The 1,060,347-nt window shown below is 44.9% G+C and overlaps 1 protein-coding gene and 2 non-coding genes across 3 annotated transcripts; all 3 read left to right on the forward strand.

Annotated features, from left to right (window-relative positions):
- The first annotated feature begins 112,215 nt into the window (after window positions 1–112,215).
- On the forward strand, window positions 112,216–112,290 carry Trnat-ugu (transfer RNA threonine (anticodon UGU)). Its single transcript has one exon. It is a non-coding gene; the product is annotated as a tRNA-Thr (tRNA).
- A 113,857-nt stretch (window positions 112,291–226,147) lies between these two features.
- LOC126251374 (transient receptor potential-gamma protein-like) lies at window positions 226,148–812,658 on the forward strand. Its single transcript, XM_049951758.1, has 22 exons — window positions 226,148–226,320; window positions 270,112–270,313; window positions 275,921–276,022; window positions 385,129–385,299; window positions 450,860–451,094; window positions 475,402–475,560; window positions 565,619–565,758; window positions 568,125–568,255; window positions 593,180–593,313; window positions 614,096–614,231; window positions 616,495–616,690; window positions 622,614–622,808; window positions 661,656–661,697; window positions 668,237–668,420; window positions 670,801–670,937; window positions 671,013–671,174; window positions 676,476–676,481; window positions 700,757–700,779; window positions 717,424–717,588; window positions 717,622–717,693; window positions 717,778–717,853; window positions 811,654–812,658. The coding sequence occupies exons 1-22, from the start codon at window positions 226,148–226,150 to the stop codon at window positions 811,897–811,899; spliced, it is 3,087 nt and encodes a 1,028-aa protein (XP_049807715.1). The 3' UTR covers window positions 811,900–812,658.
- Trnat-ugu (transfer RNA threonine (anticodon UGU)) lies at window positions 542,319–542,393 on the forward strand. The gene has a single exon. It is a non-coding gene; the product is annotated as a tRNA-Thr (tRNA).
- Window positions 812,659–1,060,347: the final 247,689 nt, after the last annotated feature.

The following is a 1,060,347-nucleotide window of genomic DNA, read 5'->3' on the forward strand; positions in this document are numbered from 1 at the left end:
TGTGGGAAAACCGGAACAGAAGAGAATCGAAGCATTTGAGATATGGTGCAATAGACGAATGTTGAAAATTAGGTGGACTGATAAGGTAAGGAATGAGAAGGTTCTACGCAGAATCGGAGAGGAAAGGAATATGTGGAAAACACTGATAAGGAGAAGGGACAGGATGATAGGACATCTGCTAAGACATGAGGGAATGACTTCCATGGTACTAGAGGGAGCTGTAGAGGGCAAAAACTGTAGAGGAAGACAGAGATTGGAATACGTCAAGCAAATAATTGAGGACGTAGGTTGCAAGTGCTACTCTGAGATGAAGAGGTTAGCACAGGAAAGGAATTCGTGGCGGGCCGCATCAAACCAGTCAGTAGACTGATGAAAAAAAAAAACTGTTAATGAAATCATATAAACTGTCTCTGCAGTGCCAATCGAAAATTCGTCATTCGCACGAAGTGGAGACCGCAGTGTAGAAATTACTAACTATTTGCACAGAGAATTATGTAGCTACAACTACGTTACTGACGTCGAGGATAGCAGAGTGTGCAGCGCGCCGCGTCCTCGTGTGCCTGACTCACGTCGTCATGTGAGGCGAATTTGTGGACGTTTCTGTGGAACTGCGGTGTTGCTGATGCTCTGTTGATGCAATTTTTTGCATTTTGTCGTGGATTTCGCTTCGCATTTGAAAGCTGTCCAAAGCGTTTCTACATTTAACACGTGTACCAATCGTGTGTCCATCTACTCCATCCCATCTCTCTGTGTCCATCCACCGTCTCTCTTCCTGTGTCGTCCTACTCACCCCTATGGGCCCATCTCACGTACCCCCTCTTTCTGTTCATCACCTCCTCCCCCTCTCTCGGTCAGTCTACTCCTCCCCACTCCACCTGCCAATCTTCTCCTCTCACCCCACTCTATCCCTAATTATCTATCTATTTCCTCTTCCCCTTTGCTCTCGGTCCATCTCCTCGTGTCCCGTCTCTGTTTGTCGATTTTACTCTCCCACGTGCAGCCCCTGCAACACATTCTCGTACTACCTTCACAACGTGCCAAACCTGCAGAAAGTGTAGATGAAAATCCTTTTCACCCATATCTCCACTTCTCTGTGAGCTACGCGCTTGTTTGGTTTGGATGAAATCGATCCATTGGTTTAGGAGCAGATGCTGGACATAAACACATATACATGGTTTCCAGATGCAACAGGTGCAAACTAGTAGAGAAGAGTTTTCTGAAAGCAATTTTGCAATGTCTGTTGCTGAAAAATTGGTGTTATTCTGGGATCAGGACAACACATTAGTCACATATGTTTGAATTCTGGATATGATCCAATCCGTAATGTTTCTCTTCTTTTTAGGTTCTTAGTATTTCAGATGGTTTCATGCTGTCTTCATCCATTTCTGCCTCGTGCCACTCGTCTCACACCCATTTAACAGCGCACTCCACAGTCTGTTTTGCATATTCTCGTCTCTGCCTGCCTCTACTGCGGCTCCCCACTACTGACTGCTCCGACCACTGCCCCACTGCCAGCGTACGCGATCCTGGGTGTCGCAGCAGATGTCGCAGAGAGCCGTCCCTTCTTCTCGGAAAGGTTCTTCCGTGGATGTATTTCTGCCCTTTTACTTTTCTACTCCTTTACTCGCTGCTGCTGCCACGCTTTTTGCTGCCAGCAGACGCCCTAACCAGCCGCATCTGGCCTTTCCCGCAGCACGTCCTCCAGGCCAGCGGCAGGCTTCATGGCTGGAGTCCAGCGTCCAGGACCCAGGCGCGTACGGTGTGGGGCGGGCGTTCGGTGGAAGACCGTTGGTGCCGGGTGGGGGGAGGGGGGGCGGCGTGCAGTTGGTTTAGTTTACTAATAAGAAGTTCTCAAGGCAGAAATCAAGACAAAAAAGTTGTAAGTTTTCACAATTGTCGTTTTAATATTTTTCATTTTTATTTTAATTTCTGGTTTAACTCCTATTCTGATGACCCGCCAATATAACTTTCACGAAAAATGAATTATGGTGGTCAAATACTATGCAAAACACAATGTAGTGGAGCTTGTTCACCTGCGCCTCTTGACAACAGTCTTTTACCGTTTTGAAGACTTTCTGGTCTTTTTTATGCCAGCTTTGTAACTGATCTCTACCACGCTTGCGGTTCGACAAAAGAAAGTTTTGCCAAGTTCTACAGTATGACTAAACTCCACTGGTACGTTCTGAGGAAACATCTGCGTGAAAAGTGGCGGAAAATGATCGGCGATATCTCCACGACACCTGCAGCCACGTGTATTCTGTCGCTTCTCTTACATCTAGGTGCGCGTCACTGTAATGTTATTTATCTTTTCCTGAATGTTCCTGCTCAGCATTCTTCTACACTCGTGAGCCAAGACCTTAAGACAGCGTGGCGATGGCCACCTGTTGTTAGTACTTACTTGTCAATATGGCTGGAAAAATTGAACATTCTTTTCAAATTCAACGCCTCTTATATGACAATAGAAGACAACCATTCTCGAAAAACTTGTGCTGTTGCTGTCTAAATACTATTCTAAACGATAGGTATTGCTTAGAAATGGTACACGAGGGAACTGACGCCTTCCTGGTCAGGTACCAACGCAGGAGCCAGTAAACTCTGGAATTTGTTATGCGTGTGGGAGGGATAAAAATTATAGAGCGACGATATTGTACGTGCAATGCAACGAAAAGTGTGCGAGAAACGTAGTGTCACCACAAAAACTGTGTACAAAGTTGAAGTGAGCACCTGGCCGGCCGGAGTGGCCGTGCGGTTCTGGGCGCTAGTCTGGAGCCGAGCGACCGCTACGGTCGCAGGTTCGAATCCTGCCTCGGGCATGGATGTGTGTGATGTCCTTAGGTTAGTTAGGTTTAATTAGTTCTAAGTTCTAGGTGACTGATGACCATAGCAGTTAAGTCGCATAGTGCTCAGAGCCATTTTGAAGTGAGCACCAGACGGACGCTGAGTAATTTGTCCGTCATAGAAAACTTTCTTTCCTAGTGAAGTACTCTTAGATTACTATATCAGTGAACAATTTTTTAATAGAATAAAGTATTTTCTCAATGAAAATAAAGAAACAGTTCTAAATGCAGAGCGGTAATGACGGATCCGTCATCCAGCTGCCGTGGCAGGCTGCGACAGGCAGCATCCACCTGACTTCCACTCCTTTGCGTTCTCAGCACTTTCTAGTGAAACCGCGAATGTCAGTGAATTAAAGCTTGATACTGTTGGTTTAGCACGTGACATAAACTTCGAAGCTACAGTGGAAATTGACAATGTCCGGCAGGATACAAAGGTTCATTTCAGCGGTTGGGAGTGTGTCAACTGTACACTAAGCTGAAATACATAGAGGACCGCATGACAAGCGAGAACAAACCATTCCTTTAAGACGTAAGTATCTTTGGCAGAAACAGTTTATCTATTGTCGACATGTTTGGAGATGAAATGATGAAGTTAACATATCAAGACCCAGCGCAGTGTGCATATTTAATGTGTGCGAGTGTCGTGAAGCTGCATGGCTTGTACAGTGAAATACGGATCACTAGGAAGAGACTCAGTCTATGGTGAATGTATGTTAAACCGCTCGTCGATGATACTATCAACTATGTATTGAAACACGATGAAGGAGTCAGGTCTGAGCGTAGATAAGTGTGTGCGTGCTGTCCCTAAGGCTTCCAGTATCGGCCTGTGCACTGCTGTGTTTCAAAAATTCCCAGGCGAGAAGGTTCTGCCTCTTCCCGCCTCTATCGTTGCTTCGAGGGCTTCTTTGTTTGTCCTAAGTGTCGTGTGAATCGTTGTGAGCGTCACATCATTATCTGTCTCTCGGCATCTAGTGTTTGCGATTCAATTTTGACGCGGCATACTCTTGCGCCGTGATGTCGTCCGAGGAACATCCCACGCACACGTACCGTTACTTTTAGTTTTGACAGGCCTACGATTCGTGTCCAGCCAAATTCGTTAGAAATTCGTTACTCGCTTATAGGCAAGATGAAGGACACTTCAGAACAGGCCCACACTGCTTACTTTGATTCTGAATGGTATGTGTTTTATGTCAAGTTTGTAAACCTACGCCAAGTTGACAGGCTTCTTTTGTGACACGTACAACATGTCCCTCAACGCGATGGCTCTAATAGTACGGTTATTCTCGTGGTCACGGGAGTGGAATGTACGAACGTTAGTGTGTTTAACCACCCACCCGAAGTTGCCGGCATTTTCATCGAGACCAGCCTGCTTCCGTTTGCGGATGTACGGAATATTCAGCGGGGAACGCTGGTCCACTAACATCGTTTACAAGTTTATGGCATAATCTAATCCGTGGATATGATCCCCTCTCATTTACTGGTGTGTGGATACCGGGTGCGTATAATTTACAGAGGACAAGATAGGACCAGTTTTAAGTGTAATGTACGGGCGACGTAAAAGGCCAATTTCAACGGATCTGGTTCCCCAAGTGACAGCCATTGTGCCTAACTAAGTTGCTTAGGGGAACGTGACCCATTGCGTGACGGTCCAAGCACATGCCCGCCATTAACCTCGCGTACACACTTCGTCACCGTAGCTTCCACGCCGCTACTACCTCCACTTAAAACAAGCGTAGACGAACGCGAGATGCTAACGAGTCAGACGATTCCATTTCGCTGTAAGCCCTACTGAAAAGGTTCCCGTGGATTAGGCCTCTGCCCTCCCTGAGTGTAGACCGGACGATAACGACGATAACATGTCGGTTGCTACACAAGACTCGAAAGCGTCCAGCACTCCCTCTGACCTGTCTCCTGAGAATGACGCCGCCTTCTCGGAATCACACGAGGATGGACCTATTCCGGACATTCGAGGCATCCCTGAATCTGTGACGTACTCGCACACTTCTTCTGCGCCCCCGGATAGGCAAGCCATCCCACAAGCCGCTGCTGATCAGAACCGGATCGGCACAACTGTTCCAGCGGCACATGTGGCGGCTGCAAAAGACGTACGTTCAGTTTTCGTTTCCACTGATTCCCAGGAGCCGCACCGCTGTGGAAGAGTGCACTGTATCTTCTGTACCTGATAATGAATTTCCGCATAATACCCTCCTCCTCCCTGCCCCCCCCCCCTTCCCGCCACGTTTCCCCGTGCTGCAGTCGCCTTCCCGCACAGCCGCAACTAACAGCGTTTTCAATCTGGGCGCGCATCATCGCGAAAAAAGAAAGTGGGGATCCACCTCTTTACATTCATATTCTTCCGTTGATTCTATCATGGACTGATAACGATCATTTGCAAGTAATCAACTGCACAGTTTTGATAATTAATAGATTAAATTCTTACCTCGAATGTGAACGGAATTAGTTCCGAGCTTAGACTTCCGGCGTAGTAAAAATTTATTTGCGATTCAAGTGCAGACGTGATATTTTCGCAAGAAGTGTTATTTGACCATTTTTATATTCCCGGCTTTCCTAATTTCTTTGACGTATCACCTGAACTACCTACCGGTGCTGCGTTATTTTACAGAGAGGGAATGATACTGACTGATTTCGAAGTTCTTAATAACGGCCGAGGAATAGGCTGCATTTGTTGTGAGCTTACTTTAGTTCTTGTTTATGCCCCTTCAGGATCTGTGTATTCAACAGATCGAGCACGTTTTTACAAAGAGGATGTAGTTTATTTATTTCACACAACTCCGCAGACACTTCCGTTAGTCGGAGATTTTAATTGTGTTTTGCATCCTGTGGATCAGACCCACAATTTTAATTTCAGTCAGGAACTAAACGATTTCGTGCGCTCTTCGCAAATAAGACATGCTTTGACCTGTTAGTGTCCCACTCTCGTCGGTATACGCACTTTTACAGCTACGTCCATCAGCCGACTCGTTCGCTTTTATCTTCATGACTCTTTATGTGGACAGCTGCCGGCGGCACACGTGATGCCCGCTTGTCCCACTCATCACCGTGCCGTAGCAGTATCTCTAAATCATGTGCAGCAACCAGCAAAACTTTATCGCTTCTCCTGGATGCTCTTAAAGAATCCTTACATCGAGATTTTTGTTCGAGAGGTTTCGACCCTTAGCCTGCGTGCGCAGGACTGTTATCCTGAAATGCAACGGTCATCAGGGCATGCCAAACCTATGCTCCGGAAAGCATTAAGTGGGGATGTAACGGAAAATTCCATATTTATTAATGTACAACTACAAAATTTTGCGTGTGTAAAGCAGAAGAGCTGTGTTTTAACGGAAAAGTATAATAAAATATGCAGGCTTAATATTCTGCCAGAAATCTGAATTTTTAATTTTTTATTGTCATTTTTATAAAAAGCCATAACTCAAATTCTAGTTATACAATTAATCTGAAAATATTATTCTAGTGTCCTGAGAAGGTTATAAGACCGCTGAACTACATGGAATTACAGTTATTAATTTATGGTACAAATTGTATCATTAACCGAGTTTTTAATTTTGCACATCAAAAATTAACTTCTTTTTCTACATACAATCATGAAAAAATCAGAATGTAATTGCAGAATCTGGTATTCTTTAGTTCCAGGGAGACAGCAACACGTTGCGAACAGACCCTGAAAATTTCATAGCGTTAGTACATATACTTTTTGAGCAAAAAAGCTTCTAATAATGTATTCAAGGATTTTCTTCTTATACTTCTACACATAATAACCTTACCTCAATTTTAAAATCCTCCATACTGATACTCCTTATCCTCCAGGTTTCTCTTGGGTTAAATTTCTTTTGTTGTAAACACACCAGGATCTATACCAACTCTCTTCAGCACTTCAATTCTGCCATTATTGCCGGTACTGTAACATAAAACTGCATCCTAGACACCTATTTTGAGTACTTCAAGTCCACAGAATATCCTTTTTCAGCATCTAATCCAAATTAAAATATTGAGGCTTTCATTTGCACTTTGTGTCGTTCGGTAAAGACATTTCCTCAATAAATCAGCGTTTGCAAGAAACCTGAATGTGGGCTTAATTACATTCATAACAGGTTCTAGTAATGAGTGTTTATGTAAATACGTCTCATTTCTGTTGTTGAACTTACACCAATCGTCTTTCGGACACAAATTGTGCATTGGTGTTTGGTCAGTGGATAGTTTGTGGAAAAAAGTTGCCCACACAGCACGCCCCATTGCATCTAAATTATGCGTGTTTTCCATGACAGCAATTCCATTAAATAACTGAAGAGAATCAATTTCTTTCAGTGTAAGCCTGCCTTTTCCTCCTAGTGGTTGTCCATCCACAAGTACTTCACCTTTTTCCTCTTTCAGCAGGCGACGAAGCCTACCACCAAGCCTCTTTTGAATGTGGCCAACACATTCCAACTTTTCTATTGTCGATATCTATATAGCCTGATAGAGAAGCTCTAAATCAATGTCTGAATCCAGTAGAATCCATATCAACATCATTCACGCACCTGTATAATTTTCCTGTCCCAAGTTTCGATGGTGAAGGTGAGAGATTGTGTTCTTCATTTCGAGCTGCTTCCTCTTTTCTGTTGTTACACCGATTTCCGTGACACCTCCGTTTCCTAAACACAGTTTTTCCACCACCCGTTACGCATAAATCTTGACTTCCACGTGAAGGTTTGCGAATTCAACCTTCCACCTACTAATATGTGTTAGTATTGTCAAAATGTAAATAAACCACATGCAAGAAAATTTTCAGGCAAAGATGTAGATGACAGCCAGAGATATATATGTCAAGCAAAGATATCGAAAGAAAGTAGCCTTCACACTGACAAAAATTCCGCTGAAGCAAGCGAGAAGGTGGGAGTGGCCGCCAGTGCAGAGTTAATCAGTTTAACAATTTAAAGGCATTTCTAAAGCTGCTATCACGATAAAATTCACATACAACATAGATTAAACTGTTTAGATCAAGAAAATAATATTTTTGAAAAATCGATTTTTTGGACCTAAATCAATTACATCCCCCTTAATGCGTTACAGATCTGGGAGAGCGAGGGATCTCCATCGGACCCAGGAATTCGTCTTGCGTCAAGTTTGTGACGGTGCCAGACATGTTCCCTTACAGAGTACGGATGTCCGCAATGTTAAGGCTAAACTTGTTCATTTAAAGAAGCAACATATGGAAGTGCTGAGGGTGCGCTCAAAGTCTCACTCCATCCTCCGTATCACGTCATCCAGTTGCGGGCGCGTCGCAAACGAGAATGTGTCACATCCTCTACTCATATCGATGGTCACGTATTGACATCCCAATGTGACATTTCCAGAGCGATCTATCATTACTTTAGCGACGTTTATGATGTATGTGCTACTGATACTTTTTCGCTGATGCATTTGCTCCTCTCCTGCGTTGAGTGGTTAAATGATGACTCTCTTTGTGGATTTATTGCTATGATATATATCGCCTAATTGTTGCTTGGTCATCGCAAAAATCGTCGGGCCTCGACGGTAATCCGAGTGATACATTTTTGGCCTCTTATACGTAATACCGATACGTCACTGGTAAACGAGGTGATCCGGGAGGGTTGATTCCTGACCCCTTCAAGGTTGTTCAAATCATTCTAATTCCGAAGACAACCGGACGTGTAAACATTGATAAATTCCAGCCGATCACACTACTCTTCGATTATAGAAGTGTTGCCCGGGCAGTTAATAGCCTTTTGTCGATACCGCTAGAGAAAATTGTTGCTGTCCACCAAAGCTTTGTGCCTGGGCGCACGATTCTGACCTTCGTAGTCGAATTCAGCAACGTTGTCTCGGTGGCTGCAGTGACTTGTGTCTCTGGAGCCGTGCTTTTTATTGATTTCAATAAGGAATTTGACAGGTCAGTCACAGAATGTCGATGGAAGTGCTCAATGCGACCGGTCTCAATCATTCTGCGCGTCAGGTATTATCCAATATTTTTATTGGTATTCACGCATTTGCCGTAGTGAAAGAACAACTTACTCCCCAGATCACCCTCCAATGGGGTTTTGTCTTGCCCTTAGAACCTCTGCTTCACCGTATTGCTGATCAGTTCAATGGCTGGAAGATATTATGTAGAAGAAATCTTTTCGGTACGAGCGTACGCGGATAATGTTATGGAATTGTTACGTCATATGGATGACATATACTTGCTGAAGGACATACTGGATTACTTTTGTTCTCTCTTTGGGGACCGCATTAATGAACGGAAATGTATCCTATTACCATTGAAGTGTTTTCAACAAAGTCTCATTCCATGGCCAAAGATCGCTCGGGACTACCATGAATCGTGCCCGATGACAATGGCTGCACTTAGTTGGGGGGAGGTGACAAATCCAATTCCAGGGCCAATTTGTGAACGCCAACGCAGTTCCCTTACTCTTCTTTCTACATTTTCAGCAAAGTGAACGATGCTGCACAAAATATTCCCGCACCCTGCGACGATGGCGCGCAAATTGATGCAAATGACCGGTCGTTTCCTTCGGAAAGGTAATATTTTTCGACTTCAGTATGAAGTGGTTGCGAGGTCCCGCCCCCTTGGAGGGTTGGGACTTGCCCCATCAAAGTGAAGGCTTCACTATTGTTTATACGACGTACCGTTTCACCAGGTACTCGAGCAACACATTCTATTACATCTCGCTTATTTAATTGTCTTCGACAGGCCAGTATGACTCCGCCTGCTGATGTTGGCCGGTTCAAGTCAAAATTGTGGCACGTACATCAATTTTATGTTATAAAAAGTTTTCCGGGGGTTGACATTTTATCAGTAACACACCTCACCAGCAGATCCTTGCTTTCTCGTTGGGGAGTACAATGATCCTTCTTCCTAGTTGAAATAGCCGTTACATTGGTAGCCTGGCAAACAGTGTACTTTGACGTTAGTCTTGCTATTCTCCCGATGGAAGTCGCCTCATCATGTGTAGGATCATATTCAGAATCTGATCCCGACCAAAGAACGCGTCCGTCGCATTGGTCTTAGTTCGACTCGGCTTTATGACACATATAGTCAACCTAATACATTAGCACACACCCCTGTCTCTTGCAGACGAGAACGCTGGCACTGGATTCGTTGACAGTTGGCTTTCCTTCCCGATCAGCAGAAGCTCGTTACTCGGCTGGACTTCTTCTGTGTCCGGACTTTCCCGCTTTCTCGCGGACCAAGACAAACCCGATCGGAGACTGCGCCCAGTATGCACTCGGGTGCGACAACGAGCAGGCTTCCACATTATCGTGTTTTATTTGCAAATATGTTGCACCTTGTCTTTAATCATCAAGAAATTGGGTAGTTTTGCTTTTTCCCTTTTTTTATTTTATTTTTTGAGCTTTCTCTCATTGTGTTATTCCCACAGAAAAAAATTGTTTCTCTTTGAGTCCCGGAATTGCAAAATTACGTCTATCAAGTTTGCTTTTTCATGAAACAAATAATGGCCAAAATAAAAAAGAAAATAAAAAATAAAAAAACATGAAATACAAAACAAAAACCTAGTACCATGTCCATGTGAGGGACCAGCACAGTGACCGGCGGGGGCAGGGGGGGTCATGCATCGTGGTCAGGCCTCCGGTTTCGACGTCTTTCACCCCCACCCCCCACCCCCACCCCTTCCCCCACCATGTCCTGACGTTGACTGTGGTGCAGTGGATAGCGTTTTGCGTTAGCACGCTGCAGGTCGAGGGTTCGATTCTGGATCGAGGCGTATTTGTTTTTTTGTCAGTTTCATTCTGCCATATAATACTGTAGCGTACACCGTTTCCTAACCGACATAAAAGAAGAGGAAAAGAAAGTGGGGCAGTGGTTAACGCAAGAAAAAAGCAGCACGCGAAAATAGTACGCTTTTATATTTTGAAGAAAGTGTTTTGATTCTGGAGTTCCCCTGGTCATGTAACGTAAAAATTCCTGGGGCGTTGCTTCCAGTGGTGGTAGTCGAAATTTTCCATTCATGCAACAAAATCTTGGTGTTTTTCTACTTAATTTTTTGGCTTTGCAGAATTAGGAGATGTTATCCATTTTTCCGATTGAGATGTGTTTGTGTTTCTTATATTCTTTTCGGGTCGTAATGGAACGCTTCATTTGTCAGGTTGTACTGTTTACTTCTTGCAGGCTGACATTTTCAGGGGTGGCTTGTGTTCGCAGTCTTTTACTATGAGATTGTGTCGTAATAATTGATTCTTCGATCCGTTCATTTCGTTGTTCTTCCGTTTCTTTGCTCCTCACAGTGCTCATTCTTGTTCGTTGGGAACGTGCTTCGCGCTCTTTGTTTTCCGCGGAACTGGCAAAATCTGCTCCTTTTTTAAGTATCGGCATTGTCTAAAATATAAATCAAATCAACTTTTTATTAAAAATACGCTAATACGCTTTACACACTTTTGACGCTTTATTTTCCATTTATATGCAGTCGCTATACCATTTCGACTACTCACACTTCACTGTTTGTTTCTGTTCACTCAGTGCACTATTTATTAAGTTCCTCCCATCGTCACTGATAAGAAACTAATGTTCGAACCCACGACGGATCTTGCTTTTATACCCCTACCAAAGAGTAGCCCCACCAGTGCGAATCCCAGAACACACCAAATGCCTTAGAATGGTCCGCAGAGTTCCAGAACATTCCACAATATTCTACAGTGTTCTGAAATCTTCCACAGTAATCTAGGATGTTCCGTGATCTTGCCGAACATTCTGTAACCTTCCCAAATGTTCCAGACTATTCTCGAACATTCCAGAACATCCCGGATCGTTGTGTAACGTTACAGAATATTGTGAAATGTTGTGGAATGCTCTCTAATATCAAATAAAAACTGTAACCTTCTCCATGGATGGGGGATGGATGGCTATCAAACCATATAATCCCCTCGATCATGCCGGGACTCGTTTCTGAGTTTTGGTGGCAGGCACATTGTACACTTGCTTTCATAAGACATATTGATTACGAAAATGTGAGGATATTTTTTGAAAGTGAACAGTCAAAACCCAAACTCTTTACGTTAACTGTGAAAGAATATCACCTGTTTCCTGAATATCTCTTCTTCTTTATACTGAAACGTATGTGTTAGTATGGAGTAAGCAATCTTGGCAGGGTGAAAAAAGTTGGAAGTTTGTGGTGAGGTGTGATGGGACCCAACTGCTGAGGTCATCGGTCCCTCAACTAACTTACGCTAAGGACGAACACACACCCATTCCCGAGGGAGGGGAGCAGCGCGGACCGTGACAAGACGCCTCAGTCCGCGCGGCTCGGCAGGGTGAGCTAAATGAAATAATCTGTTACTGCTCAATAAACATGTCGTGTGACCTATAAAGTACATACATTAAGAGCTGTGAACAGGTGTTCATACTTGCTACTGTGAAACACATCACTTCTGATGAGCACGTGCTCATGGCTTTTAAGGTATACGCTTTATAGCCCATGTTTACTACGCAATATTTTCATTTCTTGATCCGTGCAGCGTCCTCCCAAAATATGGAAAGCGAAGAGCTTGCAGCAGAAGAGTTCCACTGACAGAGCTATCAGAACGATGATCGCTTATAACTTTCGGTTTGATCGTTTCCGGGCCACGGTCCCTCACCTCAAACTGATGCATTTACCTTCTCCGTCATCGCTGCAAGTTTACAACATCACCACTGAATCATCCTGCGTGTGTACACAACCACTAGCTTGGCACTCGCTGCTTCGCTTACGTGGACTGTACGGTCTGCAAAGATATCTTTTTGTTTTTTTTTTCCTGTAATCGAATTTTTATGGTGTTCACAAATTGCAACATCATCAAAACTTTTCGCGCTAATTAAGGCATAGAATTATGGTCTTTTAGGAACGTACCTCTGACAAAAAAGCGAATCTTTTAGCTGGAGTCGGAGGTCTTTGTTAACCCTGCTGTTTCAGTTCTTGGGAGGATAATTCCATAGAAACTTTAACGCTCTAACACAAAAATTTTCATCCCTGTTTCACCCCCTTACGGGTTGAATTTACAAAAAACACTGAAACATCTATATTTTAATTTCTAACAGAGATATCAAGTATTCGCGGTCATAGATGTAGCTTTAAAAATGCTTTAGTCGTATTTTAATAATTATTTACTTTCAAAACAACTTTCAGCCACTATTTTTGCCCCCTTAGTCCTTGAATTTCCAAAAATGTTGAAACACATTTTTTTTAATTCCTGACTTACAAACCAAATACCAGTTTTACAGTTCCAGCTTCAAAAATTGCCTTAATAGCCACATATTTTCATCCCCTATTTCAGCCCCTTATGGTTGGAATTTCGAAAAATCCCTTCTTAAACGACTCCTGCAGTATAAGATCAAGACGCTCTCCAAATTTCAAGTTTCTATCGTTAGTGGTATGGGCTGGTCGATGATGAGTACACCTCGGATTTTAGGTGAAAACCTATTTTCTTCCTCATTAAATAAAGGCAATAAAACTTGCACATACACGAATTACGAAAATTTATGATCGAAAACGCTAATTTTATAGCGCCTAAAATGCCTAATTTCAGGTTAGTACCTGATTGTACCTACATTTTAAGAATTCAATTAAATAAAATTATTTATGACTAACATTCTTCCAGCTAAGAACTACGCAAATATTTTATCGAAAATTGTAAAGGCCGGCCGGGGTGACCGAGCGGTTCTAGGCGCTAGAGTCTGGAACCGCGCGACTGCTACGGTCGCAGGTTCGAATCCTGCCTCGGGCATGGACGTGTGTGATGTCCTTAGGATAGTTAGGTTTAAGTAGTTCTAAGTTCTAGGGGACTGATGACCTTAGATGTTAAGTCCCATAGTGCTTAGAGCCATTTGAGCCATTTTTGAAAATTGTAAATTTATAGTACCTAAAACACCCAATTTCATGTTAGAACTTGATTCTGTCTCACTTTTAAAAATCCTAGAAATACTTAATTTCATGTTACAACCTGACTGTATCTAATTTTTAAAAATCCAGTCAAATTAAATTTATACGACTAAAACTACTCTTCTGCTCTTCTCGGCTACTTAGGAGACAGTAGCTGCATGGTAACTGGTTTGTCCGCGCGCGTGTACGCCAGCCGTGAGTCAGGCGACGTCAGCACACGCCAGGCTGTTGCAGCGCGCCCTGCTCCGCAGAGCGTCGTCGCTCGCTGTGAGCCGTCAAATGGGCCGGCAGGGCACCTGCTGAAGGAGCGTCGTGGTCTGCCTTCCTGCCCTGTCGGAACGGCCTGTTTAAAACACCTGCGCTGTCCTCATTCAGTCGGTCAGCGTGATGACTGAATATAGTGAAACATCTCACAGCGACAGTGTGTTTGTGGAAGGTCAAGCATGCCGAAAGTAGCCAGCTCCAAATCATCTCTGATTCGACAGTCGTTACAAGAATTTCCTGATTTCTCTACAGACGGAAGGGTCATTCTCTGCAATGTGTGCAACGAAGACGTAACTAAATTGTTAACCTTTTATCTGCTACGCCCACTCAGAGAACAGTGATGCCACTGTTTTTCCCGAGTTAACTTGGGCCAGACACATAAGAACGCAAAAATATTGTTTCCAAACCTTTAATGTAGGTTACTTTTGCTAAGTAGATCTAGTACACAAATTCTCCCACAAAGTATTTCTCATTTCGGTTTGTTTTTAGGTATGTTCTGAGCAGAGGTCGCACTTAAGTCAGTATGTTGCAGGGATTAAATATCACGCAAATTTAAAAAAATAAATCAAACTTGATACGAACGTTTGTGACTAAACCAAATGCAACAAACAAAAACAAGTTTTATCTTTATCTGTGTCGAGCTATTGTTGCAGCGAACATACCATCAGTGCAGTTGGAAAATAGCCAGTTGAAAAGTATTCTAGACGGACACTGTCACCGGAGAGTTCCATCAGCATCCACACTGGGAAAGAACTGTTTACATACTTTATACGAAAATACATTGAGCAGGATAAGGGAAGATATGGGGCATTCATACATGTGGATCTCTGCCGATGAGACAACTGACAGACAAGGTCGACATGTGGCTAATTTGATTGTTGGAATGTTAGATCCCGACACTCGCTCTGTACCTCATATGATCTGCAGCAAGGAGCTAAATAACACACCTGGAAACAATTGCTCACTTTGTTAATAAAGCCCCCAAATTACTGTTCCCCAACAGTCTACATGAGGATAAAGTACTTGTAATCTACACTGATGCAGCCGCATACATGATTGTTGCTGTTGAACTGTTGGAAGTATTTTACCCAGCCTTGCTTCATATCACATGTCTTGCCCATGCCATGAATCGTGTAGCTGAGACGATAAGTCCAGAATTTCCACATGTAAATAAGCTAGTTTCAACCATCAAAAAGGTTTTATTAAAGCACCTACGACAATCCAGTTATATCGAGGGGAACTTCCCAACGTACAACCCCCACCTAGACCCACACTTATTCGCTGGGGAACGTAGCTAGAGGCCGTGGAATATAACAGCGAGCATTTGGAAGACATTAACAACATTGTTCTTAAATTGCGGGAGGAGGCAGTGAGCATTGCTTCAACTAAAGATCTTCTAAAGGACCCAACAATTTCTAACTGCATGGCATACATAAAATTTCATTATGCGTTTTTGGTCCCTGTTATTAAAGCTCTAGAGTGTTCAGGGAAACCAGTCAGTACGTAACTGCGATTGATAGAACAGGTGACAGAAAAAATCAACTTGGTCCCAGGTTCTATTGGTATGAAAGTTAGTGGCAAACTAAAGGACAATGTTAAAAGAAAAAAATCCAGGACTGACCACCCTCTGCACAGTGGCTGCCATCTAACCAGATAAATCAGTAGAATATGAGCGTGCGGGCCCATTGTGCCTAATACCGTCATTTAAATATGCTCCGGTGATATTTGTTGACGTGGAATGCTTATTCTCGGCATATAAGACGCTATTAATAGACAAGAGATGCAGTTTCAAGAGATGCGGAAAATCTGGAGACAGTGTTAGTTACTTACTTTGACTGTAACTGTAACTGACAAAAATTCCCATTATATTATTTGTAATTGGAATTTTTGTCAATATATTTATCTTTCTAGACAATAATATGTCAGATTTTGGTCTCATATTTTCTGATTTTTATAACATAATTTTGAAAGTGATAGAATTTATTTTAGGTACCTCATTTAAGATTTTTAGAACCTAAATGTCCGAGGTCTAATGATGAGTCAGTAAGTGAGTCAGTCAGATGGAAGTTGCCTTTCGTATGTAGCGAAAACAGCCCTATCATAAAAATTGGTGAGACAAAATTCGCCTCATCTGTATATTTGTTTCATTTTTCTGATACATGTTTCAGCATTGTATCAGAAAACACAAGGTGTCAGTCGCTATTATGTATTGTGCTATTGGGAGCGTTTTCTGTTCATTTGTTTGTTGTTCGTTTATTTGAACTGTAGTGCTTGAATTTCACAGTGTTTATTGACATTCGGGATCTTCACTGTGTGTGTGGTGGCAGTGGACACAGTGACAGAGAATGCATGAGAGTGCAGTTGTGTGATGTATATTTATCTGTGTGTGTGCGTGCGCACGCGCGCGCTCCAGTGTGTGTGTGTGTGTGTGTGTGTGTGTGTGTGAGAGAGAGAGAGAGAGAGAGAGAGAAAGAGAGAGAGAGAGAGACAGAGTGAGTGAGTGAGTGTGTATGATTGTTTGTTTGTGTGGTTTTCCTACATGTTTGGCCCACTACAGCAATTGCAGAACAATTGTTACGCAACAAATGTACATGAATAAGAGTGTCCGTTTGTTTCTAATTCATACAAATCTACAGTTGTATTCCTATCTTAATGAAATTTTGCACACTCAACCTTATAGGCAATTGCAAGCTCACTGTCGAAATAAGATTTCGCAATCCGACACGAAATATATATATATATATATATATATATATATATATATATATATATATATATATGTATGTAATATATAAAGGGAGAAAGTTGTCACCAAAAATCTATAGAACTTCTTTGGCGATTTACTTCAAATTGCTACGCAAACCCCTAATGAACATTTGCGAGGACACAGTTTGTACGGAGAAATGTTACTACCAAACATCTTGAAAACTACTTGAAGTAAATCGCTCAACTTTTTACTTTTAGATGAAACAATTAAGAAAATTAATAAAAAATGAAACGTGTAACAAAGTAAACATATTGTGATAAACTGACTGCAATTCCTACCGCGAGAATAAATTCCAGCAGGTATACTGTTCTTGGAGATAGTGCCATCGGGCGTAACTAAATCGGGGGACGAGCGAAAGCTCCAGAATGTTATAGAAACGTAGTTGCAAACCCTTATTTACTTGAATGAGATTTTCACTCTGCAGCGGAGTGTGCGCTGATATGAAACTTCCTGGCACATTAAAACTGTGTGCCCGACCGAGACTCGAAAGCGGGACCTTTGCCTTTCGCGGGCAAGTGCTCTATCAACTGAGCTACCCAAGCACGACTCACGCCCCGTCCTCACAGCTTTACTTCTGCCAGTATCTCGTCTCCTACCTTCCAAACTTTATAGAAGCTCTCCTGCGAGAGGTAGAGCACTTGGCCGCGAAAGGCAAAGGTCCCGAGTTCGAGTGTCGGTCCGGCACATAGTTTTAATCTGCCAGGGAGTTTCCTTATTTACTTATTAGTTGCCGTTGTTACGTATGGCAAATACCCCAGAAGATAGTTTTGTTAGTAAACTCCACGGTGCCGTACAACGCGGCTGGTCGGCTGTACGTATCAGTGTCGTACCCTAACCAGCTACCTGCACGCGCACCATGGACGACTGTGTGTGTCCGTGCTCAGCCAAAAATGTGTTTCTCACTCTGACAAGCTACCTACTTGCGCCAGTACTTCTCCCCAAGATAACCGTCTGGTGAATGTTGCAGTTCTTCTTGTTTCCGTACTAGCTAAGCAAATTGGACAGGAATTCCGCCTTATGCAGTAGTTCTGTTTTCACCCAGATATGTTCCAGCACTTGTTCTGCTATCTTCAGTGAATTTGCTTCTTTAAAATTGTTCTTACATGTTATGCTTTACAGAAACGTTCGTTAAAAACATTTACATTTGTAAAATGAGCGATTATTGTCAAATATTTTACACTGGTTTGCGTACAGCACGGACTTGACATCGCTTAAAATGGCGTCACAAGGTTAACAGGATAGGAACTTATTCAAAATCGTTCCAATCTAGGTAGCACCAAACTGGTAATCAAAACCTGGTACTCAAAACTTCGTAATTGCTAACAGCATTTTCTCTTACTTTCCACTGAATTAAAGCTTTACATAAAATTCAACACTGACAAGCATAATAGATACTTAAACATTTTAGTAACAGTTTCATTAAGGACCTGTGATAACCTATTACGATAACAAATATCCTTCAGTTATTTCATTTCTGAGCGTTTACTGTCACAAAATATCACTTTCCTACCTCCTGATATTTTAAAATACGGTCATAATATAACTTTAGAATAAACATTTCAGTTTTAGATGTTACCTATTCAACATCTGTCTAAAGAAAGAGGCAGTTTTAATAACTGCAGCCCTTATATGCCGTCGTATGCCCACCAAAGATAAACTTCCATATCTGCCCTCACAACAGACATGGCGCAATAATAATTAATCGTCACTCGGACGCTGCAATATTAAAATGTCGCTGAATATTACTGCTCACGTAGCCACTCGCGAACACATCGCCTCAGCCATTGCTTCACGTCATCAATGTCCCTTTACAAACATATGCTACTCGTGGAAGGATAAGTATGCTATTATTTTTCTCAGCGGTGCGCAGTAGCGTTTGTGTAAAACAAAAAAAAAAAAAAACAAAAAAACCTGAAAGTTGTGGCTTCTGTCTACCGCAAGATCATTAGCCATAACATCACGAAACAACGCGAAGCCAAGTTACATTCCAAGGGGCAATCGAAACAACTCTCTCTGAGGAATAAACAGGCCCAAAATCACACAAGACGAGCGAGCGCAAGTCGAGTTTGGCGGCTGTGCACAGGTAAACTACCGTTAGAGTGAGGACAGCAGCTCAGGAAATCAACAGGTTATATTTGTTATTTGTGGGTCGCCTAGCGAGGGAAAAGCTCTAGGATAATGAAGGACCTCGAAATCTATGTCAGAGATGACAGTAATAAGAATTTATTTGTTCTTAATGACTGAGGTAACTCACATAAAATTAACAGTGTGCCAAGTTCTCTAAAAGGTCAGATGACGTTAAAGAATGGGAAGGAACCAAATTCTGTGGAAGACTGTATTGAGAAAACTCAAAAAGAATTCCTCATCTGGGCAGCTCGCCAATTCAAAATAAATTATACAAAAGGAGCCACAGATCATAACTAATTAAGCAACAACACATGTTTTGAAGGTTTCTTCAGGTTTGCTGCCGGATGCTAAAATCAATTCGTTTCAATATTTCGGCGACCCAGCTGTTCGCCATCTTCAGGAGAACGCTGCTGCTGAGTCCCGCCGACTTCTCAGCGAACAGTTGGATCGCCGAAATAAGGTTCAGGCAGCAAACCCCAACAGGCTTCCGAGACGTATGACGCCGGGAAAGCCTTCGAAGTCAGAACAACACATGTGTCGCAAAGTAAGCTAGTACCACATGCAGTTTGCATGTTCTTAGCAGGCAAAGATCAGCTCACTATTTCACAGTCGTAACTAATTATGTAACGACGTATGGAGCACTCTCCGAATGTACTAAGGTGTCATATAAACTTCATTTTCTGAATCTCTGTAGCTTGATTCTTCGCTCAGCGCAGAAACGGTTAACTGTACCTCGACGCAGCCACTTCGACCTGGACGCACATGGTCCCCAAAATAATTGTTTATGCATCCACAGTGCCTCCACACGAATATAATAACTGGTTTGAAGGTTTCCAAAGCTTCAATGGTTTCTGCCCCTGCACCCTCATTAACCCTTTTCATTTCAGATGACTGGGTGTTGTGTGATGTCCTTAGGTTAGTTAGGTTTAAGTAGTTCTAAGTTGTAGGGGACTGATGACCACAGATGTTAAGTCCCATAGTGCTCAGAGACATTTCAGCCAATAATATTTCCCTCTTTCAGTAGATATACTAGCCAGATCGTGAATGCCTTCCAAATGTCAAATATTTATGTTAATCTAGAATATTGCTTCGAAACTTATTATGTGTTTCCCTCTCGCGTCGAGTAATTGACTCCCAATTATGAATAACGTAACACATTAAAAAATTATTGCTTCTCATCCATTCCCTTCATATCGAATGCAAGTTAGAAATTATGTGTGAAAAAACCTCTTAATAGAGAATTTTTTTTTTTACAATTACTACAATGCTTGTTCACTTTAGCAGTAGTATGAATTTTTATTTTTATGTTTCTACAAGAATACAGTCTATCAGTTGACTGCCAGAAATGTGAAAGTAAGTGCTCTAAATTCCGATGACAACGTCACCCTTGTATTCTGATGTAGAATAGCCTTTGCTATCCTGTTTTTGATTAGGAATATTAACTGTGTAAATTAGTTTCGATGAACGTGCTGCCAATTACTCTCAACCTAATCTGGCTATGTGTAAATGAAATTAAATACAAAGAATGGCTATCACCAGTTCACGGAACCTCTTCCTCATCAAAGAATCACAACACTGGCTACTCGTCGTGTACTGAAACTCTGCCCTGTTGGAAAATGGAAATACTGAGTTATACGAAAATTTTTTGCAGGCGAATACATATCTCAGATAGTTTGTCTAGATCCTACCATTCTTACCTATAACAGATTACTCAACTCTGCTCTCTGCTAAACCGCGTGATAAAGACTCGTTGAACTGCATCTTCCTGAAATAAACCACGGCGCGGCTCTCTGCCTTGTCGTTTACTTTAAGCTGCTCTTCAAATTGAGACTTTTTTTCTATCTTTCCCGAAAATGCAACTAGCTGTCCTCATAGTACTGCAAGACGTTAAAGTGCAGTAATTTTACGATTTGTATTCTAATCGTGAGGGTAAACGTAATGGTGGTGGTGGTTGTTGGGATGTTTAAGGGGGACTAATAAACGTAATGAATGAATAGTTTGCTGAGCACTGAAATGGTATTACGATTCTTTAATAGCACAGAAATACATCACATTAACTTGAGGGCTGTTTTGTTTCTTTAGAATTATTCTGAACAATGAGAACTGATTCAGACAAGTAGTACTTAAGTTACGAAATTTACTTTTCTCGTGACGAATAGTAATTAGAATTCCGAACACATCACACCTAATTCGGCCTGGATACCAAAACGAAGATATTGCCGAACAAAATGGAATCTTTACACTGCAATAATTACACGGCTAGCACTTGCAAATAGGAACTCTGTTTATGTTACTTTTCAGAAAGGTGCCTTGTCTCTATGAAAACGCCCTCTATGACATCTCAGAATCATTGTACAGAACATTCTCAGACTTCTTGAGCTTTCGGCGATTTCCACCATCGTTATCGTCAGTCGCTCCTGCTAAAGATTAAACGTTCTTCGCCATGATGCTACGACGGATAGAAATAAATCGCGGCCGACAGACTGCGCGTCGTTCGCTAAAGCAGCCGATAACTCAGACACCAAACATAAATGAGAACGTAAGTGGTAAAAAAAAAAAAAAGAGCATTCCATGAGGAAATGGTGAGCCGTCAAAGACTGAGTGAGGGTGGGAGCATCACGGTAATGGCTCAAGTGTGGGAATGTTTCGACACATCGAAATTAAATACATAACCAGTTTGTAGTTGACGGTAGCAACGATTATAGAAAGTTTCAAAATTTGCTTAACCAACTTTTATTAAATAAAACAATATTCATAAAACCATTATTAATTAAATATAACTGCCATAACTCAACCTCAAAAGCTTCATAACTTACATTGAAACTGTTTTTCATATAATTCACATCAAAACTCTAAAACTACTTCCACAATTAAGGGGGCGCATTAACTCCAAAAAATATAGACCTTACAAAATTTGCTTAGCGAACTTTCATTAATTAAAACTATATCCATAAAACCACAATTAATCAAATGTCAAACATGCTTCAGCTAACGTAGAAACTGGTTATCATGTAACTCAGGGCCCAGCTAAGAACATTAATCCAAAATTGGTCTTTTTTTGTGGTTTTAGGGCGCACAACTACAGTGGTCATTAGCGCCCAGACTAAGTTATGAATGCACTGCGAGGCACAACGTTAAAACAGCAACTAAAAAGGACAACACTATAAAAGGTACATTAACAGGCAAGGGATTAAAAGAAAACAACATAATCAAATGTCCTTAGACAGGTTTGTCAAGTGGATAAAACGAAGAACGCGAGCAGCTGCTCCTGGGTCATCCGCTAAATGGAATCCAGAGTACGCGGCAGGCCAAGATCAATGCGCAGTGTATTAAAATTCGGACAGGACGTTAAAATGTGGCGTACCGTCAACAATTGCCCACATGGGCAGAACAGCGCCGGCGCAGCCGTCAGCAGATGGCGGTGGCTGAACCGGCAATGCCCAATTCGTAACCGGACCAAAACGACCTCCTCCCGCCGAGAAGGGCGTGAAGAGGTCGTCCAAGCCGTGGGAAGAGGTTTCGAGGCCGGAAGCTTGTTGTCCGTAAGTGTAGCCCAATCGGCATGCCACAGCGATAAAATGCGCTGACAAATGACGCTGCTAAAATCAGATGAACGCACACAACAAGAAACTGTCCGAGGCTGGAGGACAGCAGCCTTGGCCGCGGCATCTGCAGCTTCGTTCCCAGGGATACCGACATGGCCAGGAACCCACATAAAGGTCACCGGAGAACCGTCGTCCGCCAGCTGCCGAAGAGAGCGTTGGATCCGGTGCACGAAAGGGTGAACCGGATACAGATCACTGAGGCTTTGGATGGCGCTCAGGGAATCAGAGCAGATGACATAAGCAGAATGTCGGTGACGGCAGATGTAAAGAACAGCCTGGTAGAGGGCAAATAGCTCAGCTGTGAAGACCGAACAATGGCCATGGGGCCGGTATTTGAAACTGTGTGCCCCGACAATGAAAGAACACCCGACACCGTCATTGGTCTTAAAGCAATCTATATAAATGAAGATCACATTAATGAACTTCGAACGAAGTTCAACAAACCGGGAGTGGTATACCGAAGCTGGGGTAACCTCCTTTGGGAGCGAGCTGAGGTCAAGGTGAACGCGAACCTGAGCCTGGAGCCAAGGTGGCGTGTGGTTCTCGCCCACTCTAAAGGTTGCAGGGAGTGAAAAATCAAGGTGTTGAAGGAGGCGACGAAAGCGAACTCCAGGGGGTAGCAGGGCAGAGACATATAACCCGTATTGACGGTCGAGACAGTCGTCAAAAAAGGAACGATAAGACGCGTGGTCGGGCATTGACAATAGCCGACAGGCATACCGACAAAGCAGTATATCGCGCCGGTAGGTTAGTGGCAATTCACCGGCTTCAGCATGAAGACTCTTGACGGGACTAGTATAGAACGCTTCGATCGCAAGACGTAACCCCCGATGTTGTATAGAGTTGAGGCGGCGTAAGATGGACGGCCGTGCAGAGGAGTATACGAAGATCCCATAATCCAGCTTTGAGCGGACGATCGACCGATATAGGCGAAGTAGGACGGTTCAATCCGCTCCCCAAGACGTACCGCTGAGAACACGGAGGACATTTAGAGAACGGGTACAACGGGCAGCCACATATGACACACGTGGAGACCAGGTAAGTTTCCTGTCAAATGTAAGACCTAAAAATTTTGCTGTCTCCACGAATGGGAGAGCAACGGGACCGAGACGTAAGGACGGTGGGAGAAACTCTTTGTAGCGCCAGAAGTTAATACAGACCGTCTTCTCGGCAGAAAAACGTAAGCTATTGGCGGCACTCCAGGAGTAAAGACGGTCAAGACAACGCTGAAGGCAGTGCTCCAGGAAACATGTAAGCTGTGCGCTGCAATAGATGGTAAAATCGTCCACGAAAAGGGAGCCTGATACATCAGCTGGGAGGCAATCCATTATTGGATTGATCGCTATGGCGAAGAGAGCGACGCTCAAAACTGAGCCCTGAGGCACCCCATTCTCCTGGCGAAAGGCGTCGGACAGGACAGAACTCACACGTACCCTGAACTGTCGATCCATTAAAAAGACACGAATAAAAAGAGGGAGACCGCGAAGGCTCCATGTATGCATGGTGCGGAGAATGCCCGCCCTCCAACAGGTGTCGTAAGCCTTCTCCAAGTCAAAGAACACAGCCACGGTCGGGCGCTTCCGCAACAAGTCATTCATAATGAAGGTCGACAAGGTAACCAGATGGTCAACAGCAGAACGGCGCCTACGAAATCGACATTGTACATTGGTAAGTAGGCGTCGAGATTCGAGCAGCCAAACCAAACGAGAGTTAACCATTCGTTCCAAAATTGGTCATAAAATTTCTGACAAATTAACAGGATTATAATACATTCAATATAATAATAAAACATGAACTCGTCTTAACATGGGACCGCCTCATGTTTACGATAAATTTGTGATGGACGCGAGCAAACCGAAAGGTTCTCACAGATACAGGAGATGCACGGACCAGAAGGTGAAATAAAAATATACTCAACTTTGATCTACAAGCCAGCTTGCGGAAAACCACAACGCTCCACCGGCAAGTTTGAATTGCTGCACGTTAACATCGTAACCATAGACACCGATCCAGGTCCTTAATTTTCACTACATCTACATCTACATACATACTCCGCAATCCACCATACGGTGCGTGGCGGCAGGTACCTCGTACCACAACTAGCATCTTCTCTCCCTGTTCCACTCCCAAACAGAACGAGGGAAAAATGACTGCCTATATGCCTCCGTACGAGCCCTAATCTCTCTTATCTTATCTTTGTGGTCTTTCCGCGAAATGTAAGTTGGCGGCAGTAAAATTGTACTGCAGTCAGCCTCAAATTCTGGTTCTCTAAATTTCCTCAGTAGCGATTCACGAAATGAACGCCTCATTTCCTCCAGAGACTCCCACCCGACTTCCTAAAGCATTTCTGTAACACTCGCGTGATAATCAAACCTACCAGTAACAAATCTAGCAGCCCGCCTCTGAATTGCTTCTATGCCCTCCTTCAATCCGACCTGATAGGGATCCCAAACGCTCGAGCAATACTCAAGAATAGGTCGTATTAGTGTTTTATAAGCGGTCTCCTTTACAGATGAACCACATCTTCCCAAAATTCTACCAATGAATCGAAGACGACTATCCGCCTTCCCCACAACTGCCATTACATGCTTGTCCCAGTACATATCGCTCTGCAATGTTACGCCCAAATATTTTATCGACGTGACTGTGTCAAGCGCTACACTACTAATGGAGTATTCAAACATAACGGGATTCCTTTTCCTATTCATCTGCATTAATTTACATTTATCTATATTTAGAGTTAGCTGCCATTCTTTACACAAAAAAAAAAAAAATGGTTCAAATGGCTCTGAGCACTATGGGACTTAACATCTATGGTCATCAGTCCCCTAAAACTTCTTAAACCTAACTAACCTAAGGACAGCACACAACACCCAGTCATCACGAGGCAGAGAAAATCCCTGACCCTGCCGGGAATCGAACCCGAGAACCCGGGCGCGGAAAGCGAGAACGCTACCGCACGACCACGAGCTGCGGACTCTTCACACCAATCACAAATCCTGTCCAAGTCATCTTGTATCCTCCTACAGTCACTCAATGACGACACCTTCCCGTACACCACAGCATCATCATCAAACAGCCGCACATTGCTATCCACCCTATCCAAAATATCATTTATGTAGATAGAAAACAACAGCGTACCTACCACCGGATTCCCCGATTGGAGCTTGCTCGCGTCGACCACCGCCAGTTATCTGAAACATAAACACATCAACGGCAGACAACATTCGGTCGCAACAGAACACAAGGATATTAATCCAACCAGTTACCAAGACACATTTAATTATACGCGGCACAAATGAACCTTAATCGGACTTAACATACGTGACAGTGGCTTTATGATTTGATTAGACAATCTCTAAAACAAAGAATAAAATAATAAAACAGAAAAGAAATTAGGTAAAATATTTCGGCCCGCTTCTGAACGCCAGGCACAAACTTACGCACTACTTGGTATGCATTAAACTCGGCTTCATGTCTATTGGTTGTGCGTCACTAGCACTCCCTTAAATGCCGTCAGCATATCAGGCAGCAAGAACAAAGGTAACTGAAACAACCAAGATGGTTTCCAGTGCACAGGGGTATTCGCTTATCATAAACAGAACTTACCGATGAAGATTTCGACGACTCCAGTTCACTGACTTTGAATCACATGCAAGAGACACGAAGGAAATCTGTCCTTCAAATATCCCGGAAACCCCAATCACCGTCGGCAGCGGATCTGCGGCCCACGCTCCTTCGTCGAACCGACTCGGCCCCTCGCCACGCTGCATACAGGCACTACGCCCCACGCGGCTGTCGCTGACACAGCTGATACCCAGAGAGCGCGCGGGCCGCAGTTAAATAGCCGTCCGCCAAAGATACGAAGCCAAGCAGGCATCGAAAATCCACTCAGACGATCGTCATGAGAATCGATGGATTTTTGGACAACACGGTTGTGGAGACTGGTGCCAACAGCGCACCAGCTCAACGGCTAAAAAGACACTGTCCACTCCGCAGCCTAGCTAAAACGATCTCCTGGCGGCGAGAGGGCCGGGAGGTGGTCCGCCAAGCCGCTGGGAGAGTTTTAATTCCCCGGAGCTTGATCCCTTGAAGGGAAGACCAGTGGTGGCGCCAGAGTGACACCGCCTGCTGAAAGACAGCAACACAGAGACCATTTAAGGGAATGAAGGAACCGGCGGGCAGAGGTACGAGGACAGCAGCCGTGGCAGCAGCGCCAGCGGCCTCGTTTCCCGTCAGACCGACGTGACCGGAAACCCACGTAAGCATCACAGCAGCACCTCAAAAGTGAGCAGGTGAAAGCTTCCGTGAACCAGTTGCACTAAGGGGTGGACGGTGTACAGCACACAGAGGCTCTGAAGGGCAGTAAGAGCGTCAGACCACGTGACACAGTTGAAAAGCCTGTGTCGCTGGATGTACTATGTGGCGTGATAAGAGGGCGAAGAGCTCTGCAGTAAATACTGAACAATGTTCCGCAAGCCGACATCGAAAACAGTCGGTGGCAATGACGAAGGCACACCCGACACCACGGTCAGTCCGAGAGCCATCAGTGTACAAAGATACTACCGCCGAAAGCTCGAGATTCTACCCTGAATTGACGCGGCAACAAGTCCGAGAATGTTTTATGCAACAGTGCCGACGCGAAAGGCTTCGTTCCCATATCTCAAAATCGTCGTATGTCCCCAGTCACACCAGAGAGCGTCTGAAATTCATTCTCTGTTCAGCACGTCCGCCATCAAAGTTCCTCACTCACCGATCAGTCTCCCGCAGCAGATTCCCTGTCTGTCTGTCATCCTCTGCTACTAACGCAATTTCTGGCAGCCAAAGACCAACATATCACTCGTATGTGCAGGGTTCAAAGACGCTCAGAATGGCAAATATTCCAAACAAAACTGCCAACTCTCATGATATACAAACCTTTCACACCCAACATTATTGGACCTTATTATCACACATTTTCCCCTCGTACTGTCTTTGCAAGTAGTTAATAGTTCTTAAAGGCATGTTCAGCTTAGAATAGTTAACCCTCGTCATTACTCATCTTCCTTTGACTCTCTAAGTCGACTGCAATAGCAATTACTTTTCTTTACTCACATCGCTCATTTCATTTTTACTTGAGTGGCTTATTGATCTACCAGTTAGCAAAGGCTTCGCTCAGTTACCAAGTAAAGACTTACAAAAAACACCAATCTAATAGTCAGTAAAGGACTTACAAAATTATAAAAATAGATTCTGTGTGGCCTGTGCCAGGTGACGTGCAGTGAAACACAGGCCAGATAAACAGTGTAGCAAAAGTATGTCAAACATTCAAGAAGACAAGTATCTTCCGTGGAGTTTTAAGTAACGTCCCGACAAGGGAGGCAAATAGCAATCGAGTGCCTGAAGGCCAAAGTGAGTAACAGAAAGGTGCAAGCCCAGAGATAACAAGTAGACGTGGTCTCGGCGTAGGGTGGTCACATGCATCACTTAGTTGGTGTATGGAGAAAGTCTGAGGAAGTAAAGTCTCTGCCCCAGCTCGGCACGGATTAGAAGGTAGTCACACCACAGTGTCCGATGACGGTTCCTTGGGGAGAGGCGTAGTTGACGGATCACTACTTCGATTGCGAATACGATTCTGACTTCAAAGTGTAAAGTGAGAAGATGCAGATCCACCTTTTGGGTCAACTTATGTCGCCCCATAAGATACTTCCGGACGGTGGAATGGCGTCACATTGATATTGTACCGAAAAGGTGGCACGTTATACATGTGCCACAGGAGAGGAAGAGTCCTGCCTAGAGTTCATATGGTATGTACGGAATCTTAGAGGACATAAATCTTGTGGTGTAATTTCGTCGACCGTTCACGTGCTGCTTCCATAATGCTTTCCACAAGGAGCTCTGCATGTAGGTCGTCGATGCGAATGCATTGAGTGGCACCCGGTATTCACCGGAGAACCTCGTTTTGGAGGACCTGAAGGTGGCCGATTTGAGTTGCGCCGGCTAAGCCCCAGACCGGGCTGCCCAGCACCGTCGCTCTGCGGAACCAAAGATTCGCCGTGGTGCTCGGTTCAGTACTCGTAAAAAGTGAGACGTTCGGCCATGCCGTACACTTTATTCCTAACTGCTTCAGTGTGTTTGTGGAGAAAAAAGATTTTATCCGAGGTGACCCCCTGATACTTTACTGTCGGACTCCAAAGGATATTTTGGCCGTGTAATCTCAGATTAGCAGGAAGTAAAGGCCGTTTGCTAATCGAGCAGATAGCTGTCGTCTTAGCGGGATTACGTTGCACCTGGTTAGTCGTACAACAAGCAGCCGTGGCGTCCAGTTGCATGTGACGGCGGCTGGCACTGGCCAGTCCTCGCACATGCCGCACACTGTGCTATATGGACCCTTTCAGCAGTCGGCACGTCATTAACGCAGATGTTAAATGGGATCGGGGCCAACATGGAACCCTGAGGCAGCCCCGCACTAGCCTTCCGTTGTAAGATGGCAAGAACTACGCCTCTTACATGAAGTCATTAAAGATCACCTAACTCACGTTGAGCGAACAGTAGGGCTTGTAGAGGATACAGTATGAACGTATTGGAATAATTAATGTCGGGTGATGGTTTTAAAGTAATTCACACGACATGAAAACTTTGTGGAAACGCGTCGACTTACTGGAGGCTAGTTTATCCCAGGGAAGTATTCGAGTTGACCGTGGCCGTCTGGGGAGTGGCTATGGGAAGTGACAATAGGCAGCTTAGGGCAACTCAAGCTCTGAGAAAGCGGTAACAGGGTGTGGCCTCCAGCTGCCTTAAGATGAGTGACAGTGAGGGGGTGTGGGGGGTGGTTGACCCCACGCTCGTGTACCGGGAAGCAGACGGAGAACTTGTATGCCTGTTCATAAATGTCCGTCGTCCCGTTTTCAGTGAAACATGCGAGAAAGCCGCGCAAAGATACGGTGGAGCGGTCAACAGAGGCCAAAACATGCGTGTTCGTGATTATAGCAACTTCACGCTGAATTCACGGTCCCCAGAGTCTGAAGTAAATCAGGTAAAGAGCGACAGAATGAAATACGCCGGCCTCCGATGGGAACGTAAGACCGAGGAAGTACTCGCCTGGGAGTCAGAATTCCGGAAAAATTGGTGTTTTGTGCAGATGCTAACCTTGATGGGTGGCCTGGGAGGAGCTAAATAGCAGAAGTTGAGAGGAAGGGAAATGTTGTTGGAATTTGTTCACTTCCCAGATTAGGCACTGGTCAGCGCTGGGAAGCGACGCATAATTAACGGGACTTGCGCTGCAATTGGCGTAAGTGATTTTGCTGGAGGGGAAACCGAGGCGAAGAGTGGACTGGGAGGAGTCTCCATAGCGGTCTTCTGTTCCCAGCTTGCCTAGAGTGCCGACGTGGCGTTCTTTACTCAGCTTGCCTGAGAGAGAGTGAGCATCTCTGCAGTTAGCAAACGGAACGATTGAGCTTGGAGATAGAAAGTTTTCGTTCAGCTACGTACTGAGCAAGATAGCTAGAAGTGAATAGACGAGCGCAGCCTTACAGCACCACGAGGTCGGCGACGTCCACATAACGACGCCGCGCAGCCACGCTGAATCCGGTGATATTGCGCCCGCTCCGGCCACTGATTAATTTGTTGGATCATGTCGGCAAAGTTTCCACGAGGGTTTCATGGGCCGTGTATTGTAGAATTCTTCCCGCACTTCGCATTACGCCTGGGTCAGTCGGTAGGAATTAATTTTGATTTATCGCAGTTTAAGACTTAGCAAACGCAAATTATTACCACTGCCTGTTAGGAGAGTCATGTAATGTGATGATTGAAGGTCGTGAGTTAAAATAAATCTGTGCTAATCGACTGCATCTGTTTTCAATCAAGTAGTTGAAATCTCAAGTTACTTTCTTAATTAATTTTATGTTCAACATTTGCATCTGGTGTTCAGTAGCTGAATATAACATCAATGTGCACCCCTTTTTAATTAGAAGGGATCAATTCTGAATCAATTAATGTCAACACTGCCACCGCAGTTCAATCAGGAGTCACAGCGCCTTATTACTTTCTTTCCGTTATCTGACATTGCGGCAGTTTTGCACTCTCTGTTGAGCTGTTGGTCAATTACCTGGTGTGAACAAACACCAAAACCAGATAAGTGACGGGTGGGGTGTTACACCGTGAGTCAGACGACTGATCCTCTGTAGTGTCAACCATCATTCTGTCCATGAGAGATATAATCATAATCTTATGGTAACTGTCACTAAATGACATTCTCATTTAGTATGCGGATCAGTTGGTCCTTACAAACTTTGTCATAGACGTTAGCGGTATCTAAGCAGACTGCAACATGGCTTTAGTCACTGTTTCCGCCAAGCGTAGAAGCAAGGAGCTTACATTGGAACCCATACTGCTCCGCTCGAATCTTTCCTTCTGCCAAAAATGTGCTCCAAAAGGCGGGCGAGTACGATCCTCTCAGACGATTTGGCAAAGCCGATAAGAAGACTGATCAGATCGATAGTCGGTAGCAACCGTCAGATGCTTCCGCATTTTGGGGATTGGGATCACCTTAGCAATCTTCCAAGCCTACGGAAAATACTTTGTAAGAAGACAAAGTCTACATCTACATCTTCATTGATACTCTGCAACTCACATTTAAGTGCCTGGCAGAGAGTTCATCGAACCAACTTCGCCATAATTCTCTGTTATTCCAATCTCGTACAGCACGCGAAAAAAACGATCACCTATCTTACCCTGCAAGCTCTGATTTACCTGATTTTATTATGATGATCGTTTCTCACTGTGTAGGTCGGCGTCCACAAAATATTTTCGAATTCGGAGGAGAAAGTTGGAGACTGAAATTTCATGAGAAGATCCGTCGCGACGAAAAACACCTTTTTTAAATTATGTCCACTCCAAATCATGTATCATGTCGGTGACACTCTCTCGCCTATTTCGTTATGCTGCCTTTCTTTGAACTTTTTGGACGTACTCCGTCAATCCTATCTGGTAAGGATCCAACACTGCGCAGCAGTGTTCTAAAAGAGAACGGACAAGCTTTGTGTACGCAGTCTTTTTAGTAGATCTGTTGCAATTTCTAAGTGTCCTGCCAATAAAACACAATCTTTGGTTGGCCTTCCCCACAACATATTGTATGTGTTCCTTCAAATTTAAGTTGTTTGTAATTGTAATTCCTATCTACTTGTTGAACTTACGGCCTTCAGTACTCATCTTGCGGTGTTGCAGTTCTTCTTAAGTTAGTGCTTGCTAAGAAAACAGGACGAGGAATTCCGCCTCATGCAAGACACCTCCTTAGTTTCGTTTTACCCACGAAAACTGAAAAGGTGTCTACCGTAAGGTGGTATTCCTCGTCCTACCTAAGACCTTTAGATTTGACTGATTTATCGTGGAACCGAAGTTTAACGGAGTCCTTCGACTACTCATGTGGATGACCTCATACTTTTCATTATTTAGGGTGAACTGTCAATTTTCGCACCATACAGATTCTGAATCGTTTTGCAATTTGTTTTGATCTTTTGGTGACTTTACTAGATGATACACGATAGCGTCATCTGCAAACAACCCAAGACGCCAGCTCCTGAATCTTTTGTATAGATAAGGAACAGCAAAGGGCCTATAACACTACCTTGGGAAACGCCAGAAATCGCTTCTCCTTTACTCGATGACTTTCCGTCAGGTACTATGAACTGTGACTCTCTCTTGTGTGGTACAGTGTCAAAAGCCTTATGGAAATCCAGAAATACAGATTCAATTTGAAATCCCTTGTCAATAGCACTCAACACTTCGTGTGAGTAAAGAGCCAGTTCTATGTCTCAAGAACGATGTTTCCTACATCCATGTTGACTGTGTGTCAATAGACTGTTTTCTTCCAGGTAATTCATAATGTTTGAACACAATATATGTTCCAGAATCCTGCTGCATATCGACGTTAATGATATGGGCCTGTAATTTAGTGGATTACTCCTACTACCTTTCTTGAATATTGGCGTGACATGTGCAACTTTCCAGTCTTTGGGTACGGATGTTTCGTAGAACGAACGGTTGTATATGATTGTTAAGTATGGAGCTATTGCATCACCATACTCTGAAAGGAACCTAATTTGTATACAGTATGGACGGGAAGATTTGCTTTTGTTAAGTGATTTAAGTTGCTTCACTACTTCGAGGGTATTTACTTCTACGTCACTCATGTTGGCAGCTGTTCTCGATTCGAATTCTGGAATATTTACTTTGTCTTCTTTGGTGATTATTTATACCATTATGAATTCGAGTGTGAAGCAACCAAGGGTTTACAAGGTAAGTGCTTCAGGTGTATGTTGGAAACCTTGTCCACACCGCATGTCTTATTTCCTATCAGTTTTCTGATAACAGCCCTCACTTTGCTGCGCGTCGTTAGATGTGGTTGAAGGGGGTCGACCGCCGTGATGGTCGTGTACAGGTTCGTACTGCCTCTGTGTAACAGTCAGTGGTTCTCGCAAGAGCGTCGTCCGTTGTACAAAGGCTGTAACAAACGTTTCCACCATAGTGAGAGGATCGTCTGTCGGCCCTTAGAGGGGGGGGGGGGGGGGGCGCCTGGAGCGGTGATTCTTGACCGAGTTCTTCCATTTATCCCTGGTCCGTACAAGGTTCAAATGGTTCAAATGGCTCTGAGCACTATGGGACTCAACATCTTAGGTCATCAGTCCCCTAGAACGTAGAACTACTTAAACCTAACTAACCTAAGGACATCACACACATCCATGCCCGAGGCAGGATTCGAACCTGCGACCGTAGCAGTCCCACGGTTCCGGACTGCAGCGCCTAGAACCGCAAGACCACCGCGGCCGGCCTCCGTACAAGGAATAAGCACATCTTCTCTTCTCACGTCTCCATACCCCATTCCAGAGGCTGCCTTTCCAGTCTGTGTAACTGTGGGCAATATGCCTGTTCACGGTCAAAATTTGCGCGACCGATTTTTCTGCAAGCGAAGTTCTTCGAGCAAAGGAGGCAGTGGATCATACGACCGGCTGTACTGGTGGAGGATAGCTCGTGAGCCTTGTGACGTAGTCCACAGCGTAATCGATTTGGGCTGGTGTCTTAACCTTCAAAGAAGAAGCGACATTGTTATTCAAATAACGCTGGAACTGAGGCCAGTTAGTTTCCCAGTACATGCGCCTACACTTACATCTCGTTTGTAAAAACTTTGGCTGGATACGGCCACGATCCGATGATAATTCACTGACCGTCACGAGCCAAGGCTCCACCCCTGGAATAGATGACTGTGATGCGGAATATGGGTCGCCTGTGTGGGACTCCAGACTTCCAGCTGACGTAGCTCGAGGCCTTAGGGACGTTAGGGTTGATGGTACCGGGATGCCAGGTAGAATGTTTCACATTCCAGTCGCCACCAATAAACGTCTTTCGGCAGGGGCGAGGACAGCGTGTAAATAATCGTCGACGAGCAGAACGTTGGGATGAAGATACGCCGCAACAAATGTCGGCTCGCCTAGTTCTGTCCAGTCAGCAACGGCGTTCGCCCCTAGGTCCTCCAGCGGTGGGAGGTTGACTTTGGGTGAGGAAGGATGTGGCAGAGCTCCGTGGGCAAACATAGTGCCGCCTGGCACGGATACGGCGCGAGTTTCTAGGGGCCACGTGTGATCGTGTGGGAAAAATAGTGCCCACGATTACAGCACTGCTGTCGCGGAAGCGCGCTCTGCTGCAGCAGACCGGCCGCCTCTCGTGGCTGCTGCCAGAGACTTCGTGGACAGCTGATCAGCGCGTTGTTGTTATCCAGAAGATTTACCAACGTGCAGGAGGAGCGTGGATCGGTGTTTAGCTTGCAGATGATGGTGTCTCTTGTGGGAGACGATCTGTGAAGCGTGGCGACCAGCGGGTCACGACTGGTTTGCAGATTGCCATGTGTTAGGAGGTACGCAGCAGTGTCAGGTTGGTCTGGCTCTCATTTCTTCATTTTGAAGAAGGGTTTCGCTTGTTGCACGCTACATCCTGTTACCCAGGTGTCTGTCTTTTAACCTGGCCTGGCCGTATTTATCTTTATTCTACCTCGGCTATGAATTACCTTCCACATCATACTCACGTCTGTTGTTTCTAAATGTGGCGTCTTCTCTCTTCTCGATCAAACATTTAACTGCTCTAAGTAGCTCAGTAGAGCACTAGCCTTCGACCACTCCCATCCAATAATTTTTTTCTTCCGCATATACCGGCATGCCATGATAAGATTACTTTTACAAATAGATTTGCGCACAAACTTCCTTTGACTGAGCTGACAAACTAAATATTTTCTAAACTCTCCCCATTTTAGAAAAAATGGTTCAAATGGCTCTGAGCACTATGGGACTTAACAGCTATGGTCATCAGTCCCCTAGAACTTAGAACTACTTAAACCTAACTAACCTAAGGACATCACACAACACCCAGCCATCACGAGGCAGAGAAAATCCCTGACCCCGCCGGGAATCGAACCCGGGAACCCGGGAACCCGGGCGTGGGAAGCGAGAACGCTACCGCACGACCACGAGATGCGGGCCCCATTTTAGAGTGCATGGGGCAGCATCTAGTATTTCTAGAGTTAGCTTCTTTTGTTTGCCTTCCGGCCAACATGAATATTTAAACTGCTGCGAGAGGTCTGCCCAGTTCTGAACATTAACTATTCGTATGGAAGTATGCAGTGAAATTGACTTTCAACTCATAAGGCATTTATTTCTGTTCTAGTTCATTACCGAATATACGTGACTTGACTAGTAGACGTCAACAGTCAGACCGTCACTGCACGATTACATTTGCATCACAGATATATAGATTCTCATTTTTTCATTTAACTACAATTGTATCGCTTTGTATTCAACGAAAACTAGAAGGACAGCCACAGTCGCCGGCGGGATCTTCTCGCTACCATTGGCCCTTCGGTACTGTGCGATCTCGCTGTGGACATGCAACAAAATAAACAAACATTCGCGTAATAGCCGGCCGGAGTGGCCATGTGGTTGCAGGCGCTACAGTCCGGAAACGTGGGACTGCTACGGTCGCAGGTTCGAATCCTGCCTCGGGCTTGGATGTGTGTGATGTCCTTAGGTTAGTTAGGTTTAAGTAGTTCTGAGTTGTAGGGGACTGATGACCACAGCAGTTAAGTCCCATAGTGCTGAGAGCCATTTGACCCATTCGCGTAATAAACTGTTCCAATAAGACAAAAAAACAGGGTTTGAAATCTTAAATCCGTTCACTTCATATGCCTCAGTGATAATTACTTCAGCTCTTCATCTCTATGCGCTAGGGATGATAAGAACATCGGTATGATGGATTCGAGTATTCTATTACACCAAAAGTGGAAGTCAGGATTTTAAGAGTTTGTTATGAAAGAGATTTATTGGGATGTATGCAGGCGTGGCTGGTACTACGTCAGGGTTAAGGGGTTGAGGAATTCCAGGTAACACCAGTTACGTCACTCGTGTCGACGTGTTCAGTCACCTCATGCTACAGCTCGCGCAGTGTATTCAGAGTACATGTCACACAAGACGAATCGAATCGTATCAGACACGCTGACTGTATTGTGTGACTCGTGGCTACGTCAGTTACGTTTATTCTCGTTACTAAACCGAAAATACTTGGAGGACAGTGGGCTGTGACTTGTGGGAAGACTGTCCGGCTGCGACTGAAGTGACGTGCGCGCCCCTCCGCTGACAGTCAGCACGTGTTTTCATCAGGCTGAGGGAGGCGCGAAGGCCGTACAAACAGGCGACTGGCGCGCTGTTTTCGCAGCGGCGCCGCTCCGCAATAATGACAAGCAAACACTGGCGGGGCGGAACCTAGGTGGGTGGGCGGGGGAGGGGGGGGGGAGCGGGAGGGGATGGGGGGATGTCCGCCGGCCGCCAGATTGGCGCCGCTCTGCCTGCCTGCCTGCCTGCCCGCGCGCCGGACGGAAAACAACGGCCCAGCTGCCAGGTGGCGGGGGCGCCTCGCAGTGAACGTCTCGTCGAAGCCCACGTACTCCTCAAGCCGTCGTAAAGCGCGCGTTGTACCGCTGCTCGTGATTGTCCTGTCCTGATCTGCTCGTAAATAGAGCGAGGGAAAAACGACTGTCTGTACATGTCCGTATGACCACTATTTTATTGTATCTTATCCTCGTGCTCTGCACGTGAAATGTACGTCGGTGGCAGTCAGCTTCAAATGGTCGTTCTCTAAATTTTCGCAATAGTTTTCTGCAGAAATAAAGTCCTCTTCTCTCCAGCGATTCCCAATCGACTTTACAAGTGTGCGTGTGAAATCTTATGGGACTTTACTGCTAAGGTCATCAGTCCCTAAGCTCACACACTACTTAACCTAAATTATCCTAAGGACAAACACACACACACACACACACACACACACACATGCCCGAGGGAGGCCTCGAACCTCCGCCGGGACCAGCCGCACAGTCTATGACGGCTGCGCCCCAGACCGCTCGGCTAATCCCGCGCGGCTCGACTTTACAAAGCACGCTGATCGAACCTGCCGGTAACAAATCTAGCACACGACCTCTGCACCGTTTCGATATCCTCCTTTAATCCGACCGGATGTGGATCTCTAACACTCGAGCAGTACTCGAGAATGACTCGCACCAGTCTTCTGTAAGCTGTCTCCATTACTGATGATGCACGCATTCCTAAGATTCTGCCAGTAAACCGTATCCTTCCCTACTTCCGTCCTTGCGTGCATTTCATACCGCTGTGCAGCGTTACGCCCAGCTACTTAATCGATGCGACTGCGTCAGCCGGCACACTACTGACGCCGTATTCGAACACGACAGGATTGTTTTTACTACTCATCTGCATTAATTTACATTTTCTACATCTAGAGAAAACTGCCATTCGTCACACCAACTATCAATCTCACAGTCATCTCGCATCCTCCAACAGTCACTCAACAACGACACATTCACTGACCGTCAAATAACAGCCACAGACTGCTGTTCTCCCTGTCGTCAGATCATTTATGTATATAGAGAAAAAAAGCGGTCCTATCACACTTAGCTGGGGAAGCTCTCACGATACTGCATTGTCCCTTATGAACACTTATCGTCCAAGACAGCGCACTAGATCCTGTTACTTAAAAAGTCTTTGATCAACTCACACCTGGGAACCTATGGCGCACGCTCGTACCTTCGTTAACAGTCTGCAGTGAGGCACACTGCTAAACTCTTTCCGGAAATAGAGAAACATGGTAATTGCCTGTTGCCCTTCATCCGTAGTTCGCAGGACGTCGTGCGAGAAAAGCGCGAGCCGAGTTGCGCACGAGCGATGCTTTCTAAGTCCGTTTTGATATCTGGAGAGAAACTTTTCGAGGAACTTTACTACATTTCCACTCAGAATACGTTGACAGTTGCAGGAGACAGATGTTAAGGATACTGGTCCGTAATTTTACGAGTCCGTTATTTCATCCTTCACGTGTACAGGAGTCACCTGCGCTTCTCTTCCATTCGCTTGGGTCTTCGTGACTAATGGGAGCCAGGCCACTGCCGCAGAGCACTCCTTCAAAAACCGAACTGGCACTCCGTCCGAACACGGCGACTCGTTTGCTTTCAGCTCTTCCAGTCGCCTCTTCGCGCCAGGGGTTGTGTCTCCTCCGTACGGACGCCCGTGCGACGGTCAAACGATGCTGTATTCGTACGATTCTCCTGCGTGAATGGTTTTTTAAACGAGAAATTTAAAGCTTCCGTTTCTCTTTCGCTTTCTTCCGTTGCACATAAGACGGCTCGACGAATGACGTGGTAGAAGCTTTCGACACGCTTAGCGTTTTCACGTAGGATTCTCAGCTTGATCCTCTCCTGAGGTATGACGATGGTAGTTATATGCTTCGCGCATCGATCTTTTTACAGATGCACGAATTTCTCCTAACTTTCGTCTATCGTCTTTTGAACATCAGCAACCGTTGTTGCTATGATCACTAATCGATGTCTCCTTACTGACGCCGTCGATACGGTGAAGCCTGTTCCTATTTACAAGATCTAAAATATTTCCTTCGCTTGTGGGCTCTGGAACTAGCTGCTCAAGACGTTAATCATCTGGAGGCTGAAACGCTTCTGTCCACGTTTGCTTACAAGTAGACTTGAGCAGAACACAGTTTTATCTTCTGTTTCACGAATATGTTTCGCTGAAGTTTCAACATCATCAGCAGACTTTTCTTTTCTTTCTATTACACAGGGAAAATGCTCTTTACAACTCGTAAATATAGAAATTTGAGTTTTTAAGATAGTATTTACAGATCTGAACAACAGCGAAGGTTTTGTTGCCTCAAGATGTAGTTTTCCTCGTTTTTTGTTTTTAGCCCACTTGTTTTCTTTCACCGTTTTCCACCTGCAATCATATAGAAATTAATGTAGAAATGTTATTTACGGGTCGGCCGAAGCGGCCGTGCGGTTAAAGGCGCTGCAGTCTGCAACCGCAAGACCGCTACGGTCGCAGGTTCGAATCCTGCCTCGGGCATGGATGTTTGTGATGTCCTTAGGTTAGTTAGGTTTAACTAGTTCTAAGTTCTAGGGGACTAATGACCTCAGCAGTTGAGTCCCATAGTGCTCAGAGCCATTTGAACCATTTTTTTTTTGTTATTTACGTCGAAATTTTAGGAATAAGAATGTTATGGTTAGGCCTAACATTACCTAATTCTATGTGGAAGATTGTTATGTAATGCAGTTCTTCACAGTGAAGGTAATGGCGAACCAGAAAAAGTAAGTGAAGCATATTGCAAACACATAAACATACACACACACACACACACACACACACACACACACACACACACGCCTTCCACATAGAATTAGGTAATGTTAGGCCTAACCTTAACATTCCTAGTCCTAAAATTTCGATGTAAATACATTTCTGCATTAAGGTCTATATGGTTACAGATGAGAAACGGAGAAAAAAAAAAGCAATTGGACTAAAACACAGCCGGTTGTAGTGGCCGAGCGGTTCTAGGCGATTCAGTCTGGAACTGCGCGACCGCTACTGTCGCAGGTTCGAATCCTGCCTCGGGCATGGATGTGTGTTATGTCCTTAGGTTAGATAGGTTTAAGCAGTTCTAAGTTCTAGGGTACTGATGACCTCAGATATTGAGTCCCATAGTGCTCAGAGCCATTTGAACCATTTTGAAGTTGTTGTTGTTGTGGTCTTCAGTCCTGAGACTGGTTTGATGCAGCTCTCCATGCTACTCTATCCTGTGCAAGCTTCTTCATCATCCAGTACCTACTGCAACCTACATCCTTCTGAATCTGCTTAGTGTATTGATCTCTTGGTCTCCCTCTACGATTTTTACCCTCCACGCTGCCCTCCAATGCTAAATTTGTGATCCCTTGATGCCTCAAAACATGTCCTACCAACCGATCCCTTCTTCTAGTCAAGTTGTGCCACAAACTTCTCTTCTCCCCAATCCTATTCAATACCTCCTCATTAGTTACATGATCTACCCACTTTATCTTCAGCATTCTTCTGTAGCACCACATTTCGAAAGCTTCTATTCCCTTCTTGTCCAAACTGGTTATCGTCCATGTTTCACTTCCATACATGGCTACACTCCATACAAATACTTTCAGAAACGACGTCCTGACACTTAAATCTATACTCGATGTTAACAAATTTCTCTTCTTCAGAAACGATTTCCTTACCATTGCCAGTCTACATTTTATATCCTCTCTACTTCGACCATCATCAGTTATTTTACTCCCTAAATAGCAAAACTCCTTTACTACTTTAAGTCTCTCATTTCCTAATCTAATTCCCTCAGCATCACCCGATTTAATTTGACTACATTCCAATATCCTCGTTTTGCTTTTGTTGATGTTCATCTTACATCCTCCTTTCAAGACACTGTCCATTCCGTTCAACTGCTCTTCCAAGTCCTTTGCTGTCTCTGACAGAATTACAATGTCATCGGCGAACCTCAAAGTTTTTACTTCTTCTCCGTGAATTTTAATACCTACTCCAAATTTTTCTTTTGTTTCCTTTACTGCTTGCTCAATATACAGATTGAATAACATCGGGGAGAGGCTACAACCCTGTCTCACTCCTTTCCCAACCACTGCTTCCCTTTCATGCCCCTCGACTCTTATAACTGCCATCTGGTTTCTGTACAAATTGTAAATAGCCTTTCGCTCCCTGTATTTTACCCCTGCCACCTTCAGAATTTGAAAGAGAGTATTCCAGTTAACGTTGTCAAAAGCTTTCTCTAAGTCTACAAATGCTAGAAACGTAGGTTTGCCTTTTCTTAATCTTTCTTCTAAGATAAGTCGTAATGTGTTCCAACATTTCTACGGAATCCAAACTGATCTTCCCCGAGGTCGGCTTCTACCAGTTTTTCCATTCGTCTGTAAAGAATCCGCATTAGTATTTTGCAGCTGTGACTTATTAAACTCATAGTTCGGTAATTTTCACATCTGTCAACACCTGCTTTCTTTGGTATTGGAATTATTATATTCTTCTTGAAGTCTGTGGGTATTTCGCCTGTCTCATACATCTTGCTCACCAGATGGTAGAGTTTTGTCATGACTGGCTCTCCCAAGGCCATCAGTAGTTCTAATGGAATGTTGTCTACTCCCGGGGCCTTGTTTCGAATCAGGTCTTTCAGTGCTCTGTCAAACTCTTCACGCAGTATCTTATCTCCCATTTCATCTTCATCTACATCCTCTTCCATTTCCATAATATTGTCCTCAAGTACATCGCCCTTGTATAGACCCTCTATATACTCCTTCCACCTTTCTGCCTTCCCTTCTTTGCTTAGAACTGGGTTGCCATCTGAGCTCTTGATATTCATACAAGTGGTTCTCTTCTCTCCAAAGGTCTCTTTAATTTTCCTGTAGACAGTATCTATCTTACCCCTAGTGAGACAAGCCTCTACATCCTTACATTTGTCCTCTAGCCATCCCTGCTTAGCCATTTTGCACTTTCTGTCGATCTCATTTTTGAGACGTTTGTATTGCCTTTTGCCTGCTTCATTTACTGTATTTTTATATTTTCTCCTTTCATCAAATTCAATATTTCTTCTGTTACCCAAGGATTTCTATTAGCCCTCGTCTTTTTACCTACTTGATCCTCTGCTGCCTTCACTACTTCATCCCTCAAAGCTACCCATTCTTCTTCTACTGTATTTCTTTCCCCCATTCCTGTCAATTGTTCCCTTATGCTCTCCCTGAAACTCTCTACAACCTCTGGTTCTTTCAGTTTATCCAGGTCCCATCTCCTTAAATTCCCACCTTTTTGCAGTTTCTTCAGTTTCAATCTGCAGTTCATAACCAATAGACTGTGGTCAGAATCCACATCTGCCCCTGGAAATGTCTTACAATTTAAAACCTGGTTCCTAAATCTCTGTCTTACCATTATATAATCTATCTGATACCTATTGGTATCTCCAGGATTCTTCCAGGTATACAACCTTCTTTTATGATTCTTGAACCAAGTGTTAGCTATGATTAAGTTATGCTCTGTGCAAAATTCTACAAGGCGGCTTCCTCTTTCATTTCTTCCCCCCAATCCATATTCACCTACAATGTTTCCTTCTCTCCCTTTTCCTACTGACGAATTCCAGTCACCCATGACTATTAAATTTTCGTCTCCCTTCACTACCTGAATAATTTCTTTTATCTCGTCATACATTTCATCAATTTCTTCATCATCTGCAGAGCTAGTTGGCATATAAACTTGTACTACTGTAGTAGGCATGGGCTTTGTGTCTATCTTGGCCACAATAATGCGTTCACTATGCTGTTTGTAGTAGCTAACCCGCACTCCTATTTTTTTATTCATTATTAAACCTACTCCTGCATTACCCCTATTTGATTTTGTATTTATAACTCTGTAATCACCTGACCAAAAGTCTTGTTCCTCCTGCCACCGAACTTCACTAATTCCCACTATATCTAACTTTAACCTATCCATTTCCCTTTTTAAATTTTCTAACCTACCTGCCCGATTAAGGGATCTGACATTCCACGCTCCGATCCGTAGAATGCCAGTTTTCTTTCTACTGATAACGACGTCCTCTTGAGTAGTCCCCGCCCGGAGATCCGAATGGGGGACTATTTTACCTCCGGAATATTTTACCCAAGAGGACGCCATCATCATTTAATCATACAGTAAAGCTGCATGTCCTCGGGAAAAATTACGGCTGTAGTTTCCCCTTGCTTTCAGCCGTTCGCAGTACCAGCACAGCAAGGCCGTTTTGGTTAATGTTACAAGGCCCGGTCAGTCAATCATCCAGACTGTTGCCCCTGCAACTACTGAAAAGGCTGCTGCCCCTCTTCAGGAACCACATGTTTGTCTGGCCTCTCAACAGATACCCCTCCGTTGTGGTTGCACCTACGGTACGGCCATCTGTATCGCTGAGGCACGCAAGCCTCCCCACCAACGGCAAGGTCCATGGTTCATGGGGGAAGTAAAACACAAAAAAAAAACAGTAAAACTACGCCAAGTAGTAGCTATAAAGGATGAAGCGAAATTCGGGCACTAGGGCTTCGCAGAGCGAGTCCTCAGATGCCAGAAATAAAAAAGTACATTCGGCAGAAAAAGGACATTAAAGAGTGGCAATCTGGCAACGCTGCAATCACTACCTCTTTCAGCACATAGTAGTAGTGCTGTGCAGTTGCTGCAGTGGATTGAGTTTGGGTTGTCATGCGGGAGATCGAGAGTTCGATCCTTGATTACAGCGCAATTTCCTTTTTTTTTTATTATTTGCTATTTTCATTCTGGCATTTCATACTGTAATATACACGGTTTCTTAGGTCACATGTACCCTAAATTTATAACAGTTTGTTACGCTGAACATAACAAATACGTGGTTAGACAAATTAGAAATAGACAGTTGAAGCAAATGACCTGTCATAGGGCACAGTAACTATAAAAACAATATCAGTTTCGAGATGCTAAAGATGATAGCGCAGTATAATAACACAACATCTACTTGTTATTTATACCACATGTAATACGAGCGCTCAGATGTCGCACATTAGCAACCAGTGACAGTAATAATGTCCACATTAATGACCACATGACCTTCAGAACAGAATACGTTGGCCTCAGAACAACAGATGCTCAAAGTGACCTCCCTGCACGTCCAAACATTGCGCAACCCGCCGGTTCATACAGTTCTGGACCCTTCGCAGCAAAGCTGCATCGCATCCACAGTAACAAGAGCAGCACGAATACTCGCTTCCAATACTTCCACATTCGTCGGCGGAGTAGAGTACACGTGCTCCTGCAGGTGTCCCCACAGGAAGAAATCCAGGGCATTTAGGTCATATGAACGCGGTGGCCACACATCTGAACCTCCACGTCCGAGCCATTTCCCTGGAAATATTCTGTCCAAATACTGCCGCACATTAATTCCAGAGTGTGGAGGTGCACCATCATGTTGGAACCATATCCTCTGCCGAACATTTAGTGGAACGTCTTCCATCGCATCATGCAGCTAGTTTGAGAGGAATGCGTGGTACCTTCGTGCAGTCAACCGGTCAGGCAACATGTAGGTGCCCTAACATCTGTCGCCCAATATTCCGGCCCAGATGTTGACACCAAAGAGAAGTTGATATCCACAGTCGCGGGTGACGCGCGATTGTTAACCTCACACCAATGAGGAGCATTGTGCATATTGAAGACACACTCTGCTGCTTCATCCGATCATATTACGGTGTTCACGAAGTCATCGTTGGCTTCCTGTTGTTGTCGGAACCATTCACAGAATTTCATCTGCTGATGGTGATCTTCAGCATGCAGGTGTTGCGTGAAAGCATAATGGTAGCGGTGCATCCCATGCTCGTGCAACGCGTTAGCGACTGTGCGTTGCGAGATACGCAGCTGCCTTGCTACGCTACGTGTACTTCGCTAAGGTTCTTGGTGTATGACCTCCAGAATAGCTTCCTCAGTAGCTGGGGCACGGCGAGACCGTGGACGACCTCTGTCATGCGATGGTGGAAGGAGAGAACCTGTTTCCCTAAGGCACAGCTCCAGACGACGAAACACATTTTTATCTGGATGGCGTCAATGAGGATATCCAGCAGCGTATTCACGAGCGGCAACTCCAGCCCGGTTATCTGATGCACCGCGGACCAGAAGCATATCCACATATCCATCGCTTGTGTATGCCATACATCTGCCACTCTGGTTTGGAGGTTTACAATGAGAAAATTCTATACGTCTATTCATGTACGTTGGAGTCTGTCACGTGGGCGCTACTCCGCTCGCAACTAGTCCCTGTCTGGTGGACAGCGCACACAGTATAAACACGCCGGCTGTCCTGCGCGCTGTTCCACCTGACGCGCACTACACCTTTCGCAAATATTGCTCTGCATGATTCATCCCGACAACGCTAATTGTGAAATGTTCGGTTTCGAGTTACACTGTTTCCCTAATGGTAATAGACGTGATGTTTCCAACATCCCATCGATAGAATAATATTAATAATAATACTTACTTGGGAAATCATTATGACGTTAAGATAGCCGACTCATTTAGTCAACGTTAGCTGAAAGCAAAAAAAGCTGGCTGTGCCGACACAGCTGTAGCTCAGCTGGAGATTTAGATTGGGTTGGAATGCGACAGACCATGAAATAACGTTAAAGAATGGCGACTATAAATTCAGGTCTGTTCTGAACAGTATCATATGATCGTCAAAGTTGGCAGTGAAAGGAATCAACATACAACCCGCCTCCAGGGATCTCTAACGATTCTGTACCAGGACGGTACTAGGGAGACAAGAAATCAAGTAAACTTGGGCGCAGTACGCTAGGGTTGAGGATACGAAATACACTGGCACAAAGACCAAGGATGATCCATCTTATTTATGTGTAAGCAAAAATAACAAATACTAACAATATGGTTTGTAATAAACCTCTGATTTAGAAGGAAAATTGCCGCGTACGGTAGCCGCGCGGTATAGGGTGCCTTGCCACGGTTCGTGCGGCTTCCCCCGTCGGAGGTTCGAGTCTTCCCTTGAGCTGTGTGTGTGTGTGTGTGTGTGTGTGTGTGTGTGTGGTAGTAGTAGTAGTAGTAGTAGTAGTAGTAGTAGTGTATAAGCGTAGGGACCGATAACTTCAGGAGTTTAGTCCCATAGGAATTTAACACAAATTTCCAAATTTTGAAGGAAAATTAGTTTTCTGATAAAACTAGAACATTATGTTTTCAATTTGTCTACACTCAGAAATTCTTATAAAAATGTATTATATCGTATCGCAAGTGTGTGGAAAACGAGTGTTTTAAGACAGTGACACACTCGTCGAATTCTGTGTATACGAGCGAATGTAGAGACCACTTAGCACGGAAATTTCGCAGGAGAATATAGTTTTTAGTATACCAGTGTTCCTGTAATTAGAAGATTTATAAAATTTATGCTTCTCCAACGCAAAGTGTATCAGATAACCCTTGATAAACAGCCTGGATGATTTGTTCTCAAATTAAATTACTGTGGACATAACGGCAGAGTCGAAAATCTCTGTACTCATTAAACGCAGATGCCTGTGAGAATTCGTGTTACGCGCCTGCGGTAAGATGCGGTCGATTTGACACCTGCAGTCTGTGCCACGGACTGGCGGAACTTTGTGAGATGTTTGCTGGGCCTACCCCGTGCCTGCTGCCGCCGTACCCCGGTCTGGGCGCACTTGACGGTTTACCCAGCATTTTGCTGACTGCTTGCCAGTCGCCCCGTCCCGACCTGCAGGGACCTCTTGTTGTTCGAGGGCCGTGTCACGTAGCGGTGCCTTGTCGTTTACTCTGAGGAGATACGCAGAAAATGCCGGTCGCTCAGTTGAGGAAAGCGTCCAGCGATGACGATAGGGGTCGAACTACGCTGACCGGGACAATGTCCCCGAAGATATGGTGCTTCTGGAATTAAAAAGCAATTAAGCATAACGAGGAAAAATTAAAATGGGAAGCGAGAATGGAACATTTAATGAAATCAATCAATCAAGGGGTGATGGCTGGGGTCAAAAGGCAGTGTAGCCCATGACAACACACTAGCCCTACTTTAAACATCGAGTATTTGAGAATGAGGGAACTAAGAGACTTGCAACAGCTTTACACATAATTACGAACCTTTAGTAAATTAAAATATCCACGGGTGTGCTGCCGGTCTATAGTGTCCAACGGGCACAATATTTCGGCGATCATACATGTCGCCATCATCAGGTGAACTGACGGACTGAGCTCCTGTGAACGTGTCGGCACGGAGATCAGTACGCTATGGCTGCTCAGAGGGAACTGGGTTCGGTCGCGGCGGCGGCTGATTTAAATACCCTCCGCCCGCGGCGCGCTCCCTCCGCCGTCCGCGCCCCGCACCACGGTCACGCGGTGGAACAGATTGCGACGGCGTCTGAGATGACGTCGGTGTGATGGTTCTGTCCGCCGTGGTCGTCACAACTATACGTTTGCTCGATTTACTCTTGATTAACCCAGTCGCTGGTTCCCAAGCCTTGCTAAGATTATAGCCACAGTCACGGTTTATGAGGTCGTCATTGGTGCGAATTAGCGTTGTTAGAGAGGCCATCGAAATTGTGAAATATATTCGACATGAACGTAAACGGGCAAAGCCACAGGTAAAAAGCGCATCCCAAATCGCTGAAACAATTTCAATCAAATTTGGTATACGTATTAGTTACAGTCTGGGAAGAAGTACTATACGGGTAAGAACCACCAGCCTTCTACTGGGGTGAGAGTGATAACGTGGGAAGAAAAGGGAGGACTAGGAGATGGACAGACAGCGAGCAGGACAGAGGAGATGGCCACAGATAGGAGTAGTATGGGATGGACTGAGGTAGTGAGGGGGAATGGATAGAGAGAGGGGAGAGGAGACGATGGACAGAGAAAGGAAAGGGCATAAGCTGCACAGAACCAGGGGGAGGGCGAGACAGGCAGAGAGATGGACAGGCAAAGGGAAGGAGGAAATGGGCAGAGAAAGGGAAGTTCAGTAGAATGACAGAGAGAGGGGACTAATTGGAATAAATACATGCTCTGGCAACGTCAGGTACTCGGCTAATGTTATATAAGGGGGCGACCATAAACGTCCAGTACGCATCCCATACAGTCGAGAATCGGAATGCCGGTCAGCAAAATCGCAATCAGCGTTGGAGTAATAATCCCATCGACCCACCCGGTTGAAGAACCCATTTGCTGAAACACTGTGTCCTGCTGCGTGAAGCAGTCCGTAAACGTCTGCTGCACATCTCCGCCCGACAGGAATCGGAGATCCTTCGAGACCTTTGTAAGCGACTGAAGGCGTGATATTCGCTCAGGGCCGTAAGACGAGCTTTCGAGTGTCTGCCGTTTCAGTTGGCGCAACTTGTGGGCTACGGCGCTTGCTACCGGGGGACGTACAACGTACATTATCATGAAGCACCAGCGAAGGCCCTTATCGCTGCACTCAACTTGGCACGACATTCCGTATCATTAGTTTTTGACAGGCGTGCTGTTCAACACACGTTCTTTATTGTCCAGTAGATGTTTACTGGGGTTTGTCCTTCAGCAGATCCTGTTTGAACGCACTCGGTAACAACGTTGCTATAGTTCACGTTTCCGTATTTACCACACAGACGTCGGGAAGACACGAATGCCACAGGAATCCATCTTTTTCCTTTATTGCATATCTCCCCCCCCCTCCCCCCCCCCCGGCAGCAGCGAAATAGGCCGCTCTGTAGCCTACAGAAAAGTTGAAAAACATAATGAGAATATAAACAAACAATAAAAACAGGTGATAAAACGTGACATTGTAAAAAACTGTAAAATGGCGGAGAGTTGTGGAATTTAAAATACAAAAACATGGCGTTGACAATGCAGATGAAGACGCACAGTAAGTAGACAGGCACAATGTATCCGTCTGCACTTTAAGGGCAGGTTGTGTGGGTATGCGGACATTAAAAAGTTAAGTTTTCATCCTTTGCCTCACGTTCTAGTCAGTACTCCGTTCTGCGTGGGAAAAATGAAACATGCTATCTGACTATATGTGGGTTTAACTTGTTGCCTACACTCTAATCATATGCGACCATTTTCAGTAACTCCAAGAAAGAATCACATAAACAAATGTTTGCTTTCTAAGCAACACTCAGATCCCAATTAAGAATGTTTTCATTCCTTTTCCTTTAGCTATTTTCCTTTTCCTAGTTAGGCGTTAATAATCTTTTCTTCCTTGTTTCAGTTATGAAAATAGCAAATACGATTATCAGCAACAAAAAATGGTTCAAATGGCTCTGAGCACTATGGGACTTAACATCTGAGGTTATCAGTCCCCTAGAACTTAGAACTACTTAAACCTAACTAACCTAAGGACATCACACACATCCATGCCCAAGGCAGGATTCGAACCTGCGACTGTAGCGGTCGCGCGGTTCCAGACTGTAGCGCCTAGAACCTCTCGGCCACTACGGCCGGGTATCAGCAACAAAAGACACGAATATTCTTCGCTTGGAATTGACCAGTTCTGCTCTGTTACTTTCCTTATAGGATTCCTCCACCGTTAACGAAGTTAACTCATCAATAATAGTTACATTAGCTTCCCTAAACAAAGGTGAATAATGTAAATGACTTTTTGCTTACCTACGAGGGCATTTCAATAAGTAATGCAACACATTTTTTTTCTCGGCCAATTTTGGTTGAAAAAACCGGAAATTTCTTGTGGAATATTTTCAAACATTCCCGCTTCGTCTCGTATAGTTTCATTGACTTCCGACAGGTGGCAGCGCTGTACGGAGCTGTTAAAATGGCGTCTGTAACGGATGTGCGTTGCAAACAACGGGCAGTGATCGAGTTTCTTTTGGCGGAAAACCAGGGCATCTCAGATATTCATAGGCGCTTGCAGAATGTCTACGGTGATCTGGCAGTGGACAAAAGCACGGTGAGTCGTTGGGCAAAGCGTGTGTCATCATCGCCGCAAGGTCAAGCAAGACTGTCTGATCTCCCGCGTGCGGGCCGGCCGTGCACAGCTGTGACTCCTGCAATGGCGGAGCGTGCGAACACACTCTTTCGAGATGATCGACGGATCACCATCAAACAACTCAGTGCTCAACTTGACATCTCTGTTGGTAGTGCTGTCACAATTGTTCACCAGTTGGGATATTCAAAGGTTTGTTTCCGCTGGGTCCCTCGTTGTCTAACCGAACACCATAAAGAGCAAAGGAGAACCATCTGTGCGGAATTGCTTGCTCGTCATGTGGCTGAGGGTGACAATTTCTTGTCAAAGATTGTTACAGGCGATGAAACATGGGTTCATCACTTCGAACCTGAAACAAAACGGCAATCAATGGAGTGGCGCCACACCCACTCCCCTACCAAGAAAAAGTTTAAAGCCATACCCTCAGCCGGTAAAGTCATGGTTACAGTCTTCTGGGACGCTGAAGGGGTTATTCTGTTCGATGTCCTTCCCCATGGTCAAACGATCAACTCTGACGTGTATTGCGCTACTCTTCAGAAATTGAAGAAACGACTTCAGCGTGTTCGTAGGCACAAAAATCTGAACGAACTTCTCCTTCTTCATGACAACGCAAGACCTCACACAAGTCTTCGCACCCGAGAGGAGCTCACAAAACTTCAGTGGACTGTTCTTCCTCATGCACCCTACAGCCCCGATCTCGCACCGTCGGATTTCCATATGTTTGGCCCAATGAAGGACGCAATCCGTGGGAGGCACTACGCGGATGATGAAGAAGTTATTGATGCAGTACGACGTTGGCTCCGACATCGACCAGTGGAATGGTACCGTACAGGCATGCAGGCCCTCATTTCAAGGTGGCGTAAGGCCGTAGCATTGAATGGAGATTACGTTGAAAAATAGTGTTGTGTAGCTAAAAGATTGGGGAATAACCTGGTGTATTTCAATGCTGAATAAAACAACCTCTGTTTCAGAAAAAAAATGTGTTGCATTACTTATTGAACTGCCCTCGTAGTATGTAGTATAAAAATATTTCGATCAGAGACCAAAAATATTACTATCTAAAATTAAATGAACAGTGAACACGAATTCCTTAATTTAGTTTACTCTTTTACGACGTATGTAGTTTTCTTTTTTTGAACTTTAGATATTCACTACAGTTAAACATACCTTGTGTGCGAGTACTAGCAGAAACATTAGTAATTCACCCTACAAACGGGAAGGAAACACAAAAATTGTACATGCCACCGGCTTCTTTCGTCCCTGAAATTTAAACAGTTCAACAAAGCTCTGTCAACAGTTCAACAACGTTCTGCCTCTTCAGGCATTGGTGATTCGCAACCCACTAAAGTCCCTAAAATGAAATTTGGCCACTCGTCTTTATTAGTCAGTCATTTGCAACGCGCTGTTCATTCGATGGCTTCTCTTTACTGGGTGTTACTTTAAACGACGTTGAAGGGCACTATCAGCTCAAATATTCTGAGCGAAGTCAACATTAACGAGCCAAGCAAATCCGGTCGTAATATCCTATACGTCGAACAATACACACGTGCGTCAATACCTTGCTCGAGGTACCAGGAAACCAACCAATTCTCCACAAAATGAGAGCAACACCCCCTTTACCTCCGGGAGTGCTTTCAGATGACTAGCAGGGCTACACGGACAAAATTTGGAAAATTTCCGATACAATCAATTACACCAGTAACTACCACCAAAACGAAGACTTGGCTACTACAGTTCCTTCCACATTACATGTAAACGATTAATCATTAGTTCCTCTCACAAAATATTATTAAAGGATAGAGATCTCGCTTCACACTACTAAACAGTTCATAGGAGGGAATACTACGAGCGGGACCTTCGCGAACAAAGTCAGTCATAAATCGGTCCTGGGAGAAAAATTTCGCCGTCACGCCAGCTGACGCTAGTCTTTTCACAATGTTACATTTACGAAACCCGTAAGTCTGCTTTTGAAAAAGCCTGGCGCAACCAGACCACAAATCAGACCTCAGCCAAAACGGTGTATGACGTGTCGTCTTTTGACGGACTGATTCCAACGAAGCTCATAAGTGGTCTACCTGTACTTCTCAAGTAAAAGTCATTTGGAACCATCATTGTGATCAAACACGTGACGCCGCCTCGAGTTTTTACAATGACTGAATTACTGTCGTCGGCCTTCGACGAGGTCGAGCGATGGCCAGGAAGTCCGCAGTGTGACGCTGGATCTCTGGTTTCTATGACGATCAGAGGCTGCCTTGTTGCTACTTTGTGCGTTGATCTTCTTTTGGCCTCCAATAAAACTTGTATTGAGAACAACGTTACAACAAAGACAAAAACATGTAGTACACAAGTTTTTATAAACACGAACCTTATTTTGAGACCCATATGCCCTCGGATGGCGAACAAGGGTAAAGGCGAACTTATCCTGTCCCCGAAAACGCAGTACCTCTACTCATTGTCGGGAAACCGATGCCCAACAATGACAGTTAACTTCTCAGTCACTGAGTGAGTAATCTTTATCTAATTCGAAACTGAACATTTAATCTTTTTTCATCTAAGGAAAATCAGTACTGAGGTGTGAGAAAATGAGGCTTGGTTTACTCCACGTCATATTTTATTGTATACTCCATCACATATTCTTTGTCATTCATTTCTAGCGATTTGTATCGTGTCCAAGTATTTTCACAAAATCAGGCATATAACTGAAACTTCCCGTAATATTAAATCGATTGCCTGCAGCTACCAACTCCAATAATCAAAGGCAAATCATTTAGTATGATAGTTCCACTCCATTATCTATCCCAATAAGCAACCTCTACAGAACAACCACTTATTTACAGGCGTATGTTGATCTTATGGTTTGCGTTGGCTTTTTTTTCGATAGACATCGAAGAAACCTCATACTAACAACCACATTATATTCTAACAACTATTCATAACTTAAAACTATGCAGGTTGAAAGTCGGTTCTGGCATGCACGTTCTAGCTCGTCTCTTTCAAATAATACCAATTACTTCTGTACAATGAAAAATGTGTGGAACAACTATCACTTACAGGGAGCTCAAAAGCAGCACCCTTGGATCCTGGCACCAGTGTTTAATGTCGCATAGCCCAGAACATCACTCAACAAACCGTAACTTCTCGACTTACTGTTTGCTAACACTTAGCCCTCTACCTCATAATATTAATAAAAAATTTACGGTCTTAAAATATATTAAAATGCTAGAATATTGCTAAATTACTAAGGCATGGACATAATTTCATTACCAGCCAATGTTGCATAAACAAGCAAGCTCTATACTTAATGACATAGTAGCACATGATTCCTTTTTTGTGGGCTATAGGCCTTCTAGCTTCAATTTCAAATTTACCTACTTTCATTATTTTTGCCCAGGTAATACAAACATTACTCTTGCATTCTTGGTACTGCAGCTTCCTCTTAATCTTAACCCTCTCAGACTTAAATTTTTTCTAGCAGAATACATTTGCTCTATATGGTTTGCAATTATACAAATTGTCTTATGCTGGGTGGGTTTTGATAATCAGTTATTGTTTTCATTCTCTTGCGTTAGACGGTGCACCTCTACAGGCTCCTCCTGTCATCTAGTTCACTACCTGGATTCTTGTACGTTTCCCAAGTTTGGTCTCAAGTCTTAACACGAGGACCACATGTTTCCCGACGCCACTTAAAATGTGCTGTTCCCATGTCTTAGGAATCATATCATCTACATACACAAACACTCGATCTAATAAATCATCTCCTAATGCCACATCAAGAGCTCTAATAAAGTCATCTACTGACACATTTAAACCGATGCTACTACTTTGGAATAATAGGACCTATTACTAAACAAAAATGCAGTGTACTACCTTGCTTCTTTGATGAGGGCTATCTGCCAATAACCCCTTGTGAGAGCGATTGAACTACGGGGTGTTAAAAAGGCTCTCCGCAGTGCCGTATGATTGTTAGCCGCGCGTTCCCCACAACATGGGAACAACAACCCAGTTACCTCTGGGAGTGCTTTCGGAGTGCAAGACAACACGACATAATTCGGAAAATTTCCAGTACAATAAACTACACCAATGACTGCCTTCAAAACGAAGACTTGGCTACTACGTTTTCTTCCACATTACACGTAAACGATTAATCATTACCTCCTCCCACAAATTATTATTAATAAATAAAGATCTCCCTTGCCAGTACTAAAACATTCTTAGGAGCGAATACTACAAGTGCAACCTACTCGAACAAAGTCGGCCATAAACCAGTCTTCGGAGAAACATGTCTTCATAATTTTAGACGTACTGCAACCATAAGTCTGCTTATGAGAACGTGTGGCCCCACCAGACCACAAACCAGGCGTCAGCCGAGACGTACTCTGACCTGTCGTCTTTCAACGAACTGACTCTTATGAAACCCATGCTCGGTCTGCCTATCCCTCTCAAGTAAACGTCATTTGGAAGAAAGATTGCGCAGAAATACGTAACGCCACCTCGATTTTTGACAGTGATTTGATTAATATGATCAGCCTTCGACGAGCTCGAGCAGTGGCCAGCTACTCCGCAGTGTCGTTACATCTCTGGTTTCTCCGACGACCAGTGGCTGCCTTTTTGCTATAACATGTATTAATCTTTAGGCCTCGAACGAATCGTGTATCTAGAGCATCGTTACAACAAACATACGTAATACACACATTAGTACACATACAAACCTTGCTGCCAGACTCGTAAGCACTGGGATGGTGAGCAAGGGTAAGTGCGAAATTACACCATGTCCATGACAAAGGACAAGTGCACCATCATACAGACACTCTCCTGCTCGGCACGCCAGGCGGCAGGAATGATTCGCACTTTCTGTCTTCTCACCGTGTCGGTGTCCATTGAATCTCACTATCTTATTGTCAGGAGGAACCTCTGGTGGATGGATGAGCAGGATAATATATATATTTATTACGCAATACATTTATTTATTAACCAATGAAGCTCTTTTCATCCATCTTTTGTGGAGGAACGCAAACTCAGTCGAACCAGACAGTACGTGACCTAGTTGTAAGATTAGCAGCAAACTCAGGGCCTGTCAACAATGGTGCTTGGAACCTGACTGTCCAGCAGTTAGCAGTTTAGCTAGGTATGGTACGGTGTTTATTGGGGCAAAGAGATTTCTACCCCAAAAGTCCGTCACGATGACGTCATCCACGATGGCGGCGATGGCGTCACCACCACCACCCGAGGAGAGTTCTACCCTACAGGGTGTCCCAAAGGTTCCATCACAATGACGTCATCCAAGATGGCAGCGACGATGTCACCCCCACTCCAGGATAGTTCTAGCCCACAGGGTGCCCCAAAACTCGATTACATCATGCAAGATGGCGGCGTGTAGACTTGGCAACAGTGCAAGATGGCGGCCATGACGTCATCCAAGATGGCTGTTGTGAAGCAGCTGACGACACAAGTACCGTTATCCGAGATGGCGGGAAACAATGTGTTCGTCACGAGGTCACGGTCTAGTACACAGTACTGCCACACCCCCCGCCCCCACCATGCCCCACCTGGCGAGAAGTTCAAATTCCATCAGGACAATGCAACCTTTAAAGAAAATGGTGGGGAGGAAAGGTCATCCGACTGCCATCTCTTCTTAGGAACTGATGCAAAGTTTGAATTTTGGCGTTAAAGAAACGTCACTTGGGCTGTCTCTACTAACCTATGAAAATGGCGGAAAAGAGTGGACGCTTGGGTTACCTCCACTAACCTAAGTCACCCGACCGCCACCCCTTCCTACGAAATGGCAGCGAGAGGACTTGACCTCTTCTGAACATACGTCTTTATTTTGCATGCACTATTTATTTAAACAATTAGAGGCAATACCCCTATCTGGTGTGTTAACCACGAGGTCCATAGTCCAACTGACCTGGTACAGAGTACTGCCACCAGAGAATGCTGTCGTCCGTTCCATGACGTAACCCAAGACGGGGGGAAAATGGCGGGAAACAGTGTGGTTACCATGTGGTCTGGACCTAGTACACAGTACTCTCACCAAACGGCACTGTCGTCCATTCTGATGACTGTCTGGAGAGAGGAAAGAGTGTACTTTACTTATTTTGAAACAATTTATTTAGGGATCGATTTTGAAAGCCAGTATATTTATCACACTAACACACGCTCTGACATGCTTGGGATCACGCCACACACCCCACAGACCTGTAAACTAGTCCTAAATAACGCACTACAAACAACTGCTAAATTACTGAAATAATTTCAGCACAGTCATGCAAACTCCTCCTAAATAACTAAGTACACTGACGTGCAGACACGAAATTAACTCGTAAACTGTCCAAATAACGCATAACACAGCCTACAGACCTGTTAGCAAAATAATACAAGAGACACATACAGGCACAGCCAATCGCTGCCTGTCCACTGGGTCGCAGAGGAGACTACTGCATACGCTACCAGAATTCGGGATGACCGGCACCACCCGCGGAGTGACGCACAGGTGCTGCAAGCATGAGGCGGCTGCACCCCTTTCATACTTGACACACCAGAAATACCTCTCGAAATATATGATCACTTAGGCACCGCAAGCGAGGACCTATTTGCAGAATGCAGACGCTCCAAGGGTGTGCACGCAATGACTCCATCTAAAAGACTCCCCAAAAACACTTGCTAATCATCAACTTCCGAAATCACGAAATCATGCACTCTACACCAGTCCACAAAATAATGCTGCGGTCCAGTGAAGACCAAATTGCCTAGCAACTCACCCTCGCAGACACTGCAGAAATCGTGACCAGAATATGACAGGCTCTATTGTTCTTCACATCCCTATCGGAACATGTGAGCTCTGTCTAGCAGTGCTTCCATACCCAGCGTGACTCACGCATCACGGCGGAATGTTCGTCCTGATGTCAGTACACCCATCAGGAACGTTAAACGTTCACACAGCTAAACGCCTGTGCACGCTTGTGAAAACACCCTTAATCATAAAACCATTCTCCGTGTTTGAAAGCAGATCACAGTCTAAGAACAGACGGTGGCGGTTCAGAACAATTAAGCAAAGAGAATTCAAAACACTGTCATACAGAAGAGACAACTACGCCCTGAATTTTCGGTATCCTACAGCTACAGGTCTAGAGATGTCCTGATGCCACAGTGGCGGATGAGTGACGACATCCCCGCCAGAGATGGATGGTATGCATCAACTTGTCTTTCAACACTTACTTTCTAAGAGCTTCCCATACATACCTTACCTACATCTTCTACGAATCAGTTTGTAGATACTTCTACATCCCGGCACAAAGGATGTCTTGTGAATTAATAGAGCGTTATGATTGTATTTTGTACAGATCACCATACTGAACCGACAAGTAAGCCCTGCAAAATGCCCCTACGGAAAGACTCTTACTCAATTACACTGCTCCCACAATGAGGACAGGAGCTTGAATATTAAAGCGCAAATCAATTTCCAACCGTGTCGATGTAGTAAACATACAATTCATATACTGCGCCATAGCACATCAACCCTTTTACATGACTTGTGCAAAATGGTTCAAATGGCTCTGAGCACTATTGGACTTAACATCTCAGGTCATCGGTCCTCTATAACTTAGAACTACTTAAACCTAACTGACCTAAGGACATCACACACATCCATGCCCAAGGCAGGATTCGAACCTGCGACCGAAGTAGTCTCACGGTGCCAGACCAGCCGGCCATCATTTGTACAGATACCGCAAAGACAGACAGCACCGTATATAAACCTGACAGCACTACATATTCACCTGTGAGGTTTGGTGGTCATCCACTCACGACAGGTCACTAGAGCACCCTTAGCAGGCTGAAGTCATTCTCACAACTGTTCTACAAATTCGGACTCGTTCCCCCTTGGCACAAACGCATTACTGTTTCTGGTCCAGACCTGCTTGCTAGCTTGCTGTTATACATCCATCTCCATACTCTGGGATTACAAGAACACATGTATTATTGCATGGTTTGCCATGATATTATTCCATTTTCGCGTTACTTCTCGATATCGAGGACACAGCAGTAGTCTACCGATCACTCGCGCAACATAATTCCGAAGATATAGACTGGAAATTATTTCTCTACAAACCGGAAAATTTTGCACTTATCCCTTCTGTGAAGACCTATGGGTGAGAACTCGAAACAAATAGAGGAAATTGACATTTCCACTTACGAATACCGATGACTCTATAATTTATTAAGTCAACTAATGTGTTACTCATGTATAGAGAACCAGCAAACGTGTCTTTCACCTGTTAGATGCACACACCACAATCCATGTTTCCTCAACTAAACAAAGCAGCGAAATGTGCAGAAGCAGTCAACCGAACAATTTACATGGGAGGGAATAACGGTCCAGTGCAAACACCAAAACAAATACTAAATCCTCAAACCATATTTCACATCTAACACTCACAGCGATTAAATAGCAGGGAAAAGATCCAGTGCACAAACACTCATGTGTCTGAACTATCATCAACCACAGCTATCAGGACCAGCCAGCGTGAGCCAGCGCAGAAGCACTGCCGACGGGATGTGAAAGTTCTCCGGATGTTATACTGATGTCACATGTCTGTCTATCTAAATAAGCGCCCACGTCATCATCCTCCAAGCCGCATGCGGGTTTGTTCGGCGCTGCAGGTGCGAACCCTCTCTCTACGTGCGGTCCAGTGAAGTCCTAATTGTCTAGCGACTCACCCTCGCAGACACTGCAGAAATCGTTACCAGAATATCACAAGGTCCGTTGTTCCTCGTGTTCCTAACGGAAAATGGTGAGCTCTGTCTAGCCGTGCTCGCATACCCAGCACGGTTCACGCATCATGGCGAAATGTTCGTCCTGCTGCCAATATACCTTTCAGAAACGTTAAACGTTCACACAGCTAAAAGCCTGTGCACACTTGTGAAAATATCCTCAATCATAAAAGCATTCTTCTTGTTGGAAATTGATCACTGTTTAACAATAGCTATAGGCCTAGAGATGTCCTAATGCCACAGTGGCAGATGAGTGATGGCATCCCCACCAGAGATGGATGGTATGCACCAGATTGTCTTCGAACACTTTCTTTCTCAGAACTTTCCATACATACCTTGCCTCCATCTGGTTCTGACCAGTTTGAGAAAGCGCCTATATCCTGGCACAAAGAATGTCTTGAGAATTAATAGAGCATTATGATTGTATTTTGTACAGATCACCATATTGAACTCACAATAAAGTCCTGCAAAGTGCCCCTATGGAAAGATTCTTACTCAATTACACTGCTCTCCCACTGAGGACAGGAGCTTGAAAATCAGAGTGCGAAACCGATTTCCAACCATGTTGATGTAGTAAACATACAATTCGTATCCTGAGTCATACAAAATCATTCCATTTACATCATTGTACAGATACCACGAAGACAGACAGCACTGTATATACTCTTTGCAGCACTAGATATTTTGCTGTGAGGTGGTGTATTCAACGTGAAACCTGGGTGCACGAATGGCAAAACGCCATTTTTTCGGATGAATCCAGGTTCTGTTTACAGTATCATGATGGTCGCATCTGTGTTTGGCGACATCGCAGAGAACGCACATTGGAAGCATGTATTCATCATCGCCATATTGGCGCACCACCCGGCGTGATGGTATGGGGTGGCCATTTGTTACACGTCTCGGTCATCTCTTGTTCGCATTGATGGCACTTTGGACAGTGGACGTTACATTTCAGATGTGTTACGACCCCTGGCTCCACCCTTCATTAGATCCCTGCGAACCCCTACATTTCAGCAGGATAATGCACGACCGCATGTTGCAGGTCCTGTATGAGCCTTTCTGGATACAGGAAATGTTCGACTGCTGCCCTGGTCAGCACATTCTCCAGATCTCTCACCAATTGAAAACGTCTGGTCAATGGTGGCCGAGCAACTGGCTCGTCACAATACGCCATTCACTACTCTTGATGAACTGTGGTATCGTGTTGCAGCTGCATGGACAGCTGTACCTGTACACGCCATCCAAGTTCTGTTTGACTCAATGCCCAGGCGTGTCAAGGCCGTTATTATAGCCAGATGTGGTTGTTCTGGGTACTGATTTCTCAGGATCTATGCATCCAAATTGCGTGAAAAAGTAATCACATGTCAGTTCTAGTATCATATATTTGTCCAATGAAAACCCATTTATCAATTGCATTTCTTCTTGGTGTATCAGTTTTAATGGCTAGTGGTGCATTATTTTATGAATGAGTGTGCTGTTGTGTTGGCAGAAGAGTCAATACTATGTCACTAGTGGAGGCCGAAATGCATGCGTTTTAGCTCATGCAGGCTGGCGTGAGGAGGGAAGGACTATACTGACGTGAGGTATGGAACATGACAAGGAATTTGAATTCAGAAAGAGGACATAATTAGTTTTATACTTAACTTTAATCCATTAATGATGAACGTCGCTCTAGTAACTGAATGTGGCGCCTTGCTAGGTCGTAACAAATGACGTAGCTGAAGGCTATGCTGAACTATCGTCTCTGCAAATGAGAGCGTATGTAGTCAGTGAACCATCGCTAGCAAAGTCGGCTGTGCAACTGGGGCAAGTGCTAGGGAGTCTAGACTGGACTTGCCGTATGGCGGCGCTCGGTCTGCAATCACTGATAGTGGCGACACATGGGTCCGACGTATACTAGCGGACCGCGGCCGATTTAAAGGCTACCACCTAGCAAGTGTGGTGTCTGGCGGTGACACCACATGTGCAGTGCATGATTTCAAAAGTTGACGATTAGCAAGCATGTTTGGAGAGTCTTTTAGGTGGAGTCAATGCACGCGTGTCCTTGGAGTGTCTGCGCTCTGCAAACAAGTCCTCATTCGCATATGGTCGCAACAGCAACAGTGCCTAGGTGATCACATATATCGAGAGGAATTTCTGGGGTGTCAAGTATGAAAGGGGTTTCACTGCCTCATGCTTGCGGCCCCTGTGTGCTACTTTGCCAGGGGTCCTGTACATCCCGACTTTTGGGAGCATATGCAGTAGGCCCCAGAGGAATTTTTGGGTGTCAAGTATGAAAGGGGTTTCACTGCCTCATGCTTGCGGCACCTGTGTTACTTTGCCAGGGGGCCTGTGCATTCCGACTTTTGGGAGGGTATGCAGTAGGCTCCTATGCAACCCAGTGGACAGGGAGCGATTGGCTGTGAATGCGTGTGTCTGTTTTATTATTTTGCTAATAGGTCTGCAGGCTGTGTTATGCGTTATTAGGACAGTTTACGATTTAATTTCGTGTCTGCATGTCAGTGTACTTAGTTATTTAGGAGGAGATTGCATGATTGTGCTGAAATTATTTCAGTAATTTAGCAGTTGTTTGTAGTGCGTTATTTAGGAGTAGTTTACAGGTCTGTGGGCTGTGTGGCGTGGCCCCAAGCATGTCAGAGCGTGTGTTTTGTATCAGTGTGATAAATATACTGGCTTTCAAAATCCATCCCTAAATAAATTGTTCCAAAATAAATAAAGCATATTTCTTCCTCTCTATAGCAGCCCAGTGCAGCCTGAATCGTTTTCCCTCCAGACAGTAATCTTGGGTTATCTCAAGGAATGGACAATAGTGCCCTCTGGAGATTGTACTGTGTACTAGGTCCAGACCTCATGGCAACCACACTGTTTGCTGCCATTTTCCCCCACCATTTGGGTTATGTATCAGAATGTACGACAGTGCGCTCTGGTGGCCGTACTGTGTACTAGGTCATTTGGACTCTTGACCTCATTGTTAATACTTTGGATGGGGGTATTGTATAAACTGCTTAAATAAATAGTGCGTGCAAAATACAGACTTATGTCCAGCACAGGTTGAGTCCTCTCTCCGCTATTTCCTAAGAAGAGGTGTCAGTTGGGTGACAGGTTAGTGGAGGTAACCTAAGCGCCCCTTCTGTCCCACCATTTTCTTAGGTTAGTAGAGATTGGATAACTGTTCTTGTGTCATCAGCTGACATCACAGCAGCCATCTTGGATGACGTCATGCCTGCCAACTTGGATGATGTCATGCACTGTTACCAAGTCTACATGCCGCCGTCTCGGATGACGTCATTGTGACGGAAGTTTCGGGACACCCTGTTGGTAGAATTCTCCTGGGGTGTGGGTGGCGTCATCGCCGCCATCTTGGATGACATCATTGGAATGTAACTTTTGGAACACCCTGTAGGTTATAACTCTCCTTGGGTGGGGGTGACGTCATAGCCGCCACCTTTGATGGCATGATCTTGGTATAAGTTTTGGGACACCCTGTGGGGTATAATTCTGTTTACCTCAATACTGGTGTCTTCACTGAGGTTGGAGATAAGCATATAGTTGTCATTTCATAATGGGTAGTGGAACTGTAGCAGTTCTGCTTCACTTGGGCCATTGTTCTCCTTACATCAACAAACCGTGCACATAACCTGTCTCCCCTTACATAAACAAACTGTATAATTTATTACCCAAATTTAAAGCAAATGTCATTTGTACTAATTAATGACCCATAACTGCTATCTTAATTGCCATAATTTAGTATCCAAGAGGGCGACCAAGTAGTCTGCTTGTGCTTTTTGCTTTGTTTACACAGGTCTTTCTTAATGGCTAAATCCTTTTGCTCTAATACTTCAAATGTCATTTAAATTATAATAAATTATGACTCAGAAAGACCCACAAGTTGTATCTGCCACAACTGACGATCCAAAAATTACTGCCTCTCTTCCCTCACCCGTGTAGTGCTTACCTGTCTATTCCTGACCATCACCGTTCTTTGTGGTAGGACTGTAGCATTCGTGCAGTCTGCATCAGTCGATCAACAGCAGCAGCAGCAGCAGTAGCAGTAGATGATGATGATGATGATGATGATGATGTATGCTATGGTGTTTTCTAAATTTGCAGCAGAGTATTGTGCCCAATGTCATTTGCTGCTAGCACACTGCCTTACATTGCTATTTACAGTTTCGGGGGACTTAGATAGAGTTTACCTATTTCTTCCCAGTTATTCCAAAGACACAAGTAAATATGCAGGACCATAAATCTTTGGCAACTACCACCGCAGCCGGCCGCGGTGGCCGAGTGGTTCTAGGCGCTTCAGTCCGGAACTGCGCGACTGCTGTGATCGCAGGTTCGAATCCGCCTCCGGTATGGATGTGTGTGGTGTTCTTAGGTTAGTTAGGTTTAATTAGTTTTAAGTTCTAGGCGACTGATGAACTTAGAAGTTAAGTTCCATAGTGCTCAGGGCCATTTGAACCATTTGAACTACCACCGCAGCGCTCTGACATGTGACGCCATTTGTAGCTTTGGGGCAGTTTGATGTTATTTTACCGAGTTCCTCCGATTTTTGAAGAAGACAGACATAAATGTGGGATTTCAAACGTTGAACAATTAGCACAGCGTGATGTTTTATAACTATTTTACTGAATACCCAGTCCACATCTCACTGTAAGGGATTTACTCCCGCGTTAAAAATAAACGGCTGCCTGAGAGGAGTTTGACGCTAAGATTACAGTAAATAACGACGTGAATATTTCTGCACTGTGAACACCTTGCCACCATACCACCGAGAAAATAAAATAGAAGAGTAATGCACTTTATTTAAAAAACAGGCAAAATGAGGGAGGGCATCTGCAACGGTTCGGACGACTTCGTGCCTGCGACACTTGCGGCACGCCACCGGCCCCGTCTGCTGACGCCTAAAAGGCGCGTCGACACAGGACGGCGCACGACGCGGAATGGAGCGCACAGTTCATACAGGCTGACAGTTACCCAACTGTATGAAATAACCATGAACCATGGACCTTGCCGTTGGTGGGGAGGCTTGCGGGCCTCAGCGATACAGATAGCCATACCGTAGGTCCAACCACAATGGAGGGGTATGTGTTGAGAGGCCAGACAAACGTGTGGTTCCTGAAGAGGGGCAGCAGCCTTTTCAGTAGTTGCAGGGGCAACAGTCTGGATGATTGACTGATCTGGTCTTGTAACAATAACCAAAACGGCCTTGCTGTGCTGATACTGCGAACGGCTGAAAGCAAGGGGAAACTACAGCCGTCATTTTTCCCGAAGGCATGCAGCCTTACTGTATGGTTAATGTTGATGGCGTCCTCTTGGGTAAAATATTCCGCAGGTAAAATAGTCCCCCATTCGTATCTCCGGGCGGGAACTACTCAGGAGGACGTCGTTATCAGGAGAATGAAAACTGGCGTTCTACGGATCGGAGCGTGGAATGTCAGATCCCTTAATCGGGCAGGTAGGTTAGAAAATTTAAAAAGGGAAATGGATAGGTTAAAGTTAGATATAGTGCGAATTAGTGAAGTTCGGTGGCAGGAGGAACAAGACTTTTGGTCAGGCGAATACAGGGTTATAAATACAAAATCAGATAGGGGTAAAGCAGGAGTAGGATTAAAAATAAATAAAAAACAGGAGTGCGGGTGAGCTACTACAAACAGCGTAGTGAACGCATTATTATGGCCAAGATAGACAAGTAGCCCACGCCTGCCACAGTAGTACTAGTTTATATCCCAACGAGCTCTGCAGATGACGAAGATATTGAAGAAATGTATTCTGAGATAAAAGAAATTATTCAGGTAGTGAATGGAGACAAAAATTTAATAGTCGTGGGGGACTGGAATTCGATAGTAGGAAAAGGAAGAGAACGAAAAGTAGTAGGTGAATATGGAATGGGTGTAAGGAATGTAAGTGGAAACCACATGGTAGAATTTTGCCCAGGGCATAACTTAATGATAGCTAACACTCGGTTCAAGAATCATGAAAGCAGGTTGTATACATGTAAGAGGCTTGGAGATACTGGAAGGTTTCAGACGGATTATATAATGGTAAGACAGAGATGTAGGAACTAGGTTTTAAATTTTAAGACATTTCCAGTGGCAGATGTGGACTCTGACCACAATCTATTGGTTATGAACTGTAGATTAAAACTGAAGAAAGTGCAAAAAGGTGGGAATTTAATGACCTGGATAAACTTAAAGAACCATAGGTTGCAGAGAGTTTCAGAGAGTGCGTTAGGGAACGATTGACAGGAAAGAAGGAAAGAAATGTAGTAGAAGAAGAATGGATAGCTTTGAGGGATGGAATAGTGAAGGCAGCAGTGGATCAAGTAGGTAAAAAGACGAGGGCTAGTAGAAATCCTTGGGTAACAGAAGAAATATTTAATTTAATTGATGAAAGGAGAAAATATAAAAATGCAGTAGATCTCAAAAATGAGATCGACAGCAAGTAGAAAATGGCTAACAGGGATGGCTAGAGGACAAATGTAGGGATGTAGAGGCATATCTCACTAGGAATACGATAGATACTGCCTACAGGAAAATTAAAGAGTCCTTTCGGGAAAAGAGAACCAACCACTTGTATGAATATCAAGAGCTCAGATGGAAACCTAGTTCTAAGCAAAGAAGGGAAAGCAGAAAGGTGGAAGGAGAATATAGAGGGTCTATACAAGGGCGATGTACTTGAGGACAATATTATGGAAATGGAAGAGGATGTAGATGAAGATGAAATGGGAGATATGATACTGCGTGAAGACTTTGACAGAGCCCTGAAAGATCTAAGTCGAAACAAGGCCCCTGGAGTAGACAACATCCCATTAGAGCTACTGATAGCCTTGGGAGAGGCAGTCCTGATAAAGCTCTACCATCTGGTGAGCAAGATGTATGAAACAGGCGAAATACTCACAGACTTCAAGAAGAATGTAATAATTCCAATCCCAAACAAAGCAGGTTTTGACAGATGTGAAAATTACCGAACTATCAGTTTAATAAGTCACGGCTGCAAACTACGTACTAACGCGAATTCTTGACAGACGAATGGAAAAACTGGTAGAAGCCGACCTCGGGGAAGATCAGTTTGGATTTCGTAGAAAAGTTGGAACACGTGAGGCAATACTGACTCTACGATTTAGAAGATAGATTAAGGGAAGGCAAACCTACGTTTCTAGCATTTGTAGACCTAAAGATAGCCTTTGGCAATGTTGACTGGAATACTCGCTTTCAAATTCTGAAGGTGGTAGGAGTAAAATACAAGCAGCGGAAGGCTATTTACAATTTGTACAGATACCAGATGACAGTTATAAGAGTCGAGGGGCATGAAAGGGAGTTAGTCAGAGTTGTAGCCTATCCCCGATGTTATTCAATCTGTATATTGAGCAAGCACTAAAGGAAACAAAAGAACGGAGTAGGAATTAAAATCCATAGAGAAGAAATAATAACTTCGATGTTGGCCGATGACATCGTAATTCTGTCAGAGACAGCAAAGGACCTGGAAAAGCAGTTGAACGGAACGGACAGTGTCTTGAAAGGAGGATATAAGATGAACATCAACAAAAGCAAAACGAGGATAATGGAATGTAGTCGAATTAAGTCGTGTGATGCTCAGGGAATTAGGTTAGGTAATGAGACACTTAAAGTAGTCATTGAGTTTTGGTATCTGGGGAGCAAAATAAGTGACGATGATCAAAGTAGGATATAAAATGTCGTATGGCAATGGCAAGGAAAGCGTTTCTGAAGAAGAGAAATTTGCAACATCGAGTATAGATTTGTGTCAGGAAGTCTTTTCTGAAAGTATTTGTATGGAGTGTAGCCATGTATGGAAGTGAAAGATGGACGATAACTAGTTTGGACAAGAAGAGAATAGAAGCTTTCGAGGCGTGGTGCTACAGAAGAACGGTGAAGATTAGATAGGTAGATCACATAAGTGATGAGGAGGTATCGAATAGAATTGGGGAGAAGAAAAATTTGTGGCACAACTTGGCTAGAAGAAGGGATCGATTGGTAGGACATGTTTTGAGGCATCGAGGGATCACCAGTTTAGTATTGGGGGGCATCTCGGAGGGTAAAAATTGCAGAGGGAGACCAAGAGATGAGTACACTAAGCAGATTCAGAAGGGTGTAGGTTGCTGTAGCTACTGGGAGATGAAGACGCTTGCACAGGATAGAGTAGCATGGAGAGCTGCATCAAATGAGTCTCTGGACTGAAGACAACAAGAACAACATGAAATAAAATCGTCATAACTTCTTATCGGTTTGTGTTAGGTCGTTCAAACCGCACGGTTGGCCGCGGGACATGATGTGAATTGTGTGGTTTGGTTTAGCGACGAAACCCTCTTTCATTTGGGTGGGCTCGTCGATAAGAAAAATTGGCACATTTGGGGTACTGAGAATCCGCATTTTGCGATCGAGAAGTCTCTTCACGCTAGACGGGTTAATGTATGGTGTGCAGTGTCCCATCACGGAATAATCGGTGCGATATTCCTTGATGGCACAGTTCCTACCGAACGATACGTGGAGATTTTGGAAGATGATTTCATTTGAATTACCCAAAGTCACCCTGATTTGGAAAAGATGTGGTTCGTGGAATACGGAGCTCGGCCGTATCGAAGCAGCACGACGTGTAATGTCGTGGAGGACCGCTCTGAGGACCGCATCCTCGCTCTGGGGTACCCAGAGGCCACGGCCACTGCCATTTGTCTCGATTGGTCGCCATATTCTCTAGATCTGGGCTAGGAATAACCCCAAAAGCGTTGCAGAGCTGAAAACAGCCATTCAGGGGGTGATCGACAGCATCGACGTTTCGGCACTTCAGCGGATGATGTAGAATTTCGCTATTCGTCTGCACCACCGTATCGCCAATGATGGCACGCATATTATACATGTCATAATCTAAATCCGAATACCTGTAGTGATGCTTACATGTTCAATAAAGTGTACGCATGCCGCAGTTTGTAACTAATTTACGATTTTTTTCATATACTTCAATAATTGTCAGCCTGTAGGTGCGTCGCAGTGCCCCAGTGTAGACGCACGCGTCTTAGTAAAAACGGAAATTGAGAACCGCCGTCCAAACGTTGCCGGCACGAGCGAACCTTTTTCCCTGGTGTACCGACTCTGGATAGAACTTTTCCGTTGTTGCACAAAGCGGCGTGGTTTGACATGTACACCCGACGCACCGCGCTCCGCCGAAGCTGTTTCCCCGGCCAAAGGACCGCTGCCGGCACCTCGGAGATGAGTGCAGTAGAGAGCCGCCTGGGGGCAGCTGCGGCGAACACGCGCGAGAGGATGCGGCGTAGACGGGCGAGGAGGAGCGGCCCATTGTACGACCTGCCAATAGCTGCCGCCGCCGCAGGGAGACCACTCAGAGCCGACACCCAGGGGGCAGGCAGCCGAGGTGCTGCGCCGCTGTCCGGTCTTCTAGCCGAGCCTTTGTCACATTCATCAATACATATTATCACGGTTTCGACTACTTCCTTCTATAATGCTTTTAAAATATCATCTTCTCTCAACAAACCTAAAGCACAATACGTATTAAACAAACAGATATGACGCAGAAGCTACCACACACGATTCTGAGCAGCAGAGCCATTCCATCGCTTTATCATACTGAAGAACACTCGACGGCAACTCTCTAAAATTCATATACTAGGTCCCAGACGAGTAATACAGACGTAAACCATTCCAGTACCTTAACAGCACGTTGGTATATCATCCTATACCGAATGGACCGTAAGTTCTATGTGATACAATGCCTTTCAAGTATTGGAGAGGTATCTGACCTTCTTCGTTAACGAAAATCACATCCGATTACAGTTTGACGACTGTAGTATTCTTTCTTCATTGTGACAGACTGATCGTCGGCGAACGTATCAACCGTGAACTGACATTTCAACTACGGCAGAAATCTCTCACTTCATTTAAGTTTCACTATCATAACGGCTGAAGATACCGTGTGTCGTTTCTAAGAGTCATCAGGTGTGGTTCGCTCTGCTGCTAATTCTCTCTGTCTCTGTTCCACTCGCGACTGACGCGCGGAAGAAATGTGTCAATGACCGCACGGAATTTCTCATTGTGGTAATTTGCAAGACACATGTGCAACGGTGTGATAGCTCGAAAAAGTATCTCATAAGCCGCTTCTTCGTCCATCACGAACACCATTTCTGTAACATTCTTCAACGAACCACACGATTATATTTCATTCACATATAACTTTCGTTATGCAATCAGTCGACATTAGCTCGATCCAGGCGGTTACTCGACGATATTATATTCTTGTTACTGATTCCAATCGTTTACTACAAATAGCGTAATCGGGTGGTACTGGCCCCTTTCGCCTCTTTATATGCAATTTATTGTATTGATTTTATGCCAACTGCTACAGCAATCGTCGATACTCTGTGATTTGCGAAGCTTAGTAAATAATGGCTGAGTAATTAATTTCACTGTCCGTTTTTCTTTTTCCCCTTATAGCTGGCGAAATTAAATCTCACGTGCGATTCTTCTGCATCCACGATCGCGTCCGTCACGTCTAGCTGGCTTTCAATTATTAATTGATAAAGAAAGAGACAACAGGGGCAATCCACAGATCAAGTAAAACAGACAGAGCTGGTATACTGAGTCGAGGCCCCTGTTACACGTCAGTAACGGTCAGTGCTCGCCAACAAAGTTAAGAAACTGGCAGGGCTCGTCTTTCTGCAGGTCAGGTAAAAATTACGAATATAATATTGAATGGTAGAGTCATTGCATTAAGAGAGCGTGCGCCAAGAGATCAACTGAAAGTTATAAGAACTGACACGGGACCAACCCAGGCCAGGGCCGGCTGAAAACTCTTTCACGGAAACACGATACGATTCCCGCACTATCCTTTCTTCGTACACGTTATCGCGCCGCGTCGGAATTTTTACCGAGTAACACGCGGAAACTGGTTAGTGAGCACGCCGTACTGTGTCGACGCAAGCGACGTGCACGTCTGTGCGTAATGGCGGAGACTCACTCGCGGACGATAGTCGCGTCGTTGCACCTGCTGAGCACGGGCTTCGGCTGGGCCGTCACTTCTGTGTCGCGAGACCCGGCCACAAAAAAAGCAAATGGCTCTGAGCACTATGGGACTGCTGAGGTCATCAGTCCCCTAGAACTTAGAACTAGTTAAACCTAACTAACCTAAGGACATCAAACACATCCATGCCCTAGGCAGGATTCGAACCTGCGACCGTAGCGGTCTTGCGGTGCCAGACTGCAGCGCCTTTAACCGCACGGCCACTTCGGCTGGCACCCGGCCACACTGTCCAGTTCGGCCGACAGAAAGAGGAGCTCTGTGAGCAGCGTAAGAGGCGCGCCTCTCGCGCCACCGTACGGGCCCTCGACGGCAGTGTCTCAGTTGGGCCGCCCGGAATATCGGATCTGCCGCAAAAAAGGCGAGCGGGACGTATGTACAGGTACCTCCGCCGCCGGCGAAGAAGAACTGAAATTCGAGCTAACGGCTACTTCAGCCCTCTACTTATACGCCATATTGTACCAGTTGTGCATTAATTATATCAGGCGTCAGAAAATTATAATCTCTTCACCACCTGGGAGTCATGTTGATAGCAAGCTTACGGAAGTCCTCAATTGTCGGGGACAATTCATTTGATAGGATTTGATCGGCAACTAACCAATTCGACTTGTAAACTACTGCGCTGATCAGCCCATAACGCATATCAATCGAGTCGTAATCTAAAAGCGAAGCTAAATCTGTTATCTCAAAAGTATTGATTAAAATTTATTAAGGCACTCTCCCTTTGTCAGAGGGCTGGACTAGCAGCAACTTTGCCCCGACGTTTTCAGTGGGTGGGTATCACAACATATCAGTGCTACAATATTATTCGGGACTTCCTGTAAATCGCTACAGTCAATTCCACATTCACATACTTATTATTCTCTTCTCGCCTCTGTACCTATTCTAGTCTCTTTCATTATCGCTATACCAGATATAGTTTTCTTAGTGGCGAGAACATGACAGGATAGTTCTCCAGAGGAATGACCAAAGAAGCCTCGCTACTGAACCTTCAATTATACACACTTAGTGTAGTATCTCCATGGTATCCAATTTCGACTATATCAGATACAGGGTGGTTTGAGAGGGTACCCTTGAAAAAGAGTAATGATAGGACAATGAAACTCTGCGAAAACATTTGTAAGGGTATGCGGAAGAGAAATAAAGAATAAACCGCGAATAGAAACACATTTCAATTTCTGCAAGAGACGTTAATATTTGTTACTTGCGTACCGATAGAAACGTTGCTCAGTGTGACTAGACGTTGCTCAGCTGCTGGCCGAAACATCTGAGGTCCCGGGTTGGCTACCTACGACGCTATGCCCAGCTTCAACCTCCACCGTTTGCCAGTGCCCCGTTGATAAACCCCGATCCTCAGGTAACCCCACAGCCAGAAATCACAGGACTTCAAATCTCCGAGGAGCAATCCCCAAATTGCCAGTGAATTCGAGCTTTCGAATCAAGTTCTTCGACCCCGGTACGGGAAGAGGAGCTCACTACTAATGTGTCGATGCTGGCGAAGAGCACCAGCACTACTGCTGTTGTTTTGACAGAACAGATCTGCTCACGTTGTCCAAATCCGTGATGACTGTCTGCAGCTGTAATGCACAGTGATGCACGAGTTTCAGCCCTACATCGCCCTACCAGTGGCGGCGCCTAATGGCAACTTATGGCACTAACGCGACTCACAATGCAAATCTCGCAGTGCACAATCTCAACATCGCTCCTACAAAGTCGCAGATCCATACTAGAGATGGGGGATCCGCTCTTGAACTAATTCATAGAGTTCAATCTTTCAAAGGAGTGAACAATCAGTGATTCAGAAAAAAAGAACGGTAGCTCCAAACGTTTCCCAGGCAGAGAGAGAGAGAGAGAGAGAGAGAGAGAGAGAGAGAGAGAGAGAGACGGAGCATATCAGCAGCGCCTCTGCTGGTCAGAGCACAGTGCACGCCACACAACACAGCCAGCGCCGGCCTCTGCCCTGCTTCTACCTTGGCTGCCTGCATTGTGCAGTGCCCCATTGGATTTTGTGTTTCACATATGCCGGGCCGTCTCTGTGCGTCGTCTGCCGTGTGCACTGTGCAGTGTCTGGCGCAGCTTAACTTCGCATCGCACTCTGTCGGCGATCGTTTCAGTCGCACGTCCTGCCCTCTGGGCAGTTGATGCCAGCAACAGGACAGAGAGCCACCTAGCGGATAACATAGGAACTACTTGCAAAAACCTGCTCGCAAGGGAGCGGACGATTTGTCTCGGAGCGGGTGAGCTCCCCCCACCCTCGGAACTCGCCCGCTCAACGCTCACCCCACCGTCTCGGCTCTAGCCAGAGCGTCGAGCAAAGCGACTCTGGTGTCACTCTGGTCTCTGCGGTCTCAGCTCACGCAGTAATACAGCTCGCGGCTCGACCTGCTCGACTCAGCGCCTCTGCATCGGAGTTTGTCCCCACTGGATATTGTTCTTCGTAGTAATACCGCTATGTATATTACATTATTATGTTATGTATACATCAATTGTTTTTATTTTATTTTTATTTGTTTAAACTGATTAGATTAGGTTCCTGATGACTACTCTTACTATAGGATTTTTATTATGGACACTCGAATTTACGCTTTAATTACGAGCGAACCGATAAACGTATCGCAAAATGTGATACACCAATATTTTCCTTGTTTTATTCTGCGTAAGGCTATATGCAGCACTTTCGTTTTACAGTCAAATTTATATTTTTTTTTCTTATTCTGGTACGGATTTTGCGATTTTAGGCGTCTTCGAAAGGAAAAATATATGGCTTGCGATGTATTTGTATGAGGTTAATGAAATTTTAATACATTATAGCCAAATATATTGTTAATGTAAATCTCAAGCTACAACATTTTCCGATCACCCAAAAAACCACGCTAGTGCAAAATAAATCAATAATCAAAAACTTTGTCATATCGTGGAAATTTCAATAAACAATACAAAATTCTTACTCATTATCTATGTTACTTCAAAATAGGATCAAATAAGATCAAAATACAGGTATAGTACTGGAATAAACCAAGTTTAAAGGGCAATGTGCCTTTCATTTATTTTCTTTTGTAAATGAGTGGTGAGTCATGAAAAACAGCTAATTCATTTCAGGGAGTGAACAGTTCTGATCCAATCTCTGAAAAGAACAGTTTTGCCCATCTCTAATCCATACGGCAAACATTTTTCCGTCTACCTTGACTCAAGTAACAAAAGTTTAATTATAACCACCCTGTACATCTCACCCTCTCAAGGACAATGTGCCACCCTGTACATCTCACCCTCTCAAGGACAATGTGCCACCCTGTACATCTCACCCTCTCAAGGACAATGTGCAAACCCCCCCCCCCCACACACACACACACACTTTACTTGCATGACAGTGATCTGTGTAGTCCCCTTTTATGCGTGTAAAGGTGTCTGGACATCTAAATATGTTTCGAGGAGCTTAAACAGCTTTCCATAGAAGAATTGCCTGAGACATTTCTAGTGGCCATAAGGAATCAGGTTCGTAACATTCACATGTCACGTGCAGTCGAGAGTACATTAACACGCATTCTGCTCCACTCGCGTGGAATGAATGGCTGTCGGTAAAAATAAGTAGTTCCACATTATGGGCATTTTGCGAGACGTATGTGAAAGTCTCCAGGATTGTTCCTCCACAATAAAAACCTCTGCACGATGCCCAGCGCCTCACTGATAGTATCTACTGCGGAAGCTCGCTTTCGTCGTTTCCGTAATATTCTGCCGCCGGCTCAAGGCTCAATCCTTTTCTTAATTCTCCCTGGTAAGAGTCCTTTGCTGACAAGCAAAGATACGTATAAAAGATGGGTCTAACAGGTGTTTTATAACCTGCTTCTCTCACGAGCTATGAAGTACGTTCGCTTAAAACTTGTGCAAATATATCCGAGCCCAATGTATTCTTTTGGTTTAGACCGGTCGAGATGGTTATTCCTAGGTGTTTTGCGATACTTAATGTTTCGAGTGACAGTGTGATTGTACCGTAAATAAACTGTAGGCCGACTTAGTTCCAATAGTTGCATTTATTTACGTTTGGCTACACTTCATTAGCAGTCACGGATCCCTCCAGGTATTCTTCCAGTTCACAACAGCATTCTTGTATACAATTGCATCATTTATGTATATCCTTCATCGAAAAAAATACTCCTCAATCCACAGTGATTGGCAGAGGGCACATAATAGTAGTATTATCGATGCCCTAATCTCCCTTATGTTTCACGGAAAAATGCCGCCTTTTTGGTTACCTTTTTTCTATTACACATTCGTATAAAGCGGACAGGGTATACGACCGCAGCAGCCACGTGTTGCTGATGCTGAGGTCAGCCAAAACCAACCACGTTTTCCGAAAATACATGTTTCGTCGATGATTTCTCTCGGCCCCACATGGACTTCCACATTACGTACTGACTCCACTAAAGACCGGTTATGCATTACCTACTGTATCTAGCGATATTGTAGCGGAACGGCACTGGATTTCTTCCCCAAGTATGCACAATATATCACGTGCAGTCCTCCATCTGTCTGTACCACTATCTGGTACTCTGTAATCAAATGGTTCAAATGGCTCTGAGCACTATGGAACTTAACAGCAGAGGTCATCAGTCCTCTAGAACTTAGAACTAATTAAACCTAACTAACCTAAGGACATCACACACATTCATGCCCGAGGCAGGATTCGAACCTGCGACCGTAGCTGTCGCGCGGTTCCAGACTGAAGCGCCTAGAACCGCTCGGCCACCCGGCCGGCGGTCCTCTGTAATCCTCTGCAGTGTACTGCCACTACCATCTTCGTCTTCTTACAGACAACTGCGTCATATACGACCAGCCTTCTACGTAGTATGAGAAAGAATGTAATTATTGTACCTACATAGGCTTCGGAACCGTGCACTGTAGAATTGCATTACAGCTAGAGCAGTAGTATTTGTATTTCATGAACCATGAATGAAATTCGTTATGGAACACGTGTTAGACCAGTCTTTTAATGAGTATTTCTCATCGGTCCGAGACTCTTGCTATGACGGATTAAAAAGAAGCTGAGCGTTTAGTCAGCACCAGCATATTGTGAAAATGGTCAACAACGAGCTACTTTAGTAGATGCTATGAGAGAGGCGTTGTGCATCATGGACAGGCTTCTTTTGTGGAGAAAAAATCCTGGACTGTGTGTTGCAGGTGATGTACATTGAAGCGCCAAAGAAATTGATATAGGCATGCGTATTCAAATACAGAGATACGTAAACAGATAGAATACGGCGCTGCGGTCGGCAACGCTTATGTAAGACAACAAGTGTCTGACGCAGTTGTTATGTCGGTTACTGCTGCTACAATGGCAAGTTATCAGGATTTGAGTTTCAACGTGGTGTTGTAGTTGGCGCAAGAGCGATGGGACACTGCATCTGCGGGGTACCGATGAAGTGGGGATTTTCCCCTACGACTATTTCACAAGTGTACCGTGAATATCACGATTCTGGTAAAACTTGAAATCTCCATCATCACTGCGGCCGGAAAAAGATCCTGCAAGGGCGGGACCGACGACGACTGGGGAGAATGGTTCAGCGTGACTGAAGTGCAATCCTTCCGCAGATTGCTGCAGATTTCAATGCTGGGCCATCAACATGTCAGCGTGTGAACCATTCAACGAAACTCATCGATATGGGCTTTTGGAGCCGAAGGCCCACTAATTGTATCCTTGATGACTGCACGAAACAAAACTTTACGACTTGCCTGGGCCCGTCAACACTTACATTGGGCTCTGGATGACTGGAAACATGTCGCCTGGTCGGACGAGTCTCGTTTCAAATTGTATCGAGCGGATGGATATGGAGACAACCTCATGAATCCATGGACCCTACATATTAGCAGGGGACTCTTCAAGCTGGTGGAAGCTATGTAATGGGGTGCAGTGTGTGCAGTTGGAGTGATATGGGACCGCTGATACGTCTAGATTCGACTCTGGCACGTGACACGTACCTGTCTGATCACCTGCATTGCATCCATTCACGTTCATTATGCATTCCGACAATTCCAGCAGGACAATGCAACACCCCACACGTCCAGAATTGCTACAGAGTGGCTCCAGGAACACTCTTCTGAGTTGAAACGCTTTCGCTGGCCACCTATCTGTCCCAGACATGAGCATTATTGAGCGTACTGGGATGCCTTGCAACGTACTGTTCAGAAGAGCTCTCCACCACCTCGTGGTCTTACGGATTTATGGACAGCCCTGCAGGGTTCATGGTGTCACTACCCTCCAGCACTACTTCAGACATTAGTCGAGTCCATGCCACGTCGTGTTGCGGCACTTCTGCGTGATCGCGGGGGCCCTAGACGTTATTAGGCCGGTGTACCAGTTTCTTTTGGCTCTTCAGCGTATTACTTCCTTGCATACACGTCTCGCAAAATCACTCGAACGAGGAATTACGGATGTTTACTGACAGTCAGTCTTTCCACGTTAATGGAGGAGGGCGGGTACTAAAGTACTTTCCAGCACCCACCGTAAGGCAGCATGTACCTGTTGTGGAAGTGTTCTCGGCATATTCCCCATACAGACAGCAGGGTAGGAACCCTGTTGCATTTCTTCCACAGGAACGTGTTTAAACTCCGGAAAATCGTAGTGTGTAAGTGGCTAGACACTTTTAATCAGATAGTCTGCGCAGACTGTGAGCTGTGATACAGGTGAAGGGCTGGGCGAGTTCGTACACTGTTCGTGTTGGGGTGCACCGATGTAGTCGAAATCCAGTACCATGAAGACATTACATTAAGTGTAGTATAACTGAGGGGACAGTAGCAAGGCTTCTTTGATCATTAGTCTGGAGAACTATTCCTCTATAATCTCACCGTTGGAATGAAAACTGGTGTATAAATCACAAAAGGGGCTAGGGTAAGTACAGAGGTGTGCAAACAATCATTTTTACTCGTTCAGTACGTGTGTGGAATAGGACAGAAAAGCGATAACACTGTTACGATATAGACCTCACTATCGACTGTACAGTGGCTTCAAGAATATGTGTTTGGATGTTGACTGCTCACGCGCAGTACTCTTCTCTCTATAGTAAGGATGCAGCGCAGTAGGCTGTGGTGATGTACACTAAGACCTGCACACGGTCGACGATTATTGTAGAGACTGCTTGTAAATAAATGTAAAATATCGTATATAATGAGGTGGAGGGACCCATTGCTGTTTGACTTTGTACGCTGCTGGTATTAATCTACTGGAATCAACAAGAAGCAATTAACAGGACCGAGCTAATGTAGAATTATAATATAGTGCAAGTTGTACGTCAAACAGGTGCAAAGCTGAGGTTCGTCGGAAGAATGTTGCGAAAATGACACTCACCGTGCACAAAGAAGCGGCCTACAAAACACGTCTCCAAGCGATTAGAGCATCACGGATAAGTCTCGCAAAATGACTACAAGAAGTAATTCCGTAGGGTTCACTGACAGACATTCTTTATGTAGTGTCGGCAGACTTGCCAACACTACGCACACTAATTGAAAGAGGCGGCCAAGATGCACGCGCTAACTCACGAAGGATGGAGTGAGGTCTGAAACAGGATACGTAATGAATGCTATAAAGAAAAGTACGTAGCTGCTAAAATACTTAACTTTATTCCATCCTTTGTATACATCGTTCTTGATGAGACATCTGGAGATTGTGGCGATACAAGTGAGACTGTTTAGATACATGCAATGTGACAAATGGCGCCTTGCTAGGTCGTAGCCATGGACTTAGTTGAAGGCTATTCTAACTGTCTCTCGGCAAATGAGAGAAAGGCTTCGTCAGTGTAATTGCTAGCAAAGTCGTCGTACAACTGGGGCGAGTGCTAGTCCGTCTCTCGAGACCTGCCGTGTGGTGGCGCTCGGTCTGCGATCACTGCCAGTGGCGACACGCGGGTCCGACATGTACTAATGGACCGCGGCCGATTTAAAGCTGCCACCTAGCAAGTGTGGTGTCTGGCGGTGACACCACACTTTACACGCGCCGTTCGTGAATGGAATACTGACGCATGGCAGTAGCAGCGAAGGAAAACACCGCTGATGACTCCTGGGAGACACACACTGTGTAATTTGCAGGAACTAGGGTGTCAGTTCACTGTTGATTCTTTCATCGACGACCATTCTGACGGAATAATGGCAAAATACTCTAATTGCCAAACTGCAGTGGGTCGTGAATTTCGCAAACAAACTCAGATACCTCTGGAAAACCTTAAAGGCTTTGTGTCACATAGAACTGATGTTGTATTTGTTGTAAAATGGTATAGGAACTTGTTGCTAAGGGCTGGAGGTTAGGATACACACCGTGGACAACTGCTGTCCAATCTCCAAGCCTTACGATAAAACGGTAGCATTGTCCTGCAGCTCAAAACTGCATACCGTAGGTGTTGTGTAGTTTCTATTTGTTTACTGCATATTGCGCATCAGATATGTTAAGAGAAAATGATTTTCTAAGAGAATTACATTAGGAAGCGGTCGAAGACATCATTACTCTTTTAATCATCATAATGTTTATTTATAGATCTCATTAAGGCTCGGGTTGAGCAATCGACAGTGGCGTAGCACCTCGCTTGTCTGCCCACTGGGCGTCGGGCGACTGGGGGTGGGGGTGAGAGGCTGCAGGGGCCCAGCACCCGGCGCTGGCAGATCGTGCAGTGCACCTACTGCCGTCTCCTCATTGCTGGCTGCTGACACCGTCCTTAGACGTGGAGGGACAGTGGGAGCGGCCGGACGAGTGCGGCTGTAGTGGCCGCGGTGGCACGCTCTGCCTGTAGCAAGTGTGGCCGGCCCTCATTCGGCTTGTTTTACAAGTAAAGTGCACAGCTGCCCTATTTTGTATCCCCGTCGGTGATGGTAGCAAATTGTTTGCAGTGCAGAAACGTTCACGCCATCACTTATAGTGTCCGACTCTTCTTAGGCTGCCAGTGTTCTTATTATCACAGCACTACGTTTCTTACAGTGAAATATGTGGACTTGTAACTGTGTAACCGGAGATATCGGACTGTGCTAATTGTTAAACGTAGGCTGTTGCTGTATCTGTTAAAAATATCGCAATGTGCCAATTGTTTTACGTCGGACATCGGTGTATTCGTTGAAATACCGTACTATGGTAATTGCTTAACATTTACAGCTCCGCATTTACATCTGTCTTCCTGCAATGTAAGTATTTTCCAAGTGGTGGTAAAAAACGACAAAATTGCAACGAATTGCCCAAAAACAGTAAACATCGATAGAAGGCAGGGTGCTCGCTGCAAATGCCATTGTCTGCAATACTCTGCTGCACTCTGTGAAAGCAAAATTACTGCCGCTGCTGTTGACGCAGTGGCATATGGAGCACAAATGCTGAGTCCCTCTGAGGATGCCGGTTACCCAAACAGCTGTGGCGGTGGGGGGCCAATAGGAACGTACTACAAGAGAGCGATGGGTGAGGCCGCCATTTTTTGATCATTAATTGTGATAATAAAGATTAGAGTTGCATAAACGTGGCTTAAGAGGTCCACTTTTGCTCATAAGTTGTGGGAATGTAAACGATAGTTGTGAAATTAACCCACAGCTCCCCCCCCCCCCCCCCCAAAAAAAAAAAAAAAACCTGTGAAAACGTATATTATTTTATCGTCAGTTTCGCTGTAAAATAATTGAAAATACGTTATCGACATTAAAAGCCAGTGATATGTGTTGTTATTCGCATCAGACATAAAGTTGCATTGGCGCAAGTACGGAATTTTCTTGTAATATCTCTTTATATACTACTAATTATCCCTGCACAATTCTACGAGTGAATTACGTTTCCTACTTGACCATCCGTATACTCGCAGAATCGATGCGCAAAGTAGTACAGTACTATTACTATTCCATGAGCGCATAATTACTCTTTGCAATATTCTCTCTGGTGCGTAGAGAGGACTTCTAGGACTTCTCAGTGCCGAATAGCCGCACTGAATAATTGTAATTTTGCTATCGAGATTACTGGAAGAAAGAGATTGAAAATATATTGTATGCTAAACAAGAGAGTATATACTGAGCATTTACATCAAAGGTGTGTAAGGAATTTCATTATATATGTATTCTCTAATTGTAAATTTGCACGGAGGTGTCGTTTCGTTGGTAATCAGAAGGGAACTTCCGATGAATTGGAAACGAACCTGCAATTATTAGATCCAAGACCTCCATTATGTCATCGGATAATTGAACTCTATCAAAGCAAACTTTCCGCTTGATGTGAGGTTTCCCGACTGACTACGCAACGGAAGAAAACCAAGACATTTTATTTACACAGGATTGCAGATCGCTTCAAAAATGGCTCTGAGCACTATGGGACTTAACATCTGAGGTCATCAGTCCCCCAGAACTTAGAACTACTTAAACCTAACTAACCTAAGGACATCACACACGTCCATGCCCGAGGCAGGATTCGAACCTGCGACCGTTGCAGTCCCGCGGTTCCGGACTGCGGCGCCTAGAACCGCACGGCCACCGCGGCCGGCTTGTCCTTAGGTTAGTTAGGTTTAAGTAGTTCTACGTTCTAGGGGACTGATGACCTCAGACGTTAAGTCCCACACTGCTCAGAGCCATTTGAACCATTTGAACACACACAATAAAGTACTTGTAATAATAATGAAAAATCCTCAAACCTGCTCTATCTATCTATCTATCTATCTATACATACATATATATCACACACGCACACACACACACACACACACACACACAAAATGCACAGATACCCCTGAAACATTCAGAACAACTGCCAGTAACACCTTCAACTGTTCCACTGTCAGCCATCTTGTTTTTACACCTTCAACTGTTCCACTGCCCGCCATGTTTGTTTTTACAGCTGGTAAACAGTGAAACAGTGACAGTGACTGTGACAGCTCAATATATACTATTTGACAGCGATGAAGATGAGGAAAAAGAAAATGTAAGTGAAAGATAATGTAAATAGCCACATACACACATAATTAACTAATTTCAGGCACAGAAATAACAATTTTCAAATCGTTATTTTGGCTTAAAAAATTTATCTACTTTAAGGTGTAAGTGGTTGCAGATGACAAACTGTGAAACAAAACAGTCGCTGTAGAAACACAATACATCGGAAAAGCGACACCATGCGGTTAAAAGGTATGAATTCATAATTGTATGTGTTTTTTCAAATATCTGTAATTACAATTAAAAACTAGTAGTTACATGTATACAAACAGTAAAGAACATTCTCTATCTTTAACAGCCATAAAATAAAAGCCCACTGAAGATGCTGCAACTGCACTGAAATATGTTTGGGTTAAAAAACAAAAATATGTTTTGCTAAAGGCGGACCCTACCCAAAAACATATGTATTGTTAAAGAAAACACGGAAAAAATTTCAACCCCAAGATGATTATTACTGTATGATTAAATGATGATGGCGTCCTCTTGGGTCAAATATTCCGGAGGTAAAATAGTCCCCCATTCGGATCTCCGGGCGGGGACTACTCAAGAGGATGTCGTTATCAGGAGAAAGAAAACTGGCGTTCTACGGATCGGAGCGTGGAATGTCAGGTCCCTTAATCGGGCAGGTAGGTTAGAAAATTTGAAAAGGGAAATGGATAGGTTAAAGTTAGATATAGTGGGAATTAGTGATGTTCGGTGGCAGGAGGAACAAGACTTCTGGTCAGGTGACTACAGAGTTATAAACACAAAGTCAAATAGGGGTAATGCAGGAGTAGGTTTAATAATGAATAGGAAAATAGGAATGCGGGTAAGCTACTACAAACAGCATATTGAACGCATTATTGTGGCCAAGATAGATACGAAGCCCACACCTACTACAGTAGTACAAGTTTATATGCCAACTAGCTCTGCAGATGACGAAGAAATTGAAGAAATGTATGATGAAATAAAAGAAATTTTTCAGATAGTGAAGGGAGACGAAAATTTAATAGTCATGGATGACTGGAATTCGAGTGTAGGAAAATGGAGAGAAGGAAACGTAGTAGGTGAATATGGATTGGGGCTAAGAAATGAAAGAGGAAGCCGCCAGGTAGAATTTTGCACAGAGCACAACTTAATCATAGCTAACACTTGGTTTAAGAATCATGATAGAAGGTTGTATACATGGAAGAACCCTGGAGATACTAAAAGGTATCAGATAGATTATATAATGGTAAGACAGAGATTTAGGAACCAGGTTTTAAATTGTAAGACATTTCCAGGGGCAGATGTGAACTCTGACCACAATCTATTGGTTATGACCTGTAGATTAAAACTGAAGAAACTGCAAAAAGGTGGGAATTTAAGGAGATGGGACCTGGATAAACTGAAAGAACCAGAGGTTGTAGAGAGTTTCAGGGAGAGCATAAGGGAACAATTGACAGGAATGGGGGAAAGAAATACAGTAGAAGAAGAATGGGTAGCTCTGAGGGATGAAGAAGTGAAGGCAGCAGAGGATCAAGTAGGTAAAAAGACGAGGGCTAGTAGAAATCCTTCGGTAACAGAAGAAATATTGAATTTAATTGATGAAAGGAGAAAATATAAAAATGCAGTAAATGAAGCAGGCAAAAAGGAATACAAACGTCTCAAAAATAAGATCGACATGAAGTGCAAAATGGCTAAGCATGGATGGCTAGAGGACAAATGTAAGGATGTAGAGGCTTATCTCACTAGGGGTAAGATAGATACTGCCTACAGGAAAATTAAAGAGACCTTTGGAGATAAGAGAACCACTTATATGAACATCAAGAGCTCAGATGGAAACCCAGTTCTAAGCAAAGAAGGGAAAGCAGAAAGGTGGAAGGAGTATACAGAGGGTCTATACAAGGGCGATGTACTTGAGGACAATATTATGGAAATGGAAGAGGATGTAGATGAAGATGAAATGGGAGATAAGATACTGCGTGAAGAGTTTGACAGAGCACTGAAAGACCTGAGTCGAAACAAGGCCCCGGGAGTAGACAACATTCCATTAGAACTACTGATGGCCTTGGGAGAGCCAGTCATGACAAAACTCTACCATCTGGTGAGCAAGATGTATGAGACAGGCGAAATACCCACAGACTTCAAGAAGAATATAATAATTCCAATCCCAAAGAAAGCCGGTGTTGACAGATGTGAAAATCACCGAACTATCAGTTTAATAAGTCACAGCTGCAAAATACTAACGCGATTTTTTACAGACGAATGGAAAAACTGGTAGAAGCGGACCTCGGGGAAGATCAGTTTGGATTCCGTAGAAATGTTGGAACACGTGAGGCAATACTAACCTTACGACTTATCTTAGAAGAAAGATTAAGAAAAGGCAAACCTACGTTTCTAGTATTTGTAGACGTAGAGAAAGCTTTTGACAACGTTAACTGGAATACTCTCTTTCAAATTCTGAAGGTGGCACGGGTAAAATACAAGGAGCGAAAGGCTATTTACATTTGTACAGAAACCAGATGGCAGTTATAAGAGTCGAGGGACATGAAAGGGAAGCAGTGATTGGGAAGGGAGTAAGACAGAGTTGTAGCCTCTCCCCGATGTTTTTCAATCTGTATATTGAGCAAGCAGTAAAGGAAACAAAAGAAAAATTCGGAATAGGTATTAAAATCCATGGAGAAGAAATAAAAACCTTGAGGTTCGCCGATGACATTGTAATTCTGTCAGAGACAGCAAAGGACTTGGAAGAGCAGTTGAACGGAATGGATGGTGTCTTGAAGGGAGGATATAAGATGAACATCGACAAAAGCAAAACGAGCATAATGGAATGTAGACGAATTAAGTCGGGTGATTTTGAGGGTATTAGATCAGGAAACGAGACACTTAAAGTAGTAAAGGAGTTTTGCTATTTGGGGAGCAAAATAACTGATGATGGTAGAAGTAGAGAGGATATAAAATGTAGACTGGCAATGGCAAGGAAAGCGTTTCTGAAGAAGAGAAATTTGTTAACATCGATTATAGATTTGTCAGGAAGTCATTTCTGAAAGTATTTGTATGGAGTGTAGCCATGTATGGAAGTGAAACATGGACGGTAAATAGTTTGGACAAGAAGAGAATAGAAGCTTTCGAAATGTGGTGCTACAGAAGAATGCTGAAGATTAGATGGGTAGATCACATAACTAATGAGGAGGTACTGAATAGGATTGGGAAGAAGAGGAGTTTGTGGCACAACTTGACCAGAAGAAGGGATCGGTTGGTAGGACATGTTCTGAGGCATCAAGGGATCACCAATTTAGTATTAGAGGGCAGCGTGGAGGGTAAAAATCGTAGGGGGTGACCAAGAGATGAATACACTAAGCAAATTCAGAAGGATGTAGGTTGCAGTAGGTACTGGGAGATGAAGAAGCTTGCACAGGATAGAGTAGCACGGTGAGCTGCATCAAACCAGTCTCAGGACTGAAGACCACAACAACAACAACAACATGATTGTTTGTACGATTCTTTTATCTTCTTGTGCTGTCTCGAGAGCCTTATTTGTCATTCTTCAGAGATGTACGAATAAGCCATATTTGTGTTTCTTGGATCGGTTTCGTGTATTACTTGCTTACTGCATGATTAGCGCCGAGTTTGGAACGGCTTGCGCAAGTGCAGTCTTTAAGTGGGGTTTCATCAGGTTCAGTCGATATGGACGCCGTGCTACCGGCCGTGATTGAACAGCTTAGTTCGGCACTAACCACTTTGGTGGCTTCTAGTAACAGACAGGGTACCGTTCTACCCGTCTGTCTACACACTTTTCCTCCGTATGTTGATTCTGCCTAGGATTGGGAAGCTTACGAGAAAAGACTCGGACAGCATTTCTGATCTTCGGTGTGACAGACTCGAATTTGAGCAAAGCCTTATTGATCTAGTGGATTGCACCTAAGGTGTATGAATTACTGTGTCAGCTAACCCGTTTACAAGAACTAGCAGCTCTTACTTTTCGTCACATGTACAGTTTATTGTTCAGCTACCATCGCCAACGAACGCATGTTATAGCGGTGCGAGTTGAATTCTGCAGATGCCACAAGAAACCAAACCATTCATACAGGACCTGGGCGGCCGAACTTCACGGCCTTAGCTGTAAGTTTCAGTCCGCTCTTGATGCCCATAATGACTCTTACGCACTCTACGGTGCGCTACGCAATTTCAGTCTAGCTCGAGACAAGGAAGTGCGCCAGAATGCTTTACTATGGGGAAACTCAGCGTTGCGATAAGTTTTGCAAATAGAACAGTAGTAAGAGCTACAGAGAGTGGTGCAGGAAAGGAGACTGGATGTGCTCTATCTGCAGGAGCCCTGCTCCCTTCAAATCGCCTTTGTGGTCGCAATGGAAAGGAGCCTGAGGTGTCGATGATAGGGACTAATAAATCATTAAAAGTGACGGTTTTGTCACAACCGTCGAACAGCCACTGCAACGTCGTAAAACTTGACTCACCTTTGGGAATGCTAGCTAGTGAATATACTTCCAGTACGGAGGGAATATAGTGGAGCACTTAGTCCATCTCACTAGTGTGACCACGGCGCTGCGAGGGAGTGTGGTTATAGTGATGCGAAATTCCCCTTACGGTTCAGTGACACTCGGGATGCAAATGGAGGGGCGGAAGAGAGAATCGCTTTGGACCTTGTGGTTGCTAACAGACCAGGAATCCCTGCCACCTACACTGGCGGAGGGGGAATAAAAACGTTTCTTTAACGATGTCTGGTGCAAGTAATGTTAAGTACTGGAAGGTATTTGATAATGTCAACACAAGTCATCATAATTGATCAAATTCATGTTAAGTGACAGACATGGGGACATGGGGTGGGAGATGCATCTCAATTACAACCAGACTGATTGGAAATACCTAGCAAGGGAGTGTGACATTCCGACATTGTTAGAGGGTGATTATACATGGATGGGTATGCTGAGGAGCTGGTGAGAACAATTATCAAAGGCAGCTATACCAATTAGAAGCAGAGCTGTAGCGGTCTGTATACCACCACGGTCTGCCGAACTAGGGGAGATGTCAGTCAGTCAGGACGAGGAGGTACCACCAGCGAAGCGTCGTCTGGCAGAAATAACAGCACTGGCTTCAGCAATACTGGGAGGCCAAGGAGCTCTTTGTAATGTTGCTAAGGGCAGTCACACTCTGCAGTTAGGTACGGTATGTGCTCAACTAGCTGGCTACTGACCCTTGGGGAGTCACATACTAGCAGATTATGGAGAAAATAAGGTCACTCATGTTGCTATCCACCGTAGAGATGGGAACTGGATGATAGAGTCACGGTGGGTTACTGCTGCGGTCATTCTCCAGTTCCTGTCGCCAAGAACTAGTGGACACAGAGGTGCAGCGCCCAATAAGAGAAGAAGATTGGGCTGCTATGCTAATAATGCAATGTGTATCCCTTTTGAGAAGAGGAGGTGTCTGTGCAAATAAAGTCCCTGAAGAGGGGTAAAACCCCAGGCCAGGCGGCATTGTAGCAGAGGTGGAGTTCGCGGCCTCCCTGCTGGTTGCACCTCTCACCAGACTTTACAACGATTGCCTTAGGCTGCGGAAGTTCACCGCTGTTTGCAAAAAGGCCAACGTCGTAATTATGGAGAAAGGTCCAGGTAAGGGCCTGGCAGGCGTCAAGTCGAGCAGGCCGATCTGTTTATTAGACTTATGGGGGAAGCTGTTAACAAAGTTGCTGGCTGACAGACTGGCGGCACACCGACTGCTGTGCTGAATGAGTGAAAGGTAGCTTGGCTGTCTGAAGGGGCGATCGGCGTCTGACCCTGGTGACTGAAGTCTGTGACTCAGCCCTCGTCCATGAAGGAGCTTCATGCCTTCCTAGAGAAGATAGCCTTCCACCATAAACTGCTGCCATGAGAGGCAACATTAGTCCACCGTTGCCTGCCTTATTACACAAGAATGTACCTTTCTGCTGGAGCCCAGACTGCGAACGTGCTTTTCAAATGTTGAAATCCAAACCGCTCTCAGCCCCTTGCCTGGCAACGTTCTCTCCAGACCATCAAGAAGTTTTGGCGAGTGACGGCTCACAGTACGGTTACGGCGCGTCCCTAGCACAACGATATGCCGACACTCTGAACGACCTGTTCCCTTCTCGTCTAAATCTCTCACTCTGGCCCAGCTGTTTTAGTCTCAAATGGGAAAAGAGGCTCTTCCCACTGTCTATGCTCTCCAGAAATTACTTGTCTTTTTGTATGGATCCAGGTTTCACCTTAGTGCTCACCATAAACCCTTAGTACTCAGCATAAACCCTTGTTTAAACTTCACATTTCCTTGCCTGTCGAGGCTGGGCGCTGTTCTTGTTTCGCTACAATTACGAAATCCAATTTCTATATAAATCTCAACATGCCAATGCGGAAGACATGTCTCTCCCTCCTGTGGGTCCTGATCCCCACTTTGATCATTAAGAATTGCTTTGCTTCCATCTTGGTACTGAAAAAGAAATGGGTCAAATGGCTCTGAGCACTGTGGGACTTAACATCTGTGGTCATCAGTCCCCTAGGACTTAGAAGTACTTAAACTTAACTAACCTAAGGACATCACACACATCCATGCCCGAGGCAGGATTCGAACCTGCGACCGTAGCACTCCCGCGGTTCCGGACTGAAGCGCCTACAACCGCACGGCCACCGCGGCCGGCTCTTGGTACTGAAATGCAGGCCCCCAGTTCCGGTGCTGCGCTGCAGTGTCCGCCCAGCACATCGTTCCACCCCCGCCGTCGCCACCAGCCTCCGCTACTCCAGACTCGATGGACGTGTCTCTTTGTTGGGCCGCTGGCGTCTCCACGATCGCCTGGGCGCTCTCTTCACCCTAAGGAGAGGCGTAGTGTGCCGACCGCCAACTGTACCAGCGTTGGCCGGCCACTACGTGGACCCCCTGTAGAAAGCGTGCACACGTGCACACGGTATGGACTCCGCCACGCCGTCTACTGCCGACTCGCGCCTATACAGGGTGTTACAAAAAGGTACGGCCAAACTTTCAGGAAACATTCCTCACACACAAATAAAGAAAAGATGTTATGTGGACATGTGTCCGGAAACGCTTAATTTCCATGTTAGAGCTCATTTTAGTTTCGTCAGTATGTACGCTCAATGGAGCACGTTATCATGATTTCATACGGGATACTCTACCTGTGCTGCTAGAACATGTGCCTTTACAATTACGACACAACATGTGGTTCATGCACGATGGAGCTCCTGCACATTTCAGTCGAAGTGTTCGTGCGCTTCTCAACAACAGATTCGGTGACCGATGGATTGGTAGAGGCGGACCAATTCCATGGCCTCCACGCTCTCCTGACCTCAACCCTCTCGACTTTCATTTATGGTGGCATTTGAAAGCTCTTGTCTACGCAACCCCGGTACCAAATGTAGAGACTCTATGAGCTCATATTGTGGACGACTGTGATACAATACGCCATTCTCCAGGGCTGCATCAGCGCATCAGGGACTCCATGCGACAGAGGGTGGATGCATGTATCCTCGGTAACGGAGGGAATTTTGAACATTTCCTGTAACAAAGTGTTTGAAGTCACGCTGGGACGTTCTGTTGCTGTGTGTTTCCATTCCATGATTAATGTGATTTGAAGAGAAGTAATAAAATGAGCTCTAACCTGGAAAGTAAGCGTTTCCGGACGCATGTCCACATAACATATTTTCTTTCTTTGTGTGTGAGGAATGTTTCCTGAAAGTTTGGCCGTAACTTTTTGTAACACCCTGTATACGCGCGAAGCAGCGCTGAGTCCCTCCCTCCCTCCCTCCCTCTCTCTCTCTCTCTCTCTCTCTCTCTCTCTCTCTCTCACTCACTCACTCACTGTGTTTTCTATTCTTTCAATTTGTACCGCTCACGTCAGCTGTTCTGTGTATCTCGTATGTTGCTCATTTTGTACGATTCGTCTACCTTGACACGCGCGGTGTCGCGAGAGGCCTATTACCGTTATTGTTCAGAGTTTTACGAATAAAGCTATATTTGTGTTGCTTGGATCAGTTTCGTGTATTACTTGGTTACTGCAAATCTTGCATCTGCTCCTGGTATTTTCTTCATTGAATATTATAATGTAGTCAATTCGACCCTTCCTCCTTGCAGTGTTTCTCTGCTGGGGCGTCCGAGGTTAATTACTTTTTTTCCTGAGTTTCTAGTTCACATTTTCAATAGCGAATATGAATTGTAGTATCAGAAGTCAATTTGACTGATATTACAGCCTGCTGGCACTTGGCAGAAATTCCAGGCATTGACAACGGCACTACCAGGTCGACTGCAAAATAATGGCCACCACCATTTCTTGCCTATAATTCTCATTTCATAGTTCGCAGTGGTATTGTCATGTAACTCCACGACTTTCATGCCTTTATTGCACTGGAGCATAACATTTGTTTGCTGAACTATATTGTTCTTCTTTTCCTTCTGGTTGTATGTCTTTACATTATTATTCTCTCAAGCGTATCATAATTGGCAACAACTGTTAGAACAGACTAGTCATGCCATCTTACACTAAATATTTTGTTCTTGCCATCAAATCTACAATCAGAGTTCCTTCTCGGTTCTTTCGCTACAGATTTTGTTGTTTTCAGTGGATAGGAAGCCACTCGGCACTCTCTTACTGCACCATCTGCAAAGAATTTCGTTTCTGACAACAACGTAACACGGTATCGCTTGCGAAGTAGTTACCAAAAATACGACTTTCGGAATCATGAACAACTTTCAACAAGTTTGTTACAACACTTTCACATAAACCCAGGTTTTCACTAGTCTTCTTTGAAGCTCCGCCATAAGGGTCAAACTGATACACATCTCCTCCAGCTGAGATGATACACACATTTTGAATCCAAACCTTACTGTTTTCTCTTCTATGAACATCTTAGCAGAATGATGATGTTGGTTTGTGGGGTACTCAACAATGTGGCCATCGGCATCCATACAAGTCCCAATCTTTCCATTTACAGTCTCGCCATGGCGCGAATGATGATGACACGATGATGATGTAATGATGAGATGAGGAGGAAAACAGACACCCAGTCCCCGGGCGGAGAAAATCCACGACCCATCCCGGATTCGAACACGGGACCCTGTGATCCAGAGGCAGCAACGCCAACCACAAGACCCACACTCTGCTTTCTTCTGCTTCGGGGCGAGGACGTCCGCTGCGCCCCGCCGTGCGCGACCATGAACGCTTGCTTGTGTTTACCTTCTCGCGGCGCGAGTTGTATTTGTTCCGAGTTCAGTGCAACTATGGAACACACATGGCGCCACGATACGAACAGAATTACGTTCCAACCAGATCACGCGCGTCCTCGAGTCTATCTACGCGACGATCTACGTTTATATCCGGTGACTGTCATCGAAATACATTTTTCTATAACGGCGAGCGTGGTTTATGTTAAAATGACCAGTGCAGTGGTCTGCGCGACAGTGGTGTCTAAATACGTGAACTCACTCAGATTCAAACATTTTGATGGGTATATCGGTGCTGTGACGGTGGATCATGCAGGCATGGGCTTGAGGACTGTAAGGGCTTTTGAGCTCCCCTTCGAGGTCCCAGAGGAAGTTTCAAGGACGCCTTCCGACCATATGACAATGTCATCAGCCACGTTGCAGAAAAGTGGCAAACTTTTTCGACGTATAAGGTCTACAATGGTGTGCGCCAAATTAAATAGAACTCAAGAAACATGTGCCGTCTTATTTGAACATCGGTGGCTGTCAAGCAATCATAATGTACGACGGTCAACCGCGTACCTGTTCCGGATGTGGGCAGGAAGGCCATGTTCGATCGGGCTGCTTACAACGTAGAATTACGCAGACACCAGTGGGAGACTCCGTTTCCCCGACGGGGACGACAATCCTGCCCCTCACGTACGCTCAGACGACGATGCGCACCATAGATGAGGATGATCGGGCACATCCATCGACGTCAGAAGGACCAAGGGAGGTAGAGGAAGGACCCTCGATGCCAACCGAGATGTCGCCCCCTCCACAGCAACAACAGCACGGAATTCAGACGCAACATAACATTCAGGCGAACATTGTCCCGACCGCGGATTTCCTAGCGGAAGGTGATACGACGCTGGATTGCCTCCCACATTCGGATACGGATGTCCACGTTCGAAAGCAACGTTCGCCTCGACGACGCAAGCGACGTCGGCGGACCCCTTCTGACGATTGCCTCCAACACGAGGAATGTCAAGAAGGTGACATCTCGTCAGACGGAATGGATGCTGCGCCTGCTGAGGATCTAAGTGGTGCAGACGGTTCGCTTGCCCATACTACGAGTTCCCAGTTACTTCTTGCACCACAGATGATAGCGCTCCGTCCACCTCTTCCGAAGACGACGTGGGTGAGAGATATTTAGGTGCCGATCAGCTACACAGCATCGTGTTGCACCCAATGTGGTCGGGCGATGTCGAGGAACTAGCTGGAGAGAGCTCGGGTGACAGGGAAGGGGGTGGCATTGGGGATGCCACTTCTAGCGTGAAAGAGTCGTAATCTGTAGCGGGTTCGGTGGATCCGGCATCTCTTGCGGTTATCTTCTATTGCCATGGTGTCTACCCTAGGTGAAGAGGCTAGGCAGCACACCTTTCGCCTTGCCACAGTCAGTGTCAACGTAATAAGGGCACCACACAAACTGCTACAACGCATGCTCGATGCGGCGGACATCGACGTGGCCCTCTTACAGGAAGTATGTGTCGCTAGTTTTCCTGACTTGTACGGATATAGCGCCCACATCTCCCACGCCTCTGTCCTGCTACGGGAAGGCTCGGCGGCTGCGGACGTACTGTGTGGTCTGCAAGAGCCATGGCCGTAACTGTCAACGGTGTACGACTCACCAATGTATATGCCGCTTCAGGATCAGGGAGACGGAGAGATCGGGCCCGCTTTTTTTCGGAAGATATTACGCGTCTCTGTATGGGCCGCATAGACGATATGGTGATCAGAGGAGATTTTAACTGTACATTATCTCCGTCTGACCAGCAGCCACATCACGTACCGTGTGCGGAATTGGAAATGCTAGTACGTGACCTCCACCTGCTCGACACGTGGCGCCACATCCATGGCCCAGCTCCTGGTTACACCCATTATACAAGTCATTCGTCAAGTCGGTTAGACAGGATTTACGTCACAAGCACCCTTTCGACGGCGACGAGAGGAGCAGAGCTCTGGCCCACTGCATTCACCGACCACACAGCCTATATTTGAACCATTGCCCTCCAACCTGCACGTGTGTGACGCTTTAGGCCCCCCTGGAAATTGAACGTCGCCCATCTGGACGAGCCGGCATGTAAAGGTGCTATCGAAGAGTCGTGGAACGCTTCGTTACAGCGTCGTGGTCGTTACCGATCGACCCTCAGTTGGTGGATTGAATGTGCGAAGCCTGCTCTTAGACGCACCTTCATGGCTTACGGCCGGGAAGCGGCGGCATGGAGGAGGAGCACGGGAAACTTTTATTACACCGTCCTACGGGAATGTCTTGCTATGGAGCCCTCACGTCACAGGCAGATCATAGGTAATCGCGCGAAAGCGCAGCTCGTCTCCATACCACGCCATCATTTACAGGGCGCCTGTTATACCGTCGCGTGCTCTATTCGCGGCACACTATGGCACGTCCTGTCCAGCGATCAGACGTCCTTGGGGGGACCCAACAACATCAGAACTGCGTTATGTCGTTACAGAGATCTCACCTCCCATGCACGGGTGAGACGTTTGTCGGCAGCCCTGGCGTCTATCGATTTTAGCCAGGGTTTTGACCGTATGGGCCACACTTCCCTCACGGCCATTCTACGGCGCATGGAATACCCCGACCCCTTTATCACAGTGCTGACAGGCCTTCTGCATGGTGCTACTCTCCTAAATGTCTGTCGCTATTTATGGGATGAATCCATAAGCTACCAGTTCTTCTGTACTTCAAAACTCGAAGAGTTACTGCAGAGTCAAAACAATACCAATAAAAGAGTGAAGACATTGTTCTGTCGACAGCACAGACTAGCTAAAGGCGAGCAACTGTTGACTGGAGCTGCGTTTTCCACTGACTTGCTTGTCAGCTGTCGAAGGATCGGAATTTTTTAAAATTTATTTGGCCTCCGGCAACTAAGAGCCATTTAGCCAAAGAGTGGGGATTACCTTGACAGCGCAGCGCAGCCCGCCAAGGAAGAAAAAAAAAACAATGAAGAACAATGAAACGCACATCTGTGTCGACCTACAGTAATTTCATTAACTCTCCATTATTTTTTCTGTAAAAGTAGACAACGAGACTACAGAATTGCGCTTCAGTTTCTGCAGTAAACGTATCACAAACCTCCAGTTTGTTTTTGTGATTAGTTTTACACCAAATTTTATCAGACGTATGTCATTGACACTTCTACCTGTACATGTACTAAGCCAAGCTGTAACCGCGCGAACTCCGTGGCTTCCGGGCGCGGCACTGACGCCACTGAATAGCTCGCATTACTTGTGACCAGAGACAGATACCAGTAAGCTACCCGCTACATAACTTTTTCACTACAAGATTTGTAAATCAAGTGCACAACGTTGACAAATAGCATCATTTCACAATTACTGTTAAGAAATATGGAAAGATAAATGATTCAATACGAAGCTAAGGTGTTACACTACCACGTATACAAAAATCAGATTTTTTTTTGCCGCATACTTTCTTCAAAATCGGTTGGGAAGCGTTACGAAACTAAGAAATCACGCGAAACGAAAAGTAGACTTTTTCTTTTTTCACGACGTAAGTAATGCTTTTAAGGAAAAAATAAGTTCATAAAAGGTTGTGGCGAAGTCTCACATACCGCTAAGAATTTTTAAAACATGAAAATCGGAGAAGTGGATTTTCCCCCATTTCGCCGTCCCGGCCTGGCCCGGCCGGCAGGACTGCGCTTCTCGTGCCGCCAGCAGCCCGCCATGTCAAAAGCTACCCAGAAATTTTTCACACCTGAAGAATACACCGGAAGAAATGCGCTGTCAAAATGTTGGCTGCTAAGGAGCATTGCAAGCATCTGAAAAAAATGTAATGTTACTCATTTTTGTCGTACGAGGAACCACTTATAACAGGGATTTGTACACAGCCCTTCCTGTCTTGCGCACGATCCTGCGAATAAACAGGCATAGCCGTGACAAGATAAGGTAGCGCCGAATCCGGAGTTCACACAAGCGAATTTTAAACTCCAAAATGTCTCAAATAACTTCCAGTTCATACTGACAGCTCAACAGTTGCGAATGTAACACGCAAGTGATTGGCAATGGAAGCAACATCGAGGCATACGTAGACGACTTCCATTAATAGGTACTTTAATTTGTCGACATGAAATATTTCATAAAAATTTATGTAGCACGGTTCTTATGAAAATTTTCGAAAAACGCATTTTTAACTGACAATGAAACAGCTCTGTGTATATTCCCTGTCATCACAAAAGTGCGAAATGAGTGTTGGATGACGGAAACAAAATTTGTCCTTACACAAGGCACACCTTATAAAAGATACGTTAATGCATTCAGGTACTTTACAATAATTACCACTTTTAGTTAGAATTGGGAAGGAGTAAGAAATGCTCGTGGTCATTGTTGCATATGCTGTGCTGCGCACCAGGCATATTTGATGCAAAATTATAAAGCGTGATCCTGAAAATTGACAATGTAGAAATAACTCAATTTTGACAGCAAATTCCTTAAATTACAAAGAACTATCGGAAATTATACTCTCTGACAATTTTATAAATAATGATTTACATTGTCCAAAAATTTATTTATTGAGAGTCTGAATCACACCAATAGTTTTTGGCGCAATCTAAATTATGTTAACAGTCTTTCGTCCAATAAAAACAGTTTATTATTTTCTGCAACTGGAAAGAAGACGTTCCGGAAGTAGTACTGAAAATTATTCTCTCCAATGTCCATATTTTTGCTACGTCGATTACAAGATTTTTACAACTCAAAAGTCTTTTTTTTTCAATTTTTTGCCCTAATTTTCCTCGAGGTTCCTGAGCACAGGTATAAAGCTGCGGAACAGTAATCCACTGATACTTATTACCACTGACATTTTTGTATATCAATGTTTTATAGCATTAATCAACTGAACAAGCGATTTTGTGTCTCTTTTCGCACGAAATGATACGTGCGGTTTGCACACATTTCTTGCACCGAACCTAACTGATTGACTTTATACACAGCGATTCAGAGGGTAACGAGAAACTAGGAATTTGTCTGTAGCACTAACTATCGACGAAACCTCCCCTGCACGTTTACTTCAGGTCAACTTCGTAATTTTGCGACCTCTCCTACTCGTTTACTTCAGGTAAACTTAGTAATTTTACTTCTTATGCCGTGTAATTTTCTGAAGAATGTTGGAAATCAGTAATGTTCATGTCATCTGTAATTGAGAAGGCCTGCTCTAGTAGATTTCGCCTGATAATGGTGCCCTGACTCTCACGAGCAGTTCCATATCTTTCGAAAAGTTTTCATTTCACACATTTTCAACTTTCGTTTTGGCGCATACTTCGTATCGCGTGTAAATCTTCCTTCCGTTTATACATCTCATGTTCAAATTTTGCGAATCGAAATCGACTTTACATACGGCTTAACTTTAAACATTTTCTTCCTCCTTCGTTTTACCAAAAAATTTAGAGCCTTTACATTATCACTGTAATCTATTACCTCCATATTTTCTTTGGGCTAGGAATGTACTTTATTTTTGCTCTGAACTTTATCACAAGAACCATCGTTCGAACCACAACTCAAGGAGTCGTCAGAATTACTTCCTCTTTCTTTTAATTCTTCCGCAACCTCTAAAGAAATATCGACGTTATTCGAATGAATGTCCAAGAAATCGACCAATAAACAGCACGTGTGTTAGGTCTTCAGGAGAAGTAGGTGATATCGTTTGCATAAAAAAAGTCTTCTTATTTTATCTTTGGGGCGTCGATAACATTAATTGAATGTCACATTACGGTGAAACAATGGAACCTGCACAAAGACAGATGCTACGCTGAAGCAACAAAGGATCTCGTATAGGCATGCGTATCCTAATACAGAGATATGCTAAAATTTCTTAATTTATTTTTACTTAAACTGAAATAAGCGAGAGAAGATAAAACTTTTTAATTTTAGTTTCACTTAAACTGCTGAGTGAAACTGACTGCAAGTGTCACTTTGCTAGTCTTTATCATTACATTTCTGAGCTACAGAATTTGCTCTGACTAACAGAACTCAAACTTTTCCTATTCATTAATTACTGACAACATTCAACAGTAACGCGATCTGACCCCTTTAAAATTAACTCAAAATAATGGCCCTGAAATCGAAGAAATCCTAACAATAACCCATACATATCGTAAATCACTTACCTCACAGAAAATCTTCATGACACGAACTACAGCTATACAAGAGCCAATACTGCCAGCTAAATAAGAGATTTTAACTACTGAAGGCTCTAACTACTAATAGGCATGTGGTTAGCAAAAGAAAGATTTTGTTGCAGAGCAAACAATGTATTTAACAGATTTTACCTTTATCAAGTGACAACCAGTTCAAAAAAATTATATAACCGTCAGTAATGAAACTTCATGACGGATATACATTCAGACCGTCCGTTCGCGCTAATACTGCAAACCTCCAACACTGATAATTATTAACCTCTAAACCTCCATCACTGCTGACTACTCACTCCCAACTTCCATCACTGCTGGCTGTTCACCTCCAACTGCGAGTCCGACCAGACACAAGGTCTCCTACAGCTACTTACAATGTAAAGAGGCAGAACGCGGCGCTGCAGTCGGAAACGACTATCTACGAGGGCTATTCGGAAAGTAAGGTCCGATAGGTTGCGAAATGGAAACCACGGTAAAAATCAAAAATGTTTTATTTGCAACAGTTAGATACACCTTGCAGCTACTTATCTCCATAGTCGCCGATCCGACTTAGACGTGTATCGTAGCGTTGTACCAACTTTCCAATACCCTCGCTATAGAAGGCAGCCGCCAGTGCTTTCCGCCAATTCTCTACGCTGGCCTACGGCTCGTTGTCTTGTGCCAAAATCTTGTCTTCATAGCCAGCGGTTCGTGTGAGCAGAGATGAAACTCAGAGGGAGACAATTACGGGCTGTATTGTGGGTAACCAAACATTCCCAATTGAAACGATGCAGGAGCATCTTCATTGCCCCTGCAGAATGAGGCTGAGAATTGTCTTGAAGAAGAAACAGCACGACAGTTATGTAATGTTAGCTGCATAGCTTCAGGCGAAATTTCTCACCAGGCCCTCGTACTTGGCGGCAGACACTATTTTCTAGACATCTTTACGCACTCACTGCGAGCTCAGAAATGAGAAGAGCGACGTGATGCTAACTGGGGTTATACTAGAGACACTACCCAACACATCTGTGCAAAGCTTTATCGGATTTTCATAGTCGTTTCCATTTCGCGACCGATCGGACCTTACTTTCCGAATAGCCCTCGTATATAAGACAACAAGTGTCTGGCGCAGTTGTTAGACAGGTTACGCTGCTGTAGCGGCAGGTTATCAAGACTGAAGTGAGTTCGAACGTGCACGAGCGATGGGACACAATATACACGACGTAGCGACCAAGTGGGGATTTTCCCGTTCGGGCATTTCACGAGTGTATCATGAATATCAGGACTGTGGTAAAACATAGAATCTCCGACATCGTTGTGATCAGGAAAAGATCCTACAAGAACGGGACAAATGACGACTGAAGAGATTTCAATGTTGGACCAGCAACACGTTTAAACACTTCCGCTGGCCACCAGATTTCTCAGACATGAACGTTATTGAGCATATCTGGGATGCCTTGCAACGTACTGTTCGGAAGAGATGTCCACCCGCTCGTGTCTCTTACGGATTTATGGACAGCCCTGCAGTATTCGTGGTATCAGTTCCTTCCAACACTACTTGAGACATTAGTCCAGTCCATACCACGCCGTGTCGCGGCACTTGTGCGTCCTCGCGAGGGCCCTACACGATATTAGGCAGGTGTACTGGTTTATTTGGCTCTTCAGTGTATTAGCAAGCATATATGAAGCACGTGTATGCGTAACTCCGAATAGAAACTGAAATTCGCTTTACAAACTATGATCGCATTGCGCTGTGTTACCTGTCGATCAGTGGGCAATTAATCGAGGACACGTGCCTGCCATGTTGTGCATGCGCTGCCTGATACAGCTACGGTAGGGATGTAGGTTTCTCCAGACACCTGGCGAGCTTCGAATTTGGCAGTTCCCAACATATATTTCAAAAATACTTGCAGTGTGCCTTTGACACTGTGTTTCTTTTGGTGTACTCTTCCTTTATAAAACATGTCGGACTGGAGCGTTCCCTTGTGAGGCAGTGGCGCCTAGAACGAGCCGGCCCTTGTCCCCGGCGGCCTGACTCCCGGGCTGGTGGTCCCATCTGCGTCGGTGGCTGCGCAGGTGTGTTTGCAGCGAGGTCCGGAGCCCAGCTGTCTTAGTCCATACTCGCGCCACAGATGGTGCTCTGAAAATACCCTAATGAATGTAACTGAGCACATGTGACACCCACATCACGCGTCTAACGTATGAATTACCCAAGTACTCAATTCCAATTCAATTTTAATCGTATTCCATAACTGAATGTACCATTTCGATATTCAGTGATTAAATGAGAAGTTCCACATTTTCCCAGTAGGAGCGCAATTCATGACGTTGCACCCCCGCACCCCTAGAATGCTGCACTCCTATTGGCTACTGCATTAGTCACGTGATTCTACGTCATAAAACCTATATAAACCAAACCACAACCCAACTCACCCTCACTGTGCTCCTGTCCTTGTTCCAGTGCGTTAAACATCACTAAACTTTATCTTCCACGATGAAGCGAACAGGATCCGCCAGCAGCATCGGCAGTGGCAGTGCCGAGTAGACGAAGTTCAGTTACCTGGTAAGTACATTTTCAGTGTTCAGATATCTGGTTTAGCCACAGTCCACTGACAGTTGCATCCTTTAACTCAGTGTGTGCGTGTTGTATCTGTTTTGGACCAGCCGGCCCGAGTGGTCGAGCGGTTCTAGGCGCTACAGTCTGGAACTGCGCGACCGCTACGGTCGCGGGTTCGAATCCTGCCTCGGGCATGGATGTTTGTGATGTCCTTAGGTTAGTTAGGTTTAACTAGTTCTAAGTTCTAGGGGACTAATGACCTCAGCAGTTGAGTCCCATAGTGCTCAGAGCCATTTGAACCATTTGTTTTGGACCGCACTCTATACAGAATGCTGCGTCCTTGAATAGATTGTATGTGTGTGTGTCTATGTTATATAGCCGGCCGAAGTGGCCGTGCGGTTAAAGGCGCTGCAGTCTGGAACCGCAAGACCGCTACGGTCGCAGGTTCGAATCCTGCCTCGGGCATGGATGTTTGTGACGTCCTTAGGTTAGTTAGGTTTAACTAGTACTAAGTTCTAGGGGACTAATGACCTCAGCAGTTGAGTCCCATAGTGCTCAGAGCCATTTGAGCCATCTCCATGTTATATCTGTTTTGGACCGCATTCTACCCAGATTGCTGAGCCCTTTAACATATTCTATGTTTGTGTTACACGTTATATCTGTTTTGAACCGCATTCTACTCAGATTGCTGAGCCCTTTAACATATTCTATCTTCCTGTTATGTGTTATATCTGTTTTGGTCCGCATTCTATACAGAATGCTGTGACATTAAACCATTTTGCGTTATGTGTTATATCTGCTTTGAGTCGCAGATTGCTGAGTCATTTAACAGATTCTATGTCTGCGAGTCCCTATTTTTTATCTCTTTTGGACCGCATTCTACCCAGATTTCTGAGCCCTTTAACAGATTCAGTGTAATGAGTTATATCTGTTTTGGACTGCAGATTGCTGAGTCATTTAACAAATTCTATGTCTGTGTGCCTCTGTGTTCAGTGTCTCTATGTTATAAAGAATGAGATTTTCACTCTGCAGCGGAGTGTGCGCTGATATGAAACTTCCTGGCAGATTAAAACTGTGTGCCCGACCGAGACTCGAACTCGGCACCTTTGCCTTTCGCGGGCAAGAGCTCTACCATCTGAGCTACCGAAGCACGACTCACACCCGGTACTCACAGCTTTACTTTTGCCTGTATCTCGTCTCCTACCTTCCAAACTTTACAGAAGCTCTCCTGCGAACCTTGAAGAACTAGCACTCTTGAAGGCAAAGGTCCCGAGTTCGAGTCTCGGTCGGGCACACAGTTTTAATCTGCCAGGAAGTTTCATATCAGCGCACACTCCGCTGCAGAGTGAAAATCTCATTCTGGAACCCTCCCCCAGGCTGTGGCTAAGCCATGTCTCCGCAGTATCCTTTCTTTCAGGAGTGCTAGTTCTGCAAGGTTCGCAGGAGAGCTTCTGTAAAGTTTGGAAGGTAGGAGACGAGATACTGGCAGAAGTTTCTCTATGTTATATCTGCTTTTGGACCGCAGACTGCTGAGCGCTTTAAGTGATTGCTTGTATGTATGTGTTTCCTGCATAGATTTTCTTCCATATCATATACTCAGTCTTTTCGATGTTTCTAGATTACATCCCGCAAATGCTGACTGAGCTATACCATCAGCTAGAGATGGAGAGGCCTCAATCACAGCACGAATGTAAAAAGAAAAAAAAAGTAAAAATGAAAGAGAGAGAGAGAGGGAGAGAACGTACTTGCTATATTAAATAATGTCCTGTAATATATATATAGTCAGTTTCCGAGTGTCTAGATTGAGCTTTTTAGACATATTCTTTTCTTTCCTTTGTAGATGATTCCACACATAGGGAGGGGGCACTGAGGATGTCGTGCAAGGCAAGGGTCAAACCCTGACTCGGTCCATGAGATGGTGGCTGAAAGGCGTCATATTGTGGGCCTTTTAGAGGAGAAGGTGGGAGACCTAAGTGAATGTGCTGGTCAGTTGCTGAAAGCCATAGAGTCAGAGTGGAGAAGGTGAACTTTATCATTACAGCAAATAATTACCCTTATTTAGTGTTACTACTCGTTGCTCTTTTAAATCTACACCATTAAAGTATTTTTTTTTTCTTATTTTTGTCACAGTTATGCCACACGGCGTGTGCTGAAGACCGAGAGCAGTGTTGCGGGGGCGGGAATCGACGGCACACAACCACAGAGGCACGCTGCGCCCTGTGTAGGCCCCGTCAGAGCTGCGTGAGAGGCGGCAACCACAGAGCCTCCTCCCCCCCCCCCCCCTCACACCATCCCAAGCCCTCTGGCAACGCAGGCGGCGGGAGGAGAAGCACAACAGCAGGTGCATCGGTCTCCCACCCCACCGGCCGGTAATGGAGGCACTACACCGCAGGGGCCGGGCCATCGCCGCAGCCTGCCATCAGCGCCTCCTCCTCAACAAACTCAGCCCCGCTGCGGGTACCCATCCGTACACCCCTCCCTACAGATGACGCGCCCTCGCGATCCCCATCTTTGACCGACTGGACACCTAGTTGTAGTACTAATAGTAATAGTGACTATCCTGTGGCCAGCGGTAGTGCTCTACCCCGTCCTACTGATAGTGAAGTGGATCAGAATAATGGCGTAATGACCCCTCTTGAATACTGAGCAGTTGCTAGGGCTTTTGAGAGGCGCATCTCTTTCATGAGGATTGAGAATCTGGGAGGGAGGAACCCTGTCGGGTTTTTAGAGGCGTGCCTCCCTGTCTTGGAGACCGAGCTCCTCCAAGTTCTAGACGATCCGAGATTTAATGCTGCGAGTTGAGTCACCCCACTAAACATTCAGGTGACGCAGAGACTACGACTCTGCACTATACAGGGTGGTCCTTTGATCGGGACCGGGCCAAATATCACGAAATAAGCGTCAAACGAAAATACTACAAAGAACGAAACTTGTCTAGCTTGAAGGGGGAAACCAGATGGCACTATGGTTGGCCCGCTAGATGGCGCTGCCATAGGTCAAACGGATATCGAATGCGTTTTCTTAAATAGGAACCCCCATTTTTTATTACATATTCGTGTAGTACGTAAAGAAATATGAATATTTTAGTTGGACCACCTTTTTCGCTTTGTCATTGATATAGACACAAACATATGGCTCACAATTTTAGACGAACAGTTGGTAACAGATAGGTTCTTTAAATTAGAATACAGAACGTAGGTACGTTTGAACATTTTATTTCGGTTGATCCAATGTGATACATGTAACTTTGTGAACTTATCATTCCTCAGAACGCATGCTGTTACACCGTGATTACCTGTAAATACCACATTAATGAAATAAATGCTCAAAATTGTGTCCGTCAACCTCAATGCATTTGGCAATACGTGTAACGACATTCCTCTCAATAGCGAGTAGTTCGCCTTCCATAATGTTCGCACATGCATTGACAATGCACTGACGCATGTTGTCAGGCGTTGTCGGTGGATCACGATAGCAAATATCCTTCAACTTTCCCCACAGAAAGAAATCCGGGGACGTCAGATCCGGTGAACGTGCTTCGACGACCAATCCACCTCTCATGAAATATGCTATTCGATACCGCTTCAATCGCACGCGAGCTATGTGCCGGACATCGATCATGTTGGAAGTACATCGCCATTTTGTCATGCAGTAAAACATCTTGTAGTAACATCGGTAGAACATTACGTAGGAAATAAGGATACATTGCACCATTTAGACTGCCATCGATAAAATGGGGGCCAATTATCCTTCCTCCCATAATGCCGCACTATACACTGACCCTCCAAGGTCACTGATGTTCCACTTGTCGCAGCCATCTTGGATTTTCCATTGCCCAATAGTGCATATTATGCCGGTTTACGTTACCGCTGTGGGTGAATGACGCTTCGTCGCTAAATAGAACGCGTGCAAAAATCTGTCATCGTCCCGTAATTTCTCTTGTGCCCAGTGGCAGAACTGTACACGACGTTCAAAGTCGTCGCCATGCAATACCTAGTGCATAGAAATATGGTACGGGCACAAACGATGTTGATGTAGCATTCTCAACACCGACGTTTTTGAGATTCCCGATCCTCGCGCAATTTGTCTGCTACTGATGTGCGGATTAGCCGAGACAGCAGCTAAAACACCTACTTGGGCATCATCATTTGTTGCCGGTCGTGGTTGACGTTTCACATGTGGCTGAACACTTCCTGTTTCCTTAAATAACGTAACTATCCGGCGAACGGTCCGGAGACTTGGAGCATGTCGTCCAGGATACCGAGCAACATACATAGCACACGCCCGTTGGGCATTTTGATCACAATAGCCATAGATCAACACGATATCGACCTTTTCCGCAATTGGTAAACGGTCCATTTTAACACGGGTAATGTATCACAAAGCAAATACTTAACTGGGAGGAAAGGAGCTGGGACATATCTTTTGATCCAGACATGTGATAATTATCACCTTCAGAGAAGAGCAGCATGTTTAAATGCAGCTCTCGCTCACCTGGAAATTTTGAGAAACGGTGATACCACGTACTTATACGTTTGTGAATATTACACCGCCATCTATCACAAAGCGAAAAAAGTGGTCCAACTAAAACATTCATATTTCTTTGCGTACTACACGAATATGTAATAAAAATGGGGGTTCCTATTTAAAAAAACGCAGCTGATATCCATTTGACCTAAGGCAGCGCCATCTAGCGGGCCAAACATAGCGCCATCTGGTTTCCCCCTTCAAGCTAGACAAGTTTCGTTCTTTGTAGTTTTTTCGTTTGACGCTTATTTCGTGAGATATTTCGCCCGGTCACGATCAATGGACCACCCTGTATATGGGATGATAATGTTGTTATTTCTCCGAGCACTTCCATTGCTGAGTGGTATCGATAATCCACTTTGAGCGCTATTGTGGCCCGATTTTCCGAGATGGAAGTACGCAGGTGCGCTAAAACGCTCAGCTGTATACCACACCTCGACATCAGAAATGGTTCAAATGGCTCTGAGGACTATGGGACAACATCTGAGGTCATCAGTCCCCTAGAACTTAGAACTACTTAAACCTAACCTAACGTAGGGACATCACACACATCCAAGCCCGAGGCAGGATTCGAACCTGCGACCGTAGCGGTCGCGCGGTTCCAGACTGTAGCGCCTAGAACCGCTCTGCCACACCAGCCAGCCACACCTTATTCGCCCCCCCCCCCCCCCCCCCCGTTTCTCAAAATTTCCAGGTGAGTGAGAGCTGCGTTTAAACATGCTGCTCTTCTCTGAAGGTGATAATTATCACTATGTCTGGATCAAAAGATATGTCCCAGCTCCTTTCCTCCCAGTTAAGTAACAAGCAGCATAAACAACGTATTTGTTTCAGGTTTCTGAATTATTTTTCGAGTGAAGAGTTATTAGCGATACATCTATTAGATTGTGCTTGTGATTATGCTCACCGAGGAAAATAACTTCATTAAATTTCAAAATGCTCGCCACCAGCAGCGATGTCCTTTTGTAGTGTACACCGACTTTGAATGCCTGCTGGCTCCTATGACTCGTTGTGAAGGGAACCCCTCAGCCTCACATACAAACTTCACACAAAAACGTGTACCTTATGTGGCAGCATTCCAAGTTATAGATGGGTACGATTCTAAACTTAACCGGTACCAGTCTTATGTAGGGAACGATCCGGCGGTTTGTCTTCTCACTGAGCTTGTAAAACATTCTTGGAAAGTTGATAAGCTCCACATCAACAACATTCCCATGACCAAATCAAAGGAGGATGATGAATTGTACCGGCGGGGTCAGGGATTTTCTCTGCCTCGTGATGACTGGGTGTTATGTGATGTCCTTAGGTTAGTTAGGTTTAAGTAGTTCTAAGTTCTAGGGACTGATGACCATAGATGTTAAGTCCCATAGTGCTCAGAGCCATTTGCACCATTTTTTGATGAATTGTATGAAAAGGCGGTTGATTGTCATATTTGTGGGCTAGTCTTAGATAGAAAAGTGGAAACTCCTCGTAGGGACCACTGCCATCTTACGGGTAAGTTCTGCAGTGCAGCTCACAAAGCATGCAATTTGAAGTACCAGTTACCTAGACACATATCCGTCTTTTTTCATAATTTGAGTGGGTATGATGCTCATTTTGTAGTTGAGCTCTTGGCTAATTTCGGTAAGAAGAACGATCAGGTCAGTGTCCTCCCTGAAAGTGTTGAGAAGTACATTTCTTTCTCAAAACGAATGACACCAAAAATTGCGCTCCGCTTCCTTGACTCTTTACACTTTATGCAGACTTCACTCCAGAAATTCGTTTAAACTTTACCTCGGAATCATCTGCATATCACTCTATCTCCATATCCTGATGAGGAAAAGTTCCAACTTGCTACTAGGAAAGGAGTTTTCCGATACGAGTATGTTGATAGTATGGCAAAACTCAATGAATCCAGGCCTCCCAACATATCTGCATTTACCAGTACTCTCACAGGCGATGCCGTAACTACAGCAGATTAAGAGCATGCCGTGAGTGTCTAGCGGGAATTCAAAATTCCAAATTTGGGAGAATGTGCAAGACTATACACGAACGCGGACGTGTTTTTTACTTACAGATGTTTTCGAAAAGTTCTCGAGTGTATGTATGGCCACGTACTCTCTGGACCCCACCTTCTATTACACGGCACCTGGCTTGTCCTGGGACGCAATGCTCAAAAAACGGGGTGCAGTATTGAACTTTTGACTGATGCTAGAATGCTTCTATTTTTTGAGTGAGTGATCCATGGGGGACTTTGTCAATGCGTTCACAGGCATGCCAAGGCAAATAACCAGCAGATGGGTGTCGAGTTTAATGCACTCCTTGATTCTAGTTACATTATGTACTTAGATGTGAACAACTTATACGGGCACGCCGTGATGCAGCCACTGCCAGTTGGTGGGTTTCGATGGGTGCCCGAAAACGAACTGAAAGGATTAGGTGGACAAATAATGGGTCTTGCGGCCGATTCTGATGTAGGGTATGTGCTTGAGGCAGACATCACATATCCTAATAATTTGCATGGAGAGACAAGTGACTTGTCGTTATGTCCAGAGCAACAAATTCCGCGAGGAAGCACCATCCCTAAACTGTTGGCTACTGTTGGAGATAAGCAGAGGTACATTACTCATCATCATAACCCCCAGCAGTGCCTCAGATTAGGGATGAAGCTTCTTAGAATCACCTGGGCAATCTCCTTTATGCAATGCCCCTGGTTGAAGGAGTATATTGAACTAAATACTGAAAAGGGGGCGGTCGTGAGTAATGATTTTGAAAAAGATTTTTATAAATTAATGAATAATTCCATTTTCGGGAACACTGTGCAGAATGTAAGAAATGAACGCGATATTTTGATTAGAATCGCATGGGAAGTATGTTATGGCGTGAGAAAATGTACAGCCATGCCAAATTTTAAGCATGCCACCATCTCCAATGAAAACTTTCTTTCTTTTGTGATGTCGAACACTGCAGTAGAGTTTATGAAGCCTATATATTTGGGGATGTGCATATTGGATATCTCCAAATTCTACATGTACCCTACGAGTCTGCGAAACCTCATTTCGTAGAACCAAAGTTGCTTCATATGGATACAGACAGCTTTATCTACTGGATCAAGAACTGCGATCCATATGAAGTAATTAGGCGCAAGGGCAAAGAATTCGACACATCTTCTTATGAGGCTGATAATGTTTATGATACTGTTCCTCAGAACAAGAAGGTTCTCATGAAAGACGAGGCGAATGGTTTAACAGTTGTAGAGTTTGTGGGATTGAGGTCCAAATTGTATGCATATCGTACAATAGACAGGGGCACCCAGAGGCGGGCAAAGGGTGTTAGATGCGGGACATCTCGAGTTCTTACTGTTCAACACTATTTGCAGTGCCTGTATGGTCGCAGCATTCAAGGCGCTCATCCACACATGGTTCAGCAAACTAGCATTCGATCACGAGGTCACAAGGTGTACACTGTGCTGCAGTCCAAAGTCGGATTGTCTCCTCATGACGAGAAAAGAGTCATTTGTGAGGATGGAGTGGAAACCCTCCCATACTCACACTGTCTACTTGAAGCGAAAGTATGGGTGGAGGACTCTGGTTGATAGATAGAGAGAGAATGAGCGTGTGAATGGTGTGATGGGTGGTTTATGCATGCAATAGTATGGCTCTTTTATCATAGTGTAAGTATGTCTCGTGGTCGTGCGGTAGCGTTCTCGCATCCCACGCCCGGGTTCCCGGGTTCGATTCCCGGCGGGGTCAGGGATTTTCTCTGCCTCGTGATGGCTGGGTGTTGTGTGATGTCCTTAGGTTAGTTAGGTTTAAGTAGTTCTAAGTTCTAGGGGACTTATGACCACAGCAGTTGTGTCCCATAGTGCTCAGAGCCATTTTGTAAGTATTGGATGAGTGTGTTGTGTGGTGGGTGTGGTGTGTATCAGTCTGCGTGCTTCTGTATATGTCTGAGTGTGTGAATGAGTGTGGGAGCCTGTGTTAAGTGTATGTCTCTCTCTCTCTCTCTCTCTCTCTCTCTCTCTCTATATATATATATATATATATATATATATATATATATATATATGTTGTTGTTGTGGTCTTCAGTCCTGAGACTGGTTTGATGCAGCTCTCCATGCTACTCTATCCTGTGCAAGCTTCTTCATCTCCCAGTACCTACTGCAACCTACATCCTTCTGAATCTGCTTAGTGTATTGATCTCTTGGTCTCCCTCTACGATTTTTACCCTCCACGCTGCCCTCCAATGCTAAATTTGTGATCCCTTGATGCCTCAAAACATGTCCTACCAACCGATCCCTTCTTCTAGTCAAGTTGTGCCACAAACTTCTCTTCTCTCCAATCCTATTCAATACCTCCTCATTAGTTACGTGATCTACCCACCTTATCTTCAGCATTCTTCTGTAGCACCACATTTCGAAAGCTTCTATTCTCTTCTTGTCCAAACTAGTTATCGTCCATGTCTCACTTCCATACATGGCTACACTCCATACAAATACTTTCAGAAACGACTTCCTGACACCTAAATCTATACTCGATGTTAACAAATTTCTCTTCTTGAGAAACGCTTTCCTTGCCATTGCCAGTCTACATTTTATATCCTCTCTACTTCGACCATCATCGGTTATTTTACTCCCTAAATAGCAAAACTCCTTTACTACTTTAAGTGTCTCATTTCCTAATCTAATTCCCTCAGCATCACCCGACTTAATTTGACTACATTCCATTATCCTCGTTTTGCTTTTGTTGATGTTCATCTCATATCCTCCACTCAAGACACTGTCCATTCCGTTCAACTGCTCTTCCAAGTCCTTTGCTGTCTCTGACAGAATTACAATGTCATCGGCGAACCTCAAAGTTTTTACTTCTTCTCCATGAATTTTAATACCTACTCCGAACTTTTCTTTTGTTTCCTTTACTGCTTGCTCAATATACAGATTGAATAACATCGGGGAGAGGCTACAACCCTGTCTCACTCCTTTCCCAACCACTGCTTCTCTTTCATGCCCCTCGACTCTTATAACTGCCATCTGGTTTCTGTACAAATTGTAAATAGCCTTTCGCTCCCTGTATTTTACCCCTGCCACCTTCAGAATTTGAAAGAGAGTATTCCAGTCAACATTGTCAAAAGCTTTCTCTAAGTCTACAAATGCTAGAAACGTAGGTTTGCCTTTTCTTAATCTTTCTTCCAAGATAAGTCGTAAGGTCAGTATTGCCTCACGTGTTCCAACATTCCTACGGAATCCAAACTGATCTTCCCCGAGGTCAGCTTCTACCAGTTTTTCCATTCGTCTGTAAAGAATTCGCGTTAGTATTTTGCAGCTGTGACTTATTAAACTGATAGTTTGGTAATTTTCGCATCTGTCAACACCTGCTTTCTTTGGGATTGGAATTATTATATTCTTCTTGAAGTCTGAGGGTATTTCGCCTGTCTCATACATCGTGCTCACCAGATGGTAGAGTTTTGTCATGACTGGCTCTCCCGAGGCCATCAGTAGTTCTAGTGGAATGTTGTCTACTCCCGGGGCCTTGTTTCGACTCAGGTCTTTCAGTGCTCTGTCAAACTCTTCACGCAGTATCTTATCTCCCATTTCGTCTTCATCTACATCCTCTTCCATTTCCATAATATTGTCCTCAAGTACATCTCCCTTGTATAAACCCTCTATATACTCCTTCCACCTTTCTGCCTTCCCTTCTTTGCTTAGAACTGGGTTTCCATCTGAGCTCTTGATATTCATACAAGTGGTTCTCTTCTCTCCAAAGGTCTCTTTAATTTTCCTGTAGGCAGTATCTATCTTACCCCTAGTGAGACAAGCCTCTACATCCTTACATTTGTCCTCTAGCCATCCCTGCTTAGCCATTTTGCACTTCCTGTCGATCTCATTTTTGAGACGTTTGTATTCCTTTTTGCCTGCTTCATTTACTGCATTTTTATATTTTCTCCTTTCATCAATTAAATTCAATATTTCTTCTGTTACCCAAGGATTTCTATTAGCCCTCGTCTTTTTACCTACTTTATCCTCTGCTGCCTTCACCACTTCATCCCTCAGAGCTACCCATTCTTCTTCTACTGTATTTCTTTCCCCCATTCCTGTCAATTGTTCCCTTATGCTCTCCCTGAAACTCTCTACAACCTCTGGTTCTTTCAGTTTATCCAGGTCCCATCTCCTTAATTTCCCACCTTTTTGCAGTTTCTTCAGTTTCAATCTGCAGTTCATAACCAATAGATTGTGGTCAGAATCCACATCTGCCCCAGGAAATGTCTTACAATTTAAAACCTGGTTCCTAAATCTCTGTCTTACCATTATATAATCTATCTGAAACCTGTCAGTATCTCCTGGCTTCTTCCATGTATACAGCCTCCTTTCATGATTCTTGAACCAAGTGTTAGCTATGATTAAGTTATGCTCTGTGCAAAATTCTACAAGGCGGCTTCCTCTTTCATTCCTTCCCCCCAATCCATATTCACCTACTATGTTTCCTTCTCTCCCTTTTCCTACTGACGAATTCCAGTCACCCATGACTATTAAATTTTCGTCTCCCTTCACTACCTGAATAATTTCTTTTATCTCGTCATACATTTCATCAATTTCTTCATCATCTGCAGAGCTAGTTGGCATATAAACTTGTACTACTGTAGTAGGCATGGGCTTTGTGTCTATCTTGGCCACAATAATGCGTTCACTATGCTGTTTGTAGTAGCTGACCCGCACTCCTATTTTTTTATTCATTATTAAACCTACTCCTGCATTACCCCTATTTGATTTTGTATTTATAACCCTGTAATCACCTGACCAAAAGTCTTGTTCCTCCTGCCACCGAACTTCACTAATTCCCACTATATCTAACTTTAACCTATCCATTTCCCTTTTTAAATTTTCTAACCTACCTGCCCGATTAAGTGATCTGACATTCCACGCTCAGATCCGTAGAACGCCTGTTTTCTTTCTCCTGATAACGACGTCCTCTTGAGTAGTCCCCGCCCGGAGATCCGAATGGGGGACTATTTTACCTCCGGAATATTTTACCCAAGAGGACGCCATCATCATTTAATCATACAGTAGAGCTGCATGTCCTCGGGAAAAATTACGGCTGTAGTTTCCCCTTGCTTTCAGCCGTTCGCAGTACCAGCACAGCAAGGCCGTTTTGGTTAATGTTACAAGGCCAGATCAGTCAATCATCCAGACTGTTGCCCCTGCAACTACTGAAAAGGCTGCTGCCCCTCTTCAGGAACCACATGTTTGTCTGGCCTCTCAACAGATACCCCTCCGTTGTGGTTGCACCTACGGTACGGCCATCTGTATCGCTGAGGCACGCAAGCCTCCCCACCAACGGCAAGGTCCATGGTTCATGGGGGGTATATATATATATATATATATATATATATATATATATATATATATATATATATATATATATATTAGTACAAATTAATTTGCCAAAGAAAAAAAGGAACATAAAAATGAAAAAAGAACTGAAAAAATATTAAGAAAAAGTCTGTATGTAAATATTTTTTTTTCATCCTTATTACTAGTTAATATATATATATATATATATATATATATATATATATATATATATATAATTTTAGTTTGTTAGTTTCACCTACCGCTAGCCATCCAGTCAGAACTAGTTTTAAGTATGTGAGTTCCACCCAATTAAATAGTTTATATATATGTTCACTCACTTGTGGTAGTGGAAAATGTTTAGAGCCACCAACTTCAAAGAAATACGTTCGCCTTTGCTTAAAAGTGTTTTCTATTTCAGGTGGATCTTCACTAGTGGTAGTATTTAGCTTTTAAGATAGTCTAATTAGCTTGTAGTAGTATCTCTGCATTAGTTGTAAACTGATATAATGTAAATCACAGTTATGTATATGTAAACAGCTGAATGTTGATATGTATATCTGAATCACGTATCCGCAAACAACAGAAGGATGATATTCTTAGTCAAAAAATGTAAATCTGAATCATGTATCTTAAACTAATATAATGTAAAATCTGAATGACATATCTGTAAACTGATATTTTGCAAACAATTTTAAAAATCTGAATTTAATAATAAATTCACTTAATTCGCTTATTTTATTGTAAAAATGTCCAATGTTATTATTTCAACCCTCAATCATCATTCTTTTGATTAAAAATGATAAATGTATTTCTGTACAATGGGCGGTTACATCCGCATTGCACAGCACATGTCAATAAGGCATGTTGCTTTAAAACACCGCTTCACTGAGATTTATGAATTTATCATAAGGTATTTCAGTACAATAGGTGGTTACATCCGCATTGCACAGCACATGTCTATAAAGCATGTTGCTTTAAAACACTATTTCAACTAGAGTTCTCAGTTTATCATTGCACTCACGGCTACATGACATACCGCCTTGAGTACAGACTTTAAGTGGCTTCCTTGCAGGCGAGATGCGCGGAATGTGAAAGCGCGCCTGTTAATAGCGCAGGTAGCGCTATTCATCAGGTGAAAGCGTGCAAAGGCCACGGTAGGTGGCTCAGACAGTTCCAGTGGAATGCACTCATAGATGGATTCTGGTACAGTCCTGCCAATAAAGTCACTTGCTAAGGACTTGGGTGTCAAAGAGAAAAAGAATACAAACATGGTTATGGAAAAAAAATTATTTATTTCTCATCCAACTTAAGAGTAATTTTACATTCTCATTTGCACATACAATAGCACTTTTTTGATACATGTTCTTTAGTCAATGGATAGATGGACAGCCGTAGAATTCCAGGCCTTGAATAGAAGCAAATTTAAATATCATCGCATCCAAGAGATCTTCTCCTTTCCCTTAATGTAGACGATGGTGTCCATGTGATCGAATAATTTAAGAGTAGTCATAATATCTTTATAGGGTATGCCAGGATCATGCCAGTGAATTCCAGGGTAGAAATGCGTTAACCACTCTGCGTTCCCTCTTGCCGTAGAGCACCTCACTTGCTTGAAGGTTCTTCGTGATTCAATATCTGCAGGGAATGTCTCTATTATTCCATAATCCTCTGTGTACGCTACAAACGCGAAATCTTTAAATACGAACTGCCTACGCTCACCGTCATAGAAGCCTTCAGCGTCCGCAATGATGTTCATTCTGTGACACGTTATGGTTGAATGCTCTAGGCCGGAGCAGGACCTATTCATTTATACAGCTCACTGCACAACACCTGTGAGCAGACAGTGGTTGCTTACATGATCATGTAGAAATAAAGCATACGCGGCAGTGTGTTCTGGGAAATTTGTCGATAATTCAAATTCAATTTGCACATCATACGTCCAGACTTAATCGTCTCATTCTGTTTACAGCAGTCTATTACAATGATTGGTGAAAGTTCTTTGAACTTATATGACGGTAGTATCTGTTCCCGAAAGAACAGTTACCGTGGATGACCATGCAGCTTTGCTAGAAATGATGGGCAAACATCTATTAGGCGTACTACAAAATGGTTCAAATGGCTCTGAGCACTATGGGACTTAACTTCTATGGTCGTCAGTCCCCTAGAACTTAGAACTACTTAAACCTAACTAACCTAAGGACATCACACACATCCATGCCCGAAGCAGGATTCGAACCTGCGACCGTAGCGGTCACGCGTTTCCAGACTGAAGCGCCTTTAACCGCACGGCCACACCGGCCGGCTAGGCGCACTACGAATGTAGTGGCGTGGACATGTTGGGAATGTGGATCTCACGGGGAGCGTGCAAGGGATAAGTCCCTGCAGACGCACTATCCTCTGTGCCCGCGGTGGCTCAGATGGATAGAGCGTCTGCCATGTAAGCAGGAGATCCCGGGTTCGAGTCCCGGTCGGGGCACACGTTTTCAACATGTCCCCAATGAAGTACATCAACGCCTGTTTGCAGCCAGGGTGTCTATTTAATTATCATTTCATTTCTTTGAATTTACGTGGATCGAGTATACACCTCCCTCCCTGTCCTTCAGCAATTTCATAGTTAGTATGGCGAAACCTTGCATACATGTCATACGCCAGGCTGTATTCATTTTGAATCCACTGCAGATGTTAATAGTAATATGGGTAGAATTCTGAATTGAGGTAGACTTTGGCATTAGTTAACTTGCAGTTATCGAACACGGTGGAATCATTTCCTCTATTACCTCTTCTATCAGTCTGAAACGCAATTATGATGAATCTGGGTGTCTCTAGATGGCTGGAGGTTTTAATAGCCCATATTTGTCTGCTCGCTGTCGGTAACACTGGGTACTCGAAAATCTCCATGAGCGAAATGTCAGTGGCAGAAATGTACCTTAATTCAGGACTTTTAAAAGCTTCAAACGCTCCTCGTCAGATACACTGATGTGAGGCATTTTCCATATTATCTTCATGATTGTGATCATATTCTCCTCTTGAGCTGCTTGAGTATATGATCTATTGTCCGTCGCACTCCGCACCAGAATGATCTCCTGTTTAGTGTTCAAAATAATCTGTCTCATGTCAAGTTCCCCATAAGCATTTTTAGAGGTATGCATCCAGCAAATCGCTTGTACTCTTCAACTGCTCGTCTATGAACCATCCTGCATTTTCTAAACTATGCAAATCTGCTGGTGATGCCGAGACGTATGTTTTACGGGTTGATCTTATGCCTACATTGCGTTTATGGTCGATCCTTGGAACAGGAATGCTAAAGCGTTACGTGTCAGCTTGGATCCCACTGCATCGCTGCATTCCATTTTCTTGAATGATCCCTCTAGATATATGAAACTCTTGCACGGAAGCTTGAGTGCGTCTTGGTGCTGGATGACTATCCTGATTTCATCATGCTTGTTAAACGTGGTTGAAGCGTAAGGTTTATGACAGAAGTATTCCTGACGTATAATTCTATCATCATACTCTACTGGACTGGTTATATTGAGTGATAACGTCATTGCGAGGCTTGAGACCAACCGATTTAAGAAACTCATAGTTCGCACTTGTTAGCACTTTGCTGTTCAGTAGGGAAGTGGCACGCTGTGGATTGCGTGCACTTGTTTTGTACCGTACGCCCATCCTGTCTTAGATGTTATCGTACAATGATTTCCTCACCACGAAAGTCAACAAGTTGCTTATTCTGGTCAACAATACGCAGCTCCAAATAGTCCAATGTCTGAGCTGTCACTGGAACGTATATTGCACTGGCAGGGGTCTCAACCGCCTTATACCCCATTGCAACTGAGGGGAAGAATCCGTAAATAGTGTGAATGAGATTATCATTGAGGTAGGAGTTCTTTGCAATGTTACACTCGACCCGGATTGTGTTGACTGGGAGTATGTCCACTGTCTGATTCGACTTGTAAAATTTACTTGGATCCTTCTTCAAAATCTGTCCTTTTGTGAAACCCAGCAGGCGCCCTATTGAAACTTTCTGTTTAAAGACAATCATTGTATTTACAGTCCTTATTTCAGATTTATGTGTATTGATGTTTGCACACAGTTCAATACCTTTTCCAGACTCTTTTAAGACTTCGTTTAAATCGACAATATCGTATGCACCCGATTCTATTTCCACAATATCTTTTTCACCATTAATATCGAGGTGCAGTTTATTGTTAGTCTCAGTGATATTCAGGATGCTGTTGTACGTCTCCAGTCCAATCAATGCAATATTCCATTGTCCAGTGCTCAAATCAATTGGTGGGAAGTAATTTGCACGCAATACAGATGATCATCGTTTTAACGTCAAAGTGTACGACGTTACATCTGAACCTCAACTGATGAATGAATATTTAAACCTCCTTCTTATATAGCGTTCTCCTCCTTCTTCTTTGTGAATGTTAAGAGAAACATGATGCACAGATGTCCACAGAGGTGAGTATTAAAGTCCTGATAGCGCCAATAATTGTAGAGCACATGTGTTCTATGAGGGAAGTATTGTTGTAATTCATCTGGTGGCTGCAGGTCACCAAATGAGTCGAAATAGTAGACGGTATCCGCGTCTTTCATAACGTATGCCACCCAGTGGGTGCCGGGGCCTGCAGTAACATCTAAAATCACAATACCGCGTTCACCAGTTTTCCACATAGTCTTCGGTTATGTATCCCGCATAAACACACCACGGAATTGTGGTATCTTGAATTTATCCGTAACAAACTTAAGAAGGTCTGTATTTGTGAGTGGTCGGTCTGGTAGGACCGCTAATGGGCTTTTTTTTATTTATGAATAGACCAAGGCCTTTCCTGTACGGTTTCAAGTATAGTCCTTTTCCGATGGCTGTGGCTTCCATCATGCGGTTATGTCTTCTCGCCTCTTTTAACTGTGCTTGGGAGTTTTGCGCGTTCTTGAACGTTTGAGCAATAGCTGCGGCACCACCGGCGAGGGAATCTACCGCCGAGAGCGCAGGGTTGAGAAAAGGAATAAAACCGACGGATGTCTTGGGTATTCGTTCTTTAACCAATCCTCTTCTTCTTCTTCTTCCCGCATCTTTCTGATTCATTGCGTTTTTAGCTGCATACATCGCTGTCAGGATACAATTCTTCAAGCAGCCCTTCATGTTCTTGTTCTTCTTCTTGTTTAGTGCGCAACGTGGAGCGTTCATAACTCGCTTGAAATTCATGACTCCTAAACCCAACTCGATTCTTCCACGAATGGTTTTATCAACTGGAAATTCTGCGATGCGTTGACCTATACCAATATCCTTTCTTCTCCCTATTGCCTTAGCAGCTAAAATCCTATCTGCAGTGTGACGACTTGATAGATCTTTATTTGCAGCGTATGCAATGTCGTGTTCCATACAAGCTTCGTCGAGCAGCTTGACTCTCTTATCAATTCGCGCCAAGCGTTTCTGAAGTTTTGTCCCAGGTCCACAGTACTTCTACGCAGGGGTGTGTAATTCCACGGCCGGCCGCTGGTGGCCGAGCGGTTCTGGCGCTACAGTCTGGAACCGCGCGACCGCTACGGTCACAGGTTCGAATCCTACCTCGGGCATGGATGTGTGTGTTGTCCTTAGGTTAGTTAGGTTTAAGTAGTTCTAAGTTCTAGGGGACTTATGACCTCAGCAGTTGAGTCCCATAGTGCTCAGAGCCATTTGAATCATTTTTGTAATTCCACGGGTAGTTTGTCTAGAATACCACCGCCTCCTCTAATCCGTCTTGTAGAGCGCATGTTAAGCTAGTGTGGTGGTTGCGGGCAATGCACGCCCATTATATATCAAATCGTCGGCATCAGTCCAACTGTTTTTTGTAGTAGGAAAACCAAGCCATTTGACTAGTGCCTTATTTTCCCGTCGTCTTATGACTCTCTCCACGAGAAAAACATGCGGTTCTGAGCTTTTCTTAATCTGCTCAGTGTTGAAGGAGCCTGCAATATCTTCACCTTAGTATCCTTCAATATATAAGTTCTAGGATTCGTTCGTTGCACCTTTGAAACTGTAAATATCTCAGTTGACTAGTTCGGTAGGTATGATTCCTCAAATGCTGTCTTGTGTTTTGAGATACACACCAAATCACCTACATCAATTTTTTGTTTGCGTGGATCCAGCATCTTAATGCGACAGTAACGGTTTCCATGAGTCCATTATCATGAACATCGATTGGTCTCATTTTTATTGTGCTATGTTTGGTTCTGTTACACTGAGCAATTATTTCTGGGAGGATATCTGTCCATTTGTATCAGCCGCAAAGGTTAAAACGCATCCACATTCGACCTTTTATTGTTCTGTTCAGGCGCCCCACGATACTCGCCTTCAGGTGAGTGAATGTCGAGTGGTGATATATTCCGTACCGCTGCATCACTGTCTTCAAATACCTATTGTAGAACTCCCCACCATGATCGGTTTGGAGGTTGTCTGCGCATCGATTCGTTCCTGTCTGTAGAAAAAGCTCAAAAACATCAGAGACATTTCGACCGGTTTTTGTTTTGAATTTGGAGTATGTATCAATAACCATTATAATGTATTTGAATCCATTATTCTCATGTGAATATTGCCTTATATCTACAAGATCAGCTTGCCACACGTTACCCCACCCCTTTAATCATGACATGCCTGCGAGAGTACGTTTTGCGTGCTGAATTCTGCAGTTCTCGAACTACCGTCTCCATACTTATTCGATGATACCTCCCGCTCGTACCTCCGACATTATCGAAACAACCTCATTCGAATGAGCTGTATTACCTGCAGCAGCTGATGCCATGAACAGCCGTAGTCCATCTATTAGTTTGTTGGGGTCGTCATAATATATATATACTGAGGGATTCGATTGTTCACTGTTTTATGCTCAATGTCAATTCCATCACCGCTGCTGCCGCCGTTGTTGTTTTCGCCTTCAAGTATTGGCTTTATAATGGTTTTATATTTCTTGTTGCTTAGACTTTTTGTGATCTTGTGTACACCAGTCACGTGCAGTATTTCACGGTGGGTTTCCCTATCATTAACTGAATAATTTATGGGTTTTTTGGTAGGTCTTAGGAAAATAAGATTCGTTAAGCCGGGTGTTCTGTAAAATCGTCTATCAGCGATCTATATTTTGTCTTCAGTTACAGTTATAGGATGCACACCCAGCATGTACGGTCTTTCCCTGCTAAAGTCGAATGTTCTATCTGACCTGGGTTGTGACGAATAATGAATTCATCAATGGCAACACCCTCGTTATCGAGTGTTTTTGATGAGAGCTGTCGGTGAGCTTCACTAACCGGCTTAAAGGTCTCTCAGCAGCCTTAATTTCTCACGAACTGCTTTACGCGCCGAAACACTTTCTGCTCCGTCGGCAACTCGGTATATGCTAATCAGACATCTCCGCGGCGTGAGGCTTTATATATCCGGTCATTTTCTTCCTCCTCTGATCGCTCTTCTCTACAACAAGGAAGTCTACATCTATTTTCCCCTGAATAGCATCCACCTTTTCAGTTAAGTCAGTCACTTTCTTACTGACTTGATTAACGCATTCACCATTCTGAGAACAGTCTGGTAACACGTCTCTAGTTCCCTGCGCATACCTGCAACTTTATGCGCCATAGCCTAAATTTTCGCATCCAAGTACAGGCGAATGTTCTGTCTGTGCACACCCATCCTCTCGGGTTGAGAGGTGGACATACACGCGAATTTGTCCATGGTATAGTGTAGACTGATGTACTACCGTTTATTACCGTGCTATATATGCAAAAAGTCTTGAAAATTTCGCTTGTACCTACCGTCGCTCAGTTTTCTTGTTTTATCAATAACGAGAAAGCCATACTGTGAATGATTCCAGCAATCTGCACATATATTTACAAACTCATTGAATGACATGTCCGGTCCGGCATGTGCCTGGTAAATGTGTTTTAAATTCAGGTTGTCAATACGTATGTTTTTGGATAGGATCCGCCTTTAGCAAAACACAGTTTTGTTTTTTAACCCAAACATGTTTCACTGCAGTTGCAGCATCTTCAGTGGGCTCTTATTTTTCATCTGTTAAATATAAAGAATGTTCTTTACTGTTTGTATACATGTAACTATTAGTTTTTAAATCGTAATTGCAGATATCTGGAAAAACACACAAATTATGAATTCATACCTTTTTTACCACATGGTGTGGTTTTTCTGATGTGTTGTGTTTCTACAGTGACTGTTTTGTTCCACAGTTAGTCATCTGCAACCAGTTACAACTTAAAGTAGATAAATTGTTTAAGCCAAAATTACGGTTTGATAATTGTTATTTCTATGCCTGAAATTAATTAATTATGTGTGTATGTGGCTATTTACATAATGTTTCACTAACGTTTTCTTTTTCCTCATCTTCATCACTGTCAAACACTATATATTGAGTTGCCACAGTCACTGTCACTGTTTCGCTTTTTACCAACTGGAAAAACAAACATGGCTGGCAGTGGAACAACTGAAGGTGTAAAAACAAGATGGCTGACAGTGGAACAGTTGAAGGTGTTCCTGGCGGTTGTTCTGAATCTTTCAGGGGTATCTGTGAAATTTGTGTGTGTGTGTGTGTGTGTCTGTCTCTGTGTGTTTGTGTGTGGGGGGGGGAGGGGGCTGGGGTGGGGGGGGGCGGGGGGTGAGAGCTCTCGGATCTTTCGTCGAGAGAACGGTTGTATATGATTGTTAAGAATGGAGCTAATGCACCAGCACACACCGAAAGAAACCTAATTGGTATACAGTCTGGACCAGAAGACTTGCTTTGATTAAGTGATTTGAGTTGCTTCACTACTACGAGGATATTTACTTCTACGTTACTCATGTTGGCAGCTGTTCTCGATTCTAATTCTGGAATATTTACTTCGTCTTCTTTTGTGAAGGCATTTCGGAAGGCTATGTTTAGTAACTCTGCTTTGGCATCACCGTCTTCGATAGAATCACCATTGCTATCGCGCAGAGAAGGCATTGATTGTTTCCTACCGCTAACATACTTCACATACGACCACAATCTCTTTGGATTTTCTGCCAGGTTTCGAAACAAACTTTCATTGTGGAAACTGTTATAAGCAACTCGCATTGGAGTCCGCGCTAAATTTCGAACTTCTGTAAAAGATCGCCAATCTTGGGGATTTTGCGTCTGTTTAAATTTGGCATGTTTGTTTCGTTGTTTCTGCAACAGTGTTCTAACCCGTTCCGTGTACCAAGCAGGATCAGCTCCGTCGTTTCTTAATTTATTTGGTATAAATCTCTCAATTGCTGCCGATACTAATTCTTTGAATTTAAGCCACATCTGGTCTACACTTATATTATTAATTTGGAATGAAAGGAGATTGTCTGTCAGGAAGGCGTCAAGTGAATTTTTATCTGCTTTTTTGAATAGATATATTTTTCGCTTATTTTTCGAGGATTTGGGGATTACAATATTCAATCTCGCTACGACAACCCTGTGTTCACGAATCCCTGAATCGGTTTTGATGCTCGTTATTAACACAGGATTCTTTGTTGCTAAGAGGTCAAGTGTGTTTTCACAACCGTTTACTATTCGCGTGGGCTGATGAACTAACTGCTCGAAATAATTTTCAGAGAATGCGTTTCGAACAATTTCGGATGATATTTTATGCGTACCCCCGGAATTAAACGTGTATTTTCGCCAACATATTGAGGGTACATTAAAGTCACCACCAACTATTATTGTATGAGTCGGGTAGGTGTTTGATATCAAACTCAGGTTTTCTTTGAACCTTTCAGCAACTATATCAACTGAATTGGGAGGTCGGTAGAAGGATCCAGTTATTATATCGGTTGCCAACAATGACCTCTGCCCATACTAACTCACAGGAAGTATCTACTTCAATTTCGCAACTACTTCTAACACCAACAAACACGCCACCGCCCTGCGTGTTTACCCTATCCTTTCGGAACACCGTTAGGTTCTTCCCAAAAATTTCGGCTTATATCCGGCTTTAGCCAGCTTTGAGTGCCTATAACGATTTGAGCATCAGTGCTTTCAATTAGCACTTGAAGCTCTGGTACTTTCCTAACACAGCTACGACAATTTACAACTGCTATACAAATGGTTCCTGTATCTACGTTCTTCCTGTGTTCAGCCTGCACCCTTTGTGACTGAAGCCCTTCTTGTGTCTTCCCGAGACCCTCTAACCTAAACAACCGCCCAGTCCACGCCACACAGCCCCTGCTACCCGTGTAGCCGCCTGCTGCGTATAGTGGACACCTGATCTATTCAGCAGAACTCGAAACCCAACCACCTTTGGTGCAAATCGAGGAATCTGCAGCATTGTACATGAGATCATTCCAATTTAAGTACGAGGATTTTGCTACTGCATTAAGGTACACCTCCGAACTACATACAGGTACTGCAGTCCAAAGGTGATCTGCATCCCTCAGAGTGGGCTCATGTCTATCACCCAGGCGTTCTCTCTATCCTCATTATTTTGTACCATCCAACACAGAAAAACTAATACTCAGTAAATGTCTGAAGATGGCCTTGTAAGCCGAAAACCGGTTTACAATAAAAGTAGTATTGTAGAACAAAAGCAAACTGGTACTTTTCATTTATTAAAAACTACAAACTATAAAAACTCCAATAATATCATCCAGTAGAGAACTCTATAAGATTTTACCATGTCCCTCTCATCTGATACAATGAAAACAAATACCATCTGCATGCTGGCATTTAGCATATTTGGCGATCCTATTAAATATGCACGTACTGATTGACGGGAGCAGGTGGCCAGTTGCACAGACCAGTATAAAATTTCATCACCGTTACTGTTGGAGGACCATATCCCACAGACTATCAGTCACAAAAGAGGCTCTCTGTTTTGTTCTGTCATAAGCAGTTTGATACATTGTTTTTCCTGTTATAGCACATACAAGCAACATATGACTACAGTTTTGTAGACCGCCATATGCTTTGTTTTTACATCACGACTTCGAGGTCTGTGTGAAGTACTAAACTGACATTAACATGTTTCGACCCATTGGCTCTCACAGAAAGCTGGGCGGTGTATACTGTGCTGCTCCCATAACACACAGTATGGTTGAAATAAATGACAGAGGCGGTGTTGCGCATTGCCAAAAATGTGGAAGACATCGTATGGAAGATTTTGTGGCATTGTGGAGTGTTGCCAAACAGCTGCCTGAAGGTGACGACATCAACATATAATCTCATCTTTCACACTGAGTAGCAATGTCTAGTTGTTCCATTTTGAAGAGACCAAGAGCATTGATTCTACTGCAGCCATGTACGGGATCAATTTTCTGGTGCTGGCTATCCGTGGAAGGTATTGCTCCCAGAAAGACTCTCTCCATCTGAAACAAGTGGTGTCAGTCAGTCATTATGTGGCCATCACAGCTCACCAGAGGAAAGATGTGTCAGTTTAGTGTAATAAGCACCACATTTGATAATGCGATGAATTTTAGCAATTTTACCTGTTTTTCAGAAATTTCAGTATCGACCAATGACAAGCAGCATGCTTCCCAGTTTCTATATCATCACCAAACTAACCCTCCACCACTTTGTGTGTACCGTAAGCTAGATTGCGAATGTAGAGAGAGGTACAATTTTGGTAAACATTTTTGGAAACAGTGATCAATAGAGTATTATATTTTAACTAAAGTTCAGTCTTGATCAGAACACTTACGTCTCAATGACATAGGTGACCGATTTCGGTTATATTTAGTTCGTAGCAGCTGAGGAGATCTCCGCCTACCATCTTCCAAGGAAGCCGTGGGTCTGAAGATGGTTATATAAATATAACCGAAACCGGTCACCTATGTTATTGAGACGTAAGTGTTGTGATCAAGACTGTAGAGTGATGACTGTGCCGTACGATTATGATTACCAATCTTTCCCTATGTGGACGGGAGTCACAGAGTATTCTCGCATTCTTAGGATAATGTTGGAGATTGGAAGATCTCCTGACATTATCTTTGACTGTCCCTTCCTACAACACTGTCGCCGATTTAATTTGTATGTCACCAGATGTAGGATGGTCCTACACCCACTACATTCCACGTCCATAACTGCCATTCAGAAAAGACTGTTCCACACCAGTCTTACACATGGCAACAATCCAAGAGCACAAGATCTCTGCAGATGTTTGATTGTTTAGGAGGTTAGCAACCTGTATCAGTGATATTCGATTTAAGACTGTTGTGATGGTATAACAGATGGTGTTAAGAAAACATGTGTGGTTTATGCATGATGGAACTCCAGATGGATGAATTTTGAAGCACTGTACATAAATCAACTGTGCTATCAATTCTAAAGTATTTTACTAGTGTCAGGGGTCAGTACCAAGAATGAATTCCAAAGAGATAAATGGTAGTATCCACATATACAGATGCACTGCTAAGGCTACACTGTTCTGCACTTGTGTTCTGTGGTTTCGGAAATCTTACTCTTGCAGAGTGCAGTCCTCTTATTACTCTACTGCTGGACATGTATGTCTGACTTATTTTCACCCTGTAAGGTTTCTATCCCTCTCAGTCTGGTGACAAACTATAAGTGATAAAACTACTTCCTTCTATGCCAAAGAAACACACAGAGGCTTTTTGAGGGCGTTACAGTTGTGTGGATCGTGGGAGCCATACGTGACACAAGCACAGTTACACACACATGCACAAAACAGACCAAGTGTACTGCAACTGTAGAATATGCTGTTGGAAGTGACTTGATGTACTAAACCATCTGGACGAAGGCAGTGTGGCACAGAAGAGACACTACTTGCTCCTTCTCAAATATCTTTGTTCCATGCACTACAAGTTTCCATTGCAGTGGAAGTGTGAGAACCAACGCCAGGTCTGCATGAGTGCCAAGAGGTGCAGGGGAGGTGCAAGGAAGGGAGGATGGGGATGACATCTTGAGCTGTGTGTGTTTTCATAGGCTGCACTTGAGATGGAGGGGGGGGGGGAGGGAGAGCATGTCTTTTGTCAGGAGGTTGCCGACACCTGACACTTTTGTCCGGGGATAATCGGAGCATCTGGTCTAAGCATCGCACGAGTCGGCAGGCATTGCGGCAGCCAACAGCAGTTGGGGCCCCGAGCGGGCGTAGTGCAGCCTGCGCGTGGGGGAATATGAAAGTGGGCGGCCTGGCGAAGTGGTCCGGGCATGCGCGTGCAATGCGAAAGATTTTTAACAGTGTAATTAATTGTGATTACTGTTTCATGACGGTATTCCTTGTGTGATCAGATTAGGAAAAAAGGATCGATTTAGTTACTCCTTTTCGATGAATTTTACAAGACCTGCAATTTGTTCCTCCCGTCACCGAACTTGACTTATTCCCATTATATATGATTTCAACATATCCATTTCCCTTTTTAAATTTTCTAACCTACCTACCCAGTTAAGGAGGTGCAGGGTTTAAGACTCCAAAAAAATACAATACATAAGTGTTACATTTTTAATTGGATGTGTACATGGTGTGGAAGGCTGTAGTTTAAATGAATTATTCGGTGATGGTAGGATGCAATACTTCGGTTCTCTGCTTAAGAAAGAAACCATCAGGAACTATAGTGGTCTTTCATAAAATGTGTTACAGTGACAAAAAGGGTCAGTGCTACGACGTCTGTCAGCGGCCTTACAAAACGAAATGGTCGATCATAGCTCTTTCACCTTCTTTGTAGGGAACAGTGTCTGTTATGTGATACGTCGATTGTACTACATACTTTGCAGAATGAATTTTTTTTTTAATGTTCCCCGTCACAATGGCGCACATGACACAAATTACTGCATATTTGTGTCAGACCGGTTTTCTTAGTGTAACTGACTTAATAAAATCTCGCTGTGCAGGCAAAGTCTGCTACTGTTCATCCCACAAGTAATGGGCTCCGATATTACCTTAATTAAGCGGCATCACTGACGACATTGTTTTGTCGGAGCGCTTACCCATATGTGAACGGTGGATTCGTCATAGAATATTAATGCCCAATACCTGCTGATGTTATTGTAGCCCGTACAGGTATGGAGTGTGTTTGCTACTAAATAATGCTTTTTTTGTTAGTAACACTGTATGCAGCAGCTGACAGGTGTACTAATTAATTTTAGTACCTTTTTATTCCACTGCTTGCAACGGGTCTTTGGAAGGTGGTGCAGACTGTCAACATTATCAGTCGCCGGCTTCCTCTGATACCGGCGGCATGTGGGCGATCCACGGATCGGGTTTCTTTCCAGTGGTGTTTGGGGCGTTCGTCTTATGAGGCGGCGCTAGTTATCAGGCGAAGGCGTTCGCGCGTGTTGCTAACCGTTAGACTAGCCACAGGTCGGTGATTCTCCCATCTCTCGTTTGCATACGATTTTTCTGGCTTTTGCTTGGACCCAATGAGACTGCACTTCCCCACGACTGGCGGGCACACGATGTGTTGCACGGCCGAAGATTGGTCATTATTCCCAGACCTGTCTGCAGCCTCACAGTGGCTTCAGCAGGAGTCACGGTCCTGCGTTGACAGAGACACGCATCTTCTCGCCATACATAAATGTTGCACTTTACGGTATTGCGATATCTGCGAGTCCATCCATGTCTTTATATGTAGGAAGAGTTTATTTTTTCTGCTGCAGTGTGATCATGTCCGTGCCTGGTTCGCGTGAGGTGATGTCGTATTCGCATCTATTAACGAGTCTTATAGTCACGTAATATTGTTAAAGTTATATGTCTGGCAGATCTAACCTACCGTTGACGAGCTCCTAGAATTGTATTTGCTCGCTAAATTTTTCCCCGATACACCAGGTATGGATCTTATGTATAGGTTATGTATTGGGGGGGGGGGGGGGGGAGGGGGAAGGTGTATACGTCTGCTGCTCTCGTTTGCAATTTGCTCACTGTTACTGCACAGATAAATCCTCGTAGCAAATATAACAGTGTGCTTACAGGAGTTCGTGTGTCTTTGGAAACCGGCGGGTCAAATTTCCATAACGTACCCAGAATTTCCCGTGGTTAGTATACGAGGCTTTTAGTAATGTCGCTTATATTTTGTAGCGTTTATTTTGTTACAAGTCTTCATGCCACCTCGGAGGCCGCCTAGCTGAAAATGGAGTCACCCACGCTAGTTTCAAAACATGACAGTTGGAGATAGGTGTGGTTTTTCTAGGTGTTCCACAGAGATATTATAGAGGAGCGGGAGGGGGATTGCTTGGCGCTGAAACTGTTAGCAGAGGCTATCTGCAGAAGCGTCACAAGTTACGACAGGTTTCTGCTGCGGAGAGACGTCCCCCCCCCCCCCCCCCCCCCCCCCTGGTCGAATGAGCTACATTTTTGACAGCTACTACGTCAGAGGAGACTATTCATACATTGTGCATATTTATCTAGCATTTCTGGAGCGACGGTCTGGCGTAGTGTTGGGCAGGCGTGAGGGGCACTCCCGTTCTCGGCCTGGAGGCCACGATCGTACCAGAGGCTCGGCATTATCCCGTGAATGTAGGAGAAGGATCCTAAGTGAGTACCAGTCTTTGATATGACCACCTACGATTTGGAATCTGTTTGCCTTTATTACCGCGAGGGTGAGATGTCTCGTCCAGCCCTTATATAACGGAAATGTTATTGACCAATTGCAAGTTCGTCGGTAATTGCTGAGCATCGTGTCCGCCATCATATTCATCCGCGTCTACACACCCGTACGTCGGAGGAAAGGGCAGGGGGAGGGGGGGGGGGGGCGGATGACCTACCGTCCAATAGCCGACATGATTATCCATCGAGTTGTCGTAAATACTGGACGACGCTCTCTAGAGAAGTATGTTTGTAGCACTGTGCTACACATAAAGTATCTCTGCTTGTGGGCGTCAAATTTTACTATGACGTCACATGATCTGGTAACGTTGTGTGACCTAGCGTATACATTGTCTTACGCATATAGAATTCTCCGTGACGTCTCATTTTCTACCAACGTATACGTTTCCAACACTTTGAGATCACACTAGTAAAGAAATGGTGGCTAAGCAATGATGTATCGGGACCAAAGCTGACAACATTATGGCGCGGGGCAATGCGATGTCGTAACGTGAAACGACGTGACGCCAAACTGCTACTCGTCGTCGTGACACGGCATGGCACGATGGTGACCCAAAACTCGCGTAATTGGGTGCAATGCGCAAAACTGTGGAAAATATGTAAAACTGAGAGCACTTGTACATGATCTGTCTGGGTGTGGCGTCTCCTGGTGTCTCCACATGTTAATCAAATAGACCTCAAATGACGGAATTTGATTTTAACGAACAGATTCGGCCCGTCCCTGTGGAACCCATCTCCAGTGTGTCCCAGGTTGGGAGGTGTGCCTCATTGACGGTGACATCTAATTGCCTGAGAGAGCGTCATAACATCGAAGCGACGTCGGAAATGTCTTACGTCATTGGATAAAATACCTAAAATCCTGTAAAAATACGCAAAATTGTCAAAAATACCGAAAATGCGTAAAACTAAGAGTGCCTAGGTTACGTCTCTAAAGGCGCCACGTAATATTGTTATTCACAAATAGACCTAGTGTGGGCCGGCCGGAGTGGCCGAGCGGTTCTACGCGCTTCAGTCTGGAACCGCGCGACCGCTACGGTCGCAGGTTCGAATCCTGTCTCGGGCATGGATGTGCGTGATGTACTTAGGTTACTTAGGTTTAATTAGTTCTAAGTTCTAGGGAACTGATGACCTCAGATGTTAAGTCCCATAGTGCTGAGAGCCATTTGAACCATTAGACCTAGTGTGATGAGATTTATTACGTACAAGTAGACACAACCTCTCCATACGCCCTAGAGTGCATCCAGTTATAAAATAGGATCATTGTCGAAAATGGGTGAAATTATGGAATGTACGAAAAATTTATGAAAATACGTAAAACTGAGAATGTACATATATCTGTGTAGGTGAGGCCTCTACCGGGCCACGTAGTACTAAACTGTTACTAACAAATAGAGCTAGAGTGATGTAATTTGCTGTAGATATATAGACAACACCTACAACCTCTCTCAATGTTCCAGGATGTCTCCAGTTATAAAATATAAAAAAGGTGATAAATACGTAAAATCAGGGAAAGTACGAAAAACAGGAAAAATATGTAGAAATGAGAGCACTTACATATCTCTGTGGGTGTGGGCTATGTTATTGTTATTGTTATTAACAGACAGAACACAAGTGACATAACTTACCGTAATTTGTTATTAACAAATGGACACAGCCTGATCCTCTCCCTATGCTGTATAGCTGCAGAGTAACCCCTCCCACACAAGTGATCCAGTTACAAAACATGAAGCTGTGCACGGCGTACATGGACCTCATTCCTCCTTGGGGGCTAAGGGGGGGGGGGGTTAAAGGTGGTCGGGGCTGACGCCATTTTTATGTCACATGTCCTTGAAAATAAGTAGCACAACTGCCTGGGTGATTCCCCTGGGTGAACTTGATCAATTCCCATTGTTTCCCTGGACACGAGGGTGTGGAGAAAGCGAGGACACCAAGTGTGTAACCTGACACTGGATGTGTAATGCAACACTGGATGAGATAAGATTGTTATCTGCGCTCGTACCAGCCCCGTATTCCTACTGCTATCAGTCTCATTTTTTAAACATTTGTATTCCCTTTCGATGCTTCATTGACTGCATTGTTATATTCTCTCACTTCATCAATTAAATTCAGTATTTCCTGTCTTATCGAATGGTTTCTACTAGGCTTGTCTTTTTACCTATTTGGTCCTCTGCTGTCTTCACTATTTCATCTCGATCTCTTAAAACTCCCATTGTCGTCTCCTGTTGTATTCCTTTCCACCCGTTACAGTCAACTGTTGCCTAATTGCTTCCTCCGAAACGCTCACCAACCTCTGCTTGTTTCACCGTATCCAGGTCTCGCAGTCCATAAACTATAGATTGTGGTCAGCGTCCACATATGTCCCAGGAAATGTCATAATGTAAAATACGTTTCCGAAGTCTCTCTCTTACCATAATATAATCAGTCTGAAACCTTCAGGTGTCTCCAGGTCTTTTCTGTGCCTACAACTTTCTTTCATTATTCCTAAACCGAGTGTTAGCTTATTAAATTCGGCTCCGCACAAAATTCTACCAAGCGGCTTCCTCTTTCATTTCTTTCCCCCAGCACATATTCGCCTACAATTTTTCCTTCTCTTCCTTCTCCTACTGTCGAATTCCAGTCTTCCGTCGTAATTAAATTTCCGTCTATCTTAATTGTCCGAATAATTTCTTTTACTTCGTCAAACATTTCATCAACCTCTTCATCATCTGCGGAGCTACTTGGCATATAAACCTGTACTACTGTGTTATCATGCCTACAATAATGCGTTTGCTGTGCTGTTCATGATAGCTTTCCCGCATTCCTATTTTCTCATTCATTATTAAAACCACTCATGCGTTAAGCTAAATGACTTTCTACATACAACCCCCTATTCACCTCTCCAAAACCCTTTCTTCTTGCTGCCATCGAATTTTGCTAATTCCCACTATATCTAACTTTTTTAATTTTTAACCTACCTACCCAGTTAATGGGTCCAACATTCCACACTCCGATCCGTGAAACACCAGTTTTGTTTCTCCTAATGTCGACATTTTTCTGAGTAGTCCCTGCCCAGAGATGCGAAGATGGGAATATTTTACTTCTGGAATATTTTACCCAAGAGGACGCCACTATCATTTAACCATACTGTAGTGCTGCATGCCCTTGGGAAGGATTACGGCTGTAGTGTCCCCTTGCTTTCAGCTACTCGCAGTACCGACCTAGCAGGGCCGTTTTAGTTGACGTTACAAAGCCAGATCAGTGAATAGTGCTTCTGCTCCAACTACTGTAATGGCTGCCGCCCCGCTTCAGAAGGCACACATTTGTGTACCAAGTTGAACTCTAAGACCAACCATTTGTCAATGCCACAATTAAAATACTCTATGCATCTCCAATTTATGGCGCTATGTACGGGGTGTTCAAAAAGTCTCTCCGCAGTGCCGTATGATTGTTAGCAGCGCGTGCCGTATGATTGTTCGCCTGTCTGGGTTACTTCCCTTCAAGTGGACTCTCCAAACATTCCACTGTTTCGTTTATCTCAGCCAGCGTCAGTGGTATCGTTGGTTTGTGTCGACACGTGTTGGCGTGAATGTTTAGTTTGTTTGTTCGTTCGTTTCGTTTTTGTCACCGTTAAAGTGCTAACCATTGAAGAACGTGTGTTTTTAGTCGAGCAAGTGTTCAAAGCTGGCGGTAAATACACAGTTTCAGTTCGTCAAACATTTAATTCAATTTTCCCGGAGACAACACTCCCACATAGCGATACTGTGCGAGATTTGATTAACAAATTTCGAAGTACGGGTTCAGTGACAGATGCACCGAGAAACGGTCGTCCTAGCGTTTTGTCTGAGGATAAACTACTCGATAATTCCGATAAAGTGACCATGAGTCCGAACAAGTCGGTACGAAAACTCGCCCAGGAAATCGATGTTAGTGTCGGAACGGCCCACACAGCTGTAAGCAAAAGTGACAGTCGTGCAAGAACTGAAAAATACTGATCATGGCAAGAGACTGCATTATTCTCAGTGGTTGAAAAATTTCGTTCAGCAAAATGGAACGGATGTTCTTAATGCCACGTTTTTCACCGATGAGGTGTGGTTTCATTTATCCGGGTAGATTCTCGTATGAGGGGTACTTCAAATCCATTGTGTATTCATGAGGAACCACTTCATTCTGTGAAAATATGCGTTCGGATTGCAGTTTCTAGACGTCGAATTGTGGGTACCATATTTTTCAACGAAACAATAAGTGCACAACGATACTGGAGTGATACTCTGTACCCATTCATAGGAGAACTTGTGTGAAGTGAAATACTGAACGGTTATTTTCAACAAGATGGTGCAACCGCGCATAAAGCTCGCGTTTCAATGTCACTGCTTGCTGATGTTTTTGGTGATCGCATAATTTCACAAGGACTTTGGCCTCCACGATTGCCTGACCTAACACCACCTGACTTTTTTTTCTGGGTTGCAGCGAAAGCAACTGTCTATAAAAACCGTCCCAAATCCATCGATGAATTCAAAACTGCAATATCCACATTCACTGCTTCTGTTACAGAACAAATGTTACAGCTTGTGTTTGGAAACAAGAGTAGACGAATTGAATTGTGTATTGAACAACAGGGGGGACACTTCCAACATTTAATGAGAAAATCTCTAAGTAAAAACGAATATTCAATAAATTACACTACTGGCCATTAAAAACGCTACACCACGAAGATGACGTGCTACAGACGCGAAATTTAACCGACATTAAGAAGATGTTGTGATATGTAAATGATTATTTTTTCAGAGCATTCACACAAGGTTGGCGCCGGTGGCGACACCTACAACGTTTTGACATGAGGAAAGTTTTCAACCGATTTCTCATACACAAACAGCAGTTGACCGGCGTTGTCTGGTGAAACGTTGTTGTGATGCCTCGTGTATGGAGGAGAAATGCGTACCATCACGTTTCCGACTTTGATAAAGGTCGGCTTGTAGCCTATTGCGGTTTATCGTATCGCGACATTGCTGCTCGCGTTCGTCGAGATCCAATGACTGTTAGCATAATATGGAATCGGTGGGTTCAGGAGGGTAATACGGAACGCCGTGTTGGATCCCAACGGGCTCGTATCACTAGCAGTCGAGATGACAAGCATCTTTCCGCATGGTTGTAACGGATCGTGCACCCACGTCTCGATCCCTGAGTCAACAGATGGGGACGTTTGCAAGACAACAACCATCTGCACGAACAGTTCGACGACGTTTGCAGCAGCATGGACTATGAGCTCGGAGACCATGGCCGCGGTTACCCTTGACGCTGCATCACAGACAGGAGCGCCTGCGACTGTGTACTCAACGACGAACCTGGATGCAGGAATGGCAAAACGTCATTTTTTCGGATGAATCCTGTTTAGAGCATCATGATGGTCGCATCCGTGGTTGGCGACATCGCGGTGAACGCGCATTGGAAGCGTGTATTCGTCATCGCCATACTGGCGTATCACCCGGCGTGATGGTATGGGGTGCCATTGGTTTCACGTCTCGGTCACCTCTTGTTCGCATTGACGGTACTTTGAACAGTGGACGTTACATTTCAGATGTGTTACGACCCGTGGCTCTACTCTTTATTCGATCCCTGCGAAACCCTACTTTGCCGCGCTGGATTAGCCGAGCGGTCTAGGGCGCTGCAGTCATGGGCTGTGCGGCTGATCCCGGCAGAGGTTCGAGTCCTCCCTCTGGATGGTTGTGTGTGTTTATCCTTCGGATAATTTATGTTAAATAGTGTGTAAGCTTAGGGACTGATGACAGCAGTTAAGTCCCATAAGATTTCACACACATTTGAACATTTTTTGAAACCCTACATTTCAGCAGGATATTGCACGACCGCATGTTGCAGGTCCTGTACGGACCTTTCTGGATCCAGAAAATGTTCGACTGCTGCCCTGGCAAGCACATTCTCCAGATCTCTCACCAACTGAAAACGTCTGGTCAATGGTGGCCGAGCAACTGGCTCGTCACAATACGTAAGTCACTGCTCTTGATGAACTGTGGTATCGTGTTGAAGCTGCATGGGCAGCTTTACCTGTACACGCCATCCAAGCTCTGTTTGACTCAATGCCCACGCGTATCAAGGCCGTTATTACGTACTGATTTCTCAGGATCTATGCACCCAAATTGAGTGAAAATCACGTGTCAGTTCTAGTATAATATATTTGTCCAATGAATACCCGTTTATCATCTGCATTTCTTCTTGGTGTAGTAATTTTAATGGCCAGTAGCGTAATAGCTAGTATTTCACTGAGTTTTATTTCGGTATATTCACTGCGGCGTACGGCACGCGCGGCTAACAATCATACGGCACTGCGGAGAGACTTTTTGAACATCCCGTATAGCTGCCTTTCTTTAAAAAATGACATATTGTGCATTATTTTTTCAAATTCACTTAGATTCTTCAAAAAAAAAAATAGTCCCCATCAGTTATCACCAGATGTTAAGAAAATATATTCAAAATAGGGCCAAGCAAAATACTCAATACCAGAAACGTGAGATACAAGGATGGCAACCAATTATGAGAAACGGGGCTGGAAAAAACCACAGCTACTGAGATTCATATTGTAACGCAAGTTGACGTGGAAGTGTCTTAATGACATTAATGAATAGAAAAATTTGTGTACTCGTAATATTAAAGAACACAATCCCCTTTGAACTCGTCAATAGCGAAGTCTACAAGCTTTCCGTACCGAATAAGTCCATAGCGAGCCAAGAATACGATACGCTTCAACTCCACTTTATACAAACCATGGTGAGTCGCTGCTGGTCGCAGGCAGCAGTTCGCCGACAGATCTCGCTGGTAGACGCAAGTCATCGGCCGGTCGAGGCACGTGCCACAACCTACCCTCGGGCCGGCGGTGTGATCAGAGGCGGCGCTTCCTTGCCGATCGGTCTGCAGGGGTGGGGGTCACGCTCGGGGAGCCCCCTCCCCGCCGCCTGCGGGCCCCCACCCACTGCAGCCCTCCTTCCAGCAGCACGTGCACGTGCACGTGCACGTGCACGGCGCGGCGCAGTGTCCAGGTGGCTCGCCGACGTGCCGGAATTGATCCGTCGCAGATGCATATCAATCGAGACGAAAGCACTTCGGTAGAAAAATTCCGACACGTACTGCTGTTAACGTAAGTCGCGAGTTTTTAGTGTTCATAAGGCGCACGTTATGCAACAGTCATTTCATATCCTTTCTTTCTCAGCGTAGTTGTCTGGAGAACACGCTGGTCACTCTACTCGAGCGATGGCGTTATCCTGAAAGAAGTCATTCATAAGATGTGCTCGATGGGGATGCGAATTGTCAAGACGAATGCCTCACCAATATGCTGCAGATGCTGTTGCACTATCGATCGGAGGATGACATTCACGTATCGTACAGTCGTTACGGCACCTTCCGTGACCACCAGCGGCGCACATCGGCCCCATATAATGCCACCGCAAAGCAGCAGGGAACCTCCAACTTGCTGCACTCGCTGGACAGTGTGTCTGAGGCGTTCAGCCTGACCGGATTGCCTCCAAACACGTCTCCGACGATTGTCTGGTTGAAGGCATATGCGACACTCATCGGTGAAGAGGACGTGATGACAATCCTAAGCGGTCCATTCGGCATGTTGTTGGCCCAACCACGCTGCATGGTGCCATGTTTGCAAAAATGGACCTCCCCATGGACGTCAGGCGTGAGATTGCGCATCATGCAGCCTATTGCGCACAGTTCGAGTCGTAACACGACGTCCTCTGGCTGCGCGGAAAGCATTATTCAACTTGGTGGTGATGCTGTCAGGGTTCCTCCGAGCCAAAATCCGTAGGTAGCGGCCACCCACTTCAGTAGTAGCCCTTGAGCGGCCTGAGTGAGGCATGTCATCGACAGTTCCTGTCTCTCTGTATATCCTCCATGACCGGACAACATAGCTTTAGTTCACTCCGAGACGCCTGGACACTTTCCTTATTGAGAGACCTTCCTGGCACAAAGTAACAATGTGGCCGCGATCGAACCGCGGTATTGACCGTCTAGGCACGGCTGAACTACAGACAACACGAGCCGTGTACCTCCTTCCTGGTGGAACGACTGGAACTGATCAGCTGTCGGACCGACTCCGTCCAATAGGCGCAGCTCATGCATGGTTTCTTACATCTCTGGGCGGGTTTAGTGACAGAACAGTCAAAGGGACTGTGTCTGTAACACAACACCCACAGTCAACGTCTGTCTTCAGGAGTTGCGGGAACCGGAGTGATGCAAAACTCTTTTTGATGTGTGTATAACAAGCACTGTGCAAAACGTTGACGACGTCCATACCAAGTGCGCCGTCCACTCACACTGGCGCGACCGCCTGTCAGGAGCCTCAGTAGCGGCGCCGATCGCCGGGAGGCGTGCAGGAACAGCGCCACTGAGATTATTCATAGAAAAGCATTTTTGTCCGCCATCAGGTATGTGTATGAAATTTTGGTTTCCGTAACTTCAAGCATCATGTAACAAAAATATTCCAAGCCAAAAAATGTTATAATTTTTCTTCCAGCCGATGATGGTCGAAATGTGAAACCGGTTAAGAATAAATTTAATACATACAGCTGATGGCAAATACTAATGATAAAAGGCTTTTGTATAAATCCCGTGAATCTAGTAGTTGGTCACGCGCAGTAAACTCAGCCCGGTGCTCCGCGGTGTACGCTCGCACGCTTCGAGCTGTGTGGCGCGTGTCACTGCGCTGCTGGTAGGTGCTGTCGTGCTGACGGACAACACACCGTGTCTAGGGGTGGACGTGATCCCCAACGACAGGTGCATACCTTTGTTGATCCATTGCGCCTTCCAGAGTTATCGAGATCGCCCATTGAATGCCACGAAAACGCTCCCCAGACCTTAACGTTCCGTCCTGCGGCCTAGAACTTTCCGGCAGTAATTGCAGGCTGTTGCAATCTGTGCGAAGGAAAATGAAACGTGATTCATCTGAAAATGCCACCTGTCGCCACTCACTGGATGCCCAGCTGCTGTATTCGCCTGGAAATTCCGGCCTTCGTCGCCAAAGTCACACGGAAGCATGAACCAGGCGCCAGCGATCGAAGTTCTTTGGGGAGACGCTGTCGGTGTATCCTCTGTTCATCAGGGCGGTCCGTTGTGACACGTCAGCTGTACCCGCTGGCAGAACAAGTAATAGGATTGTGGACAGGGCCAAGGGTTGACTTCAGTTTCTGCCTCTAATTGTCACTTATTGTAATTTAGCAACTCTTTCACGGCTGAATTCCTCCAACAAGAAATCTTAAAAAGATAAAAATCCAATTAAGATAGCAATAGAATAATTCAAAACAACATACGGAAAGTACAATACAAACGGCTGAGGGCCACAATTAATTTCCAAAATTTTACAATATATTACCATAGTCCTTTAAAGGCAGTAGGCCAACAAGAAATCTTTAAAAAAATCAAAATTCAATTAACATAGCAATAAAATAATTTAAAACCCAAAGGCAACATATGCAAGGTGCAACACAAATGGCTGAGGGCCACAAAAAACTTCAGAATATATTAACATAGACCTTCAAAGGCACAAGGCTACCATGTTTAACAACAACAAATCTTAAACCTCAACGAGATAAAAATCCAATTAAGATACCAATAAAATAATTTAAAAAAGCAACATATACAAGGTGCAATACCAATGGCTGAGGGCCACAATTACCATAATCTTTAAAGGCAGAAGGACGCAGTGTTCAAGCTTGTAAGATAAATTTAAAAATTAATTTTGCACAATTTTAAAATTTAAAATAGCTGACAACAATTAAACACCGGTGGTACTCAGAAGGCCTCCAGGGAGGTCGATGTGCCCTCGTTCACTTAGGTGAGACAGGTGGTGAGCCCAACTACACTTGATCCGTCGGAACCCAACCAGGGCGCATCCACGGACCGACCGACGCAACAACTTGCTTCCCGTCAATCAGTACATGAGAATCACAACCGGCAATGCTACAAACGTGATGATCCACAGTAGAGCACGTATTAGCTGTCAAAATTACACACCTTGTTGGACAGCGACAACAGGTAAGGAAGGAACGCTGCCTGAAATTACGTTACTGGCCAGCGCAGGTAACCGGAACAATAACGGCCACTAGACAGAAAATTCCGCTGGTACACTTGAATTTGAAACAAGGTAATAGTTAACTCGCTCAAAAGAACACTGTCTGAATTTACGTCAGTGCCCAGGGCAGGTAACCGGAACACTAACGGCCACGAGACAGAAAATTCCACCGGTGCACGCAAATCGTAGTCAATCAACTTAATTGCGCACCACGGAGCTCGTAGCGATCGCACAGCTCCACACAGGCTCCGGCGCTGCGCAGGGACCGCCAGCGGACCCAGCCGACTGCACCGCGCGGAGAACTTCCCTCGTCCACAACAACGGACCGACTCCCTCCAGACCCCCTTGCCGGAAACTATGTGCACCAAACCAAAGATGGTACACGGCGCAAATATCGATACACATCGCTGCTGCCACACGTAGAAGGGAGAAGAACCACGACGTAACCGCGGCAAGGGCGGGAAACCAAACGCAGAGACACAGCCAAGTTGACGAAACGCATAGTCGGGAGAGAGCACGGCTCAAGTTGCGCGACTTTAAACTAAGCTCGTAACTTAGGCGGCTGAGGATTCATGTTGATTATCTGATTTTCTTCTGTTTGAGAAGAGATTTGGCGTGGGGTGCTCATATAGCTCGGAAATATTCTTTTCCTTAAAGAACTGCAAAATTTTTGTGACATATTCTTGTTTGCTATAATGGTATTACTCTTATCAGTTTTCGTTATCAAAGCATCAATTTCTACAAGCTTGGCATTTACGGTTGTAATGAGTTTTTGTCGGGATTAACAGCATTATGAGAATTGGTTAGGTTTTGCTGACATTATTACAAACATCATGTGCTGCTCTAACCTGACGGGAACTGTCCCTTTTTACACTGTTTACGCTTGATTTTAAATCAACAAGAAAATTTTCTAGTATATTTTGGTTAGATACACTTGTTCACCCACTGCTTGAGTACTGCTCACGGGTGTGACATCCGTACCAGATAGGTCTGATAGAAGAGATAAGATCCAACGGAGAGCAGCGCGCTTCGTTACAGGATCATTAAGTAATCGCGAAAGCGTTACGGAGATGATAGATGAACTCCACTGGAAGACTCTGCAAGAGAGACGCTCAGTAGCTCTGCACGGGCTTTTGTTGAAGTTTCGAGAACATACCTTCACCGAGGAGTCAAGCAGTATATTACTCCCTCCTAAAGTATATCTCGCGAAGATACCATGAGGATAAAATCAGAGAGATTAGAGCCCACACAGAGGCATACCGACAATCTTTCTTTCCACGAACAATACGAGACTGGAATAGAAGGGAGAACCGATAGAGGTACTCAAGGTGCCCTCCGCCACACACCGTCAGGCGGCTTGCGGAGTATGGAAGTAGATGTAGATGCAGATATATTTCAAGCCTTTGTCGATAGCGACATCTCAGCTTTTGTAAAATTAATCGCAGTTTTATTAAAAACCCTGTCATAGAATTTATAATCAGTTTAAAAAAAAAAAACTAGGAGGATTACAAGATTTTACAGGCAGAAGGCATTGCAGTTTGTTTAATTTCTTTTCATGTCTACTGAGAATGTTTTGTCTACAGTTGTCTAAGCTATCGTTAATATGGAACCAAAAATCATCGAATTGAATATTATAATGCACCTTAAATATTTTTATTAATTCTAAGTACAAATGTGTTGTTGCGTTGGGTTCCTACTTCATCAAAAAGAAGCTAATGGTGGCTACTTTTTCGGTTAACAAGACGACAGAAAGAACTGCTGGAGACTTAGATGCAAATAAATGCTGTTTTCCGAATACTGAAAACGTTCAAAACGGACAATGGAAAAGCGTCGTTCAGGCAACATCACTACCAACTTGGATCCATCTGCCTCGGGCGCGAAGCGTCGCCCTGTTTGCGACTGCTGTCGCACAAACGACGAACTGACGTCAGCACACTACCGGCCGACCTAGAAGGAAGGCAGTCTCCCGAGGAGGAGCCACTCCCATATCATAACCTGCATTTTTTCAGAATGAAAGTTTACATGGTCATAAGCTTTTGATAGGGAGGGGAGATAAGGATGCTTAGCAGTGCCGGTTTTTAGGACAGATGCATAAGTTGAATGACGACGGAGCGGTACAGCTCGCACGAACGTGAGCCAATTCCAGCCGCATACTCAACCGTGGCTCTGCCGACAGTACGTGTATGGAAGTTTTTGACCTCGATAAACGTATATAAATGCGTATCGCTTTAAATGTTGAAACGTCCCCTTTAAAACAATTTTTTACAACTGTGCTTAACCTGACACACAATATTTTTTTTTTTAGCGCAACGCAATCTGACTTTCAAAATCTCTAGAAGAGAATGGCCCTGACTAACATTAACCTGTACTTTTCAGAAATCACTTACCTCACAAAAATCTTGGTTACTCCCACTACTGCAATACAGCCAGCGCCACTACTGCCAGCTAAATAAAAGATTCAAACTATGGAAGGCACTAACTACTGATAGGGATAGTTAGCAAATGAAAGATATTAATAGAGAACAAACAATGTATTTACCTTGATATCATGACAAATTACAAAACTCCGCCATCTCTCTCCCCACATCCACCACTGCTGGCGGCTCACCTCCAACTGCCCAGCGCTACGCGCTGTTCACAGCCAGCTGCCTAACACTACAATGGTTGAGTATTACAACAATGCAAAGCAGCCACAGACTGCACACGGCACAGCCGGTGATTTTCATACAGAGGTGGCGTTACTAATAAAAAAACCTAAACAGCCTACTTACATAGCCCCCATGCTCCCCACAAAAAATTTTACAAATTTTGTTGGGCACTGGCCAATACATATTTGTTAAAAATTTTTTTCACAATTACAATAACAAAGAAATCAAATGCACACACTTATTGATACAATGTTGGTCAAAAGCTAAAATTTTCTCACAGTCCATAAAGACAGTCCTGATCATTCATCACATTGCAGTGTTTTTCTCAAAGTCTGAGCAGTAAAAGAAAATGCACACGGAAGTAGTGGATTTCCATGCAGTCTTGAAGAAGTATCGTTTTCCTTCCAACGGAAAGACAGTGCTGACTCTCGACATGCTGACAGGTAATGGGCCACAAGAGAGCAAACCCACAGCGGAGTCAGTCGAAGTTTTGAAGAGTATTGGTGGGTAGGTCATCACAGAGCAGACCCACTGTAGTCCTGGTAGAGATTACGGTATTGGTGGGCCACCAGAGGTGCAGACCCACTGCAGTCCTTGTAGAAATAATGGTATTGGTGAGTCATCAAAGGTGCAGACCCACTGCAGTCCTTGTAGAGATAATGGTACTGGTGAGTCAGCAAAGACGCAGACCCACTGTAGTCCTTGTAGAGACGGCCAGCAGCCATCTGTTGCGACTGTGCAGGTGCACAATCACCATCGAAGAGTCTTGCGGATAATGTAGCAAGTCCATAACCACCACTTGTGCACTCACAAAGTTTTTGGAATTGTCCTCAGAACCAGCAATGCTGTTATCCAGTCCCTTGCTGAATTATTAACACACGTGCAAACACTAACAGTCCCTACTTCTCACATATTGTCCATATACTATGACCAATAGAAACGTGTGCAGTGAAATGTAACTTACAAGTTACTTAATTTGATGACCTGGTGTCAATTACAATTTTATAACATAAGAACACAATAACAAAGGTACAAAACACATCATTCAAGAACATAACAATACAAATAACTGTTGCGGTAATAGGGGCTTTACAAAAGAATAGAAATAAACATATACATCAGTGTTACAGGAATTATGACATAATTTCATACATAAAAGATCAGAATAACTTTTGAAACATCAACTTCACACCTAAGCATTAACACAGAACAGATAAATGTCTAATCATCTTTACAAAGTAAATAACATATTATCAATGCAAATTATATTTGAGGATCACAGTATTCCTCATCATAGTGAATGTAGCTTAGTATTAGAAGAAGAAAAAATTCTATGAAACTACACAAAGACAGGAAGAAAACAAATACACAAGGGTACACAAACACATAGTGGGATAACACAATGGAAAGGACAGGGTTCGTTTTCAGTGTAACTTTTGGTACTGCAGTCCAACCCAAAACTTCATTCCATAGATCTTTCGTCTTATTTCCACATTTGTTTCCACCAAAAAAATCCTATTCAAGCATGCTTTCTGTATATATATATATGTTCACATATTTCTTACCTCATTATTTATTTTCCATTATCTTACTTCATCATTTATTTCCAAGAAAATCCTACCTAAACCTGTTGTCCCTAAACCCTACTTTTTTTTGGTTCATATCCTATTTCAAAATACTGTTTTGGCCAAACCATTTTCTTATAGATTTTCAATGTATTTCTTCCAATTCATCATAGTTAGTTTCTTATATAGTCTACCCCCTCTTAAGCTAACTTAAATCTACTGAGCTCAGATATATATACCAAGGGACGAGGGAATGCAGCATCACATAAAACAATTAATATAAACAGCAATGAAAAAAAGACGCAGATTTGCGAAGCAAGCAGTATTAAGAAATTAGCAAAGCAATTGTAATATTACAACTAATCTAAGGCAATGTGCAGCAAACAATAAAAATATAAAAATAAATCATTAGTAAAACTGGCTTAACAGAATAATACAAAATCAAATTCAATAACACTATGCCTGGCAAACAGCAGCAACTTATACCTAAATATGACATAGCTCAAGCAGAAAAAATAGTACACTAAAGATAACAATGCAGATAAGGGAAATGTATAATCACATCTTAATGTCTAAGTAATTAAAGTGGTGCACCACAAAAACTAATTCTACAAAAAATTACTCAGTAGTTGAAAAGAAAATTATGTATGCAGTTCCTGGTATTAGTCCCTTCTTATTGTTCTTTCCATTCCAAGAGCTCCTTTTTCGAAGAATGTGGATTACAAAATTATTATTTAATAGATCTGCAGACAGAAAATATTTATATTAGTACATCTATAAAATTTTATTTTAACCAGTGCTGCAGTGCAGCTAGAAACTAGATATTAAACAAAATGGGCAAAGCAAGGCGTGAAACGTCATTCACTAGCCATATGGCATTTCTCTCAATTAGCACGACAATAGCCGTGAAATGTTGCGATGCTTTCTACAAAGGAACGTCAATAGCGATTATAATGGCCTCTTTTTTCTTCTACCTGTGCCGCTGGAAGGCTAATGGTTTTTTTTTGTTCGGGCGGCTGTCGCCCAGGTGTCTGACACAGCTGTGTGCCCACTATTACGTGCAGGTGGTCACTTAACTTTCGTACGGAAATATTTACGACAGCAGTTTCCGCTACAATGGCAGTCTTAAATAAAAATATTTCACAGGTCAAGAATTAGCGTTGCAAACCTGTAAAAACAAAATCCCATGAATATAACAGTGTCCAAAAAATTTTCGTCGGCATTGTGATACATTCACGCATTTACACACATTTCATAATTCTAAAAGTACGATTCTCGGTTTCCAACATACGTCTTCACAAGGCAGAGTTCCTAACCGCTACTCATTACTCCTTACCTTATTACACATATACAAATTCGTCGACGCTTCTTCAATACTTCATCATTAGATACATAGCATAATCAAATTCTTCATATAACATTAGCTTACTAATCATAAACATACCTCAACAACATAATACACATCGTCGTCGTAAAAAATAACATCATAACACCTCAGTCAAATCTCAAAATCGTCGTAGCTTCCTCCAATAGTTTCAAAACCTAAAAAAAATTCTCTGCTCATTTCAAAAGTGTCATCTGCCTCAAACGTACTTTAAAATCATGATTCCATACCAAACACATCATTCAAAGCTCACATTGTATCACAATGGTTCCGAAAAAATATGAACAGTTTACAAAGTACAGACAAAATGCAATTTCATACGTATGAAGTTATTCAACTGTGTAATTACGTAAACATCTGTCACTGACGTAGTAAAAAAAATGTTTGTCTCTCTCAGTTAAATGATCTGATAGCTGTGTAATACTGTGTTGGAGAAATATGGTACCGATGTGTAAAGTTGTATAAGCAAATACCATATTAGCTAGGGTTCCTTGTGGTTGCCACACACATGGTACACAAAGTAAGCGTGTACCCCCCTGAGGATAAATGTAATTATACCCTCAGGTGTTACAAATTACAGCAATGGAATGAAATGTATCACGGAAAACTTTCTTTGTAATTAAAAAAATCTTTAAAAATAAGTGTTTTAAGTATAAGATTCATCACTCAAATGCGTGTACTGTAGCGCTAAACTGTGCGTCTTGTCGCAACATAATCTCTGTGGAAGTCTCGTAGTTATCGTCCTCTGAAAGCTAAGTTCTGCAGAAGTCAATGTACTTACCTGATGATACACAAAAGTGAAATGCTTTGCGTATAGATATCGTAGTTATTACGCTTATTGTTGTGATGAAGAAAGTACTGTGCTGTAACGTATTGTTGTGCTACGGAAAAGGCTGTCTCATTGTTGCTATACCACAAAAGTTAAATACTAAAACATGTTTCACTTTCCAGAAGAATTCAGAAAAATTGTGCAGATGTAAAACAGATACACTGAAAAAGCAACATTGTAAATTGTCACTCATTAGTAGCGTCGTAATAAAACCGTGTAGCTGTCACATAAACTAACCTGTGTGTCACCTGGTATCTCTCAGAAAGCACCTTGAATCCATAATGTATTTGCAAGTAAACCAAAATGTTGCATTAAAAAAAAGCAGATTATCTCTCAATAATCGGTTTTACATGTGAAATATGGTGTAAACCTTTACTCTTCATAGTACTCAGACTTTCAACTGAAAAGCAATTGTCATGTTTTATACGTCGGTAAGGAATGCAAAATCTTTTCTCAAGGTTAGCGTCTGTGTTATTTTTCTCGGAGCCAGCCGGCGCACGCGGCTCCCTGCGGTGCGAGTCATTGTCTGTTTCTTTGCTGGCGCGCGTCGTTATTCGGATTAGGAGACCGAACTTCTACAAATTCGCCTTGCCGAGAGGGCCCAGCTCTGTTAGAATCCCGCCAGTTCTGATGCAATTCAGGTCTGTCGTTATGATTATCTCGTCTGTCGTCATGTCGGTAGATTTCATAATTTCTTTCTTGTCGGTCATGTGGTGGAGAATTTCTTCCTGAATCGTAACTGCGCGCTGGACCGTTGCGTCTGAAGTTATTCTGCCTCCCTTGATAATAATTGTTTTGGTTTCCATATCGTCTGTGTCTCTGGCTGTCTCTGTGATAGTCATTACTATGGAAATGCAATCTTTCTCTGTAATTATTTTTACTCTGCCAACGGTTGTCATACGGGTGGTGTCTGTTTTGGTCGCGATTTACGTTATAAGAATAGCCTTGTCGTGTATTATTTCTGTCATCGCGGAATTGTGACAGATGTGACCTGTAATTGTTGTGCTCCTGTTCCCGCGTTCCCCGATTGTCAGTGTCAATTTCCAGTTCTTGTAACAGTCCCTGAAAAGCTTCAATGTCGTCTTTGCAACGCCCTGCCAAAATAATATGTCGTAAATGTTCAGGTAATTTGATTAAGCAAATGCGGATGAGTTCTGAGGGGCTGTATGGGTTTGACAGGTACTGATTCTTGTGCAACATGTCTTCAAAATATTTCACAAGACTGGAGAATTCAGATTGTTCGAAATGTTTCATCATTATGATGCCATGTTTTACTCGGTCTTGTGTGGCTTGAGACCAATATGCTGAGAGGAAGGCATGATAAAAATCTCCTTCACTGTGACAATCGTGAATGACCGATCGCATTCTTACAGCTGGTTCATTCTCCAAGTAGCCACACATAAATTCTAACCTGTGCTCCAATGACCAGTTGGGGGGAAAACAATGAGAGACTTGATGGAGCCACGCTTGTGGATGAATGTCGTTGCCAGAATTCTTAAACGTTTTGAATTTACATGTAGTAATGAACAGCTTATAGTCAAAATCATCATGTCGGCGAGTCGCATATCGGTCATTGTTTGGTCGTGTCGGCCGTTCCATCTCAAAATTCGGTGCACATTGCCAGTTTCTTTCATAACTTCCGAAATGCCCCGTGTTATTATTTTGCGTCTTTTCCGTATTTCTAAGTCCCTCTTCCCGTGTTGGAGCGCGAGTGTCCTCTGAAATACGTAATTCTTGTATTACCTGTGTCAGCTGATCTTGTACTTCGCGGATTTCTCTTTTGTACTGTGTATTGATTTGATTTTGATTTTGTTTGAATTTTCTAATTTGTTCATACTCTTCTGTGTCAGTGAAGGCTACAGGTCTTGTGCCATTCAGATCATCATCTACCTTTGTAGATAAGTTAGTGACCTGATCCGAAAGTTCGCCTACTTTCTCCGATAGTGAACACATTTCCTCAGTGTGTTTTTCTGAACCAAGTTTCAGAGTGTCCATTTGTGTTGAAATCGAATCTACTGTGTCCTTCAAGTTTTCCTGAGTTTTTGCAAGTTGCATAACCGAATCGGTAGATGCAACTGAGTCACATTTAGCTTGCAAGGTCTCATGATTTTCATGAACAGTAGTTTGCAGTTCTTTTATGGCTGCTTCGTGATTCTGTAGTGCATTTTCATGACGCGAAAAAATAGGTTGGAAATGCTCACAAATTTGTGTTTTTACGTCATTACAGACTTTTTGACATTTCGATTCAATGTGATGTAACTCATTAGTTAAATCCTCACGTGTTTGTTCAAGTGTGGTGTCTAACTTTTTGAGATTTTGTTCCACTGTGTCTAACTTTCGAAGATTTTGTTCCATTGTGTCTAACTTTTGAAGCTTTTGTTGTGTTTGTCCCATTTGTTGTATTAATTGTAATAACAATGCACTGGTGTCTGGAACATGTTCCTCAGTGCTTTTCGGCAGTGAATTTGCACCGGAAACATTCACATTTTGACAAGCAGAAAATGTGTCTTGACTTATTTGAGAAAACGGTGAGGATCCAAAACCTGAATCTACAGTATTTGCGAGATCGTGTCGCGTCATTTCGGATTCCTGAGCCGAGCTATTGCCGACCGATCGATCGATAATGCTTCCCTCTTCACTAATTGTTTCACTGTCCACGCCATTGTTTGAAACCCGCTCCATTTCCCTATGCGCAATTACCAAATTACTACTATTAACATTAGTTAATTCATTATTCTGCGGCGCTAACATATTGCTTTCGTCTTCACTGTCATTTCTCAATTTACTTTGGAGCCTAGTGTTACGTTTTTCACACGCCATTATTGTCACAGTATTTCACACGACAACACAGAAAAACTCAATTTGAAGAGCAAAAATAAGAGAACACATTAACATAACACTGAAAATAATATCTAGTTAATTGCAGCTGCGAAATACTTGGTGCAAATCTACATGCGTGCCACACCTGTTTTACTGTACAACAATGAAAGACTGCAACTACAAAGGAGACTCTCTACAATTACGCGCTAGCAATAAACAAAAGCTACACTAATTACACAAACTATAAGAAAAAATCAGAAGATTCCAGTGAGGTATCCTGGCAGGGTCGCCATATGAAACGTCCCCTTTAAAACAATTTTTTACAACTGTGCTTAACCTGACACACAATATTTTTTTTTTAGCGCAACGCAATCTGACTTTCAAAATCTCTAGAAGAGAATGGCCCTGACTAACATTAACCTGTACTTTTCAGAAATCACTTACCTCACAAAAATCTTGGTTACTCCCACTACTGCAATACAGCCAGCGCCACTACTGCCAGCTAAATAAAAGATTCAAACTATGGAAGGCACTAACTACTGATAGGGATAGTTAGCAAATGAAAGATATTAATAGAGAACAAACAATGTATTTACCTTGATATCATGACAAATTACAAAACTCCGCCATCTCTCTCCCCACATCCACCACTGCTGGCGGCTCACCTCCAACTGCCCAGCGCTACGCGCTGTTCACAGCCAGCTGCCTAACACTACAATGGTTGAGTATTACAACAATGCAAAGCAGCCACAGACTGCACACGGCACAGCCGGTGATTTTCATACAGAGGTGGCGTTACTAATAAAAAAACCTAAACAGCCTACTTACAATGTGAGTTGAGTTAGGCGCCTAGCGATGAAGACTGGCGTGCTCCCTCGCAGCACCGGCACGCGCCAGCGAGCAAAGCGCGTCTTGCGTCACTCAGACTGTTCAACGTCTGTCGCGAACTTCCGGTTTGAAGCGGATATGAAGTCCGTTCATTTTTACAATTTCATTCATGTGCTGTAGTTACTTGGATGGCTGAATATTAGAGTTGGACAAGAGACTCCCGAAGAATTGGTCGAATTTTTCTATCTTAAACTAAAGTAGGTAAAGAAGGAAGATGCAGTAGTATTAATGACAGCACTTTCTCAAAATGGAAACAGCTCTGAACATGCGAAAATGTAATTATGAGGACTAAAACAAAGTTTCATGAAAAGCTATATACAGGCCACAGCTCTTGTATGGATGCGAACCGTTGACAAATGTCTCTGAGCACTATGGGACTTAACTTCTGAGGTCATCAGTCCCCTAGAACTTGTTGTTGTTGTTGTGGTCTTCAGTCCTGAGACTGGTTTGATGCAGCTCCCCATGCTACCCTATCCTGTGCAAGCTTCTTCATCTCCCAGTACTCACTGCAACCCACATCCTTCTGAATCTGCTTAGTGTATTCATCTCTTGGTCTCCCTCTACGATTTTTACTCTCCACGCTGCCCTCCATTGCTAAATTTGTGATCCCTTGATGCCTCAAAACATGTCCTACTAACCGGTCACTTCTTTTTGTCAAGTTGTGCCACATACTCCTCTTCTCCCCAATTCTATTCAATACTTCATCATTAGTTATGTGATCTACCCATCTAATCTTCAGCATTCTCCTGTAGCACCACATTTCGAAAGCTTCTATTCTCTTCTTGTCCAAACTATTTATCGTCCATGTTTCACTTCCATACATGGCTACACTCCATACAAGTACTTTCAGAAACGACTTCCTGACACTTAAATCTATACTCGATGTTAACAAATTTCTCTTCTTGAGAAACGCTTTCCTCGCCATTGCCAGCCTACATTTTATATCTTCTCTACTTCGACCATCATCAGTTATTTTGCTCCCCAACTAGCAAAACTCCTTTACTACTTTAAGTGTCTCATTTCCTAATCTAATTCCCTAAGGACATCACATACATCCATGCCCGAGGCAGGATTCCAACCTGCGACCGACTGAAGCGCCTAGAACCGCTCGGCCAACCGTGCACAGTAACATAAGGAAAAACGGAACGATTAGAAGCCCCTGAAACGTGGTGTCGCAGGAGACCATTGAAGAATACAGTGTTTGATCGAGTAGAGAATAAAGGCTTCCCACAAAAAATCAGTGAGAAAAAATTGTTATTAAACAATTTAAGGGGAGCCGGAACGATGAAAATGACAAAATTAACGTTTTTGGTTTTTGGTTTTTTCATTATAAAATTATTTGGAGTTTTGTGAATAAAACAAATCAAGTTTCTCCCTTTTAAGTGACTTCTAACTGTGTTTTTTATCGCTGCAAAGTGGACGGGTCTCGTACACGCTTGCAACGACTTGGTGCGTCACCTCTGACGGCGCCGCTAGATGGCTGCAAGCGGGGTATCTTTGCAGAATTAGACAGTGTTTTGTTTTCCAACGTTGTATGGCTTTATCTCTGCGACAAGTGACTGTTCATATCGGTGAACGTAAATACTGTACCCTGTGTGTTGACTTGTGTTGTTTAGCTGTTCAATTTTGCGTATCTAATGAATTTTGCTCGTACCTGTTTTACGTATTTGGTATATGCCCCGTTTCAGCAATAGAGTGTTTAAGAAAAGGCACAATGAGTGGAAGAAGAAATCTTTTGTTGTTTCGAAGGGAGATGCTGCTCAGACTGCTTCAGCGACTACTCCAAATGAATGTGATACAACTTCTTCCAGCAAGAAACTTTGTGACAGGAAAGAAACAATTGAAAACTATGAAAGTAACAGTAATGATGTGAATGACATAATTAACATTTCCTTGCTCTCAAATATTTTGAAACGTGACGTATTATGTCAAGTTTGCAAAAAAAGAGGACTGGAATTGGAAATAACTTCACACATTGGTTTGGCATGTAAAATGTGTAACAAATGTGCTGTAGAAGTTTCATTTTCCACTTCTAACAGTATTCCTCGTAGTGGTAATAGCGGAAAGAAGGTGTACGATATAAATGTTAGGCTAGTGTATGGCTTGCGTTGCATTGCCAAGGGCAGTGCTGCAGGGACAATGTTATGTAGAATTATGAACTTGCCAAAACCACCAACCAAGTTTGGATTTTATAATGAATTGGTGGGATCTTCTGCTGAAGATATTGCTCAAGCAACAATGAAGAAAGCAGTTGAAGAAGCTGTGACAGATAATGGGAAGTGCAGAGATTTAACTGTTGATTTAGATGGATCATGGCAACGTAGAGGTCATAATTCTCTAAATGGAGTTGTGACAGCTACCCGTGGAGACAGTTGCAAAGTAATTGATGCTGCTATTCTCTCAAAACATTGTACATGTAATGGCAATAACAAAGACGAACATAGTGAAGTTGTGAAGCAAATTTTCATGCCACGAGTGGAGCGATGGAAGTAGGGGGAGTGAAAGCACTTTTTCTCAGATCGCCGAAGTGGTATAATGTACGGAACACTAACTATCTAGGAGATGGTGATTCTAGGGGATATAAAGCTGTAGAGGAACTCAAACCTTATGGCAATGAAATTCACATTTTAAGAAAAGGAGTGCAATGGTCAGATGCAGAAGAGCTTGGGGGTTCGCTTGTGCAAACTAAAGCAGGCATTAGGGCCCCCGAAGCTTAGTGCTGGTAAGACCCTTGGAGGAAGGGGAAAATTGACAGAGGAAGCAGTTGATAGATTGCAGAGGTAGTATGGGTGTGCAGTTAGGCAAAATACAAGAAGCATTGAGCATATGAGGAGACCAGTATGGGCATTACTTTTTATACTGCATCAACAAATGAGCACCCACAACGTGCACTTTGCCCCACAGGTGATGACTCATGGTGGAAGGACCAATCAGGAAAGGAATACGCCCACAAAAAAAGTTTTCCAAGTGCTGTAATTGATGTAATTAAGTCCATATTCAGATATTTATGACAGCCAAGTTTATTCCAAATGAAAGTGAAAATAATTTAATTTGTATTAGGTTTCCCAAAAATGTGTTTGTACAGATAAAAACATCGCATTTTGGAGTGTATGATGCAGTGGCAACATACAATGAAGGACACATTATCAAATGTGATGTGCTGAAACATTTAGGTTTCCCACCAGGACACAACACCATTTCCACAATGCGCCTAATTGGTGAAGAAAGACTAAGAGGTGCAGGAAGAAGAGACAAAAGCCTAGAACATGCACAAAAGGGAAGAAAAGACCAGTGAAAAGGAAACTAACACTGGAAAAAGAAGAGGATGCTGATAATCCATCATGTGGGGCAGCAATGTATTAATAAACTTTGGAAGCCATTTCCCTTAACTTTAAGATTTTCATCTTTGAGGAACATTTTCTCAAAAACTGCTAACGGTATATCAACGAAATTTATGCACATTATTGTTCACTTCTTTTCCTTCACTTTCATAACAAATTGTAAAAAAAATATTGTATAATTCAAGAGTTGTAGAAGAAAAAGTGTAAAAAATTAGAGAAAAATATAAGCATCTCTTTAAAAAAATGTAAAACAAAAACCAATAAATATTTCTTAACATAGCATTATAATTTGTAGAGAAATATTCACTGAATGTAAAAGCAATATGTTTAATGGTTTTAGAAAAAATGTTCCTTCTATTTGCTAAAATTAACATGGAGGAGATGGATCGTTCCGGCTCCCCTTAGTGAAACTAAGTGGTAGAATGGCGGGGGATTTACTGTGATATGGCTGCAGCTCCCTCAAAACTACAGATGAACGGATGATGCCTCAGAAAAGATGGCAAGACACGAGTACATCAGGAAGACAATTAAATGTCCAAAAATGTTCAGATGTGTTTGAATTCCTAAGGGACCAAACTGCTGAGGTCATCGGTCCCTAGACTTACACACTACTTAAACTAACTTACTTTAAGGACAACACACACGCATCCATACCCGAGGGAGGACTCGAACCTCCGGCGGGACGGGCCGCGCAATACTTAACCGTTACACGAAGGTCAAAACTGGGCTATTTGTGTGACTGAGTGGGAGGCTAGAAGTTGTAAGTTGACCTCCACTGTCAATAACGCAGCGACAATCCAAAATGATCGAGGCTCTGGGCAAAGGTGCGATGTTACATTGTATTTGTCTCATTTCTTTCATCCCAGGTGGATGGCACAACAGTGGTACGTCGTTGCGACGTGCGTAACATATGCACAACAAATACCAGGAGTTTATTTGCAGACGTATAACAGATTGAACTCCCCACGAATCATCTACCTTCCCGTCGCTGGGAAGGCTTGCGTGTCACAGCGATACAAATAGCTGTACCGTAGGTGCAAACACAACGAAGGGGTGTCTGTTGAGAGGCCAGACAAACGTGTGGTTCCTGAAGAGGGCAACAGCCTTTTCAGTAGCTGCAGGGTCAACAGTCTGGATGATTGACTGAACTGGCGTTGTAACATTAACCAAAATGGCCTTGCCGTGCTAGTACGGCGAATAGCAAGGGGAAAATACAGCCTTAATTTTTCCCAAGGACATGCAGCTCTACTATGTGGTTAAATGATGATGGCATCCTCTTGGGTATAGTATTACGGAGGTAAAATAGTCTACTCAGGAGGACGTCGTTATCAGGAGAAACAAAACTGGCGTTCGAAGGATCGGAACGTGGAGTGTCAGATCCCTTAATCGGGCACTTGGGTTAGAAAATTTAAAAAGGGGAAATGGATAGATTAATTAGTGAATTTCGGTGGTAGGAGAAACAGCACATCTGGTCAAGTGAATACAGGGTTATAAATACAAAATCAAATAGGAATAATGCAGGGGTATTTTTAATAATGAATAACGAAATAGGACCACGAACAGCATAGTGAATGCATTATTGTAGCAAAGATAGACACGAAGCCCACACCTACCACAATAGTAAACGTTTATATGCCATCTAGCGCCGCAGATGACAAAGATATTGAAGAAATGTATGACGACATAAAAGAATTTATTCAGATAGTTATGGGAGACGAAAATTTAATAGTCTCGGGGGACTGGAATTCGGTAGTAGGAAAAGGACGAGAAGGAAAAATAGTAGCTAATATGGACTGAGAGTAAGGGATGAAAGAAGATGGCGCCTGGCAGACTTTTGCATAGAGCATAAGTTAATAATCGCCAGTACTTGGTTTAAGAATCACGAAAGGAGGTCGTGTACATGGAAGAGACCTGGAGACATCGGAAGGATTAATATTGATTACATAAGGGTAAACAGAGATTTAGGAACCAGGTTTTAAATTATAAGACATTTCCAATGGCAGATGTGGACTCTGACCTCAAATTATTGGTTATAAACTGTAGATTAAAACTGAAGTAACTGAAAAAAGGAGAAGAAGATTTAAGGAAATATGAACTTGATAAACTGAAGGAACCAGAGGTTATAGAGAGTTTCAGAGACAGCATTAGGGAACAATTGACAAGAACAGGGAAAAGGAATACAGTAGAAGAAGAACTGGTAGCTTTGAGAAATGAAATAGTGAAGACAGTAGTGGATCAAGTAGGTAAAAAGACGAGGGCTAATATAAATCCTTGAGTAACACAAGAGATACTGAATTTAACTGATGAAAGGAGAAAATAAAAAAATTAGTAAATAAACCAGGTGAAAAGTAATACAAACGTCTCAAAGATGAGATCGACAGGAAGTGCAAAATATCTAAGTGGGAATGGACAACTTTTTGAAAGGAGGATGTAACATGATAATCAAGAAAAGATGATGATGAAGGAATTAGATTAGGAAGCGAGACACTTCAAGTAGTAGATGAGTTTGGTGGCAAAATAACTGATGAGAGGATATAAAATGTAGACTGGCTATGGCAAGGAAAGCGTTTCTGAAGAAGAGAAATTTGTTAACATTGAGTATAGATTAAAATGTGTTTTCTGAAAGTGTTTGCGTGGAGTGTAGCCATGTGTTGAAGTGGAACATGGAGGATAAACAGTTTAGACAAGAAGAGAATAGAAGCTTTTCAAATGCGGTGCTACAGAAGATTAGATGGGCAGATCACGTAAATAATCAGGAGGTACTAAATAGAATTTGGGGGAAGAGGAATTTCTGGCACAACTTGACTAGAAAAAGGGTTCGGTTGGTAGGACGTGTTCTGAGTCATTAAGGGAGCACCAGTTAAGTATTGGAGGGAAGCGTGGAGGATAGAAATCGTAGAGGGAGGCCAAGAGGTGAATACACTAAGCAGATTCAGAAGGATATAGGTTGCAGTAAGTACTGGGAGATGAAGAAGCTTGCATAGGATAGAGTAGTATGGTAAGCTGCATCAAACCAGATTCAGAAGGACGTAGGTTGAAGTAATTACTCGAAAGTAAAGAGGCTTGCACAGGATAGAGTGCCATTGAGAGCTGCATGAAACCAGTATTTGGACTGAGGACCACAGCAACAACAGATTGAATCAACGAAGATGGAAGTAAATAGCTAATGTCAACAGCAGTTAACCTTAGATTGTGAAAACATTATTGCATTCGTTATACTTTAATTCACTCGGTATTTGGAGTGGAGACTCCGCAAAAGGTCTGTGCTCATGACCTGGTTGCGCCAGATAGTATTTAATCAAAGTTCGTGAACAAGTATTGTGTAAGTATCGCTTAACGTTCCCTGCTGGGTTCTCTGAAATATGTCAACTGCGACGCACCCTCGATCGTCCGAGAAGCGGCGAAGTTCAATCGAAAGTTTGTGCGACATTCGCTGTTAATAAAAATTCAACAAAGTTAAAGTACGGCAGTTTCCTAAAGTATTGGAAAATTTTGTACGTATCACGAACTAGCAGCAAAATGTTACAATCAGACTGAATTAAACCTAAATATCGCAGTACAAGAGAAGTCGAAGAGTCGCGTCGTTCACTGCCCAAGAGTTGAGCTGTTCGAGTGGTCACCCGCGGCGACGCTGCGCCGGTCGCTGCTCCGTGTGCGCTGGTGCTGCACGCGCCGTGACTCTTTGTCGGAGCTGTAGTTTACAGAAGAGTAGGTGCGGATTCTCTCGGCGGTCTTTCGGAGAGCTCAGCTGCGCGTGTTCCGGTGTGCTGGCCGAGCCGCACGCGAGACGGGCCGTTCCGCTGTCTGGGCTGGCCGGTTGAGGGTTTGTGCAGCCTCTGACCCTTCCGTAATGCTCCCAGGTGGTCTGCGGCCAGGCTCGCTGTGCTGGGTTAAGAGACAGAGACTCACCCACGGTAGCGCCGGTAGCGCGTGTCTCCAACAGAGTTTGCTAAAGCGCCTGCAGGTAGCAGCACCCCTCAGACCGGTGACGTCTGTGGGAGCCGCAAATGGCCGAAAGAAAAGTCTGCATGTGCTCATGAGCTCGACCGGCTGAAAGGCAGGCTGGGGAGCTTAACAGAGTCCACACGACCATCACGTTCGTGAGCATAGAATTTCAATCAATCTCATGCCGATTGTTACTTAGTGAACGGCAGATAAGAGACTTCTTGTCGGATAAAGGAGGCAGTAGTTGCCTGGAAGTCGTGTTCAGTGAACGAGAGACAGTCGGCGAGATGTAGTTGAAACCGATGACATCTACATTTACATCTACATAGATACTCCACAGGTCACCGTACGGTGTATGGGGGAGGGTACGCTGTACCACTACTACGCGCAATGTATGTTGGGGGCAGTAGAATCGTTTGGAAGTCAGCTTCAAATGCCGGTTATCTAAATTTTCTCAGTAGTGTTTCTCGAAAAGAACGTCGCCTTCCCTGCACGGATCCCCATTTGCGTTCCCGAAGCATCTGCGTAACACTTATGTGTCGTTCGAAGCCACCGGTAATAAATCTAGCAGCCCGCCTCTGACTTGCTTCGATGTCTCCCTTGAGTCGCACCTTGTGCGCATCCCAAACACTCGTGCAGTTATCAGTAATAGGTCACACAAGCGTGGTTTTCTTTACAGGCGAACCGCTCTTTCCTAAAACTCTGCCAATAAACCGAAGACGACAGTTCGCCTTCCCTACCACAGTTGTGACACCGTCGTTCCATTTCGTATCGCTTTGCAACGTCACCCTCAAATATTTAAACGACTTGCCTGTATAGAGGATACTAATAATACTGTAGACGAACATTACGAGTTTGTTCTTCCTACTCACCCGCATTAAATTACATTTTTACACATTTACAGGTAGCTGCCATTCATCATAACAACTAGAAATGTTGTCTAAGTGGTCTTGTAGCTTTCTACAGCCACTCTACGTCGACTGCTTACCGCGGTATCATCAGAAAATAACCAGAGAATGCTGCCCGCCCGGTCCGCCAAATCGTTTACGTATACCGAGAAAAATAGCCGTCCTTCCGCTCACTCACTATTTATTTCTGTGGTGTTTCCGTGCGACTTCTTCCCTAGGGCTTTTAAACAGTATTCACGATTTGTTCTTCGTGCGGATATTTAGCTGAGTCCAAGTGGAGGCGGTGTGTCAAGTAACTAGCGGGCCACCTTTTCCAGTCTAACGGCGAGAAGTCGGAACTTGCTGAACGTAGTCAGTTTGCCAAAGGACTTGTACTAAAGAGCGAGAAGTATTGAAAATTTTATCTCTCTCTGGAGGGTTACAGCAGTGAGACAAGTTTTATTAGGACCGATTTGGTAGTGCAGCAGTCCAGAAGAGTGATGGCGGTCCACCAGTGAAGGTTTCCCTGTCAGCGTTCGGAGCACTCTGTCCCGCGATCGCGCTGTCTGTGGACTGCGCTTGTCGCCGCGCCGCTACTGCGGCTCCGAGGCTGCAGAAACGTCTCAACTGCCTTCTCAAGTACTCATTTTGTTGATGTGGTCTTCAGTCCTGAGACTGGTTTGATGCAGCTCTCCATGCTACTCTATCCTGTGCAAGCTTCTTCATCTCCCAGTACCTACTGCAACCTACATCCTTCTGAATCTGCTTAGTGTATTCATCTCTTGGTCTCCCTCTACGATTTTTACCCTCCACGCTGCCCTCCAATACTAAATTGGTGATCCCTTGATGTCTCAGAACATGTCCTACCAACCGATCCCTTCTTGTAGTCAAGTTGTGCCACAAACTTCTCTTCTCCCCAATCCTATTCAGTACCTCCTCATTAGTTATGTGATCTACCCATCTAATCTTCAGCATTCTTCTGCAGCACCACATTTCGAAAGGTTCTATTCTCTTCTTGTCTAAACTGTTTATCGTCCATGTTTCACTTCCATACATGGCTACACTCCATACAAATACTTTCAGAAACGACTTCCCGTCACTTAAATCTATACTCGATGTTAACAAATTTCTCTTCTTCAGGAACGATTTCCTTGCCATTGCCAGTCTACATTTTATATCCTGTCTACTTCGACCATCACCAGTAATTTTGCTCCCCAAATAGCAAAACTCTTTCACTACTTTAAGTGTCTCAAGTACTCATTAACATACATATATAGAAGTCTGGTTACACGAAACTCTTGAAACCGTAAAGGCATGTGGTAGGATTACGCGACGTTCTAACGTACTACACAGCGCGAATATTCGATGTGGCGTTTTGTGCTAAACAGGATATTGCCCTCGAAGGCACGCACAGCTTTTGAGTGGCATCGTTTTCTCATGTCGTTTCATAAGTTCCATCCCCTGTGCTAGTTAGTTTTACGTACTCATTCACTGTAGGCTCGGTATCGCCTCTCCTAGGGGAAATGGCACCATGTACACAGATCTATTTCTACAGCTGTTACAGACCACGAGTTGGCGTGTTTTCTGCACGTGACACGAGGCGTTGCCCCGCGTGGCGCAGCCCGCCGCCTCCTTCCCGCCCTCGCCACACACATCCCGACCTACGGGCCACTGTGCAGCGCTACGTCACGTCGTTTCTGCCCATCACCTCTCCGCTGAGCGAGCCAAAACCTTCTGTCTAGGTGCCTCCTTACGAGGACTGGGCTGTTCTGTGCTTCTCCCACGATTCCTATGCGAAACATGCAACTGCAGCAGCACAGCAGCTGAAAGTCCTGGCCTCGTAGAGTTTCTCTGAGTTTACTGCGAGGGTTCCGCGCCAACTAAGTTTTCTTTGTTCGAAAGATTGACTTCGAAGCCCCCAATCTATTTGCGTCACAGTTTCGTAAAGCCGTACCAAACTGCTACGATCGTAGTACCGCGTCCCCGATTTTACTCCGTGTCTGTCACCTCGGCTGCTTTTTACGAGGACTCACACTGCCGCTATCTCCGTTTGCTATTTCCAATAGACCCGCCCGTAATGCTGCCTCCTACTTGCCTTCTCCGACACTTTCTGTAAGTAACTGTGCAATTTCATACAGATTCTTACAAGGAAACATCGTTAACCTCACCTTCTGTTTCGAGGGAGAAAAGTACAAGCCCCGGCAACCGATCCCGGTCCAAAAGTTGTACCACGATTCTAGTTTTCCGCAGCTACGACTTTCCGTACACACAGCAAGCAACTGCGCGCACGCACCGGCTGACGCGCCCTCGTCGCCAGTGCGGCCGCTTGCTGGCCCAGCGCCATCTACACGCCGGTTATAATTAAACTTTCGCTGCTCGAAAGGACACCGTGGAGAATGAGCGATACAGGTCCTTGCGGAAGAGTATTAACGAATAAACCGTTGAAAGGGACACATTTTAATTCGCACATCGGAGAGCAGTATTTGTTAACGTGTACATTCGTCGGTCGGTCGCCTCCACCCACGACTGCCTCGACCCCCACGAGAGGCAGCTCCGCTCCACTGCGCGGCGCGGCTCCTGCACTGCTTGGAGGTCGCACGCCGCCTCCACCACTCTCACTCGTGCCAACACTAGCTTCTCGACAATTTGTAGCGCAATTTTCCGTCAGCCTCTCTCAGTACAAAAAACGCAAAACAAGAATTACTTTGAACTTTAGAATCATCTTCTTCAACTCCGGTGCGGAAAGAAGAGCTCTCCGTATTCCTTTAATTCGTCGATTCCGCGAAGAGAACCAGCACTATTCCGGTTCTTTCGATAAAACAGTTTTGCGAGTGAAGCCCTGCTCTCCTTGACCGAACCCGTGTTGTGCGTCTGCAGCTGTAGTGCACACCGACGTCTGGGCTTCAGTCTTGCGTCGCCGTACCAGCGCAGCCGCCTAACGGCACTAACACCACTACTAATGCAGCTCCCAGTCTGAACATCATTCCTGTAATGGTGGCTACCCGTACGGTACATAGTTTGCCGTCTGCACTGTCTCCAGTAGCGAAAAGTTAACTGCTCGCTTAACCACACTGTAGCGTACAGTGGAGTGAGTAAGAGGGTGTTGACGTTGTTAGCGTGCTTCGTTCAGCGTCTCAGAGCGCACGGCTGGTGACGAACATTCCTCGGCGTAGAACTTTTTTATGTTGCGTTTCGCAAACGCAGTGCAAATAAATGAAAAGGATCAGTGTTTCATTAAAGGAGTATCGTAGCGCTATTTCATCACAAACTGCTGTTATGTATTATTTTGTTTGTATTTTAAAGGTGTCTCGGTTCAAATGGAATACATTTGCAGAAGATGCGCTATTCTTCGACGTTATTGGCATGACCATGTTGTAAATCAAAAGTCGTTAACTATATTTAGTAAAAATTTTTCGCTTTCTTTGGTTTGTTCTTTTACATATTGACGCGACTGTATAGATGTACAATCGTGCTCATAAATTAAGGATAATTGTAGAATGTGGTGCCACACAACGTGGCACTACACAGAACTGGCGCTAATAGCAGAGGCGCATAGGGGACACACACGATCTCTAAGTCCACAGTATTGGTGATAAGTTGAGAAAACCGTCCCGAAACACATGTGCTACAAAACGCCACTGTTTCCTGTGCATGTACCCCGACATCATTATGGGATATGATCGACATGCACACATACACAGGCCGCACAACGGATTGGCATACTCTGGATCAGGTGGTCGAGCAGCTGCTGAGGTATAGCCTCCCATTCTTGCACCAGTGCCTGTCTGAGCTCCTGAAGTGTCCTAGGCGTTTGAAGACTTGTAGCGACACCTCGACCGAGAGGATCCCAGACGAGCTCGATGGGGTTTAGGTCTGGAGAACAGGCAGGCCACTCCATTCGCCTGATATCTTCTGTTTCAAGGTACTCCTCCACGATGGCAGCTTGCTGGGGCCGTGCGTTATCGTCCATCAGGAGGAAGGTGGGACCCACTGCACCCCTGAAAAGGTGGACATACTGGTGCAAAAAGACGTCCCGGTACACGTGACCTGTTACAGTTCCTCTGTCAAAGACATGCAGGGGTGTACGTGCACCAATCATAATCCCACCCACTCCATACAGGTCCCTTTCAAGGACATTAAGGGATTGGTATCTGGTTCCTGGTTCACACCAGATGAAAACCCGGCGAGAATCACCGTTGGGACTATACCTGGACTCGTCCGTGAACATAACTTGGCACCACTTTTCCAATGACCATGTACTGTGTTCTTGACACCAGGGTTTACGGGCTCTCCTGTGACCAGGGGTCAGTGGAATGCACCTTGCATGTCTCCAGGCGAATAAACCATGTCTGTTCAGTCATCTGTAGACTGTGTGTCTGGAGACAACTGTTCCAGTGGCTGTAGTAAGGTCCCGAACAAGGCTAGCTGCAGTCTCCGTAGCTGTCTGCGGTGCCCGATGGTGAGATATCGGTCTTCTTGTCGTGTTGTAGACAGTGGACGTCCCGTACTGTAGCGCCTGGACACGTTTCCTGTCTGCCGGAATCGTTGCCATAGTCTTGAGATCACACTTTGTGGCACACGGAGGGCCCGTGCTGCGACCTGCTGTTTTTGACCAACCTCCAGTCTACCAGCCTCCAGTCTACCCCTCATAACGTCATCAATGTATGTTCTTTCAGCCATTAGCACGTGTAAAACGTCTGCACACATACTCGCTGCACCGTACTCTGACATGCACCAACACGTATGTGGACTGCTGCCAGCGCCACCGAGCGACGACCGCAGGTCAGATGTACCGCATGGTCATAACCCGAGGTGGTTTAAACCCAGAAACCGCCCACCAGAGCATCGTTTCACCATGTATCAACATTATCATTAATTTATGAGCACGAGTGTAGAATATAAATACGATAATATTGTTGAAATAATATCTATTTTATTACTTACCATTTTTTGTGTAGAATAATATTTCAAAACACGTTGGATGCATGTGTCCACCTTCCTGTTGTAACCTCCCTTTCAGGTCCGGCGAATAGTTGGGCTCTCTTGTTGTAACTCGGTTGTACCGTACTTGTGGCTAGGGCAGTGTTCGATTTGTGCTTTTACCAGTGGGGGGGGGGGGGGGGGATGTCTTAGGGGGTTAGTATAATTATGTATGTTACTAACTTGGACCGTGGCGTTACCCATGGTTAAACAGTTATTTATAAATAGATGTTAATGCCGAAACTCACTATTCAGGCGTAAGCACTATCAGAAAAGCCATCCCTTGTTATATCTTTAAAAATACATTATAGGTAAAACTTATTTACTAAATCATCTACATACAGGTATACGAGGGGAATTCAAAAAGTAAAGGCACATTTGTGAAAAGCTGTACTTATTCTGATGATAGAAAACTGAAACATGCGTTATTTTTCTACGTAACCTCTCTGGACTTCAATGCAGTTTCCCGACGTTTTACGAGTGTTTTTATTTCATCAGAAAATACGTTTATCGGTTGCATCTGTAACCAATTTTGCACCGCAGCAAAGACGTCTTCATCACTTTCAAATCTTCTCCCCTGTAGTGCTTCCGTTAAGGGTCCAAACATGTGAAAATCGCTTGCAGCCAGGTCTGGACCGTATGGTGGATGTTCCAGCACCTCGAATCTCAACTCCTTTATCGCGTCGGCTGTCCGTTTGGCAGAATGTGGGCGAGCGTTATCTTGCTGCAGGATGACATCTCTTCACAGTTTTCCACCACGTTTGCATCTGATTGCAGGTTTCAGTTTCGTACGCAACACATCACATCCACCATACAATACAGACCTGGCTCTAAAGCCTCGTTTACGCGCTGGGGCGACGTCTTGCAACATTGTGGCATGCTAAACAAATGTGGCGTGCGTCGTCTTGTCGTTTAGTTCTAAATGTTTTGAAATGCTTACCTACTACATAACACTTTTTCAAAATTGATAAGCAAACACATTAATAGTATTAATAGTAAGGCCGTATTAAAAACTTTCAGTGTTCGGCTACACAAATTTAAATTATATGTAAAGTTTTACTCCAGTGCGTGGGAAATAAACATCCCAGGTTGGGATGCATAAACTAAAACCAGAGAAGGGGATGGTCTGATGCAGAGGGGGGGAAATCCCCCCCATACCCCCCTGCAAATCGCACACTGGGCTAGGGAACCAGCCGACTGCAGTGTGGCGAGGTGGTTGACTTACAACCGGTGAGCACGGAAAATAGAAAGCTGAACTGTCAAAGGTCGCAACCGAGTTCTGCAGAAATTGTGGCTCAAATTTCCACGCAGGATCGGTTGCGGGGACTGACTTCTCGCAAGTGTGCTTTTCCTTCGCGAAATCTGATCACAGTTTAGTGATACTTCTTTCGTAGTATTACGTGTAAACGCTAACAGTAAGTTAGGTGCTCGAGATTTTCGGGACTGTTCTCGTAATCAGGCAGTACCGGGCTGTTGCTTGTCAGCCTGCCTGCGCCGCACCTCGCGGCTCCACTCACACGGGGTCCGGTGACGGCCGCGCGCCCCACATCGGCGCAGCCCACAGGGCCCTCCTTCACCGTTACGACCAGTGCCCCTCTGCCCGCTTCCGCCGTCGCCGTTCCAGCCCCGCAGCCTCGCAGGGAGTTGACGGCTCGGCCCGGAATCGCTTCCCCCACCCCCCTCCCCCCTCCCGATCGAATTTCCGCCATCCCCTGGCGACGGTAACGGCTTCAGAACGCTCCCCTTCGGCGTAAGTTCTCGGGGCTGGTGAGTTATACGCGGCGCTCTCTACCCCACAGCCCTTGCCGGCACCTGCGCTGGGCCTGTCGTTAGTGCGGGCTCAGTTCCCAGGGGTTCGTGGAGACGGCGACGCGCTCTCCCCTCCGCCCACCTGAAGATCATTATTGCACAACAACTGTTACATTCTCACGTCCTGTGCCGTGAAATGGGGTTCCTTTAGCGCAGTATTCAAATTTTTTGAAACATGCAGCACAGTTCAATTTTAATTTCCTTGTGAAACCCTCAACCCTCATGACCAAGTTTATTGCTCCGTGTGCACTACAGTGGTCAATTTTGTATCTCCATCCTTTCGCCAGGAGGTCTTCGGCACGATGGCCGTTTACTATTGTGAGAAAAAGAAGAAACGTCTACAGCCGTCATGATTTTGTTTGTTTTGTTGCAACCAGTTTCGCCGCTTCAGTGAACCATCTTCAGGCTGTAGTTGATGCTGAAGGGATTGACACGATGCCTATGTGTACCGCATCAGTAGCCAGCGTAACTGGTTACGCAGATTATCTGAAAACTTAGATGTCAGCACTCTAACCATCAACTGCCAACTGTATATGTATAGGCATCGTGTCAACCCCTTCCGCATCAACTACAGCCTGAAGATGGCGCACTGAAGCGGCTAGTCTTTCGTTCATTTCCAGTTATGGCCTCCGTCAGTGTAGTTTGTCGGTTTTTTTAAAGTTCACCCCTAGGCACTTATAGTGTCGTGGCCATTTTGCTCTGAAACGAAGGGTAAAATCAAAGATGTTTTTATACAAAATTTGTAGTATTCATAAGGGGACATAAGAGAGTGACCGTAAGTGAATTCTTTCATTAACCGTGTACTTAAAGTCCACGATTAGAAAAAGAAGTGGAACTCACTGAGAGCAGTAGGTAATGTTCTTATGAGGCTTATGGATAAACTCGTACGGACATCAAATGAATATAACTATGGAAATACAATTAAAAGATCAGCAAACCAAGTTACGCAAACAAATGAATTTCCAACATTGAATAACAATAACAAAACAAAAATGCAGAGAGAGAAGTCACAGTGGCTGAAAACCATTTGCTGTCTTAACTGTCCAATATCACATCACCTATAACCCTTAGCGGGTCACTTTTATAATCAAAATTAAATGCCGTTTCCATAGAATAAAATACACCGTTCCATTTTTAAAAAATAATTTGACCATGAAAAAACATAGAGAATGGCATTTTAAGGACGACTTAAGGTCACTCTCTTATGTCCCCTTATGAATACTACAAATTTTGTATAAAAACCAGATACGTCGCACCACATTTCAAGCCATTTTTGGGCGTTTGTGTGAGGATGGGTCCTTTCAGACAGACGAACGTGCAGGGAGGCGGCGGGCTGTCAGTATACCAGTTCTGGAACGAACCCTGGAGCAGTCTGCGGACAAGTGGCCCGCCAACGTGGTGCGGGCGGCGGTACAACTGCTTCTGTCCCTATCACCTGCAACGGACAAGCAACACAGGCACACGGTCACAGGAACTATCATTTTCAGCCCCATCTACCGTGGCGACGATGGCTTTCTGGACACATGTTCTTAGGACCTTTCCACCATTTCCAGACAGAGATCCGTCGGCCTTATTCACCTTCACTTTATATAAACGTCTATTTCTTTGTTAAATTTAGGTGAATGAGTTGAAAGAAAATAGGATATTAGGATATTTTTCTAGTTTCTGTGTTATTTTTTCTGTAGAGAAAGGGACGTAAATCGCGAACTTCTGAAAGAATTTTTTGATATATGTCATTTTTTCCTTAGAATAAAATGAGCTGGAACCTACAAAAATATCCTGCTCTCAGTGACTCGCTGTCCTGTCTCTTAGCACCTATTACTTGCGTTCTCTCACACTCTCCTTTCTCTCCCTCTCCCACATCTATTTCTGCCACATCTCATATTCTAAATGTGCCTGTATCTAATTAGTCTTTCTTATTCTTCTTTTCATTAACGAACTGACACTGTGTGTCGTTTCCGCTATAGCTGCTATTATTTTCACTATGTATGTCATAATTAAATTTATATGTTGGATCCCTCATTTGATTTAAGACCTCGTATGACAGACGTGTCCTAAGGAATGCACTGTAAAATATGAAGAGATGCTAGTTAGATGGAAGAAAGAACATTGTGGTTTATAGCATAATCGTCATGGCTTATTACAAAATCGTTAAGTAAATAACTGAAACAAATAAAGAGAGACTGAAACAGAAAATCAACGTTCTCTGTGCATAACCTAAACACAAACTCTGTCCATTATGGACCAAGTATTTTACTTTTCGCTGCACGAGAATATTGAAATAGGAAGAGGAAGCATTCGGTGAATAAATGAATTGTTAGTACTGTTCTGTGAAGGAAGCACGAAGCACTACTCGTGAAAGAGCCTGATTAAAAAAAAATGTATACATCTGTGATAACAATAAACTGTGAAAAACTGAATTTTAGTGTCGAGTAATCAGAAGACATGGTTACAAATTTCTACGCACCTACGTGTTAGTTAGTTCTCGTAAGAAGTAACCTGTACCTTTATTCTGCGACATTGTGACCCATGTCAGTTTTTGACAAAATAGCAATTTGCAAACCTGCCTCGATATTACTGATACATTCATTCCATTAACAGTATTTTTACTTCAGAAATAGAGATCAAAAGTAGGTTAATATGCTCTGAGTGTGTGTATCAACCTTAGGCTTCTTCTTTGGAGAAAACTTTCTAGCTGCTTCCTGTTCCCACTCCGTGGCTGCTTCACACATACTCTGGCAAGTCGTACAGTGTTATTCTGCAGAGCGGGCGGCGAGGTTGGTGTTTACTTTCACAGCCACCGAGGTGCATAGCAGAATCACAGGCATACATCATCTAGCTCCGTTGCACAAAAGGACCATTTTTCTCAGGTGCGTTCATCTTGCAGCCGAAACTTTTTTTCTCGAAAGGTTAATAATTGGAAGCAGTTCTCCGTAGTCTGGCAGTATATCACCACGGAGAAACTATTGTGAATGACACGCTGGTTCTAGAAGCAATTACGCAGTAAGTGTTTGATTTTCTACGTCATTCACAATATCAATCTCTTCTAGACCTAAAATCTAATTCACTTTTAGTTATTGAGGGAAGTGACGTATAAAATATCTACTATCCATAACACAGCAGCTCGTACAACGACAGCCACAGTGATTTGTTTGCAGTGAAGAAAACAGATTTCGCGTTTAATATCAACGAAACTCTAGTGGACAAACACGTAGATAGTGTCAATGTTTTTGAAGCAACCATAATCTGTTGTCTCAGGAAACGTTGTACCCCGTAGGGAAGGCTATGTAACTCTGTGCTTCACTGTTTAAGCAAACATTTATCGTTGCCACATTGCACCGCCGGAATAAGCTGCAATCCTCACAGTTGTTTATTTATTTACCGTATTCCATCTTCGTTCCATTACCATTCGCAAGAAATACGGCTAAAGAAACAGGGCCGAGATTTCATCAAGAGTTAAGAGATGGGGATAAACGAGACGTTGTAACAGAAAGCAGACGCCGATAATGGAAGAGATAAGTCGAATTGAGTTACGCGCCGAGTGCCTTGGAGAGGGCATGGGACTGGGATGTTATTTTTAAAACTTGTATAGAGGCGCCTAGCGAGAGGAAAAGTGGGGGTAGAGGGGAGGGGAGCGGCTGGAAATTAGAGAGAGAAGGAATGAAGGTCCACAGGGAGAGGCGGCGGAGCACTCGCAGAGCCACTCTCCCTTTAAGGGCGGCACTCTAGTACTAGACTCGTAGCCCTCGCCTCCCCCCGTTTTGAGGGTAAAGTGAGGCGAGCATAAATGCTGCGTGGTAGGGAAAGAGCCAAACAGCCGCGGGGGGATTTGCTTGTTAGTGGAGCCTGTGGGTAGTGGCTCAAGGGAACGGAGTACCATACACAGAAGAGGAGCCGTGAGAGAATGAGGTACATCACACACAGGCTAACACGCTCGCGTGTCCCGCGCACATGGGACAGGTTTTTGCAACAACCTGAACTGATCACCTGGCTGATAATGACGCCGACAATTTGGCAGTATGCACAGAATTTCGCAGTTATTTCCAGAGTCCCCTCGAGGGGAGCAGCTGTATCCAATCAGTACTATGAAGTGATACTGTAAGTCCCGGTACACAAGATTAATTTCGAAATTTCAAGAGTTTTCTTAACATGTGAGTTGCATTGCATCTCAGTCTTTTACTGCAGTGATGAGAATCTAGAGGAAGGAAGTGCGGTAAAATCCGTTTTTTATTTTTCCTTATGTAACGGAACCTATTTAACCCACTTCCCTATCCGTGTATCCTTCTGAGTGATTGAACGAGTGCATAAATCTCAGGTACGCTGTGAACAAGACAGCTAAGCACCGTACGCCTAAGGATTTGCCAACTTAGCAGTATTCTGACGCTCGGCTGCAGCACTGAACGCAGAGATGTGCCGTGCCCTGTTACTACTTAACGCTTCTCTGCGACCCTGAGCCCGCGCACAGCCGACATTCTCAGACTCTGTGCTTCTGGGAAACATGAGCGTAAGAGGGGCTCTAGTCTACTGCTGTGCTTTCAGGTTAGACAATGGTTCGATGCATTTCAACATGTAGCCGATTTCATTCTGTTTCGATCGGAAACGTAATTCACTAGATTACTCTGAATTATACAAGATGTAAGGGATATAAATGCAGATATTTCTGTTGGTTTTTCAGGGCAGTTTATTGAACAACGCTACATTTTTGTTTACGTAATTTGCAGACTAATAATTATAGCCATTACAGTCGTATGTTTTTAGGTTGGTTAATACCTAGAAGTGCATGTGGCCAGAATAAGCCGTTAACGCTTATTTATACCTGGGCAGCAGTTCAGGTGCTCAAGTGTGAAAGCATGGACGCAAAACAGTCTGCCTTAGTAGTTCACTTAGTGATTCAGTTACGACCATGCAAAAGTCATCAGATTGTAATGTTTATAACATGTTTGTGGGAAGATTGTTCGATGCAAAAAGAAAAAAAAAGAAAAAAGAAAAAAATACCAATACATTTATGTGTGTAAATTTTTAGGTGCCATAACTGCGCTTATATTCGTTACACCCTATATTCTTGGTTATTTGTTTTCAAATTTTATACAGAGAATTCTGATTGCTGTGGAAGACCTTGTCTGTGATGGGGTGCAACCAAATCTGCCTATAGATCTATGGATTTAGTCTCTCAGGAGTTGCTGCATTCCTAATTTAACCTGTTTTTATTCTCGAAATAACAGGACTTTGAGCTTGCCCTCTGCCCACGGTCACGCCACTCTCCTACTGACTGTGAATATTTTGTCTGAGTTAAGGAATTCCCTTGCAATGCTGAACGTTGTTGTGGTGAGAAGACCGTACCATCTATCGGTCTGTTGTTTTTAACATTATGTTCCATATTGTAATACGTGAAATTACGGGCGGAACCAGTACCAACACGTGTAATGAATTCTTTCTCATTTTTTATTTATACACATGAATGCATTTTTTTCTTTTTTTTTTTGCCACTACGGCACCTGGGCAGTAACATGCATGTATTCTCCCAGTTCATCCCCACTGGCTTTGATTACGATTGTTTAGTATCCTAGCACGTTTAGTGCTCAAAGTTTGTGCGAATTATTCCGACTACCCTTGTTCCATGCAATTCAGCTCGTCCACTTCGTTTTTTTTTTTTTTTTTTTTTTTTTTTGGTCATCAGTCTACTGACTGGTTTGATGCGGCCTGCCACGAATTCCTTTCCTGTGCTAACCTCTTCATCTCAGAGTAGCACTTGCAACCTACTTCCTCAATTATTTGCTTGACGTATTCCAATCTCTGTCTTCCTCTACAGTTTTTACCCTCTACAGCTCCCTCTAGTACCATGGAAGTCATTCCCTCATGTCTTAGCAGATGTCCTATAATCCTGTCCCTTCTCCTTATCAGTGTTTTCCACATATTCCTTTCCTCTCCGATTCTGCATAGAACCTCTTCATTCCTTACCTTATCAGTCCACCTAATTTTCAACATTCGTCTATAGCACCACATCTCAAATGCTTCGATTCTCTTCTGTTCCGGTTTTCCCACAGTCCATGTTTCACTACCATACAATGCTGTACTCCAGACGTACATCCTCAGAAATTTCTTCCTCAAATTAAGGCCGGTATTTGATATTAGTAGACTTCTCTTGGCCAGAAACGCCTTTTTTGCCATAGCGAGTCTGCATTCGATGTCCTCCTTGCTCCGTCCGTCATTGGTTATTTTACTGCCTAGGTAGCAGAATTCCTTAACTTCATTGACTTCGTGACCATCAATCCTGATGTTAAGTTTCTCGCTGTTCTCATTTCTACTACTTCTCATTACCTTCGTCTTTCTCCGATTTACTCTCAAACCATACTGTGTACTCATTAGACTGTTCATTCCGTTCAGCAGATCATTTAATTCTTCTTCACTTTCACTCAGGATAGCAATGTCATCAGCGAATCGTATCATTGATATCCTTTCACCTTGTATTTTAATTCCACTCCTGAACCTTTCTTTTATTTCCATCACTGCTTTCTCGATGTACAGATTGAAGAGTAGGGGCGAAAGGCTACAGCCTTGTCTTACACCCTTCTTAATACGAGCACTTCGTTCTTGATCGTCCACTCTTGTTATTCCCTCTTGGTTGTTGTACATATTGTATATGACCCGTCTCTCCCTATAGCTTGCCACCGAGCGAGGTGGCGCAGTGGTTAGACACTGGACTCGCATTCGAGAGGACGACGGTTCAATCCCGCGTCCGGCCATCCTGATTTAGGTATTCCGTGATTCCCCTAAATCGCTCCAGGCAAATGCCGGGATGGTTCCTTTCAAAGGGCACGGCCGACCTCCTTCCCCATCCTTCCCTAATCCGATGAGACCAATGACCTCGCTGTCTGGTCTCCTTCCCCAAACCAACCAACCTATAGCTTGCCCCTACTTTTTTCAGAATCTCGAACAGCTTCCACCATTTTATATTGTCGAACGCTTTTTCCAGGTCGACAAATCCTATGAAAGTGTCTTGATTTTTCTTTAGCCTTGCTTCCATTATTAGCCGTAACGTCAGAATTGCCTCTCTCGTCCCTTTACTTTTCCTAAAGCCAAACTGATCGTCACCTAGCGCATTCTCAATTTTCTTTTCCATTCTTCTGTATATATATATATATATATATATATATATATATATATATATATATATATATATATATATATATATATATATATATATATATAAAAGGGCTGAAAGACCTCTATAGGCGTGGAGAAGCCAATCTTTCTACGGGAGAAAACCCCGAATGAAAAATCCTGGTCCTCCAGGTTGGGGGTTGGCGACGGGCTACCAACCCGTCCCGGAAAAGTAATCACTGGTACTAGCATCACAGAAGAGCCTCGGATAGGACTGATCTCTGTAAAACGACCTAAGCAAGAACAAGGACTACGGAAGGAAATACAAGTAGGGACCTGGAATGTCAGAAGCCTATACCAACGTGGGGCAGTAAAATGTGTAGTAAGGGAGGCAGATAAGTATCAAATTGATCTATTGGCCCTGCAAGAAACAAGGTGGACAGAAACCGGAGCCACAGAAATGGAAAACTATGTCATATTCCATGGAGCCTCAGAAACAAACCACTCACTAGGAACTGGTTTTGCAGTGAAGAAATCACTCTGTACCACTCTCATAGATTTTAAATCAATCAACCCCAGAATCTCACTCCTAACCATAGACACGGGAAAACACAAACTCACATATATAAATTGTCATGCCCCAACCGAAGAAAGCGATGACATCAAAAAAGATATTTTCTACGAGGAATTAGAAACGGTTTTAGACAATGTACCAAGTGAACATTACAAAACTTTCCTTCGAGATTTTAATGCGAAAATAGGGAAAGAAGCAGCCTTCATGGGGACCATCGGAAAGCACAGTTTACATGATGTGAACAGTGATAACGGAACTAGGCTGGTTAGCTTTGCGACTGCAAAAGGTTTGTTTATAAGTAGTACTGATTTCGACAGGAAGAGAATATATAAAGGAACCTGGGTGTCTCCAGATGGGAAAACAGTGAACCAAATTGACCACCTAATTGTAGAGAAGAGAATGAAGAAGTGGATAGAAAATGTTAGAACGGCAAGAGGTGCGGAATGTGGATCAGACCACTTCCTTGTCAGAGGAAGGATGAAAACAATATGGAGAGCCAGGAAGCACAAAAGAATGCAAAGAGTCACTCGATATGACCATGAGAGTCTGACTGAAGATAATATAAGAAGAACTTTCAAGATAGCACTAACAAACCATTTTGAGACTTTGAATGAAGAGGAAGGAGATACTGTGGTAGATCAGAACTGGAAGGCGATTGCAGAGACCATTAAAGAAACAGCCCAAGAAGTAATCCCAAAGCGAACTAGGGGAAAAAGAGTGTGGTTCAATGAGGAGTGTGAGGGAGCTATCAGGGAGAGACAACGGGCCAAACTACTGTGGATACAAAGCAATATGCAAGAAGAAGAAAAATCCAAGTTTGAAGAAACACGACGGCAGACCCGAGCCACATTGAGGAAAGCAAAGAGAAAATATGTTAAAAGTATCATGGAGGAAGCTGAACAAGACTTTCATGGAAATAGGTATAAAGAACTTTATAGAAAAGTGAAAAGTTGTAAAGGAGGGACATACCATCAACACAGATTCATAAAAGATGCCAATGGAAGAATGTTAACAGAAGATCAAAAAATTGGAAGAAGATGGATGGAATACTTCAGAAAATTACTAAACTCTGATGAACCAACCGAACTACTTGAGTTTGATGAACCAGTAACAGTAGACCCAGAATATCCTCCACCCACCATTGAAGAGATAAGGAACCAGATTAAAGACCTTAAGAATGGTAAAAGTCCAGGTGAGGACGGTATTCCTGCTGAACTTCTCAAGGCTGGAGACGAAATCCTCTGTTTCAAAATCCACAAGCTAATCGAGCAAATTTGGGTAAAACATGAAATACCAGAGGAATGGAAGGTAGCTGTGATATGCCCCATATATAAAAAGAAAGACAAATCCGTATGTGACAACTACAGGGGCATAGCGCTACTCAACACCTGTTATAAGATCTTCTCCAACTGCCTATTATAACGAATAAAACCTATAGCAACAGACATAATTGGAGAATGCCAAGGAGGTTTCCAGGCAGGGCGATCAACCGCGGACCAGATTTTTGTCCTAAAACAGGTCTGTGAAAAAATGTACGAATACGGACGAGAGATACATCTCCTGTTTGTAGACTTCAAGAAGGCTTACGACAGTATACATAGACCTAGCCTGATTAGAACTATGACAGAGTTTGGTATACCAAAGAAGTTGGTCAAACTGGTAGAGGTATGCCTAAATGACACAAAACTTAAGGTTAAGGTAGGCAATCAAATGACAGAAAGCTTCCAAGTTGTAACAGGATTACGCCAAGGAGATGGGCTATCACCTGTCCTCTTCAACCTGGCACTTGAGAAGGTAATGCGGGATTTCAACAAAGAAAACATCAAGGGCATTCAAATTGGTAATGAACACATTACATATCTGGCCTATGCAGACGACATTGCACTATTAGCATGCACACAAGAAGATCTGAAGAGAAGTATCCAGACCTTGGAGCTATTGGCAGCTAGGATCGGTCTACAAATTAGCTCTGAAAGAGACAGAGTATATGACCATAGGAAGAAAGATCCAGAACTCTCAAGATTTAATTGTGAACAACACCAGGTATAAACATGTGAAAGAGTTCAAATACCTTGGATCATTTTTTACAGAAGTAACATCAACTGAAGCAGAGATAAAAGCACGACTGCAGGCGGGAAACAGATACTATCACTCTCTAGACCCTATATTAAAATGTAGAAGTGTCTCGCAACAACTAAAGCTACGGTTGTATAAGACATTAATAATGCCAGTAGTACTTTATGGTTCTCAAACCTGGAGCACTCGAAAACAAGACCTTAAGCGAGTGCTAACATTTGAAAGGAAAGTCCTCAGGAAAATATTTGGACCAGTCAGAGATCAGACTACTGGAGAATGGAGAAGACGCCATAACACTGAATTAGAAGAGCTGTACAAGGAGCCTAACATCTTGGGAGTGATGAGAAGCAAAAGACTGCAATGGGCTGGACATGTTGTTAGAATGGAGGCAACAAGATGGCCCAAAATCACAATGGACTGGATCCCGTCAGGCAGCAGACCAGTGGGAAGACCTAGAAAGAGGTGGATCGATGGAGTGAGAGAAGACCTGTTGCAGCTGGGAGTCACGGAAAACTGGAGACAGATAGCAGAAGACAGAGACGGATGGAGAGCTCTAACTGTGGTGGCGCGCTGTCCTCTGGGCCTGATCGCAGGATGATGAAGAAGAATTCTCCTGTATATTATTCTTGTAAGCAGCTTCGATGCATGAGCTGTTAAGCTGATTGTGCGATAATTCTCGCACTTCTCAGCTCTTGCCGTCTTCGGAATTGTGTGGATGATGCTTTTCCGAAAGTCAGATGGTATTTATTTATTTATTTATTTAACCTGGCAAGATTAGGCCATCAGGCCCTCTCTTACATCTAACCAGGCATTCTACTTATTTTACATTCATATGTTTTAGTAGGCATGTTAAACTACATCTAGTACAAAAAGTGAAATAAACAATTAGAAAGGTACACTTGGAAAAATACATACACATAGAGTTTACATTCGTAGATCATAAGTACTGTTTTAATTAGACATTATTGATGAGAGAGATTTAGGTAGGAGTGCTGGCAGCAGGGAGTATGAGGGAGACTGATGGTGAAGGGAGGAGAAGAATAGAGAGACATGATGAAACATAATTAAGGAAATATAAAGGAAAAGAAGATTGCGTGGCTAATAGAGATAAATGAAGAGGAAGGCATCTCAGGAGCAAGATAGGATACGCTAGCTTTGCTGTTTGACAGATGAGAGGATTGGCCTTGTACATTAATTATGTGGAGAACTTTATGAGGATGATAGTAGGAAATGCTTCAACCTCTTCTTAAAAGCAGCAGGAGATTGAATTTTGCGCAAGGTAAGGGGCAGTTTGTTCCAGAGGCGGACAGCGGCAACTGAGAAGGAGTTTGCAAAAGATTTTGTTTTGTGAGTGGGCACAGTTAGGATACCAAATAAGAGTGACCTCGTGTTTCGATTATGATGGCGTGACAGGTTTTTAATCTCTGAAGCAAGGTACTGGGGTGCTTGCGCGACGAGGAGTCGGTGAAGTAGACATAGAGTGTGGTAGTCACGCAATTTGTCCGGCCGCAGCCACCCTAGCTCGGAGTATGAAGCACTAACATGATCATATCGGCGAATGTTGCAGGTGTAACGCACACAGGCATTCGTGGTTAGTTCTGACCGTCTTTTGTTTTCACTACTCGTGCCTTGCTGAATTACATCACAATAGTGGAGGTTCGGTAGAACGAGTGCTTGCACGAGCTGGCGTTTCAAGTCCTGTGGAAATATGTTCCGAAACTTTTTGAGAGCATAGAGACAAGCAGACGTCTTTCGGCACACTGCGACTGTATTCTCCGCCCAGTTGAGATGCTCATCCAAAGTTACACCCAAGTTCTTCACTGTTTTCTGATATTGTATTGCATTACCGTCGAGCAGAATAGGAGCTAGTCGTTCGCGGAAATCTGAACTTATTAATTTCATTAATTTTGCCGTCGATTATAGGTTCTCTGATTATTTGATGCCATGAGATTTCTGAGCAATCGGCTGTTAGAGCGTCAAGGTCAATACGTTTCATGTTCCTACAAGTTATGTAACGCGATTTGATCCTTGGGGACTGCACAGAGTAGGCCAGGAATATTACATCATGTGCTGAGAGGCCAGAGACCGATGTTTGACCAACATCTCTTACTTTGTCACTCTGTTTCGTTGCGTTTAAGTCTATAAGAGTATGACTGTGCGCCGTATGGTGTGTAGGTTGTAATGGAAGAATGTTCATGCTGTTGCAACTAAACAGTCTTCTTAGGTTTATTGCGGAGGGAGTGTCTCTTAGCAGGTCTATGTTCAAGTCAACCATTACGATGACATGTTCGTATTGACACTGAAGTGAATGTAATTCCGACTGGAAGGAACTCATTGAGCTTATTTTTGGCGTCTTGTACACGATGCCAGTCAAGAATTTCCGACTTTGTATATTTATTTCAATGAACATGAATTCAGCCTCTTTTTCTTCAGCAGGATTTGACGTACATAAGACTTTCGCTTTAAGATCTGTTCGTATATACGCGTCGACCCCGCCACCTCGCGTTTTTGATCTGTCTGCCCTAAGAAATGTGTACCCTGGGAGATGAATAGATGCAGAGGATATGTGTGTTTCAACCACGTTTCGCATAAGAGGATTACGTGGTAGTTTAGTTGGTTGAAGAGGAGGCTAAGTTCTTCGTAATGTGCAGGTAAAGACTAGATGTTGCAGTGAGCTGCTAAAAGCTCTGACGCGTTCCGCTGAGCAGCCTGGAGTAGGGTGGCAGACTGGTTTGTCCCTTTGTTAGGCACTACCTGCCGCGAGGGGCACTGGCCGCTGCTTCCGCCAAGTGACATAACACAGGGGTGTCCGAGATTTTGCGCGCCCTGTTTGTGACTCCGCGAGTGCCGAAAGAAAGGCGACTGCAAGAGATTTCCTGAGGTTGCGGGAGTATAGAAAATGGATTAGTGGTATTCGGTGCAGGAGAATATGACCAAAATAGTGACGACTGTGTGTCACTGTGTATCCTATGTTGTAAGAGGAGAAATGTAATTAGCGTATTTGAAACAGGTTAGGGAGGAAATAAGGGAAAGGGGAGTGATTTAAGAGGCCGATGCTGCCAGCAGAGAGAAGTAAGCTTAATAATTAATACACTCCTGGAAATTGAAATAAGAACACCGTGAATTCATTGTCCCAGGAAGGGGAAACTTTATTGACACATTCCTGGGGTCAGATACATCACATGATCACACTGACAGAACCACAGGCCCATAGACACAGGCAACAGAGCATGCACAATGTCGGCACTAGTACAGTGTATATCCACCTTTCGCAGCAATGCAGGCTGCTATTCTCCCATGGAGACGATCGTAGAGATGCTGGATGTAGTCCTGTGGAACGGCTTGCCATGCCATTTCCACCTGGCGCCTCAGTTGGACCAGCGTTCGTGCTGGACGTGCAGACCGCGTGAGACGACGCTTCATCCAGTCCCAAACATGCTCAATGGGGGACAGATCCGGAGATCTTGCTGGCCAGGGTAGTTGACTTACACCTTCTAGAGCACGTTGGGTGGCACGGGATACATGCGGACGTGCATTGTCCTGTTGGAACAGCACGTTCCCTTGCCGGTCTAGGAATGGTAGAACGATGGGTTCGATGACGGTTTGGATGTACCGTGCACTATTCAGTGTCCCCTCGACGATCACCAGTGGTGTACGGCCAGTGTAGGAGATCGCTCCCCACACCATGATGCCAGGTGTTGGCCGTGTGTGCCTCGGTCGTATGCAGTCCTGATTGTGGCGCTCACCTGCACGGCGCCAAACACGCATACGACCATCATTGGCACCAAGGCAGAAGCGCCTCTCATCGCTGAAGACGACACGTCTCCATTCGTCCCTCCATTCACGCCTGTCGCGACACCACTGGAGGTGGGCTGCACGATGTTGGGGCGTGAGCAGAAGACGGCCTAACGGTGTGTGGGACCGTAGCCCAGCTTCATGGAGACGGTTGCGAATGGTCCTGGCCGATACCCCAGGAGCAACAGTGTCCCTAATTTGCTGGGAAGTGGCGGTGCGGTCCCCTACGGCACTGCGTAGGATCCTACGGTCTTGGCGTGCATCCGTGCGTCGCTGTGGTCCGGTCCCAGGTCGACGGGCACGTGCACCTTCCGCCGACCACTGGCGACAACATCGATGTACTGTGGAGACCTCACGCCCCACGTGTTGAGCAATTCGGCGGTACGTCCACCCGGCCTCCCGCATGCCCACTATACGCCCTCGCTCAAAGTCCGTCAACTGCACATACGGTTCACGTCCACGCTGTCGCGGCATGCTACCAGTGTTAAAGACTGCGATGGAGCTCCGTATGCCACGGCAAACTGGCTGACACTGACGGCGGCGGTGCACAAATGCTGCGCAGCTAGCGCCATTCGACGGCCAACACCGCGGTTCCTGGTGTGTCCGCTGTGCCGTGCGTGTGATCATTGCTTGTACAGCCCTCTCGCAGTGTCCGGAGCAAGTATGGTGGGTCTGACACACCGGTGTCAATGTGTTCTTTTTTCCATTTCCAGGAGTGTAGATTATCGTAGGAAGCTAGAATTAAATTGAAATTTACTACTAAAGTTATACTGGTAGTGATTATCGTAGGAAGCTACAATTAGATTGAAATTTGCTAAAGTGATACTGATGGTGATTTTTGTTATGAACAATTTAAACCGAAGTGATGGGTGATTAATGAACTAAAGGAGAGACTAATAATTGCAATGGAACTATTACAGAATGGAAGAGAATAAACTGAGAAAATGAAAAAAGTATTAGCAGTAACTAAAATTAAGTAATGGTTAGAGCTACAGACACAAAAAATAGTGAAAAGTTAATACAGTTACAAAAACATTTAGTTGAAGGTACAAATATGGGTATAATTAAAAAGTTAATACAATTACAAGACTATATCTGAGTATAGGGCTGTTACAATTTGCAAATGGTGTTAAGTTTGCACTTTTGGCTCGAGTAGCTTCACTTAATACTATTCAGTTCTGTCATGTTTGTGACTGTCTTCTTTCCAGCTGCTGTCTTAATGATTACTCTGGCACCTGAGTCCACACATTCTGAAGACCGAAATGGGATATGGCACTGTTTAAAATCCTTAGCCGTTCGTGTGTCAGATCTTCCCTTATTGTAAGCCCTGTCCTTGCTAACTTCTTCTTCTGGGGAAAGATCTCTGCCCTTTTTCGGTACGAGAGAAATTTAATTATTATTGGACGAGGTTTGGTAGCACCTGGTAGTTTTCGTCCCACCCGATGGCTCCTGTCAATGTCTGCCTTGGTCACTTCAACACCTAATTTTTCACGCGCATGTCGCCAGACTCATATATTGTACACACCAACGTGAATAGTCGTTTTGTTGCCACTTCCCCCAATGATTTTAGACATTCTGATGGAATGTTATCTATCCCTTCTGCCTTATTTGACCGTAAGTCCTCCAAAGCTCTTTTAAATTCCGATTCTAATACTGGATCCCCTATCTCTTCTAAATCGACTCCTGTTTCTTCTTCTATCACATCAGACAAATCTTCACCCTCATAGAGGCTTTCAATGTATTCTTTCCACCTATCTGCTCTCTCCTCTGTATTTAACAGTGGAATTCCCGTTGCACTCTTAATGTTACCACCGTTGCTTTTAATGTCACCAAAGGTTGTTTTGACATTCCTGTATGCTGAGTCTGTCCTTCCGACAATCATATCTTTTTCGATGTCTTCACATTTGTCCTGCAGCCATTTCGTCTTAGCTTCCCTGCACTTCCTATTTATTTCATTCCTCAGCGACTTGTATTTCTGTATTCCTGATTTTCCCGGAACATGTTTGTACTTCCTCCTTTCATCAATCAACTGAAGTATTTCTTCTGTTACCCATGGTTTCTTCGCAGCTACCTTCTTTGAACCTATTTTTTCCTTCCCAACTTCTGTGATGGCCATTTTTAGAGATGTCCATTCCTATTCAACTGTACTGCCTACTGCGCTATTCCTTATTGCTGTATCTATAGCTTTAGAGAACTTCAAACGCACCTCGTCATTCCTTAGTACTTCCGTATCCCACTTCTTTGCGTATTGATTCTTCCTGACTAATGTCTTGATCTTCAGCCTACTCTTCATCACTACTATATTGTGATCTGAGTCTATATCTGCTCCTGGGTACGCCTTACAGTCCAGTATCTGATTTCGGAATATCTGTCTGACCATGATGTAATCTAATTGAAATCTTCCCGTATCTCCCGGCCTTTTCCAAGTATACCTCCTCCTCTAGTGATTCTTGAACAGGTTATTCGCTATTACTAGCTGAAACTTGTTACAGAACTCAATTAGTCTTTCTCCTCTTTCATTCCATGTCCCAAGCCCATATTCTCCTGTAACCTTTTCTTCTACTCCTTCCCCTACAACTGCATTCTAGTCGCCCATGACTATTAGATTTTCGTCCCCCTTTACATACTGCATTACCCTTTCAATATCCTCATACACTTTCTCTATATGTTCATCTTCAGCTTGCGACCTCGGCATGTATACCTGAACTATCGTTGTCGGTGTTGGTCTGCTGTCGATTCTGATTAGAACAACCCGGTCACTGAACTGTTCACAGTAACACACCCTCTGCCCTACCTTCCTATTCATAACGAATCCTACACCTGTTGTACTATTTTCTGCTGCTGTTGATATTTCCCGATACTCATCTGACCAAAAATCCTTGTCCTCCTTCCACTTTACTTCACTGACCCCTACTATATCTAGATTGAGCCTTTGCATTTCCCTTTTCAGATTTTCTAGTTACCCTACCACATTCAAGCTTCTGACATTCCACATCCCGACTCGTAGAACGTTATCCTTTCGTTGATTATTCAGTCTTTTTCTCATGGTAGTCTCCTCCCGGAGATCTGAATGCGGGACTATTCCGGAATCTTTTGCCAATGGAGAGATCATCATGACACTTCTTCAATTACAGGCCACATGTCCTGTGGATACACGTCACGTGTCTTTAATGCAGTGGTTTCCATTGCCTTCTGCATCCTCATGTCGTTGATCATTGCTGATTCTTCCGCCTTTAGGGGCAATTTCCAACCCCTAAGCCAAGAGAGTGCCTGAACCTCTACCCGCTCCTCTGCCCTGTTTGACAAGGCCGTTGGCAGAATGAGGCTGACTTCTTATGCCGGAAGTCTTCGGCCGCCAATGCTGATTATTTATCAAAATTTAGGCAGTGGCGGGGATCGAACCCGGGACCGAAGATGTTTTGATTATGAATAAAAGATGCTACCCCTAGACCACTTCGTACACCAAGCTAAACGTTTCAGTAATAGCATCCCACGTCCGTAATCATGTATCATCAACTGCGTTAGGGGACCATTTAATGTACATTACTGGCATTGTTTACAGTGTGTTTATGTATTGAGAATGCCGGCCGACGTAGCCGTGCAGTTCTAGGCGCTACAGTCTGGAACCGCGCGGCTACCACGGTCACAGGTTCGAATCCTGCCTCGGGCATGGATGTGTGTGATGTCGTTAGGTTATATTTAGATTAAAGTTCAGTCTTGATCACGTTATGTCTGTTTCAATGAGTAACCAGTTTCGGTTTTTTCTATAAAACCATCATCAGACCTGTGAATAAATTTTAAGAAATACTAGATACCAATCTTTAAATGAATGAAAAAGTCTAATGATGTCAAAATTTTTAACAAAATAAAATAAAATTAGTTATACCCATTGGCTCCCTAGGGTTGGTAGGTGGAGCTCTCCTTGCTGCTGTGCAGTCAACTGATGGTTATGAGTGCTAAGTACGAGCGTAGATATGCAGAGGCTCCGCCTACTTCCTGTCACACTACTTCATAACTGCCAATCAGCGTTCATAATATGACGCCATCGTCGAAGTATAAAAGTAGGAAATACACTAATAACATAAAATTGATTCATTTAAATATCTGATTAACAGATAGTAGTTGTGTCTACAACTTATTTATATTTTGGATAAAAACAGTGAATTACGATGTGTGATAGCTGTGCCCTCTATGGACAACCTTAATACTATTACAGTGCCAGTTACATCAAAGATGTAAAATCCTTGGCGTTGTGGTATATATCGATTATACCAAGTCGCCTACATCACAATTGCATCTTTGTTGGATGCTGCAGAATCGTCTTGTTTTAACTGTAGTTTTTATGGCAATGTTCTTTATAGCATTAAGTTAGCAGCCAACAGTACGTTCCACATTATGTATATCTGAATAACTGATGAGACTGCTGATGCAGCATATTTTACATACATTGCTTTTGCCATGGGTATAACTAATCTTATATTTTTAAAAAACAAAAGAGTAGATGCTTTTATTATAAAATTTCGTCAAAAAGGTCGTAATAATATTTTTCGCGAAAATCTAATTGTTCATTGAGCAGCATTGATGATTTGGTTTTCAAATGAGCATATATCTCGATTTCTTCTAGGATATTCATAAGTAAGCCTTTATTTGCATAATGAAGAACTTGTAAATTCTGTTGTACTGTCCCCTCAGCATGATTCTAGAATGTTATATGATGACCAAAAACAGACTTTGTTCATGAGGTACCTGACGTATGTTCTTTGTACCTTACTGCAAAATTTCGACCTGTTTGGCCGATATATATTTTCTCACAGTCTCTACATTGGATCTTGTACACTCCTGATCTGGTAGATTTTCCATTATCTTTATTTACGGAATGTCTTAATTTTTGTTGTAAAGTATTGTCAGTTATAAATGCTATTGTTATTCCAGAATTTTTGAATAAGTTAGTGATTCTATCTGATATGTTTCCCATATATGTCATCTTCATATATTTTGGGTTACTTATTAGTGGAGTACTTCGTGATTGCTGTACTTTATTAAAAATGATATCTACCTGTCGTGTGTCAAAAGAGTTGGTTTTTGCAATTTGTTTTAAGATGGTCATTTTCTTTTTGATCTCATTAGCTTCTAGCGGTAATTTTAGTATTCGGTGTATCATAGACTTAAAAAATGCTTTTTTATACTTGTCAGGATGACATGATGTAGCATTAATAATAACATCTGTGGTTGTAGGTTTCCTGTATATGGTGAATAAATGTTTCCCGTTGTTATTAGTTATAGTGAGATCTAGGTAGTTAATAGATTTTCGATTTTCATGCTCAACTGTAAATTGTAGCTTCGGATGCATAGAGTTTAATTTTATAGCAAGTTTCTCAATTTCGTATTTTGAACCATTATAAAGTAATAATGTATCGTCTACATATCGCTTGTAATATATGATTTTATTTGCGATATAAGGGTTATTTTTCAGGAATTGCGTCTCAATGTGGTTTACGAAAATGTCTGCTACTGTCGCAGCCAAAGAATTTCCCATTTCTAAGCCATCTTTCTGACAATAGATTTTAGTACTAAACGAGAAATAATTGTAATCTAAAGTGCATTCAAGTAGTTCTATAAAGGTACAAAGAACATACGTCAGGTACCTCACGAACAAAGTCTGTTTTTGGTCATCATATAAAATTCAATAATCACGCTGAGGGGACAGTACAACAGAATTTACAAGTTCTTCATTATGCAAATAAAGGCTTACTTATGAATATCCTAGAAGAAATCGAGATATATACTCATTTGAAAACCAAATCATCAATGCTGCTCAATGAACAATTAGATTTTCGCGAAAAATATTATTACGACCTTTTTGACGAAATTTTATAATAAAAGCATCTACTCTTTTGTTTTTTAAAAATATAAGATTAGTTATACCCATGGCAAAAGCAATGTACGTAAAATATGCTGCATCAGCAGTCTCATCAGTTATTCAGATATACATAATGTGGAACGTACTGTTGGCTGCTAACTTAATGCTATAAAGAACATTGCCATAAAAACTACAGTTAAAACAAGACGATTCTGCAGCATCCAACAAAGATGCAATTGTGATGTAGGCGACTTGGTATAATCGATATATACCACAACGCCAAGGATTTTACATCTTTGATGTAACTGGCACTGTAATAGTATTAAGGTTGTCCATAGAGGGCACAGCTATCACACATCGTAATTCACTGTTTTTATCCAAAATATAAATAAGTTGTAGACACAACTACTATCTGTTAATCAGATATTTAAATGAATCAATTTTATGTTATTAGTGTATTTCCTACTTTTATACTTCGACGATGGCGTCATATTATGAACGCTGATTGGCAGTTATGAAGTAGTGTGACAGGAAGTAGGCGGAGCCTCTGCATATCTACGCTCGTACTCAGCACTCATAACCATCAGTTGACTGCACAGCAGCAAGGAGAGCTCCACCTACCAACCCTAGGGAGCCAATGGGTATAACTAATTTTATTTTATTTTGTTAAAAATTTTGACATCATTAGACTTTTTCATTCATTTAAAGATTGGTATCTAGTATTTCTTAAAATTTATTCACAGGTCTGATGATGGTTTTATAGAAAAAACCGAAACCGGTTACTCATTAAAACAGACATAACGTGATCAAGACTGAGCTTTAATCTAAATATAACAATTAATTGATCACTGTATTCCAAAAATGTTTACCAAAATTGTCCTTAGGTTAGTTAGCTTTAAGTAGTTCTAAGTTCTAGGGGACTGATGACCTCAGAAGTTAAGTCCCATAGTGCTCAGAGCCATTTGAACCATTTTTTTGTATTGAGAACATTTGCGACTTTCCGTTCAGAAGATTCATGGCAAACATGTGTTTTAAAAGATAAATAAAACATCATTTTCTGCAATTACTGACCGCCATCTTTATTAATGCCACCATACTTGATTTCCCACAATTTTAATCTCCTCCAACATCATGATGTGTCTTTAGTGAAAGAAACAATTTACCATAAAGCCTATTATGTCATTCCATGCGTTGCCACGTGCTCTAAACTTGTGTCCTAATCTTAAAGTTATCTGCTGTTCATGAGGTCAACATTAGTAGCTTTATCGGACCGATTCGGTTTGTGGAGCTTCAGATATTTCATACAAGCGCAGTAGGACATGAACGTAACATTACTAATGTGATCAAACTGTGCTCATGTCAAGGTACCCTTGTTTATTCCATATTATGTTATTTCAATTTCTCTAAGTAATCCGCCTGTCGGGCTTTCCAGCCTACACATGCCGTTCGTAGTCACGATACAAAACTCATGATATGAATTCATACAAACCCTTTTCGCCGCGCGGGCTTAGCCGAGCGGCTGGTCCCGGCGGAGGTTCGAGTCCTCCCTCGGGCATGGGTGTGTGTGTTTGTCCTTAGGATAATTTAGGTTAAGTAGTCGTGTAAGCTTAGGGACTGATGACGTTAGCAGTTAAGTTCGATAAGATTTCACACACATTTGAACACACATACCCTTTTCATTTTGCAACACTAGTAGAATGTTGTCCTTACGCCTTCTACAAGTACCAAAGAACAGTAAATCATACACCTACCTTTAATTTATATTGAGAGGCACCCAAATGGCTTGCTCATACTGTGGCATCATGCAGTCAGGCCTGCAAGATGAGTGGTCTGCCAAGCGAGTGGATTCATTCTTATTTATCAAGTAACATGAGCTCTAGTACGCACAATTAAGTTACAAATTATTCTCCTGTTTGAATATCACGCAACGGATAACGCAGATATGACTATTAGTAATTTACACAACTCTGACTGTTCACTGCGCACTGGAAATACCACATTTTCTTTCTTACCCAACGGCTTTGATCAACACGTGGCCATTGCTTTGAATATGAATGGCGCACACATTATAAATTCTGGATATCAAGACGAGATACAATTCGAAAGAAAAGGCCACCAATCTTTTTCTTTTCACTATCTTTTTTATTCCGATAATTTCTACTACCTAAACACACCATTACATTTTCTACAACAATTGCACATGAGAAACTCCGCCCAGTGGGCATGGCCTTACATTGGTGATACTCTATCTTATGGTCTCGTAATTATCTAACGCTACAGTGCACTTTTTGGATAGGATGGTGGATCTTTTGCTATATCTCACACTTCGACTCCCACACCCATCATCACGAAAATTTCCTCTATACCGAGCGGTACAAAAAGGAACATGCATAACCCACTGCCTCTGAACCTATCTTGCTACTCTCCCATGCAAACCACACATACTTAAATTACATGAAATACATCACACTGGCAAACATACAATACAAAGAATAGTCACAACGTTAGAATCACATCACTTTCAGCTTTCCCACTTCAATTCGTATTCATCCCAGTTTTACTGCCCCACTTCGTAACTTTTCTTTCCTACTACGAACTCTGGAGGATATATGCACGTCTTCCTGTGCAATGCAAGCCATGTGGCGTTGCTGGATAGACGGCTGACTCACCTTGCTTCACTCTCAGAGTATTATAGTTTGAATCAAGCGTCACACGGAAACATAACACGCAAAGTAATATTAAGAACGTATTCTTCACACACGCGAGTCCTCAACTAATACCATGGACGAGTACTTCTCTTTATCCTTTGTCTCTCAGACAGATTGAGACTCACACAGTATGCACCATGTGGAAGTACTCGTCTCTAATTTCAAGTCCTGCACACGCCATTTCTTAAATATTTCCAACACACGCCAGTAATTCAGCTTAACTTTATCACTCGGAAGTATTTCAACTTATTGCTACACGTGATTTCATTGTGACCGTTGGTCACTTCCGAAGATTACTACGATCCCCTTAACATTACTTGCCTGACATTTGATTCTCCCCACAAAAGTTCCTGAAATAGAGAAATTATTATTCCAAACTACTCTTAAGTATTCAAAATGGTTCAAATGGCTCTGAGCACTATGGGACTTAACTTCTAAGGTCATCAGTCCCCTAGAACTTAGAACTACTTAAACCTAACTAACCTAAGAACATCACACACATCCATGCCCGAGGCAGGATTCGAACCTGCGACCATAACAGTCGCCTAGAACCGCTTGGCTACCCCAGCCGACTAAGTATTCCACATGCATACCATTCTAACCACTGTTTTGTCTTTACGGAGCACACGTAAGACAGGTCTTACCAACACAAGATCCAGCGATAGAGTGCCGAAACATGGCCATTCTTCAGGTCAGCTCGCACCTCCGTCAAGGTGGGGGAGCACCTTGCTACCGTATTGGTCAGCCACATTTCAGGTGCTCAAAGCTCAGGTAAATTTCATCTCTATGGTTCCACCAAAGGTGACCAAAGGACCGTCTCAAAGATGATCATATATTGCAGATACACTATCTACGGTTAGCAGACTAACGCTATTCATTCATTTTGCAGATCTCACCAAATTGGATGTAGGGATTTATTTTGTGGGAGTGCACATGTGATCAATTAAATAAATAAATTGTCCTTGCTTCCTGCACTGGTATCCGGCTTCGGTGTGTTTTGTGAAATTGAGTTATTACTAAAAAAAATATGTTGTTCTGACAAGAATAACGAAGAATGTTGTACTTATTTTCAACGTCGGGCGGTACTGTACCCTTTCAATATTAATTTCACGTCACTGTAGTACTTAACTAATTTCTGTACGTACATTTTGACTGACTTATTACGTTTTCTTCATTTAATGTGTGTAAGCTTTTTTAATTCGTATCGACAAAGTCAAAGGAACAAACACATTTGCTTCACAAAATTATTTCATCTAAATTCGAGATAGAGCTTTTGCTCTCAAATATCTCAGTGTGTTAATTTGATGGTGCTGTAATCCACGACTGACTTACAGCAATTAGTGATGTGAGTCTTTTTAAGCCTTAAGATTGAAGAATTTGATACGCTGAGTAACTTAGTTTTCGTATATACGTATAAGGGGCGTTCAAAAAGAAAAGAGCCAGTGGCATAATGACAGAAACCAGTACCTGTGTGTCAGAAGTATTGACCCTGGCTGTTGAGAAACTTGCCCCACTGTGACACAAGGCAGTGAATGGCTGTCTCATAAAATCCCCAGGACTGCGATGTTAACCAGCTGGACGTTGTCGTCCGAGGTGAATCGTTTGCCTCTCAGAGTCTTTTTAAGGGGACCAAAAATGGCCCCCTTCTGATTCACTTCCTGCAGCACGGGACAACAATGAATGAATAGCGTTAGTCGCAAACCTTGACCACCCTTCGCCAATCGATTAAATCAAAACGAGCAGGCAATCTCACCCGTGGGGTCATTCTGCTCCACGACAATGCAAAGCCTCATACGGCCAACACAGTCGCGACACTCCTGCAGAAATTCAAATGGGAAGTTTTCGGCCACCCCGGACCTCTCTCCCTGCGATTACGCCATTTTTGGTCCCCTTAAGAAGGCTCTGAGGGGCGAACGATTCACCTCCGAAGACGACGTCAAGCAGTACTTGCGGAAGTGAATCACATCGCAGCCCCGGGAATTTCATGAGACAGCTATTCACCGCCTTGTGTCACAGTGGGACAAGTGTCTCAAAGCCAAACATACGGGTACTGGTTTCTGTAATTATGCCTCCGGCTTGTTACTTTTTGAACGCCCCTTACGCTACTTGTACTAATCCTGCAGTTTCAGATGCATGTGTACAAAGTATTCGCCGACGTTCAAGTAATAGTGGAAAGAGCTGGGAGAAGTGGCCAGGCTGAGGTATTCCTATTTTTCAAGCTGGGTAGCAATAGGCGGAAAAATATGGCCATTAGACATTATAATCTACAACAATTAAATTATAATATAGAATAATTTAAAAACGTTAGATTCGAAATAAGTTCTTTATTCTTCTTCTCTTCTTCTTTCGATTTCGGCCATCTTTGGACCACGTTCAACAATTCACTTGCCCGGCTTTTTGATCTTTTTTCTCTCTTCCCAATATTTCCTCATCATTTTCGAATGGTTCCTCCTCCGCTCTTCCGACCATTTCCTGTTATTATTCTTTAGTTTCGTTTCTTCTGGAAAACACTTAATTTCGTTCACTATTTGTCTAAACTTTTTCCTGTCCCTGATTGACTCACGGGTGACATTAAAATAGGCCAAATCCTTTTTCACCATCTGTATCCATTTATTGTTGGTTTTTTCGTTCCTGTTACTATGTTCAAACACTTTTCTTGTTAGTCTGTTTCCATCCATCCTCGACAGGTGACCATAAAACGTTAGTCTGCGTTTACGCATTGCATCACTCACTTTCTCAATAGTTTTGTATATTCCCTTATTACTCTTTAGCTTGTACTCTTCTCCAATCTTTCTCGGTCCTAATATTTTTCTCAAAATTTTCCTTTCTTTCCTTTCCATGTTTTCTATTTCCCCCTTTTTGTTAAGAGTTAGGCACTCCGATGCATACAGGCATTCTGGTCTAATGACAGTTTTATAATGTCTTAATTTAGCTTGAATCGAAATGTATTTTTTGTTATATATGTCTTTGGTTTTTTGAAAAGCAAATTCCATTTTCCTTGCTCTCGCCTGGTTTGCACTCTTGTCTAAACCATTCACTTGAATTATTTCACCTAAATACTTAAATTTTTCTACTCTCTTAATATTGCCGTATTTAGTAATAAGATTTTTCTTGTTATTTCTATGATTAGACATATACACGGTTTTTTCAAATGAAATCTGCAGTCCAGCTCTGGCCGAAACTTCTTGTAGTTTCTCCAAGTAATTCTGAGCTATTTCTTCGTTTTCTGTAATTATTGCCAGATCGTCTGCAAAAGCTAAACAGTCCACTTCTATTTTTTCTTTTTTTGTTCCAATTCTGATGTCATTCTTGGTGCCTTTGAGTTCTTCTTTCCATATTCTCAATATCTTTTCCAGTACGCAGTTGAAGAGGATTGGGGATAAACCATCACCTTGTCTAACACCTGTTTTAATTTCGAACTTCCTTGAAATTTCACCCATAAATTTAACTTTGGCCTTACTGTTTGTTAGCGTCTGTTTGATAATTTGAATTGTTTTCTTATCGACCCCAAATTCTTCCAATACTTTCAGTAATGTTTCTCTATCTACCGAGTCGTATGCTTTTTTGAAATCTACAAATACTATTGCAAATCTCTGGCCTCTTGAGATTCTGCAACGAATTAGTGTTTTCAGGTTAAATATTTGTTCAACACAGGATCTACCTTGTCTAAAACCTGCTTGATATTCACCTATTTTTTTATCCAGAACTGGCTCCACGATTTGAAGTAATTTCCTTGACAAAATTTTGTATCCTACTGGTAGTAGCGAGATCCCTCTATAATTATTAACATTCATCTTATCCCCCTTTTTGTGTAGTGGGTGTATCAGGGCACACTGCCAGTCTTCAGGAATTCTTTCTTCGTCCCAGATCTTCTTAAACATATGTTCCAAAACTTGTGGGAGGTTGGTATCCATTATTTTTAGGATTTCTGGTACTATGGAGTCTTCACCTGGGGCTTTATTGTTTTTTAGACTGTGTATTATGTGTTTTATTTCTTCAGCGTCTGGAGGTTTTGACTCGGTATTAGTATTTCGGTGGTTTTCAAAACTCATTTTATCTTTGGGGGGTTCACAATTTAGTAGATTCTCGAAATATTTTGCTAATATTTCACAATTAGTCTTGTTTGTCAAACCTAGCTTGTTCTCTTCATCTTTAAAACATAAATTTGGGGATTGGTATTTGGTTAGCTGTTTTCTAAAAGTTTTGTAGAAATCTCTAGAATTATTTCTTTTAAAGTCTTCCTCAATCTGTTCTAGGTTATCCTGAAATTGTCTTCTTTTTTTATTACGGAAAAGCTTAGCTGTTTCTCTTCTCTGGATTTTAAAATTGTCAAGATCTTGAGGATCTTTTGTGGAGTTCCATTTCTGCCACAATTTCTGTCTCTTCTCCAGATTCTCATCACATTCATTGTCCCACCATGGATGTCTTCTTACTCTTTTCACGAGACAATTTTCTTTTGCTATTTCAACTATTTCGTTTTTGATCTCCTCCCATCCCGCTTCCTTATTTATTGTGGATATGCCATCGCTATCTTTGTGCAATGCTCTTTGAAACCGTTGTTTAATTTCTTCATTTTTTAAAGTTTCTGTGTTATATTTTGGAATTTTGTAAAAGGTTTTCTTCTCTTTTCGAAATGGGAGTGGTCTGAATTTAATCGTAGTCAAATAGTGGTCTGAATCAACATCAAGGCTTTTCAGCACTTTAGTGTTTTGAATTTCTTCTTGACAATGAAGTGAGATAGCCACATGGTCAATTTGGAATTCTCCGAGAAGTGGATTTGGTGATCTCCATGTTTTAGTTTTTCGGCTCAGCTTTTTGAAATGTGTTGTCATTATTTTCAAGTTGAAATGCCTACATACCTCTATAAGCCTTTCTCCATTTTTTGAAGTTCTTTTGTGACCTGGGAAGAGGCCTACTGTTCCATGGTATTTTTTCTCCCTTCCTATTTGTGCGTTAAAATCGCCTACTAACATTTTGATGTTCTTCTTTGAGTTCTTTATTCATTTTTCACAAAGTGACTATTTCAGTTTAATCTCAAAAGAAAGAGATAGAAAACTCTTAACGCAGAACTAAGTGCATTTCATTGTGAAATATGATTAGAATTACACTTTTCACGAACCAAAGTCAAATTGTGTTCCTCAACTCCTGTGCAGACTTGGTGAGTCCAGAGGTAGCACGTTTGTAACTTCCTCCGCTGTTCTGCCGGTCTCGAAACCGGAAATCTTTCTTCGCAGTGTTGCACTTGTGTCTTCATCGTTGTTGCCAAAAAGACGAAATTTACTTTTGCCGTCTTTCTTCTCCTCGTCTGCTTTCTGTCTGTCCTTTTTCTTACTTTCTTTTTATGCTCTTTCTTTGTTTGACGCTTCACGTCATTCTTATAGGGACTTACTGTAAGTATCGCTGTACACAAACACCACTCTGCGTATTCGCGACATAAGTACCGAACCAACCCTCCTGCTGCTTACAGTACGCTGCGTCAATCACACAGCCTACAACACATAAGGAACACACGGCACGTTGTCATTCGACAGGGCCATCTACAGTGCCAACGAGGCCTTTCCGGACACACGTTCGTAGCACCTTTTTCCCTCCATTTCCTGTCAGCAATCTGTCCCTGTAGTTTGCCATGAGGGTAAAATCAGAGAGATTAGAGCCCACACAGAGGCATACCGACAATCCTTCTTTCCACGAACAACACGAGACTGGAATAGAAGGGAGAACCGATAGAGGTACTCAAGGTGCCCTCCGCCACAAACCGTCAGGTGGCTTGCGGAGTATGGATGTAGATGTAGATGTAGATATGCTTCGCGAGCGGGTCTGCTCGGTTCGCTAGAAGGATGCTCTAGAAAACGTAATCTCCGAAGACGTCCCACTCTATCACTTCGGTCTGGCTACTGCAGCGAGACAGTACACGATACTGTATGCCGCTTTACCTGCCGTCTGCCTGAAGCTGGCGAGCGGCTCACACGTTCAAATCCTGTGCAGATCGACGTGTTTTCAAATAACGTTGCAAGTTAACAAATGGAAGAAAATATCACAATTTTTTTGTGATATTACTCGATAGGGGCTAACAGAAAAAAAATGGTTCAAATGGCTCTGAGCACTATGGGACTCAACTGCTGAGGTCATTAGTCCCCTAGAACTTAGAACTAGTTAAACCTAACTAACCTAAGGACATCACAAACATCCATGCCCGAGGCAGGATTCGAACCTGCGACCGTAGCGGTCTTGCGGTTCCAGACTGCAGCGCCTTTAAGGCTAACAGACCAAAATGAGATAAAGCACTTGTTTCCGTGAAAAATGTGCTCATAAGGAAGAAAACGTCATATAAGAAATTTAATACGCCTGTGGAACCAAGGATGAAAAAGGCTACGATGTGACACAATACGATGACGACTATTTATTTAATCTGAACCACACGCAATTGACCTAATTTGCCGGCAACAAAAACGTTCCTAAGCTTTCCATTATCTTGAGTACTAGAAACAGAGATCGAGGCAACTTTCAATCCCAGATAATACATCATGAAAGCATGACAAGTAATTCCTCCTACTCTCAGTTGGACAGGGTGGTGAACATAAAATGTGCACAATTTTCTACAGCCCTTTCATCTGTACTGTTGGTGGAGATACTAGAGCACGTTTAGCAACCATAGAGGTCCAGGGAAAGTAGAGAATATGGAAAGGGAAGTGCGAATGCTCAGCATATATGTATGAGCATTCAGTGAAGTGAACAGACAGGAAGATAAGGGGTTGAATTGATTTGGGAAGGAGACGAAACTGCGAGGTCATCGGTCTCATCGCATTAGGGAAGGATGGGGAAGGAAGTCGGCCGCGCCCTTTGAAAAGAACCATCCCGGCATTTGCCTGAAGCGATTTTGGGAAACCACGGAAAACCTAAATCAGGATGCCCGGACGCGCGAGTGAAACGTCGTTCTCCGGAATGCGAGTCCAGTATGCTAACCACTGCGCCACCTCGCTCGGTAGGAATGATGTAACCTGAACAGGGTTTATTACATTTAAGCGATACGATTGTTGTCATCAGAAGTTAAAACAATCAAACACCAACAACAATAGCTCGGGTGTACACGCCGACTTCAGGACCAGTTCACGAAGAGGTAGAGGCAGTATATGAAGCCGTCGGAAGGGTAAATCAATACGTGAAGCTAGACAACATTCTATTAATCATAGGACTGGAACTCTGTAGCAGCGGGAGAAGTGCGAGTAGAAGACGGAGCTACGGAGAATATGGGCTCGGTAGTAGGAATCAGAGAAGCGAAATCCCCCGCGAGTTCAGTAATTAATTCCACTATGTAACAGAAAAGTACTGTTGAATAACCACAAAAGGAGGCGCTTGGAAAAGGCCTGAAGACACGGAAAAGTACCAGATGGATTACGTCATGATGAGACGGAGGTTCCGAAGTCCGATATCGGATTGTAGGATATACGCAGCAGCAAGTAAATATAGCTTCACATCACAGTTCAGTAATGATGAAGAACAGGCGAAAGATTGAAACAGTCGTCAGGAAGAATGAGCGAGGGATACCACATAAATTGGACAGACAAGTGCTGGTACAAGGAACGCAGCCACGAAGAAGCAAACATTAGGTGACACGAGAAACACTCCTGCTGTGTTCGTCGCCAGGCTTTCCGCCCTGACCGCGAATTCCCACCAGTGGTTTATCCCCAGATTTATTTCTCCAACGTCCCACGAAACTCAGTCCACAGAATTAAATTCCTGCACAAACTAGAAGTAGATATTTTAATAACAAATATCCCCCCTCACAAAAAAATTTAAAAAATAAAAACACCCGTCCTCGAAATGTATAAGTACAATGTTGATATCTGTAAGGCGAAAGTGATGAGTTATTTACAAGACAGGAGTTTCCGGTGTTATCTTCACTCAACCGAGTCAGACTGCAATCAGACGCAGGTTTAGCAGCTCGTATTAAAATCGAAAATTAAATTAAAAAGATTAACTTAAGTATTTGTACTGTGTGTCAGAGTTGGAAAAAACGTTGTCGATAATTGTGTTATCTCTTGTAGTGCCTTCGTGTATTAATAATGGTAACATGTCGTTGGAGGCGAAATATAGTAAAATTCCATTTTGAGGCTTGATTTTAAAATCTGTGTTCACATATCCTACAACACTCAGACGATGAATGTAATCGTCGTTATTGTTATCGTATATCGCCCTGTCTGCACTGTGCGGCAACATGGTTTAGATTAACAAGAGCTGACCTCTGAACTGCGGGCAACCGTACCTCGAGCATTTCGAAACGTCCTCGCTCATAATGGCCCTTTACAGTGGTCGGGTTTTTTAAGCAAAGCCTTTTATAGAACCTCTTAGATTCTGACGTACATACCCGTTGAACCTTCAACCTGGAAATGCGTTAAGTACTGCCAGACCGTCCACGCTCTACATCTCATCAAAATAATCACGTGGAAAACTGTCGTTCCGACATCCCCAGATTTCAACAAACAGTGCGGCATGGAAGAAAATACTGATAGCATTTGCGATGATGTACTGCAAAGCGACCGTAGACTTTAGAATGTGACATAAATTTCAGCTCGATAAGCCTACCGGTTTTGAGAAAATGGGCCTTAACAGACAGACAGACCGGTAAGGGTAACTACTGACAATTTGTTTGTCAGTTGTAACAAAGTATTACAGTACAGTACAATTCCAAAAACTGTTAATTTGTGATACTATAAGGGTTTCGTATTTATCGACTGAGGTATGGAATCCTAATTACAAATTTACGATTTTTTTTTGATCTGTCTGTCTGTATGTTCGACGACTGCTACGACACCTTTTTCTCAGGAACGGGTGGACGTATGAAGTTGACATACTGAAGTCTGTCGCCCCTTAGCGGTGTAAAAAATTTAACCTTCGAAGATAATGAAATCAAAAGATATGACCGTTCGTGCCACAGAGTTTTACACTCATCACAACCCGCAGGGTGCTTCCCGTTGACCTAGAATCACGAAATTTCGCAAGAAACAGGGTTTTACAGTGAAAGTAGAGGACAAAATCTCAAAACTGTTAATTTGTGATCCTGCAAGGGTTTCGTTTTTACAGACTGTGGTACGGAACCCAAGTTGCAAATTAACAATTTTCGATTTTTTTTAAATCACGTCGGCACTTGAACAGCTTACAAACTTATCCATTTCGGAATGCTTCTTCTACCCACGGGCCGAAAGCCAACGGTCATGTGCTTTGTACGTCCAATAAATCGCCCCGCTTCCGCATTACAACAACGGCTGTACTGTTTTCCGCGTCCCCCGGGCACGCTCCATATACCTTCCACTGCTGGTGTTACCAGCTGCCGTCTGTTGACGTGGAACGTAGGCGGTGGTAGCAGTGACGCTGCCGTGGCTGTGGTTCCTCGTTCGTGCCTCGCTGTCGTTCGACCGGTCCCTTTCTTTTCGCTGCTTGAACCGCTCCTAGCTCACTATCGAGGTGTCGCCGTGTTTTCGCTGCGGACGCCTGTTCGGGTTCTGTTCCAAACTGTTCTCGAAATCTCGACTTTTGGTTCACTGGTATGCCATTGAGACTCCACAACTGGTAATTTATAACCTTTTATAATAATACAACATACATAAAAATTAAGTTATATGTCATATATATATTTCTTTCGGACAACAGACTGAAATCTGATTACATTTTCATCGTTTTGATCACACACAAACGTATGACAAGATAATTTTTTCGTAGATTTTTTTATGTTTCATCTGTTTGACCTAACGGCTAGTTTATAATACAACTGTTAATAATGTTTTTAAATGTTTACATAAAATAATATCCGCAGTTCGTCCAAAAATAAAACAGGGTACTAAAGGGGGCTTTTATTTTCCAAGTTTGACTGTCTCATTGAGCTACCCATACCCGGTTTCTTTGGAGGAAAAACAAGACGCGTAAGTTATTTCGGCTTAGCAGGATAAAGGGAAGTATCTCCATTTGAAAAATCGTAGAATGGCATAAATTGTATTTACTTTTATCGCTAAAAAGTTTTTCAGGGTTACCTTTATAAGTTTCTTTTTACTTTCAAATTCATTATTAATTCTGTTTGCTGTTTACTAAGGACGTGAGGCAGATATGACGAGAAAATAAAATTTTCTTTTTAGAAACTCATGGATGAAGTCTATTCTCTTCCCGCCGAAAGTTTATAGGGATATTCAGACACAACCTGAAGTGTATGTAACTTGTGTTCCTCCTTTTTTAAAAAAAATTATTTATTACAGTGTTCCGTGACCTTGGCGTCTTTGTCAGGCGCATAGTTTGCAACATTTAATGTAGGAACTAGGTGCAGAGCGTTGACATCTTCATTTTCATGTCACTGTGAAGACTCTGTCTTATGAAACATGTCATTCATATCAAGTGTATTTAAAGATTAATTTTCAGAAACGAACTGTTCAGTCCCATTATTCATAATTTTTGCGATTTGATCATTCCATTCTTCAATCCCTACATACTTTTCTCACGATTCAGTGAAGTTCTCATATTTCATCAGAGGATGTAGGCGAAATAACAGGGGACGGGAACCATATAGATTCTTCAGTCAATTTCAGCACTCAACAAACTTTGTAATACATACATGGCTTTAGCCATTAACTTTGCATGATGGATCCCCTTAGAGCACGTAGATATACTACATGTGATGGTTCTTCGGGGAGAGTTTTCAATAAAATAAAAAACTGTCAATGTAATCCTCTCATTATGCTCGCAAGATAAATAAAAGAGATCCTTTTCAAAATGTTTTCAATCACAACAGACGCATCTCTAAAAGTTGCCGAATTTTATGCTGTTGTGACAGACACTAATGGTTCAACTAAAAAGTCATTCAACATGAGATTCAGGGACAGCTTTTTCCTCCCCTTTCCCGTAGTAAGTTAAAAGACGGAAATATGCGTAAAATTATTAGCATTGAACTAGTTCTTAATATTTTCTTTTATTTTCAAATATATTTGGGTTTACAATTTATATTTTAAGTAATTAATACGTAATGTACTGATTTGTTGAATTTCATATTCGTGTCACTTTTACATATATATATATATATGAGTGTGAAAGACAAGAGGGGTGGTCTGCGCTACGTCACAAACAGAGTCCGTTGTCCACTCTTCCTTTCAGGCGGCTGGCACCTTCATACTTGGTGTGATGCTTTCTGAGAGGTCTTACTACCCCCCCCCCTAAACACCCCCCCCCCTCCGCCACACCTCCCTGTCACCCACAGTTGGGGTCCATTCCACGCAGAAGCGAGCTGTGTAAAGTTCATAAAGTATGTTGTTTGTTGTTGTTGTGGTCTTCAGTCCTGAGTCTGGTTTGATGCAGCTCTCCGTGCTACTCTATCCTGTGCAAGCTTCTTCATCTCCCAGTACCTACTGCAACCTACATCCTTCTGTATCTGTTTAGTGTATTCATCTCTTGGTCTCCCTCTACGATTTTTACCCTCCACGGTGCCCTCCAAAACTAAATTGGTGATCCCATGATACCTCAGAACATGTCCTACCAACCGATCCCTTCTCCTAGTCAGGTTGTGCCACAAACTTCTCTTCTCCCCAATCCTACTCAATACCTCCTCATTAGTTATATGATCTACCCATCTAATCTTCAGCATTCTTCTGTAGCACCACATTTCGAAAGCTTCTATTCTCTTCTTGTCCAAACTAGTTATCGTCCATGTTTCACTTCCATACATGGCTACACTCCATACAAATACTTTCAGAAACGACTTCCTGACACTTAAATCTATACTCGATGTTAACAAATTTCTCTTCTTCAGAAACGCTTTCCTTGCCATTGCCAGTCTACATTTTATATCCTCTCTACTTCGACCATCATCAGTTATTTTGCTCCCCAAAGAGCAAAACTCCTTTACTACTGTAAGTGTCTCATTTCCTAATATAATTCCTTCAGCATCACCAGACTTAATTCGACTACATTCCATTATCCTCGTTTTTTTTTTTTTTTTAATGTTCATCTTATATCCTCCTCAAGACACTGTCCATTCTGTTCAACTGCTCTTCCAAGTCCTTTGCTGTCTCTGACAGAATTACAATGTCATCGGCGAACCTCAAAGTTTTTATTTCTTCTCCATGGATTTTAAAACCTACTCCGAATTTTTCTTTTGTTTCCTTCACTGCTTTCTCAATATACAGATTGAATAACATCGGGGAGAGGCTACAACCCTGTCTCACTCCCTTCCCAACCACTGCTTCCCTTTCATGTCCCTCAACTGCCATCTGGTTTCTGTACAAATTGAAAATAGCCTTTCGCTCCCTGTATTTTACCCCTGCCACCTTCAGAATTTGAAAGAGAGTATTCCAGTCAACATTGTCAAAAGCTTTCTGTAAGTCAACACATGCTAGAAACGTAGGTTTGCCTTTCCTTAATCTAGCTTTTAAGATAAGTCGTAGGGTCAGTGTTGCCTCAGGTGTTCCAATATTTCTACGGAATCCAAACTGATCTTCTATCAGTTTTTCCATTCGGCTGTAAGGAATTCGCGTTAGTATTTTGCAGCTGTGACTTGTTAAACTGATTGTTTGGTAATTTTCACATCTGTCAACACCTGCTTTCTTTGGGATTGGAATTATTATATTCTTCTTGAAGTCTGAGGGTATTTCGCCAGTCTCATATATTTTGCTCACCGGATGGTAGAGTTTTGTCAGGACTGACTCTCCCAAGGCTGTCAGTAGTTCTAATGGAATGTTGTCTACTCCCGGGGCCTTGTTTCGACTTAGGTCTTTCAGTGCTCTGTCAAACACTTCACGCAGTATCGTATCTCCCATTTCATCTTCATCTACATCCGCTTCCATTTCCATAATATTGTTCTCAAGAACATCGCCCCTGTATATACCCTCTGTATACTCCTTCCACCTTTCTGCTTTCCCTTCTTTGCTTAGAACTGGGTTGCCATCTGAGCTCTTGATATTCATACAAGTGGTTCTCTTTTCTCCAAAGGTCTCTTTTCCTGTAGGCAGTATCTATTTACCCCTAGTGAGACAAGCCTCTACATCCTTACATTTGTCCTCTAGCCATCCCTGCTTAGCCATTTTGCACTTCCTGTAAATCTCATTTTTGGGACGTTTGTATTTCTTTTTGCCTGCTTCATTTATTGCATTTTTATATTTTCTCCTTTCATCAACTAAATTCAATATTTCTTCTGTTACCAAAGCATTTCTACTAGCCCTCGTCTTTTTACCTACTTGATCCTCTGCTGCCTTCACTACTTCACCTCTCAATGCTACCCATTCTTCTTCTACTGTATTTCTTTCCACGATTGTTGTCAGTTGTTCCCTTATGCTCCCCCTGAAACTCTGTACAGCCTCTAGTTTAGTCAGTTTATCTAGGTCCCATCTCCTTAAATTCCCACCTTTTTGCAGTTTCTTCAGTTTTAATCTACAGTTCATAACAAGAGTGGTCAGAGTCCACATGTGCTCCTGGAAATGTCTTACAATTTGAAACCTGGTTTCTAAGTCTCTGTCTTACCATTATATAATCTATCTGAAACCTGTCAGTATCTCCAGGTTTCTTCCATGTATACAACCTTCTTTTATGATTCTTGAACCAAGTGTTAGCTATGATTAAGTTGTGCTCTGTGCAAAATTCTACCAGGCGGCTTCCTCTTTCATTCCTTAGCCCCAATCCATGTTCACCTACTATGTTTCCTTCTCTCCCTTTTCCTACTACCGAATTCCAGTCACCCATGACTATTAAATTTTCGTCTCCCTTCACTATCTGAATAATTTCTTTTATTTCATCATACATTTCTTCAATTTCTTCGTCATCTGCAGAGTTAGTTGGCATATAAACTTGTACTACTGTAGTAGGCATGGCCTTCGTGTTTATCTTGGCCTCAATAAGGCGTTCGCTATGTTGTTTGTAGTAGCTTACCCACACTCCTATTTTTTTTATTCATTATTAAACCGACTCCTGCATTACCCCTATTTAAAAAAGGAACTGTGAGCGAGTAAAAATGAACGATGGCCAAATTGGAACGATTTCCAGTGAATCAACCCCGAAAGATAAAAGTGTCTGGCCATTTCTAGCACCGACCATACGAGCACCAAAAATCTGTCCACGTTTAAATTGAGGCCGCTCTGACCGCGCTTAACTCTTGCAACGTACTGACGACAGACAGCGCGCAGGTGCGGTTCGCTGCCGAGCACTAGAACGCTACCTGCATGCTCGGCTAGCTCCTGCTCTTGTGTTGGAACGCCATTTCTCGCTGTGATTCCATATTTTTGTCCTGTCATTGTACCTGAGGCAGGTAATTTATGTACATGAAACAGACTGTTTAGTCTGCGTCTGCTAAAGGGAATGTATTACAGACCTATTTTATTCCTCCTACATTTATCTTAAAAGTCTCCCAATAAACTGTTTTATTCAGGTGTGTAATCCGGGCAATGGTCCTTCTCCTCACAAACAAGGAAATAAATTGTTCATTTGTCGGAATTTAAAACCTATAATAAATGGCATTGTTTGAAATTTTCAGCGTATCATCGATAAAATACAGTGAGCGAAAACTTTCTACAACTAGTAGAGAAATCGTTCACGCAGCAGAATCGTACAAACATAGCGTCATTTGACCGTCGGAAAGACTTCTGTATGGACGTCATCGTACTACGCATCCCTGGCATGGAGAAACAACTGAAAGATTTGAAAGCAAATAAATCCCCAGTTCCGGATGGGATCCCAATTAGGTTTCTCAAACGGTACTGCCGCGCGGGGTATCCGCGTGGTCTAGGGCACTTTGTCACGGCCCGTGTGGCTCCCCCCGTCGGAGTTTCGAGTCCTCCCTCGGGCATGGGTGTGTGTGTTGTCCATAGCGTAAGTAGTGTTTAAGCTTAGGGACCGATGGCCTCAGCAGTTTGGCCCCATAAAACCTTACCACAAATTTCCAAATTTCAAACGGTTCCCCCTAGCATTGGACCCTTACCTAGCATTCGTTTATCGCCAATCTCTGGCCCGACGCAAACTCCCAAGCGACTGGGAAATAAGCGCAGATGACTCCTCTGTGTAGGGGTAAAAGAACGAACCCGCAAAGTTACGGATCAGTATCCGTAACTATGGTTTGCTGTAGAATCTTCGAACACATCCTGAGTTCGAATAAAATAAATTTTCTTGAGACTGAGAAGCTTTAGTCCACAAATCAGCATAGTTTTAGAAAGCATCACTTGTTCGAAACTGATCTTGCCCTTTTCGCACATGACATACTGCGCAGGTGAACAGGTAGATTCGAAATTTCTTGATTTCCGGGAAGCATTTGACACGGTGCCTCCTTTCAGGCTGTTGACGAAGATATGAGCATGCGGAATCAGTTTCTTCTTCAGCAACAGAACCCAGTATGTTGTCTTCGACGGCTAGTGTTCATTAGAGACAACGGTAGCGTCAGGAGTGCCCCAAGGAAACGTCATACGGCCGCTGTTTCTCTCAACATACATAAATGATTTGGCGGACAGGACGGGCAGCAATCTCTGTTTGCTGATGATACTGTGGTGTACGGTAACGTGTCGAAGTTGAGTGACTGTACGAAGATAGAAGATGACTTAGATAAAATTTCTAATCGACGTCATGAATAGCAGCTAGACCTACATGTGGAAAAATGTAAATTATTGGAGATGTGTAGGAAAAACAAACCTATAATGTTCGGATACAATATTACTAGTGTCCTGTTATACACAGTCAAGTCTTTTAAATATCTGGGGGTGACGCTGCAAAGCGATATGAGGTGGAACGATAATGTGAGAAGTGTGGCAGGGAAGGCGACTGGTCGACTTTGGTTTACTCGGAGAATTTTAAGGAAGAGTGGTTCATCTGCGAGGGATACCTCAAACAGGGCGACTGTTTGGAATCCGTACCAGGTCGGATTGAAGGGAGACATCGAAGCAGTTCAGAGACGCGCTACCGGATTTGTTAACGGCAGGTTCGAACATCACACAAGTGTTACGGAGCTGCTTGGGGGTACTTAAATGGGGATCCCCCGAGGAAAGACAACGTTCTTTTCGAGAAGCACAATGACAAAATAAGTGATAATAACAGAAGTCGACTGAGAGTTACAAGAAGTACAACTCTGGAAGAGACAAATTTGCTAAAGAACGTAAGTGCGACCGTTAGGAGTTGTTTTCTTGTCTGATGTGCGTTCTTTTACAGAAGTGGAATGTCGTCAGTTAACAGTTGAGAATGGAAGAGAACAGAATGTTTCGAAATATGGTGCTACAGAAGAATGATGAACGCAGACCGGGTCGTGTACCAGACGAGGAGGTAATGAATCGATCTGAGGAAAAAAGAAATTTGTGGCTCTACTTGGCTAACCAGAGAACATGTCCTGAGGCAGTGAGGGATCAGAAATCTGACAGAGGAAAGAATGGGGAAGATGGGGAGGGAGGGGAATTTCGCAGGGAGGGCAGGGCGAGGCTCGAGTGCAGTGCAGTGCTCCGGCGCAGTTAGTTACTCAAAGACAAAGAGGCTTGCCCGGGACACATTGACACGGAGGGTCGAATCGCCCCATGAATGAAAACGACAACAATTAACTCCCTTGTTTGCTCACTGGTGAAACGCATTTCTCCTTATTTATGTCTCGAATGCATTACCGCTGTCAGCTGTTGATGTAGCTGTGATGTGGAGCCCAGTTTGAAAACCTTGTGGATCCAGAGACAATCCGGTCTTTCTTGCGCAAAAAGCGACTTCGGAACGATCCGGCCGATACCGGTGTATCGTGTCGGAGCGCTGCGCCTGGCAGCTGCCGGCCGCTGTTAATTAACACGGCTGGCAGATGGCGGCAGAGTGGGGCAGAGGGGGGGGGGGGGGCATGTCACGCCACGTCACGCCGCCACTCGATGGCCGCGCCTCGCGGCCCTCCAGAGGGGGCGGACAATGGCGGCCGCCACAATGCGGGCCGCCAGTAGGTGTCGCCTCGGCGCGTAATTCACCTCGACTCGCCGCCCAGCGGCAGACAAAGTCTCCGCCCAGCCGCCGCTCCAGTCACATCCGTTCCTATCCAAAACTCTCTGTCGGTTTAACGAAAACCTTTGCGTATAAAAAGTTGGCTCAGGAAGTGGTCCGAGTACAGTGAGACCGCGAGTACGCGACAAGATGTCGACCCTCCGAGCCTCACCGTAGGACGACAGAGGCTAGCCTGCTCTCCAAAGCAGACGATTTGTGACAAATGTAACGACAGAATTGAGTGGTGGTGGACGGGCGATTACACTCGTCAGCCAGAACGTTATGGCAGCCTACCTACTAGCCGGTACGTGCACCTTTGGCACGGACAGCAGCGGCAACGCATCGTGGCGTGGAAGCAACGAGAGCTCGGTAGCTCGCTGCAGGGGGTTGGCTGTCGATCGACGAAATCCTCCACAATCGGCTGCATATACATCTGCCAGGAAGTTTCATATCAGCGCACACTCCGCTGCGGAGTGAAACATCCCCCAGGCTGTGGCAATACCCTTTCTTTCAAGAATGCTAGTTCTGCAGGGTTCGCAGGAGAGCTTCTGTAAAGTTTGGAAGGTAGGAGACGAGGTACTGGCAGGAGTGAAGCTGTGAGGACGGGGCGTGAGTCGTGCTTCGGTAGATCAGTTGGTAGAGCACTTGCCCGCGAAAGGCAAAGGTCCCGAGTTCGAGTCTCGGTCCGGCACACAGTTTGAATCTGCCAGGAAGTTTCAGCTGAAAATGTGGCATGCCAAACGTCGTTCTGGACAGACGATGTCCACCCAAATGTTGTGGTATCAGACGCCAAATGTGGCGTGTTAAAACTCGGCGAGAACTTTCCGAATGAATGATTTATTGTTCTTTAGCTACAGTGCCCTCGTTCCTCTCGATCTGCGTCACAGGGCCCCGCAGTCCTGAGGAAGCATTTCCGTGGCCCGAGTAGTACAGTGGTGTGTCGAGCCGGCCTTGTAAGCCAGCGGCAGAGTTCAGTGGCCACCGTCCCCGTTGACTCCGCGCCGCTCCTCTGGGGGCCGTAGGCCGGCCCCGCTGTAGCTGTGAACACTGCGGCAACGACCGCCAACGATCAGCCGTCCGAATCTGCGGCCCTCGCCTCTAAGTCTCCGGCGTGTGTCGGGAGCCGAGACGAGTGGCTGCGGTAGTGAGCCGAAGAGTGGCCCGCCCTGGCAGGCTGCGGACCCCGCGTCGGCCTCACAGGGTCGAACCGATGACCTGCCGTGGACTGGGACTGCTGCTGCGTGTAGCCCGGTGGTGTGACGTGCCCCACCGTCCAGGAGAGCTGTCACCCTTCACTGAATCTCGTTAGAAAACGGCACCAATTTATACTCGGCTGTACGCCTCTGTTTTGTCGAGCGTGCCGCTTCGCGTCACGTAAGTTGGCCAGTGGCCCTCTTCTGTGACTTGCGCCACGGAAACCGCTGTGTGCGCCCTCTCTGGAGTTCTACGCCCCTGTGGCCTCTATTTGCCTTCGCAACTGTTGGTATGCGTAACTTACTGCGATCCGGCCCGCACCTGGCTGTAACTCGTGCTCCGAATATCGCACAAAACTAACTCTCCCTATCCTAAACGGTGTTGCAGCTACACTATGGATCGCCCGCTCCGTGCCCCCAAAGCAACGTGAAACCGCATCAGCTGTGTGGCGGACTTCTGCTACGACATACGTCCGGAAACCTACCTAGGACTTGCCGATCCACGCCACTCACAATCACTTGTATTTTGCATTCCAAAGGTGCACCAACACTCATTTAAACAGATCGCCATAGGGTTTTGGTTCATCATTGTACACAGGACAAAGACAGTACATAATGTAGAATAATAATAATAATATTAAAGATAAAGGTAATGTATCTTGTAATCATTACAAGGCGAATAGTAGATGATGATTAGATAATACTAACTACTACTACTATCACTGTTACTACTGACAATACTAGTCGAGTTACGTTACCAACACAATATGAGGGGAATGTCAACTCACTTCAAGACAGACAATAAGAGAAGACCTGCAGGTCGCTGGTCCTCTTTTTAGGAGAACACTAAAGCAACCGAGTAGCAGTAAGACAGAAGAACCACAAAGGCACGAAGCAGGTACAAGTCAGAAGAAGGGCAGCCGTAGACTCCGATCATTATCTCTCCAAAATAAGACTGACACTTAAGAGAATTAGTAAGACAACGCTGGCGCCGACACTCATTGTGAAAAATGGCGGGAAAAGATAGGAACGACTTGGAAAGAATTCATAATCAGTAAAGCAAATGAGAGAATTCCTCTAATGTAAAAGAAGTGACACCATCCACGGTGGAATGATGCGTGCGGTAAAGCAAGTGAGAACAAGTAAATACACTCCTGGAAATTGAAATAAGAACACCGTGAATTCATTGTCCCAGGAAGGGGAAACTTTATTGACACATTCCTGGGGTCAGATACATCACATGATCACACTGACAGAACCATAGGCACATAGACACAGGCAACAGAGCATGCACAATGTCGGCACTAGTACAGTGTATATCCACCTTTCGCAGCAATGCAGGCTGCTATTCTCCCATGGAGACGATCGTAGAGATGCTGGATGTAGTCCTGTGGAACGGCTTGCCATGCCATTTCCACCTGGCGCCTCAGTTGGACCAGCGTTCGTGCTGGACGTGCAGACCGCGTGAGACGACGCTTCATCCAGTGCCAAACATGCTCAATGGGGGACAGATCCGGAGATCTTGCTGGCCAGGGTAGTTGACTTACACCTTCTAGAGCACGTTGGGTGGCACGGGATACATGCGGACGTGCATTGTCCTGTTGGAACAGCAAGTTCCCTTGCCGGTCTAGGAATGGTAGAACGATGGGTTCGATGACGGTTTGGATGTACCGTGCACTATTCAGTGTCCCCTCGACGATCACCAGTGGTGTACGGCCAGTGTAGGAGATCGCTCCCCACACCATGACGCCGGGTGTTGGCCGTGTGTGCCTCGGTCGTATGCAGTCCTGATTGTGGCGCTCACCTGCACGGCGCCAAACACGCATACGACCATCATTGGCACCAAGGCAGAAGCGACTCTCATCGCTGAAGACGACACGTCTCCATTCGTCCCTCCATTCACGCCTGTCGCGACACCACTGGAGGCGGGCTGCACGATGTTGGGGCGTGAGCGGAAGACGGCCTAACGGTGTGCGGGACCGTAGCCCAGCTTCATGGAGACGGTTGCGAATGGTCCTCGCCGATACCCCAGGAGCAACAGTGTCCCTAATTTGCTGGGAAGTGGCGGTGCGGTCCCCTACGGCACTGCGTAGGATCCTACGGTCTTGGCGTGCATCCTTGCGTCGCTGCGGTCCGGTCCCAGGTCGACGGGCACGTGCACCTTCCGCCGACCACTGGCGACAACATCGATGTACTGTGGAGACCTCACGCCCCACGTGTTGAGCAATTCGGCGGTACGTCCACCCGGCCTCCCGCATGCCCACTATACGCCCTCGCTCAAAGTCCGTCAACTGCACATACGGTTCGCGTCCACGCTGTCGCGGCATGCTACCAGTGTTAAAGACTGCGATGGAGCTCCGTATGCCACGGCAAACTGGCTGACACTGACGGCGGCGGTGCACAAATGCTGCGCAGCTAGCGCCATTCGACGGCCAACACCGCGGTTCCTGGTGTGTCCGCTGTGCCGTGCGTGTGATCATTGCTTGTACAGCCCTCTCGCAGTGTCCGGAGCAAGTATGGTGGGTCTGACACACCGGTGTCAATGTGTTCTTTTTTCCATTTCCAGGAGTGTAGTATACCACTAGAGACATCAGGAGAGTCAAAAGAGAACATCAAAAGTATTAATCAAAAGGAATACAAAGGCATTTCTGAAACTATGCAACAAGAGACTTCTACAAAAGATTTAAAACCAGAATCGTAGGATACAAAACACAAAATATGTGTTTCAGAAAAAAAGGATGGAGATTGCAGTGTAAAATCCTCTGAAGTTCTTGGAATGTTTTACGTATCAGAAGGTGTCTGGAACTGCAGCTTTAGCTTTTCATTTTCTTTTCAGAAATTGTTGCCAACATTGCTGACGTTTACTGAAAGTCAAACCACTTTCCCGAGTGGGATAACTGGTTTCGAGCGGGATAGCTTCTGCGAGATTATCTCAACACCTCTGGCTTGAAATCTCTCCCACGCTGTATTTTAAACCGTTTCTTATTTTTAAAAAAAATAGCTATCTCATTCGAAGCAGGGGGTAAGGGAATCTGATTGAGACACTGTCGCTGTGGAGCGACCGGCCAGCACGTCGCTGTCTGCCAGGGGCTCCGTTCGGGTGTCGCCACAGAGCGTAGAAGGATTCCCCCCCCCCCCCCCCCCCCCAGCCGCAACCACTGTCTGTCACTCGAGCAGCTGCTCAGCTGGCCTCGCCCTGCCGGGTGTGCACCGTTCCAGTCCTCCCACCCAGGAGAAACGCATGTCAAATTGAACCCGGAATCTCCTTAGGACGGTAACACACCTAGACCTTCTAGCTACAGAGGTGGACAGTCATTTCTGCATAACCGTTGTCTTCATAAATTTCGGATACAGATTCGTAATTCATAAATGAACTGAAATAGTTTTATATATAGAACAATAATATAAGCGCAGAATCCGCTCATAAACTATTCCCGTTCGCACTATTAGGCGCTACGAGTAGCGATCTACTGTCGTGGGAGACGTGGCCCGCATGTCGCCAGTGCCTACCGCCGTTACTGCATTTTCTGTTTCTTTCTTTTTTTTCTTCTTTCAAGCCACGTTATGACTGTTAGGGCCTTCCATCTTATTACTTTATGCAGGGCGTAATGCTTCACACACAGACCTCCTACCCTGTACCCTTGGCCAGCACCGCGCAGCTGAGGCCACACGCTGCCGCCCGTACAGCACCACGTGGAGGTGCGGCTGCGCGGAGTTCGTTCGTCTCTGCTTTGGTGTTATCTTTCATTTGCTTACAGCAGTTACAGTTAAAAAAATACACGAATTTTGAAGTAGGAAGTTTCATGTCGTCAGCATACGCAACGATACTGTCTGAACATTCATCTCCCTCGATTAAATTCGAGAGCGGTTTAATTGCGAAACCCCAGAAGATGGGTCTACAGATAGAGCCTTGTGGGCATTCTTTTGTAATCCTTTCTACAACCTTGCCGTTGCCGTTCTCCCACTCAGAAACTGCGTGTGTAGTCTCGAAGACTACTGTACACGGATCAGGGTTCCTGCAGTTCTCGAAAATGTGCAAACATTGCTGCACACCAAAGTTATCAAAGGCACCAGCAATGTAAATTGCAACTGCGTACTCTGTTCTACAATTTGTAATGCCCAATTAATTGCGTAGTCAATATATTGTCCCAGTGTAACGCCAAATTGGTGCTGACTGAGGCCACGGAGTTCCCTGTGAGCTTGCAGGCAGGTACACAGAAGCCCCTCATGGGCCTCAGCCAATGTAATTAAGATGCAAATTGATCGGTATTATTTTGGTTCTGATGGATCTCTGTCTGCGGCTTTTTTAATAATTACTGTGTTGGCTGTTTTGCAGACTAGAGTCACCCATCCCAGCCTCCGGGCATCATTTATTAGAAACTTCCTGGCAGATTAAAACTGTGTGCCGGACCGAGACTCGAACTCGGGACCTTTGCCTTTCGCTGGCAAGTGCTCTATTAACTGAGTTACCCAACCACGACTCACGCCCCGTCCTCACAACTTAACTTCTGCCAGGGTTTGCAGGAGAGCTTCTGTAAAGTTTGGAAGCTGGAAGACGAGATACTGGAAGACGTAAAGCTGTGAGGACGGGGCGGGAGTCGTGCTCGGGTAGCTCAGTTGGTCAGTCTGCGTTCGGCAGGGCAGCAGTGCGCACCGCGCTCCGCCGTCCACGCCGCTGAGCGCCGAGTGTTTTGTTTACTTCCTCGTCGCCGCGCTTCTCAGTCGAACAAACTATAACGGCCGACTCTTACAGGTAGAACACTCTTAAGTTCACCTTCTCAAATGAATACGCACGACCCAAAGCACTGGCTGTCGAACGCTTCCTACGCGAAGACGTGAAGATCCCCCGTGACGAACTTGTCGGCATACACCTATCGATCATTACCAGCGCCGTTTATGTAAGATGACTTCCGACGCTGCCTGCAACGAGATTATTCAAAGGACGCGACATGGACTAAAATTTCGGCACTCCGACGGAAACGTCGTGTCTGTGGATGTCGACCGTGCAGGACTTGGCCTTCGGACGACTGGGTGTTATGGATATGAGACGTACGCCGCCCCTGCAGCTATGGAACACACAGGCGCAGCCATCCTCCTCCGAGAAGGGATTGCAGTTTCCGATGTCGCATACCTCCCAACAGCGCGAGGGGTGGCCATAACAGTCGGACTCAAAATCATAAATCTCTACGCCCCATCGGGCACTGATAAACGGAGGGATCGCTCCCAGTTCCACGCAGAAGATATCACGCCTTTATTCCTCGGCCGATACGATCATCTCATCGTAGGTGGAGATTTCAACTGTGTTCTCGAGCGCACAGACCAATACCCCCATTTCACCACATGTCCGGAACTTCGCTTCCTCGTCCGCCGCCATCGTCTCCTCGACACTTGGTGAGTGTTACACGGCGACCGCCCGGGGTATACACACATCACGAGCCACTCCGCCAGCCGACTTGATAGAATATACATCTCTAACACTGTAAAATCAGTTCTCCTCGACGCGGAACGTTAGCCGTCTACCTTTTCGGATCATGACATCTGTACCATGAACCTACGTCGACAATCTATATGGCGCAGTGCAGGACCTTGGAAACTCAATGTCGCGCTACTGCAGGACCCTGAATGTCGACAGCAGGTCTCCGACACGTGGCACACCTGTGTTCAACGCATTATGCGTTACGAGACCACACTGCAGTGGTGGTTGCTGTGCGCCAAACCGGCCATCCGACGCACGTTGACACACTATGGCAGAGCCAAAGCCAGGTGGAATCACCATACAACTGATTTCTACTATAGCGCTCTACGTGAACGCATGGATCAACCTCCATCCCCAGATCGTCTAAAAGAAGCTCAACGCATCAAGGCAAAGATTTTAACCTTGACCAGATGCCGTCTAGAGGGAGCTATTGTACGAGCACGCAGCCAAGATAGGATTAACGGTGAAGAACCTACTATGCATCATATTGTTCAAACTGTTCGTCGACGCCGACAGGCTTTAATGACAACTTTAGACCTACCTGATGGACGACGGCTGACTTCGCAAGCTACCATTGCGGATGCATTCACAACGCACTATAGACTTTTCTATCAAGAAGTACCTGCCGGTGCAGAGGCCATTGCTGAGGTTGCCCAGGAGACACTTGGTACTCTCAACGCAGCAACTGCAACCCTCCTGACTGCTGAAGTGACCACCGACGACGTCCAAGGCGCTGTGGCCAAAGGGTCTCTGAATCGATCTCCCGGCCCGGATGGTTTACCTCTCGAATTTTACAGAACCTTCCAAGATTTGATGATGCCACGATGGAGGGACATGTACTGGGAACTTTTGTCCGGTGCGGCGAACCCGCCACCAATGTTCATGGAAGGGTTACTTGTACCAGTCCCGAAACCCGCAGGAGGAACACGACTCGACAGTTACCGGCCGATCACGTTACTCAATTCCGACTTCAAGATTTTCACACGCCTTCTAGCAGTGCGACTCAAACATGTCTTACGAGACATTGTTTCCCACGAAGAAACATCTTTAGGCGGCGATCGTAATATACAGACAGCCCCCAGTGAACATCGAGGTGTGATCGCTGTGGCAACACACTCGCGACTGCCAGGCGCTTTAATCTCCATCGACTTCAAACAAGCGTTTGACCGCGTCAATCATGCATTCCTCAACGCAGTGATGGACCGAATGGCAATTCCCCCGACGTTCATGCAAGTGATTATGCGGCTCCTTCGTGGAGCAACGTCCAGACTTCTCGTCAACGGCAGACTTGCAGAATCTATACGGATTGAACGCTCAGTACGGCAGGGTTGCCCTTTGTCGACGGTGCTTTATGCCATTGCGATGGAACCACTAATTTGCGGATTACGGCGACGTTTGACAGGTATTCCACTCCGGGATCATGTGTTCCGCTGCCGAGCTTACGCGGACGACTTGGCCCTCGTCGTACGTTCAGCGGCCGACGTACAAGCTGCGATGCAGTGGATTACCCGTTACAGTGCAGGGGCAGGGAGCGCTATGAGCGTGGCAAAAACATGCGCCATGAAGATCGGCCGCGGCCTTCCCGCAGACAGTGTAGTCCCATTTCAACTGGTGGACACCCTTCGCTGTCTCGGGTTGGTATACACGCGAGACATTCGCAGCACCTCGGCGATCAATTTTCGGGCGCTGCTGCAACGCATCCGGGCCAACATACAAAATCACATACTACGCCCGCTGAATATGTGCCAGAGAGTCACCTTCGTCAATACCCACCTGGCAGCCCGGATACCCCATATAGCGCAGATTCTGCCCATCACTGCGACAATGGCGGCCAGATTACAGGCGGCTTTCGGCTATTTCATTTGTTCTGGACACATCTTCAAAGTCTAGCATGAAGCTCTCATCTTACCGAAGCGGGATGGTGGCCTCGATCTGGTTAATGTGAGAGCCAGGACTACGGCACTTTACACCAATACAATGCTCCGGTTATGGAAAAGCCAAAATGCTAGTTTTACTGGAATGTTGACCACCGAGCTCGCACCTGTTTCGAGACGCCCACCGACGTCTTTGGCACACATCCCACCTCCGATGTCACATATCGGCCGGTTCTTTTTGGAGTACAGCTACATATGCACCGAGCTCCCCAGGACCAGGAAGACGACCACCCGCGACATCTACCGCCTTCTCCGAAAGTCTCCACCCCGCAACCCCGTCGAAACACGTCACGCCCAGGTTTCATGGCCTACAGTTTGGAAAACGATCCACCAACCATATCACACCACTGACACCACCTCTATGTGGTACCGTCTCGTCAACGGCAAGTATACTACAAGACAGAAACTGCATCCCATCGCACTGGCGAACTCACCCCTGTGCCTCAAGTGCAATGTCGAAGATACAGATTTACATCGTTTTGAGTGTGGGCCAGCAGCAGCTGTCTGGACCCTCGTACAGAAGATTGTGGCTTTCTACCTCCGAGTGCCACCACATCACGTTTCTCCTACCATGATGATATATCCCGACACGACCTACTTTCCATCGGCTAAGTGGCACGCCATCACATGGACCAGTGGCATGGCTGTCAACTACCTCTTCCGGGACGACATCGTCGATCCGGCGGACTTTTGGACACGTCTCCAAGTACATCACCACACCCTTCGCCGACATTGACACTATCGGGCCACTTTCGCGAACTATTTACAATTTTCACCAACCCGCCTCAAAGCTGGAATCTCAACGAACCGTGCCAGCCAAGACTGGACGATCCCACGTTCCCCTTCAATGGTCAATGATAGAATGCATTTTGTTCTGATGGCGCGCCAAAGTGGAGCATGGCGCGGAAAGTTTTCCTATTTTATTTCACTTCTCTTTTCTCCTCCTCTTCTAAGTTTTTTTTCTCCTTACACATGTTTATCCTCTCTATCTGCAGTCTATTTGTTTTCTTTCTCCTGTGCTCCCAAACAAACAAAAAAAAAGTTTGCTGCTGATGGTGAAACTGTATACTCATTTATGTTAACAAAAAAAAAAACAAAAAAACAAAAAACAAAAAAAACTTGGTAGAGCACTTGTCCGCAGAGCACTTGTCCGCGAAAGGCAAAGGTCCCGAGTTCGAGTCTCGGTCCCGCACACAGTTTTAATTTGCCTGGAAGTTTCATATCAGCACACAGTCCACTGCAGAGTGAAAATCTCATTCTGGAATCATTTATTAGAACTGAACATCGGGTTATCTGCGGTGAGACCTAGCGCAATGTTTCCGAGTGGATATGGCCTGGTCCTGGTGCTTTCTTGTTTTTCAAGACAGCACCTGCTAGAGTGACCTTTTCTCGCCCTAACGGGTAGGTGAAGGTTTCTTTAATGTAATCCCAATGCATTTTCTCCCTGGCGTGTGCCTGTGTTTGTGTATCTGTTCATGGATCGTCATCAGGGAGGAGTTTGTCGCGCGGATATTGTGCTGTTTGTCTCCATCCACGGTGTTATAGTTCCCTCATCCTGCCTTAGCATAGCCAGAACAAGAGCGGACTTCGTTTTCTTACTTGTAAGTTGTTATGGTATTCACCATGTGTTCCGTTATAGATGTGCTGTGACTTATTGTTCCCAGCGTACTTGTGTAGTCGTGATTAGTATAGGTTTGGATGTGCTTTTTGCATCCCTGTGCTTATGTAGTCGAATCTGTCTGTCCCGAGTGGTAATCGCATTCTGGTAGAGTCTTCTCTTGTGCCTCATATCCTGTCTTAGTCTAGACAGCTCCGCTCCAGGAAGCATCTGTCTTACGCTGGTTTATGAAAGTCGGTATGTATTTTCGATGGGCAGTTTGTAATATTAGGTGAAGGATCTGGCATTGACTAGAGATGGGCAAAACTGTTCTTTTCAGAGATTGGATCAGAACTGTTCACTCCCTGAAATGAATTAGCTGTTTTTCATGACTCACCACTCATTTACAAAAGAAAATAAATGAAAGGCACATTGCCCTTTAAACTTGGTTTATTCCAGTACTATACCTGTATTTTGATCTTATTTGATCCTATTTTGAAGTAACATAGATAATGAGTAAGAATTTTGTATTGTTTATTGAAATTTCCACGATATGACAAAGTTTTTGATTATTGATTTATTTTGCACTAGCGTGGTTTTTTGGGTGATCGGAAAATGTTGTAACTTGAGATTTACATTAACAATATATTTGGCTATAATGTATTAAAATTTCATTAACCTCATACAAATACATCGCAAGCCATATATTTTTCCTTTCGAAGACGCCTAAAATCGCAAAATCCGTACCAGAATAAGAAAAAAAAATATAAATTTGACTGTAAAACGAAAGTGCTGCATATAGCCTTACGCAGAATAAAACAAGGAAAATATTGGTGTATCACATTTTGCGATACGTTTATCGGTTCGCTCGTAATTAAAGCGTAAATTCGAGTGTCCATAATAAAAATCCTATAGTAAGAGTAGTCATCAGGAACCTAATCTAATCAGTTTAAACAAATAAAAATAAAATAAAAACAATTGATGTATACATAACATAATAATGTAATATACATAGCGGTATTACTATGAAGAACAATATCCAGTAGAGAGGAACTCCGATGCAGAGGCGCTGAGTCGAGCAGGTCGAGCCGCGAGCTGTATTACTGCGTGAGCTGAGACCGCAGAGACCAGAGTGACACCAGAGTCGCTTTGCTCGACGCTCTGGCTAGAGTCGAGACGGTGGGGTGAGCGTTGAGCGGGCGAGTTCCGAGGGTGGGGGGAGCTCACCCGCTCCGAGACAAATCGTCCGCTCCCTTGCGAGCAGGTTTTTGCAAGTAGTTCCTATGTTATCCGCTAGATGGCTCTCTGTCCTGTTGCTGGCATCAACTGCCCAGAGGGCAGGACGTGCGACTGAAACGATCGCCGACAGAGTGCGATGCGAAGTTAAGCTGCGCCAGACACTGCACAGTGCACACGGCAGACGACGCACAGAGACGGCCCGGCATATGTGAAACACAAAATCCAATGGGGCACTGCACAATGCAGGCAGCCAAGGTAGAAGCAGGGCAGAGGCCGGCGCTGGCTGTGTTGTGTGGCGTGCACTGTGCTCTGACCAGCAGAGGCGCTGCTGATATGCTCCGTCTCTCTCTCTCTCTCTCTCTCTCTCTCTCTCTCTCTCTGCCTGGGAAACGTTTGGAGCTACCGTTCTTTTTTTCTGAATCACTGATTGTTCACTCCTTTGAAAGATTGAACTCTATGAATTAGTTCAAGAGCGGATCCCCCATCTCTAGCATTGACGTCGGATGCAATGATCATCTTCTTCCCTCTTGAGTAAAGTGCGATATTTTGTACCGTCTCTGTGTATGGTTGAATTGTACAGGAGAATGGGGCATACGGTGACGCCAGTAGACAACTGCCTGTACCTTTGGTGTTCTCTGCTGTTACAAAATGTCCATTGCACGACTGTGGGAGTTTTGTAGTCTGGCACCTGGTGTCCATTATCACTGTAGCAGCCATAGCCTCTCTGTCTCCTGTTATCTAAGTTTTTCGGGTGGAGGGGGACTACATCTTAATTACCCGTTTCTATAGTAGGGTTCTTGAATGCACATGACATCAACATTAAGCTGTTGGGCCAACCTGGAGAGTTCCGCACTTACAATTCTACTCCTCACAGCATTGCGCTGCAGGGTCTTCACGGCTGCCTTGTATGCACGTAGCACTTCACACCCGTCTGCTCTGGATCAAAGTACACTTTCCCCACGACCCCTGACAAGGTCGTTGTACATTTTCTTACTGATGAGATCTGAGCGCCGTCCGCAGACCTGTCTCAGGGGATCAGCAAGCTCATTCGCACCAGTGGGCAAGTTTTCTGTCTGAAAGCTTATCCTAGCCGTCTACTCGGTTGTAGGGAAGCAAATGGAGTAACCATTCTCACGCGTTAATCTTTGTGCAGTTTGCAGGTATCCCTTTGCTCGAGCCTACTGAGCTTTATGAATTCAAACGCACTGTGGCTTGATGGTTCTTCATTATGATTATGGCCGGCCGCTGTGGCCAAGCGGTTCTAGGTGCTTCAGTCCGGAACCGCGCTGGTGCTACGGTCGCAGGTTCGAATCCTGCCTCGGGAATGGATGTGTGTGATGTCCTTAGGTTAGTTAGGTTCAAGTAGTTCTAAGTCTAGGGGACTGATGACCTCAGATGTTAAGTCCCATAGTGCTTAGAGCCATTTCAACCATTATGATTATGTACCCTGTGTGTTTTTTCAGTTCAGACTTAATATAATTAGTTACTTCCTGCTTATCATTACATACTCGATCGTCCTTCATGTTGTTCACCGCTTGTTTATGCACCTCTACCTGTGTATCTTTTTTGCATTCATTATCACGAGAGTTACTGCCATTAAATTCATTATTGTGAGAGTTATTGTTGTTACTGCTGTTAGAAGAACGCTGATGCTGCTTATTTATTCGAGCAGTTCCTCATTTGAGCTCTCGAGAGCTGAGTGGCCCCCGTGCTAGACCTCCCTACCTCAGAAAGAAAACCTCTGGACGTAAAGGGTATCGAAGCAGACTCTGTCACACTGAAGGCAGCAACACTAATCATTTGGCTGTGGAGGCGGCCCAAACTGATTACAATTCATTGTATTGTGTTACTTTCATGATATTCTGGAACTTTTTGAAAATGACGTCAGCGCCTGTATCCTCATGCTGACAAAAATTGTGTCCTTCAACTTGTATTAAGAGTACGTATAATGTAAGGGTACTGCCACAAGTGCGTTTCTCCCATTGAATTCGACTTGCAAGAGGCACGGCAGGAATTTTAGCGAATACGCCCGCCTCACAGAGCGGTAACAACTGCCGGGTGCTGGGAGTCAGTCGACTAGATGCACAGCTGGCAGGCAGCAGCAGCGCACAGTGTTTGGGGTGAAGGGAGCTGCACCTGCTCACTTTTCTGTTGCAGAAGTGCTAGCGGTGAGCGCTAGCGAACAAACCCAAGTGCGAAAGCTTAACCCCAACCTATGCGTGTGGCGAGCCTGTAAACGCTCGGTTGCCGCTGCTATGCAGGCCGCCGCGGCCGTGCAGGGGGCCCGTAGCCGTGGTGCCGACTCTCTAGGTTTCTCGCGTGCTGTAGCTGTCCCGTGTGCAGCGAACACGAGTCAAGTCCAATCTTGCACAAGTACTATTGTAACTCTTTCGAATGAGGACGTCATCACTGCCTTGCAGGAGCTGCTGTTTCCGAGGGGATATGAAACTGAAACTGAACGACTCGAAATTTTGAAGAAAGTATGTCCAACACTGGCGTTACACCTTCTTCAGACAGATGAGATCAAAACATATGTATTCCGAAGGTTATGGTATGATCGGCACAAATGGTTGTATGCTAGCCGTACAAAAGTTTGATCAAAGCACGAGAAAAACTGTACGGTCCGACGAGTGTTTCAGTGACTCGGACAATCGGTCTAGAGGCTTAGCGTGGAATCCTTCTTCTAATGATCTTTTAAGCAAAAGTAACTGAAAATCCGTCGGTGCTCGGCAGAATATGATAATTGTACTAAAAAGAAAAACACGTCCTAATGTTCTACAAAATTATATTTATTTGGTCACGAACCAGCTTTCGGCTTCTCAGGCCGCAAGTTGTCACCTGAAGATCGCCTGAAAAACCGAAAGCCGGTTTCTAACCAAATAAATATAACTTTGCAGCAGATTACCAAGTGTTTCCTTTTTAATGTCTTGTACGTAGTTTTATTTCATGTAAGGAACTATCCAAACAAGTATTTAGTATTTCAGAGATACTTAATGAACATTGCAAACTGATGTAAATCAGGGACGACAATGAAGTGGAAGGTAACAGAGACAGCAAGAAAATTCTAATTGTCTTCGCAAGTCTTTTGTGTAAGCAGAAGCTACGTTTTGAGAGGTCACGATGAGACAGAAGATTCGCTGAATCCCAGAAACAAAAATCTGAGAGCTTATTGGAAGAAAATGAGCTATTTCCAGGGATTTTCAAAAACTATACAGAACGAAGTGATGGGATGTGTAAATGGGGAGATTGTAAATATGTACATTGAAGCTTGGATAGAACCCCATTTTGTGCCTCCATTGTAGATGAAGCAAGAAACGTTGCAGACTAATCGTGACTACTGAACTCCAACGGCAACACTCAACAACATTTTCTTGATTTTCGTGATGTTAGTGAAACTAGAACAGCTGCTGCTGCTGCTGCTGCTACTGCTGCTGCTTTATTCACTGCGCTGAGTCGCGTGTTTCGGGATTACGGTATGAAGAACAGTCTGGTGGCCCCGACCTGTGATGCTGCTTCCGTTCTGGCCGGAGAATTAAAAGGCCTGCAAGCTGAGGGCCGTGAAACTCCGCTCCCACTTCTGTTTACCCGCTGTTTTGCAGCACAGCTGGTCTCGTGTAAAAGCAGTGAGGATTTTTCCACGCTTCACGCTGTTTCCTGCTCTCTGCCAGACGCACACAAGTTCTCAACAGTATTATTGATAAACGGAATCCTTTTGACAGTGAAACGAGATGGATCTCTTATTTCAGGATAATATCTGCCAATCACGAAAACCGCCTTGTGCTAATGGAGGGATTAAAAGAAATAATTGACCGTCCAGACTCTAGTGCAACAACTACAAGAGAAATCTGTGCTTTTTCAAAAGTGGCGTCCTGAATTTTGACTTTCTTTTTATTCTTTCTGTTTTTCAAAGCAAATTTTCATAGACTGAACTGCTTTTCACCTTTCTTCAGAAATAAGAGTTTCACAACAATGCTGTCTCAAGGTACATAGCTCACATGACGATCGTAAGAAACCAAAGTAATTGACAGACTTTTTAAATTTCACGAAACGCTCGTCCCACGAAACGCTCGACTAATTCGCAAGCTGAAGCTTCCATGAATAGACTTGAAATGACAGATGAATTCATTGGCAATCCACTGATGTCCAAATAGAAATACGTGTATTTCGTGATATACACTCCTGGAAATTGAAATAAGAACACCGTGAATTCATTGTCCCAGGAAGGGGAAACTTTATTGACACATTCCTGGGGTCAGATACATCACATGATCACACTGACAGAACCACAGGCACATAGACACAGGCAACAGAGCATGCACAATGTCGGCACTAGTACAGTGTATATCCACCTTTCGCAGCAATGCAGGCTGCTATTCTCCCATGGAGACGATCGTAGAGATGCTGGATGTAGTCCTGTGGAACGGCGTGCCATGCCATTTCCACCTGGCGCCTCAGTTGGACCAGCGTTCGTGCTGGACGTGCAGACCGCGTGAGACGACGCTTCATCCAGTGCCAAACATGCTCAATGGGGGACAGATCCGGAGATCTTGCTGGCCAGGGTAGTTGACTTACACCTTCTAGAGCACGTTGGGTGGCACGGGATACATGCGGACGTGCATTGTCCTGTTGGAACAGCAAGTTCCCTTGCCGGTCTAGGAATGGTAGAACGATGGGTTCGATGACGGTTTGGATGTACCGTGCACTATTCAGTGTCCCCTCGACGATCACCAGTGGTGTACGGCCAGTGTAGGAGATCGCTCCCCACACCATGATGCCGGGTGTTGGCCCTGTGTGCCTCGGTCGTATGCAGTCCTGATTGTGGCGCTCACCTGCACGGCGCCAAACACGCATATGACCATCATTGGCACCAAGGCAGAAGCGCCTCTCATCGCTGAAGACGACACGTCTCCATTCGTCCCTCCATTCACGCCTGTCGCGACACCACTGGAGGCGGGCTGCACGATGTTGGGGTGTGAGCAGAAGACGGCCTAACGGTGTGCGGGACCGTAGCCCAGCTTCATGGAGACGGTTGCGAATGGTCCTCGCCGATACCCCAGGAGCAACAGTGTCCCTAATTTGCTGGGAAGTGGCGGTGCGGTCCCCTACGGCACTGCGTAGGATCCTACGGTCTTGGCGTGCATCCGTGCGTCGCTGCGGTCCGGTCCCAGGTCGACGGGCACGTGCACCTTCCGCCGACCACTGGCGACAACATCGATGTACTGTGGAGACCTCACGCCCCACGTGTTGAGCAATTCGGCGGTACGTCCACCCGGCCTCCCGCATGCCCACTATACGCCTTCGCTCAAAGTCCGTCAACTGCACATACGGTTCACGTCCACGCTGTCGCGGCATGCTACCAGTGTTAAAGACTGCGATGGAGCTCCGTATGCCACGGCAAACTGGCTGACACTGACGGCGGCGGTGCACAAATGCTGCGCAGCTAGCGCCATTCGACGGCCAACACCGCGGTTCCTGGTGTGTCCGCTGTGCCGTGCATGTGATCATTGCTTGTACAGCCCTCTCGCAGTGTCCGGAGCAAGTATGGTGGGTCTGACACACCGGTGTCAATGTGTTCTTTTTTCCATTTCCAGGAGTGTAGCATAATACTGGAAACAAGGTCTTCGCATTGTGATAAACTGCTCTTCCTCAAACTAGACGACACTACTCAGATCGTCAATTATGTTCAGTCCCTGCAGACGGCGTGGAGTCATTATTACAAACATAAGGTGCATTCTACAGTCGGTAGCAGTTACGTATAGAATTGGAGGGTGTATTTTGTTTTCGTGCATAGCGAAACATATCACATGTCAATTAAGAAATGATTGAGAATAAATTGGGCCAAATGCTTCCAGAAACTTTCAGACAATTTTGTCTAATTTCTACCCTTTCTGCAAAAAGTGTTTGAGTTGAGAGGAGTTTTTCCTTGTCTAAAATGCGTGAAAACGTACTTCTGACAGTATCGCCCAGAATCCTTATCAGTTCTTGCTTCTACCGCATCTGAAATAACGGTACTGCGAACACCTGAATGCTGCCATTTGGCGTACGTTCCCCCAGTTCATAAGTATTTTCCATTAATTTTACTGTATTTATGTCACTTCTGGTCATGTGATAATGACATCACCTCTCGCCCGGTTTTCCAAAATTTCAGTTATCAGTATATAGCGCTGTTTTTCTATAACTGTTTGTGCCTGTATCGGTTTCATGTGGGGAGACGGCATCCCTGGCACAAGGTGGCTTCAAGATAGGATTAGGATACAGCTCATAGGTGCATCCAACATGTGCTACATCAGGGGGAGGGTTCAAGGGCAGCTCCGCCACGTCTTGTGATCAGGATAGGATCGAAAGACGGATCCACCAAATGTTACGGCTACAGTAGTGTAAAAAGTGGATCCTCACGTGTTATATCTGGGAAATGGTTTGGAGGAGGATGCACCAATCGTTACGACTGGGAGAGAGTTCAGAGGTGAATCGACTCACTCCAGGGCGGTGTCTGAACGTGAGTTCGTTGCTGGTAGGTTCAGAGTATCGTATGTGGGTCCCCATATGAAACCGGGTGCAGGAAATGTCTTGTACACAGGAACGAGTATGTCACAGCTAGAGGAATACGAGATAAAGTTGACTTGGAAGCATTCAGAACCAGGGAAACAATAATTTCTCGTCCACAGCGATATGCCGGCTGCAAAATATTGTTTAATCTGAAAGACCACCAAATGTAGAGTAACAAATATATGCACGTAGGATCGCAAGGCCTGGTTTGACCCCAAAGTTATCAGCAACCACCTTGTTGTTGTTGTGGTCTTCAGTCCTGAGACTGGTTTGATGCAGCTCTCCATGCTACTCTATCCTGTGCAAGCTTCTTCATCTCCCAGTACCTACTGCAACCTACATTCTTCTGAATCTGCTTTGTGTATTCATCTCTTGGTCTTCCACTACGATTTTTACCCTCCACGCTGCCCTCCAATACTAAATTGGTGATCCCTTGATGCCTCAGAACAGGTCCTACCAAGCGATCCCTTCTACTAGTTAAGTTGTGCCACAAATTTCGCTTATCCCTAATTCTATTCAATACCTCATCATTAGTTATGTGGTCTACCCATGTAATCTTCAGCATTCTTCTGCAGCACCACATTTCGAAAGCTTCTATTCTCTTCTTGTCTAAACTATTTATCGTCCACGTTTTACTTCCATACATGGGTACACTCCATACAAATACTCTCAGAAACGACTTCCTGACACTTAAATCTGTATTCGATGTTAACAAATTTCTCTTCTTCAGGAACACTTTCCTTACCATTGCCAGTCTACATTTTATATCCTCTCTACTTCGATCGTTGGTTATTTGTTCCCAAATAGCAAAACGCATTTACTACTTTAAGTGTCTCATTTCGTAATCTAATTCCCTCAGCATCACGCGACTTAATTCGACTACATTCCATTATCCTCATTTTTCTTTTGTTGATATCTTATATCCTCCTTTCAAGACACTGTCCATTCCTTTTCAACTGCTCTTCCAGGTCCTTTACTGTCTCTGACAGAATTACAATGTCATCGGCGAACCTCAAAGCTTTTATGTCTTCTCCACGGATTTTAATTCCTACTCCGAATTTATCGTTTGCTTCCTTTACTGCTTGCTTAATATACAGATTGAATAGCATCGGGGAGAGGCTACAACCCTGTCTCACTTCTTCCCAACCACTGCTATCCTTTCATGTCCCTCGACTCTTGTAACTGCCATCTGGTTTCTGTACAAATTGTTAATAGCTTTTCGCTCCCTGTATTTATCCCTGACACCTTCAAAATTTGAAATACAGTATTCCAGTCAACATTGTCAAAAGATTTCTCTAAATCTACAAATGCTAGAAACGTAGTTTTTCCTTTCCTTAATCTATCTTCTAAGATAAGTCGTAGGGTCAGTATTGCCTCACGTGTTCCAACATTGCTACGGAATCCAAACTTATCTTCCCCAAGATCGGCTTCTACCAGTTTTTCCATTCGTTTGTAAAGAATTCGTGTCAGTATTTTGGAGCCGTGACTTGTTAAACAGATAGTTCGGTAATTTTCACATCTGTCAACACCTGCTTTCTTTGCGATTGGAATTATTATATTCTTCTTGAAGTCTGAGGGTATTTAGCCTGTCTCATACGTCATGCTCACCACATCGCAGAGTTTTGTCAGGGCTGGCTCTCCCAAGGCTGTCAGTAGTTCTAATGGGATGTCGTCTACTCCCGGGGCCTTGCTTCGACTTAGGTCTTTTAGTGCTCTGTCAAACTCTTCACGCAGTATCATATCTCCCATTTCATCTTCATCTACATGATCTTCCATTTCCATAATATTGTCCTCAAGTACATCGCCTTTGTATAGACCCTCTACATGCCCCTTCCACCTTGTATATATAGATAAAATGTCGTTAGCTAAAGCGCATTTGGAACTGCAATATGCAACTGCTTGTTTCACCTAGTGAAAGACTGTTAACGTGTTTTAGACTAACAAACAGTATTTACAGTGTGGTTCTCTGTTCTGGAATGAACGCGAGTGTGTGCAGTCGGAGGGTTTATTTAGTCAGATATGTCTAGCGGGAACGTTGTGGAGGAGACGGGGGGGGGGGGGGGGGGGGCGCCTGTGTTCTCAAACGTGGTGCATACAAGACCTTGGATATATTTAGTGTTACAATCTTCTTGTGACGACAATTTAATTACTTCACTTGCATAATCTTTGCATGTGATTATCAGACGATGAAAAGACGTTCTATTACGAAGACCTGGAAATCAGTGATGAAATAGTTGTGAAGTATCAGCATGAACTTGACACGTTTAACTCCAACTAGTGGGACAAAATTGCTCAGAAGATTCAGGAAGCAGCGAAACAAACATTTTCCTTGCTAAGAAAAGGAAGCATCCATGGTGGGATGATGACTGTGAAGGTACCTAACGGAAACGTTCTGAAGTTTGGGGCAAGTGGAACTCTACCAAACAGAACTTCGAAGAATTTAAAGCCCAAAGGAGGACGACAGCAAAAGTATTTAGGAGCGCAAACGAAGATTTGAAAGAGATCAATTAAAGGAACTAGAAGAGAATTTCCAGAAGTACAACACCAGAAGCTTCTATCAGACATTTAAATCAAAACTTAGAGTTTACTCATCACCCACCAACTGTTCCAAAAATGATTAGGGCAGATTGATTATAACAACAAACAGAATTGTGAACACTTCGCTAGGTACTTCAAAGAGTTGCTCATCTGTGACCTATCACCAAAAAAATTAACCTTCCAGAAACCAGGAAACAAACTTCCTGATTCCAAGCCATCGTATGAAAAGGAAATACGAGTGATCATCAGGAGCTTGAAAAACAACAAAGTGTCTGGCAAAGATTCAATTGTTGGAGAACTTTTGAAGTACGCAGGAGACAGTTTCCTGGAATGACTTGAAAGACTCTTTCAAACAATCTGGCTCACAGGAGAATTCCCGAAGAATGGAGAGATGCTGTCATCCACCCATAGCACAAGAAAGGAGACAAATCCAATGCCAATAATTACAGAGGAATATCACTTCTCCCAGTAGCATACAAGATCCTTGACATTGCTCTCAGACATAAAATAGAACAACACATAGATCAAGAACTAGGTGAATATCAAGCCGGCTTTAGGACAGGAAGATCGTGTGCAGAGCAGATCTTTACCATCTAAACTTTAATCAAAACAAAGCCACTAGCAGCAGATAAGAAAGTGATGATGACATTTGTGGACTTAAAAAAGGTGTACGATTCCGTAGATAGAGACACATTAGTAGAAATGCTGAGAGCATTTGGAATAGATGATAAGACAACGAGGCTTATTCAGCAAAACACTAACAAACACCCGATCACAAATTAAATTCTTAGGCGAACTGTCAGAGCCCTTTGAAATCAAAACAGGTTTGAGACAAGGAGACAGTCTCTCCCCGATCTTGTTCAACTGAGTTTTAGAAAAAGTTATCAGGGAATGGCGAAAAGAAATGAGTCAGTTCAACTTTCCAAATGGAATCAGGCTAGGCCGCAAACAATCTGTGCTTACATTTGAATGCCTCGCGTTTGCAGATGATATAGTTGGTACGTGGGTTCCCTTATTCGTACTACACTTAAACCACCATATCGTAGATACCATAAAAGAGGAAGCGGGATGGAATCATGGCTGGTAGCCACAATTTATAATTAATACAGTTTATTGACATTAAGCCTATTAAGGAATTTGACAATTACAAATTTTGGGCGAACCACTAGATAAAGCTTTGCAAATACAGTTAGAAACCCAACGTACTCAGTACTCAAATAAACAGTCCCTTAAGAGAAAGTTATAAAAAACTTAATGTGTCAGGCATTTATATAAACCTTAAGCATAGCATTTATCAATTACTTCACATAGCCACTTCATCAAACTCCATAAAACCAGTTATTACATTAAGATGGCCACACTTAAAAGATTCTTCTCTAAAATACGCTTGATGTTGTTGTGGTGGTCTTCAGTCCTGAGACTGGTTTGATGCAGCTCTCCATGCTACTCTATCCTGTGCAAGCTTCTTCATCTCCCAGTACGTACTGCAGCCTACATCCTTCTGAATCTGCTTAGTGTATTCATCTCTTGGTCTCCCTCTACGATTTCTACCCTCCACACTGCCCTCCAATACTAAACTGGTGATCCCTTGATGCCTCAGAACATGTCCTACCAACCGATCCCTTCTTCTAGTCAAGTTGTGCCACAAGCTCCTCTTCTCCCCAATTCTGTTCAATACCTCTTCATTAGTTATGTGATCTACCCATCTAATCTTCGGCATTCTTCTGTAGCACCATATTTCGAAAGCTTCTATTCTCTTCGTGTCCGAACTATTTATCGTCCATGTTTCACTTCCATACATGGCTACACTCCATACAAATACTTTCAGAAACGACTTCCTGACACTTAAATCTCTACTCGATGTTGACAAATTTCTCTTTTTCAGAAACGCTTTTCTTGCCATTGCCAATCTACATTTTATATCCTCTCTACTTAGACCATCATCAATTATTTTGCTCCCCAAATAGCAAAACTCCTTTACTACTTTCAGTGTCTCATTTCCTAATCTAATTCCCTCAGCATCACCCGACTCAATTGGACTACATTCCATTATCGTCGTTTTGCTTTTGTTGATGTTCATCTTATATCCTCCTTTCAAGACACTGTCCATACCGTTCAACTGCTCTTCCAAATCCTTCACTGTTTCTGACAGAATTACAATGTCATCGGCGAACCTTAAAAGTTTTTATTTCTTCTCCATGAATTTAATACCTACACCGCATTTTTCTTTTGTTTCCTTTATTGCTTGCTCAATACACAGATTGAATAACATCTGGGAGAGGCTACAACCCTGTCTCACTCCTTTCCCAACCACTGCTTTCCTTTCATGTTCCTCGACTCTTATAACTGCCATGTTGTAAATAGCCTTTCGCTCCCTGTATTTTACACCTGCCACCATCAGAATTTGGAAGCGAGTATTCCAGTCAAAATTGTGAAAAGCTTTCTCTAATTCGACAAATGCTAGAAACGTAGGTTTGCCTTTTCTTAATCTAGCTTCTAAGATAGGTCGTGGGGTCAGTATTGCCTCACGTGTTCCAGTGCTTCTACGAGTTTTTCCATTCCTCTGTAAAGAATTCGCGTTAGTATTTTGCAGCCGTGACTATTAAACTGATAATTTGGTAATTTTCACATCTGTTTACACCTGCTTTCTTTGGGATTGGAATTATTATATATTTCTTGAAGTCTGAGGGTATGTCGCCTGTCTCATACATTTTGCTCACCAGATGGTAGAGTTTTGTCAGGACTGGCTCTCCCAAGGCTGTCAGTAGTTCTAATGGAATGTTGTCTACTCCCGGGACCTTGTTTCGACTCAGGTCTTTCAGTGCTCTGTCAAACTCTTCACGCACTATCATATCTCCCATTTCTTCTTCATCTACATCTTCTTCCATTTCCATAAAATTCCCTCAAGTACCTTGTATAGACCCTCTATATACTCCTTCTACCTTTCTGCTTTCCCTTCTTTGCTTAGAACGGTGCTTCCATCTGTGCTCTTGATATTCGTACAAGTGATTCTCTTTTCTCCAAAGGTCTCTTTAATTTTCCTGTAGGCAGTATCTATCTTACCCCTAGTGAGATAAGCCTCTACATCCTTACATTTGTCCTCTAGCCATGCCTGCTTAGCCATTTTGCACTTCGTGTCGATCTCATTTTTGAGACGTTTGTATTACTTTTTGCCTGCTTCATTTATTGCATTTTTATATTTTCTCCTTTCATCAACTAAATTCAATATTTTTTCTGTCACCCAAGGATTTCTACAAGCACTCGTCTTTTTACCTACTTGATCCTCTGCTGCCTTCACTACTTCATCCCTCAAAGCTACCCATTCCTTTTCTACTGTATTTCTTTCCCCCATTCTTGTCAATTGTTCCCGTATGCTCTCCCTGAAACTCTGTAGAACCTCTGGTTTAGTCAATTTATCAAGTCCCATCTCCTTAAATTCCCACCTTTTTTTCAGTTTCTTCAGTTTTAATCTACAGTTCATAACCAATAGACTGTGGTCAGAGTCCACATCTGCCCCTGTAAATGTCTTACAATTTAAAACCTGGTTTCTAAATCTCTGTCTTACCATTATATAATCTATCTGAAACCTGTCAGTATCTCCAGGCTTCTTACATGTATACAACCTTCTTTTATGATTCTTGAACAACGTGTTAGCTATGATTATCTAAGCTCTGTGCAAAATTCTACCGCGCAGGTTCCTCTTTCATTTCTTACCAATTCATATTCACCCACTACGTTTCGTTGTCTTCCTTTTTCCACTATCGAATTCCAGTCACCCATGACTACTAATTTTTCGTCTCCCTTCACCATCTGAATAATTTCTTTTATCTCATCATACATTTCTTCTAAGCCGGCCGAAGTGGCCGTGCGGTTAAAGGCGCTGCAGTCTGGAACCGCAGGACCGCTACGGTCGCAGGTTCGAATCCTGCCTCGGGCATGGATGTTTGTGATGTCCTTAGGTTAGTTAGGTTTAACTAGTTCTAAGTTCTAGGGGACTAATGACCTCAGCAGTTGAGTCCCATAGTGCTCAGAGCCATTTGAACCATTTCTTCTATTTCTTCGTCATTTGTAGAGCTAGTTATAAACGTTTATAAACTTACTATTTCAATCCGTTAAAGAAGCAATTGTTAAAAGGCCAATTACGAATTTAATCCTGCCGGGCGTTAATACCCCTCGCTTTATTTTTCCTTATTAAGAAAACAGAATTAATGTCAACTCCAGAAATTCAAATTCCCACATAGGATTTCGCTCAAAATACATACAATGAAAACAGTTACCAATAAAGGGTGACTTAATGACACTTCAACACTAGTGGCAAGCTAAGATCCAATTACATAACATGACAGAACCACTTACATAAACAACTACAACAGAAACACTGATCTTTAAAAATGAATGTTCGAGTGCTCAGACGTGTTAATAAAAGACTACTAAAAGGAGATGCACAAGGAACTCAGCAGATACTATGCAATTTAAAGTTAAGCCAGTTGTCAGTCGCTAATATTTAAGGAAGCACGTTCGTATAAGAACAGGTTACATACAATATATATTTATACATCTACTAGCTTAAACCGCCTTGGCGAAAGAAAGATAAATAATAAGCTTTGGAAGGCGGTATGTGAACAACTCCTGGTAGTGGCCAGGTTCTTAAACACTGCCAGGCCTAGACGTCGGATGACATTTCACTCCCCGCCAAGGCTCCGGCACAATCAAAGGTTTTTGCGCGAATCACAGAGTCATTCCAATGACTCTGAAACACAGAAACACTCGGCCGAACGTTTGACTCGATATATGGGTAAGCGTGTAAAGGAACACGATACACCACTGACGAATTCGCAACTTTGACCTTCAGAATTTTCCACATGGACATCCGTATTAATAGAGTGTAGGCTTTGAAAACGCCAACATAAAATCATTTGATTACAAGAAACACAGAGCACTAATAAAAATTCTGAGAAAGCTTTCAAATAACGGCCACCATTTAACTAGGCCAACATCGTAAAGTTCGACTATAAAGGCTCATCATAATAATAAAATTTAAATGCCTCTGAGTCCGTCGGCCAACAAAACACAGTTACGACCATTTACTCATATCACGTACACAGTACGAAGGAACGGGTTCCACAGCCTCACCGCTTCACTTCAAATTTTGTTCCCAGCGAAGTCACAGAACTAGTATCTCCAAGCTGCCCATGTTCCCAAAACGGCCGACCAGTTTCACACCACAACATATAACGGTCATCACGCTCGTTCGGCAGCCGTTGACACTCGTCTCCCAGCGAATGTCGCGAGTTCTCGAGGGTTACCCGTCGAAGGCTAACAACCAACTCGCTTCGCCCGCCAACCTCAATCGATCTCAACGATACGTGAAAAAAATAACACTGGCGCGATCTCACCACGGCTCAATAGTGTATTTTGCAGAGAATCTGCAAATTGCAACTAAACAGATTAAAGTCCTCAAGGAAACAGTAGTGAAGGAAGAACTGCAAATATCTTTTGAGAAGACACAATATATGAACATAAATGCCACTGATCCAGTCTGGACAATGAGGACCAACTATGGTGACATCAAAAGAGTTCAGAGGTTCAAGTACCTAGGAGAGATTTTGACTCCAGACAACAATGAAAAGGCAGCAAATGAAGAACGGGAAAGAAAAATGGAAACAGCATTCAAATTGTGTCAGAACACATACAAATCTAAATCACTCTGATACCTAGCCAAATTCCGACACTACAGCATAGTCGTCAAATTATATGCATTTGAGACACTAGTCAGGAATGGATATTCAGACTTGGAAAAGAAATAAAGGGAATTCCTAAGAAAGACTCTTGGTCCCAGAAAAATATCAAATGAATTTACTTTCCGCCTAAGATCAAATCAAGAATTTTATCAACGCTTTGAAAACATCACCATCATAATGAAGAAAAGAAGACTGTCTTTCTATGGACATATTAAAAGAATGGAATCAGAGAGGCACGCCAACAAGATTCTTCTCTTTCAGGAGAACTGGAAGACATAAGTTCCACAGGTGAAAGAAGTGCCCTGTGATCTAGGAAAATGCGGGATCATGGCAGAAGAAATTGTGAACAGGCAGATCTTTAGGAAAAGGTTTGCGGAGGTGAAGGAATTCTTCGAGGAGAAAACGAGCAAGAAGAGGGTGCTCTCGGCAGAAGAAGGTGCACGAGGGAGCCAGCGGATGAAGGAGTACTGGCGGAAGAGGAAGGAGGAGGAGTTTAGAAAGTGAGGGAAGTTGTGTAAACGTAGCCCATAGATGGCTGTCACGAAAATAAATAAAAAATATGAACAAGGATGTGTTTCAAGCGATCCATTTGACTCGTATAAGTTGTTAGCAAATACACTCCTGGCAATTGAAATAAGAACACCGTGAATTCATTGTCCCAGGAAGGGGAAACTTTATTGACACATTCCTGGGGTCGGATACATCACATGATCACACTGACAGAACCACAGGCACATAGACACAGGCAACAGAGCATGCACAATGTCGGCACTAGTACAGTGTATATCCACCTTTCGCAGCAATGCAGGCTGCTATTCTCCCATGGAGACGATCGTAGAGATGCTGGATGTAGTCCTGTGGAACGGCTTGCCATGCCATTTCCACCTGGCACCTCAGTTGGACCAGCGTTCGTGCTGGACGTGCAGACCGCGTGAGACGACGCTTCATCCAGTCCCAAACATGCTCAATGGGGGACAGATCCGGAGATCTTGCTGGCCAGGGTAGTTGACTTACACCTTCTAGAGCACGTTGGGTGGCACGGGATACATGCGGACGTGCATTGTCCTGTTGGGACAGCAAGTTCCCTTGCCGGTCTAGGAATGGTAGAACGATGGGTTCGATGACGGTTTGGATGTACCGTGCACTATTCAGTGTCCCCTCGACGATCACCGGTGGTGTACGGCCAGTGTAGGAGATCGCTCCCCACACCATGATGCCGGGTGTTGGCCCTGTGTGCCTCGGTCGTATGCAGTCCTGATTGTGGCGCTCACCTGCACGGCGCCAAACACGCATACGACCATCATTGGCACCAAGGCAGAAGCGACTCTCATCGCTGAAGACGTCTCCATTCGTCCCTCCATTCACGCCTGTCGCGACACCACTGGAGGCGGGCTGCACGATGTTGGGGCGTGAGCGGAAGACGGCCTAACGGTGTGCGGGACCGTAGCCCAGCTTCATGGAGACGGTTGCGAATGGTCCTCGCCGATAGCCCAGGAGCAACAGTGTCCCTAATTTGCTGGGAAGTGGCGGTGCGGTCCCCTACGGCACTGCGTAGGATCCTACGGTCTTGGCGTGCATCCGTGCGTCGCTGCGGTCCGGTCCCAGGTCGACGGGCACGTGCACCTTCCGCCGACCACTGGCGACAACATCGATGTACTGTGGAGACCTCACGCCCCACGTGTTGAGCAATTCGGCGGTACGTCCACCCGGCCTCCCGCATGCCCACTATACGGCCTCGCTCAAAGTCCGTCAACTGCACATACGGTTCACGTCCACGCTGTCGCGGCATGCTACCAGTGTTAAAGACTGCGATGGAGCTCCGTATGCCACGGCAAACTGGCTGACACTGACGGCGGCGGTGCACAAATGCTGCGCAGCTAGCGCCATTCGACGGCCAACACCGCGGTTCCTGGTGTGTCCGCTGTGCCGTGCGTGTGATCATTGCTTGTACAGCCCTCTCGCAGTGTCCGGAGCAAGTATGGTGGGTCTGACACACCGGTGTCAATGTGTTCTTTTTTCCATTTCCAGGAGTGTAATTTGGAAGGATGGCGCAAATGAGACAACGAGATGAATGCGGCAGATTACAGGCCGTGGTCAGTAGTATTTAGTATCGTGATCTGTAAATTAGGGCACTGGGCGGATTTTGACCTCCGTGGCGGCGGCAAGGCGACAGACACGCGTGCGGGTAACTCGAAATGGCGGCTGCTGTACCGCACTTCACTTCAGTTCTCAGTGCTTACAGTTATTACATCACGGCAAGTGTGGGTACGGGGTGCGGAAATGAGGTATACCCGAGTGAGGGCGCCCTGTCTCCCGCAAACTGATTAAATAGGGAATATGCCACACAATATGTTATTGAAATTGATTTGAATTTCATGTGGTGAGATCCTTCCTCTCTAGCACACACTGAGAGACTGAGTATTCTTCTCGCCAATATTTTATAGGAGGAGTGGGGAGGAAGGGGGTGAGGGCTCGGGGGTGGGACGTGGTCCGTTGGAGGCGTTTTGGACTAGATCAGTCACACACACACACACACACACACACACACACACACACACACACACACACACACACATGTTGTTGCTGTGGTCTTCAGTCCTGAGACTGGTTTGATGCAGCTCTCCATGCTACTCTATCCTGTGCAAGCTTCTTCATCTCCCAGTACCTACCGCAATCTACATCCTTCTGAATCTGTTTAATGTATTCATCTCTTGGTCTCCCTCTACGATTTTTACCCTCCACGCTGCCATCCAATACTAAATTGGTGATCCCTTGATGCCTCAGAACATGTGCTACCAAGCGATCCCTCCTACTAGTTAAGTTGTGCCACAAACTCCTCTTCTCCCCAATTCTATTCAATACCTCATCATTAGTTATGTGCTCTACCCATCTAATCTTCAGCATTCTTCTGTAGCACCATATTTCGAAAGCTTCTATTCTCTTCTTGTCCGAACTATTTATCGTCCATGTTTCACTTCCATACATGGCTACACTCCATACAAATACTTTCAGAAACGACTTCCTGACACTCAAATCTATACTCGATGTTAACAAATTTCTCTTCTTCAGAAACGCTTTTCTTGCCATTGCCAATCTACATTTTATATCCTCTCTACTTCGACCATCATTAATTATTTTGCTCCCCAAATAGCAAAACTCCTTTACTACTTTCAGTGTCTCATTTCCTAATCTAATTCCCTCAGCATCACCCGACTCAATTGGACTACATTCCATTATCGTCGTTTTGCTTTTGTTGATGTTCATCTTATACCCTCCTTTCAAGACACTGTCCATTCCGTGCAACTGCTCTTCCAAGTCCTTTGCTGTCTCTGACAGAATTACAATGTCATCGGCGAACCTCAAAGTTTTTATTTCTTCTCCATGGATTTCAATACCTACTCCGAATTTTTCTTTTGTTTCCTTTACTGTTTGCTCAATATACAGATTGAATAGCATCGGGGATAAGCTACAACCCTGTCTCACTCCCTTCCCAACCACTGCTTCCCTTTCATGCCCCTCGACTCTTATAACTGCCATCTGATTTCAGTACAAATTGTAAATAGCCTTTCGCACCCTGTATTTTCCCCTGCCACCTTCAGAATTTGAAAGAGAGTATTCCAGTCAACAATGTCAAAAGCTTTCTCTAAGTCCACAAATGCTAGAAACGTAGGTTTGCCTTTCCTTAATCTATCTTCTAAGATAACTCGTAGGGTCAGTATTGCCTCACGTGTTCCAACATTTCTACGGAATCCAAACTGATCTTCCCCGAGGTCGGCTTCTACCAGTTTTTCCATTCGTCTGTAAAGAATTCGCGTTAGTATTTTGCAGCTGTGACTTATTAAACTGATAGTTCGGTAATTTTCACATCTGTCAACACCTGCTTTCTTTGGGATTGGAATTATTATATTCTTCTTGAAGTCTGAGATCTTGCTCACCAGATGGTAGAGTTTTGTCAGGACTGGCTCTCTCAAGGCTGTCAGTAGTTCTAATGGAATGTTGTCTACTCCCGGGGCCTTGTTTCGACTTAGGTCTTTCAGTGCTCTGTCAAACCCTTCACGCAGTATTGTATCTCCCATTTCATCTTCATCTACCTCCTCTTCCATTTCCATAATATTGTCCTCAAGAACATTGCCCCTGTATAGAGCCTCTATATACTCCTTCCACCTTTCTGCTTTCCCTTCTGTGCTTCGAACTGGGTTTCCATCTGAGCTCTTACACACACCAAAATTTTTCAACAGGACAAAGCTGATATGACTCTCTCTCTCTCTCTATTCGTTTAGTTGGTTCCGACTCTTCGTGACCCCATGAACCAAATCACGCCACTTTTTCCTGTCTTGCACTTTCTCCCGTAGACCTTCCAGGTTGGAACACATTGCTTCCGTGATGCCATCGATCCATCTCATCGTCTGACGTCCTCTTCTTCTAGTTCCTTCAATCTTCCCCAGCATTAATGTTTTTCCAGCGAGGCATGCCTTCGCATTGTGTGTCCAAAGTAGGTCAGCTTTTGTTTTAACATTAGACCTTCCAGGGAGGAATCTGGTTTCATTTGCTCCAATATTGATCTGTTGGTTCTCTTTGCAGTCCATGGAACTCTAAGAAGTTTCCTCCAACACTACAATTCGAAGGAGTCAATTCTTCGCCGTTCAGCCTTTCTAATGGTCCAGGTCTCACATCCATACATCACAACTGGAAAGACCATAGCCCTCACAATACGGATCTTTGTCGCTAGTGTTATATCTCTGGACCTTATAACCTTGTCAAGGTTTGACTACTCGATTCATAAATGTCAAGAAACATAGTTCCATTGAGGAGAGGCGCTGGACCAAAATTTTCAAAAATAAAATCCCTTCATGGCATGTTTTTTTTATTCATTGGTACTTACTCTCTACGAACACAAAGACACCTAATTTATACTGGAATTTTACAATAAGTTCAATCGTGTAATGGTATTCATCATATCGATAATTTAGAAACATTCTCTTTGAATTAGCTTTAAGGAAATACACAAAAACAGTCATTCACTTTAACAATTAAAAAAAAATTCAATAAAATCTGGCACTGGGCTAAATTTCAAGAGAACAATTCTAATCATACCAACACTGGTTGTAACATCGTTAACTAGAACTTAGCAGGAGGTTCTCAAAATTGCTCATTAGAATTCACAGGTCATGAGAAAATAAAACTCATCAATTACTACAGAATTCCAGCTAGACACGTTTAGGCCACAACCTTACCCAACATTCATATTAAAATTTTTTGGAAAAGCTACAGAAATCAACATATCCCGTTTACAAATAGAAATGGTTTTCATTTTTTTACAATCAGTACAGGCTTGTTTTGATTGCGCCTTTTTCCCTTAGGACAGACACAGAATGGCCAGGTCACAATATCAAAATAACACCTCTCCTGCTGAGCTCAGATACTTCACAGTTAAGCAAAAGGTTCCTGAACCGTCAGCACACGACACAGTTACTATTTGAAATTACTGACAAAAAATTGCAACTGATGCAATCAACACTCTGAATATGTTTAACAAAGTTAGCGTGCCACCCAAGTCCCAAGTGCAGCTGACCCAGTTATCGGTTGTCCGTACGTACAGTGACGTCCTGCTGGAAGACAAGGAAGCACACACTCTTGTCCTGGCCAAAATCCGAAGCAGAGCCCACTCCACGGCCGTACCTCGCATCTTGTCCACGCCGCTGTCCAGAACAGCTGCCAGCGCCAGCCCGTTCTGCGACTCCTCGCGGCCTCCCCAGCGACTACCGACTGCCCTGCCTGGGCCTGTGGAGTGCCATTTCATACATTTCGCGCTCCACAGAGCCTACGTCCCTCAGTGCGATATCAGCGATACAGCACAGTATAAACTGATAGGGCGGACTCAGTGTGGACACGTCAATCTCACACCCTTAAAGTAAAACTCCCCAGGAACTGCTCACCTTAAGCTGGTTAATATGGGTACTGACCTCTCTGTCCGCAGCTCGTGGTCGTGCGGTAGCGTTCTCGCTTCCCGCGCCCGGGTTCCCGGGTTCGATTCCCGGCGGGGTCAGGGATTTTCTCTGCCTCGTGATGACTGGGTGTTGTGTGATGTCCTTAGGTTAGTTACGTTTAAGTAGTTCTAAGTTCTAGGGAACTGATGACCATAGATGTTAAGTCCCATAGTGCTCAGAGCCATTTGAACAATTTTGAACTGATCTCCCTGTACGTTTGCAGATCTTTTACCAAGTAATTACCAGGAGTGAGGACCCTAACCACCATACGTGGGCCGATATGTCTGGGTCCTTGTGATGGACTGGCCTGCACAGAGCCCTGACCTGAACCTGTACAGCACCTTTGGGATGGTTTGCAAACCGACTTCGTGCCAGGCCTCACCGACTGACATCGATACCTCTCCTCAGTGCAGCACTCCGTGAAGAATGGGCTGCCATTCCCCAAGAAACATTCCAGCATTAGAATTAGAAATTTTAGTATTAGAATTTTTTAATAGGTTGGTGTATAAGATGCGCAAATATTCTCGTAGAAAATCAAACAGCACGTAGGTATGTCATCAATATGGCCATAAACATATGGAATACTGTGGAAAAAATATGGAAGTTGACATAAAATTGGTAAAATTGGAGGAAAACCGTGTATAATCACGAAAAATTGATGTTACGTAAAAATAGAGGGAAATACGGTGAAATATGTAAAATCGCGAAAAACTAGAAAACATAAATTTTGCGACAAATTCCATGAAAAGAGTACTGAGAAAAATCAAAAAATGGCATGTTCCGAAGGAGGCGAGTAGACTGATGCTATATACCTTAATTGTGAAGAGGAGGCATACTAGAGACATGAAGTCAAGGCGAAACGGCAGCATTATCCTACACGTGAGCAACACAGCCTAGCCTCGGACTTCGGCTTCCGTGAGTAAGAGGAAGGTTACCAGGAGCGGTGCTAAATTGCGGTAAGATTGTTACATCTCCTCTGGCTACTGATCGTGGTGTTTATTCCGTCGTGAGAGGTCACTGTTTCTTCGTATGCATTTTTGGCTGTCGAAGATCATTTTATAGGGCTGTTATGGGCGTATCATAATTTCCAAACCGTAATCGGCCTTGAACTTCGTAATCACCAGGCGTCATACACCTCTGGAAACACGTGTAGTGTTTGTATTGCTAGCCCAGTGGTGTAAGGCGCTGCAGTCATGGACTGTGCGGCTGGTCCCGGCGAAGGTTCGAGTCCTCCCTCGGGATGGGTGTGTGTGTTTGTCCTTAGGATAATTTAGGTTAAGTAGTGTGTAAGCTTAGGGACTGATGATCTTAGCAGTTAAGTCCCATAAGATTTCACACACATTTGATTTTTTTGTTTGTATTGCAAAGAATTGATGTTTTCTTTGGTGTGCAAGGTAGTAGTTTCATCACTTCACAATTTGTCGCCAAAGTAAGCCGTAGACACGCTTGTACGGAGAATGTATGTCATGCACTCTGAATATATTTATTAGATTGAAATATTAACAATGGTGCATTCCGCAGGATTAATAGGTAGGAAGCCGCACTTCTCTGGCATTATACTCGTAGCATACAAGTCCATAACCGTGTAGCCTTAGGAATGCATGTGTTTGTCTTCCACGATCATTTCTCTCCTACCAATACCTTCTTCGTTCTGACCTTAGACACTAGAGCAATATTTCTGAAGTGATAGCACAGTTGATTTACGTAAAATGCTTCAAACTACGTCCGTCTGGAGCTCCATCATAACCTTATGTTATATCATCACAAACTCTCATATCTACTATACACCAATAAAGGGTGATAACTTCCTCGAAATGCGCATCTGGATAGATCTTGTGCACTTGGGTGACGGCGTGAGTAATATTCGTGCGGACCAGTCTTTGTGAAGACCAGTTACGGAATCGGCTCGCTGTGTTCCTTCACGAGACGTGGAATGTAGGGCCTCCTACATCTAGTCAGTTGCAAATTGAATCAGTGATAGTGTTGCAGGAAGGATTGGTCAAAGACAATCTAGGGGAATTTTTCAATCTCCAACTTTATCCTAAGAACGCGAGTATGCTCTATGACTCCCATGTGTATAGGGGCAATTGGCAGTCGTAATCGTAAATTGAGTGCTATGACCGAAGTGCTAGAAGTATGTAGATTTGTATAGGACGCTGTCCAGTATACTTTGCTGTATATTTTTTCGAGAATCAACAGTGAATTAAGATACCACACAGTCATAATATATCTACATTCGCAATCTAGTATATGATACAAAGAGGTGGTAGGGTAGCTTAGCAATTATACAGAAATTGGGAATCATGCTGCCACATCATTGGTCTGTGTTGAAATTACGGGAAAACTGGTAAAACTGCTAAAATTGATCACGCTATCAATTGTGGTACTTATTACAGTACATCGATGGTGTCTTTTCCATCCCTTTCCGTCCACTGGTACACTGATGATTACCACATACTGATTGACTAACATCATTTGTTTGAGATATAGAATCTTAGCGGGAGCAACACCCTCCGAGGATGGCCTGCACAGAAACAGTGATCACATCCATGACTGCAATGTGAGGGATCAGTCGAAAAGGAACACCTAGACATCTGCTACCACATCACTGTGAAAGATGACTCTAGATGCAGAGGTCATCAGTCACCCTCGGACAGCTGTATGGGAATACAAACAACACTCTTCCCGTTTCCATCTGTTGCAATGTCTTCCACATTTCTTTGTCAATAACAAGCACCACCTCTGTCTTTTGTTTCAATCACATTGTGTGTATTGTGGAAGTAGCAGCAGTATAATTTACACCATGTTTTCTGTTTTCGATATATCAGAAGACAGGGACATGGTAATATGTTATCGAGCTCTCTGCTGGATGATGTTAGTGGAGTGTTTATAGCTCATAGTTTTTCTCTGTTGGGTAGTAAAAATAATGAGGAAGGAGAGAATGTTTGGATGACGTATGAATGCACCCTGGGGGACGCACATCTCCTTTGGACTGCAGTACCTGTAAGTAGTTTGGACATGTACCGCATTGCAGTAGCAAAATCCTAGTCCTCCTTCCAGTTCCTGTATAATGTGGAGTCTTCCTGATTTTCCTGATAAGGAACATCACTGTAACTACTCGCACTATCTTTCCTACTATCTCGTGTTCCAGGAGAAAGCTTCGTTTGGCGCTGGCCTTACACATTATACATGTTTGGTGGAGCTACAACAACATGTTCGCATTTCCACCTAGTGGTCAAAACGTGGTCCTATCACATCTGTTTCTCCACGGGATGCAGAATGTCTTAGTTATAGCGCTCTCTGACTTCCTTGCAGTTCCGACTTACATTGGGACAATCACACGGACGAAGCTGCAGAGAGGGCCGGCAGAGACTGAGCGGCAGTTACAAGACACATATGGACTGTCTGGGAAACCACGATGGAGTTTTTGCTGTAGCAGACACGTTCGAAAAAGTTGACTCGTTTTGAGATATGAGAGTGGCATGAATACGCTTCGCCACAGTATCTAACGCAAGTATGTGAGTATGTGGTTGAATGGATAGACCTGATTACAAATCGCAGACAGCATTTTTACAAGAAAGCGAAACCCTATCGGTGACTCTTGTGTGCGCCAAGACCGCTTTTTATGGAGGGTGACAGTAACATACACTACTGGCTATTAAAACTGCTACACGAAGAAGAAATGCAGACGATAAAAGGGTATTCATTGGACAAATATATTATACTAGAACTGACATGTGATTACATTTTCACGCAATTTGTGTGCATAGATCCTGACAAATCAGTACCCAGAACAACCACCTCTGGCCGTAATAACGGCCTTGATACGCCTGGGCATTGAGTCAAAGAGATCTTGGATGGCGTGTACAGGTACAGCTGCCCATGCAGCTTCAACAAGATACCACAGTTCATCAAGAGTAGTGACTGGCGTATTGTGACGAGCCAGTTGCTCGGCCACCATTGACCAGACGTTTTCAATTGGTGAGAGATCTGGAGAATGTGCTGGCCAGGGCAGCACTCGAACATTTTCTGTATCCAGAAAGGCTCATACAGGACCTGCAACATGCGGTCGTGCATTATCCTGCTGAAATGTAGGGGTTCGCAGGGATCGAATGAAGGGTAGAGCCAGGGGTCGTAACACATCTGAAATGTAACGTCCACTGTCCAAAGTGCCATCAATGCGAACAAGAGATGACCGAGACGTGTAACCAATGGCCACCCCATACCATCACGCCGGGTGGTGCGCCAATATGGCGATGATGAATACATGCTTCCAATGTGCGTTCACTGCGATGTCGCCAAACACAGATGCGACCATCATGATACTGTAAACAGAACCTGGATTCATCCGAAAAAATGGCGTTTTGCCATTCGTGCACCCAGTTTTCACGTTGAATACACCATCGCGGGCACTTCTGTCTGTGATGCAGCGTCAAGGGTAACCGCAGCCATGGTCTCCGAGCTGATAGTCCATGCTGCTGCAAACGTCGTCGAACTGTTGGTGCAGATGGTTGTTGTCTTGCAAACGTCCCCATCTGTTGACTCAGGGATCGAGACGTGACTGCACGATCCGTTACAGCCATGCGGATAAGATGCCTGTCATCTCGACTGCTAGTGATACGAGGCCGTTGGGATCCAGCACGGCGTTCCGTATTACCCTCCTAAACCCACCGATTCCATATTCTGCTAACAGTCATTGGATCTCGACCAATGCGAGCAGCAATGTCGCGATACGATAAACCGCAATCGCGATAGGCTACAATCCGACCTTTATCAGAGTCGGAAACGTGATGGTAAGCATTCCTCCTCCTTACACGAGGCATCACAAGAACGTTTCACCAAGCAACGCCGGTCATATGCTGTTCGTGTATGAGAAATCGGTTGAAAGCTTTCCTCATGTCAGCACGTTGTGGGTGTCGCCACCGGCGCCAACCTTGTGTGAATGCTCTGAAAAGCTAATCATTTGCATATCACAGCATCTTCTTCTTGTCGGTTAAATTTCGCGTCTTTAGCACGTCATCTTCGTGGTGTAGCAATTTTAATGGCCAGTAGTGTAGTCGTTGTGATCCTGTGTTTAATAGCGCAGTCTTTACGCAAAATGAATGTTGCCAGTAGTGGAATCCTTGTGTGGTCAGCTGCAGCTGTCGGTTCTCACTGTTGTTCCTCGAAAAGAACATCGACTTCCCTTCAGGGATTCCCCTTTGAACTACGTGGTGACTGTAGTCCGACTGCTGAAAAAAAATTACTCGACATGCTTAGTGACTGTCATGATCAATTTTATTACTTAGTCTATCAATCTGATATCAGAGACGTGCTCCCTGGTGGATGGAAGCGATGGATAGGGCAACATGGATATGATTCTTGACTTGGAGCGACAAACAGGCTTTTTTTTCGTTCCAGGGCTGTATTTTAACGATATTTCAGTCTCCTCCACCTACACAGGGAGACAACCATCATAATAAAAGCACACGTAATCCCGAATTTATAAAGTGACACGTAGTGTAAACCTGATATTTAGATCTTCCCTGTTCTGTTATTTAAGAGACTTCATATGTGGCGAGGCATTTGATTACCTTAAGAGAGGGTTCGAAAGTGGTGATCTTAGCACTCCATCGTGAACCAAAAATGTGTTTAATATTCTAGTCCTGTGATACATGATGTGACAGATAAGAAAAAATTTTTTCCTACATGATGAGAAAATACTTGAGGAAATGTAGTCTATGCCATGCTGCTACAGGATTTTCACAGCAAGTAACACTACCTCAGCGATGTGAAAAGCGTGTACGGCTCGATTTCTTCTGTCTTCGAAAATAACTCGTGTAAAATGGGGAAATGTACATTTCACGTGAGAAATTCTAAGTATATGGTAAACAACATTGTCATATCGGATTGAGCAAAGTGGAATTTTTAAACTCGTGGGTGTGTGTCGGGGTGGAATTGTTTAGCTCTTTGGCGGTTAGGGGGGCGGAGCGTGATTTCTGCCCGGCCGGCTGACGGGAGCAAACGCCTGGCCGGCGGGCGGCGGACCCAGCTGTCAGCCCCCTGTGGTCACTGCAGGCTGCGGGCTTCCCGCACACAGCCACTGTTCAGTAACGGTCTCCCTCAAAACAAAAGACAGCTTCGAGACTAACCAACACTTTCAGCTGTATGTTTATTATGGGTTCAAAAAGCAGTTAGTTTAGAAAAATTATGGGAACTTTTCAAATAGTAATTCCTGAGACGTGAAACTTACACCGTCGATGTATGTGTCTACAACATACTTAAATTTCATTAACGTCGAATGAATGTGTTTCAAGATATATAGTTTTAAAGTGAGTAGTGCATAGCGAAAACGCCCAAATCTCGGACAAGTCTTGATGCTATCGTAATTAAAAAAAAATTTAGAACCAAATTGTGTCGTGTATCTGGACTCAGATTTAAACAAAGAATATATCTGGATAACACATTTTGTGATAGATCCGTGGCTTCGTTTGTAATTAAAGCCTAAAGTCGATTCTCCGCAGTAAGACATCGGATAGTAAACGTCTGCCTTCTTCGTGCTCGCTGTTTTCTTTTTCAGCTCGCCACGTTCAGTACGGTTTACTTTAGTGTTTTCCCATCCTCGTTTTTGACGTAGGCTTTGGACTGCCGCTGGCTGAGTCAAAAACCTTTTATTTACTTTTTTATTTTTATTTTTTCTTTCATTTGCTTCTAACGTACACAGTTACCAATATTTCTTTAGTGTGTGATATTTTTCGAAACAAGGCACCATGCAGAGAACCACATCACACTTTTTGCATCTTACGCGGGTTATTTTTCGCTGTGAATGAGCAGTACATACTACACAGCGTCTCTGGGAAATCTCCTTTCTCTCCGTTGCTACGAGGAACCCAGGTTAATGTCCCTCTTTATTCTGCAGCCGGAAAGGGCTTTCTTCTTTGGTTGTCCGTGGGATTGCACTTCTACACGTCTGACTATGAAATTTATCAAACGGATTATTTCCAAGTGTTATTTCGCAAGTGGTACCTTCTCTTGCTTTTGTATTTCAAAACTATTTTTTGCATTAAGCACACACAAGTCAGTCAAATAAAAGTAAACTGTCTTGTATCACTGCACTGTCTTTCGGATGCACTGTACGAAGATAATAGCACGTTTGTCTTATCAACTACACCCACTGGCTTATTACAGTTGACAACACAGGTAGGTTTCAATTAGTTCTGGCCTGTTCTGTGTTCTTTTCTCCATATCTCCACGAACTATAGTCTATTTACTGTGGAAAGCAGCCAGATTTCTTTCTTGTGCATCCTTTTTAGTGCCATTAATGTTCCACAGGACTTGAACTGTATGTCCCCATTTTTCAGCTTGTATGGCAACGGTAGTAGATGTTTCCTGTTTTTGCGTACTGTTCCGACAGCGTGTGTACATTTATCACGGACGCACAGGAATAATTCGGGGCTCGAATACTAAATGTCTAAATAAATGGAAAGGCCTTCATTGAGGTATGGCAATAAGAAACTGTCAACAACATCGCCTGATTTTCCCCAAACAGCTTTTGAGATTCTACTTCTGTGGCGGCACCAGTGCAGACAATATGATCCAAAGTATAATTGGTTTGTATGTCACAAAGGACGACAATTTTAATGCCAAAACAACTAGGTTGATTTGGTATGTACTGCTTAACTCAAAGCCTTCCTTTGAAAAGTAGCAGAGTTTCGTCGTTTTCAAAGGATGCTACTGCCTCGCGGAATTTATTTTATGTGTAATCTACAGTGAGACATATTTTTACGAGAATATCTCGAGATGCGGTAGAATTGTCACTGAAGTGCAATAGACGCAGGGTCAACTGGTACCGATCCCGGGCCATTATGTTAGAAAATATTGGTATTTGAAGCAAAGAATCTGTCGATCAATATTCATTCATTTCTAAGTTTTTACTTATAGGCATAAGCAGAGAACAGGCTAGGAAGCAATAAAATTCTGCTTGTTCTATATGCTTCCAGCGTGCTAATCTCCTGGGTACCACCGTCATTTTTTTAGTAATAAATTTATAACAATTATTGATCCGTGTACAGATGGCAGACGCGAATTCTATGGACATGAAGTACGAAAAGAATATCTAAATGACTTGCTGACTCTTTGAAGTCTGCTTTTAACCCGCTAAATGCGTCCACAAAACGGTGCCATTCCGTGACTGAATGATTCACCGTCCAGTCATACCTTCTTCTTCCTGACGAAATTTCACTTACTTCATCTTCTTTTCCGTCTTCAGAGGAAGAATCTTGTGTTCGTGATGTCGAGGATTGAGCAGTACGTGCAGACGCGTGCAACTCTTCGTCGCAAGAAAGCTCCGAAGTATCACTACAGTCTTCGTCGCTACTATTCATAAGAATATCCACGATTTCCTTGTCTGATAAACTGTGTCCCGACATGGCAAAGGCTACACACGTGAACGCTGTCGTCTCACCAGAAGCGAAAAAAGGACTGGCCGAATGTTAGGCTCGTAAGCAGAAAGGGCCCATGGGAGGTGAAAACTGAAGCGCTTTCCTACATTACAAGGAAGGCCAGATAATGAGACTGTTGTCGGAAATGCAGACAACAGCGAGAAGCCGTTCTATTGTGTACGTTTACCTGCTTCCGAGCTCGGACGTATACGAATGCCACTAGCCGTCTGGGCTTTCCGCCTGCCGGGCATACACGAATACCCGTAGCTGTCTGCACTTCCGACCCGTTGGGCGTACATCTACACCCGTAGCTGTCTGGCCTGTCTATCTGCCGGGCGTACATGTACGTCCCTAGCCGCGAAAGGGCTGGATCTACTGTACACATCCGAGCCACAGCTGTATGTTTCGCTGGCGGCGTTTGTTTCGCTGTGCACTGTGACTGTCGGCAGGGCTACGGCGACTGCACGTTGCCGGTCAGCTCCGTCTGTGACCTGCCTGGTCTTGCCCGCAGCGGCGAGAGCCGGCAAAGTGTCCAGTGTGCTGGAAGTGGGCGTGTGTGTTGCTTGAGGGAAGATTCAAAATGGTGGGTGTTTGCACTCGACGTACGGATAACCTCCGAATTGCTACCACTCTAATCCCTGGATGCCCTCCGGGCCGGGGGTGGTGCACTCTGGCGTACACCCGCCTCAATGACTGTAGCTGCGATCAAGGCGGTAGTTTTCAATGATCTCTAAGCATCGGCCAGCGGCGTACGAGAAGGTTGGCGCACTGCGTGTGGACGTCAGGACACGAGCGCACGCAGTGTGCGACTGTTTCAGCAATCTCCGGGCATCTACTGCTAAGGACTGTATCGTGGTTTTAGTGTGTCACGTTTAATGCTTCTAACTATATCATAGCGGTATTCGTTGTTGTTTTTGTTGCTGTTGTTACTATCCTATCACCTCATTGACTCCTTCCTCCCCCCTTCTTCCAGCTTAGGAATTCTATAGCACTTTCAAAAACCAAATCGCAACGTCAAATTCCTTGTTGATCAATTTATTGTTTCTGATACTCGTATTGCGAGCACGCATGCGTTTGGTGCGGGCAGAGGGGGTCTGCGCAGGTGTGCGTATCTCTCCTGGCCGGAGCGCTCGCGATCGCCACTTTGCGTGATCGGTTGGATTTTTTTCGCCAGATATATTTAGTGGAAACGTCGTGGTGGAAAAGGGTGTATGTGCTCTCAAACGTTTGTGCGTGCAAGATTTTGTACATTTTTGTGCTACGATCTATGTGTGACGGTAATTTCGTTACTTGACTTGTATGATGTTTGTGTGTCACACACAAACGTCGAAAATATGTTTTATTACGAAGAAGGATTATCCTAAGGTGGAGGTGAATGCTGTGAGCGATGTATTTAACTGCTGTTGTTAAATAATTAATATGATAAGGTAGTGCAAATGACGTATTTCACTCTATTTTGATATTGAAATTGCGTCGGCTCTCCTTTGTCTCCACCATTAGCCAATAGGAATACTGTATTCTGAGGAGACATGAAAACCACCATCTGCGTCTTTTGGGACGTTGGTTCGCACAGACAAACAGAGAGAGTGGCCTCCTGAGAGAGACAGAGACAGGAAGCGAGTCTGGAATTTCCCCATCAAAAAGTGCCGCCACTTGATGCTTTGTTTGGGGGCCGTGAGATCAAAGGAGGCCGATATGTGATGACCTGTGCTCGGTGGTATTTAGTAACGTGATCTGTAAATAGGAAATTCGGCAGTTTTGACCTTGACACACCCACCGGGAGACCCCACATGGTGGCTACTATACTGCACTTCATTGCATTCATGGTCTGTAGACCCCTTTTACAGGGATTCACTATCAGTACAATGTGTATGTATGTTTCTCCTTCTGTAGAAAATAGGTTTCCACTGAGATCCGCGCAGGATTAGCCGTGCGGTCTAAGGCGCTGCAGTCATGGACTGTGCGGCTGGTCCCGGCGGAGATTCGAGTCCTCCCTCGGGCATGGGTGTGTGTGTGTTTGTCCTTAGGACTGATGACCTTAGCAGTTAAGTCCCATAAAGATTTACACACACACACACTGAGATTCTAGTAATTTGTCCGTCTGCAGAAAGTGGCGGTGGGTTTAGAAATATGCCATGAACTTTTAGATATGTAATTGTTCTGATTTTCCCATCCGTACTTAGACACCAGTGTGCTTCAAAAAGTGAGGAAAATAAAAAATAGGAGCCTTAACATCACTGACCCGGCAGCAAATATAAACTGATCCCACTCAGCGTTTCCATGCACAATCAGAATAAAAATACCACTGCAGTTGTTTACATATTCCATAATGCAATAGATTTCCTGCCGATTTCGTTAAATAATCTACAGTCCATACAACACCTTGTATCCTGTAATTGCTTAAATAAACAGCATTCCATACACTGCGGTCAATTTCCCGAGAAAATCTTTAACTAAATAATAAACTATATTCCACACACTGCCTTGTATCCATGAAGTGTTTAAATAAACAATAGCCCACATCTTGTCTTCATTGTTTATATAATATTCCATACACTGCAATCGATTACCAGACAAATTCTTTAACTAAATAAATAAACTGCATTCCATACACTGCCTTGTATCCCATAAATTGTATAAATAAACAATACGCCACACATTGTCTCAATAGTTTCAACAATATTCCATACAATGGAATCGATTTCCCACCAAATCGCCAACCAATGACGTCTTTTTACCGCCAATTTCCAGGTGGGAGGACGACGGTTCAATCCCGCATCCGGCCATCCTGATTTAGGTTTTCCGTGATTTCCCTAAATCGCTTCATGCAAATGCTGGGATGCTTCCTTTGAAAGGACATGGCCGACTTTCTTCCCCCTCCTTCCGTAATCTGATGAGACTGATGACCTCGCTGTCTGGTCTCCTCCCCCAAACAACCCAAACCAACCCAGATGGGAGACAGAGGGGGAGGAATAATGTGACTGATCATTTTAATTAATTAGTCAAACTGATATCAAATGTGGGCTTGTATCGGTGGAGGGGGTTCCCAGAGAGATGGGGGAGGACGAGGGGGAGGGGTGGTAGTGGTTAAGAACCTGTCAATCAAAATGACAGATTATCCCCAGGGGTTCATAATCCACTTAACTGAACAGTAGGTTAAGAACCTATCAGTCAAAAGAGAACAACAGGTTTGCCCCTGAATGAATACTTGCCTCTAGGCAGCCCCCACCAACAAAGCGCCCTGATGTTCTTGTTGCCCCACTACTTGCGTTGTCTGATTTTATACGAGGATATTTGACTGTCTTATACACCAGACTGCTAAAAAATGCTTCCCAATGATCTACATGCATGCATTTTGGGTAGGAAGATCATGAAATAGTAACACTCGCCTTATATCTAGATGAGGCTCAATGTGTGGTGCAGGTTGGAAACTCGTAGTCTGGAAGCACATCCGTGTACTGCTTCGACACACCAGAGAGCTTGTCTGCAGACTCGTGTACCGATGCACTCGATCAAAGCCTGGCACAGATCTACACATTCATTTGAATAAACTTGTAGCTGGGAATCACAGTCATAAAAATTTTTTTGAAGGACATCATCTTTCCGCTAGTGACTGTTATAAGTTTTTATTACACTATTGCAGTTTCGGCCCTAGGCCATTATCGAGTGCTGATATTATGGCTTTAAGTCATAATATCAGCACCTGATAATGGCCTAAGGCCGAAATTGCAATAGTGTAATAAAAACTTATAACAGACAATGGCGGAAACATGATGTCCTTCAAAAATCATTCATTTGACTTCCACTCCATCGTGTACGGGTCTGCAACAGGGAATTTACATGTGTACAGAGTTGATTTGTGCTGCTGCCCTCGTGTTTTTGTCCTATAAGTATATGCTCTTATTGCTTACCAGACGAGCTTTGCTACATTTGCTTATACCTTCCAACTATAATACTCCCCCACAGCTTTATCAAGATGTCTACAATCTGTAGATTTTGGGCATTCTTTTATCATAGTAACAAGTTATTCTTTAGTTGACAGTGTGTCGACTGCACTTAGCACCCTGGAACCTAATAGCTTCCCTTCTTCCTACCTACAGAGTGCATCTCCCTGGCAGTATAATTTATAGACGAACAGTTAGCAAGTTACACCTTCGGACTGCAACCGTCCGCCGCTGACATATGTAGAGATTCTGTGAGCACTTTACCAATCGCGAAGTCTCTCTTTTAATCACTTGTATGTTCTTTTCGAGAGGGCTACAGCGCTGCAAATAGCGAAAAACTCTTCGCAAAACGATCTGTAGCGGATGTAGGCACATTTAAATCCATCCTGCTAAAGAGCATAACGTCTTCAATGAAATACATTTTACCGATAATTCGTAACAATATTTTCTAGATTCTCCAGTAGTAACAACAAACCAAGGCATCATGCTGAGCCTATCACACCTCCTTTTATACTCTTAAAGACCCTCAATGACGACACATAATCACCTCCATTCCACTATTTTGTGTGCAAAGTGTCCGTTGGAAGGATGGAGACCGTTCTTCATGAGTATTATTCTTATGTAGAAGGTAGAACGGTGCATTTGTTGGACAGCACTGTACTTGAATACACCTAGTCTGTCACAACCAGAAGTTCTACAGATGCAGTGCATATCCTCTATTTTCTGTATGTCTATGTCTATACGTATCTGGTGGATGGCGCTCATAAACTTGACCCAGTCCTCCGGCTCGTGGATACCCTATCCCAGATGCACCGCACGAAATTGGTATATTACCCTACACATGAGCAAGCTAGGACTTCTTTGTGCAAGAGGTATGCTACCAGAGCTGCGGTGATGCTATTGGAAACAGCAATAAGACTGTTACATCTCCTTTGGCTGCTGATGGTAACTCAATGTGTGGAACAGTCTTCACTAACAACGGTTATGGACACTGCTCACTCTGTTCCTTCATGAGACGAGGAATGCAGCGGGTTTAGTATCCTCCTATTTCTGGTCAGTTGCAGATTAAATCAGCGACTGTGTTGCAGGGTGGTTTTGTCAAGGCCAATGTGGGGGGATTTGTCAATCTCCGACTTTATCCTATGAATGCGAAAATACTCTGTCACTCTCGTACACACAGAAAAAGAATGGCCAGTCTTAGTCGCAAATTCTGCACTATGATCGATGTGCTAGCAATACGTAAATAACCTAACTGCATTGGCTGGATGATGTCTGGTATATCCTGATGTATATGACTGAATGGACATATTGCACAGTCGTATCTCTGCATTTGCAGCCTAGCATATCGTGCTTGCAGAGTAGTGGAGGGTGATTTAGCGATGATACAGAAATTGATAAGCATTCTGCTGGCGTTGAAATTACGGAGCAACTGGTAAATTGCTAAAATTGATCACACTATCAACTGCATTGCTTGTTACAGTATACTGTCCCTTATCGACAGTGTCTTTTTCCATCTCAATCTTCCACTGGCACACTGTTGATGACCACATAATGATTGATTGACACGACTTGGTTGAGATGGAGAGAGCCTTGGCTGTGAGACATGGCGTTAAATGTCGAGGTCGTGGCCGTCAGACAGTTGTTTGGAGGCGTTCCTCAATGATGCACACTCGTCCTATTTCCGTATGTTTTCCACATATTTTTTGCCAATAAGGTAACAGTACCTCTTTTTGTTTCTGTTACCCAATGTGTGTTATGAACAGCGACGTCTGGTAATGGTAAACACCAGAATACTGATCATGTACATGACTGCCAAATAAGGAAGAATGCTCTTCGAAAGAGAATACCTAGATATCTGCGGCTCCATCACTGGGGAAGATGAGATTAATTGCATAGGGCATCACCCTCAAATACCTGTTTTGAAGCGCTCCACAATGTCGCTAACTCTTCCACTTTTCATATGATGTGATGTCTTCCACCTCTTTGCCTATAAGAAGCATCACCTCTGTGTTTAATTTCTACCATCCTGTGTGTTGTGGGAGCAGCATAATTTACACTGTGCAATGTCCAGCTTTCTGCGAAAGCCAGTGGATCAAAACGTGTTAATGTCAGTGTAGCATATGGCACAGACTTAGAAATTATGGTACAAAAAAATGTATGTGGGCGTATAAAGCTGTAGTAATACACTGCTTGCATGTGTTACTGCTGAAAAACACTGTATCAAACTGCTTATAAAAGAGCAGCACACGAGTGCTCTTTTGTGACTGATGGTTTGTGGGGTACGTCCTTCCTCCAGTATAGGCGACAAAACTTTACACAGATCTGTACAGGCGACTTCAATCACTGGCCACCTGCTCCAGTGGACTAGTATGTCTACACGTAATATGCCCTGTGTCAACACATGAACCGATAGTTATTTTTCGAGATGTTGGAAGAGAGAGATGTGGCAAAATCTTATAGGAGGTTCTATTATAAACATTGCTGTGACTGGTTAAAGTTTGGATGCATCTACTTTATAGTTTTTTTATCTACTCTGAATGTTACAAAACAACAATTAGGAGTTCTCTCGAACATAATAAGTGACTGTATACATGGTGGTCCATTGATAGAGACCGGGCCAAATATCTTACGAAATAAGCATCAAACGAAAAAACTACAAAGAACTAAACTTGTCTAGCTTGAATGAGGAAACCAGATGCCACTATGGTTGGCCCGCTAGATGGCGCTGCCATAGGTCAAACGGATATCCACTGAGTTTTCTTAAATAGGAACCCCATTTTTTTATTACATATTCGTGTAGTACGTAAAGAAATATGAATGTTTTAGTTGGACCACTTTTTTCGCTTTGTGATAGATGGCGCTGTACGAGGTGTGGCTAGAAAAAAACCGGACTAGTACTGGTGAAACAATAAAACGAATGCAATAAGGCTGAAAGTCGCGTGGCCTGTCACGTGACTCTCGCTCCGCCTACTGCTCGAGTTTCATCTGCCTCCTGCACTCAGTCTGCCCGTGGCGTCTGTTTAGAGTAGTTGACGTTTTGTCTGTGCGTCGGAAAATGTTGAGTGTACAGAAAGAACAGCGTGTCAACATCAAATTTTGTTTCAAACTAGGAAAATCTGCAAGTGAAACGTTTGTAATGTTACAACAAGTGTACGGCGATGATTGTTTATCGCGAACACAAGTGTTTGAGTGGTTTAAACGATTTAAAGATGGCCGCGAAGACACCAGTGATGACACTCGCACTGGCAGACCATTGTCAGCAAAAACTGATGCAAACACTGAAAAAATCGGTAAACTTGTTCGACAAGATCGCCGTTTAACAATCAGAGCAGTGTCTGAGTTAACAGGAGTTTCCAGGATGTCAGAACAAATCATTCTTCGGCGTTCCTTCTGTTCAATTGTGAGACACTTTGGAACCATTTTTGAACACACTTTGTTCATGTTGAAACTTTCATGAAGAATCTGCCTAACACTTTCCTTGTCAACTCCTGTTTTTTAGCGACGAAGCGTCATTCACCGACAGCGGTAACGTAAACCGGCATAATATGCACTATTGGGCAATGGAAAATCCAAGATGGCTGCGATAAGTGGAACATCAGCGACCCTGGCAGGTTAATGTATGGTGCGGCATTATGGGAGGAAGGATAATTGGCCCCCATTTTATCGATGGCAATCTAAATGGTGTAATGTATGCTGATTTCCTACGTAATGTTCTATCGATGGTACTACAAGATGTTTCACTGCATGACAGAATGGCGATGTACTTCCAATATGATGGATGTCCCGCACCTAGCTCGCGTGCTGTTGAAGCGTTATTGAATAGCATATTTCGTGACAGGTGGATTGGTCGTCGAAGCACCATACCATGGCCCGCACGTTCACGGGATCTGACGTCCCCGGATTTCTTTCTGTGGGGAAAGTTGAAGGATATTTGCTATCGTGATCCACCGACAACGCCTGATAACATGCGTCAGCGCATTGTCAATGCATGTGCGAACATTACGGAAGGCGGACTACTCGCTGTTGAGAGGAATGTCGTTACACGTATTGCCAAATGCATTGAGGTTGACGGACATCATTTTGAGCATTTATTGCATTAATGTGGTATTTACGGGTGGGTAATCACGCTGTAATAGCATGCGTTCTCAGAAATGATAAGTTCACAAAGATACATGTATCACATTGGAACAACCGAAATAAAATGTTCAAACGTACCTACGTTCTGCATTTTGATTTAAAAAACCTACCTGTTACCAACCGTTCGTCTAAAATTGTGAGCCATATGTTTGTGAGTATTACAGCGCCATCTATCACAAAACGAAAAAAGTGATCCAACTAAAACATTCATATTTCTTTACGTACTACACGAATATGTAATAAAAAAATGGGGTTCCTATTTAAGAAAACTCAGTTGATATCCGTTTGACGTATGGCAGCGCCATCTAGCGGGCCAACCATAGTGCCATCTGGTTTCCCCCTTCAAGCTAGACAAGTTTCGTTCTGTGTAGTTTTTTCGTTTGGCGCTTACTTCCTGAGATATTTGGCCCGGTCACGATCAATGGACCACTCTGTAGATATTGATCTGTATCAGTATTTCATATGTCAGAAATGAATGAAATGCCCTCATACATGACAACTGGTAATTTGAAAATGGGGAACGCTCTCAACATACACCGATTTTGCGTGCAAAACTATAGTAATTGACTATAGCTATTCTCATGGAATCATGATTTTTTATTATTACTTTAACGATTGTGTGTTTGCAAATACGTTTTATCGCAACTCCTGTGTTATTTCATACACCATAGCTCCTAATTATAAAGTAGATACTGCTTGAATTATAGCTCGTTGTGGAACCTAGAAATGATAGACTTTTTGCCGACATGTGAGTAGATTGCATGAAACAGGCTGTTCTGTGATGACCAAATTGCTTATGAAACTACAACTCATGAATCTTCTGCAGCTGTGAATGGTGGTCTGTTGGGTGAGAGGAACTTTACACACAGGCCGCTAAAGCCGAGTTAAGGAGCAAAAAATGTCAAATGTCAGTACACATACAGTATAATTTTCGATGTATTGGTGGTATCTTACGGTAGCTAGCGGCAAGTTATGGAGCAAAAAATGTCAGATGTCAGCATACATACAGTATTTGGTTTCGATTAATTGGTGGCATCTGAAGGTCGCTAGAGCCACGTTATGGAGCAAACAATGTCGGACGTCAGCATGCATGTTGTATTTGTCTTTTATGTATCGGTGGAATCTAACAGGGTTCTCCACTAGGTGATATTAGGAGATTCTGTAGCAAGGCATGCTCTCACACTTTTGTTCCTTTACGTTTCGTAAACGATAAAGCGATACAGAAACACAATGGTAAAACAACAAAGTCTTCTTGAATTCTAGCATCTTGTCATTGCGCGTAAAGTGATTCTGTTCCTTCCAACATGTGGGCAACTGGCATGAAAGGCTGTATTCTGTGATGTTATTTCACATATCTGGAATGTTTTTAATACACATGTGCATGACGGTTTATTTATAGACACTGATGTGAATGCGAGGAACGTTCTCTAGTCATGTAACTTTGTCCACCGACCTGAAATAAATCGCTTAACATAGACGTTTTTTCTTTCGAATTTAAATTCTCGCGTTTTCTTTACTCTGATGACAGTTTCGAAACAACATTCTGTAGTGATCGGTATATTTCACAGAAAAATGGTGGAAGGCTTTTCTTTCGGTTTTAGACAGGGTGGACATATATAGGAGGTGTGAGGATAAGTTAATACATCTGTCTGAAGTGTAGCACCGACCTCTGCTGTTTGGTCATCTGTAATCAATGTCAGTGTTGCAGTTTTTTTCTCCACTTGATGTCGCAAAATAATGGGAGGCAGGCTGGGCAGCAGAGAGATGTAAATTGTATTCTCTAGTCGAACGTAAAAAGCTATATCAATTTTGTGGGGGTAGTATACTGAAGGCGTGGGGGTGTGTTCCATAGGCGGTCGCGTCTGGTGAACAGCTTGTGGTTGGGTTAGTCGTGATCTTATCTCGCTTTGTTCAGTGACTTGCCAGTGACTTCTGTATGTTGGCATCATTAGCACCGGCCAACTCCCTGGGCCATCCACCCACCTGCTCTGCTGGGCGAAGCTGCTGTCAGCGTGCTGGGTGGGTGCTAGCGGGGCGCACAAGTGTTCATTTGAAAAAGTGATCTGGTGAGTTCTCTGGAATTTCGTTGTTGTTCTGGGAAGTGGAGCGGAGGGGCGGGGGGTGGGGGTCTAGTCTTTCTGAGAAATATGGTTAACAGTTTCCAGGAGGCGTACATCTGTGAATGAGTTCCGCAGACGCGAAACAGAAATCACTGCCACCAGACGGATCTCTTTGTGGTCCATCAGTGACGAGGTAGAACAGGCCTGTATCTCTGCCTACGATAGGGAGAGTGAGGGGTGAGGGGTGGTAGGGGTGAGGTAAGACTCGCTCTGGTTTGTGACCGCACATCGAGGATAGCACACGCGCAACTTCCGCCCCTGTCCCCTGGTGCAGTCTTTTGGGACGATGAATTTTCCCAATCCCTAGTACATGACTCCATAGTACATGTCTTGCATTATTTACGAGTGCTGGTTTTTTCACGACAGTTTAGATGTGTAATTAGAAGAGTGAAGCACTTTCCATCATTTCTGGAAGCATGTATTGGCATTCCTGAATTTCCATTACCTGAGCTGCAGGGTGGTTGTCGAGCAGTGCAGTGGAACTGTAGCGAAGTGAGATGTCAAACAGCGATAGACACAGTCCTCAGCTGTACGCTTAGAGGTAATGCATTTATTAAAATTCCTTTCTGTCGAACACTCGCATCTCATCAACTGAACACAATTCCCAAAAAGAATAAAGATAGTACCTTACTGTGGTATGCGTACTGTAAGACCTTCGGTACACACATCATCAGATTATTTCACTTGTCGCTCTAACGAAGTAGGCGAGTGTCAGCAATATGTCTTGTGGTCTTATCGTGGCGTGTTTATCTTCTGCCGTTAGGTCAGACGATATAAATGCCACTTGCACGCTAAGAGTAGCAAATTGACGGTGACCAACTTTAAACAGAACGTGATTAATTTTCACACACATTTATTAAAATAATAAAAAGCACAAAAATAACTTAACTTGGTTCTGGATGCTATTTACAATTGACAATCTGAAGTTCCTTTGGTCTTGGTACGTTAATCTTATTCCCACATATCTCTGATACTTGACAAAGTGTCTATACATTTATCTTCATGGCTATGTACAGGAATATGATATTCTTATTAGGCGCAGACTGAAACTTTACTGTAGACTAATGCAGACTAATGCAGACTGACTAATCGGAGGTCTGTACACTCGTTATAATACCTCGAGCGTTCAGGTATCACTGCGCGAGTGTGATCCGCGAGGGGAAAAGGTTCTACGTTAGCAACAATCTCATTGTCTGCGTTACATATTAATACGCGGATCGGCGGAAGCAGAATTTGGTCCGTCTCTAAGACAGCGCCATCTCGTAGTGCGGAGACGGACGAGCGCTGCGCCTGCGCTGTTGTGCTTAGCGGGGCGCGCTCTAATGGGAAAGTTGTGTACGCGCTGACTACGCGGAACTATGTACACAACACTTACACTGCAGCGTTTTTCCAGGCGAAGGGTCATCCTACGTAGCGTTTGAGTGTGTCTGACTTTTGGTTCGAGTGGAATTGTGAAATTTTTTCACAGCTGGATAACACCATTTGTATGCGATTTTAGGTGCTCTGTGTGTATCGCTGTGGATATAGTTGTGTAATTAGGACCGATCTTTATGATTAATTACGTAATTAGGACCTATCTTTAGTTTCCCACACGAAATAAATAAAGTACACTAACCTAACCTTCCTCTTCCACATCTGACAGTTTCCCTGTGTTGGGGGCCGCACTTAGGTTTTCCATCCATGACTGGGCTTAGTCTCAGAAAGGGCACCGCTATTTTTAATTTCCAGCCAGTTTCCGGGTGAGGGATGGGGTGGGGCGTCAGCACAGCCGTGGGACATTCCCGCCATTTTTGAAATTCCGACAATTTTTTTAACTTCCCGCCAAAATTCGAAATTCCCGCCAAAATTCGAAATTACTGCCAAAACTGGAAATTCCCGCCTATAGGGTAGATGGAGAGGCAGTGGTGGGGAGTGGTAGGGACCGGGCTGGGGAAAACATATACAATCACCTGCAGGTTGGGGTGGGGGATACTTACTCGATCAATTTAATTAATTTGCGTATCAATTTGATATCAAAAATGCACCCAGAGTACCGTCATCCCACTAATCGAGCGACCATGTGGCCTGATGAATACTGATACCTTCTACATTATGCTCGTGGAAGGACGCGCGTCCGTCGTCTTGCAGGCGAACAGCTCCTACGCACCTGCTGCGGGCCTCAGACAAACTGGCGGCAGCTCCATCATGGTATGGTTAACATTCACATGCGCATCTATTGGTGCAGTGGACCTCTTACGAGGCACCATGACGCCAAGGAATATCGTGCACACCACAAACACCCCTTCATGACGATCATGTTTCCCGACGTCAGGGGTTTCTCAATAAGATAGTTGCGCCAAGGTCAGACGTGTGGTTCGAGGAAAACAATGGCGAGTTCCAATTGATTTGCTGGTCCCGCAACTCTCCGGGCATGAATCTGATGGAACACGTGTGAGATATGAGTGAACTTGGCGTCAGAGCTCAAAACCCTCCTCACCGGAATCTACGGGAAGCAGGTATACGGACGTGGTGCCGGCTCCCTCCAGTGGCCTGCCAAGTCCTCATTGCTTTTCTGCCACGACCTCGCCGCTGTTACCCATGCCACAGGGGACATTCCGGTTGATAGGCAGATGGTAATAATGTTGTGGCCGACGTGCACCACAGTCTGTCACAGCTCGCCTGCTTTACAGAGCAGGCCAGCCTCTGACGTTCAGGGATGAGGCGTGGAGGACCACTTTCCATCGCCCTTCAGCCACTGTGGACAGTGGCACACGAATAGCCTTCGCCGTTTGAGTCGGACTACGAGACCTGCCCTCTGTCAAAGTGGCTTGCGTCTGCGGACTTCGCCTTCTTCGGCCTGTATCGTAGCTAGAAAGATTTCCCGCCCGTCTCTGCTCCACTTACGTCCTTCTCTTAGCGCAGCACATGTGCGTTCAGTCTCGCAGTGAGCACTGTTGCTAATGTTTTGGGTAATCTGCTCATATTGAAAAGTTAAACTTTTTGCTGTCGCCACGCTGGAGACGGAGAAATAAAATCGTAGTTCGTCTCAAAAGATTTAAGTGTTGATTTTTCCCGCTCGCTCTTGCAGAAAGTAACAGTGGAGAAATATTCCGAAGGTGCTTCGAATAAACCTTTTACAGGCACTTAATTGTGGGTGCAGAGTAATTCTGTAGATGTAGATGTGGCTCTACAATGGCTAGTTAGAAACGTCGTCACACGATGGTTTATTACTTAACGTAGCCATTCCATCGCATTTTTTTTCTTTTTTTTGGTAGCTTTCGCGCACCTGCTCATTGGAAAACCAAATGCCGAATTTTTATCCAGGCATGTTATTTGTGACACTCTGACCTCTCCTATAATGAACTTCCTGATTTTTGCAAACTGACCAATCACGGCGTATGAGGTTGCGGCTGTTGCAATCAATTTGCCGACTGAGAGGGGAATTCTGCCCTCTAGCGGCACGGCGTGGAACTAATGAAATGACGTCAGCACGAAAACCACGTGCTTTTCCGGTCTCTCTGGTCTCCTTGACCATACTGACGTCATTGCGGCTTAAAGAGGAGCTCTGCGTTTGTGCGCCCTACCACTGTACGGTGTATGGGAAATCAATCCGGCACTCAGTATCCACTGCCGAGTTCTACGTCCGGCCACTCGTTACGGTCTTCAGGCATCCACGTTGCGCTCCTGCACTTTTCCTGGGCCACCTCTACACTTACCACGTCTGTCTGTCGTTACCTCTCGGAATCCGAAAGACACCTCGCTTCACAGTTCTACCCCGCCTCCTTCTGTTACGTTTTGGCTAAAATGGCTCTGAGCAATATGGGACTTAACATCTGAGGTCATGAGTCCCCTAGAACTTAGAACTACTTAAACCTAACTAACCTATGGACATCACACACATCCATGCCCGAGGCAGGATTCGAACCTGCGACCGTAGCGGTCGCGCGGTTCCAGACTGTAGCGCCTAGAACCGCTCGGCCACTCCGGCCGGCTTGACGGTTGGTATAATGACCGGTTCTTACGCAGACTTGATGTCTACGTCCAAAAATAGTGTCAGAAATCAGTGTCACTTTCAAGTGTTGTACACTGCTCAATAGAAACTAATTGATATGACATAATAATGTGTAACTTACTTCTTAAAGACTCTTTGTAATCTCCATTATGCACCTCTGTATCGCTCGTTGAGCTACATCCATTTTGTAAATGGTTTTGGTATTAAAACACTATGCTCCACAGCTGAAAGCTGTAAACTAGAAACATACTAAACAGTGAAAATAACACAGGTATTTTAGTTTTCAAAACTCTGTGTGTGCAGTGTACTGAATGCACTCCAGCCTTTTTTTCTGTGCGTTTCATTTGACCACCGAGCGAGGTGGCGCAGTGGTTAGCACACTGGTCTCGCATTCGGGAGGACGACGGTTCAATCCCGTCTCCGGCCTTCCTGATTTAGGTTTTCCGTGATTTCCCTAAATCGTTTCAGGCAAATGCCGGGATGGTTCCTTTGAAAGGGCACGGCCGATTTCCTTCCCAATCCTTCCCTAACCCGAGCTTGCGCTCCGTCTCTAATGACCTCGTTGTCGACGGGACGTTAAACACTAACCACCACCACCACCACCACCGTTTCATTTGATATCTAGCTAGTGCTTGTCGTCAACTGTTCTAAACATAAAATTTGATGAACTCGTTATACTAATTTATTGGCCATTTTTTACACATTTTCTTATCCAAATGTCAGGTGCTGTGGATGCTCTCCAAAAATGATGTTAACGCTGGTTCAGAGCTCGAAATTATCGGCCAGGCGCGTAGAGATGCGAGCCAAAGATTCAGAGGCCAGAGTCGCTCATTGTGTTGTGCGGCGGCAGAGCCGGGTCGAACGCGTAGAAGATGATCGTGGACTTGCTGGCCACGGCTAGGACCGCTGGAAGCCCGCGGAGGGGGGGGGGGGGGGGGGGTAAGAAAAGATCTTGAAAGAAACAACATCAAAGAATCCGTTTTAGAAACAAAATACTAAATCTGGAAGGCTTTCAAAGCAGAAGAAATAAAAAAATCGGGAACAACATGGACAGAAGAAAGGAAGAGACTTCATGGGGAGAAAATGAGGGAATACTGGAAAAATAGGAAACAACATAAAGGAAGAAGAGGAACTGAAGTTGTCAACGTGATCTTAGTTGGTCAATACGACTGAAAAAAAAAACTGAGGGCCAGGACGTTCTAGTGTGTGTGTAAGAATAGGTTATTCAAGGAATGGTGCTAAAGTGAAGTTAATTGAGGAGATATGCTTTAGGTCGACTAAAATACATCTAATTGTGGGTAAGGGACAGGGTGTCGACCTTGGCGTTTTCCTAGTGAATACTGACGCCGTTTTACACGCTTTATGCGTGCATCGTGTGGCAAGGAGTATGATTAGATGTAGATGTAAGTTCAGATGTGAAAGTACAGGGTGATTCAAAAAGAATACCACAACTTTAGGAATTTAAAACTCTGCAAATGGCTCTGAGCTCTATGGGACTCAACTGCTGAGGTCATAAGTCCCCTAGAACTTAGAACTACTTAAACCTAACTAACCTAAGGACAACACACACATCCATGCCCGAGGCAGGATTCGAACCTGCGACCGTAGCGGTCGCGCGGTTCCAGACTGTAGCGCCAGAACCGCTCGGCCACCAGCGGCCGGCAAAACTCTGCAACGACAAAAGGCGGAGCTAAGCACTATCTGTCGGCGAATTAAGGGAGCTATAAAGTTTCATTTAGTTGTACATTTGTTCGCTTGAGGCGCTGATGACTAGGAATCAGCGTCAGTTGATGCTAAGATGGCGACCGCTCAACAGAAAGCTGTTTGTGTTATTGAGTACGGCAGAAGTGAATCGACGACAGTTGTTCAGCGTGCATTTCGAACGAAGTATGGTGTTAAACCTCCTGATAGGTGGTGTATTAAACGTTGGTATAAACAGTTTACAGAGGATGGGTGTTTGTGCAAAGGGAAAAGTTCTGGACGGCCGAGAACGAGTGATGAAAATGTAGCACGCATCCAGCAAACATTTGTTCGCAGCCCAGGAAAATCGACTCGCAGAGCTAGCAGAGAGTGTCTGGAGGGGGCCATATTGAACATCTCTGAACTTGTTTGATGATTTGAAACGAGAAATAACAGCAGCTATCCAAACTGTTACGCCTGATATGCTACAGAGAGTGTGGAACGAGTTGGAGTATCGGGTTGATATTGCTCGAGTGTCTGGAGGGGGCCATATTGAACATCTCTGAACTTGTTTGTGAGTGAAAAAAAACCTTTTTAAATACTCTTTGTAATGATGTATAACAGAAGGTTATATTATGTTTCTTTCATTAAATACACATTTTTAAAGTTGTGGTATTCTTTTTGAATCACCCTGTATAGCTGGGTGTTGTTTGAGTTCGTGCAGCGCAAAGCAGATCGGCACACTGCGTTCAGCAGGAAGCAGAATTAACGCAGATAATTGGGATACGACCCGCCAGACATTACTGTCGGAGTTTTCATTGTAGATTACTACACCCTATACTAAAGGTGTTATCCAACTTCCGTGCTCTGTAAGTTCTGTGTAACTAAAAGTTTATGTTGACCGACGTTAATATACTTCCTATTTGCTGCGCATTCGGGAGGACGACGGTTCAATCCCGTCTCCGGCCATCCTGATTTAGGTTTTCCGTGATTTCCCTAAATCGTTTCAGGCAAATGCCGGGATGGTTCCTTTGAAAGGGCACGGCCGATTTCCTTGCCAATCCTTCCCTAACCCGAGCTTGCGCTCCGTCTCTAATGACATCGTTGTCGACGGGACGTTAAACACTAACAACCACCACCACCACCTATTTGCTGAATTTCGAAAAAGCACCAGTGTTGAAAACTTTTGGAATGTCTAGAACGTTTGCGATAGTTCAAGAGGACTTGTAGATTAAATTAGATCGACTAAACGGGAGAATTCCTCTACGCATAACGCACGACATAACATGCAACCAGAGCACTCAAGGGAAGTCATTTCAGCATTGCAATCTGCGGCTGTCCCGCCCCGGTAGCTGAGTCGTTAGCGCGACGGAATGTCATACCTAACGGCCCGGGTTCGGTTCCCGGTTGGGTCGGAGATTTTCTCCGCTCATGGACTGGTTGTTGTGTTGTCCTAATCATCATCGTTTTATCCCCATCGACGAACAAGTCGCCGAAGTGGCGTCACATCGAAAGACTTGCACCCGGCGAACGGTCTACCCGACTGGAGGCTCTAGTCACACGATATTTGCATTTACCTGCAGCTTACTTTCTTCTGTTATTGTTGTCAGGTTATTGTAAGCATACTAGCTGTTCAAGTAATATTTGAGTAGACTGTAGAGGGTGGCTGACCGCTAGTGAGAACGCTTTAGATCAGGGCAGACCCGGTGTCGCAGGCCGCGCCATCCTCGTCACCGGCCGTGAAAATCACTGTGTGATGTTCTTCGATGCTTCGTACGTTTCGTGTTGGATATCGGTAACTGCAAGCTGCCTGCCCCGGCACACCTGCCAACTCTACACACTGTAGGCAAAATAACACCGCAAAAAAAGAAAAAGAAAACTGGCGACGAAACATCACTTACGCTGCTCTGTGGGCGGCGGCACCCTCCGTTACGAGAGCCCGAAAGCGATGGAGGACATACCGTTGTTTCCAGTCTGCAAGTCCAGATTCTTGTCCACCCCACTGAAAGAAATATTTGTATTCTCTATTTAATCAGTGGTATCAAGAATTACGATTATAAATGAAATTTTGAGTTGTTATTGATAGATATATTTGATCAACTTTCACACGCACAACATAGTAATATTCCTAATGATAATACTGATAATAAATTTGATATCGAAACCGCGCGACCACTACGGTCGCAGATTCGAATCCTGCCTCGGGCATGGGTGTGTGTGATGTCCTTAGGTTACTTAGATTCAAGTAGTTCTAAGTTCTAGGGGACTGATGACCTCAGATGTTTAGTCCCATAGTGCCCAGAGCCATTTGAACCATTTTTGAAATTTGATATGTCTATCCTAAACAGCACTATGAGTAGTTCAGAGGCGACCTCTAGAGCAAGTTCCCATTAAATAGTCTTCCGCCCTGACTTCTGATAATCAAAGTTAATTGCTTATTACAAATGTGGAAAATACTTATCACCACGCGGTTTTGTTAACATTACGGGCGGCACACAAACAGTCACTTCACCGCAATCTAAGCGATCCAGGGCGGTGTACAGTCATCGCGTGTCCACTTCCTGTTCGTACCGATAACATGAGTTTAGTTGCAGTCTGCCTGTGACGTCACCCGAGACAGCGCGTAAGCCGGCGTTTTGTGATGCAGACCGTACGGTAGCTGGGTGCGAAGTGAAGATTGCGTGCTTCGTGACACACAGCAGAGTCTGCTGTTCCTGCTTCGGTGAACCATAGAGTATTCATTTTCTTCTCTTTTTGGCTCGTCTTCTCGGTTGCATTCTTCTTCTTTTGCTGCCCGGTTATCATTCCAGGAGCAAGTCCGGCCATCTGGTGGCTGGGCGTCAGTGAAGTTGGTTTTCCAACTCACTGACCAGCGGGTTTCTGGACGTCCTAGCCGACGCGTAAAATTTCGTCGCGAGCTCGCGGAAGCGCCGCTTCGGCGTCGGGATTGCAGCGATGTCGTGAAGCTGCCTCGTACCAAAGTCTCGAGGCAGATGAAGCGCCACAGCCGGAGGGCTTTATTCTGCACTCGTTGCAGTGTCTGCAGATGAGTGCCGCGTTTCCGCACGCCACGGCCGCGTACTCCAACATCGGCCCGATTGCCAAGTACAGCCATATGGCGCCGTGCGCTGACACAGTAGTCGTGGGGTTGAGCAGAGGGTACAGCAGGCGCGTCCTTCCGAGCGCTCGGCCCTCGGCTGCCGGACGAGTGGTCCCCAGTCAGGCGCCGATCCGAGGTGACGCCGAGGTATTTTCCAGTGCGAAACCACGGAATGGGGCCTCCCACGATCCGCACTTGCTGCAGCGCCCGCACGTAAACAACACGGCTTGGCTCTTCCCCGCATTGAACTTGAGCCGCCATTTGGTAATCCAAGCTCCGGTCTCGTAGTAGGCGAGTCGCAGGCGGTGTTTATATACGGGCGCAGCGGATCTGCTGACATTCACTCTGTGCTGCGGTAGCAGCTTTCTCGGAGACATAATATTTCATAACATTGTTGTGTATTAATTTAGAATTTTTGTACGAATGTAGTTAAGTAGGCTTTAATCACAGAAAAAGTGTTAGCTCTCAAGCATTTAAATTTTGCTGTCTAGCATTGTTAGAACGGAACTGACAGTATAACATGATCTCTGAACTAGAACTTTAAGAGACCATCTATTGATTGTTATTTGCATCAGAGTTTTCAAGCTTGTTATTGAAGCTCGTTATAGCTGTACTATTTAATGGGTTTAATCATGTGTTGTAATCAGAACGTTATAGTATTACGTTGATCATACTTATCTGCTACAAATATGTACGTTTTTGTTGCATATTTAATTATCAGTAAATTACTCGAAAACTATTAGAGGTAGCTTAATGGGATCACATACTTCTGATTTTCGTATCAAACTGACGCTTCATACGAATTTTCATCTTTCTAAGTCTGATATTCAGTGCCTTTAATTTTTCTTAAAAACGTGGATTCTGACCAAAATATTGCTGTAATCGAGACTTGTACCAGTTACTTTTGACATACATTTGCACATTGTGACTAATTTTTGGCTTCCTATCTTTATTACTTAGCGCCCCTAATTTTTTTCTTAAAGCGTTGTGTTTAGGGAAAGATAGTCATCTGATCAATCTGGGATATGACAATGTAAACGTTAATACAGTGAAGCATATGATGGCAAAGTTTAGCAAAGCAACTTTTATTTTTAATTTGATTCTTAAATTACGGTGCAGTACTTGTAGGCTACGTACGAACAGACGCGTTACGGTGACGTGGCGCTGGCAGCAGTGCACTGAGGGGGCTCCCTGGCCCGGCACTCTTCCGTTGCCCCCCCCCCCCCTCTCTCTCTCTCTCAGTCAAGTGATAGCTAGCGCCTGTTTCGCCACGTGTCCTCTTGCAAGTGACGGTGAGTTACCCAAAACGAAATAATTATAATCAGTCTCCTTCCACTTCCGACTGTCTCTAATAATGGCATCTGTTACGCAAGGACAAAACACCGTCATTACAAGACCACAGTTTACAAATGTGACGATATTTATTAATGGTGGGGCCGCCTCATCTGTTAGCTGCAAGGAAGAAAAGATGTCATAGAAGTCGTTCGTAATGATTTAAAATATTTCATTACTCAGTGCAATTACAAAGTGCAATTACAAATTGTTGGGTATGAGGTCAACATTAATAGGTTACTAGTACGCAAAAATTACTGACATCATTTGGCAGTATGAGAGTATTCGGGGCTGCTGGCCATCTTAATATGTGCCGGAAGTACCTGGATTTTGTGTGGCAGACAGCTGCAGGGGAGTACTCTGAAATATGAGCAGTTAACAAACTCCACAAACGCTAGACTGATTCACAATTCCTGTAGTGAAGTCTTTCTAAGATAAACGAGGAAACAACGCCCGTTGCTGGATAATTACGTAAACTGGGATCTGCACGGAGGACCAGGCGACGCAAACCCGAACAGCGCCGGGTCGCAGCTCGGCTGGACGGGCACGGGTGTGCGTGCGCGCGCTCGGCACGTCGCCAACGCCGAAAGCTGTGTGAGACACCGGGTGCGTCGAATACCGAGGTCAGTAGGGAGGAGAGGGAGCGCCTTATACCAGGACACCAGGGGCGCCTCTCTCTCTCTCTCCCCCCCTCTTCCGAGCGGTATACCGTGGAGGGGACTGCTTGCAAGATTCGCCACACTGGCGGTCGAGAATTTCTCCGTTCCCCTCGAAATACCGCGAAAATAACGAAGAATTTTCTCAGTAGGCAGCCGTAGTATATCCGTAACTTCGCCAGTGCTTGGCGCTGCACAAGGCTCTCAAACTTGGTCGGCTGTGTACGGAAAACGGACGGAGTTTGTGAAGTGCGTGCTCGAGTGGGAGACCTCGCGGCCCGTTCCAGACCCGCGGCACCTGCTGGGAGGGAAGAGGCCTAGCGGCGCCGCCACCTGGGCCGAGCCGACTGCACTCTGCCGGCCAGGCGAGCACGGCCGTAGTCCTCGCTGTGAGCGACCACTGCCCGCGGCGTAGCGACATCTGACCAAACAGTTACGTTACAGCAGCTCTCAGTGCATGTAGACCAGGCAGGGGAGGATAGGGGGATCTTTCAGACACATCTCTAAATTTGTATCTGTATACCTACATCTCTAACTAAAAGCATTAGATATACGTGTGATCTCTAAGCTTCGAGTAAATAAATCGGTATACTGACTCGTGTCAAATGACTTTCTAATTGTTTCCACAGTTCGTTCTCTGGCAGCTTCCAAAGTTGCTCAGTTAAGCCCTTCCATCGCTTACTGAATCTTAACGAGCCCTACACGCAAAGCCACTATGCACCGCACATACACATCACTCTGTGATCAAGTTCCGTGCACGACTGGCTGTATGGTCCATTACGCTGTTATTCACTTCTAAACCTCTAATTTTCTCTGTGACTAATTAAATTCCCATGAATTTTTACCGTCATTTAATAGTATGCTACAGACTTAACTCTCTCGTTCGTTGATAAAATTTTGCTGCAAACAGTCTTTACCGCACAAATATTTTGTTTAAAGTGGTAAAGTGGTGACCGGTTTCGATACATTGTAGTCAGACCATCTTCAGACTTTGTACTCCATGACGGTGACCTGAGCTGGGCCGGATGAGCAGGCTGAGCAGGCCGGCCCTGCTGCTGTCTGAAGATGGTCTCACTACAATATATCGAAACCGGTCACCACTTTAAACAAAATATTTGTGCGGTAAAGACTGTTTTCACCAAAATGTTATTGACATTCCCGAGATCGCTGTTTCCCTAGGAGACAGTTCCAGAAAATATTTTCTTGTTTGTTTATGTGTACGATTGCTCTCAGTGCATATTTTCTCCTTCTACACAAGTTGTTTGCTATGTCGTTCTTCTTTTGGCATCCGTCAGACATTACATACATTTTAATTTTACTTGTCTTTCAGAAGCAACTTGCGAGAGAGGGAGGCACAAAATTATAGGCCTAAGTTTCTGTGTCTAACATCTGTAGTTGACATAAGCGCCTGGTCAACTCGTACGATAATTACACTGACGACCCAAAGCAATGATCACCTGCGTCGGTACACCTTTGGGATGGAGGGCCGTAGCGATTCTCAATAGCGCCGATTCGACGAGCCCTCGGTAGGTTTGCCGACGGATACGGTGCCGGATGTTTGGCCACAGGTCGCGAAGTCGCCGTAAATGAAGGGCCGGTAGCACGTGCTCGCGGATCCGTTGGCCATCCCAGGAGAGCGCCGTAGGGTTGAGGTCACGCGACTGTGGCGACCGAGGTAACAGCGTCAGGACACTGTCACCGCCGTCAAACCACTGGAACAGGATTCTGGTCCTGCGACACCGATGCTTATCCCACTGGCAGGTGGCACCACTGTCAGGCGAGACATCCAGCCCGGAAAGGTCCACGTGGTCTGCAGTAATGTACACGTAGTCCACAGCTCCCACGGCACCTACAGTTACTACTACAGGCCCCAAAGATTAATGTTGCTCCAACAGTCACCACGTATGGAGTGGTGCAGTTTACGTAGGTAACTGCATCTCTGGACACGACCTTCGACCTGGTATAACATGAATCGTGATTCATCTGACCTGCAGATAGTTTTACATCTATCCGAGGCAGAATGTAGGTGATCTCGTGCCCGCTGCAACTGTAACTGGCGAAGTCATTAGGTGGGAAAGAGAACGCAAACGGATGTTCCTGAGGACATATTCGGCAATGTGGGCTGAGTGGTACGACCTGCCACAGGTCGCCACTTGTGCTGCACCACAGATGAGGCCGACCTCCGACCTCCGCGACACCTCGTCGTGTACTCGTGGTTTCGCCACCCCTTCCTCAGATGCTCACGCCAGTGTCACGTGAACAACCGACCAGCTTCGCTGTTTCCAGCTTCTGGTTACCACGTTCCACGCCCTGTTCTTTGCCGAAGTAACTCACGTCAGTGAATTTCCCCGTATGTGACCCGTATCGTCGCTAGATCATTTCACGGGACACACTGTTGTGCACATATGGGCAAATCGCTGTGCACATCACTCAAATTATTAGAATACGCTAAGTGTACCTTCAAAATATATCCCATATCAGAATCTCCCACCACAGATGATAAATTATCCCGTCCGGCCATTTTTTTCACTAGACAGCCCTAGAAACCCTTCAACAGGTAGTGTTTGTTGCGTGGTTTGTCCGTATATGTGGTTTACATCTAAATACATCGTGCGACTTAAATCCCTGGACTTTTTCTTATTCAACTGTTCACCCGTTTGTTGATTATTTGCATTGGTGTATCCACAGACACCTAGGGAAAGTCCCCCATAAATCCCACCTGTGAACAGCAACAGCCGGTCAACATCGTTTAAGAGTGCAGTGTTCACATATGTCTGTTTGAGCACGGTGTCCTATGGAAGTCCTGATGTAGTGTAGTAGAATTCAGGATCCAGAGAGGATGTCTGCAGGCATACACTTTGAAAACTCGTTCCAAAAACTCATCTTGTAGCCATACTCCACATCTCTTATGGCCGTGCCTTTAAGTTCGCTCGAGAACGCCGTTATGTCAGGCAATGTAGTTTACTGAATTTCTCCACCAAATCCAAATAATCATGTTGGAATTCCCCTTTTTCATTACAAGCTGAAATATATGATCATCGGAATGCACAGCTGGAGTGAGATGCAAATCCTGCTGACGCACGGTTTCAGAAAGTGGCGCCTCCACGAGTGTTAGGGATTACACGAAGCACAGCGTGATGCTGTCGGTGATTCTCTTTAAAAATGAAATACATTTCCCTGTGCTGTCAGTTAGGACACAAATCCTGTCTTACAATGAATGTAATCGGCCGAATGCTCAGTGAGGAAAGGAGGATCGTTCCCTCTGAAATTGTGTGTGGGTATGGATATGTGGGATTGTAGGGTGTGCAGAGCAGCAGAGATTGCCAGTTACACAGCACTGATCGCTGCACGGTGTTTAAGTGTCATTAGTAGATGGGAATCAGAGCACGTGGGCGAAGCCGTCAGTGAGCCAGCCCGTCCCGTGTGTGTGTCAGCTGACGCCATCTGTGAGCCAGCCCGTCCCGTGCGTGTGTCAGCTGACGCCAGCTGTGTGCCAGCCCATCCCGTGTGTGTGTCAGCTGACGCCAGCTGTGAGCCAGCCCGTCCCGTGTGTGTGTCAGCTGACGCCAGCTGTGTGCCAGCCCGTCCCGTGTGTGTGTCAGCTGACGCCAGCTGTGAGCCAGCCCGTCCGTGTGTGTGTCAGCTGACGCCAGCTGTGAGCCAGCCCGTCCCGTGTGTGTGTCAGCTGACGCCAGCTGTGAGCCAGCCCGTCCCGTGTGTGTGTCAGCTGACGCCAGCTGTGAGCCAGCCCGTCCCGTGTGTGTGTCAGCTGACGCCAGCTGTGAGCCAGCCCGTCCGTGTGTGTGTCAGCTGACGCCAGCTGTGAGCCAGCCCGTCCGTGTGTGTGTCAGCTGACGCCAGCTGTGAGCCAGCCCGTCCGTGTGTGTGTCAGCTGACGCCAGCTGTGAGCCAGCCCGTCCCGTGTGTGTGTCAGCTGACGCCAGCTGTGAGCCAGCCCGTCCCGTGTGTGTGTCAGCTGACGCCAGCTGTGAGCCAGCCCGTCCCGTGTGTGTGTCAGCTGACGCCAGCTGTGAGCCAGCCCGTCCCGTGTGTGTGTCAGCTGACGCCAGCTGTGAGCCAGCCCGTCCCGTGTGTGTGTCAGCTGACGCCAGCTGTGAGCCAGCCCGTCCCGTGTGTGTGTCAGCTGACGCCAGCTGTGAGCCAGCCCGTCCCGTGTGTGTGTCAGCTGACGCCAGCTGTGAGCCAGCCCGTCCCGTGTGTGTGTCAGCTGACGCCAGCTGTGAGCCAGCCCGTCCGTGTGTGTGTCAGCTGACGCCAGCTGTGAGCCAGCCCGTCCCGTGTGTGTGTCAGCTGACGCCAGCTGTGAGCCAGCCCGTCCCGTGTGTGTGTCAGCTGACGCCAGCTGTGAGCCAGCCCGTCCCGTGTGTGTGTCAGCTGACGCCAGCTGTGAGCCAGCCCGTCCGTGTGTGTGTCAGCTGACGCCAGCTGTGAGCCAGCCCGTCCGTGTGTGTGTCAGCTGACGCCAGCTGTGAGCCAGCCCGTCCCGTGTGTGTGTCAGCTGACGCCAGCTGTGAGCCAGCCCGTCCCGTGTGTGTGTCAGCTGACGCCAGCTGTGAGCCAGCCCGTCCCGTGTGTGTGTCAGCTGACGCCAGCTGTGAGCCAGCCCGTCCCGTGTGTGTGTCAGCTGACGCCAGCTGTGAGCCAGCCCGTCCGTGTGTGTGTCAGCTGACGCCAGCTGTGAGCCAGCCCGTCCCGTGTGTGTGTCAGCTGACGCCAGCTGTGAGCCAGCCCGTCCCGTGTGTGTGTCAGCTGACGCCAGCTGTGAGCCAGCCCGTCCCGTGTGTGTGTCAGCTGACGCCAGCTGTGAGCCAGCCCGTCCGTGTGTGTGTCAGCTGACGCCAGCTGTGAGCCAGCCCGTCCCGTGTGTGTGTCAGCTGACGCCAGCTGTGAGCCAGCCCGTCCCGTGTGTGTGTCAGCTGACGCCAGCTGTGAGCCAGCCCGTCCCGTGTGTGTGTCAGCTGACGCCAGCTGTGAGCCAGCCCGTCCGTGTGTGTGTCAGCTGACGCCAGCTGTGAGCCAGCCCGTCCGTGTGTGTGTCAGCTGACGCCAGCTGTGAGCCAGCCCGTCCCGTGTGTGTGTCAGCTGACGCCAGCTGTGAGCCAGCCCGTCCCGTGTGTGTGTCAGCTGACGCCAGCTGTGAGCCAGCCCGTCCCGTGTGTGTGTCAGCTGACGCCAGCTGTGAGCCAGCCCGTCCCGTGTGTGTCAGCTGACGCCAGCTGCGCTCATCTGCACGTCCCTTCGCCAGTCGCTGGTCGCCACGCTCAGGCGGTGCAGCCGCCACGTGTCCGCTGCTTGCAGCATACTGTCTGTTCAAATAAAGGTGCACTTGTTCCTAACACATCGTTTTAAACTGAGGACAAGTCAGCTGTTCGGTTACAAACTGAGAATGGCAGGCTGTGGTATCAGCAGGATATGGCACATTATTTGTACCTAAAACGCCATTTTACACACAGTACAAGAGGCAGGTGACGCCAGGGGAAAGCTCAGTAGCCATCACACTGAGGTGACGAAAGTCAGGGGATAGCGATGTGCACATATACAGGTGGTGGTACGTCGGCAGAGCATTGGCGGATCTCTCATTTGTACTCGTTTGAAAAGCTTTGCTGCGTGGTTATGGTCGCAAGACGACAATCGATAGAGTTAGAACGTGGAATGGTAGTTGTAGCTAAACGCATAGGACGTTCTATTTTGCACATCCTTAGGAAATTCAATATTCCGAGATCCACAGTGTCAGGAGTGCGCAGAGAATATGAAATTTCAGGCATTACGTCTCACCACCGACAACAAAGTGGTCGACGGCCTTTGGAAGGGGTTTCTTTCAATAATATGATGATTAGGGACCCTAGGCGGGTCAGCCAAATGTCGGGCGGTTTTAACAAGAATGCTTCTACTTGTTCACTTTGCCTACTGGATCGGGTCGTTGGCTCTGGCTCAAGGCCTATTGTGAGACCCAACCTGTTCGTGGTTGCGTGGGAAGGCTTCGTTAGGCGCCAGCTGATCCCGACACAGTGGCGTCGGCGTAACGCCCAGCGCCAACGAGGCGCCGTCCCTCGAAGGCCTGCCTCTGTTGTCCGCGCAATGGGTGCCTACCTGCTTCGGCGGCGCGTCTCCGCCAGTGGGACGCTTTCGCATATCGACTCGTAATGGTCGGTTGTAAACTTCCGCACCCCTCTGCCCTGCCATGCCGTCTGACACTCCCTATATTAATTTCAATAGGCTGATTGCCTGATAAATAACACAATAACCGATACCTAACATGTCTTTGCAACAATTATTATATTACAGTAAGGTGCAAAATACTGCTACCTTACACCTTCACCTGATGACCGAGGCCAGCGGTGTTTGAGTAGAGATTCAAATGCGAACGGGCAAGCAACAGTGCGTGAAGTAACCATAGAAATCAACGTAGGACGTACGGCGAACGCATCCGTTAGTACAGTAGGCGACCGACGGGGGTGACTTCGCCAACAGCACGACCTCGCATACAGCCCCTGTCCTAGGCTCGTGACCACACTGGTCAGTACATAGACGGCTCGAAAACCGTCGTCTGGTCAGATGAGTCACGACTGCAATTAGTGACAGGTGGCGGTAGGTCGGATCCGGGTTGTCGACAAAGCACTGGCCAAGCTGGTGGTCTGTGTTTCCGTGGAGACCATTTGCAGCCATTCACGGACTCGATGTTCCGGAACAACGGTGGAACAGTTAGGGACGACAGTGCGGCGTGTAACCGGACCACAATTGTGTTGCGATTCATGTCAAGTACATTCTGTCATTTCGAATGAATGCTTTGGCCACACACATCGGCCGACATTAATTCCATCGAAAATTTATGGGACATAATTTAGAGAGAGAGTGCATAATATGGTGCGCCGGCAACTCTGTCGCAATTACGGACGGTTACAGAGGCACCACGGCTCAGTATGTCTGCAGGCGACTCCCAGCGATGTGTCGAGTCCACGCCTCGTCCAGTTGCTGCACTGCGCCAGGAAAAAAGAGCCACCCCATTAGGTTTTGTCACCTAGCTGTAAGGATTATTGGAGTCGAGTTTGTGAACGGTATGAGGTACAAAGGGGCATTGATTGTTGGCGATGAGGTGTGCGGTTTGATGGAGTGGTAAAGCTGTGGGACAAAGTAAATACGTGCTTAAAGCAAAGTCGACTTGCATAATTTGTAAGACGTTGGTTTAAGGGACACCTAGGCAACACGACAGGTTGCATCACGGTTTTGTGGGTGGGGAGGATAGTGCAAGATACTGTCCCTATGTTCGACCGCTTACCGGCTTCAGCAGTCTTACTCTATAGTGTGACTTTAGTGTAAGATAGACTGCGAAAAAAAATATCGCTTTTTCGGAAGCCCGTAATTGTCTCCCATTGTGAGGCATAAGTTTGAAATTTGGCTCAAACGTGCCTACAACCTTCTTCTGTAATCGCGCAAAAGCGAGGACGGCTGCGGCGTCGCCGTGCTGTGGTCCGGCGGCGCTTCAAACAGCGACTGGTCGCAGCTCTGGAGCTCTTGTCAGCTTAGTGATGTCACTCTGGCACCAAATGTCACCAACCCCATCTTCGACATGTCACACGATTGAACGGTCATCTCCCTAACCCACATTTCAGCCCTTGTTTCGATGCCTGATGTCTGACGGAGGTCAGAACCGCCACGTCCAGAGTTGAAATCGTGCGGTTTTGTCGCGGACGGCCGAGGAAAACAATTCAGAGGCGCCGACACCCATAATCGATACGAAAAGCCTTCAAGGGATGGAACAGGGGCCGTCAATGAATGCAACTCTCGATTACCACACATTTGCAGTCGATAGCGACATTCGGCAGTGCGATGACGAACAGGACCACGTTCTTGACAATTTTCTACACTGCTGACATCGCCCCGGAGGATTCGACTCTACTCTAAGGATATTAGGGGGCTGCAACCCCGTGGAACGTGATCTCGTCCGTATGAAGTGTAGTGCGACCGCAGTTTTTGCTGTTACCGTACAGTGTGTTACCAGTAGGAACCGCTGAATACCATTCGAGGAAATCTGAACGTGATCCGAAGCAGCAAATGCTTTTTCGTCCGTCCTGTTTCGCACTCTCCTGTGTCGTGATCACGTTCGTGAATGAAATGCCAAAGAGTCCCTCCGAGACCTCCGACTTCGGCAACACCCTCTGTGACACTCACGCGCCCGCAGCTCGTGGTCGTGCGGTAGCGTTCTCGCTTCCCGCGCCCGGGTTCCCGGGTTCGATTCCCGGCGGGGTCAGGGATTTTCTCTGCCTCGTGATGGCCGGGTGTTGTGTGATGTCCTTAGGTTAGTTAGGTTTAAGTAGTTCTAAGTTCTAGGGGACTGATGACCATAGATGTTAAGTCCCATAGTGCTCAGAGCCATTTGAACCATTTGACACCCACGCATCTTTGCCGAGCACGTTAAAAACGTTCCTCTATAGACTTCGATATCCATTCAGCTGAGTGGCTGCACTAGCACCTGAAGGGAGGCAACCTCCACGGCTGTGGAACGGCTCAAATTTCGTCAAATTATTTTCAACGATCCCCGGTCTTTCCAACTCGTATACTAGAGCAAAAATAGCGATCGCTCTACACTCCAAAGAAGTCTAACCACGTTCAGTGGGGTTGTGTCCTCGGAGTTGCTGAAATTTGGTGTCAGTGTGACATCGCTAACCCACATCAACTTTTTGAGCTGGAGCCTTTTTTTTTTTTCGTACGTGTCGACCCCGTGATGTCGGATGCGTCGCCAAGCCTGTCGCAGGGAGCTTCGCTTTTGCACAATTTCAGAGGGAGGTTTTAGGACCCTACGAGCTGATTCCAAACTTACGCGTCGCAAAGGGAGACAATTACGGGCTTTCGTGGAAGTGGTGCATTTTGTTTGCGAATTGTGTGACAGTGTCGGCGGCCCGCAGGTGCGGCTGCGACGAGTGCGTGGTGTCGCGCCAGGAGGACTCGCTGCGGCACTCGCGGTCCCGCATCAACGCGTACCGCGCGCTGGCCAGCCCTTCGCTCATCGCGCTCTCCTCCAAGGACCCCATCCTCACCGCCTTCGAGCTCTCCTGGGAGCTGCGCCGCCTCAGCTTCATGGAGCACGAGTTCAAGTGCGAGTACCAGGTACGTGGGCGCAGCGCTGCCCGCCGCTCGACGCCGGAGACCACCTGCAGGTTTCTGCTGCTGCTGCTCTATGGTACAGTGTGTGTGTCCGTGTCGAACTTCCTGTTTACCCGCAACAGCTCATTGATCAGTACCACAAAGTAAGATCACGTTTCCATTGGTTGCTCTAGTATACGGTATACATCCACTTCCAAGTGCCCACTGCCTGTGTCTACCGGATGTTATACTACTTCTATTTGCTGTAAATAATAATCTTATTCTTAAGTCGTCGATGCGCACAAGTCGCACCTGTCCCTCTGCAGGTCTTTGCAACAAAAATCAATGAAGAAGGAGTTGATCCTAGTGTGTATCGTTTCGGTATAATAACACTCAGTCCGTACCACATTCATTCGCGTTCCTATCACCAAAGATATGATTTCCCACGAACTGTCCTTTACCATTAATATCTGATAAATCGTAAATAAGCCTCTGGCTTTACAATGTGAAAGCTTCTTAATTCTCACGGCACGATAAGTTCGAGTTCTTTCAGTGTCTGTTCAGCACAAATTTAGTCTTTTTCACGTGCACTGTATTTCACGTTTCGTTTATTAGCAGAACCGCCTTGACAACGTAGTAGGATAAGGTCCAACTATTTTCTGTCCCAATATCTCAAAATGCTCTCTTATCCACCCCGCCGATGTCTAATCCAGTTACTAGAATGATATTTAATTAGGCTTATAATCTCTAACTTCCGACTACCACAGAGACTGCGAACGTGCACCGCTGAAAACAAAGACTCGAGAGAGCTAACAATGCTGCGCATTCAAAACAAAACGCAGCTCTGTTATGTCTTCCTTGGATTCCCTTTGTGCTACTTTGCGTTACTCTATTTCAAATGTCTACTCTTTGTCAAATTATAACTAACTATTACTTCGAAATACAAATACCGTTTTTTGGCTCTCGGGTCATTTCGTATTACAGAATTTAATCTAATATTCGTTTCTGAATACCACTCTGTAAAGAGCGGTTACAGTGTCTACTTTTATGTACGAGGTTCTTGTATATATAATCCCTTCCCCAAAATTTATTTCCAGTCCCAGATTTTCCTTGTCTTTTTCTTTTCATGTCTTTTATGAAAATATTAGTAACTAGAATATATTGATGATCACCTCGCTTTAATTGCGGTGTGAAGTAAAAATTGAATAAAAAAGGCATGTGAAAACCCACGACCCTCGGATTCCCAGTCTGTGCTCTTTCCTTTATGCCCCACACTGCCTGGAAAGCACACTATGACAAATTGCTGATGCCTCCTGACGAGGGCCAAAAATACTATTCTCTAAAAACTTGGCCATCCGGAATTCCCAGTTCTGTTATTTTCATTTCTGGCCAAACCTCGCATATACTATAAATTCGGACTAAATCGGAATTGATAAGTACGCACGGTCTCCTTCTGAGTGAAATCTAAGTTAGGTGACAGCAGAATTTGCACGAGATAAATTCTGTGAACTTGTGCAAAGTGAAGTAAAGTAGTCATAAACGAAATATGTATTATTAAAATACACTGACTAGGACGACTGGTGTGGTAGCCCGTTGCTCGGTTAAAAGTGCGTCACACAGAAACAGGCGTTCTGGACCAAAGGGCTGGTTACGTAAGGTGCAACACGGCAGTGTGGCTGTTTTTGGCGTCGCAGAGTTTTTCCAAACAAACAGCCAATGGATGGACGGTACTCGACGTTCGCCAGTGAAAGAGTGAACTAAAAGAGCACAGATCTGTGAGGACGGCTCGTGAGTCGTGCGTGGGCGGCTCGACTCGGCCGCGGTTGGCGGACGCCTGCGGTGCGCTGCGGCCGACCTCGCGCACAACTCGGCGAGTCTGTGCCTTTGGGGCTCACAACTGCATGTGTTTGGAACCGTCTGAGTAGCAGAACATGCCGTGATGACTCAGCCGAGAAGGAAAGTTAACTTTAGATCGAAATAATGTTAGAACGACTTCCTTTAAAGTTGAAAAGTTCCTAGAAGAAGAATTAAAACTGAGTTGGGACGATTTTATATGAACCCATGTCAAGTGTCAAAAGTGTTTGTTTTCTCAAAATGGAGAAGGCAAAACTTTGTGACAAAGGAGTAAAGTCGTGTGGAAGCAGTTTACAAGTTACACGTTGTGATGGCAGTATTGGTGATATTAGTGTTTCACATGCTAGATGTGATGTCAGAAGTATCAGAATTTCTGAGCAGCCGTTTCAAGTGCCTGCTCCATCGGTATCCATGCCACAGTATGAATACCTAATATGTTCCAACAGGCCGCGCATAACAATGGGATTTTCTGCTACTTATATCTCGGGTTCTATTGGTGATAGAAAGGTAGGGTCAAGTGTTTTGGACAGCCCTTGAGCTGGGAACCATTTTTATATTCAACAGAATAATCTTAATGTCGCTACCCTACAGCATAGGGTCAAAGTATGAATATTACACGCTTCCTTCTGCTTAGGCAAATGGAGCAAATCGGTGGTTGGTTCTTCTTGTATTTCATGTGGTCTACGGTGGCCTTAATGGGACTTGCATGGGCTCCATTAGTTCATGGATGCTTCCTCGGAAAACCCCACAAAATGGGTTTCTTTACTATATTTTCGCCGTCACCAGCGGACCAAAATCTAGCGTAGGATTCCGAGACGACTATGCACAGCAAATTGCGGAAATTTTTACAATGTATTAGTGAGAGCTAGATCTCGAACAACCTTGAAAACTTTCTTGGTAACTTTATCCGTTCCCGAGATACAGATGTTCAAAGTTTCTCTAATTCTATACGTAAAATCCGGTATGAGGCTGAATCGAAATAATAAATAATTGCAGCAAATTGCTCAAATTTTAACGTTATGTTCTATAGGCATTTATTTAGAAGAGACATATCCCCATTTTCAAAAATCTTTATCCGTTATCGAGAAACACCCATAAAACTCCTTTCTTGGGTACTAAGAACTAGCCGCGGATTCCGAGAAGGCTATGCACAGGAAATGTCTGTAATTTTTACGTTGTATTTCCAAGATCCAATTCTAGAACAACCTTAAAAATTTTCTTCATATTATTGTCCATTTCCGAGATACAGAGGTTCGAAGTTATCATATTTTTACACGTAAAATCCGGCTTGAGGCATGCCAAAATTTTTGGGTAATTATTTAAAGTAGAATGAGGCAGCTGGTAGCCCACTTTTGTGTCAGAGCCTTTTCTGCAGTCAGGAACATATTCGCATTTTTTGGGCTGGGATGGGAGCATTTTTCCGCTAGTATATTAATTCAATTTTCTCGAGTTACGGGAAGTCACGAGTGATATTGCCTGGTCCAATGCCTACAGGTTCCCTGTATTCAATGGCGTGAGACAACTAAAAGTTTATCTGCAACGACATTTTCCGTCCTACATTAATGTGTGCGGATACATATTCCTTGTATATGCTGGCCACCCGGCAACTGGAGCCGGGTGCGGTGTGCAGCGGGTCACGTGTACACAGAGCTGCCTGCCCGCCTCAGACCCGTGGCTGCGAGCTGACAAGGCAGCACTCGCCCACCCCGATTACGGCAACGATCCCAAGTGACAGTGTCAGTTCACAGCTCCAGACTTCACGCCGTCCCAACAAAAAAAAAAAAAAAAAAAAAAATGGTTCAAATGGCTCTGAGCACTATGGGACTTAACATCTGTGGTCATCAGTCCCCTAGAACTTAGAACTACTTAAACCTAACTAACCTAAGGACATCACACACATCAATGCCCGAGGCAGGATTCGAACCTGCGACCGTAGCAGCCGCGCGGTTCCGGACTGCGCGCCTAGAACCGCTAGACCACCGCGGCCGGCACGCCGTCCCCCTGACAGGCTCCCCGGTGTGTGCTTCTTGCAGCTCACTGCATACTGTGGAACACAGATCAGCGTGTGCAAAGGTAAAAGGCATCGGGCCAACGATTAGGCAGAATTTAGCTCGAATATCTAAGACAGACCAACTAGTGTCACACCAGCAGACTTTTTACATACAGGTGGAATTGCATATCCAAACACAAAAAGATATGCTATCGAGTGCCTCGAGGGACATACGAGCCATTACATTCTGACAGCGGATAACAAATGAGAGGAAGACTTTTGGCTGTATCTTACCACGCAACGTAACAAATTGTTCGTGACAAAAAGAATATAAGGGACATATGCTATTTTTTAATATTTACAATTGTATAACTCAGCAAAGACAAAGGTTTGATCACAATTTGTATTGCATTATCGAAGAATTGTTCTTTCGTTTTTTTTTAAATTCAGTTTACCTCGTTTTTCGGATCGTTGTAATGTTCAGAAAGAACATAGACGAGATAATAATAACGAAATAGAAGTAACTGAGTTTAGTATCACATCATACATTAAAAATGTAGACAGAATTAGAAAAAATGCAGCCTATCCATTTTAAAATGTGTACTTCAATGTGGCAACTTTCTCAGTTACGAGGATGATATTTATTTGGATTATGTGAAGAGTTTCTAATAATAGTTTAAGTGACCCTTACACTCGTTTTTAAATTCCTAATTCGGAGATTACAAGAAGCACAATAGAAAATGCACCGTCTCATGTGTGTGTGGTGTGTGTGGTTTGAGGTTTTCGGGCGCTAAACAGCGTGGTCATCAGCGCCCAAACGCATAGAAACAGGAACACATGGCGGTGAGGGGACGAAGACGGACAGCGAACAAGGAGAACGGCTAAAAGACACAGACCTGACGCAGTTTCAAAACTTCACATACAGAGGCAAAACAAGAGGAGAAGAAACGCACTAAAAAAGGAAAGGAAACACAAGGAAAAGAGAACAGAAATCGTAGAGAAACAAGTAGGTAATCGTGACTGGCGGACCTCTTACCTAAAACCTGGGTGAGCCAGTCACCCAGCAGCACATTAAAATCCTCTCCCTAAAATCCGAGGCACCAAACTCGACAGGACACAAAACCGTAAGACCTTAACCACAGTAGTTGCGCCGTCTTGCAAAATAGAGGGCAAATCCGGTGGAAAGGAAACCACCACCCTCTGGTCAGAAAATAAAAGACAGTCAAGTAAAATCTAGACGCCACAAGCACTGCAGATTGGGGGGTCCTCCCGCCGGAGTAAAAAACCATGCGTAAAGGGACAGTGCCCGATGCGGAGGCGATCCTACCAGTCATTCACCGTCTCATGAAAGACGAAATAAGCGTTACATGGCGACTAAATGCCAATTTTCATTTCAAAGGCAGCTGAAGCCGACGCCGAAGGAGGCGAGGTTGGAAAGAGCAAGGCAGGGTTGAAGGGGAGGAAGGAGGTGCAACCCCCCCCCCCCCCACACACACACACACAAAATACAAGCAGGTGCCCGCGAAAGGCAAAGGACCCGAGTTCGAGTCTCGGTACGGTACACAGTTTTAATCTGCCAGTTTCATATCAGAGCACACTCTGCTGCAGAGTGAAAATTTCATCCCGGAAGTATATTATTTTGTTTCCCAACGAGGCATCGGCAAGCGCAGCCATAGCGCAGTGCCGCAGTGTAGCTGCCAGCGAGTGCAAACCGCTGCAGAGCCGCGTGCTGTTACTGCGCTCAGTGCTGAACGGTGGTGTTACTGTGCCTGCGGCGGCTCTTCCAGGCCCTACCAAGGAACAGCACGCTACCAGTCACAGCCCGTTACGTTGCGAGTAGTTCGGGGCTGCTACTAGCTGCCGAGGCACTTGCTACTAGTACAGCTCAGGTAAGTTGCTACATAGATTCACGTATCTTGCCTGCAGACGTGCTCCGTCTGATGTTGTCACGTCTATAACAAAATAAATCAAAAATGGAGATGGGATGTGTACCAGTTTTCGTAAAAAGCCCAGGACAAAAAAAAGCTGTATGTAGCCAGACTGCATTCCCATGCCACAGGCATCGGCATCCCCATTTATCCAAGCGGCGGTGGGGAAAAGATTCCAAAGTTGTCACTTTTTATATAAATGGGTTGATCTGTTTCGACACTTACTCCACGAGACCTAAATTCTCTTGGTGTCACAAAAAAATGGTTCAAATGGCTCTGAGCACTATGGGACTTAACTTCTGAGGTCATCAGTGCCCTAGAACTTAGAACTACTTAAACCTAACTAACCTAAGGACATCACACACACCCATGCCCCAGGCAGGATTCGAACCTGCGACCGTAGCGGTAGCGCGGTTCCATACTGTAGCGCCTAGAACCGCTCGGTCCCCCCGGACGGCTTGGTGGCACAAAAACTTATTTTATTCTAGTAGTGTTGACGGTTATATACTCAGTTCTAGAAGTGTACGAGGGTTCTGTAATCAATACAGACTCGGTGCGCCACATTTGAGGGTGGTTGTCGCGTTCCCTCCTCTTGCGTCCCGTTGTGAACATCTACGGTCATAGGCGGAGCAAGGACTAATTTCCACAGTAATTAACAACGACGACACAAACGTTTCCATAAGCTGGTATATCCGAAGCATAAGGAGACCCCGTAATACTCAAAGAAATACATGTGCATGCAAATTTCTGAAGTTAATTCTACGCAGATGTATCGGAAATTACAAACACGAATGACATAGTGTCCCACGGGGAGACGTCAAAATTCAGTGATCCGACAGAAACGATCGTTCGAAGCAAAAAGCTGTAAATAACATAGGCTCTAAAATGCATACCCTAAGAGCTATAAGCACTTCTTCATCCTCGATACTGTGAAACAAATGTCTTTTACTGCAACCTGTTTGGTTTCCATATTTAGGGAGTTCGTGGTGTGGACCAAATGAAGAAAAACTCTCTAGTAAACATAGTCTCTAAAATGCATACCTTAAGAGCAATGAGCCCTTTTTCAGTAGAACAGATTTCTTTCACGTGAGAGAGTCCAGCCACCTGCTGACGCCACTTCGGCGTGTCGACGGGGATGAAAGACGACGAAGACAAAACAACACTCAGTCCTCCGACCAGCCCGGCAATCGAACGCGGACTCCCTCGTATGGCGTCCTGCCGCGCTGTGCTGTCGAGGCGGACATTCACAGTATAAAAGATGAAAAAATGTTCGCAGCTGTTAAAGTACGCATTTTAGAACCCACGTCTACTGTGCTCTTTTGCTTCGAACGATCACTCCTGTCATATCCCTCAACATTGACCATTTCTCGTAGAACAACCCGTATATGTTTTTGACCACAGCACTTCACTTTACTTCGCTATAAACATAAATGCAATCTTCACTTCGTCGGGCAGGCTAACTACATCTTCCGGCTTTGAAGATTCAAAGGCTGTTCTCGAGCCACATATTATTTTCAGCGTACGAGGGCTTCTTCTTGCTAGCGGACTGTGTTTCCACAGTTCTTTTGTCAGCCTTTCTTCTGGTATTCAAGTGCGCATTCCACTTGTTTCTATGTTTCTCTGTTGCGTTGTTTATCCTCTCATCATCCAGTTCTTCTCTCATTTCTTCATTCTTCACTGTTTCCACAAACATCATTGCAGCTGCCTGTATTTTGCTCTGTGACAATTCAGCCTGTTGTTGTTGTTCATGTTGTCCCGTTACGCTGTTGTACCTATGCAGACCTCCTCATCACAGAATAACTGCTGCGGTCTACATCATTCTGAACTTGTTACTGCTCTCGTCTCTTGCAGTAACATCTACAGTTCTACTCCACACACTTCCCTCATGATCACTTAATGTCTCAGAATGTGTCGTGTCAACCGATCTCTTCTTCTAGTCAGGTGGTGCCACAAACTTCTTTTCTCATTAATTCTATTCAGTACCTCCTCGTAAATTACGTAATCTACCCATGCACTCTTCCGTAGCATCACATTTCAAAAGTTTGTATTCTCTTATTATCTGAACTGTTTATCGTCCACGTTTCACTTCCATACATTGTTGCACTCCATACAAATATCTTCAGAAAAGACTTCCTAACACTTAAATCTATAGTCCATGTTAACAAATTTCTCTTCTTCAGAAACGCTTTTCTTTCCATTGCCAGTCTACGTTCTATATCCTCTCTGCCAGTTATTTTATTGCCCAAACAGCAAACCTCGTATCTCGTTTAAAAATCTAATGCCCGCAGCATCGCCTGATTTAATTCGACTACGCTCCATTATCTTTGTTATTACCCGAGTTACACTCCCCTAAGGCTACGGCCACACTTGCGTTTTTTGAAGCTGAACGCTCAGCGTCTAAAGAAGCAGCTTCAAAACTCGCCTGGTGCTGGCCACATTAGACCGTGTATATAGCTTCTCTCAGCGCAACGCGACCTACCGACCGAAGACGTGAATGAGGCCATATATGGCTCAGTAGTGTTTCAGACATGCCTGGGTGACATCGCAGCATTGAGAAATGAGTGTATTATGTAAGCAATCTGCAACAATAATATGTGCTGCAATGTTACTGATTCTACGGAGAAGGCGTAGACAAAAAAGACGTTTTTGGACTCATCCAATAATTGAGGAAAGATCAGAGAGGGGAACATTCAATCTGCTACACAACAAACTTAAAGAAAACCTTGAAAATCTTTTTCAGTACTAAGGGATGTATATTAAGTCATACGAAACTCTGCTGTCTAATGTGTCGAATGCTATTACTGGAAGAAACACTCGACTATGTGATTGTATAAGGACTGAAGAAAACTAACAGTTACTCTGAGGTAAGTGAAGTTTTATTACTTATTGTATTATTTGTTTACAATGCATAAAAGGACAGGATTGACTCTTCTGATTTTTCCTCGAAGATCATTGTAGGTGTGCTGCTTGTGAACTGAGATGAGTTTGGGTCACTTTCAGATGTAATTCTAGACGGTTGTGCGTGTGTGTAGGACTGAACCAATTGTAAATATACCAATTGAAAATCCATCTTGTCAGCTGGGCTAAAGTTCTTAATAAGGGACATTTGTGAAAGTAAGAACATTTCATCTGTATCATTAGTTTTAGGTTCCTTTGTATGTGATTGTTGCAATCTCGTTTCCAAAACGCCCAACTTTTTTCAAACTCGTCCTGTTTTCGTTTATTCGGAAATGAACTTTGCGCTGTGCGAGCAGGGGGAGAGGCTTTGGATGTTGTTGTTGTTGTGGTCTTCAGTCCTGAGACTGGTTTGATGCAGCTCTCCATGATACTCTATCCTGTGCAAGCTTCTTCACCTCCCAGTACCTACTGCAGCCTACATCCTTCTGAATGTACTCTCTTGGTCTCCCTCTATGATTTTTACCCTCCACGCTGCCCTCCAATACTAAATTGGTGATCCCTCGATGTCGCAGAACATGTCCTAGTAACCGATCCCTTCTTCTAGTCAAGTTGTGCCACAGGCTCCTCTTCTCCCCAATTCTATTCAATACCTCCTCATTAGTTATGTGATCTACCAATCTAATCTCCAGCATTCTTCTGTAGCACCACATTTCGAAAGCTTCTATTCTCTTCTTGTCTAAACTATTTATCGTCCACGTTTTACTTCCATACATGGCTACACTCCATACAAATACTCTCAGAAATGACTTCCTGACGCTTAAATCTGTACTCGATGTTAACAAATTTTTCTTCTTCAGAAACGCTTTCCTTGCCACTCCTTTGGATGTAGTATGTTGTATTTCAGGTGTCATGTTTGCTTCTTTTTGTGCAGTGTTGTTGTTAGAGTCTTGCGTACTTTCTGTTAGATCGACAGCCATGTTCCCAGATGTCCTGTGGTAAAAATAAAAAACTGTAATTGTCCACAGTGAAATTTTATAATTTTTTTGCCATGTGGCTCATCTGAAACTTAAAAATGCTCGAACATTATAAATATGGAATACTCACTCTCTTTCTACACATTAAGATTGGAGAAATGACAACTGTTGGTGATAAATGTAATGTTTCCTGGGTTCTGATGAATCTCCACTTTTGCCAACGTGCATTTTCACATTTTTGTAAGCAATTCTTAATGCTCTTCCACTTTCTTTGCACATCCTTCCCTAAAAAAACAATATTAATATTGGTTCTACTTTTAAGGCCACTATATGAAACAATTAACTGCAGAAGACTGATTGAATATTAGTTTACAGTTTGAAAAAAAAGCCAATTTTCCACTTTGCATGGGATGTATTAATGGTAAGCATATTAGAGTGATCAATCCATGGGGTTCGAGTAGTGAATACTTAACCTACAAGAAGTATTTTTCAATAGTGTTGATAGCAGTAGCTGAGGCAAATTACTGCTTCAGATATATAGATGTTGGGACTTTTGGATTCGAGGGAGATTCAAACATCATGAAAAGTACTAGTTTTGGCAAGAAACTCTATTCCAGCAATTTACCGGTACCACCACCAGCTCCCTTACCAAACGATACATCTGGTCGATTACTACCATATGTATTTCTGGCAGATGAAGCCTTACTCTGTGTGAAAACCTTGTGAGACCATACCCTGGTAAGGACATGACTAACATTAAAAGAATTTTTAGCTACCTTTTATCGAGTGCCAGGCGGTACGTGGAGTGTGCATTAGGTATTTTAGCCAATAAATGGCGTATATTCCACCGTCCGATTGACGTCAGTATCGATTTGGTTAACATCACTGTTAAAGCCATTTGTGTACCGCACAACTTTGTGAGGGAAAACGATGGGTACAACTTTGAAGACACGTTATCGTGTCCTTTGGACAGCATTCCGGCCCAGGGGACAAGAGGGACCGTGAAAGGAACACACACAAGAGATCAGTTTGCTGAATACTTCTGTTCTACCGCAGGTTCTGCACCCTGGCAAAACCGATACGCAAAGATTGTTGAGTGAAAATGACTGCTGACATAACAAGACACCTCTAATATTCTACAATAAAGCGCATATGTTGTGACTTGTTGTACTTACTTAATTTAACAAATGTAATTCACCAGATGTTTTTCATAAAATTTAAATATTTTATTGTATTTTTGATCTTTTATACTGCCCAAATTAAATGTTTTTACTACACTTACGTAAGGCTTCTTTTGTTTCTTTGTCCATGTTGTCCCAACCTTCATCAACAACGTTAGATATCACAGCTAGCCAACCTTCTCTTCTTTTTTGTCTGTTTTTATAATCCGCATTTTGAATGTCGTATAAAAACGGTCGAGCTTGAACTTCTAACATAATACGTCTGCAATCAAGTTCAATTTTTTCCATCTGACACATCGAAAAAACTGTAATCAAACACTTGACTACACACACTACTTTGTGTTATTGACACACTGCAAAGTTACTACAGAGGTCACGTGCAAACGCAAAGTGAGAAGCGTCTTTTGACGCGGGGAATGGGCCCCGGCCCATCCGACTAGCGCTGGACCTTGAGGATGCGCCTTCCAGTCGGACGTTGGCAGAAAAAGACGCTGTGTGTGGCCACTATCGACCTTCTCCAGCCTGCCTAGAACTGTGGCGTCTTTTGACGTTGAGCGTCCAGCTTCAAAAAACGCAAGTGTGGCCGTAGCCTAAAGGAGAACCGTCGCAGCTACAGTTTGTTAAAGCTGTTAACTTTTTCAGTTATTCTGTTATTGATAAAAAGTTTTTATCTGATTGGCTCGTCTGTTTAAAATATCATTACCTTGATTTTATCAATTGAGATTTCCTTATTGTATTCTTTGCCCAGCAGGTGCAACTTATGTATAGCATACATTTCTTCATCAAATACACTCATGTTCAGAAAAAAAAACACCTAGAACGACTGGACATTGGACGTTCATATTCACAGGACAGGTACAGTACTACGGTCTGTAGAAATCGTCGGGCCGCGCGTTCAAGGTCGACATGGATACCGTGGGGCAACGTCACCTACCGGAAAAATGTGGCAGCGGCTCTTGTTGTCGCCGTAAACGAGATAATGGATCAGTGCGGCTTGAGCAGATGTGCAGGACGCCTCGCAGACTTATGCGAGAACCGAGTTTGAAAGAGGGCGCATTATTGGCATGAGAGAATGTGATGTATCGATCCGGGAAACTGCTGCTCGTGTGGGACGAAGGTGTTTCAGCAGTGCAACAGGTCTGTGGAGAGTGGTTCACGGAAGGCCGTAGAACACGACGAGGTGGCTCAGGTCGCATCACGTAACCCCCTGCCCCGAGAAGATAGGCACTTCATTCGAATGACATTATGACATTGCAGGACACATCTGCGTCCTCCTCGGCTCTGTAGCAACAGCGGAACACATCGTACAGTATCAGGGGTGACAGTCCGTCGACGTTTATAACATGCTCGTCGTCCACTTCTCCGCCTATCTTTGACGGCGATGGTGTATGGAACGACGTTATTGTGGACAGGAATGGCATCAGATAGTGGTTTCGAACGAATCCTGGTTCTGCTTGTTTGAAAATTATGGCTGCATGGACAGGAATGGGATCAGATAGTGGTTTCGAACGAATGCTGGATCTATTTGTTCAAAAATGATAGCCGCATTCTGCTTCGTCGCAGACAGTGGGGGCGGCATCACAGTAACTGCACTCGGACAAGACATAGAGCGCTAATTCAAGACCTTATGGGGTGCTATTGGGTACAACCACAAATCGCAGTTGGTGCGTGTCCACGACGCTGTGACCAGCGTGACGTACGTTAATGACATCTTGCATCCCGTAGCCATATCCTTTCTGCACTATGCCCCAGACGCCATTTTTCCGCGAGACAATGCACGACCACATGTTGCTGCACGAACACGTCCCTTCTTCGCGCCAGAATGTGTCAAGCTTTTGCTCTGGCCCGCCAGATCGCCAGGCGTGTCCCCAATCGAGAAACTGTGGGATATGATGAAACACCCCCCATGAACGATGGACCTTGCCGTTGGTGGGGAGGCTTGCGTGCCTCAGCGATACACATGGCCGTACCGTAGGTGCAACCACAACGGAGGGGTTTTCGTTGAGAGGCCAGACAAACGTGTGGTTCCTGAAGAGGGGCAGCAGCCTTTTCAGTAGTTGCAGGGGCAACAGTCTGGATGATTAACTGATCTGGCCTTGCAACACTAACCAAAACGGCCTTGCTGTGCTGGTACTGCGAACGGCTGAAAGCAAGGAGGAACTACAGCCGTCATTTTTCCCGAGGGCAAGCAGGTACTGTATGGTTAAATGATGATGGCGCCCTCTTGGGTAAAATATTCCGGAGGTAAAATAGTCCCCCATTCGGATCTCCGGGCGGGGACTACTCAGGAGAACGTCGTAATCAGGAGAAGAGAAAACTGGCGTTCTACGGATCGGAGCCTGGAATATCAGATCCCTTAACGGGCAGGTAGGTTAGAAAATTTCAAAAGGCAAATGGATAGGTTAAAAAATATAGTGGGAATTAGTGACGTTCGGTGGCAGAAGGAACAAGACTTTTGGTCAGGTGAATACAGGGTTATAAATACAAAATCAAACAAGGGTAATGCAGTAGTAGGTTTAATAATGAATAAAAAAAATAGGAGTGCGGGTAAGCTACAACAAACAGCATAGTGAACGCATTATTGTGGCCAAGATAGACACGAAGCCCATGCCTGCTACAGTAGTAAAAGTTTATATGCCAACTAGCTCTGCAGATGATGAAGAAATTGATGAAATGTATGATGAGATAAAAGAAATTATTCAGGTAGTGAAGGGAGACGAAAATTTAATAGTCATGGGTGACTGGAATTCGAGAGTAGGAAAAGGGAGAGAAGGAAACATAGTAGGTGAATATGGATTGGGGGTAAGAAATGAAAGAGGAAGTCGCCTGGTGAAATTTTGCGCAGAGCACAACTTAATCATAGCTAACACTTGGTTCAAGAATCATAAAAGAAGGTTGTATTCGTGGAAGAAGCGTGGAGATACTGACAGGTTTCAGATAGATTATATAGTGGTAAGACAGAGATTTAGGAACCAGGTTATAAATTGAAAGACTTTTCCACGGGCAGATGTGGACTCTGACCACAATCTATTGGATATGAACTGTCGATTTAAACTGAAGAAACTGCAAAAAGCTGGCAATTTAACTAGATAGGACCTGGATAAACTGAAAGAACCAGACGTTGTACAAAGTTTCAGGGAGAGCATAAGGGAACAGTTGACAAGAATGGGGGAAAGAAATACAGTAGAAGAAGAATGGGTAGCTTTGAGGGATGAAATAGTGAAGGCAGCAGATGATCAAGTAGGTAAAAATACGAGGGCTAGTAGAAATCCTTGGGTGACAGAAGAAATATTGAATTTAATTGATGAAAGGAGAAAATATAAAAACGCAGTAAATGAAGCAGGCAATAACGAATAAAAACGTCTAAAAAATGAGATCGACAGGAAGTGCAAAATGGCTAAGCAGGGATGGCTAGAGGACAAATGTAAGGATGTAGAGGCTCATCTCACCAGGGGTAAGATAGATACTGCCTACAGGAAAATTAAAGAGACCTTTAGAGAAAAGAGAGCTACTTGTATGAATATCAAGAGCTCAGATGGAAACCCAGTTCTAAGCAAAGAGGGGAAAGCAGAAAGGTGGAAGGAGTATATGGAGGGTCTATACAAGGGCGATGTACTTGAGGACAATGTTATGGAAATGGAAGAGGATGTAGATGAATATCAGATGGGAGATACGATACTGCGTGAAGAGTTTGACAGAGCACTGAAAGACCTGAGTCGAAACAAGGCCCCGAGAGTAGAGAACATTCCATTGGAACTACTGACGGCCTTGGGAGAGCCAGTCCTGAAAAAACTCTACCATCTGGTGAGCAAGATGTATGAGACGGACGAAATACCCTCAGACTTCAAGAAGAATATGATAATTCCAATCCCAAAGAAAGCAGGTGTTCACAGATGTGAAAATTACCGAACTATCAGTTTAATAAGTCACAGCTGCAAAATACTAACGCGAATTATTCACAGACGAATGGAAAAACTGGTAGAAGCAGACCTCGGGGAAGATTAGTTTGGATTCCGTAGAAATGTTGGAACACGTGAGGCAATACAGACCGTACGACTTATCTTAGAAGAAAGATTAAGGAAAGGCAAACCTACGTTTCTAGCATTTGTAGACTTAGAGAAAGCTTTTGACAATGTTGACTGGAATACTGTATTTCAAATTCTGAAGGTGGCAGGGGTAAAATACAGGAAGCGAAAGGCTATTTACAATTTATACAAAAACCAGATGGCAGTTGTAAGAGTCGAGGGGCATGAAATGGAAGCAGTGGTTGGGAAGGGAATGAGACAGGGTTGTAGCCTCTCCCCGATGTTATTCAATCTGTATATTGAGCAAGCAGTAAATGAAACAAAAGAAAAATTTGGAGCAGGAATTAAAATCCATGGAGAAGAAATAAAAACTTTGAGGTTCGCCGATGACATTGTAATTCTGTCAGAGACAGCAAAGGACTTGGAAGAGCAGTTTAACGGAATGGACAGTGTCTTGAAAAGAGGACATTAGATGAACAGCAACAGAAGCAAAACGAGGATAATGGAATGTAGTCGAATTAAGTCGCGTGATGCTGAGGGAATTAGATTAGGAAATGAGACGCTTAAAGTAGTAAAGGAGTTTTGCTATTTGGGGAGCAAAATAACTGATGATGGTCGAAGTAGAGAGGATATAAAATGTAGACTGGCAATGGCAAGGAAAGCGTTTCTGAAGAAGAAGATTTTGATAACATCGAGTATAGATTTAAGTGTCAGGAAGTCGTTTCTAAAAGTATTTGTATGGAGTGTAGCCATGTATGGAAGTGAAACATGGACGATAAATAGTTTGGACAAGAAGAGAATAGAAGCTTTCGAAATGTGGTGCTACAGAAGAATGCTGAAGATTAGATGGGTAGATCACATAACTAATGAGGTGGTATTGAATAGAATTGCGAAGAAGAGGAATTTGTGGCACAACTTGACAGGAATGAGGGACCGGTTGGTAGGACATGTTCTGAAGCATCAAGGGATCACAAATTTAGCATTGGAGGGCAGCGTGGAGGGTAAAAATTGTTGAGGGAGGCCTAGAGATGAATACACTAAGGAGATTCAGAAGGATGCAGGTTACAGCAAGTACTGGGAGATGAAGAAGCTTGCACAGGATAGAGTAGCATGGAGAGCTCCATCAAACCAGTCTCAGGACTGAAGACCACAACAACAACAACAACAACAACAATGCTCCACTATATCAGAGACTATCATAGATGAATGAATGAAATTTTTAGAGACTCTGCATAACATAAAAAGTCACCTCTGGTACTACATTCATTAATATTCCCCCATTAGGAAGTTCACAAAAAATATTTTCTGCAGAAAAAACTTAATATTTTTGTTAATAAATTAAAAAAAGTATTTTTAAAAAATATAAAATGGATAAGGTAGATTTTAGTACAGCTGCCTCTATTAGCATCATGTAATATACAGTAAAAATATAAGGTCCTGCATCAAATAGTTTTTTCAGAAATGGGTCAAATACTTGCCTAAATTAACATGGGTTAGATAGGCAAGGTGTGGTCCCCTTTAAGCATAGTTCAGAAAGAAAGTCTGGAGGCAATGAAGAGAGATGTTGGGGCCATATTCTTCCATAAGTCCTCTACTGACGATAAGCCATGTCATGGATTGTGTCCATCAGGAGAAAATTCGTGGTGCAAATACAATAGGGCTCAGGCAACTATTGCTATTCGTGTTGGATTCCGAAAGCTGTGTAATATAGAACCTCAGAAGATGATTATCTATGTTGACGGTTGTTTCACGTGTTCTAGAATAATGGAATGCACTGCAATTATTTTTCTCTTCCAAGTGGGAAGAAGAAAGACTGTTTGAACACGCTAGTGTTGATTGTGAGCAAGTCTTTTCAAAAATGCATCTAGCGAAAAAGCCGTTGAGAAATAAATTACATTCGGGTGCAGTGAGCGCAGTAACATTCACTTCCCAGCGTGTGAAGAACTGTGCACAATTCGAACCAATCAGCACAATGACCGCATCAGTGGACGCGTCCAACATTTATGCTAAGGTGAAGGAATGTCATCGGGAGAGTGGTGCCGATTTCGTCATGTGGAGTTCCATATCGATGCTTATTTGGGTGCGTTTAATTATATTACTAACTGTAATTATATAACGTACGAAGGGCTACTTTTCGATCGAGCTTAGCGAATTTTCCTTGCATAAAATCTTCCGACGTTATCTGGTTCTCGGTTCAAATGGCTCTGAGCACTATGGGACTTAACTTCTGAGGTCATAAGTCCCCTAGAACTTTGAACTACTTAAACCTAACTAACCTAAGGACATCACACATATCCAGACTGTAGCGCTCGGCCACTTCGGCCGGCTATCTGGATCTGAACGTAGATTAATGCATAGGATAGCGATTATACATGTTCCGGTTCGTAATTCGCAAATTTTATGAGTAAAAATTTTAAGAGATGAAGACTTTGCTATTCGCGACTGAAAACAAATATTGTGTATCTCATATAATCAGCATTGTTGTTTCTGTGTTTTAAGATTTTCCGTATACGAAAATTTCAGATAAAAACGATAATTTTAAGTACAAAAGGCCGTAGTTTTGTCGTCTGAGGTTGGAAATACTGAACTCAATCTACAGACTGGTCGCCGTGTTTGGCAGTCGTCGATACCAATCCTTTCCATTTAGTCATGCGGTACACCGTGCTCTCGTAACGTTAATAGTTAGCTTATAGTCAGTGTGAACAAGTTCATTTTACTGTGTTTGTTAAATAAACACAGCATAATGGCATCCCGTTTAAAAATTATTTACGCAAAAGAACTTCTTCCCCTTTCATTACGCAAAACATAGACAGTAGTATTCCACTTTCAGAATCTGACGGCGCTCCTACGGATTGCAAGGGGACATAAAAGTACGAGAGGATCTCCACGGAACAGGTAGAAAGAAATCCTACGTGGCGGCTCTCTGAGTGAGTTCATGGACGGGCTGGCTAAATTATTGAAAACATCGGGTGGGAAAGCCTGATCAGTTGTAATGTAGCCCTTTTAAAGACCATCTGAGGATTCAACGGCTAAACTGAGACATTTCTGGGCGTTTAGTACGAGTGGTGGTGTGGGAGGGGGTTCTCGCATTTGAGAATTACAGTAGCAAATGAGACACTGAAAATAGACGTGTTCGGTTGTTTTCATCAAAGTAGAGAGGACGTGAATCGCAGTTTGGCAATATCAAGATGAATAATTCTGAAAAAGTGAAATCTTCTGTAAACCTTTCCGACAAGAGAACAGAGGCTTTTCACATGTTATGCCACGGAATAGTGCTGGGACGTGTTATTAGACACCCTGCTCACGAAGGATACGACGGGACTTAAACTCTTGTGACATTCTGCCGTCCTTCAGTAATTAGCGCATCAGTTTTGTTGCCACGCTTGACAGCTCCTCACACCACGACTGCAGGAGCTGGAGAGATACGAGGCTGCCGACAGTCACAGCTTTCGGTGACTTCGCTCGCAGCTACAGACGCGTTGACGCAGCTGTGGCCGCCACTAAGTGAAGCGAAACTCATTGCCGAACACCACACGACGGAACTCAGTGTCCAAGTTGAGTCCCCTCAACAGCACTCGAGTGTCTGTTGTTTGTGGTGCGGCGTCGACGGTAGGCGACACGTGTTAACTCCGTATTTAAAGCTGAGGTCCAGTAATATCTGCCCAGATTGCGGCCTTTGTCATCCGATAGGGTGGGTAGGATCGGCGTAAGAGCCTCTCGCGGTGCAGCACTGCCGGTGGGAGGTCTGCCTAATCTCGCAGCGTCCCTCGTATCCTGAGACCATCCTGCCACGTCTCGTTCTGCAGCCAGTCCACTGTGTTGCTATGATCACCTTTAAAGTTCCAGTAACGGTACACACATACAGGATCCACCACGTGATCATATTATTGTTTTTCCTGTACCAAAAATAACGTCATACTAGGATGAAATTTTTTATCACCTATCACATACTGAGGTATTTTACGTGAGAACAGATCAGTAATATGTAATGGAGGATGTGGAGAGAGTGCAAGGCGCGAACATGAAAGAGGATTTGTGGCGATTGCCCATTTGACAAGGCAAGAGCGGGCTGTGGTGCAGTATCATACCCACAGTAAATCGTAAGTATGCAGGTTAATGCAGAAGAGAGACCAGATAGGTGGAAAGACTACCTTAAAGGACTCTGTGAGGACGCTGTATTAGAAGAAGAAACTGAAGTTGATAGAGATGACACATGAGATCCAGTGTTAGAGTCAGATTTTTAAAAGAGCTCTAGAAGACCTGATATCAAATAAGGTAAAATCGCTGGAGAAAGTAGCAACAAACGACTATTCTCGTTGATATGTAGAATCTATGAGACTAACGACGTACATCAGACTTTCGGAAAAATATCATCCACACATTGCGAAGGTAGCAAGGGCACGTAAATGCGAAAACTATCGTACAATCAGGTTAACAGCCCATGCACCGAAGCTGCTGACATGAATAATGCGCAGAAGCATGCAAAATAAAACTGAGGATGTATTACATAACCATCATTTTAGCTTTAGGAAAGGTAGAGGACGTGCGAAGGCAGTTCTTATGTTGCTTTTGACAATGGAAGCAAGACTGAAGAAAGATCGAGACACGTTCACTGGATATGCCAACCTAGAAAAGCTACACGACAATGTGAAATGGTGCAAGATGATCCAAGTTCCGAGAAAAATAGAAGTACGTAACATACAATACTTGTACAAAAACAAAGAGGGAACAGTAAGCGTGGAAGACAAGGAACAAGGTGCTCTGATTGAAAAGGGTGTACGCCAGGGATGCATTCTATCGCCCCTACTGTTCAATCTGTACATTGAAGAAACAATGGAGGAAATAAAAAAAGTTCTATAGTGCTAGAGTGGGATTAAAATTCTGGATGACAGGATATCAATGACAGGACTCGCCATTGATATTGCTATCCTCAGCGAAGATGAAGTACAGGATCTGTTGGATGGAATGAACAGTCTAATGAGTAAAGAATATGGATTGAGAGTAAACTGGAAAAAGTCAAAGAGAGACCAGAAATGAGAATAACAAGAAACTTACCATCACAGTTGTGGACCGTGATGTAGATGAAGTTAAAGAATTCTGCTGCCTTGGAAGTAAAATTACCAATGAGAAAATAAGCAAGGATGGCATAAAAAGCAGATTCCTGGACAAGAGAAGCCCACTGGTATCAAACATTGGCCTAAATTAGAGGAAAAAATTTCTGAGAATGTAGGAAGACAGGGATTCGAATAAACACAACAAGTAATTGAATACTCCTCTGAGATGAAGAGGCTGCCACAGGAGAGGAATTAATGGGGGCCGTATCAAGCCAGTCAGAAAACTGATGACTCACAAAAAAGAAAAAAACAGCTACAGTGGTACCACACAAAGCGCTCTCGTTAGTAATTCATGAGAAGGTGAACCCTTTTCCTCAAGATTTTATTATAGTGTACGAGCCAGGTTTTCGGGCAGGAAGATCCAATTTTCACCGTAATACATATCTGGGAAGTGTTGCTGGCAGTCACAGAACAGCTGGAGGGTTTCCGACTAACTACAACTACACCTATGAGCCGTGAGTGGCTCGTGTTCCCGCCATCATGTATTTTACACCTTGATCTTAACGTACTTCCACCTTACTATGTTAATTTAAATTACCACTGTCACTGAGTTGCTGCTTTGACTGACCGTGAGCGGCGTTAGCAGCACGTATCGATGTATCCCCTCTTTGCTTGACTGCTATTACTTCCCGGTCGTTGCCTGTTGTAACCAAGTTCGGATAGGGAGTTCGCGTCGCGAGTTCGGGCTGCCAGTCAGTAGTAACGCGTCTGGAGCGCAGTCCGGACCTACCAGTCGGGGAGTTGCAATGCGGCACTACATCAGTCGGGGTGGAGCAGCAGTGAGGTATGCGTCGACATGGCTCGCCCGACCATCGCCGCCACGCATCACTTGAGCCGGGCCACGGTCTCGGTGGATCGTCGGTCGGTCGTCCTACCCGACGACGCGTTCTGGCTCGCCGATTGTTCACGAGTCGTCTATGCGTGTTTTTGTGTGTGTGCGTGCGCGCACAATGACTCCCGATTTGTCTTCGTGCGTGCTTTGTCACTGTTGGGTATCGTTCAGGTCTTCGTGCAGTGTTTGTCAGGTTGTGTGTGTAGTTGGTGTTGTTTCCACTGACGACTATTTTAGATGTTGTCGGCATTCTGAGGCGAGTCAGTAGGAACGTGCGAGGGGGAGAGTCGACGGCGGCAGTTTGGGTCGTGAGTTGGGCCCTGGCAGTCAGTTGCAACGCGTCTGGAGCGCAGCCCGGGCCAGCCAGTCGCCGGCTTGCAGCAGCAGTGAGCCCTGCGTGGACATCGCCCGCCCGACCGTTGCCGCCACGCATCACTTAAGCCGGGCCTGACCTTTGGAGGATTGTTGGTCGGTCGGTTGGTCCGAGAACATTGTCTGGAGCTGTCCTATCGGTACGAGCATCGTCGCTCGCCGACCCAGGACGTGGAGGTTAAGTGGTTTTGAGCATTACGTTGTTGCTTCCGGCGTTGCTGTTGTGGAGGATTTCCTATGAGCAACAACAAGAGAACTGTTCGAGATTGCGGCCGTCAGGTGGAATAGATTAAATTAATTTATCCATAGTTAAGTGCACCAGCGAAATTTTCTGCCTTGTGGCCGTTAGTGATGTGGTTACCTGCCCTGGCTGCTAACGTAATTTTTAGACAGTCTCTTTTCCTCACCGATTGTTGCTGCCCAACATGGTGTGTAGTTTTGGCAGCTCAATTCACATACGCGTTTGTTTGGTGATAGTGATACTTGTAACTTTTTTGATGCCTTGAATTCTCGTGTACTCCGTCGTGGCAAGCAAGCCGTTGGTCCGTCGCTCCTTGACTGTCCCTTGGTTGAGTTCGGACAAATCGAGTGTAGTTGGCCACAACGCCTGTCTCGCCTAAGTGAAGGAGGGCAGACCGATAACCTGGAGGCTCCTGAGTGCTGCTCCCTTAACTTGTAACTTTTTTGGGGGCCTTGAATTCTCATGTACTCCGTCGTGGCAAGCAAGCTGTTGGTCCGTCGCTCCGTGACTGACCCTTGGTTGGGATCGGACAAATCGAGTGTAGTTGGGCTCAGCGCCTGTCTCGCCTAAGTGAAGGAGGGCAGACTGACACTCTGGAGGCTCCTGAGTACTGCTCCCTTAACTTGTAACTTTTTTGGTGGCCTTGAATTATCGTGTACTCCGTCGTGGCAAGCAAGCCATTGGCCCGTCGTTCCGTGACTGTCCCTTGGTTGGCTTCGGACAAATCGAGTGTAGTTGGGCTCAACACCTGTCTCTCCTAAGTGAAGGAGAGAAGACAGATACCCTGGAGGCTCCTGAGTGCTGCTCCCTTAACATGTAACTTTTTTGGGGACCATGAATTCTCGTGTACTCCATCGTGGCAACCAAGCCGTTGGTCCGTCGCTCCATGACTGTCCCTTGGTTGGGTTCAGACAAATCGAGTGAATTTGGGCTCAACGCCTGTCTCGCCTAAGTCAAGGAGGGCAGACCGATACGCTGCAGGCTCCTGTGTGCTGCTCCCTTAACTTGTAACTTTTTTGGGGGCCTTGAATTCTCGTGTACTCCGTCGTGACAAGCAAGCCGTTGGTCCATCGGTCTGTGACTGTCCCTTGGCTGGGTTCGGACAAATCGAATGTCGTTGGGTTCAACGCCTGTCTCGCCTAAGTGAAGGGGTGCAGACCGATACCCTGGAAGCTCCTGAGTGCTGCTCCCTTAACTTGTAAATTTTTTGGTGGCCTTGAATTCTCGTGTACTCCATCGTGGCAAGCATGTCGTTGGTCCGTCGCTCCGTTGAGTTCGGACAAATCGAGTGTAGTTGGGCTCAACGCCTGTCTCCCCTAAGTGAAAGAGCGCAGACCGATACCCTGGAGGCTCCTGAGTACTGCTTCCTTAACTTGTAACTTTTTTTGGGGCCTTGAATCCTCGTGTTCTCCGTCGTGGCAAGCAAGCCGTTGGTCCGTCGCTCTGTGACTGTCCCTTGGTTGGGTTCGGACATTTTGAGTGTATTTAAGCTCAACGCCTGTCTCGCCTAAGTGAAGGAGGGCAGTCCGATACCCTGGAGACTCCTGAGTTCTGCTCCCTTAACTTGTACCTTTTTTGGTGGCCTTGAATTCTCGTGTACTGCGTCGTGGCAAGCAAGTTGTTTGTCCGTCTCTCCGTGACTGCCCCTTGGTTGCGTTAAGACAAATCGATTGTAGTTGTGCTCAACGTATGTCTCGCCTATGTGAAGGAGGGCAGACCGATACCCTGTAGGCTTCCTAGTGCTGCTCCCTTAACTTGTAACTTTTTTGGTGGCCTTGAATTCTCGTGTACTGCGTCGTGGCTAGCAAGCTGTTCGTCCGTCGCTCCGTGACTGCCCCTTGGTTGGGTTCGGACAAATTGAGTGTATTTAAGTTCAACGCCTGTCTCGCCTAAGTGAAGGAGAGTAGACCGATACCCTGGAGGCTCCTGAGTGCTGCTCCTTTAACTTGTAACTTTTTGGGGGCCTTGAATTCTCGTGTACTCCGTCGTGGCAAGCAAGCCGTTGGTCAGTCGCTCCGTGACTGACCCTTGGTTGGGTTCGGACAAATTGAGTGTATTTAAGCTCAACGCCTGTCTCGCCTAAGTGAACGAGAGCAGACCGATACCCTGGAGGCTCCTGAGTGCTGCTTCCTTAACTTGTAACTTTTTCGGGGGCCTTGAATACATGTGTACACCGTCGTGGCAAGCAAGCCATTGGTCCGTTGCTCCGTGACTTTCCCTTGGTTGGGTTCGGCAAATCGAGTGTAGTTGGGCTCAACGCCTGTCTCGCCTAAGTGAAGGAGAGTAGACCGATACCCTGGAGGCTCCTGAGTGTTGCTCCTTTAACTTGTAACTTTTTGGGGGCCTTGAATTCTCGTGTACTCCGTCGTGGCAAGCAAGCCGTTGGTCAGTCGCTCCGTGACTGACCCTTGGTTGGGTTCGGACAAATTGAGTGTATTTAAGCTCAACGCCTGTCTCGCCTAAGTGAACGAGAGCAGACCGATACCCTGGAGGCTCCTGAGTGCTGCTTCCTTAACTTGTAACTTTTTCGGGGGCCTTGAATACATGTGTACTCCGTCGTGGCAAGCAAGCCATTGGTCCGTTGCTCCGTGACTTTCCCTTGGTTGGGTTCGGCAAATCGAGTGTAGTTGGGCTCAACGCCTGTCTCGCCTAAGTGAAGGAGAGTAGACCGATACCCTGGAGGCTCCTGAGTGCTGCTCCTTTAACTTGTAACTTTTTGGGGGCCTTGAATTCTCGTGTACTCCGTCGTGGCAAGCAAGCCGTTGGTCAGTCGCTCCGTGACTGACCCTTGGTTGGGTTCGGACAAATTGAGTGTATTTAAGCTCAACGCCTGTATCGCCTAAGTGAAGGAGGGCAGACCGATACCCTGGAGGCTCCTGAGTGCTGCTCCCTTAACTTGTAACTTTTTTGTGGGCCTTGAATTCTGGAGTACTCCGTCGTGGCAAGAAAGCTGTTGGTCACTCGCTCCGTAACAGTACCTTGGTTAGGTTCTTACAAATCGAGTGTAGTTAGGCTCAACACCTGTCTCTCCTAAGTGAAGGAGGGCAGACAGATGCCCTGGAGGCTCCGGAGTGCTGCTCCCTTAACTTGTAACTTCTTTGAGGGCCTTGCATTCGCTTGTACTCCACCGTGGCAAGCAAGCCGTAGGTCCATCGGTCTGTGACGGTCCCTTGGTTGTGTTCGGACAAATCGAGTGTAGTTGGGCTCAACACCTATCTCGCCTGAGTGAAGGAGGGCAGACCGATACCCTGGAGGCTCCTGAGTGCTGCTCCCTTAACATGTAACTTTTTTGGGGACCATGAATTCTCGTGTACTCCATCGTGGCAACCAAGCCGTTGGTCCGTCACTCGATGACTGTCCCTTGGTTGGGGTCAGACAAATCGAGTGAAGTTGGGCTCAACGCCTGTCTCGCCTAAGTGAAGGAGTGCAGACCGATACCCTGGAGGCTCCTGAGTGCTGCTCCCTTAACTTGTAACTTTTTTGTGGGCCTTGAATTCTGGAGTACTCCGTCGTGGCAAGAAAGCTGTTGGTCACTCGCTCCGTAACAGTACCTTGGTTAGGTTCGGACAAATCGAATGTAGTTAGGCTCAACACCTGTCTCTCCTAAATGAAGGAGGGCAGACAGATACCCTGGAGGCTACGGAGTGCTGCTCCCTTATCTTGTAACTTTTTTTGGGGCCTTGAATTCTCGTGTTCTCCGTCGTGGCAAGCAAGCCGTTGGTCCGTCGCTCTGTGACTGTCCCTTGGTTGGGTTCGGACAAATTGAGTGTATTTAAGCTCAACGCCTGTCTCGCCTAAGTGAAGGAGAGCAGACCGATACCCTGGAGGCTCCTGAGTGCTGCTCCTTTAACTTGTTAGTTTTTTGGGGGCCTTGAATTCTCGTGTACTCCATCGTGGCAAGCAAGCCATTGGTCCATCGCTCCGTGACTGTCCCTTGGTTTGGTTCGGTCAAATTAAGAGTATTTAAGCTCAACGAAAGTCTCGCATAAGTGAGGGAGGGCAGACCGATACCCTGGAGGCTCCTGAATGCTGCTGCATTAACTTGTAACTTTTTTGGGGGCCTTGAATTCTCGTGTACTCCGTCGTGGCAAGGAAGCCGTTGGTCCGTCGCTCCGTGACTGTCCCTTGGTTGGGTTCGGACAAATTGAGTGTATTTTAGCTCAACGCCTGTCTCGCCTAAGTGAAGGAGAGCAGACCGATACCCTGGAGGCTCCTGAGTGCTGCTCCCTTAACTTGTAACTTTTTCGGGGGCCTCGAATTCATGTGTACTCCGTCGTGGCAAGCAAGCCATTGGTCCGTCGCTCTGTGACAGTCCCATGGTTGGGTTCGGACAAATTGAGTGTATTTAAGCTCAACGCCTGTCTCGCCTAAGTGAAGGAGAGCAGACCGATACCCTGGAGGCTCCTGAGTGCTGCTCCCTTAACTTGTAACTTTTTCGGTGGCCTTGAATTCTTCTGTACTCCGTCGTGGTAAGCAAGCCACTGGTCCATCGCTCCGTGACTGTCCCTTGGTTGGGTTCGGACAAATCGAGTGTAGTTGGGCTGAACGCCTGTCTCGCCTAAGTGAAGGAGGGCAGACCGATACCCTGGAGGCTCCTGAGTGCTGCTCCCTTAACTTGTAACATTTTTGGGGGACTTGAATTCTCGTGTACTCCATCGTGGCAAGCAAGCCGTTGGTCCGTCGCTCCATGACTGTCCCTTGGTTGGGTTCGGACAAATCGAGTGTAGTTGGGCTCAACGCCTGTCTCGCCTAAGTGACGGAGGGCAATCCGATACCCTGGAGGCTCCTGAGTGCTGCTCCCTTAACTTGTACCTTTTTTGGTGGCCTTGAATTCGCGTGTACTCCGTCGTGGAAAGCAAGCTGTTCGTCCGTCTCTCCGTGACTACCCCTTGGTTGCGTTAGGACAAATCGATTGTAGTTGTGTACAACGCATGTCTCGCCTATTTGAAGGAGGGCAGACCGGTACCCTGTAGGCTTCCTAATGCTGCTCCCTTAACTTGTAACTTTTTTGGTGGCCTTGAATTCTCGTGTACTGCATCGTGGCAAGCAAGCTTTTCGTCCGTTCCTCCGTGACTGTCCCTTGGTTGGGATCGGACAAATTGAGTGTATTTAAGCGCAACGCCTGTCTCGCCCAAGTGAAGGAGAGCAGACCTATACCCTGGAGGCTCCTGAGTGCTGCTCCGTTGTAACTTTTTCTGTGGCCTTGAATTCTTGTGTACTCCGTCGTGGCAAGGAAGCCATTGGTCCATCGCTCCGTGACTGTCCCTTGGTTGGGTTCGGACAAATCGAGTGTAGTTGGGCTCAACGCCTGTCTCGCCTAAGTGAAGGAGGGCAGACCGATACCCTGGAGGCACCTGAGTGCTGCTCCCCTAACTTGTAACTTTTTTGGGGGCCTTGAATTCTCGTGTACTCCGCTTGGCAAGCAAGCCATTGGTCCGTCGCTCTGTGACTGTCCCTTGGTTGGGTTCAGACAAATCGAGTGTAGTTGGTCTCAACGCCTGTCTCGCCTAAGTGAATGAGGGCAGTCCGATACCCTGGAGGCTCCTGAGTGCTGTTCCCTTAACTTGTACCTTTTTTGGTGGCCTTGAATTCTCGTGTACTGCGTCGTGGCAAGCAAGCTGTTCGTCCGTCTCTCCGTGACTGCCCCTTGGTTGGGTTCGGACAAATTGAGTGTATTTAAGCGCAGCGCCTGTCTCGCCTTTGTGAAGGAGAGCAGACCGATAACCTGGAGGCTCCTGCGTGCTGCTCCCTTAACTTGTAACTTTTTTTGGGGGCCTTGATATCTCGTGTTCTCCGTCGTGGCAAGCAAGCCGTTGGTCCGTCGCTCCGTGACTGTCCCTTGGTTGGGTTCGGACAAATTGAGTGTATTTAAGCTCAACGCCTGTCTCGCCCAAGTGAAGGAGAGCAGACCTATACCCTGGAGGCTCCTGAGTGCTGCTCCGTTGTAACTTTTTCTGTGGCCTTGAATTCTTGTGTACTCCGTCGTGGCAAGGAAGCCATTGGTCCATCGCTCCGTGACTGTCCCTTGGTTGGGTTCGGACAAATCGAGTGTAGTTGGGCTCAACGCCTGTCTCGCCTAAGTGAAGGAGGGCAGACCGATACCCTGGAGGCACCTGAGTGCTGCTCCCCTAACTTGTAACTTTTTTGGGGGCCTTGAATTCTCGTGTACTCCGCTTGGCAAGCAAGCCATTGGTCCGTCGCTCTGTGACTGTCCCTTGGTTGGGTTCAGACAAATCGAGTGTAGTTGGTCTCAACGCCTGTCTCGCCTAAGTGAATGAGGGCAGTCCGATACCCTGGAGGCTCCTGAGTGCTGTTCCCTTAACTTGTACCTTTTTTGGTGGCCTTGAATTCTCGTGTACTGCGTCGTGGCAAGCAAGCTGTTCGTCCGTCTCTCCGTGACTGCCCCTTGGTTGGGTTCGGACAAATTGAGTGTATTTAAGCTCAACGCCTGTCTCGCCTAAGTGAAGGAGAGCAGACCGATACCCTGGAGGCTCCTGAGTGCTGCTCCCTTAACTTGTAACTTTTTCGGTGGCCTTGAATTCTTCTGTACTCCGTCGTGGTAAGCAAGCCACTGGTCCATCGCTCCGTGACTGTCCCTTGGTTGGGTTCGGACAAATCGAGTGTAGTTGGGCTCGACACCTATCTCGCCTGAGTTAAGGAGGGCAGACCTATACCCTGGAGGCTCTTTAGTGCTGCTCCCTTAACATGTAATATTTTTGGGGGACTTGAATTCTCGTGTACTCCATCGTGGCAAGCAAGCCGTTGGTCCGTCGCTCCGCGACTGTCCCTTGGTTGGGTTCAGACAAATCGAGTGTAGTTGGGCTCAACGCCTGTCTCGCCTAAGTGAAGGAGGGCAAACCAATACCCTGGAGGCTCCTGAGTGCTGCTCCCTTAACTTGTACCTTTTTTGGTGGCCTTGAATTCGCGTGTACTCCGTCGTGGAAAGCAAGCTGTTCGTCCGTCTCTCCGTGACTACCCCTTGGTTGGGTTAGGATAAATTGAGTGTATTTAAGCGCAACGCCTGTCTCGCCTAAGTGAAGGAGAGCAGACCGATAACCTGGAGGCTCCTGAGTGCTGCTCCCTTAACTTGTAACTTTTTTTGGGGGCCTTGAATTCTCGTGTTCTCCGTCGTGGCAAGCAAGCCGTTGGTCCGTCGCTCCGTGACTGTCCCTTGGTTGGGTTCGGACAAATGGAGTGTATTTAAGCTCAACGCCTGTCTCGCCCAAGTGAAGGTGAGCAGACCGATACCCTGGAGGCTCCTGAGTGCTGCTCCCTTGTAACTTTTTCTGTGGCCTTGAATTCTTGTGTACTCCGTCGTGGCAAGCAAGCCATTGGTCCATCGCTCCGTGGCTGTCCCTGGTTTGGTTCGGACAAATTAAGTGTATTTAAGCTCAACGAATGTCTCGCCTAAGTGAAGGAGGGCAGACCGATACCCTGGAGGCTCCTGAGTGCTGCTCCGTTAACTTGTTAGTTTTTTGGGGGCCTTGAATTCTCGTGTACTCCGTCGTGGCTAGCAAGCCATTGGTCCATCGCTCCTTGACTGTCCCTGGTTTGGTTCGGACAAATTAAGTGTATTTAAGCTCAACGAATGTCTCGCCTAAGTGAAGGAGGGCAGACCGATATCCTGGAGGCTCCTGAGTGCTGCTGCCTTAACTTGTACCTTTTTTGGGGGCCTTGAATTCTCGTGTACTCCATCGTGGCAAGCATGTCGTTGGTCCGTCGCTCCGTTGAGTTCGGACAAATCGAGTGTAGTTGGGCTCAACGCAGGTCTCGCCTAAGTGAAAGAGCGCAGACTGATACCCAGGAAGCTCCTGTGTGCTGCTTCCTTAACTTGTAACTTTTCTGGGTGCCGTGAAGTCTCGTGTACTCCATCGTGGCAAGCAAGCCGTTGGTCCATCGCTCCGTGACTGTCCCTTGGTTGGGTTCGGACAAATTGAGTGTATTTAAGCTCAACGCCTGTCTCGCCTGAGTGAAGGACTGCAGACCGATACCCTGGAGACTCCTGAGTGCTGCTCTCTTTACTTGTAACTATTTAGGGGGCTTTGAATTCTCGTGTACTCCGCCGTGGCAAGCAAGCCGTTAGTCCATCGCTCCATGACTGTCCCTTGGTTGGGTTCGGACAAATCGAGTGTAGTTGGGCACAACACCTGTCTCGCCTGAGTGAAGGAGTGCAGTCCGATATCCTGGAGGCTCCTGAGTGCTGCAACCTTAACTTATACCTTTTTTGGTGGCCTTGAATTCTCGTGTACTGCGTCGTGGCAAGCAAGCTGTTCGTCCGTCCCTCCGTGACAGCCCCTTGGTTGGGTTACGACAAATCGATTGTAGTTGTGCTCAACGCATGTCTCGCCTATGTGAAGGAGGGCAGACCGATACATTGTAGGCTTCCTAGTGCTGCTCCCTTAACTTGTAATTTTTTTGGTGGCCTTGAATTCTCGTGTACTGCGTCGTGGCAAGCAAGCTGTTCGTCCGTCGCTCCGTGACTGTCCCTTGGTTGGGATCGGACAAATCGAGTGTAGTTGGGCTCAACGCCTGTCTCGCCTTAGTGAAGGAGGGCAGACCGATACCCTGGAGGCTCCTGAGTGCTGCTCCGTTAACTTGTTACTTTTTTGTGGGCCTTGAATTCTCGTGTACTTCGCTGTGGCATCAAGCCATTGGTCCATCGCTCCGTGACTGTCCCTGGTTTGGTTCGGACAAATTAAGTGTATTTAAGCTCAACGAATGTCTCGCCTAAGTGAAGGAGAGCAGACCGATACCCTGGAGGCTCCTGAGTGCTGCTCCCTTAACTTGTAAGTTTTTCGGGGGCCTCGAATTCATGTGTACTCCGTCGTGGCAAGCAAGCCGTTAGTCCATCGCTCCGTGACTTTCCCTTGGTTGTGTTTGGACAAATCGAGTGTAGTTGGGCTCGACACCTATCTTGCCTGAGTTAAGGAGGGCAGACCTATACCCTGGAGGCTCTTTAGTGCTGCTCCCTTAACTTGTAACATTTTTGGGGGACTTGAATTCTCGTGTACTCCATCGTGGCAAGCAAGCCGTTGGTCCGTCGCTCCGTGACTGTCCCTTGTTTGGGTTCGGACAAATTGAGTGTATTTAAGCGCAACGCCTGTCTCGCCTAAGTGAAGGAGAGCAGACCGATACCCTGGAGGCTCCTGAGTGCTGCTCCCTTAACTTGTACCTTTTTTGGTGGCCTTGAATTCGCGTGTACTCCGTCGTGGCAAGCAAGCTGTTCGTCCGTCTCTCCGTGACTACCCCTTGGTTGGGTTAAGACAAATCGATTGTAGTTGTGAACAACGCATGTCTCGCCTAAGTGAAGGAGAGCAGACCGATACCCAGGAGGCTCCTGAGTGCTGCTCCCTTAACTTGTAACTTTTTTTGGGGGCCTTGAATTCTCGTGTTCTCCGTCGTGGCAAGCAAGCCGTTGGTCCGTCGCTCCGTGACTGTCCCTTGGTTGGGTTCGGACAAATTGAGTGTATTTAAGCTCAACGCCTGTCTCGCCTGAGTGAAGGACTGCAGACCGATTCCCTGGAGGCTCATGAGTGCTGCTCCCTTAACTTGTAACTGTTTCGGTGGCCTTGAATTCTTGTGTACTCCGTCGTGGTAAGCAAGCCATTGGTCCATCACTCCATGACTGTCCCTTGGTTGGGTTCGGACAAATCGAGTGTAGTTGGGCTCAACGCCTGTCTCGCCTAAGTGAAGGAGGGCAGACCGATACCCTGGAGGCTCCTGAGTGCTGCTCCGTTAACTTGTTACTTTTTTGGGGGCCTTGAATTCTCGTGTACTCCGCCGTGGCATCAAGCCATTGGTCCATCGCTCCGTGACTGTCCCTGGTTTGGTTCGGAAAAATTATGTGTATTTAAGCTCAACGAATGTCTCGCCTAAGTGAAGGAGGGCAGACCGATACCCTGGAGGCTCCTGAATGCTGCTGCCTTAACTTGTAACTTTTTTGGGGGCCTTGAATTCTCGTGTACTCCGTCGTGGTAAGGAAGCCGTTGGTCCGTCGCTCCGTGACTGTCCCTTGGTTGGGTTCGGACAAATTGAGTGTATTTAAGCTCAACGCCTGTCTCGCCTAAGTGAAGGAGAGCAGACCGATACCCTGGAGGCTCCTGAGTGCTGCTCCCTTAACTTGTAACTTTTTCGGGGGCCTCGAATTCATGTGTACACCTTCGTGGCAAGCAAGCTGTTAGTCCATCGCTCCGTGACTTTCCCTTGGTTGGGTTTGGACAAATCGAGTGTAGTTGGGCTCGACACCTATCTCGCCTGAGTTAAGGACGGCAGACCTATACCCAGGAGGCTCTTTAGTGCTGCTCCCTTAACTTGTAACTTTTTTGGTGGCCTTGAATTCTCGTGTACTGCATCGTAGCAAGCAAGCTGTTCGTCCGTCGCTCCGTGACTGTCCCTTGGTTGGGTTCGGACAAATTGAGTGTATTTAAGCGCAACGCCTGTCTCGCCTAAGTGAAGGAGAGCAGACCGATACCCTGGAGGCTTCTGAGTGCTGCTCCCTTAACTTGTAACTTTTTTTGGGGGCCTTGAGTTCTCGTGTTCTCCGTCGTGGCAAGCAAGCCGTTGGTCCGTCGCTCCGTGACTGTCCCTTGGTTGGGTTCGGACAAATTGAGTGTATTTAAGCTCAACGCCTGTCTCGCCCAAGTGAAGGAGAGCAGACCGATACCCTGGAGGCTCCTGAGTGCTGCTCCCTTGTAACTTTTCCGGTGGCCTTGAATTCTTGTGTACTCCGTCGTGGCAAGCAAGCCATTGGTCCATCGCTCCGTGACTGTCCCTTGGTTGGGTTCGGTCAAATCGAGTGTAGTTGGCCTCAACGCCTGTCTCGCCTAAGTGAAGGAGGGCAGACCGATACCCTGGAGGCTCCTGAGTGCTGCTCCGTTAACTTGTTAGTTTTTTGGGGGCCTTGAATTCTCGTGTACTCCGTCGTGGCAGGCAAGCCATTGGTCCATCGCTCCGTGACTGTCCCTGGTTTGGTTCGGACAAATTAAGTGTATTTAAGCTCAACGAATGTCTCGCCTAAGTGAAGGAGGGCAGACCGATACCCTGGAGGCTCCTGAGTGCTGCTGCCTTGACTTGTACCTTTTTTGGGGGCCTTGAATTCTCGTGTACTCCATTGTGGCAAGCATGTCGTTGGTCCGTCGCTCCGTTGAGTTCGGACAAATCGAGTGTAGTTGGGCTCAATGCCGGTCTCCCCTAAGTGAAAGAGCGCAGACCGATACCCAGGAAGCTTCTGTGTGCTGCTTCCTTAACTTGTTAGTTTTTTGGGTGCCGTGAAGTATCATGTACTCCGTCGTGGCAAGCAAGACGTTGATTCGTCGCTCCGTGACTGTCCCTTAGTTGGGTTCGGACAAATCGAGTGCAGTTGGGCTCAACGCCTGTCTCCCTTAAGTGAAAGAGCGAAGACCGATACCCTGGGAGCTCCTGAGTGCTGCACCCTTAACTTGTAACTTTTTTGGGGGCCTTAAATTCTCGTGTTCTCCGTCGTGGCAAGCAAGCCGTTGGTCCGTCGCTCCGTGACTGTCCCTTAGTTGGGTTCGGACAAATTGAATGTATTTAAGCTCAACGCCTGTCTCGCCTAAGTGAAGGAGAGCAGACCGATACCATGGAGGCTCCTGAGTGCTGCTCCCTTAACTTGTAACTTTTTCGGTGGCCTTGAATTCTTGTGTACTCCGTCGTGGCAAGCAAGCCATTGGTCCATCACTCCGTGACTGTCCCTTGGTTGGGTTCGGACAAATCGAGTGTAGTTGGGCTCAACGCCTGTCTCGCCTAAGTGAAGGAGGGCAGACCGATACCCTGTAGGCTCCTGAGTGCTGCTCCGTTAACTTGTTAGTTTTTTGGGGGCCTTGAATTCTCGTGTACTCCGTCGTGGCAAGCAAGCCATTGGTCCATCGCTCCGTGACTGTCCCTTGGTTTGGTTCGGACAAATTAAGTGTATTTAAGCTCAACAAATATCTCGCCCAAGTGAAGGAGGGCAGACGGATACCCTGGAGGCTCCTGAATGCTGCTGCATTAACTTGTAACTTTTTTGGGGGCCTTGAATTCTCGTGTACTCCGTCGTGGCAAGGAAGCCGTTGGTCCGTCGCTCCGTGACTGTCCCTTGGTTGGGTTCGGACAAATTGAGTGTATTTAAGCTCAACGCCTGTCTCGCCTGAGTGAAGGACTGCAGACCGATACCCTGGAGGCTCCTGAGTGCTGCTCTCTTAACTTGTAACTATTTTGGGGGCTTTGAATTCTCGTGTACTCCGTCGTGGCAAGCAAGCCATTGGTCTGTCGCTCCGTGACCGTCCCTTGGTTGGGTTCGGACAAATCGAGTGTAGTTGGGCTCAACGCCTGTCTCGCCTAAGTGAAGGAGGGCAAACCAATACCCTGGAGGCTCCTGAGTGCTGCTCCCTTAACTTGTACCTTCTTTGGTGGCCTTGAATTCGCGTGTACTCCGTCGTGGAAAGCAAGCTGTTCGTCCGTCTCTCCGTGACTACCCCTTGGTTGGGTTAGGACAAATTGAGTGTATTTAAGCGCAACGCCTGTCTCGCCTAAGTGAAGGAGAGCAGACCGATAACCTGGAGGCTCCTGAGTGCTGCTCCCTTAACTTGTAACTTTTTTTGGGGGCCTTGAATTCTCGTGTTCTCCGTCGTGGCAAGCAAGCCGTTGGTCCGTCGCTCCGTGACTGTCCCTTGGTTGGGTTCGGACAAATTGAGTGTATTTAAGCTCAACGCCTGTCTCGCCCAAGTGAAGGTGAGCAGACCGATACCCTGGAGGCTCCTGAGTGCTGCTCCCTTGTAACTTTTTCTGTGGCCTTGAATTCTTGTGTACTCCGTCGTGGCAAGCAAGCCATTGGTCTATCGCTCCGTGACTGTCCCTGGTTTGGTTCGGACAAATTAAGTGTAATTAAGCTCAACGAATGTCTCGCCTAAGTGAAGGAGGGCAGACCGATACCCTGGAGGCTCCTGAGTGCTGCTCCGTTAACTTGTTAGTTTTTTGGGGGCCTTGAATTCTCGTGTACTCCGTCGTGGCTAGCAAGCCATTGATCCATCGCTCCGTGACTGTCCCTCGTTTGGTTCAGACAAATTAAGTGTATTTAAGCTCAACGAATGTCTCGCCTAAGTGAAGGAGGGCAGACCGATACCCTGGAGGCTCCTGAGTGCTGCTGCCTTAATTTGTACCTTTTTTGGGGGCCTTGAATTCTCGTGTACTCCATCGTGGCAAGCATGTCGTTGGTCCGTCGCTCCGTTGAGTTCGGACAAATCGAGTGTAGTTGGGCTCAACGCAGGTCTCGCCTAAGTGAAAGAGCGCAGACTGATACCCAGGAAGCTCCTGTGTGCTGCTTCCTTAACTTGTAACTTTTCTGGGTGCCGTGAAGTCTCGTGTACTCCATCGTGGCAAGCAAGCCGTTGGTCCATCGCTCCGTGACTGTCCCTTAGTTGGGTTCGGACAAATTGAGTGTATTGAAGCTCAACGCCAGTCTCGCCTGAGTGAAGGACTGCAGACCGATACCCTGGAGGCTCCTGAGTGCTGCTCCGTTAACTTGTTAGTTTTTTGTGGGCCTTGAATTCTCATGTACTTCGCTGTGGCATCAAGCCATTGGTCCATCGCTCCGTGACTGTCCCTGGTTTGGTTCGGACAAATTAAGTGTATTTAAGCTCAACGAATGTCTCGCCTAATTGAAGGAGAGCAGATCGAAACCCTGGAGGCTCCTGAGTGCTGCTCCCTTAACTTGTAAGTTTTTCGGGGGCCTCGAATTCATGTGTACTCCGTCGTGGCAAGCAAGCCGTTAGTCCATCGCTCCGTGACTTTCCCTTGGTTGTGTTTGGACAAATCGAGTGTAGTTGGGCTCGACACCTATCTTGCCTGAGTTAAGGAGGGCAGAACTATACCCTGGAGGCTCTTTAGTGCTGCTCCATTAACTTGTAACATTTTTGGGGGACTTGAATTCTCGTGTACTCCATCGTGGCAAGCAAGCCGTTGGTCCGTCGCTCCGTGACTGTCCCTTGGTTGGGTTCGGACAAATTGAGTGTATTTAAGCGCAACGCCTGTCTCGCCTAAGTGAAGGAGAGCAGACCGATACTCTGGAGGCTCCTGAGTGCTGCTCCCTTAACTTGTACCTTTTTTGGTGGCCTTGAATTCGCGTGTACTCCGTCGTGGCAAGCAAGCTGTTCGTCCGTCTCTCCGTGACTACCCCTTGGTTGGGTTAAGACAAATCGATTGTAGTTGTGAACAACGCATGTCTCGCCTATTTGAAGGAGGGCAGACTGATACCCTGTAGGCTTCCTACTGCTGCTCCCTTAACTTGTAACTTTTTTGGTGGCCTTGAATTCTCGTGTACTGCATCGTGGCAAGCAAGCTGTTCGTCCGTCGCTCCGTGACTGTCCCTTGGTTGGGTTCGGACAAATTGAGTGTATTTAAGCGCAACGGCTGTATCGCCTAAGTGAAGGAGAGCAGACCGATACCCAGGAGGCTCCTGAGTGCTGCTCCCTTAACTTGTAACTTTTTTTGGGGGCCTTGAATTCTCGTGTTCTCCGTCGTGGCAAGCAAGCCGTTGGTCCGTCGCTCCGTGACTGTCCCTTGGTTGGGTTCGGACAAATTGAGTGTATTTAAGCTCAACGCCTGTCTCGCCTGAGTGAAGGACTGCAGACCGATTCCCTGGAGGCTCATGAGTGCTGCTCCCTTAACTTGTAACTGTTTCGGTGGCCTTGAATTCTTGTGTACTCCGTCGTGGTAAGCAAGCCATTGGTCCATCACTCCGTGACTGTCCCTTGGTTGGGTTCGGACAAATCGAGTGTAGTTGGGCTCAACGCCTGTCTCGCCTAAGTGAAGGAGGGCAGACCGATACCCTGGAGGCTCCTGAGTGCTGCTCCGTTAACTTGTTACTTTTTTGGGGGCCTTGAATTCTCGTGTACTCCGCCGTGGCATCAAGCCATTGGTCCATCGCTCCGTGACTGTCCCTGGTTTGGTTCGGACAAATTATGTGTATTTAAGCTCAACGAATGTCTCGCCTAAGTGAAGGAGGGCAGACCGATACCCTGGAGGCTCCTGAATGCTGCTGCCTTAACTTGTAACTTTTTTGGGGGCCTTGAATTCTCGTGTACTCCGTCGTGGTAAGGAAGCCGTTGGTCCGTCGCACCGTGACTGTCCCTTGGTTGGGTTCGGACAAATTGAGTGTATTTAAGCTCAACACCTGTCTCGCCTAAGTGAAGGAGAGCAGACCGATACCCTGGAGGCTCCTGAGTGCTGCTCCCTTGTAACTTTTCCGGTGGCCTTGAATTCTTGTGTACTCCGTCGTGGCAAGCAAGCCATTGGTCCATCGCTCCGTGACTGTCCCTTGGTTGTGTTCGGTCAAATCGAGTGTAGTTGGGCTCAACGCCTGTCTCGCCTAAGTGAAGGAGGGCAGACCGATACCCTGGAGGCTCCTGAGTGCTGCTCCGTTAACTTGTTAGTTTTTTGGGGGCCTTGAATTCTCGTTTACTCCGTCGTGGCAGGCAAGCCATTGGTCCATCGCTCCGTGACTGTCCCTGGTTTGGTTCGGACAAATTAAGTGTATTTAAGCTCAACGAATGTCTCGCCTAAGTGAAGGAGGGCAGACGGATACCCTGGAGGCTCCTGAATGCTGCTGCATTAACTTGTAACTTTTTTGGGGGCCTTGAATTCTCGTGTACTCCGTCGTGGCAAGGAAGCCGTTGGTCCGTCGCTCCGTGACTGTCCCTTAGTTGGGTTCGGACAAATCGAGTGTAGTTGGGCTCAACGCCTGTCTCCCTTAAGTGAAAGAGCGAAGACCGATTCCCTGGGAGCTCCTGAGTGCTGCACCCTTAACTTGTAACTTTTTTGGGGGCCTTGAATTCTCGTGTTCTCCGTCGTGGCAAGCAAGCCGTTGGTCCGTCGCTCCGTGACTGTCCCTTAGTTGGGTTCGGACAAATTGAGTGTATTTAAGCTCAACGCCTGTCTCGCCTAAGTGAAGGAGAGCAGACCGATACCATGGAGGCTCCTGAGTGCTGCTCCCTTAACTTGTAACTTTTTCGGTGGCCTTGAATTCTTGTGTACTCCGTCGTGGCAAGCAAGCCATTGGTCCATCGCTCCGTGACTGTCCCTTGGTTGGGTTCGGACAAATCGAGTGTAGTTGGGCTCAACGCCTGTCTCGCCTAAGTGAAGGAGGGCAGACCGATACCCTGTAGGCTCCTGAATGCTGCTCCGTTAACTTGTTAGTTTTTTGGGGGCCTTGAATTCTCGTGTACTCCGTCGTGGCAAGCAAGCCATTGGTCCATCGCTCCGTGACTGTCCCTTGGTTTGGTTCGGACAAATTAAGTGTATTTAAGCTCAACAAATGTCTCGCCCAAGTGAAGGAGGGCAGACGGATACCCTGGAGGCTCCTGAATGCTGCTGCATTAACTTGTAACTTTTTTGGGGGCCTTGAATTCTCGTGTACTCCGTCGTGGCAAGGAAGCCGTTGGTCCGTCGCTCCGTGACTGTCCCTTGGTTGGGTTCGGACAAATTGAGTGTATTTAAGCTCAACGCCTGTCTCGCCTGAGTGAAGGACTGCAGACCGATACCCTGGAGGCTCCTGAGTGCTGCTCCCTTAACTTGTAACTTTTTTGTGGGCCTTGAATTCTGGAGTACTCCGTCGTGGCAAGAAAGCTTTTGGTCACACCGCTCCGTGACAGTACCTTGGTTAGGTTCTTACAAATCGAGTGTAGTTAGGCTCAACACCTGTCTCTCCTAAGTAGAGGAGAGCAGACAGATACCCTGGAGGCTCCGGAGTGCTGCTCCCCTAACTTGTAACTTTTTTGAGGGCCTTGCATTCCCTTGTACTCCACCGTGGCAAGCAAACCGTAGGTCTATCGGTCTGGGACTGTCCCTCGGCTGGGTTCGGACAAATCGAGTGTAGTTGGGTTCAACGCCTGTCTCGCCTAACTGAAGGAGTGCAGACCGCTACCCTGGAGGCTCCTGAGTCCTGCTCCCTTAACTTGAAAATTTTTTCGTGGCCTCGAAATTTTGTGTACTCCGTCGTGGCAAACAAGGTGCTGGTCTATCGCTCCGTAACTGTCCCTTAGTTGGGTTCGGACAAATCGAGTGTAGTTGGGCACAACGCCTATCTCCCCTAAGTGAAAGAGCGCAGATACCCTGGAAGCTCCTGAGTGCTGCTCCCTTAACTTGTACCTTTTTTGGGGGCCTTGAATTCTCGTGTACTCCATCGTGGCAAGCATGTCGTTGGTCCGTCGCTCCGTTGAGTTCGGACAAATCGAGTGTAGTTGGGCTCAACGCCTGTCTCCCCTAAGTGAAAGAGCGCAGATACCCTGGAAGCTCCTGAGTGCTGCTCCCTTAACTTGTAACTTTTTTTGGGGGCCTTGAATTCTCTTGTTCTCCGTCGCGGCAAGCAAGCCGTTGGTCCGTCGCTCCGTGACTGTCCCTTGGTTGGGTTCGGGCAAATTGAGTGTATTTAAGCTCAATGCCTGTCTCGCCTAAGTGAAGGAGAGCAGACTGATACCCTGGAGGCTCCTGAGTGCTGCTGCCTTAACATTTACCTTTTTTGGGGGCCTTGAATTCTCGTGTACTCCGTCGTGGCAAGCAAGCCCTTGGTCTGTCGCTCCGTGACTGTCCCTTAGATGGGTTCGGACAAATTGAGTGTATTTAAGCTCAATGCCTGTCTCGCCTAAGTGAAGGAGAGCAGACTGATACCCTGAAGGCTCCTGAGTGCTGCTGCCTTAACTTGTAACTTTTTTTGGTGCCTTGAAGTCTCGTGTTCTAAGTCGTGGCAAGCAAGCCGTTGGTCCGTCGCTCCGTGACTGTCCCTTAGTTGGGTTCGGACAAATCGAGTGTAGTTGGGCTCAACGCCTGTCTCGCCTAAGTGAAAGAGCGCAGACCGATACCCTGGAAACGCCTGTGTGCTGCTTCCTTAACTTGTAACTTTTTTGGGTGCCTTGAAGTCTCGTGTACTAAGTCGTGGCAAGCAAGCCGTTGGTCCGTCGCTCCGTGACTGTCCCTTAGTTGGGTTCGGACTAATCGAGTGTAGTTGGGCTCAACGCCTGTCTCCCCTAAGTGAAAGAGCGCAGATACCCTGGAAGCTCCTGAGTGCTGCTCCCTTAATTTGTAACTTTTTTGGGGGCCTTGAATTCTCGTGTACTCCGTCGTGGCAAGCAAGCCGTTGGTCTGTCGCTCCGTGACCGTCCCTTGGTTGGGTTCGGACAAATCGAGTGTAGTTGGGCTCAACGCGTGTCTCGCCTAAGTGAAGGAGGGGAGACAGATACCCTGGAGGCTCCGGATTGCTGCTACCTTAACTTGTAACTTCTTTGAGGGCCTCGCATTCCCTTGTACTCCACCGTGGCAAGGAAGCCGTAGGTCCATCGGTCTGTGACTGTCCCTCGGCTGGGTTCGGACGAATCGAGTGTAGTTGGGTTCAACGCCTGTCTCGCCTAACTGAAGGAGTGCAGACCGATACCCTGGAGGCTCCTGAGTGCTGCTCCCTTAGCTTGTAACTTTTTCGGGGGCCTTGAATTCATTTGTACTCCGTCGTGGCAAGCAAGCCGTTGGTCCGTCGCTCCATGACTGTCCCTTGGTTGGGTTCGGACAAATCGAGTGTAGTTGGGCTCAACGCCTGTCTCGCCTAAGTGAAGGAGGGCAGTCCGATACCCTGGAGGCCCCTGAGTGTTGCTCCATTTACTTGTAACTTTTTTGTGGGCCTTGATTTCTCGTGTACTCCGTCGTGGCAAGCAAGCCGTTGGTCCGTCACTCTGTAACTGTCCCTTGGTTGGGTTCAGACAAATCGAGTGTAGTTGAGCTCAACACCTACCTCGCCGAAGTGAAGGAGTGCAGACCGATACCCTGGAGGCTCCTGAGTGCTGATGCCTTAACTTGTACCTTTTTTGTGGGCCTTGAATTCTCGTGTACTCCATCGTGGCAAGCATGTCGTTGGTCCGTCGCTCCGTTGAGTTTGGACAAATCGAGTGTAGTTGGGCTCAACGCCTGTCTCGCCTAAGTGAAAGAGCGCAGACCGATACCCTGGAAGCTCCTGTGTGCTGCTTCCTTAACTTGTTACTTTTTTGGGTGCCTTGAAGTCTCGTGTACTCCATCGTGGCAAGCAAAGCGTTGGTCCGTCGCTCCGTGACTGTCCCTTGGTTGGGTTCGGACAAATCGAGTGTAATTGGGCTCAACGCCTGTCTCGCCTAAGTGAAGGAGGGCAGTCCGAAACCCTGGAGGCTCCTGAGTGCTGCTCCCTTAACTTGTACCTTTTTTGGTGGCCTTGAATTCTCGTGTACTGCGTCGTGGCAAGCAAGCTGTTCGTCCGTCTCTCCGTGACTGCCCCTTGGTTGGGTTCGGACAAATTGAGTGTATTTAAGCTCAACGCCTGTCTCGCCTGAGTGAAGGACTGCAGACCGATACCCTGGAGACTCCTGAGTGCTGCTCCCTTAACTTGTAACAATTTTGGGGGCCTTGAATTCTCGTGTACTCCGCCGCGGCAAGCAAGCCGTTAGTCCATCGCTCCGTGACTGTCCCTTGGTTACGTTTGGACAAATCGAGTGTAGTTGGGCTCGACACGTATCTTGCCTGAGTGAAGGAGGGCAGACCTATACCCTGGATGCTCTTTAGTGCTGCTCCCTTAACTTTTAACATTTTTGGGGGACTTGAAATCTCGCGTACTCCATCGTGGCAAGCAAGCCGTTGGTCCGTCGCTCTTTGACTATCCCTTGGTTGGGTTCGGACAAATCGAGTGTAGTTGGGCTCAACGCCTGTCTCGCCTAAGTGAAGGAGGGCAATCCGATACCCTGGAGGCTCCTGAGTGCTGCTCCCTTAACTTGTACCTTTTTTGGTGGCCTCGAATTCGCGTGTACTCCGTCGTGGCAAGCAAGCTGTTCGTCCGTCTCTCCAAGACTACCCCTTGGTTGGGTTAGAACGAATCGATTGTAGTTCTGTTCAACGCCTGTCTCGTCTAAGTGAAGGAGGGCAGTCCGATACCCTGGAGGCTCCTGAGTGCAGCTCCCTTAACTTGTACCTTTTTTGGTGGCCTTGAATTCTCGTGTAGTGCGTCGTGGCAAGCAAGCTGTTCGTCCGTCTTACCGTGACTGCCCCTTGGTTGGGTTAGGACAAACCGATTGTAGTTGTGCTCAACGCATGTCTCGCCTATGTGAAGGAGGGCAGACCGATACCCTGGAGGCTCCTGAGTGCTGCTCCTTTAACTTGTAGCGTTTTGGGGGCCTTGAATTCTCGTGTACTCCGTCGTGGCAAGCAAGCCGTTGGTCAGTCGCTCCGTGACTGTCCCTTGGTTGGGTTCGGACAAATTGAGTGTTTTTAAGCTCAACGCCTGTCTCGCCTGAGTGGAGAAGAGCAGACCGATACCCTGGAGGTTCCTGAGTGCTGCTTCCTTAACTTGTAACTTTTTCGGGGGCCTTGAATTCATGTGTACTCCGTCGTGGCAAGCAAGCCATTGGTCCGTTGCTCCGTGACTTTCCCTTGGTTGGGTTCGGACAAATCGAGTGTAGTTGGGCTCAACGCCTGTCTCGCCTAAGTGAAGGAGGGCAGACCGACACACTGAAGGCTCCGGAGTGCTGCTCCCTTAACTTGTAACTTCTTTGAGGGCCTTACATTCCCTTGTACTCCGCTGTGGCAAGCAAGCCGTAGTTCCATCGCCCCGTGACTGTCCCTTGTTTCGGTTCGGACAAATCGAGTGTAGTTGGGCTCAACACCTATCTCGCCTGAGTGAAGGAGGGCAGACCGATACCCTGGAGGCTCCTGAGTGCTGCTCCCTTAACATGTAACTTTTTCGGGGACCATGAATTCTCGTGTACTCCATCGTGGCAACCAAGGAGTTGGTCCGTCGCTCGATGACTGTCCCTTGGTTGGGGTCAGACAAATCGAGTGAAGTTGGGCTCAACGCCTGTCTCGCCTAAGTGAAGGAGTGCAGACCGATACCCTGGAGGCTCCTGAGTGCTGCTCCCTTAACTTGTAACTTTTTTGTGGGCCTTGAATTCTGGAGTACTCCGTCCTGGCAAGAAAGCAGTTGGTCACTCGCTCCGTAACAGTACCTTGGTTAGGTTCGGACAAATCGAATGTAGTTAGGCTCAACACCTGTCTCTCCTAAGTGAAAGAGAGCAGACCGATACCCTGGAATATCCTGTGTGCTGCTTCCTTAACTTGTAACTTTTTTGGGTTCCTTGAAGTCTCGTGTACTCCGTCGTGGCAAGCAAGCCGTAGGTCCATCGGTCTGTGACTGTCCCTTGGCTGGGTTCCGACAAATCGAGTGTAGTTGAGCTCAACACCTGTCTCGCGTAAGTGAAGGATGGCAGACCGATACCCTGGAGGCTCCTGAGTGCTGCTCCATTTACTTGTAACTTTTTTGTGGGCTTTGATTTCTCGTGTACTCCGTCGTAGCAAGCAAGCCGTTGTTCCGTCACTCTGTAACTGTCCCTTGGTTGGGTTCAGGCAAATCGAGTGTAGTTGGGCTCAACACCTGTCTCGCCGAAGTGAAAGAGCGCAGACCGATACCCTGGAGGCTCCTGAGTGCTGCTGCCTTAACTTGTACCTTTTTTGGGGGTCTTGATTTCTCGTGTACTCCATCGTGGCAAGCATGTCGTTGGTCCGTCGCTCCGTTGAGTTCGGACAAATCGAGTGTAGTTGTTCTCAACGCCTGTCTCGCCTAAGTGAAAGAGAGCAGACCGATACCCTGGAATCTCCTGTGTGCTGCTTCCTTAACTTGTAACTTTTTTGGGTTCCTTGAAGTCTCGTGTACTCCGTCGTGGCAAGCAAGCCGTTGGTCCGTCGCTCCGTGACTCTCCAATGGTTGGGTTCGGACAAAATGAGTGTAGTTGGGCTCAACACCTATCTCGCCTGTGTGAAGGAGGGCATACCTATGCCCTGGAGGCTCTTTAGTGCTGCTCCCTTAACTTGTAACATTTTTGGGGGACTTGAATTCTCGTGTACTCCATCGTGACAAGCAAGCCGTTCGTCCGTCGCTCCGTGACTGTCCCTTGGTTGGGTTCGGACAAGTCGAGTGTAGATGGGCTCAAAGCTGTCTCGCCGAAGTGAAGGAGGGCAGACCGATACCCTGGAGGCCCCTGAGTGCTGCTCCATTTACTTGTAACTTTTTTGTGGGCCTTGATTTCTCGTGTACTCCATCGTGGCAAGCATGTCGTTGGTCCGTCGCTCCGTTGAGTTCGGACAAATCGAGTGTAGTTGGGCTCAACGCCTGTCTCGCCCAAGTGAAAGAGCGCAGACCGATACCCTGGAAGCTCCTGTGTGCTGCTTCCTTAACTTGTTACTTTTTTGGGTGCCTTGAAGTCTCGTGTACTCCGTCGTGGCAAGCAAACCGTTGCTCCGTCGCTCCGTGACTGTCCCTTGGTTGGGTTCGGACAAATCGAGTGTAGTTGGGCTCAACGCCTGTCTCGCCTAAGTGAAGGAGGGCAGTCCGATACCCTGGAGGCTCCTGAGTGCTGCTCCCTTAACTTGTACCTTTTTTGGTGGCCTTGAATTCTCGTGTACTGCGTCGTGGCAAGCAAGCTGTTCGTCCGTCTCTCCGTGACTGCCCCTTGGTTGGGTTCTGACAAATTGAGTGTATTTAAGCTCAACGCCTGTCTCGCCTAAGTGAAGGAGAGCAGACCGATACCCTGGAGGCTCCTGAGTGCTGCTCCCTTAACTTGTAACTTATTCGGGGGCCTCGAATTCATGTGTACTCCGTCGTGGCAAGCAAGCCATTGGTCCGTCGAGCCGTGACTGTCCCTTGGTTGGGTTCGGACAAATTTAGTGTATTTAAGCTCAACGCCTGTCTCGCCTAAGTGAAGGAGAGCAGACCGATGCCCTGGAGGCTCCTGAGTGCTGCTCCCTTAACTTGTAACTTTTTCGGTGGCCTTGAATTCTTGTGTACTCCGTCGTGGTAAGCAAGCCATTTGGCAATCGCTCCGTGACTGTCCCTTGGTTGGGTATGGACAAATCGAGTGTAGTTGGGGTAGACACCTATCTCGCCTGAGTGAAGGAGGGCAGACCTATACGCTGGAGGCTCAATAGTGCTGCTCCCTTAACTTGTAACATTTGTGGGGGACTTGAATTCTCGTGTACTCCATCGTGGCTAGCAAGCCGTTGGTCCGTCGCTCCGTGACTGTCCCTTGGTTGGGTTCGGACAAATCGAGTGTAGTTGGGCGCAACGCCCGTCTCGCCTAAGTGAAGGAGGGCAATCCGATACCCTGGAGGCTCCTGAGTACTGCTCCCTTAACTTGTACCTTTTTTGGTGGCCTTGAATTCGCGTGTACTCCGTCGTGGCAAACAAGCTATTCGTCTGTCACTCCGTGACTACCCCTTGGTTGGGTTAGGACAAATCGATTGTAGTTGTGTACAACGCATGTCTCGCCTATTTGAAGGAGGGCAGACCGATACCCTGTAGGCTTCCTAGTGCTGCTCCCTTAACTTGTAACTTTTTTGTGGGCCTTGAATTCTGGAGTACTCCGTCCTGGCAAGAAAGCAGTTGGTCACTCGCTCCGTAACAGTACCTTGGTTAGGTTCGGACAAATCGAATGTAGTTAGGCTCAACACCTGTCTCTCCTAAGTGAAGGATGGCAGACAGATACCCTGGAGGCTCCGGAGTGCTGCTCCCTTAACTTGTAACTTCTTTGAGGGCCTTGCATTCCCTTGTACTCCACCGTGGCAAGCAAGCCGTAGGTCCATCGGTCTGTGACTGTCCCTTGGCTGGGTTCGGACAAATCGAGTGTAGTTGGGTTCAACGCCTGTCTCGCCTAACTGAAGGGGTGCAGACCGATACCCTGGAGGCTCCTGAGTGCTGCTCCCTGAAATTGAAAATATTTTGGTGGCCTCGAACTTTTGTGTACTCCGTAGTGGGAAACAAGGCGCTGGTCTATCGCTCCGTAACTGTCCCTTGGTTGCTTTCGGACAAATCGAGTGTAGTTGAGCTCAACACCTGTCTCGCGTAAGTGAAGGATGGCAGACCGATACCCTGGAGGCTCCTGAGTGCTGCTCCATTTACTTGTAACTTTTTTGTGGGCCTTGATTTCTCGTGTACTCCGTCGTAGCAAGCAAGCCGTTGATCCGTCACTCTGTAACTGTCCCTTGGTTGGGTTCAGACAAATCGAGTGTAGTTGGGCTCAACACCTGTCTCGCCGAAGTGAAAGAGCGCAGACCGATACCCTGGAGGCTCCTGAGTGTTGCTCCGTTAACTTGTTAGTTTTTTGGGGCCTTGAATTCTCGTGTACTCCGTCGTTGAAGCAAGCCGTTGATACGTCGCTCCGTGACTCTCCAATGGTTTGGTTCGGACAAAATGAGTGTAGTTGGGCTCAACACCTATCTCGCCTGTGTTAAGGAGGGCATACCTATGCCCTGGAGGCTCTTTAGTGCTGCTCCCTTAACTTGTAACATTTTTGGGGGACTTGAATTCTCGTGTACTCCATCGTGACAAGCAAGCCGTTCGTCCGTCGCTCCGTGACTGTCCCTTGGTTGGGTTCGGACAAATCGAGTGTAGTTGGGCTCAACGTCTGTCTCGCCTAAGTGAAGGAGGGCAGACCGATACACTGGAGGCTCCTGAGTGCTGCTCCCTTAACTTGTAACTTTTTTGGGGACCTTGAATTCTCGTGTATGGCGTCGTGGCAAGCAAGCCGTTGGTCCGTCGCTCCGTGACTGTCCCTTGGTTGGGTTCGGACAAATCGAGTGTAGTTGGGCTCAACGCCTGTCTCGCCTAAGTGAAGAAGTGCAGACCGATACCCTGGAGGCTCGCGAGTGCTGCTCCCTTAACTTGTAACTTTTTTGTGGGCCTTGAATTTGGAGTACTCCGTCGTGGCAAGAAAGCTGTTGGTCACACCGCTCCGTGACAGTACCTTGGTTAGGTTCTTACAAATCGAGTGTAGTTAGGCTCAACACCTGTCTCTCCTAAGTAAAGGAGGGCAGGCAGATACCCTGGAGGCTCCGGAGTGCTGCTCCCTTAAATTGTAACTTATTTGAGGGCCTTGAATTCGCGTGTACTCCATCGTGGCAAGCATGTCGTTGGTCCGTCGCTCCGTTGAGTTCGGACAAATCGGGTGTAGTTGGGCTCAACGCCTGTCTCGCCTAAGTGAAAGAGCGCAGACCGATACCCTGGAAGCTCCTGTGTGCTGCTTCCTTAACTTGTTACTTTTTTGGGTGCCTTGAAGTCTCGTGTACTCCGTCGTGGCAAGCAAACCGTTGCTCCGTCGCTCCGTGACTGTCCCTTGGTTGGGTTCGGACAAATCGAGTGTAGTTGGGCTCAACGCCTGTCTCGCCTAAGTGAAGGAGGGCAGTCCGATACCCTGGAGGATCCTGAGTGATGCTCCCTTAACTTGTACCTTTTTTGGTGGCCTTGAAGTCTCGTGTACTGCGTCGTGGCAAGCAAGCTGTTCGTCCGTCTCTCCGTGACTGCCCCTTGGTTGGGTTCTGACAAATTGAGTGTATTTAAGCTCAACGCCTGTCTCGCCTAAGTGAAGGAGAGCAGACCGATACCCTGGAGGCTCCTGAGTGCTGCTCCCTTAACTTGTAACTTATTCGGGGGCCTCGAATTCTTGTGTACTCCGTCGTGGTAAGCAAGCCATTGGGCCATCGCTCCGTGACTGTCCCTTGGTTGGGTATGGACAAATCGAGTGTAGTTGGGGTAGACACCTATCTCGCCTGAGTGAAGGAGGGCAGACCTATACGCTGGAGGCTCAATAGTGCTGCTCCCTTAACTTGTAACATTTTTGGGGGACTTGAATTCTCGTGTACTCCATCGTGGCTAGCAAGCCGTTGGTCCGTCGCTCCGTGACTGTCCCTTGGTTGGGTTCGGACAAATCGAGTGTAGTTGGGCTCAATGCCCGTCTCGCCTAAGTGAAGGAGGGCAATCCGATACCCTGGAGGCTCCTGAGTGCTGCTCCCTTAACTTGTACCTTTTTTGGTGGCCTTGAATTCGCGTGTACTCCGTCGTGGCAAGCAAGCTATTCGTCTGTCTCTCCGTGACTACCCCTTGGTTGGGTTAGGACAAATCGATTGTAGTTGTGTACAACGCATGTCTCGCCTATTTGAAGGAGGGCAGACCGATACCCTGTAGGCTTCCTAGTGCTGCTCCCTTAACTTGTAACTTTTTTGGTGGCCTTGAATTCTCGTGTACTGCATCGTGGCAAGCAAGCTGTTCGTCCGTCGCCCCGTGACTGTCCCAAGGTTGGGATCGGACAAATTGAGTGTATTTAAGCTCAACGCCTGTCTCACCTAAGTGAAGGAGAGCAGACCGATACCCTGGAGGCTCCTGAGTGCTGCTTCCTTAATTTGTAACTTTTTCGGTGGCCTTGAATTCATGTGTACTCCGTCGTGGCAAGCAAGCCATTGGTCTGTTGCTCTGTGACTTTCCCTTGGTTGGGTTCGGACAAATCGAGTGTAGTTGGGCTCAACGCCTGTCTCTCCTAAGTGAAGGAGGGCAGACAGATACCCTGGAGGCTCCGGAGTGCTGCTCCCTTAACTTGTAACTTCTTTGAGGGCCTTGCATTCATTTGTACTCCACCGTGGCAAGCAAGCCGTAGGTCCATCTGTCTGTGACTGTCCCTTGCTTGGGTTCGGACAAATCGAGTGTAGTTGGGTTCAACGCCTGTCTCGCCTAACTGATGGAGTGCAGACCGATACCCTGGAGGCTCCTGAGTGCTTCTCCCTTAACTTGAAAATTTTTTGGTTGCCTCGAACTTTTGTGTACTCCGTCGTGGCAAACAAGGTGCTGGTCTATCCCTCCGTAACTGTTCCTTGGTTGGTTTCGAACAAATCGAGTGTAGTTGAGCTCAATACCTGTCTCGCCTAAGTGAAGGATTTCAGACCGATACCCTGGAGGCTCCTGAGTGCTGCTGCCTTAACTTGAACCGTTTTTGGGGGGCTTGAATTCTTGTGAATTCCATCGTGGCAAGCATGTCGTTGGTCCGTCGCTCCGTTGAGTTCGGACAAATCGAGTGTAGTTGGGCTCAACGCCTGTCTCGCCTAAGTGAAAGAGCGCAGACCGATACCCTGGAAGCTCCTGTGTGCTGCTTCCTTAACTTGTAACTTTTTTGGGTGCCTTGAAGTCTCGTGTACTTCGTCATGGCAAGCAAGCCATTGGTCCGTCGGTCCGTGACAGTCCCTTAGTTGGGTTCGGACAAATCGAGTGTAGTTGGGCTCAACGCCTGTCTCCCCTAAGTGAAAGAGCGCAGATACCCTGGAAGCTCCTGAGTGCTGCTCCCTTAACTTGTAACTTTTTTTGGGGGCATTGAATTCTCGTGTTCTCCGTCGTGCGAAGCAAGCCGTTGGTCCGTCGCTCTGTGACTGTCCCTTGGTTGGGTTCGGACAAATTGAGTGTATTTAAGCTCAACGCCTGTCTCCCCTAAGTGAAGGAGAGCAGACTGATACCCTGGAGGCTCCTGAGTGCTGCTCCCTTAACTTGTAACTTTTTCGGTGGCCTTGAATTCTTGTGTACTCCGTGGTGGCAAGCAAGCCATTGGTCCATCGCTCCGTGACTGTCCCTTGGTTGGGTTCGGACAAATCGAGTGTAGTTGGGCTCAACGCCTGTCTCCCCTAAGTGAAAGAGCGCAGATACCCTGGAAGCTCCTGAGTGCTGCTCCCTTAACTTGTAACTTTTTTTGGGGGCCTTGAATTCTCGTGTACTGCGTCGCGGCAAGCAAGCTGTTCGTCCGTCACTCCGTGACTGCCCCTTGGTTGGGTTCGGACAAATTGAGTGTATTTAAGTTCAACGCCTGTCTCGCCTAAGTGAAGGAGAGTAGACCGATACCCGGGAGTCTCCTGAGTGCTGCTCCCTTAACTTGTAACTTTTTTGGGGGCCTTGAATCCTCGGGTACTCCGTCGTGGCAAGCAAGCCGTTGGTCCGTCACTCCGTGTCTGTCCCTTGGTTGGGTTCGGAAAAATTGAGTGTAATTAAGCTCAACGCCTATCTCGCCTAAGTGAAGGAGAGCAGACCGATACTCTGGAGGCTCCTGAGTACTCCTCCGTTAAATTGTTAGTTTTTTGGGGGCCTTGAATTCTCGTGTACTCCATCGTGGCAAGCAAGCCATTGGTCCGTCGCGCCGTGACTGTCCCTTGGTTGGGTTCGGACAAATTAAGTGTATTTGAGCAAAATGAATGTCTCGCCTAAGTGAAGGAGGGCAGACCGATACCCTGGAGGCTCCTGAATGCTGCTGCCTTAACTTGTAACTTTTTTGGGGGCCTTGAATTCTCGTGTACTCCGCCGTGGCAAGCAAGCCGTTGGTCCGTCGCTCCATGACTGTCCCTTGGTTGGGTTCAGACAAATCGAGTGTAGTTGGACTCAACGCCTGTCTCGCCTAAGTGAAGGAGTGCAGACCGATAACCTGGAGGCTCCTGATTGCTGCTCCCTTAACTTGTAACTTTTTTGTGGGCCTTGAATTCTGGAGTACTCCCTCGTGGCAAGAAAGATGTTGGTCACACCGCTCCGTGACAGTACCTTGGTTAGGTTCTTACAAATCGAGTGTCGCTGGCTCAACACCTGTCTCTCCTAAGTAAAGGAGGGCAGACAGATACCCTGGAGGCTCCGGAGTGCTGCTCCCCTAACTTGTAACTTCTTTGAGGGCCTTGCATTCCCTTGTACTCCACCGTGGCAAGCATGCCGTAGGTCTATCGGTCTGTGACTGTCCCTCGGCTGGGTTCGGACAAATCGAGTGTAGTTGGGTTCAACGCCTGTCTCGCCTCACTGAAGATGTGCAGACCGATACCCTGGAGTCTCCTGAGTGCTGCTCCCTTAACTTGAAAATTTTTTGGTGGCCTCGAAATTTTGTGTACTCCGTCGTGGCAAACAAGGTGCTGGTCTATCGCTCCGTAACTGTCCCTTGGTTGGTTTCGGACAAATCGAGTGTAGTTGAGCTCAACACCTGTCTCGCCTAAGTGAAGGATGGACGACCGATACCCTGGAGGCTCCTGAGTGCTGCTCCATTTACTTGGAACTTTTTTGTGGGCCTTGATTTCTCGTGTACTCCGTCGTGGCAAGCAAGCCGTTGATCCGCCACTCTGTAACTGTCCCTTGGTTGGGTTCAGACAAATCGAGTGTAGTTGGGCTCAACACCTGTCTCGCCGAAGTGAAGGAGTGCAGACCGATACCCTGGAGGCTCCTGAGTGCTGCTGCCTTAACTTGTACTTTTTTTGGGGGCCTTGAATTCTCGTGTACTCCATCGTGGCAAGCATGTTGTTGGTCCGTCGCTCCGTTGAGTTCGGACAAATCGAATGTAGTTGGGCTCAACGCCTGTCTCCCCTAAGTGAAAGAGCGCAGATACCCTGGAAGCTCCTGAGTGCTGCTCCCTTAACTTGTAACTTTTTTTGGGGGCCTTGAATTCTCGTGTTCTCCGTCGTGGCAAGCAAGCCGTTGGTCCGTCGCTCCGTGACTGTCCCTTAGTTGGGTTCGGACAAATTGAGTGTATCTAAGCTCAACGCCTGTCTCGCCTAAGTGAAGGAGAGCAGACTGATACCCTGGAGGCTCGTGAGTGCTGCTCCCTTAACTTGTAACTTTTTCGGTGGCCTTGAATTCTTGTGTACTCCGTCGTGGCAAGCAAGCCATTGGTCCATCGCTCCGTGACTGTCCCTTGGTTGGGTTAGGACAAATCGAGTGTAGTTGGGCTCAACGCCTGTCTCCCCTAAGTGAAAGAGCGCAGATACCCTGGAAGCTCCTGAGTGCTGCTCCCTTAACTTGTAACTTTTTTTGGGGACCTTGAATTCTCCTGTAATGCGTCGCGGCAAGCAAGTTGTTCGTCCGTCGCTCCGTGACTGCCCCTTGGTTGGGTTCGGACAAATTGAGTGTATTTAAGCTCAACGCCTGTCTCGCCTAAGTGAAGGAGAGTAGACCGATACCCGGGAGTCTCCTGAGTGCTGCTCCCTTAACTTGTAACATTTTTGGGGGCCTTGAATCCTCGGGTACTCTGTCGTGGCAAGCAAGCCGTTGCTCCGTCGCTCTGTGTCTGTCCCTTGGTTGGGTTCGGAAAAATTGAGTGTATTTAAGCTCAACGCCTGTCTCGCCTAAGTGAAGGAGAGCAGACCGATACCCCGGAGGCTCCTGAGTGCTGCTCCCTTAACTTGTAACTTTTTCGGGGGCCATGAATTCATGTGTACTACGTCGTGGCAAGCAAGCCATTTGTCCGTTGCTCCGTGACTTTCCCTTGGTTGGGTTCGGACAAATCGAGTGTAGTTGGGCTCAACGCCTGTCTCGCCTAAATGAAGGAGGGCTAACAGATACTCTGGAGGCTCCTGAGTGCTCCTCCGTTAAATTGTTAGTTTTTTGGGGGCCTTGAATTCTCGTGTACTCCGTCGTGGCAAGCAAGCCATTGGTCCGTCGCGTCGTGACTATCCCTTGGTTGGGTTCGGACAAATTAAGCGTATTTGAGCAAAATGAATGTCTCACCTAAGTGAAGGAGGGCAGACCGATACCCTGGAGGCTCCTGAATGCTGCTGCCTTAACTTGTATCTTGTTTGGGTGCCTTGAATTCTCGTGTACTCCGTCGTGGAAGCAAGCCATTGATACGTTGCTCCGTGACTGCCCCTTGGTTGGCTTCGGACAAATCGAGTGTAGTTGTGCTCAACGCCTGTGTCGCCAAAGTGAAGGACGGCAGACCGATACCCTGTAGGCTACTGAAGTGCTGCTCCCCTAACTTGTAACTTTTTTGGGGGCCTCGAACTCTTGTGTACTCCGTCGTGTCAAACAAGGCGTTGGTCTGTCGCTCCGTGACTGTCCAATGGTTGCGTTCAGACGAAATGAAGGTAGTTGGGCTCAACACCTATCTCGCCTGTGTGAAGGAGGGCAGACCGATACCCTGGAGGCTCTTTAGTGCTGCTCCCTTAACTTGTAACATTTTTGGGGGACTTGAGTTCTCGTGTACTCCATCGTGCCAAGCAAGCCGTTGGTCCGTCGCTCCGTGACTGTCCCTTGGTTGGGTTCGGACAAGTCGAGTGTAGTTGGGTTCAAAGCCTGTCTCGCCGAAGTGAAGGAGGGCAGATCGATACCCTGGAGGCACCTGAGTGCTGCTCCCTTAACTTGTAACTTTTTTGGGGGCCTTGAATTCCCGTGTACTCCGTCGTGGCAAGCAAGTCATTGGTCTGTCGCTCCGTGACCGTACCTTGGTTGGGTTCGGACAAATCGAGTGTAGTTGGGCTCAACGCCTGTCTCGCCTAAGTGAAGCAGGGCAGACCGATACCCTGGAGGCTCCTGAGTGCTGCTCCCTTAATTTGTAACTTTTTTGGGGGCCTTGAATTCTCGTGTACTCCGCCGTGGCAAGCAAGCCGTTGGTCCGTCGCTCCATGACTGTCCCTTGGTTGGCTTCAGACAAATCGAGTGTAGTTGGACTCAACGCCTGTCTCGCCTAAGTGAAGAAGTGCAGACCGATACCCTGGAGGCTCCTGATTGCTGCTCCCTTAACTTGTAACTTCTTTGTGGGCCTTGAATTCTGGAGTACTCCGTCGTGGCAAGAAAGATGTTGGTCACACCGCTCCGTGACAGTACCTTGGTTAGGTTCTTACAAATCGAGTGTAGTTAGGCTCAACACCTGTCTCTCCTAAGTAAAGGAGGGCAGACAGATACCCTGGAGGCTCCGGAGTGCTGCTCCCCTAACTTGTAACTTCTTTGAGGGCCTTGCATTCCCTTGTACTCCACCGTGGCAAGCAAACCGTAGGTCTATCGGTCTGTGACTGTCCCTCGGCTGGGTTCAGACAAATCGAGTGTAGTTGGGTTCAACGCCTGTCTCGCCTCACTGAAGAAGTGCAGACCGATACCCTGGAGTCTCCTGAGTGCTGCTCCCTTAACTTGAAAATTTTTTGGTGGCCTCGAAATTTTGTGTACTCCGTCGTGGCAAACAAGGTGCTGGTCTATCGCTCCGTAACTGTCCCTTGGTTGGTTTCGGACAAATCGAGTGTAGTTGAGCTCAACACCTGTCTCGTCTAAGTGAAGGATGGCGGACCGATACCCTGGAGGCTCCTGAGTGCTGCTCCATTTACTTGTAACTTTTTTGTGGGCCTTGATTTCTCGTGTACTCCGTCGTGGCAAGCAAACCGTTGATCCGACACTCTGTAACTGTCCCTTGGTTGGGTTCAGACAAATCGAGTGTAGTTGGGCTCAACGCCTGTCTCGCCTAAGTGAAAGAGCGCAGACCGATACCCTGGAAGATCCTGTGTGCTGCTTCCTTAACTTGTAACTTTTTTGGGTGCCTTGAAGTCTCGTGTACTAAGTCGTGGCAAGCAAGCCGATGGTCCGTCGCTCCGTGACTGTCCCTTAGTTGGGTTCGGACAAATCGAGTGTAGTTGGGCTCAACGCGTGTCTCCCCTAAGTGAAAGAGCGCAGATACCCTGGAAGCTCCTGAGTGCTGCTCCCTTAACTTGTAACTTTTTTTGGGGGCCTTGAAATCTCGTGTTCTCCGTCGTGGCAAGCAAGCCGTTGGTCCGTCGCTCCGTGACTGTCCCTTAGTTGGGTTCGGACAAATTGAGTGTATTTAAGCTCAACGCCTGTCTCGCCTAAGTGAAGGTGAGCAGAATGATACCCTGGAGGCTCCTGAGTGCTGCTCCCTTAACTTGTAACTTTTTCGGTGGCCTTGAATTCTTGTGTACTCCGTCGTGGCAAGCAAGCCATTGGTCCATCGCTCCGTGACTGTCCTTTGGTAGGGTTCGGACAAATCGAGTGTAGTTGGGCTCAACGCCTGTCTCCCCTAAGTGAAAGAGCGCAGATACCCTGGAAGCTCCTGAGTGCTGCTCCCTTAACTTGTAACTTTTTTTGGGGGCCTTGAATTCTCGTGTACTGCGTCGCGGCAAGCAAGCTGTTCGTCCGTCGCTCCGTGAGTGCCCCTTGGTTGGGTTCGGACAAATTGAGTGTATTTAAGCTCAACGCCTGACTCGCCTAAGTGTAGGAGAGTAGACCGATACCCGGGAGTCTCCTGAGTGCTGCTCCCTAAACTTGTAACTTTTTTGGGGGCCTTGAATCCTCGGGTACTCCGTCGTGGCAAGCAAGCTGTTGCTCCGTCGCTCTGTGTCTGTCCCTTGGTTGGGTTCGGAAAAATTGAGTGTATTTAAGCTCAACGCCTGTCTCGCCTAAGTGAAGGAGAGCTGACCGATACCCTGGAGGCTCCTGAGTGCTGCTCCCTTAACTTTTAACTTTTTCGGGGGCCATGAATTCATGTGTACTACGTCGTGGCAAGCAAGCCATTGGTCCGTTGCTCCGTGACTTTCCCTTGGTTGGGTTCGGACAAATCAAGTGTAGTTGGGCTCAACGCATCTCTCGCCTAAATGAAGGTGGGCAGACAGATACTCTGGAGGCTCCTGAGTGCTCCTCCGTTAAATTGTTAGTTTTTTGGGGGCCTTGAATTCTCGTGTACTCCGTCGTGGCAAGCAAGCCGTTGGTCCGTCGCGCCGTGACTGTCCCTTGGTTGGGCTCGGACAAATTAAGTGTATTTGAGCAAAATGAATGTTTCGCCTAAGTGAAGGAGGGCAGACCGATACCCTGGAGGCTCCTGAATGCTGCTGCCTTAACTTGTATCTTTTTTGGGGGCCTTGAATTCTCGTGTACTCCATCGTGGAAGCAAGCCGTTGATACGTCGCTCCGTGACTGACCCTTGATTTGCTTCGGACAAATCGAGTGTAGTTGTGCTCAACACCTGTGTCGCCAAAGTGAAGGACGGCAGACCGATACCCTGTAGGCTCCTGAAGTGCTGCTCCCCTAACTTGTAACTCTTTTGGGGGCCTCGAACTCTTGTGTACTCCGTCGTGTCAAACAAGGCGTTGGTCTGTCGCTCCGTGACTGTCCAATGGTTGCGTTCAGACGAAATGAAGGTAGTTGGGCTCAACACCTATCTCGCCTGTGTGAAGGAGGGCAGACCGATACCCTGGAGGCTCTTTAGTGCTGCTCCCTTAACTTGTAACATTTTTGGGGGACTTGAATTCTCGTGTACTCCGTCGTGGCAAGCAAGCCGTTGGTCCGTCGCTCCGTGACTGTCCCTTAGTTGGGTTCGGACAAATCGAGTGTAGTTGGGCTCAACGCGTGTCTCCCCTAAGTGAAAGAGCGCAGATACCCTGGAAGCTCCTGAGTGCTGCTCCCTTAACTTGTAACTTTTTTTGGGGGCCTTGAATTCTCGTGTTCTCCGTCGTGGCAAGCAAGCCGTTGGTCCGTCGCTCCGTGACTGTCCCTTAGTTGGGTTCGGACAAATTGAGTGTATTTAAGCTCAACGCCTGTCTCGCCTAAGTGAAGGAGAGCAGACCGATACCATGGAGGCTCCTGAGTGCTGCTCCTTTAACTTGTAACTTTTTCGGTGGCCTTGAATTCTTGTGTACTCCGTCGTGGCAAGCAAGCCATTGGTCCATCGCTCCGTGACTGTCCCTTGGTTGGGTTCGGACAAATCGAGTGTAGTTGGGCTCAACGCCTGTCTCGCCTAAGTGAAGGAGGGCAGACCGATACCCTGGAGGCTCCTGAGTGCTGCTCCGTTAACTTGTTAGTTTTTTGGGGGCCTTGAATTCTCGTGTACTCCGCCGTGGCAAGCAAGCCATTGGTCCATCGCTCCGTGACTGTCCCTTGGTTAGGTTCGGACAAATTAAGTGTATTTAAGCTCAACGAATGTCTCGCCTGAGTGAAGGAGGGCAGACCGATACCCTGGAGACTCCTGAGTGCTGCTCCCTTAACTTGTAACTATTTCGTGGGCCTTGAATTCTCGTGTACTCCGCCGTGGCAAGGAAGCCGTAAGTCCATCGCTCGGTGACTGTCCCTTGGTTGGGTTTGGACAAATTGAGTGTAGTTGGGCTCGACACCTATCTCGCCTGAGTGAAGGAGGGCACACCTATACCCTGGAGGCTCTTTAGTGCTGCTCCCTTAACTTGTAACATTTTTGGGGGACTTGAATTCTCGTGTACTCCATCGTGGGAAGCAAGCCGTTGGTCCGTCGCTCCGTGACTGTCCCTTGGTTGGCTTCGGACAAATCGAGTGTAGTTGGGCTCAACCCCTGTCTTACCTAAGTGATGGAGGGCAGTCCGATTCCCTGGAGGCTCCTGAGTTCTGCTCCCTTAACTTGTACCTTTTTTGGTGGAATTGAATTCTCGTGTACTGCGTCGTGGCAAGCAAGCTGTTCGTCCGTCGCTCCGTGACTGCCCCTTGGTTGGGTTCGGACAAATTGAGTGTATTTGAGCTCAACGAATGTCTCTCCTAAGTGAAGGAGAGTAGACCGATACCCGGGAGTCTCCTAAGTGCTGCTCCCTTAACTTGTAACTTTTTTGGGGGCCTTGAATCCTCGTGTACTCCGTCGTGGCAAGCAAGCTGTTGGTCCGTCGCTCCGTGACTGTCCCTTGGTTGGGTTCGGACAAATTAAGTGTATTTAAGCTCAATGCCTGTCTCGCCTAAGTGAAGCAGATCAGACCGATACCCTGGAGGCTCCGGAGTGCTGCTCCCTTAACTTGTAACTTTTTCGGTGGCCTTGAATTCTTGTGCTCTCCATCGTGACAGGCAACCCATTGGTCCGTCGCTCCGTGACTGTCCCCAGGTTGGGTTCGGACAAATCGAGTGTAGTTGGGCTCAACTCCTGTCTCACCTAAGTGAAGGAGGGCAGACCGATACCCTGGAGGCTCCTGAGTGCTGCTCCGTTAACTTGATAGTTTTTTGGGGGCCGTGAATTCTCGTGTACTCCGTCGTGGCAAACAAGCCATTGGTCCGTCGCTCCATGACTGTCCCTTGGTTGGGTTCGGAAAAATTATGTGTATTTGAGCAAAATGAATGTCTCGCCTAAGTGAAGGAGGGCAGACCGATACCCTGGAGGCTCCTGAATACTGCTGCCTTAACTTGTAACTTTTTTGGGGGCCATGAATTCTCGTGTACTCTGTCGTGGAAGGAAGCCGTTTATACGTCGCTCCGTGACTGTCCATTGGTTGGCTTCGGACAAATCGAGTGTAGTTGTGCTCAACGCCTGTCTCGCCTAAGTGTAGGACGGCAGACCGATAACCTGTTGGCTCCTGAGTGCTGCTCCCCTAACTTGTAACTTTTTTGGGGGCCTCGAACTCTTGTGTACTCCGTCGTGTCACACAAGGCGTTGGTCTGTCACTCCGTGACTGTCCAATGGTTGGGTTCGGACAAATCGAGTGTAGTTGTGCTCAACGCATGTCTCGCCTATGTGAAGGAGGGCAGACCGATACCCTGTAGGCTTCCTAGTGCTACTCCCTTAACTTGTAACTTTTTTTGGGGCCTTGAATTCTCGTGTACTCCGCCGTGGCAAGCAAGCAGTTAGTTCATCGCTCCGTGACTGTCCCCTTGTTGGGTTCGGACAAATCGCTTGTAGTTGGGCTCAAAACCTATCTCGCCTGTGTGAAGGAGGGCAGACCGATACCCTGGAGGCTCTTTAGTGCTGCTCCCTTAACTTGTAACTTTTTCGGGGGCCATGAATTCATGTGTACTACGTCGTGGCAAGCAAGCCATTTGTCCGTTGCTCCGTGACTTTCCCTTGGTTGGGTTCGGACAAATCGAGTGTAGATGAGCTCAACGCCTGTTTCGCCGAAGTGAAGGAGGGCAGACCGATACCCTGGAGGCACCTGAGTGCTGCTCCCTTAACTTGTAACTTTTTTGGGGGCCTTGAATTCTCGTTTACTCCGTCGTGGCAAGCAAGCCGGTGGTCCATCGCTCCGTGACCGTCCCTAGGTTGGGTTCGGACAAATCGAGTGTAGTTGGGCTCAACTCCTGTCTCGCCTAAGTGAAGGAGGGCAGACCGATACCCTGGAGGCTCCTGAGTGCTGCTCCGTTATCTTGTAATTTTTTTGGAGGCATTGAATTCTCGTGTACTCCGTGGTGGCAAGCAAGCCGTTGGTCCGTCGCTCCGTGACTGTCCCTTGGTTGGGTTCGGACAAATTAAGTGTATTTAAGCTCATTGAATGTCTCGCCTAAGTGAAGGAGGGCAGACCGATACCCTGAAGGCTCCTGATTGCTGCTGCCTTAACTTGTAACTTTTTTGGGGCCTTGAATTCTCGTGTACTCTGTCGTGGAAGCAAGCGATTGGTACTTCGCTCCGTGACTGTCCCTTGGTTGGTTTCGGACAAATCCATTGTAGTTGTGCTCAACGCCTGTCTCGCCTAAGTGAAGGAGGGCAGACCGATACCCTGTAGGCTCCTGAGTGCCGCTCCCCTATCTTGTAACTTTTTTGGGGGCCTCGAACTCTTGTGTCCTCCGTCGCGGCAAACAAAGCGTTGGGCTGTCGCTCCGTGACTGTCCCCTGCTTGGGTTCGGGCAAATCGACTGTAGTTGGGGTCATAGCCAGTCTTGCCTAAGTGAAGGAGGGCAGGCGATACCCTGGAGGTTCCTGAGTGCTGCTCCCTTAACTTGTAACCTTTTTGGAGGCCTTGAATTATCGTGCTCTCCTTTGCGGCAAACAAGCCATTGGTCCGTTGCTCTGTGACGGTCCCTAGGTTTCGTTCGAACAAATCGGGTGTAGTTGTGCTCAACGATTGTCTTGCCTAAGTGAAGGAGGGCAGACCGATGCTCTGGAGGGCCCTGAGTGCTGCTCCCTTAACTTGTAACTTTTTTGGGGACCTTCAATTCTCATGTACTCCGTCGTGGCAATCAAGCCGTTGGTCCGTCGCTCCGTGATTGTCCCTTGGTTGGGTTCGGACAAATTGAGTGTATTTGGGCTCAGCGCATGTCCCACCTAAGTGAAGGAGGGCAGACGGATACCCTGGAGGCTCCCGAGTGCTGCTCCCTTAACTTGTAACTTTTTTGGGGACCTTGAATTTTCGTGTACTCCGTCGTGGCAAGCAAGCCGTTGGTCCGTCGCTCTGCGACTCTCCCTTGGTTGGGTTTGGACAAATCGAGTGTAGTTGGGCTCAACGCCTGTCTCGCCTAAGTGAAGGAGGGCAGACCGATAGCCTGGAGGCTCCTGAGTGCTGCTCCCTTATTTGTAACTCTTTTGGGGGCCTTAAATTCTCCTGTACTGCATCGGGGAAAGCAAGCCATTGGTCCGTCGCTCCGTGACTGTCCGTTGGTTGAGTTCGGAGAAATCGAGTGTAGTTGGGCTTAGCGACTGTCTCCCATAAGTATCGGAGGGCATACCGATACCCTGGAGGCTCCTGAGTGCTGCTCCATTAACTTGACGCTTTTTTGGCGGCTTTGAATTCTCGTGTACCCCGTCGTGGCAAGCAAGCCGTTGGTCTGTCGGTCAGTGACTGTCCCTCGGTTGGGTTCGGACAAATCGAGTGTAGTTGGGCTGAACGCCTGTCTCGCCTGAGTGAAGGAGGGCAGGCGATACCCTGGAGTTACCTAAGTGCTGCTCCCTTAAATTGTGACTTTTTTGGGGGCCTTCACTTCTCGTGTACTTCGTCGTGGCAAGCTACCCATTGGTCCGTCCCTCCGTGACAGTCCATTGCTTGGGTTCGGAGGAATGGAGTGAAGTTTGGCTCAATGCCTGTCTCGCCTAAGTGAAGGAGGGCAGACCGATACCCTAGAGGCTCCTGAGTGCTGCTCCCTTAACTTGTAACATTTTCTGTGGCCTTGCATTCTCGTGTACTCTGTCATGGCAAGCAAGCCTTTGGTCCGTCAATCCGTGACGGTCCCTTGGTTGTGTTCGGACAAATCGAGTGTAGTTGGGCTCAACGCCTGTCTCGCCAAAGTGGAGGAGGGCAGACCGATACCCTGGAGGCTCCTGAGTGCTGCTCCCTTAACTTCTAACTTTTTTGGGGACCTTGAATTCTCGTGTACTCCGTCGTGGCAATCAAGAGGTTGGCCCATCGCTCCGTGACTGTCCCTAGCTTGGGTTAAGACAAATTAAGTGTAGGTGGGCTCAACGCCTGTCTCGCCTAAGTGGAGGAGGGCAGACCGATACTCTAGAGGCTCCTGAGTGCTGCTCCCTTAACTTGTAACATTTTTGGGGGCCTTGAATTCTCGTGTACTCTGTCATGGCAAGCAAGCCGTTGGTCCGTCAATCCGTGACGGTCCCATGGTTGGGTTCTGTTAAATCGAGTGTAGTTGGACTCAACGCCTATCTCGCGTAAGTGAAGGAGGGCAGACGGATACACTGGAGGCTCCATAGTACTGCTCCCTTAACTTGTAACTTTTTTGGGAGCCTTGAATTATCGTGTACTCCGTCGTGGCAAGCAAGCCGTTGGTCCGTCGCTCCATGACTGTCCCTTGGTTGGGTTCGGACAAATCGTGTGTAGTTGGGCTCAACGCCTGTCTCGCCTAAAAGAAGGTGGGCAGCCCAATACCCTTGAGGCCCCTGAGTGCTGCTCCCTTTACTGTACCTTTTTTGGGGGTCTTTAACTCTCGTTTAGTGCATCGGGGAAAGGAAGAAGTTGGTCCGTAACTCCGTGACTGTCCGTTGGTTGAGTTCGGACATATCGAATGTTGTTGGGCTTAACGCCTGTCTCGCCTAAGTGAAGGAGGGCAGACCGATACCCTAGAGGCTCCTGAGTGCTGCTCCCTTAACTTTTAACATTTTTGGGGGCCTTGAATTTTCGTGTACTCCGTCGTGGCAAGCAAGCCGTTGGTCCGTCGCTCCGTGACTGTCCCTTAGTTGGGTTCGGACAAATCGAGTGTAGTTGTGCTCAACGCCTGTCTAGCCTAAGTGAAGGAGGGCAGACCGATACCCTGGAGGCTAGATAGTACTGCTCCCTTAACTTGTAACTTTTTTGGTAGCCTTGAATTCTCGTGTACTCCGTCGTGGCAAGCAAGCTGTTGGTCCGTTACTCCATGACCGTCCCTTGCTTGGGTTTGGACAAATTGAGTGTAGTTGGGCTCAATGCCTGTCTCGCCTAAGTGAAGGAGGGCAGACCGATACCCTGGAGGCTCCTGAGTGCTGCTCCCTTAACTTGTAACTTTTTTGGAGGCTTTGAATTCCCGTGCTATCCATTGTGGCAAGCAAGCCGTTGGTCCATTGCTACGAGACGGTCCCTTGGATGGGTTCGGACAAATTGGGTATAGTTGGGCTCAACGCCTGTCTAGCCAAAAGTGAAGGAGGGCAGACCGATACCCTAGAGGCTCCTGAGTGCTGCTCTCTTAACTTAATTCTCGTGTACTCTGACATGGCAAGCAAGCCGATGGTCCGTCAGTCAATGACGGTCCCATGGTTGGCTTCGGACAAATCGAGTGTAGTTGGACTCAACGCCTATCTCGCGTAAGTGAAGGAGGGCAGACGGAAACCCTGGAGGCTCCATAGTACTGCTCCCTTAACTTGTAACTTTTTTGGGAGCCATGAATCCTCGTGTACTCCGTCGTGGCAAGCAAGCCATTGGTCCGTTACTCCGTGACTGACCCTTGCTTGGGTTCGGACAAATTGAGTGTAGTTGGGCTCAATGCCTATCTCGCCTAAGTGGAGGAGGGCAGACCGATACCCTGGAGGCTCCATAGTACTGCTCCCTTAACTTGTAACTTTTTTGGGGGCCTTGAATTTTCGTGTACTCCGTCGTGGCAAGCAAGCCGTTGGTCCGTCGCTCCGTGACTGTCCCTTGGTTGGGTTCGGACAAATCGTGTGTAGTTGGGCTCGCCTAAAAGAAGGTGGGCAGCCGAATACCCTTGAGGCCCCTGAGTGCTGCTCCCTTAACTTGTTACTTTTTTGGGGGCCTTGAATTTTCGTGTACTCCGTCGTGGCAAGCAAGCCGTTGGTCCGTCGCTCCGTGACTGTCCCTTGGTTGGGTTCGAACAAATCGTGTGTAGTTGGGCTCAACGCCTGTCTCGCCTAAAAGAAGGTGGGCAGCCGAATACCCTTGAGGCCCCTGAGTGCTGCTCCATTAACTTGTAACTTTTTTGGAGGCTTTGAATTCCCGTGCTATCCGTTGTGGCAAGCAAGCCGTTGGTCCGTTGCTACGTGTCGGTCCCTTGGGTGGGTTCGGACAAATCGGGTATAGTTGGGCTCAACGATTGTCTTACTTAAGTGAAGGAGGGCAGACCGATACCCTGGAGGTCCCTGAGTGCTGCTCCCTTAATTTGTAACTTTTTTGGGGGCCTTGAATTCTCGCGTACTCCGTCGTGGCAAGCAAGCCATTGGTCCATTGGTCCGTGACTGTCCCTTGGTTGGGTTCGGACAAATCGAGAGTAGTTGCGCTCAACGCCTGTCTAGCCAAAAGTGAAGGAGGGCAGACCGATACCCTGGAGGCTCCATAGTACTGCTCCCTTAACTTGTAACTTTTTTTGGGAGCCTTGAATTCTCGTGTACTCCGTCGTGGCAAGCAAGCCGTTGGTCCGTTACTCCGTGACTGTCCCTTGCTTGGGTTCGGACAAATTGAGTGTAGTTGGGCTCAATGCCTGTCTCGCCTAAGTGAAGGAGGGCAGACCGATACCCTGGAGGCTCCTGAGTGCTGCTCCCTTAACTTGTAACTTTTTTGGAGGCTTTGAATTCCCGTGCTCTCCGTTGTGGCAAGCAAGCCGTTGGTCCATTGCTACGTGTCGGTCCCTTGGATGGGTTTGGACAAAGCGGGTATAGTTGGGCTCAACGATTGTCTTGCTTGAGTGAAGGAGGGCAGACCTTTACCCTGGAGGTCCCTGAGTGCTGCTCCCTTAACTTCTAACTTTTTTGGGGGCCTTGAATTCTCGCGTACTCCGTCGTGGCAAGCAAGCCATTGGTCCATCGGTCCGTGACTGTCCATTGGTTGGGTTCGGACAAATCGAGTGTAGTTGCGCTCAACGCCTGTCTAGCCAAAAGTGAAGGAGGGCAGACGGATACCCTGGAGGCTCCATAGTACTGCTCCCTTTACTGTAACTTTTTTGGGGGCCTTGAATTCTCGTGTAGTGCATCGGGGAAACCAAGAAGTTGGTCCGTAAATCCGTGACTGTCCGTTGGTTGAGTTCGGACAAATAAAATGTAGTTGGGCTTAACGCCTGTCTCGCCTAAGTGAAGGAGGGCAGACCGAAACCCTGGAGGCTCCTGAGTGCTGCTCACTTAACTTGTACTTTTTTGGGGGACTTGAATTCTCGTGTAATCCGTCGTGGCAAGCAAGCCATTGGCCAGTCAGTCCGTGACTGTCCCTTGGTTGGGTTCGGACAAATCGGGTGTAGTTCGGCTCAACGATTGTCTTGCCTAAGTGAAAGCGGGCAGACCGATACCCTGGAGGTTCCTAAGTGCTCCTCCCTTAACTTGTAACTTTTTTGGGTGCATTAATTTTCGTGTACTCCGTCGTGGCAAGCAAGCCGTTGGGCCCTCTGTCCGTGACTATCCCTTGGTTGGGTTCGTAGAAAGTGAGTGTAGTTGGGCTCCACGCCTGTCTCGCCTAAGTGAAGGAGGGCAGACCGATACCCTAGAGGCTCCTGAGTGCTGCTCCCTTAACTTGTAACATTTTTGGGGGCCTTGAATTCTCGTGTACTCTGTCGTGGCAAGCAAGCCGTTGGTCCGTGTCCGCCGCTCCGTGACTGTCCCTTGCTTGGGTTCGGACAAATTGAGTGTAGTGGGGCTCAATGCCTGTCTCGCCTAAGTGAAGGAGGGCAGACCGATACCCTGGAGGCTCCTGAGTGCTGCGCCCTTAACTTGTTTCCTTTTTGGGGACCGTCAGTTCTCATGTACTCCGTCGTGGCAAGCAAGCCGTTGGTCCGCCGTTTCGTGACTGTTGCTTGGTTGGGTTCGGACAAATTGAGTGTATTTGGGCTCAACGCATGTCCCGCCTAAGTGAAGGAGAGCAGACCGATACCCTGGATGCTCCTAAGTGCTGCTCCCTTAACTTCTTTTTTGGGGACCTTGAATTCTCGTGTACTCCATCGTGGCAATCAAGACGTTTGCCCATCGCTCCGTGACTGTCCCTAGCTTGGGTTAAGACAAATCAAGTGTAGTTGGGCTCAACGCCTGTCTCGCCTAAGTGAAGGAGAGCAGGCGATACCCTGGAGGTTCCTGAGTGCTGCTCCCTTAACTTGTAACATTTTTGGGAGCCTTGAATTCTCGTGTACTCCGTCGTGGCAAGCAAGCCGTTGGTCCGTCACTCCGTGACTGTCCCTTGCTTGGGTTCGGACAAATTGAGTGTAATTGGGCTCAATGCCTGTCTCGCCTAAGTGAAGGAGGGCAGACCGATACCCTGGAGGCTCCTGAGTGCTGCTCCCTTAACTTGTAACTTTTTTGGAGGCTTTGAATTCCAGTGCTATCCGTTGTGGCAAGCAAGCCGTTGGTCCGTTGCTACGTGTCGGTCCCTTGGGTGGGTTCGTACAAATCGGGTATAGTTGGGCTCAACGATTGTCTTACTTAAGTGAAGGAGGGCAGACCGATACCCTGGAGGTCCCTGAGTGCTGCTCCCTTAAGTTGTAACTTTTTTGGGGGCCTTGAATTCTCGCGTACTCCGTCGTGGCAAGCAAGCCATTGGTCCATTGGTCCGTGACTGTCCCTTGGTTGGGTTCGGACAAATCGAGAGTAGTTGCGCTCAACGCCTGTCTAGCCAAAAGTGAAGGAGGGCAGACCGATACCCTGGAGGCTCCATAGTACTGCTCCCTTAACTTGTAACTTTTTTTGGGAGCCTTGAATTCTCGTGTACTCCGTCGTGGCAAGCAAGCCGTTGGTCCGTTACTCCGTGACTGTCCCTTGCTTGGGTTCGGACAAATTGAGTGTAGTTGGGCTCAATGCCTGTCTCGCCTAAGTGAAGGAGGGCAGACCGATACCCTGGAGGCTCCTGAGTGCTGCTCCCTTAACTTGTAACTTTTTTGGAGGCTTTGAATTCCCGTGCTCTCCGTTGTGGCAAGCAAGCCGTTGGTCCGTTGCTACGTGTCGGTCCCTTGGATGGGTTCGGACAAAGCGGGTATAGTTGGGCTCAACGATTGTCTTGCTTGAGTGAAGGAGGGCAGACCTTTACCCTGGAGGTCCCTGAGTGCTGCTCCCTTAACTTGTAACTTTTTTGGGGGCCTTGAATTCTCGTGTACTCCATCGTGGCAATCAAGCCGTTGGTCTGTCAATCCGTGACGGTCCCTTGCTTGAGTTCGGGCAAATCGACTGTAGTTGGGGTCATCACCAGTCTTGCCTAAGTGAAGGAGGGCAGACCGATGCCCAGGAGGCTCCTGAGTGCTGCTCCCTTAACTTGTAACTTTTTTGGGGCCTAGAATTCTCGTGTACTCCGTCGTGGCAAGCAAGCCATTGGTACGTCGGTCCGTGACTGTCCCTTGGTTGGGTTCGGACAAATCGAGTGTAGTTATGCTCAACGCCTATCTCTTGTAAGTGAAGGAGGGCATCCCAATAATCTGGAGGCTCCTGAGTGCTGCTCCCTTTACTGTAACTTTTTTGAGGGCCTTGAATTCTCGTGTAGTGCATCGGGGAAAGCAAGAAGTTGGTCCGTAACTCTGTGACTGTCCGTTGGTTGAGTTCGGACAAATCGAATGTAGTTGGGCTTAACGCCCGCCTCGCCTAAGTGAAGGAGGGCAGACCGATACCCTGGAGGCTCCTGAGTGCTGCTCCCTTAACTTGTACTTTTTTGGGGACCTTGAATTCTCGTGTACTCCGACGTGGCAAGCAAGCCATAGGTCCGTCGGTCCGTGTCTGTCCCTTGGTTGGGTTCGGACTAATCGGGTGTAGTTGGGCTCAACGATTGTCTTGCCTAAGTGAAAGCGGGCAGACCGATACCCTGGAGGTTCCTAAGTGCTCCTCCCTTAACTTGTAACTTTTTTGGGTGCTTGAATTTTCGTGTACTCCGTCGTGGCAAGCAAGCCGTTGGTCCGTCGGTCCGTGACTGTCCCTTGGTTGGGTTCGTAGAAAGTGAGTGTAGTTGGGCTCCACGCCTGTCTCGCCTAAGTGAAGGAAGGCAGACCGATACCATAGAGGCTCCTGAGTGCAGCTCCCTTGACTTTTAACTTTTTTGGGGGCCTTGAATTCTCGTGTACTCTGTCGTGGCAAGCAAGCCTTTGGTCTGTCGCTCCGTGACTGTCCCTTGGTTGGGTTCGGACAAATTGACTGTATTTGGGCTCAACGCATGTCCCGCCTGAGTGAAGGAGGGCAGACCGATACCCTGGAGCATCCTGAGTGCTGCTCCCGTAACTTGTAACTTTTTTGGGGGGCCTTGAATTTTCGTGTACTCCGTCGTGGCAAGCAAGCCGTTGGTCCGTCGCTCTTTGACTGTCCCTTGGTTGGGTTCGGACAAGTCGAGTCTAGTTGGGCTCAACGCCTGTCTCGCCTAAGTGAAGGAGGGCAGACCGATACCCTGGAGGCTCCTGAGTGCTGCTCCCTTAACTGTAACTTTTTTTGGGGGCCTTAAATTCTCGTTTATTGCATCGGGGAAAGCAAGCCGTTGGTCCGTCGCTCCGTGACTGTCCGTTGGTTGAGTTCGGAGAAATCGAGTGTAGTTGGGCTTAGCGACTGTTTCCCCTAAGTGAAGGAGGGCAAACCGATACCCTGGAGACTCCTGAGTGCTGCTCCCTTAACTTGTAACTTTTTTGGGGGCCTTGAATTCTCGTGCTCTCTGTTGTGGCAAGCAAGCCGTTGGTCCGTCACTCCGTGACTGTCCCTTGCTTGGGTTCGGGCAAATCGAGTGTAGTTGGGCTGAACGCAAGTCTCGCCGAAGTGAAGGAGGGCAAACCGATACCCTGGAGGCTCCTGAGTGCTGCTCCCTTAACTTGTAACATTTTTGTGGGCCTTGAATCTCCGTGTACTCCGTCGTGGCAAGAAAGCCGTTGGTCTGTCGCACCGTGACTGTCCCTTGGTTGGTTTCGGACAAATCGAGTGTAGTTGGGCTCAACGCCTGTCTTGCCTAAGTGAAGGAGGGCAGACTGATACCCTGGAGGCTCCTGAGGGCTGCTCCCTTAACTTGAAGCTTTTTTGGCGGCCTTGAATTCTCGTGTACCTCGTCGTGGCAAGTAAGCCGTTGGTCCGTCGGTCCGTGACTGTCCCTTGGTTGGGTTCGGACAAATCGAGTGTAGTGGGGCTCAACGCCTGTCTCGCCTAAGTGAAGGAGGGTAGACCAATACCCTGGAGGCTACTGAGTGCTGCTCCCTTAACTTGTAACTTTCTTGGGGGCCTTGAATTCTCGTGCTCTCTGTTGTGGCAAGCAAGCCGTTGGTCCGTTGCTCCGAGACTGTCCCTTGGTTGGTTTCGGACAAATCGAGTGTAGTTGGACTCAACGCCTCTCTCGCCTAAGTGAATGAGGGCAGACCGATACCCTGGAGGTTCCTGAGTGCTGATCCTTTAACTTGTAACTTCTTTGGGGGCCTTGAATTCGCGTGTTCTCCATCGTGCAAAGCAAGCCGTTGGTCCTTCGCTCCGTGACTGTCCCTTGCTTGGGTTCGGACATATTGAGTGTTGTTGGGCTCAACGCCAGACTCGACTAAGTGGAGGTCAGACCAATACCCTGGAGGCTCCTGAGTGCTGCTACCTTAACTTGTAACTTTTTTGGGGACCTTGAATTCTCGTGTACTCCGTCGTGGCAAGCAAGCCGTAGGTCCGTCGCTCCGTGACTGTCCCTTGGTTGTGTTCGGACAAATCGAGTGTAGTTGTTCTCAACGCCTGTCTCCCCTAAGTGAAGGAGGGCAGACCGATACCCTGGAGGCTCCTGAGTGCTGCTCGCTTAACTTGTAACTTTTTTGGGGACCTTGAATTCTCGTGTACTCCGTCGTGGCAAGCAAGCCGTTGGTCCGTCGCTCCGTGACTGTCCCTTGCTTGGGTTCGGACATATCGAGTGTAGTTGGGCTCAACGCCTGTCTCGCCTAAGTGAGGGAGGGCAGACCGATACCCTGGAGGCTCCTGAGTACTGCTCCTTTAACTTGTAACTTTTTTGGGGGCCTTGAATTCTCGTGTACTCCGTCGTGGCAAGCAAGCCGTTGGTCCGTCGCTCCGTGACTGTCCCTTGCTTGGGTTCGGACAAATCGAGTGTAGTTGTTCTCAACGCCTGTCTCGCCTAAGTGAAGGAGGGCAGACCGATACCCTGGAGGCTCCTGAGTGCTGCTGTCTTAATAATTCTTTGTCAGTGTTAATGTTCTTGTAATTTATTTTAAAAGGTGTTTTGGGGCTTTAATGTATTTTATATTTTCAATTGGGCGAGGTTAATTGAGGGCCTTCAGCCCTGGGAACATGTTCTCAGAGTTTCCTTTAAGTCCAAATATTATCGGCTTCTGCTCTTGAAAGGATATTGCAATTTCCTCTGAACGATTTTACAAGTTATTGTGGGCCTCCGCCGTTTTTGTTGCAAATAGAAAATTTTTAAACTTCATGTATTATTTTACCGGTAGTTGTAATATATATTTCCTTAATTTGGCCGGCCTTAGTGGCCAAGCGGTTCCAGGCGCTACAGTCTATAACCGCGCGACCGCTACGGTCGCTGGTTCGAATCCTGCCTTGGGCATGGGTGTGTGTGATGTCCTTTGTTTAGTTAGGTTTAAGTAGTTCTAAGTTCTAGGGGACTGATGACCTCAGAAGTTAAGTCCCATAGTGCTCACAGCCATTTGAACCATTTGAACCTTATTTTGCAGAATTTAACTTTACGGCCGTGAGCCATCTTATTGCGTTTGTTTAACTCTTTTTGTGCACCTTGTGGACCATCAGCCCGGTTAGCATCTTAAGACACTGTGGCCTTCTGCCTTCCGTAATCATCATAGTATATTTGGAATTTTGAAGATTTAAGCCGACGCCCTGCAGCCGCTCCACATGCTGATCTCGTATATGTATGCGATTTGTCTTATTCGTAAATTTAACTGTGTGTCATGTCTTTTCAAAATTGAACTTATTCTAAAGCAGGGCTTAACAACTGGCCGGTTTTGGGCGCGAGTACTCGCGTGTGCCCAGGCCAGTGCTCGCGAGCAGGTGCATGGTCGCGGAGTAGGGAGGGAGGGGAGGGAGGGGAAATGCGCGCGCACGTTTGAATAGGGCCGCAGCGTGCCTATTGAATTCGCGCCGACTGTGTAACGTTTAAAGTACTACGATCAGCTCTAACAGTCACTTCGCTGGTTAAGAATCATGTCAAGTCGCCGTTGTGTAACCCCAACCATGCTCCCCCTGCGGGTTCGGGGGTTAGAATAGGCCCGCGGTATTCCTGCCTGTCGTAAGAGGCGACTAAAAGGAGTCTCACATGTTTCGGCCTTCTGTGATGGTCCCCTCTCGGGTTTGACCTCCATCTTTCTAAATTATTCCGAAGAGCGAGCCAATTGGGGAAGGGCGCCTTACATGGTGCATTGTATCCGTCGTGCAATTAGACCTTTAGCCGGCTTTCTCGTCGTTGCACTGGTGTCCCGCTCGTTTTCGATCTCTTGGGCGGGGATACGTCCCTGGGTGCGATTACCACGCTGCACTCTGCAGTGTTTCTTTTAACTGCGACGACGACCTTGGACATTTTTGCACCTAAGATCCATCACGGTAGCCAGTCCGTTGTGGTGGGGCCGCCATGTACCCTTTTGGTTGTAGCCCCCTGACAACACAGGGATCGCTCTACTGATGCCTGCGCCGTTAACTCCCCACGTATGCCAAGGAGTAGATGCCCATCCTCCTGGGGTATCGGGACTCCCGGCAACGGCCATCCTGCCAGGTGGCCTTTGCTGTGGCTGGGTGGCGCCCGTGGGGAGGGCCCTTGGTCGGAGTAGGTGGCATCAGGGCGGATGACCCGCAATGAAGCGTGGTACATCATCTCTCGCTGGCGGCCAGCCGCCAGCAGTCTCTAAGCGTTCTCGGGCTCAATTTAATGCTCAGAAGTACGATCCGAAAACGTTCCCCTCCCTGGCCACGCCGTGGGAAGAGCGTAAGTCTCAGGATGGAGGTAACAGTTATTCGCCCCGATTCTTAGTTTGCACGAGAGCTGATGGGGAGTCTTTTCTCTCCACAAAGCCTCAGTTCTTCGTCGAGCATTTAGAGGACAAGTTTGGGGAGGTGGAGGGCTTGTCTAAAATGCGCTCTGGGTCAGTACTGATACAAACGGCATCCTCCGCCCAGTCACGCAGGTTACTTGCTTGTGACAAGTTGGGGGATGTTAACGTTACTATTACACCACATAAGAGTTTAAATATGGTCCAGGGTGTTATTTTCCATAGGGTCCTCCTTTTGCAGTCTGATGACGAGCTGCGCGCCAACTTAGAACGTAGAGGTGTTTATTTCGTCCGGCGCGTTCATCGGGGTCCGAGGGACAATCAGGTTGCTACCAGTGCCTTCATCATGGCCTTCGAGGGTGATACGTTACCGGAAAAGGTCAAGGTGATGGTCTACCGATGTGACGTCAAGCCCTATATCCCTCCCCCGATGCGGTGCTTCAAGTGCTGGAAGTTCTGCCATATGTCATCCCGCTGCACTTCCAGCCTCACATGTCGAGATTGCGGACGCCCATCTCATCCCGATACTCCATGTGCCCCGCCTCCCATCTGCGTCAACTGCGGGGAGCACCATTCACCTTGCTCGCCAGACTGCAGAATATTCCAGAAAGAGCGCAAAATCATGGAATATAAGACCCTGGACCGACTGACTTATACTGAGGCCAAAAGGAAATATGACCAATTACATCCAGTGCGAATGACATCTTCCTACGCCGCTGCTACAACACCTGTACTCGCCCCATCAGTTTCGGCAACTTCCGGCCGGATCGACGATTGGTTCAACTCCTCCTGACCCCTTGCCAGTGGGGGGCTCTACCCACCGGGTTGCTCCTGTGCCACCTCCCTCAGGAGCAACACCATCCCCCCCATCAGGGACGTCGGTCCCCGCTTCTAAGCCGGAGAAGTGTCCAACTTCTTCGGCTTCTCACGCTCGCAAGGGGTCCCTTGGGTCCCACCCTTCCCAGGTTTCTACCAGCGGGAAGGCTGACGACCGACAGTGGCGTATGTGCCCACAATCAGCTGGTCGAAGGGCTTCACGATCCTCCTCAGTCCCGGAGACTGATTCGGTGAAGCCCTCCCAGCCAGTTAAACCCAAGGAGCAGCGCGAGAAACCAAAGAAGAAGAGCTCTAAGCCCAAGGAACTCGCGGTGGCAGCCACCCCACCGCAACCTTCCAGCTCTGCGTCTGAGGACGAGGTGGAGATTCTGGCGTCCGCTGAGGACCTCGATCTCGCCGGTCCCTCAGACGCCATGGATAGCACTAGCAACGGTGCTCAATCGGAGGCAGCAGGTGACCCAGCGGCGTAATCTGCCTTCCCAGTCCCGTCAAGCCTTTCTCAGCCATGGACAATACCATCCTCCAGTGGAACTGCAGCGGTTTCTTCCACCGTCTAGCTGAGCTCCGCCAGCTTATCAGCCTTCATCCTTTCCTTTGCATTGCTCTGCAGGAAACTTGGTTTCCGGCAATGCGAACCCCCGCCCTCCGTGGCTATCGGGGTTATTATAAGAACCGGGCAGCTTATGAAAGGGTGTCTGGTGGTGTCTGCATATATGTCCTTCACAATCTGCACAGCGAGTCTGTCCCTCTCCAAACACCTTTAGAGGCTGTCGCTGTTCGGGTGTGGACGCCACAGGCTGTTACCGTTTGCAGTCTTTACCTTCCACCGGATGGTGAGGTCTCGCAGCATGTCCTGGCTGCACTGGTAGCCCAATTGCCGCCACCTTTCTTGCTATTGGGCGACTTCAACGCCCATAACCCTCTGTGGGGTGGGTCAGTGGCAACAGGTCGAGGAGCCATCGTTGAGCATTTATTGTCGCAGCTCGATCTCCCGCTGTTAAATGATGGTGCCTTCACACACTTCAGTGTGGCGCATGGCACATACTCCGCCATTGACCTTTCAATCTGTAGCCATAGCCTCTTACCGTCTGTCCAATGGAGTGTGCATGACGACCTGTGTGGTAGTGACCACTTTCCGCTCTTTTTGTCACTACCACAGCGCCACTCTTCTGGGCGCCCTAGCAGATGGGCTATGAATAAGGCTGACTGGGACTTGTTCTGCTCCACTGCCGCTATTGAGCCTCTCTCTACTGATGACATTGATGCGGTGGTTCAATCGGTCACCACCGACATCGTTACTGCCGCCGAATCTGCCATTCCCCGTTCTTCTGGGTCCCCTCGGCGGAAGGCTGTGCCTTGGTGGTCGCCTGAGATCGCTGAAGCGATTAAAGATCGCCGCCGGGCGCTCCAGCGTCACAAGCGACATCCCTCCATAGACCACCTTATCGCCTTCAAACGGCTGCGTGCGCGGGCCCGCCTCCTTATCCGCCAAGGCAAGAAGGAGTGCTGGGAGCGGTATGTGTCCACCATTGGCCTCCATGTCACTCCATCGCAGGTCTGGGCCAAGATTCGACGCGTCTACAGCTATCGGACCCCTGCCAGCGTCCCTGCGCTCTCACTGAATGGAGCAGTTTGTACTGACTCCGACGTCATTGCAAATCGCTTAGCAGAGCATTTTGCTATGAGTTCCGCTTCTGCGAATTACCCCCAGGCCTTCCGCTCCATTAAAGAGCGGATGGAACGTCGGAGCCTTTCGTTTCGCACCACCCACCCAGAATCTTACAATGCTCCATTCAGTGAGTGGGAATTTCGCAGTGCCCTAGCTGCTTGCCCTGATACCGCTCCTGGGCCAGATGGCATCCACTGTCAGATGCTGAAACACCTTTCAGTGGACTGCCAGCGGCGCCTTCTCGATCTTTACAACCGTCTTTGGCTCGAGGGTAAGTTTCCGTCGCAATGGCGGGAAGGCATTGTCATCCCCGTTTTGAAACCTGGAAAGACCCCTGTGGAGGTGGACAGCTACCGTCCCATTAGCCTCACCAACGTTCTTTGCAAGTTGCTTGAACGGATGGTGAGCCGACGCTTGAATTGGGTACTGGAGTCTCGGGGCCTTCTGGCTCCGTCTCAGGGTGGGTTCCGTAAAGGCCGCTCCGCCACCGACAATCTGGTGAGCCTGGAGTCGGCCATCCGTACTGCCTTTGCCCGCCGTCAGCACCTGGTCGCTGTCTTTTTCGACATGCGAAAGGCGTACGATACGACATGGCGTCATCACATCCTTTCTGCGCTTCATGGATGGGGTCTTCGGGGTCCTCTGCCGATTTTTATCCGCAATTTTCTGTCGTATCGTACCTTCCGCGTGCAAGTCGCGGCCTCGTATAGTTCCTCCCACGTCCAGGAGAACGGTGTGCCACAGGGTTCTGTTTTAAGTGTCTGTCTGTTTTTAATAGCCATTAACGGGCTAGCTGCGGCCGTGGGAAATTCTGTCTCCGCTTCCCTGTATGCTGACGACTTCTGCCTTTACTACAGCTCTACTGACATTGCAGCTGTTGAACGTTAGCTACAGGGCGCTATCCGTAAGGCGCAGTCTTGGGCTGTAGCGCATGGGTTTCAGTTTTCGGCTACCAAGACCCGCGTTATGCATTTCTGCCGGGGCCGAACAGTCCATCCTGAGCCGCGGCTTTATCTTGCCGACGAACTCCTTGCTGTGGTGGAGACACACAGGTTTTTGGGTGTAGTTTTTGACGCCCGGCTGACTTGGCTGCCTCATATTCGGCAGCTTAAACAGGCATGTTGGCGGCATCTAAATGCTCTGCGATGCCTTAGCCACACCAGGTCGGGCGCCGACCGATCTACTCTCCTACGGCTCTACCAGGCGTTAATCCAGTCCCGTCTGGATTATGGGAGCCTGGCTTATGGCTCAGCATCCCCATCTGCGTTACGGGTGCTGGACCCAATTCTCCACAGCGGGATACGCCTTGCCACTGGTGCTTTCCGCACCAGCCCTGTGGACAGCGTACTAGTGGAGGCAGGTGTCCCTCCACTGCGGTTACGACGCCAACGTTTGCTGGCCGCTTATGCTGCCCATGTTTTTAGCTTGCCCGGGCATCCAAACTATCGTCTCCTGTTCCCGCGATCGGTCGTCCATCTGCCAGGACGTCGGCCCCGGTCTGGTTGTACAATCGCGGTCCGCGTCAAAGAGCTTCTCTCTGGGCTTCAGGTTTTCACTGTTCCACCTCCTTTCCAGGCCACTTTGCATACACCGCCATGGTGTGTTCGTCGCCCGTGCCTTCGGCTCGACTTGGCACAGGGCCCGAAGGACTCAGTCCCTCCAGAGGCCTTCCGCCGCCGCTTTTATTCCATCCTGGCCACGTATCAGGGCTCTGGCATTGTTTACACTGACGGTTCGATGGTTGCTGGTCGTGTCGGCTATGCGTTCACTCTAGGGGACCATTCCGAACCACGTTCCTTGCAGGATGGCTGCAGCGTTTACACTGCTGAGCTGGTCGCCATCTTTCGTGCCCTAGAGTATATCCGCTCCTGCTCAGATGAGTCCTTCGTTATCTGTAGCGACTCCCTGAGCGGTTTACGAGCTCTCGACCAGTGTTTCCCTCGTTGTCGTCTGGTGATGGCTATCCAAGAGTCCCTGCATACTCTTGCCCGTTGCGGCCGCTCTGTGGTCTTTGTGTGGACCCCCGGTCATGTTGGTATCCCGGGCAATGAACATGCTGACCGTCTGGCGAAAGAGGCCACGAGTACATCATCTCTGGATGTTGGCCTCCCAGAAACTGATTTGCAGGCAGTCTTCCGCTGCAAAATTTTGGCGCTATGGGACGATGAATGGCGCGAACTGACAACGCGCAATAAACTCCGTGCTGTCAAGGAGACGACGGCTGTGTGGCGGTCATCCCTGCGAGCCACTCGCCGGGACTCAGTAGTTCTTTGCCGGCTCCGCATTGGCCACTCCCGGCTGACACACAGTTATTTACTGCGCCGGGGGGACCCTCCTCTATGTCGCTGTGGGGCGGCTTTGACGATGGCCCACATTTTGATGGCCTGCCCCCTTTTAGCTGTGGTCAGGCAGACATTTGCGCTGCCTGATACGCTCCCTGCCCTTTTAACAGACGACTCCGCTATGGCTGACTTAGTTTTACGTTTTATTCGTGCAGGGGGATTTTATCATTTAATCTGAGTGTTTCTGTTTTATTTTATTGTTTTGTGTTGATTCTGGCCTTTGGCCTCTGATTTTAAACTGATTTTTTAATGTGTTTCTAAGTGGTTGGCTTTTCCTTTTTTTTATTTCTATGGTCGGCCAACCACCGTCACACTCTGTGTGATTTTAGTTCGTTTTGTCTTGTCTTTGTCTAAGTTTCCCTTGTTCTGTATCGTCTGTGATCTATTCTGTTCCTCGTTTTTATTCTCTGTGGGTGTTCTTTGTATTTGGAAAAAGGGACTGATGACCGTCGCAGTCTGGTCCCTTTAATCCCCCAAACCAACCAACCAACCCAACCATGCTTTCGCAGTTGAACAGTTGAACCCCCACTGGGAGGAATTGTATATGTTTACAGAAAAAGATGGTGTTGCAAATTGTTTAGCATGTCACAAAATGCTGAATTCTTTTAGGAAATTTAATTTGCAGCGACATTATATGTCGTACCACGCGAAAGACTATGGAAGAGGAAAATGTGATGGACCAGATCGTGCACGGGAAGTTATTAAACTTAAAAGGAAGCTATCCGAAGAAGATCTGGACGACGAAGAAAAATCAACTGAGGCAGCTCTCAGAGTGAGCTACAAAATTGCTTTGCTTTTAGCAAAATCCCTGCGCCCCTTCCCTGATGGCGATTTAATAAAAGAATGTTTGGTAGTTGCAGCGGAACTTTTGTGTCCATCTCAAGTTGAACAGTTTCGGATTGTGCCATTATCTAACATGACCATTATGCGTCGCATACAAGACATGGCAGACGACGTCCAGAGCCAGCTTGCAAATATCTGTAAAGATTTTATGGCGTATTCTCTATCTCTGGACGAAAGTGTTGATATCACTGGAACAGCGCAGCTTGCCATATTTATTACAGGTGTTAATAGAGATCTTCAGGTGAGGGAGGAGCTCCTCGATGTAGTAGCCATGAAGAACACTACAACCGGAGGTGATATTTTAAGTAGTGTTGAAGAAAGTGTTGAAAATATAGGATTGTCGTGGAATTCTTTAGTTTCAGTGTCTACAGACGGTGCACCAGCGATGACAGGGAACAAATCAGGTTTCGTTGCGCTGTTGAAGGAGAAAATGCAAAAACTGACCGTGCCGAATAAAATAAGGTGCGTTCAGTGTGTTATCTACCAGGAAAACTTATGTGCAAAGAGTATCACTCTAAAAATGTGATGAGTGTTGTTCGTACAACCAATTATATAAGGAAGCATGGGCTACAACACAGGCAATTTAAAAGCTTTCTTGAGGATGTAGAAAGCCAGTATGGTAGCCTGCCTTATTACAGCGAGGTCCGCTGAGTTAGTCGTGGCGAATTATTAAATCGATTTTTTTCCCTAATAGATGAGATAAATATGTTCATGGAAATAAATAACATGTGTGTTCCTGAATTGAAAGACCCTTCATGGAACTGTGATCTCGCGTCCTTAGCAGATTTAACTAGCCATCTGAATGCTTTGAACATTTCACTACAAGGTAAGGATCTGCTAATTACTCATTTCATAGATCGAATACGAGCTTTTAAATTGAAATTTACACTTTGGGTGAGTCAGCTGGAAACAGGAAATCTAGCTCATTTTCCTAAATTATCATCCATGCAAGATGTTCACAAAGACTGTGAACGTTATTCACATAGTTTAGTTGCCTATAAGGAAGAATTTGATCAACGCTTTCAAGATCTGACAGCACTAGACAGTGATTTTGATCTGTTCTCCTCTCCATATTCAGCGAATATTGAAGAGATTCGTCCTGAGCTGCAACTAGAAATTATTGACCTGCAGTGTGGCAGAGAATACAGAGACAAATTTCAGAACAAGAAAAACATTTTGGAATTCTACAGATACTTCCCTCAGGATAGATTTCCTCGTTTGCACAAACTGGCGGCTACAATAATATCAATGTTCGGTTCCACGTATGTTTGTGAACAACTGTTCTCTGCAATGAAATGTAACAACACGCGCCTGAGAAACGCGTTGTCTGATCGAAATTTAAACTGCTCGCTGCGCCTACAACACGCAAGAACATTACTTCGAACATAGACGCAATTGTAAAGGGCAAAAAGTACAAGCTAACCGAGAATCCCACACTTCAGTGACACCTTTTATTGTGTAACAGTTCACAAATTAATACGAATGTAGATGCATAAAGTAAAATTATGTGGCACGTGTACATTCTCCTTTATTTGTTTCATTTGTCGCAGTAATAATTCGTGAGTGATATCCCTGCGGGTGGCCGCGGATTTACATTGACTGGCGGCAGCCGTTGTGTGCCCCACGTGACTCTCCCCACTCTCCGCTCTAGTCCGGTAGTGGGGGTAGCGTGCTCGCGCCTTGCTGCTCACAGCTTGCTCCGCGAGCACCTATGTTGTGAAGCCCTGTTCTAAAGGATCTGCTTGGAGGCCTCAGCCGCGAAGCAAATTTCTTTCGAAAGTGTATTTGTGAACTAAATGGTGATAAATTACAAGTTATGAAATGAATCCGACCGCAACTCCCTTGGCCCTTTCCACAACCATAATTACCTGTTAGTCCTGCGTGATTTATCGGGCGTTTCAGCTTAGTTCTAAACCTATCGTTGCCACCCTGTTCTACACTGGTACCTGCATGCCTCGGCGATCCTCCAGTCTACGCTCACCAGTATAGGCAGTAGCAGTCTTTCTTTCTTTCAGTCCCATCTTTTTAAAATGTTTATATGTATTTATATGTGTATGTGTATTTCAAAGTTTCTCCTACTTAAATTGATATCTGCCAATCATTCTCTATAATGGAGGGAATGTTTCTTGTGATCTTTAACGTCATTTTGATATTCAAAGCGTCATCTTGATCTTATAGACAGAAAGTTAAGCAGTTACCTTTTACATGTTCCATGGGCAATTATATACACTGTAGTACATGCGTACTGGGCACTTCAAATTCTTTTTAAATCTCATTCAAATTGTCTGCAGTCTATTTGTACCTGCAAAAAGAAGTAATTGAAAACGAAGGGATCAGCGATGCCTTCCTATCCACATTCACATACTGGTGCGTTACTACAGCCCACTCTGTGTATGGGTTTGGGATATGGATTATGATTTGTTAATAGGCGCACCGTAACTCGAATAGGGGTAATGTCGCGCAGTTAGAGCCTCTCCCTGACACTTTGGGATACGTTGTAAATCCGCCTTGCTGTGCTTCTAGTGTCCCAGTCAGACAGCCATTCATTCGAGGCTCATAAGTGTCTTTTATGAGTACGATGAGTTTCTGTGATCTCGTACACATCATCATATTGGCCACGCCGCAACCAATGCAGCGTTGTCCTGTAACGTACCACCATCTCCATCGGACATATCCCGAGAATCACCAGTAACGCCTCGACAGGTGTAGTGAGAAAGTCACCGATGAGCCTCGGAAGTACGCTCCGCCGAGTTAGTCGCAATATTTTTGGTACACCCACACCTGTAGGTGCCTAGCGGAAGGCGATGCGTCAAGGCGCTGGGAACGAAGTCCACAGTGGCGTTGAAGGCAGCTTCTTGACATGGCTGCACCACATGCAACGGGAATTTGAAGTCAGCAGTGTCAGCACGGGCAGTCTTACGCATGAGTTTAGCCGGTTTCTGAATAACAGATTTCATATGATCTAGAAAATTTATTTTCTCGTCTAAAACAATGCCTAAATATCTACTCGTACAAACAGTGCAACGTATTACAGGGATTCCGTCAAGCCTCGGAGGTATTTCTGGCAAGAGAAAGTCGTCCCTTCAGAGGTATGTGTTTTATGAACAGCTACAGTCAGTTTGTTGCCCTTGCACCAATGCTGCAACTGAGCAAGCACATCATTAGTCTTTTTTTTTTATTTCTTCTTCTTCTTCTTCTTCTAGTCTCGCCCTGGAGTCAGCAGACACAACTATTAGGATGTCATCTGTGTATCCACAAACAACTACAAAAGCGTCTGCCCCGTCTAACAGATGTAGTAGGGGTTTTAGTACTAAGATCTCAGAACAATGGACCACTTATGGAGCCTTGAGGACAGCCCTTGGTAATCTTTTTGATTACCTAACTCTGCTCCACAAGCCACTGGACGCTCCATCCACTACAATAACCTATTAAGCTCTTACGCAGACATTAGGGGCACCGACATCTCGGAGGCCTGCAAACATCGCAGGCCACCAAAGAAGATCGAATACCCTGCGATGTCAATCATGAGCGCGCCTGCATACTTCACTGTCGAATTTTCTACAATCAGAAAAGCTCTATTAACCGTATCATCTAAATACTTCCCTTTTCTGAAGCCGGGGGCTCTCTATGCGCCTGTAACTGGTCACACAGCAAACTCTTCTGAAATTTGACAAAGACGTTAGAAGTAAACAGGTGATTCCAGGTGTTCGTCCTGCCACTTTTTAATCACTGCTGTACTAGCTCTTTTCCATATCGCCGGGATCCTACCTGTCCGCAACACCTCGTTTAGTAATGCTGTCAAATATGGCACCATCAGCCAACCCGCCACCCGCACGATCTCAGGGTAAACGCTGTCCGAGCCGGGTGCGTTTCCACGAACATGTGATTGCCCTATTAGTTATCCTGTGCACTTCTAAGTTGTGCGTATATTTCAGTATTAGTGTTGTCATCAGGAAGTATGGCCTTCGCAGGAACCTCTTACAGCATATTCTTTTAGTTTCCTGAAGCAATGTTTTGCAGCGCATCTGAATTGCCCTCTATTTATGCAGCCTCGCAGCGCGCTCTGGGCCCTCTAAGACAAGTTGAAAAGATCTCCTTCTTGATCTTACCCTTCACCTCAACGTGGAAATTCTGGGCTCCAAGGGATTGTAGCCTGACTTTTTAGCATTTTCTTAGAGACAGTAACTGCGCACCAAGTCTAGAAGCGATTCCACTGGAAATGCTCCAGTGTAACCATCCCAATGCCTTTTCCTGATGTCTGACACAGTCATGATTTCCTCTGCTTGTGACCCTCTGTTACTGGCAGTTACCCCTTTGATGACAACTGCATATTGGTCACTGGACCGCTACACAATTTGCTAAAGTGACATCTATGTTAGTGGCTACACATGCTCGTCCCTCTAATATAGTCTTACTTAAACATCGATAATCTACCAGCTATCGATAGCGTCTGAACTATCTGCACGATCTATAGACTTCTTTAACAATCGATATTCATATCGCTTATAGTGCAAATCTGCTCTAATTGGAGAGTGAAAAATTGGCGGATTCTGTCACCTCCATGGCGTGTGGAGTGCAGAGGAAATAGATTGTGTGGAGGTATTTAATCAACATCAAATATGCTGGAGTCTTTATAAACGTTTATTGTTAATAGATTGGCCTCTGTGGGGTGAGGGGGGGGGGGAGGGATAACGTGTGAGACGGAATTTTGTAATTTTGCTCCTAATGATGATAGATAACTCATCGTCGTGCGTATGTCGTAAATTGCAACGTAAATAACATGGATTCGTGAATAAGCATTACAAAGATAGTCATCTTCAAATGTTTGTGCATACTTACGAGTAACAAGAAATACAAATGTAAATAAGGCTGTTGCAATACCAAACAGTTAGTAGAGGTAAAATAACATTTTAAATATTTGTTGAGCGTTTTTGACTGTATTGCATAACCAATTATAAAATAAATATGATTACTATCGTTATTAATTAGACACAACCGCTACTGTCCTTTCCTGGTTCTCAGTCCTCATTATGCTTACAAGTGTCTTCAACTGTACATGTTAACGCATAAGGTGATTCGAAAATACAAAACATCGATGAAATCCTAACGGCCCTATGCCACTTTTCCTTTCGTAGAATTACAAATATCGTTCGTATGTTGGCTGACTGTGTTGTGTTCGATTAACTGAGCTTGTTCCTTCAAAGATGCACCAGTTACCACAAAACTGAATGTAGTAATATCACAACCTGTCTAGTGTCAAGTTTATTTGTATCGTGGCTGGACAAAATCGTTAAAATATACAGCTTTATTTACATGCTATCAGTTTTAACAGTATTGCAATGCATATTTATAAGTAATTCAAACGAAATGTGTTTTAATGGATGTGAGACAAAACTAAACTCTGTAGGAATGAGGTCCGCCAGTTATGCAGAGCACCGTTTTTTCTCAGTACCCAAACACGTTTCAGCAGCACTGTGCCATCATCAGTGGGTTTCCGTTTTATTTATTCTGTAATGTGAACATTTTTGTTAAATGATTACAAAATGATGAGGATGTTAAGTTCAAACAATAGTTTGTTTCTTTTTGTTAATACCAGCGCACTTGGTGTGCATGAATTTTGTGTATCATTTGTTTATTATTTACTACAGATAGCTTGTCATCTGCAACAAAACGATGTCGACTATAAAATTTTGCTGGAAGTTAACGTATTATCTAGAATGTAATTTGGTTTGTCGCGATGTTTTCGCGCCTATATGCGTTTTTACTTACGTTTTCGTGTGGCAAGCCCTTTTATTCTCTACATCATGGTGAGGTGTCGTAATGCACACCTATTTTCCGCAAATAAGGTAGTGAAACACTTTTCACTTCACCAAAACACAGTGTGATTGTGGTTTGTTGTGTGTCTCAGCCCAGTAAGTGTTCATTTGTTCACCAGAGACTTCGGCGCCAAATCTGAATTTTGTTTACAAAAAATGGTTCAAATGGCTCTGAGCACTATGGGACTTAACATCTGAGGTCATCAGTCCCCTAGAACTTAGAACTACTTAAACCTAACTAACCCAAGGACATCACACACATCCATGCCCGAGGCAGGATTCTAACCTGCGACCGTAGTGGTCTCGTGGTTCCAGACTGAAGTGCCTAGAACCGCTCGGCCACGCCGGCCGGCTTTTGTTTGCATTTTATCTTTGTGTGTGTGTGTGTGTGTGTGTGTGTGTGTGTGTGTTTTTGGTGTGTGTTTTCTGCACGCTTCTTAGCTCTTTGTGTTGTTATTCACATGGTATCTCGCGGACCTCACATAATACAATTTTAACTGCAAATACGGTCAACACAAGGAGCTGCAAATCCAAATGATGAAAACTAATCTGTTCTTGCCAAGAGCTGATGGTGAATTCCCGGGAATGATTTTGCTAAAACTGCCAATCCTGTAGCTATTTCTTAAGCGCTAACCCAATAACGTTGAAACCCCTTGTCTGAAAAATGTGAAGAGGGTAAATTAGCCCCCCCCCCCATCATTTTAGTTTACAGCAATCTGCCCCCCCTGCGGGTTCGGGGGTAAGAATAGGCCCGCGGTATTCCTGCCTGTCGTAAGAGGCGACTAAAAGGAGTCTCAAACGTTTCGGCCTTCTGTGATGGTCCCCTCTTGGGTTTGACCTCCTTTTTTCCAAATTTCCGTTGTTAGTGCGTGCCATTTGGGGAAGGACACCTTACGTGGTGTTTTTCTATTGGTCCATCATGCACCACCGTCATGCATGTTACCTATGGTCGTGTGGGGGGGACTACACCCAACATCTTCTGGGTTGTCTCCTTCTCGTCTTGTGCGCAATCTTCTTCTTAGTGCCCACGACAACTGTGGACCCTTTCAACACCTAAAATCCAGCACAGTAGCCAGTCCGTTGTGGTGGGGTCGTCATGTACCCTCTTGGTGGTAGCCCCCTGACCACGCAGGGATCTCCCCCTGCGGGTTCGGGGGCAAGAATAGGCCCGCGGTATTCCTGCCTGTCGTAAGAGGCGACTAAAAGGAGTCTCAAACGTTTCGGCCTTAATGTGATGGTCCCCATTAGGGTTTGACCTCCATTTTTACAAATTCCACAGAAGTACGAGCCTTTTGGGGAAGGACACCTTACGTGGTGCACCATCAGTCCTCTGTGCCCTACGGCCTTGGCACTCTTGATCGTCTTGGCGTCGTCACTGCACCTTCCATCCGTCATTTTGTGCATACCCACCTGATGGATTGTGTACGTAACGCCCTTAGTGCGCCACCATCTGCACCCACGATCACTATGGACTACCCATGGCACCCAAAATCCAGCACGGTAGCCAGCCCGTTGTGGTGGGGTCGTCATGTACCTTTTAGGTTGTAGCCCCCTGACAACACAGGCATCGTACTGCTGATGCCTGAGCTGACACCTCCCCACGTAAGCCAAGGAGTCGATGCTCGTCTCTCTGGGGCATCAGGACTCCCGGCAACGGCCATGCTGCCAGGTGGCCTTTGCTGTGGCTGAGTGGCGCCCGTGGGGAGAGCCCCTGGTCGGAGTGGGTGGCATCGGGGCGGATGCCCCGCAATGAAGCGGGTGAAATCTCAATCTGGTGGTCGCCCGACCGCCAATGTCTCTAAGCGTGGTAAGACAGACTTTAATGTTGTGACGTATAACCCGAAATCGTTCCCTTCCCTAGCCACACCATGGGAGGAACGTCGGGCTGCAGACAGACAGGAGCCGTATTCGCCACGATACCTTGTATGCAGCAGAACTGATGGGGATTCGTTTTTGGGAACTAAGCCTCTTTTCTTTGTGCACAATCTCGAAGATAAGTTCGGGGAAGTGGCGTCTCTTTCCAAAATGAGGAGCGGGGCCATTCTGATACAAGCAGCTTCATCTGCACAGTCCCAGGCATTACTCGCCTGTGAGAAGCTTGGTGACATCCCCGTTACTGTCACTCCCCATAAGTCCTTAAATTTGGTCCAGGGGATTATTTTTCATAAAGATCTTCTGCTACAGTCTGATGACGAGCTACGGGAGAACCTGGCACGACGAGGTGTGCACTTTGTCCGTCGTGTCTTTAGGGGGCCCAAGGATAATAGGGTCGCTACCGGTGCCTTCATCTTGGCCTTTGAGGGTGACTGCTTGCCTGAGAAGGTCAAGGTCATGATCTACCGGTGCGATGTCAAGCCCTATGTCCCGCCCCCTATGCGATGCTTCCAGTGTTGGAAGTTCGGACATATGTCCTCCAGATGCACTGCCAGCCCCACGTGTCGTGATTGTGGACGACCTTCCCATCCTAATGCTCCATGTGCTCCGCCTCCCACCTGCGTTAACTGTGGGGAGCATCATTCTCCCTGCTCGCCAGACTGTGCAGTCTATCAACGAGAGCGGAAGATCCAAGAAATTAAGACCTTGGACCGTTTAACTTACCAAGAGGCAAAGAAGAAGCTGGAACGACTCAACCCCACACCTCTGTTGAGGAGTTATGCTACCGTCACACTGCCGCCACCAGCTCCTGCACAGACTCCCTTCTCCGTTGGCCCACAGAGAAATCCAGTAACGTCTGCCCCACCGCTGGGACAGGCCACTCTCTCTTCCACTGCTCCCAAAGCACCCAGTTTGGGAGCAGTGCGCCCCAAGCAACCGGGGACGTCAGTCCCCACCTCTCAGCCGGAGCGGCGACAGCCCTCTCCGGCTCCTCAGCCGGGGAAGTGACAGCTCTCTCCGGCTGCTCAGCCGGAGACGCAACAGCCTCCTCCGGCCTCACTTGTTCGGAAGGGATCCCTTGGGGGAGTCCCTTCCAAGGACTTCTCCAGTGTCTCACAAGACACTAGCCAGTGGCTGAAGCAGCCACCAGCTGCTGGTCGAAGGGCTTCACGCTCTTCCTCTGTTCCTGATAATGCATCAGGAAAGCCCTCCCAGCATGCCAACCCTCCTCCCAAAGACAAGAGAGAGAAGAGGAAGCTCTCCAAGAAGGATAAGGACCCAGTGGTCCCCGCACCAACGCTTCCTGTCAGCTCAGCCTCTGAGGATGAGGTCGAGCTCTTTGCATCCCCTGATGACCTGGATCTCGCCGTCTCCTCAGAAACGATGGCCGTAGCGACGTCCGTCATTCAGTCGGTGGCAGCAAGTGACCCTGCAAAGTAATTTGCCTTTTCAGTGCCTGAATGCCCCTACAGGACACGCTCTGTACAATCCTCCAGTGGAATTGTGGCGGTTATTTTAGCCATCTACCTGAGCTACGTCAGCTTCTAAGCATGACACCTGCTTTATGCATTGCTCTCCAGGAAACCTGGTTCCCGGCAATGCGGACCCCTGTCCTCCGTGGATACAGGGATTATTACTGCAACCGTAGCACTTACAATTGTGTGTCAGGTGGAGCCTGCGTGTATGTCCTTATCTCTGTATATAGTGCTCCTGTGCCCCTTCAAACATCATTGGAAGCTGTGGCTGTCCGTGTAAGGACTACCCAGGACATAACCGTCTGCAGTATCTATCTCCCTCCAGGTGGTACAGTCTCCCTGACCGAATTGGCTGCACTTGTCGCCCAACTTCCCACGCCTTTTCTTCTCCTTGGGGATTTTTAACGCCCACAATCCCCTGTGGGGTGGATCGAAGATTACTGGCCGAGGCAGAGATGTCGAGAATCTCATCTCCCAACTCGACCTCCGCCTCTTAAACACTGGCGCCGCCACACATTTCAGTGTGGCGCATGGCACGTTCTCGGCCATAGATCTGTCATTGTGCAGCCCAGGGCTTGTACCATCGGTCCACTGGAGAGTCCACGAGGACTTGTGTGGTAGTGACCATTTTCCGATCTTCCTTTCACTACCACAGCGTCGCTCCCTTGCACGCTCGCCTAGATGGGCATTTAGCAAGGCAAACTGGGACACGTTCTCCTCTGCTGCCACTGTTGAATCTCTCCCCCATGGTACCATCGATGTGGCGGTTGAGACACTGACTGCAGCGATTGTTTCCGCTGCGGAACGTACCATTCCTCGTTCGCTAGGGTGCCCCCGGCGAAAGTCGGTGCCTTGGTGGTCTCCAGAGGTCGCTGACGCCATTAAAGAACGTCGGCGAGCTGTTCAGCGACATAAGCGGCACCCGTCTTTGGAGAACCTCATTTTATTCAAACGTCTCCGTGCTCAGGTACGGAGGCTTATCAAACGGCGGACCCCCCAGGGGCTCAGCATTCATTTGCTGGGTACGGGCTTGGCGACCCCGGGGTTCCTGAGCTGGGGACTGGTAAGCGCCGCCAGTCCCCTGTCACCGTAAGCTCTGAGCATACTTCAGCGACCACCGTGTGGCGCGGCGGTGGAACGTTGTGTGTCTCAGGGAATGGGGATCTTGGCTTGACCGCCCGGATCGCGAGGACGGAATAAACCTCTCTAAAAAACCCCTCAATCTCAAGGTGTGCTGCGCGCCGATGAGATGCATGGCTGTTGAGGTGGAACAGTCGTTAGCGGGCAACCTCTGGGGAGCCTGCCGCACCTCAGTTGTATAAGGCTTACCTAGGCACGCGGGGCTCTGTCTAGGTGGACTCCTAGTTCCCTAGCTGCTCGTGGGACCGAGATGGAACCCTCGAAGTTTTCTTCTTCTCCTCCCAGCGGAAAGGGTGGGCCGCTGGTAGGTTCTAACACCCAATCTCACAAGAGGGCTCGTGTAGCCAGTCCTCCTGATTCAGGTAGTAACAGAATGCATGCTGCTTCGCAGAATGTGTTTCTTATAATTAAAAGAAAAGATGGGAGTTTCGAAAAAGTTTCGCCATTTTACATCCAGAAAGGCTTAGAAGGTATTGCTGGTACATTGAAATCTGTAAAGCGCTTGCGAAATGGCACCTTGTTGGTTGAAACATCTAGCTTCCAGCAAGTCCAGAACCTTCAGAAGGCACAATTTCTTGGGGAGTTTGCGATTGAGACTGAATTTCACAACACCTTGAACTACAGCAAGGGTGTTGTGACTTGCAGAGATCTCGTTGATATTCCCCTAGACGAACTGAAGGCTGAATGGTCCCGGGAAGGAATTGTCGACGTGCAACACGTTATGAAACGGGTGGATGGTGCTCTCCTGAAATCTGACTCGTTCATCCTTACGTTTAACAGCACCAAATTGCCCGAGCATGTGAAGGCAGGTTTCCTGCGTCTCAGTGTACGGCCTTATTACCCCAACCCCATGCGGTGTTTTAAATGCCAACGCTTTGGACACACTACTCTCGGCTGTAAAGGGGAAGCCACATGTGGGAACTGTGGTAAAGCTGCCCATGAGGGAGTTGGTTGCTCCTCTCCTCCCAAGTGTGTCAACTGCTCTGGGGATCACCCTGTGTGGAGTAGGGAATGTAGAGTTTTCCTTGAGGAACGGAAGATCCAGGAACTTAAAACCACCAAACGCATCCCGTACGGTGAGGCAAAGAAAATTTACAAGTCCCTGCAGCCGCCCACGTTCGCTGCTTCCTTTTCTTCCGTTCTGAAACAGCCAGTCTTGAAAACTGATGCCGCTACACAAACGGAGGTTGCTACTGTCAGCACTAGCACCTGCGTTTGTCAATGTACGTGTGCTGCTGCTGTTCCTGTGAAGCCTGCTGCTCCTCCCCGGCCTTCTGACCAGGCCATGGTAGGTGACGTCGTGGAACTTCCTGCCCCTTCCCAGGTCCAATCTTGTGCAATGCCCAGCGCTGCTACACCCCCTACTGCTTCTGAGGTTTTGGCTCCACTGCCACCTCAGGCCCGACAATCGAAGCCCAAACCAAAGGTGAAGACTCGACCGCTCAAGGAGACTGAAGTTCTACAGTCTGCTGATGTTGACGTCATTCTTTCTGACGTCTCTCTCGACTCCTCTTCAGAGGCGATGGAGGTTGATGTCAGACTGGGGCAATCATCTCGCCCCAAACCTGAGCCTCCACCTGTTGTGGGCTCTCCTCCCCGACAGAAAGTGAGAATGAAGGTACTCCCACCCTGATCAATGGCTCCCATTATACAGTGGAACATGAATGGATTCCGGGCACATGTGGAGGAACTGCACCTCCTAGCACGGCAACGCCCCCTGTGCTTGTGTTTACAGGAAACACATCTAAAACAATCTGATGCTCCTGTACTCCGGGGCTATACGTTGTATCGTAAAGATGACCTGACTGGAGACAGAGCCAAAGGCGGAGTCGCCGTGTTTGTCAATAATGACCACCACTCCTCTGCTCTCCCCCTGGATACTGACCTGCAAGCAGTTGCAGTTGAAATTCATTCCCGTCGAAGGCTTACTGTTTGCTCCCTTTATTTACCCCCTCTGGATGCAATGACCTTAGACGCTCTCACAGGTCTTATCGAACAACTCCCCCGCCCCTTTCTCCTCCTGGGAGACTTCAATGCCCATCATGTGCTGTGGGGCTCCACTTCTCTTTGCACTCGAGGTCGAATTTTGGAGAGCCTCCTAACATCTCAAGTGTTGTGCATCCTCAACACAGGTACTCCAACTCATTTCTCTGCTGCTACTGGGTCATTCTCAGCCATTGACCTATCTTTCTGCTCTCCCGCCCTCACCGACTCTGTTCACTGGGAGGTCATTGACGACCTTCATTCCAGCGATCACTTCCCCATCCGCATTCATCTCCTGGATGGTGTATTGCTGGAGCAGAGGCCGCCATCGTGGATGATTGGCAGGGCTAACTGGCCTCTGTTCACTCGATTGGCTGTCTTTGAACGCCACAACAGCGCACAGGAATGGGTGGATCACATCACACTTGTGATCCATCATGCTGCTGACCTGTCCATACCACAGTCTTCTGGCCCTCCTAAGCGGCGCCTTGTGCCTTGGTGGACGGAAGAGTGCCGTTCAGCCATCCGGGACAGGCGTGCGGCTCTTCGCCGATTTAAATGCCGCCCAACAGCAGTCAATCTTACCGCCTTTCGCATCGCGAGAGCCAGGGCACGCCGTGTCATTAAAGAGAGCAAGAAAAGGTCATGGCAGGAGTTCCTGGACTCCATAAACCGTTCCACTTGTTCCACAAAAGTATGGGAAGCCATCCGGAGGATTTCCGGTAAACGCAGCCGTCTACCAATAGCTGCAGTCCTGAACCAGGGATGCCTCCAAACAACACCCAGCGCCATTGCTCAGACGCTGGCAGAGCATTTTGCACAAAGTACTGCCACTGCAACCCAGGATCCAGCATTTCGTCGCTACCGTGCGACTGTCGAACGAGCGAAGTTGGACTTTCGGTCGAACAATTCTGAGGCCTACAACTCCCCTTTCTCCATGTGGGAACTTGAATCGGCACTTACTGCGACTTCTGACACTGCCCCAGGTTACGACCGCATCCGGTACTCCATGCTTCGCCATCTGCCAGCGGTGTCAAAGGAAATCCTCCTCGAATGTTTTAATCTCATATGGCAGACAGGAGTGTTCCCCACCTCGTGGAGGGAGGCAATCCTCATCCCTCTCCTCAAACCAGGAAAGGACCGCACATGTCCCAGTAGTTATCGTAGTATCGCCTTGACAAGCTGTGTCGGAAAGACCCTGGAACGGATGGTTAACCGTCGTCTGGTCTGGCTGCTAGAGACCAGGCAGCTCCTTAGCCGCTTTCAGTGTGGATTCCGAAAATTTCGGTCCACAGTCGACAACCTGACACTCCTCGAGGCGGCTATTCAGCAGGCTTTCCTCCGTCAGCATCACTGTATCGGTATCTTCTTTGATATCAGTAAGGCATATGATACTGCTTGGAGACACTGTATTCTTGCACAACTGCATCAATGGGGCTTTCGTGGCCGCCTCCCCATTTTCATTCGGTCTTTCCTGTCTCAGCGGTTTTTTCGGACCCGCGTTGGTAACACGCTGTCTGATCGCTTTGAGCAAGAGAACGGTGTCCCCCAGGGCAGTGTTTTAAGCGTTACCCTCTTTGACATAGCCATCAACAGTATAACGTCTACAGTGAGGAGTCCAGTACAGTGCTCCTTGTTTGTGGACGACTTTGCTGTTTTCTGTTCCTCCTCCAGTGTTGCAACCGTGAGCCGTCAGTTGCAGCTAACAGTGCGGCGGTTAGAGGAGTGGGCTGCAAAGACAGGTTTTCGGTTTTCTGCCGATAAGTGTGTTGGTGTTCATTTTAATCGTTCTCGTCGTCTTTTTACTTTGCCTGCCTTGCATTTGGGGGATGCTGTCCTACATTTTAGAGACGCAGTGCGGTTTCTGGGCCTAATTTTTGACTCCAGGTTGTCATGGCTGCCACACCTACGTGACTTGAAAGCCAGATCCCTGAAGGCACTGAACATCCTCAAGTGCCTCAGCCACAGGTCTTGGGGAGCGGACAGGGCGCGTCTCCTTCAGTTTTATCGGGCTTTCGTGCGTTCACGGCTGGACTATGGGTGCACAGTATATGGGTCAGCGAGGCAGTCTTATTTGCGGATCCTTGACGCTGTCCACCATGCTGGGATTCGATTGGCCACGGGTGCTTATCGGACCAGTCCCATACCCAGTCTCTGTGCTGAGGCTGGCGAGCCGCCACTTACCATCCGGCGGCAGCTCCTTCTGGTGCGCCAGGCTTGTAAGTTTCTTGCGGCTCCCAGCTCGCCTGCTCACCGCCTTGTTGCCCATCCACCTCTGGACCGCCTTTTTTCCCACCGTCCCCGGGCTACGTTGCCATTTGGGATCCGTGTGCAACGTGTTCTAGAGTCGCTCGGTGTGGAGTCTGTACAACCCCAAATCCAGGGTTTTAACCGCCTGCCACCCTGGTTACTGAAGAGGCCCAGAGTGATTTTAGATTTATTGCAGTACAAGAGAGGTTGCACTCCTGCCATCGTTTTTCATGCAGCATTTTCTGCTGTTTTATCTGAGCACCACGACTATGTAGCGGTTTTTACGGATGGGTCGAAACAAGGGGATTCCGTTGGTTGCTCAGTTGTTTTTCCGGATCGTGTCCTTAAGGTCCGACTGCCTCAGACTTTTACGGTCTTTGATGCAGAATTGTCTGCGATCTTGCGGGCGCTGGAGCAGATGAGACGTTCTTCCTCTCCTAAATTTCTTGTCTGTTCCGATTCCCTCAGTGCCCTTCAATCATTGCACCATTTGTATCCGGCAGATAAAGTAGTCCAAACCATCCAGGATGCCCTCCTCCGACTACAGCAACTGGGGAAGGTTGTAGCTTTCTGCTGGGTTCCGGGGCATGTTGGCATTGCTGGGAATGAAAGGGCAGATCTCGCAGCCAAGGAGGCGTGTCTTGATCCACACGTATCACAGTGTGCTATCCCCGTGCACGCACTCACCTCGCTGTTGAGCTCCCGAGTCATGTGTCGGTGGGAGGACGAGTGGCTGGAAGTGACTGACAATAAGCTCCGTCTAGTCAAGCCCACAACGCGTGTGTGGTGTACTTCCTTTCAGCCCCATCGACGGGACGAGGTTCTCCTCACTCGGCTTCGAATAGGCCACAGCCCTATGACGCATGGCTTCCTGCTCCGGCGAGAAGACCCTCCATTGTGTGGTGCTTGCGGCGTCCAGGTCACTGTGCGCCACGTTTTACTGGATTGCGTTTTATTTTCTGACCAGCGGGCCGCGGCTGACTTGCCAGCGGACCTGCCAACTCTTTTAGGCAACACTCGGACGAATGTGGATAAAGTTTTAAAGTTCTGTGCCATGTCAACTGTTTTTACAAAGATTTTAGGGAGAGGATTTTAATTTGCTCACTGTGTGACAAGCTCGCCCATATTTTATGTAAGTGGCCAGCCAATGACAATTTCCTGTGTCATTCTTGTTGCTATATTTTACCTTTCCTTAGGTTTTACATTCTTCTGTAGTATTTTCCCTCTTTTTCTGCTTTCTTTGAGTGTGTTTTTTCAGTTTTATTAGGTCTCTCCACATTCGTTCCTTTTCATGTGTGTCAGGGCGCTGATGACCTCGATGTTGAGCGCCCATAAACCCCAACACACACACACACTCAAACGGCGGAAACAGGAGTGCTGGGAGAGGTACGTTTCCAACATTGGTTCCCGTACTTCCCCCTCCCAGGTGTGGATGAAGATTCGGCGCATCTTTGGATTGCAGTACTCTACAGGTGTCGCAGGGCTTACCATCAACGGGGCGATATCCACCGATGCCGATGCAATCGCCGAGCATTTCGCACAGCACTATGTTCGGGCCTCTGCGTCGGGGAATTACCCGCCTGCGTTTCGCGCGCTCAAACGCCGGCAGGAAGGCAAACGGCTTTCTTTCACTTCTCGCCACCCTGAGGCGTACAACGCCCCATTTAGTTTGTGGGAACTCCAGAGCGCCCTGGCACAGTGCCCCGATACAGCCTCTGGGCCAGATGGCGTCCACAATCAGATGCTCAAACACCTGTCCCCGGACTGTCAGCGATGTGTTCTTGCCATCTTCAACCGCATATGGGGTGATGGTGTCTTTCCGTCGCAGTGGCAAGAAAGTGCCATCATTCCGGTGCTGAAGCCTGGTAAGGACCCGCTTACTGTGGATAGTTATCGGCCCATCAGCTTAACAAATACTCTGTGCAAGCTGCTGGAACGCATGGTGAGTCGACGGCTGTGTTGGCTGCTCGAGTCTCGGGGTCTTCTGGCTCCGTGCCAGAGCGGCTTCCGTCAGGGCCGTTCCACCGCCGATACTTTGGTCTTTCTTGAGTCTGCAATCCGCACTGCTTTTTCCAGGCGCCAACACCTCGTCTCCGTCTTTTTCGATCTCTCCAGAGCATATGACACGACGTGGCGGCACCATATTCTCGCCACGTTGCACGGGTGGGGTCTCCGGGGGTCTCTCCCCATTTTTATTCAGAATTTTTTATCCGTTCGGACATTCCGCGTTTTAATTGGCACATCCCATAGTTCACTTCATATCCAGGAGAACGGCGTTCCTCAGGGCTCTGTATTGAGCGTGCCCCTTTTCCTTGTGGCCATTAATGGCCTTGCAGCAGCAGTAGGGTCGTCTGTCTCACCCACGTTATATGCTGACGATTTCTGCATCTTTTTCAGCTCCTCCACCATTGGTGTTGCAGAACGTCGGTTGCAGGGAGCCATCCGCAAGGCGCAGGCGTGGGCCCTCGCCCATGGGTTTCAGCTTTCCCCTGCGAAGACTTGTGTTATGCACTTTTGTCGGCGTCGAACTGTCCATCCGCACCCTGAGCTGTATCTTCAGGATGCCATGCTCAGGGTTGTTGACACTTACCGTTTTCTGGGATTGCTGTTCGATGCCCGGCTTACTTGGCTTCCACATATTCGTGAGCTCAAGCGTCAGTGCTGGCGGCACCTGAATGCCCTCCGCTGCCTGAGCAACACAACTTGGGGTGCAGATCGTAACACGCTGCTGCAGCTCTACAAAGCCCTTGTGCTGTCCCGGCTTGATTATGGGAGTGTGGCGTATAGCTCGGCGTCGTCCTCGGCGTTGCAACTGCTGGACCCCGTTCACCACTGTGGGGTTCGACAGGCGACAGGAGCATTCCGCACCAGTCCTGTTAATAGCCTCCTTGCTGAGGCTGGGGTTCCTCTGCTCCACATTCGGCGTCAACAACTCTTAGCCAACTATGCTGCCCACGTCCGTTGTTCTCCCCGTCACCCTAACTACCGTCTCCTTTTCGCCGATGCGGCAGTCCATATCCCACACCGGCGACCGCGATTAGGCCTCACAATTGGGATCCGTGTTCGGTCACTCCTTCGTGAACTCGAGTCTTTGCCTCTTCCATCTGCTTTTCAGGTCCACCCACATACACCACCTTGGTGTCTTCGTCGGCCGCAGCTTCGGCTGGAACTTTCCCGATGGCCAAAAGATTCAGTTCCTCCTGCGGTCTTGCGCCGCCAATTCCTTGCTCTCCTAGGCGCATTCCATGACTCGGAGGTTCTCTATACCGATGGCTCGATGGTTGATGGCCGTGTGGGGTACGCTTATGCTCATGCGGACTATGTAGACCAGCGCTCCTTGCCGGAAGGCTGCAGTGTTTACACTGCAGAGCTCACAGCCATTTTTCGTGCCCTTGAGCATATTCGTACCAGCACTGGCGAGTCTTTTGTCATTTGCAGTGACTCTCTCAGTAGTCTACAGGCTCTTGACCAGTGCTACCCACGCCATCCCATTGTTGTTGCCATCCAGGAGTCCGTTCATGCTCTTGAACAGCGTGGACGTTCAGTGGTGTTCATATGGACCCCGGGACACGTTGGGATAGCGGGAAACGAACACGCCGACAAGTTAGCTAAAGAAGCCACCCGCAAACTGCCGTTGGAGATCGGCCTCCCGGCAACTGATCTCCGATCGGTGTTATGCCGTCGGGTCCTTGGGATGTGGGCAGACGAATGGCGCACTCTGTCTGCCCCCAACAAGTTGCGGCAGGTCAAGGAGACAACGACTGTGTGGGGTTCCTCCATGCGGGCCTCTCGCAGGGATTCTGTTGTTCTGTGTAGGCTCCGCATTGGCCACTCTTGGCTGACGCATGGTCATCTGCTGCGTCGAGAGGACCCCCCTCATTGTCGCTGTGGTGCAAATATGACGGTGGCCCATATATTGTTGGACTGTCCTCTTTTAACCGCCATCAGGCGATCTTTTAATCTTCTGGGTGATTTAACGTCTCTTTTGGGTGACGATGTCTCTATGGCAGATCGTGTTTTAAGTTTTATTCGAGCAAGTGGCTTTTATAGGTCCCTCTAATTTTATTGCGTGACCCTCTTGTGTACTGTATCTTTTGCTTCGTTTTGTGTTGTAATTCGACTCCACCCTAATCTTTTAGGCTGGTGGTTTTAACGTGTTCCAGAGTGGCTGGCTCATCCTATTATTTTCGTGATCAGCCAGCCACAGTCCTCTGCTGTGCCGTTTCAATTCCTTCTGCCTTTCTTCTCTATGTTGTTTTTGTTGCTGTGCTCCGTTTTCCATGTTTCTTTATTATTGACCTTGGGGATTTTCTTCCCCTGGGATTTTTATCTTCTGCTTCGAATGCTTATGGATGGTTTCCCTGTGCTCTGTGTGTTTATGAAACAAGGGACCGATGACCTTTGTAGTTTGGTCCCTTTAATCCTCAAACCAACCAACCAACCATCCCCTGGGATTTTTATCTTCTGCTTCGAATGCTTATGGATGGTTTCCCTGTGCTCTGTGTGTTTATGAAACAAGGGACCGATGACCATTGTAGTTTGGTCCCTTTAATCCTCAAACCAACCAACCAACCAACGCAGGGATCGCACTACAGATGCCAGAGCTGTTTCCTCCCCATGCATGCCAAGGAGTATGTGCCTATCTTGTCTGGGGCACGGGGACTCCGGGCAACGGGATATCGGCCAGGTACCCGTTGCTTTGGCTGGGTGGCGCCCTTGGGGAAAGCCCTCGTTCGGAGTAGGTGGCATCTGGGCGGATGTGGCGCAATGAAGCGCAATAAATCACACCAAGCTGGTGGTCGCACGGCCACCAGCGTCTCTAAGCGAGGTAGAGTAGACTTTGATGCTGCACAATATGACCCTCAGTCGTTCCCCTCGTTGGCTGCGCCATGGGAGGGACGCCGATCTAGTGCCAAGCGGGAGCCTTACGTACCGCAATACCTTGTCTGCAGCAGGACTGATGGTGACTCCTTTCTTACGACGAAGCCTCTGTTTTTTGTGGAACACCTGGAGGATAAGTTTGGGGAAGTAGCGGGGTTGTCTAAAATGAGGACTGGGTCCATCCTCCTCAAGACGTCCTCCCCAGCCCAGTCACGAGCGTTGCTCTTGTGTGATAAGCTGGGTGACGTCCCTGTTACCGTCACTCCCCACAGTAGCTTAAATATGGTCCAGGGGATTATTTACCATCATGACCTCTTGTTACAATCCGATGACGAGCTGAGAGCCGACTTGGAACGACGTGGTGTACATTTTGTCCGTCGTGTACATAGAGGACCCAATACTAACAGGGTGGCCACCGGTGCCTTTATCTTGGCCTTCGAGGGTGATGTCTTGCCCGAGAAGGTCAAGGTGATGGTTTACCATTGCGACGTCAAGCCATACGTCCCTCCCCCGATGCGGTGCTTCCAGTGCTGGAAGTTTGGGCATATGTCCTCCCGTTGCCCATCCAGCGCTACATGTCGAGATTCTCCATGTGCGCCTCCGCCTGTATGTGTCAACTGTGGGGAGCACCACTCTCCATGCTTGCCGGATTGCCCCGTTATTCATAAGGAGCGGAAGATCATGGAATTTAAGACCCTGGACCGGCTTACTTATCGAGAGGCAAAACTGAAATATGAAAGGTTGTATCCTGCTTCCATTCGAACATCTTATGGTGCAGCCACGTTATCGACGCCCACGCGAGCGACGGTTGTCGCCTCATCTGTGCCGCCTTCAGTGGGCCCTCGGGGCCGTGCATCTCTGTCTGCCCCCCTCGTGCCTGGGGGCAAGTCTTCCCCTGTTGCCCCCTTAGCAGTTGGGGGCAAACCCTCTTCTGTCGCTCCCCCCACGCTTACTTCGGGAGTGACATCTCCTCCAAAACTGGGGGGCTCGATCCCTCCCCCTCCCCTTCCTTCTCCGCCGGCGTTGCCTCTGCCGGCTCCTCTCTCGCGGAAGGGGTCCCTCGGGGCTCTCCCTTCCTCCGTTTCTTCCCCTACCCAGCCGGATGTCAGCCAGTGGCTTAAGGTTCCGCCACCTGCTGGTCGTAGGGCTTCTGCGTCGTCGTCAGCCTCCGACACTCCTTCAGAGAAGCTCTCCCAGCCCTCTCACCCTAAGGGCCGACGTGAGAAGAAGGAACGGAATGTGTCCAAGAAGAAGGACGTTCCGGCGGTTTCAGTACCGCCTGCTGTACATAGTCCTGGCTCCGGGGATGAGGTGGAGATCCTCGCCTCTGCCGCGGATCTCGCCCTCACGGAACCCTTGGGGGCCTTTCCTATGGACTCAGCTGACTCTCCCCCGGTGGTGGCAGTTGGCTCTGAGGCGCCGTCTGCCTCTTAGTCGCATTCACGCCCTCCCAGTCCCTTCCAGCTTCCGTTCTCCAGTGGAACTGTGGCGGTTATTTCCGCCACCTGCCTGAGCTCCGGATGCTTCCGGGTGTTTCCCCTGTTCTCTGCATTGCTCTGCAGGAAACTTGGTTTCTGGCAATGCGGACCCCCGCCCTTCGCGGTTATCGGGGATACTATAAGAACCGCGCTGCCTGTCAACGAGCGTCAGGTGGGGTTTGCCTTTTTGTTCACCACTCTGTCTGTAGCTCGCCAGTCCCCCTTCTGACGCCTTTAGAGGTAGTCGCTGCCAGGGTTGAGCTCTCACCGGCTATTACTGTTTGCTCTGTTTACATTCCTCCGGATGGGGAGCTCCCCCACCATGTCTTGGCTGCGCTGCTGGCTCAACTCCCGCCACCTTTGCTGCTTCTGGGCGATTTCAATGCCCACAACCCTCTCTGGGGTGGGACTGTCTCCGATGGCCGCGGTCGGGCCGTGGAGCATTTGTTGGCTCAGCTCGACCTTAGCCTCTTGAACACCGGCGCTCCAACGCATTTGAGTGTGGCCCATGGCTCGTTCTCGGCCATCGATCTCTCTCTTTGCAGCCCTGGGCTTGTCCCATCCCTCCACTGGAGAGTGCATCCTGACCTGTGTGGTAGTGACCATTTTCCCATTTATTTGTCACTGCCCCAGTGTCATTCTTCTGGGCGCCTGCCCCGCTGGGCTCTCCACAGGGCTGACTGGCCGGCTTTTACTTCCACTGCAACCATTGAGTCCCCCACAGGGTGACATTGATGAGGTGGTACGTGTCTTCACCACGTCCATCATTTCAGCGGCTGAGGCTGCCATCCCCCGTTCTTCTGGCCTCCCTCGGAGGAAGGCTGTCCCCTGGTGGTCGCCGGAGATTGCTGAGGCTATTCGCGACCATCGGCGGGCTCTCCAGCATCATAGGTGGCACCCGTCTCTAGAGAGCCTCGTCGCCTTTAAGAGGCTCCGTGCCTTGGCCCGTCGTCTTATTGCACGGCGTAAGCAGGAGTGCTGGGAGAGGTATGTCTCATCCTTGGGCTCCCATGTCTCCCCCTCGCTGGTGTGGTCTCGGATCCGGCGGATTTATGGATACCAGACCCCTATGGGTGTCCCTGGGCTCTCCTTTGACGGCGCTGTCTGCACGGACGCTGCCGCCATTGCTGAACGGCTTGCCGCGCACTTTGCTCAGAGCTCTGTGACTGCATCTTATCCCCCCGCCTTTCGCTCTCTAAAGGAGCGAGCCGAGCGGACGCCTTTCTCATTCCACACACGTCGTTCTGAAAAATACAATGCTCCTTTCAGCGAGAGGGAATTCCTCGCTGCCCTCGCCGATTGCCCTGATACAGCACCAGGATCAGACTGCATCCACGCGCAGATGCTGAAGCATCTCTTCAGGGACTGCGAGAGACACATTCTCGCGATATTTAACCGCATTTGGAGCGAAGGCGTGTTCCCGTCGCAATGGCGAGAGGGTGTTATTGTCCCCATCTTGAAGCCCGGTGCTGACCCACTGGCAGTGGACAGCTATCGTCCCATTACCCTCACCAACGTTTTGTGCAAATTGCTCGAACGTATGGTGGGGCGGCGTTTGTGTTGGGTCCTTGAGTCACGCGGTCTCCTCGCTCCATCACAGGGTGGCTTCCGTCGGGGCCGGTCTGCAGCGGACAATTTGGTGCGGCTGGAATCTGCTGTCTGTACAGCCTTTGCCCGACGTCAGCATCTCGTTGCTGTCTTTTTTGATTTGCGGAAGGCGTATGACACCACATGGAGGCATCACATCCTTGCTACGTTGCATGAGTGGGGTCTTCGTGGTCAGCTCCCGGCTTTTCTTCAAACCTTTTTATTGCACCGCTCTTTCCGGGTGCAAGTGGGTGCCGCCTCTAGTTCATCTTATATACAGGAAAATGGGGTCCCGCAGGGTTCGGTGTTGAGCGTCTCCTTATTTCTAGTGGCCATTAATGGTCTGGCTGCAGCCGTGGGGTCGTCGGTGTCTCCTTCTTTGTATGCCGACGACTTCTGCATCTCATTTGGCTCCACGACTACGGGAGTCGCCGAACGCAGGCTGCAAGTAGCCGTTCGCAAGGCAGCATCATGGGCTCTGACTCACGGTTTTCAGTTCTCTGCAGCCAAGACTCGAGTTATGCACTTCTGCAGGCGTCGGACGGTCCACCCTCATCCTGAACTTTACCTCGACGGGCACCTGCTTGAAGTGGTGGACACTTGCCGCTTCTTAGGACTCGTGTTTGATGCCCGGCTCACATGGGTTCCTCATATTACACAGCTGAAGCAAAAGTGCTGGCGGCACCTCAACGCCCTCCGCTGCCTCAGCCACACTTCTTGGGGTGCTGATGGCTGCATGCTGTTGCGATTGTACAGAGCCCTTGTGCAGTCCCGGCTTGATTATGGGAGCCTGGCCTATGGGTCTGCATCACCCTCAGTGTTGAAGTTGTTAGACCCCATACACCACTGTGGGGTTCGGCTCGCAACTGGCGCTTTCCGTATGAGCCCCGTGGATAGTCTACTGGTGGAGGCCGGGGTTCCCCCACTGCGGATTCGCCGCCATCGACTGCTCGCCGACTATGCTGTCCACGTGCATTGCTCGCCTGGCCATCCCAATCATCGCCTGCTTTTCCCTGCCGTGGTCCTCCATCTGCCCGAACGGCGACCTAGGTCTGGGCTTTCTATAGCTGTCCACGTCCAGTCCCTGCTGTCCGAACTGGGGTCATTCCCTCTTCTGCCTCCCTTCTGGGTCTGTGCACCTACGCCTCCCTGGTGTTTGCCCCAGCCGTCCGTCCGTCTGGACTTGGCACAGGGACCCAAGGACTCGGTTCCGCCTGTGGCCCTCCGTCGCCGTTTTCTTGCGCTCCTTGCCTCATTTCCGGGCTGTGAGACTGTCTACACTGATGGTTCCCTAGTTGATGGTCGCACTGCCTACGCTTTTGCTCACGATGCCCATGTTGATCAGCGCTCCTTGCCGGCTGGCTGCAGTATTTTTACTGCAGAGCTGGTGGCCATATTGCGCGCTCTTGAGCATATGAGTTCCTGCTCAGGTACATCCATCGTCATCTGTAGTGACTCCCTGAGCAGCCTCCAGGCCACCGACCGCTGCTATCCCTCTTCTCCTCTGGTGTCTTCTATTCGGGAGTCTGTTTCCACCATTACCCGCTCTGGTCGTTCGGTGGTATTTGTTTGGACGCCAGGTCACGTTGGCATCCCAGGGAACGAACGTGTTGACAGGCTGGCCAAAGGGGCGATTGACGCCCCAGCTTTGGAGATCGGCCTTACGGCTCGCGATCAGCAGCTGGTGTTGCGCCGTAAGGTGCTTGGGATGTGGTCTGTTGAGTGGCGTGGCATGACAGCCCCGAATAAACTGCGGGCTGTCAAGGAGACGACCGATGTGTGGCGCTCCTCCCTGCGGGCTTCTCGCAGGGACTCTGTTATCCTGTGTCGGCTCCGCATCGGCCATACATACCTGACGCACGGCCATCTTTTGCGTCAGGAGGATCCCCCCCTGTGTCGGTGTGGGTCCAGGCTGACGGTCGCCCACATTTTATTGGAGTGTCCCCGACTGCGCACCTTCTGGCAGTCTTTTAATCTCCCGGGCACTTTGCCTTTGGTTTTAAGCGACAATGCCTTCGTGGCTGATGACGTTTTAAATTTTATCCGTGGTTGTCCTTTTTATGGTTCCATTTAGGGAGGTCCTGCTCCTTTCCCTTTGTGTGTCTCTTGTCCTCGAGTCTCTCATATTTGGTTGCAGATTTTAGTGTGTAGTCGGTTGGTTGACTCTATCCCTTTTTTGTTGTCGTGGTCAGTCAACCAGTCTCCAGCCATCTTCTCTTCTTCTGTTTCTTTTTGTCTGGTGTTCATCTGTATTCTTCGTGTTTGTAGTGTTCGTTACCGCATTTGTGTTCTTTTAGGGCCTGGGGGGGAGTCTCCTTCCTCTTGGGGTTTTACCTGCTTCGTGCATTTATGTCTCGCCTGTTTTTGGAATGGGGGACTGATGACCTTAGCTGTTTAGTCCCCCTTAAACATCCCAACAACAACCACCACCACCACCACCACAGCAATCTGCGAGCTGATTAATAATTTTTCGAGTGTCACGAGGAAGAATGCTGCCCGCAAAGCCTGTAACTCTTCAGGGTGTCGTAGGAGGTGGCCCCAGCGTGTGGACAGTCGCTTCTTCCTCACTTATTTCTTTATTTAAACGCCACACAACAATCGGATCTACATCTACATCTACATGGATACTCTGCAAATCAAAAAGTGCCTGGCAGAGGGTTCATCGAACCACCTTCACAATTCTCTATTATTCCAGTCTCGTATAGCGTGCGGAAAGAATGAATAGCTATATCTTTCCGTACGAGCTCTGATTTCTCTTATTTTATCGTGGTGATCGTTCCTCCCTGTGTAGGTCGGTGTCAACAAAATATTTTCGCATTAGGAGGAGAAAGTTGGTGATTGGAATTTCGTGAGAAGATTCCGTCGCAACGAAAAACGCCTTTCTCTTAATGATTTCCAGCCCAAATCCTGTATCATTTCTGTGACCCTCTCTCCCATATTTCGCGATAATACAAAACGTGCTGCCCTTCTTTGAACTATTTCGATGTACTCGGTCAGTCCTATCTGGTGAGGATCGTACACCGCACAGCGCTATTCTAAAAGAGGACGGACAAGCGTAGTTTAGGCAGTCTCCTTAGTAGGTCTGTTACATTTTCTAAGTGTCCTGCCAATAAAACGCAGCCTTTGGTTAGCCTTCCTCACAACATTTTCTATGTGTTCTTTCCAATTTAAGTTGTTCGTAATTGTAATACCTAAGTATTTAGTTGAATTTACGGCTTTTAGATTAGACTGATTTATCGTGTAGCCGAGGTTTGAGTTCCTTTTAGTACTCATGTGGATGACCTCACACTTGTCGTTATTTAGAGTCAACTGCCACTTTTCACACCATTCAGATGTTTTTTCTAAATCCTTTCGCAGTTCGTTTTGATCTTCTGATGACTTTATTAGTCGATAAACGACATCGTTTATGCAGATAAGGAACAGCAAAGGGCCTATAACACTACCTTGGGGATCGCCTGATATCACTTCTGTTTTACTCTATGACTTTCCGTCAATTACTACGAACTGTGACCTCTCTGACAGGAAACCGCATATCCAGTCACATAACTGAGACGATATTCCATAAGCACGCAATTTTACTACGAGCCGCTCGTGTGGTACAGAGTCAAAAGCCTTCCGGAAATCCAGGAATACGGAATCGATCTGAAATCCCTTGTCAATACCACCCAGCACTTCATGTGAATATGTGAATAAAGAGCTCGTTGTGTTTCACAGGAACGATGTTTTCTAAACCCATGTTGACTGTGTGTCAATAGACCGTTAGCTTCGAGGTAATTCATAATGTTCGAACACAATATATGTTCCACAATCCTGCTGCATATCGACGTTAACGATATGGACCTGTAATTTAGTGGATTACTCCTACTACCTTTCTTGAATATTGGCGTGACCTGTGCCACTTTCGAGTCTTTCGGTACAGATCACTCGTCGAGCGAACGGTTGTATATGACTGTTAAATATGGAGCTAATGTATCAACGTAATCCAAAAGGAACCTAATTGGTATACAGTCTGGACCAGAAGACTTGCTTTTATTAAGTGATTTGAGTTGCTTCACTACTCCGAGGATATTTACTTCTACGTTACTCATGATGGCCGCTGTTCTGGAATATTTCCTTCGTCTTCTTTTGTGAAGGCATTTCGGAAGGCTGTGTTTAGTAAATCTGCTTTGGCAGCACTGTCTTCGATAGTAACCCCATTGCCATCGCCCAGAGAAGGCATTGATTGTTTCTTGCCGCTAACATACTTCATATACGACCAGAATCTCTTTGGATTTTCTGCCAGGTTTCAAGACAAAGTTTCGTTGTGGAAATTGTTATAGGCGTCTCGCATTGGACCCGAGCTTCTGTAAAGGATGGCCAATCTTGGGGATTTTGCATCTGTTTAAATTTGGCATGTTTGTTTCGTTGTTTCTGCAACAGTGTTCTATCCCGTTTTGTGTACCAAGGAGGATCATCTCCGTCGTTTGTTAATTTGGTATAAACCTCTTAATTGCTACTTTGAATTTAAGCCCCATCTTGTCTACACTTGTATTCATAATTTGGAATAAGTGGAGATTGTCTCTCAGGATGGCGTCAAGTGAATTTTTATCGGTTTCTTTAATAGGTATATTTTTTGATTATTTTTCAGGGTTTTGGGGATTACAATACTCACTCTCGCTACGACAACCCTGTGTTCACTAATCCCTATATCGGTTTTGATGCTGGTTATTCACTCAGGATTACTTGTTGCTAAGAGGTCAACTTTGTTTCCACAACCGTTTACTATTCGCGTAGGCTCATGAACCAACTGCTCGAAATAATATTCAGAGAATGTGCTTAGTAAAATTTCGGATCATATTTTATGCGTACCTCCGGAATTAAACACATATTTTCGCCATTATATCGAGGGTAAATTAGTCACCACCAACTATTATCGTTGAGAGTTGGGTACGTCTTTGAAATCAAACTCAAGTTTTCTTTGAACCTTTCAGCAACTGCATCATCTGCACTGGGAGGTCGGTAAAAGGATGCAATTATTATTTTATTCCGGTTGCCAACAATGACCTCTGCCCATACTAACTCAGAGGAAGTATCTACTTCAATTACGCGACAAGTTAAACTACTTCTAACAGCAACAAACACGCCACCACCAACCGTGTTTAGCCTATCTTTTCGGAACACAGTTAGGTTCTTCGCAAAAATTTCGGCTGAGCTTATATCCGGCTTTAGCCAGCTTTCAGTGCCTATAACGATTTGAGCATCAGTGCTTTCTATTAGCGCTTGGAGCTCTGGTACTTTCCCAACACAGCTACGACAATTTACAACTGTTATGCCAATGGTTCCTGTGTCTACGTTTTTCCTGTGTTCAGCCTGCACCCTTTGTGACTGAAGCCCTTCTTGTGTTTTCCCGAGACCCTCTAACCTAAAAAACCGCCCAGTCCATGCGACACAGCCTCTGCTACCCGTGTAGCCGCCTCCTGCGTATAGTGAACACCTGACCTATTCAGCGGAACCCGAAACCCAACCACCCTTTGGCGCAAGTCGAGGAATCTGCAGCCTATACGGTCGCAGACCCGTCTGAGCCTCTGATTCAGACCCTCCACTGGGCTCTGTACCAGAGGTCCGCAATCGGTCCTGTCGACTATGCTGCAAATGGTCAGCTCTGCTTTCATCTTGCAAGCAAGACTGGCAGCCTTTACCACTTCTGTTAGCCGCTTGAAACCAGAGAGAATCTCTTCTGATCCAAAGTGCTACACATCATTGGTACCGACGTGAGCAACCACCCTGTGCTCTTCATGACACCTGGGAGGACCCTTTCCACATCTGTAATGACTCCACCCGGCATGCACACGGAGAGCACATTGGTTTTCTTACCCTTCTTGTCAACCAAGTCCCTAAGGGGCCGCATAACGCGCTTAACGTTGGAGCTCCCAACTATCAATAGTCCCACCCTCTGCAATTGCTCGGATCTTACAGGCTGAGTGGTTTCCTCTGAAACAGGACAGGCGACAGCATCCGGCTCAGGGATAGTGTCAGCCACAGACAGCATCTGGAACCTGTTTGTCAGACAAACCGGAGAGGCCTTACGTGCGGCCGCCTGGGAAGTCTTTCGCCACCTGCTGCGTCCAGGGGCGACCTCCCACTCGATTGCAGGTGTGGGGTCAGCCTCAGTGCGGGCAGTAACTGGGTTGGCCACCGGTGAGGACCGATCGGAGGGCTCTGACGCGCTGGACGTCCGTTGGATCCCCACGGCCGGCCCACAACACTGGTGCCCATCCACTGCAGCCTCAAGCTGTGTAACCGAAGCCATCAGAACCGCCGGCCGGAGTGGCCGTGTGGTTCTAGGCACTACAGTCTGGAACCGAGCGACCGCTACGGTCGCAGGTTCGAATCCTGTCTCGGGCATGGATGTGTGTGATGTCCTTAGGTTAGTTAGGTTTAACTAGTTCTAAGTTCTAGGCGACTGATGACCTCAGAAGTTAAGTCGCATAGTGCTCAGAACCATTTGAACCATTTTTGAACCATCACAGCCCGAAGCTGAGAGCGAAGTGTCACCAACTCGGCTCGCATCTGCACACAACAATCGCAATCCCTATCCATACCAAAAACCGTGGAAAACTAAACTACGCAGGTAAACGGACTACCGGCACGTGCTGCGCAACTCTAATGTAGACCCTGACGAAAACGCAGGAACTGTGTCTAATAATACGCAGATATTCAAGAACCGAACTACCGAAGCAATCAGGTGAAACTAAATAATTTGCCCCTAATAAGGAACCTGTAATATATCACAAAATCGGTTTACTTTCTCACGGAAACTAAAACGCGAGAACTGTGGCTATTACATTTTAAATTTACACGCAGAAACTCAAGAAACTAAACTTTTAAAACACACAGATGATATAATAAAATTCGCTCCTGGTTAGGAACTCGTAAATGTCACAAAAGCGGTTTACTTATCTGTTGGTGCGACTGTCGCGGTCACCTACTGCTGCCTGACTTCTTTTTTACGCAAACATAGTTCCACAACTGTTGAATCGTCGTCGCTGGCACCAGTGAGACAAAGAGCACTGTAGCACGAAGAGTTCCGAATGATGCCGATATGAAACGATCAGTATTTTTCACTCGTCACCGATTTATTTTTCTCATTATGTACAGAAATAATGATATTTTCGTGTTCCAAGCATTACTAAATTACCAAAGGCCAGGAACTATCGCGAAATAAATCCAAAAACATCCGAAATGGACTCTTTCAGTGTCTTAAGCTATTGTTTGTTCATGAAGAAACATCTTTAAATTTGAGAGAAACTGCAGCTTACTTCGCTGGCAACAGGAAATACAAGCAGATATTTCATGCCCGAGAAGCATGTATTTCTGTTGTCGTCTGTTCTTCTCGTTATAAGCACTTCCCTTGACACGTAAAAATGTTTGTATGGAGTCTAATGATTCGACCATTCTTAGACTATTGGACTTTCTGATGCACAAAGATTTTTGTAAATGTAATTACTTTTGCTTCAAACGCGAATATGTTGAAGATTACTTGCGTTTGTGACTCAGATGCAGCAACAATTGTGCAATTGGTTTCTTCGCTGCTGCGAAACAAGTTTATTGGTTTTTAACGTTTTATTATGTCGTCTTTGCGGTTTTCCCTTCAGGTACACGTGTGGTGGTTTATTTGCTACGTTAAATAATGTAGGTATTGCCTTTCATACCGGTTTACTATGCTCCACTGGTCGTGGCGTTACAATTACTGTATTGCTGTCTTTCCAATGGTAATGGAAAACGCTCAGTTGTAGAGTAAGGGAAGCTGTTGTATCGTAACTATAGTGAAGCCGGCGAAACGCTATCTATCAAGATGTCTCAAGCGCAAACTTTGAGCGGTCCGGTTATGTTACATGAATACATGGTATGATGGGCGAAGGTGCCCCACACCTTCCCTTGCCCTTCGTTACTATTGTGCTCATTATGCCGCTCCGAGCGCTTCCCTCCCAAGAAAACTTGTACTTCATGCCCGCTGCGTTAAGATTACGGGTGCTGCCGACCTCAGCGATGTAGCAGCCGTAGAGTGATCGCCTCATTGTTTCGTATTGAGTGTGAACTTCAGTGAGAAACAACAGAATGAGTGACGAAGCCACCCCCGGTCTCCTGAATGCGCTTTCACCGAACCTTGATACTCCCGTGCGCAGTTTGTTTCATATCCGCTGCAGTTCATCAGCGAGCATGCAGACCAGTGAACACTTCCCTCCCGCACCCCTCTTCTTCGTCTTCTTCTTCTTCTTCTTCTTCTACCTCCTCCTCCTCCTGTTTTCCCCGTACTTCTAACACGCTGAAGCTCAAATTGACATCGACAAATACTATATTAGCCCCATTTTTAAAAGACTTATTTTTTATATATCAAAGCAATTTTTCAGAGAATAAGACATTGAAAGAAGGAATTTTTTTGTGAATAATATGCAAATTTTCGGACGTATTGGCATTTAACATTACATTTTTCGGGTAATCAATCAGATCTTACTAGAATATAATTTTTGTGATAAGCCAGCAGTAGTGGTTACAGACAACGCTGCAGCTATGTAAACAACTGCTGGAATCTTAAAGATTCCACATTCAGCGTGTTTTGCCCACTGTACCACCTAAATAGTACGAGACCAAAATTTTATGGGAAATGAAAGCTATTGTCACTTTCTTTCATAACTCTATACTAACCAGTAACAAACAGGGCAATGCTAAAAAAAGAGCAAACAAAGAGAACTGAAACTGATACAAGAGGTACTGACTCGATGGAACTGCTCAAACTCTGTGCTCAAAAGAATTCTGGAAGTAACAAGTGAGCTTGTGATTGCTATGAATGAAAGTTCAAAAGCAACACTTTCCTCCACAGCAGAAAATTACTGAGCTGTGCAAGAGATAATAAGTCTTTTGAACCTTTTCAAGTAGCAACAACAACAATTTCAGGGGAGTCAGACCTCACTGCTCCATAATTATATCTCTTATTCGGTTTCTTTTGCAAAGTTGTCAGACTTTGAAAGCAACTTAACAATTAATGGAGCACTAAGTGTTCTGGTTTCCTTGATTAAATCAGTCAGCCGAAGACTGGAACCATTCAACACACGGTATTTTAATATGCTTGGGACATAATTAGATTCTAGGTTTAAAAAGCTTGGTTCCAGGGCATTTCAAGAGCCAGACAACGCTGCACAATTATTTCAGAAAGAGTATACTGTAATCATCGCATCAACACAAAGAAATAATATCTGAAACAGATGCACCCATGAGCAGTTCTAACACGTCTCCTGATACGTATACCAGTTTGAAATCGGATGATATCTCTCTCTCTCTCTTCTTTTTTTTTTTTTCTCTCTCTCTCTCTCTCTACGTCGATAACGTGGCACTAGTCGAGGATTCCACAATTGTAGTATGTCAGTATTTAGAAAAACCTGTAATAGACAAGCAAGCCTGCGTATTAGAATAACGAGCAAAATCTAAAAGTACATTGTATGTAACGGCCACACTAAATATTTGTGCTGTCCAGAGACTTCACTTCCTGATGAGAGAGTTTTCCCCAAGACAGGAGAAATAATGAATGAGAGACGGGAGTAAAGAAAGTATTTAGTACCTTACTTCTTATAAAACAAAGTTTGTATACCTTGTAATTTTGTGTTTTATGAAAATACTGAAGGACAGTTGTAAAATATCTCACTTTTTATAAAACAAAATTTGTGTGTTCTGTATTATTTAAAAGAATAAGAAATTCTTAGAAAGTTACTTTTCATTTGAAATAGCTGCACGAAACTGTCGCTAGTTATTCGACATACCTACAGATTTTAAAAACGCTATTGATGATGTAGTATGTGTCAACTATCGATATTTAAGAAACCATACTCTAATGTACTCGGCTGGCTATCTAGACTTAAGAAAAGAAAGAAAAAAGAAAGAGGTCTCTAGTTCCTGTACTGCGTCCTCTGGTATCTCACCTCGTTCGTCAGTCTGTCTACTGTGCCACAGAGAGGATTTTGCACTCGCATCTGTTGCCACAAGGAGATACACACCTAGCTGATATAGAGCTTCCTCCACGAGTTTATCTGTGTGAAGTACGATGGGATGAGAATGCTACGTGTATGTGCTTACTACATCCATTTCGTCGGCGCGTTCTTCACGTATGTTGTGTCCAGTTACCTGGATACTGACGTGGCTAGTAATAATACAGTTAATTAGAACACTACGGATAAGTAATACATTATTAATTACAATAAAACTTGGCTTTGCTCGCCTGGCTAGGCTGTAGCTATGAAATTGGAAACGTCGACTTGCGGTTCAGAACGCGCTAAATGAGCCACGATTACAGAGTGTCGAACTGATACAAGTTCAGAACGGGTGTACCGTGGCTTCACTACAGTCACAGTTGAGATACGGCTGAGACTTGGGAGGAAGTCTCTTCACTGCCCTACGGTTGACGCGGGCTGTGTCACGGCGAGTAGGCAGCACGACGTCGTTACTACTTGCTGGGAGTGGTCCTCCCAGCCTCGCATTGCCGCCTTGCGGTACAGCTCTGCAGAGGTCGATACTTGCGGCGCCGCTCCTGCTACTGTGATCACGTGTTCGTCACACAGCTGTGCCACCTTAGTCGCAGTGCATTTCCTATTTTGATCACAGTAGATGTTAAAACATCTGCAGATAACTGTGGGAGCCTATTAGTTCTAAAGTATAATTCTTGCAAACAGATTATATGAACGCTGACCTCGTCAATTAGTTTTCGTATCTCAGTGCCAGACAGTTTACATTGTGGAACACTTATCTGTTGTAACTTCCCTTTAATGTGTTTCACTTCGGAAAGGGGAGGGCTGGGTCAAAGAAAACGCGTCCATAGGCTTTTACAAAATCCGAGTATAAATTCCCAATGTCGAATGGTTCATTTCTTCTTGTGAACACAGATTGAGATCTTTGAACGGAAAACCATGAGAAAGATCTTTGGACTTATCTCTGAAGAGAACACCCTGAGACGTAGAAAGAGCCACGAATTGTGTGACCTGATGAAACAACGGAACAGAGTACAGGAGGTGAAAGCGCAGAGAGCAAGCCTGGCGTGGCACGTCGCCAGCAGGCCGGACACGTTCTGGCCCGAAGCTGTGCTTACGGGAGAACCTGGCGGTGTCCGTCCAATTGTAACACCGGCGAAACGGTGGGAGAGAGAACTGCAGAACCGTCCTCGGCAGCTGGGTGTCCTGGAGAGCTGGATACAAAGTGCACTCGATCGCCTCTTGTGGAAGAACATTGTGAGGTCGGCACGTGATCTTCTGAATCTGTGATCGCCGGTATGTACACTCCTGGAAATGGAAAAAAGAACACATTGACACCGGTGTGTCAGACCCACCATACTTGCTCCGGACACTGCGAGAGGGCTGTACAAGCAATGATCACACGCACGGCACAGCGGACACACCAGGAACCGCGGTGTTGGCCGTCGAATGGCGCTAGCTGCGTAGCATTTGTGCACCGCCGCCGTCAGTGTCAGCCAGTTTGCCGTGGCATACGGAGCTCCATCGCAGTCTTTAACACTGGTATCATGCCGCGACAGCGTGGACGTGAACCGTATGTGCAGTTGACGGACTTTGAGCGAGGGCGTATAGTGGGCATGCGGGAGGCCGGGTGGACGTACCGCCGAATTGCTCAACACGTGGGACGTGAGGTCTCCACAGTACATCGATGTTGTCGCCAGTGGTCGGCGGAAGGTGCACGTGCCCGTCGACCTGGGACCGGACCGCAGCGACGCACGGATGCACGCCAAGACCGTAGGATCCTACGCAGTGCCGTAGGGGACCGCACCGCCACTTCCCAGCAAATTAGGGACACTGTTGCTCCTGGGGTATCGGCGAGGACCATTCGCAACCGTCTCCATGAAGCTGGGCTACGGTCCCGCACACCGTTAGGCCGTCTTCCGCTCACGCCCCAACATCGTGCAGCCCGCCTCCAGTGGTGTCGCGACAGGCGTGAATGGAGGGACGAATGGAGACGTGTCGTCTTCAGCGATGAGAGTCGCTTCTGCCTTGGTGCCAATGATGGTCGTATGCGTGTTTGGCGCCGTGCAGGTGAGCGCCACAATCAGGACTGCATACGACCGAGGCACACAGGGCCAACACCCGGCATCATGGTGTGGGGAGCGATCTCCTACACTGGCCGTACACCACTGGTGATCGTCGAGGGGACACTGAATAGTGCACGGTACATCCAAACCGTCATCGAACCCATCGTTCTACCATTCCTAGACCGGCAAGGGAACTTGCTGTTCCAACAGGACAATGCACGTCCGCATGTATCCCGTGCCACCCAACGTGCTCTAGAAGGTGTAAGTCAACTACCCTGGCCAGCAAGATCTCCGGATCTGTCCCCCATTGAGCATGTTTGGGACTGGATGAAGCGTCGTCTCACGCGGTCTGCACGTCCAGCACGAACGCTGGTCCAACTGAGGCGCCAGGTGGAAATGGCATGGCAAGCCGTTCCACAGGACTACATCCAGCATCTCTACGATCGTCTCCATGGGAGAATAGCAGCCTGCATTGCTGCGAAAGGTGGATATACACTGTACTAGTGCCGACATTGTGCACGCTCTGTTGCCTGTGTCTATGTGCCTGTGGTTCTGTCAGTGTGATCATGTGATGTATCTGACCCCAGGAATGTGTCAATAAAGTTTCCCCTTCCTGGGACAATGAATTCACGGTGTTCTTATTTCAATTTCCAGTGGTGTACGTTTGTATCACAAAGGCGTGAAAATACTGTAGAAACATTTGATTTTATCCATACTGGATGAGAGGTCGTGGTTGTGAATGTCAATGTTAAAAAATATATCGGCTCAACCACTTGTTTATAGTGTAAAACACTAAGATTGACGCGTTTCGGAAGTCAAGCTTCCATCATCAGAATTTTATTGTGCCTGGTGCATGTTCCATTTTAACGAGATTTAATAGGTTCTTTCACTTTTTATTATTCTGATGATGGAAGCTTCTCTTCCGAAACGCGTCAATCTTAGTGTTTTACACTATAAACAAGTGGTTGAGCCGATATATTTTTTAACACTGTAGAATCAGTTTTGTAGCGTCCAGTCAGGGTGTCTGAGGTGCAACACTTCCAATTTTCATCAGTATATTGTGGGGGGAGGGCGGGGAGGTTATAGAGCAGAAAAGCTCATATTATTCTGGAACAAACACGTAGTTCCATTCGATACCTGCATCTCGTTTGCTGATAACTTCACTATGAAACACTGTTTGCTATGTTATGAACCATAGTGACTATTTGTCAAAGTCAGACTAGATTATCGATGTCCGTAGCGTATCGACAAGTACCTGAAGTGAAACTGATGCCGGACTCTAGTAAGCAACGCTAGCCACAGAGCACGGAGGCGAGCTGGCTCGCCGTCTCCGTGTTGTGTTCAAACGGGAGCCCCACTGAACCCTCCCTCCCACTGCCAGGCCGTACTCGTCGTGCTTCTGGTTACGCCCGTTTGCTGTCGCAGCAGCTGCCGTCGGCTTGCGTGTAGGATGACGACGCCACCTGTTGCAGTGGCCTAATCAGTTACCTAGCGGAAGATCACCGTCACAGATATTCTGACGCTGCGCAGTTCAGCATTGCACACTCAGCGATTTTGAGCCGACTGTTAAGAACAAGAGAACTGTGACTCTTGTTTATTTTTAATTTTTAATATAATAACAACTACAATAATATGCACCTATTTCAGTCTCAGGTCAGATACAAATTCTTCAAGTCGAGCAGTAATTTGTGGAGAATGGAGGGCTCGTGCGTTGCTGCAGAGTCCGCAAAATGAAGCGGCCCTCGTCGCCCACTCACTCTCCTCCTCCCTCCCTCCCTCCCTACCTCCCCCCCTCTCCCCCTCCCCCCGCCCTCCCTCCCTCCCCCTCCCTCCCTCCCTCTCCCTGTCACCGCCCCTTCCAGGCTCCACTCGTCGGCCGCCCTCGTACACCTCCCATCATTTTGTCACCCATACCTGCAAATTTCCGTTTCGCTTTCTTAACCTGCGGCATTACGTTACTAACTTCCGCCGAACTCGAGTTTCATTAGTTCTTCTACGTTCCATTAGAGTCAGCAGTAGCATCCTCTCTGTACAGTTCTGATCGCCCCTTTTACGAATTCAGCTAATATCAAAATTCGTAAGCATAAATTAAGATGCGTGAAAAAAGTTGAATATATCATTTGTTACGTGAGCAATACTAAAGACTAATATCTTTATTCTTAGAAGAATTTTAAAAAATCGTTCACAGAATAAGAGTGGCTTAGAAAAAGCTATTTTAGATGGGACTTAAAATTGCTTTTCTCTCTTTCAGACATTTTATGTTATTGGTCAAAAGCAGATAGACGTTTGTGGCTTGCTACTGAAGTTATTTCTCAGCCATCGGCAGCCTTAGTGATCAGTACCAAAGGTCACTTCTTCGAGAGTGTTGTTACCCCCACACCACTAATTTCCTCAAATTGTGATGGTTTATTTATTACGAATTTCATTAGAAAGTGCGGTTTCCGGTTCCTTGTCTCCACATATGATGTTTTTTCAGTTTCCTGCCATCAGAAATGAAGCTCCCATTTTGCAACCACCACATGTGCTGTTTCCAGTTCCTCAACACCACATATGGAGTTTCCAGTTTCTGGCACAAAACATGAATTTCCAGATTTCTGTCACCAGGCATGTAGCTTCCAGTTTCCTGCTACCAGCCACGGATTTTACAACGTCCTGACGCCAAAAATGCTGTTTCCTATTTATTGGCACCAGATATTCAGTTTCCAGTGTCCTGCCAGCGATATGTAGTTACCAGTTCATTACCATCAGACATTTAGATTCCAGTTTCCTGTCGCCAGATACAGAGTTTCTAATTCAGTGTCTCCAGAGACGCAGTTTGCAATTTCATGTGAGCGGACGTGCAGTTTCCAGTTTCTTGCCGCCAGACATGCAGTTTCCACTTTATTGGCACGAAATATGAAGTCCTGTTTACTGCCGCCAAACACATAGTTTCCAGTTTGTTGCCACTAGACATGAAGTTCAGAGCTTCCTACCTCCATAAATGCAGTTTCCAATTTCCCGATACGGCCAGGTGACGCTGTCCCACCGCTATACCTCTATTTCGGCTGCCCCAGCCTTATGCAGCGCATTTTTGTGCTCTCGGTCTTCGGTTGGCATCGTTTTTCTACCGAAGTGCATAATACTGCTGAAGGAAATACACTACTGGCCATTAAAATTGCTACACCACGAAGATGACGTGCTATAGACGCAAAATTTAACCGACACGAAAAAGATGCTGTGATATGCAAATGATTAGCTTTTCAGAGCATTCACACACGGTTGGCGCCGGTGGCGACACCAACAACGTTTTGACATGAGGAAAGTTTCCAACCAATTTCTCATACACAAACAGCAGTTGAGCGGCGTTTCTTGGTGAAACGTCGTTGTGATGCCTCGTGTAAGGAGGAGAAACGCGTACCATCACGTTTCCGACTTTGATAAAGGTCGGATTGTAGCCTATCGCGATTGCGGTTTATCGTATCGCGACATTGCTGCTCGCGTTGGTCGAGATCCAACGACTGTTAGCAGAATATGGAATAGGTGGGTTCAGGAGAGTAATACGGAACGCCGTGCTGGATCCCAACGGCCTCGTCTCACTAGCATTCGAGATGACAGGCACCTTATCCGCATGGCTGTAACGGATCGAGCAGCCACGTCTCGATCCCTGAGTCAACAGATGGGAACGTTTGCAAGACAACAACCATCTGCACGAACAGTTCGACGACGTTTGCAGCAGCATGGACTATCAGCACGGAGACCATGGCTGCGGTTACCCTTGACGCTGCATCACAGACAGGAGCGCCTGCGATGGTGTACTCAACGACGAACCTGGGTGCACGAATGGCAAAACGTCATTTTTTCGGATGAATCCTGGTTCTGTTTAAAGCATCATGATGGTCGCATCCGTGGATGGCGACATCGCGGTGAACGCCCATTGGAAGCGTGTATTCGTCATCGCCATACTGGCGTATCACCCGGCGTGATGGTATGGGGTGCCATTGGTTACACGTCTCGGTCACCTCTTGTTGGCATTGACAGCACATTGAACAGTGGACGTTACATTTCAGATTTGTTATAACCCGTGACTCTACCGTTCATTCGATCCCTGCGAAACCCTACATTTCGGCAGGATAATGCAGGACTGCATGTTGCAGGTCCTGTACGGGCCTTTCTGGATACAGAAAATGTTCGACTGCTGCCCTGGCCAGCACATTCTCCTGATCTCTCACCAATTGAAAACGTCTGGTCAATGGTGGCCGAGCAACTGACTCGCCACAATACGCCAGACACTACTCTCGATGAACTGTGGTATCGTGTTGAAGCTGCATGGGCAGCTGTAGCTGTACACGCCATCCAAGCTCTGTTTGACTGAATGGCCAGGCGCATCAAGGCTGTTATCACCGCCAGATGTGGTTGCTCTGGCTACTGATTTCTCAGGATCTATGCACTCAAACTGCGTGAAAATGTAATGACGTGTCAGTTCTAGTATAATATATTTGTCCAATGAATACCCGTTTACCATCTGCATTTCTTCTCGGTGTAGTAATTTTAATGGCCGGCAGTGTATAGCACGAAGTGGCTAGAGGCTGAGTGAGGTGCCCCCGCTGTGCCGCCAGGAGCTGCGCAAGCAGTGCCAGGACTTCGCGACGGCGCTGCTCGACCACACGCGCAGCAGCTACGAGCTGGAGGTGCTGCTCAACCACGACCCCACGGGCCCCGCCTTCGAGCACGGCGAGCGCATGCACCTCAACCGCCTCAAGCTCGCCATCAAGCTGCGACAGAAGAAGGTAAGCTGCTCGCCCGCTGTCGTCTCGCACGGCTTAAGATAAGAAGGACTCACTTTTCTCCGTTTGTTTTCTGTATTGGAAAAAAGTGAGCACTTAACCACCTCATTTTCGTAGCATCTAACTTATGCAATGTAGTAGTATACTCTTATATACTACTCGAATTACGAACACGAATAAATTTGGCGTTTGTGCTACACAGGAATACGCAACATATATTGTCCGTGAGAGAAAAACGGCTCTTTTAAATTCGCTTCACAACAGTTAACACTACCCTTTCAGTTATTGGAAACGTTTGAAACTTGATGGTAAGTTAGTTGAAATGAGTGGAATTAGTGGTATGAACTGTCCTTTTCCTTTCCGGATAGTATTTCCCCTCTGTGGGATCGTCTACAAGGTTTTTTGCGATAATGTAAGGGGAACGTGAAGCGAATTCAGTAATTCCGTTGGCAAGTGTGCGGTTTCGTCTCGGTTCATCGTCGTGTAAATGGATTTAAATATTTCTTCATCATTGGATATGAGATCTTTCTGGTATCATGTTCTGTATTCGCTGATTTGTTTGCTGAACTATATGATTTTTACGGTTGCGTACCTCAGTTACCAAAAACGGAAAACCTAATAGGATTACTTTGTAGTCCGTCTGTCTGTGTGGGTGTCTGCTAGGACGCCTTTTCCTCTCGAGTGGGTACGGGTGTCAAGTTGAAATTTATTTCACATACTAAGGTCTACGGTCCCCCGGCATTGTGGAAAACTTAAACTTGTAAGTTAAAGCAGTCAAAAAATGCGGTTACCCCCGTTATATATTCCTGTAGTAGTAAACCCACTCACAAAAAAACCTGCACGGTGCTTCTCCTTTAACTTCAATCGTGAAATTCGACAAGAGGCAATGTTCCGTCGTATAAGTTAACGGAAAAAAAACAAAAATTGTTAATTAATAATTCTAATTAACATTTTTTTCGTATTGCTTGCCCGTCTGTCTGTCTCTCTGTTGAGATCTCTTTCTCCCAGGAACGGGTGGAAGTCCAAGTTCAAATTTATGTCAAATACAAACGTCTGCGATCCCTTCGTCATGTAAATAATTTAATCTTCCCAGCCAACGGCGTCAGAAGACACGACGATGTTGGTGACATATTCTGATACCAGCAAACATTCGTCAGAATCTATAGATGTTCTTTCGGACATGTCTGAATAAACAGACAGAATCTTTTGAACCAGCAGCCGTCATGAATTAAGACCCGAAGGAATGGCAACCATTGGCTGCTAGCGGCCATTTATAGTATCAGTGGGGAAAGTTGAAAATTCTTGCCGCACCCGGATTCGAACCCGGGTCTCCTGCTTACTGGGCAGAAGCTGTGACCATCGAGCCATCCGGACATAGCGATGCTTGCAACTGCACAGTGTAACCGTGCACGCCTCCCGTCAGGCCCAAAGTCTCGACTACTAACCTACTGCCACATGCCCATTATGCTCATTACTCGAGGCATTTCGCCAATTTCCGTAAGAATTTGAGCCTGTTATACATCCCCACTGAAGAGGTCATTGGCCGTCTGGCCTTAATTATATGTATATATGGTGTTTCATCTTTCAGACATGTCCGAAAGAGCAAACGTCATTCTTTGATCCAGAAGGCGTTATGAATTAAGACACAAAGAAATTACAGACATATTCCCCCACTGACTGCAATCAATGCCCGCTCGCAACCAGTGTCTGTAATGCCTTTGTGTCCTTTGTGTCTCACAGATGAACTATCTACGTACACGACGTGCCTGGTGGTTTAGCGATGCCTGTATCTCCTAGAGGTCGCGCCCCCAGGGGCTCAGCTTTCATTTGCTGAGTACGGGCTTGGCGACCCCGGGGTCCTGAGCTGGGGACTGGTCGGCGCCGCCGGTCTCCTGTCACCGTAACCCCCGGACATGCTTCAGCGACCACCGTATGGCGCGGCGGTGGAATGTTGTGTGCTGCGGGGAATGGTAATCTCGGCTTGACTGCCTGGATTGCGAGGAAGGCCAACCTCTATAAAAACCCCTCAATCTTCCGGTGTGCTCCGCGCCTAAGAGATGCATGGCTGTTGAGGTGGAACAGTCGCCAGCGGGCAACCTCTGGGGCACCTGCCACACCCCAGTTGTATAAGGCTTATCCAGGCATGCGGGGCTCTGTCTGAATGGACGTAAGTTTCCCTAGCTGCTCGTGGGACGACCATGGATACCACGAATTCTTCCTCTTTTCCTCCTTCTAATCTTTCGCTGGCCAGTGGGATGGGTGGACCGCTGGTAGGCACTACCGCCCAATCCAACAAGAGGGCTCGGTTAGCCAGTCCTCCTGACTCAGGCGTCAGCAAACGTACAGCAGTTCAGAGTAACAGAGCACATACTGACAATCAGAATGTGTTTTTAATAATAAAAAGGAAAGAGGGTTCCTTTGAAAAGGTTTCGCCATTCTATATCCAAAAGGGTCTAGAAGGAATAGCTGGCACTTTAAAATCAGTGAAGCGTTTACGGAATGGGACACTGCTTGTTGAAACATCAACCGCTCAGCAAGCAGTTAACCTTCAAACAGCTAAAAGCTTGGGGGAATACACGATCGATACAGAGCTTCACAGCACCCTGAACTCCAGTAAGGGTGTTGTTACCTGTAGGGATCTTGTTGACATTCCTGTAGAAGAATTAAAGAGTGAGTGGGCTCAGGAGGGAATTGTTGACGTTCAGAACATCATGAAAAGGGTGGATGGGACCCTGGTGAAATCTGACTCCTTCATTCTTACTTTCAATACCCCCAAACTCCCAGAACACGTCAAGGCAGGATTTCTTCGACTAAACGTTCGGTCGTATGTCCCAAACCCAATGCGCTGTTTTAAGTGCCAGCGTTTTGGGTATACAACTCTAGGGTGTAAAGGAGAAGCGATGTGTGGCAACTGCAGTAAGGCTGCCCATGACGGAATTAACTGTTCGTCGCCTGTCAGATGTATAAACTGTTCTGAAAGCCACCCTGTTTGGAGTAGGGACTGTAGAATCTTCCTAGAGGAACGTAAAATACAAGAAATAAAAACAACTAAGCGTATCCCCTACAGTGAAGCCACCCAAATTCGTTACGTCTTTTGCTTCCATTGTTCAGAAGTCGCCTCCAAAAGTCGATGCATCTACACAGACGGAGGTTGTTAGTGTTGGCACGAACACCTGCACGTGTCAGTGCACTTGCACGGCAGCAAGTGTATCAGAGCCTGTAGCCCCTCCTCGAACAGCAGAGAAAGGTACAGTAGCTAACATTGAAGAGCCCCAGGCATCTCCGATTGCTGAGGCTGTTCCAAAGCCCAGCGTGGTCATAAACACCCCTGCTCCAGTTCTAGCAAAGCCGCCTAAACAAAGGAAAGCACACATCAAGCAGCACCAACAGATTAAATCGGCTGGTAAACCCTCGGATCATGTTAATGTGATCCCACTAGACGCTTCATCAGACTCTTCCCCAGAGCTGATGGAGTCTGAGAATATGGGGCAATCATCTCGCCCCAAGACTGAGCCTCCACCTGCTGCAGTCTCCCCACCTTGGCGGAAAGAGGGGCAGAAAATACAACCACCGTGATGGCTCCCATATTGCAATGGAACCTGCAAGGGTTCAGGACACATGTGGAGGAACTACGTCTATTGATTCAGGATAGACCTATGTGTGTATGTCTGCAAGAGACAAATTTCAGTGAAACATACACCCCTGAGCTACGTGGTTATCTCCTCCACCAAAAGGACGACCTGAGTGGACAGAGAGCTCGAGGAGGAGTAGGTATCTTCGTCAACACCGACTACCACTCCTCGCCTCTCTCCCTCACGACGAACTTACAGGCAGTTGCAATATTAGTACATGTGCGTCATATGCTAACAGTATGTTCGCTTTACCTGCCCCCACATGATGTGCTCGACGAAGAGGCTCTCAGTGATCTTCTTACACAGCTCCCCCACCCCTTCATCCTCTGTGGTGATTTTAATGCACACAATGTGCTTTGGGGCTCTGTGAGTACTTGCCCCAGGGGTAGAGCAATCGAGAGGCTTCTTCTGTCTTCTAGTGCCTATTTGCTAAATACAGGTCAAAGCACGCATTTTTGCATTGCAACTGGGTCGTTCTCTGCCATTGATCTATCGCTTTGCTCTCCAGCCATCGCCCACACTGCTGCATGGGACGTGGTTGATGACTTACACGGCAGCGATCACTTCCCCATCTGGATTCACCTGCCACATGCAGTGGAACCGGAAAGGAAACCGCCTCGATGGGTGCTCCGTAGAGCCAACTGGGCACTGTATAGTCAACTAGCCCAGTTTGAACATCGGGTCAGTGTCCAGGAATGGGTGGATCATATTACTGAAGTGATCCACCACGCCAGTGAAGCGTCCACCCCACAGTCCATGGGACAACCGAAGCGGCAGCCTGTCCCTTGGTGGAGCGACGAATGCCGCTCTGCAATCAGGGCTAGGCGGGCAGCTCTGCGTAGGTTCAAATGCCGGCCAACTGTAGAGAACCTTGCAGCCTTTCGGGTGGCGAGGGCAAAGTGTCGTCGGGTTATACGAGAGAGCAAGAAGAGGTCGTGACAGCAGTTCCTGAACACCATTAATCGTTCTACACGAAGTTCCATTGTATGGGAGACCATAAGGAGGGTTTCTGGGAGAGGTGGGAGGTGCCCTATGGCTGCTATAATGTGGAATGGTACTCTCCAAACAACCCCAAAAGATATTGCCCAGTCTATGGCGGCTCATTTTGCAGCTATTACTGCAACCGCCAGTCAGAATCCAGCTTTCCAGCCCCACAGAGTGGCTGCTGAGAGGAGCAGTTTTGACTTCCGCTCACCCAATACAGAAGAGTACAACTGCCCATTTTCCATGTGGGAACTGGATTCTGCATTGTGTGGGGCTCGTGATACATCCCCTGGTCAGGATAGAATCCACTATAGCATGCTGCGGCACCTCACAGGGAGAAATAAAGAAATCCTCCTCCGACTTTTTAATCTAGTTTGGATGTCTGGTCACTTCCCCGACTCGTGGCGTGAAGCAATTTTAATTCCTCTTTTAAAACCTGGGAAAGACCGCACGTGCCCGGGTAGTTACCGTAGTGTTGCCCTCACTAGCTGCGTGGGGAAGACCTTGGAGCGGATGGTCAACCGCCGCCTTGTCTGGATGTTAGAATCCAGACAACTCCTTAGTCGCTTTCAGTGTGGGTTCAGGAGGTATCGCTCCACCTTTGATAACCTGGCCCTCCTGGAGGCGGCTATACAACAGGCTTTCCTGCGCCAGCATCACATGTTGGGAATATTTTTTGACATTGAAAAGGCATACGACACTACTTGGAGGCATCTTATCATCAGGCAGCTCCACGAATGGGGTTTTCGTGGATGTCGTCCCAATTTTATTCGGTCCTTCCTGTCGCCACGTTATTTTCGGTACCGAGTCGGAGACGTACTGTCTAGTCGCTTTGAACAAGAGAACGGTGTCCCTCAAGGTAGTGTTTTAAGTGTGACGGTCTTTCCTATTGCTATTAACAGTATTACGTCTGTTGTGAAAAGTCCTGTGCAGTGTTCCTTGTTTGTGGACGATTTCTCTGTTTTTTGCTCTTCTTCAAGCCTTGCAACGACGACTCGTCAATTGCAACTCACTCTGCGACGTTTGGATGAATGGGCACAGAAGAGTGGTTTTAAGTTTTCAACTGATAAGTCGGTGTGTGTTCTTTTTAACCGTTCTCGTTCCATTTTTGACTTGCCTGAGTTGAGGATGAGGGACACCGTTCTGAATTTTAAAGACACGGTGCAGTTTCTGGGCCTCACTTTTGATTCTAAGCTTACGTGGCTGTCACACATTAAGGAACTGAAAAAACGGTCTCTTAAGGCGCTGTCTATTTTAAAATGTCTTAGTCACCACACATGGGGAGCAGACAGGACTTGTCTGCTCCGGTTTTAAAGAGCCTTCGTGCGGTCACGTCTTGATTATGGATGCACGGTGTATGGGTCTGCAAGACCCACTTATTTGAAGCTGTTGGATGTGGTGCACCATGAGGGGATTCGGTTGGCCACTGGGGCGTTCAGAACCAGCCCCATACCGAGCCTCTGTGCAGAGGCAGGTGAACCGCCACTTCACCTCCGGCGGCGTCTACTAATGGTGCGCCAGGCCTATCAAACCTTATCCACACCATACACACCTGCATACCACACTGTTGCTCGGCCTCCACTGGAAAGGCTTTTTCGCAACCGGCAACGAGCAACAAGGCCCTATGGGATTCGTGCAAAGGATTGCCTTTTAGAGATGGGTGTGGCCGGTTTTAATGTTTCACGTCGAGGTTGGAGCAGATATCCACCTTGGCTCCTCCAAAGACCCACACTGGTTTTAGATTTGGCAAATTTTAAGAAAGACAGTACATCAGATTTTACTTTCAAATCTTTGTTTTTTAACATTTTAGACAGGCATCATGATTTTACAGTAGTCTACACAGATGGATCCCAACAGGGGGATCTTCTTGGCTGCTCAGTCGTGTTCCCCGACCGTGTCATCAGGATTCGCCTTCCCCAGGAATACACTGTTTTTTCCGCAGAACTTCACGCGGTCCTGAAGGCATTGGAGCAGATACGGTTTACTCAGGGCAAACACTTCCTAATTTGCTCTGACTCACTGAGCGCATTACAGTCACTGCAGAACCTGTACCCAGCGGAGAAGTTGGAACAGCTGATTTACGACCAACTGTACATCCTCCAACGACAGGGCAAGCAAGTGTCCTTTTGCTGGGTGCCAGGGCATGTGGGCATACGAGGAAATGAACAAGCTGACAGAGCTGCCAAGGACGCCTGCAGGTTACCGGATGTGACACAATGTTCTATTCCTTTGCAAGGTGTCGTTTCTGTGCTGCGGCGGAAGTACATGCAATTGTGGGAGGAGGAATGGCTGGCGGTGAGGGAAAATAAGCTGCGGTTGGTGAAACCCACCGTCCAGCCGTGGTGTTCCTGCTGCCGGTCACCTAGGCGTGACGAAGTGACCCTTACACGTCTTCGCATAGGGCACTGTCCTCTTACCCATGCCTTCTTACTACGGCGAGAGGAACCCCCTCTGTGTGATGCCTGTGGCGTACGAATCACTGTACGACACATTTTAGTTGAGTGTGATTTATATCGTTTTGTCAGGGCGGAAGTTAATATTAGTGGGGATCTGCCCTCGATTTTAGCCGATGACGAGGCGAGTGTCAAGAAAGTTTTAAGGTACTGTGATGTTTCTGGGCTTCAGCGTAGAATTTTAGGTTGGAATTTTTAGTGTGTTGCCGAGTGGCTTACCACTCCTTTTTTATTCTTGTAATAGGCCAGTTCCAAACATGTGAGATGTCTTTCATTTTACCCCTTCCCCTCCGTTCTCTTGCAGTTCTCCTCATTATGTACTGCTTTCCTCTTTGCTACTGTTGACGTGCACACTGACTATGTAGACTGTCACCTTTAGTTTTAATCCTATTTCTGCACTTGCTGCATTTTAGTGACACTCTTCCGTTGTTGTTTCCGTTCGGGCGCTAAAGACTACACTGTTGAGCGCCCATAACACCATATCCATCCATCCATCCTTCCTAGAGGTCGGGGGATCGAATATCGATCGGACAACAGATTTTTCAGTAGGCTTCACCTACCAACGATGTGAAGCTTCGTTGGAAACAACACGTGGTTCGGATTCCACGTTAAAGTGGAGGTCCCTTTCCCCACTTACAGGTCAGGGACATGCAATTCGCAGAAGCGGCGTCCAGTAGGACTTGCACCAGGCCACTGAACCACATGGGCTTACTATTAGTCTCTGTGTACCCTCAGAGTGAGGGTCCTATTCGCACTTGTCCGGTTTTATGTTGCTATAATTGTTTGCTCATCACACAATCAATCTTTGTTTATGTATCCCTGTAATCGGATACAGTTTCTCGAAGAGTTGCTCGCCTAACTATCTTTACTACGTTGTACAACTCACCGTTAAGGACTATTTTGACGGAGTGCGGATCACTGCGGTATGTACCGTTTCAAGGCTGTACTCTCGAACATTTGAGAATATTCTAGAACATTAGCAAACATATCAGTAAATATTTGCAAAAGCTCGAGAAGTTTATAGAACGATTTCGAATTTGTTTCCTTGAAAAATACACTGATGCGAAAGACACGGAAGGTGTCCCCGTGAGCACCACGACGTGATGGCGGCCGCTTCAAACACTCGCGTCTCCACAAGCCCGGCAGCGCCCACCCCCCCCCCTCCCCCCTCCCCCAAGGGGCTCACTGTTCTTTCGTGAGTACGTGCGTGGCGAGCACGGGGCCCCGAGCTATGGCAGCCTTCCTTCTTTCCAGGGTTGCATTTCCTTGCCCTTCCCCTCCTTTACACTCCCTGCTCCTTCCCCTTCGCCCTCTCCTCTTCCTCTCTTGGTGTCCTTGTTCATGTTGGCCCCGCTATCCTCCTTGTTCTGTTGGTTTTCAATTTGGTTTTGTTGCGTAATCACCTCATCCTTTTGGCATTCCTTTTGACCTCCATTACTAAATTTCTGTTCCATAGTGTGAGCCATTTGGGGAAGAGCACCTTACCTAGTGTCTCCGACGTGTGCCCTCCTAGTTCATTCCACCTTTTCCTTCACGTCGTTATCTGATGCTAGGGTGCATAGCCAGCATGGCAGCCATCCCGTGTGGTGGGGTCGCTATGTACCCTTTTGGGTGAACCCCCTGAACACACACTTCTGATACCTGAGCTGTGACCTCCTCATGTAAGACTCGGAGTGGTTGCCGGTCGTCCTGGAGCATCGGAACTCCCGGCGATGGCCACTGTGCCAGAGGGCCGTTGCTGTGGCTGGGTGGCGCCCTTGGGGAGAGCCCCTGATCAGAGTGGGTGGTATCAGGGCGGACGCTATGCAAATGAAACGCATACGGATTCAGAACTCTGGCCATTCTTCTGCGGCCGTCTCTCCATGTGGAACTGATTCTTTTAGTGCTGCTTCTCTTACCCCTTCGGCCTTCACTTCCGTGGCTACCCCCTGGGAGGAGGGTCAGGCCCGTCGGCTAGGGGCGAAACCTTTCCCACGTTATCTGGTTTGCACCAGGACTGATGGGGATACTTTCACCAATACCAAACCTTTATTTTTTGTGGAACACATTGAAGGCAAGTTTGGCCAAGTGGACTCTCTGAGCAAGATGCGATCAGGTTCGTTGTTGATAAAAACTGCTTCAGCTGCCCAGTCTGCGGCCCTTTGTGCCTGTAACCATCTTGGCACAATTCCTGTGTCCATTACCCCCCACCAGTCTCTAAATATGGTTCAAGGTGTGATTTTTCACAGGGACCTCATCCTTCAAACTGATGAGGAACTTCGGGGCAATCTCCGACAGCGGGATGTTCACTTTGTTCGGCTTGTTCAGAACGGTCCGAAGGACAATCGTATTGATACTGGTGCCTTTATCCTGGCCTTTGAAGGGGACACCCTCCCTGAGAAGGTCAAGGTTATGGTTTATCGATGTGACGTGAAGCCGTACATCACACCACCTATGTGTTTTAAGTGCTTGCGTTTTGGACACATGTCTCCCGCTGTTTGCAGGCCCCTCTCTGTGGTGACTGTGGACGTCCACTCCATGAGGGGAGTTGCTGTGTTACCCCTCCTGTGTGTGTTAATTGTCATGGCAATCATTCTCCACGTTCACCAGATTGTCCAGTTTATAAGAAGGAAAAGAACATACAGTAGTATAAGTCCTTTGATCGTTTAACCTACAGTGAGGCTCATAAGAAGTAGGCAAGTCTTCACCCTGTGTCCATGACGTCTAGTTATGCTTCAGTTACATCTCCACTCCTTCCTCCCCCTTCCTTACCCCAGTCCCGAACCCCTCTCCTCCCCCCATTCCCCTATGGCTCCCACACCCTCTCCTCCCGGCGCCGCTCGCCCTCCACAGCCACAGAAGTGTCCCACTTCTTCGCCGTCTGCCGGTGAAGGGCGCCCCTCCCGGAATACCCCTTCCCGGCACCTTCCAGGCCAAATCTCATTTCACTGATGATCACTCACCGACCCTCTGTGGGTTCCATGCAGGCCTCTGGTGCCGTTTGTACGTTGGTCCACATGGACGTTGCTAGCACGTGGATTCCTCTTCAAAGTACATTGAAAGCGGTTGCTGTTAGGGTCCACCTGGACTCTGAGGTCGCCGTTTGCAATCTTTATCTCCCTCCTGACAGGACTCTTACACCTGCTGCCTTAACTGCCCTTCTTCAGCAACTTCCTCCTGCCTTCCTCCATCTCGGGGATTTTAATGCTCATCATCCCTTGTGGGGAAGTGCATTTCCATCTAGACGAGGTCATCTCATAGACCAGTTTCTTACAGACGACTTGTGCCTTCTTAATGATGGCTTCCCTACTCATTTCAGTGCCGGTCATGGTACCTTTTCTGCCATTGATCTTTCTCCTTCTCCCTCCCTCCTCCCTTCATTACACTGGTCGCCACACGATGACCTTTCTGATAGTGACCATTTCCCGTTGATTCTCTCGCTCCCTTCCCGCTCTCCAATCGACAGGTTACCTCGTCGGTCTTTCCAATGCGCCGATTGGCCTCTATATACTGCACAGGTCGTGTTTTCTCACTCTTCGTCGGGTTGTATTGATGACGTCCTACGTGACGTGTCTGACGCGATTGTTCGCGCTGCTAGCCTTGCTGTACCGCGCTCATCTGGACCATTTCACCGCCGGCAAGTCCCGTGGTGGAGAACGGCCATTGCCATTGCCATCCGTGATCGCCGTCGAGCTTTGTAACACCTTAAGAGGCACCCATCGGTTGCCAACCTTATTACCTTTAAACGCCTTCGCGCTAAAGCCCGTTACTTAATCAAACAAACGGATGTATTGGGAAAGCTTTGTTTCTTCCCTCGGTTGTACTGTCACTATGTCACGGGTATGGGCTACACTTCGCTCTCTCCAAGGTTGCCATCGGCAGTCTACCCTCCCGGGCCTTCACATCCTGTATGGCCTTTGAATGGACCCGTTGTTTCTCGCAGACACTCTTGCGACCCATTTTGCAACAGCATCAGCATCAGCCTCCTATCCGGCTGCTTTCCTTCACCAGAAACAGCGGGCCGAAGCTTCCGCCTTATGTTTTACCCCTTGTCAGTCAGAATCTTACAATGTACCTTTTACTGAATGGGACCTTCTTTCCGCACTTCCTTCTTCTCGTGATGCGGCCACTGGCTCAGACTCCATTCATAACCAACTGCTTCAACATCTCAGTGCTCCAGGTGTTTAACCGTATTTGGTTCAAGGGTGACTTCCCTACTCAGTGGAGGGATAAGATCGTGGTTCCTGTCCTTAAACCTGGTAAGAACTCCATGTTTGTCGAAAGCTATCGGCCAATTAGTCTGACAAATGTTGTTTGCAAGTTACTTGAACAGATGGTAGTCCGTTGGCTCAATTGTGTCCTCGAATCTCGGGATCTATTGTCCCCTTACCAGTGTAGCTTCCAAGAGGGACGGTCTCCCATCGATCATTTGCTTCGCGTGGAATCCACAGTTCGGCAGGCTTTTTCCCAGCGCCGCCATTTGGTTGCAGTATTTTTCGATACTCGCAAGGCCTATGACACTGCTTGGTACCATCATATCTTACTTACACTTCATTAGTGGGGTCTTCAGGGCCCACTCCCGATTTTTATCCGCCAGTTCCTGTTCCATCGGTTGTTCAGGGTTCGGGTTGGCACTGTTTTTAGTTCTCCACGGACCCGGGAGAATGGCATCCCACAGCGTTCTGTATTGAGTGTACCTCTTTTCCTCATTGCTATAGATGGACTTGTGGCCTCTGTCGATCCTTTGGTCATCCCTGCTCTGTATGTGGATGATCTCTGCATTTTGGTTAGTTCCTCTTTGATGGCCTCTGCAGTGCGGCAGCTCCAGGGAGCTATACAGCGTGCCTCTGCATGGACCCTCTCACATGGGTTTCAATTCTCTCCATTAAAATCGCGGGTGTTCCACTTCTGTCTCCGTACTACGATCCACCTCGATCAGAAGCTCTATCTCGATGCACAACGATTACCTGTGGTTTAACCGTTTCGTTTCCTGGGTCATCTTTTTGACAACAAGCTGACTTGGCTGCCTCATATCAGATTTTTGAAGGTAGATGTTTCCGTAAACTCGATGTTCTTCGCTTCCTTGCCCACACCTCTTTGGGTGCGGACCCCTCCTTCCTTCTTTGCCTTAATCGGGCTTTAGTGCTGTCTCGCTTGGACTATGGTTGTCAAGTTTATGGTTCGGCTGCTCCTTCCACACTGCATCTGCTGGATCCAGTCCACCATCATGGTATCCGTTTGGCCACTGGTGCCTTTCCTACTAGCCCTTTTGATAGTCTCCTGGTTGAAGCTGGGATCCCCCCCCTTCCTTTCTGTTTGGCGGTCCCAGCTTCTGGTTTCTTATGCAATTGCTGTCCATTTCTCTCCCACTCATCCTCCTATTCTATCCTGTTCCCAGACCATGGACGTCACCCACCTGATTCCCACCCTCAGACGGGTTTACCGGTTGGGATCCACCTTGCATCTCTTCGCCGTGATTTTCAGCTTCCTTCTTTGTCCTGTCTCCCACACTCCTTCCACAACATCCCCCCTTCGTTTAGTTCCTCGGCCCCAAATTCACATGGATCTCCACCGAGGTCCGAAAGATTCCATTCCCCTGATGGTGTTCTGTTCTTTCTTCCACCGAATTTTATGGGAGTTTCGGGATGCTGTTGCTTTTTACACCGATGGCTCTGAATCTGCTGATCATGTGGGATATGCCTTCACGTCCTCTGTTGCCACGGAAAATCACCTCCTGCCACCTACATGTTGGGTGTTTACTGCGGAATTGATGGCAATTTTACAGGCCCTTGCCTTTATTAAACAGTTCCAACTCAATCACGTGTAGACTCAATGAGTGGCCTTCTGGCTATTGACCGGTGTTTTCCCCGCCATCCCTTGGTCTCGGCCATCCATGATCATCTCGCTGATCTTCACCGCGCTGCTTGTTCCGTTGACTTCCTTTGGGTCCATGGCCATGTGGGTATCCCAGGTAATGAGCTTGCTGATCATTTGGACGGGGGAGCAGTCACTTACCCCTCCTTCTGTGCAACCCCTCCTGCGGCGGATTTACGGCTTCACATGAAATCCCACTTCGCACAATAAAGGGCCAACTCTTGTGAGGCAACCTCCCTGTCTAATAAACTTCGTGCAATTAAGGTGACACTAGTCCCATGGCGTTCTTCCTTCCGCCTCTCCCGAAAGGCCTCAACCACCCTGTCTCCGCATCGGCCATACCAGGCTGACTCATGGTTTTCTTTTGCGCAATGAGTCACCCACACTTTGTGGTTGTGGAGCCTTCCAGTCAGTAGCCCCCATTTTGGTGGAATGCCCCCTTCTTTTTGGCTCTGCGTACTAAGTACAGACTTCCCCACACTTTACTTTTAATGCTGGCTGACGATTCCCAGATGGTCGAATTAGTTCTCAGTTTCCTCCGTGAAAGTGGGTTTTATTCTCAGTTTTAAGGTTTTTAATTCCATTCTGTGTTTGGAGGTTCCCGACTCCCCTCCCTGGCTAATATCCTCTTTTCTTTCCCTTTTACTCTGTTTTTATCACTTTTTAGAATTGGTTAGTCTCCTTTTCCTGTAAGCACTTCTACGTTCTAGCGGTTGAACGCTTTTAAATAGCAGGTGGTCTTGCCTCTACTGCTTCAGAGGTGCCTGCCTCTAGCAAAGCCTTGGGGTTGCTCTCTTGCTGACTTCCCGCATTTTGTTTCTACCATTGACGACACGACTGCACTTTTACGTTTTTAGCCTTTTCCCTTTTATCGTTGTGACTCAGACTGTCTGAGTGGACCACATTTGAAACAAGGGACTGATGACCTTGCTGTTTGGTCCCTCCAACCCCAGTCAACCTACCAACCCTTCAGCGGCGCCACCTGCCTGAGGCACTCTCTCACAGGTATTCGTGTTCAACACGACAGTATACATTGCAATCCATTAATCCTTCAAACTGTAATCAGAAACTCATTTGCAAAAAAACTAAACTTTTAACATAGCACAATGAGACAGGAAAATGAAATGAAATGAAGCAAAATGAGATGAAAAAGATGAACACAACCAACGAAAAAAATGTTATTTTTTAATTTTTTATTTTCTTTTAATTTTAATCCCGTACTATTCAGGTTTTCATCGTTGATTCGGAAATACTTATAGTTTTTCCAACCTCTTTTCGTGCCTCCTGACCTAAGTACATTGCATCTTACTACTCTGTGTTCAGCATCTCTTATATCTGTACCACTGTTCGAGTCTTCATTTCCCCTATTCTAATTCTACACAGTACTTATACAACAGTGTACAAAACAACCGATTCCCTGCTGGTAACATTTTAATAACTAAGATATATGATTTGCAAGAGGTCATGAAGAAGCACTATTTTCGATACCCTCTTTGCAGTTACGTCCACGATGAACGTGGGTCTAGCTGTCTTAGAAGAATGTACACATCTCTGGAGGGAATTTGTTCCCTAACGTCTGCTACAAGTCGACAAAGTGATATCATGTGCTCGGGACCCCTGACTCGTTGACAGTTATACTCGCTGCCCCACCCACGCTGCCATTCGTTTACTATCGAGAGCTCTAGGCTGCCTTTATCCGTCATCCTGGAGCCTGTAATTAATTTCGTAGGCCCTGTTTATGTCACGTCACCGGACCCAATACGACGCACCCGTACACTGAGGTGACAAAAGTCATGGGGTACGCACATACACATACGGCAGTAGCATTGCGTACACAAGGTATATAAAAGGGTAGTGCAGTGGCTCAAGTCGCCCATATCAAAAAGTTTCCGACGTGATTATCGCCGCACAACGGGAATTATCAAAATTTGAACTCAGAATGGTAGTTGGAGCTACACACATGGGACATTCCCTTTCGGAAATCGTTAGGGAATTCAATATTCCGGGATCCAGAGCATCAAGAGTGTGCCGAGAATAGAAAATTTCAGGTAGTACCTCCCACCACGGACAACGCAGCGGCGACGGCCTTCACTTAACGACCTGCAGCAGCGTCGTTTGCGTTGAGTTGTCAGTGCTAACAGACGAGCAACAATGCGTGAAATAACCATAGAAATCAATATGAGACGCACGACGAAAGTATTCGTTTGGTCAGAGCGTCGAAATTTGGCGTTAATGGACTGTGGCAGCAAACTACCCACGGGAGTGCCGTTGCTAACAGCACGTCAACTGCAGCGCCTGTCGTGGAGTCGTGACCATGCCGTTTAGACCCTAGACCACTGGAAAATCGTGGCCTGGTCAGATGAGTCCCAGCTTCAGTTAGTAAGTGTCGATGGTAGGATTCGAGTGTAGCGTAGACCCCACGAAACAATGAACATAAGTTGTCAATGGGGCACTGTGCGAGTTGGTGGTAGCTCCGTTATAGTATGGGCTGTGTTTACATGGAATGGACTGGGTCCACTGGTCCAACTGAACCGATCGCTGACTGCAAATGGTTGCTTGGCTACGTGGATACCATCTGCAGCCATTCCCAAATAACGACGGATGACACTGCGGCATGTCACTGGGCCACAACTGTTTGCGTTTGGTTTGAAAAACACTCTGGACAATGCGAGGGAAAGATTTGTCCACGCAGGTTGCCCAACGTGAGCCCCACCGAACATTTATGGGACATAATCGAGCGGTCAGCTCGTGCAGAAAATCCTGGAGCGGAACACTTTCGCGCTTATGGAGGCAGCATGGCTCAATGTTGAGTCCATGACAAATCGAGTTTGTCGGGAAGAAGAGGAAGTCCGACAGGATATTAGAGGTACCCCATGACTATTTTCACCTCAATGTTTATCTCACAGTTATATTGACACAGTTCCAGTACAGCACTCGTGGCTTGCGCGTCGCGGTCGCGAAGTGGGGCCGTTTTGTAGACTGACTTCGTAGTTTTAGCTTGACGATGTCCACTACGGACAAACGGTAGTTACTGTCATTCTGAAGAAGGTTGGGTTATCCCGACTGAAACCTACGCGACGCGCGGGATTAGCCGAGCGGTCTCAGGCGCAGCAGTCATTGACTGTGCGGCTGGTCCCGGCTGAGGTTCGAGTCCTCCCTCGGGCATGGGTGTATGTGTTTGTCCTTAGGATAATTTAGGTTAAGTAGTTTGCAAGCTTAGGGACTAATGACCTTATAGTTAAGTCCCAAAAGATTTCACACACATTTGAACATTTTGAAACCTACGTAAATTCTAGGTAAATGGTGCAACTGAGGCTGTTTATTATTAAAATTACAATTACCATTACAGAGGCTTACCGACAATCATTCTTTCCGCACGCTATTCGAGAGTGGAACGGGGTTGGAGGGATCAGTTAGTGGCACAAAAAGTATCCTCTGCCACACACCATTAAGTGGCTTGCGGAGTATGATATAGATGCAGTAACCAATCACCTATGAAGCTTATAAAATAGGAATTTTGAATTTTTTAATTAATTGGGTCATACAGAATACAGGGTGGTCCATCGATAGTGACCGGGCCAAATATCTCACGAAATAAGCATCAAACGAAAAAACTAAAAAGAACGAAACTCGTAAAGCTTGAAGGCGGAAACCAGATGGCGCTATGGTTAGCCCGCTAGATGGCACTGCCATAGGTCAAACGGATATCAACTGCGTTTTTTTAAACAGGAACCCCCATTTTTCTTTTTTTACATATTCGTATAGTACGCAAAGAAATATTAATGTTGTAGTTGGACCACTTTTTTCGCTTTGTGATAGATGGCGCTGTAATAGTCACAAACGTATAAGTACATGGTATCACGTAACATTCCGCCAGTGCTGACGGTATTTGCTTCGTGATACATTACCCGTGTTAAATGGACCATTTACCAATTGCGGAAAAGGTCGATATCGTGTTGATGTATGGTTATTGTGATCAAAATGCTCAACGGGCGTGTGCTATGTATGCTGCTCGGTATCCTGGACGACATCATACAAATGTCTGGACCGTTCACCGGATAGTTACGTTATTTAAGGAAACAGGAGGTGTTCAACCACATGTGAAACGTCAACCACGACCTGCAACAAATGATGATTCCCAAGTAGGTGTTTTAGCTGCTGCCGTTGCTAATCCGCACATCAGTAGCAGACAAATTGCACGAGGATCGGGAATCTCAAAAACGTCGGTGTTGAGAATGCTACATCAACATCGATTGCACCTGTACCCTATTTCTATGCACCAAGAAGTGCATGGCGACGACTTTGAACGTCGTGTACAGTTCTGCCACAGGGCACAAGAGAAATTACGGGATGATGACAGATTTTTTGCACGCGTTCTATTTAGCGACGAAGCGTCATTCACCAACAGCGTTCTCAGAAATGATAAGTTCACAAAGGTACGTGTATCACATTGGAACAACCGAAATAACACGTTCAAACGTCCCTATGTTCTGTATTGTAATTTAAAAAACGTACATGTTACCAACTGTTCGTCTAAAGTTGTGAGCCATATGTTTGTGACTATTACAGCGCCATCTATCACAAAGCGAAAAAAGTGGTCCAACTAAAATATGCATATTTCTTTACGTACTACACGAATATGTAATAAAAAAAGGGGGTTCCTGATTTTAAAAAAACGCAGTTGATATCCGTTTGACCTATGGCAGCGCCATCTGGCGGGCCAGCCATAGCGCCATCTGGTTTCCCCCTTCAAGGTAGACGAGTTTCGTTCTTTTTAGTTTTTTTGTTTGACGCTTATTTCGTGAGATATTTGGCCCGGTCGCGATCAATGGACCACCCTGTATACGAACTCCGCAGGATTTTCCTGGCTTAAGGCCAAGTTCACCACTCAACAGAATCTTGCCTTTATGACATTTAGTCTTCTTGTGACTGTCAGTTCAAAACGAATTTTAGGATGCCTGTTGAAGTCACAAGTGATTTTAGAACTTGAGCTGCCTCTGTATGAATGTTTTTCCACGGGGGACGCTGAACAGTTACTTCGGACCCCGATGACCGGCAGCTCACAGACGGACCGCGCCGCACTCGCCTGTCCAGCTTGTTGTCGAGCCCCCCAACGCAGCCCGGTTTGGATTATTCAGAACCTTCTGTATGTTGTCCGTTTGCTTATCTGCTCTTCCTCCCGTCACGGACCGAAAGGCCCACTGGGGTGCGAAGACACGGACACCCAGAGCAAGGCTTCGAAAACAATATGGGAACTGCTTGTGGGCTTTCGGCAAGATCTACAGGTAGTTTATTGTCTATAATAATACATCACAATAACAGTTATTGTAATAGCGATCGTACGTTCGTGAGCCTTCACTTTCTTCTTCTTGCGTGCTGAAAGCGTTATGCACTGATCGGCTGTCTGGCTTGGCAGTGTCTCGCCCTCCTCGCTGGGAGAGCAGAGCGGACTTTCCTCTGTGTTGAAAAGTGAAGCCAACAGATTCACAGTGAAATGCAGCGCCGGACGTGTTCAAATGGTTCAAATGGCTCTGAGCACTATGGGGCTTAACTTTTAAGGTCATCAGTCGCCTAGAACTTAGAACTACTTAAACCTAACTAACCTAAGGACATCACACACATCCATACCGGAGGCAGGATTCGAACTTGCGACCCCGGGACGTGTCCCTGAAACAGACGGTCCATGCAGTCTTCGAGCTTCTGACACCTAATTTGTAACGAGATAGAAACTGACTTAATGTTGGAGTGATTTACGGCAACCGGGCGGGAACGTAGAGGTTTCGAAGCCTGACCTGATGAGAATGTTTCACCATACGAGACGTTTTTGTTTAATGAATCTTCTGAATTGTTAGGAAAGATTCCCGTGCAAGTGCAGTGTACATATTTAATTCTGTGAGTATTTAGAACACGAATGTAACTGAAAAGTAAAAGGGTACCTCCTAGAGGGCTGTACCCTGTGTAGACGTGCTCGCTGTATTGTGTCCACCTCAGCAGAGACGACTCGTACAGCAGAAGTGGTTTGCTTGTTGCGGTCCCCTTTCATGTCGACACGCCCATTGTTCGGAATGCTCAGCGTTTAGCGGGCCGCGCGCCGCTCCTGAACACACAATACGCAGCACTGCGACAAGGGCCGCGCGTCCTTTATAGCCGCGCGTGTGCGCCACCAGACGAGATCGAAACTCGTACTGGCTAAGCGATCGGGGCCCGAGTGTCGTCGGGTATCCACGTTATGCTCAGCGTGTTTTCTTGTCTGAAACAGGTGTTCATCGTGTTTTATGTTTGTACAAAGAGAAAATCTATTTCTAACAGTGTAGTACTGTCTTTTGTCACATTTCACTTTTATCTCACGTCCAATACCATCAGTCGTAGGAGTTCTCGCTTTCAAAAGTGTAATCGATCCCGTTTGTTCTCGACAACGGTGTTCTCAATTTCTTCAACATGAATCCAGTCGTTACTTCCTAAGAAGTTGTCACAGTCCGAAGGCTGGCAATGAAAGCACAACGCTTTACTTAACACTTTCATGTTAGAGATGATGCGCTCCTTACCTTCCTCCGATCTACAAACTGACTTGCACTCCATTTGCACACTCCAACTTCGACTCACACGTTCTCGTAAATTACGCCCAAGAAAGCTCTGATATTTGGTGTCTGACAGTTCAAAGATCATCTAGCACTATTTTGAAAAGTGCTAGATATTTTTCTCGGAAGGTCTTTACTTCTATTTTACTATCAGATCACTTTTAAGTCGTACATAGATGTCTGCAGATAGCTTTCAGCGGAGCTATCTTGTCCGAATTTTCAAATAATGTTTTCTTTTTACTGAATCTTTCTACTTCGTCAGGAAGTTGCCCATGTTAAATATTTAAATCTATAAAGTGTGTACAGGCGCGATGCTTACATTCTCGCCGGCCGGTGTGGCCGTGCGGTTCTAAGCGCTTCAGTCTGGAACCGCGTGACCGCTACGGTCGCACGTTCGAATCCTGCCTCGGGCATGGATGTGTGTGATGTCCTTAGGTTAGTTAGGTTTAATTAGTTCTAAGTTCTAGGCGACTGATGACCTCAGAAGTTAAGTCGCATAGTGCCCAGAGCCATTTGAACCATTTGAACCTTACATCCTCATTAGTTTTCAGTTTTTCAAGTAGGTGAATAGGTGACTCTCTCTCTCTCTCTCTCTCTCTCTCTCTCTATATATATATATATATATATATATATATATATATATATATATATATATATATATATATATAGTGGGTTATTTATTTCTGGTATTGATTAAACTACAGTACGCAAAATGGGGGAAACACGCACTGTGGAGTCTGTTGCTCCTCTAACGGAGGAAGTGGGGGTGTAAACAGAGGAAAATTTTCGCCAAAACCAGGAGCATGAAGGCCTCTTTCATAGATCTAAGGCTTTGGAAGCTGGTCAGGTTCAGTCACAGCCTGAACCACAGTTCATCATCATCTTGGATAGTTTCCAGCCTCTGGCCGGGTCTGCATGGAACATTGGCCTCTCCATCGTCTTCTGTCTTGCCAACATCTTTCCGTCTTCACCTTGGTCCAGTCTTCTGCTTTCGTCTGGACGCATTCCTCTACTCCTTTCAGCCATCTGTTTCTCGGTCTTCCTCTTGGTCTCTTTCCTTCCAATTTCATCTCGTGTATCCCTCTTCTCTTCCATTCTCTTAACGTGTCCATACCATCTCATTATTATTATTTACTTATTTATTTATTTATTTATTTATTTATTTGTGAGAGAGAGAGTATACATTCTTCCGGGCAACGAGTGAAATCTCGCGCGAAAGCTCACCAGCCAAAATGACTCGTCATTATTAGTTTCCACCAGATTTGTTATATGCAGAGCTTACCCAGAAATGAAAAGTTTCAGAAGTGAAAGCCCCAAATGACCGAGTGTAAAAAGAATAAAAAATAAAAAATCCAGCATTTCCGCGTGGATCGGGCGTGGCACGAGGCATTTATGTTAGCGTTGTTCCTAGGTCTCGGTTGGCGCACTGAAGATAGTACAGATCAGTAATCTGAGGGCTCTAAGTTCGGATGGACCTATGGAAACTGGGTTTCTTTTTCTTTGTGTTACTTACACTGGAAATAAACCGAAATAATGCTGAGTATATTGTATTTATTAACATTTTCATAAAAGCCTTGATAAGGAAAGGCTTAAGACAACCGATCCCCTCATTTAGTCATGTTGTGCCTTAAATTTCTTGTCTCCCAATTTCTACTGAGTACGTCTTCATAAGTTGCGTCATCTACCTATCTAATCTTCAACATTCTTCCATAGCACCAAATTTCAAAAGCCTCTGTTCTCTTCTTGTCTAAACTGTTTATTATCCATGTTTCACGTACATACAAGGCTACACTCCAAACAAGTACCTTCTGAAATGACTCTCCGACACTTACATCTACGTTCAATATTAACAAATTTCTCTTCTTCACGAACACCAATTTACATTTTATGTCCTCTCTACTTCTGCCGTAACAAGTTATTTTGCTGCCAAAATAAAAATGACTCATCTACCACTTTTAGTGTCTCGTTTTCTAATCTAATTCTCTCGGCATCACCTCATTTAAACCGACTTCATTCCATTATCTTCATTTTACTTTTGTTGATGTTCATCTTATATCCTCCGTTTAAGGCGCTGCCCATTCCATTCAACTGCTCTTCCGAGTCCTTTGCTGTCTCTGACCGAATTACAATGCCATCAGGAAATATCAAAGTTTTTATTTGTTGTCTCTCGACATCAATCCTTACTCCAAATTTTTCTTTGTTTTCCTTTACTGCTTGCTCAATGTACATAGTCAATGATATCGGGAATAGGCTACAATCCTATCCTACTCCCTTCTTAACCATTGCTTCTCTTCCATGCCCCTCGCTGTTGTTAACTGCCTCCTGGTTCCTAGACAAGTCGCTCCCTGTGTTTTATCCCTGCTACCTTCAGATTTCCAAAGAAAGTATTCCAGTCAACATCTTCAAAGATTTTCTCGAAATCTGCGATAAAGGTAGGTATGCCTTTCCTTTACCTATCTTCTAAGAGAACTCGTAGAGTCGGTATTGCTTCGCGTGTTCCTACATTTCTCCGTAATCCAAACTGATGTCTACATCTACATCATACGCCGGAAGCCATGGTGTGTGGCCTAGGGTACTTGTGGTACCTGTAGCTGATTACCCCCCCCCCCCCCCCCATAAGTGATTGCAGACCGAGCGCCGCCACACGGCAGGTCTAGAGAGACTTCCTAGCACTCGCCCCAGTTGTACAACCGACTTTGCTAGCGATGGTTCACTGACAAAATACGCTCTCATTTGCCGAGACGATAGTTAGCATAGCCTTCAGCTACGTCATTTGCTACGACCTAGCAAGGCGCCATTACCAGTTACTATTGATACTGTAAATAATGTACCGTCAAGAGCGACGTTCACCATTAATGGATTAAAGTTAAGTATTCCACCAGCTACGTCCGTTTATTCTAAATTCTAATTTCCTTGTCCTGTTCCAAACCTCACGCCAGCCTGCATGAGCTAAAACGCGTGCCTTTCGGCTTCCTCTAGTAACACGGTGTTGGCTCTCCTGCCAACCACAACAATGGATGTCACGGATGAACGCACGTCTCCTCACCCTCGCGCTTCTTTCGTGAGTTGGTGCGTGGCACACACGGGGCGCCGAGCTGTCGCAGCCAATTCTTCCTTTCGAACTGCATTTCCTTGCTCATTTTTTTCCATCAGCTGTGATAGCGTGTATTGGCTTCGGTTAGCTGGGCTTTAGGGTGATTTTTAGTAGGCGTGTGTAGTGAACTCTGACGCCAAACAGCGACAGATGCTGTATGCTTGCAGGTAATATACTTTTTAAACTCCTCGCTGTCCAACACCAGCATCTAGTCTGTTGAACGTATTTCTCACAAAAAAAAAAAAATAAAGATAGTACCTTAAACGCCAGCCTTTTTCTTCCTAGCTTGAAGGTGTAGGGTAGTGTTTGAGTGTTTCTGTTGCTGGTTTCGAGGGGTATTGCGAAATTTTTTCCCAGCAGGATAACACCAGTTGTATGATATCGTTAGGTTTTTGAGCTGTATTGCTATTTTATGCCGTCCTGGTGTGGCGCTATGCATATAGTTGTGTAATTATGACCGATCTTTGTGACTAATTACGTAATTTGGATCGATATTAGCGTCAGTTTCCCGACCAAAATAAATAAGGTACATTAACCTAGCCTTCCGCTCTCGCATCTGGACAGTTTTCATGTGTTAGGGGGTGCACTTGAGTTTTCCATCCAGTAGAATCAGAGTTCGAGTTGTTGATACGTTGCGGCTTTTACGTACACTGAGTGTTTGTGCACTGCATCAGGCTCTATGCTCCCATCTCGTAGTTGCTGTTCAATGAACTCCTCACTATATAACACAGTTTCCTATAAATTGGTGTACTGTGTGCTGTTGGTATACAGTGTATTGCTATATAGTGATAAGTTATCGGAGTTTTCTTCCTCTAATACTTCCAGAGTGGCTATGACTATATGTTTTGACAGACTAACTTCACTCTGGGGGACTCAAGAAAATGTGGAAGGAGTAGTTTGAAGAACTTCTGAACCCAAATGGAGACCTGGATGAGGATGAACGAGCCGAGGAGAAAAAGAGGTGAAACAGCAAATAGAAAAAGACCTTACATGGGGAGAAGTGGAAGAGGCATTGGGCAAGTTGAAGGGCGGGAAGTCACCGGTCTGGATGAGCTAAGCGTAGAGATGGTGAGAGCATCGGGAGAAGTGGGGACACAATGGCTATATCGAGTAATGAAAATTGTGTGGAGACTGAAGATGATCCCAGAAGACTGGAAAAAGGAAATTATTGTCCCGATCTTTACGAAGGGAAATAGAAAAGAGTGCAAGAACTATCGGGGGTAACATTGATGAGTCATTGTGCAAAGATTTTTGAGAAAATTTTGGAAGCACGAATTCCGGCAAAATTAGAAAGAAGAATGACAGAAGAGCAACATGGCTTCAGAACAGGAAATTCCACGGTGGATCTAATTTTTGCTGTAAGACAACTGCAGGAACAGCACTATGAATATGGAATAGATCTACTAATGACCTTCCTGGACATTGGAAAAGCGTACAATAGTGTACGTAGAAGCAAAGTGTGGAACGCCCTGGAGAACAGAGGAGGAGCAAAACAGATTATTTGCAGGATAAGGGAAACGTACCATGGAAGTGTGAACTGTGTGAAAGTGGGAGGAGAGAGATAAGCTTGGATTGAACAGAGGAAGGCAAGGAAGTGCATTTTCACCATTACTCATCATTGTAGCGATAGATGATATAATGAGTACAGTAGCACAAGTAATTGGTGAAAGTAAGATGAAAGCTATGGTGCTTGAAGATGATCTGATGGTTTGGGGGAATAAGGAGGAGGAAGTACAAGAGCAGTTTGACGTATGGGAACGAACAGTAAAAGAATATGGGATGAAATTTAGTATAAGTAAGAGTGAGATGATTATCACAACAAGAAAGAATGAGGGAGGAACTACGGGAATATCAATTGGTGGGGAACGATTCAGGAGAGTGGAGAGTTTCAAGTACCCAGGATGCCTGATACAGGAAGATGGAAAAAGTACAGAGAAATAAACGAGCATTTCGGAAGAGTGTCAGAAGCCCGATACGGAGCATGGATGTACCCCAAATCAGTAAAAAGATTATATGCCAGTCATAGTACGTCCTGCATCAGAAACCTGGGTTACGAAAGGAAGAGATAAAAGCAAAGTAGAAGCTAGCGAGATGAAATTCTTGAGAAACAGTATCGGAGTGACAAAGACAGGTTAAGAAATTAGAGGATCAGAGAGTTAATGAAGGTGGAACCATTACAAGAGAAGATAGAGAAGTCAAGGATGAGATGGTATGGACACGTTAAGAGAATGGAGGAGAAGAGGGATACACGAGATGAAATTGGAAGGAAAGAGACCAAGAGGAAGACCGAGAAACAGATGGCTGAAAGGAGTAGAGGAATGCGTCCAGACGAAAGCAGAAGACTGGACCAAGGTGAAGACGGAAAGATGTTGGCAAGACAGAAGACGATGGAGAGGCCAATGTTCCATGCAGACCCGGCCAGAGGCTGGAAACTATCCAAGATGATGATGAACTGTGGTTCAGGCTGTGACTGAACCTGACCAGCTTCCAAAGCCTTTGATCTATGAAAGAGGCCTTCATGCTCCTGGTTTTGGCGAAAATTTTCCTCTGTTTACACCCCACTTCCTCCGTTAGAGGAGCAACAGACTCAACAGTGCGTGTTTCCCCCATTTTGCGTACTGTAGTTTAATCGATACCAGAAATAAATAACCCACTAATACACTAAGAAAAAACCTTATAAATTACTTGTTCAACCATGTACACTGTGGACAATCGTGAGCAAAATGATCAGCACATCTATTCGTAAAACATGTGGTTCGTACAGCTTTAGTGCACAGCAATTTGTATCCGGCAAGACTGCGAAGCCGGCCGTAGTGTCCGTGCGGTTCTAGGCGCTACAGTCTGGAACCGAACGGCCGCTACGGTCGCAGGTTCGAATCCTGACTCGGGCATGGATGTGTGTGATGTCCTTAGGTTAGTTAGGTTTAATTAGTTCTAAGTTCTAGGTGACTGATGACCTCAGAAGTCGCATTGTGCTCAGAGCCATTTGAACCATTTGAACCAAGACTGCGAAACTGACACCTTATTGGTAGCAGGTCGTTGGGTTAGCAGGTCGTTGGGTCTGCCGTTATCCATGAACAGTAATAAGTCAGAATGTCCTTATGACTTTGGAAACATAACCTTAAACATACTCTGTGCAGTATTCCACAAATTGGGTCTAATAACTGAGTACAAATACTGAATTGAACATAAACAAAGTCAGACCTACGTTGACCCTTTGTGCTGAGCCGATATTGCCGAACTGGAAAGATGCCAGGAACCACTTTTCTTACATAATTCTCGGTCTTAGTGTTCAAAACTAAATCACAGTGTTTAGGTGTCAAGAGTTATCCAAAAATAACTTCTCTCATCAAACCGTAGCGTTTGGTCGTTGGACGAACACTTCCTGACACAAACTGTGACATAAAGCTGACACCAGCTGTAACGATGTGGCATATTCTGGGCCGCTATGCATCAGGATTGGTGAGAGAAATGATGAGGTACAGGGCAGATTTAGGCTGGGGCGTAAGACATTGGAAGTACTGACAGGCGTTTATACAACCAGTCTTATACAGCACCCCAGCCTCCTCACGACCTTGCTGTGTGCTTGCGACCGCAGCCGATCACAGAATACGCCGAAGACCCAGTCCGCCTGTGACGTCCATTGTCCTGAATCGTGGGCAGCAGCTGTCATGATGCCGAGAAGCCCACCAGCAGACGACGTCGATCGTGCCGCCAGGGATGAGGAACCAGCGCAGCTCTTCCAGCTCCTCCGGCAACTACAGAGCTCTCCACTTACTCGTGCCCCATGTCGTGCGCTTGGGTGCAGTAGCCAACACCAGATGTCTGTTGCCATGTAGCAATGCCGTAGTCAAGTCCGCACTGACTGGGGCGAAGGCTGACGACATCTAGATGGCTAAGAGACCGCAAGGACGCGCCTGTGCCAGCCAGATCGTAGACAGCTCGCGGACCGTCGGCCAAAGTCCCCCAACAGGCGGATGCTGACTCCATCCCAGCTTGCCGTGTAGGTGAATTTCCCAGTCCAGCGGCCGCTACGCCACACGCAGGCATGCCTCGCCAGAAACCGGTGAGTCAATCAGCGGGCGGATTTCTCTTAGACTCAACAGACCGTCATTCTCTCTAGTCAAGATGCAGCGAGGCTTCTAACGTAGTCTTCTGCAGGGGAACACGTAGGTTTGCTCCGTATTACTTGGCCACCCAACTTTTCTTAACTCACTCTGCACTGAGTACAGGTTGCTAGGCCGTGTTGAATTTCCAACACTTAGGTTTCTCATTAGCATGCAAGTATGCAAGTTACAAGATATTGCTTGACTCTTGCTCACACCATACCAGCTGTCCCACGTGACCGTTCACCAGTGTCATAAACTTTCGACTGCCCAGAGTGGTTTGTTGTAATGTCAACAATACCGTCCAGTGGCTTACTCGACCAGGTGAGGCTTAGCTGGTCTGTACATGGTAAAAAACTTTTAAAAATTGCCAATTCGCGTGTCGAACTTTTCTGTTGCGCAGCAGCACCTTACAAAGATATTATCCATAAAAAACCCTCCCCAATGTATAAATATAACCCTTCTTAGGTATAGAACGAATTGTGATCCCCAAGTCCAAAGCACACTTAATAATAACGTACCATATGCAATCTTAACAGAGTAATAATGTCTGTAAGGTTTTAGTTGAAACAAAATTGGCTATCAGTTTAGGGGAGAGAGGGAGGACGAAGTTGATGAGAAGGTTGGGAAGCGGAGGAACAATGGTATACTATGTACATATGACATTCCAGAGTATTTATTGAAGGACTACTTCCAAACATAATGGGCTGCATATGAAATGTTTATTTGTCCAACTCGTATTCAGATGGTTCAAAATGGTTCAAATGGCTCTGAGCACTATGGGACTCAACTGCTGTGGTCATTAGTCCCCTAGAACTTAGAACTACTTAAACCTAACTAACCTAAGGACATCACACACATCCATGCCCGAGGCAGGATTCGAACCTGCGACCGTAGCAGTCGCACGGTTCCGGACTGCGCGCCTAGAACCGCGAGACCACCACGGCCGGCCGTATTCAGATGTATAACCCATCACACAGAGAAACAAACAACTGTATGTATAACAATTTCTGCCACTTGACAACTGTACATACGTGTGTAATAGCAGTCTTGGATTACGCATATCTATAGCAATGATTGTGTGTGTGGTGTGTGTGGAAAGGGGGAGGGGGGGTGGGCAGCAATATGACAGGATATGAAAACTATCTTATCACGTAATACACAGATTGTCGTATATGTTATTGCTGTCATATCTTAGACGTAACAATTCTTGATCACGTCCCACATAACTGTCATATAGTGTAAATATGGTACTGGCAGATAAGAATCTAGATTACCTGTCTTTTGTCATTTCTCGGATCATATTTATATACATCTGTGGGATGGCTTCAGATATACTGACAGAAAAACATCCCAACACGAAAAAATAATTAATGTAGAGTAATGAATTTTCGGGAATATATTTGTCTAGGAAACATATTTAAGTGATTAACTTTTCAACATCACAGGGTAATGTAAGCGCGACAAGAGCGATTGCAATTGTGAAATTATGGTACATTAAAACCAGTGAAATCGCCAAAATGTTGAATTCCAGCATAGAAACGTGCATGCATTATGATGTACAGCTGCTGGATACCACTTTCTGTGAAGGAGTTCCATGCCTGCTGCATCTGGCCGCTCAGTACAGAGACCGTTAATGCTGTTTGTGGATGACGCTCGAGTTGTCGTCCGCTGATCTCCCATATGTGCTCGATTCGAGACAGATCTAGTGATCGAGCAGGTCAAGGCAACACATCAACACTCTGTAGAGCATCTTCGTTTACAACATAGATATGTGGGCAAGCGTTATGGTGTTGGAAAACACCCCCTGGAATGTCCCTCACGAATGGCAGCACAGCACGTCGAATCACTAAACCGACATAGAAATTTGCTGTCCAGACGCGAGTGCCCCTGCTGTCCTATGAAATTGCACCCCAGAACATAATTCCAGGTGCAGATTGAGTGTGTCCAGCACGCAGACAGGTTGGTTGCAGGCCCTCAGCTGGCCTGCTCCTAACCAACACACAGCCAACGCTGGCACCGAGGCAGAACCAGCTTTCATCAGAAAATACAACAGCACTCCACCCTGTCCTCCGTGAGCACTTGTTTGACACTACTGAAGTCGCAGTGCAATGCTCGCTACAGTGCGTCTCGCTCGGAGCTGTCCTTGAACTAACCAATTCACAATATATATAAATGACCTAGCAGATAGTATCAGAAGTTCCATGCGGCTTCTCGCGGATGATGCTGTAGTATACAGAGAAGTTGCAGCATTAGAAAATTGTAGCGAAATGCAGGAAGATCTCCCCCCTGCGGGTTCGGGGGTTAGAATAGGCCCGCGGTATTCCTGCCTGTCGTAAGAGGCGACTAAAAGGAGTCTCACATGTTTCGGCCTTCTGTGATGGTCCCCTCTCGGGTTTGACCTCCACCTTTCTAAATTATTCCGAAGAGCGAGCCAATTGGGGAAGGGCGCCTTACATGGTGCATTGTATCCGTCGTGCAATTAGACCTTTAGCCGGCTTTCTCGTCGTTGCAATGGTGTCCCGCTCGTTTTCGATCTCTTGGGCGGGGATACGTCCCTGGGTGCGATTACCACGCTGCATTCTGCAGTGTTTCTTTTAACTGCGACGACGACCTTGGACAGTTTTGCACCTAAGCTCCAGCACGGTAGCCAGCCCGTTGTGGTGGGGCCGCCATGTACCCTCTTGGTTGTAGCCCCCTGACAACACAGGGATCGCTCTACTGATGCCTGCGCCGTTAACTCCCCACGTATGCCAAGGAGTAGATGCCCATCTCCTTGGGGCATCAGGACTCCCGGCAATGGCCGTCCTGCCAGGTGGCTATTGCTGCGGCTGGGTGGCGCCCGTGGGGAGGGCCCTTGGTCGGAGTAGGTGGCATCAGGGCGGATGACCCGCAATGAAGCGTGGTACACCATCTCTCGCTGGCGGCCAGCCGCCAGCAGTCTCTAAGCGTTCTCGGGCTCAATTTAATGCGGAAAAGTACAATCCGAAAACGTTCCCCTCTCTGGCCACGCCGTGGGAGGAACGTAAATCTCAGGATGGCAGTAGCAAATATTCGCCCCGATTCTTAGTTTGTATGAGAGCTGATGGGGAGTCTTTTCTCTCCACAAAGCCTCAGTTCTTCGTCGAGCATTTAGAGGACAAGTTTGGGGAGGTGGAGGGTTTGTCAAAAATGCGCTCTGGATCGGTCCTGATACAAACGGCATCCTCTGCCCAGTCACGGCGGTTACTTGCTTGTGACAAGTTGGGGGATGTTGCTGTTACGATCACACCGCATAAGAGTTTAAATATGGTCCAGGGTGTTATTTTCCATAGGGACCTCCTTTTGCAGTCTGATGACGAGCTGCGCGCCAACTTAGAACGTAGAGGTGTACATTTCGTCCGGCGCGTTCATCGGGGTCCGAGGGACAATCAGGTTGCTACCGGTGCCTTCATCTTGGCCTTCGAGGGTGATACGTTACCGGAAAAGGTCAAGGTGATGGTCTACCGATGTGACGTCAAGCCCTATATCCCTCCCCCGATGCGGTGCTTCAAGTGCTGGAAGTTCGGCCATATGTCTTCCTGCTGCACTTCCGGCCTCACATGTCGAGATTGCGGACGCCCATCTCATCCCGATACTCCATGTGCCCCGCCTCCTATCTGTGTTAACTGCAGAGAACACCATCCCCCCTGCTCGCCGGACTGTCGGATCTTCCAGAAGGAAAGGAAGATAATGGAATATAAGACCCTGGACCGCCTGACCTACACCGAGGCAAGGCGGAAGTTTGAGCGGCTACATCCTGTGCCCATGCCGTCCACCTATGCTGCTGCTGCAACACCTGTTCGAACCTCTTCAGTGTCGCCCCCAACAGTTCGGACTCAGCTCTGTCAGCCTTCACCGGCCCCCTTGGTTGTGGGGGGCACTTCACTCCCTGTTGCTCCTGCTCCATCTACTTCAGGAGCAACACCACCCCAACCACCGGGGACATCTGTTCCCCCTTCACAGCCGGAGAAGCGTGGGCCTTCTTCGGCTCCTCTCGCCCGGAAGGGGTCCCTTGGGACCCTCCCATCCCAGGCTTTGCCCAGTGCCAAAGCGGACACCCGCAAGTTTGCCAAACAACCACCGGTCGCTGGTCGTAGGGCGTCGCGGTCGTCTTCAGTCCCTGAGACTGACCCAGTGACGCCCTCCCAGCCAGAACCACCAAAGGCACAGCGAGCAAAGCAGTCAAAGAAAAAGGCTCCCAAGAATCCTGAAATTGCGGTGGCACCTGTCCCACTGCAACCTTCTCCCTCTGCGTCCGAAGATGAGGTGGAGATTCTGGCATCCGCTGAGGACCTGGATCTCACCAGTCCCTCGGACGCAATGGATGGCCGTAGTGCAGGTGGTGATTCAGTAGCAGCAGGGGCCCCGGAGGTGTAATCTGCCTCCCCAGTCCCTTCACGCTTTTCCCATCCATGGCCAATACCATCCTCCAGTGGAACTGCAGCGGTTTCTTCCACCATCTAGCTGAGCTCCGCCAACTTATCAGCCTTCACCCTTTCTTCTGCATTGCTTTCCAGGAAACTTGGTTTCCAGCAATGCGAACCCCCGCCCTCCGTGGCTATCGGGGTTATTATAAGAACCGAGCAGCTTATGAAAGGGTGTCTGGTGGCGTTTGCATATATGTCCTTCACACTCTGCACAGCGAGTCTGTCCCTCTCCAGACGCCTTTAGAGGCTGTCGCTGTACAGGTGTGGACGCCACAGGCTGTTACCGTCTGCAGTCTTTACCTTCCACCGGATGGTGATGTCTCGCAGCATGTCCTGGCTGCACTGGTCGCCCAATTGCCGCCACCTTTCTTGCTATTGGGCGACTTCAACGCCCATAACCCTCTGTGGGGTGGGTCAGTGGCAACAGGTCGAGGCGCCATCGTTGAGAATTTATTGTCGCAGCTCGATCTCTCGCTGCTAAATGATGGTGCCTTCACACACTTCAGTGTGGCGCATGGCACCTACTCCGCCATTGACCTTTCAATCTGTAGCCATAGCCTCTTACCGTCTGTCCAATGGAGTGTGAATGACGACCTGTGTGGTAGTGACCACTTTCCGCTCTTTTTGTCACTACCACAGCGTCACTCTTCTGGGCGCCCTAGCAGATGGGCTATGAATAAGGCTGACTGGGACTTGTTCTCCTCCACTGCCGCTTTTGAGCCTCTCTCTACTGATGACATTGATGCGGTGGTTCAATCGGTCACCACCGGCATCGTTACTGCCGCCGAATCTGCTATTCCCCGTTCTTCTGGGTCCCCTCGGCGGAAGGCTGTGCCTTGGTGGTCGCCTGAGATCGCTGAAGCGATTAAAGATCGCCGGCGGGCGCTCCAGCGTCACAAGCGACATCCCTCCATAGACCACCTTATCGCCTTCAAACGGCTGCGTGCGCGGGCCCGCCTCCTTATCCGCCAAGGCAAGAAGGAGTGCTGGGAGCGGTATGTGTCCACCATTGGCCTCCATGTCACTCCATCGCAGGTCTGGGCCAAGATTCGACGCGTCTACGGCTATCGGCCACCTGTCAGCGTCCCTGCGCTCTCACTGAATGGAGCAGTTTGTACTGACTCCGACGTCATTGCAAATCGCTTAGCAGAGCATTTTGCTATGAGTTCCGCTTCTGCGAATTACCCCCAGGCCTTCCGCTCCATTAAAGAGCGGATGGAACGTCGGAGCCTTTCGTTTCGCACCAGCCACCTAGAATCTTCAATGCTCCATTTAGTGAGTGGGAATTTCGCAGTGCCCTAGCTGCTTGCCCTGATACCGCTCCTGGGCCAGATTGCATCCACTGTCAGATGCTGAAACACCTTTCAGTGGACTGCCAGCGGCGCCTTCTCGATCTTTACAACCGTCTTTGGCTCGAGGGGGAGTTTCCGTCGCAATGGCGGGAAGGCATTGTCCTCCCCGTTTTGAAACCTGGAAAGAACCCTCTCGAGGTGGACAGCTACCGCCCCATTAGCCTCACCAACGTTCTTTGCAAGTTGCTTGAACGGATGGTGAGCCGGCGCTTGAATTGGGTACTGGAGTCTAGGGGCCTTCTGGCTCCGTCTCAGGATGGGTTCCGTAAAGGCCGCTCCGCCACCGACAATCTGGTGAGCCTGGAGTCGGCCATCCGTACCGCCTTTGCCTGCCGTCAGCACCTGGTCGCTGTCTTTTTCGACATGCGGAAGGCGTACGATACGACATGGCGTCATCACATCCTTTCTGCGCTTCATGGATGGGGTCTTCGGGGTCCTCTGCCGATTTTTATCCGCAATTTTCTGTCGTGTCGTACCTTCCGCGTGCAAGTCGCGGCCTTGTATAGTTCCTCCCACGTCCAGGAGAACGGTGTGCCACAGGGTTCTGTTTTAAGTGTCTGTCTGTTTTTAATAGCCATTAACGGGCTTGCTGCGACCGTGGGAAATTCTGTCTCCGCTTCCCTGTATGCTGACGACTTTTGCCTTTACTACAGCTCTATTGGCATTGCAGCTGTTGAACGTCAGCTACAGGGCGGTATCTATAAGGCGCAGTCTTGGGCTGTAGCGCATGGGTTTCAGTTTTCAGCAGCCAAGACCCGCGTTTGCATTTCTGCCGGCGCCGAACAGTCCATCCTGAGCCGCGGCTTTATCTTGCCGACGAACTGCTTGCTGTGGTGGAGACCCATAGGTTTTTGGGGGTGGTTTTCGATGCCCGGTTGACTTGGCTGCCTCATATCCGGCAGCTTAAACAGACGTGTTGGCGGCATCTAAACGCTCTGAGATGCCTGAGCCACACCCGCTGGGGCGCCGACCGCTCTACCCCGTTGCGGCTCTACCAGGCGTTAATCCAGTCCCGTCTGGATTATGGGAGCCTGGCTTATGGCTCAGCATCCCCATCTGCGTTGCGGGTGCTGGATCCCATTCTCCACAGCGAGATACGCCTTGCCACTGGTGCTTTCCGCACCAGCCCTGTGGACAGCGTCCTCGTGGAGGCAGGTGTCCCTCCACTGCGGTTCCGACGCCAACAATTACTGGCTGCTTACGCTGCCCATGTTTTTAGCTCGCCCGGGCATCCAACTTACCATGTCCTGTTCCCGCAGTCAGTCGTCCATCTGCCAGAACGTCGGCCCCTGTCGGGTTGTCCGATCGCCGTACACGTCAAGGAGCTTCTCTCCGGGCTTGGGCTTGTCCCTGTTCCACCTCCTTTCCGGGCACCTCTGCGTACACCCCCGTGGTGCGTTCCTCGCCCTTGCCTTCGGCTAGACTTGGCAGAGGGCTCGAAGGACTCAGTCCCTCCAGAGGCCTTCCGCCGCCGCTTTTATTCCATCCTGGCCACGTATCAGGGCTGTGGCATTGTTTACACCGACGGCTCGATGGTTGCTGGTCGAGTCGGTTATGCGCTCACTCTAGGGGACCATTCCGAACAACATTCCTTGCCGGCTGGCTGCAGCGTTTACACTGCGGAGCTGGTCGCCATCTTTCGAGCCCTAGAGTATATCCGCTCCTGCTCAGGTGAGTCCTTCGTTATCTGTAGCGATGCCCTGAGCAGTTTACGAGCTCTCGACCAGTGTTTCCCTCGTTCCCGTCTAGTGATGGCTATCCAGGAGTCCCTGTCTACTCTTGACCGTTGCGGCCGCTCTGTGGTCTTTGTTTGGACCCCAGGCCATGTTGGGATCCCCGGGAATGAGAATGTTGACCGTCTGGCAAAAGAGGCCACGAGTACATTATCTCTTGATGTTGGCCTCCCAGAGACTGATTTGCGGGCAGTCTTCCGCCGCAAAATTTTGGCGCTATGGGACGATGAATGGCGCGAACTGACGACGCGCAATAAACTCCGTGCTGTGAAGGAGACGACGGCTGTGTGGCGGTCATCCCTGCGAGCCACTCGCCGGGACTCGGTAGTTCTTTGCCGGCTCCGCATTGGCCACTCCCGGCTGACACACAGTTATTTACTGCGCCGGGAGGACCCTCCTCTATGTCGCTGTGGGGCGGCTTTGACGGTGGCCCACATTTTGATGGCCTGCCCACTTTTAGCTGTGGTCAGGCAGACATTTGCGCTGCCTGATACGCTCCCTGCCCTTTTAACAGACGACTCCGCAATGGCTGACTTAGTTTTACGTTTTATTCGGGCAGGGGGCTTTTATCATTTAATCTGAGTGTTTGTTTTATGTTATTGTTTTGTGTTGATTCTGGCCTTTGGCCTATGCTTTTCAACTGGTTTTTTAACTTGTTTCTAAGTGGTTGGCTTTTCCTTTTTTTATTTCTATGGTCGGCCAACCACCGTCACACTCTGTGTGGTTTTAGTTCGTTTTGTCTTGTCTTTGTCTCAGTTTCTGTGGTTCTGTATCGTCTGTGTTCTATTCTGTTCCTCGTTTTTATTCTCTGTGGGTGTTCTTTGTATTTGGAAAAAGGGACCGATGACCGTCGCAGTCTGGTCCCTTTGATCCCCCAAACCAACCAACCAACCAGGAAGATCTACAGCGGATAGGCACTTGGTGCAGGGAGTGGCAACTGACCCTTAACATCGACAAATGTAATGTCTTGCGAATACATAGAAAGAAGGATCCTTTATTGTATGATTATATGATAGCGGAGCAAACACTGGTAGCAGTTACTTCCGTGAAATACCGCGGAGTATGCGTGCGGAACGATTTGAAGTGGAATGATCACATAAAATTAATTGTTAGTAAGGCGGGTTGAGATTCATTGGGAGAGTCCTTAGAAAATGTAGTCCATCAACAAAGAAGGTGGCTTACAAAACACTCCTTCGACCTATATTTGAGTATTGCTCGTCAGTGTGGGATCCGTACCAGATCGGGTTGACGGAGGAGATAGAGAAGATCCAAAGAAGAGCGGTGCGTTTCGTCACAGGGTTATTTGGTAAGCGTGATAGCGTTACGGAGATGTTTAGCAAACTCAAGTGGCAGACTCTGCAAGAGAGGCGCTCTGCATCGCGGTGTAGCTTGCTGTCCAGGTTTCGAGAGGTAGCGTTTCTGGATGAGGTATCGAATATATTGCTTCCCCCTACTTATACCTCCCGAGAAGATCACGAATGTAAAATCAGAGAGATTCGAGCGCGCACAGAGGCTTTCCGGCAGTCGTTCTTCCCGCGAACCATACGCGACTGGAGCAAAAAAGGGAGATAATGACAGTGGCACGTAAAGTGCCCTCCGCCACACACCGTTGGGTGGCTTGCGGAGTTTAAATGTAGATCTAGATTTGTAACAGTTCGTTGTGTCACTGTGGTGCCAGCTGCTGCTGCAGACGCCGAACACGGCGGTATTCCGTTTCTTCTTTTTTTCTTTGTCTCGGTAGTTTCATGTGGTCGCCCGGAGTGCGGTTTTCTTGCGACCCTACCCTCCCGTGACCACGGCTGCCAGTGGCCACAGTCCTGCCAAGTCATTCAGCAATGTCGCCTGAGGAACATCCAGTTTCACATAGCCCTATTACACGCCCTCACTCAAACTCAGTGAGCTGTTGATAATGGTGTCTTCGTTCTCTTGAAGGCATTCCTGACTGACTGCTACTCGCTAGGCTACTCTCAAAGGTAACTTACGGTCACGATCGTTACAGCGTGTGTTTAAAGCAAGGTTGATTTTCATCCTCGTAGTGGAGCTACTAGCCCCGCTGGTAAGTGACGGGCGTGAAATTTAAATACGTATCATCTTTCAGATGTACAAAGACGCCTACCAACTTTCGTTCATGTCGACGCTTTCGGGGTGTTGGAACTTTTTCCGTCAGTGTATGTAAAACGCGATCTTTGGAGAATTACTATACTGTATAAAGGTAGAATAAACAAAACTGTATAAAATTGGCAACTAATCCAACATATCACGTCAAGTTAAACAATTTTACGTGCAAGTTATGCAGAGATTACAAACCGAACCTGTTCGACTAGAACACTGTGTATTTTGTATGTCGTACTTCACGTTCCGCAACTCTGTTTGCTTATTGACGATGTTGTGCAGTTGTTTTTCGTCATATGGGTGTATATTTCAATTGTTTCTACAGTATTTAATAATGTGCCTTCCTCTGCTCTACGAACAGTGGTGATGTTTTTATTAGGGTCATTAGCAGAATTCTCTTAAAAAGGCAAAAATTGCTGAGGGACAACTTCACTAACATAATATGTTCTCTCAATCTCGTTTTGAACTCGCTCCCTGTTTTTCAAACACGAAATCTACCACATTCACTACTTCTTGTTTTATATACACTTGACATATTATATTTTTGGTTCTTATCTGTAGTGCGCATACGACTTGATTTTACATTGTGTAGTCTGTATTCGACGTGATTTTACATTATTCTCTGCCCTGAAGCCAATTTGAAGACTAGCTAACGAACAAACGACTTACTTTGTTAGACATCTGCCCCTGTATGGCAAGATTATAGACATCTTTCTTTACTTGTTCGTTCTTTTCTCATGTGATCTGATTTTCACTCTCAGTACGTTGTGTATGATTTCTTAACCACTTTTGGATCATAGTCATTGTTAGAAGCTACCTTGTCCAGTGAATATAATTCAGCATTGATGTTCACCTCGTTTAAAGGGTATTTGATTAACCTGTGAGTCGCTGAGCGGAAATGTGCCAATTTATGGGATCTTGGATGAAAAGAACTGGTACGAATCATGCAGTCTGACGCAGTGGGTTTCCAGACCGTGTTGGAAAAGTGGGTATCTCCTTCTCCTTTAACTGTAAGGTCGAAAAGTTAATATTCCCATTCCGTTCATATTCTATCATGAAGGTCATGTTCTTATGTAACTCATTAAATCATTGGTAACAACTATTATCTTCGTAAAGAGTGCCATGCATTGTTTACATAAAAGAGAAATTATATGACTCTTTTAGTCAGATCATCCCAATTGGAAAAAAAAAATTGTTCACGATATGATCTAAAAATATATTTTCGAGTGTTCCTGACAGGCAGTTCCCTATATCTAGACCTACTTTCTGTTCATATTGGCTATTGAAGGTAAAACAGTTCTGAGGCAGAAATAATTCAATAATGTCACCCAGGTCATGAATTTACATTTGGCTCATTTTATTGAATTCGGATAAGTTAGCTTTGATAATGGATATAGTTTCAGCTATTGGGATGTTCGAATAAATATTAATGAGATGTAAGGAGAAGAATCTGCCGTTAGCTGGGATGGGAATGTCTTTGATCTGATTTATCAGGTCTACTCAGCTTTTAACTGTGAACTTTTCTCAAATGTATAATTTGGTTATCGATAAAATTAAGCTTCCTGCTTAATAAACATGTTGGGCTTATTGTGTATAGAACAGGTCCTTTAACAAACACCTAAAAGTTTCGAAGCAGGGAACATTCAAGATTTTTATATACTGGGGTATTTTGTAAAGAAATCACATATATATTCAATAGTTTCATGTTACTACACACTTAATATAGCTCGATAATGTGCGAATCTGAAACATATAAAAAAAGTTCTGTATACATTATCGAAAATAACATACCAATATATTCATTTTAAATTAACAGAAGTAGTCCTCTAAGACATAGGCTTATTTATAGTAAGGGGATGACACAGGGCTAATTTAAAAAAAATAGAGAAAATTGTTAAAAGTCCTGTAAGACAAAGGATTGTAATGAAGGGATGGTAAAGCACCAACCTGTTTCTACCGTTATATGGGTCGTTTGTCCACTTCGACGGGACAGTTTGGGTGGATTTCTCCGTCAGTTCAACTCGCTCCACGCCAACATACAGTTTATTATGGAGATGGAACAGGACGACGTCCCCCCGTTTCTTGGCGTCCTGGTGAAACGGAAGCCAGGTGGCAGGCTGGGACACCGTGTGCACAGAAAGTCTGCAGACACTGGTCTGTCTCTACTCGCATGCCTGAAGTGGTCAGCGGAAAGGCGTCTTACTGCGCTTTTTCACAGGACACGATCCATTTGAGATCAAGATAGCTTTCCAACTAAAGTACCTGAATACAACGTTCCGAAGGAATGAGTACGGCATATAATTCGTCGTCGGGATTTACCGTCTAATTATCCTGCTTTATTAAAAGTGTGACTGTGAGCATCGGACAACAGTCTTGTAACAAACATCTAAGTACACGCAGTAATAAAATTTCACTTCTACGTGAATATCTTTAAATGAGAGAGAAAGCAAATATTAACGATAATAGTAAGGGTGACGTAGGTCTGTTAAAGCAACGAGCGAAAAAATGCATCTGTATACTTCGGTATATTTATGTACTATGACACATTAAGCAACAAATAAGTACGCCAAATATAAGGGTAACACAAAATCGCTTGTTTTACAGCTTTTGTGGATACTTTGCTGATCGATCGCAATTCATCAAAAACGACCGCAACTTATGATTTCTGTATTAAAAGAACAAAAACGTTATTAGAAATATTTTACTGAATTTGCAGTCTTTTCACTTTTAATAATTCTTGTCAGTTATTTTACGTTTATTTTTGAGAGATTTTGAGAACCTTTTTAACCCATTTATCACTGCAGTACCACCTTGGCAATATTTGTGCCCATTGTACAGACAGAACGCGTCATAAAGTTTTATTCGTGAAAAGAATGCTGACTTGATGGCCTCAGAACCCTTCTGATGTCTCCAGAACCAATTCCATGTGTTCACTACGTCAGTTAAAACAACATTCACGCCTCAGACGGGATATTACGTGCATATTTTAAGTGCATTATCTACGGTAATTGTGAGCCTCTAGATCTCAGTAACTGATAATTACATCGAAAAAAGTTTAGAGATCCCTCGAGATCATCGTCTTATCAACATTTGGCAAAAAGTTGGACAATTCTCCATGAACATAAATTATAGAAGTATCCGACAGGCACTTTTCGTACCCAAAAATCACGATTTTTCGGGGTTGTCTGAGAAAATGTCCTAGAACAAATGGTGCTTTGATAGGCTACCTAAAGTGCACCCTAACAAAAGAACCAACCGATTTGCTCGATGTGGCTGGGCTGGAGGGTCTTTAAGTTTTGACCCCGTCCCATAGGGTAACTACAATATGGCAGTCCTTCCTGCTGGTATACAAATAGTCTCTAGACCAAAGGTTTCCAAAACACTTGACCCTTGATCTCTGTGACCGGTGGAACCCTGATACGAGCCTCTGAAAAACTGCACAGTCGCGCGCGTTCCTGGAGCACATTGGTACCGTGCACTCGATGCTGTTTCAACGAATAAAATATCTGGCTGACCAGTGCAGTTTCCCTACATGCGTGATAAAATGTTTTACACACTCTAATTTCTTTTTATGGTACTGTTCTGGTGATGTTCACTGTTTAGAAAATTGATCACAAAAATAATAATATGCACAATTACTAGTTTTCTCAAACAAAAAATAATAGCATCGTTTATACAAACAAATTTTGCGCTACTAACAAATGGCATTACTACTTTACATTTAGAAGACACTCTGGCATACTCTGAAATACCTCAACTGGATTATCATTTGAAATTAACAAATATACGAATAAAATGGTTCTGTAGATATATGTGGAAGGTGAGTGTCTTGAAATGTATGCTACCGTCTTAAGTGTGTCTTTACAAGCAACAAGCACGCAGTTAGATAGGCTGCGCCTATTCACGGATCATAAATCATTAGGATATATTCCGTTTGTCGGCAATAATTATGGAAATTTCAGCAGAATCTTGGAACAGCACAGTGTCACATTTCTATTTCCCCCCGCCCGCTAAGATCTTGAAACTACTAGATTCACTAAAGGATGATCCAGGCCTCAACAAAGCAAGGGTCTGTCAAATCACTTGGGGAAACGTTACGCCCGATAGAAGAAGAGTTGTTGTGAACATAGAAGCCACAATGAATTACGTGTGACCTTAAATTGGCTGTAGTTGGTCACAAAATTAGCTATACTATTGAAGCAACCAGAGGAGATGTTTGGAAGTCAGTGTAACTTTGTATACTCTGTCTCTCTCTCTCTCTCTCTCTCTCTCTGTCTGTCTGTCTCTCTCTCTCTCTCTTTCTCTCTCTCTCTCTCTCTCTCTCTCTCACACACACACACACACACACACACACACACACACACATTGGTGTGTACATGGCTCAGATGGTTCTAAGCACTATGGGACTTAACATCTGAAGTCATCAGTCCCCTAGGCTTAGAACTACTTAAACCTAACTAACGTAAGGACGTCACACATATCCATGTCCGAGGCAGGATTCGAACCTGCGATCGTAGCAGGTTCCAGACTGAAGCGCCTAGAACCGCTCGGTCACAACGGCCGGCGGTGTGTAAATAAGTAGAGCTCCAGTTCTCTCTGGGTACCAGAGTGTTGTTCATATATAACCCCCATCGACGGGTATATAAATAATTGTAGTTCCAGTTCTCTGACAGGCATCTAGGCTACCAGAGTGCGTTGATGTTGTTACCAGGCGTGCGGGGTGTAAACAGTATCAAATATTGATGCCCCAGACTCGAGTGAGACCGCGTTTTGGGCGCATAACAGAGTCTGAAAGGAGTCTCCTTGTCGAATCGTGCATAATCCAGATTTGTAGAGCCTTCGGACGTGACAGTGGCCTACACGGGAACATGAGGACAGGTTCCGGTCGATCACAAGAGAGTATCGCTGCATTGCGCGCCGAGCACACTCTGGGTCCTGCACACCTGCAAGTAGTGAACTCCCTGCAACGTTCTATGTCATCTGGCACCACTAGTCGGAGACTAACAGTAATTGGACCAGAGAATTACTGTTCCATGTGTAGGCTGCCGTTGACATCAGAGAACCAGTGGCTTCGGTCGGAGTGGTGCCAACACTGGGAAGCACGGACAACTGATGAACAGAGTTGCAGTTTGTTCAGCAGTATGCAATATATAGTGGTTCTGTAATACTTCGGATGACCAAAGTCGGGGACCTAGGGAGAGCTTTCACTGTACCAACGTTCAGGAGAGGCACAGCGAAAGTACACGTGTCGTCATAGTGTGGGGAGACATCAGACGTGTCTTCTGGTCACGGCTGGCAGTGATGAGGGGACTCTGGAGCGACAACACCACGTGCCGGACGTCCTGACGACTCGTGCATTACCCGTCACACTACAGTATCGTGATGCCGTTTTCCAATAGGGCAGTATTCGTCAACATACGGCACGGCTCTCTATGTACGATGTAGAGATGCCCCTGTGGCCAGGAAGATCTCCACATCTGTCCAAGATTGAACGTGCGTGGCACCAGTTCCGATGCCAATTCCGTCCCAGTGCCGGCGCCCAGGATATAAGGGAACATTTACAACAGCGGTGAGGCCCTTCGGAAACGAATCACAACATGCGTACTTGCCAGAGGGACTGGTAAGTCGTACCGAAAGCTGGGCTCACACTGCCAAGTTCGTTGTAAACTTCACTCGATGCTGTAACCACTGCAACAACATCACACGTCCTCTCAACCCGTACACCCTCATTTCGTTCCCCCTCCCCTTCTGGGTGCTTCATTTTTTTGTCACGCAGTTTGTGTACATGTGTATACATAAATCAAAAATGGCTCTGAGCACTATGGGACTCAACTGCTGTGCTCATCAGTCCCCTAGAACTTAGAACTACTTAAACCTAACTAACCTAAGGACATTACACACATCCATGCCAGAGGCAGGATTCGAACCTGCGACCGTAGCAGTCGCATGGTTACAGACGGTAGCGCCTAGAACCGCTCAGCCACACTGGCCGGCTTAGTATAACAAATTTGTCATCTCTTCGAGATGCAGAGTACCAAATGAATAACACTTCTCATTAGTTGCTTTGTCTACCCATTTTATTTTCAACATTTCTTGTAGCAGCACATTGGAAAAGCTTTTATTCTCTTCTTCTCGGAGCTGCTGATCATCCACGCTTCACTTCCGTACGCGACTACACTTTAGACAAATACCTTCAGGAAAGACTTCCTAACACTTATACACTCCTGGAAATTGAAATAAGAACACCGTGAATTCATTGTCCCAGGAAGGGGAAACTTTATTGACACATTCCTGGGATCAGATACATCACATGATCACACTGACAGAACCACAGGCACATAGACACAGGCAACAGAGCATGCACAATGTCGGCACTAGTACAGTGTATATCCACCTTTCGCAGCAATGCAGGCTGCTATTCTCCCATGGAGACGATCGTAGAGATGCTGGATGTAGTCCTGTGGAACGGCTTGCCATGCCATTTCCACCTGGCGCCTCAGCTGGACCAGCGTTCGTGCTGGACGTGCAGACCGCGTGAGACGACGCTTCATCCAGTCCCAAACATGCTCAATGGGGGACAGATCCGGAGATCTTGCTGGCCAGGGAGTTGACTTACACCTCCTAGAGCACGTTGGGTGCCGCGGGATACATGCGGACGTGCATTGTCCTGTTGGAACAGCAAGTTCCCTTGCCGGTCTAGGAATGGTAGAACGATGGGTTCGATGACGGTTTGGATGTACCGTGCACTATTCAGTGTCCCCTCGACGATCACCAGTGGTGTACGGCCAGTGTAGGAGATCGCTCCCCACACCATGATGCGGGTGTTGGCCCTGTGTGCCTCGGTCGTATGCAGTCCTGATAGTGGCGCTCACCTGCACGGCGCCAAACACGCATACGACCATCATTGGCACCAAGGCAGAAGCGACTCTCATCGCTGAAGACGACACGTCTCCATTCGTCCCTCCATTCACGCCTGTCGCGACACCACTGGAGGCGGGCTGCACGATGTTGGGGCGTGAGCGGAAGACGGCCTAACGGTGTGCGGGACCGTAGCCCAGCTTCATGGAGACGGTTGCGAATGGTCCTCGCCGATAGCCCAGGAGCAACAGTGTCCCTAATTTGCTGGGAAGTGGCGGTGCGGTCCCCTACGGCACTGCGTAGGATCCTACGGTCTTGGCGTGCATCCGTGCGTCGCTGCGGTCCGGTCCCAGGTCGACGGGCACGTGCACCTTCCGCCGACCACTGGCGACAACATCGATGTACTGTGGAGACCTCACGCCCCACGTGTTGAGCAATTCGGCGGTACGTCCACCCGGCCTCCCGCATGCCCACTATACGCCCTCGCTCAAAGTCCGTCAACTGCACATACGGTTCACGTCCACGCTGTCGCGGCATGCTACCAGTGTTAAAGACTGCGATGGAGCTCCGTATGCCACGGCAAACTGGCTGACACTGACGGCGGCGGTGCACAAATGCCGCGCAGCTAGCGCCATTCGACGGCCAACACCGCGGTTCCTGGTGTGTCCGCTGTGCCGTGCGTGTGATCATTGCTTGTACAGCCCTCTCGCAGTGTCCGGAGCAAGTATGGTGGGTCTGACACACCGGTGTCAATGTGTTCTTTTTTCCATTTCCAGGAGTGTATTTATGTTAGATGTTAATGAATTGCCCTTATTCGGAAACGCTATTTCTCTGGTTACCAATCTGGATTTGATTTTCTCTCTGCCGTCGTCAGTTTTTTTATTGCCCAAATAGCAAATCACGTGTAGTGATTTTAGTGTTTCATTTCCTAGTTTAATTCACTAAGTATCGCTTGATTTAATTCGACTACTTGCTTCCTTGCTTCTTTTGTATTGCTATTTATGTTCTCTGTCACTTTTCAAGACACTATCCATTCAGTTGAACTGCTGTTGCTAGTCATTTGCTGTCTCTGTCAGAATTACAATGTGATCAGAAAACCTCCAAGTATTTATTTATTCTCTTTGGAATTTAATCCCAGTTTCAGTAGTCTAGTGTAGACAATATCTGTAAATTTACTGACCTCATCTTCCACATTCACAATTTTTCTTCATTCATTTCATCACAACAAGTACATAAACTCTTTCTGATCATGTTACAGCCGTGGTGAATGATTTCGTGAAAACAGAGATATGTTCTGCTGCTCAAGACAGTGAATATTGCTAATAATAACTATTATTAATATCTGTAAGAGTTGCTAGAATGATCTACTTTTGTTTAGAACATTCAAGATTTGATCTTTTCTTTGACGCTTTGTTGTTGTCATAATTATATTCAGTAAGGAAATCAGCTCCTAGACTGGTCCTGCGATCATTATACAGTTTTTCGAATGATACTGTCTAGATCGCCTAATGATTATTTTTTTTCATTTCTTGCAGTATTTCAGGACTTGTGAGACGGCTTCCTCGAGTATCGTTACTGTCAATCCGACCCTCCTTTGCTATCTGACGCGAACAAAAGCCGAGTTTGTGGTTCCACTTGCGCCGAGGTCTCCGCGCTACTGAATAAAATATCCTCTAAGCATTTCGGAGCGCAGAGCACAAAGCCCGCGTTTCTCTTTCTGTTTTCCTCTGCTCCTCATTTATTCGTTTGATGTCGCTCCTCTGGAAAAATGGAGAGCCGTAGTGCGTAATCAGATTCCGAATCGTTGCGAAGGCAGAGGCAAACTCTATCCATTCCTCAGACACAAGCGCGTCGAAATTTTGTCCTGATGTCGACAACGAGCCAGCTTTTGAACTGTACGCTCCAGATCTAGAAAACTAGTAGCGGAGCCACTGTTCAGAACCTGGGAGACGGTACTTTTTTGCCGTTTGCCTTCTCTACAACTCAATTTGCTCGTTCCAGTACATGGTGTTCGGCACCGTTACGCCTAGATACTGAACTGACGTGACTGAGTCAAGCAGCACGTCATTAGCACTTTATTGAAACACTGCACGAATGTTTGCCCTATTCATCCGCATTAACTAATATTTATTCACATTTAAAGAAAACAGTCGTTCAGAAGACCAGGTGGAGACACTTCAGTGTTTACAAAGTGTATAAGGTGTTGCATGTGAGACAGTTTACCCCAAAGTCGTAGACACAATTCACAAATTTCTTTTTTATTCATATAAATCCATCTAATGATGGAGGTTAAATCTCTGGAAAGCGTAGTTTCAATGGAAACAGTAAACCTGTAGTTTCAGTCGCAGCGTCAGTCGCATTGTATTTCTGTCAACACACAGTTCCGGTTTCGGCACGTTTGTGTCGTCTTGTTGTAGCCTACAACGAGAATTATTTTACATTACGACCGAGAGCGTTTGTACATGTATAATGGGTAGAATTATGAGAAAGTTTACGAATTTGTCGGCAAGCAGGACACCGAGACGCGTTTCCAGCCCGTAGCGTTGTCCGTGGAGACTAGTGAATCGTACAGGCGTTGCTGCGGGTCACGTGACAGCAAAGAAGGCAGCCGTGGCCGAGCTGTGGCGCACGCCCTACGGCCCGGGGCGGCGGTGGCCATCTGTCAGGCTGCTGCTAACAAGGTAGCGAGCGACACGCGACGCCCCCGCAGTGGCTAGCGGGTCAGGTTACGTGGCGCGCAGTCGGTGGCTCCTACCGACCGGCGCACTACCCGCCGCTTAGCGCCGTAGCAAGCGGCGAGCAAACGGGTGCCCTCAAAGTTATTGAATTTACGTGTTGTATAGAGAAACAGAAACGTTTAACTTTATAGCGATTAGAAAACTACTCTTCCAAAATTGTTTTGCATAAGTATACAATTTTTCAGTGATCAACTACTTCAAAATGAACTTTAAGTCGTGTTCATCTGGACCTGGACTGGAAGCCACCCCCTCACCTTCTAACGACATGGCGATAAGCCCCCTTCCACGTCCTTCCTGCTACAGACCTTGTTGGACGCTATATCCCTACACAGGCGACGTATCCTCATCGTGCCCCCCCCCCTCCCCTGCCCCTTCCCCTTCAAGCCACAATCTTCCTCCGCGAACTGCGCAGTTTATGATGGGTCTTCCTAAGGATTCGGGACCAGGATGCTACTCGCGCGCCACTGGAAAATACAGACACGCGTCAGAAATCTACTCGACGCTAGAAAACATCGACACTGGCGCCAGACATGCAACAGAACGCTACACTCCCCATCAAATCTTTTATCTTTGGAATGCATTCCGCCGACTCACTGGCAACCATTCCATCCCTCACTACCCACTCCTCCTCAACAAACATATCCTACCTGACAACCAGAGCAAAGCTTACCACTTTGCATCCTATCTCTCCGACATTGTCTCGACTCTCACTTTGATTACTCCCTCTTTCCTACCATCCACGAACGCACAAATACCACTGTCTCCCAGCTTCCAGTTCTTGGACAACATACCTGAAACGACAATGGAAATTCCAGGTTGGAATATCGACAGTGTAAGGAAAAGATAGATTGCCACTTACCATAAAGATAACACATTAAGTTGTAGACAGGGACAGTTAAAATACACTTAGACATCAGCTTTAGGCCACAGCCTTCGTCAGAAAAAGAAAGAGAAGCTGAGAGTGAAACACATCATTCATTCACAGAAGCAAGTACACGTGATGCACACGTGTCCGTTCACTCTGGCAGCTCGGCCAAGAATCCGGCTGTAGCATGGAATGGAAGCAGCAGTATGGAGGGGGGAGGGGGGGGGATGGGAAGGGAAGAGATAACCGTGTACAGGTGGGAGGAGACAGGGGCACATTTTGTCTGACAGTGTGCAGGGATCGCCAACAGGCGCAGCACCGGGAGGCTGGCAAAAGTGGAGCGAAAAATGAGGGGAGTGGGGAAAGGTGGCAGCTCGGCCAAGAATCCGGCTGTAGCATGGAATGGAAGCAGCAGTATGGAGGGGAGGGGGGGACGGGCAGGGAAGGGGAAGAGATAACCGTGTACAGGCGGGAGGAGACAGGGGCACATTTTGTCTGACAGTGTGCAGGGATCGCCAACAGGCGCAGCACCGGGAGGCTGTCAGGCTGGGAGCTGGCAAAAGTGGAGCGAAAAATGAGGGGAGTGGGGAAAGGTGGGCAGGTGCATCTGTAGAGGGAGGCAGGCAAAGGGGGTGAGAGAAGAGAATGGGGAGGAGGTGCTAGGACTGAGGGTATGGGGGCAGTATGTTATCATAGGCTGATGCTGGGATAATTTCGGAAACGGAGAAGGTATTGTAAGGATAAAGGGAGCATTCCTTTGCGGGTGGTTCTTGGGGTGGTGCGAGATTTGGTGTGTGAGGGGAAATGGTATGGTAAATCTGTTTGCAGACTGTCTGGCGGCCATAGCCTCTCTATGAAGGCATACTGCGCAGCAGAGTTCTTGACACTGCAGATACGCCATCCCCGTGTGGCCAGGCTGTATAGGAGGGATTTTTTGTGTGAAAGCGGTGACACCTGTCGAAATGCTGGTGCTGTTGATGGTTGGTGGGTGTAATGTGGACAGAGGTGTGGATGGTGTCATCAGAGAGGAGGAGGTCAACGTCAAGGAAGGTGCCACACTGGGTTGAGGAGGTACAGGTGAAGTGGACGGAAGAGAAAGGTCGAGCTTGTGAAAGAAAGAAGGTAGCGTGTCTCGGACCTGTGTCCAGATCATGAAGATATCATCAATGGACCTGAACCAGACTAGGAGCTTGGCGTTTCTTGAGGCTAGGAAGGCCTCCTTTAGATGGCCCATAAACAGATCGGCACACGAGGGAGCCATGCGGATGTCCGTGGCTGTGCCGTGAGTTTGTTCGTATACTCTCCCTTCTAAGTAGAAGTAGTTCTCTTCGAAGGGATGAGTTCCAGTTTGTGGTGACATCGCAAGACACATCGTGCGCTGGCCGTCAAAAGCCTGGCAGCACAAATGCCAGCGTCTGCAGACCCCGAGAGGTGGCACCAACATGATGGGCGGTACACTGCCACACCAGTGCCCTCTCTGGCATTGGCGTAAATGACGCTGACGACAGTGCTCTGGAGCCACTTTGTCAGTGTAGATGGTCTCCTCAGTGTGACGGAATAACTCCATGGAACAGCGCTTCCCGACGTCATAATTACTTAGGTCTGTGGAAATAAGCACAGCTAGAAAGAGAGTGTACTGTTGAATTAACAAAGACTTTATAGAAGGACTGGAAATGCTTGTATGTTCTACATGACTGCTTCTCAAGAAATAAGTGAATGTCTCTGATCATTCAATTATAGCATTTTCTATTGATATCCTGTAGTGTTCCGAGCTACCCTGGTCTGTTCCAGCTTCCTAGTCTACGAATTACTGTTGTGACCACCTGAGATGCAACACCATTGTTTGATACCTCATCCAGAATTAAACAACCCAGTTGCAGCATGTGACATAAAACCAGTACTTCACAGAAAACGCGACACATTCCCTGGTCTTGACTGTATCATCTATGGACACCTTACATATACCCCTTTCCTTTCTAGTCTCCTTTGCCTTTATACCATTATCCTTTGCGCAGGTTACTATCCTGAACTGTAGAAAATCTCCAAAATCCGAGTTTTCCTCATACCTCTACCGATACCTCCTACTGCCACTCCATCCACCTCTCTTGAGCAAGGTCTTCGAATCCATCCTTTCTCATGGTATCCATCAACACCTCAACACCTTAACCGAGACTATCTCCTTTCCAACACCCCAGCGGTTCCCATCATGGGGGTAGTTACCCCCTGAGGAGTAAAATGCAATTTTATCAGGGGGTAAAAACAAAAGTGTTCAATTATTCCTCTGTCACGAAACTAAATTACTTTCAAAAGATCATTACTATTGTCAACATTTTGTAAGACTCCAATACTGATGACTTAGTTACCAATGATTACAGTTTTCTCAAATACTAGTCTTAACGTTAGTCACTATGTGGTGAAAACTACAGGCTGTAAAAAGAATATATGAACAACAGCTTCCTCCCGTAATCTACCCCATATAAACACTTTCTACGATGCGTCTATGACAGAGGAATTTAAACATATATGTCATATAGGTTAAATGTCTCATGAAATTGTAGGTAGTTCCCACAATGGCTCATAAACTGGTTCATTATTTACTCTGTCCTATATAAACGAACTAATTGACAGCATTCAATAAATAAAGCCACACATTTCTTTTTCTCAAAGCGGGTTGGTCTCATTCAGGATTCCAGTACACCACGTTATTCTTTTGGCTACAGAATCTTATTTTTCAGCATAATCTGAGTTCAGTGCGGCAGCCTTACTCCACCTGAGCGGGAGGGCCTGTACGGCTGTGTTGGCACCTGGTAGAGTCTGTCTGTAAACTCAAGAGCGAACAGCGCTTTTGGTGGGGGAAGTGGCCTTTCCCGGAAGAACGCTGCCACCGGTCTACAGGGGCACCCAAAATCTGTTGCCCGTTATCTGTCTAGCGGTGTAGATCAAAATGGCTCTGAGCACTATGGGACTTAACAGCTATGGTCATCAGTCCCCTTCAACTTAGAACTACTTAAACCTAACTAACCTAAGGACATCACACAACACCCAGCCATCACGAGGCAGAGAAAATCCCTCACCCCGCCGGGAATCGAACCCGGGAACCCGGGCGTGGGAAGCGAGAACGCTACCGCACGACCACGAGATGCGGGCAGCGGTGTAGATCGGCGTGCAGTGATATACGTCGTTTCTGTTCGTGGGATCTTAGCTGCCTGTGTCAGTCAATTGACTTCGTGTACTCACTGATATACTTCAGTATCTGAAAGTGATGGATAATAGTCTAGCATTGCAAGAAAATGTGCACAATACTAAGAAGAGGAAGTATTTGCGCAGTAACGAGCGTTCGATCGTCTCTAACGTTATTACAGCGTGTGTTAAAGAGGCGACACAAAAAGGACTGTTGGCTAATTTTTCCAGTCCCAAAGGGCTACAGCTTATGCAAACGTCAGCCTCGCCACAATAGGACGCATGGTTTACTAGAATCGCCGTGAAGCAAAACTATCCTGACTCTGCTCATACACTATAAAGTTTCTTTTCGTAGAAATGTACTACATGGTATTAAAAGTGTTAAACAATTTTCCAAGATAAATACGGTCAAATGTGGTCCAAAGCAATAAATACCTTTATCACTAGTTGTACAAAATCAGGAATAACTCGAGAACTTCATGGTAAAATCAATCAAATTTTCGCTAGTAGAACGTGATTCAATCACGTAAAACCTTTGATGCTTATAGAACAGCAGCATTTGAATATATTCTGTCACTAAAACTCTATCTCTATTACTATTCACCTGATTCTAAGACATATTGCTTAAAACATGCGTCCAATAGCTGTTATAAACACTGCTGAAATTCCTTTCCAAACATGTATACCGATTCTGGACTTCTATGTAAAAAGCTTGACATACGAGGTGTGTTGACAAATTAATTTTTATTTTTTGGTAAGAACTTTACTTGTTAATCTACAACAATGTTATCCTCTTCAAAATATTTCCCATTACATGCTATACACTCATGCCAGTGCTTTTTCCAATTCCCGAAACATTTTAGAAACTGTTTCCTCGGGATAGTTCATAGGTCTCTAACTGTGCATTTATAATCTCATCCATTATTGTAAAACCACTTTCCTTTATAAGGCCTGCTTTGAAATATTTATACCATTTGTATGCTCTTGGTTTACTCATAAGAGACGCACCAAAAGCAATATTTAAAATTTCTAAAAATTGGATACACTTTATTCCATTCTTATAACAAAATTTAGTACAGATTCGCTAATCTATTTTTATACAAAACAAATAATAGTTGATGCTACCAAGGTTAGGTTAGGTTAGTGTTGTTTAACGTCCCGTCGACAACGAGGTCATTAGAGACGGAGCGCAAGCTCGGGTTAGGGAAGGATGGGGAAGGAAATCGGCCGTGCCCTTTCAAAGGAACCATCCCGGCATTTGCCTGAAACGATGTAGGGAAATCACGGAAAACCTAAATCAGGATGGTTGGAGACGGGACTGAATCGTCGTCCTCCCGAATGCGAGTCCAGTGTGCTAACCACTGCTTGATGCTACCAAAACACATGTAACCTTTTTGACAGCTGACAGCAGAGCAAATACCCAATATGCATGACATTGAACAGATGCTTTTCAGACATGTTTACGAAGACAATGACAAAAAAGTAGTGCAAATCGAACTAATACAACACACGAAATTAGAAATTTCTGGTTACTTTTTAAAGACTCTTCATGGTGCAAGTTTCAATGCAGCCTTTCAAAGAAAACTTCTACCTTTTAGTAGAAACACAAAGTAAGAACAAGCCTCAAATTCGACAGATTGATTGCACTATATCTAGTTCGTCTTATCAATAGAGGAAGATACATTAACATGAATAGGCATTCGGTTCTGCGTTTGTAGTAGAATCCTGACTTCCGTTCTTATGTTAATATTATCTATCGTCTTTTGTATTCATTATGGTGTTACTGTATTTGTCTAAAAATAAGCGCAGCCGCCGGGACGTATCTGTACACGGCATCGCCACAGATTTAAAGCGCGCGCCGCGGCAGGGCCGGTACTGCGTTGTGAAACAGCCCGTAGAAGCGCCCTGTGACGTAGCAGGGTAGGCAGAGTGGGGACTCGCTAGCTCGCTCTTCAGTTTGCCGACAGACTATACCACCCTACAGGTCGACGTCGGAGCCAGCGTCTTGCTGCAACAACAACTTCCCCATCCTGCACGTCCAACTTCCCACGGAGGGCATCCTTCATTTGGGTCAAATTGAGGAAGAACAGTACAAGGAAATTCTGAGAGCTCTGCTCGGGAGCACAGACTTGCGTGACACCTGGTGTGGTCACGGAGATGGAGGCATTTGATTGCAGTTTTGTGGCGACGAATGTGCCGAAGTCGCTTCTCCAGTTTCCTGATGGTAGCACAGGACACTCCAGAGTTGGTCGTTTAACCCCTTCGGAGTCGCAGGACAGCGTCGTCGTGACTTTCCCGGCTGGGGGCGCTACTCTGAACGTCTCCCCTGGTGGACGTACGGTGCGGCGCCACTTCACGGATTGACGTTTCGTTTCCAGTTCGAAGCGATGTACCCAAGTTTCATCGCCTGTGCCGGTGTTCGACAAAAAATTGCTGCGATTAGCCTCGTAACGCTAAGCAGTTCTGCACGTGTGGACCTTCCTTGCCCTTTATCGTCTTATTTTAGGCAGCGAGGAACCCGACGGTCACCCAACTGGTGGAAGACTGTGTCAGCGTTACCGACACGGACATCTAGTCGTGCACTGAAGTTTTTGATAGTTATCCGTCGATCAACTCGAATGAGAGTGTTCGCAACTTCCAGCATCGCAGGAGTCATTGCTGTGTGCTGCCGGCTGGCACACAGGGGATCAGAAATGTTCTGGAAGCACCTACGAACATCTGCGGTGCTCTGGCTCCCTCCCAAAAGAAACCCAACTGCCGCTCTCTGCTGGGAACGCACCTCCACTACAGACGCCATTTTTGAAGGCTACGTATAGCGCCACCACCTATCGGAACTTCGTGAAACTACAGGAGCTGAAGCGGGACTATTCCACGATGTCGCACAACTAATTCCGCGATTTTCCAACGGAAATGAGCCGACAAAAAAATTGTTGCATTATATTATCGAAGGTCCTCATATTATAATACTTATTATTGGCAGTGGTCTGGATTTACGTGATTCTAGAAGCAAGCAGTCAAGTGGATTGTGAACAATAAATGCGGTGCACGTAATGGAAATGGGTGATTTTTCATTTTGGTGCAGGCTATTGTTTAAGTAAGTCTGCTAGGTAGGGGAGTGGTGCAGCTTCTACCCTCAATGTGGATAATCATCTTTCTTATTTAGAAGGAATGTTAGATAGCCGTGGCTTATTAAACTCATAGTTCGGTAATTTTCACATCTGTCAACACCTGCTTTCTTACGGATTGGAAATAATATATTCTTCTTGAAGTCTGAAGGTATTTCGCCTGTCTCACACATCTTGCTCACTAGATGGTAGAGTTTTGTTAAGGCTGGCTCTCCCAAGACTGTCAGTAGTTCTAATGGAATGTTGTCTACTCCCGGGGCTGTGTTTCGACTCAGGTCTTTCAGTGCTCTGTCAAACTCTTCACGCAGTATCATATCTCCCATTTCATCTTCATCTACATCCTCTTCCATTTCCATAATATTGTCCTCAAGTACATCGCACTGGTATAGACCCTCTATATACTCCTTCCACCTTTCTGCTTTCCCTTCTTTGCTTAGAACTGGGTTTCCATCTGAGCTCTTGATATTCATGCAAGTGGTTCTCTTTCTCCAAAGGTCTCTTTAATTTTCCTGTAGGCAGTATCTATCTTACCCCTAGTGATAGATCCTTACATTTGACCTCTAGGCATCCCTGCTTGGCCATTTTGCACTTCCTGTCGATCTCATTTTTGAGACGTTTGTATTCCTTTTTGCCTGCTTCATTTACTGCATATTTGTATTTTCTCCTTCCATCAATTAAATTCAATATCTCTTCTGTAACCCAAGGATTTCTATTAACTCTCGTCTTTTGACCTACTTGATCCTCGGTTCCCTTTACTATTTCATCTCTCAAAGCTACCTACTCTTCTTCTACTGTATTTCTTTCTCCCATTCTTGTCAGTCGTTCCCTAGTGCTCTCCCTGAAGCTCTCTACAACCTCTGGTTCCTTCAGTTTATCCAGGTCCTATCTCCTCAAATTCCCACATTTTTGCAGTTTCTTCAGTTTTAATTTGTAGTTCATAACAAATAGATTGTGGTCAGAGTCCACATCTGCCCCTGGAAATGTCTTACAATTTAAAATCTGGATCATAAATCTCTGTCTTACCATTATATAATCTATCTGAGTCCTTCCAGTATCTCCAGGCTTCTTCCATGTATACAACCTTCTTTTATGATTCTTGAACCAAGTGTTAGCTGTGATTAAGTTATGCTCTGTGCATTCCTTAATCCCATTCCATATTTACCTACTACGTTTCCCTCTCTTCCTTTTCCTACTATCGTGTTCCAGTTATCCATGACTATTAAATTTTCGTCTCCCTTAACTATCTGAATAATTTCTTTTAACTCATCATACATTTCATCAGTCTCTTCGTCATCTGTGGAGCTAGTTGGCATATAAACTTGTACTACTGAGGGAGAAAGAAAACTGGCGTTCTACGGATCGGAGCGTGGAATGTCAGGTCCCTTAATCGGGCAGGTAGGTTAGAAAATTTGAAAAGGGAAATCGATAGGTTAAAGTTAGATATAGTGGGAATTAGTGAAGTTCGGTGGCAGGAGGAACAAGACTTCTGGTCAGGTGACTACAAGGTTATAAACACAAAGTCAAATAGGAGTAATGCAAGAGTAGGTTTAATAATGAATAGGAAAATAGGAAGGCGGGTAAGCTACTACAAACAGCTTAGTGAACGCATTATTGTGGCCAAGATAGATACGAAGACCACACCTACTACAGTAGTCCAAGTTTATATGCCAACTAGCTCTGCAGATGACGAAGAAATTGAAGAAATGTATGATGAAATAAAAGAAATGGTCAGATAGTGAAGGGAGACGAAAATTTAATAGTCATGGGTGACTGGAATTCGACTGTAGGAAAAGGGAGAGAAGGAAACGTAGTAGGTGAATATGGATTGGGGCTAAGAAATGAAAGAGGAAGCCGCCTGGTAGAATTTTGCACAGAGCACAACTTAATCATAGCTAACACTTGGTTTAAGAATCATGATATACATGGAAGAACCATGGAGATACTAAAAGGTATCAGATAGATTATATAATGGTAAGACAGAGATTTAGGAACCAGGTTTTAAATTGTAAGACATTTCCAGGGGCAGATGTGAACTCTGACCACAATCTATTGGTTATGACCTGTAGATTAAAACTGAAGAAACTGCAAAAAGGTGGGAATGTAAGGAGATGGGACCTGGATAAACTGAAAGAACCAGAGGTTGTAGAGAGTTTCAGGGAGAGCATAAGGGAACAATTGACAGGAATGGGGGAAAGAAATACAGTAGAAGAAGAATGGGTAGCTTTGAGGGATGAAGTAGTGAAGGCAGCAGAGGATCAAGTAGGAGGTAAAAAGACGAGGGCTAGTAGAAATCCTTGGGTAACAGAAGAAATATTGAATTTAATTGATGAAAGGAGAAAATATAAAAATGCAGTAAATGAAGCAGGCAAAAAGGAATACAAACGTCTCAAAAATGAGATCGACAGGAAGTGCAAAATGGCTAAACAGGGATGGCTAGAGGACAAATGTAAGGATGTAGAGGCTTATCTCACTACGGGTAAGATAGATACTGCCTACAGGAAAATTAAAGAGACCTTTGGAGATAAGAGAACCACTTGTATGAACATCAAGAGCTCAGATGGAAACCCAGTTCTAAGCAAAGAATGGAAAGCAGAAAGGTGGAAGGAGTATACAGAGGGTCTATACAAGGGCGATGTACTTGAGGACAATATTATGGAAATGGAAGAGGATGTAGATGAAGATGAAATGGGAGATACGATACTGCGTGAAGAGTTTGACAGAGCACTGAAAGACCTGAGTCGAAACAAGGCCCCCGGAGTAGACAAAATTCCATTGGAACTACTGACGGCCTTGGGAGAGCCAGTCCTGACAAAACTCTACCATCTGGTGAGCAAGATGTATGAAACAGGCGAAATACCCTCAGACTTCAAGAAGAATATAATAATTCCAATCCCAAAGAAAGCAGGTGTTGACAGATGTGAGAATTACCGAACAATCAGTTTAATAAGCCACAGCTGCAAAATACTAACACGAATTCTATACAGACGAATGGAAAAATTAGTAGAAGCCGACCTCGGGGAAGATCAGTTTGGATTCCGTAGAAATACTGGAACACGTGAGGCAATACTGACCTTACGACTTATCTTAGAAGAAAGATTAAGGAAAGGCAAACCTACTTTTCTAGCATTTGTAGATTTAGAGAAAGCTTTTGACAATGTTGACTGGAATACTCTCTTTCAAATTCTTAAGGTGGCTGGGGTAAAATACAGGGAGCGAAAGGCTATTTACAATTTGTACAGAAACCAGATGGCAGTTATAAGAGTCGAGGGACATGAAAGGGAAGCAGTGATTGGGAAGGGAGTAAGATAGGGTTGTAGCCTCTCCCCGATGTTATTCAATCTGTATATTGAGGAAGCAGTAAAGGAAACAAAAGAAAAATTCGGAATAGGTATTAAAATTCATGGAGAAGAAGTAAAAAGTTTGAGGTTCGCCAATGACAATCTAATTCTGTCAGAGACAGCAAAGGACTTGGAAGAGCAGTTCAACGGAATGGACAGCGTCTTGAAAGGAGGATATAAGATGAACATCAACAAAAGCAAAACGAGGATAATGGAATGTAGTCGAATTAAGTCGGGTGATGCTGAGAGAATTAGATTAGGAAATGACACAATTAAAGTAGTAAAGGAGTTTTGCTATTTGGGGAGGAAAATAACTGATGATGGTAGAAGTAGAGAGGATATAAAATGTAGACTGGCAATGGCAAGGAAAGCGTTTCTGAAGAAGAGAAATTTCTTAACATCGAATATAGATTTAAGTGTCAGGAAGTCATTTCTGAAAGTATTTGTATGGAGTGTAGCCATGTATGGAAGTGAAACATGGACGACAAATAGTTTGGACACGAAGAGAATAGAAGCTTTCGAAATGTGGTGCTACAGAAGAATGCTGAAGATTAGATGGGTAGATCACATAACTAATGAGGAGGTACTGAATAGGATTGGGGAGAAGAGGAGTATGTGGCACAACTTGACCAGAAGAAGGGATCGGTTGGTAGGACATGTTCTGAGGCATCAAGGGATCACCAGTTTAGTATTGGAGGGCAGCGTGGAGGGTAAAAATCGTAGGGGGAGACCAAGAGATGAATACACTAAGCAGATTCAGAAGGATGTAGGTTGCAGTAGGTACTGGGAGATGAAGAAGCTTGCACAGGATAGAGTAGCATGGAGAGCTGCATCAAACCAGTCTCAGGACTGAAGACCACAACAACAACACTGTGGTAGGCGCTTCGTATCTATCTTGGCCACAATAATGCGTTCACCCTGCTGTTTGTAGTAGCTTACCCGCACTCCTATTTTTTTATTCATTATTAAACCTACTCCTGCATTACCCCTATTTGATTTTGTATTTATTCACCTGACCAAAAGTCTTGTTCCTCCTGCCACCGAACTTCACTAATTCCCAACTCACTTTAACCTATCCATTTCTCTTTATAAATTTTCTAACCTACCTGCCCGATTAAGGGATCTGACATTCCACGCTCCGATCCGTATAACGCCAGTTTTCTTTCTCCTGATAACGACGTCCTCTTGAGTAGTCCCCGCCCGGAGATCCGAATGGGGGACTATTTTACCTCTGGAATATTTTACCCAAGAGGACGCCATCATCATTTAATCATACAGTAAAGCTGCATGCCCTCGGGAAAAATTACGGCTGTAGTTTCCCCCTTGCTTTCAGCCGTTCGCAGTAGCATCATAGGAAGTCCGTTTTGGTTAGTGTTAAAAGGCCATATCAGTCAATCATCCAGACTGTTGCCCCTGCAACTACTGAATAGGCTGCTACCCCTCTTCAGGAACCACACGTTTGTCTGGCCTTTCAACAGAAACGACTTTGTTGTGGCTGCACCTACGGTACGGCTATCTGCAGCGCTGAGGCACGCAAGCCTCTCCACCAACGGCAAGGTCCATGGTTCATCGGGGATATACGACTGGAATTTCATGACGTTTTTGTGTTTCTGCTACTGCTACGGAAGATTGCGCAACTGACTTGTTTATTTCTGGATTTCTGTTCATGACTATGTCGGATGATACCACTGAATCCGTTGCTTCGCTACTGTTTTCTGTACGATTCTCGATACATTGTTTCAATTCTGTACGAAAGTCTTTATACTGTTTCCGATTTTTCGAGACTATCTTTTCAATGCGTGTGTCGAATCGCTTTAATGCGGCTCGTGTGACACGTTTTCCGACATTGAACTCTTCCACGATTTGTTGCGCGTTACTAAACGTCTTCGTGCTAACTTATCCACTCTTTGATTAACGTTAGACACCGCATCCTGCACCTGGTCAACGTCAGAACGCATCTTTTTCTGGTCAGCCATTAACGGTTGAATTAATTCGCGCGTGTCTCTCGACTCTCTCCGGATTTCAGTAAATTGTTCATGGACTTCTGTTCGTAGTTTTTGCTGAATTACGCGGAATTTTTCGAACCCAGCGTAAGTTTCAAATTGGAGACTATTTAATGCAGCAGATGTCTCTGTTTTTAAATTCGCCGTTTAGGCTTTTAACCTTGCATTTTTTTCTGCTTTTAAATTCGTTAACCCTGTATTTGTTTCTAATTTTAAATTTGCTGTTTCTGATTTTTAAATCCGCCGTTTCTTTAATATTGCAGACACACTGACTCTTCACCATCGTCACCTGTCACCATTTGATTAAAATTTTGCCGTTCGTGTCTTTAACGTGGCGTTTCATCGACTTCTGTGCATAGTGCAGACGCGCTTGCACACATTCTTTCTGTAGTAAACTGTGCCGTTTGGTTCAAAATTACTATATTCGGTTCAACATACCGAAGTTGTCGTCCTCTGACTGTTTCTGACCCACTAGATTCGTCATTAGTTCGTTTTTGTGCATTCTCCGACTGTGATACCAATCGTGAAACTGCTACCATTGTCTCTGCACTATCACTAAGTTCCGTTCCGTGGCTCGCACTTGATACATTCTGTTGTACATCAATCTCTATTCCGTCAAGATCTATATTTTGAAGTCAAACTGTAGATCTTGACAGGACAGAGATTTTGACCTCAAACTGTAGATCTTGACATGATAAAGATTGATATACACTCCTGGAAATGGAAAAAAGAACACATTGACACCGGTGTGTCAGACCCACCATACTTGCTCCGGACACTGCGAGAGGGCTGTACAAGCAATGATCACACGCACGGCACAGCGGACACACCAGGAACCGCGGTGTTGGCCGTCGAATGGCGCTAGCTGCGCAGCATTTGTGCACCGCCGCCGTCAGTGTCAGCCAGTTTGCCGTGGCATACGGAGCTCCATCGCAGTCTTTTTAACACTGGTAGCATGCCGCGACAGCGTGGACGTGAACCGTATGTGCAGTTGACGGACTTTGAGTGAGGGCGTATAGTGGGCATGCGGGAGGCCGGGTGGACGTACCGCCGAATTGCTCAACACGTGGGGCGTGAGGTCTCCACAGTACATCGATGTTGTCGCCAGTGGTCGGCGGAAGGTGCACGTGCCCGTCGACCTGGGACCGGACCGCAGCGACGCACGGATGCACGCCAAGACCGTAGGATCCTACGCAGTGCCGTAGGGGACCGCACCGCCACTTCCCAGCAAATTAGGGACACTGTTGCTCCTGGGCTATCGGCGAGGACCATTCGCAACCGTCTCCATGAAGCTGGGCTACGGTCCCGCACACCGTTAGGCCGTCTTCCGCTCACGCCCCAACATCGTGCAGCCCGCCTCCAGTGGTGTTGCGACAGGCGTGAATGGAGGGACGAATGGAGACGTGTCGTCTTCAGCGATGAGAGTCGCTTCTGCCTTGGTGCCAATGATGGTCGTATGCGTGTTTGGCGCCGTGCAGGTGAGCGCCACTATCAGGACTGCATACGACCGAGGCACACAGGGCCAACACCCGGCATCATGGTGTGGGGAGCGATCTCCTACACTGGCCGTACACCACTGGTCATCGTCGAGGGGACACTGAATAGTGCACGGTACATCCAAACCGTCATCGAACCCATCGTTCTACCATTCCTAGACCGGCAAGGGAACTTGCTGTTCCAACAGGACAATGCACGTCCGCATGTATCCCGTGCCACCCAACGTGCTCTAGGAGGTGTAAGTCAACTACCCTGGCCAGCAAGATCTCCGGATCTGTCCCCCATTGAGCATGTTTGGGACTGGATGAAGCGTCGTCTCACGCGGTCTGCACGTCCAGCACGAACGCTGGTCCAACTGAGGCGCCAGGTGGAAATGGCATGGCAAGCCGTTCCACAGGACTACATCCAGCATCTCTACGATCGTCTCCATGGGAGAATAGCAGCCTGCATTGCTGCGAAAGGTGGATATACACTGTACTAGTGCCGACATTGTGCATGCTCTGTTGCCTGTGTCTATGTGCCTGTGGTTCTGTCAGTGTGATCATGTGATGTATCTGACCCCAGGAATGTGTCAATAAAGTTTCCCCTTCCTGGGACAATGAATTCACGGTGTTCTTATTTCAATTTCCAGGAGTGTAGAACGAAAAGTATCAAGTGCGAGTCACGGAACGGAACGTAGTGATAGTGCAGAGGGAATGGTAGCAGTTTCACGATTGATATCACACTCTCCCGTTTTCCGCCATCTCTGATCGTCTCACAAACCTCTGTCTTTCCCGTATTGCGCGAGCTTGCGATCTCGTCAACATCAAGTTATATGATCTTACCCGTTTCCAAAATATCATAGAAGGTTTCTTAGATTATGTACACATCATCAGCAATGCCGTTCACTGTTTCTGGAATTTCAACCCAAATCAACAACGCCGTGAATAACTTGGCGCGACAGCAAGTTCATGCACAAGCCACTTCTACACAATGACAAATATTCTTCTGTTTGTTAATACAACTTTTCTACACTTTTGATCACACATTTACTGTATTCTGAACACTATACATTTACATACATTGGATAACCTCGCCACAAAACAACAACACAAAAAATTGTTTTTTCAAAATTCAAGATTTTTTATTTTTTACTTATTTGACTAAATGCCATCCAGGCAGATCAATTGCCATCCTGGCAGGGTCACCATTTGTATGGTGATACATTCGGTTTTTCTTATTCTATGGCTGAGGACAACTGTGTACACGCTTTTACACAGTTTACAATGTAACAGTGTTAAAACAGATTTCAGGATAAAGCATCTCACCAACATCAAAAAGTGAAATAATCCTAAACACGACAATATTAAACATTAACTCTCAGAGAGTTAAATTATCCTAAAGACGACAATATTAAAGTTTAACTAGAAGTTTCTTTACAAAATTATTCTTACGATTTCGTTATGATGTTGGTCAGTACTACACTAAATCATCCGATTCCGGTTCAAAGTTCAGTAGTATTTTTAGAATGAAATTCAAGTCTATGGTGGATGGTTAGTTATGTGACAAATTGAGCAAAAGATTACCCAAGTTCGCTCGAGTTTACAGTGGACGAAAGCTGGTGAACCAACAAGTTTACTTATCTGCACGCGATATTTACCTTAAGTTGTAATGAGCTGTCGTCTGCTAGGCTGGCCTCTCCCTCTCAAATTTCTATAAAAATATATTAAAATCTTTGCTGACTTTTTCAGCATAAACTCTCCCTATGTTTCTCGTTATGTGAGAAAACATGTATTCATACTTAGTTTTAGAATATGGCTACATACATGTGCCTGGCTGGAGCAGCGTGCATATTATAATGCCCTCTCAGTTCTCCCAAGAACAATCAACTGATTGGCTGGTTCGTTTCCCCACAGTTGGAGCTAAACAGTGCTACAGCTGATTTCTAGCTGGATGGCAGCTGCTATGAACGCAGTGTTCACCCAAATTTCTTCTCTGCGTCGTACAGACTGTTATGCGCTCCGTTCTGCGCTTACGCCAATTCAGAGAAGACTCCCCCTCAAAATTTCCGCCTTGTCTTTCTCATAGCTGAACTGTCTCCCCACCTGGGTTCTTTCGTTCTTCATGTCACAGCTCTATTCGACCAATAGGAGCGTTCCTCTTATTTTGTGGAAACTCTCTCTACCAATCGCAAGGGCCCTACCATTAAACTGAGTCTAAAGTTCAGCTCTTTGCTCCTTGTTAGTACGTTTTGTGGCCGCGCCAGACGTCAAAATGCATACATTGTCTCTCACGTGTGTACCACTCCCTGGACACGTGATCGAAAATGCGTCACTGGTCTTGCTAGTATCCATTTGGAATTCTGAAACGCAGTTTTTAAAAGCTTCCTTTCCTGCCCTCCCTCAGATGGCCTGTTAACTCGCTCTCCCCTTCTGAGTGACGTGGTCGGTCGTTGACCTGGCATGGGATGCCCCTTTCAGTGATTTCCATTGTATCTCCCGTGGCGCAACCTTTCCTCTGCTGTCGCCCCTCTGAATTCCAAACTAAAACGCCTCTCACTGCTTGTTGCACCTTCTGCTCATAGACGTGCATTATATAGGAACGGTGTGCTAATTACCGTCGATTGAGTGTCATCCCTTTTTGCATTACATATTGATAGGCAAATCTGCTCATAACCACCGAATTAAGTTAGGTTTCATATTCACTTTCCCATTGCAATGTATAAAGCTCTCATGTAAGGTGCGAATGTGACCTTCACTTATTCTGCCACCTTACACTTTTCGATCTCATGCTTGAGAATCTGGAGCATATGAGTAAACTTTAAAATTATTTCCTAACATAAAACTTTTTTCTTGTAATAGGTCTAATTATGATTTGATATTGGCACTTTGTGAATTATATTCTGTCGTGTTATTTCTGTAAATGAGGTAGATAAAAATAACTACTGGTTCCAAAATAACGTCGCTTATTTGGCATGTGTTACAACTGCTGCAATATTAGAAAGGCCTATTTCGTTTTATCTAGCAGACGGTGACAAAATAGACGTCATCAAATGGAGAAACCACACGAGTCTTGGGTACTATTCGTATCAACGGTGTTTTGAGTATTAAACAACGTTTGACAAATTTTAAAGAGTAATAGATTAATTGGCAGAAAGGAAAGCATACCTTGTAAAACTGTAGCAAGATTATACAGGAAGAAAAGCTGGGATCTAAGGATTGAAGAAATGTGTACTGTCTTGCTTGTCTCCTCTCTTTACTGCTTTCATGATTCCTATATTTAATTTTATGTCACACGCAAGAGAAAGTTATTAGCTAATAGGCAATAAAGAGTGCAATAGTAGAGCAACAATTTGGGGGATACCTGTATTAACACGACAAAGCACGCTGTCATCAACCAGCATCTGTGAAACATTGGTCTGTGGAAAATAACATTCATGAAATGGAGTATTGCCGCGCGGGATTAGCCGAGCGGTCTGAGGCGCTGCAGTCATGGACTGCGCGGCTGGTCCTGGCGGACGTTCGAGTCGTCCCTCGGGCATGGGTGTGTGTGTTTGTCCTTAGGATAATGTAGGTTAAGTAGTGTGTAAGCTTAGGGACTGATGGGCTTAGCAGTTAAGTCCCATGAGGTATGACACACATTTGAACTTTTTTTTTTTTTTTTTTTTTTAAAGGAGTAGCTTCTCTGAGCCCTGACCGCAACCCTGTGAAACATCTTCGGGATGAGACAAAATGTCAACTTCTCTGCAGACGCCAGCCTCCAGGTTTCTGCCAATTCTCCAGACACTGCGACAGCTCACTGAAAGTGTACCCAGCGGAGTTCACGCCAGCATAAGGCCAAAGGGCGAACACACCGCGTATTAACGTTCGCTGATAGGTTGCTGACGCCTTTGATCGAATGGTGAACGGCCAGTATCTGGCGGCGGAGGGAGGTGTATCATTGCGGGAGGAGAGGGAAGTAACTAAACCGACGTCCTGGCCCGCCCAGCAGCAGCACAGCCCTGCCTCGCTACTATGCGTCGGTGGCACGCGGCGTGGGGGCCACGCCGGCTGCCGGCTGCAGAGGAAGCCCTGCCCTGCCCTGCCCTGCTGCACCTCACTTGCCCGCCTTTCCACAGTGGGAGCAGGCTCACCGGAATCGCTTCTGTACTCTGATCTCACTTCTGGGAGGCGGGCCACCCTGTGGAGAAGCCCTGGCAGTCCACTAGCAAGGTTATCCCAGCTGCCACCCGACTTCTATTGCAAGTGCCCAGCCCTTCAAACATTTCGAGTACATCGACTGGAGTTGCTGGCGCTATTTGCTGTCGGTGTGTACGACTTCGTACACAACGGTAAGGAGATGTGGGCTACAAAAGTGGAGTGGCAACCGTCGTCATAGGAAAGTTGAATAGGAACAGAAATGATAAGCGAACGAGATAACACAGCGAACACAACACTTACCTAACTCGTATTTTTCCGAGTGAACAAAGATACAAATAATGCAGCAAGAAACATTGTCCAGCTATCACAATGTCAGTAAGGGCATTTAATAGGCACGGACGACAGTATCGTAGCCGAGAGGCTGCGAGTGCGCCGGAGTTGTGGCGCAGCGGGTGCGCAGCATTGGGTCTGCCAGATCCCCCGTGACCGCTGTCACTGCCAGACGTTACCAGCTTCACGACACCCGCAGGTTAGTATCGATATTTGATACCACAGCTATTGCTTGCCATTTCGAAAAGTTAATGGTCGCCTCAAACTGAAATTTTTTAAAGGTATAGCTGTGTTGTCCTCTACCTTATTTAGCTTCCTTTTCTTTGTTAAAATCTGCTCAGGCTTCCAGCCATTTGAGGTGGTTAAAATCCCACGGGCTTTCGACTGAGCTCTCATCGGCCATTGTCAAGTGGTAAACGAGTGCTGTGCTATCGTGGGCTTACCGTTACATAGCCCCATTGCTGGTTGTGAAGTGAGTGACGTGCACCTCCTCGCCAGATACGGTAACACCTGCCACATCCACTTCGACCTAGTGACGGCCACATCACAGGCTGTGGTGATCTGCACATCGCCGTCCTTACTGATGTTTTCGGATTTGGTTTTTTTACTGTTTTTTCTATAATTCCGTACCAAAGTTCTTTCATCCACATGATGACATAATCCGGTGTCCATTTCGTAGAGAGTGCTCTGCGACGGCTGATTTTTCAGGATAGCGTAGCACTCTCGTCTTCTGTCTGGCGTTGCTCCACAGTGCGTACTGTTTGCCTGAAGTAGTATAGCCACACTGACGTGGTATCTTGTACGTAACAGGCGTTCTGGCCCCTAGGTCACCCTTCACAGTACTCACGAACTGTCGCTTTTTTGCTGGGGGCCCGAACAGTGACAGAACACGTTTTTGTGCCGAATGGTGATCGCTGGGTGCGTGCAGATGCCGATCCGTGGGTCTGGGTTTTCTGTACACAATACGGAGGTGGTGCACATTGGTTTCTTCGGCGAACGTACCGTCTGTCTCCACTTCGATCGTAAACCTGACGCGATCGTGAATGCCGTTCAGGTTTTGTTTTGCACAGAAGATCATTAGAATATATGATGTACGTTTTAACGGTTTACGATAATCCTGTTGCACACTTAATCGGGCGCTAGTAGGTGCGACCCCCCTGTTGCAGTTCGTGGCGCACCCGAACGTGCAGCAGCTGCTGGCGTCCATCTGGTACGAGGGGCTGCCCGGCTTCCGGCGCAAGAACATGGTGCTGCAGGCGCTCGAGATCGTGCGCATCGGCATCCTGTTCCCGCTCTTCTCGTTCATGTACGTCGTCGCGCCGCACTCGCGCTTCGGCCAGACGATGCGCAAGCCCTTCATCAAGTTCATCTGCCACTCCGCCTCCTACTTCACCTTCCTCTGTAAGTATCTCGCCTCGAACATTTTGACAAGAATCCGGACGTGTAACTCGTACAATCCACACCCTGTAACAATAGCCTAATCCGCCGTAATGAACATTCCTCGAAGGTTCGGAATTGCTGTCGGGGTGGAGGAGACGTTGCGACGATATTTCGACTGACAGTCACTCGCATACGTTCCGCTTGAACGTGGCTGATCGGTTCTCAGCAGAAATATCGTGGTGACAGGTCTCCTCATCAGACTCAATCCAGAAACTCTATTCAATAGTCTACTCAGACGATAAAAGACACGGAGTAGAAACTACTAAGTCTCTAAAACTACAGAACACAATCTAAATGTGAAAACTCTTATCGTAGAATTAAATAGGTGCCACATTTCAGTCACAATTACAGTACTCGTTACTACTGCAGTCAATTTCAAAATGACGAGAGTAGATTATTAAGCATAATTCACTCGTTGACATACTGTTTTTTTTTTTTTTTTTTTTTTTTTTTACTGTTGGGGCAAAATGGGGTATCTTACTGTTTTCATACCACAGAAGCAGTTATATCCTGTATTGGTTCCAGGACATTCAGAACATATTTCAAAGAATTTGGTTTACCCTTATACGCTCACGGGACACAGCACTAGTCGGCCCCTTAAATGAGCACTGCCGGTGGTGGTGCCGGACTGCGGCCTCACGCCAAAGCGTCCTGTAAGTGGCGGGCGGCATCGTGGGAAGACGGGTCGACGTCGACACCCGTCACAATGACGCACGGGACCTGCCGTGTCTGGACGCACGGTCAGAGGCTGCGTCAAGTAGCACCACATTTGAAATCGAAATTCCTGAGTTACACGTAAAGGCAGCTGCAAGTGAATCGTGCACCGTGGGAAAAACGGAAAAGAAGAGAAGCGAAACTTTCCACATGTGGTGCTGCAGAAAGTTGTTGAAAATTGGGTGAACTGATAAGGTAATGAAAGAGGAGGTTCTCCGAACAATCGTCCAGGAAGTAATAGGTGGAAAACAATGAAAGGTAGAACGGACACGATGATAGGATACGTGTTAGCACATCAGGGAATAACTCCCATCGTAGTAGAGGGAGCTGTAGAGGGTAAAAATTAACCAGACTATATATATATCAAATGCTTGAGGAGTTTGAGTATGTTGCCACAGGAGAGGAAGTCGTGCAAGACCGCATCGGATCAGTCAGAAGACAGACGACAAGGACTAACAGTTCCTCTGAAAATTAACGTAACAAATTTAACTGAAACTAGAAATATGAAAATAAAACAGAATTGAACAATTATTCTGAAGTGTTCTATTATCGAATTTTTAATATTTACTTCTAAAATTAGGAAAGGAGAAAAATTTGTGACAGACTCAGTGCTCTGCACTAGGATAATTCGTTGATTTGTCCGACCATTTCTTCAATTTTTTCTTAAATGATTTATATTTCAGTCAATAATTTGCGCTGCCCACTGACCGCGTCCGTGATTGAACTAGTACTCACATATAAATTTCAAACTCAGAGTGTGCGTCGCAAATTGTGTGAGAGTCTAATGTTTCATCTTCATTAAGTTGCAAATGAGGAGTGTATGTAGTATTTGTATTGATAGAAACGATTGTTGGTACTGCCAAATAGGTGAAATTTATCACCCTCATCGCTACACACAATAGCTCACTGAAGAAACAGTACAAGTCTTTCAATAAAGTTCGAGTAGTGTTGGTCACCATTTCGTGTGTGTGACTGATTTACAACCGTGAATCTGCACCAAGTCATTTTATAAGGTTCCAGACTTTCCAACTAAGATGTGTACAGCTGAATCCTGCCGTCGTTGGCTGCCACTTCCCTTTTCTGTCTTAGTGCTTAGCACGAGCCTTCGATTGTCACTGAAACAATTTAGTCTCATGCTTCGATCTAATTATCCGCGTTCTGTTTCATTTATTAGCTACTGAATTTCCAATTAACTTCCTTCCTCATTTCATTCTAACGTTTGCCGCTTGTTTCAAATGTAGTAAAAATTGGCAAGTTTCTTACAAGGTATTTTATTGTGCGCGCTTCTTTCGAAATGTTCCTCTGCTATCCACTCGTATATCATTATAGCCTTTCTTTTCTTCTGCCGTAATATTAAATTAAAAACAATAATTTCTTAATAATCACCTTAAATGTTTCTAATACCAGGTAATACCAATTTCTTGTGATACTTAAGCACGCTGCACTATAGATTACAGTCGTAGCGATGGGAAATAAAGGTAGCAGTGAGAGGCAAAACTATTGACCTTGAAGTTATTTATATTTGAGGACCATTAGAAACTCTAGATGACAAAAGTTTAAGCAGACACCATAAATACGCATATTGGTTTTAATTTGTTCCATGAAAATTGCTGTAGCTATGTTTTAGCACACAACAGCGACGGAGCTATTGAAAAATGGATGGACGAATACTTAGCGCCCCAGCCAGTGTAAACGTTAGAGATCCAAGAACATTCTGATCTGGTAGCCAGCTGAAGGATTATTCTCGTGGTTTGTGCATCATATCTAAATTTGGACGTAACGACACCACAGAACGAAAAGTCATCAAGTGTTTCCCACACAACAAGAATAGGACAGTCATAATTCATCATGGGAGTGAAATTCTTTTAGAGTCACCTGCGTGCCTCAATCTCGATGGAATTTTCGACTTGCTAACTGGGAACTGTTTCAAAGAGGACTTGATACTACCGTTCAATGTATTCTCCCAATTTCATTCAGTTATGAAAGATCTATGGGACGATTAACCCAATGTGCTCCACGTGGTTTTCGGAAGGAGTACATCTCGGTTGGTCTCGAGAAATCAATGAGTTATATGCTAAATATTAAGAATCTGAAAATGACGGGACAGTTGATAACCTATTGACAGCTCTCAACAAGTACAGAAAATTGAAGTGGCAGACAACGACGGTAGGATACAGCTGTACACATCCTAGTTGGAAAGTGCGGAACCTTATAAAAGGACTTGGTACAGATTCACGGTTGTAAATCAGTCACACACATTAATGCCAGCGTAGTTACATCCAGGCCAACGACGATTTAGAAAACTAAAAAAGACGAGGCACAGTTACTAAACTAGAAAAATGAATTGTACATAAAGAGGTCCCATCTAAAACCACATCCAGCCCACTCATGGCTTGTGCATTGAGGAACTTGATGTAGCCTTAGATGTGCTAAAGTAAATAAAGCTGTTTGTTACGATGGCGTACATTCAGAGAGTCTTAAATCCATCGGAACTTAAAATTGTGGCTCATTGAATTTTTCAGTGAGATTCTGAGGACCGGAAAAAGCTTTTCAAGCAGGCTAAGACGGAACCGGTTCTTCTCTCTGTTGACCAGCATCGCTACTAGAAAGGCTTTCTTTAAATCGCATTCTAGAGTCCACTGAACAAATCATCCCTGTCGAACAAGCTGGCTTTAGGAAACAGAGCAGCTGTTGTGATCACGTCGTGTCATTGATAAATCTAACAGAAGCTGGATTCAGCGGGTTCTGCATCCGGCTACAGGTTTTGTGGCTCTTATGGCAGCTTTGACACTTGTGGAGGGAGGAACTGATGTCGAAGTTTATTGGAATCGGTCCATATCAAAAGGTGACATTACTAATGAACAACATCCTCTCTGAAAGGCACTTTAAGGTGTTGCTGAATGAAAAAGCTAGCAGATGGAGGACTCTAAATAACGGCCTGCCTCAGGGGTCAGTTCATCTTCATCTACATAATAACTCTGGAATTCACAATTAAGTGCTCGGCAGAGGGTTCATCGAACCACATTGCAGCTACTTCTATGCCGTTCCAACCTCGAACAGTGCCCAGGGAAGCGAATACTTAAATCATTCCATGCGCGCTCTGATTTCTCTGATTTTATTATGACAGATCATTTCTCCCTAAGTAAATGGGCGCCAACAAAATGTTTTCACACTCTTGAGGATAAAATTGGTGATTGAAAAACGCCTTTGTTTGACAGCCACCACGATTCGTCTATCATACTATGGCTTTTCGCGATAATACACAGCTAGCTGCCCTTCTTCGAACTTTTTCCGTGTTCTCTGTGAATCCTATATGATGCGGATCTCACACCATCACAGCAGTACTCTTGAAGAGGGCGGACAAGCGCAGTGTAACACGTCTCCTTAACAGACGTGTTATATTTTCTAAGTGTACTGCCAAATCGTAGTCCCTGGTTTGCTATCCCTACAACACTATCTATGTGATAGTTTCACTTTAAGTTATTTGTAGCTGTAATCCCTAGTATTTAGTTGAATTTTCAGTTTTTAGGTTTGTGTGATTTGTCTTGTAATCGATTTCTAGAGGATACCTACTAGTACTCTTGTGGGTGACTTTACACTTTTCATTATTTAGAGTCAATTGTCACTTTTTGCACCATGCAGATGTCTTGTCTAAACCATTTTGCAATTCGTTTTGATTATCTATTACTTTACAAGACGGCAAATGACAGCATCATCTGCAAACAGTCTAAGACGACTGCTCAGATTGTCCACTAAATAATAGTTCGTGTAGATCAGGAGCGGCAGAGAGTCTGTAACAATCCGAAATATTGCTTCTCTTTTACTCGATAGGTTCCGTCATTTATTACGAACTGTGACCTTTCTGACAGGAAACCACAAATCCAGTCATACCAGTGAGCGGCTAACGGAAGCGGTAAAGGCTGCCAGTCTTGCTTGCAAGATGAAGGCAGAGCTGACCATTTGCAGTACAGTCGACAGTATCGACTGAGGACCTCTGGTGCAGAGCCGAGTGGAGGGTCTGAATCAGAGAGTCAAACGATTCTGCGACCGTGTAGGCTGCAGATTCCTCGACTTGCGCCATAAGGTGGTTGGGTTTCGGGTTCCGCTGAATAGGTCAGGTGTTCACTACACGCAGGAGGCGGCTACACGGGTAGCAGGGACTGTGTGGCATGGACTGGGCGGCTTTTTGGGTTAGAGGGTCTCGGAAAACGCAAAAAGGGTTTCAGTCTCAAAGAGTGCAGGCCGAACACAGGAAGAACCATCGGTAAAACACTTGTAAGTTGTCGTAGCTGTGTTGGGACAGTACCAGAGCTGCAAGCGCTAATGGAAAGCACTGATTCTCAAATCGTTATAGACACTGAAAGTTGGCTAAAGCCGGAGACAAGCCGAAATTTTTGCGAAAATCTAACAGTGTTCCGAAAGGATAGGCTAAACACAGTTGGTGGTGCCGTGTTTGTTGCTGTTAGAAGTAGTTTATCTGGTCGCGAAATTGAAGTAGATAGTTCCTGTGAGTTAGTATGGGTAGAGGTCATTCTTGCCAACCGGAATAAAATAACTGGATCCTTTTACCGACCTTCCAATTCAATTGACAGGTTCAAAGAAAACTTGAGTTTAATTTCAAGCAGATACCCGACTCATACAATTATAGTCGGTGGTGACTTTAATTTACCATCGATATGTTGGCGAAAATACATGTTTAAATCCGGAGGTACGCATAAAACATCATCCGAAATTGTGCTAAATGCATTCTCTGAAAATTACTTCGAGCAGTTAGTTCATGAACCCAGGCGAATAGTAAACGGTTGTGAAAACACACTTGACCTCTTAACAACAAATAATCCTGAACTAATAACAACCATCGAAACGCATACAGGGATTAGTGAACCTAGGGTTGTCGTAGCGAAACTGAATATTGTAATCCCCAAATCCCCCTAAAATAAACGAAAAATATACATATTCGAAAAAGCGGATACGATGTCACTGGAAGCCTTTGTGAGAGACAGTCTCCACTCCTTGCGGTTGCAACGTAAGCGTCAGAAGCGACCGACAGCGAGCGACGCCTCGACTCGACACGCGACACTGCAGCGACAAGCAGCAGTACAGTACAGGGCGAAAAGCTCGGGTGGCCTGCGTGCGAGCGGTCGTGCCGCGCTACGAGGTGGCTGCTGAGAGCCGACCAGCTGTTTCTTTACAACGGCGCTCCTAAACGGTAGAATACTGTAGCTCGAGACCAAGACTGCATAGCTTTGCTTAGGAAAATATAGCGGGAAGGAATGCTGTGCATGAAATTTACAAAGGACGGAATCTTCGTGGAGACGAAGATCACCAGACAATTCTTCAGTTATACATGAATGAGCAGAGGAGCATTCGACTATCTCATCAATAAAGTAAAGACGAATATTACATGATCAAGAGCTTTTAACAACTGATAAATGCGGAAGAATGACAGACTACCGTAAATAACAAGAACGAGGAGTGCTAATAGGAAGTGAACTGTGGTGTAACGCTAGCGTTTCCAGTTTGTAACTACTCGTAGGAAAGGGTCGTGGGTGCGATCCCAGTGATCTCATATATTTTAACTGACTGAGCTACAATTTTGTATGCTAAGTTTTGTCTATACTGTTTACACTGCGTCACTAAGTATATTTATAAGGTCGTGCCAAAGTACTTGCTCTTTAACTGTATACACACCTATCCCAGTATATCACACACATTAAATTCTCAATAAATTACAATGAACAACGATAAAATTTTACAGACAATTGATGTTCCGAACGTAATTCATCAGCAGCCAGTATTAAGGCCAAGCGTTTCAGTTAATATAAATAGTATGTAAAAGTGAACGATAAAAAATTTTTGAAAAGAAAGTTAAACGTTTTATGAAATGATTTGTCTAAAAGTATGAAATAAAAAATATTAGGGAAACGTTTGATGCACCTCATTTTCCGTTCATGATTTCGAGCATCATTCAAAGGCACGTAGAACGTTTTTCTGGTCTATTTATTTCTTTTACACAAATCATTTCAAAAACTATTTGACCGATTTCTTTAGTTCTTTGTTTTCAAGCGTTATTCACAAAGCATGATCTTGCTGACTCCTCGTTTGTCTTCCTGGCGTCTTCTATTCTCGGAAATCCTAACTGTGGTACTTGATTCGAAGAAAGCCTCTTTGACATTTGCGTACCGCACCATTGTATCTTTTTATGTGCGAAATAGCTAGGCCGTGAACAGATGAACTCTTTGACATTCCATTTACACAGCATGGCAGCAGCTTTTCGTGAAATATTTCAATTATTCCTATAATCATTAATAAATTTTCCTTACTTACCCTGATTACTTTCAAGCAGTTAAATGTTTTCATGCAAAAATAGACCTCACGCTGCCTGTTTCTCCCACTTTGTTTGGCTATGAAAAACCGGACAAAACCGCATGGTGCAGTTTATAGGGAGTCTTGATTTCGCTCTGCTCATGCGTTTATAAAAACGTATCGAGTGTTAATCATATGATAAAATAGTCATTTCTGCGTGCTGTCTTTTCCAAAAACCGTCCTTTCGATATCTTCAACCGTTTATGAGAGACGACGATTTGTATGACCACTTGATTCCAGAAGCGCAGGAAGGATTCGGACGCGCCGCGAGCGATCCATCCGCAGATAGAACAAAAAGAGATATCAATCCCGTCTCAACTTTAAATACAGTTTACATATATTGGTTACATTTAACACGCAATAATGTATGGCCTTAAATGAACTATACGGATAGTTTACGTAGTGTGATTTTACCTCTGCAAATTCTTAAAATTTTCGTGCAGCCATGTACTCAGTTTCGTGCAGCACAGTAACTATTACGAACAACGAAAATAAATTCAGACCATTATCGAGCAAAGATATCAAGCTATAACACGCGGACGAATAAAACTTTTTCACCGAATAGTTTTCTTAAAACTGGATGATAGAATACACGTGGCTGTAGCTCTCCCTGTCGCGCAGGCTGCAGCGACGAGATTCAGACACGTTTGAATTCAAACGTCGCCAGTTGTAGCAGAGGACAGGCAGCGCCACGGATGTCGCCCATGTAGGACACTTCCGTAACTATATCAGCGGTTGTGTTTTGTCGCCTGAAGCCGTCGCTCGCTTCTGTCGCTCCAGTAGACCAGATGCGGCTTGAATTAAAAGAAATAGTATCGGCAGCAGTTGAGAGATTTATACCAAATAAATTAAGGTTTATACCAAATTAACAAACGACAGATCTGATCCTCCTTGCTACACAAAACACGTCAGAGCACTGTTGCAGAAACAGCGAAAAAAACACGCCAAATTTAAACGGGCGCAAAATCTCCAAGATTAGCGATCTTTTAAAGAAGCTCGAAAATTTCGCGAACTTCGATTCGAGACGCTTATAGTAGTTTCTACACTTTGTCTCGAAACCTGCCACGAAATCCAGAGCATTCTGGCCATATGTGCAGTATGCCAGCGGGAAGACAATGCCTTCTCTGCACGACAGGAATGGAAATACTGAAGACGAAAGTTTTGCCAAAGCAGAGTTACATAGCATTTCGAAATTCCTTCACTAAAGAAAACGAAGTAAATATTCCAGTAGGGGGACAAGGGGCGTGTCACCCCACTCTCCATTGTTTCCAAATTTATTCAAGATGGCGGCGATGACGTCATCCAAGATGGCGGCATGTAGACTTGACAACAGCGCATGACATCATCCAAGATGGAGGCTTTTGGCGGGAAAATAGTCCAATTGTGCTACGTCCACTAACCTAAACTCAATAAAAAATTGCGGGAAGTTTGAATTCCAACAGGATAATGTATGCAAAGACCGTACTTGTCTTTATTATTGTTTATCATTCATTAACATTTATTATCATTCATTATCATTCATTATCATTAATTATCCTTTATTAACATTCATTACCATTCATTGTCATTCATTATCATTCATTATCATTCATTATTATAGGCCTACCTCCACTAGAAAATTGCGCCAAATTCAAATTCCAACATGATGTTCTCTCGACAACTGTACTTCTTTGTATTATTGTCATTTATTATTAATTCAAGATGTCCAATTTTCTCGGTGAGAAAGCCATTCTCCTTACATCCATAACAAAAATCTATCACAAGTTGAAATCCCCAACACCATAATTGATCACATGTACGAGCTTTCTCCATCACTTATCTTTTTTTTTCACTGGTAACCTATCATAATCGCGTCAAATAATAAACTGCACTTATAGTAACGTAATTCACGTCCTTTGATTTTTCAGGAGGGGAAGGGACTGAAGACTTTATTTCAAGCAGTACGGTCATCACTTGTTCTCCAACACAGTCAGCACACACATCTTTGGTATCGCAGTGCAGTCACCACGACGTCCGCACTCCAACTGAATTAGTTCAAATCCTCGCCACCCCCTGGCCAGCTCACAGAGACACTACCTACGCCTGTCACGTGAGGCGGCCAGCCACTAGTGCGGGGGGGCGAGCCCAGCGATCGCTCCCACGCCGTAGACATGTTTTCGCTGGACACGCTGGAACTTGCCGAGTTTGACGTCACAGCGGTCCCCTGTCCGCTCACCACGTGCATTCATCGCCTCCACACGTTTCCCGCCAAAATTGAATTCATCGGAGCGGAATCACACAATGATCAGCCGTTTTCCTGCAACACTTCCGGCACCACGTTCAAACCTGCAGATACCGACCTAACACAGCCGTTCGCCACGAGTCCCTGTGCGAGCGAGATCGCAGTGCTACACTTTTGGCGGCAAAGTTTGCTCGACCGTGGAATCCGCCATGACTATATAACAGCACCTTTGGACTGCACTAGAACGCCCGCTAATTGACTCGCTCTCGCACGCGCGTAATAACTGTACAATCGCTGCGCCACCGCCCCGCTTACGTCACACACCCTCCATACACGTGACGTACATAGCCTTCTTTAAATACCTGGAAAATGACTATTCCAGACATTACGGTCATGCAGGTGTATTTCAACTGACTTCTCCATGCTCACACAGCGAAACTCCAGAGCGCAGCCGGCTGAGCCCGCTCCCTGGCCGGCTGACGTCAAGCGGTTTACGGTGCCTGCCCAGCCCCCACGCCCGCGCGACATGCAAGCCGCGCCGCCACAAACGGTCGGTCGCACCCGCGAGCACTTAATCCTCGATACGATGTTTCCTGTCGACCGCGTTCCGTGCGCGTTTATTCGTCGCGAGAACGCTCGCTAATTCACTCTCACCACCCCGCTATATTAAATAACTCCATTTACAATTTCATATACGTATGCAAACGTGTTCAACTCCCTAATTTCAACTACTTTTCGAGGACCAGACTGCCACCTCCTCCTCCTAGGAACCAGCGCCAAGTTTGAAATCTGCCAGTAAACAAAGCTCACTTGCGCTTCCGCCACCAACCTAAGAAAATTGCTTCAAACTAAGTCACCAGCACTCAACCTCTTCCTACACATTTCTGGTAAACGGAATGTTTTTTCTACCGAGTTGGAAACTTCCTTGACGTCACAACGCGCGATCGACCACGTGGCTCTGTCAGACAAAGAACGCTCTCACTAAGTTAACTGATCACCTGATTCTCATTATTCAGCCCATATGCTTGGATTATCTAATCCAGGATCTTGGCGAAAACACACGTCCGTACACATGAGCCATCGCGCGCACCTAGCTTAGTACCTACGCAAGTGAAGGTAACAAACTCCACATGACTATTTAATTAATCTGATCAATTAATTAACCTCTCTGACGCGGCAAACTACCGCGTCCACCTAGACTTGGAATCAGTTTTCGCCACCGCCACACCCACCTGGACTTGAAATGAAGTAGTTAAAGTCCCTACCAACCACCACGTCCTTCTACCGACCCATGTTCGTTGGCTAACATGTACTAATGCTTGCCTCCGTTTACTAACGTGCACTAACGTGTACTAACCCACATTAACTTATATACAAATAAGCCAAGCTTCAATTCTGATAGTCAGTTTGTGTTTCGCTACCAAACACAAGAAAATTGTGGCAAACGAAGCCACTAACCTAAGTCACCTGTGATGACTCAAAATCGTCTGCTTTGCCTCTCTCACACGCCACGAGCGCGAGACCGTCCACATCACAGTCTGGACCTTTATACTAGCGTCGGACATACTCCTGTATAAATATTCTAGCTAAACTATGACCCTAATACTGTTGTTCAATCCACACGGTCCAGTACCTAAGCTGAGAACATTGCTCGCCCCATCTTTAGTTAACCGCTGAGAGACGGAGATATGCTAACAAACCCTCCAAGTAGAAAAAATAACAACCAACTCGAACTCTCTCATATTCTATATCGTCCCTGAAATACTTAACGTACATTTTATTTACGCATCGAGTATACCTATCACTCTCATACAAAAAACACTCGTCCTGATATACCTGGTGTCATGTTGCACAGTAGGCAGACAGGCAAACAGCTCCTAATTTCAGTGCACAACATCAAACTGCTCCTAAATAATGCAGTACACATAACTGTCCAAATAACGCACAGCAAAGTAACTCAACAGACGCACGCAATCAACCTATCCCACATTAAGTCACACGTCCGACAGCTCTCAGTTCGCTCAGAGGCCTCTGTTCGACCCTTCAGACATGACTTGAGGACAGCCGCATTCACACCGAGCACCTGAGAAATTCATATGACCTACACGCCGAACATGACTATCCAAGCCAGGCCACGCTAGTCGTCCGTCACCGTCCTAACTCAGTGCGGTCCAACACACATGTTAAGGTCGCGTTCCATTGCTCGCCGGCCTACATGCGACACATCTCCACCTTCACGTCTGTTGTCAGAATAGCCGAGAGCGAGTTTACACACACACCGTCGGCACACATCCCAGCGCTTCTTTCCCCTCTCAATCTAAAACGATCATTTGAAAATAAAAATAAAAAATATGAGCCGAGTGAACCTCTCCGAAATTGTATAGTGCCCCCCCCCCCCCCAAAAAAAATAGTTAACGCTCGCTTTCGTGTTTTCTAAGCTTATTTGTAAATTCAAATTCTTACCCTAACAGAACTTGTTCACGAAAATAATACTGAATGCGCTCCCCACCTCCTACCTTTCCAGCTCTCAACATACGCGAAGGTTCTCAACCCTCCTACATCCCAGCACAACCGATTAATCATTCTTATTCCTTCTTATCGAATTTACTTGTCTAATTTGCTAAGGACCCGTTATCGAAATACCATCCTGCTTTTCTTTCTGATGCTTCCTGTGCTTACTTTTACAGAGATCGCTAAATTACCTCCACAGCCCCCCCCCCCCCCACCCTCTCAATCTACACACACACACACACACACACACACACACACATACACACACATACGGTCATCCTCTCTACTCATCCCATAACATAAGCATTAGTAACTTTACAATCCATTATATACAAACCCTACACAATGTAAACCACATTAACTTTACAATACCCACTACATGCCCCAATTCTCTTAATTCCTAAGGAAGCATTGTGAACCTGCTCTTTCTTTCTACACACGCCACAGTCAGCGGTAATCAGCCCTTCTGCATCAACGGACGGAAGTCCCTCTCAGAACTGTTCCACAAATTCGGCGATCGCTCCCCCTCAACAGAAATGCGTTACTCTCTCTTCTTATTCCTTGCCTGCTCGCTTTTTTCCTACAAACTTATCCAGACTCATAGACTACAAGAACACACCAATTTTTTTTCTAAGTACAGCATCCTTTAAACCACTCAATAACTAGAAACAAACAGACCAAAAAATTGTATTCGCACTCTCGAATACCGAAGTCGTGGATCTCATTATACTTATACAGTTAAATCTTACGATCGCGGTCTCATTTGATTGGCATTCCACAATGAGCTAAGTATCGGAAATACACTCTCTTGACCGCTGTTACTCTGGAAATATCGCTACCCTCCTTACGACTTCCTCTCTACTCGTCACATAACATAATCAATATTAACTTTACATTGCAGTATATACAAACGCTACACAATGTAAACCACATTAACTTCACAATACAGTATATACACATTTGACGCAAAACAGTGCACTTATCCAGTATATCTCTACAGCATGGGAAAAAAATATCCTATCCCTACAGCGTCTATATACAGCAATGCTCCCCAATCCTAAGAAAGCACCGTCAACCTGTTCTCTCTACAGACTCGACACTCAGAGCTAATCTTCCCTCTTACATCAGCGGACCTAAGTCACCCTCAGAACTCTTTTTTACAAATTCGGTATCGTCCCCTCCTCAGCACAAACGACTTACTGTCTCTCCTTCCTTATCTGTTCGCTTTTCTACAAACATCCTCAGACTCATAGACTGCAAGAACACATGTCCTTTCTCCATAATATTACAACAATTTTAGCTGTACTTCTCAATATCGTGCACTAGGCTACACCCTACCGATCACTAGTTCATCATAATTCGTAAGATATAGACTTCAAATTAAATCTCTACAAACGCTGAACTTTATCTATGTGCAGCATGCTGTAAACCACTGACTAACTAGAAACAAACATACGCAAAATGATATTTCCACTCTCGAATACCGGAGAGGTTCACTGGGCTCTTATTTTTTATTTTTATTTTCAAATGATCGTTTTAGATTGAGAGGGGAAAGAAGCGCTGGGATGTGTGCCGACGGTGTGTGTGTAAACTCGCTCTCGGCTATTCTGACAACAGACGTGAAGGTGGAGATGTGTCGCATGTAGGCCGGCGAGCAATGGAACGCGACCTTAACATGTGTGTTGGACCGCACTGAGTTAGGACGGTGACGGACGACTAGCGTGGCCTGGCTTGGATAGTCATGTTCGGCGTGTAGGTCATATGAATTTCTCAGGTGCTCGGTGTGAATGCGGCTGTCATCAAGTCATGTCTGAAGGGTCGAACAGAGGCCTCTGAGCGAACTGAGAGCTGTCGGACGTGTGACTTAATGTGGGATAGGTTGATTGCGTGCGTCTGTTGAGTTACTTTGCTGTGCGTTATTTGGACAGTTATGTGTACTGCATTATTTAGGAGCAGTTTGATGTTGTGCACTGAAATTAGGAGCTGTTTGCCTGTCTGCCTACTGTGCAACATGACACCAGGTATATCAGGACGAGTGTTTTTTGTATGAGAGTGATAGGTATACTCGATGCGTAAATAAAATGTACGTTAAGTATTTCAGGGACGATATAGAATATGAGAGAGTTCGAGTTGGTTGTTATTTTTTTACTTGGAGGGTTTGTTAGCATATCTCCGTCTCTCAGCGGTTAACTAAAGATGGGGCGAGCAATGTTCTCAGCTTAGGTACTGGACCGTGTGGATTGAACAACAGTATTAGGGTCATAGTTTAGCTAGAATATTTATACAGGAGTATGTCCGACGCTAGTATAAAGGTCCAGACTGTGATGTGGACGGTCTCGCGCTCGTGGCGTGTGAGAGAGGCAAAGCAGACGATTTTGAGTCATCACAGGTGACTTAGGTTAGTGGCTTCGTTTGCCACAATTTTCTTGTGTTTGGTAGCGAAACACGAACTGACTATCAGAATTGAAGCTTGGCTTATTTGTATATAAGTTAATGTGGGTTAGTACACGTTAGTGCACGTTAGTAAACGGAGGCAAGCATTAGTACATGTTAGCCAACGTACATGGGTCGGTAGAAGGACGTGGTGGTTGGTAGGGACTTTAACTACTTCATTTCAAGTCCAGGTGGGTGTGGCGGTGGCGAAAACTGATTCCAAGTCTAGGTGGACGCGGTAGTTTGCCGCGTCAGAGAGGTTAATTAATTGATCAGATTAATTAAATAGTCATGTGGAGTTTGTTACCTTCACTTGCGTAGGTACTAAGCTAGGTGCGCGCGATGGCTCATGTGTACGAACGTGTGTTTTCGCCAAGATCCTGGATTAGATAATCCAAGCATATGGGCTGAATAATGAGAATCAGGTGATCAGTTAACTTAGTGAGAGCGTTCTTTGTCTGACAGAGCCACGTGGTCGATCGCGCGTTGTGACGTCAAGGAAGTTTCCAACTCGGTAGAAAAAACATTCCGTTTACCAGAAATGTGTAGGAAGAGGTTGAGTGCTGGTGACTTAGTTTGAAGCAATTTTCTTAGGTTGGTGGCGGAAGCGCAAGTGAGCTTTGTTTACTGGCAGATTTCAAACTTGGCGCTGGTTCCTAGGAGGAGGAGGTGGCAGTCTGGTCCTCGAAAAGTAGTTGAAATTAGGGAGTTGAACACGTTTGCATACGTATATGAAATTGTAAATGGAGTTATTTAATATAGCGGGGTGGTGAGAGTGAATTAGCGAGCGTTCTCGCGACGAATAAACGCGCACGGAACGCGGTCGACAGGAAACATCGTATCGAGGATTAAGTGCTCGCGGGTGCGACCGACCGTTTGTGGCGGCGCGGCTTGCATGTCGCGCGGGCGTGGGGGCTGGGCAGGCACCGTAAACCGCTTGACGTCAGCCGGCCAGGGAGCGGGCTCAGCCGGCTGCGCTCTGGAGTTTCGCTGTGTGAGCATGTCAGTTGGAATACACCTGCATGACCGTAATGTCTGGAATAAAGAGTCATTTTATGAAACGTCCCCTTAGAACAATTATACACGACTGTGCTTATACTGACACACAATATTTTTTAGCGCAACGCAATCTGACTTTCAGAATTCCCTACAAAAGAATGGCCCTGACTAACATTAAACTATACCTTTCGCAAATCACTAGATCACTTACCTCACAAAAATCTTCGTTACTCGAACTACTGCAATATAGCGAGCGCCACTACTGCCAGCTAAATAAAAGATTCAAACTACTGAAGGCACTAACTACAGATAGGCATAGTTAGCAAATGAAAGATTTTAATAGAGAACAAACAATGTATTTACCTTAATAATGTTGAAAACTCATAATATACATATCAGTTCATGACATCCAGTTTTAAAAATTTCAAAACTCCGCCATCTCTCTCCCCACATCCACCACTGCTGGCGGCTCACCTCCAACTGCGCAACGCTACGCGCTGTTCACATCCAGCTGCCGCTGCCCAATACTACAATGGCAGACAACAATGCAAACTAGCCACAGACTGCACACAGCACACCCAGTGATTTTCATACAGAGCGCTACGTAACGTTGCCAATAAGAAAACATAAACAGCCTACTTACATAGCCCCCATGCTCCCCACAAAAAATTTTAAAAATTGTTTTGGACAGTGGCCAATAATGATTTGATAAAAAATTTTTATAATTACAATAACAAAGATATCAATTGCACACACTTATTGATACAATGTTGGTCAAAAGCTAAACTTTCTCACAGTCCGTAAAGACAGTCCTGATCATTCATCACAGTAAAGTTGCAGTTTTTTTTTCTCAAAGTCTGAGCAGTAAAAGACAATGCACACGGAAGTAGTGGATTTCCATGCAGTCTTGAAGAAGTAGTGTTGTCCTTCCAACGGAAAGACAGTGCTGACTCTTGACATGCTGACAGGTAATGGGCCACAACAGAGCAAACCCACAGCAGAGTCACTCGACGTTTTGAAGAATATTGGTAGGTAGGTCATCACAGAGTAGACCCACTGTAGTCCTGGTAGAGATTACGGTTTTGACATTTCGATTCGATGTTATGTAACTCAGTAGTTAAATCTTCACGTGTTTGTTCAAGCGTGGTGTCTAACTTTTGAAGATTTTGTTCCATTGTGTCTAACTTTTTAAGACTTTGTTCCACTGTGTCTAACTTTTGAAGATTTTGTTCCAGTGTCTAACTTTTTAAGATTTTGTTCCACTGTGTCTAACTTTTGAAGATTTTGTTCCATTGTGTCTAACTTTTTAAGATTTTGTTCCACTGTGTCTAACTTTTGAAGATTTTGTTCCATTGTGTCTAACTGTTGCTGTGTTTGTCTCTGGTGTTGTTCCATTGTGTCTAACTTTTGAAGCCTTTGTTGTGTTTGTCTCTGATTTTGTTCCATTGTGCCTAACTTTTGAAGATTTTGTTCCATTGTGTCTAACTGTTGCTGTGTTTGTCTCTGATTTTGTTTCATTTGCTGCATTAATTGCAATAATAATGTGTTAGTGTCAGGAATCGGTTCCTCTATGCTTTTCGGCACTGCATTTGCACCGGCAACATTTAAATTTTGACGAGCAGAAAATGTGTCTTGACTTATTTGAGAGAACGGTGAGGACCCAAAACCTGAATCTGCAGTATTTGCAAGATTGTGTCCTGTCATTTCGTATTCCTGAGGCGAGCTGTTGCCGACCGATCGATCGATAATGCTTCCCTGTTCACTACTTGTTTAACAGTCTACACCATTATTTGACGCCCGCTCCATTTCCCTATGCACAGTTACCAAATTACTACTTTGAATGTCTGTTAATTCATTACACAGTGGTGCTGGTAAGCTACGCTCGTCGTCACTATTATTTCTCAGTTTACTTTGGAGCCTAGTGTTACGTTTTTCACACGCCATTATTGTCACAATATTTCACACGATAACACAGGAAAGCACAATTTGAAGAGCAAAAATAAGAGAACACATTAACATAGCACTGAAAATAATATCTAGTTAATTGCAAGCGCAGCTGCGAAATTGTACTTGCTGCAAATCTACATGCATGCCACAACTGTTTTACTGTACAACAATGAAAAACTACAACTACAAAGGAAATTCTCTCTATAATTACGCGCTAGCAATAAACAAAAGCTACACTAATTACACAAACTACAAGAAAAAATCAGAAGATTCCAGTGAGGTATCCTCGGCTAAGGGTCGACATATGAAACGTCCCCTTAGAACAATTATACACGACTGTGCTTATACTGACACACAATATTTTTTAGCGCAACGCAATCTGACTTTCAGAATTCCCTACAAAAGAATGGCCCTGACTAACATTAAACTATACCTTTCGCAAATCACTAGATCACTTACCTTACAAAAATCTTCGTTACTCGAACTACTGCAATATAGCGAGCGCCACTACTGCCAGCTAAATAAAAGATTCAAACTACTGAAGGCACTAACTACTGACAGGCATAGTTAGCAAATGAAAGACTTTAATAGAGAACATGCAATGCATTTACCTTAATAATGTTGAAAACTCATGATATACATATCAGTTCATGACATCCAGTTTTAAAAATTTCAAAACTCCGCCATCTCTCTCCCCACATCCACCACTGCTGGCGGCTCACCTCCAACTGCGCAACGCTACGCGCTGTTCACATCCAGCTGCCGCTGCCCAATACTACAATGGCAGACAACAATGCAAACTAGCCACAGACTGCACACAGCACACCCAGTGATTTTCATACAGAGCGCTATGTAACGTTGCCAATAAGAAAACATAAACAGCCTACTTACAATTTTCCAGGTATTTACAGAAGGCTATGTACGTCACGTGTATGGAGGGTGTGTGACGTAAGCGGGGCGGTGGCGCAGCGATTGTACAGTTATTACGCGCGTGCGAGAGCGAGTCAATTAGCGGGCGTTCTAGTGCAGGCCAAAGGTGCTGTTATATAGTCATGGCGGATTCCACGGTCGAGCAAACTTTGCCGCCAAAAGTGTAGCACTGCGATCTCGCTCGCACAGGGACTCGTGGCGAACGGCTGTGTTAGGTCGGTATCTGCAGGTTTGAACGTGGTGCCGGAAGTGTTGCAGGAAAACGGCTGATCATTGTGTGATTCCGCTCCGATGAATTCAATTTTGGCGGGAAACGTGTGGAGGCGATGAATGCACGTGGTGAGCGGACAGGGGGCCGCTGTGACGTCAAACTCGGCAAGTTCCAGCGTGTCCAGCGAAAACATGTCTACGACGTGGGAGCGATCGCTGGGCTCGCCCCCCGCGCTAGTGGCTGGCCGCCTCACGTGACAGGCGTAGGTAGTGTCTCTGTGAGCTGGCCAGGGGGTGGCGAGGATTTGAACTAATTCAGTTGGAGTGCGGACGTCGTGGTGACTGCACTGCGATACCAAAGATGTGTGTGCTGACTGTGTTGGAGAACAAGTGATGACCGTACTGCTTGAAATAAAGTCTTCAGTCCCTTCCCCTCCTGAAAAATCAAAGGACGTGAATTACGTTACTATAAGTGCAGTTTATTATTTGACGCGATTATGATAGATTACCAGTGGAAAAAAAAGATAAGTGATGGAGAAAGCTCGTACATGTGATCAATTATGGTGTTGGGGATTTCAACTTGTGATAGATTTTTCATATGGATGTAAGGAGAATGGCTTTCTCACCGAGAAAATCGGACATCTTGAATTAACAATAAATGATAATAATACATAGAAGTACAGTTTTCGAGAGAATATCGTGTTGGAATTTGAATTTGGCGCAATTTTCTAGTGGAGGTAGGCCTATAATAATGAATGATAATGAATGACAATGAATGATAATGAATGACAATGAATGATAATGAATGACCATGAATGATAATGAATGTTAATAAATGATAATGAATGTTAATGAATGATAATCAATAATAAAGACAAGTACGGTCTTTGCATGCATTATCCTATTGGAATTCAAACTTCCCGCAATTTTTTCTTGAGTTTAAGTTAGTGGACGTAGCACAATTGGACTATTTTCCCGCCAAAAGCCGCCATCTTGGATGACGTCATGCGCTGTTGCCAAGTCTACATGCCGCCATCTTGGATGACGTCATCGCCGCCATCTTGAATAAATTTGGCAACAATGGAGAGTGGGGTGACACACCCCCTACTTATTCCTGAATTAGCATCAAGGCAGCTGCCAACATAATTAACGTAAAAGTAGATATCCTTGGAGTAGTGAAACAACTTAAATCACTTAACAAAATCAAGTCTTCAGTCCAGACTGTATACTGGTTAGCTGATACAGTAGCTTCATACTTAACAGTCATATACAACCGTTCGCTCGACGAAAGATCCGTATCCAAAGACTGGAAAGTTTCATTGGTCATACCAATATTCAAAATAGATAGTAGGAGTAATCCACTAAATTACAGGCCTATCTCATTCAGGTCAATATGCAGCAGAATTTTGGAACATATATTGTATTCGAAAATCATGAGTTACCTCGAACAAAACGGTCTATTGACACATAGTCAACACGGATTTAGAAAATATCGTTGTTGTGAAACACAACTAGCTCTTTACTCGCATAAATATTGAGTGTTATTGACAAGGCATTTCAAATTGATTCCATATTTCTAGGTTTCCGGAAGGCTTTTGACACTGTACCACACAAGCGACTTGTAGTGAAATTGCGTGTCTATGGAATATCGTCTGACTTATGTGACTGGATTCGTGATTTCCTGTCAGAGAGGTCACAGTTCGTAGTAATTAACGGAAAGTCATCGAGTAAAACAGAAGTGATTTCTGGCGTCCCCCAAGGTAGTGTTATAGGCAATTGTTGTTCTTTATCTATATAAACGATTTAGGAGACAATATGAGCAGCCGTCTTAGGTTGTTTGCAGATGACGCTGTCGTTTATCGACTAGTAAAGTCATCAGAAGATCAAAACGAACTGCAAAACGATTTAGAAAAAATATCTGAATGGTGCGAAAATTGGCAATTGACGCTAAATAACGAAAAGTGTGAGGTCATCCACATGAGGTTAGACGATAAATCAGTCAAATCTAAAGGCCGTAAATTCAACTAAATACCTCGGAATTACAATTAGACAAACTTAAATTGGGAGGAACACGTAGAAAATGTTGTTGAGAAACCTAACCAAAGACTGTGTGTTATTGGCAGGACACTTGGAAAATGTAACGGATCTACTAAAGAGACAGCGTACACTGTGCTTGTCCGTCCTCTTTCAGAATACTGCTGCGCGGTGTGGGATCCGTACCAGACAGGTCTGGGATGCTAGATGTGGTACGAGGTACCCTCCGCCACGCACCGTATGGTGGATTGCGGAGTACGTATGTAGATGTAGATGTAGAAGTTCAAAGAAGGGCAGCACGTTTCGTAGTATCGCGAAATAGAGGTGAGTGTCACAGATTTGGGTGGACATCATTAAAACAAAGGCATTTGCGACAGAATCTTCTCACGAAATTTCATTCACCTCCGAATGTGAAAATATTTTGCTGACGCTGACTTACATAGGGAGAAACGATCATGATAATAAAATAATGGAAAGCAGAGCTCGCACGGAAAGATAGGTGTTTGTTTCTTCCTTGCGCTGTACGCGATTGGAATAAGAGAGAATTATTGTGAAGGCGGTTCGATGAACCCTCTGCCAGACACTTGAATGTGATTTGCAGAGTATCCATGTAGATGTAAATACCCTTCTAGAAATATAAGAGAATGGAATGATTTGATATCCCCTGTCTGTTGCAGTCATTACCCCGTGTAATAAAGAGCTAGTGGCATTTTACGTGAACGATATTTTCTGAATCCGTTTCGGTTATTTGTCATAAAGTCGTTTTGTTGGATATAATTATATTTGTTCGAGCATAGTATATTTTCCAAAATTCTGCTGCAAATCGATGTTACTGATGTGGGTCTGTAATTAATCGGGTTACTCCTATTTCCTTTCTCGGGGATTTATGTGACTCGTGCAACTTTCCACACTTTGCGTACGGAGCTTTCCATGAGCGGGCGCTTGTATATGACTGCGCAGTACTAATCAGCATACTCTGGAAGAAACCCGACTTGTTTTCATTCTGGATCGGAGGCCTTGCATTTTTTAAGCGTTTTAAGCTGATTTACTACACTTCTAAGTTACTCACGTTGCAAGTTGTTCTTGATTCGAATTCTGGAATATTTACTTCGTCTTATTTTATGAATGAATTTCGGAAAACTGTTTTGTAATTGTGCTCTATTAACACTGTCATCCATAACATCACCATTGCTATTGCGCCGTGAAGGTGTTGATTGCGTCTTGCCAGTGGCTTAGTTTACGTACAAGCAGAATCTCGTTGGGTTTTATGCGAGACAGAGTTTCGTTATGGAAACTATTAAAAGCATCTTGCATTGAAGTTCGTGCCAAATTCCGAGCTTCTGTAAAACATGGCCGAAATTGGGTATTGTGCGTTTTTCTTTTTCCTTTAATTTGGCATGGTTTTTTTTTGTTGCTTCTGGAACAGTGTTCTGACCTGTTTTGTATACCGTGGGCGATCCTATTAATTTATTTGGTATATATCTCTCAATTGCCGTCCATACTATTTCTTTGAATTTAAACCGCGTCTCGTGTACGCTTACATAGTTAGATTACAGGGAGTAGAGACTGTTTCTTACGAAGGTGTCAAGCGAACTTTTATATGCTTTTTAAAACAGATGTGTTTTGCGTTTACCTTTGGTGGGTTTGGCTGTTACGGTACTCAGTCTAGCTACAACAACCTTGTGGTCACTAGTCTCCGAATCCGTCACGATGCTCCATATCTGGTCAGTATTATTTGTTGGTAAGAGGTCAAGTATGTTTTAGCAACCATTTACATTCAGAGTGGAGTCCTGAGCCGAGTGTTCAAAATAATTTTCTGAAAAACCATTCAGTACGATTTCGGATGACATTGTATGCCTACCAGTTGTACGAGTGAGGTGCCTATTCGAAATGAGACTCAGTTTTTCTTCGAACTGTTCAGAAACAATAAAAACCCAAAAAGGGCCTCCTGCACGGGATTTTGGACGGAATCGAAGTACGGCACAGCTACAGGAATGACTCTGGCTCGGTTCCCGACATTCAAAGAGCACTGCATTGAGTTACGTAAGAGACTTGGGTCGACAGCGATCGTGCTTGACACGGCGCGCTACGCTGTGCTGCACTCGCTCGTGTGCATTCTGCTGGTGGAATGTTGGGGGCGTGCGTGTGTAGACGGCGCCCACACGAGGGGACCGATGTGCAGCGTAACGGAGCCACGTGCCTCTAGACCTGCTTCCACTCAGTCACAGCTAATATTGCAATGTATGCTCTAAGGAACAAAGCACTGCTACGGGTGAAAGTCTGACAATGCCAGCCACTCGTGCTGGCAAAACGTCAGATAAATAATCGCACAAACTTCGGCCGAAGAACGTGAGACAGAGGCCGGCAGGCATTTCGATGAAATATCCAAGGAGTTTGCACTTTATACGACGGTGGAAAGACGTCGCCCTCATTTTCCATCAAACATAAATGTGAATCAGAGAGCAATTTTGTTGCTGTGACTAGTCCGTCGTTTCCCGCACAAAGTTATGGACCCACAGAGGGAGAAGTTGCGTTATTGTTCGATTAACGTACACCGTGTCGAACTCTGAAACATATAGACAAATCTTGGGCCCGTTCGATCACTTTGACCGTTTGAGCAGCAGTAGCGCAGAAGTAGAGCACGTCTCCTGTTGCTAACAACTCTGTGACTGTTTGTGTGTGTGTGGGGGGGGCTGGTCAGAGAAGTCTGAAGGACGTCTTATCTCCAGAATATTGCTTGCACTATTGTGAGAACGTTTTGAGTTCCTTTCGAAGCAGCTTTTTTTTTCGTGGAATTGAATGATTTCTCGGTGTAGGATTTTTGTCTGCAAGCAGCCCCATTCTCCGCCCATCACATTTATAGACAGAGATTAGTAATACGATAAGGTTTGTTAAAATTGTTTTAAGGGTGGTCCACATTGCTGGAATGAGCTTGGAAGACTTCCTATTGGGGTAGTGGCCGATTTTAAACATGAGTAGAATATATTAATGTGACAGTGACCACTGATTACTGAATCAAAAGCGATATTGTAAATAACTTGTATTTATTGTAAATTATCTCACGATAGAAATTAGATCATATTGAACAAATCATGAATGAAAGCAAATTAAACAAATTGTACACTGTTCTTAGATATACTACAGTGGTAACATTGGCTCCTTGCTCTTAATGTTAATGCCAACAAACTCTAATTAGCCAATCCCGGCGCTGCAAAGGCCTCCCAGATCTCCCTCGCGGAGTGATACAATTTCTTCACCTATCCAAAAACTTTCTCTGTCCAAACAGCGGGCGTTGACCCCCAGCGTTTCCCGCACTTTCTTATGAACTGCCCACCCGGAGCTCAGTCCATTTACCGGTGAAACAGCGCGCGACCGGGCGGCGCCAGAGCGTGCGTTTGACGCACTCTGTCTGCCCGACATTTCCCCGCTCTCTCACCTGGCACTCGGCGGCGTTGCTTTTCGATGCTTGCAGGTCAGTGGCCGCATCCCCTGGGACCCCCGGCCCCTGCACAATGCTCTTCCGGCGCTCACCGGCCTTCGCCTCCCCGCCTCCACTGGCAAATCCGCTTTGCTTACACCTACAGCATGCAAGCGAATATTATCATTACCAAAGCCCGTATTATTTCAGACATGTGTCTAATCATCACCTATCTCTCTTTCTAATCCACCTAATAAGACTAATTAATCATTATATGGGTTTATTTACTCCAAATACGCAGAATAATCTGCCAAATGAATGTCAGAAATGAAAGCCACCTTTGAAGCTTTGCACCTTACTATCTGAGTACCTGACGTCGCCCGGATACGAATGTACAGATACTGTAGACGATATCAGAAAAAAAAATGTAGGGAACAGATATGTGTAGGTGAGTGGTTCGCTGTGGAGTGACGCAATGCCCACAGTCCTGCTGATCCTGGCGTCGCAGCGCATCGAGTCTGTGATCGGCGACTGGTTCGGCAACGACACCGACCGCCGGCCGCAGCCGCGCCAGGTGGACGTGACGGCGATGCGCGGCGGGCCGCCCTCCGTCGTCGAGTGCATGATCCTCGCCTGGGTCTGCGGTGAGTACACTCTCTCTCTCTCTCTTTCTCTCTCTCTCCCTGCAAGCTAACAAGCGGAGCGAAACTTCAGAGGCGACGCTGACAGAGTCCTCACTGACTGGCTCATCGTCACCGCCAAGGATAGAAACCTGTCATTTGCAGACGGGGTTGCTCTTATAGTGCAGGCATCGTTTAAGAAGTGATAATTCAAAATTCCACACCAAAAGAGATGAAACAGGCGATGAAAAGTCTTAAGAAAATATTTCATTATATAAAAAAAATTTAAACCTAAATCTATGTAAATAGTTATTTCACTTCTCGGTTACATATGAAGAAATATGTGTCAGGAGGTGAAATTTTCTACGAAAATACTACCAGAAGCACGTTCGGAAAAACAGTGCTTCTTTGGCCTTGCGAAGCAGCGGGCACTAAGCTCGCGATTGATAAAAAAAGGACCTGTCACGGCTGCACTTACGTAGATCCCAACTAGACGAAGCGGCAGAAATGCATTCACACACACCGATCCACACCAACTTATTGTTCTGGGTGCACAAAAGAAGCGTTTCTAATTTTTCAATCAGCATAATACCGAAAACATCGTGAAGATATTACGACAGGGTCAAATTACCGTGGTGACTCTTACACGAAATGTTATCAGAACTACGCGATGAAGTGGCAAGCTATTTTAGTGACGTATAACATTTATCTCAGTACCCCGTCCGAACGAGCCTCAGAACGCCTCAGAGTTTCGGCCGACCGCCGTGTCATCCTCAGCTGAAGACTTAGGTAGATGCAGACACGGAGGAGCTAGTGGTCGGCACGCCGCTGCCAGTGAGCCGCTGCTCGCCGGTCAGCTGGTTCTCGAGTCGGCCTCGCGAGAGCCCAGGGTACGCGGCGCAGCACTCGGCAGACCCGGCCGGTCACTCCTGCGAGAGCCACCCGAGCCCCCACACTGCTGAACTGCGCTGACCTGGCGGGAACCGGTGGTACCGCTGCGGCGACGCCGTTGGCGACAAATAATGTTAATGCACTCGAGTGACACTGCTCAAAATCATCATTTCGTTTCGACCTACCGCTTAAATTCTTTGAGTCACAGTACTAATATGAAGACCTCACCTGGAAACAGGGAGAAGGAACCAGCTAGTTGTTTTGAGAAATTATGCAGTAAAGTTTCAGTAACAACTCCTAAATAAGATTTTTAATTCAGATAAGTCTTCCTTTTCAAATACTTCTTGAGTAACTACATATTTTGGCCAAAGTTTTATTCTTACAAATGCATTACTGGGGACTTAACATTGTTTACATGCAAACTGAGTACAATTAACATCTGTTAGCATTTACATTCCACTGTTTATTTCTTAGGCGAGTTAATGAGACAGTAATACCAAGTTATCAGTTCCGAACTGTTTCAGTTCGTGATACTACGACCCGATCTACCAATTTCTGCAATAATACATTGTAATGGTCTCAAAAATTAATCTGTGATTCAGCGGAGTATAAAATTAATTGTTTCGTCACCTCACTCCCCACGGCCCCATCCCCTCCCCACCCGCCCTTTTGGTCGGAATTTCAAATGTTGTGGGGAATTTAAATTTTGGCGGGAATTTCTGTGTCCCACCCCGCACCACACCTGAGAGTTAGTAGGAAATTAAAAATGGCGGTGCTCTTTATGGGACTCAAATACTGATCCTCCCAGACAGAAAGTCAAAGTGCACAGCCCACCACATGGAAAATGCCCAAATGCCGAAGAGGAAGGTTAGGTTAGTGTAATTTCCTTACTTTTGTTGGGTACCAGGATTAAAGACCAGTCACAATTACGTAACAAATCATAAAGTTCAGCCCTAATTACACAACTATATGCATAGCGCTGCACAATGAGCGCCTAAAATCGCAACACAGCTCAAAAATGGACAGTGCCGCACTACTGGGAAAAAATTTTACAGTGACTCTCGAAATTGATGACAGACGTAGTCACCTATAAAGTGGCGGGAATGTGGCTGGGGTGGAAGGTGGTGTCTTTATTTTTTCTATGGGAATAGTGATGAACTGACGAGATGCTGGTGTTGAACAGAGGGCAGTTTAATACGTGTATACAGCTGAGGACTGGGTCTATCGCTGTTTGGCGTCAGAGTCCGCTACAGACGCCTTCCCCTACACTGCTTGAAAATTACCCAGCAACCCAGGTAAACACGCTAACACAACTGATGGAAAATGCTTCACTGCTCTAACTACACATCGAATTGTCATGAGAAGAAAATAAATGGGTCGTAATGCAACACGTGTACGGGCAGAAATTGTCAGCCCAAAAGATTGCATAGGAGAGAGAGGTGACAGTTGCATTTGTGACCTCCTCAGTGGGCACTCAACAAACTAACCATCTTAGCGGCAGCCTTAATCTCCGCCCCCCCACCCCCCCCACCCCCCCACAACCCCTCATCCCTCACTCTCCTTACCATAGGTCACTGATGGTCCAAAAAAAGATCCTTCTGGTGGCATTGATATATTGTCTCCAGTCTGCATAAATCAGCCACAGATAGACAAAAGACAACAACAGGACGCTTCATGCACCCTATTAAACGTATTTCTGGAAAAGACTGGACCTCCCTGGAATAACAACGAAATTGTAACTGGCCAGCTTTGTCTGTGAGCACACTGAGTAGCCACGCCTCCAACAGCTGCAATATGCCAGCCACTCTGTGAGAAGACATTTCATTGTAACAGTTGTCTCTTATAACTGAGCACCCCTTAAAAAGCAAAACACAGTCGCGACAACGATAAATGTACTCTTTCCACGAAGATAGGAGCAAGCAGTCCATGTTCTTTTAGTTTTATGAGAAAAATCGTCATAGTTTTTATGTTCGGTGGCAGGATACGATTCACATTTCATTATTTGGCGACATTCAATGAAGTGTAAAAAACAAAAGACACGCCGCCAATTAGAGAAGACCAGACTGCATAGGTCGCGCTATACACCCCCTGTACGTGTCCACCCTGCATAAAAAAAAAGAAAAAAACTTCCACTATTTTGCTGCGAAAACAATCAATCACTGCAGAATGTCCTCGTTACTTCGAAACCGTCATCATAGTAAAGAAAAAGCGAGAATTTAAACTCCAAAGAAAACACATCTATAATAAGCAGTCCCTTTCAGCTTAATGGACAAATTACACAACCTGAGAGCGTCCCTATTTTCCAAATCAATGTCTGTGAATAAACAGTCATGCACGTGTGTATTACGAACATTTCGAACACGTGAAATAAAATTACAACATACAACCGTTCACGCTATTTGCTCACATGTTGGAAAAATCACAATCATTTTACGTTCGACAACAAGAAAATAAGATTCACGCTGACGCTGGTCTTTTGTGTACCATGGTAGGTTCCGCTTTACCAATGAGATGTTATATAACACTGGCGTTTACAAAACCTGTCTTGTAATATAACCTCCTATAGGATTTTACCACATCTCTCTGCCTTCCAATACATCGAAAACAAATACTGTCTGCATAGTTACAATTGACATTTTTGCTCCATAATTCCTCTCAATCGACCTTCCTGTAAAGTTTCTATCATACAGCAGACAATCACTCGCAATAGCATCAGGTTCTTGGGTTCTAGTCTTGTAAGCAATTTAATCATCACAAGCTGCTTCACGCAGTTTACTGTCATGTCGGAAAAACACTGTGCTTTCGAGGTTCGACAACGAGCTATAATTCAAGTGGTGTATACTTTACAATTAAAAGATATGAAGTATGAAATAGCACAGGAATTGCGGTACCGCACCTATTTTTAAACACGCATAATAATAAAGTTATGTTTCCACGAGAACAGATAAAGCCGGATTCTATTCACTTTATGATCAACATCGGTGTGGTTTCGAGGGAACTATCTGCAACCAAACTTTAGCCAGTTATAGCACTCCTTGTATACTGTCAGTAGCTCTAATGGAATGTTGTCTACTCCCGGGGCCTTGTTTCGACTCAGGTCTTTCAGTGCTCTGTCAGACTCTTCACGCAGTATCTTATCTCCCATTTCATCTTCATCTACATCCTCTTCCATTTCCATAACATTGTCCTCAAGTACATCACCCTTGTATAGACCCTCTATATACTCTTTCCACCTTTCTGCTTTCCCTTCTTTGCTTAAAACTGGGTTTCCATCTGAGCTCTTGATATTCATACAAGTGTTTCTCTTTTCTCCAAAGGTCTCTTTAATTTTCCTGTAGGTAGTATCTATCTTACGCGTACTGAGATAAGCCTCTACATCCTTACATTTGTCCTCTAGCCATGCCTGCTTAACCATTTTGCACTTCCTGTCGATCTCTTTTTTGAGACGTTTGTATTCCTTTTTGCCTGCTTCATTTACTGCATTTTTATATTTTCTCCTTTCGTCAATTAAATTCAATATTTCTTCTGTTACCCAAGGAGTTCTACCAGCTCTCGTCTTTTTACCTACTTGATCCTCTGCTGCCTTCACTACTTCATCCCTCAAAGCTACCCATTCTTCTTCTAGTGTATTTCTTTCCCCCGTTCTTGTCAATTGTTCCCTTATGCTCTCCCTGAAACTCTGTGCAGTCTCTGGTTTAGTCAGTTTATCCAGGTTCCATCTCCTTAAATTCCCACCTTTTTGCAGTTTCTTCAGTTTTAATCTACAGTTCATAACCAATAGATTGTGATCAGAGTCCTCATGTGCCCCTGGAAATGCCTTACAATTTAAAACCTGGTTCCTAAATCTCTGTCTTACCATTATATAATCTATCTGACATCTTTTAGTATCACCAGGGTTCTTCCATGTATACAACCTTCTTTGATGATTCTTGATCCAAGTGTTACCTATGATTAAGTTATGCTCTGCGCAAAATTCTACCAGGCGGCTTCATCTTTCATTTCTTACCTCCAATCAATATTCACCTACTATGTTTCCTTCTCTCCCTTTTCCTACTACCGAATTCCAGTCACCCATGACAGCTTTACTGTATGGATAAATGATGATGGCGTCCTCTTGGGTAAAATATTCCGGAGGTAAAATATTCCCCCATTCGAATCTCCGGGCGGAGACTACTCAGGAGTACGTCGTTATCAGGAGAAAGAAAACTGGCGTTCTATGGATCGGAGCGTGGAATGTCAGATCCCTTAATCGGTAGGTTAGAAAATTTAAAAACGGAAATGGATAGGTTAAAGTTGGATATAGTGGCAATTAGTGAAGTTCGGTGGCAGGAGGAACAAGACTTTTGGTCAGGTGAATACAGGGTTAAAAATACAAAATCAAATAGGGGTAATGCAGGAGTAGGTTTAATAATGAATAGGAAAATAGGAATGCGGGTAAGCTACTACAAACAGCACAGTGAACGCATTGTTGTGGCCAAGATAGACACGAAGCCCATGCCTATGCCTACGGCAGTAGTACAAATCTATATGCCAACCAGCTCTGCAGATGACGAAGAAATTGAAGACATGTATGATGAAATAAAAGAAATTATTCAGATAGTGAAGGGAGACGAATGATAGTCATGGGTGACTGGAATTCGGCAGTAGGAAAAGGGAGAGAAGGAAACGTAGCCGGCCGAAGTGGCCGTGCGGTTCTAGGCGCTGCAGTCTGGAACCGCGAGACCGCTACGGTTGCAGGTTCGAATCCTGCCTCGGGCATGGATGTGTGTGATGTCCTTAGGTTAGTTAGGTTTAACTAGTTCTAAGTTATAGGGGACTAATGACCTCAGAAGTTGAGTCCCATAGTGCGCAGAGCCATTTGAACCAAAGAAACGCAGTAGGTGAATATGGACTGGGGGCAAGAAATGAAAGAGGAAGCCGCCTTGTAGAATTTTGCACAGAGCACAACTTAATCATAGCTAACAATTGGTTCAAGAATCATGAAAGAAGGTTGTATACATGGAAGAAGCCTGGAGATACTGACAGGTTTCAGATACATTATATAATGGTAAGACAGAGATTTAGGAACCAGGTTTTAAATTGTAAGACATTTCCAGGGACAGATGTGGATTCTGACCACAATCTATTAGTTATGACCTGTAGATTAAAACTGAAGAAACTGCAAAAAGATTGGAATTTAAGGAGATGGGACCTGAATAAACTGACTAAACCAGAGGTTGTACAGAGTTTCAGGCAGAACATAAGGGAACAATTGACAAGAATGGGGGAAAGAAATACAGTAGAAGAAGAATAGGTAGCTTTGAGGGCTGAAGTAGTGAAGGTAGCAGAGGATCAAGTAGGTAAAAGACGAGGGCTAGTAGAAATCCTTGGGTGACAGAAGAAATACTGAATTTAATTGATGAAAGGAGTAAATATAAAAATACAGTAAATGAAGCAGGGAAAAAGGAATACAAACGTCTCAAAAATGTGATCGACAGGAAGTGCAAAATGGCTAAGCAGGCATGGCTAGAGGACAAATGTAAGGATGTAGAGGCTTATCTCACTAGGGGTAAGATAGATACTGCCTACAGGAAAATTAAAGAGACCTTTGCGGAGAAGAGAACCACTTGTATGAAAATCAAGAGCTCCCAGTTTATGCCCTCGACAGCAACCTCTAGTACCATGGAACTCATTTCCTCGTGTCTTAAAAGATGTCCTATCATCCTGTCCCTTCTCCTTATCAGTGTTTTCCACATGTTCCTTTCCTCTCCAATTCTGCGAAGAACTTCCTCATTCCTTACCTAATCAGTCCACCTAATTATCAACATTCCTCTGTAGCACCACATCTCAAATAATTCGATTCTCTTCCGTTCCGGTTTTCCCAAAGTCCAAGTTTCACTCCAGACGTACGTTCTCAGAAATTTCTTCCTCAAATGATGGCAGATATTTGATACTAGTAGAATTCTCTTGGCCAGGAATGTCCTTTTTTCCATTGCTAGTCTGCTTTAATGCAGTAAATGAAGCAGTCAAAAAGGAATAAAAACGTCTCAAAAATGAGATCGACAGGAAGTGCAAAATGGCTAAACAGAGATGGCTAGAGGACAAATGTCGGGATGTAGATGCTTATCTCACTAGGGGTAAGATAGATACTGCCCATTCGAAAATTAAAGATACTTTTGGAGAAAAGAGAACCACTTGTATGAATATCAAGAGCTCAGATCGAAACCCAGTTCTAAGCAAAGAAGGGAAAGCAGAAAGGTGGAAGGAGTATATAGAGGGTCTATACAAGGGCGATGTACTTGAGGACAATATTATGGAAATGGAAGAGAATGTAGATGAAGATGAAATGGGAAATAGGACACTGCGTGAAGAGTTTGACAGAGCACTGAAAGACCTGAGTCGAAACAAGGCCCCAGTAGTAGACAACATTCCATTAGAACTACTGAGGGCCTTTGGAGAGTCAATCCTGACAAAACTCTACCATCTGGTGAGCAAGATGTACGAGACAAGCGAGATACCCTCACACTTCAAGAAGAATATAATGATTCCAATCCCAAAGAAAGCAGGCGTTGACAGATGTGAAAATTACCGAACTGACTCTACGACTTGTTGTTGTTGTGGTCTTCAGTCCTGAGACTGGTTTGATGCAGCTCTCCATGCTACTCTATCCTGTGCAAGCTTCTTCATCTCCCAGTACCTACTGCAACCTAAATCCTTTTGTATCTCCTTAGTGTATTCATCTCTTGGTGTCCCTCTAAGATTTTTACCCTCCACGCTGCCCTCCAATACTAAATTGGTGATCCCATGATGCCTCAACACATGTCCTACCAACCGATCCCTTCTTCTAGTCAAGTTGTGCCACAAACTTCTCTTCTCCCCAATCCTATTCATTACCTCCTCATTAGTTACGTTATCTACCCACCTAATCTTCAACATTCTTCTGTAGCACTACATTTCGAAAGCTTCTATTCTTTTCTTGTCCAAACTATTTATCGTCCATGTTTCACTTCCATACATGGCTACACTCCATACATATACCTTCAGAAACGACTTCCTGACACTTAAATCTATAACCATAAGCAAAACTTCTTTACTGCTTTAAGTGTGTCATTTCCTAATCTAATTCCCTCAGCATCACGTGTCCCCATATTTCTACGGAATCCAAACTGATATTCCTCGAGGCCAGCTTCTACTAGTTTTTCCATTCGTCTGTAAAGAATTCGCGTTAGTATTTTGCAGCCGTGACTTATTAAACTGATAGTTCGGTAATTTTCACATTTGTCAACACCTGCTTACTTTGGGATTGGAGTTATTATATTCTTCTTGAAGTCTGAGGGTATTTCGCCTGTCTCATACATCTTGCTCACCAGATGGTAGAGTTTTGTCAGGACTGGCTCTCCCAAGGCCCTCAGTAGTTCTAATGGAATGAAGGTGGCAGGAGTAAACTACAGGGAGCGAAAGGCTATTTACAATTTGTACAGACACCAGATGGCGGTTATAAGAGTCGAGGGACATGAAAGGGAAGCAGTGGTTGGGAAGGGAGTGAGACAGGGTTGTAGCCTCTCCCCGATGTTATTCAATCTGTATATTGTGGAAGCAGTAAAGGAAACAAAAGAAAAATTCGGAGTAGGTATTAAAATCCATGGAGAAGAAATAAAAACTTCAAGGTTCGCCGATGACATTGTAATTCTGTCAGAGACAGCAAAGGACTTGGAAGAGCAGTTGAAGGGAATGGACAGTGTCTTAAAGGAGGATATAAGATGAACATCAACAAAAGCAAAACGAGGATAGTGGAATGTAGTCGAATTAAGTCGGGTGATACTGAGGGAATTAGATTAGGAAATGAGACACTTACAGCAGTAAAGGAGTTTAGCTATTTGGGGAGCAAACTAACTGATGATGGTCGAAGTAGAGAGGATATAAAATGTAGACTGACAATGTCAAGGAAAGCGTTTCTGAAGAAGAGAAATTTGTTAACATCGGGTATAGATTTAAGTGTCAGGAAGTCATTTCTGAAAGTATATGTACGGAGTGTAGCCATGTATGGAAGTGAAACATGGACGATAAATAGTTTGGACAAGAAGAGAATAGAAGCTTTCGAAATGTAGTGCTACAGAAGAATGTTGAAGATTAGGTGGGTAGATAACGTAACTAATGAGGAGGTAATGAATAGGATTGGGGAGAAGAGAAGTTTGTGGCACAACTTGACTAGAAGAAGGGATCGGTTGGTAGGACATGTGTTGAGGCATCAAGGGATCACCAATTTAGTATTGGAGGGCAGCGTGGAGGGTAAAAATCGTAGAGGGACACCAATAGATGAATACACTAAGCAGATACAGAAGGATATAGGTTGCAGTAGGTACTGGGAGATGAAGAAGCTTGCACAGGATAGAGTAGCATGGAGAGCTGCATCAAACCAGTCTCGGGACTGAGGACCACAACAACAACAACAAGTCGTAGAGTCAGTTCGGTAATTTTCACATCTGTCAACGCCTGCTTTCTTTGGGATTGGAATTATTATATTCTTCTTGAAGTCTGAGGGTATTTCGCCTGTCTCGTACATCTTGCTCACCAGATGGTAGAGCTTTGTCAGGATTGGCTCTCCCAAGGCCTTCAGTAGTTCTAATGTAATGTTGTCTACTCCTGGGGCCTTGTTTCGTCTCAGGTCTTTCAGTGCTCTGTCAAACTCTTCACGCAGTGTCCTATTTCCCATTTCATCTTCATCTACATTCTCTTCCATTTCCATAATATTGTCCTCAAGTACATCGCCCTTGTATAGACCCTCTATATACTCCTTCCACCTTTCTGCTTTCCCTTCTTTGCTTAGAACTGGGTTTCGATCTGAGCTCTTGATATTCATACAAGTGGTTCTCTTTTCTCGAAAGTTATCTTCAATTTTCCAGTGGGCAGTATCTATCTTACCCCTAGTGAGATAAGCATCTACATCCCGACATTTGTCCTCTAGCCATCTCTGTTTAGCCATTTTGCACTTCCTGTCGATCTCATTTTTGAGACGTTTGTATTCCTTTTTGACTGCTTCATTTACTGCATTAAAGCAGACTAGCAATGGAAAAGAGGACATTCCTGGCCAAGAGAATTCTACTAGTATCAAATATCTGCCATCATTTGAGGAAGAAATTTCTGAGAACGTACGTCTGGAGCACAGCACTGTATGGTAGTGAAACTTGGACTTTGGGAAAACCGGAACAGAAGAGAATCGAATTATTTGAGATGTGGTGCTACAGAGGAATGTTGATAATTAGGTGGACTGATTAGATAAGGAATGAGGAAGTTCTTCGCAGAATTGGAGAGGAAAGGAACATGTGGAAAACACTGATAAGGAGAAGGGACAGGATGATGGGACATCTGTTAAGGCATGAGGGAATGACTTCCATGGTACTAGAGGTAGCTGTCGAGGGCATAAACTGTGGAGGAAGACAGATATTAGTATACATCCAGCAAATAACTGAGGACGTAGGTTGCAAGTGTTACTCTAGGATGAAGTTAGCACAGGAGAGGAATTCGTTTCGGGCCGCATCAAACCAGCCAGAAGACTGATGACGAAAAAAAAAAAGTCTCATGCTAGTACCTTCCTGGTACTGACTCCATGCATTGGAATAATGCTTCAGAATTGATAGCACAGTTGATTAATATGAAATATTTCAACCCACATCCATCTGGAGCTCCATCATGTATAAATCGTCCGTTACATCACCGCAACACTCTCATGTCTGATATGCACCGTCTTCGACATGCACACATCTGGAGAGATCTTGTGCATTTGTGTGGGTGTTGTGGGTAAGACTGATGTGGTACAGCTTTCGCTGAATAGCAGTTACGAACAAAGCTCGCTCTGTTCCTTCACGAGAGGTGGAATGTGATGGGTGTAGACTCTCACACTTCTGGTCAGTTGCAGATAAAATTGGCGACCGTGTTGCAGGGAGGACTGGTCAAGAACAATGTGGGAGGGATGTGACAACCTCTGACTTTATCCTACGAATGCGAGAATATCCCATGACGCCCATCCACTACTTCTTCTACACTATTCTGGTGTCCTAGGAAGGAATTGTCAGTCTATATCCAACGCTCGAGCTGCTTATAAACCAACTACAACAAAGTCAGGAATCTGCTGTTCTCTCTTTAGGAAAATTAATGGTTTTTATAAGTCTTTTTGTCCGCCGCTCTTGGTCTCACGGTAGCGTTCTCGCTTCCCGGGTTTGATTCCCGATTTGGTCAGGGATTTTCACCTGCCCCGAGACGACTGGGTGTTGTCGTGTCGTCTTCATCATCATCATCATTCATCCCCATTACGGTCGGAGGAAAGCGACCTCGCCTAGCACGGCAGTACGGGTCTCTCGCATCGTTCTCCTACGCTCTGTCAAGAAGCATGGAACTTCATTTCCATAAGTCTTTTTAAACCAGAAACGTATATACCTTCAGTCACATTAGCTGTGTCACTCGTGTTTATTACTGGTGGTAGCAGGAGCTTTAACAAATGCCGTTATGTCTCACTAGGAAGCAGAACGAGGAAAAAAACAACATGAATATTGTCGATAGTAGATACTTTGAGCTATCACCCATGTTCCGCTGCACAAAAAAGCACACGAAGAAGCAGCAACTGCATACGAGGGAGTAAGCACAACGATCAGTAGGCAGAGGAGGTGCAACAGTCTTACTGCTGTTTGCAGTAGAATCACAATGGTTCTGGTGGTATTCCTCTTGCACACAGGAGCCTGGCGTGAAGTTGTGTAGTTTTGCTCATGTATAGGATAATGCAGAAATTTCGTCCTAACACCACGTTTCTAGGGTATACCGTCCTCACATTATTAAGACAGATGTATGTGGCATCTGTCAACTCTCCTAAAGAACACGCTAGGGAATGGCTAAAGTCTGATAAACGCATTGACTCTTCTCGTCGTCCTTGACATTGTTTGTGAGAATCAACAGTAATTCGATAAATCTATAGTGGATTGCATGTGTGAGAACACAGTTAAGGATTGGGATACACACGTGTGTCACGCCTGCTTTAATGCAGTGCCTCTGTGTAGTACTTTTATCACTTCTGTTGATGTATGTGTTAGGAAAACCCACGTAGTTTACACGGGGAAGGATTAAAACTAAATGCGGCCCGAGCATAATTCTTGAGCATTTCTCGATCTTGAGTGTCTGCTTACCACCAGCCCACCTCAGTTCCCACATTTTATGGGATTTTTTCCCAAATTTTATGTATTCTCAGTCAATTTACGTAATTTTTCAACAGTTTTTCGCGATTTTACATATTTAGCTGCATTTCCCTCAATTTCACGTATTTTCCATAAAGTTGTTGCAATTATACCACGTTTTCGTCGATTTTTGCCGATTTTATGTCATTTTTTCATATGTTTTCGATAGTTTTCCGTATGTAAGTCGTCATATTGCATACCCATGCGTTATTTGATTTTATATTAGGATATTTGCATGTCCTATACATCAGCCTAACAAAAACTCCTAAGAATTTACCTCTTCCCGTAGACCCACATGCATGCATTTTCAACAGGAAATTCGAGAAATTTATAGTAAGACCTTCTTCGTACCTATATGAGGCTCAGCGAGTGGTGCAGATCGGAAACTCGTATTCTGGAAACAAATCCGTGTCTTGCTGCGACACATCAGAGGGCTTGTCTATAGACTCATGTAGCGATGCACTCGATGATGTAACCTCGAAGTCTGGCGCAGTTCTATACGTTCATCTGACTTTCACTCTATCGTGTAGGGATCTGCAACAGGGAGTTGACATATGTACAGAGTTGATTTCTGCAGCTGCGCTGATATTTTTTCCCCAAAATTTAAGCTCTTATTGATTACTAGATGAGCTTCGCTACTTCTGTTTATACCTTCCAACTTTGATACGTCTTCAAAAAACCTCTCAGGACATCTGAAAACTGAAGATTTTGGGTATTTTTTATCCTAATAATAAGTTATTCGTTAGCTGACAGTGTTCAAGTGCACTTAGCATGCTGGAACGTGAGAGTTTCCCTTCTCCGTACCAAAGTGCACATCTCCGGCAGCGTAATTTATACACGAGCAGTTAGCAAATTTTGCTTTCGAACCGCAACCGTCTCCGCTGAGGGCTGTACACACAAACATGTAGACACTATGCGTGCATATTACCGATCATGAAGTATCGATTTAAGCCACTTGTGCGTTATTTTCGACAGTGCTACAGCGCCGCAAATAGCGAACAACTCTTCGCAAAACGATTCTGTATGGGATGCAAGCACATTTAAATTCATCGTGTTAAAGAGTATAACATCTTCGACGCAAGTTATATTACTGATATTTCATAAAAATAGTATCCATATTCTCCAGTAATAATAACAAACCAAGGCAAACTGTCGCTCCTAATAGAAATCGGCTGTATCCATTCTCATGGAAACATATTCATATTATTACCATCGTGAATGCATGTTTAAAAGCAGATGTGCTACCGCAAGTCCTGTGTTATTTCATACTTTATAACCTTTAATTACAAAGCATGTACCACTTGAATTATAGCTTTGTGTGGCACATAAAAATGATAATGTTTTTCCAAAATGTGAGTAGATTGCATGAAATAGGTTGTGATAATCAAACTGCTTACAAAACTGGAACACAGGAATATGCTGCAATTGTGAATGATTGTATGTTGTATGATAGAGAGTTTACAGGCAAGTCGCTTGACAAGGGTTATGGAGCAAAAATGTGAAATGTAAGTATGCACACGGTATTTGTTTCAATGACGTGGTGAAATCTTATAGGAGGTTGTATTGCAAGATAGGCTCTCATGATGCGTTTGTAAATACCATTGTGATATAGCATCGCACTGGTGAAACAGGACCTGCCGTAGTGTACAAAACGGCAATGTCCTCTTCAATTATAGCTTTCTGTTGTCGAACGTAAATTGATTGTTTTTTTCCGACATCTTAGCAAATGCCGTGAAAGGCTATATCCTGCAATGTTATTTCACGTGTCTGAAATGTTTGTAATACACACGGGCATGACAGTTGATTTACAAAAAATGGTTCAAATGGATCTGAGCACTATGGGACTTAACTGCTGAGGTCATCAGTCCCCTAGAACTTAGAACGACTTAAACGTAACTAACCTAAGGACATCACACACATCCGGTCGCGCGGTTCCAGACTGTGGCGCTTAAAACCGCTCGGCTACTCCGGCCGGCGTTGATTTACAAACACCAATTCGAACATGAGATAGATGTTCTTTCTTCGGGCTTTAAACTCTCGCTTTTTCTTTACTATGATGACGGTTTCGAAGTAACGAAGCCATTCCGCAATGATTGATAGTGTTCACAGCGAAAGTGGAAGTTTTTTCCTCTTGTTTTATGCAGGGTGGTCACACCCGACCTCTGCAGTTTGGTCTTCTCTAATTGGCGGCGTGGCTGTAGTTTTTCTCACTTCATTGAATGTCGCCAAATAATGAGATGTGAATTGTATCCTGCCGTCGAACATAAGAACTGTAACGATTTTGCTCATAAAACTAAAAGAACATGGACTGCTCCTATCTTCGTGGAAAGAGTACATTTATTATTGTCGCGATTGTGTTTTGCTTTTTAACAGGTGCTCAATTATAAGATATGTGTTGAGGTTAAATAGAACTGTTACAATGAAATGTCTTGTCGCAGAGTGGCTGGCCTACTGGAGGCGTCGGAGGCGTGGCTACTCTGTGTGCTCAGACACAGCTGAGCACCGACCAGGGGACAGCGAGGGCTTTGTGTGGTGTGGTGTGGTGTGGTTGGGTGGGGCTACTGTTCAGACGAATAAACAAGGTGCACTTGTGGGGGGGGGGGGGGGCGGGCAGGCAATGCCTGCACCTCCACCTCAAGCCGGGCTGGGTGCCACGTGCGTCACGCCCACTCGTCTGCCGGCGGAACGGTGGTATGCTGCGGAGAAACTGTGAGGGGTGCGCTGGCAGCAGGTTGTACACCAAGCATCGATCTGGAGAGTTCTCTGGAATTTCGTTAATGTTCCAGCGAGGTCCAGTCTTTCCCAGAAATACGTTTAACAGATTACATGAAGCGTCCTGTTCTTGTCATTTGTCTATCTGTGACCGTTTTATGCAGACTGGAGACAGTACATCAATACCACCATAAGTATCAGTAACAAGATAGAACATGCCTCTATCCATGCCTGTTGTGAGGAGAGTAAGAGAAGGGGTAGTGGTGGGAGTGGGGGGGGGGGGAGAGGGTAAGACTGCCGCTAAGATGGTTAGTTCGTGAGCACCCACTGAGGAGGACGCAAATGCAACTCCCACCCCTCTTTCGGGCTGACAATTTTCCCGAGTTCATGTGTTGCATTATGACCCACTGATTATAAGCGCTAGTTTTTTCTTTTCACGACAATTCGATGTGTAATGATAACAGTGAAATATTTTCCATCAGTTGTGGTGGTGTGTATTGGCTTCGATTACCTGGTCTGCAAGGTGGTTGTCGAGAAAAGTAGGAGAGGGTGTGTGTAGCGAACTCTTAACGACAAACAGCGATAGATACAGTCCTCAGCTGTATGCTTTCAGGTAATACACTTATTAAACTTCTCTCCGTCCAACACCAGCTTCTCGTCAATTGAACACTATTGCCACTTAAAATAAAGACAGTACCTTCCACTCCAGCCTTTCTCCAGCCACCTCGTAGGTGAAGGGTGGAGTCTGAGTACACCTTCCACTACTTTCGGGTGGTAGTGTAAGTTTTTTTCCTAGCTGGATGACACCTGTTATATTGCATTGTCAATTTTTGACCTGTCTTGCGATTTTAGGTGCTTCTTGTGTAGCGTTATGCATATAGTTGTGTAATTAGGACGGATCTTATTGATTAATTACGTAATCAGGGCAGATATTTACATCAATTTCCCAACCAAAATAAACAAAGCACTCTAACCTGACCTTCCTCTCCTTCATCTGCACCGTTTCCATGTATTTGGGGAAAGGATTGGGGGAGGGGGGTGAGGGGTGGGGAGTGCACATCTGCTTTGTGTACAGAAAGACCAGCCAGGATTCAAGTCCGAGAAAGGTCTCTGCCACTTTAATTTCCCGCCAATTCCTGGGTGGGAATGGGGTGGGACCTCAGCACTGCCCTGGGACACAGAAATTCCAACCAAAATTCGAAATTCTCGCCAAAGTTAGAAATTCGAGCCAATGGGATAGGTGGTGGAGTGGGATGGGGAATGGTGGGGCAGCGGAGGGGCGGCGACCCACGTGCATGCTGAGGAAAACACGTGACGTCATTCCGAGGTAGGGGGTGAGGGTGGGGGGTGGGAATTGAGGGTAATTAATTGATCAATATCATTAATTTGCATATCACTTTGATATCAAAAGTATGCTAGCACTGCCCTTACCCTACTATTCATATTACTGGCTTCTGGGTTGACGTCTAGTATTGCTAGCACTGTGCAATGTGGTGTTATCGGAAGACAGTTTCTGCATCAGTATGTGGTAGGTCGTGAGCAATGTGAAGTTCATCCGGTGAAGGCCATCATCTTGAGTACGCCTTTGACTGGGTCATAGACTGTGCTGAAGCATCTAGGACATAGATTCACCACAGTATCGTAACCATGGAATGGAATACTATTAGTGTGAATGCTACCGATCCCAATGATCAACTCGTGACAAGAGCTGGAGAGCTGGTGTATTTAAAGGGAGTTAGCGTGAGGCAGTATGGCAAAGCTCGGTTTGTATGGACCGAAAGCGTCCTCCTTATCCTGCTGCATTCTCTTAAAAGGCTGTGTCGGTCCCTCGCTATGTGCTCTTGTGAAACAGGTACGGTTGCTTGCTACATATCTTACGAGCTAATGAGTATGCTTGTCTCGCTTCCTTTAGCTTTCCGTTGACAGATTGAGCTCCCTCCTGGCCTCATTTCAGGTTATTGAAACCCGCGCTGTGTCTCGTTAGTCGACGCTGTACGCTGCTCAGGGCCCTCCAGCGAGGCTGACCTGCGCCGTGACGTCATGACGCGGTCGCTCCCTCGCGCTAATTCTCCCACTGTCCGTACGCCCTCCCAGTACCTGCTCAGAGAAAATTATTTCCAGCGTTTTAGCCTTTACGTTTACTCGGACTCAGAATCAATTAACAATTTGTCATGTTACACTGCACTCTCGTTGTTCTCCTGAGACTCGTTATGTTATTATGCCTTATACGGAAATGACCTTGAGCAGCTAAACAGAGAACCGACTCGTAAAGGCAACATGTTAGATCTTCTGGTCACCGACAAGCTCGATATTTTCGATTCCGTAGATCAGCTCATCGGTGATAAGGCTCTTAAGGCAATACTGAATACGACTGTAAAAAGGAATAGCAAGGATATTAGTAAGATATACCTGTTTAGCAAGAGCCATAGGAAATAGATATCAGATAGTTAGCAACAGCGACAAGATAAAGTTTTCAGATTGCCGGATCTGCCAGGTCCGGCATTGACAATACTGTGCACCAATGGACAAAGTTAGAACGTAAACTTTAGACAGATATGTGGCAAGAAACGTTGTGAGGTATAGGAAAGTTCCGCCGTTGTTCGACAACCGTGTCAGAAAGCAGCTACGAAAGCGAAGACAGGTTCGCAGCAAATTCAAACCTGTTTTTTTACAGCCTAGTTCAAATGGTTCAAATGGCTCTAAGCACTATGGGACTTAACATCTAAGGTCATCAGTCCCCTAGAACTTAGAACTACTTAAACCTAACTTAAGGACACCACACACATCCATGCCCGAGGCAGGACTCGAACCTGCAGCAGCAGCGCGGTTCCGGACTCAAACGCCTAGAACCGCTCGGCAATAGCGGCGGGCAACAGCGTAGTGTAGACATCGAATTTACAATTATTATTCAATTATCCGGTCTCTCTTTTATTCTATACAATGGACGTTTTTATGTTCTTTTTTGTAACTGATCCGTTATATTATTTCTCTTTGCATTCCATGGATTATTTTCCATGAAAAAGAATAAAGAATGATAATAATGTGAGTAGACAGTTTGTTTTTTACATTTCAAGTACATGAAATTTGTTTTGTTCTGTCGCGGTGTAGCCAGTGTAAATCATCCGAATATGAATGGAAAATAATTTAGAATTTAGACTAAAATGCTGATGTTGCATTCTTCCGAAGCCTGATTGTTCGGAAGCCGGGACGTGTCACTGTGACCGCCGCAACAAAAGAACAAGGCGTGGAAAGCACAGTTAAAAGTAATGGCGCCGGTGGCGGCCACACTCAGAGTCGTTGACTCCAGGCATGGCAGCCTGGTCGCTGTGGACTGTGTTTGTATGAAATATAATGGGACTAAACGATCTTCATCAAATGTAGTCGAAAATCTGTCGTCGTTGAACAAATGTAGATTGCAAGGTGCAACTTTTGCTATGTCGTGCAAATCAGCATGTAATGGCGCGCCAGATGACGCGCGAATCCACACGTCACCGAACTGATCTCCTTCCTGTACTGAAATATAACAAACTGTATATACTAAAGTTCTTATGAACAAATGCAAGAGATGTTTACACTCTTAAATGCAGGAACAGACAGAAGATAGGAGACGATTCGTGCCTCTTTAATCCTACAGAGTGAAATAATTAATTCCAGGGTTGGAGGCCTAGCTATGCGCTGCATAGCGTGCCGGAGCTCACGTAACTGGTCAGCCGCTCCAGTACAGGAGACTCACGGAAGAAACACGTCTCTTTTACTCCAGTCTCCTCAAGATGTGTGCAGGTCTGCTGTCCTCAAGAAGTATAGAATAACCGAGAGTTCCCCTGCTACCTTTCGTCCCCTCCCCCCTCCCCCACGCGCCGGCCGGGGTGGCCGAGCGGTTCTAGGCGCTACAGTCTGGAACCGCGCGACCGCTACGGTCGCAGGTTCGAATCCTGCCTCGGGCAGGGATGTGTGTGATGTCCTTAGGTTAGTTAGGTTGAAGTAGTTCTATGTTCTAGGGGACCGAAGACCTCAGAAGTTAAGTCCCATAGTGCTTACAGCCATTTGAACCATTTTTCTCAGTCCACGCCACGACTTGCGCCAGTCTGTGAAACCTACTACATAGTAGTACTGCTGATTTACAACTTCATCTAAATAACGTTAAATTAAAGCAGTATCTACTGCAACTCAGTAAACCTAAACTGCTTCCGGATGCCTTCAGTGATGAGCATTGACGTCAGCTCGAAATCTTAGTTATGGTTGTTATATTGCCCAACAGTGGGTGCCTCCAGATAGTGCTCCGTGTGGACCACAGAATGCCGGATTTCTCTGCGAATCGTACAGACGCTCTTTTGGAATATCGGCCGCGCTGTACTCTCGGAACACGGAAGACGACAGCAGACCTTTGGCGCCCCTACGTCACGCCGGGACTGCCAGCACCCTAGACAAGGCTGTCCACCGGCTTGCTTGCTTAGTTAGAGACGCACTCCTCTGTCTATCTTCTAAAGGCGGTATAATGTGCAATGTATTTTAACGCTGAATGAAGGATCTAATATTTCCTTTCTGACGACGTGTTCTAACATTCTGCGTGGTTTCTGTTTCTTCTAAGTCGTGTCTCCCTACCACTTTCGCGCAACGACGCTCTGAGCGTCTTTTTTAGGGAATTGACTAGTTTGAACCTGGGACCTGTTGCTGGTAAGGAGACGCCAGACCACACGTGACATGTAGAGTTCAGAAGAGTTCAGTGAGACTAGCCATTATATAACCAAATACTTAATGATTTCAGCGTCAGCTCCACTGCACTCCCTGTAAAAGAATCTTAATACTAACCAAATTTAGTGGAAGGGGTTCAAGGCTTTCCTATTTTTAGTTAGCTGGTAAAATAACCTCGAAAAAACAGTTAAGTTTACCATTGGAAATTTTATTCTACTCACAAAACATTGTTCATAAATTGCACTATTGATAAAAGGAAATATTTTAATACAGGATGATAAAAACCAACTGCGTTCAACAAAAATGTGAACGAATATTCCCTGAGTGGGTTTCCAAGTTCTACAATGGATTGAAGGATGACCTATGCCATATCACATCTACAATCTAGGTTTAAATTAAGTTTCGCAAAAGAGAAAACTATCAAAACGGTCCACAGTGACCCTCAATTATCTTTAATTACTTATCTAACTTGTCGTAAATTACAGTGGCTGATGTGGCTTCTCAATAATTATATAACAGAAAAATCATCGTGTTTCAGATCTTAACTTACGTAGCAAATGTGAATACCATGAGCTTTAATTGACGATCGACACTACTATTACTCAAAACGGGGGTGTAACAGATGAGACTTCTGCAGTTCTGAGTGTAGCTTTATGCGCTGTTATGCGGCATCGCGTGCGTTCATTACCTTGTCGGTGGTTAGGCAGTGTCAGGGGGCGTCGGTCGGCACAGCTCCACGCACCTCGCCGACTCGTAAGCAACTCTCTCCTAACTTCTCCTTACTACAATTTACCGAAGTTGGTTTAAAAAAAACTATCTCGCTGTGTTTTCATCTGACCAATCAGAGTCTCAATGTTAACCTTAAGCTCCAACTAAAAAAATTCTGTCTATCCAATGAGAAACGTTATACTTTTCGTGGTGGGGCAATGTTTTTTAAAGTTTGCAACGCAACAGAGACGCGAAAAAGTCTCACGCTAAAACTTTTAGTGTTATCGTAACATCTATTCTGTTCTTCTGGAGGGCTCTATCTTTTAACATGGGCTGGGGGGTGGTCCTGGTGGTTAGCTGGAGACGTGGGTGTCCGTCCCTTATCGTAGGGCCTTCTAGCTTAACAGGGTTCTGCTCTCAGCTTCTGTTCTCGTTTCTCCCCTCGGAACTGCGTCTGTCTCACGGTGGGAAGGTATGACATGCATTTAGGCATTCTTGTGTTAGTCTGTGGTATTCCATTTGCTCATTCGTTACTCATATTACTTTGGTTAATTTAATGTCACGATTTATTCGGAGCTATGTGACGTACTACTGGATTTGCTTATCATGTCAGGGTTTTCATGGAAGGTGTTGGATTTGCCTGACACCTTACAGTGTAACAATGAAGCATGTTGCTGCAGTTGTAACCACAAAGAACGATTTTTTGAAATAAACCACGAAGTTGCAAGTTCGAAAATGCGCCAAAAGTAAACGAGCATTAGGCATTTAATTACGTTGCCGCGTCACATACATCTACAAATACATCACATATCACAATATTGCTGCTATATATTCTTATCAATGGAAATAACTTTACTGATTTGATCTGATTTGATTTGAAATGAGAAGAGAATGCTTTTTGAAACTATTTACAACAATTGAAACTAATTTATGATAAGAGTAGATACGCTGATTAGCCAGCTCATTATGACCACCTTCCTTATAGCCGGTATGAGCACCTCTGGCACGGGTAACAGCGGCGACGCGTAGTGGCATGGGTGCCACGAGGCCTCGGTAGGTCACTGGAGGAAGTCGGTACCACGTCTGCACACACAGGCCACCTGATTCACGTCAATTCCCGAGAGTGGGGCGATGAGCCCTGACGCCACGTTCTAACACATTCCAGACGTGACGGTCGGATTCAAATCTGGCGAGCTGAGGGGGCAGCACAGCACTGTGTTCCTCGAACCACTCCATCACACCCCTGGCCTTGTGACATGTCGCATTATATTGTTGAAAACCCAACTACCATCGGGAAACAATATTCATGAAGGGATGTACGTGATCTGTAGCCAGCGTACTGTACCCACGGATGCGCACTCGAATGTTCCCCAGAGCGTAATGGAGCCGCCGCCAGCTGGTCTCCGTCCCGCAGCACACATGTCGAGGAGCTGTTCCGCTGGAAGACGACGGATTCGCGCCCTCCCAACGACACGGTGGAGGAGGTATCGGGATTCGTCAGACCGTGCAACGACCTGCCGCATCGCCAACGCCCAATGCCGATGGCCACGCCTAATTCAGTCGTAGTTGTCGATGTCGTGGTGTTAACATTGGCACATGCACGGATCGTCGGCTGAATTCTGTGTTCACACACACTTCTACCCTTCCCAGCATGGAAGTCTGATGTTACTTCTGCCACAGTTCGCTGCCTGCCTAGTTTTACCAGACTGCCTAGCCTACGAAGTCCGACATCTGTAACGAGGAGTGTCTGCTCAACCCCACGATGTCGAGTCGTGTTGAAGACACTCGCCACAGCACTCTTCGAACACCCGACAAGTCGTGCAGTTTCCGAAACGCTGGTGCCGCGCCTCTGGGCCGTCGCAGTCTGCCCTCGGTCAGACTCGAATAGATAGATCGCGCGTATTCCCCATTCTGCACACGGACTGATAGTGTATCCACGTTGCGTGTGTCTGACTAACAGTCATTCCTTGCCAGACGACGCTGCTCTCGCAGGGATGGTTTTATATTGATAGTAGGTCGGTGGTGTTAATGTTCTAGCTGACCAGTGAGTCTACCTCAAGTTATAAGTCTCCCGAAATACTGCAGCACAACGGGGATGATTAAAAGACCACATAATATTATATATTGCTTCTCGTAATGCAGCGATCAAAAGAGAAGGTCGACAAAGATTTTGTAAATTAAACGTATTAGCGTCTCTGGTTTCTTATACAGAGTCCCCAGGCACCCACACCTAGTGAGTACGTGGCTTCCACTTACTTACGCCAGGCTCCTCACTTTTATCTTCCCTATCTGGCCACCCTCGGCCAGCTCTTGTTCTTTTTCGACCCTGGCGCTATTAGTTTTCGAGGGATAGGGGTCTTTCATTTTCCAACCTATACTTCTCATCTCGGATAGTCAACGGCGTGGAAGACGGAAGAGGGTGATTAGTGACACCTCAACGGCAGAAAGGGCGGAGGATGTGTGGGGTTTACTAATCCCACATCGGGCGCCTCCCCGGGTGGTGGATAGGGGAATGTCTCTCAGATACGGGTGATACTGGTGAAATGGAATAGCCGGGGCGGACCAAAACTAGTAAACTGCGGCGCCTGTCCCAGAATGAGCGGCTGCAAACAGCATCTGACCCAGAATGGGCGGCTGAGTTTCACACACTGTGGAGCTCACAGCCTACGACATCGTGTCATGAGAATCATAAGACTGCCTTGGCAACCATAAATGTAAAACTCTCTTCTTCAAGTTGGAAAATAAAAACAAACGCTAGACATACTAAGAGAAAAAAATGTAATGATATCAGCTCTACAGGAGACCAGATTCACAGATGAATGTTGTTTTGAATCAGAAGGCTTTAGAATATTCAAAGGAAAACCTGGCAAAAGAGTCACAAAAAATATACCACATCTAGGCACTTGCTTTATTGTCAACAATAAAATTATCCATTCAGTCTTGGATTTGTCTTCAAGTTGTGGAAGAATGTCAACACTGTTTTCAAATCTATGAATAAAACTTATACAATAGTAAATTTCCATGCTCCCACAAGAGAATCAAACAAAAATGAATCAGAATCAGTCGACAAAATTTCGGAAAAACTTGAAGAAACAATTCACAAAGTTCCAAAACACCATTCCATAATTTTGATGGACGATTTTAATGCACAAATTGGTAGAGAAAAAAGTATAAACAAATTGTTGGTGATTACCCTGCACATAAAAGAACATATAAAATGGTGAGTGACTAATTGATATTTGTAAGAACTGTGATCTTCTTTTAAAATCCACAGCCTTCAAGCGTCTACCTCGAAAAGCCAAAACTTAGAAATACCATAACGCAATGTTTGGAGAATTCCAGCTGGACCATGTAGCTATTTCTAAAAAAAACTACCAGGAAATTTTCAGTGTTAAAGTTTTGAGGAATGCCAACATTAATTCTAATCATTACTTGTCTCTGGTAAAAATGAATATCATCCCAGATAGCCGAAAGAACCTTTTCAATATTTCAAGAAAAAGCAGACCTCAAAAATTTGATATAAGTAAACCGAAAGATGTCAACAACATATTTACAGAAACTCTATACAGCAAACCAAATAAAACAGACCGGAACAGAATTAAAGAAGCCATGGTACAATCAGCCACTGAAACTATACTGACCAATAAAAAATATAAACACCTGTGGTGGAACGAAGATTGTAATGAAGCAATTAAAAAGCGAAGACAGACTTGGATAAAATGGAATAGCAAGAAAACCTGCGAAAATTTAAATATCTTGGAGAAGTAATTACACCGGACGGTTCAGAAAATGCAGCTGTATAAAGTAGGTGTTCTAAACTACAAGGTGCTTTTCATTTGTGCAAAGACTTATACAAAAGCAAAAGCCTGTCTTTAAACCTAAAACTTTGTCATTATAACACCGTAATTAGACCGTCAGCTTTGTATGCATCAGAATGTTTAAACATGACGAAGAAAGGACCACTACGAAAGCTTGAAATAAAAAACCGGAAAATTTTGAGGAAAACCCTTGACCCTATCAAAGAAAACGGAGAATTCAACGGAAGACAAAACTGTGAATTATACGAACATACAGAAGACATTGTTACCAGCATGAGGAAGCGGAGAATGATATTTTTTGGTCATCTGGAAAGAATGAAACCGCAAAGACTTACTCATCAGTAGTATATGTTCGATCTGGAACACTTTGAAGACGTATATACGCAACGAGGACGCTTACTACACCGCACCGTACCCATCTGAGTCATCGCGCACTGGCCGTTGTCCAAGGTCGGGCAGCCGTCCAGATGAGTCACTTACGTACACACACACACACACACACACACACAATGTGTTTACAATTACAGTTTCTCTCTGTGTGTGAACAAGAGGTTAAAAGTTGCATAATTTAATATGAGAATGTTGTAAACTTCCCTTTCCTACGAATTATCAGTTAAAGTATTAAAAGGGTCGGTTTAGGCCGGTTGATGTGGAAAAAAAACACCTTGCGTGTGTCGTTTTTCCAGTGTGTTGTGCAAGTGTAGGTTAGTTCGATTTGTGTACCACGGAAATAGGTCGATCGGACAACCACTAACAAAATTCTGTTTAAGTACCACAGAGATAGTTCGTTCTGTGTACCACGTCCTGTGTACCACGATTGGTCAAGTCTGTCGCTATCCTTCGACTTTATCAGAAGAATGGCGGTGGCAAGGAGAACTGGAGCGAAATGTAGCCGCCAAGATTCCTCACCCCTTGCAGTAATGGGAACTAAACCAAAAAGGTAGCAGGTAAGAGCTCGCCTGCGTGCTCGCAAATTTCGGAAATGGAAGACGTACCACCAATATCTGCATCTGAGAAACTGCACTTCACGTATTCTGAAAATTTCCGTTTACCGGTTTGCAGTGTATCCTTTGTCAAAGACTGTCTTCTGTTTGCTAATGCTGACATAATCGCCAATTTTAAGTTTCGGAGGGCGTGGATGGATCATTTTGATTTTATTATACACCTCCACTGGCTGCATTTTAATTGTCCTGTGTTTCGTGTGATTATATTACTTTACGAATCCTTGTACAGTATTAATATATGTGTAGGAGCTCTGAGCAGTAAATTTTCTGAACATAAGACTCTTTAGTGTTCTGCTGAAACGTTCAACTACGGAAGCTTCCATATTTGAAAAAGTGGACTAATAATTAATTCTGAGATGTTGCATTAACTTTTTGAAACTAGTATTGTAGAATTATTTCCCAAGATCAGTTTGTAAGTGTACTGGAACCCGCCTGATTTCTGTGTAAATTTTTTTAAGCCTTTAGTGTACCTCTTCTTCTCTGTAACTACGCAGTTTGCACCCAGTTGAACATGCTTAATGTAGGCAAGTCTCAGTTTCCCTCTTCAATTTTTACTCCTGAAACTTACCATAATTACCAAATTGACATATCTGTGATGCCCCAGGATGGGCTGACCTGCTGATTTCTTCTTCCAGCGAAATTATGTCGAAATTTTCTTTTCTCAGCAATACAAGTTAAAAACTCTTCGTTGGTTATCGAATGTACCTCTATAATCTATAGCGTTCTTGTATAAAACTGTCGTTGTGTTGTTGTGGTCTTCAGTCCAAAGACTGGTTTGATGCAGCTATCCATGGTACTCTATTTTGTGCAAGCCTCTTCATCTCCGAGTAACTACTGCTGTCTACGTCCCTCTAAATCTGTTTACTGTATTCATCTCTTGGTCTACCTCTACGATTTTCACTCCCCACACTTCTCTCCAGTACTAAATTGGTGATCTCTTGATGCTTTGGAATGCGTCCCACCAACCGATCTCTTCTTTTGGTCAGGTTGTAACACAAATATCTCTTCCCCACAAAGGAAACCAAACAAATATCTCTTCTCCCCAGTTCTGTTCAATACCTCCTCATTAGGTACATGATCTACCCATCTAACTTTCAGCATTCTACTGTAGCACCACATCTCAAAAGCATCTATTCCCTTTTTGTCTAAACTGTTTGTCGTCCACGTTCGACATCCACACATGGTTACAATTCAGACTATTACTTTCAGAAAGGACTTACTGAGACTTAAATCTGTATTCGACGTTAACAAATTTTTCTTCTTCAGAAACGCTTTTCTTGTTATTGCCAGTCTACATTTTATATCTTCCCTACCATCATCAGTTATCTTGCTTACCAAATAGCAAAACTCATCTGCTACTTTAAGTGCCTCATTTCCTAATCTAATTCCCTCAGCATCACCTGATTTAATTCGACTACATTCCATTATCCTCATTTTGCCTTTGTTGATGTTCATCCTATATCCGCCCTTCAAGACACTGTCCGTCCCATTCAACTGCTCTTGCAAGTCCTTTGATGTCTCTGCGAAAATTGCAGTGTCACTGGCAAACCTCAAAGTTTTTATTTCTTCTCCCTGAACTTTAATTACTACTCCAAATTTTTTCTTTTTTTTCGTTTACAGATTGCTTATTATACATTTTGAATAACATTGGGGATAGGCTACAACCCTGACACACTCCCTTTTCAACCACTGCTCCCCTTTTGTGCCCCTCGACTCTTATAACCACCTTCTGGTTTCTGTACATATTGTAAATATCCTCTTGCTACCTGTGTTTTACCCTTGCAACTTTTAGAAATTGAAACACGATATTCCAGTCAACATTGTGAAAAGCGTTCTGTAAGTCTACAAATGCTATAAACGTAGGTTTTATCCATCCTTAACCTATATTCTATCACACCTGTCAACGCCTGCTTTCTTTGGGATTGGAATTATTATATTCTTCTTGAAGTCTGTAGGTATTTTGCTTGTCTCATACGTCTTGCCCACCGGATGGAAGAGTTTTGTCATGGCTGGCTCAGCCAAGGCTATCAGTAGTTCCAACAGAATGTTGTCTACTCCCGGGACCTTGTTTCTTCTTAAGTCTTTTAGTGCTCTCTCAAATTCTTCACGCAGTATCATATCTCTCATTTCATCGTCATCTACCTCCTCTTCCATTTCCATAATATTGCCTTCAAGTTCATCACCGTTGTATACACTCACTATATACTCCTTCCACCTTTCTGCTTTCCCTTTCTTGCTTAGAACTGTTTTTCCATCTGAGCTCTTGATATTCATACAAGTGGTTCTCTTTCCTCCTAAGGTCTCTTTAAGTTTGCTTTATGCAGCATCTATCTTACCACTAGTAATATACGCCTCTACATCCTTACATTTATCCTCTGGCCATTCCTGCTTAGTCATTCTGCATTTCCTGTCGATCTCACTTAGACGTTTGTATTCCCCTTCACCTGCCTCATTTATTGCATTTTTTTATATTTTCTCCTTTCATCGATTAAATTCAATATCTCTTGTATTAGCCACGGACTTCTACTAGCCCTCATCTTTTTACGTACTTGGTCCTCCGTTGCCTTCACTATTTCGTCTCTCCAAGCCACCCATTCTTCTTCTACTGTATTCATTTCCCCTGTTCTTGTCAGTCGTTCCCTAATGCTCCTTCTGAAACACTGTACAACCTCTGGTTCTTTTAGTTTATCCAGGTCCTACCTCGTTAAATTCCAGCCTTTTTTCCAGCTTCTTCGCTTTTAATCTGCAGTTCATAACCAATAAAATTTGGTCAGAGTCCACATCTGTCCCTGGAAATGCCTTACAGTTTAAAACCTGGTTCCGAAATCTGTCTTACCATTATATAAGCAATCTGAAACCTTCCAGTGTCTCCAAGTCTCTTCCACATATATTACCTTCTTTCTGTAACACTATTGTTCAAGTATTCTCTCCTTGTATGAACTGTGAAATGAATTCGTAGCACTTTAATTCATATTCGATGTACGCAAATTTTGAGTTTTGAGAAATGCTAATCTTGCTAACTCGAAAGTTTTCATTTCTTGTCTTTGAAGTTTAATTCCCGTTTCAAATGTCTCATTTTTTCCTATACTATTTGCTCAATGCACAGATACAGTATCATAGAAGAAAGATTTGTTTGTATATCAACGCGGACTGTTCAACGTGCATACGAAGCTCTAAAATTGACAGGAATTTCTGTTGTCAGTGAACGCAGATCCGTTTCAACGAGTTTTCGAGCGAACATTGCGAAGAGATATTCGTTTTATTAACAAAAACTGTCTTTTCTTGCTGCAGTGTATTTTATTTCCTTTAGACGTGTCTTGCATTTTACTTTAATGCATCTTCAGTGGGATAGTCCTTGGAATCGGCGTTTCTTCTCATCTGGTCACATGCTGGAGGTGGCACTTCAACTTGACTTACGAAAAATAAGCACGTTTTCATATTCCGAATTTTTTTTATTGACAATTTTCATATTGTTTTCACTTATTGCTGTGGAGCACTAGTAGTCGTCTGTCACTAGTTGTAGATATTTCAATTAAATTTGTGATTTAAAGTCTTAACTTCTGTGAGTTCTGAACTCACAGCATTAATTTCGTTACGCAAATTCTCTTTACTAAATGCGACTGACTTTTCGTCACTGCCAGTAGTTATGTCACGGATTTTGTCAACTTCATTGTTCTATTCGTTGCACTAGATCCGTTCGCCGTTAACCATTATACTCATCGATTTTTGTCCTTCTTGCTTGTATTATTGATTTTAATGATCTCATCATTTTGCGCCTGTGTTTTCTCAAGAGCTTTACTAACCAGTTCAATTATTTGCTTGATTTTTTTTTTTTTTTTTTTTTTTTTTTTTTTTTTTTTTTTTTTTTTTTGCAACGTGGGTCCGAAATTCTTGGGTTTCCGTTTCGATTTCTTCGCGTTTGACTTTACATCCCTCTCTGAGCTGATCATGTTTTTCATCGAACATCTCAGTAATCTCGGATCGCAAATTATTGACAGTATCTGTTAACGTGTTCAATGTAGTTTTGATTTTCTCCTGAATTTGTTTGTTTTCCTCCCATATTTCTTTGTTTTCCTCCCACATTTCTTTGTCTTCCTCCTTTACGATTCTTTCATTTTGTCGTCCATCATTAATTCCATTTCCCCTAATACCTTAGTAGAGACGTTATTACTAACAGTAGTGGTCCCCTTTTGTTGAGTAGCTAACGGCATTGAACTAGGCTTGAGCAGATGTTTTCAATAAGTTAAAGTTAAAGAGAGATGCAAGCTGCGATTGCTGATGAGCTTCATCGTCCTGCCCGTTGAACGTATCCTGGTGGGCAGTTATGACAAAAGGATTTGGCAACCTCCAACGAGCATACTTAATTGACATGACTGCATATTCGAAATGGAATTCTGGATGTAAATATTTATTAAGAGTGGTTGATGTTTATTACAAATACGCACGGGTTGTCGCTCTGAAGACTAAAGGCGGTGTTGCAGTTGCAAACGCGCTTAAAAAGACGTACACAGAAAGTAGGCGGGTTCCCGTACACTTACAAACTGATCTTGGGAAATAATTCTACAATACTAGTTTCAAAAAGTTAATGCAACATCTCAGAATTAATTATTAGTCCACTTTTTCAAATATGGAAGCTTCCGTAGTTGAACGTTTCAGCAGAACACTAAAGAGTCTTATGTTCAGAAAATTTACTGCTCAGAGCTCCTACACATATATTAATACTGTACAAGGATTCGTAAAGCAATATAATTACACGAAACACAGGACAATTAAAATGCAGCCAGTGGAGGTGTATAATAAAATCAAAATGATCCATCCACGCCCTCCGAAACTTAAAATTGGCGATTATGTCAGCATTAGCAAACAGAAGACAGTCTTTGACAAAGGATACACTGCAAACTGGCCAACGGAAATTTTCAGAATACGTGAAGTGCAGTTTCTCAGATGCAGATATTGGTGGTACGTCTTCCATTTCCGAAATTTGGAGCTCTCAGGCGAGCTCTTACCTGCTACCTTTTTGGTTTAGTTCCCATTACTGCAAGGGGTGAGGAATCTTGGCGGCTACATTTCGCTCCAGTTCTCCTTGCCACCGCCACTCTTCTGATAAAGTCGAAGCATAGCGACAGACTTGACCAATCCTGGTACACAGGACATTGTACACAGAGCGAACTATCTCCGTGTACTTAATCCGAACTTTGTTAGTGGTTGTCCGATGGACCTATTTCCGTGGTACACAAATCGAACTAACCTACACTTGCACAACACACTGGAAAAACGACACACGCAAGGTGTTTTTTTTCCACCTCAACCGGCCTAAACCGACCCTTTTAATACTTTAACTGATAATTCGTAAGAAAGGGAAGTTTACAACATTCTCATATTAAATTATGCAACTTTTAACCTCTTGTTCACACACAGAGAGAAACTGTAATTGTAAACATATTGTGTGTGTGTGTGTGTGTGTGTGTGTGTGTGTGTACGTAAGTGACTCATCTGGACGGCTGCCCGACCTTGGACAACGGCCAGTGCGCGATGACTCAGATGGGTACGGTGCGGTGTAGTAAGCGTCCTCGTTGCGTATATACGTCTTCAAAGTGTTCGTGAACGAATATAGACATACTACTCTCATCGCATACATTCATTAATTTCAAAAATAAAATCGTATTCAAAATGGGCAAGCCAAGTTAAAAAGGATTTACAGGAAGCTGAAATTTCATTTGATGACATTCAGGAACGATGAGTTTTCAGAGAAAAAGTCAAAATTACTAAAAATCTTATTTCGCTTACTACGCCAGTTCCACGTCCTGCCAGCAAATTGCCAAAACAGAGAAAAGAAGCTCAGTGAGCCAAAATGAAAATCTACTGGCGAAAGAGGAAAACAGTATCAGGGAAGAGATAAAAATCTTCGTGATCCATAGCAAGCCGAAACGATTAAAAAAAAAAACTGAGGTTGCAAATCGCGAATTCTAGACACCATATACACTGAAGCGCCAAAGGAATTGGTAAAGGCATGTGTATTCAAATACAATGATGTGTAAACATGTAGAATATGGCGCTGTGATCGGCAACGCCTATATGACACAACAGGTGTCTTGCGCAGTTTTTAGATCGCTTACTGCTGCTACAATGGAAGGTTATCAAGATTTAAGTGAGTTTGAACGTGATGTTATAGTAGGCGCACGAGCGATGGGACACAGCACCTCCGAGGTAGCGATGAAGTCGGGATTTTCTCTTACGACCATTTCCATGAATATTAGGAATCCGGTAAAACAGCAAATCTCCGACCGCAGAAAGATCCTGCTGACGCTGACGCTCGCTGACGCTTTACAAACGGGCCTTGGCCTTGGCCAGAGGTGTAGGAGTTTAGACTTATTACAGTCGTTCCTCCTGTTCATGGCGATGCGATGGTGATGTGGCCTCACTGTGTGGTGTGTCCTCTATCCTGTCCTGGCTACTAGCATGCAGGCATACTAGTGGACTTCGGTGTTTTACGTCTTCTTCGTCTCGCGAGAGACGTTCTGCAGCGCTGTCTGTAGGTCTGCAGACAGCTTCCTCGTGCCGTCGCGAACCTCGTTCTTCAGCCGCACGACTGCGTCGTCTAGGATGTATCCCCAGTCGCTCGGTGTGAAGACCGGGTTCGCGTTGATGGTGTTGAGATCATTCTTTGTGACGAACTCGAGCAGAATTGCCCGATTCCCGCCACGTATCTCAATCTGCCTGTGCGGAAGCGACGGCTTCCGTACCCCTCCCACCTGGGCGAAGAGGTACGGGTTCTTTTGGGCGTTGAAGCGCCCATCCCGTACTGTGGTGGCAATCTTCTTCAGCACGTTTGGCATGTTCGTGCTGTCCGGGAAGGGTATGATGTCCGTGCAAAGATTGCCATCCTCTTCTTGCTTCCCCTTCTGTGTTGCCTTCCCGCCTGGAGTTGGGGAAGGAGAGGACGGTGCCACGTCCATGGGCGTCTCCCCGGTCTCCTGTATTGCTACAGGTTCCGGGGCGACGTCCGTTTGCGCGGACACATCCGTCTGCGTGGACAAATCCGTTTGCGTGGACACATCCACCCCAACTTGTCGTACCACCGTGGGGGTGGCAACGGGGGCGGGTGTCTTCTTTTGCATCAGCCGGATTTCTTCCCGGAACTCTTGCAGCTGCCGATGGAGACCGATGACCTCCTTCTGCATTGCCGCCCTCTCTGCCGCCATCGCGGCTTTGAGGGCGGCCACGGCGTCGTCGGTGGCGGCGCTGGGCGGGATTGCGGCCGACCCGTTTTCCCCTTGTACGGGGGTGGCGGGACGGCTGCCTCTTCTTCATGGACCGCTTTCTTGGCGGTTGTTGGTGTCCGCTGCTTCAGATATGCGAAACTGCGTGCGTTTGCGGCGTTCGCGCCGCCACAGTTAACGCACGTTGGCGCGACGTGCGGTGGCTTGTCGCAGTCGCGTGTATCGTGTGCCTTTGCACATTGCAGACACGCGACTGCGTCCCCACACATCCTGGCGACGTGTCCCATCTTCTGGCAGCGGTAGCACTGCCTCTTGTGCTGCGGTCGGCTGCGCTTCTTCTTGTTGCTGGCGTGGCCGTCTCCTGCCAGCGTGAGAGAAGCTTTGCCACAGCAGCAAGTTTGCCTCCCTTTCCGCGTCCGCCGGACATGGCGATGGGCTAGTGGCGTTGGCGTGCGCGAGCGACGGTAACGATGCGAGCCGCAGCGAGTCGAGCAGCGGAGTGTCAGGGACGAACGACTACTGAAGAGAATCGTTTTACGTGACAGAAGTGCAATCCTTCCCCACACTGCTAGAGGTCGCAATGCTGTGCCATCAGCAAGTGTGAGCGTGCGAACCATTCAACGAAAGATAATCGATATGGGCTTTCGGAGCCGAACCACCACTCGTGTACTCTTGATGACTGCACAAAACTTAACGCCTCGAGTGAACCCGTCAACACCGACATTGGACAGTTAAGTGGAAAGACGTTGCCTGATCGGACGAGTCTCGTTTCAGATTGTGTCGAGCGGATGGATGTGTAGGGGTATGCAGACCTCCTCATGAATCAATGGACCCTGAATGTGAGCAGGGGACTCTCCAAGCTGGTGGAGGCACTGTAATCGTGTGGGGTACGAGCAGTCGGAATGATACGTCTAGATACGACTCTGACGCGCGACACGTGCGTAACCATCCTGTCTGATCACCCGCATCCATTCGTGTCCATTGTGCATTCCGACGGACTTGGACAATTCCAGCAGGACAATGCGACACCCCACTCATCTAGCATATCTACAGAGTGGCTCCAGGAACACTCTTCTGTGTTTAAACACTTCCGCTGGCCACTAAACTCCCCATGTATGAACATTCTTGAGCATATCAAGGATGCCTTGCAATGTGCTGTTCGGAAGAGATCTCCACCCCCTTGTAATCTTGCGGCCCTGCAGGATTCGTGGTGTCAGTTCCCTCCAGCACTACCTGAGACGTTAGTCGAGTCCATGCCACGTCGTGCTGTGGCACGTCTGCGTGCTCTTTGGCCCCTACACTGTGTTAGGCAGATTGTCCAGATTCTTTGGCTCTTCGGTGTATCATAGCTGCAACCATTCTCCCCTGCGTTCTGTTTTCCTATTTATTTCCTGATTAATTTGCTGCTTTGTACTTTCCAAGAAATCTTGCTTGGTCTCCTCTTGGTCGTCTTTTCCAGCACTTTTCCTTCCATTCCGTCTTTCGGAAACTTAAAGGTAATCATTCTTCCGTGTACAAAACCGCTTCAACGTTTATGGCGTCTTATCTCCTGTACTGTGTATCGTACAATGATGAAACTTTGCCGGTGCATAGAGTCTGCAGAATGTGTTGCGAATAGAGTTGCTAGTGAAGAAGTAATAAAACGTCATGTCTGAAGCTGAAGTTGTACTGCATGAAGTAGTATGTGATAAACGTTTTTCCTTTCACTGTTTTGTAGGGGGGGTCAGCGAGAAAAAGTTTCGAAAACCTGTGCTATTATGTGACAAGTTGTTGGAAACCGCTAAATGTTCTCATTCTGAAACCCAGTCGTGTAATTAGAGCGCCCTTGGTCACAGTGCACCAAGACATATTCACAGTTCCTCACTTTAATACATGTCCTACTGTGGTCCACCTCTAACGCGCGATATATCTCTTAATGAGTAGATTATGACAGTACTTTACTTTTTTAATTTGATCAATAATTGTAGGAAATACTGAAAATAAACATTTAGGTGCCCCTGGAAACCATACGACAGGCAACCCGCAACGCACAGAAGGTGTGCACAGTCGTTTCGTGCTTTAGATAACGTCTCAGTAAAAGCCCAAACAATCCTCCGTCGCTTCTTTCGACAGTTACTACTATGTTTCTCTGCTCATCGGTATCCTTCAGAATATCGCCATGAGTTTCTCTTTCTGTCTAGCTGGTCCACGTTAGCCTTCTCTGGAGTAACATTTCCATCGCTTCTGTCTGCCTTCAACAGTGGAGGGGCTTTCACAGCCATACGTGAACACACTCCAGTCGAACGTCTCGGAAAACAGTTGTTTGCTTTTCTATACTAAAAGATTTACTCACTATAACGCAATTCGAGCGCGTCTATCGCAAATTATGGCAATATAACAAACGTTGCAATAAACGATAATTGTTATAGATTATCTACAGGGTGTTCATAATTGTAGTTCCAGTTACGAAACACTACAGAAAGAGAACCACTGCTCAGAATATCGTCAAATTTGAGAGGCATGTTATTGACGTAGTGGAAAACGTCAAGGAAAAAATGTTACCAGTGTGTGGCGCTGCAAGCGTCTTAATATAAATGTGGTTGGCTACGACTAATGAATCGCCGTGCGACGGCTTTGGTTACGTTTGCAGATTCCACCATCCGCACGGGTAACGACAGACATGGCATCACAGCAAGGTCGTCCCACATCTGAGGAGAAAAATCGGTTTTTAACTGTCCTGAGGACAAGCGAAATGACATTCGGCTTTAAGTATCCAAGGGACCAAAAACCGCATAAAAATCAAAATGACATCACTTTTCCAGTTGTCGGGGGACTGGCGCAGGACATGTACAGTATGCTGTCCATTTTCTGCCACAAGTTGCAATCAAGAAACAGCATGTGTCGGAGGTCACGTTCAGAGTGCGTTGCGCATTGCTTGCCTTCGATTCAACTACGTTCGTAATAGGAATAGTGAACACAGCCAGAAGGCACACGGATTAAGATCAGACTGTAGGGAAGTGACGGCTGATAATTTCAGTATTTCCTAAATGCCTCTGCAGTTGCCGCTTCACTGGCTGTGGAATGTACAGATGATTACCCCCACATCCACGCCACTGAAGGGTCGGAGTGCCATTGGTGTGCAAAAGACTCTCATAGCATTTACGAGTGACGGCACGGGTAACAAGACCCGGAGGACTTATCTCCCCGAAAACATACGGCCCTACCGTGAATGATGCCCATCAACCCGCAGCACACAGACACCTTTGCGAAATGAATTGTTGCCACTTGATGTGCGTGTGGATTTTCCGTTGCCCATATTCTGCAATTCTGCATACTGACATGTCCTCGGAGATGTGAGTGGACTTCGTGTGCCCACAAATTGTTCCGTGGCTACTGATTGTCCACTTGTATGAGAGCAAGAAATTTCAGATGAAACGTTTCTGTTGCTGCCAGGTTAGCAGGAAGCAACCCCTGAGCACGAATAATTTTGCATAGACAGCAATGCGGGATATTTCCTAGGATTTTATGCTCAGTTCTCGCAGGTATGTCCAATTTCATGGAATTCCCCGTGCACTCCACGTCTGCACACCACCGTTCGACCCCTCATGCAATGCTTTGGCCACATCTTCCACAGACATCGTCAGTTGCTTCCCTGCCTCTGTCACATTGCACTTCAAAACAACCTGTCTTCTCGTACACTGGTGCCCAAAATTAAAGCAACAAACCGCTATATTTACGATATAATCTTACAAACTGCCAAAAGGTGTCCGTACGATCGTATTCTGCACGAAGATGGTATCCCGATCGTAGGGCAACCACGCCAACGATGACTTCATTAAAGGGGTAGTGTTTGTGTGGAAGTCCCATATCCACGACTGCTGTGTTCACAGCCACAGGCGGTGCAGGGTGGCAGTGAAAAGACGTCTGCTAGATTTTCTGCGGTGGAGAGCCATAGGCAGAATGGAGACAGGATAGTCTCAAACTGATGTGGCCCGGTGGCTTAATGTGAATCGTTCTGCTGTTTCTCGGACGTGGCGACTGTTTATAGAGACCAGGGCAGGGCCGACCACGCGTGACATCACAAAGAGAGAACTGTTATTTGGCTGTAAGGGCACGACCGCATCTCCTTGGTGCTGCGCGGCAACTGCCATCTGACCTCGCAGCACCCACTGGACGTGTCGTAGCGAGGCAAACGGTGTACAGAAGGCGTCAGCAGAGTGGCCTTCATTGTTGGAGTCGTGCTATATGTCTACATCTGAAGCGTTTCCACAGAACGGAACCTCTAGAGTGGAATCGTCAGCATGCCACCTGTTGTGAATTGGCAGGAGCCAATTCACGGAGTTTGGAGGAAGCCGAAAGGCACGCGTTTAAGCTCACGCAGGCTGGCGTGAGGTCTGGAAAATGACAAGGAATTATAGTAGCCGAAAATAGTACATAGCTTCTGGAATACTTAACTTTAATCCATAATTGGTGTACATCGCTCTTGACGGTACATGTTTTACAATCTCAAAATTAACTGGTAATGGCGCCTTGCTAGGTCGTAGCAAATGACGTAGCTGAAGGCTATGCTAACTATCGTCTCGGCAAATGAGAGCGTATTTGTCAGTGTAGCATCGCTAGCAAAGTCGTCTTACAACTGGGGCGAGTGCTAGGACGTCTCTCTCTAGACCTGCCGTGTGGCGGCGCTCGGTCTGCAATCACTGACAGTGGCGACACGCGGGTCCGACGTATACTAACGGACCGCGGCCGATTTAAAGGCTACCACCTAGCAAGTGTGGTGTCTGGCGGTGACACCACACCACCTGCATGGTCGAACAGTGGACCAATGTCCTTTTCTCAGATGAGTCCCGATTTGACAAAGAGAGTGATTCTCAACGAATTCGCATCTGGAGGGAGCGTGGAACACTGTTCTGGTACCCAAACATTGTGGAAAGAGACCAATATTCTGGAGGAACCGTAATGACTGAGCAGGGATTATGTTGACCACTCGAAAACCTCTGCATCAAATTGTATGAACCGGCAAAGTTTAACTGCCGTCAGGTACCGTGACGAGATCACGAGACCTCGTGTGCAGTTGTTTCGAGGTTCTGTGGGCCCAGAGTTGGTACTGGTGGACGACAATGCTCGACTTCATTGAGCACACGTCGCTGACGTTTTCTTGGAAACTGAAGAAGCTGCATACATGGCGTGGCCTGCTGTGTCTCCTGAACTGAACCCCCTAGAGCATGTCTGGGATGCACCAGGGAGACGGGTTGCATCACGTCAGCATCCACCGACCACTCTCCGTGAATTGTGGGCAGCTCTGCACGAATAATTCCTAAACATGAAACTGTTGACATCATTCACAGTATGCCCCGTCGTTGACAGGTCAGTCACGATACTGGACACAGTGACCAGTTGTCGGAATGTGTCTGCAAATCAGCTGAGTTAGAAAAAACGAAGAACAGTTTTGTCTACTGTTGTGCGTGTTGCAGTTGTTTACGTCCTTCAGTCTTTACATTGTTTCTACTGTAATGTCATTTGTTTGTACTGTTTTGTGGAAAAATAAACGCACCCTTGCAAATTTTCCGTTTGTTGCTTTAATTGTGGACACCAATATATTTTGTAATCATTTTCTCCAGATTCTTAGCAGACATCGGACCAACTTTCATGTCCTCGAGTCTCAGGAAGTTCTGCAGAGCTCCTGGCGCACAGTCACAGTTCTTGTAAAAGAGGTTTTACCAGTTGGGCGCGCTCTCTCAAGGGGACAGTCATTCTGGGGTCTCGGAAGCAAACTGAGGAGCAGCCGTGTGCCAAGCGTGTGACGGTGTGCGTGTTCTGACGCTTACTGTGCCATCTATTGATCTATTCTTTTTCTTCGTGACGTTTCCCGATGCGTCATTAATATGTCGTTCAGAATTGATGTCATTCTAAACAGAGGTTCTCTTTGTATAGAATTGAGGAACTGGAACTTTAATCATGGAGGCCTTGTAGATCCTCCAGAACACCATGTAGTGTTCATGCAATGCAGGAAAAAGAGCGTCAGTGCTCTACATACCAAGACCTTTGGTGCTATTTACCGACCTGAAGCGTACATAAAAACAATCAAATCACGCGGAAAACTGCAAACAGGATAGAAAACGGACGTCTCACTGTCGGCTTTGTAATAACCAAGGTATATCGTGGTAACGCTAGTACTGGAATGGAAGACGAACTAAAAGCACGGGGATCCAATACGGAAAACTCGGTTCGCATCATCTCGCACCTGTCTGAAAGACGTACTAAAATATCACGAATCATCTCGGACCACAAAGAAACAATTGACAAATTACTTGCTCACCACTTTAAGAATGAGCTGTGCATTACCCAAAGGATAGCCGCCCAGACTCCTACCCCCCCTCAACTGATGTAGTGTAGAAGATGCAACAGTCTCTGAAAAGCCTCTGCGACATTGGAATCACGCATCCACAGGTATAGTAGAAAGCCGACACATAAGGAGACCTAACCGAACACTGAACAACAGAAATCAGAGACCGATCTGTACATTCGTGTCTTAGCAAGATAGTTCGACTACCTGTCTTGTAAACTCTTAAGGTTTCTGCGCGAGGAAGTAATTCCTCGAAGATCTAATAATAGAAAAAGAAATTGCCATTACTGGCAATAGAGAAACGACATGCAATTGTAGGGGAGGCAGTCTTCGTAGCTAACTCTACCAACGCAAAACAGGCCATGGAAGATGCTGAAGTGTAGACGTTGCCAACTTCCATATAAAACACGTAGCTGCAATAAGACGCAGCCTGCCTGAAAATGCAAATATCCATCAGGCATTTGTACACATCACAGCGGGACACGAGAGACCTCTCTGCGTTGCAACAATACACGGTACCTCCTACCGAGGAGCTGCCATTGATCGTGATTAATCACACGTGCTCACTTGGACCAGCTATAATTGCTGCGGACTTGTATGATATATCCCTAATATCTGGTCATAAATGAAACAACAAAAATGGAAAACATCTTGTAGCCACTTTGAACGATAATCTCATCCAACTGTGAAATGAGTAGCCGACATTTATGAGTCACTGCGGCGCCTTCATCCCGGATCACATGATATGGACATCACAGGTAGTTACAACTCGAGAGATATGGAAACTGAGGGCAGCACATTTAGCGACCACCTGCAACGAGGTACATCTAACAGCTATGTAAGAACCGGAAAAAGGGAAATTAAAACTGTCACTGAGTCAAGAAACTTGAACTTGTGAAACATCAGATTCGAATATTTAAGCACTAAAACCACGCAACAGCTATTGAATCCACAGATGAACTAGAAGATATAACCAGCAGCTAGTGCAACCAATATAACCTGCTGTCGTAAAAAACTCAAGCTCGCTCGTGAATAAAATGGCCGAACACTGCTGACACCTATACTTAACAAAAATAAATAAAGAATAAATCTCAATAGTCACCGCCTATTTTCGACATCAGTGTGCAATAACATCTCACAGACGGCCGGTGGCAGCACTAGCAGTGGAGGGCATATAAAGCGTGTCGGGACGACGCGGGATGCACTGCAGCTCTTACTCAACGTGGAAACGGAGAGATTTATCTCACGTCGAAAAGTACGTGTTCATTGGCTTTCGGGACAAGCGGTGAAGCATTTCTGAAATGGTAAGTTTGTAAAATGTTCGCGTGCCACCGTGGTTGAAATATACTGTCCGTAGCAAAATGGCGCCGAGAAAAATGTGGAGCACCGTGGGCCGTAGATTAAAAGGGGGGCGAAAGACGGCTGCGGAGACGAACAGCCGTCAGCCGTCGAGCGACTGGCCGGCCAGGTGAGCCAGCGGGCTGCCCACGGCGTCTGCTCGACGACCGTTGCTACGTGTGGGTCTCCGCAGCAGGCGCCTGCGTCACTGCTGTTCATGGACAACCCAGGCTGGAACTGGAATTCCGCCGAGTGGCGACACGTGGCCTTTTCAGATGAACCACGTTTTATGCTCCATCGGACAGATGGTCGTTGGCGTATGCAGCGTGAAACGTTTGAAAACAAACACAGTGCTGGAAGAGCCCTGGGCAGAGAAGGGGGTGCTTTGGTCTGGGAAATGTTTTCGTTGCATTCTCTGGGTGATCTCGTCATTCTGGAACCCACAATGGATCGACACAGGTATGCATCTATCCTTGGGGACCGTGTAAACCTTTACAAGAATTTTTTCCCTCGCACGGTGGCATCTAGCAGCAGGACAATTCAACGTGGCTCGTACGTAGTTCTGAGAGCACCAGGATGGGTTAACCGCACCCTCCTGGCCGCCAAACACCGTGGATTTAAACCCAATCGACAATCTGTGGAACCACCTGGACCGGGCTGCTCAGGCTGTGGATCGTCAGCAGAGAAACACAGCGCAGCTGGACTGGGCACCCCTGTCGCTGCGTTCGAGAACCTCACTGACGCTCCTGCTCGTCTCGCAGCAGTCCGCGCTCCAAAAGTTGGCTGATCACGATTTTGACAGATGTTAACGTTAATACGACTGGACAGTGTAGAACTCCTCATCTGGATATGTTATGCTACAAACTGGATTTCTCAAAAACCTCAACTTAACAACTTCCGCTTCCGAGTGCTTCAATTACGACGTCTGTGCGCGCTGCAGAACAGACACAAAGCACCGTCATGGTCAACAATTGAAACATTCTTTGTCGATTCCGCCCCAAACAGCTCGCTCTAGCCATCTCTTCTTCCTTCGTTCAACTTTACTTCTAACGTTATAGGGCTGTAGTTGAGCAACATCTTTAGCGCACAGCCTCTAAGGGTGCGGCAGTAGAACAGAACAGCAGTCCACACGTACAGAACCTCTATACGGCCAGTCCCACTGTACAGCGACGAAACGTACTCTGCCCCGAAGAGGTTCCTGACAACACCATCAGGCTGAACAACATCACACCGAGAGAAGAAGAGCACGAAGCGGCAAGAGTGCAGTCAGCCATCCTCAGAGCAAAACATGGCAAACGCACCGTATGAAATAGGCCGGATTTCGAATGGTTACTAATAAACAAACCGACAAAGATCAGGAAACGGAAATACAAGTGCACGCACCCAATCACAAGTATAGCCCAAAACATTGCTAAAATCTTCCCAGGATTAACACTCATAATGCCGGCCCTAGCGCAAAACGAAGAAATACCGGTCCACGTAAATGAAATAAAACATCGAGTTCTACAACAGGAAGGACCAGAACAAGACATCATCAACAACGAAGAAGAAATGGAATCCCAGATAAGGGATCAAACTGTGTAATAACCAACCATCGCATGCGTATGTAAAAAGTAGATAACAAGAGAAATTGTTCTTGCTAATATTGTATAAATTTGAAATAAATAAAAGCAGCCCGCAGGGCCGCCCCCCCCCCTCCCCCCCATCACCATCCATCAGGCCCGCTGCCACCGTGAAGCGGCAGTACTACACACGTGGACTGCTCCATCAAATCTGTCACCACACACGCCACCCTTCCCCTTGTCCGTTCAGTATCCGCTGTTAATTTGTCACGGGTCACACTCACTGGAGCATTATTCTCCTGCCTCGAATCTGGCATGCGACGTCACAGAGTAACGTCTTTTGAAAATGCGGTTAACGGCAGTTGCACGTGGTAGTCTACATTTATCTTGTACTGGTGTTCAACGTCCCGTCGGCAACGAGGTCATCAGAGACGGAGCACAAGCACGGATTAGGGAGGAACAGGGAAGGAAATCGGCCGTTCCCTTTCAAAGGAAACATCCCAGCATTTGCCTAAAACGATTTAGAAAAATCACCCAAAACGTAAATCGGGATGGCCAGACTCGGGTTTGAAACTACGTCCTCCCGAATGCGAGTTCACTCTGCTAAACACTCCGCCACCCCTCTCGGTTTTTCTTGTGCTCCTCACGTGTATGAGCTTTCGTAAGCATATTGTAAGTACCTGTACTCTATGTGTTCTTTCGTTCCTGATGTTACACTGGTCTTATAGTATTCATATATAAGCATTTCTAATTTTATCTTTCGTGTTAATTTTGGCCACAGTCATCTGATGATGATTGCTCGAAACACGTCGTAAGTAAAGTGTGGTGTCACCGCCAGACACCACACGTGCTAGGTGGTAGCTTTAAATCGGCCGCGGTCCATTAGTACATGTCGGACCCGCGTGTCGCCACTGTCAGGATCACAGACCGAGGGCCACCACACGGCAGGTCTCGAGAGACGTACGAGCACTCGCCCCAGTTGTACGACGACTTTGCTAGCGACTACACTGACGAAGCCTTTCTCTCATTTGCCGAGAGACAGTTAGAATAGCCTTCAGCTAAGTCCATGTCTACGACCTAGCAAGGCGCCATTAGTTACTTCATGAATCTAAAGAGTCTCACTTGTATCATCAAGAATGCTGTATACAAATGGATTAAAGTTTAAGTATTATAGCAGCTACGTACTTTTCTTTATAGCATTCATTACGTATCCTGTTTCAGACCTCACGCCATCCTTCGTGCGCTTATAGCGTGCATTTCGGCCCCCTCAAACACACTGTGTCGGCACCTCTGTCGACACATCATAAAGTATTTACCGATCAAAACATTTCCAAGGAATGACCACATGCCGAGCCTGAATGGTTGCGTACCAAAAAATAGATTACTTCATGGAAGTAATATGGATATAGACGGTAGTGGGTATGTGTTACTCAAGGAATTCAATTAGGGAATAAGACACTGTAACCAATAGGTAAGTTCTGATATTTGGGCTGTCAAATAAATGGTGGAAGCACAAGTAAAAAGGGTATAAATGTAGACTCGAAATGGGAAGGAAAGAACAATCATGAGGTAACACCGAAAACGGATTTAAGTACAAGGTCTTTACGAATGTATTTGTTTGATGTAGCATCCGATATTCAACTGAAACTTATATGATAGTACGGACACGAAAACGATAGAAGCGTTTGAAATGGTATCCTACAGAAGAATGCTGAAAATTTTAAGGGTGCATTGACGATCTAACGAAGAGGTATAGAATAAAATTGGGGAGAAAAGAAATTAATGGCACAATTTGCCTAAAAGAAGAGAAATGTTGATAGGACAAGTCTCGAGGCATGAAGGCATCGACAATTTGATTAACGGAAGAAAGTGTGTGGTGTGTCGAGGGAGAGCAGGGCTCGAGCAGGGAGCAGGTTGTAGTGGTCATGCGGAGGTGCAGAGGCTCGCACTGGAGTGAAGATTACGAAAACTACAAACTGTAACATCACAACATATCGAGGACCTCGTAAAAATGATCCACGGATGAATAAAACTATTACGTCTGCAGAGATGAAACACTGGTACGGAAAAGAGTAGCACGGAGAGCGTTATCGGTACAGTGTTTGTACTGGAGAACACAACAATGTGTCGTCAAGAAACTATAACGTCTGTTGTGTATTTATGAACACCGAAAGATGTGACCGTCACTGTATTAAAAATAACAAGAGCTAAATACCTCTTCAGTTACAGCATTGATTGCCAAGTCGAAGCTAGTGGTGAGAAAGGACTATTGCTGCTGGTAGACCTTTCGGGATGTGAGGTTTACCAGCAGCTGTGTCATCCGGTCGCGAATGCCTTCGTTCTATGATCGGAAAGGACTATTCTGCGATGTATTATTTGGACTGTGCCCGTATTTAACCACTGTGGAGCCGTTACACGCGCTGTGTGCAAAATCCGCAGCGGGCCGTCCAGAGGGTATCGGAAGCAGCCCTCGAGCTGACAACGAGCACATTCTCCGAAATTGCATCACTGTGAGCGGTGACGGCACAGCGCGGGCCGCCGCGTGCAGCAGGCTGGCAGCGGCAAGGCGTGCGGCGGCGCCGGAAGCTGCAGAAGGCGCTTACCAGCTGCTGCACATTTTCCACAGGACGTCTGATCTGGTCAGCCAACCGGCATTCTCCAGCCGAGCACAGAACGTCACTGGAACCGCTCGAGGATCGAGAAGGAAGGCCAAAGGCCTCTCGGTGCTCGGTACTCGGGCTTGCCTCCATCCTTCCCTCCGCAAAGGATCGTAGGACAAGTGGAGTGTTCCTACGAGTTGTGGGGAAAGCTGGGTTTGGAGACCACCCTCGATTCATGAAAACGGCTGACAATTGTTGAAGACACGTAGCCCGTCATACGAGGTAGCAGTGCTGCTCACGATTTTCAGGATTATACCCAGAACCTATCGCAGTTCTCCAGTTCCGAGTTGTACGGCTTAAATCGGTAACTCAAATGCTGGGATGTCTCTGATTCAGATTCCTCGACCTTCCATGTCGAACAAGAAACTGCAGCTTCTCCTCAATAATTCAGGCAAACATTTCACAAAGCAGCCATCTACTCGGTTACCTGAGTATGCAGACGGGAGTGTTTCTAGGTTCGAGGCCCCTCCGTTCACTCCGTGATGATATACGTACCGCGGCTGGGAAAACTCACCCACGTTGGCACCAATACTGTGGGGCTCGTGGCCGCGGCTGATAAGCTTAGCGACGCATGTAGGGGCACGTGGTGGTCGCTAAGCTGCGGCCAGGCACGGCTGTTGTTCATCTGTATACCCACTGGGTGCAGCGCACAGTGGGTCTTCTCAAATTATGCGTCACGGAGTTAAATAGTCTGCATTATTTGTTAAAATACGTGATGATAGACGCAACACTTACGCATTTTACGAATTCCGTCAGCATCACCTGATTTAATTCGACTATACTGCGTTACCTTTGTTTTACTGTTCTTGATGTCCATCTTATAACATCTTTTTCAATGCACTATGCATTATGTCTCCCCCCCCCCCATGAACCATGGACCTTGCCGTTGGTGGGGAGGCTTGCGTGCCTCAGCGATACAGATGGCCGTGCCGTAGGTGCAACCACAACGGAGGGGTATCTGTTGAGACAAACATGTGGTTCCTGAAGAGGGGCAGCAGCCTTTTCAGTAGCTGCAGGGGCAACAGTCTGGATGCTTCACTGATCTGGCCTTGTAACATTAACCAAAACGGCCTTGCTGTGCTGGTACTGCGAACGGCTGAAAGCAAGGGGAAACTACAGCCGTAATTTTTCCCGAGGACATGCAGCTTTACTGTATGATTAAATGATGATGGCGTCCTCTTGGGTAAAATATTCCGGAGGTAAAATAGTCCCCCATTCGGATCTCCGGGCGGGGACTACTTAGAGGACGTCGTTATCAGGGGAAAGAAAACTGGCGTTCTACGGATCGGAGCGTGGACTGTCAGATCCCTTAATCGGGCAGGTAGGTTAGAAAATTTAAAAAGGGAAATGGATAGGTTGAAGTTAGATATAGTGGGAATTAGTGAAGTTCGGTGGCAGGAGGAACAAGACTTCTGGTCAGGTGAATACAGGGTTATAAACACAAAATCAAGTAGGGGTAATGCAGGAGTAGGTTTAATAATGAATAGGAAAATAGGAATGCGGGTAAGCTACTACAAACAGCATAGTGAACGCATTATTGTGGCCAAGATAGATACGAAACCCACACCTACTACAGTATTACAAATTTATATGCCAACTAGCTCTGCAGATGAGGAAGAAATTGAAGAAATGTATGATGAAATAAAAGAAATTATTCAGATTGTGAAGGGAGACGAAAATTTAATAGTCATGGGTGACTGGAATTCGAGTGTAGGAAAAGGGAGAGAAGGAAACATAGTAGGTGAATATGGATTGGGGCTAAGAAATGAAAGAGGAAGCCGCCTGGTAGAATTTTGCACAGAGCACAATTTAATCATAGCTAACACTTGGTTTAAGAATCATGAAAGAAGGTTATATACATGGAAGAACCCTGGAGATACTAAAAGGTAACAGGTAGATTATATAATGGTAAGACAGAGATTTAGGAACCAGGTTTTAAATTGTAAGACATTTCCAGGGGCAGATGTGGATTCTGACCACAATATATTGGTTATGAACTGCAAATTGAAACTGAAGAAACTGCAAAAAGGTGGGAATTTAAGGAGATGGGACCTGGATAAACTGAAAGAACCAGAGGTTGTAGAGAGTTTCAGGGAGAGCATAAGGGAACAATTGACAGGAATGGGGGAAAGAAATACGGTAGAAGAAGAATGGGTAGCTCTGAGGGATGAAGTAGTCAAGGCAGCAGAGGATCAAGTAGGTAAAAAGACGAGGGCTAATAGAAATCCTTGTTAACAGAAGAAATATTGAATTTAATTGATGAAAGGAGAGAATACAAAACTGCAGCAAAATGAAGCAGGCAAAAAGGAATACAAACGTCTCAAAAATGAGATCGACAGGAAGTGCAAAATGGCTAAGCAGGCATGGCTAGAGGACAAATTTAAGGATGTAGAGGCTTGTCTCACTAGGGGTAAGATAGATACTGCCTACAGGAAAATTAAAGAGACCTTTGGAGAAAAGAGAACCACTTGTATGAATATCAAGAGCTCAGATGGCAACCCAGTTCTAAGCAAAGAAGGGAAGGCAGAAAGGTGGAAGGAGTATATAGAGGGTTTATACAAGAGCGATGTACTGGAGGACAACATTATGGAAATGGAAGAGGATGTAGATGAAGATGAAATGGGAGATAAGATACTGCGTGAAGAGTTTGACAGAGCACTGAAAGACCTGAGTCGAAACAAGGTCCCGGGAGTAGACAACATTCCATTAGAACTACTGATGGCCTTGGGAGAGCCAGTCATGACAAAACTCTACCATCTTGTGAGCAAGATGTATGAGACAGGCGAAATACCCACAGACTTCAAGAAGAATATAATAATTCCAATCCCAAAGAAAGCCGGTGTTGACAGATGTGAAAATTACCGAACTATCAGTTTAATAACTCACAGCTGCAAAATACTAACGCGAATTCTTTACAGACGAATGGAAAAACTAGTGGAAGCCAACCTCGGGGAAGATCAGTTTGGATTCCGTAGAAATGTTGGAACACGTGAGGCAATACTAACCTTACGACTTATCTTAGAAGAAAGATTAAGAAAAGGCAAACCTACGTTTCTAGCATTTGTAGACTTAGAGAAAGCTTTTGACAACGTTAACTGGAATACTCTCTTTCAAATTCTGAACGTGGCAGGGGTAAAATACAGGGAGCGAAAGGCTATTTACAATTTGTACAGAAACCAGATGGCAGTTATAAGAGTCGAGGGGCATGAAAGGGAAGCAGTGGTTGGGAAAGGAGTGAGACAGGGTTGTAGCCTCTCCCCGATGTTATTCAGTCTGATGATGGTCGAAGTAGAGAGGATATAAAATGTAGACTGGCAATGGCAAGGAAAGCGTTTCTGAAGAAGAGAAATTTGTTAACATCGAGTATAGATTTAAGTGTCAGGAAGTCGTTTCTGAAAGTATTTGTATGGAGTGTAGCCATGTATGGAAGTGAAACATGGACGATAACCAGTTTGGACAAGAAGAGAATAGAAGCTTTCGAAATGTGGTGCTACAGAAGAATGCTGAAGATAAGGTGGGTAGATCACGTAACTAATGAGGAGGTATTGAATAGGATTGGGGAGAAGAGAAGTTTGTGGCACAACTTGACTAGAAGAAGGGATCGGTTGGTAGGACATGTTTTGAGACATCAAGGGATCACAAATTTAGCATTGGATGGCAGCGTGGAGGGTAAAATTCGTAGAGGGAGACCAAGAGATCAATACACTAAGCAGATTCAGAAGGATGTAGGTTGCAGTAGGTACTGGGAGATGAAGAAGCTTGCACAGGATAGAGTAGCATAGAGAGCTGCATCAAACCAGTCTCAGGACTGAAGACCACAACAACAACAATGCATTATGTTCAACTGTTCTTGCTTGTGCTTTGCAGTCTCTGACTAAATTACAATGTCACTAGCAACCCTTAAGATTTTTATTTCGTCAACTTCAACATTATTTCCCTTTCCAAACTTTCCTTGACTACGTTTGCAGTTTGCTCAGTGTGTGGGTTGAATAACGTAGAACATACGCTACAATACTGTCTCACTCTCCTCACAACTGCAGCTTGCATTTCATGTCCGTCGACGCTTCAAGTGCAGTCTCGTCTCCGCACAGGTAGTAAATAACTATTCAATCCCTGTATTTTCTCCATATTGCCTTCAAAATTTCCAACCCTGTACTCAGTTTAATATTTTGAAAAGCTTCTGAATCTACAAATGTTATAAAAATAGGTTTACCTGTCTTCAGCCTATCTTTTAGGATACGACGTAGGCTCAGTATTGCCTCTCATCATTTCACCGGAACGCAAACCACCCTCCCTGAGATGGCTTTACCAGCTTTTCCATTCTTCCGTACATCGCCAGCATCCATCACATGTCGTTGTAGCGTCTTCTGCTGGAGTTACATTAACGCGTTTACTAAATGAATGACGAAAAGTGTTGCTCTTCTTGGGATCTTTTGTGTTTTCTCTATCAAAACTATCTGGTACGGATGCCAGGTTGACAAGCAGTATTCAGGCGTAGGTCAAAGGAGGATTCCGTGGATGGACTACATTTCCCGGGACTTCCTTCAGGGATTGTCAGTCTGGCACTCCCTCACCTGCGATTAATTTTGTAAGATAACTCCACCTTAAATCGCTCTGTACGCATACTCCCAAGTCTTTAATGAATGTGAGTACTTACAGTGATTGTTGTGCAATGCTGTAATCATCCAATAATAAGTCTTTCCACTTATTTATGGATAATATATTTCAGTATGTACAGAGTCAACTGCGTACAACAGCATTATCCACGAAAAGCCTCATGAATCTTCGGACATTATCCACCAGTTAATTTATATAAATATTGTCAAATGTAATGGCTCTGTAACACTTAACTCGCGATGCTCCGCATGTGACCTTTAGGTCTACAGATTCCTCTCCGTTAGGACAGACAAGTTGTATTCTCTTTGCTAGGAACTCTTCAATCGAATCACATGTTAGTATTTTATTGTTTAGACGACAGTGTGGGTCTGTATCGAACGTTTTCTAGAATTCACGAAGGAGTTCCCGATTTCATAATTAAATATCTCGAAAATAAAGATGGACAGCCAAGTGCAACAAACGGTATGTTTATTGTGGAAGCTGTAAGAATTTTGCACAGAGGTTATATAGAATTTTCGAAATACTTAGTTTGAAAAGCTTCTAACAGATGACTCTTTAGTCGCAATGCATAGAACATACACTCCTGGAAATTGAAATAAGAACACCGTGAATTCATTGTCCCAGGAAGGGGAAACTTTATTGACACATTCCTGGGGTCAGATACATCACATGATCACACTGACAGAACCACAGGCACATAGACACAGGCAACAGAGCATGCACAATGTCGGCACTAGTACAGTGTATATCCACCTTTCGCAGCAATGCAGGCTGCTATTCTCCCATGGAGACGATCGTAGAGATGCTGGATGTAGTCCTGTGGAACGGCTTGCCATGCCATTTCCACCTGGCGCCTCAGTTGGACCAGCGTTCGTGCTGGACGTGCAGACCGCGTGAGACGACGCTTCATCCAGTCCCAAACATGCTCAATGGGGGACAGATCCGGAGATCTTGCTGGCCAGGGTAGTTGACTTACACCTTCTAGAGCACGTTGGGTGGCACGGGATACATGCGGACGTGCATTGTCCTGTTGGAACAGCAAGTTCCCTTGCCGGTCTAGGAATGGTAGAACGATGGGTTCGATGACGGTTTGGATGTACCGTGCACTATTCAGTGTCCCCTCGACGATCACCAGTGGTGTACGGCCAGTGTAGGAGATCGCTCCCCACACCATGATGCCGGGTGTTGGCCCTGTGTGCCTCGGTCGTATGCAGTCCTGATTGTGGCGCTCACCTGCACGGCGCCAAACACGCATACGACCATCATTGGCACCAAGGCAGAAGCGACTCTCATCGCTGAAGACGACACGTCTCCATTCGTCCCTCCATTCACGCCTGTCGCGACACCACTGGAGGCAGGCTGCACGATGTTGGGGCGTGAGCGGAAGACGGCCTACGGTGTGCGGGACCGTAGCCCAGCTTCCTGGAGACGGTTGCGAATGGTCCTCGCCGATACCCCAGGAGCAACAGTGTCCCTAATTTGCTGGGAAGTGGCGGTGCGGTCCCCTACGGCACTGCGTAGGATCCTACGGTCTTGGCGTGCATCCGTGCGTCGCTGCGGTCCGGTCCCAGGTCGACGGGCACGTGCACCTTCCGCCGACCACTGGCGACAACATCGATGTACTGTGGAGACCTCACGCCCCACGTGTTGAGCAATTCGGCGGTACGTCCACCCGGCCTCCCGCATGCCCACTATACGCCCTCGCTCCAAGTCCGTCAACTGCACATACGGTTCACTTCCACGCTGTCGCGGCATGCTACCAGTGTTAAAGACTGCGATGGAGCTCCGTATGCCACGGCAAACTGGCTGACACTGACGGCGGCGGTGCACAAATGCTGCGCAGCTAGCGCCATTCGACGGCCAACACCGCGGTCCCTGGTGTGTCCGCTGTGCCGTGCGTGTGATCATCGCTTGTACAGCCCTCTCGCAGTGTCCGGAGCAAGTATGGTGGGTCTGACACACCGGTGTCAATGTGTTCTTTTTTCCATTTCCAGGAGTGTATAAATAGTGCGCTGCAGCACAGTGCGATCTGTTCTACATTTGAAACGTGAAAGGAGGCTACCGTACCGAAGGAAGATGTATTCCACTGAACAGCGTGTTTTTCCGTTCTACAGTACCAAGGCGCCGTTTTCAAAGGCAATGTAATATTCCAAAAGTATCCGATTCAGAAACCATTTAGAAGCTCTTCACCAAATTCTAAAGGACTGGCAGCGTGGCTGACAATCTAGCGGGGGATGCTGGGGCCCGGAAAACTACACTTACTCCTGAAAATATCGTCACGGTTTCTGGAATTATTCAGTAAAATCGAAGAAGTGCGCAGGGACTGATTTAAAGCGATCCAGCATGCAGAAAAAATTGACATAGAGCCAACACACGTTTCCGTCTACAATACAAAGCGGTCAGATAGAGGGCTGAATTTTGAGATCCAGATTCTCACAATGAGTGATAACTGCCGATTCAGGGGTTCCGAATACCCCCATTGTGTAAAGGGAAATCAGTGAATTCTCCCAAAGTTACTGTTTGGGCTGCAATACGCAGCAGATGCATTGTTGACCCATTTTTCGTGCGAGAAACGATCACTAGTGATCCTTGTGTTGCAATTTTGGAACAGTTTGTTGGCACACAGTAGTGTTGGAGTATCGACCAGGCACAGCGTGGTCCGTGCGAGACGGGGCTAGACCATATCGCATCGAACAGGTGTTTCGCTTTGTTGATGAATATACTTCGGGAACAGAGTGACTGCGTTGGACTGTCGTCCATATTCGCCCAGTCCGTCTCCCTGTGACTACCTGTTGTGGAGGACATTGAAAGACACTGTCTTCCCGAACCATCCCAGCACACTGGACGACCTTGAATTGACTATTGTGAGGCATACGAATCCATTTTCGTTGAGATACCGTGTTAGTTTGCGGCCCCTGTACTGCCAGCTGAGGACATTTCGAAAAGATTGTGATGTTACTGCAAAAACTGATTGCAGATGACGATTTTAGTTACGCCCACTGATGCGGTACTAGCTGCACAGCGTACTGTGCTAAGTATTAGCAGCCTTTTCGAACTATTCGAGAACTTCTACATAGTCACACCTTTTGTCGCACTCGTCTATCGATCTTAGTATTCGAGATATTTACTTTTGAAATCAGGAACTCGTAAGGTACTCCTTGTGTTCAAGTCACATTTTATTTCCTTATTTTCTGACTTTTACAATGCTGTACTGCGTCTGCAGATGTCACGTAGCATTGAGAGAGTAAAGCAGTACTGCAGAGCGCCACGCAGTCTGGAGTAAAATTCCAGTTCGCACGCTGGCTGGCTGGCTGGAGGTGGAGGAGCCGGCGGGGGGTGGAGTGAGGCGCTGTGTCTAGACAAGAGAACGGCCGTTACGTCAGCAGCGGGGTGCGTAGGGAGAGCACGGGCTGTACATCTACATCTACATCTACATCCATACTCTGCAAGCCACCTGACGGTGTGTGGCGGAGGGTACCTCGAGTACTTCTATCGGAGCTCCCTTCTATTCCAGTCTCGTATTATTTGTGGAAAGAAGGATTGTCGGTATACCTCCGTGTGGTCTCTAATCTCTCTGATTTTATGCCCATGGTCTCTTCGCGAGATATACGTAGGAGGGAGAAATATACTACTTGACTCCTCGGTGAAGGTATGTTCTCGAAACTTCAACAAAAGCCCGTACCGAGCTACTGAGCGTCTCTCTTGGAGAGTCCGTCAACTGTAGTTTATCTGTCTTCTCCGTAACGCTTTCGCGATTACTAAATGATCCTGTAACGAAGCGCGCTGCTCTCCGTTGGATCTTCTCTATCTCTTCTATCAACCCTATCTGGTACGGATCCCACACTGCTGAGCAGTATTCAAGCAGTGGGCGAACAAGCGTACTGTAACCTAGTTCCTTTGTTTTCGGATTGCATTTCCGTACGATTCTACCAATGAATCTCAGTCTGGCATCTGCTTTACCGACGATCAACTTTATATGATCATTGCATTTTAAATCACTCCTAATGCGTACTCCCAGATAATTTATGGAATTAACTGCTTCCAGTTGCTGACCTGCTGTATTGTAGCTAAATGATATGGGATCTTTCTTTCTATATATTCGCAGCACATTACACTTGTCTACATTGAGATTCAGTTGCCTTAGTCGCCAGTCGCCGATAGGATGCCTTCCGATCTGGTTCTGCTCTCCGTAACGCTTGTTTTCAGTTAATCATCAATAATTGTGTCGATATTAGCGGTTTATGGTGTTCAGGAAATAAATAGATCATAATGGAATTTCTTTTGAACATTATTCCGAAAAAGTAATTATTCCGAATAATATAGCTTGCCGCTTCATCACTTACAATCACGGTAAGTAGAATTGCACTTCACAGAGAATCCGACGGCACTGATGCTGCCTCTGTATACAGTACATCGAGAGGTTCTAGGAAAGACAGAAAGAAACACTTCTACACGACGATTCAGTAAGAGAGTCCGAGGACGGACTGTCATAACCTCCGCAAAACTCGGATGGAAAAGCACGGCCACAGATACTGTACGCCTCATACACCATGCTGAACGGACTTACTGGCTCAACTGAGACATTTCCACAGGTTTAGTACAAGTGGGTGGGTGGGGGGGGGGGTTGATTCTTGCAATATTCATCGCTGGTCTCCATATAAAACATGCTCCACACTTGTACAGACTGAAATCAGCGATCCACGCCTTCAGTTCTGTGCTTCTGGTGGACGGGGCGTACAGACCTGCCGGCTTATCCCGCTGCGCTCTGAATACCCACCCCGCTTCCACCGCCGAATCCGGCATAGCGAGCCGCGAGTGTAACGAGGCAATTTGCATGCGGGCTGTCAGCGGGGGCGGATTCCGCGAGGCCGTTAAAACAAAACACCCGCTGGCGGAGGGGCGCGGCCGCCACGGCGGCTCGCAGGGCTCTGCCGCTGTCGTTCGTAAACGATGTTTTGCAAGAAGCGGTGAACGAAACAGCCGTCTTGTGAACACTTCGGAAACCGAAGCTCTACTCTAGCATAGTACTGACATCAAACACTCGGATATAACATTTGTCAGCCAACTTTGGAGTGGTACACGCCTCTGAGCGTAGTAGGGAACGGTATATATCTAGATCGAACAAAGAGTAAACCGTTTTTAATTTCAACACGTTTTCATTACGTCGCTTTCTTGTCTGTTTGTTCGGTGCAAATTTTGCAGTTGATTTTAAAGCAACTTATCGGTGTGCTAGTCATCTGAAACTTTCAACATACCTCAGTACGTGACAATACAACATTAACTCGCTTTCTTATCCGGTGGTTGGCGGAGGGTACTTTGTTTACCACTATCATTTCCGAGTGAGCTTGAGCCCTGAAAATTTCTACACAGATCAGTACTCGATGAGAGTGTAGTATTAACCCAGTTTCGTGTCTGTTCCAGTTCCGAATCTTTCTTGATAAGAATGGTCCCCCTGTGACCCCGATCGTCTCTAATTTTTACCTCCTGGGTCTATCGACGTTGGCAGACTGTTGTAAATAGTCAAGGAATATACAGGGTGTTTCAAAAACAATCATTCGATTTAACACGTCTATACTTCCGACACTAAAAACATATACAATGAATTTTGTTTTTCGATGAACGGGAAACTCAAAAAGTTATTTTTCATACCTTTTCATAGGTGTTCAATATGCTGCCCTTGAAATGCACGGCATATGTCAACGCGGTATTCAAATTGTTCCCACACTGCAGCGAGCGTGTCTTGAGCTACAGCTTCCACAGCTGCTGTTATGCGATGGCTTAGTTCATTCATTGTTGTTGGTAGCGGAGGCACATAAACACAGTCTTTTATAAAAACCCACAAGAAACAATCACATATAGTCAGGTACGGTGACCTTGAAGGCCAGTAATGTAAGGCAGAATCATTTGGTCCAGTGCGACGGATCCATCCTTCAGCAGTCCTTTGATTTAAAAATTCCCGTACTTCCCGATGCCAGTGTGGCGGTGCCCCGACCTGTTGATAAATGAGGTCATTCGAATCAGTCTCCAACTGTGGGAAAAGGAAGTTCTCAACCATATCGAGATATCTGATTCCTGTGACAGTGTTTCCAGCAAAGAAAAATGGACCGTGCACCTTTTCCCGTGAAACTGCACAAAACACATTAAATTTTGGAGAGTCGCCCTCATGTTGTACAACTTCATGTAGTTGTTCCGTACCCTGTATTCTCGCATTATGACGTTCACCTTTCCATTTAAATGGAATGTTGCCTCGTCACTAAATACTTAAGCGTACAAGAAAACTGTCATCCTCCACCTTGCCAACAACGAAATTACAGAACTCCACACGTTGTTTGTCACCTTAACGAAGAGCTCGCAGTAGCTGCATTTTGTGTGGTTTCATGTGTAAACGTCGAAGCAGCACACGCCAGACGGACATCGGGGGCATGTTGAGCTGTCGAGCTGCACGGCGAACGGATTTCTACAGACTCGTTGTGAAACCATGGCGGATGCATCCGACATCTGTGTCAGACGCTCGGGGATGGCCCGGCGACTTACCTTTACACAAACAACCTGTCTCTCGGAACTGTTCGTGCCATCGTCTAATGCTCTGTGCTGCAGGAGGATCCCTACCGTACCTAGTACGAATGTCACGCTGAACAGTTGTTACCGACGCGCACTTCGCAAAACACACAACACAAAACGCTTTGTGTTATCCCGGGCGAGCACTGTTGCTACTTAGCGGGAACCGTGTAAAACTCTAGAGTTTGCTCTTTCCAACAGTAAGTTGTTCACGTACGTATCTCAAACAACATAATAGTTATAATTTGTTTTAATCGGATGATTCTTTTTGATACACCCTGTATGTTATTGATGACTGAAGTTTCTGTTAGGTGTGTCTATTGTGTTTGTTAAACTTATGGAATATGCTACGAACTTATGCGCCAACCCAATACATATTCCGCAAACGAAAACCAGCCGACGGTGCGTGGCAGAGGGTACCCTGTACCATTACTAGTCATTTTCCTCCACTCGCAAATAGAGCGACAGGAAAAGCCTCCGTACGGGCCCTAATCTCTGTAACCTCATCTTCGTGGTCCTTACGCGAAATGTACGTTGTAGGCCAGTAGAATCGTTCTGCAGTCTGCTTCAAACTCCAGTCCTCTAAATTTTCTCAGTTATTTTCTCTCACAGAACGCCGCGTATATTCCAGGGATTCCCATCTCCGAAATACTTGTCTGTTGTTCGAACCCACAGGTAAAAAATGTAGCAGAATACCACTGAATTGCTTCGATGTCTTCCTTTACTCCGACCTGGTTGGGAGCTAAATTAACGAGCGGTACTCAATAGGGTCTCTCTAGCGTCTTCTATGCTGTCTCTTTTACAGGTGAACCACACTTTCCCACAATTCTTCCAGTAAACCGAAGCCGAACATTCGCCGTATCTACCACATCCTGGTTCCACTTCGTACAGCTCTGCGACATTACGCCCAGACATTTAAACGACGTGACTGTGTCGAGCTGGACGCTACCACTGCTCTATCCGAACACTACGGGTTTGTTTTTCCTACTCATCCATATTAACTTAGGTTCTTTTTTTTTTTTTTTTTCATTCACAGCCAGCTGCCATTCATCACACCAACTAGAAATTTTATCTGAGTCACATCATGCTACAGTCGCTCATCTTCGAGACCTTTGTGTACACCACAGCATCATGGGAAAAGAACCGCAGATTACAGCCCACCCTGTGCGCCAGGTCATTTATGTGTAAAGAAAATAAGAGCGATCCTACCACGCTTCCTTTTGGCACTCCTGACGGTTGGCTCATCTCTGACGAACACTCGTCTTCGAGTAATTGATTCCGTTACTTAAGAAGTCTTCGAACCACTCACTTATCTGAGAAGCTATTCCGTACGTATCTATTTAACAGTCTGCAGTGGGACACAGTTTAAAATGATTTTCGGAATATGCTTGTTGCCCTTCGGGTATAGTTCACATTGTATCATGTGAGAAAAGGGCATGCTGAGTTTTGCAGGAGTGATGCTATCTAAAACCGTGCTGATTCACGGAAAGAAGCTTTTCTGTCTCAAGGAAATTTATTGTATTCGAACTGACAATATGTTCAAGAATTCTGCAGCAAATTGGACTGTAATTTCGTGGGTACATTCCTTTATCCTTCTTATGTACAGGATTCAGCTGCGCTTTCTTTTGGTCGCTTGGCGCTTTGCGCTGGGCGAGAGCTTCGGGATAAATGCAGGACAAGTATGGGACCAAAACCGGGCTGCACCTCCATCCGGAACTGGCAACTCATTTCTTTTCAACTCTTTCAGTTCTATCTCTACCTCAGGGAAGCCCGTTACTGTGTGCTCCGTACGGGAGTCCGTGCGACGGTGAAATGACGGTAGGTTTGTAAGATTCTCCCGTGTGAACGGTTTCTTAAACGAGGAATTTAAAACTTCGGCTTTCCTTTTGCCGTCTTCATCTGCGACACCACGCTGGTCAGCGAGTGATCGGACAGAAGTCTTAGTCTAGCTGCAGCAATGTCGCACAACGTGCTGTGCGAAACGCGTGCGAAAGCGCGCCCCCTGCTCGTACGGCGCGAACACGCCGCGCTGTTTCCCACCGCAGCGCCACGGGCTCTACCTGCATATATTTGTACTTATTCTTTAATCACAGTTATAATGAGTCATTATTGTTATTTCCACGGCTCTTTTCATAAGCATTTCCTTTTCAAATCCCGATTGGTCGGAGTTCAAAACAAATTCCGCACTGAACGGTGAGATAAGTTCGTTTGTCTCATCGACAAACTTTCGGGCCGATTCCGCAGTGTGCCGTGCATTGTCAAGTTGACGCTTTATTTGAAATTTTGTTATCCTATGTCTCCCAATTATGCAGCACTGTTTGAAATTAGGCAACCACCCACTGCTTCCCTTGAAATCGCTGTAATTTAACTCGCGCGCAATTTGATGTGCATAACGTGGTGGATCATTATCGTGCACATCCTGTGTATTTTAGCGAGCATCCTTGAAATGCGCAAACACCAGTTTTTCTAACAAGTGCAGCTTGTCCTCCCTCGAATATCAGCAGTTTTCATTATGCACTACACGCTCATATTGCTGCGGATTGATTTGAAAGCTGTTCGTAATACTTTGTTACCGTGCTGCTGGCGTTCCACGTGTGTAATTATGTTTAGTGCCTGCTCCTTGGACAACGACCATCTTTTAACACGTTTCACTGGAGACGGGATTTGTGCCTCCTGTGCGACAGGGGAGAGTTGAGAGTTACTCGTCGGCTAAGCAGTTCAGCTGCGCTCCATAAGCACCGTTTGACACCTTTTAAGTATCACTTTCACTTGTTAAGCACGTATCTTCATCACTGTGTTCCTCATGTACATTGTCCGCACAGTCGAGCGTTTGCGACACCACACATTTCCCTGACTCATATTGCAGAAACGCTAATATTGCGTTTGTCACTTCTTTCTCGCTCAGCGTAATCCCTTGGGTTCTTTTGTGACGAAATGTCAACTCCTGCAACTGTTGTTGTAGATATAATGCAGTCTTTTCTTTGTTTATCGTTGCCATTGCTCTGCTTTGTATCAACGCCACTGGTACTGTTGCACTGTTGTGAGCTGCTTGTTGACTGAACATTTCAACTAGGCTCCGTAACCTCATGCTGCGTTCACCATCGAATTCCTCCAGTTCCGCGCTCTGTTGCCATTAGCAGCCAATATAAAAATATGAGGGGTGTCGAATGCCGTAAACACTATTGGCCTTTTGCGACTCGTACTTGAGGGGTTCCTTGTCACACGTGACATTTCAATTAATTAATTCACTTTTTTTTGAGTCATCAGTCTTCTGATTTAATGCAACCCGCCACGAATTTCTCTCCTGTTCCAGCCTCATCTCAGAGTAGCACTTGAAACCTATGTCCTCAGTTATTTGCCGGATGTATTCGAACCTCTGTTTTTCCTCTACAATTTTTATCCTCTACTCCTCTACAGCTTCCTCTAGTAACATGGAAGTTATTCCACGACGACTTAAAATTGTCCTACCGTTGTGTCTCATCTTCTTGTCAGTGTTTCCCATATAGTCCTTTCCTCTCCGATTCTGCACAGAACCCCGCCACTCCTTACCTTACCAGTCCACCTAATTTTCAACATTCGTTTGTAGCAACATCTATCAAATGCTTCGATTCTCTTCTGTTCAGGTTTTCACACAGTCCATGTTTCACTAACACATAACGCCCTTCTATAAAGGTACTTTCTCAGAAATTTCTTCTTCAAATTAAGGCCAATGATTGATACTGGTAGACTTCTCTTGGCCAATAATGCTCTTTTTGCGAGTGCTAGTCTGCTTTTGATGCCCTCCTTACGCTGTCCGCCATGGATTATTTTGCTGCCTAGGTAGCAGAATTCCTTAACTTCATCTATTTAGTGACCATCAATCCTAGTGTTAAGTTTCTCGCTGTTCTCATTTTTGTTACTTCTCGATACTTTCGTCTTTCTTCAGTTTACTCTCAACCCACATTCTACGAGGACAGTTCAATAAGTAATGCAACACATTTTTTTTCTCGGCCAATTTTGGTTGAAAAAACCGGAAATTTCTTGTGGAATATTTTCAAACAATCCCGCTTCGTCTCGTATAGTTTCATTGACTTCCGACAGGTGGCAGCGCTGTACGGAGCTGTTAAAATGGCGTCTGTAACGGATGTGCTTTGCAAACAACGGGCAGTGATCGAGTTTCTTTTGGCGGAAAACCAGGGCATCTCAGATATTCATAGGCGCTTGCAGAATGTCTACGGTGATCTGGCAGTGGACAAAAGCACGGTGAGTTGTTGGGCAAAGCGTGTGTCATCATCGCCGCAAGGTCAAGCAAGACTGTCTGATCTCCCGAGTGCGGGCCGGCCGTGCACAGCTGTGACTCCTGCAATGGCGGAGCGTGCGAACACACTCGTTCGAGATGATCGACGGATCACCATCAAACAGCTCAGTGCTCAACTTGACATCTCTGTTGGTAGTGCTGTCACAATTGTTCACCAGTTGGGATATTCAAAGGTTTGTTCCCGCTGGGTCCCTCGTTGTCTAACCGAACACCATAAAGAGCAAAGGAGAACCATCTGTGCGGAATTGCTTGCTCGTCATGTGGCTGGGGGTGACAATTTCTTGTCAAAGATTGTTACAGGCGATGAAACATGGGTTCATCACTTCGAACCTGAAACAAAACGGCAATCAATGGAGTGGCGCCACACCCACTCCCCTACCAAGAAAAAGTTTAAAGCCATACCCTCAGCCGGTAAAGTCATGGTTACAGTCTTCTGGGACGCTGAAGGGGTTATTCTGTTCGATGTCCTTCCCCATGGTCAAACGATCAACTCTGAAGTGTATTGTGCTACTCTTCAGAAATTGAAGAAACGACTTCAGCGTGTTCGTAGGCACAAAAATCTGAACGAACTTCTCCTTCTTCATGACAACGCAAGACCTCACACAAGTCTTCGCACCCGAAAGGAGCTCACAAAACTTCAGTGGATTGTTCTTCCTCATGCATCCTACAGCCCCGATCTCGCACCGTCGGATTTCCATATGTTTGGCCCAATGAAGGACGCAATCCGTGGGAGGCACTACGCGGATGATGAAGAAGTTATTGATGCAGTACGACGTTGGCTCCGACATCGACCAGTGGAATGGTACCGTGCAGGCATACAGGCCCTCATTTCAAGGTGGCGTAAGGCCGTAGCATTGAATGGAGATTACGTTGAAAAATAGTGTTGCGTAGCTAAAAGATTGGGGAATAACCTGGTGTATTTCAATGCTGAATAAAACAACCCCTGTTTCAGAAAAAAAATGTGTTGCATTACTTATTGAACTGCCCTCGTATACTCAGTAGACAGTTCATTCAATTCGGCAGATCTTCTAATACTTCATCGCTTTCACTGAGGATAGCAACGTCATCTACGAATCTTAGTTGATATCCTTTCACCTTGAATTTTAAATCTATTCTTGAACCATTATTATACAATATATCGAAGAGCAATGATGGAAATACACTCCTGGAAATTGAAATAAGAACACCGTGAATTCATTGTCCCAGGAAGGGGAAACTTTATTGACACATTCCTGGGGTCAGATACATCACATGATCACACTGACAGAACCACAGGCACATAGACACAGGCAACAGAGCATGCACAATGTCGGCACTAGTACAGTGTATATCCACCTTTCACAGCAATGCAGGCTGCTATTCTCCCATGGAGACGATCGTAGAGATGCTGGATGTAGTCCTGTGGAACGGCTTGCCATGCCATTTCCACCTGGCGCCTCAGTTGGACCAGCGTTCGTGCTGGACGTGCAGACCGCGTGAGACGACGCTTCATCCAGTCCCAAACATGCTCAATGGGGGACAGATCCGGAGATCTTGCTGGCCAGGGTAGTTGACTTACACCTTCTAGAGCACGTTGGGTGGCACGGGATACATGCGGACGTGCATTGTCCTGTTGGAACAGCAAGTTCCCTTGCCGATCTAGGAATGGTAGAACGATGGGTTCGATGACGGTTTGGATGTACCGTGCACTATTCAGTGTCCCCTCGACGATCACCAGTGGTGTACGGCCAGTGTAGGAGATCGCTCCCCACACCATGATGCCGGGTGTTGGCCCTGTGTGCCTCAGTCGTATGCAGTCCTGATTGTGGCGCTCACCTGCACGGCGCCAAACACGCATACGACCATCATTGGCACCAAGGCAGAAGCGACTCTCATCGCTGAAGACGACACGTCTCCATTCGTCCCTCCATTCACGCCTGTCGCGACACCACTGGAGGCGGGCTGCACGATGTTGGGGCGTGAGCGGAAGACGGCCTAACGGTGTGCGGGACCGTAGCCCAGCTTCGTGGAGACGGTTGCGAATGGTCCTCGCCGATACCCCAGGAGCAACAGTGTCCCTAATTTGCTGGGAAGTGGCGGTGCGGTCCCCTACGGCACTGCGTAGGATCCTACGGTCTAGGCGTGCATCCGTGCGTCGCTGCGGTCCGGTCCCAGGTCGACAGGCACGTGCACCTTCCGCCGACCACTGGCGACAACATCGATGTACTGTGGAGACCTCACGCCCCACGTGTTGAGCAATTCGGCGGTACGTCCACCCGGCCTCCCGCATGCCCACTATACGCCCTCGCTCCAAGTCCGTCAACTGCACATACGGTTCACGTCCACGCTGTCGCGGCATGCTACCAGTGTTAAAGACTGCGATGGAGCTCCGTATGCCACGGCAAACTGGCTGACACGGACGGCCGCGGTGCACAAATGCTGCGCAGCTGACGCCATTCGACGGCCAACACCGCGGTTCCTGGTGTGTCCGCTGTGCCGTGCGTGTGATCATTGCTTGTACAGCCCTCTCGCAGTGTCCGGAGCAAGTATGGTGGGTCTGACACACCGGTGTCAATGTGTTCTTTTTTCCATTTCCAGGAGTGTAGATTGAACAGTTGGGGTGAAACACTACATCCATATCTCATACCCTTTTTAATCCGACCACTTCGTTCTTGATCTTCCGCTCCTGTTATTCCCTCTTGGCTCTCGTACATGTTGTGTATTACCTGTCTCTCCCTATACCTTATTCTTATTTTCCTCAGAATTTCGAGCATCTTACATCATTTGACAATGTCGAACTCTTTTTCCAGATCGTCAAATCCTATGAACGTGTCTTGATTTATCTTAAGGATTGCTCCCATTATCAACCATGACGTCAAAGAACTGCCTCTCTGGTGCCTTTACCTTTCCTAAAGCCAAACTGATCGTCGTCTAACAGGTCCTCAATTTTCTTTTCCATTCTTCTGTACATTATTCTTGTGAGCAACTTGGGTGCATGAACTTTTAAGTTGATTGTGCGATAATTCTTGCATTTTTCAGCTCTTGCAATCTTCGAAATTGTGTGGATGATTCTTTTTTCTGAAATTCGGATGGTATATGGCCAGACTGATTCTACACACCAAAGTGAATAATCGCTTTGTTGCCACTTCCCCCAAAGATTTTAGAAATTCCGATAGAATGTTATCAATCCCTTCTGCCTTATTTGATTTTTAATATTCCGAAACGCTTCTAAATTCTGATTCTAATACCGGGTCCTGTATCTCTTCCCTGTCGACTCCTGTTCTTCTTCTATCACTTCATCAGACAAATCTTCTCCCCTTCCCTCCCGTGCCGGCCGAAGTGGCCGTGCGGTTAAAGGCGCTGCAGTCTGGAACCGCAAGACCGCTACGGTCGCAGGTTCGAATCCTGCCTCGGGCATGGATGTTTGTGATGTCCTTAGGTTAGTTAGGTTTAACTAGTTCTAAGTTCTAGGGGACTAATGACCTCAGCAGTTGAGTCCCATAGTGCTCAGAGCCATTTTGAACCTTCCCTCCCCCATTTCTCCCCCCCCCCCCCCCTCCAAAAGGCCTCTTTCCAACTATCCGTTCTCTCCTCTGCATTTAAGAGATGAATTCCCATTGAACTTTTAATCTTACCGCCCTTGCTTTTAATTTCACCGAAGGTTGTTTTGACTTTTCTATTTCTTGAATCTGTCCTTCCATCGTTTACTTTTCGATTTCTTCAGATTTTTCACGCAGCCGTTTTGTCTTAACTTCTCTGCGCTTCCTATCTACTTCATTCCTAAGCGATATGTATGTCTGTATTCCTGAATTTCCCTAAAATTTTTGTACTTCCTTCTTTCGATGATCAGCTAAAGTGTTTCTTCTGTTACCTATGGTTCCTTCGCAGTTATCTTCTTTTTACTTAAGTTTTTCCTTTCCAACTTCTGTTATTGCCATTTTTAGAGATATCCGTTCCTCTTAAACTGTACTGCCTACCGAGCTACTGCTTATTGTTGTATCTAAAACCTTAGAGAACTTCAGGCGTATCTCATCACTCCTTTGTACTTCCGTATCCCATTTCTTTGCATACTGATTCTTCCTGACTAATCTCTGAAACTTCAGCCTACTCTTCATCGCTACTGAATAGTGATCTGAGTCTATATCTGCTCTTGGGTATGTCTTACAATCCAGTAACCGATTTCGGAATCTCTGTCTGACCATGATAAAATGTAACTGAAATCTTCTCGTATCACCCGGCCTCTACCAAGTATACCTCTTCCTTTTGTGATTCTTCAACAGAATGTTTGCTGTTACTAGGTGAAATTTATGACAGAACTCAATTAGTCTTTCTCCTCTTTCATTCCTTGTCCCAAAGTCATATTTTCCTGTAACCTTTTCCTCTACTCCTTCCCCTATAGACGCATTTGAATCTCCAATGACTATTAGATTTTCATCTCCCTTGACGTATTGAATTACACGTTGAATATGCTCGTATCCTTTCTCTACCTGTTCATCTTTAGCTTGCGACGTCGGCGTACAGGTATATACCTGAACCATCGCTAACGGTGTTGGTTTGCTGTCAGTTCCGATAAGGACAACCGTGTCACTGGACTGTCCACAGTAACACGCTCTCTGTCCTACCTTCCTACTCATAACGAATCCTACTCCCGTTCTAACAATCTCTGTTGCCACATATGACCAGAAATCTTTGTCGTCTTTCCGTATCACTTCACTGACTGAGACCCGCTATATCTAGATTGAGTCTCTGCATTTCACTTTCCAGATTTTCTAGCTTCCTTACCACGTTCAGACTTTCGACATTTAACGCTCCGACTTGTAAAAAGTTATCTTTTCGTTGGTTATTCAATCTTTTTCTCATGGTGACTTCCCCCTTGGCAGTCCCCTCCCGGAGATTCAAAGGGAGACTATTCCGGAATCTTTTGCCAATGGAGACATCATTATGAAACTTTTTCAATTACAGGCCACATGTCCTGTGGATACGCAAATGTGTCTCTAATGCAGTTGTTTACGTTGGCTCGAGCGTCCTAATGCCTTAGATCGTTGCTGATTCTTCGGCCTTCCAGAGGCAGTTCCCCACCCCAAAGGCAAGCGAGTGCCCTACACCACTGTCCGCTCCTCCTCACTTTTTGACAAGGCAGTAGGCAGAGCGAGGGTGACTTCTGTTGCCGAAAGTCTTCAGCCAACAAAGCTGGTGATTTTTATTCACAATGTAAGCGGTGGTGCGGTTCGAACCCGCGACGGAGGCCGCTTTGCTTACGAGTCAAAGGCGCTACCCTTTTTTCGTGTACCTAGCTTCTCATCTAAGTTTCATCTCCAAAACTGAAAGAAACAAAAATCAAATATATCCCTACTTGGCACCGCCACTTTAGTTCTACCGTAAAAAAGAAATGAACTGTCCGTCTCCAGCCATTGCCCCAAACTGTTCCCAAAAATTCTCCAAGGAATAGATTCCACGGGTCTATAATTTGTTTGTTTATTTATTTTTGTAATTACTTGATTATAACTAGTAGATGTGTACAAATGAAAATGCTGTAAAAATGTGATACGAAGTACTGTATAAAGTAAAATAGCTTTGTATATTGCTTACTCTACTTCAGCGAAAACAATCTTTCTTCAGGAATTGGTGGTACTGGAGTTTTCTTGTCACCTGCCACTAGCGTTTTCTATGTCCATCAGCACCGTCTAAAATATGTACAGCAAACTCGTGCTGCGTTGCTAATGCCTCAATGAATGCAGCGTTCCTGGGATCAGCTAATCCTTTTCCTTTGGCACTGTTTGCAATGCAGGGCATTCTGTCTTCGATGAGGTACTGCGCCGTACGTTACACTGGGCCTGCCACTCTCCATCAAGCTGTGTGTGTGGTGGTGAGCGGGGGGGGGGGGGGGGGGGGAGTTGCGAAAACGCCGCGTAAAGAGAATGATGTTTAGCGAGGGGAAACGAGCAGTCAACCGGACACAGAGGGGACCGAGGCTCGGTGTCACGCCAGGTGGAACACGTACGTGTCAGTCGCCAAACGGCGGACGACGACACGTGCGTGAAGCGATGTTCATCAGTGTGCAGGAGGTAAAGTGTGGAGTCCGCTAATCCGATAGCGTGGAGCTGGCGTCTCGTCTCATATTTGTTGTTGCTGACTCGATAGCACGTGGCGCGCACGGTGGTGGGCAGAAAATGGTGTTTTATCGTTTTCCACACTCGTGGCCAATTGAGAGTTCGGTACTCCGTTTCTACCACGTTACGGGGAACTGCCCGCAGAAGGATAGTGTGAAAATCTTTCCCCTTCGGCGGGCGCGTTGTGGGGGGGGGGGGGGGGGGATCCGAGGCCACATAGCTGTATTGCAGAATGAATGTCGATACACGGGACAGCTGTGACGCAACGTGCGCCACGAACATCGGCGGGACGTGCGAGACCGGCACCAGCACGTCTAGTAGAAGGCCCGAGAATGAGGCGTCTTGACCGGTCCCTGTTTCCCACATACTGGTCATATAAAGGGCAGTTGCTCGTGCTCAGACATTAACCAGTCTCAGCTCTCCACTGCGTAGGGGAAGGATGAGAGTGTGATAATGTACTGTGGATAGGCCGCCTGAAATCTGTTAGTCGGGGGAGGAGCTGTGGCACGTGGCTGAGGTTTGATGACACCTAGAGTTGAGGTGTTGCAGACGGAGCAGCTGGTTCAAGTCCCAGAGCAGGTTCTGGCGCACCATCACGCTTACAATCTGCAGTAACCATCGATAGTTTGTGCGGCTGTTGTGCTTATAGCCTTCGTAGACGTGACTCCCAAATATCTCACTTCAGTAATATATATACTTCAATGGGGACATGTTGAAAATGTGTGCCCCGACCGGGACTCGAACCATTGAAGTATATCAACGCCTGTTTGCAGCTAGGGTGTCTATTTAATTAACATTTCATTTCTAGCAAAGCAGCATGGTCATCCACGGTCTGTGTTATTTCGAGAACAGATGCTACCGTCATATATAGTTAAAATATGGCTTCCCGGCCATTGACCTTCTTGTGTGAACGAACACGCTATGCCTGAACTCGTACGGGACTTGGTAGATTAATCTGCCACGAGTAATGAGTATGATGGGCAAACATCTATTAGGCGCACCACGAATGTAGTGGTGTGGACATGTTGGGAATGTGGATCTCACGGGGAGCGTGCAAGGGATAAGTCCCTGCAGACGAAATATCCTCTGTGCCCTCGGTGGCTCAGATGGATAGAGCGTCTGCCATGTAAGCAGGAGATCCCGGGTTCGAGTCCCGGTCGGGGCACACATTTTCAACATGTCCCCATTGAAGTACATCGACGCCTGTTTGCAGCTAGGGTGTCTATTTAATTAACATTTCATCACTTCAGTAACTGACGGGAGACTGCGCCCGATATCCAGCGCCGCCAACTTGTCGATGTTCAGAAGACTTCCCGCAGCCCGTCCATATCGCTCGATCCAATATAGTACGCTGCGGACTCATCGGCGGAACGAGCCAGCTGTAGCAGGTCGTCGACGATGCCCTAAGCACAAGGTAATGTTTCGCAGGTGATGTCAGACAGCGTGTGGTCGAGACCCTCAAGGAGTAGCTGGAGCGCGATTGCATCGAGGTGTGTAGGAAGAGGGCAACCCTGTCGCAGAGACGTCTCGATGGTTTTCGGATCCACCGTCCGTCCACTGACCTTGAGCTGAGAGCTGACTGCTGTCAGAAGGCGGTGCAGGGTGTCGGTGAGCTGGGAGGAAATACCGTGGGGTCCGTCATCTGTAGCAGCAAGGTGAGGTGCACTCTGTCGAAGGGGAGCCGAGGCGATCGCTATATTAACTCCCTGCATTCGGCAGTGGCCATTTGTATGTTGGCGTCTCCCGCCAGCGACGTCTCTTTTGGGGCGAGAATTACTAGCAAAGTCTTCTTTGTTGGGCCTGCTAAAAGCCTTCTAAAGATCTTGTAGATATGAGAAGACCTTCGAAGGCTCGTGATAAATTGTGGGCGGTGCCAGCGCACGTTCGCCACTGCGTGGCACACGGGGGGACCTCTCCTGCTGCTCGGACGTGCCGTAGCGAACGGAGTACGGAGGCTTCTAAGCGGTGCTTCGTCAACGACTATATGTGAGCTTCGATTCGGTGTCGTTCTCGTTTGTCCGGTGATAGAGACCGAGTGTAGAGGTCGCTGAGCGCCCGTTAGTGAAAGTCCACGGTCTGCCGTTTCCTCGCCGAACTGCACAAGTGTCTCGCGGACTGCCGGTGTGGAGCAGAGGAGCCACCGCCAAAAATCGAGTGGTATCTGGAGTGACGTGATGCACAGTTGGTTCACGTTGCGGCGACTCGCCGACGGCAGTCCGGGTCCTGGAGGCGTGTTACATTCATCTTCCACATTACGCCAGAATTGTTGAGTGTGGAGCTGCACCGTCCAGATGTAGCCACTACGGTCATAAAAGACCAGAGGCCATCGTTCGGGGGCCACCACTCCCTATGCAAGAGCTCGTGACACATGTATGCCATCCAATCGGCTCGCCGAATGACTGGTAAGATGCGTGTGTCCAGAACTGTCACTGTGTATCTTTTCCCACACGTCGTACGAATGCAGATCGCCAATCACCCGACCCAGTTCCCGACAAGGTGTGTAGTGCGGCATTTGGTGCTCGGGATGAAGGACGTAATTAAAGTCGCCAGTGAAGACACCGTGTCGGTATCATCCTACAAAAACGGGGTACGATATCAGCGGAGTTGCGACGTTTGGTGGTGGCTGACGTTGCACATACATTAACGAATCAGGTGTCAGATGCCGTGCTCCGCCAACGATGTGAGCCTGGACGTTTGCTCACGTACGATAAGATCGTGGTAATCGATGGGGACGGACCGAGCCGCTACGCAGCCTGCAGTGGAACCTCCCTGTTGATGACCACTCGCTGCAGAGGACTGGCAGACGCCCCACCGTCCGGCGGGGGCGGCGGTGTCAGTGTCGTGGTCGGCGTCCTGCGGGGTTGCTTCCTCTCCCTCCTGCAAGTAGGAGCTGCACTGTTCCGACGTGATGCTACGGCGTTGTTTCCGTCGGTTCGAAGAACGCTGTTTTCGTGTGTGGCCTTGCGTGTCGGACGATGGCAGTGACTCACGCTTCGCTGGCAAAAAAGGCTTCCGTCGGTACGATAAGGGTCATCGATTGCCCCCTTGCTGTCGGCGATGGCTGCAGTGCCCGGTGCTATCGATGCCAGTGGACGGAGTTGTGCCACAGCCCAGTCCGACTGATCGGTCTGGGGAGGGCAGTTCCGGTACTGCGGCGTCTGGTCGGACGGAGGCGTCCTGAGGGCCTCCGCGAGACTTACTGGCAGGACTGTCGGCGTCGGTGGAGGTGCCACGTCCAGCCGTGGAAGCTGCGTCATCCGACGCTGGAGGCTCTCGCTGCGCACCTGGCGTGCTCCGTTCGAGAATGCATAAGCCTAAAATTGGGCCGGCCGCGGTGGCCGTGCGGTTCTAGGCGCTACAGTCTGGAACCGAGCGACCGCTACGGTCGCAGGTTCGAGAGGAGGAGGAGGAAATTAGTGTTTAACGTCCCGTCGACAACGAGGTCATTAGAGACGGAGCGCAAGCTCGGGTGAGGGATGGATGGGGAAGGAAATCGGCCGTGCCCTTTCAAAGGAACCATCCCGGCATTTGCCTGAAGCGATTTAGGGAAATCACGGAAAACCTAAATCAGGATGGCCGGAGACGGGATTGAACCGTCGTCCTCCCGAATGCGAGTCCAGTGTGCTAACCACTGCGCCACCTCGCTCGGTCGCAGGTTCGAATCCTGCCTCGGGAATGGATGTGTGTCATGTCCTTAGGTTAGTTAGGTTAAGTAGTTCTAAGTTCTAGGGGACTGATGACCTCAGATGTTAAGTCCCATAGTGCTCAGAGCCATTTGAACCAGCCTAAAATTGGGTCCAGGCCTAGATTACAGGTTCACTGTTACTAAATCGTCCAGAAACTTTACGGACGTTTTGGACTTATAGCGCTGAAGGGAATTGTCAAATTATGTCGTCGTACGGCACATAGTTTAGAAGATGCGGCGTGCTAAATATTGACTAGTGAGAAAAATTAACTTTTCTGAAAAACTTACATATTTATTCCGATTACACAAAATTTCATCGAATTAGAAAAAGCTGTCAGGAGTTAGTTCTTGTCTCAGTAGCTTGCACAGCTGTCAATTTATAAAAAGGGCACTTTCATATTTTTACGTTTTGACGCGCACCGCCCCGCGGCAGAAGGAGAGTGTTTCGCGCTTCGTCCTGCGGTCCCGCCTCGGACTGCGGAAGACGAAGGCGTACTCCGCAGCATTCCGCGGTAAACTTCCGCACCCGGGAAAACGTATCTCTAGACTTGGTCAGCGATTTTACGTATGGCCAGAATTTTCTCGGGTTCTCGAGGATCTTTTGCTAAGTTATAACGGTGCTAGTTTTTATCTGCTTCGTGCATCGATCTTTATAGAGACTCGTGAATCTGTACTAATCCTAGCCTGTCGTCCTATGTGCGTTCTCTTTTGAACCGAGAGTAGAACAGCCCTTGCTTGCTCAGCATCTTCCGAATTTCGTTGTTTTACACGGTGGATCTCTTCCGTCCTTAATCCAGCACGTACTTATCTGGGGCACGAGCTACAAACCATTTAAATTTTGCCCATAGTTGCTCTACGTCCATCATACTGGAACCAAATGATGTCATTTCATTGTCTGTTTATTTGCTCTTCCCAGCAGAAATACTCTCCTCGCCTTACTGACTGATTTATTAACTTTAGTGATCCCGATTGCTACGATGACATCGTAGTCACTAATCCCTGCCCCTATGCTGATGCCATTGATGAGGTCATCTAAGAGGTCTTGTAGCTACAAGGTCTAAAATATTTCCATTGCGTGTGAGCTATCGAACTAGTTACTCAAGACACATGGTGGAAAACGAATTCAAAGGTACGATATTGCATTCTGATTACGATGTAAAGTTCCTTTGGAGATGCATGCACGTCCAAAGGAAAAAGTGCTTCGCAAGACTGTCCGTCTGTAGCCCCGGCATAAATGTCCAAGTCTATACTCAGTTGTTTGAAGTGGCTTGCAACTGGCCACGCGGGGTAGCCGAGCGGTCTAGCGCGCTTTGCCACGGTCCGCGCGGCTCCCCCGTCGGAGGTTCCGGTCCTCCCTCGGGCTTGGGTGTGTCTGTGTTGTCCTTGGCGTAACTTATTTTAGGTTAGGTTAAGTAGTGTGTAAGCTTAGGGACCGATGATCTCAGCAGTTTGATCCCATAAGACCTTACCACAAATTTCCAAAATTTTTACTTGCAAATGATATTGATTGAGCTAGTATTTACTAATGACCGCAGACTTTCATCGAATGACTGTAAAACTGTCACAACGGAAACGGATGGCTGGTAAAAACATCCAACAATCAACATGATTTCACCTAGACCTATTATGGTTATATGTATGTATGTATTAAATCAGGAACCTAGAAACGACGTAGCCCTCAATAGTCCACCCACCCCACCGCCGCCCCACACCGAACCCCCCCTCCCTTCTCCCCCCCCCCCCCACCGCCCCCGGGAACGTCTCATATCCTACGCACGAGTTTAACCCCAGATATTTGCGTGTTAGAGTAATTATGGTGTAACTGAGCCGGAATAAGGGGAAGCAGCCCACATTCTCCGAGATAGATGGAGAACCGTCTTAACCCTTTCGGTCATGAATAATTTTTTTTTCCTGAAAAAAAAATCATGGCTTTTGCTGTCCAGTTCTTCGAATTTAATGATGATTTTTCAGATGTATAAAATATTCCGAGCTTGCGTCCCCAGATGAGGACATTATGTTGAAGTGGGTGCAGTATAAATCAAAAAGTCAAAGTATTTTATTTTATTTTATTTCACCAAAATACATAAATTTTGCAAAGCTTACTTTATGATTATATACATAAACTATGGTTTTACACTTGTGAAGAATGATAATCAAAGAAACAATTTTTTGTATGCAGACGAAAGTGAATGTTACATTTTACACAATAAAATTTGGTTTTGCTTTGCAACACGGTTTCGTACACGTGTCAAAGTCGCTGACCACTGGAAGATGCCCATCGTTGTCCAGACGAACGTCAGCTTCTGGACGACCTTCGGCATTGGCTCGTTTTGAAGTACTTGGCTCTGAGCACTATGGGACTGAACAGCTGTGGTCATCAGTCCCCTAGAACTCAGAACTACTTAAACCTAACTAACCGAAGGACATCAGGCACATCCATGCCCGAGGCAGGATTCGAACCTGCGACCGTAGCAGTCGCGCGGTTCCGGACTGCGCGCCTAGAACCGCGAGACCACCGCGGCCGGCTTTGAAGTACTTGGAGATGGCATTGGACTCCTAAAATAGTGTGACGCCTCCTTACCATGGCGGCCGGCTTATCTATTTTCGTCAGTACTTTCGCCACACTTGCCCTAGAATGAAGCAAATCAAGGATCTTATTTTTAGAATACATAATTCTGATGGTAAGGGGATCTCCAGAACCTATAATAAAAAAATGCTGTTACAAAAAGAAAAACTCATAAAAGACGTACCTCTGAGTAGCCCAAATGAAAATGTCGCTACATTAATTCTATGTCTATTTTGAGGTAGGCACACGGCCGTATAGATTTTTTCCGCGCCTACATGGTGGAATATGTTTCAGGTTGCAAAACCGGCTATAAGCCGTCGAATATGGCTGTCTAAAATCGTGGTCGGTTTCAAAAGCAGCTTAAAATGGTTCAAATGGCTCTGAGCACTATGGGACTTAACATCTATGGTCATCAGTCCCCTAGAACTACTTAAACCTAACTAACCTAAGGACATCACACAACACCCAGCCATCACGAGGCAGAGGAAATCCCTGACCCCGCCGGGAATCGAACCCGGGAACCCGGGCGTGGGAACAAAAGCAGCTTACTGCATGTTGTTTTCCGGTACAAAGCCCGCTAAATACCCAATAGGCGTGGCTGTTTCCCTGCCGTGTCCGGATGCAAAGCACGTCAACAGATATCAGATTTACCAATCTGGACATTCAAAGCTGCCTTTCAGTCTGTTACGATTAGAGTGGATGTTTGGACTCTGCTACTCACTCCAACTGCCATCTAGTGGCAGCTTCAAACTGGGCAGGTCAGATTGTCCAGTATAGTCTGCTCCCTGTCGGAAGAATTTGCAACCTACGTGCGGAAGTGGACCTCCCCGGTCCTTTGTGCACGCAGGTAGGATTAGCCGATGTAACGGCCGAGCAGGTAGCTGCGAGACCCCGTAGCGGACGAGCGTGTGTCTTGCAGCTAAGCCAGGAGCCGCAGTTGACGCGCTGCCTGTGCAAGTTGTAACGTTTAATGTAATAAACAATTATACCACACAACTTGTTCCGTCTAGTTATTGTGAGTGGAAACAAGGGGAGGACAGTAAGTCCTCTCGTACTATACATCCACACTCCAATGTGCCACCACGGGAAGACGAGCCCGCGCGCACAGTGGTTGTTGTTCTTATTCAGGTTTAGGTTGGCTGCGCTGTAACACATTCGTACGCAACAATAACATGCTCGCTGCCAATGCATTGTCGTTTGGATGGGACGAGTGTTTCGTGATTATCTCAGTGTCACTTATCGAGCAGTTAGCGGGCTTTGCGTCTAGGCTATTCAACTTACAATATACCGTATGATATGAAACGGCTAACGTTACCTCCATCTTTGTCCTCTTGTTCAAAATTATCGCAAGGATCATCGGATAGATAGTCAATTTCAGATGAAGTAAGGAGCTCTACTACTTCTTCTGTAAGTGTCTGTCTAACTTGGACTCGGGGCATTGTGAAATCACCGTAAGATGACTAAAAAAAAAAAAACAGCGAAATAATGTCCTCATTTTCTACGCTATTACAACCTTTCAATCACAATGTCCTCATTTAGTCACATGTATAAAGTTATAAATATGTCACATTTCGTTCCGAAAGACACAGTTTTCACCTCCAAGAATGAACATTTCTAAGCACAAATAATTTTTTTTTTACCTAAACTCAGAAGATATTAACAGGCTGATGGGAGGTACAAATATTACTGGGAAGCGTCCATGTGACTGTGCACATTCAATTTAGTTTTGTGGTACCACAGATTGATAGGAGATGTCGACACTCTTCTCAAATAAACTCATTGGTTGTAATAATATGACGACAACAATCACAAATGGTAAAAATTAACGAATTTTAATATACTAAGCATTTATTTAGTATGTCCTTATGTGAGGACGCCATGACCAAAAGGGTTAAAAACGACACTACTCCGCCGGGCGGATTCGTGCCGGGAAGCGGCACATCTTACCGTCCGGGAACAGCGCGTTAGACCGAGCGGCTAGCCGGCCGGGTTTTTGCACCTGTAACTTCACTGTCACACTCAAATTTGACCTCAGTAGAGACAATATTTTTGTCAGTTGCAATGAAAATTCCGCTTCCCACTGCGTCTAATCTGCCTTTCCGATATACATTCCATGACTCACTAAATATGTCGGAGCTTTCTACTTCGGGTTCGAGCCAGCTGTCGGTCCCGAGAGTAATTTGAGGGCAAACATCGCTGGCGCACACTGTTCGCAGAACATAACTGAGCGACTGGAGTAGCTGTTCTACGTTTATTGGTCCAGCAAACGACAATCCTTCTCTTTCTCTATACGTTCGGTCCGCCGACGCTGCTACAGAAAACTTGCACATTTTTCCGCAGCGAAAGGCGCATTTAGACTGGTCAAAATTTCAATATTTCGAACATGGCTGTACTACAGCAACTATTACAGAACAACAGGTATAAAAGATAGCCAACCATTTGCAATAAATCCTCGTTTTCAAATAACCTTTACCATGGTTTCGACGGACTTAAATCAGTCTTCTTCAGAATACCAGACAATCTTCACATTACCGAGCGAGGTGACACAGTAGTTAGCACACTGCGCTCGCATTCGGGAGGACGACGGTTCAGTCCCGCGTCCGGCCATCCTCATTTAAGTTTTTCGTTATTTCCCTAAATCGTTCCAGGCAAATGCCTGGATGGTTCCTTTGAAAGGGCATGGCCGACTTCTGTGCCCGTCCTTCCCTAATCCGATGAGACCGATGACCTCGCAGTTTGGTCTCTTCCCCCAAACAACCCAACCCTCAAACTTCACATTTGCAATTCATTCACTGAAAGCCTGTCTCTACATGACATGTATGGGCAACGGTCTGTACGTCCATATGTAAAAATTAAGGCCCGTAGAGTCAAGGGATAGTCGCATCAGTAAAACCAATCACTGAAAACATCAGACAATGTTAGTAGCTACATGGTTTTACTGTCGTGACAAGCCCTTGACTCAAAGGTCTTAATTTTTTTCATATGGATGTACAGATCGTTGCCTATACATGTAATGTAGAGACAGCTTTCACTGAATGAATTGCTAATGTGAAACTTACCAAATGTCAGCTACGTTGACTTTTCCTAAACAGTGAACTTACGCGAGATTCTATTATGGCTAGCTCATTTACGAATGGAGAAATGAGTAACGACCCTGTAACACTCTCTTGGAGTAGTCATAAATAAATTACTTTTTGTATCGGTAAGAAACCCGTTATCTGCTAAGAGTCCTGGAAACAGTTGCAGATCTCTTTCGATACACTGTAAGCTCTTGATCTCATGAACAAAAAGAGAAGATTGTGAAGGCTGGTTTCATCTCCTCTTATGGACTATAATGCTTACGTTCTGAAAAACAGCCGTAAATCCTTGCAAGTGTAAATTCGCTGCGTTCCTTGCCTCGAACTGTCGCAGCAGCAACTGGACTGACTGACACCTCCTGGTGAACAACGAAGGCCCGGTGTGCAGTTTCGTCTAACAGGTAACGAGCGCAGTGTTTTATTGCTTAAGGTGATGCTTCTTACAGCCTGAGTTTTCTGAATAGCAATCTATATGACATTCAGACACGATAAAAAATGGCATAGGGTGTAGAGGCGGATTCTGATGAAGTGTGGGAATAAGAGAGTAGTGCTGATAAACTGCGAGTCCGGCACCAGAACGAGCTTACGGTGTATCCGGACCCTTGTCTCAACTCTGGAGCCAGTAACAGAACGCTGCGCCCACAAGAAGAGGTGTTACTTGGCACTCGGTGCCCATCTGGTGAACCTTCCACTGCTCAGTCGTCTGAGACCTCCGCATGCGTCTCTGCTTGTTGACACCTTAACTGCAATAAGCAGAGAGCCTCTTCTCTTAACGACGTAGGCAGACTGTTATACAATACGTATGAGACAAATATCTGGTAGATTTTTACTGTTGACGACAACATTTATATTAGTGTTTGACAACAGTGATGTGTCATCGATATTGTATTATTTGACGCATTTGGTTGTATATCGCCTTCTAAGCTATTGCGAATATTTAATGTTAATCGATTATGGTCTGTGGACCAAACCTGGTTGTCTAATAAAGAAACTTTTATCAGCAGCTCTTGGCAGTGAACCATGATATTTCTAAACATTTAGTAGCTGTGGGTACAACCTTCTTAAAGTATATTATTATTATTATTATTATTATTATTATTATTATTTTAGATTATTCCCTTTTAAGAGAGCGATTGAACTTGAGTAGTCATGATTTCTTCTTCTTTCTTCGTTCTTCCTAAATTCACTTCATACGTTCACTGCGTTCTCTCTTGCGTTCTTCCGACTATCTTTTGCCCGTTCTGTTCTCCGTGTGTTCTTGTTTAAATGTGTGTTTCTTTATGATGTTTCTGAACTGTTCTCTATTGTTTATATTGTCTTGTGTGATCCCCAATTGTCTTGTGTGATCCCCAATTGTCTTGTGTGATCCACAATTCTTTAATGTCTTGTTCTCTTTCAATGATCCACTGTGTCTTGTTTTTGCTCTTGTTTACTATCTCAAATATTTGCCTTGTGAGCCTGATTTTATTCATCCTGCTGATATGTCCATAAAACTTCATCCTTCTCCTTCTAATAGTGTCTGTTATTGTTTTTATGTCTTTGTAAATCTCTCTAGTTGACCTCTTCATCCAAATTCCTTCCCGAAACACAGGTCCGTATATTTTCCTCAGAATTTTTCTTTCCTGCTTTTCAATCTCTCTGATCTTCGTATGACCATGAATCACTGTAGTTTTTTGCAGTATAAAGTGCTTCTGGTAGGAATACTGAGTTGTAATGCCTTAGTTTCGCATTGACAGAAATAGATTTCTTATTATAGTGATTCCAAGTGAGCTTATACGCTGTTTGTAACCTGGGGATTCTATCTTTATTGGCTATTGAGTTCAGTCCTTATGGTTGCATTATCTCTCCCAGATACCTGAAGTGGGCAACTTGTGCCGCTTTCCCGTATTGGGTAGTAATGGGGAGATTATCTACAGGTTTGTTTTCTATATACTGTGTTTTCTCGTAGGAGATTTGTAGCCCAGTTTTCTGTGAGATTTCGTGTAGTTTTTCCAATGCAAGTTTGGCTTCCTCTCTATTGTTCGTTTGAATGGCAAGATCGTCCGCGAAAGCGAGACACTTCACCTTGGTTCTCTGCTCTTTTGTAACCCCAAGCTGAATTCCTTTTATTTCCTTTTCCCATGTCCTCACAATTTTTTCCAGAACCATGTCCAATAGGAGAGGTGACATTCCATCTCCTTGGCGAATAATGGAGATGGCGAACAATGGATATGAAATGCTTCTGATGTTTCTCCCATGAACTTAACTTTGGAGGTTGTATCTGTTAATGCCTGTTGAATAATTGACCTTGTTTTCCTGTCAATCCTGGACTGCTCTAAAGTGCGGAATAATGTTTGTCTTTCTATTCAATCGTAAGCCTTTTTAAAATCAACAAAAGTTACCACATATTTCTATATCCTCTCATTTGCAAAATTGTTTTTAAGTTCCGTATCTGTTCGATGCAAGATCGCCCTTTGCGAAACCCTGCCTGATACTCCCCTATTAACTGGTTCGCTTGTTCTTCTAGTCTGTATAACAGGGCCTTTGAAATAATTTTGTATATTACAGGGAGCAATGAAATTCCCCTGTAATTATTTGGATCGGTTTTTGCACCTTTTTGTGGAGAGGGTGAATTAACGCAAATTTCCACTTTACAGGTATTTGTTCTGTTTCCCAAATATTTGATATAATTCTGTGGGTTGTTTGTGTGAGATTATTGTCATTTAATTTCCATACTTCTGCTACGATTCCATCTTCCCCTGGAGACTTGTTATTCTTCGAAGAATTGATTATTTCCTTTACCTCTTTAAGTGATAGTGGATTTGAATCGGGATTGGATGTGGGTTTTTCGAAATCTAGTTGTTCTATCGGAGGCTCGCTGTTGAGAAGTGAGTGAAAATGTAAAGCTAAAGTTTATCAGTTCTTTTTAGGGTTGGTTTTCAGTGATCCATCGGGCCGGCGAGAACACTGATTAGGTGGTTGATACTCTGTTAGGTTTTCTTTGAAAATTTTGTAAAAATTTCTGGTGTTGTTTTTGATAAATTCTTGTTCAATTTCTTTAAGCCGGCTTATATCATGTCTACGTTTTTCTCTTCGTATTACCTTGGATGAACTGTTCTGTATTCCAAAAAATTCCTGCCATTTTTCTGCAGTTTTTTTGCTACTGAAAGCTTTCCAAGCTTGTATTCTTTCTTCTACTGCTTGATCACATGCATTGTTCCACCATCTGTGTTTTCTCTTTCTAGGGGGTTCGCCAAATTTCATAGTGTTTTTCAGTACTTCTGCAAGTTCCTTCAGTTCGTTGCGTTTGATTGCCCAATTTCGCGGAGAATTTCCCTCTTGTTAAGTTTAAGGTATTCTGGATCAATTCTAACCGTTTTGTTCATTGGCTGTTTCTTTCTGTTAGGTTGAAATCTAATCTTTATTTGCAGCAGATGGTGGTTTGACTCAAAAAATCCCTTTCGTGTTCATACGTTGAGTATTTCTTATTAGATATGGCAAGACGGTCTATTGAAAATTCACCCAAAGTTGAATTTGGTGATTTCCATGTTGTAAGTTTGTTTAAAGGCTTAGGGAATTGTGTAGAGATGATTTTAACATAAAAAACAGATTTTGAGGAGTTCCGACTCTTCTGCGCATGACGTTCCTGGTCCCCCATGTGGGCTTACTAATAATAAAATGAAATGATGTGATGAGGTGTTGCCCCTCAACTAGGTACCCTCACTCAGAGTTGAAATATTAAAAGTTTTGGCTGGTTTCGTTGTCTAGGGGCTGGGATACGTAGTTGCCGCATTACAAGCCAAATAATGCTGAGTCTACAGTATACAATTGAATATACGCATGAATCGAATGTTCGAAGCTTCCTCTCACTCGGCAATTGCGAATATAACGTTGAAACTTATAAATGAAAGATTGCAATTAAATAAAATCTTCAGGTACTATCTTAACGATTTTAAATGATGAGTACGATAGTAGAAGTACTTTTGAGAATGCGGTATATTTCTGCAAACACTTATTGGTGTCGATGGTCCAGCAATTAAATAAAATAAGTTGAATAACAAGGAAACAATCGATTCCTACTTCACGTAATCAGTTACGAGCAACAACATTGCTCGCGAGATATTCACTTCTAAACGCATACTACGTCTTCACTGTAGAAACCACCGAAATCTCACAAGTTGACAAGTCGGCACTCCGAAGTGTTTCTGTCAACCGCAGACACGCACAAACCGCTGCACATTCTCCAAGTCTCTCTTGCGACCGTGCGTCCGCCGCGCCGTTCTGTTCCAGACCCTCTCGTGCCCTCTCCCACACTCTCTCGTGTCCTCTCCCATCCTCTCGAACTCTCCTCTCACTTCCATCCAGTCTCCCCTTTCACGAGCGCTGTGATTGGCCAGAACGCTGCGCCATGTCTTCAAGCCAGCGCACCCACACAATCATAATGAAACACATTCGAAATACTGGATTTACATTTAAATAACTTGAAATTGAATAAATATTCCTACGGCTGGACCATAAACACGCTCTAACACACATTATTAGATACATAAACAAATTAAATAAACATATATGAAAGGAATGGAACAATAGGTAGGCGCCGGCCGCTGGTGGCCGAGAGGTTCTGGCGCTACAGTCTGGAACCGTGCGACCGCTACGGTCGCAGGTTCGAATCCTGCCTCGGGCATGGATGTTTGTGTTGTCCTTAGGTTAGTTAGGTTTAAGTAGTTCTAAGTTCTAGGGGACTTATGACCTCAGCAGTTGAGTCCCATAGTGCTCAGAACCATTTTTTGAATAGGTAGGCCAGTGGCCTAATGTCTCGATGCTTTCTAAAACACAGTAAATATTTAGCCAATTTCTTCGTGAATAGTATATATCGAATATAAACCAAGACATACACGAATAAACATATTTATAAGCATGCTGCTACCGTTTTTTCGTGTCACTGTGGAGCGCTTATGGCGACAGTATCAGCCACTTTAACCTCCAATAACTCATGTACTATTCAAGTTACATGCCTGTAATTTGTACCAATTTAGGTTTACACTAGTATTTTTCTAAAGACATGTCGATCGATGAAATCGGATGAACCGTTTTGATATTGGAAATTCGTTGCTGAGTTTTACTTGTATAATTTACAGTCAGATACTAAGCTTTAAACTAATAAAGATATTGAAAATCTGATTACACCATCAGAATAGTCATGCAAATAATGGTAATGTACATGTTTCATCCCCCCATGAACCATGGACCTTGCTGTTGGTGGGGAGGCTTGCGTGCCTCAGCAATACAGATGGCCGTACCGTAGGTGCAACCACAACGGAGGGGTATCTGTTGAGAGGCCAGACAAACGTGTGGTTCCTGAAGAGGGGCAGTAGCCTTTTCAGTAGTTGCAAATATAGAATTTAATTGATGAAAGGAGAAAATACACTCCTGGAAATTGAAATAAGAACACCGTGAATTCATTGTCCCAGGAAGGGGAAACTTTATTGACACATTCCTGGGGTCAGATACATCACATGATCACACTGACAGAACCACAGGCACATAGACACGGGCAACAGAGCATGCACAATGTCGGCACTAGTACAGTGTATATCCACCTTTCGCAGCAATGCAGGCTGCTATTCTCCCATGGAGACGATCGTAGAGATGCTGGATGTAGTCCTGTGGAACGGCTTGCCATGCCATTTCCACCTGGCGCCTCAGTTGGACCAGCGTTCGTGCTGGACGTGCAGACCGCGTGAGACGACGCTTCATCCAGTCCCAAACATGCTCAATGGGGGACAGATCCGGAGATCTTGCTGGCCAGGGTAGTTGACTTACACCTTCTAGAGCACGTTGGGTGGCACGGGATACATGCGGACGTGCATTGTCCTGTTGGAACAGCAAGTTCCCTTGCCGGTCTAGGAATGGTAGAACGATGGGTTCGATGACGGTTTGGATGTACCGTGCACTATTCAGTGTCCCCTCGACGATCACCAGTGGTGTACGGCCAGTGTAGGAGATCGCTCCCCACACCATGATGCCGGGTGTTGGCCCTGTGTGCCTCGGTCGTATGCAGTCCTGATTGTGGCGCTCACCTGCACGGCGCCAAACACGCATACGACCATCATTGGCACCAAGGCAGAAGCGACTCTCATCGCTGAAGACGACACGTCTCCATTCGTCCCTCCATTCATGCCTGTCACGACACCACCGGAGGCGGGCTGCACGATGTTGGGGCGTGAGCGGAAGACGGCTTAACGGTGTGCGGGACCGTAGCCCAGCTTCCTGGAGACGGTTGCGAATGGTCCTCGCCGATACCCCAGGAGCAACAGTGTCCCTAATTTGCTGGGAAGTGGCGGTGCGGTCCCCTACGGCACTGCGTAGGATCCTACGGTCTTGGCGTGCATCCGTGCGTCGCTGCGGTCCGGTCCCAGGTCGACGGGCACGTGCACCTTCCGCCGACCACTGGCGACAACATCGATGTACTGTGGAGACCTCACGCCCCACGTGTTGAGCAATTCGGCGGTACGTCCACCCGGCCTCCCGCATGCCCACTATACGCCCTCGCTCAAAGTCCGTCAACTGCACATACGGTTCACGTCCACGCTGTCGCGGCATGCTACCAGTGTTAAAGACTGCGATGGAGCTCCGTATGCCATGGCAAACTGGCTGACACTGACGGCGGCGGTGCACAAATGCTGCGCAGCTAGCGCCATTCGACGGCCAACACCGCAGTTCCTGGTGTGTCCGCTGTGCCGTGCGTGTGATCATTGCTTGTACAGCCCTCTCGCAGTGTCCGGAGCAAGTATGGTGGGTCTGACACACCGGTGTCAATGTGTTCTTTTTTCCATTTCCAGGAGTGTATAAAAACGCAGTAAATGAAGCAGGCAAAAAGTAATACAAACGTCTCAAAAATGAGATCTACAGGAAGTGCAAAATGGCTAAGCAGGGATGGCTAGAGGACAAATGTAAGGTTGTAGAGGCGCATATCACTAGGGGTAAGATAGATACTGCCTACAGGAAAATTAAAGAGACCTTTGGAGAAAAGAGAGCCACTTGTATGAATATCAAGAGCTTTGATGGAAACCCAGTTCTAAGCAAAGGAGGGAAAGCAGAAAGGTGGAAGGAGTAAATAGAGGGTCTATACAGGGGCGATGTTCTTGAGGACAATGTTATAGAAATTGAAGAGGATGCAGATGAAATGGGAGATGCGATACTACGTGAAGAGTTTAACAGGGCACTGAAAGACCTGAGTCGAAACAAGGTCCCAGGAGTAGACAACATTTCTTTGGAACTACTGACAGCCGTGGGAGAGCCAGTCCTGATAAAACTCTACCATCTGGTGAGCAAGATGTATGAGACAGGCGAAATACCCTCAGACTTCAAGAAGAATATAATAATTCCAATCCCAAATAAAGCAGGTGTTGACAGATGTGAAAATTGCCGAACTGTCAGTTTAATAAGTCACAGTTGTAAAATACTAACGCGAATTCATTACAGACTAATGGAAAAACTGGTAGAAGCCAACCTCGAGGAAGATCAGTTTGGATTCCGTAGAAATGTTGTAACACGTGAGGCAATACTGACCTTACGAATTATCTTAGAAAAGAGATTAAGGAAAGGCAAACCTACTTATGTAGCATTTGTAGACTTAGAGAAAACTTTTGACGATGATGACTGGAATACTCTCTCTCAAATTCTGAAGGTGGCAGCGGTAAAATACAGGGAGCGCAAGGCTATTTACAATTTATACAGAAACCATATGCCAGTTATAAGAGTCGAGGGGCATGAAAAGGAAGCAGTGGTTGGGAAGGGAGTGAGACAGGGTTTTAGCCTCTCCCAAATGTTATTCAATCTGTATATTGAGCAAGCAGTAAAGGAAACAAAAGAAAAATTCGGAGTAGGTATTAAAATCCATGGAGAAGAAGTAAAAACTTTGAGGTTCGCCGATGAAATTGTAATTCTGTCAGAGACAGCAAAGGCTTGGAAGAGCAGTTGAACGGAATGGACAGTGTCATGAACATCAAAAAAAGGAAAACGAGGATAATGGAATGTAGTCGAATTAAGTCGGGTGATGCTGAGGGAATTAGATTAGGGAATGAGACCCTTAAAGTAGTAAAGGAGTTTTGCTATTTCTGGAGCAAAATGTCTGATGATGGTCAAAGTAGAGAGGATATAAAATGTAGACTGGCAATGGCAAGGAAAGCGTTTCTGAAGAAGTGAAATTTGTTGACATCGAGTATAGATTTAAGTGTCAGGAAGTCATTTCTGAAAGTATTCGTATAGAGTGAGCCATGTATGGAAGTGAAACATGGACGATAAATAGTTTGGACAAGAAGAGAATAGAAGCTTTTGAAATGTGGTGCTACAGAAGAATGCTGAAGATTAGATGGGTAGATCACATAACTAATGAGGAAGTATTGAATAGGGTATGGGAGAAGAGAAGTTTGTGGCACAACTTGACAAGAAAAAGGGATCGGTTGGTAGGACATGCTCTGAGACATCAAGGGATCACAAATTTAGCATTGAAGGGCAGCGCGGAGGAAAAAAATCTTAGAGGGAGACCAAGAGATGAATACACTAAACAGATTCAGATGGATGTAGGTTGCAGTAGGTACTGGGAGATGAAGAAGCTTGCACAGGATAGAGTAGCATGGAGAGCTGCATCAAACCAGTCTCAGGACTTAAGACAACAACAACAAACAACATGTTTCTGTTTGAAGTACCATGATTCATCTGGCTACTATTAATTTCTATACGAACTGTGAAATGTCTGCCAGTAAGGTCCGCCATCTTTGGCACTCCCGGCGTGTCTCCTCCATCGACACAGCGTCACCATGGAATTGCCAGCCATGTGGCTGGACCACACAGTGGGGCTACCCTTCACGCTCAGCTACCGTTCGGCACCATGTGGCTGGTGCCGGGCTGCGGCCCACCGAGGAGCTCCGCGCGGCCCCGCCAGCTCTCAACTTAGAATATTTCCAGGGCGCCACAACTCGCCCATTATCTCACATCCAGAATCCGATGAGCAGGAAGATTCAGTGTAGAGACTGATGCCTGCGGTAGTGGATTTCTTTCCTTTTGTTCCATCATGCTTATTCGAGGTGAAACTTGTTTTGGGTTGATCTTCTATGAAGGTCACATTATGACTTGATTGTTGAAATCAAGAAGAGCATGGAGGAGTCACACCAACTAGGTGAACAGACGCTGACCACTACCTAATAGATTCCACAACAGACGCTAGCGGATTTGGACTGCCTCTTCCGCCAGTTCCGTTGTACTGATGATCTTCGCCTTCACTGCCGTTGAGGTCTTCACCATATCCCTGGCAAGGGGCCCTCACGAGGTACTACCACCCAGGCCAGGTGAACCGAGGTTTTTTGCCGAGGTGTTACTCCTCCCCCTCCTCCTTTTTCAACCGGGCTTGGGACCGGCTTTGGCGGAGTGTATAATGTATTTATATCGAATATACCATGTTTTTCTGGATAATAATGTGTTTGATGGTTTCTATGTTTGTGGCTCCCCTTTAGCCGCTTTTCCTTCATCGAATCTTTTCCTGCCCTCTTTAAGTCGAATGCTGATGGCTTACCTTCGGTGGTCTGGCGTCAAGCAATCATTAAAAACGGTCGATAGGCAGGAGGGTCACTACATAAATTTTCTTTGTCGTGGGGCTGCATATCATGAATTAAATAGCGACTGAAATGAGTACCGCACATCCACAGACGCGCATTTATCATTTCTCATTTCTGTCTTACCTCACAGACATCTTACCCGAGAGGTCATCCCCATTTTCAATATCCTTCAGTCGTTATTTATAGCAGAAAGACTGTGAACATGATCGGATTAACCAGAGCACACAGGGACGCTCTCCCCTGGAACGGCTGTGGAGCCCCCTCGACTGACTGGAACTGACAGTAATTCTCAACTGTTGCGCAGATACGACCCACTGATCGCTAACAAAATAATGTGGCTGCTGGCGTACAGGGTACACAAATGCTCGGCTATCCATCCTTATTTATTTATTTATTGGATTATTGTTTGATGACGATACAAGCAACCATAACTTATACATATCACTAACAACTGTTAGTTTTGACTGTTATCCATGTACAAATTTAAATCCATTTATAGTAAAAGAAATATAATTTTTATAAAGTTGGTGTGTATACACATCGGTTATCTACGTACGTAATTAAATGAAAGTCTGCTATAACAGAAAGTGTATTATTTTCTACTAAATAAGTGTTAACAAAAACATTTGATTTTTTCTGTCCGATTTGTGTTCCGATGTATTGGGTCCGTGCGGTTCTCCGTCTCCGGTCCGCCCCCTCTGGCTGGCCCCTCCCTCCTCCTCCTCCTCTCCCCTCCCCACCCTACTGTAAGTCTAGATTCTGTCGTGGCATTTCATACGGGCACTCCTTATTCCTGGAGAGTTGATACACCCTAACATCTTTTGTTCTTAAGCCTAGAGGAGGCTCCTCTGCCACATGGTACTCACTTGATTGATTGTCCCACCTACCCTCTCTGACCTAATATTACATGCTTCATGTCTGCTTCTTCTACACAAATGCAAAGAAGATTCTCGATCAGTCTCAGACGTAAATATTTTTTTTAAACTACCGTTATTGAATTTCATTAGCGCAGTGGAAGGGAAAGACACTCCTGACAGGGTGTGCTTCGTATACCAATGTGTTAACAGGATCGCAGTTTGTATTGCTCTGTATGTTTCCCTTTGTGGTCGATTCGTCTGCTCCCACCTCATTCTCGTCGTCCTTTTAAGTCGTTGTATGAAGTCCGTGTGCGGTACCGTTGGACAACGTGCTACTCCTGACGCTGCGCCTTGTTCAGCGTTGGTCTGACTTCTCTTTGCTGATTTTGCAGCATACTGTCTTGTTGTATAATTCCATAAACAACTAGATTGTTGTGACACTAGGTAAACCGATTTTTCAAGGTTATCGCTCGCGAATGGGTTAAGTTAATAACTTTGTCCTGAATGCAGTTTTCTGTGTACGTAATTGCCTCTAAAACGACTACTAGCTCCGCCGTCATAAAAGATATTTCTACAAGTAATTTATAGGGTCGCGAAGCATCTGTTGTCTGGTCTATGAATGCACACTCGGTGCCATTTGCAATTTTGGCGACATATATATATATATATATATATATATATATATATATATATATATATATATATATATGCTGAGAATGATTACCATAGGTATCTTTCACAATGTTCGCTTTCAAAGTAATCTAGAACATATGTCGGCGCCTTTTTGTTGATTCAACAGCATCTGATAAAACAGTCGATCGCCACCGTACGAATATTCGATATAACCAACGCTCTCGTAAACTGGCTATATGTTAGCATGAAACGTCCCCTTAGAAAAATTATACAAGACTGTGCTTAAACTGACACACAATATTTTTAGCGCAACGCAATCTGACTTTCAAAAACCCCTACAAAAGAATGACCTTGACTAACATTAACCTATACCTTTCACAAATCACTTACCTCACCAAAAATCTTCGTTACTCGAACTACTGCAATACAGCGAGTGCCACTACTGCCAGCTAAATAAAAGATTCAAACTACGGAAGGCACTAACTACTGATAGGCATAGTTAGCAAATGAAAGATTATAATAGAGCACAAACAATGTATTTACCTTAATAGTCATAACTGACATCCAGTCTTGCAAATTTCAAAACTCCGCCATCTCTCTCCCCACATCCACCACTACTGGCGGCTCACCTCCAACTGCGCAACGCTACGCGCTGTTAACATCCAGTTGCCGCTGCCCAACACTACAATGGCAGACAACAATGCAAACTAACCACAGACTGCACACAGCACAGCCAGTGATTTTCATACAGAGCGCTACGTAACGTTGCCAATAAGAAAACATAAACAGCCTACTTACAAGCATGAATTTGGACGAGAGATAATGCAGTCGGAGGTGTAATGGGGCTTTTAATGTCTCCCATAACAGTGTATTTGTTCGCGTCGATTTCATCGCACCGACACAAACTTTATTCTGCATTTTGTGTGTACAGAAAACGGACGGCGGTAGGAAGAGTCGAGGGGCATGAAAGGGAAGCAATGGTTGAGAAGGGTGTGAGACAGGCTTCTAACGTACGCCCGATATTATTCAATCTGTACACTGAACAAGCAGTTAAGGAAATCAAACAAAAATTTGCACTAGTAGTTACAGTTCAGGGAAAAGAAATAAATACTTTAAGGTTTGCCAAAGAGATTGTAGTTCTGTCAGAGACACCAAAGGATGGTTCAAATGGCTCTAAGCACTATGGGACATAAAAACTGAGGTCATCAGTCCACTAGAACGTAGAACTAATTACACCTAACTAACCTAAGGACATCACACACATCCATGTCTGAGGCAGGATTCGAACCTGCGACCGTAGCAGCAGCGCGGTTCCGGACTGAAGCGTCTAGAACCGCTCGGCCACAGCGGCCGGCGCAGAGGTAGAGAGGATATAAAATGTAGACTGACAACGGCAAGGGAAACATTTCTGAAGGAGAGAAATTTGTTAACTTCGAATATAGATTAAAGTGTTAGAAAATCTTTTCTGAAAGTATTTGTATGGAGCGTAGCCATGTATGGAAGTGAAACATGGACGATAGACAGTTTAGACAAAAACGGAATAGAAACTTTCGAAACGTGGTGCTGCGGAAGAATGCTGAAGATTAGATGGGTAGATCGCGTAACTAATGCGGAGGTACTTAAAAGAATTGGGGAGACAAAACGGTTGATACGGCACATTCTGAGACACGAAGGGATCACCAGTTTAATATTGGAGGGAAGCATGGGGAGCAAAAATCGTAGAGGGACACAAAGAGATGAATACAGTAAGCAGATTTAGAAGGATGCGGGTTGCAGTAGTTAATCGGAGATGAAGAGGCTTGCACAGGATAGAGTAGCGTGGAGAACTGCATCAAACCAGTGTTCGGACTGAAGACCACAACAACAACAACAATTAGGGTGGAAGTGCTTGCAGATGCATTGCAAATGCATGCACAGTCCAGGTAGTGACGATAAAGTGCTCTGTAAATATGTAGAGCCACATTGCAGGCACCCGTTCCCCCCCCCCCCCCAATCCCCCCCCCCAATCCCCCCCCCCCCCCCCCCAGGGCAACACCTGTAACTGTTCGTAGAATATTTACTGCCGTTTCGCATTTCTGTTTTACTCTTCCAACATGTAGACTTCATATCAGTTTGTGACCTATTTCCAAGTCAAATATTTGATAGTTTTGTCGACTGGTAATGTATATGGGACTAGTTTCATTTGATTCAGTCCAGTACATCTTTGTCTAGTGAATGCACAGAGTGAGGTCTTCCTGGGAGATATAGACAGTGAATTAACAGGAGCCAAGACTGGAAATTCTCCATCAGTTGTGCTAATGCCTCGGTGCGTAAATGTAGAGTCTGTCAGCAAATTGCAATATCTTAGTGTGATCGCCCACTAAATAATTTATAAATATTGAAAAGCATTGACGACAAAATAAAGTATTGCGGCAAGCCAGTACTCATCATCCGCGGTTACTTTGTTAGTGGGCAATTTTTAATCATGATCCGTCGATGTCATAATAATAGTTGTAGATTTGAGCAAATCTTCTGAGCACATCGTAGTTAATCAGGAAATGTGTTGATATCGGTAGTGATACATTGTCATAGCCATTTATTAAATCTGTGAAAATCTGCAGTAAGTATCTATTTTCGCGTAGGGATTTGTGAATATCGCTTGTTAAAAGCATTAGAACTTCGTTTGAGGCCATTCCTCTTCCAGACCGAAATTGGGTCCCCCTCGGTGGGAGCCACTTTCTGCAGCGCTCCCTCTATTGGCGGAGCTTTTAATTTTCCGCCAAATTTATGTAAGTGGTATTTCTTTTTAAAAAAGTCCAACATAATTTTCCCCAGTTTCTTCTTAGCTTTTGATTCAAAGTACGTTTGGCATTTGCTACAGCACATTTAACTTCGAGATGATTTACTAATGTGGTGTATTGCTTGTATCGCCTTAGTGCCTCTTTTCCTCATTGGCTTTGGGTCTTGGCTTTCTGCCTTTCACCATGGCCTCGGAGGTTCTCTTAGAACATAAGACGTTCGCTTTGCGCACGTGGACTTCCTTGATGATGGCCTCTGTAAAAGCAGTATACGCTCCTACAGCGCCACGTGTATCCGCAATTACATATATGTTGTCTTCCACGTATTTCTCGTACGCCTTCTAGTCAGCTTTCCGTATATCCCACATATACATGTTATAACGAATTTCGGTAGACCGTTCCGGCCGTGGAAGCTTATTTAGCAGCGTTAGGTGGTCCGATTCTAGTGGGACATGCACTATGCACCGTGCCATTACAGGAGCCAGATAGATAGGCCGACAGCTGACTTTCCCCAACTAGATGTACTGATGCAGTTCGCCGAGTAATCGATCAGCGTTAGTAATTTCCTTTCATCGATTTTTTCCAGAATCGTGTTCCTCTCTCTATCAGCCCGTCTACAGCGCCATGCTCGGTGGTGTGTGCTGAGGTCTCTCGAAATCACTTTAGGACCGTCCACTTGCTGTAATACTGTTTATCGTCCTTCAGTAATGAGTCGTGTCGTCAGAGGAAGGCGCGCTGACGGACCATCAGCCACGTGTGCCTCCCGTCGCGGTCCGCTGCCAGGGGCGGTGGTGGGCGGTGGTACGGGGGCATCCATCCCAGCATTCACATCTCTACGATAAGTATCGTTCTTTGTCCTTACAGAACCGAGTGCTGACTACCGTACTTCGCTGAAGTTATAGGCAGCATTGCGGTTGATCAGGTGGTCCCTGGTTCGACTCTCAATAGATTCCTCAGTGGCGCTGTCCCAGGACTCCAGTGTAACTGTATTCAATATAGCCGGCCACTGAGCCACACCTGCCCTCGGTGAGATGATCAATCACAAGCTGAAAGCACATCAGTGAGTTACTTTGTCATTTAATGCGCTGGGTAAAACAGAAGGACCAGCTAAAGGATCGTAAAAGGCAAATGCAAATGCAAATGGCAGGTCAACATGTCGTGCTGACCCTTGTTCTGTTCTATTCTGTTGTGTTGTGCAGGACTCATTTGGAGTGAGGTGAAGCAGCTGTGGGACGTGGGCCTGGAGGAGTACGCCAACGACATGTGGAACGTCATCGACTTCGTGACCAACTCGCTGTACGTGGCCACGGTGGCGCTGCGCGTCGTCGCCTACTACCAGGTACGGTGCACACATCCACTACACTGTCAGGTACAGTGCGCCCGCCCCAGCCACCCCGCACCTACAGCGCACCCGCCCCACATACTGTGCACCTGCCCCGCATACTACTATGTACGCCGCGCCTGGCCCACACACTACTATGTACGGTGTACCTGCACCACATACTACTGTGTACAGTACATAGATACAGTGCCCCTTCTCTGCATACGACGAGGTACAACGCGGGCTCAGACATTTCTCTCCGCCTTTCTTATAACGTTTACTGGATTCTAAGTACTTTAATTATACTGTTATCTGAGTTTGCTTTTATTTCATTTTCCACTACCGAACATTTAGATGAAGGTACTGGATTCAGTTTTGTCCGAAATAAAGTATGACTTTGTTACCCATAGTTACCGCATCAGACTTTTATGCTGCCTAGTTTCTTCGAGGAGATCATCTGATTGCATCGTAAAACTTCACTGGCTCCTTGCTTCCACACCTCCACTAATTGTACTGGTTTATTAATTTTATTCTGATTTGGTGTCGAGTATTCTTTTTATGCGTATCAACATGTTGATCACAAAATGATAAGTGCAAGTGATGTAAGTGATGTGTTGTAAAAAATGTGGGTAAATAAACGCCGTAAATCGGCCAGCTGGAGCACGGGGACTAATGAACGTATCTCCAGGACCACACATGTGGGCAACCGACGCTGGAAATCACCACTGAAGATACTTCACAAATACAAGAAGCGAAACGCGTGTGGCAATAAACAAACTGCCTTTCATTTAGGTACATAAACGGAACGTAAATGAATTTTGAAGCAACTAAGGAAAGACGGAAAAGAGAAAAAATCACGATACAATCTGTCTCTTAAAAAACTGAGTAATAGTCACTATAAACTCAAGAAAGCGGGAGATACCTGTCTTCCTCTACTAGTATCTTTTTCAATATATGTATATTATTGGCAATGTTTATAAAGACGAAATGAAATGAATCTATTCGATTAAAGCATCGTCGTAAGACGCCTTCGGTCGTTCACTAGTCGTAACGGCAGTAAGTGACGTTCGCCTACTCTGCTCTGCATGTGAGGCTTAGCTTCAGCACGTATCTGCCTGTAACGAAGGTACACAGGATAGAAAATGATCCGTTACAGGCGCCTTGTATGTTAGTTGCTCAGTTGTTCATTTATTAGATCTGGCAGCTTAATACAACAATGAAACCTTACAGCTCTAGTTAATTTCCGGAACTATTTGTTCGCGACTCATTCGACACAGGGCACCTAATGCCCTCTCTTTACTCACAACCTTTCTGCTGACTCTTCATTACATTCTCTGAGCAGTTCCGTTTTCTTCTGTGTCAAAAACTGAGTCAGTACCACGCTGACAGGAAACAGGCCTTGATCCAAGGAGAAGTGAAAATTGTTTAGCATTTACCATCACAGGTCTTGGGCATACAATTTTCGAGTAACATAATCTCCTGAAGTATATTGTTAATCACAGAGTGGTTTGGTTTTTTAATATTATTTACGGAGTACGTTTGAATTCATTTTTTTAGTTATATGTTTGGTTGTATATATTGATTGTCCGGTAAAAAATACTTTTTGTTTTCTAATATCTTCGATATGTGACGTACACGTAACAAGTAAGTTCCATTTCCATTTCTTTGTGTGCTGTTGCTGCAGGCACAGTTTGGAGCACGTGCAGTAGTTGCTTTGACTGGAGAAGGAGATGAGACAATTTTATTTCTGTGTGCAGTATTGATGCTGCAGAGTGCTTGTTTAGAATGGCGAAGCCGATTTAAAATCCCGCAGGTTGTGAGATTAAATGTGGCTGTAGCCAGTTTGACCGCCCTTCGTACAGCCTCTAGCGACTTCCATCTCCTTTTCCACCCAAAAGTGCTCCTCGATCATCAAAATTTCAGCGACGACAACAAGCTCAGAGAAGATGTAAGCATACAGTCGACTACATAGGCGATAATGTTCTATACGAAGACCTGCGGAATGCTGGGATTCTGTAAAAAAAATAAGTAGTTTAAGATTGATAGTTTACATCCAATAAATATTTTTGTTATATCTATACTCCTTTTGTTTGTATTAATAACAGGACTGATTTTCTGGGTACACCTCACAATATCATTTGACTCTGTTCCTTGTTCACTATCACATATACAGCTGTTGCTGTAGTAATTACTTTGTTTGTAATAGTGAATACAATTGGTTGGTAGGCGTCCTCAAAAGGTGCAGCAAAGATGCCCAATTCCTTACAGAGATATTGACAATGTGATCGAATACATTTGTTCTTACCGTCCTTTCGGGACTAATGTGTAGGGACGACATTCTTGCCGTGCGAGTGGAGGTAATGCGCGCGTGTGTGTGGTGGCAGGTGCAGAAGGAGCTCGCGCTGCGCAGGGAGACGGAGGGTCCGGCGCCGCGGGACCTGCCGCGCGAGGAGTGGGACACGTGGGACCCGATGCTCATCGCCGAGGGCCTCTTCTCCGCCGCCAACATCTTCAGGTGAGCCGCGGCCGGCGCTGCCCCCGCCTCCCTCAAGTCAGCCCTGCGACGGTGCAGGGCTGCGGTTAGCAAAGCGCCTAGTCAGCGCCAAAGGCCTCCTACACAGCCCGCAACGTGTCTGCGAACAGTCAACAATTAGTCCAGATCTCCACCCTGCATTTCCAGAATTACTACTCAGTATCAGTAGGTAACTGTCAGCGTCATTTCACATCAGCCGAGTGAGCGGCGTAGCCCTACACACTCCACATTCATATTATCGTAATGAAATTCACATCAAAAGAAGTTTTCCCTCACTCCGGTTCCCAGAACTCCTGAAGATAGACGTTGACTGTGTATATTGTATCAGTCCCCTTCACTGTTCAAAGATGTCAGTAAACTCGCCCAAAGATGTAAACAACCGTTCACGAGCAGCGCCTATTAGACGGAGGGGGTCAGACAGCCGACCAGTTCCAGTCATCTCACCAGGAATAAGGTACACGGCTCGTGTTGTCCGCAGTTCAACCGTGCCTAGACGGTCAATACCGCGGTTCGATCGCGTCCGCATTGTTGCTTTGTGCCAGCGCACACTCCGCTGCAGAGTGAAAATCTCATTCTGGAAGGCTCGCATCTCGTGGTCGTGCGGTAGCGTTCTCGCTTCCCACGCCCGGGTTCCCGGGTTCGATTCCCGGCGGGGTCAGGGATTTTCTCTGCCTCGTGATGGCTGGGTGTTGTGTGATGTCCTTAGGTTAGTTGGGTTTAAGTAGTTCTAAGTTCTAGGGGACTGATGATCATAGATGTTAAGTCCCATAGTGCTCAGAGCCATTTGAACCATTTGAACAATCATTCTGGAAACATCCCCCAGGCTGTGGCTAAGCCATGTCTCCGCAATATCCTTTCCTTCAGGAGTGCTAGTTCTGCAAGGTTCACAGAAGAGCTTCTGTTAAGTTTGGAAGGTAGGAGACGAGGTACTGGCAGAAGTAAAGCTGTGAGGACGGGGCGTGAGTCGTGCTTGGTTAGCTCAGTTGGTAGAGCACTTGCCCGCGAAAGGCAAAGGTTACGAGTTCGAGTCTCGGTCCGGCACACAGTTTTAATCTGCCAGGAAGTTTCATGTGCAGGTCCAGTTCTGGTCCTGCAATACAATATTGTTATTGGCCAAAGACACTGTCCTTGACGTTGCCGTCGGTTCTGAATGCAGTCACAGGAACCTATACTACTGACAGGAAGAAGCTTGTTTTGTTAGATGTAAGATATAAATGTTTCTCTTTTTTATATGTATACAATTGTTCACATTGTTAGTGTGGTGTCACCGCCAGACACCACACTTGCTAGGTGGTAGCCGTTAAATCGGCCGCGGTCCGCTAGTATAGGTCGGACCCGCGTGTCGCCACTGTCAGTGATCGCAGACCGAGCGCCGCCACACGGCAGGTCTAGAGAGACGTCCTGGCACTCGCCCCAGTTGTACAGCCGACGTAGCTAGCAACAGTTCACTGACCACTACGCTCTCATTTGCCGAGACGGTAGTTAGCATAGCCTTCAGCTGAGTCATTGGCTACGACCTAGCAAGGCGCCATAATCCTTTGCTATATATATTGTGATGCGTGTACCATCAGACCAATGTTCACCAATTGTGGATTAAAGTTAAGTATTACAAGATATTCGTACTTTATTGCAATTCTCAAGACATTGTCCTGTTCCAGACCTCACGCCAATCTGCGTGAGCTTAACGCGTGCCTTTCGGCTACCTCCGAGTGGCGTGGCTGTCTTGCTACGCCACTACAGTTAGTATGATACTGAGCAAAGCGTGCAAGATATGGGCCCTGAGATTCTTACTACGAGGATATTTTCAGTTTAATACACTGAAAACATTATTAATCACAGTAGTCGTAATTATTACAGATATGATTATTTTAAGAAAGTATGTTTTTGTGTTCTGTTTTTGGAGAGTTTCAGTCTATGCAGAACATTACATTTGATAGATGCATGTCTCTTGAAAGTTGATTGGAAGTAGTGTATTGTGGGAATTATCTTTCTCTTTTAATTTGTAATTATTCATTGCCTGCAGGCACTTAGATTTACTCCCCAAAGTATCTCTTTTGATGAGCTATCAATTTAATGTACTTTTTGACGTAGAATGTTACACAATGACGTGTGATTTAATGTGGGTACTTCATACTTTCGTTTATTCCTTAATTACATTTATTATCTATCTAAAGTATTTTGAATCATTTTGTGTGTGTGTGTGTGTGTGTGTGTGTGTGTGTGTGTGTGTGTGTGTGTGTGTGTGTATGTGTGTTTCCATTGTTCAGTGGTAGATGCTGCTGTTGGACTGATATCCAATTTTAATTTTCATTACTGAAAAAAGTGCTGAAGAATCAAAAAATACATCTACATAGTAATAACAAATGAAACTGCTATTTTCTAGGTGTGTCTCAGTAGGTGGTTGCGTGAAATGAAAGGGTGTTTGCACGAAGAACACATTACTTGATCTCTTTAGGTGTCATGATCATAGACTGTTTCAGCTATAAATCATATTCGGCTGCAACCTGTGGGCAGCCATGCCTGCGTTCTCTACTTGACCCAAAGAAGGTGGACACGAAGTTTGGAGAAGATGAGGCACCTTGAGACAGCGAAGGTCGGGGGCAGGCTCACCGTTTCGGCCAAGAGTGCTGCCTGTTGGATGGAAAGCAGTATGGACACATACAGACAGATTATTCCAAAAGCCAGAAAAATCAGTTAGTGACAAAGGGAAAGCGGATGCAAGATACGATACCCAAGTGGAAAAGGCCGTTGGGAGGCAGTAGTGAGTGGATAGTCAGTATCCAAGCCGTACCCAACAAATCCTCGATGCACTGAAACCTAGGCAGTGGCCAGTGGCAATGATGGACAGCAGAAGCTGCTGGTGGAGCAGCAGACCTTCATCTACGAGAAGACGGAAACAGTTCACATGGTTACAGTTGAACAAGGACAGTTGGTCCTCGTCTCAAGTTCTTAGCTGCATGGTAGTTGTCTCCTGTAGAGCATTTCAAGTGACCACTGATTTAGTAGAAGACTGAACTATGGCAGTAACTGCGCTCGTCTCTAAGTTAGGCATCCAAGTTAGTGAATCTAACACTGATTAGAGCAAGCCATTAGGTGGCCTTGTGTCTAGGTAGGGTGATGTCGATGTGTAATAGGACAGCATAAGAGTGAAAGGGGCTCCAGTTGATGTATATGTGTTCGTGGGATTGTTGGTCAAACACCTCGCATATAAACAGTTATGTTAATCCGTCGCAGCTCTCCATGCTACTCTATCCTCTGCAAGTTTCTTCATCTCCCAGTACTTACTGCAACCTACATCCTTCTGAATCTGCTTAGTGTATTCATCTCTTGGTCTCCCTCTACGATTTTTACCCTCCACGCTACCCTCCAATGCTAAATTTGTTATCCCTTGATGCCTCAGAACATGTCCTACCAACCGGTCCCTTCTTCTTGTCAAGTTGTGCAACAAACTCCTCTTCTCCCCAATTCTATTCAATACCTCCTCATTAGTTATGTGATCTACCCATCTAATCTTCAGCATTCTTCTGTAGCACCACATTTCAAAAGCTTCTATTCTCTTCTTGTCCAAACTATTTATCGTCCATGTTTCACTTCCATACAAATACTTTCAGAAAAGACTTCCTGACACTTAAATCTATACTCGATGTTAACAAATTTCTCTTCTTCAGTAACGCTTTCCTTGCTATACTCGATGTTAACAAATTTCTCTTCTTCAGAAACGCTTTCCTTGCCATTGCCAGTCTACGTTTTATATCCTCTCTACTTCGACCATCATCAGTTATTTTGCTACCCAAATAGCAAACCTCATTTACTACTTTAAGTGTCTCATTTCCTAATCTAATTCCCTCAGCATCACCCGACTTAATTCGACTACATTCCATTATCCTCGTTTTGCTTTTGTTTCCACAAAAATAATAGTGACTTATTGTGAGACTCATGCACATGGTTGAAACTCCATTGTTTGCATGCTATAATTAAGTTGCACAGTTATCATTGGAAATGTTCCTACCAATTGCCCTCAGGTGATGTACCCCTCGTTTCTCTTGATATATTTTACTTCAGTCAGCAGATTTTCCTGTATACTGTTGTGTATTTATGAGATGATTGGTGTCACAAACTACAGCACTGTACATGTTTACCCTGTACTGTCCAAGTTTTGCAGGAATGTACACCATGAAGGGACACCGTCCCCTGAAAATACATTGGTGCTCATCAGCTGTAATTTGAGGTCCAGGGACATAAAGCGAAATGCATGCGTCAGTGAACATTTCAGACACTGCCCACATACTGTGATCCACAAACTGTTTTTTTTTTTTTTTTTTTCTTCTCTTGCTCAGTTCGTCGTCGAACCGAGTGTACAACAGAATATGACGAAATCCTGAAAAGCCCGTACTCATCGGATCGAAATACGCTCAAAGGTTTTCCACGTGCCTTGTGTAAACCAGCTATTATTATTAGTAGACCAAAGAATACCCGTTCTCCTGTGGAGCCAAATTAAATCCAGCATTCAAGATGTGAGTGTAGAATTTCACTGTAATCTGCGTGATTACTGGTTTGTATTACTGTTACACTCTGCATGTGATTGGTGATAAAGGTTGAGACAATTTGTTCTTGTCTGTATTTGTGATCTAAAGCGACGTGAGATATGTGTATTATGCTCCCGGAACCCTGATTACAGACATCAGCTGGTACCTGTCCACTTCCAGATACATGAATAGGCGCACTAATTTCCTAAATACCGTTATCACCTTCTTCACATTCGTTAACATTCACGTCATCTCCGACCTATGCATATCTTCCTGTCACAGCTACCTCAGGATCACTCATCCCCAGTGTCAAAAGTTGATTCATTATCACTATCAGTCTTACGTACATCTGCTAAAACTTGCTCCAGTCTGTAGCCGTTTTCATAGCGCAAAGCGTACTTTTTACTTGTCGCTCTTTTTCATGCCTTTTATGCAATATTAGTAAATACAATATACTGAGCGTTATTTTGGTTTCTTTTCATTAAAAGTAACGAATAACTGAAAATAAAGAAGTTGCTGCATAAAGATTTGATTTCATGATTCTCTGAACACCTTCCCGTCCTCTTTACGCTGCCCCAACCGCTGCCTGCAGACTACGCTAACATAAACGTTTCATTTCTCAAGCGACCCGCGCCAAACATGTCACTTTTTCTAAGATCTTGTCCATCTAGATCTCCCACTTCCGTCACTTTCTTGCCCCACTTATGCCAAAAATTTGACGATGACGAGTAGGCGCGATCATCTTATAAGTGATGTAGTTGAACTATCTCTGCAGAAGAAAGTGCGATAATGTCTGTGAAAGAGAAAAATCTAATTCCTATGGGAACATAGTGGCAGGGTAATAATAACCCGAAGTGGGATATGGAATGCTACAATATCCTGGGAAACACTGCTATAAGAACTGAAAGAACGTTAAAATACAGGGAGATGATAAGTCATGGAATATCGATATACACATGTACAGATGGCGGCAGTGTAAGATGGGTGGTGAAACAGACCAGGGCAGAAGAAGGTGGGAAATTTCAAGATTTCTGTTACCATTGTGATAAGTCAGGGCATACATACAGATGAGAAGTATACCAGGACAGTAATCTGCGAAAAATGTCAGAGGCATGGACATAAGGCAAGGGACTACCGAACACACAGAGATTATATATGTAGTAAGTATAGACATACAGCGCGCCACGGTAGGAAAAAACTCAGGAATACTCCGGGGAAAAAGACCGGAAACTAACCAGGAGTTACACCAGCAGTCTCACATCACATCAATCAAATGAACCAAGTTTGAGTTATACTGTGAGAGGCAGAAAATGACGTAATGACAGCTGATTGACAGGAATTCAGTAATGCACTGAATGCAATTAATATGCTTGAGGTGCGAAGGTAGAAAGGGATAACACGTGGAACAGTCAGCTCACTTGGGACAGTGATGCCGACTATCGATAGCCGGAAATGTGTTGGGAGAACAGAAATCCCACGTTTTGAGGAAGGAAGTATACATTCCAGAAGCTCTAGTACTAAACATGCAAGGAGAGTGTTTTATCATTGTGTCGGTCACCAATGCGGAAGAGTGTATGTGTATGTACTAAAACGCTATGCGAGAAAATAGCAGTAAAGGGGCTGCGAGATATGTCGGAACACCCACGACAGCCGAGGACAGCCAGAACACACAGGACAGGCAGGACAACCAGAACAGACTGGACAGGAAGGACAGGCAGGACAACCAGGACACCCAGGACAAGCAGGTCTGACACGACACACAGGATCGCCAGGACTCGCTGCCAGGACAGCCAAATCTGCCAGGACAGATAGGACTGTGAGGACTGCCAGGAGTGCCAGGACAGCCAGGACAGGTAGGAAGGGCAGCCATAACACCCAGGACAGGCAGGTCTGACAGGTCCGACATGACTCACAGGACGGCCAGGGTTGGCTGCCAGGACAGAACATGCAGGACAACCAGGACTGGCTGTTAGGACAGCCAGGACAGGTGGGATTGGCAGCACTGCCAGGACAGCCAGCACTGGCAGGAGTGCCAGGGCAGCCAAGACTGCCAGGAAAGGCAGTAAACGCAGGACACCCAGGATAGGCAGGTCAAACAAAAGACGCAGGATGGCCAATACCAGCTACCAGGACAGCCAGGAGTGGCAGGACTGCCAGGAGAACCAGGACAAGCAGGTCTGACGGGACACACAGGAAGGCCAGCCAGGACTGGCTGCCAGGACAGCCAAGACTGGCAGGACAGACAGTACACGCAGGACACCCAGGATAGACAGGACCAACAGAAGACGCAGGATGGCCAACACCAGCTACCAGGACAGCCAGGAGTGGCAGGACTGCCAGGACAGGCAGTACAGGCAGGACACCCAGGACAAGCAGGTCTGACAGGACACACAGGATGGCCAGACTGGCTGCAAGGACAGGTAGGACTGGCAGGACAGACCAGACTGTGGGGACTGCCAGGACAACCAGGACAGCAAGGAAGGACTGCCAGAACACCCAGGACTGACAGGACACACAGGATGGCCAGACTGGCTGCAAGGGCAGCCAAGACTGGCAGGACAGACCGGACTGTGAGGATTGCCAAGGCAACCAGGACAGCAAGGAAGGACTGCCAGAACACCCAGGACAGGCACGTCTGACAGGTCCAACACGACTCACAGGATGGCCAGGATTGGCTGCCAGGACAGGACATGCAGGACAACCAGGACTGGCTGTTAGGACAGCCAGGACAGCTGGGACTGGCAGGACAATCAGGACTGGCAGGAATGCCAGGACAGCCAAGACTGCCAGGAAAGGCAGTAAACGCAGGACACCCAGGATAGGCAGGTCCAACAAAAGACGCAGGATGGCCAACACCAACTACCAGGACAGCCAGGACTGGCAGGACGGCCAGGACAGACAGGACAAGCAGTTCTGACAGGACACATAGGATGGACAGCCAGGACTGGCTGCCAAGACAGAGAAGACTGGCAGGAAAGGCAGTACACGCAGGACACCCAGGATAGGCAGGTCAAACAAAAGACACAGGATGGCCAACACCAGCTACCAGGACAGCCAGGAGTGGCAGGACTGCCAGGAGAACCAGGACAAGCAGGTCTGACGGGACACACAGGAAGGCCAGCCAGGACTGGCTGCCAGGACAGCCAAGACTGGCAGGACAGACAGTACACGCAGGACACCCAGGATAGACAGGACCAACAGAAGACGCAGGATGGCCAACACCAGCTACCAGGACAGCCAGGAGTGGCAGGACTGCCAGGACAGGCAGTACAGGCAGGACACCCAGGACAAGCAGGTCTGACAGGACACACAGGATGGCCAGACTGGCTGCAAGGACAGGCAGGACTGGCAGGACAGACCAGACTGTGGGGACTGCCAGGACAACCAGGACAGCAAGGAAGGACTGCCAGAACACCCAGGACTGACAGGACACACAGGATGGCCAGACTGGCTGCAAGGGCAGCCAAGACTGGCAGGACAGACCGGACTGTGAGGATTGCCAAGGCAACCAGGACAGCAAGGAAGGACTGCCAGAACACCCAGGACAGGCACGTCTGACAGGTCCAACACGACTCACAGGATGGCCAGGATTGGCTGCCAGGACAGGACATGCAGGACAACCAGGACTGGCTGTTAGGACAGCCAGGACAGCTGGGACTGGCAGGACAATCAGGACTGGCAGGAATGCCAGGACAGCCAAGACTGCCAGGAAAGGCAGTAAACGCAGGACACCCAGGATAGGCAGGTCCAACAAAAGACGCAGGATGGCCAACACCAACTACCAGGACAGCCAGGACTGGCAGGACGGCCAGGACAGACAGGACAAGCAGTTCTGACAGGACACATAGGATGGACAGCCAGGACTGGCTGCCAAGACAGAGAAGACTGGCAGGAAAGGCAGTACACGCAGGACACCCAGGATAGGCAGGTCAAACAAAAGACACAGGATGGCCAACACCAGCTACCAGGACAGCCAGGAGTGGCAGGACTGCCAGGAGAACCAGGACAAGCAGGTCTGACGGGACACACAGGAAGGCCAGCCAGGACTGGCTGCCAGGACAGCCAAGACTGGCAGGACAGACAGTACGCGCAGGACACCCAGGATAGACAGGACCAACAGAAGACGCAGGATGGCCAACACCAGCTACCAGGACAGCCAGGAGTGGCAGGACTGCCAGGACAGGCAGTACAGGCAGGACACCCAGGACAAGCAGGTCTGACAGGACACACAGGATGGCCAGACTGGCTGCAAGGACAGGCAGGACTGGCAGGACAGACCAGACTGTGGGGACTGCCAGGACAACCAGGACAGCAAGGAAGGACTGCCAGAACACCCAGGACTGACAGGACACACAGGATGGCCAGACTGGCTGCAAGGGCAGCCAAGACTGGCAGGACAGACCGGACTGTGAGGATTGCCAAGGCAACCAGGACAGCAAGGAAGGACTGCCAGAACACCCAGGACAGGCACGTCTGACAGGTCCAACACGACTCACAGGATGGCCAGGATTGGCTGCCAGGACAGGACATGCAGGACAACCAGGACTGGCTGTTAGGACAGCCAGGACAGCTGGGACTGGCAGGACAATCAGGACTGGCAGGAATGCCAGGACAGCCAAGACTGCCAGGAAAGGCAGTAAACGCAGGACACCCAGGATAGGCAGGTCCAACAAAAGACGCAGGATGGCCAACACCAACTACCAGGACAGCCAGGACTGGCAGGACGGCCAGGACAGACAGGACAAGCAGTTCTGACAGGACACATAGGATGGACAGCCAGGACTGGCTGCCAAGACAGAGAAGACTGGCAGGAAAGGCAGTACACGCAGGACACCCAGGATAGGCAGGTCAAACAAAAGACACAGGATGGCCAACACCAGCTACCAGGACAGCCAGGAGTGGCAGGACTGCCAGGAGAACCAGGACAAGCAGGTCTGACGGGACACACAGGAAGGCCAGCCAGGACTGGCTGCCAGGACAGCCAAGACTGGCAGGACAGACAGTACACGCAGGACACCCAGGATAGACAGGACCAACAGAAGACGCAGGATGGCCAACACCAGCTACCAGGACAGCCAGGAGTGGCAGGACTGCCAGGACAGGCAGTACAGGCAGGACACCCAGGACAAGCAGGTCTGACAGGACACACAGGATGGCCAGACTGGCTGCAAGGACAGGCAGGACTGGCAGGACAGACCAGACTGTGGGGACTGCCAGGACAACCAGGACAGCAAGGAAGGACTGCCAGAACACCCAGGACTGACAGGACACACAGGATGGCCAGACTGGCTGCAAGGGCAGCCAAGACTGGCAGGACAGACCGGACTGTGAGGATTGCCAAGGCAACCAGGACAGCAAGGAAGGACTGCCAGAACACCCAGGACAGGCACGTCTGACAGGTCCAACACGACTCACAGGATGGCCAGGATTGGCTGCCAGGACAGGACATGCAGGACAACCAGGACTGGCTGTTAGGACAGCCAGGACAGCTGGGACTGGCAGGACAATCAGGACTGGCAGGAATGCCAGGACAGCCAAGACTGCCAGGAAAGGCAGTAAACGCAGGACACCCAGGATAGGCAGGTCCAACAAAAGACGCAGGATGGCCAACACCAACTACCAGGACAGCCAGGACTGGCAGGACGGCCAGGACAGACAGGACAAGCAGTTCTGACAGGACACATAGGATGGACAGCCAGGACTGGCTGCCAAGACAGAGAAGACTGGCAGGAAAGGCAGTACACGCAGGACACCCAGGATAGGCAGGTCAAACAAAAGACACAGGATGGCCAACACCAGCTACCAGGACAGCCAGGAGTGGCAGGACTGCCAGGAGAACCAGGACAAGCAGGTCTGACGGGACACACAGGAAGGCCAGCCAGGACTGGCTGCCAGGACAGCCAAGACTGGCAGGACAGACAGTACACGCAGGACACCCAGGATAGACAGGACCAACAGAAGACGCAGGATGGCCAACACCAGCTACCAGGACAGCCAGGAGTGGCAGGACTGCCAGGACAGGCAGTACAGGCAGGACACCCAGGACAAGCAGGTCTGACAGGACACACAGGATGGCCAGACTGGCTGCAAGGACAGGCAGGACTGGCAGGACAGACCAGACTGTGGGGACTGCCAGGACAACCAGGACAGCAAGGAAGGACTGCCAGAACACCCAGGACTGACAGGACACACAGGATGGCCAGACTGGCTGCAAGGGCAGCCAAGACTGGCAGGACAGACCGGACTGTGAGGATTGCCAAGGCAACCAGGACAGCAAGGAAGGACTGCCAGAACACCCAGGACAGGCACGTCTGACAGGTCCAACACGACTCACAGGATGGCCAGGATTGGCTGCCAGGACAGGACATGCAGGACAACCAGGACTGGCTGTTAGGACAGCCAGGACAGCTGGGACTGGCAGGACAATCAGGACTGGCAGGAATGCCAGGACAGCCAAGACTGCCAGGAAAGGCAGTAAACGCAGGACACCCAGGATAGGCAGGTCCAACAAAAGACGCAGGATGGCCAACACCAACTACCAGGACAGCCAGGACTGGCAGGACGGCCAGGACAGACAGGACAAGCAGTTCTGACAGGACACATAGGATGGACAGCCAGGACTGGCTGCCAAGACAGAGAAGACTGGCAGGAAAGGCAGTACACGCAGGACACCCAGGATAGGCAGGTCAAACAAAAGACACAGGATGGCCAACACCAGCTACCAGGACAGCCAGGAGTGGCAGGACTGCCAGGAGAACCAGGACAAGCAGGTCTGACGGGACACACAGGAAGGCCAGCCAGGACTGGCTGCCAGGACAGCCAAGACTGGCAGGACAGACAGTACGCGCAGGACACCCAGGATAGACAGGACCAACAGAAGACGCAGGATGGCCAACACCAGCTACCAGGACAGCCAGGAGTGGCAGGACTGCCAGGACAGGCAGTACAGGCAGGACACCCAGGACAAGCAGGTCTGACAGGACACACAGGATGGCCAGACTGGCTGCAAGGACAGGCAGGACTGGCAGGACAGACCAGACTGTGGGGACTGCCAGGACAACCAGGACAGCAAGGAAGGACTGCCAGAACACCCAGGACTGACAGGACACACAGGATGGCCAGACTGGCTGCAAGGGCAGCCAAGACTGGCAGGACAGACCGGACTGTGAGGATTGCCAAGGCAACCAGGACAGCAAGGAAGGACTGCCAGAACACCCAGGACAGGCACGTCTGACAGGTCCAACACGACTCACAGGATGGCCAGGATTGGCTGCCAGGACAGGACATGCAGGACAACCAGGACTGGCTGTTAGGACAGCCAGGACAGCTGGGACTGGCAGGACAATCAGGACTGGCAGGAATGCCAGGACAGCCAAGACTGCCAGGAAAGGCAGTAAACGCAGGACACCCAGGATAGGCAGGTCCAACAAAAGACGCAGGATGGCCAACACCAACTACCAGGACAGCCAGGACTGGCAGGACGGCCAGGACAGACAGGACAAGCAGTTCTGACAGGACACATAGGATGGACAGCCAGGACTGGCTGCCAAGACAGAGAAGACTGGCAGGAAAGGCAGTACACGCAGGACACCCAGGATAGGCAGGTCAAACAAAAGACACAGGATGGCCAACACCAGCTACCAGGACAGCCAGGAGTGGCAGGACTGCCAGGAGAACCAGGACAAGCAGGTCTGACGGGACACACAGGAAGGCCAGCCAGGACTGGCTGCCAGGACAGCCAAGACTGGCAGGACAGACAGTACACGCAGGACACCCAGGATAGACAGGACCAACAGAAGACGCAGGATGGCCAACACCAGCTACCAGGACAGCCAGGAGTGGCAGGACTGCCAGGACAGGCAGTACAGGCAGGACACCCAGGACAAGCAGGTCTGACAGGACACACAGGATGGCCAGACTGGCTGCAAGGACAGGCAGGACTGGCAGGACAGACCAGACTGTGGGGACTGCCAGGACAACCAGGACAGCAAGGAAGGACTGCCAGAACACCCAGGACTGACAGGACACACAGGATGGCCAGACTGGCTGCAAGGGCAGCCAAGACTGGCAGGACAGACCGGACTGTGAGGATTGCCAAGGCAACCAGGACAGCAAGGAAGGACTGCCAGAACACCCAGGACAGGCACGTCTGACAGGTCCAACACGACTCACAGGATGGCCAGGATTGGCTGCCAGGACAGGACATGCAGGACAACCAGGACTGGCTGTTAGGACAGCCAGGACAGCTGGGACTGGCAGGACAATCAGGACTGGCAGGAATGCCAGGACAGCCAAGACTGCCAGGAAAGGCAGTAAACGCAGGACACCCAGGATAGGCAGGTCCAACAAAAGACGCAGGATGGCCAACACCAACTACCAGGACAGCCAGGACTGGCAGGACGGCCAGGACAGACAGGACAAGCAGTTCTGACAGGACACATAGGATGGACAGCCAGGACTGGCTGCCAAGACAGAGAAGACTGGCAGGAAAGGCAGTACACGCAGGACACCCAGGATAGGCAGGTCAAACAAAAGACACAGGATGGCCAACACCAGCTACCAGGACAGCCAGGAGTGGCAGGACTGCCAGGAGAACCAGGACAAGCAGGTCTGACGGGACACACAGGAAGGCCAGCCAGGACTGGCTGCCAGGACAGCCAAGACTGGCAGGACAGACAGTACACGCAGGACACCCAGGATAGACAGGACCAACAGAAGACGCAGGATGGCCAACACCAGCTACCAGGACAGCCAGGAGTGGCAGGACTGCCAGGACAGGCAGTACAGGCAGGACACCCAGGACAAGCAGGTCTGACAGGACACACAGGATGGCCAGACTGGCTGCAAGGACAGGCAGGACTGGCAGGACAGACCAGACTGTGGGGACTGCCAGGACAACCAGGACAGCAAGGAAGGACTGCCAGAACACCCAGGACTGACAGGACACACAGGATGGCCAGACTGGCTGCAAGGGCAGCCAAGACTGGCAGGACAGACCGGACTGTGAGGATTGCCAAGGCAACCAGGACAGCAAGGAAGGACTGCCAGAACACCCAGGACAGGCACGTCTGACAGGTCCAACACGACTCACAGGATGGCCAGGATTGGCTGCCAGGACAGGACATGCAGGACAACCAGGACTGGCTGTTAGGACAGCCAGGACAGCTGGGACTGGCAGGACAATCAGGACTGGCAGGAATGCCAGGACAGCCAAGACTGCCAGGAAAGGCAGTAAACGCAGGACACCCAGGATAGGCAGGTCCAACAAAAGACGCAGGATGGCCAACACCAACTACCAGGACAGCCAGGACTGGCAGGACGGCCAGGACAGACAGGACAAGCAGTTCTGACAGGACACATAGGATGGACAGCCAGGACTGGCTGCCAAGACAGAGAAGACTGGCAGGAAAGGCAGTACACGCAGGACACCCAGGATAGGCAGGTCAAACAAAAGACACAGGATGGCCAACACCAGCTACCAGGACAGCCAGGAGTGGCAGGACTGCCAGGAGAACCAGGACAAGCAGGTCTGACAGGACACACAGGATGGCCAGCCAGGTCTGGCTGCCAGCACAGCCAAGACTGGCAGGACAGACAGGCAGGACACCCAGGACAAGCAGGTCTGACAGGACACACAGGATGGCCAGCCAGACAGTCCATCAACAAAGGAGGTGGCTTACAAAACACTCGTTCGACCTATACTTGAGTATTGCTCATCAGTGTGGGATCCGTACCAGATCGGGTTGACGGAGGAGATAGAGAAGATCCAAAGAAGAGCGGCGCATTTCATCACAGGGTTATTTGGTAACCGTGATAGCGTTACGGAGATGTTTAATAAACTCGAGTGGCAGACTCTGCAAGAGAGGCGCTCTGCATCGCGGTGTAGCTTGCTCGCCAGGTTTCAAGAGGGAGCGTTTCTGGATGAGGTATCGAATATATTGCTTCCCCCTACTTATACCTCCCGAGGAGATCACGAATGTAAAATTAGAGATATTAGAGCGCGCACGGAGGCTTTCAGACAGTCGTTCTTCCCGCGAACCATACGCGACTGGAACAGGAAAGGGAGGTAATGACAGTGGCACGTAAAGTGCCCTCCGCCACACACCGTTGGGTGGCTTGCGGAGTATAAATGTAGATGTAGATGTAGACTGTGAGGACTGCCAGGACAACCAGGACAGCCATGGTAGGTAGGAAGGACAGCCAGAACACCCAGGACAGCACATCTGAAAGGTCCGACTCACAGGATTTCCAGGATTGGCTGCCAGGACAGGATATGCAGGACTACCAGGACTGGCTGTTAGGACAGCCAGGACAGCTGGGACTGGCAGGATTGCCAGGACAGCCAGGACTGGCAGGAGGCCAGGACAGCGAATACTGCCAGGAAAGGCAGTACATGCAAGACACCCAGGATAGGCAGGTCCAACAGAAGATGCAGGATGGCCAACACCAGCTACAAGGACAGCCAGGACTGGCAGGACTGACAGGAGAGGACAAGAAGGTCTGACAGGACACACAGGATGGCCAGCCAGGACTGGCTGCCAGGAAAGCCAAGACTGGCAGGACAGGCAGTATACGCAGGACACCCAGGATAGGCAGGTCCAACAGAAGACTCAGGATAGCTGACACCAGCTACCAGGACAACCAGGACTGCCAGGACAAACAGGTCTGACAGGACAAACAAGATGGCCAGCCAGGACTGGCTGCCAGGGCAGCCAAGACTGGCAGGACAGACAGTGCACGCAGGACACCCGGCATAGGCAAGTCCAACGGAAGACGCAGGATAGCCACCAGCTACCATGACAGCCAGGACACCCAGGACAGGTGGGTCCTCGAGGAGACACAGAACGGCCAGCACTGTCTGCTAGTTCAACCAAGACTACCAGGACAGACAGGACTGTCAGGCCACGCAGGACTCCTAGGATAGGCAGATCCCACAGAAGACACAGGATGGCCAACACCAGCTATGACAGCCGGGACAAGCAGGTCTGACAGGACACATAGGATGGCCAGATAGGACTGGCTGCCAGGACATCCAAGACTGGCAGGACACACAAGACTGCGAGGACTGCCAGGACAACCAGGACAGCCACGGCAGGTAGGAAGGACATCCAGAACACCCAGGACAGGCATGTCTGACAGGTCCGACATGACTCACAGGTTGGCCAGGATTGGCCCTCCAGGACAGGACATGCAGGACAACCAGGACTGGGTGTTAGGACAGCCAGGACAGCTGGGACTGGCAGGACTGCCAGGATAGCCAGGACTGGCATGAGTGCCAGGACAGCCAAGACTGCCAGGACAGGCAGTACACTAGGGACACCCAGGATAGGCAGGTCAAACAGAAGATTCAGGATGGCTAACACCAGCTACCAGGACAGCCAGGACACTCAGGACAGGTGGGTTCTCCAGGAGACACAGAATGGCCAGCACTGTCTGCCAAGACTACCAGGACAGCCAGGACTGTCAGGACACGCAGGACACCTAGGATAGGCAGATCCCACAGAAGACGCAGGATGGCCAACACCAGCTATCAGGACAGCCAGGACAAGCAGGTCTGACAGGACAAACAGGATGGCCAGCCAGGACTGGCTGCCAGGACAGCCAAGACTGGCAGGACAAAGAGTACATGCGGGACACCCAGGATAGGCAGGTCCAACAGAAGATGCAGGACGGCCAACACCAGCTACCACGACAGCCAGGACACTCAGGTCAGGTGGGTCCTCCAGGAGACACAGAATGGCCAGCACTGTCTGCTATTTCAGCCAAGACTACCAGGACAGCCAGGACTGTCAGGACACGCAGGACACCTAGGATAGGCAGATCCCACAGAAGACACAGGATGGCCAACACCAGTTATCAGGACAGCAAGGACAAGCAGGTCTGACAGAACAAACAGGATGGCCAGGCCTTTGTCCCAGGACAGCCAAGACTGACAGGACAGACAGGACTGCGAGGACAACCAGGACACGCAGGACAGGTTTGTCGAACAGGAGACACAGTATGTCCAGCACTGTTTGCCAGGAAAGCCAAGACCACCAGGCCATGCAGGACAGCAAGCACTAAATTGTCTGCTTACATGACTTTGTATAAATAACATCATAATCTCCTCCCATTAAGATAAAAGCCTACAGAATACAGCATTTATCCCATTTGCACACATATCGGAGAAAATACCAATCTCTTATGTTAAACAACAAGCTATAACTGACGAGGAAGTTGTTGTTTTGTAACCGACGGCATGTCCTATTTTCCAGTGCGATGCTATTTAGCGCTCTCATGTCATTTCGTAGTGTCCCCTAGTTAAGAACTCTACAGGATTGCTCCGATACACCGAAATTAAAAGCCATATGTGTGATGACAATGACAGTTTTTGCCCCATTACTCGCCTGTGGTGACCTGTGTGTATCGTTTCTCTCATCCAGCTGACAATCATTTGCAATAGCAACAGATTCTTGCGTTCTGGTTTTGTAAGCATCTAGATCATCACCCCGTTTCACACAATGTAATCACCTCTTGGGAACAACACTATCATTTCTAGGGTCCACAACAAGCTATAATTCAAGTGGTGTCTACTTTATTATTAGATATTGTGAAGAATGAAATTACACAGGACTTGTGGTAACACATACTTTTAAACATAAAATCATTACATAATAATAAAATAGTCATGATTCCACAAGAAAAGATACAGTCAATTTCCATTAGTTTTAGAAGCAAATTCGATGTGGTGTGAGAGCATTCCACATGTTCAAATTACCAATCGTCATGCACAGAGGCATTACATTCATTTCAGACGTATGGAATACAGATACAGATTAGCAACCATAGTCACTGAGTGCATTCGAGGGCGCACGTCGTTGTTATTTTGTAATATCCAGAAAAGGTAAAAAACTACAAGCTGATCTCCCCCCCCCCCCATCCCCCTCTCCCCAGATATATCGAGAAACAAGTACCATCTGCATTTGACGCTGCGCATATTACATACACATTTTGGAGCAGGTGGCCAGTGGTTGAAGTCGCTTGTACAGAGCTGTGTAAAGTTTTGTCGCCTGTACTGGGAGAAGACCACATCTAACAGACTATCAATCAAAAGAGACGGTTCTCTTGTTGTTCGTTCATACGCAATTTAATACATTGTTCTTCAGTTGCAACATATCCAAGCAGTGTATGACTATAGCTTTGTACACCACCACACAATTTGTTTTTTCTACCATGACTTCGACGTCTGTGTTGGGTGCTAAACCAACCTTAACATGCATCGACTCATTGGCTGTGACAGAAAGCTGAACATTGATTGGTGTAAACTATGCAGATTCTACAAAATACAGGATGGTAGAAATAAAACACAGATGTCTCTCATTGACAAAAATGTGGAAGACAATGCAAGGAGGTGAGTTTGTGGCATTGGAGGGCATTTCCAATCAGCTATCCAAAGGTGATGATGACCTATGCAGTTAATCTGATCTTCCACAGTGACATGGTAGTAGATGTCTTGGTGTTCTGTTTTGAAGAGCATTGTTTCTTCATTTTGCAGTCATTCTTAAGCCATTACAGTTACGTTATCATATATACGTCCAAATGGTTCAAATGGCTCTGAGCACTATGGGACTCAACTGCTGTGGTCATAAGTCCCCTAGAACTTAGAACTATTTAAACCTAACTAACCTAAGGACAGCACACAACACCCAGCCATCACGAGGCAGAGAAAATCCCTGACCCCGCCGGGAATCGAACCCGGGAACCCGGGCGTGGGAAGCGAAACGCTACCGCACGACCACGAGATGCGGGCTATATACGTCCACCTCTCAACACACCAAAGCAGATGCCTTGTCACATCTCCCCTCAGGCCCTGATCCCAGCAGCAAGTCCTCTGCTTTCACACTGATACGGCCCGCAAAGATACACTGGACTTATTTCCCATCACAGGTGCATAGGTCGCCTCTGCCACACGCTGGGACCCCATTCTGCGGCTGGTTCTGACTCGCCAGTTGAAACCTGAATTCGACCCCTGGCGCCACCTCTCACGCTGGCTCCCGATTGTGGCAGGTGTCCATCTGTTGGCTGCAGACGCTGACGCTCATCAGATGTTCAGCGCACCCGATTAGCGCCACCGCATCCTACGCTTACTAGACTGCGCACACTGGGGGATGTCCCGTACGAAGACTTTGGCTTTCCAGAATACGTATTGGCCTCGCATCAATGGCGACATCGAACGCTCGGTGTGTAGGTGCGCTGTGTGTGGACATCACCAGGTCTGCCCTTCGCAATCGTATGCACTCTGGCCAGCTCTGGGACAGCATCCATCTCGATTTTGCGGGTCAGTCTTGGGATCGATGTAATTACTGATTGTGGATGCATACTCCAGATACCCACATGCGGTGCACATGGCGTCCACCGTGACTAATGCCACACTCGTGGCTCAGATTCTTGCCCTCGAATGCCTGCCTCATACCTCGGTCTCTGATAATGGCGCCCAATTCATAGTAGCCTCCTTCCACACATTCTGTGAGGGCAACAGTACCAAACCCGTCTGCTCTCCTCGTTTCCATCCGTCCTCGAATGGCACAGCTGAACAACTGGTCAGGACGTTTAAACAACAGCTGACAAAAGTGGTCGAATACTCTGCCACCACGTTGGCCCTCACGTTATTCCTGAGCACTTATCGCACCGTGCCAATTGACGGTCATAGTCTGGCTGAACTCCTCCCTGGGCAGCAGTCACAGGCCCTGCTCCACCTGCCGACGCCCGTCACCTTCTGAGCCCCACTTCCAACCATCTCAGAACCCTGGGCACGGCCGTGTCGGCCCACTTGTATGGGGGGCAATGCTGCTCGGACTCGTGGTAATCACGACCTACGGATGACTCGTAGACACAGAAGGGGCTCAAGTGCAGCGACCATAAGCAACTCAGGTCTTGTACCAATTCGTGGCACCTCACATAGCCCGATCCCCCACCTCCTCCTGGTGTGCACGAGGCCCCGGAGTCGGCCCCACTGCCGACGGCAAATGGTTCCCCGGTCCTCCTTCCCACATCTTCAAGGACTGGAGGCGCCGTGCGCTGCCCTGCCCTCTGGTGACGTTTTGATGGATTCCACGGACTGCCCTCCCGACACACTGCCGGTGTTCGACGACCCGTCCGGAGCATTCCCACCCCTACGCGCAGGTTATGAGGGGGAGGCATCTGGTGTTGGAAGGCGCGGAAGTTGAATGCACGCCAGAGGGGAAGGACCTGGGTAGCCACTAGGGGTCCGTGTACTCCGGCGCGCACCTACGCCGCGAGCCTCTCCACGCGAGTGCGCCTCTCTCCGTACCACGTGAAGCCAGCAGGCAATCGCGTTTCCCGCGGTCACGTATTTAGGCGGACCCCGGCACTCGCCGTAGTTTACACACTACTAAACCTAAATTATCCTAAGGACAAACACACACACCCATGCCCGAGGGAGGACTCGAACCTCCGCCGGGATCGTAAGCTATTCACACCTCTGATCGCCTGTTACTTGTTCAGTGAGACACTGTATATCAGACGTGGCTGCACGATCCGTTACAGCTATGCGGATAAGATACCTGTCATCTCGACTGCTAGTGATACGAGGCCGTTGGGATCCAGTACGGCGTGCCGTATTATCCTGCTGAACCCACCGATTCCATATTCTGCTAACAGTCATTGGGTCTCGACCGACGCGAGCAGCACTGTCGCGATACGATAAACCGAAATCGCGATAGGCTACAATCCGACCTTTATCAAAGTCGGAAACGTGATGGTACGCATTTCTCCTCCTTACTCGAGGCATTACAATGACGTTTCACCATGCAACGCCGGTCAACTGCTGCTTGTGTATGAGAAATCGGTTGGAAACTTTCCTCACGTCAGCACGTTGTAGGTGTCGCCACCGGCGCCAACCTTGTGTGAATGCTCTGAAAAGCTAATCATTTGCATGTCACAGCATCCTCTTTCCTGTCGGTTAAATTTCGCGTCTGTAGCACGTCATCTTCGTGGTGCAGCAATTTTAATGGCCAGTAGTGTATGTCCCCTCAAACTACCTTGCGCTGATGCCTTAATTCTGCGTTTCTAAAAGCAGAAATTTCATCGTAAATATTCTTAACTGCTCTCTATGGCTGCCCCCATTTTGTGTATTTTTGGTCTATGATATGTTTTACCACGCATTTTTCTGAATTACCCCTCCTATGTACTTCAGCATTTTAGCCGTTTCATTTTACCCACGCCTGTAAATTTTGGTGCTTTTTGCGGTATTCACATAAAATATATCTCTGACAGTTCCCAATATAAAACTGTCGCCAGATTCTACAGAATGAATATTATTTCAACAGGCAGTATTTCAAGAACGCGACATTTTTATGAAACAGTGAAGTATTACAAAGTAAACGGTCTAGAATTCGCTCTGACTATTACAGTGTAACTTATTTCACAATTTTTCAGGCTATAGTGTGCTTAGAAAATTTAATTTATGGCAGCATACAGGCATCGAAACTGCTGCGATGTTATTGAACTTTAAAACAATAACTCCCGAAAATCATTGAACGCACTGGATGCCTAAGATCGAAGACATTAATACACACAGCTCTCAGCTGAGAGGAGAGATGCGTCTGAAGAGCCAGCTTTGGTGCAGCGTGTACGTTGGAAGAATGCGGGAACGGCTCGTGACCAAAAAAGATGGCGGTGCGCTTCGTTCACCAAGAAATACATTGACAAACGAGAGAAAATGAGTGCACTGCTCACTTTTTGTACGCACGTATGATATAAACAGATCGCTCGCTCATTTCACTGCATCATCCTTCATATTAGAAAATTTTTCAGTCTCTGTTTGACAGATCAGGAGCTCCTAAAACGAGATGTCGTTCAATAGAGAGCATTGCGAGTGCTTATAGTCTTTCTTGGCAGTAGAATTTCGAAGAAGATTTTGATGCCTTTCAATGATGTAAAACAATGTTCCGTTTTTGATGTGATCATTGCAATTGTAATTATCGCTTTGAAGAGCTTCACAAAGTCGTTTGATGCAAAGCTCCACACGTACTTTTCAACCCCTCTCTTCCATAGATAAAACAAAGTTCTGTTCAAAGTTTCTTTGTTTCCAAAAAAGAATAGCTTTCAGTGGCTGCTCTGAAAGGAGTTCCTCGAAAAATGGACGAGTAAGTGGTGCATTTCTCTGGCAAAAACAGAGAGGCTGCAGCTAGGTGTTCAGAGAAGTTGGATCTTTCTTAGTAAATTATAACATCACGTACTTCTTTTTGCCTTCTACAGTATATTACACATCACTCCTCTATCTTCAGTTCTACCTGTTTTATTATACTCGTGCAAATCTGTTGAATTTTCACTCAGTCCTTCCCTAATTTTTTGTAATTTGACGGTGAAAATCTGTCAGCTGATTTTGTGCAAAAGTTGGGACAATATCTGTTTTCTGTAGCTGATTATACAAAATATCCACATGGTTCATAATTTTATGAAAAAGCGAGACCTAAAAATTAACCTTTCATCCTTCAAAATCGTTACTAAGCCACAGTTTTGTAGGATGGTGTTTTCATTACACTATTTTTTCCTCATCGCTGATTCTATTCATGTTCTTGATAATATCTTCCCTTTAATTGGAAAACAATATTGGCTCTCCTTGACTGGAAATTCCGTCGAGTAGATACTGAACTTGGCAGTCCTTTTCATACTATTTTTTTGAGAATTGCTATTTTTCTGGGAATACTAGAAAGAAGCTGCAGTCCCTGAAGTTTAGTGAAAAATATTCGCACATTTTTAATAACTGCAGCGGCTGTTAGATTGAGATTCAACTGGTGAACACAACAGTGAATGTGTGAAGCACTGGAAGACGTTTTGTTAGCCAGAGCCTGCGCTCCACATGGCAGACCACTCATGAATGCTGCACCATCATACGTTTGTGTGGGTAATTCCCCAAGTGGTGGTTTATCTGCTCTATAATGCACATTGCCAAACACTGTGCATCACGGTTTTCTGGTGCTACGAAGTTCCAAAATCTTTAAACTAGTCTTTCATTCATGTTGTACCTATGTACTATAACTACCTGTAAAACGCAGGCTACATCACAGCCAGAAACTTTGCGCCCTTAATTTGCTTTCTAATTTCCTCCTGGCAGACTTGAAGCATGCAGTGGAGGAGGTCATTCTGTCCCCACTGCTGTCCCCAGTGGTATCGTTCCATAGACCATTGCCGTCTATCACGTTTCTGCACATTCATCAAAGGTAGGCAGAGAAGTGGACGACGCGCACGTTGCCCGTGGCATAACAAACGGCAACGGGCGATGTACAGTGTGTTACACTGTTCCACTAGTGCGCCAGAGGCGAGGAGGACGCAGATCTGTCCTGCAATGCCATTCGGATGAGGCGTCGATCTTCTAGGGGGGAGGGGACCTCACCCATCTCGTCATGTTCCACGTCCTTTCGTGGAGAATTCTACGCAAATCCGTTGCACTGCCGGAACACTTCGTCCCACACGAGTAGCAGTTAACGATATGGATGCAACACATTCCCTGATACCAATAATGTTCCCGGGTTCGATTCCCGGCGGGGTCAGAGATTTTCTCTGCCTCGTGATGACTGGGTGTTGTGTGATGTCCTTAGGTTAGTTAGGTTTAAGTAGTTCTAAGTTCTAGGGGACTGATGACCATAGATGTTAAGTCCCATAGTGCTCAGAGCCATTTGAACCATTTGATACCAATAATGTGATTTGACGGTACTGTTCTCCAGTAATGTGCCTCTTGCAGACTCAGTGATTTGACGGTACTGTTCTCGCATACGTCAACAAGGCATCCTGCACGTCTGCTCGACTCACAATGACGTGAGCCGCAGGCATGTTTTACCTGCAGGTGGTGTTGCGCGGCAATATCGATGTTCACCTTGAATCCGCGAGCCGACATGGTTCTTGCAGAACGTACCGAGTACTTGTCCTGTGATTAAGAACGTCCTGTCTCCAGTCGTTCGAGGTGTTCAGTTGTTTCTGAACATGACTGTATTTCCGGTAACTTTTTGGTTGTGTGATGCTGCGGAACTGCTTGCCCAATATCTTATTGGGTAGCTACATTTACATTGCCTAGACTTGCCAGATTCAAAACGTTATTGCATAGACCGAGGAAAGTTTGTGTTTTCTAGTTCTGTAATGGAGATGTTGAATGTCGCAGACTCGGTGTTTAGTCGACAAAATGTCTCCTACAAATAGTAACAATAGAAACAGAATAAGACGCTTTTCATATCACCACTACACAGCCTTTCATCCTTGCTGTACAGTTCGGAGTTAAATTTTCTATTGAATTGACGACTTTTCGCTTAAACTGTCAGCGAAATTGTTAAAGTCGGTCTACGTAGCCTCTCGAGTTATAATTTTTCTGTTTCAAAACTTGCGTAACTATTGTTCGGAGCTTTAACAGCCCCGGCTGTCTCCAGGAGAGCGTGGCCCAGTTTCTGCGTCCGGCAGGGCGGCTCGGGTCACGTGTTTGTACGATCCAGCCCCGTGTACGTGTACGACGCTGCCAGGCACTGCCTCCGCAGCCCCCGCCCCCCTCCGACACCTGCCCCCCGGGGCACCCTAGTCCGCGTTGCAAACCCAGGTCGCCGGTCGCCGTCGGAACACTTCCATCCCACTCGGCTGTGTTCGGCGCCTAGTGCCAGATACCGGACATTTCAAAAGAAAATGGTTCAAATGGCTCTGAGCACTATGGGACTCAACTGCTGTGGTTATCAGTCCCCTAGAACTTAGAACTACTTAAACCTAACTAACCTAAGGACATCACACACATCCATGCTCGAGGCAGGATTCGAACCTGCGACCGTAGCAGTCGCACGGTTCCGGACTGCGCACCTAGAACCGCGAGACCACCGCGGCCGGCATTTCAAAAGAGATAAGTGGTTCAAATGGCTCTGAGCACTATGGGACTCAACTGCTGAGGTCATTAGTCCCCTAGAACTTAGAACTACTTAAACCTAACTAACCTACGGACATCACAAACATCCATGCCCGAGGTAGGATTCGAACCTGCGACCGTAGCGGTCTTGCGGTTCCAGGCTGCAGCGCCTTTAACCGCACGGCCACTTCGGCCGGCAAAAGAGATAAATGGCGCTCTACTTCTCCACCTGCACAGAAAGCTCAAAAAGCGAACACAACTGAATAAACATCATTTCCGAGGGTAGCGCAAACCAGCTAACCTATACAGAATCGTATAAAGTTGGTGGGGAAAGTTACAAAACAATGTTTTGGAGTGGTAGCATTTGGTAGACGTACACCTGCAACACTCTACTTATGGCTGACATAGATAAATGTTATATGTCGTTTAGCATCGAGTGTTAATCTAAACCAGGGCTTGGCTGCGGCACATTAAGTCGCCGTCCTGTTTTCTTGATTGCAGCTCTCTGAAGCTGGTGTACATATTCTCCGTGAACCCGTACCTGGGACCTCTGCAGGTCTCCCTGAGCCGCATGGTGCTGGACATCATGAAGTTCTTCTTCCTCTACGTTTTAGTACTCTTCGCCTTCTCTTGCGGTAAGTGATTATCTCTTTTTACGAAGCTGCAATATGGTTACATTACTAACAGACATTTCTACGAAGATTGCCCGTGATTGTTGCGCCTAGATTAGAGATATTTTAAATTGCAATATTAATTTTAGATAAGGCAAAAGAGAGACGACAACCAAGATAGACACCGTTGGAACCCACGGACTACGTTGTAGCACGGATGCACAAAGCTGAAGACCAAGTACATCTCCAGTACCTGTTGCCGACGATGATACAAAATATGCATGAAGACTAAGATGAATATTCTGTTCCTACCGGAATAATGAGGTGCAGTTATTTTATTTTCTTACACGAGTTCACTGAGCACCAATCTGAGTCTGTCACAAATATTAATAGAGGGACAATGGTGCCTCAAGTCAAGACGTTCTTTCTAAATAAAATGAATCGGACCGATTTGCACTAATTTTAATTTTACTGGTGGTTACCGGTTTCCGTTGTATGACAACCACCACGAGCCCAGTCTCGAGTCCACGCGGAGCGCCGGCCCGAGGACCAGCTGTGTTCCCACCGCCGACTGCAGCCACCCACACGGCGCCTCTGCACACATGGAATAGAAACTGCTCTAATGGAGGTAGCCACCAGCAAAATTTAAATTCATGCAGATTGGACTGATACTCTTCATTTGTAACAACTACAGCCGTTGATGTTCCAGCACGATGTCAAACATTCTCAGACACTCACTTTTGACAAAAAGAACTACAACACAAGATCATAGAACATGCATCTTTTTGCACTATATGACGTTGATAAAAGCAGCGTCATTCCAGCTCCATTTCCAAAACGAACATATTTGTGGTAAGTACGGCACAGGAGAAGCGCTCGTGTCATTTTTCTACGAAATAAGGTCCACACCTGCAGCTAGGTTGGAACGTCAGTTACGGGAACTGCAGTAGGATAGCACTGCGGGTCCCGGCGCAGATAACGATCTTGCCTTGTCGGTTCTAGCGATAAGAGCAGACTTCCAGGAGCTCTATCCGTTCACCTGAAGCAACTTCAAGGTCACGCTGAAGATGATGATGATGATGATGATGATGATGATGTTTGGTTTGTGGGGCGCTCAACTGCGCGGTTATCAGCGCCCGTACAAATTCCCAACCTTTGCTCAGTCCAATCTCACCACTTTCGTGAATGGTGATGAAATGATGAGAACAACACAAACACCCAGTCAGCTCGAGGCAGGTGAAAATCCGTGACCCCGCCGGGAATCGAACCTGGAACCCCGTGCTCGGGAAGGGAGAACGTGACCGCGAGGCCACGAGCTGCGGACTCAACGCTGAAGAGGCGCACAAGCTGCCCCCGCGGAATCCCCACACATCGGGCAACTGCATCACGTGGGTACAGGATGCAGCCTGATACTGGCCAGCAGGGAGTTGGGAATCTCCTCCTGCGATCCTTCCCGCCTTTCTCTCTAGACCAACAGGAACACATTAAAATGGTGGATGCCTTCTCCCTCTCCCCCTTTTCTCGCTAGAGTGGTTGTGTGCCATTCATCATTCGAGGTCTGTGCACCATAGCGAGAGGAGGAATCATCGGCAACAAAGTTATCCTGCTGAAGAAACGGCGGAAAATATTGTCGTAATTTACAAATAAAGGCACTTTCACATTACGGTGTGTGGCTGAATTACTATAATTTAATGATGTCATGACATTTTCTGTAAGCAGTCACACCTCCCATTCTAATTCACAATAATTTTACGGATTTCCTCCAATTACCCACATTTCCAGTCTAAGATATTTGGAAATACGAGATTTTAAATGTTTAACAGTTACCAAAACACGTTATTTCACAATGCATTTTTAACAACGAATACATTCCTGCTTTTACCTTCTGCGAGCTGCAAGGATCTACATCTACATCTACATACATACTCCGCAATCCACCATACGGTGCGTGGTGGAGGGTCCCTCGTACCACAACTAGTATCTTCTCTCCTTATTCCACTCCCAAACAGAATGAGGAAAAAATGACTGCTTATATGCCTCTGTACGAGCCCTAATCTCTCTTATCTTATCTATGTGGTCTTTCCGCGAAATATAAGTTGGCGGCAGTAAAATTGTACTGCAGTCAGCCTCAAATGCTGGTTCTCTAAATTCCCTCAGTAGCGATTCACGAAAAGAACGCCTCCTTTCCTCTAGAAACTCCCACCCGAGTTCCTGAAGGATTTCCGTAACACTCGTGTGATGATCAAACCTACCAGTAACAAATCTAGCAGCCCCCCTCTAAATTGCTTCTATGTCCTCCCTCAATCCGACCTGATAGGGATCCCAAACGCTCGAGCAGTACTCAAGAATAGGTCGTATTAGTGTTTCATAAGCGGTCTCCTTTACAGATGAACCATATCTTCCCAAAATTCTACCAATGAGCCGAAGACGACTATCCGCCTTCCCCACAACTGCTATTACATGCTTGTCCCACTTCATATCGCTCTGCAATGTTACGCCCAAATATTTAATTGACGTGACTGTGTCAAGCGCTACACTAAAAGTGGAGTATGTGGTGCTACAGAAGAATGCTGAAGATTATATGAGTAGATCACGTAACTAATGAGGAGATATTGAATAGAATTGAGGAGAAGAGGAGTTTGTGGCACCGGTTGGTAGGACATGTTCTGAGGCATCAAGGGATCACAAATTTAGCATTGGAGGGCAGCATGGAGGGTAAAAATCGTAGAGGGAGACCAAGAGATGAATACACTAAGCAGATTCAGAAGGATGTAGGCTGCAGTAAGTACTGGTAGATGAAGAAGCTTGCACAGGATAGAGTAGCATGGAGAGCTGCATCAAACCAGTCTCAGGACTGAAGACAACAACAACAACAGATAGAAAACAACAGCGGACCTACCACACTTCCCTGGGGCACTCCAGATGATACCCTCACCTCTGATGAACACTCACCATCGAGGACAACGTACTGGGTTCTATTACTTAAGAAGTCTTCGAGCCACTCACGTATTTGGGAACCAATCCCATATGCTCGTACCTTAGTTAGGAGTCTGCAGTGGGGCACCGAGTCAAACGCTTTCCGGAAGTCAAGGAATTTGGCATCCATCTGATACCCTTCATCCATGGTTCGCAAGATATCATGTGAAAAAAGGGCGAGTTGCGTTTCGCAGGAGCGATGCTTTCTAAAGCCGTGCTGATGCATGGACAGCAACTTCTCTGTCTCAACGAAATTCATTGTATTCGAACTGAGAATATGTTCGAGAATCCTGCAACAAACCGATGTTAAGGATATTGGTCTGTAATTTTGAGGATCCGTCCTTCTACCATTCTTATATACAGGCGTCACCTGCGGTTTTTTCCATTCACTCGGGACTTTACGTTGGGCAATAGATTCGCGATAAATGCAAGCTAAGTAAGCAGCCAATGCAGTAGAGTACTCTCTGTAAAACCGAATTGGAATTCCATCAGGACCTGGCGATTAATTTATTTTCAACACATTCAGCTGCTTCACAACCCCAGGGATGTCTATCACTATGTCCACCATACGGGAATCTGTACGAGACTAAAACGGCGGTATGTTTGTACGATCCTCCTGCGTGAAAGATTTCTCAAATGCTAAATTTAAAATTTCAGCTTTCGTTTTGCTGTCTTCCGTTGCCAGGCCAGACTGATCAGTGAGTGACTGGATGGAAGCCTTCGACCCGCTTACCGATTTTGCGTAAGACCAGAATTTCCGTGGGTTTTCAGCAAGATCTTTTGCTAAGGTATGACGGTGGTAGCGGTTGTATGCTTCGCGCATCGGCCTTTTTACAGCATCACGAATCTCTACTGACTTTTGCCTGTCCTCATTCTCCCGATCTTCCTAGTACCGCGAGTGAAACTGTCTTTGCTTCCTGAGCATTCTCCGAACTGCGCTGTTAAACCACGGTGGGTCTTTTCCGTCCGTAACCCACTTTTTCGGCACATACTTCTCCAATGCGTGATTTACAATGTGTTTAAAATTTGCCCATAATTCTTCCACGTCCATCGTACCGGAAGTAAATGAAGTCGATTCCTTTATTAAGTGGGATGCTAACAACGGCTTATCTGCTCTTTTTAGTAAGAATACTCTCCTAGCATTCTTGACCGACTTTTTAACTTTCGTAACTATAGTCGTAATGACAACATCATGATCACTAATCCCTGTCTCAACACTGACACCGTCGATGAGGTCTGGTCTGTTCAAAATGGTTCAAATGGCTCTGAGCACTATGGGACTCAACTGCTGAGGTCATTAGTCCCCTAGAACTTAGAACTACTTAAACCTAACTAACCTAAGGACAGCACACACATCCATGCCCGAGGCAGGATTCGAACCTGCGACCGTAGCGGTCTCGCGGTTCCAGACTGCAGCGCCAGAACCGCTCGGCCGCTTCGGCCGGCGTCTGGTCTGTTCGTGGCTACCAGATCTAAAATATTTCCATTACGCGTTGGCTGTCGATTTAGCTGCTCAAGACAGTTTTCGGATAATGTGTTCAAACGTAATTCACACGACGGCTTGTCTGTACCACCTGTAATGAATCCATAGACATCCCAGTCTATACTAGGTAGGTTGAAGTCGCCTCCGACTAATATAGCATGATCCGGGTACTTCTGCGATACAGAGTGTAGACTCCCTTTGAATGATTCTAGAACTGTCACGGTGGAACCTGGTGGCCGGTAATAACACCCAACAATTAACTTTATTTCTCCTAGCCCTGTTAAACGTGTCAAGATAACTTCACAATCACACTCTACTTCGACCTCAGTAGACACAATAATTTTTCAACTGCAATGAAGACACCACCTCCTACGGTGTCTAATCTGTCTTTCCGATACACATTCCAACCCTCACTAAATATTTCAGAACTTCCTATCTCAGGGTTAAACCAGATCTCAGTCCCGAGAATAATTTGCGCGCCACTCGCTTCCTGGAGGGCAGTAAATTCAGGAACTTTATTCCGAACACTCTGAAAATTTACTGCTAATATCTTGATAGCTGAAGTGTCTTTACACTGAGCGTTTCCTGATTTCCCTGCCTGCACGTCGACTGGTGAGTGTTCATCAGGAAACCCCACACTACTGCCTAGCCTAAAAAACCCACATGTGCACGCCACAAGTACTCTGCTACCCGAGTAGCCCCTTCCTTTGTGTAGTGCAATCCTGACCTATCTAGGGGCGTCCTACAATTCCCCATCCAATAGCGCAAGTCTAGAAATCTGCAGCCAAGACCGTCACAGAGTCGACGAAGCCTCTGGCTGAGACCCTCCACTCGGCTCCAAACCAAAGGACCCCGATCCACTCTGGGAACGATGCTGCAAATAGAGAGCTCTGCTTGCACCCCGCGTGCGAAGCCAGCGGTCTTCACCAAATCGGCCAGCCGCCTATACTAACTGAGGGTCGCCTCAGAACCCAAGCGACAGGTATCATTGATGCCGACATGAGCAACTACTTGCAGACGACTGCACTCCGTACGCTCGATAGCCGGAGGCAAGGCCCCCTCCACATCTCGGACGAGGCCCCCCGGCAGACAAACCGAGTGCACGTTGGAATTCTTTCCAGCCCTGTAAGCTATTTCCCTAAGGTGCTCCATCACCTTCCTAACGTTGGAGCTCCCAATAACCAGCAAGCCTTTGCCCCCGTGTGCCTGCTCGGGCCCAGCTGAAGGAGCGGCCACCTGCCCACTGACAGGATGAACGGGCGAGGCCAGCCAGCCAGCCTCCACATTGACCCTCCGCCTCGAGCGACGCGAACGCGTTGCAGTCCGCCACTCACCCTGAGGTGAGGGCGGCCCCAACGCGCCGGGTACACTAGAAGGTGCCTCGGCGGCTGAGTCAGCGGACGCAGCAAGCGACACCTGGGGTGTCTCAAGCGACGCGCCAGACCCTCCGCCATCGCTGCACCTCGAGGCAGCAGCCTGAAGGCGGCTGACCGTGGCCAACAGCACGCTCAGCTGCTCGCGAACCGCGGCCAGTTCCTCCTGCGCCCGCACACAGCACGCACACACCCTATCCATCCTACTGCTAATATCTGGACGTATAGAGTTGCGACAAATAAAACAGCAATATGCGACTGCACGGTTGCGTCACCAGCGCTGCGATATATGAACAATTACTTACGAACCAAGCAATCAAATGACCACGACTACGCCACTATACAGATGTTACAATGCGATCCTACCCCTGTCTTGGTACAAATGACAACCGCCTACGCGATGTTACACTCTACCGTTATTAAAATTTGATACTACCCCTTTCTAATTCTAAAATACACAAAGATCCGAGAAATTTCACCACGCGAGCACACAAACACACAAAGTAATTTTAATTAAACCTGCGGAACTAATACGAAAACCTGAATATACGACTAGTTTCTGCTACTGCTGCTCGCACACGTCACTCTGCAAGCACAGATGAAACTGCACTGGCCTCTGTCTGCTGCTGACTGACTCTACGAAATAAACAGAAAGCACTGGCTGTCCAAAACAAACAACTGAGTAACGACTCCGCGAATTTATACTTTACAGCTATCAATAACCAATATTACTCCTCTCAAATACGAGAACACGCAAGGATTTTATGTAATTAAATATACAAGCGCACAAACACTCGGAAAGAAATTAAGAATCAAACTACAAAACAAATATGAAAGCTAAATATGCGACTCGCTACTGCACTGCTGCTGCACTACCGCTGCAATGATACTTCACCAGTGGCTGCTCAAGGTTGGTTGGTTGGTTTTGGGGAAGGAGACCAGACAGCGTGGTCATCGGTCTCATCGGATTAGGGAAGGATGGGGAAGGAAGTCGGCCGTGCCCTATCAGAGGAACCATCCCGGCATTTGCCTGGAGTGATTTAGGGAAATCACGGAAAACCTAAATCAGGATCGCCGGACGCGGGATTGAACCGTCGTCCTCCCGAATGCGAGTCCAGTGTCTAACTGGCTGCTCAAGGCTCACTGCATACTGACATATGACCGCATCCCTTCATTGCTATTTACAATTCGTTACTATTTTGTTAATTCTCCCTCGATATTACAAAGACACACACCTAAATACGAGACTGAACAATTAAGAGTTATTACGTCGATATCCCGTGTTAAACAACAAGCACAGCCTGATATTTTAAAAAATGCGTCTACATCTCGAGTTAAATAAATAACACACTGCAACAAATACGTGCAAAGTCTACATTATCACTACATTATTAGTGTGTGACGTCAGTATCAGGATCCCTTAGAAGAGTCTAACGCTATAGGATAGTACATTTGTAAACAGCAATGATGGAATAATCGTAGTATGTACCCTCACAACACATTGCGAAACGTACACTGTAAACAAGAACCACCACAGGCATAGGAAGGAAATAGGACTGAAAAGAACTTTAATACAAAATTACAAAAAATTGCAAAATGGAATCCTTCATGTAACCGCCCACGCGAGATCTACCTGTCAGCTGGCTGAGCTACACTTCCGCCAGGGGACTCCCCCCTGCTCAGGAGAATCTCGTCTGTGCTGCCACGACCAGAACACTACTGTCTCTTTGACCATTAAAATGGGGAACCCCTGCAACGCCACGTGTCGGCACCGCCTGTGATCACGTGTCAGTAAGTAACCGTCATATGCACAGGACTCAGCCAGCAGCAGAGCAGAACGGAAGCTGTTTCGTTTGTTGTTAAGTGTCTCTTTCGCTTCACTGATCCCCACTACATCTAGATGGAGCCATCCATTTCCCTTTTCTCATTTTCCAGCTTTCCTACCACGTTCAAACTTCTGGAATTCCACCCCCCCCCACCCCCCCGGCCCGTAGAACGTTATCCTTTCGTTGGCTATTCACTCTTTTTCTCCTCATGTTCACCTCCCACTTGCCACTCCCCTGCCGGAGATCCGAAGGGGGAGATAATCCGGAGTCTTTTGCCAATGGAGAGATTATCATGACACTTTTTCGATTTCAGGCCACATGTCCTGTGGGTACACATTACGTGTCTATAATGCAGTGGTTTCCACTGCCCTCTGTATCCTCATGCTGTTGCTCATTGCTGATTCTTCGCCCTTAGGGGCAGTTTCCCACCCCAAGGATAAGAGAGCGCCCTGAACCTCTGTCCGCTTCTCCGCCCTCTTTGACAAGGCCGTTGGCTGAATGAGGGTGAAATCTAAGCGTTGACCGGATTCTAAACGGGGAATGAGGGAGTTTTGGTAACTAATCAAAGGCACTATCCATAAACCAAGGCATAATCTATATATAGTGAGGGTCAGTGAAGTTAAATAGAAGGAAGACAAGGATTTTTGGTCAGACGAGTATAGCGTCATATCAACAGCAGCACAAAATGGTATAACGGGAGCAGGATACGTTGTGAACACGAAGGTAGGACACAGTGAGCTACTGTGCGCAATTCAGTGAAAGGGTCGTTCTCATCAGAATCGACAGGAGACCAACACCGACAACAATAGTTCATGTATACACGCCGACATCGCAAGCAGACGGCGAAGAGATAAAAAATACTGAACGAATAATTCAGTGTGTAACGGGAGATGAAAATGTAATAGTCATGGAGGATTGGAATGTGGTTATAGGGGAGGAAGTAGGAGAAAGGCTTAGGGAAAATACGGGCTTGGTAGTAGAAACGAGAGAGAGGAGAAAGACTAATTGAGTTCTGCAACAAATATCAGTTAGTAATAGCTATTACTCTGTTCAAGAATCACAAAATAGGGAGGTATACTGGGAAATGGCCGTGAGATATGGGATCGTGGGCAGGCAGAGATTCCGAAATCAGATATTAGATTTAGGTTTGTTTATGAATAACATTCTGCTACCAGTCACCATTTTCTTTTATTTATGTTCCGGAAAATTATTTCCATTTGCAAGTGTGTATTTCTTTGTATTACCGGCATGCCATTATTTCGTAATGTTTTCGATATGTGATATTCTGCTGGGTTTGTTGACTTTACTGTAATATACAAAAAACGCGCAACTTTTTAGTTAGTTATCGATTTTTATATGTAATTAGTGGCGAAATTTGGAAGAACGTGTACTTACGTTTTTCTTATGATCCATTTGTGCAGAGTTTGACACATGTTAAACATCACTCACAACTTTCAGTGCACAGTATATATCGAGAATAACTTTCACAAACAAACGGTCACAAAGATGTTTTTAGATGTAGGTGACAGAGATAATGTTACAGGTCCTCCACAGAGATGCTTTTGTACAGAAGATATTTATCTTAACAATATGGATTTGCTTACAACTTTTTTACAGTGGTGTTTATTTTTGTGTGTTACTACTTTTTAAGTTATTGTCAAAGTATCTAAAGAAATTCGCCGATTCACTTTCTAGTTATTCGTTTGTCATTTTGTCTTCGTGTTTTCTCTAATTTGTGTATATCTCCAATTCTTCTAACAAGTCCATTTCATGCCCTTTATTTAGCCAATGGAGTAATTTGACATTTCCCTCTACTTTTCCAAATGGGCGTCCAGTATTGTGGATGTGTGTCTGTTGTGTGCGTAGGCCTTAATGACCTTTGTGTGCGTGATGTTGAAATTTCGGTCTGTTTGCCCTAGACAGAACACAGGGCATCCAGAGTCTGAGTAAGGATCATGATTACACTCTATATTATGTGTTAGTTTTTGTTGTAGCTTATTTGATGTATTAAACCCAACTTTTACTTTGCGATTTTTGCGAATATTTGCTACCTTCTGTGATATATTCCCAATGTATGGGATGATAGATATCCTATTTACAATGGACAAGATCAGATGTTGGACTGTAAGGCGTACCCACGAGCAGAAATAGAGATAACAATTCATTAATGATGAAGACTAGGCTGAAGTTTCAGCGATTAGTCAGGAAGAATCAATGGGCAAAGAACTGGGATACGGAAGTACTAAGGAATGAGGAGATACGCCTGAAGTTTTCTTAGGTTATAGATACTGCAATAATGAGTAGTTCCGTAAGCAATACAGTTGAAGATAAATGGACATCTCTAGAGAGGGCAGTCACGGAAATTGGAAGAAAACCGCACGTACAAGGAAGGCAACTGCGAAGAAACCACGGATAACAGATGAAATACTTCAGACGATCGTCGAAAGAAGGAAATTCAGAAATTCAGAAATACAAGCCAATTAGGAACGTAATAAATAGGAAGTGCAGGGAAGCTAAGACAAAACGGCTGCATGAAAAATGTGAAGAAATCGGAAAAGAAATGATTGTCGGAAGGACGGATTCAGATAGAAAAGTCAAAACAACCTTCGGTGAGTTTAACAGCAAGCGCGGTAATATTGAGAGTTCAGAGGTAATTTCACTGTTAAATGCAGAGGGGGTGTGAGACAGGGATATGGTCTGTAGCCCCTACTGTTGAATCTATACTTCGAAGAAATAATGAGAAGAATAAAAGAAAGGTTCAAGAGTGGGATTAAAATTCAGGCTGAAAGAATATCAGTGATAAGATTCACTGATGACATTGCTATCCTCAGTGAAGGTAAGAAGAATTGCAGGATGTGTTGAATGGAATCGACGGTCTAACGAGTACAGAATATGGATTGATAGTAAATCGAAGAAAGACCAAGGTAATGAGAAGTAGCAGAAAGCGAGGAACTTAACATTGCAGTTGGTGATCACGAAGCAGACGAAGTTAAGGAATTCTACTACATAGACAGCAAAATACCTATGACGGAAGGAGCAAGGAGGACATGAAAGGTAGACTAGCACGGGCGAAAAGGCATTCCTGGAAAAAGAAGTCTGCTAGTATGAAACATAGGTCTTAACTTGAGGGAGAAATATCTGGGAATGTGCGTCTGGAGCACACCATTGTATGGTAGTGAGGCATGGACTGTGGGAAAACCAGAACAGAAGAAAATCGCGATCTTTGAGATGTGGTGCTACAGAAGGACGCTGAAAATTGTGTGGATGGGTAAGGTTCTCCGCAGATTCAGCGAGGAAAGAAACGTAAGGAAGCCACTGAAAAGAAGAAGGGTCAGAACTATAGGCCATCTGTTGAGGCGTCAGCAGATAATTTCCACGGTACCAGAGGGTGCTGTAGAGAAAGGCTAGAGGAAGACACAGATTGGAACACATCCAGCAAATAATTGAGGACGTATGGTGCAGTTGCTTCTTTGAGATCAACTTTACCTTGTCCTGCACAGCTACAATCGAAAATAATTTCTAATACATGAAACACTCAAATGCGTCGTTAAAGTAGAGAAAGTCGAGCCTAGAAAAAGGTACCTCTCGTCGCTTATGGAGAGAAAACACGGGCCGACAAGAGGTCCCTTTTCATTAAAACTCTTGACTAATGCGCATCATTTTGAAAAATAGTCTCTCCTGAATCCTAGCGTAAATTGAGGCAACTATTACTGGTTTGTCTCAATAGAAGAAAGGTACCTCGTACGGTAGTGTCTGCTCCGACTACATGATCCTTTTCCTTCGTAAGTTTACAAGTCAGTAATTTTGCTGATATTAAAACTCTAACTCTAAGAGTTAGCTGCTATGAGTGGTTATTTATTTTAAACGTTAACCGTAGTGTATCTAGCTTTTGTAAAAGAATACAGACAACTGCGTATCCATCAGCGCAGCAATACAGTTAAAATTAAAAGTGACTGCAAAATTTTACGTCTACCTGTGATTGACTGATGTGTGAGAGAAATGAGTAAAGATAAAGTTTTAATTATATTAAATGAGATAGTATCGATAATTACAGGTTACAAAGTGTGTGCAGATTATTTTTCGGAAAGATGTCAAGCGAAAATGGAGACCTGCCTGAACAAGAAGAATCAGTTAACCTTTCAGAAACTTGTTTGCTAAAATACATTCCAAATGTGGATGAACTTTCAGTAAATAACTTCTACAATCTAGTTAACATTGGCAATGCTGTAGCTGAAATGGAAGTAAGTCATGATGTTCAGGAGGAAATTGCTGAGAATGATGGTGGGAGTAACGTGTCACAGTTAATAACTGTACTGATTTAATTGAATGCTTTCATGCTGAAAACGATCACAACCTTGTAGTGAGTTTTCTAGAAACTGGCCGTGGATGTAAGGAAAATTGTTCTCAGTTATTCCCTGCCACTGACTTTTTGCAAATACGTTATGAATGCGCTGAAATCAATCACTACCATGGCAATGTTAATACAGTAGCTCAATTGATTTTAGGTCAGCTTCGCTGCCTGACCTCAGATTTACGTTAACATATAGTTCGAAGAAAAAAAAGGCAAAAAGCGAAAGTACACGAACCCATTACATGTCAAAAGGTAGGATGGTCTCGAAAACCACCTATATGTTTGGTCATCAGATCAGAATTAAAAGGGTGAAACGTCATACTAAAGTGTGTAACACTCAGGCTTCATGGCAGAAGTGTATGGAAATACGGAGAAACTGAAAAACACTGTATCACCTTTTTCAAACAATGAATTTATGGTAAAGTTTCTGAATAATTACTCAGATCAGCACGCTATTAAATTGCTTGACGAAAGCAGAACAGTATTCCAGACACATGTAAAACCTACTAGTGACTCAAACGAAAACCTCTGAAACTTAAAAATTGTCTAAATATGACGGTAGTATCTGTTCCCGAAAGAACAGTTACCGTGGATGACCATGCAGCTTTGCTAGAAATGAAATGATAATTAAATCGACACCCTAGCTGCAAACAGGCGTTGATGTACTTCATTGGGGACATGTTAAAAATGTGTGCTCCGACCGAGACTCGAACCCGGGATCTCCTGCTTACATGGCAGACGCTCTTTCCATCTGAGCCACCGCGGGCACAGAGGATAGTGCGTCTGCAGGGACTTATCCGTTGCACGCTCACCGTGAGATCCACATTCCCTACATGTCCACCCCACTACATCTATTAGGCGCACTACGAATGTAGTGGGGTGGACATGTAGGGAATGTGGATCTCACGGGGAGCGTGCAACGGATAAGTCCCTGCAGACGCACTATCCTCTGTCCGGGATGCCCAGCCTTATTCCAAAGTAACTGGTATCCCGACTGTCGGGACCACTTACTTGGCCTCTCATACGTTGCCCGTGGTTCATGAACTAGGACATGACTACAGGAACCCACACCATGAACCACCGAGCAACACTACAAATAAGCAAATAAAATATCTTATTCCTGAGAGTGCCAGAACAAGAAAAGGTTCTAATCTTATAGGTAGCCGTTTTCATCATCATTTAGAAAATAACAGTCTAGGGGAAGAAACGATGTTTATCCATGCCGACAATTGGATTGAACAAAACAAAATCATCATCTTGATGGTTTACTTGGCATAGAGAATTTGTCGAAAGAAAAACAAGAAAATCACTGCGTCATTCATGCCAGTAAGCTACAAAAAAATTGCTTTTGATTGGACTTTCGAGCATTTAAAAAAAGTTTAAAATAACTTTTGTCTCCTCTTCGTTAGACTTGCTTGACTACATTGGAATGTTAATTCCATTTTGATGGTTGGAACTGAAAAAGGTGAAGTTCTTGTGAAAATACATGACTGGTTAAGTTTTTTGCACAACAGTGATGCCAAGAAAGTGCCCCTTGTAACTCAGTACAACAACTTTGAGTTGAACGTAGATAACCAAGGTAAAGTGTATTGCAAATTCGACGTTCCAGGGAGTGTGTTCATGCACCAGATGTTGTCATTAGAAGACGGACCTCACTAATTCTCCGATGAAGTGACTCCAGAAGGGATGACAAGTCAACCTCAAGAATACCTCTTCAAAAACATCAGACAGCGTAACGTCGAATTCAAAGACGTTTTATGTCGTCAAGTTGGACTTACTGCTGAAACCAAAAGAATTTAATGTTTAATTTGAAAATATTAATAACTCAAAACCGAAAATTTCCCGTCTGCTTCACAATTAAACCACCGCTAGCCAAGAAACGTTTTGATATCCGCATACGTTAAATTCTAGGTATTTATTTCATTAACACTCGTCGATTTTAGCCTATGTCGATCTTCACACAACTGTAATTTTCGTGGCAACTTGCTGTTCGCTGTCTGCCACATCTCTTTGTTGGCCATATGGATGACTTCTCCGAATTAAATGATTTATTACTGTTATGTGTGCCACTGAGCATTTCTGTGACCTTATAGATTCGTCCGTACTATCCAGTTTCATTCGTTGTGTTTAATCTGAATGTTTCCGGCTATTGTCTTTATCATCTTTCATAAGCAGTCTTCTCGAAAAGACACACTGTAGTTTACAAGGCTCGAGATAAAGTTGCTGCCACCCGTCCACAGCCTGTGTTTCTGCCCTGATACCTCACGCAGTCCTTCGTAAATCCTACCGACTTGCAGTCACTTTCAGAGAGATTTTTCACGACGAGGGCTGAACATTTTTGTCTCACAGCCTGGTAAACGTAGACTGCCTTCTGTGGTCCCTGGCTACACGAAACAACATACCGTTTCAAATCAACCAGCCAATTTATTTTTTTAATTTTTGATACCTATTTCCTGAGGATTACATGTGCAACGTACCGGATTTCGAACAGGACCAGTACGTTGACGTGTATTATTCCTTGTATTATTCACTGCCAGAGCTCCTCTTACGCTTCATGGGCTTTCTTTTGGATTTGTTGTCAGTTGGGTCATGTACGTTTTCCCTTAGATTCACCTGAAACTCTTCCATTTCGACACATTTTGCAAAGAGATGTGTGCTTCTATTGAACCGCAAGATCTGTGTTTTATGAGCTGAGCCAGAAGAACTGCGTTCTACCGTTGTTCATATTTGGTTCCACCCCTACCCGATGCTTCCCTTTAAACCTCTTTTATATCGGAGTTTTTCACTGTCTCTTGAGATTCTGAAAGTATTATGGTAAGAGGCACGGACGATGAAATGTCTTGCAATAGCGTATAGTCCTGCCTTCTATAAGGATTAATGGTTCTGTAGAAATAAAGAACACTGTGACATGGCAACACTGTGTAATGAAACGTCGGGTTGGGATTGGTTCTTGTAAGATATCCAGTTATTTGCACTTTGGAAGCCATTTGGTAGCAGTTGTGACGTCATGCTTCATAATGGAAGCAAAACTGAAGAAATTAAGATACGCTCATAGGATCTGTCGGACTAGAAAAAACAATAGACAATGTAAGATGGTGCAAGATGTTCGACATTTTAAGAAAAACAGGAGTACGCCATAGAAAAAATAAGTGAAATACAATACAGACAATAATAAAGAGAGAACAACAAGACTCAACGCCCAAGAACAACGTGCTTGGATTAAAAAGAGTGTAAGACAGGGATGCAGTCTTTCCCCCTACTGTACGTACATTGAGGAAGCAATAACAGAAATAAAAGAAATGCTCAAGACTGGGAATGAAACGCAAGGTGTAAGGATATCAATGATAAGATTTCATGATGACATTGTTTTTCCCAGAATATGCATGGAGAGTAAATCGTAGAAAGACGAATGTTATCAGAAGTAGCAAAAATAAGAACAACGAGAGACTTAACATCAGGATGGTGATAATGAAATAGATGAAGGTAAGGAATTCTGCTACCATGGAGCAAAATAATCAATGGCCGAGAACATAACAAACAGACAGGCATAGGCAAAGAGGGCATTCCTGGCAAGAGCAGTCCACTGGTATCAAAGCTAGGCCGTAATTTGAGTAAGATATTACACAGAATGTGTTTTGGAGCACAGCATTGTACGGGAGTGAAACGTGTGTCGCGAGAAAATTGGAAGGGAGCAGCATTTGAGAAGTGGTGCCACAGAAGAACGTTGAAAATTAGATTGACCGATGAGATAAGGAATGAGAAGGTGCTCCACGATTATGGAACACTGACAAAAAGGAGGGGCAGGATTGGGGGACATGTTTTAAGGCATCAAGAAATAACTTACGCGGTACTCGAAGGAGTCGCAGAGGATAAACGTCAGAGATTGGACTATGTCCAATAAATATCTGAGAACGCAGGGAGATAGTGTTACTCTGAGACGAAAAAGCTAGTGGGCGGCATCAAACCGGTCAGAAGACTACGAGAGGCGTTCAGTAAGTAATGCAACGCAGTTTTTTTCTGAAAGCAGGGCCGTTTTATTCGGGATTCCAAGACACCACATTATTCCCCACCTTTCTGGGAGAGCCTGTAATACTTCTCCACTGGCCGCCCTGCTGCACCAGCAACCGCCCCATCGTCCACTTACTGCTCCCCACGGAGTGCCTCCTTCCTCGGGCCAAACTCGTCGCTCTTTATTTTACGGTCTTCTGTTTAGGCAGCGAGGTACCTGGCGGGCACGCGACTTTGAATACCCCAGCTGGTAGACGACTGTACCAGCATTACCGACAGATACGTCAAGTCGTGCAGCGAGGTTTCTGACTGTGATCCGACGATCACCTCGAATGAGAGTGTGCGCACGTTCCAGCACTGCAGGAGTGACACCTGTGTGCGGCCAGCCGGCACGCGGGAGCTCGGACAGATGACACACACCTCCCCACCTCCCCACCTCCCCTATGACTCGCATTCTGCAAGCACCTGTCAATATCTGCGATGGTCTGGTTTTCTGCCAAAAGAAAGTGACAGCTTTCTGCTATAGAGGCTCAAGCACGAATATTCTTCGGTGTCCCACAACGAATTATGCGTTTTTTCAACAGAAACCGGCCGGGAAAAAAATATGTTGCATTACTTACTGAACATCCTTCTTATACATATTGTTGTTTGTGAAAATAAGAAATTCTGAAGAACTCTACTTATATACTAATGGCTGACTTAATCGAAGGCTTTCTCCAAATCGATATTCAGAGCCACCAGTGTCTGTGCGTGTTGCAGCCATCAGAAGAAGACCGTGTCTTTTAAGGAGCAGATTCCATCTATGATGATTTTGATGAGTATATTAGACATCTATTTTGAAATGACGATGTCTGAGGGGTATGTCTGAATCTTGCTTCTATGACACGCTATACGATTTTTGAGTCTATGCATAACAACGTTATTAGCCTATAACCTGTTATTCTCTTTCTTGCCTTGGGAACGAGTATTACAAATCTTTTTCAGAGTATAAGTGTCCACAACTCTGTTTCTCGCTCACTCTTTCTACGTCTACATCCATACTCCGCAAGCCACCTGACAGTGTGTGGCGGAGGGTACCTTGAGTACCTCTATCGGTTCTCCCTTCTATTCCAGTCTCGTATTGTTCGTGGAAACAAGAATTGTCGGTATGCCTCTGTGTGGGTTCTAATCTCTCTGATTTTATCCTCATGGTCTCTTCGCGAGATATACTTAGGAGGGGGCAATATACTGCTTGACTCCTCCGTGAAGGTATGTTCTCGAAACTTCAACAAAAGCCCGTACCGAGCTACTGAGCGTCTCTCCTGTAGAGTCTTCCACTGGAGTTTATCTATCATCTCCGTAACGCTTTCGCGATTATTAAATGATCCTGTAACGAAGCGCGCTGCTCTCCGTTGGATCTTCTCTATCTCTTCTATCAACCCTATCTGGTACAGATCCCACACTGGTGAGCAGTATTCAAGCCGTGGGCGAACAAGTGTACTGTAATTACTTCCTTTGTTTTCGGACTGCATTTTCTTAGGATTCTTCCAATGAATCTCAGTCTGGCATCTGCTTTACCGACGATCAACTTTATATGATCATTCCATTTTAAATCAAATGGTTCAAATGGCTCTGAGCACTATGCGACTTAACTTCTGAGGTCATCAGTCGCCTAGAACTTAGAACTAAGTAAACCTAACTAACCTAAGGACATCACGCACATCCAAGCCCGAGGCAGGATTCGAACCTGCGCTCGGTTCCAGACTGTAGCGCCTAGAACCACGCGGCCACCCCAGCCGGCCATTTCTTTTTTAATCACTCCTAATGCGTATTCCCAGATAATTTATGGAATTAACTGCTTCCAGTTGCTGACCTGCTATATTGTTGCTAAATGATAAGGGATCCTTCTTTCTATGCATTCGCAGCACATTACACTTGTCTTTCCGTCTCGTTCTTGATGACTAATAAGAAAGTTTAATAAAATTCGTAGGGAATACCATCTACTCCTGGGCTTCTATGTTCTATCATGATATTTATTGTATTCTATTTCTTTTTCGAACACAGGTTCTGACAAAGTGGAAATACTTCCCAATGTCTGATATACGTGCAATCTTGCAGCAGCTGTGTCGTTTTTTTGTAACATCAGATGGTCGTGCTTCAACAGCCATTGCAAATGATCTATTTATTGTCCCTCTCCCCTCCTGGCTAACACATATGTTCCAGACAGCTGTGTATCTGTGTCGTTATTAAAAATCATCATAATTGGGTAATTCTCCATCAGTGTACTATTTCTTCTTCATTTTCTTAAAAATAATTCCAAAAGTACGAATCTGGTAGGTTACTATGTTCCGATATGACTTGAAGAATCCTAACAGCTATATAAAAATCTGACGCACGCGCATCTTTGTCGCTGGTGATAGGCTTACAACTCCAGTTGCCCGAACTATTAAAGCACCCTCCATGAGTGCAATTTCCGTCTTGTAACCTGTTGTATGTTTTGCATAACACACCAAGAATGATACACAGAAGAAAAATTAGAAATCGGAATCATATCACGAAATGGCTCATGCATGTGATAAATAATTTGAGTTTGAGATCCTCTCGGATGAGTAATTTTATGTATAATTTCGGTGGATTTTTGTCAGTAGCATAGCACAGTGGGATCGCACACATATTGTTTTGTCTTTCTAGTATTAGAGTGGCAGGATCTCCGACATATGGTTGGCGGTGACGTCACCAGCCAACCAATCACGTCATTCGATTTTATCAGTAGTGTAGGTATGTGTTCTAATTTCAGGAGTCATAACCTGAAGCGACGTCATGACCACGTGACCAATTTCCAGCGATCCCTCATATAAAACGTAATAAAACACTAGCTACAGTAGCAACTGCAAAATTATTCTTACATTTCCAATGCAATGCGTTATAAACATAAAGTTATGAGCATGTGTGTTTTAGCGGAAACGAATACTGTCTCTGTTCTATACGTTCAGCTGTAGCCTCTAATCGTTACTAGAGCAGAAAATGCCTCCGACATGCTACTCTCTCATCACAGACGCACGCTGACGGATGATATGGAAACGCACACAATATTCACACTGCAATGTGCGGCACGTCTGCACTTATCTTGCTGTGTTGCTGCACAGAACAGACCGATACTTGACTATTAACTGATCCCAGCCACAGCAGCGCTGATAGCTGTCATTGACTATTTATCAGAAGGTGCTTGTTTCGATACCACGTCAGGGAGTTATAGTCCTATCTATCTGTATGTGTCACTTCTACCAATTCTTAGCAACAGAGCGGTATGATTATATGTTAGTGTGTTTGCGGAAGGTACAAACAGGATTGTATTTATTGTTAAATAATGCGTTTCGTACATTGTTTAAAGCTAGATATCAAAGTATTTTGTTAAAATCATGTGCTGTGGTAATTTTTAAACATGTAAAGTCATATATTTATGTATATCTGACAATGGAAACGTGAGTTGTAGGAGAAAATCGGTTAAATTATAGCAAATTACATTGAGAGGTGGGATGGCTTACAGAAAATGTCAAAACGACATTAATTTATAGCAATATAATCACATACCGTAAAGTCAGTGTGTCTTATATCTTAAATTATGTTAATATTTATCGCTATTTTTCGCAGAATATGCCATGACCTACTGTAATTCATTTGTAGGAATTCAGTCACACCCTGTAATGAGAATGTGTCTCACATCGCAAATAACTTTTATATTTGCCACCGTTTTTAAGTATGAAACTAATGATCCTTCTGCTACAGTATACGGACCATGAACGACGAAACTCACGCAACTGCTCTAGTGACTGCGGTGGAATTGGAGGTCGAGGGGGGCGGGGCGAAAACTCGCCAATTTAAATGTTTTACTATCGATGTAGAGACAAAAGAAACAGGGAAAGATGAGAGGTTTTGCGGCTACTTATTGGCCAAGATCAGAGCAGGGAGTGTAACCTGTGTCTGGTCCCAGAACCAACTGCAATTTACTGAGAGACGTGACAGAGTATTAGGTTGCATCCTGAACCTCACACAATTTCCCAAGACGTCACACAATTGCCCGAGACGTGGGTTTCCGTGGCGGATGGGGGCAGAGGGTTCCCTTTGTTGACCTGAAGATACCAAGTTGCATTAGGTGTGGGGTAGAGTTCCCTCAAGTCTTAACTTGACACTGAGGTATCATCTTCATCTGTGCCCGAACCTGCAGTGGTACCCTACTAACCAGCAACTACCAAACAGAAACGGATTCTACGTATCTACTCCTTTCATTTGGATAAAATTTAAGTAGTTCAGGAATTCAATTTCCTCAAGTACGTTGGGCAAAAAACGCTTTTCTAGATTATTAACAACATCAGAGTTGTATGTGACAATTTCTGAGATTGACTGGTGACTGCAGAAGACATTCGAGACTGGGAATCACTAGGGAAGTAGTCTAGCTCGACGCTGTTGAGACTACGCCTAAGATTTTACTTCCTGGTTTCTACGATCTGTGAATGTCTGGTGGAAAGATCTCCATCAGGCACTGATAATGTGGGCGTGGCCATGGGTAGACAATGCTGCCTTGTGCCTTGATATGCTAAGAGGTTGTAGGTCTGTCTGTTGCAGGGCTCAACCATCTGGTCATCATCGAGAAGCAGCGCTGTCCCACGCCTTCATATTTTTGTGGGTTGTAGGTAGTGGTAGATTTGTCTGCCACGAGACTGAAGCAGCTGCTGTGATACTCCACAGGCACGGGTAAACAGCGCTTGATATGTTTGTGGATTGTAGCTAGTAATGGATGTGTGTGCTGCAGGGCTGAACCAGTTGCTGTGGTACTACGCGGACATGGAGAAGCAGCGCTGCCCCAATGGAACAGCCACATCCCCTCCCCCAGGCTCCATGGACCCCAAGGATCCCGACGCCTGCGTGGTTTGGCGCCGGTTCGCCAAGTGAGTAACTCGTATCTCCCCTATATGCACACTCCACTTGTGTGTGTGTGTGTGTGTGTGTGTGTGTGTGTGTTCTGCTCAACATAACGCTATGGATAACACCAGCGCTTCTGGCCTAAACAATGGCAAGTTTATCACCTGCAACTGGTGGTAAGTTCGTATGGGACCAAACTGCTGAGGTCATCGGTCCCCACCTGTAATCGGGTCCGCTGTAATTGTAGGTGATGGCAATCGGGAGTCGTGCTGCATCGAGATTCTTCGCTCCCAAAGGCGCGACGCCATTAGTGAGCAGTTGCTGCTGCCTTACAGATGTGGCGCAGCTCTCGCGGGTACGTCGCCAGTGGCAATGCAGCAGCTACCTCCTGCAGCCTACACGTAGGATGGCGCCTGCTGCTGGACTTCGACAGATCGTGCAGTGTGGCGCAGGTTGCTGCACTGAGCATTACACACGTGTCCGTACGCCGAGAGCAGAAGCGAAGGCGTTCTTGCCAATCCTCCTTTCTCGTAGGTACCCAGACAGTTCATCAGACCACTGACGACATATGTGGTTTTCTTCACACTCCTATGCACTCCAACACGGTCGCCTGTTGCATCTGAACGCCCACCTACCCCGACATTGAACTGTCCCACCAGCTAGCGACATGTAGACCGACAACAACGCTCGTTTCAGTCTGTTCGGGCCACTGTTATTATTGGTTGAGGCGCGCACACCGTGATATCTGTGGTCCTACAGTGCTCAATGGCCATCTGGCGTTGTGCACACCCATTATCTATATCACTAAACGTCCAAAACGGTCACCTGGTCCCTTTTGCAGGTTGCCAACCTAACGGCTTCCAGGAGCAACAACTATTTTGATTTTCAGTATTTCACATAACTATTGACCAAATTTAAAAATTTAAAATGCTGTCTTAATCTACTCACTAAGAGGTATAATCTTATGTTAAAGATTTAACATAATAAGTCTAGAATTAAAGTTAGCAGCTGTGTATGTATCTTGGACGGCATAGCTCACAGCGCGCAATTTACGCAGGTTGTATTCATCCAGTGTATGAGAATGAGAGTATTCAGAGCCTTCGAAAAAACTTAACACATAATCTGAAACTTTTTCAAAACTTTTTCTCGCTCATGCCTCCTTCAAATAAATGAAAGGAAAATATCTATCGCTTATCATATTTTCGTTGTTTGTAAGTAAAACTCCAGCATCAGACATGATGTCTTAATTTGTTATTTCTTTACTACTGGCACAATTCGTAACACATTTTGCAGGAAGTATCCACGCAAACCACTGAATGGGCTGCGAAATTATATAATCGCACAGCTTATAGTTCAGGAGATACGACAAAGTAAACATTGAGCTGCATCAAAACGACTAAAAAGTTTTATACGTGGGAGTTGGATTCTTTAAACAATGGGATGTTACTGGTATACCCTGACAGGACTGGTAACACGGTCATGTGGTGACAACGTTACATTGTGTGTCCCAGTCCAGTTAGGACGGCTTGTGTGAAATTCCAAACTGCAATGCTATCACGTAACGAGCTGTGGCGTTACGAACCTTAGAGTTTCAAAATGAAGGCGTTGACATTGCTGCAGCAGCCATCCTGGACGCGAAGGCAACAGTATGTGTCACACTCGTTGGAAAATGGCAGTGGTGCAGTGAGGCCACATCAAGTTCTTTGAGGCCTCCAGCGTTTGTGGGCCAGACTTCGTCTAATTCGACCCGAATACCCAGAGCAGACGTGCTCCTGGTTGCTCTTCCATGACGGCACCCAGCACACAAAACGAAGATTGTGCACCAGTTTTTGGCCAGCTAATGGATCACAGCCCTGGATCACCCACAGTATTCGCCGAATTTGGCACCAACTGACTTCTGGTTGTTCCCCAAATTGAAGTTGGCAATGGAAGTACACCATTATGACACAATTAATGACATACAAGAAAACTGCACTGAAATACTAAATGCAATTCCAAAAAAGGACTATAGTGATTGTTTCAAAACTTCTAAAACGATTTCACGTGTGTATTAATTCAGGGGGAGACTGTTTTGAATACAGTGGTTTTGTGAAAATAACCTCTGACTTTTATTTCTCATGGCCACAGCCCTAACGGGAATGGGACACAATCCCTGTTGTACTTTGGTGTCAATTCTACACGTCACTCACCACTCTGACTTTAACCATTTACAGCAGTATCTACGTATACCAAATTGGCTGTGCAACGTGCTCAATTGTACTCGTAAGCCTGGCTGTGGTGTGCCCGCAGCCTGTTCGAGACGACGCAAACGCTTTTCTGGGCCGTGTTTGGCCTAGTTGACCTCGACAACTTCGAGCTGGCCGGCATCAAGAGCTTCACGCGCTTCTGGGGGATGCTCATGTTCGGCACGTACTCCGTCATCAACATCGTGGTGCTGCTCAACCTGCTCATCGCCATGATGAACCACTCCTACCAGCTCATTTCCGTAAGTTCTGTAAGTCCCGCACTATGTTTGAGCCTCACCTCTCTCTCTCTGTCTCTCTCTCTCTCTCTCTCTCTCTCTATCCCCCTCCCCCTCTCTTCTTCAGTCTGCAGCTGCTTCTCACTGCTAGCCAGTGGAATGTGGCACGCACACGCCTGAACACAAAGCGCACGGCACAGCACTCGCCAGGTGTCTGCAGTGGATCTGGTCCGACACAGTAGACGTGCGGTGCGGTGCGGTGCTCGGCACGCAGGTCCCTCGGGACAGCGGTGGAGTGTGGGCGTGACGGCAGCTCTCACAGCGCTAGCAGTTCACAGGGACAGTGGGTCGTCGGCGATGTACTAAGTGCACTTTAGTGATTTTCAGTCTGGGGAATACATACCGAAGGTCGCCTTTCCTTTGAGTTATCAGTGTCTCGGACATTGACAATTGGTTACATCGTGAAACTGATTTGAGGGAGAGCGATGTGTCAGGTCTGCAATACAGTTTCCTGACAGTTTCGCTCGTATAACATGTTTGCCTATTATGTCAGCAACAGAAGGTCCTCCTCATTTCGTGCACTCGATCAGAGGAATCGGACAAGTTCGTATTAGCTTCACCAGGCTGTGATGAAGAACTTTACACAAATACCGTGGACCTTCGAAATAAGGCAAAAACAACAAGTGTTCCGTGTCTCATTTGGTTATCTGCAAGAATGATTTTGTTTCTTAAGCAGATCGTAGTGTCTCAATACCAACTAAATTGGGAAAATTTTTTGTTCAGGTGTGGTGCTGTTTACTTTTTCCCTTCTTTTGTCATTGTATGTGTGTTGTGTTTTATTCTTGCTTTCTGTACATTAAATGCATTGTGCATAATTGGCCAATTATGGCACTTTAATTAGTAGCTATGACAATTAAAAACTGTCATATGGAGCTATGTAATACTACTGAAGTAAATATAACCAGGGAAGTTGGCAGTAACAATTAGTAGTTAAGAGATAAACGAAAGACATTATTAGCATTATATAATGATAAAAATGAAAATAACATCAGAATAGATACATGTGGTTGATATGAACTTGTAGCACACGCTAGGAACATGACTGTGCACCAATAATGATAATAACACAAGAGTGCATGTTTCCTCATGTGGTGCACTTAGGGGCTAAATATTGTTCCAAAAATACAATCAGAATCTGGATACTATCATTGGGAGTCTCCATCCATGCAGTCCTGGTAACTGCTGCAGGTCTGTAATGAAGAAGTTACTGAACGGCCACATCCTGAACACGTTATATGCAGGCCAGGGGAGCACTTGTATCCATTATTTTCCATAGCCAGTTTACACATTTTTCGGCTCACATGGTTCGTGACAAAAAATTAATAGGGGCACACAATTTTCCGTTAAAGAGTTAGTTAAATAACTTAAATAAGTAGATAATGGGTTTAATTAATGATTTATTTCGCTTGATAAATCTGTTTTGAGGGTGGATATCCGTCCGCTTACATAATGTCTCGAGATAGGTGAGATGTTCCTGAGATGCCATGGGTGCAAATCCGCATGCATCTTGTGAAACAGGCTGTAAGTTGTCTTCTGTGAGAGTTTTTACTTTGTGAACCCCTTTAGTAACAAGACAGGTATGTGGGTAAATTAGTAGCATGGGAAAAAGCGCTGCAGTTGTAGCATGCAAAAAGCCAACGAATGTAGTGGCACGTAGTCTCTGGAGAGTTTCACTGTAGCACATAGGCTACATGGTGGAGTAAGGTAATTCTATACTAAGGCCGGAGCAGAGTAGTAGACGCCGAATGGAGAAACAATGGCCATATAACCTGAGGGAGGAAGCGCGTCATCGTGGATATGCGGAACTGAACTGGTGCTCCCTGTGACAATATTAGCAATGTTGGACAGTTGGAGGATGACGCAGAGAGCACTCTGTGATTGGAGGAAGTCGCTTCCGAGGTGCCAAGTCAAGTGTCAGCCAGCAGTCAGAGGTCACACAGAATAACTCGGTCCTCGTGCATTCCCACTCTAACTGCCGGGCGAGCCACACCTTCACTATAGTGAGCGGCCGCCTCAGTTTGTTGTCACGTGCTGAGCTGCGTGATCGTCCATTAGAAGCGCCTGTCTCAGTTGTTCGTGTGCTGATTTTCTAATTCAGTATCCAACGCATGGACTTGGCAGATTATTGGTCTTAGTGGCATAACAGTTGATGCAATCGTTTGCATACTCGCTAGCTGCAGCTTAGAAGTACTGCATGCGTGTAGGCTTCAGCTGTTAAACTGCAACTACCTCCTGGAACGGAATTACCACCATTACAGTTGTCCCTCCCCTAATACATCACAATGCAGGTAAGGACCAAGCCATTTAGCACACAGTCTAATTTTAATTAGACTTTAATTTCCATTTCACGTCTGTAGTTTCACAATGGCGCTTTTCTGCCCTGCTTGAAGTTTGATGTTAATGTACGTAATGTGAATAGTTAAATGCAAGGATAGCAAACGTTCCTTTATGAATAGCACCCCTGCCCTGCCCCTGCCCCTGCCCCTGCCCCTGCCCCTGCTCCCTCAGCCCTTCCCTACCCCATTTCCTCAGCTGCACCCTGTCACCCACCTCCTGCCCTGCCCCCTGCCCCTTCCCCCTCCCTCTGCCTCTACCCCACTGCCTACTCCCCCACTGCCCCTACCTCAGGCCCCTGCCTCTGCCATGTGCCCTTGCCACTTGCCCCCTGATTCTGTCCCCTACCTCTGCCACCCTGCCTCTCCAACTGCCCCCTTCCCCCTACCACTGCCCCTCTGTTTCTCACCCTGCACCTTGCCCGCTTCCCCCTGCCCCTTCCCCCTCCCTCTGCCTCTACCCCACTGCCTCCTCCCCCACTGCCCCTACCTCAGGCCCCTGCCTCTGCCATGTGCCCTTGCCACTTGCCCCCTGATTCTGTCCCCTACCTCTGCCACCCTGCCTCTCCAACTGCCCCCTTCCCCCTACCACTGCCCCTCTGTTTCTCACCCTGCACCTTGCCCGCTTCCCCCTGCCCCTTCCCCCTCCCTCTGCCTCTACCCCACTGCCTACTCCCCCACTGCCCCTACCTCAGGCCCCTGCCTCTGCCATGTGCCCTTGCCACTTGCCCCCTGATTCTGTCCCCTACCTCTGCCACCCTGCCTCTCCAACTGCCCCCTTCCCCCTACCACTGCCCCTCTGTTTCTCACCCTGCACCTTGCCCGCTTCCCCCTGCCCCTTCCCCTTCCCTCTGCTTCTACCCCCCTGCCTACTCCCCCACTGCCCCTACCTCAGGCCCCTGCCTCTGCCCTGTGCCCTTGCCACCTGCCCCCTGTTTCTGTCCCCTACCTCTGCCACCCTGCCTCTCCAACTGCCCCCTTCCCCCTACCACTGCCCCTCTGTTTCTCACCCTGCACCTTGCCTGCTTCCCCCTGCTCCCTTCCCCGTACCTCTGTCCTACTGCCTGTACCCCCTGTGTCTGCGCCCTGCCCTCGCCCCTGCCCCCTGACTTCTTTCCCCTACCTCTGCCAGCCTGCTGCTACACCTGCCCCCTTTCTACTACCTCTGCCCCTCTGCCTGACCCCGCCCCCTGCTCACTTCCCCTCACACCGGCTACTGTGTCCCTGCACCCCGCTCCCGTCGTCCTGCGTCTATCCCCCTGACCCCCTCCCCACTACCCCTGTTCTACTGCCTCTGTCCCTGCCCCCTACTCTCGCCCCTGCCCGAGGCCCCGCGTCCCGTCCCAGATACCATTGCTCCTGCTCCCTGCTCCTTACCACCTTCTTCTGCTGCCCCACTGCCTCTGCCCCTGGCCCTGCCTCTGCCCTGCATCACTGCCGCCACCCCCTGCCCTGCCCTCTCGCCCTGTCCCCTCCCCCTTCCTCTTGCTCACTATCCCCTAACCCCTGTCCCTGTCTCCCTGCTCATGCCAACCTGCCCACTGCTGTTTGATGTTGCTGCAACTTCATCCTGGTGCTAGCTCTGACATCTGCTGCACACTGCACGCCATTTTGTGTCGGGCAGTACCGTACTTCTAATGGCACGGCGCCCTTCCGAGCTGCCTGGCGTTACACTGTATTCGACTTTTGCCGATTCAGCTGCTTAACTGCTAACCTTACGAACTAGTCATAAAATCGACATTTAACGTGTTCCATCTAAATGACACCAGCATGCCAATTTTGTAGGTCAGTGCTTCACAAATGAGAATACATAATGCTTGGGGGTTTTACCTGGTCATTACGACCGTACAATGAGGCTAGTAATGTGGCACGATGGCCACCTGCCAATCGTTGAAGCACACCGTGATGCAGTGTGACTTGGCGCCAGTGACTCACCACCAGTGTTCTGGTGGCCTCCCAAGTAATGAGTTGTACAATGGCACAGTGTCGGACGGCTCCAGCGACACCGACTGTGACGGTGTCCTCCCGATAAGGAGGTGTGCCGCAACAGGTAACTGGTAACGGTGGCCTCTCTAGCAGTGAGGAGCACCGTCGTACAGCACAGTGTGGTGCCAGTATATCGCATTTGCTGACGGCAGCCCCTTAACGACGAGCTGCGCACATCGGTGTGGCACGGTGTAGCGCCAGTAGCCTACCACTGGTGACCGCCACCACCCTGTTACTGAGGTGCAACATTACATGACGCCAGTGTGACTGCGGAGTCGCTCGGAATGAGGCGTACTGCTGCTCCCCACACCACAGCTGGAGCACAGCTGTGTTAATGAAGCACAGTGGGCAGTGGCCTGTAATAGAACTCCAGTCAATTGTTAAATTATAGTCGTATATCATTCCAATTTCACTATGTGATTCATTGTTATCAACATATGAGATTGCAACACGGTACACTATGTAGTAGCGAATAAAATTATGCAGTACAACATAAAATTTGTTTAGAACATTGTCAGAAAGACTGAGTTAGATTTTATGATCCCACAGTGACAGTAAACATTTTCACTGGTCGGGTACATAGTCTTATCCTTATCTTTGTGTCGTTTATCTTCTGTATGAGCTTATCAAATAGCTTCACTGCCATATTGAAATAATCGAAAATTTAGAGTTACAACATTCATACGTAAGCACTGCTGTGCCATTTATTTGAAAACAATGGATACTACTCAAGACATGCCTCTTCAGTTCCCAAATTGTTTTTGTTTTCTATATAGGCATGTGTGACATACATCCTTTAATTCAATATTTCATATTACTGACCAAACAGTACTGAAATGTGAGATAGGAATATTTCCACCTCTCAGTTGCCTTGTGTCAAAAAGTGCGTAAACAGAGGTGGAAGTTCGTACCTGTGAAGAAAGCGTCATCCTAACGTTCGTGTAAGCCTGGCCTTTCGTACGATGAGTGGTTTATGAAGAAGGCATATGACACGTGTTTGAGCACAGTGCCTACAGTACACTGATGGGAGCCACTGTGACTGGCTCTACACAGGGCTCAGCTATCAGGCCACGTTCGCTGTCCCTCCTGCCATTAACTCGCGCACCTCCTTGCTGCCCCCCCCCCCTCCCACCTCACCCTCGTGCTAACCCCTGTAGCATGCCCTGCTGGAGTTTCACGCTACATTTGGCTGCCCTTAGTGCCACATGAAATGCCACTGACACTGTGTCCTCTCCCTCGAACATCTCCCTGTCCTATCTTCTTGTCTCCCACCACCCGCCACCTGACTCCCCACTGTCAGCGTGTCCTCCTTGTACCACTTGTCCTCCTGACCTTCCCACTACCATTACTCCTTTTCGTGCTTCACACTGTTTCCATTGCCTTCCTTCTACTGGTTGTCCCTCTGCTCACATTGTCTCTGTTAGCGTCCCTCGCTGCCTGTGCCGGGACCACCACCGCTGCAGTGTCCTCCTCGCCTCCCCCCTCCGTCCTGTCCCCTACCTGTGGCCCGTCTAAGCCTGGAGCCCCATTGACACTTGCGGTGCGCCGTGTGCGCCCTCGTTTGCCAGGAGCGGGCCGACGTGGAGTGGAAGTTCGCGCGGAGTAAGCTGTGGATCTCGTACTTCGAAGAGGGCGGCACCGTGCCGCCGCCCTTCAACATCGTGCCCACCCCCAAGAGCGTCTGGTACTTCGTCCAGTGGGTGCAGCGCCGCCTCTGCGGGCACTCCCGCGCCGCCAAGAAGGAGCACATGCGCACCATCCGGGTGAGTACTGCACAGTGGCTGCATCAACTGCAGGTTCTTATGTAGTGGTCTCAGTGACTTCTCTCAAAATGATGTCATTTTGTAATCATTTGTGAGAGACGTGATCTGGTGTAGTCCAGCTACTGATATCCACTACGCCTTGCTATCCAGTGAAGTGAATTTTCGTCGCAGCCTACTTCAGTGTAGACATAGTTTGCTCGTCAGTTGTTGCTGTCACTTTAGATCACCGTCCCCCCGTTGCACTTGTACATGTTGGGGACACGTCGGTGGCTGAGTGTTCATACGACTCTGATCGAGTAATTCTTACAAGATTGTTAGGAACCGTATCTGATTGTCGTGGAACGAATATTATTTAAACTTTTTACATGTTACTTTAATTAACAAAATATGAATCATCAAATTATAAAACTAGCTTAACAGTTAGTTACAATCTTTACCACATTCCCTCACAGTGGTCCAAAATAGTGGACAATGGCTGTCAAACAGTTAAGGAGAGTATAGAACTTACAAGCATGTTTCTGGGCAAATCTGTGCCATGAAAACACCTACATACGCACGCTTCTCCATCATTTCAGGTTAGTGGTTGATCATTTCTATACAGATGTCAACGGTAAGTGATACAAAATGAACAGCTTGACCGAACACTTCAGACCTGACACTCCAGTACTTCCCAGGCTGTGGGATATGTTTATTAAGACATCTTCCATATACAATAATATTTTCGATGCAGAAGAAAGCCACTGCCACAGACGATGTATGGTGTGAGTGCACGACGGCTACTGGCTGTGTCCAAAACCACTGGAACTTTTCAGGTATGCAACGGCCTTGCTGCAGTGGTTACGTCGATTCCCGTCAGATCTCTGAAGTTAAGTGCTCTGAGCTCGGTTAGCGCTCGGATGGGTCACTGTCTGGGTCTGCTGCGTATTGTTGGCAAGTGGGGTGCTGTCAGCCCTCCTGAGGCCAATGGAGGAGCTACTCGACAGCGGCTGGGAGAGCGGTGTGCTGACCACGAGCCCCTCCGTATCTGCCTGTGGGCTGAGGATGACATGGCCATTGGTCGGTACCCTTGGGCTTTCGAGGCCTGTTCAGAAGGTGTTTGTTTGTTCGGACATTGCAAAACAGCATGGCTAGACAACGTGAATGTACATTTTGCTATCATTTGTCAAAGTCTGAAAAAGATGAAATCATTGGCGTAAGGGACATGGGAACATCACACCGACAGATCGCAGAGACAGTTCGCTGTAGTGCAGTGACTGTAGAACCAGTTCTGATGAGATGGACTCAGAACAATCGTATGTTAAGAAAGGTAGGCTCAGATCCTTCCAGATATAGTACACCACGAGAAAACCAGAGATTGTTAGACTGCCTCCAACAACAAGAGATGGGAACAGCTGAAATGCGGACGGAGTCACCACGAACGCTCGGGAATAAATTAGTGGAAACAGCGTTGAGATATCAAATTACCAAACGTCGTATACCGCTGACACCATACCACAGAAACTTGCAGTCTCGACTTAACTGAGACATTGAGTGGCATTGTGTGATGTTCAGCAATGAGTCTCGCTTCTGGTTGTGGTGGTCAGGTCTTCGCCAACGTGTCCACAGATGACTTGCTGAAAGGTCGCAGGACTGTCGAGACCCGTACCTCTACAACTCGTGGAATCACGGTACGGGGAGTTATTGGATATGGCACCAGGAATTTGGTAACTGCTGAAGCGAGGCTGAATGCTCACCGGTATGTGACAAGAATGGCAAACCCAGTTAGCATACCTTTCATGACAAGGGTACCAGATGGCATTTCCCAGTAGGATAATGCAACATCTCACGCCACAAACACCTCGAGGAATGCGCGGCTCTTGACTGGCCTGGCCACTTGCCTGATTTGTCATCCACAGAGCAGGTCTGGGATGCGATGAGGAGACGAACACTTTCTTGTCAGCTTCCAGCCAGTAGTCTACATTAGCCGTGTTTCAGCAATGGCAATAAATTCCTCTAAATGACATTTGCAGGCATTTTGCTCCCGTGCCACAGAGAATAACAGAGTGAGCTCATGCTCGCGAGGATCGAGCTTCGCACTAACGTTGCTCGTGGACAGCAGTTCGTGTAAAAGTTTGGCCTTTTCCTACCCATATTGCCACAGAATTTGATAAATGTCAGACTGGAGCTTCATGGTGTAAAACTCTTCGTTCCGTCTGTGTGACTCTGGCTCCGTCAACTAATGCAGTCACCCTTCCTCACTCGGTGCCTCATGAGGCATACACAATGATGCTTACACGAATAAATAAGCGACCTCGAAAATTTCAAGCGACATGATTTTCACACACGCTGTGACCTACATCGGGTTCTTAGTCCATCGACTTCTCAGCACCTGCAACCATTCCGTAGATGAAATTCAAATTCTGATACTTACGGCATCTTGGCTGTGCCTGTGTGTAAGGCTCAGGCAAATGACAACGACTCACATGGAGAAACCGTAGGTGAACTGTTCATTATTTCAAAAGTAATAGCCATAACTGTTAATTCATTCATCCGTGAGACAAGATGGTTAATGCCTTATGCACAAATGTATGTGGTTGCCTACGGTTGCATGATTGTAACCAAGCGCACACCTCTTCGTCCGAAACAAATCGACGGCGACGAATTTCTTAAGGGCTCCAAAAATATGGAAAGGGATCGAAACGGTATGGAAGGGCTTCTCAGCGAAACTTGTGCAGCGTAGTCGAAACGACCTCGCAACAAAACGCCCGCACACATCTTGCCATAGTTGTTACGCCAACGCTGCCTCTCCGACGACAACAAGCAGTAACACGTGACTGGATGACATTCAGACGATCCAGACGCGTAGCTGTTCGTGAAATAATGAAAATCTTACCAAGCATTCGATTAAAATCTAGAGAACTAATCTAGTAAACATTAGCTAATTCGCCCCAGAAAGCTACAGTCTAAGAACGGAATGGAGAAATCAGTGGACGTCCTTCCATAGTGATAAGAAGTTGGGTGGAAGAGGTCTGACCATCCAACAGGTCCAGGAAAACTATGGCGCTCCCTCAGCCGTATCAGAACTGGATACGCCGTCACCACACAAACGGGGAGTCATCGACGATGACCAACGCGAGTGCGTAACACAGGAACAAAGTCTGGAGGACATTTTGCACGACTGTCCAACATAAAGTTCGTCGGTGCCTTGAAAGACTTCGTAGAACACCTGCACAAATTAATTATCTGGTTGGAGTCTTTAGACATCCAACTGCGATCAGCCTCTTTTATCTACTGCCTCTTCTCAATGTTTCTTTGTTATATATATGCTTGTACTGATTCACATCATTTTAATTGTATTTCCATTTAAAATATAATTCTGTAAGCCGTACGATAAATAAATAGTACGCTGCTGAAGTTTCACTGGCAGGCGCTTACACTCCATACAGTCCCGATTTCCCCCCATGCGAGTTCCATACACAGGTCGGTTCAGCTGCCCCTACTACTGTCGTTTTACGCACTCCTCAATGTTACAGCTGGCCTTCATAAGCCACGCTCGAGGTATTCATATTCCCTCGTTCGCTGCGCGCAGAAAAAAATTAATAGGACCTTTTTGTAGGAAATGTAGTGTAGTTAAGATTTTGTACTGGCGTAAGTTTACGCTGCAGGCCACGGTTTTATAGTTATTAAAGAAAAACGTACAAAAGTTACCTTCAAACGCAACTCCACCCCACTCTTACCCCTCATCAGTCGGAATTTTTAGAGTGTTGTTCGTGGCACTTCCTCACCAGTGGGGGCTAAGTATGGGTGCAGGAGTGCGTTTGGGGATAACTTTTGTTCATTTTTCTTGAATAACTCGAAACTTACTCCCTCTACCGGAAACGTATCTCATTACAGACTTTAGCTCCGTTAAATTTCCTACAAACAGGTCTTACTCAGTTTTTCTGTAGGACTAAAGTGCGCGTCATATATCTTGGCGGCCGAGATTAGGTTCGTTCTGCGCATCTGACTTCACAAAACACAGTCAGCCAATGAACAGAGAACGACGTTGCCAGATCTCGACTGCAGTGCAGAGCACAGACGTGTGTCTTCAGTTTTAGAAACGTTCAGTCATAAATAAAGTAATAGAACAAAAGCAATGTCTTGATAGCAGACTTTCTTTTATAGAAAGTTTGGAAAAAGCATTCTTTATACCAATCGCTTCATATTCTATTAATTAATTAAACCAAACAAGCAATAAGACTTCTAATTCAGGCGATAGCAAGGAAAGGTGTTTGTTTCAATCTCACGAACTGCTTTTTCGCAATAAAGAACAGCGGTAATTGTTTATTTCCTATTGTACTTCGACGAAGCGTAAGTAATTCATAGTCATACCAAGAGTGTATATCATTCGATTTCACAAAAACTATTTGGCCAAAAAATTTGATTTTTACACGTCTTCTTGACTGATACCTTCCCCCCATAAATGACTTAATTTTGTTTTGATGTGCAGCATTAAATGTAGTAAACCATTGCACGAAATTTTGAAGAGTTTGCAGAGGTAAAAGTCCATAGCGTATACTTTCCGTATGGTCAATTTTAGTTGCCACAATGTTGAGAATGAAATGTGGACGAGATACCTAAATTTCATATAATATTTACTGTATAACAATATCTCATTTAATTTAAGTACCATATAGGTGTCGTATGTAATATTGAGAAATATTCCGTCTTTCGCGACTGTAATAAAAGTTTTATTTATACAGGGCGCGTTTGGCTGTATTTTAAAGCACTTCCATCAGTGAAAGGTATGGCACATACACAATGGTATTCATGTTCTATTTCTTGTTTTTGTTCCACAGTCGCAGTTTTACCAATATTATTGAAATATATCCCTCTTCTGCAACTGTAATAAGCTACTTATTTAGACCAGACGCGTTTCTCTCTTTTGAAGCATCATAAGAGGACTTTATTTTCTGTCCTTCATTGCCAAGTCACCTTTCGTAGTTTTGTGCTGCGGTAGCACAATATTCAACGTTTGTGTTGGCTCATCAGTGTTTTAGCAAATAAATGCTGTTTGTGTGTGCCACACACAAAATTATATTTGACATAGCTCTGAGCACTTCACTGACAGACGGGATATTCAAGTCCTAATGTTTTTGTAAGTCCACAGTTTTGTTTCATGTATTTTGTCTACTTCCTTTTGATTGATTGAAGTGCTTTAAAATAAAGCCAAACGTGCCCAGTGTAAGTAAAACTTTTGTTACAGTCGCGAAAGGTGGAATATTTCTCAATATTACATACGACACTTATGTGGTACTTAAATTAAATGAAATATATAGGTATCTTGTCCACATTTCATTCTCAACATTGCGGCAACTAAAATCGACCATCCGGAAAGTATACTCTTGGACTTTACCTCTGCAAACTCTTCAAAATTTCGTGCAATGGTTTACTATATTTAATGCTGCGTAATAACTGCGTTGAACATCGAAACAAAATTAAGTCATTTATGGGGGGAAGGTATCAGTCAAGAATCTTATTTTGAGCCAAATAGTTTTTGTGGAATCGAATGATAAAGAGTGTCAAAGCAGTCGGAACACAGTGTGTCTGCACAGGCGAGCAGTGCAGTGACAAAATCGCCCACAGCGCGGAATGCAGAGAGCACGTCTTTGTAGCAGCGAAAGGGTTAATGCGGCCGTGGTGGCTTTACTTCATGAACTGCGCGCTCCCCCCTAAACGTAAGTTTGCGAACTATACTATACTATGGCGCTGCTTCTCTTGGCGCGTGGGTCGTTTGCAACTGGCAACGCAGCAATCTCCCGCGTCTAGGCGGGCATGCGCGAGCCGCCAAGATAAAAGAACTGAACTATAGTAGTTTGCGCTTAGTGAGCGAGAGAATATAAAAATCTCGCGCGTGGTTTATGAAGGCCAGCTACAACACGGCGTGTTGGATAAAACGTCAGCGCTAGTAGGAGCAGCTGAGTCTCCCTGTGATTCGAGCCGTGAACAAAGACGTTCGTGGCCGTCGTTTTGCTTCGAACGAACAGGTGCACTCGAGATTCCGTAGACAACAGCAAACATTTTTCCGTGAAGATATTGACCATCTTCTCTCACATAGCGACAAATGTATTAACATTTCTGCCAATTAATTTTGAAATAACAAACAGCTTGCTCAATTTTTTTCCCTTTACCCTTTATATTTTTCTCTATCTTTCTCCAATTCTGCCATATGCTTGTAGAGCTGACTACCCTGCAACCTTATACAGATATTTATATCACGCTGTATTCGAGAGCGTATTAAAACTTCTTCCTCCCGGTATATTCCCGCTCGTACAACAGCAAATCTCTGCCTCTATTCCACTGGTAACGCTTTCTCAGCGTTCCTCATTTTTATTTCCATCTATCCATCTTCTGTCCATTTTCCGTCGTCATCTCTTCTTATCCAGTTTTCTTCAGATCAGTTAACTTGTTTTCATTATACTCCTAGTGGTGCATGGCCACATCTGTCCTATTCCTTACTCCTGTGTTCCGAGAATGGGGTATTGTTACACAGCCTGTTAGTACGCGCTTCTGTCCAAAAGGCTTATAACCAAACTTCCAAATATTGAAACAAAGCAGTAACAACAACAGAAGAGAGCAGCCGCATCCATAAAGTAATTACATACAGCGAAAAACTGAGCGATGATAAAACGGATTACGCTATTCGACACATCGCATCATTAAACAGTACGCAGTAGACGCTTAAACGCACGCAAACACACAACAAACATACAGCCCCTCTTTTCCACTGACAAACGTACACACAGAATTATTTGCATGACCACTTTCAGCGGAATACAGTCGACAGCTCGGCGACTTCCGCAGTCAAACGACTAACAGCGGCCGAGTAATGTCACAAAAAGCTGCGAAGCGGCCTGGAAAGCGAGTCGACAGGCAAACGTTAGCGAACGCCGCTACTGCTGCACAACGCAATCATCGTGCAACACAACCGTTGTAATAACCTAAATAATACAGAACTGCATGACACCACAGCCCGCCAAGAAAAAATAAATACGGCTAACACAGAAACCTAAAAAATTCATCTCACGTGGCTTAGAAAAGGGCTCCTACAACAGCAGTGTGAGAGAAGACGTACGCTATCGTTTCTCGCAATACATGTTGTCACGGTGTCACAAACGGAGGCCTTAATTTCCGCCAGAGGTATCATCTGAGTGTACCAGCGTCAACTGTAGAGTTATACACAAAGTGCTTAGGCAGAGGAAACCAACTGTAATTTGGAAGTAACACACAGTTAAACAAAAGCGTTATGTCACGGGTGGTTGTTGGCAGCACACTTAGACACAGAACTGACATTGTTTAGTTCCACTGTGATGGACGTAGAGGAAATGTAGGCAGAGTTTAAACATATGGGGTTTCGTTCTCTGAAAAATAATGTGCCTAATAAGTGGATTAAGGACGGAAGAGACCCACCTAGTTTAATAACGAAAATCGGAAAATGCTAAAGAAGCAAACCCTCGTGCACTATCGGTTGAGAAGAGAACGCGCAAATGAAGCCAGGTAAAGGTTAGTAGAGATTCTTGCGTCTGTGAAAATATGTATGTACGAAGCATGCAACAAATACCGCCGTCATATTTCAGCAAAAGTTCTGGCCGAGAACCCGAGAAAATTCTGGTCCTATGCATAATCGCTAAGCAGGCCTAAGTCTTCCATCCAGTCACTCGTTGGCCAGTCTCGGATGGAAGCTTGAAATTTCGCGTTTAATAAATCGATCACGCCGGCCTATCGGACAAACACACCGTCGCTTGACCGTCGCGCAGTGCCTCTGGTATAGAGAAACAACTGAAACAACAGAAGACAAGTAGGTGGCGAGGGCGGTTTCAGTGAGGGTGCTCCGCGGCACGGACCCCTCACACGACAAGCACTTGTCGCGGATCTCTCGTCTAGAGCACAGTCGCAAGTGACTTGAAAAGGCGCAGGTGACTCCTGTATACGAGGCTAAGAGAACTGACAGACCACTATCCCCAATAACGGTGTGGTGCACAATGATTGAAGATATTCAGAGTTCGAATATAATACGTATACTAGAGACCCAAAACCGTACGTCCAGCAATAAGCACTGTTTTAGAAAGCATCTCTCGTGCGAAACTCAGCTTACCATTTTCTCACATACGAGGTGCGGCTAGAAAAAAACCGGACTGATGCTGGAAAAAACATTTCTTTACAATTATTTACAATTTCATGTTATCTCCTTCAATGTACTCTCCTCCTCGGTATCTACACCGCTCCATACGAATTTTCCACTGTTCATAGCAATGCTGCAGATCATTTTCGGTAAGTCCATACATTACTTCCGTCGCTTTTTCTTTTACTGCTTCAACAGTCTCAAATCTAGTTCCTTTCAAAGCTGACTTGACTTTAGGGAAAAGAAAAAAGTCACAGGGTGCCAAATCAGGTGAGTAGGGTGGATGATCTAAGATGGGAATGTTGTGTTTTGCCAAAAACGTCTTCACTGACAACGCACTGTGAGCTGGGGCATTGTCTTGGTGAAGGATCCATGACTTTTTTCTCCACAAATCGTTCCGTTTTCTCCGTACTCGCTCACGTAGGGTAGCCAGGACGCTAATGTAGTAATGCTGATTCACTGTTTGTCCCTCTGGTACCCAATCAATGTGCACAATCCCTTTGATGTCAAAAAAAAACAATCATCATTGCCTTGAATTTCGATTTTGACATCCGTGCTTTTTTTTTTTTTTTTTTTTTTTTTTTTTTTTTTTTTTTTTTTGTCGTGGAGAACCAGGAGTTTTCCAATGCATCGATTGGCGTTTAGTTTCGGGATCGTAAGTAAAAAACCACGATTCATCGCAAGTAATAACATTTTGTAAGAAGGTGGGATCACTTTCAATGTTTTCCAGGATGTCAGAACAAATCATTCTTCGGCGTTCCTTCTGTTCAATTGTGAGACACTTTGGAACCATTTTTGAACACACTTTGTTCATGTTGAAACTTTCATGAAGAATCTGCCTAACTCTTTCCTTGTCAACTCCTGTTAACTCAGACACTGCTCTGATTGTTAAACGGCGATCTTGTCGAACAAGTTTACCGATTTTTTCAATGTTTGCATCAGTTTTTGCTGACAATGGTCTGCCAGTGCGAGTGTCATCACTGGTGTCTTCGCGGCCATCTTTAAATCGTTTAAACCACTCAAACACTTGTGTTCGCGATAAACAATCATCGCCGTACACTTGTTGTAACATTACAAACGTTTCACTTGCAGATTTTCCTAGTTTGAAACAAAATTTGATGTTAACACGCTGTTCTTTCTGTACACTCAACATTTTCCGACGCACAGACAAAACGTCAACTACTTAAAACAGACGCCACGGGCAGACTGAGTGCAGGAGGCAGATGAAACTCGAGCAGCAGGCGGAGCGAGAGTCACGTGACAGGCCACGCGACTTTCAGCCTTATTGCATTCGTTTTATTGTTTCACCAGTACTAGTCCGGTTTTTTTCTAGCCACACCTCGTACTGTAAGACGAGCTACTGATGAGCAACAGTCCATATTTCTAGATCTGCGAAAAATTATTGACACGTTGTCCCACTACAGGCCGTTAACGGAGGTACGAGCATATGGAGTAAGTTCTCAGGTATATGAGTGGCTCGAAGACTTCTTAAGTAATGTAACTAACTATGTTGTCTTCGTTGTCTTCGACGACGAATGTTCATCAGAGACGAGGATATCGTCAAGCCTGCCCCAGGGAAGGGCGATAGGACCGCTGCTATTTTCTGTACACATAAATGATCCGACACAGGATGGGCAGCAGTCGGTGGTTGCTGATGACCCTGTGGTGTACGGCAAGGTGTCCAAGTTGTGTGACTGTAGGAACATACAAGATGAATTAGACAAAATTTCTAGTTGGTGTGATGAAAGGAAACTAGCTGTAACTTGAGAAAAATATACTTTAATGTGGATGAGTAGGGAGAACAAAGCAATACTATTCAGATACAGCATTAGCAATGTGCTGGTTGACACAGTCACGTCGTTTAAATAGCGAGGCGTGACGCTGCAAAGTGATATGACGTGGAACGAGCATATGAGGATTGTGGTGGACAAGGCGCATGGTCGATTTCCAGTTTTTGTTGAATTCTGGTAATGTGTGATTCATTTGTAATGTGGACGCTAGTGCGACGTGTTCTGGAGTACTCCTCGAGTGTTTCGGATACGCACCAGGTCGGATTAAAGGAAGATATCGAAGCAATTCAGAAGCGGCCTGCTATATTTGTTCCCGGTAGGTTCGAACAACACGCAGTGTTGTGGAGCTGCTTCGGTAACTCAAATAGGAATTCATGGAGCGAACGCGACGCTCTTTTCGGGGAATACTATTGAGAAAATTTAGAGAACCGGAATTCGACTGCAGAACGATTCTACTGCTGCCAACACATATTTCACCTAAGGATCACTAAGGTAAGATGCGAGAAATCAGTGGTCATACGGATGCAAGTAAACAGTAGTTTATCCCTCCCGAGTTAAACAGCGAAAGAAATGACTAACAGAGGGTCAGCGCATCCTCCACTACGTCCTGTACGGTGGCTCACGTGTAGATGTTGAACAGAGACCAGCTGTTTCAGAAGTTCTCATTAGAGCCGACTAGTCAGGAAGAATCAATACGCAAAGAAGTGGGATACCGAAGTACTAAGGAATGACGAGATACGTTTGAAGTTCTCTAACGCCATAGATACAGCAATAAGGAATAGCGCAGTAGGCAGTACAGTTGAAGAGGAATGGACATCTCTAAAAAGGGCCATCACAGAAGTTGGGAAGGAAAACATAGGTACAAATAAGGTAGCTGCGAAGAAACCATGCGTAACAGAAGAAATACACTCCTGGAAATTGAAATAAGAACACCGTGAATTCATTGTCCCAGGAAGGGGAAACTTTATTGACACATTCCCGGGGTCAGATACATCACATGATCACACTGACAGAACCACAGGCACATAGACACAGGCAACAGAGCATGCACAATGTCGGCACTAGTACAGTGTATATCCACCTTTCGCAGCAATGCAGGCTGCTATTCTCCCATGGAGACGATCGTAGAGATGCTGGATGTAGTCCTGTGGAACGGCTTGCCATGCCATTTCCACCTGGCTCCTCAGTTGGACCAGCGTTCGTGCTGGACGTGCAGACCGCGTGAGACGACGCTTCATCCAGTCCCAAACATGCTCAATGGGGGACAGATCCGGAGATCTTGCTGGCCAGAGTAGTTGACTTACACCTTCTAGAGCACGTTGGGTGGCACGGGATACATGCGGACGTGCATTGTCCTGTTGGAACAGCAAGTTCCCTTGCCGGTCTAGGAATGGTAGAACGATGGGTTCGATGACGGTTTGGATGTACCGTGCACTATTCAGTGTCCCCTCGACGATCACCAGTGGTGTACGGCCAGTGTAGGAGATCGCTCCCCACACCATGATGCCGGGTGTTGGCCCTGTGTGCCTCGGTCGTATGCAGTCCTGATTGTGGCGCCCACCTGCACGGCGCCAAACACGCATACGACCATCATTGGCACCAAGGCAGAAGCGACTCTCATCGCTGAAGACGACACGTCTCCATTCGTCCCTCCATTCACGCCTGTCGCGACACCACTGGAGGCGGGCTGCACGATGTTGGGGCGTGAGCGGAAGACGGCCTAACGGTGTGCGGGACCGTAGCCCAGCTTCATGGAGACGGTTGCGAATGGTCCTCGCCGATACCCCAGGAGCAACAGTGTCCCTAATTTGCTGGGAAGTGGCGGTGCGGTCCCCTACGGCACTGCGTAGGATCCTACGGTCTTGGCGTGCATCCGTGCGTCGCTGCGGTCCGGTCCCAGGTCGACGGGCACGTGCACCTTCCGCCGACGACTGGCGACAACATCGATGTACTGTGGAGACCTCACGCCCCACGTGTTGAGCAATTCGGCGGTACGTCCACCCGGCCTCCCGCATGCCCACTATACGCCCTCGCTCAAAGTCCGTCAACTGCACATACGGTTCACGTGCACGCTGTCGCGGCATGCTACCAGTGTTAAAGACTGCGATGGAGCTCCGTATGCCACGGCAAACTGGCTGACACTGACGGCGGCGGTGCACAAATGCTGCGCAGCTAGCGCCATTCGACGCCCAACACCGCGGTTCCTGGTGTGTCCGCTGTGCCGTGCGTGTGATCATTGCTTGTACAGCCCTCTTGCAGTGTCCGGAGCAAGTATGGTGGGTCTGACACACCGGTGTCAATGTGTTCTTTTTTCCATTTCCAGGAGTGTACTTCAGTTGATTGATGAAAGGAGGAAGTACAAACATGTTGCGGGAAAATCAGGAATACAGAAATACAAGTCGCTGAGGAATGAAATAAATAGGAAGTGCAGGGAAGCTAAGACGAAATGGCTGCAGGAAAAATGTGAAGACATCGAAAAAGATACGATTGTCGGAAGGACAGACTCAGCATACAGGAAAGTCAAAACAACCTTTGGTGACATTAAAAGCAACGGTGGTAACATTAAGAGTGCAACGGGAATTCCACTGTTAAATGCAGAGGAGAGAGCAGATAGGTGGAAAGAATACATTGAAAGCCTCTATGAGGGTGAAGATTTGTCGGATGTGATAGAAGAAGAAACAGGAGTCGATTTAGAAGAGATAGGGGATCCAGTATTAGAATCGGAATTTAAAAGAGCTTTGGAGGACTTACGGTCAAATAAGGCAGAAGGGATAGACAACATTCCATCATAATTTCTAAAATCGTTGGGGGAAGTGGCAACAAAACGACTATTCACGTTGGTGTGTAGAATATATGAGTCTGGCGATATACCATTTGACTTTCGGAAAAGCATCATCCACACAATTCCGAAGACGGCAAGAGCTGACAAGTGCGAGAATTATCGCACAATCAGCTTAACAGCTCATGCATCGAAGCTGCTAACAAGAATAATATACAGAAGAATGGAAAAGAAAATTGAGAATGCGCTAGGTGACGATCAGTTTGGCTTTAGGAAAAGTAAAGGGACGAGAGAGGCAATTCTGACGTTACGGCTAATAATGGAAGCAAGGCTAAAGAAAAATCAAGACACTTTCATAGGATTTGTCGACGTGGAAAAAGCGTTCGACAATATAAAACGGTGCAAGCTGTTCGAGATTCTGAAAAAAGTAGGGGTAAGCTATAGGGAGAGACGGGTCTTATACAATATGTACAACAACCAAGAGGGAATAATAAGAGTGGACGATCAAGAACGAAGTGCTCGTATTAAGAAGGGTGTAAGACAAGGCTGTACCCTTTCGCCCCTACTCTTCAATCTGTACATCGAGGAAGCAATGATGGAAATAAAAGAAAGGTTCAAGAGTGGAATTAAAATACAAGGTGAAAGGATATCAATGATACGATTCGCTGATGACATTTCTATCCTGAGTGAAAGTGAAGAAGAATTAAATGATCTGCTGAACGGAATGAACAGTCTAATGAGTACACAGTATGGTTTGAGAGTAAATCGGAGAAAGACGAAGGTAATGAGAAGTAGTAGAAATGAGAACAGCGAGAAACTTAACATCAGGATTGATGGTCACGATGTCAATGAAGTTAAGGAATTTTGCTACCTAGGCAGTAAAATAACCAATGACGGACAGAGCAAGGAGGACATCAAAAGCAGACTCGCTATGGCAAAAAAGGCATTTCTGACCAAGAGAAGTCTACTAATATCAAATACCGGTCTTAATTTGAGGAAGAAATTTCTGAGGATGTACGTGTGGAGTACAGCATTGTATGGTAGTGAAACATGGTCTGTGGGAAAACCGGAACAGAAGAGAATCGAAGCATTTGAGATGTGCTGCTATAGACGAATGTTGAAAATTAGGTGGACTGATAAGGTAAGGAATGAGGATGTTCTACGCAGAATCGGAGAGGAAAGGAATATGTGGAAAACACTGATAAGGAGAAGGGACAGGATGATAGGACATCTGCTAAGACATGAGGGAATGACTTCCATGGTACTAGAGGGAGCTGTAGAGGGCAAAAACTGTAGAGGAAGACAGAGATTGGAATACGTCAAGCAAATAATTGAGGACGTAGGTTGCAAGTGCTACTCTGAGATGAAGAGGTTAGCACAGGAAAGGAATTCGTGGCGGGCCGCATCAAACCAGTCAGTAGACTGATAACCAAAAAAAAAAAAAAAAAAAAAAAAAAAAGATCACACTGGATCTAGCTAGATCTGGCGGATAGTCTTCTGTATGACGGCACTGGCCGACTGTCGCGTTCTGGTCGTGTTGTCATATCCTGTTCACTATGATGAGTGTTTTGTCGAAACTTCGCAATCGTCGGGTGGGTTTTCAGTTTCGCTGAACCTCCCATCGTCTGTCTGCGGCTCCAGACTGTAGCAGGGATTCATATGGAGGACACGGACGACGACGCTGCATTTTTGTCTCCCTTATGAAGGGTCATCATCCTCGACGTCAAATTTGACGTCTGACGGGCAACGAAGGATACGATACGGCCGAAAGTAGCGCTTCAGTAACTATTCCGATTCTCGCACTTCCAGTGAAGGCATTTCTGAGTGTTGTCCTGTTGAAACGAGAACTGTGTATCCATTGTCTCTTAATCGTGCAGCATAAAGAATGGTATAAGAGTGTGATATCTTATTTCGCTGTGTTTTAAGCGAATGTGACGATACGCACTGTTGTGTGCAAACCTCTCTGTGCGACTTCAGAGTACATTGAGAGCATATCTGCAACGCGTTATTAAAACGTTCTGTGCGGCCATTCGTCTGTGAATGGTAGGCAGTTGCCATACTGTGGGTGATGCCGCGACATGAAAACTCAGATACTAGTTTCGACGAGAAAACTTTTATACGACGAGCCATGTCTACTACAAGGAACTTAACAATTTTCAGAGCTTCAGCAGTCGGTATGGCAGGTGAGATAGGTGTGCCTTTGTCGATTTTGGGAACATTGCCACGAGGTGTGATTCCAGTTCGGTGGAATGGTGCTGCTGCAGGTGCGATTGCTAACGGCTGCTCTGCAGATAACTGTAGCACGTGCGTTCCTTACAGTGGCTCACGTTGTGTATAACGCACCGGCGGGACTCGGCCAGTGATACCTGCATCTGGTTCTGTCTGAAGTCTTCACGAATCCCAGGTGACCGGATGTTGAAGCATCACGGAAACACTTCACGATATCTGGCTGTAGATGGGCTGGGACGACGAGCAGCCATGTGCGCCACACTGGGTCATGGTCCCTTTTATACAATAATCCATTTATTAATCGGAATTCTCCTTTGATTGTTTCCTCCTTTTCCAGTGCGTCAGTTACCTTCCTTCTGTTCGGCAGGAATGTCATTAATGCGGCAGCGAGACTGAAATTTCACCCACACTGCTTTTCTGCCAAAGGACTGCTTGAAAGGGCAGTTGGCATCCTTGTGTTTGTAACGGTTTTTGTATGTCACTGTGACGTCATACCCGTGAAGCCTCAGTGTCCATCTCGCCAGTCGACCTACGGATCCTTCGGGCTAATCAGGCAGCACGGAGAATGCTGGTCTGTCACAGTGGTGAACAGTTTGCCAACTAAATATGGTCGGAACTTGATGATGGCCCAAACAACTATTCTATAGTGGTTCCTTTCAGACTTGGAGAGTAGTTTGGAAGCATAAGCTGTCACCTTCTCAACATCTTCCTGAATCTGTACTAGAAGACACCTTATCATAACCGCTAGCATCAGTATGAAGTTCTCTCTCTCGGCATTCTAGTCATACAATATTAGGATTGGAGAAGATGTTACCCTCACCTTAAGAACAAGGAAAGATCTTCCTTGCTCGTTGTTACAGGAAAATGTAACGACTATCAGCAATAATTCTTTCAAGGGACATGCAGTGTTACACAAGTCCTTTATGAACCACCAGTACTATGAGAGCGTACCAAGAAAAATTTTTCGGGCATGGTTCAAAAATGGCTCTGAGCACTATGGGACTTAACATCTGAGGTCATCAGTCCCCTAGACTTAGAACTACTTAAACCTAACTAACCTAAGGACTTCACACACATCCATGCTCGAGGAAGGATTCGAACTTGCGACTGTAGCGGTCGCGCGGTTCCAGACTGAAGCGCTTAGAACCGCACGGCCACTCCGGCTAGCCTTCGGGCATGGGTGTGTGTGTGTTTGTCCTTTGGATAATTTAGGTTAAGTAGTGTGTAAGCTTAGAGACTGATGACCTTAGCAGTTAAGTCCCATATAAGAAGGAAAAAAAAACTTTTCACATCGTGAATGTGCCATTAATTAGGTACCCCAAGGTAATTGTTTCTTGCGCGAGGAGGGGGCGCTATTTCGGACTCCGGCGGAGATCTGCAGTCCAAGAACACTCCAATAGGGTTGTGAGGCAGCTTAAACGTCCTTCAAATGTCTCGCAGCGAACAACAATGTCATTCAAATAGCAAAGACACGCTATTCATTTAAGGAAGCCGGCACGGTAGCTCAGAGGGTTAGCAACCATCTGTAACAAAAAAAAACTGAGTCAACAGATCAACGAAGATCCTAAATGGGTGTCACTGGACGTCCGCCCCGAACAAGTTCAACGAACAATATAGAACAAAATGAGATAAAAAAAGGGCACAAAGCAGATTGTCCAACGGACGTTCGGAGGTGACTGGAGTGTTACACAGTCCAAACAGTATACGTATAAACTCATAGAGGTCATCAGAAGTGATCTTTTTCCTGTCAGCCTCATTAACCTCGATTTCCCAATAGCCTCCCTCTATGTTCATAGTTGAAAGATACTACGATCCTTTCAAACTGTCTAGGATGCCATCAGTGTGCGGCAATGGATGGACATCTTAGTGATATTGTTCAATCGTCCGTAGTCTACGTAGAAATTCCAAGTCCCATTCCTCTTCTTCGCGAGGACCGCAACAGAATAGGACAAGAATTCTCTGAAGGTTCAATGGTATCATCTAGCGGCATGCTCTCCAATTCCTCCAGCATTATCCGTCCTTCAGCTGGCGACGTTATGTATGAGCATTGGTTCAATGGTAGATGATTCCCGGTGTTGACATATTTTTTACCATGGATCATTTCCTCTGTCTTCGAAAGTATCCGGAAACTGAAGCATCACATAGTGACGTTGTTCCTCCGTCTGGCCAGATGCTATTCGCAGTTCGATGGTAATTCTTTCCCTGCGTTGTCTGTAGTGGCAGCGGAGGACGATGCCAAGCTGCTCTAACTGCTGTTCCTGAGCACACGCCTTGAGGGATGACTTGTGGCTGCTCGTGACAGTAAGTAATCGAAAGTACTCCCTGAGCAGATACAACGCTTATGATCGTTGATGACATGTAGATGTATTTTGTGACCTGAGTAATTTTTTGCAATCGACAAAACTTTGACTCTTCAACAAAACTTCCAACTGATGACTGGAAGTCGACCACTGATGATGGCGAGACAACGACGTTTTCCACGGCAAACAACCACCCACCGCCTCATCAAGCTGGGGCTCTGGTCTTCCACAGTCTATGACTGCTTGTGATGCCTGCAAGAAGTTCCACCGAGAATAACACATCGAATACATTCTGTTAAAGCGCCAACTTCGAAGGGCTATGTTATTTCATTGATAGCTTTTCTTAAAACACATGTTCACATCGGCTGTTCCCATTTGCGACTTCAAGCACAATCAGTTTTTGGATCACGGAACATATTCGTCTGCAGCTGACCATAATAAGCGTTCGGCACTACAGGAAAGGAAACTCCTGAGTTGACCAGCTCCCGGTCAGTTGGCCGTTGACGATGGCGTCATTGAGAGTTGACCGGCACCAGCAGAACCGTTGTGATGACTGACGTCCAGCGACGTAGCAGTCGTCGGAAACTCTCCTCCTTTCTCTGCAGTGGCACACAGCGCTTCGAGGACGTCCGCAGTGGAAACACGCCCGCGTTTTATTCTCTGTCCTCAGAATGTCTGTCCTCCTACTGGGCTCCAGTGTCGGTGTGTCAAGGTCCGAGATGGCCCAGTCTTTTCTCCTGGCTCATTACTCTGGGGTCTGATGCTGGTGCACAAGATCGATACACCTCTTCATAAATATTCTCTATTGCCTCCTCCTGACGCAGTGGCCCATATTCGTGGCTGCTATCTCTTGCTTACTGGATTCGACAGCTCCGGTGTCCTACAATGTTGTATCTCGTGTCTCATTACCTGGCGTATGAGAAAAGTGAGGCAATGGTGGTCTCTCACTACTAACATAGGTTTACGAACTTCTCGGTTGTTGTGACATCCTTTACCAGAAGAACTTAGGATATGTCATCTGCAGCTCTTTTCATAAAGTGTGAAATTTTATCAGCTTCTGTCGTATTTGGATTCACAAAGCCGCACAGAGCCAGAAAAAAGTCGGTAGCGCGACAGTGCAGTTAACCCGTGACACTGTGCCCTGTTCATTAATTGTTTTTCTGCTAAGCGGATTTGCAGCTGATCGTCGCCAAATGTTTTCTTCAGTTTGCCATGGACTTTATCTGACTATTGAGGTTCTTTTCGTTGTTCTCGTATCACTGTTGTTCTGTACTGTTCAAGTGAAATTACTTGTTACCGAAACACATCATATCATCCCATCCTCTGTATCCGGTGACTTAGTCGAATCCTTTCAGCCATTTCGTCGTGTCCTGATCATCATCTCCGGAGAATGTGGATGCGTGAGGTGCAGCTGACCAACTGCTGCCTTGGCATCCATTCGTCTATGTGGCATCCGTAGACAAAAAATTTGTAAAAACTTTTGGAGACACAAATTTCGATCACTTTGTGATGTAGCCTCTTTGAGTCGGCATGCAACAAAGGATCCCTGCGGGTTCTTCCTTTTCTATCCGAGCTCGCTGTTACCAGTTCTCTCCAGCTGTCTTTCTTAAGTCTCTGTCCATATGTACAGTGGTCTTCCTCTTGGTATTTTTCGGTACACTGGGCTCCAGTTTGGCACTTGTTTCGACCACCTGCCAGCTTCTCTTCCGGCGACATGGGCAGCCAGCCCACTGTCACTTCAGAGTATCCACTCTCTCCATTATGTCTCTGTCCTTTATTGGCCGGCCGCGGTGGTCTAGCGGTTCTAGGCGCTCAGTCCGGAACCGCGCGACTGCTACGGTCGCAGGTTCGAATCCTCCCTCGGGCATGGATGTGTATGATGTCCTTAGGTTAGTTAGGTTTAAGTAGTTCTAAGTTCTAGGGGACTGATGACCACAGATGTTAAGTTCCATAGTGCTCAGAGCCATTTTTTTGTCCTTTATTGTCTGTCTTATATCAGCTGTTCATTGTGTAAACCAACATGATCTTTCCGTTCCTCTTTGGGTTACTAATAGCTTTCTAACAATGAACCCATTTCACGTCCATGTCTCACAGCCATAAGTTATTACTGGCAGTATACACTGCTCAAAAACTGTTTTCTTCTGCTCAGCCGACATCTTAGATTTCAAAACTGAAGAGTATCTTCCGTAAGCTTGCCAGCCTAAATTAATTCGTCAAATATTTCTGGGGTTTGGTCTCCTTTTATATTTAGGGACAAGTTGACCCAGATAGACATATTCTGAGACCCTTTGCAGATGCGTACGTGCAACAAATTCGTTATAGTTTCCTCTGGTAGCCATTCATTCATCGTGATCTTGGTTTTATCATAGTTCATTTTTAGACCAACTTCAGAGCAAACTAATCTTACTTCACTGATCAATATTTTAAGTTCTTCTATACTATTTGCAGACATAACAATAACATCCGCAAACGTCAGGTTATTTAATCTCTCTCCCAGAATTTGCATTCCCTTTGTTTTCCAATCCAATTTAGGCATCGATTTCCCTAGAATGGTGAAAATAATTTTTGAAATAAAGAATCACCTTGTTTTGACCATTTTCACTGGGAAATTTACTGGTTTCTTCAACAACACTCGCAAGCGCTGTGGAGGTTTTGGATATGTTATATAAACTGTAATATAGCCCTGTTCTATTCCTTCTTCTAGTAGTGCCTCATACACACCTGGATCACTGATCGAATCAAATGCCTTTTCGAAGGCTATAAAGGCGTGGCAAAGAGGTAGATGCTACTCTTTTGTCCTCCCGATTGTTTCACGTAGACTCGCGATATGGTCAGTTAAACTGAACCCCACACGGTACCCAGTTTGCTTAGTGGATTGAGCCAGGCCAAACGTAGTGCTCAGTATGTTAGTCAAGATTCTAGAAAAACGTTTTACACTGTGTACAGGAGGATGATAGGATTATAGTTCTTTACATATTTAGTACTACCTTTCGTACATATTAGGATTATTTTGGCCTTATTCCAACTTCTTGGACCGAGCGAGGTGGCGCAGTGGTTAGCACACTGGACTCGCATTCGGGAGGGCGACGGTTCAATCCCGTGTCCGGCCATCCTGATTTAGGTTTTCCGTGATTTCCCTACTTCCCGACTTCCTTACATGTCCTTCCCTAATCCGATGACCTCGCTGTTTGGTCTCTTCCCCCAAAACCAATCAACCAACCAACCAACTTCTTGGTAATTTTCCACTGAGTAAACAACTTGAAAATATTTTACCTAAATGCCTTATACATTCCTCAGCCATCAGCTTTAAAATATCGATCGAGATGTGACCACAGCCTCTCGTAATTCCTCTTTTTCAGGTTGTCTGTAGCATGTTTGGCTTCAGATGGGAGTATATCTGGGATTTGGTAAACGGTAGCATCCATTTCGTCTAGGACAAAGGTATCGTCATTGACTTTCCTGTGCAGGTTACTATAAAACTCTCGATATATTCGAGCATTTCTTTCTTATCTGTAGTTCGCTCTTGATCTATGTTTAACTCTATTAGCTGGTACTTTTCGTAAGCTTCCGTTTGGCCATCTTTAAACTAGTTTTTTTTTTTTTTTTTTATCTTTAAGACTGACTTTTAACGTATCTTCTTCATACTTCCTCATGTCTTCTTTCATGGTCTTTTAACGTATCTTCTTCATACTTCCTCACGTCATCTTTCATGGTCATTCTCAGACCTTGTATATTCTCTCTTACCTGTGTCTGTTTCTGCTTTAATTTTTCCTCTCTTGTCCATCGAATTTATCTTTTCATTTCATCAAAGATATCTTTTTATTTGTTAGGTTCTTTGGTTGGTTTTGCGATTTGCTCAAGCCACACACTTCTTCAGCTGTTGTGATTAGTACCTCTGTTATTTCTTCTGCTTCAAATTCTATTACTAATATTATCCCAATTTTTTCTTGAAATTACTCTTTCCATTCCTCGAGATTTTTCAGATTCCGTTTGCTTTAATTAGTTTGAGTCTTTCGTCTTTTATATGTCCGCCCCCGGTAGCTGAATGGTTATCGTGACGGATTGTCAATCCTCTGGGCCTGGGTTCGATTCCCGGCTGGGTCGGGGAATTTTCTCCGCCCAGGGTGTTGTGCTGTCATCATCATCATCATCCTATCATCCTCATCAACTGCAGGTCGCCTAAGTTGAAAGACCGGCACCCGGCGAATGGTCTGTCCGACGGGGGGCTCTAGCCATACGATTAAATAAAAAATCTTTTATATTATTAATTTGTGTTATTGATCTATGATCACTTTTGGTACGAGGGGCGTTCAATAAGTAATGAAACACATGTGTTTTTCTGAAAGCATGTTGGTTTTATTCAGGATTCCGATACACCATATTATTCCCCACCTTTTCTTTGGCTACAGAACCCTATTTTTCAACATTATCACGACTTACGTGGAAGGCCTGTATTCCCACACGGTAGCCGCAGACATCGTCTTGCTGCATCGATAACGCCCTCATCATCCACGTACTGGTCCCCGCAGAGTGCGGACTTTACAGGGTCAGACAGATGGAAGTGGGAAGGTGCGATGTCCTGGCTGCAGTGTGGATGAGGGCGGACAGTCCAGTGCAGTTTTGTGAGCTGCTCTCGGGTGCGCAGACTTGTGCGAGGTCTTGCGTCGTCACGGAGCCGGAGAAATTCGCTTGCATTTTCGCGGCGACGAACACACCGAAGTCGTTGCCTGATTTCCCTGTGGGCAGCAGTTTGTACTTGTTGCATCACGAGGCAGGACACGGACTAGGACAACCCCTCCAGAGTGCCGTAAGGCCGTCGCCACGGCTTCATCAGCTGAGGGTGCGGATTTGAACGTTTTCTTCGGAGGAGAGGTGCTGTGGCGCCACTGCTGTTTTGTTTCCGGTTCGAAGTGGTGGATGTTCCATCGCCTGTGACGATGTTCGACAAAAAATTGCCACAATCAGCCACGTAATGTGCAAGCAACTCCTCATAGACGATCCTTCATTCGTCTTTGTGGTCTTGCGTTATTGGGCACGGAAATTGGCGTGCACACACCTTCGAGTATCCCAACCGGTGGGCGAGTGTGTGGACACTACCGACAGAGACGTCCAGTTGTGCAGCGGGGTGTTTCATTCTGATCCGTCCGTCGCCTCAAGTGAGAGTGTCCGCACGCTCCAACACTGCAGGAGTCACAGCTTTGTACGGTCACCTTACAGTTAGGACCCCTCCAAGTGCACTGCGACTAGGGTGCTTCTTGAGGAACGTTCTTGTACGGTGCAACGTCGGCATTAAAGTCACCAATTATTAATTTATAAAAGCAATGTCTCCCTTTTTCGCAGGTTTCTTTCAGGCACTCGAAGAAATATTCTGTGTCCTCATCCGAGTGACTAGAAATAGGAGCACAATTTTTTTGTTTCTAGATTATTTTAAGCATGTGCTCAGACGTGCTATAGCTTCACACTATTACCTTTTATGATCTGATATACAGTTTCAGTGTTCCGCGCCAGCCAGCCTTTTCCTGCCCGTCCACACACGTACACCCATTGTGGAGGACAGTTTTAGCCCGCTACTCCGGACCACGGCGATCGGCAACGCGCTGCTGACTTCACGCCGCACGCTGTTCTCTGCGCCCCGCGCTGACTGACTCTGTGCAGCGTCAGGTGTAATCCGGCCTGCCTGCAAACAACACGTGTGCGAGCGTCTGTCGCTCGCGTCAGTACGCTGCCGCTGCAGCTGCAGCTGCAGTCAACCTCTGTGCTCACACCTTGTCCGAATCAGATGGCACTATATGCTGTGACTTATTTTTCAGATACAGAATGGGGCATCGAAAGTGTTGCTCAGTCCTCCTCGGATGTGGATTCTCTAACGTCAGCCCACACGAGAACAGTATCGCCTTTCGCCCGGGATTCCCACTGAAACTCCTCGAATAACTGCGCGGCACTTCGATACTCGCTGCGCCGATGCTAGCGGTGTGTCGCTCAGTTGCTTCGTCGTGTCTCGTTCTGCCTACCTGATAAAGACTCCCAGTTTCGTTTTCTTTTGTGGACGTGACGGCCGCACACCTTTCCAGAGGTTCCCAACAGTTCAGAGTGCGCCGTCCCCCTTCGCTGTTCCTGTCTTGACGCTTTCGTTCCGTTTCGTTTCGGTTCGTAGCGTTAGCCTTAGATAAACGATCTGACAGACTCGAGATGTTTATCAGTAATCTTCTAAAAGCGCAATGTCGTATTCATTTCTGTTCCTTATACCTGAAGAGCTTTCCGATCACGTGAAAGTATTGCCTAATTGGGTCAGCATTTCCTCATAATTATCCTGCAAATGACACAATCCAGAAAGGTGGAAACAATACACTGAGTGCCAGTATGCCTCGTCGACGTCAAAGGGAGCGACATCGGCATGTGAGCGAGTCCGAACGGGGGACAATGATCGGTCTTCGGGAAACGGAGTTGCCATACCGTGACATTTCGGCTCGCACAGTGACGTGTGTGTGGAAGCAGTGGATAGAGGAAGGTCGTACGCAGCGACGAGCGGGAACTGGACCACAGAACACGACCACAGCACGGGTTGACCGTCATGTTGTCCGCATGGCCATTAATGACCGTACAGCTTCATCCACACTGTGGGCTCGTCACTGGAGTACTGCAACAGGTGTCAACTTGTGTGCACCGACGGTTCGTCGCCGTCTGCTGCAGGTTGGACTGCTTGCACACGTGCCATTATGTCGGCTTCTATTGTCCAGAAACCACAAGCTCCTCCAACTGCAATGGGCACGTGAACCCCGTCACTGGGTTTCGAATGCGTCCCGCTTCAGCGCGTCCTACAGTGATGGCCGCATACGTGTCCGGCGGTACCGTCGTGAGCGCAACCTGGAGGGCTACATTGTGGAGCGGCATAGCGGACGAACACCAAGTGTGACGGTTTGGGGCGCCATTGGTTACAACTACCGATCTCCCCTCGTACGTATTGCCGGCACTTTGAACAGCAAGTGGTACCTAACAGGGGTTGTGGAGCCGGAGGTACTCCCCCTGCTTCAGGTACCTCCACAGGCCACGTTTCAACAGGACAGTGCCCTGCCACATATTGCGAGGAATGTGCAGGCCTTCTTCGAAGAGCGACGGGTACCATGCATATCGCCCATCGAACCCGTCTGGGATACGGTTGGTCGGCTCCTGGTGCGTCACGGTGCTCCAGTAACTGGTGTCACGGGTTTGTGGGCTCGGATACAAACCGCGTGGAGGGAAATCCCTCAAGAACGTATTCAGAAACTTATTGATTCAGTGCCACGGCGTATAGCAGCTCTAATTGCAGCGCGTGGTGGCCACACGACATATTGAATAGTAGGGCTCAAAGGACATATGTACAGATTTGAAAAGGTACCCACTTGTTACTTGTCGTGTACCTAACGTGTGGTATTAAATTAATTGAATTCTTGCGTTTCCTTCTTGGTGCTGCAATTTCCACAAACAGTGGTGTAGTTGCGGACATTCTGTCGTATAAAATAAACACGCCGCAAAGAGAAACAAACAGTGCAGTCAACGAAATCACATTTGGTATGTTAGCGACCGCAAGCGTCTGTTGCAACGAACCACTGAGCATTGAGCATATGAGAACCATGAACAGGAAACTAATTGACCGGGCTCATTCCTTGCGATGTCAGCTATCCCAGGACCAACTAGCTATCGATAAGTTTTTTGTTCTAATCCAGGTATAGTGTTTACAATTTTTTCTTCCTCCTTCGTTATGGCCAGGCAGAAATGGGGCCCTTGCCGATATTTCGCCTGAAAGTCATGTACAAACCTCTGATGTTGTTCTTCTTCAACTTTTCCTCAATCTGCAGTAGTTGGTTCTCGTCGTGAGCACATTTTACCTCTCAGACAATTTTAGTAGCGTCTTTCCTCCCATCCGACATATTTCGTTCAATTCTGCCATGCAAGCTACATTTGTCACGAAACAAAATCATATTCGCGTATTTAACGTGGATCTTTATTCGGTTTTGTTGGTGGGACTGCTTTGTTAGCTGCCTTCATCAATCCTTCTTGCAGCTGGTCCAATTTATGTTGCTCTTGGAACTCCAGCTTCTGAGAGACCTCTTTGCTAGATCTGAACTTCACGGTGTCCACCCCGCTGATTTTTATCAGTTGGCCTTCTTAGCGTTCCTTGTCAGAAACTTAATCTTCATGTTTGGGACATAGCAACCTGGGTCGAGGATTGCTCTTCTCATAGTTTTGCCAGTCTAGATCGGCCTTTGTACTTTCATTGCGGTAGCGACGTGATTCATTTGGAACTGACCTATGGCGGGATTTGGGGATGTGCAAGTTTTCTGTTTCCTGGATAAGTGTTTGAACGCCGTTGATTTCAGGATTAGATTGAATGCCTAGCAAAACACTACGATTCCCTTCCTATTACTCTTCATTTTATGGCAAGCAGCATTTTTTCCAACAATGTTTTGTAATTTTCTCTCTGCGTCGATTTGTGCATTGAAATCCTTGAGCACAGTGAGTGTATGCTTCCCAGGAATCTTATAGCCAGAGTCTCGCAATTTCTACTACAATACATCTCTTACACCTGGTTCCTTATTGTTAGCCTGATTGACTGGAGGATGCACATTTATGGTTGTGTAAATTTTGTTCTTACTTCGAAAGGTTGCAGAAGCACACAGTGCGAAATTTCCTAACTCTCCAAAACTAAATTTGTTCAGGTCACCTCTTTAGGAACTAACCTTTAAATGTTTCTGTGCAAATTTGAATGGATAACGCTAAAATTAGGGCCCTGTGAATAGCTCTTACAGTGGAGAATTTGTATAAAATGTCTCTCCGACTAACGCTATCTGACTGGAGTAGAGGGTTGATTACGATTGTGAACTCATTGCTAATATCTTCCAGGACACAGATTAAAAGCCTACAACTTAAAGTAGATGAAGGAATCGAACAGAAACAATGATTAAATTCAATACTCACATTTATTCACGAATAGACTTATGGGATCAATACATAAAATGAATAATGGAAAAGATGTCCAACTCTGCATGAAGATTAAATGGAAAGCAGTGTCGCTCCCATATCAGTCAAATTACGTTTTTCCCTCCCGAAGCTCAGCGATAAAGACAATGTTTTACTCCTGTAATTTCCGATCAGAACAGTGGCTTGGAGTTGGTTGGGTTGTTTGGGGAAGGAGACCAGACAGCGAGGTCATCGGTCTCATCGGATTGGGGAAGGACGGGGAAGGAAGTCGGCCGTGCCCTTTCAGAGGAACCATCCCGGCATTTGCTTGGAATGACTTAGGGAAATCACGGAAAACCTAAATCAGGAGGGCCGGACGCGGGATTGAACCGTCGTCCTCCCCAATGCGAGTCCAGTGTCTAACCACTGCGCCACGTCGCTCGATGTGCTTGGTGACTAGATCCCAGAAGTCCGCACATTCATTACCAGTGCAACAGGAGGAGTCAGCGGCCTCCAGTTAGCAGCTGTGCCGAGTGCATCCGGACACCACGCCGAATCCGACTCTGACACTCTCGTGTCCTGCCACGATCTGATTCACTCGCGGTGCTCACTTCCACCCTGGCCATTCCTTGCCGCCGACAGGAGCCAGTCGCCAATCGTAGACACTCCCTTCGACAGAGAATCCCGCCAGAAATGGTGTGTCTTTTTCCAGCCTCCAACGACAAAATGAAACCCTCCCCTACTACCGAAAACTATACAGTTCAGCGCTGCAGTCTGGCGTCACACATCTTTACACCAACTGACGTTCTCCAACCAATGTCCGCGGCGTCGAAACTGAGTCCGAGAAATTCAGAGGCCCGCTGTGAGGCAAGAGTTTGTTTCCTGTGTGCTTCACCTCGTAGAAGCGGCAGTCATCAGTCCCCTAGAACTTAGAACTACTTAAACCTAACTAAGCTAAGGACGGCACACAACACCCAGCCATCACGAGGCAGAGAAAATCCCTGACCCCGCCGGGAATCGAACCCGGGAACCCGAGCGTGGGAAGCGAGAACGCTACCGCACGACCACGGGATGCGGGCCCTTAATTACATGGGTCAGTTACGGTATACCCTTCAAATCTTGGGTCAGTGACGTTTCACATTGACTACGTTAGTGCCAAGGCTCTGAGCCTTGGATCCTAAGATCAGATTGCATCGCTGATCTGTGTTTGTTGAACCAACCACAGTGTAACAGGGAACCTGTCGTTGATAACATGCTGGAAATGGAATTACTTAAGCTGCTGATATTTTCTTATTGAGTACAATAGAATAATGCAGCAGATGGACAGCGATGACGTACTACGCTCCCATTAGCACAGAGCCACGAAGTCTCCTCTCAGGGTGATCCCTGAAACGCAGTGTTCCTTCCCTTGTTTGTGTTATTTTTCTATGTTTCGGTATATTCCTTCATTACTTGGGTCAGTGACGTCACTTCCAAGCCCCTGTCCCTCGGTGCCCTAGCTGTGACTGATTTGCTGATTGCTTACCCAACCGCCCACTGGACTTCTCAGCTTAACAGGGAACCTGTAGTAGACTGCGTGCTGCAACTGGAATGAGAGACGACGGTCTTGCCGCAATGCTAACACCGGCTCCCGTGAGATCTCCGAATGTAACCGCTGCCGGGCTCGGCTGCGTGTCACCATCCGGTCTGCCAAGTGCCAGTGGGTCGTACTCAGCCCTTGTGACGACAACTGAGGAGCTACTTGAGTGAAGAGTGGCGGCACCGGCCAGCAGAGCGGTGTGCTGACCGACGTGCTCCGAGGCCCGTTCAGCAGGTGTTAGCCCAGAACCACGAGGTGTCACCACTGGGTCACACCTGGGACCTATTGTTCTTTTCCTTTTTGTTTGTGTTGTATTTCTATGTTTTGAGTAGTCCTCGATTACTTCTGAATTTCTAGCTTGTGTGCTTCTGTAGTGTTCTGGCTGACTGGCTAACTGACTCATTGTCGGCCAGCCCAAACCACTGAGTTTAGACACTTGAAATTTGCGGAGGTTGTCGCTCTTATACTGTACGAGTTGTTTAAGAAGGGATTTTTGCACGTTCGACCTCTTAGGGGAGTGAAATATGGGATGAAAGTCTTTGTGAAATTTTTCGCTATATAGGCAGTTTTGAAGCTAGAATTGGTATTTCAGTTCTCGGTTAGATATTAAGGAATATGTGTTTGGGAATGGGAGTTTCTATGGGAATACCACCACAAGAACGCAAAAGGCTGATTAACAAAAACCTTGAGCTCCAGCTACCAGAACCGCTTTTTGGTCAACAGTACATTTGCAGACACCGTGCTTCTATGACCTTATTTAGCGTGAAAAGTTTAGAAGGTGTAGCAATTTGTGAACAACGTAAAAATTCGACTAAAGAAAAAAAGAAACAAAAAAGGTCGGTGCAGACCATACAGTCTACGTGAGAAAAGCAGCGGTCGCTAAACTAGTCGGACATAAAATGTTCTCAATATATCTTCTCCCTAACACTTCCAGTTTGTCTCATTTATACTGTAGTTCACTTCCAGACCGTCTCTTGCATACAGAGTTTCTGATTTTACTATTATGATGTATCACTTTTTAATATCCGCACAAGCACTTTTATTGTAAATATTCTTAGTTTTTCGCACAGTAAACATATCATGTACAGCGACCAGCAGATCCAAAAATGGTAGTTTCTCAATATCTTTACATGCCCATTTTCTGATTACTCCAGCAGTAAAATGTCTTGCCCGAACCCTCAAAATGAGTTACGAGACACCCCGTGTTTTACACTCCAGAAACTCATAACAAGAGACTGCGATCACCTCAGACGCCTAGCCCTCCCACGCTTGCTCCCGTTGCTCTTTTATTCCCGTTCCTCAAAGGTACAATAACACATATAATGTGTTCTACACTTGACAGCAAAAAAAGTGAAGGCGAAGAACTGCAGCCACAGTTCGATATATCACTAACGTGAACCGAATGCTACGTGCGATTCTTCCGGTTTGCGTAAATAACTCGAGAAAGGAAATCATTACCTAAAATATCACACAAAATAGGCCATGTCTGTATTGTAGATCTATTCGTCGAAAGCACAAAAGCTTTTCTACAAGTAAAATACACTGTTGTCAGCTGCAGGTACACTTCAAAGACTCTTAGCAGAGAAATTTTTGCTAATCGCCACTGTATCTAAATGATCAACCTGAGGGCTTACTGCATAAGAGGGCAACGGTTGGATTCCATGTTAATTTGCAGCAGTAAGAGACAGGTACGATACGAAACTCATCCCTCTGTTCTGATGATGTACAGCTCAGTTTATTTTTCACAGTTGATGTGACAGTTTTTAGGGCGGCATTTCAATGAAAGTCACTTGTAATGGCAAGTACTATAAATCTGGCGGCAACATTTCATGTTAGACCAGTCGCATAGGATGTCTCTGTCTTCTACAAAAGATGATAATAATAATAATAATAATAATAATAATAATGTGGAGTTGATAGTCTCCCATCGGGCGCCTCCCCAGGTGGCGGATAGGGGAATGCTCTCCAGATATGGAGGGTACCGGGGAAATAAAATACCCGGGGTGGGCCAAAACTATCAACCGAAATCCACTAACGTCTGCCTGGTATCCAGCGGTTAGGGGTCAGCGACTGTTCGCCTAGATGGTGCGGCTGCAGCAACCTTCTTGATCTCAACAATCAAGTCGTATTCCTCGTGATCTTTCCTCGGAAGGACCACCACCAAGTTAGTTTTCAGCTTGAAAACCAAACATGATGATAACACAAGGAATGAATCCACTACCCCGGGCACCAGTCGCAAGGCTGGCTTTACCTGGTCATCGGATTCCGGGGGACCAGGAGCATCATGTTACGCCTAAGGTTGAGAACCAGACGACGTCCAAATTATTACACACAAAACAAAGACACTTCATCGGTACACTTAATACTAATACTCTTTTCAAACTGGGCAAGATCAAACAACTTACAGACGTGCTGCAAAAATTCCAGATCAAAATCCTTGCAATCCAGGAAACACGATTTACGGATGAAAACCATTTTGATACGGACAACTACAGGATCTACAAAGGAAAACCAGCAGTTAAAACTAATGAGAAAGCACTCAAACAGTTTGGCACAGCATTTGCAGTCCACAAATCTATCAGAGACTCTGTCATTGACTTCCAGTCTGCCTCAGAACGTATATCAACGCTCTCCGTCAAATCGGCCAACAAAGCATATACCTTGATCAACGCACACGCACCCACAAATAACTATAACAAGAAGAACCGCCAGAAAGTGGATGACTTCTGGAATGACCTTGAAGAGACGACAAACAAAATTGCCAAACACCATGTAATAATCTTGTTAGGCGACTTTAACGCACAATTAGGTAAAGAGAAAAAATACAGGAAAATCACCGGAATCCATACAGCTCACAAGAGAACTAACAAGAATGGGGAAAGATTGATAAACTTTTGCGAAAATTTCGGCCTCATAATTATGTCAACACAATTCAAAAAACCCAACAAGAAACTGTATACTTGGAAGTCGCCCAACACAATGTTGGGTGAATTCCAGATAGATCATGTGGCCATCTCCAAGAGTAACACAGCAGAAATTCTGAATGTGAAAACGAGAAGAGGATTTTTTGACTCAGACCACCATCTCCTACAGATAAAGACCAGATTACAACCCAATAGAAAAAAGCCAAAACTAAACAAAGTGCTGAGACCAGACCCCGAATACATAAAACTCAACAAGGAAAACATCTTACAGGAAATTAGTCAGACAAACACCACAAACTGGACAGAACTTGTGGACGTCCTCAAATCCACGATGAAATTGGGTCAACCCCCGAGAAGGAGAAAACACAGGTGGTGGAATATAATATGTGACCAAGCAATAGAAGAAAGGACCAACGCCTGGAAAAACTTCAATAGTCACAAAACATCAGAAAAATGGCAACAATTTCTAGTAATCCGAAAACAAACATCGAAAACTATTCGGAGGGAAAAAAGAAATTATGACAAACGGCGACTAGATGAGATAGAACAAGATTTTAAGAAGAACAACACCAGGAATTTTTATAAGACGTTTAAAGAACATATTGCAGGATACCAGCCACCCAATCTTTGTTTCAAGAAACCGGATGGTTCACTAGAAACTAACACAAAGAATAACTGCCAAATCCTCGCAGACTATTTCAACAAACTTCTCAACTGCGAAAGACCTACAGAGGAAATTCACTACGAGACGTCTACACCAAATCCTGACGCTAAACCGCCAACCATCAACGAAATAGTAGAAATTATCAAGACTCTGAAAAACAATAGAGCCCCAGGAGAAGATGGAATTATTGCAGAACTATGGAAACTAAATGACGAAAGATTAACAGGAAAAATTCACAAAATCATATTAAACATTTGGGAAACAGAACAGATCCCTTCTGAATGGAAATGCGCACTCATCCATCCACTCCACAAAAAAGGGGACAAAACTGAACCAAATAATTACAGGGGTATCTCACTCGTACCGGTCACATATAAAATCCTATCAAAAGTTCTCATGAATAGATTAGAAGAACAAGCTGACCCACAAATAGGAGAATACCAGGCTGGTTTTCGCAAGGGACGATCATGCATAGAGCAGATCTGGAATCTGAAAATGATTCTCCAGATGAGAAACACCCGAAACACAGTGGTTACTTTTGTAGATTTTAAAAAGGCCTACGACTCAATAGACAGAGTAGCGCTCTGCAAGACGCTGGAGGAATTCAGCATTGACAGAAAGACAAGAGCAATCATTCGGGAAACATTAACTGACACAATCTCCAAGGTTAAATTTATGGGGGATATCTCGGAACCATTTGAAACCCAAACTGGAGTGCGACAGGGTGACGGACTTTCACCATTACTCTTTAATATCATTCTTGAAAAAATTATCAGGACATGGGAAAAAGAAGTCAAAGGAATCCAAATTGGCATTAGAAAAGATAATAGATTCAATGTGAAGTGTTTAGCTTTTGCAGATGACCTTGCAATCCTCACAAATAATAGAAAAGAAGCTACTAACGCCATAGAGAAATTACACGAAATTGCACAAAGAACCGGCCTGCAAATCTCATATGAGAAAACCCAGTACATAGAAAGAGTGCCACAAGACAAATTGCCTATTGTGACAACCCATGGGAAAATTGTACAAGTACCACATTTTAAGTACCTGGGAGAAATCATCCAGCCATCAGGGATCAACCTAAAGGCCAATGAGGAAAGAATAAAAAAACTACAGAAAGCATATAAACTCACGTGGAACTATTATAACAAAAAGTCCATATCCATTAACGCAAAATTGAGGCACTACAACACCGTCGTACTTCCGGAGGCACTGTATGCATCTGAAACAACACAAATAGGTGGGCAAACTAAAATCAAAGAAATAGAGAAACAAGAAAGGAAAATTCTCAGGAAAATTTTTGGCCCGATACAAGAGCAAGGAATCTGGAAGAAGAGACCAACATCAGAATTATATAAATACACAGACAAGATTACAGATACAATAAGGAAAAGAAGAATGCAGTTCTACGGACATATCCACAGGATGAATGAAAACAGAATTTCAAAGCGAATTCTTAAAGTCATCAACTCAGGCAGGGGAAAAACAAAATGGATAAAAGAAGTTGAAGAGGACCTCAGACAAGCACACATAACAGTAAATTATGCAGAAAATAGAACTGAATTCAGGAACATCATCAAAAAACATAAATTTGACACCACAACACAGAAGAGAACAGGATGCAAATGGACAGCGGAGCGAAAGAAACAACACAGTGAACACATGAAGAAAATTTGGGCTCAGAAAAAACATAAACAATCATCATAAAGGAATTCAAGTTCAAACGCTCTCTTAAATGGGAATAATCGAAAATAATAATAATAATAATAATGTAGTAATGAATTAAAGTACAGTAAAGTAATGAGAAGTAGCATAATGAGGATAGCGGGAAAGTTAACATCAAAATAGGTGACCACGAAGTGGACGAAGTTAAGGAATTTTGCTACCTTGTAAGCAAAATAACCCATGACGGACGAAACAAGGACATAAAAAATAGCTTTACTCAGGAGAAAAAGGGCATTCCGAGCCAAAAAAAAGTCCACCGGTGTCAAACATATGCCTTTAACTTGAAGATTAAATATCTCGGAGCACAGCATTGGATGCTAGTGACTCATGGACAGCGGGAGAACCGGAGCAGAAGAGAATCGCAGTGTTTGAGGTGTGGTGCCGCAGAAGAATGTTGAAAATTAGCTGGACTGATAAGGTATGGAATGAGGAAGTTCTGCGCAGAATCGGAGAAGAAAAGAACACACGGAAAACACCGTCAAGAAGGAGGGACAGGGTGATAGGTAGTGTGTTAGGGTACCAGGGAGTCAGGTGAAGCAGAAGAGCTTAAAAACTGTAGGGGGGAGAGAGGGAATGGAAAATAACTGAGGATGTGGGGCGCAGGTGCCGCTCTGAGGCAGTGGTCGGCTCCTGAGGGGAATTCGTAGCGAGCGCCTTCCGCATCGCTGGCAGCGGGTTCTACACAACGCTGTTCAAACTTGTAATTCTTTTGTGTCGGTTGTGAATAAATTGTTGCCACTATTTAAGTTCCGACCCTTGTATTTCGACAAATCCACCAATATCAATCTGCACGAACTCACTGACCAGAATGATACAAAAATAACTCTTATAAAAGGAGTCACATCATTATTCACTAGTTTTCGAAAAAAAAACAGGTAGTGGCGGCACGCATAAAACTCATAACAGCGTTAAAAATACGTGGAACTTTTTCGCCATGCATATTTAATAAAAGACACTTTGATGTATGTATATTTCTTTCTTGTATCTGTACTTTGAGAATGAAGGCCCGCTTCTTCAACATCACTCTAGTACGTGTGTATGCACCCACAGAAGATGATGAGGATGAAGTGAAAGATGAGTTTTATGGTCGACTGGAACAGGAATTAGAAGGCATACCGAGGAATGATGTAAAGATAGTGATGGGTGATTTCAGTGCAAAAGTGGGAAAAGAAGAAGCCTTTACAGAAACAGTAGGAAATGAAAGCCTGCGTGAAGTGTCGAATAAATTTCCATGGGCAATGCAATGGTAGTGAAGAGTACATGGCTTCAGAGAAAGAACATAAGGAAAGCCACATTGCGCTCGCCAGATGACACAACTTTTAATCAAATTGACCATGTGGTAATCGACAGGGTACATACGTCTGACATCCTTGAAGTTGATAGCTGCAGGGGGACGGGGGGGGGGGGGGGGGGCAGGGGCTGACTGCGATCCGGATCATTGTATGGCAAGAGTGAAATACAGACAAAGCATAGCCGTCTATAGATCCAGAGGGAAGAGAAACGCTCCGCGAACACACAATGTTTCCAAACTGAAAGAAAAGGAAGTATCAGAAAAGTTTTAAACAGAACTGCAGAATAAGTGTTAGGCTAAACAAATCCAAGCTCTGGAAAGCATTGAAGGGAAGTGGAGTGTGATTAAAGAAGCTCTACAAGACACTGCAGAAGAGCTCTTAGATTTAGAAGAAAGGGTGGGAAGGGTAGGATGGTATGATGAAGATTGTAAAAAGGCAGTGAAAGAGACAAATGAGGTAAGGAAGAAAATGATAAACAGGACAACAAGATATAATACATAAGAATTCATGAAGAAAAGGACAGAGGCACATAGGATTTGCAGAAGAAAGAAACGAGAACTAGAGAGGAGATGGATTACGGAGCTATAAGAAGAATATAATGATCAAGAAGTAAGAAAATTCTACAAGAGAGTTCAGGAACTGAAGAAAGGATTCCAACCACGTACAGTATTCTGCAGAGATAAAGAAGGAATTTTTATAGGAGGAAAAGAACAGGTTCCAGACCGATGGGCCGAATATTTTCGTGAGCAGCTGAATGTCACTACAGAAAGAGAAGTTCTGGAAGAAAACGAAACAGAGGGTAATTAACCGTGGCAGAATGTTAATAAAGATGAAAGTTCTGTACCTGTACCAACAATAAAGGAGGTTAGGAAAGAAATTAAAAGCCTAAATAATAATAAGGCTCCAGGTAATGATAACATTTCAGCAGATATGATCAAGGGTGGAGATGAACATCTAACAAGATTGGTACATCAGCTGATAGTGAAAATATGGCAAAAGGAAGAGATGCCAGACCAGTGGAACATGGCCATTATATGCCCGATTCATAAGAAGATGGACAAAGCAAACTGTGAAAATTATCGCGGTATTGCTTTAGTCAGCGTGGTGTACAAAGTATTAGCCAAAGTCATTGCTATGAGACTTACACCAATTACAGAAGAAATACTCGGAGACTACCAATGCGGTTTTCGACGGGGCAGATCAACAATCTTCATTATAAGGCAAATAATGAAACAGTGTTATGAATATAATTTTGATGTACATCAATTTATGCAGACTTTAAACAGGCCTATGGTAGTGTTAAAAGGAAAAAGCTATATGTCACCTTAATGGAGATGAAATTCCCAAGTTAACTTATCACTCTGGTACAAATGGCCCTCACCAGCACAAAAGGCCAGGTAAAAGTAGAAGGAAAACTTTCTAAAGAATTTGAGGTCAACCGAGGGTTAAGGCAGGATGATGTATTATCCACGATACTCTTCAACACAGTGTCGGAGAGAATGATGCAAAGGGTAGAGACTGATAACCGAGGTAGCACTCTGTTTAAACGTGTGTACCAAAATCTAGCTTGTGCTGATGATGTGTGTACTTTGTCTAGAAGTGTGAAAGAAATGGAAGAAGGATTTGGCAGACCGGAAAAGGAGGCAGAACAGTTGGGACTTGCTTCCAGGAAAAATGCTGTTGTTAAAGAGAAATATATTAAGTTGAACAGAGGTAATTATGACAGATGTGAGAAGTTCCAATACCTGGGAGCGCTGGTTATGGAGGATAGCAGAATAAGAGAGGAAATAAAATCTAGGATTGTTGCAGGAAATAGAGCTTACTGGGCCCTGATCGAGATCCTCACGTAGCATGAGCAGAAAATGGAAGGTGACTGTCTATCGAACAGTCATAAGACAGGTGGTAATGTATGGCTCAGAAACGTGGACAATGACTGTAGCAGAGGAAAAGCTCTCGAGAAGATCGGAGAGAAAAATATTAAGAAAGATTTTTGGAGCCGTGCATGAGGCGGGGCAACGGAGGATTAGGAGAAACAAGGAATTAGAAGAACTGTAGAGAAATCCTGACTCGGTGACTGAAATTAAGTGAAACAGATGAAGATGGCTGGGCCACGTAGAGCGAATGTCAGAGGATCGAGCAGTCAAAAAGATATCCACAGGAAATCCAGGTGGCAAAAGGAGCAAAGAGGAACCCCGGCAACGATGGCTGGAGGATGTGGAAGATGATTTGAGAAAGACTGGAGTCAGGAGATGGAGGAAACGAGCAGAAAATCGTCAGCATTGGGCTGTGATCTTCAGAGAGGCCAAGGCATGGGCTGTAGCGCTAAGGAGTAAGTGAGTATATTTGTTTCGGTGGCCGCACAACCAGAGGCGGCTCGCGCTCTCAGCAGCCTCCTCCCCCTCTCCCTCTCCCTGCCTGTCGTTGCTGGTGCGGTGACGGGCGTGTCCTGCCACACTGGGAGCCCACCACTTCTCCTGCGTCTGGCCATTGTCAGGCGCTGTGCATGTCTCACTGTATATATTCCTCGGGATAGGACAGGAGCTTCAATTTCAAGCAAGTTCAGTAATAGCCCCACGAAACAACATAGAAATAAGAAAAAAATGTTTTATGTCCAGAGTAAAAGTTTAGTAACTTCAGTAAGCACGCATTTTCGACCTTATTTCCTAAACCATCTTGGAACGTACCGTCCCTGTATAGTCTGTTAACTTTCGGTTTAATGACTCTCTCCAATTTTCTTAATAAATACCGGCAACCTACCACTGGTAAATCTTCGGTTAAATTTCTGACACAATTGCGAGTAATTTATAACGGTGACTAGTTTGGAACGTAAGCGTTCGTTTCCACAGACACCGAGCGGGTAGCGCAGTGGTCAGTACACTGAACTCGCATTCGAGAGGACGACGGTTCAAACCCGCGTTCGGCCATCCTGCTTTAGGTTTCCCGCGATTTCCCTAAATCGCTTAAGGCAAATGCCGGGAGGGTTCCTTCTGAAGGGCACGGCCGCTTTCCTTCTCCGTCCCTCCCTAAACCGAGCTTATGCTCCGCCCCTAATGACCTCGTTGTCGACGGGACGTTCAACACTGATCTCCTTCTCCTCCTTCCAAACCAGACAGCGCTAAAAGTGTCTATCAAAGCAAAATTCAACTCACATACTTGGGCGACGTCCACACGATACATAGTCATACATCGCATATAGAGTAATCTCATCACAGTGTGCAACATTCAGCAGATGAAACTGGCATCGTTAACTTGTTTGTGGTACATGCTTTCAGTGCCATTTTCGCCTGCTGAATGTATCACACGTGTAATGAATATGTTTTGTATGACTGTGTATTGTGTGAATCTTAACCACGTATAATGTCAGTGGAACTTTGCTTTGATGAATACTTTTAATGCACGTCTGGTTTTAAAATAAACGGCTACGTTCTAAACCAGTCACCAGCATAAATTACACGGAACTATGACAGAAACTGTAACAAAGAATTATCAGCTGTAGGTTTCACAGATTTCAGTTAGTTATGAAAAACAGTTTGATCTTTTTCAGTGACATTTAAAATAAATACTGTGAAGATACTAGGTTTACAATTACAACAAATAAGAGGAAAATAGATGCAATTGTACGAGTAGTTGCTGTTACATGAAACATAACAATTCGTATACAGTTGGACAAATTTCCTATAGTTCCTCCGAACTATTACTTACAAGCAAATGCTTGTTAAAATTTCCCCGTCTAGAAAGCTATAAAATAAAACACGACAAATCAACTTGTAGAAACCTTTCCAGTACAGAAATTTTACATTTCACGATCGTTTCCAATATAGTTTCTAACAAAATCCGCTTCAAATCACGACTCACTTTCTGTTGATGTGATCTTGCCTTAAATAAAAATGCTTTGCTAGGATTCACAGATGTTCATTAAATATTGAAATGACTCTTAATGAAGTTAATTATTAATAAAAGTAAAATTTTTTAAAACATCATACTAGGGCATACATTCTGAAGAAATAATTTTATTTGTGTAGTGATAATCTTTATGAAATAAACTCCAATACCAGTGTCTATTTTTATACGATGTTTTAGTAAACATTTTTAGCTTTATGCTCTGAATGTATTTTTTTGTTATTTTATATCTCCTGTATATCAACATTTTGATTATAACTAAGGAAAAACGGTGCTATAAAATTACTGACATATATTTTTGCAATATTCACTTTCATATGAAAAAAACTGAAATTTGTATACATCAATACAGTTTACTTCAGGAGTCTCACAAAAATGTTAGCAAGCACAGCCTGCAACATTTATTATATTAACCTCAGAAAAAGTAACAGAATCGAAATGAACTTGATACATCTATTAATTATTAATGTGGATTAGTTTTCTTTTTGTGCCATGCATGCCTAGTCATTCCTCATAATAGAAGGCTACTATCCTTCGTTTATTAGTCTGATAAGAGCTGCATGTCTGATGGTTGTTTCTTTGCAGCGGAAGGTGAAGCAGGCGAGCGAGAGGGACTTCCGGTACCAGGTAAGTGTCTGCCACGCAATTCTGCTCTACTCCACGACTGCCTCGTAGCTCTTACAGCACTTCTGCCCTAGCACTCTGCTTCGGGTCTCTACAACAAGGAATCTTATTCAATTCGAAAGCAAGTCAAACATTGTCCGTGCTTTCACCAAAACACAGCTCTCTTTGCTGTCAGTGTAAGAGCAACCGTACGGCTCATGACGTGCCTTTCACGTGGAAATCCGCATTAGTTTCCTTGCTGCTGTGATACGGTCCACACATCCGTTGGTGTGAGCAGCGGAGGAACGCAGAAAAGTGACCAGATTTCTGTGTGCGCCTGCTGCGCAGGCCACCGGCGTAGCAGGGAGCGGCGCGAGTAACGAAACCCACGACGTAGACTGCTGGTACGATGCGCGTCTCGGTTGCTCGCTCATACTGCAGGATAATTTCGAGATTTTTGTACAGTGCTGATCCCCCCTCTCACTCCCTGCACACCGTGCCCGGCTAGCTTACGCACTATGTCCCAGCACCGCTCATTGGCAAACGTATTTCAGAAAGGCAGTAGCTAGGGCCATAGACAGGTGAGACTGGCAGCGCATGACGTCATAATATGGACCAGTACCTTTGTCAGCTGTCTGGAGTGTATCGCTTGCAAGCTGTTTATGGAGTAAACGTTTGTTCTTCTTAATGCTACAGTTCCAAGACACTGTATCAAACGTAGAAATTAAACGAGTGTCAGCAAGCTTGCTTTGAAGTTATTTATTTACCGTTCTGTAAAACCTTGTACAATCCATAATGCAGCCCCTCTGGGAATGCTGTTCTCTGTACGGGATGAGTTAGTTGACGTTCATAAACACCTGGAAACCGACTCACTGCTGTCTCACGACGGCAACCTGCCGCAAATGTGTGAGGTTGGATGGCTACCGAGTGCCACGTACCAGGGATACTAAACGTAGCTCCCTCGTGGATTCTGTCTTCTCCGACGAAAGTACAGGTTCTGTCACTAGTCGTCCACTAGCCGCCCCGTACAGATGAGACAACAGTGTCTTTACACATCCCGCTAACCAATAAATTCCAAGTGCTGTCTCCACTCAAACTGAAACAGAGCCCGTTTCGGAAAGTGTGCTGTGTCCCGAGTCAAGGGAGACAGGAACAAAAGAGTGCGTCTCTGTTCATCATCTTGCGTTCAAATGTACGACGGATAATGGTGCCCCTCAGGGAAATGGCACCGAGGGATAGGAAGGAACAGCAGGTGGCCTCAGTGTGTATTCTTTGAGGCCTCATTCAAAGCGCTGAAGAGCCTTCATTCCGGCAGCCGTTGACGGAAAAAGGTTGAAATGCTCAGGTTGAAACACAAGATGTCTGTCGTCTGGGATCCGATCATTTCAGTGACCGCCAAAAAAGGTTGAGAAGATCAGCCTTGTTCGAGGATTTTCAACCAAGTTCATAGTTTGCAGCATTCTCACAAGAACTGATCGTAGGTCTCTGGTTCTACGTCGAGTGGAAGACTTCAACCAGAGACTTCGAAGCTAGGCAGCGCTTTCATAGACGTGAGCCACATGTTTGAGAACTGTAGAGTCCCCCTAAAGAGGTCAGGTGTGCACTACACGTCAGACGCTGCCACCCAGACTCTTCACCGTCCAAATAACGACATCTGCAGGAAATCATGAAATACTAGTGGAAACGATTTTAACCTACCGAATATAGACTTGGATGTCTATCGATTCATTTCGGGGGGCATGTACAAACATCCAGTCGTGCGAAATACTTATTAAGTTGTCTGAAACTTGTCTTGAGCAGCTAGCTCAGCAGCCCACAAGCAATGAAAATATCTTAGACCTTGTCGCTACGAAGAGACCGAACCTTATCGACAGTGTCAGTATGGAAACGGGATTAGCGATCATGATCTCATAACAACAACTATGATTACGGACGTTAATAAATTAGTCAAGGAGAGTGTTTGTGCTAGACAGAGTAGATAAGCAGTTGTTAGCATTTCACTTAGACAGTGAACTGACATCACTTAGCTCCAGTAAGATGGACGTAGGGGAATTATGGACAAAGTGTAAGCAGATTGTAAACCGTGGTCTTGAGAGTTATGTGCCTACTAAGTGGATAAGGGATGGAAAAGACCCGCCATGGTTTAATATCGAAATTCGTAAGATGTTGAGGAAGCAGAGGCTGTTGCACTCACGGTTCAAAGAAGAACGCACAAATACCGACAAGCAAAGGTCATTAGGACTTCATGTATCTGTCAGAACATCTATGCGGCAAGCACAAAACAACTACCACTGTCATACCTTAGCAGAAGATCTGACAAAGCATCCGAGAAAATTCTGGTCGTATATAAAATAGCTAAGCGATTCTAAGGCTTCCATTCAGTTCCTTGCTGCCCAGTCTGCTGTGCCAGTTGAAGATAGCAAAACGAAAGTCGAAGTATTAAATTTCAAGTTGAAGAAATCGTTCACACGGGAGAAGCGTACAAACATACCGTCATTTGACCCTCGAACACACTCCTGTATGGACGACATGCTAATAAACATCCCTGGCGTAGAGAAACAGCTGAAAGATTTTAAAGCAAATAAATAACCAGGCTCGGATGGAATCCCATTTCGGTTTTGCAGATTGCTCTACGGCACTGCCCCTTAGCTAGCGCCGGCCGGGGTGGCCGAGCGGTCCTAGGCGCTACAGTCTGGAACCGCGCAACCGCTACGGTCGCAGGTTCGAATCCTACCTCGGGCATGGATGTGTGTGATGTCCTTAGGTTAGTTAGGTTTAAGTAGATCTAAGTTCTAGGGGACTGATGACCTCAGAAGTTAAGTCCCATAGTGCTCAGAGCCATTTGAACCATTTGAACCTTATCTAGCATGCATTTATCATAAATCTCTCGCCCAGCACAAAGTTCCAAGCGAATGAAAAAAAAGCGCAAGTGACTCCTATACATAAGAAGGGTAAAGGAACAGACTCACAAAATTACAGACTAATATCGCTAACTTCGGTTTGCTGCAGAATCCTTGAACGTATTTTGAGTTCGACGATAATAAACTTTCTTGGAACTGAGAAGCTTATATGCACGAGTCAGCACGGTTTCAGAAAGCATTGCTCGTGCGGAACTCAAATTGCCCTTTTCTAACATGATATACTGCGAACTACGAATGAAGAGCAACAGGCTGAATCCCCGAGCATATAGAACAAGTTTACAGATATGTGAGTGGCTCGAAGACTTCTTAAATAATAGAACCCAGTACGATGTCCTCGACGGCGAGTGTTCATCAGAGACAAGGGTATCGTCAGGAGTGCCCCAGGAAAGCGCAATAGGACGCCTGTTGTTCTCTGCACGCACAAATGATTTGGCGGACGGGGCGGCAGCAATCTGCGGTTGTTTGCTGATGATCCCGTGGTATACGGTAAGGTGTAGAAGTTGAGTGACTGTAGGAAAATACAAGACGACTTAGGCAAAATTTCCAGTTGGTGTGGTGAATGGCAGTTAGCCCTTGATGTGCAAAAATGTAATTTAATGCGGATGAGTCGGAAGATCAAACCCACACAAATCAAAGTTTTGCATCACTCGGTTCAGAGAGTTCCGGAACCTGTACAGAAAATTGGAACAGAGAGCAACATAGACATCATTTCAGCCATTTTTATTGCTCATGAAAGCCACACATTGCATGTTATACCACCATACAGCGGGACCTTCAGATTGCTGTACACACCGGTACCTCTAATACCCAGTAGCATGTCCTCTTGCATTGGTGTATGCCTGTATTCGTCGTGGCATACTATCCACAAGTTCATCAAAGCACTGTAGTTCCACATTGTCCCACTCCTCAACGGCGATTCGGTGTAGATCCCTCAGAGTAGTTGGTGTGTCACGTCGTCCAAAAAATAGCCATTTTGATCTATTCCAGGCATGTTCGATTGGGTTCATGTCTGGAGAACATGCTGGCCACTCTTGTCGAGCGATGTCGTTATCCTGAAGGAAGTCATTCACAAGATGTGCACGATGGGGGCGCGAATTGTCGCCCATGAAGACGAATGCCTCGCCAATATGCTGCCGATCTGGTTTCACTATGAGTCGGAGGATGACATTCACGTATCGTACAGCCGTTACGGTGCCTTCCGTGACCACCAGTGGTGTACGTCGGCCCCACATAGTGCCACCCCAAAACAGCAGGGAAGCTCCACCTTGCTGCACTCGCTCCTTAATGTGTCGAAGGCTTTCAGCCTGACCGGGCTGCCTCCAAACACGTCTCCGACGATTGTCTGGTTGAAGACATGTGCGACACTCATCGTTGAAAAGAACGTGATGCCAATCCTGAGCGGTCCATTCGGCATGTACCACGCTGCATGGTGTCGTTGTTGCAAAGATGGGCCTCGCCATTGACATGGGGGGTGAAGTTGCGCATCATGCAGCCTATTGCGCACAGTTTGAGTCGTAACACGACGTCCTGTGGCTGCACGAAAACATGGTGGCGTTACTGTCAGGGCTCCTCTGAGACATAATCCGCAGGTAGTGGTCATCCACTGCAGTAGTAGCCCTTGGGCGGCCTGAGCGAGGCATATCGTCGACAGTTCCTGTCTCTCTGTATGTCCTCCATGTGCGAACAACGGCGTTTTGGTTCACTCCGAGACGCCTAGAGCTCTTCCTGGCACAAAGTAACAATGCGGACGCGATCGAACTGCGGTATCGACTGTCTAGGCATGGTTGAAATACAGACAATACGAGCCGTGTACCTCCTTCCTGGTGGAATGACTGGAGCTGATCGGCTGTCGGACCCCCTCCGTATAATATGTGTTACTCATGCATGGTTGTTTACATCTTTGGGCGGGTGACATCTCTGAACAGTCAAAAGGACTGAGTCTGTGAGACAATATCCACGGTCAACGTCTGTCTTCAGGAGTTCTTGGATCCGGGGTGATGCAAAACTTTCTTTGATGTGTGTGTGTAATGTTCGGTTTTAGTATTATTAGTGTCCTGCTTGAAACAGTCGAGTCGTTTAAATATCTGGGCGTGACGTTGCAAAGTGATATGAGGTGGAACAAGAATGTGAGAACTGTGGCTGGCTGGAGTGGCCGAGCGGTTCTAGGCGCTACAGTCTGGAACCGCGCGATCGCTACGGTCGCAGTTTCGAATCCTGCCTCGGGCATGGATGTGTGTGATGTGCTTAGGTTAGTTAGGTTTAAGTAGTTCTAAGTTCTAGGGGACTGATGACATCAGAAGTTAAGTCCCACAGTGCTCAGAGCCATTTGAATCATTTGAGAACTGTGCTACGGTAGGCGAATGGTCGACTTCGGTTTATTGGGAGAATTTTATAGGAATGGTGTTCACCTGTAAAGGAGAGCGCATACAGGACGCTGGTGCGACCTGTTCTTGAGTACTGGTCGAGTGTTAGGGATCCGTATCAGGACGGATTGAAGGATTGGAATATCACGAAAATGTTACGGAGATGCTTCGGAAACTCAATAGGCGAAGTTCTTTTCGAGGAAGACTGTTGAGAAAATTGAGAGAAACAGCATTTGAAGCTGACTGCTAAACGATTCTACTGACGCCGACATACATTCCACTTAAGGACCGCGACGATAAGATACGAGAAATCTGGGCTCGCTCGGAAGCATATAGTCGTTTTTCCCTCGCTCTATTTGCGATTGGAACAGGAAAGAAAATTACTAGTATTGGTACAGGGTGCCCTCCGCCACGCATCGTACAGTGCCTTGCGGAGTATCTACGAGGATGTGGATGCGTGTGGACTGAGGCATCTGTGTGAGATCCAAAGAAATGCCCCCCACAGATGGAATCATTATAGTCCTATTGGTGAACTGCCAGAGCATTCGTAATAAAAGGACAGAGTTTCGAAGTACTCCTCAAAGATCAGCGGAGTTCACACGGTATAATACTAGGTACAGAGACTGGTCAAAAAATAAGATGGGATAGTGGTGTGTGTGACCTGACATCCTGTGAAACGTTACTAAGAAACTGCTTAAAACATGAAGGAAGGGAGATTAGAATTTACGTCCTGTCGACAGCACGGTCATCAGAGGCGGAGCACAAGCTGGTATTAGCAAGGGAATGGAGACGGAAATCGGCTGTTCTCTTTTCAAATGAACCATCCCGGCATTTGCCTGGAGCATTAATTCTACTACCTGCTGCACCACACTTCGCTTTTGATTCACAAGTTCTTGTGCAGGGAAAAAGAGTTCGTGTCTATCTGTCCACACATCCGTCTTACTCGCCAGATTCAGCACCATGCGACTTCTGGCTCTTCCCAGAAATCAAAACCGTCCTTTAACGGAAACGTGTTGACACCACTGTTGACATTCAGAAGGCCACGACAGAGCAGATGAACGCCCTTCCAAAAGAACCCTTCCGTAAATGTTCCGAGTCATACATTCGACGTTGGGATAAGTGCACTGCTAGCCAAGGCAGTACTTTGAAAGAGATTAAATCAAATTTCTTGTAAGCGTACTTCTTTCCTTCTAATAAGAGTATTCACCTCGTACATGTGTGTGTGTGTGTGTGTGTGTGTGTGCGGGCCAGCTGACTGGCCCAGTTTTGGTGTGCGCAGAGCATAATGCGCAACCTGGTGCGGCGCTACGTGACGGTGGAGCAGCGCAAGGCGGAGAACGAGGGCGTCACCGAGGACGACGTCAACGAGATCAAGCAGGACATCTCGGCCTTCCGCTGCGAGCTCATCGAGATCCTCAAGAACTCCGGCATGAACACGTCCACGGCCGCCGGCATGGGCACCGGTGAGTCCGCCTCGCTTGCTGTGATTTATCCAGGCGAAATGTGAAGGTTTTTAAAAAAGAAACGAGCCGGAGGTTGTGAAATGAGTACTCCTGAAGGAATCGTAATGCCATTACCTACGGAACAAGGAATGGCCCTATAAGAGCACCGATGGTCCAAACTCTCCTCCAGCGCTCAGTAGTGCTGAAAACCCTGAGAGGAGCTGTAGTGCGTTTCGGGCAGCGGATGGAGTGTGGGGAACGGAAATTCATCGAACTGTGGCACAAGTGTGCGAAGAGCACTGCATGTCCGTTGCAAGGGTCAAGGCGTGTCACAAGCGATTCGTTGAAGGAAGGCGTTGGTCGGTGTAGGAGCACCTGGAACGTCAGACACCGCACCGGCCAGCAGGTGGGGCCCTCATTACTGAAGGCCGGCGGCTAATGGAGGCAGCCACTGCCCCGGAGGTCGCATCCATACAGTTGTACCATTCTTCGATGAATTTCAGTTTCGCGTGGTAAGGAAACTGAGTACAGCCATTTGCTCTTGTTCGAAGCCCCGCAGCTGAGTGCGGCGGACAGTGGACGCGTGCAGCTCCTCAGCCTGCCGTCACGTGAGTGCGCGCTCGCGTGCCCCTAGAGGCAAGTCTGCGCTCTTACAGGGGCCACAACATCTCCCGTAGGCAGTGATATCTTCTGTGGTTTCTATTTTAGAGCTCCTTTTTGAATGCCCCTTATACACAGCGATACCGTGATGATGTTACAAACTTTCACAGCCGATGGAGAAGGGTAAATGCATCGAGTGAGATAAAGGAACGTCGCGCGGAAATGACAGAGTGGAAAGTTATAAGCCAAAATCTTTCTATTACCTCTGATGGTGCAATACACGTAGCGGTACCGCTTTGCTGAGATTGTAGGATAGCCAGTTCCGACGAGCACTTAAGTGTAGAGGTTGGGCTAATAACTCAGTTCCGATGCAGATGGCGTACTGTGTACTGACGAGAGCAATCCTGGTGTACAGTGTCTGAAGTGTTATGGACTGCAGTCTGTGTTTACAGGTTGAAATACTAACGTCGATCAGGGCTAACCTAATGGAGTTGTGCCCGGTGACGAACTTGCAGACACGATTTTTGTGTATAGGCAAGCGAATGGAAACAACAGACAAGCGAAACTGTTGCACAGGGCCATAATTCGCGTACAAGGTATTCGGCTGACACCATATTCTGTTCCAACGATTGGGTAAAACAGAGCAGTCGGTACCACAGTAAAACGACCGAAATGGGCGACCGAGTACACGGAACTGCGGGAGCGGATGAGGTGCCTGCAATCGGCACTCGATCACGTGCACGTGAAACGAATGTCTCTCTGAGTCCCTTGAGGCGAGTGTTACAGGAATTGCTGCTACACGCCCTCTGTGCACAGTCAATGTACGCTTTGAGTCCCGATGACTTCCGATCTCATGTCTTGTCCAGCCAGTGGTTCTTGCAGGACCTTACAGTCGATCTTCATTTCTCTGCGTATGCGCTTTTTACGGACGAAGCCCGTTTCACCGGATACGGAATGCTAAGTAGTCGGAATAGTCTTGTTTTGTCCGACGAGAATCTCCTCAGTACAGTCGTGAAGAGCCATCACTACAGATTATCACTGAATGCGTTGACAGGCATAGTCAATGATCGTGTTCTAGCCGCTTCGGTTCTTCCTCCGCACTTAAATGCACAAGCATACCCAGTGTTTATCAGAGATGTACTACCCGGGTTCCTGGATATATCCCATTCGTTACTCGTCAACGGATGTGGGTCCAGCACGGTGCAGCCCCACCTCGTTTCGTGTATACCTGGATCAGACATTCCCTGAAAAGTGGATAAGCAAAGGAGGTCCTGTTTCGAGCCAAAACGTTAAAGTCTTGCGAACGAGACCCTCGTCGAAACTGTCGAGACTGTAAAGCGAGAAGTATATCGCTGTCAGCGGCACTTCAGACGACAGTGGGGATATCGGAACGGTTACGACGGAACCTCGCACGGCTATGCCACGCCTCCTTTGGATTTTCGGTCTCGGTGACATCAAGTTACGCGCGCCGTTACTGGTCCGTCAACAGGTGAAGTAGCCCGAGGGTACTGGCGCGTGTTCATCGGGAACTCTGAAGGCGATGTCGAGGTTTCGGAAGTCGGGTCCCTCAGTCTGAGCTCTGTGAGAGGCTAAGGCGGAAATTTTCGCCCGTGCCCTCCGACTCGATCGTTACCGGACTCGAATCGGGTGCATCGTATTAATGCATTTATCCTTCTCCGTCATCCCAGACGTTTTTGACATCGCGGAATCTCTCTCTCGAAATGTACAAATAAGTAGAGTGAGTGTAGAAATGTTGTCGTGGAGGCGGCGACCTACTGTAGTGCGCGCGGTCGCTTCGCAGGCTCGGGCGGCAAGAAGAACCGGCAGAAGGAGCGCCGCCTGATGAAGGGCTTCAACATCGCGCCGGCGCCGCAGACGTCGGGCGCGCCGCTCGGCTCGGTGGCGGAGCTGATGGCCAGCCTGGCGCACCACCAATCGGTGGCGGCGGCGGCCGCGGCGGCGGGGGCGGCGCCGGGGGCGGGCGCGGGGGCGGCGCACGGCCACGGCCACGAGCACGCGCTACCTGCGCACCTGCACGACCTCTTCGGCTCGACCACGTCGGCCATCTTCGCCGGCTCGACGCCCAAGAAGTCGCCGCACCACAGCGCCGCCGGGCTGCTGTCGCCCGGCCTGTCCGCCGCCTCCGCGGACGCCCACAACGGGGACCACCACCGTGTGCTGGCACGCTTCGCGCCCAGGTAGCCTAGCCACCCAGGTAGCCTAGCCGCCCAGGTAGCCTAGCCACCCAGGTAGCCTAGCCGCCCAGGTAGCCTAGCCGCCCAGGTAGCCTAGCCGCCCAGGTAGCCTAGCCTCCCAGGTAGCCTAGCCGCCCAGGTTGCCTAGCCACCCAGCTAGCCTAGCCTCCCAGGTAGCCTAGCCGCCCAGGTTGCCTAGCCTCCCAGGTAGCCTAGCCACCCAGGTAGCCTAGCCGGCCAGGTAGCCTAGCCGGCCAGGTAGCCTAGCCGCCCAGGTAGCCAGCCGCCTGCCCCCTGCTCTCGCTCTGCGTCATCACTTGTAGTTGATAAGAAATAGAGGCGCCAGCTGTAGGAATGTAAATATAGTACACTACAATGATTTTATTTCCACAAAAAACGTATATTTGGGGTGAATGCTAGACTGATTGCATTCGCGAGATTTATTCTGCCATTTTCTAGCATAGGATACAGGGGAAAAAAGAGGATATCAGGTCAGTCTGCAATTACAGACCTGATAAGAGCAAATACAGGAAGACAAATTTCCAGTGATGGCTCAGGTCAACGCCAAGCACTGTCGCTGGACGCCTACGAAAGGTGCGGATTTTTGGACTCGACGAGGAAATTCGTAACGGTGCGCGCGGCAGACTCGCGGGTCTGATTAACACTCTTTTGCTGCATTAAAACTACATACTTCGAACAACGAGGCCATTCCTACGCATCGGAAAAAGCGAAGGACTCGACTGTTGGCACAACAGAACTCGGTGTCTGAGACTGTGAGATGAGAGCTGAGAGAAGCAGCAGTCACTAACAGCATCGTAAAGTACAAACATGTGAGCAGCACTCCGAGTGGGAGAACGAGACTCGTCGCAGCTCACCCCAGAATGGTGACGAGTGACACGGACCTGGCTGCGCAGCGGTTTCCACACGGGAAACTTGAGATTTGAAAGGGTGTGGCGACGCAGTATTTCGCCCTGTCTACACTCGTCCGCCAACCTACCGCCCTTTTACGGACATTGGCCAATCTGACATTGGGCTCTGCTCCTCCGTGCTGCCTCTGGCCAATCACCGTCTCCTTTCCCACTCTCTGGATAGGAATGTTCCCAACTATTGAACTAAAAAACTCCAAATATGGTAGCAATAGCGTTCACCAGAAAGCTAAATTGCGCTACCGTTCCCAACATGGCTAGAGAAAACAGTGTTTTTCGTTACTTGCGTTCACGCTAAAGCAAGAGACTTCTCTCTGGTTTTTCTCGTCTCCAGTCTGACTGTAGCCCCTACGACTCCACTGACGTCGCTGCCTGCGCTGAAAAGCGTCTGTATGCAATCGCCATCTACCGTGTCACCTTAAAATTGCGTTTAGGTAGTTTTTGAAGTTACCTGTTAACTCTCTGATGTAAGACTGTGACGAACGCCCGGAGCGTTTGCAGTTCGCAGCCCAGCACCGTTACTGCTTACCACTTGTCAACCAAGCGCTGCCACTTCTGCTTGCACTCTCCGTGGTGTCTGTTTTCCTAGCCTGGAGTCCGCTCATTGGTTTCCAGCTCCTCAAACATACCAATGCGTAAGTCAAGAAATCGTCTAAAATTCCACCACTTATATTTCCCTTTCGTGCACCGTATCCAACGTTCTCTTCAGCAGCTGGCGGACGACGATTCTCCGGTTACCTTTATGTGGGTTCCTGGCCATGTCGGTATCGCTGGGAACGAAGCTGCAGATGCCGCGGCCAAGGCTGCGGTCTTCCAGCCTCGGATAGCTTCTTGTCGTGTGCCTTCATCCGATTTTAGCAGGGGCATTTGTCAGCGCAATTTATCGCTGTGGCATGCCGATTGGTCTACACTTACTGACAACAAGCTTCGGGCCTCGAAACCTCTCCTCACGGCTCGGACGACCTCTTCACGCCCTTCTCGGTGGGAGGAGGTCGTTTTGGCCCGGTTACGAATTGGACATTGCCGGTTCAGCCACCGCCATCTGCTGACGGCTGCGCCGGCGCCGTTCTGCCCGTGTGGGCAATTGATGACGGTACGCCACATTTTAACGTCCTGTCCGAATTTTAGTACACTGCGCATTGATCTTGGCCTGCCATGTACTCTGGATGAAATTTTAGCGGATGACCCAGGAGCAGCTACTCGCATTCTTCGTTTTATCCACTTGACAGACCTGTCTAAGGACATTTGATTATGCTGTTTTCTTTTAATCCATTGCCTGGTAATGTGCCTTTTATAGTATTGTCCCTTTTAGTTGCTGTTTTAACCTTGTGCCTCGCAGTGCATTCATAACTTAGTCTGGGCGCTAATGACCACTGTAGTTGTGCGCCCTAAAACCACAAAAAAAAAAAAAAAAAAATTCCAGCAGCAGATGTAGACTCTGACCACAATTTATTGTTTATGAACTGTACATTAAAACTGAAGACATTGCAAAAAGGTAGGAAATCAAGGAAATAGGAGCTGAATAAGTTGAAAGAACCAGTGGTTGCTGAAAGTTTCAGAGCCTTAGGCAACAGTTAACAAGACTGGGGGAAAGGAATACAGTACAAGACGTATTGGTAGCCTTAAGATATGAAATAATGAAGGCAGTAGAGGATCAAATACGTAAAAAAGATAAGGCCTAGTATATATCCTTGGATAACACAAGAGAGATTGAACTTAATTTATAATAGGAGAAAAAATAAAAATGCAGCAAATGAACGAGGCCAGAGGGAGTATAAACGTTTAAAAAATGATTTCACTAGGGAGACTACGGATACCGCCTAAAGGAAAATTAAAGAAAGGAGAAAGGGGAAAGGAAAAGCAGCTCTGCGAATATAAAAAGTTCAGGTGGAAAACCAGTCTTAAGGGAAGAAGGGAAAGCAGAAAGTTGCAAGGAGTGTGTGAAGGGTCCATACAAGGGAGATAAACTTGAAGGCAATGTTGTAGAAACAAAAGTGGACGTACATAAAGATGACGTGGGAGATATAATACTGCGAGAAGAATATGACAGAGCTCTGAAAGATCTAAGTCGAAACAAGGCCCCGGGACTAAACGATATTTCGTCAAAGCTACTGATAGCCTTGGGAGGACCAGTCGTGACGGAACTCTTCCATGTGGTGCAAAATGTACGAGACAGGCGAAATACTCTCAGACTTTAAGAAGAATGTAATAATTCCAACTCCAAAGAAAGCTGTTGCTGACTTGTGTGAAAATTACCGAACTATCAGTTTAATAAGTCATGATTGTAAAGTACTAACACGAATTCTTTGCAGAAGAATGGAAAACTGATAAAAGCCGATCTCAGAGATCAGGTTGGATTCCGGAGAAATGTGGGAACACGCGAGGTAATAATTACCCTACGATTCATCTTAGAAGATTCCTTAGATTAAGGAAAAGCAAATCTACGTTTATAGCGTTCGTAGATTTAGAGAAAACTTTTGACAATGTTACTGGAATGATCGCTTTGAAATTCTGAAGGTAGCAGGGGTAAAATACAGGGGGGAGGGGGGGGGGGAGACGAATGGCTACTTACAGCTGTACAAAAAACCAGACGGCAGTTATAAGAGTCGAGGGATACGAAAGTTAGGCAGTGGTTGAGAAGGGAGTGGTACAGGTTTGTCGCCTATCCACGATGTTATTCAATCTGTACATTGAACAGGCAGTAGAGAAAACAAAAGAAAAATTTGGAGTAGGAACTGAAGTTCAGGGAAAAGAAAATCTTTTAGGATTGCCAATGACATTGTACTTCTGTCAGAGACAGCAAAAGGACTTGGAAGAGCAGTTGAACGGAATGGCCATTGTCTTGAAAGAAGGATATAAGACGAACATCGCAAAAAACAAAACAAGGATAATGGAATGTAGTCGAATTAAATCAGGTGACGCTATGGGAATTAGATTTGCAAAAACTTGTAGATGAGTTTTGCTATTTGGGTATCAAAATAACTGTCGATGACCTGAGTAGAGAGGACACAAAATGTAGACTGACAATGGCGAGAAAGGCATTTCTGAAGAAGAGTAATTTGTTAACATCGAATATAGATTTAAATGTCAGGAAGTCTTTTGTGAAAGTATTTATCCGGAGTGTATGTAAGTGAAACATGGACGATAAACGGTTTAAACAAAAAGAGAATACGAGTGAGTACCCAAAAAAGAAATAAAGCATAATAACACTGTTGTGGGTGGAGCTTGTGTAGTACGCATTTCTGCCGCTAGCCGTGTAGAACGCAACTTATTGCAGGTTCAGTGCCGCCCGTGTTGGCTCGTTCTGTTCGTCTGCAGTGATTGTTTTTGCTAGCGCAGTTTTGTTCTTGTTTCCTTTTTTATGATGGCAAGTTTAAGTGAACAAGGTGAAGTTGTGAAATTCTATTTTCTACTCAGTAAAGATGCTGCTGAAACTGTTTTAATGTTGAAATCCAAGAGGACGCTATGGGAAAAATTCAAGTGTACGAGTGGTTTGCTCGACATGATAATGGCGACATGTCGACTGATGACAAACTTCGTTCTGCACGTCAATCAGCTGCCCAAATAGGCGAAAATATTGAAAAACTTGGAGCGCTTGTGCTCACAGACCGTCGACAGACAATTGATCAACTGTCAGAGATTAGCGGGTTATTTTGGAGCTCGGTTCAGCCTCAGGAAAGACCCGATCTGTGGCAGACGGGAGACTGGTTCTTCCACCACGACAATGCACCTGCACACACAGCCATCTCTGTTAGACATTTTATGGCTAAAATGGTATGGTTCCACTGCCCCATGCACCTTACTCGCCTCACCTGGCGTTGTGTCACTTCTGTTTATTTCTACACTTGAAAAGGGACATGAAAGGACACCGGTTTGACAACGTTGAAGAAGTCATGAAAAATCCGAGGGAGGAGCTGTCCACCATTTCTAAAGATGACTACAAAATATGTTGCGAACAGTGGAAGCACCTGTGGGACAAATGTATTTGTTGTTTTGTAAACAGTTTGAAAATATATAGCTTTTAAAAAATAATTACGGTTTTTTTGGTACCCTCTCGTAGAAACTTTCAAAATGTAGTGCTACAGAAGAATGTTGATGATTAGTTACGTAGATCAAATGACTAATGAGGAGGTACTGAAGAGAATTGGGGAGCTAACAAATTTGTGGCACTTCCTGACCAAAAGAAGGGATCGTTTGATAGGACACATTCTGAGACGTCAAGGGCTCTCCAATTTAGTATTGGAGGTAAGTGTGGGGAGTAAAAATCGTAGAGGGAGGGAGACTAAAAGATGAATACAGTAAACAAACTCAGAAGGGTGTAGGCTGCAGTAGTTGCTCGAAGATGAAGAGGCTAGCACAGGGTAGGGTACTATGGAGATCTGCATCATGCCAGTCTTCGGACTGAAGACACCAACAACAACGCTGCAATTCAAACAAAACAGCACTTACGCTAGTAAAAAATTCAGTTACACATGCAAGATTTTCTTTATCACCAGGTAAAAAACTACTGAATTTTCGCTTACAAATTTTTGGCTTATACAAATTTTATTATTAATTATAGAATTTGCCTGTATCTCCGAATGTCCGCCTTCGTAGTGCCGCGGCAGCGTTACCTCCTACCATGCAAGGGGGCCCGGGTTCGATTCCCGGCATGGGACTATGTGTTGTGTGTCCTTCATCATCATTTTCATCATCACTGGCACGCAAGTCGCCGAAGCGGGGTCAAATAAAAAGACTTGCAATACGGCGACCGAACCCCGAAGGGGGATATCCCGGCCAATAAATGCCATACGATCATTTCACTGCAAAGATTATTTCTCTTGTCATGCCAGTTTAAGTAACATTAATTCCACAGAGATATTCCGAATCTTTTTCTGATAATTTCTCATATAATTTTCCAAGACATCTTTCACGCATCGTATATTGTTAAATAGTTGCAATGTATACAATAAAACTTCCTACCTTAATCAAATGTAGCCTATGAACAAGAAAGAGCCCCCACATTAATGACACAGACAAAATGACCGAAAATGTAAAATTTTTAAGGAAAAGTTGTGATGGTGTCAGAAAGGAAATGCTTCAGTTTTTTATTACACGCCACAGGAGTTGTATTACACGCAGAGTGCAGGGTAGCTTGTTCGAGGGGCGGACATCAGCGTTGGACAAGGCGTTTGCGAGTGTTTTTGTTTTTTGGATGCACACGGCTAGAACAGTAGAAAAGTGTGACCGTGTGTGCCGATTATGATAAAACTGAGAGGTGATGCGAGGTAGTGGGGCGCGTGCGCGCTGAGGAGCAGATGATGTGCAAACAGCGCATGACAGGCCACCCGGTTCGCCTGATACATCCCACCTTCCCGCGCTTGACACTCACGTGATCAAATGGACGAATGTTGCAGATCTAACGCACACACGTGTCTGTGGTTTTCGGTAGAAAGTGTCATTTCAATAAATTTCAAAAGTTTTCCTACGTGGAAATAATGTCTTTGTAAGCACTATTGTGTGTATAACTGCTAGCTTCTTCCACATATGATAAGTCTATTACACAGAGTCAAGTTTTCAGCATGAACTAAATGCATTGATGGCTGTTACTAGTTATAATTTCAGGAAAATAGAAATATCGTTTTAGCTTTTCACTAATGAGCAATGTTCATGTCTGGCTCACGGTTTTAATTTGCCAGGAAATTACTACATAGCATACACTCTGCCCAAAGAAAGTTATTTCTGGTAGAGAGTAAATACTTATGGATTAAAGAAGACCACTCACCAAAAAGGAAAAGCGTTGAGTCGTCGATAGAAGTAGGGGGACAAGTTACATTGTGGCACATTTTTTTAGTGTGGGTTGCCTACATCAGGGGCAGGTAAGCACTCATGGGCAAACCTGTTGTTCTCCTTTGATTGACAGGTACTTAACCTATTGTTCTCATTTGATTGACAGGTTCTTAACCTATTGTTCTCCTTTGATTGACAGGTACTTAACCTATTATTCTCCTTTCATTGACAGATACTTAACCTGTTGTTCTATTAAGTGGTTTTCCATGTCAGCTCCATTTCCTTTTGATTTCAAGGCACTTATCCTACTGTCCCCCGCCCCCTCCCCCTCCCCCAACACCCCTCCCCCTTCGCTACTACAGGTACACTTTCAGATCTGAGTTATTGGAATAGCTTCTCTCACTCTTATCAATTTGATTTACTACTTTATTAAATTTATCAATTAATTAACCTTTCACACACTGGTAAATTCCCCCCCCCCCAGAAAATCTGGACAATGCAACACACCTCGGCTACCTCCACTAACCTAAGTCACCCGACGGCCACCTCTTCCTAGGGATAGGCAGGAAAAGGACTCTGCCTGTGCTGGACATAAGTCTTTCTTTGCAGTTCTTATTTAAGCAATTACAGGCAGTACTGCCACCAAGTGTGTTCACCCAGAGTCCAACTGACCTAGTACACAGTACTGCCACCAAAGGCCTCTGTCATCCCTTTCATGACCTAATCCAAGATGGCCATCTGGTGGTGGTGGAGAGGAAGAATCTCATAACAGGACATTCAAGGGTATATTGTTTATTTATAAAAAAACAGTTCATGGTGTTGAATTTCTCTTCCTCATCTTTCTCTGCTGTTTGGAAACATGTAGGTCTTGTAAGAAGTAATTACATGGGGCAAACCTATTGCATAACCAAATGTTCAGCATGGTATTTTGGTGTCTTAACCTAACGTTTGCACCTTTGTCGGCACCTAACCTGTCGTTCTGTTAAGTGGTTTTCCGTGTCACCCCAATTTCCTTAAACTATTGTACCCCCCTTTGATACCAAATTAAGTAATTAGTTATGTCCTCCCACCATTTTCTGATACACTTTTCGAATTTCACATGCTTTTGCACACCATTTCTGGCGCATTCTTCTTTGTCACCCACCCCTTAAACTATTGTACTGCGTTTTACATAAAAGTTACACAAATTAACCTATTGTTCTGCATATAACCTGCTGTTCTGCTCCATCACACACATCCTCCCGTTAACTGTTGTACCGCTAACACCACATTGATATAAAAAAAATATTCAAATTAATAAAATCGGTATTCTTCACATGTATGTGGAAGTTTTTCTCAATTCGCAACATCCTATTGGTCGGCAAAATCGATGGAATATAGTTGAAAACAAAAGATCGCTAGTAAAAAACATGTCCAGCCACCCAATGGCCAATGCCGATGTCAGAGTCTGGGGGCATTGGCAGGCCCTGCCAAGGGATGATGTGGCAGTCAGCTGCACAGCTGTTCAGGACCCGCAAGCACAAGGTGGCAGCATCCCTTTCATACTTGACACCCAAGAAATTCGTTAGCTAGGCACCGTTGCTGAGGTGCGGCTCCAGTGCCAAGAGATGTTGAAATGCTTCCCAGAATAGCAAAGGGTGCATTGTTCCTGGCAATCCTAATGGAACTGCCTGTCCGTCACTGAATTTACCAGTCAAACTGCTACTGCAGCCGGTGTGGGAGCATTATCTGCCCTTCCTCTTTTTGCAGATGAGACATTCAGAGGCTAAAAACTATTTTCTACACATTGCCATATTGCACTGGCAGTTAAACCCCGCAAAAGTTGTCTACAGCTCATCAAATACATACGAGACTCACAATAATATTGGGAGCAAGGAACATATTTACCGGTGTAACTGCCGGACGCTGTGGTTGAGCGGTTCTAGGCGCATCAGTCCCTAACTGCACAACTGGGACGGTCGCAGGTTCAAATCCTGCCTTGGGCATGGATGTGTGTCATGTCCTTAGAATAGTTAGGTTTAAGTAGTTCTAAGTTCTAGAGCACTGATGACCTCAGTGCTCAGAGCCAAAAATGTTCAAATGTGTGTGAAATCGTATGGGACTTAAGTGCTAAGGTCATCAGTCCCTAAGCTTACACACTACTTAACCGAAATTATCCTAAGGACAAACACACACACCCATGCCCGAGAGAGACCTCAAACCTCCGCCGGGATCAGTCGCACAGTCCATGACTGCAGCTCAGAGCCATTTGAACCATTTGAACCAGTGTAACTATAATTAAATATTACGATTGCTGCTAAAGTCTGACACCGATCGACGTGCAGGTAATATCTCATCTTGACAGCTGTGGTTCTGGAACGAATCTCAGTATCTATAGCGCACATAATTTACCACGTAAAAATATCTCTCATATGCTCGCACTTATCGATATGCTAAATCTATACATCTGTCACAATAGGACATACATTCATTTTCCCTGATCATGCCACGACATAAGCCGCACTAACTTTGAAATGCAATATACAGGGTGTCCAGAAAAGGACTCCCTGATTTCAAAATTAAATATCTCGAAAACAAAGATCGATAGAGGAATGCAGTAAGCGGTATGTTTATTGTGAAAGCTGTAAGAAGTTTATACAGCAGTTTCAAATAATAGTTACAAAAGCTGCTAACAAAATGGTTCAAATGGCTCTGAGCACTATGGGACTTAACATCTATGGTCATCAGTCCCCTAGAACTTAGAACTACTTAAACCTAACTAACCTAAGGACATCACACAACACCCAGCCATCACGAGGCAGAGAAAATCCCTGACCCCGCCGGGAATCGAACCCGGGAATCCGGGCGTGGGAAGCGAGAACGCTACCGCACGACCACGAGCTGCGGGCAAAAGCTGCTAACAGATGGTGCTGTAATCGCCATATGTAATGCCTAGTATAAATAGTGATCCGAAGCCCAGAGCGATCAGTTCCACTCTTGAAACGTGAAAGGAGGTTAGCGTACCGAAGGAAGAGATTAAAACCATGTACTCCACTGAACAATGCGTTTTTCTGGTGCTAGAGTACCACAGGTTAGAAGAGAGTCCTACGGCAACAAGACGAAGTTTTCAAGCACGATTTAATGTTCCAAAAGGACCCGATGCGAAAACCATTCGTACGCTCTTCGCAAAATTTCAACGAACAGGCAGCGTAACTGATGATCTAGTTGGCATGTTGGCCGCAAGCAAACCACAGTTACGCCTGAAAATATCGCCACAATTTCTGGAATTATTCAGCGAAATCCAATGTCATCCGTCCGTAGAAGTGCATCTGAGACTGGTTTGAAGCGTTCCAGCACGCAGAAAATACTGAGAAAGAGCCTACACATGTTTCCATTCAAAATTCAAATGCACCAGGCCATTCCAGTACGATCTGTGCAACAAAGGGTTGCCTTTGCTAATCAGATGCTCACAATCATTGATAGTGAAGGATTTGATGTTGGCTGCATCTGGTTTACAGAGTAAGCACACTTCCACCTGAATGCACCTGAATGAATACGTGAATAAGCAGAACTGGCGATTTTGGGGTTCCGAAAAGCCATATTGGTGTGAGGCGAAACCACTGTATCCTCTTAAAGTTACTGTGCGGGCTGCAGTATGCAGCAGAGGCATTTTGGCCCTTTTTTATTCGAGAAACGGTCACTGGTGCACGTTACGTTGCAATTTTGGAACAATTTGTCGCCACACAGCAAGAGGATCGACCAGGTACTGAATGGTTTATGCAAGACCACATCGGACCGAACAAGTGTTTCGATTTCTTGAGGAATACTTTGGGAATCGAGTCATTGCTTTGGAATATCCCAAATTTACTGGTGCAGGCATGGATTGGCCTCCATATTCGCCGGATTTGACTCCTTGTGACTTCTTTTTGTGGGGCACAGTGAAAGACATGGTCTACCCGAAGCATCCCGCCACGCTGGACGAGCTTGAATCGCCGATCTCTGTGGCATGTGAATCCATTTTGGTTGAGACACTACGAAATGTGATGGCTAATTTCATTCTTCGTTTGCGCCACCTCTGTAGTGCCAATGGTGAACATTTTGAAAACATTGTGATGTGATTGTTTGCAAAGATTGTTTTCATACGATTATTTCACTTATGTATGCTGATATGAGCTGTACAGCGTACAGCGCCATCTGTTAGCAACTTTTGTAACTATTATTTCAAACTGCTGTATAAAGTTCTTACAGCTTTCACAATAAACATACCGTTTACTGCATTCCTTTATCGATCTTTGTTTTCGAGATAATTTAATTTTGAAATCAGGGAGCCCTTTTCTGGACACCCTGTATATGCATTTCAAACAAACAGTGCAGTTATCTTTTATACCTGTACAGTGCCCGAAAAATTATGGTATGCCTACACTCACTCTGGCTATATGTCTCGGTTCTCCTCAGGCTAGGGAAATTATGTGACAAAGTTTTCTAATCAGCGCTTCTGGAAGGTGCTGCCACCTGTCAGTGTTCTCTCAAACAAGTCTTATGAAGGACTGGCGTCCAGCACTTTGTGTGATTATGAATACAACACCGGCGGACATAGTGCTTGGAAAGATATCACCGACATGGGTTGGTATACTGTAATCAACATCACTGTCGATAGAAGAACAAAGAAAATGAAAGGGTACGCTTAGGGGTGCCGATAATGTTCTCATTGCTATGTAGAGACTCCTACATCCCAACACAAAAGATGTCTTGTCAATGAATGATTATGATTGGCTCTTATCGAATTTACCCACTGTGTTACTGATGCCACCAGTGTGGAAGCACCATATTTTTTCTGCAGACGAGACTTTCAGCGGCAAAAGCTATTTTACACAGATCGCCATATTGCACCGGCAATTAAACCTTAAAAGTCCCGTACATATCGTCAAACACAGAAAGACTCTTACTTACAATTACACTGCTCTCTGTCTCATGACAGGAGCTTGAATATTAGAGCATGAAACCGATCTCCAACCCAGCAATATATCGCTGCATACCTTGTCGATCTAGTAAACATACTATTCGTATCCTTGGCCATACAAAATCACCCGTTTTACATCATTCGTACATATATCGCGAAGACACACAGCATAAGCACATGCCCCATAGGTATACTCGTGGGACAAGGTATTTCCAACGAGGTCTGGTGGTCAACTACTCCCAACATGTGACCAGCACGCCCTCAGTGTATCGAAGTCACTCTCAGAACTGTTTTGCAAAGACAGGCTCGTTCCCCCCTCGGCACAAACGTGCTACTTTTTCTGATCCGTACCTGCTTGCTTGCTTGCTTTTCTACACACATCTTCAGACACTGGGATTAAAAGAACATATGTAATTTCGAATAGTTTGCTAGAATATCATACCATTTTTGCAGTACTTATCGATATCAAGAACATAGCAATATCGCTTGCATAGCAGCATCGCTTGCACGACATAATTCCGAAGATATAGACAGGAAATTATTTCTCTTGAAACTCCAAACTTTATCTAGGTGAAGCGTGCTGTAAACCATAGAGTAACTAGAAACTTATCCCGTCTGCGAATTCCTATATGGGAGAAATCGAAAAAGTAGAGGAAACTGATATTTCCACTCTGCGATTACCGATGTCAGTGATGTAACAGATTCTAAATCATCCCTATAATTTACAAAGTCAACTAAGGTGTTTCTCATGTCTAGAGAACCAGCAAACATGTCTTCCCCCCTTTCACCTGCTAGATGCACACACAACAATCTATGTCCTCTCAACTAATCAAAGATGCAAAATGAGAAGAAGCAGTCAACCAAACAATTTACATGGGAGGGAATAATGGTCCAGTGCAAACACATGTCCATGTTGGAATCTTCTCAGATTTCCATGCGATCACGAAAGCTACCCAACACATACTAAGTATTAGTTCACTAATCAGCCGTCTAGAGGACGATACAGTTAAGTCAGCTACATTCCTTCATTCCCAACAGACCTTTCCATTCAGACAGCTCCTACCGTTAATGGGAAACATGAATCATCCCCGCATTCGTCTTTAGCGCTACACGCCAAGCACCCCTAGACAGAATTATCCTAGGAAATCAGTCACAAAAAAATGTTCAGATGTGTGTGAAATCTTATGGGACTTAACTGCTAAGGTCATCGGTCCCTAAGCTTACACACTACTTAACCTAAATTATCCTAAGGACAAACACACACACACCCATGCCCAAGGGAGCACTCGAACCTCTGCCGGGACCAGCCCCACAGAAATCGGTCACATGTATATTTGATCACTATACTTACAATTAAATGTTACGATTGCAGTCTCAATTGAACGAAATTCGACAATGAGCGAAGTATCGGAAATACACGCTGCTGATGGCTGTGGCTCTGGAAATAGAAATATCTGTATTATTGTTCCGACTTTAAATACTGTCCTCTTTGCTATCACAGTCTTCCATGTCAGATCCATATCTTCCCTACGACTAGACATAGTCATTTCTTTTGCACATGTTGGAACACAGACACCTACTTTATAAGCCTGGTGCTCAAGGTGAAGTAATCGCACATCCCATACTACTAAGTATAATACTTTGCCAATAAATGATTGCTGGTGATATGAAATAATACTGACCGAGAGTCAATGATGGGTGGACATGTTAACAAGTTTTCTTGTGAGTGGAAGCACTGTGTCTTAGAAAGAGAGGCGTAATCGTCTTACAAACCGCCAGATGTTAAGACACACAACCATATTACAATCACAAGTGGTCTTGGTTCTACAAGTACATACAAGTATCCATATTGAAAGCTATACTGGCTTTATAAATCTACATATGGGATTACCTCTGAATGAAGTGGTTTCTTGCAGACAAATACCATGACACTGAATATAGACGGTGATCGCCGGAGTATATAGTATCAGACCAACATGTCGCCAATGGTGCAACCTTGTAATAACATTACCACATTTTGAAAGTGATTCGGCTAAGGAGTGTGGTATGAAACCGGTAACTCCCTCTCGCCGCCGCTGCTATATATTTCTCCAATATTTGTAATACGTTATGTCTCGATGCCATGTCAGAGGTTCTGTGATATATCCACTGAGTTATAGGCGATGATTGATAGAGAAGGATCAGAAACAGTAGTAGATGGTATGATGACTGAGGTCATAAGAAATGTACACTAGCTTTTCAGATCTCTAGTACTACGCTTTCGGTAGAAATTATGTCTATGATTTGGAATCAAGTCTTTCCATTCAACCACGTACGAGTACCTGTGTTGGATCCTATGGAGAAGTCCATTAATGATTACAGCCACCAGTGAATCATATTTCTGGCACACTCATACCTCGTAACGAGCCACCTTCCTCGAACCTATCTGCTGCAGTGCGGAGTGGCCACGCGGTTTGAGGTGCCATGTCATGGACTGTGCAGCCCCTCCCACCAAGGTTCGAGTCCTCCCTCAGGCATGGGTGTATGTGCTGTTCTTAGAATAAGTTAGTTTTAGTTTAAGTAGTGTGTGCGACTAGGCACTGATGACCTCAGCAGTTTGGTCCCTTAGGAATTCACACACATTTGATTTGTACTCCTCAAACTGTGCGCTACCGTCCCTGCAGCTTTGCGCATGTGATTGCTGCAGTGTAAGTCGCAACTGAGTAGTAGTCAGATATAGCAGCTACTGCAAACCATGTAGAAACAGGCAAAGCTGAGTTACTGTCACACAACTGTGTTTTCACCATTTGACGGAAACGAAGCCTGCACCTGCAGCATCAAGTAGTATAAAAGACAGTACAGGAACTGGGGGAAGGACGTCGATTTTGCTACTGCATTGTGGTGCTTCTCCAAACTACAAGTAGATGGGTCCACATCCCTCAGCGTCCATTCACATCTATCACCCAAACATTTTATCGTCGTTATCCTGTACCATCCACCAGAGAAAAATTACGAACTACACTCCTGGAAATTGAAATAAGAACACCGTGAATTCATTGTCCCAGGAAGGGGAAACTTTATTGACACATTCCTGGGGTCAGATACATCACATGATCACACTGACAGAACCACAGGCACATAGACACAGGCAACAGAGCATGCACAATGTCGGCACTAGTACAGTGTATATCCACCTTTCGCAGCAATGCAGGCTGCTATTCTCCCATGGAGACGATCGTAGAGATGCTGGATGTAGTCCTGTGGAACGGCTTGCCATGCCATTTCCACCTGGCGCCGCAGTTGGACCAGCGTTCGTGCTGGACGTGCAAACCACGTGAGACGACGCTTCATCCAGTCCCAAACATGCTCAATGGGGGACAGATCCGGAGATCTTGCTGGCCAGGGTAGTTGACTTACACCTTCTAGAGCACGTTGGGTGGCACGGGATACATGCGGACGTGCATTGTCCTGTTGGAACAGCAAGTTCCCTTGCCGGTCTAGGAATGGTAGAACGATGGGTTCGATGACGGTTTGGATGTACCGTGCACTATTCAGTGTCCCCTCGACGATCACCAGTGGTGTACGGCCAGTGTAGGAGATCGCTCCCCACACCATGATGCCGGGTGTTGGCCCTGTGTGCCTCGGTCGTATGCAGTCCTGATTGTGGCGCTCACCTGCACGGCGCCAAACACGCATACGACCATCAGTGGCACCAAGGCGGAAGCGACTCTCATCGCTGAAGACGACACGTCTCCATTCGTCCCTCCATTCACGCCTGTCGCGACACCACTGGAGGCGGGCTGCACGATGTTGGGGCGTGAGCGGAAGACGGCCTAACGGTGTGCGGGACCGTAGCCCAGCTTCATGGAAACGGTTGCGAATGGTCCTAGCCGATACCCCAGGAGCAACAGTGTCCCTAATTTGCTGGGAAGTGGCGGTGCGGTCCCCTACGGCACTGCGTAGGATCCTACGGTCTTGGCGTGCATCCGTGCGTCGCTGCGGTCCGGTCCCAGGTCGACGGGCACGTGCACCTTCCGCCGACCACTGGCGACAACATCGATGTACTGTGGAGACCTCACGCCCCACGTGTTGAGCAATTCGGCGGTACGTCCACCCGGCCTCCCGCATGCCCACTATACGCCCTCGCTCAAAGTCCGTCAACTGCACATACGGTTCACGTCCACGCTGTCGCGGCATGCTACCAGTGTTAAAGACTGCGATGGAGCTCCGTATGCCACGGCAAACTGGCTGACACTGACGGCGGCGGTGCACAAATGCTGCGCAGCTAGCGCCATTCGACGGCCAACACCGCGGTTCCTGGTGTGTCCGCTGTGCCGTGCGTGTGATCATTGCCTGTACAGCCCTCTCGCAGTGTCCGGAGCAAGTATGGTGGGTCTGACACACCGGTGTCAATGTGTTCTTTTTTCCATTTCCAGGAGTGTATAAAAGCTCCACTAACTTCATCCGATAGAGAACTTGATAAGATTTTTACCACATCTCTCTCATCCCATACATCGAAAACAAATACCGCATGCATGTGACAATCCTATTAAATATACAGGTATTGACCCACTGCACAGACCAGTTTAAAGTTTCATCACCTGTACTGTAGGAGGATGACCGTATCCCACATACCATACTGTAAGTCGCAAGAGGCGCTCCCTGTGACCCTGTGTCATTGTTTGAAACATTGTTTTTTTCTCCTGTAACACACTTTGTACACTGCTATACATTTTCTTTTTCTGCCACGACTTCGAGGTCTGTGCCAGGTTCTAAACTGACATTAACACGTTCTGATCCATTGCCTCTCACAGAAATCTAGATGTCACACAGTGTAAATCATGTTGTTACTGCACCTACCATAACATTCCACACACATTGGATGATTTTAAATAAAAGAGTTTGGCTGTGTTGTGGAGAGTTTCCAAACTGCTGTCCAAAAGTGGTTGACGACTCTGTATTTAAACTCATCTGTCACAGTGTTGGAATAGCAAATGTCTCCGCATTCCATTTCGACTGATTCCTGATATTACTGTCATGTACGTGATCACTGTTTTGGTGGTATCCGTCCCCAGAAGGTGTTGTCCCTCCACCAAAACTCTTTCTCCAACTCAAACAAGTGTGTAGTACGTCCCTGCTTTGTTAATTCTCGAACACGTCCACCATCAAAGTATATCAGACAGTGCTCTACATATTTCTAACACTTTGAACATAGTACTTAATTTACGATCTATCTCTATGCTGATGAGAGTCACAGAGCGTTCTCGGAGTCTTAGGGTAAAATTAGATACTGAAAGACCCCCCTCGCACTGTCATTGACCAACCCACCCTGCAGCACCATTACCGATTTAATCTGCAATCGACCAGAAGTAGACCACTACATTCCACATCTCGTGAATGAATGGAGCTTGCCGAGCACTCGCCCATCCAAGTGCAAATGATATCTTGAGATGCGCCCATGTCGAGGAGGTTGGCTCTCCTTATCGATCTACAGTAACATATTTGAAAGTGTTTGATGTAATAGCAGACAGTGAAGAAGAACAAGAAACAGGTGATTTTTATGCACAGTGGAGCTCCAGATGGATGGCGTTCGAAGAATTTTTACGTAAATCAACCAAGCTATATATTTTAAAGTATTATTCCACAGTCAAGGATCAGTGTATGGATGATACTGGTAAGAGAGAACATAAACATATGCACTCCTAAGGCTACAATGTTCCGCACTTAAAACAGGCTAGAATGTTAGATCGCTTGCGTTTCTGTCCTATCAGTCGTATGGAATGTAGCGCTGTCCAATTCCAATGTAAGAAATATATTTCAAGCGCTTGAGATACATCCTTCTTCCCGGTTTCTCTACAATAAACTATGTTATCGAACCGTAAAACGAAAAAACTACTTCCTTAAAACATTGGCTTTGTGTTCAATTCCAATGTAAGAAATATATTTCAAGCGCTTGAGATACATCCTTCTTCCCGGTTTCTCTACAATAAACTATGTTATCGAACCGTAAAACGAAAAAACTACTTCCTTAAAACATTGGCTTTGTGTTCAATTCCAATGTAAGAAATATATTTCAAGCGCTTGAGATACATCCTTCTTCCCGGTTTCTCTACAATAAACTATGTTATCGAACCGTAAAACGAAAAAACTACTTCCTTAAAACATTGGCTTTGTGTTCAATTCCAATGTAAGAAATATATTTCAAGCGCTTGAGATACATCCTTCTTCCCGGTTTCTCTACAATAAACTATGTTATCGAACCGTAAAACGAAAAAACTACTTCCTTAAAACATTGGCTTTGTGTTCAATTCCAATGTAAGAAATATATTTCAAGCGCTTGAGATACATCCTTCTTCCCGGTTTCTCTACAATAAACTATGTTATCGAACCGTAAAACGAAAAAACTACTTCCTTAAAACATTGGCTTTGTGTTCAATTCCAATGTAAGAAATATATTTCAAGCGCTTGAGATACATCCTTCTTCCCGGTTTCTCTACAATAAACTATGTTATCGAACCGTAAAACGAAAAAACTACTTCCTTAAAACATTGGCTTTGTGTTCAATTCCAATGTAAGAAATATATTTCAAGCGCTTGAGATACATCCTTCTTCCCGGTTTCTCTACAATAAACTATGTTATCGAACCGTAAAACGAAAAAACTACTTCCTTAAAACATTGGCTTTGTGTTCAATTCCAATGTAAGAAATATATTTCAAGCGCTTGAGATACATCCTTCTTCCCGGTTTCTCTACAATAAACTATGTTATCGAACCGTAAAACGAAAAAACTACTTCCTTAAAACATTGGCTTTGTGTTCAATTCCAATGTAAGAAATATATTTCAAGCGCTTGAGATACATCCTTCTTCCCGGTTTCTCTACAATAAACTATGTTATCGAACCGTAAAACGAAAAAACTACTTCCTTAAAACATTGGCTTTGTGTTCAATTCCAATGTAAGAAATATATTTCAAGCGCTTGAGATACATCCTTCTTCCCGGTTTCTCTACAATAAACTATGTTATCGAACCGTAAAACGAAAAAACTACTTCCTTAAAACATTGGCTTTGTGTTCAATTCCAATGTAAGAAATATATTTCAAGCGCTTGAGATACATCCTTCTTCCCGGTTTCTCTACAATAAACTATGTTATCGAACCGTAAAACGAAAAAACTACTTCCTTAAAACATTGGCTTTGTGTTCAATTCCAATGTAAGAAATATATTTCAAGCGCTTGAGATACATCCTTCTTCCCGGTTTCTCTACAATAAACTATGTTATCGAACCGTAAAACGAAAAAACTACTTCCTTAAAACATTGGCTTTGTGTTCAATTCCAATGTAAGAAATATATTTCAAGCGCTTGAGATACATCCTTCTTCCCGGTTTCTCTACAATAAACTATGTTATCGAACCGTAAAACGAAAAAACTACTTCCTTAAAACATTGGCTTTGTGTTCAATTCCAATGTAAGAAATATATTTCAAGCGCTTGAGATACATCCTTCTTCCCGGTTTCTCTACAATAAACTATGTTATCGAACCGTAAAACGAAAAAACTACTTCCTTAAAACATTGGCTTTGTGTTCAATTCCAATGTAAGAAATATATTTCAAGCGCTTGAGATACATCCTTCTTCCCGGTTTCTCTACAATAAACTATGTTATCGAACCGTAAAACGAAAAAACTACTTCCTTAAAACATTGGCTTTGTGTTCAATTCCAATGTAAGAAATATATTTCAAGCGCTTGAGATACATCCTTCTTCCCGGTTTCTCTACAATAAACTATGTTATCGAACCGTAAAACGAAAAAACTACTTCCTTAAAACATTGGCTTTGTGTTCAATTCCAATGTAAGAAATATATTTCAAGCGCTTGAGATACATCCTTCTTCCCGGTTTCTCTACAATAAACTATGTTATCGAACCGTAAAACGAAAAAACTACTTCCTTAAAACATTGGCTTTGTGTTCAATTCCAATGTAAGAAATATATTTCAAGCGCTTGAGATACATCCTTCTTCCCGGTTTCTCTACAATAAACTATGTTATCGAACCGTAAAACGAAAAAACTACTTCCTTAAAACATTGGCTTTGTGTTCAATTCCAATGTAAGAAATATATTTCAAGCGCTTGAGATACATCCTTCTTCCCGGTTTCTCTACAATAAACTATGTTATCGAACCGTAAAACGAAAAAACTACTTCCTTAAAACATTGGCTTTGTGTTCAATTCCAATGTAAGAAATATATTTCAAGCGCTTGAGATACATCCTTCTTCCCGGTTTCTCTACAATAAACTATGTTATCGAACCGTAAAACGAAAAAACTACTTCCTTAAAACATTGGCTTTGTGTTCAATTCCAATGTAAGAAATATATTTCAAGCGCTTGAGATACATCCTTCTTCCCGGTTTCTCTACAATAAACTATGTTATCGAACCGTAAAACGAAAAAACTACTTCCTTAAAACATTGGCTTTGTGTTCAATTCCAATGTAAGAAATATATTTCAAGCGCTTGAGATACATCCTTCTTCCCGGTTTCTCTACAATAAACTATGTTATCGAACCGTAAAACGAAAAAACTACTTCCTTAAAACATTGGCTTTGTGTTCAATTCCAATGTAAGAAATATATTTCAAGCGCTTGAGATACATCCTTCTTCCCGGTTTCTCTACAATAAACTATGTTATCGAACCGTAAAACGAAAAAACTACTTCCTTAAAACATTGGCTTTGTGTTCAATTCCAATGTAAGAAATATATTTCAAGCGCTTGAGATACATCCTTCTTCCCGGTTTCTCTACAATAAACTATGTTATCGAACCGTAAAACGAAAAAACTACTTCCTTAAAACATTGGCTTTGTGTTCAATTCCAATGTAAGAAATATATTTCAAGCGCTTGAGATACATCCTTCTTCCCGGTTTCTCTACAATAAACTATGTTATCGAACCGTAAAACGAAAAAACTACTTCCTTAAAACATTGGCTTTGTGTTCAATTCCAATGTAAGAAATATATTTCAAGCGCTTGAGATACATCCTTCTTCCCGGTTTCTCTACAATAAACTATGTTATCGAACCGTAAAACGAAAAAACTACTTCCTTAAAACATTGGCTTTGTGTTCAATTCCAATGTAAGAAATATATTTCAAGCGCTTGAGATACATCCTTCTTCCCGGTTTCTCTACAATAAACTATGTTATCGAACCGTAAAACGAAAAAACTACTTCCTTAAAACATTGGCTTTGTGTTCAATTCCAATGTAAGAAATATATTTCAAGCGCTTGAGATACATCCTTCTTCCCGGTTTCTCTACAATAAACTATGTTATCGAACCGTAAAACGAAAAAACTACTTCCTTAAAACATTGGCTTTGTGTTCAATTCCAATGTAAGAAATATATTTCAAGCGCTTGAGATACATCCTTCTTCCCGGTTTCTCTACAATAAACTATGTTATCGAACCGTAAAACGAAAAAACTACTTCCTTAAAACATTGGCTTTGTGTTCAATTCCAATGTAAGAAATATATTTCAAGCGCTTGAGATACATCCTTCTTCCCGGTTTCTCTACAATAAACTATGTTATCGAACCGTAAAACGAAAAAACTACTTCCTTAAAACATTGGCTTTGTGTTCAATTCCAATGTAAGAAATATATTTCAAGCGCTTGAGATACATCCTTCTTCCCGGTTTCTCTACAATAAACTATGTTATCGAACCGTAAAACGAAAAAACTACTTCCTTAAAACATTGGCTTTGTGTTCAATTCCAATGTAAGAAATATATTTCAAGCGCTTGAGATACATCCTTCTTCCCGGTTTCTCTACAATAAACTATGTTATCGAACCGTAAAACGAAAAAACTACTTCCTTAAAACATTGGCTTTGTGTTCAATTCCAATGTAAGAAATATATTTCAAGCGCTTGAGATACATCCTTCTTCCCGGTTTCTCTACAATAAACTATGTTATCGAACCGTAAAACGAAAAAACTACTTCCTTAAAACATTGGCTTTGTGTTCAATTCCAATGTAAGAAATATATTTCAAGCGCTTGAGATACATCCTTCTTCCCGGTTTCTCTACAATAAACTATGTTATCGAACCGTAAAACGAAAAAACTACTTCCTTAAAACATTGGCTTTGTGTTCAATTCCAATGTAAGAAATATATTTCAAGCGCTTGAGATACATCCTTCTTCCCGGTTTCTCTACAATAAACTATGTTATCGAACCGTAAAACGAAAAAACTACTTCCTTAAAACATTGGCTTTGTGTTCAATTCCAATGTAAGAAATATATTTCAAGCGCTTGAGATACATCCTTCTTCCCGGTTTCTCTACAATAAACTATGTTATCGAACCGTAAAACGAAAAAACTACTTCCTTAAAACATTGGCTTTGTGTTCAATTCCAATGTAAGAAATATATTTCAAGCGCTTGAGATACATCCTTCTTCCCGGTTTCTCTACAATAAACTATGTTATCGAACCGTAAAACGAAAAAACTACTTCCTTAAAACATTGGCTTTGTGTTCAATTCCAATGTAAGAAATATATTTCAAGCGCTTGAGATACATCCTTCTTCCCGGTTTCTCTACAATAAACTATGTTATCGAACCGTAAAACGAAAAAACTACTTCCTTAAAACATTGGCTTTGTGTTCAATTCCAATGTAAGAAATATATTTCAAGCGCTTGAGATACATCCTTCTTCCCGGTTTCTCTACAATAAACTATGTTATCGAACCGTAAAACGAAAAAACTACTTCCTTAAAACATTGGCTTTGTGTTCAATTCCAATGTAAGAAATATATTTCAAGCGCTTGAGATACATCCTTCTTCCCGGTTTCTCTACAATAAACTATGTTATCGAACCGTAAAACGAAAAAACTACTTCCTTAAAACATTGGCTTTGTGTTCAATTCCAATGTAAGAAATATATTTCAAGCGCTTGAGATACATCCTTCTTCCCGGTTTCTCTACAATAAACTATGTTATCGAACCGTAAAACGAAAAAACTACTTCCTTAAAACATTGGCTTTGTGTTCAATTCCAATGTAAGAAATATATTTCAAGCGCTTGAGATACATCCTTCTTCCCGGTTTCTCTACAATAAACTATGTTATCGAACCGTAAAACGAAAAAACTACTTCCTTAAAACATTGGCTTTGTGTTCAATTCCAATGTAAGAAATATATTTCAAGCGCTTGAGATACATCCTTCTTCCCGGTTTCTCTACAATAAACTATGTTATCGAACCGTAAAACGAAAAAACTACTTCCTTAAAACATTGGCTTTGTGTTCAATTCCAATGTAAGAAATATATTTCAAGCGCTTGAGATACATCCTTCTTCCCGGTTTCTCTACAATAAACTATGTTATCGAACCGTAAAACGAAAAAACTACTTCCTTAAAACATTGGCTTTGTGTTCAATTCCAATGTAAGAAATATATTTCAAGCGCTTGAGATACATCCTTCTTCCCGGTTTCTCTACAATAAACTATGTTATCGAACCGTAAAACGAAAAAACTACTTCCTTAAAACATTGGCTTTGTGTTCAATTCCAATGTAAGAAATATATTTCAAGCGCTTGAGATACATCCTTCTTCCCGGTTTCTCTACAATAAACTATGTTATCGAACCGTAAAACGAAAAAACTACTTCCTTAAAACATTGGCTTTGTGTTCAATTCCAATGTAAGAAATATATTTCAAGCGCTTGAGATACATCCTTCTTCCCGGTTTCTCTACAATAAACTATGTTATCGAACCGTAAAACGAAAAAACTACTTCCTTAAAACATTGGCTTTGTGTTCAATTCCAATGTAAGAAATATATTTCAAGCGCTTGAGATACATCCTTCTTCCCGGTTTCTCTACAATAAACTATGTTATCGAACCGTAAAACGAAAAAACTACTTCCTTAAAACATTGGCTTTGTGTTCAATTCCAATGTAAGAAATATATTTCAAGCGCTTGAGATACATCCTTCTTCCCGGTTTCTCTACAATAAACTATGTTATCGAACCGTAAAACGAAAAAACTACTTCCTTAAAACATTGGCTTTGTGTTCAATTCCAATGTAAGAAATATATTTCAAGCGCTTGAGATACATCCTTCTTCCCGGTTTCTCTACAATAAACTATGTTATCGAACCGTAAAACGAAAAAACTACTTCCTTAAAACATTGGCTTTGTGTTCAATTCCAATGTAAGAAATATATTTCAAGCGCTTGAGATACATCCTTCTTCCCGGTTTCTCTACAATAAACTATGTTATCGAACCGTAAAACGAAAAAACTACTTCCTTAAAACATTGGCTTTGTGTTCAATTCCAATGTAAGAAATATATTTCAAGCGCTTGAGATACATCCTTCTTCCCGGTTTCTCTACAATAAACTATGTTATCGAACCGTAAAACGAAAAAACTACTTCCTTAAAACATTGGCTTTGTGTTCAATTCCAATGTAAGAAATATATTTCAAGCGCTTGAGATACATCCTTCTTCCCGGTTTCTCTACAATAAACTATGTTATCGAACCGTAAAACGAAAAAACTACTTCCTTAAAACATTGGCTTTGTGTTCAATTCCAATGTAAGAAATATATTTCAAGCGCTTGAGATACATCCTTCTTCCCGGTTTCTCTACAATAAACTATGTTATCGAACCGTAAAACGAAAAAACTACTTCCTTAAAACATTGGCTTTGTGTTCAATTCCAATGTAAGAAATATATTTCAAGCGCTTGAGATACATCCTTCTTCCCGGTTTCTCTACAATAAACTATGTTATCGAACCGTAAAACGAAAAAACTACTTCCTTAAAACATTGGCTTTGTGTTCAATTCCAATGTAAGAAATATATTTCAAGCGCTTGAGATACATCCTTCTTCCCGGTTTCTCTACAATAAACTATGTTATCGAACCGTAAAACGAAAAAACTACTTCCTTAAAACATTGGCTTTGTGTTCAATTCCAATGTAAGAAATATATTTCAAGCGCTTGAGATACATCCTTCTTCCCGGTTTCTCTACAATAAACTATGTTATCGAACCGTAAAACGAAAAAACTACTTCCTTAAAACATTGGCTTTGTGTTCAATTCCAATGTAAGAAATATATTTCAAGCGCTTGAGATACATCCTTCTTCCCGGTTTCTCTACAATAAACTATGTTATCGAACCGTAAAACGAAAAAACTACTTCCTTAAAACATTGGATTTGGTTGACATTATACCTTCTGAGAGATGTATAGCGTCCACTGTTCATACCCGGTCACGCTTTAGAAATTATACTATGCGTGCATCAGACCTATATAAAATTATACCTTCTGAGAGATGTATAGCGTCCACTGTTCATACCCGGTCACGCTTTAGAAATTATACTATGCGTGCATCAGACCTATATAAAATTATGGTTACTAATGGGGAATACATCTTACAAGGAAACAGCGTAGCAGCAGCGTCCGACATGTGAAAATTACAAGTTATTTCGCCATTAACTCTGTAAACAGCACATCTGTCATGCAAATTTACACACGAGGATTGAAGTGCCTCACAAGCGCCTATCGCTAACTTAGTTATGAAGCTGAAGTCTTTATTTTACACACAAGATGCGACAGGGGGATAGAGTACATCCATAAATCATAGTTCGTTTAGAGGAAAGTCTCACGTTTCATCACCCATAAGATGGAACTCCTCTGATGCCCGTCAGGTTTACCGTTAACGATCGCAAGTAGACAGTGCTTTAAATCACATACAGAACACGTGGCTGTATACAAGTCGAACTCAGGCTATGTCATGCGACTGATGCATCCTGACAGAACAGTGGAAAAATTGACCTAAAGCAACGTCTCCCTCTCTAGAATGCATCACCAGTCTACCATTAAATCGTACCTCATTACAGCTCCATCTCAGTCTATCACCTCATCCACTCTCTGTCATCCTTTAACGCAGATGCATGTAAGTTTAGAGGCGGATAGTTCTCTGTCTTCCTGAAAAGCGTCAAATACAGTAGTCAACTCGCGTGTCTAACTGGTATCTCAATAGACATACAGTATACCGCTGCCTCGATGAAAAAAAAAAAACAATTGACTGCTTCCCTAATTCTGTCTACTGTCTAGGGGTGCTTGGCGTGCAGCGCTGGTGACCTGTGCGGGGACGATTCTCGTTCCCTGTTAACGGTAGGAGCTGTCTGAATGGAAAGGTCTGTTGGGAGTGTAAGAGTGTAGCTGACTTAACCGTATCATCATCCTGTAGACAGCCGAATAGCGAAGTAATACTTAGTATGTGTTGGGTAGCTTTCGTGATCGCATGGAAATCTGAGGAGATTCAACATGGACATGTGTTTGCGCTGGACCATTATTCCCTCCCATGTAAATTGTTTGGTTGACTGTTCATTCACATTTCATGTCTTTAGTTGAGAGGACATCGATTGTGGTGTGTGCATCTAGCAGGTTGAAGACAGGTAGAAGACATGTTTGCTGGTTCTCTGGACATGAGAAACACCTTAGTTGACTTTGTAAATTATAGGAATGATTCGGAATCTGTTAAATCACTGACATCGGAAATCGCGAGTGTAAATATCAGTTTCCTTTATTTTTTTCGAATTCTCACATAAAGGTCTTCGCAGACGGGTTAAGTTTCTAGTTACTCTATGGTTTACAGCACGCTGCACCTAGATAAAGTTTAGGGTTTCTAGAGAAATAATTTCCGGTCTATATCTTCGGAATTATGTCGTGCAAGCGATGCTGCTATGCAAGCGATATTGCTATGTGCTTGATATCGACAAGTACTGTGAAAATGGTATAATATTCTAGCAAACTATGCGAAATTACATATGTTCTCGTAATCCCAGAGTCTGGAGAAATGTGTAGAAAAGCAAGCATATCCGGACCAGAAACAGTAACACTTTTGTGCCAAGGGGGAAACGAGCCCGTCTTTGCACAACAGTTCTGAGAGTGACTTTGATCCACTGAGGGCGTGCTGGTCACGCATTGGGAGTGGATGACTATCTGACCTCGCGGGAAATATCTAAGTGATATATTTCTGGGTTGTAGATCGGTTTCACCCTTTAATATTCAAGCTCCTGTCCTCAGGGGGAGAGCAGTGTAATTGAGTAAGAGTCTTTCTGTGTTTGACGATATGTAGGTCACTTTGCAAGGTTTAACTGTCAGTGAAATATGGCGATCTGTGTAAAATAGTTTTTTGCCTCTGAAAGTGTCGTCTGAAGAAAAAAAGAAACGGTGGATGGTGACATCAGTAATTCGGTGGGTAAATTCGATAAGAGCAATCATAATCATTCATTCACAAGACATCCTTTGTGTTGGGATGTAGGAGTCTCTACATAGTGGTGAGAATGTTATCGACACCTTTAAGCGTACCCTTGCGTTTTCCTTGTTGTTCTATCGATAGTGTTGTTGATTACAGTACATCAACTCATATCGGAGATGTCTTTCCAAGCATTACGGCCACAGGAGCGGTATTCACTATCACACGTAGTGCCGGACGCCTGTCCTTCATGTCTGAGAGAATACTGATAGGATGCCGCAGCTTCCAGAAGCGCAGATTCTAAGGCTTTGTCAGATAATTTCCTAGGCCGGAGGAGAATTGAGATATATAGCTGGTGCGAGTGTAGGCATACCACAATTTTTTCACGTGCTGTACAGATATAAAAGGTAACTGCACTGTTTGTCTGAAATGCATATATGTTGCAGAGCAAAGTGACTGTGGCTTATGTCGTGGCATGATCAGAGAAAATGAGAGTCTGTCCTATCGTGAGGAATGTATAGATTCAGCATATCGATAAGCGCGAGCATATGAGATATATTTTTGTGTGGTAAATTACGTGCGCTATAGATACTGAGATTCGTTCCAGAACCACAGCTGTCAAGATGAGATATTACCTATACATCGATTGGGGTCAGACTGTAGCAGCAATCATATTATTTAATTTTAGTTACACTGGTAAATATGTTTCTGGCTCCCAATATTATTGTGAGTCTTGTACGTATTTGATGATATGTAGACAACTTTTGCGGGGTTTAATTGCCAGTGCAATATGGCGATGTGTAGAAAACCGTTTCTTGCCACAGAAAGTCTCGTCTGCAGAAAGAAAAGGGCAGACAGTGCTCCCACACCGGTAGCAGCAGCAGTTTGATGGCTAAATTCAGTGACGAACGGGCTGTTCCATTAGGATTGCTAGGAACTATTCACCCTGTGGTATTCTGGGAAGCATTGCAACATCTCTTGGAGCTGGACCTGCACCTCAACTATGCTTCATCACACCAGGAACAGTGCTTAGATAAACATGTATTTCGACAGGAATTTCTTGTGTGTCAGGTATGAAAGGGATGTCGCCACCTCATGCTTGCGGGTCCTGAATGGACACCTGTGCTTCTCTGTGCTTCTCATTAGGATTGCTAGGAACTATGCACCCTGTGCTATTAGCCGGCCGAAGTGGCCGTGCGGTTAAAGGCGCTGCAGTCTGGAACCGCAAGACCGCTACGGTCGCAGGTTCGAATCCTGCCTCGGGCATGGATGTTTGTGATGTCCTTAGGTTAGTTAGGTTTGGCTCAAATGGCTCTGAGCACTATGGGACTCAACTGCTGAGGTCATTAGTCCCCTAGAACTTAGAACTAGTTAAACCTAACTAACCTAAGGACATCACAAATATCCATGCCCGAGACAGGATTCGAACCTGCGACCGTAGCGGTCTTGCGGTTCCAGACTGCAGCGCCTTTAACCGCACGGTCACTTCGGCCGGCTTAGTTAGGTTTAACTAGTTCTAAGTTCTAGGGGACTAATGACCTCAGCAGTTGAGTCCCATAGTGCTCAGAGCCATTTGAACCCTGTGCTATTCTGGGAAGTATTGCAACATCTCTTGGAGCTGGACCTGCACCTCAACTATGCTTCATCACACCAGGAACAGTGCTTAGATAAACATGTATTTCGACAGGAATTTCTTGGGTGTCGCCACCTCATGCTTGCGGGTCCTGAATGGACACCTGTGCTTCTCTGTGCAGCCGACAGCCACGTCGCCACTTCACAGGGCCCGCCGATGCACCTGGATTCTGGCGCCGGGCATGGGATGGCCAGATGTGTTTTTTATTAGTGATCTTTTGTTTAAACTATGTTCTATCGCTTTTGCTTAACAGTATGATACTGCAAATTAAGAAAAACTACCCCATAAATGTGAAGAATACCGATTTTATTAATTTAAATAAATTTTTTATGTCAACATGGTGTTAGCAGCACAATAGTTAAGGGGTGAAAGGGTGACATGATGCAGAACAGCAGGTTGCACGCAGAACAATAGGTTAATTTGCATAATTTTTATGTAAAATGCAGTACAATAGTTTAAGGGTGTGGGTGACAGAAAAGAATGCACCTGAAATGGCGTTCAAAAGCATGTGAAATTCAAAAGGTGAATCAGAAAATGGTGGGAGGACATAACTAATTACTTAATTTGGTATCTCCACCACCACCAGATGGCCATCTTCGATTACGTCACAGAAGGGACGACAGCGCCCTCTGGTGGCAGTACTGTGTAGTGGGCCAGTTGGACTCTGGACCTTGGGGAGAACACACTTGATGGCAGTACTGCCTCTAATTTTTTCAATAAAGACTGAAAATAAAGGCTTATGTCCAGCACAGGCAGAGTTCTTTTCCCACCAATTCCTAGGAGCAGGTGGCGGTCGGATGACTTAGGTTATGGAGGTAGCGGAAGTGCCCTTTTTTTCCTGCTATTTTCTTAGGTTACTGGAGGTAGCCGTGGTGTGTTGCATTGACCTGATGGAATTTGAAGTTACCACCATTTTTGGGGGGGGGGCGGGTGCCAGTGGGTGGGAGGTTAATTAATTGATCAATTTAATAAAGGAGTCAATCAAATTGATAAGAGTGAGAGGAACTATTCCAATAACTCAGACCTGAAAGTGTTACTGCGGTAGTGAGAGGAGGGAGGGGGGTTGGGGGAGGGGAAGGAGGTGGGGGGCAGTAGGATATGTGCCTGTCAATCAAAAGGAAATGAGGGTGACATGGAAAGCCACTTAACAGAACAATAGGTCAAGTACCTGTCAATCAAAGGAGAACAATAGGTTAAGTATCAGTCAATCAAAGGAGAACAATAGGTTCGTCCCTGAGTGCTTACTTTGCCCCTGATGTAGGCAACCCGCATTAATAAAATGTGCCACAACATAGCTTGTCCCCATACTGATGGACACACACAAAAGGAAGAAAACTTATTAGCCTTCTGAGTAATACTTTTCGCTCGAGCGTGCGCCCGCACACACGCGCACTAATCATTTGGTAACAGGCATGTGTAGATTGTGGAAATCATCTTAAAACATTTGTAGAGCATGTGTTGTCACTTTGATGTTTATTATTAAGATGAGGCACCGTTAGTGCAGGTCAGTACGCCAGGCTTGAAAATCAACATGTAAAGGTTCGAAACTAGTCGCCAGTTGACAGAACCATCAATAAACGCTTTACGGAATTATTACAGAAACGTTATTACATTTGTACTTTTCAGGTCGAGGTATTGTGTGAACAGCTCTATAATACCTTTTTACTTTTGAGTGCATAACTTCTATGTCTGTTGCCGTTTGTCAAACATATTTCCTACATTTTTTTTTTTTTTTTTTTTTTTTGCGTCTTCCCAGTGTATGGCATGCCATCTGCAATGGTATGAGCAGCTATTGTTAACAAGTATGAAAATGTGAACTTCCATGTGTCAGTGTTTGGATGTTGCGGTAGTACTGTGGATACAACTTGGGTGGGCACAAAATTGCAAAGTCACGTATTCATGTTCGATGGTCGGCTTATATTTGCTCTAAAAACACAGAAAACATAACACCTCGACAATGATTCAAAACATTACCCCATCTTTCTGTCCACTTGTGCCACGAGATATATCACATAACGTAAAAAGGTTTTGAAAACTGCAGCGAGAGTTCTGACGACTTCTGTTCCTTCATTATGACTGTAATTATGACTCTGTGTGTGATGGGAGAGTGATCGTGTGCACGCGCGCGCGCGCGTGTGTGTGTGTGTGTGTGTGTGTGTGTGTGTGTGTGTGTGTGGGTGGGTGGGTGGGTGGGTGGGTGGGTGTGTGGGTGGGTGGGCTAGCTTGTGCGTGGGTGGGTGGTTAGGTAACTGGGTGGTGGGCATGTGTGCATGTATGTCTGTGTCTTTGTCTATTCTGTGTCGTTTGTTACCTCTGTTACAACCATAAAGAAAGTGTTGTTACAATGTGTCGAGTTTTCGTTTAGACTGTTGTTGTGTTTCAGGATGTGTAGCCCAGTTTCGATATTTGTGCGGTGATGGTTTTTGTTTATTAAGTGTTTTGCGAAAGTGGAATGTGTGCAGTCACTCTGCAGAGCTCTTGTGTGCTCTGTGTACTTTGTCTTGATGTTTCTGCTTGTCTGTACTATATATTGGGATTGATAGGATTTGTGTGTGAGTTGGTACATTCCTTCATTGCTGAATTTGTCTGGAATTCTGGTCTTTACTGTGTTGTTTGTTCTGAATGTTATTGGGATCCCTTGCTTCATTAACATATTTCTATTTCTATGTATTATTATATTAGTGGACGTTAGCGTGTACCATTTGTTATTTTTTCCTGATGTGGAGTGGTGTGCTGTGTTGTACGAGTGTTCTGTCTGTGTTTTCGGACGCTTTGGTTGTGCACTTAAGTGTGTGGCCACTGTCATTAGCTTTCATTTTTATCCTGTTGTTGAGCTTGTTTGTGGTATCTGTTTTGTATTCGTTTTCAACAGCGATTTGTTTGATTATATTTGGTTCCTGTGTGTCGTTTTGACGTTTAAGAGTCGTTCTGTCTGTCCTGTGGAGCATGTGTAACCGGTATATGTATGAGCTGTCATGTGGCTGGATGAGCGGTTTTGAAATGTAAAATGGCGACTGTCCCTTTGGGTTTCGCCAAAGGACTGAGCGGCAGGATTCTTGGGTGGAATTGAGTTTTCTGGCCGAAGACAGAGTGAGACTTTTATAGTAAACATTTCTGGCTAACGTTATTGCTAACTCGAAGGCATATACATTACTACAGCGTATTCCAAATGAAATAGACTCTGTCCTAAAGTGAGGTACTTTGACGACCAAATGCCGAGTCTAAATGCACAGACAGTGACAATCTGTCACTGTTCTGCGCGCTCAGAGTAAGGTCGTAATTTTATCTACCGAACAGAAGCAACAGTAAAACAGGCGAAATTCCTGGGAGACACCATGGTCAAAAGCAGCCTCTGCGGCCCAAAATTCTCTCCGATTTTAATAAAGGTTGTCCTGGAGACGACACAGTCTTACAGATTCGATGCCGTAATCCCCAGACTCTGCCGTGCTTGCGGAAGGAGAATGATTCCTTTGATTGACGCTTAACGACTTCTGCGACGTACCGGCAGCACTCCCTCCACATTTTCTCTCTCGCACCTTGCATTCTCTGTTCTGCTGAAAACTGCTGCCTCAGCTATTCTAACTATTTCGAATGCACAACTTCACTGTCGGGTTTATGCCCTGGGTTCCGGTCAACGTAAGCAATTACTCAACGGCTGTTTTGATAGCTGCTAAAATACAGTGAGAATTGATTCCCTTGTTGTGTGTTTGAGCAGTCGAGCTCTTATGGCTCATGGACCCTCGTACACGAGAGACCTATTTTTTTTCTTCGATTTTTGGGCATCGGTACCCCACTATCATAACACAGAAGGCATGGGCCCGTTAGTGAAAAGATTTGTTTGTTAGATCTGTGTTTGACAGTTTAACCTTGCGGAGTCAGAACAAGCGTGCAAGCGTTAACTGATTCAGAGCGCGGTCCTGTTGTACGCTCCGGAGCTGCACACGACCGACGCCCTCACTCTGGGGGCCGAGTCGGCTCCTCGGAGAGCAGAGCACACGTTGCTCGCTCGCCGCCTGGGGCTGGCACGTCCAGAGCCCTCGGCGAGACGGCGGTGCTGCAGCAACCACGGCTAGCCGTCGCTCTGGCCGCGTTAACGCACGTACGCGGAGTGCCTTAGCGCGTCTTCTCACGGGACGTGGGAGCCTTCGTGGACTACGACCTCGTCGCGTTGGGTGATGTCAGAGCGATCACTGTAGTGCGAAGCGTGGAAGGTAGAATCTGCCGATTCGGGCGTTCGTCTCGCGGAGAGGGACGTGACGAGTGAAGTGGAAGATCGGTTTTGTGCTACATAGGAGAACTTAGGAGATGGCGCTCTGAATTAGGTCATGTGAATCTGAAGTTTGTATTTGGTGGTTTTTAGGGTTTAGTACCTCAGTTGGTAAAAACGAAACCCTTATACACTGAAGAGCCAAAGAAACTGGTACACCTGCCTAATACTGTTACGGCCCCGCAAGCATGCAGAAGTGCAGCAACACGATGTGGCATAGATTCGACTAATGTCTGAAGTAGTGCTGGAGGGAACTAATACCGTGAACACTTCACGGCTGTCCATAAATGCGTAAGAGTACGAGGGGGTGGAATCTCTTCTGAACAGCACGTTGCAAGGCACCCGAGATATTTTCAGTAATCATACAATGTAGGCTTTCACGGCCGGTGTTGTCTTTAGTTGAAACTTCCGGGCTGAGAGGCCGTGGTCGATATATAAAATTTCTACCTGACGTTTCGTCTCCATCTGCGGGAGACATCTTCTGAGGCCGTCCCGCTACTGCCACTGAACCTCCAGGTACTCTAGCATTTATAGAGCGCATAGAGAGCACCACCATTCGTCACGTGATGCCGACGGTATGCCTATCTTTGGAAGGCGTCTTCATTCTCGATTAAGAGTAATCGATTGTCATTCTGCTGGCGCAACGTCGACATCCATATTTTGTCCAACTTAAAATCTTCCTCTTTTCTATTAAAATTGTTATGGTGTTTGTGAATTTCTATTGCTTCTCTACACATGCGCGCATGATAATGGGATGTTCGTGCTAGAACGCTTGTCTCATTAAATTTAATTTCGTGATTCCCATCTCGAAAAACATGCTCAGCTACGGCCGATTTTTCGAAACGTCAGGTAGAAATTTTATACATCGACCACGGCCTCTCAGCGCGGAAGTTTAAACTGAAGATTTTCAGTAATGTTCATGTCTGGGGAGTGTTTAACTCAGAAAAGTGTTCCTGGAGCCACTCTGTAGCAATTCTGGACGTGTGGGGTGTCGCAAAGTCCTGCTGCAATTGCCCAAGTCCGTCGGAATGCACTATGGACATGAATAGATGCAGGTGATCAGACAGGATGCTTACGTACGTGTCACCTGTCCAAGTCGTATGTAGACGTATCAGGGGTCCGATATCATTCCACCTCCATGCTCCCCACACCAGTAGAGAGCCTCCACCAGCCTGAACAGTCTCCTGTTGACATGTAGGTCCATGGATTCCTGAGGTTGTCTCCACAACCGTACACGTCCATCCGCTCGATACAATCTGAAACGAGACTCGTGGACCAGGCAACACGTTGGCAGTCATCAACAGTCCAATGTCGGTGTTGATGGGACCAGGCGAGACATAAAGCTTCGTATCAAGCAGTCATGAAAGGTACACGAGTGGGCTTTCGGCTCCGAAAGCCCATATTGATGATGTTTCGTTGAATGTTTCGCACGCTGACACTTGTTGACGGCCCAGAACTGAAATCTGCAGCAATTTGCGGAAGGGTTCCACTTCTGTCACGCTGAACGATTCTTGTCATTGCTCCCGTCCTTGCAGGATCTTTTTCCGTCCGTACACTCGTGAAATAGTCGTAGGGGAAGATCGCCACTTCATCGCTATGTCGGAGACTCTGTGCCCCATTGCTCGTGCGCCGACTGTACACGGTCAAACTCACACAAATCTCGACTCCAGCAGTAGTATCCTACAACTGCGCCACACACTTGTCGTCTTATATAGGCGTTGCCGACCTCAGAGCCGTATTCTGCCTACTTAGATATCTCTGTATTTGAATACGCATGCCCAGTTTCTTTGGCGCTTCAGTGTGGGATGAGTCTGCTCTCGATCAGTCCGTCTGTCTGTTCGACTTCTAAAACCCCTTTTTCTTAGGAAGGGGTAGGGAGAGGTATCCATTTGCAGTTTGTCCAGTATTAAGGTCTTTGGTTCCTTGGCGGCGCGAACACTTTTAGCTTCTAAGTCAATGCAATCGAAAGATACTGTTATTTATGTTACATATTTTGATAGTCGCTAACTCACTCGAGATCGCGGGATCAGATCTCGGTCGGATCACCGATTTTTCGGTCTTCGTTTTAACCTTGCGTTCACTTCTCAACGATATGAGGAGTCGTCAGAAATAACACGTGGTTCGGGTTCCACGTTAAACTGTAGGTCCGCGTCATCCATTTGGATAACTGGAGTATGTCAGCAACGAACTGGCGTCCAGTAGAAAGAATTGCACCACCCATCGAGATAAACGAAATGTTCAGTATCTGTACAAGTATATAAGTTTGTACGAAGCCTTAAGAGTGCGGGTCCTAGGCGCACTGGTCCGGTTTTATAATTTTTTATATTATAACATTCGTGCTATGAATATCAACCGTCCCAAATTACCGGCACATTGTCTGACGAAAAAACATTGCCTTTGCTACGATTTGGTGTAATAAAATGACAGAAGCTACCTATCGGTACTTCAAGGCTTTTCGCATTTGATAATTTTCATACAGTAACTTGAGTGCTGCAGAAGTGTACCACTTCAGTGCTACGGTACGCTGACGACTCACAAAGAGCGCGTCGATTTTGGTACAGTTTACTACAGTTAAATACCAAGTAGTTCAAAAATGGTTCAAATGGCTCTGAGCACTATGGGACTTAACATCTGAGGTCATCAGTCCCCTAGAACTTAGAACTACTTAAACCTAACTAACCTAAGGACATCACACACATACGTGCCCGAGGCAGGATTCGAAAGTGCGACCGTAGCGGTCGCGGGGTTCCAGACTGTAGCGCCTAGAACCGCTCTGTCACACCGGCCGGCCTTTAACAAGGAAAAAATGTATATATTCTAAATAAACGGTCTCACAAGTAACATTACTGTAGTCGAATTTATTAGTGCACGTAATAATGGAATTAGCAAAATGGGACGGAAATCGGAAGATGTAATGTGCATGTACACACAAACGAGTGATTACAATTTCAGAAATATTGGGTAATTTATTGAAGAGAAAGAGCTTGAGAAATTGAGCAAGTCAATAGTCCGTTAGCCCACCTCACGTGTTCTAATAGAGGATGGAGGGAAAACAAGGGTCAGAAGTCAGTAGGCAATTTACGAGCAGTTAGGAGCAAACGCAGAAAGACAAACGTCCAGGAAAGTCCAGTTCATCGCGTGAGGCGCCACCAAACGGTGTCACGAGCCACCTACGAGAGGCGCGGATTTCCAGACTCGATTGGACGTTCGCAGCAGAAGACTCGAGGATATCAGGGTCCGGTTAACACTGTTTATTTACCATCAGGCCAGATGCTGCCCTGAAAGCTGTTCTAAACATTTGGAAAAAGCTAAAGAGGCAACCGGTTGCGCAACAGAATTCAGTGTCTGAGCGCTAACACAAGCAGTACAAACTTTGAGAGTAGCACTCCAAGTGAGAAAAACAGACTTGTCAGAGCTTACCCGAGGCCAGCGGTGAGGTGGACGGAGTTGGCGTCCCAGAGGTCTGACTGAGAACTCCGTCTGAATATAAAAACATGGGTTTTTGAAGGCTAGCTGTGGCGTACTATTTCTTCCTTCCCTGAGTCGGCCCACCAATCCCCGCGCAGTTTACAGGCTTTGGCTCTACACCGCCATGGTGCCTCTGGTCAGTCACATTCAGATTCCTCCCCTACTCCTACTTGGTAGGTAGCCATGTTTCTGGACTTTACATTAATATCCTCCAGGTTTGGTGGCACCAGCGTTCAGCTGAAAGCTAAACGGCTCTGCCCTTCCTCTTACAGCTAGCAATAACAGTGTTGTATGTTGTACGTCACTTTGCCACGCCAGGAGGCCTTTTTTTGTGTCTTAGGGTGTATAGACCCTCACGAAGTTGAATAAATATTTGTTTTTTAAAATGAAATATAAATGACATATTGAAACTTAATTAACCTTCACATAATGACTGAGACCTCCCTTAGGTATTCCTCTGTTTCAGGACTAAGCACAGAAATGCTTTGTTTTAAAGTGACAATTATTTCACGCTGCTATACAGCGTGATTCAGCTGCCCTACCGATTTTGTTTTATGGATGTGGCAGTCTTATATCTGACCTTCATAAACCACATGAGATTTTCAATTCTCTTGCTTACTTCGCAGAAACTATTAGTCCTGGAGAAAAAATTAACAGGATCGTTTTGTAGGAATAGGTAAATTCTGTACTGGGATCCATTCTCGATAGAGGCCGTAGTTTTTGAGGTAGTCAAGAAAAATTTACAAAAGTGGCCTTCAAGCACACCGCCAACCCAATACTCAGCCGCCACTGGTCAGCATTTCTAGTATGTTGCTGAAGGCACCAGCTTCCTACATCACTCTACAAAATATTGCGACTGCTGGAATTACTTCCCACATTGGACCGTTTTTTGTTCTTCATTGACTGGCCTTATTACGCCAAAATTTAATGTGATTGTGACATTTCCTTACATAGTAGCTTTATAAGTTGTTGTTTCTTTATGGTTTTTGTCAGTTGTCCTTGGGAATCTGTAGATGTGTGTGTGCTTAAACTTCCACTGGTCTCCAACTTGAGCTGCAAACCCGAGACGAGCCGAGAGTCAGAGGAAATATCAGAAAATACGTCTCGGTCCAAGTACAGTGTACACACCTCGCATTCTCCACCACGAATTTCTTCCGCAGGCCACAGTTAAACCAATCGCGAGCCAGATCCTGGCCGCGGAATTCCGGTTGCCCACCCGTGGTGTAAATGGTCTACTGTGCCGGTCATTAGAACTGCAGTATCATAAAGAGGGCCCACACCAAACGTCAGATCTATTGTACACTACAAGGTTGCTTATGCAAACCAGTAGCGTAACGGCGCAGGTGAACAAAGTAGGCGGATCCATCTATGTCTTGTACACAAAGAAAGGTTAAGCGTGTTTCTCACTCACAAACTGCACTTTAGTATCGGTCGTTTTGGAAACGTTGGTGCTATGTCTCGTCCAAGACGGATCAGCACGCGTCGAAGTGTTTATTGGCACTGTGATTAACTACTGTGTGGTACTGCCGCTCGCATTGGTCCGGATCCCACGACTGTCGCACGAACACGGAATCGACGGACTCGGGAGGCTACTAGTACTGTACGTCACGCAATGCCCAGCCCGGCGCGACTAGCTCTCGAGAGGACACAAGTATTGTTGCGCTGGCCGTGCAGGATCGCGTCACGCACCTCGTCTGCAGCGAAGCAAATGTCCACAGCGTGTGTGGCGCAGCGGACCGGCGGCGCAGTCGCCGTCGTCGCGCCTTCTTCTGATGGGGGAGCACAGCCGTGCACCTGTATGACGCCTTCTTTTCAGACGACTCCCAGCTCCACGGGCGTAACCGTGACTAAAGGGTCCAAGGATGTTCACAGATTGCAGTCGTCATTGTTGTCGTCGTCATTCGCCTACCTAATAATATCTCTTCTGGTTCGTGTAGGCAGCAATAGCAACAGCAGATGTTATCTTCACTAAGTGTTAAGGGCGGTGGCTGGCCCTTTCTCCAACATCTCATTAGTGTTATCTTTTAACAAGATCTAAATAAGATAATGCAAGACCGAAAGTTGCCCAAGCCATCCTCACCTACCTTGACGGACAGTTGCCCTGTGCAAATCTGCTGCGGACTGAAAACATCTGGTCAAGGTTTGCCACCACTTTCGGCTTCTGGCACAGAGTCGAAGCAGCGTGTCAGATGACGTTCCCGTATCTGTCATGTGAGCTCATTTCGACCCAATGCCCAGCTGGGTTCATATGGCCGCAACAGCTGCGTAAGTCGGGTGACCTTGAACGAGGTTCGCCTGGCTGCCACCAGAGCTCGGAGGACCGCGCTATAGTTCTAACTAAGCGCGGTCCGCTGGAAAAGCCTTCTTCCGGTCCGCCATTGCAGTTTATCGGAGCGCTACTTCCCGCCGCGCCCAGTCAGCTGCTAATTATCTGCAGGAAGTGTGACGTATGGCGCGGCTCTTATCAGTACTTGCAGGCAGCTCAGCCATGTTCTGACGACTTGTAGTTGTCCCTGTGCTGAATTTCGCATCTTCTATATCCCCAAATTTAATAATGTATTCTTCGCACTATGGGACATACGTAAAATTGGTAATTTCGAAATTTATTCACTGATAGCGAATTCTTTGACATCAATTGTACAAGATATACACATACTACCTATTAGTGACGTGTGAAAATATGTTCCGGAGCGGGACTCGGATCCAGATTTGCTGCTTAATGCGGGAATTCTGGGTTAGAGACTTGGTCTGGCGTGACTTGCCATATGTCACTAACAGGTACTGTAGTACACCTATACCTAATACTTCAGATGTCAAAGAATTCGCAGCCAGCGAATAAATCTGGAATTATTCCTCAGCTCTCAGCAACGTCTGTTCTTTCAGAAAAACAAGTAAGTGTTTCGGTATTTGCTGCCGTTACCTGCTGTTGCAGTTTCAATGGCCGGCACTGTGTCGGATAGCTAATACACCTGTAGTCATCCTCGTGTACTCAAAGGATTTCGATATTGATATTTTTAACTATGGAAATAAATTGGTGAAATATTTGGAGACGTGCTTCTCGTGGTATATCGCTGCTGTTTCGTCTGTGCTCTCGATCAGTGTCTGCCTATCGCCAGTTTCTGGGCGCGCGCCACGCCCAGTTATCGGATCGACCCGAGCTGCAGCAGGAAGTAGTCGGCCGCCGCCGCCGCCGCTCGCCGCATCCGCCGGGCACGCTCTTGGATTTGTAGCAAAGGCTGAAGTACTGTAAACGTTTTCTAACAGGGTGACTGTTTCGTAAAATCGCGTCACAGTTCTCATATGAAAGTCCAGGAAAACTATTTGGTTTTGCCAACTGAGATGTTAATTACCAATAAATACACCCTGTTTGTCTCTAAATAAGAAGTGGAAGACATAGTAATATGTTGCATGCGCGACAGATACACTTCTACAGGCTGAATCACAATTCCACCGACAACGTTTCAAAGGTTGCTCAGCGATACATTCAGACTATTTTGGTATAATGGATCCACAGGTTCAGTGGCTCGTTATAGAGTAATAACGTTATCAAGATTTATGCGGCTCTTTACATCGCATTCACTATTGATTTTGTGAACGTACCTTCACAACAGTAAAGAAGTCCGTAGTAAGCAGTAACCAGAAAGTAAAAAACACAACAAACAACACAGAGTAATACAATAACCCTCAGAAGAAACGCTGTAATGCGATGCGGTTGCGCAGTCAGAGATCGTTCATTACGTCGATTAGCTTCTGGATGTCGTTGTTTGAAAGTTCGACGAATTATGTGTTTTCTACTGGTGTTAGCTGTTGTTATGCGAATACGAGCAGGGGCTAGGAATTTATCAATTGCTTGCTTTAATCATAAATATATGTCCGAGTGATGCTAAATCTTATTATCTTTACGTAAAGAAAAGTATCAGCGTCTGAATAACATTGAAATTCTGAGTTGCACCTTTAACTTTTTTCACGAAGTTAGTGAATTTGCTCATGGCACTTTTGTTACCTGTGTCTGCTGTCACGTACAGAACTCAAATTAATAATCAACTTAATAAGATTGAACCTCGAATTGCTGAAGTACTCATATATCACCACAAAAAAAAAAAAAAAATAAAAAAAAAAAAACACTGAATAGTTGAGGAATTATGAATGAGAATTACAAAAATAACGAAAAGTTTTTATTAATCCCTTTATAACTACAACGAGCTGATAAATCTTCCAAAAAGATGACAAACACAAATCAGGGGAAGGATAGTACACGATTGGCAAAGGAATCACTGGGGTGCAAGGTACACAAATTCTCCCCCGAATTAATCCCTTTCACAACACAATCTCATCTTGTTTACGTGAATCTTCTGTGTGGCCCAGTTGTGTTCAAATGGAATCAGCTACGACCGAGTATACCACAAACTATGAACAGGGAGCTGTGAACATCAGTTATGGACGCTACACCGGTGCAGCAATGCTTTAGCCTATCGCTTTGATTCGGGCGGCAGCAGAAAGCGGCGCGCTGTGGGCAGCGAGTGGCGCACTGCGCCAGCTGTTTGTTGTCTTCTGGCGCGTCCACCAAAGTCTGCAGACTGCACCGACAGGCGGGAACTTCCCTGTCAGAGCCCCGAAGTCCCAGCGGATTTCACTGTGAGATGTACTCGTTCGCCGGTCTCGCCAAACCATTTGACTCGTAGGCACGATGGTACGTACTGGAATTGTCAAACATCAGACGGCCGACTCGGGAGGAATAAGTTCTCCCTCGCGACACACGATATGTCCGAGACGATATGCAATTCCACTTTCGGCACAGCTGGAAACTGCCACTGGCTCTCAGTCGACTGCAAGTTACAGACAAGTCTCATCCACCGGGGAAAGACCTCAAGTTCTCCACCACGGGAGCACCAGAAGACGAAGAAGACAAAGAATCACAACTACTTTCCACCAAGCCTCCGAAGAGCTATCGACCCATAACCCTTCTCTGCCACCTGTTTAAGCTCTATGAAAAATTGATCCTCAACAGAATAGAGAAGATCGTTGACTCGAAGCTAATTCCACACCAAGTAGGTTTTAGACCTGGAAAGTCCTGTACCAGTCAAATTCTGGCATTGACGGAACATATCGAGGATGGGTTTGAGAATAAACTAATCACTGGGCTGGAACTAGTCGACCTAGGTTCCGCCTATGGTACAGTAGATCACCGGACACTACTGCATAAAACCTACGAGACCCTGAAATCCCTGCTCCAAAATAGACAGTTCTTCGTAATGCTTCAGGGGAAAAAGAGTCGATGGCGGAATCAGAAAAATGGGCTCGCCCAAGGGAGCGTGTTGGCGCCAATCCTATTCAACATATACACAAATGACCAACCAAGTCCAGACAAAACCAAAACGTTTGTATATGCAGACGACCTGGCAATAACAGTTCAAGGCAACAGGTTTGAAGCCATCGAGGAGAAACTAGAAACCGCCCTTTCTACAATGTCAACCTACTACAAAAAGAATTCTCTAAAACCCAATCCCTTCAAAACTCAAGTGAGTGCATTCCATCTGAACTCGAGGCAGGCTCAATGTTACCTGGGATGGGACATTACTACAACACACAGATACTCCCACCTACCTTGGCGTCGTGCTGGACAGAACATTGACGTACAAATATCATTGCATAAAAAACAAGCAAAAAAGTAGAAGCACGAAATTCCCTAATAAGAAAGCTGTCCAATAGCAAATGGGGTGCCAAACCTACCGTGGTCAGAACTTCAGCCCAAGCTTTCTGCTTCTCAAATGCCGAATATGCCTGCCCGGTATGGTGCAGATCCGCCCACGCAAAAGAGGTAGATATTAGCTTGAATGAAACATGCAGGGTAGTGACAGGCTGCATGAATACAACCGCCATAGAAAATCTTCACAGGGCCGCAGGTTTCGCAAACCCTGACCCACGTAGGAAAGCCCATGAACATACCGAGAAGCTAAAACAAACCTTTGATGCCCGTCACTCAATATTTGGCCTAGAGTGTGGCCCCAGCAGACTCAAATCCAGACGCCGTTTCCTAAGTTGCGCCTTAGATGAGCTCCCCATCTACTATCCACTAAGAGAGGACCCACCAAGCGGCGTTTATGGTGATTGGAAAACCTGAAGAATGCTTAACAGCATCAGAACTGGGGTGGCTTCTGTGAAGTGTAATCTGATCAAATGGGGTTTGTTGGACGAAAATGACGACAAATGCGACTGCGGCACTCGACAGGACATGGAACATCTCCTACAGTGCCCAGCCTGCCCCCACAGATGCACCCTCGACGATCTATGGCTGGCTAAAGAAGAAGCATTGGACACTGCCCAATACTGGGCGAACAAATTGTAGTTTCCCGACACGAAAAATTAAAGTAAGTCCACAAAGCCTTGGTACAGCTGCCGAATTAGCAAAAACGAAACCGCCTACGCATTGTACAGACCAATCAAACTATCCTCTACTCATCGAATGTCCCCTCTTGACTATTCTGTTGGTCTGGTAGCCAATCCACACACTGCACGAGGGAGCAAGCCTTTGCTTTGCATATCCTGAAAGCAGCCAATCAGCGACTCAAAATCTCTCTTGTCTGAAAAAAGATTTTAGTCTGGCGAGGCGTCGTTCTTACGGTAAGCGTGGCCATACTTGGACAAAAAAATGTCTACCTAGGCGGGACCACAATCCCTCATTTACAGAGAGATCTAATCTTTCCAGGCCGACCATTTCCATTTTCTGAAAGAAGGCTGTTAAACTTGCCAGACAGTCGGGTCCATGAAATATATGTTTCTGTCGCTCGCTAAAAGAACCTGGCGACTTCCTAGCGTCAGGGGAGTTACAGTCTTGTCTCGCCTAAAGATGCGCTGCAGCCGCTCCGTCCGTGTCGTCCCAGCTTCTAACGTGAGAATGCTGCTTCTCACAGTCACTCGCATTACCAGGTCGTTGGACTCAAATTTATGGCCCGCTGTCCAGCTCTCTCCGTCTTCTCCGTAGCCTCCACTATGGCCTCTCGGGTACAAGCTCTTTACAGGTCACACATGCAGTTATATGAACAGTCTGCCCACAATTTCCTCTTGTAAAAGAATTATAAACCACACATACCAAAAGTAGCACTGGGGAACACCGAGATTATGACGAATATTAATCTCACTAATAGTGTTGTTGAAATGAGTGGCATGTCACTTCTCACAATCCTCGTGATACGTTGCTGTGCTGACGAGCTTTTCGCTGAGAGGAATTCGTTTGGCGTCTGCTAAGTAGTGGTTAGCGTTACTCCAGTTGTTCTTTAATTATTTTTGTTGTTTTAAGTGCTGCGCCGATTAGCTTGGCATCTACTAAATGTTGCGTTGTGATGACACGTCGTTGCCATTGTACCATGTACAATCCCATCGGTGTTAGTAACATTCATGAGGAGTGGGTACGACGCCCATACAAGCATATCCGTTGCAGGGTGTGCCTTTCGTTGCAACTATTTCCCTAAATTGCGTGTTAGTAAATAGCATAAGGTTCACACTGTTTGTGGTTATATTGCAGCGCATACGGAATTGAGTGGGCTTAGTTCATCAATTTTTTCTAATATGTCTCTAGGCATGGTGCTCATATTTGTTGTTTTATCACCAAGTTTGACTAATTGTTTGTTCTTCAGGTGGTTTCCAGATTACGTTCATCCGGGGGTCACTGGTTTTGGAAGTTGTTAAGTAGGGCAGTCACTTAGGTGGCTGTTATTTGCATTTCATGTTGGGGACGGTAGGACAATTCTGAACTGTAGTGAAGCTAATGCCCGATATATCTTACGTCAGTTCAAGTGGCTTACTTTCTGTATCTAGTCGTTAGTCTCCATACGAGGTTATACTTCAGCATATATCAAGTTGGCCACGATCACATATCGAATTACGTTGTAAAACACGTATAGTCTTAAGACTCGCAGAGTGTGTGGCTTAACTGCCACAGTTGGTTGTCAGTTCTGGTATGTGACTTGGATGTTGTAATTAGAGTTGTTTAAGTATCGCGATAGGGATAAACCACAGCCTTCCACTTACACTTGCAAAAACTTCTATTCGGATTTACTGGTACTGATTGTATCAAATAACTATTCACTGTTACTACATAAAGTCAATTATCTCAACACTTTCCAATAATTACTTTTTGGCAATGTGCAAAACACTTTAGTCACTTTTATACTGTCACAACTACAAAAAGTGACTGAGGCATATTAGTCATTCTTGCTTATATAGAGCATCACTGAGTAACAAGAGGCGTTCCTTGCAGAAATGATTCCACGAAAAACTAGACTTTGAGTAATTTCCTTTTCAGCCCACACTTACTTAATTCAGAGAGCACTGATTGAGGTGGAAATGCGACAGTAGCTCCAATGATTATAAAGAAGAACTGAATCATTACTGGGAAGTCATACCAGCACAAAGGTGAATTCACTTTGTCAGACGCAGCATCAGTTCTTACACATCTCATTTAACATTTAACAAAACTTTTAACGAAATATTTATTAAACGGAGAGATTTTGATTGGGATACAGGTTTCGACACACTGTCGTAAGTACAAAACCCAAAGTCCCTTCTGTTAATCTTATCTACAATGAAGAGTTACTGCTACGTTGGCGAAGATAATAAATCAGTTTTAGCGGAAATTTCTTACACATAATTTAAAATGTTTAATCCAAGATATTTTCTCTCGAAAAATATTCCATTGTTGTCACTTCACATATATACGTAAGGAATCTTGAAAATGCAGATAGTATGGCTGTTCCCGTTCTGCCACTGTCTGATCAGATGTAAGTGCTTGTAATCAGCTTGGGACAGCAAAGTTGCTCTGGCCACAGATAAACAGCGTGAGAACGCACAGTATGATTTCCAGCCGAAAGAATAGGTTTGGAAGGTACGACGCTACTGCGTACAGCACTGATAAGTTTCAGGCGCTACACTCTGATTAGAATTAGTTGGAGTGTGATGTTGAATGTGTGAACTACAGTCTGCTCTTCACGGTGATAGAAAAACTCATTTCAAAACATCTGAACTTACATACAGTAAACATGAATCTAAATATCTTCAACATTTCGCGGCCCTGTCAGCAACTGTATAATTTTAATTTTAATAATGAACAGCCTCAGTTGCACCGTTTACCTAGAATTTACCTAGGTGTCAGTCCACTATGGACAAACGGTAGATACTGTTATTCTGAAGAAAGTTGGGTTATCCCGACTGAAACCTAGGTAAATGGTGCAACTGAGGCTGTTCATTATTAAAATTAAAATTAATACATGAAATTGGTTTGTGTAAGAATCTTGACAATGTGTTCCTCATTTTAATTAGGGCCGTTGTTTCTTCAAAATAGGCGAAGCTTTTGCTCGAAAAATGTTTCCTACTTCAGAATGGAGAGGCGGAATGTTATGTGCTACGAAAGTGGTGACATAATGGGAGCCGACATTGTTTTTGCAGACTGCTCCTACTTGTATGTTGCTGGCAGAAACAATCCACTCCTGTCCTGTCCCTTGCAGTACAGTCCAGTCCCTTGCAGTACAGTCCAGTCCCTTGCAGTACAGTCCTGTCCCTTCCAGACCAGTCCTGTCCAGTTCTGTCCTGTCAATTCCGGTCCAGTCCTGTCCAGTTCCTTGTGATCAAGTCCAATACAGTCCTGTGGAGTCCCTTCCAGTCCAACCCCGTCCAGTTCCTTCCAATCCATCCACATACAGTATCTTTCAGTCCAGTTCATCATTCCAGCCCAGTCGAGTCCAATCCAATCCAGTCCCTTCCAGTCCAGTCACACACATCTCCTTCTAGTCAAGTCCAATCCAGTACCTTCCAATCCATTCTTGTCCTGTCCATTCCAGTCCAGCCCTGTCCAGTCCCTGGACTAGTCCAATCCAGTCTCGTCCAGTCCCTTCCAGTCCAGTCCACTCTCATGTCCAATCCCGTCCCGTCCTGAGCACTCCAGCCCGGTTTACTGACTGCCGAGTGCCTGTATCGGGTGCCTCGACGTGCCGGCAGGTTCCACATGAAGCGGTCGTCGTCGCACAAGCGGCGCTGGGGCACGCTGATCGAGGCGGCGCGCTCGGGCCGTGTGAGCCGGCTGATCGGCCGCAGCCGCTCCGAGGACTCGGTGTGCGGCTGCCACAGCCAGGGCTGCCCGCAGCACGCCCACGGACACGGCGCGTGCACGGTGGCGGCCGCCGGGGTGGCCAACAGCGCCAGCCCTGCCTCCACAGAGTCGCCGTCCGACTCCAACCCCAGCCTCAGCGAGGGCCTGCACCACGCGCTGCCCTTCCAGCACCACCACCACCACCACCACCTACAGCACCAGCAGCCGCACCACAACAGCTCCAGCACCAACGGAGGAGGCAGCGGGGGCGGGCCCCTCGCCGCGCTCAAGCGCAAGAGGAAGAAGTTCTCCGCGTCGCGCGCCATCGATGCTGTCGAGGTGAGGCCCGCTTTCTGGAACTTTCGATCCACTGTCTGAACTCGTACACTCAAAGTCACGTGTAAGTAGTCGGTACTGAGAGCACAGAATAACTCGGTCCGCAGACGCACAGGCGGGCAACGGCTTCGGTGCAGGCTCAGTTACGAAAGGCCGCTGCAGCAGTTGGTCAGCTGAGGCAGTCACAGAGGTGCTCGTCCCGCACAGCTTGAAAGCTGCAGCTCGTCAATTTGCAAACGGTGTCCACTAATATGACCGGGACAGTCGCTCCGAGTCTATTGTTTCTCGTCTGACAAAAAATATAAGATGTAGTGTAAAGAATAACATTGCTCATTATGATGCTGACATTGTAAAAACAATTGAAAAAAAGTCAGCCAAATGTTTTGTGAATGATTCGTTTAAAAGTAAGAAACAAAACTGGTTAGAGGAGCATTTTATGTACCTCATGTACTAACTCCGTCTACAGGCCGCAAGCGACCCATCGGGACCATCCGACCGCCGTATCATCCTCAGGTGAGGATGCGGATAGGAGGGGCATGGGGTCAGCACACCGCTCTCCCGGTCGTTATGACGGTTTTCTTTGACCGGAGCCGCTACTATTCGGTCGAGTAGCTCCTCAATTGGCATCACGAGGCTGAGTGCACCCCGAAAAAAGGCAACAGCACGTGGCGGCGGGGGATGGTGACCCATCCAAGCGCCGGCCACGCCCGACAGCGCTTAACTTCGGTGATCTCACGGGAACCGGTGTATCCACTGTGGCAAGGCCGTTGCCTATGTACCTCATGTACTGTACATTATATTGAGCATCATTCAAAAGCGTGTAAAATATTTCTCTATCCTTCCTTACTTTTAGACAAATAATTTTACAAAACATTTGATCAGTTTCTATAATTTTTTTTTTTTCTGTTTTCAACATTCGTTCAGAGAGCATGGCCTTATTGACAGATCTGCTTTCCTAAGGTTTCCTTTTCTCTAAATGTCGTGAACTTACTACTTGAGTCGAAGGAAACAATTTTGACAGTTTAAGTATCACACCAATCTAATCTTTTGTGCTCAAAATAGTTGGGCTTCGAAGAGATGAACTTTTTCACTCTACGCAACGTGATTAACCTAAAGCGCTCACATATTTTTTTCCAAGACTAGACGTCACGCTGATTGTTCCGATAACCCATTTGTGCATTCTTCGTTTGCCTATGAGAATTCAGACAAAAACCCATTGTGTAGTTTATAAGGAGTTTTGTTTTCACTCCTCTCGAACATTTAACCAATAAAGAACATGTCATGTGGAACTGTATCTCAGTCCCACGGAAACCTTCCCGCCAATATCAAAATACAGAGTTCTCTTCTCCTGCTTCCGTATCTTTCTGAAGTAGTAGAATCTGTGAGAGCACCGCTAGCTGTGTTTCCCGTCTCTTTCTGTATTCTCTTCATAGCGCACTTGGAATAAGTAGCGGTTCCTGCTACCTTCTAAAACACACTATTTACTGAGACTTCTGCTTCCTTGTTTGCCTGTTCTAACAAATATAACGGCACTACATTCAGTGTGTATCACAATTAATGGCGTAAACGACATAGTTGAACGTATACAAAACTAGAAATAAAAGTCTCAGTTAAAATAGCTCCACAAACAAACTTTTTGCGAGGTAATTGCGATTTACTGGCTACCAGGAACTACTGACTTGATTCTGTTGAAACGTCGTCCCAGTTAGGAAAAGGTAAAATTACTGTAAAACAGTAAGAAAAGTTGTTAAAGATACTGTAGTGAAAGTGGACGCATTTTGAATGAGCACGACAACAGTTGCATGACTGTACTCGTGGTTAATGCAGCTGTTCAGTGTCGTTCTTGTAACCAGATGCAGTCCTGCATCCGTTGCCGCAATGAGTTCAAGTATTATAGAGGATATAATATTCACACCTTTTTTAATTATTTAAAACAAGTTATGTTTGAGGTTTTGTAAAAAAGTGATGAAGTACTTCACTTTCCGAAAACTGCAAGGACCTACAATGGGAAACGGTAATTTGGTTCAAAGTTTGAGAGATACTGATGGCATAAGGTGCGAGTTGGAAATGGAGCAGGGCAGTTGTTATTTGTGATGGTAGGCGTTAGTGAAGAAGGAAGATAGGTCAGGAAGGGTGGGAAGGGGAGGACAGGGATTGGGTTAGCCATGGCACTCACAGCATCTGTTGTCTGCAGTAAATAGACCGCAGAGTGTTATATTTGCAACCTGAGGTCCGATAAGGGAAACAAAGTTGGATGCTTAAAGATTCGAGCATCAGATTACGAGGAAGACCATTCGACACAGAATGGAAAATTAGAATTTCAAAAGCTGACACCACATATCAGAATGAGTGCAGTGATGAGGCTACTAGTATGAAACTCAGTAAAAAATCGGCTGACATGGCTCCAGAAATTAAAGTCAGAATACTTTATGCGAAAAGGGTTGTAAATCACCTAACACGATGTACGAAAATCTCTCGAGCGACGCTCGATTCACCTGAGAATGAAATCCCACCCGTCTACGAATCAGTCCCACTGCGTGAGCTCCGAGTGAGACAGTCGTGTGTGTGCGCCGCCAGAGTGGTCCTGCCGGTCTCGAGGCCGCCCGCGCTCTGCGCTCTGTATTCATTCTCCGCCACAGTGTTCGTGCTGTATCGTCTCTGTCTTTGGTGGAGTCAGTCAGAAATCTCAGCCAGCAGACGATCGACCCTGTCGGTGCGAAACGTTCCAGTCTGGCCACCGGGCGGCGCCAGTGTACACCGTGGCGACTCCCGCGTCGTTCTCGCGCTGGCTCGATGCACGTTGCGGGATGATGCACCATCGCCTCCCGCATCCTGAGTGGCTTACAAGCGGTTGGCGGTAGTCAGAGTGGGGCGAACACTTCCTTTAATCCGCAGCTGTCCGTCTTCCGGGAAAGCCTCACAATATCAGCTCTGTGTGGCATGTGGAACCCTATTCTCATCAACGTCAGGCTGTGAAGTATTACACGTAGGAGGGGATTTCACACTCTGAAAGAGAATTTGGTGGGAATATGCATAATGTGAGTTGGAATGATGATATAAGGTGTTTGTATAACTGTGGCAGTATTCCAGGTTTGGAAATAAGACAGGAAGCAATGGCATAGTTGGAGCCGAGTTTGCGTGGGGCGTATTGGATATACAGAGGTGTTCACTGAATGTGATAAGGGTAGGAAAAGTGATTAGCTAGTAATGGATTCGTGTACAGGACGGTAAACGGTGCATGGGGGCTTAATTAAAAATAGAATGCAAATAATTTTAATTTTTGCTTTAGTAGCTGTCTGTCCGATTACGAAGTCTCGTAAACGGTTGGCCCTGACTGTTATTATTACGCAATCTGACTGCTTAGAACAACAACAAGGAATGAAATGGAAATTTTCATTAACACAATTAATTAATTAAGTCCCCAGCAACTATAAAACCAACGCAACAACAAGCACAAGAGTAACTGTTCTGTGTGTGGGAGTGTGACTCAACGTACGCATCTGGCACGGTTCTTCTTCAACAACACAAGAATTTTTAAATAACATTTATACTGAATTAATTAAAGGAAATAAAAATACCATAATTACTCAAGAGAACCACAATTACACTCTAATCCAAGAACACAAGCCAGATGCTTTGTTGACTGAACCTGTAATGACGCATTATTTAAAACATGGAAATAATGAAAAATAAATCAAGTTTCGTTACCTTCATATATTGATGACAAGCACTCAAATTATTACAATATATCTCCACACCGACTCGCTATTACAACATCTCAACAAGAATTTTTCAGTATCACATCTCAGCAAGCACTCCCTACTAGCACATCTCAACACGAACTGACTACCACGAGTCCTGGACAAGCACTGACCTCTAGCACATATCAATAATGACTGCCCGTGGAGGCGGCGGAACAATGCTCTCTAGCGATCTCTGGCGCTGTGGCTCAGTGTAGCCACCTTTCATATGCCCTTCCTCCACGGCTAGAATTTGATGGTATTTTTGCCAGCATTGGTGGTGAAAATACCACCAAATTCGTCAAAAAATACAGACAAAAATAAAAGATAATATTAATACGTAAACATCATATAACTAAATAAATTTTTGGCTTTGCACTGACCTTTCAATAACCTATTATATAGAATACAGTAAGCAATACAAATTCTGTCATACATGTGACTTTACATAACAGTTTACACAAGTATTATGTGGTTAAACAGTTCAATCAATAGCGTCAGCAATGACGAATATGTGCATGTAAGAGTCTCTTAACTTTTCACAAACAGTAATACACAAAAATCAGTTTATACAAATATTCACATAAACGCTTTCCATAGCCCAAGAATAAGAAGTTGACAGTTCCAGCAGTAGCACCCAGCAATGGTCAACAGGTGCAAAACCAACAAGTGACATTTTTTTTTAGTAGAAACAGTCCATCAGTGGCACCCAGTAATGTTGAATAGGTGCAGACACCAACAAGTAACACCATTTCAGTAGAAGCAGTCAATTAGTGGCACCAGCAATGTTGATCAGGTGCACACAGTAACAGGTGACTTCATTTCAGTAGAAGCGATCCATCAGTGGCACCCAGCAATGTTGAGCAGGTGCAGACACCAACAAGTAACACCATTTCAGTAGAAGCAGTCCATTAGTGGCACCAGCAATGTTGATCAGGTGCACACAGCAACAGGTGACTTCATTTCAGTAGAAGCAATCCATCAGTGGCACCCAGCAATGTTGAGCAGGTGCAGACATCAACAGGTGACATCTTTTCGGTAGAAGCAGTCCATCAGTGGTACCAGCAATGTTGAGCAGATGCACACAGCACAGGTGACATCTTTTCAGTAGAAGCAGTCCATTAGTAGCACCAGCAATGTTGATCAGGTGCACACAGCAACAGGTGACTTCATTTCAGTAGAAGCAATCCATCAGTGGCACCCAGCAATGTTGAGCAGGTGCAGACACCAACAAGTAACACCATTTCAGTAGAAGCAGTCCATTAGTGGCACCAGCAATGTTGATCAGGTGCTGACCGCAGTCTTTATGGACTATCACTATCGCGAATCACACTGTTCATCAGCAGAAATTAAACATGTCCTTGTGGCACCAATCATGTAGAGAAGGTACAAGTAACAGTCCATAATTTTTTACAATCACTGATCACACAGTTCATCAGCAGAAATTAAACATGTCCTTGTGGCACCAATCATGTAGAAAAAGTGCAAGTAACAGTCCATACTATTCACCATAACTACTGAGACAGTTCAGTCATGAACAGTAGTTTGAATGCACATACAATTTCTTTAACAAATTATTATCAATGCTCTTACACTAAACATACAAATCATAATAAACACACAAATGATATCAGGTAATTGTCACATTAACTATTACAGTACACAATAACAGTTAACCTATAATATTTATGGGTGTCAGTGCAAGCCACAACAAACAAGTGAAATAATATTTAGGAGATAGGTTGGGATCACTTCTCTGGGATTATAAAAGGAAAACACACAAAACACATCCACTCATCTTTCATCCACATTAAGTACTACTGTGTAATTGAATAGTGTTAACTGTGTAAATGCAATTCTGTCAAAATTTTATGTTCATCATGTGTATCAAGTAGTAGTGGCAGCAATGTATAACAGTCAATAATAGTTAGTCAACGTCATAGTCATCATGTCAAGACCAATGTTTGCCAAGCCAGATCAAATTGTACTGTTGCTGAACAACTGTCAGGAAGCCAAGATATGCAAATACTTCCTCTCTTCAAAAAAAAGTGTATACTGCTTAGTGATTTAACAAAGTGTGTGTATAGACAATCTTCCTTCCACTTTAGTGTTCTAGTCTGCCATCTTCATCCTCCTTGTTCCATATAAACCAACAAAAACAATATGCTCCTCATTTACTTTACCTCTTATCCACCAAAACTCCAATAATCATCACTAATCTCAATACTTCACTAATACCTCATTTACCTTACCTCTTGTCCACGAAACTCCAATAATCATCAACTTCACATAATCTCAATACCTCAATAATACGTCGATACATATAAACCTCAGCACCAATATCATTTCACTTCCATAACAACTCTTTCCTCTAGTCAGTCTCCTCGAACAAGTACAGATAAAATCCTAGTGCAACTTCAATTCAGCATCCCATGCAATCCGAAGACACAGTGTCAACACACAACCTCTGTATAATCCATCTGACCCAAATCTTCTACTCATTATAAATTATAAGATACATTTTGGTTCCTTGTCCATCATTAAATAAAAGAAATGCATACATGAGCTCTAACAGACTTAGTTCGAATAACTCTCAGTAATTAAGTACGATTACGGAGTGTGAATGATCATAATATTTCACAGTGTGTACACCACTTCAAGAATCATAGCAGAAGCAAACATGTGGAGTATTTTTTTGTGTCAAGTGTCACTTCCTATTTCAATTGCTCACGAAAATGCAGTGTAATACTGTCAATGGTCTAAACCTAGTTTTGGTCTGTCATGTCGTTAGCTTCCTTCCTATTAGCATAAATTTATACAGATTCCATAAAACCTCAGCTCATGTGACTTCTATGACTTTCTTGTACTAATGTCGTTCATCGAATTACTGCAGTTCATTTTCTTATCTTAAAAATATAAGGCACTAAGCGTAAGCAAAACATGCAATAGCGAGTAAATATACCAGTAGAGAACAGAATGTCAACAAGTGGATGCAGCACAATTCCTACAACGAGGCTCTGCCAAGCGAACAATCTATAATTAATACCACAGTGTAACCTAAACTCTATGTTCGTACACTGTACATCAGCATTGCTATATTCTAAATTGAAGAGTAGTTATGACAACAAAACAGAAATGTGTAAATATGCAATCCATACAAAAAGCAGCAAACATATATCTTACGTGATAAACAAGTCATTAGCATCATATCAGCATAAGCAAATAAATGTTTATATGTAATCTTAATAAGTAAACATGAAGGCGCAAGCAGATAAATCACAAAGTATAACTTACATATCTCACCACATCAGCACAATTAATCAGGTGACAATTATAATTTAAATAAATAAGCACAGCAGGCACATAATAGAAAAATATGACATCAGTGAAAAAGCATAGCAGCCAAGCGATGCATAATATATACAAATAACAACCCTGTTCATTAATTAATCATTGTCAAAATCAGTTAATATGCGTAAGCACGTCGCTTCACTAGTAAATTCATAGAACATGAAATTAGCACAAAGTATGTATCACGTAATCGCAAGCAGCAAATTACGTCTGAAGTACGTACCTAAGTGGAATTATGTTACCTGAAAAATAAACTCAATTAACCGTTACCTTTTTTTGTTTATTACTTTCTTCTTCGAAATGACCTTCTTCCTGAAAATTTTCTCCAAAGCAAGTCGTCTTAACGTCGGACACGCACAGAATTTACCTGAAGGTCTTAAATACTTTATACAACCGTATCCTGAAAAATACTGAGCGTTAATAACATAATTTACCAAATCACTATAGTTTTATACTGAATTTAATCCGAGAAATTAGACTGTGTATTTGTTTACGGCTGTCAGTGCATTCACACTGGGCGCTCGATCAGCTGTAGGCGCGTGACGTAAGAAGTGATTGTTTGCGGTCAACGACTGCCTTGTGCGGCGCGCCGACTTGACTGTTGCTTTGAGTACGCGCCGCCGCCAAAACACAGCGCGGTATCCTTGTACTCTCCGCATGTTTACATGTAGCTGTTAGTTTCTCTAAAGTATGTCATTCCACAAAAATGTTTCAAAATTATATCATTCCACAAAAATTTTAACGTTCGATATATGATGTATTCCTTTAGAGCGTCGAGATTTAAGAGTTTCTACTTCAACAGTGTTATCATGAATAATTTTGCGAACTCTATATGGACCGTTATAAAGCAGAAAAAATTTGCGACACAAGCCTTTTCCTTTGTGAGACAAACGATGGGACTTAATTAATACCTTTTGACCAACTGACAAAGTTTTTAAACGACCAGGACGCTTAGCTGATTTCTCTCTTCTTGCAGCCGCAGACGCAATATTTCGTAGGGCCATGTTCACAACTTCAGAATGCCGCAGTTTTCGTGAAGGCGGAAAAGGAACGATTTCAGAAATGCGATTTGTTGGTGCTTTGTTTTTTAATATCAATAGAGGCGGTAAAGAAGTTGAGTCATTAGGAAGTTCATTCATAATGTTTTGAAAAATATGAAGATACTGATCCCAAGTTCTGTGATTCTGATGACAATAAAGACGGCACAATTTATTGATTTCCTTCATCCATCTCTCTGAAGCATTAGATTGAGGGTGAAAAAGTGAAATAAAAATTGGTTTAATCTTACGACGCCGTAGAGTACGAAGCCAAATTTTAGAGCGAAACTGTGATCCATTATCTGATATAACCTTATCAACATGACCAACTTCTTTAAGAAAATGTTTGATGAAAGCGTTAGATACTGAACGAGCTGTTGCTTTGCGTAACGGTGTAAAACACACATATTTTGATGTCAGTTCCACTGCTACGAAAATGTACGCAAAACCATTAGTAGAACGAACCACTGGACCGAACAAATCGACTGCAGCCATGTCCTTTAATTTCGCTGGAATGATAGGAAACAACGGTGCTCTGTGAGAAACAGTTGGCGGCTTAGCCTGTTGACATAATTTGCATTTGGCAAGAACATATCGAATACGTTTTTCCATATTACTGAAGTAGCAATTTTCTCGTAATTTATGAAAGCATTTTCTGGGACCAAAGTGTGCATAACTGAAATGTGTAAACGAGGTGTGGCCAAATCATCCAATCTAACAAAGCGTCTAAGAAAATTACAAACTCCAAGGAAACTACGAACATCATGTTCTGTGGAAGGAACAGCATAATTACGAATAGCGTCTAGTTTCTCTGTATCAGGGAGAATACCTTCTGTAGAAATAATGTGACCGAGAAATTTCACCTGAGAACGACCAAATTCTGATTTTTCCAAGTTCAATGTCATGCCAACTCGTGCAAAAATACGTAATAATGAATCCAAAATTTTGTTGTGCTCACTCCAAGAACGTTTAGCAATAAGAATGTCGTCAACATAAGAAGTAATATTGTCACGAAGATAAACAGGTAAAATTTCATTTAAACTACGAATGAAGGCTGCTGAAGATACAGTAAGTCCAAACGGTAATTTCCGAAGTCACTTTCGGGTAAAATCGTCAAATCCGATTATTGTTTACCTACTGTCTAGACAGATATATAGTAGAAGAGTTGTTTTTATAGATGCAAAGAATAGTGAAAGAGTAGGCAGCGGTGCGGAAAACTAAAAGGGAAATAGCACCACTACAGCTCGGGGCCCTGTGAGCGCTACGGCACATATTCACTTAGTGCAGTGAATCCCCTGAGGACGTTAATAGCTGCACATAAATTTCAGTTTGTGACTCAGTGGCAAATCTGGCGGAAGTGCGCACGTAAATCGATCCAACCATGAACATGGACGTATGTCATTCCTAGAATTGCAAAAGATCTTAAATTTCCGAACAGTCAAGAAGTGTTTACAGTCAAAGCTTCCGCCTCGCGGCGACAAAGACCTACCGCGTCTGTCCCAGTCCCAATGTCGATTATTGTCAAGTTCCCGCGCCTGGCGCTCTCTTGTTACATCCCGTAAATGAAGCAAATTACTTTCTTCAAAGCCCTCTGCTATCTGTGATACTAAAATTCGTCTGCTGTCTTTTCCTACGATTTCACCTTCGATTTGTTTGACTTGCTTTCGTAATGCCTCTACTTCGCTTTTAACGCGTTCATTAAACTTTCCCTGATTTTCAACCTGCTTATTTATGTTATGGTACTCTTCGGTTTCTGCAAATGGTAATGGAGCTGTATCATCTGAATCTCTATCCCCATTTAAACTAAGACTTGTCAATTTATCTGAAATCTCCTCAACTCTTTCCGTTAAGTCACCTATTTTTTCTTTCTGTTTATTTACGTCTTCCGTAAGTGTTGCGACTCGGGTTTCAGTGTTGATACATTTGGTAGTTAACTGTTCATATTGTTGTGTTAGATTATTTATTCTGTCATTTGGTACGGATTCCTCGATTCTCTCAAATATCTCTTCCTTATCGTGTGCACACTGTAAATTTAACTCTGAAAATTTCTGTACTATCACGCGATCTCTCTCTTCCTGTTCTCTATCCTGTTCCCTTTGTCTAATCTCTACTGCAATTAATCTATTATTGTGAGCATTCAAAATCGGTTGTACTTCTTCTCTGATTTCTTTCTTTAATTCATCTTTCATATTTTTGAAACATGTCCCTATTCGTGAGTCTAATCGTGTTTCCATTGTTCCTATCTCAGTTTTTAATTCAGATCCTAACTGTGATGCCAGTGAGTCAAACCGTGTTTCCATTGTTTCCATCTCTGTTTTAATTGTTCCTATTTGTGATCCCAACTGTGACCCCAGTGAGTCTAACCGTGTTACCACTGTTTTTAATTCAGATCCCAAATTTAATATTACACCCATCAACCGCTGCATATCTTCTGTCGTTAATATCGTATTCTGAAAATTTTTTGATTGTGAAAAGTTTTGAACTGGTTCCGGACTATTTTCCCGACTTATTACATTGTTTTCAACTCCATTATTCATCATACTGTTGTCCTGTGTTGGCGAGTTCGCCATGTCAACAATTTCGTCATTCTCACTTTCCATCATTTTTGCCTTTTTCATCGACCGCGTAATCATTTACAAAACATACAAAACTCGTCACTATATGAAAATTACACACAATGCCTCCTTATTTCCAACAATACCATTCACACGAAATGTTTCCCTCAAACACGATTAATCGAACAATTGAAATAATTGCACTAAATTGTCAAACCCATAGACAAGACAACAACAAAAATTTTGAAAAATACCATTAGAAGAATGCCAATTACCAAATCTACACATGCAATATAGACTACAATTACTAAACTACAAATTACTACAACAATACTACTGCCTAATATTTTTACAATCAGAAGAATTCCAAGGGACGATCCTGGCAGGGTCGCCACGTGCATGGGGGCTTAATTAAAAATAGAATGCAAATAATTTTAATTTTTGCTTTAGTAGCTGTCTGTCCGATTACGAAGTCTCGTAAACGGTTGGCCCTGACTGTTATTATTACGCAATCTGACTGCTTAGAACAACAACAAGGAATGAAATGGAAATTTTCATTAACACAATTAATTAATTAAGTCCCCAGCAACTATAAAACCAACGCAACAACAAGCACAAGAGTAACTGTTCTGTGTGTGGGAGTGTGACTCAACGTACGCATCTGGCACGGTTCTTCTTCAACAACACAAGAATTTTTAAATAACATTTATACTGAATTAATTAAAGGAAATAAAAATACCATAATTACTCAAGAGAACCACAATTACACTGTAATCCAAGAACACAAGCCAGATGCTTTGTTGACTGAACCTGTAATGACGCATTATTTAAAACATGGAAATAATGAAAAATAAATCAAGTTTCGTTACCTTCATATATTGATGACAAGCACTCAAATTATTACAATATATCTCCACACCGACTCGCTATTACAACATCTCAACAAGAATTTTTCAGTATCACATCTCAGCAAGCACTCCCTACTAGCACATCTCAACACGAACTGACTACCACGAGTCCTGGACAAGCACTGACCTCTAGCACATATCAATAATGACTGCCCGTGGAGGCGGCGGAACAATGCTCTCTAGCGATCTCTGGCGCTGTGGCTCAGTGTAGCCACCTTTCAACGGGTATTGAAAATGAGTAGAAGCATGTGGCATTCAAGAGTTTGGAGAGAGAGAGAGAGAACTTCGATACAACAGATATTCAGCCTACATTGGCGTAGCACGGATCGAGACTTGCAGAGTGCAGGTTGTTAGATGAATGCTATCGTAATGTTTGGTTTGTTAGTCATTTTAGTGGTTCTGGTCTATTGTGGGCTTTCTGTTGGGTGGTTAGTAGGTGTAGTGTTTGCATCAGTTCAGAGTCTGCGGTATTTTGGTGTGTTAATTGGATAGGTCGATCATCAGTGATTAGGAGAAAGTCATAGAGACTGAATGTAGCGAGCGGGGAGCCTCCGAGCGGAAGTTGCTGGCTCAAAAAAACTTCGTTCCGCAAAAGAAACCAATATCTGATTTACTCAGACAACGCTGCATTGTTCAGATAAGGAACACTAGTAGTTGCTAAAATGCTTAGAATTTAAAAAAAACGCATCGTAACAAAGAGACACCAAATACGTTCAGAAGACTTGGGACGACGCACACAACAAGGAGCCGGCCCCCGCCAGCTGTAGTGGGCGTGCACGCTACCTGAGACCCTGGCAAAATTCAAAAAGCGACAGAACAGCTTAAAAAGGGCCAACACCTGCATGCACCACTACGACCCAGAATTATCTTAACTATTTCGTGAAAGGGTGATTAACCCACGGGAAACACTCGGCAAAATAAATATAATTACGATATTGATTTACAGAGAAAACGTAAGATAAAATGAATCAGTTTACCGAGCTCTCAGAACACGCCTCTATTAATCCACTTCAAATGGCTCTGAGCACTATGGAACTAAACATCTATGGTCATCAGTCCCCTACAACTTAGAACTACTTAAACCTAACCAACCTAAGGACATCACACAACACCAGCCATCACGAGGCAGAGAAAATCCCTGACCCCGCCGGGAATCGAACCCGGGAACCCGAGCGTGGGAAGCGAGAACGCTACCGCACGACCACGAGATGCGGGCTCTATTAATCCACTCTCAGAGAAGTAAAAACAGGGCCAGCCACCTAACACAATATCAGAGACATCCGTGGCAGCGAGTAACCGAGCTCGAACCCAAAATGAAAGTGGCCAGGATGCGTGTCAACTGGCCCGGTTTGCAGAACACGAAAATGTCGGAAGCAAATGTTGAGAAATGCGCTCGCCGATGGTAGTCCCACTGGTGACGGTAGCTGACATACGAGATGTACTCCGCAGCAGTCCATGCAGGCTGTTGCTGCCAGTGGCTCGTGGTTGGTGGCTGGTCCTCTCGACGTGTTTCCACAGAACGCAATCCTGGCAGGAGCTTCGTTTCTTTAAGGCCCCTAAACACCAGTGGGCGCTGCCTCGCCTACCCACTCCAGTCCTGATGCTGAAACAGAACGAATGGCAAAATGCGTCGAGAGCCCCCTAAAACGTCGCAGGCAGACAGGCTGCACCCTCTCGTCGGACGCATCCCAACTCGTTGCTGGGTAACTACCACTGACGACAGTGGACAGACACTATCGATACAAACCGCCACGGCCCAAAGACGGAAACTGTTAGCAGTTGGTCTCGAAAGTGTTGCCTCACCGAAGGTGGAATCGAAGGGATGGAGTGAAGGGGCAGCTGGGATGTTTGGAGGGGGCGGGGATTTGGAGGGAACGGGGGTGGTGGTATAGCGCTAGATACGTGGCAGCGCGTAATTGCGGAACTGCAGAAGGTGGTGGCTGCAGCATGTCAGTGGTAAAGGATACGTCGTAGCGAAAAGCGAGAAGCCGATGTTGGCGCTCGTGTATAGACAGGCCGTGGTGGGTTCGGTTTGCAGGTGCCCGCAGGTGCGAGCGCGCTGTCGCCGTGTTGCGGCCGCCGCCAGCTGCAGCTGCAGAGGGCGTCCAGCGTGCCGACGCGCTCCTGCGAGGCCGTGCTGGCCGCGCCGCCGCCCGCGCACCACCCCCACCGCCACCACCTGCAGCAGCCGCAGCCGCAGCAGTCCGTACAAGTGTCGACGACGACGACCGGCGATGCGCGACTCGTGCGTCACGTGAGTACGACAGCCGCGTCGCTTCTCCATTACTGCTTCACCGAGTACACCGTCATTGTGTCCCTCGTTGTTGCTGCCCTGTGGCGCCAGGCTGTTTCTTTTGACACTGCAACTCGACTCAGTTCAAATCGTCCTGACGGTACCAGTTTGTATTCTGCACAGTGCGGGTAGGCAGTCTGTGTCTTCTCTGAGCTGTGCCGACACGGCCGACCGCTGTGGGCGAGCGGTTCTAGGCGCTGCAGTCCGGAACCGCGCTGTTGCTACGGTCGCAGGTTCGAATCCTGCCACGGGCACGGCTGTGTGTGACGTCCTTACGTTACTTAGGTTTAAGCAGTTCTGAGTCTATGGGACTGATGACCTCAGATGTCAAGTCCCATAGTGCTTAGAGCCATTTGAACCATTTTTGTGCTGACGTGGACTTGGACTATCGAGAATTCTTACTTCGGCCTTCTCTGATGTTTTAATAGTCATTTTTGTCTGCCTTTGAAGTCACTGGCGTTCTTTATTCGTAAACTTTCGCAGGGACTTATTTCTGGCCAGATAGAAATGATAAGCTTTTAAAAAATAAATTGCGAGGAAAAATTTGGAAAAGAAAATGGAGCGGAGGACAGGGAAAGTATGAGTATATCTACCTAAGGTAATTGAATGTTAAATTATCGAGAAATAACAACCACAGAACAAAATATAAGAGTGTGGTTGCAGTGACGAGGCAGATCCTTCAGAAGTTGACGATAAATTGTGTTCTGTAAATAATAAGCTAATTTATATCGTAACAAAATATGTAAAAAGATAACTGTAAAGAAAATGACTAGCTGCAGTGTATCCTTTGGGGACTGGTTCCACATTCTTTAAGAACCCTCCCTCACTTATACAGTGTCTGTGGAAGCAGTTGTGAAACAACCCCTCTTATTGCAGTAAAATACAATACGAGCGAACTCGTGCACTGCCACCGCCGCTGAAACCTCAGCTCCCTCGGACGAGTCCACAGCAGGTGTAGCAGTCCTGCTGGCAGCGTAGCATTGAGAGTGTGTTACCACAGCACGGAGGAGCCAAGTCCAGAGCCCTAGGCCACAGTCCGAAAGGCCGAGTGGCGCCCTGCCGCGCTCGTGGCGCACCACGTCACCCTGACTCAACTCACGCAGCAAGCCGGTGGCAAACTCAGGGGGCTCTCCTTGACGCCGGTCTACGTCTGCAACTACGTCTACGTTGTGTGGCGGAGGGTACTTTGTGTACAACCGCCGCTCGCCCTTTTCCTTTCCGAGTCGCGAATGGTTCGCGGGAACAACGATCGCCAGTAACCCGCCGTGTGACTTCGACTCTTCCTGATTTTGCGTTCGCGGTCTTTTCTGGAGATGTATACGGGAGGATGTGATGTATTGGCTGACTCCAGTAAGGAAAAAAAAACAATTAAATGGTCTTATGGCATTGCTGGCCGGGAGGCCCCATTCGGGGGAGTTCGGCCGCCGCATTGCAAGTCATTTTTAGGTGACGCCACATCGGCGACTTGAGAGTCAATGATGATGAAGGATACACAACAGCCAGTCCCCTGCCAGGCATCGAACCCGGGCCCCCTGCGGGGTAGGCGGTAACGCTACCGCTACGCTACGGAGGAGGACACTCTGGTAGGAAGTCTCACAGCAGACCACACCGTGATGCAGAACCCCTTCCTTGTAGCGTCTCTCAACACAGTTAGCTGAGCATCTGCGTCACATTTTCGTGGTCCGCTTTTCTTCGAATCTTTTCCCTTTTCTCTGCCAATCACATCTTATATGCATCCCAAACTAACGAACAGTAGTAAAGTATTGGCCGAAAGGTATATGCATCCCAAACTAACGAACAGTAGTAAAATATTGGCCGAAACGGATTTGTAAGATTGCTCCTTCGTCGGACGATTCCACTTCCTGACGAGTCTTCCGGTGAATCTCAGTCTGCCCTCTGCCCTTCCTGTGATTCGTTTTGTGTGGTCATCCCAGTTCAAATCGTTCCACACGCACGCCTCCACAGCTTTAATATAGGTACATGTGACTTCCGACAGTGAATACCGTGCAATCGTGTAATCGTACAATAACGGTTCTTACGTACACTTCGCTGTACTTCTTTATGGTGATGCCCACTTGTCACTCCCTGCACCGAGCGCCACCCTCTGCAGGTCTTCCGGTATCTCGCTACAGTTGTCTAGCCTCGCGACTGCTCTGTATACAAGAGCGTCACCCGCGAAAAGCTTCACGAAACTACTTATGTTGTTCTCTACATAGGTCCTTTAGTCGGAGGGATCCAGTTCCGCTAATGACGTCGTTCTATGCAGCCCGCAGTACTATATCTCGCCTTCAAAAACCACGCTCGAGGTTTCATATTCTCTCGCCCGCCATGCGCAAACTGTTAGTCCTACAGGGAAAAAATGAGTAGGACCTTTTTTTAGGCAATTTGATGTAGTTAAATTTTGTACGAGGAATCGTTTTCTCTGGATCCCACAGTTTTCGAGTTATTCGAGGGAAACATACAAAATGACCTCTAAACGCACCTTCAGCCCCGCACTCGTGGCTCACCAGTCAGGGTTGTTCGTGGCACTCACCTCTACCATTGCACAAACATTTCCCACTACACAAACTGTCCCTGATATTCGACCCTTTTGATAATTACACCAGCATAGTCTGCTGTTTCGTTAAAATTATTAATTTAAACGTGTCCGTGAGGATAATGAAACATAAGCGACTTTCGTAAACGTTATGCAAAAAATAATTACGCTGACCATTGGATGCAAACTTAACTTTTACAAGCAAAGTAATTTCGTAGTCAGGAAGCATGATAAACAGAACGATGTAATTGTTCACTTTGCGCTGTTAAAATTCACAAAACTGTTAAGTAATATTTACACAAACGTCAATTTTACAATTTGTGTGTGTTCGACTAGGCCAGTGCCGTAGTAAGGCCAGTCAATGAAGACCAAAAAGGATCGACTGTGCGAAATAATTCGTGCAGTCCCAAATGTTTATACAGTGGTAGGAGGGAGGTGCCATGAACAACGTGCTATAAATCCTGACCGGTGGGACTGGGTGGGGCAGTTGTCCTGCGTTTGAAGCTGAATTTTGAATGGTTTCCTCGAATAACTCGAAAACTACGAACTCTAGAATTTAACTACATTAAAATTGCTACAAAAAGCGTCTTCTCCATTTTTTCTGCAGAAGTAGTAGTTTCCGCGTAGTTAGCGAGAGGATCCGAATACGTACACTATCTGATCAAAAGTATCTGGTAATGCTGGAATACAATATAGTGTTGGCTCACCCTTAGACTTAATGACAGCTTCCACTCTTGCAGACATACGTTCAATCAGGTGCTGGAAGGTTTCTAGGGGAATGGCAGCACATTCTACACGGAGTGCTGCACTGAGGAGAGGTATCGATGTCGGTTGGTGAGGTCTGGCACGAAGTCGGAGTTCCAAAACATCCCAAACATGTTCTATAGGATTCAGGTCAGGACACCGCGCAAGCCAGTCCATTACAGGGATGTTACTGTCGTGTAACCACTCCGCCAAAGGCCATGCATTATGAACAGGTGCTAGAAAGTGTTGACAGGTGCAATCGCCATCCCCGAATTGCTCTTCAACAGTGGGAATCGAGAAGGTCCTTAAAACATCGACGTAGGTCTGTGCTGTGATAGTGCCACACAAAACGACAAGGTTTGCAAGTTCCCTCCATGAATTACACGACCACACCATAACACCACTGCCTCCCAATTTCACTGTTGGCACTACACACGCTGACAGATGACGTCCACCGGGCATTCGACATACCCATACCCTGCTATCGGATCGCCACATTGTGTACCGTGATTCGTCACTCCACACAACGTTTTTCCACTTGAGCAGCCGCTTGACCTTGAAATCCAAGTTTTCTCACCTCGCGCCTAACTGCCATACTACTTGCAGTGGATCCTAATGTAGTTTGGAATTTCTGTGTGATGGTCTGCATAGAGGTCTGCCTATTGCACATTACGACCCTCTTCAACTGTCGGCGGTGTCTGTCAGTCAACAGACGAGGTCGGCCTGTACGCTTTCGTGCTGTACGTGTCCCTTCACGTTTCCACGCCACTATCACATCGGAAACAGTGGACCTACGGATGTTTAGGAGTGCGGAAATCTCGCTTACAGACGTATGACTCAAGTGACACCCAATCAGCTGACCACGTTCGAAGTCCGTGAGTTCCGCGGAGCGCCACATTCTGCTCTCTCACGATGTCTAATGACTACTGAGGTCGCTGATATGGAGTGCCTGGCAGTAGGTAGCACCACAATGCACCTAATATGAGAAACGTATCTTTTTCGGGGCCAGTTACAAATCATCAGAAGTCATCATTCAAAACAGGAGTTAATGAGTGTAGTATCAAGCTACTGGTATTCATATATATAGCATGAAAGTGATATAATACAAATTTAAAATATAAGAAACAGTGGCATTAATTGGTCAGCAAGTATTGAATATTACAAAACATTTTTCATCATTCAAGTGACATATAACATATTTAAAATGTAACACTCTGTAGCTATTACTCAAAGTCTGTGGTTGGAAAAAAATTATTCAGTATTACTCATAACTCTTTTAAATTGGTATCATTATTTGGGACTGGTAATACATTTTTTTTGTGCTAGCAATGCATTGCGTTGGGATCGATAATTAATTGCTGGGGCATAACAATATTTGCTTTTGACTTATTGCTGCAAATGAAGATGGGTAACGTCATTCGTCATGAGTCAGCTGTAGCAAGGTTATGAAACAAATAGAGTATATGTGATCACATTCATGAATGACACAGGTTTAATGACCAACTGCTTATAGCACATTAATTTCATGAATAATTTCTCCTGCAAAAAATACAAATTGGATTATTAAACTGAAAGAAGAAACGCATATTATGCTGAAAAGCAGTGAACTTCGAATTAACAGGTAATGAAATGTGTATTAAATATATATGTTCTTTAGCTGTCCTTTCCAAAACCTTCAGTCATCATACCATGCGACATAAGACATACTGTCAAAACGAACTGCAACAAATACCTAAATAAATACATAGCATTTCTTGACTAAAAGTAAATATATAAACTTCATCATTATTTTCATCTGCAAAGAAAAACTTCATTATCATTACTATCATCACCTGCAAAGAAAAACTTCATTATCCATATCACCATAATTCCATTATTATCATCACCTGTAAAGAAAAACTTCATTATCCATATCACCATAATTCCATTATTATCATCACCTGTAAAGAAAAACTTCATTATCCATATCACCATAATTCCATTATTATCATCACCTGTAAAGAAAAACTTCATTATCCATATTAGCATATTCTGCATCACTATTCATCATCATTCATTATCATCTGCAAAAAAGTCACTTCATTATTCATTATACAACTATTCATAGTATAAAGTTCCTTATTTCTAGCATATTTCATCACTAAAACTAAGACGTGTAATTCTGTCTGACAGCCTGCATCAATCGCCTCGTATTCTGAAAGAAAAAATTAGTTAAGACTGCTATCATACAATGTGTATAGTATATTCTTGTTAATGCTTGTTAATTCTGATCCATTTACTCTTCGTGACGAGGTATTGCATTTTCTTTCGTTCATTGCGAAGGTGAAATTCACATAATTTATTTCTTTTACACATTATTTCTTTCTGAAAATGATGAACAATGATTAATGTCTTGCATTTAAATCATATACCCATTAAATAAAAGCTGGTTTCTAGTGATATAATTGAGCATACAGCATAGCATGACAGAAAACGTAATGTGTCAAAAACATAGACAGTGTTCAGATGCAAAAATGTACACAGAATATCATAATGTAGCAGCAAAAAAAAAAAAAAAAAAAAAAAAAAAAAAAAAAAAAACTGTAAAATAGTCACGATGTTGAGCTATCATAAGGCAAAATGTCAAAGTCAACTAGTGTTTGTTACATCTTAAATATTTCATAATGCCTACAAACAAAACAGGAAAACAATCATACATACATGAAGAATGGAAAATGTGCACAGTCTGATGTGTAACGACAAGAAGAGCGACCTGCTAACCTTACCTTGCCGGGCACTTGCCAAGAAAAAATACGATAATCATCAGTAAGTAGTCACATGAATATAATTGCATAAGTGGTCATAAAATGTGTAAGTTCATCTGGAAAAATGTGTACGGTCTGACGTGTAACGACAAGAAAAGCGACCTGCTAACCTTACCCTGCCGGGCACTTGCCAAGAAAATATACGACAATCATCAGTAAGTGTTCATGTGAATATAATTGCATAAGTGGTCATAAAAAAAATCAGGGTGTGTCATTACAGTGTGATAAATCATAAAGTATGTTCATTCAATAAAGGGTTTGATGTTGGAGATATTGTGATTCCCTTTGGTTTTTCTGGTTCTCAGAGTTTCGACGTGTACTACATTGGGGTGAGGAATGCTGCGAATTCGATATGGACCTGCGTATAAAAGCTCAAATTTACTACATCTACTTTTTCCTCTATTAGATAAGTAATGTGTGCGTACTAATATCTTCTGTCCAATGTGAAAGTCACGGCGTGTACAAACCTGTTTTTGCTGTCTTCTCTGGCGCTCTGCGGCACGTTTGATGTTGTTCAGCGCAATGTCAATTATTTCATGGTGTCGCAGTCGACGAGATGTAGGAAAGGTTACTAATTCTTTAATTTTGTGGGGTGGTTCAACATTTTTCAGTATAACAGACGGAGATAGCATAGTAGATTCATTTGATATGGAATTAATTACATCCTGGAATGAGATATATGTTTTTTTATGGCAGTATATTCTACACAGTTCACCAGTTTATTTCATTAATCGTTCACAAGGGTTCGAAGAAGCATGGTACCTGGATATATAGATCGGAGAAATGTTTCTAGTTCGTAACATACGTGTCCATATAGCAGATCGAAACTGTGGTCCATTATCGGAAATTACTTTCAATACATGCCCTACATTAAATAGAAAATATTTGACAAATGCTTTCGAAACAGTTTTAGCAGTAGCTTTGCGTAACGGAGTGAAGGTAACAAATTTTGAAGTGAGTTCAACAGCGACAAAGATGTAGCAAAAACCTCTATTAGTTCTGGGAATCGGACCAAAAATGTCTACAGCGGCCATGTATCTCAATTTAACAGGTACAATGGGATGTAATGGAGGAATATGTGAAGTCGTATCTGACTTAGCTATCTGGCAGATTTTACATGACGCTAAAACTCGTCGAATACGTTTCTCCATGTTGGTAAAATAACAGTTCTGTCTCAGTATAAGAAAACATTTACTGGCTCCGTAATGTGCGTAACTTAAATGAGTATACCAGATTAATTTGTTAACAAGTTCGTCAGGAATGCATAATAACCAATTGTTGCTGTCAGGGTGTGAGCGGCGAAACAGAATGTCATTGCTTACAGTGTAATGGTTTCTAATGGTAACATTATTCCTATCTTGCCAAAGGTGTTTAATTTCTTTCCACACATTGTCTTTACTCTGCTCTTGTGCTATTTCTTGTAATGACGACGAAATGAAATTCTCAAATGCAACTTGTTGAATGTACATGACGCTGAAATTTGCTTTGCAGAAGCTGGTTGCGATGTCTTGCTGATTGTTGCTGAGAGAACGGGATAGTGCGTCTGCTACAATATTTTGTGTACCGGGAATGTGAACAATTGTAAAATTAAATTCCTGTAAATAAAGTTTCCATCTACTTAATCTGTCGTGTGTAAATTTAGCGGAAAGTAAAAACTGTATAGCTCTATGATCTGTGTAAACGGTAGTGTGTCTTCCATAAAGAAAATGCCGAAATCTCGTAAATGCCCATACAACACATAATGTTTCAAGTTCTGTAACAGAATAATTGTGTTCAGCAGGTGACAGAATGCGACTCGCAAAGGCTATGTTTTTAATTTCTGTAGTGCCATCTTCTTTAATTTCCTGAAAAATGTGTACGCCTAAAGCGGTGTTAGAACTTTCGGTGGCAATGGAAAAATTTATAGTAAGATCTGGGTGTGATAAAAGTGGTGCATTCAACAAGGCATGTTTCAAATAACATTTTCGTGAGCAAGATTCTGTATATCTGAAGTATCGCTTCCGTTACTGGAAGATGCAACCTGTACTGTATCTAGCCAAATTCTATCTAACGTGCTATTATTTTCGGGAGGATGCTGTGGCATTTCAACTATTTGTACTGTTCTGTTATTTCTTCCTGACGTATTACGTTCGGGATGATATCTACTGTCTGGTTCATTCATGATAATATGTTGTTGCGGATGATTTTGCTGCTGGTAAGACAGACTGTTATTAAACGTACGCTGAAAATTGTGCTCATTATTTTTACATCTGTCATGATAGTCATTTCTATATGGTGCATTGCGATAAGAATTGAAATAGTGTGTTTTCTGTACGTATTGATTTCCTTGTTGCTGTGCGTTACTATTTGTTGGAGCTGACGCTATACGTGCAGGCGGCGAAACATTAAAGTTTGGTTGACCTTGTACATTACATTGTTGGTTAGGTATGCTAACCGGCTGGTTTTGTTGCTATTGCGGTGAAAAACCTCTATTGTTACCAAAATGCGTTCGCTATTGCTGATAATTTTACACATACTGATGATTAAAGTTTTGTCTGTTATTAAAGTTATACTGGTAGTTCTTGCCATTTCGGGAGTGTCCAAAAAAAATTGTCACTTTCGGTAAAACTTGTCTTATCGGGATTTCTTTACTCATTCTTAATCCTAGATAGATCGATAGTTGAAGAGCTGTTTTGATAGATATAAAGGATAGTAGAAGAGAAGGCAGCAGTGCAGAAAACTAAAGATGAAACAGCACTACTACGGCTTGGGGCCCTGTGCACGCTACGGCACATATTCATTAAAGCGTAATGAATCCCCTGAGGTTATTACGCGCTACAAATAAATTTTAGCTTCTGCGTTACAGGCAATGGCGGTAAAAATTCAAAAGTAAATTGTTGTATCCAGGCCAGTTCTAGTTTCTGCATTACAGGCAATGCTGTTGAAAGTACAAAAATAAATCGACGTATCCAGTTCAAGGCGTGTACCTGTGCTCTGTCATTTTTAAATACTTTATTTTTTCTCACGGATAAAAATTGCTTATAATCAACGTTATCGTCTCTGAATGTGTGAACAGGTTCAGGATTGATTGAGAATCTGTTTGTCTGTGACACTTCGTATTCTAAGTCACGTAGTCTCTGTAAATTACCTAAGTTACACTGGCTGTGTGAGTGTGAGAAATGTTCGGAATGTGCCGTATGATGTGACGTGTTAGTGACTGAAACATTTTTCATTTCTGTCGCTTTAATACGTTCGTCAATTTGGCTGATCGGCTGATCTGTTGTTCAAATTTCTTATCGACTTCCGTATCCAGAGTGTGTGAAAGTTCTGGTGACTTTAAATTGCACTCGTCGCGTATCTGTATTGCGTTTTCTGAACATTGTTCAGTGGCTGCAGTAATTTCATCTCTAAGTGATTCTGTTGTGGCTACATGTGTATTATTTAATTCTTGTGCAACAGGTCTAATTTCTTCACTGCTGTTCCTAGCACAAGCCTCAATTTCGTCACGTAATTGTTCTTTAGTATCATGACGTTGCACGGTAACGGCTGTAATCTGTTCACTGTTTGTTCTGTTCGTTAAGGTTGTCGTGTTTTTAATTCAACAGTTTGAAACTTTCATTAAGCTGTTCCTTCGATTCACTAAGTTGTTTATAATTGCTGTCTAGTTTTTCATTAAGTTGTTTGAAATTGTTGTTTAGTTTTTCATTCCACTGTTTGAAATTCTCATTACGTTGTTTCAACGATTCATTAAGTTGTTCACTGAATTGTTTGATATAATTGTCTTCTTTTTCATTGAGTTGTAGTAATAATGCGATAACTTGATCCCAGCCAAAATTATCGGCTCCATTCTCTGTACTGTGTGATGGTGTATCTGCAATTGTCTCGTTTTGTGTAACCATTTGGTTATTCTGTAATTCTTGAAAAGGTTTGCCAATCGGATGTGCACCGTGCGTCACTACCTCGGAATCAAATAAATCTGACATTCTAATTACACTGTTCATTTTCGTTAGAAAAATTTGTCTGTTCATTACGTAAATTTTGTAAACCGGGTGTGTCAAGCTGGGCAGCGTTCATTGTAACAGAACGTCCCGCGTCATCAATTGTCGTTAAATTAACAGGGGACACAATTGAATTTGTTTGCTCATCACTAGGATCAAAATCAATATTAGTGATCAGTACGCACTGATTGTCTGTAAATGGACGACTATCATTAAGGCACTGAGTGTCGCAAGTGTTATCGGTCAAATTATTAGAGTCGGCTATTTCACTCACTACACATCGCGATGTACTGTTAACAGTTTTTCGCGGAATTTTTCACAAATCAGAATTAAGCACAACTGAAACAAAGACAATGCAAAAAATGCAACAAACACAATTACAACAAAGAGCAACAAATTGCCGATGATCTGTGAAAGAAAGAGTGACAAATTAGTAAATGCGTTGCGCCAGATGCAAACTACATTTAAGTAAATAAGAGCAGATATATGACTACTTCTCAGAAGATTCACAAAGAAATACGATCCTGGCCGGATGTCGCCAAGTGTAACCTCCCCACAAAAAAAATTAAATTAAAATATGAACCATGTGTAACCTCCACACAAAAATAATAATTAAATGAATTTTAAATATTGTAACCTCTGAACAAAATTGGCTCCCATTCATAACCTGTGTGCAGAAATGCATTCACATTTAATGTACCCACAAAATTCTTTTCTCATTCAATGTGAAGTTCGAAACAGAAAAATTCCTAAACACCAAAATAATAAAAAAAATTCAGTAACCTGGTAAATTTATGACGACAGCAGCGCTGCGCCACGGCCCCGTGCTCTGAATAAAAAAAGCAAAAATTCTTACCTCAATAAAAACTGCGAATATATCTGCTCTTACATAAAAAATTTTCGGCACAGCTCTGTGCAATGCTGGCCTATGCTTTGTGATTCATGAAAGGAAAGATAATCCATTGAATAAAATCTTTAAATTGAAATGAATGCTTTTTTTAAAAAAAATTACTTTATATTATAAAAATTATTATTATGGCATTTTTTAAAGAAATTGATGACAGTTAATATACATTACTAGATATGCGCAAGGCTGCTTCTTTACCTTCTACAATAATACCCATCCTCCAGAGTCTCGACCAGAGCAGACTCCCGACACGCGCCGACACGCGCACACAACTGTCGACTACTGCCTACTCACGCAGACTAATCAAGACTACTGCCGACTAGCGACAAGCAACAACTAACTACATACTGCTCTCTGATCAGAGACTCTGGCATACGTCTTACAACGGTAAAGCCTAACCTAAAATGCTCGCATTTAAAGTAGAGGTGTATTGTAGTTAATTTTACTAATACGTCCTTTTTCAGGTCTGTTTCAGTTAGGGTATTGCTGGGACCTGGGTTTTTTTTCCAGTGGTTCGGAATTAGTTTTCTAAAGACTCTATTGTGCTCCTTTCAAACCAATTGGACGTGCCTAATTAAATTGTGCCTTCATCACATTCAGCGTACGGAAACTTTATATGAAGTACCTCGAAGAAAACGATTTACTGACACACAGCACGGATTCAGAAAATATCGTTCTTGCGGAACACAACTAGCTCTTTATACTTATGAAGTAATGAGTGCTGTCGACTGGGGATGTCATATTGACTCTATATTTTTAGATTTCCAGAAGGCTTTCGACACCGTTCCTCACAAGCGTCTTCTAACCAAACTGTGTGCCTATGGAATATCGACTCAGTAGTGCGACTGGATTCGTCATTTCCTGTCAGAAAGGTCACAGTTCGTAGTAATAGCCGGAAAGTCATCGAGTAAAACAGAAGTAATATCCGGCGTTCACCAAGGAAGTGCTATAGGCCCTCTTATTGTTCCTGATCTATATAACGACATAGGAGACAATCTGTGTAGCCCTCTTAGGTTATTTGCAGATGATGCTGTCATTTACAGTCTTGTAAAGTCATCAGATGACCAAAACAAATTGCAAAATGATTTAGATATCTGTGTGGTGCGAAAAGTGGTAATTGATCCTGAATAAAGATAAGTGTGAAGTTATTCACATGAGTACTAAAAGAAATACGCTGAATTTCGATTACGCGATAAGTCACACAAATCTGAAGGCTGTAAATTCAACTGAATACTTTCGGATTACAATTACAAATAACCTAAGTTGGAACGATCACATACATAATGTTGTGGGTAGAGCAAACCAAAGACTGCGTTTAATTGGCAGAACCCTTAGAAGGTGCGACAGGTCTACTAAAGAGACTTATTACACTACACTTGTCCGCCCTATTCTGGAGTATTGCCGTGCGGTGTAGGATCCGTATCAGGTGGGACTGACGGATGATACTGAAAAAGTTCAAAGAAGGCGGCTCGTTTTGTATCATCGCGAAATAGGGGAGATAGTGCCGCAGACATGATACGTGAATTGGAGTGCCAATCATTAAAACAAAGGCGTTTTTCGTTGCGACGGGATCTTCTCATCAAATTTCAATCACCACTTTTCTCCACCGATTGCGAAAACATTCTGTTGGCACGCACTTACATAGAGAGAAATTATCATCACGATAAAATAAGAGAAATCAGGGTTCGCACAGAAAAATTTAAGTGCTCGTTTTTTCCGCGCACCGTTCGAGAGGGGAACAGCAGAGAGACAGCTTCAAGGTGGTTCATTGAACCCTCTGCCAGGCACTTAATTCTGTATAGTAGAGTAATAACGCAGATGCAGATGTAGACGGCGTGATAACGACGTGCTTTTGCCTATTAATTTCCTTTAGGTTTTGGTAAGTAGCCGTGTGGTTCCAACTACTCTAATAAAGAGCAGGTACTTCAATATAAATTTTTCAGCTAAGATTTCTACGCATGTGAACAGTGGGTAATATACAGGGTGAGTCACTAACTATAGCCACCGAGAATAACTCCAAAAATATGATATGAGCTGAAAAGTTTGTGGGACAACGGGGTCATAATGTGACGTTGGTTTTTTGTTGCTAGGTGGGGTCCCTCCCGTCAGAGATACCAAGGTTAACTGTTTTTTGAAATGGGGTGCTATACTTTGGTACTTATTTTCTGATAGCGGCTATCAAGACGAATCCACTGATGTGTAACAGTAAGGTCTTTGAAGGTCAACAAAGGTCACAAAGGTGGCGTGAATGTCCGTTTACAGAGGGTGTTCGAAGTGATGGCCATTGGTATGAATGCAGTGCTGCAATCTTCTTATCATGGATTGAGTGGCCTTCCTTATCACATCGGCACTTATCGAAGCACATGGTCTGACAACTCTCTCGCATATCTTCAGGTGTAGTTGGAATGTCTTTATAAACAATGTCCTTTACGAATCCCCACAAGAAAAAAACGAGAGGCATCAAGTCTGGCGTACGAGCCAGCCATGGCACATCCCTTTCCCGTCCAATCCAACAATTTGGGAATTGTCTCTGCAACTCAGTTCTAGCCATCGGCGAAAAATGTGCCGGAAACCCATCCTGTTGATACCACATTCTGTTCCTTGTTCCTAAAGGTATTTCTTCCAATAACAGACCTAATGTTTCTTGCAGGAATGTGGTGTACTTCCTACCATTAAGATTTCCTTCGATGAAATAGGGGCCTATAATTCTGTCGTCCAGAATCCCACACCATACATTCACCGACCACGGTTTTTGGTGTGCAACTTTCCGCCGCCGACATGGATTTTCAGTGGCCCAATAATGCATGTTATGCAAATTGACATATCCATGGTTCGTGAATGCAGCTTTATCAGTAAATAAAATCAAATTCATAAATGTGTCGTCCGTCCGAATCTGAAGTTGAACCCATCGGCAGAATTCAATGCAACGCATACAATCCGTACCAGTTAATTCTTGGTGGACACTGATATGGTAAGGATGATATTTATGGCGATGCTGAACACGAACAACACTACTCTGGCTCATGCCAGATTCCCTTGCGATATGACGTGAACTAACACAAGGATGTTGAACCACAGTTGCAAGAGTACCAATTTCCGTTTCCTCATTAGTAACTTTCGTTTGCTCGATAAGTTTCCGATGCGTTAAAGATCCAGTTGTATGGAATGTAGGGTGAGTACATTTGAGGATATCTCTCAGCGTGTAAGTCTCTAGCTCTCTCTGAGTTTCGTTGGCATTCTCCGTAAATGAGAAGCGTGTCGACTTGTTCTTCGAAGGAATACATCATTCACATTTGCTTGATTCGACTATACTATAGCTCGCGTCACGTAAGACGACGCTTCCGCGCATAGAGGCGGAGCAGTGAAGGGATGAGAACTGCTCATACGCGGCAGCAGAGAGCAGGGCAAACAAAGTCCACGTTGCCGAACTGCGCTGCTGCGAACAACAGTCAGACTCATTTGCCTATGGTACATCGTATTATACGTTCACGTCTATGAGGGAAAACCAATTTCGATCAGTCGACATCAGAGAAATATTAATTCACGTCTTGACGACATTGCGTCCACTGCTCCAAAGATTTACTCTGCGTGACGTCGGGAGGCGAAAACAGCTGACACAGCTATGAGAAGACGTGAAGTACAATTTTTTTCAAAATAACAATCGTCTGACGACAAGATCATTCAAACTTCTTGCAATAATTATCATTTATTGCGATTTGAACTGTATTATAAGTAAAAACTTAATACACAACCAAATCAACTTCAAGCACAAATTGAAATCATTATATTTGCTTCTACTCAACAGCATTTTGAAAAATGTGTATTAGGTGTGTTTGACTGTAATTAAGTGTAATACTAAAACGTAGACTTTCACGGCCGGAAATGTCATGCCCATTATGAGATCAGCAAATGGAATGGTATAGTGGTCCGGCCGGAGGACATACTGGTCAGCTTCGATGTGGTATCGCTGTTTACTATTGTATTGCAACAGCTGAGCCGAATTTTTCCTGCCGACATTTCAGAACTACTTAACTGTTGTTTGACGACCACATACTTCAAGTGGAAGGAACAGTTTTATGAACAAACGGATGGCGTGGCTATGGAAAGCCCCCTAAGTCCCGTAATTGCAAATTTCTTTATGGAGAAATTCGAAGAACAGGCCTTAGGTACTGCCAGCAAGAAACCAAATGTATGGTTCCAATACGTAGATGACAAGTTTGTGCTGTGGAGACATGGCAGGGAGGAACTAAGCCGGTTCCGCGAACATCTGAATAGTATAAACTCGAGAATTCAGTTTAAAAAAATGGTTCAAATGGCTCTGAGCGCTATGGGACTCAACATCTGTGGTCATCAGTCCCCTAGAACTTAGAACTACTTAAACCTAACTAACCTAAGGACATCACACACATCCATGCCCGAGGCAGGATTCGAACCTGCGACCGTAGCAGTCGCGCGGTTCCGGACTGAGCGCCTACAACCGCGAGACCACCGCGGCCGGCAATCCAGTTTACAATGGAGGAGGAGGTAGACGGCAAATTACATTTCCTCGATGTGCTTGTTTTTAGAAACGATAATGGTAGTTTGGGACACTAAGTATACCGCAAACCCACGCACACGGACCGTTATTTGCACCGGGATTCGGACCACCGCCCGCAACAGAAGCTGAGTGTTATCAAGACGTTAGCGGACGGAGCTAGAAATATTTGTGAACCTGAGTTACTCGACGCTGAGATGGAACATCTCCACAATGCACTAATGAAGAACGGATATTCGTCCGCCGAAATAAAACGTGCGTTGAGACACCCACGCAAAAATCATAGTGACGTACAGCCTACGGCAAAATCTAAGGTTTTCCTGCCGTTTGTTAAAAATGTAACGGAAAGAATAGGGAGGATCTTGACGAAGCGGAATATCACCGTAATTTACAAGCCCACCAGGAAGATACAGGAATACCTTAAGCCTGCCAAGGACGCTGACAAACAATTGGGAAAACCTGGAGTGTATAGAATCCCATGCAGCTGTGCAGATGTTTATGTGGGTACCACTAAAAGAACGGTTTCAAAACGTTTGGAAGAGCACAAGGGCAATTGTAGAAGAGGAGAAACGGAACGATCAGCTGTTGCGGAGCATGCTTTCCAGCACAGGGAACCACCATATTCGTTTCGAGGAGATGCAAGTACTAGCGGCCACAAGCGGATATTAGAAAGGCTCAACAGGGAGGCAATCGAAATCGCTAAACACCCTAATAATTTCAATCGTAAGGACGAGGGCGTGAAATCAAACGGTATATGGATTCCGGTGTTAAAGAAGATGTGTACCACCCGTCCACTACTGGGTGATGGCAACGGCGATCGACGGCGACGGACAGCGGCCAATAGCACTGACGTTTTCAAAACACGTGACGTCACGCCGCGGCGCGGGAGCGCGCGGATACGAAATTTAGCGGCAGTCAGTAGAGTGCCAGTGGGTGTGTTGGACCTTCCATCGAGCTACAGGCCCCCTTGAAGATGTCTCCCGCAGACGGGGACGAAACGTTGGGATTTGACAAAGAATTCACCAACCGACCACGGCATAACAGCTCGGATAATTATAATGGACATGAATTAAGTGTAATCACTGTACATAAAAAAGAATTAGTGGTAAAAAAGACTAATGAGAACACTGTGGTAAAAATGGTCAGTAAGTTGTCATATTTTTCGCTGTTAATGAGCATTATGAGTGTAAACTAACTCGTTCGACATTACAGTGAGAGACCGTATTTATAATCCATTGAACAAGCAAATAATTAACCACCATCTGCAAATAACTCCAGGGAATGATGATAGATAACATCGAAAACCATCGATACCTCGACAGTTAACAGTTACTCTCATTTTAGGGCCTTATCCAGTTCGTGCCTTGAAAATGACAGGGGTTACATGTAGAAATATCGGACTTTGACGAATTTATCCAGCTGCATTCTCGCGTGTTATTGGAGCATACATGTTGGGACAAGCTTAACTTCTCCTTGCGCAGTATGTTGAAGATCATAGTCTGCATATTTAAAAGGATACAAAGTCTTAATCAAAGAGGCCAGGACGATCTCATTGTTATGTACGCACATTTTTTAAACCACGAGTCTTTAAAACTAACAAATATTATTACTTTGTTCCAAAGTACACATCGCAATACCACCGTCACTTACACTTGAATCTGTTTCCGAACAATCTGAGCTTAAATTTACGACGATAGGTTCAAGGCTACATATCCATCATCACTTCCCTGTCAAATTATTCTCTCTGAAATTTTTCAGCATCCCACACAGGCAGCGCCCACGCTAGAGGTGGCACATTGTCTATTGCCTCATACGCAAGTGATTCAGTGAATTATCTTGAATGGTTTTTTTTTCCTTCCACATAGCCTTATCCATTGCCCAAATTAATTCCATAGGGCTACACCGACAGTGACACGTGGATAAACGCAAAACCGTGTGACCCCATTCACGTGCAAGGAAGTCAAATTTGTATGTTCTGTCACGTGACTTGTATAAACTAACAGATGCAGGAGATCGGCACGAGTCTGGTTTATACTGTGCTCAATATTTTTATTTTTAAGTCAGGGAAAAATATCCGCTTTTCTAGTGTTTATACTTGGTGTGACGGAATTATAACTGACAATGACCGACTTCGAAGCAAGGTATGAATCACATCACGAAACTGACAACGTTCATTTCCGAATGGTAGTGACTGCTGTTTTTCTTACACGTAAATACAAGTTTACTATCAGAAACAAACCCGGAAGAAGAGTCAGCATGCACAATAATTATCCGAGAATCTATTCCTATGAAAACTTTAAAACCACCAGTACTATCACTCATTTTCCACCGGATCTTCCTGGAATGATTATAACTGACCAATGTTTCATCAAGGTTGAACTACAGCCTCCTGTTGTATCGCGAATCTTTAAATGGGTTGCAGTTTGTGCTGCACCGATGTCACTTTTCTGAACTAAAATTTCTCTACTTAACATATCAGGAACCAACGTCTTTTAAAATTCTGTACGTTGATGAAGCACTTATCATTGAAGCTAATTTTCACCTGCATTACTGTAACAAGTTTCTGTGATGTCGGGTACTCATCATTTACATGAAGAAAAAATGGTTCAAATGGCTCTGAGCACTATGGGACTCAACTGCTGAGGTCATAAGTCCCCTAGAACTTAGAACTACTTAAACCTAACTAACCTAAGGACAACACATACATCCATGCCCGAGGCAGGCTTCTAACCTGCGACCGTAGCGGTCGCGCGGTTCCAGACTGTAGCGCCAGAACCGCTCGGCCACCAACGACCGGCTACATGAAGAAAACCATCCATTTGTGTTACAAGTTCCTTGCGATTTCGATGTTCCCCAGGTGACACGAAACCAACTTTTTCTACGGTTCCTACAGCTCTGACACTTTCGTTTACAATTCTCATTACAGTTCTCTTGTCGACACCACACAGTTCTGGAGTCCGTTCTTGTGTCTTCAAATGTTGACAGTAGCAGATCTGCTTTCAAATTCGTGTTTGAAAAAGTTATAAATGCGGTGAATAATCCCTCTCGCTTGCTTTTGAAGCACCTCACATTTACTGTCATCACCTGGGTTTTTTGTATTTTTTTTTTTAAATCTCACACCTATACTGCTACAATAAAAAGGAGAATACAAAAAAAAAAAAACTGACAGCTGAATGAATAATTCGGTTGTTGCAAAGTACAGTGCAGCATGTAAGAGCGAGATTCTCGCTGTCTAACAGCTCGGAAAGAGAATGAATGTTATTGGTTGCCAGTGGCTAGTGGAGGGGGATTCGCGGAACGGCTGACAATTGAGCCGCCATCCAACATGACACGGACTTTAATCTTACTGTTCCTTTTAGTGTTGTTTTGCCAAACATTCGAATGGTGTTTACACGTCAATGGCACGTTAGATGGATACGCCGAATTCGGCGAATATTTACTATTTGCACGATATACGAGAGAGAATTGTCAGATCATGTGCTTCAGTAAGTGTCGATGCGATAAGGAATTCCACTCGATCCATGATAAGAAGATTTGTAGCACTGCAATGATACCAATGGTCATCACTTCGAACACCTGCTATAGATGGACGTCATGCCACCTTTTTGACCTTCGTTGATCTTCAAAGACCTTACTGTTACACATCACTGGATTCGCCTCGATAGCCGCTATCAGAAAATAATTACCAAACTACAGTATCTCATTAAAAAAAAAAAAAAAACAAAGTTGACCTTCATTCTCTGACTCAACCCCACCTAGCAAAAAAAAAAAAAGGTTCAAATGGCTCTGAGCACTATGGGACTTAACTTCTTAGGTCATCAGTCCCCTAGAACTTAGAACTACTTAAACCTAACTAACCTAAAGACATCACACACATCCATGCCCGTGGCAGGATTCGAACCTGCGACCGTAGCGGTCGCCCTGTTCCAGACTGTAGCGCCTAGAACCGCTCGGCCACCCAGGCCGGCTCCACCTAGCAACAAAAAGCCAACGTCATATTATGGCCCCGTTGTCCCATGCAACATTTGTCCCACAAACGTTTCAGCTACTATCATACTTTCGGAGTTATTCTTGGTGGCAATAGTTAGTGACTCACCCTGTATAAGCATATTTGCGTCTGAAGTTGAATGATTTTTGCTGCCACATTTTGTAGGATCTCCGTTTACAGGCAGGGAGGAACTAAGCCGGTTCCGCGAACATCTGAATAGTATAAACTCGAGAATTCAGTTTAAAAAAATGGTTCAAATGGCTCTGAGCACTATGGGACTCAACATCTGTGGTCATCAGTCCCCTAGAACTTAGAACTACTTAAACCTAACTAACCTAAGGACATCACACACATCCATGCCCGAGGCAGGATTCGAACCTGCGACCGTAGCAGTCGCGCGGTTCCGGACTGAGCGCCTACAACCGCGAGACCACCGCGGCCGGCAATTCAGTTTACAATGGAGGAGGAGGTAGACGGCAAATTACATTTCCTCGATGTGCTTGTTTTTAGAAACGATAATGGTAGTTTGGGACACTAAGTATACCGCAAACCCACGCACACGGACCGTTACTTGCACCGGGATTCGAACCACCGCCCACAACAGAAGCTGAGTGTTATCAAGACGTTAGCGGACGGAGCTAGAAATATTTGTGAAACTGAGTTACTCGACGCTGAGATGGAACATCTCCACAATGCACTAATGAAGAACGGATATTCGTCCGCCGAAATAAAACTTGCGTTGAGACACCCACGCAGAAATCGTAGTGACGTACAGCCTACGGCTAAATCTAAGGTTTTCCTGCCGTTTGTTAAAAATGTAACGGAAAGAATAGGGAGGATCTTGACGAAGCGGAATATCACCGTAATTTACAAGCCCACCAGGAAGACACGAGCAAGACTAGTCAGACAATGAGCCATACCAACCCTAAATAAGTTAAGGCTAGAAATGCGTGTGAGTAGGTGAATAATTTTGATTAAGATCCTTGAACGTTCTTTATTCTAACGAAGTAATGAGTGTTATCAACAGGGGATATCAAATTGATTCCATCGTTTTAGATTTCCAGAAGGCTTTTGACACCGTTCCTCACAAGAGTCTACTAATCAAATTGAGCGCTTATGGAGTATCGTCTCAGTTGTGCGCTTTGATTTGTTGATTCCTGCCAGAAAGGTCACATTTCGCCGTAATTGACGGAAAGTCACCGAGTGAAACAGAAGCAATATCGCACGTTCTCAAACGAAGGCCCTCTGTTGTTCCTGATCTAGATAAACCCCAGATGAGACAATCTGAGCAGGCCTCTTAACGTATTTGCAGATGATGCTGTCATCTACCACCTTGTAAAGTCATCAAGTGATGAAGACCAATTGCAAAATGAGTTAGACAAACACCTGCATGTTGAAAAAAATGGCAGTTGACTCTAAATGATGAAAAGTGTAAGTCATCCACACGAGTACTAAAATAAATCTGCTAAATTTCCGTTACGCTATAAAGCACATAGAAATAAGGGTCTTAAATTCGCCTGAGTACTTAGGGATTACAATTATGAGTAACTGTAATTAGAAGGGTCAGCTAGATAATGTTTTGGGGAAAGCAAACCAAATATTACGATTTACTGGCAGAACACTTAGAAAGTGCAACAGACATACTACATAGACTGCTTACAGCTAGCCTGTCCGCCCTCTTCTGTAATACTGCTATGCTGTATGGGATCCGCCTACGTGAATTGGGTTCAAAAATGATTCAAATGGCTCTAGGCAGTATGGGACTTAACATCTGAGGTCATCAGTCCCCTAGACTTAGAACTACTTAAACCTAACTAGCCTAAGGACATCACACACATCCATGTCCGAGGCAGGATTCGAACCTGCGACCGTAGCTGTCGCGCGGTTCCAGATGTAGCGCCTAGAACCGCTCGGCCACCCCGGCCGGCCGACTAGTTACACATCATACTAGTGAAATTCAGAGTTTTGTTAAAACTACCCATCACAATCCTAAAAGCTTAAGGCATGACTAATTACAAAGTATTTAAGAAAAGTAGTCTGCCTTGACACACGCAGAAGGGCATTAACATGCCATAGGTTATTTTTCCAGGTAGTTCAATATCTGCATCCCAGTTTCCCCGAAAATAGAGTCGTTCACTCCAGTATTCATCATGATTTGGTAACTCCTGCAAATGTTACAATGTGTTGACTGTCAAATGATTGCATTTTACTGATATGAAGAACCATTTGCATATATTGTTAGCTCAGTACAGTCACTTGGGACTGGCATTTGAGAAAAAACCTTTTTGGTCGCCTATTTTCAGCAAAAATGTTGTACCGATCATGTAGACATAAACGAAATGAGAAGTTAAACTTTGCATTAGATGTGACTGATGACTTCCTTGATGTCTCACGGCAACTAAGTCATACTGCCACCTGTCCCTCTCCCTGGTGAGATTGAAAATCTCGAAAATGTGTTTGGAGGTCAGATTCAATAATTCTTACTAATAAACTGACGGTACTGGGACAACTTCATCCAGTTCTTCAATGATATTTGTAATTGGTCGACATTATGGAGGATATCCTTTGGCGTTAGACATTTCAGTCTTTAATTTTGACAGCTACATCATTGCTGAAGGTAGTTCCCTACTTGCGTCGAGGTTAATGTGGACTCCGAACCAGCTGCTACTTGGAGGCAACTTACGTATTTAAAAAAGAAATTTGACCCTTGGTAACTCTGAACACAGAACTGCTCTCACTGTAGAACAGTATTAATGTGACTGAGCCACAATGACGGGGAGGCAGAATCTCCCAAATTTACTATTTGCAAAGCATATTGTGAGCTGTTTCTTCCAGAAGTTGGCAGGTTCATATTTTCAAAGAAAATAAGCACGTCAATAGCTGAGGATATAATGAGCTGCTCTTTTAATACGTCTGCAAAAATGGCTACCGCAGTTTAGAGTCTCGAACAATCTCAAAAGTCGACACGCGGTCTCTGTCGGATTCGATTCAGCGCTTAACGTCATAATGTCGTTACATGTGACTCTGGACTCACCCGGGATAACACTCGTTTCACAGCAGTTCCCGCAAACGTGATGTCATTTTGACGTCACACGCAATATCGACGACCGCACGATCGGCTCTAGACTTGCGTTAGCGTTCGATGTGAGCCTCTCACAAGACTTATGCAGGCGTACCGGCGATTTCGAAAACACGTCATTCTTGGAGTGATTTATCAAAATTATTGCTATAATAAATTGTTGCACAAGGTTTACCGACGGTTAATGCCTTCTACTCTCTCAGGAATGAGTTATTACCGCCAATAATTTACAAATTCAGCGCGAAACACGTTTTATATTTCGCAGTATGCCGTTTCACAGTAACGGAGCATGAAAATTTATCACAAACATGTCACCATTATCTTTAAATGTCATTTATTAATGCATTAACGATATAAGCCTTCAATGAGAGAATATCATAACCAAGACAGGAGACAGACATCGCATGAGTAAAGGAAAACGTTATGGTTTCTCAAGTCGAACTCCGACTAGCTGGGGTGTTCCGGGTGCGAGAAGTGAACGAGAAACGTTCTGGAAATGCGTGATCTGCTCAGGGGACGATAGATTGTTTTTAAGTTACCGAGAAGCCGACCTTGATACACACCAAGAGAACCGTTGCAGGGTCCCGTTTTTCTTTGTTAGCGAGTTCTTTAAACAAACTGCCTATTGGCTTCTGTCTCGGGTTCTTCGGCCGACGTTCATCTAATGATATTTCTGACGTTTCGCCAGCACGAGTGGCTGGCATTGTCAAAGCTTCACCCTCCATTGCCGGTGGTGAACTGGAGCCGAGTTTTTTTTTTTTTTTTTTCCTTTATTGTATTTCAATTCCCCATCGGGGCGGGCTGAAGCCGAGCTCGCGGCCGCAGACTATATGTACCTGCCGCGCCAACGTCCGAGGGCTTCTCCGCGGTCATTTCCGGTGCGGTTCTCCTCTTGCTACCTGCGACGGTCGTTCGCTGCAGTACGGGAAGCCAGGATCCGTTTACCTTAAGGCTTTCCTCTTTCTTGTTCAAACTGTTCGCGTGTTTTTGTATTTCTACAGCTTCTCTGAACAAGCGCGTGTGATAGTGGTTCTCTACAGCCAGAACTTCCGTGTCGGCGAATTTTATTACGTGGTCGGTCTCATTCAGTGCGTGTTCTGCCACGGCCGATTTCTCCACCTGCCCCAACCTGCAATGTCGCTTATGCTCCTTGATCCTGGTGTTAATGGATCGTCCAGTCATTCCGACATAAACTTTTCCGCATGTGCATGGTATGCGGTATATTCCCGACATTGCAAGTGGGTCTCTTTTCTCCTTCGCCGATCTAAGACACTCTTTGATCTTCCTTGTCGGTTTGAAAACCGTCTTTACGCCATGTTTGCGCAATATACGGCCGATTCTGTCCGTCACTCTGGGAATGTATGGCAGAAAGGCCGTACCCGACATTTCTTTTCCTGGTTCCTTACTTCGCCGAGTGTTTGGCTCAGTTACACTTCTAATATAATTTGTGGAGTACCCATTGCTCCTCAGGACAGTTTCCAGGTGTTGCATTTCTCGTTTGAGGTGTTGCGGCTCACATATTCGTCCTGCTCTCGTTACGAGCGTACTAATCATGCCTCTTTTCTGGCTCGGGTGGTGGTTTGACAGTTTGTGCAGGTATCGGTCCGTGTGAGTCGGTTTTCGATACACGCTGTGTCCCAGGTTTTCGCCGTCCCTTGTGACCAGCACATCTAGAAATGGCAGTTTCTTGTCCTTTTCTACTTCCATGGTAAATGTTATGTTGGCATGGAGGCTGTTCAAGTGCCTTAGGAAGTCACCGAGCTGTTCTTCACCATGGCTCCACACCACGAAAGTATCATCGACGTACCTGTACCACACCTTAGGTTTGCAAGTCGCCGAGTCCAGTGCCTGTGCTTCGAATTGTTCCATGAAGAAGTTGGCCACCACTGGACTGAGAGGACTACCCATGGCGACGCCTTCCAGCTGTTCGTAGAAGTCGCCATTCCACGTGAAATAGCTCGTGGTGAGACATGCATGGAAGAGCTTTCTGATGTCTAGCGGGAAAATGGAACCGATGTGCTCCAGAGCGTCACTGAGTGGCACTTTCGTAAATAACGAAACAACATCAAAGCTGACCAGGATGTCGTTTGGTGCAAGTTTCAGTTTCTTCAGCTTCTCAATGAAATGTCCTCAGTCCTTAACGTATGTGTCGGTCTTCCCCACGTGTGGTTGGAGCAGAGAGGCCAAGTGTTTTGCCAGTTTATATGTCGGTGATCCAGGAGCGCTAACGATCGGTCTCAGTGGAACGTTGTTCTTATGGATCTTGGGTAATCCATACAGCCGAGGTGGTAGGGCTTCTGTGTTGCGCAGGTTTCTCTGTATGTCCGCCGGCAGAGAAGACGCCTTGATCAATCGATTCGTATTCCGTGTGATACGTTGCGTCGGATCTGCGCTTAGTTTTCGGTACGTCGTCGGATCTAATAGGTCTCGGATCTTTTGCTCATAATCTTCGGTCTTCATTACGACGGTCGCATTCCCCTTATCGGCAGGCAGTACCAATATACTCTTGTCGGCGTTGAGATTCTTAATGGCTTGTACCTCTTCTTTCTTCAGGTTGCAAGCTGGCGGTTTTGCTCGGCGCAGTATCCTGGCTGTTTCCGTGCGTATTTCCTCTGCCCTTTCACAAGGAAGGGCACGAATGGCTGCTTCGGTGTTGGCAATGATGTCCTCCATAGGTATGGTTCTCGGGACGATAGCGAAATTCCCTCCTTTTTGAAGAACAGACACTTCCTCTTCGGTCAATTGTCGTTCAGTGAGGTTGACCACTGTGTGTGACATGTCGGGAGTCGCCTTGTCGGTCTGCTTCCGGCATCTTTCAAACTTTTTCTTCTGTCGCTCGGTGCAGCGCTCGAGTTCGTTCTGCATGCTCCTGTGAGTGATGCTGTCGATCTTGTCCCAGTCGTCTCGATGCATTCTGCTACTTAGATGATAGAAAATGTCCAGAAGTTCCTGATCCGTTCTTGCCAAGTCTCTCCGTGTTGTATGTATTCGCTCACGAAGAAAAGCTCGTTCCATTCTGTCGTAGATACGATGAGCTTGGGCGGTGGTGAATAGGCGCTTGCATCTCAAGAACTTCGGTGTAGCACATTCATCTCGGCACCGTGACAGAAAGGCGAGAGAGGACATCAGTCGCGCTTTCTTCTTCCGTCGTTGGTCAAGGCGTCGGTACAATCTGGAAATCTCCTCCCCGTAGAGGCGTAATACAAAATTGTTGAGGCTTTCGTGGCCACTTGTTGACAAACTGCCTATTGGCTTCTGTCTCGCGTTCTTCGGCCGACGTTCATCTAATGATATTTCTGACGTTTCGCAACCCGGCGGACATACAGAGAAACCTGCGCAACACAGAAGCCCTACCACCTCGGCTGTATGGATTACCCAAGATCCATAAGAACAACGTTCCACTGAGACCGATCGTTAGCGCTCCTGGATCACCGACATATAAACTGGCAAAACACTTGGCCTCTCTGCTCCAACCACACGTGGGGAAGACCGACACATACGTTAAGGACTGAGGACATTTCATTGAGAAGCTGAAGAAACTGAAACTTGCACCAAACGACATCCTGGTCAGCTTTGATGTTGTTTCGTTATTTACGAAAGTGCCACTCAGTGACGCTCTGGAGCACATCGGTTCCATTTTCCCGCTAGACATCAGAAAGCTCTTCCATGCATGTCTCACCACGAGCTATTTCACGTGGAATGGCGACTTCTACGAACAGCTGGAAGGCGTCGCCATGGGTAGTCCTCTCAGTCCAGTGGTGGCCAACTTCTTCATGGAACAATTCGAAGCACAGGCACTGGACTCGGCGACTTGCAAACCTAAGGTGTGGTACAGGTACGTCGATGATACTTTCGTGGTGTGGAGCCATGGTGAAGAACAGCTCGGTGACTTCCTAAGGCACTTGAACAGCCTCCATGCCAACATAACATTTACCATGGAAGTAGAAAAGGACAAGAAACTGCCATTTCTAGATGTGCTGGTCACAAGGGACGGCGAAAACCTGGGACACAGCGTGTATCGAAAACCGACTCACACGGACCGATACCTGCACAAACTGTCAAACCACCACCCGAGCCAGAAAAGAGGCATGATTAGTACGCTCGTAACGAGAGCAGGACGAATATGTGAGCCGCAACACCTCAAACGAGAAATGCAACACCTGGAAACTGTCCTGAGGAGCAATGGGTACTCCACAAATTATATTAGAAGTGTAACTGAGCCAAACACTCGGCGAAGTAAGGAACCAGGAAAAGAAATGTCGGGTACGGCCTTTCTGCCATACATTCCCAGAGTGACGGACAGAATCGGCCGTATATTGCGCAAACATGGCGTAAAGACGGTTTTCAAACCGACAAGGAAGATCAAAGAGTGTCTTAGATCGGCGAAGGAGAAAAGAGACCCACTTGCAATGTCGGGAATATACCGCATACCATGCACATGCGGAAAAGTTTATGTCGGAATGACTGGACGATCCATTAACACCAGGATCAAGGAGCATAAGCGACATTGCAGGTTGGGGCAGGTGGAGAAATCGGCCGTGGCAGAACACGCACTGAATGAGACCGACCACGTAATAAAATTCGCCGACACGGAAGTTCTGGCTGTAGAGAACCACTATCACACGCGCTTGTTCAGAGAAGCTGTAGAAATACAAAAACACGCGAACAGTTTGAACAAGAAAGAGGAAAGCCTTAAGGTAAACGGATCCTGGCTTCCCGTACTGCAGCGAACGACCGTCGCAGGTAGCAAGAGGAGAACCGCACCGGAAATGACCGCGGAGAAGCCCTCGGACGTTGGCGCGGCAGGTACATATAGTCTGCGGCCGCGAGCTCGGCTCCAGTTCACCACCGGCAATGGAGGGTGAAGCTTTGACAATGCCAGCCACTCGTGCTGGCGAAACGTCAGAAATATCATTAGATGAACGTCGGCCGAAGAACCCGAGACAGAAGCCAATAGGCAGTTTGTCAACAAGTGGCCACGAAAGCCTCAACAATTTTGTCTTTAAACAAAGACGCGGCTGGGAGCCGTTTTACGTTTGGCTGTGTTGAATGGCACCTTTAGTTTCTGTATGTTGTTTTTTGCACCTACAAAAGGCCAAAAAAAATCAATAAACAAAAAAACGTAAAATAAAAATAAAAAATCACCATTTCATCCTTTGGACCACATCCCCAGGAAAGGGAGGGAGGAGACATTGTGGCCAGACCTGGGGTTGCGACCCCTGCCCACACTGCCTCTGCCAAGACACGACATGATCCGTTAATGCCCTTGTAAAAAATAAATAAATAAATAAAAATAGAGAAAATTAAAAAATCACATGCAAGTATTTTTTCATGTTTGCGTTAGTAACACATTCTGGAACTTTCTTATGAATGTAATACAAGTATGTTTTGCAATACTCGATGTTATTTACGTTTAGTCTGGTTTGAGAACGTAGGATGGAATAAATGTTTAGCGATTTCCGAGTGAGTCGTTGGGCAGGAACGTAAGAGTACAATTTTAATTACTGCGACTGGAACGAACAGCAATAAAATTCATATTCTGCTATTTCTCAAATATTTGGCTCTTTACTTCCGAGTATGTGGCGATTTCCGAGTGTGCGGTTAGGCGGGAAGCTAAGAGGACAGTTTAAATTGCTGCAAGTGGGCTGAGGAGCAACGACAAAGCGGGCGGCTGACGTCACAGGCAGATACCGCGACTCGGCGTTTACCAGGGCGCAGGCGTCCAGTGGATGGCCAAATCCGTACCACTCTGGTCAACAAATTACTAACAACTTTTTAATCGTACTTGCGCAGTGTACAGCTATCATCGAAGAATCACTATCCGAGTATACATTGGTACGATAATGAAGAAATCACGCAAGTTCTTGGTTCTTTAAATTTTGCGACTAGTGTAAGGAATGGCAATGGACGAAAGATTACTCTTTGGCATGACGAAGAATCGAGTAGTATTTTCTCTTCTTCAAGTTGCAACCCTTCAGGAAATAAGAGAGCCCGCAACCGTGAAAAAAGAAGATGAATTGGCAGCTTCTGTTGCGCAAGAATATTTGGAAACCGAGAAGAATCTGAGAGGTTAAACAAAGAAAAATTTTCCCATTTCGAGACGAAATTGAAACCAAAATAAAGGTGTTCGGCGTGATAGCTGGAGTACAAATGAGGCTGCAAAATGCGTTTCGAAGGATATGGCAAGTGGCGACATACCTGCAAGGCGTATGATAAGAAATTACTTCATGTAGCACCCACATAAGTCGAAATCTGCCCCATCCATTTCAGAAAAATATAACTGTAATAGATGACCTATATTTAGAGTCAAATGATCAAATGAGTTGCTCTTTGCTGAAGTAAAATATACGAGAACAGCTGCTAAAGTCAAGGCGGCGGTAGTCGTGGACTCTGAAGGGATCAAATGTTTGATGTGGTCCATCACCGTGCAACGATCAACTCGGAAGTGTATTGTGCTAACCCCAGGAAACTGGAGAAACGACCTCGGCGTATTCGTCGCCACAAAAATGTAAACTAATTTCTCCTTCTCCGTGACAATGCAAGGCCTCTCACAAGTGTGCATACGCGCGAGGAGCTCACAACACTTCACTGGACTTTTCTTCCTCGTCCATCCTGCAGCCCTGACCTCGCACCTTGCACTGTATGGCCCAGTGAAGGATGCGCTCCACGGAAAGCAGTATGTTGGCTAGGACGGCGGCTTCGACGTCGACTTGTAAAGTGGTACCATGCAGACATACAGGCCTTCTCAGTAAGATGGCGTAAGGCCGTCGCATTGAACGGAGGTTATATTAAAAAATAGGTTTTTATAGCCACAAAGAGTAGGAAATAGTATGGTGTACTGGAACCCTAAATAAAATCAACTTGCTTTCAGAAAAAAATGTGTTGCATTACTTATTGAGTACCCCTCGTAGTTATCAGTTTAACATAAACTTGCATACTTTGTGTAAATGTAAGTATTTACTTATACACTTCCTGGATGATGGCTTTTGTGTGGTTTCATCTCTGCGTAAGTTAGTCAAGGAGGCCGTAATATTCTCACGAATCTTTCGATAATATGGAGAAAAAGTGTATAAATTTCCAACAAATGCGGAAACATAGTATGAAATTCTCCACGTTAACGTCTTTTTGTCGTACACATCTTTTATATCGTGTTCCCTTGTTTTTCTCCTGTTCACTCAGCAGCACGCCGGCAGTATGTTTGTTCCCTGAGACACTGTAGCCGAGCGCTGAGCCTGGAGCCGCCCAGTGAGTTGGGAGCAGACGGCTGGCTGCGGTGAACGCCCAGCCGCTCAGACAGCGCGAACCGCCTCCTTTCCTTCCAGCTTGCATCGCCGGTTCTCATTTTCAAAGGCTAGCCTGTAATTTGGCCTCGATCCACGGCAATGCTGTGTTAGGTGTCAGACCGAGTAGGACAGTTTTGGTAAAAGAATCTGGCTTACTGAGGTATTTTACACTGGAAGCAAACGGTATTATTCCCATGGTAACTAGAGTTTAGTTTTGTGTCCCTGATTAATTCTTACCCTTTTGAATCTTCATCCTGACTCTTCACTACGTGGTGACTGTGAAACTGTTCCCATACGGGAGATAAAGTGTAAGCTGCTTGCACAACGTACTGTTTATGTCAAAGAGGAACGTCATGTCTCGGTCTACATGTAATGAGAGAGCTGCTGGCGTTAGGAACTTTCTTATTAATATTAGTGATGCTGTAACTGCTGGTTGGTAATATTTACTGACAAAATGCAACCTAAAGCTAGATTGTGTACTTACGGCTACCCTGTGTGGCCGTTTTTTAGTACGACTTTAAAGGAGAAAGAGATTATTAATTGATCACCGACGCGTCGGTTCTCGATTGTGTTCAGGAGACGTACGGATTGATTATGCGAATAATTGACCTTTTGACCCAGATTGGCTTCACGCAATCAGAATCTTCGATGAAAATACCTAAGGGACCTATTTGAATATAAAAATGGAAATGAAAGCAAATGAGTGGAATTTCGTAAGAGAAAGATTAACAGATCGGAAGTCGAACACATTAGTGGTCTCCCAAATACAATCGAGACACCGCGATAAAGAGCGAACTTGTAACAAAGCTCATTTACAATTTGATCATCATTTTCGGTTAGTGAAAGAAATGAATAAGAAGAAAATTACTGCATCGTAAAATATTAATATATTTTGAACAAGTTGGCTTTAAACTTCTACACATTGACAAACACACAATAAATGCATGACTTACATCTGATATTTCTTTTGTAAATGGCACAGTCCCATAATCGCTTCTTTGTCAGTCCGTTCCTTCTTAAAATTAAATGTCCTTGTGTGTGCGTAAGTACATTGTATCTACACCCGAGTTACCGCAATGTTTGTTCGTCGCTTCACATAGTTTTTACACAAAATAAAAACACAACTTGTAGCAGTGCCATGTAGTACGTCTTAACATGTCGGCGACCAAAAGTACAAGGGATAATGAAGTCTCTAGAATGTTTCTTAACAAAAGATAGATTGTTCTTTCTTCTGTTTCGCAGCTTCTTGCTATCAAGCGCTGCGGCAATGATTTTAAATATCTGCGCCCAGCGGGTCAAAGTGTTTATTTATTTAGAGTATTTAAACACTGGACGCGCGTCTTGGTATAGGCGCACATTAAAAAAAAAATACTTCGTCTCTTTACTCTCGCGCTGTGATGCTTAGCATCTTTACGAACTACCGCTCGTTGGCTGTCCTATTCTTTTATGACAAATATCTCATATGCAAAGTATCTGAAATCCAATAATATTACATTGCTTCCCGCGTGAGGAGCGATGACTCCGTCAGATATATGGCATTAGACAAAGTGGTTGACATAAGGAATAACAGGTAAATATATTCGTACGACTGAAACTGACGGTAACTTATAATTGAGCCGTACTCTTACTAATGCATTGTATAAAGATAACGAATGTTCATATCTCGTTAAGAGACAATGAAATTAGGATAAAGATACATATACATAGATACATGGCATAATAAATATTAAAAAATAAGAAAGAATTGAATTATTTGACTTCGCAGGAAGTCTGGGTGCAGTGTCCACTCTTGGAAAAATATATTACAAAGAATTGACATTCTTGTTTTACAATTACATATTACAGGAATATTTTTTTTACCGTGGTTTCGACGAAGATTTCTTGTAGTAAACACGTAGCACTTTACCGATTTGTGGCTTTCATAACCTGCAAATAAAAAAGGTTCACTACACTTGGGTAGGTATGACTTGCACTGGGAGTGGTATAACTTGATTGAACTTTCACAGTGGAGGAAAAGTAGGGCATCACTTTCACTGTGGAGGCTGAACTGGTTGTCTGGATGTGAGGGTGCGTTGGAAATGCGTCGTGGATCAGGAACTGGAAGACTGGTTCTGCAACGTGTTGTGCCGCTTGGTGGCGTATTTCACTTGACACAGACCTTCCATTCATGTTCTCGTACATGAAAAATGCAGAGAAAATCTGTATTAGAATGTGCTTACTTACTAATAACTTAGTCTAAAAGAAAAGTGGATTAGGTAAGGATAACAATTGTTTATGTACTTAAGGTGTCATTCTCTTAGGAGTGCTTAGTTCTCGTATTTATTTATTTTTCTGGTTTTATTTGGATCGACACGTTTTCGTCATCACTTGGCCTGGTCTATATATTCGGTAGCAACTGTCAAAGTTGAGTTTTAGACTTTTCAGATTAGTGTCTTGGTGATTTTATAAGGTACATAAGTGCTTAACTCATGGCTTTATCAGATTTAATATTGAAAGTATTTCAAACATATTTGGCGCCCGCGCTCGTTGTGAAAAGGGATTTGGATTGTTGAGCGTGCAGCGTACTCTGTGTTACGTCCGTTTGTCATAGTCACGTGATAGTAACTTGACGGCATCACCTCGTTAGCAGCAATGTTCTGCGAGAGGCACAACGTTTGGTGTCTGCTAGCCGTGTTGCGAGTTTTTACAGTTTTTCATCGACTCGGCATTACGGAAACAGCCAGACTCCCGTAGCTGTGGTGAAGAATGCGTCCGTGAAAAGGCGTACACTACCGGTTGCATTAAGTGCAACACTTATTACTTGCACCGTTCGGCTTTCTACATCGTGGTTTCGTGGTACAAGTACTTATAACATTACTTCACACGCGGAATTTCACACGTGTCCATAAAGTTATCACCCTTTAAGTTCACACGTTATGATTATTTCGTGTCCACATGTATTTGGTCGTCATGTTGAAGTTCACACGCACCACTTTTATATGTGTCCGTTTATCGCTTGTCTATAGTCGGTTCACATGCAGCAGTACATACGTGTCCTTTAATTGCTTGTTAATGGCTGATTCTCACGTGTCCATAAATTGATGACTGCATTATTACTACAAAGTACAGTTAACATTCGGTATACATATTATGTCTAAAAATTATTTACAAAGAAAAATTAGTCTCTGTGACTAGAAGGCCTGACTAAAAAACGTGTCTCTTATTCATAGTTTGTGCTTCCAAGGCACTTAGGTTTACACCTTGGTTGAAATCTTGTTATTCTTTTCTTTTTACAATAATTACTCTTTTCTCAAGTTCAGCTCTTTTATTTTCTCTCTGTTAATTACGTCGTTAATTTGAAGACATAGTCAATGTGCTTCATTTACGTTATGAACAGTTCATGTTCAAGTTTCCATTAGGGAAATTGGGAAGCTTCGTGTTCCCTGTCGTGCAATTACAAACAACAAATCTTAATGGAATTCGCAGTTCACGGAAAATAAGCATAGTCTGTCAACAACCAAAGTGTCACGACCATCCATGCGTACAGTCTGTACGTATCAGCATGCAATCAGTCCGTAAAATTCACTTCTCTACTGGGTAAGGTAGGAAGGTAAGGATACTGATTAGAGGAAAACACAATAGACTTTTACGGAGTGAAGCGATTTGAAAACACAATGTTAATGACATATGAAATGATGAGCCTAACAAATTGTGCATTATCACCCTAGTTTTTCATGACAAGTAGTTCGCGTAATTAAATCGATATAGTCGTCTCAGTATCGTCTGATCCAGCTCTCCAACATTTCTCTCTAAAATTGCTTACACCATGCATTAGCAGGGAACAGAGTCTGATAGCTATTTTCTGTTCTGAAAAAAAGAAACAGTCGTCGTATCTCGAGGACCTGAAATAGATGCTTCTGGTACTAAATTAGTTTACTTATAAATGATCTTTGTAAGTATTTCATCCGCACTGTGCCGTAAAATTCTTATGAACACATACGGTTTTCTCATTACTGTAATAAATATAATTGAGCTGCGCACTTCTTCCTGCAACCTGGATCGTTATTGATTTACTTGAGTCTTATATGCTAGGCTGCTATCTTTGTCTGCTGCTTTTCACAGGTCTCATAAAAATTGTTGTCAAACCCTCATACATAACATAACATTTACCTCATAAGAGTAAGCGACATTAATCAACTTTTATTTACGAGCAATCATTCTGGTCCGAATGATCATTTTAATTATTTCATTCAAGAGGAGAGAGCTTTGCTATATTTAAAACTATGGTAGTAGGTGGCACTTAGCACGACCCTACTTCTTCTTCTTCTTCTTTATCGTCGCCTTGTCCCACGTCACATAGGGTCGGCGTTGCTCTTCTGGATCCTTCTCTTCCATAGTACTCTATCCATTGACTCTTCCTTCTTAGGTCCCCGGATATCTTATCCTTCCACCTCATCTTCGGTCTTCCTCTCCTTCTCGCTCCTTCAAGACTGAAGGATCTGTTTCCGATATACTCTTCTCTTTTTCTCTGTAAGTGTCCGTACCACCTTAGTCTGTTCTCTTGTATCTTTTTCCCCATGAGTCCCACTTTCACAGCTCCTCTAATAAATTCATTTCTAATCCTATCCTTCCTTACCCCACACATCCACCTCAGCATCCTCATTTCCGCCACTTCCATCTTCTTTTCCTGGGCTACTGTGATTGGCCATGTCTCTGCCCCGTACAGCATAGCAGGCCTTACCACCTATTTCAGCTCATCATCCTGGATCTTGCAAGACCTCATCTGCACATCCTTCAGTGCTAAATATTCTGACTTTGTCCTGCTAATTTTCATCCCTCTTTCTTCTAGTGCCTTCCTCCAATCCTCCAGCTTTTCTTCAACTCTGCCGATGCTCTGCTCACAAAGAATCGACAGACTTGAGGAAAAGCTGTCCCTACTATATTATTTATTTGTCAGCTCTCTGGCTGTGGCCGTTCATGGCTCAACTAACTTAAAACTAACTTACATCTAAGGCAAATCTTACTCTCCTACAATAAATGGAAAATTTTTTTCTGGTGCTCACATAAATTACTTCTCTTGCGGAGGCAGGTCGACAGGGTGTTAGTCCTGTGCATTATTCTTATGTAATGTACACTTGTACTTCACACATAGTATGACAACTTATATCTTATTTAGCATCTTAACTTAGCTGATCTCTTCAATGGTTGACTCGGTATTTCTGTAAGTCTGCATGGTGATACAACCCTTTTATTCGTCCAGATACAGGATCAGCTAACAAATAGCAACCTACGTGCGGTTTTCTTAGTATAATAAATGGTCCTTCATACAAGTGCTGCCACTTGCGATTCTTATGATGAATCAAAGATGGTTTGAAGTGGGTCTTTAATAGCACTCGTTCATTTATACGATGCGATAAGACTTCGCTAATGTGTTTGTCACGCGCTTTTTTTCTTAAGTTGGCATGAGTGGTTAAAGATACGAGAGCTTGTCTTAACTTGTCGTCTCAGGTTACTTCAGGCTGTTGTAATTTCGGAATGGGGTCTGCCCATTCATTTCTTTCTAGTCGTTTAGAAACTAGTTTTGATGGTGTGAAACCAGTTAATGTGTGAGGTAAATTATTGACAATCTCTTCAAAGGGTGTCACGAAATAAATCCACCGTGTCTGCTGGTTTGGAATATAAATTCGTATAAAACGATTGAACTCTTTGAATATTCTTTCTGTGGGATTACTCTGTGGTCGGTACCGGGATATCAAAATTTGTCTGATGTTGTTGGTTGCAAGAAAATGTCGCCATCGTTTCCCTACAAAAGTTGATGCGTTATCAGATAACATGGCTTCAGGTTTGCCAAAGCGAGGAAAATAGTCCTTCTCAATTCGCCTGATGAGTGAAAGTATATTAGATGACTTCATTGCATAGAGTCGTACATGTTTGGTAAAAAGGTCTAACCATACAACCAGATACTTCACACCACCTCTTCCATGAGGAAGTGAACCTGCATAATCCAAACTGACGATTTGATTTGGTCTTTCTGTACGTATCGGGTTCAAAGGCAAGGCATTTGGTAGGTTGAAAGGTTTTGCCGTTTGACAAATGGAACAATTTCTTAATAGTTGGTGAGCCTTCTTGTGAAGATTAGGTACATAGCAGTATGCTGAAATTTTGCTTTTACATTTCTCTGGGCCGTAGTGACCCCAGGACAGGTAAATGTTCCAGATGAGATGTTCAACATAATCTCCCGGGATACAGACACACCACCTCCATGTCAAAAGACAATCTCGATGGAACAAAACTCCATTGTGTACTTTTTAAAATTTTGACAACTAGTGATTAGGGTTGTTTTGAAGAAGCTGTTTGATTCCTAGCCAATTGGGATCTGTGTCTTGAAGAGTGTTCATTTGACGGCAAAGACGAAGAAAGTAACTTCGATGCAGGGGGTCTTTCATAAGAAGTATTTTGTAATTAGAATTTAAACTTCTACACATTGACAAACACACAATAAATGCATGACTTACATCTGATATTTCTTTTGTAAATGGCGCAGTTCCATAATCGCGTCTTTGTCAGTCCGTTCCTTCTTAAAATTAAATGTCCTTGCGTGTGCGTAAGTACATTGTATCCACACCCGAGTTACCGAAATGTTTGTTCGTCGTTTCATATAGCTTTTACACAAAATAAAAAACACAACTTGTATGAGTACGTCTTAACATGTCGGCGACCAAAAGTACAAGGGATAATGAAGTCTCTAGAATGTTTCTTAACAAAAGATAGATTGTTCTTTCTTCTGTTTCGCAGCTTCTTGCTATCAAGCGCTGCGGCAATGATTTTAAATATCTGCGCCCAGCGGGTCAAAGTGTTTATTTATTTAGAGTATTTAAACGCTGGACGCGCGTCTTGGTATAGGCGCACATTAAAAAAAAAATATTTCGTCTCTTTACTCTCGCGTTGTGATGCTTAGCATCTTTACGAACTACCGCTCGTTGGCTGTCCTATTCTTTTATGACAAATATCTCATATGCAAAGTATCTGAAATCCAGGATCATCGCGACTCACGCGTAGTCGTAATATGATTGTTTTCGTGAATCAAGTTAGTATTACTTGCTAAAATTCCTTACAATAGATTTTATATATGACATTAGACAAAGGAGTTGACTGACCTGCCCCCTCCCCGACTTAAATGCATCGAGCCCATCCAGAATACATTGGGGAGATGTACTGCAGCACGTCCACATGCACGAAAGACCGTCCGGCAGCTATCGGAGGAATGGAATGCCCTACCACGAGGATATGTACATAGTATGTTCTGAAGAAATGATTATTATTTGAACGGTGTCAGCAAATGGGTTCGAGGTCGACATCGATATCGCAGCACGACGACGCCTACCGGTAAGATGTGTCTTCAGCTCTTGTTGTCAGTATAAACTGAAGGTAATGGATCAGTGTGACTCGAGTAGAAGTGCAGGATGCATCGCAGATGCCTGTGGAACCGTACTGTCAAATCAGTGAGTTTGAAAGAAGGCACACCATTGGCACCAGAGATCGTGATGCATCAGTCCGGGAAATTGCTGCTCGTGTGTGATGAAGTGTTTCAGCTGTCCAACAGGTGTGGGCAAATACTACGTGGAAAGCTGTAGGACACGAGTGGTCGTGCTCGGTGAGGTCGTCCCACCCAGCCGACCCCCGAGCAGGTCGACACCTCATCCGGATGGCATTGCAGGACAGATCTGCATCCTCCTCAGCTCTGGCGCAACAGTGGAACAGTCTAACACATCGTACACTATCGGGGGTAACAATCCGTAGCTTACGTGCAGATCGTCCACTTCTCAGTCTACCTTTGACCGATGGTGGATGGAACGACGTCACTGTGTACAGGAATGGCATCAGATAGTGTTTTCAGACGAATCCAGGTTCTGTTCCTTTGAAAATAATGGCCACATTTTGGTTTGGCACAGAAAGGGGAGCAGCATCACAGTGATTGCATTCGCACAAGATGTAGGGCGCCAACTCGAGCCTTACGGTGTGGGGAATATTGTATACAACCACATATCACAGACGGTGTGTATCCAGGGCAATGTGACAATTTTGATCTACGTTAATGATATACTGCGACCCGTAGCCACACCCTTTCTGCACGACACCCCAAACGCCATTTTTCAGCAAGACAATGCACGAAGCCGTGTTGCTGCACGAACACGTGTCTTCTCGGTGTCGGAGGGTGTCACGCTTTTGCCCTCGGTTGCCAGATCACCACACTTGGCGCCAATCGAAAATGTGTGGGATACGGTGCAGTGCTGTGGCCCAGTGCCGACTGCCACAATAAACTTTGGAACCGGGTGAACGCAGCACAGATGGCTGTACCACAGAATGCCATTTGCAGTTTATACTTGTCAATGCCATCACACGTGGATAAAGTTATCAGTGCCTGTGGCAGACCCTGTGGCTACTAGGCAGCAGGACACATGCTGAACTGTTGTGACTGAAATGTTAATCATTCCTGCAGAATATACCAATGTACATGTCCTGTGAATATGAACGTCGTATCTCTAGTTTTTCAAGGCATTCTGTTTTTTTTTTTTTTTTTCTGAACACGAGTTTATGTACGGCTCAGATTTAATTGACCTGTGTTACTTGCAAGCGATAAGTAAAAGTTACATTCGTCCTTACATTTTGTCATTTTCTACACCAGTGGTATAACACTTACGTGATAAAAGTCACGGAGGAGCTCCTAAGATCGTGTCAGACCTCTTTTGGCACGACACAGTGCAGCAACTCGACATAGCGTAGACTAGACATGTCTTTGGAAGTACCCTGCAGAAATATTGAGCCGTGCTGCCTCTGTAGCTGTCTGTGATTGTGAATGTGTTGCCTATGCAGGATTTTCTGTACAAAAAAAATAAAAAAAGAAATAACAAATATTTTCAATCCTTGAAGGATAAAGTTCTAATTTCTAAGAATTTTAAAAATAAAATATTCTTTCAAACCTTAAAGCAAAGATCTAAAACTTAAAAAAATATTTCTATTTTTTTTTAAACAAAGATCATAGACTTTTAAAAATGCAATATTATTCTGACCCATACACAAAGATCTAAAACTTTTAAAAATAAATAAAATATTTTTTACATCCGTAAAGGTTTAAGCAAATATTTGGGAGTTTTGAAAATAAATATTCTTACCAACCCTTGAAGCAAAGATCAAAAATTTTCAAAATAAAATATTTTTTAAATCTTTTGAGCAAAGATCTGAGAGCATCTTATTATTATTAACTTGATTGCCCACATTGTACCACTTGAGTCATTCCATGTTCACTTTCTCTCTGAAGATTGGACTACTTGCTTCTTGTGCTCAGCCCAGTACTATTTCACTCATTTCGAATGCAGTTTTCCTAACTCGTCTGAAATCTCTACCACTTTTCTGTGTGTCATTTCTGCTTAAAATTTATGATCCATACGGATAGTGTTAATTTTGTTTGTGTTCTCTGCATCAGTAATTCTAAGTCAGACTGCTTCACGGTCTTCCTGAATTTCTTTGACCCTCTTTCCTCCCGTCTTCTTTCCAAGACTTCTCATCACTAGTTGTTTTAAAATCCTGTTGTCAGACATGAAAGAAATATGAGATTATTTTCTTCTTCGTTGTGCTCACAATAGACTGTTTCATTAGGATGCATTCTCCAGACTCCATCAACCTGGTATTTTTTATTGATGCATGTTCTGATAATTCTTTGTTCAGTCTTTAGAGTTGATCGGCTCTCCTTTCATTTTTAATTTGTAACACAGTTTCACAAGCATAAGTTGCTTCTGGGACAGTTACAGTTTTGTAATGTTGGATCTTAGTGTCTACTGATAGGCTTTTCTTATTATATGTTGACCCGGTCAGAAATTGTGCTTTTTTCATTTTGTTGATTCTATTTATCCATGTTGCTTTCTCACCAAAGTTGTGCAAGATAATTTCTCCAAAGTATTTAAATTGTAGAACTATGTTAATTGTTTGATCATTTTTGAAGATTTTATCTATGCAAAGAGGTTTCATGTGCACGATTTCAGTTTTCTCGAAGGTATTTGTAACCCTATTTTTGAAACAATTCGCTGGAGACTTGTGATCTGAGCATGAACTTATTCCATGTCAGGGGCTAAGAGAGTTAAATCATCAGCAAACACAAGGTAGTTTGCTCTTATTGCTGGTTTTCCTCCAATTTTGATTTTACATGGATTTTCTTATTGCCAGATTGTCGTGGTGTAATTGAGGGCCACATTGAAAAGCAAAGGAGACAATCAATCACCTTGTCTGAGTCCTGCTTTTAATGTGAAAGCTTTTGACATTTCTCCTCTAAACTTGACCTTTGAATTTGTGTCAGTTAAAGTTAGCTGTATGAGTCTTACCAGTATGGGATGGAGGTCATATGATCTAAGGATTTTTAGAAGTGTGGGTCTATGAACACTATCATATGCTTTTTTAAAATCAATGAATGAGATGAATAACTGTTTGTTTTTATACTTGTAATACTCCATTATTAGCTTCAGGCTAAGAATTTGGTCTGAGCAGCTTCTATATGGTCGAAATCCTCCTTGATATTCTCCAAGTCATGGTTCCAGAATGTTTTTGATCCTATTGTAAATTATGCGGGAGAAAAGTTTGCATGTGCAGTCCAGAAGGGTTATTACTCTGAAATTATCTGGGTTGGTTCTATCTCCTTTTTTTAAATAATGGATGGATTATTCCTGAGGCCCAGTGCTCTGGAATTTTCCCTGTGATCCACATTTCTATTAGATTTTGGTGGAGGTTTATGACTGCAAGTTTTCCAGCATTCTTCCATATTTCTGCAAATACGTGGTCCTCACTACGTGCCTTGTAGTTTTTTAGTTTCTGAATTGTGACCTCTACTTCATTGATAGTTCGAGAACCTATTAGGTCTGGGGTGGCTATAATAGGTACTTCAGTGTCTACTTGAAATGTTTCCAGTGGGTCATCACAGTTTAAAAGTTTGTTGAAAGTCTCTGCAAGGATCTCTGCATTTTCTTGATTACCATGCACCAACTTTCCTGACTTATCTATCTGCATCAATGTTGGGGGCTCATACTTTTTATGATATCTCCCAAAGGTTTTGTAATAATCTCTTGACCATTTCTTCTGGAAGTTATCTTCTATCTTTTTTATTTTTAAGATGTTCGCATTTTGTCTGTCTGATGATTTTATGGCTTGACTTTCTTTGCTTAATTAGTTCTAGATGAGATTCTTCAGACTTTTGGGCTTGATGCTTTATCCAAGCTTGGTGTCTTCTTTCTAATGCCTGGTCACATTCTTCATTCCACCACTTATGTTTCTTCCTGGGATTTATTGGAGCCAACTCTTCTGCTATGGATTTTAATTTGGTGGTTAATTCTTCTAGCGTATTATAGTTGATAGATCCTTCACCTGGTTTCCTAGTGTATTCCTCATTTTTTTGTTAAGACGGTTGGGTCAAATTTTCTTTTAGTTTTTTTCTGAGATCTTTTCTTTACCATTGGTGTTAATTTTATTTTGATCTCCACAATATAGTGGTCTGACCCTGAGTCTTCACACCTTAAGACTTTGACATAGATCTCATGATGGTGAAATTTATCCATGCATACATGGTCCAGTTGCCATTTGCCTTTTTGGAAATCAGGGTGTTTTGAGGTTTTTAATTTGTGAGGTTCCCTTTTAAAACATGTTGATTTTGAGACCAGGTTATGGTTTCTACAAGTTCCAATTAACCTTTGACCATTTTTAACAGTCCATTTGTGTGCTGGCCATTTTCCAATGATATCCCTGTATCTTCTTTCTTGCCTCAGTTGAGCATTGAACTCACCAAGGAGAATTTTTATGTTTGATGGAGGAATGTTGGTTAAGTCTTGATCCAAGAGGTCCCAAAATTTCTGTGTTTCTTCTTAGTCCTTCAGAGTATTATTTTTCAATGCATTGATAATTATATATGTCTTATTTGAAGATTTTAAAGTTAGAGTTACAAGTCTGGGTGGCTGAGATTTGAATTCTATGTCAAGTCGGTAATTTTGAGACCTATAAGAAATCCATTGCCAAATGACTTTATAAAGTTGGTATCCCTGTGTTTCCATAGGGTCTTGATCACTGTTTCAGATTTATTGAAGAGCCATGATTACAATTTTGTATTTCTTGATGATATCAGTCACGATTTTTCATTTTCCAGCTTGGCACTCGGTGTTAACATTGTGTGTCGAGAAGAAAGGGATTTGTTTAGGTTTAATCCTTTGATGGTTTTTGGTTTGTACCAGGTGTTTAGTTTCTAGATGCACCGATCCATCATTATCTTCTGAATGACAGCCCACCGAATCTGAATACTGTCTTTCCTGCAATTTAATGGTTGCAGTCGGTGGTATTATTCTTCAAAAGACTGTTCATGGTCGACTGTCTAAGGTGTCATCTTGTTGTGAGGATAAATCCTTGAATTACAGTTCTGAATGTTATTCAGAAAGGTGAAGACGAAGGATGAAACGTGACTAAATGAAATTGTGAAGACGAAAAAAAAATAGAAGGGATCCGACACTTAGACAGTTGAAGAAATCAGCCAAAGAAAGACGATGGCCATTAAAGGGCTTGAAAATGAAAGACGCCCTAGGCCTCCGTAAGTAATACCATTGGGGTCAGAAAAGAACAAGAGTTGACCAAGAGAGGTCAGATAGGATAGATGAAAGTGAGGAGCCTGGCATAAGTAAGTGGAAGCAATGCCAGACCCACCTTGGGGACCCATGCTCGCCATGCACATCACGCTAGATGCATGCCCCTGAGCATTCTGAGCCTTTTAAAAAGGGGCAAAAGATATTTTTCAGTCACTGAAGCAAAGATCTTTTTTTAAAAAAGAAGAATTCTTTCCAAACTTGTGACCGAATGTAAGAAATGTAAATAAGAAATCTTATGTTAAAAAATCGAGTTTACCCCAATTACTTTCATGTTTTTTTTAACATAATAAAAATTATTTCTTATGAATCGAGACTAAACAGAGACAGTTCATATCTTAACTTCATGATTATCGTAAGGGAAGTGGTTTTAATGGAGATTATAAATTAAGAAAAGTTGTTTTAATTGCTCTTATAATTAAAGATGATAATATTAAGATAAAAAATTGGAAACATTACCTTATTCTGAAATTGAAAGCAAAGACAAAATTTTTGAAACTGAAGAATCTAAAAAATTCAAATAAATATCTGCATTTTCTACTAATGTATCTGGGGAAAAAAGGAAAAAGAAGTAATAAAGCGTTTGTGAACAGATTACAAATTCTAAATTCCAAAAACAGTCTAAACTTGCTTAATCCAAATTTCTTTCTGAGTGTCTTGAAGCCAAAATTTATGAAAATAGTCTAAGGTAAACTAAAAATTCATCATGGACTGAAACTTAATTTTCTCCTATGTTGTGAGTAGCAAGCAGATAAAAAAATTGTGGGGTTTAGGTTTCTGACACAAAATATGCAATTGTAAATGAAAGACAATCGATTAAAAAATTAAAAAGAGGAAAAAAGATAAATTACATCATGAATGTCTCAATTTAAAGCATAAGTATCAGGGTGGACATTAAACAGACTTACAGGTTTGCAATTAGAAATTAATAGGTACGTTCATTAAGAGGTTCTTCTTGTACTGAATAGGATATTTGACTGTTTTCTGGAAATTGTCTTGAATACTCAATCATATCATTTTATGCTCATAAAATGCTTTTTTCGTACATGAATTTCAGTATTCATTTATAAAAATGGAAATGAAATTCAAATAATTTGAAAGCCTGCTATAACACTCCATTCGAGTTATGTGACGCCTGTGACATCACTGGCTAGCTCACTGCTCCTACTGTCATAAAGCTAATTCACAGTGATGTCTTGCTTTGGAATTTGGAAAATGGATTGCAAAATGCTGTATAGTACCACACTGAATACATATCTCCAAAAAGCTCTTGAGAAATTGTTTTTGAATGTTTCAGAGAATGAGAAGGTGCAGAAAAATTGGTTGCCCTGTACCAACAAAATGCCACCACGTCGTATCCAATATCCCTTACTTAATCAAAAATATCTTATACTCTGAAGTTAATATTAATTTACCTCCAGATACACTTTCCCACAGCTACAAAGAAGGATATCATCAGTTGACGAAATTAAACTTTCAGTAATCATTATCGTTATGTCCATTTACTTCCACACCATTGGTAGCGTGGTTGGTAGAGCAGTGGACTGTTGAATATTAAAAGATGATATCCATAGGTTGCTGGTTCGAATTTAGCCTGCAACAATATTTTAACTTATTTATAAAACAAATTGATAGTCCTTTCATATGAAAACCAAATCACAATTACAAAACTTCACCACACTGATTACAAACAGAGTATTCTAGTGTTTTCCTTGTTTTTTACGTGTGGTTACATGTGGAATAGGTGTTCACACGTCATATTCAAAAAGATATTTTCTTGTTAATGTGGCCAAACACTTTTTACTTTATTAGTTTTTTTTCCCCGCACTGTCCACATAGGGTCGTTATTGTCCAAGATTTTGAGCTTCCATCATCTTACATAAAATGAAGTTAAGTCTGCTTCAGACATGATATTAGTTTACACTTACAAACAGTACAGGCCTTACATTTGTGTTACCTGCATGTTGTAAATGCATTATATCTCTCCACGTACAAATTCTCATCGTCCCACACCTCATTGTACTGTGGGAGTATGATGATATCTTCACTACTAGCAACATTTTCCAAAAAAATGTAAGTGTTTGTAAGCAAAATAGATGCATTTATAGAACCCTAATTTCTTTTCTTCATATCTGTAGTCACATATGCTATCCATTGCACCACAGAGTACATGCTGCTTGTGGCAATTCTGCTGCATTCCTTGTATATCAGCAATCAGCACTAAAATTTACCAAGAATAATTTTATCATGCTTTGAGTCATATTTCATGACTGATAGTCACCAATCTAGATATGAGATACAGACCCAAAGTTCCACATTCCCTTGGTTTTGAGTGGGTTTAATGATGCTGCATGGAACAGGCAAAAGAATGTTCATCCTTGCACATATCACTGCTCTAAATGAGTGGAGCATAAAATGCATCGATTTTCATAAGTTTGCCACTATCAGCATACACAAAATTCCTTTTTATTGTTACTTAAAAGTTGTAAATGCATTTCCCATAGCTAAATAGCTAAACTATTTGCAGAAAAAGTACATAAAAACACAGTAACTTTGGCTAACACTGTAGTAACATGCATATAGCTTCGTCTTACTCCTTTTCTGTGACATCACCAGAACTTCAGCCAATAACAGAACATTTTCAATCATGCGACCAACTCTTAATATTTTATGATTTTTATGCTCCAATAACAAAAAAAAATAAGAGATATTGACTGTACATGTGATTTGAGTCTTATAATCACTGCAAATAACAACAATCTGAATCACATTTTTAACGAAGGAAAATAGTCTGTTATCAGAGAAATAAAACAAAGAAAGTTTGTACTAATGTTAAAAACAAAGAATAATGGGCTATAAAAGCTGCATGATTTCCTGCAAACAAACAGCCGCAAGGAGTTAGTAAATATAAGAATGTAGGTCTTGATATTGATCAAAAGCTTGAAAATCTTGAATTTCCAATTATGGTTTATAATACTCCAAAAACTGAAACTAAAATTAATATATCAATTAATGATTATTCTTTTGATTATAAAAACTAAAAAATGTAAGAAAAAATCATGTAAATTTATTATATTTTAAAGAAGGACGAACTTTCACTATTATTGCACTTGTTTCAACCCAAATTACAAAACATAAAAAATCAAAATTTATTTACAGTTCTCTATATTACATTTCAATAATTAGTAAAAATTAGATAACCACACCAAATATTGTATAGTTTATAAACCCCTAAAAGTAGAGTTACCAAAAAAGCCAAATATGTAATTTTTAAAATCATCAACCAGTAAAGACAGTTCCTTTTGTTATTTATCCAAATTTGGAAAGTCTGTTTCATTGCAAACCAAATCCAAAATTGATAAAAATATTTAAATTATTTCAAACATATCCTATACTAGCAGAGTATGATTTTCATAATGGTTTTTGTGTGGAACTATTAGAAGAAACATACAAGCTTAGCAACAAAAAGATAATTCTAATAGCATTAACATTAAATGATGAATCTTCTTCTACAAACTATCAAAAACATGCACCAAATGTTCTTTTTATTATATTAGATATATAGAGATTGTAAAGATCCTGTCATACATAGAGAATCATCCTGTCATATACAGAGAACCAAACTGTCATAAAAATGTACAGAATGTATTAAAAAAGATGTTGAAGAAATAGGAAGAATTTATTCTGAAATAGAAGAAATGTAACCTCTAACACCTGGAGAAGAATGAAGACATAATAAATCTAAAATATGTTCTTTATGTAGATGCTATTATTCATGAAAAAATAAAAGTGTTTATCACTACAGTCATTTAATGGGAAATATATAAACCTTTTATGTAATAAAAGGGTTAGTTGTGGCCAAAAGCTTCATACAAGTGTCTTTTAATTGTGCCTTCTGCAACTTAATGTGTATTCCTTATGGTAAGCAGCAATCATCTTTTCCTACATTGTTGATGTTCATACCTGGAGTTTTCATTGTTAAATAAGATAATTGCAGCAAACCAAAAGTTAATCGAGACGTATAATAATGATTCCAACATTAACTAGAAAATGAACTGGTTCGAGGCTTTCTATCATGAGTTGCAAAAACATTATGAGGAAGATGAAAAGGAATTAGTTAGGACAACATTATACAGAGGAGGCATTGAATCACAGGCAAGCACAATGAAAAAGACTAGTAAATATTTAAGTTTTCAGACAAAAAAGTCCTTCTTCTAAACTAGAAACACACACACACAAGTGTTGCCTCCAGGCACTGAGACCTGACTGTAAACTGTGACTGCATCTGACATGAGTAGCAATATGCTGAGTTGGGTGGTGGGAGTAAGGAGGAGGCACTGGGGAGGGGAGGGGGATTGACAGCAGGGTTGTTATTATTCCAGTCTAGACTTTCCATTGTTTAATTATTCAGGACAACATTCCTTTTTTACTAGAAAAATAGTCAAATACTATATTCGTAATATCAAGGTTGCTCTAAGCATGTACTTGTCATTTGCGGTCACATATTGCTCTGAACAAAAGTAATTTTTAAACTGAAACTTGATCAAAGACTTAGTTTGAATCTCCGTGTTACAAGACATGCCCATAATTTGGCTTTGTTCAGTACTGAATGTGATATTTTCAGACAAGTTATGAAAATGATATGAGTAGTGTAATTTGTATGAAGTGCAGGTACAAGCCAGTTAACCAGTAAGATTATGTGAAACTTCCATTTTAAGGCTCACTGTTTAGAAAAGTATTGTATTTGAATTAAATTTATGTAAACTTTGCTTGGCTGTTATATGACTGTCATTATCTAGTAATTACCTCACAGACATGTTCTGTTATACATGTAACATTAATTTTAAAATAGAACTAGTGGTTTTTGGATGCCCAAGAATGTCAACCTTTTAATGTAGGATTTTGTTGCTCATAGTGACATTAATTGAATATTGTAGAATATCTTAAGGATTTCAATTCTTTCCTTTTTTTATTCTCAGTAATTCATTAAATCATAAACTGTTAGTACTGAAAAATCTAGAAAAATTAAATAATAAACTTTAAATCTTCTGTTGGAGACATTTAAATAGAAATTGCTTGAAAATGATATTTTTGCAGATTAATTGCTACAAGTGTTTCCCTGACAGAGCCCACACAGCAAGTTCAGCTTACTGGTCTGTAGATCCCAAGATGTGTAAATGAAAATAGCCTTTTAACCAAATAAGAATATTACAGTGTTTAACAGACCTCTTCCTATGAGTTCCACAGTCTATAAGTAGTCCTACTCCTTTGTCCACATGGTGACTTCAGGCACTACAGGAGATTCAAATTTATAGTCCGAGGTCGTTAACAAGTACGAACAGTTTGGTACTTAACTCATATCGATGGCTGCGTTGTTGTCTTCGTGAAGTCTAGAGGTGATTCCACTGCGATGTTCCCGCAGTTTTCTTTGTGTTTGGATGAGACTAACTGGTATGTAGGGTGATGTGGTATTTTGATTTTTAGAGAGCAAACATTACATTACAAAATTGTTGAGGCTTTCGTGGCCACTTGTTGACAAACTGCCTATTGGCTTCTGTCTCGGGTTCTTCGGCCGACGTTCATCTAATGATTTTTCTGACGTTTCGCCAGCACGAGTGGCTGGCATTGTCAAAGCTTCACCCTCCATTGCCGGTGGTGAACTGGAGCCGAGCTCGCGGGCGCAGGCTATATGTACTCGTACCTGGCGCGCCAACGTCCGAGGGCTTCTCCGCGGTCATTTCCGGTGCGGTTCTCCTCTTGCTACCTGCGACGGTCGTTCGCTGCAGTACGGGAAGCCAGGATCCGTTGACCTTAAGGCTTTCCTCTTTCTTGTTCAAACTGTTCGCGTGTTTTTGTATTTCTACAGCTTCTCTGAACAAGGGCGTGTGATAGTGCTTCTCTACAGCCAGAACTTCCGTGTCGGCGAATTTTATTACATGGTCGGTCTCATTCAGTGCGTGCTCTGCCACGGCCGATTTCTCCACCTGCCCCAACCTGCAATGTCGCTTATGCTCTTTGATCCTGGTGTTAATGGATCGTCCAGTCATTCCGACATAAACTTTTCCGCATGTGCATGGTATGCGGTATATTCCCGACATTGCAAGTGGGTCTCTTTTCTCCTTCGCCGATCTCAGAAACTCTTTGATCTTCCTTGTCGGTTTGAAAATCGTCTTTACGCCATGTTTGCGCAATATACGGCCGATTCTGTCCGTCACTCTGGGAATGTATGGCAGAAAGGCCGTACCCGACAATTCTTTTTCCGGTTCCTTACTTCGCCGAGGTTTGGGCTCTGTTACACTTCTGATATAATTTGTGGAGTAACCATTGCTCCTCAGGACCGTTTCCAGGTGTTGCATTTCTCGTTTGAGGTGTTGCGGCTCACAAATTCGTCCTGCTCTCGTTACGAGCGTACTAATCATGCCTCTTTTCTGGCTCGGGTGGTGGTTTGACAGTTTGTGCAGGTATCGGTCCGTGTGAGTCGGTTTTCGAAACACGCTGTGTCCCAGATCTTCGCCGTCCCTTGTGACCAGAACATCTAGAAATGGCAGTTTCTTGTCCTTTTCTACTTCCATGGTAAATGTTATGTTGGCATGGAGGCTGTTCAAGTGTCTTAGGAAGTCACTGAGCTGTTCTTCACCATGGCTCCACACCACGAAAGTATCATCGACGTACCTGTACCACACCTTAGGTTTGCAAGTCGCCGAGTCCAGTGCCTGTGCTTCGAATTGTTCCATGAAGAAGTTGGCCACCACTGGACTGAGAGGACTACCCATGGCGACGCCTTCCAGCTGTTCGTAGAAATCGCCATTCCACGTGAAATAGCTCGTGGTGAGACATGCATGGAAGAGCTTTCTGATGTCTAGCGGAAAAATGGAACCGATGTGCTCCAGAGCGTCACTGAGTGGCACTTTTGTAAATAACGAAACAACATCAAAGCTGACCAGGATGTCGTTTGGTGCAAGTTTCAGTTTCTTCAGCTTCTCAATGAAATGTCCTGAGTCCTTAATGTATGTGTCGGTCTTCCCCACGTGTGGCTGGAGCAGAGAGGCCAAGTGTTTTGCCAGTTTATATGTCGGTGATCCAGGAGCGCTAACGATCGGTCTCAGTGGAACGTTGTTCTTATGGATCTTGGGTAATCCATACAGCCGAGGTGGTAGGGCTTCTGTGTTGCGCAGGTTTCTCTGTATGTCCGCCGGCAGAGAAGACGCCTTGATTAATCGATTCGTATTCCGTGTGATACGTTGCGTCGGATCTGCGCTTAGTTTTCGGTACGTCGTCGGATCTAATAGGTCTCGGATCTTTTGCTCATAATCTTCGGTCTTCATTACGACGGTCGCATTCCCCTTATCGGCAGGCAGTACCAATATACTCTTGTCGGCGTTGAGATTCTTAATGGCTTGTACCTCTTCTTTCTTCAGGTTGCAAGCTGGTGGTTTTGCTCGGCGCAGTATCCTGGCTGTTTCCGTGCGTATTTCCTCTGCCCTTTCACAAGGAAGGGTACGAATGGCTGCTTCGGTGTTGGCAATGATGTCCTCCATAGGTATAGTTCTCGGGATGATAGCGAAATTCCCTCCTTTTTGAAGAACAGACACTTCCTCTTCGGTCAATTGTCGTTCAGTGAGGTTGACCACTGTGTGTGACATGTCGGGAGTCGCCTTGTCGGTGTGCTTCCGGCATCTTTCAAACTTTTTCTTCTGTCGATCGGTGCAGCGCTCGAGTTCGTTCTGCATGCTCCTGTGAGTGATGCTGTCAATCTTGTCCCAGTCGTCTCGATGCATTCTGCTACTTAGTTGATAGAAAAGGTCCAGAAGTTCCTGATCCGTTCTTGCCAAGTCTCTCCGTGTTGTATGTATTCGCTCACGAAGAAAAGCTCGTTCCATTCTGTCGTAGATACGATGTGCTTGGGCGGTGGTGAATAGGCGCTTACATCTCAAGAACTTCGGTGTAGCACATTCATCTCGGCACCGTGACAGAAAGGCGAGAGAGGACATCAGTCGCGCTTTCTTCTTCCGTCATTGGTCAAGGCGTCGGTACAATCTGCAAATCTCCTCCCCGTAGAGGCGTAATACAAAATTGTTGAGGCTTTCGTGGCCACTTGTTGACAAACTGCCTATTGGCTTCTGTCTCGGGTTCTTCGGCCGACGTTCATCTAATGATTTTTCTGACGTTTCGCCAGCACGAGTGGCTGGCATTGTCAAAGCTTCACCCTCCATTGCCGGTGGTGAACTGGAGCCGAGCTCGCGGGCGCAGGCTATATGTACTCGTACCTGGCGCGCCAACGTCCGAGGGCTTCTCCGCGGTCATTTCCGGTGCGGTTCTCCTCTTGCTACCTGCGACGGTCGTTCGCTGCAGTACGGGAAGCCAGGATCCGTTGACCTTAAGGCTTTCCTCTTTCTTGTTCAAACTGTTCGCGTGTTTTTGTATTTCTACAGCTTCTCTGAACAAGCGCGTGTGATAGTGCTTCTCTACAGCCAGAACTTCCGTGTCGGCGAATTTTATTACATGGTCGGTCTCATTCAGTGCGTGCTCTGCCACGGCCGATTTCTCCACCTGCCCCAACCTGCAATGTCGCTTATGCTCTTTGATCCTGGTGTTAATGGATCGTCCAGTCATTCCGAATGACTGGACGATCCATTAACACCAGGATCAAAGAGCATAAGCGACATTGCAGGTTGGGGCAGGTGGAGAAATCGGCCGTGGCAGAGCACGCACTGAATGAGACCGACCATGTAATAAAATTCGCCGACACGGAAGTTCTGGCTGTAGAGAAGCACTATCACACGCCCTTGTTCAGAGAAGCTGTAGAAATACAAAAACACGCGAACAGTTTGAACAAGAAAGAGGAAAGCCTTAAGGTCAACGGATCCTGGCTTCCCGTACTGCAGCGAACGACCGTCGCAGGTAGCAAGAGGAGAACCGCACCGGAAATGACCGCGGAGAAGCCCTCGGACGTTGGCGCGCCAGGTACGAGTACATATAGCCTGCGCCCGCGAGCTCGGCTCCAGTTCACCACCGGCAATGGAGGGTGAAGCTTTGACAATGCCAGCCACTCGTGCTGGCGAAACGTCAGAAAAATCATTAGATGAACGTCGGCCGAAGAACCCGAGACAGAAGCCAATAGGCAGTTTGTCAACAAGTGGCCACGAAAGCCTCAACAATTTTGTATTACGCCTCTACGGGGAGGAGATTTGCAGATTGTACCGACGCCTTGACCAACGACGGAAGAAGAAAGCGCGACTGATGTCCTCTCTCGCCTTTCTGTCACGGTGCCGAGATGAATGTGCTACACCGAAGTTCTTGAGATGTAAGCGCCTATTCACCACCGCCCAAGCACATCGTATCTACGACAGAATGGAACGAGCTTTTCTTCGTGAGCGAATACATACAACACGGAGAGACTTGGCAAGAACGGATCAGGAACTTCTGGACCTTTTCTATCAACTAAGTAGCAGAATGCATCGAGACGACTGGGACAAGATTGACAGCATCACTCACAGGAGCATGCAGAACGAACTCGAGCGCTGCACCGATCGACAGAAGAAAAAGTTTGAAAGATGCCGGAAGCACACCGACAAGGCGACTCCCGACATGTCACACACAGTGGTCAACCTCACTGAACGACAATTGACCGAAGAGGAAGTGTCTGTTCTTCAAAAAGGAGGGAATTTCGCTATCATCCCGAGAACTATACCTATGGAGGACATCATTGCCAACACCGAAGCAGCCATTCGTACCCTTCCTTGTGAAAGGGCAGAGGAAATACGCACGGAAACAGCCAGGATACTGCGCCGAGCAAAACCACCAGCTTGCAACCTGAAGAAAGAAGAGGTACAAGCCATTAAGAATCTCAACGCCGACAAGAGTATATTGGTACTGCCTGCCGATAAGGGGAATGCGACCGTCGTAATGAAGACCGAAGATTATGAGCAAAAGATCCGAGACCTATTAGATCCGACGACGTACCGAAAACTAAGCGCAGATCCGACGCAACGTATCACACGGAATACGAATCGATTAATCAAGGCGTCTTCTCTGCCGGCGGACATACAGAGAAACCTGCGCAACACAGAAGCCCTACCACCTCGGCTGTATGGATTACCCAAGATCCATAAGAACAACGTTCCACTGAGACCGATCGTTAGCGCTCCTGGATCACCGACATATAAACTGGCAAAACACTTGGCCTCTCTGCTCCAGCCACACGTGGGGAAGACCGACACATACATTAAGGACTCAGGACATTTCATTGAGAAGCTGAAGAAACTGAAACTTGCACCAAACGACATCCTGGTCAGCTTTGATGTTGTTTCGTTATTTACAAAAGTGCCACTCAGTGACGCTCTGGAGCACATCGGTTCCATTTTTCCGCTAGACATCAGAAAGCTCTTCCATGCATGTCTCACCACGAGCTATTTCACGTGGAATGGCGATTTCTACGAACAGCTGGAAGGCGTCGCCATGGGTAGTCCTCTCAGTCCAGTGGTGGCCAACTTCTTCATGGAACAATTCGAAGCACAGGCACTGGACTCGGCGACTTGCAAACCTAAGGTGTGGTACAGGTACGTCGATGATACTTTCGTGGTGTGGAGCCATGGTGAAGAACAGCTCAGTGACTTCCTAAGACACTTGAACAGCCTCCATGCCAACATAACATTTACCATGGAAGTAGAAAAGGACAAGAAACTGCCATTTCTAGATGTTCTGGTCACAAGGGACGGCGAAGATCTGGGACACAGCGTGTTTCGAAAACCGACTCACACGGACCGATACCTGCACAAACTGTCAAACCACCACCCGAGCCAGAAAAGAGGCATGATTAGTACGCTCGTAACGAGAGCAGGACGAATTTGTGAGCCGCAACACCTCAAACGAGAAATGCAACACCTGGAAACGGTCCTGAGGAGCAATGGTTACTCCACAAATTATATCAGAAGTGTAACAGAGCCCAAACCTCGGCGAAGTAAGGAACCGGAAAAAGAATTGTCGGGTACGGCCTTTCTGCCATACATTCCCAGAGTGACGGACAGAATCGGCCGTATATTGCGCAAACATGGCGTAAAGACGATTTTCAAACCGACAAGGAAGATCAAAGAGTTTCTGAGATCGGCGAAGGAGAAAAGAGACCCACTTGCAATGTCGGGAATATACCGCATACCATGCACATGCGGAAAAGTTTATGTCGGAATGACTGGACGATCCATTAACACCAGGATCAAAGAGCATAAGCGACATTGCAGGTTGGGGCAGGTGGAGAAATCGGCCGTGGCAGAGCACGCACTGAATGAGACCGACCATGTAATAAAATTCGCCGACACGGAAGTTCTGGCTGTAGAGAAGCACTATCACACGCGCTTGTTCAGAGAAGCTGTAGAAATACAAAAACACGCGAACAGTTTGAACAAGAAAGAGGAAAGCCTTAAGGTCAACGGATCCTGGCTTCCCGTACTGCAGCGAACGACCGTCGCAGGTAGCAAGAGGAGAACCGCACCGGAAATGACCGCGGAGAAGCCCTCGGACGTTGGCGCGCCAGGTACGAGTACATATAGCCTGCGCCCGCGAGCTCGGCTCCAGTTCACCACCGGCAATGGAGGGTGAAGCTTTGACAATGCCAGCCACTCGTGCTGGCGAAACGTCAGAAAAATCATTAGATGAACGTCGGCCGAAGAACCCGAGACAGAAGCCAATAGGCAGTTTGTAAACATTACATTAGTTTTGCACATCACTATTTAATTCATTTATTCACATTTAACACTTCTACAATAATATGAAATAAGACATTGTTTTACACCACATCTGTATTACCACCTCCTCCAACCTACACTTCCGATCCAAAGACCATCAACCCCCTCTTCCAAAGCTCCACCTCCTTCCCGCATGACCAAAGATAACCGTCTCTTAGTTGTTAAACTCGCAGTCAAAGGCTATATTTACATAAAACATTACACGTAAAGAAATTACTGACATAAATGATTTTATGTTCTGTTATAATACCCCCCCCCCCCACACACACACACACACACACACAAGTCCATGCATGGCATGCATGGGATTGTGTGTCACTATGGAATAAAATATATCTAATACACACATCATAATAAAATTACCAGTTCCGAAAGTTAGTAATAAAATTGGTTTCCCAAGTGATCTTAGTTTATATATACTTTCCATGATATACAATTTGAAGGTTACATTGGCTGTATTGAGTAATAAGTGTAATGAGCTTATAACTAACAATAAAATATGGCACCTTATATTTAATTGATCATGGTAGCTGCAGAGCCATGTTAAGATGGGTACATAATTATATAGTATATGTATAAACTCAAGTTTACTTCAATACTGACTTAATGCATCTTAGTTAAACTCACTCTTCTGATAGCAGGAAACATTGTCAGTGGTTTCTTTAGAATATATTAAGTGAACTGTGGAATGCAGGCAACTCTCACAATCTTTTAATATAAGTGCTTCAATAAAATACCTTATGGCATGGCTTGTGCCCAAAACAACCATTAAATCTAAAGAAATCATTATTCTAAAATAAACAGGTTCTTTTAACCACATACATAAAATAGACATAGTTCAAAATATTGTAATACTTATACACAATGTTAAATGGTTGACTCTTAGGGAAAATTCATGTATACGTGATGAATGTAATCACATGGTGAGTCCAGTGCAAATTCAATTATGTGTGATCAGCACTGTATTTTCAGAGTCAGATTGGTTTACATATTTATGATTTAATGTTTCCTTTATAATGAGGTAGCCGAGACGTTCCATATATGATTGTGACTATCATTGCAGTATCCTCACATTGTACATCTATGTCAGCTTTATAGGTCAAATTATGACAAACTCTACACTTAAATTGTGTATGACATTTAGTATTTATACCTTAACTTTACATCATTATTAAGCAGTGTTTCATTTTTATTTACTCTCCTGTGCTCAAATAGCATATTGCCATGAATAGAAATTATTCCAAATTGTGTAACAGGGTATGGGATGAATTCCTAACACCTCTTCATTCACTGTAACATTAAATTATCTAAACTATTACAAAATATTCTCCCACAATATAAACTTCAAAATTAGTATCACATAACCTTCAGTCCATCACTAGGGTTTCAAAAGTAACACACCAACATCTGTTTCCATAATGCTCTAAACCTCAATACATTCTTAATTTGCATAATTAAATTTCATGACTACCCACTATATTTTTAACACACTATAACATACCTGGTCTTTCAAAGCACACTCTCATAATCTGACAAGTACCTCCAGTTTGCTTTATCCATTAAATAATGTTCCATCTGACATAGCTTACAAATGACAAGGTTTTGTCTTCTTACACACAATCACTATTCATATCTTATTTCTTTAAAAGTGTCCACATCATTAACTTTGGTTTCTGTTAAGAGACATCACTATGACACTGTAGAATGGTTCGTAGTCCAACACACTGATTTCATACCAAATTTAATGAATGGGTATATTAGAGAACAAAGAGAAATTAGTACAGACATAATTCACATTAACACAAAATCTACTTCATACTTTTAGCTGACATAGTCCCACACTTTGACATGAAGTTTTCCTTGAATGATAAACCAATAAAGTGATATAGTTGGGCCAGTCAACTAGTTCTTTCCGAGCAGCATTTTACTTATTAATGACTATTTTATGGGTCATGTTTGTAGAGTTTTAACTCTGTAACATTGCGCAGTCCAAATAACTTCTCGGATTTTGGGTAGATTAGCCTATAGGCATTAGGGTGCGGGTTTTCCTTGATTTCAAAGGAGCCTATATAGATGTCAAAAAATGTCTTTGTTTCAGAACTCATCAATTTAGATTTTTCCTGTGTTTTTACTAAAACCAGATCTCCTGTTCTGAACTGTACTCCTTTACTTCTTGCATCATGTCTCCATTTTCTTACTTCTCCTTGTCTTTTCATAGTGTTCCTAACAGCTGTCTCTCTTTCCTGGGGTGTCATAGTTTGACAAGGTGGGAAATCAACATTCTCAGAAATCAAATTTGCAGGTCGTCTATTAAACATTACTTCATAAGGTGAAAAACCAGTGGATGAATGCTGTAGGCTGTTCATTATATCCTCAAAGTCAGTAACATTTTCAATCCAATTAACATGATTTTTACTACAGTATGTTCTGCAGAGCCTTCCAATTTCCCTCATGTACCTTTCTGCTGGGTTACTTGATGGGTGACAAACCGAAATCAAAATATGTCTTATTCCTGTATCTTCAATAAAATTTTCCCATAATTTAGATGTAAACTGTGACCCATTATCAGACATGATGGTCTGGGGTATACCAACATCTGTGAAATAATGATTCGTCAGCTTGATGATAATTTGTTTACTGGTTGCTCTCTTTAATGTATACAATTTTATAAATTTAGAGAAAACGTCAACTATAACGAAGATGTAACTATACCCTCCCCTTGATGTTGGTAGTGATCCATATAGATCAATAGCTGTCAATTCAAGGTTTTTATTTGATAAAATGTTTTGCATCAATCCTTTAGATGTTTGGTTGCTCACTTTTACTCTCTGACAACGATCACAGGTTTCAAGTTTTTTCTTCACTCTCCTACTGATATTATAGAAGTATACATTTTCCTGTATCTTCTGTATACATTTTGTTGCTCCGCAGTGTCTGAAACTTTCATGTATGTAACTGATTAATGTGTCAATACATTGCTCAGGCCAACATAGTTTCCAATTGTCTAAGTCAGGTCTAGGTCTCCTAAACAAAATCCCTTTTTGTACTTTATAATACTGATCTACCTTTTCTCCTCCCTTTTTCCCTATATAACTTTTAACCAACTTCCAATTTTCATCATGGTTTTGGTTTCTATGAATATCATTACAGATTTTCAGTATTTCAGCTTCATCTTTTACACCCTTTAAGTACATAAGTTTGAACTCTTTCTCCTCTTTTCCATAAGTATTTTCAACATCTACACCTACTGGTAGTCTGGAAAGGGCATCTGCAATGACATTATGTTTACCCTGAATAAATTTGATCTCATAGTCAAACTGTTGAAAGAATAAGACCCACCTTGTTATACGGTCATGATAGAGTCTGCACTCCTGAATGTATGATAGAGCTTTATGGTCAGAGAAAACAATTACCTTGTGCCCTAACAGATAACTTTTAAACTTATTAAATGACCAGTGGATGGCAAGTAGTTCCTTCTCTGTGACTGTATATGATTTTTCATACTTTTGTAAAACCCGGCTAGCAAAAGCAATAGAATGGTGTTCTAATTTTCCTTCTACTTCTACGTTTTGAAACAAGTGTGCCCCTAAACCTGTCTCACTACTATCTGTCATTATACAGAATGGTAACGACATACCAGGTCTATACAACATCTGACTTTGGGACAGTTGTTGTTTTATTTCCACGAATGCATCCTGACATTCTTGTGTCCAATCCCAAACAGTATTCTTTTTTAGTAAGTTACATAAGCAGTTTGCATTTAAAGCTTGGGTACTAAGAAATTTTCTATAGAATCCAGTGAGACCAAAAAAGGACTTGAGTTGTTTTTTGTTCTTGGGAGTAGGGAAGTTTACAATGGCCTCAAGTTTATCCTTATCAGGTAAGATTCCCTTTTCTGAAATATTATGCCCCAAAAATTTCAGTTCATTAACTCCAAAACAACATTTTTCCAATTTTACAGTCATTCCCCCTTCCCTCAATTTTGAACAGACTTGTCTCAGAAGGTTTAGATGATCTTCCCAGGACTTTCCAGTTACAAGAATGTCATCTACATATACTATTAATTTTGAAGACAATTCATCACCTAATACAAAATCCAGTGCTCTGATAAATTCAGCCACAGATACATTCAATCCAAAAGGGACAACACAATACTGGTAACTTTTGCCACCATACAAAAAGGCAGTATACTTCCTAGAATAAAGTTCAAGTGGTATTTGGTGAAAACCAGATGTCAAGTCTAGGCTACTCATAAATTTTATATTATCAAATTTGTGCAGGAATTCATCCATATTGTCAGGGTGGTCATTTTCCCTAATCAAAAACTTATTAAGGTGCCTAGTGTCAAGTACAAGTCTAACCCCACCATTTCTCTTAGGCACAACTACTAATGGGTTGTTGTAAGCACTTCTACTTCTTTCTATAATCCCTCAAGTTTCCATTTTTTGAATTTCCCTTTATACATCTTTTTTCCTGGAGAATGGAATGCCATATGGCTTTAGTAAGAAAGGATGATGATTGAGTTGAAGTCTGCACTGATAGTCTTTTACCTTCCCTGTTCTCTCACTGAATGTATCCTGAAATTCCCATAACACTTCTCTTAACTGATTTTTCTGACTTTCACTTAGATTTACAGCATCCTTTGACTTCGACTAATTCTTCAAAATTTTGTTCATTTATAAGATCAAAGGATGTGTTATCACTTATGGCTTGATTATCTACCTCGCTTACAACAGCTTTGATATGGTTGCAAGAATTACTACAGTTAAGGATGAACATTTCTGTTTTCAGAATACTATTTTTCTCAGGTTCAGTAATTATAACACTCTTATCTTCCCAAGAGAAGCTTACACCCACTTTTAAGACCCAATCCATGCCAAAAATGATATTTTCTTCTAACTTTGGGACCACAAGGCAACCCTGCTCAAATTCCAAATTTTCAATTTCAAACGTTAACAATAGATGTTGATCTCCACTTGAAAGGTGGCTACATCAGCACCGCCATGCCTATCAAACCTACCAACCACCAGCAGTACCTCCACTTCAACAGCTGCCACCCCTTCCATACCAGGAAGTACCTTCCATACAGCCTAGCCATCAGTGGCCATTGCATCTGCAGTGACGAGCAGTCCCTCTTGAAATATACTGAGGGTCTCACTGAGGCCTTTACAGATTGTAATTACCCTCCCAACTTGCACAAAAATTAATCTCCTGTGCTTATCTTTCCAGCCACCCACCACCTCCTAAAGTCCCACCATTGGACCACAGAGGAGCATTACACTCATAAATCAGTACCACCAAGGACTGGAGCAACTGAATTACATTGGAGGGAAGAGGTGGCCCTCACACGTCTTCGGACTGGGCACTGTCCTCTCACACATAGCTTTTTATTACGGCGGGAGGATACTCCGTTTTGTGATGCTTGTGTTGTGCACATCTCTGTCCAGCAGATTTTAACAGACTGCATTTTATACCGTGATGCGAGGGCAAAAGCACAAGTTGATGGGGATCTGCCTTCTGTTTTAGCTAATGATGAGACGTGTGTGTCTGGGGTTTTTAAGTTTTGTGATGTGTCTGGACTCTGGCCTAAACTTTTAGGCTGGAGGTCTTAGTGTATTGCAGAGTGGCTGACTCCTCCCATTTTTTCCTTGCAGTCAGCCAGCCACTTCGATCTGCTACATTGTTTTAGCTCCCTCTGTCATTTTCTTCCTGTGTTGTCCATGTTTTACTGCTGACACCCTGCTTCATCCCACACTTCGGTGTGGGTGAGCACATATTTTACAACGATTGTTACCCGTGTTTTATGTTCCGTTTTATATTCCTGTTCTGGGATTTTTCTTGACACCCATCTCACTATGTTACTGAATGGGCACTGAAGACCTTGCTGTCGTGCGCCCAAAAAACCCCTCTACTTCTACTACCACTACTGAATTACATTTTCAGCTAGGGCTTTGACTACCTCTCATCATGCCCTCATGCCCTGAAATGAAAAATGTGCTGCACACTATCTTTCCCATCCAGCCCCCTCCCCATGGTGGTATTCCATCATTCACTGAATCTACACAATATCCTTGTTCATTCCTACACAACACCTGCTCCCAACCCCTCCCTCATGGCTCATATCACTGTAACAGACCTAGATGCAAGACCTTTCCCAACATCCTCCCATCACCATCTACTCCAATCTGGTCATAAACATCACTTAATCCATCATCAACACCAGGGCTACCTGTGAAACCAATAATGTGATCTACAAGCTAAGCTGCAATCACTGTTTGCATTCTACGTGGGCATGACAACCAACAAGCTGTCTGTCCACATGAATGGCCACTGACTAACTGTGGCCAAGAAATAACTGGAGCACAATGATGCTGAGCATGTCACCTAACACAACGTTTTTCATTTCAAAGACTGCTTCACAGTATGTGCCATATGGATTCTTCCCACCAACATCACTTTTCTGAATTGCAGAGGTGGGAACTCTCCCTGCAGTACGTCTGTGTTTTGCTGTAACCCTCCTGCCATCAACCTTTGTTACTCATTATCCTCAGCAATCTAGCTCCTTCTATGTTGCTGTTCCAGCACTAAATAACCCTCTATTCCACCGATGTACCCAGTTTTTTTACTTTTCTCATTTTCTGTTACCCCTCCCTTCCTCCCCTGCCCACCATCTAACATTGCTGACTGCACATTGCTGCCCTTTCCCCTCCCCACCTTATCCCTGCAGGCTCCCCAGCAGCACTTTACAAGCCCCACCCCTACCTTCCTATCCCTCCTTGTCCCCTCCTTCTTACCCCCACCCAGTTGCCTCTATTGTCATGTACTGCTGCTGCTCAGTCTGGCTTCAGCTGCCAGAGACTGTGCTCATGTGTGTATGAGTTACATTTGTGTGTGTGTGTGTTGTCTCTGTTTGTCTGTTTTTGACAATGGTCTTGCTGGCCAAAAGCTTATTTTGCAATAGTCTTTTTGTTGTGCCTATCTCCGAATCAGCATCTCCACGCTATATGGTGAGTAGCAACTATCCTTTTTATAATATTGTTAATCTTTTAAACAGTTGAGAATCAACACCAGATATTGTTTCTATTTAATGGGTACTTGGTGTCTATGCATGGAAATACCTCAAACAATTATTTCATCAGTGAATGGAAGTATGCAAAGTACATTAATTTTCTAATAGTTTCATCACCAAAATCAGCAGTCCATACATATATACATATTATAAAAACGTATGTATTTATATACTGGGCAATAATTAATTATTAGATAACTAGTTAGAAACTATGGCATGCACACACTTTATTCAACATGTAAACGTCATTATAGACATTCCGACGTTTCGCACGCCTACCATCACTGGCGATGATATGATGCAGATGAATAGTGAACTTCTGCATGACTCACTGAAGTGTCAGTACACTGATGCTGTTGATGACCTCCTTAATGACTGTTTTCTGCTCAGCAGCAGTTTTGGGGTTATTGCTGTATGCCTTCTCTTTAATGCAGCTCCACAAAAAGGAGGCGCATGTGTTCAGATCTAGAGAATGTGCCAGCCAATCATGGCCCATGCAGTGGCCTCTGGGTGCCCCAGTGCCAGAATGCAGTCCCTAAAGTGCTCCTCCAGAACATCAAACACTCTCCTCCTTCGATGGGGCTGAACTCCACCTTGCACAAACCACATCTTGTTGAAAAAAGGATCACATAGTATAATAGGGCTGAAATTGTCTTCCAAACTATTCACGTACCATTTGACAGTCACTGTGCCATCAAGGAACATCAGAATATCACACCGATTTTTCTGTGATTGGACATTGCACGCCCCACAGTCATCCGTTGAGGAGGAAGAGACTTCTCGATCATGAAATGCGGATTCTCAGTCCCCAAATGTGCCAATTATGCTTACTGATGAACCCATCCAAATGACAGTGGGCTTCACCACTAAAGGAAACCATGCAAGTGCATTCTAATTCCCATCATGCCCTATGGCCAACCATACAGTTTGAATGTCCTAACATGAACCGTTCAGAAGTTATGATGATTTTATTTCATATAGTTCAATAATTGTAGTGCTGTATGTATGTTCCACATCTGTTCCTAAGTCACTGGACAGATTTCAGCCAAAGTCGGTACAGATATTACTTGCTTTCAGGAAAGAATTGCTGGGGTAAGAACCACCAAACAACCAAGTGCTGGGGATGTGGGTGAAAAGGAACTACAACCAATGACATGGTAATACCAATTCCTCATTCATCCAGTATTTGAGAATGAGACCACTTAATGGCTTACAACAAACTTTACACATAATTTCAAATCTACATGATACTTTTTCTCACTTTCTAAACTCCACACAAAATGATGAAAGGTAAAGAGTTTTTCACTTACTACACTAAAGCTTTTCACGCAGTAAAACTGCCACATCAGACATGTTGTTTTAATATATTACTTCTTTACTACCAACTGTATTATAGCACACTTTGCAGATAGAATTCACATGCACCGCAGAATTTACTTACAAAGTTATATCATTGTACATCACTTAGTTCATGACATATCACATCATAAACTCTGAGATGCATGAAAAAGAATATGTAGGTTGGAATTTTCTAGAGATACAGATGAAATTTGTGTGCAGATATGTGTGAAATATGTTAAATATATGTGACATGTGCATACATTGGCAAAGCCATGGGTAAAAAACTCCTTCTAAATGCAGGGATCAGTTTCAACCAAACTTGGTACACATATTACTGACTATTTGGAAAAATATATCTAAAAACAAAGATGATGTGACTTACCAAACGAAAGCACTGGCAGGTCGATAGACACACAAAGAAACACAAACATATACACAAAATTCAAGCTTTCGCAACCAACGGTTGCTTCATCAGGAAAGAGGGAAGGAGAGGGAAAGACGAAAGGATGTGGGTTTTAAGGGAGAGGGTAAGGAGTCATTCCAATCCCAGGAGCAGAAAGACTTACCTTAGGAGGAAAAAAGGACAGGTATACACTCGCACACACACCCATATCCAACCACACATACACAGACACAAGCAGACATACATACCTGACTATTTGGAAAGAAATACTTTGGGGGTAAGACCAGACACCTCCAATTGGGTGAGCATGATAACTTGGAGAGAGAATGGGGGGAGGAGGAGATGGACAGAAAAGTGAGGGAGGGAAGTGGACAGAGAAAGGAAAGACAAGGAGTTCTCAGATAGACAGGGTGATCGGCAGAGGGAGGGAGGAGGAGAAACAGTCAGAGGCAGGAAAGAGGAGATGAACTGAGAGAGGGGGAGGAATAGATGGGCAGAGAGAGAAGAAGATGGACAGAGAGAGGTTGAAGCAGGAGACAGGGGGTCATGAGGAGATAGAGGGGCAGGAGAAGATTGACTTAGAGGGGGAGGAGGAGATGGACCAAGGGGGAAGGAGCAGATGGACAGACGGGAAGGAGTGGATGACAAAAGAGAATGGGAAATGGGGAGGAGCAGGTGGACAGAGAGAGGGAAGAGTACCAGATGGACAAAGTGTGGGGCAGGTGGAGATGGACATGGAGTGTGGGTTGGAGGTGAAGGAGATGGACAGAAAGAGGGGGGAAGGATATGGCAGAGAGATGGACAGAAAGAAGGAGCGAAGGAGGAGATAGGCTAATGGAATTGGAATACATACATACCTGGGCAATGCTGAGTACTCAGCAAGTTACATATAACACTAATTTGAGATGATCTGTAATATATGATTTCGAATTCATGTTCTGATCAATGTGCAAACCGAAGCACTTCAAACAATCAGTTTTATGTATTTTCTTTCCACTGAGCTGTATTCATGATACATGTTTTCTTTTTCATTTGAGAGTACAAAAACCTCTGGTTGAGCAGTGCTTCCCATTACAATTTATCAGTGACATCATCCACAATCCTAAAATTTGGTTATGTATCACAGTGTGATTTGGAGATGTGGCTTCTTGCACTGAAAGATGTTTTTCCATGTCTGCAACTGTTTCATCGATAAACAGTTACAGCTTTAGTACAAGCACTGATTATAAAATTACAAGATATATTACTCGTGAACAACAATACTGTTGTGGCAACTGAACACCAGAATCTGAACATCTCACATTGTTGATGCAACCATGGCACCTATGAGTTTTCAAAAATATTCATATCATATTCTGAATCAAAGCATGACATACAGAAGTTTTTGAGATAATGAGGTGTTATGCTCCTCAAATTGACACAACACTTTAATTGTTGTTGTTGTGGTCTTCAGTACAAAGACTGGTTTGATGCAGCTCTCCGTGCTACCCTATTCTGTTCAAGCCTCTTCATCTCTGAATAACTACTGCAACCCACATCCTTCTACGTCTGCTTACTGTATCCATCTCTTAGTCTGCCTCTACAACTCTTACCCCATGCACTTGTCTCCAATACTAAATTGGTGACCTTGTGATATCTCAAAATGTGTCCTATCAACCGATCCCTATGTCTTTACATGTTGTGCAACACATTTCTTATCTCCCCAATTCTGTTCAGTAACTCATTACTTGTGTGATCTACCCATTTAATCTTCAGAATTCTTCTGTAACACCACATTTTAAACGCTTCTATTCTCTTTCTGTCTAAGCTGTTTATCATCCATGTTTCACTTCCATACATAGCTACATCCCACACAAATACTTTTAGAAAAGACTTTCTATCACTTAAATCTATATTCAATGTTCACAAATTTCTCTTTTCAGAAAGGCCAGTGTACATTTTACATGCTTTCTACTTTAGCCATTATCAGTTATTTTGCTACCAAGTAACAAAACTCGTCTACTACCTTAAGTGTCTTGTTTCCCGATCTAATTCCCTCGGCATCACCAGCTTTAATTCAACTACATTTCATTATCCTTGTTTTGCTTTTATTGATGATCATCTTATATTCTTGAAACTTCCTGGCAGATTAAAACTGTGTGCCGGACCGAGACTCGAACTCAGGACCTTTGCCTTTCATTGTTAAGTGCTCTACCAACTGAGCTACCCAAGCATGACTCGAGTCTTGGTCCAGCACACAGTTTTAATCTGCCAGGAAGTTTCATATCAGCGCACACTCCGCTGCAGAGTGAAAATCTCATTCTGGAAACATCTTATATTCTTCTTCCAAGACAGTGTCCACTCCACTGAACTGCTCTTCCAGGTCCTTTACTGTCTCTGGTAGAATTACAATCTCATCAGCACACAAAGTTTTTATTTGTTTTCCCTGTGCTTCAATTCCTTCTCCAAATTTTTCTGTGGTTTCCTTTACTGTGTGCTCAATGTACAGATTGAATACCATTGGGGATAGACTATAAACCTGTCTCACTCCCTTCTCGACCACGGCTTCCCTTTCATGCCCGTTGGCTCTTCTATCTGCCGTCTTGTTTCTGTGTAAGTTGTAAATATCCTTTCACTCCCTGTACTTTACCCCTGCTGCCTTCAAAACTTCAAAGAGGTTATTCCAGCCAACATTGTCAAAAGCTTCCTCTAAGTCTACAAATTCTATAAATGTAAGTTTGCCTTTTCTTAAGCTATTTTCTAAGAGAAGTCATATGGTTAGCATTGCCTTGAGTATGCCTAAACTTCTCCAGAATCCAAGCTCATCTTCCCCAATATTAGCTTCTATCAGTTTTTCCATTCTGCAAGGGATTAATGTTGTTATTTTACAACCATGACTTATTACACTGATATTTCAGTAATATTCACACCTGTCAGCATATGTTTTCTTTGCAATTGGAATTATTATATTCTTCTTGATATCTGAGAATGTTGTTATTTTACAACCATGACTTATTACACTGATATTTCAGTAATATTCACACCTGTCAGTATATGTTTTCTTTGCAATTGGAATTATTATATTCTTCTTGATATCTGAGAATATATTACCTGTCCCATACATCTTGCACACTAGATGGAAGAGTTTCATCATGGATGGCTCTCCAAAGGCTCTGACGGAATTTTGTTAAAACCCGGGCATTGTCTTGACTTAGGTCTTTCAGTGGTCTGTCAATTTCTTTTTGTAGTATTGTATCTCCAATCTCATTATCATCTACAACCTCTTCCCTTTCTGTAATATTCTCTTCAAGAACATCTACCTTGTACAGATCTTCTACATACTCTTTCCATCTCTCATCTTTCCCCTCTTTGTTTAGACCTGGTTTTCCATCAGATCTCTTAATATTAATACAGCTGCTTATATTTTCTCTAGAGGCCTTTTTAATTTTCCTGTAGGCAGTATCTATCTTTCCCTGAATGAAACATGCTTCTAAAACCTTACATTTGTCCTCTAGCCATTCCTGCTTAGCTATTGCACTCCTCGTCAATCTTATTTTTTTAAATGTCTGTATTCCCTTCCACCTCCTTCTTTCGTGGCATTTTTAAATTGTCTCTGTTCATCAATTACATTCAGTATCTACTACATTATCTAAGAATTTCTACTAGGCCTTATCTTTGTACTCATTTGATCCTCTGCTGTCTTCTCCGTTTCATCTCTCAAAGCTACCCATTTCATTTCGACTGTGTTCCTTTCCCCTGTTCTCATCAATCATTGCCTAATGCTCTCATTGAAACTATCGACAACTTCTGGTTCTTTCAGTTTGTCCAGGTCCTATCCCTTTAACTTTCTGCCTTTTTTTCAATTTCTTCAGTTTACAGTTCATAATCAATAAATTTTTATCACAGTCCACATCTGTCCCTGGAAATGCCTTACAATTTAAAATCTGGTTCCAAAATCTCTATCTTACCATTATGTAATCAGTTTGAAATCTTGGTTCAAATGGCTCTGAGCACTATGGGATGTAATATCTGAGGTCATCAGTCACCTAGACTTAGAACTACTTAAACCTAACTAACCTAAGGACACCACACACATCCATGCCCGAAGCAGGATTCGAACTTGAGACCATAGCGGTCATGCGGTTCCAGATTGAAGCACCTAGAACCACGCAACCACACCGGCCCGCTTTGAAATCTTCCTGTGTTTCCAGGTCTCTTCCATGTATACAGTCTTCTTTCATGAGTCTCAAACCAATGTTAGTGATGATTAAATTATGCTCTGTCCAGAATTCTACCAGGTGGCTTCTTCTGTCATTCCTTCCCCAGTCCCTATTCACCTACTGTTTTTCCTTGTCTTCCTTTTCCTGCTGTCAAATTCCGGAACCCTCTGATCTATTAAATTTTTGTCTTCCTTAATTATCAGAAGTACAAGTTTGTGTGCCATTTAGCTCTGCAGATGAAGAAGAGATTGGAGAAATACATGATGAGATGAAAGAAAACATTGTAGTTAATGTCAGGGAAACTGTCTATTATTATGAAAGAAAACATCCTATCAGATCAGAAGATCATTTAAACGTAAAAAAGGCACAATACAATACTGAAAATCTGAGACATTTCACTGTCCCCAAGAAGTCATCAGGGACACTATGACAGTTTGTTAATAAAAAATTAGGACAGATGGAACCCTAGCTATTTACACACAAGTGTAGATTGTAATGGGTTCTTCAGTACTGCCTGTTCAGTTATATGTCTTCAAATGATGTTGACCATTACTTTGTTGTTGTTGACCATTACTTTGTTGTTAGTTTGCACTAAGGCCCATATCACATCTATAGTTAAAAATTAGTGCTTACTTTGTTTGTTCATTGTTGGTCTCTTGTCTTCCATGGAGTATGTTGATGGTTCCAAGTCATTGCCCTTGTACCAAACAACATTAAATGGTCAAAAGATTGTTATTCAGGTAACTTCTGATAGTTATTCCAAAAAATGTGATTACTGAACTTTGAAATAGATACAGTTTTCACTATTTCCACACTCACTTCTAGCAATATATAATACTTCTGCCTTGAGCAGTACTATATTTTTTTTATTTTTTTATTTATCCATCCACAGACAATAAATATTGTATGGATGTTGTCCAAAAGCACTTGAAATTTATGGGAAACAATTTGTGCAAAAGGAACATACAAAATTTTACATTAAGTAGTACAAAGAATAATACATACAAAACTGTACAAAAAATCTTCAAAGAATAATACTTGGTCATACAAGACACAGTAATACAACTTTTTATACATGTATACTAACAGTATTGTTACTGCATAGTCTGTTTGCCCTAAGGCTTTACTTTTGTCTTCCCTGAACAGGAAGCTCGTATATTCACTTCAATAATTGAGTAAAGATTTTACCACACTCAGTAGCTGTCCATCAGATATACAAAATTAACAGAAACTTTAGCGGATGAAAGTTAGTGTTTTCAGTTTTACCTTAATATAAACATTATCAGAATTATTTATTGGCCTAAATAGTCATTTACCGAGTGAAAACATTGTTCAAGTAGAAATTCTTTAAATTCTACTTTAAATCTGTTTTCATCTTCTAACTTCCTGATGTTGGCAGGAAGTATGTTGTAGAGTTTTGTACCAGTATGGCTCACATGCCTTTATCTGTCTGTTCTTTTTGTTCACTGAGTATGGAGTGTGTACTATTTTGAGTATTGTAGTTCGGCAAGTCGGCATTTGTCTGAAAATCTGCAAGATGGGCCCTAATACTTATTTGTATACATGTACGGAAGGTATTGTTAGAACTTTAAGCTTATTGAATAAGGGTTTGCATCATATCTGTGGATGACTGTGTGTTTTTATTTGGATAGCCCTCTTCTGTTACAGAAACATTTGGTTTAGATGGCAAGTGGTGGAACCCCAAAATATTATTCCATATGTTACAAGAGACTGAAAATAGCCAAAATATGCCATCCTGGCACCCTCTTCATTAAAGACATTTCCTATACCGTAATTCTAAGACCAAAATAGGCTGAGTTAAGTTTCTGCACAAGTTTCATTACATGGTCATTAAAATTAAGATTTTCATCTACATGAATCCCCAGCAATTTTGTTGATACCACTCTGTCTTTGGCCTTCTCACCCAACAACAGATCAAGATTTACATTCTGACATTTTCCCCAAACTGCGTATAATTTGTTTTATTTGCATTTAATGTCAAATGGTTTGCATTGAACCAAGTGTGGACATTTTTTATTACTTGATCAGCAGATGTTTACTGATGAAGATGTTTACAGTATTTGCTTTGGTGCACCTGTTATCACACTAGTGTCATGTGCAAATAGTATGGCCATTGCTGCTCCATCTGAGGTGTGGAAGTCATTTATGTAGACAAGGATCATTAAGGGACCTAGAATACTGCCTTGCTGCACTCCTATTTCCACTTTTTTTCCATCTGATACTAAATTTTTTTTGTGGTTGGAGTATTGTGACATCAGTCCTACAATCTGTGTTCTGGTCTGTTTTGTAGGTATGATTCAAACCACTTTTTTCTCTGTTCCATGAATAATTAATGCTTCCAATTTTCCTAAAACAATGCCATGATTGACAGTGTCAAATGCTTTGGAGAGATCTAAATTTATTCCAACTGTGTTGTTGTCTTTTTCTAGATTTTGATTATTTGTTCAGTGTAGCATATTAGTGCTGTTTCTGTATTTTTGCCTGCCTGGAAGCTATGCTAATTTCTATTTAGTAACTTACGGTCATTTGGATACTTGTTGATTCTGTGCTTCATTAATTTTTCTACTATTTTGGAAAATGTTGGAAGGAGGGGGGATATTGGCCAATAGTTTTCTACCTTATGCTTGTCACCATTTTTGAATAATGGTTTCATGTTTGACATTTTCATTCTTTCCAGAAACACTCCTTCACTAATGATAAGTTGGCTATGTATGCCAAGTGCCTTGCAATTTGTGCAGCTGCCATTGTTATGATATAAACAGGCATCTCATCTACTCCTGCTGACATTTTAAGTTTCAAGCTCTTTATTACTTTGAACACTTCATCTTCATCTGTTGGATCTATCCTCATGCTACAAGCAGCTTTTGGAAATTCAGGTTTTTCTTGGTTTGTAAATTTCAAGCTTAATAACGTTGTTGCACTTATGAAATAATTGTTGATGTAATTTGGCAAATCTTGTTTTTTAATATTGACATTTTCTGTGCTTCACAATAGGCGTATGGCTTTTGATTTGTTATCAGACTGTCTTATTCAGTTGTCATTACTCATAAATTTTGCCTTGTTAATTACTTTTCGATATACCCTCTTGTAATTCTTAACATATTCTATGAACTGTGGATCTTTAGATGTCTTCAGTTTTGAATTTAGTCTCTTTAGAGTTCCACAAGAAGTTTTTATGCCAGCTGTGATCCAAGAACTGGACTCTGTATTGTGATGTTATGTGATTCTTGACAGCTTCTTTGGAAAGTGCATTTCAAAATATCCCATGAAAATTGAAGAAAAAGTGTTATATGCATCATTTGAAAAGGAAACACACACACACGCACGCACGCACGCACGCATGCACACACACACACACACACACACACACACACACACACACACACACACACACACACACACACACACACACACAATTTGCACACGTCTGCACTCTCAGATAACTGAAACCACACTGCAGTTGCGTTTGTGTGAGTGTGTGTCTATTGCTGACAAAGGCCTTAACACTAGAACTGCTGATATTTGGACACACCTAGAACCAAGGCTGGGTCACTAATGACCCGCAATCTTTTCCTTTATTTCCCCTATGTCAATGGGTTATTGTTACTGCAAATGAATCTGTTGTTAGAAGCACTAGGAAATTTAGAATGAAATTAACAAAAATAAACAAGGTTTACACAAATTATAATTTTATATTTTAAAACTTACATGTATTTGCTGAGTGTTTTTACTGGCTACCGTTACACGATGAACACAAATAATAGTCTTTTGATGTACATTTGTTGCACACAGTTTTCTTGCAAATGTGACACTTTACAAATGATTTGTTTCCTTCACAGTTAGACTTTACAAGGCAACGTGTTCACTTTTTTTGTCTGTCAGGAATATCTTCAGGTCTGACAGGGATGCTAGTCTTTCTAGTCGCTGTGTACTTCTCAGCAAGCTCCTCCCCCAGCTGCAGGATGAAATCCCTGCATTTCAATTTTTTATCATTTAGAGAATTGAACAACACCCACGCATTTATCCCAGCCAAATCCAGCAAGTTGTAAAATGTGTGAACAGGCCAATGTCTCAATGGTGCTTTGACAGAGTATTTGCGAGACATTTGGTCGACCACGTCCACTCCATATTTAGAGCAGTTATAAAACGTAACTGTATCTTTCTTCTTTTTTATACCATCCGAAATCGTCACATAAGGATGCACAGTGCTCAGAATCAGAACATTCTTGTTACTCTTACCCTGATAAACAGTCAGTGTGGTATCATCTTTTTACAACAATACTGTGCTGTTTAACTGTTCTCTTGCCTTCTTGATACAGACTGGTATTTCCCTGCGAGATCGATTTATTGTGCCCACAAGACTCATAGAATTAGCTTTCAGTGACTCAGAGAGCGCTAAGGAGGTGAAAAAATTGTCACATGTGAGATTTATTCCTTTGCTGAGGTAAGGTTGCAGCAATTTTTTTACAAAAAAGTCACTAAGACGCTCATCACTCTGCCTAGTGTCATCCTTTCCTAGATAAGGGATAGCATTCACAATATATTTTGAGTCTTTATCTACCACCATCCAATACTTTTGCCCATATTTGTTCGGTTATGAGGCCATAAACTGCGTAAATCCGCAACGGCACTTTGAAGGGAAAAGCTGTTCGTCGATTGTTATATATGGACCCGGTATGTAGCTAGACTGTGCATTCACAATGAACTCATTTCAGATTTCTGATACCAAAGCAAACTTGTCTTCTCTTAGTCATTCTGATCTTGTGGATCTAAGGTCAAATCTGAGATAATGCATTATCTCTCTGAATCTGTCACGAGCCATTGTCGATTTCACGAAATTATTTCCCCACTTCACTGACCACAATGTGTCTAGTTCTAAGCTCTTAGCTCCAATAGCACCACAGATCGTACAATATAGCTATAAAAGCTTCCAATTCTTCAATTTTTATAGTCCACTCATCTGAGCTCAGTACACGACGTACTTCAGTTTCTGTACATTTTACAACATGTTTCAAAATTTTGTCCGTTATCATCAGATGCCATGCACTGTAACAGGTCTCATTAACGTTTAATTTTGCATGTGGAGATGGTCCTGTCCTTTCTTTGAAAACATTCTGTTGTCCATATCTTCCAGCTGAAGAGTCACCTAATACGCCAACTTTTCAGGTTGTTCCATCGGGTGCCGCTACCTGAAGGAAATTGAAGTGTAATAGTAGTTATACACATTAGAACGCAATTTAATATTGGATATATTGTGTAATATTAGAACAAAGAAACACCGTCATAAATGTAATGTTGTTGTTGTTGTGGTCTTCAGTCCTGAGACTGGTTTGATGCAGCTCTCCATGCTACTCTATCCTGTGCAAGCTTCTTCATCTCCCAGTACCTACTGCAACCTACATCCTTCTGAATCTGCTTAGTGTATTCATCTCTTGGTCTCCCCCTACGATTTTTACCCTCCACGATGCCCTCCAATACTAAATTTGTGATCCCTTGATGCCTCAGAACATGTCCTACCAACCGATCCCTTCTTCTGGTCAAGTTGTGCCACAAACTTCTCTTCTCCCCAATCCTATTCAATACTTCCTCATTAGTTATGTGATCCACCTATCTAATCTTCAGCATTCTTCTGTAGCACCACATTTCGTAAGCTTCTATTCTCTTCTTGTCCAAACTATTTACCGTCCATATTTCACTTCCATACATGGCTACACTCCATACAAATACTTTCAGAAATGACTTCCTGACACTTAAATCTATACTCGATGTTAACAAATTTCTCTTCTTCAGAAACGCTTTCCTTGCCATTGCCAGTCTACATTTTATATCCTCTCTACTTCGACCATCATCAGTTATTTTGCTCCCCAAATAGCAAAACTCCTTTACTACTTTAAGTGTCTCATTTCCTAATCTAATACCCTCAACATCACCCAACTTAATTCGACTACATTCCATTATCCTCGTTTTGCTTTTGTTGATGTTCATCTTATATCCTCCCTTCAAGACACCATCCATTCCATTCAACTGCTCTTCCAAGTCCTTTGCTGTCTCTGACAGAATTACAATGTCATCGGCGAACCTCAAAGTTTTTATTTCTTCTCCATGAATTTTAATACCTACTCCGAATTTTTCTTTTGTTTCCTTTACTGCTTGCTCAATATACAGATTAAATAACATCGGGGAGAGGCTACAACCCTGTCTTACTCCCTTCCCAACTGCTGCTTCCCTTTCATGTCCCTCAACTCTTATAACTGCCATCTGGTTTCTGTACAAATTGTAAATAGCCTTTCGCTCCCTGTATTTTACCCCTGCCACCTTTAGAATTTGAAAGAGAGTATTCCAGTCAACATTGTCAAAAGCTTTCTCTAAGTCTACTAATGCTAGAAACGTAGGTTTGCCTTTCCTTAATCTTTCTTCTAAGATAAGGCGTAAGGTCAGTATTACCTCACGTGTTCCAGTATTTCTACGGAATCCAAACTGATCTTCCCTGAGGCCGGCTTCTACCAGTTTTTCCATTCGTCTGTAAAGAATTCGCGTTAGTATATTGCAGCTGTGGCTTATTAAACTGATTGTCCGGTAATTTTCACATCTGTCAACACCTGCTTTCTTTGGGATTGGAATTATTATATTCTTCTTGAAGTCTGAGGGTATTTCACGTGTTTCTTACATCTTGCTCACCAGATGGTAGAGTTTTGTCACGACTGGCTCTCCCAAGGCTGTCAGTAGTTCCAATGGAATGTTGTCTACTCCAGGGGCCTTGTTTCGACTCAGGTCTTTCAGTGCTCTGTCAAACTCTTCACGCAGTATTGTATCTCCCATTTCATCTACATCCTCTTCCATTTCCATAATATTGTCCTCAAGTACATCGCCCTTGTATAGACCCTCTATATACTCCTTCCACCTTTCTGCTTTCCCTTCTTTGCTTAGAACTGGGTTTCCATCTGAGCTCTTGATGTTCATATAAGTGGTTCTCTTATCTCCAAAGGTCTCTTTAATTTTCCTGTAGGCAGTATCTATCTTACCCCTAGTGAGAAAAGCCTCTACATCCTTACATTTGTCCTCTAGCCATCCCTGCTTAGCCATTTTGCACTTCCTGTCGATCTCATTTTTGAGACGTTTGTATTCCTTTTTGCCTGCTTCATTTACTGCATTTTTATATTTTCTCCTTTCATCAATTAAATTCAATATTTCTTCTGTTACCCAAGGATTTCTACTAGCCCTCGTCTTTTTACCTATTTGAGCCTCTGCTGCCTGCACTACTTCATCCCTCAAAGCTACCCATTCCTCTTCTACTGTATTTCTTTCCCCCATTCCTGTCAATTGTTCCCTTATGCTCTCCCTGTAACTCTGTACAACCTCTGGTTCCTTCAGTTTATCCAGGTCCCATCACCTTAAATTCCCACCTTTTTGCAGTTTCTTCAGTTTTAATCTACCAATAGATTATGGTCAGAGTCCACATCTGCCCCTGGAAATGTCTTACAATTTAAAACCTGGTTCCTAAATCTCTGTCTTACCATTATATAATCTATCTGATACCTTTTAGTATCTCCAGGGTTCTTCCATGTATACAACCTTCTATCACGATCCTTAAACCAAGTGTTAGCTATGATTAAGTTGTGCTCTGTGCAAAATTCTACCAGGCGGCTTCCTCTTTCATTTCTTAGCCCCAATCCATATTCACCTACTACGTTTCCTTCTCTCCCTTTTCCTACACTCGAATTCCAGCCACCCATGACTATTAAATTTTCGTCTCCCTTCACTATCTGAATAATTTCTTTTATTTCATCATACATTTCTTCAATTTCTTCGTCATCTGCAGAGCTAGTTGGCATTTAAACTTGTACTACTGTAGTAGGTGTGGGCTTCGTATCTATCTTGGCCACAATAATGCGTTCACTATGCTGTTTGTAGTAGCTTACCCGCATTCCTATTTTCCTATTCATTATTAAACCTACTCCTGCATTACCCCTATTTGACTTTGTGTTGATAGCCCTGTAGTCACCTGACCAGAAGTCTTGTTCCTCCTGCCACCGAACTTCACTAATTCCCACTATATCTAACTTTAACCTATCCATTTCCCTTTTTAAATTTTCTAACCTACCTGCCCGATTAAGGGATCTGACATTCCATGCTCCGATCCGTAGAACGCCAGTTTTCTTTCTCCTGATAATGACATCCTCTTGAGTAGTCCCCGCCCGGAGATCCGAATGGGGGACTATTTTACCTCCGGAATATTTTACCCAAGAGGACGCCATCAACATTTAATCATACAGTAAAGCTGCATGCCCTCGGGAAAAATTACGGCCATAGTTTCCCCGTGCTTTCAGCCGTTCGCAGTACCAGCACAGCAAGGCCGTTTTGGTTATTGTTACAAGGCCAGATCAGTCAATCATCCAGACTGTTGCCCTTGCAACTACTGAAAAGGCTGCTGCCCCTCTTCAGGAACCACACGTTTGTCTGGCCTCTCAACAGATACCACTCCGTTGTGGTTGTACCTACGGTACGGCCATCTGTATCGCTGAGGCACGCAAGCCTCCCCACCAACGGCAAGGTCCATGGTTCATGGGGGGGGAAATGTAATATATAACTTATAAAAATTCAACACGAAACAAAGTATAAACATAAGTGTGGCAATTGAAATTAGTGTCTACTCAACATATACATAAAAAAAAATATTATAAAACAAACACATAAACAAGCATACCTTTCATATCAGCATTCAGTAGAACCTTCTCAAGAGTAACATTGTCTTCTGATGAATAATCTGGAACTATTGGTGATGGAAATTCTTCCTGCAGTGGTACGCCCTCAGATTCATTATCTAAAATCTCATTGAGAGCATTTATAATGTCCTCTTCGGTGCGTAGAAATCTGGCCATAATATATTCGTTAGTTACAAGCACTATCTACACAGACAGAATGCACTACTAAACCCGTTTTCGTGGTACGAAACTCTGGGTGCTTGTCCCCTGCTGAAAACTGGAACGTCAGCTGGAAGTGAAGTAAAAACGAGTTTTGCGATTGTTGACCAAACACACACTAACAATAGGCATGAAGCTACATGAAAAACGCGATTGTTATAGCGACTGCGCCAGGCAGGTCAGAACTGATCCTTCTGCAGTTCTAGGTGAATCTTCATATTTCTTTTTTATGTTTTCGCCATAAAATGTGAAATGAAGTATAATCACTAATTACCTTATTTCATAAAAAGTCACAGAAATTTAACACTCTAGGCAATAATACAAAAGAGTGACAAACAAAAGAATTATCAAGTGGGTCATCAGTGACCCAGCTGCGGTTCTAGTGTTAATGGCCGAAAGCTATAATTGTGTAAATCTTTTTGTTGTGTCTGTCGCGACTCAGCATCTCCGCTTTATGGTGAGTAGCAACTTTCCTTCTCTAATATTATTACATTCCATTCTGGATTTTCCATTGTTTGATATACACATCAATTGTATTTGTTAGGGACAGCACTACTGCCCATACTCACTAGTTAGGATATTCGTTAAGTCTACACAGTTTTCAGCGGAATATTTTCTTTTATATCTGAAGTACACTTTTTTTCTTCCAGTGGCATTGAAGGAATTTTGAGGACAAGAGCATTATGGTCTGATAATCCTAAATCAGTATTTGTTACTTCCACTTCTGTGGATCGTACATTTGATAATATACAGGGTGATTCAAAAAGAATACCACAACTTCAGGAATTTAAAACTCTGCAACGACAAAAGGCAGAGCTAAGCACTATCTGTCGGCGAATTAAGGGAGCTATAAACTTTCATTTAGTTGTACATTTGTTCGCTTGAGGCGCTGTTGACTAGGCGTCAGCGTCAGTTGATGCTAAGATGGCGACCGCTCAACAGAAAGCTTTTTGTGTTATTGAGTACGGCAGAAGTGAATCGACGACAGTTGTTCAGCATGCATTTCGAACGAAGTATGGTGTTAAACCTCCTGATAGATGGTGTATTAAACGTTGGTATAAACAGTTTACAGAGAATGGGTGTTTGTGCAAAGGGAAAAGTTCTGGACGGCCGAGAACGAGTGATGAAAATGTAGCACGCATCCAGCAAGCATTTGTTCGCAGCCCAGGAAAATCGACTCGCATAGCTAGCAGAGAGCTGCAAATTCCACAATCAACTGTATGGAGAGTCCTATGAAAAAAATTAGTTATGAAACCTTATCGTCTGAAATTGGTTCAAGCACTGTGTGCAGCTGATAAGATTAAAAGAATCGATTTCTGTGATATTATCCTTGCTCAAATGGAAACAGATGAATCTTTTGTTTCAAAGATTGTGTTTAGTGATGAAGCAACTTTCCACACTAACGGGAAAGTCAACCGTCACAATGTCTGTATATGGGGCACTGAGAATCCGCGGGAAACAACTCAGTATGAACGTGACTCGCCTAAGGTGAACGTTTTCTGTGCCATTTCAGCCAATAAAGTTTTTGGTCTCTTTTTCTTCGAAGGTGCTACTGTAACTGGACTACAGTATCTGGAGATGTTAGAGAATTGGCTGTTCCCTCAGCTCAAACAAGAAGCACAACAATTCATATTTCAGCAGGATGGAGCGCCACCACATTGGCACTTATCTGTCCGTAACTACCTGAACGTCAACTACCCGAGGCGATGGATCGGCCGCCAGGCAGCCCGTGACAGAGCACTTCATCACTGGCCTCCAAGAAGGATTCCTATGGAATAAGAGGAAATGCCTATGACTGGTTTAAAAGCTATCTGGAAGATCGACAGCAGTATGTCGAATTAAATGAAACTAAGCTCTCAGGTACAGCTAGCACTGTACATTCCTCCATACATACCATAAAGCAAGGCATTCCCCAAGGCTCCGTCCTGGGCCCTTTGCTGTTCTTACTTTACATAAATGACCTTCCTCACAGCCTACCAAACACAAAAACCCTTTATTTGCTGACGACACCTCTATATTCATATCTGCACCTGAACAAATTCTCCAATCTAATATAGATAGAACCACAGATTAAATAAGTCGATGGCTTCAAAGTAACAGGCTGCTGATTAATGCAAAAAAGACAATTGGAATAACCTTTCACACTGCCCAAAACAGAAATCCATTACTACCAACTATATCACTGGAAAAAAATAATGTTAAACTTGAAAATGAAAGTGAAATCTCTTTTAATAAAAGAATGCTTTTATACCATCCAGGAATATTTGGAATCAAAATTGTCTTAGTGCATGATAATGTATCAAAGCTGAATGTTGTTAAGTCAGTTTTGTCACATCATGTAACAATTCTCTGTAAAGCTGTAACTTTAAGTAACATAATTTTGTAGGTAACGTAAAATAAACTTTCTTCTGTATTCTTGTTTACTATTTTAGACTCCTGTAAACTGTATATTTGTATTGACTTATCCCATATCAGTTGTACAAGCCATTGTACTGATTTGATCTACGGGACAAATAATAAATAAATAAATAAATAAAAGCCCTGATCTTACCCCCTGCGATTTTTTCTTATGGGGGTATGTTAAGGATATGGTGTTTCGGCCACCTCTCCCAGCCACCATTGATGATTTGAAACGAGAAATAACAGCAGCTATCCAAACTGTTACGCCTGATATGCTACAGAGAGTGTGGAACGAGTTGGAGTATCGGGTTGATATTGCTCGTGTGTCTGGAGTGGGCCATATTGAACATCTCTGAACTTGTTTTTGAGTGAAAAAAAACCTTTTTAAATACTCTTTGTAATGATGTATAACAGAAGGTTATATTATGTTTCTTTCATTAAATACACATTTTTAAAGTTGTGGTATTCTTTTTGAATCACCCTGTATTATCTATAGGACTATTTGTATTATATGTTATTCTTGTGGGTTCATGTATGTGTGGAAACAGATTGAAACTACATAATAGATTTAGGAATTGTTTTTTTAGCCTATTTTCATTCATAAGATTCATGTTGAAATCCCCACAGACAACTACAGTGGCTCTTTCAGTAAAAAGAATGTTAAGCAGTGTTTCTAATTGATTAATGAATATTTCTGTATCCCCAGTCGGTGGTCTGTATATTGCTGTGACTATGACTTTTCCCTGTATTTCATAGAACTGTATAGCTGCTATAAAACAAGATCAGGTCCCTTTGCAATGACGCTTCTGTAAAGAGTGTCCATTCCACAACACATTCCCACCAAGTCTCTGTATCTCCCTATAACGAACAAGAACAGCGATCTCATGTAGAGGTAAAAAGGTTTTATAACAGTATCAACAATGATTGCTGGAACAACTTTAAACCTGTTAATAAAATAGGTTTACATGAATTCAAGTGACATGCTTTAACTTTATTTTCTATGTGCAGGATACAAAAACTTAAGTATGGAATAATTCATTTTTATTGCTGTGTAAATATCAAAATTATTCTTATCAAACAAAAGATTGAGATCCCATGATATTGTATGTTTCTTATGATATTATTGGCTAGATTGCATTACAAGATGTAACTGAAGACTTCACAAGAAATTCTTTTTGTATTAAAGTGTCAATAAAAAACGTTTTAGCTTCAGTTTTTGAATCAGTTACTTGGTATTTGCCCTTATACAAATCTTACTTCTTTATCAGATGACTTCCACTCCCAAAAAATATTATAGAGAGAATATAATATATGTTGTGTTTCAGGATCAGAGTGCAAATTTCCACCAGGATGCACAGCAGCAATGTCAAGAACCACAGGTGTCATCGAGCTCAACTACAACGGCGACGTCAACAACAGAGACAGACACGACTGTCATTTCTGGTGAGCAGCAGCAGCAACAGGGAGTGACAAAGCTGCCACGCAATGGCTCTGTGGTGGTGGCAGCACTGCCGCACCTGCCGGGAATCCAGCCACTCAGTGGACATGACGGCTCAGCTGGTTGGCTGTGAGCTGCATTACGGCTGGTTCGTAATGGTGGTAGCACTGCACAGACATACAACGTCTGTGCACTGCTACCCAGCTCTGAACTGGTTGTCCTTCCCCTCTGAGTGGCTAAACAGTCAGCAGTCACACATCTTTGGTCTGAGGATGGTGATATCTTGAATTAGAAGTGTCATGTGCTGCACTCTGTCCTCCTGCTGGCCTAAAGTAACTGTAGCATGCAGAAAGGGCTGTACAAGAATTGTGGTACACTTTCCTCTGCTTGATGCTCAAGAGCATAATCTTAATATACAGATCCTATAAAAAGTGCAGGAACTCCACACTTCCTCATTTATGTGGGAACAAAAATGCTATGATGCTCTGTATTATCACTCACTCTGCACTGTCACCCAAAAGTGGACATGCTCAAAGACATAATCTGTTAACTATAATAGTTTTTTGCCTAAAAATGTCAATTTAGGCATTGAGTGTGGTTTATCTCCATTTGATAATCTCTTGACACTGTGTGAGACCAAAGCATAAAGAATCAGGAGCCCATTAGCATCTGTCATCTCTCTCAGACGGCAGATAGTCTTTTGCATTATTTTCCTAGTAATGTACACAGTTCTCAGATAGCAACAGGAACTAAAACAGCAACCTATATTGTAGTCTTATAAATAGAAACTCAGTGAAGGGTAAGTGTGACAAAGTATCCAAGGTTTAGTGATGAACTATTCATAATCATACTGCATAAATTTCATGTGCCATCTGTGGATTATTTTTATTGTGAGGAAGCAGTTTATTCTCCTCTGAACACACATTAACATAAAGTCATTACTGAAAACTTTCTTTACCTACATTTTGATGACTCTATCACATTTCCCTGAGAAATTCTCGGAGCATCTCCAACAAATTATTAAACATATTGAATAAAATTTTAAATGATATTTTTGATACTCTCAGTGTTTATTGACTAAGATATCATTTGACATTACTTGCAGAAGGATGTGAGTGTGAGAAGGATGAGAGTGTGTTTCTGGAAGCAACACTTTTGTACTAACACTAGTTAGCAATGTTAGGTAAAGAACACACAAGAGTGGAAGTATTAGGAGAAGCTACATCATGCATTGACATTGGAAAAACTATTGTCTGAAAGACACTGGTAGGAATCATTAAATAGCAGAAGTCAGAACACATCTCGTGTCAGCCTCACAATATTTTAAATATGTACTTTGGCCAAGTATTTCCCTCATGATACCTCGTACTACAGTCGATCTCCTTTCGAAAACATACAGGCCATAAATTTCAGTTATGACAATATAAGTTTACAGATGATATCAGGTAGCTTAATTGTTTTATGCAATGGTTTTTAGTAGCCCATTGGTTCTCAATAATATGCAGATTTTACTACTTCCATGTCTTTTCAGAAAATCCTTAAATTCTTAGAAGAAAATCACAAATTCTGTTAATGTTTGTCATTTCTTATAGCTGTTGGTCACATTTTTGGCTGCCCTGTATTTTTATTGTTACTTTTAAATTCTGTTCAATATGACTAGACTGTGAAAATAGCTATTCTTCTTAAGCTTGCAGCAATATTAATATTTGATGACACAGAAAAGTAAAAGACAGAAAGACCATGATCAGTCCAGGAAAAAAATCACAACAAACTTCATCAGAATTCTTCAGTGTCACCTTTAACTGTAACTGAAATAAATATCCCATAATGTTAGCTTTCACAAGCAAGATTAATACTCATAACATTCACTAATATGGTTGTAAAGTTTAAAATACAGCTCCACGATAATGAAATTTTATAGACGTGAATGCAGAACTAGACTCTTGAAGAACATACTGCCTCTCATGTAGGAGCAGAAACTGAAGAAACCCTCATTCCAGATGTCAGAAATGAATTATGTGCCACCAATATACTCTATAAGTTGAGTTCAGAGTCCGCCCCTGGCAGCTGAGTGGTCAGCATGCCGGAATGTCATACCTAATGGCTCGGGTTTGATTCCCAGCTGGGTCGGAGATTTTCTCCACTCAGGGACTGGGTGTTGTGCTATCCTTATCATCATCATTTCATCCCCATCGACATGCAAGTCGCTGAAGTGACGTCAACTTGAAAGACTTGCACCAGGAGAACGGTCTACCTGCCCTAGCCACACAGCATTTCCGTTGTTAGTTGAGTTCAGAGATATTTCAGTATAAGTTGTTATTGAGATTTTTTCCAGTGGCAATTTTTTCCTATTATATTTCCCAAAACAGAGACTGGGGAGTGTACTAAGTCTCAAAGAAGCAAATGAAAAGTGATTGTTCATCATTGTAAATTATGTGCATACTTTTGTGCAAATAATAATTATTCCCCATCATCGTGAATAAATCAATACACACCTTTGGAAATATAAATTCAGAACTGTTTCAAACCACTAGTCATTCAGTTTATAGCAGTTATCACTTTTTATTTTTAAAAAAACAAGTACCTTATCAACAATTACTTTAGCCAGAAAAGGGCAAAAATGTTCTATGATGTTCATTTATTGTCAGCTTTAAGTTGTACATGGGTTAATGTACATGGGGAATCAGATGTAATAAGCTGCTAGCAAAATAACTGTATAACATCAGACTTTTCATGGTATGATCTGTAAATACACAGATTCTGAACATTAACACCAAAAAACTGGAGCGGGGTAGCAGTTAAAAATAAATATGCAGTGAAGTACCATACTTAATGTACATATGCTTCATGCTATAAACCACTTATCAGAATTTTGATAAAAAACTGTTGGTCCACTGCAGCAATTATTGAACTTTAGACTACAGTGATGGAGAACACATTTTCAGCAGGGCAGTATTTTTATTATTAGCTATAAATTCTGTTCAGTATTCTTCTTAAGAGAAAAATTAGCTAATCCTTTGATAGCTCCATCTTCGTGGTAAAATATTTGTAGTGAAAGTAACACACAGCTAATGTAATTTAATTATCTACATATGGCTGAGCACTAGTAGTTCTTCAGACATTGATGCCACCAGTTATCCAACACATCTGCTCCTGGCTAGTTGCAACATGAGGTGTGTCTTTTTTTGGAGACAGAAAACTAGTGGTTTAATTTTAACCATTAAACTCTAGTTCCATAACTTTCTTATTTTTACCTGTTTCCATCTGAATCAAAAGAAAGACATTATCAGTATTTCACAAATTCTGTGTATCAGGTCTTCCAATTCAACAACAATATGGAAAGGATATATTGCTACTTACCATGTAGAGAAGGCACAGAATCACAGATGACACAGTGGAAAAGAGTGCTACAATATCAAAGTTTTTGGACCAAGTCCTTCTTCTGCAGTCGAAAATACACACACATTCCCACAAGCAAATGTGAGTTGCATCTGTGTGACTGTGTGTATGTTTTCTATCGTGGCAGGAGGACATTGTCCAAAGTCTTTAGTATTTTAGCAGTCTTTTCCACCATGCCTGTCTGCGACTCATCTCCTCTATGTGGTAAGCAGCACTTTATCATTTCCACATAATTGTTATTTGAACCTGGACTTTCCATTGTTAGGTCTCCCAATTCACAAGATATTAGCAATATACAGACTACACAGATTTTTCCAGCTACACTTTCTTCCATTACTAACTTCAGTGCATGTAATAAATGGTTCAACATCACTCTTCATCATTGCAAATGATTTTAAATATAAAAGATTGTGTTAGTGGATTGTGAAACAACTTGAATTCTCTAATCACTATTTGCATACATATGTCATATAATTGAAGAACATAATGTTCCAAGTGCAGATTTTGTTCATGTAAAGAAAAATAAAATTTTCTGAAAACTGTAACACGAAAAATAGAACACAACAAAACATCATTCGTGTTTAAAAAATTAAAAATATACTTAATAAGTTTTGAATAATTATTTCACATCTGAGATAGTTGAATATGACACAGTTGACATCATCCTTCTCATACATCGGTGCAATTTTATCAGACATACTGATGATCTGTAGAGGACAAATCTACAATTTTAATTGAAGAGAAGAAGAAACATTATGTATGTTAGTTTATTTGTGCTCCTCTTACAGTTACCCTCTTACAGCTTTCAAAATGCTCACTTTCAGTTTTGGGATATGTTACAGCAAGAAATTATTGTCATATCAATAACACTGTTACCAATGAAAGCACAGTTCCAAACAACATGTTACCACTTTGTACTGTAATAATTATAGCAAGCATCATGAACATTCATGATAAGATGATTTTCAACAAATACAGGAAACCTTATTAGTGCACAAATAAATGTACTGAAAGGAAAAATCAGTAGAGAAAACTATGAAATTACAAGGAAACAGAAAGTCAGTATTTAGCTTTATGAGGTGAGATTCAACAAATGCGTGAACAGAAAAACTCAGAAGCAGAATCAAAAAACTTCCCAACTTTTGGAACCTGTTTCTTCCTTCTTCAGGGATGAAACAGGCACAGGTTGAAGAGGAGCTCTGGTCAGTCAGGCTTTGGGTTGTGAACTGAATGGCCTGCCTTGCCCTACTGCCAAACCTTCCCCCACCTATGCCTCTTCCATCCTTGATGAAGGAATGTGCAAGCTCTGTATGAACAAATTGTCATCTTTTTAAGTATTTTCACAACAATGAAAATTTTAATATATTAATGCTATTTTATCCATGCTGGACCTTTCTGAACTCCAAGGCTTTTATTCAACTAAGAATTGTTGATGAAGAATGCAACCAGCCACAAATACTTTTAAAAAGACTATATTTTATTCTGATTATCATGCCCTTCATGAAATGGCTGAATTTGTTTATATCCGTAGGTGGTACAGGAGTGGACAATGTGCTGCTGACAAATATAATACTGTTGTAAAACAGATGAAGTCATTTGAAGATGGACATGATAGCCTAAAACTGGTTATGGCAACAAATTAAAACTTTTTAAAAAGTGGTTGCTTTCTGGATCAACAATCCTTAGTTGAAAATATTTCTTTAAGCATTGTATATCTAGGAGCTTTAATTAGCATTTATGTTACTCTTTGCCATAGCTTCCAAAATTATTACTGTACCAAATATCTTTCTAAGTTCTTATAATAATTGCTTATAAATGAATAAGTGCTGTACAATGTACTTTCAGTTTCGAAAAGAACATTGTGAACCTGCAATGATATTTTTCTTATGTTCCTCTGAAATGCCACTGTTTTTGTGTTCATTTTATGTTACAAAATCTTCCAAAGCTACATTACCATATAAAAACATATAATCGTATTCAGACACTTGTAAATTCTTCACATACTTATTTACAGAAAATGCAGCTCCCACTACAGTTAATAAAAAACATGTATTCACATGTTTTTTATTAACTGTAGTGGGAGCTGCATTTATTTAAACAGAAACCACACTGTTTCCTGCTCACGGCAGAAAAGAAACTTGCAGTTGTGGAAAACCAAGGGAAAAGTTACAGTATTGTTCAATGGAATTCTTGCTGCAGCCCATTGGTGCACACAGACAGTGTCTCGTAGTGTTTTAGTTTTCTGACCTTTTGATATTTCAAGAATCTACAATTTATTCTTCAGTATTCCATGTAATTTAAACATTTTGATCATGTGTTTCTTTATAATGAAATGAGAACTCTCTGATATATAGTTTTTCTCTACTTTTCTTCCATTTTTTTTTCTTTTTTTTACATGAACCAAGGATAAAATAAAAATATGTCTTAAGAATAGTGTTGAGAGCTAGACAGAATATATACATTACTTAAAGACAAGTGATAACAATAATTTTAAAAATTCCTCAATTTGTTGTATTCTAAAGGAAAAACACCAAGTTGCTTAAAAAAACGACAAAGCAAATCTCATGACTACTTTGCATACTTATAATCTGTTTAAGATGAACTAATTTTGTGGTTTAATCCCTCCCTCCCACTCTCTCTCTCTCTCTCTCTCACCCCCCCCCCCCTCCCCCCCCCCAACACCTCCACACACCCACCCCTCTCCTTTTTTTTTTAAAAAAAAAAAGAAAGATCCAAAAATAATTTTCTGATTCACTATACAAGTTCTCCTCTGCAGCTCTAGCCCTATAATTCATTCTTTACAGTTATTCTCACCCATACTCAATGATTATTTTGTGTTCCTATATATATATATATATATATATATATATATATATATATATATATATATATATATATATATATATATATATATATATATGCTGCTTTTGTAAAACCTCCACGATAACCAAATGAGTATTGACATTGCAAGTATTGAAGTTCTGTAATCCAACACTTGTATGCTTTCTGCTTTCATTACATACCATTTGAAAACATCAACTTAAAATTATCCATTTCATCTCAGAGATGTTATGATTACTCTGAACATTACAATTCACACTTTCATTGGAAGTTAAACATCAGGAACTCTCAACGATTAACATGGTATCTCAAGGTTTGGTATGGCAAATAAGTATTTGATTTTTTAAAGAAACTTTGCAACTGTGACATGCTTTCTTATAATTGCAACATCCGGTATTCAAGTATCTTCTTGTCAGATCAGAAAAACAGGATGTTGGCATACTGAGCTTATGTTTGTTCTTGAACAAAAATGAGTTGTTTTTTTTTTTTTTTGTTTTGTTTTGTTTTATGTTGAACCTTTATACTGAATGTGTATCTTCAGTTCTGTTAATGAAGTGTACTTCTCAATGGGAAGTTCTATTTCATCAATTCTTAATGTAGAATTTCCCAAGTTGGTACAGTTGCATACAAATTTTCTACTCATATTATTCAGTTTATTTTATCACTGTGCCAGGATTTCATTATTTTGTGCATAACAAGTGATTATGATTGTGCAGAGAGGGGATTATGGAGCCTTGCTGATTATTGTATCAACTCCAGTGGAATCAAATAGTAATAGATTTATTTTCCGCTAATATCTCTGTATCTCTCACTAAAAAGAAGCTAGATGTGAAATAGGCCTATGTTCAGGACTCTGTGTTTTATGTATAAAATATTGCTTTAGGTGTTTAATTACAGTTTGAACTGATATCAGCAACTCTCACACAAATGTGAGTCTGAAATGTCCAAAGAAGAAATACTTTTATCACTATGTGTTACATACATATAAAGGTAGGGGACCATTGTCACGTCTTATGAATACCTTTATAACCAGAGATAAAAGTTAACAGTATGCATGATTAGAACTAACTTTTGTATATAGTTTGTTTTAGTGATATACTCATTAAATGACAGAAGAGGCCTTATTATATCATGTCACACAATATAGACACATGTATTATATCGTGGCATAACACATTGTTATTACAAATAACTCCAAAATTGAATCTGGAGTAGCAACCAAACTTGGGAAATTTAGTCCTACTATACTATTTAAAATATTTTATCATAACAACAGACGATTAGTAATAGAGTGCTAATTCTGAAGTCTGTAGACAGATAACTTGTTGTAGTTATCACAGAGAATATTGTAATATAGCTCAAAGGATATTAAATACTATAATGTTTGTGCAAATAAAGATTCATATTTATTCATTTCATCTGACTTTAGCTTTTATACACAGTTAATGAAAAATTTCGGTGAATGAAAGCACAACTTTGATCATTGTGTGTGCCAACATTTTAAGGCTTCTACAAATAATGTGTTTGCTATGGAAAATAAAAGAAATCACATCTATTCCTGTGTTTTCATTCAATGACACACGCTTTTGGAAAATGGGTGTTGTGCAGCACAGAATCCCTTTCTTTTATGAGAAACACCACCAGCTTGCATACTGATTTTTATCATGCTATTGCTAAGAATAATCTCATTAAAGACTAGGTGACTATAGGGTATTCACAAGATTTAAGAAATTTGTATGGAGTGATTCATCTATCAAATTTAATCACCACTTATTTGTGTAAATATGAAGCCTTTCCTGAATCTATGACTGAAATAAAAGTATACATGTACAGTATACTAACGATGGAAGTAAATTGATTCTATAACTGTATGTGAAATTCAAAAACAACATAATAATTATTGAAACACATTGCGATGTGATATTTTTTTCACAAACATGACTGATGTTTAAGGAACTGTGTGCTCCATTTCCTTACTTCTTTAGTTTTAGACAGAAACTAAATTGTTGTCTGATATTATATACACTCACAGCCATCAAAATTACAACACTATGAAGGCAGAAAAAACAAATATCAAATTGGCATGAAGTGTACTACATGGAAATGATGAGCATTTCATCACAAATGCACAGAGTAATTAGGAGTAATGCCACCTATGTTCTGTATATAAGGAAAGATTGCAGTGGGTTAGCATTCTAATTTTGCATGTTGTGAAAAGACATTGATATGTTTCATTTAACAAGCAGAAATGTTCACCAGTACACTAGAATTCCACTGCAGTAGGATTCTGGCCTATCAAAACAGTGGCTTATTGTTTCACGATATTGTTTGTCATGTCAGTTTGGATCCCACGACTCATGTAAATATAGAATCTATGGCTTCAGAAGGGCCATACTTAATGCCACACAGGATCTTAACAGCCCATTGTGACTAGGGCCCAATAGGACAGATGTATCATTTCCTCAGCTGTTCAGGATCATATGGCCGTGTCACATACCAGTTGATTATAATTAGTGAAGCTACTCACAGAGGGCCAGAGTGACCTCAAATTATGGTATGGCAGCAAAACTTGGTAGGTAATCTAATGCATTAATTTGGAACCAGTTTATGCTGAAAATAGTTAGTTACAATTCTGACCTTGGGGTGCAAGTTTGGTGCTGTGAATGCAAGAAAATCATATATAAATATTTCCATATGTAATAAATTAAGAAAGGAAAGTGGGCAGGAAACATCAAACAAGTGAGACAGGTATAATGTTGACTTTATTACTAACTGCCACTTACATAATTTGTTCAGCAGTTTCTCACAGCACTTCCAGTGGAATCTGAACAACGTTTTCCTGTATATTGGCCTTCAGATCAGGTAGAGACCAAATGTGTCTCTTTTAGACATCCCCAGAGCCAAAAGCCACCTGGATTCAGATCTTGCATCTGGAAAACCTCTGGAGATAACATGTTCTTGGAAGGTTGCATTCAACAAATCTTTCTCTGGGTGAGCAACATGAGGTGTTGTCTCATCTTGACAAAAACAGTGGGTTTTGACTCAGTTGCATTCTACCAACACATGCTGTATAAGTGGGTCCCAAAAATGTGCAGACATCACAGTGCACCTAACAGGCCTTCTGAGTGCATTCTCTTCAAAGGAGAATTGACCAAGAACACAGATGCTTGTGGACCCACACAACACGGTCACATACGGTGACTGCAATGGCTCATTGTGCACAATGCGTGCTTCAATAGTACCCCAAATTTGGGAGTTCATTTTATTCACTGCACCCTTTAGAATAAAATGTGCCTTTTCCCTCATAGAATATTGCCCAGCCACATGTTATCAACTTCAGTCTGTACCAGAAATCAGAAATTAAATTCAGAATGTTGCTAATGATTGTGAGGTTCCAATTGCCGCATCATCTAGGTCTTGTACAGGTACTAGAGTAAAATAGGTCACAAAACTTTCTGCACTGTTGACCACGGAATGGACAATTCACGTGAGACTGCACAAATACTAGTGCTATGCAGGACACATGCTACACGGTCAGCTACATCAACAGCAACCTCGTCAAAAATTTCCACCGGAACAGGACGCCTTCCTCTTCTAGGTCCCACACTAAGCTCACCTGTTTTCAAATTCCATTATCATGTTCTTTAAAGCATTTAACGACATTGGGCCTCTCCTCAGACCTTACAGTCAGCAATACTCTACAATGCACTACTGTAATTACTTCTGTTCACACAAAGCAGTTTCACTAACAGTCCACGATCTCTCTTCTCGATAGCCATACTGTTCACTCATCTTATGACTTGTCAAATGACAGTTTAGGTGTCATACCTTCATGCAAACAGTGTACAGTGCCATGTTTGCACCTGACAGCTGAAAGTGTAACTAATTTTTTTCCAGCATAAATTGGTTCCACATTAACACTCTAGTTTTGCTGCCATACAATAATTACAGCCAACACTGGATGTCTGTGAGTAGCTGCACTTTAATTACAACCATCTGGTACCACAAGTTAGGGAATGGGCTCATTTGCAACAAGGCAAGTATCCACACGGGCAATGGGAGGACTTCTGGAGCAGGACAGACCGCCTGGACAGCGACCAGTTTTGTGGCTTCTCTCAGTGTCAGCAGAGAGAGGCACTGCACCTGACAACGATAACAGTGGACATGGAAGAGGTGCAGTGTCATCTTTTCAGGTGAGTCTCAATTCTGCATCAAACATCACAATGAATATATCTGTGTGTGGAGGTTCTGAGGAGAACAAACACTGTAGGATTGCATTAGTCATTTTGTACAGTTCCAACACTCGGCACAATGTATGAGATGCCACTGGTTACAAAGTGTGATTGGATCCAGTTAACACAGCTGATAATCTAAGTAGTGCTCGGGCGTGTTAAGGGTGGTGGCCATTCCTATCATCGAGGACTCTACGACATTACCTTTTGAAGAAATATCTTGAGACTCCGTGTCACTTGTGCTGTATTGAGGGACCCCAGTGCTGAGGGTATTTGACTGTATCACTGGCCAGCACGTTGCCACTTCTCTCACCTGGCAAAACTGTCCGGTTGTCGATTGCCGACACGTGTCAGCTATTATGACTGATGAACTCTGCCACAGAGTTGAAGCAGGGTGGGATGACATGCCTCCTTCTCTCAGTCTGATTTGATGCCCAGCCAGTTTAGAGCCACTGTTGCTGGAAGAGGTGGCTGCTCTGTGTAATAAATTTTGCACCTAGTATGCCCCCAAATAATTTACAAATTTAGTCACATATTCTTCCAACACAATAACTAAACTGCCGTTACTTTTAAGCTTAAAAGATTAGATACATTTAAATTATGCAACATGTTGTCACTAAATAATTATCATTTTAAACATTTTATCACAAAATGCATTAGATGTTACCTTTCTTTTAATGAATATCGAAATTCATGGATGGAAAAACATGTAAAATAAGGGAAAGGCAACCACTTACCCATAGTGAATTGGGCACAGAAACATTTAATAGAAACAGTTAACACTAATTTTCAAGCTCTTGTTCTTCTTTCTAATAAGTGCACATACTTGTAGGTTCACGCATATAACCACACAGACACCCAAGTGTAAAGAGTATTGCAGTGGTGACACTGATTATTGAATATCGATTACTGAAGCAGCAGGGTGTGGAGGAGGAGTGTGGGATGGGGTGGGTGGGTGGGTGGGGGGGGGGGGGGGGAGTGGGGGTAGGAAAGGATGCACAAGGTGAGGAAGGTGTAGTGTGTGACACATATTTCAACATATGACTCAGCAACTGCACAAAAGATACTTTGTTGTCTGAATAGAGCTGCCATCTAATGGATGAAGCTCAAGTACTATGACAGTTATTCCCACTAGCTACTAGCCACAGGGTGGAAGTATCAGACAAACACACTGTGAATCTGTGAATTAGCAGAACATGAACAGATATATACATCACACCTACTTTCAGTAAGTTGTGTAGTTTGGACTGTAGCCTTAGTTCTATAATTGATGGCATAAGCCACATTGCTCAATTATATCACCTGTGGTTTAGACTTAGTGAAACATAATGGACAAGAAGATAATCTATGTACAGTAAGGGGTGCAGGTAACAGTTTGGACTGTAACCTCAATTCTATAATTGATGACGTAAGGCACATTGCTAAGTGTGCTTCTCATAGTAGTGTGAACATTGTGTCACTCTTTGAGCTGGACAATAAGCCACAGACAGAGAATTCCATGGAACTTATTAACCCTCACAATAGTTGGTGGATGGGAAAGGGGTGCTTATGCCTTCCTTTTGGAAATATTGGTATCTAATCATGTAGTTTGTATTTTAAAGTTTTGAAAAATTATTAATTATTTTCAGAAGGTTTATGTTTTATGGATATATGACCCAAATGAGCTATGAAAGATTCAGCAGTTGTATGCTCACCTACTTTCAGGAGAAGAAAACAAAATGGGCCTGGTTCACAGAGGTTGAGAAAGATCTTAAAGAGGTGGGAATCACCCTTGACGACATCTTGGAGTGTGTCTCACTCGAGGAGAAACTCATGGCATCACAAGGTTTCCAAGAAAAGCCAAAACTAAAAACAGGAAAGGCTTGGACCCAGGAGACAAAGGAGCAACACTGAGAATGAACACTGGGCAAACATCAGAACTCATAAAGCAAGACAGTTGAAATAACATGGTGCAAAGATGGCTTATATGAAATGAATGAATTAATGAATTGTTTTTTATAATGTAGGAAAAGATAAGATGCTACTTACCATGAAGATAACACATTAAGTTGCAGACAGGCACAACTGAAAGACACACATAAGCTTTCAGCCACAGACATCTTCAGAATGCTGTCATTCTGGTCCAGGTTGCCAGAGTTGGTGGTTGTATACATGAGATGTGCTTGCTTTTGTGAATGAATGGTGTGTGTTTCTTTCTTTTTCTGATTAAGGCTGTGGCCAAAAGTTTGCGTGAGTGTAAGTTTTAATTGTGCCTGTGTGCAGCTTAATGTGTCATTTTTATGGTAAGTAGCAATCTGTCTTTTCCTACATTGTTGATATTCCAACCTGGAGTTACCAGTGTTTAATTGTTTCTAAAGATTTCTTATACCACATTCTGTAATACTTTATTTCTCAGAAATAGTTTATTTTTCAGTAAGACATTACCTAAAAATTTGAGTCATAGGAGTTGTGGTGACTATTGATAATCAAACAGACTACTCCTATGTTAAGCTATGATCTTTAACTGTACTCTCTGCTCTCATGTGTTAACTTTTGCATGTGCTTCTGTTTACATGTTGTGTTTCTGTGACAATAAAATGAATTTTGTATCAAATGTGGTGCCTTTTCTTATCACCATTGAGCATAGAAAGAGAAAATTCAAGTGGTGACCCTGAATTCGGTTTTGTTCGCAAATTATTCATTGTGTTTCATGTGTTACCATTACTCGTTACTGACCAACAGACAACTGATTGCCTATCATGTAATGCTTTGGATCCTGCTTTTCATTCCTACATGTCAGGCTTTGACTGTGATGCACAGGCAATGTCAACAGTGCAAGCACCAGCTCCTCTTGATTATGAATCCACTTTTCATACTGGTCTTCATGCAATGAACCTAACCTCATCCGGACAACAATGTCGGGACACGCATACTACAGCTCTCCTCCAAATGACGGCATAAGGTGGCTACCACATTCTGTTTGCTGCCCCAGATTGTGGCTTATGCCTTTTGAAACAGAAATGCATCCCACAACCTTTCATCTCGATACATCTACCACATCCATCAGCATGTTACCCACAACAGATGCTGATCAGTTATTCCAGATTCGTGATGCAAGGTACTGTCTGGCCTTCTGACATACAATCTCATCCATCAATGACCACAGTCATTCTGTCCATGCCAGTAGCTTTGTCATCCACGCTTGTTGCGTTGTGCAACACCTCGCTACCCCCATCATCCCCCCCCTTCCCCACCCTCCCCTATGGTGACCTCAAACAATGCATCACATCCTTATTCCAACTCATGTGGTGCCAGAAGTCAAGATTCTGTACCAGCACACCCATCTACATCACAGCCTCTATCACAGCAAACACCATTTCAGTCATTAGCTATGCGACATGCTCCCATGAGAAGATTTCCTAAATTGCCTTGACAAAAAAAAAAAAAAAAAAAAAAAAAAAAACTGAGGCTTGGTTCACCCTGATTGACATCCTGCCCGATTTGTAAGGGGTCCTGATGATGATGCTCAGTTTATTTGCTTACCGTATTTACTCGAATCTAAGCTGCACTTTTTTTCCGGTTTTTGTAATCCAAAAAACCGCCTGCGGCTTAGAATTGAGTGCAAAGCTAGCGGAAGTTCTTAAAAATGTCGGTGGGTGCTGCCACAACTTAGTTCTGCCGTCGAATATATGTAGCGCTACACAGGCATGCTTTGTAGGCACAAAGATAAATACTGGCGCCAAAACCTCTGCGTCCGTAAATAAATTAAAAAAAAAAAAAAAAGGTGGAAGACAAGCTTTTTTTCTCCGCGCCGAGTTTCAACCACTGCATTTTCATACATTATCCAACGAAGTAAATACAAATTCCGTATTGTTCATCTTCGAATGTAGCAGCATTTCAATGTACTACGAAAACCCGACTGGCAAGAATGTTTAGGATGTTTGTCAATATGGCCAACTCTACGTTCTAAATTTTTTCCTATCTGTGACAAGAGATTGTTGCTAATAGGAACTTTTATAAATTGTGAATCACATGCAGTATTCTCGTCATGATAAGAATAATATGAATATAAACATTTTGCCATGTATTGTTTTGTGTTTGCTGCTATCTCATTTAAATCCTGTCTGCGTAATAAACCACAAAACTAGAGTGAGACAACAGCAAACGCGGAAGAATATACATATCATGTCATGTTTATATTCGTATTATTCTTATGCTAAACAGTGATCCAGTCAGAAATGAAGCGAGGTAATTGACTAGATTTTTAAATCTAAGATGACTCTAATTTCTGTGCAGAATGTAATGTACTAAAGAGGCGCCTGCAAAGATTTTCAAACGGAGAAAATTTTTCGCTAATCTCTCGTTCAGAACATCTTCTATCATACGCAGTCTATTATTTGGTTCTTGTTGATCATTATCAAAGAAAGCAGCAGTGTAAGTAACAACAAGTAGCAGTCTCTTGCCATTGTTTCACTAATGAGACGATTCCTCTCTCTTTTTTTAAATTGTAAGCGGCGGTAGCGAGCACAAAAGCAAGCCATGCCACGATCAGTGACAGGCCGTAAACACGCAGTATCAGAGTACGACAAACAATGCATGACAGTACAGTAATGCATTTTCAGCGTAGAGTGACGTAAACACCTATAACAAAGAAAACTGCGCTTATCAGATCAAAGAAAAATAAGCAATCAATTCAAAGCAGACGAAGCACGTGAAAAAGGAAGGGTACCTGTATAAATACGGACGGAGCACCTGACGCATAGCAATGGCTACCTGGTAAAGCTTAACTGCTAAGCTTACGACTCGAACCAAACTACTGTAGCTGTATCGTCATTCATTCGACCTAAATTGTCTCATATTACAGTGGACCAACTTTGTTTCGATTTGGAGACGCGGCCTAAAACTTTTCTCTCCCCTTGAATTTCGAGTCTCAAATTTCAGGTGCAGCTTAGATTCGGGAAATTTTTTTTCCTTGATTTCGAGTCTCATTTTTCAGGTGCGGCTTAGATTCGAGTGCGGCTTAGACTCGAGTAAACACGGTAGTTGGTCACTTACATGATCATGCAGATCTCATCAGTGGCATCCTGCTCAGACCACCAGCGCAGCTCAAGTATGCTACGACAAAGGCAAGTTTCATCCTCTGACAGAAGCTACACACTGCACAATCTGTGAAGAGCACCTCAGCACAAGATCGCCTTCTCAGCTGTGGAGGCACCAGTGTGTATAAGTGGGACCTGAAGTCTTATCTGACATTGCACTCTCGACATAACAGCTCATCAAGCTTCCGCATTAACTTCAACTGTAGCTCCCCTCTCACTCCACTGACCCTTTGGAGGGCAATTTTCAGATAGCAGACCGTGCCTACACAATTATCAGACACGGGCAACTACTTCAAACTACAAACACTTCTGTGAATGAAAAAGTTGGCAGCACTGCATCCACTCCCCATGCGCTTGGTGGGTAGAGGCTGTGCGAAAGCTGACTTACCGTGTGTCAATAGGTCCTGCCAACTCGCTGCCCAGGTAGACAAGTGAATCACAACACAGCACAACAGATGGTGCAGGTGATGACCACCGTACCCCATACCCAGAGTACCCACTCTGAGGGTTCCACATCACCTTCGGGGACACAGAGAGAAATTCTCACCCTCCCTGCACCTACACAAACTCTATGCGCAGGCTGGTCTAGGTGCCACAGCTCACAATGCTGCTGCAGGGTGCTGCTTCGGAGAACAGTCATAAAATATGGTAACCACAACATGCGTCTTAGCCCACTACAATAACATGAACTTTCTTGTCTGCTCCAGACACCAGGGTCATCCCATCCTCTTATTTTCCCATTCAGTTAATTTCTGTGAAACTTCCTCTCGGCACAGCTAACAGCTCACATATCTGTGTTCGTGGTGCAGTGGAACTCTGGCTCCAGCTTTTGCTACAGATACAGTTCATTTGAAAATTTCATGTCACGGATGTCAGTGACCAAATCCTTAGTACTGACTTTCTAAAAAACCTGTAAACAGCATCCCTGATTCACCATGCAACGTGCACTCACATACCAGACTTCTTTCATCCTTCTGCTGCTATATCTTCCTTGAGATCTGATAAGCTTCTCCCAGCTCTATCCAAGTGTGCAACACTAATGGCTCACCTCACCAACACACAGATTGAGCTCACTACTCAAAGTGCCAAGATCGACGCCATGCTGAGCTCACATCCCTGTCGATGACATGTCACAGAAATTGGCACGTGCTAAGCACAGACTCAATAGCCTCACCGGTTCACAGCTGACACATACCACCATCGTGCCCTCTGTTGTGGCCTGCACCTCCACAAGCTAAGGTCAGTGGCATCCTTCCTCAAAGCATTTTTCTTCCTCACGCCAACCCCTTTGTGAGATGATAATTGTGTTCCTATCTCACATACTTGAGCTGCACAACTAAGTGCTATTACTAACAGTATTTGCCACAAGGTAATGATGACAGAAAGTACTCCCATGTGTTACAAAACAAAACACCTCACTGAAACAAATTGTCATGCTAAAGTGGTTATTAACGAGTTTTTGGGTGTGAGCATTGCATACCCTTCAGACAGTAACAGTTCTTTTCCCATTCACATTGTGCTTAAGGATGGTTTGTTTTGGTTGTCTATTGACTATCAGGAACTTAATGCCCATCCTATTATGAACAATTATCCGATCCTTCACATTCAGGGCTTCGCCAACTGCTTAATGGGTGTCGACAATCAGAAAGCGTACCACCACATTCCTATGTTCAAAGACAACATTCCCAAAAGAGCCATCATTATACCATCCAGCCTATTTGAATACTGCTTTACACTTATGGCCTGAAAACATGGCTCAGACTAGGCAAAGGTTCATCAACTCAATTTTATTTAATCTACCTTATTGCTATGCCTATCTTTATGACATTCTCATCTATTTTACTTCTGCCAATTTATGATAGGCTACAATCCTGTTTCACTCCCTTCTGAACTACTACTTCCCATTCAAGTTCCACTACTCTGCAGTCTGGTGTCTGTAAGTTATCGATAATCTTTTGCTCTAGGTATTTTACCCCAGCTGCTTTCAGAATTTCAAAGGGTAAAGTGCAGTCAGCACTGCCACAAGCTTTCTCTAAACTACATATGCTGTAAACATAGGTTTACCTTTCTTTGGTGGCTTTTCTAAGATAAGTTGTAGGGCAATTGTATCTCAACAGTTCCTATATTTCTCCAGAACCCAAAGTGATCTTTCCCGAGGTAATACTCTACAAGTTTTTTTCCATTTTTCTGTAAAAAAAATCATATCAGTATTTTCTGGTATTAAATTTTTCTCCAGTGAGGTAAGCAGCCGTCCCCACTTTGCAACTGCAGAGTACTATGGACCGTCAGACACATTAAAAAAAGAATACTCTGAAACATCATTATGATGGTAAACCAGAAGGCTTCTTGCTGGCAACCTCAGTTGATGCATTACATAAATACACTAGATGTTCATTTGTAAACTTTTTCATTATATTTATGTTATACTCCACATACTTTTATTATCTTTATATACCATTACATATTTTTAGCATTTCAAGAAGTTAGATGATAAATAAACTGACAGTTTGGTAATACACCTGTCAGCACTATCTTTTTTGGAATTGGAATTATTGTGTGTGTGTGTGTGTGTGTGTGTGTGTGTGTGTGTGTGTGTGTTTGTTTGTTTCTATCTCTGATGAAGAACTTTATCTGACAGCTTAATAATACCCAACAGTTAACTTTCAGTTGTTGATGACTGTCGCTCAACATCATCTCTATATGGTGAGTAGCAGTCTACCCTATTTCATACTGATGTGCATCAGTTGAAATAGTTTTATCATGGCTGTCTCACCCATGAATTTCAATAATTATGAGGAAAGTACTCTTCTCCAGGGGGTTTACTTTGATTCAGGTTTTTCAGTGTTCTGCCAAACTTTTCTTAAAGCACCATATCTCCTATCTCATCTTCGTTTAATATTACACAGTTTCTGTAACACTGCCTACAAGTTAATTTCTCTTGCATAGTCCTGCTACATATTCCTGCCACATTTCAGCTTTCCCTTCTTTGCTTAGTACTGGCTTGCCATCATAGCTCTTGCTATTCACATAGCTGCTCCTCTTTCTCCAAAGATCTGTAGCAGCATCTATAATTCATGCTTTTACAGTCTTGCAGTTGTCCTCTAACTACAGCCGCTTAGCTATTTTGTACTTTCTGTAGTCCCTTTTTCTTGCTTCACTTACTGCATTTTTATGTTTTCTACTTTCATCAATAAAATTAAACATCTTTATACAACGTTCAAGTCATAGTCTACAGTAGGGTACCAGCACCCAGAGACAGTGACCATGTGCATGTTAGATGTGCTTGTGTGCATGTTTTCTATTTTTGTCCAAAAGCTGCAATGTTTAGCAGTCATTTTCATTGTGATGTCAGTGACTGACATCTCCTCTGCATAATAAGCAAACATCTAACCTTTTCATATTGTTGCTGTTCCATCATAGACTTTTCATTGTTTAACCTTTTAATGACAGGAGGTACAGCCAACCAGCTCCCCCCCCCCCCCCCCCCCCCCCCCCTCAATGGATGGTTCTTGGACGCATAATGTTCAATGATTGCTGTGCCAAAGAATTTGGTTATGGTAGTGAATCACTGCCAGATTCATTTTCACTGCTGGCCTCAAAATTTCTGTCTTATAGCAGCTTCAAGGCTTGTCCAGGTGAGTAAAACAGTTTGCTCATTTTCAAAATAAAATCTTACACAGAAATAATACATCTACAACTGAGAAAGAAACCAATACAGATTAGGTATTTTAACAACAAAGATGCTTCTGTTCACACTGCACTGCTAACTGAATGCTCAAAATCATTTGCATGTACCATAATGCTGAGTGAACGTCCACAATAATTAGTGGCAATACACTACCATACAAATAAAGTCTGCTAGATAGCACTAATGTCTTTGTTACTATGACAGTTTAATTTATCAAAATGGTACGAACTCCACAGGAGTTCCCAGCTGCCTTCTACAGCAGTCCGGCATCTGCAGGGCCCAATTACAGTGGACTTCTAGAGAGGTCAACTGCAGTCAAAAGGTTAATATAATATGGTTACACAAAAGGGCAAATCACGAAGTGGCAGCAGGAGAACATACGTATAACAGATATTGAAATGCGCAAGATTTTGGAGCCAGTGACTCTTCTTCTGGGAGAAAGGGTTCAGGATGAAGTAAAAGGGCCAATGAGGTTAAGGAAACACTTTCTTCCAGGAGTACTAATCTTCCAAGATTTGCAGGAGAGCTTCTGTGAATTTTGGAAGGTAGGAGATGAGCTACCGGCAGCAGTAAAGCTGTGATGATGGGTCATGAGTTGTGCTTGGTAGCTCAGTTGGTACAGCACTTGCCCTAGAGAGTCAAAGGTCCTATGTTTGAGTCTCAGTCCAGCACACAGTATTAATCTACACGGAAGTTCATTTTCATTGTGCTGAAGACCTTCCTTAGATTTTATTTCGTTTCCGTGAATACAGCAATATCATCTGCATAACACAGCATGTTTATCTTCTGTCCATTAATTCTGATCCCTCAGGAGTTGTTTCACAAACTTGGTCAAGACTTTTCTGGATGTAACCACTGAATATAACTGAGGAGAGAGCACATACTTGTCTCAAGCGTTTTCTGACTTTTGCTGCTTTTTCCTTACAAAAATTCCTATTCACTGTAGTTTTTCTCTTATATTATTTGAGTATTGTACATGCTGGAGTTGGTCATGGTGGAAAATGAGTAGAAAGCGAGTGTCCGGTGGTGTTGGGAGAAGACCTCATTCCAGTCACCAGTGGAGGTTTTACTTCTTGAAAAGCCTTTGCCTAAGGGGTACATTAAACTCAAACTTGCTATGATAACAGGAGGCTGTTGCACTTAAACTGAGAGGCATTGTGCCCCAAAAGGGAGAACTAGTGGACATATCCAGTTGCAGACCGAGCTGTCAAGCAAGACAACGTTCTCAATACTGACGCACCCTCACCAACTTGTCCGGTGCACCCCACCCTGCAGTCATCCTGCTGGTGGGCAGACGGTGCTTCAGTGGGCATCCCTCTGTCAGTGGTACTGAAACATAATGTCCCTTGTCAGAATTGTTATTGTGGATCGATACTCACATGGACTGAGTGTGGGTGTCATGCAAAACAACTGGTACTGTATCGACTCAGGCTAAGCCACAGTCTTACCAAAAAGGCTGTACTCTATGTCATATTTTCATATGACATATAGTTAAAATGAAAAATTCAAGAAAAAGTTGAAAAAGCACTTCTCTCACAATAAAACTGCACACCACACACATTTCATCCCCCTTCCATCGGAGCTGTTATACAGATCCTAAAAATGAGTTAAAAATTATAAAATTAAATTCAAATTTAAATGATTCCCATGGAAGTTCTGCCAACATTTACAGTAATGTAGGACCTTTGGGGTGGGGCATGGTTTACAAATCATTTGTGATAATTGTTTAAACTGATTAAATTGTTTAAACTGATTAATTTGGTTCTGTTATTTGTGTAGATCAATAGCCACATAGAACTTGTTACAGAATTAAATAAAATTGAGCAAAATTGCAGAGAATTGGCCTTGCAAGTTATATCTCAATGTGGGTTTGCTGATGCAACACTGTCGAAGTGAGAGCAACTGCTGTCAAAGCTTCTGGATGACAGTGTACTCAAGAGGGTCAGTCGGACCGTGGCTGAGCAGCGCACAGCAGGAAATTGACTGGGCTGGTGCTGCTGTAGGGGGGGGGGGGGGGGGCAACGGGCTCAGTGAGTAGGCCTCATGGATTACAGGTGACTCTTATAATCAACAATGGGGCTCATATCAGTGGATGATGATTTTGGGTGAGAGGCACACAATACCATGATCATCAGTGCCCTGATGACAAGTCAGCTTGCCAGTCTCGTAGATGGGGATGAAGACTATCCCACATGCAGAGCAGTTTATAATGCACTTAAGTCTCCCTCCCTTCCCCACCAATGTAGGGATGAGGTCCAACATTTCACAAAATTTCACCACTCTTGTAACACTGGAATCAGTATAATTGAGAATGGAGGGAAGATCTCCATCGAGTCTGAGGACAGCCCTGATATCAGTATATAAGACACATGTTGCCAAAATATACTGAACTGAAAGTGGCACACCACAAACCTCAACAGAGTGGTGGATCCTTCTGCTAGAGAAGGAAGCCATGTGCTAATGGGCTATGTCTGATGTGCAGCCTGGAAAGAAGAACCTCCTTCCAGCGGTGAGGCTGACACGAAGTCCGCCTTGTCTGTGTGGTCAATTTGAGTGACCACAGTTTGTTTTCTGCCACTTGCAACTATTCAGTCTCCCACTGATGCATGATGTACCTGTCCAAAAATGAGATGATGATGTGCAACGGGGTGGGACATTGACAGACAACATGCTTCCCCGGCTGCTTTGTTGGCCGTGTTGTTTCCCTGTATCCTGCTGTGGCCAGGTACCCAGCAAACTACCACCTCCTAGCCACAGTGTTGGAGTCACTGTAGGGAGTCATGGATAAGCTGTGTCAATCTGACCTACTGGATGCATTTGGTGAAGTGTTTGTAGTGCACTAAGCGAGTGGGAACAGACAAGAGACCTAGCACAGTGATATCTGTGAATCCTACCCAGTGCCATCATAATCCCATATAACCCGCATAATAATTTGTAATGTGTTCAAGAAGATGCACTTTGGAAACCCTATCAGTGAAAACAGCAGAACAACCAAGGACATTCTCTTGATTTGATTTGATTTTAACAGGAGAGCTAAAACAGCTTAGGTCTAACCCGCCACTGCCCGCACCGAAACTAGGTTAATTGTTTGGTATTGCTCCCTGTATATCTAGTATAGCCAACCAGTGCCCTTAAATAATGCAAGGAGTCCCTCTACTAGTTTTTTGTTAGACACAATTTCTTCAGGTCTAGTTGTCCCGAAGATTCTGTATCTTTTACTCCCCAATGCCATGCATTCAAAGATTAGGTGTGATGCAGTTTCTTCACCCTCATCACAAATCCTACATTTATGGCCCTCTTCCATTATACCCATTGTGTGTAGGTGTTTTTTGAAGTTCCCGTGGCCACTCATCAGTCCAGTCATGAGTTTGATCTCTTTCCTGTTCAATCCCAGGATTACAGAGTTTCTTTTAAAACATGGCTTGGGCATCATTACCTTACCATGTTTTTGTTTATGGACCTTGGTCCAGTATCCTACATGCTGTTTCCTAAGCCAGTTCTGTAGTTCTAATTTGATCATGTTGTTGTTGTTGTTGTTGTTGTGGTCTTCAGTCCTGAGACTGGTTTGATGCAGCTCTCCATGCTACTCTATCCTGTGCAAGCTTCTTCATCTCCCAGTACCTACTGCAACCTACATCCTTCTGAAGCTGTTTAGTGTATTCACCTCTTGGTCTCCCTCTGATTTTTAACCTCCACACTGCCCTCCAATACTAAATTGGTGATCCCTTGATGCCTCAGAACATTTCCTACCAACCGATCCCTTCTTCTAGTCAAGTTGTGCCACAAACTTCTCTTCTCCCCCATTCTATTCAATACCTCCTCATTAGTTACGTGACCTACCCATCTAATCTTCAGCATTCTTCTGTAGCACCACATTTCGAAAGCTTCTATTCTCTTCTTGTCCAAACTATTTATCGTCCATGTTTCACTTCCATACATGGCTACAATCCATACAAATACTTTCAGAAACGACTTCATGACACGTATATCTATACTCGATGTTAACAAATTTCTCTTCTTCAGAAACGCTTTCCTTGCCATTGCCAGTCTATTATTTTATATCCTCTCTACTTCAACCATCATCAGTTATTTTGCTCCCCAAATAGCAAAACTCCTTTACTACCTTAAGTGTCTCATTTCCTAATCTAATTCCCTCAGCACCACCCGACTTAATTCGACTACATTCCATTATCCTCGTTTTGCTTTTGTTGATGTTCATCTTATATCCTCCTTTCAAGACACTATCCATTCCGTTCAACTGCTCTTCCAAGTCCTTTGCTGTCTCTGACAGAATTACATTGTCATCGGCGAACCTCAAAGTTTTTATTTCTTCTCCATGGATTTTAATACCTACTCCGAATTTTTCCTTTGTTTCCTTTACTGCTTGCTTTGGTGATTGTCAAGACAGGTTCCGGTCCAATAAATGGAGTTGTTGCCCCCATCCTAGCGAATCTGTCGGCTTGTTCGTTGCCACAGATCCCTGAGTGGCCAGGGACGCACACTAGGTACACCCTATTGTTTCCCCCTAGCTCCACCAGAGCCCTGTGGCAATCTGCAACAATCTAGATCTTGTTGCAGGAGCTGCCAATGATTTCAGGGCTGCCTGGCTGTCTGAATAGATATAGATGTTATGGTCATTGTAGCACCTACTCATATTCTCCTCCACACATGCCCTGATTGCAGTAATTTCATCTTGAAATACAGAAGCCAATTTCCCTAGAGAGATGCTGCTCTGAAGTCTTGGCTGAACCCCGTACAACCCTGCCCCAATGCCTTGATCTGTTTTTGACCCATCGGTGAACCAAATGATGTCTCCCGTACGGTGTCAAACTGTTTTCTCCCACTGCTCCCTACTTCCAGTTATTATGTTGTAAGGCTTGTTGAAGCAGTTCGGAGTTATTATATAGTCAGCGGGCATTTCCCCAGCCTTACCTATATTTACCTCACTCACTATGTTAGTGTGTAATTCTGGATATCCGAATAAGACCCAGTTTTGGCCAGTTTTATGTCTGTATGCCCCAGCTGCTGCCTCCATCTTAACCCAAAGGTGAAGTGGAGGCAGATCCAGCATGGCTTCCATTCCAGCGGTTGGTGTGCTGCTAATTCCACCCGTTATGGCTAAGCAGGCCAATCTCTGCACCTTAGCAAGCTCTTTAGCAGCAACCTGCTGTTCTGCCTTCTTCCACCACACTACAGCCCCACAGGAAATCCTAGGTCTAACCACTGTGGCGTATATCCAGTGCATACCCCTGGGGCTTAGGTCCCAGTTTTTGCCACAAGCCCTCCTAGTACTCACTAAAGTGTGTTTTGCCTTGGAGCAGATACTCTTAATATGAGGGGTCCAAGTTAGCTTCTCATCCAAGGTTACCCCTAGATATTTCACTGTCCCCTTCACAGGTAGAGTTTCATCGAGGAGCTTTAGATTCCAACTTGCATGCTGAATATGTCTCTTCGTAAATGGCACCACAACAGTCTTCTTAGGATTAACTCTCAGATCCTGTTTAATGCACCATTTTTGCACAATGTCCAACCCTCCTTGTGCCATATTCCTGACTGTGTCAGTGAATCTTCCAAGTATTACTGTGACAAGGTTATCTGCGTATCCTTGGCAGAAGCATTGTCTGGAATTTAGTTCCTCAATGAGTTCGTTCACTACTAGATTCCACAATAGAGGAGACAAAACTCCTCCTTGGGGGCAGCCTATAGTGGCCTTAATTACCATCTTCTCATTCATCATGGTAGCCTCTACCTTCCACTAAGCATGGCCCTGGTCCACCTACATATAGTGGTCCCCAGGTCATGCACCTCCGCTGCCCTTACCATGGAATCGAAGGTCGTGTTACTAAAGGCCCCCTCGATATCCAGGAAGATGCGGAGGGCTATTTCTTGGAAGTGAAGTGCTTTTCCCACCTTCCCGACGAGTTGGTGGAGAGCTGTCTCACATGATTTACCTGGTTGGTATGCGTGTTGGTTCAGGTGTAGAGGGACCCTCCTCTCCCAAATGTATACATTAACCAGTTTTCCCAATGTTTTGAGAATGAAGGAGGACAGACTGATTGGTCTCATATCCTTGGCCTTGGTATGATCAATTCTCCCTGGCTTTGGAATGAAGACAACCTTCACTGCCTTGCAAACATTGGGAATGATTTCTACTGCTAAGCTAACCTTAAATAGCCTGCATAGGATTTTTATAAGCTTTCCTCCAGCCTGTTGCAGGAGAGCTGGAAAAATTCCATCTGGGCCAGGTGACTTGAACGGCTGGAATGCTCCTACCGCCGACTGGATTTTGTTGAAGTTCACACATTCCTTAGCCGATTCCCAGTCCTCTCTTCGAGTGTCTGAGAACCGTTGTCTCTCTGGGGTCACATACTGGTCTGTGTTATCCGGCAGAGCATATTGAGGAAAGTGAGTTTCGAGGAGCAATTCCAGCGTCTCATGTGCTGTCTTTGTATATTCCCCATCCTTCTTCCTCGACGTACCTCCTGGGTTAGTTGGTACTCTAGTGAGAATCTTGTGAAGTCTGGCTTGTGCAGCCGTGCCTTCCACTTCCTCACAGAATGCTTTCCAGGATGCCTCCTTTGCTTGTCTTATTGCAAGATTGTAACTGACAAGGGCCTCACAATATTTAGCCCATTGTCCTTTACATCTTGCAATATAAAACAGTCTCCGTACCTGTTTTCTTTGCGTTTCCAAGGACATTCTCTTGCTGTGATCCACCTGTGCAAACAACAATAAAATTGTGGTACATACTTAAAATGGAAGAAAACCAATTCGTGAAAACATAATCCGATGTATAAGTTTTCTTGTGTCGCATCAAGCTTAAAATCACTTTGGGCATCTGAAGACAACAAAGCGACAACATATTCCATCCTTGGCTGTGTATTCATAGATCTGACAGATGCAGATCCTTGAGATGGTCAGTAGCATGTATCCAGAATAGCGTGGTTGCAGGGGGCCAGTTCCTGAACAGCTATTAAAAGTTGGGTTGGAACACTGCATAAACTGTCAATGACTGAGGTGACACAGATTTTCAGTGCCTGCTGAGCCAAAAGGATACATCACTGATCCAGAATGGTGGCTTATGGGCTGATCCATAGACCACACTGCCATAATCTAAACATGATTTAACAAATGCCATATAAAACTGCAAGAGGCAAGACCTGTCAGCTCTCCCTGCTTTTCCTCTCAGGCAATTCAAAATATTCAATGACTGGAAGCCGTTTGTTCATAGGTCTTTCAGGTGTGGGAGCCACATTAATTCTGAGTCAAATAATAATCCCCAAAAGTGCACACTTTCCTGAAAATGTAAAATATTGTCCCCTCATGTGAGCACTGGTTGATTAAAACTTGAACAGGCACAGTTAATATTGACACATTTAGTCTTCTCTGGTGAGAACCGAAAACCAGTCTTGGCCCAGGCTTCCAGCCTCCTGATGTTCAGCTGTAGCTGCCTCTTTGTCACTGTAAGATCAGAGGAAGAGTAGAAGAATGTGAAATCATCTACAAAAAATAGCATTGGACAGGGCTCCTGGCTGCAGGGGCAATGCCATTGACAGTAATGGCAAGCCATGTTACACTAAGTGCACTGCCTGGGGGGACCCCATTCTCTTGAACATAGCATTCATATGAAGCATCACTAACATGATATCAAAAGCACTGGTCCTCGAGGAAGGATTGGATAAGGTGTGGCAGATGTCCATGTAGTCCCCACCCAAGAAGTTAGTGAAGGATTTTGTGCCTCCAGGTAGTGTCATATGCTTTTTTGACGTCAAAAAGCACACAAACCAAATTTTTTTGTTGTAAGAAGGAGTCCTGTATCACCATCTCCACACTGGGAGTGGCTTAGGTGACCTCAGGATTCAAGCAGCCAAATGAGGCAACAGTTGACTATGCATTCAAGGGTCTAACCCATACAACTGGTTAGGGCTACACTCCAGTAACTGTTAGGAACACAATGGTCCTTGCCTGGTTTCTATAATGGAATTAATATTGCCTCCTTCCAAGTCATGGAATACTGTCCATCATTCCATATCTAATTGAAACAAGAGAGGAGCTGTCCTTTTGCTTCAGGGCACAGATGATGGAGCATGGCATAATGAATCTCATCAGGTCCTGGAGCAGTGTCTCTAGCTACAGACAGAGCTGATTCTTGTTCCCACATGGAGAATAGAAGGTTGTAGACTTCCTCACTATGCAAGAAGAAATGGAGCTTTCTCATCTCTGCAATCCTACAGAACACCTGAAGTGCGGGAACTTATCTACACGATGCAGTGACTGTAAAAAAGCATTCAGCTAAAACCTGAGCCATAACTTGAGGCATGTCCACCAAGACCCCATTTATTGACAAGGCTGTAAGGGGACGTGTGCTGTTCTTCCATGAAATACACCTTATTAATTCCCCAATTTGTGCACTGGAAGTGGATCAGTTAATGGATGTCATGAATTCCTTCCAGGAATCCCTCTTTCATTCTTTTATCACTTGCCTCACGTGTGCTCTTGCAGATTTGAAGGCATGAAGGTTTTCTGTAGGTGGATTGTGTTTGAAGTTCAGCAGAGCTGTTCATCTGGCTTTGATTGCCAAGTGACAGTTGTCACTCCACCAAGGTACAGGCCATCATCGAAGTGGTTGCTGGACTGGGGGATGGACTCTGGAGCAGCCAGTTGGATCTCACAAGTGATATGGACCAAAAATGGTCTGAGAACTGTGCTACAACCAATTTTCCCTTTGAATCATCCATCTTAGTGGTCTTCTGTCGACCACTGTCTGAGTTGGAAGACACGTCAGCACTGGGAAGTGGTCACTAGAATGTAAATCTGAAACCACTTCCCATCGAACTAAATCTGCAATAGCTGGGGAGCAAAAACAAAGGTCAGTGGCTGAAAAGACCCTGTATCCATGGAAAACTGTGTCATCTGACCCGAGTTCAAAAGGCAGATATTCTTAGAATGGATGAGTTGCTCAGTAATTAAATACCTGGAGCAAGTGGTAACTGAGCCCCACAACACATTTTGTGCATTGAAATCCCCAACAAGGGGGAATGGCCATGGAAATGCCTGGAAGAGTTCCGTCAGAGTGCCTACATCCAAAGGATCATCAGGTGGAAGATATAAAGGGCACACTGTGATGTTAATGGTGCTAGAACTTTTACAGCAACTGCTTGTATGGCTGCGGTAAGAGGGACAGGAAAGGAGCGGCATTTGTCATTAATGGAAACAGCCACTCCCTCTTTAGCCCTGTCTCCAGTAATATTGTCCTTCCTGTAGGGGTGGTAATTCCTCAATCCAGGTGTGTTGGTGACTTTAAAATTAGTTTCTTGCAAGAAGATGCAGAACAGTTTCTCGTGGACCAGGAGCTGTAATTCTTCCAAATGTGATTGGTATTCATTTAAATTCCACTGCAACACAGAACTCTCTGTGAGAGCCATTGATTAGCAATGGTTGGTCTCATTTTTCTCCCTCAGACGTGATGATGATTTACCTGGGAGGTCAGTGCCCGATTCTTCAGTTTCTCCAAGCAGAAATCCATATCCTCAACAATAAAGTCCACATCTGAGAGGAAGAGAGATCACCGATCTGAAGGTTTAAATGCCGCTTTCTTTGACTTTGAACTACTTTTTGAGGGACATTTTTCCATACATATGGGACAAGCTGGTTGCTTGAGCTGAGGTGATTGCTTAGTAGGCTTCTGATGGTGGGCAGCAGTATGTGGCTTAGGTTGTAAGCCCACTGCCAGTGGCTTCTAAATGATTTCTGGTTCAAGTGTAGCTTCCCCCCCACCCCCACCCCCTCCACCCCCCCTCCCCCACCCCACAGGTACACTGGCAGGTGCATGTGCTCATACTTGAATCTCTGGTCTGAGTTTGTGTGAAGGCATCACACATGGCAATTGGCTTCTTAAGGGAAATGCAAACGAAATAGCAAAAACGAAAGATTGCATAGCTTTGAAAGCATTTTTAGCTTCACCACAAGGTATGCATCTTGTGACTTTCAACTCCTGAATTTTCCTTTCTTCATTGTAAACCTCACACTTTCTGCTCTGTACTGGGTTATCCCAGAGCAGTGTATACATTTTGGAGGAAGTGTACAAGAATTGCTTGATTTGTGAGCTGAGCTTTCACAATTTCCACACATAGCCTTCCCATTGCAGCCCGTAGTGGTATTGCCAAATTTTGCAGTGGGTTAATAACAAACAATTGAAACTTAAGATGGATATAGCATTCGAGTACATACTCAGGTAATTCTGGAGTGCTAAAAGTTAGAATAAATGTTGCAGATTTTTCCAGTGTGCCATTGACTCTCCTCATATAGTTCTAGACTTCCATGACACCCATATTTTTCCATTCCTCACATAACTCTGCAGCATCCATCTCCATTTTATCAGAGCAGGTTACAGAAGTTAAGGGTATTATGCAACTCAGTTTTGAGTGGGTAGTCTTACATCCCAGAAGCTTAAATACTTGGTCTGAATTAGCAGTTTCATCTAGTAGTGTTCCACTATGGAGTCATTTGACACTTTTTTAGGACCCAGCAATACCCTTCAATGTCTTGTGAAAACAGAAAGGGGAACCATCTCAATGGTTCCTCCCATTCTCTTGATTACAATGAAAGTGTTATGGCACAAAAGTGCTCTTCACTATGATTCTGAGACCACTACTTGGGAGGACTGACCAAATGAGCTCTCTTTGAAGAGTGGGTGTAGGTACAACCTGACGGTACACCTCTCCTGTCAGGAGCAGTTGTTTGATGAGACCATTCCCTAGGGATTCAGCATGTAGCTCACTTTGAACTTTAGTGGTTTTTTTTTTATAGAGGTGTGTAGCTTCCTCATAGTCCAGGTGGTGAAGCCAAGACCCCGGGTCTCCGAAACACACAACATTCCAGCACTGAGCTGCATGGTGATCCCTGAAGCATGCCCAAAGCTTACAGTGATGGGCTAGTGGCACTTACCAGTCCTCAGCTAAGGAACCCAGGGTCACCAAGCACGTACCCAGCAAATGAATGTTGAGCCCCCTGGGGGTCACATCAGTGGAGAGCCCAGGGAGAATTCAGTGTGCACAGCTATTTAAAAGCAACAGTAGCACGGTTATTAACAAACATGCCACATAATTGGCTTTGTTCAACAAATGAAGACAATTAGGAATGTTGAGCCCCCTGGGGGTCACATCAGTGGAGAGCCCAGGGAGAATTCAGTGTGCACAGCTATTTAAAAGCAACAGTAGCACGGTTATTAACAAACATGCCACATAATTGGCTTTGTTCAACAAATGAAGACAATTAGGCAATCTCTGTGAATGTGGTTTATAAATATGTATATTCATTTATGTTTCTTAATAAAAATGGCAAATAACCATTCTGCTTGATATGCATGACTTTTAACGTTCAAATACAAATAATCTTCAATACACAATTATCCACTACAGTGACCCAGCATGACCCCATGCCAAAACAGGAAATTTGACCATTTAAGGGGAGCATCACTGTAATAACACAGACCACTAATTTCCACATCTTAACAAACTGGAGGGCCACACCTGATGTATGACTAGGTATTAAGCATGATATTCACTCAATGGCTGTTGCTAAGGTGATGCCTTAAAATATTTACGATAGCCATGGGCATACAAGATCCTACAATAAAGCAAACAAGGATTCGAGTCAGAGAGACAGTTGTAGCACTGGGAATAACACTCAGTGCATGTAATCTTTATCATTCCACTCAATGAGATGCACAATTGTGTGATCGAGAGTGATTTGTCCATGTTCTTTAGCAAATAATTTGTTAATGGACTCTTAAAAGTCGAGTCTGAGAATTGTTGGGTAACATTGGAAAGCTGTCTGTGCGTGGTAACACATCAGTTACTTCAGGCAGATATCACATAAAAGACATAAGACTAGCATTGTGGGAGTAGGTTAAATGGACAGAAAGATTAACAGTGGGCATAACTACGTCTACTGTTAGCTACGACAGCCCGGTAGGTCTAAGACATGAGCATAGAATAATAGCAGATTGAAACTACTGAGATTGGTTGTGGCACGGAGTATCACAAGCTGTTTCTGACAGGGATGAACAAAAGTTTATGTGTCATAAGCATGGTATGAGGATAAGGAGAGATTTTAGTCTTGCAGCAGTGGAGAACGCAGGCTAATAACTGGTATGGGTACAAGACTGAAAGGCATTAAGAGATTGCTGCATAAGTCTGACGATCTTTACTAATGACCAGGATACCCTGAGTTTGCCAGAGGATGTGTTTCTGGGTGTCTGGCCAGGCAGCTGGAAAAGAGTGTAAACAGCAACACTTGAATTCATGACTGGCACAAGTGATAGGTAGGGATATTATTCTAAAGTAGCCATCAGGTGGTTTACATCTATGTGCCAATTTTAAAGGAACAATAATGCCACCATTTGTTGTGCATTCTTTTCCTCTTCCATGTCTGGAGGAATTGGTGGATGAACTGGGACAGGGTAGATACTTTTCAAAGATTGAATTGCATGAGGCATATTTACAGTTACCACTAGATGAATAGTGCAAGCAGTACTTTGTGATGAATGCTCACTTAGGTATTTTCCCAGTTCAGAATACTACAGTCTGGAAGTGCTTCAGTTTCTGCAGTTTTTCAGTGGTTCCTGGAACAGTTAACAACAGAAGTCCCTTCTCGTATAAACTGTTTGGATAATATTTCAGCCATGGGATTGAACACCTGATGAACATGTAGCTTGTTTTCCGTTCATTCTGTAGCTGGCCTGAAGTGCAATAGAGAAAAGTGCTCTGTCGTGCAGGAAGAATTGAACTACTTAGATCAAGAACTGAACTACTTAGATCATATAATTCATGGACAGGGAATTCCTCCTACTACATTGCACTTGGCTGTGATTAGAGATACAGTGGTGCCCTGTAACATTAAGGGGAGTTAGAATGGAAAAAAATTCACATTTTCAGATTTTTATCTCATTATTTTTGTAAATATAATCGACACTGGTTGAAAATGTTAAAATTTTTATGAGCATTACTATAAGATCTAATAAAATCAGTATTTTTTTTTATATAATGCTGTGTTATAAAGGTTAAATTGCATGTTTGGATTGGTAGCACTGTCAAAAATGGTATCATATTGTTTCATAGTATAAACACAAATTGTATGTTGAGGTGCTAATGTTTTTCCAAGGAAAAGTGATGAACAGATTGATAAGCCTCTCAAAAAGTAAAGTATGATGCCAAAATGAAGTGTTTTTAAGAAATATGGGTTTCAAGGTAATAGATTTTCAAATAAAGGGAAACATTGTGTTCAACATGTGGTGTGCAAAGTTACAGACAATAAAATACAGGCAAACTTGTCAGTATCTAGAGAAACACCCATTAGTGCTTCGAAGCTAAAATAAAACATTGTGATACACAGTTTTCTCAAAACAAAAGTTATGTAAATGGTAGGTTATGTTATATTCTGATAGATTTACACATCCTAACGAGGGTGTTAGGCAAATGTGTGTGTTGTAAAATATGTGGAGAGCCAGTTAGTTTACATGAAGATAGTGAGGTATCAAATGGACTAGCCAGGAAACGTATCATTAATTGTGCCAGTTGTAAATATACTCATTCATTCTGGAATTCTGATAAGTGTAAAGATAATTATTTTGAAGTAAATGTTAGGTGGTTTTATGGATTGAGAGCTATTGGTAAAGGACACACAGCAGCAGAAACAATGCGTGCCATGATGAATATGCCACACCTACCATGTAAAATTGACAAGTGTGCAGGATTTACTGGAGCTGCTCTGGAATCTGTTGCTTGTGAGTCAATGAAGGGTGCTGCAAATGAAGCTGTTGAAATAAATGATGGTATGATCAACATACCAGTAGCTTTTGATGGCACTTGGAAGAAGTGCAGCTATATTTCTAAGAATTTTGTTGCTATGGTGACCAAACATTGTTATAATTGTAAATCAGGGAATGAAGAAGGGCATATCTGCGACAGAAATTATGAAGGAACAAGTTGTGGTAAGGAGGCCTCTGCAGCTATTGAAATTTTTAGTCAATCTGTGAATGAAAGGGGAGTGTGTTACACTAAGTTCTTAGGTGATGGAGACGCAAAAGCATGTAACAGTGTAGTAGCCACTCAGCCTTATAGTGAGAAGATTATCACAAAACTGGAATGTGCTGGTCATGTCCAGAAGAGGATGGGCACCAGGTTGAGGAAGTTGAAACAAACTTTGAGAGACAAGAAACTTTCTGATGGTAAAACCATAACAGGCAGGCTGACAGACAAAATGATTGATGAACTACAGCAGTATTATGGGATGACCATTAGAAATAATACTGAGGATTTGTTTAAAATGAAGCAGGCAGTGGTGGGGGCTACCTTCTTCCACAGACTGTCGGCTGATGAAAAACCAGTGCACCACATTTGCCCTCCTGGACCTGATTCATGGTGCAATTACTGCAATGCTCAGTACTCAAACAGTTCATACACCCATAAACATTCCATCCCAGCAGCAGTCAGGGATGTCATAAAATCTATTTACACAGACCTGACAAAACCTGAATTACTGAAGAAGTGTGTGCATGGTCAGACTCAAAATCCTAATGAGTTGTTCAATAATCTTACAAGGACTCGCTCCAACAAAAAATGTTTTGTTGGAATGAAGACACTAAAGTGGGGGGGGGGGGGGGGGGTCAGTGATGCTGTCATTGCTTTTAATGATGGCAACATGGGTAGGGTGAAAGTGCTATGGCATATGGGAATTAATCCAGGAGCAAACTGCATCTGCTAACTTGAATGGATGGACAAGGTTCGCATTGATAAAGCAGAGTATGCAGCACAGTTGGCCACTAAGGAGTCCAGAAAGAAGAAAAGAGGGAAAAACTTGGAAAATGATCAAGACAACGATATACAGTATGGTGCAGGATGCTTCTAAGTGACTAAAAAATGAGTTACAGTCTTTTGAAACTTTAGAAGCCATTACTGAAAATTTACATTTTCTGTTGCATTTTTTCCTAAATATCAGAAACCACATTGAGTATTCAGATTTTCAGGGAGTAATAACATACATATCCTGAGCCTACTAAACTAAAAGAAGAACATGATGTTATGAATAACTAAAATTATTTAGGATAACATACAAAAAAGTACACAAAGTTTTAATTGCATAATTAAAAAACTGTATTTCTGAAAGCAATAGCTGAAATGCAATTATTGTATTTCAGTAGTCTCTGAACATTCAGTTTAATGTCCTGTAAAAGTTTCCTATCAATGACTTCAGTGGTTCCTGAAATACAGTGAAGCCAAGTCACTAAATTTAACATCGTCGGGATAGGGTGTTCGAAGTCCCCTTAAGGAGCTCCATTCAGTCATGGGGAAGCTTACCTACTACAAAATATATTTTTAATGCTGCACAAGTTGTTGCACCATACAACTGGCTGCACTGGAAAAATGTTTCTTTTGTGTGTCCAATGAATGTCAGAAGGTATTTCAGTAATAAGAGGACATGTTGTTAAGACTTTAATGTTTGAGTTATTTTGACCCAGCTAAGCCTGTCATGTTAGCTGTTGATCCACCATCTTACAGAATCAAGACAGTGCTCTTCAATAAAATTGGTTCTTTTGATAGACCTGTTGCTTTTGACTTGAAAACTCTTAACAAAGTGCAGTATAACTGCAGTTAGCTTGAAAAGGAAACACTCACCATGATCTATGGTGTTACAAAGTTCCACCAATATCTGTTGGTCGGCAGTTCTATTTGTTGACAGATTGTCAGCCTTTGATGGCCTTGTTTAATCCTGCCCCATCTCTTATAGCGGAAAAATTCCAATGTTGGGCTCTGACATTATCTAATGATCAGTACGAGTTGTTGTACAGGCCCATAACTCAGATGCTGGCTTGTTGCCTTGGTTACCAGTCAGTACCAACACAGCATTTGATTCATCACAAGAATCATGTTTTAAAATCAATTCTCAGGATTTTAATGTCTTCAAAACTTTCCACTCAATTTTCAGTGTGTCACCATGGAAACTGCTTCTGACTTAGCTCTACTGACTGTTTTGCAATATGTGCACCATGGGTGGCCACACAGTTTGAGAGATATTTCTCATCCCAGTGGCTTGTCACTATTTTTCACACTATCACACACTATCTGCAAGGTCGAGTGTTCTGCTGTTGCATACAGAGAACGCCGATGTGCACGCTGTGATTCCTCACTCCCTTCAGCAGGATGTTTTGTCTTTATTGAAATAAGGTTGTTGTGGAATAGTTCCCAAGAAGCAACTCACCTAACATCATTGCATTTGGCAGGGCATGGACACTCAGACTGAGCAAATGACTGCTCATTGCAAAGTTTGTGTGGAAAATCAGTCAGCTCCGGCACAACACTTTTCTGAGTGGCCACATCTCTCCAGTCTATGGTAGCACAGTCATACTGATTTTGGAGGTCCATTCCAGAAAACACAACAGTTGTTGGTGGTAGACACTTACAGTAAGTCACCTTTTGTTGTCCCACAACATCCAGAACTACTGCAAGTACAGTATTGGCTTTGTCTTCTATTTTTTACCTCAAAGGTCTTCCAGAGATCATTGTCTCACACAATGGACCACAATTCACATCAACCGACCAATTTCCAACAGTTTTGCGCCACTAATGGCTTACATCGTGTGATATTTGCAACTTTACATCCTCAGTCTAATAGTGAAGCTGAACATTTCATCTGAATGCACAAAAGTTACATGGGGAAACTCCATTCCTCCTACACATGGGAGCAAGCTATGAAGATTTTTCTGTCCTACTACTTCTTGCCACAAGATTGGATATCCCTGTCAGAACTGTCACATGGTTGTAGGCATCAACCTCTGTTATATCTCCCGCAGCCACGATGCAAACATTTCATTCTACCAGGTTGTACATAGTTTCAGCCACAGGATGAAGTCTTTTACAAAGTTCTCACTGAGCAACAGTGTCAGAGAGCACAGAGTCATTACTAAAGCCGTTGGACATTCTTCTTATGTCACCTGAGGTTCTGTTGGACTGCAGTGTCACCTTCTGTGATTCTGCCACAGAACGTTTATCAATGACCCAGCACACTGCTAGGATCCATGCCAGCTGTCGCTTCCGTATCATCACCAGTCACAGCTGGCGCCACATACTGTGACGCTCGTGACCACTGCCACCAGCGCCCTTCCTGCAGCGAGAACTGATGTTTGGGGATGCACAGCCCTCAGAAGGTCATTATGCTCCCCCAGAAGGTCATCAAGCTACCCCACAAGATCACTCTGTTGTTCAAATGACCTGAATGCAGGTGTGTACCCTGTGAGTGGTCTTTCAGCTGGTGTTCCCAGTCACTCACAAGGTGGATACTGGGCTGCAGGCAGGTATCTGCCATTGACTGTAGTTACACTCACTGTCTGTTTATCTGTGTCTGTATTCATCCTTCCCCACCATTATCACCTCCAGCCACCCTAAATGACAACGGTGCGGTGGTTTGGGGGAAGAACTGTGGTATCATCCAAAGAGTGGGGTGCCAAAGCAAGATAGGCACCTTGCACTAAAATCACAGAAGAGTAAGTAGTCACTAGTCACTACATACCACACCGACAAATGAGAAACTCCGGTGTAGCCACACCTCCCAGAGCTTCTCCACCCCACCATAACCACTTGTCTACTTACGGCCAAGCAGACAAATGCTCTACGCAGTTCACAGTCAATGACTGAGATGACAGCGTCATCTTAGGCAGGTCACCAAAAGATTAATGTGAACATTGTCAGTTATTCTCAAAGTGAAGACTCTTGTAAATATGTCTGTATCAATCGATACTTTAATATACAGAGACAATTGTAAATACTAAGAACATTCCTGTGGAAAAAGATTGTACGGAGTTAAGTAAATCTTCATATTCGTGTTATAATAATTTGAACTAATATTTTAGGCATTATAATCCCGCTCAGTCTCCTCCAGGAGTGAACCAGAGAACCCACCATTGTGCTGTCCAGAGTGATTTCATATGGCAAACCAAAAATCATTTGTGTTTGTGCATGGTTATGGCCACTGACGTAAATAGAACAGAACAGAATAGAATAGAACAGAATAGAACACAATATTTGCCTTTAAGTATTTTTTCATATGATTGACTTCACCAAAGTTTACAGTGGAGTCAAGTTTTGTACAATAATCAGTTAAATATACAGACAACAACACATAAATTAACTAGCTAATTTAAAAAATAAAGCACTTATCATTTACCCAAAACATATATTATAATGATTAGTTTCTAGGTATTCTATGCAACAGAATTACTGCAATTGTAACCGAGTTTCTAACACATTCTCATTTTTATTTAATGATACAGTACAAACTGAGTGTGTTAACAAATTGAAAAAATTTTATGTTCAAACTACAATTATATGCACCACAACAAGTTTTGAGGAACACAAATCCAACAAGTGATTATTTCCAGCATTTTTCTGATCAGCCAGAACATTATGACGACCAACGTGCTGTCGATATAAACCCATCGAGGTGCTCGCTGTGTCACCTGGGTAGGAATGTCTGCACACACACAGTCCATGTAGTATTAGCAAGCATGCTGTCTTTATGTAGAATGAGGATGGTGCACGATCTATCTGAGTTTGACCGAGGATGGCTCAGCATGAGCATTTCGGAAACTGCATAACTTGTCGGGTGTTCGAGGATTACTGTGGTGAGTGTCTTCAACATGTGACAAAACTGTGGTGAAACTGTGTCCAAATGTCATGAGGCTGAGTAATCACCCTCCAATATAGATGTCAGATGTCATTGACTGGGCACACTGGTAAAAGAGGACAGGTGGCAAAATGTTGTGGAACTAACACCAGACTTTAATGCTGGGCAGAGTACAAATGTATCTGAACACAGAGTAGACCAAACACTCCTAACAATGCACCTTCACAACTGACAACCCGTGCATGTCCTGGCGTTAACACTATGACATCGGTAACTATGACTGGAATGGGCACTTGATCATCAGCACTGGATGTTGGTACAATGAGAGAATGTTACATAGCCTGATGAATTCCAATACCTACTTAATTGTGCTGATGGGAGGGCACGAATCTGTCGTCTTCCAGGTGAACAGCTCCTTGACACCTGTACTGCAGAATGGAGACAAGCTGGCAGTGGCTCCCTTATTCCCTGGAATACATTCGTGTTGGTACCCATGGGTCCAGTGAAGCTACTGCAAGGCGTCATGATGGCTAAGGAGTACTGTACACTGGTTGCACACCGTGTATGACAGTCATGTTTCCTGATGGCAGTGGTATTTTCCAGCAAGATGTCACAAGGCCAGGAGTGTGAAGGTGTGGTTCAAAGAACACAGTGACGAGTTCCAGTTGATGTGCTGGCCCCCTAACTCACCAGATCTGAATCCAATCAAACACTGTGGTGCCAACACCCTCCAGCAACCTGCCGAAGCCTCACTGCTTCCGTGCCACAGTGCGTCACTACGGCTATCCCTGCCAAAGATGGACAAACCAGCTACTAGGTAGGTGGTCATAATGTTTTGGCTGATCAGTGTGATTCCTCCAGGCTGTGTGGTAATCCTACTAAACATTTGATTGTCTTCTTCTGCCATTTGAAAATACATTTCACTCTCGGTGAAGTGCCCCAGACCAGTATTCAGTACTATATATGGGAATGGAAGAAAGCAAAATATGAGTGGAGCAACAAGAAATTGCTCATACTGTTCCTTAATTTATACAATTAAGGAAGTGCCTGAGCTAGTTTTCTGCACTGATAATTAGTATGACTTCCAAAAGAGTTTTGGTCTATGAATGGACCAAGTAGTTTTACTGCTTTCTTTTCATTTTTGGTTACCTACAGATTAAAAACATGTTTTCCTTTTTTTGTTGGTGTTTTGTACAGGTGACTAGCCTGGCACCAGTGACTAGTCGTTTGCATCACTACTCCATTGTTAGCTAGTATACTTTGTAAATTATCACTTGTAGTTATTAGGGTCACGTCATAAACATTCAGTATATTCTTACACGATATATAATTCGAAGAATTAATGTAGAGAATAAATGTGAAAGGCACAAAAGTAGAGCCTTGGTGTATTTCTGTTTTGAGTGGGGAGCATTGCTGACCTCTCCTTATTTGCATACACAAGCATAACTTATTGCTTAAATAAGATTTGAATAAACTGGGTGGTTTATCTTAACATTATACCGTAACTTTTTGATAAGTATGTCATGAGACACCGAGTCAGATGCTTTGCTTAAACTAATAAGTGTTTCACATATAGATAACCTTTTTTCATACCATTCATAAACATTGTTCACCAAAGCTCCAATTACCTTTATAGTTGATGGATGAGACCTGAACTCAAACTATTGCACATTTAAAATTTTGCTGGGCTCAAAATAGCTATATATCTGTTCTATTAACTTGGATATGACTAATACTACAGAAATGGATCTGTAGTTATTTGGGAGGTTTTTATGACCTTTTTCATACATAGGTAATGTAACTGTGAGCTTAAGACATTTTGGGAAAATTTCTTTCATCTAGCACTCTGACAGTGAGAGTCGTGAAATTTTTATTTCCGTAGCTGTACACTTTGTGATGAAATTACTGAGTGCAAAATAGCCCTCTGTTTTGGAATTGCTTAGTTTGTATATCAGTTTATGAACCTCATTTAAAATGATTTGGATGCAGGTAAATTTCTCAATTGTTTGTTTTGCATAAATGAGCAGGTCCTCTATATCTAAAGTAGAATTATTGAGTAGAATAGTGGTACTAGCACTATTTACAAGCTTTCCAGTTATTTTTGGAATTTAAAATATACTCACCATTTGCACTGCACATAGCATTTTTTGTTTTGGATCTGTAGAGTTTTCTCATATAATGTATTTTTCCTTGTCCTTGTGAATTGTATGAGATTTCCCTTTCAATATTAGTAGTACTATCTGGAGTTTCTTGTGTTTGTTAAGTTGTGGAGTGTACCATTTATTGGTATGACACTGCTTAAGTGTAGTATTAGCACAATATCTTTTTGGTTACAGAAAGACATATCTTATCTACTATGTGCTTTATCTCCATCAGGAAAATGAAAAAGCATTTATCAGTTATTTATTATTATCTGTTATATGAGACCAATCCATTTCCTTTAACTGGTCTGTAATATTGTTTATAATGAATTCTTCTGTAAGTTTCTATGTGACTTACCTTTCTCCAGTATTGAGAGCTGAATTTTCCATTTGAAGTCACAGCCCTTCGTGCTTTGGTTTTCCCAAATCTATAACATCACATTCAAGAAAGCCTTTGTTTAAATTACTAATTATGTTATTAATAATTTAACTGGATGTCAAGCGGTGGCAGAAGACACACACAAAAGAAGATTATAATAGGCAAGCTTTTGGAGCCATTGGCTCCTTCTTCAGCCAGGAGGATTGAAGGGGAAGGAAGAGGGGTGAAGGAAAAGACTGGAGAGATTTAGGAAAAGTGGTAGATTTTGGGAAAGTCACCCAGAACCGCAGTTCAAGGGAGACATACCACAGTTCTGGGTGACTTTCCCAAAATCTACTCTTTTTCCTAGACCTCTCCACTCTTTTCCTTCACCCCTCTTCCTTCCCCTTCAACCCTTCTGCCTGAAAAAGGAGCCACTGGCTCCGAAAGATTGCCCAATTATAATCTTTTTTTTATGTGTGTTTTCTATCGCCACTTGGTGAGTAGATTTTTTTATTCATCTATCCAATTACATTATTTTCTCAAAAATTGATTTTTTTGTTATAATTAAGTTATTAAGACACACATTCCATTTGTTAGGCTCAAGACAGTGATAGTTCAATGTCATCAAAGAATTAACCACATGAATCACATTTTTGTCTTTTTTCCTTTTATATCTATGCTAATATCACCCACAATTATAATTTTATGTTTTTTTGTTTTTGGATAAATCCAATTATAAAGTAATAATTATGACTATGAATACTATCTCAGTGGAGCCTGCATTTTGATAAAGTGAGACTATATATAAAGACATCCTGTGTGCCATTTTACATCCAACCCAGTAGTTCAAGTTGGAGTCTGGTCAATGCCACATTTGACTTCCCATTGGCTAAAATAGAGGGCTGCCCTCTTGTGAGAATGTAAAGCACACCCAGTTAAAATCTGATTCATTGAAATGCACATGCCACAAATTTCACAACTCTTGTTGGTGTAGAAAACCATGAATCTGATGACAGTGGGCAACAGAGAGACTAATGAGTGTCATCGCATCTTGTCTCAATGGCCAGAGACAAGATCAGCACAGCCACACAGCTGGTTTCACTGCTTTCACTTTATTTTCTGCCATATCCAGACTCTCTTCCCCCCCCCCCCCCCCCCAAAGGTTTATAAATGTCAGGTGCAACAAATCAGCTGACAGGAAAAGACATTTTTTGCATTGTGTTTATGGCAGGCTTCCTCAGTTGCTACGTCAGCTTCCTTGTTTCCCTCTATTTCAGAATGTCTCAGTATACAGCAGAATACCACTTTTTTGTTACAGTTGTGTAGCTGAATAAAGTTCACTTTCTTTTTCGGGTATATCTACAAAATGCACTTGCGGGGCACCGAGGAAACTGGAGCAGATGAGGCAGTTCTTAATTCTGTCATGGCTCATCTAACCCTATGGTCTCAGGACTGCACCATAAACTGTTAACTCAGGTGGAATGCAAACACTATTAACATGATAATTTTGTTTGCTTGGAGACCCGAAGCTTCAATATAGTTTATTAATGGTCTGTTAAGAGTGGCATAATTTTCAAATTGGTCAGGAGAAACTAATGAACAAACAAATTTTATTAACTGCCTGTTATGGCAGGTATAATTTTCAAATTGGTCAGGAAAAACTACTGACCAGCCAGTAGAGCTCCTCCCCAGCTTAGACTGATCCAAGAATACTGAAATAAAATTTTGGTGTTGGTGTAAATATTGTGAAAGATTATTTGAGAACAAAACTAGGAGAGTTATATCTTATACTAACAAAGAGATAGAGGGGCTGGCCAGTACTTACCTCAGCTCATTACAGCCGATAGATACACAAAAAACAGAACCGAAAATTTATGTTCCTAGTTTTCGGAACAAATGTTCCTTCATCAGGGAGGAGAGAGGGGAAAGAAAGGGAAGAAGGGAAAGTAGATTCAGTTACTCATAACCCAGGTCATGAAGCAACAGGGAAAGGAAAACAGGGAGGGTAGCAAGGATGGAGGCATGGTTGTCAGAGGGAAGCCAAAGATATTCTACTGTAAGTACTGTGCCAGCTTCAAACCAAAGAGGATGCATACAGAAGTAAAGAGGTATACAGTATAAAGATAAACACAACTATGTAGGATGAAAAGATGCGTGAATGGCTAAAGAGGAAAGGGAAAGAGGAGAAGACTGAAGAGTAAATGGGAGTGAGGTTGTTTAACATAGGTTCAGTCCAGGGGGATGGCGGGATGAAAGGATGTGTTGGAGTGCAAGTTCCCATCTCCGCAGTTCAGAGGGGCTGGTGTTGGGTGGGAGAAGCCAAATGGCACATACGGTGTAGCAGGTTCCTAGGTCCCTAGAATTATGCTGGAGGGCATGCTCCGCTACTGGGTATTGGACATCTCCTAGGCGGACAGTTCGTCTGTGTCCGTTCATGCAACCAGCCAGTTTAGTTGTTGTCATACCGATGTAAAAGGCTGTGCAGTGCAGGCATGTCAGCTGATAAATGACATGTGTAGTTTCACACGTGGCCCTGCCTTGAATTGTGTATGTTTTACCAGTAGCGGGGCTGGAGTAGGTGGTTGTGGGGGGGTGCATGGGGCAGGTTTTGCAGCGGGGTCGGTTACAGGGGTAGGAACCGCTGGGTAGAGAAGGTACTCTGGGAATATTGTACGGTTTAACAAGGATGTTACGGAGGTTAGGGGGGCGACGAAAGGAAACTCTGGGTGGTGTGGGGAGAATTTTGTCAAGGGATGATCTCATTTCAGGGGTTGACTTGAGAAAGTCATATCCCTGGCGGAGTAATTGGTTGATGTATTCGAGGCCAGGATAATATTGGGTGACAAGGGGGATGCTTCTGTGTGGTCTGGGGGTAGGAACATTTTTGTTGGACGGGGAGGAATGTATTGCTTGGGAGATCTGTTTGTGGACAAGGTCTGCAGGATAGTTGCGGGAGAGGAAAGCACTGGTCAGGTTATTGGTGTAATTGTTGAGGGATTCATCACTGGAGCAGATACGTTTGCCACAAATACCTAGGCTGTAGGGAATGGAACGTTTGATGTGGAATGGATGGCAGCTATCAAAGTGAAGGTACTGTTGTTTGTTTGTGGGTTTGATATGGACAGAGGTGTGGATGTGAGCTTCAACAAGATGAAGGTCAACATCCAGGAAGGTGGCTTGGGTTTTGGAGAAGGACCAGGTGAAATTCAGATTCGAAAAGGAGTTGAGGTTATGGAGGAAATTAAGGAGTGTTTCTTCGCCATGAGTCCAGACCACAAAGATGTCATCTATAAACCTATACCAGGCCAGGGGAAGCAGCTGTTGGGTCTTCAGGAAAGCCTCCTCCATGCGGCCCATGAAGAGGTTAGCATAGGATGGAGCCATCCTGGTTCCCATGGCCGTTCCCCTGATTTGTTTGTAGGTCTGGCCTTCAAAAGTGAAGTAATTATGGGTTAGGATGAAGTTGGTAAGTGTGATAAGGAACGAGGTTTTTGGAAGATCTTCGGGTGGGCGTTGGGAGGGGTAGTGCTCAAGGGCAGAGAGACCATGGGTATGTGGGATGTTTGTGTAAAGGGATGTGGCATCTATGGTGACAAGAAAGGTTTCAGGTGGGAGAGGAGTGGGAATGGATTTGAGGCGTTCTAGGAAGTGGTTTGTGTCTTTGATGTAGGATGGGAGTGTGCGGGTGATAGGTTGGAGGTGTTGGTCTACCAGAGCTGAGATACGTTCTGTTGGGGCTTTGAAGCCTGCTACAATGGGACGGCCAGGATGGTTCTCTTTGTGGATTTTGGGTAATAGGTAGAAGGTAGGAGTACGGGGCTCAGGTGGAGTGAGTAAGTCTATGGAAGCCGTTGTGAGGCCTTGTGATGGACCTTGGATTTTTAGGATTTTTTGCAGCTCAGTCTGGATGGAGGGAATGGGATCCTGGGTAACAGCTTTGTAGGTTGAGGTGTCAGAGAGTTGACGCAGTCCTTTTCCCACATACTCCACACGGTCAAGTACCACAGTTGTGGAGCCTTTATCCGCTGGGAGGATGACAATAGAGCGGTCTGTTTTCAGCTCCTTAATGGCACGGGATTCAGCTGGGGTGATGTTGGGGGTTGTCAGGATGTTCTTCGAGAAGGACTGGGAGGCAACACTGGATGTGAGGAATTCCTGAAATGTCTGCAAGGGATGGTTTTGGGGGAGGGGAGGAGGATCCCTCTGAGAAGGCGGTCGGAACTGTTCTAGACAGGGTTGAACACTGGGTCTAGTATTTGGGGGCTGGGTTTGGGTAGTGAAGTGATATTTCCAGTTGAGATTCCGGGTGAATGAGAGGAGATCTTTAACCAGGGCAGTGTGGTTGGATTTAGGCGTGGGGCTAAAGGTTAAGCCTTTTGATAGAACAGATGTCTCTGGAGGAGAGAGGGATCTGGATGAGAGGTTTAGAACTGAATTGGGACTGGTGATATGTGGCATTTGACTGTGGTTATAGTTGAGATTTGGTCTGTGTGTGGTATGTGCTGGGATGGGGAGATTGAGTAGGGTGGCTAGGCTAGGTTTGTTGGCTATGAGGGGGGTTTGTTGAAGGTTCTGTTGTGGTTGGTGTTTGTGAGGGATAGGGAGAGGGACCCCACTTCTTAGTTGTTGCTCTAGCATTGTGGATAGTTTTTTCAGGTGGTTTGTGGCATGGAACTCAAGTTTGCAGCTGGCTTCTAGGATGATGTTCCTGAGTGTGTTCTCCAAGCAAGGGTTTGAGAGGTGGAGGACTTTGAAGAGAGATAGGAGCTGTTGGGAGTGGTGGTTACATGAAGTAGTGTAGAGATTCAGGACAAGTTGGGTAAGGGCTAAGGATTGAAGGTTCTGGAAGTCCAGGAGAGACTGGTGGAAAGAGGAATTGCACCCAGAGATGGGAACTTTTAAGGTAAGTCCTTTAGGGGTAATTCCAAAGGTTAAGCAGGACCGGAGGAAAAGTATGTGGGATTGCAGTTTGACTACGGTGAATGCATGTTTCCGGAATGAATGTAAATAATGTGGTATAGGATTAGAAACTTAGTGGGTAACTGGTGGGTAGGGATATTAAATAACTAAAGTTAAAATAGTAATCATAAAAAGGAATAAAACACGGAGGGAAGGACGAGAAAGAAAGAAATTGTGTTGGTAATGTTCAATACCAAAGGAAGACCACTAAATAAGAAAAATACGGAAAAAGATGACCAGACCAAGCAACTATGTCCAGATCGGGGGAAAAGAACACACGTTGCTCAAAAACTGAGATCGCGCGTGCCGCAAAAGAGATCGCGCGTGACGCAAAAAAAAGCGCGGGTGACGCAAAAAAGATCGCGGGTGGCGCAGAAATGTCACAAAAAAATTTTCTTGTGGCAGAGAAAGATAGCCAATGGCATAAAATTATCGCCAGAAACATGAAATCGACGGAAATGGATGATACTGGTAGGTTTGGAAGAGATTGTTGGCAGTGATTGTTGGCTGGAGAACAGCGAATAACGAACGTTAAAACTATGGAATGTTAAATAAATAAATCAATAAATAAAAAAAGAGAAGTGGACTATAAACGGAACAAGATAATAGGAGGAAAATGAAACTAGCACAGTTGGAGACGAAACTATTTATTTATGTATATATAAAACACTGAAGAAGAGAAAGTGTTTAGATGAGGAAATATCACTTCACTACCCAAACCCAGCCCCCAAATACTAGACCCAGTGTTGAACCCTGTCTAGAACAGTTCCGACCGCCTTCTCAAAGGGATACTCCTCCCCTCCCCCAAAACCATCCCTTGCAGACATTTCAGGAATTCCTCACATCCAGTGTTGCCTCCCAGTCCTTCTTGAAGAACATCCCGACAACCCCCAACATCACCCCAGCTGAATCCTGTGCCATTAAGGAGCTGAAAACAGACCACTCTATTGTCATCCTCCCAGCGGATAAAGGCTCCACAACTGTGGTACTTGACCGTGTGGAGTATGTGGCAGAAGGACTGCGTCAACTCTCTGACACCTCAACCTACAAAGCTGTTACCCAGGATCCCATTCCCTCCATCCAGACTGAGCTGCAAAAAATCCTAAAAATCCAAGGTCCCTCACAAGGCCTCACAACGGCTTCCATAGACTTACTCACTCCACCTGAGCCCCGTACTCCTACCTTTTACCTATTACCCAAAATCCACAAAGAGAACCATCCTGGCCGTCCCATTGTAGCAGGCTTCAAAGCCCCAACAGAACGTATCTCAGCTCTGGTAGACCAACACCTCCAACCTATCACCCGCACACTCCCATCCTACATCAAAGACACAAACCACTTCCTAGAACGCCTCAAATCCATTCCCACTCATCTCCCACCAGAAACCTTTCTTGTCACCATAGATGCTACATCCCTTTACACAAACATCCCACATACCCATGGTCTCTCTGCCCTTGAGCACTACCTCTCCCAATGCCCACCCGAAGATCTTCCAAAAACCTCGTTCCTTATCACACTTACCAACTTCATCCTAACCCATAATTACTTCACTTTTGAAGGCCAGACCTACAAACAAATCAGGGGAACGGCCATGGGAACCAGGATGGCTCCGTCCTATGCTAACCTCTTCATGGGCCGCATGGAGGAGGCTTTCCTGAAGACCCAACAGCTGCTTCCCCTGGCCTGGTATAGGTTTATAGATGACATCTTTGTGGTCTGGACTCATGGCGAAGAAACACTCCTTAATTTCCTCCATAACCTCAACTCCTTTTCGAATCTGAATTTCGCCTGGTCCTTCTCCAAAACCCAAGCCACCTTCCTGGATGTTGACCTTCATCTTGTTGAAGCTCACATCCACACCTCTGTCCATATCAAACCCACAAACAAACAACAGTACCTTCACTTTGATAGCTGCCATCCATTCCACATCAAACGTTCCATTCCCTACAGCCTAGGTATTTGTGGCAAACGTATCTGCTCCAGTGATGAATCCCTCAACAATTACACCAATAACCTGACCAGTGCTTTCCTCTCCCGCAACTATCCTGCAGACCTTGTCCACAAACAGATCTCCCAAGCAATACATTCCTCCCCGTCCAACAAAAATGTTCCTACCCCCAGACCACACAGAAGCATCCCCCTTGTCACCCAATATTATCCTGGCCTCGAATACATCAACCAATTACTCCGCCAGGGATATGACTTTCTCAAGTCAACCCCTGAAATGAGATCATCCCTTGACAAAATTCTCCCCACACCACCCAGAGTTTCCTTTCGTCGCCCCCCTAACCTCCGTAACATCCTTGTTAAACCGTACAATATTCCCAGAGTACCTTCTCTACCCAGCGGTTCCTACCCCTGTAACCGACCCCGCTGCAAAACCTGCCCCATGCACCCCCCCACAACCACCTACTCCAGCCCCACTACTGGTAAAACATACACAATTCAAGGCAGGGCCACGTGTGAAACTACACATGTCATTTATCAGCTGACATGCCTGCACTGCACAGCCTTTTACATCGGTATGACAACAACTAAACTGGCTGGTTGCATGAACGGACACAGACGAACTGTCCGCCTAGGAGATGTCCAATACCCAGTAGCGGAGCATGCCCTCCAGCATAATTCTAGGGACCTAGGAACCTGCTACACCGTATGTGCCATTTGGCTTCTCCCACCCAACACCAGCCCCTCTGAACTGCGGAGATGGGAACTTGCACTCCAACACATCCTTTCATCCCGCCATCCCCCTGGACTGAACCTACGTTAAACAACCTCACTCCCATTTACTCTTCAGTCTTCTCCTCTTTCCCTTTCCTCTTTAGCCATTCACGCATCTTTTCATCCTACATAGTTGTGTTTATCTTTATACTGTATTCCTCTTTACTTCTGTATGCATCCTCTTTGGTTTGAAGCTGGCACAGTACTTACAGTAGAATATCTTTGGCTTCCCTCTGACAACCATGCCTCCATCCTTGCTACCCTCCCTGTTTTCCTTTCCCTGTTGCTTCATGACCTGGGTTATGAGTAACTGAATCTACTTTCCCTTCTTCCCTTTCTTTCCCCTCTCTCCTCCCTGATGAAGGAACATTTGTTCCGAAAGCTAGGAACGTAAATTTTCGGTTCTGTTTTTTGTGTATCTATCGACTGTACTGAGCTGAGGTAAGTACTGGCCAGCCCCTCTACCTCTTTGTTAGTATTTGTTTCACATCTTTATATGAGATTTTCCATTAATCATTTAGAGTTATATCTTAGCAAGTTGTCATATCTGAAATAAATCTGACTGTGATAAAGAACCAAAGTCATTTGGTCTGGCATGAGGCCCCCTCTTTTCCAATCCTTTCCCTTTCCAACACATACCACCAGCACTATTAACATGCACCCACGCAATGCCTTTTTCCTGTTGAGGTTTGCAAGTGTGCTTCACATTTCCAACAGCCCAAGCAGACATGCAAATTTCGTTCAAAAAGAAGAGCATGTTTCATGGGAATTTCTAGAACTGTTTAGATGGTTGTTTGGTTGATTGTTGACGGGACTAAACAGTGATGTCAGCGCTACCATGTTCTAAGGTGTGTAATCTTACCCTCTCACACATCACTATTTAATTCACTGTCTTAATATCTTCACTATTTTCAAAAGCTTTGGGAGGAGTAAGATTACAAAATGATATTTTCTTTTACTTATCTTCATTATCTGATGGTTGTTGTCAATGGCTCAAAGAGGGGTACATTCTTGCTGCTAAAAATTTAGGTTTAACGTTACTGGTTCTTGTTGCACTAAATAACTGTTGAAGATTTGCCTGTTGCTGTAAATATCTTTTTATTTTATCCCTAGTGATAGTGAAGGCTGCAACCCTAACCCAGATCCTGGCAATAGATGCTGACATTTGCAACCTCCACAACTCCCCACACTTGCTGCCACCCTGTCCCAGGCCCTAGCAATTGAGAAGTGGACTTCTGACACCACGCCACCTCCCCACACCTGCTTCCATCCAACCAAGGCCCTGGCAATAAACACAAACATCAGCCACCGTGCCGCCTCCTCCCACCTGCTGCCCCACTGGCCAAGGACCTGGTGACAGACACACACATCGGCAACCACGCAACCTCTTCGCACCTGCTGCCACCCTGGTCCAGGTCCTGGCTATAGAGACTCACATCACCCACTGCTACACCTCCTCATGCCTGCTGCCACCCTGGTCCAGATCCTAGCAATAGACACTCACATCAGCCACCGCACCACCTCCTCTCAACTGCAGCCACCCTGCCCCATGTCCTGGCAATAGATGCTCAAATTGGCCTCCACTCCAATTCTTCATGTCTGATTCCACCGTGGCCAGGGTCCTGACAAAAGATGCTCACATCAACCACCACTACACCTCCTTGTGCCTGCCGCCACCCTGGCACAGGTTCTGGCAATAGATGATGAATCCAACCACTGTGCCACCTCCTTGCGCCTGCTGCCACCCTGGACCTGGTCCTGGGTATACACACTCACATCAGCCACCGCTCCACCTCGCCACACTTGCAGTCTCCCTGGACCAGGTACTGGCAAAGGTCACTCACATCTGCCATCACGCAACCTCCCCACTCGCGCTGCCACCCTGGCCCAGGTCCCGGCAATAGACATACATATCAGCTACGCTACACCCCCTCGCTCCTGCTGCCACCCTGCACTAGGTCCTAGCATTAGACCCTCACATCAGCAACTGGGCCACATCCTCCCGCCTGCTGCCACCCAGACCCAGGTCATGGCAATAGAAAATCACATCGGCCCCCGTGCCAACTCCTTGCTCCTGCTGCCACACTGGTCAATGACTTGGCAGGAGACACACACATCAGCAACCATGCAACCTCCTCGCACCGGCTGCCGCCCTGGCCCAGGTCCTGGCAATAAATGCTCAATAGGGCCACGGTGCAACCTCTTCACACCTGCTGCCACCCTGGCCCAGGAGCTGCGATAGATGCTCACATCGCCCTCCAATCTACGTCCTCGAGCCTGCTGCCACACTGGCCCAGATCCTGGCAGCAGACGCTCACATCAGGAACTGCTCCACCTCGTCATGCCTGCTGCCAACCTGGCCATGACTCCTTGCAATAGACGCTAATATCGGTCACTGTGCCACCTCCACACAACTGCTGCCAGCTTGCCAAGTCCTCACAATAGACGCTCACATTGCCCACAGCTCCACCTCCTCGTGCCAGCTGCCACCCTAACCCAGGTCCTGGCATCAGATGCTCACATTGGTCACCACTCCACCTCCCCACACCAGCTGCCGCCCTGGCCCAGGTCCTCGGAATAGGCGCTAACATCGGCTATCATGCCACCTCCCCATACCGGCTGCCACCCTGTCCCAGGTCATGGCATTAGAAACTCATGTCTGCCTCCGAGCCACCTCCTTGTTCCTGCTGCCACGCTGGCCCAATTCCTGGCTATAGACACTCACATCAGCCACTGCTCCACCTTCTTGCACCTTCTGCTACCCTGGTCCAGGTTCTGGCAATAGACACTGACATTGGCCACTGCTAAACCTCCCGACAACTGCTGCCACCCTGGCCCTGGCCCTGGCCATTGAGACTTACATCTGCCACCATGCCACCTCCCCTCACCTGCTTCCGAACAGACCCAGGTCCTGGCAATAAACACTAACATCGGCCACCGTGCCACCTAATCGTGCCTGCTTCCGCCCAGGCTAAGTACAAGGCGATACACACTCACATCAGCAACCACGTAACCTCCTTGCACCTGCTGCCACCCTGGCCTAGGCCCTGGCAATGGTCGCTCACATCTGCCATAACGCAACTTCCCCACACTTGCTGCCACCCTGGCCCAGGTCCTGGGAATAAATACTAACATTGGCCAGCGATCCACCGCATCACCCCTCCTACCTCACTGGCCCAGGCCCTTGCAATAGACGCTCACATCGGCCTCCACTGTACGTCGTCGCTCCTGCTGCCACCCTGGCCCAGATCCTGGCCGTAGACTCTCACATCAGCCACTGCTCCACCTCGTCTTGCCTGCTGCCACCCTGGCCCAGGTCCTGGCTATACACGCTCACATCAGCCACCGCTCCACCACCTTGTGCCTGTTGCTACCCTGGACATAGACGCTCACATTGGCCACTGCTTTACCTCCTTACACCAGCTGCCACCTTGGATCACGCCCTGGCAATAGATGCTCACATCTGCCACCAAGCCACCACCCCACAACTGCTGCTTCCCTCGCCCAGGTCCGGGCAATAGATGCTCACATACAACCTCCTTGCACCTGCTGCCACCCTGACACAGGTCCTGGCAATAGACGCTCACATCAGCCACCACTCCACCTAATCGTGACTGCTGCCACCCTGGCCCAGGTAATAGCAAGAGACGATCAAATCAACCACTGTGCCACCTCCTCGCGAATGCTGCCACCCTGGCCAAGGCTCTGGCAATTGACGCTCGCATCTGCCACCGTACCACCTCCTCACACCTGCTTCCATTCAAGCCCAGGTCCAGGCAGTATACACTCACATCGGCCACTGCGTCACCTCCTCCCGCCTTCTGCCACCCCGGGCAAGGACCTGGCGATAGAAGACACACATTGGCAACCACGCAACCTACTGGCGCAGCTCCTGGCGTGATGGACTGCTTTCCTAAGGGACCTGGGTTCTATTCCTGGCTGGGGGAAAAATTGAAAAAAAATTTACTTAAACTATAGTACAATTGCATTATTAGAAATGTTCTGCATGTATGAATTTAGGCTATTCAAGGACACTAGTATATGTCAAAAAATGAAGGAAATCCTCCTTACTTGGCTCCACTTCTTTTCAATAATAATACTTAATACTGTTGTTAAGTATTCTCTTATTAGACTCACATATAATACATAACACCCATAATACTTCATAATTTGAGCATACATCTTAACCATCCTTCTACATATGAGAGAGCGAAACAAAATCATGAACGAAGAAAAATGAATGCTGCTTTCTTTTTCATTTGTCTGCACCTTACCATGCATTCATAATCAATGTCTTTGCTGATGCTTATAGTCGATGCTTCCCCCCCCCCCCCCCCCCCAATAAATAAATTTTAACTTTAACATATCTGGGGTCTTTCACCATGTACCTACAATGATCCATTGCTGTAAATATGGAAAGTTAAGTAGTCTATTTAATTTACTGTAATAAACTCCATTAACAAGATTTGCTTTAATTTTTGTCTAGCTATCCAAGAAAACAACTTCCTAGGCACCCTATAATAGATGAGAGGGCCAGAGGTGACAAATATACAAAGAATAGTTCATGTTTGTCACCATGTACACACTGTGGCATATCGGCCTTACTTCCCCTCTGTATTTATTCACGGCACATCGTAGCATCACAGTGAGTGTTCGGGTGAATGCAATCTTAAGTACCAGCTGACTGTTAGTTTTGTGCAACTTGCAGGCAGTCAGCTAAGAAGAACATAGTTTAAGATGTAAGCAGTAGGCCAGCACCTCAAATGTGGAAGCCCCTCCCTGCTGTTTCATGAGCCAGCCAGTGAGACTTATTAGAATGGGCACCTTAAGGACAGTGACAGTTTAATGACCAGCAGTTCTCAAGTTGCCAAGATACATCCTCCACCTCTCATTTACAGATATTTTTTTTAAATTTATTTTTCTTTTTTGTCAATTATGTAAATATAAATAATAGTAAATCCAAAATTCCGTTTAAACAATGGAAAACAGGTTACATGTTTGTTGTTTGTACTCATCCCACATCTCATGTGACGTGCTCACAATACGAGATCTACAGAACATGAAATAAATAAATATTGGTACTACATGACCCGAACAGTGGATATTTAAAGTATTATATGTAGCTTTTAAGTGGTATGAACTGTGTAAAAAGTCTGCTCAAATGCAGAGATGCTGCAGTTATTGCATTAAGTGCTTTTCCAGTATATCATTTGGTCACCCAGTTGATGATTAAGTTCTACATATGCCAATAAAGGCATAAATGCAAAAATTAGTGTAACATTAACTGTGAATTTTTTTATGTACTTTCATATATGTTGCAATTCTCTGTTATGTACATATAACTTCTTTTTTGTAAATTTTACCTTATTGTATTCCGTGTAATTTTTTAATCAGTTACCCACTGTTTCATCTATTATAACCTTATGTAAGCTTCGGCACTTGTACTATTATTGTCAAGATGTGTAGCAAATTCAACACACCTTGCTTTCAGTTTGTTGCCAATACATGCAAGAACTATAAAATTCAGTTATTTTTAATCCTGTTTAATTCTTCTTTTGTATGTTCAGCACCACCAACTTGTTCATTGAAATTGCTTTTATTCTGTAGTCATGACAATATTTTATGATTGCAGTTACACTTTCTGTTATGTAGTATTTAATTATTTCATAATCCATTGTACAAAAAGTAGAATGATACAGATTTGTGTAACAACTGACACTTGTCTTCCACATAAATAATTGTAGTGAGTTAAACAAAGATCATTGTAATTTTATTAACAACACACATGTAAGACAAGAATAAAAGTTCAGTTACTTTAGCCCTTTTTACATTGTCAATGACTATGCATCTACTGGACTCTGTACTTCATAACTTACAGTTGTTCTGTGAGATATTAATAACCATTCATGATGTATGTTACATAATTACATAGCAGTTGTATTTTATAATTATTTGCTTACTGTTTATGTGTTAAATGATGATGCTATTTGTTGTAATCACTCTTAGCTGTTCCTTGATGTGTATAATTGCCTGTTTAATGTTTATTCATTTCTATTTGTGATTTGTTTTGATTAATTTGGTATTTAGTATCAGTTCTGTTCTTAGGGTATTGTTGATGCATATAAAAATAATGAACACACATTTAACTCTCTCGTGGAGCAGCTCTCTTGGCACAGTTCACTGTACCCAGTGTGTCATACTTGCTCGATGTACTTTGGGCAGGTGGTTGGCAGAATGGTTGTGATAAATGTTTTGATTGGTCTTTAAAATTATCTATGACAACAAGAGATGTTTGCACCAGCCTGGACATTCTTGGTTGGTAGAACAAAGTAATTTAGTCAGTGCCATATGTCAGGAGAATACCAAAACAAAAATTAGGACAGAACATTGTGTGGAGGATGTGAAAATCCTGACATGTTGTGAGCCGTGCAGCAAGAGCTGGTCTAGTTGTCAAATTGGCTCTCTCTCTTTTGTGTGTGTGTGTGTGTGTCAATATAGTTATGTACCAAGTAAAGTAATCTCATCACTTACTCCAGTTTCTTATTTCAATATACACATTGCATACAAACAAGTTGCTCATTGTATTACAGATGTCAATTAACTATGAATATTTAACCAAAATAGTTATTTATATAAATAAATAAATGACATTGTGATTCTTTTTGTCATAAACACCACACCATTCTTGCAGTTGGCTCATTTTTAGTATTGTCACACACATTTTACACAAATGCAATCTGTTGTAAGGTGACCACAAAGTGCTGTTATAAGTTTGTTTTATTAATGTGCATTTAGCTCCTTGTGGTAATTTTACAACAAAATATCTCTGTGCAAGACAAGCTGCACAATTTTTGGGTGATTTCATTATAGACACATTGTGATAGTTATGGTGTTTTACAATCTCACTTTTTTGTTTTAGTCATTGCCTTAACCCAAGATGAAGAGGTAGTGACATTATGCCTGTCCTATAATACAGTAGTTTGTGAAAAATGATTTTAAGAATGTAGCGTCGATAAGACAATACTTGTTCGTAATCTAGTGTACTGCTGTTAATAGTTGCAATACTGCAATTAAACTATTGACTGTAATGACTGTTTGAAATTCAAGTGGTTTCAAACTCCTCATCACCACAAGCAAAACATAAAATCTACAGATTCCCCTATATACAGGGCATTTCACAATTCCTATTACAAGCTTCTATGGGTTGTAGAGAGGACTTCGTACAATTCCAGAAATATGATCATTATCAAAACATAACAGATAAGGCTTGCACTGGAAACACCCATCGAAGACTGTTATGGGAATTGTGTCATGCTAGTGTTCTTAGTGACTAGATGACTGGCAAATGTTTAGATATGAAGTAAACTGGATTATTGATGTTCAATGGTCGATAGTAGTTAGCATATAATTCCACTGGATGAATTTTTACCTTACAACCTCTGTGTTGTTTTTTCCAACCCTTTTCCCACTTTGATAGTGTACAGTTTTAACCACAGGCTATGTCTGTGGTTTTCTTCAAGCATGGGAGATATCATTTTGGAAATGTCTGCTATATATCTTTGGAAGCAGACATGGTCACATGCCTCCTACTCCCATAACACAACTCGTGCTGCAGGATAGGCTTAATTCCATGAAACCATTCTATATATTTTGTTATCTTCCATCTTCAACTTCATCTCCTTAATAGCACTCATCTTGAGCAAAACTAATTTCATTATGACCTGCACAGCCTTTATATACACACATAATGCAATAGGGAATAGGGCTTTTGTAAATAATAACAACAAAAAAGACGTATGGTGATGAATTTTATTTTCTTCGGTTATTCAGTTCACACAAATACAAAATAGTTCTTGAGGTACAATATAATTCTTGAGGTACAGTGTAGATTTTGAGGTACAACATAGTATTCTTCTTGTATAAATTGGCTCAACCATTCCAATACAGAAATACCTTTAACTTACACGCTACATGAGTAACACTGGTAGAAAATTCATTTTCATAAATCTCCCCTAATGACCAATGCCGACATCTCCCATGGCGAGTAATGCGCCTACAGTCAACGTATGGAACACTACCTGGCAGGCCTGTAGCGTCTTTCCGATGCACCACTGCCAGTTTACTGTAACAGTCACACCCTTACATTGACGATTTAACAAAAAATTGCGTAGCTATTAAATAGTAAATGACCCATGTCAAAATATTCAAGTGCGAGTAATGCATCTGCAGTCAACGTATGGAGCACCACCTGGGATGCTGTAGCTTCTTTCCAATGTAACACTACCAGTTTACTGTAACTCTCACTACCTTACATTGACGATTTAACACATTAATTGCGTCCCTATTGAATAGTAAATGACTGAAGCCGACTTCCTCAAGTGCCAAAAATGCGCAAACAGTCAACGTATGGAACACTACCTGAAATCCTGAAGCTGCATTCCGATGCACCACTGCCAGTCTACTGCAACCCTCACGCCCTGACATTGACAATTAAACACAGAAACTGGGTCGCTATTCAACAGTAAAGGGCCCATGCCGACATCTACAAGGGAGACTAACGCACCTTCAGTTAACTTGTAGTACACTAATTGGCAGAAGTGTAGCTTCTTTCTGATGCACCACTGCAACTTTACTGTAGCCCTCACACACTAACATTGACAATTTATAACAAAAATTGCGTCGCTGTTCAACAGTAAAGGACCCATGCCGATATATTCAAGGGTGGGTAACGCGCCTACAGTCAACGTATGGCAGTCCTGTAGCTTCTTTCCGATGCACCACTGACAGTTTACTGTAACGCTCACGCCCTTACATTCACGATTTATGACAGAAAATGCATTGCTATTCATTATTAAATGACCCATGCCGATATCATCAAGGGAGAATAAGGCGCCTTAGTAAACGTATGATTCACTACCTGGGAGTACTGTAGCTTTTTTCCGATGCACCACTGCAAGTTTACTGTAACCCTCACACAATTACATTCACTATTTAACACAGAAATTGCGTCGCTATTCAACAGTAAAGTACTCATGCGGACATTATCACTGGCGAGTGACGGGTCTCCAGTCAATGTTAGGAACACTACCTAGCAGTCCTGTAGCTTCTTTCCGATGCACTACTTCCAGATTACTGTAAAACTCTCCCCCTTACATTGACGATTTAACACAGAAATTATGTCGCTATTCAATAGTAAAGGACCCATGACGACTTCTCCAAGAGCCAGAAACGCCACTACAGTCAACGTATTGCACACAAACTGGGAGACCTGTAGCTAGTTTCCAGTGCACCACTACCAGTCTACTGTAACCCTCACACCCTTACATTGACGAATTAACACTGAAATATGGACACTATTCAATGGTAAAGCACCCATGCTGGTACCTCCAAGGGCAAGTAACGCGCAGACAGTCAACATATGGAACACTACCTAGGTGACTTCTCCAAGAGCCAGAAACGCCACTACAGTCAACGTATTGCACACAAACTGGGAGACCTGTAGCTAGTTTCCAGTGCACCACTGCCAGATTACCGTAACCCTCACACCCTTACATTGCTGGTTTAACACATAAATTGCATCGCAATTCAATAGTAAAGGACCCATGCCAACTTCTCCTAGACCCAGATACGCCACTACATTCAATGTATGGTACACTACCTGGGAGTCCTGTAGCTTCTTTCCGATGCACCACTGCCAGTTTACTGTAACCCTCACATCCTTACATTGACGAATTAACACAGAAACTGCTACGCTATTCAATGGTAAAGGACAAATGCAGACATCTTCAAGGGCAACTAATGCGCAGACAGTCAATGTATGGAAAACTACCTGGGAGTCCAGTAGCTTTTTTCCAAAGTGCAACTGCACGTTTACTGTAACCCTCACACCCTTACGTTGACTATTTATCAAAGAAATTCTGTCCCTATTCAAGTGTAGCGAACCCATGGTGACATCTCGAAGGGTGAGTAACACATCTTCAGCCAACGTATGGAAAGCTACCTGGGATTATTGAAGCTTGTTTCCGATCCATCACTGCAGATTTACTATAACCCACACACCCTTACATTGATGATTTAACTCAGAAATTGCGTCGCTACTCAGTAGTAAAGGACCCAAGCTGACATCTACAAGGGTGAGTATCGCAGCTTGAGTCAACGTATGGAACGCTACCTGTGAGTATTGTATCTTAGATTCGATCCTCTACTGCAAGTTTACTGTAACCCTCACACCCTTACAGTGATGATTTAACCCAGAAACTGCGTGGCTATTCAGTAGAAAAGGACCCATGCAGGCATCTACAAGGGCAAGTACGTGCAGACAGTCAACGTATGGAACACTACCCGGGAGTATTGTAGATTGTTTCCAATCCACGACTGCAGGTTTACTGTAACCCTCACACCCTTACATTGATAATATGATACAGAAATTGCGTCTCTATTCAATAGTAAACGACCCGTGCAGACTTCTCCAAGAGCCAGTAACGCCAATACAGTCAAAGTATGCCACACTACCTGGGAGTCCCGTAGCTCCTTTCCGATGCACCACTGGTACTTTACTGTAACCCTCACACCCTTGCATTGACGTTTTAACACGGAAATGGCGACGCTATTCAATGGTAAACGACGAATGCAGACATCTCCAAGGGCTAGTAACGTGCAGACAGTCAACGAATGGAACACTAGCAGGGAGTCCTGTAGCTTCTTTCCGATGCACCACTGGCAGTTTACTGTTACCATTACACCCTTACATTGTTTATTTAACACAGCAACTGCGTCGCTATTCAATAGTATAGGACCCATGCTGACATCACCAATGGTGAATAACGCGGCTGCAGTCAACATATGGAACACTACCTGGGAGTATGCTGACATTTCCAAGGGCGTGTAACTTGCCTACAGTCAACGTATAGGACAGTACCTGTGAGTCCTGTAGCTTCTTTCTGATGCACCACTGCCAATTTACTGTAACCCTCTCAACCTTACATTGATGATCTATAGTCATTGAAATGGCGTCGCTGTTCAATAGTAAAAGACCCATGCCGACTACTCCAAGAAGTAACCCTCACACACTACAGTGAGTTTTAACGCAGAAATTCCGTCGCCACTCAATAGTAAAAGACACATGCTGACAGCACCAAGGGCGAGTAACGGCCCTACAGTCAACGTATATAACTCTACGTGGCAGTCCTGTAGCCTCTTTCCTATGCACCACAGCCAGTTTATTGTATCCCTCACAACATTACGTTGAAAATTTAACACAGAAATTGCATCGCTATTCACTAGTGAAGGACCTATGCCGACATCTCTGAGGGCGAGTAACAAAAAAATTGTGTGAAATCTTATGTGACATAACTGCTAAGGTCATCAGTCCCTAAGCGTACACACTACTTAACCTAAATTATCCTAAGGACAAACACAGACACCCGTACCCGAGGGAGGACTCGAACTTCCGCCGGGACCAGCTGCACTGTCCATGACTGCAGCGCCTTAGGGCAAGTAACACGCCTACAGTCAACGTATAGAACACTACCTGGGTGTCATGTAGCCTCTTTCCGATGCACCATTGCCAGTGTACTGTAGCCCTCACAACATTACATTGACAATTTAACACAGAAATTGCGACTTCTCCAAGGGCGAGTATCGCGCCTACAGTCACTGTATGGAACCCTGCATTTCAGTCCTGTAACTCCTTTCCGATGCACGACTGCCAGTTTACTGTAGCACTCACACCCTCACATTGACGATTTAAACAGAAATTGCGTCGCTATTCAATAGTAACGGACCTATGCCGATTTCTCCAAGGGCGTGTAACACGCCTGTTGTTGTTGTGGTCTTCAGTCCTGAGACTGGTTTGATGCAGCTCTCCATGCTACTCTATCCTGTGCAAGCTTCTTCATCTCCCAGTACCTACTGCAACCTACATCCTTCTGAATCTGCTTAGTGTATTGATCTCTTGGTCTCCCTCTACGATTTTTACCCTCCACGCTGCCCTCCAATGCTAAATTTGTGATCCCTTGATGCCTCAAAACATGTCCTACCAACCGATCCCTTCTTCTAGTCAAGTTGTGCCACAAACTTCTCTTCTCTCCAATCCTATTCAATACCTCCTCATTAGTTACGTGATCTACCCACCTTATCTTCAGCATTCTTCTGTAGCACCACATTTCGAAAGCTTCTATTCTCTTCTTGTCCAAACTAGTTATCGTCCATGTCTCACTTCCATACATGGCTACACTCCATACAAATACTTTCAGAAACGACTTCCTGACACCTAAATCTATACTCGATGTTAACAAATTTCTCTTCTTGAGAAACGCTTTCCTTGCCATTGCCAGTCTACATTTTATATCCTCTCTACTTCGACCATCATCGGTTATTTTACTCCCTAAATAGCAAAACTCCTTTACTACTTTAAGTGTCTCATTTCCTAATCTAATTCCCTCAGCATCACCCGACTTCATCAGACTACATTCCATTATCCTTGTTTTGCTTTTGTTGATGTTCATCTTATATCCTCCTTTCAAGACACTGTCCATTCCATTCAACTGCTCTTCCAAGTCCTTTGCTGTCTCTGACAGAATTACAATGTCATCGGCGAACCTCAAAGTTTTTACTTCTTCTCCATGAATTTTAATACCTACTCCGAATTTTTCTTTTGTTTCCTTTACTGCTTGCTCAATATACAGATTGAATAACATCGGGGAGAGGCTACAACCCTGTCTCACTCCTTTCCCAACCACTGCTTCCCTTTCATGCCCCTCGACTCTTATAACTGCCATCTGGTTTCTGTACAAATTGTAAATAGCCTTTCGCTCCCTGTATTTTACCCCTGCCACCTTCAGAATTTGAAAGAGAGTATTCCAGTCAACATTGTCAAAAGCTTTCTCTAAGTCTACAAATGCTAGAAACGTAGGTTTGCCTTTTCTTAATCTTTCTTCCAAGATAAGTCGTAAGGTCAGTATTGCCTCACGGGTTCCAACATTCCTACGGAATCCAAACTGACCTTCCCCGAGGTCAGCTTCTACCAGTTTTTCCATTCGTCTGTAAAGAATTCGTGTTAGTATTTTGCAGCTGTGACTTATTAAACTGATAGTTCGGTAATTTTCACATCTGTCAACACCTGCTTTCTTTGGGATTGGAATTATTATATTCTTCTTGAAGTCTGAGGGTATTTCGCCCGTCTCATACATCGTGCTCACCAGATGGTAGAGTTTTGTCATGACTGGCTCTCCCGAGGCCATCAGTAGTTCTAGTGGAATGTTGTCTACTCCCGGGGCCTTGTTTCGACTCAGGTCTTTCAGTGCTCTGTCAAACTCTTCACGCAGTATCTTATCTCCCATTTCATCTTCATCTACATCCTCTTCCATTTCCATAATATTGTCCTCAAGAACATCTCCCTTGTATAAACCCTCTATATACTCCTTCCACCTTTCTACCTTCCCTTCTTTGCTTGGAACTGGGTTTCCATCTGAGCTCTTGATATTCATACAAGTGGTTCTCTTCTCTCTCTCCTACTGTCAACGTATTGTAGAGGACAAGTGGTTATTTTTAGGTAATAAGGTGTGAAATTGTGATTTAGTGTGTTTCAGACGGCGGGCGAAGGCTGGATGGCAACTTATGCGGGCGATACAGTTTTGCAACGAGCGTCGGTATCTGTGTACGTGCGCGGCAGCCATCAACAGCCAGAAAGCAGCATTAGCAGAATTACGCAGGCGCGGGCCGCATGTGCTGCGGTTGTGTTAGCCACCTCATCGAGAACCTTCTAATAAACACGGCGCCGCGTAACTGGCGGATTCAGCAGCGGTCTGCACTATTTAAGGGCATCAGAGGTGGGCGTCAGCATTCGGTTCGACCGACTGGGCGTTCGGTCACTGTTACTTCGTCGTCATCAGTGACACTGCCCCCGAGGACCGGCCGGCGGAGGGCGTTGCCCCCTGCTGCACCGGCGACTCCCGGTGTCGTCACAAGCTGCAGCGACTGCAGTAGCTGGGCCAGGCCGGGCCTGCTAATCGCCTGCGCAGCCACTGACCGAGCACGGCGACGCGTTCTTTGAGCCACCGGAAAAAGTATTGGGAGAACCGACAATAAAGAGGAAGATTGCTAAAAACGGCCACCTTCTTCTACCCAGCCAGGCCTTACAACCCTGACCGTGTCACCTGTTCCGGTCATTCTATTACACGGGTCCTGGCAATAGACACTCACATCAGCCACCACTCCACCTCCTTGCACCTTCTGCTACCCTGGCCCAGGTCCCGGCAATAGACACTGACATTGGCCACCGCTGCACCTCCACGCACCTGCTGCCACCCTGGCCCAGATAGACGCTCACATCGGAGACCACTCCGCCTCTCCGTGCCTACTGCCAACCTGGCCCCGAGTCCCGGCAATAGATGCTCACCTCAGCCACCGTGCCATCTTCACACAACTGCTGCCATCCTGCAAAGGTCCTCGCAATAGATGCTCATATTCGCCACTACATCTACATCTACATCTACATGATTACTCTGCAATACACATTTAAGTGCTCGGCAGAGGGTTCATCGAACCACAATCATACTATCTCTCTACCATTTCACTCCCAAACAGCGCGCAGGAGAAACGAACACCTAAACCTTTCTGTTCGAGCTCTGATTTCTCTTATTTTATTTTGATGATCATTCCTTCCTATGTAGGGCGGGCTCAACAAAATGTTTTCGCATTCGGAAGAGAAAGTTGGTGACTGAAATTTCGTAAATGGATCTCGCCATGACGAAAAACGTCTTTGCTTTAATGACTTCCATTGCAACTCGCGTATCATATCTGCCACACTCTCTCCCCTATTACGTGATAATACAAAACGAGCTACCCTTTTTTGCACCCTTTCGATGTCCTCTGTCAATTCCACCTGGTAAGGATCCCACACCGCGCATCAATATTCTAACAGAGGACGAACGAGTGTAGTGTAAGCTGTCTCTGCATCTTCTAAGTGTCCTGCCAATGAAACGCAACCTAAGGCTCGCCTTCCCCACAATATTATCTATGTGGTCTTTCCAACTGAAGTTGTTCGTAATTTTAACACCCAGGTACTTAGTTGAATTGACAGCCTGGAGAATTATACAATTTTTCGAGTAATCGAAGGCCAACGGATTTCTTTGCCACCTCCTCACACCTGCTGCCTTCCTGGTCCAGGACCTCGATATAGACACACACATCGGCAACCACGCAACCTCCTTGCTCCCCGCAATAGACGCTCACATCGGCCTCCAATCTACCTCCTCAAAAATGCTGCCAACCTCGCACAGATAGTGGCTGTAGACGCTCACATCAGCCACCACTCCACCTCTTCATGCCTCAAGGCAACCTGGTCACAAGTCCTGGAAATAGACGCTCACATTGGTAACTACGCAACCTCCTCGTGCCTGCTGCCACCGCCGGCCGGTGTGGCCGAGCGGTTCTAGGCGCTTCAGTCCGGAACTGCGCGACCGCTACGGTCACAGGTTCGAATCCTGCCTCGCACATGGATGTGTGTGATGTCCTTAGATTAGTTAGGTTTAAGTAGTTCTAAGCCTAGAGGACTGATGACCTCAGCTGTTAAGTCCCATAGTGCACAGAGCCATTTGAACCATTTAGAACCTGCTGCCACCCTAGCCGAGATCCTGGCAAAAGACGCTCACATCAGCCATTGCTCCACCTCCTCGCACCTTCTTCTACCCTTGCCCAGGTCCGGGCAATAGACACTCGCATTGGTCACGCCTCCATCTGCTCGTGCCGGCTGCCACCCTTACCCAGGTCCTAGAAATAGATGCTCACATCGGTAACCGGGCCACCTCCTTGCTCCTGCTGCCATTGTGGTACCTCCCCACACCTGCTTCCACGGCGGCCCTGTTCCTGGCAATAGACATTCACATGGGCCACTGTGCTACCTCCACACAACTGCTACCATCATGCCCCGGTCCTCGCAATACACTCTCACAACGGCCACTGCTCCACCTGTTCATGTTGGCTGCCACCCATACTCAGGTCCTGGCAATAGACGGTCATATCGGCCATCGCGCCACCTCCTCACTCCTGCTACCACCCTGGCCCAGGACCTCGCAATAGACTCTCACATCGGCAACCACGCAACCCCCTCGTGCCTGCTGCTACCCTGGCCCCGAGTACTGGCAGTAGACGCTCTCATCGGCCACCGTGCAACCTCCACACAACTGCTACCACCTTGCCCAGGTCCTCAAAATAGATGGTCACATCAGCGACTGCTCCACCTGCTCGGGTCGACTGCCACCCTAACTCAGGTCCCGGCAATAGATGCTCACATTGGCCACGGCTCCACCTCCGCTCTCCTACTGCTACCCTGGGCCAGGTTCTGCCAATAGACACTCACATTGGCCACCACTACACCTCCTCACACTTGCTGTCACCGTGGCCCAGGCCCTGGCAATTGTCGCTCACATCTGCCATCACGCCACCTCCCCACACCTGCTGCCATCCTGGCCTAGGTCTTGGCAATAAACACATTTGCCACCGCTCCACCTCGTCACCCCTGTTGCCACACTGGCCCAGGTACTCACAATAGTCGCTTATATCGGCCAACACTCTACCTCCTCGAGCCTGCTGCCGCCCTGGCCCAGATCCGGCAATAGACACACACTTAAAACATACCCTTTGAAAATTTAATGAATTACTGTGCTGATAAACCTCCAAGTTATTTGATTTTCAAGCAGCTGAGCAAAACTGAACGTACTCCCTTTACTTATTCTGATCAACACTAAACTGACATACAATATTTTTAGCGCAACACAATCTGCCTTTCAAAAATCCCTACAAATGAGTGACCCCGACTAACAATAACCTATACCTTTCATGAATCAATTACCTCCAAAAATCTTCATCACTCGAACTACTGCAATACAGCGAGAGCCACTACTGCCAGCTAAATAAAAGGTTCTAGCTACTGAAGGCACTAACTACTGATAGACATAGTCAGCAAATGAAAGATTTTGATAGAGAACAATCAATGTATTTACTTTAATAATGTTCCAAAGCCATAATATACATATCACTTCATGATATCCAGTATTACAAATTTACTCTTTCTGGCAGACACACGTCCAGATCGTACTCTCTTAAATTTCTGCCATCTCTCTCTCCACATCCACCACTGTTGGTGGCTCACATCCAACTGCGCAACGCTACGCACTGTTTACACTCCGCTGACCAACACTACAATAGCAAATATTCCAACAATACAAACCAGCCACAGGCAATGTTGATCAAAAGCAAAAATTGTTCCCATAAAGACAGTCCTGATCATTCATCACAATAGTAATTACAGTCTTGTTTTCTTTTCTCAGAGTCTGAGCAGTAAAAGAATATGCACACGGAAGTAGTGGATTTCCATGCACTCTTGAAGAAGTACTGTTGTCCTTCCAACCTAAAGACAGTGCTAACTCTTGACAGGTAATGGGCCACAACAGAGCAAACCCACAACAGTCATTCGAAATTTTGAAGAATACTGGAAGGTAGGTCATCACAGAACAGACCCACTGTAGTCCTAGTAGAGAGTACGGTATTGGTGGGCCAGCAAAGGTACAGACCCACTGCAGTCCTTGTACAGACGGCCAGCAGCCATCTGTTGTGTCTGTGCAGGTGCACAATTAACTCAAAGAGTCTTACGGACAATATAGCAAGTACAAAAACCATTACTTATGAACTCACAAAGTTTTTGAAATTGTCCTTAGAATCAGCAAGCAAACATAAAACTGAAGACACTGCAAAAAGGCGGGAATCTAAGGATATAGGACCTGGATAAACTGACTAAACCAGAGGTTGTACAGAGTTTCAGGAAGAGCATAGGGGAACAATTGACAGGAATGGGGGAAAGAAGTACAGTAGAAGAAGAATGGGTAGCTCTGAGGGATGAAGTAGTGAAGGCAGCAGAGGATCAAGTAGGTAAAAAGACGAGGGCTAGTAGAAATCCTTGGGTAACAGAAGAAATATTGAATGTAATTGATGAAAGGAGAAAATATAAAAATGCAGTAAATGAAGCAGGCAAAAAGGAACAAAAACATCTCAAAAATGAGATTGAGAAGAAGTGCAAAATGGCTAAGCAGGGATGGCTAGAGGACAAATGTAAGGATGTAGAGGCTTATCTCACAAGGGGTAAGATAGATACTGCCTACAGGAAAATTAAAGAGACCTTTGGAGAAAAGAGAACCACTTGTATTGTTGGAATATTTGCTCAGATGGAAACCCAGTTCTAAGCAAAGAAGGGAAAGCAGAGAGGTGGAAGGAGCGTATAGAGGGTCTATAGAAGGTCGATATACTTGAGGACAATATTATGGATATGGAAGAGGATGTATATGAAGATGAAATGGGAGATACGATACTGCGCGAAGAGTTTGACAGAGCACTGAAAGACCCGAGTTTAAACAAGGCCCTGGGAGTAAACAACATTCCATTAGAACTACTGACAGCTTTGGGAGAGCCAGTCCTGACAAAACTCTACCATCTGGTGAGCAAGATGTATGAGACAGCCAAAATACCCTCAGACTTCAAGAAGAATATAATAATTCCAATCCCAAAGAAAGCAGTTGTTGACAGATGTGAAAATTACCGAACTATCAGTTTAATAAGTCACAGCTGCAAAATACTAACATGAATTCTTTACAGACGAATGGAAAAACTGGTAGAAGCGGACCTCTGGGATGATTAGTTTTGATTCCGTTGAAATGTTGGAACACGTGAGGCCTTATCTTAGAAGAAAGATTAAGGGAAGACAAACCTTTATTTCTAGCACTTGTAGACTTAGAGAAAGCTTTTGACAATGTTGACTGGAATACTCTCTTTCAAATTCTAAGGATGGCAGGGGTAAAATACAGGGATCAAAAGGCTATTTACAATTTGTACAGAAACCAGATGCCGGCCGAAGTGGCCGTGCGGTTAAAGGCGCAGCAGTCTGGAACCGCAAGACCGCTACGGTCGCAGGTTCGAATCCTGCCTCGGGCATGGATGTTTGTGATGTCCTTAGGTTAGTTAGGTTTAACTAGTTCTAAGTTCTAGGGGACTAATGACCTCAGCAGTTGAGGCCCATAGTGCTCAGAGCCATTTGAACCATTTGAACAGAAACCAGATGGCAGTTATAAGAGTCAAGGGGCATGAAAGGGAAGCAGTGGTTGGGAAGAGAGTGAGACAGGGTTGTAGCCTCTCCCCAACGTTACTCTATCTGTATATTGAGCAAGCAGTAAAGGAAACAAAAGAAAAATTTGGAGTAGGTATTAAAATCCATGGAGAAGAAATAAAAACTTTGAGGTTCACCGATGACATTGTAATTCTATTAAGAACAGCAAAGGACTTGGAAGAGCAGTTGAATGGAATGGACAGTGTCTTGAAAGGAGGATATAAGAAGATGAACATCAACAAAAGCAAAACGAGGATAATGGAATGTAGTCAAATTAAGTCGGGTGATGCTGGTGGAATTAGATCAGGAAATGAGACACTTAAAGTAGTGAAGGAGTTTTGCTATTTGGGGAGAAAAATAACTGATGATGGTCGAAGTAGAGAAGATATAAAATGTAGACTGCCAATGGCAAGGAAAGCGTTTCTGAAGAAGAGAAATTTGTTAACATCGAGTATAGATTTAAGTGTCAGGAAGTCGTTTCTGAAAGTATTTGTATGGAGTGTGTCCATGTATGGAAGTGAAACATGGCCACGGCTCCACCTGCTCATGCCGCTGCCACCCTAACCCAGGTCCTGGCAATAGATGCTCACTTCGGCCACAACGCCACCTTCTGACGCCTGCTGCCACCCTGACTCAGGAACTTGCGATAGACGCTCACATCAGCCACTGCTCCAACTCGTCGTGCCTGCTGTGTACCTGGCCCCGAGTCCTGGCAATAGACGCTCACATAGGCACCACGCCACCTCTTGGAGCTTGCTATCGTCCTGGCCCAGGTCCTGGGAATAGACACTCTCATCAGCCACCACTCCACCACCTTGCACCTGTTGCTACCCTGTATCAGGCCCTAGCAATAGATGCTCGAATCTGACACCTCACCACCTCCCCACACCTACTGCCTCCCTCACCCAGGTCCAAGAAATAGATGCTCATATCAGCCAACGTACGACCTTCATACACCTGCTGCCTACCTGGCAGTAGACGTTCACATCAGCCACCACTCCACCTAATCATGACTGCTGCCACCCTAGCCTATGTCTTGGCAGTAGACGCTCAATTTGGCCTCCAACTCTTCGTGCCTGCTTCCACCCTAGTACAGGTCCTGGCAATAGACGATCATATCAACAACTGTGCCACCTCCTCACGCATGCTGCCACCATGGCCCAGGTTCTGGCAATAGATCTTCACACCAGTCACTGAGCAACCTCTGCACAACTGCTGCCACCCTGGCCCCAGTCCTGGCAATAGACGTTCACATCTTTCACCACAGCACCTCCTCACATCTGCTTCCATGCAGGCCCAGGTCCTCTCAATAGACACTCACATCAGCCACGATACACCTCCTAGCTCCTGCTGCCACCCTGGAACAGGTCCTGACAATAGACGCTGACATCGGCTACCGGGCCACCTCCTCTTGCCTGCTGCCACATTGGCCAAGGACCTGGCGATAGACACATACATCGGCAACCACGCAACCTCCTCATGCCTCCTGCCACCCTGTACCAGGTCCAGGCGATAAAGACTCTCATCGCCCACTGCGCCACCTCCTCCTGCTTGCTGCCACCCTGGCCCAGGACTGGGTGATAGACACACACATCGGCAACAATACAACCTCCTCGCGCCTGCGGCCACCCTGGCCCAGATCCTGGCATTAAACACTCACATCAGCCACTGCTTCACCTCTTCACCCCTGCTGTGATACTGGCCCAGGTCCGGGCAATAGAAGCTCACAATGGCCTCCATTCTACTTCCTCGAGCCTGCTGCCACCCTCGCCCAGATCTTGGCTGTAGACGCTCACATCAGCCACATCTCCACCTAGTTGTATCTCTTGCCAACATGGAACCGAGTTGTGGTAATAAACACTAACATCGGCCACCGATCCACCATGTCGCCCGTGCCAGGTTGGCAGCATGCTCGACGATGTGGAGCAGTGTCTGATGTGAGCGTCTCCAACCAGGATCTGGGCCAGGGTGGCAGCAGGCAGGAGGAGGTGGCGCAGCGGCCCATGAGAGTGTTTATCGCCTGGACCTAGTACAGATTGGCAGGAGACCCAGGACTTGGCGATACACGCTCACATCAGCCACCACCCCACTCAATCGTGAATGAAACCACCCTGGTCGAGGTAATGGCAAGAGATGTTCACATCGGACACAGCACCTCCTCTTCACACATGCCCAGGTCTCGGCAGTAGACACTTAAATCAGCCACCGCTCCACCTCCCTGCACCTTCTGCCAGCCTGGTACAAGTCCTGGCAATAGACGCTTACATTGGCCACCACTGCACCTCCACATACCTGCAGCCACCATGGCCCAGTCCCTGGCAATGCTCACTCACATCTGTCATCATGCAACCTCCCTACACCTGCTGCCACCCTGGCCAGGTTCTGGCAATCAACACTCGTATCGGCCACCAATCGACCGTGTCGCCCCTCCTACCACACTGGACCAGACCCTGGCAATAGATACTGACATCGGTCTCCACTCTACCTCCTTGCTGCTGCTGCCACCCTGACCCAGATCCTGGCAGCAGACGTTCACATCAGCCACTGCTCCACCTTTTCGTGCCTGCTGCCAACCTGGCCCCGAGTTCTGGCAATAGACGCTCACAACGGCATCTGTGGCACCTCCACACAACTACTGCCACCCTGCCGAGGTCCTCGCAATAGATGCTCACATTGACCACTGTCCCACCTGCTAGTGAAGGCTGCCACCCTGGCCCAGGTCATGTTAATAGAAACTCACATCAGCCTATGCGCCACCTCCTTCCTCCTGCTGCCACCCTGGCCCAGGTCCTGGCAATAGATGCTCAAATTGGCCTCCACTCCAATTCTTCGTGCCTGCTTGCACAGTGACCCAGGTCGTGACAATAGATGCTCACATCAGCGACAACTCCACCTCTTCGACCCTGCTGCCACCCTTGCCCAGGTTCTGGCAATAGACGATCAAATCAACCATTGTGGGAGCTCCTCTCGCATGCTGCCACACTGGCCTAGGCACTGGCAATTTACGCTCACATTTCCCACACCTGCTTCCAGCCAGGCCCAGGATTTGGCAGCAAACACTCACAGCGGCCAACACGCTACTTTCTCCCATCTTCTGCAACCCTGGCCAAGGACCTGGCGATAGACACACACATCAGCCACCAATTGACGTCCCTGGCCTATAACCTAGCGATAGACGCTAACATTGGCAACCACGAAACCTACTCGCACCTGCTGCCACCCTGCACAGGTCCTCGCAACAGACACTCACATTTGCCATTGCTCCACCTGCTTGTGCCAGCTGCCACCCTAACCCAGGTCCTGGCAATTGATGCACACATCGGCCACCGCGCCATATCTTCACGCCTGCTGCTACCCTGGCCCAGGACCTGGCATTAGACGCTGAAATCGGCAATCACGCAACGTCCTCGCGCCTTCTGCCGCCCTGGCCGAAGTCCTGGCAATAGATACTCTCATCAGCCACCGGTACACCTCCTCACGCCTACTGCTAACCTGGCCCAGGTCCTGGCAATAGACGGTCACATTGGCCACTGCTACACCTCCCCACACCCTTTGCCCCCTGGCCAAGGACCTGTTTTCATCAGAAATGATTCCGAAGATCGTGAAAACAACATTCAGTGTGAATTTGATCGCAATATAACCCGTCCTTCCGCGTTAGAAATTCACCATTGGCTGATCAAATGAGTTAAAATCAACTGACAGTAATGTACTCGGTTTGCGATTGGATACGTTTTTGAATGCTGTGTTCGTAAAGTTGAGTAATTCCGACCTTTGTGACAGTATAGTGAACGTAAATGATGGCGTCCGGAAATTTAAACATGCAGACGATAGTGCAGTAATGTAAACATCTCGAATGCAGGCTTCGGTGTTCGCAATGTGCGGGTGTTCAACCTTCCATGTGAGGTCAAGAACGACACCATTTCGCGTTGTCTTGGCCCTTATGGCACTATGTTGTCAGTTATTAAAGAAAAGTGGTCGTCTGCGTACCCTTTTCAGGTCGAAAACGGTATTCGCAGTGTTAGAATGATTGTGCGGAAGCACGTTCCTTCTTTCTCGTATATGGCCGGTCATCGTGCTTTTATTACATATAGTGGGCAATCTCAGACTTTTTCCTACTGTAATGAAACGGACCACTTTCGACAACATTGTCCGCGTCGTAGGCGTCCGGTACAGTTGCGACTCGGTGACAACGGTGACGCACAGACAACGTGGGTGGCGGTTGCAGTAGGTGCAGCCCATTCGCCCGCCTATGTTGCAATGGATGTAACGCCTGTTGTCCCTCTCGTTGCCGGCCAGAGTGGCCGAGCGGTTCTAGGCGCTTCAGTCTGGAACCGCGCGACCGCTACGGTCGCAGGTTCGAATCCTGCCTCGGGCATGGATGTGTGTGATGTCCTTAGGTTAGTTAGGTTTAAGTAGTTCTAAGTTGTTCTAAGGGACTGATGATCTTAGATGTTAAGTCCCATATTGCTCAGAGCCATTTTGTTGTCCCTCTCGTTGATGCCGCTTCGGTCGTGCCGGTCGTGTCTCAGTCTGCTGATGTTGCTATTCTTTTCCACGGTCGGACAGTGACAGGTTCAGAACCCACTGCGGTTGTTGTTATTGACCTAGTGTCGAACCCGGTGCCCTCAGACGCTGTCGCGACGGAAATTGTTCAAACGGATGCTTCTCGTGTTGAGGAAGACGTACAATCGGACCCGTCCGAGTTTATTCCTGTCGAACGTGTATTTGTGTCGTCACAGAAAGTGTCTGATGTGACAGTGACATCGGCGTCGGAACCTGTCCGAGTGCGTACTGCCCCCGTTTCGCTTCCTCCGGAATCGGTTCCCGTTTCTGTGGCTGCTTGCGCTCCGCCAGAAGCCCCTGCACCTCAAAAACCTAGGTCGCGGCGCTACACTGCTTGTAGGCGACCCAGCTGTATCGACCGAGCACGTAATGCGATTACTTGTAAATTTTTGTGGCGACGGTCCTCCTCTGGGAGGGAGCGTAGCCCTTCTCCGGATTATAAACCTTCTCCGCGCTCGACACCTTCTCAGCCACAGCCGAAGGCGTCTCAAAAAGCCGTGCAGCGGGCTGTTCCTGGCGCCCGGACGGCTGCCCCTTCTGGGCGCCGCAACAGAATCTGGTGGCCGGTAGTCAACCCGCGTGTGCGGACCACCACCGGCAGGAAATGGGATGTGCTCCATTCCACGGAAACGGGCTCTGCAATGGACACTGACATAGCTACTGCGCCAATTCCGGTTCATTCGTCGCAAAAGAGAAAATCTGAAGACCCTCCTGAGCGCCACGCGCGCCCCTCTTCGCGAGATCTCGCGTCGGTCCCTCCCACGCACGACATTCCTATGTCGGTGGGAACTTCCAGTGCGACCACACTCGTGGATGTTGCGCGTGCGCCTTCGCACGGCACTCCTCGACAACCGTGTGACTGGAGGATGCTGGCGGTACTTTCAATACCGTCTAGGTAGTTTGTTTGTTTCTGTTGTGTAGGGTAGTGCACCTTCCATCTGTTGTCGCTACTATAAATCTAAACCGGTTGGCGTCGCATGTTAAGTACCTCAGCTCGGTGGACTTTCTACATTTTGTTGCTGCTGACGTAGTCTTTTTGCAAGAAGTTGTGTCGGATTTCTTACAATTTGCCCCAGGGTATGAGGTGTTGTTGAACTTGGAACCGGAATGTACCCGTGTCACTGCGTTGTCGGCTAGGGCCGGCATTGATCACACACACGTCGCTGCGACTCGTAGCGGGCGTGGGGTGGCCTGCACGGTTAACAACATCACGTACGTGAACGTGTACGCACCTTCCGGTGCTGGGGCGAATCCGCAGCGTCGCGTATTTTATAGCAGCGATCTTTGTCATCTTCTCTCTGGCGACCACCTGCCAATAGTACTGGGTGGGGATTTTAATTGTGTGTTGGCTGATAGAGACCGGGAGCCACGGCCCTATAAATGTCTCCAACTAGAAACACTTCTCACGGAAATGAAATTAGTTGATACCTGGTGCCATTTGTATCCCGGTGAACCGGGGTTTACTTTTCACTATGAGACATGTTAAGTACCTCAGCTCGGTGCTCGGTGCCGGATCGACCGCATTTATATTTCTGGTGACAAAAAGGGTTGTGTTATCGAGTCACAGGTGCACCCTGTTCTCTTTTCGGACGACTGTACCTATATTTGTCACTTCCATTCTTTGATAGCCACAAAACCCCGTATGCGAACTGCGTGGAAGTTCAATGTGTGTCATCTATCACATCCCGGTTTTGAACCGGTCGTTTCTCGTGCGTTGCAGCAGGCCGCGAAATATCGTGCCATTTATCCCACTGGTCTATCGTCGTAGGTGGAATACGTGAAACCGTCGCTGCGTAAAGCTATATGTCAATTCAGTCGACAGCTTGCTCATTGGGAGAGGTCCACAATGCATTTTTATGAAACTTGCCTCAATGATGCGATCCGCCTACAGCAAAACACTCCGGGTCTCAGGTTGGCGCAGATTCGGCAGATTAAAACCCGTCTTTTGGCTCTGAAACCGAAGTCGCTGAAAGGTAGTGTGATGTGGAGTCAGGCTCCTGGTTACTTTGACGACGAAGCGCCCTCCTCGTTCCATCAGCAGCGAGAGCGCCGCCGGCCGGTGCGCCGTTACGTCACGGACCTGGAAACAGCTGAGGGCGTGCGGGTCCGCACTCAGTCGGAGATTGTTGCCGAGGCGTACCGGCACCTTGTCCATCTTTTTAGTGCTAAAGCTAGTGACAACGTCGCCGTCTCTGATCTCCTTGCTGACGTTGCGCGAGTTCTCACGGCCACCGATCGTCGTCACCCTACTGAACCGTTCACAGTCGAGGAAGTGTGTGACGTGCTCGGACAATGTGCGAAGAACAAATCACCAGGCGATCTTCGGTTTTGGCATTTCTTTGGTCCTGTACTGACAACTGTGTACAATGAAATTTTAAATGGTGTGTCAGTTCCCCCATCTTTTTTGGAGGGCGTAGTGACCCTATCTCCAAAGACGGGTGATTTACGTCCCCATTCAGCGGTGACTACAAATTGTTCACGAAATGTGCAGCGCTTCGTTTGAAAGTGTGGAAGTGGTCACGGGCACAGTGATTAGTGAGTACCAATTCTGCGCAGTGCCACAACGAGCAATTTGCCACGCTGTGTTGACGTATCGCGACGCAATTGTGTATGCGATGACGCACAGACTACCATTGGGCATTTTGTCGATCGATTTTGCCATGGCGTTCGATAGGGTGGGCCACCAATATCTACGGCGGGTGTTGCAAAAATTTGGTTTCGAGCGATTCATTTGTGTACGGGGTCGTCATCTAAAGTCTGTATTAATGGGTGTCTCTCGGAGCCTGTTCCCGTACGATGTTCCGTGAAACAAGGATGCCCTTTATCTATGGCGTTATTTGTGATCTCTTTGCACACTCTGTTGCGAAAATTGGCATCTTCTTGTCAGGGTCTGCGTATTGGAGTGACCAAACATGTGTGTAGTGATGCACTGCCGAAGATCTCGGTTTGTTGGTGTCCTCAGTCATTCGCGCCATTCTTAACCAGTACGAACTTGCAACGGGTGCGAGTAGGCCTATTAACCCTCGTAAAACCGTATTTTTACCGATTCATGCGGTATCACGCGGCTTCTCGCGCCCGTTGTTTACTGTAACTCACGAGCATTAAATTTTGGGTGTCAGATTTCAACTTAATCTCTTGCAGACGGCGGCCTCTAATTGCCGTCTTTTTCTGTACGGTATACGCACGATGGCTCGCTTGACTGCCACTCGCACCCTGGCGCTAACACAGAGGGTTGCGCTGATAAACTCTTTCTTACTCAGTAAGGCCTGGTACCTTGCCCAACTATTTCACGTTCCGACAGAACTAGGACGTGCCATAACGCAAGCCACATATTGGTTTCTGTGGCGGGGGGTTGTTTTTAAAGTGGCTTATCTCACGTGTACTTTGCCGCGTGACCGAGGTGGTCTTGGCCTGATACACTTTGCGACAAAAGCATCTGCTTTACTCATTCGTAGGACCCGTGTCACCATTGAGAAGAACGCCTCGCATCTTACAGCTCTTTTGTTCCATGTTTACCGTCCCTCTTGTGAGCTGGCTCCACTCGATCCGACCGGGATCCCATACCGACTGCGTTATGTTAGGGAATTTTTTGTTCAAAAGAGTTATCTCGAGTACGACGACCTCGATCCTCGGACGAGATCAGCGCGGGCCGTCTATTCCGCCTTACGGGGGCGGCCCGCTGGCAATAAGATGGAATTGCGTTTTCCTGGATCGGCGTGGGAGGACGGTGTGGGCTAACATCCACGCCTCTTCTTCATCTACATCTACATCCATACTCCGCAAGCCACCTGACGGTGTGTGGCGGAGGGTACCCTGAGTATCGGTTCTCCCTGCTATTCCAGTCTCGTATTGTTCGTGCAAAGAAGGATTGTCGGTATGCTTCTGTGTGGGCTCTAATCTCTCTGATTTTATCCTCATGGTCTCTTCGTGAGATATACGTAGGAGGGAGCAATATACTGCTTGACTCTTCGGTGAAGGTATGTTCTCGAAACTTTAACAAAAGCCCGTACTGAGCTACTGAGCATCTCTCCTGCAGAGTCTTCCACTTGAGTTTATCTATCATCTCCGTAACGCTTTCGGATTACTAAATGATCCTGTAACGAAGCGCGCTGCTCTCCGTTGGATCTTCTCTATCTCTTCTATCAACCCTATCTGGTACGGATCCCACACTGCTGAGCAATATTCAAGCAGTGGGCGAACAAGCGTACTGTAACCTACTGCCTTTGTTTTCGGATTACATTTCCTTAGGATTCTTCCAATGAATCTCAGTCTGGCATCTGCTTTACCGGCGATCAACTTTATATGATCATTCCATTTTAAATCACTCCTAATGTGTACTCCCAGATAGTTTATGGAATTAACTGCTTCCAGTTGCTGACCTGCTATTTTGTAGCTAAATGATAAGGGAACTATCTTTCTATGTATTCGCAGCACATTACACTTGTCTACATTGAGATTCAATTGCCATTCCTTGCACCATGCATCAATTCGCTGCAGATCCTCCTGCATTTCAGTACAATTTTCCGTTGTTACAACCTCTCGATACACCACAGCATCATCTGCAAAAAGCCTCAGTGAACTTCCGATGTCATCCACAAGGTCATTTATGTATATTGTGAATAGCAACGGTCCTATGACACTCCCCTGCAGCACACCTGAAATCACTCTTACTTCGGAAGACTTCTCTCCATTGAGAATAACATGCTGCGTTCTGTTATCTAGGAACTCTTCAATCCAATCACACAATTGGTCTGATAGTCCATATGCCCTTACTTTGTTCATTAAACGACTGTGGGTAACTGTATCGAACGCCTTGCGGAAGTCAAGAAACGCGGCATCTACCTGTGAACCCGAGTCTACAGCCCTCTGAGTCTCGTGGACGAATAGCGCGAGCTGGGTTTCACACGACTGTCTTTTTCGAAACCCATGCTGATTCCTACAGAGTAGATTTCTAGTCTCCAGAGAAGTCATTATACTCGAACATAATACGTGTTCCAAAATTCTACAAATGATCGACGTTAGAGATATAGGTCTATAGTTCTGCACATCTGTTCGACGTTCCTTCTTGAAAACGGGAATGACCTGTGCCCTTTTCCAATCCTCTGGAACGCTACGCTCTTCTAGAGACCTACAGTACACCGCTGCAAGAAGGGGGGCAAGTTCCTTCGCGTACTCTGTGTAAAATCGGACTGGTATCCCATCAGGTCCAGCGGCCTTTCCTCTTTTGAGCGATTTTAATTGTTTCTCTATCCCTCTGTCGTCTATTTCGATATCTACCATTTTGTCATCTGTACGACAATCTAGAGAAGGAACTACAGTGCAGCAGTCTTCCTCTGTGAAACAGGTTTGGAAAAAGACATTTACTATTTCGGCCTTTAGTCTGTCATCCTCTGTTTCAGTACCATTTTGGTCACAGAGTGTCTGGACATTTTGTTTTGATCCACCTACCGGTTTGACATAAGACCAAAATTTCTTAGGATTTTCTGCCAAGTCAGTACATAGAACTTTACTTTCCAATTCATTGAACGCCTCTCGCATAGCCCTCCTCATACTACATTTCGCTTCGCGTAATTTTTGTTTGTCTGCAAGGCTTTGGCTATGTTTATGTTTGCTGTGAAGTTCCCTTTGCTTCCGCAGCAGTTTTCTAACTCGGTTGTTGTACCACGGCGGCTCTATTCCATCTCTTACGATCCTGCTTGGCACACACTCATCCAACGCATATTGTACGATGGTTCTGAACTTTGTCCGCTGATCCTGAATACTATCTGTACTTGAGACAAAACTTTTGTGTTGAGCCGTCAGGTACTCTGTAATCTGCTTTTTGTCACTTTAGCAGTCGTGAATCGAGTCTCCCCCACCAACGACAAGATGTTTCGCATTCATTTACGGCCGTCTGGCTTGTGTGATCATTGCCGATGCGACGACACGCTCTAACACCGATTTTCATGTCCGCGGTCAGTGTCGATTTGGAACGTCGCAGTTCGGCTTCTTGCTCTAGGCAGTAGCACGAGTCCTGCCAGCTTTTCACTGGACGTTGCGCTGATTCCGGATTTTCGACCTTATCCGGCAACGAAACGTGTGGCTACTACGTGGCTCACTGAACATATTGTCTATGCTCTCCTGAAATTGCAGCTTTCGGACGATTTTCTCTATCTGGAATATTTGTCTGCACAGCATCGCATTATCCACTCCCGGACTGACTACACTCGGACTTTTGCAAATTTTTTAACAAATGCTATCAATTACGCTTCTGAAAAACTGCTGTGATGACAACATTGCTTTCTAAAAAAATGCATTTTTTCTTAATATATTTGATTTGTGTTTTCTATGGAACATAACAACATAAACGATTCCTACTACGTCACTATTTGATGCGCTGGACTGCTTCTCTTACTGTAACTGGATCTTGGACTGTAACATATGAAGCATGTAGACGCAAATTTTCGTCAGGGAAAGTGATTTGAGCCTTTCTAAATCTGTGTGTGTCTCTCTCTCTCTCTGCGTGCGTGTGTGTGTGTGTATATGTCTACGTTTCTGGATATACCAGAATTCGTCTGTGTTTATATCTTTCTCTCTCGGCCGTTAGGATGCTCACGCAATATTGGTGGCCCATACGTAATAACGTATCATATTAATACTTTTATTATATATATATATATATATATATATATATATATATATATATATATATATATATATTCCCCACGATGGGCGCTTTCGTGGCTTGTTTTCTAGTACTGTCACAAGCTTTTCATTTCATTCCTTTACATTTAAGCAAATTGGGGCATGAATTGTTCCAATGTTTTCCAGATTACCATTGCCAACATTTTAAAATTTTAGTTAACCTAGTGTGCCTGCGTCTCATGGTCATTTGCTCACAATGTCAAGCGATGACTGATTCAATGTTTAAGTTTCTTTTTGCGGCGCACTGTCCCGATAATTCTCGTACGCAGCGGGATGAGCTCGTTGCTTCATGTATTTGGCGTGTTTTGTGGCAGTTCTTTTCTATATGAATTTCTGTACCACGAATTAGAATTTGAGACGAGACTGTCTTATTGAAAAATGTTTGATTTTAGTTTTTTGGCAGTGATAGTCAGTATTTTCTCCATTCTAACTAGTGAAGTTATCACATTTTTGCCTCGTGCTTGTGCTCCACTCATTTTTAATTTCTGTCGCTGCAATACTTTACAGCGGTTTGGAGACACCACAAGCAGTTATGTTTTATGTTGCTGGTTCCTTCCTGATGAGGTTTTCTCTCTCTTTCACTCTGACATTAAAAAAAATTACAATTTTCACCATATCCTCTATATTTCTTTCTGGCAAGACAGTTGTGGCGCATGGATGTCACACCCCTTAACTTCTCGGTTGGCATGCGTGGTAGTTTAAATTGTCGTTTATGTAGCCTGACGAGCTAACTGGTTCTTATTCAAAAACAAAAAAAAAAAGGTGCTGTTGGCTCCCCTTCACTTTTTTCCTTTTTATGCCGCCACCCCTGGCAAAAAAAGGGTGCTGTTGGCTCTTCTTCATTTTTCCCTTTTTATGTCACCACCCCTGCCAGTCCTCCCTTCATAGTACCTTTCTGTAAAAAAAAAAATTAAAAAAGAAAAAAAACATAACAGATAACACAAAAGAAAAGGACAGGGTTTTTTTTTTTTCAGTGTAACATTTGGTACTGCAGTACAAACCAAAACTTCATTCCATAGATCTTTCCTTTTATTTCAATATTTGTTCACACACAAAAAAATCCTATTAAAGCATGCTTTCTGTATTTATATCTTCACATATTTCTTACCTCATAATCTATTTTCCATTATCTTACCTCATCATTTATTTCCAAGAAATTCCTACCTAAGCCTCGCAATAGACACCCACATCAGCCATTGCTCGACCTATTCTACTACCCCGGCCCAAGTCCTGCCAATAGACACTCACAGTGGCCACTGCTGAACCTCCCCACACTTGGTGCCACCCTGGCCCAAGTTCTGCCAATAGACGCTCGCATTGGCCACCACTCCACCTCAACACACCTGCTGCCACCCTGGCCCAGGCCCTGGCAATGGTAGCTCACATCTGCCATCATGCAAGCTCCCCACACCTTGTAATATCCCCACGGAAAATTACCCTCTACCACGCGCTAATTAATAGTGATCCATCAAATCATCCACATTTATTTACGTTTGAAAAGTATTGGATTAGATTTTTCTAGTAAAATATGCGCCGACAGCTAGTCGACGCCAAGGTATTTTTCTAGTACGTTTATTCTTTGGAACAACAGAGGTACAGATATGTATGCTCCATGGTTATTATAGTATAGAGAGAGAGAGAGAAAGGGAACAGTTTCGGAAATATCGGTGGGAGGATTTTTGGATTGCTAAAGAAGTTTTAGGTATTCTTCTTCGCACTAAAGCGAACAAGGGAAATTTGTGCCGATAGCGGGATAGATAAAGAAATGATAAACCTGTAAAAAAGGTAAATTTCCTGAGACTTGAAATACACGGAAACGGAACCTGTAATTAACAAGGATTCAATATACATCTTTCATCAGAAATAAGGTTTGTGACCATTTTATTACAGAGTGAATGAAGAATGAGTTCTCTGTATGAATCATTGATGATTGTCTAGGCCTGTAATTAATTGGGAAGTTTCAGTTGGGACGAAGAGAACCTGCAATCTATGAGTTTTATAAATCGTCCAAAAAGGCTTCGTCCACATCTGAAATATTAGATCTGTCGTAAACTGAACGAATTGTTCAAACGATCGATTTTCCCAACTGAATGCAGCGCTTAATAATAATAACAAATGTAAAGATTTTTTCTAGCAAGACCGCCGCTGAGTATTAAGACGAAGGGCTCTACCGGAGATTCGACCAGGCTGATCTCAAGTAATTTATATTTGGATTGTACACAGATAAATTAGAGAGAGAGAGAGAGAGAGTGAATGTAATTCTAGAAATTACTTAGAATCCTCCAGTATTATAAGTGTTTGTCTGTCCTTTTTACGGATCAGCCAATCATAATACACGAAGCCCTGACTTTAATGTACTGATTCAGGTGTGAGAGTGAAGGAGCGATAAAGACGACAGATACACTTCTGTACAGACAAACATTACACCAAGTTAGCGGCAAGCTGCATTCACACATAAAGACTTTCATCAGAAACAAAACCACAAAACAAAGTAGTAATCACAGAATTCATTAGAATGGCCAATCCGTGACAGGACACGTTTTTGGACGTTGTTAAAATAATTTTGTTCTTTGTTTCATGTGAACGACGACGAGACAACCTAACTTGAAAAAAAAAAAAAAAAGAGAAGAAATACTCGCAGTCGAATTACTTGGATCCACAGATATACAGCACGCAGGGCGCAGACAAAAGGCCAGATCTATTATTTTTTAATTAAAGCTTGCTAGTATTCTGGAAGTAGACGTAGATTTGAACATTTACTAATTGTGTTCATACAAGACGTAGTTTGATTAAACTGCCCTAGTTGCATTTAACCGTATAAGTACTATACGAAAGTATTCTTGTGTGAAGGGAGATATATATAAATCTTGACTGTAGAATATTTATATGGTTTTAACTAGGGCAATGTTTAAGATGAGTCAAGCAGAGCAGAGCAACATGCAACAGCCTTCAGCTGTGAGCACCGATGATAATGATGTAGTAAGAAGTGTTGTACAGCCGATAGCTACAGATAGCGCAATAGAACGCCCGGTAGACACGGCTGGAGATGTAACAGTAGGGATGCAACATGGATTAGATCCATTAGTAATTATAATGAGGCAGATGCAAATGTTAACTGAGACCATGAATAATATGAACACAAAATTAGCCTCAGTTACGGAGGGGCAGGAAAATTTGAAAACCGACATTAACAGGAAATTAGCCTCAGTTACTGAAGGGCAGGAAAATTTGAAAGCTGAGATTAAGCAGCAGTTACATGAAAGTTTTACCGAATTAGAGCAGCGGATAGAGGAAAAGACAAAGGAACTAAAAGATCAGGCCGAAGAGACGGAACGAAAATTAACTGCACAAATCGAATTGGTTAAAGCTCAATGTGAGGAATCTACTCAACGCGTTCGTGTAGAAATGAAGGAGTACGTGGCTATTAAGATAGATACAGTACGCGAACAGGTGGAAATGGTTCCGCAGTTAGTACAAAAGCAAGATGCCATGTCATGTGCAATTGCGCAACTCCCTGAATTGGCACGTACGCAGACGAACCTAAAGGAAAGTGTGGAACATCTGACAGAACGTCAAGACGTTATTGACCACCAGATTAATGTATTAACGGGTAAATTATCCGAAATCACATTAGAAAACAAAAGGCTAATGTGTGAAAATGTTGAGCAAAATGTTAAAGTAGCATTCCAGAGTCTATGTGGCAAACAGGAAGAGAATTTGTTTGCGAAAGGACTTGAGGAAGTGCGACAGCAGTTAGGTGCTGATATCGAGCATTGGAAACAAACGATCGAAGAGTCGATACGCGTTTCACAACAAGGCTCAGAACAAATGAATACAGGCCGACAGCAGAAGTTGTCAGCGACTATAGACCCAATTACTGCACATTCGCACACAATACCGACATGTGCAAGTAACTCGAATATCAAATTGCCACGAGCTAGTTGTTCGCGTGACGTTTTAGCGGATGGAGATTATGAAAGCCTTTGTCATGCCGAAGAAAAAATGATAAAGCATCGGCAATTTCAGATTTTTAACACTGACAAAAGGGGGGTCCATCCGATTGTTTTTATTCGAAGTTTTAGAGGAGTGCTACCCAGAAGTTGGTCGGAGTGGCAGAAGATCAGTTTCGTTACTGGGTATATACAAGGTTCGGGGGCGATCTGGGCCTCGGACATGACTTCTGTTTGCTCGACCTATGAAGATTTTGAAAAAGCGTTTTTAGCAAAATTCTGGTCTGAAGGGGTACAGGAACGCCTAAGGCAGGAGGTGCTCTACCCAGAGCCTTTCTCTTTTGCGAAAGGAAGCCTTAGGAAGTATTTTGAAAAATATATAAATAAAACAAGATATTGGGACAGACCTATGCCTTTGCCAGACATAATAAACATACTTAAGGCAAGATTACCAACTAGCATCCGGAATCAATTAATTTACGGCAACGATAAAGACCTGGAGTCGTTCCTCACGACGTTAGATCATATAGACATTATAGAAGAGAACAACCAGAAAGCCCGTAATAACAGATTCCAGTATAGGGAGATAGAACTTCCGGCAAATGGTAGGCAAGGGAACGCACAGAGATTGATAAATAGTGGAGAAACCCCTCAAAATCTCAACAATAATACCGGCAATAGTCTTGCGAGGGGCTATCCAAGGAATAACAGGAATGGGAAAAGATACAATCCCGTATGGGGGAACGAAAGGAATTTCAGACCGCAAGCATGGAACAATAACGGTAATAGAAAGTGGAACCAACCGGCGGGAATAAACTCCAACAACCAACATCAGTGGGGACGGACATCTACGAATCAACCGGTAATTACCGAAGTAACGGACGATGTCAACAACCAGGCGAATCAAAATCCAACAAACTTGTAAGGACCCACTCGTGCCCCGGAGGAGCGGTCAACAATAGGTTGAGGGGCAACAGGATAGGTGTACCAATGCTAACGTATAATGATGGACGATTACTGGCAGATGAATTGACCGAAGACTTAGAACCCAAAGATGAAGATAAGGAACAGGTGGCAGTAGCCGAAGTGCAAGTAATTTTGGAGACTGTACCTATAGTGGCGGTTTTAGACACAGCTGCAACCACGAATGTTATTTCGGAGGCTCTATTCAACAAGATCAGAAATATAAGAAGAGTACCAATTTTTCCAGTTCAAAATTGCAGAATAATAGGCGCCGTTGGGGCTCGATCGGCGAATGTAAAAGTGCAGTCACTACTTAGTGTAGAAGTAGGAAATGTAGCAGTATTAAGCACATTCCTTGTTGTGAAAAATTTGGTGGTAGACTGCATTATCGGAGTCGACAGCCTACGTCAATATGGATGCAGAATAGATTTTAAAACAGGAAAAATTTGGTTAAATATAAATAAACAAGAAATTGAGTTGGACTTGTTGAAAAAAGAAAGCCTTACCAGAAAATATAATAGTGGGATCAGTGTGCAAGTAATCAGGACTGCACAGAATTCTAAACAGCACGCAAATAATGAGTTCCAAGTCAAAGGAGATTTCGGTCAATTAGTGTATGAGAAGTTAAATGAATCCGACTGCATCACTGAAGATCAGAAGAAGCAGCTCAAAGAATTATTATTAGTGTATGAAAACGTGTTTGATGAAAGGCCAGGAGTGATTAAAGGATACATATGCCATCTCTACGTTAAGCCGCACGAAACATATTATCGAACTTTCTATCCTGTTCCCTGGAGGTTAAAGGCTCAAGTTCAAAAAGAAATAGATCGCATGTTGAAATGGGGTTTGATCGAACCCTCCACAAGCCCATACTGCTCCCCATTGTTGGTTGTGCCAAAAGCATACACGGGATCGAACAAAATAAAAGGGTTATTTCCTCATAATGACTTAAAAAGATATAATGAAGATTAGAAGATAGCGAGGAATGGTGTTCCGAGTGACAGAGATGAACGCTCGTAAAAAATATAACAATGAACTGTGTGTGTGTAGTGTTAAAAACCTTTAAAGTGAAGTAGTTAATCAATGACATAGAATATAGAAATAGTGACTAATTATTACTATTGAGTGTTGTAAAAAGGATAGTGGAGATAGGCTTCACCTGTGGTTTGAGTGAACATAGAACTTTAGCTTTGCTAATGTGATCAAGATGTATAAAGTATCTGACGGACCTGCGAGAAGAATGCAATGTTTCCCGCAAATGACGCTGAATAATCAAAAAAGGTTTAAAGTGAATATTCATATATAATCTCATGTGAACCCTTAGATGGATAAACGTGTGAAGGGATGTGTTGTGGTAGTGAATCGTGAGTAACGGTTAACGCCGCAAAAACAATTTCCCGCGCAAAACAGTTGACGTCGGCGCGAGAATTAAAATCGATAGAGACGACACAGATATGCTTTATAAGAGACTCGCACCAAACGCGAGGATAAACTGATTCATGTTGAACTTTAAAAGGAATAGGTGTTATAATTAGAAGTTAAGAGTTTTTAATTTATTAATGAATAATAAAAAAAAGTAATATTCATAGAATTAATAGTTGTTTAATGGTTTGTGTTCGTTTGGAAATTCTGTTTGAAAAATCCATTTCCATAGATGAGCATGGATGAACGCAGTATGAATCCGAGAGTAAATGAAAGAAGCGAATCCGTATTCCTCAATGCTAATAATTTTTACATTTCAGCACTAAAGCGAAGAAATATATATGTTTAGAATAAAAAGTTTTTGAGGATAGCTAAATTATATGACCTATTAAGGAAATATGGATGATGTCTTGGTATAAAATGAACTACACTTTCCATTATTCGATGATTTGAATCCAAAATCTATAGTAAGTTACATGAATCCTTTAAATTACGAAGAACAAATCAGTCATAGAAAATTTGTTAAAGCGTTTGGACTTCTAAGTACAAGTGGGGAGGCAAAGTAAAAAGGAGTATTCAAACGAGAGTAAATCGGATGATGCCTTTGGCAACATCATTAATTAAGAGTGGAATTCATTGAAATACGTCGTAACAAAAAGGATCCATGAAGCCATAAGGATTTTGCTTTCAAAAAGGAGAATCTTGGATGGTGCAACCTAATCAGTTCTCTTACAGGAAGAGTCTTCCTTTTGGTCACTGCTAATTCTTTTGGAATGAATGTTGCATGTGAATTCGAGTATCCCTGTTCCTTCTACTCTTCCCATTGTGGGCGCGTAGAAGATCAACTACAAAAGGGGCCGCGTAGAAGACCGACTACAAATGTGGACGTCGGGGACATGCAAGACCCGGGGGAGTTTAGTACCGCAAGATATTGTACTAGGAGCAAGATTGTAAAACGCAAATTCACGTTATTTATTGTAAAAAGTTTTTTTTTTTTTTTGCTAGAGGCACAAACTACCCTTTTCCAAATCGTGATACAAATTGATCCCTATCTTGTCTTTAGAGATAAATTTCAAAATTAATTTTGTTCTTCTATAGGCTTTCCTTCATAACGACCGGGAGAGCGGTGTGCTGACCCCATGCCCCTCCTATCCGCATCCTCACCTGAGGATGATACGGCGGTCGGATGGTCCCGATGGGTCGCTTGCGGCCTGTAGACGGAGTTAGTTTAGTTTTAGTTTTATAGGCTTTCCTATCTTCTATGTACCGTAGGCTGGGGGTCTAAGCTTAAGAGGTTTTCCAAGGTTTCCCTGCTTAAGAAAGTTCCCGAATGGGTAGACCCTGACAACAGTTCATGAAAGATCATCTTCCTTGGTTGTGCACAGCAAACATAACACCGAGATGCACGTAAAAGTAATACAGTCGCGGTACCTCTCTCTTCATTTCATCTGTTTTCCACATTTCTTTTCTTCGTCTGTCTCAAACAGAATATTCCTTTTCAGTCGGAGGACTGACAATCATCACTTCCGGGTTATCCACGCTAATAGATAGCTCGCGAAGTGTGTTCGGTGAATCAAAATTGAGCTCACAAACTTCGCTCGCTGCGAGGGGCATTGTAATATCCCCACGGAAAATTACCCTCTACCACGCGCTAATTAATAGTGATCCATCAAATCATCCACATTTATTTACGTTTGAAAAGTATTGGATTAGATTTTTCTAGTAAAATATGCGCCGACAGCTAGTCGACGCCAAGGTATTTTTCTAGTACGTTTATTCTTTGGAACAACAGAGGTACAGATATGTATGCTCCATGGTTATTATAGTATAGAGAGAGAGAGAGAAAGGGAACAGTTTCGGAAATATCGGTGGGAGGATTTTTGGATTGCTAAAGAAGTTTTAGGTATTCTTCTTCGCACTAAAGCGAACAAGGGAAATTTGTGCCGATAGCGGGATAGATAAAGAAATGATAAACCTGTAAAAAAGGTAAATTTCCTGAGACTTGAAATACACGGAAACGGAACCTGTAATTAACAAGGATTCAATATACATCTTTCATCAGAAATAAGGTTTGTGACCATTTTATTACAGAGTGAATGAAGAATGAGTTCTCTGTATGAATCATTGATGATTGTCTAGGCCTGTAATTAATTGGGAAGTTTCAGTTGGGACGAAGAGAACCTGCAATCTATGAGTTTTATAAATCGTCCAAAAAGGCTTCGTCCACATCTGAAATATTAGATCTGTCGTAAACTGAACGAATTGTTCAAACGATCGATTTTCCCAACTGAATGCAGCGCTTAATAATAATAACAAATGTAAAGATTTTTTCTAGCAAGACCGCCGCTGAGTATTAAGACGAAGGGCTCTACCGGAGATTCGACCAGGCTGATCTCAAGTAATTTATATTTGGATTGTACACAGATAAATTAGAGAGAGAGAGAGAGAGAGTGAATGTAATTCTAGAAATTACTTAGAATCCTCCAGTATTATAAGTGTTTGTCTGTCCTTTTTACGGATCAGCCAATCATAATACACGAAGCCCTGACTTTAATGTACTGATTCAGGTGTGAGAGTGAAGGAGCGATAAAGACGACAGATACACTTCTGTACAGACAAACATTACACCAAGTTAGCGGCAAGCTGCATTCACACATAAAGACTTTCATCAGAAACAAAACCACAAAACAAAGTAGTAATCACATAATTCATTAGAACCTGCTGCCAGCCTGGCCCAGATCCTGGCAGTAGACACTCACATCGGCCACCGCTCCACCACCTCGTTCCTTTTGCTACCATGGACCAGGTTCTGCCAATAAACGTTCACATTGGCCACTGCTCCACCTCTCCAAACCAGCTGCCACCCAGGATCAGGCCCTAGCAATAGATGCTCACATCTGCCACGTCACCCCCTCCCCACACCTGCTGCCTCCCTCACCCAGGTCTGGGAATTAGATGCACATATCGCCAAACATACGACCTCCCTGCACCTGCTGCCTCCCTGGCACAGGTCCTGGCAATATACATCAGCCACTATACCACCTAATCATGTCTGCTGCCACGCTGGCCCAGGTAATGGCAAGAGAAGTTCACATCGGCCACTGCGCCACTTCCACACACATGCTGTCGCCCTAGCCCAGGTCTGGGTAGTATACACTTAAACCAGCCACTACTGCCACTCCTCTCACCTGCTGCCACCCTGGTCCATGTCCTGGCAATAGACGCTCAAATTGGCCTCCACTCCAACACTTTGTGCCTGTTACCACCCTGGCCTAGGTCCTTGCTATAGACGATCATATCAACCTTAGAAGAAAGATTAAGAAAAGGCAAACCTACGTTTCTAGCATTTGTAGACTTAGAGAAAGCTTTTGACAACGTTAACTGGAATACTCTCTTTCAAATTCTGAAGGTGGCAGGGGTAAAATACAGGGAGCGAAAGGCTATTTACAATTTGTACAGAAACCAGATGGAAGTTATAAGAGTCGAGGGGCATGAAAGGGAAGCAGTGGTTGGGAAAGGAGTGAGACAGGGTTGTAGCCTCTCCCCGATGTTATTCAATCTGTATATTGAGCAAGCCGTGAACGAAACAAAAGAAAAATTCGGAGTAGGTATTAAAATTCATGGAGAAGAAGTAAAAACTTTGAGGTTCGCCGATGACATTGTAATTCTGTCAGAGACAGCAAAGGACTTGGAAGAGCAGTTGAACGGAATGGACAGTGTCTTGAAAGGAGGATATAAGATGAACATCAACAAAAGCAAAACGAGGATAATGGAATGTAGTCAAATTAAATCGGGTGATGCTGAGGGGATTAGATTAGGAAATGAGACACTTAAAGTGGTAAAGGAGTTTTGCTATTTGTGGAGCAAAATAACTGATGATGGTCGAAGTAGAGAGGATATAAAATGTAGACTGGCAATGGCAAGGAAATCGTTTCTGAAGAAGAGAAATTTGTTAACATCGAGTATAGATTTAAGTGTCAGGAAGTCGTTTCCGAAAGTATTTGTATGGAGTGTAGCCATGTATGGAAGTGAAACATGGACGATAACCAGTTTGGACAAGAAGAGAATAGAAGCTTTTGAAATGTGGTGCTACAGAAGAATGCTGAAGATAAGGTGGGTAGATCACGTAACTAATGAGGAGGTATTGAATAGGATTGGGGAGAAGAGAAGTTTGTGGCACAACTAGACTAGAAGAAGGGATCGGTTGGTAGGACATGTTTTGAGGCATCAAGGGATCACAAATTTAGCATTGGAGGGCAGCGTGGAGGGTAAAAGTCGTAGAGGGAGACCAAGAGATCAATACACTAAGCAGATTCAGAAGGATGTAGGTTGCAGTAGGTACTGGGAGATGAAGAAGCTTGCACAGGATAGAGTAGCATGGAGAGCTGCATCAAACCAGTCTCAGGACTGAAGACCACAACAACAACAACATCGACCACTTTGCCACCTCCTCACGCATGCTGCCACCTTGGTCCAGGTTCTGGCAATAGACGCTCACATCGGCCTCTACATCACCTCCTCATACCTGCTGCCAGACTGGCCCAAATATTGTTAATAACCTGCCATGCCATCACCTCCTCGCACCTGCTGGCTCCCTCACCCAGGTCCGGGAAATAGATGCTCATTTTGGCCAACATACGACCTCCCTGTGCCTGCTGCCTCCCTGTCACAGGTCCTGGCAATAGACATCAGCCACCATACCACCTAATCATGACTTCTGCCACCCTGGCCCAGGTAATGGCAAGAGATGTTACATTGGCCACTGCACCACTTCCTCCCACCTGCTGCCACCCTGGCCAAGGTCCTGACAATAGACGCCCATATTGCCCACCTCTCCACGTCCCCACACCTGCTGTCAACCTGGCCCAGGTCTGGGCAATGGTCATTCATATCTGTCCTCACTGGGTCGCCACTGCTGCCACACTGGCCCAGGGCTTGGCAATAAATGCTCAAATCGGCCTCCACTCAAACTCCTCATGCCTCCTGCCACCCTTTCACTGATCCTGGCAGTAGACGCTCACATCAGCCACCACTCAAACTCGTTGTGCCTGGTGCCATCCTGGACCCGAGTCATGGAAATAGACGCTCATATCTGTCTCCTTGACACCTCCTCGCACCTTCGGCTGACCTCGCCCAGGTCTTGGCAATATTCGCTGACATTGGCCACTTCTCCACCCGACCACACCTGCTGTCACCCTGGCCCAGGCCCTGGCAATTGACGCTCACATCAGCCACCGTGCCACCTCCACAAAGCTGCTGCCAGTCTGCCCAGGTCCTCACAACAGACAATCACATCAGCCACCGCTCCACCACCTCATGCTTGTTGCTACTCTGGCCCAGGTCCTGATAAGAGATGCTCACATAAGCCACCGCACCAAAACCTCGATGCTGCTGTCTCCCTGGCCCAGGCCCTGGCAGTAGACGCTTACATCGGCCACTGTGCCACCACCACGCTCCTGCAACCAACCTGGCACAGGTCCTGGCAATAGAGGCTCACATCGGCCTCCAGTTCACCTCCTCGTTCCTTCTGCCACACTCGCCCAAATACTGTCAATAGACGCTAATATTGGTAGCTGCGGAACCTCCTCCATCCTGTTCCCACCCTGGGCCAGGTCCTGGCATTATTCACCCACATCAGCCACCACTCCACCTCATCTTGCCTGCTGTGCCCTGGCCCAGGTACTCAGAATAGCCACTCATATCAGGAACCGCACCATATCTTCACACTGGCTTCCACCCTGTCCCAGGTCATGGCAAAAGAAACTCAGATTGGCCCCCATGCCATCAACTTGCACCTGCTGTCACCCTGGCCCATGTCCTGCCAACAGACACTCACATCTGCCACCACGCCACCTCCCCACACCTGCTTCCACGCAGGCCCAGGTCTGACAATAGACACACACATCAGCTACGCTACACCTCCTCACTCCTGTTGCCACAATGGACAAGGTCCTGGCAATGGATGCTCTCATGGGCCACTGGGCACCTCCTTCTGCATGCTGCCACCCTGGCCCAACTCATGGCGGTAGACACCCACATTGGCAACAGCGCCACCTCCTAGCACCTGATGCCATCCTGGCTAAGCACCTGGCAATAGACAGTCACATCAGCCACCGCCCCTCCTCCTCGCTACTGCTGCCACACTGTCCCAGCTCCAGGCAATAGACACTCACATCACCACCACTCCACCTCCTCGCACTTTCTGCTTTCCTGGCCCAGGTCATGGCAAAAGACGCTAACATTGGCTAACGCTCCACACCTGCAGCCACCCAGGCCCAGGCCCAGACAATTGACGCAAACACCTGCCACCATGACAACTCCCCACACTTACTTCCACCCAGGCCCAGGGACTGGCAATAAATGCTCACATTGGCCTCAGCGCCACCTCCTCCCACCTGCTGCCGCCCTGGCCCAGCTCCAGGCAATAGACACTGACGTCACCACCACTCCACTTCCTCGTGCCTTCTGCTATCCTGTCCCAGGTCGTGGTAAAAGACGCTAACATTGGCTAGCGCTCCACTTTCCAACACCTGCAGCCACCCAGGACCAGGCCCAGAAAATTGACACACACATCTGCCACCATGACAACTCGCCACACCTGGTTTCTCCCAGGCCCAGAGACTAGAAATAAACGCTCACATTGGCCACCGCGCCACCTTTTCATGCCTGCTGCCACCCTGGCTCAGGTCCTGGCAATAAATACTCACATTGGCCACTGCTCCATGTTGTCGCCCCTGCTGCCACACTGACCCAGGTCGTTTCAGTAGTCGCTCATGTCGGCCTCCACTCTACCGCATTGTGCCTGCTGCCACCCTAGCCCAGATTCTGGCAGAAGACACTCACATCAGCCACTGCTCCACCATGTCGTGCCTGCTGCCAACCAGGCCCTGAGTCCTGTCAATAGACGCTCACATCGGCCACCGTGCCACCTCCTCAGAACTGCTGCCACCCTGTCCAATTCCTTGCGACAGATGATCACATCGATCACTGCTCCACCTGCTCATGCCAGCAGCCACACTAACCCAGGTACTGACAATAAATGCTCACTTTGGCCACTGCGCCACCTCCTCACGCCCTCTGCCACCCTGGCCCAGGATCTCGCAATAGACGCTTACATCGGCAACAACACAAACTCATCGCGCCTGCTGCTACCCTGGCCCAGCTCCTGTAAATATTCACTCACAACAGCCACCACTCCACCTCATCTTGCCTGCTGCCACTCTAGCCCAGGTTCTTGGAATAGGCATTCACATCAGCAATGGCGCCACCTCCCCACACTGGCGCCACCATGGCAGTAGAATCTCACATCAGCCATCGTGCTACCTTCTTGCTCCTGCAGACACCCTGTCCCAGGTCCGGGCAACAGACGCTCACATCTGCGACCACGCCAACTCCCCACACCTGCTTCCACAAAGACCCACGTCCAGGCAATAGAAACTCACATCAGACACCACTACACCTCGTTGTGCCTGCTGCCAATAGACGCTCACGTCGGCCACTGTGCCACCTCAACCGAACTACTGCCACCCAGCCCAAGTCCTCGCAATAGATGCTCACATTGGCCACTGCTCCACCTGCTTGTGCCGGCTGCTACCCTAACCCAGGTCCTGGCAATGGATGCTCACATCGGCCACCGCGCCACCTATTCACGCATGCTGCCACCCATGCCCAGGACCTGTCGATAGATGCTCACATCGGCAAACACGCAATCCTCTCCCACCTGCTTTCACCCTGGCCCAGGTCCTGTCAGTAGACGCTCATATCTGAAACCACACCAGCTCCCCACACCTGCTTCCACGCAGGCCCAGGTGCCAATAATAGACACTCACATCAGCCACTGTTACACCTCCTCGCGCCTGCTGCTACCCTGGCCCCTTGCCCTGGCAATATACGGTCATCTCGGCTACACAACTGCTGCCAACCTGCCCAGGTCCTCGTAACAGACGCTCACAATGGCCACTGTTCCACTGCGCCGCCCCTGCTGGCACACTGGCCCAGATCCTGGCAAAAGAGGCTCGTTATCTACATCTACATTTATACTCCGCTAGCCACTCAACGGTGTGTGGCTGAGGGCACTTTACGTGCCACTGTCATTACCTCCGTTCCCTGTTCCAGTCGCGTATGGTTCGCGGGAAGAACGACTACTGGAAAGCCTCTGTGCATGCTTCAATCTCTCTAATTTTACATTCGAGATCTCCTCTTGAGGTATAAGTAGGGGAAGCAATATATTCGATACCTCATCCAGAAACGCACACTCTCGAAACCTGGACAGCGAGCTACACCGCGATGCAGAGCGCTTCTCTTCCAGCGTCTGCCACTTGATTTTGCTTAACATATCCGTAACGCTATCATGATTACCAAATGACCCTGTGACGAAACGCGCCGCTCTTCTTTTGATCTCTATCCCCTCTGTCAACCCGACCTGGTACGGATCCCACACTGATGAGCAATACTCAAGTATAGGTCGAACGAGTGTTTTGTAAGCCACCTCCTTTGTTGATGGACTACATTTTCTAAAGACTCTCCCAATGAATCTCAACCTGGCACCCGCCAGACGAGCAATTAATTTTATATGATTCCAATTCAGCCTCCACAGTACCTCCACGCGTCTGCTGCCATCCTGGCCCAGATCCTTGCAGTAGACGCTCACATCTGCCACCACTCCATCTCGTTCTGTCTGCTGCCATCTTGGCCCTGAGTCCTGGCAATAGAAGCTCACATTGGCCACTGCTCCACGTCCTAGCGCCTGATGCCCTCCTGGCACGGATCCTGGCAATAGACAGTCACATCAGCCAGTGCTCCACCTCGTCGTGCCTGCTTCCAACCTGGCCCTCATTCCTGCCAATAACCGCAGGCCTCTTCCACGCAGGCCCAGGTGCTGGCAATAGACAGTCACATCAGCCATGCTAAGCCTCCTCGCTCCTTCTGCAACCCTGGAGCAGGTCCTGACAATAGATGCTCACACCGTCCTGGCAATAAACACTAACATCTCGCCACTGCGGCACCTACACCTGCCTGCTTCCACCCTGACCAAGGACCTGGCGATACACACACACACACACACACACACACACACACACACATCAGCAACCACGCAACCTCCACTCGCCTGTGGCCACACTGGCCGAGGTCCTAGCTATAGACACCCACATCTGCCACCGCTACACCTCCTCACACCTGTTGTTACCCTGGCCCACGTCCTGGCAATAGACGCTCACATCTGCCACCACACCACCTCCCCACACTTGCTTCCACACAGACCAAGGTCCAGGCCAGAGATACTCTCATCAGCCACCCCTTCACCACGTCACGACTGTTGCTACCATGTATCAGGCCCTAGCAATAAATGATCACATCTGCCACCACGCCACCTCCCCACACCTGCTACCACCCTTGCCCAGGTCCTGTCAATAAACCTTAATATCGGCTACTGCGGCACCTCCTCCTGCCTTCTGCCAACCTTGGCCACGGAAATAGTGATAGACACACATATCGGCATCCACGCCAACTCCACGCACCTGCTGCCACCCTGGCCACGTCCTGGTAATAAACACTACTATAGGCCACAGATCCATCGCGTAGCACCTGCCAGGTTGGCAGCAGGCACAAAAAAGTAGAGCGGTGGCTGATGGGAGCTTCTACAGCCATGATCTGGGCAAGGGTGGCAGCAGGCACAAGGAGGTAGAGTGGAGGCCGATGTGTGTGTGAATATAGCCAGTTGCTGGGCCAGGGTGGCAGCAGGTGGGAGGAGGTGGCACAGTGGCCTTTGAGAGAGTTTAACACCTGGTCCTGGTATAGACTGGCAGGATGCCCAGGACCTGGCAATAGACGCTCACATCAGTCACCACCCCACATAATATTGTCTGACACCACCCTGGACCAGGTAATGGCCAGAGATGTTCACATCGGCCACCACGCCACCTCTTTACGCCTGCAAACACAGTGGCTCAAGTCCTGGCAACAGGGGCTAACATTGGCCTCGACTTCACCACCTCACACCTGCTGCTTCACTGCCCAGGTCCTGGCGATAGACACTCACATCAGCCACGGCTCCATCTCCTCGCGCCTTCTGCTACCCTGGACCGGGTACTGGCAATAGACGCTGACATTCACCACCACTTCAAATCCCCACACCTGCTGTCACCCTGGCCCAGGCCCTGGCAACGGTCACTCATATCTGCCATCACGCAAACTCCCCACACCTGCTGTCACCCTGGCCCAGGACCTAGCAATAACCACTCACATCGGCCACCGCTCCATCTCGTCGCCCCTGCTGAAACACTGGTCCAGGTTCTGGCAATAGATGCTCACATCGGCCACTCCACGAACCTGCTGCCACCCCACCCAGGCACTCGCAACAAACACTCACTGACAATAAACGCTCACAATTGGCCAATGCGCGACTTCCTCCAGCCTGCTGCCACCCCGGACCAGTTACTGGCAATAAATGCTCACATCGTCTCCCTGTGGCCACACTTGCCCAGTACCTTCCGATAGACACTCACATCGGCAACCACATTACCTCCTCGCCCTTGCAGCCACCCAGGCTCAGGTCCTGGCAATTAACACTCGCATCAGCCACTGCTCCACCTCATCGCCACTGCTGCCACACTAACCCAGGTCCTGGCAACAGACGCTCACATCGGCCTCCTTTCTACCGCCTTGTACATGCTCCCCCCTAGCCCAGATCCTGGCAGTAGACGCACACATCATCCACCACTCCACCTAGTCGTGCCTATTGCCAACCTGGCCACGAGTACTGGCAATAGATGCTCACATAAGCCACTGCTCCACCTGCTCGTGCCGGCTGTCACCGTAACCCAAATCCCGGCAATAGATGCTCACATCGGCCACAGCGCCACCTCCTCGTGCCTTCTGCCACCCTGGCCCAGGTGCTGGCAATATACACTGCCATCAGCCACCGATCCACCGCGTCGCCATTTCCAGGTTGGCAGCGGGCACAACGAGGTGGAGCAGTGGCTGATGCGAGCGCCTACAGCCAGGATCTGGGCAAAGGTGGCAGCAGGCTCGAGGAGGTTGAGTGAGGACCGATGTGAACGACTATCGTCAGGTCCTAGGCCACAGTGGCAGCAGGCATGAAGAGGTGGCTCAGTAGCCAATGTTAGCATTTATTGCCAGGTCCTGGGCTAGGGTTGCAGCAGGCACAAGGAGGTTGCCCGGTTGCCGATGTGTGTGTGTTTATCGCCCAGTCCTAGGCCAGGGTGGCAGCAGGTGGGACGAGGTGGCGCAATGGCCTATAAGCGTGTTTACCGCCATGGTGGCAGGGTTGCAGGGTGGCAGGAGGCCCAGGAACTGGAAATAGACAGTCACATCAGCCACCACTCCACCTAATGATGGCTGCTGCCACCCTGGCCCAGGTAATGGCAAGAGACGTTCACATCAGACACAGCACCACCTCCTCACACATGCTGGGCCCTGGCCCACGTCTTGGCAGTAGACAGTTGTATCAGCCACTGCTCCACCTCCTCTCACCTCCTGCCGCCCTGCACCATGTCCTGGCAATATATGCTCATATTGGCCTCCACTCCAATTCTTCGTGCCTGCTTACACGATGGCCCAGGTCCTGACAATAGATGCCCACATCAGCCACCGCTCCACCTCTTTGAGCCTGCTATCACCGTGGCCCACGTTCTGGCAATAGATGACCGTATCGACCACTGTGCCACCGCCTCGTGCATGCTGCCACAATGGCCCAGGCCAAGGCAATTGATGCTCACATCTGCCACCACACCTCCTCCCCACACCTGCATCCACCCAGTCCCATGTCGTGGCAGTAAACACTCTCACCGGCCACTGCGCCACCTCCTCCCACCTTCTGCCACCGTGGCCAAGGACCGGGCGAAGGACACACACAGTGGAGACCACACAACCTCCACGCCCATTGTCACACTGGCCCAGGTCCTCTTAATAAATGCTCACGGCGGCCACTGCGCCACCTCTTCCCTCCAGCTGTCACTCTGGCCCAGAACATAGCAGTACATGCTAACATCGGCAAACACGCAACCTCCTCGCACCTGCAATCGTGCTGGCACAGGTCCTGGCAATAGATGCTTCACCTCCTCGTACCTGCTGCCACAGTGGCCCAAATACTGTCAGTAGACGCTAATCTCGGCCACGGCACCACCTCCTCCATCCTGCTGACACCCTGGGCCAGGTACTAGCAATATGCCCTCACATCAGCCACCACTCAACCTGATCTTCCCTGCTGCCACCCTGGCACAGGCCCTCAGAATAGGCACTCACATCGGCTAAGGCGCCACCTCCCCACACTGGCTGCCACCCGGGCCCGTGTCATGGCAATAGAAACTCACATCGTCCCTCATGTCTCCTTCTCTCTCCTCCTGCCACCCTGCCACGCCCTCGCAGTAGACACTCACGTTGCCCACTGCTCCACGTGCTCGTGCCAGCTGAACACCGTACCCAGGTCCTGGCACTAGATGCTCACATCGGCCACTGCTGCCCTGGCCCAGGTCCTCGGGATAGGCGCTAACATCGGCTACTGTGATAACACCCCACAGCTGCTCCCACCCAGGCCCAGGTCCTGGCAATAATCATTACTATCAGCCACCGCACCGCCTCCTCCCGCCTGCTGCCACCCTGGCCGAGGACCTGGTGATAGACACACACATCAGCAACAACGCAACCCCTTAGTGCCTGCTGCCACCCTGGCCCAGGTCCTGGCAGTACACGCTCACATCAGCCACCACACGACCTCATTGTGCTTGCTGCCATCCTGGCCCCGAGTCCTGGGAATAGAGGCTCACATCGCCCACCGTGCCACCATTTGAAGCCTTCTGCTTCCCTGTCCCAGGTCCTATGAATAGACACTGCCATTGGCCTCTGCTCCACGTCCCCACACCTGTTGTCACCCTGGCCCACGCCCTGGAAATTTACACTCACATTGGCCACCGTGCCCCCTCCACACAATTGCTGCCACCCTGTCAAGGTCCTAGCAACACACGCTCACAGCGGCCACCGCACCAGCTCTTCGAGCTCGGTATTGCCCTGGCCCAGGTCCTGGCAATAGACACTCACATCAGCTACCGCTGCACCACCTCGCGCCTGCTGTCACCCTGGCATAGGTCCTGGCAATAGACGCTCACATCGGCATCCACGCATTCTCCTAACACCTTCTGTTACCCTGGCCCAGGTCCGGGCAATAGACGCTGAGTTTGGCCACCACTCCACTTCCTCTCGCCTGCTGCCTCCTTGGCCGAGGACCGTGATATAGACACACACATTGGCAACCACGCAACCTCCCCGCTGCTGCTACCAATCTGGCCTAGGTCCTGGCAATAAATGCTCACATCGGCGACCGCTCCAACTCGTTGCCCCTGCTGCCACACTGGCCAATGTCCTGGCAATAGATGCTCATATCGACCTTCACTCTACCTCCTCGCACCTGCTGCTGCCCTCCCCCAGGTCATGGTAATAGACACACACACACACACATACATCAGCAACCGCTACACCTCCTCACGCCTACTGCTACCCTGGCCCAGATCCTGGCACTAGATGCTAACACCTGCCATCGCTCCATCTCGTTGTGCCTGCTGCCATCCTGGCCCCGAGTCCTGGCAATTTACACTCACATCATCCACTGTGCCACCTCCAAACAACTTTAAACATACCCTTTGAAAATTAATGAATTACTGTGCTGATAAACCTCTACGTTATTTGATTTTCAAACAGCTGAGCAAAATTGAACATACTTGGTCATTACTCTCTTTACTTATTCTGGTCAACACTAAACTGACACACAATATTTTTAGTGCAACGCAATCCGACTTTCAAAAATCCCTACAAAAGAATGGCCCTGAATAACAATAACCTATAACTTTCATAAATCACTTACCTTACAAAAATCTTCATTACTCGAACTACTGCAATACAGCGAGCACCACTACTGCCAGCTCAATTAAAAATTCTAGCTACTGTAGGCACTAACTACTAATAGGCATAGTGGGAAAATGAAAGATTTTCACAGAGAACAATGATTGTATTTACCTTAATAATGTCAAAAAGTCGTATATATATCACTTCATGATATCCGGTATTACAAGTTTACTCTTTCTGGCGGACACACTCCCAGATCTTCCTTTCTTAAAATTCTGCCATCTCTATCCCCACATCCACCACTGCTGGTGGCTCACTTCCAACTGCGCAATGCTACGCACTGTTCACATTCCTCTGCCCAACACTACAATAGCAAATTTTCCAACAATACAAACCAGCCACAGGCTGCGCACAGCACAGTCAGTGACTTTCATACAGAGCACTATGTGGTGTTACCAACATAAAAACCTAAACAGCCTACTTACATAGCCCACATGCGCCCCCCAAAAAATTTTACAAATTGTTTTGGGCAGTGGCCAATAATGATTTGATAAAATTTTTCATAATTACAATAACAAAGATATCAAATGCACACACCTATTGGTGCAATGTTGGTCAAAGGCAAAAATTGTTCACATAAAGACAGTCCAGAACATTCATCATAATAGTAATTACAGTTTTCTTCTTTTCTCAATCTCTGAGCAGTGATAGAAAACACACACGGAAGAAGTGGATTTCCATTCAGTCTTGAAGAATTAGTGTTGTCCTTCCAACGAAAAGACAATGCTGACTCTTGACATGCAGACAGGTAAAGGGCCACAACAGAAGAAACCCACAAGAGAGTCATTCGCATTTTTGAAGTATATTGGTAGGTAGGTCATCACAGAGCAGACCCACTGTAGTCCTGGTAGATAGTATGGTATTGGTGGGCCATCAAAGGTGCAGACGCACTGCAGTCCTTGTAGAGATGGCCAGCATCCATCTGTTGCAGCTGTGCAGGTGCACAATCACCATCAAAGAATCTTGTGGACAATATAGCATGTCCGTAAACCACTACTTATGCACTCATAAAGTTTTTGGAATTGTCCTTAGAACCAGCAATGCTGTTAACCATTCCCTTGCTGAATTGTTAAAACACGCGCAAACACCAACAGTCCCAACTTCTCACATATTGTGCATATACTATGACCAACAGAAGTGTATGCACTGAAATGAATGCTTATATGTTACTTAATTTTATGAACTGGTGTCAATCACAATTTTATAACATGAGAATACAATTTCAAAGGTACAGAAAACATCATAGAAAACATAATAATACAGATAATATTTGTAGTAAACCAGGCCTTACAAAAGAATAGAAATAAACATACACATCAGTGTTACAGGAATTATGGCATAAGTAAATACATAAAAGGTCAGAATAGCTATCGAAAATAGTCTAACCATCTTTACAAAGTAAATAACACATTATTAATGATTATTATATTTGAGGATAACAGTATTCCTCATCACAGTGAATGTAGCTTAAAAATAGAAAAATTCTACACCATAAACCTTGTTAGCTAAACACATAAAGACAGAAACAACACAAATACACAAGGGTACATAAACACATAGCGGAATAACACAAAAGGAAAGGACAGGATTTGTTTTCAGTGTAACATTTGGTACTGCAGTCCAAACCAAAAACCCATTCCATAGATCTTTCCTCTCATTTCAACATTTATTCACACACACACACACACAAAAATCCTATTAAAGTACACTTTCTGTATTTATATTTTCACATATTTCTTACCTCAAAATTTATTTTCCATTATCTTACCTCATCATTTATTTCCAAGAAAATCCTACCTAAGCCTGGCAATAGACACTCACATCAGCCATTGCTCCACCTTCCCGCACATTCTGCTACTCTGGCCCAGGTCCTGGCAATAAACTTTCACATTGGCCACCGCTCCACCTCCTTACACCTGCTGCTGCCCTGTCCCAGTTCCTCGGAATAGGTGCTCACATCGGCTACCGTGCCACCTCCCAACACCAGCTGCCACCCCGGTCCAGGTCGTGGCAATAGAATCTCACATCAGCTTCCGTGCCACCGAATTGCTCCTGCTGCCACCGTGGCCCAGGTCCTGGCAATAGACACTCACATCAGCTACAGTACACCTGCACGATCCTGCTGCCACCCTGGACCAGGTCCTGGCTATAGAAACTCACACCAGCAAACTGCTACACCTCCTCATGCCTGCTGCTAACCTGGCCAAGGTCCTGGCAATAGATTCTCAAATTGGCCACCATTCGAGCTCCCCACACCTGCTGCAACCCTGGCCCCGGCCCCTGCAATTGTCGTTCACATCTGCCATCACACAATCTCCACTCACCTGCTGCCACTCTTGCCCTGGTCTTGGCAATAAACACTCACATCGGCCACTGATCCACAGTATCGCCCCTGCTACCGCACTATCCAGGGCCTGGCAATAGACGCTCTCATCGGCCTCCACTCTACCTCCTCGCGCCTGCTGTCACCCTGGCCCAGATCCTAGCAGAAGACACTCGCCTCAAATCATGCCGACTTTATAATTTCCACATTCAAAAAAACCAGTAATTACATCATTGTTGATAAGTTTAGCAAAATACGTGCATTTCCATCTGAGGCATGCCCACCACTACTTACATTTTGCGGTACTCACACAATTCCAAAGAGGTTACAAAGCAAAAGAATTTTTAAAACAAAAGATGAATCATCATTAAAATATATCATTAATTCATAAATAAATCCAGAAACAAATTTAATATTTAGCATTACATTGCACAATTAATAATATGCATTTTAAGTATCGCAGAAATTTTGTAATTTCAATTATTTTTAAAAGAATTACATATCAATTGTAACACATTAATTTCTTTTTTATACATTTTAGTCTGGAATATAATACATCATACACAAAATCATATGATTTCCTTTAGTGAAACAGCTGAGATAATTTTAACCTATGCAAGAATTGATAGTTTACAAGGTATCAGTTATCTCTATATAAAAAAAGGTAATGTTGGATGAGGATGGTTCATTACAGGTGGCAGAAACCAAGGGACAAACACAAACATCACTGTGCAGTTAAGTTAACGGGATGTGAAAATGGACAAACAAATAGGTAACAAGAATTTCAGGACAATGAAATGGCACAAAAGACCACACAAAACATAGTGAGAGGGAGGGAGGGATGGAGGACTGAGCCGTGTAGAGTCAAGGCCGAGGCCTCCGTAACCAGTGCCACTGCTAACTGAGGGACTCCAATTGCAAAGGGAAATTGAAGGCCTTAAACCTGGGAGGACAAACCACTTTTGTGAAGAAAACCAAAGACACGTGCAACGTGCGAGCGTTAGCTGCAAACACCCAGGACAAGGAAAGTGGGAAAGCATATTTAGTGCAAAGGGCCAAAAGCCGTGGGCAGTCCCAGAAAATATTGATCACTGTGAGGAGGGAACCCCAAACTACAGAGGGGGAGAGGGGGAGGGTGGCTCATTGCAGGGTAAAAAGTCATGAGTCAACCTAGTACAGCTTATATGAAGACAGCAGAGGAAGGTAGATACACACCAGGAGACACAGAGGGAAGAATGCCATGAGGTGAGAGTCTCCATGATTGCATGAAGCTTATTAAATGAACAGGGAGGGAGAACGGGGGAGGGGGGGAGGGAGTGTAGCTCTCAAGAGTCGGCCCACAACTGAGCAAAAAAGGAGTGACGTAAGGCTGCGAAAAGGCCCCTGGTGGGGTCAGAGAGAAAATGGGGTGTAATTGGCTGACCCCCTCGACCCCCCCCCCCCAACCACTCCCCAGATGATCAGCATGTTCATTACCCAGGATATGCACCCACATGACTAGGAATCCAGACAAAATCAGCCATACAAGCAGTGTCACCAAGATCGGTGAGAAGGTCATGGATGGCCGAGACCGAGGGGTGGTGGGAAAAACACCAGGCGATAGTCTCAAGGTCACTCACTGAGTCCATACATAATGAAATTTGGCTGAGGGAGGACTGTTTAATAATGCAGATGGTCTGATGGGTAGCCATTAATTTCACAGCAAACACCTCACATGTGGCAGGTAAGATATGGTGTTCCACTGTCAACAGAAAACATGAAGGCATATCCCGCATGAATGGTGGATTTAGGGTGATCAGTGTAGAGAATATAGGCATCCTGAAATTTCTGTAAGAGCTGCAGAACAAACAATGGAATACCACTCGAGCGACAGCAGCTTTCAGACCCCAGAAGAGTCCATCCGAATCTGGGGCCAGTGAACTAATCACAGGGGGTGGTCAGGAGAGTACATGGGGAAGAGGACAAGGAGGGAAGATGGAAATTGCGGTGGAGAAAAGAAAGGAGGAGCCCAACTTGTAAACCTATCCAAGAGTGGGCAGTGGGTTGGTGACATCCCAAAGTTGCTAAAAGTATAAAATAGGAGGAGTGAGCACAGGAAGAGCACATAGTGATGGCATAGGAAATGAGGAGCTGGAACTGCTGAACTGAAAGGGGAGGGATCCCTGCATCAACCAGAAGACTATCAACAGAGCTAGTGTGAAAGCACCAGTGGCTAAACAGATACCACAATGATTTATTGGGTTCAAGACAAGCAGTGTGGAACGGACAGCTGACCCACAAACTTGACAACCGTAGTCCAGATGAGACACAACTAATAACTGATAAAGGCAGATAAGAGTTCAACGATCTGCGTCCCAAGAAGTGTGAGCAAGGGAGGGAAGGACATTCAGTTTACAAAAACAGCCAACCATCAGAAGGTGAATCTAGAGCAACCACGTAAGCTTATTGTCAAAAAGAAGACCCAAGAAACAGAACTGAGGGACCATGGTTAGGAGTTGGGTATTGAGGTAGAGTTCCATATGATTATGTATGTGGATGATTTCTGTATTTGGGTTAGCTCCCATTTGGTGACCTCTGTGGAACAACAGTCCGTGGGTGTCATCTGGCATGCTTCCACATGCACACACTGGCATACTTTTCAATAATCTCCACTTAAGTTGGTGGTACATTTCTGTGAATAAAAATTGGGAGGGAGCCCCTATGACCTCAGTCATGGAGCATAAGTATGATGTGATGATGCTAAGATGTATCATATGCCTTATCACAATCAAAGAAAACTGTGACAAGATGGCAGCGCTGAGGAAAGGTCTGCAGAACTACAGTTTCCAACTGAAGCAGATGATCAATTGGAGACTGTCCCTGCTGAAAGCTGCACCGTTAAGGAGGTAAAAGGTCCTGAGATTTGAGGACCCAACTGAGTTGACAAGCCACCATCCCTTCACATAACTCACAGGGTACACTGGTCAGACTAACGGCCCAGTAACTATCAGGGACAACAGATCCTTGTTGGGCTTAATGACAGAAACCACAATACTTTCTATCCATTGAGAGGGGAAAATATCTTGGAGCCAAATACAATTAAACACCTGGAGGAGATATTGTCACTGTGGAAGACTGAGGTGGTGAATCAATTTGTTATGGATGGAATCAGGACCAGGAGCTGAATTATGGGAAGAAAAGACAGCCAAAAGAAGTTCCATTCAGTAAAAGGTTAACTGTAGGATTCCACATTACAGGGTGAAGTGTAAGTGGGAAGCTTGAGCCCACTGTCTCCAGAGGAGGAAGGCAGCTGGATAGGAGGCTGATGCTGATGCTGACACAAAATGGGTTGCGAGGTGTTCTATGAGAACTGGTGGATCTGACAAAGGCCACCTGGAAAGGCAAGGCCCATAACAGAAGACTGCTGCTGACAACCTTGGAGGTGCAGAGTGTAGCCCACACCAGTGATGAAGGAACAGAAAAACCTAGGGAAGAGAGAAAGTAATGTAGGACAGATGCCACAAGGTACAACAGTGATTGCGGGTGGCAGTGGCAAAGGTTGTACTTCACTATGGAACTGGCCAATGGCAAACAGGGTCTGTTGAGTTGGGAACAGCAATGCAGGCAGCACAAATTATCTTTTCACATAGATCACAACTGACTTCCTCAATACAACTTGGGAGGTATGCAAAGGCCAATCAACATTATGGAAAGCCGAGCATCTGGAGGTGGGAAGGGAATGAGAGAATCGACGGTAGTCACCGTCATAGGGGTCATTGTGTGGCAACCAGTATAAGGGTGGAAAAAAGAGAGGGGAAGTGAGCAAAAGATCAATGGCAGAAAAAGTGCCATATACAGCACTAAAATAAGTAGAAAACCATCATTAAGAAAGTACATGTCATGGTCAACAAGAAATTGGCGAGTGAGGAGCACCTGGCTAGAGGAAAAAGCACTGCCTGACAAAGGGTGAAGGGAATTAAAATCCGCAAGGAGGAAGAAGGGATGGGCAGTTGCTGAATGAGAGCAGTTACAGCAGCAGCTGTAGATGACCTGTCAGAAGGGAGACAGAGATTTGAAACTAACAGAAGATTCCAACTGGACCCAGACAGCAACTGCTTCCAATATAGTATGAAGGGAGATCCATGTGATAACAACATCTTTAAGGACCACTGTGCAAGCACCATCAGAAGTCATAAAAGGGTTCAGACAGAAAGCACAGAACCCGTGAAGAATTGATGAGTGAGTCTCAAAAAACTGAGATTCCTGGAGAATGACAGAAGCTACCGACAAAAGGAAATATGAGATTGCAACTCTGCAAGGTGATGGTAGTGTCCACTATGGTCCCCTTGAATAAGCACAGAACAGGGATAAAAATGGGAGGCGAATAGGCTGGAGCCAATCATACAACCAAGTCACAATCCACCACCACCAGGGATGGGATGACATCCACGAATAAGAGGTAAGACTCACCTTGTGAGGTGTGGAGGTGGCATCTCCGGAGGCACTGGGTGGCCTTGTTCTGGGGCTTATGTTTCTTCTTTTTCTCTTTCATAGGTTGAAGCAGCCAGGGCATGGAGGGAGAGAAGACTTCTACAAGATCTTCAGCTGTAAAAACGGGTGGCCTTGGGGTGTGTAGACTGTGGTTCCCATGGCCAATTTGTGGTAGCAAGTGTCTGGCCTGGGAGATGGTGGAGGGAGAGGTCCTGGGACAGAGCCCTATCATGGTTGGGAGCTGAAGAAGTGGGACATTTCTCCAGTCAGGGATGGGGAGTGGCATGGAAGGAATGGGAACCACAGGGGAAGGGGGATGAGAGAGGTTGGGCATGTGGTAAGGAGGAGGGAGGAGGAGGAAAGGATGTAACAGAGGCAAAACTAGGTGGTCATATTTCTGACAAGACTCAGTGTAGGATAAATTATTAAGGGACTTACACTCTCGTATCTTCTTTTCCTTCTTATAAACCATGAAATCGGGCAAGTGTCAAGAGTGAACTCATGAAAACTAACACATACAAGTGGAGGAAAACATGGGCCCCCCTCACGGAGTAAGTGCCCACATTCATCACACAGGTGGTCTGCTGCACAGCAGAAACACAGGTGCCTGAAATGCAAACACCGAAATACCTCATGAATAGCAGGATGTATGGCTCTATGTCACATTGATAACACACAACCTTGGCCTCGTCCAGGAGGGTACAACCATTAAATGCCAGAATAAAGTGGCCAACATTCCAGTTTCTACATCTATGTCAACATCTACATAGATACTCTGCAGATCACATTCAAGTGCCTGGCAGAGGATTCACTGAACCACATTTCGCAGTTCTCTATTATTCCAATCTCATATAATGAGCAGAATGAATGAACACCTATATCTTTCTGTACGAGCTCAGATTTCCCTCATTTTGTCATGGTGATTGCTTCTCCCTATGTAGGCCAGTGTCAACAAAATATTTTTGCATTTGAAGGAGAAACTTGGTGACTGGAATTTCATGAGAAGAATCTGCTGCAGCGAAAAACACCTATGTTTTCGTTATGTCCACCCCAAATCCTCTGTCATTTCAGTAACACTCTCTCCCCTATTTTGCGATAATACAAAATGTGCTGCCCTTCTTTGAACTTTTTCAATGTACTCCATCAATCCTACCTGGTACAGATCCCCCACCATGCAGCAGTATTCTAAAAGAGGATGGACAAGCGTAGTGTAGGCAGTCTCCTTAGTAGATCCGTTACATTTCCTAAGTGTCCTGCCAATAAAATGCAGTCTTTGGTTAGCCTTCCCCACAACATTTTTTATGTCTTCCTTGCAATTTAAGTTATTCGTAACTGTAATCCCTAGGTAGGCCTTTACATTTGACTGATTTATTGTGTAACCAAAGTTTAACAGATTCTTTTTAGCACACGTATGGATGACCTAACACTTTTTGTTATTTAGCATCAATTGCCAATTTTTGCACCCCACAGATGTCTTTTATAAATCGTTTTGCAATTTGTTTTGATCATCTTATGACTTTATTAGTCAATAAATAACACTGTCATCTGCAAACAACCTAAGACGGCTGCTCAGATTGTCTCCGAAATCGTTTATATAGACAAGGAACAGCAAAGGGCCTATAACACTACCTTGGGGCATGCCAGAAATCAATTCTATTTTACTTGATGACTTGCCATCAATACTACAAACTGTGACCTCTCTGACAGGGAATCACGAATCCAGTCACATAATTGAGAAGATATTCCATAAGCACACAATTTCACTACAAGCCACTTGTGTGGTACAATGTCAAAAGCCTTCTGGAAATCCAGAAATGCGGAATCAATCTGAAATTCCTTGTGAATAGCACACAACACTTCATGTGGGTAAAGAGCTAGCTGTGTTTCCCAAGAATGGTGTTTTCTAAATCCATGTTGACTGTGTGTCAATAGCCCATTTTCTTTGAGGTATTTCATAATGTTCAAACACAGTATACGTTCCTAAATCTTGCTGCATACCAACATTAATAATATGAGCCTGTAATTTAGTGGATTACTCAAGCTACCTTTCTTGAGTATTGGTGTGACCTGTGCCACTTCCCAGTCTTTGGGAACAGATCTTTCGTTGAGTTCGGTCTGAAGCTCGTCATTTGTTTGAAGGATGAGGTTCTTATGAAAAATACCTCCCTGAGCCATATTCAAAGACTGGTGAGGAGTCCACCAGTCCTAGTGCAGACCGGACCAGGTAGTGGGGAACGTGTTTCACCCCAAGCTGGCAAGCCTGCCGCTTATTCCAGGGTGTAGCCAGGGAAGGAAAGGCTGCAGGGTCATAAGAAGCAGCATTAAATGATTCATCATCAACCAAAGACATGGGCATAGAAGAACAGCCAGTTTTGTGGAGCTTAATACATTTCATATGCAAATTATTTACCCTGATACCAACCACTCTGCTAAGGTCCTCTTCTCGAGGACACCACCCAGCCGCAGCGAGGGCCGTCTGGCACGGCAGCCATTGCTAGACAATCTGATACTCCAGAATGACAAGCAAGCATTTCTTGGCACACATGGGAAGGTAACAGCTCAGGTATCAGAAATATGACCTGTGTGTTGTCAGGGGGTTCAGCGAGATGGGTGCGCAAAGGCCCCACCACATGGACTGGCGACCTAGTGGGTTGGAGGGAAGCTACAGTGGGGAAGGAAGAGGAGAAGGGGAGTGGGAGGCGAGAGGAATCAAATGTTCAGATGTGTGCGAATTCCTAAGGGACCAAACTGCTGAGGTCATCTGTCCCTAGACTTATGCACTACTTAAACTAACTCATGCAAAGAACAACACACACACCTACGCCTGAGGGAGAACACGGGAACCTCCGGCCAGAGGGACCACGCAGTCTGTGACGTGGCACCTAACCACGCGGCGAGAGGAATCCGCACTATAAAAGCTGACGAGGGCGTTCTTTGCCACATGACTCACACTAAAGAGAGAAAATTTGGTAGTGGGGGCCAAATCCTAAAGTAGAACCAAACATACCACAAAGGCAGAATGAAAAAGAAAAGGCAAGTGCAACAAAATCAGAAGGTATACAAGAAATTAGGTGAATAGCCAGGTCAACATAAGGAAGACCACTGAGAGGAAGGAAGGAGGTCAGCTAAGGGGAAGGATCGAGGGCAGAGAAGGAGGAGCGCGGGGAAGGAAATGCAATCGGGATAGGAAGATTGGGCCACAATAGCTTGGGGCTCCGTGTGCACTGCACACAAACTCATGAAAGAACCATGAGCCCCTTGGGGGATGCACTGTTTGCAAGATGACACTCCCTTGTGATTAGCTAGGGCCAGTGTGTGTTCTATTTTGTACACTGTTTTTGTTACGCTACAATTCTGACTTCAGCTGCCACAGACTGTGGCCATGTGTCTGTGGGTTGCATTTATGTGAGCGTGTTTGTGTGTGTGTGTGTATGTGTGTATGTATGTTGCCTACTTTCAATGAAGGCCTTGTTGGCTGAAAGCTAAATTCTGACAGTCTTTTTCTTGTACCTATCTGCAACTCAGCATCTCCACTAATTGGTATGTAGCAACTACCCTTTTCATAATATTGTTACAGTCCATCCTGGATTTTCCATTGTTTGTTATACTATAAGTTGATTTATATGCAATGATGTTTGCTGACCCTGAAGAACTCACACTGAAATTTACAGATGAACAGAGACAAAGACTAACCATATGGAACTCCAATTTTAACGATTATACAAATGTAAATTTGAGATGTGATATCCCCAGTGCAAAGAATGGGCTTGACTAGACATAAGGTAAATAGTCTCTGCTCATATTACTGATATAATTTGCACTTTTCAGTTTCACAGTATCATTTGTACCAGGCTTGTTTTTATGGAATTATTAACAGTTGCTGAAGGAACAAAAGAAGTCTAACTCCTTGCATTATTCATAAAACAACTAAAAACCCTTAGCAGTTAACACTATATATACAGCATTTTTTAATTCTAAGAATATGAATAAAACCACCAATGTCACAAATTAACCAAAAATTTCATTGGTCCACAATACTCTACTCACAGCACAATTGAAGGAGACAGCCATTACTGTAAAAATGTCAACACAATGTGGATTATTTAAATATGGATAAATAGATGAACTGTGCATCTTGTGACATCACGTGCTTAAAAAAAAGTGCAACACCTTATAGACAAATGCCTTGAACTTGTGATGTCACTTGGTTAGAAAGCAGTTCTGTCCCTATCCTTTAAGCTGATATGCACACAACAAAAAAAATTTGTCAACACTCAGAATAATTGACTTTAATAAGTGTGGTGAACAAATCATTTGTAGGCAGGTTTACTACATACTCAGGAAGAAAATCATTAAAATCTAGCAGCATATGATTAGCAAAAAGTAAACAGTACTTTTCCTGATTTTTTAAAACATCAAATTATAAAATGTCTACTTCTGCAATTTTTAGTAACTTCCCAGGACTCTATAATGAAGATGACAAACCTGTAACAGTTATGGACAGTTCTGCTAACAACATCTCTCAACTATTTTGAATTTATAGAACTAATCACTGCAATGCTTAGGAGTTGCTCGATAGTGTTTTTGCCAGCCTTAAAACTAAGACATTTCACTATAGATAACAGTATATTGTGTGGAGGTATTATCAGTAAGTTCCCAAAGCAGAAAATCAAAATCTTGCCAAGACATTCTTCTGAAATTTGCAAACAGAACATTACTGTCACTTTATATTTCATGCCGTATGGCATCTATCTTATTTAGATACTATTTTCCCCTTGGTCACCTTCCTGTTCTTTTTTCTGTCACCTTTTATCCAACAAATTCAGCACAAACTGCCACACAAAGAGAGATTGCAAGACAGACTGTTCTACCAATGAGGCAACATGTGGACACAAGAGCATATATACATACAGTATAGGAAATCTGTTGATTTTTAATGTGCACTTTTATTCCCAAGTGTGTGTGTGTGTGTGTGTGTGTGTGTGTGTTTGTGTGTGTGTTCGCATGAGGAAGGAGGCACTCTGTGGACATTGTTGTTGTTGTTGTGGTCCTCAGTCCTGAGACTGGCCCGATGCAGCTCTCCATGCTACTCTATCCTGTGCAAGCTTCTTCATCTCCCAGTACCTACTGCAACCTACATCCTTCTGAATCTGCTTAGTGTATTCATCTCTTGGTCTCCCTCTACGATTTTTACCCTCCACGCTGCCATCCAATGCTAAATTTGTGATCCCTTGATGCCTCAAAACATGTCCTACCAACCGATCCCTTCTTCTAGTCAAGTTGTGCCACAAACTTCTCTTCTCCCCAATCCTATTCAATACCTCCTCATTAGTTACGTGATCTACCCACCTTATCTTCAGCATTCTTCTGTAGCACCACATTTCGAAAGCTTCTATTCTCTTCTTGTCCAAACTAGTTATCGTCCATGTCTCACTTCCATACATGGCTACACTCCATACAAACACTTTCAGAAACGACTTCCTGACACCTAAATCTATACTCGATGTTAATAAATTTCTCTTCTTGAGAAACGCTTTCCTTGCCATTGCCAGTCTACATTTTATATCCTCTCTACTTCGACCATCATCGGTTATTTTACTCCCTAAATAGCAAAACTCCTTTACTACTTTAAGTGTGTCATTTCCTAATCTAATTCCCTCAGCATCACCCGACTTAATTCGACCACATTCCATTATCCTTGTTTTGCTTTTGTTGATGTTCATCTTATATCCTCCTTTCAAGACACTGTCCATTCCGTTCAACTGCTCTTCCAAGTCCTTTGCTGTCTCTGACAGAATTACAATGTCATCGGCGAACCTCAATGTTTTTACTTCTTCTCCATGAATTTTAATACCTACTCCGAATTTTTCTTTTGTTTCCTTTACTGCTTGCTCAATATACAGATTGAATAACATCGGGGAGAGGCTACAACCCTGTCTCACTCCTTTCCCAACCACTGCTTCCCTTTCATGCCCCTCGACTCTTATAACTGCTATCTGGTTTCTGTACAAATTGTAAATAGCCTTTCGCTCCCTGTATTTTACCCCTGCCACCTTCAGAATTTGAAAGAGAGTATTCCAGTCAACATTGTCAAAAGCTTTCTCTATGTCTACAAATGCTAGAAACGTAGGTTTGCCTTTTCTTAATCTTTCTTCCAAGATAAGTCGTAAGGTCAGTATTGCCTCACGTGTTCCAACATTTCTACGGAATCCAAACTGATCTTCCCCTAGGTCGGCTTCTACCAGTTTTTCCATTCGTCTGTAAAGAATTCGCGTTAGTATTTTGCAGCTGTGACTTATTAAACTGATAGTTCGGTAATTTTCACATCTGTCAACACCTGCTTTCTTTGGGATTGGAATTATTATATTCTTCTTGAAGGCTGAGGGTATTTCGCCTGTCTCATACATCGTGCTCACCAGATGGTAGAGTTTTGTCATGACTGGCTCTCCCGAGGCTGTCAGTAGTTCTAATGGAATGTTGTCTACTCCCGGGGCCTTGTTTCGACTCAGGTCTTTCAGTGCTCTGTCAAACTCTTCACGCAGTATCTTATCTCCCATTTCGTCTTCATCTACATCCTCTTCCATTTCCATAATATTGTCCTGAAGTACATCGCCCTTGTATAAACCCTCTATATACTCCTTCCACCTTTCTGCCTTCCCTTCTTTGCTTAGAACTGGGTTGCCATCTGAGCTCTTGATATTCATACAAGTGGTTCTCTTCTCTCCAAAGGTCTCTTTAATTTTCCTGTAGGCAGTATCTATCTTACCCCTAGTGAGACAAGCCTCTACATCCTTACATTTGTCCTCTAGCCATCCCTGCTTAGCCATTTTGCACTTCCTGTCGATTTCATTTTTGAGACGTTTGTATTCCTTTTTGCCTGCTTCATTTACTGCATTTTTATATTTTCTCCTTTCATCAATTAAATTCAATATTTCTTCTGTTACCCAAGGATTTCTATTAGCCCTCGTCTTTTTACCTACTTGATCGTCTGCTGCCTTCACCACTTCATCCCTCAGAGCTACCCATTCTTCTTCTACTGTATTTCTTTCCCCCATTCCTGTAAATTGTTCCCTTATGCTCTCCCTGAAACTCTCTACAACCTCTGGTTCTTTCAGTTTATCCAGGTCCCATCTCCTTAAATTCCCACCTTTTTGCAGTTTCTTCAGTTTCAATCTGCAGTTCATAACATCTGCCCCAGGAAATGTCTTACAATTTAAAACCTGGTTCCTAAATCTCTGTCTTACCATTATATAATCTATCTGAAACCTGTCAGTATCTCCAGGCTTCTTCCATGTATACAGCCTCCTTTCATGATTCTTGAACCAAGTGTTAGCTATGATTAAGCTATGCTCTGTGCAAAATTCTACAAGGCGGCTTCCTCTTTCATTCCTTCCCCCCAATCCATATTCACCTACTATGTTTCCTTCTCTCCCTTTTCCTACTGATGAATTCCAGTCACCCATGACTATTAAATTTTCGTCTCCCTTCACTACCTGAATAATTTCTTTTATCTCGTCATACATTTCATCTATTTCTTCATCATCTGCAGAGCTAGTTGGCATATAAACTTGTACTACTGTAGTAGGCATGGGCTTTGTGTCTATCTTGACCACAATAATGCGTTCACTATGCTGTTTGTAGTAGCTAACCCGCACTCCTATTTTTTTATTCATTATTAAACCTACTCCTGCATTACCCCTATTTGATTTTGTATTTATAACCCTGTAATCACCTGACCAAAAGTCTTGTTCCTCCTGCCACCGAACTTCACTAATTCCCACTATATCTAACTTTAACCTATCCATTTCCCTTTTCAAATTTTCTAACCTACCTGCCCGATTAAGTGATCTGACATTCCACGCTCCGATCCTTAGAACGCCAGTTTTCTTTCTCCTGATAACGACGTCCTCTTGAGTAGTCCCCGCCCGGAGATCCGAATGGGGGACTATTTTACCTCCGGAATATTTTACCCAAGAGGACGCCATCATCATTTAACCATACAGTAGAGCTGCATGTCCTCGGGAAAAATTACGGCTGTAGTTTCCCCTTGCTTTCAGCCGTTCGCAGTACCAGCACAGCAAGGCCGTTTTGGTTAATGTTACAAGGCCAGATCAGTCAATCATCCAGACTGTTGCCCCTGCAACTACTGAAAAGGCTGCTGCCCCTCTTCAGGAACCACATGTTTGTCTGGCCTCTCAACAGATACCCCTCCGTTGTGGTTGCACCTACGGTACGGCCATCTGTATCGCTGAGGCACGCAAGCCTCCCCACCAACGGCAAGGTCCATGGTTCATGGGGGGGTCTGTGGACATACCTTTACATAAATATTTTTTTTGTATGCAAAGAATCCACAGTCTTATTTCACCTTAGTGTCTTATAACTGAAAGTACTCAAAACTTGATTTTGTCAGTGGTTTTGTAGAGTATCCCAACATGCTAAGCCCATTTATTATTTGAATAAATCTTTTCATTTTGCCTAATTTGTGTCTCTGACATATTAAGTATTTCAGTGCTTTCCCTATCAAAGATCTATGTTTAATTATATACAGTCTCAGACTGGATTAGCAATGGGCCCCATTAGAGGCTTTGTATGAAGAGCAGAATACTGTGTGATTGTCTTCATGTCTCTTGTCTTGGTCTCACATTTTCTAAATGGGAAAGAATTGTTTGAATAAAGTTATCAAGTTAATTTAAATTCAGTGATTACAATGTGGTTACAGTCAGAGCAAATGCAAATTCAGAATCAATCAGTAACAATAAAATTTCAGTACGAACTAAGATTAGACTTACTGAGAAAGTAACTACCATAAAATTAAGTGATGTACTCTCTCCCATCATCACCCCCCCTTCCTCCCCAAATTTCAAATCAATCAAAAATAGAAGCTCCAGCATAGTTCAAAAAGGACCCAAGTCGAACTAAGTCCCCTGTAGTTTATTATATTCTTGGGAGTGTCATCCATGACAAAACTACTCCATCTAGTGTCTAAGAAAAAATGCAGTGTGACTAGGGCCTCCCGTCGGGCAGACCGTTCGCCAGGTGCAAGTCTTTCGATTTGACGCCACTTTGGCGACTTGCGCATCGATGGGGGTGAAATGATGATTATTATGACAACACAACTCCCAGTCCCTGAGCAGAGAAAATCTTCGACCCAGCCGGTAATCGAACCTGGGCCCTTAGGATTGACATTCTGTCGCGCTGACCACTCAGCTAACGGGGCGGATGTGTCTAAGATATATGAGACAGGTTAAACACCCTCAGTCTTCAAGCAGAATATAATAAACCCAAATCCAAAGAAGGCAGGTGCTGGCATGTATCATTATTACCAGTCAAATAAGTCATGCTTTCAAAATACTGAACACATTATTTACAAAAGAACGAAAGAACGTGAAAAGTGGAAGAGGCTGACCTCAGGGAAGATCAGTTTGGGTTTCACAGAGATGTTGGAACACAAGAGACAATACTGACCCTAGAAATTATCTTAGAATCTAGGCTGGAAAGGATTCTTGCTACTCACCATAATAACAAAGATGCTGAGTCGCAGATAGGCACAACGTAAAGACTGTCAGAAAATTTTTCATAATACTGTTACCTTGTCACATTCCATCCTGGATTTTCCATTGTTGAATTAAACCATCAAAGCATTTGTAGATTTAGAGAAAGCTTTTGACAACATTGATCTGAATATGGTCATTGAACCTCAAGCAGAACCAGTGATGAAATATGAGGAGCAAAAGGTTATTTAAAAACTGTACAGAAACCACAATGCAGTTACAAGTTTGAGGACAAGAAAGGGAAGCAGTGGATGAGCGGGGAATGAGAGACAGGATTGTAGCCTAGCTCCAATGCCATTCATTCTGTATATAGAGCAATCAGTAAAAGAAATGAAAGGTAAATTTGGAGAGTGACAAAGTGCAAGGAGAAGAAATAAAAACATTGAGATTTCCCAATGATTTGTAATTCTGTCACAGATGGAAAAAGACTTTGCAGAGCGGTTGAACAGAGTGGATAGTCTCTTGAAGAGACATTATGTGATGGAATGTAGTTTAACTAAATCAGTTGGTGCTGAGGGAATTAGACACCAAAAATAAGTCCTTATTGTAATACACGCTGTTCACCTTGGATTACCTTGCAGACAACTGATTAAGGTGCTAGGTATTTTACCTAAAGCATTACAGCACATATTTTCTCTCACAAAATTTGTTCTAAGTAACTGATGAGATTCCATTGGAAATAATGCCTTTCTGTCAGTCTTCTGATTGAATGTGGCCCACCATGAATTCCTCTCTTGTCCAAACCTCTGCAACCTCAGTGTACCATTTGTACCCAACACATTGAATTGTTTGTTGGACATAATCTAGTCTCTGCTCATCACCCAAAGTTTTTACTCTCTTTAGAATGGTAGAAGTTATTCCTTGCTCTTAACACTTGTGCTATCATTCTGTCCCTTCTTGTCAATGTTTCTGGGGTGAAACTCCATTTCTTATCACACTAGTCCACCTAATTTTCAATATTCTTCTATAGCACTCTATCTCAAACACTTCAATTCTCTTCTTTTCTGGTTTTCCCACAGTACATAAGTCACTTCCATACAAAATGGAAATGGAAATTATCATATGGCAATGTTGGCCAGGAAGCCACCATTCGGGGGAGTTCGGCCACCGTATTGCAAGTCCTTTTTAGATGACACCATTTCAGCAACTTGTGAGTCAATTATGATGAAGATGATGATGAAGGACACACAACACCCAGTCCCCTGCCGGGAATCGAACCCAGGCCGCCTGCGTGATAGGTGGTAATGCTACTGCTATGTTACAGAGGCAGACACTTCCATACAAATCTGCACTCCATATTTCTTCTGTAAGGAGGACTTATGAGAAGTGCGTGAGTACCTATAAGCTAGTTTAATTTTTACTGTTTGAGAGATAATTATGCCAAATTTTGTACTTGTTGTTGTCATGTTATTGGCTATGGTGTGGAAAATCCAGGATGGAATGTAACAATGAGAAGGAAAGTTGCTGCTCACCATATAGCAGACATTCTGAGTCACAGATAGGCACAACAAAAAGACTTTCTCACTTAAAGCTTTCGGCCAGTGGCAACAGAAACTGAAAGCACACTGCTCACAGTGTGGTTTTTGTGTGTGTGTGTGTGTGTGTGTGTGTGTGTGTGTGTGTTGTGTGTGTGGGTGGGGGGGGGGGGGGGGTTGGGGGGTGCGTGTCTGTTTTGATGAAGGCCATTGGCCGAAAGCTTTAAGTGTGAAAGTCTCTTTGTTGTGCCTATCTGCGATTCAGCATCTTTGCTATATGGTGAGTAGCAACTTTCCTTCTCATAATATTGTGGCAGTGATATGGATTTTTTTCAACTTTTTTGTCAAATAATCCAATCAGGTTGTTGTTGGATAGTTTCAGAACACATACTATTATTGCATCAGGAACATATCCTCTAAGATTACGTTACTTATCACTGTCAGTATGTGGTAGGTTATTCCTAGTAATGAGCTAACAAATCTGTGATCCATTTTTTTAATTTAAGTCTTAGAATTACCGCATTTTATTAAATTTATATGTATGATACACGGCAATTATTATTTCAGAAAAATGTAAATAAATTTGACAGTACTACGCTTTAAAAATTTTTATACAACAGGAAGTTTTGTTATAATATATGAAAAGTCTGTAGCAAATATCACCTTTTTATTTGCAATGCTCAGCAAAAAAGTTCCTGATGCATTGAAAATTGTAAGTTCTGGGAAATGCAGAATAAAATACACTCCTGGAAATTGAAATAAGAACACCGTGAATTCATTGTCCCAGGAAGGGGAAACTTTATTGACACATTCCTGGGGTCAGATACATCACATGATCACACTGACAGAACCACAGGCACATAGACACAGGCAACAGAGCATGCACAATGTCGGCACTAGTACAGTGTATATCCACCTTTCGCAGCAATGCAGGCTGCTATTCTCCCATGGAGACGATCGTAGAGATGCTGGATGTAGTCCTGTGGAACGGCTTGCCATGCCATTTCCACCTGGCGCCTCAGTTGGACCAGCGTTCGTGCTGGACGTGCAGACCGCGTGAGACGACGCTTCATCCAGTCCCAAACATGCTCAATGGGGGACAGATCCAGAGATCTTGCTGGCCAGGGTAGTTGACTTACACCTTCTAGAGCACGTTGGGTGGCACGGGATACATGCGGTCGTGCATTGTCCTGTTGGAACAGCAAGTTCCCTTGCCGGTCTAGGAATGGTAGAACGATGGGTTCGATGATGGTTTGGATGTACCGTGCACTATTCAGCGTCCCCTCGACGATCACCAGTGGTGTACGGCCAGTGTAGGAGATCGCTCCCCACACCATGACGCCGGGTGTTGGCCCTGTGTGCCTCGGTCGTATGCAGTCCTGATTGTGGTGCTCACCTGCACGGCGCCAAACACGCATACGACCATCATTGGCACCAAGGCAGAAGCGACTCCCATCGCTGAAGACGACACGTCTCCATTCGTCCCTCCATTCACGCCTGTCGCGACACCACTGGAGGCGGGCTGCACGATGTTGGGGCGTGAGCGGAGCAACAGTGTCTCTAATTTGCTGGGAAGTGGCGGTGCGGTCCCCTACGGCACTGCGTAGGATCCTACGGTCTTGGCGTGCATCCGTGCATCGCTGCGGTCTGGTCCCAGGTCGACGGGCACGTGCACCTTCTGCCGACCACTGGCGACAACATCGATGTACTGTGGAGACCTCATGCCCCACGTCTTGAGCAATTCGGCGGTACGTCCACCCGGCCTCCCGCATGCCCACTATACGCCCTCCCTCAAAGTCCATCAACGGCACATACGGTTCACGTCCACGCTGTCGCGGCATACTACCAGTGTTAAAGACTGCGATGGAGCTCCGTATGCCACGGCAAACTAGCTGACACTGACGGCGGCGGTGCACAAATGCTGCGCAGCTAGCGCCATTAGACGGCCAACACCGCGGTTCCTGGTGTGTCCGCTGTGCCGTGCGTGTGATCATTGCTTGTACAGCCCTCTCGCAGTGTCCGGAGCAAGTATGGTGGGTCTGACACACCGGTGTCAATGTGTTCTTTTTTCCATTTCCAGGAGTGTATCTTAATGTTGGCCACAAACTATACATTTGATTTATTTGGTCTTTTCATAGCTCTTTTCTTTTAGTCTGATCCTTCTTATGTGCCCTTTTGGCAATATCCTTCACTGAAATATCAGAATTGGCAATACACACATCATCGGCCTTCTTGAATAGGTTTTCAGTGAAGCAAACTACATCAAATCCTGGTCTTATAAGGATCCTGATTCTTTCAGTGTTACCATCACTGAACACCAGATGAGCATCATATGAGGAAATTTTAACAATAGTACATAAGTAAAATTTGTCTTTGGGTGTCTCTTCAAAATGAGGTTATTAAAGCTTTTGTTCAGATTTTTTGTGTTCCATCATGTGTGCATTTCTTATTAAATTTCAATTAATTTATTTACAAATGAGCTCACAGTCTTCTGTACTCTACAGATGTATTCTCTGATGACAGGAAATAATAAAATATCACCAACAAGGACTGGGTCATGTAGTGAGGGAGTATGGCACTGCACTTGGGTTCGTGGCATCTCTGGCAGAGAGCGCCCTATCTTTGTGACTTTTGCTCTTTGGACTGCTTTGTTCTAATCTTGACTTTTGGTGCGTAACTTGTACTACTGCCATGTTTGATATGTATCAGTGATTAATAAATGCCTATTCGATACTTAGTGTATGTTATTTCCAACCGATCCTACGTGATAACAACAGTGGTGACCCCGACACCGTCATTGTCTCATCACGAGTTATTTTGTGCTTGTTTTCATCATTTATGAACTTTATGTGCCAGTCCACACTGTTTACGCCACAATGGATATACCGGTGTCTTTCGGTGCAAGTGTAACGGGCCCCATTAACTATGCTTGCAACCATGAGTGGACAAATGTACCTACTTCGAATTTGGTTAAAACTGAACAATTATTTACACCCAGCCACACCGGCAGCCACCTAACCTTAACCAGCTAGGTGGTTAGCGTGGCAGCGCAACAACAGCAACAACATGGACAGTGCACGCCACCTAACGACAACATGGATGACCTTCCAGTTAAAGACATTGTGGTCTATCCTTCATCTACATCATTACCTTCAGAATGGTTTGACATGCCGATGAAGTTCCAGAACTGTGAATCGAACATTTCTATGCATGGGGTAGCACATTCTAATATGCACAGTGTTGCAGCACGCCATCTTGGAGACGTCTGTCGTCTCGACCACGCTGGCTCCCACAACCGTCACACCGCGATTGAACCATGACTGCCTTTTGCTCACTTTCTTAACGGCGCTGGTCGTTCTACCTATACCAGTTACTGGGTCAGCCACCCCATGGCTTCACTGCTACCACCTCTTGCCCACTGTTGCAACGGCACCGGCACCGGCCGTTACACCTGTGTCGTGTTCTTCGTTGTGCTTGCAGATTGGACACACCGTGCCAACTTTTACACCCGCGCTCTCTGCACTGTGTGCTGCATGCAGCCACTGCCCCATACAGACCTTGGGCAACGCACCCCTACCACACTTCTGGTGTTGGAGGCATCCTGCTCTGATAGCACCAATCTCCATCTGCCAGTGCTGTCTCAACATATGTTACCCAGCAGGTTTCCTAAGCTACCTGCTTTGCAAAAAGATCACCCAAAGACTTGGTTCGTCTTTGTGGATCACCTACTGAAAATTCACACCCTTTCGAATGACAACGCCCGCTTTGTCTGCCTGGTGAGCAACCTCCACGCTCATGTGGACCTCGTCAGTGACTTGATTTTCTCACCGCCTGCCTTGCAGAAATATTCGACGGTGTAAGCACAACTTATCGAGCGCAATCCCCACCCTCTGGAGGAGGCTATCCACCACATTATTCACAACAACCACCTCGATGACCACACCCCTACGCAGCTTTGGCAGTGCCTACGTGCATTAATCGACAATCGAGCATTATCTGAAACCACGCTTTGGATGTCACAGATGGTCAAGATGCCTTTCGATCTGCAACCTCATCTACTGTCTCATCACCGACCTAAAAATGGTTCGTTTATGCATGGCGGATCAGTCTTATGCTATTGTTCATCACTGCCTGTCACAAACGAGATCTCCATCACCTTCAGTTGGTATGCTTGCACCTCCGGTTCTGCACCCTACCACCAGAGGCAAGCGCGCTTGCCACGGTGCCTCAACTGCCAGTCAGGAGCTGCCACCCAGTGGCCTACAGGAGGTACTGCCAGCGGGCTCCCGACAACTGCCGACTTCACCCAACCGGCAACCCGATCAGCTACCGACCCCGACGCAGTCAGCTGTGGACTTCTCCCACACCGCACCACCCCACCAACCGGCCTACTCACTGTGCTGGTTCCACACTACTTATGGAGACGCCACCCACAACTGCAGTGTGCCTTGCCCCTATCCAAATGAGACCAGTGGGCACGTTTATGCGTCGCATCACACCACGTTCCTTCACGGCGCCTATCACCCGACATTGCATCACTCACTTCAGCAACGTGACCCCACTCTGCCATGGACATATCAACGGACATCCGCTTTCTCGTCGGCACTGGCGACAACATTAGAATAATCCTGGCCAAGCACACTGCCGGGGCACTATCACTTTCTACCCTTGCCTCAATCGCCACCGATTGTTCTCCTATTGCGATCCGTGGCTCCATCCAGATGTCGCTTCATCTCTCACTGGTTCACACCTACTCTTGGACCTTCCATGTTGCCGATGTGGATGAATCTGTGATCAGGTTGGGTTTTCTACACCATTAAGAACTTTCGCCAGACCTGCAGGCCGCTGCGCTCCTCCGTGCGTCTGGCTATACAGTTCCAAGTTCAGCACAACTTTGCTCTCCACCTCCTTGGCTACACTTAACACACGTGCATCCCTGATCGAGCACATTACTACACAGCTCTCTGACCTGTCGGAAGTGCGCTCACAAATCGACAAACTCCGCACCCAGAACAATGCCTTATGCACCCGCATTGCCTCTTTCTCAGTTGAATTGTCACATGCACAGCACACTATACATCGCATATCTGCAGACCCGCAATGAGGTGGTCCATCACGCACCTCTACAGCGTCTTCTCAACAATCTACTCCAGTATCGTGCATTCCACCACCTGCCATTGTTTTCTCACCGCTGTGGACGAATCTACAAGACACATCTGCATGCTCCACTCCAGCATCACGTCTTTCACGCCGATTTCAGCCGACGCCCCACCTACGCCGCACTGGTTCACCGAGGTTAGTGAACCGACGTCGTCTGTGAATAGCTTCTCGACCCCTAATGTTCACCCTCCTACACGATTATCAGCCACCGGTAATGGCACTTGTAATAGGATTCGCACCACCGATGGCCCACCTGTTTGTTATAAGGCCAGGCGCCTTAACAGTTCCAAACTTCTGTGTGTGAAAGACGTCTTTCAGGATCTGTTGGCTTCGGGTGTCCTCCATCCCTCCGACAGCAACTGGTCTTCACCTATTCACCTTGTTCCCAAAAACGACAGCACCTTATGCATGTGCGGGGACTACAGGTCCCTTAATGCTCGCACCATTATCGATGACTACACGATCCCACATATCCAGGATTTCACGCAGTGACTCCACGGTTCTAATTCTTTCTCCGTTTTAGATTGTTCAAACGCATATCATCAGATCCCTATGCATCCACCAGATATTCCGAAGATGGCCATCATCACACACTTCGGCCTACTTGAATACTGTTACATGCCTTACGGATTGAAAAATGCTGCGCAGACGTGGCAGCGGTTCATTGGTTCCATTTTGATCCCTCTGCTTACTTAGATGATATACTGATCTTTTCCTCCTTCGCTGAAGAGCATCAAGTTCACCTCAATGCAGTCCATTCGACACTTTCTGCCAACAGCGTGCTGATCAACCGTGATAAATCTCAACTGTGTTCCACATCAGTTACCTTCCTAGGCCATGCTGTCTCTGCCGACAGCCTCCGATAGATGAGTTCTCGTGTCGAAACCGTAATTGATCTTCCTCCTCCTGAGGATTACGCTCAGCTCCCTCATTTTCTGGGTATGGCAAACTTTTACCGTGGCCATATTCCTCAAGCTGCCTCCGTCCAAATGGCCCTCACCAGCGCTCTCACTGGGAAAAACACCATTGAGAAACAGAAGTTGGAGTGGACCAAACCCGTGCTCTACGCTTTTGGTAACCTTAAAACTGCCCTCGCAAAAGCCATCACACTCGCCCACCCTGACCCTGAGGCCCGTGTCTCGATCACGACAGATGCCAGTGACTCAGTTGTCGGTGCCGTTTTATAACAGCACGCCGCTGACTCCACCAAATCCATCCACTTCTTTTCCAAGAAACTGACTAAGATCCAGTGCAAGTGGTCGGCTTTTGACTGTGAGCTCCTCGCTGTGAAAGAGGCAATTAAACATTTCCATAGTGACCTCGAGGCGTGACCTTTCACGATCTATACAGATCACAAGCCACTCTCGGACGCTATTCGTAGTCTGACTGAGGACCTTCTGCTGAGGCAATTTAGCCATACGGAATACATCTGTCAACATTCTTCCGATGCGTGATATATCTGCGGCATGCAGAACGTTGAGGCAGACTACTTTCCCTGCATCTGCGTGCTAACTGTACCACTGAATATGGAGAAACTCGCCTGACCACAAGCGAACAACAATGATATACAGTGAATAATATCACACAACCAATCGTCGCTCTCTGTCCAGTCCCGTATGCCACCCGGGTCAATGATCCCTGTCATTTGCGACACCTCTATGGGCACACTCTGCCCCCTGGCCCCTACTGCTCTTCATCATAGGGTATTTGCGGCCTTGCACGGCTTAGCCCACCCTGGGATGTGAGCTACGACGTGGTTGTTAACAGAGCGCTTCTGGCCTGGCGTGAAGCACAACTGTCGCACTTGGAGCCGTGTGTGCATCCCGTGTCAGTGCAGCGAGGTCAGCAGCCACACTCAACCACCGTTGAGCAAGTTTGACGTTCCCCGAGCGGTTCTAAGCACTTCAGTCTGGAACCGCGCGACCGCCACGGTCACAGGTTCGAATCCTGCCTCGGGCACGGATGTGTGTGATGTCCTTTGGTTAGTTAGGTTTAAGTATTTCTAAGTTCTAGGGGACTGATGACCTCAGATGTTAAGTTCCACAGTGCTCAGAGCCATATCAATGTCATCGGTCCCGTCCCCCCTTCCGAGGATTACAGGTAAATCTTATCGATCGTCGACCGTGTGACCTGCTGGGTTGAGGCGGTCCCACTTATTGACATCACAGCCGAGACTGTCGCCAGTTCTTTCATTTCAGCAGGGGTTGCTCACTTTGACTGTCCTCTGTCTCTCACGACCAACCAGGGACGGCAGTTCGAGTCTGCCCTCCTTCCACAACTCAGTGAACTTTGCGGCGTAACCAAATTTCACACCACGGCTTATCACCTGCAGGCGAACTGCCTGGTCGAGCAGTGGCACACCACACTCGAGGCCACACTAATGTGCCGTGACAGCCTATAGTCAGAAGCCCTCCCGTGGGTCCTGCTGGGCATTCGCTCGGCCAATAATGAAGATTTGAATGTCTTGCTCACTGAGATTATATGTGGTGAACCCCTCCTTCTTCCCGTTGAGTTCGCCGAGGATTCACCGTCAGCTGCAACCGAGGATCTTCCCACGCTGGTCGAGCAGGTTTGCACACACGTTGCACGCCTGCGCAACCCCCCTTCCCTGCCGCCACACGATCCCCCCGTGTTCATCCACAAGGAACTTGCTTCGTGTGACTTTGTTATGCTGCAAGATGACACTGTGCGAGCAGCCCTGCAGCCGCCTCGTTCGGGCCTTCACCGGATGCTACGTTGTGGTACAAACACGTTCGTCATCCACCTACGTGGACGGCCACAGACTGTGTCCGGTAATCGACTGAAACTGGCACGGTCGCTCGTCGATCTACCTACGTACGCTGCCAACCTGCCTTCGACTGACGCATCTCCACCTGTGCAGCTGTTGGAACCGCAGGACTCCTGCACGGATGACACTGATGCCTCCACTTCCTGCACCGGCTGCCGCCCACAGCCACCGCACTGGCTGGCACCGAGATTACGAATTTGTGTAATGAAGCTACCCTCCACTGTGCTCCACACTAACGGGGAGGGCAGGCACCTATCTTTGTGACTTTTGCTCTTTGGACTGCTTTGTTCTAGTCTTGACTTTCAGCGCATAGCTTGTACTACTGCAATGTCTGTTAAGTATTAGTGATTAATAAATGCATTAGTAAATGCATATTCGATACTTAGTGTGTATTATCTCCAACCAATCCTATGTGATAACCACAGGTTGAAACAAGATTGCTTTTCAATCATTTGTAGCTTGAATTAAACTCTGAAAATTGGACACAATATTTCTAACATGCTACAGAATTATGTGGTGGCAAGAAAAAGTTTCAAAACTTTGACCAGTTATACATACATTCCCTTAAGTTAAGTCTAATATTTGATACTAGGAGGCTTCTTTTGACCAGTGATGCCCTGTGGTAGTCTCATTTTTATGTCCTTGATGCTTCATTCAATAGGTGTCATTTTGCTTCTGAGACAGCAGAGTTACTTCACTTCATCTACTTCATTGTCAGATTTATCACTAATTTCATTTTTGTTCAGCATCAAATGTTATCAGATATTCTTTCACTATGAATTTGAATCTCACTCCTAAATTTTTCCTTTTATTTCTGTTATTGTTCCTTTAATATGTAGATTGAATAGTATCTTTTCCTCTTTCCAATCGAAGCACTTTGATTTTGATCTTCCAGTCCTATTTTTCCCCTCTTGGTTCTTGTACATATTGCATATTACCTACCTTTCCCTATTGGTTACACTTATTTGCATAAGACTTTCAAACATATCACTACATTTTACAGTGTCAGAAATCCTATGAACATGTCTCGATTTTTCTGAAGTCTCATTTCCATTGTCAAGTGCAATGTCCGGCTTGTTTGTTTGGTGCCTGTACCTTTCCTAACACCAAACATACTGTTACCTAACAGATCCTCAAATTTCTTTATCATTCTTCTGTACATTACTCTTGTCAGCAACTTGGAAGCATGTCATGCTAAGCTGATAGTATGATACTTCTTGCACTCAAATGCCCTTACTACCTTCAGAATGTGTGGATTTGAATGTATGTATCTGCTCTCATATTCTACGGTGCAGCTGTTATAGCTGTCTGGTTGTCAACCCCACCCTATGAGTTTGAGACTTACAATGGAATGTTATTTATTTCTCTAGCCTTATTTGATTGCACGCCTCCTGAAGTTTTCATAAACTCTTCCTTGAACACTGGATCACCTATGTCTTCTAACTCTTCTTTTATCATGTCATCAGACACATCCTACCCCATGTAGAGGCCTTGTACTCTTTACACCTATCAGCTCATGCCTCTGAGTTCAACAGTGGGATTTATTTTGCACTCTTCATGTTGATGCCTCTGCTTTTAATTTCATCAAAGGTTCCTTTGGATTTTTTAATATGCACAATCAGTCCTTCAAATAACCATTTCACATTTTCTCTGGGGTTGTTTTGCCTTGGCTTCCCTGCTTTCCTATTTATTTTACATATAAGGGACTGATATTGACATATGTACATCTTTTCCTACACATTTTGTACTTCCTTCTTTCACTGATCAATTGATGTATTTCTTCTATTACTGAAGGTTTCTTCACAATTACCTCCCTTGTACCTAAATTTGTTTGTCCAACTTCTGTGACTGTTCTTTTCATATATGTCCAGCCCTCTTCAAGTGACATGCCTATTGTGGTATTCATTATCACACTATTTACTGCCTCAAAGAACTTGAAATTCAGATTCTTCTTCTTAGTATCCCTGTGGCCTTTCCCAGTGAGTCTCCCAGACAATTCTCTTAAACTTCAGTCTACACTTCATCATTACTTAACTGTGATTAATTAATTGTGATTTGAGTCTATATCTGCCCCTAAATACACATTGCAATTCAATATTTGATTATGGAATCTGTCCCCCCACAAAGTAACGAGCTAGAATCCTCCCGTGTTCCCATGCCTTTTGAAGTTGTCTTGTGATTTTTGTGCAGTTAATAGCTAAACTTTATGGGCTAACTGAATTTGTCAGTTTACTCTGTCATTTCTATTGCCAGCCTTATATACTCCTGTAACTCTGCCTTCTTTTACTTCCCTAGCTACAGCATTCCAATCATTCATGATTAATAGATTTTTTATGTCCCATACATATGCACATCCTCATATACTTTAGCTCTTCGTCTTCTGGTTGTGACATCGGCAGATATAACTGAGCTATTTTTGTTGGCTTTAGACATTTGTGTCTGCTGTCCTTACAGTAACTACTTCTCTGCCCTACTTTTCTTCTCACGACAAGCATTTCTGGTCAGATGAATTTACCTTCTTCCAGCTTCACTTCACTGACTGCAATTATATCTAGACTGAGCCTTCAAATTTCTCTTTTCAGATTTTCTGGCTCCCCTACCACTTCCAGACTCCTGACATTCCATGCTTCAACCAGCAGAATAATAGAATTTCACTGGTTATTCATGTCTTGTGATATTCACTTTAGCCAGGAGATCTTTGGCCTTATTTGCCTGCCTCTGCTTCTTGGCTTTAGATATTTATGTCTAAGTATTATAAAATGCTTAACTATAGACTGAAAAGTTGGACTGACCCCAAGTTTAAAGAATATGTAACAAATTACAAAAAAATATATAGGAAAGCAATTACAAAAGCAAAATTACTATACTAAGTAATGATAAATTAATAAGAAAATCAGGCAATAAATCAAAAACTATTTGGGAAATTGTGAAAAGGGAAACAGGTAAGGGCCTCAAGGATCAGGAAATAGTACACAAAAATAGTGAAAATATTGAATTAAAAGATGAAACTCTGGCAAATTACATTAATAATTACTTTTTAAGTGTACCAGTGTCATTAAGTAAAAACTTTACTAAACATGAGAAATTAACAGCCCCAAAAGTAGACAGTAGTATGTTGTTAACTCCCACAAATGATAATGAAATATTAAAGGTGATAAAGAGTCTAAAATCAAAAATGTCTGCAGGTGTTGATGAAGTGCCTGTGTCAATAATAAAAAAAGTTGCCCAACAAATTATAAAGACCCTGGTACATATTGCCAATTTGTCTTTCAGCGAAGGTGCGTTTCCTGAGAGGTTGAAAATCTCTAAGGTTAGACCTCTGTCAAAAAAAGGAGATCCATACAAGGTAGAAAATTATAGACCAATATCCCTTCTCCAATCATTTCCAAAAATTCTAGAGAAATTAATGAAAACCAGACTCATAAATTACTTAGATGCTCACAAACTTCTAAACTGCAATCAACATGGCTTTCGCTCGGGCCACAGCACAGAATCAGCTATCCATGCCTACACCAAAGAGATTGTCAGGAGTCTCAACACTAAAAAATGTGTAGTGGGAATTAACTTAGATTTATCTAAAGCTTTTGATACAGTATATCACAAAATTCTGTTAAACAAGATGGAGGCAATAGGTGTAAGGGGAGTTGTGAAGCAGTGGTTTGAATCTTACCTTCAAGATAGAACTCAGGTAGTAGAAATCATCACAGAACATAAAAATCAGAAAATCAAGTGGGTCTCAGATGCAAAGAAATTGGAAATAGGTGTCCCACAGGGCAGTGTTTTTGGTCCCTTATTATTCTTGCTTTACATAAATGACATAAAAAATCCTAATATTTCTACCAAAATAATGTTGTTCGCAGATGATACTAGCATAATTATAAGTGACGATAAAAAATCATTAACCACCACAACTGATATAGTCCTGAAATATATTCAACATTGGTTTAATGCTAATGAGTTAACACTTAATCTAAGTAAAACAAATTATATACAGTATGGCAAAGCAACTCAAGATATGGACCTCCAGTTACAACTAATGGATAAGAAGATATAGAGTGTACAATCCACAAAGTTTTTGGGCATGCACATTGATCAAAAGTTAAGCTGGAAAGACCATCTCAAGTACTTATCCCAAAGGCTCAATTCGGCATGTTTTGCATTGAGGATATTATCTAGAGTATGCAGCACAGACTGTACTAGACTAGTGTATTTTGCTTACTTTCAGTCCATCGTGTCTTACGGCATAGTGTTCTGGGGTAAAGCTAAATCAAGCTTAACAGATATCTTCACATTTCAAAAAAGAGCTATACGAATCATAACACATAACTCTCCAAGAACTCATTGTAGGCCCCTTTTCAAAGAATTGCAAATACTCACAATACCATCACTGTATATTTTTAAAAGCATTCTGTGTACAAGAGCACATATGAAAAATCTACGTACAAATGAGGACTGCCACAATTATAATACTAGAACTCGTAAGAATTTGTATGTAGAAAGGGTAAGGACAACACAAACCCAAAAGCATGTAAGTTATTTTGGAATAAAACTCTACAATGCTCTGCCAGTGTACATGAAGGCAATAACAGATGAAGTAAAATTTAAGACTGAGCTTAAAAATTACCTTTTAAGCAAAACTTTCTATGATGTAGATGAGTACTTTGATTGTGTGTAAATTTATTGCCAAAAATTTTAATTTATGTGTCTAAATTTGTACTTTTAAAAAATGCCTTGAAAGTGATGTTCCATTATTATGTCTGTAGTACTTGTACTAGTATGATAACTTTGTTGTGACAATTCCTACATCATGTAAATGATATACAGGAAGATAATAAAATGAAATGAAATGAAAATGAAATGAAATTATTCCATAGATGAACAACAAAACTAATCAACAGCATGTTAGCTTTGAAAGGCATTTGCTTTAACTACAAGAAAAGACATTTAATGTCCAAAAGTATTGGATAATGGCTTTACACATGACTCTGTCCTCACTCCTCCCTTGTTTAATTTATGTGTATCTAATATTTCTCCAATACAGTGCTTAAAATTTGGCTATGTAGATGACTGGGTAATAACCACACAATAATTGTAAACAACTGAAGAAATCCTACTTCTGATCTTGACGTCTTAAGCCAATACATCCATAAATGGCGGTTACAACCTAACTCAAATAAAACAGAAGTTTCAAGTTTTCATCTGTCCAACAGACTGGCACACAGAACTCTTTATGTCTATTTGAGGGATACAGACTTCATCAGAACATTGATTGAAAATGCCTTGGGATTGTGTTCCACAGGACATTTGCCCTTGACACGAACATCTGCTAAAATCAAAAGCAGAAACAACATTCTCCATAAGCTCTGTATCCTAGTTGAGGATTGTCAGCAGAAACTCTGAGAAACTGCACTCAGACTGGTGCACTAAACAGCAGATTAGGTCTACTGTTCATGTGTCTGGCTTAGTAGTCCATATATGAAAAACATGGATGCACAACTTAACCAATCTATACACACTGTCATTAGGTCAGTATGAACTATTCCCACACACTGGTTACCTATCTTGTGTCACATTCCACCTGCTGACATCAGACAGAAAAGTGTTTTACTATGTGAGTACCAGAAGACTAAAAAATTCCCACAGTTTTTCCAGTTTTGTCCCGGATGAAAAAATTCCCGTGTTTTTCCCGGTTTTCCTGGAATGACTAAATGGTTCAAATGGCTCTGAGCACTATGGGACTCAACTGCTGAGGTCATTAGTCCCCTAGAACTTAGAACTAGTTAAACCTAACTAACCTAAGGACATCACACACATCCATGCCCAAGGCAGGATTCGAAGCTGCGACCGTAGCGGTCTCGCGGTTCCAGACTGCAGCGCCAGAACCGCGCGGCCACTTTGGCCGGCTAGGAATGACCACAACCTGTACAATAACCTGAATATATTTTATCCAACATTTAGCCACTATTTTAAACAGGTAAAATTTGTTAATCCTAAAAACCATGTAATATTAATAATCAGTAATCATATACAAATTATACATTTCATCCTAAGATTTACCTTTGCTATATATACATCATAAGAATGAATTGATTCTAGCAGTGCCTTTTTAGAAATAAAATAATCGTAAAATTCTGTGCAAGATGAGTGAAATGAGTTTTCACAATTATAATAGCTGCCATTGTATCAAAACTAGCACGATATTTTTCAGGACACTCTGCAAGGCAGGAAGAAGAGGCAGCCAACGTGTTTTTCTGTTACTTAACATGGATATTTAACACCAGAACTCACAGAATCCGTTTAAGGCATGGGCCCTAAAACTCTATGTATCAATATATCTGTAAATTTTGAACAAACTCAACATCAGTTGGCACACATCTGCTGCCGATTGAACACTATTGTGCATAACATGACCACCACAGCCAACACCAAAAAGTGTTTTGTTTAATTTTGCTTGAATTTTCTTCCAGACATTCTGTGTTCCATTACAGTTGGCTCCTTCAAAATTGGTATTTGCGTTGTCTGCAGAGAATGCAATCAATTTATCCATTAAACTAAATTTGGACAAAATTTTCTCAATGTGCTGAATCTGCGTATCACCTGTTTCATTTGGAACATCGCTAATATTCAAAAGTTTTCTTTTATGCCAAAACCAGGAATGTATTATCAACCCACTATGGCATCATCTTCATTGCTTTGTGATCTGTTGCATCAGCCATTATGGAAACAAATTTTGCTTTTTGTAATTTGTTTGCTATTACTGGAAGAGCATGAGTGGCAAACAGTTAACAACTACTGCTTCACTTTTAGTTCTAACATGATATTTGGGCCTGTTGAAAAGCTTGCGAATCAGAGAAGTCATTTCATGGAAAGCTACGATTTTGATAGATGGCACGATAAGCAAACGTACGATCTTCAGCAGCCAGTTTTAATTCGGGCATTCCTGGACTATTTCTTTTATAAAATTCATGTTCTTGCTACTTCTAGATGCCGACAACGCTTCCCTGTACTTCTTTTTTGGAGGTGATCGTTTGTGTCACTTCTGCTGCTACCTATTAAAAACAATGATCTGGATACTATACGCTCAGTTTTATCATTTATGGCACTTACTTTTAAAAACTTCTGCGTGGGCATTGTCGCCAGACACCACACTTTCTGAATTTAACATTCACATTCACTATAGCCCGCTTCACGTAAGACGGCGCTTCCGCGCATAGAGGCGGAGCGAGAGGGAGGCGTGAAGGGGATGAGGTTTGCGCATACGTGGCAGCAGAGAGCGGGCAGACGAAGTCCGTGTTGTCGAACTGTGCTCCTGTGGGCAACCATCTGGTTCGTTTCCCTTTGGTACATCGTCTTATATATGAGGGAATAACACATTTTCAAACCGGTTTCGATCATTCGTGTACATGAGAAATCTGACACTCTGTACATCTGTACATGAGAAATCTGACACTCAAAAGTGTTGAGCTTGTGTCCGCTGCACCACAACAATTATCTGTGTGACGTCGGAAGGCGTGAGCAGCTGATACAGCTTTGTGAAGGCGTCAAGAACAATTTTTCTCAAAACGACGATTGTATAACAAGATAATCGAAAATAGTTGCAATAATTGCCATTTATTGCGATTTGGACTGTATTATAAGTAAAAATGTAATACGTAACAAAATAAACTTCAAACTTAAACCGAAATGATTATATTTGTTTGAAAACTGCTTTTACTTCATGTAACTTTTTACATGTTTATAATCCTCGTATGTGGGTGTGTTTCACTGCTGTTCAGTGTAAATCACTAAGTGTAAAAAAGAATTACTGGTAGCAAAGACTGTCGTAAAAATTGTCAGTATGTTATCATATTTTTCGGTGTCAACAGGCATTATGAGTTTCGACATTACAGTGGGAGTACGCATTTATGATCCAGTGAACAAGCTGACAATTAACTGTCTTCTGTCAATAACTCGACGGAATGCTGACCGTTAACGTCGAAAACCACCGATATCTCGAAAGGTAACCCTCCCTTCCATTTTAAGGCATTTTCCAATTCGTGCCATGAAAATGACATGTCGAAATACTGGAATTTTCGACGAGTTTAACCAGCCGCATTCTCACAAGTAACACAACAGGCTGGGAAAAGCTTAACTTCTCCTTGGGCAATGTGTTGAACATTATAGTCTGAACTTCACAGGCTACATATTCCCAATCAATAAAAGCTAGGAAGTTCTCATGTACAGTGTATGCAATTGATATGTTGACAAAAACGTTTTTAAATCTTGAGACTTTAAAACCAAGAAAGATCAAATGGTTAAAATGGCTCTGAGCACTATGGGACTTAGCATCTAAGGTCACCAGTCCCCTAGAGCTTAGAACTACTTAAACCTAACTAACCTAAAGACATCACACACATCCATGCCAAAGGCAGGATTCGAACGTGCGACCGTAGCGGTCGCGCAGTTGCAGACTGTAGCGCCTAGAACCGCTCGACCACACCCGCCGGCCAAGAAAGATCATTCCTTTGTTTCAAAGTCTAGATTGTAATACCATCTACTTTCTATGTCCATGTGCGAACCATCTGATTGTAAATTTAGGATGATACGTTCATGGTTTTTATCCATCTTCACCTCCCTGTGAAAGTCTTATTTTTGAAACTTTTCGCGTGATACACACAGTGTGCCCATTTTGAAGTCAGATGCTGTCTATTGTTTCAAGCACAAGTCTTTCAGTGTCTGTTATCTTGAATGTTTTGTTTTTTCCCCACATAGCTTGTAACCTGTGCGCAAATTAATTCTGTCAGATTATACTGACAGTAATATGTGGGTAAACGCAACACTGTGTGATCACATTCGCATGCAAGAAAGTCAAATTTGTACATTCTGTCGCGTGATGCTTAAAATTAACGATATGCAAGAGTTCAGCACGAGTCTGCCTTATATTGTCCGGAATATATTTATTTTTTAGCCAGAGCACAATATCCCCTTTCCTGGTGCTCGTACTTGATCATTTCTCTGTAACAGCTGAATGATTAATGGCACGTTAATTACAAAGACAGACCTCGAAGAATTGTTCAGTGAATCACTTCTTGAAAGTGACAGCACTGATTTCCGAATAGTAGTCACTACCGTTTTACTTACATCTAATACAAGTTTACTCTCAGGAACCAAATCAGAAGAAGAGCCAGCATGCAGAATAAGTATCCTAGAACCTTTTCCTATGGGAATCTTAAAACTGCTGTCCCATCACTCATTTTCCAGCAGGTATTCGTGGAATGACTCTGATTCACCCATGTTTCATCAAGGTAATACACTGTAGAACTACCTCCTCTTGCAGTGTGCATCTTATAACTGACGTGCTTCATGCTGGTTTTGTGTCAGCCGGCCGGGGTGGCCGATCGGTTCTAGGCGCTTCAGTCTGGAACCGCACGACCGCTACGGTCGCAGGTTCGAATCCTGCCTCGGGCATGGATGTGTGTGATGTCCTTAGGTTAGTTAGGTTTAAGTAGTTCTAAGTTCTAGGGGACTGATGACCTCAGCTGTTAAGTCCCATAGTGGTCAGAGCCATTTGAACCATTTGCTTCTGTGTCACTTCTTTCAATTAAAAACTCTCTTCTTAACATGATAAAAACCAATGTATTTTAAAATTCTTTACATTGAAGAAGCGCTACCTTTGAAATCAATTTGCTCAGGCATAATTGTAACAAGTTTTTGTGATGTTGGGTATTCTCTTTTTATATACATTTAAAAAAATAGTTGTCAAAACCATCAATTTGTGTTACAGGTTTCTTGCGATTTCGATGATTTTCAGGAGACACGTAAACAGAATTTCCTGAGTTTTCTACAGCTCCGACACTTTTGTTTACTATTCTCCATATAGCTCTGACACATATGTTTGCTATTGTCCTTACGGTTCTCTTGCCAACACGTGCTTCTGCAGTTCGCTCTTGAGTCTTGGAAATGTCAAAAATAGAAGTATCGGTTTCAGATTCAAAATAAAGTGTAAGTAGTCTCTCTAGAGGACCTGTTGCGTTTTCTAAGTGTTCTTCCAATAAATTGCAGTCTTTGGTTTGCTTTCCATACAACGTTATCCATGTGATAGTTGCATTTTAAGTTATTCGTAATTGAAATCCCTAGTGTTTAGTTGAATTTACAGCCTTTATAATCGTGTGTTTTATCCTGTAAATCGAATTTAGGGAATTCCTTTTAGTAATCGTGTGGATGACTACAAACTTTTCATTATTTAGAGTCAATTGCCACTTTTCTCACCAAAGAGATATCTTCCTTCAGTCATTTTCTAATTTGTTTTGATCTCGGATGACTTTATAAGATGGTAAATCACAATATCATCTGCAAACAGTCTAAGAGGGCTGCTCAGATTGTCTCCTAAATCGTTTATTAGATCAGGAATAGAAGGAGCGCCTATAACACTCCCTTGCAAACGCCAGATATATCACTTCTGTTTTACTCGTTGGTTTTCCGTCGATTGCCGCGCGGACTTGGCCGAGCGGTCTCAGACGCTGCAGTCATGGACTGTGCGGCTGGTCCCGGCGGAGGATCAAGTCCTCCCTTGGGCATGGGTGTGTGTGTGTTTGTCCTTAGGCTAATTTAGGTTAAGTAGTGTGTAAGCTTAGGGACTGATGACCTTCACAGTTAAGTCCCATAAGATTTCACACACTTTTTTTTCCGTCGATTACTACATCCTACGTTACTACATCTTTCTGACAGGAAATCACGAAACCGGTAGCATGATTAAGACGATACATACTCCATAGGCACGCAATTTAATTAAAGTTGCTTGTGAGGAACTTCACGTTTATTGCTGTCACATGACATTTTCATTTGGAAATGCGTCTGGCCGCTCGGAAAGAGAATGAATCTTATTGGCTACTAGCAGTTAATGGTGGGGAATGCGCAGAACGGCTGAAAATAGGGTCACTTTCCAACATGACACGAGCTATTGCTACTAACGATAGAACGTACCAAGGGCAGCTTCTGTGGTAGTGCCGCTGTGCCGTGGCACCACGTGTATGAAAAGGAAAAAAGAGAAATCTATGCGAATTGCGCGTAAAACACTGTTTTGAAGTATACAGTTTCTGATTTGAAGAGATGCGCTTCGCCGTGCGCCCTCTCGTGGTAGATTTCTGAAGCCTGGAGCCAACTGCAGATTGGCACCGTCTGGCCTCGAAAGGCTCAGCTGTCGGTTTCTACAGGGTGTTTCAAAAATGACCGGTATATTTGAAACGGCAATAAAAACTACACGAGCAGCGATAGAAATACACCGTTTGTTGCAATATGCTTGGGACAACAGTACATTTTCAGGCAGACAAACTTTCGAAATTACAGTAGTTACAATTTTCAACAACAGATGGCGCTGCGGTCTGGGAAACTCTATAGTACGATATTTTCCACATATCCACCATGCGTAGCAATAATATGGCGTAGTCTCTGAATGAAATTACCCGAAACCTTTGACAACGTGTCTGGCGGAATGGCTTCACATGCAGATGAGATGTACTGCTTCAGCTGTTCAATTGTTTCTGGATTCTGGCGGTACACCTGGTCTTTCAAGTGTCCCCACAGAAAGAAGTCACAGGGGTTCATGTCTGGCGAATAGGGAGGCCAATCCACGCCGCCTCCTGTATGTTTCGGATAGCCCAAAGCAATCACACGATCATCGAAATATTCATTCAGGAAATTAAAGACGTCGGCCGTGCGATGTGGCCGGGCACCATCTTGCATAAACCACGAGGTGTTCGCAGTGTCGTCTAAGGCAGTTTGTACCGCCACAAATTCACGAAGAATGTCCAGATAGCGTGATGCAGTAATCGTTTCGGATCTGAAAAATGGGCCAATGATTCCTTTGGAAGACATGGCGGCCCAGACCAGTACTTTTTGAGGATGCAGGGACGATGGGACTGCAACATGGGGCTTTTCGGTTCCCCATATGCGCCAGTTCTGTTTATTGACGAAGCCGTCCAGGTAAAAATAAGCTTCGTCAGTAAACCAAATGCTGCCCACATGCATATCGCCGTCATCAATCCTGTGCACTATATCGTTAGCGAATGTCTCTCGTGCAGCAATGGTAGTGGCGCTGAGGGGTTGCCGCGTTTGAATTTTGTATGGATAGAGGTGTAAACTCTGGCGCATGAGACGATACGTGGACGTTGGCGTCATTTGGACCGCAGCTGTAACACGGCAAACGGAAACCCGAGGCCGCTGTTGGATCACCTGCTGCACTAGCTGCGCGTTGCCCTCTGTGGTTGCCGTACGCGGTCGCCCTACCTTTCCAGCACGTTCATCCGTCACGTTCCCAGTCCGTTGAAATTTTTCAAACAGATCCTTTATTGTATCGCTTTTCGGTCCTTTGGTTACATTAAACCTCCGTTGAAAACTTCGTCTTGTTGCAACAACACTGTGTTCTAGGCGGTGGAATTCCAACACCAGAAAAATCCTCTGTTCTAAGGAATAAACCATGTTGTCTACAGCACACTTGCACGTTGTGAACAGCACACGCTTACAGCAGAAAGACGACGTACAGAATGGCGCACCCACAGACTGTGTTGTCTTCTATATCTTTCACATCACTTGCAGCGCCATCTGTTGTTGAAAATTGTAACTACTGTAATTTCGAAAGTTTGTCCGCCTGAAAATGTACTGGTGTCCCAAGCATATCGCAACAAACGGTGTATTTCTATCGCTGCTCGTTTAGTTTTTATTGCCGTTTCAAATATACCGGTCATTTTTGAAACACCCTGTACATGCTTCTTATGGCAGGGAAGGAGCCACAGCTGGTCTGGCTCAGAGCTTTACGTCCTTTCCGCCAGAGAGCAGTGAAGTGAAGAACCTATAGATGCATGATCTCCCATCTAGCGATCATGTTAGAATACATGGGGACGCAAACTTCTTGTAATCCAGTTTTACAATCTTTCTGCATTCCTAAACGCAAATTAATGCTTAATTAAATCGAATACAGAAATAACACACTTAAATATTGTTATAAATAGCTGCATACAATTTGAATACAATCATGCCCTTAGATTTTGAAACTAACACAACAGGGCTATTGGTACAGAACAAAAAAACTGACATATTCAACACCTGTTGAACATGTGTTTTCCAAACGACATTATAGTATTTCTGTTTATATTCGTTGTGTTCGTGTAATACAGTTCTGTACAAACATGTTGTAGTTATTGTAAGATCAGGTAACTGACCGTATATAGCTGCGTGCACAGTGTTATTTGTAAGGGAAAATTCAGTTGACTGTGAAAATAGCAAACATGAACAAAATAAATGAGTTATTAAAAACGCTGTTTAGCGACAGGACTCACAGTGAAAAAATTCAGAGAAAAAACACTAGGTAGGCCCCTCCCAAATCTGAATTTGCAGCAGCAAACAAAAAACGATGCCGTAAGTTCAATCCAGAAATTTACCAAAAGAACAAATGGATTTGTGGCTGTGAAGAAAGCAACGCTGTTTTTTTCTTTTCCTTGTGTGTTATTTGGGGAAGATGTTCATCGCTTAGGACCAGAATAAATCATATTGGGCATACATTGTCTAAAATGAAAGTACATGAAATGTCAGAGTGACACATGAATAATGTAGTTGGTCTTTCATTTCTAGGCAAAACCGACATTCAGCAGAAATTAGATTCGCAATATAAACAATCGACATCCACAACAAACATGTAGAGAAGAATATATACACACGTCAAAAAAAGTTTTGCATCAGCTCGGTTCCGGGAGTTCCGTAACCTGTACAGAAAATTGGAATAGAGATCAACACAAACATCATTTCCGTCCTTTTTATTGCCCATGAAAATTACACATTTCATGTTGTACCACCATACAGCGAGACCTTCAGAGGTGGTGGTCCAGATTGCTGTACACCCCGATACCCCTAATACCCAGTAGCACGTCCATTTGCATTGATGCATGCCTGTATTTGCCATGGCATACCATCCAAAAGTTCATCAAGGCACTGTTGGTCCAGATCGTCCCACTCCTCAACGGCGATTCGGCTTAGATCCCTCAGAGTAGTTGATGGGTCACGTTGTCCATTAACAGTCCTTTTCGATCTATCCCAGGCACGTTCAATAGGGTTCATGTCTGGAGAACATGCTGGCCGCTCCTGGAGGAAGTCATTCACAGGATGTGCACGATGGGGGCGCTAACTGTTGTCCACGAAGAAGAATACTTCCCCAATACGCTGCCGATATGGTTTCACTATCGGTCGGAGGATGGAATTCACGTATTGTACAGCCGTTACGGCGCCTTCCATGACCACCAGCGGCGTACGTCGGCCCCACATAATGCCACCCCAAAACAGCAGGGAACATCCACTTTGCTGCACTCGCTGGACAGTGTGTGTAAGGCTTTCAGCCTGACTGGGTTGCCTCCAATCACGTCTCCGACGATTGTCTGGTTGAAGGCATATGCGACACTCATTGGTGAAGAGAACGTGATGCCAATCCCGAGCGGCCCATTCGGCATGTTGGTGGGCCCACCTGTACCGCGCTGCATGGTGTCATGGTAGCAAAGATGGACGTCGCCATGGACCTCAGGAGTGAAGTTGCGCATCGTGCAGCCTGTTGCGCACAGTTTGAGTCATAACACGACGTCCTGCGGCTGCACGAAAAGCATTATTCAACATGGTGGCGTTGCTGTCAGGGTTCCTCCGAGCCACAATCCGTAGGTAGCGGTCACCCCCTGCAGTATTAACCCTTGGGCGGCGTGAGCGAGGCATGTCATCGGCAGTTCCTGTCTACCTCCCCCATGTCCGAACAACATCGCTTTGGTTCACTCCGAGGCGCCTGGACACTTCCCTTGTTGAGAGCCCTTCTTGGCACAAAGTAACAATGTGGACGTGATCGAACTGCGGTATTGACAGTCTAGGCATGGGTGAACTACAGATAACACGAGCCGAGTACCTCCTTCCTGGTGGAATGACTGGAACTGATCGACTGTCGGACTCCCTCCGTCTAATAGGCGCTGCTCATGCATGGATACATCATTGGGCGGGTTTAGTGACATCCCTGGACAGTCAAAGGGACTGTGTCCCTGATACAATATCCACAGTCAACGTTTATCTTCAGGCGTTATCTGAACTGGGGAGATGCAAAACTTTTTTTGATGTGTGTATATACTGAATTTAATTGTAAACTATATTCGGTTTTGTGGTGCTTTGAAAGTGGCTCTCAAAATAAGGGGGCTTTTCGTGAGCTTATTCATTTCAACCAAGCATCAGTGTTCAAAGGCATTTCTAAGAATGTTCAGAACAAACTATTGGAATGCATGTTGGAAGTGAACCATGATGAAGTTCGTAAAGAAATAAAACATGCCGATTATGTTGCAATAAACGCAGACGAAACTACTATGTGTCTTGCGAATTTCAATTGGTTATTGTTTTGCGTTATGTTGTTGAGGGAAAAGCTGTTGAAAGATTGTGGAACGTTGTTAATCCACAAAGTCAGAATGCTCATACTACAGCTGAGAGTATTCTGAAAGAAATTGAGCCATTAATCGGCAGTGATCGAGCAAAACTAATAGCTCAGAGTTACGACGATGCAAACGTCATGAGTGGCAAGTCGAACGAGGTTCAGAAATTAATTAAAGACAAGTACCCAGATGGAAACTACATTCAGTGTTATGTGCAGCAGTTCAACCTTGTTACGTCTACGGCAGCCTCTGTTAACCGCAAAGCCCGCGTCTTTTTTGCCCATCTATCAGGTATGTCATGTTACTTTTCTAACTCGGCACAATTGTTGCATAGCATTATTCAAAAAAGCTTGCCCCGTGTGTGTGTCACGATATGGAATTACCATTCGCGAGCAGTAAAAGATGTTTTTGGAAACAGGGGATATCTTATTACACTGAAACACTATTATTAAAAAGGCTGGTTCATACAAACAAAAACTGCAAGATAACCAATACATTTTCTGGCTATCATTTTTCTATAAGACAGTGCCTCATACAGACGTACTTTTTAATCAGCTTCGGAAGAAGAAAACCGAACCGACCAAAACAAACCAAGACATCCAGTACTTTGAAGCGGTAATGCTAAATATCATAGATGACATCGACTCCATCCTTAACGAGATTAGTTTCGAAAACGACGAAACAATGCCCGCTAAGAAGCCATGGAGTCTCGATGGGCATAAAAAAACAGATGCTCTGGAAGAGTGCGATTTCTGAAATAAAATTGTTTTCAGTTCACTGGACACCTCATTGCAGCCAACTTGTTTGATGTAAATCAGTTTCACAAATACATCACAAATTTTCCAGACAGATACCTTGAAATTACAGACACAAATACATTTCTAGAAAAAAGGAAGTTGAAGAGTGGGCTGCAAGTCTTCTATGCTAGGTCTGTGTTGAGAGCAGTTTCTGGCACAGTTCCGTTTCTTTCTCTGATTCTAGAGGATGAACTTCACGACACATTCGACGAGACTGTTCAAGTTTTGAATCTGCTAATCACGGCTCCTATCTCGACATCACAAGTGGAGTAGTGCTCTTCAGTACTCGTTCCTACGAAACACCGTGAAAGAGGAACGACTGATTGCCTTAGGCAAGCTATCCTGTGAAAAGTCATTTGTGTGTAACATCGAAGATTTTAATTTGAGAGTGACAGATTTATTTGTCAACAAGAAGAAGCGACGAATGGATTTCCAGTACCGTTCCTATTAATTATTTTGAAGCTGTCTTCCCGAAGTCATCGAGTTGCTACTTTTGGTGACTTTTTAGTTTTAAATATTGGTAATTTAATTAAATTTTCTTCGCAAAATCCAGATTACAAGTTCTAATAATTTATACACGCTCTATTATTTCTCGTACTGGCACTCATTTTGCAATAAACACTTCTCTGGCAGTCGGCCGCGAACGTAAAACAAACGAGAGAAGAGGGGAGTGGGGGGACAAGCCACAGGGTTGGCAGCCTATGTCCTGGGAACGTGGAACATATGGATCGCTGATTCCATCTGGTGTTGTGAGAGTCGCATTCGAACCCTGTGACGGAGCAAGATTACTCTCTGCACTCTTTACTAAATAAGAGAAGGAAACAATCAGCAAGCACAACTCAAAGCAAAGCGGGGCAATCATTCCGAAACGGCTAGAGCCCAATTGTCAGCCGAGGTTGGCAATGTCGTTATCGTGGTAGTTCAGGCTCGATCTCCTCCGGTATCTCTTGCAAACGTACTGCTACGTAAAACTGATCGCACATACCCTGTGAGCACTGAAGAATTGTGCCGTTGATAGGTGTGAGCGCGCGTGCATTTGTGTGTACTGGAAAGAGTTTCGGTGTTAGTATTACCTTTTATATCTCACGCAGACATGCGAAAAAGATAGTTCGAGCAACCACTCTCTCTCTCTTTCTTATACAAACGCTTGCTATCATATTCTCCAGGAACATATCAAACTCTTACTGTGCATAAGAAGGGCGCTGTTGTAATAAGTGTTTATTTCTGTTTCCCTATACGTTTTGTTTGATATAATATCTCATGAAATACACGAATTATTGATAAAATTCCGTAATACGCTCGATTCTACCAAACTAAGTTTTTGTGGCACCGCCACTGGAATGCCTCAGCGGTCGCCACTGGAACGTAATATGTGATTCCGTAGATTTTCCCGGCGTCTTATAGCCGTCGCCGAACATTGTCTCAATGAAGAGCATAACATGTCGTTTAATGAGGCGCAGATTATTGCTCCGGCTTCTCGTTACTGGGATTGTGTGCTCAAGGAATCCATCGAAATACATCTGATGACATTAATAAAGGTTTCCCTTTAAGCAAGATACGGAACCCTATTTTATCTGATATAAAACAACATCGGTCTGGTTTTCGGCCCGCTACATCTTAATTTGCGATTTGTCACTTTCGCTGGTTTCTACCGCCGGCGGCGCTGCAGTTCTTCGCTTCGCACTTCCCGCGCACGAGCAGCGGCCTGGATGCGGGGTACAAAGGAGCCGCCGTCTCTGATGTTCATTTCCTTCCCCCTCCCTCTCCCCCCCCCCCCCTCACCAGTATTCGTGTCCTGCAGTGTTTATGTGAGTGTTCAGTGTTGTTGCGAACACACAACATACTGTCGTTCGGTGGGTTTTTTTTTAAGTCTTGCGGACAGAAACCATACTGTCTGTGATTTTTAATTGTGCCTGTCTAATTACTATGTGTTTTAATCACCATACTTTTCGCCATGTTACAGTTTTATTAGTCACCGTTTTATCGCCTGTTTTTATTATTTTGTTATCTCTTCATTATGTTTTCAACTCTTCTGTAAGCTGCAGAGCACATATTACGCTGCTGCCAGCCCCCCCCCCCCCCCGCCCTCCACAGGGAGGACTCGAAATTCAATAAAGAAAAAAGATTATGTTCATTCAGTTCCGGCGTGACTGTGTATTCAGCGATCGCACCTGAAGATGGCGGCCAGATAGATCGCCGAAATATCGTGTAGTAAAGACGATCATATCCAGCAGCGTACCCGTGAAGAGCATAAGCAATACAGCGTGTACATGAAGTTTCGAGACACTTTCAATTATTTTTTGCACATGAACTAAACATTGTACAGATGTCATAAATATTGCATTTTGAAGAGAAACTCTGAAAGTTTTTTTTTTTTTTTTTTTTTTTTTTTTTTTTTTTTTTTTTTTTACAAACATTCGATGTACAAACCGTAAGTGACCCGGTAGATGTCAATCGAATTCTTGCCATACCCGTCCCAGCATGGTATCGCTTCCCGTATTCTCTCCCGGAGCTCTGCTGCATCACGTGGTATAGGCGGTACATACACCAGATCTTTAATGTTTTCCTACAGAAAAAGAGTCATACGGAGTGAGATCTGGTGATTGGGGAGGCCATTTCATGAAACAGCTGTCCCCTTCTGTAGCACGGCCGATCCACTGATGCGGCAGCTCCGTGTTCAAGTAACCACGAACTTCACGATGAAAATGGGGTGGAGACCCGTCCCGCTTAAAGGTGAAGAGGACGATTACATTTGAGGCCTCTGCCATTGCTGCAACATGTCTAAGTAGGAATGTCCAGTGACAGTGCTCTAGGCGAAGAAGAATGGCCAGTACAGTTTTCGACGTAACAAGGCACCTTTGGGGAACCACGCTCAAATCCAATGCATTCGTGTGGATGCTTTGTACCTCAGATTCGACAAATATGCCTGTTCACTTTCCCATTAGTGTGAAAAGTGGCTTCGTCGCTAAAAAATAAGCGATCAACAATGCCATACTCATTCAATTGTTGCAACTGCGAACTAAACTCAAAACGCTTGTCTTTGTCGTCGTCACTGAGCTTCTGCACAAGCTCCAATTTGAATAGTTTGATGGACAGCTTCTGTCGCAGGACTTTCCACACTGTCACTGGAGCCATTACGAGTTAACAGGATGCACGACGCGTCGATTGCTTTGGAGTCATGAATGTCTCTCGTACACGCTCCACATTCACTCACACTGGGACATCCACTAATCTTTGCCGGCACAAACAACCCGTCGTAACGAATTTGTTGTGCCAGTGGTAAATGGCCTTCCTTGTTGGTGGCTTCTTACTCTACTTGGTTCTAAGCATCCGTTGAACAGCTGTAGCACACTTGTTTTTGTCGAACTCCAACACACAGAAAGCTCGCTCCGCACCTGAACTCGCCATGTTTGTGACTAGCGCTGACTATCGGCAAATTACCAAACTACGCTGTGGCGGTATACATGAAAAGGAAAAAAAAAACTTTCAGGGTTTATCTTAAAAATGACGCATGTATGATATCTGTTCAATGTTTGGTTCTTGTCAAATAAATAATTGAAAGTGTTCCCGGACTTTATGTACACCCTGTAGAACGTACTAACTTTAACAATAGAATCTACTAACTTTGTCCACACAGTTGATCATCTGCCGCCATTCACTTTTAAGCCAGAACTGTTGTCAGTTGTTACAAGAAACAGTAGAATTTGAATACTGTCCTTGAGTGAGTGAAGTTTTGTCAACAATGTGCCTCCCTTTCTTTTGATTGCAGATTGTTAGGATAAGCGTGCATACATGCCAAACAATTTATTCAATAAGTACTGCTAACACACGCCGTCCCCCACATTCTTCACGAAATTAACTTTTTTATGCGGCTGCAGTCCCATTAGGAGCAATGCTTTAAGTGATGCTCCTTTACACCTCCTCTGATTCTGGTTTTACTTATCTGAAGGACATTAGGTGGAAGATGGGAGATAGGTAACAGCTGCTTTCTTTAGGCATAAGATGACAAACCAAATGCAGTATATGTTGTGAAAATATATATTTCTATAATATTCTTCTTCTAGGAAATTTGTTTACACAAATACTTCATTAAATGAGAAATATTATTGCACACATTTCGTTTCTCGATTCAAAACTAAGGCAGTTGTAAGTTCCAAATGATTTTCTCGATACACTGGGACAAAAAAAAAATGGCTGTGAGCACTATGGGACTTAACATCTGTGGTCATCAGTCCCCTAGAACTTAGAACTACTTAAACCTAACTAACCTAAGCACATCACACACATCCATGCCCGAGGCAGGATTCGAACCTGCGACCGTAGCAGTCGCGCGGTTCCGGACTGAGCGCCTAGAACCGCTAGACCACCGCGGCCGGCACACTGGAACATTTATGTGAAAAATGAGACTGGTCAGCCTAAAGGAGACACCATTTTGAGTGCAAAACCTAATTACAAACATCTGATGTGATTAATTATATGTGAAAAGTTTCTAAACCAGACAATGTCACCAACCAGAATACCTCCCATTTTCCAAGGCCAGTGTGCCGGCAGCTACACCTTCTAAATCAACTAAAGGACTTCAGGGGTTACGTTGTTGGTGGTGCACTGCCAGGAGCAGACAGCTCCTGGTATAGAATTCTGATTTCACGTCCAACGCACGGCCTTAACTTGTCTCACACGGTCAACAAAGACTACGCTCTACAAAAGAGGAGAGCAACTCCAGTTGGTGTAAATCACTGAACCAGTATTTTTAAAAAAAATAACCAATGAACAGTTAGGTACATTGCGGTAGTTTTCAAACATTCTGCCGAATGTGAAAAATTGTTCCAATAATGTATCTTTGTTATTCATGCAACGGTTACCAAATTACTACACTCTGATGCACTTTGATGCAATGACATATCAGTATCACTACTGGATAAAATCTTTTTTTCTTTATAAGGTGCCACATCCATTTTTCTACTCGTTGCCTAGCACATGTCTCGTCGACAACAATGTCATTAGGACAGAACACAAGCTCAGATTAAGGAAGGATGGTGGTGGAACTGGCAGTGCCCGTTTGAAGGAACCATTCCAGCATATGCCTTAATCGACTTCGGGACATCAAGGAAAACCTCTGTAAGGAGTGCTGGTTGGGACCCTGATTGCAGTCCTCCCAAATAAGAGTCCAGCGTGTATTCGAAGAGGTCACAAAATGTCAGTACTTGCACCTTGAATACTAGTTTGTTTTAAGAAGTGTTTATATCAATAGTGGAGAAACAAAAATGTATTACCAAGTACTTGTGTGTTATGGTGTACGGACTTGCAATTGTTTTCCCACCTAAATCAGCAGGTTGTTTCTTTAAAATCGATCCATTTAGCGTTAGGTGATGGCCAGGTTTCTTACAGACATGTTACTGGGTTGAGTGAGAATATTTGATACTTTTAGTATATAGCTATTTCATCTCATTTCCATTGATTCTAAAACTTACTATTAAGGTAACATTTTAGAACACACGCACTTTAACATTTTTTTTGCTGTGTTTTGTGCCCGCTAGCCCACTTTTCATAGTTGTCAACACGTACTTTACACTTTAAAGGCTTGCAAGGAAGGTAATAACCAATCACTTTTACGAAGACATTTCTATTTCAGCACAGCTACGTCACTATTCTTTCACATACGCAACTCATTTCATACAATAGTATGCAGTCATATCTACAAAGGTGAAAAGGATCAAATAACGTAATCTATCTTTTGCAAAAGCTGCATTGTCTCCTTTATTTTTAATGAATATAATGACAATGATTAATTGTACTGGAACACATGTTTGAAGATGTTATGAGTATGCAGGTCTGGAAGGCCACTTACCATCAGACCTACGAATTAGAATAACGGATATTCCTGTACGTAAACAAAGGTAAAGGCAATCAGTCACCTATAGCAGACTGATGTGTGGAGCGTAGAAATAACTAACAGGAAACACTACTTACACTTGCTTTTGAGCTCTTCCTCTTTTACTATTAAAAAATTCACACGTTTACTTGTACAACGCGGACGTGTAAGACTGACATTAGATCATTAATTTTTCGACCGTTGTACGAAGGGTAGCCGAAGGTAGAATTGTCACCTTGGCAAAATAAATTTACACTTTTTTTTGTAGGCGCATTTTTCTAAGTCTAGGGGACTGATGACCTCGGATGTTAAGTCCCATAGTGCTCAGATCCATTTGAACCACATTTGCAGCCCTGGTTCACAGTGAAATCCTCAAGCCACAGTACCACTGCATACCATTACAAGAGCCTAAACAAAACTGTGCAGCCTTTTTATGAAGTGGAGTATTGTGTCGTAATTCATTTTCTGCGTCTGAAGGGAACAATGACACAATAATCTATGCTGAGTTAGTGGAAGTGTATGGCAGCAATGCACTACCATATGACACAGCAGACAGATGTCGGCACACACTTCCACTGTGCTGTGTCTGAACGACCAATAATAAAGACGCCGACCACCTTTCTGAAGAGCCGCAAGTCTTAGAAAGAGAACATTTTTGTGTCACACCTGTTGTGTCCCGGTACAGCCTCACTATACCAGAATGAAGTAAGTGCGAACTGCGTAGCGCAATCGGGACGTTAACGACAATGGGTTAGTTATAAATTGCTGTCAACCTCAATATCGGAGATGAGAGGGAGAGAATCTCCTTGGTTTGAAGCAAATAGTTTCCTGAAAATAGGTTACAGAATTGCAATAGGCAGAAGAGATTGGTTAGTTTCTACCACGTTTATTCTCACATATACGTATGTGAGGTGTTGGACCATAAACCCCTTAGTAAGATTTAGTCTATTTATTCGGAATTGCTACTTCAAAGCTAATTGCCGGTACATATAAGAAACAAGTACAAAGCAATCACTTGTTCTTGGTTAGCGCTGAAATCTCTCTAAGTAATTGAGACAAAGACTGACAGCCTCTGTTCAACACTATTCCAATGAACCTCTAAAACTCCTACTTGACCTGCAGTTCCTGAGTGTCCACCAGAGTCTATCACCGTCTTCTCGTAGTTGAAGTCTTCATCAGCTGTATCGGCTGCTACGGGCCTACTCGGCCCCGCTGGCGTCTCGCTGCGGAATCTCCAAACTGCCGGCACTGGCTCTGAATCTGCATCTGAATCTCTGCTTCTAGCAAGTCCGCTGCCTGGCCTTTTATTTCGTTTCTCATGTACTTGGGTGCACACGAGTTAATTTGTTTCACAAGACCCTTTCGTTTCTAAGTGATCGGATTGCACAAGAATGCCTTCGGTTCCACACGACACTTTCGTTTCTAGCTGCACACAACTTAATTTGGTTCCACATGAGTCTTTTACGCACTTGACTGACACCCTCTCTTGCTGTATTATCGCCCCGGTGTTGGCGTCTTCCGTTGAGCAAGTTTGATTCATGCTGCTTCCTCTGGCAGGAAGTCAAACACTAAGTTATTTGATCAACAAGCCATACTTGGCAGCCTCCGCCGCTTATCTTGTCCCTATGTCCTGGTGGACTATTTTTAATGTCGGCTCGCTGTTTGCCCATGGAGCCTGGACTCTTATTATGGTCACAAAAGCAAGAATAAAAATTAAAATTTTCTACGGTCACAACACACCATACCTTGTCACCTATTGTGTCCCACAACTGCTCACAGCCATTCGAAAAGCCTGAGAAACCAGGCACCAGCTGTGTAGCTTCTTTAAATGGCCTACACATACAGTATAAATATTCGATCCATCCTCATGTGTCAAAGATATTGTACGGAGTTATGATTAGGTAACATAGTTGAAGGGTAAAGCTTAGTAGTTTTTCTATGTACCTTATTTGTCTTTTTTCACCTATCTTCTGAGCTGGTACAAGAAAGATGTATGTAATCGAGTTGTCTCAGTGTTAAGAACAAGTTCTAATATAAGGAAGTCACAAGTTTTTCATTCTACTACCGAGCTACGTCCTAATTCCCTTCTCCCGATGCGACAAGGACTTGCATTTTAAAATTCAGCACTTCGGAGACATTGTCAACTCACAGAAAGAAAAGCCACCACAGCCACGCGTACATCGTTGGGGAGAAAAGCTGTGCACCAAAAACTAAAGGAACTAACATTTAAGTAATGTTTCAGAATTGCCACAACGTTTTTAGCATGCACCCGCGTGCGTTCCTGGGCAAACAATTCCTGGTGCGGCTAGACGTTCATTAGCCTAATTAATGCACATCTGGACAATCCAAATTATCTCTCCCCCTAAACAATATATCTAGCGACCCACAGTAGGACGTCGCCATAGGGAGAGAGTTAGCACGTTTGTAATAACGTAAAATAATTATATAAATTTGTAAATTTTCTATTATACTAACTGTTGTCTTTCTCTGTTTTCTCGTAAAATATGTACACATTTGAACAGAAAATTAATTTTAGCGCTAGAAATGCATGCGTACAATTGAGTTACGCCAACAATGTATTCTGATACATGGTAGCGTGGCTCCACTGAACAGGTTTCGGTATCCTCACTGTTTCAAACAGAATATTTCATTTTCAAAAATATTCATTTATTTTGTCATTTAGTATAAATATCATCAAACGAGTACACACAAAGGGCACATTGTCGCCGAAATGGACGTGGCAACAAATTAAATCAAAACTGAAAATGTCGGTCGCAGTGACGACCAATTACATTTTTCAATTAAAATGGACACATGATAATGTTACTATCAATCTAAATGATACAATGATGACAATAGATGAGACAGGGTCATAATGTTGTCCAGGGAGTATTTTTTCCCCTGGTGAAAATGTAAGGTGCAACAGCACGGGCTTATTAAATCATTCTTTGCCTGCCACACTTACGCCTAATGCAAACGTGACTGGACAAGCACGCTGCTCACACCGAAATCCCTGACCACGGTGCAGATGTTACAACTGTTATTTAAACAAAGCTTCAATGATTTTTCAAACCAACAAAACGAACAATTTAATGAGCAAAATCGAACACTTAAGCAAAGTATTGATGAAAAATTTAATGATTTTTCAAAACAACTAAATGAAAATTTAATGAGTTTTCAAAACAACAGACGGATACACGAAAGGAATTATTTGAACAGCATAAACAAACTCTTGATGCTTCCAAAACCGACGTAACACTACAGTTCAGTGACTTGGCAAAAGATTTGCTAGCTGATCTTTTAAATGGATTATTGGGTAAACTTTTAAGTATGGGGGAAAGACCTAAAAACACAGTTGCTTAGTGATTTGTCAGAAGATACAGATAACTGAATCCACAAAATGTCACCAGCGGGCAAGGCACGGGAACAGTTTGTGGGAAAGGTGAAAGAGGTATCTGAAGTTCAGCAGAAGCAGTCACTACAGTGCCAGAATATAAATACACTCGGAGGTACCCTTGATGTAGTGCAAACGGCTTACAATGTTACCTGAACAGGGGCGAAACCTGTATTGCAACTAAGTAGCATAGAGCCGAGGCTGGTATCCTAGACCATGGCAGTACCCTGGCGCAGAAGGTAGTGTAGGAACACAAGGGTTATGTAGATGTGTTCGAGGAAGCAGCGAAGGTACATAAGGCAAAAAAATGATCTGAAATGGATCAGAGGTTGAAAGCAGTAGAGGAAAAATCGCGGACTAACATCGTCAGTAACATTGAAAATGTATCAGCATACAGGATAGATAATCCCAACGTCCATCCGCACATGTGAGGTGAAATGGAATACAACTATAACATGCAGCCATCTTAGTACAGTGTCCCTGTTGCGCAGAGGTATTCGGAATACGATCCGATACATTAAAACAATGCCACGCCGGCAACGGGCAGTGCTGCACGCTTTTCTACTTTGCCCATGCTTGAAGGCTTATTACGACACAGGCAGTTTCCGAGTTTTTCTTCCTAAGGTAAGCAAACAAACGCAGTCGTGTTCACAAGAGCCTTCCGGAACGTTTTCCCAAGGATTTGGACCGAAGAGCAGAAGATACGCTTTGTGATAGGTTATACACAGGTGGGCCACTGATACAGGGCAAAAATATCACACGTACGAACAGTTCGAAACGGTATTCTTAAACGAGTTCTGGTCCGTCGCGGTACAAGAGAAAGTGAGGCGCGAAATGTGTAACCTGGCGCCATTCAGCTGTAAAGACGGAGGGCTCAGAAGATACTTCTAGAAGTATCTACGAGGGTCACTCCAAAAGAAATGCATACTATTAAATTCTGGACCAACCTGTTGGAGCCACTGTTTGGCAGCGTGCACAAGGGAGTCATCATCTTCAAACCTTGTTCCACGAAGAGAGTCTTCCAGTTTCCCAAAGAGATGATAGTCACATGGAGCCGGGCCAGGACTGCAAGGCTGGTGTTTCAATGTTGTCCATCCGAGTTTTGTGATCGCTTCCATGGTTTTTTGACTGATATGTCGCCATGCATTGTCGTGCAACAGCAAAACATCCTGCTTTTTTCGATGTGGTCGAACACGACTCAGTCGAGCTTGAAGTTTCTTCTGTGTCGTCACATATGCACCAGAATTTATGTTGATTCCAATTGTCATGATGTCCACAAGCAAGAGTCCTTCGGAATCGAAAAACACCGTAGCCATAACTTTTCCAGCAGAAGGTGTGGTTTTGAATTTTTTTTTCTTGGGTGAATTTGCATGATGCCACTCCACTGATTGCCTCTTCGTCTCTGGTGAAAAATGAAGAAGCCATGTTTCATCACCTGTCTCAATTCTTCCAAGAAATTCATCTCCACCATTCTCGTACTGTTTCAAAAGTTCGCTGCATACCGTTTTTCTTGTTTCTTTGTGAGCTACTGTCAACATCCTGGGACCCCACCTGGCACAAACCTTTTTTAACGCCAACACTTTCAGTATTCTGCAAACACTTCCTTCCCCTGTCCCAATGTAGTGTGACAATTCGTTCACTGTGATGCGTCTGTCAGCAGGCACCGAATTGGTGCCTGCTGACAGACGCATCACAGTGAACGAATTGTCACACTACATTGGGACAGGGGAAGGAAGTGTTTGCAGAATACTCTCTGCGCATTGTCTGGAGTGTGTGCAGTACGAGGCCTGCCGCTGCAAGGACAATCCTCAATATTGCCGCGCCCGCTTTCATCACGTAACCTGCTAGCCCTCCGACTAACTGTACTGCAATCGACAGCAGCATCTCCATACACCTTTTTCAACCTCTTGTGGATGTTTCCCACTGTTTTCACAGCACAGGAATTCTATGACAGCACGTTGCTTCTGACGAACGTCGAGTGTAGCAGCTATCTCGAAGACATGCTGTGACGGCGCCTCTCACGGGAACATGTTGAACTAAGTTTGAAAACAAAAGGGAAGGATGTATCTTCACACAGTAAAACTTTCACACATGTAGAATGAAAACTGTATTTTTACAAAAATAGTGTGCATTTCTTTTGGAGTGACCCTCGTAAAGAAAACCTGTTACTCTAAAAACCAGATATCACGTGGAGATGACCTAAAAATAAGAAAAGCCGACTACAGGCTAACATACGTGAGAAATTAATCACCACTCCTGAGCACGATATAGAGAATTCTCTTCCAGTTCTCGATTCCATTGATCTTATTTCGAAGAGATACCTGCACAACTACAAAGTAATAGTGCGCAGGCAGACCTCGTACGTACTAACGAATAACACACCGGGAATGGCACCAACTATCACGGTTGGCAGCCATATACCCTCGCAACAGTAACAACTTCAACCAATATGGTAACGGGAAAGGAGCAAAAATTCAGTCGACGATATAAAAATAAGGAAGGACAGATTTCAGTCGGTCAGGATTTAATGGCCAGAGAGGTTATAGTCACCAAATGCACAATGCGCTCCCGAAAGGCGGCAGGACGCGAACGGGCACTGGCAAGGCCAGAACGCAACCGGGCAACTTAATAATCCGCCGTGCTGCCCGGCTGTAATCAATACAGTCAAAATTACGTTTGGAATAGCGGCCAGGGACAGCGAAATTTCGAATCGAGAGCCGCGCAAGATACTAACTGGCGAAACCAGAACACACACTTGAGATTACCCCTAACAAGGTGGTCAATGCTCATGGTAATTTGGAAAACTCGAACTCGTCGCGACTTTTTTTTTTTTTTTTTTAGATACGACAATTGTGGTGATATCAAAGATGACCTGTGTCAGGAAGATATTACCAACTGTGTAGATGAAAATAAAGACACAGTACCAACGCACAAACACTTGGTTTAAGGGTCCTCATAGTACAGGACACTAGAGTTACCACGAATATAATTTCAAAGCGTCTCTTTGACCAATTACAAAAACGAGGGCACAAATAATGCTTCCAGTACAAAATTGTGAAATACAAACAGCTGTAGGAGGTCTAGAGGCATAAAATTGCAGGCATGTGTAACAACAACAACGCTGTACTATTGTACATATAATAACTTTTTCTTCTGATTTTCGATAAATTAGTGTAATCGATGTTCTGAATTCATTTCTTTTCTTGTCATGTCATTATGTTAAAGAAACTGTAAACAATTTTCGATGTAAATATTAATGTTTATGTCAAATTGCAAGCAATATTATAACAAAATTGAAATGTAAGAAATGTTGAAACTGTTGTAAGATGTTAAAGTTGTAATTGTGCGCCTGGTCCATACGTAGGCAATGTATTAGGATATGTAGAATGCAAAACCTCGGGTGAATACCCTGTCTGTAGGGGAGTGGTAAAAGGTGGATGGTAGGCGAGCGCGGGAAAATGCACACGGGCGCTGCACGGCATAACGGGCTCAGCAGTAGTAGTCGGAGTTGGGCATCGGTCTGAGAAACACGCTCTGGATCGAGGAGTCTCTCCTGGAAAACGTGATTTCATTGAGCCTCGGGTGTGCCGTTTCCGACGACTATACAGCATGGCTATATTCCATAGGCACTAAATGGAAATGTATTGCGACGCTAAGAAGAAGCAAAGTGCCGATACATCAAGAGCCATAGCTGTGATTGTATGTGTGCTTTGCGCCTCGCCATCTCGCCGCCCGCCAACCGCCGCATCGACACGAACAGGTTGAAACTTTTAGTACTGTATTCGTGTGGACCAGTGTTACTTTTGTTCCTGACTGTTCAATAACAACTTAACTTTTACCAGAACTGTCCCACCATTTAATTATCCTCATCACTAACCTAGACAGGGTCCTTTCCACATGTTGTGCAATCCGAGTGTCCCGAAATGAAGATTTAAAGTTTATGTTAATAATACTTACCTGCAGACCTATCTATGTTAGAATGATGTTTAAAGAACTTTGTTGTTAATGAATATATAGGTAAATAATATAGGTCTGACAAAGTTGGAAGATAATGTTGAAATTGGTTTAGTAATGAAGGCTAATTAATTTGAGACAAAAATAATGGTAGTTAAATGAGCAAGAAATAAGACAAAAAGAGTAGTAACTCATACATTGGAAATCTTGAGTGCTTAACGGTTTCGATAATCAAAAATTTCAGTACAGTGATCATAACAGTTCCAGGGTCCCCCCCCCCCTTTTCTTTTCTATTCATGTAAATTCTGAAATGTACTGAACTGATTTGACCAGCAAATTGTGTGTTTCGAAAGTGCTATTTCTAGGGTAACCTATGCCCGATTTTAATCAGTTCAATAGACTGTACGAAGTTTGTAGTAAACATTATAGTATATTGTTGTGTATTTATGGCTTGTTCATATTAGTACAGAAAGTGAAATTATTAGTTCAGTAGATTTTCTGGTTCTAAAATTTACCATATTGTGCAGTGTTATTACGTGTCGTTTTGCATACACGTACTTCAACTTGTACAGGGAAGAAACTCAATTAATGCCTAATTAGGCTGGCGACCGTAATATTAACAATTTGGTAGCATCTGCTGTGTCGTTTCTTGTCCGTCCTAACGTGTAGTTGCACTTCAGACTTGCTTGACGTATCATTGTTGTTACTGAGTGGGCGAAAGTCTGATTTTGACTCCATTCTGGTACACGCGGTCAACATATATACCAAAATCCTTTCTTATAAGGTGAAGCCCGTCAACTTACCATAGTACAGGCTTTAATAAGTATCGTGCAGCAGTAGCGTAGTGTTCCACATGGATTCCTCTTCAAATTGATTGCTTCTCTTTATTGTGGATTTTCTTGTGGTTGAAAGGCTAATAGTAAACTGCCTTATTGGCATGGACGCCTTTAAGAAGTATCAAGCAGAAACTGATATTGGTAAATGGAAGTGTCATTTCGTTGTGAACGAAAGGAAACCAAAACACACCGCTGACGTTCGAAAGAATTGAGCAATCACAGGAAGAGGAAAAAGGCCCTCAGATCGTGCCCACCAAGGTGAGTGAGTCTGCGTGTCTTACAGAAGAACCAAAGGAAGAACTGCAGGAACTTATAATGCGCTATGTTCATCTTTTTGAACGACGCCCTGGTGTAATCGATGGATACAAATACAAAATGGAGGTATACACAAGCAAAACCTTCTGCTTTTCTTTTTAGCTTATATCATAGGCCGCAGAGGAGGCTGTAAGGAAAGAGATTAATAGAATGCTAAACTGGGAGATAATTCAATCATCCTTATCTCCATACTGCAGCCCCATTCTGACCGTTAGGAAATCAGACGGTAGGGTCTGCCTCTTGCTCGACGCCCGAGGAATAAATAAAATTATTGTGCCTGTCAGGACGCGGCCTGAAAACCTGGAAGATCACCTTCTAAAATTTCATACTTCACCATAATAGATCTCAGACTCATAAGGGCAAATCGCAGTACATGAAGATAGCCATTAAGTAGGCTTTTCCATGTGAGGGCAGATGCTCTGAGTTCTGTGTTCTCCCGTTTGGTTTAAACGTCAGTGCTGTCGTATTTATTTATGCTTTAGATCGAATCTTAGGACCTGAACTGTAATTTGTATGTTGATGTTTTACTGACTGCTACACTCACGTGGTCAGAACACTTAAGGCCTGGCTCATGCCTTTTATAGGATTTTAGAATACGGGTTCACAGCCTAATGAAGTCACACTGCAGTAAGGAACACGTAATATCACCTCAAGGCATACTTCCAGATTCTAAGAAGCTCGATGCTTCGGACCCTTTCTTTTTTTTTTTCCAAATCACTAACACGAGTGGGGACCTCACCTCCAAGGTAATTAGTTTTGCTGGTAGGAACCTATCTGAAGCTCAACGAGCATATCCCATGACTGAATTGGAAGCTCTCGCTGAAATATGGGCTTTCAAAAAGTCCGAATATAAGCTGTGGGGAAAGCTTACCCAGGTGTATTGCGGCCGTCGGTCTCTGTCCTTCCTTCTGACTCTTGCACGGGAGTATCGCTTGGTGGTTGTGCTATTTACAGGAATCTGATTTTGAAATTGTGTGTATCAAAGGTCATAAAAACGTAATTGCGGATGCCTTATCGAGGCTTCCACAAGGTCTAGACGAATTCTTGGAATTCAGAAATCGGGGTTCTGTTGATGAAAGATAAAACACAACAGCCATACTACTTTAGGTTGTGTAAAAGTGTAGAGTAACTACAACAGAAGGATCCCAGCTGGCGAAAGGTAAGGCTAAAGCTGCTGCCGAACAATGCTGACAGGTTGAAAAAATTTTTTAGGATTTACCGAGGTGTGCTGTTTCACCAACACCACTTGGAGCAGAGCCAGTGATGTTTGTGTGTGTTTACCAGAGAATGGTTCAAATGGCTCTGAGCACTATGGGACTTAACATCTGAGGTCATCAGTCCCCTAGAACTTAGAACTACGTAAACCTAACTAACCTAAGGACATCGCACACGTCCATGCCCGAGGCAGGATTCTAACCTGCGACCGTAGCGGTCGCGCGGTTCCAGACTGAAGCGCCTAGAACCGTTCGGCCACATCGGCCAGCTACCAGAGAATCACGTTAACAATTTTGTTATATATACTCACAATGTCTGGGGACACTATAGTGTAACTAATACCTTAGTAAGATAAGCACTTATTGTTATTATCCAAATTTAAGACGAAAAGTTTGGCAGATAATTCGGAAATGTGCTGTGTGTCAGAAGGCTAAGCTAAGTCAAAACAAACTGTACTACACCCGATATTGCTTGAAAGAAACTTTGCAGATAGCTTCGTCGGACGCTGCTGGACCGTATCTGCAAGGGAAACGAGATGTACGATATGTTGTTGCACTATGCGAAGTTTTCTGTACGTCAATCAAATTGTGTGCTCAGCGACCAGTGGCTATGAGCTCCATCATCAGAAGAATTACGACGGATTTTCTACCCAGAGTAGGCAAGCTGGAATTACTGTTGATGGACAACACGTCATACTTTACAGCTAACCATTGGAGTCCGCAGCTCGTGGTCGTGCGGTAACGTTCTCGCTTCCCACGCCCGGGTTCCCGGGTTCGATTCCCGGCGGGGTCAGGGATTTTCTCTGCCTCGTGATGACTGGGTGTTGTGTGTTGTCCTTAGGTTAGTTAGGTTTAAGTAGTTCTAAGTTCTAGGGGACTGATGACCATAGATGTTAAGTCCCATACTGCTCAGAGCCATTTGAACCATTTTAACCATTGGAAAGAGTCCATGAACACTCCCAACATTAAGCATGTAGCTGTATCCAAGTTTCTTTCAGAGGCTAGTGTCATAAAGAAGCTATTTAAGGAATGTAATAGGTTTATCCCGACTTGCACCCCTCGCAAACACACACATGGTCGATCGAAGACGTTATTCCATTCTCCCACATAGCTCAACCAGTTTTGCACCTACGAAACAACCACATTTGCACCTACGAAATTGCTGTTTGACGAAAGACAATAGGCGATTAGGAAAGCGACCGATGACCACATCAGTTTGGTCCCATAGGAACTTACCACCACCTCCACGATAGGGAAAAACCACTACCCATGGTTCCTAGGACGCAAATATCGGATGAGGAGAAAATACGTCGGACACTGGTGAGCACTGAAAAAAAGGCAGAGTACAGAAAACAAGTGTATGATAAGAAAGTAGGAGACACTGTAGAGTACCGTGAGGGATAACAAACACTCCTTAGGACCCATCCAAAATCGTGTAGGTGTGGTAAGTTGAATCGCAAGTGGCAACTGCAACTGACATTTCTTATTTCAAAAATCCCTCACCCAGGAGCCTATAAGTTAATAGACTTAAACCGTTGTAACGAAAAAGGGCTCTACCCACACAAAGGTTTTCGTTAATTTGGACACTAAACAGAGTCTGACTCTGATCAAGCACGGTTGGGAGGAATTTATATAAGTGTATATAAGAGATGAACCACTTTTTTGTTATGGTTCCAGGGCGCAAAACTGCTACGGTCAGTATCGCCTTGTAACAAGATAATAAGTTGTCGTCTCTTCATCTAAGAATAGATGATGAATGCCGCTAGCCGCTAACTTTGTGTAATGTCTTGTCTGTAGACGCTTTCACCTTCACACATAAATCTATACAGTAATGTAAGGGCCTCCCGTGTCTTGGCTGATCCATGATAAGACAGGCGAAAAGTTAGACTAATGGAGGATTATTAGTATTATCTCCATTTTCATTCGCTCTCTCTCTCTTTCTCTCCTTTATCTATGTACAGTTTTTAATATAATATTTCATTGCGTGAAATCAGCCAAATAGGATCTTTGGTGGAGTCCTTCGTCTTGGTAATCAGCGGCTGGCTTGCTGTAAGAGATCTTTACATTTATTATTACTGTTAAACACTGTATTCAGTCAGGAGAATCAATCGTGTGGACAATTTGTTCCTTTTACGAAAGATTGCGCATTCCAGATGTGTACGAAGTCTTTTTGGACGATTTAACACAGTGATTGCAGGCTCTCTTCGACACAGCTGAAACTTGCCCACTAATTACAGGGCCAACGTGATCATCAAATGGTTCAGAAAAAACTCATTCGTTCATTCACTCCGGAACAAAAAGTCACAAACCTTATTTATGAAGGAAATTGTGTATTAAATCCATCTCCATTACATGTCCAGATCTCCGGTGATTCCACGTCTTAATTATTTTTCTTTTACAGTCTCTCTCTCTCTTCAAACAAACCGCTAGTGGCACAAATGTTAAGTGGCTCGATTTAGCGAGAAGAAAATCAGAATATGTATGTCTCAGAAACACGTCAATCCCTCAATCCATACTCTAGAAGCTGTCCTAGTTACCACCCTAACAACCATGGAGAATGCATATATGTATCTCTGTTATTTCAAAGAATAAACGTTCTAGAAAATACTTTGGCGTCGACGAGTTGTCGCCGCATATATTACGAGAAAATCAGATCAGATACTTTTCCAAAGTGAATGAATGTGGATGGTTTGATTGACAATGATTAATTGGTGCGTGGAAGAGGGTATTTTCTGTGGGGACATTACGGCCTGTTCTGTGGCTTGGGGAAGGGGAAATAAAAAAAAAAAAAATTGGAAATCAGCAGCAGTGGGTGCGAAACTCAAAAAAGAGGGGAAACGAAAAAACAGACGGAAAGCGTAGAAAACCACTATAGAACGGGGTGTTGTTTTCCCCAAAAAAGAGCTCCAAATGACCGATGTCATCTCGCTGACACTGATAAACTCGAGGACGCGATCGGCTGAGCGCGTGTCATCTGCTAAAATTGAAGATATATCAGGCGACAGCTGTAAACGGGCGCGTAGCGGATTAAAATAGGGGCACTGAAGTAAAAGGTGTCTCACCGTCCACAGCTGAGAGCAGTGGGGGCAGAGTCGGGGAGGATCGCCACTTAAAAGATGTCGATGGCTAAAAAGACAGTGCTCTATCCGGAGTCTAGCTAAAATTACCTCCTCCCGACGACGCGTTCGGGAGGAAGAGGTCCAAGCACAGGGAAGAGCTTTCACATCCCGCAGTTTATAATTGGGAACTGTAGACCAATGTGCGTGCCATAAAAGAGCAACACGACTACAGAAAACACTCGGTAGATCGTCTAAGGGAACCATGCGAACAGCAGGCTGAAGAAGAGAGAGTGCAGCTTTGGCCGCTATACCAGCCACCTCATTTCCACATATATGAACGTGTCCTGGGATCCAGAGGAATGCCACAGAGATGCCCCCCAAATGGAGCAAGTGGAGGCAGTCCTGAATCCAGTGGACCAGAGGAGGGACAGTGTACAGAGCTTGGAGACTGAGGAGAGAGCTGAGCGAATCTGAGCATATAATAAACTGTATCCGCTGATAGCAATGCATGTGTTGGACAGCCTCGAAAACTGCGTAAAGCTCCGCAGTAAAAACCGAACACTGGTCGGGAAGCCGAAATCTATTAGGGGTGTCGCCAACAATATAGGCACTCCCAACACTCAAAAATGTTCAAATGTGTGTGAAATCTTATGGGACTTAACTGCTAAGGTCATCAGTCCCTAAGCTTACACACTACTTAACCTAAATTATCCTAACGACAAACACACACACCCATGCCCGAGGGAGGACTCGAACCTCCGCCGGGATCAGTCGCACAGTCCACGACTGCAGCGCATTAGACCGCTCGGCTAATTCCGCGCTGCACTTCCAACATTAAATGATGTTTTTGAGCCGTCAGTGTAAATAAATGTAGAAGGTTTTAGGAAAGTGGAAGGAAAGAGAATGTAGCAGTTGACAGTAGCGGACTCCCGGTGGTAGTAGGGAGGAAAGGCGGCCTGCATACCCTAAATCCAAGGAGGCGTCGAAAGAAAAGGTCATCGGCCGGATTAGCAGGCATGGAAGACAGATGGCTAGCATAACGACTCAGAAGGACAGCTCGCCGATTGGACAGCGGAGGTTCAGCAGTCTCAGCATAAAGGCTTTCCACAGAGCTGGTGTAAAAAGCTCCACGATGGTGGTCAGAGTCGAGACCCCAAAGAATAGACGGCGAGCAGAGGAGTAAACTATGCTTTCATTGTCCAATTTCGACCCCACTAAGGCGCGATATAGGCGGAGAAGGACCACTCGGTCCGCTCTCCAGGAGGTACCATTCAGAACACGGAGGGTGTTGACGGATCGCAGACAGCGAGCCGAAAGATAGGAAACGGGGGCCGACCAGCACAGTTTTCTGTCAAACATAAGTCCCAAGAATTTAGCGACGTCCACGAACGGAAGGTCGACAGGGTCTAGATGTAGGGAAGGTGGAAGAAACTCCGTACCACACCAAAAACTCACACAAAAGGTCTTACTGGGAGAAAAGCGGAAGCCGGTTTCGATGCTCCAAGAGTGGAGGCGATCGAGACATCCTTGAAGACGTCGTCCAAGAAGGCTGGTGCGTTGGGAGCTGTAGTAGATCGCAAAATCTTCCACAAAGAGGGAGCCCGAGACATCGGGAAGGAGACAATCCATAATTGGATTTATGGCGATGGCAAACAGTACGAGTAGAACACTTAGCACGGAGCCCTGGGGCACCCCGTTCTCTTGGGAGAAAGTATGGGAGAGAGTAGTGTTCACCCGCAGTTTAAATGTGTGCTCGGTCATAAATTCACGAATAGGAAGGGGTAGCCGACCTCGAAAGACCCAAGAGAACAGAGTGCGGAGGATACCTGTCCTCCAACAGGTATCGTATGCTCTCTCCAGATCAAAAAATATTTCTACCTTTTGGCGTTTCCTGAGAAAATTGTTCATGATACAAGTGGAGAGAGCAACAAGATGGTCAACTGCAGAACGATTCTTTCGGAAACCGCATTGGGCAGGAGTTAAAAAGCTTCGTGACTCCAGCCACCAGGCTAAACGGCAATTCACCATACGCTACAAAACTTTACATACACTACTCGTGAGAGAAATGGGGCGATAGCTAGAGGGGAGATGTTTGTCCTTTCCAGGTTTCAGAACAGGAACGACGACAGCTTCCTGCCAACTTCTGGGAAACGTACTGTCGGTCGGTCCAAATTCGATTATAAAGGCGAAGGAGATAGCGCAAACTATGGTATGATAAATGCAGCAACATTTGTACATGGACACCATCCGGTCCTGGGGCGGAAGAGCGAGAAGAGAGTGCGTGTTGGAGTTCCTGTATGGAGAAAAGAGCATTATAGCTTTCGCTATTTTGAGAGGAGAAAGCAAGAGGTTGCACTTCCGCTGCACGTTTCTTCAGTAGAAAGGCTGTCGGGTAATTTGAAGAGCTCGAAATCTCAGCAAAGTGTTGACCCAGTGAGTTAGAAATTGCGACTGGGTCCACTAAGGTATCATGCGCGACAGTGAGCCCAGAGATCGGGGAGAAACTAGGAGCGCCAGTAACCGCCGAATTCGTGAGGGAGTGAAGGTGTTAAGAGAGCTAGTAAAGAAGTCCCAGTTCGCCTTCTTGCTATCGCGGATGACGCGACGGCATCGCGCACGTAACTGCTTATAGCGGATACAGTTGTCCAAAGTAGGATGGTGGCGGAAAACGCGAAGAGCACGTCTCCGCTTGCGTATTGCGTCACGGCACGCCTCGTCCCACCAAGGAAGTGGGGGGCGCCGGGGCAAATCGGAGGTGCGAGGTATTCAACGTTCCACGGCTGTAAGAATATCTTTTGTAACATGAGTGACCTGATCGTCGACGCTAGGAAAGTGACCGTCATCGAATGTCGCTAGAAACGAAGAAAGTGTCCGGCTTGGGCAAACTTCCAGCGTCTCGGGCGCGTAGATAGCAGTTGTGACTGTAATCGGAGGACACATGGAAAATGGTCACTCGAGTGTGTATCAGCAAGAGCGAACCATTCAAAGCGCCGAGCTAGCTGAACAGTACCGACCGAAAGGTCCAAATGAGAGAAATTTGTCGTGGAGGCAGACAAATATGTAGGTTCCCCAGTGTTGAGCCAAACAAGATCCGCTTGGTGGAAGACGTCAATCAACAGGGAGCCTCGCAGACAAGGACGTGGAGATCCCCAAAGCGGGTGGTGGGCATTGAAGCCCCCAACCAACAAATAGGGGGCGGGAGCTGACCAAGGTGATGAAGGAGATCAGCTCTTGTTATCTGTGTGGATGATAGAATGTATACGGAACAAAGAGAGAAGGTGTATCCAGAAAGTGATAGACAGACAGCAACAGCTTGGAAGGAACTGTTTAAGAGGATTGGGTGATAATGGAGAGTATCATGGAGAAGAGTCGTAAGTCGCCTGTGTGCCGGAGTGCCATCAACAGAGGGGAGATCAAACCGGACTGACTGGAAATGAGAGAAAACAAAGCGATCGTGAGGATGCAGCTTTGTTTCCGGAAGACAGAAGATGACTGGCGAGTAGGTTCGTAAGAGGGTCGACAATTCATCCCTATTGGCTCTAATGCCGCGGATATTCCAATGGACAGGAAAGGGAAGAATCACCACAGTTGCTCTCAACTCAACGACTGCTCAGAGCCATCAGCCGACAGTGTGGAACGGTATGCAGCCAAAGGCAGAAGATCCTGATCCATAGGTTGTTCGGGGGCAGCTCCTGGCACCAGCGATCGGTCGGTAGACCAGCCGCCAGCAGTGGGCCTCGGCGGCACAGAAGACGGCCGAGGGTGGTTACCGCCAGGTGGCGCTGTAGATGAGACACGCCGTGGCGGAGAAGGAGGGGAACTTGGTTTCTTATGAGACTTCTTGGGAACAGGAAGTTAAGATGAGGGAGGAATCAATGGTTGTGAAGTCGGGGTACGTAAAAAATCTTCGCAAGTAGGCTCTTTTTTGGAAGTCCGGGTATATGATTTAGGGACTAGTGATTTAGCAGGAGCCGATGAAGGGTGAGCCGTAGATTGAGCAGGTGGTAGTGGGGAGGTTTAATGGGCGATCTCTGCGCTGGCCGATCTGACGACTGTGGCACTAAAGGTGAGATCACAAGTCTGCGTGACTGCCGCCTTAGTAGGCCTCAGACATGCAAGGACAGTGCTATATTTACCTGCTGGAGGCACAGTGAGCTTTCAACTGGCGAATAACTTACGAGCAGCAAATGTAGACACCTTTTCCTTCACTCTGATATCCTGAATAAGCCGTTCATCTTTAAAAATGGGGCAATCTCTAGAGGAAGCAGCGTGGTCTCCCATACAGTTGATGCAACGAGGGGATGGAGGTGAGGTGGACAAGCACCCTCATGGGCATCCTTGCTACACGTAGTGCATTTGGCCGGATTGGAACACGACTGGCTGGTACGATTAAACCACTGACACCGATAGCAATGTGTAGGGTTGGGAATGTAAGGGTGAACTAAAATTATCTCATAGCTCGCATTGGAAGTTGAACTCTGTCAAATGTCAAGAAGATAGCACGTGTTGGTACCAAGTCCTTGTCAACCCTTTTCATGACTCGATGTACAGCCGTTACGCCCTGGTCAGACAGGTAGTTTTGAATTTCCTCGTCGGACAATCCGCCGAGTGAGCGTGTATAAACCACCCCGTGTGACGAATTTAAAGTGCGGTGCACTTCCACCCGGACAGTGGAGTTTGCAGCAATTTTTGTGCTTGGAGGGCACTGACTGTTTCCAACAACAAGGTGCCATTTCGTAATCGGGAACAAGACTTTGCAGGACCTGCAATTGCGTTGACACCTTTCTGAATAATGAAAAGGGTTGACTGTGGAGAAGCCTTGACCTTCGTCCGACTGAGAAACGACAAGGAACTGTGGCACTGATGGAAGAATTGTCTGTGGTTGAGAGTCGTCTAACTTTCGCTTATGAGCAGAAATGGTAGACGTAAAGGAATTCATTGCGGAAGTATCCCTCACGATTACCGGCGTCTCCGATGGCAAGCTCCTTCCTTGTGGGGGCCATCTGTGAGGGCACTCCCGCCTTAGGTGATTGTTCACACCTCAGGTCACACCTCCCGAGAATCGGACGGAGGGACCAGTCGGCATGTTCGGAAGGTATCAGCTCGGGTAATCACCCCTCCCTGGGCCTGGCAGCTACCAGGGGGTAGGTACGTGTCCTACCTGTCTACCCGGGGCAGGGAAATATGCTTTACCCCGTCACCGGCTACGCGTGGAAACGCGTGGGTCGGCCTTCCGACACGCACAGGGAGGAAAGAAAGAGAAAGGGAGGAACAAAGAAAAGGAAACAACAGAGGTCTCAAACGCTGCAGTGGAGAAGAGGGTAAAGAGAAGAGACAAGGAAAAGAGAAGGACAACAGAGACTTTCCGGCATAGAAAGCAAAGAAGAGAGAGTGTCTTGCGGTTACAAGCATCCATCTTTAGATATAGGCACGAAACATACTCCCATAGGGGGAGAAGAGAAGGGAAGGGAAGGGTAGAGGTGGTGGTGAGGGGGAGGGGAGGGGAGGATGGGGGATGGGGAAGGATGTGGAAAAGGAAGGTATGCTGCTCAGAAAGGAAAGAGAGTTGCTCTAGCTCGGGGTTCTGTGCTCGCCAAGAACGTATCCACAAAAGACAACGGACCCCCTGGGGGGAGGGGGGGGATTTTATTGTATGTTTACGGACCTGAGAAGCTCAGAAAATACTACCCTCGCCGAGCGCGAGAATGTCTTTAATGTGGCACTGTACTGTTTAAACACACAGTACGCGAATGATACGCATCACGCGTAGTAGCTAAGACATGTGGGGACACAACTGCGCACGTTCAGCAGCTACCTTGCAAGGCCGGTTTCCACTGGGGCTGCCGCGCATCAAAGCTCGGGACAGCGTCGTGTTTGCCACGGAAATGCCCTCAGTTTACATATCATCCCATTTCAAGGAAATGTCTGATATCTTCATCCCGATTAAGGACTGAATTTCTTTCCGTTTTTCGTCGTGCTTACTTGCTGCATCAATTTCAAGTGAACCACTACACAAAATTTTGATCAGTGTGCGGAGGTAAAAACGCATTGTGTAGACTTTGCGTGTGATTCATTTTAGGCAATACATTATTGCGTATGAAATTTAACCAACATGTCGAAGTTGTTTTAAAGTTGAGAGCAGAACTGTCACCGTTCTCGAGATCCTGGATGATGTGCCGGCGGACGGGTCGCGCGGTAGCCGCTCCAGGGTCGTCTTCGTCGTCGTAATGCGTGTTGTAACAGCACCAAATTTCGTAAACGGTTCAGTATATCAAAACGTGTTTTTTTGCAAATGATAGCTCGCAAAGAGTCGCGTATTTTTGTATACGGTAAATACGCGGAACTTTTTACCTATTGAAATGAACTAACTATAGTTTTCTTACACTTGATCGAAGTACCTTTTAAAACCATTGAACAGCATGTGAAATGAGTAGCACAGTGACACGAAACACGTTAATATTTACAGTATTCTATGTAGACCTATACAGATTAAACAGAAACTAAAAAAATGGTTCAAATGGCTCTGAGCACTATGGGACTCAACTGCTGAGGTCATTAGTCCCCTAGAACTTAGAACTAGTTAAACCTAACTAACCTAAGGACATCACACACATCCATGCCCGAGGCAGGATTCGAACCTGCGACCGTAGCGGTCTCGCGGTTCCAGACTGCAGCGCCAGAACCGCGCGGCCACTTCGGCCGGCCAAACAGAAACTAATTTGCTGGTATGTCATAAGACGTAACTGCTACGTATCAATGAGTATTAATTATGTCATTTCGCCGTAAGAAACTTTGTTTGTTTGCAACATTTAGAATAATTTAGAACGACATGTTATAATACCAACTTGCCAATTATTCCTTACAGGATCGCTAAAATATTCTTTACAGGCACGATATAATATCCTGTGATAAGTCAGTTTCTTTTACCAAACTTGATCGCATCCTTGCGAAACACCTTGGCATAAAGTGCCAAATATAATATCCTGTACACTGTCTTTAGTGTCTGGAGACTCTGGAACTTAGACTAACATAAAACTGTATGCAGTAAGAGGAAAGCCGGCCGGTGTGGCCGTGCGGTTCTAGGCGCTTCAGTCTGGAACCGCGAGACCGCTACGGTCGCAGGTTCGAATCCTGCCTCGGGCATGGATGTGTGTGATGTCCTTAGGTTAGTTAGGTTTAAGTAGTTCTAAGTTCTATGGGACTGATGACCTCAGTAGTTAAGTCCCATAGTGCTCAGAGCCATTTGAACCACTTCTTCTAGACAGAAGTGTTTAGTGTCCACATTTTACTTACATACAAGTCTACACTCCACACTTTACCTTCACAAAATACTTCCCAACAATTACAATTATAATGGGTATCAACAAATTTCCTTTTTCAGGAATGCTTTTCTTGCTATTACCAGTCTACATTTTACATCTGCTTTACCTCAATCTTCTCAACTACTGCTTCCCTTTCAAATCCTTGAAGTTTTACAATTCAGTCTTGTTTCTGTACAAGCTGTAAATAATATTGCGTCCCTGTGTTTATCGCTGATACCTCCAGAGCTTGCAAGAGTGTATTTCAGACAAGATTCCCAAAAGCTTTCTCTAAATCTACAAATGCCATAAACGTAGGGTTGCCTTTCTTCAGTTATCTACTAAGATAATTTGTAGGATCAGTATTGCGTCACGTATTCACACATTTCATAGGATCCTAACATTGTACTCAGTTTAGTTTGTATAGACAACAGAACAGTAGACACCCCCGCCCAATGCACACATTCCTTCAGCCTTCTCTTACCTGCTTAGTTCTGGCTTGCCATCTGAGCTGTTGATATTCGTATAGTTGCTTTTCTCTGCTTCAAAGCTTTGATTTTTTTTTTAATTTAATTGTCCTACATGCACCATCTCTCTTTTCCAAATCCAACTGAATAGCCTTTGCTGATTTACGACTTTGCATTTTCTGTCAGTGTAATTTTTTATACATCTGCATTTCTTATTGCCTACTTGATTTACTCCTTTTTTATATTTTCTCCTGTTATTAATTGTAGTCAACATATCGTCTTGTGAGCGTACAAGCTGTGCGGAGGAGATAACAGCGGCAGTTTCCCGCCGCAGAGCACATGGCTGGCGGTTGTTACGGGGCCGTGGCGAGTGGCTGGCGTTTATTTATTTATTTAACCTGATCAGATTAGGGCCATCAGGCCCTCTCTTACATCGGACCAGTGTTCCACACATGCAGCGTTTCACACATCAGAGTTACATCATGATAATAGTTTAAATAAGAAAATTAGATTACTCTAGTGACAATATGAATAAAGATCAATGACTAAGACCTAATAAAGTAAATGCTCGCAGTATTTTTACATCAGGTGCTATACATGCAAATTATGATAAAAGCAATAATAATAACAGTAAAAAAATCAAATAATAATGATAAACATGAGAAAAACTGGCAATAGTAATGAAGATTTGTGCGGATGTACATTAATATTTTGGTGTGTAAAGTAGATGTTTACTAGTATAGCAAGTTTTGGGGAAGGGAGATTTAAGGAGAGGGAAAGAGGGAAGTAATGAGGTGAAGTGCATTCATGTACAGAGGAAAGCATTACTGTTGCTTAAGTAGATACGTCATTGACTGTTTTTTGAAGCCGGACATGTTTTTAAGTTCTCTAACACAACGAGGGAGGCTATTCCAGAGTCGGGTTCCCGCTACAGTAAAGGACTTGGAGAAGGTGACTGAGCGATGCAGTGGAACAGAGAGGGTTTTACTGTTATGGGACCTTGGTAAAACCCGAGCATAAGCCTGGCAGGGGCGTGTATGGCAGTGTTTTCGCGATTGGAGAAATTTGTATGCCAGAGAACCATTGATAAAAACAAAACTAAGAGTGACAAGGAGATGCGAGTTGGTACTCACGGAGAGAAAAATATGTAAAGCTAAATCATCTAGACGCGCCACAAAAATATATAATAGTCCAAAAGTCATTGTTGTCTTAAAAATTGTAAATTAATGAAAGTTCAAAAGCTAATATCTCGGCAATGCTTTTGCCGATTAATATGAACAAGGTGTTTACGGATGCGGCTAGTAGAGCCGCATCGAGAAATCGTAGCCGATTTAGCAGAATATGTACTATTTTTGAATGAGAGGTCGGAATATGGGATTCGATAGAGAGAAACTGTGTTTTTGGTAATAAATATAATTTAAAGAGACTAGCGGCAGCATTCTAAAGTTTAAAGAGATAGGTGAGTAATTAAGTATGTATTTTTATTTGTTCGTTTATGCTTGGTATCAAAAATCCGGGAAAAGCAAAATCACGCCACAAGAAAATTATTTGTGAAAAAACGGTGGCACATACAAAACTAGAAATTTCCATATTTTTCAATGTAGCATGTGTGTTTTTGTGTTTCGTTTTAGAATATTCGTAATTTTTTGTCAAACATTGTTTTCATTTAGGCATTCGTTTCGAGTGTGCATAGGGCGGCCATCTTTGAGGACAGCGGGAGTGGAGTTTGATTGACGCTAAAAGCCCGACGTGCCGCCATCTGGGGGTAGTAGTGGGTGGGAATCCACACTCGGGGACAAGTATGTATTCAGTGACGTTCGAAAACGATCAAGTTGAGCGCAATATAATGGATCAGGAAAGTAGACAACAGTGTATTTTGTGAACTGTGAACAGACTGTCGAGAACCGTGACTGCGACATATGAATTTTATAGTGAAGTGTTGTAGCATCAGTTATTAACGGCAACCCTTATGTAAAAGCCCCTCATACTGCATTTTAAGTGTTAAGTGATTATATTGAAGACTTTCGTCGAAAAATAGAAACAAACTATTTTGAAAATTGAGTTTATGACAGGTGTGAACTGGGACCCTATGACGAAAAACGTAGCCAAACATTGAGTCCAGCCACATCTCTGAGCAGCTCAATTAAGCTGTGTGTTGAGTACAACAAATATATTCGTGCCATAGCACACGGGGGTTCGAGCTAACCATTCAATCTACAGTGAGTAGCGCCCAGTACCGTCGTAGCGTGTTATGCAAGGGTTCCTACTGTACCTTTTGCCCCATTGTTATCTTCTGCTGCTCTCACTACCTGTTCTCTCATAGGTTCCCATTCGTCTTGTAGTCTATTCCTTCCTCTATTTGAATCAATCATTGCCTAATGATCCCTTTATGGTTGTCGACAAACTATGTGTCTTAACTTATTCAGGTTTCATTTCTTAATTCGCTCCATGTAGCTGTCTCTTTCGTTGCAGTCTGCAATAAATTATCGTCAGTCTGCATCTCCTCCTCGAAATGTCTTGAGATTTAAAATCTGGTTTCGAAAGTCTACTGTATTGCACGTACACATCCCCCTTTCGTGATTCTTGAACAAACTGTTAGCGATGATTAAATTACGCTCCACGCAAAATTTTACCAGGTGGCTCCCCCTTTTCACTCCTTCCCCCTTGCCCATGTTCTACTATTTCATCTTCCTATCCCTGCTACCAAATTCCAGTCTTTCATTACCTGTCAAATTTTCGCTCCTTTAGCAATCTGAATAATTTTCTTTATATCATCGTACACCCTTTTAAACTTTTCATCTGTGGTGTTTGTAGACATGTGAACTTGAACCACTATGGTGGGTGGATGTGGTTTTATGTCTATTTTTGCTGTGATAACGTTAATGGGAGTTTAGATATGGAGATGAGTATTGTGATGCTATTTCAATGATTGTCCACAGTAATTTTTTTGTGGTTTTAGGGCGCACAACTACAATGGTCATTAGCGCCCAGACTAAGTTAGGAATGCACTGCGAGGCACAAGGTTAAAACAGCAACTAAAAGGGACAACACTATAAAAGGCACATTAACAGGCAAGGGAGTGAAAAAACAGCATAATCAAATGTCCTTAGACAGGTTTGTCAAGTGGATAAAACGAAGAACGCGAGCAGCTGCTCCTGGGTCATCCGCTAAATGGCATCCAGAGTACATGGCAGGCCAAGATCAACGCGCAGTGTATTAAAATTTGGACAGGACGTTAAAATGTGGCGTATCGTCAGCAATTGCCCACATGGGCAGAACGGCGCCGGCGCAGCCGTCAGTAGATGGAGATGGCTGAACCGGCAGTGTCCAATTCGTAACCGGGCCAAAACGACCTCCTCCCGCCGAGAAGGGCGTGAAGAGGTCGTCCAAGCCGTGGGAAGAGGTTTCAAGGCCCGAACCTTGTTGTCCGTAAGTGTAGCCCAATCGGCATGCCACAGCGATAAAATGCGCTGACAAATGACCCTGCTACAATCAGATGAAGGGACACAACAAGAAGCTGTCCGAGGCTGGAGGACCGCAGCCTTGGCCGCGGCATCTGCAGCTTCGTTCCCAGGGATACCGACATGGCCAGGAACTCACATAAAGGTAACAGTCAGCTGCTGAAGAGAGCGTTGGATCCGGTGCACGAAAGGGTGAACCGGACACAGATCACTGAGGCTCTGGATGGCGCTCAGGGAATCGGAGCAGATGACATAAGCAGAATGTCGGTGACGGCAGATGTAAAGAACAGCCTGGTAGAGGGCAAATAGCTCAGCTGTGAAGACCGAACAATGGCCATGGAGCCGGTATTTGAAACTGTGTGCCCCGACAATAAAAGAACACCCGACACCGTCATTGGTCTTAGAGCCATCTGTGTAAAGGAAGATCATATTAATGAACTTCGAACGAAGTTCGACAAACCGGAAGCGGTATACCGAAGCTGGGGTAACCTCCTTTGGGAGCGAGCTGAGGTCAAGGTGAACGCGAAACTGAGCCTGGAGCCAAGGTGGCGTTTGGCTCTCGCCCACTCGAAAGCTTGCAGGGAGTGAAAAATCAAGGTGCTGAAGGAGGCGACGAACGCGAACGCCAGGGGGTAGCAGGGCAGATACATACAACCCGTATTGACGGTCGAGAGAGTCGTCAAAAAAGGAACGATAAGACGGGTGGTCGGGCACTGACAATAGCCGACAGGCATACCGACAAAGCAGTATATCGCGCCGGTAGGTTAGTGGCAGTTCAACGGCTTCAGCATGAAGACTCTCGATGGGACTAGTATAGAACGCTCCGATCGCAAGACGTAAACCCCGATGTTGTAGAGAGTTAAGGCGGCGTAAGATGGACGGCCGTGCAGAGGAGTATACGAAGCTCCCATAATACAGCTTTGAGCGGACGATCGACCGATACAGGCGAAGTAGGATGGTTCGATCCGCTCCCCACGACATACCGCTGAGAACACGGAGGACATTTAGAGAAGGGGCACAACGGGCAGCCAAATATGACACATGTGGAGACCAGCTAAGTATCCAGTCAAATGTAAGACCTAAAAATTTTGTTGTCACCATGAATGGGAGAGCAACGGGACCGAGTCGTAAGGACGGTGGGAGAAACTCTTTGTAGCGCCAGAAGTTAATACAGACTGTCTTCTCGGCAGTAAAACGGAAGCCATTGGCGACACTCCAGGAGTAAAGACGGTCAAGACAACGCTGAAGGCAGTGCTCCAGGAAACATGTAAGCTGTGCGCTGCAATAGATGGTAAAATCGTCAACGAAAAGGGAGCCTGATATATCAGCTGGGAGGCAATCCATTATTGGATTGATCGCTATGGCGAAGAGAGCGACGCTCAAAACTGAGCCCTGTGGCACCCCATTCTCTTGGCGAAAGGCGTCGGACAGGACAGAACCCACACATACCCTGAACTGTCGATCCATTAAGAAGGCACGAATAAAAAGAGGGAGGCCCCTGTATGCATGGTGCGGAGAATGCCCGCCCTCCAACAGGTGTCGTAAGCCTTCTCCATGTCAAAGAACACAGCCGCGGTCGGGCGCTTCCGCAAGAAGTTATTCATAATGAAGGTCGACAAGGTAACCAGATGGTCAACAGCAGAGCGGCGCCTACGAAATCCACATTGTACATTGGTAAATAGGCGTCGAGATTCGAGCAGCCAAACCAATCGAGAGTTAACCATTCGTTCCATCACCTTACAGACACATCTGGTAAGGGGGATCGGTCGATGACTGGAAGACAAGTGCTTGTCCTTTCCCGGCTTAGGAATCGGGACAGCAATAGATTCACGCCAGCATATGGGAACATGACCCTCTATCCAGATGCGATTATAAGTACGAAGAAGAAAACCTTTACCCGCAGGAGAAAGGTTCTTCAGCCTCTGAATACGAATAGAATCAGGCCATGGAGCGGAGGACCGTGACCGGGCAAGTGCATTGTCGAGTTCCCGCATGGTGAATGGGGCATTATAACTTTCATGATTTGAGGAGCGGAAGTTTGGCAACGTTGCCTCCTCTGCCTGTTTTCGGGGGAGGAAGGCAGGGTGGTAATGAGCGGAGCTCGAAACCTCTGCGAAAAAGCGGCCGAAGGCATTGGAGACATCCTAAGGGGCCACAAGGACGTCATTCGCGACCGTCAAGCCAGAAACTGGTGAGTGGACCTTAGTGCCAGATAGCCGGCGCAGGCTACTCCAGACAATAGAAGAAGGAGTAAAACTGTTGAAGGTGCTTGTGAAAGCAGCCCAGCTGGCTTTCTTGCTTTCTTTAATAACACGACGACACTGCGCACGTAATCGTTTATAATTGATACAATTCGCCATCGTAGGGTGGCGTTTAAAGGTGCGTAATGCACGTCGACGAGCACGTAAAGCGTCTCTACATGCTGCAGTGTACCAGGGGACCGGTACGCGACGTGGAGAAGAAGTAGTGTGAGGGATGGAATATTCAGCAGCAGTGAGAATGACTTCCGTGAGGTGTGCGACCTGACTATCGCAGCTTGCGAAGGTTTAATCCTGAAAGGTCGTCCTGGAAGAGAAGAGCCCCCAGTCTGCTTTGGAGATGTTCCAACTAGATGAGCACGGAGAGGGGTTATGATGCAGGAGATGGATAACACAAGCGAAGTGGTCGCTCGAATACGTATCAGAAAGTGCGTACCACTCAAACCGGCGTGCAAGTTGGGTATTACATATAGAGAGGTCTAAATGGGAATAGGTGTGAGTTCTGTCCGAAAGAAAACTAGGGGCGCCAGTATTGAGGCAGACAAGATTGAGCTGGTTGAAAAGGTCTGCTAACAGGGAGCCTCTCGGGCAGGATGCTGGAGAGCCCCAAAGGAGATGGTGGGCATTGAAGTCTCCTGGCAACAAAAATGGTGCAGGTAGCTGAGCAATAATTTGCATCATGTCTGCTCTGGTAATGGCAGACGACGATGGAGTGTAAACGGTACAAATGGAAAATGTAAAAGTGGGGAGAGCAATTCGGACGGCAAATGCCTGCAGGTCGGTGTGCAATGTGATGGGATCGTAGTAAATATGATCCCAGACCAGCAACATAACCCCTCCATGAGCCGGAATACCTGCCACAGGGGGTAGGTCAAAACGCACAGAGGCATAGTGTGCCAAGTCAATTTGATCACATGGGCGTAGCTTCGTTTCCTGGAGAGCTACGACGAGCGGACAGTGCAAGCGTAGCAGCAACTTCAAGTCCTCTCGGTTGGAGCGAATGCCGCGAATATTCCAATGAAGAAGTGCCATCGTGAGAAGAAAAAGAAAAAGGAGAAGCAAGAAGAGGTCACCTCGAAGGCCGCTGAGGGCCTGGCTTCAAGCGAGCACTGCCGCCGCTATCAATAGGCGGAGAGTCACCGTCCATTTGTTCAATAGTTTCGTCAGCCATCTTGTTAAGATGGCCGGGAGGGGGAGCTTCCTCCGCCGGTGAACGGCCAGATGTTCGGCTACCAACGGTGCGGCCAGGCGAAACGGATGACGGCCTGGGGCGGCAACCGCTGGGTGGAGCAGGAGAAGAAACGCGCCGTGGCGGAGGAGGAGAACTGTGCTTCCTATGAGCCTTCTTGGAAGGTCGTTTAGTGGAAGTACTGGTCGATGGCTGGGAGTTCGAGGTAAGTAGGAAGTCTGCACGGGACGGTTCTTTCTTGAAGGCCCGTGCATCTGACTTCTGGGGCTTCGTCTTGGCAGAAGCTGATGAAGGTGCTTGTGTCTTAGGGGCGACGGGAGGAAAAAGAGACGTTGACTGGGCGATGTTAGCACTGGCCGAACGGACGACCGTAGTGCTAAAGGTCAGATCGCATGTCTGCGTCGACACCTCCCTGGTAGTCCGAGGAGAGGCGAGGACAGTACTGTATTTCCCCGCTGGGAGCAGCGTGGGCTTCCTACTAGCAAAGAGCTTGCGAGCAGCTGAGGTGGACACTTTCTCTTTGACCCGAATTTCCTGTAATCAGCGTTCATCCTTGTAGATGGGAGAGTCGCGGGAGGACGCTGCACGGTCACCCTGACAGTTCACGCAATGAGGAGACGGAGGGGGACAGTCACCCTCGTGGGCGTCCCTGCCACAAGTAACACATTTAGCCGCATTAGAACAAGACTGACGAGTGTGATTAAAACGCTGACACTGGTAGCAGCGCGTAGGTGTCGGGACTTAGGGGCGAACAGAAATAACCTCGTAGCCCGCTTTGATGCGCGACGGCAGCTGAACACTATCAAAGGTCAAGAAAAGTGCCCGGGTCGGTACAAGGTCTTGTTGACCTTTTTCATGACCCTATGGACAGCCGTCATGCCCTTCTCAGCGAGGAAAGACTGAATCTCCTCGTCAGTCAATCCGTCGAGTGATCTAGTGTGTACCACACCACGCGACGAATTCAAAGTGCGGTGAGCCTCCACCCGGACAGGGAACGTGTACAGGAGTATAGCCCGAAGCAGTTTTTGTGCCTGAAGGGCGCTCTCGGTTTCTAACAACAAGGTACCATTACGCATCCTGGTACAAGACTTAACAGATCCAGCTATGGCATCTACGCCCTTCTGGATAACGAGAGGGTTGACAGATGAAAAATCCTTTCCGTCCTCAGATCTAGAGACTACAAGGAACTTTGGGGCAGGCAGTAGTACTTTTGTCAGTGGTGGCTGGTCAAGTTTCCGTTTTTGGGCAGAAGTCGAGAGAGAAGAAGAAGAAGAGAAATCCATTGCGCAGGAATCCCCCACGATTGCCAGCGTCTCCGATGGCGCGCTCCTTCCTTGTGGGGACCCTCTCAGAGGGCACTCCCACCTTAGGTGAATGTTTACAATTCAGGTCACACCTCCCGAGAAACGGACGGAGGGACCAATCGGCATGGTAGGAAAGTGTCAGCTCAGGCAATCACCCCTCCCTGGGCCCGGCCTTTACCAGGGGGTACGTGCGTGCCTTACTTGTCTACCCAGGGCGTGGAATTACTCGTTACCCCGTCACCAGCTACGCGTGCGAGCGCGTGGGTCGGCCTTCAGACACGCACAGAGAGGAAAGAAGAAGAAAAAAAAGGGAGAGAGGAAGAAAAAGGACACACAGTCTCAAACGCCGAGGCGGAGACCAGAGGGTGGAGAAGAAGGCAAGGAGAAGAAGGCAAGGAGAAGAAGGCAAGGGAAAAAGTAAGGAAGACAGTGAGAGGGAGAAGGACAAAGAAAGGAACCAAACAAAGGAAGGAAGAAACCAGAATAAGTGAAAAACCAAAATGACCACAAATATAGGTCGTGGAACCGTCCGTCTCCGGACGCAGCCGCTAACTACCCCCTTGAGGGGGAGAGACTCCTTTTAGTCGCCTCTTACGACAGGCAGGAATACCTCGGTCCGATTCTAACCCCCGGACCCGCAGGAGGGGAGGGGTTACAAAGTGGTTGAAATATGTGTACTGCAACCGTTAAGAGCCATATTGACGAATGTGCACGTTGAAACGCCTTTCAGTGGCTCCCCTCACATATTTCAGCAGCTGTCTGTCTACCGCTAGCATCTGCCGCTTCCAGATGGGAACTTCAATTCCGCGTGCCGTCGGGGCACCGTGGAAAACGTTTGCCGCTGCCGCTGCCGCTGCCGTTGCCGTTGCCGCACTGGTGGTGGGAATCTAGCTTCAAAGGCCAGTTTACACGATACGTGATTGCACACAACTGAAGCAACCGACCACTGCGCGTGCGCAACTCTATGGTGAAACTAGACATTTTCGGCTTGTTTCAACGTGGCGGCGCTACTGTAGTTGCATGAATATTGAGGTTAGGTGTGTCGGTAGAGAGTAAACAAACTGAAATATTAATGCATGGGTATCTGTAGGATTTTAATGACGTTGACTACAGAAACAAGCACCGACTTGGTGCTGCGCTTGAGACTCTCATACGCGATCTGAACATGAATTCATAGGCAATACCTGAGCTGCAGAGCAAAATCCATTGAATTAAAATTATAGGAGTACATGCACAAATGAATTAAGAGAAACGCAGACAAGTGAAACATCTAGCTACGGAACAGCTCACATCTACAAGGCTGAAATTCCATGGTTCGAATTGGCTGATTATTTTTTATGGATGAGCGTGAATGTAGCTTGGCTCAAGTGGAGACAGGTGACTGGAGTCCTCTGCGATAAAAAGATGCCTTAGTATCTAAAGGTAAAAGTATGTAAGACCATGGCACGCCCAGCAGCAATGTGTGGGACTAAGTGTCGCTCTATGACGAAACAACAGGAGCAAATGTTACACACCGTGGAGATGAAGAGGCTTCGATTGTCCATGGGGCTGACGCGATGTGACCACATAAAAAATACATACGTCCGGCAAAGGTTTGGTGTCGCGCCGATCACAGACAAAGCGAGGCAAGCCTGTCTCCGCTGGTACGGCTACGTCATGAGAAACCCAGACAATTCAATTGCAAAAACAGCGCTCCACATCAACCCAGGAGGAACAAGACCACCAGGAAGACCGGCAAAGAGACATGCACGTTGTTGGCTTAAGACCAGAAGATGTTGACGACAGGGAGAAATGGAGGAAATGTAGCAAAACAGCAGACTCCGCAAGTCGGGAATAATGCTTGGAAAGAGAGAGAGAGTTGACAAGGGAAAAGGCTATAGAAATCTGGAAATTTATTCAATATTAATTATTCAATATTCATTTATTTAAAACGTCACTGCAGTACTTCTCCTTAACAAATTGTAGTACAGATGATTAAGAAAACTTAGTGTCTTAGACTACAACTTGTTTCAGCAAGATCGGTGAGCGTCCAAGCTGACTTCTTTTCTTTATGCAGTCACGGATCCAAACACATTTCTTTTTTTTTTTCTTTTGTCTTTTACAGCGATTTCATGCAAACGAGATTAACTCTCGCCGCAACCCGTACAGCTGCCAAGACTTTTTCATTTTACACGCGACTACGGCACTCACAAAACGACGAAGCTTAAACTATACACTACCCGCGTGCAACTCGTTACACCCAACGAGTGGTGCAATCCGGCGTCGTCATGTAAACGAGCCTTAAGTTTGACAACCTCCGCGCATGCGCACGGTACAGCGTAAAGGTGCGTTTACAGTTGGGCGCGTTGCGGCTCGCCGGCACGCAGCTGTGCTTGACAAACACGCAAGGAGAGGCATGCGTACCTCTTACGCATCGCGAGCCCGCGAGTGATTCCACTCGTACGCACGTTCGCACTGGGCGCCTCTACACGCGTTGGGGCAGGTACAGGCGCACGGCGACTAGCCGCAAGGCGCCATAGGCCGACGGACCGCCGCCAGGAAAGAAACGCCAAGCAATTTGCATTTAGAGAAACGAAAAGTCTACAAAACATAACTAAACTAAGATTAGGAAATTAGGAAGAACTAAGCTAAGGAATATATATACTAAGGACAAAGTACACTCTATCTACAGAGAACTAGCAACACACTACGATACTATGTGCAAGGTATTTACATTTATGTGAATGGCTATTTACACGCTACACCAAGGGGATATCTACATGAGGAATGAAGGAATATAAACAAGTCTTGAATATACTACCTCGCCTACGACGACACTTTTCTTTCTAGGTGCAGAAAGGCGAGTCAAAACGACAATCGCAGTTTGAACACGTGCACTCTTACAACTTAAAAAAATCGATAAAGAATGAACTTATAGAAATTGAACATATGAATATTGGAATTTTGATGCATTAGTAGCTGGTGAGCAACTATGCACTCAGTATTTAAGTGTCCATCCAGCGAACGACGCAGAGTCACGTCCTGTGTAAAATAGAAAACACAACAGTTAGGTGTTTGGAACAAACAATATGGACCGCAGCGAAAATAAGTAATTATATGTATGAAAAAATGTGTGTGAATGTGTGCATCAAAAAAACTACAGTACGTCAGATGTACAAAGAGGTTGAACTTAGGTCTTGTGCAACCAAATGAAAATTGATTAGACCAAGCATTACAGGTCCATGTGACTGAGAAGGGAACCAAGCAGGAGTTATTGAAGTACACTTCCACACGAACACAAGTTTCCTCAGCATTGCTTTACACTTGTTCACTGACACAATTCTCACAAAGGAGTCGTGAAACAACACAATACAAAAGAGTAATACACTCCTGGAAATGGAAAAAAGAACACATTGACACCGGTGTGTCAGAACCACCATACTTGCTCCGGACACTGCGAGAGGGCTGTACAAGCAATGATCACACGCACGGCACAGCGGACACACCAGGAACCGCGGTGTTGGCCGTCGAATGGCGCTAGCTGCGCAGCATTTGTGCACCGCCGCCGTCAGTGTCAGCCAGTTTGCCATGGCATACGGAGCTCCATCGCAGTCTTTAACACTGGTAGCATGCCGCGACAGCGTGGACGTGAACCGTATGTGCAGTTGACGGACTTTGAGCGAGGGCGTATAGTGGGCATGCGGGAGGCCGGGTGGACGTACCGCCGAATTGCTCAACACGTGGGGCGAGAGGTCTCCACAGTACATCGATGTTGTCGCCAGTGGTCGGCGGAAGGTGCACGTGCCCGTCGACCTGGGACCGGACCGCAGCGACGCACGGATGCACGCCAAGACCGTAGGATCCTACGCAGTGCCGTAGGGGACCGCACCGCCACTTCCCAGCAAATTAGGGACACTGTTGCTCCTGGGGTATCGGCGAGGACCATTCGCAACCGCCTCCATGAAGCTGGGCTACGGTCCCGCACACCGTTAGGCCGTCTTCCGCTCACGCCCCAACATCGTGCAGCCCGCCTCCAGTGGTGTCGCGACAGGCGTGAATGGAGGGACGAATGGAGACGTGTCGTCTTCAGCGATGAGAGTCGCTTCTGCCTTGGTGCCAATGATGGTCGTATGCGTGTTTGGCGCCGTGCAGGTTGTAAGTAGGCTGTTTAGGTTTTTTTATTGGTAACGCCACCTGTGTATGAAAATCACTGGCTGTGCTGTGTGCAGCCTGTGGCTGTTTTGCATTGTTGTAATACTCGCCATTGTAGTGTTAGGCAGCTGGCTGTGAACAGCGCGTAGCGCTGGGCAGTTGGAGGTGAGCCGCCAGCAGTGGTGGATGTGGGGAGAGAGATGGTGGAGTTTTGTAATTTGTCATGATATCAAGGTAAATACATTGTTTGTGCTCTATTAATATCTTTCATTTGCTAACTATCACTATCAGTAGTTAGTGCCTTCCATAGTTTGAATCTTTTATTTAGCTGGCAGTAGTGGCGCTCGCTGTATTGCAGTAGCTTGAGAGCGAAGATTTTTGGTGAGGTAAGTGATTTGTGAGACGTATAGGTTAATGTTAGTCAGGGCCATTCTCTTGTAGAGAATTTTGAAAGTCAGATTGCGTTGCGCTAACAAAATATTGTGTGTTGAAAGTCAGATTGCGTTGCGCTAAAAAAATATTGTGTGTCAGGTTAAGCACAGGTAGAGTAAAATTGTTAAAAGGGGACGTTTCATATGTCGACCCATAGCCTAGGATACCTCACTGGAATCTTCTGATTTTTTCTTGTAGTTTGTGTAATTAGTGTAGCTTTTGTTTATTGCTAGCGCGTAATTTTAGAGAAAATCTCCTTTGTAGTTGTAGTTTTTCATTGTTGTACAATAAAACAGTTGTGGTATGCATGTAGATTTGCACCAAGTATTTCGCAGCTGCAATTAACTAGATATTATTTTCAGTGTTATGTTAATGTGTTCTCTTATTTTTGCTCTTGAAATTGTGTTTTTCTGTGTTGTCGTGTGAAATACTGTGACAATAATGGCGTGTGAAAAACGTAACACTAGGCTCCAAAGCAAACTGAGAAATAATAGTGACGACGAGCGTAGTTTGCCAGCACCACTGTGTAATGAATTAACAGACGTTCAAAGTAGTAATTTGGTAATTGTGCATAGGGAAATGGAGCGGGTTGCAAACAATGGTGTAGACAGCGAAACAATTAGAGAACAGGGAAGCATTATCGATCGATCGGTCGGCAATAGCGCGGCTCAGGAATCCGAAATGACACGAGACGATCTCACAAATACTGTAGATTCAGGTTTTGGATCCTCACCGTTTTCTCAAATAAGTCAAGACACATTTTCTGCTTGTCAAAATGTGAATGTTGCCGGTGCAAATGCACTGCCGAAAAGCGTAGAGGAACAGATTCCAGACACTAATGCATTGTTATTACAGCTAATGCAACAAATGGAACAACATCAGAGACAAACACAACAAAAGCTTGAAAAATTAGACACAATCGAACAAAATCAGAAACAAATGGAACAAAATCAGAGTCAAACACAGCAACAGCTTCAAAAGTTAGACTCCACGGTTGAACAAACACGTGAAGATTTAACTACTGAGTTACATCACATTGAATCGAAATGTCAAAAAGTCTGTAATGACGTAAAAACACAAATTTGTGAGCATTTTCAACCTATTTTTTCGCGGCATGAAAATGCATTACAGAATCACGAAGCAGCTATAAAAGAACTGCAAACCATTGTTCATGAAAATCATGAGACCTTGTCGGCTAAAATTGACTCAGTTGCATTTACCGATTCGGTTACGCAACTTGCAAAAACTCAAGAAAATTTAAAGGACACAGTAGATACTCTGAAACTTGGTTCAGAAAAATACACTGAGGAAATAAGTACACTATCAGAGAAAGTAGCCGAACTTTCGGATCAGTTCACTAATTTATCTACGAAGGTAGATGAAAATCTGAATGACACAAAACCGGTAGTCTCTAATGACACAGAAGAGAGCGAACAAATTAAGAAACTGAAACAAAATCTGAATCAACACCAAAGAGAAATCCGGGAAGTACAAGATCAGCTGACAGAGGTAATACAAGAATTACGTATTTCAGAGGACACTCGCGCCCCAATACAGGAAGAGAGACATAGAAATACGGAACAGCCACAAAATAATAACACAGCGCATTTCGGAAATTATGAAAGAAATTGGCAAGGTGCACCGAATTTTGAAATGGAACCGCCGAAACGACGTAACAATGACCGATATGCGACTCGCCGACATGATGACTTTGACTATAAGCTGTTCATTACTACACGTAAATTCAAAACGTTTAAAAATTCTGCCAACGACATTCATCCACAAGCGTGGCTCCATCAATTCTCTCATTGTTTTCCTCCTAACTGGTCATTAGAACACAGATTAGAATTTATGTGTGGCTATTTAGAGAATGAACCAGCTGTAAGAATGCGTTCGGTCATTCACGATTGTCATAGTGAAGGAGAATTTTACCATGCCTTCCTCTCAGCATATTGGTCTCAAGCCACACAAGACCGAGTAAAACATAGCATCATAATGATGAAACATTTCGAACAATATGAATTCTCCAGTCTTGTGAAATATTTTGAAGACATGTTGCACAAGAATCAGTACCTGTCAAACCCATACAGCCCCTCAGAACTCATCCGCATTTGCTTAATCAAACTGCCTGAACATTTGCGACACATTATTTTGGCAGGACGTTGCAAAGACGACATTGAAGCATTTCAAGGACTCTTACAAGAACTGGAAATTGACACTGACAATCGCGGAACCCACGAGCACAACAATTACAGATCACATCCGTCGCAATTCCGCGATGAAAGAAATAATAACTGGACGCGACAAGGCTATTCTCACAACACAAATCGTGACCGAAACAGACACCACCCGTATAACAACCGTTGGCAGAGTAGTAATAATTACAGGGAAAGATCACCTCTCCGCGGTAATGACTATCACAGAGACAATCAGAGAAACAGACAATATGGGAACGAAAACAATTATTATTACGAGGGACAGAATAACTTTAGACGCAACGGTCCAGCGCGCAGTCACGATTCAGGGAGAAATTCTCCACCACTTAACCGACAAGAAAGAAACCACAGAAACTACCGACATGACGACAGACGATGTGATCGTAACGACAGACCTGAATTGCATCAGAACTGGCGGGATTCAAACAGAGCTGGGCCCTCTCGGCAAGGCGAATTTGTAGAAGTTCGGTCTCCTAATCCGAATAACGACGCGCGCCAGCAAAGAAACAGACAATGACTCGCACAGCAGGCAGCCGCGTGCGCCCGCTGGCTCCGAGAAAAATAACACAGACGCTAACCTTGAGAAAAATTCCAGTATTCTTTACCGACGTATATTACTTGACAATTGTGTTAAAGTTGAAACTCTGCGTACTAGGAAGAGCAAAGGTTTACACCACATTTCACATGTAAAACCATTTTTTAAAAGATAATCTGCTTTTTTTTTAATGCAACATTTTGGTTTACTTGAAAATACATTCTGGATTTAAAGTACTTTCAGTGAGATACCAGACGACACAGTGGTTAGTTTATGTGACAACTACACGGTTTTATCACGACGCTACTAATGAGTGACAATTTACAATGTTGCTTTTGCGGTGTATATGTTTTATATCTGCACAGTTTTCTGAATTCTTCTGGAAAGTAAAACAGGTTTTAGTAGTAACTTTTGTGGTATAGCTACAATGAGACAGCCTTTTTCGTAGCACAACAATACGTTACAGTACAGTACTTTCTTCATCACTACAATAAGCGTAATAACTACGATATCTATACGCAAAGCATTTCACTTTTGTTTATCATGAGGTAAGTACATTGACTTCTGCAGAACTTAGCTTTCGGAGGACGATAACTACAACACTTCCACAGAGATTATCTTACAACATGACGCACAGTTTAGCGCTACAGGACACGTATTTGAGTGATTAATTTTGTACTTAAAACATTTATTTTTAAAGCTTTTTGAATTACAAAGAAAGTTTTCCGTGATACATTTCATTCGATTGCTGTAATCTGTAACTCCTGAGGGTATAATTACATTAATCCTCAGGGGGGTACACGCTTACTTTGTGTACCATGTGTGTGGCAACCACAAGGAACCCTAGCTAATATGGTATTTGCTTATACAACTTTACACATCGGTACCATATTTCTCCAACACAGTATTACACAGCTATCAGATCATTTAACTGAAAGACAAAATTTTTTTTTACTACGTCAGTGACAGATGTTTACGCAATTATACCGTTGGATAACTTCACACTTACGAAATTGTATTTTGTCTGTACTTTGTGAACTGTTCATATTTTTTTGGACCCATTGTGATACTATGAGAGCTTTGAATGATATATTTGGTAAGGGAGCATGATTTTAAAGTACGTTTGAGGTAGATGACACTACTAAAATGAGCAGAGAATTTTTCTAGGTTTTGAAATTATTGGAGGAAGCTACGACGATTTTGAGATTTGACTGAGGTGTTATGATGTTATTTTTACGACGACGATGTGTATTATGCTGCTGAGGTATGTTTATGGTCAAGAAGCTGATGCTATATGAGTTATTTGATTATGCTACGTATTTATTAACAGGAAATATTGAAGAAGTGTCGACGAATTTGTATATGTATAATAAGGTAAGGAGTAATGAATAGTGGATAGGAACTCTGCTTTGTGGAAAAGGATGTTGGAAACCGAGAATCGTACTTTTAGAATTATGAAATGTGTGTAAATGCGTGAATGTATCACAATGCTGACGAATATTTTTTTTTGGACACTTATATTTATAGGATTTTGTTTCTTCAGATTTGTAACACAAATGCTTGACCTATGAAATTTTTATATAAGACTGCCATTGTAGCGAAAACTGCTGTCGTAGATATTTCCGTACGAAAGTTAAGTGACCACCTGCACGTAATGCGTCGCGGGCACCCACCTGGGCGACAGCCGCCCGAAAAAAAAAAAAAAAAAAAAAAAAAAAAAAAAAAAAAAAAAAAAAAGGCCATTAGCCTTCCAGCGGCACAGGTAGAAAAACAAAAAGGGAGGCCATTAACCTCGCTTCTGACATTATTTTGTAGAAAGCATCGCAAAAACGACACCGTCGAACTTGAAAACATATGATTAGACTGGATGCCTAATGAAATGACGAGAAATATTTTTTATGTCTATACACCTGATTATGACTACTGTCTCTCTAGTTGAGAGATTTTTCCACTAACTTATGAAATGTCATATGACTATTGAATGATATTTTTATGGTTTGCCTTTCATAGTTGCTTATTTCATTTGATATCTAGTTTCCAGCTGTGTTGCAGCATAGGTTTTATAAAAAAAAAAAATTCATTTGCTAATGTGGACACTTTCTGTCAACAGATCTATTAAATAATTATTTTATGACCCACATTCTTCGAAAAAGGAGCTCTTGGAATGGAAAGACCAATAAGAAGGGACTAATAACAGGAACTGCATACATAATTTTCTTTTCAACTACTTGTTAATTTTTTTCGTAGAGTAAGTTTTTGTGATGCATCACTCTAGTGTTAAGATGTGACGTAAGTTTTAAACATGGCCATTTTTACTGTAATATTTTTTCTGCTTGAGCTATGTCATGTTTAGGTATAAGTTGCTGCTGTTTGCCAGGCATAGTGTTATTGAATTTGACTTTGTATTATTCTGTTAAGCCAGTTTTACTAATGATTTCTTGTTATTATTTGTTGCACATTGCCTTATATTAGTTGTAATATTGCAATTGCTTTGCTAATTTCTAAAATGCTGCTTCCTTTGCAAATCTGCACCTTTTTATCATTGCTGTTTGCGTTTATTGTTTTATGTTCTGCTGCATTGCCTCGTCCCTTAGTTTAATATCTGAGCTCAGTAGATTTAAGTTAGCTTAAGAGGGGGTAGACTATATAAGAAACTAACTATGATGAATTGGAAGCAATGCATTAACAAGGTATATGAAAAAGATTTGGGCCAAATGAGTATTGTACAATGAGAAATAATTATTTTGAGAGAAATATGAATAGAATACAGGAAGGAGGTTTAGATAGGACCTTTTGGAAATAATGAAGAACGCAGGGAGATCTCCAAGAAGTAAAGAAAGTTTTGTTTACAAAATACTGCAGTACCAAAAGTTACACTGAAAACGAACCCTGTCCTTTCCATTGTGTTATCCCACTACGTGTTTGTGTTCCCTTGTGTATTTGTGTACTTCCTGTCTTTAGTTGTTTATCTGATAAGACCTATGTTGTAGAATTTTTCTAATACCATGTTATTTACTTTGTAAAGATGTTTATACAGTATTTGTTCTGTTTTGTTTTAATGCTCATGTGGAAGTTGATATTCCAAAAGTTATTCTGATCTTTATGTATGTACTTATGTCATTATTTTTGTAACACTGATGTATATGTTTATTTCTATTCTTTTGTAAAGCCCCTATTACTACGAATGTTATCTCTACTATTATGTTTTAATGATGTTTTCTGTACCCTTGTAATTGTATTCTTATGTTATAAAATTGTAATTGACACCAGGTCATCAAATTAAGTAACTTGTAAGTTACATTTCACTGCAGACGTTTCTATTGGTCATAGTATATGGACAATATGTGAGAAGTAGGGACTGTTAGTGTTTGCACGTGTGTTAATAATTCAGCAAGGGACTGGATAACAGCATTGCTGGTTCTGAGGACAATTCCAAAAACTTTGTGAGTGCACAAGTGGTGGTTATGGACTTGCTATATTATCCGCAAGACTCCTCAATTATTTCTACAAGGACTACAGTGGGTCTACACCTTTGATGACTCACCATTACCATTATTTCTACAAGGACTGCAGTGCGTCTGCACCTCTGGTGGCCCACCAATACCGTATTCTCTACCAGGACTGCAGTGGGTCTACTCTCTGATGACCTACGTACCAATATTCTTCAAAACTTCGACTGACTCTGCTGTGGGTTTGCTCTGTTGTGGCCCATTACCTGTCTGCATGTCAAGAGTCAGCACTCTCTTTCCGTTAGAAGGACAACACTACTTCTTCAAGACTACATGGAAATCCACTACTTCTGTGTGCATTTTGTTTTACTGCTCAGACTTTGAGAAAAACACTGCTATTTTACTGTGATGAACGATCAGGACTGTCTTTATGGACAGTGAGAAAATTTTAGCTTTTGACCAACATTGTATCAATAAGTGTGTGCATTTGATTTCTTTGTTATTGTAATTATGAAAATTTTTTTCAAATCTGTATTGGGCACTGCCCAAACCAATTTGTAAAAATTTTTGTGGGGAGCATGGGGGCTATGTAAGTAGGCTGTTTAGGTGTTTTTATTGGTAACGCCACCTGTGTATGAAAATCACTGGCTGTGCTGTGTGCAGCCTGTGGCTGTTTTGCATTGTTGTAATACTCGCCATTGTAGTGTTAGGCAGCTGGCTGTGAACAGCGCGTAGCGCTGGGCAGTTGGAGGTGAGCCGCCAGCAGTGGTGGATGTGGGGAGAGAGATGGTGGAGTTTTGTAATTTGTCATGATATCAAGGTAAATACATTGTTTGTGCTCTATTAATATCTTTCATTTGCTAACTATCCCTATCAGTAGTTAGTGCCTTCCATAGTTTGAATCTTTTATTTAGCTGGCAGTAGTGGCGCTCGCTGTATTGCAGTAGCTTGAGCAGCGAAGATTTTTGGTGAGGTAAGTGATTTGTGAGACGTATAGGTTAATGTTAGTCAGGGCCATTCTCTTGTAGAGAATTTTGAAAGTCAGATTGCGTTGCGCTAACAAAATATTGTGTGTTGAAAGTCAGATCGCGTTGCGCTAACAAAATATTGTGTGTTGAAAGTCAGACTGCGTTGCGCTAACAAAATATTGTGTGTTGAAAGTCAGATTGCGTTGCGCTAAAAAAATATTGTGTGTCAGGTTAAGCACAGTCGTGTAAAATTGTTTAAAGGGGAAGTTTCAAGGTGAGCGCCACAATCAGGACTGCATACGACCGAGGCACACAGGGCCAACACCCGGCATCATGGTGTGGGGAGCGATCTCCTACACTGGCCGTACACCACTGGTGATCGTCGAGGGGACACTGAATAGTGCACGGTACATCCAAACCGTCATCGAACCCATCGTTCTACCATTCCTAGACCGGCAAGGGAACTTGCTGTTCCAACAGGACAATGCACGTCCGCATGTATCCCGTGCCACCCAACGTGCTCTAGAAGGTGTAAGTCAACTACCCTGGCCAGCAAGATCTCCGGATCTGTCCCCCATTGAGCATGTTTGGGACTGGATGAAGCGTCGTCTCACGCGGTCTGCACGTCCAGCACGAACGCTGGTCCAACTGAGGCGCCAGGTGGAAATGGCATGGCAAGCCGTTCCACAGGACTACATCCAGCATCTCTACGATCGTCTCCATGGGAGAATAGCAGCCTGCATTGCTGCGAAAGGTGGATATACACTGTACTAGTGCCGACATTGTGCATGCTCTGTTGCCTGTGTCTATGTGCCTGTGGTTCTGTCAGTGTGATCATGTGATGTATCTGACCCCAGGAATGTGTCAATAAAGTTTCCCCTTCCTGGGACAATGAATTCACGGTGTTCTTATTTCAGTTTCCAGGAGTGTATATAGCAAAGGAAATAAAAGCCACTGATACGGGAGTGCAGTCGATGAGGACACTTGTATAACACGATACTGTAATGTCAGACTGGTTGGTTTAAAAGTGGAGCAAGGGATCAAACTACGAGGTCTCGGTCCCTTGTTCCTAATAAAACAATGCCACAAGTGTGAGAATAAAACAAACGAAACACATAACACAAAACGGAAGGAAAGGAAAGACAACAAGAACGAAGGAAAGGCAAGGAACAAGGATAAGAAAACAACAGAGAGATGCAAGAAACAGTTAGAAGAGAGTAAAACAAGGAAGCAGATTACAGTCGCTAGCCGACCACGAAAATACACTACTGGCCATTAAAATTGCTGCACCAAGAAGAAATGCAGACGGTAAACGGGTATTCATTGGATAAATATATTATACTAGAACTGACATGTGATTACATTTTCACGCAATTTGGGTGCACAGATCCTGAGAAATCAGTACCCAGAACAACCACCTCTAGCCGTAATAACGGCCTTGATACGCCTGGGCATTGAGTCAAACAGAGCTTGGATGGCGTGTACAGGTACAGCTGCCCATGCAGCTTCAACACGATACCACAGTTCATCAAGAGTAGTGACTGGCGTATTGTGACGAGCCAGTTGCTCGGCCACCATTGACCAGACGTTTTCAGTTGCTGAGAGATCTGGAGAATGTGCTGGCCAGGGCAGCAGTCGAACATTTTCTGTATCCAGAAAGGCCCGTACAGGACTTGCAACATGCGGTCGTCCATTATCCTGCTGAAGTGTAGGGTTTCGCAGGAATCGAATGAAGGGTAGACCCACGGGTCGTAACACATTTGAAATGTAACGTCCACTGTTGAAAGTGCGTCATTGCGAAAAAGAGGTGACCGAGACATGTAACCAATGGTACCCCATACCATCACGCCGGGTGATACGTCAGTATGGCGAAAACGAATACACGCTTCCAATGTGCGTTCACCGCGATGTCGCCAAACACGGATGCGACCATCATGATGCTGTAAACAGAACCTGGATTCATCCGAAAAATGACGTTTTGCCATTCGTGCACCCAGGTTCGTCGTTGAGTACACCATCGCAGGCGCTCCTGTGTGTGATGCACCGTCAAGGGTAACCGTAGCCATGGTCGACGAGCTGATAGTCCATGCTGCTGCAAACGTCGTCGAACTGTTCGTGCAGATGGTTGTTGTCTTGCAAACGTCCCCATCTGTTGACTCAGGGATCGAGACGTGGCTGCACGATCCGTTACAGCCATGCAGATAAGATGCCTGTCATCTCGACTGCTAGTGATACGAGGCCATTGGAATCCTGCACGGTGTTCCGTATTACCCTCCTGAACCCACCGATTCCATATTCTGCTAACAGTCATTGGATCTCGACCAAGGCGAGCAGCAATGTCGCGATACGATAAACCGCAATCGCGATAGGCTACAATCCGACCTTTATCAAAGTCGGAAACTTGATGACTGTGAGGCTGGTCCCGGCGGAGGTTCGAGTCCTCCCTCGGGCATCGGTGTGTGTGTGTGTGTGTGTGTGTGTGTGTGTGTGTGTTTGTCCTTAGGATAATTTAGGTTGTGTGTAAGCTTAGGGACTGATGAGCTTAGCAGTTAAGTCCCATAAGATTTCACACACATTTGAACATTTGAAACGTGGTGATACGCATTTCTCCTCCTTACACGAGGCATCACAAAACGTTTCACCAGGCAACGCCGGTCAACTGCTGTTTGTGTATGAGAAATCAGTTGGAAACTTTCCTCATGTCTGCACGTTGTAGGTGTCGCCACCGGTGCCAACCTTGTGTGAATGCTGTGAAAAGCTAATCATTTGTATATTACAGCATCTTCTTCCTGTCGGTTAAATTTCGCGTCTGTAGCACGTCATCTTCGTGGTGTAGCAATTTTAATGGCCAGTAGTGTAAAAAGGAAAAGCCAGCCACCCTGCAACACGTTAAAATCTCCATCCTGAAAGCACTAGGGTATAGAACACAGAGGGACAAAGGACATGCGCTAAAACTCAGATCGAATGACAAAACACAACCTCACAGATGAAACGTAAAACCAAATCAGCCGATGAGAAGTTGTCTGCTAAAATCAATGATAACGAGTTCGGCAACCGGAGCTGAAGTCGCAGGGCAGAAAAAGAAGGACACAGCAAAAGAATATGGGCCACTGTCAACCGAGCGCCGCACCGATTCTGAGGTGGGTGTTCACGGTGCGGGAGGTGGCCGTGGGTCGCCCAGGCATGGCAGAGAACCACGGAGCCCCTGCAAGAGGCCCTCATCGAGGACATTCGTGGTCCCCTTAATGAGTCGCAGTTTGATGTGCATACTGAGATTTTGCCTCTCCGTCTCCCACAGCTGAAAAACCTTGTGTGATAACGAAGTCAGTTGTGGGGATGCCCATCTCCAGAAGTGGTTTCAGTGTAGCCTGTTTGGCCAGCCTGTCGGCAAGTTCATTTCCTGCGATTCTGATGTGACCGTGGGGTCCAGACGAACACCACTGAGCGACTGGACCGTTACAGGGCATAGATGGACTCCTGGATGGACGCTACCAAGTGATGACGAGGGTAGCACTCGTCGATAGTTTTCAGGCTGCTCAGGGAGTCAGTACATAAAATAAAAGACTCCCCAGGGCATAAACGGAAATGCACCAGAAATGGCCACCAGCTCTGCAGTGAATACACTGCAGCCATCGGGAAAAATGTTCAATATGGCCGCCGTGAACGTATGCAAAGCCAACGCGACCATCTGCCATCGAGCCGTCGGTGTAAACAACTTCAGAGCCCTGGAACACGTCAAAAATCGACAGGAAGTGACAGTGGAGAGCCGCAGGGTTAACGGAGTCCTTAGGACCACTTGAAAGCTCCAGACGAAGGAGGCGTTCGTGAACGGACCTCAAGTGGAGGTGGTAAAGGGAAGGACTTCAGTTGGGAGAGAAGGGATCGCACGCAAACTGCAATCAGAAGTGCATGACACACGACTTTGCTGCTGAAAACTCGAAGCTGTGGGCTAGAGCCCATGACTGTGCATTGTGGATGGCTCCATGTAGGCGACGCTCAGCAACACCAGTACTGGAGCAGCAGTACAAAATGCAGATGTCGTCTGCATACAGAGAAGGTGAGATGGAGGGCCCACAGCTGCTGCTAGACCGTTAATGGCCACTAAAAAAAATGAGACACACTTAATACAGAGCCCTGCGGGACCCCATTCTCCTGCATATGGATGGAACTATGGGAGTCACCAACCTGGACCCGGAAAGTACGGAGCGACAGGAAGTTTCGGATAAAAATCGGGAGCGGGCCCCAGAGGCCTCACTCATACAATGTGGTAAGGATATGATGTCGCCAGGTAGTGTCGTATGCATTACGTAAGTAAAAAAAGACGGAAACCAGGTGTTGGCGTCTAGAAAAGGCTATTCGGATGGCAGACTCGAGGGACACAAGATTATACGTGGTAGGGCGACCCTGGGGGAAGCCACCCTGACATGGAGCCTGTAGGCCACATGACACCAGGCCAGACCCAACCACCAACATACCATACATTCCAGCAGCTTACAAAGAACGTTGGTAGGCTGATGGCCCGATAGCTATCCACATCAAGCGGGTTTTTACCGGTTCTGAGCACTCGAATGATGGTGCTCTCCCGCCATTGAGATGGAAAGACGCCATTGCACCAGATCCGGTTGAAGACGACGAGGAGATGTCGCATGTAGTCAGATGTGGTGAAAGGGTACAGTACCGCCCGACATTGAAAATAGGTACAACATATTTCATTACTTTTGTCAGAACACCACATTTTTTTGGTAAAATAACTCAATTTCAATTAATACAGCGAAGCCAGATAGCAGTGTGGGAAAGAATGACAATTCGTTTATTTAATTGATCACATGTGCACTCCCACAAAGTAAATCCCTACATCCAGTTTGGTGAGATCTGTGAAATGAATGAATGTATGGTCGTCTGCTAACCGCAGATAGTGAATGTGAATATATGATCATCTTTGAGACGATCCTTTGGCCACCTTTGGTGGGACCAAAGAGATGAAATTTACCTGAGCTTTGAGCGCCTGAAATGTGGTTGACCAATACGGTAGCAAGGTGCTCCCCCACTTCAGCAGAGGTGCGAGAGGACCTGAAGAACGGCCATGTTTCAGCACTCTGCCGCTGGATCTAAGACCTGTCTTAGGTGTGCTCCGTAAAGACAAAAGAGTGGAGACATGGTATGCACGTGGAATATTTAAGAGTAGTTTGAAATAATAATTTCTCTATTTCAGGAACTTTTGTGGGGAGAATTAAATGTCAGGCAGGTAATATTAATGGGATCGTAGTAATCTTCGGAAGTGACCAACGGTCACAATGACACCACGTGTAGCAATAAGTTGAAATATTTCCGTGTGCTTAAGTTAAGCTGAATTACTAGCGTGTGTACAATAAGTTGAAATATTTAAGAAATAGCGTGTGTACCATAAGTTGAAATATTTAAGAAATGGCGTGTGCAGGACTTGAAATTAGAGACGAGTACTTCCACGTGGTGAGTACTGTGTGAGTCTCAATCTGTGTATGAGACAAAGGATAAAGAGAAGTACTCGTCCATGGTATCAGTTGAGGACTCGCGTGTGTGATGAATATGTTCTTAACATTACTTTGCGTGATATGATTCCGTGTGACGCTAGACTCAAACTCTGAGAGAGAAGCAAGGTGAGTCAGCCGTCTATCCAGCAATGCCACTTGGCTTGCATTGCACAGGAAGACGTGCATATATCTCCAGAGTTCATAGTAGGAAAGTAGAATTACAAAGTGGGGCAGTGTCGTGTGAAACTGGGATAAATACTAATTGAAGTGGGAAAGCTGAAAGTGACAGTGTTGTGACTATTTATTGTATTGTATTCCATGTTGTAGTGTGGTGTATGTCATGTAATTTGGGTATGTGTGGTTTGCATGGGAGAGTAGCAAGGTAGTTTCAAAAGATTAGTGGGTTATGCTTGTTCCTTCTGTACCGCTCGATCTGGAGGAAAGTGTGGTGTCACCGCTAGACACCACACTTGCTAGGTGGTAACTTAAATCGGCCGCGGTCCTGTAGTACATGTCGGACCCGCGTGTCGCCACTGTGTAATCGCAAACCTAGCGCCACCATATGGCAGGTCACAAGACACGGACTAGACCTCGCCCCAGTTCTACGGACGACATAGCTTGCGACCAGACGTACGAAGCTTTCCTCTCATTTGCCGAGAGACAGATAGAATAGCCTTCAGCTTAGTCCATAGCTACTACCTAGCAAGGCGCCATTGTATCAGTGCTTATAGCTTACTACTATTCAAGAGATGTATTCCAACAAGAGAATAAAAGTTAAGTATATTATTCCAACTACGTACTTTTCCTCTTATTCATTAATAAGTCTCATGTTCCAGAACTTCAAGCCCATCTGCGTTAGTTTAGCGTGCACCTAGCTATCTCATTGTGTCTATGCTGTATTAAATAGACACAACATTAATTGGCGACGAGGATGGGATGTCTTCCACGACGTCTTCTGCCACAATCCAAGCCTTGTCTGCTATCTTTTGCATTGAAGGTCTTCCGCAGACTATTGTTTCCGACAATGGCCCACAATTCATGTCCGCAGAATTTCAGTCATTCTGCAAGGCCAATGGTATTCAACATCTGACGTCCGCGCCGTTTTCGCCTCAGTCAAACGGTGCCGCTGAACGATTGGTCCGGGCTTTCAAGTCACAGATGTTGAAATTGAAAGAGTCGCATTCTCGGGAGGACGCTTTGTTACTCTTTTTGTCATCGTATCGCTCTCAGCCCCGCGATGGTCGCTCGCCGGCTGAGTTGCTTCATGGTCGTTCTCATCGCACCCTGATGTCTTTGCTGCATCCGCCGCATCAGGTTCCTGTGCAGCGGCAGACTCCTGCTTTTGCTCCTGGCGACGTTGTCTATTATCGCACCTATCGCGGTTCACGGCGTTGGCTCGCAGGGCGCATTCTTCGCCGCCTCGGCCGCGCGATGTATTTGGTTTTGGGGGCCTCTGGTGAGGTGCGTCGGCATCTCAATCAGCTGCGCCTCTGTCGTCGCCTGGGTTCTGCCGCTCCCCGTCTGCTTTCAGCGACGGTGCCGTCAGGTCGGCGCCTTGGGGACCCATCTACTGGCTCGCCTCATCCCCAGGTGTTACCGACGCTGCCTTCCATTTTGCCCCATGGCGTCGCGCCGCCGCCGCAGCTGCCGCAGCCGCCGCCGGCGCCGCCCGCAGTGGACGCGTCGCTGCAACCGCATGGCGCCTCCCTGGGTCACGCGCCGCCGCTCGCTTCCCGTGACCAGCCGTCCTCCGCCATGGACCTCTTGCCCGCTCCGGACCAGATGTCGTCTTCGCCCGTCGGGTGCTCCGACCACATGGAGGTCGACCCTTCGGCCCCTCCTGTCTCATTACGTGCGCATACACCTCATGTTGACGTGCACCCTGGACTAGGTTTGCAGGCGTTTCCTAGCTCCCCTCGGACCGAATGGCCGGGTGCGGGTGGCACGGCCTCGCCTGTTGTTAGGCTCCCCACCTCATCGCATACGTCAACATGGGGTCCTCCCCACGGCGGGCGGAAGCCTTATCTCACGACCGTTCGCCGATTTGCGGGGGAGGAATGTGGTGTCACCGCTAGACACCACACTTGCTAGGTGGTAACTTAAATCGGCCGCGGTCCTGTAGTACATGTCGGACCCGCGTGTCGCCACTGTGTAATCGCAAACCTAGCGCCACCATATGGCAGGTCACAAGACACGGACTAGACCTCGCCCCAGTTGTACGGACGACATAGCTTGCGACCAGACGTACGAAGCTTTCCTCTCATTTGCCGAGAGACAGATAGAATAGCCTTCAGCTTAGTCCATAGCTACTACCTAGCAAGGCGCCATTGTATCAGTGCTTATAGCTTACTACTATTCAAGAGATGTATTCCAACAAGAGAATAAAAGTTAAGTATATTATTCCAACTACGTACTTTTCCTCTTATTCATTAATAAGTCTCATGTTCCAGAACTTCAAGCCCGTCTGCGTTAGTTTAGCGTGCACCTAGCTACCTCATTGTGTCTATGCTGTATTAAATAGACACAACAGAAAGTTTCGTGATGATGATTGTGAGAGTCGAAGTGTGAGATATAATAAAAGATCCAGCATCCTATCCAGAAAGTGCACTGTAGCGTTAAATAATTACGAGACCATAAGGTAGAGAATCACCAATGTAAAGCCATGCCCACTGGGCGGAATTTCTCATGTGTTATTGTTGTAGGTTATAGAATTTGTGTGTTTAGGTTATAGAATTTATCGGAATAAATAAGATAGTGAAAAGAAAAATTTTGGTGGACTTTTCCTTCGAATTGTATGTTGTCATGATGTCCCGAATTTATAATGTGTGCGCCATTCATATTCAGTGCGGTGGCCACGTGTTGATAAAAGCCATTAAATAAAAGACAAAAAGAAAATGTGGTATTGCCAGTGCGTAGTGAACAGTCAGAGTTCTGTAAATTACTGATAGTCAGATGCGTGTTTCCGTTGCGTATTACTCATATAGGAGGATAACTTGTAACTTAATTGTGAGTACTAGAGTTCATGTTACTCGATAAATAAGAATGAATCCACTCGCTTGGCAGACCACTCATCTTGCAGGCCTGACTGCTTGATGCCACAGTATGAGCAAGGCATGTGGGTGCCTCTCAGTGTAATCATCTGGCTGTGGATACGATCAGGCCCAGGAGCTGTGTCGGCGCAATGTGCAAGGGTATCGAGGAGCTCCCACTCTGTAAATGGGGCGTTATAGGATTCACTGTGGTGTGTAGTGAATGAGAGGACGTTCACTTCCAGCCGCTGTTTGAGAGTGCGAAAGGTTGGGGGGGGGGGGGGGGGGGTAATTCTCCGATGCAGAGGCTCGAGCAAAGTGCTTGGCAATCGCGTTTGCGTCGGTAGTTAACACACGTTTTATCTTTGCCCAGACTTGGAAAGGTGATGTATGGCACCCAATGGTCGAGACGTCTCTCTCCCAACACTCCTGATTCCGTCGTCTGATAAGTTGGCAAACACGGGCACGAAGCCGTTTAAAGGCTATGAGGTGCTCCAGGGAAGGGTGCTGCTTATGCCGCTATAGAGCTCGCCGACGCTCCTTAATTGCTTCAGCGTCTTCCAGCGACCACCAAGGGACTGCCTTATGCCTCAGGCACCCTAAGAGCGAGGGATCGCGTTTTCTGTCGCAGGAACAATTGTTGTAGTCACCTGCTCAACCATGACATCGATGTTACCATGTGGGAGAGATTCAACGGTGACAGCAGAGGTGAAAGTTTCCCAGTCCACCTTGTTTAAAGCCCATCTGGGTAGACGTCCGTGGGTCTGACACTGCGGCAGTGACAGGAAGATTGGGAAGTGGCCACTACTACACAGGTCGTCATGTGCTCTCCAGTGGATACATGAGAGAAGTCCTGGGCAGCAAACTGAGTAACTACCATGAGCCACAATGAAATGTGCGGCTGCCCCAGAATTTAAGAGGCAGAGGTCGAACTGAGACAGTAAAGTTTCGACATCTCTGCCTTGGCCAATAACCACGCTGCCACCACACAAGGGGTTATGGGTGTTGAAATCTCCCAAAAGTAGGAAAGGTTTAGGGAGTTGATCAATCAGCAGCTAATACATTCAGGTGTACTGCACCATCTGGAGGAAGATATACACTGCAGACATTTCCTGCGTCGTCCTTATTCTGACAGCCACAGCTTCAAGAGGGGTTTGAAGGGGCACAGGTTCACTACAGACCGAGTTCAGGACTTAAACGCAAACTCCACCTGACACTCGCTTATAGTCACTATGGTTCCTGTAATATCCCTTACAGCCGAGGAGAGCAGGGGTCCGCATTGCTGAGAACCAGGTTTCCTGGAGGACAATGCAGATAACAGGTGTAAAGCTTAACCTTTGCTGTAGCTCAGCCAGGCAGTGAAAAAAAACCGCCGCAATTCCACTGGAGGATGACGTCATCGTGAGACTGTGAAGGCATGTAACATTCAATGAGGTGCGCCTAAGAGTCACCTGCTGCCACCAACTTGTTGCCTGAGTAGTTTATATCCATTGTGTCTGAGGGTCTGATGAGATCTAGGTCCTCAGCGGACTCTCAAATCTCCACCACATCCTCAGAGGCAATTTCCTTGGTCTTAGGGGTTTTCTTTTTGGGTTTCTCTCGCTCCTCCTTGGGTTTCCATGGCTGGGAGGACTTCACTGACTCAGTCCCTGGGGCTGAGGATGAGAGTGAAGCCCTACGACCAGCTGCTTTTGGGCTCTTCAGCCACTGGTGGCTGTCATCTTTGCCACTAGCAAAAAGCTAGGAAGGGAGTGACCCAAGCGACCCCTTCCTAGTGAGAGAAGCCATGGAAGACTTACGCTTCCATGGCTTAGAAGTGGGGATGGACGTCCCCAATGATTGAGGGGGTGTTGCTCCCGAAGTAGATGGTGCAGGAGCAACAGGGAGGGAAATGCCCCTGACCATCAAGGGGGCATGTGTGGTCTTTCGGGTCTGAGAGGTGACTGGGGTTGTTGGAGCTCATGGTGCCAGAACTGTTGTAGCGGCAGCGTAAGACGATGTCACACACACAGGATGCAGGCGTTCAAATTTTCTCTTAGCCTCAGTGCAGATCAGTCGGTCCAGGGTCTTCTACTCCACGATTTTCCTTTCTTTCTGGATAATCCTGCAGTCAGGCAAGCAAGGCGAATGGTGCTCTCTGCAGTTGACACAGATGGGAGGCGGGGCACATGGAGTATTGGGATGTGATGGGTGCCCACATCTCGACATGTGACACTGGAAGTACAGCAGGAAGACATATGGCTGAACTATCAGCACTTAAAGCACCGTATCGGGGAGGGATATAGGGTTTTACATCACAGCGGTAGACCATCACCTAAGACCTTCTCCGGCAATGTATCACCCATGGAGGCCAAGATGAAGGCACCGATGGCAACCTGATTATCCCTCGGACCCCGGTGGACACGCCAGACGAAATGTACACCTCGCCGCTCTAAATTGGCGCGCAGCTCATTGTCAGATTGCTGAAGAAGGTCCCTGTGAAATATGATACCCTGGACCATATTTACGTTCTTATGGGGTGTGATGGTTACAGAAACTTCCCCCAACTTGTCACAAGCGAGTAACGCACATGACTGGGCAGTGTATGCTGTTTTGATCAAGATTGACCAAGATCTCATTTTGGACAAGCCTTCCACCTCCCCAATGTTTCCTCTACAAGCTAAAGAAAAAACTGAGGTTTCATTGTCATGAAAGAGTCCCCATCAGCTCTTGAACATACAAGCTACTGGGGCGAACAAAATCTGCTGCCGTCCTTTGCCTGACGTTCCACCCATGGTGTGGCCAGGGAGGGGGGTCATACTTCTGTGCGTTGAATTGAGCTCATGAACGCTTAGAGACTGGTGGTGTTTCACCATCAGCAAGAAATGATGGATTATGCTTCATCACGTGTTATCCACCCTGATGTCACCCACTCTGACCAATGGCCCTCCCCACGGGCACCACCCAACCACAGCAAAGGCCACCTGGTAGAATGGCCATTTCCAGATGGGCATCTACCCCTTGGCATATGTGGAGAGTTAACAGTGCAGGCATCAGCAGAGCGATCCCTGTGTGGTCAGGAGGCTACAACCAATAGGGCTGGTCCCACCAAGTGGACTGGCTACCTTTCTGGATATTAGGTGCAAAGAAGTTCATGGTCATCATCGATGGAGAAAGCGATATTGCATGGAGGAAAACGCTCCCAGGAAGGCGTCCTGGCCCAAGAGATGGAGAATGTGGGGGACTGAAACGCGGCGGCGAGAAAGTTGGCTAAAGATCTCAATGCACAATGGACACAATGCACCATGTAAGGCGCTCTTCCCCAGTTGGTTCGCTCTTCGGGAAAATTTTCAAGATTGGACGTCAAACCCAACAGGGGACCATCACATAAAGACCGAAAGGTGTGAGACTCCTTTTTGTCGCCTTTGTAAACACGAAGTAGGTAGATTAACACCAGTAGACAATCATGCAATGATGCACTCAGTAATTGCCTCGTTTGTTTTGTTTTGTTTTAGGGCGCAGAAAACAACTGGGGTCATACGTGCCAAGTCAAAACTATAGAACACAAACACAGAGAGGAGGGAAACGACTACATGTCAATCCAAATGGACTGAATAGGAGACAGCTAAACGACGCCCCTGGAAAAAGGGCTAAAAAAAAGAAAGTTCAAAACTAAAAATTAAATAACCTTCGCCATATGGCTCCGGCGGATAAACAGCAAAACGCGGTCGACAGCGCATGTCTCATTCTCTAAAACGGCTGATAAATCAGATGGTAAACCCAAGCTGAAACGTATATTGGTAAAGAAAGGGCATTCCAGGAGGAAGTGGAGGACAGTTAAAATTTGGGTACAATGCGTACAAAGTGGTGGGGCAGCGGCACTGAGCAAATGACGATGGCTAAAAAGGCAGTGCCCAATATGTAGCCGAGTTAAAATAACCTCCTCCTGGCCGGAGGGCCGCGAGGAGGTCCTCCAAGGCGACGGGAGATGCTTAATAAGCTGAAGCTTATTCCTGTGAAGGCCAAAGGGATACCACCTCCCGACAGCCATCAACGCAGAGATCACCGGAGGGAATAGAGGTACTCACAGGCTCAGGTAATAGGACTGCAGCCTTGGCAACAACGTCAGCAGCCTCGTTTCCTGGCAGACCGACATGACCAGGAAACCACAGAAACGTGACATTGGCTCCGCCAAGAGTGAGCAAGGGACAGTTTTCCTGGACCCGCTGCACTTAGGTATGAGCAGCGTACAGCACACAGAGACATTGGAGGGTGCTGAGTGAGTCTGAGCAGAGGACACAATTGGGAAGGCTGTGCCACCAGATGTACTCCGTGGCGTGATACAAGCTGAAAAGCTCGGATGTAAATACTGAGGAGTGTGCCGGAAGCCCATATCGAAAGACACAGGTGCCAATGATGAAGGCAGCCCTGACTCCACGATCACTCCAAGAGCCATCAGTGTATACAAAAGTACTATTGCTAAGTTCCATGCAAAGATCGTGAAACTGAAGGCGATAGATCGAGGCTGGAGTTGTGTCCTTAGGAAGTGAATGAAGACCAAGGTTAACATGGGCCGCTTCACAAAGACAAGATGGTGAAAGGGTTCACACCCATGGGGAAAGTTGCTGGTATCGTGAAGTTAAGCCACCATAGCAAGTGGCGAAAGTGGACTCCAGGAGGTAACAGAAGAAGGACGAGCCCCATACTGATGATCTAAGGAATCATCAAAGGAGGAGGCACAGGAAGGGTGGCGACTGATGGCACACAAACAGCATGCATACCAGCTGAGGAGAAAGTCACGGCAGTAGGACAGTGATAGTTCAGCAGCTTCAGCATACAGACTCTCAACTGAGCTGGTCTAAAGGGTGCTGGTGGCCAAACGGATGCCACGATGATGGATAGTGTTGAGACGGCATAAAAGAGATGGGCTTGCAGACACATAAACGGAGCACCCATAATCGAGTTTCGAACGGACAAGGGACCGGTACAAAAGAAGGAGGGTGGTTCGATTGGCACCCCAAGAAGTACCACTGAGGACATGTAAGACATTGAGGGACTGTATACAGTGGGCTGCCACGTAGGAAACATGAGAGGACCAAGAGAGTTTCCTATCACGCACGAGCCCCAGGAATTTCGTAGTGTCAACGAACAGAAGGGCAACAGGTGCAAGATGTAGAGATGATGGGAGAAACTATTTGCGCCGCCAGAATTCATACAGACGGCTTTGTCAGTGTAAAAGCATTGTCGATGCTCCAGGAGTGAAGACGATCAAGGCAGCGCTGAAGACGCCGCTCAGTGAGACAGGTCTGTGGGGAACTGCCATAGATGGCAAAATCATCGACAAAAAGGGAGCCGGAGACGCCTGGTGGGAGACGGGCCATGATAGGGTTGGTGGTGATAGCAAAGAGGATGATGTTCACGACGTAACGCTGAGGCATACCATTTTCCTGAATAAAGGTGTCCGACTAGGCAGAACCCACACGCACCTTCAAAATTCAGTCTTGTAAAAATGCCCAAAAAAAGAAACCAGGGCAGGCGCCCACAGAAGCCCCACGTATAAAGAGTACAGCATAACACACCCGTGAGATGGAATGCCGACCTCATGGGGACGGTCAAAACGAATTGGTAAGTAATGTGAAAGCTCAAAGCAGTCCTGAGGGCGCAATTTCGTTTCCTGAAGGCAGAGTACAAAGGGATGCTGCGATGCTAGAAGCAGCCTTAAATCCTCTTTGTGGGAGCGAAGGCCAGGAACGTTCCATTGGAGGACAGTCATCAAGAGGAGGAGATGTAGGGGTGTCAATTCGGTGGCCGCCGAGGGAGAGCCGGTGGAGAGTCGCTACTACATGGCACAGAAGCAGGAGGATCCTGCTCCACGGGGTCCACAGAAGCACTGGCGGGCTTGTGCAGTCAGTCTGTGGAGTCCAACGCTGAAAAACGGTTGGTGGTGTGCACCTGCGAGACAGAGGCTGGCCTGGGTAAGTGACCACGTGGTGACACCATCGAGCAGGATATTCGGGTTGGTGAAGGAGACGACCATTTGTCTTCAGCGGACTTCTTCGAGCCCTTCTGGTTAGAGGAAGACTTGGGTGTTGTTTGGCTGGAAAGATGGAGGAAGTCTTCTCGGGAATACTCCTGCTGTCTTTTCCTGCCTGTCGACTGTGTAGTGGGTAGCTTTGCCCCTTTAGGGAAGAGTTTGACAGTTTTTTACGCAGTGGGACGGAGACGGCGATGCTACCTTGACACTGGGCGACTTCACAACCTCAGAGCCATATTTGAGCTCGCATGTCCGCGTGGCTGTGTCCTTCCTGGAGCGAGCGCTAAGAAGAACTGAACTATAGGTGCCAGACCGGAGAACACAGGGTCTGCGATTAGCCAGTATCTTGCAAGCTACTGGGTAAGGTACTTTTTCCTTTACCAAAATCTCTGGAACAGCCTGCTCGTCTAGATACACCAGGCAATCCCGGGAGGAGGCGGCATGGCTGCCATTGCAGTTGATACAGTGGGGAGAAGGAGGTGGACGTTTGCCCACATGAGCATCCTTGCCAGAGGTTACGCATGTGGCTGGGTGTCGACAAGACGTTCTAGAGTGACTGAACCAATGACACTGGTAGCAGCGCATCGGATTCGGACTGTACGGCCAGACTGTGATGATTTCATAGCCTACTTTAATCTTGGACGGCAGCAGCACCCTGTCAAAGGTGAGGAAAAGAGTGCGAGTGGGTATCAAGGAGGAATCGACCTTTTCCATTACACAATGAACAGCAATGACACCCTGATCCGAGAGGTAAGATTGTATTTCAGCCTCGGTTAGAACGTCAAGCAGCCCAGTGTAAATTACACCACGGGAAGAATTCAAAGTTCTATGTGCCTCGACACGAACAGGGTAGCTGTGGAGAAGCGAGGCAGCAAGTAGTAATTGTGCTTGAGAATCAGAAGCCATCTCCGTAAATTAGAGCAAGATTTCACAGGGCCTGCAATGGCATCAACACCTCCCTGAATAATAAACGTATTGCGAAGGACTATCTGTCGTCAGTACGTGATACCGCTAGGAACCACGGTACAGCGGGAAGGGTCTTCACAAATCAGTAGCCTCATTACGTCTACGTTTCGTTGACATCGATGGAGAGGACGATTGACTCATCGTGAGGAAATCCCCCACGATTGCCAGCATCTCCGGTGTGGTGCTCCTTCCAATTGTGTGTCCCCTTCACAAGGTGGCACACCCGCCTTCGGTGGTTGTTCAAACCTCAGGTCACACCTCCCGAACACCTGACAGAGGGACCAATGGGCAATCTGGGAAGGTTACATCTCAGGTAATCACCCTTCCCTAGGCATGGCCTGTACCAGGGGGTACGTGCGAACCCTACCTGTCGACCCGGGACTGGGAATTACGCGTTATCCAGTCACCTTTTACGCTTCAGACGCGTGGGCCAGCCTTCATGAATGCACAGGGAGGAAGAAGAAAAAAGAAGATCTTGAAATGCCGAAATGGAGGAACGAGAGGAGAAAGGAAACAAAGAAGAGAAACGGGAGCCAAAAATAGAGACTGTTTGCAGGTCAGCGACAGAATGCAGAGCATTCCCAATAATGTCCCAGACATGTTCACCAAGAGAGGGGAAAAAGAATAGCAAGATGATAGACGTACAGCACGGAAGGGAAAAAGTTCTGCATAGGCTGGGGCCCCGTGGTAGCCAAGCACAAATCTGCCAAATAGCGGCGAGCCCCCTGGACGATGAAAGAAGTATTGTCGTGATAGAGTTAAACTGAACACTTCTTGCTGTCCATATCTCCTGTAGACCACTAGGCACATCCTAGTACACTTGTCAGAGGCGTAGCTGTGCAGGCCTTTCGCGATTCCATGTTATGAAGCTTTCCTTCCTTCGTATCTGTAACGATGGATACTGGTGTCAGGTGCACATCGTGTGATAATGTCATATGCAAATATTTTATCGATACGGGAAAATGAGACTGAAAAAACGACAAAGTGTGTAATGTCAGAGTAAGATGAAACTATGAATACTGATTGCTCACAAATGAACAATCAAAAGGGTAATGCCCGATAGTAAAATGTGATAAAAATAATCACGTAAAAACTGAAAGATGTTATGCGACATAAAATCACAAGAGGTGTTCCTAATTTGTATGTATAATTTCTGTACAGTGTTTATGTAAACTTTTGTATAATTTGTATGTAAAGAAATATAAATGCAATATGAAAATGTATATTTAAAGTGCAAGAAATACGCTAAACCGGCGTTTCAGCGTCGTAGCAGTGATTAAATGTAAAGACTATGTAAGGATGAATATTTTTTCCAGGACTGCATATGTGAACTAATAACTGTAAATGTGGTACGAACATTTTGTGAAGGTTTGAAACCTGTAATTCCGTGTGTTCCCGTGTAAAACGTTTTTATCCTCGGTGGACTCTTGTATCGACGAGACATTCTAACACAGATTGGGCATGGAAACGAGCAGAAGCACTGGAGATTTACTTTTAACACATTCAAGTGTCTTCAAGAAGTTGATAGCGTGAGCTTGGTTCAAGGACTGAAAACTTTTGATTACGGCAGGAACAAATGCCTGGGCCATTAACAATGAACCTCCTCGCCACAGTATCGATGGTTCCACTACGCACAAGCCTCAGCCCAACACCTTGCAGTAATGGGATGAACACTTTTTATTTTATGTACCTCATTTGTCTTTCATCCATCTCGGTATCTGTCGGTCTTATGAGCTTGTGCGAGAGAGGCGTATGTAATCGAGTTATCTCTGTATTGTGTTAAGTAAAAGTTCTAATATGCGGAAGTCACAAGTTTTTCATTCTTCTTCCTTCCCAGATGCGACCAGGCCTTGCATTTTAAAATTAAACTTAAAGAAAGAAAAGTCGGCTCAGCCACGCCGGCTTTGTTATATAGGTCGCCCAAAATGCCTTGGCCACTATACTCCGCTCATTATACGAATGACCCTGATGTAAACATTACACTGTGTATTACTCCACGTTTGCTTGAAACTCATTGGATTTCGTTTCACGTGGAGCGAAGGCAAGCTGTATCCAGTACAGTCAAGAACGATCGGGGACGGTGACTTATAAAAAATATTGGGGGAATACTGGTGGTCTTGCCCCGGGAAATTTTCTAAATTTTAGATGAAAAATAGTGAGTTTTAAACTTTTTTAAGCATTTTAGTCATATGATCAACATTAGAACCCCGAAAACTGGACTCTCGACACTCCGGGAAACTCGACAAGCCCGACACATTTTTGGCTTTGAAAAAAGAAACAAAACAAACACGCACGGTATTTTCGTAAAAAGCTAGTTTAATTTTCACTAATAATAATTCTTGTAGACTATTACAGAGCAGTGAATATATAGCTCTGAAAAGACAAATTATATTTAAATAAATTCTAAACTAGCATTAAAAGAATAAAACATATAATAATGCTGTCGCACAGTAATGGCACTTTAATTACTAAGTGAAATAGCTCATTTAAACTTACTTTGAATAAGGCTCAGGATTCATTAAATAAAAACAAATTTCAAAGTTAATGCTTTAATACAGTTAATAAGGTTAATGCAGTATGCCTAATACTTTCAGTCAAAAAGTATGTAAATAGCGGGTTTTAATTGGGTCTTATACCATAAAAATATTTAAGTATTTGAAAATAACTAATACAGTACTATAGTAATACCATACTCAATAGTACTAATACTTCGAAACTGAAAACTTAACATTATGTATGTATTTAATTCTATATTTGATAAAGATTTTTAATATTTCTCTAAATGCCATTATTAGGGCTGCAGTGTCTTCAGAAAGGTGCAAATGTCGACCGTCTGACTGCATTACTGAATATGTTCATGACTGGTCAGATATCCAATTCATCCAAAACATCTATGTGGGCATGAAGCACAGCCAAGTTGTTCAATTGCTTGTGTCCCATTGTTGATCGGAGATATGACTTCAGACGTCTAAGGGCGCTAAATGAGCGCTGTCGTAACTGGAACTACTTGGTGAAGCTTAATGCATTTCACTGCTTCACATAACATTTCTACACCTGCTGGCTCTTGTGTAATGTACTTTCTTACATCATGCATGTTTTTTAAGACCAGTTGTTTTTTTTATTAGTGATATCAGCCACCGGTAACATATTAAAGTGTAAGCGCAGTCTCTCAATGTCTAGGTCATTTTTGACAAACTCAGTTGATTTTTCCAAATTTGTTTCACCTCTGTTGCTAAAAGCAAGCACTCTTGTTCAACTGCAATGACCTGTGTGAGTCCAGTTGAAGCAAACCGCTCAGTAATGCAAGATTGCACCGTTTCACACAGGGCCGGCGCACGGCACGTGCGAAACGTGCGGCCGCACGGGGCGGTAAATCTGCCGCCCCCCCCCCTTTTTTATTTTTTTTTTATAGGACAAACTCAACATTCATGACCAAGAGGGGATTCGAAACCAAACCTAGGAGGGAGCGTCTTCGGTAACTGTGGCATGGCGCCTCGACTACCTGCCGGCCGCCCCTGCTGAACAAGGGGAGGGAGGAGGACTAATTTGTTCCTCGCCACTGTGGCAGCACCGTCGTGTTTACGCCGGAGGAACAGAGAGCGGGAAACAGTCTGGCGTACACGCCAGTATTCTTATGAGTGGAGCGCTGCCCGTCTGTTACGCGCCGTGCGTTTACTCACAACTAATTTTGCAGAAGACGAAATCTAATTTGGAAATTCGAATGCATTGTTCGATACTGCGGTTACATGATAAGCCTGAAGTAATTTTGCTAAGCCCTTCAATGGCAATTTCCGGGTGTTTTATTCTTCCCGCATTATGGAAAAAAATGGTTGAACATTACTACAGTCAAATATATCCAACACCTACAATTGATAGTATTCCGAATGGGTAAATACGCTGCGAGTAATTACAAGGGATAAAGACATTGCTAATAAGCCTGGCGTAAGTTGGGTTTCGACGTATTTTTGAAAATTTTTGCTATCTATTTCTGAGTGATAGTCGGACGTTTTGGTTTTTGAGCCATGAAACACCTGTCTCCGCCTGCATGAACAACAATTAAACTCTGACCGGCACTTTTGTTTGACAATACTAATCGCACACTATCTCTTTGCCAACGTTTATTTACTGTATAATGCGTGTGAATTCTTGTTTCATCTTAGTAAACTACTGGTCGCTTTGATTCTGATGAAAACCTGGGAAGTATGGTATTTTAGCAACACTGACCTCTCGTCCGCACAAAACAAAACGTTAATTTTGACACCTTCCACAGACAGAACATTGCTTCTAAGGGTTTCCTTGCTAGCTCTGAAGCTCATTTCTGTTTGACAAAAGTTGTGCAGTTTTCGCAAAGTTCGTATTTCTTTCTTTCTATTGTTCGTAATGCCATAGAAACTGCTGCCTGATAATACATTTATCTATATCATCGGCCACATACTTATTGTGAGCTTTTTGCTTCTTCTTCTTCTTCGGCGCTACTTTAACTGTAGCCTCGCTGTACCTCGTCACATGACCTAGTTCCTGGCAATGCTGCGTCACCACTTCGCCTTTCAAGGCAATAGGTATTGCTGCGTTCTCTACAACGAAAACTGCAGAATTCGTTTCGGTAGTTGGCCGAGGGAGTCAGGATTGGTCAGAAGCACTTTCATTGCGTTTCGTAAGAACAGAAGAATTGGTGCGTCCGAACTGATGCAACTTGGGATGTAATAGGTAAGGGCTTTTCATATAACGTATAATTAGTATTGCGCATGCACGTTACCCATAAGTTAGAATTTTTCTCCTTCAAGGTTGCAGAATAGGAAAATTTATTTTTCTTATGATCTATTACTTCAAAAATCGGCAAGTCGGCAAATAAGCACGCGTCGTCCAAATAGCTAGAATGAAAATAAAGCGAAGAAAAGTGAAGTGTGTGGTGTCACCGCCAGACACCACACTTGCTAGGTGGTAGCCTTTAAATCGGCCGCGGTCCGTTAGTATACGTCGGACCCGCGTGTCGCCGCCATCAGTGATTGCAGACCGTGCGCCGCCACACGGCAGATCTAGAGAGACTTCCTAGCACTCGCCCCAGTGGTACAACCGACTTTGCTAGCGATGGTTCACTGACAAAATACGCTCTCATTTGCCGAGACGATAGTTAGCATAGCCTTCAGCTACGACCTAGCAAGGCGCCATTACCAGTTACTATTGAGATTATGAATAAAGTACCCTCAAGAGCGATGTTCACCATTTATGGATTAAAGTTAAGTATTCCAGCAGCTATGTACGTTTTTTTGTTAAAGTCTAATTTCCTTGTCCTGTTCCAGACCTCACGCCAGCCTGCGTGAGCTAAAACGCGTGCCTTTCGGCTTCCTCTCAAAACCGGTGCTGGCTCTCCTGCCAACCCACAACAAAGTGATACGGCGATGACTAATTTGGTACACCTTATTCCGTAATCAGACACGAAAGAAGTGACACATGGAAATTACGACAGATGTCGAGTGTCCGTTCTTTGAAATGAACAACCGCAGTGGAGTGAGTTACTATATTTCGACTAGCATTAGTGCCCGTCGATGCACGGGTGTGTATTTATTATGTTACTTCATCTCCTTATTCTTCCAGCCGGCCGAAGTGGCCGTGCGGTTAAAGGCGCTGCAGTCTGGAACCGCAAGACCGCTACGGTCGCAGGTTCGAATCCTGCCTCGGGCATGGATGTTTGTGATGTCCTTAGGTTAGTTAGGTTTAACTAGTTCTAAGTTCTAGGGGACTAATGACCTCAGCAGTTGAGTCCCATAGTGCTCAGAGCCATTTGAACCATTTATTCTTCCTCTCCCCATTGTCTTCCGCCCCACTCTTTGACCATATCACCTGCGTCTGTAGTGAAATTCCGCCTGAAATTCAATTTCACGCGGCTCAATTATTGCGACTTCATCTCCTGACCAGTGTATCCAACAGTAATATAATTTTCCGTTTACGTGCAGTGAAATATCAAGAAATTGTCTGCGAAGTGTGTTGCAAATAAAGTTAGTACACAGACATCAACAGTTAGTTCCACGTAATCGTTCTTCACAGGCTGGATCGAAACATGACCGACGTTAGAAAAAGACTGTCTGGCAGTGAATACAGGAAAAGGCGGGCGCTGAAGGAAGGTGACGATAAGAAGCAAAAGGATGCGCTACAACGATATTTCATGCCAAAGAGAGAACGACCTAGCAGTGGCGAGGGTGGAAAAATACATCCTGAAAGTACAGAAACTAGTGTAGCTACTGCAGCTACATTTTTATCTTCCGGATATGACCAGAAAGTTGACGAACACAGTACTACGACCACCGCATACAGTAGCAATGCTGACGGTGGGCCATCCACGACATGTTCAACAGACCTCGTCTGGACTCAAGACCTGCTTTGTGACGAAAGCTCCGAGATTTAGACATCAGGCGGAACTGAAATTAGGCTACCCGATTCAGAAAATACCGGAGGAACATCAGCCGAGGTACTCACCACCGGAGAAGGGATTGAAGGCGAGTCTAAACTGGAAGGCACAAATGACTCAGATCCCGGAAGATGGCCGAAATTACACAACTAGCCATTAAAATTGCTACACCACGAAGATGACGTGTTACACACGCGAAATTTAACCGACAGGAAGAAGACGCTGTGATATGCAAATGATTAGCTTTTCAGATCATTCAAACAAGGTTGGCGCCGGTGGCGACACCTACAAAGTGCTGCCATGAGGAAAGTTTCCAACCGATTTCTACACAAACAGCAGTTGACCAGCGTTGCCTGGTGAAACGTTGTTGTGATGCCTCGAGTAAGGAGGAGAAATGCGTACCATCACGGTTCCGACTTTGATGAAGGTCGGATTGTAGCCTATCGCGATTGCGGTTTATCGTATCGCGACATTGCTGCTCGCCTTGGTCGAGATCCAATGACTGTTAGCAGAATATGGAATCGGTGGGTTCAGGAGGGTAATACGGAACACCGTGCAGGATTCCAATGGCCTCGTATCACTAGCAGTCGAGATGACAGGCATCTTATCCGCATGGTTGTAACGGATCGTGCAGCCACGTCTCGATCCCTGAGTCAACAGATGGGGACGTTTGCAAGACAACAACCATCTGCACGAACAGTTCGACGACGTTTGCTGCAGCATGGCCTATCAGCTCGGCGACCATGGCTACGGTTACCCTTGACGGTGCATCACACACAGGAGCGCCTGCGATGGTGTACTCAACGACGAACCTGGGTGCACGAATGGCAAAACGTCATTTTTCGGATGAATCCAGGTTCTGTTTACAGCATCATGATGGTCGCATCCGTGTTTGGCGACATCGCGGTGAACACACATTGGAAGCGTGTATTCGTTTTCGCCATACTGACGTATCACCCGGCGTGATGGTATGGGGTGCCATTGGTTACACGTCTCGGTCACCTCTTGTTCGCATTGACGGCACTTTGAACAGTGGACGTTACATTTCAGATGTGTTACGACCCGTGGGTCTACCCTTCATTCGATCCCTGCGAAACCCTACATTTCAGCAGGACGATGCAGGACCGCATGTTGCAGGTCCTGTACGGGCCTTACTGGATACAGAAAATGTTCGACTGCTGCCCTGGCCAGCACATTCTCCAGATCTCTCAGCAACTGAAAACGTCTGGTCAATGGTGGCCGAGCAACTGACTCGTCACAATACGCCAGTCACTACTCTTGATGAACTGTGGTATCGTGTTGAAGCTGCATGGGCAGCTGTACCTGTACGCGCCATCCAAGCTCTGTTTGACTCAATGCCCAGGCGTATCAAGGCCGTTATTACGGCTAGAGGTGATTGTTCTGGGTACTGATTTCTCAGGATCTATAGACCTAAATTGCGTGAAAATGTAATCACAGGTCAGTTCTAGTATAATATATTTGTCCAATGAATACCCGTTTATCGTCTGCATTTCTTCTTGGTGTAGCAATTTTAATGGCCGGTAGTGTACTACCGACTGCATTCGAACGACTTTGGTCATGCGAGGTCTTCCCGAGAGCATTAAGGAAGCTGAAGAATGTCCTAAAACGCGGACAACCGGCGTTTCAGCCCTGTGCACTATAGCTATTCTTTGAAGAATTTAGCAGAAGCAGATACTCAAATAACAAGGAAGCTGTGTTCTGCTTATGTTGCAAATTTTTTTGTCATCTACAGAAAAAATTGCAAAAACGGTATAAGCGACTGGCGGCACCTTGCTTCGCATCTCGAAAGTCACGGGAAGTCTACCGAGCATTTGAATTCACATAAAACGTGGATCGTGTTTTCCGAGGGACTGAAAAAGTCACGAACTGTCGACGGCCATCATCAAAGGCTTCTGAATACTGAAAGCGAACATGGAAAAATGTTCTTGGGCGCTTAATAGCAATAATTCATTTCCTGGGTCGGCAATGTCTGCCTTTGAGATACACTCTTTCAGCCTGACAACGGAAACTTCTTGAAACTCGTTGAATTATTCGAAAAGTTCGACACTGTGATGGAGCACCTGCACAGAACAAAGCAAGGTGAGAAGAAGGGTCATCATTATCTTGGAAAAGAAACACAGTATGAAATAATGCATCTTATTGGATCATCTATAACCAATAACACACTATTAATGATGAAATCTGCAAAGTATTACAGTATAATTCTGGATTGCACACCCGATATTTCAAAAGTTGAGCAGATGACAGTTGTGGTACGTTTCGTCCACGAGACAAGACTCGACGGGATATACGATGTCCGAATTCGGGAGCATTTCCTGGGATTTCTTCCAGTGCCCGACACTTCAAGCTCCACTTTGACGTAGGTCCTACTCAATTTTTTGGAAGATAAAAAAATCCTATTGTGTAATATGAGAGGGCAAGGATACGACAATGGAGCAAACATGAAAGGCAATAAGTCTGGTCTCCAGACATGAACAAGAGAGCACTTTATGTACCATGTAGCAGTCACGCATTGAATCTTGTTGCAAACGATGCCTCTTTGTCTTCTAAATATGCTGTTTCCATGTTTTAGACAGTGAATAGCTTGCATGACTTCTTCTCGTTCTCAGTTCGACGTTGGGATGTCTTGAAGTATCTGCCTAACCTGTCGCTGAAGCCACTGAGTAAAACTAGGTGGGAAAGTCGCATCGATGCACTTACTCCAATGAGGTTTCAAATTGGAGGCGTTTATGATGCACTGGTTCAGATATCAAAATAATTCGATGGCATGACCGCCCAGAGCAGCGTCACTTGCGAATCAAATAAAAAGTTACAGTTTTCTCACTTCTCTGGTAATCTGGTATGACGTTCTGCTTCACATCGGTGTAGTCAGTAAGACCCTCCAGACCATGACATAAATGTTTCTGAGGACGTGGAAATGCTTGAAAAAACAAAAGCATATTTTGGGACCTGTAGAACAGAAGAAAATTTGTGTCTTTCGAAGACGGATTCCAAAGACTTGGCTACAGAATTATAGCTAGATGATCTAACGTTACCAGGGATGTTTCCCGGCGACAAAGTAAGAAGCCAATACACTTGACCTATGAAGGAAGGGATAAGACAATAGATGACCCAACAAAACGTTACAAGATTGAATTCTGCCATTATCTATTAGATATAGTAACTACATCTTCGGATGAGATAGTCAATCAACTGAAATCTCATTGTGATTATTTTGATTTTCTCTACGACATCGGCGAGATGTAGAATGCACCTCCTGACAGCCTGAACACAAAGTGTAGAAACCTCGCAGCGATTTTGCAAGGTCATAATGTTAACATTGCTCTGAGAATTCTCCTAACACTCCCAGTGACAGTTTCGAGTGGAGAGAGGAGTTTCTCAAAACTGAAATTGATAAAGACATACCTCCGATCAACGATGAGCCTAACTCGTTTGAATGATCTTGCAACAATATCGATTGAAAACGAGCTTGCAGACTACTTAAATTACACAGATCGTGTGAAAGAGTTTGCACAAGCAAAATCCAAGAAGGTTCGATTTGTCTAGCATTTTTTTAAATTTTTGTATTATGATCAGTGTCTTGGTTATTTACTGTGTTGTTTCTTATTTTGTTCAACATTAAATAGTTATTGTAAATATTATTGTTCAAACCAAATTATCGTTAAATTGTAAATATATTTTGTTTTCCGTTGAATACATTATCTGTTCACAACCATTGAAAAATGTTTATTTACGTTAATTGTAAGTTCATGCCACGCGGGATTGGCCGAGCGGTCTAGGGCGCTGCAGTCATGGACTGTGTGGCTGGTCCCGGCGGAGGTTCGAGTCCTCCTAGGATAATTTAGGTTAAGAAGTGTGTAAGCTTAGGGACTGATGACCTTAGCAGTTAAGTCCCATAAGATTTCCCACACATCTGAACATTTTTGTAACTTCGTAAGGCTTATTAAAATTAGCTAGATTTCTTCAATCATGTTTGACTCCATTTTTGAGCTGGTGCCCAGCGTCTGTTTTGTACAAATCTGTAGATAATGTCACTGATGTGTCGGCAGAAGTGCCAACACCGGTGTTGTTTGAGGAAGCCGAAATGCACGCTATAAGCTCACGCAGGATGGCGTGAGGTCTGAAACAGGATACTTAATGAATGCTATAAAGAAAAGTACGTAGCTGCTGGAATACTTAACTTTAATCCACAATTGGTGAACATTGGTCGTGTTACTGTACATGCTTCATTAGATACATAGCAAAGGATAAATGGCGCCTTGCTAGGTCGTAGCAATTGACTAAGCTGAAGGCTATGCTAACTATCGTCTCGGCTAATGAGAGCGTAATTCTCAGTGAACCTTTCCTAGCAACGTCGGCTGTACAACTGGGGCGAGTGCTAGTAAGTCTCTCGAGACCTGCCGTGTGGTGGCGCTCGGTCTGCGATCACTGACAGTGGCGACACGCGAGTCCGACATGTACTAATGGACCGCGGCCGATTTAAAGCTACCACCTAGCAAGTGTGGTGTCTGGCGGTGACACCACAGTCACCAATCAGTCGCAATTTTTGTTTTTATTTTCCAGATATACATAGATTCCGGGCATAGTGTGACTATTCTCAATGCTTTGAGTTACGTTTACGTCTATACCGTAACTGTCAACATGACTGTTTAGATGTAAGCACATATTAAAAGCTGGCCACTCAGTGGCCGAAACGTAGGTACAGCTGAAAAGTAAAAACAAAAATTGCGATTGATTGCTGACATTTCCTAGAGATTTGTTTAAAGAAAATTCCACAAACGTTTTGTAAATGAAAAAAACAATGGGGGGGGGGGGGGGGGGAGGGTAGCGGGGCGGCAATTTAGCAGCTCGCACTGGGCGGCACTTGGACTTGCGCTGGCCCTGGTTTCACAAACTTCAATGTAAATAGCTTTGTAGTATTCCTTTGGCGTTTTGACCGCGCGGGGTGAGCTGGCTTCGTTGTTTTCATATTTCTTAGGTATACTTGGATTCCGAGGAAGCGAAGGATCATCAGCTTGTGAAGGTTCTTCTTTTAAACACAATACCCAAAAGTGTTCAAAATGATCACGCCTTCCATTAAATATACAAATCAAACCCCCATATATTCTTTCCAGATCAGCAACACTTAGATGAGGGCATTAAATTTTTTCATTAACATCCTCTACTGAGTTCATTGCATGGCAATAAAGAAGTAAAAAGAAATAAGTCTTAAATTGTAACATTGACTCAAGGTAGCCTGCACATTTGTAACCTGCCTCTGTTTTATCCTCTGCAGAAAATGTCTCAAATTCTCCAAAGTTTATCAATATTCTCAAGCTCGCGTAGTCCATAGAATCTGGCAGAGGGGTCGTAGACCAGCTTGGTCATTGTCGCTCTCACAGCGTATGCTGGTGAAAAGTCCCATCCATTTGTTAGATTCCCTTATCAGTGGCGTAGCGTGAGGGGAGACTTTGAGACTTAGTCTCCCCTGTATTCGTGCTTAAAAAAGATGCAATAGTAATTCAAAACAAAAATATAAACAACTTTCTACTGAGAGCACTAAATGTGCGAAGACACCAGCTTTGTAGCCCGCGCCGCCGCACCCTGAGTATTGCTGTATCTGCCTGCTTGAGGCACTCGCCTGCTCTCAGTCTCTGCCTCCCTTCCCTTACCTGGCTGTGTGCGCCTGCGCCCCCTCCACTTCCCCTCTTCCACGAAGGCCGGTGCACTGCAGAAGCGTCTCGCAGCCCACGAGGAATCATGACGTCACATCATGACATGACGTCGTCTCTCACGCTAGCCAATAGCGCTGGTAGTTTTCGAAACACGGATATTCTTTGAACATGTCATGCTAATGCCTTGTGGGTGTGTGTGTATAATGGCGGGTTTTGTGATTTGTGTGCGTTAAAGCTTTTCAATCGCGGAAAAAAATTGATAACACTTGCTGCAAAAATGGTTCAAATGGCTCTGAGCACTATGGGACTTAACAGCTATGGTCATCAGTCCCCTAGAACTTAGAACTACTTAAACCTAACTAACCTAAGGACATCACACAACACCCAGCCATCACGAGGCAGAGAAAATCCCTCACCCCGCCGGGAATCGAACCCGGGAACCCGGGCGTGGGAAGCGAGAACGCTACCGCACGACCACGAGATGCGGGCACACTTGCTGCAAAAGCAGAAGTTTGCAGAGGAGAAAGATAGTTTATATTCTAGATAATGGACGGTAAGTAACTTCCGTTAGTAATCTTATATCATCATCATCATCATCGTCATTTAAGGCTGATTATGCCTTTCAGCATTCAGTCTGGAGCATAGCCCCCTTATGAAATCCCTCCATGACCCCCTATTCAGTGTTAACATTGGTGCCTCTTCTGATGTTAAGCCTTTTACTTCAAAATCATTCTTAACCGAATCCAGGTACCTTCTCCTTGGACTGCCCCGACTCCTCCTACCCTCTACTGCGGAACCCATGAGTCTCTTGGGTAACCTTGCTTCTCCCATGCGTGTAACATGACCCCACCATCTAAGCCTCTTCGCCCTGACTGCTACATCCATAGAGTTCATTCCCAGTTTTTCTTTGATTTGCTCATTGTGGACACCCTCCTGCCATTGTTCCCATCTACTAGTACCTGCAATCATCCTAGCTACTTTCATATCCGTAACCTCAACCTTGTTGATAAGGTAACCTGAATCCACACAGCTTTCGCTCCCATTCAACAAAGTTGGTCGAAAGATTGAACGGTGCACAGATAACTTAGTCTTGGTACTGACTTCCTTCTTGCAGAAGAGAGTAGATCGTAGCTGAGCGCTCACTGCATTAGCTTTGCTACACCTCGCTTCCAGTTCTTTCACTATGTTGCCATCCTGTAAGAATATGTATCCTAAGTACTTGAAACCGTCCACCTGTTCTAACTTTGTTCCTCCTATTTGGCGCTCAATCCATTTATATTTCTTTCCCACTGACATTACTTTCGTTTTGGAGATGCTAATCTTCATACCATAGTCCTTACATTTCTGATCTAGCTCTGAAATATTACTTTGCAAACTTTCAATCGAATCTGCCATCACAACTAAGTCATCCTCATATGCAAGACTGCTTATTTTGTGTTCACACATCTTAATCTCACCCAGCCAGTCTATTGTTTTCAACATATGATCCATAAATAATATGAACAAAAGTGGAGACAGGTTGCAGCCTTGTATTACCCCTGAAACTACAGTACTCTGAACAATGAACTCAATTTACCGTCAACTCTAACTGCTGCCTGACTATCCATGTAAAGACCTTTAATTGCTTGCAAAAGTTTTCCTCCTATTCCATAATCTCGTAGAACAGACAATAACTTCCTCCTAGGAACCCGGTCATATGCCTTTTCTAGATCTATAAAGCATAGATACAATTCCCTGTTCCACTCATAACACTTTTCCATTATTTGCCGTAAGCTAAAGATCTGGTCCTGACAACCTCTAAGAGGCCTAAATCCACACTGATTTTCATCCAATTGGTCTTCAACTAATACTTGCACTTTCCTTTCAACAATACCTGAGAAGATTTTACCCACAACGCTGATTAAAGAGATACCTCTGTAGTTGTTACAATCTTTTCTGTTTCCATGTTTAGAGATTGGTGTGATTACTGCTTTTGTCCAGTCTGATGGAACCTGTCCCGACTCCCAGGCCATTTCAATTATCCTGTGTAGCCATTTAAGACCTGACATTCCACTGTATTTGATGAGTTCCGACTTAATTTCATCCACCCCAGCTGCTTTATTGCACTGCTATCTACTGACCATTTTCTCCACTTCCTCAAATGTGATTCTATTTCCATCATCATTCCTATCCCATTCTACCTCGAAATCTGAAACATTACTGATCGTATTTTCACCTACATTGAGCAACTCTTCAAAATATTCCCTCCATCTGCCCAAGGCATCCACAGGATTCACCAGCAGTTTTCCTGACCTTTCCAAAATACTTGTCATTTCCTTCTTACCTCCCTTTCGAAGATTGCTAATTACACTCCAGAATGGTTTTCCAGCAGCTTGACCCATAGTCTCCAACCTGTTTTGAAAGTCTTCCCAAGATTTCTTCTTGGATGCTGCAATTATCTGTTTGGTTTTGTTTCTTTCTTCAACATAACTTTCTCTGTCTACCTGAGTCCTAGTATGTAGCCATTTTTGATACGCCTTCTTATAATGCTCAAGAAAAGTAAAGTGTATGGTAAATATACAGAAATTTCATTCTTTGTGCCTATAGTGTTCTGATGCATTATGTTAGCCAGTAAAGTTTCTTTCAATGCTTCTATGTGGATTATTTGTAGTAACGGCGTATTCTCATCACAAATGGCTTCGGTATTTAAGTTGCAATCATCGTAACTTTTTCCTGATCAAGAATTGTGTAGTAACTATTCTAACGTCAGCAACATGCACATTTGAAAACTTTTGAATGTTCAAAATTACATCATTCATCATAGTCAGTATTTTTTACAGTAAAATAGGTATGAATTGCAGTGACTGAATCCAGATTTGTGAGTGATGTAATCTGTTTTTGTAATGAATGTTTTAGTTTCTGAAGTGAAAATCCAAAGAAGAGAAGACAGCGAGAAGTAGCTTTTTGTCTGTTTCATGGTTTATAGGCCTGCTGGGGAAACTCGCCATGTAAAAAAACGAGTAACGCATCAAGCTTGGTACCTCTATGGTGATGTGAAAATCCGAGCATTGTTTATAAAGAAATTAATTCAGTGTGTGTGTGTGTGTGTGTGTGTGTGTGTGTGTGTTTCTTTTGATTCCTTTATCATGTTGCTTATAGTAGACGAAATTTAATTAAAATACCCAGGTGATAATTTCAACATAAATTGGACCCCTTCGTCCTTAGTTAGTGCTGGGCGAAAGCCACAGGCAAAAGCGGCCCGGGAAGCTAGTACCACAGGCCGCCTAGCCTTAGATAATAGAGAGGGGCTATGGCCACAGCCCAGTCCGGTCCCCGAAGCTAGTAGGACAGACCGGCTGGTCTCAGGATTAACTTACGCGGCGGTCCTGAGCCGCAGCAGCGTGGTGGGCTCACAGGCTGCCTTGCCCTCACCCTGTGTGAGTGTGCAGGCGTCTGCGCCACCCAGGACGGCGGCGCTTGCTACCCCCGCGTCGTGCGTACTGTGTGTGCGCACGCCGAGGAGGTCTGGCATCCCCCTGCCGATACGCCCCGCGACGTCAACCGCGTCGCCACGAGTGCCGAGCGCAAGTTCGGGAGGTGAAGGCAGCAAGCTGTCGACGCCTGCCGCCGAACGCGCCGCTCCGGCCAGAGGCGCAGTGTCTGGCCAAGGCCGCGGCTCGCCGCTGCCCGCGCCGGCCACGTCGTGCGGCTGCCGCAGGCGCCTCCGGCCCGCCATCTGTCGGGAGCGTGGGTACCGGCCTGGGACTGCCGCCCGCATTCGCCACGCCGCCAACAGGTGGCTCTGCGATGCGGGTGGACAGTGGCAGGCAGGCTGCCTCGCTCGCCGCGGCCGGTGGTGGTGTATGTGCATAGCTGTTTCTTTGCTGCTTCTCAGAGGCAAAGTATGAATATTTACCATCCTCTGGCATGTGCGTTCACTAGTCATTTATGGCAAAAGAAACCACTGACTGAAAGCATAATTTGCTTGGTAGACATAATTGGAAATGGCCTTTTTAGTTATAATTTTACGTTTTTAGATTACAGTACTCCCTGAGAGATCATCTTCTGCATTTCTTGACCCTGACATGATTAGTAATGGATGTTTCACCACCAGGTCAGGCATACAGCATTAAGTGTCCTGCTCTGCTGTGAGCAGCATGGTAGTCAATCTGTTAACCAGGCATTTAGGAACTTTGAATGTGAAGTATATGCATCTGTACAGTTGTGGCTAAGAAGAACAGCTAGAATCCTAATTATTGTTTCAGGAATTATTCTTTACACAGTTAAATATGTATGTAAAAATGAATTCATGAATAACTTTGTAGTCATTTAATCGTTTGGTTTTGTAAGACATTTAAATAAAAATACTGCAGACCCAAAAATAGTCTGGAAATGGCAAGGAATATCAAATATAAGTAAATATTTCTCCTCAGTAAGATTAAACTGTAAAATTGCTGATACAAGGTTGTTACCATGAGATCGGTGCTGGCCCCAGAAGAGCAGTCTGCTGTGACCACCGGCACCTTCATGCCCGGCAGCGGGTTAATATACAAAACAGGGCAGTGCAAGACTTGGTCCGTAATTGTCATTGATTGAAGCAACTAAAATCAAATTTCTGAGGTGTGCTAGAACTGTGTTATTGGTATATTCCCCAGCACAATTTAAAATTTTTGCTTTGAAATGGCACTGACAGTGCGTAATATATTTTGCAACTGAGAATAGATACTAAAAAATTTATGTGGGAATGTATTTCAAGAAACCCTTTCATACCAAACCTGACAATTTTATTGACACACAAGTGAATGGCACACTGGGTTACACAAGCATTAGCTGTAGGTGTAGAATAGGTAATTTACACAGAAAACTTTTCATACAAATTTTATTGTAAAGCACACTAAAGTTAAGGGAAAGGTACAATGCCTAGATGAGATAAACGTGGACACGCAAGAACTGGTTTTGCTCAGATATATGGAAAATTAACTGTAGTATCATATGACATACAACACACCTGAGGTGCAAATTTGTGGAGAGGAGAAATTGCATTGAACCTGTTGTGTATGGTGCACATTTTGTTACAGTGCTGGGATGATGTCATCCAGATTTCAAAATTAGTGGTCTAGTAATGAAACTCTCATCAGTTTTAATATTTAAAAATAAACATGCCTGAAAAAGGAAGCTGAATTAGGACTTCCAATTAAATTTCAAAAATGTTGTTGTTTTGCACGTTCACTGTGGATGACGCTTAAAAGCACGGTGTTAGTAGCTCTTATTGACCTTTGTGTCAGCCACAGTGAACATGTTGAAGGTTTTAAAGTAACAAAGTAGTTGTTCACATTCAGGTATTAATGGATGACAGCAGGAAACAGCAATGAAATAATGTGAATTACTTAAACCAGGAATTAAACAAGTCTACATAGCTTTGAACACAGTCAAAAAATGGTTGGTTCAAATGGCTCTGAGCACTATGGGATTTAACTTCTGAGGTCATCAGTCCCCAGAACTTAGAACTACGTAAACCTAACTAACCTAAGGACATCACACACATCCATGCCCAAGGCGGGATTTGAACCTGCGACTGTAGTGGTCGCGCGGTTCCAGACTGTAGCGCCTAGAACCGCTCGGCCACCCCAGCCGGCGAACACAGTCATTTCACACTTCTTATTCACTGCATATTTGTGTGCTATAACTAATACAGCAACCTTTTATTTTCTCATCTTTGATCTGGAACACGTGTCACATCTTGTTTTCTTAGAGCAACTCTAGGTTTACAAGATCCACATTTCAGAATTCTGGTAATTGCTAGTCCTACCTCATGCTGAAAGTGTGGGTTGATAGCTGTCTCTTCAGATATGATCTCATCAACTGCCATTTCAGAAACTTGAAGCAAAAATGTGATTATTCAATTTTCTGTCAGTGATGAATATATCACTAATGTATAGCTATATTCATGATGGTATAGAACAGTGCAGGGCCATCTTCTGGAACACCTGCTGGGTAGATTAAACTGTGCACTTCACATCCAGTGCATCAATTTCTTCATAGGTAGTATCATAGTACACTACTATCTCAGACTTGATTGTTGCGATGCTCAATGAAACAGCATTATGCCTTGAAGACGCTAAACTAACAGCCTTTTGAATGAAGGATACAAAAAGTAATATATCCAAAAACAATTAAGTTTTACATTTTGCTGTCAGGAACTCTTTTAAAATCTTTCCTTTTATTATTATTTTGTACATGTGTGGCCTTTTTGTTTCCTCTTCCCAGTTTGACAAGCACATCTGATTTGCTTAATGGGGATATTTATGGTTACAAAAATAAATAAATAAATAAATATGTGGATACAATGCAACCTGCAAACCAAGAGCATCCTCCAAAACTTTACCAGCCTAGGAAATAAGCACAATGATTTGGACATAATAGCATGTTTTCATAAACCAGATGTTTCAGTTATTACTGAGCACTGGTATACCAAAAAAGAATCTTATTATGCACCCATTAACAAAGAACGTCTGCTCATCTTTCAGTAGGGATAATAAACCTTATGGTGATGTTGCAAAAAGTGGCAATAATTGGTGCTCAAAGATGTAATTCCTACGTGTTGAAGGTGTTACTCAACTTTCTGCGATAAGCTATAAATGGGAAAGGAAACATAATTTTAGATATAGACAGACCTCCATCTGAAATTACAGATTTTTTTTTAGCTAATCTCTATCAGTTGCTTGTAGAGAGAGATAGTAAATACTAAGGGAAAACAGCTGGTAATTATGCTGATAATTGTTCACAGTTTAATAAAACCTTATCTAACACAAATCAGTTTTCACTCATAAGGATGGTGAGTGGCAGACACAGATCTAACGTTACTGATAGGTAATACAGGGTACCCAGGACTTTGTACTGGGATACTTTCTTTTGTTGATTTGTGTAAAGGACAAAATACTGCTCCTCGAATTCAAGGATAGTTCTGTATGCTGATGCTACACCCATTGCATGCAAGTGTAAAGACCATGAGCAACTACAAAAACTATGAAACTGTATTACAAATGAAATAACTCAGTATTTCTATGAAAGTCATCTCATTGTCAGCACAAGATAGCAGCAGTAATGGATTTTCACCCCACAAGACAGATTTTTAAATTCAGTTGTGCACTGGAACTGATATTGTCATGAAAGAAACCTACTGCTTGGTTACAGTTAAACTTTCTATATTTAACATGTTATAATATGGAAACTAATTACCGTACAAGAACATAACTTGGTAGCATTAATGTCAAGGACATGGGAAAGAGAAATAATGCAGAATCAATTCAATTGAAACACTTTTAATGTGCTGCTACAGTACACCATACCATTACATACCAGTACCATTACTGGTGACGGTGATGGAGGCTGTTATGAAAAGCTTGCGATATTATTCAAATCTGATATGGCAAGTTAACAGAACTTTTGATCCATGTCGGTAAAATTATTGTGTAAAATCGATAGTGCAGCTTCTTACAGAAGTCTCTCCAGGGCCTTCGGAGTCTTTCACTTACATGTCAACATATTTACTCCCTAATAGTATTTGTTGTTCATAATAGGGGTAATTTTACTCTGTTCAGTGAAATGAACTTGCAAAATACTGGAAGGAAAAACAATGTCCATGTAGACTATACATCCCTGCCTACGATTCAGAATGGAATTTCACATTCTGATCGAAAGTCTTTAACAGGTTGCTGCTAGACATCAGGCAGAAAACTGAAAATCCTAAGATATTAAAAAAAATACGAAGTAAAAGAATTATTTTATTAGCCTCTCCTATAATTATTATTAAACGTAATGTTTCGACTCAAGGATGCATATGCTAGTTAACACTAAGGTTCAAATTAACAGGGTTTTAATGTTACCTTTATATGTAGGGCTGCCAGTACTCATTGTAAAATTCTGAAATGCTTTGTACGAAGTATGAGAGAAAAACAGCACTTGAATAAAAAACCATTTCTAGCTTTCAGGGTCATTACTTCCTTCCTCTGGGAAAATGAATACGTTTTGTGACTGGAAATAAGGGAAAGATCACTTAGACCACCCGTATAGAACACTTATGTGACACATTCATGAGTACTGCCCCAAAGTTTGAGATCCAGGTCAGATTTAAGCAACACACTGAAGCAACTCAGAGGATGGATGCTAGATAGGTTACCAGTAGTTTCAAACTATGTGCGAGTATTATTTTGTATAACACTATTGAGAAAATTTAGAAGGCATGAGAAATCAGGGCTCGGATGATAGACAGCCTTTCTTCCCTCTCTCTATTTGCGAGTGGAATGGTACCATTTGGTTGCTTGTGTAGTATGTATATACATAAAAATACGGAAGAAAATTGTGACTGCCTACTACATTAAGAAGTAATAGTTTAACCAACCTAAAGCTTCGTGATTTACTTCAAATGTTTTATCTCACTGACACACTCTGACAATCAGTGACTTGCATCTATAGCAGTCTTACAATTTGGAGATGTCAGTATTGCTTCGATCTATTAATATTCCCTCATTGAGCTCTTTTTATCTTAAGATCACATAAACCTGATTTTTGAGAAACTACATACAGATTTATCCATTGCAAACTTAATTCACAGTACACTAAGAGACTAAAGTAAACGACTAAAATATAGTCATATAAAATAGTCCAATAGGCACTAAAGTCAGAACACTAAACACGTCTGCATCATGCGCTGAACAAAACTATCCACACTGAATGACTGCGACAGTAGGGTGGGATTTATATAGCTGTGGGGTTGTAATATCTCGAAGCGTCAAGGCGACGCAAGGCGGAGCGTTCCAGTCCTTTTGATGGGCTGCCGGCGCCAGACTTCACCCGAAGATTCGCGCACCGAGACAAACTCTAAGTGTGCCCCCACCACCGTAACACTATCACGATTCACACTACTCGTTTTCAGTTAACCTGCTTACTACCATAATAATTACTTGTTTTAACTCATTACTAAATGTATTTTAAAAGGTAACGGTCGTCAAACAAAGAAAATAAAAAATTCCAACATAATTTTGTGATTTTATAAAGCATAATATAACTAATAATTTTCTTAAATTATTGGGAGGATTCCGCCCACCCAAACGAATTTTTGAGGGGGCTCGGGCCCCCTCAGGCCCCATGGAGTCGGCGCCTTTGAGTATGATCATAAGGAGACATTTCATGCTGTGTTACATGCACATAGACTGAGCGAGAATGCGAGACCACAGCTCTGTTGTGGTTTTCAGTCCAGAGACTGGTTTGATGAAGCTCTCCATGTTACTCTATCCTGCGCAAGCTTTTTCATCTCCTAGTAACCACTGCTACCTACATCCTTCTGAATCTGTTTAGTTTATTAATGCCTTGGTCTCCCTCTATTACTAAATTGATGATCTCTTGATGCCTCAGAACGTGTCCTACCAACCGATCCCTTCTTGTAGTAAAGTTGTGCTTCACATTCCTCCTCTCCCCAATTCTATTCAGTACCTCATCATTAACTACACGATCTACCCATCTAATCTTCAGTATCTTTCTGTAACACCACTTTTCGAAAGCTTCTATTCTTGTCCAAACAATTTATCGTCCATGTTTCATTTCCATACATAGCTACACCCCATACAAATACTTTTCTAAAAGACTTCCTGACACTAAAACCTATACTTGATGTTAAATTTCTCTTCTTCAGAAACGCTTTTCTTGCTATTGCCAGTCTACATTTTATATCCTCTCTACTTCGACCATCATCAGTTATTTCGCTCCCCAAATAGCAAAACTCCTTTACTACTTTAAGTGTCTCATTTCCTAATCTAATTCCCTCAGCATCACCCGACTTAATTCAGCTACATTCCATTATCCTCGTTTTGCTTTTGTTGATGTTCATCTTCTATCCTTCTTTCAAGACACTGTCCATTCTACTGCTCTTCTAGGTCCTTTGCTGTGTCTACAAAATTACAATGTCAACGGAGAACCTCAATTTTTGTGTCTTCTCCATGGAATTTAATTCCCACGGGTACGGCGAATTTTTCTTTTGTTTCCTTTACTGCTTGATCAATATACAGATTGAATAACATCGGAGATAGGCTACAGCCCACTCTCACTCCCTTCCCAAGCACTGCTTCCCTTTCATGCCCCCCAACTCTAATAACGGCCATCTGGATTCTGTACAAAATGTAAATAGCGTTTCGCTCCCTGTATTTTACGCCTGCCACCTTTAGAATTTGAAAGAGAGTATTCCAGTCAACACTGTCAAAAGCTTTCTCTAAAGTCTACAAATGCTAGAAAGGTAGGTTTGCCTTTCCTTGATCTAAGATAAGTCTTATGGTCAGTATTGGCTCACATGTTCCAACATTTCTATGGAATCCAAACTCATCTTCCCCAAGGTTGGCTTCTACCAGTTTCTCCACTCGTCTGTAAAGAATTCGTGTTATTATTTTGCAGATGTGGTTTATTAAACAGGTATTTCGGTAATTTTCACACATGTGGAATTATTATATTCTTCTTGAAGTATGAGGGTATTTCACCTGTCTCATACATCTTGCTCAGCAGATGGTAGAGTTTTGTCAGGTCTGGCTCTCCCAAGGCTATCAATAGTTCCAATGGAATGTTGTCTACTCCCGGGACCTTATTTCAACTTCAGTATTTTAGTGCTCTGTCAAACCCTTCACACAGTATCGTATCTCCCATTTCATCTTCATCTACGCCCATTTCCATAATATTGCCCTCAAGTACATCGCCCTCTATATACTCCTTCCACCTTTCTGCCTTCCCTTCTTTGCTTAGAACTGGGTTTCCATCTGAGCTCTTGATATTCATACAAGTGGCTCTCTTTTCTCCAAAGGTCTTTAATTTTCCTGTAGGCAGTATCTATCTTACCCCTAGTGAGATAAGCCTCTACATCCTTACATTTGTCCTCTAGCCATCCCTGCTTAGCCATTTTGCACTTCCTGTCGATCTCATTTTTGAGATGTTTGTATTCCTTTTCGCCTGCCTCATTTACTATGTTTTTGTATTTTCTCCTTTCATCAATTAAATTCAATATATCTTCTGTTACCCAAGGATTTATACTAGCCCTCGTCTTTCTAACTACTTGATCCTCTGCTGCCTTCACTACTTCATCCCTCAGAGCTACCCATTGTTCTTCTTCTGTTGTTCTTTCCCCCGTTGTTGTCAATCGTCCCCTAATGCTCTCTCTGAAATTCTCTACAACCTCTGGTTGTTTGTTTATCCACGTCCCATCTCATATTCCCACCTTTTTGCAGTTTCTTCAGTTTTAATTTACAGTTCATAACCAATATATTGTGGCCAGAGTCAACATCTGCCTCTGGAATTATCTTACAATGTAAAACCTGGTTCCTAAATCTGTGTTTTACCAATTATATAACCTATCAGAAACCCTTCAGTGTCTCCAGACCTCTTCCACATATACATTCTTCTTTCATGATTCTTAAACTGTATTAGCTAGTGTTATGCAAAATTAAAACAGGCACCTTCCTCTTTCATTGCTTACCCCCATTCCATATTCACCTACTATATTTCCTTATCTTCTTTTCCTACTATCGAATTCCAGTCCCCGATGACTTAAGTTTTCGTCTCCCTTCACAACCTGAATAATTTCTTTTATCTCATCATACATTTCTTCAATCTCTTCGTCATCTGCGGAACTAGTGGACATATAAACTTTTACTACTGTGGTAGGCGTGGGCTTCCTCTATCTTTGCTACAATAATGCACCACTATGCTGTCCATAGTAGCTCCCCCGCACTCCTTTTTCTTCCTTATTAAAGCTACTCTTGCATTACCCCTATTTGATTTTGTATTTATACTCCTGTATTCGCCTGACCAGAGATCTTTTTCCTCCTGTCACCGAAATTCGCTAGTTCCCACTATATCTAGCTTTAACCTATCCATTTCCTCTTTTTAAATTTTCTAACCTGCCTGCCCTATTATGGGATATGACATTCCACGCTCTGATCCGTAGAACGCCAGTTCTCTTTCTCCTCATAACGATGTCCCCGTGAGTAGTCCCTACCCAGAGATCCGAATGTGGGACTATTTTACCTCTGGAATATTTTACCCAAGAGGACGCCATCATCATTTTACCATACAGTAAAGCTGCATGCCCTCGGGAAAAATTACGGCTGTAGTTTCCCCTTGCTTTCAGCCGTTCCCAGTACCAGCACAGCAAAGTAATTTTGGTTAACGTTACAAGGCCAGATCAGTCAATCATCCAGACTTTTGCCCCCTGCAACTACTGAAAAGGCTGCTGCCCCTCTTCAGGAACGACACGTTTGTCTGGCCTCTCAACAGACACACCTCCGTTGTGGTTGCACCTACGGTACGGCTATCTGTATCGCTGAGGCACGAAGGCCTTCCCACCAACGGCAAGGTCCATGGCAAGGACCACGGAACATGGGAGGCGCAGCATTACAGACGCAGTTAACTTAAGACAGCATTGGACAGCCAGCTGGTCCAATCAACCTGCAATGATAGGCGCAGTTGCAGTTCAGGTGTAGGAAGAGACGAGCAAGAGAGAATATAGCTTGGAATGCCATTTACTTTTTAAAAAGAATGAAATAATATTCCAGCACTACCTCACGCTTCTTAGGTGACCAGGCAGAATGCAGAAGATACTCTCGTTCTCACCTAACATAGTATTATCCCTTAACTCACAAGGTGTGGTTTCTCAGAAACCGCGTAAATTTTGTAACTCGCTCTCGAAGGCCAGTTGTGGTGGAATGCTTCTATACTCCCCCACCCTCCTTGAATTGCAAAGCCTACGATGTGTAGTTGTTGGTTGCGTTATCGGCTTCTGTGTTTATTGTTGACACGTTTTATTGATAGGTGTTGGAGTTTCCTCGACCATGCTATAGATGGCCATAAAAATTACTTTCTTCCATCGGAAAAGTCTGTAGTTAGTGGAAGATAATGAAGTTTTGCATAATAAGCAGACAGCTATCATCTGCCAAAATCTCATTTCAATATCTCAAACAGTTTATGAAATATGACGAATGTTGTGGGCATTTCACTCTGGCTTTACCGCTGGCGCGGTACAGTCGCAAATGAGTTGGTTATGTCAGGTCAATTTTCTCGAGTTTGGCGACGGAGACCTCCAACCACATCTAAAGAAAAATTCCACATGTTAGCTAAATTTCATACGCAGGAACATATTACATAATATTGCACCAGACGCAAATCATGGCGACCACTATTTTCCATTGCATAATTTTTTTTTTATTTTCGTGCAGTGTTTATTTCTACGTAAATATCCCTGTAACTTTGACCATTAACTAAATGATGGGCACATCATAGTGAACCTGATATATGAAGTTACAAGTAAAGCATATATGTTACAAAAAGGTACGGCCAAACTTTCAGGAAACATTCCTCACACACAAAGAAAGAAAATATGTTATGTGGACATGAGTCGGGAAACGCTTACTTTCCAGAGCGCATTTTATTACTTCTCTTCAAATCACATTAATCATGGAATGGAAACACACAGCAACAGAACGTACCAGCGTGATTTTAAACACTTTGTTACAGGAAATGTTCAAAATGTCCTCCGTTAGCGAGGATACATGCATCCACCCTCTGTCGCATGGAATCCCTGATGCGCTGATGCAGCCCTGGAGAATGGCGTACTGTATCACAGCCGTCCACAATACGAGCGCGAAGAGTCTCTACATTTGGTACCGGGGTTGCGTAGACAAGAGCTTTCAAATGCCCCCATCAATGAAAGTCAAGAGGGTTGAGGTCAGGAGAGCGTGGAGGCCATGGAATTGGTCCGCCTCTACCAATCCATCGGTCACCGAATCTGTTGTTGAGAAGCGTACGAACACTTCGACTGAAATGTGCAGGAGCTCCACCGTGCATGAACCACATGTTGTGTCGTACTTGTAAAGGCACATGTTCTAGCAGCACAGGTAGAGTATCCCGTATGAAATCGTGATAACGTGCTACAGCGTAGGTGGAAGAACATGGGGTCCAATCGAGACATCACCAACAATGCCTGCCCAAACGTTCACAGAAAATCTGTGTTGATGACGTGATTGCACAATTGCGTGTGGATTCTCGTCAGCCCACACATATTGTGAAAATTTACAATTTCATCACGTTGGAATGAAACCTCATCCGTAAAGAGAACATTTACACTGAAATGAGGATTGACACATTGTTGGATGAACAATTCGCAGAAGTGTACCCGTGGAGGCCAATCAGCTGCTGGTAGTGCCTGCACACGCTGTACATGGTACGGAAACAACTGGTTCTCCCGTAGCACTCTCCATACAGTGACGTGGTCAACGTTACTTTCTCTGACTCTGACATTAAGGCCCGTCCACACGTTACGATCTGTCTGCGCAAATGTCTGCGCACACCACATCTGCGCAGACAGATCGTTGCGTGTGGACAGAAGATTTGCACCAACCTGAGGTGTGTACAAACCTGGAAGTTGGAGTTGGAGGTTTGAGCGAAACCTCTCAAATCTGTGGGTTCAAACCACATCTGCGCAGACAAGTTGGAGCGTGTGGACAGGGGATCGCCGCAAATCTGGCGCGAAACAGCTGTTTGCTCAGTCTAGTGTTTGTATTTGTGCGCACCGGGCATTAAATTGGCTGATACTCGTCAGTGTTCTTGAGAGTTTGTAAGTGAATTCATTGAAATATGTAGAAACCACCCATGTACCCATGTTTGTGGAAGATTAAAAGTAAAGAATATAGTGACCGAGACAAAAAGACTGCAGCATACAATGCTCTAATTGAGTTATCCAAAGTTCAGAAATCTAGATCTGGTGTAGGAGTAGATCAAGTATACCAGCCAACGTTATGGTATTTTGATCTGCTTGGCTTTCTTAGTGATCAAGAAACACCAAGACCAAGCAGGAGTACAATTGAAGATGAAATTGGAGTGTCAATGTTACCGCCAGCTGTTCATGAGGAGAAATTGCCCTTCCCATACAATTATTTTTTCTCATAATATGAAGGGTTACGAGCTTTAAGAGATAATTATAAGTTTCGACATCCATCCGCAAATAATTTCGCCAGTCGTTAGGTTCGTCCTGCAACTCTCTCAGTAAATTTACGTGAGAAAACTGCTGTCGCTTTAGCAGCCACTGTCTACACCATTTTGCCCGCTTTCTCTGTTTCCTGCGGTTGGTCTGAATGTTTTTTGCAACACAAGTTGCGAACACAGACCACAACAGAACTTCCTCCATTTCTATATTTCAAAATAACTGAATTAAATGTTTGACGTTTACGGGGAGCGTAGTCGCTTGCCACTGATATTTCTTTTCTACACCGACAGATGGCGGGCGAGTAGTAGATTGGGGTTTGTGTCGTGTGAACACACCACATTTGCAGCGATCTTTTGCATGTACAGACATCTGCACCGATGTCTGCGCAGACAGGTCGTTGCGTGTGGACCGGGCTTTAGGGTTATCGTCAACTGCACGAAGAATTGCCTCGTCCATTGTAGGTATCCCGTCGTTCTAGGTCTTCCCCAGTCGCGAGTCATAGGCTCGAATGTTCTGTGCTCCCTAAGACGCCGATCAATTGCTTCGAAAGTCTCCCTGTCGGGACACCTCCGTTCTGGAAATCTGTCTCGATATAAACATAGGGGAGAGTGGGGGAAATACACGCACCTACGGAAAAATCGATGTGAACCATTCGTTACGTCATTAAAAACTACGAAAATAAGTACATACCATACAGTGAACATTTCTCCACATATTTCAGTTTTCTGTAAATAGTTGTAAACAGTACCTTAATTTTGAACAGTAAAATAAAAAAAAGTGCAAATTCGTGGTATTCCCCACCAATGAGGGTAATGACAGGCAAAGTACTGGGTAATAACACGTAAAACAAACAAACCATAAAAATGTATAATTCTTGCTATTTTTACTTGCTTATTAGTTACTACAAATAGTAAACAGTATATTTAAGAACGAAATAATGGAATGCTACAAACATCTCGTATAATTTTAGTTTTTTACATTTTTATTGATGTGAAAAGAGTTCATTTTCTCATACAGCAAAGATCGCACTTGTAACCTTTTGCAATGTTCCATCCACTACATTCTTCATGACTCCATTTGCTACAAGAAATACATCGGTACCATAGTTCACCATCTTTCCCAAACTCTCCACAAACTAAACAGACATCTTCTGAAATCGCCAAAGGATCAATATCATCCAATTCATCGTCATCACAAATGTTCTGCAAGTCCAGATTTAGGTCATCCTCGCTGCTACTTTCACTTTCCTGGTTGTGTTTCTTCTTATATAACGTCTCTTTCCTCTTCGAGACTTTTTTAAATTGCAGATTTCTGCACTTATCTGCTTTATCCTTAAGATTTCTTTTCTTGTTTCCTTCAGCTTTCTTTTCATGGCTTTTTTTTCTTTATTGATAACTCCATTAGCAGTTTATTCTTCTCTGGAGTTGCTGTAAGGATCACTGACTTTCCCTTAGACTTTCCCTTGGCTTGTTTCGTCTTTGGAAGAACTTGTTTTTGTTTTGGAACAGGAGATATGTCAAATACACTAATGTGCTTGACACATGCACTTTTAGTTGATGTTGTTGTGACCTCTTCTAGGCCTACTGGAAGTGGAACATCGTCTGCTGAAGATCCAGGAATCTATTCTTGACTCCTTTTGGGGATATGTGGCTCATTTGTAGATGCAACCACTTCATTTCCATTTGTTGCATTCAGAACCTCTTCATCTTCAAGGACAACATCTCTGAAGATCTCAAATTGTTGTAAGTTGTCATGCTGAAATTTGTTTGGACTGAAAGGACAAATCCCACATGCCTTAAACCCTGACTGCCCTTTGTCCATGGTAGCGACCTTAATATATGCCTTATTAAAAAGTTCTGCTAACTCATATGTTGTAATTTTTTTATACACCTGTGGCTTCATATACATGTCACATTCACGATTGAAGGCTGATTTCAAAGAAGAAAAGAATGTAACATCTAGTCGTTGAAGCTTGTGAGAAGTGTGTGGAGGTATGGTTACCGTGACAATAGAATGTTTTTTACAAAATTCAAAAATATCAAGTGAAATGTGGCTGCTGTGATTATCTAAAATCAGCAGCATCAATAGTTGATTTTACATTTTTCTGAAAATGTTGGATCCATTCGAAAAATGATGACTCATTGGACCAGCCATTGACGGAACAACCATATATTGCTCCAACTGGTCCACCTTTACTTAAGAGATTTGACATCCTTTTCCTGGGAAAGATAAACATAGGGGGGATGTAGGTACCAGCCGCACTGAAACAACACATCACAGTCATGTTTTTCCCCCTTTCCAAGACGTGGCTCCAGCTATTTGCTTACCACCTTTAGGAGCCAAAATTCTCTCGGGATTTTGTACTGTATTTATGCCCGTTTCATCGTCGTTGAACACTCGCCCCTCTTTAAATTTATATTTTTCAAAGACATGTTATAAATTTTTAAAATATGCATTAACCTCTTCTTCATTAAATGCCGGAATTCTGTTAATGCTAGTTGCTTCAGGTTTTCTCATGCTAATACTATGCATGCTAACCTAGATAACTTTTCAAAATTGTTTGCAATGTTGTTAGCCTCTGCATACTCAAATGCAATCTTTTGCAGCTGGATGCATGTAATGCCATAGAACAGCTTGGCCATTGTAATAACAAGATCCGTAATCTCATTTTCCTGTTTTGTCGAAAATGTTTGGTTTCTTCCAAGTTTTGGACCCTCGGTATTTTTAACCTTCATTCTCGTTCGCAGAGTAGCTTCATAAATCCTGAAAGCTCTTGATACTTCTCTTTATTTTCCAGATTTTATGGCATCAAGAGCCTTACAAAGTTCCCCTTGCCTCCATTTTGCTTTCTGGATTTTTCTTTTATAATATCTACCCATCTGAAATTTAAAAAAAAAATCTCATTAGTATTGAAAATATAACCTGCAAGGGGGAATACCATGCACTTCAACGGCTGCGTGGCATTACCCCACCGTAAGTTCACTGACTAACCTAAGCATAACTCGGCACCTAATTCAAATAACGGGACAAATCTACAATTAAATTAAAGGTTTCATTTAGGCTTAGTAGTTGATATACAAGAATTACATTAAAGCAACTTATAGTAACACTTAGCTTGCAAAATTACATGAGACACGCCGAAAATAAACAATACTTCACTGCTCCAACAATACCAGTGGAAAATGGCTGGCGTAAGTTGCATAGTAGTTGTTACTCCTGTCGGCAGGGTGTAGCACCAACTGGGAACAGCTTGCACCATACAAACTGCGTAAATCAGCCTGCGTGGGATTACCCACATGCGTGTAATTCCCCCACCTTCCCCTACCACGCCACGGCTATTGCCCCGTGCTAGTCCATACATCAAATGGGCATCAGCGAACTCCGCATTTGTAAACGTTGCACTGACTGCATAACCACGTTCGTGATGAACACTAACCTGTTGATGCTACGTACTGATGTGCTTGATGCTAGTACTGTAGAGCAATGAGTCACATGTCAACCCAAGCACCGAAGTCAACATTACCTTCCTTCAATTGGGCCAACTGGCGGTGAATCGAGGAAGTACAGTACATACTGACGAAATTAAAATTAGTCGTCGGCCTTTGGTCACTGCGCATCGGCCTCCGTATCCTGCGGGAGAAAAGGTAACTACTAAGCCGCATACCAAACACTAAAGGAACTAACATTTCAGAACTGCCACAACGTTCTTAACATGCACGCATCTATACCTGCGTGAGTTCCTGACATACAAGTCCTGGTGCGGCTAGACGTGCATTAGCATAATTACTGCACATCTGGACGATCCAAATTATAGTTCTTCCCAACTAACACACAGCGGAAATATTGCAGCTATGTAAGGGCGATCTGGATGACATCTTCAGCCACTTGATCATGGCTGACAAATGCTAGCTGTATCTGTGTGATCGGAAGAGACAGAAGCATAGCAGGAATGCGAATATGTGGGTTCACCACAGCTGAAAAAGGCAAAGACCCATCCATCATTGGGCAAGGTGAAGTTGTCTTTTTTGGGATTGCTGTGTACATCGGTAACAGATTATGCTCATGAAGGAGCAAACCATCACAAGGGCATATTACAAAAATCTGTTACGGAAACTGTCCAGACGAAGTGTTGCAGAAAAACTGCGTGACACAGTCACACACATTACTACTTTGTATTTACACAATTTTGCCTCACCTCCAGTATTCTCTTGGCATGGCACCCATTGACTTCTTCCTCTACCCTAAAATGAAGAAGAAAAAAAGATCATTGTGTGGTATGAACTCCCAGAACAATTAGATGATTCTCAAGATGGAACAATTCCTAAAAAGTCAAAATGTAGACTTATGACCAAGCTCTCCACTGAATCAGCACTGGGGAAAAAGGATGCAGATTTCTAGAAAACTTTTCTGTAGATGATTTGCTTCGTTGCATTTGACAGACTGTTATAAATCAATGCCAAGACAATATGAACAAGGCTGCTATTAGGCAAGTCAGTTATTTGCCTAATTGAGCTCAGAATTCATAGTAAAGATGTGTATAGCTAAGGGCAGAAAAAACCTTCCACATCAAAGGAAACAAAACTGTTAGCTCATAAAAGTGTCAGCTATTGGAACTACAGTAATCATTTAGGGGCATATTTTATGGAGGAGAGCATATTAAAGCACAAGGAAATTATTGCAGCTGGCACAGTTGACTGTACAAAAAGGTCAAATAATCAGAATGTACACTCAATGCAAGAGACACCTCTTGCTCTTAACTTATTTGTGTATGGTGTGAATCAGAGCACAAATCCACAAGTAACTGAGGTGGTGGGGAAGATAGGTCCTGCAATTACGGAAAAACTGCGAGAGAATGCTCAGATAATGTACAGGGTATCAAATACTGCAAATGATAAGTGGAACGATACTTTGCAAGATGACTTTACATTTAGCAAAATAGATGGATATGCCAATGGTGACGAGCTTGCTTACAGTCTGTCTCTATGCTGGGTGATGATGGTATTGTATCAAGGTTGCCACAAGTTTCCCCAAGTGAAATTTCCTGATTTCCACACAAGTTTTAGCATTTTTCCTTGACAATTTTTGAGACTGATTGATTAATTAACTGAGAGGGTTTATGGGACTAAATGGCAAGATCATCAGTCCCTCAATTCCAAAGTTACTCACAGAGGAAAGAGGGTCCGCTAAACATAGATGGATCCAGCCAGGGGATCAAATATAAAACAAAACACAGACAGTAAAATGCATAAAAGATAAGACCAAATTTAAAAACTGAAGAAAAGAGTGGCCTTTCCAAGGGGAGTGGACCGAGAAAACGTGAAGAGAGGTCCCAAACACAATCACACTGCCTCTGCTCCAAGAATAGAGCAAAACCTTACAAGTATATCTGGTAATAACCATTTTCACAGAGGAAACTGAGGACCACTTCAACCATCTGTGAATTGTCTGCTAACATTAACATTAAGAATTAGCGTGAAGGGCTAAAAGAAGGGAACATTCCACCAATATGTGGGATACTGTCAGTCTGGCTTGACAACCATATTGTGGGGGTGGTTCATTACACAGGAGGAAACAATGCACGAGCCTGGTATGACCAATGTGTAGATGGTATAAAGCAGTGGACTACTCCTGAGAGGAACAGAAGGAAGAGCACCAAAGTGTAGTAGTCTCCCTGACTGTCTGGAGTTTATTACTCAACCAGCAGCACACCAGATGTCATTCCACTTTTGGGAAAAGAGAGATCTGACGTAGATCTACATATCCACATGTAGAGTCACGAAAGGGAATGGAGGGTTGGTACCAGCTTATTTAGCCAAATGGTAAGCCAGTTCATTCCTTGATATCCACATGACTTGGGACCAAGAGAAAGCTGAGGAGGTGGCATGGACTAGGAAGGAGAGGTCATGGATAGCAGAGACCAAAGGATGACAAGAGTAACAAGTTGCTCAATGAGTCGGTACATATTAAAACACTGTGGAGGGAGGCCTGAGTAACAAAATGGAGGGCCCTGGTAACAGCTAGCAGCTCTGCTGTGAACACATTACATGATTCCAGGAATAAATGGTGTTCTAAGTCAGTAGGAAACATGGAGGTATATTCTGCTTTATCTATCATCTCAGAACCATCAGTGTAGGAGATGGTAGCACCCTGAAACTCTGCAAGGATGGAACGTACGCCGGAAGACCATGTGGGCGACAAAGACCTCAGGACACTGTATTAGGTTGGTCCTAATCCGTGATCTACGTACCATCCAAGGAGGGTGTGAGAGGAAATACACAGGGCGCATTTCAGTGAACAGAGATGGAGATCCTGAGAGAGGGAAGTGAGACACATTCCAACCGGCAATCCTCCCATGGGTGGTGATCAGGAAGGAGACGTCCCTCGCTTGCAAAGAGAACAGAGGATACAGGATGGACAGGGAATCTGTGTATGGCGATTGCATAAGAAACCAGGAGTTGGCTTCATCGTATTGTAGACGGGGAATCCCTGCTTCTGCGCGGGGACTGTCAACAGAACTAGTGAGAAAGACACCAGTGGCCAGACACATCCCACAATTGTGAACAGGGCCAATTATTTTCAGAGTGGAAGGAGCCCCAGAGCCATAATCTAGTCTAAACAAGACCAGAACATGATAAATATGGAGAAGAGCAGCATGGTCTGCACCCCAAGATGCGAGGGCCAGGAGGCGGAGAGCACTACGCTTATGCATGCATGTAGTCCTCAGGCAGCGAACATGGGGCAGCCACATCAGCTTTTCGTATAAAAGAAAAAAGGCCCAAGAAACAGAAGTGTGCTGCAACATCTAGGAGCTGGTCGCCTAAATGAAGTTCTGGATCAGGGTGTACTATGAATTCACGACAAAAATGCAAAACCCACGTTCTGGAGGGAGAAAATTGGAAGCCATGGTAGACAGCCCACACAGAGGTCCATGGGATGGCAACTTGGAGCCGACACTCAGCAGACACAACCAAGTGGGAGCTGCACAAGATGCAAAAATCTTCAACACACTATGCTGGGGTAACCTGAGGGCCAACAGAGTTTACAAGCCCATTGATGGCTATCAGGAAGAGTGTGACACTTAACACAGAACCCTGTGTGATACCTTTCTCCTGAATCTGAGGGGTGCTAAGTGATGTGCCAACTGAATCCGGAAGAGCTGGTGGGATAAAAATTCAGATAAAAATCGGAAAGCCCCAGTCACGGAAAATAACTAAAATGCAATGGTGCTAAGCCACGTCAGATGCCTTATGAAGGTCAAAGAAGACCATGACAAGATGCTGACATTAAAAGCCTGTTTGACTGCAGTTTCCAGTCTGAGTACATGCAGAGTTAGAGATCGTTCTTCCCGGATGCCACACTGATACGGAGACAAAACGCCCCAAGATTCGAGTACCCAACATAATTGGAAGCTAACCATCCTTTAAAGCAGTTTACAAATTACATTCGTCAGGCTAATTTGGCAATAGCTGTCAAGAGACGTTCGGTTCTTCCCAAGCTTAAAGACGGGGATAACTATCCTGTCTCGCTACTGTGAGGGGAAGATACCTAGGAGTCAAACGTGGTTGAAGACCCTGAGTAGATATTGCCTGTGTGTAATGTCCAAATGTTGGATATCTGGTTGTGGATGGAATCTGGACCCAGGGTCATGTCATGTGAAAAGGTAAGAGCCTGTGAGAATTCGTGTTCAGTGAGGGTTCCTGTTCATTATAGGGTTCAGCTAAGGGGTCTGTTGAACTATTGTGTTTCTGCTGGAGAAGTATGGCAGGGTAGGAGGAGGATGCTGATGTCACTAAGTGTGTCGCGTGGTGTTCTGCAAGGACCAATGGATGAGTAGACAGAGCACCTTGGAGGATAAGCCCCTGGACAGTTAACTGTTGCTGGCGGCCCAGAAGGCTGCAGAGCATGGGGCCAAACCTGCAATGAAGAGCCGTATGTCCCACTCCAGCATTCCTTTTTACTCCTCTTGATAAGGTAACAAGTCTTAACACAGAGACGCTTAAAAGTAAGGACGCTGATCTGTGAAGGGTGCTGTTTAAATCACCGCAGCACCCGTTGGCAGTTCTGGACAGCAACTGCTATGTCCTTGGTCCACCATAGTATGGTCAATGATGAGGCAGACCTATGGATAGGTGAACAGCAGTGCCAGCACCATGAAGAATAGTGGCATCAATGCAATCATCATCACAGGGTGACCAATGTAGGCAAGCCACGAGAGCAGAGGAAGAGATAGAGATCAATAGCAGCAAAGGTGCCACGAGTGGCACTGAAGTGGGTAGGGGAACTGTCATTGAGGAGGCTCAAATCAAAGTCTGTAGTAAGTTGGTTAAGTAGAAGACCCCTACCTAACCAAGTGACACTCCCCACAGAGGGTGGTGTGCATTAGAGTCCTCGAGGAGGAGGTATGGGGGTGGGAGTTGCTGTATTAAGGCCGACAGTTCAACATAACAAAGTGGCCTACCTGGAGGGAGGTAGACATTATAAACAGAGATTGCCAAAGTCATCTGCACTCTAACCATTGTCACTTCCAGTTTGGTATGAAGGGGGATTCAGTCACTAATGAAATCGGTGTGAACCAAAGTGCAGGCACCTCCAGATGCTATCCCAGGCCCGGGTTTCAACAGAACACCCAATAACACTAAACATCATGAAAGTGAGTTTCTTGAACAGCAAGAGAGAATGAAGAGTAAGATGAAACAAAGCGTTTTATCTCTGGCAGGTGGCGATAATATCCACTGCAATTCCACTGGATTATTGTGTGGTCGGAGTCCAGGTGAGACAAACAAGCTGAGGAGGAAGGGGAGAGGAACCCACACCAAAGATGCTAGGGAGGTAGTTCTTCCCCAACTGGCTCACACTACAGATTTCCAATTTGGAGATGGAGGTCAAACCCCTGAGGGGGACCACACAAGAAAAGCGGAAAAGGAGGAGGAAAGGAAATCAACCAAAATCACAAGACAGAGCAAAGTCATGAGAATAGCCATGCTGACAAAGAACACCACCAAGACAGAAAAGGAAGGTCCAAAGGGAAAGGAAAAAGGAGAAGGAAGGGGAAGGAAGGGAAAGGGAAAGCAGCCCAGAAAAGAATAAAGGCTGCAACAGCTCAGGGACCCGTTCGTCCACACATGTACTCACAAAAGAGCTGTTGGCCCCTGGAGGGACAAATTTTGTGATCTCGAGGTTAAGTAAAGATGTAAGTAGACTTCTGTATTTCCAAACATGTGCGTAAAAATCTTAAGTACTAACTCAACATCTTTTGCAATGAACTGATTTTAGATGGAGAAAATATTAAAAAAAAGGTGATGTGACTTACCAAACGAAAGTGCTGGCAGGTCGATACACACACAAACATACACACAAAATTCAAGCTTTCGCAACAAACGGTTGCTTTATCAGGAAAGAGGGAAGGAGAGGGAAAGACGAAAGGATGTGGGTTTTAAGGGAGAGGGTAAGGAGTCATTCCAATCCCGGGAGTGGAAAGACTTACCTTAGGGGGAAAAAAAGGACAGGTATACACACACACACACACACACACACACACACACACACACACACACACACACACACACACACACACACACACACACACACACACACACACATTTGTAAAGACAAAGATTTTGGGCAGAGATGTCAGTCGAGGCGGAAGTACAGAGGCAAAGATGTTGTTGAAAGACAGGTGAGGTATGAGCGGCAGCAAACTGAAATTAGCGGAGATTGAGGCCTGGAGGATAATGAGAAGAGAGGATATACTGAAGGGCAAGTTCCCATCTCCGGAGTTCTGACAGGTTGGTGTTAGTGGGAAGTATCCGGATAACACGGACGGTGTAACACTGTGCCAAGATGTGCTGGCCGTGCACCAAGGCATGTTTAGCCACAGGGTGATCCTCATTGCCAACAAACACTGTCTGCCTGTGTCCATTCATGCAAATGGACAGTTTGTTGCTGGTCATTCCCACATAGAATGCATCACAGTGTAGGCAGGTCAGTTGGTAAATCACGCGGGTGCTTTCACACATGGCTCTGCCTTTGATCGTGTACACCTTCCGGGTTACAGGACTGTAGTAGGTGGTGGGGGGAGGGTGCATGGGACAGGTTTTACATCGGGGGCGGTTACAAGGGTAGGAGCCAGAGGGTAGGGAAGGTGGTTTGGGGATTTCATAGGGATGAACTAAGAGGTTACGAAGGTTAGGTGGATGGCGGAAAGACAGTCTTGGTGGAGTGGGGAGGATTTCATGAAGGATGGATCTCATTTCAGGGCAGGATTTGAGGAAGTCGTATCCCTGCTGGAAAGCCACATTCAGAGTCTGATCCAGTCCTGGAAAATAACCTGTCACAAGTGAGGAACTTTTGGGGTTCTTCTGTGGGAGGTTCTGGGCTTGAGAAGATGAGGAAGTGGCTCTGGTTATTTGCTTCTGTACCAGGTCAGGAGGGTAGTTGCGGGATGTGAAAGCTGTTTTCAGGTTGTTGGTGTAATGGTTCAGGGATTCCGGACTGGAGCAGATTCATTTGCCACGAAGACCTAGGCTGTAGGGAAGGGACCGTTTGATGTGGAATGGGTGGCTGCTGTCATAATGGAGGTACTGTTGCTTGTTGGTGGGTTTGATGTGGACGGACGTGTGAAGCTGGCCATTGGACAGGTGGAGGTCAACGTCAAGGAAAGTGGCATAGGATTTGGAGTAGGACCAGGTGAATCTGATGGAACCAAAGGAGTTGAGGTTGGAGAGGAAATTCTGGAGTTGTTCTTCACTGTGAGTCCAGATCATGAAAATGTCATCAATAAATCTGTACCAAACTTTGGGTTGGCAGGCCTGGGTAACCAAGAAGGCTTCCTCTAAGTGACCTATGAATAGGTTGGCATTGGAGGGGGCCATCCTGGTACCCATGGCTGTTCCCTTTAATTGTTGGTATGTCTGGCCTTCGAAAGTGAAGAAGTTGTGGGTCAGGATGAAGCTTGCTAAGGTAATGAGGAAAGAGGTTTTAGGTAGGGTGGCAGGTGATCGGCGTGAAAGGAAGTGCTCCATCGCAGCGAGGCCCTGGATGTGCGGAATATTTGTGTATAAGGAAGTGGCATCAATGGTTATAAGGATGGTTTCCGGGGCTAACAGACTGGGTAAGGATTCCAGGCGTTCGAGAAAGTGGTTGGTGTCTTTGATGAAGAATGGGAGACTGCATATAATGAGTTGAAGGTGTTGATCTATGTAGGCAGAGATACGTTCTGTGGGGGCTAGGTAACCAGCTACAATGGGACGGCCGGGATGATTGGGTTTGTGAATTTTAGGAAGAAGGTATAAGATAGGGGTGCGGGGTGTTGGTGGAGTCAGGAGGTTGATGGAGTCAGGTGAAAGGTTTTGTAGGGGGCCTAAGGTTCTGAGGATTCCTTGAAGCTCCGCCTGGACATCAGGAATGGGATTAACGTGGCAAACTTTGTATGTAGTGTTGTCTGAAAGCTGACACAGTCCCTCAGCCACATACTCCCAACGATCAAGTACCACAGTCGTGGAACCCTTGTCCGCCGGAAGAATGACAATGGATCGGTCAGCCTTCAGATCATGGATAGCCTGGGATTCAGCAGTGGTGGCGTTGGGAGTAGGATTAAAGTTTTTTAAGAAGGATTGAGAGGCAAGGCTGGAAGTCAGAAATTAATGGAAAGTTTGGAGAGGGTGATTTTGAGGAAGAGGAGGTGGGTCCCGCTGTGACGGAGGACGGAACTGTTCCAGGCAGGGTTCAATCTGGATAGTGTCTTGGGGAGTTGGATCATTAGGAGTAGGATTAGGATCATTTTTCTTCGTGGCAAAGTGATATTTCCAGCAGAGAGTACGGGTGTAGGACAGTAAATCTTTGACAAGGGCTGTTTGGTTGAATCTGGGAGTGGGGCTGAAGGTGAGGCCTTTGGATAGGACAGAGGTTTCGGATTGCGAGAGAGGTTTGGAGGAATGCCCCCTCGTACGCCAACCTATTCATGGGTTGCTTAGAGGAAGCCTTCTTGATTACCCAGGCCTGCCAACCCAAAGTTTGGTACAGATTTATTGATGACATTTTCATGATCTGGACTCACAGTGAAGAACAACTCCAGAATTTCCTCTCCAACCTCAACTCTTTTGGTTCCATCATTTTCACCTGGTCATACTCCAAATCCTATGCCACGTTCCTTGACGTTGACTCCACCTGTCCAATGGCCAGCTTCACATGTCCGTCCACATCAAACCCACTAACAAGCAACAGTACCTCCATTATGACAGCAGCCACCCATTCCACATCAAATGGTCCCTTCCCAACAGCCTAGGTCTTCTGGCAATCGAATCTGCTCCAGTCCGGAATCCCTGAACCATTACACCAACAACCTGAAAACAGCTTTCGCATCCCACAACTACCCTCCCAACCTGGTACAGAAGCAAATAACCAGAGCCACTTCCTCATCTCCTCAAACCCAGAACCTCCCACAGAAGAACCCCAAAAGTGCCCCACTTGTGATAGGATATTTTCCGGGACTGGATCAGACTCTGTATGTGACTCTCCAGCAGGGATACGACTTCCTCAAATCCTGCCCTGAAATGAGATCCATCCTTCATTAAATCCTCCCCACTCCACCAAGAGTGTCTTGCCACCATCCACCTAACATTCGTAACCTCTTAGTTCATCCCTATGAAATCCCCAAACCACCTTCCCTACCCTCTGGCTCCCACCCTTGTAACCGCCCCCGGTGTAAAACCTGTCCCATGCACCCTCCCACCACCTCCTACTCCAGTCCTGTAACCCGGAAGGTGTACACAATCAAAGGCAGAGCCACGTGTGAAAGCACCCACGTGATTTACCAACTCACCTGCCTACACTGTGAAGCTTTCTATGTGGGAATGACCAGCAACAAACTGTTCATTCGCATGAATGGACACAGGCAGACAGTGTTTGTTGGCAATGAGGATCACCCTGTGGCTAAACATGCCTTGGTGCATGGCCAGCACATCTTGGCACAGTGTTACACCGTCCGTGTTATCTGGATACTTCCCACGAACACCAACCTGTCAGAACTCCAGAGATGGGAACTTGCCCTTCAGCATATCCTCTTCTCACTATCCGCCAGGCCTCAATCTCCGCTAATTTCTAATTTCAATTTGCCGCCGCTCATACCTCACCTGTCTTTCAACAACATCTTTGCCTCTGTACTTCCGCCTCGAGTGACATCTCTGCCCAAACTCTTTGCCTTTACAAACGTCCGCTTGTGTCTGTGTATGTGTATGTGCGGATGTATATGTATTTGTGTGCGCGAGTGTATACCTGTCCGTTTTTCCCCCCTAAGGTAAGTCTTTCCGCTCCCGGGATTGGAATGACTCCTTACCCTCTTCCTTAAAACCCACATCCTTTCGTCTTTCCCTCTCCTTCCCTCTTTCCTGATAAAGCAACCGTTTGTTGCGAAAGCTTGAATTTTGTGCGTATGTTTGTGTGTCTATCGACGTGCCAGCACTTTCGTTTGGTAAGTCACATCATTTTTGTTTTTAGATACATTTTTCCCACGTGGAATGTTTCCTTCTATTTTTTTTTTTTTTTTTTTTATTTTGGCCCCATCATCGAAGCCCATTGGTGTTGCCAGCTATTTACATCTCACAGACACCATGGTGATGAAATGAGACTGCGGTGATCAATCCGAGCAACAGATACCTTGTGTGAATACTCTGAAAATTAATAGTAATGAGGGTAGGTAGCAATTCGCCATAAAGATGATTACTGAGCTGCAGACAGGCACACAGAAAAGACAATCACACTCTCGCAACTAAATTTTTGGCCATAGCCTTTGTCAGAAAATGAGAGCACACACACACATTCACACAATCATTCAGATACAACTCTCGCACACATGACAGCTGTCTCCGGGCGCTGCATCAACAGTCTCTGAGAATCAGATCCAAACAAACCACGCCTCATACCTCCATGCCTCTTGCCGGCAGCTGCAAGACTAGCAGTAAGAGTGGTGGCAGCACTGACAGCAAGCTGTGGTACAATGGGAAGAAGCAGTAAGAATGAGGGAGTAGGGAAGCAGCTCACGTACTCAGCTGCGCCCAGCCGATGACAATGTGTGACATCTCAGTACACAAATCATTTCATCTTCTGAGACAAAAACATGATTTTTCCAGCGTTTTTTTTTTCAAATTTCCCTGATATGTTTGAAATTCCCTGATTTCCAGAACTTTTAATGGCCTTACAACAGCATACTGAATGTAGGTATCACACAGAGTTACATGGCTGTGAGAAAATTTCCAGTGTTTATTATATAGGACACTGTCAGCTGTATCAGCGACAGTCAGGTAACTAAGGTTATTAATACTAATGGATATTGTAACATAGTACACTGGAGTGAACCATACTGTTTTCATATAATACTATTTTCAACAGCAGTTTTACTTGCACCTGTAGAAAATGGTTATGAGCAGATGATTAAATTTGTAAATATTACAGCAGTGTTACCAATCACTTAAAATAAGGGAAGATTAGTATTTAAAATCTTTAAATATCAAGCAAAAGGTGACTGGATGACAATGGGAAGAAAACCAGTTGTATCGTTTCCTGATAAATCGTCTGGTATTTACCTTAAGCTATTTGGGAAAAGAAAGGAAGGGAGATCTGGGTTTAATGTCCAGTTGGCAACAAGTTCATTAAACACAGAACACAAACTCCGATTCGAGAATGAAACCTGTGATGTGTTCTTACAAGGAACTGTAGCAGTGCTTGCCTGAAGTGGTTCAGGTAACCTTAATCTAAATGGTCACATGGGATTTTAAAGACAACCCTCTTAATGCCACATCACTGCAGAATGCCATTCTTTTCTAGCTACTAGAGAAAAGCTAAACATGAATAGGCAACTACCATTTTGAATTCCATTCCTTGCAAACATGTCTTATCTTTACCATACATACACTGACAAACAGTGAATACTAGCACTATCTGACTTCCATGCAAAGATCACAAATTTACTGCAGTTTGACTACAAACACTAAGAAATTTAAAGTTAATGTATGCACAATGCTGGGTTTGGGGTCATTCAAGAACTTTCACGCCATGAGGTGTAAACGCCATGAGGTGTAAACGCCATGAGGTGTAAACTCCACTGCAGATGACTGCAGTAAAGCTGTATCAAATTTTACTTCACAGTCGAGGGTGCTCCCCATTTCTACCAGATACAAAACACGGTCACGAACTAGCTAGCCCGTTAAGGTTGAGTGCCTCTAATTCACAAACCCTTAGCAATTAACACAGGGAAAAATCATGGCAAGTGCCAGAAAATTACCTAGGGTATTGTTTAATCTTTTCCAATTCGCACGTCTGTATTAATTCTGATAGATGTAAGCAAAAATACCCCTTTGTAACAGAATAATCTTATTGAAATCTTGCACTCTGCCTTTTCTCTGGCCCTGTGGATGCGTCACAATGTATTTTGAATGGGTTCTCGATTCAGTGTAAACTATCTGAAGAAATATAAAAAAATGGTACAATTCACTCTAGTAACATCACAGTGCCTACAGTTGCTACTCAGTAACATGTATTGTTTGTTATCTATAAGAGCTGTTAAGTTCCCATTTTCAGTATTTCTGGAGATAATTTACACAGTATTAAATATGTAAAACAATCGGGTCTCATCTTAAGGGATGATCAGTTTTGCTTTTGGAAAGACAAAGCACCAGATAGGCATTGTCTGACGTATCTGTATACCTGTGTATTTGAAATTCGACACCCATTTTTCTACCTTTACCATACACACTCACTATATTGCGCAGTAACATAGGTGTCTACCATCCAGTGAAAGCAAGGAAGAATTCTTGTCAGTACTGAATGGAATGAACTGTCTACTGAGCATAGATTATGGACTGAGAGCAAACTGAAGAAAGACTAAGGTAATGAGAAGTAGCAGAAATGAGGTTAGTGAAACTTAATATCAAAATAGGGAACCACGAAGCATACAAACTCTATTTTAGAAGCAAAGTAACATATGATGGACAGATCAGGGCAAATGCACACCACCACAGGCAAAGAGGGCATTCCTGCCCAAAACAAGTCTACTACTATCAAACACATCACAATTTGATGAAGATATTTTTCAGACAGTACATTTGGAGCACAGCATTATATGGAAGTGAATCGTAGGCTGTGAAACACCTGGAAAAGAAGAGAATCAAGGACATGAGGTGTGGTGCTATAGAAGGATTTTGAGAATTAGGTGGTCTGATAAAGTAAGAAATAAGATTTTCAGTAGAATTCATGAGGAAGGAAATATGTGGAAAATACTGACGCAAGTAAAAGACAGGATCTTTTGTTTTGTTTTAGGGTGCAAAAGCAACTAGGGTCATGTCAGAACTGTAGAACTAGAGTTAAAAGCGACTACACATTAAGCCCAATTGATGGAAGAAAAGACAGCTAAAAACAGGTACTTTGAGAAAGATCAATAAAATATACCTTAAAGAAACAGGTCTTCAACTAAAGATTAAATGTGCTTCGCCATATCAATATGATGTATAAAACGTAAAACGTGATTGACAGCCTGCATGACAATCGCTTAAAGGCAGCTAACACAAATAAGAACATAAGTGGTTAAAAAAAAAGGGCATTCTGTAAGGCAAGAACGAACTGTCAAAGATTCAGCGAGCACAAAGTGGTGGGATAGCACACCACTTACATGGCAATGGCTAAATAGGCAGTGCCCAATACACAACCTAACTAAAGTGATCTCACTGCAAGAGGGACGGTAGGTGGTCACCTAAGCCAGTGGGAAATGTTTATTCGCCAAAGCTTGTTCCCATGAAGAGAAGACCAGTGGCAATGTGAAAATGACACACGAGGATTGAAGCCTTATTTCCTGACATGACCAGGGATCCACATAAACATCAACAGTGGCTCCATCAAGAGTGAGCAAGTGAAAGCTTTCCTGGACCCACTGCACTATGGGATGGACTGTGTACAGCACACAGACCCTCTGAAGGGCACTCAGATAATCAGAGCAAATACGGGGTGTATACGTGGACAAGGAAAAAAATTCCCGGATTTTTCCCGGATCCCCCGGTTAAAAATACATTTTCTCCCGGGTGAAAATACACTTTTTCCTTGTTAAGTAACTGTATACTTTCCATCTGAACTGTTATACTTATCAATCCTTTGAATGGATATGGTTTTATACAGCAGCGTAGAATTTCTCGGCACTTTAGAAAAAGAAACTCAGGGGGAAAAAACACGTCTTGGAAAGATCTTTGACGCGCACCAACATGTACGCTGCGTATTTTCATATTATGAAAGTATATATTCGAATTCCACCAACAGGAAAAGAGAATGGTTTAAGTTAATATACGTAGTGTTGCTACAAGAAAAGAAAAGCTTTCGCACATAGTATTTGTCACTAAGATCAAAAGCTACAAGAGAAACTAAGTTTTCATATATAATGTTAATCTGTTTAGCGCATGTTACACTTTAAGATATATCACACAAATACGCCAGTAAAATTTTTAATACCGACATAAATCTCTTATCTTCTGGGCTCGAAATTCTTCTAAATGACTCGTCATCAAAGAGTTGATTTTTTAAAAAAGAGCAAACTCTCTGTGATTCAAGAAATTCATCGTACATTCTCGCACATAGTTCATCTTGCGTAAAAGACAAATTTATTTTGATAACACTTTTCGAACAACAGTTCGTAATATTTTCCCGCGACCTGTTAGAAATAGATTCATCTCAGCAGTTGCCAGAGAGCGCTAGACAGGAGGCGTCACCGCGCTTGAGCAGCTACGGTGACGTAGGAAGCCCGTATGTTCGTACGTGTAAAACATTAAAAGATCTTACATTATGTCATAAAAGAAACAAGACATCAGAGGATACTCCAAGAGCGTCGGAATTTCGTGAACCATACTAAAATGCATAGTTCGCCTTAAAGCGCACATTCTTATCTCCAGATTTCCAACAATGTAGGCCTCGATCTGATATTAAGCTTTTCGGTGTGGTTTTCAGGACTTAAATTTTCTTGGAGTGCCAGTACTGTATTATCTCAGGTTTGGTTCTTTATTATGGAATAATGCCATACGTGCTAGAAGATGAAAAGTGCACTTTAAATGCAGCGAACAGTTGAAACTAGCCAATAGTGTGGAATTAAACACTTCGTTTCAAATAAATTTACTGCCTCAGCAGGAAAGGTTAATAAAAAGCCAAATTTCTTTAGCAAACCGACAAAAATGACTTCATTGTTCTTCAATGCGTTTAATGCTTGACTGTCAGAAAGGGATAAATAAAATAAAATCTGAAACTAGTAACATATTTTAGCCTTCCGTAATTATGCGAATGTATTTTAATTCACTTGATAGCGCACAGCCACAGAAATCCGCCTTGTTTTCATTGGACGTGAGAGCAATAAACGAAGAGGAAACAGAAAAATCACTAAATGTAAACACGGGTCACGTGGAGACTAACCCCCCCCCCCCCCCCAACTATAACTCAGACTGTTCTGTACATCAGAACGTCAAAAATAAAAAAAATTAAAAAAAACTTTTCAAAAATAAGTTCATTTTTTAGCGCACATCTTTCTGAATAGTCTGGTACATAAAACAATGATTATCGAGGAAATGTAAGACATGGTATTTGGTCTTACGTGTGCCGAAGTGCAGTGCCACGCTCTTCACACAGCATTCTTCTATCGCACATCACTGTATTTCGCTCTGTGGAATTGAAACGTGTATATTTTGTAATGGACGCCATAAAACTATTTAAGGACAGTGGAAATTAAAATGTCCTGTAGTGTCTCTCCTGGTCCCAGTCGACTGGTATGACATCCTGCCCCTCTTTTCCTTTTCTTTATTAAAAAAAATAAAAAAAGAATCGCAATTAATACTGGATGGGATTATTTGTAACCGGCAGAACAAGAACTCCAGAAA

This window comes from Schistocerca nitens, chromosome 4, assembly GCF_023898315.1.
Source record: "Schistocerca nitens isolate TAMUIC-IGC-003100 chromosome 4, iqSchNite1.1, whole genome shotgun sequence".
In the NCBI taxonomy this organism is placed as follows: Eukaryota; Metazoa; Arthropoda; class Insecta; order Orthoptera; family Acrididae; genus Schistocerca; species Schistocerca nitens.

Coding starts and splice junctions, on each gene's coding strand:
- LOC126251374 (XM_049951758.1), top strand. CDS start 226,148: ATGGCAGAAGAAATTGTGAACAGGCAGATCTTTAGGAAAAGGTTTGCG. Junction 451,095..475,401: donor CTCCTACTTCACCTTCCTCT/GTAAGTATCTCG, acceptor CAATGCCCACAG/TCCTGCTGATCCTGGCGTCG. Junction 616,691..622,613: donor ACTCCTACCAGCTCATTTCC/GTAAGTTCTGTA, acceptor CTCGTTTGCCAG/GAGCGGGCCGACGTGGAGTG.